The 1,153,433-nt window shown below is 45.2% G+C and overlaps 3 protein-coding genes and 1 long non-coding RNA gene across 9 annotated transcripts; 3 read left to right on the forward strand and 1 right to left on the reverse strand.

Moving 5' to 3' along the window:
• Positions 1-117,826: 117,826 nt before the first annotated feature.
• On the forward strand, positions 117,827-670,725 carry LOC146871983 (bystin-like). Of its 5 annotated transcripts, none has more exons than XR_014981295.1 (6): positions 117,827-123,484; positions 128,297-128,453; positions 131,284-131,386; positions 667,859-667,948; positions 669,521-669,646; positions 670,206-670,725. XR_014981295.1 is itself a non-coding variant. In XM_085652871.1 (5 exons), the coding sequence occupies exons 1-4, from the start codon at positions 123,439-123,441 to the stop codon at positions 669,573-669,575; spliced, it is 348 nt and encodes a 115-aa protein (XP_085508997.1). In that variant the 5' UTR covers positions 117,827-123,438; the 3' UTR covers positions 669,576-669,646; positions 670,206-670,665. The 5 variants fall into 5 exon arrangements, 2 of the variants coding, with proteins under 2 accessions (XP_085508997.1, XP_085509004.1); XR_014981296.1 differs by having other exon boundaries at positions 117,827-121,688; positions 670,206-670,665; XM_085652871.1 differs by lacking the exon at positions 131,284-131,386 and having other exon boundaries at positions 670,206-670,665.
• Positions 214,649-463,857, forward strand: LOC146871984 (uncharacterized). Of its 2 annotated transcripts, XM_085652854.1 has the most exons (4): positions 214,649-215,212; positions 234,966-234,990; positions 458,217-458,537; positions 463,149-463,857. In XM_085652854.1, the coding sequence occupies exons 1-4, from the start codon at positions 215,058-215,060 to the stop codon at positions 463,527-463,529; spliced, it is 882 nt and encodes a 293-aa protein (XP_085508980.1). In that variant the 5' UTR covers positions 214,649-215,057; the 3' UTR covers positions 463,530-463,857. The 2 variants fall into 2 exon arrangements, 1 of the variants encoding a protein (XP_085508980.1); XR_014981290.1 differs by lacking the exons at positions 234,966-234,990; positions 458,217-458,537; positions 463,149-463,857 and adding an exon at positions 260,247-260,618.
• A 196,690-nt stretch (positions 670,726-867,415) lies between the features above and the next one.
• Positions 867,416-1,034,985, reverse strand: LOC146871985 (uncharacterized). Its single transcript, XM_085652901.1, has 6 exons — positions 1,034,788-1,034,985; positions 1,017,713-1,017,928; positions 1,005,957-1,006,113; positions 986,533-986,675; positions 870,030-870,303; positions 867,416-868,710 (listed from the first exon to the last, which is right to left on the reverse strand). Exons 1-6 carry the CDS (start codon positions 1,034,983-1,034,985, stop codon positions 868,085-868,087), a joined length of 1,614 nt encoding a protein of 537 aa, XP_085509027.1. The 3' UTR covers positions 867,416-868,084.
• LOC146871986 (uncharacterized) lies at positions 994,271-1,002,059 on the forward strand. Its single transcript, XR_014981299.1, has 4 exons — positions 994,271-994,365; positions 999,977-1,000,145; positions 1,000,545-1,000,679; positions 1,002,008-1,002,059. It is a non-coding gene; the product is annotated as an uncharacterized LOC146871986 (long non-coding RNA).
• Positions 1,034,986-1,153,433: the final 118,448 nt, after the last annotated feature.

The following is a 1,153,433-nucleotide window of genomic DNA, read 5'->3' on the forward strand; positions in this document are numbered from 1 at the left end:
TACGGATCTTTCGGCACATGGCTATTATACAGTTTTGCTTATCATGTCTCCCTTCTGATATATTCTGGCTCCATCTGGTAAGAATTTGCATTGCTTCCGGGTCTACCCCCGGTCGGTCTTGATTTCTGATCACACAATTTATAAGGAAACGTAACAGTTCCCCTTGTATCTCCACTTTCTGGTATTCTATAGCTCTGTTAATACATTCAGAATCTCGCCCTGTTTGGACAAAATGGTATATATTATCTAGATGCACAGTCATTCCTGGTAACTTCCCTAAATACACCGCGGCTCGTCTGATACGTAATGATGCCATGATCATTTCGTCCTCTTTGCCGGGCACAGGGTCATATCTACAATCTATAAGAAGTTCCTTAAGCGTACGGGCATTTATGAGTTTGGGGGTACGTGGATGTGCTGATTCTTGAAAGGTAAGTTTATTTACTCTGGGTGGCGTAGAAAAAATATTGGTAGCACCTCCGGTAGCCCCGTCTGGGGTATCGGGCGTGAAAGGATTCATTGAACGCGATACAGCAACTATAGGTGTGGACACAGCTATAGAAGTAGCTGTAGGAACAGATGTGGAAACAGATGTGCTTGCCGGAACTTGTGTCAGGATTTGTTGTTGTAGAGATACAGATACAGGATCTTGGCGTTGAACCTCCCCGGCCGACGGTCTATGTGGGGCGGGGTTAGCATACTCGGGAGCTGCGTCATCTAAATATGAGGAAAGAAAAACATCTTCTGCGGTTCTAGGATGCCCCTTAGGATGTACTTTTATTGGAAATAATGGGGGTGGCAAGTCTTTTGGTATCCCCGGAGTAGCCTTAGGTAATCCCTCGGCCAGAAGGGGATACATACCCTTCATAAGGGCATTTCTTTGTCTATCTACTTGTTCTGATTTCACTCGTGTACCTTCTTCAATTAATAGATTTTCTCGGACTCTATTTGAATTCTCCTTATTTTTCTCTTCCTGTCGGAGTGCTTTTTCTGTACGTCTATGAGATTCTTTACGCCATAACTCAACGGCGTCTTTCTGTGACTGTCTGACTTTCCTTTTCCATAACTCTTCCTCTACTTTCATGATGCACTCTGCATCCCAGGTCCCAGCTGCGGGCCACCTCTGACTTTCTGGTAATTCCTTGGTGTAGTCTACCCATAAATCAAGAAATAATATAGCGTCTAAGCCGTGTTTATGATACATGAAGTACCCTGGAGTGTCCCTAGGAGGAATAGGAACAGCTTCTTCGAGTACCCCTTTTCTAGTTGTGATCTGTCTTAATTTCGAAAAGAGCGGCATATTGAGAACTGATCTGATACTTGATCTTGAACAAACTTAATACAATAAACACGATAATGAACAGTCATTCATACCACAATATGCAGAACGTATTAACACATTTAACATTTAACATTTAAATGAGCAAACAATGATGATGACGATCTAAGGAAAACTTAATCACTAAACATAATACTCGGCATTATCTGGATTATTCTGAATTTATATACTTGATATACTAGATATACTGCTAAACAGTACAGATACACTGCTGAAACAGTGCAGACCGGATTTGTGTACCCAAACCCGTCTTGACCGGCACAACCTATGTGCACGTCAGAACGCCTCCCCAGTAATGGTACTCACCGGGTAGCTCGGAACGGAAGGCCTCGGAACGGAACTGAACTGGACCGGACTGGACTCGACTCGAAAACTTCGGACACTTCTGAGCTTCGGAAACCTGGTGGGCCTCTGTATACCTCGGATCTTGCTCTCTCAGCTAGGCTCTGGTCGGGATACTTCGCACTTCTCACCGCCTCGTCTGGGTGTTGATCGCAGCCTCAGTCGCCCCCGCTTGACCGGAGGGAGATACAGGAAATCCTGCTGGTACGCGTTGTTGTCCGTCCAGCTGTGGCAGGAGACCGGGCCTGCAACGCACCGCCGGCGCGTGAGATGAGAAAGTGTCCCTGTTCGGGCGCCATTCATGTGGTAAATAATTTAATTACCGGGACTTAATTTGATACAGAAACATAATAAAAATAGCTCAATAAATAAGAGGCAGAATCCGTGGTATTAGAGGTTCGGAATGGGCTTTATTCCAATGGACGATTCGAATCGGTTGCTCCAAGTTCCATCACCACGAAGGTTCAGGAAGTGAAGTACGTACATTATTGATAATTAATCACTTTTATACAATAGGCATTACAGTGAAGCAAATGCAAGAGGCGTAACAATTGATAGTGTAGATAAGACATACATACGTAGCAAAAGTAGGTGTAACTGGGTGTGACTAAAGAACGTCATCAGGTGTGATGTCATAATAGGGTGGTTCCATGAAAGAATTTCGCAATGTCAGCAGAAATACTTGGCAGAAATGCGCGCACAGCAGCATGACGTGTGATTGACGTGCAACTAGGGGGTGAAGGGGACTTGACATTTAGCTCTACATGTGGCGACAGAAGTCTGGAGGGTCAAGTCAACCTAATCCCAAATCATATCTAACATCCTATGTTTAAAGAACTATGTTATCCAAAAGAGAGGTCTCTTAGAGTAGAATCTTATTCTACACTGACTATACTGACTGTTAGTGCGTGTACAAGCGTCTAAGTGTCTACACTAGATGCGAGGGCAGAAGTCTTCCATAATAATAAGGCTATGAATTACTTGCATAAAGACAGAGAAGCCGGGCCTTTGCTCGGTAGCTGGAAGAATGTTTACTTAAACTACTAGACAGGAATGCATTGGGCAGGGAGCGGAGCAGATAATTTCGAAGGTGAAATACAGTTTTTGGCAGGCAACAGGCTGATGTCAGGCTTCGTGAGCCGCGCAGGGAATGAGACAAAGTTCATGGTCACAGATGCAGGCTCAGACTGGAGCTTCAGAGGCAGAAAGAAAGAAAAGCTTGACGACAGAATCAGGGCCTACTTGCCTGGACTGTAAAATGGCATAAGTGAACCATATAAAGCCGGTGGCCTTTCGTACTTAGGAATGGAATATCCGGCCCATTCATGGCTGATCTGAAAGAGGACATGTTGACGGTGGACGCACATGTGTTTGCGTCTTCATAACTGGAACTGGAGGGAACATACATGTACTTGTGATTCATACATGAAACCGTTGGGGTCCAAGATAGGGGACATAACTGATCAGAAAAATCCATATTTCCACACTACCTCAGATAACCCTCTGATGTAGAATATCCCTGTTGCTTGGGGGGGAGGAGGGGCTAGTTTCACTGACTTGTTAACACAAAATGGTGGCTGGGGGTGCACTGCTTAACAAACAGGTCTTAGTACAGAGACTAGGGGAAATTTGTAGGGAAAACTGTTAGTCACCGGGAATGAGAGGGAAAAAGTACAGAGATTTAGGTCTGGAAATCCCACAATTCAACACGTTACATGGAAGCAATCATGGGCAGGAAAACCCACAAGTTTGAACACAAAACAGGTAATTTAATGTGCAATCACGGGCAGGTTAAAACTACAATTTTAAACTGTAACTACCACAGGCAAAGACAGTAATCACACATAGGGAAATTATTTTTTTACTTTTTTAGGAAAGAGACAGCACTATTCTGCCTCCATACCACTCCCTGGACTCTGCTCATTGCAATCTGGGACTCAGGTAGGATGCAACTCACAGGATGGAGGAGAATGATGTGGGGTGCACCCAGCAAAGCCTTAAGAGGCCTGGGCTGGTGTGAGGGGAGGGCTCAGAGTTGCCTGGGAAATGAATAGTCAATCACCAGTCCTAGGTCTGCTGGCATGGGGGTGGGGGCTGGGACTGGGGAGCTGCTTCTCTTGTTCAGAATCTCCTAGGAGACAGACAGGCTCAATCCACACTTTGGACTTCTGCAGGTAAGGGCCTAACTTGTCCTCTGACAATAGTGTTTGTATAAAACTTTACTCCCTCTCTAAGAGAGAAAATGGAGGCAAGATGGCGTCAGCACGAGCGTGATTGCGAGCAGTCACAGCAGCGGTGGTGTCCTGTGAGCTGAGCTGCTTCTTTAAGAAAATGCTTCCGATAATTTAAATCGAGTGATCAAGATCCTCCGTACCCTCCGTATCCTCTACATCCTCTACATCCTACTGTCATTTTTCGTCCGTATTCTGCATTTTCCTGTGCTATTCTGGTACTGCCTATCGAGAAATAGCATCAAGAACTGCAGGGGCAGAAAGGAAATCAGAGTCCTGAAAAGTTATGCTGGTATGCTGAACTATGCTATACTATGCGGCATCGATGTGAATCTCAGGACAACAGACAACAGACAACAGGACAACTGGATAATAGAGTAATACAAAAGTCCCGGCTTGACTTTGATCCAGACCCCAGCTGTAAGTTGCAAGTTGCTCTATCTGTTATATGACGTTCAGCAATCGGCTTTGGGCATTTGGCTTTTGGCATTAGGTGGTACGGCCCTTACTATGAATCACGCAGAAGAAGATATCGGCTCATATTACCTGTGTTATCTGCTATTTTGACTATATTTGACTACTTCGCTGCTGCTGCTGGCTATAATGGTATAGTGCTTGCCTGTCCTCTGCTACTCGGAGCCCTGTAAAAGTATGGATTGTTCGCCCAATAACGATTTTTTTGCCTAGTTCCCTGGCCGGTGCCTTTGGTGAAAAACCTATGCTTCCATATCTTTAAAAAAGAACTTAATCACCAAATTCGTTGGCTGCTGCAACGTGTAACGTGCCTGTATTACTCTTACTGTCTCTCTCATGCCGGCTCTTCTCCCTCGTCTGCTTCCCTCGTCTGCTTCCCTCGGCTCCTAGATGTCATCTGCGGACAAGTGAATACCGACTTTTCAACCGTTCAACCTTACGTGTACTGCGCGCTTCAGCGCGTCCTACGTGTCTCGTTGTCAAGGAGACACTCAGAGCTGGGGGTTCGAAAAAAAAAAAAAAGGGAAAGGCCGTGAAAGTAAAAGCAAATGCTGCCCGGGAGCAGTAGCAGCATTAGACATAGATTAAAAACGAAGAGGCAGTGTATTTTTCTTTGTGCAGCTGAGACCGGAGCTGGAGCTGGAATTCAGGATTTTCCATCTGCTACATCTGCCTTATCTGCCTCATTGGTTTTTTCCAGGACTGGAGCAGTGATTAATACTGCTTCAATATTGGTGCGTGTGTCCATAACTTTATCTGGCATTTCGTATAAGAGAAAGCTACAGGGGGGGGGGTCATTGGGGTGCCAGTAATCTGTCAGATTTATCGGAAACGGATTGTGACGCCCCTTAAGCCCTCTAGAGCCTATATACCCTATAAACCCTCAGATATGGAAAAGAACATCGGAGAGAACCGGAACAGAGGTGACAGAGGGGAAGGGCCCACCCTGGAGAAAGAACTAATAGGCCAGAAAACACATACAGGGATAGTAAATAACGCCGCCCTTAACAAGGAAAAAGGGGACGAAGCAGTTGAACTCGTACGGGGAGAGACCTCGAACGCATCTAACGCATCTAACCTTGAGAACGTAGAAATTGAGCTGACACTTGCTCAACATACAATTAACAGACATAAAGGCCCGGAAACCAGAGGAATTAGAGCAAAAGAGAAAGACCTGGAAAAAGACTCGGTTAATGACCTGGTAAGAAATGAGGCTCAGGAAAAAAGTAAAATTAAAGATAAAAATATGGAAAAAAAACTGGAAAAAGAAAGAGAAAAGACCAGACGAAAGGAGAAAGAGAAAGAGAAAGAAGCTGGTAACATGTAAGAGAAAGGGTTGGCAACAGAGGAAGATACCAAACTGGAACTAATGGCTAAAAAAGCGCAGAGACTGCAGACGATAAAAAACTTAAAAGCAGCTGCAAAGAATACCTGCTTAATAGAACCATCGCAACCAAGAATCTCTAATATATTTAGCCCTCTGCATAAGGATTGTCAGAGTGATACAATTATGAATGCTGACTCAAATATAAACCAGGAAGAGATAAGGGCATCTATAGAGATAGACGCAGAAAAACAGAGAGAGCAAATGGAGCAATGGGACCAAAAAAAAAGTTTTTTGAATCAGGATAGGAAGGAGTTAATCCCCTTTCCCAATTCTCTCAATTCACAAGATCCTCCTGTGGGGGAAGAAGTACACTCTCTCTTGAATGAAGACTCCGATTCAGAACTATATGAAACAGGGATGTCTATCTCTAGTGACTCTAGTCAACTAAGCAATTCACGAGAATCAAGCCCAAGTGCGCGAAGGGGAGTCGTATCGCTGGAGGTCTCCGGCCCTAATGATTCAAGAGTGCCTAGCGAAATCAACATAAGAAAAAAAAAAAGTGGGGGGTGGGGGGGGGAAAGGTCAAAACACAAAAGAGAACGAAACGTGTTGAACGAGGAAACTACAGATCCTGGTAATAACACGGACTATGCCAGTGGCAGACCTAATCCCCCTCGAAGAAGTCCAAGGATTAAATCACCAGAAGAAACACCATGTCAAAACTCAGGTGTACAGGGAAATCAAGAAATACATCAAACTAAAATCCCCGAACCCTCGCTGAGCCAGGTGCTTTGTTCAATAAAAAACTTCCGTGAGGATGTGAAAAAAGAGAGTAAAAAGAATCGCATGGCCATTGAAAAACTACAAGGCACAGTGAAGAAAGTGGGCAGTATTTGTTCTGAGATCTCAGAAAGAATGGTCAGGGTAGAAACTCGTTTTACTTTGAAAAAGGACTAGTAAGAATTCTTAGCTGTATGGCTGAGACACTAAGTAAGGAGGAGCTACAACTGATGAATGTAAACCCGGCTATAAATACATGATTTCTATAAAAAGAAGAATGATAACAAAAATGTGTATCTTTCAATTTTGTTTGTTTTTGTTAGATATAATTATTCTTAATTAATTTCCAAAGATAATTACTTATGTCAAGATATAAAAAACTTGTAGTAGTGCCTATTTACAAAAAGTAGTGAAAGGGACAATTACTTCTACTCATATCATTTTTCAAAAAATACATGTACATAAATGCTCAATACAATCAATGATACAAAGTGAAAAAGTTGCAATCTACTCAGTTCACCAGCATTCAAGATGCCGCGCTTAATTGTCTCTGTTTTTGTACATCAAAAAATATTTACAATATATACATAAAGTCTGGAAGAGAATAAATCATCTATAATACGTGATGGAAAAACACATGGTGGAAAAACCAATGCGTTTCGGCAATGCCTTCATCAGGATTCCATCACTGTGATTAATAAGACAAAAGAATATCAATGAAAAAACGGTGCCATTATGTACATGTGTAAACACAAAAATATGCATTAGCTCCTTCATACAATTATTCAATTTTTGAATTCAGCCATACTTGATGCTATGAACATTACAATTAGATGGTGTGGGAATTTAAAGACTCGTGATCATGGGAACCGTCAAAGAGCACATACTATGATGAATGCGGTCAATATCAATCGAAAATTGCAATAATATGCATGATAAAAAAGCAGGAAAAGGAAAAGGAAAAAGAAAGGGAAAGAAATAAGGAAAAGGGGGTGTTTTTTTTTAGAAGGGATAAAAATGGAAAAGAAAAAGAAAAAAGTAGAGAGAGAGGAAAAAAAGAAAAGGAAAGAAGGATAAAAGAAAAAACTAATTATGTGTTGTGTGTTTCTTAGCACACATATATGATTCTTTAAATTGAACTGTGTTATGCTTGACATAAAGAAAATCCCTGGCCAAAGGATAAAATAGGGGAGGAGCCCCATTTTTACCTCAATATAAAAAGAAGAAATCAGAATGCCAAAAGGTTGTTCTGGTGAATATGTCCTGTCTTAGATGGTGGTCGCCTGCACAATCTGATAAATGAAAATAATGGTTTCAAAAAAGGGAGAAAGATAATCAAGAGGCCTAATGTAATTAATGATTTTCCAAATGCCAGGGAATATGCTCGCGCTAGTCTAAAACTTACCAAGGTTGTGGGTTGTCCTTATGTATGTGAATTTGTTTCCGATATTTACGATGTCACTCCATGTGGAGTTGCCACCTATGGTTGCGAGTATGGACTGGCACTTGTGTCCTTCTCTCAATTTCTGTAATGGAGGTTAAGAAAAAGAGGAGGGGCATTTACTTGACAAAAGGAAGACAGAGCTAACTAACCCCGATAAGGTGTCGTCCTGTTCAAGGTATGTACTAACCTCTAATGCTTTCCCATTTATGTATTTCAAAGAGACCTGAAGGGAATGTATTGCTTGATTTCATTAAATTTCCATCTGTCCAGGTAGCGTATTACATCTCGCTTTTTAAGGGACTAAAAGAAATGAAGGGATATGAAAAAGCATTGTGAGGATGAGAATGCAACTTATGGTTAATCATAGTGATAGAACAGATAGTGATTCCTATATCTTAAAAATATTGCCCCATGCTGTTTCTATTTTTAAAGGGGAGAATCCCTTGGGTACGATCTAAAAAACCAAAAACTGACTACACCCCAACAACCCGGAAACACCAAAGTATTCTTAAAGATGTTGACCCATGCTGTTTCTATTTTTGAGGGGGGGAAAAAACCCCTTAGGTACGATCTAGAAAACCAAAAACTAACTACACCCCAACAGCCCGGAAACACCGAAGTGTTTGATAGAATGCTCAAAAACAGTCTGCAGTTCTAGTGAAAGGAGCCCCTCTGACATGAGAAAACCTAACTAAGGTGTAACTTACCGATAAATGTCCAACACCGGTAAACGTTGGATGCTGGTATCAAGAGCTAATGGAGGACAAGTGCGGCTATATATGGCCAACAATCCTGAATCATGGCCTTCGCGCCTAAAAAAGCCTCCCGTATTGAAATACGTCTGATGTGGTATCCTGGGCGCCATGTTGGAAAGGGTAATGTCTCTATGTGACCGAGGTAAAAACCCTGTGAATGAGCGACGATGTGTTTTAGTGTGAATGCCTTAGAGATCAACACATCATGATCTAACACTAAATTGAAAATATACAGCTTGAGAAGAAACTGATGTAAGTTATCGTCCCTTAGGTGGCGATTGTTGCAATAAACGCCATCTTGAAGTGTTTATTTTAAAACATGCATAGTATGACGAGTGATGTAAAAACAGAACAATTTCATATATACTAAAGGGGGAGCGAAATGGTCAATGTGTGACAAAGATAAAAGGAAAAATGAATACATTCATTTAAAACTCTCTCTTGAATGAAGACTCCGATTCAGAACTATATGAAACAGGGATGTCTATCTCTAGTGACTCTAGTCAACTAAGCAATTCACGAGAATCAAGCCCAAGTGCGCGAAGGGGAGCCGTATCGCTGGAGGTCTCCGGCCCTAATGATTCAAGAGTGCCCTAGCGAAATCAACATAAGAAAAAAAAAAAGTGGGGGGGGGGAAAGGTCAAAACACAAAAGAGAACGAAACGTGTTGAACGAGGAAACTACAGATCCTGGTAATAACACGGACTATGCCAGTGGCAGACCTAATCCCCCTCGAAGAAGTCCAAGGATTAAATCACCAGAAGAAACACCATGTCAAAACTCAGGTGTACAGGGAAATCAAGAAATACATCAAACTAAAATCCCCGAACCCTCGCTGAGCCAGGTGCTTTGTTCAATAAAAAACTTCCGTGAGGATGTGAAAAAAGAGAGTAAAAAGAATCGCATGGCCATTGAAAAACTACAAGGCACAGTGAAGAAAGTGGGCAGTATTTGTTCTGAGATCTCAGAAAGAATGGTCAGGGTAGAAACTCGTACTGAGAATCTTGAAACTGATGTTGCGACGCTCCAAAAAAAGGAAACAGAACAAGACGGAATAATAAGGGATCTCATGGCCAAAGTGGAGGATCATGAAAACAGATCTAGAAGAAACAATTTAAGGTTTCTTGGAATTCCGGAGAATTTTGAGGGAAACGATGCCAGAGGGGCAATGATTGACATACTCAAAACATCATTTCCAGAACTGGATGCCTGGGACATGGAAAGGGAAGTCCAGCGGGCCCATCGTTTTCCCTTAATGTCATCAAAAAACTTTAACAAACAAAATAAATTTCCAAGGGCAATGCTGGTCTGCTTTGGGAACTTTCTCCTTCGTGAAAAAATCTATGATCTTGCAAGACCTACCACCCAAAGAGAGCATAAGGGGTTTACATTTTTTCCAGGCCAGACTTCGCTCATGCCACTGTGGAGCAAAGATGGAAAATGCGTCAGCTATTTGAACCATTTGAAAAAGCTGGAGCAAAAATATTCCTTCAAAATCCGGCATGCTTGAAAATTATATTCAAAGGTGCAACAAGAAACTTTAATAGTGAAATACAGGCGGAGAACTATCTTCGGGAAATCTCAGAGACAGCCTCTCGAAATTCAGGGAAATAATTTAAATCAGATATATCTCGTAGTAAAAAAGAAGATATATAAGATTAATTAATTATTATAATTTGCATTTTGTAGAAGGTATACCTTGGGGAACCTGTGGAATTTAGCCTGATTGGCTCGGGGAATTTAAATGTTTTAGGATTTGGATCAACTATAAAAAATAAGCATATTATTTATATCAAATTAGCCTAGTTCACAGGACCTGCTTGAGCAGATGTCACACCCCTGGACCAGACTGGCCCAGGTAACCTTCAAAGGTGGTTGTGGGTGGGTAGGGGGGGGGTAAAGGGGAGGGGGGAAGACCGGACAGGTTAGACATAAAGGGTAGCAAATCTATGTTAAAAAGGAATAGGGAAATGTTAACAGGGATCACAGGAAACCAGAACTTCTGGGATATAAAACATGGCACTTTTGATTTATCAGCATGGCTGGGATAAAAGTATTATCTCTGAACATTGGTGGTTTAAACGATCTCAAGAAAAGGCAAATGGTTGCTATTGGGCTACAAAACTGGGGAGCTAATGTTGTATGCATGCAGGAGACGCATATTGAAGGGTCCCAGAGCCTGTTGTTAAATACACTAGGGTATAAACTGGTGTGTGCTACCTCACAAGGTGTTAAAAATCGGGGTGTGGCTATTCTGGCTAAAGGGAGTGGATTGGTGTTTAATAACTCTAAAACTGATAAGTTTGGCCGTTGGGCTATCACCCATTGCAGCTATCAAACAGGGCAAAAAATGACAATTTGTGCTATTTATGGGAGCAATATAGATGACCCCGTGGTCTTTGATGAGGTCTCCAATGAATTAACACACTGGCCTCTTCCGGCTTTGGTCTGTGGGGACTTCAATATAAACCTTCCGATCAACTGGTCCTTAAATGATGACTGGGTCTATTGAAGTACTCCAATTTTTGAGACCCCAGAGGTGCTAGGGGTAGCACCCGATGACTTCGAGTACTTCCTGATGTGGTATTATAGAATTCTGCATATCTTGATAATATAACAAAGAACTTGGCAACAGAAGCTGAAATATGAAAAGACATCTTTATTAAACTCAAATGAGTGAGACTACGTCGCACAGAAGCCTTAGCAACTGGATGAGGCAGTCTGCAGAACAGAAACCAGTCTCCTCTTTTATGGAGAATGTTACGCTCTGGGCAACACCGCCCTTCTCTTGCAGTTGGTCATTCACATGTATACATTGCAAACGAAAAGGCAGAGTCATGATGACCATCCCACATTCCAGTTAAGCCAGCCCGTAATTATTTACCCAGCAAGGCTCAGATCCCACATCAGATATCGATAGGCCCCAATAAACATGAGCATCTCCTGTTTTGGGAAACAAGCCATAAAGCAGGAACAGTCAGGTGTGAAAGAGATTAGCCGGAGGCTTGTGTAGGATGAAAAGACTTTATGGTGTGTCAAGCCCTGATGCTAATCACAGGTGGTCAGAAGACGGGGAACTCGTGAGACCAGTTTGACCTGGGGTGGCGGAGCCAAGCTGCCCAGGTCACAGAAAAGTCAAAGAAAGGCACATGTGCTCTAAAAGGCCCGTTTTCGCTTCATGCTATATAGCCTATGTGAGGGCAACCATAAGATGGCCACCGCTACAAAATGGAACCCACGGAGTCAATGTATAATAACGTATTCATAGTGCATTCATAGCTAAAACGTTACACAAAGCACTTGTACATACCGCATTGACCATTCGCGGTTCGCTAATACCGGGATAGACAGGGGTAGGGCCCTGCCTCCTACGCGGTCCCAAATTTTAAAGTACGACAGACCCTCCTTTTGCCCTTACATAGGCAATAACTATACTCTCATCAATCCGAGTCCAGGTCTACAGACATGAAGTCATGGAGATGTTGCTGTAGCATCATCCTATTACTTAGCGACTCTCACGGGACACGTCTCCTTACACATGTAGTAGCACAAAGGCCACATATGGCAGGACAAAATAAGGAATACCTCTATCTAGGTGGCATAAGATCACACCCCCAACAATTAGTGATGTTTACTACTAACTAGTGTTGATGCAGAATCTGTACAAAAGAATTGCTTACGAATTCTGATCTTTTAATCTGCTCATGTTTAGGAAAAGGGTGAAAAAAATGCAAAGAAACAGTGGTAGGGAAAGACATAGGTTGGAAAGAGGGTGCAGAAGTCAATTGAGTAGAGAAAATCAATCCCACCCATAAATGACAACGTCATGTTTAAAAAAACACTAGAAAACACGTTATTAAGAATATATAGACAACGGGAGAAAGTAGCGACCACTATTACAAATGAAATAATAATTGTCTACAACCCTGAGTAAAAAGCAAATCCTAAAATTATTTAGTAACGTTTTAGGGCTCCTATACATTTTGTATGTTCAGGTGAAACAGTGGTGACCCTCATCAATGCTCTGAGGTGAAAAGGGGGTACTCTTCCACAGAAAATGGATTTTATTCTGCTTATACTAGACAATGCCAGCAAAACAAACAGTCTTCTAACACCTAGTCTATACAATCACACGGAAACCTCTTGTGAAACCACCTATGCCCAGAGTCCGTTCAAAAAGCCTCTCTGGCAGGCTTCTATTGTCCATCAAATCTTCTTCTGTTTTCTTTTGCCTGGGCCTCTTCATTCAAGCCTTTCATGAGAAAAGTACTGCTTAGTTGGAGTGCCCTCCTGGCAAACACCCACAGCTCACTCGAAAAAGTCTCAATGTCTCAAGGCAGTGCGCCAGTATTTTTCCTTTGCGGCAGGCACTACAGGTAGTGTGCTCTCCATTGATCAAGGGCACAGGTCATCTCGTGCAGATTCGGGACCATTCTCAGACTCCAACACTCGTCATTCAGTGTCAGAGGACGCTCAGGCTGCTCTTCCATGGGCACTGGAATGTAGTGCCTTCTGTCAATCTTGGATCCGCCGGTGCACTGCACTTCCATTGAAGCAAAGGAAAAGAGGGGGGGTGTGTGGCCAAAAACTCAGGCCAAGGGGCTCAAGGGACTGCACACTGTCAGAGGTTACCAGCACATGACAGGCGCTCTTTTGCACTGGAATTCTGGTTCTGTGGCAAAACCAGCTCCTCCTTCTTTTCTGATGTTGAACGCCTTCTGATGAAGCAAGTGTGATGCTTTAAACAGTTCGTTGTATAACAAGGGGACTGTAAACAGGTGGCCTGTGATTTTCAAAGGAGTGGCCACACGCCATGGGACAATTTTCGTCTAGAATACACTGTCTTTCTCAGGAAGCAATACAAATAAAAAGGCAGTAGGCAAAACAGTGCCTCTAAGCTTTTCAATTGGGTTTCCGTGTGAGAGCCTCCATCATTTAAGGGTAGATAACTACACGAGAATTCTATCTAAATGGATGTCTTCACATATGGTGGCATTGTCTAACGGGGCAAACACATTTTTTTTCTGAATGATTACATCTAGGTGTTCCTAAATTCCTTATCCAGAACATCTCAATAGAGAAATCACATGGTACAAATTATCATGGGCATGTAGAAAACTTTCACATCAGGCGCAATATGCAATACACAGGCTAATAGTCAAATATGCAAACAAAAGACAAGAACTAGAGGGTCCTGATATTTGCATGATTAGAACACATCTGATCCCACCAAAAATTAAAGCAGCAGGAACAAAAGGGTAAAAACCACATTAAAAAATAGATATTGAAAATTCGTCATGTTCAAAAGAGGTAAACGTGAGTTATCTCCTATCGGGATGGAAAACTTGTCTTACTATAATATAATATACTTGACAGTCAGGCTGGAAAACATTGAAGCAGGCCTAGGGACAATTCTTAAAAACCAGTCTGGTCATACAAGAGGGGATTATACATAATATGGAGGTTCCTGGTGCATCACTGCAGTCTGGAAGTGTGTACCTGAACAATACACCTACAATAATAAATGGGCTGACTGGTGAAAGGAATACAGAAAAGGGAATTGGAACTGGGACACAACTAAAATCCCCAATAACTAAGCATGATGCGACATCGGTCAGGGGAGAAACAACAAAAGCAATTAAAAATAAAAATCTATAGGAAGGACAAGAATTTACTTGGGTGATAGTCAGGCATGTGACACTACACCAAGAGTACGGGTGGTACACAAAAGGCCAAAGTTACATACATTTTAACTCTACCGCTGGTGACTACACTATATACGGTAATCTTAGGTAATGTTCCAGTTCCTTCTGCTGGGAAAAATGAAAACCTAGTTTTCTTTTAAGAAGCAAAGGCCATATGCTACTTAGGAGACAGGACACCATTAACTAATGTAATATAGAAATTAGGCCACCTTGAGTCACAGATCTATAATTTCATCCTTAGGTCCAATCAAGGATACATAAACGTAGGGCTGCCTGTTCCTTTAAAGGAAAGGGGCAGTAACGTGACTAACTGCAGGTGACACACTTTGATCCTGTAGATCTCTTTTAGTTTTCTGTAATACCATTATAGCCAATTTAGACATGCACTGGTAAAGTGCTGCCTCTCATGTTCACAGCATGAAATATCATTAGCTGTGGAATTTAGTAACCAGAACAAGTTCAACCAACTGTTGCGTAGCGATGGGCATCGTCATGACCATCCCCTCACAACACAGGTAAACATGTAATAGTATCAAAAAGCAGCAACAAAAACAACGAAAACATGCAAAAAATAATAAAAACGCACAAAACGTCAAGCCATCAGATATACTTGCTGTATATCAAGCACAAAAAAGCATAGACAAAACAATAGCATATGTAAAATAAGCGGTGACACACAACACCATGTCATGTACTTTTATGCACTGTAAACCTGCAGCCCAAAACCCAATATACGGGCCTGTTTAATTTGTCAGGTTTAAAATCCTTACCCTCCTTTTTGACAGTAGATCACCAGGCAATGGAAATCTGCTGTCAAATATACTGTCTCTCCTATGGAGAAACCAGAAACCCCACCTTCAGAGGCCCGTGTAGCAAGGTCATTCTGCATTCCACAGAGGCAAGGCCCTAATTTAAAAGGTCATAAATGTCAACGTGGCAGCCTACTCCATTGAACTAAAGATAGCATCTCAACAGCGTAACTTGAGCCAGCCTCTGCAGCTCTCCAACCCCCAGCTCCTGCCACTCTGAATTTGTCAAAGCCAGAAGGCCTTCCTAATTCCTCCTAACTTGCAATAATTCACTCTATTTTGAAAAATAATTTCTCCTTTTGAGGCGCTAAAAAAAAAATTATCTCTATTCCCAGATTATTAAACTACATTTACTGTGAATAATTCACGAAACTTAATAACACACATACCACTTTTTAGAACAAATCCTTGTTACAATCCTATGTAATGGTACACATTTCAACAACCTTAAATGAATGAACGTCTCAGTAGGCCCAGCTAAAGTTAGACTGAACTCCAGCAATTGGGACCGCTTTCTGCCCCAGTCCACTGGCACTACGAATTGCATTTGCAATGAGTTTTGATATTTTCTTCATCATTTAGTCACTTGCCTTTATTCAAGCTCTGTTCGTCGCTTTCATATTAGCATATGAAACTCAGTGCCTCCCGTTAGGTAATTACAATATTTTCACCCCTACTGCTAGAACCTGCAATCTCATCTTTCCCCTCCTACTTACTCAAACCGATACCGCATTCCTTTTTATTCCCTTCGTCAATACAACCTTCCTCACGCTACTCTTTATGTCTTTATTACTCCCCTTCATCATCTCTCTTCCCTCCACGGCATTCTATTTTGCCAATTGTTCTTCTCCTTCCTACGTATTACCTAGTTCCTATAACCGTAATTCTACATTTCTCCACCCCTCTATCATTACTGACTTCATCACGTACCTGCTCACAAACATCCTCTTTTTCCTTCATCAAAAAAGAATTCTCCATTTCTCTTTCTCTATGTGGGTGCTAACTCCATTAAGGCCGTTTTTTATTAACATCAAATAGTTGCGGGTTGCGACACCATATTTTATTTAATTTCTCCAAGTTTTAAAAAGGTCCTGTTTTTCATAGCGTGTTCAGTAGTATCGTGACAGACACAGCTAAAGTTAGAACCTTCAACCCTGATATTAAAACAAGCCTTTGTACTGGCACATTGACTCATTGAATCATAAGAAGGCACAACCTGTAAATCTATATCAAACCTAAACGTATGCATTTACTGAAGTCTGAGACACTTTAAAAAGTACTCTGATTGGAAGAAAATGCAGTTCAAACAGTGTTTTCTACCCAAATTCGACTTTCATTCTTTTGGCATTAAAAAATGAATATCCTACAATTGTTTTGCATAATATGCATTACCAGAATGTTTATTACATAACCCATGAGTCAGGCATTGGAAATAATAACTTATACTTTATAGAAATGGGCTTGTTTGCGCCTGCGCCAAGGGAAAATTGTACACGCGAATGCTTGTCATTTTAGTGATGCAACACAACTTAAATCAAATTTTAATGCTTGGAGGTCATAGTATGAGTATTAAGCTTTATAAATATCAAAAAACGATTTTGAAAAGCACTTATTTTTTTTAAAATAATTTTTCCATGATTAATAATTTTCTTTTTTTTAAAATCCCAATTATTCGTTTTTGTGATAAATCCATGTATAAAAAACAAGCTGCATCCCTTGCCTATCATTTTGGACACATTAACTCACACGCCTAAGCGCATAAGCCCAACTTGAAACGCGTCACATTTTTGCGCCACTTTCATTTAAAAGGACGGTTCTGCAAAATTCCACCCGTGTTCAACTGGGAAGGTGCTGGCTGAATGAACATTTCTATCAAATATACTGCAGCTGAAAAGTTTGCCTGTGAACATCTAATACAATGCATCTAAGGAAAATGCTGTAAATTTATTTACTTTTGCAAAAATAGATAATTTCGTTTTTGGGGCCTGATTTATATCTATTGAATGTGTTTCTAATTTTATCCTTTAAGCATTTAACGGCAGTTTTGTATATGTGCACAATTGCTCATTCTATAAATTAAAGAGCACCATATAGCTATTTGAGCACGTCACATGGTTCGTTTCTGGATTTCTTTTTTAAGTTTCTACTTGATATTAATTAACCAACAATTTACTTAACAGACTGGAAGACTGGAAACATCAGAAGACCCACAAACACATATTGAGCTCATTTCAAACATAAACAGAAAGGGGTTAAACAGACAATACAGCGCGCTTTAGCCATTTTTCATAAATAGCGCCATCGCAATTTACTTACAGAAGTTGCACTAATGAAAAAAAAAAAAACACAGACATTTAAACACACAGTTGACTTACAAATCAATACGCATGACAGAAAGAAAGAACAGCTCACAGACTATACTTGAAACAAACCATTTGCAAATACTAGTTGTAGGTCATATTTACAAGCAACGCTTTTCAATAGTGTTCCAAAAGGCTGCATAAACAGCCCCACAGACAGATGCATGTCCAAGAAGTAGTGAATGCGCTCAATTCACTAGCTTTGCCTAGCAGAACACCACACAAAATCTTCCTGCATATCTTCATTCATGAAACTGAACAGAACGAAGGATCCTTGTTTTGTATTATGTCATATTTTAATTCCCTGGGGATACAAAATCACCAAGGAAGAAATATGTTTTTAAATTTAACCTATTTAGATATTTCCCACACTATGGTACCTTTCAAAACAAAAAGCAACACATTTTTCCATGTGAGCTTACAAACAGGCATGCCAAAAATACTGCGGAAAACGCAAGTATTATAATCAAAACCAAATGGAGAAATATCTCCTCATTACCTGCCTACACAAATTGCAATTCGCATATCCAAACCTATACAAACCAAAAGCTACATTTCCAAATTTGCTAAGATCAGGCATCTTATAGCTCACTAATCTAGCTTCAAACTTCAAGGGTTTATCTCTAGCAATACACTCGCAAATATGCGAGACCCTTGGGTATGGTAATTGCAATGACCAAATCAGAAACCAAGAAACCAACCCCTCAGCTTTGGTAATTGCGATAACCAAATTAAAGACCCAAAGAACCAAAGGACTGGGAGCGACCCACTTATACTTAATTCTTATTCTTAATAATCAAAAAGGTTATCCAAATTCTAATTGTCAAGTTCTACATGACCAAACGTCTTCTATAATACTCACGCCAAAAGGGTTCTTTTTCTCACCTTTTGAGTGACATCATGTGGAGGATCAAAATCAGGAAGAGCAGAAATATACCGGGCTACATAATCAAAGAATCTCCAGAATCCCTGTGCACAGAGTACCTTCTTGGTAGAATCCCGTTCTGTCCTCCTCAGTAGATTTCAGTCTCCTGACAAGATCACTTCCACAGAAAGTCACTTCTCTGATGAGGCCGCGCTGGTGGGCGCCAACTGAAGTACTCCACTTTTTGAGACCCCAGAGGTGCTAGGGGTAGCACCCTATGACTTCGAGTACTTCCTGATGTGGTATTATAGAATTCTGCATATCTTGATAATATAACAAAGAACTTGGCAACAGAAGCTGAAATATGAAAAGACATCTTTATGAAACTCAAATGAGTGAGACTACGTCGCACAGAAGCCTTAGCAACTGGATGAGGCAGTCTGCAGAACAGAAACCAGTCTCCTCTTTTATGGAGAATGTTACGCTCTGGGCAACACCGCCCTTCTCTTGCAGTTGGTCATTCACATGTATACATTGCAAACGAAAAGGCAGAGTCATGATGACCATCCCACATTCCAGCTAAGCCAGCCCGTAATTATTTACCCAGCAAGGCTCAGATCCCACATCAGATATCGATAGGCCCCAATAAACATGAGCATCTCCTGTTTTGGGAAACAAGCCATAAAGCAGGAACAGTCAGGTGTGAAAGAGATTAGCCGGAGGCTTGTGTAGGATGAAAAGACTTTATGGTGTGTCAAACCCTGATGCTAATCACAGGTGGCCAGAGGACGGGGAACTCGTGAGACCAGTTTGACCTGGGGTGGCGGAGCCAAGCTGCCCAGGTCACAGAAAAGTCAAAGAAAGGCACATGTGCTCTAAAAGGCCCGTTCTCGCTTCATGCTAAATAGCCTATGTGAGGGCAACCATAAGATGGCCACCGCTACAAAATGGAACCCACGGAGTCAATGTATAATAACGTATACATAGTGCATTCATAGCTAAAACGTTACACAAAGCACTTGTACATACCGCATTGACCATTCGCGGTTCGCTAATACCGGGATAGACAGGGGTAGGGCCCTGCCTCCTACGCGGTCCCAAATTTTAAAGTACGACACTATAAAGGTCGTAAACCTAAAGTATTTTGCTCTCTTAAAGATTTGTGTCTTGTACATGGACTTGTGGATAGCTGGCAGACTTCTAATTTTAACACTGGTGACCTTGGCTATACCTTTTTCTCAAATCCACACCGTACGCATACCAGAATCGACTATATTCTACTCTCAAGTTCACTAATCAGGAATTCCCAAACTGTCAAATTGCCCCGGGTATTATCTGACCACAACCCCCTTTTTTGCACATTGACTACTAGCTTAGCTAAACCAGAGCCTACCCTGTGGTCATTTGAAAAAGCATTATTGTATGACCCTCAGTATCGTACCCACATGAAAGATTGGATACCAAAGTTTCTAACAGAAAACATTAATAGTACATCAATAGAGGTTGTCTGGGATACGTTGAAAGCAGGGGTCCGGGTGAGACTATGTCATATTCACTCAGAGCAGACAAACGAGAGAAAGAGGAATTACGGAGGCTACAGGATGAACTTATGTTAGCAGAAGTAGGACTCATTAGTGCTACTAGCAATATAGACATAACCAGGGATATCTCTAGTACCTTAGCCCAAGTAGCAGTCGCCAAGGCAGCAATTACTAATATCTTCACAGATAAGGCAATTCGGAAAGCCACGGTACGAAAATAATTAGTTTATGAAGTTAATGAGCTAGTGGGACATCAATTGGCAATGCGATTACGACAACAGGTCAATGCTAATTTAATAAGGGAGATTGTAGATCCAGTGGAAGGCCTGTTAAAAGACCCAGAGCTTGATCAAGCAAGCATTTTGGAGGTTCTATAAAGAACTATATACGGACAACGGCAATGGAGACACCATAGAAATAGAAAGATACCTAGAGAATTGCGAAGCCGTAAAGCTTGAGGTAAACATACAGCTGGCTCTAGAGGAAACTCCGAACATGGAAGAGGTTTTGACTGCAGTTAAGAGCCTCCCCAAAGGAAAGGCAACAGGGCTGGACTGTATCCCTTCAGAATTTTACAGTATATTCTTAGATGAAATTAAACATATATTTAGTGATTTAATTACACATATTTTCTCCGGGGGGGAACCTCCCGGCTCTTGGTCCAAGGCCAAAATTGTTATTTTCGCTAAAAAGGGGAAACCCCCAGAACAGCTAGGATCATACCGTCCAATAACCCTTATAAACGCTGATTCTAAAATATATTCTAAAATCTTGGCAAATCGAATCGCACCTATAATACATAAAGTTATCGTTAAAAGCCAACACAGTTTTGTTCCTGGAAGGTCAACGATAAATCATATTCAGAGGGTTATTACACTTTTTGACGGAACAGAAATTACCGGAGACCCTATGGCCCTGATACTCTTGGATGCAGAGAAGGCCTTTGATAGGGTCTCCTGGCTGTTTCTCTGGAAAGCAATGGCGACGATGGGATTTCGAATCAAGTTTATTCAGGCGATACAAAAAATGTATAATAATCCTAGGGCCGTCGTATCTGTTAATGGAAGTCTAACTAAGGAAATCGCTGTTTCCAGAGGAACTCGCCAGGGATGCCCTTGTTCGCCATTGCTTTTTGCAATATATATAGATTTTTTCATTCGCTATTTGGAGAAAAACAATCATATAATTCCCATTTTATCACAGGGATATGCAACAAAAACACTAGCATATGCTGACGATATTGCTATAGTTACTGCAGACCCTAGGGTAGCAATGCTGACTATTGAGACCGAGGCCAGGAAATTTGGACTGGTCTCTGGCTATGCGCTAAATCAAGGAAAGACACAAATTGTCTTAAATCAAAAAATTCTGATAGACGACCCTAGGGTGGTGCAGGGAGCGACATTCCTGGGGGTCACAATCTCTTCCAAACTAGAGGAAGTTGTGGATTTAAATCTTAAGCCACTACTAAATACGATACAAAAAGATCTACGACGGTTAAATAATCTCCACCTTTCCATTATTGGAAGAACTAATGCAATTAAAATGGTGTATTTTCCAAAGATCTTATATTTATTCAGGGCAGTTTGCCTAGAAATTTCAAATCAGTGGTTTACAGTAATGGAACGTGCCTTTTCTAGATTTATATGGTCATACGCTCAACCCCGGCGGGCATATAAATATCTTACTCTTCCTAAGGACAGAGGTGGGTTAGCACTCCCTAATTTACGGAGATATTACTGGTCATGTGCACTACTATACAGTAAGGAATTATTACAAGGATGCAATAACACAGAGGAACATACCGCTTCAATCTTTCAGCTATTGGTGGGGAATTCCTGTTATGGCTATTTTTGGATACACATACATGATAGTTACCATAAAAAGGTTAAATTTAAGACTCTTTATAGTTGTTTTAAGGTATGGAAGGCTGTAAAAAAAGTGTTAGGAATAGGACGATTTTCATACTACACCCCAGTATTAAATAACCCAATCCTTCCACCAACTATCTTCAAAGATAACTGCGTTAAGAAATGGTATAACTTGGGAATAACACAACTAGGAGATTTTTATACTAATCAGGGGATTAAATCTTTTGAAATCTTGAAAAGAGAATTTGGCTTAGATTGGCGGGATGTTTTTAAATATCTTCAGATTAGGGCCTTCCTAACTCATAAATCTGGACTAAGAAACATCTGGGAAGAATCTACGGTTGTAGAGACAATTATACATTCTAAGAAACAAACATTCGATTGGTGGAGTTTATGAGTCATTGTTGGACAAGCTTCCTGATGATCTAGATAAAATGGCAATGAGGTGGCAAAGTAAACTCGATATTTCTAAAGAAGGATTTTTAGGCTCCTATCAGCTAGCGCAAACGCTTCTTATCTCCACCAAACTTCAGACACAATTTTATAAAACCTGTTTTTTTCTCTACTATACACCGGATAAGATTGCAAAATGGGGAACTGGTAATGGGACTTGCTGCCCGAGATGTAATTTATTTAAAGCAGACTCCATCCATATCTTTGCCTCTTGCCCAGTGTTAATACCTCTGATACAAAACATAGAGAGGTTCTTAACTTCTGTTCTTCATAGAAAGGTTGTTTTGCCCCCAGAGGCAATGGTACTTGGGGTGGTTGATTCAGATAAACTTGAGGACGGCCATGATCTTATATTTGTTGCCATGGCCGTTTGGCGGCTATGTCTAGCGTCGGCTTGGCTAGACCCACTACCACCCACTTTTCAACAGTGGCTAGCTAGGCTTTTAGCGGTACATAATATTGAGATAGCTATTTATAAGCGGAAAGGCAGAAGGCGACGGGAAAGGGGCATGAACATCTGGACTCCTCTTACACTTTGGCGAGATTTACAAATTTGATTTATTACCAATGCTGCAATATATTTATGTTATTGTCTTAGTTGTTTTTTTTTGTGAAGCATGGAATATATTCTGCAAGATCTCCTATAATGATTATTTAAATATGATAAACATAGGATGCATGATGTTAATGTACAGAATGTTTACCTGTCCGGGGGGGGGGGGGGGAATAAATATGCTAAAATCAATAAAAATATTTAAAAAAATAAAACTTTACTCCCTCTCCTGGCCAAAAGACGAAGTGCACAGTCGCTATTAAACACAGTTTAAACAGCACACGGAAGATCACTGCTGCCTCAGAGCACCCTCTGATGTAGAATATCCCTGTTGCTGGCGGGGGAGGGGCTTCTTTCACTGACTTGTTAACACACAATGGTGGCTGGGGGTGCACTGCTTAGCATACAGGTCTTAGCACAGAGACAAGGGGAAATTTGGAGGGAAAACTGATAGTCACCGGGAATGAGAGGGAAAAACTACAGAGATTTAGGACAGAAAATCCCACAATTCAACACGTTAAATGGAAGCAATCATGGGCAGGAAAACCCACAAGTTTGAACACAAAACAGATCATTTAATATGCAATCACAGGCAGGTTAAAACTACAATTTTAAACTGTAAAAACCACAGGCAAAAACAGTAATCACAGATATGAAATAATTTTTTAACTTTTTTAGGAAAGAGACAGCACTAGTCTGCCTCCTTACCACTTCCTGGACTCTGCTCACTGCAATCTGGGGCTCAGGTAGGCTGCAACTCTCAAAATGGAGGAAAATGATTTGGGGTGCACCCAGCAAAGCCTTAAGGGGCATGGGCTGGTGTGAGGGGAGGGCTCAGAGTTGCCAGGGAGCTGAATAGCCAATCACCAGTCCTAGGTCTGCTGGCTTAGGGGTGGGGGCTGGTACTGGGGACCTGCTTCTCTTGTTCAGAATCTCCTAGGAGACAGACAGGCTCAATCCACACTTTGGACTTCTGCAGGTAAGGGCCTAACTTCTCCTCTGACAATAGTGTTTGTATAAAACGTTACTCCCTCTCCTGGCCAAGAAACAAAGTGCACAGTCCCTATTAAACACAGTTTAAACAGCACACAAAAGATCACGTATGCCTCAGAGCACCCTCTGATGTAGAATATCCCTGTTGCTGGGGGGAGGAGGGGCTGGTTTCACTGACTTGTTACCTCAAAATGGTGGCTGGGGGTGCACTACTTAACATACAGGTCTTAGCAAAGAGACAAGAGGAAATTTGGAGGGAAAACTGATAGTCACCGGGAATGAGACGGAAAAACTATGGAGTTTTAGGACTTCAAATCCCACAATTCAACACGGTAAATAGAAGCAATCATGGGCAGGAAAACCCACAAGTTTGAACACAAAACAGGTAATTTAATATGCAATCACGGGCAGGTTAAAACTACAATTTTAAACTGCAACAACCACAGGCAAAGACAGTAATCACAGATAGGGAAATCGTTTTTTAACTTTTTCGGAAAGAGACCGCACTAGTCTGCCTCCTTACCACTTCCTGGACTCTGCTCACTGCAATCTGGGGCTCAGGTAGGCTGCAACTCACAAGATGGAGGAGAATGATTTGGGGTGCCCCCAGTTAGGCCTTAAGGGGCCTGGGCTTTGTGTGAAGGGAGGGCTCAGAGTTGCCTGGGAGATGAATAGCCCATCACCAGTCCTAGGTCTGCTGTCTTGGGTGTGGGGACTGGGGAGCTGCTTCTATTGTTCAGAATCTCCTAGGTGTCAGACAAGCTCAATCCACACTTTGGACGTTTGCAGGTAAGGGACTAACTTGTCCTCTGACAATAGTGTTTGTATAACTCTTTACTCCCTCTCCTGGCCAACAGACGAAGTGCACAGTCCCTATTAAACACAGTTTAAACAGCACACAAAAGATCACGTATGCCTCAGAGCACCCTCTGATGTAGCATATCCCTGTTGCTGGGGGGAGGAGGGGCTGGTTTCACTGACTTGTTACCTCAAAATGGTGACTGGGGGTGCACTGCTTAACATACAGGTCTTAGCAAAGAGACAAGGGGAAATTTGGAGGGAAAACTGATAGTCACTGGGAATGAGAGGGAAAAACTACAGAGATTTAGGACTGCAAATCCCACAATTCAACACATTAAAAGGAAGCAATCATGGGCAGGAAAACCCACAAGTTTGAACATAAAACAGTTAATTAATATGCAATCACGGGCAGGTTAAAACTACAATTTTAAACTGTAACAACCACAGGCAAAGACAGTAATCATAGATAGGGAAATTATTTTTTAACTTTTTTAGGAAAGAGACAGCACTAGTCTGCCTCCTTACCACTTCCTGGACTCTGCTTACTGCAATCTGGGGCTCAGGTAGGCTGCAACTCACAAGATGGAGGAAAATGATTTGGGGTGAACACAGCAAAGACTTAAGGGGACTGGGAAGGTGTGAGGGGATGGCTCAGAGTTGCCTAGGAGCTGAATAGCCAATCGCCAGCCCTAGGTCTGCTGGCCTGGGGGTGGGGGTTGGGACTGGGGAACTGCTTCTCTTGTTCAGAATCTCCTAGGAGACAGACAGGCTGAATCCACATTTTGGAATTCTGCAGTTAAGGGCCTAACTTGTCCTCTGACAATAGTATTTGTATAAAACTTACTTTACTCCATCTCCTGGCCAAAAAACAAGGTGCACAGTCTCTATTAAGCACAGTTTAAACAGAACACAGAAGATAACGGCTGCCTCAGAGAACCCTCTGATGTAGAATATCCTTGTTGCTGGGGGGAGGAGGAGCTGGTTTCACTGACTTGTTAATACAAAATGGTGGCTGGGGGTGCACTACTTAACGTACAGGTCTTAGCACAGAGACAAGGAGAAATTTGGAGGGAAAATTGATAGTCACCGGAAATGAGAGGGAAAAACTCCAGAGATTTAGGACAGCAAATCCCACAATTCAACACGTTAAATGGAAGCAATCATGGGCAGGAAAACCCACAAGTTTGAACACAAAACAGGTAATTTAATATGCAATCACGGGCAGGTTAAAACTACAATTTTAAACTGTAAAAACCACAGGCAAAGACAGTAATCACAGATAGGAAATCATTTTTTAACTTTTTGAGGAAAGAGACAGCACAAGTCTGCCTCCTTACCACTTCCTGGATTCTGCTCACTGCAATCTGGGGCACAGGTAGGCTGCAACTCACAAGATAGAGGAAGATGATTTGGGGTGCACCCAGCAAAGCCTTAAGGGGCCTGGGCAGGTGTGAGGGGAGGGCTCAGAGTTGCCTGGGAGCTGAATAGGCAATCATCAGTCCTAGGTCTGGTGGCCTGGGGGTGGGGGCTGGGACTGGGGAGCAGCTTCTCTTGTTCAGAATATCCTAGGAGACAGACAGGCTTAATCCACACTTTAGACTACTGCAGGTAAGGGCTTAACTTGTCCTGTGACTATATACTTGACTCCCTCGCCTGGCCAAGAAACGAAGTGCACAGTCCCTATTAAACAGTTTAAACAGCACACAGAAGATAACGGCTGCCTCAGAGCACCCTCTGATGTAGAATATCCCTGTTGCTGGGGACGGGGAGAAGGCTGGTTTCACTGACTTAACACAAAATGGTGGTTGGGGGTGCACTGCTTAACATACAGAGACAAGGGGAAATTTGGAGGGAAAACTGATAGTCACCGGAAATGAGAGGGAAAAATTACAGAGATTTAGGACTGCAAATTCCACAATTCAACACGTTAAATGGAAGCAATCATGGGCAAGAAAACACACAAGTTTGACCACAAAACAGGTAATTTAATATGCAATCATGGGCAGATTAAAACTACAATTTTAAACTGTAACAACCACAGGCAAAGACAGTAATCACAGATAGGGAAATCGTTTTTTTTTTAATTTTTAGGAAAGAGACAATCAATCAATCAATCATAGCATTTGTAGATTGCACTACATATCCATGAGGGTCTCAAGGTACTGGGGGGGAAGGCTGCTACAGTTCGAAGAGCCAGGTCTTGAGAAGTCTCCTGAAGGTCAGAAGGTCTTTAGTCTGTCGTAGGCGGATGGGGAGGGTGTTCCATGTCTTGGCGGCGAGGTGGGAGAATGATCTGCCACCGGCAGTCACTCTTCGGATGCGGGGGACGGTGTTGAGGGCGTGGTCTGCAGAGCGGAGCTGGCGGGTGGGGGTGTAGAGGCTGTTGAGGTATGCTGGTCCGGTGTTGAGTGCCTTGTGTGCGTGGGTGACGAGTTTGAAGGTTATCCTCTTGTTGACAGGGAGCCAGTGCAGGTCTCTCGGGTAGGGTGTGATGTGGCTGTGGCGAGGGATGTCGAGGATCAGGCGTGCGGAGGCGTACTGGATACGTTGGAGCTATTTCAGAAGTTTGGCTGGAGCTCCTGCGTAGAGTGTGTTCCTGTAGTCCAGTCTACTGCTGACGAGGGCCTGGGTGACCGTCCTTCTCGTTTCGGTGGGGATCCACTTGAAGATCCTGCGAAGCATGAGGAGGGTGTTGAAGCAGGAGGAGTAGACGGCGTTGACCTGCTTCGTCATGGAGAGGGTAGAGTCGAGGATGACCCCTAGGTTGCGTGCGGGGTCGGTGGGTGTTGGGGGTGTTCCCAGTGCAGTCGGCCACCAGGAGTCGTCCCAGGTCGAGGGGGTGGATCCGAGGATGAGGACCTCCGTCTTGTCCGAGTTCAGCTTCAGTCGGCTGTTCCTCATCCAGTCGGCGACGGCCTTCATTCCTTCGTTGAGGTTGGTTTTGGCAGTGTGGGGGTCCTTGGTGAGGGAGAGGATCAGCTGGGTGTCGTCGGCATAGGAGATGATGTTGAGGTCGTGCTGTCGTGCGACGTAGGCGAACAGTGCCATGTAGACGTTGAACAACGTTGGGCTGAGGGATGAGCCTTGGGGTATGCCGCAGATGATCCTGGTGGCTTCGGAGCGGAAGGGGGGGAGGCGGACGCTCTGTTTTCTGCTGGAGAGGAAGGAGGAGGTCCAGTCCAGGGCCTTCTCTTGGATCCCGGCATTGTAGAGGCGTGTTCGTAGTGTGCGGTGGCAGACTGTGTCGAAGGCGGCTGACAGGTCCAGGAGGATGAGGGCCGCGGTTTCTCTGTTGTCTAGTAGGGTCCTGATGTCATCGGTGGCGGCGATGAGGGCAGTTTCGGTGCTGTGGTTCCTGCAGAACCCGGACTGGGACGGGTCCAGGATGCTGTTCTCCTCGAGGAACCTGGTCAGTTATTTGTTGACGGCCTTTTCAATGACCTTCGCCGGGAACGGGAGCAGGGAGATGGGTCTGAAGTTCTTGAGATCGTTGGGTTCTGCCTTGGGTTTCTTGAGTAAGGCGTTGATCTCTGCGTGCTTCCAGCTCTCCGGGAAAGTCGCTATCTCAAAGGAGATGTTGATGGTTTTTCGGAGATGGGGTACAATGGTGCCGCTGGCCTTGTTGAAGATGTGGTGTGGGCAGGGGTCTTCCGGGGATCCGCAGTGGACGGTGTTCATGATCTTGATGGTGTCATCATTGTTGATGTTCGTCCAGGTGAGCAGGTGGTTGGTGTGGGTGATGGTCGTGGGAGCGGGGGTCTCAGTGGTTGCTGGGGTGGTGACGGCGTCGAAGCTGTCATGGATGTCTGCGATCTTGCGATGGAAGAAGGTGGCCAGCGAGTCGCACAGGTCTTGTGAAGGTGGGATGTCGTTGGTGTTGGAGCTGGGGTTGGCGAGTTCCTTCACGACGTTGAAGAGCTCTTTGGTGTTGTGTGCGTTGTTGTCTATGCGGTCTTTGAAGGAGGTCCTTTTGGCGGATCTGATGAGGTGGTGGTGTCTGCGGGTGGCGGTCTTGTGGGCTGTGTAGGTTTCCGGAGTTCGTTCATGGATCCAGTTTTTTTCGAGTTTTCGGCAGGTACGCTTGGAGGCCTGGAGGTCTTCGGTGAACCAGTTGGTTTTCTTGCTGGTGTGGGTATTGGAGGGCTTCTTGAGCGGGGCGAGGGTGTTGGCGCAGTCGATCCACTGTCTGAGGTTGCGAGCGGCGGTGTCGGGATCGGTCGGGTCTACGGGCGAGGGTGGTGGAGAGCTGGTCCTCGGTGACTTTGCTCCAGCAGCGGCGCGGCATCTGTAGGGTGCAGTGGTGCATGGTGGGTTTCTAGAAGGTGAAGTGGATGCAGCGATGATCGGTCCAGTGGAGCTCGGTGGTGTGGTTGAAGGAGACATGGGAGCTTGCGGGGAAGATGGGGTCATGCGTGTGGCCGGTGGAGTGGGTGGGTGTAGTAACCAGTTGTCGATAAAGGTGGTGGAGTTGTTGTTGTTGTTGTTCTCAAGGTGGAAGTTCAGGTCCCCGAGGAGGATGTAGTCTGTGGAGGCGAGGGCGTGTGTGCTGATGAGGTCGGTGATGGAGTCGCTGAACTGTGCTCGGTGTCCGGGGGGTCTGTAGACGAGGGTTCCTCTGAGGGTGGTGTTGGGATCGGTGTGAATCTGGAAGTGCAGGTGTTCGGCGGTGCTGAGGGTGTCGTCGTTGGTTGACACTTTGAGAGTGTTCCTGTGGACGATGGCGATTCCTCCTCCTACTCCATTGGTGCGGTCCCTGTGGGTGATCTTATAGCCTTCCGGGATGGCTATGGCGATGTCGGGTGCCGAGGAGGGGTTTAGCCAGGTCTTCGTCAGGAAGGCGACGTCTGGGGTGTTGGAGCCCAATAGGTCCCAGAGTTCCACGGCGTGTTTGCCTGCGAAGCAGGTGTAGAGAAGGATGCATCTGAGGTACTTGGGTTCTTTGGTGGGTGGGCTGGCAGGCCGGATGCTGGCGAAGTTGCAGTTCTGGCAGGAGAAGGGTCCTTGGGTGCGCTTCGGGGCGGCCAGGCAGCAGGGGCGTGATCGTCCGGAGTTGAGTGCGTGGAGGGTGCTGGAGTCGTAGCAGAGGCGGGCGTCGTGGTGTTCGCAGGGGCCAGGGGTTCTGGTGCTGGGTGCGGTCCAGGTGCGGACGGGCGCAGACGGGCGCAGACGGGCTTGCCTTAGGCACGCCTTTTGCGCGCCAGCGGCACGCCCGCTGCGTGGCCGTGCAGCGGCCGCCATATAAAGGGAGGTGGGAGGGAGGAGCAGCTGGGAGATGGGAGGCGAATGGACGGCGAGGGGGGCATTGCCACAGGGGACGCAGCGGCGGGTATCGGGACTGGGGAAACGGCAAGGGAAACAGAAGGCAAAAACGGGGGCACAACAGGTACAGGGGGAAGAAAAACGAAGAGGACAGATACCAACAGCAGCAAGCACAGTTTACACAATATAAGAGACAATCACAGATACCAACTGATACCAACAGCAGCACAGCACAGTTTACACAATATAAGAGACAATAACAGTGCAAGATAAAAAATGGGGAAATGAGCAGGAACTACGGCGGGCTACGAACCTGGCAGCAGCAGAGCTGGGGACACGGGTGCAGTCGGGTGGAGCTACGCAGCGTGGGGAGCGACCTGCCTGGAAGCAGGGTCAAGGGTCGCTCTCACTGCCGTGCAGCGGCCGCCATATAAGGGGAGGAAGGAGGGAGGAGAAGCTGGGAAGCGGGAGGCGAATGGACGGCGAGGGGGGGCTGGGGTGAGGGAGACGCAGCGGCGGGAATAGGGACTGGGGAAATAGCAAGGGAAAAAGAAGGCAAAAACAGGTGGGGGACCACAGGTACAGGGGCAAGAAAAACAAAGAGGACAGATACTAACAGCAGTAAGCACAGTTTACACAATATAACAGACAATCACAGATACCAACTGATACCAACAGCAGCACAGTTTACACAATATAAGAGACAATCACAGTGCAAGATAAAAAAATGGGGAAACGAGCGGGACCTACGGAGGGCTACGAACCCGGCAGCAGCAGAGCTGGGGACACGGGCGCAGTCGGGTGGAGCTGCACAGCGTGAGGAGCGACCTGTCTGGAAGCAAGGTCAAGGGTCACTCCCACTAGTCTGCCTCCTTACCACCTCCTGGACACTGCTCACTGCAATATGGGGCACAGGTAGGCTGCAACTCACAAGATGGAGAAGAATGATTTGGGGTGCACCAAGCAAAGCCTTAAGGGGTCTGGGCTGGTGTGAGGGGAGGGCTCAGAGGTGCCTGGGAGCTGAATAGCCATTCACGAGTCCTAGGTCTGCTGGCCTCGGGGTGGGGGCTGGGACTGGGGAGCTGCTTCTCTTGTTCAGAATCTCCTAGGAGTCAGACAGTCTCAATCCACACTTTGAACTTCTGCAGGTAAGGGCCTAACTTGTCCTCTGACAATAGTGTTTGAATAAAACGACTCCCTCTCCTGGCCAACAAACGATGTGCACAGTCCCTATTAAACACAGTTTAAACAGCACACTGAAGATCACTGCTGCCTCAGAGCACCCTCTGATGTAGAATATCCCTGTTGCTGGGGGGAGGGGCTGGCTTCACTGACTTTTTAATGCAAAATGTTGGCTGGGGGTGCACTGCTTAAAATAAAGGTCTTAGCACAGAGACAAGGGGAAATTTGGAGGGAAATGAGAGGGAAAAACTACAGAGATTTAGGACTGCAAATCCCACAATTCAACATGTTAAATGGAAGCAATCATGGGCAGGAAAACCCTCAAGTTTGAACACAAAACAGGTGATTAAATATGCAATCACGTCAGGTTAAAACTACAATTTTAAAGTCTAACAACCATAGGCAAAGACAGTAATCACAGTTAGGGAAATCGTTTTTATAACTTTTTTAGGAAAGAGACAGCACTAGTCTGCCTCCTTACCACTTGCTCGACTCTGCTCACTGCAATCTGGGGCACAGGTAGGCTGCAACTCACAAGATGGAGGAGACTGATTTGGGGTGCACCTCGCTAAGCCTTAAGGGGCCTGGGCTGGTGTGAGGGGAGGGCTCTGACTATTCAGCTCACAGCCAACTCTATCACCAATCCTAGGTCTTCTGGCTTGGGGTGGGGGCTGGGACCGGGGAGCTGCTTCTCTTGTTCAGAATCTCCTAGGAGACAGACAGGCTCAATCCACACTTTGGACTTCTGCAGGTAAGGGCCTAGCTTGTCCTCTGACAATAGTGTTGGTATAAAACTTTTCTCCCTCTCCTGGCCAAAAAACGAAGTGCACAGTCCCTATTAAACACAGTTTAAACAGCACACAGATCACTGCTGCCTCAGAGCAACCTCTGATGTAGTGTAGTGGAGACGGAGTTCCATGTAAACACATTGCTATGTTAGCATAAGCGCCTTAGATGTAAAATGCCATCTTGCCACTTTGCTGCTTTTGCACATGACACTGCAGGTAGCTGTTATTACAAGAAAAACTGCATGCTTGCTTTTTCTTCACATGAGAACGGTCTGTTGTTCACCTCCCTAGACGTACACCATGACCTTAGTCTGAGCACTGTGTGCAGAAGCCATCAAGGTCAAATAACAATGTATACTTTTGAATTCAGGTTGATCAGCCCACGAAATTTGACCAGCTGGAAGTAGTTTTTCCGAATTCTACTCCTGTGGAAAAACACAGGATTCTCACCATTAGTTTGCAGAAAGACTTGGTCCCAGAGGTAGCTGATTGTGATAACTGGGGTAAAGTGTTTGCAGCAGTCTACTCAAAGTGCTTCGGCACACCGTCTATGGCTGTACTGCCCTCCGTGATCAAACGTGTTCAGGATCAACATGGTCCGGAGGCGTCGGTCGAGTTAGGAATGAGGCTTGTCGGCGTGTTCGACGTAGTTGCCACGCTCATCCTTGCTAACGTCAAGGGAGATGCGGTTAACTTTCATGTGTTGAATGAGCTGCACCTCGTCGCCAACATCGATAAACCCCAGCAGTTACCAAAGATCATTGCGGAGGCTTATAAGACCATTGGCTGCAATAGTTTAGGTGTTAAGCCTTTTGTTCAGATAACAACTACGCAACCGCAAACTAAGACAGGGACGTCTTCTAAAGACGACCGTCCAGCTTTTCCTAAACAAAATTGGAAAGCTAAAAAACAGGGGAAGCAGCAACAGAAACAGGGGTCTCGTCCCACTTCGCCGGTCCAAGCAACTACTGAACTCACATATGATTTGCGCAATCGCACTAGAATTAGGTCTCCTGATAGATTTCAGGTTCCTGAACAACGTTCTCCTCATTCTTCACAGGAACCATCGGTCTCACAGTCCGGTGGAGGAGAACGTGGCAAAGGTCGGGGTGCCCAACAAGGACGTGTGCAGCCCCGCCAGACTGACAGTAAAGGCAAGCAGGACGAATTTGCACAACAACGACCCCCATTTCAGAAGAAGAAAGTTGCTGCACTAACAGCGAGGTATGCCACAGATAGTGAGAACGCAGCTTCGGAACCTGACATGGGCACTAACACTGCTAGACAGCGCGGCGGAGGTTACAGTAGTGCGGCGAGCACTGCGTCCATATCTGAAGGCGACAGCAACTGACACATTCATTACTGCAGAAACTGCTGATACTAGAGTGGCTCCCCCTGACAGACTATATGACATAGTCCTTTTGATTGAAGGTGACATACAACGTACCATAAAAGGGATTTTTTGAGAAAATCTGACCTCTACATATGACATTCTGGCCGCTCCTAGAGGGGAGGAGGTAATCCTTCCATCTTTCGCGCACACTGTGCCGAAGGATCAGGCTCAGAACTTTGCAGAAGTGTGGGCTCACGTACTTGCTCCAGCGTTGTACCGTACTCAGGTTGGGTGGGATAAGTTGTCGCCAACCCATGAGATTCCATTGCGGTCTATGACCCATCCGCAACCCCAATATCCCATGCGCCGCGAAGCTAGATCTCACGTCGCAGAAATCCTTGAACAATTGGAATATCAAGGTGTTATTGAAACATGTGTGTCACCCATGAATAATTCTCTATTCACTGTAACTAAACCTGATGGGTCGTACCACCTAGTTTTGGATTACCGGCATTTTAACTCTCATTGTCGGACCTGTGCCGTACAGAATACGCACAGTTCTGCCCTTGTTGATAGTCTCGTGAGAAAAAGGTTTAAACCACACTTGACATCTCCAATGGCTTTTATAGCCATAATCTGTCCTTGATTAGTAGTCAATGGACGGTCTTTACTTCTGGCGGCAAAAAACAGTCCAGGGGTCTTTGCCGCACGTGTAGTCTCTCTGTTAGAGAGCATTGACCCTGATGCGTACTCGTATGTTGATGATATCTATCTCACAGATGACGAATTATGGCCGCATCTGTGTCGCGTTGACCGCATCATTGTCATGTTTGCGGACTTCGGTTACAAATTCAACTTTGCAAAGTCACACATTGCAGAGTATACAGTGTTGTTTTTGGGCTTTGAACTCAACAACGAAGGCCGAGGATTAGCACCTCACTTCCTGGAGAAGTGCGCATGTTTGCGTGCGCTGACAACACTGAAGAAACTCCAATCTTTGCTGTTTTTTTTTTTATTTTCGGGCGTACTTACATTCCCGATTATGCCCAGTGTATCAAGCCGCTATATGCCTTGGTACAACATACTTTTTCCAAAACGAGCAGGCTGCCAGAACATTCAGCTATCCTGCAATCTTTGCAGGTTGATCTTCTTGCTTCGAAATGCTTACTGACTCGTGATAACCACACTAACCTGGTAATAAAAATTGTGCCTGGCGCGGTGGGTTTCACGTACTTAACATTCAATGAGGGCGACACAGTCCCCATTGCTTACAAAGCGCACTTGTACACATCGGCTGAAATGCGCTTTTCCACTGTCGAAAAAGTTTTTACTGCAGTGCAGATGGCGATTCTGAAGGAGAGAGAGCTGTCGCAAGGGAAACGCATGTTGGTTGTCACACCGTATCTTGCCCTAGAGGCAATAACGAAAGCCAGTGTACCTAATTCTAAAGCTTTGCATCCACGTCTGATACAATGGGCCACTTCTTTGACATCGCCGGATGTCACTTACATCTTTGATGCCTCATTGCAGACTCAGGAGTACTTGCAGTATGAATTTGTTCATCCAGCTCCTCTGTCCTTGCGCCCGCTTGAGGATTACCATTGTGTTATTTACACTGACGGTTCGGCGCAACCGGCGACGGAATCTAAGCATGCTTATTCAGCGGCCTGCGCAATAGTGGCTGGTACTTTCGTGAATGGTGAATTCAAATCTGATGTCGTGCACACACAGACATTGGGTGATTGTACCACCCAGTTGGCAGAGCTATGTGCTCTGGTGCTTGCACTCGAGTTTGCTGATCCTCGAGTTACTACTCTTATAGTGAGTGACTCTTTTTACTGTGTTCAGTCTTTCAACGACAATTTATTCTTTTGGTCTCAAAATGAATATCGTGATTCCAAAGGTAGCACAATCAAGCATAAAATGCTTTGGGTTCGAGTCGCAGACCTTAAACAACGTCTGCCGCTCGTGAATGTAATTCATACTCTTGGGCACCAGCGAGTGGGTATCCACGCTGTCGGAACAGCTTAGCTGACGAAGCAGCGAAATCAGCAGTGGCAACATATCTAGTAGCAGCAGTTACAAGATCCAAAAGTAAGATTGATGATGACATCTTGGCAGCTATTGCTGCAACATGAAGGGAAGTGATTACCCTAGAGGTTTCCCTTCCAAATACTCCTATCATTTAAGTCCTGATAAAGTTCCCTATGTGAGAATTAACGACGTTGGTGACAGATTGATTCCCAACGTGGACTGCAGATTTTCCTTGATAACAGCAGCTCACGAAGGTATGGCTTCTGCCCATGCCGGTGTTTCGGCGACTGTTACTCTCTTACAACAACGTTACTGGTGGCGCGGATTGTATAAACAGACTCGTGCTTATGTTCTTAATTGTGACATCTGCCAGCAGATAAAACCTTCAACTGCTGCACGCCCACCTCAAACTCAGTTGTACATATCTAATAAACCACTTGGGTGCGTTTATTGAGATCACTGCGGTCCTTTCTGCTCTGATACTGCTTATAAGTACATCTTAGTTGCAGAGGATTCGTGCACACGTTTTCTTTGGGTCTGGCCACAACGGAGTGCTGATGCTCGAACTGTCATCAGGAATTTGCGTGTCTTTGTGGGAATTTTTGCATGTGGTACCCTTCATTCTGACCAAGGTCCTGCGTTCACCTCTAAGCCTTTCAAAGAAGCCAAGAGATCTTTGGGGGTCCAAGTCAAATTTTCATCTCCATACCGGCCTGAGGGCAATAGTGTTGTGGAGCGAATGAACCGTGACTTCAAGCAATCCCTGACAGCTAGGGTTTTAGGTACTGGCAGGAACTGGTGGGCCCATCTGTATAGCGTTCAACGTGCACTTAATAATCTCCCTAGAAGGTCTCTGGGTGGACGGACCCCATACGAAATGCTCTTTGGCATAAAGATGTTTGTCCCGGACCTTGATGGTCTAGACATGGCGGAGTCAGCCGCACCCTTTGACGTAGATGATCACTGTGCTGTATTACAGAATCTACAAGAGACCAGAGACAGTCTTGCAAAGGAACACTTGCCCTCCACAACTGATGCTGCGCTTCAGATTCCGGTAATTGGCTGGCTACCTCGAGTTGGTGACCTGATCCGTGAGAAGGTGGAGAACAAGAAGGAGTTTGGCCCCTCTTATCGTGCTCCGGTACCAGTGCTTGGCATGCAGGGTACAAGAACAGTCATTTTACCTCCACTTCCTGGTCGCAAGCATAACAGGTACATCTCCATTGACAATGTCAAACTACAACGAGTGGCCGATTCTTCTTAGTATGACTCCAGCGGTCCCTTGTCCAGCAATGCTGAGAAATTCTGTTTTGGCTCCGGCAACTACCAACAGGCCTGTCATTGCCATCGAGATGCATACAGTTACTAATCCTTTATTGCCTCCACCGGCTGGTGGTCTGACAGAAGATACTGAGTATACTTATCCCACAGATGTGTCGTTGCCTGATTTACATTCAAGTGCAGTTGACCAGTCTCATTTTTCATTTGACACTAACTCTATGACTTCCAATGCCCCATCCAAAATTTCTATTTTTGCTGCTTGGTTTAAAAGACATTTTTTAATTCCCCCTTGGACTTACATTTGGCTGGTGCTCATAACTATTTTTTTGTTTATGTCCACTGGATTTCTGGTTGTATTTTTTCGTCTAGTAAATGGACACTATCTCACCGAAAGATCTACAATTAGTTTAATTGATGGAACTTTGGCCCCCCCACTCCTCATCACACATCATGAAAAGTGACCATACCTTTGTGAATATTACTGCCTGGCTTGTGTTGGATGGGATTGTATGGGATGCTGTTAAATTTCAAATTCATGGTCCCACAGAGGTGATTAATGTCCCCAATGTACTTCATGTTTCTATGGGGGATGTTGTTAAACAAAACATCCGCTCTGATGATTGGGATGTCCAAGCCGTAGAGGCTCTTTTTTCTGATTTGAAATATTATGCAGCTTTTGGTGCTGAAGATTTGTATTTAGACACGGCTAATTATGGGGAGTTGTTTTGCTACCAACACTATGGCAATCCTTTCCTGCATAAAGTGAATACATTTAGAAATGTTGTCAATTATACTCAATGGGAACATTGCCCAGCGCCCATTGAAGGCAGCTCCAACATTCTAGTAAACAAATTTACTTATTTTACTGGTTTCAGTGTATCTGAACCTGAGGCCTTTCATTTTAAAGTGGCTGCTGAGTCAGCTTCCAAAGTTAGACTGACCCACACTAAATTATTGTATTCCAAGTCCTTTATGGATGAATTGGCTATAGGGGGCTACGAGCTGTGGAAAGATACCATTGATCTTAAATCTGTTTGGGGTTCTAAAGCGTGGCAGGTACAAGGTACAGAAGCTCTGCATCATACTTGCCTTATCCCAAACCACATGTTTTTGAATTCTACCATTTTTCAAACCACCTGCTTTGGATTGGCTACTTGTAAAAAGATGAATTCACCCTCTATTCCTGATCTTGGCGCTTATCCAAAATGGAATAAACACACAGATCTGTCCGTTGATGCGTTGCAGTCATTCATGACTAATACATCCTTCAACATTTACAACCTAGACCCTGAAGTGTGGTTAATATGGCAGAAGAGCTCAGACTGCTGTGAACATCGTTTTCTGGGTCTATACCCTGGCTATACACAGGTTAGAATGGACCCCCGATTTGAATCTTTCCATTCTGTTACTACCTATTCTGTCGGGAAGTTATGTCAGAACTGGCTGCAACATTCCACCTTGGCATCTGTTAAACTTCATTTATCAAAATTAAATGACAAAGTAGATTTGAATGATTTTGTTAAGGGTCCTCTTTGTGGCAGGTCCAAAAGATGGGTGTATGCTGTTTATAACGAAGTTTGGAAATTATGTCAAATTGAAGCTGCTTCCAGATTAAGAGCTAATTGATCAAGCAAATTTGGAAAAAGTGCTAGCTGTCATCGATAATAGCATTAACACCCTTTCTTCCAGAATTTACACATTAGATAATATTGTTTCATCTGTTGTGGATATTGTACAGGATGATAGGTCTGTTGTATACCATGGTCAAAATCAATTGCTTTCTATAATGCAGTTTGCATGGACTTTGCAAACATTGACGGCTGTGAAAGTTCCCTGGGACTACATGAATACATCATCTTTATTCCTGCCGTTTAATCTGACTGCAAAACAACAGTTCATGTCCATGAAAGATGCAACATACTCATTATTGCATATTGAAAAGTTGGAACCTTTACCTTTCTCTGTGGCCGAATCGAACTCAGCCGTGTGGCTTCTCCACGGTTAAATAACCTTGCCGTTTCCATTGTTTAAGTTCAGTTCATGTATGAAACATTATGCCCTAGGCAGATATGAACCATTGGGTACTGCTTTCCTGCATGAAGTTTGGTCACTCCCATTTACATACAGGTGCATGAGAGAGGGTAAAGAAGTTTATTTAAAAGGAGAGGAATGCACTTCCACACCTGATCACTCAGTAGTCTGTAGGCACATCCAATTGCATGGCGCCTGCAACGTTCAGGCACCGAATTTAGCTTGCATTCTGAAGGGAAATCCTGTGCCAGCAATTACTCCCACTTTTACACTGTTAGCTAATGGTAGCTATTTGCTTTTAAATATTGAGGCATGCTGCGGGATGCTAGTAGGAATTCCGTACATTGTAACTGTCTCACAACGCGTAGTCTGCTGTAAAAATGTCCTTTTCCCGCCTCCGCATGGGAGACTGGATGTATCCATCTGACCTTCCATCCCAACCTTGTAAGCAGAGTTCAACAAGATGAGCAGAATAAGGGCTCTAATGTCTCCAAAAGAAGTCGCTCTGACTTCCTCCTGTGAAACATTCGTCCTTCACGTGGCAAACACCCGCACCGAGGTGCATGCGCTTTTAAATACTGATCTCCCCTTCATTTCGGTGCTCTGATTCATACTATATTCAATGCCTCATCAACAACTGGCTTAGTGCATTTTTTCAAAGTTGTGGGCTCCGGCCTCGTGACCTCCTTCCAAACAATATTTGGTGTGATACCGGCATTTTTTCATTCTATTTTATCCAGCGTCTTTGGCGGGCTACCATTGATTCTCGCCCTCACTGCTGGTGTGCCCTTGTTGACAAACACAAGAATCCTAGGGTCTACGAACTACCTCTAAGTTTACTGTTTAAACCTATGTGATAGTAAACCTAACTGGAAAGGAACTAATGGACAAACTATGCATAAGGGCAGATCCCTTTAAGGACGTAATCCCTCACTCACCAATGGTGACATGCTTCATCATAGGGACTCTCCTCCCAAAGGAAAAACCTAGTTCCTTTGGGGGCTACAACCCCCTCTCTGAGAGGGAGGAGCTCAGGGATGTTTTATTTCTAATATTTAGGACTAACTAAGTCCACATATGATGAGCAAGGATGTGTGAGCAAGGGTGCAGCGCAAAAAAATGATATTGGTGAGTATGTGAGGAAAAAGTGATGAACTAAAACTGGCTAGGAGGCACCAAAGCCAACTTTAATCATAAGGTGCCTACTGTCAGGATTAAAAAGCAGTACACCTGCGGTATGGATTTAGAACCGCTATGGTGTGGGTTTTAGGTGGTCAACATGTTTCAGCCCACGAAGACCCAAGGTGGATCGGGCTTTCGTCAGGACCTTACAAAGAAACGCTACTGCAAGTAAATAAAGTGAAAAAACTAAACCAAAAAAGGATATAGGGCCAATGATATGTCATAATCCTCTATCCGAACCTGCATGTACCTAGAATGAAAAGAGAGTGACACATGTCAGGAAAATTTGATAATTGTCTTAACAGTATAGAAAGTTTACTGAAAAGGATCTGCATACACAATAGTCCAAATAAGGGAAAAAGATACCTTACCCGCAAAGGCTGGGTACAGGATCTCACCTCTGCCTGGCAACCGCTCAGGAAGGCAGCACCGCTCTACAAAAAAGTTTTTTATTTTATGGGGTGCAGCAAGAGTAACCAAAATCTCAAAAGATGATCGTATAGTAGTCAAACGCTAAGCATATCGATCATATGAAGATAACCATTAGTGTGAGGAGCTAAGGAATAATGAAAAAACAGAAGCGGGGTTAACCTATATAGGCTCACATTACACATGTTTATGAGTCTGAAGTGGGGGCTCCAGGAACACTAATCCCCCAACCCACTGCCCAGCAAGACCAGCAGAGGGAGGATGAACTGCCCACAGATTATGTGAATAGTAGAAAAACAAACTTCACCGTATAGCAAAAAGCAATCTAGTCCCAAAAACCAGCGTGATTCGTAAAGTCCAGCGCCGAAGGGCAACATGAAATGCTCACAATCACTCACCTATCCGTCGGTACCGCTAGACCAGGAGAGCCTGCTGCCGGAGGTAAGTGCTAGTCCAAGACTACGCTCTTAAATAGCCCTTGCCGTGATATTCTAATCGCGCTCAGGTGGCAGTAACAGTGTCGCATTGCGCATGCCCAGTAAGAATTGTATTGAGTAGGAGTAGAGCGCATGCGCGGAATAAAGATGCTGTTGTTTCAGATGACGGTGACAGTGCTTCATTGCGCATGCCCAGTAAAAATTGTAGTAAAGCGCATGCGCGGAGTAAAAAGACTGCATGTTAGCATCGCGCTTGTATCTTGGGGGTCACGTTGTAACCCGACTACCCACGCGTATCTCCAGTGTATTAAAAGGATAGTTACAATGCATACCCTGCAACAATATAAACCCCGAGTCAATCTCAAAATCTGGGAAGGAATCGACATCGCGGGTGCTCAAGGGGTGGGGATCAGTGTCAGAAGACAGTGTTCAAACCCTAGTGAGCGCATTTGATGATATAGTACGAAAGATATGGATCACATAGATCATAATGTCAAGCTAATCCACAGTTCTACAAACAGAGACGCTATAAGTAGAGTTAGTCATATGGGCAAAAGAAAAATAATAAACAACATAAACTTATGTGCGCACCCATATATTAGATATGCGGGCGCTCCGCATACCAACGGGGAGCATAGAAAAAATCATGTGCCCTGAAGCAAAACGAGAGTGCTGAGGATAACACGTATATAGGAAAACGTGTATGCTTAAAAGCTGTGGTACAGCATGAAAACTGTGGCCAAACACAGCCTCTGGACAAAAGGTGCAAAGATGTTAGCCCCGAGAAGGACTAGAGTCCATAGCTATATTAAAAACTCAATAGCCAAAAGACAGGAGGCATCACAAACAGGAGGTAATACCCAACAGACAGAAGGCATCACAAACAGGAGGTGGCACCCAAACCTGAAAAAATTCAGCAATATGTGCTATAGTGACACCCAGGGAATATCGTCATTCAAACCGGACTGATCAGTATCCAATTTGTAGACCCACCGTTGTTCCTTCCTGAACAGAAAAGAGGAAATATCTGTCAAGTGTGTGGGAATGAAGGGGCGTTCCAACACAGTCCATTTCAGATCTTGGGGATTATGACCAGCCGTCACAAAATGTTGAGTTAATTTTGTAGAAATTTTCTTACAGCGGATAGTACTCTTGTGTTCCAGTATGCATGTCTTCACTTTGTGTGTCGTCATACCAACATACCGGAGTGAGCAGGGGCATGTAATGAGGTAGATTAGATTGTTGCTGTTACAGTTCGTATGACTAGTCAAAATCCATGGTCTCAAAGTGCCAATGTCAATTTCGGTAGTTTGTGCGGTGTGTGCACATGCAGCACAGCTTCCACAGGGGAAGTGACCACATACTCTCGGCAAATCCCACAATGTGTCCTGATGGTGTTTGCTATTCTCAAGTGGGCGAGTATGTATGAGTCTGTCCTTGATGTTAGTGCTACGTCTGAAGGCAAACAAGGGACGTGGTAGAGGTGTCGTGCCGATATTAAGTATCTTCCAGTTTGCCAAAATGCTTTTCTTGATCTGATTCGAAAAACTGCAAAATGTATTGACACAAGTAAGTCTGTTCGTAGCTTCCTTAGGACTACTCAGTTCAAGTAATGCAGCCCTATTGTTATTCGCTGCGCGTTTCAGAGACTGTTTTACCAATTTTTTTGGGTAGTGTCTGGTCACAAGCTGATTTGACAGTACTATAGCGTGTTCATAGTACTTGTCCATTGTTGAACAGTTCCTCCTAATCCGCAGAAACTGCCCAAAGGGCAAATTTTAGCGCAAGGCTTTAGGATGGAAACTGTCATATAGCAACAGTGAGTTTCTTGCCATAAGTTTTTTGTACAGTTCGGTACGAAGACCGCCGTCAGCCGGACAAATCAAAACCTCAAGGAAAGGCAAACTCACCTTGTTAAACTCACAGGTGAACCTAAGATAGGCATTGCGGGTGTTCAACCAAGCTCTAAAGTCATTGATGGAAGTTAATGACCCTGTCCATACGACAAAGACGTCATCAATGTACCATCTCCAACATCGTATGTGATGTCTATATGGATTAAGAGGGCACAAAACGTGTTCCTGTTCGAAACTATGGACATAGAGGTTCGCTAAGCTCGGAGCGAACACACTGCCCATGGAAGTCCCGGACACTTGTAAAAACAACTGTTACTCGAATCTGAAGAAATTCTCTTTCATGGCAATGCGGGCGCAATTCATAATAAAGGACACCGGAGTGATGGAATCAGGGGCATGCTCCATGAGCAAGTCCTCGATTTTGGCTAGAGTCTCATCTTGAGGAATAAAAGTGTAAAGCGATTCCACGTCAAAAGAGACAAGGAAATCGCTATCCACATTGAAGTCAATTGTTTCAATCAGATTGAGAACATCCTTGGTGTCCTTAAGGTAGGTTGGCATGTCCAGAACAAGTGGATGTAAAAAATGATCCACAAAAGTAGACAAAGGTTCTAACAGAGACCCCAAACCCGAGATGATGGGACGTCCCGGGGGTGGCCTGTGTACTTTATGCACCTTGGGTAGAGCATAAAAGTAAGGAATGACAGGATGACTTTGAATAAGAAAACCTGACTCTTGTCCGGTGATCCAACCATTTGTTACCGCCTCCTCTACCATGGTTTTGATCTCTAGTTCCAGTCTACTGGTAGGGTCTTCCCGTAAGGGTTTATAAAACTGAGTGTTGCCCAACTGTCATAAGCATTCAGCGCGGTACGAGTCATGCTCCTGGTGGAATGTGCAGGTGGATTGTCCACCCAGTGAACATGAGATCTCTGGTTCCGGCGTTTTCCTCTTAACCTGTTCCGGCCAAAGCCTAAAAAAGGCTGATTAGAATATAGCTGAGGTTGCGGTTGAAACGGAAACATGGGGCCTTGTGGAGGTGCAGGAGGGAAACCATAGGGTCCCGGTGTCCACCATTGAGGTTGTAGTGGGAAAGGTGGTGGACCACCCCGTTGGTTCCTCCATTGTCCCCTGTTGGTACGGGCAGGACCTTTCCTTTGTGATGGGCCCTGATTGGGAGCATCTGAGTCGCTTGACCATTCATCGCTACCTGAAGTGGAATAGTTGGACCCATGCCTCCTGCCTTGTCTGTTGAACTGGGGAGGTACGTATTCGCTACTGGTGTATGGATACACCTTTTCCATTGAAAAACGCGCTAGATCCTTCTTAAATTTGTTAATTTTTGTTAATAGGACCGAATCTTTGAACTCTTTGTTGTTCTTGTTGTTCTCTTCATTCTGCTTCTTAAACTGTGCACCCGTGAGGGTTACCTTAATCTGTGACTCCAAGGTCTGTATCTCAATCAGGATAGTGTCAGCTACGCGTTTGGCTGTATTAATAATGAGAATCAGCCAATCACGCGTACAGCGCCAAGCAATTAGTGACCAATCCTGAAGGAAGACCTTATCATCAAGAAAAAGGCGGGGAGCATTGGTGACTATCAGACCTGTTGGTGCGCAATTGCCCCTTAAATACTCCGTCATGATAGCGCCATGTATATAGACCCGGGAATGAGATTTCTTGAGTGTCAATAATCTAGTCCAATCATCTCCCTGTGTCAGATTGACCCCTTGAAAGGAGTCTATAATGCTGGGTCTGCTTGCTACGCAATGGCTGCATGATATGTATCACACAACAGCCTGCCCCGGCTGCTTCAACTGCGTAACCGGATGCTTGAATACTATGGAACATTACCACTGGCCACTTTAAGCGTAGCCTATGAATTATCCTTCCGGTTCTCTTACTTTACTTGCGTGCAACTTGTTTTCCATTGCCTAGATTGTCCATTCGAATGGGATCTGGATTTGTGCCTGTCGAACACGGCGTCTCCTGCCCCGGATTATGATCGACTAATGAGTCACTTAGTGGCTCATGAGTTGGACTGTTCTGGCATCGGGATTATGGCCTGTGGAGCGGCACATGGAGTCCTAGGGAATTGGGATATATATGCGGCAGCATATGACTTCTTGGTGAGAAGTTATCTTGAAGAACACGCAAGTTGTCCACGGATTGTGCTAGAGGCTCCAGTTATTGAAGAACATGTATGTTCCTTTACTTTACTTGACTGGATGGCGGAATCTTTTACAGAACATTATAATGACTTTCTCTTGGAGGCAGTTGCTACTTATTGTGCCTACATGTTGATGGATTAACTTGGAAGTTGTCCTTCTTACGCAGGTCCAAACACAGATTTTTAATTTTTTTCTTTTTTCTCCACACTAGGCTCTGTCACGCCTCTGTGAGATGTTTTAATTTTTTGCTTTTTCGAACAAGTTTTTGAACTGTCACTACCAATTATATGGATTGGCAATACATGAACTTGGTTCTGTCTCAATCGAACTTGAACTCTGCGTTCCTACTTTGCTTCCCTATTTTGTTTGTGGTCTGATCAAGGGAGGGTGTAGTGTTCCATGTACACACATTGTTATGTTAGCATAAACGCCTTAGATGTAAAACGCCATCTTGCCACTTTGCTGCTTTTGCACACGACACTGCAGGTAGCTGTTATTACAAGAAAAACTGCTTGCTTGCTTTTTCTTCACATGAGAACAGTCTGTTGTTCACATCCCTAGACGTACACCGCGACCTTAGTCTGAACACTGTGTGCAGAAGCCGTCAAGGTCAAATAACAATGTATGCTTTTGAATTCAGGTTGATCGGCCCACGCTCTAGCCATAACACGCACACAGCTGCAAATATCTGAAACTCGGGTGCCTTTAATATTGCATTTGCATGCATGATTCAGACACTTCGAGAAAACCTTTTCCAGACACAGAGCAGAGCTGATCCTGTGATGTGATTCACCTAAGCTGATATTTACGGTATGGGGTTCCCCATTCAAGCCTAGAGACCTTCTATTAGTTTCATAAAACTAGTTTACTATTGAAGGGAGGGTGGTTGTTTTCCACTATCATTTGTAATATGATTTCTCCCTTCATTTTCTATGGTATTGTAACAATGCTGATGGTTTTGTTTTTAATCATTTGTCGGCTTATGTTAGCCAAAGTACTGCACCTTAGGGCACGTAGTTAAAAATAAACATTTTAAACTTTACCATGTCTCTGATTACTCTTGTTGTGGACTGATATGAGAATAATAACGAAAAGGTGTTTCTGATTCCCACCATTCCTGAGAGTACTCTAAGTCGCTTGTTCTGGGTTGTCTAATCATTGGTAGCTGTGAGATGATACGGAGAACGAATGAGACACTGATGCTAGTCGGATAGGGGTTCTGGGTACTGAGGTGACTTTTTGGTACACCGCAATTCACTGAGGTCCTGGTTTCCTGCGCATAGTTCTGTGCATGAGCAGAATCCCTGCAACAGTAGAATATCCCTGTTGCTGGGGGGGGAGGGGCTGGTTTCACTGACTTGTTAACACAAAATAGTGGCTGGGGGTGCACTGCTTAAAATAAAGTTCTTAACACAGAGACAAGGGAAAATTTGGAGGGAAAACTGATAGTCACCGGGAATGAGAGGGGAAAACGACAGATTTAGGACTGCAAATCCCACAATTCAACACGTTAAATGGAAGCAATCATGGGCAGGAAAACCCTCAAGTTTGAACAAAAAACAGATAATTAAATACTTTGGTCTACTCCGGAGTTGGGTTCTTTTCGAGGAGAATTTAAGGGGGTTTGGCCCCTAATTAAAAATAAGAAAATTCCCTGGTTAACCCATATCAGGGATACCTGTGACAAGATTGGTCTCCCAGAATTATGGGATTCCCCTGAGGTATCATGCTTGGCACTCTCAAGGGCAAACTTGGTAGATCGGTACAGGCAATACAATCTTATGAGCCTCCATGTGAATTCTGGTGTTGGTAGATTGACTGCCCAGTTTCTCCAAATTAAAGTTGATTACAGGAGGGAGAAATTCCTTGACCTGATTTTTCCTGCTGTTGCTAGGAAGTTGTACTTCCAGCTGAGAATAGGCAGTCTACCGTTTAGATCTTTTACCTCCAAATGGTAAACCGATTGCCCTGCCTGTGGTTTCCGAATGGAAAATGAAAAACACGTTTTTTTCTTCTGTCCAGTGTATCACCAGTTACGTAATCGATGGGTAAAACCTATTTGTAAAAATCTGGGATTTAGAGATTGTGAAAATGCTTTAAGAGTATTGAAATATGATACCCACCCTCCGATTGTCTTTGCAGTCTCCCGTTTTTTAAATGGTATGTGGATCAAACGCAGAAACTTCTGTAATTAAGTAATAAGTTTAAATGTACTTCACCTACTTTTATTGTATTTTATCTACAATCTTGATTTTATGATGTTGTATTCTTATTCAATTTATTTATTGTGTAATGATGAATTGTATGTTATATTTTATCTGTACTTTTATGGCACCTGCGGCCGAAATAAAGTTTTTTGATGATGATGATGATGATAATTAAATATGCAATCACGTCAGGTTAAAACTACAATTTTAAAGTCTAACAACCACAGTTAAAAACAGTAATCACAGAGAGGGAAATCATTTTTTAAACTTTTTTAGGAAAGAGACAGCACTAGTCTGTCTGCTTACCACTTCCTGGACTCTGCTCAATGCAATCTGGGGCACAGGTAGGCTTCAACTCACAAGATGGAGGAGAATGATTTGGGATGCACCCAGCAAAGCTTTAAGGGGCCTGGGCAGGTGTGAGGGGAGGGCTCAGAGTTGCCTGGGAGCTGAATAGCCAATCACCAGTCCTAGGTCTGGTGGCCTGCGGGTGGGTGCTGGGACTGGAAAGCTGCTTCTCTTGTTCAGAATCTCCTAGGAAACAGAAAGGCTCAATCCACACTTTGGACTTCTGCAGGTAAGGGCCTAAGTTGTCGTCTGACAATAGTGTTTGTATAAAACTTACTTTACTCCCTCTCCTGGCCAAAAAATGAACTGCACAGTCCCTATTAAACACAGTTTAAACAGCAAACAGAAGATCATGGCTGCCTCAGAGCACCCTCTGATGTAGAATATACCTGTTTCTGGGGGGGGAGGAGGAGCTGGGTTCACAGACTTGTTAACACAAAATGGTGGCTGGGGGTGCACTGCTTAAAATAAAGGTCTTAGCACAGAGACAAGGGGAAATATCGAGGGAAAACTGATATTCACTGGGAATGAGAGGGAAAAACTACAGAGATTTAGGACTGCAAATCCCACAATTCAACACGTTAAATGAAAGCAATCATGGGCAGGAAACCCCTCAAGTTTGAACACAAAACAGGTAGTTAAATATGCAATCACGGCAGGTTAAACCTACAATTTTAAACTCTAACAACCACAGGCAAAGACAGTAATCACAGATAGTGAAATCATTTTTTAACTTTGTTTGGAAAGAGACTGCACTAGCCTGCCTCCTTACCACTTCCTGGACTCTGCTCACTGCAACCTGGGGCTCAGGTAGGCTGCAACTCACAAGATGGAGGAGAATGATTTGGGGTGCACCCAGCAAAGCCTTAAGGGGCCTGGGCAGGTGTGAGGGGAGGGCTCAGAGTTGCCTGGGAGCTGAATAGTCAATCACCAGTCCTAGGTCTGCTGGCATGGGGGTAGGAGCTGGAACTGGGGAGCTGCTTCGCTTGTTCAGAATCTCCTAGGAGTCAGACAGGCTCAATCCACACTTTGGACTTCTGCAGGTAAGGGACTAACTTGTCCTCTGACAATAGTGTTTGTATAAAACTTTAGTCCCTCTACTGACAAACAAACGAAGTGCACAGTCCCTATTAAACACAGTTTAAACAGCACACAGAAGATCACTCTTGCCTAAGAGCACCCTCTGATGTAGAAAATCCCTGTTGCTGGGGGGAGGGAGGAGGGGCTGGTTTCACTGACTTGTTAACACAAAATGGTGGCTGGGGGTGCACTGCTTCACATACAGGTCTTAGCACAGAGACAAGGGGAAATTTGGAAGGAAAACTGACAGTCACCGTGAATGAGAGCCAAAAACTACAGAGGTTTAGGACTGCAAATCCCACCCTACAACAGTTTATATGGTTCTGTCTCAATCGAACTTGAACTCTGCGTTCCTACTTTGCTTCTCTATTTTGTTCGTGGTCCGATCAAGGGAGGGTGTAGTGGAGATGGAGTTCCATGTACACACATTGTTATGTTAGCATAAGCGCCTTAGATGTAAAACGCCATCTTGCCACTTTGCTGCTTTTGCACACGACACTGCAGGTAGCTGTTATTACAATTAAAACTGCTTGCTTGCTTTTTCTTCACATGAGAACGGTCTGTTGTTCACCTCCCTAGATGTACACCGCGACCTTAGTCTGAACACTGTGTGCAGAAGCCATCAAGGTCAAATAACAATGTATACTTTTGAATTCAGGTTGATCGGCCCACACTCTAGGCATAACATGCACACAGCTGCAAAAATCTGAAACTCAGGTGCTTTTAATATTGCATTTGCATGCATGATTCAGACACTTGGAGAAAACCTTTTCCAGACACAGAGCAGAGCTGATCCTGTGATGTGATTCACCTAAGCTGATATTTACGGTATGGGGTTCCCCATTCAAGCCTAGAGTTCTTCTATTAGTTTCATAAAACTAGTTTACTATTGAAGGGAGGGTGGTTGTTTTCCACTATCATTTGTAATATGATTTCTCCCTTCATTTTCTATGGCATTGTAACAATGCTGATGGTTTTGTTTTTAATCATTTGTCTGCTTATGTTAGCGAAAGTACTGCACCTTAGGGCACATAGTTAAAAATAAACATTTTAAATTTTACTGTGTCTCTGATTACTCTTGTTGTGGACTGATATGAGAATAATAACAAAAAGGTGTTTCTGATTACCACCATTCCTGAGTGTACTCTAAGTCGCTTGTTCTGGGTTGTCTAATCATTGGTAGATTCGAGATGATACAGAGAATGAATGAGACACTGATGGTAGTCGGATAGGGGTTCTGGGTACAGAGGTGAGTTTTTGGTACACCGCAATTCACTGAGGTCCTGGTTTCCTGCGCATAGTTCTGTGCATGAGCAGAATCCCTGCAACATGGTGCACCTAACTTTTTGGCCTTATGATTGAGACGCCTTAGTAGTGCTTATATTAGTCCACAATACCCTCTCTCTTGTTTCCGGTTGACGGGAGTGACGGTTTAAACCTACCTAAATAGTTAATATATAGGTTCTCTCAAGCTTGACAATTAAAAAGGTTTCATTTTATCTTATACCTTTTTTGTGCTACTGTTCATATAGATTGATTTTCTTCTCTGTGTCCTTATGGGTGAAGTCGCTCTTGCAGTGCATAGTCGCGCACCTCTCCGGTGTCATTTGACGCAGTTCACAGTTCAGGGTGCCTGACGATGGGATGTCTATTATCTTTGCAGTGAGTGGCGATGCATCACATCCCTATGAGCTGTTTTACTCTTGGGTTACTTTGCCGGCGGGGAATGAGGATGAGAATACGTTTCACGCATACACTCCTATGGCAGTCCCGGCTAATTACACACCATATAGGAAACAGGAAATTCCAATTTCTGCTTGGCAGCATCGTGTTTGGTTCAATGGCGCCCTCCCCCACATGGTTACACCGGTTTGTTTGGGCCCCTTGTCAATTCCAGGGGCCACTTGGCCACTCTTGGCCGGGTTTACACCACATCCACGTTATTTACAAGCCCCGGTGGATGAGTTACGTCAACTCCATACCGCCCTAATTACAGTACATAGGGCTTTAGTGCAATACATTTCATGCAATGTCCAGGTGGGGGCACCTGTGGTTGCGGCGCATCCAGCTGGCCCGGCCGGGATTACTATTAGTCCTGTCATGGTTAATTCGGTAATGGGTAAGCGCCCCCAAAATAAGGACGATATGCCTTATTGGCTTGCTGAGAAATTTGACCAGCTGGAAGCAGTTTTTCCGAATTCTACTCCTGTGGAAAAACACAGGATTCTCACCATTAGTTTGCAGAAAAACTTGGTCCCAGAGATAGCTGATTGTGATAACTGGGGTAAAGTGTTTGCAGCAGTCTACTCGAAGTGCTTTGGCACACCGTCTATGGCTGTACTGCCCTCCGTGATCAAACGTGTTCAGGATCAACACGGTCCGGAGGCGTCGGTCGAGTTAGGAATGAGGCTTGTCGGCATGTTCGACGTAGTTGCCACGCTCATCCTTGCTAACGTCAAGGGAGATGCGGTTAACTTTCAAGTGTTGAATGAGCTGCGCCTCGTCGCCGACGTCGATAAACCCCGGCAGTTACCAAAGATCATTGCGGAGGCTTATAAGACCATTGGCCGCAATAGTTTAGGGGTTAAGCCTTTTGTTCAGATAACAACTACGCATCCGCAAACTAAGACAGGGACGTGTTCTAAAGACGACTGTCCAGCTTTTCCTAAACAAAATTGGACAGCTAAAAAACGGAGGTTACAGTAGTGCGGCGAGCACTGCGTCCATATCTGAAGGCGACAGCATCTGACACATTCATTACTGCAGAAACTGCTGATACTAGAGTGGCTCCCCTTGACAGACTATATGACATAGTCCTTTTGATTGAAGGTGACATACAACGTACCATATAAGGGATTTTTTGGGAAAATCTGACCTCTACATATGACATTCTGTTAGCAGAGGCAGACTGGCCCCCGGCTTTCGTTTTGGCCGCTCCTAGAGGGGAGGAGGTAATCCTCCCATCTTTCGCGCACACTGTGCCGAAGGATCAGGCTCAGAACTTTGCAGAAGTGTGGGCTCAGGTACTTGCTCCGGCGTTGTACCATACTCAGGTTGGGTGGGACAACTTGTCGCCAAGCCATGAGATTCCATTACGTTCTATGCCCCAGCCGCAACCCCAATATCCCATGCTCCGCGAAGCTAGATCTCACGTAGCAGAAATCCTTGAAGAATTGGAATATCAAGGTGTTATTGAAACATGTGTGTCACCCATGAATAATCCTCTATTCACTGTAACTAAACCTGATGGGTCGTACCGCCTTGTTGATAATCTCGTGAGAAAAACGTTTAAGACCACACTTGACATCTCCAATGGCTTTTATAGCCATAATCTGTCCTCGATTAGTAGTCAATGGATGGCCTTTACTTCTGGCGGCAAAAAAACAGTTTAAAAGATGAGCCATGGGCTATAAAAACAGTCCCGGTGTCTTTGCCGCACGTGTAGTCTCTCTGTTAGAGAGCATTGACCCTGATGCGTACTCGTATGTTGATGATATCTATCTCACAGATGACGAATTATGGCCACATCTGTGTGGCATTGACCGCATCATTGTCATGTTTGCGGACTTCGGTTACAAATTCAACTTTGCAAAGTCACACATTGCAGAGTATACTGTGTTGTTTTTGGGCTATGAACTCAACAACGAAGGCCGAGGATTAGCACCTCACTTCCTGGAGAAGTGCGCATGTTTGCGTGCTCTGACAACACTGAAGAAACTTCAATCTTTGCTGTTTTTTATTTATTTCGGGCGTACTTACATTCCCGATTATGCCCAGCGTATCAAGCCGCTATATGCCTTGGTACAACATACTTTTTCCAAAACGAGCAGGCTGCCAGAACATTCAGCTATCCTGCAATCTTTGCAGGCTGATCTTCTTGCTTCGAAATGCTTACTGATTTGTGATAACCACACTAACTGGTAATACGAATTGTGCCTGGCACGGTGAGTTTCACGAACTTAACGTTCAATAAGGGCGACACAGTCCCCATTGCTTACAAATTGCACTTGTACACATCGGCTGAAATGCGCTTTTCCACTGTCGAAAAAGTTTTTACTGCAGTGCAGATGGCGATTCTGAAGGAGAGAGAGCTGTCGCAAGGGAAACGCATGTTGGTTGTCACACCGTATCTTGCCCGAGAGGCAATAACGAAAGCCAGTGTACCTAATTCTAAAGCTTTGCATCCACGTTGGATACAATGGGCCACTTCTTTGACATCGCCGGATGTCACTTACATCTTTGATGCCTCATTGTAGACTCAGGAGTACTTGCAGTATGAATTTGTTCATCCAGCTCCTCTGTCCTTGCGCCCGCTTGAGGATTGCCATTGTGTCATTTACACTGACGGTTCGGCACAACCGGCGACGGAATCTAAGCATGCTTATTCAGCGGCCTGCGCAATAGTGGCTGGTACTTTCATGAATGGTGAATTCAAATCTGATGTCGTGCACACGCAGACATTGGGTGATTGTACCGGCCAGTTGGCAGAGCTCTGTGCTCTGGTGCTTGCACTCGAGTTTGCTGATCCTCGAGTTACTACTCTTATAGTGAGTGACTCTTTTTACTGTGTTCAGTCTTTCAATGACAATTTATTCTTTTGGTCTCAAAATGAATATCGTGATTCCAAAGGGAGCACAATCAAGCCTAAAATGCTTTGGGTTCGAGTCGCAGACCTTAAACAATATCTGCCGCTCGTGAATGTAATTCATACTCTTGGGCACCAGCGAGTGGGTGTCCACGCTGTCGGGAACAGCTTAGCTGACGAAGCAGCGAAAACAGCAGTGGCAACATATCTAGTAGCAGCAGCTACAAGATCCAAAAGTAAGATTGACGATGACAACTTGGCAGCTATTGCTGCAACAGAGAAGGGAAGTGATTACCCTAGAGGTTTCCCTTCCAAATACTCCTATCATTTAAGTCCTGATAAAGTTCCCTATGTGAGAATTAACGACGTTGGTGACAGATTGATTCCCAACATGGACTGCAGACTTACCTTGATACCAGCAGCTCACAAAGGTATGGCTTCTGCCCATGCCAGCGTTTCAGCGACTGTTACTCTCTTACAACAACGTTACTGGTGGCGCGGATTGTATAAACAGACTCGTGCTTATGTTCTTAATTGTGACATCTGCCAGCAGATAAAACCTTCAACTGCTGCACGCCCACCTCAAATTCAGTTGTACATATCTAATAAACCACTTGGGTGCGTTTATTTAGATCACTGCGGTCCTTTCTTCTCTGATACTGCGTATAAGTACATCTTAGTTGCAGAGGATTTGTGCACACGTTTTCTTTGGGTCTGGCCACAACGGAGTGCTGATGCTCGAACTGTCATCAGGAATTTGCGTGTCTTTGTGGGAATTTTTGCATGTGGTACCCTTCATTCTGACCAAGGTCCTGCTTTCACCTCTAAGGCGTTCAAAGAAGCCATGAGATCTTTGGGGGTCCAAGTCAAATTTTCATCTCCATACTGGCCTGAGGGCAATAGTGTTGTGGAGCGAATGAACCGTGACTTAAAGCAATCCCTGACAGCTAGGGTTTTAGGTACTGGCAGGAACTGGTGGGCCCATCTGTATAGCATTCAACGTGCACTTAATAATTTCCCTAGAAGGTCTCTGGGTGGACGGACCCCATACGAAATGCTCTTTGGCATAAAGATGTTTGTCCCGGACCTTGATGGTCTAGACATGGCGGAGTCAGCCGCACCCTTTGACGTAGATGATCACTGTGCTGTATTACAGAATCTACAAGAGACCAGAGACAGTCTTGCAAAGGAACACATGCCCTCCACAACTGATGCTGCGCTTCAGATTCCGGTAGTTGGCTGGCTACCTCGAGTTGGTGACCTGATTCGTGAAAAGGTGGAGAACAAGAAGGAGTTTGGCCCCTCTTATCGTGCTCCGGTACCAGTGCTTGGTGTGCAGGGTACAAGAACAGTCATTTTACCTCCACTTCCTGGTCGCAAGCATAACCGGTACATCTCCATTGATAATGTCAAACTACAACGAGTGGCCGATTCTTCTTAGTTTGACTGCAGCGGTCTCTTGTCCAGTAATGCTGAGAAATTCTGTTTTGGCTCCAGCAACTACCAACAGGTCTGTCATTGCCATCGAGATGCATACAGTTACTAATCCTTTATTGCCTCCACCGGCTGGTGGTCTGACAGAAGATACTGAGTATACTTATCCCACAGATGTGTCGTTGCCTGGTTTACATTCAAGTGCAGTTGACCAGGCTCGTTTTTCATTTGACACTAACTCTATGACTTTCAATGCCCCATCAAAAATTTCTATTTTTGCTGCTTGGTTTAAAACTCATTTTTTAATTCCCCCTTGGACTTACATTTGGCTGATGCTCATAACTATTTTTTTGTTTATGTCCACTGGATTTCTGGTTGTATTTTTTCGTCTAGTAAATGGACACTATCTCACCGAAAGATCTACAATTAGTTTAATTGATGGAACTTTGGCCCCCCACTCCTCATTGCACATCATGAAAAGTGACCAGACGTTTGTGAATATTACTGCCTGGCCTGTGTTGGATGGGATAGTATGGGATGCTGTTAAATTTCAAATTCATGGTCCCACAGAGATGATTAATGTCCCCAATGTACTTCGTGTTTCTATGGGGGATGTTGTTAAACAAAACATCCTCTCTGATGATCGGGATGTCCAAGCCGTAGAGGCTCTTTTTTTCTGATTTGAAATATTATGCAGCTTTTGGTGCTGAAGATTTGTATTTAGACAGGGCTAATTATGGGGAGATGTTTTGCTACCAACACTATGGCAACCATTTCCTGCATAAAGTGAATACATTTAGAAATTTTGTCAATTATATGCAATGGGAACATTGCACAGCGCCCATTGAAGGCAGCTCCAAAATTCTAGTGAACAAATTTACTTATTTTACTGGTTTCAGTGTATCTGAACCCCAGGCCTTTCATTTTAAAGTGGCTGCTGAGTCAGCTTCCAAAGTTAGACTGACCCACACTAAATTATTGTATTCCAAGTCCTTTATGGATGAATTGGCTATAGGGGGCTATGAGCTGTGGAAAGATACCATTGATCTTAAATCTTTTTGGGGTTCTAAAGCATGGCAGGTACAAGGTACAGAAGCACTGCATCATGCTTGCCTTATCCCAAACCACATGTTGTTTTTGAATTCTACCATTTTTCAAGCCACCTGCTTTGGATTGGCTACTTCTAAAAAGATGAATTCCCCCTCTATTCCTGATCTGGGCGCTTATCCAAAATGGAATAATCACACAGATCTGTCCGTTGATGCGTTGCAGTCATTCATGACTAATACATCCTTCAACATTTACAACCTAGACCATGAAGGGTGGTTAATATGGCAGAAGATCTCAGACTGCTGTGAACATCGTTTTGTGCTTCTATACCCTGGCTATACACAGGTTAGAGTGGACCCCTGATTTGAATCTTCCCATTCTGTTACTATCTATTCTGTCGGGAAGTTATGTTAGAACTGGCTGCAACATTCCACCTTGGCATCTGTTAAACTTCATTTATCAAAATTAAATGACAAAGTAGATTTGAATGATTTTGTTGAGGGTCCTCTTTGTGGCAGGTCCAAAAGATGGGTGTATGCTGTTTATAACGAAGTTTGGAAATTATGTCAAATTGAAGCTGCTTCCAGATTAAGAGCTAATTGATCAAGCAAATTTGGAAAAAGTGCTATCTGTCATCGATAATAGCATTACCACCCTTTCTTCCAGAATTTACACATTAGATAATATTGTTTCATCTGTTGTGGATATTGTGCAGTATGATAGGTCTGTTTTATACCATGGTCAAAATCAAGTGCGTTCTATAATGCAGTTTGCATGGACTTTGCAAACATTGAAGGCTGGGAAAGTTCCTTGGGACTACATGAATACATCATCTTTATTCCTGCCGTTTAATCTGACTGCAAAACAACAGTTCATGTCCATGAAAGATGCATCATACTCATTATTGCATATTGAAAAGTTGGAACCTTTACCTTTCTCTGTGGCCGAATCGAACTCAGCTGTGTGGCTTATCCACGGTTTAATCACCTTGCCGTTTCCATTGTTTAAGTTCAGTTCATGTATGAAACATTATGCCCTAGGCAGCCATGAACCATTGGGTACTGCTTTCCTGCATGACGGTTGGTCACTCCCATTTACATACAGGTGCATGAGAGAGGGTAAAGAAATTTAAAAGGAGAGGAATGCACTTCCACACCTGATCACTCAGTAGTCTGTAGGCACATCTAATTGCATGGCGCCTGCAACGTTCAGGCACCGAATTTAGCTTGCATTCTGAAGGGAAATCCTGTGCCAGCAATTACACCCACTTTTACATTGTTAGATAACGGTAGCTATTTGCTTTTAAATATTGAGGCATGCTGCGGGATGCTAGTGGGAATTCCGTACATTGTAACTGTCTCACAACGCATAGTCTGTTGTAAAAATGTCCTTTTCCCGCCTCCGCATGGGAGACTGGATGTATCCATCTAGCCTTCCATCCCAACCTTGATAGCAGAGTTCAACAAGATGAGCAGAATAAGGGCTCTATTGTCTCAAAAAGAAGTCGCTCTGACTTCCTCCCGTGAAATATTTGTCCTTCACGTGGCAAACACCCGCACCGAGGTGCATGCGCTTTTAAATACTGATCAAACAATATTTGGTGTGATACCGGCATTTTTCATTCTATTTTATCCAGCGTCTTTGGCGGGCTACCATTGATTCTCGCCCTCACTGCTGGTGTGCTCCTGTTGGTCTGCTTGCTGCGCAATGGCTGCATGATATGTATCACACGACAGCCTGCCCCGGCTGCTGCAACTGCGTAACCAAATGCTTGAATACTATGGAACATTATGACTGGCCACTTTATGCGTAGCCTATGGATTATCCTTTCGGTTCTCTTACTTTACTTGCATGCAACCTATTTTCCATTGCCTAGATTGTCCATTCGAATGGGCTCTGGATTTGTGCCTGTCGAACACGGCGTCTCCTGCCCCGGATTGTGATCGACTAATGAGTCCCTTAGTGGCTCATGAGTTGGACTGTTCTGGCATCGGGATTATGGCCTGTGGAGCGGCACATGGAGTCCTAGGGAATTGGGATATATATGCGGCAGCATATGACTTCTTGGCGAGAAATTATCTTGAAGAACACGCAAGTTGTCCACGGATTGTGCTAGAGGCTCCAGTTATTGAAGAACATGTATGTTCATTTACTTTACTTGACTGGATGGCGGAATCTTTTACAGAACATTATAATGACTTTCTCTTGGAGGCAGTTGCTACTTATTGTGCCTACATGTTGATGGATTAACTTGGAAGTTGTCCTTCTTACGCAGGTCCAAACCCAGATTTTTAATTCTTTTCTTTTTACTCCACACTAGGCTCTGTCACGCCTCTGCGAGATGTTTTAATTTTTTGCTTTTTCGAACAAGTTTTTGAACTGTCACTATCAATTATATGGATTGGCAATGCATGAACTTGGTTCTGTCTCAATCAAACTTGAACTCTGCGTTCCTACTTTGCTTCTCTATTTTGTTCGTGGTCCGATCAAGGGAGGGTGTAGTGGAGATGGAGTTCCATGTACACACATTGTTATGTTAGCATAAGCGCCTTAGATGTAAAACGCCATCTTGCCACTTTGCTGCTTTTGCACACGATACTGCAGGTAGCTGTTATTACAAGAAAAACTGCTTGCTTGCTTTTTCTTCAGATGAGAACGGTCTGTTCACCTCCGTAGACGTACACCGCGACCTTAGTCTGAAGACTGTGTGCAGAAGCCGTCAAGGTCCAATAACAATGGATGCTTTTGAATTCAGGTTGATCGGCCCACGCTCTAGCCATAACACGCACACAGCTGCAAATATCTGAAACTCTGGTGCCTTCAATATTGTATTTGCATGCATGATTCAGACACTTGGAGAAAACCTTTTCCAGACACAGAGTAGAGCTGATTCTCTGATGTGATTCACCTAAGCTGATATTTACGGTATGGGGTTCCCCATTCAAGCCTAGAGATCTTCTATTAGTTTCATAAAACTAGTTTACTATTGAAGGGAGGGTGGTTGTTTTCCACTATCATTTGTAATATGATTTCTCCCTTCATTTTCTATGGTATTGTAACAATGCTGATGGTTTTCTTTTTAATCATTTGTCGGCTTATGTTAGCCAAAGTACTGCACCTGAGGGCACATAGTTAAAAATAAACATTTTAAACTTTACCATGTCTCTGATTACTCTTGTTGTGGACTGATATGAGAATAATAACGAAAAGGTGTTTCTGATTCCCACCATTCCTGAGAGTACTCTAAGTCGCTTGTTCTGGGTTGTCTAATCATTGGTAGCTTCGAGATGATACGGAGAACGAATGAGACACTGATGCTAGTCGGATAGGGGTTCTGGGTACTGAGGTGAGTTTTTGGTACACCGCAATTCACTGAGGTCCTGGTTTCCTGCGCATAGTTCTGTGCATGAGCAGAATCCCTGCAACAGTAGAATATCCCTGTTGCTGGGGGGGAGGGGCTGGTTTCACTGACTTGTTAACACAAAATGGTGACTGGGGGTGCACTGCTTAAAATAAAGTTCTTAGCACAGAGACAAGGGAAAATTTGGAGGGAAAACTGATAGTCACCGGGAATGAGAGGGAAAAACGACAGATTTAGGACTGCAAATCCCACAGTTCAACACGTTAAATGGAAGCAATCATGGGCAGGAAAACCCTCAAGTTTGAACACAAAACAGGTATTTAAATATGCAATCACGTCAGGTTAAAACTACAATTTTAAAGTCTAACAACCACAGTTAAAAACAGTAATCACAGAGAGGGAAATCATTTTTTAAACTTTTTTAGGAAAGAGACAGCACTAGTCTGCCTGCTTACCACTTCCTATACTCTGCTCAATGCAATATGGGGCACAGGTAGGCTGCAACTCACAAGATGGAGGAAAATGATTTGGGGTGCACCCAGCAAAGCTTTAAGGGGCCTGGGCAGGTGTGAGGGGAGGGCTCAGAGTCGCCTGGGAGCTGAATAGTCAATCGCCAGTCCTAGGTCTGCTGGCCTGGGGGTGGCGGCTGAGACTGGGGAGCTGCTTCTCTTGTTCAAATCTCCTAGGAGACAGACACGCTCAATCCACACTTTGGACTTCTGCAGGAAAGGGCCTAACTTGTCCTCTGACAATAATGTTTGTATAAACTTTACTCCTACTCCTGGCCAAAAAACGAAGCGCACAGTCCCTATTAAACACCGTTTAAACAGCACACAGATGATCACTGCTGCCTCAGAGCACCCTCTGATGTAGATTATCCCTGTTGCTGGGTGGGGGAGGAGGGGCTGGTTTCACTGACTTGTTAACACAAAATGGTGGCTAGGTGTGCACTGCTTAACATACAGGTCTTAGTACAGAGACAAGGGGAAATTTGGAGGGAAAACTGATAGTCACCAGGAATGAGAGGGAAAAACTACAGAGATTTAGGACTGCAAATCCCACAATTCAACACGTTAATTGGTAGCAATCATGGGCAGGAAAACCCACAAGTTTTTACACAAAACAGGTAATTAAATATGTACTCACAGCCTGGTTAAAACTACAATTTTAAACTGTAACAACCACAGGTAATGAAAGTAATCACAGATAAGGAAATCGTTTTTTCACTTTTTTAGGAAAGAGACAGCACTAGTCTGACTCCTTACCACTTCCTGGACTCTGCTCTCTGCAATCTGGGGCACAGGTATGTTGCAACTCACAAGATGGAGGAGAATGATTTGGGGTGCACCCAGCAAAGCCTTAAGGGGCCTGGGCAGGTGTGAGGGCAGGGCTCAGAGATGCCTGGGAGCTGAATAGTCAATCAGCAGTACTAGGTCTGCTGGCCTGCGGGTGGGTGCTGGAACTGGGGAGCTGCTTCTCTTGTTCAGAATCTCCTAGGAGACAGACAGGCTCAATCCACAGTTTGGACTTCTGCAGGAAAGGACCTAACTTGTCCTCTGACAATAGTGTTTGTATAAAACTTTACTTCTCCTGGCCAAAAAACGAAGTGCACAGTCCCTATTAAACACAGTTTAAGCAGCACACAGAAGATCACTGCTGTCTCAGAGCACCCTCTGATGTAGATTTGATGGCAAGACCGGAGGCTAAGATTATGCAATCCTCTTTATTGCTCCACCCCAACAGCAGCATCTTCAAGAACAGAGAACACAACGAAGTTCTTTAGAACATAACAAGGATCCAGAACCCCCAAGACTCTTCCTTCTTTTTTGCTGCTGCCCCACAGATAAGTCTAACATTTCTTCGCTCTGTTAAGTTTGAATGATTTTAATTAGATTGTATGTTGATGTCTGGGAGATGACTGGTAATACATGTTTGAGAAAAGATTAGTTAAAGTTTAAGGAAAAGATTAAACAATAATATATGCTTAATAAAAAATAAAAAAGAAATTGCAAATTGAAATGTATGATTGGTAATTTGATGTTAGCGAAAAGAATTATTTTGATGATGTAGGCGTTAGGATTCCCTTGATTAAGTTGATAGAGACGTTTTTGAGCTGTAAAGGAGTTAAAGAAAAGAGTAATAGCGAGTGCACGCTTGAAGAAGAGGAATAGTGACTGCCCGTTTATAGTTTATATCAAGGGATTATGATTGATGAGAAATAACCAGTGTATTTAAGGATTAATAATCAGTTTGGATAAATGAAATAACGTTTGGGAAATGTTTTAATTCAAACGGGAAGGTCACCGTTAAGGGACGCGAGGCACGAATATCATAATGCAGAGTGGCCATTTTGATTAAGGAAGTGGCAGGGACTACATTTGTTCACGTCGATGACGTGTTGGTTGCTAGGACGTTGCCAAGACGCAACCTGACTTCTGGGAAATGACAGGCCTTACGTTGTGAACGAAGCGGATGTTCGCACGCTGAAGTACGCGCGCGTGAGGAAGGGGACGCTTTCAGTCATCTGGAAAGTGTCAGATTGCGGAGTAAGGCAGATTTTGGTGTCGGAGCAATTTTAGAGTAGCGATCGGTGTCGTTAGAGGCTGTGAATTGCTGAGGATTTTATCTATTCAGAATTTAAGAGAAAGAGTTTGTTTTGACTGTTTTGTAATAGGTTCTTTGGATTATTGAAATATATATATTATATGAAAGAAAAAATGTTGTTTCAGTCAGTGATTATTTTAAGAGTTAAAAAAAAACATGTCTGAGGAAAACGTAAGTTGTCAGGAGAATTTGGGTTTGGAAGAAAGAATCTCACTAATGTTGAGCAAGTTCGCAGCAGATATGGATTCAAAGTTTGAGAAAAAATTTGAAGAGTTTAAAAAAGGTGGTCACCCATCACAGGATGAACAATGTTGGTCCGCAGGTGAAGCACCAGTATTATCAAAGAAGTCTGGGAAAGTGAGTAGGAAGAGAAAGAATGTGGAAAGTGAGAGTTTTAAGAGTAAAAAGGCAAAATCAGCCTACCAAGATTCAGTAATTCGCAATCGTGTGAAACATGGAGGTGTCGAGAACACACAAGGGGACCTGGATAGAGGTCAGAATGGTAGAAGACATGCTACAATTTTATGTGATGAATCTTCGGGCAGTGCGGAGATTGAGTTAAGTTGTTCCTCTGATTTTGACTCGGAGATTGAAATTGTGGATAAGGGTAAAATTGCAGAGGCAAAAACAAAAGATAACCCAGAAGAGAATAATGGGGTTAAGGACCCATTAGGTGAGTGTATGTTTGACCCGATGTTGTTAAAGCATCCATTATCTCCGGAATGGAGCCCGGCTCCACATGTTGCTCAGTACGTACAAATGTGGTTAAGGAAGCAAATTCCGAAAGAGGTTAAGATGAAGCTCCACTCAGAATGTCCGAGACCAAGTCTGTCGAATAAATCGCAATGACACCAGATTTAGACGCGCAGATAATCGCGTTTATCGGAAAAGGTGGAAGAGATCCAAAGAAAGGTTTGGATAAAGGATTGAGAATGTGTCAGGACAGACTTCTGGATCTAACAGGTCCACTTACTAAGATATTTGATATGGCTGAAGAAGCCTATGTTGGGAAGAAGTCTCTGGACGTGGAAGAGCTTAGAGAATGGATACAAAGGGCTGTGTGTTTATTGGGAAATGCGAACACAGCAATTTCAGTGGAAAGGAGAAAGAGTATCCTGCTTAAAATCGATCCAAAGTTGGCTGATCTAGCAAACAATGAAGGAGGTTTAGAGGCAAATGGGAAGCTTTTTGGAGAGGCATTCATTAAGGAGATGAGTAAATATGTGGGTGCTTTTAGATCTCTGCAGAAGTCGCAGAGAGAAATTAAAAAGGTTTTTGACCGTGGTGTTTTTGGTGGGGCTGGGAGAAGTAGAGGTAGTTTTCCCGGCCGAGGACAGGGTATCTCAAGGGCCTCGTTCTCAAGGGGTTTTAGACCCTATAACTATAACTACCAGCAACAATTTGGATATCAACCAGGAAGTTTCTATCCACAAAAAGAAAGAGGATTTTCTCGAGGGAATAGAAGACCAAGGAGATCAGGTAAGACAAGACCGTTTTGTTACCCATGTAAAGTTTGATAACAAGGGACCCATGGGTTCTGCAGACGGTTTTGGGTTATCAAATAGATTTCAAAGAATACCAAGGCAAGATCATTATCCTCCTATGATAAAATTTGATTCGAATCTGACAAGCTTAGTAGAGAAAGAAGTAAGAGAGTTGTTAATGAAAGGTGCAATTGTGGAAGAAAAGGAAAACGTGCTTGGGTTTTGTAAGCAATATTTTCTTAGTGGAAAAGAAAGGGAAAGGTATGAGACCTGTAATAAATTTAAAAAATCTGAACGATTGGGTAGAGTATCATCATCTCAAGATGGAGGGCTTGCATATGTTGAGAGATGTACTTCAGATTGGGGATTGGATGACTCGACTGGATCTAAAGGACGCTTATCTTATGATATCGATTTGGTCAGAGCACCAGAAGTTTCTGAGGTTCAGGTGGGGAGGAAGGTTATGGAAGTTTGTTTGTCTCCCCTTCAGACTCTCTTCGGCCCCATGGTGCTTCACAAAGATGATGCGTCCTGTAGTGGCCGTGTTGAGAGAAAGAGGGTTACGAGTGATAATTTATTTAGACGACATTCTGATAATGGATCAGGAGAAGAGGTGTGTGGAGGAACACACAAATCTAGCTGTGAATCTTTTAGCGAGTTTGGGGTTTGTTGTAAACAGGGACAAGTCTTGTTTGTCACCGAGTCAAGAGGACACAATTTTTGGGGTTTATGATAGATACTATTCAGGGTCAGTTGAGATTACCCATGGAAAAGATAAAGAAGATAAAGAAGGAAATTCGATGGGTTTTGACTTTAGATGTTATCTGTTTGAGAATGTTGGCAAGGATTATAGGTCTGTTATCATCAACAATACAAGCTATTTTTCCAGGACCGTTGAATTATCGTGCTCTTCAGAGATTGAAGGGCAGTCACTTAAGGCGTGGAATGAAATATTCTCAGGAAATTACCCTTTCTGGCGAGGTAAAATCAGAACTGAATTGGTGGCTAAAGAATATGGAGTCAACAAACAATAGTAAACCTTGAGGATTTATTCACCTTATATTAATTACTTCAATAGTCACAATCGTGAGCTTCATTTCAAGGAACTCAGAAAAAGGAAGAAAATTACAAAATGACCACAGTTCATTTTTTGTATCATTTTATCAAAAAAGTTTTTTAGGTTATTTGGTCAATTTCAATATTTTCATTCAATAGAGTAATGGAACACTCAATTTATCATTTCATGAATGCAACACAACACTACTGTCTTGCTTGAGATCACATAAGCAGTAGTAAATGACACTTTTTACCCACAAATATGCGCCATACACATTTGGCCATATATTGAAATCAATTGATTCAGACAATTATGATTTCTACTAACATCCAGTGATAATTATTTATATAAAAGAAGTGTCGTAGTGTCGACGTTTCGGTCTCTCTATTGAAAGATCAATCATCGAGACCATCTTCAGGACAAAAGTTGCACCATGAATCTATCATGAAAGATAATATACATACATTTAATAGTGAAAATTTCAAAACATAAGACACATAAAACATCTGAGTTCAAACATTTGTATTAACTGCACACAAAAGGAAAACAGGTGTATTCCACTATAACCACCCGATGTCAAGTGTAAGTCAAAAGTACCCAACACCTGAAGAGCAACCAAAAAGATGAAGCATAGAACGTAAAGAAACCTCCTCCTGTGAATATATCACTTCAATAAATAAAGATATATAGAGTAGAAACTTACTCCATCTTTGATTCGAAACTTTTCAGTCTGATTTAACAATTTTACAGCGTTCTTCAACGAGGGAAGCACTAAATCCAAAACCAAACAAAACCTCAGTCAATGAAACAAAACCTCGGTCAATGAAACAGAACAAAATAAAATAAAATAACATAAACATATTAGCTCCTACTGTACCCTCAAGATAAACAATCAATCACATAGGGCACACCAACTGTTACTCACGTCTGCGCCTCTTTTTTCTGTGAAAGAATTAAAAAGGGTCGTTTAGACTCAACTTCTGCTCATACCAAGGAGATAGGCACCACTCATTCGCCCATCACTCACTTATTTTTTCCCAGTCCAACAGCTTGACTTTAAAGAATATGGAGGCATGTAATGGGAAAGCAATTTTTGGATCAAATCCGGATTTGATTATAGAGTCAGATGCGAGTTTATCTGGATGGGGAGCACGTTGTGGTGCAACTTCGACAGGAGGTATGTGGACTGTAGAGGAAAAGCAATTTCACATAAATTGCCTGGAACTGTTGGCAGGGTCTTTTGCTATAAAGAGTTTTACGAAAAACAAAGCGAAGTGTTCAGTATTGTTGAGAATGGACAATGTCTCAGCAGTGAGATATGTGAACAAGTTAGGGGGTCCGAAATCAAAGGATCTAGCAGACCTTGCGAGAGTTTTTTGGGATTATTGCTTGAAACAGAATATTTTGGTTCAAGCGGAGTATATACCGGGACAGAAGAATGTTCAGGCGGATTGGTATTCAAGGAATCAAACGTATTCCAGCGATTGGATTCTTCACAGGTCAGTGTTTTTGAGGATTATGGAGTTGTGGGGTCCATGTTATGTGGACCTGTTTGCGAACAGGTGGAACACACAACTGGAGATGTTTTACAGTTGGCGTCCGGATCCAGAATCAGCTGGGATAGATGCTTTAAGACAGGACTGGAGGGGACTTCGTCCTTATGCATTCCCACCTTTTGTTTTAATAACCAGGGTGAGATTGATGGTGCACAAGTGGAAGGAGATTGTGGTTCTGATTACTCCCCTTTGGAAATCACAGGTCTGGTATCCCATACTTTTGGAAATGTCAATAGATTGTCCGATTCTTATTCCGATGTTCCCAGAAATCTTGAAGGGAGCGTTAGGGGAATGCCACGAGTTAGTCCTTTCAGGTCAGTTGAGTCTGATGGCATGGAAAATTTCAGGAGAGTCTGGGAAGACCCAGGACTTTCGGAGGCGGCTTCTCAGTTTATCAAAGAATCTTGGGCGCCAGGAACAAGGAAGATGTATAGATTGGCTTGGCAGAAATGGGTTCGCTGGTGTGTGGAGAGGGATCACAATTCCGTTTCAGTGGATGTAATTTTTGTGGTAAATTATTTGGCATCTTTGTTTGCTTCAGGTCTAGCGTACAGAACTATCAATTTACATAGATCTGCTATCACTGCTGGGCATAATTTAGTGGATGGGATGTCAGTAGGGCAGAATCTTTTGGTGAGGAGATTACTGAGGAATGTAAGGGTCTCCAAGCCCCCGGTGGACAGGTATACGTCTACTTGGGATGTTTCTAAAGTTTTAGAATATCTGGTGAATTTGGGGTGCAATAGTAGTTTAGATTTAAGAATTTTGAGTGGGAAATTGACAATGTTATTGTGCTTGCTTTCTTTTAGGAGAGTTTCGGATGTAAGGGCATTAGATGTGGGAGCGAGGATTTTTAATCCTGAAAGTGTTTGTTTTTATCTGTGCAGGAGAACAAAGACAAACTCTGATAGCATTTTCTATCCTTATTTTGATGGGCATGAACGTTTGTGTGTGGTACGTTGTCTGAAAGAGTACGAGAGGAGGACTTACCACTTACCACTTCCTGGACTCTGCTCACTGCAATCTGCGGCACATGTAGGCTGCAATTCACAAGATGGAGGAGAATGATTTTGGGTGAACCCAGCAAAGCCTTAAGGGACCTGGGCAGGTTTGAGGGGAGGGCTCAGAGTTCCCTGGGAGCTGAATAGCCAATCACCAGTCCCAGGTCTGCTGGCCTGGGGCTGGAGGCTGGGACTGGGCAGCTGCATCTCTTGTTCAGAATCTCCTAGGAGACAGACAGGCTCAATTCACACTTTGGACTTCTGCAGGTAAGGACCTAACTTGTCCTCTGATAATAGTGTTTGTATGAAACTTTACACCCTCTCCTGGCCATAAAACGAAGTGCACACTCCCTATTAAACACAGTTTAAGCAGCACACAGAAGATCACTGCTGCCTCAGAGCACCCTCTAATGTAGAATATCCCTGCTGCTGGGTGGTGGAGGAGGGGCTGGTTTCACTGACTTGTTAACAGAAAATGGTGGCTTGGGGTCCACTGCTTAACATACGAGTCTTAGCACAGAGACAAGGGGAAATTTGGAGGCAAAACTGATAGTCACCGGGAATGAGAGGGAAAAACTTCAGAGATTTCGGACTGCAAATCCCACAATTCAACATGTTAAATGGAAGCAATCATGGGCAGGAAAACCCACAAGTCTGTCCACAAAACAGGTAATTAAATATGTAATCACGGGCAGGCTAAAACTGCAATTTTAAAATGTAACAACCACAGGCAAAGACCATAATCACAGATAGGGAATTCGTTTTTTAACTTTTTTAGGAAAGAGACAGCACTAGCCTGTCTCCTTACCACTTCCTGGACTCTGCTCACTGCAATCTGGGGCACAGGTAGGCTGTAAATCACAAGATGGAGGAGAATGATTTGGGGTGCACCCAGCAAAGCCTTAAAGGGTCTGGGCAAGTGTGAGGGGAGGGCTCAGAGTTGCCTGAGAGCTGACTAGTCAATCAGCAGTCCTAGGTCTGCTGGCCTGCGGGTGGGTGCTGGGACTGGGGAGCTGCTTCTCTTGTTCAGAATCTCCTAGGAGACAGACAGGCTCAATCCACTCTTTGGACTTCTGCAGGTAAGGGCCTAACTTGTCCTCTGACAATAGTGTTTGTATGAAACTTTACTCCCTCTCCTGGCCAACAAACGAAGTGCACAGTCCCTATTGAACACAGTTTAAACAGCACACAGAAGATCACTGCTGCCTCAGAGCACCCTGTAATGTAGAATATCCCTGTTGCTGGGGGGGAGGAGGGGCTGGCTTCAGTGAGTTGTTAACACAAAATGGTGGCTGGGGGTGCACTGCTTAACATACAGGTCTAACCACAGAGACAAGGGGAAATTTGGAGGGAAAACTGATAGTCACTGGGAATGAGAAGGAAAACTACTACAGAGATTTAGGACTGCAAATCCCAGAATTCAACATGTTAAATGGAAGCAATCATGGGAAGTAAAACCCACAAATTTGAACACAAAACAGGTAATTAAATATGCAATCACGGGCAGGTTAAAGCTATAATTTGAAACTGTAACAACCACAGCAAAAACAGTAATCAGAGATAGGGAAATCATTTTTTAGGAAAGAGACAGCACAAGTCTTCCTCCTAACTACTTCCTGGACTCTGCTCACTGCAATCTGGGGCACAGGTAGGCTGCAACTCACAAGATGGAGGAGAATGATTTGGTGTGCACCCAGCAAAGCCTTAAGGGGCCTGGGCAGGTGTGAGGGGAGGGCTCAGAGTTCCCTGGGAGCTGAATAGCCAAGCACCAGTCCTAGGTCTGCTGGCATGGGGGTGGGGGTGGGGGCTGGGACTGGGCAGCTGCATCTCTTGTTCAGAATCTCCTAGGAGACAGACAGACTCAATCCACACTTTGGACTTCGGCAGGTAAGGACCTAACATGTCCTCTGACAATAGTGTTTGTATGAAACTTTACTCCCTCTCCTGGCCAAAAAACGAAATGCATAGTCCCTATTAAACACTGTTTTAACAGCACAAGGAAGATCACTGCTGCCTCAGAGCACCCTCTAATGTAGAATATCCCTGTTGCTGGGGGGGAGGGTAGGAGGGGCTGGTTTCACTGACTTGTTAACACAAAATGGTGGCTGGGGGTGCACTGCTTAACATACAGGTCTTAGCACACAGACAAGGGGAAATTTGGAGGGAAAACTGATAGTCACCGGGAATGAGAGGGAAAAACTACACAGATTTAGGACTGCAAATCCCACAATTCAACACTTTAAATGGAAGCAATCATAGGCAGGAAAACCCTCAATTTTGAACACAAAACAGGTAATTAAATATGCAATCATGGGCAGGTTAAAACTACAATTTTAAACTGCACCCCTTTGACAACCCCTGCTCCACCCCGTGGTAACGTAGCACGAGGAGTTAGGCTAATCTCAGAGGCAGTGTGTTAAGCGTCTATGATCATACACAGTAATACAGTGAGGAACACTACAAAGGCACACAACACAGGTAGTCATTAAAAATAGTTATCTTTATATATAGGCTTATCACAAGACCAAATAACGAGAAAACCACAATACTGTATAAAAATAATTCTCTCTGGACGCCGCAAAAATAGTTCAAATGGTGAATGCAAAGTTCAGTTCAGGGCAATGGTCTCTGCGACCCTTTTACTCACAGTTCTGGGGTGATGTTGACTATAATCCGCAAAAATGCCGCTACGGCGGGTTTGCGATGTTTTTCCTCACGCTTTTGGTCGCAGCCGCTCGCTAACGGGTGTTAGCGACAACTTCGGGGCTCTCAACCGGGTGGGGCGATGATCAGGTCAGCGAGCCCTCAGCGGCAGCGAAGCGACGATTTTCCTGACGCTCCGCGGCTGTAGCGATAATTTTTAGGCCCGCAAACGTGTGGGGCGATGATCAGGCCAGCGAGCCCTCAGCTGCAGCGATGCGACGATTTTCCTGACGCTCCGCGGCTGTAGCGATAATTTTAAGGCCCCCAACGTGCAGGGCGATGATCAGGCCAGCGAGCCCTCAGCGGCAGCGATGCGTCAATTTTCCTGACGCTCCGCGGCTGTAGCGATAATTTTTAGGCCCGCAAACGTGCGTGGCGATGGTCAGGCCAGCGAGCCCTCAGCGGCAGCAGTGCGATGATTTTCTTGACGGTCCTCGGCTGCGGCAGCTCACTAACAGGCCTTAGCGACGAAATGAAGTCTACTGGTCCTGAGACTTCAGTCAGGAGGCTAGTTCTCTCTCTAGCCCTTGGGTGATTGCAGGTTCAAGATTAAAAAGTTCTCTTACAGCTCCTTTTCCCTCCTATTTCCAGTCCTATGAAAACTACTGCAGGCCAATCCAGGGAACAGCACACAACACCAGGACAGTCCTCTCCTGCAGCTTCCTTCAGTTCCATGGACAGAGGTTGGTCTTGAGATCCAGGGGCAACACAAATTGTAGGGGTTTCAGCACAGATATTTATACCCCAAAAGTCTTTGTTCTCAGAAGCTACAAGTCACTGAACCCAGCCAGAACCAGTTCTGCCCAGCCCTGGAGCACTTTGTTTACCAGGCTGCATCCTTCGTTTCAGAAAGAGGGGGTCTCCCTCAGACGAACAGTGGGAGGTGGAGCCAGCATTCACCTTGCCAGGCATAGCCCTATTCAAGTGCAGGAGCTACCCCTCCACCTCACTCCAAGGAAGGTCTCTCTATTCAACCCAGGTGTGACTCAGCCTGCCCTGTCCCTCCAAAACCAGACAGCCAATACACATAACAGCAGATCACACTGGAAGGCTTAGGCAAGAAAATACCTACTTTCTAAAAGTGGTATTTTCAAACACAGAATATAAAAATAAACTTCACTAAAAGATTTATTTTAATATTCTCAGCTCAGGCATACTAAATTTGTGTTTCTACCATGTTCTATGGGTCAGTTAGGACTATAGAATGTAATAGCCAAACCTCCCATTCTGGCCTATGGAGAACAGGTAGCCTTACAGTAGTGAAAAACAAAATTGGGTATAATTCACTACCAGGACATGCTACACACATTAGAGCATGTCCTACCTTCCACATACAATGCAGCCTACCATAGGGGTGGCTTACATGATGCCAAGGGAAGGTTCAGGGGCTGGGAAGTGGGTGCACTTCACAGCCAAGATGGAAGTTCTAGACTGCACACAGACACTGCAGTGGCAGGTCTGAGACACACTTTACAGGCTGCTTCTGTGGGTGGCGCAAATCAGTGCTGCAGGCCCACTAGCAGCATTTGGTTTACCAGCCCTGGGCACACACAGGCCACATTACTAGGGACTAACAGGTAGACCAAATCAACCAATCAGGGATACACCAATTCATATGTCATCTTTATACAGGGAGCATCCACGCTGCGGCACTGAATGGCAGTGGCACAGCGCCCAGAGCATCTATCACCAGAAAAACAGAGGAGGCACAGCGAAAACAATGGAAGGGAGACTAACGCCAATGGTGCCAGGTCTAACAGACGAGAATGAGTTTGGGTGCACCCAGCAAAGAGTTAAGGGGCTGGGCAGGTGTGAGGGGAGGGCTCAGAGTTGGCTGAGAGTTGAATAGCCAATGACCAGTCCTAGGTTTACTGGCCTAGGGGTGGGGGCTGGGACTGGGGAGCTGCTTCTCTTGTTCAGAATCTCCTAGGAGACAGACAGGCTCAATCCACACTTTGGAATTCTGCAGGTAAGGGTCTAACTTGTCCTATGCAATAGTGTTTGTAATAAAACTTTACTCCCTCTCCTGGCCAAAAAATGAATTGCACAGTCCCTATTAAACACAGTTTAAACAGCAAACAGAAGATCACTGCTGCCTCAGAGCACCCTCTGATGTAGAATATCCCTGATGCTGGGGGATGAGGAGGGGCTGGTTTCACTGACTTGTTACCACAAAATGGTGGCTGGGAGTGCACTGCTTAACATACAGGTGTTAGCACAGAGACAAGGGGAAATTTGGAGGGAATACACTTTAAATGGAAGCAATCATGGGCAGGAAAACCAACAAGTTTGAACACAAAACAGGTCATTAAATATGTAATCACAGGCAGGTTAAAACTACAATTTTAAACTGTAACAACCACAGGCATAGACAGTAATCATAGATAGGGAAGTCATTTTTAACTCTTTTAGGAAAGAGACAGCACTAGTCTACCTCAAGATGGAGAGAATGAGTATGGGTGCGCCCACGAAAGCGTTAAGGGGCCTGGGCAGGTGTGTGGGGAGGGATCAGAGTTGCCTGGGAGCTGAATAGCCAATCACGAGTCCTAGGTCTGCTGGCCTGGGGTTGGGGGCTGGGACTGGGCAGCTGCTTCTCTTGCTCAGAATCTCCTAGGAGACAGACAGGCTCACTCCACACTTTGGACGTCTGCAATTAAGGGCCTAACTTGTCGTCTGACAATAGTGTTTGTGATAAAACCTTACTCCCTCTCCTGGCCAGAAAACGAAGTGCACAGTCCCTATTAAACACAGTTTAAACAGCACACAGAAGATGACTGCTGCCTCAGAGCACCCTCTGATGTAGAATATCCTTGTTGCTGGGGGGCAGGGGCTGGTTTCACTGACTTGTTAACACAAAATGGTGGCTGGGGGTGCACTGCTTAACATACTGGTCTTAGCACTGAGACAAGGGGAAAATTGGAGGGAAAACTGATACTCACCAGGAAAGAGAAGAACAAACTACAGACATTTAGAGCTGCAAAACCCACAATTCAACACATTAAATGGAAGCAATCATGGGCAGGAAAACCCACAAGTTTGAACACAAAACAGATAATTAAATATGCAATCACGGGCAGGTTAAAACTACAATTTTAAATTGTAACAACCACAGGCAAAGACAGTAATCACAGGTAGGGTAATCGTTTTTTAAATTTTTAAGGAAAGAGACAGCACTAGTCTGCCTCAAGATGGAGGAGAATGAGTTTGGGTGCACCCAGCAAAGCGTTAAGGGGCCTGGGCTGGTATAAGGGGAGGGCTCAGAGTTGCCTGAGAGTTGAATAGCCAATGGCCAGTCCTAGGTTTGCTGGCCTGGGGGTGGGGCTGGGACTGGGGAACTGCTTCTCTTGTTCAGAATCTCCTAGGACACAGACAGGCTCAATCCACACTTTGGACTTCTGCAGGTAAGGCCCTAACCTGTCCAGTGACAATAGAGCTTATATGAAACTTTACTTCCTCTCCTGGCCAAAAAACAAAATGCACAGTCCCTATCAAACACAGTTTAAATGGCACACAGAAGATCACTGCTGCCTCAGAGCACCCTCTGATGTAGATTATGCCTGTTGCTTGGGGGGAGGAGGGGCTGGTTTCACTGACTTGTTAACACAAAATAGTGGCTGGGGGTGCACTGGTTAACATACACATCTTAGCACAGAGACAAGGGGAAATTTGGAGGGGAAACTGATAGTCACCGGGAATGAGAGGAAAAACTACAGACATTTAGTACTGCAAATCCCACAATTCAACACGTTAAATGGAAGCAATCATGGGCAGGAAAACCCACAAGTTTGTATACAAAACAGGTAATTAAATATGCAATCATGGGAAGGTTAAAGGTATAATTTTAAACTGTAACAACCACAGCAAAAACAGTAATCACAGATACGGAAATCATTTTTTTAACTTTTTTTAGGAAAGAGACAGCACACGTCTGCCTCCTTACCACTTCCTGCACTCTGCTCACTGCAATCTGGTAGGCTGCAACTCACTAGATCAGGGGTACTCACAAACTTTCTCTCGGGGGCCAAATTTAGAGTGTGGTTTGTGGCCGAGGGCCGCACCGGTGGGGGCGGGGTCAGTGGGGGAAGGAGCGGGGCTAGAAAAAAAAACTGTGACCATGAGCTTGAACACAGGCCCCTGCAGCAGTTACCTTCGTCCACTGAGCCACCAGACCCGGCATGCACATCTCTCTCTCTCTCTCTCTCTCTCTCTCTCTCTCTCTCTCTCTCTCTCTCTCTCGTTCTCTCTCTCTCTCTCTCTCTCGTTCTCTCTCTCTCTCTCTCGTTCTCTCTCTCTCTCGCGTTCTCTCTCTCTCTCTCGCGTTCTCTCTCTCTCTCGCGTTCTCTCTCTCTCTCCCTGTCTATCCCTGTCTGTCCCTGCCTCTGTCTGTCCCTGCCTCTGTCTGTCCCTGCCTCTGTCTGTCCCTGCCTCCGTCTGTCCCTGCCTCCGTCTGTCCCTGCCTCTATCTGTCTGTCCCTGCCTCGATCTGTCTGTCCCTGTCTCTGCCCCTATCTGTCTCTGCCTCTATCTGTCTCTGCCTCTATCTGTCTCTGTCTGTCAGTCTGTCTCTGCCTCTGTCTGTCTGTCTATCTCTGTGCCTCGGGCAGTGCACACGTACTGTATCTACACGTCCCCGTCACCAGGCCAGAGACAGTCCCCCCACTCCCCCCGCTCCCTGTGTAATGTAAAAGCCAGCTGTCACTCCCTGCTGTCCTCTGTCACCTCACCCGTCTCTCAGTCCCTACTGCCCTCTGTCACCCTCTGTCCCCTCACCCGGCTGTCACTCCCTGCTGCCCTCTGTCACCTCACCTGGCTGTCACTCCCTGCGTCCCTCTGTCACCTCACTCTCACACCCTGCTGCCCTCCGTCACCTCACCCGTCTCTCAGTCCCTACTGCCCTCTGTCACCTCACCCGGCTGTCACTCCCTGCGTCCCTCCGTCACCTCACCTGGCTCTCACTCCCTGCGTCCCTCTGTCACCTCACCCGGCTGTCACTCCCTGCCGCCCTCTGTCACCTCACTCACACCCTGCTGCCCTCTGTCACTTCACTGCCACAACACTTGGAATAGGGCCAGGACACTCGCAGCATGAGGAATCCACAGCTTGCGGAAGAAACTGATGTCGCGGAGGAACGTTGTCTCGCTACCTTTATAATTGAATTGTAGCCTAATCTTCTATTAAGGGCTTTTATTACTGTACTGGATGGCGGGCTGTGGCACCCATGGAAAAATGCGTAGTCTGTTGGTGCAGGTGGTTCCTGTTGCGCTTATTCATTAATCACTGTATTAGCATACATGCCAACATTTCAGAAGAGCAAAGTGGGAGATTCTTTTTTAAAAATCGGGAGAATGGGGCCTTGAATCAGGTTACTGTCATGTATGGGCTTTGGAGGTGTGCTGCTGCAGGATCGGACATTTGAAATGCAAAATGCATGTTTTTGTCTTACCTTTCAGAAGCATGGAGGCAGTGGCAGGTAGAGAGAGGGTGATGCAAGTGCTGGAGCAGAGTTTTCTTTTAGAAAATTCTGGGGCTTTTGAAGCTCTGGCATGTCTATGCGTTTTATTAATTTATTAATGATTAACAATTAATTATTTGTCTTGTGCAAGTGTGTTTTACTAATCAACCTGTTTGTCCTAACACAAGAGAAAGTTACATGAGGGTTAGCTTATTTGTGCTGTTTTTGTATTTACAATAACGTGCAAGTTTTCATGTTTAAACGTTGCTGTGTGCTATTTATTTTGAGCACAAAACGCTGTCTGAATTAATGCTTTTTATGTCGCAAGGCTAGATAAATGCATAACACATAAGGGTATTAGTGGGGTTAACACTGTTTAATCATTATGTTGTAGTAACGTTTATTTTGTCTCTTTAATTAAAGATGGTCTATTGTGGCCTATGAAGGCCTTAGCCGAGCTGACAGTATTTCGAAGCCTGGCTGTGGTATATTTCTGTGATGTGGCAAGAGAGACCCCTGCTGGAGAAAGGTCGAAGACAACTGACCGTGGTCCTTATTGTATTTTTCCATGAGGACATCAGCAGTTTGGAGGATCTCCAAAAGAAATGGAATGCCCTTGGCGAACAAAGGAGCTTCAGAAACAGATAATGAACTGTGGCCTGGTTGCCGAGGGAAGTTGTACAAGTTGGATACTTTGATAGTTTCTTGGTTCCTGTTCCGTAGTTCACGTCTTGTGACTTTTCCTGAGCGGAGATTTCCAGATGTAGCAATGTTACATTTCTTCCTTCTCGTTCTGCTCAGTGATACAGTTTATCCTGCCAACTTTATGTGTGTTTCTATTGTATTTTTCACTATAAAAACTGTTAGTTTAGGGAGGGCTCTCCCCACTCTTTTGGCCGCCCTTTTGCCACTTGCCAATTTACCTTTGCCGCGTGAACTTGCATTGCTGAGGATCGATGCTGAGGACTCTGTCCTGAGAGACTTTACCGAGAGACTGGTCCTGACCCGTTCTGACACTTAGTTAGAATAGGTAACTATGAGAAATGATTTATTTTGATTTACTTTGACTAATTTTAGATAAAGCAATATAATTTTAAAACATGGTGTTGAATATTCTTTCTTGTCAATTATTGAGTACATTTTGATCATTGTTGTATAGATTGTATAGAGTATGATTAAGGATAACCACTATAATTAGGTCCTATCGTCCTAGATATAGATGCAGGGTTTTCTTCCCACAGGTCTTATGCTGGTAGAGTATTTGAGCGTATGTTAGTGAAATGGGCCCTAGCGTATGATGAATGTATGTGCGTGTAACTGTGAAATTACTCTATCCGTGGTAGTGGGTTTATTTTAGGTACCCTGATCTCTATCAATTTCTCTGGTAGCAGAGGATGGTTATAGATGGTTGTCTTGATCTTGATAAGATAAGATTGCTTGTATATTAGCTTTTTGATTATTGGTTTATTTTTGATGATATTGGTATATGTACTAATACTATATGTTGGAGTTGTCATGTTGAGTTATATGTAGTGCTTCTGGAATTTGGAACCTATGGTAGCAGTTCCGTAGTAGAGCAGAGGAAGGTGTATATGCTGCTCTCGGGAAAGACGGGATTGTAAGAAATTACGTGTGACAATTGAAGTTGCGCGTTCACATTGTCTGGGTCCGGAATCAGTGACATCGTCGTATGTTACTATTAGATATTTCTGGTATATAAGGAGTGTGTATGATAGTGAAGGTTATCTATGAAACTCTGGTCTTAAGTCCCAGGGATCCGTAAGGATTGCCGTTAAAGCTTATTGCGGGAGGAGTAATAGGTATTCTCTGAGCTTGTTTGAGGAACTGGGCAGAGGTAAGCTGCTTAGTTGTTGAGTTATAATTCTGTACAGGGACAGATTGTGCTGTTCTCGGGAAGCAGGATTCTGTGTGCATGTACTATATTTTTCTCGTATGAATGTGCGTGAATGCATATACATTTATTGACTGTAAGACTCTTTGGATAAGTCCTAGAGGAAACAGTTATGCGATGTATGAAAGTTGTTGATTCTTGAGAAATAGACTCTCTTTTACTATTCTGTGGTTAGCGAAGCAGACAATGGAGATGTTTTTATGTTGTAACTAATAGATTTTGTAGAAATTTTGACACACGAAGTCTACTGAGAGTTTTTGTAAAGGAGGGGTAGACGAGTGACAGAGACAGGAGACAGAGACTGCAGCGACTGTTGACGTCAGAAGGTCCGCGCTCTGATTGGATAGTGTATCAGAATAGGGTTCGCGCTAGGATTGGTGCGTTAGTGTGAGTCGCGCAGGGATTGGAAGAGCTGTTTAGTGACGTAGACGCTCCAGGATTGGTGCGTTAGTGTGAGTCGCGCTGCTATTGGTTGAGAAACCTCGTATTGTATATTTATAATACGGAGAGAGTAGAGAGTTTAGTAAGCGCTAAAATGTATTACCAAGAAGAGAAAAAGAAAAAGACGTTCTTTGGAAAAGTTAAAAAGTGGTTTAGCAAGGATAAAGAAGTTAAAACGAGAGAGGGTGAGTTGCTACCTCCAGCGAAAACACCTGCATCCTTCATGGTTGCGAAATATGGATTACATACCTGTATATGGTTGCAGAACTGGGTTAGGTATACTAAAGAAGATGGTGTTCTAGCATTTCCAGAACATGGTTCATTTAATTTGGCCGTGTTGAGAAATTTACGGGAAAAGATGTTATGCTTAGACCCGAAGCCGAGACCTACACAGTTCGAGGCTTTAGTGGAATGGGAAGAGGAAGTTCATGACCGAGAAAAGCAAAGATCTGGAGGGTATTACAGGTACATGTTTGGGAGGAGACATGATCGTGAAACACATCATGATCGGATGAAAAGATGGCGAGATGCTAGTATGACAGAGGGATTATATCCTATGAGAACAGTTGAAGTTTCTGCACCCTCTGAAGAAAGGGTTCTTGAGTCAGATATGAGAAGGTATGGAGAGTATGAGGATGAGGTCTTAAATGACATGATTTACAAGAGACCACCTCCATATAGACCAGAACCAGATGAGAGTACACCAGTTGTTTCTCCGATAAGAGATACAGTTGAGAAAGAAAAAATGACACCTGAATCAAGAAGTAGTAGTTCTTTCAGGGAGAGAGAGAATCGAGGTAGTGAGGAAAATGCCAGAAAATTAGCAAAAACAACAACAGAACTGACTGAGAAAATTAGGGAGTTAACGAAGAATCTGGAAGCTGTTACGGTGCCTGTAACAATAGGTCCAGTTATGCCTGTGTTTGATAAACAGAGAGCAGGTGAGAAAGGACTGGTAATTCCATATATTGCAAATGAATCAACAAATTCAGTTGGTCCTTCAGGAGATTCAGATAAAAGAACAGGGAGAAGTGACCTGAGACAAACCAGACATGATACATGTAGTGAACTGTTGGATGTTAGTGAACCTAGTTGTTCAGGGATGCCGATTTTAGAACCGCAGAAAAAAGTGGTTCCAGTGAGAAAAACTGCTGAAATAACAGTTGATGATTTGAATGATTGGATGAAGGTTCTTCAGAAAAAGGACAAGGATTCACAAGTTATTGATGTGGTTAAGTTACGTATAGAATTAGAAGAGCTTGTGACAGGAACAGTTCCAACAGAAATCCTGAAGAGTCATCATGATGGTGAGCTAATGTTCATGTGCAAGAGCATAACATGGAGAGCAAGAAATACACATGATAGACTAAGAGCAATAGCAAATGAGCAAGGAATTGACATTGATAGAGTAAAGGCTTTGCAGAAAACGTACAGGATGGATTTCACAGAGAAAGACATTGAGAATTTGAATACTTCTGGCAGAACAGGACAGATTAAAGAAATGGTGGCATTATTGAGAAGATGGGGTGATGTAGAAAAGTGGAAGGATAGGTGGTATAAGAAAAGAGAGGAATCTGACGATAGAACAACTTATTCAGCATTTCCAGTGAGAGAAAAGGAGAAACCAGTGGAGAATTATCCCATGAGAGAAATACCTGGAGGAGGATATGTACATGTTCCATGGACCAGACAGGATATTTTATCATTTACGAATGATTTCCCTCGATTGAGAGAAAAGCCCGTCGAGTGGTATAGGCAGGTAGATAGGTTTGTGAAATTGTCAAAAGTGCTGTGGGTTGACCTGAATAGTCTGTTTGATATAATTGTTCCAGCGGACTTGTGGACTGAGTGTAAAATAGTTGTGAGTTGGCCTACTGAGGAATATCCAAGAGATCCAAGAACAGGGGCACCAGATCCAGAAGTAATGAGGAAGTATGATCAGGTGATGGTATACCTGAAGAGTAAAGTTCCTCCAAAAGAGACAGACTGGGTTAAGATAGATCGAACACAACAGGAGGCAAAAGAATCAGTTCATGCTTTTTACGAGAGGCTGATACTGGCATTTAAACAATTCAGTGGAGATGAACACCTGGGTGACAAAGACTTGAGTCACTTTGTATATAGATTCGTATATGGTCTAAGACCTGAAATTGGTGAAAGAATTCGTGAACACACAGTGGATTGGCAGAGTAAAAAAGTAGATGAGATTCGGAGACATGCAAAATACTTCAGTGATGAAATTGAAGCAAAATAAAGAAAGCTGAAAGAGAAAGCAATGTGGGCACAAGTGAAAGTTGCAGAAAGACAGGAAGCACAGTTGGTGGAACAGGCAAATAATCCAGGAACTAATGCAGGAAATAGACCGAGATTTGCAGGAAAAGGGAAAGGAAGTCTTGAGGAAGCCAAAAAAAAGTTCCCGTGTCACAATTGTGGCCAACTGGGACATTGGAGATCGGAATGTCCTAATCCACCATTAAATGAGGGTAAATCCTTAAATCAACAGGTGCAGAATGATGGGAATATCCAGCAGCAACAACAGCAGAAAGTTGTGAGGCAGCAGAGTCAAGAGCCAAAACCGCCCTTACCGCAGAATAGAGGGGTACAAAAGTACAATCAGGACTCGGGATTCTACAATGATGAGCAGGTAAATAAACCGAGACGTACTAACAAAGTACAGCAGTACTTGTTAAAGAGTGAAGGGAGTGAGTCTGAGGGTGATTATTGACGGTGCCGTGGAGAGGAAGAAGAGTGCATACTTGGTGCAACTCTAGAAATAGACCAGGCAGGACCAAATAGCTTTTGAGACACCAGATGATGATGTTTTCTACCGAATGACTCTAGAAAATAGAGAAAGTGAGTTAATTGGTGCATTTGCAGTGTTTAATCCGGAGGATTTGCCTCAAGTGCTGAGAGACACAGTGAAAAGAGCAGTTTGGGATTTTACAGGAGAGGATGTGGGATTGATGAATAATGTAGATCCAGTGAAAATTGCAGTGAAAGAGGGAATCACATATCCTAACATTCCTCAGTACAAAATGACACCAGAAATAATTGAAGGGATAACTCCTATAATTGAGAAAATGATTCAGCAGGGAGTTCTAAGAGAACTACTGAGTAGTCCGTGTAATTCACCGATAATGGGACTGAAAAAGCCCAATGGCAAGTTCAGGATCGTGCAAGACCTGAGAAAAATTAATCAAATTGTGGTGGCATGTTGTCCCATTGTGCCAAATCCATCAGTGATTCTGTATCAAATTCCACATGATGCTGAGTGGTATACAGTGATTGATTTGTGTCATGCGTTCTTTTCAATTCCATTGCATCATGACAGCCAGCCGATTTTTGCATTTAGGTTTGGCCAGCGTATTTTAGCATGGTGTCGTATCCCACAGGGGTATACGGAGAGTCCTTCGATATTCAATCAGTTATTGAAAAAATCGTTGGAAAGTCTGATCATGCCTGAGAGCTCAGTGCTAGTACAATATATTGATGACCTACTGGTGGCATCAAAGACACGTGAAGCTTGTGAAGTGGATACCATAGCTTTACTGAATCATCTGGCAGATGGAGGGTTAAAGGTATCTCCAGCCAAATTGCAATTTTGCAAGAAAGAGGTTCATTATCTTGGACACAATATTGAAAAAGGTCTGAGAAAAGTGACTACTGACAGGATCAGAATAATCAGAGAAATGAAAGCTCCAAAGACCCAGAGAGAAGTGAGAATGTTCCTGGGTATGGTGGGATATTGTCGTCAGTGGATAATTAATTTTTCCCTGATAGCAAAGCCATTGATTAAATTGACAAAAAGTGAAATGACAGATCCGTTAGATCTGGATGCAGAACAAATGGCAGCATTTGAAGAGCTCAAAACTAAAATGTGTGAGGCCCCAGCTTTGGGTATGCCTGACTACGAAAAAGAGTTTGAACTATATTGCAGTGAGAGAAATGGATGTGCACTTTCAGTGTTAATCCAGAAACATGGGCAATTGAGAAGGCCTATTGCATACTTCTCATCGACACTTGACACTGTAGCCGTGGGGTTACCAGGTTGTCTGAAAGCTGTGGCTGCGACATGCAGAAGCTTGGAACAGAGTGAGGGGATCATAATGGGGTATCCTGTAAGGGTATTCGTACCTCACAATGTGGCAATTCTTTTGACAAGAAGCAGAACTCAGCATATGTCACATAGTCGGCTGACTAAGTACGAAAAAGTGATTCTGGGAGCATCAAATGTGACTCTTGAGAGATGTGTGAATGTGAATCCAGCGACACTCTTGCCAGATATTGAAAATGTGGGTATAAAGATGGAAGATGATCATGATTGTTTGGATGTGCTTGAGTACTGTACAAAACCGAGACCAGACATAAGGGATCTTCCCTTACCTGAGAATGACCATGTGTTGTTTGTGGATGGATCATGCTTGAGAAATGATAATGGTGTGTTATGTGCAGCATATGCAGTGTGCAAAGTTTCAGAAGTCATGGAAGCATCACCATTGAAAGGAGTGAGATCTGCGCAAGTTGCTGAACTAGTGGCATTGACAAAAGCTTGTGAGATTGGGAAAGATTTGAGAACAACTGTGTTGACTGATAGTCAGTATGGATTTGGAGTGGTGCATGACTTTGGCCAACTTTGGTTACAAAGAGGTTTCTTGACATCGGGTGGAACTCCGATAAAGAATGCTGAGTTGATTGGAAAATTGCTTGAGGCGATACAGCTGCCTAAGGAGTTAGCGGTTGTAAAATGTGCTGCACATGGTTCAGGGGACGATTTTATCACTGTTGGTAACAGATACGCAAACGATGTGGCACAGTATTGTGCCAAAACAAACCAGTCGATTAACAGGGATAGGATGGAAGAAATGTCTTTTCTTTCTGTGATGTTTACTAATGTCCTAGAAACATGGGATGAAGTAAAGCAGTTACAAGATGAGGCAGGAGAGGAAGAGAAACAAGATTGGGTTAAAGCAGGATGTGCTCCAAGGGAAACAGACCATGTTTGGGTCTACAGAGATGGCAGACCAGTAATGCCAAACTCAATTTTGTCGTCAATGGCAAGGATGTATCATGGCCAGGGACATCTGGGGAGGGACGCGATGGTAAGGTCCTTTAAACAAACCTGGTACAATGCAAAGTTTAGGACAATTGCGGAGAGCATCTGTCAAAGGTGTTTGATTTGTCAGCAATTCAACACAGGGAAAAAGACAGTGGTGAGTCTAGGGACAATTGGCAGAGAAGGAGGTCCTTTTACAAGAATGCAGATTGATTTCATTGAAATGCCCCAAGTGAACAGACTGAGGTATGTTCTAGTGGTAGTCTGTTTATTTTCAAGGTGGGTGGAAGCTTACCCGACTAGAAGAAATGATGGATTAACAGTGGCAAAATTACTGTTGAGAGAGTTGATTCCTAGGTACGGGTTTCCAGTTACAGTTGAGTCTGATAGAGGTAGACACTTTCAAAATGAACTCATTGGTTTGATTTGTGAAGCATTGAAAATACAGCAGAAGCTACATTGTGCATACCGACCAGAGGCTTCTGGTGTGGTTGAGCAGATCAATGGCACAATTAAGAATAGAATTGGAAAGATGTGTTTAGCCACTGGCATGAAATGGCCAGATGTGTTACCTCTAGTCCTGATGACAATGAGATCTACTCCAGATAGAACTACTGGTTTGAGCCCGCATGAAATAATCATGGGACGTGCAATGCGCCATGCATTCGTGCCTGTAAATAAATTGGTGGCAATAACTGATGACATGATTTTGGATTACTGTAAAGGCCTGGCTGACGCAGTTCATTCTGTGTTTCACCAGGTTGGAGAAGAAGCTACCACACTTGAGAAGAAGCAAGCCCATGATCTGAGTCCAGGAGACTGGGTGAGGATTAAGGTGCACAGAAGAAGAAATTGCTTGATTCCAAGGTGGGGAAGGCCAAGACAAGTTATTCTGACTACAACGACTGCAGTAAAGTGTGCTGGAGTAAGGCACTGGGTACATGCAAGTCATACTCTGAGAGTTCCAAGCCCGAGAGAGGGAACTGGTGAAGAGTATTTTGAAGAGTCAGATTCCAGTGATGGTGAAGATCCTGAAGATACGGAATCAGTGAGAAAAGAAGCAGAGAGAGCTTCAAGAGAATCACTGCGAGTATCAGAGAGAGGATCAGATTCTGATAAAGAGCCTGAAGTTTCAAGTAGCAGTGGAGGAAAAAGAAAAGAAAAGAGAAAACACACAGAACCCACTCCTGAATCAGAAGAGGAGGAGATTGAAGAACCACTTGAGATTATTCTTGAGAAAACAGGGTCAGAAGAAGATAGAGAGGGACAGATTGCGGAAGACCCCCGAGAAGGTGTAGGGAACATTGATGAGGAGCTAGGTGAAGGGACAAGTAGACAGCAAGAAGATTGCGTGTCGGAGACCCGAGGAGGGACAGAAATAGGGAAGTCTCAAACAGTGGTGAAAAAATCTGTGGAGAAAAGAAAAGCTACTGGGAAACGGAAACAAGAGGCACTTGAAACAGATGATGAAGATGAACAAACAGAAGGTCGAGTTCTGAGAAAGAGAACTTCGATTGGAGAGAAGAGTGTTAAAGAATTGAGGCCGAAAAAGGTTGTGAAAGGAGATCGTTGGCCTAACAACCGAGTGAAAAGGGTGAGATACAAAGTAATAAGAGCAAATTCATCAAAAGCTGAACAGGTGAATGAAGTATCAAGCCAAACTTCGAGAGCTGAAGAAGAAGAATCGAAGAAATCAAAAGAACCAGTAGAAATAAGAAGAGTTAAAAGACCCAACCAAAAGTACAGATCACCGGAATGGTCTTATGTGACACTGTCTGAAGAAGGAAAAGAAGAAACAGTGACTCGAGATAATCCGGAAGTGGTCTTGAGAAAAGTGGTTGAGGAAGATACTGGTGAAATTCTGAAAGTACTTTTGACCGACATTGGAGAAGAGTCGAGTACTGAGGATTCCGACGTTGGAGATCTGATACAATTTGATGTTGAAGAAATTGAAGTGAAGAATGATAAGTATCCAAACTGAGTGAAAGAAGGATTCACTTGGATCAAGTGAACGAGAAGATCATTTGGATAAACTGAAAGCTGAAGAATTGTTGAAGAATTGAAGAAGTTCAAACAGTAGTGGAGTAGTAGAGGCTAAACTAAAATGGCTAACATAGAGGAAAATAGAAATAGATGTGCCTTTTTTAAGAAGTGGTGCAGAATGTGCTGCTGTTGTACTGGATTATTAATGCTTCTATGGGGTGTTTTAATTTTATTAATAACTTTTAAGGTTGAGTTTGGGATGAACACAGAGAATATGACTAATATTGAGAGGAATTCACAAAAAGTAGTTCCAATTAGAAGTAGTAGTTACATACACAAAGATAGGTCAATTAATAATTTTTCTAGTAATGTTTTTTCTAAACTGTTATATGAATATGTGAAGACAATGGAAGTAAGGGATTGCTATGTCTGCATGCAATTACCTGCATCCGTCTCAGAGGGTGTTACTTATCACCATTTGCCAGCTACATATGGTATTTCTTGTAGTATTTTAAGTAGTGTTTTTTATTTGTTAGGGAAAATAGATTATAAGATGTCTAACAGAGATAGTATTTTTGGGCACTTGCCAATGAACAAAGAGCTGAATCCAGCTAAAGAAGCTAACACTTTTGGTGAGATTTTTATTGAAGAAAAGGGACTAACATTAGATTACATTTTTAAGAATAATTTAACTTGCAGTCTGAAAGAAGAGGAGAAAGCTTTCCTGGATATGGTTGAGGAAAGGAGAGTGAACATGCATGGAAAAGCGGGAAAATATGAAGTGAGTGAGACAATTTGGGACATTGAGATGGGAAAAGAGTTGAGGAATGGGGTTAGTCCAACTTTGGCTCTAGATGCACCGCAGAAGGGTAAACTATGCATTACCAGAAGGAAATCCCAATATGATACATATTTTGTGGGAACTAGTGAGTGCCATGATACATACTTCATTGCGACAGGTTGGGGTTTCAGAGGTGGAGAAGATACAATTTTTCCAGGAGTGTACTATGTGTGTGGGAACAAGGCTTATTACAAGTTGCCTGACCATTGGTATGGCACGTGTTATGTGGGCCTGGTTTTCCCTAAGATTTTTCATACAGATAAAATAAAAGATGTAGAAGATATTAATCTATTAACACGTTTTAAAAGAGAAACTTGGTCTGAAATTGTGGGTGATATTTTTGGGGTTTTGATTCCAGCAGTGGGAATTTCTTTAAATGCTTATGGAATTCGGAAACTGTCCACAGTGGTTGATCGCTTATCGACAAATACCGCAGGAGGGTTTCTTTTGGTGAATACGGAATTAAGTGCCGTACGTGCCATGTCAATGCAAAATCGACTTGCCCTTGATATTCTTTTGGCCAAGGAGGGTGGAGTCTGTGGAATTTTGAAAGTTCAACATTGTTGCACTTACATTCCTGACGAAAGTAAAGACCTGAAGGTCTATATCAAAAATATTACTGATTTGCATGAAGAATTAGTACCACTTGAAACTGGGAGTTTATGGACTAAAATAGCTAATAAGATGATAGCTGTTAAGGATTTTATTGCAAAAATAGGTAGTACTATTATAGGTAGAATATTGTTTCCTTTGTCTTGTATAATTGTTGCTTTACTGATACTAAGATTGGTGTGTGTGTGTTGTAAAAACAGGAGAGGGAAAGAGAAATTGAAAAATGAAAAGAAAAACAAGAATTCGAAAATTTCGAAAAGAGAACCAGAAGAGATTGAATTAGAAGAATTGAGGGAGAGTGTTTATTTAGAGACTAAGAGAGATGATGAAAGAGTGATTGGTGTTTAATGTTGTCTAAGGGGAAAAGACATTTCTGATTTCCTAAAATGGGACTAAAATTTCACTAATCTTTTTTTTTGGGGGGTTTATTTGGTGATAAAATCACCAAAGGGGGGATTGCTGGAGCAGAGTTTTCTTTTAGAAAATTCTGGGGCTTTTGAAGCTCTGGCATGTCTATGCGTTTTATTAATTTATTAATGATTAACAATTAATTATTTGTCTTGTGCAAGTGTGTTTTACTAATCAACCTGTTTGTCCTAACACAAGAGAAAGTTACATGAGGGTTAGCTTATTTGTGCTGTTTTTGTATTTACAATAACGTGCAAGTTTTCATGTTTAAACGTTGCTGTGTGCTATTTATTTTGAGCACAAAACGCTGTCTGAATTAATGCTTTTTATGTCGCAAGGCTAGATAAATGCATAACACATAAGGGTATTAGTGGGGTTAACACTGTTTAATCATTATGTTGTAGTAACGTTTATTTTGTCTCTTTAATTAAAGATGGTCTATTGTGGCCTATGAAGGCCTTAGCCGAGCTGACAGTATTTCGAAGCCTGGCTGTGGTATATTTCTGTGATGTGGCAAGAGAGACCCCTGCTGGAGAAAGGTCGAAGACAACTGACCGTGGTCCTTATTGTATTTTTCCATGAGGACATCAGCAGTTTGGAGGATCTCCAAAAGAAATGGAATGCCCTTGGCGAACAAAGGAGCTTCAGAAACAGATAATGAACTGTGGCCTGGTTGCCGAGGGAAGTTGTACAAGTTGGATACTTTGATAGTTTCTTGGTTCCTGTTCCGTAGTTCACGTCTTGTGACTTTTCCTGAGCGGAGATTTCCAGATGTAGCAATGTTACATTTCTTCCTTCTCGTTCTGCTCAGTGATACAGTTTATCCTGCCAACTTTATGTGTGTTTCTATTGTATTTTTCACTATAAAAACTGTTAGTTTAGGGAGGGCTCTCCCCACTCTTTTGGCCGCCCTTTTGCCACTTGCCAATTTACCTTTGCCGCGTGAACTTGCATTGCTGAGGATCGATGCTGAGGACTCTGTCCTGAGAGACTTTACCAAGAGACTGGTCCTGACCCGTTCTGACACTTAGTTAGAATAGGTAACTATGAGAAATGATTTATTTTGATTTACTTTGACTAATTTTAGATAAAGCAATATAATTTTAAAACATGGTGTTGAATATTCTTTCTTGTCAATTATTGAGTACATTTTGATCATTGTTGTATAGATTGTATAGAGTATGATTAAGGATAACCACTATAATTAGGTCCTATCGTCCTAGATATAGATGCAGGGTTTTCTTCCCACAGGTCTTATGCTGGTAGAGTATTTGAGCGTATGTTAGTGAAATGGGCCCTAGCGTATGATGAATGTATGTGCGTGTAACTGTGAAATTACTCTATCCGTGGTAGTGGGTTTATTTTAGGTACCCTGATCTCTATCACAAGTGTTGTGCACTCACTGGCCTGGCAGGTTGCTGCTGGCAGTGCATATACCACCCACCCCCCACCTGTGTGGCAGCCCAGGCGCACACACACAGCCGCCCCCAGTACTTCACAGGTCTTTAAAAGCCCATTCGCTTGTTAATGGGGCTTTGTTGTATTTCACCTCTCAGTGCCCCCGCAGCTCCGCTCTTACCATCGCTGGAATTGCCGGCCCCCTCTCGGAGTCCGGGCTGCTGCAACGGTGGTGTTTGGTGACACTTTTAAAAAAAAAAAGAAAAAAGCACAAGTATACTGTCTGCAAGCTCCGTGGGCCGCCAAGGAAGGCTTGCCGGGCCGCTGGAGGCCCGCGGGCCGTACTATGAGGACCCTTGCACTAGATGGAGGAGAATGATTTGGTGTGCACCCAGCAAAGCCTTAAGGGGCCTGGGCAGGTTTGAGGGGAGGGCTCAGAGTTTCCTGGGAGCTGAATAGTCAATCACAAGTCCTAGGTCTGAGGCCTGGGGGTGGGGGCTGGGACTGGGCAGCTGCTTCTCTTGTTCAAATCTCCTAGGAGACAGACAGGCTCAATCCACAGTTTGGACTCCTGCAGGAAAGGGCCTAATTTGTCCTCTGTCAATAGTGTTTTTCTAAAACTTTACTCCCTCTCCTGGCCAAAAAACGAAGCGCACAGTCCCTATTAAACACCGTTTAAACAGCACACAGATGATCACTGCTGCCTCAGAGCACCCTCTGATGTAGAATATCCCTGTTGCTGGTGGGGGAGGAGGGGCTGGTTTCACTGACTTGTTAACACAAAATGTTGGCTAGGGGTGCACTGCTTAACATACAGGTCATAGCACAGAGACAAGGGGAAATATGGAGGGAAAACTGATAGTCACCGGGAATGAGAGGGAAAAACTACAGATATTTCGAACTGTAAATCCCACAATTCAACACATTAAATGGAAGCAATCATGGGCAGGAAAACCCACAAGTTTGAACACAAAACAGGTAATTAGATATGCAATCACGGGCAGGTGAAAACTACAATTTTAAATTGTAACAACCACAGGCAAAGACAGTAATCACAGGTAGGGAATTAGTTTTTTTACTTTTTTAGGAAAGAGACAGCACTAGTCTGCCTCAAGATGGAGGAGAATGAGTTTGGGTGCACCCAGCAAAGCGTTAAGGGGCCTGGACAGGTATAAGGGGAGGGCTCAGAGTTGCCTGGGAGTTGAATAGCCAATGACCAGTCCTAGGTTTGCTGGCCTGGGGGTGGGGGCTGGGACTGGGGAGCAGCTTCTCTTGTTCAGAATCTCCTAGGAGACAGACAGGCTCAATCCACACTTTGGACTTCTGCAGGTAAGGGCCTAAGTTGTCCTCTGACAATAGTGTTTGTATGAAACTTTACTCCCTCTCCTGGCCAAAAAATGAAATGCACAGTCCTATTAAACACAGTTTAAACAGCACACAGAAGATCACGGCTGCCTCAGAGCACCCTCTGATGTAGAATATCCATGTTGCTGGGGGGGAAGGGAGGAAGGGCTGGTTTCACTGACTTGTTAACACAAAATGGTGGCTGGGGGTGCACTGCTTAACATACAGGTCTTATCATATAGACCATGGAATATTTGGAGGGAAAACTGATAGTCACCGGTAATGAGAGGAAAAACGACAGACATTTAGGACTGCAAATCCCACAATTCAACACATTAAATTGAAGCAATCATGGGCAGGAAACCCCACAAGTTTGAATACAAAACAGGTAATTAGATATGCAATCACGGGCAGGTGAAAACTACAATTTTAAACTGTAGCAACCACAGGCAAAGATAGTAATCACAGATAGGGAAATCGATTTTTAACATTTTTAAGGAAAGAGACAGCACTAGTCTGCCTCCTTACCACTTCCTGGACTCTGCTCATTGCAATCTGGGGCACAGGTAGGCTGCAACTCACAAGAAGGAGGAGAATGATTTGGGGTGCACCCAGCAAAGCCTTAAGGGGCCTGGGCAGGTGTGAGGGCAGGGCTCAGAGATGCCTGGGAGCTGAATAGCCAATCACCAGGCCTAGGTCTGGTGGCCTGGGGTGGGGGCTGGGACTGGGGAGCTGCTTCTCTTGTTCAGAATCTCCTAGGAGACAGAAAGGCTCAATCCACACTTTGGACTTCTGCAGGAAGGGCCTAACTTGTCCTCTGACAATAGTATTTGTATGAAACTTTACTCCCTCTCCTGGCCAAAAAACGAGATGAACAGTCCCTATTAAACATCGTTTAAACAGCACACACAAGATCACTGCTGCCTCAGAGCACCCTCTGATGTAGAATATCCCTGTTGATGGGGAGGAGGAGGGGATGGTTTCACTGACTTCTTAACACAAAATGGTGGCTTGGGGTGCACTGCTTAACATACATGTCTTAGCACAGAGACAAGGGGAAATTTGGAGAGAAAACTGATGGTCAGCCGGGAATGAGAGGGAAAAACTACAGAGATTTAGGACTGCAAATCCCACAATTCAACACTTTAAATGGAAGCAATCATGGGCAGGAAAACCCACAAGTTTGAACACAAAACAGGTAATTAAATATGCAATCACGGGCAGGTTAAAACTACAATTTTAAACTGTAACAACCACAGGCAAAGACAGTAATCACAGATAGGGAAATCGTTTTTAACTTTTTTAGGAAAGAGACAGCACTAGTCTGCCTCCTTATCACTTCCTGGACTCTGCTCACTGCAATCTGGGGCACAGATTAGCTGTAACTCACAAGATGGAGGAGAATAATTTGGGGTGCACCCAGCAAAGCCTTAAGGGGCCTGGGCAGGTATGATGGGAGGGCTCAGAGTTGCCTGGGAGCTGAATAGCCAATCACCAGTCCTAGGTCTGCTGGCCTGGGGGTGGGGGCTGGGACTGGGGAGCTGCTTCTCTTGTTCTATAACTTCCTCTTTTACTAATTTATCCAATAAAATTGTCAAATCATCCCTGACTGAGTGTGGTACATCTCTAACTTTATGCTTTACTGGAATTGCGTTGTTTGAAATTTTATTTACATGTTCAGATCCATTGACAAAGCCTAGATGATCCTCAAAAACATCTTCATTTTTCTTTAAAACACTTTCTAATGTTTTTGTTCTGACTCTTCTTTAAAGCAAGAGACCTCTATGTCTCCCAAAAGTATTGCCTCTGCAGCCTCTGGTTTAAGGATAATACCAAGTCCTTACATCCCACTATATTTCTACCTCTCTGAGCTACATATATTTTTTGTAAGTATAACTCTTCCCTTAAAATGTAAAGAGTCCTGAAAGTAGCCCAGCATATCAATATCAATTTCCTTAAAAGCTTTGGGGTTCACATCTTTGGGAGTAAGTTTTATGTCTGGCCAAGATTCCATGTAAATCTTGTCAGATAGAATGGTAATCGGAGATCCTGAATCTGCCATAATCTTTAGATCTACAGCTCCGATTTGTAAAAATCCTAGATGTCCTTTAATACTGCCTGTCTTTTCTCCAACTGTCAAAACAATATTGGAACACATTTCTTCATCCAACTCTTCAACATAACTTACTCTTACTTTTTGAAACTGATTAGTCTTGATATTTTTGCAAACAGGCGCAAAATGACTAATGTTAAAACATTTGGCACACTTCTTACACTTCGCTGGACACCCTTGATAACCAGCTTTGTGACCTTTAGATCCACATCTGTAACAAACCACATATTTATTTTCACCATGTGCGACGGTGCCAATGGGGACCCGTATTGTATCTGCTAATTCGGAGTGCCATGTCCAAAACTGTCCTCAATCCACGCGAAACCCAGGGGAGTACAACGCCCCTAGAACGCCGTCGGAAAGGATAACCCCGCCCATCCCCCCCCACCCCCCCCCCCGTCGTATATCCCTACAGGAAACAACTACATGGCAGGAGTCGGCGGAAGGGGGAGGGACTGACCCCGGAAGCAGTAACCCAGGGGCCGTGAAAACAGCCCGAAGAGAAGAGGAAGGTGGCGCATTTGCAGGAGGCAAAGAGGAGATTTTTCAGTCATCTAGTTCAGTGTAGATCGTCGAAGTTCCAGGATTCAGTATCCGAGTTTCATCCAGGTGTAATCTAAAGTCCTGCAGCCAAGGGTTCCTTTCTTATACCCAAGGAAGGGGTTGGGCAAACTCTAGGGACCCACCTATGGGAGGGTCAGGAAAGAGGGGTGGCTACACCCATTTCCTTTGTCCAGTTTTGCGCCAGAGCAGGGGCTGGTAGCTCCTGCAACCAGTTTGAACTGGACTATGCACAGGGACACCAAATGTGCCCCCAGTGCTGAACTTCAAAGCACTATTGGAGTGCACCCACCCAGTCCCAATACACTAAAGCCTGTCTGGGAGGTGGTGACACCTGCCTGTGACAGGAACCCTATTGTCCAGGCCTCCCCTGCCGGAGTTTCATCCAGCAGCAGGAGGGCAGACTTGTGTCTGTGGCTGGCAGCATCCATTTTGTGATGCCAGGGCTCTGTTAGCTGGTACTGGGTATACCGGTGCTTTCATGTCTCGCCCTCTAGAAGGGTGGGATCATACTCCCACACCAGTTACTGGTGTGGGGGTATGATTCCAAGGTGTTTGACACCAAACACAACATGTTTCCATGCAGCCATCCCAAAGTTAGCATTTACCGTTTGGTTATAATGCACTTAAGAGTATATGGTTTGGCTGCATCACAAACAACCCCGGAATAAAGGTTTTGCAGGCTGCAGAGGGGCCCTGCTCATGCATGGGCACCCTCTCACATAAAACCCAGCACCCTCTCACATAAAACCCAGCACCCTGCCTTCAGGATTAGTAAGGCCTGCCAAAGGGGTGACTGATAGGTTTATGGGCAGTGATATTGAGAGATATAGTGAACCTATATCTCAGTAAGGGGTGCATGCATCACCTTACCCTGGCTGAAGTAGCAGTCCTGTGGTGTCATTTTGGAAGGCTTCCCAGGGCTGGCATAATACATGCTGCAGCCTCTGGGGTACCTATGCCCTGGGTACATAGTATACTAGGGACTTATAAGAGTACTTTAGAATCCAATCTGGAGTGCACCCACCTAAAGTCCTTGTAATCAATTTAAGGGAGAAAGCAGATAGGCTGGGGTCCTGAATAGCATGATCCCAGCCAAACTAAGTCGAAAACCAGCAAAACACCAGGAAAAAAGTGGGGGCAATCATGCAGTCAGATTTCACCTTCCTACAACCCCTTTGTGCAAATACATGGCTTTTAGCCTCTGGAGAACTCGATAATGTAAGGTAGCTGGAAAGACCACCTATATGAAGTCTGAAAGGAGGCCTAGAACCCTCGCTATCTGTCTCAAAGTTATCCATTCGCTTACTAACATTCTCTGAACTTCCCTGCAAATCTTCCTCACCATTTCCATTGGAAACCTCAACACGCAGTCCAACATCCAAAGCGGAAAACCCAAGAAAAGAGTCTCATGGCCGGGCTCCAAACATGACTTATTTTTCTTTTCCACAAATCCCAAATCCTCTATTACACGAGCTGCCAATGTGGTATGTTCCTGAGCCAATTCCCTGCTCTGTGACATAATGAGGATATCGTCTAAGTAGATTATCAGCCTTACCCCTTTTGTGCACAACCATGCCGCTATCGGTCTCATCACCTTTGTAAAACACCATGAAGGTGATGTTAAACTGAAGGGAAGGCTTTTGAACAACCACATGGTTCCTTGCCAGTGGACCTTCATAAGGTCCCTCTGCTAGAGGCAGACAGGAATGGTCAAGTATGCATCCTTTAGGTCTAGGCAGGTTAACCAAACCCCTTTCCTTAAAAGGTCCCTCAACTTATGAATACCCTCCATTTTCAAGTGGTTGTACTCCACCCACTCGTTCAAGTCCTTCAAATTTATCACTGGCCTCATACCCTGTCCTTTTTCTCAATGAGAAATAGGTTGCTTACAAAACCTGCAGAGGTAGTGTCTGCTTTGTCTATGGCACCTTTCTTTTCCAACTCCTGAACCTCTTGGTCTACCAGTTTCTCTTCCTCTTTTGCAAATCTTAAGGGGGATGGTCGTCTTACCTGGATTGGAGTTTCTACAAAGTCTATTCGATAACCACTGAAAGTTTGTAACACCCATGGACCAGAAGTTATTTGTTTCCATCTGTCTCAAAATTGGGCGAGTCTGCCACCCAATTTTTCCGTAATAGACAATGGGTCATTTGTCAAACATATGTTGAAGTTTTGATCTTCTCTCCCTTCTAAATCGTCCTCTTCCCCTCTGCCTTTGAGGGTAGAAACCGGGAGCATAGTTTCCCGATTGAAAACCTCTGGGTCTGTACCCACATGAAGAGGATCTCTGTGAGATTCCAAGGCCTCGGCCAGGGAGTCGACCCTGCATTCTCCCGGCCGTTCCAAAAACCTTCCTGATGTCCTTTTAGACCTTTTGGAATGAGTTAAAGGTTCCTGCGTACCAAGCCGTCTCCTTAATAAACTCCTCTCCAAAGAGGAAACCATTTGCCTCCTGACTGACTCTTTCCTTGCTAGTTCAACTAGTTTTGGGTCTTTTTTGCTCATGAGTTGGCTCTTCCTACGTTCAATACACAGGGATGCGTTTGCATTCCCCAACAACCATACCACTCTATGCACCCGCTGACTTCGTTCCAGAGTATTAACTGCATCTTCTTGGAGGTAAGCCTCTTCGCATAAATTGAATATCTTAGTCAAAGGCCCAAACACATCAAGAAGGCGGTCCTGACACCCTTTCAGCCCTTTATTGAGCCCCCTTCTCGGGTCTCTACCCAAAGGCAGGCATTTTGGTATCCAACTCGGGTGTGTAAGCTACCTTATTTGCAAGGGAATGTCTTGGACACTGCGAGCGGAGTCTTGTCCTAACTTCCTTGGGCATTGATTTCCTTAGCCAATATTCACCATATTGTGCCACATGTTTGGTTGGGACCCATTGAGGAGAGAGCGGGTGCTGGATTGTGTTAGGATCAAACATAAGGTCACTCAATGGGTCCATGACCTGGTTCAAAATCTCTTCCTCTCTTTTTTAGCTCTCTTCCTCTTAACTTCCTCCTCCGAGAAGTCAAAATACGAGGAGCATGAAATTATAATATCCCTACTGCTGGAGCATTCATCGCAGGCGATAGGTCTGGGATCCCCTTTAGTGGCCTTTATAGCCTTTTCATTCAACTCCTTAGAAGTTGACTTACCAATGCCTTTCTGATTAAAGGCCCCATTTTCTTCAGTGACCTTCTCTCTTCCCAGGTGCTTCCTCTTCTGGGTAGCTTTCCTACCACATCCACTCACTGTGGTATCACCAACTACCTCCTCAACTGACCAGAATTGCTCCTCGTTTACTCTCAGACCAAGTCTCCCTTCCAACTTGTCTATACAGTCGTCTATTTTTTTTCCCAGCTGAGACACTAAGGCAGAGACTGCCTTTTCAACACATTCCTGGACTCTCACCTCCACATTACCATTATTAGCCATATGCTGCTCCATATTCTCTAAGAAATAGCAATAATCACCGGTTAATCTAATACAGAAACAATAATCACCAGGAATCCTTAAGTGAAATATAGTATCAGGATTCCTGTGAAGAAATGCCACTTTCTTCAAGAAAAAAACTCAAGAAAAACACCAAGCACCTGCTTACACTTTTGACCTGAGCAAGCTGACTGAAAAAAAAAACGGTTTCTCAGCCTCTATTACTTGTCCAAAAGATGGCTGACCATATTGTATGCAAACTCCCTAGAGGTGACAACCTAAAATGGCCACCGCATCAGGTGATGCTCCTACGGTGGCCCGGGTACAAATATGAGTTGCAGGAATAAGGCCCTTGGATCGACAGAGTTGGGTAAGCCTGGTCCAAATCCCTTACTTTAATTAAGACTTAAATTTAAATGTGTGTCTCTGCATTCCGCCCTCTAAAATTTGAGTGCGCTCGTACGCACTCAACCTTGTCAGTGTCGGACATTTCAAGCAAGCACCGCTTTCATCTAAAACTGGGGGCAAGGGGAAACCGCCAGCCCACGCTCGCAAAGCTTAATTGAGGCCCAGCTGGAGAGGCCTCAAGAGCAACAGTCCATGCTCTCGTGCCTCCTCGATGCCTTGAGCGCAAGGTCAAACAAGACCGTGCATTCTTAAAGGATTTAATAGCGATTGAAGGGGAGACTATCCTAATTATCAAAAGATCCCCGCCGCCCCCCTGGTACGGCATGCGTCAATAGGAAACACTCATTTAGACTAAATAAAGTCTTCGGTCATCGCAGCGCGAGCCGGAGATGGGCAAAGCTTGAAACCTCCTACTTACATTACTCAGTCAGAGAATAATGATCTAACAAGGCAGCCATAAACCAGGTTAAGCAGCACACACACACAGCCATTGCAGCACTTTACACACACAAAAAGTAAGCAGGAGTAAAAAGCAAACTTATCTTAGCTGTTAGCAGCAACAAAGAAGGAAGATGGTTGCCACGCACAGTATTAAATAGACATTAGATTGTTAAGGATTACTATTCTAAGCTTGTTTCATTGTTTTGTAGTTGCTGCTGTGAGTTGGCAATTAAAGAGACATGCATAATATTGGCCTCCGTGTATTGCCATACAATTCTGCGCCTTTCTGAAATTACACCTGTTAACAAATGCTACTGAGAAATAAAATACTCATGAAGGCCAGATATTCAAGTTTTACTTTCAGGTCTAAAGTATATCCACTTTTTAACACAATTTTTCTTGAAGATATAAATAAATCCAAATATGAACGTCTCACCATATTGAACTTTCCTTAGAAATGGAGTTAAACAAACAAATTAAGATTAAAAAAAATTATTAAAATGAATTTACTCAACAGCCACAATAAATTATTCTTGGTGATCCACCGAGTTGAATACAACAGCGTCACTTTTCCTCAGACGCTTTTCGATCAACAATGCCTGACTTCAAAATGGAGGCATGCACGTTATGGTGCATCTTGACCATATAACGTAGCGCATCACGGGTCAGATTCCTTACAGCTCCAGACGTCACACGAACCAAAAATACATTCTCAAGCGGAGAGCGTCAAGAAGACAGCAACAGCCAGCAGTTAACCGTCAAATCTCAACTGTAACACTCTCTCGCCGTACACTTTTCACTGATCAATGCATTTTTTCTGTAAACGTCTACGCAACAAATCCGGCTCTCCAGTTGCTCTCAAGTTACTTACCCCCTGGTCACTTTTTGTAACTTCTGTCCATGTGCTGCATCGCTTTAATTTCTTAGCGTTTCTTGATCGGCCGCCTCATAAAACTTTTGCTGCCGCAGGCCTTTGTTCTTCACAGTTAGAAAATTGTCGCCATTTGTTGTGACACAAAGTAGTCACACACCATGAGATGTTAATGAGAGTTTAATAACAAAAAGGCCTGCAAGCAGACAACAGGCGAGCACGGCTCATAAGTGTAAATCAATGGCTCATCTGACCCCAACATTCTGTGACATCATATAAATAGTGAACATTCCAACATGACATAAAACAATCATGCTGAAAGAATGTTTGTCAGAGAAAGCAAACTATATCATCAGGGGTAGTAAGCGCTATATAAATGCAATTACAATACAATACAATAAATGCAATGTTAATGTGCTAATATATTACAAGGTAATATAAAATTTATTACAAAAAGGAGAAGGAACGTCGGGCTATTTTGAACAGGTCCAGCACACGCAGCCCAATCATAAATATAGGTATATAGAAGTATGCTGTTCCTCAGGAAGTGACACGAAAAAGGCCTATAATGATATGTAAGTCAGTAAGGTCAGGAGGAGTTTCCTCCTTCAGGAAAAAGACCCTCACACATCCAGCAAACTAGATGTCATGCTTCATCATCAGGTCTGCTCCAAATCGGGGCGGCGCTGCAATCCCCGATCGGCGACCGTTGTGGTGCCTTTTGATGGAGATCTTTATTCCTTATATGCCGGTTGGTGTAGTGCGGGTGAGGGCCCTAAATGTAGTGTGTACTAGTGGATTTTTAAAATAAGTAGTGGAGGCCCTAAATAACAACAGTTTAATAAAGGAGGTCCCACTCTTAATTAAAAACAAAAAGGTGCGTAACTTTGCAGTAAAGGTATCTGGTTTACGCTACAATGGTCAACATGTTTCTTGCATCGGTTGGGTTAACCGCAATTCATCAGGACCACAAAGGAAGTTCACACACTTACTGGTAGTGATAGCAGCTACTACAGCACTTACCACTTTTACAGCACCCTAATAAGTGGTTACTTATGTCGGAATTTTTTTTTTCAAAAGCACCTGTAAGGAGAAAACAAATAAGAGGCACACAACTAAAAACATATCTCCAACAGATTCTTAGTAATCAGCCTTATATGCTGCGAGCACAAAAAGTGGTGTCGTGCAGCACTCGTGGTATAATGAAATTCAGTAGTGATAAGAAGGTGCTATAAGTGTTGCACACGCACTTGATAGTGATTGAAGAAGGGGAGGAAAAGAGATAAAACAACGAAAAACACTGTAGAAAAACACTGTAGAAACCACATGTGTTCTATTATTCAGGAAACACGACACAGCATCAAAAGAGACACTTAAAGGTGGCAAACATTAAAAACATTTAGTGGTCACGTCAGCACAGCTCACTATTCGACTCACCCCATAGTGGTGTATCAAGGGTTTCAACGAGTTGGCGCTGGATTATAACACTGAGTAGTGCAGTGTTCTGTTATGGTATAAAAAGGAAAACAGCAGCGTTGGTCTCGCGAGGTGTTAAAAGGCAGGAGCTCGTAGTAAGATTCAGTCATAAGGGTCCAGAATCGATATCCCTGTTGAAACAGTGGTAGAGTAACCATAATGGTCAACTCTCATAGCAGAGGCTTACCAGAGTTTAACAGGTTACTTACATGTATCCTCAATATGGGACACGTAGAATCCTACCCTGCGTCCACGCCGACTCGGGAGACATAGCCAAAGCGGACGGGCAGTATAAATTAAAATAAAGAGTCAATCAGTGTCGGTGACTGTTCATCTCCTCTGATGAAGGAGTAGAGCGCGAGCTTCACTTCCGGTGAAGAAACTAAAGCGCGAGCCTCTCTTCCGGAAACGTCTACGTCTACTGAACGTAATGTGTCAGTGGCTGTTCCTCTCTGGTGAAGAGCTAGCGCGCGAGCTACACTCCCGATGAAGAAGCTAGGGCGCAAGCCTCACTTCCAGGAATGTCTACGTTATGTGAACGTAACGTGTAGAACGGAATGAGACCAATGGTATCAGGCTATAGGGGTGGGACCAAGGAAAATCAGGTCGACTACAGAAAGGAGGGTTGTAAATAGCAGCAACACGGACCGGCCGAGGGTGGGCACAGAACACCGTGCCACCCTTAGGATCTCCCCATCTATGTATCGCGAGCAGAGCCCTGCACAAAAGCACCCACTAAGGTAAGGTGCCACTCCTGCTAAACAGGTGTGTAGTTAACAAAAGGTTACACTGTCATGCAAACCCGGAGATCAATGTTGGTCCGGAGCTCAGAGATTCAAAAGACTGCTCCATGGGATTTCCTCATTCAACCCTTCCCTGTGTGTGGATAATCTCATCACCCACCTCTGTTCCAACAGAAATAATTTGGCTTTGTTGATGTTTTTGAAGGACTGGAGGACTATCCAATGTAATGAGTCAGGGGAGTGTTGTTTTTCATTGAAGTGTGTCGTCATTTTAGTATTTATTTTGTTACACCGGAAGTTACTCCGATGTTTGATAATTCTCGTCTTAACTGGTCTTTTCGTCATCCCTATGTAGATGAGGTTACATGGACAGGAGATTAAATAGATGCAATTCGGGGTATTACAGTTGGTATGTGTCTTGCACTCCCAGGTGAACCCATTGGGAAAATTGATATTCTTTGTGATTTTAGTCAACGGGCAAACCACGCAAGAGCCACGGGGGTAGTGGCCCATTACAGGGGGAAGACTCCATAAAGTAGACTGTTTGGTGCCCTTGGATTGTTTGGGTCTTGTGTGTATGAGTCTCTCCTTTAGGTTTGTGGTGCGTTTAAAGGCAAGACGCGGGGTAGTTATTGTAAGATCCCCAGTCTGTAGGATGCCCCAATGTTTTTTAATAATTCTCTTTAATTGAAGAGAGTTAGGGGTGAAAGGAGTCACGCATGTGAGGGAGTCATCCGTGTGACGCTCACTTGGTTCGAGTAGCCCCTCCCGGTTGTTATTGAGGGCACGTTTATAGGATTTACTTACATCTAGACTATGGTAACCCCTCTGGAGAAGGTTCTTTGTAAGAATACTAGATTCCTTTTTGAAATCAGTCAAGGAGCTACAGTTCCTCCTAATCCGGAGGAACTGTCCAAATGGGTGAATTTGTTTAAGGGCCCGAGGGTGGTAGCTCTGAAAATGTAAGAGACTGTTCCTGTCGGTGGATTTACGGTGAAGTGTGGTACTCATCTTATGATTATCTAATGGGATCAGAAGGTCCAAAAATGGAATTTGTTGTTCAGAGACTGTACTAGTGAACCTCAAATAGGGGTTCAAAGTATGAATCCACAAGCAAAACTCCTCACAGTGAGCTCGATCACCTCTCCAGAGTATCAAAATATCGTCAATGAACCGCCTCCAGAGTAGGATGTTTGCTCTGTATGGATTGGTGTCACTCTGGATGGCTCTTTCTACAAAGGCCGCCATGTAGATACAGGCCACACTAGGGGCAAAGGTACTCCCCATCGAGGTGCCCTGTATCTGATGGTATAGCTGCCCCTCAAGTTCAAAAACAATTTCTGTCAGAGCTAGAGATGCACACTCGAGGATAAAGGGACGTGGGGTGGCCGATTTCCAATCTAACCCACTTAATACGTCCTCTGTAACGTCTAGGGTTGCCCTTTGTGGAATATTGGTATAGAGTGCCTCAACATCCAGGGTGATAAGGAAATCAACTTCCCCCTGGTGCTGAGTACCCTCTAAGAGCCTAAGGACATCTGTAGTGTCTCTCAGAAAAGAGGGAGTTCTCTGTACTATTGGTTTTAGGAAATGATCTACGAACCTTGAAAGGGGTTCCAAAAGGGATCCGATCCCGGAGACAATAGGTCTCCCTGGAACCGGAGATGTACCCTTATGTATTTTAGGGAGACAGTAAAAATAGGGGATTCTCGGTTCACTGGTAACTAGAAATGTTGCCTCTTTTGTCGTGATCCATCCCTGGGTCTCTGCGTGAAAAACCAAGGTTGTGATCAATGTGCTTAGTCGAGTAGTGGGGTCTTCCTTTATCGGAGTATAGTATCTCCTATCACTGAGTTGTCGCTCGCATTCAATACGATAATCAGTGGTGGACATAATTACCGTAGCGCCCCCCTTATCTGCTTGCTTGATGGTGATTGAAGGGTTGTTATTCAGTGACTGTATTGCTATTTCTTCCTCATTGGAGATATTGTGAAAAGCTGTGACAGGATTAATGTGTTTCCAATCCTTCAACACTGCCTGCTCGAAGGTCAAAACTTCATTAGGAACCATCCCACTCTGTGGTGTAAAAGTGGATGGTTTGTGAAGGCCAGAGTCCTCACTCAGTTCCCCTGGTTCGTCATGGAAGTAAGCCTTTAGGCGTACTTTACGGAAGAAAGCCTGTATTTCGCACATTTCCTTGAAAGAATCAATTTTTGGCGTTGGTACAAAGCCCAAGCCTTTTTGGAGTACTCGTCTCTCTGTTCCCATTAGTAGTCGGTGGGAGAGATTCACTATTAGTGTCTCTTGTTCTTGGTCTAGCTCCTGGTCTCCATTGAGGTTGAAGGTTGGTCCTGCCAGTGTACTCTCTTGTCTCCTCTTCTCCACCCTCTTCCTCTGCCCCAACCTCTGCCTAAAAAAGAGGCAGCTATACCATCAGATGCAGGGCACCTCGATGGGGAGGCCTGTGGCCTGTGGCCTGTATCTACATGGCGGCCTTTGAAGAAAGAGCCATCCAGAGTGACACCAATCCATACAGAGCAAACATCCTACTCTGGAGGCGGTTCATTGACGATATTTTGATATTCTGGAGTGGTGATCGAGCTCACTGTGAAGAGTTTTGCTTGTGGATTAATACTTTGAACCCCTATTTGAGGTTCACTAGTACAGTCTGTGAACAACAAATTCCATGTTTGGAACTTCTGATCCAATTAGATAATCATAAGATGAGTACCACACTTCACCGTAAATCCACCGACAGGAACAGTCTCTTACATTTTCAGAGCTACCACCCTCGAGCCTTAAAACAAAATCTACCATTTGGACAGTTCCTCCGGATTAGGAGGAACTGTAGCTCCTTGACTGATTTAAAAAAGGAATCTAGTATTCTTACAAAGAACCTTCTCCAGAGGGATTACCATAGTCTAGATGTAAGTAAATCCTATAAACGTGCCCTCAATAACAACCGGGAGGGGCTACTCGAACCAAGTGAGCGTCACACGGATGACTCCCTCACATGCGTGACTACTTTTACCCCTAACTCTCTTCAATTAAAGAGAATTATTAAAAAACATTGGCGCATCCTACAGACTGGGGATCTTACAATAACTACCCCGCGTTTTGCCTTTAAACGCACCACAAACCTAGAGGAGAGACTCATACACACAAGACCCAAACAATCCAAGGGCACCAAACAGTCTACTTTATGGAGTCTTCCCCCTGTAATGGGCCACTACCCCTGTGGCTCTTGCGTGGTTTGCCCGTTGACTAAAATCACGAAGAATATCAATTTTCCCAATGGGTTCACCTGGGAGTGCAGGACACATACCAACTGTAATACCCCGAATTGCATCTATTTAATCTCCTGTCCATGTAACCTCATCTACATAGGGATGACGAAAAGACCAGTTAAAATGAGAATTCTCGAACATCGGCGTAACTTCCGGTGTAACAAAATAAATACTAAAATGACGACACACTTCAATGAAAAACAACACTCCCCTGACTCATTACATTGGATAGTCCTCCAGTCCTTCAAAAACATCAACAAAGCCAAATTATTTCTGTTGGAACAGAGGTGGGTGATGAGATTATCCACACACAGGGAAGGGTTGAATGAGGAAATCACATGGAGCAGTCTTTTGAATCTCTGAGCTCCGGACCAACATTGATCTCCGGGTTTGCATGACAGTGTAACCTTTTGTTAACTACACACCTGTTTAGCAGGAGCGGCACCTTACCTTAGTGGGTGCTTTTGTGCAGGGCTCTGCTCGCGATACATAGATGGGGGATCCTAAGGGTGGCACGGTGTTCTGTGCCCACCCTCGGCCGGTCCGTGTTGCTGCTATTTACAACCCTCCTTTCTGTAGTCGACCTGATTTTCCTTGGTCCCACCCCTATAGCCTGATACCATTGGTCTCATTCCGTTCTACGCGTTACGTTCACATAACGTAGACATTCCCGGAAGTGAGGCTTGCGCCCTAGCTTCTTCATCGGGAGTGTAGCTCGCGCGCTAGCTCTTCACCAGAGAGTAACAGCCACTGACACATTACGTTCAGTAGACGTAGACGTTTCCGGAAGAGAGGCTCGTGCTTTAGCTTCTTCACCGGAAGTGAAGCTCGCGCTCTACTCCTTCATCAGAGGAGATGAACAGTCACCGACACTGATTGGCTCTTTATTTGAATTTATACTGCCCGTCCGCTTTGGCTATGTCTCCCGAGTCGGCGTGGACGCAGGGTAGGATTCTACGTGTCCCATATTGAGGATACATGTAAGTAACCTGTTAAACTCTGGTAAGCCTCTGCTATGAGAGTTGACCATTATGGTTACTCTACCACTGTTTCAACAAAGATATCGATTCTGGACCCTTATGACTGAATCTTACTAAGAGCTCCTGCCTTTTAACACCTCGCGGTCGATTCGGCCATTTACAAATGTTTGCGAGACCAACGCTGTTGTTTTCCTTTTTATACCATAACCGAACACTGCACTACTCAGTGTTATAATCCAGCGCCAACTCATTGAAACCCTTGATACACCACTATGGGGTGAGTCGAATAGTGAGCTGTGCTGACGTGACCACAAAATGCTTTTAATGTTTGCCACCTTTAAGTGTCTCTTTTGATGTGGTGTGGTGTTTCCTGAATAATAGAACACATGTGGTTTCGACAGTGTTTTTCTACAGTGTTTTTCGTTGTTTTATCTGTTTCCTCCCCTTCTTCAATCACTATCAAGTGCGTGTGCAACACTTATAGCACCTTCTTATCACTACTGAATTTCATTATACCACGAGTGCTGCACGACATCACTTTTTGTGCTCGCAGCATATAAGGCTGATTACTAAGAATCTGTTGGAGATATGTTTTTAGTTGTGTGCCTCTTATTTGTTTTCTCCTTACAGGTGCTTTTGAAAAAAAAAAATCGACATAAGTAACCACTTATTAGGGTGCTGTAAAAGTGGTAAGTGCTGTAGTAGCTGCTATCACTACCAGTAAGTGTGTGAACTTCCTTTGTGGTCCTGATGAATTGCGGTTAACCCAACCGATGCAAGAAACATGTTGACCATTGTAGCGTAAACCAGACACCTTTACTGCAGGGTTACGCACCTTTTTGTTTTTAATTAAGAGTGGGACCTCCTTTATTAAACTGATGTTATTTAGGGCCTACACTACTTATTTTAAAAATCCACTAGTACACACTACATTTAGGGCCCTCACCCGCACTACACCAACCGGCATATAAGGAATAAATATCTCCATCAAAAGGCGCCACAACGGTCGCCGATCGGGGATTGCAGCGCCGCCCCGATTTGGAGCAGACCTGAGGATGAAGCATGACATCTAGTTTGCTGGATGTGTGAGGGTCTTTTTCCTGAAGGAGGAAACTCCTCCTGACCTTACTGACTTACATATCATTATAGGCCTTTTTCGTGTCACTTCCTGAGGAACAGCATACTTCTATATACCTAAGGTAATATAAAACACATCCGCATTGGAATTAGCAGTCTGGTATGTTTGGTGGGCTTATCCCACCCTGCTGAGATACGAGGGGTGCGCCACTGTCAGCACCCATGAATTGTAACATTATGTTACAGGCCAGGAAAGGGAGGGGCCGGGACAAGAAGAGTAAATAAAGGGGACCTGGACCCAGGCCTCGTGGTTCAGAGTCATACTATAATGCCACGTGTGTGTGTCGTGCTTTCAGGCCATTTTCCAGTTGAGGCCCAGAACCACTCACCGCCATTCTCCCTCCCTTTATACGAGTATGGAACAACTGGCGACCAGGGTGGTCGAGCCCTAGTGCCGTGCAAGCACTCTCACCTGAAGATGACGGCAGCGGTCTCGCTTCAGTGCTCTGTCTCCTGCTCGAGGCTAACCGCTACTGCCGCGGGGACTTGGTGGCTGAGGAGTGCTGTTTTATCGCATCAGCACATGTAAGACTGTTGCTGGCCCGCCTGCCTGCCACACGACCAGCATGCGCCCATGTGCAACGACCCGATGCCCCGCAATTGTCCGTCCTGAGGCCCAGCTATGTGGCAGCAACTCGTGTGTGTGGCGCGCACCTATCCGGCCAAGCGTGGCAACCCCACCCCCACTACGTGCTGCAGAGCCGTACTTCACCTCCGGCAGGCCCTCACCTCTGGCGGCCAACGCACTAGTGATCTGAGCGGATCAAGGGAATCATTGCCACTGGCGAGGGAGCACGCAGGCATTTCAGGCGGGTCAGGCCTGTCCTTCTTTCCCTCCCAGGTGAAAGAAAGAAAGGGAAAACAGCAAGCATTGCTATCAGTGGGGGAGCAAGAAAAAAACAACCAGCATTGCTATCAGCGGGGGAGCACACAGGCTGATTTTGGGGTCCTTCACACCTCCAAATCAATAAAGTTCCACACACTGGTGCAAGAAGAGTGGATTATCCCCAGCATTCTGACTCAGGGTGGTAAGTTAAATGCCTTTCTCCTCCCTACCTATTGCCAGAGACAGGATACAAACGCCTAAAGCATTTTTCACCACCGTCCATGCTTGAGGTCCCACTACTGCATCACCAGAACCACAGTCCTGCCCTACGCATCCGCCAGGGTCATCTGGAGTTTTGTCAGTTTCTGTAGAGGGTACACACACACAGCATGGCTACCGTGTCACCTGTCGAACCTTTTCTGCTTGATGGCCCGCCATCTGCGCAGACGGCCAAATGGAAAGACTGGTTGGAACGTCTTGAGAAATACTTTGCGGCGGTGGATCTGAAGGCTGAACGTCAGCACTCTATGTTACTGCATCTGGGTGGTGCTATACTACATAAGCTGAAGAAATCGGTGGTAGAAGCTGGTTTGACACACATGTATACCACGCTGAAAGCAGCCCTGACTGCACACTTTGAACCTCTTGCCAACCCTGACTATGAACGCTTCCTACTGCGACAGGCGAGACAGCTCCCCGAGGAGCCCGTGGACAGTTTCTACGCCCATCTCAAAGAGCTAGCGAGCACATGTACACTGCCAGACGCCAATGACCAGATAAGGGCGTAATTCATTCAAGGGTGTGCGTCTGCCAAACTGAGAGAACACATACTCCAAGTCCCAGGAATGTTGATGACTGACATGCTAACAATGGGAAGGTCTAAGAAACTGTCAAAAGTGTGAGTGGCGCACATGGAAGCAGCGTTTCAACCCCAGGTGAAGATGGAGCTGGTTAACGCAGTAGTGCCTGGAAATTCTGACAAGAAGCCGGTGCGCAGCAAGTCGCAACCCACTATCAGAACATGCTATGGATGTGGTGGGAATATGTGACGTTACAACGAGATCAGTTACATCGCGGTACGTTACATAGCAGTTATTACAACGCTAGTCGTTACAATGACTCGACTTGCGCTAGAAGCGCTGGACTTAGGAATAGTATGATTTACTATTCCAACTCCAGCCTACGTAACAGTAGGGAAGGTGTTGGAAGAGTAAATCATACTATTCCTTAGTGTACAGCGCCATCCAGCACAAGTAGTTGTAACGACGTGCGTTGTAATGACCGTGATGTAAATGTATCACGGTGTAACAACCGCGTTGTAAAGGTAATTTGCCATGTGGTGGGCCCTTCCCCCACCAAGACCCGTGCCCTGCCCAAGGAAAGAGATGTTCTGCGTGCAACAAACTCCACCTTTTCACAAAGGTGTGTCACTCTGCCACACGGAGGAGACAGCAGAACAAACAGGTCAACGCAATGAACACCTCTCAAACCATGGAAGACGAAGAGGACATGAACAACGACATCATAGAGGGATCCGTCCATGTCATTCACGCCATGCAATCGGATGGATGTCCAAAGAGGCGGATCCCGAAATGCAGTGTACTCATTGTAGGACACCTGGTTCAGGCACTGATAGACACAGGGGCATCCATAAATATCATGGCACACTCAATGCTACAGACTCTCCCCCCCAAACCGGCTCTACGACACACATCTACCCAGGTGTTTGCATATGGATCCACTGCTCCTCTTCCATTGGCTGGAGTATTTACCACCAGTATCGCCCATAATTCTCGCTCCACTCGAGCCAAAGTATACATCACCCAGGAAGGGTCCGGGAAGCTGTTTAGCTGCCGAACTGCCGAGCACCTACAACTGGTGGCGTTCGCCTTCGCCATTCATCAAGAGAGCGTGGAGTCCCTGGTGTCAGAATTTAAACCCCTTTTTGAAGGCATTGGATGTCTCAAAGGCCACATGGTCCTTCTTCACGTTGATCGTGCCATTCAATCGGTGGACCTCAAGCACCGAAGAGTGGCCTTTCACCTGAGGCTGAAGGTGGAGGAAGAACTGAGGAAACTAGAGCAGGCCGACATCATCGAACTGGTCAAGGGTCCGACTCCCTGGGTATCTCCCATCGTTGTAGCGTGGAAGCCCAAACAGCCAGGCGAGGTGAGAATTTGCGTGGATATGAGGCTACCCAATCAAGCCCTAAAGAGGGAGCGTCATTTTGACTCCCACCGTGGATGACATCATGGCCGAGGTGAGTGGCTCTCGATGGTTCTCCAAAATGGATCTGCGAGTCGGATATCACCAACTAATACTGGATCCAGAATCAAAGGCCATAACAACGTTCTCGACACATGTGGGGCTCTGAAGATATAAACGCCTCAGCTTTGGAGTATCCAGTGCTGCCGAGGTCTTCCAAGGCACCATCCGAGGGGTACTGGCTGGCCTAAAAGGCGTCCTCAATGTCAGCGATGACATTCTCGTGCATTCCCCCACTCTGCAAGAACACATGGACCGCCTGAGAGACGTCTGTCAGCGTTTGTGAAACATTGGTCTTACTCTCCATCGAGAGAAATGTGCGTTCCTCCAGAAGGAGATAGCTTTCTTCAGATACCGGTTCTCCCAGCACGGAGTGTCACCTGATCCGGCCAAGGTCAATGATATCCAAATGGCACCAGCGTCCACTCCAGTGACCGTTGTGAGGAGTTTCCTAGGTATGGTCACATACTGTGGGCGGTTAATTCGAAATCTGACAGACCTCACTGCCACTCTGAGAGAATTAACAAAAATCAACACCAACTGGGAGTGGAGGCCCGCTCAAGAGAAGGTTTTTCAAGACACCACGCAAGCACTATCAGCTGATGCCACCCTGGTGTATTTTGACCCGGCCCAGGGATCTGAACTGTCAGTGGATGCGAGTCCTATTGGTCTTGGGGCAGTGCTGTCGCAGAGAGCGAAGGACGGACAATGGGCGCCTGTAGCCTATGCGGGCTGTGCCTTGACAGATACCGAGCAACGATATTCGCACATCGAGAAGGAGACAATAGTAGTCCACTGGGGATGTCGTAATTTCCATTTATACCTCTATGGCCAGCCGTTCACTGGGACATCCTCTGGAATAGTGGACAGGGGAACAGGATCTGATGGCATCTATGTGTCTCCCAAGTCCAGTGAGGAGAAAGTCTCCTCACCTGCGGTATGTAACATGGCATCTGCAGGAAGCACAGAGACTGTCACATGCCAGACATTGGAGCCAGTTTGCCAGAGTGTCCCTAATGACTGTCAGCACCCACGAGCGATCTGAGGAGGTGATGGTCGGGGAGTGATGGCCATGGCAGCAGTGGGAGGTACCACCGAAGACCCAGTCCTGCAGCATCTTCCTGCCTGAAGGATTTTGTGGTAATTTAAAGTACTGCATGGAAAATGTTTTCTTGGTATATCTCTTTTCTCTCTCTCTTCTCTCTCTCTCTCTCCTCTCTCTCTCTCTCCCTCTATTCTGTTATGCGGGCATATTTTGGTAACTTTTGCTTTATGTATAACAAAGGAGGAATGTTATGTTTGGTGGGCTTATCCCACCCTGCTGAGGTACGAGGGGTGCACCACGGTCAGCACCCATGAATTGTAACATTGTGGTAGAGGCCATGAAAGGGAGGGTCTGGGACAAGGAGAGTAAATAAAGGGTACCTGGACCTGGGCCTCATGGTTCAGAGCCATACTGTAATACCACGTGTGTGTGTGTCGTGCTTTCAGGCTATTTTCCAGTTGAGGCCCAGAATCAGTCACCGCCATTATCCCCCCCTTTATCCGAGTACAGAACACAGTCTAGTTTTTTAGGTCGAGCCTGAGCCAGCGCGCAAGCACTGCTCTGCGAAGATCTGTGGTAGTTCAGTACAGAGAGAAGCTTTGGCCACTCCCCCGCCCTTATTTTTTATTGGCTTGTGTGTTTTTCCTTTGTAAATGCTGTCTTCTGATTCATTATGAAGCTTGTTAGTCCCTCCTTAGTACGGCCATGTCGTCATTTGTAACCTCCCATGGCTACTGGCCCCTTTACTTGGTTGTGACACTCTATGTGTACTTTTTATTTATTGAGTGTTCCCGAAGTTAGGCACCAGGACGTGCTTTGATTACATTCAGAGGGCCATGCCCACTTTCACTTTCGAAGCCGATGGGACAACTGCGGCCGTTTATTTGCAATGTCATAAGTCTTGCATTTAAATGCTAGACCTATTGCATTTCAAATATTTGTTTCCCCTGTGTGTACAGAAGGAGCAGGGGCTGACAGGCCGACCTCAGTCTTGGCTGCTGACCAGCGTCTCGACAACTTGGCAGCGAGACTGTGAGAAACTAGGGGGCGACACCCAAATCGCAGTCACCACCAGTTGCAGAACTGCTGAGCATAAAGGCTTAATTACATAAATATGCACCCTGAGGCCTTTCCACAGTGAAAACAGAGTTGCATTCATTGCGCACGGCCAAGAATGCAGTGTAGGCTCGCTCTGCAATGTAGTGTGGGATTTGTAACAAGAAGCTGGGGATGGGTAAAGGGAGGAGGCCGATATAACTCGTCTGTCATCTCCCAAAGTGTGTCTGATGAGCAAAATGAAGAGGGAAAAACACGTGAACCAGTGAGGGAACAAAGCATCTTTTCTCTCACCTTGCTACCCTGACTTTTAAAATGTGGATCAGGCAGATGGTTTCCAAAACATTTACAGATTTCCTGGATGCAATGCTTTAAAAAACGATTGAAAAACAACTTCGTTATCACAGACAGAATTAAAATCTGAAAGTTCCAATCCAGAGTTCTACATGGTGGGACCGTAGGAAAAGGGCTTGCTAGTCACTTCCACAGTTGGCTCAACCACACTGTAACAAATACTGTTTTGCCGGTCTCTGCCTTAAAAGAAAAATTATGTTCAAGACAAAATTCATAGATCGGAAACCTCAAAAGCGATAAACGATCACAAGATACTGGTCAGTAGATGCATTCTTAGTAAAAGCAGTTTTCAAACTTTTGTTAGTACGTTTGCAAAAGTAAGTCAGACTTACTTTCTTAGATATTTATTTTACTTATTTATTTAACAATTCTTAACGGCTGCTAAATGCCGCATAGTTGTTGTCTAAGTGCTAGAGGGGACAAGAGAATGCAAGACAGGCAAAATGTTCTACTGACCTGAATGAAGTTAATGATGATCGGTCCTAAGCCAGTCAGGCGTGCGGGATTATCCATCGAAAAGGCTTTGACACTGAATGTAATTTGCAAATGCAGGTTAAATAGGATAGAGCTAAACTGGAGTCCAGTTGAGAACAAAGGGACTTAGGCTGCAGTCTAGTTGGCCCTAAGTAGTGTTTAGAACAGTGTTCGGTGGTAAAAATGGAAACAGTATTGGCATACGTCTCAAGTGACACTTTTTTGGATGATGTCACCCTTCCTGAACTCATCTCCGCCCTCTATCCAAGCAAAATGTCTCCCATAGACTTTAATGGGATCACTTGCCTTAAAACCTTCCTCATCCTCCCAAAAGTATTTCATCCTATTGATTTATTGGGCACATCATCTAAAAACTATGAATCATACCCTCCATGAAGTTTGAAAGATTGAGAGGGGTTGTGCAAGGGTCTTAAATGAATACTTCGGAGAAAACAGACCATAATCCGAGTATGGGGGGGGGGGGGGGTCAAATGTATTCTGAACCTTAAGAAGTTCATAGCGAGTCTCAAGGAGAAAGGTAAGGCATTCCAGAGGAATGATACAAAGGGTATTTACACCACAGTCTTTTGAGTTTGTGGGCTTTACATGTTCTTTGTGTTGAGAAGTTTCCATTTCTGGTCACCGTGCTGCTATCTGGGTAAAGAAAGCCTGCAGGGCTCTGCCAGTGCTGTATACGTTTTATGACTGAGGAAAACTTGCACAACTCTCTAAGGCAAACTAATGTTACTGCTGCCCTGTATCCGTGGTAAGATATTTTCCATGCCAATATTGTCTGTGCTGGTCTTTAAAGTGATGCATAGCAGCATGGGTGGTGCGCATGCTACTGTACATGTTAACTTCATTCAGAGAAATGCATTCCAATTCCCCACACAAATGCCTGACACAAACATTCAAGAGTTATATATAGGGCAAGAACGAGGTCCAACAAATTTATCCAAGATAGATGTACCAAGGGAACGTCGGAACTTACACTCAAAATGTTTCATGTCCAATAAAAAACAGCATTTGCAATGCAATAGGTCTCACATTTACATGAGTTTAAGCTATTGGCATTGTAAATGACAATGTGTTGTATTTATGTTTCAAAAAACAAAACATAAATAAAAGGCATTGTCATTTACAATGCCAATAGCTCAAACTCGCGTAAATGCTAGACCTGTTGCATTGCAAATGCTTGTTTTATTACAACTGCAAGAGTTTTGTCAAGAGTCATAGACGTGCAAGGGGTGTGTTCCTTGCTTTGACGTCAGTGCTGTGGACGGCATTAGGAGGGAAGGGAGGTACGATTCGCTGCCACTGTCGCAGACAGTAACGTTGTCAGAGCGCAGGGCACGTGTGTTCTATGGCCACTGGGACTAACGGAGATGCCGAAGTGTTATGTCCTGAGGGGGCAAGCGCTCGACGCGCTTACGCCGGGACACAGGGCCTAAATCTTAAAGGAGACACCGGGACAAGGTAGTAGTGGTTATGGTCCGCCGCCTTAGCCGTTCTGGCGTACGTGCGTGCGCGACTCCCTTTTATTCCAACACATCACGTGACCTGATGCGTACGCCTCAGCGTATCGCGTCAGTGTCACGACAACACATTCCTCCCCAACACACACAAACTTCAAAAACTCAAAACTTATTAAGGCACCCCGGACTTGGACTAACTCCATGCCCCAAAGTCTACCCCTTATTAGCTTACACAATTGCAATGCAATCAAATCAAAACAGTCTTACGTGACGTAGTCCTTAAGGCGACAGGAGGGCTCTGGATTATGCCTCAAGTTGTACCTGGACACTCCTCTTGTCGGCGATTCACCTGGACCGCTACCCAAGCAGTCACTGTTAGCACCGCCCTCACAGTCCAATGGGTCATCAATGCCGCCCCGACGTGGCGCCTCTGGCTGTTGGATGGGCCGCCGGGGATCAGTGTCACCAGACTGGGAAGCGGCTCCGCCCACCGCCTCGTCCAAGGCCACAGTTGTGGTTGGCTCTGGCGAATTCTCCACACCCCCAGGGCTGTTGCAGGGCACCCCTTGATCCGGGCTACTAGTTCCTTGGGACGGCTGAATTCTTTTGAAATACGATACATTCCGAGTTACCCTTTCCCCTCTCCGCCTGGCTGTGACGCAAGTACCTTTGACATCTTCCACGGTCCACGGTTCCTTTTCGAACCTCAATCGGAACTTGCTTCCGGGTGTTCTGTTTTTGATGAGCACCACGTCATCTGGGACAATGTCCGGTACCGCCGCTCTCCGTTGGGCATCAGCATGCGCATACGCCCCTCTGCGGCGGGTATCAATGGCACTGTCATCCGGAGCTTCCGGTCACCACTTGGTAAAAATGGCTAGCTCCACGGACTGGTTCTTGTCATGAGCAATGTGGATTACCTTGTTGAGGGTCCTCATGAATCGTTCGGCTTCCCCATTCGCTTGAGGCCATCGGGGCGTGATTCGCCGATGACGGATGCCCAAGGTCTGCAGGTATGTGGCGAACTCCTGACTCTGGAATGGGGACCCATTGTCGGTCCGGATCTCTTTCGCTAGTCCATGTGTGGCCATTATTTTCTCTAGCTTGGGAATTACTTCACCGGCGCTGAGGGCCGACAGTATCTCAACTTCGGGATACTTCGAGTGGTCATCAATGGCCACTAGAGTGTGTCGTCCATCTGGCAAGCTGCCAAAGCCCACGCTTATTTGGGACCACGGGACTCTTGGCCGAGGTTCCATGATGATGGCCTTGGTGCTTCCCCTGTGACTTGACAGACGGGACAGGCACGAACCGTTGTTTCTACCATGTCATCCATGAGGGGGAAACAGACTTTTGTGCGCAGTCTCGACTTAGCTTTCACCATGCCCTGATGGCCTACATGGGCTAAGTCTATCATCCTCTGAGTTAGTGACGTCGGGATGACAAGTCTGTGCCCCCTCAGCAGGCATCCCGTGTTGTCTTCGGTCAGCTCATCCCTCACATGGTACAGGCTGTCCATTATTCGTTGCACCATGGGCGTCAGGCTCTTCCATTCTTCTCTTGCTCTGTTCCAGCTATTGTTCTGGACGGCTTGCTTGGCCTTCTGCAGACACTCGTCCTGGCTGGTAGCGTGTTGGAGGCTGGCCATGGATACAGGTATGGGACACGATCGAGCTGTGACACATCTGACATACTCCTCGGTATCCGCTGCTTCTTCCATTTCTTGGGGGGTGGCCTTCCGAGGGTGGCGAGAGAGGTAATCAGCCGGGTTCCATGCCCCAGGCTGGTATTCTATTTTGCAGTTGTAGTTTTGTAACTGGAGCATCCACTTCTCGATTCTCGGCGGTGGTTTCGTGGAGGTGCCCGAGAAGAGCGATAATAGGGGCTTGTGGTCGGTTGACACCACGAATGGTTTCCCATACACATACAAATGGAAGTGATGACAGCCCCAGTGAATTGCAATTGCCTCTTTCTCTATCTGGGAATACCTTTGCTCCGTCTCGGTTAGTGACCTGCTAGCGAACGCCACCGGAGCCCATTCCTCTTGAGGCGTCTTCCGCTGTAGGAGAACAGCACCCAGTCCGACTGGACCAGCATCCACAGCAATCAACGTGAGTTTGGCGGGGTCAAAGAATGCGAGCGTTGTTGCTTCAGAGAGCGCCTCCTTGATTTCTTCGAACTCCCAAGCCTGCTCGCTGCCCCACGTCCACAGGGTAGATTCCTTTGTCAACTCTCTCAGTGGTGCTGTTAGGTTGGCCAAGTCTTTGATAAATCTTCCGCAGTAGTTGACCATCCCTAGAAAGCTTCGAACTTCGGTGATATTCGTGGGGGCAGCCGCTTCTTTAATGTCCTTCACTTTATCGGGATCGGGGTTGACTCCCTCCGCCGAGAAAGTGTTCCCAAAGAATTGTAATTTGTTGCACAGGAACTCACACTTTTCTCGATGCAGCGTGAGGCCGGCCTCTCGAATCCGACGTAGTACTTGGAGTAGTCGCTCATTGTGTTCGGGGACCATCTTTGTGTGGACCATAATGTCATCGCTGACATTAATTGCCCCCGGAATCCCTGCGATAAGTTCCTGAATTACGTTCTGAAACACCTCGGCGGCGCTCGATACTCCGAAACTCAAACGGGTGTACCGCCTGAGCCCTACATGTGTCGAAAACGTGGTGATGTTTCGGGAGGCTTCATCCAGTACCAGCTGGTGGTACCCTGACCGGAGATCCAACTTCGAGAACCACCTGGCACCCGCCATTTCCCCGATGAGGTCGTCAATGGTGGGAGTGATGTGGCGCTCCCTTTTGATTGCGACGTTGGGGAGCCTCATGTCAACACATATCCTGACTGCGCCTGGCTGCTTAGGCTTCCTTGCCACCACTATGGGAGACACCCACGGGGTAGGCCCCGATACCTTTTCGATTATTCAGCTCTTCCTCCACCAGCGGTCTGAGGTGGAACGCTAGCCGCCGGTGTCGCAATGCTACTGGCTGAACGGTGGGGTCTATGTGCAGGTGGATCTCTTTGCCACGGAACTTGCCGATCCCTTGGAACACCTCTTCAAACTCCTCCAGGATGTGGTGCATGGACTCTTGGTGCACGCCGAACGCAAAAGTCACTACCCCTAGGTCTTCTGCTGCCCGGCAGCCCAGGAGCATGCCCTGGCCATCCTCCGTGACATAGATGTTAAACGTGACCGACCGTGTTCCGTGAGAGATTGTCGTCTTGAACCTTCCGCACACTTTCAGCGGTGCCTCTTGACCATACGCACACACCGTTATCGTTGACGGGTGTAGAATGGGTTTCGGGTGCATTGTGCTGTACAGTGTGGCGGCCATGATGTTGATACTGGCCCCGGTATCCACCACTGCATTGATCTCTTGCGACCCTACCCGGACATTGCACTGCGGGAGTCGTCGTGTCTTGCGCGTCGCGGTGCCTATCATGTGGATCCTGTGCACCACTCTCTCTTCTTCGCCATCGTCATCCATATCGCTGGCCGCCGGCTCTCTTTCATCGATGGTGTTCGCTACTCGGCGCGGTTTGCGGTACATTTTTGACCGACACACCTTCTCGAAGTGGTTGAAGCGACCGCACCCCAAGCACTTCTTCCCTCGTGCTGGACACTCCGCCGCGGCATGTGGCAGACCCCCACAGTACCCGCATGACTTCGGTTGTTCCGGAGCGGTGGCTCCTGCCCCTTTCTTGTCCCATCTCTGTTTAGGCCTAGCCGACACCGCGTTGACTGGCTCCACCTTCACTAGCACTTGAAGAGCGGCTTCCATGTGCGCGGCGCGCGCCTTTCACAGCTCCTTGGCCCGACCCATCGTTAATATCTCTGCCAACGGTTTGCCAGACTCCTCCAATATCCGCTCTCTCAACTTGGCTGACGCGCACCCCTGAATTATTTGCCCTCTTATTTCTTCTGTTTCGTCTCGGAAACCACAGGTGGCTGCTAAGTTCTTGAGGCGGGCATGAAACTTGTCCAGCGATTCCTCTGGGAGTTGGCACGCCTGTCGGAATATGAATCGCTCATAATTGCGGTTCGCCATCGGCTCGAAGTGTTCATTTAGCGCGGCAATCAGCGTCGTGTGAGTTTTAGGGGTAGCTTCAGCGAGCGTCTTGACAATATTATGGATGTCCTTAACCCCGAGGTGAATAATCATCGCGCGTTTTTGGTCCCTATTGACTTTAGTGGCCTCAAAAAAGATGCGTAGCCTGTCTTCCCAATCCTTCCATCGGGCCGCTACTGCTGATGGCGACCCCTCTACTGTGAATGGTTCGATTGGCGGAATGTTCGTCATGGTGCGCGTGTGCTGCCTCCGCTAGGCGAGACCTGGTGGTGATGTGGGTGTGTCTCCTCCGCAACACTCCCCTCCCACGTGGCAGGCCGACAATTTCTGACTTGGGGGTCGTAGACGCTCCCTTCCAGGCTCTATTGGCAGTGTAGCCGATGAGGGGACTTACCCTGGCTGTCACACAGCCCTCTTCCAGGCAACACAGGCTGTTTAACCCCTCCCAGGGCCTCAGGCACTTCAGGCCAAGTACTCACGGGCCTCGCAGCTGGGCAGATGCACCGTCCTCCACGCGCGCGTTTTCCAGCGCTCAGGGCCTTCACCGCGATGTGCGGGACACGTGGCAGGCAGTCACCACGCGGGGGCGCACTCCGGCGCTCCGATCCTCCACCGGGCCACGACCACGTGGGGCACAGCAACAGCCTCTCCGGCACCCGCTAGCGCTACACCGGGGACAGCCACGGGGTCCCGCGACGTCATGCAGGGGCACGAGCACCGCGAGCTACGAGCAACTCGTGGCCGCCACTCCCGCTCGTCGCACGATGTCGAGGGCACGCCCACCCTCATCGCCACTTTTGTTATGTCCTGAGGGGGCAAGCGCTCGCCGTGCTTACGCCGGGACACGGGGCCTAAATCTTAAAGGAGACACCGGGACAAGGTAGTAGTGGTTATGGTCCGCCGCCGTAGCCGTTCTGGCGTACGTGCGTGCGCGACTCCCTTTTATTCCAACACATCACGTGACCTGACGCGTACGCCTCAGCGTATCGCATCAGTGTCACGACATCACACCGAAGGAAGGCCGTAACCGGGGTCGAGGAGGCTCACGGGCTAGCGCCGCCGTGCGCGGCCCATACCTAGACCTCGCCGAGCAGATACTGCAGGCCGAAGCCCTGCGTGAAGCGCGCGCCGGCCGTAGGGCTCAGCCCTCTGGTCCCGAGGAGAGCTACGTGGATGACAAACTGAACGGACGCATCCTGCGCCAGGCTAGGGCACAGCAGAGAGAGCTAGAGGAGGAGCATGGCCCGGTAACAGGCCCCCTGCGAGAAGAAGCACAGTGCTTGGTATATTACTTTGAGTGAGATGGGAACTACTACTTAAGGCAGAACATGTGTCGGGTAGAAAGTAATAAGAAGATATTAGGACTTAAAGAGGTATGGCAGAGCTGAACGTGTGTTGCAGATTAAAGTTCTACCTTGGAGGAAGACTAGAGGAGGATAGGGGCCAGAGTACTGAATTGTGATTCGGAGATAACTCGTCCCCTGTTCTCTTTCTGCAAGTGAGCATCCCCATTCTTTAAGAATTATTACAGTGCGTGGAATCTTTCATTGTGAGAGCGTAGTTGTGCATCATTACTAGTCAGCTGTAGTGTGGCAATTGCTTAGCAAGGGCTTTAAGGCGGAAGAGAATGTGACGTTACTCCAGAGCTGCCAGCTTTGGAACTGGAGAACGAGGTTCGAATCTCGGCGCCGGGTCAGTACCCTGTGAGTCTTGGCAAATCACTTAATCTCCCAGTGTTTAATAAACGAATGTGACATTGTGTAATGTAACTGGTGGTCATGTAAAGTGTACAAGTATCTTAGGTTGAGTTTGCGCTGTGAACAAAAGAAGAAGGGGACGTTGGGGTCTCTTAAAAGGTGTGGTCAAAGAAGCTAGGAATCCTGTCGGAGGGGTGTCACCTAAAGTATGTAAACTATAATCCTTTGGCTCTGTCAATTTGTACCCTGAGCACCATTTGGGTATCTCTCTGTGAGTTTTCTATTATTGCATTCAAACGTATAAACCAAAAAATACCATGCCTCTAAAAAAACAAAAATAAACATTGGTTTTGCTAATGCTTGTTTCTAGCAAAGAAGCGCGTAACCATGACTTTTAAATTGGAAGTGAAAATGTTTCAGTTTTGAAAATACAAAACTGAATTAAAAATAAGTTCTCTGCATTGGACTAGTGGGCTTTGAAGTTCCTTCCTCATGGTCTCGCAACTTTTCTTTCTAGTCTCTCACGCTGTTTCACAGCTGTCATCATTGTCTTTTCACTGTAGACTTCTTTTTTTTAGGTCTCGGCTAGACAGCTCATGAGACATGTGTTCTATCTATGGGCTTACAGGCTGCCCATCTCCTACCATTGGTAAACTTCAGTCTCGCTCTTGTTTCCTTGAAGCCATTCTTCATGCAGGCATCATGCCCTCTTCTTGTGTTTGGCCCTCTCATAGTTCATGGACCTAATACATGTCTCCTTACACTATTTTGCCACTACATGTTTTTCCCATTGTTGCTTGCCTATCTCCCCATACCCTCCTGCTTGACCTGCCCTCCCACTACTTTTCATGTTGCTGCTTTTTTTGTGTGGACGATCCGATAGTATTGGAGCACTTGTTCTGTCCTCCATATTGCCATAGTACTAACACCAGCCGACTGTATTGGAGCGCTTTCAGTGCTCACCAGTTACATTACACTGACATTCCTTTTCGTAGGCGGGGGAAGCGTAAGTGATTTGCCCAGAATCAAATTGTTCAGCCAACCGTGAGATTCTAACCTGGTTCCCCTTTCGGTAACTCTGGCTGTTACGCCACATACTCGATTCATTTCAAAGCCCCTCAACTGTTTCTCACTATCACTTCCACATTTGTTCAGCAAGACCCTGTCAACACTGAACAAGCACTGGCAAAGCCAATAGATCTCGGCAATGCCCGAGTGACTGATCTTGTCAATGTGAATGTCTTTTAGGCATGTTTTAAGCAGAACACCTACTGTTCAGCATGGCTCACAGTCACTGAAAAAAGTGTTATGATGCAGCCAGCGCAGGCCATGTCATAGAGCTTTTTAGGTCTCGCCTAGCATTGAAGCGCGCATGCGCTGCTCGCTCTGCTAGACATGTTGTCTATGAGGAGATTTCAGAAGGGGACTTGAAGCCCCACCCATCATTTCCATTGAGTCGCATCAGCGTTTATTCTAAACGCTGGCTTCCTATTGAAAAGGATGCTTTTTCGTTACAGCCCTTTCTCCTTTTCACCCCGGCTCACGGCAGACAATGGAGTTGCTCAGCCTGCCCTGCTCTCTCCACCCCACCTCCCTCTCCTCGCACTGGCTATCCTGTAATGTTGGGCCCTAGGCCCCCATGCTGGGTATAATGATTGACGCAGACACTTAGTTGGGGTAGTGGGTAATGGCCACGAGCACTCGGCCCTTTTATTACCCGCGTCACCTGACACAGTGACGCCGGTGGTGGGTGGGTGTACAGTGTATGACAACAGGTTAGAACACTAGAACGTGTCCAATGCACGGACACTACATCCCTCCCAATTTTTAATGACAAAAACCCAAAGTCAAAATTCAACCTGTGGGAGAAAGAAAGATCTACACAGATTTGATACAGTGACCAAACTTCTGTAGAGTCTCTTACGCCTCCGCTGCTTGGGGTCACAGACGATCTTCTTCCTGTCGCGGAGACCACCAGTTTACTGTGGCACCAGCCATGGGTGCTCGATGGATCCAGTCTATTGACGACTCTGCCTTGAAGTTGTCCTCACAGTCTTTCCTACACCTTACTTCCGTGGCGACAAACGCAGTCTGAGTTCTTGTGGTTCACCGCTAGACGTTGCCGTTCATCTTTCAGTCCTGTCCTCTTCTTCATCATCTGTGGCATGTGTTCTGTTTTGGCAAAAGACGGATTGTTTGCAAGACACCCCTCTCACCATGATGTCCCTCTCGCAGGTGTTCCCCTGCCACGGGATATCCCTGAGGCCCTCTTCATCAGATCTGTCCTGGGTTGAGTGTCCTGTATCGTGTTACTCCCATGCCGATAAGTGCGGGTGCGGAGGAGACGACAAGTCTCACCTCAGATTCCGCAGTCAGACCTGGAGGGTAGCTGTTTGCTCCTGTCTTCGCGCGCGATGTCTTCATCCTCCTGGGACCTTTGCTGAAGGGCGGCTGATGACCATCTCTCGTCGCGGGGATGCTCTCTCACTGGCATCCCTGAGGCCTTTGCCCCTGAGTCACCACGGCTGGCGTTGTCCAGTGTCCGTGTGACCCCAAAGGTGGATGTTCCGAACGGTCCGGCCTGCTCACCTCTGCAGATCCCAGGTGTGTTGAACGCATCGTCAAGCAGATGGTCTTCTCTCCGTGCCACGGGTGTTCTCAGGACTTGCTCTCCATGTTCTGGCACTTGTCGCCTTCCTTATCTTCGAGGTGTGAGTAGTCTTGCCACACTCCTCTCTCTTTCCTTGGTTCTAATCTCCGTGAGGGTGTCGAGTCACTCTGACTTCTCCTCCCACTCTTAACAGTGGCCAACGTGCCACGGATCTATTTCCTTCTTCTTTTCTTGTAGTGGCAAATGTGCCACTCAGATCTCATTCTTCCTCTTTTCTTGTAGTGGCAAACGTGCCACTCCGATATCTTCTTTCTTCTTGTAGTGGCGGACGTGCCACTCTGATATCTTCTTTCTTCTTGTAGTGGCGGACGTGCCCCTCTGATATCTTCATTTCTTGTAGTGGTGGACATGCCACTCTGATATCTTCATCCCTTCGCTTCACGACCTACTCTGGACTGTTTCTGTTCTCCTTTTGGTCTGGCCAGGCTTCTCCATGCAGCGCGCGCACTCTGCACGTGTTCCCCCTGGTCTTGTCCTCGTCCGAGGACACTCTCTCCATCTTCCTCAGCATTCCGAGTAAGGGTCGTGACCTTCTCTTCGTCTTCTCCTTTTCACCAGCTACTTTGGTTGTTGAAGTTCGTGGGGCCATACTCTTGGTCCTCTTCGTTCTTGAACTTCTCGGACCACTTGATGGTCCATTCTGCCGATCTCTGGCAGGATACCTTCGGTCTTTTCGTCAGACCTCTTGTTCCGTAGTTTCACTGACCCGTGCGTCGGTCACCTCCTTCCGCAACCCCTGACGGGTTGGCTTTGTGGTGCAACCATTTGGCTGGTCGGCTTGGCCTTTGTGGTGCGACCATTTGGCTGGTCGGCTTCACGAGGTGCGTCACGTCGTGTGACTACCTGTGTTCACGGACTTGTCGAGCGCTGGTGCGTGCTTCTCTTCATACCGTCGTGGTACCTCTTCAGTGTAGCGTTGCTCCTTGCGCCGTGTGATCTCTGGTTGTCGTGCACCCACTCCTTTCCTTCTCTAACCGTGGCAGCACTTCAGACTGCGCCTTTTGGTTGTTTCCCTGGATGCACGTGCTGCGCACTTCCTTCTGATCCTCTTTTGAGACTTGCTGACTGGATGACTCTCTTCAAACCTTGCCACCCGAGGCTGGTGCACTCTGGTGTCTTCACTCTTGCAGCGACTACCCCTGGCCAGTAGGCGTCACCGCACTTCACGCAACTTTGGCAGCGGGTTCTTTCCTGGAGGATTCCTCGTATGCGCACCTGGTGTTCGCCACCTCAGCGTAGGCAGTTGCTCAGTCTGTCCACTTTGCTTCTTGTAAGCAGCCTGGTGCTGCCTCTCTGCGTGCATGATCTAGGTGCCACCGCCTTGTGTCCTTCCGACGGGCGTGACTCACACACAAGCTCTTGTGTACTTCAGCGACCTGGAGCTGTGCACCCTCTTGGCGCCGTAGTCACTCTTTCCTCAGAATCAGCTGGATGCCTCAAAGCTATTGTGCATTTCCCCTGGCATCCACAGCGATACTCTTGTCACTTTTGCAGTTGACTTCCTGGACCTACTTCGCCCTAGGCATTTTCATTCTGCCCTGGCAGTCTTTGACGATTCCCTTGCAGGTTGCACAGTATTCCATTTAGTGGGTGTAGTACCGCCCTTTGGCCACCAGATGGCAGTGAAGTGCATAGCACCGTCAGCTTTGCCTGCCTGCTATTTCTCTCGGTGATTTCTTTTGCTGCACTGCTGTGAGGGCCAGCGGGACTTTACCACGAGCCTGGCTGCTCCTCTTTCCCCCTGATGCCGCTGCGCCAGCACTCCGCACCCGGTAAGCACTCTCCTTGTGTTTATTTTCGTACAGGCCACCTTCCTGCACTTTACCCCCGTGGTGGACGGCCGCCTGGGGCTCGTTTCGCACCATGTGTGTTTCTAGTACTGTTGGGGGCTCGTGTTGCTGCGACTGCGGGTGGGCTCCGCGTTAGTTATATGCGCCTGGCAGCCCATCATTGAGGTCCGCCTGGGATGACATTACTCGCGCCGTGTTCAGCCAGGCGCTAGCAGCTCTAGGATCGGTGCGAGCCTCGCCGCAACTTTGCTTTCCGCTGCTCGGGGCACTTTTACATTCGCTGCCCCTGTCATCCGCTGCCCAGACGCTGTCTCTGTTCTCCTCCACTCTACCTCGCAGACTCATACTTCACACGCTGCGCGGGGTGGGGGAGAGACAGGCGCCGATTGTCTTCGTCGTGGGGCGGGGTGGGCCCCGCTTTTACTTTCGGTTTCTACCGCCCTGTGTCAGGTCCCTTAGCTTCACGGACCGCGCGGGGGGGATTTGCCGGTGCCGCTCACTTCTGCTCACCGGGAGGAAGAACGGGGTGGGCTCCCACTGTCTTCTGATCACGCCGGGTCACCTCATCGTGTTCCCCGTCGCGGGGCTCACCTTTTGGCCGGCGGGCCTCCTCCTTTCCGCGGGTGGGCACCGCGTAGTTCACGCCTCTTGCGGGGTCGAGGTCGATGCGGGTGGGCTCCGCTCGGCTTGCCTTCCTTCAGGGCACCTCCGGGCACAGCGGCAGGGTCGACGGGGTCGGGGTGGGCACCCGACCTCCTCCTGCTGAATCACAGCGTGGCGGCCGACGCGGGTGGGCTCCGATCGGTCCGCTTGTCTTGGGGCGCTTCCCTCCGCCAGGGTCACATCGACCAGCGCGACGGAGTCGGGGTGGGCACCCGACTTCCTCTTCTCCCCCCTGGGGCACGTTGCTCGCCCGCAGGACATCACGGCGGTGCGGGGTAGGCTCCCGGTCACCGTCTTCCTCGGCTGTGCACTTCCCCCACCAGGACCCAGGGAAGTGAAACCTCCGCACACGTGGGATAGGACTCCCTCGTCGCCAATGTAATGTTGGGCCCTAGGCCCCCATGCTGGGTATAATGATTGACGCAGACACTTAGTTGGGGTAGTGGGTAATGGCCACGAGCACGTGCGCTCGGCACTTTTATTACCCGCGTCACCTGACACAGTGACGTCGGTGGTGGGTGGGTGTACAGTGTATGACAACAGGTTAGAACACTAGAACGTGTCCAATGCACGGACACTACACTATCCTAACCCAGGCTGCTGCAGGCATAGATTTGTCAGCCATTCAGTTGAGACTGATTATGATTGCAGCAGCTGGGCTGGATTTGACAGCCGATCCTGAGCAGTTTCTTTAGGGCTGGGGGAACTAATAGGCCCCGCTTTGCAGAATCGCACACAGAGACCGGGCAGCAGCGGCCCTCCCCACTGTGGAAAGTGCCACCTCCCTCGCCAGCGGCCCTCCCCGAACACATGTTCAACATCCCGGAGCCTGAGAGGAGCAGCTAGTGAGGCACACAACAAAGCGAAAGGAGAAGCCGGGAGAGGGGGCGGGGAGGGGGTGTAAAGCTCAGCCTGCTGGGGCTGCCGCTGCTGCTGCTCTCTCTGGCTTGCTGCTGGTCTGGGCCCCGCTCCCTGCCTGTAAACGTTATCAACTCTGGCTCCTGCCCAGCCCCCTGCTTCCTTCGGCGTCGCTCATTCCACTCTGGGATTACAATGTTGTGGTTGCTGGATGCGTCAACTCCCCGCCGTCCTGACCATGTTTCTCCACAGAGCAGGTAAGCAGTTATGTCCGCGTGCTTCCTCTCATTCCCAGAAAAGGTCTACAGTGTTTGCACACGGGTTGCACTGCGTCACGCTGCCCGGATCGCTGTCCAGCCGCGCGCCCCCACACAGCACTATTTCATGAATTTAGTGCCAGCTTCAGGTTGTGCGTCTTTGGTATGATACGTCATGCTGCCCCGGTTGCTGCCCTGACCTATGCATTTATTTCCAATGCCCATGTCCCCCTGTTTTGGAACAATATATTGATTTGTAATTGATATGTGCATTTGTGTTTGTCTTATCCCATGGTGTTTGAATTGCTGTCTTCAACCCACACAATTCTTTCTGACGTAAAACCGCAAGGTGGTGTGTGGGGGTTTCAGCACATTCTGTGTTTGTTTTGATTGGGTTTCTGTACAGATTTTGACTTTTCCAGGGTAACTGTTGAGGTTGTATACAAGTTGCCATTGCTGTCCGATTGTTGCACTGCTTCGCCCGATTGCCAGCCACACTTTATTTTGCTTTGACACTCTTTTCCGGACAGTGAATGGACCCTAAACTGCAGCTGAATAATTGTGCGTCCTTGTGAGGAAGTGCCAGGGCTGAGACTGGCACATGGGCTGCACGGTTACGCATTATGCTGGGCAGAGACTGGCACGGAAAGGGGGATCTCCGCTCCTTTGCCGTACTGCGTCCTGCTCAGCCTATGAGTGAACATATACAATGGGGGTCCAGGCTCTGCTACTGTATGCTTGTACCCCTGTGAAGCCTCTGACATGCGCTATTTTAGTAGGAGTAGCTCTGTGCTGCCTCCTGCTGCGCCTGTGACTGGCACCGGAGATGGGTTCCCCTGGGCCCCGCTGCTCTAGCCTATAGTGGGACAGGTTAGGGATGGAGACTCTAGGCACTGATGCTGTACGTCACCCTGATTAGCCTAGGACTAGCTGTCACATCTACTGCTATGCTGTGCCCTGCTGAGCCCATAAGTATGGACGGGATAGTGCAGAGTAGAGGATGGCTGGCAGCTCTGTTGTTACACTTTCACCATGGCTATTGCTGGCACCGAGGTCACAAAGGGTGCCCGTCGCCACTATTTTTGGGCATTTCATAACAGCCACGCTAATTGCACAGGAGAGTGTTCCCTTGGGCTCCAAGGGGGTGGTGCAAAGTGCGCTGCAGGGGTTTTCCCAGGGGCGCAGCAGCTACAGTTGCACAGGGCCCAGAAGTTCGTGGGGCCCATTGAACTTTGCCAATGCTGTATTTTACTGTCCCAACAGCAGCCACAAAGGCTATTTTCTTGCTTGCAAAATGGCCCATGGCACTTGCTACGTTACTCCCCACCGTAGACCTGAATCACAGCGCACAGCTCTGCACACACAGACACACACCCCACCTCGGACCTGAATCACAGCACACAGCTCCGCACACACAGACACACACCCCACCGGTTTCTTGGTTCTTCGAGGGACAAATGTGGAAACCATCAGGTGCCTGTCGTGCTGGACGTGCAAAGTTGAGGCAATAGTGAAACATTGCGATAGCTGTGCCAGATGTTTACTAATCATCAGTCCATGGCGCATGCACTGCCCACAGTGCTTGATGGCGTCTGGCACGCCACACATCTAGGCATACAAATCCTGTACATCTAGCAATTCGACAATGAATATTATACAGTCCTGTCCCCCTGAACATTGGAAAACAAGCATTGGCATAGCAATAGGTCTCGCATTTTCAAAACATTAACATATTAGTATTGTAAATGAGAATGTCTTTTATTATTGCAGGTTTTTAAAACAAATTATTAAAAGACATTGTCATTTACAATGCCAATAGCTCAAAATCTCGCAAGTACGAAACCTATTGCATTGCAAATGCTTGTGTACCCTTCCTCTTAGTGAAAGGACCAGTACCATTTACAATACCGATAACTCACACTAGTGCAAATGCAATGCAATAGATTTTGCAGTTACAAAAAAGTTAGCTATTGCCATTTTGCATTAGAGCATTTTCTTTGTTTTTTACAAAGGACATTTAAAAAAAAAATGTAAATGCTTGTTTGTGTTAGGAGGGGCGAGACAATCATCTCAACATGGGGGGCGAAGGGACTCTGGGTTAGCTCAACATCCTGTGATTCTGGCTTTCAGCCACGTTGAACAGCAGATGTGCTGCTAGACAACATGGCTAAAATACATTCACATTGACATGGCTGAGACCTGTTGGTTTTCCAATGCTTGTATTGTTAGCTCTTCTTAATTACCCCCAGTTCTAAAACCCACACCTTCACCTGCAAACATTGCATTTTCTTTTCCTTTGTCACTGTCCATATTTTAGCAGCTGTGTTGATTGTCATCGCCTGGGGCGCTCTGCAGAGACGTCACGAATTGGATTTGCATGTAATCTGAACCTCTTTATGACCCACTGGCTAGCACTATGAGAAAATAACACTGCCTTGGGCCTAAACTCGAGTCTGTCCTTGTCTTTCACAAACACTCACCTACTTGAACTGTCTTACCAACCTACTTGAACTTGCCCAGACATCTAGTGGTGGTTCGGTTCACAGTAAGCACTTTACAATTGCATGGAAAAGCCCAAAGAGATGCATCTGGAAAAACAAATACTTTTTAGGGAATGCAAGATGAAGTATAACTTGAAATTTAAATGAGGACTGCATATCTAACATGGGTAACATTAAGGCATTTAGTCACTTTAGAGAAATTGATCAATATTTTGCCTGTTCAGTTAAGGGTATTAACACAGGGCCCTGTAAGGACCAGTTTTAAAAGAATTAGATCTGGTGTTAACCCAGACCTGTTTGATTTGACTAAAATTAGACCTGAGAAGACTCACTGCTTTAAATCCCTCTTCTTAGCTACTCCAGTGGAGTGGTGTTGTGGCATAAGGATGCATTCTGTCGGAGCGGGTTGGGAGACCATGTGGAAAGCTGTTTCAGCAGAACGCTTAACTGTCCCTCAAAGATCTAAAGAAAAATAACTAAAACTTTTTAGATCCTTTTTTTTCCAAACTTTCTGTCCCTCAAGGAAATTTAGTGAGAGACTGCGCCCTGGAGAAGATATGTAAGCTCTTTTATTGAGATGGAAACTTATGGCCTCCAGCAGGCACATTCATTTACAACCCCCCAAGCTGTCCTACATGGATTGAAGAATGTTGCTGGCAGGATAAAGCAGATCTTGCGGGAAGCAACTGGAGCTACTTTACTGTAAAGCGGTCAATGACTTGCAGCATTCGTATATTTATTAGCTACGCTCTCTATCTACAGCAGGTACATCAACATGAGTAGGAATCATATCGCCATTGTAAAGTGCAGCCTGCAAGTTACTAGCTTATTTCTGCTACAAGAGCATTAACCCACCTGACCATATTACTAGTGTTAGATATTGTGTTCTTCAAATTACACACAGCTTTGGCAGAAGTGCTCAGAACCCTATGTTACCGTATTGTGCTGCAGCTTGAAACCTGCAAGTTACACAGTTCTGAACAAAAATAATCTTAACTGACTGAAAAAGTTCAAGTGTATCCTAGGCTTCTTACATACAGCAGTCGGATGTCTTGGTGCTTGACTTTCTTCCTTTCCTTGCATTGCCTGTTTATACGTGACTCTTCCTTCCCTTAGCCCTCCTTTACTGAGTCTCCCTCTTTCAATCACAACCTACTTTTCCTCTGTTTTCTTATCCCATTCCTTACCTACTACTTCCCATTTCTCGTCATTGCACATCCACCCTTCTCTACCCCATACCCCCCTCCTCATTCTTCACCCCTGCAAAAGAAGTGAATTGGCAGCGCATGAATGGGAGGTGAGATATGGGATAAGGGAGGGCAGGAGAAAAGAAGATCACGGTCTTCCATTCTCCTGCCCTCCCTTATCCCATATCTCACCTCCCATTCATGCGCTGCCACTACTTTCCCCTCCATTTCTATTGCCCTCTTCGGCTCCCCTGCTTATAGTATACCCTTTTCTCTGTCGCTATCAATGCTTGCGTCAATCTCCTCTACCATTCATACACTTCGCTTCTGTCCCTTCTTACCTTATTTCTCTCCTGTTCACACCCAGAACTTGCTTTACCCATCCCACTCTTAGCCCCATTTGCCTTGTCATGTGTTCCTACCCATCCTATAATCATCCATCATGTACCACATTCTTTACCTTTGTGCAGCTGTCAGTGCCCTATCCCACAATCCACAATTGTAATCTGCCGACCCATGGTGCCTGTTACCTTTGTCTACTATCCAACCTGTGGTTTGGAAAAGTAGATGTGGAGCAGTGACTGGTGAACTGGGAAAAGGGAAGCAATGGGTTAGTTACCTCGTACATCATGACCAACCTAACTTCAACATTGCATATCTGAGCTGGGCTTCTCTATGGGGTCCCCATGCACAGTTTGCTGTATAATTCCTGGTCTGGAAATGTCTAGTCTTCCTGTCTCTCTATTTAAATTTTCAGTAATGGGGCCATCCTCTTCTCGCATGTATGTCCTAGAAAAATGTAGTGAGTGTTGCTTGGAAAAAAAATCCTAGAATTCCAACTGCTGTACTTTGCTGCTGTATGTGCCCCTTTTCCCAGCAGCAGTACCGGGCTCCTTACTGTACATGGACCGGTCTTTGGGCTGGCTCTAAGCTGGCTGAAGACTGGTGAGATGTTGGCAGAGAGTCTGTAATCTCAGTGGCTTAAGCCCCCCCTGATATTTAGTGACCACAATATGACCCGCATTAGATATCAACCCAAGACCGTCGGTACCTTCCTATAGCACCCCATCTCCATGATCCATAATCCCTGACTTTGCTACATTAATCCTTGGCTCATGTTTCAGGTACTGGGGCGAAAGAAGATTCTGACTCAGATGATGAGTGGCCTTCTCTGGATAAAGCAGCAAATATGGATCAGGGGGATTACTGCGAGGACCTGCAGGTAAACCCTGAAGATGAGGCGGCCATTGAGATGTTCATGAACAAGAATCCACCGATCAGGTAAAGAGTAAAATATTTATTTGTGTGTAGTGCTCCATATCAAGCCAGTACACTTCCATATTCTACACATTGTTTTCTAAAGAGGACCATTCTAAAGAAACCTGTGATTTCCACCTCAGATCCCCAAAAATTTCGGATGACCTTAGACATAGTGTTGCCAACAGGAAAGGGGAGCCTTAAGACCACAAGGCCTGTCAGCAGCGTTCAATACTTCTGACAATGCCATCCTGCTCTCCAGAGTACAAGAAACATCTGTGCTGTGACTGGTTGTCAGCATGCTGGTTTGAGCCATTTCTGACATGCTGTACACAAACCATTTTCCTTCCACCCTTTAAGCTTCAGTCCAAGTTATCATCTTTTGGGTTACCACAGGGATCAGTATTGTCTGTTACTTTTTAACAACTATTTGGTCCTCAGAGTGTAACTCTCACAGGCTATGGACACACATTTCTACATGTATGCTGATGATACACAGCTTGTTTTTAAACTCCAGCAGTCAGATCGCTCTGAAATGGCCTTTGTACATGCCCTCTTTGATCTGGCAACAATTCTCACTATAGTTCACCAGTGGTTGGCCACAAACTTACTGAAATGTGTTACCGCAAAAAAAAAAAAAAAAAAAAATGAATAACAACCAGGAACAAGGTGAACAAAGTGATTCCTTGTATCCGGTCCAAAGACATGAGACCCTATCCTACATATGGACAATTGTGTGGGTCAGCATAGTCTCACTGGAACTCAGCAGACAACTGAGGGGGAGATACTTTGTCGTTGTCGGCTAGTAAAAAAATAAAATCGACTGAGGTGTGAAACAGAAAATGACCAACAAAAAGTTTAAATGAAATAGTAAAGTATGCAATACGTCTAAAGGATGTTGCACTAGTTCTGGGGGATGGTAAGGGGTTCAGTACATAAGGTGGGAATTGGATGCTTGAATTTCCTTTTATATTTAAATATTTTTTCATTAAAGAGCACAGTAAACCGATTAAAATTGAGGAAGAAATCCCTGTCCTTCCCCGTTAAAATCAATGACACTGCATCACAAAATATTAAGCTAAACGCCGTTAAGCATTTAACTCTGGTGAGTGACCCTATGGGTCCAAAATTCTCGATTACTGTTGCAGACCATTCTCGTTGTGCCTTCGCACTTTTACCTTTGCTCCATACCTGGCGCCTCGGGTTTTCATGAACAACTTCACAAAGGAAGGATTATGCTGCTACAACCTGAACTAAGTCAGTGTTTCCCCACCTGCTACCAGGCAGGGAATCGTAGGGTCCACTGTCACAATTGCTTTTTCTACTGAAACCAGTTTATGCAGAATCTTGTTGAGAGCCTCTAACTTTCTCTTATGGCCCTCTATATTACTTCCTGGGGAAGTTTTGAATGCCTTCGACTCACTTATTAAGTGTTGTCTACTAGACCTTGCATGCGCTGTCAAGACATATTGTTAGCTTACAGTGGGATTAGAACCTAGTATTGATTACCATTGGCTGTTATTAGTGTCGCTCATTTATTTGCTGCTTATTAGTCAGTTTCTGTGGGCTTTCCTTCGTCTTTTGTTTGCACCTCCCCTGGAGTATGAAAACATTACTTGGCCTTCACTGCTCGCTTTTCATGAACTACTTTTTTCTTTTTGTTTATGCAGTCCATGAGACTGCAAGTTTTCCAGCTGTCCCCCCTGTACTTCTTCCCTGCCACTCTCCATGTTCCTCTCACATGTGTGCTTCTCGCTCCACTTTGCTCTCTCTCTGTGCCCTCCGTGTTTGCCAGCCCCTCGTGTTGCTTCAGCCCCCCCATACCTTGTTGCTTCCCCACATCTGCTTTAAAAAAGACTCCCCCCCCCCCCCCCCCCTCCTTTTAGGTCTCGTCTAGGCAGCACTTGCGCTGTCACTTCAAAACATTCTGTATTCAGGATATGGTCATAAAGCTCCGCCCACTTTCCTCCCATCTTTTTAATTAGCTCCTTTCCCTGGCCTTTGTAAACTGTGGCTTTCTATTGGTCAATAGTCTTAGTAGTCCCTCCTTAGTACCGCCTTGTCTCTTCTTGTAACCTCTCTTGAGGACAGCCGCGTTACATTTGTTGTTACTCCCTAGGTTTTTAATTACAGCCTCAGAGCACTATTTTCTTAAAGGGCTTCAGGCAGGACACGCTTGGTCCTAGACAAGGCTGGCAGTGGTTACTTTACTCATTAGCACATCTTGCATTTATATAAGACCTTATATGAATTTCCCCTCATCAGCTCCATATAGAGTACAACCCAATCCGGAATTAATATATTAATTCAATTGCCACATTTCAAAGCTACTAATTGGATACTCTATATGGACATAGCTATTTGAATGTACTCGTAGTACAGTTTTGCATGCAATGCATAATGGGTAGGCTTGATTTGCCATATGTTCTGCAGGGTGCAGTACCATTTGTGGCCAAAGGAAGTCCCAGGACCTCTTTTGGCTGCATATGGTACTGCACCACATGGCTTAAAAAATGGCATTTACAATGGCAATATCTCCAACTTTGCAGGGTGCAGTACTGTATGGGACCAAAAGAGGTCCCCAGGGACCTCTTTTGTCCACATAAGGTATTGCACCCTACAATATGGCTAGGTAAAAAAACATTGGCATTTATAATGCCAATAACTCCAACCAATGCGAGACAAATGCATTTCAAGTGCAATAGATCTCGCATTTGTTAACACTAGGGATAGATCATGGTATCTTTAGTCTGTGTTAGACTGTAATGAATGTTACCAGTTTTTCCACTCTTCCACTGTTAGAACACTCTAAAACTTCAAGTAGAGCTCACTGAGTTACTCTTTTCCTTTCCAGGTATTTTGATCCCCTTATGTGAGTCGGGCACCTGTTCCCTGAGGGAGGCTGTGATCGTGGGTAGCATCCTTACCAAGTGCTCTATCCCAGTCCTGCACTCTAGGTAATGACCATGGTTCTTGATATGTTCTTGTCCCCTCCCCTTGAATGGCACTTATGACTAAATCTCCTTTCTACTCTTTTCACCCTTATTAATAAACTTGGCACCTTGGCCACCTTCAAAAATATCTCCCCTCCGAGAAACAGTACTAATAATATACAATCGCATACAGGGTACGAAAGTACACACATGCAGTAGAAGAATGGTAAAAGCAGTATAGGCAGTATGTTGTATTTTTAGAAAGACTAGGCACAAGTTTGAAGCATTATTTTTTTGTGAACTGGGGTACAGACATTTACTAGATATTGGTTTGGAGAGCTACTGAAATTACGTAATTAATCTTTCCCTTACATGTACACACGTATTGATGTTTCATCAGTACTGATGAGATTTCAGCAGATATTATTAAAAATGCCTTAAACATATATAGTTTATATCCAGGTTTGTTGGGAGTCTCTCACTTGTTGTTCTTTGTAAACGTGGACATGGTTGGGTAGACAATCAAGAGCCAAGTTTGTTTCGGTGCATATTCGTGCCCGCTCCCCCTTTTAGGGTTTGTGCAAGAAACATAGCTCAGCCTCACACTATGTTATAAGTACGTATTCGTAATCATTGTGGAAATATTTGTTAACGATTGCCTTTGTTCTATTATTGATATGCAGTCTTATCTGTACAAAAGGCTTAGTGAATCATAATACTTGTTTATGTATGTTTTCATGTTGCCCTATCATGAGCATTACAGTCTTGTTATAATTATTGAACTTGCCAGTGCTTATTTCTTATATGAGAGTCAGGCTGCATGTGTTTAAAAGCTCACGTTGACAAGAGTCTTGCTGCATGTGTTTAAAAGCTCACGTTGACAAAACAAGAACTAATTTCCATAGGCTGCACAAATCTGCTTAGCGGTTAAGACATGTGCGCCACGTTTCCCTTCCTCTTCAGCCAAAGAACCCCACCCTTCGGGACTTCTATATAAACCCTTGACAATCAACCACACGTGCTTGCGCTCGTTTTTTCCTTGCTGTGGTGTTCTCCGGCTCCCGTTACAGTAGTACGGGAAGGCGACCGCCGGGTAGTCGCGACTCGGGGCCTGCGGGGGACATAAAACTCGGGAGTCAATAGTTGGTATTAATGGGTCCGGGCCGCAGCCCAAGTGGCCTACGTACACACGTCCCCAGGCTTTATTGATTCCAACCACGTGACTGGACGCGTACGCATGGTGCGTATCGCGTCACTGTCACGACACTACATTCCTCCCCAACTAACAAAAAAAACAACTTTAGCTGCTATACTTCTGGCATAGGACTACCTACCCAATGTCCACTTATATTTTGACATTTCAACATTCCCAAATAACAAAATAGAACATTCTTACGTGAGGTAGTCCTTAAGACGGCAGGAGGGCTCCGGATTGTTCCGCAGACTGTACTGCGATGCTCCCCGGCCTTGTGAGCTCCCGGTATCCCTGTCATGCTCCTCGGCCGGAGGCCTCACTTCGGGACTCGGTCGCCCCGGACTCGCAACCATATCAGACATCTCTCCCAGTGGAGGTGTCCAGGTACTGTCAGATTCTCCCGCGTCTTCCCAGGAAAGTTCCATCTCTCAGCTACCGGCTTCAGCGCTGTCCACTCGCCGGGCGTTCAGACTGTCATTCTCCTGGTCAGGAGATGTCTCTGCTAGTCGGGAATGATACCTTTTAAAGTGCGATACATTTCGGGTTATTTTCTCTCTTCCGCGGGTTGCAGTGATGCAAGTTCCTTTGACGGACACTACCGTCCAGGGCTCCCTTTCAAAAGTCAGACGGAATTTACCTCCTTGGGCCCGGTTCTTGAGCAGTACAATATCCCCTCGGATAATATCTGGCACAACGGTTCTCCGCTGTGCACTGACATGGGCATGGGTTTTCCGTCTCCTGGCATCAATGGTGCTGTCCTCAGGAAGTTCCGGCCTCCACTCCGGGTGATGAGGGATGGAGTCGGTAACTATTCTCCCCATTAGTAGATGTGCCGGGGCCACCCCAGTGGTGGTGTGGGGCGTCTGGCGATAACTCCGCAGAAAAGTAAATATAGCCAACTCTACTGATTGGGCTTTGTCATGTGCAATTCGAATTACCTTGTTAAGTGTTCTCATGAACCTTTCAGCTTCCCCATTCGCCTGCGGCCACCGGGGAGTAATTCGGCGGTGACTTATGCCCAACTCTTGTATGTATGAGGCAAATTCTTGACTTTGGAAGGGTGATCCATTGTCAGTTCTTATTTCTTTCACCAGTCCATGGGCAGCCATGATCTTCTCGATTTTTGGAATGACTTCACTGGCGCTGAGGGCCGACAGTATTTCCACTTCAGGATATTTGGAGTGGTCATTGATGGCTACCAGGGTATGGCGTCCGTCTTGGAGGCTGCCAAAGTCTATACTCACTTGGGACCACGGGATCCTCGGCCGAGGTTCCACGATGACAGGAGCAGGTCGGGGTGCTTCACCAGTGACCTGGCATGACGGACACGAGCGGACCGTAGCCTCCACCAAGTTGTCCATTAACGGGAACCAGACCTTTGTGCGAAGTCTCGATTTGGTTTTGACCATGCCCTGATGTCCTACATGGGCAAGGTCCACCACCCTCTGTGTTAGGGACGTCGGAATCACCAGCCGGTGTCCTCGGAGCAAACACCCAGTGTCATCCTCGGTGAGTTCGTCTCGGACATGTTACAACCCGTCCATTATTCGTTGTGCGGTGGCTGTCAAACTCTTCCACTCCTTTGCTTTGTGTCAGCTGTTGCCTCTGATGGCTCCCTTAGTGTGCTCTGTAGGCACTCCTCTTGGCCGGTGGCGTCCCGTAGACTAGCCATGGAAAGGGGTATGGGGCACGATCGGGCCGCGACACACCTAACGTACTCCTCCGTGTCAGCGGCTTCCTCCATTTCTTGGGCCGTGGCTTTTCGAGGATGGCAGGACAGGTAGTCGGCTGGATTCTTGGAGCCAGGTTGATACTCCACTTTACAATTATAGTTCTGGAGTTGGAGCATCCACTTCTCAATTCGCGGTGGCGGCTTGGTCGAGGTCCCTGAGAAAAGCGCCACCAGCGGTTTGTGATCCGTAGCTAGCACAAACGGTTTTCCATACAGATATAAATGGAAATGGTGGCACCCCCAATGGATGGCAATAGCTTCCTTCTCTATTTGTGAGTATCTCTGTTCGGTCGCGGTCAGAGATCTGCTGGCGAACGCTACCGGGCTCCATTCTTCTTGAGGATTCCGTCTTTGCAGGAGGACTGCTCCTAATCCGGCCGGACCAGCATCCACGGTGATCAATGTTAACTTGGTGGGGTCAAAGAATGCTAGGGTAGTGGCTTCAGAGAGAACCTCCTTGATCTTCGTAAAGGCCTGAGCTTGTTCTTCGCCCCACTTCCACGGGGTGGATTCCTTGGTCAGCTCCCTCAGCGGCGCCGTCAGGTTGGCCAAATCCGGAATAAATCTTCCGCAGTAATTGACCATTCCAAGGAAGCTGCGGACTTCCGTGGTGTTGGTGGGGGCAACAGCTTCTTTGACATCCTGCACCTTCTCCGCATCTGGGTTGACTCCGTCCGCCGAGAAGGAGTAGCCGAAGAATTGCAGTTTCGTGCATAGAAATTCGCATTTCTCTCGGTGAAGAGTGAGACCAGCGTCTCGTATTCGGCGTAGCACTTGGAGCAGCCGCTCATTGTGTTCTTGGACGGTTTTGGCGTGAATCATAATGTCATCACTGACATTGATTACTCCTGGGATTCCTGTAATTAACTCCTGTATCACATTTTGGAAGACTTCCGCTGCACTGGAGACCCCAAAACTCAGCCTGGTGTATCTCCGGAGTCCCCGCTTGATCGCGACGTTGGGGAGTCGCATGTCGACACAAATCCTCACCGCGCCTGGCTGTTTGGGCTTCCGGGCTACAACGATGGGAGAAATCCACGGCGTCGGGCCGGACACTTTTTTTCAAATATCCCCGCTGCCTCTAGCTTCTTGAGTTCTTCTTCTGCCAATGGCCTTAGGTGAAATGCTATTCTCCGATGTCGTAGCGCGACGGGCTGGACCGTGGGGCCGATGTGGAGGTGGATTTCTTTGCCTCGGAACCTTCCGATCCCCCGTAATATCTCCTCAAAGTCGCCTAGGATGTGCTGCAGGGATTCCTGATGTACTCCGAACGCAAACGTCACGACTCCCAAGTCCTCAGCTGCACGGCACCCCAGCAGCATCCCTTGACCATCTTCAGTGACGTACACGTTGGTGGTGATGGACCACGTGCCGTGGGAGATTACCGTCTTGAAGCGCCCTCGTATTCTTAACGGAGCTTCCTGGCCATACGCAAACACCGTGATCGTCGAGGGGTGAAGAGCTGGCTTCGGGTGCATGGTGCTGTGTAGAGATGCGGCCATGATGTTGATGGTAGCGCCCGTGTCCACCACTGCGGTGACCTCCTGCGCCTCCACTCGGATGTTGCATTGTGGGAGACGTCGCGCCTTACGAGTGGCGGTGCCGATCATGTGGATTTTGTGCACCACTCTCTCCTCCTCTTCGTTATCATCCATGTCACTGGGCGCTGGGCCTTCTTCCTTGAGAGTGTTCGCCGTTTGTCGGGGTCTGCGGTATTTCTTTGACCGGCATACTTTTTCGAAGTGATTAAACCTTCCGCACCCTGAGCACCTTTTGCCTTTTGCGGGACATTCCGCTGCTGCGTGCGGCGATCCTCCGCAGTAGCCACACGACATTTGCTGTCCTGATGACTGGGGTCCTGTTCCTTTCTTATTCCCCCTCTGTGTTGGTCTGTTCGACACCGCATTTACCAGTTCGGTCTTCACTGGCGCTTGAAGAGCAGCTTCCATGTGCGCCGCTCGCGCTTTCGACAACTCTTTAGTCCGACCCATTGTTAGAATCTCCGCCAGCGGCTTCCCAGACTCTTCCAGTATGCGCTCTCGCAGCTTGGTTGAGGCGCAGCCCTGTATAATCTGGCCTCTGATTTCCTCGGTCTTGTCCCGGAATCCGCACGTGGCGGCGAGATTCTTCAACCGGGCATGATACGTGTCTAGCGATTCGTCCGGAAGCTGGTGCGCTTGCCGGAAGATGAACCTCTCATAATCGGCTCAGTGTTCGTTGAGGGCCGCTATCAATGTTAGGTGTGTTTTGGGAGTGGCCTCCGCTAGCGTTTTGACAAGATTATGAATGTCCTTTCCACCCAGGTGGATGATCATCGCTCGTTTTTGGTCCCTATGGACCTTGGTGGCTTCAAAGAATATGCGCTCCCGATCTTCCCAGTCTTTCCACTTGGCCGCAATTGTTGTGTGGGGCCCCTCTACGAGGAACGGTTCAATTGGCGGTATTGTGGCCATGGCTGACGTTTTGTGCCATGTGTGGGACTCCCTGCTCTATGCAGGTGGGGTGTTGCTTGTTAGGCTCCTCATGCCCGTGGGCCTTTTCTGTCTCCAGGGCACTCTCCTAGGGTCCTTGCACGTGTGCTCAGGGTCGTCTGCTGCGCTGGGCTGACACTTTATTGACGAGCCTCCCTAATACGCGAGGTTGCGAAGACTAGGCCTCAAAGTCCTGAGAGGACCCTTGTTCCCTTCAGTCTATGCCGTGTTGTAGGCAGAGCGGTAACTTCCCAGCAATGGGGGCCCCAATTACCCAGGCAGATGTACTCACAGGGCCAAACACGCGTAGGGGCGGCACACCCGGCACTCTTGAGGGCCCGGACCACGTGGCAGGCAGGCCGATGGGTCGCGCGCGTCATGCGCGAGCACTGTGGAGCTCCAGCCGGGCGGCGCACTCCCACCGCGCACCAGGCTCCGCGCGATGGACGGGGGCACACCCTCCGCGCAGCACCAGCACCGCGAGCCAAGAGCAGCGCTCACGGCCGCCACACCAGAGTGCTACACGTCGGCGAGGGCACGCCCACCCTCGTCGCCAGTTTGTGGTGTTCTCCGGCTCCTGTTACAGTAGTACGGGAAGGCGACCGCCGGATAGTCGCAACTCGGGGCCTGCGGGGGACATAAAACTCAGGAGCCAATAGTTGTTATTAATGGGTCCGGCGCCGCAGCCCAAGTGGCCTACTTACACGCGTCCCCAGGCTTTATTGATTCCAACCACGTGACTGGACGCGTACGCATGGTGCGTATCGCGTCTCTGTCACTTCACTACACTTGCCTCCTCACCTGAATTCCAGAAGTCGTCCTTCTTGAGTCGTCCTTCCTGAAGCAAGAGGATTTCTCCTCCGGTGTTTCCGCTCTCTGCAGATCTCCATGGCAACGCCGACACGGTGATCCTTCTCTCCGGTCCCCGTCTTTTTGTTCCGACCTGTTATTTACAAACTTGATTGATTTATGTATTATTTTAGTTTGAAATCGATGCGCATTCTTGACCTGAAGTACTTCAGAGGTTTTAAAGACAAGACGTTGACATTCTTTAGCGCACATAAACAAAAGACAATTTTGAAATCTGTAAATTTTTTACAAAATACTCACCTTGGAATTCTGGAACCATTTTCAAGAACTTTTGCGCAACGAAGGGCAGCAACATGCCTACTAAGGAAGAAGAGAGCAATAATTAAGAACCTTTAAGACTCATGTTGTATATTATTTAAAGGTACTATACATAATGTTATGAGTAAGTTAGTGACCAACAGCCCATGCAATTATGAACAAATATTGATGCATATAGTGAATTCTATTTTTTGACCGATATAATGAATACGATTCTTTTATTTTCATTTACAGATATTAGTCAAAAGATAACTTGGGCTGTATTCTTAACCAAGCACTGTTTTGATGAAAATAATCACAAGAATAGAAAGGTATTTCTTCAATGATAATGTTTAATAGATAGACTGAACAAGTATATGTAGGAGAGTAGGGTCTGCTTTCTATGTTCACCCCCACTTTTTGCTTTTGCTTTACTGGTTTTCGATTTAGATGTGGCTGTGGGCCTGCTAATCAGACCCACAGCCCTGCTGTTCTCTCTCTAAATTGATACTATGTACTTTAGGTGCTTAACCCATTTGGATAGGATCACCTTATTGGCCCCTGTACAGTGTACCTTAGGTTCCCAGGGCATAGGTGTACCCTAGGCCTACCAGGGGCTGCAGCATGTATTATGCCACCCCTGGCCTGGCCTTCCATTATGACACAACTGGCTGATCACTCAGCTGGGGCAAGGTTGTGTAATCACTCCTTGCTTAGGTGTAGTATTCCTATACCTAACTTACATATAGACACATGTGTACCTATCAACCACTCCTATGGCAGGCCTTAACAATCCTGGAGGCAGAGTGCTTGGTAACATGTGAGATGGTGCTCTAGCATGAGCTGAGCCTGTCTGCAGCTTTCGGAACCATGTCCTTATAGCTGTTCTATGATATAGCCTACCATATACTCTTAAAGTGCCTTATAATCTTAAACGGTTATGGTAACTATGGCTTGGCTGTATCAAAACATGTCGTGTAAGGTGTCTAACACTTTGGAATAATACCCCCATCCCATTTCTGGGGATGAGGATATTATCCCTCCCTTCTAGAGGGAGAAGACATGTTGTAACCTACTTACCCGGTTAAAGTTAACCAGAGCCCCAGCATCACAAAATGGATGCTGCTGCCACAGACACGAGTCTGACCTCCTGTTGCTGGGAGTGATCCCGGCAAGGGAGGCTTGGACAATAAGTTTCCTGCCTTGGGAGGTGCGAGCACCACCCCAGACAGGCCTTAGTGTATTGGGGCAGGGAGGGATGAAAAGAATGAGACATGCCTGGGGCACACAAGGTGTCCCGTGCATAGTCCAGTATAAACCGGTGCTGGGGCACTCCAGCCCCAGTCCTGGCGCGAAACTTGACAAAGGGAAGGGGGTGTAACCACCCCCCTCCCAGGTCCCACCCATAAGGCGTGACCTAGCAGGCAACCCAGCCCCCCAGATTAGTATAAGAGTGGTAGCTGGGCCCCAGGAGATTAGATTATCCTGAACCTGCAACTTGAACAGAAACTCTGGACCTTCGACATTCGACGAAAGAAGAAGACTGAAGAATCTCCCTTGTGGCCAAGGAGTGGCTACCCTGTGCAAACAGGCACCATCAAGAGACTACCCTTTGCTTTGCTGAAGTTCTACGAGGGACCGACTGCAGAGCCCGACCAGAGCCTTGACTTCCAGACTTCTCCAACCCTGATCCACATCCACAGCCGAGCTGAGATCCGTGAAGGCGACGAGAGACGTGGGACCGGCTACCTGGGAAAAGTGGCTAGTATCTTCCAGCGCAGCTTCTGAGGCACCTCGAAGTTGTGCACCGGGGATTGAGAAGCCCCAACCCCAAGCACCACTGCACCGAAGATCAGCCCCCCACACTCCACGAGTCCTGCGTGGGGCCCTTCTGCATTTTCCTGCTTGCCGCGCCTGTCCGGTTGCTTGCCCGTTGGCTAGTGGCCTCTGTGACGACGCATCCTGAAATCTTGACTGCTGGTTTGGCTCCTCCAGACTGGCTCCCGCTTCCTTGCAAAAGAGAAGCACCCCAGACCTTCCTGGTCTGCACCAGAAGCAAGTCCTCCATTCTTCGTGGGTTCCGCTTGCCAAGGCTTGGTGAGTCCGAGTTCAACTTCGACACCGCCGACAGCAAGAGCCTTCGTGGGACAGTTCGCCTCCTGGTCCTGGTCGTCCTCGACGTCTCCTGGTCCCTGTGGCTGCAGCGACAAGCTTCACCTTCACCTGCAATCTTCACGACATCGCCTGGTTCCTTCCTGGTTCCATGTGGTCACTGGCTAGTGACTTTGACTCTGTCCCTTCTGCTTGCAGGTCTCCTCTCTTCTTGATCCCAGCCTTGGGATCCACCGGACACTCTTCACTGACTGCCTGTCAGCAACTTTCCTTCAGACATCCACAGAAGTCCACGACGAAACCCGACGCAAGTTCACACCTATGCACCCGCAGCCCGTGGGCTAGGTAACTTGGGTACTTCGGTGCTCACAAGGGTAGTGACTATCCTAGGGTCTAGTTTCCGAGTCTCGACTCTCTAGCTGCTTCAGAAGTGTCCTTAAACTGTTAATTTCTAACTGCTAGTAATTCTATCGACTTTTACGCATTACGCGTGAGTGTTTCCACTCTGCACCTGAATCCCGTGGGCCTCCCACTTCCTAACTGTTGCTAGTGTAGTGTAGCCCCAGCGATTCCCTAGGCCTAGGCCTATCCTATTTCCGTGACGTTGGTCCTTATACCACTTCTTTAGTATATGGTTTGCGTGGCCCCTAGGGCCTAACTGTATTACTTACCTGTGTGACTTAATGTATGCTTAAATAAGACTGTGTTGTACTTACCTCTAATCTCATAAAGAGTGCTGAGGGTTTGACTAGAATAAATACACTTTATTTTATATATATATCTGTTGTGGTGTCCTTTCATTTGGTATTCAAGGGATTATATATGGTATCACAGCTGGCTTCACATGCCATTCAGAGTTTAGCCTAAGACTGCTCTTGTCCATGCTACCATTAGGATAGCTGGTCTATAAGGTTGACTTTACAACCAATCACCATAAGGGTTGTTTGGACTGATATAAGGTGTACACTAGAACTAGTGACATCATACATCAGGCCAACTTCTCACATTGGTGAGCAGCGGTTGGGATCTGAGCTTGCTGTTGTAATACCATTGTAATCTTGAGATACTAAATTGAAAGATCACACAGATATTGTTTAGGTACATATAACATAGATTATAATACTTAAGTCCTACTGGACTTAGTGGTTGTAGGTTGAAGGGAGTAACACACCCTGACTACAACTACCAGAGAGGTTTAGTAGAAACAACTAGTGTAGGTAGGTGCACACACCACACCCTCACTAGATCATGTCTCTGGGAGGAGATCAAGTAGATGCTCTCTCAGGAGGGGCAGGTCTGAAGAAGACCCCCTCTACATATGATACCCTAACTTTTCAGGAGATGAGACAACTGTGTACCTCCAGAAAGTTAAAACAGGGTGCAAACCCTACCCTCCTTCAGCTAGTACAACTCCTAGAGGAGTATGATAATTTGAGGGCCTCACAGGCCAGTACCCTAGGTACAAAGGAGGGTCTACCCACCACAGATGAGTCAGATGGGACTTCAGATGAAGAGGTAGACAGCCAGGGCCAAGTAGGAAGACTTAGCCAGGCTAACCTAAGCTTACATGGGAGTTTGCATGGGGTCCCCCCATACAGACCCCCAAGTGGGCTTACACAGAGAAGCCGGAGGGACAGATCCCCTTCAAGGGAATCCATCCACTCCCATGTCTCTAGCATCTCTAATGCTTCCTCTCACAGGGGAATGACTTCCCCTGAGAGAAAGGAGCATGAAGCCAGAATGAGGGAAGCTAATCTGAGGATTCAGAGGGAAGAACTTGCCCTTGCCAAGGAGAAGCTTGCTCTGGCTAGAGAGCAAAAGTTAAGTGGGTCAGAACCCACTGGTGGCAGCAATATCCCTAAGGATAGAGACAGGCACTATGATAATAGAAACCTGAGCAAGATTGTCCCTCCCTACAAGTGTGGGGATGATATCCACAAATGGATAACTGCTTTGGAGAGAGCTTGCAAAGTACAGCAGGTACCCCAAAGTCAGTGGGCAGCTATCTTGTGGCTCTCCTTCTCTGAGAAAGGTAGAGACAAGCTCCTCACAGTTAGTGATGAGGATGCAGACAATTACACTGTCCTGAAGAGTGCTCTAATTGATGGGTTTGGCCTAACCACTGAACAATACAGGTTGTTGTTCAGGGATACCCAGAAGACACAGACTCAGGACTGGACTGACTTTGTAGATTGTGCCACTAAGGCTCTGGAAGGCTGGCTAGTGGGAAGTAAGGTTAAGGACTATACAGGATTGTATAATTTGATCATGAGAGAACAAATCCTTAACAACTGTCAAAACCAGCTACTGCATCAACACCTGATTGATTCTGATCTGACTTCTCCCCAAGAATTGGGAAAGAAGGCAGATAGATGGGTCAGGACTAGAGTTAAGCAGAAAAACCAGAACCAGGGCGGTGATCAGAAATAGGCAGACCAGAAGGGTAATGATCAGAAACAAAAAGACCAGAAGTCTTCACCAGGCCCCCAAAAGGCTCAGGGGGAGGGTGGTCCCAAAAAGGATAAAAAGAAAGATGGCCAAAAGAAACCATGGTGCAACTATTGTAAGTCCAACTCACATTGGTTTAGTGAGTGCACCAAAAAGGATAAGCCCCCAGCCACCATTGCCCCTAAGGCAACTGTACCCCCTAGTCCAGCTGTAAGTGGTGGTTCCCAGCAAAAGGGTGTAGTAGGGTTAACCCTGGGAACTGAGGAGGATTCTGGCCTAGTCAGAATTACAAGTTCACCACACCCTATCACCCACAGTGCAATGGGCTTGTTGAGAGATTCAACAAGACACTAAAGGGAATGATAAAAGGTTTACCAGACAAGCTTAGGCGAAGATGGAACATCCTTTTACCCTGCTTTCTGTTTGCTTACAGAGAGGTCCCACAAAAGGGGGTTGGCTACAGCCCTTTTGAGCTTTTGTTTGGGCATCCTGTAAGAGGACCCCTATGTTTAGTAAGGGAAGGATGGGAGAGACCTCTCAGACAACCCAAACTTGATATAGTGGATTATGTACTTGGTCTCCGCTCCAGGATGGCAGAGTATATGAAGAAGGCTTCTAAAAACCTTGAGGCAAGCCAAGAACTCCAAAAAGCTTGGCATGACCAAAAGGCTGTGCTGACTGTTTACCAGCCAGGGCAGAAAGTGTGGGTGTTGGAGCCAGTGGCCCCAGCAGCACTCCAAGACAAATGGTCTGGACCCCACACTATTGTTGAGAAAAAGGGAGAAGTCACCTACTTGGTGGACCTTGGGACTCCCAGAAGCCCCCACAGGGTGCTTCATGTCAACAGAGTGAAGGCATATGTTGACAGGGCAGACATGGGCTTACTCATGGCTACAGATGAGGGGCAGGAGGAAGAGAGTGACTGTAGGAGAGTAGGGTCTGCTATCCTATGGTCACCCCAAATTTTTGCTTTTTGCTTCACTGGTTTTTGACATATTGAGGCTGTGGGCCTGCCAATCAGACCCCCAGCCTGCTGTTCTCTCTACTAAATTAAAACTATGCACCCTAGGTGCATAACCAATTGGAAGTGGATCACCCTGTCAGCCCCTGTACCAGTGTACACTAGGTACCCAGGGCATTGGTGTACCCAAGGCCTGCCAGGGGCTGCAGCATGTATTATGCCACCCCAGGCTTGGCCTAACAATCTGACACAACTGGCTGATCACTCAGCTGGGGTAAGTTGGTGTAATCACCTCTTACTTAGGTGTAGTATACCTATACCTAACCTTAAATGGGACACCTGGTAACCTCTAAGTCACTCCTATGGCAGGCCTTAACAATCCTGAAGGCAGAGTGCTTGGTTCCATGTGAGATGGTGCTCTGGCATGAGCTGAGCCTGTCTGCAGTGGTCGGAACAACTTCCTTCTACTGTTTCCAGATATCGTCATACCATATACTCTTAAGTGCATTATGAACCTCGCGGTTAAATGCTATCTTTGGTTTGGCTTTATCAAAACATGTCGAGTAAGGTGTCATACGAATTGGAATACTAACCCCTCGCCAATTCTGGCGACGGGGTTAGCATTCCACCCTTCTAGAGGGACACGACATGTACAGTACCTGAAACCCGGGTAAAATCAGACATAGCCTCAGCTCCACAAAATGGATGCTGCCACCACAGACACAAGTCTGCCCTCCTGCTGCTGGGAGTCCTTCCAGCTTGGGAGGTGTGGACAAAGGGTTTCCTGCCAGGGGAGGTGCGTGCACCACCCCAGACAGGATTTTGTGTATTGGTCAGGTAGGGCTTGAAAGAAACCAGACATGCCTGTGGCTCACAAGGAGCCTCGGTGCATATGCCAGTTCAAACCGGTCCTGGGGCACACCAGTCCCGGGCCTGGGGCGAGCTGGACAAAGGATTGGGGGTGTAACCACCCCCCTTCCTGGTCCCACCCATAGGGAGGGACCTAGCAGGTAGTCCGGCCCCTAGAATCCGCTAAAGGTAGGAGCTGTGTCCTAAGACTTCAGACATCCTGGAATCAACTTGAAACTAAGAAGAAGACGGGAACTTCGACATTCTGCTGCACAGAAGACTGAAGAAAATCTCCCCTGTGGTCAGGGAGTGACCACCTTGCTAACGCAAGCACCATCCAGCGAATCACCGTCTGCTTTGCCGCCGCCTCCCGCCGGAGCCCGAGCCCAGAGACTGACAAGACCTGGACCTCCAGACCTCTCACCGCCCGATCCACAGTCCCTGAAAAGAGGAGACCCGTGGAGGCACCGAGACACGTGGAGCCAGCCATCTTGGAACGACTACGACAAGCTGACCAGTGCAACAACCGAGGCTCCCTCCAAGTTGTGCTTTGGGTCCTGAGAAGCCCAACCCTCGAGCAGCATCTGCACCAAAGGTGAGCCCTCCAGCATCTCCACGATCTGCGTGGGGCCCTTCTGCATTTTGCCACTCGACGCGCCTAACCGGTTGCTGGCCCGCTGGCTAGTGGCCATCTTGGCGACGAAATCTACGACAAACACCGCTGGTCTGGTTGCTCCAGACTGGCCCTTGCTCCCCTCCAAAGGAGCAATCCCTCTGACCTTGCTGGTCAGAACCAACAGCTTAAACTCCTTGCCTACAACAATTGCTTTTGCCAAGGCTTGTTTGCTTCGATCAAGTCGCCGACACCGCCGACAGCGAGAGCCTGCGTGGGACAGCTCGTGACTCGACTCCTGGACGTCGTCGACCTTCAGGGACCACGTGGCTGCAGAGTCAAGCTACACCTTCCTTCCTGTTTGCACCCGACATCGCCTGGTACCCACCTGGTGCCACGCTGGTCACTGGCTAGTGACTGTGAACACTGTCCCCTCTGCTTACAGGTCTTCAACATCTCCGATCCACTCTTGGATCCACTGCATCTCTTCCCGACCGACCGCCTGCAGCACTTTTGTCTACAGGCCCCACGGAACAGATAGAAGAAACCCGACGCACTTCGAGGCCTATGCACCCGCTTCCTGTGGGTGAGGTAAAGCTGGCACACCTGTGCCCATGTGTAGTAATACATCTCTAGTGCCTGTGTTCCAAATCTTAAGTTCCTAGGTCATCCGGAAGATTCCTTTTGCAGTAACTTTGTACTTTTTACGCACCCATTGAAACCTATGGGAGCCCGCGTGTGACTATTTGCTCTGCACACGCCACCCGTGGACCTCCTGGTCACTAACTGACGTTAGCTCCTTGTAGGCCCAGCGATTCTAGAGGCCCTAGGCCTTTTCCCTTTTCTGTTCGTGGTACTTATACCACTATTTTAGTATATGGTTCGAGTGGCCACCAGGGCCTATCCATATAAAGTGCAACTTCTGTGTATTCTGTGATAATCTTGTTTGACGATTTGTGCTCCTGTGCTCATAAAGAGACTAGGGGTTACTTTGAGAAATAAATACATATATATTTTGAATATATATCTGTGTGGTGTCCTTTCATTGGTATAAAAGGGGGTTACTATTGGTAAAACAGCTTGCTTAACACGCATCACGAGTTTAGCCTCAAAGACTGCTTAGCCTACGCTACCACTAGGGCAGCTAGTCCAAAAAGGTTGACTTACAACCACACCATAAGGGTTGCTTGGCATGGTACAAGGTGGTCACTAGAACTAGTGAACAGCATATACCAGGCCAACTTCTCACATTGGTGAGCAGCGGTTGGATTTGAGCTTGCTGTGTTTTACCATTGTAATCTCTTGGTTACCAATTGAAAGATCACATAGGTACCTGTAGGTACATATAAAACAAGATTAGATATACTTAAGTTCTACTGAACTTAGTTGTTGTAGAGCAAAGGGAGTAGCACACCCTGACTACAACTACTAGATAGGTTTAGTAGGTAAACCCAAGTGTAGGTAGATTGCAACACATCCACCCACACTTAAGAGCAATGGCCGGGGCAGAGGGGTCCACTGTACCCATCTCTGTTGAGAGTGACCCCCAGAGGGCACCATCCAGCTTTGCTACCCTTAATCAGAATGAGCTCAGGCATTTGGCAACTCTTAGAGGCCTTAAACAGCCCAAGAACCCAAACTCTGCTGAGCTCAGAGAGCTCTTACAGAATGATGAGAATCAGAGAGCACTCAAGAAAGCTTCCCAGTTAGCCCCCTTAGGGACAGGAACAGGAGGCCCCCCTTCTAAAGATGCCACTGAAGTACCCCTTCCCAATAGTCACCCCTTAGATGGGATGCCTACCACAGAGGATGAGAGTGAAAAGGATACTGACAGTAGTGAGGATGAAGGGAGAACTAGCCCAGTGCCAAGTATTATACTTGGCCCAGCTAAACCAAGGCTATTGGGGACTGACAGTGGGTTCAACCCACTGGATCTCCCCAGTGGACTTAACACAGGGCTTGGAAGGCAAAGGAATCGCTCAGGTGACTCCAATGCTTCCCATGGCTCTAGAGGCTCTCAAGGTCACTCCAGGAGAAGGATGACCACCCCTCAGAGGAGGGAACATGAGGCCAAGATGCAAGAGGCTCAGCTGAGGATCAGGAAGCAGGAGCTAGAAGTAGCCCTGATGGAAGAGAAACTTAGCAAGGCTAGACAGCATAAAGAGAGTGGGTCTATACCCACTGGTGGCAGCATTGTCCCTAAGGACAAAGATAGGGTCTTTGACAATAGGAACCTGTCTAAGGTTGTGCCCCCCTACAAAAGTGGGGATGACATCCACAAATGGATAACTGCTCTTGAGAGAGCCTGCAAAGTACAGCAGGTTCCTGAAGACCAGTGGGCAGCAATCCTCTGGCTCTCCTTTGAAGGAAGAGGCAGAGACAGACTCCTCACTGTTAGAGAAGAGGATGTCAGAAACTACAGAGTCCTGAAGAGTGTTCTGGTAGATGGGTTAGGCTTAACCACTGAACAGTACAGGTTAATGTTCAGAGACACCCAAAAGACACAGACTCAGGACTGGTCTGAATACATTGAATGTGCCACTAAGGCTTTGGAGGGTTGGTTGCTGGGAAGTAAGGTATCTGATTTTACAGGATTGTATAATTTGATGATGAGAGAGCAGATTTTAAATAACTGTCAAAACCAGCAACTGCATCAACACTTGGTTGACTCTGATCTGACCTCTCCCCAAGAATTGGGAAAGAAGGCAGACAAATGGGTCAGAACCAGGGTTAAGCAAAAGAACCAGAACCAGGGCCAAGGGGGTGATCAGAAGAAAACAGACCAAAAGGGTGGAGATCAGAAACCTAAAGACCAGAAGTCTTCAACAGGGCCCCAAACTACTACTAAGGAGGGTGGGTCCCAACAGTCCAAAAAGAAGAAAGAAGGTCAGAAGAAACCCTGGTGCAATCATTGTAAAAATACAACTCACTGGACTAGTGATTGCAAAAAGGGTGGAGCCCCCAACACTGTTGCCCCTAAGGCACCTGCTCCCAGTACTACTGTTAGCAGTGTTGGTCCCCAGACAAAGGGTGTAGTGGGAATCACTATGGGAACTGAAGGAGATTCTGACTTAGACAGAACCCTTACACAGGCAGTCTTGATCTGTGATGGGGACATTGATTTGTCCCTGACTGTGAGCCCCAGTAACCTGGGCAAGTACAGACAGACTCCTTTAATTAATGACAAAGTGGCTCAAGCCTACAGGGACACATGTGCCAGTGTCACTATGGTGACACCAGGCTTTGTGGATCCTGGACAGTACATACCAGGTGAGAACTACCTGGTGACCAATGCCAGCAATGCCACTACTTCACATAGTGTGGCAGTTGTTAACTTCTCATGGGGAGGGGTAACTGGCCTCAAAAGGGTTGTGGTTAGTGCAGACCTCCCAGTAGAATGTTTGTTGGGCAATGACCTAGAGAGTTCTCTATGGTCAGAAGTGGAGTACAGGACTCATGCAGAGATGTTAGGTATATCATCACATGTCCTTGCTGTGACCAGGTCACAGGCCAAAAAGTGCCTCACTGAACCACAGGTCTTGGATCCTGGAACAATGGACCAAGCACCTACCAAGAAGAAGAACAGGAGGGTCAAGGCTGTGCCTTCCCCCCTGCCTCAGAGTGATGATCAGCCTTCCCAGGAAGCTGATCTAGAGGACCCTGAAGGAACTGTCCCTGAAGAGCTTGAACCTGATCAGGTTGAGTTTCTGGGGACAGGGGGACCTTCAAGGGCTGACTTGAGGCAGGCTCAGTTATCCTGTCCCTCTCTTGAACCCCTCAGACAGCTGGCTGCTGCTGAGGCTGCTGGGAATGCTCAAGGTACCCATAAAGTGTATTGGGATGAAGGGCTCCTTTATTCAGAGGCTAGAGACCCCAAGCCTGGTGCAACCAGGAGGTTGGTCATACCTCTGCAATTTAGGGGCTTCCTTCTTACCTTGGCCCATGACATTCCTTTAGCAGGACACTTAGGCCAGAACAAGACTTGGGACAGGCTTGTCCCTCACTTTCACTGGCCTCATATGAATGAAGATACAAAGGAGTTTTGTCGCTCCTGTGTTACCTGCCAAGCCAGTGGCAAATCAGGTGGCACAACAAAGGCCCCCCTAATACCACTACCTGTGGTGGGGGTCCCCTTTGAAAGAGTGGGAATAGACATAGTGGGTCCCATGGATCCTCCCACTGCATCTGGACACAGATTTATACTGGTGGTAGTGGATCATGCCACCAGGTATCCAGAGGCAATTCCCCTTAGGACCACTACAGCTCCTGTTGTGGCCAGGGCCCTGCTGGGAGTATTCTCCAGAGTGGGGTTTCCTAAGGAGGTAGTATCTGACAGAGGTACCAACTTTATGTCAGGATACTTGACAGCTATGTGGAAGGAATGTGGTGTCAACTACAAGTTCACCACCCCTTATCACCCACAATGCAATGGGCTTGTTGAGAGATTCAACAAGACCCTAAAGGGTATGATCAAAGGATTACCTGAAAAGCTCAGGCGAAGATGGGATATCCTTCTACCCTGCCTTCTGTTTGCTTACAGAGAGGTCCCACAAAAAGGAGTTGGCTACAGCCCCTTTGAATTGTTGTTTGGGCACCCTGTGAGAGGCCCACTGTGTTTGGTGAAGGAAGGATGGGAGTTACCTCTCAAAAAGCCTAAGCTAGACATAGTGGACTATGTACTTGGTCTCCGCTCCAGGATGGCTGAGTATATGGAGAAGGCATCTAAAAACCTTGAGGCAAGCCAGGCCTTACAGAAAGCTTGGCATGACCAAAAGGCTGTCTTGGTTGAGTATCAGCCAGGACAGAAGGTATGGGTGTTGGAGCCGGTGGCCCCAGCAGCACTCCAAGACAAATGGTCTGGACCCCATACAATCCTGGAAAAGAAGGGAGAGGTCACCTACTTGGTCGACCTAGGAACTCCCAGGAGTCCCCACAGGGTACTCCATGTTAACAGGCTTAAAGCATATGTTGACAGGGCAGACATGGGCTTGCTCATGGCTACAGATGAGGGACAGGAGGAAGAGAGTGACCCTCTCCCAGACCTGTTGTCTCAGAACCCTGAAGATGGCTCAGTTGAAGGAGTGACCCTTGGAGGCAACCTCACTGCCCATCAGCAGACTGAATGTAGACAGGTTCTACAATCATTTTCACATATGTTTTCCTTGATACCTAGTCAAACTGACTGGTGTACCCATGTTGTGGACACTGGTGACAGTCTGCCTGTAAAGAACAAACTTTACAGACAACCTGACCACGTCAGGGACTGTATAAAGGCTGAGGTACATAAAATGCTGGAATTAGGTGTCATTGAACCCTCAGAGAGCCCCTGGGCTAGCCCAGTGGTTCTGGTCCCCAAACCTCACACCAAAGATGGCAAGAGAGAGATGAGGTTCTGTGTGGATTACAGAGGACTCAATGCTGTCACCAGGACAGATGCACACCCTATTCCAAGGGCAGATGAGCTCATAGACAAACTAGCTTCTGCAAAGTTTTTGAGCACATTTGACTTGACAGCTGGCTATTGGCAAATCAGGTTAGCTGAGGAGTCTAAGGCCAAAACAGCATTCTCAACCCCAGGTGGGCATTATCAGTTTGTGGTGATGCCCTTTGGTCTGAAGAATGCACCTGCCACCTTCCAAAGGCTGGTGAACCAAGTCCTTACTGGGTTGGATGACTTTTGCGCAGCATATCTTGATGACATTGCTGTCTTTAGTTCCACCTGGGAGGATCACCTGATCCACCTGAAGAAGGCTCTTGAGGCTCTGCAAAGGGCAGGCCTCACTATCAAGGCTACTAAGTGCCAGATAGGGCAGAGTAAGGTTGTGTATTTGGGCCACCTTGTAGGTGGGGGCCAAGTTCAACCACTGGAGAGTAAGATACAGTCCATCAAGGATTGGTCCCCTCCAACCACCCAGACTCAAGTTCGAGCTTTCTTGGGCTTGACTGGGTATTACAGGAAGTTTGTTAAGAACTATGGGTCCATTGTGACTCCTCTTAATGATCTGACATCCAAGAAGATGCCCAAAAAGGTTCAGTGGACAGTAAGCTGTCAAAAGGCATTTGATGACCTGAAGGAGGCCATGTGCTCTGCACCTATCCTGAAAAGTCCTGACTACTCCAAAGAGTTTATTGTCCAAACAGATGCTTCTGAGTTGGGTGTGGGAGCTGTGCTGTCACAACTTAATGTAGATGGTCAAGACCAACCCATTGCTTTTATTAGCAGAAGGTTGACCCCCAGAGAGAAGAATTGGTCAGCTATTGAGAGGGAGGCCTTTGCTGTGGTGTGGGCCCTGAAGAAGCTGAGGCCATACTTGTTTGGCACTCACTTCAAGATTCAGACCGACCATAAGCCCCTCTTGTGGCTAAATCAGATGAAGGGTGAAAACCCCAAACTGCTTAGGTGGTCCATTTCCCTACAGGGGATGGACTTTACAGTGGAGCACCGGCCAGGTACTGACCATGGGAATGCAGATGGTCTCTCCAGGTACTTCCACTTAGGACATGAAGACGAGACTGGTCAAGGCTAGTTTAATGTCCCAGCGTTTGGGGGGGGGTTGTGTAGGAGAGTAGGGTCTGCTATCCTATGGTCACCCCAAATTTTTGCTTTTTGCTTCACTGGTTTTTGACATATTGAGGCTGTGGGCCTGCCAATCAGACCCCCAGCCTGCTGTTCTCTCTACTAAATTAAAACTATGCACCCTAGGTGCATAACCAATTGGAAGTGGATCACCCTGTCAGCCCCTGTACCAGTGTACACTAGGTACCCAGGGCATTGGTGTACCCAAGGCCTGCCAGGGGCTGCAGCATGTATTATGCCACCCCAGGCTTGGCCTAACAATCTGACACAACTGGCTGATCACTCAGCTGGGGTAAGTTGGTGTAATCACCTCTTACTTAGGTGTAGTATACCTATACCTAACCTTAAATGGGACACCTGGTAACCTCTAAGTCACTCCTATGGCAGGCCTTAACAATCCTGAAGGCAGAGTGCTTGGTTCCATGTGAGATGGTGCTCTGGCATGAGCTGAGCCTGTCTGCAGTGGTCGGAACAACTTCCTTCTACTGTTTCCAGATATCGTCATACCATATACTCTTAAGTGCATTATGAACCTCGCGGTTAAATGCTATCTTTGGTTTGGCTTTATCAAAACATGTCGAGTAAGGTGTCATACGAATTGGAATACTAACCCCTCGCCAATTCTGGCGACGGGGTTAGCATTCCACCCTTCTAGAGGGACACGACATGTACAGTACCTGAAACCCGGGTAAAATCAGACATAGCCTCAGCTCCACAAAATGGATGCTGCCACCACAGACACAAGTCTGCCCTCCTGCTGCTGGGAGTCCTTCCAGCTTGGGAGGTGTGGACAAAGGGTTTCCTGCCAGGGGAGGTGCGTGCACCACCCCAGACAGGATTTTGTGTATTGGTCAGGTAGGGCTTGAAAGAAACCAGACATGCCTGTGGCTCACAAGGAGCCTCGGTGCATATGCCAGTTCAAACCGGTCCTGGGGCACACCAGTCCCGGGCCTGGGGCGAGCTGGACAAAGGATTGGGGGTGTAACCACCCCCCTTCCTGGTCCCACCCATAGGGAGGGACCTAGCAGGTAGTCCGGCCCCTAGAATCCGCTAAAGGTAGGAGCTGTGTCCTAAGACTTCAGACATCCTGGAATCAACTTGAAACTAAGAAGAAGACGGGAACTTCGACATTCTGCTGCACAGAAGACTGAAGAAAATCTCCCCTGTGGTCAGGGAGTGACCACCTTGCTAACGCAAGCACCATCCAGCGAATCACCGTCTGCTTTGCCGCCGCCTCCCGCCGGAGCCCGAGCCCAGAGACTGACAAGACCTGGACCTCCAGACCTCTCACCGCCCGATCCACAGTCCCTGAAAAGAGGAGACCCGTGGAGGCACCGAGACACGTGGAGCCAGCCATCTTGGAACGACTACGACAAGCTGACCAGTGCAACAACCGAGGCTCCCTCCAAGTTGTGCTTTGGGTCCTGAGAAGCCCAACCCTCGAGCAGCATCTGCACCAAAGGTGAGCCCTCCAGCATCTCCACGATCTGCGTGGGGCCCTTCTGCATTTTGCCACTCGACGCGCCTAACCGGTTGCTGGCCCGCTGGCTAGTGGCCATCTTGGCGACGAAATCTACGACAAACACCGCTGGTCTGGTTGCTCCAGACTGGCCCTTGCTCCCCTCCAAAGGAGCAATCCCTCTGACCTTGCTGGTCAGAACCAACAGCTTAAACTCCTTGCCTACAACAATTGCTTTTGCCAAGGCTTGTTTGCTTCGATCAAGTCGCCGACACCGCCGACAGCGAGAGCCTGCGTGGGACAGCTCGTGACTCGACTCCTGGACGTCGTCGACCTTCAGGGACCACGTGGCTGCAGAGTCAAGCTACACCTTCCTTCCTGTTTGCACCCGACATCGCCTGGTACCCACCTGGTGCCACGCTGGTCACTGGCTAGTGACTGTGAACACTGTCCCCTCTGCTTACAGGTCTTCAACATCTCCGATCCACTCTTGGATCCACTGCATCTCTTCCCGACCGACCGCCTGCAGCACTTTTGTCTACAGGCCCCACGGAACAGATAGAAGAAACCCGACGCACTTCGAGGCCTATGCACCCGCTTCCTGTGGGTGAGGTAAAGCTGGCACACCTGTGCCCATGTGTAGTAATACATCTCTAGTGCCTGTGTTCCAAATCTTAAGTTCCTAGGTCATCCGGAAGATTCCTTTTGCAGTAACTTTGTACTTTTTACGCACCCATTGAAACCTATGGGAGCCCGCGTGTGACTATTTGCTCTGCACACGCCACCCGTGGACCTCCTGGTCACTAACTGACGTTAGCTCCTTGTAGGCCCAGCGATTCTAGAGGCCCTAGGCCTTTTCCCTTTTCTGTTCGTGGTACTTATACCACTATTTTAGTATATGGTTCGAGTGGCCACCAGGGCCTATCCATATAAAGTGCAACTTCTGTGTATTCTGTGATAATCTTGTTTGACGATTTGTGCTCCTGTGCTCATAAAGAGACTAGGGGTTACTTTGAGAAATAAATACATATATATTTTGAATATATATCTGTGTGGTGTCCTTTCATTGGTATAAAAGGGGGTTACTATTGGTAAAACAGCTTGCTTAACACGCATCACGAGTTTAGCCTCAAAGACTGCTTAGCCTACGCTACCACTAGGGCAGCTAGTCCAAAAAGGTTGACTTACAACCACACCATAAGGGTTGCTTGGCATGGTACAAGGTGGTCACTAGAACTAGTGAACAGCATATACCAGGCCAACTTCTCACAGTGACCCTCTCCCAGACCTGTTGACTCAAAGCCCTGATGATGGCTCATTTGATGGTGTGGTCTTTTCTGACAGCCTCACTGTCCATCAGCAACAGGACTGCAGACAGGTTCTGCAGTCCTACAGACATATGTTCTCTCTGACCCCAAGTCAGACAAACTGGTGCACCCATGAGGTGGACACTGGTGACAGTCTGCCTGTGAAGAGTAAAATCTACAGGCAACCTCACCATGTCAGGGACTGCATAAAAGTTGAGGTACAAAAGATGTTGGAGCTGGGAGTCATTGAACCTTCAGAGAGCCCTTGGGCTAGTCCTGTAGTCCTTGTGCCAAAACCTCACACCCAAGATGGTAAGAGAGAGATGAGGTTTTGCGTGGCTTACAGAGGTCTCAATGCTGTCACTAGGACAGATGCCCACCCAATACCTAGGGCAAATGAGCTCATTGACAGACTGGCAGCTGCTAAGTTTTTTAGCACATTTGACCTGACAGCAGGCTACTGGCAAATCAGACTAGCTGAGAATGCAAAGGCCAAAACTGCTTTCTCGACCCCAGGAGGACATTATCAATTTGTGGTAATGCCCTTTGGTTTGAAGAATGCACCTGCCACTTTCCAAAGGTTGGTGAATCAAGTCCTTACTGGGTTGGATGATTATTGTGCAGCTCATCTTGATGATATTGCTGTCTTTAGCTCCACCTGGGAGGATCACCTGGTCCACCTGAGGAATGTTTTAGAGGCCCTGCAAAAGGCAGGCCTCACTATCAAGGCCACTAAGTGCCAGATAGGGCAGAGCAAGGTTGTATACCTGGGCTACCTAGTTGGTGGGGGTCAGGTTCAACCACTGGAGAGCAAGATCCAGACCATAAAGGACTGGACTCATCCAACTACCCAGACTCAGGTCAGAGCTTTCTTGGGCCTGACTGGGTACTACAGAAAGTTTGTTAAGAACTATGGGTCCATTGTGACACCACTTAATGACTTGACCTCCAAGAAAATGCCAAAGAAAGTTCAGTGGACAGTAAGCTGTCAAAAAGCATTTGATGACCTGAAGCAGGCCATGTGCAGTGCACCTATTCTGAAAAGTCCAGACTACTCCAAAGAGTTCATTGTCCAGACAGATGCTTCTGAGTTAGGTGTGGGAGCTGTTCTTTCACAACTGAATGTAGATGGTCAAGACCAGCCCATTGCTTTTATAAGTAGAAGGCTGACCCCTCGAGAGAAACGTTGGTCAGCTATTGAGAGGGAGGCCTTTGCTGTGGTTTGGTCCCTGAAGAAGCTGAGGCCATACTTGTTTGGCACTCACTTCAAGATTCAGACAGACCATAAGCCCCTCTTGTGGCTAAATCAGATGAAGGGTGAAAATCCCAAACTTCTTAGGTGGTCCATTTCCCTACAGGGGATGGACTTCACAGTGGAACATAGACCTGGGACTGACCATGCCAATGCAGATGGACTCTCCAGATATTTCCACTTAGAACATGAAGACTCAACTGGTCAAGGTTAGTTTAATGTCCCTAAGTTTGGGGGGGGGGGTTGTGTAGGAGAGTAGGGTCTGCTTTCTATGTTCACCCCCACTTTTTGCTTTTGCTTTACTGGTTTTCGACTTAGATGTGGCTGTGGGCCTGCTAATCAGACCCACAGCCCTGCTGTTCTCTCTCTAAATTGATACTATGTACTTTAGGTGCATAACCCATTTGGATAGGATCACCTTATTGGCCCCTGTACAGTGTACCTTAGGTACCCAGGGCATAGGTGTACCCTAGGCCTACCAGGGGCTGCAGCATGTATTATGCCACCCCTGGCCTGGCCTGGCCTTCCATTATGACACAACTGGCTGATCACTCAGCTGGGGCAAGGTTGTGTAATCACTCCTTGCTTAGGTGTAGTATTCCTATACCTAACTTACATATAGACACATGTGTACCTATCAGCCACTCCTATGGCAGGCCTTAACAATCCTGGAGGCAGAGTGCTTGGTAACATGTGAGATGGTGCTCTAGCATGAGCTGAGCCTGTCTGCAGCTTTCGGAACCATGTCCTTATAGCTGTTCTATGATATAGCCTACCATATACTCTTAAAGTGCCTTATAATCTTAAACGGTTATGGTAACTATGGCTTGGCTGTATCAAAACATGTCGTGTAAGGTGTCTAACACTTTGGAATAATACCCCCATCCCATTTCTGGGGATGAGGATATTATCCCTCCCTTCTAGAGGGAGAAGACATGTTGTAACCTACTTACCCGGTTAAAGTTAACCAGAGCCCCAGCATCACAAAATGGATGCTGCTGCCACAGACACGAGTCTGACCTCCTGCTGCTGGGAGTGATCCCGGCAAGGGAGGCTTGGACAATAGGTTTCCTGCCTTGGGAGGTGCGAGCACCACCCCAGACAGGCCTCAGTGTATTGGGGCAGGGAGGGATGAAAAGAATGAGACATGCCTGGGGCACACAAGGTGTCCCGTGCATAGTCCAGTACAAACCGGTGCTGGGGCACTCCAGCCCCAGTCCTGGCGCGAAACTGGACAAAGGGAAGGGGGTGTAACCACCCCCCTCCCAGGTCCCACCCATAAGGCGTGACCTAGCAGGCAACCCAGCCCCCCAGATTAGTATAAGAGTGGTAGCTGGGCCCCAGGAGATTAAATTATCCTGAACCTGCAACTTGAACAGAAACTCTGGACCTTCGACATTCGACGAAAGAAGAAGACTGAAGAATCTCCCTTGTGGCCAAGGAGTGGCTACCCTGTGCAAACAGGCACCATCAAGAGACTACCCTTTGCTTTGCTGAAGTTCTACGAGGGACCGACTGCAGAGCCCGACCAGAGCCTTGACTTCCAGACTTCTCCGACCCTGATCCACATCCACAGCCGAGCTGAGATCCGTGAAGGCGACGAGAGACGTGGGACTGGCTACCTGGGAAAAGTGGCTAGTATCTTCCAGCGCAGCTTCTGAGGCACCCTCGAAGTTTTGCACCGGGGATTGAGAAGCCCCAACCCCAAGCACCATCTGCACCGAAGATCAGCCCCCCACACTCCACGAGTCCTGCGTGGGGCCCTTCTGCATTTTCCAGCTTGCCGCGCCTGTCCAGTTGCTTGCCCGTTGGCTAGTGGCCTCTGTGACGACGCATCCTGAAATCTTGACTGCTGGTTTGGCTCCTCCAGACTGGCTCCCGCTTCCTTGCAAAAGAGAAGCACCCCAGACCTTCCTGGTCTGCACCAGAAGCAAGTCCTCCGTTCTTCGTGGGTTCTGCTTGCCAAGGCTTGGTGAGTCCGAGTTCAACTTCGACACCGCCGACAGCAAGAGCCTTCGTGGGACAGCTCGCCTCCTGGTCCTGGTCGTCCTCGACGTCTCCTGGTCCCCGTGGCTGCAGCGACAAGCTTCACCTTCACCTGCAATCTTCACGACATCGCCTGGTTCCTTCCTGGTTCCACGTGGTCACTGGCTAGTGACCTTGACTCTGTCCCTTCTGCTTGCAGGTCTCCTCTCTTCTTGATCCCAGCCTTGGGATCCACCGGACACTCTTCACTGACTGCCTGTCAGCAACTTTCCTTCAGGCATCCATAGAAGTCCACGACGAAACCCGACGCAAGTTCACACCTATGTACCCGCAGCCCGTGGGCTAGGTAACTTGGGTACTTCGGTGCTCACAAGGGTAGTGACTATCCTAGGGTCTAGTTTCCGAGTCTCGACTCTCTAGCTGCTTCATAAGTGTCCTTAAACTGTTAATTTCTAACTGCTAATAATTCTATCGACTTTTACGCATTACGCGTGAGTGTTTCCACTCTGCACCTGAATCCCGTGGGCCTCCCACTTCCTAACTGTTGCTAGTGTAGTGTAGCCCAAGCGATTCCCTAGGCCTAGGCCTATCCTATTTCCGTGACAGTGGTCCTTATACCACTTCTTTAGTATATGGTTTGAGTGGCCCCTAGGGCCTAACTGTATTACTTACCTGTGTGACTTAATGTATGCTTAAATAAGACTGTGTTGTACTTACCTCTAATCTCATAAAGAGTGCTGAGGGTTTGACTAGAATAAATACACTTTATTTTATATATGTATATCTGTTGTGGTGTCCTTTCATTTGGTATTCAAGGGATTATATATGGTATCACAGCTGGCTTCACATGCCATTCAGAGTTTAGCCTAAGACTGCTCTTGTCCATGCTACCACTAGGATAGCTGGTCTATAAGGTTGACTTTACAACCAATCACCATAAGGGTTGTTTGGACTGATATAAGGTGTACACTAGAACTAGTGACATCATACATCAGGCCAACTTCTCACAGTATAGTCAAAGAAGAAGAGTTAATATAGTTCATTTGTGTTTTTTCGTTTAAAATAGAAAGCAGTTCACAGACGCAAGTGTATCTGAAAACTCTGACCAAAAGAAAAGAGTGGCGTCAAGAGAAAGTGAAAACAGTGGAGTGCTTCTTTTCGTTTATTATTTTGTCCCATGTTTCCCCCTTTCCCCTTCCCCTGGAGATCTATTTTTGCCAGACTGCGTTGTAAATTCAGTTGGGCGGGTATAGGTTTTTGGAGGCAGAAGAGAAAGAACATCTAATCTCTCAAGTTGAACAGCCTGGATTTCAGGTGACCTATACTCCTGTTGCTGTTTTGAGATAATAGCTGTTCCTGGGTTACAAAGTTGTGCCCCATTTGTGCGTGAGGTCATGCTAATGATTGCACCAGCGGAAGAGATAGTTGGGGAATCTGTCTCATCTCATTGTACCAGGTTTGTTTTTGGACATTCGAGGTATTCGGTTTTGCAAAACAACTTGTAAGATCTGTGGAAATGTGATGAGGCAATAAATGTTGAGACTGTTGTTAAGAATGGTGTCAAGCAGGACTGAATTCTGGAATTGTGTGAAAAAAACCGGTGGGGTGATTGCGGGGGTGTTATGCTGGACAGGCATCCGTTTCTCACCTCCTCTCTGATATAGCCCTGCCTGATTTCTCTGGTATTCCTCCGTGCAGCATACACTTTTTCTAAAAGGCAGTGCACGCTGAGGCAGCATCGCTGGGTTCTGTGCCTCGATTTCCTCTTTCGCCACCCCCACGTTACCCTGTTCTATTAATTGGAAAGCTCTAACAAATAACTAGTTCTGTTTTCTACAAAGAAGTGACTGCAAAATAGGAGCTGTAACTGTTTAGTCTAGGCACATAACCAGCTTAACATGCAGGCTAAGCTGCTAGGCTAACTCCACCCATCTAAAATTTGCCGAAGGACTTGACTTGAAAACACTGTCTTGGTCCTAGAATGCAGACAAATTAAGATGTAGCCTATATAGCCTAAGCCTTTCTTTATTTGTCACATGTTGACAGACTTTTAATTGGTTACTGTGAAATTGTTTAATTAAACAGGGGTGGAAACGAAAGCTGGGGCCATTTTATTGAAAATGGTATTACAAAAATAATGTGTCTATTGGTACAATATGACCTTGTAAGCATTGGTTGTGATTACAGATCAGTTAGCGATTAGTTTGAATAATTTGACTGATTTATATGTGAATCTAATCAGTTGATGTGAAAAACAGTTTGTTACAAGGGAGGAGAATTCAGAAAGCATATCAGCGTTTAAGGTTATGCTTTGGATGAGTGTTAGGGTGAGAAATGTCATTTCTTAGCTTTTGCATTTGAAATGTGTCAGTTCTGTTAAGAACACATGTGAGAATGCCTTTTTTCCCTTTATTTTAAAACGCAGCAGGCTATTCAAAACATCAACACACACATAAGGACTGTGAGTCTTTAATAAAAAAATCATAACATGACCTCAATTCAGCAGTCAGTCTAGAAGCCCCCTCCCTGTCAACCATTTGTTCTCTTTTCGCTGGTAAATCGTCACGTGTTGAATTTTTCACCATACAGTCACACTTGCTTGTTTTCAATACCTTTAAAAAAATATATATCACATTTCAATGTCTAAACTGTATATGACAACCATTTTTAAGAGACTGTCCAGCACACAACGAAAGTAGTTTATAATTCAATGCAATGTCTTAAACTGACTAGAACTGAAAAATCTCAGATGTGAAAGGAAGGGAATCTTCTATTTTAGGTCTGGGTACTAGGATTTATCACAATAAATACGTTACTTGCTGTAATAAAAATAGATTACAACCATTGATTGCTAATAAACCTATTACCCAGGTTAGACACATTCTTGACGTAAAATTGCTTAAATGCTGATTTTGAACACCAGTCCGCACATTTCATCAAGTCTTCTAAGTGGACACCAGCTAGTATGGACTTAAAAGTCATACCGCCTCTCATTGAATATGCAGTACAGATTGCAATGTCATTGCTGGCTTCTGACATGATCCACCTTACCCACCTGGCCACACTGGATCCCTAAACCAGGGCAAATGTGTTTTAAAAATAAATAAGCAATTGTTTCCCATTACTAGTTTTGTACTTACCTTAGCATGATTCACGCTGTCGAGCATTGTACTAGGCATACGTTCTGGAAAACTCTAGTATGATTTATTTATTTATTTTTGGTGTTTTATATAGCGCAAACATGACCCTAAGAAAGGGTATGAGAGTGCTTTACACGTCTTTAAACTCAAAACAACACTTACAATATGAGAAGGACCTAGTGAATATCTCTGTTCGCCTAGCAATACTGAAGATTACCCCCTAGGGAGAAAAAATTCTACCTTTAATGTACCAAGCCCTGAACTCAAGCACTCAATAATATGAGATCGAAGACTGGCAACATTGCTGACATTTGCTTCCTAGGTAGGTTTGCAATGACTGGCCAATGATGTAAGAAACTCAATACTATATACACGTCCTACAATCTATTGTATCTTGGCTCAAAAGGCATGTGAGACGTTTACAAACTATGGATATTGCCCAACAGGAACATCAGACCTGTAAATATTTAACGTTCTGTATGCTATTCTGGCTTATGCCAGTTCTGAAAGAAAATTTGACTTGATTAATAGTGACTTTAATTGAATCGAAATCCTGTCCCAGACACCAGCTATGTCAATGTCTCTAAGCTGAGCTGTAGCATTTGCAGGTACTGTCTTCCCAAACTCATTAGATGTAAGAGACATCTTTTTCTGAAATTCCAGACATTTGCCATCTACTCCAGGTAACCAGACGAAGGCGCTCTTCTAGCATTAACAAGTATTTCCCAGAAGGAGGGCTGGGCAGTTACATGAGAGCTTCAGAAGTATCTGGTACCACACTTGGGACCTCCACAGAGGGACCACCAAGACTGCTTCTGTTAACTGCCTGTGAACTTGAGCTGTACCGCTTAAGGAAGGGTATGTCCGGTAAGACTTGTTCTGGTTCGTGTTTGGACCCCTACTTAGCTCAGGGCTCTTCGCATTGCTCTCACTGCGGCCTTGCCTCCCAGCACCTTTCTCTGCCAACTAATTTACCTACCACTTTCTCCGCTCCTCCCAATGGGGAACCATGACTTTTAATATTGTGTGTGCTTATTAATGTGAAGTCGTTAGTTAAGAATGCCTTTGCATTCCGTGAGTTTATAGAATCCGGTCAAATTGATTTTGCTTTTATAACGGAAACATGGGCAGATGGTTCCTCTGTCCCTGATCTTTGCTTTCTCGCCCTAAGTGAGCCAGGTATGCCCAGACGTGGGTCCTGGGCTCACTGTGCCACTGGAATCAAGCTATCCTGGCTGAAGAGGGGTGAAACCCCGAAACCGGTCCTAGGATACTTCTTTCCGGTCCAGGGAGGACCTGGCTTGGCAGTTCGGGCTGGACTGTTCCCATGAGGCACAGGGTCAAGACTGATTTGCATATGGCCAGGTCTAAACTGGGGTGGCATGGTGAGCAAAAGAATGATGGATTTAACCCAGATCTCTTGACTGGGGGTGAATGTTTTGATTTTTTCTGCATTCCGTCCTTCAATTGTGTGTCTTTTGCTTTCTCGCCCTAAGTGCGCCAGGTATGCCCAGACGTGGGTCCTGGGCTCACTGTGCCACTGGAATCAAGCTATCCTGGCTGAAGAGGGGTGAAACCCCGAAACCGGTCCTAGGATGCTTCTTTCCGGTCCAGGGGGGACCTGGCTTGGCAGTTCGGGCTGGACTGTTCCCATGAGGCACAGGGTCAAGACTGATTTGCATATGGCCAGGTCTAAACTGGGGTGGCATGGTGAGCAAAAAATGATGGATTTAACCCAGATCTCTTGACTGGGGGTGAATGTTTTGATTTTTTCTGCATTCCGTCCTTCAATTGTGTGTCTTTTCCTGATCTAGTTCTGGCCATACCGACAGGTTCTAAAATTCACAAAGTCGACAGAGTAGGTAGAAAAGGCGGCGGCATTGCTTTTATTCTGTAATCAAGTTTTAAATCTTGTATTGAAGCGCTTTCTCTGTGTTAGGTGACTTTAATTTTCACTTGGATGACGTCACCGACCCGGACACTGAAGTGCTTATCGATCAGATGGCCAGTGTGGGATTATGCCAACTTGTAAATGGTTCGACACATACCACCGAACACTGTTTAGATGGGAGCTTCTCCGATGATCCTCCTCTAATATGGATTAGATCCATGCCTATGATTTGGTCCAATCATAAGGCAATTCTCATTGCCACGTAAGAAATGCCCAAAAGTCCTCAGTGCATCCTTTGTCAGTCGTTCGTGGAATAAACTAGAGGCTAAACAGCTAAACCCCCTTCTTTTAGAAACCTTACCACCTACGACCACTGACCCTGATCAAGCGGCAGCTAACTACCACTCGTGGCTTGACTCAGCTATGACGCAATAAGACCCCCCTCCCCAAATAGCCTATGTTCCAGAAGCTCACCTTCTGAACCCTGGTATAATGACACTTAGAGCTCAGAAACAGCTATGCTGTAAATTGAAAAGGAAATGGAGACTTGAGGACCACTCACTCTCTAAAACAGAATACAAATCATCCCTTCATAGGTATAGGAACCTTATCCTTAGGGAAAAGGCTTCCTATTTTACTGAGAAAATAAGAGCGGCCTAATAGATGACCTAAAGTTTTGTTTACCATGTCAAAACACTTGTCCACAAGACGCTGAGGCCAGTCAGGAGTTCTGTAACTCCCTAGCTGAATCCTTTCAGCACAAGGTTAAGTCTGTTTTTGACACCTTTGTGCTCCAGGACAATTGTTTGGCTCAGACCCCTGTCCAACTCAACAAGATACAATCTACAGTAGAACCGGATATTCCAATTCTCTCACCCTTCACTGCCATGACTATCGAACAGACTACTAAAATCGTTGGCTCAATCAAATCCGGTTCTCCCTCTGATCCCATGCCCCCCCCAAATTCTGCACTTGTCTCCTTACATCATAGCCTTTCACCTCATGGCTATTTTTAACGCCATGTTTACATCAGAGCAGTTTCCAACGGAGTAGAAGAAAGCTTCCATACTTCCTTTACTAAAAAAAACTAATTTGGATGTAAAGGAGGCCCTTATTTACAGACTGATATCGAGACTTCCCTTACCCGCAAAAGTGATTGAAAAAGCAATTAAAACTGAAATGTCCTCCTTTGTTAATGATAATGTTATTCTGTACCCTCCCAATTTTGATTTCGTGCTTACCATAGCACGGAGCTGGCTCTTATCACAGCCACTGAGAAGCTCAGGTGGACTTTGGATGGTGGGGGAAGCGCTGCCCTTATCCTTCTGGACCTCTCAACAGCTTTTGATACGGTTAATCATGTGCTCCTGTTGGTCTGTCCAGCTTCGATTGGAATCCGGGATAAGACGCTCTCCCTACTGGACTACTTTCAGTCGGAGCAATCTCAGTTGGTCGCGTTGGAAAATTATGCTTCACCCTCCTTTACACAGTTGTGTGGGGTTCCACAGGGATCTTCCCTGAGTCCAACGCTTTTCAATCTCTGTCACTCCCCTGGCCAACTTGATAAAAAAGCTATGGCTTTGCCCTTATATCGTATGCAGACGATACTCTGATTTTTGTGTCGGTGAGCAGCTCTTCCTGCCCCACAGGTACCAGCTCTCTTGACTGTATGAACCGTATAGCCCATTGGATGTAAGACAATTGCCTGAAGTTAAACTCATCCAAGACTGAGGTTCTGGTATTTGGTAACACTCCTTCATTTTGGACAGATACCTGGTGGCTGGTCCAACTTGGTCCTGTACCTACACCACAGCCTAAAGCTAAAAACTTAGGAGTCATCTTTGATACTCAGCTGTCCTTTGGAGCGCAAGTCAAGTTCATCACCTCTGCCTGCTTTTTTTTATCCTTAATTTTGAGGAAGATACTTCCCTCAATACCTATGGATTTAAGGAAAACAGTGGTTTCAGTACTGATAGCATCTAGATTAGATCATTGTAATGCTCTTTTCACGAGCACCTCTAAAAGTAGCATCAAAATGCGGCCGCAAGAGCTCTCCTAGGTATCTCCAAATTCGATTCCGCTTCCTCAGCTTTATCTCATCTGCACTGGTTGCCGGTAGCTAAATGAATTCAGTTTAAATCACTTTGCATTGCCTTTAAATTGCTGAACAATTTGGGGCCAACGCAGATGGCAAACCATCCTAAGCCTTATATTCCAGCAAGGCTCCTCATGTCAGCTGAGCTTGGAAATATTGCTGTTCCTAGAGTAAGTAGGGTCGGGTGGCAGGAGCTTCACTTCTGTAACAGCTAATCTGTGGAACTCTCTGCCAACCTCGCTAAAAAAGACTAACCTGTTAACATTTAGAAAGCGCTTATAAACATGGCTTTTCAAGGCATACTTTTCTAAACTTAGTCCAGTTATATCTGCATGTTTATCGCAGCGCCTAGACACCCAAGGGTATTTGTTGCGCTTGATAAATTCTTCATCATCATAAAGACCTAATGAAGAGCAGCCAACTGGTTTTGGAGAAAAGCATCCATTGCTTTCGCCTTTGGGTTCAGTCTCCAGAGGAAGAACTGGAGCAGTTGCCTTTTCATGTGTGAGGCAAACCAGTCCATGGTAGGGAACCCTGTGGTCCATCAGCCCTAAGAAGAATTCTTGTTACAGCATCCAGTCGCTGTTATCTTCTCAAGACTTTGGAATCCAGTCTGCAATCACGTTGGAGGTCCCTGGTAATTGTTCCACCAGATAAACCTCATTTAAATAGAGTTTAACCATCCAGTTGTCTAGTCGGAGGTTGTCCCTTTTAATTGTGTTCATGGTTTGAATGGATCCATATGAGAGTGAGAATGTATGAATGATTTGTGTGAAAGATTGTCCATGGGAATTATTGTGTTTTGGGTCTCAGTGAATTATGTTAATTGATTATTATGCAAATACATGATTTATGCATTCATTTTTCGCTTTGATTAATCTGAAAATAAAAATTAAATATTGACTTAACAGTTTGATTCATGTAAATTTTTGAGCGCATGGTCTAGCAAGAGTGGCCTTTCTACAAATTGACTTAATTGCGTCTAGTTGAAGCATACAGGTACAGCAGATTGTTACTTGTCGAGTATTTGTTGATTTTCCCCTTCTGCTCTACCTTTATTTATCCAGGGGTTCCCCTTTTCTTGGTGGTTGTCCCTTCTAATTTAAAATGTTACTTCAGTCAAGAATTGAACTCCCTAAGATTTACAACCACCCTGTGGCCTTCACCCTTCTTGTCACCTACATAGCTCTAGCTAAGCGTCAAGGGTGGGAGTATAATTCCTTATTTGTGAGTTTTATATAGTGCAAACTTCAGCCAAAGGCATGGGAGCGCTTTACAGGGTAAGCACACAATAATAACATGCAGTACATAAAGGGTAAAAAGTAATGAGGAAAAAATGCATACAGTATACAATGGGATATAGAAAAAATAGTAGCACATACCAGGGTTACATAAAGTGCCACTCAAAATAAATAGCAACAATTTTATAAAGGAGGAGTCCGAACGACAGTAGGATATAAGTAACTGAAAGTCCTGAGGCAGATATGAAATGGAGCTGCCGTGGAAGGGAGAGTAGATGCATAGATTAGTTTGAGGTAGTGAAGGTACAAGGCATCTTAGGGCTTTTGTTCAGGGCAACTTGACGCTATACAACGTAGGGATGATATCAGTAGCACGAGGTACTTGGTGAGAAGAAATAAAAATAGTTCACCAGGAAAAGTGGGATTTATAAGCAGAATAGCAGCAGTACCCGAGCTATGTAAAGGTGTGAACAGCCGTGCAGATAGTAAAATGAGCACGATCAACGGTGTGCATAAAAGTACTGAAATAGTTAAGGCGGGAGGAAACCAGGTGGGGGAACTAGTGGCACAGTTATCACCGAGGCGGCGATGTGTAGAATAACTGGGGGTGAGGCAGTGAAACAAAGGTCCACGAATCGGGCAAGTTACGGCAGCGGACTGAATGGGGGGAGTCAAGTGGGGAGCGAGGGGTGTGGCCAAGACTTCAGAGAGGAATTTGTTGTATAGGAATTTTTTTAACTACTTTCTTGAAGAGGGCTGAGGAAGGGTTAAATCTGATCTCCGTGGGGAGAGAATTCCAGATATTAGGGTCCATTCCGGAAAAGGAACAGTAGTTTTCTTCTTGAATTTTTTTGGTTTGAGTAGTAAGGAGCTGGTACTTCCGGACAATTTGCCCCTGCCAGAAAGTGTCAGTTTCTGGGACTGGTACAAAGGGGTAATGTGGTGCAACGAATTGTCATGCAGCCAATTTCGAAGGGCATCTTAGCCTCAAGTGGCAGCCAATTCAGAGCACGTAGGTCTGGGGTGATGTGATCACTTTTTTTTTTATCCCGTGATGAGTCTGACTGCAGAATTGATGGTGGCCTTAAGAGGAGCAAGTGGGGTTTTTGGGAGGCCCACCAGGATAGCACTACCATAGTCCAATTTCGAAAGCACAAGTATCCGAGTTGCATTTATGAGATCATCCGTGGGAAGGAAAGGTTTTAGTTTTGTAAGGTTATGTGTTGGAAAGTGGGTTCTTGGTAGAGGTAAATGTAGGTCTGCCACTGGCAATAAGGCCACTAACACATGGTAGGACTCAGCATAGGTCTTAGAAAATTATTCCTATGCTCAGCCCTTGGTAACGTGGCTGCGAGCAGACAGGCTTAACTTCAGACAGGTATGTAAAGCATTTAAAAACACCATCTCAGTAAATAATTAAGAAACAACACATAATCAAAATCCAACACCAATTTATAACAATAGGAAATATTTTTATCTTTAAAATGACACCAAAATGACAAAAATCCAATGTAGGGAACCGGAGATATGAATTTTCAAAGATTTCATAAAATATAGCACCATATTGTGATACCTGCTCGCGATAGACCAGGGCAAAGTCAAAGTTTCAGGCCGGGCGCGATGGAGCCCTTAGCGGCTACAGCTCCTGGCAGGTCCCAGTCTCAGTTTCTACCTTCACACTAAAACGTTTCTGGAGCTTTTCTTCCCGAGGGTCCTCAAAGTTCCCAGCCAGTACGAATCCGGTGAGGGTTCACCGGCCTGACTTTTGACGAGGTCCCGGTCAACTTCCCTAGAGCGGACTTATAAATATTTCAAGATTGCTTCAGCGGGGCAACCCAGGAATCCAGGCCGGCACAAGATGGAAGGCAGGCGGCTTGGCTCTCGCGGTTTCTCCCGGTCACCTTTTCTACGGGTGGACTTAGAAACTTTTCTGGAGCTTTTTCTTGCAGGGTCTCTCGATGCTCCTCATGTAGCCGAATCCAGTGAGGGTTCGCCGGCTTCAGTTTTCTTCTAGTCCCGGTCAAACTCTGGAAGTTGGACCCATGGAGCTTTTAGCGGGACTAACCTGGATGGCTTGGCCGGCTCGCGGTTGAAGGCAGGCGGCCTGGCTGACTGGGTTGAGTTGGTCCCTCTATGGAGCTTTTTTTCAAAGTTGCTCCAAAGTTCTCCAAACTTCTTGAACTTCTTCCCGAAGTTCCTCAAGGGGTCACAAAGTGTCTCAAACTTACTCCAAGTTTCTGGAAGCTCCAAGATGGTCCTTGAAAGTTGGGGATGTCAGTTCCCACAATCCACTGGTACAAAACCCTTACAAATCCACTGATGGTTCTCCAAGGTGTAGATTTAGTTGGTGATGCTCCAGTTGAGCTCTTTTAACGTGTAGCTTTCAGGGAGTTTCAGATGGTGCAGTTTTCAGAGGTCAGGCCTTAGAAATCTTTGCACAGCAAAACATCTCAGCAGGGCACTTCTTGCTTCAGTAAGTTTCAAGCAGCAGATATGGAGGGCTCTGCCCCTCTCAGATACTTATTCCAAGTTCTCTGGGTCATGCAGGAGGTCACTTCTGACCAATGGGAGCAGGGTAACTCCTCAAAGATATGACCACATCCTGTAGAGTGTGTCATTATTTTGTCCCAGAGTGCATCAAATCTTCCAAATCCATAATGGCTGATTTTCCAGCAAGGAGATACGAGCTGACTAAACACACCCCTAGGATGGCTAATTTACTTAGACTCTCCCCCCCTGCATCTGCTCATACCTTCCTTAATCCTACCATCTGCCTGAGGTGGTAAGTTCAGAGCAGTAAATGACACTGGCCTCTGCTTTCCTCTCTGAAGACCATGGTTTACGACTCCTCCCCCTGGCCTGGCATTCCTATGGAACAGCACACTGCCCTCCCAGCAGAGCTGGTCAACCCCAGGGGCTCTTTATCATCTCTACAAGGCAGCCTGGCTACTCCACTTAACTCTGACCAATCAGGGCAGACCACTGGAAGGCTGAATTTGGACTTACAAACAAGAAAGTCTTATATCTTCTTGTATGTACACTTTAGGAGAAATTCAACAATATGATATTGTTGGATTTAATAATACCATTCTGGGAAGTCTTTGAATGGCCTTTCTAGCCCTCTCCTATCCATAGTTATTAATTAATAACTGCCTACCATGTTAACCTATGTAACAGGGGATTTGCAATGGAAAAAATGGCTTGGGCCATTTTTCAAGCACCAGTACTTACAAAAACATATTTTATATGTACTTGTCTTATATCTACAGGAACCCCACTCCACGTGCAACTAGGGGAGAATTTAGGGGTTCTGAATCTGTAGAAATATTGCAGATTCTCCCTCCACAGTGCTCCTAGCATCAAAGTCGAATTTGAGTAGCACTGCACCACAATGTGGGGAGTGAAATTTGAAATGTCACTTTACCCAGCCATATAAAAACTCATTTTATAAGGGTGTACCTTATAAATACCTGACCCCCACCCCTGGAATACCTAGGGGAGACCCTGGGGGTCCCTAATATGCCACAAAATTGTAGGTTATCCATTTTAAGTGCCACAAACACCAAAGTTGCACTGCTGAAACTGACCTCAAGCTTCAGCAGTGCACACATGCTGGCCTCTAAACTGCCATGCCCCAGGGTACTAGGGACTTCTAGGTAGTTTCAATCCCCCTGCCCTATTATATACTAGGGGCTTATAGGGTAGGTCATGCCAATCACAGGGGTACCCCACCATACCATTGTGTACCCTAGTGTATGTAGGTGTTTTAACTGTATTCTAATGGGTTTCTTTCAGAATAGTACTGACCCTGGACCTGGTTAGGTAGAACCCAGAGTCAGTCAGTTACCACCAGCATCAGTAGCAAAATGTTGGGCACAGGAGGACTTTGCAACATAGCCCCCCAAACGAAAGGTGATGAGTTACTAATCTACACCCACCCTGGTAGTCCTCATCAGCTAAGTGGAAAAACCTGGAAAGTCCATCTGCATTTGCATGGGCAGCCCCAGGTCTGCGTTCCACTGTAAAGTCCATTCCCTGTAGGGAAATAGACCACCTTAACAGCTTGAGATTCTCCCCTCTCATTTGCATGAGCCATCTGAGAGGTCTATGGTCAGTTTGAACACGAAAGTGAGTCCCAAACAAATATGGTCTCAACTTTTTCAGGGACCACACCACAGCAAAAGCCTCTCTCTCAATGGCACTCTACCTCTGCTCTCTGCGAAGAAGTCTCCTGCTAATAAAGGCAACTGGCTGATCAAGGCCCCCTTCATTTAGCTGTGACAACATTGCCCCAATCCCTTGCTCTGAAGCATCTCTCTGAACCACAAATTCTTTTGTGCAGTCGGGGACCAGTAGCACTGGTGCTGAACACATGGCAGCTTTCAGAGTGTCAAAAGCCTTCTGACACTCTGTGGTCCAAATCACCTTCTTGGGCCTCTTTTTAGAAGTGAGTTCTGTTAGGGGCCCCACAATGGTCCCATAATTTTGAACAAACCTTCTATAATACCCTGTCAGTCCAAGAAATGCTCTGACCTGAGTCTGGGTAACAGGAGCTGTCCAATCCAAAATAGTTTGGATTTTAGCTTGGAGAGGCTGTACATGGCCCCCACCTACCAGGTGGGCCAGGTACACCACAGAACTCTGCCCTATTTGGCACTTGCTTGCCTTAATTGTCAGGCCTGCCTGCAGCAAGGCCTGATGCACTTCCCTTAGGTGGCCTAAGTGATCCCCAGGTAGACCTGTATACAGCTATATCATCCAGGTAAGCTGCACTGAACTGTTCCAACCCAGACAAGACCCTGTTCACCAACCTTTGGAAGGTGGCAGGTGCATTCTTTAAGACAAAGGGCATTACCTTGAACTGATAATATCCCTCCGGTGTGGAGAATGCTGAACTCTCCTTTGCTTTATCAGTGAGGGCAATCTGCCAGTAACCTGAAGTCAAATCAAAAGTACCCCGGTACTTAGCAGCCCCTAACCTATCAATGAGCACATCAGCTCTAGGTATAGGGTGAGCGTCAGTCTTTGTGACTGCATTCAATCCTCTGTAGTCCACACAGAACCTTAACTCCTTGGGTCCCCCCTGAGGATTAGGTTTAGGTACCAGCACCACTGGACTGGCCCATGGACTCAGACAGTTCAATTACCCCCAATTCCAGCATCTGAGCAACCTCAGCTTTAATGCTGGCTCTAACATGGTCAGACAACCTGTACAGTTTATTTTTGACAGGTAAGCTGTCACCAGTGCACACACACCACTCAGTGATGCCTGGGGCAAAGAGAACAGGCCAGCAAACTGCTCCAACACTTGCTTACAGTCTCTGTGCTGCTGGTCTGTCATTTTGGGAGAGAGTACAACTCCCTCCACTGACCCATGTTGCACATTAGTGGAGAGGAGGTCGGGCACAGGCTCAGTTTCCTCCTCCACACCATCATCTGTGACCAGTAACATGGTCATGTCTGCCCTGTCATGGTGGGGTTTCAATCTATTCACATGCAGGACCCTGTGAGGGTTCCTAGGGATGTCAAGGTCAACCAAATAGGTAACCTCACCCTTCTTTTCTAAGATTGGATAGCGCCCACTCCACCAGCTACAGGCTCCAACACCCACCTCAATTGTCCTGGAGTATACTCAGGCATAGTAGCCTTTTGATCATACCAGTGCTTCATGAGCTCCTGGCTGGCCTCCAGTTTCCTGTTTGCCTTGTACATGTACTTTGCCATTCTAGATCTCAGGCCTAGCACATAGTCAAGCACATTGTCCTTTGCTTCTTTAAGAGGCTTCTCTAAAGACTCTCTCAGCAGGCTCAATGGCCCCCTCACAGGGTGTCCAAACAACAACTCAAAAGGACTGAAACCAACCCCTTTCTGTGGCACCTCCCTGTAGGCAAACAGTAAGCCTGGGTGGAGAACATCCCATCTCCTCCTGAGTTTCTCTAACAACCCATTTATCATGTCCTTCAGGGGTTTGTTGAATCTCTCAACAAGACCATTTGCTTGTGGGTGATAGGGGGTGGTGAACTTGTTGTTAACACCACACTCATCCCACATAGCAGTCAGATAACTGGATAGGAAGTTTGTGCCCCTATCTGAGACCACCACTTTTGGAAAACCGACTCTGGTGAACACACCAAGCAGTGCTCTAGCCACCGCAGGAGCATCAATGGTTCTAAGAGGTATGGCTTCAGGGTATCTAGTGGCATGGTCAACTACCACTAAGATATACCTATTCCCTGATGCAGTAGGTGGGTCCAGGGGACCAACAATATCCATCCCCACCCTTTCAAAAGGAACCCCCACCACTGACAGTGGTATTAGGGGAGCCTTTGTCTTGCCCCCTGCCTTGCCACTGGCCTGACAGGTGACACAGGAGCTGCAAAACTCCTTTACCTTTTCAGACATATGGGGCCAATAGAAATGGTTCACCAACTGGTTCCATGTCTTTGTCTGTCCCATATGTCCTGCCAAGGGGATATCATGACCCAAAGTCAGGATGAACTCTCTGTACTTCTGGGGCACCACCACCCTCCTGGTGTCCCCCTCCTTGAGGTTTCTGGCCTCAGTATAAAGCAGTCAATCTTCCCAGTAGAGTTTGTAAAACCCACTGTCATCCCCCTCTTCTTGCTTAGAAGCAATCCGCCTCAAACTCTCAAAGGTGGGACAGTCGCGCTGTCCCTGACTGAACTCCTGTCTGGAGGGTCCACCTGCTCCTGTCAGTTCTGTCAAATCTGACAGCTCTGGCAGGGATGGAGTCTCTCCCTCAGAGGCCAGATCCTCTCCATCAGGGTTAGAATCTTCCTGCACCTCTCGAGTTCCCTGGGCTGGCTCACCAGGCCCAGTACCCTTGTCCTTGGATGCTTGCACCTCTGTTCTATAGGATCCAAGTGTCCAGCCCCTCCCTTCTGGCTAGTCTGTGACCTAGTCACAGCACATAGCCACTCAGGGAAGTCCAATATTTTCTTATGGAGTCCTCTCCATCTCTGACCACACAGAGGCTTCAAGATCATTGCCCAGTAAACACTGGACCGGGAGCACCTTTGACACAGCTACCTTCATAGGGCCTGTCACACCTCCCCATTCCAAATCCACCACAGCCATAGGATGGAGTTTGGTAGTGCTGTCTACATAAGTCACCTGGTGAAACGCACCAGGTAACACCTCTGGAGGCACCAGTCCATCCAGGACCATAGTTACACTAGCCCCAGTGTCTCTGATAGCCTCAACCTCAGTCCCATTCACTTTAGGCCTCTACCTGTACTTGTCCATGTTTGGAGGTAAGGCAGCAAGGGTTGCAATATTCACTGCATCCAGGGACACTAAGGTTGCTTCCACCACCTGACTACCCCTCTCTGGGATACTATTCTCCACCCCTACACTGACACCCGCAATCCCTGTGGATGGCACCTTAGGAGGGAGTTTCTTGGCGCAGACAGCATCTCCCTCCTTATCCCCTTTCTGGTTACAGTCAGAGCACTTACTCACCTTTGAGGGATCAAATAACCTACCAGGCTTTCCCTGAAACCCCCTCCCTTTGAATTTGGGTTGGCACGGCCCCCCCTCCTTGTGCAGGTTCTTGTGAGTCTTTGGAGGACTCCTTAGGTTTTTGACCTTCATTTCCCAGGGCTTTCCCCTGGGAAGGGACTTGTCCTCCTTTCTTCTGGTCACCCCCTTGGTGCTAAATGGAAACCTGGGTTCTCACCCACTAATCAGCTGATTCCCCCAACTCTCTGGGGTCTGTCAGCTTAGAGTCCACTAGATACTGGCATAACTTCTCTTCTGCACAATGAGTCAAAATATGTTCCTTCAAAAACAAATTCTACAATCCCTCATATGTGTCAACTTTGTTACCAACAATCCAACCTTCCAGTGCCTTTACTGAAATGCTCACAAAGTCTACCCAAGACTTTGACCTCAATTTCTGGATGCAGCTAAATTTCAGCCTGTACTGTTCTGGTGTCAGACCAAATCTCTTGACTAAGCATGCTTTCGTCTGCTGGTATGATTCTGCTCCCTCTCCCTTCAGGGTCAGGAGCCTATCCCTCCCAGCTACTGGAATCAACTCCCACAGGAGTGAAACCCAATACCTAGAGTGGACCCTACACATTTTAAGGGCCCTCTCAAAAGCTGCTAGCCGCCTGTCAATGTCATCCCCCTCAGTGTACTTGGGCACTATGCCCTTGGGAAGTTTAGGTTCAAATCTACCACCCCTGGACATCTCAACATCTTCTTCACTTTCGCTGCCACCATTCCCTTTCTCCTTCTCCCTCTCCCATTTTCTCCTAGCCAATGCCAATTTCTCCTTCTCTAAGGCAATCAACTCTAATTGAGCCTGCAGCTGTCTCTCTGCAAGAGACGGTAGTGGTGCCTGCGTAAGGGACCCTTCCCCACTCCCACCACCATCTAGATTCACCTGGCTAACACTAGTCACAGTGGAAGAGGTCTCATCCTCACCCCTTGCGTGAGGTTGGGGGGAACATCCTCCCACCCCCCTGGGTTATCCTCAGCTGCCCCGGCCCAGGCCTGTAGGGACTCAAGCAACCCTGCTTTCCTCATCTTCTTGGCAGCAGGCAGCCCCCTAAGCCTACACTGTACCATAAGCTCAGAAAGCTTGAACTGGGACAGTTTAGCCAGGTCCAGCTCCATGGTTCTCTAGTTTTGAGTCACAAAACACTAGGCACAACAGACTTAGAACAATTTGGAAAAATCAAAACAATGGATTAAAAACAGTTTAGTCCAAATTCCAACAATCAAACTCAAAAGGTTTGTTCTAAGGCAATTTAGAGGATTTTTATAATCTTAAATCATTCACTGAAAGGTGTACTTTTTAAACAGTCCTCATCCACACCGCTGAGCACCAAATTTTGGAAAGTGGGTTATTGTTAGGGGCAAATGTAGGTCTGCCACTGGCAATAAGGCCACTAACACATGGTAGGACTCAGCATAGGTCTTAGAACATTATTCCTGTGCTCAACCCTTGGTAACGTGGCTGCGAGCAGACAAGCTTAACTTCAAAGACAGGTATGTAAGGCATTTAAAAACACCATCTCAGTAAATAATTAAGACGCAACACATAATAAAAATCCAACACCAATTTATAAAAATAGGAAATATTGTTATCTTTAAAATTACACCAAAACGACAAAAACCCAATGTAGGGAACCAGAGATATGAATTTTCAAAGATTTAATCAAATATAGCACTTAGAAGATTATAGCACCATATTGTGATACCTGCTCGCGATAGACCGGGGCAAAGTCAAAGTTTCAGGCCGGGCACGATGGAGCCCTTCTCAGTTTCTACCTTTGCACTTTTCTGGAGCTTTTCTTCCAGAGGGTCCTCAAAGCTGCCAGCCAGTGCGGATCCAGTGAGGTTGCGCCAGCTTGACTTGTGACGAGGTCCCGGTCAACTTCCCTGGAGCGGACTTAAAAAATATTTCAAGATTGCTTCAGCGGGGCAACCCAGGAATCCAGGCCGGCACGCGATGGAAGGCAGGCGGCTTGGCTCTCGCGGTTGCTCCCGGTCACCTTTTCTACGAGCGGACTTAGAAACTTTTCTGGAGTTTTTTCTCGCGGGGTCTCTCGATGCTCCTCCTGTAGTCGGATCCAGTGAGGGTTCGTCGGCTTCAGTTTTCTTCTAGTCCCAGTCAAACTCTGGAAGTTGGACCCATGGAGCTTTTAGCGGGACAAACCTGGATGGCTTGGCCGGCTTGCGGTTGAAGGCAGGCAGCCTGGCTGACCAGGTTGAGTCCGTCCTTCTATGAAGCTTTTTTTCAAAGTTGCTCCTAAGTCCTCCAAACTTCTTCCTAAAGTTCCTCAAGGGTTCCCAAAGTATCTCAAACTTACTTCAAGGGTCTGGAAGCTCCAAGATGGTCCTTGAAAGTTGAGGACGTCAGTTCCCACAATCCACGGGTACAAAACCCTTACAAATCCACTGATGGTTCTCCAAGGTGTAGATTTAGTTGGTGAAGTTCCAGTTGAGCTCTTTTAACCTGTAGCTTTCAGGGAGTCCACTCTTTAGTTCTTTCCCAGCATAATAATCCACAGGGCTGTAGTTTCAGATGGTGCAGTTTTCAGAGGTCAGGCCTTAGAAATCTTTGCACAGCAAAACATCTCAGCAGGGCACTTCTTGCTTCAGTAAGTTTCAAGCAGCAGATCTGTATGGCTCTGCCCCTCTCAGATACTTATTCCAAGTTCTCTGGGTCATGCAGGAGGTCACTTCTGACCAATGGGAGCAGGGTAACTCCTCAAAGATATGACCACATCCTGTAGAGTGTGGCATTATTTTGTCCCAGAGTGCATCAAATCTTCCAAATCCATAATGGCTGATTTTCCAGCAGGAGGTAAGAGCTGGCTAAACACACCCCTAGGATGGCTAATTTACTTAGACTCTCCCCCCTGCATCTGCTCATACCTTCCTTGATCCTACCATCTGCCTGAGGTGGTAGGTTCAGAGCTGTAAATGACACTGGCCTCTGCTTTCCTCTTTGTAGACCATGGTTTACAACTCCTCCCCCTGGCATTCCTATGGAACAGCACACTGCCCTCCCAGCAGAGCTGGTCAACCCCAGGGGCTTTTTATCACCTCTACAAGGCAGCCTGGCTAATCCACTTAACTCTGACCAATCAGGGCAGACTACTGGAAGGCTGAATTTGGACTTACAAACAAGAAAGTCTTCTAACTTCTTGTATGTACACTTTAGGAGAAATTCAACAATATGATTAGGTTATCCATTTTTAAGTGTCCCAAACATCAAAGTCGAGTTTGGGCACAATTTACTTTTTTAAAAGCAGTCCTGGCACCCAGTGCTGCTTTAAAACTGACCTCAAGCTTCAGCAGTGCACATATGCAAGTGCAAAAAGAGCTGCTGGCCTCTAAACTGCCATACCCCAGGGTATTAGGGACTTCTTGGTAGTTTCAATCCCCCTGCCCTATTATATCCGAGGGGCTTATAGGGTAGGTCATGCCAATCACAGGGGTACCCCACCATTCTATTGTGTACCCTAGTGTATGTAGGTGTTTTAACTGTATTCTAATGGGTTTCTTTCAGCATGGCCCTGGGCCTGGTTAGGTAGAGCCCTGTGTCAGTCAGAGTCAGTTACCACCAGCATCAGTCAGCAAAACGTTGGGGGGTGCCCAGGGCACAGGATGACTTTGTAACAATATGTAACTGATGGCTGGCTCCTCTGGTGATGGCGCTGATGTGTTTATGCATGGAGTGGTCTTTGTCTAGGGTGATACCATGGGATTTGGCAGTCGATGTGTGGGGAGTAATTAACGGCAGAGAGAAGGGGCATCCATTCTTTGACGTTGGAGGTGGTGGTGGGTGGAGCGATCAGAAGGAATTCAGTTTTAAGGGCATGGAGTTTGAGATGATTGCGCGTCAGCCATTGTTGAGTTAATTTCAGGTTGTTATTAAGGTTGTGGATGTCTTCAACTGAGGTTATTCTCATTTAGAGTTGGGTGTCGTCGGCATACATAGGGTAGAATATGTGGGAGCATTCGAGGATATTGGTTAGGAGTTCTATGAAGAGGTTGAACAGGGTCGGTGAAAGAACAGAGCCTTGGGGGATGCCCAGCGATAGTGGGGCCTGCTCAGATAAGGTATGATTAATAAGGAAACACTACAACCTGTTGGGTAGAAAGGAGGAGAACCAGTTTAGCACAATGCCGGAGAGACCCCCATCCTCCGTTCTAGAATGTCGAGTTGGATTGCATGGTTGATAGTGTCAAAGGCTGCTGACAGAACCAGTAGGATCAGGCGGCAAGATTCATTCCAGTCAAGCGAGTGTAGGGCATTCTTGACGATATAGACCATGGCATTTTCAATGCTATGACCCGATCGGAAGCCAAATTGGTATTGGTCAATAATTTGGAATTGCTCAATGTGATTGAGGAGCTGTAAGTGCACACATTTTTCTAGGCGTTTGGCCAGAGTAGGGATGTTTGAGATGGGGCAGTAGTTGTTAGGATCGACCTGGTCGGATTTCGTTCTTTTAATCAGGATTGGGGTAACCTGACCAATTTTGAGGCAGTCTGGTAGGAAGCCCAGGGAGAGAGGCATGGATTACCTTAGTCCACAGAGGGAGTAGGAGGTGAATGGACTCATTTAGGAGTTTAGTTGGGAGGGGATCAATGAAGTGATTAGAACATTTCAAGGAGGTCAGAAGAGTGCCAATCTCGTCAAGGGTTGTGAAGCTGGACTAGGAGGCATTGCTTATAGGTGAGGAGGTGGTTATGCGTGAGAGCTTCCTGGTCCTTAGTGGGAGGGAGTCAGAGGAGTTGGGGCGGTAGAAGACTAAGTGTGGTCTGGATGTCATTGGTGATTAACCATGTTTTCTTAGCGTACAAGGAGGCTAGTTTCACAGAGGGTGATTTGGTAGAGGAAGCAGATCGCTTTTTCAGGTGGATTGTTTTCTGATGATTTCGCACGGTTTCCTGGGTCTATTAGTATTGATGTAGAGTTAATTTTGGAAGAACACTGCTTCGGAGAAACTAATGTGCCTGTTGTAGGTGTGGCATTGATGCAGGAGTATGAGATTGGCTGAGAGGGGGTGCGTCTCCATGCTCTTTAAGCAAACCTAAGGAGAGGCCATTCTTCATTAAGATCACTGTTGAACCAGGTGTTGGATTGTATGGATGAGATTCTTTTTAGTTTTTATGGGGCTATGGTATCCATGATGATTGACATAGATTTGAAGTAGTGATCAGTGAGGTCTTGGACTTCTGTCATGGTGGGCGGTGGAAGCAGGTTTTTACAGTGCACAGTAAAAAATTCTTGTGATGGAGTCATTGTCTGGCTTTCATAGGTTGGCCCATGGAGGTGACTGCTTTTCTATTTAGGGAGGTGATGAAGTGATGGTTGGTCCAATCACAAGGGAGAATAGAGTTAACAAGTAAGGTGTTCTTGTTAGCTGTGATCAGGTCAAGGGTTGCTCCTTTCTCATTGGTCAGGCCGTTGCAGGCTTGGATGAGGTTGCGGTCCTGGAGAAAGTACTGAAGCCATTCATGAGCGGGTCATTGATAATGTTCCAATAGATGTTGAAGTCACTAATGAAGATCTGGTTGGTGTGATCGTCATTGTTAAAAGTGGTAACCTCCATGAGCTGTTCGATAAAGGAGCAACTATCCCCAGTCGGGGGATAGAACGTGTGGAGGGAGCATTTGGAATTGCTGGTGGTGAAGATGTCAACCTTAAGATACTCCCAAGAGGGCAGAAAAGAAGTTGGAGATTGTTTCACAGAGAGCGAGGCTCTGTAAATACAGGTTAGGCCACCCCCAGTACGTTTTGGGCAGTCTAACCTAATGAATCCATACCTGGGATTGACCAAGATATCCAGAGTGGTTGGAGGAGTCATTTAACCAGGTTTCTGTGAGCATGAGGATGTTTAGGTCTTGGTTGAGGATAAGGGCAGCTATGTCGGCTGTGTGTTTCACAGCAAAACAGCAGCTAAGTAGTGCTCGTTTCAGGGATGGTTTAGAGAAAGCCATGTTAGAGGGCGTGTGAGAGAGAAGAGCTAGAGTACGGTTTGATTTGTTTATAGACCTAGTCTTAGGACCTGATGAACTGGAGGAGTGAGCGATGATAGTCACTATTATGGAGGCGGGGGGCGAGAGATGATAGTCTCGGTGTGGAGGTGGGGCGTTGGAGATTGCCAGTGGAAGAGTTGTAAGAGTTAAGGAGGTCGCGTGAAATCACTGTCTGACATCTGTCTGACTAGCCTGTCTGATCAAGAGGAATTATTGTGGAAGGGGGTGGTCTTGCAGAAAGGTTGAGAACTCACAGGGTAGGCAGGGGTATAGACCGAGCAGTGGTTGGGGACAAAAGGGGTGTTATTAGGTAAGTGGAGGCTTGGGAGGGGTGGGGGCACTTGTGTTCGAGGTAGGAGGTGATACGAAATAATTTGAGTGCATCGGATCAGATGCAGTTCGGAGTTTATAGTGTTGAGCATAGAATCGGGGAAGGTGTAGCTAGGAGGTGGGGCCAGTTTCTTGGAACTTGGGTGCGGGGCTATAAGGGAAGGGAGTGATGATGTGGGACTGGGGTGGATGATTGGGGGTGTGGGGGAAGTTCGTGGTGGTGGCATCCTGGAGTTGGTGAGGGGAGAAATTGGAGTTCTCAGCAGTGGGGGTGGTGCACAGGACAACAGGGGTGTCCACGGATAAATGGTTGACCAAGTGGGGTAAGTTGTGGGCTGGAGGAGTGGTAGAAGGGAGGGGATAACTAAAGAGGGGCAGTCGGAGTGGGCAGGTGAGTTGGCAGGAAAGGTCGTATGTTTTTGAAGGAGCTGCATAATTTTCTCAGCTATGATGGCCTTTTGCAGGGACAACAATAATTAGGCTAGAGTGGCAGTAGCGCTCTGGTAACCCAGAAGGAACCCGTGGAGGCACCGAGACACGTGGAGCCAGCCATCTTGGAAGACACTCGACAAGCTGCAAGCGCGACAACAGAGGCTCCCTCCGAGTTGTGCTTTGGGTCCTGAGAAGCCCAACATCCGAGCAGCATCTGCACCAAAGGTGACCCCTCCAGCATCTCCACGATCTGCGTGGGGCCCCTCTGCACTTTGCGACTCGACGCGCCTACCCGGTCCCTGGCCCGTTGGCTAGTGGCCATCTTGGCGAACCTTTTTGAAAACAACGATGCTGGTCTGGTTGCTCCAGACTGGCCCCTGCTTCCCTCCAAAGGAGCAGCCCCTCTGACCTTGCTGGTCAGAGCTAACAGCTTTCTTCGATTCCTGCGACTCCTGCTTTTGCCAGGGCTTGTTTGCTTCTTCTGAGTCGCCGACACCGCCGACAGCGAGAGCCTGCGTGGGACAGCTCGTGAACGGACTCCTGGATGTCGTCGACCTTCAGGGACCACGTGGCTGCAGAGACAAGCTACACCTCTTCACCTGTTTGCACCCGACATCGCCTGGTACCTACCTGGTGCCACGCCGGTCACTGGCTAGTGACTGTGAACACTGTCCCCTCTGCTTACAGGTCTTCTACACTTCCGATCCACCCTTGGATCCACCGCATCTCTTCTGGACCGACCGCCTGCAGCATCTTTGTCATCAGGCTCCATTGAACAGATAGACGAAACCCGACGCACTTCGAGCCCAATGCACCCGCTTCCTGTGGGTGAGGTAAAGCTGGCACTCCGGTGCACAAGTGTAGAGTAACATCTCTAGTGTCTAGGTTTGAAGTCTTGAATTCGTAGTCCAACCAGAAGACCCTTCTAGCAGTAACTTTTGAACATTTACGCACCCATTGAAAACCTATGGGAGCCCGCGTGTAACTTTCCTCACTGCACACGCGACCCGTGGACCTCCTGGTCACTAACTAAAGTTAGCTACTTGTAGGCCCAGCGATTCTAGAGGCCCTAGGCCTTCTCCCTTTCCTGTTCGTGGTACTTATACCACTATTATAGTATATGGTTTGAGCGGCCACCAGGGCCTATCCATATAAAGTGCAACTTCTGTATATTGTGATACTTTCTTGTTTAACGATTTGTGCTCCTGTGCTCATAAAGAGTCTAGGGGATACTTTGAGTAATAAATACATATATATTTTGTATATATATCTGTGTGGTGTCCTTTGATTGGTATAAAGGGGGGTTACATATGGTAAAACAGCTTGCTTAACACGCCTAAACGAGTTTAGCCTCAAAGACTGCTTAGCCTACGCTACCACTAGGGCAGCTGGTCCGAAAAGGTTGACTTACAACCACACCATAAGGGTTGCTTGGCATGGTACAAGGTGGTCACTTTAATTAGTGAACATCATATACCAGGCCAACTTCTCACATTGGTGAGCAGCGGTTGGATTTGAGCTTGCTGTGTTTTACCTCTGTAATGTCTTTGTTACCAATTGAAAGATCATACAGGTACCTTTAGGTACATATAAAACAAGTTAGTTATATACTTAAGTTCTACTGAACTTAGTTGTTGTAGAGCAAAGGGAGTAGCACACCCTGACTACAACTACTAGATAGGTTTAGTAGGAAAACCCAAGTGTAGGTAGTTGCAACACATCCACCCACACTTAAGAGCAATGGCTGGGGCAGAGGGGTCCAAGGTGCCCATCTCTGTCGAGAGTGATCCCCAGAGGGCACCATCCATCTTTGCTACCCTAAACCAGAATGAGCTCAGGCAGTTGGCTAATTCCAGGGGCCTTAAACAGCCCAGGAACCCTACCTCTGCTGAACTCAGAGAACTCTTGCAAACTGATGAAGATCAGAGAGCTCTCAAGAAAGCCTCCCAGTTAGGCCCCTCAGGGACTGGAACAGGAGGCCCTCCTTCTGAAGATGCTACTGAAGTGCCACTTTCTAATAGTCACCCCTTAGATGAGAATCAGACTACAGATCATGAGGATCAGCATAGGGACGAGAATGACAAAGGGGATGAGTCTGATAGTAGTAGTGATTCTGATGGGAGAAATAGCCCAGTGCCAGGTATTATACTTGGCCCAGCTAACTTAAGACTATTGGGGAATGACAATGGGTTCCCCCCATTGAGTTTCCCCAGTGGACTTAACCAGGGGTTTGGGAGACAGAGGAATCACTCAGGTGACTCTAATGCCTCTCATGCCTCTAGAGGCTCTCAGGGTCAGTCCAGAAGAAGGATGACCAGCCCTCAGAGGAGTGAGCATGAGGCCAGAATGCAGGAAGCTCAGCTGAGGATCAGGAAACAGGAGCTAGAAGTAGCCCTGATGGAAGAGAAACTGAACAAGGCTAGGCAACCTAGAGAGAGTGGGCCTATACCCACTGGTGGCAGCATTGTCCCTAGGGACAAAGATAGGGTCTTTGATAATAGGAACCTGTCCAAGGTTGTGCCCCCCTACAAAAGTGGGGATGATATCCACAAGTGGATGACTGCTCTTGAGAGAGCCTGCAAAGTACAGCAGGTTCCTGAGGACCAGTGGGCAGCAATCTTATGGCTCTCCTTTGAAGGTAGAGGCAGAGATAGACTGCTCACTGTTAGAGAGGAGGATGTCAGAAACTACAGAGCCCTGAAGAGTGTCCTTGTTGATGGGTTAGGCTTAACCTCTGAGCAGTACAGGTTAATGTTCAGAGATACCCAGAAGGCACAGACTCAGGACTGGTCTGAATATGTTGAATGTGCCACTAAGGCTTTGGAGGGTTGGTTGCTGGGAAGTAAGGTTTCAGATTATACAGGATTGTACAATTTGATGATGAGAGAACAGATTTTAAATAACTGTCAAAACCAGCAACTGCATCAACACTTGGTTGACTCGGATCTGACCTCTCCCCAAGAATTGGGAAAGAAGGCAGACAAATGGGTCAGAACCAGGGTTAAGCAAAAGAACCAGAACCAGGGCCAAGGGGGTGATCAGAAGAAAACAGACCAAAAGGGTAAAGACCAGAAATCCAAAGACCAGAAGTCTTCAACAGGGCCCCAAAATAGTACTAATGAGGGTGGGTCCCAACAATCTAAAGGAAAGAAGAAAGAAGGTCCAAAGAAACCCTGGTGCAAACCTTGCAAGAATACAACTCACTGGACTAGTGATTGTAAGAAGGGTGGAGCCCCCAACACTGTTGCCCCTAAGGCACCTGTTCCCAGTAGTACTGTTAGCAGTGTTGGTCCCCAGACAAAGGGTGTAGTGGGAATCACTATGGGAACTGAAGGAGATTCTGACCTAGACAGAACCCTTACACAGGCAGTCTTTATCTGTGATGGGGACATGGATTTGTCCCTGACTGTGAGCCCCAGTAATCTGGGCAAGTACAGACAGACTCCATTGATAAATACAAAAGTGGCTCAAGCCTACAGGGACACATGTGCCAGTGTCACTATGGTGACACCAGGCTTTGTGGATCCTGGACAGTACATACCAGGTGAGAATTACCTGGTGACCAATGCCAGCAATACCACTAATTCCCATAGTGTGGCTATTGTTAACTTCTCATGGGGAGGGGTAACTGGCCTCAAAAGGGTTGTGGTTAGTGCAGACCTCCCAGTAGAATGTCTGTTGGGCAATGACCTAGAGAGTTCTCTATGGTCAGAAGTGGAGTACAGGACACATGCAGAGATGTTAGGTATATCACCACATGTCCTTGCTGTGACCAAGTCACAGGCCAAAAAGTGCCTTACTGAACCTCAGGTCTTGGATCCTGGAACAATGGACCAAGCACCTTCCAAGAAGAAGAACAGGAGGGTTAAGGCTGTGCCTTCCCCCCTGCCTCCAAGTGATGATCAGTCTTCCCAGGAGGATGATCTCGAGAACCCTGAAGGAACTGTCCCTGAAGAGCTTGAACCGGACCAGGTTGAGTTTCTGGGGACAGGGGGACCTTCTAGGGCTGACTTGGGGCAGGCTCAGTTATCCTGTCCATCTCTTGAACCCCTCAGACAGCTGGCTGCTGCTGAGGCTGCTGGGAATGCTCAAGGTACCCATAAAGTGTATTGGGATGATGGGCTCCTTTATTCAGAGGCTAGAGACCCAAAACCTGGTGCAACCAGGAGGTTGGTTATACCTCTGCAATTTAGGGGCTTCTTTCTTACCTTGGCCCATGATATTCTTCTAGGCCCGGGCAAAGGGAGGGCCCTCTGTAGCCCTCAGGAGCCAAGGGAGACCGGGCCGGGCTCACCCCCTTGAACTTGTTTTATGGTTTGTTTGAACATACTATTAAGTGAGCTGGCATTTATTCATTATCGTTTTCTGTCCCCTTTGTTTTTATTGTGTGCATGTATTACCCACAGCGAGCTATTTTAATAATTTTTGTTTAGCTTGACCCAAAGTTAACACTCAGCGGTATTAACCCACACATGGCTGGAGTCGCTAAGAAGGAGACCCTAGATAGTTACCTATTTAGGGTCAACCCGGGAATTGATAAGGACGTCACCCTTGCTGAATTAAGGGCAAAGCGTCGTAGCTCTATTGAGCGTATCAAAAAGACGCCATTCTGCGCAGCTTCTTCGTATTTAGCTACTTCCCCATCTGAGAGTTGCTTCTCTCACAATGATGATCTAGACAACTCTAGTAATGATGATTTTCCAACTCCATTGTCGCGTACCCGCGGGCTTCCTCTCCTCGGAATGACGCTGATGCTATATGGGGTCCACCTCCCATCTGCCCCTAGTCCGGAGGACGTGTTACACACTCGGACGGAGGAGGCAGGTGAATGGGGGAAGTGAGACAGGAACGGTGGGGATGGAGATCTAAAAGGAGACAAACACACAATGAGTGATAGCCGACTGATTCGAGCTCCCCCTTCTGTGTTTCCCCTATAGTGTGAGTCGCTTACCTGCTGCCTCCTCCCACCTTACTGAGGTGCGGGGCGGTGAAGTGATGGGGCGCTGCGTAGGCTAAGTATCTCCAACACAGGAGTCCGGTAAGTTCCGCCTAGCGGGGGCAACCCCCCGGGGCAGGTGAGTGCTCGGTGAGTGAGGTGAGCGGGACCAAGAGGTCTCTGGTAATCCCCAAGAGCCTGTCTTCCAGCTCACTGAAATGGCGCCCAATTGGCGCGGTAGTATGTGTAGGTAGGTAAAGGCGCTACTACTGCCAGGCTCCGAATCCTTGAGCCGAGGAGCGCAGTACCTACTGACTGAGAATGCCCGGAAATCCTTGGGCCGGTCTGCGAACAAGAATTACCTCGTTGGCTGAGAATGCCCTGAATCCGTGGGCAGGTCTGCGAACAAGAATTACCTCATTGGCTGATTCGCCCGGAATCCTTGGGCGCTTGTGGTCTCTTGGCGCTACGCCGCTTCTCGCGGAGGAGCCGGGAGGCGTGGAGAGCCAAGGCGGAAGTACCTGTTCCGGTACTCCGCGGGTGACGAAGGGCACCGATGGGAGATGCCTCCACTCCGGTCTCTCGGCGGAGACGGGAGCCAAGAACAGGAAACCTTTTTCCGGTCAATTCCGAGGAACGTAGGCGGACGCCGGGAAAGGCGGGAGATTCAAAAGGTCGAAGCGTCGTATTCCAGTTGCTGGGCACAAGGACGAGTTCACGGGAGACCCCTTACGGCTGCAGCTCTTCTGGATACGTCCGGGAATAATCGGCCTGGTCGTGAGGGAGAAGACATGTATTTGTACTTCCCATGGCACACCCACAACGTGACTCGTGGGCTGCCGTGGCGTCTGGGAATTGTAGTTCTTCCTGGTTCCTGGCGGACTCGGCTCTCCGCGCAGGTATCCAGCCTGATCGTGACAGCACATCCCCTCTCACCCTTCAAGGGGCGCGACGAGTGGGGGGGCCAGGCTTGTCCGGACACCGGCGATGGAAAGCCGCCACAAGACGGTCTGCGTGGAGCGCCGTCGCGGGCTCCCAGGAGTTCTCCTCCGGCCCATACCCTTTCCAGGCCAGGAGATACCAGAGTTTCCCTCGCACCGTCTTGGAGTCCAACACCCGTTGAACCACGTATTCCTTCTCGTTGCGGACCCACACGGGGCCGGCCGTCTCCTGCTGGGGCCAAGGGAGGGTTTGAGCAAGGAGACGTGGAACACTGGGTGGATGCGTAAACGTGCCGGGAGCTTCAGTTGGACGGCCACGGGGTTCACGTGCCTGACAACTGGGTAAGGGCCTATGAACTTAGGGTTAAAGACACTAGGGCGTCTGAAGCGGATGTGTTTCGTGGACAGCCATACTCTATCCCCCTTGTGGTACACTGGATTGGGTCTGCGATGTTTATCTGCCTGATGTTTGTATCTGGATTTGGCTACTAGAAGTGTTTTGCGGGCCTGGGTGAGGGTTGCACGTATTGTTGATAGCCTGTCTTGTACGTCAGGGACGCTGAGATTGGTGTGCGGGAGCACAAAGGGTGTGAACCTAGGATGGAACCCTGCAGAAAGAAAAAATGGGGTGTGTTGTGTAGAGGTATGCATGGAATCGTTATATGCCACCTCCGCGACCCACAACCAGTCTACCCAAGCATTGGATGCATGGTCCACATAACACCGGAGATACTGCTTAAGCGTCTGATTGAGCCTCTCGGTCTGTCCATCGGTCTGGGGATGGAAGCTGGTGGATAAGGAGGATTGGATTCCCAGTTCGGCACACCATACCTTCCAAAACCGTGCTGTAAACTGAGACCCCCTGTCCGACACTATACCAAGCGGAAGGCCATGTAGCCTGACGACATTGATCAACAGAAGTTTTGCAAGGGCTCCAGCGGTTGGGATTTGTTCACAGGCTAGGCAGTGTCCCATCTTGGTCAGGTAGTCAACCACTACCACGATGGCGGTGCAGTTCTGGTCCTTAGGTAAACCCACGATGAAATCCACCGATATCCTCTCCCAGGGATTACAGGGGGTTGGTAGTGGACGCAAGAGGCCCTGCTGTTTGCGATGATCGGCCTTCATTTGGGAGCAAACGGTGCAATGGCTGACCCATCGCAAAATGTCCGGTCTGACCGAGGGCCACCAGAAGTGTCTAAGAACTTTCTCTAGGGTCTTTGTTCCTCCCATGTGCCCGGCACTAGGAAGCTCGTGACACCAACTAAAAACGAGCTGCCGCAACTTGAGAGAGGGGACCAGAACCTGTGCGCCTCGCATGGGGATGCCGCTTCGAAGGCGCCAGTCCTGGTGCCTCTTCATCCAGGCTATCCCTGAAAACGAGGAGATCCCTCGCTTGACGTCGTGTACGAAGGACTCCGTTTCTGTTAGTCCTATGACTTGCCCGGGAGACAGGATCGCTTGCTTGGGTTCCACCGCCGGGAGCCGGTGCACCTCTTGTCGTGACAAGGCATCAGCCTTTAGATTTTGCGAGCCGGGGAGGTAGGTCACGAGGAAGTGATATTCGGCGAAAAAGAGCATCCATCATCTCTGCCGCGGAGTGAGATGTCTCGCCGATCGCAGGAACTGGAGGTTTCTGTGGTCGGTGAAGACAGTGACTTGGTGTTGCGCCCCCAGTAGCCAGTGTCGCCATTCCAGGAACGCCTCTCTTATGGCGAGGAGTTCTTTCTCGGAAACCGCGTAGTTTTGTTCGGCGGTGCTCAGCTTCCGGGACATGTAGGCCACTGGGTGAAGAATGCCTGTGTCTGGATGTCGTTGAGAAAGAACCGCCCCTACGGCTATGTCGGAGGCGTCGGTTTCCACTGAGAAGGGAAGGTCGGGGTTGGCATGCCGCAGGATGGGAGCAGACGTGAAGGCCTCCTTGAGTTGGTCGAAGGACCTTTGGGCTTCGGACGACCAGAGGAACGGTACGTTCTTCCGCGTCAACCTGGTGAGCGGTGACACCATCTGGGAAAAGTGGTGGATGAACCGGCGGTAAAAGTTCGCAAAGCCAAGGAAGCTCTGGATCTCCTTGATGGTTCGAGGTGGTGGCCACTGTTGTACCGCCTGTACCTTTCGGGTGGACATCACCTGTCCGGTGGGAGTTAGATGGACTCCGAGGAACTCCACGGTAGTCACATGGAACTCACATTTTGTGAGTTTACAGTATAGTCTGTGGTTCCGCAAGGCTTGTAATACCCGCCTCACATGGACGACATGGTCTTCTTGGTTGTTGGAAAAGATCAGGATGTCGTCGATGTATACCACGACGAACCTATCCAGAAATTCTCGTAGCACCTCATTGAGGAAGAACTGGAAGGCCGCCGGGGCGTTACAAAGGCCAAAGGGCATCACCAGGTATTCATAAAGCCCAAACCGAGTTCTAAATGCGGTCTTCCACTCGTCGCCATCCTTCATTCTGACCAGGTGGTACGCCCCTCGGAGGTCCAACTTGGTATACAAACGGGACTCCCGTACTTGTTCCAACAAGACCGGGATCAAGGGCAACGGGTACCTGTTTTTTATCGGCAAGGCGTTGAGGGCGCGCTAATCAATGCAACAGCGCAGTTCGCCGTTAGTCTTCGGTATAAAGAAGAGGGGCGACGCGGCCGGGGACCGCGAGGGACGTATGAACCCCAACTTCAGGTATGTGTCCAGGTATTCTCGCAGGTGGGTGGTCTCCGGCCCTGTAAGGGCGTAGATGCGTCCACACGGGATCACCGCACCAGGTACCAGGTCAATGCGGCAGTCGTACTCTCGGTGAGGGGTAGCTCTTCTGCCTTTTGGACGCTGAACACCTCTTGATAGGACGTGTACCAGGTGGGAAGCGTAACATCCTTCTCTGCAGCTGTGGCGATGTGTTGAGCAGTAGATGGTCCAGCGAGTTGCTGGTGGGCCGTTTGGATACAGTGGTGGTTACAAAAAGCAGAGTTGAACGAGATGGTATTGGTGGACCATTCTATGGTTGGTTCGTGCTTCCGTAACCAGGGTAGCCCTAGAATGAGTCGGCATCGCGGGGCTTGAATGATGTTGAACTGCAGCCACTCTCCATGGTCGTTTCCTATGGATACCCAAAGAGACGGAGTCACATACCTTATGGGCCCCGACTCCAGTTCTTTTCCATCCACCGCGTACACGAGCTCAGGAGGCTCCTTGCGTGTGAGCTGGATTCCGAGCCGGTCGGCTTCTTCTTTATCCAAAAAACACCCAGTGGCTCCGGAGTCTATCATAGCTCGTATGGATCTGTTCCGTTGGTCGATGACAGCGGTTAGCGAGATAAAGAAGTGATCCGGCTCTTGGCCTAGGGTGGATTCCATTGAAGGGATGAAGTGAGGGCTTGAAGGCTTCCCTCCTTGGTCCTTCAAGCTCTGTCGTTTCCCGGTGTCCTTTCGTCTATGGCGAGGGCGGCTTGTCCGGACCGCGGTCTGTTCGTCTTAGGCCTAACTGGGCACTCGCGTAGGAAGTGCCCCTTCTTGCCGCAGTACAGACAGAGTCCCTGTTTGCGGCGATGGTCACATTCACTTAGGGTCAATGAGGCCCTCACGGTCCCTATTTCCATGGGTTCCGATTTGGGACTCGCGTGGTCCGGAGATCGGGTGTTGTCATAGGAGCCGGACGTCTTCTTTCTTCTTCTGGGATCCCCTTTTCGTTCGCGGAGACGATGCTCCAACCTGGAGGCCAGTTCTATCATCGCGACGCAGGTCTGGGGTTGTGGGTCAATCTGGGCAATGACATCTTTCAGCTCGTCTGTGAGCCCTTGATAAAAGATAGCCGACTGCTTGGTTTCCGGCCAGTCGGTTTCTGCCACCAACCGACGAAAGCTGTTCATATAGCCCAGAATGTCATTTGGTTTTTGCCGGAGGGCTAGCAGGTCACGGTCAGCCGCAAAGGTGTCGGCCCTGTGATCGAAGGTGCCTTCGAATGCGCTGCGGAAAGCGTCCCAATCATATAGCAAGGCTTCGTCTCTGCGGACGATGGGAACGGCCCATTGAGCCGCGTCTCCTGCCAGGTAGGAAATCAAGAAGGCCACCCGGGCCTGATTGGTGAGAAACAGCTTCGGCTTACAGTGGAAGTGTAGCATGACTTGCGTCATGAACACCTGTACCTTGTGTATGTCCCCATGAAACCTTTCAGGGGGGGCCAATGGGACCTGGGCAGGCATTTCAACCACTACCTGAGGGGTCTGTGAGGAAAACTGGGCCCCGGCATCGAAGGGGTTTCGTTGCAGTCTATCAATACGTGCATGCAAGGCGGCCGTTTCTGACCGGGAAGCGGCTAATTCCGCCTGCATCAGGGCTAGCGAGGCTAATACGTCTTCTAAAGTAGCCATGACCTGATCAGCGTGATCGGGAGGAGATATGTTCGTGGGCCGATTATTCTGTCGCGTACCCGCGGGCTTCCTCTCCTCGGAATGACGCTGATGCTATATGGGGTCCACCTCCCATCTGCCCCTAGTCCGGAGGACGTGTTACACACTCGGACGGAGGAGGCAGGTGAGTGGGGGAAGTGAGACAGGAACGGTGGGGATGGAGATCTAAAAGGAGACAAACACACAATGAGTGATAGCCGACTGATTCGAGCTCCCCCTTCTGTGTTTCCCCTATAGTGTGAGTTGCTTACCTGCTGTCTCCTCCCACCTTACTGAGGTGCGGGGCGGTGAAGTGATGGGGCGCTGCGTAGGCTAAGTATCTCCAACACAGGAGTCCGGTAAGTTCTGCCTAGCGGGGGCAACCCCCCGGGGCAGGTGAGTGCTCGGTGAGTGAGGTGAGCGGGACCAAGAGGTCTCTGGTAATCCCCAAGAGCCTGTCTTCCAGCTCACTGAAATGGCGCCCAATTGGCGCGGTAGTATGTGTAGGTAGGTGAAGGCGCTACCACTGCCAGGCTCCGAATCCTTGAGCCGAGGAGCGCAGTACCTACTGACTGAGAATGCCCGGAAATCCTTGGGCCGGTCTGCGAACAAGAATTATCTCGTTGGCTGAGAATGCCCTGAATCCGTGGGCAGGTCTGCGAACAAGAATTACCTCATTGGCTGATTCGCCCGGAATCCTTGGGCGCTTGTGGTCTCTTGGCGCTACGCCGCTTCTCGCGGAGGAGCCGGGAGGTGTGGAGAGCCAAGGCGGAAGTACCTGTTCCGGTACTCCGCGGGTGACGAAGGGCACCGATGGGAGATGCCTCCACTCCGGTCTCTCGGCGGAGACGGGAGTCAAGAACAGGAAACCTTTTTCCGGTCAGTTCCGAGGGACGTAGGCGGACGCCGGGAAAGGCGGGAGATTCAAAAGGTCGAAGCGTCGTATTCCAGTTGCTGGGCACAAGGACGAGTTCACGGGAGACCCCTTACGGCTGCAGCTCTTCTGGATACGTCCGGGAATAATCGGCCTGGTCGTGAGGGAGAAGACGTGTATTTGTACTTCCCATGGCACACCCACAACGTGACTCGTGGGCTGCCGGGGCGTCTGGGAATTGTAGTTCTTCCTGGTTCCTGGCGGACTCGGCTCTCCGCGCAGGTATCCAGCCTGATCGTGACATCCATCACGAAATTCAACTTTCTTACCCGAGCCAACCGATGTCCAGACCATTACTGCTTCACCTTTGCTTCTTGATCCAGTTCCCGAGCCAGTGCTCCTAATTGAGTCGACACCCCAGATTGTTGGGCTCTCACCCCAAAGGGACAAATCATCCAGGCAATCTAAATTGTCAGGCCCTCCACTTAGAAAAAGGAGGAAGAGAGGTAGTGTGCCATCAAGGAGTAATAAAAAAATAAGCCACCACTCTGATTCAGTTCCAACTGCCAAGGGTCGTGAAACTTGTTCTGACAAACCATCTCTCCCAGTCACTTCCGTCTCTAGCTTTGCAAATGATACATCTATTGCGGAAGTTTTGGGCAATGCAGAACAGCTATTTAGATCTCTTATTTTACCTATTGTTGAGAGGCTAAAATCAATAGATAAAAGACTTGAAAATGTTGAACTGCTAATAGGTAATAATAGGGAACTAATTAAGAATCATGCAAAGCCAGCGTTGACATCCCCTACTACTATAGCACCTGTTGTACCATCCTCTATCGCATCATCCTTAAAGCCTATCCCCCAAAACCAGTCAAGTGTCAATAATTTAAATAATAAAAGCTCAGGAAGAACTAGTTCTCCTAAATCATTGCAACACTTTACTTTAACTAAAGACAGAGAGTCTTTGAGGGAAGGTGATTTAGTTCAAATAGGTCCAACACGTGACAAAATAGGCAAAATTCCATCTCCCATTGCAAAGAAACGCAAGGGCCCTCAAATAGAATTGCCACCAGAAGCAGTCCCTCTTGTAGTCGTCCTCGCGGGAGTCCCAATATTGAAGGAGGGGACAACTGAAGGCTATTCGCAGTTAAAAAACAAAGTCATACATTGGCTTGGCCAGAATCGCCCTCTTCCTCTGTACATAAATGGGGACATTTTACATGTACGGCGCCTTTCTTGGTTGGGAAATACACCTAAGAATATAAACGGGGACATTGTAATAATCAACTTCAGAGATCCTAGAGCCGTCAGTCACATTCTTAACTGGTACACGAATAATGTGAGGTCTCCCATTTCCACCTGGGAATTGACTTATTTTTACCCAAGACCACAAACAGTTTCTACTGTCAATCCAGGGGTTTTATTTTGTAATCAGCCCTATCTTGGTATCTCCCTTGGAAACCGTTACGAGGCCCTAGCAAATCTTGATGATGTGGATTGACATAATCATTACAAGGGCCTAATAATAGACATCCAAGAGCCATCTTCTGATTTGCCTTCCCCTCCCAATGAGCCAAGTAATCCACCACCTGATACAAGTGTTGGTATATGTATTAATCCTCCTATTTCCCTGGATTGTCCGCAATTCACTAATCTTTCCGACGACTCCGGGGGTAACACAGGGAATATACTTTCATGGAACATTGCTGGGTTGCTCTCTAAACTGGAATCTGAGGACTGGCTTTGCTTTATCAACGACTTTGATTTATGTATATTTCAAGAGACCTGGCTATGTGAACCATCCTTTGCTCAGGGATACTTGAATTACTCTGTGCCTGCATCAAAAGGCCAAAAGGGTAGACCAATTGGTGGATTAACCATCTGGGTCCGACAGAGTTTAAAACTAGTTGTCAAAGTCATTGACACCAGCCATAGGGACATCCAACTAATCAGACTGAATCTAGATAAATTGGGAACGCTTGATATTTACAATGTTTATGCTAGGAGTAGCAGGGGTGGGAGATCCGAGGTTTTAGCGGCCTTGGGCTGTCTCCTTGATATCCACTCTCTAAACAATAACATTGTCATTGCGGGTGATTTAAATAGAACATTTGAACCCCTAGTTATTGAAGATGATTTTTTGGGGGATGCACAAGACCAGCAATGGGGAGTTCCGAAGTTGGAGCTCAAATCAGTTGTGCGCTGGACTGACGATGTGATTAGCTTGAACGCCCTTTGCTATGAAAAGGGCTTAAGAGCTCTAAATGGGAGGACACGAAGTGATAAAAATGGGACCAGTACTTTTGACAACGGGCGACATAAAAGTAGAATTGACTACATTATATGCAGTCTTAAACTATGGCGGTGGATCTGTGACATGGAGGTTGTTTGGAGGAGTGAGAGTGACCACAACCCCCTGTGCGCAGTCCATAAATGGTGGTCTTTCTCCAACTGGACCATAGGCCCTACTGAGCTTGCCCTTCCTTTGACTGTCCCCACCAACGATATGCGCAGATTAAGATGGGTGAACATAGCGACCAACCAACTGGCCATTGCTAATATCAGCGATGAAGTAGATAAAGCAATATTAGCTATTGAGCACATTAATTTATCTAACTCCGGGTTGGGTAGAGTAGTTGACATACACGACTCCCTTTTCTGTGCAATAAAAACCATTTTCTTAAACCGGTGAAAAACAAAGGAAATAGACCCCCAAAGCCCGCAAAATGGTACAACGACCAATGTAGAAATGCACGACTAGCTGTAGGTATGGCTATAAAGGGAAGACAGTCCACTGCCATTCGATCTGCTAGAAAGGAATATAAAGTTAGCATATCAAAGGCTAAGAAAGCTTGGGACGAGCACCATTGGTCTGAGTTAAAGTCAGCTAGTGATAGGAAAGATCCCCGGTTATTCTGGAGCATTGTTAAGTGGGGTAGTTCGGGCTTTCCCGAGCCCCCAAATAACAATGTTCCGGAAGATGAATGGGTAAAATTTTTAAAAAATCAGTATGCTGAGTCAAACAAAGTTGTTACTGGGTCAGATATAAGTTTAATTCAATTCAAAGATAATTTCTTTAGTACCAAAGAAATTATGATGGCCCTCAGCTCAGTGTCTGGTGGACGTGCCCCAGGACTTGATGGTGTCCCAGCTGATGTATTCATTAATGATAAAGAGCGCTGGTGCAAGTACTTCTTCTTATTAATGCTATTGCCCAGGGTGCAGTAGTACCGACATCTTGGCAGGGTGCAGTAATAATACCTGTGTTCAAGAAAGGTGACCGGTCACAGCCGGGTAACTACAGACCGATAAGCCTTATTGACACTATACAAAAGGTTGTGGGGCGTGTGATTGTCAACAGGCTCCTTGATTGGGCTGAGGAGACCAATGCCCTGTCACCCTTCCAGGCAGGATTCCGTCGGTCCACAAGCACGGTGGATCAGGTTTTTCGTTTTACCCTGTTGCAATGGCGGACCGTGGTGCTGGGCGAGGGCAGCTTGTACGCGGCTTTTGTCGATCTGCGGGCTGCCTTCGACCTGGTTCCCCGGACCAAGCTGTGGCTGGTTCTCAAGAACCAGGGTCTACCAGTAGAGTTATTATCATTGATAATGAGACTTCACGAAACAAATTTCGCCAAGATTCAGTGGGGGGGGCAGGGTTTGGTGCCCGCGGACTTTCCAGTTGAACGGGGTGTTCGACAAGGATGCTCAATGGCTCCCGTCCTTTTTACATTGTATGTTAACGGTGTTGTTGCCCGCATGCTTTCTGCAAAGGTGGATGCTCCCTCTTTAGCCGGCACTAAAATGCCTATTTTAATGTTTGCAGATGATACGCTCATTTTATCTAAGACCCCAAGCGGCCTGCAGCGTGCTTTGTCCATTTTTGATCAATTTTGTGGGGAGTATGGCTTAGAGGTTAACACGGCTAAAACCAAACTTATGACTTTTAACCCCCATCGTAGCTTCAAATCGAAAATTACCATGAATGGCCGTCCGCTAGAGGTAGTGAACACTTTTACTTATCTAGGACTACACACATCTAGTGATAACAGATGGCGTCAGCATATAGATATTGCTACACTTAGACATAGGCAATTGTCTGGTGCCATTAGCTCAGAGCACAGAAAATCTTTGACCAAACCAGTAAAACCTGTACTTCAGGTTTACGAAGCAAAGGCCCTAGGATCAGCACTTTATGGAGCCGAGCTGTTGGGCTTCGAGAAGGTGGCTGCACTCCAATCCTCGGAAAATAAATTTCTCCGGGCAATAACTGGTGTCCCTAAAAGCACCCCGTTGTTACCCCTTAAATTTGATTTGGGTAGAAGAGCAGTCACAGATTTGGTCAGGCTCTGTCCGATTTTGTACTGGCGAAGGCTATGGACGACACCAGTGCTCTTTCATTATGCCGAGGGGTTCCTAGACATTATCAAAACAGATGTGTTCCATAAAATTGGGTGGCTTAAATCACTTAAGACAACTTTGACCCAGCTTGGTATGTGCCAGCTCTGGGAAGATCCTGCGGGAGCAACTTTCCCATCTAAAAGTACTCTGAAAGAAATTTACTGGGAGACTGTAGCCTCTCGGTATTGGAGTAGTTCTAGTGTTGGATCTATGGCTGGAGGATTTTTAGAAGCCAAGCTGTACCCTTGCCTGGAACCCTACTGGGATATTATAACTAGACCAGGTGAAAGAAAGCTCTTTTTCCAGCTAAGAGCAGGTGCACTTCCCCTCAGACACTTGGTAGCTAAATGGGAAGGTGGATCTTGTCATAGCTGCCCTGTATGTGGCATTACTAAAACTATTGGTCATTTCCTATTTGCTTGTAAAGCCTATTTGGTCCCGAGACGCATTTGGTTATCTCCGATGTGTAAAAATCTGGGGACCACCAGTAGTATTGTTGCCCTGCGTATCATATGCACTAGCTCTTTGACATGGATTTCAATAGCTACTGCAAAATATCTTGGATGGGCGTGGTCGATCAGACAGAGACTGCTAGTCTCTTGACTATTCTCTGTTATGACATTCTGCCTTAATCTCTAACCTGTATTTTCCTAGTTTTACCAAATATTTTTAACCAAGTCGATTTTAAACTTTTTACTATTTTTAAATGTCTAATTGATATAGTATGTTAGTTTTAAATTAGCATTGTTAATCAAGTTAGAAATTCTAAAAAGTATGTCTTGTATTCTGACACCACATAGTCGTAAAATTTAATTCTATTTTAAACTGTTGTATGAACTTTAGCTTTTTTCTTTTGTTATATGTATCTGCTTTTATGATGAAATTTCGAATAAAGCATACTTTGACTTGACTTGATATTCCTCTAGCAGGACACTTAGGCCAGAACAAGACTTGGGACAGGCTTGTCCCTCACTTTCACTGGCCTCACATGAATGAAGATACCAAGGAGTTTTGTCGCTCCTGTGTGACCTGCCAAGCCAGTGGCAAATCAGGTGGCACAACAAAGGCCCCCCTAATACCACTACCTGTGGTGGGGGTTCCCCCTTTGATAGAGTGGGGATTGATATTGTGGGTCCCATGGATCCCCCCACTGCATCTGGGCACAGATTTATACTGGTGTTAGTGGATCATGTCACCAGGTATCCAGAGGCAATTCCCCTTAGGACCACAACAGCTCCTGTTGTGGCCAGGGCCTTACTGGGAGTATTCTCCAGAGTGGGGTTTCCTAAGGAGGTAGTTTCTGACAGAGGTACCAACTTCATGTCAGGATACTTGACAGCTATGTGGAAGGAATGTGGTGTCAACTACAAGTTCACCACTCCTTATCACCCACAATGCAATGGGCTTGTTGAGAGATTCAACAAGACCCTAAAGGGTATGATCAAAGGATTACCTGAAAAGCTCAGGCGAAGATGGGACATCCTTCTACCCTGCCTTCTGTTTGCTTACAGAGAGGTCCCACAAAAAGGAGTTGGCTACAGCCCCTTTGAATTGTTATTTGGGCACCCTGTAAGAGGCCCCCTATGTCTGGTGAGGGAAGGATGGGAGTTACCTCTCAAAAAGCCTAAGCAAGACATAGTGGACTATGTACTTGGTCTCCGCTCCAGGGTGGCTGAGTACATGGAGAAGGCATCTGAAAACCTTGAGGCAAGCCAGGCCTTACAGAAAGCTTGGCATGACCAAAAGGCTGTCTTGGTTGAGTTTCAGCCAGGACAGAAGGTATGGGTGTTGGAGCCAGTGGCCCCAGCAGCACTCCAAGACAAATGGTCTGGACCCCATACAATCCTGGAAAAGAAGGGAGAGGTTACCTACTTGGTGGACCTAGGCACTCCCAGGAGTCCCCACAGGGTACTCCATGTTAACAGGTTAAAAGCATATGTTGACAGGGCAGACATGGGCTTGCTCATGGCTACAGATGAGGGACAGGAGGAGGAGAGTGACCCTCTCCCAGACCTGTTGTCTCAGAACCCTGAAGATGGTTCAGTTGAAGGTGTGACCCTTGGAGGCAACCTCACTGAGCATCAGCAAATTGAATGTAGACAGGTTCTACAATCATTTCAGCATATGTTCTCACTGATACCTAGTCAAACTGACTGGTGTACCCATGTGGTGGACACCGGTGACAGTCTTCCTGTGAAGAACAAACTTTACAGGCAACCTGACCATGTCAGCGACTGTATAAAGACTGAGGTACACAAGATGCTGGAGTTGGGTGTCATTGAGCCCTCAGAGAGCCCCTGGGCTAGCCCAGTGGTTCTGGTCCCCAAACCTCACACCAAGGATGGCAAGAGAGAGATGAGGTTCTGTGTGGATTACAGAGGACTCAATGCTGTCACTAGGACAGATGCACATCCTATTCCAAGGGCAGATGAGCTCATAGATAAACTGGCTTCTGCTAAGTTTTTGAGCACATTTGATTTGACAGCTGGCTATTGGCAAATCAGGTTAGCTGAGGAGTCTAAGGCCAAAACAGCCTTTTCAACCCCAGGAGGGCACTACCAATTTGTGGCGATGCCCTTTGGGCTGAAGAATGCACCTGCCACCTTCCAAAGGTTGGTGAATCAAGTCCTTACTGGGTTGGATGACTTTTGTGCAGCATATCTTGATGACATTGCTGTCTTTAGCTCCACCTGGGAGGATCACCTGATCCACCTGAAGAAGGTACTTGAGGCTCTGCAAAAGGCAGGCCTCACTATCAAGGCTACTAAGTGCCAGATAGGGCAGAGTAAGGTTGTGTACTTGGGCCACCTTGTAGGTGGAGGCCACGTTCAACCACTGGAGAGTAAGATACAATCCATCAAGGACTGGTCTCCTCCCACCACCCAGACTCAGGTCCGAGCTTTCTTGGGCTTGACTGGGTACTACAGGAAGTTTGTTAAGAACTATGGGTCCATTGTGACTCCTCTTAATGATCTGACATCCAAAAAGATGCCCAAAAAGGTTCAGTGGACAGTAAGCTGTCAAAAGGCATTTGATGACCTGAAGAAGGCCATGTGCTCTGCACCTATCCTGAAAAGTCCTGACTACTCCAAAGAGTTTATTGTCCAAACAGATGCTTCTGAGTTGGGTGTGGGAGCTGTGCTGTCACAACTTAATGTAGATGGTCAAGACCAACCCATTGCTTTTATTAGCAGAAGGTTGACCCCCAGAGAGAAGAATTGGTCAGCTATTGAGAGGGAGGCCTTTGCTGTGGTGTGGGCCCTGAAGAAGCTGAGGTCATACTTGTTTGGCACTCACTTAAAGATTCAGACCGACCATAATCCCCTCTTGTGGCTAAATCAGATGAAGGGTGAAAACCCCAAACTGCTTAGGTGGTCCATTTCCCTACAGGGGATGGACTTTACAGTGGAGCACCGGCCAGGTACAGACCATGGGAATGCAGATAGTCTCTCCAGGTATTTCCACTTAGGACATGAAGATACGACTGGTCCAGGCTAGTTTAATGTCCCTGCGTTTGGGGGGGGGGTTGTGTAGGAGAGTAGGGTCTGCTATCCTATGGTCACCCCAAATTTTTGCTTTTTGCTTCACTGGTTCTTGACATATTGAGGCTGTGGGCCTGCTAATCAGACCCCCAGCCTGCTGTTCTCTCTGCTAAATTGACACTATGCACTTTAGGTGCATAACCCATTGGAAATGGTTCACCCTGTGAGCCCCTGTACCAGTGTACACTAGGTACCCAGGGCATTGGTGTATCTAAGGCCTACCAGGGGCTGAAGCATGTATTGTGCCACCCCTGGCCTGGCCTAACAATTTGACACAACTGGCTGATCACTCAGCTGGGGTAAGTTGGTGTATCCACCTCTTACTTAGGTGTAGTATACCTATACCTAACCTTAAATGGGACACATGTTAACCTATAAGTCACTCCTATGGCAGGCCTTAACAATCCTGAAGGCAGAGTGCTTGGTTTCATGTGAGATGGTGCTCTGGCATGAGCTGAGCCTGTCTGCAGTGGTCGGAACAACTTCCTTCTACCGTTTCCAGATATCGCCATACCATATACTCTTAAGTGCATTATGAACCTCGCGGTTAAATGCTATCTTTGGTTTGGCTTTATCAAAACATGTCGAGTAAGGTGTCATACGAATTGGAATACTAACCCCTCGCGAATTCTGGCGATGGGGTTAGCATTCCACCCTCCTAGAGGGACACGACATGTAAAGAACCTGAAACCCGGGTAAAATCAGACATAGCCTCAGCTCCACAAAATGGACGCTGCCACTACAGACACAAGTCTGCCCTCCTGCTGCTGGGAGTCCTTCCAGCTTGGGAGACGTGGACAAAGGGTTTCCTGCCAGGGGAGGTGCGAGCACCACCCCAGACAGGATTTTGTGTATTGGTCAGGTAGGGCTTGAAAGGAAACAGACATGCCTGAGGCTCACAAGGAGCCTCGGTGCATATGCCAGTTCAAACCGGTCCTGGGGCACACCAGTCCCAGGCCTGGGGCGAGCTGGACAAAGGATTGGGGGTGTGACCACCCCCCTTCCTGGTCTCACCCTTAGGGAGGGACCTAGCAGGTAGTCCGGCCCCTAGAATCCGCTTAAAGGTAGGAGCTGTGTCCTAAGACTTCAGACATCCTGGAATCAACTTGAAACTAAGAAGAAGACGGGAACTTCGACGTTCTGCTGCACAGAAGACTGAAGGAAATCTCCCCTATGGTCAGGGAGTGACCATCTTGCTAACGCAAGCACCATCCAGCAAATAGACGTCTGCTTTGCCGCCGCCTCCCGCCGGAGCCCGAGCCCAGAGACTGACAAGAACTGGACCTCCAGACCTCTCTCCGCCCGATCCACAGTCCCTGCAAAGAAGGAACCCATGGAGGCACCGAGACACGTGGAGCCAGCCATCTTGGAAGACACTCGACAAGCTGCAAGCGCGACAACAGAGGCTCCCTCCGAGTTGTGCTTTGGGTCCTGAGAGGCCCAACATCCGAGCAGCATCTGCACCATAGGTGAGCCCTCCAGCATCTCCACGATCTGCGTGGGGCCCCTCTGCACTTTGCGACTCGACGCGCCTACCCGGTCCCTGGCCCGTTGGCTAGTGGCCATCTTGGCAAACCTTTTTGAAAACTACGATGCTGGTCTGGTTGCTCCAGACTGGCCCCTGTTTCCCTCCAAAGGAGCAGCCCCTCTGACCTTGCTGGTCAGAGCTAACAGCTTTCTTCGATTCCTGCGACTCCTGCTTTTGCCAAGGCTTGTTTGCTTCTTCTGAGTCGCCGACACCGCCGACAGCGAGAGCCTGCGTGGGACAGCTCGTGAACCGACTCCTGGACGTCGTCGACCTTCAGGGACCACGTGGCTGCAGAGACAAGCTACACCTCTTCACCTGTTTGCACCCGACATCGCCTGGTACCTACCTGGTGCCACGCCGGTCACTGGCTAGTGACTGTGAACACTGTCCCCTCTGCTTACAGGTCTTCTACACTTCCGATCCACCCTTGGATCCACCGCATCTCTTCTGGACCGACCGCCTGCAGCATCTTTGTCATCAGGCTCCATTGAACAGATAGACGAAACCCGACGCACTTTGAGCCCTGTGCACCCGCTTCCTGTGGGTGAGATAAAGCTGGCACTCCGGTGCACAAGTGTAGAGTAACATCTCTAGTGTCTAGGTTTGAAGTCTTGAATTCGTAGTCCAACCAGAAGACCCTTCTAGGAGTAACTTTTGAACATTTACGCACCCATTGAAAACCTATGGGAGCCCGCGTGTAACTTTCCTCACTGCACACGCGACCCGTGGACCTCCTGGTCACTAACTAAAGTTAGCTCCTTGTAGGCCCAGCGATTCTAGAGGCCCTAGGCCTTCTCCCTTTCCTGTTCGTGGTACTTATACCACTATTTTAGTATATGGTTTGAGCGGCCACCAGGGCCTATCCATATAAAGTGCAACTTCTGTATATTGTGATACTTTCTTGTTTAACGATTTGTGCTCCTGTGCTCATAAAGAGTCTAGGGGATACTTTGAGTAATAAATACATATATATTTTGAATATATATCTGTGTGGTGTCCTTTCATTGGTATAAAGGAGGGTTACATATGGTAAAACAGCTTGCTTAACACGCCTAAACGAGTTTAGCCTCAAAGACTGCTTAGCCTACGCTACCACTAGGGCAGCTGGTCCGAAAAGGTTGACTTACAACCACACCATAAGGGTTGCTTGGCATGGTACAAGGTGGTCACTTTAATTAGTGAACATCATATACCAGGCCAACTTCTCACAGTTAGGGTGTTCCATCAAGCAGGGTCTAAGAGAAAAGGGAGGTCCCAAAATTGATTTCCACTGGGAATTTTAGACTACCCTACAGCTGAAACTTCTGAACTGAATCTACAACTCAACCAACTCGCTTTATGCCACTATTAAACATGTTCTAAAAGTACAACAATACAAACCAGCATGTCTCTCCCAGATTTGCTACCAACAAAGAGAGGCAATACAGAGAAACCAGAACCCACCCTATCCAGTCACATACCTTACAGATGGAAGGAAGCACAGACTCCACTATCCTCCCTCTCTGGTGTATGCTGCCCCAATGAATACAGAGCCACACCAGTTTGCCGGTTCCAAACATTTATCACATAAATGCAGTAAATCCAGGGCTCAACTAGCATGGCCCTCTTAGGTATGTTATTAAAACACTATAGTGTCACACCAATAGAAAAAAGTGCTATAAAATTATTATAACATATACATATGTAGGGTTAAACCACTGTTTCCCTCATAGGCATGCTTCTTAGCAAATAATGACCTTACTAAAGTATACTTCCCAATGTTTGCTAGCTTATCTCACACATACTACCAACAAATAAATCTCCACAGCATGCAAAAATAAATGGGGGGGGGGGGTTAGAAAGGCATCATCAGGCAGCTAATGTTTTAGTCACAAAATGTCTCTCAAAACCAGATGCGCTGCTTATCTTTCTAACAGGAACATGTTTGGAACATTCAGTAGAGTGAATGTCTGAACAGTGAAATACACTAGGAGTTCCAGAAACATCTTGGAGTAACATTTCCTTATTTAGATGGCATTTGTGCAGCACCTTGCAGACCAAGTAAGAGTCAATCAAGTGTAAGGAAGAGTTCATATGCTTGTTTGGAAGTTTGAGCTTCAGGAAACAGCATGTCCTTCCCCTAAAGGATATTCAGGATATCTGGGAACCAGATCTGGCTTGGCTATACCGGGCTGCCAGAAGAACTGACTGTACTTGATTTTCAGAAGCCTTTGAAACTGAATGGGAAGGAAGCATATAGAAGCATCTCATGCTAATACCCCATGAAGCTGTCTCCTAGAGACCTGCCTGCCCATAGAGGAGAAGTTGTGGCATTTCTTGCTGTGGCGCATTGTAAAGCCACCTTTATCTGAACTCACCAGACCCTAAAGATTAAGTGAAAGAGGTTTAATTTCCATTCATATGCTGGGTCAGGCTATCTGTCCTCTGGCTGTGCACTTCTGCAATGCAAGAGAACCTAAGAAACATACCTAGGAAAAGGGACACTCCCATATTTCCACTGTTGCTTCTCCACCACGATCATCGCCCCACTAAATGCCCACATTGAGCCCATTTACATTAACCGCCAACAAAGAGCTATTGGTTTGTTCCTCGAAGACCTTGATACCATCCTGGAATCCAATCAAGTACAGCACCATGTCTCATTTTTTGGGACCTCCGCTTTAGAAACCATCAACAAATGATCATATTTACTGTTTTTGTCATGTTTACTCTGCAAAAGAAATACTTCAGCTCTACACAGAAGCATGGCAGCACACTGGACCTGATTCTCCTCTCTAAAACTACCTAATTTTCCACATATCATTGACCCTACAATCTCAACCCATGCTGTTATACAACAGTATGGAACAAAGTGGTCCCAGTACAATTACATCAATCAAAACAATATAATTAAACAATAGCAAATAAATCAAAAGGTTTGAATAATGTTCCAGTGTTATTTAATCGCACTGAACATCTGTTTCAGATTTTTGAGATCACAATATACAATATATATAGCACTGATTTTATTCTCCTCCTTCTTCCTTTTATTGTAGATTCACTCCACCAGTTGAAATAATTCTGATTTAGCTATTATGCTTTAACCATTGGTCTCCTGACCACGTTTTTTTCTAGCAGGATTTGGACTGCGTTTGATTACCAATTATAGGGAATTCACCCCACTGGCTGAGTAAGTTGGCTCTACTACCCTTCATGGTTTATTATGGACCCCAAAAATTGTTAGAGGCCTTACTGACAGACACCTTATTTTTACAGGTGTTCACCACTCTCTCCATCATACTCCTTGGAGGCAATGTGCCCCACCTTCTTAGACGACTTTATGAGCCTTTGAATACTGCCAACTCAGGCAGACACGGTAACTATAAATTAATTCCCTCTTTAATTTGTCCTGGTCCTAACTAATTTTCAGACCTGACAACGCAAACTTTTCATTTAATTTTTAGGTGCCCTTTCCCTTCCACTTGCACTTCCGTCCTGAGGAAGACCCCATTAGTAAGTTTAGACGAATACCTACACGAATCCAGGGGTCAAAACGTCGACACACCATTGATGCCAGTAACGCCAACAGCGCATGTCGCACTGTGACTTCTGTTTTACATGGCTGCATATATTCTATTGTAGTGTATTGTGATATGAACCATGTTTAAAATGTGTGGCATTGAATAGCATGCCCAACAATTTGATTGTGACAACTGCTAGTAATATCTTTCACTTACCTCACAGCCTCACACAATTCACTGCCCCTTTCCCTCTCCACCCATCTGGGCGCACACCAATGATGGTTTTGAATGTCTTTTGTATATTGTGATCTCAAAAATCTGCAGATATTCAGTGTGATTAAATAATACTTGAACATTATTCAAACCTTTTGATTTATTTGCTATTGTTTAATTATATTGTTTTGATTGATGTAATTGTACTGGGACCACTTTGTTCCATACTGTCATACACCCAGGTCCCACTGATTTTGGGTATACCCTTTTCTATAACGTTATACAAAAGTATACAAGAGTGATGGATGGAATGCTTGTAATTAGGTTCTGGCTGCATCCCCATATACATTGGGGTATGTCCCTAGGGCACTGGTATTGTTCCTCTGACAAGGTTAATAACAGTAAAACTGATAATTAAATGAATACAATACTCAGAGGGTGCTGTTGCTAGTATTCATATATTGTTGCTTCACAACATAAATTCCTTTGATAGTCAGACACTACATTTCCCAAGATGCAAAGTGATTCACAATTCCATCATCCCAATGCATTTCGGCCGTCATGGGCCTTCATCAAGGGAATATCTATAAATAATAAATGAATGCGCCACTCAATATACAGGAACAAGACCATCAAAATCATTATTGTAATGCAAACCAAAGAGTCGAGATAGAGTAGTGCCCGTGAACGCGGCAAAGAAATAATAAAACATGTGGCCGTAAATCCCACATAACATGAATACAATACGAAACTTTTCTGAATCCGAGTGTCAAGCGAAGAGTGCAAAGGTATGGTAAATATGAATGGTGCCGAGTTTAACATGCAGGATCGGGGTAGCGCCAAAGTACGGATGTTATTTAAATCGAGCCGTTTTATGAAACGATACGCTCTTCTAAGTTAAAGGAGCAGAATGTTCGACAGCTACTATACTTATCAAAAAAGGAAATCAATCAGAGACTGCACGCGAGTACCATGCTTAAATATCATAGAGTGTAAAGAATACCCCGAGGACTAAGAATTCCTATGAAACCGTCACTATGCAAGAATGTGCAAAGATTCAAAGACCGTTGGTTTGCCATTTTAAACAAATGCTCCTTGGATATAATTGTACTTATTATTGAAGAACTATCTAACATCCTTGAAGAAATGTCAAAAGAAATATCTATCTTAAAAACAGAATTGAGCAGCTCCATGTAGGAGAGTAGGGTCTGCTATCCTATGGCCACCCCAAATTTTTGCTTTTGCTTCACTGGTTTTATGACTTAGTGTGGCTGTGGGCCTGCTAATCAGACCCACAGCCCTGCTGCTCTCTCCCTAAATTAATGCCAATGCACACTAGGTGCATTACCAATTGGAACTGGTTCACCTTATTGGACCCTGTAACAGTGTACCCCAGGTACCCAGGGCATAGGTGTATCCAAGGCCTACCAGGGGCTGCAGCATGTATTATGCCACCCCTGGCCTCATTATTTGACACAACTGGCTGATCACTCAGCTGGGGTAAGTTGGTGTAATCACCTCTTACTTAGATATAGTATATCTATATCTAACATATATGGACACATGGTAACCTATCAGCCACTCCTATGGCAGGCCTTAACAATCCTGGAGGCAGAGTGCTTGGTTTCATGTGAGATGTTGCTCTGGCATGAGCTGAGCCTGTCTGCAGCTTTCGGAACAACGTCCTTTAGCTGTTTCATGATATTGCCGTACCATATAATCTTAAGTGCATTATGTACCTCGCGGTCAAATGCTAACTTTGGTTTGGCTTTATCAAAACATGTCGAGTAAGGTGTCATACGATTTGGAATACTACCCCCTCGCCAATTCTGGCGACGGGGGTAGCATTCCACCCTTCTAGAGGGACACGACATGTACCTAACCTGAAACCCGGGTAAAGTTAGACAGAGCCTCAGCATCACAAAATGGATGCTGCCACCACAGACACAAGTCTGCCCTCCTGCTGCTGGGAGTCCTTCCAGCTTGGGAGGTGTGGACAAAGGGTTTCCTGTCAGGGGAGGTGCTTGTACCACCCCAGACAGGATTTTGTGTAGTGGGTTAGGGAGGGCTGAATAGATTGAGACATGCCTGGGGCACACAAGGTGTCCCTGCGCATATGCCAGTTCAAACCGGAGCTGGGGCTCTCCAGCCCCAGTCCTGGCGCGAAACTGGACAAAGGAAAGGGGGTGTAAACGCCCCCCTTCCTGGTCCCACCCAGAGGAGGGACCTAGCAGGTAATCCGGCCCCTAGATTTGGAATAAGAGTAGGAGCTGTGTCCCAAGACTTCAGATCATCCTGAAACTCGACTTTAACAAGAAGAACTACTGGACTTCGACGTTCTGCTGCACAGAAGACTGAAGAGAATCTCCCTTGTGGCCAAGGAGTGACCACCCTGTTAATACAGGCACCATCCAGTAACACAACGACTGCTTTGCCGCCGCTGCCGCCGGAGACCGAGCCCAGAGCCCGACAAGACCCAGACTCCCAGACATCTCTGAGCCAGATCCACAGTCCCTGCAAAGAAGAGACCCGTGGAGGCACCGAGAGACGTGGGACCGGCCATCTTGGAACGTCCACGACAAGCTGACTGCGCAGCACCCGAGGCATCCTCAACGCTGTGCTTTGGGCCCTGAGAAGCCCGAACACTGAGCAGCATTTGCACCAAAGACCAGCCCTCCAGCATCCACGAGATCTGCGTGGGGCCCTTTTGCTTTTTGCCACTCGACGCGTCATCCCGTTTACTGGCCCGTTGGCTAGTGGCCATCTTGGCGACGAAATCTACGAACAACACCGCTGGTCTGGTTGCTCCAGTCTGGCCCTTGCTCCTGTGAAAAGGAGCAGCCCCTCTGACCTTGCTGGTTAGATCACCAAGCTTTCATCGACTCCTGCGTGGCTTGCATTAGCCAAGACCTGTTTGCTCCAATCGAGAAGCCGACACCACCATCAGCTAGAGCCTTCGTGGGACAGCTCGTGAGTGACTCCTGGACGTCGTCGATATCTTCACTTCCACGTGGCTTCAGCGACAAGCTTCCTTTCTTCACCTGTTGGCACCCGACATCGCCTGGTTCCTTCCTGGTTCCACGCCGGTCACTGGCTAGTGACTTTGAACATTGTCCCCTCTGCTTACAGGTCGTCTACTCTTCAGATCCATCCTTGGATCCACCCGAACTCTTCCTGCCTGGCCGCCTGCAGCATCTTCATCCTCAGGCTCCATAGACCTGCACGACGAAACCCGACGCACTTTGACCCCTATGCACCCGCTTCCTGTGGGTGAGGTAACGCTGGCACTCCGGTGCTCCTGGGTAGAGAAACATCTCTAGTGTCTAGGTATCAAGTTGTTAGGTTCTGGTCCATCCGGAAGACTCCTTTTCCTTCAACTTTGTGACTTTTACGCACCCATTGAAATTAATAGGTGCACACGTGTAACTTTTAACACTGCACACGCATCCTGTGGCCTCCTGGTCACTACCTACAGTTAGCTCCTTGTCGTCCCAGCGATTCCCAAGGCCCTAGGCCTTCCTTCCTTTTTATTCATGGTTCTTATACCACTATTTTAGTATATGGTTTAGCTGGCCACCTGGCCCATCCATAATTGTGCAACTTTTGTATATTTAAACACTGCCTTGTTTTAAACGAATGTGCTTCTGTGCTCATAAAGAGTATAGGGGATACTTTTAGTAAATAAATACATATATATTTTGAATATATATCTGTGTGGTGTCCTTTCATTTGGTATTCAAGGAGGTTACATATGGTAAAACAGCTGGCTTCACATGCCCTCAAGAGTTTAGCCTGCAGACTACACTGTCCACGCTACCACTAGGATAGCTGGTCTATCAAGGTTGACTTCAACCACCACCATAAGGGTTGTTTGGCATGGTACAAGGTGATCACTAGAATTAGTGAGCAGCATATACCAGGTCAACTTCTCACACTCCATGCCGGCTGAAGATTGGACCAAGGTGTTGCAAGATATTGATGATCAGTTATCTAAACATACCCAGGAAATAAATGAGAGAAAAATTCGGAAATTTCGTCATGATACGATTGATTATAAATTAGGGGAAGTCTACACTTGGGCTGATATATATGCCAGACGCAGGCAGAACAAACCACAAACACAGAACACTGATACATCTTCATCAGGCAGTGATACATCTAGCTATACCAGACCACCACACGAGCCCGTGGCATCAACATCATCCATGGTCCCATCCACAATAGTAGGCACCTCTTTTTTAGGGGTAGGCCCCGCCGACAGAGATGACCCAGGAGGAACAAAAGAAAAAGAGAAAGAGCAACCCCAAACTTGAACTGTCACAGCCAAGAAAGACATAACCAAGAAGGAAGGACAACAGATAACCTAGTAATCAACATTTTGGATTACCAATTCTCAGCATTGGAATTAAAAACACGACAAAAAGGCACGTCATTCGTACCAACAAGTCACACCAATCTATTGGAACTAGAAATTAGTCTCTTTAAACTCGTGAGAAAACTCAACCTACGACATTTCTTTGAGAACATTGTTACAGATCAACAGGAACCCACAGTAGATTTATTGATGGGACTAAAATCCAGAAGCACGTATATGGCACCTACCAGTCATAAGAGCATCGACATTTATTTAAGAGGTTTTATATAGCGCTAGCCAGACCCGAAGGTATCGGAGCGCTTCACAGCATATAGGAGAAAAATCACACAAAAGAGACAAAAGTATTCAAAAGTTCCAGTGTGCTGAGCGTCCAAGGGGCGCATTGAGGTAGAGAGGTTCCGAGGTAGTCTCAGTGCGTGGACAAAGTCTTGGGGTAGGTCTTCGTCCGAGAGTTGAAGGACGAGGAGGGGGTTAGGGGACGGGGATGAGGTAGGGAGTGATGGAGCATTTGCCTGGTGGCTGCAGAGTGTAGGCTTTTGTGTTTCGGATTTCAGTTCGGGAAGACACGGTTTAGGTATAGGTCTTTTAGGAGTCTTTTGAATTTTATGAAGGAGGGAATAGTCCTTATATCAACCGGGATGGAATTCCAGATTTTGGGTGCGTTTCCTGCGAAGGAACATGCTGCCGCTTTTTGCTTGCGTGTTTTCAAAGGGATAAGTAAGAGGGTGTTGGAGCTCCTGAGGTTTCTTGACTGGCCGGCTTTCTTGAGCTTGGAGGCCAGGTATTCCAGTTTCCCTGTGGGCAAGGCTTTGTGTGTAAGGCAGGCAGTTCTAAAGCTGGCACGCATTTCCACTGGGAGCCATTTTAGTTCTCTGAGTGCGGGAGATAAGTGGTCATATTTTTTTACTCCGGTGACCATTCTGCCAGCAGCATTGAGAGCTGGTTTGAGTGGCGCTAGGTGGGAGAGAGCTGTACCGGAGAGAATTGCGTTCCCATAGTCCAGTCTAGATAACACCAGTGATTGGGTAGCTTGTTTGAGGTCCATGGGCGGGATGAAGGGTTTAATTTTGTTGAGAAGCTTCAGATTGAGGAAGGCACTCTTCGCGGAGGTCTTGATGTGTTTGGTCATGGTTAGTTTCTGGTCGAGGGTGATTCCTAGTTAGCCAGGGTGAGATTACCGTTGAGAGCATCGATTGCTTTCAGCCACTCTACGATTTGCGGGTTTTCATCTTTGTTGAAGATGAGGAGGATTTCGTTTTTTTCTTGATTGAGTTTGATGTGGTTTGTTGATAGCCATTGTTGAACTTCTTTAAGAGTGTTGTTGAGTCTTAGAATGTCGTTAATGGAGGGGGTTTCCAAGTAGATCTGGGTGTCGTCTGCATATAGGTGGAAAGGGATGTTGGCTTTTTTTAGAATGGTTGTGAGGGGTTCCATGTATATGTTGAACAGTTGAGGGGAGAGTACTGAACCTTGGGGGACACTTCTTTTGACGGGGAGTAGGTCGGACGTAAAGGATTCGATTTTTATCCTTTGGGAGCGACTGTGAAAGAAGGAGGAGAACCATTGAAGGACCACCTCGTCTGCACCCACTCGGTCTTTGAGAGCCTTGATGAGAAGATCGTGATCCACTGTGTCAAAGGCTGCCGAAAGGTCTAGGAGTATGAGTAGGCAGCATTGGTCAGTGTCCAGGGACTTGAGGATGTCATCGAAGATGTTAAGGATCGCGCTTCCAGTGCTACAGTCTTTTCTGAAGTCTGATAGGTGGTGGTCTAGCAGGTTGATATTGTCGATGTGCTGATTCAGTTGACGGAGAACGCATTTTTCGAGGATTTTGGCTAGGAAGGGGAGATTGGAGACCGGTCTGAAGTTGTTCAGGTCTTTGGTGTCTAGGCCTGGCTTTTTGAGTAGTGGTGTGACTTGGCCGACTTTGAGACAGTCTGGTATGATGCCGTTTTTTAAGGAGCTGTTTATGATTTCACACCATAGTGGTGCGAGGGAGAGTTTCAGCTTTTTGGTCATTTTGGAGGGTACAGGGTCGAGGATGTGTGATGAGGGTTTGGAGGAGGAGATTAATTTGAGAATCTCAGTTTCAGGAACGGGGTCGAAGGATCTCCAGGCTTTTGTTGGGCGCGAGCTAGAGGTGGTTTGGGTTGCTGGGGCTGAGTTTTTGGAGGCGGGATAGAGGATGATGTTGAGTGATAGCTCGATCTTGTTGATTTTTTTGTTGAAGAAGTTTGCGAAGTTGTCACATAGGTCTTTGGAGGCCTGGGCTGGGGTTGTAGAAGGTTTGGAAGTTTGTTGCTTGATGATGTTAAAGAGTTCTTTTGGTCTGTTTTTCGCACTGTCAAGAGCGGTGCAGAAAAAGTTGGTTTTTTCAGTATTTATGTTTTTTGTACTTTCTTCTTGCTGTTTTGAGTTTCTCGCAGAGGCTAGAAGAGGGCGTTCTGTGGCTCTAAGCTGCCTCCTTTCATCGTTAATGTCCTTGTTGAACCAGGATCTGGAGGGGATGTTCCTGGATTTTTTCAGTTTCAGGGGGGCTAGTTGGTCTAGGATGGAGGACATAGTTGAGTTGTAGTGGGATGTGAATTCTGTTGTTGAGAGACCGTCTTGGGAGATGGGGAGGAGGGTGATTATTTTTTTTTCTAATTCAGCCATGTTGATCTGTGTTAGGTTTCTTGTCCATGTGGGGGGGTCTTGGATGGGAGGTTGGTACATGATCGGTTGCGAGATGCGGAATAGGATTAAGTGGTGGTCTGACCAGTCGACCGGTAGGATGTGGTCTATTGTGATTGCGTCGTGTTGGGCAATGATGGCATCCAGGATTGCTCCTTTGTTGTGGGTTTCTTCTGAGCAGTGCTGGGTAAGGTCGTTATTATGTAATAGCTCATTCAAGTTTTGGATTGGTGCGCTGTTTTTATCATTCCGGTGCAGGTTGAGGTCGCCCCGAATTAGGTTGTTGCTATCTCAGAGAGAGCAGTGGGCAACCAGGTCTGAGAGGTGTTCCGTGAACATGAAGGTGTTGCCTGGAGGATGGTATAGGAGATGACAGTGTAGCGGTTTATTGTTGCTGGTGTTAATGTTGGCGGTTAGGCATTCAAAGGAGTTGTAGTTGAAAGTGTCAATTTCGGTCACGGACAAGTTGTTGTTGTGAATGATTGCTAGACCCCCACCTTTTTGGGCTCTTCTATCTTTGTTGATGATAGAGAAGCCCAGGGGTATGAGCATATCCGTGATTGGAGGAGAGGTGTCAGTTAGCCAGGTCTCTGTGATGAAGGCTATATCAATGTCATAGTTGAGGAAGGATTCAGCTAACTCTGTGGCATGTTTAGTGGCTGATCTGCAGTTTATGAGCATGCAGTTGGTCAGGGGTGTCTCTTTTTTTGGTTCCTTTGTTAGGGGGGCAGTAGGGATGTTGATAAGGGAGGGTGGGGGTCTAGTGGGTTTCGGGATGGAGTGATCAATTCTGAATCCAGTGATTACCTGAATCGAGGATTGGGGGATGTGTGTAGAGGGGGTGGTGTACGAGGAGGCCAGCTCGGTCGCTTCATCAGAAGACATGGCTTCCATAGTTCTATTAGGTCTTGGAGTAAGGTTCGAGAGGGGGGATGTGGTCCAGCTGGTTTGCGGAGCCTTTGGTGAGTGTGGTTGGAGATGAAAGGAGAAGAGTGGGGGTTTAAGGTGGGCTTATGGAAAGTAGCGAGGTTGCTTAGGATGTCGTTCAGATCGTGTATTATAATAACCACTTGGCTTTCAATCAGGGAGAGCCGGCGCTCCGACTCTTCTTGGGGGGGAGTGGGTGGATTCTGGGTGGGGTCTTCTCGGACGTGCGAGGATCTGACAATGTTGTGCTTACTTTTGGAAGTTGTAGTGTTGTCGGTTAGGGTTATGGGGTTAGGCACGGGGTGGGAAGGGTCATGTTGTGGTAGTTGTTTTCTTTTGCAGGTGGGTATGGGAGGGTGATTCGGAGACTTAGAGTGAGTATTGAGGTCGACCGGTAAGGCTTGAAGTGGGATATGCACCGGGGGGAGTTCGAGGGGACAGACCAGTGCAGGAGGTGGTGCCTTGTTCTTGATGGTAGAGGTGTAGGAGGTGGTTCGAGGAGGAGAGTATGAGTTAGTGATAGCGGGTGCCAGAATAGTGTGGATGTTCTGCAGGGGTGACTGGTTTTCCAGGTAGAGGGGGAACGATGGGAGGGGAGGCTGTGTGTGGATGGCGGAAGTCCTCAGAGAGGGAAAGTGGAGATCACATGACTCAAGGTTGCCATTGTTAGCTTGAATCAAGACTGTGCCATTGGAGTAGATGGTCACAAAGGTGTTCCCACAGCGTGCCTTGCGGTTAGGGATAGAGAATGATAGTTTGCAGCTATGGGGAGTAATGATGGTTTTGGTAATGTGGAGTTGTGTTCTAAGGGTGGAATTCCACTTGTCGGGCCTTTCCGTGTGAAAGATGAGGTCCATTTTTACTTGGCCTTTGGCGGAGCAATGATATAGGTCAGCAAATAGTGATTCAGGGTATTGCCTGATTAGTTTGTGTTTGAGGTTTTTTTTCGCTTTGAGTGAGAGGTTGAGGGGGAAATTGATCAGGAAGGAGTTCGGGCCGTGCGATTTTATATAGGGTGAGGTGAGGGGGTTGGGGTAGGTTGACATGGTAGAAGGCATATTATTTAAGTTGGCGGTGGGGTTGGTTCCTTTCGGACTGGGTGCGTTATGTTAGAAAAGGGGACGGGGGGTTGTAGAGGGAGACGGGACTGCTAGCGAGGTCAGACCGCTTCTATATGGGTTGGGTTGGTTGGCTGTTAATACACGGACTGTGGGGGCAGGGAGAGAGAAGAGCAGAGGGGCTTGTGTCAATTAGGTTTCTGGAGGGGTGTGCGCTAGTTTCTGTTGACCAGACGTTGAATTATGAGTTATGTAACCTACCAGCGTTTAATGGGATAGCCTCCAGGAGGTCAGGCCGAATGAGTAGATGGGAGCTGCAGCAGAAGGATGCAGCGGGCTGCTGTCGCAGCAATGATAGCACTGGATTAGATATTGATGAGCCTGGCCGCAGATTTGGCTGGACCGCGCCGTTATTGGGGGTTGGGAAGTGGCTCGACTAGGAGGTTTACAAGAAAGGGAAGTGCTACGGTTTCTGAGTGGAAAGAGGTATCACGTAGGTGGGGACCAGATTTGTATTAAGGTGAGGTGAATCCACAGGAGCAGGGGGCATTCAGGATGAAAGGGACTCACCGACGTTGAGGAGCTCTGAGTAGATCGTATAGCACTTTCCCGGTTTCCTTGGTATCAGTCAGGTGGTCCTACGTGGCCTTGGCTGTCTAGGCTCTCTTGGGACCTCTGCAGGGTGCCCTTGAGCTGTGGGCCTTCTCTTCAGTGGTTCAGGTTATCATTGTAACAACAGGGCAGCCATTTTATGGACAGGCGCTGTAGAACTCTGCAGTAGCTCAAAGACGGCTACCTGAGGTCCCCATAGAGACAGATTGCAGATCATAGAGGATCGAGGCTTCTCCTGAGCCCCTTGCATGGTGTCAACAAATTGCTTACCATCCGTTTCCAGGGACTTTTCAATTAGTGCCCAAACTGTGCGGCCATTTTAAAGTCAGGCGCTGTGTAGCTCTGGAGCAGCTTGCGTTCCTTTTTCCTAATAGTACTCTACTTGTTGGCCAATGTGAGGGGAGCAATCTGTGTCTGGGGCTGTCTGGACTCTCATGGGCCTGAGAGGTGTCCTTAAGGAGTGAGCCGATAGATTTGTGGTTCTGGCAGTCGGTGTTGTGTCAGCGGGCGGCCATTTTAAGGACAGGCACTGCAGAGCTCTGCAGTATCTCCAATACAGCTGCCTGAGATCCCCATTGTGCCAGATTGTAGATCAGGGAGGGAAGAGGCTCTCTCTGGCCCACTGCAGGATGTCATGGAATTGCCTGCAGCCCGTTAGCCACGAGTTTCCTTGAAGGCTGTCTTGATCGAGAGGCCATTTTAGGGTCAGGCGTTGCGGAGCTTAGTGAGAGCTTGCGCTCCGTTTTTGGAAAGCAGACTTCGCGGTGTCCAGGAGCAGGGAGCGGTCCATGTTCGGGGCTGGCGGCACTCTTGAGGGTCACCTTTTGCATCCCAGGAGTTCTTTACGAAGTTGGATGCTGCTTGTGCCAGTCATCAAGCTGCAGAGTTGGTTGCTGCCTGTGCCGGTAACTCTCGAGGGTCCGGTTTCTTTATGTGTTCTTTATGAATTTGGATGCTGCCTGTGTCGGTCATCAGACTGCGATCACTCTTGAGGGTCCAAGATGGGAGTCCTGAGATCGATGAGGGCTGCAGGCTGCCGATCATCCATGAGGCATCAGTTTCAACCTGAGGGAGACGCGGCGCCGATTCTCGTCACTTCTTCGCTTGGTGGCGGCGAGAGGTCGATCCAGGCTTGTCCCACTCGGGGAATAATCCGGTGAGTGTTTGTTCTTTCTTTGCGAGGGATGTTGGGGGGTACACGGTGCTGCCAGTGCCCGGGAGCTCGGGAGATGTTTGAATTGCTTGTAAAACAGGATTTAGCCAAGTTGAATTTCAAAAGAACACACAGTAAAAACAACTTCACTGAAAAAGAATATGGCATCTTAAAATCCATAGCTCAAAATCCTTCAATAGTGTGCCAAAAAGCTGACAAAGGTGGCGCCTTAGTGGTACTTAACACTAGTTACTACAATGAACAAGTGGAGATCCATTTGTCTGACCAACAGACATACATAAAGCTAAACATGAACCTCACGGATCAGTTTTTAGATGTTCTTAAGACCATAGTTCAGAAGGCGTTTGACAATGGCATAATAAATGAAAAAGTAAAGAAGTTCTTGATCACTATCAATCCAAAAAGTCCTACTCTATATATGACACCTAAGATTCATAAGGATCCTGTCAAGCCACCGTTTCGCCCAGTAGTCTCCACCAGAGGCAGCCTCCATGAAGGGGATGGAAAATTTTTGGATCGCTACTTGCAACCCATAGTGATGAAAATGAGCACCTACATCAAAGATACTTCTGAATTCTGAACAAAATAAGCCAAATATCCGTGACTGACAATGAAAACATATTATTATGCACCATTGATGTGCAATTGTTATATACCTCCATTCCACACCAACTTGGGATCGATGCAATTGAACAAGCGTTGTTACACTCCAATTACAATGAGGAAATGAAAGTTTTCCTTATGGAGTTTTTGATATATACGTTGATGCACAGCTACTTTAAATGGAATGATGAATGGTTCCTTCAGAAGACTGGAACATCTATGGGCAATTGTGCCGCTCCATCTTATGCTAATATCTTTATGAGTTGCTTTAAAGAAACCCACATACTATCAGTATCATCATGGATAGCACACACTAAACTATTCGTAAGATTCATCGATGATATCTTTCTATTATGGAACGGCACAGTAACAGAGCTTAGTGATGAGCTTACCAAATGTAATCAGATAGATGGAAGAATACAATTCACCCAAGAGATTCAAAAGCATACCATAACATTTTTGGATATGAGAATCACTAAATGTTCTTCAGGCTTCAAAACAGATTTGTTCAGAAAAGCTACTGACAGAAACAATACCCTACATTTCGGTAGCTTTCATCAACCCTCACTGAAACGACACTTACCTTACACACAACTATTGAGAGTGAAGAGGATTGTGTCAGACCCCAATAACAGAGATACACAGATGGAATACATGATACAGCGCTTCAAAGCTCACAACTATTCAGATGAAGTACTCACACAGGCTCAAAAACGTTGTCAATTGACCACAAGACAAGAATTATTAACACCCAAAGTTAAACCTACACAGAACCGTATAACTGTGGTTTCTAAATTCTCCACAAAGAGCAGAGCTTACAAAAGAATTATCAAACGTCACTGGTCAATACTGAAGCTAGAACAGGATTTTAACCACATATTTGATCATGAACCTATCTTTGCTTATACTCGAAGAAATTTGGGAGAGATCATCAAACAACCCATGAGTCAAAATACCTCCATGTCTTACAAAGGCACAATTCCGTGCTGGAATTGTAATAATTGCAACAACGTACTGACAGGATCTAGTATCTCACATCCCATGAAAGGTCACAACATCAAACTAAAAGTGACTGCTACATGCCATACCACTAACGTTGTATATCTATTGAAATGTCCATGTGGCAAACTATAAGTTGGTCAAACAGAAAGAAAACTAAAGGTGAGAGTAAATGAACATAAAAGCATCATTAGAACTAGACAACTCAAGTCTACTGTGGCAACTCATTTCATCGAAGCTGGTCACAACATCAGTCAGTTGAAATGTTGTGTTCTTGAAATCATTTAAAGATGTGAGGGGAGAATCAACCATAACTATATCCGACAACGAGAAAACCATTGGATACGCCAGCTGAACTCTTTAAAGCCACATGGGAATGTTGGACTTGGCCCTTTTTGCAGGGTCATCTCTAAACTTTTTGCCTTCCTCCTGTATTTTTTCTGACCTGTTGTTGGCTGTTTTATGACTCTGGGCACCTTACCACTGCTGATCAGTGCTAAGGTGCATATGCTCTCCCTATGGTAAAATGTATACATTGATTGGTTTCCATGTTTGGCTATTTGGTTTACTATCAGCCCCTAGTAAAGTGCACCAGGAGTGCCAGGGCTTGTAAATACAAATGCTGCTGGTGGGCTTGCAGCACTGGTTGTGCCACCCACAGAAGCGGCCTAGTAAAATGTGTCTAGGGTCTGCCACTGCAGAGCCTGCGCGCGGTCTGGTACTGTCGCGCTGATTGCGCAAGTGCACCTACTTGCCAGTCCCCAAACCTTCACTTAACTACATATTAGTCACCCCTCTGGTAGGCCCATGGGCAGGGTGCATTGTAGGCATAAGGTAGGACATGCCCTGATGTGTGTGGCATGTCCTAATAGGGAATTACAGCCATTTTTGTTTTTCACTATTGAAGGCTACCTGCTCTCCATAGGCCAGAATGGGCTGCTGGAATTACTACACGCTGTAATCCCAGTGGACTCAGAGAGCATGGTAGAAAGTCAAGTTTAGTATGCCTGAACTCAGGATAATAAAATACTTCTTTTAGTAAAGTTTATTTTAATATCCTGTGTTTGTAAATACTACTTTTAGAAAGTTAGTATTTACTGACCTGGCCATTTCAGTCCGCCTCTGCTGTGTGTGTATGTGCTGCCTAGTTTCAGTGGGGAGCAGGGCTGGGGAATTCCAGGAGACAGGCTGGCTGCCAGGTGGTGGGTAGAGAGATTACACCAGGATGGGTGGGAGGGACTTCTGTAAAGACCTGAAACGCACTGGTTCGCCATCTGGACGAAGCTAACAGCGCGCCGCGCTGAGACCTCACCCCTGGGCTGCCTCTCCTGCTTTTAACCTCGCTGGTGTGCTGAGAAGTTGGGAAAGCGTCCCCACGAAGCATCGCAGTCCACGGAGGAGCCGGGACTAGGACGCGACGTGGGACACTCGAGAAAGACGTCTACAAGCCTCCACGAACATTTGCCCCCAAAGAAATAAGGTATTTTGTGCCCTGTGTGCCTTGGTACGACCCGTACTTGCCTTGTACGAGCCGTGCCTGCTTTGCCGTCCGTGTGCGGCGCGTCCCTGCTACTGTATGGTCCGTACCGTATTAAATCCATTGCCGGCGCTCACGCGGGAAGCGTGAGGTTTGGCAATGAGCGTCCCGAACGTGTATGACGCGTACCTACGAGGGTACGGTCCGTACGGTTCGAGTCCGGCATACGCGTACTCACGCGAGAAGCGTGAGAAACGGCAAGACACCTCTAAAACCTTGTACAAAGCGTAACAAAGGCGCTACGAAGCGCACAGAACCCCTAAGAAGCCTATTGTAAGTACAATTTTGCCATTTTAAGATCTGTGGACTGCCTGAAAGCATTTACAAGTAACTGGAACATTATTGAAGCAAGAGAACTGTATTTTTGACAACCTGCCTAAAGAAATCTTTTATATAAAGAACTCTATTTTTGATAAATACAGCCTTGTGTCTTTGTGTGGTGGGGAGGTGATTATTGTGTGGGACAACTTCAACGCTTAACCTAATGCCCTCCGGAAATCTAGCCTGACTGCTTGCGCCACATTACCTAGAGGGTGAGCAGGGGTTATTTTTAAAGAGGTAATCCTACGCCCTGACTTAGAGGAAAGGGTCCCTGCTTGTCGCAAGTGCATACCTGCGCCAACCAGAGACCCCGGATTCTAACATTGGTGGCAGCGGTGAGGATTTACGGATTTGCGTTCTTGGTGTCTGCGCAGTGATTACTAACCATTGAACAATGAGGACAGTCCAGTAGCTTGAGCCACAGAACTTTGAATTTTAATTTTGCTTGCCAAGAAAGAAGATCCCTTGTGTTTGGAGTCATGCCGGGCCCAAACAGCATAGAGAAAACCGCGGCTGAAGCCTCTGAGGCTGGAGAGGTTGAATGGGATGAGTCAAAACTGGAGAGCTACAAGAGAACTGAACTCAAGTACTTCTGCAGGAAGCTCAATGTTCCACATGCAGGATGCAAGAACAGATCAGATCTCTACAAGGCGCTGAAAGCCTGGATTGAATCAAGGGGTGCAACTAAGGAAGTTACACCATTGAGACCAGCGGAAAGTGTTCGCAGTTTTGGCAGAGGCCTGTCGCCAGAGGAGCTGGCAGACAGACAGGCCACCAGGGATCATGAGATAACATTGGCAAAGCTGGAATTAAAAAGCCAATTGGAGCTAGAAAGCAAGAAGCTGGCTCTGGAAGAAAAGAAAATGGCTCTTGAAGAAAGAAAGATTCAGATGGAGCATGACTTCATAATGAAGAAATATGATATGGAGCTCGAGAGGCTTGAGGCCAGGAGTGTCTCAGCCCAGCAACCAGAAAGGTGTGTAGCTCAGAGATTGAGCTTTTCTGAGTGGGAGAAGGAATCCAGCTCAGATGGTGGCAGCAATATTGAATTTTATAGTGCTGAGAGAGTAGTACGCACACCCAGAGATGTGGCGCCTGACGTGAAGGAGGGGGTTAACATACACCAGGAGGTTCAAGGGCATGAGGTAGCTCCAGTAGTGCGCAGTATCCCTGAAGGGAATAGGGTAACTGGCGCAGGGGTTCATGGTCCTAGTGGCGGAAGGGACACTCTACTGACTCTAGTTGAGAGGTGCAGGGAGAGGGGTTCCCCCAAAGTTGAAGTCCTGGTAGGTGAGTGTGAAGACCGCCCAGAAGAGTGTGGGTTGTGTGACAGAGACAGTCAGATACTGTCTTGCCAGTCTCAGGAGAGTGGTGTGGAGTACGTGTGCGAGGCACTGGATGGTAAGGTGAAGGATAGTTTGGTTAACCCTGCTAGGGGGCTGTGTGATCTAATTGTGGGAGAGCATATTTTAAGTCCCTGTTTTCCCGAGCTATGCCAACACCTGTTGGAGAGTGAGTTCTCTGACCGCAGGGAGCTCACATTGGAGGCAGACCTTTTGGTGGATTCCAGAGGGTCTGGAGAGGCATTGGGGAGTGACCCCGTGGGGAGTGGCTCAGGTATCTTCCAACCCAGAGTGGTGGAAGTGGTGCAGAGTAGCCCAGCTAGGTCCCATGGTAGTGGGAGGGGTGTAGGGCCTCACGTCCTGTCTCAGTGGAGAAGGAGTGAGTGTGGGGCGGCGTGCCCCCAGGTGCCCGAAACCCAGTCTCAGAGCCTGGATGGTTCTTTAAGGGAACACCAGGCGGGGAGCCTAGGCTGTCCTGATGGACCGCCCGTTGAGGGGGATCCCCTAGTGTCTGATGAGCTGGGAGTGTCTGTAATCGGACCTCCATCAGTTCTGGTGTCTGGCAGTACCGCTCCAGTTGGGAGGGTGCAGAAGTCCAGATTGAGGGGTGAGAGGGGGAAAGAGTCCCCAGTGGAAGAACCAGTGGGTCAGGGGCCAGCCAGAAGGGCTGCGTCACCAGTGAATGACCATGGTGACACCACTTCTGACCTGGGGGATCTTCAGGCACTGTCAGATGGACAGGGGTCGGGATATCTGCGCCAGGCAGACTATCACACAACACATGAGTTATGTGTCACCCTCAGGGGGGGCATGCTTGCCCCCCAGGAAGTCCTGGTGCGCCAGGCGAGCGTTCAACCGCATGGGTTGGTCCCAGGGTTGGGAAGCCAGGTTCAGGTGTTGTCTGACCTGGAGGGTGGGACCACTGTAATCAGTGTCCTGACCCATGTTACTTCTAGGGGTACCACGCCAGTTGGGAGTGGGCAGTACTCTGGAAGGGGGTGCAGAGGGAGGGAGTCTTCGCCTCTGACCCCGGCTCACCTGAAGGGTTTAGACCCTAGGTTGGAGGGCCAGGTTCAGGGTGTCCCCCCTGACCTGGACGCCCAGTTGCAGGATAGAACCCCTGAACTGGTGGGCGAATTGCGCAGGACACCTGCCCCAGGTGCCCTGGCAATTCTGGAAGGGGGTACCACTCCAGGTGGGAGGGTACAGAACCCCAAGGAGGAGGACCGGGTGTGGGAGAGGCCACCCCAGTCTTTGGTCCAGCCACCGGGTACAGTCCTGGGGCTGGTGGGTCAGTGCTAGGATGTCATACCTGACCTGACGAGGGGGAGAATGGACAAAGGGTGCCAAGCACCTGGGGCTACTGCCCCCCGCTCCCTGGCGCCACAGAGGTTTGAGAGCCCTGAGAGGCATACAGCCAGGGTCTCATGCCTGACTACTGTCAGTGGCCACTGTAGCATTTTGCTGTCTGTCTGTTGGGACACACCTGTGGGCCAGTTAAGGTTAGGTGCTGCACAGGTGGTGTCCACAGGTGAGGAGAAGGGTTCCCCATGGATTGGCTTGGTGGGCCCTGAGAGTATGGACAGAGGGAGTCCAATAGGTTCAGATTGGCGTAGAACTGGAGTCTGCCCCTGCAGTTGCGGGCCAGGTCCTTGTTCTATCGCCCCAGTCAGGGAAGACCATCACGGTGGTGATTGGTCTACCCTGCGTTTTGGCTGGAAGTGGGGTTGTGTTGGACTTGGCCCTTTTTGCAGGGTCATCCCTAAACTTTTTGCCTTCCTCCTGTATTTTTTCTGACCTGTTGTTGGCTGTTTTATGACTCTGGGCACCTTACCACTGCTGATCAGTGCTAAGGTGCATATGCTCTCCCTGTGGTAAAATGTATACATTGATTGGTTTCCGTGTTTGGCTATTTGGTTTACTATCAGCCCCTAGTAAAGTGCACCAGGAGTGCCAGGGCTTGTAAATACAAATGCTGCTGGTGGGCTTGCAGTACTGGTTGTGCCACCCACAGAAGCGGCCTAGTAAAATGTGTCTAGGGTCTGCCACTGCAAAGCCTGCGCGCGGTCTGGTACTGTCGCGCTGATTGCGCAAGTGCACCTAGTTGACAGTCCCCAAACCTTCACTCAACTACATATTAGTCACCCCTCTGGTAGGCCCAAGGGCAGGGTGCATTGTAGGCATAAGGTAGGACATGCCCTGATGTGTGTGGCATGTCCTAATAGTGAATTACAGCCATTTTCGTTTTTCACTATTGAAGGCTACCTGCTCTCCATAGGCCAGAATGGGCTGCTGGGATTACTACACGCTGTAATCCCAGTGGACTCAGAGAGCATGGTAGAAAGTCAAGTTTAGTATGCCTGAACTCAGGATAATAAAATACTTCTTTTAGTAAAGTTTATTTTAATATCCTGTGTTTGTAAATACTACTTTTAGAAAGTTAGTATTTACTGACCTGGCCATTTCAGTCCGCCTCTGCTGTGTGTGTGTGAGTTCTGCCTAGTTTCAGTGGGGAGCAGGGCCGGGGAATTCCAGGAGACAGGCTGGCTGCCAGGTGGTGGGTAGAGAGATTACACCAGGATGGGTGGGAGGAGTACACCTTGACTCTGAATAGACCTGTGCTCTGCCACCACAATGCCGGCTCCGCCCCCTGTGGAGCAGCTGATGTCTCTGCCCTCTGCGCTGAAAGGAAAGAGCAAAGTCACCACAACAAAGTGCTCCAAAACCGGACTGACCCAGGCCCAGGCCCCCTGGCGACAAAGAACAAAAGAAACTTGCTATAAAAGAAGGAGCCCTGCTCCTAAGAAATCAGATCCTGTTTGCGCCAAGACGAACCTCTGCCTGAAGGAGAAGGACCTGGAGAAGCTGAAGGAGGAATACTGTCTCTCTGCCTGAGAGACTGGCCTGCAGTGGGTGCCTGTCTGCTGGAAGGAGAGGAAAAGACTAAAGGAAAAGACTTTGATTCAACTTGTGCTAAACTTCTCTCCAAGGGCTTGCTGATGAACTTGCCCCCTGAACTGCGCCCCAGGAACAGTGGGCGCTACCCCCCCCTTGAAGAAGAGGAGACTGCCGTGGGTGATCCTGCACCACTGACCCCGGAGAACCTGTGTGCCCTTATCTCGCTGAGCAACGCGACTTCTGCCGCCGGAGCTGCTGTGAGCACCGTAAATGCCTGCAAGCCTGAGCAAAGCAAGCAACTGCCCCCTCGAGCCGTAGCTCGCAACGTAAGGAGGAGGTAACTGTGTCTGAGCGCTGAGCCCTTGCGACCCTCCCCGGGCCGTAGAGACTTCTGTAAAGACCTGAAACGCACTGGTTCGCCATCCGGACGAAGCTAACAGTGCGCCGCGCTGAGAACTCACCCCTGGGCTGCCTCTCCTGCTTTTAACCTCGCTGGTTTGCTGAGAAGTTGGGAAAGCGTCCCCACGAAGCATTGCAGTCCACGGAGGAGCCGGGACTAGGACGCGACGTGGGACACTCGAGAAAGACGTCTACAAGCCTCCACAAACATTTGCCCCCAAAGAAATAAGGTATTTTGTGCCCTGTGCGCCTAGGTACGACCCGTACTTGCCTTGTACGAGCCGTGCCTGCTTTGCCGTCCGTGTGCGGCGCGTCCCTGCTACTGTACGGTCCGTACCGTATTAAATCCATTGCCGGCGCTCACGCAGGAAGCGTGAGGTTTGGCAAGGAGCGTCCCGAACGTGTACGACGCGTACCTACAAGGGTACGGTCCGTACGGTTCGAGTCCGGCATACGCGTACTCACGCGAGAAGCGTGAGAAACGGCAAGACACCTCTAAACCTTTTACAAAGCGTAACAAAGGCGCTACGAAGCGCACAGAACCCCTAAGAAGCCTATTTTAAGTACAATTTTGCCATTTTAAGATCTGTGGACTGCCTGAAAGCATTTACAAGTAACTGGAACATTATTGAAGCAAGAGAGCTGTATTTTTGACAACCTGCCTACAGAAAACTTTTATATAAAGAACTCTATTTTTGATAAATACAGCCTTGTGTCTTTGTGTGGTGGGGTGGTGATTATTGTGTGGGACAACTTGAACGCTTAACCTAATGCCCTCCGGAAATCTAGCCTGACTGCTCGCTCCACGTTACCTAGAGGGTGAGCAGGGTTTAGTTTTTAAAGAGGTAATCCTACGCCCTGACTTAGAGGAAAGGGTCCCTGCTTGTCGCAAGTGCATACCTGCACCAACCAGAGACCCCCGGATTCTAACAGGGATGAACGAGCGGATGGAATTCCAATGCTACTTATGATCGGAACTATATACCTTCTTTGAGCTGTGATACAACAGCTTCCCTAGTGGTCTTCGAATATTCTGTGAATTTTTCTTATCTTTCCTAATCTTTCTTAATTCCTTGTCTTAATTCTTCAGTCTAAATTTTCTAGTTGTATCCATGGGACGTTCTATTGTTCTCATCTTGTCTATTTCTATCTTTTCTAATCTTTTTTATCTTTTTTCTTGATCTCTTAGTTCAATCTATTGTACGTCGTGTTTATCTCATTTCCTTGATCCTCTAGTTTTATTCATAGTTACACGTTCTAGTCACTTTTACATTTCACTCACTCTCTAATATAGCACTTATTTTTCCCTGATGCATCTGATATTATTTTATTTCATTATCACGTTATCCAACTTAATACAACTATTGCATTTGTTTATAAAGCATCACTATTTACATTCAGGCGAGTCTTTTGTTTATGTTTAGTACCGGGTTTAATCCTACATCTATTGCAAGTTAAATCGGCTTTAAATAATCCACGATTACTAATCATCGAGAGATCCTCTGCACGAACAACATTCACGCTGTAGGAAAATACCCGTTATGCACGAGTAAGCTCTTGTTTTGTTTATAAACTAGCACATTCTGATTTAACCTTTTTGCATGTTCACGCTAAGGCCACTGTGCTAATACGCAATTTCTTTAACTTTTAAGAGTGTAACGTTTCATAAAACGGCTCGATTTAAATAACATCCGTACTTTGGCGCTACCCCGATCCTGCATGTTAAACTCGGCACCATTCATATTTACCATACCTTTGCACTTTTCGCTTGACACTCGGGTTCAGAAAAGTTTCGTATTGTATTCATGTTATGTGGGATTTACGGCCACATGTTTTATTATTTCTTTGCCGCGTTCACGGGCACTACTCTATCTCGACTCTTTGGTTTGTATTACAATAATGATTTTGATGGTCTTGTTCCTGTATATTGAGTGGCTCATTCATTTATTATTTATAGATATTCCCTTGATGAAGGCCCATGACGGCCGAAATGCATTGGGATGATGGAATTGTGAATCACTTTGCATCTTGGGAAATGTAGTGTCTGACTATCAAAGGAATTTATGTTGTGAAGCAACAATATATGAATACTAGCAACAGCACCCTCTGAGTATTGTATTCATTTAATTATCAGTTTTACTGTTATTAACCTCGTTAGAGGAACAATACCAGTGCCCTGGGGACATACCCCAATGTATATGGGGATGCAGTCAGAGCTTATCCACATCACTCGGGTTCAGTGAGTGATTCCCAGTAGGCACAGTACAAACTTTAAAACTTTATCAAGCAAATTGGTTGTGCACGTACAGCTATCATATATCTGTGCTTGTAATTAGCTCAGCCACTGGTAATTACTCGGGGCTGCATCCCAATCCATTATTATCTCGCACACCAAGCCACTTCAGTTTGGACCCAGCTATATGCAACTCAGTCTTGACCCTGCTCCAATGAGAAAAGTTCAGCCCGAACTGCCAAGCCAGGTGCTCATACAAGGCAGCAATCCATCCTTCCTCCCCGGCTCTCACAAATACCCCAATCACAAATCTGTAGTACTTAATGAAATTCATGACAGCATTCCTAAATAAAATCTCCAATAAACTTGCACACAAGTTGAATCTCTCCTCATTGGAACAATTCAACAATACTCAGAGAGGCGTTTGATTTGCACTATTTCTAAGCCAGTACCGGTCTACAGTCCTGGATCACTCCCATTATGCACTCAATTAAAACAGAACTGCATAAGCCTTTCCAATTGGAGTAATACTCAGGCATCTTGAAACCTACATTCAAGCTAAGTCCCTCTCGAAATTGGAAAATTATCTTCCAGAAGCTTCTCAACTCATTATAATGATATCCCGAACAACTCATTTGCACCATGAACACCCTATGTTATCTCCTGTAACCCATTTCTCCATCACAGCTATAGACTTTGCTCTTCACATTCTATTTCTCATTAAAACATCTCCGTCATTATGACTACCCTATCTACTCTCCTTACGGATCCTCCTCCTCCCTCTTAAACCCAACCTGCAATCCGATCCTCACTTGAACTTTCCATCTTCAACCCTACATCTACAGGAAATTAACTGCTAACCCGTCTTGTGCTTTTTGATAAATCATTTGTTTTTCGTGCAACAAACAACACAGTTCGCTTCATATGGAACACAGTGAAAACAGTAATACACTTTTTCAGCACTTCCCCAGTCACATGCATGTTACTCAATACTTTCCAGTGCATAATATTCCCACCATCTGCACATGATTTTAGTATGTTTTTGAGGACAACCTCTAGCACAATATACCTTTTGTTCCACTTAGCATACCAGTCCACGCAATTCCACTAAAGTAAGGGGCTGTGGGGGTCATCCATTTGCAAGCAGTGTCTTGATTGGCGAGCGTTGTAGCCACCACCACCATTATTTGCTTACATCGGGGTCCGCCAGGGTCCTCCAGTAAACCCAGTAGGCCTCAATGAGGCCCACCTATCCTTCCCATTTCTGTTTGCATGACAGGAATACCTCTGGCGCATTGTTAACCAATGTATGGTATATCTGAGACACAGCACCTTTACTGAGGCGGCCCATATGGAGCTTGGCTCCTAGGGAATTGTGATCGGGTAGTTCAGTAGGGACCTAGATGTGATACGATAGGGCATGATGAAGCTGTAAATACTTATGGAACTGCAGGTTAGATGAGGAGAATTATTGCTGAAGCTCCGGGAAGGATTGTAGGTAATCCCCCTTCCACACATCACCCAAAATGGTAATCCTTATCCTGTCCAAGTGTCTGAAGGCATCAAGGCATGCACTGTCCTGTAGCCCTCTTCTCTCCCACAGTGGGGACGACTGTGTAAGCCTCTTGTCTCATCCTGTAAAACAGGAGGCCATGGCACACCTTGATGACAACTGCAGTCACCTCCAAGAGGTGGCTAGGAAGTGGTGTTCCATTCATCAGTTCCAGAACAGCATCAAGGCCTAAGTATGAGCGCTCCAGGCAGTACCCTCCAGTAGGGTCGCTCAGTAATCCAGCCTAATGTCTGCTATCCCAAGCCTCCGTCATGTACTGACTGCCTGCACTTGCCCAGGGCAATGCGAACTGGACGACCTGCCCATAAAAAAGTACCGACCAGGGTATTAATGTTTTGGACCCAACTACTGGGAATGTCAAAGGGGAAATGTTGGAGAGTATACATAAATCTGGTCAGGAGCATCATATTAAATATACAGTGCTTGAAAAATCATAAAAGGTTTATTAGACCTGCAGGACTAGTAACTTAAATAATCTACTCGCGTTGGAAGGGGCAGAGGTGTCGCCAATGGATTCGGCAGCGGAGGAGGTGTAATAATGGTCGACCCGCGCCGATCCGGATCCAGGCCTGGATTCCTGGGGGCCCTGCAGAGCCGAAGCCGCCGGCATCGAAGGCCTAGAACCCCCAGCCGAGTCCACAGGGTCCGAAGGCGCGGCGGCGGAGTCGGGCTGCCCAAAGATGGAGTGGAGGGCTTCGTAAAAACTACGAAGTTGGGCAGGGGTCGCCCCGGCTTCCGGGAAGGGAGGGAGGCTCAGGGCAGACCCAACAGGCTCCGTGGGTGGAGCCTGACGACTACCTTCCGCAACCCGCCTCGCGTCAGCCGACCGACGGGGAGAAGGCGAAGAGCGATGGTGCTTCTTCGCCTTCTTCTTGTGCTTCGACTTACCCAAAGACGAAGACTTCGAAGAGGAGTGATGGTGGTGACTCCGTGACTGGTCCCATGACTTCCTTCTCGACCGGGACCTCGAGCAGCGCGGAGCTGACTGCCGGGCCTCGGGAAGCTTTCGGGACCGCTCCCGTAAAGACTTGGGTTCATGGCCCCGCAGTCGGAGCACAACTTCGAGTCGTGGTCGCGCTCCAAACATCAGAGGCACACGAGATGTGGGTCAATGACCGACATCCACTTGTAACAGGAGTCACAAGGTTTGAAGCCGGTCCGTTGATGTGACATCCCTTGCACCAGGAGTCGGACAACTCAAAGAAGTCAACAAAAAGTAACAAAAAATCTCTAGTCAAAAAAGACTAAGGGTACCGCTCTCTCCGCATGTGCGCTGACAGGTGCGGAAAAAGAAAGAACTGACATCAGCGTGCAGGGGCGGTGTGAGAAGTTGGCCTGGCATATGCTGGTCACTAGTTATAGTGGCCACTTTGCACCAGTCCAATTCGACTCTTGGTAGATAGGTTTAAAGACAACCTTTTAAAGAAAGCTATCCTAGTGGTAGCTGTGGAGAGCAGCCTTCAGGCTAAGTCTCTGAGGAATGTAAAGCAGCTTGTTTTACCTTATAATCTCTTGAATTACCAAATGAAAAGACACCACACAGGTATATATATCAAATATATATGTATTTATTTCTAAATATACTGTACTAATCTCTTTATGAGATTAGAGCCAGGTAAACATTCAAAAGATCATCAGTTCTCAATAAATTAAGCACAAATATGGCTGTAGCCCTAGGGGCGTACCAGACCATATACTAAAATAATGGGTTAACAAACTCGACTTGCAAAATGAAGAGGCCTAGGGCCTTGGGAATTGCTGGGGCTTCACTACTGCAGTGTTAGCAGGTACGTAATCAGCCCACAGGAGACGCGTGCAGTGTCTAAACACACACGCGGGTTTTCAATGCGTTTCAATGGCAAATGTCGTGGTTTGTATTTTACAGTTCTAGGGCACTTCGCAAAAGTCAACAGGCAAGCAACTTACAGGGTAAGTATTTCGAGAGCCAACACACACTTGGGCACCGGAGTGCACGAGTTACCTCACCCAGGGAAGCCGGGTGCATAGGTGTCCTTTGGTGTCGGGTCGCGATGCTGTTTCCAATGGAGATCACTGGATACTTGCCACTTGTGACGACTGGAGAGGTGTCCGTTCGAATCCGACGATGGATTGGAGTTGCAGAAGACCTAGAAATTGAGGGGACAGAGTTCAGAGTCACTTGCCAGTGACCGGTGGCCAGCAAGATGGATGACCACAGCTGTCGCGTCTCTTCAGGTCGGTGATGGTGTTTTGTCTCTTCGCTCACGAGGTCCAGGAAGGCTCGACGATGACCAGCAGCTGGGTTCGGGAGGTCCCACGACGTCTGCAGCTGTTGACGGTGTCGGCACCCAGATTGGAGCCAACAAGCCTTGGCAGCCGCAAGTCTCGTGTGGAGTGAAGATTGGCAATGGTGCAGCCCAGCAAGGTTTGATGGACTTACCCAGCAAGGGTAAGTGAGGGCAGACCCAGAGCAACCAGGCGAGCCCTTGAAATCGATGTGGAGGTCTTCAGGTGAGTTACTAGCCAACGGGCAAGCAACCGCAAAGACGCCTTTGCAGGAAAAGTTTAACAACAGCCCACGGTCACTCGGGACAGGGTAGGCCGCTGAAATTCGGTACTAGACCTGCTAGGGACTTGGACAACAAGTGGTCCAAAGCACAACTTCGTTGGACGTAGTTTAGGGCTTGCACTCGAAATCAGTGCACGCTTCCCTGGTATTGCTGTTCCTCGTCACTCGTGGGGTCCAGATGCCACAGCTTTGCTGGGGACTCAAAATGGCCGTCGAGAGGTCAGGAAATCCGCTTCAGGGGACGCAGAGACTTCGGGCTCCGGCGGGAGCGGTAAAGTTTGCAACCGTTGTAGATAGTTTTGGTGCCTGCCAAGCAGGAGAGTCACTCCTTGACTCCAAGGGAGATTCTTCAGTCTTCCAGAGACAGTGGAATGTCGAAGGGCCAGGATTCTTCTTAGTTGAGCGTCGTCCAGGTGTAATCTAAATTGCATTGGCAATGTGTGGTATCTTATAGTGAAAAGATGGGAGGGACTAGCTCTATGACCACTCCTCTATGAGGGTCAGGGTAGTGGGTGGTTACACCCACTTCCCTTTGTCCAGTTTCACGCCAGAGCAGGGGCAGGTAGCCCCTGAACCGGTTTGAGCTGGCATATGCACAGAGGAGCCTACTGCTCCCCCAGTGCAGGACTTCAAAGCACTCTAAGAGTGCACCCACCCAGCTCCAATACACCAAGTCCTGTCTGGGAGGTGGTGACACCTCCCTGTGACAGGAAACCCTTTGTTGGGCTCCCTCCACTGCGAGTTTCGGTCAGCAGCAGGAGGGCAGCCCGGTGTCTGTGCTGGTGGCATCCATTTTGTGATGCCAGGGCTCTGAAAGATTTCTACCGTGTAGTACAGTGGGTACATGTCGTCCCCTCTAGAAGGGTGGGATCCTACTCCCACACCAGTTACTGGTGTGGGGGTAGGATTCCAAGTTGTTTGACAACAAACACGACATGTTTTGATGCAGTCATTCCAAAGTTAGCATTTACCGCGAGGTTATAATGCACTTAAGAGTATATGGTTTAACCGCATCCACAAACAGTAGCAGAGAATAGACTCTGCCAGCTACAGAGGGGTCCTGCTCAGGCAGAAGCACCCCCTCACATAGTAAACCATGCACCCTGCCCTTGGGATTGATAGGGCCTACCATAGGGGTGACCGATAGGTTTATATGTGTGTGTATGGTGAGATATAGGAACCTATACCTCTGTGAGGAGTGCTAACACTACCTCACACAGGCTGCAGTAGCAGGCCTGTGGTGTCAGATTGTGAGTACTTCCCAGGGGTGGCATAATACATGCTGCAGCCCCTGGTAGGCCTGTGAAGTACCAATGCCCTAGGTACCTAAGGTACCATATACTAGGGGCTCATAAGGCACCACAGTATCCAATCACTAGTGCATCTAATATGCACACCAATCATTTAAGGGAGTAAGCAGATAGGCTGGGGTCCTGGATAGCAGGATCCCAGCCAGACTAGTCAAAAACCATTCAAACACCAGGAAAAAAGTGGGGGCAACCATATAGTCAGATTCCACCTTCCTACAGGGGGCATCTAAGTAGATACCACAACGTCATTCCGGCGATCACAACGCCAACGACGAATGCGGAGTCGACCAACGCCACCTACCGAGACACAGGGGTACTGCTGAAGAAACATTCTCCGGATCCAGTCTGACGCCTGGGGGTAATTCTAAGGTAAGGAATCCATAACTGATAGTCTCTTTCAGATATAGCCATCTTGCCCAGCAGATTAATTGGGAGTTGCTCTCATCTCTGGAAGTCCTGTTTCATGTTAGAAATATGGGTCATAAGGTTAAGACTCCAGGCGAGAGGTTTGTAGAGATATGAACACCTCCATATTGAAAGCTAGACTTCAGAATAGGGATAGACTGGTGCCAGGTGATTACACTTTGATCGCCATGGATGGCAACTAAGAGTGAGTTGGGTCAACTCACTTGAAGGCACAAATCTGCTTCAGGGTAAGTATCTCTAAGGAGCGGGATCCCAAGACATGAGGATTGGCTAGAAAAAGGGCGTCATCCACATCCCATCTTCCATATGGACTCGCCACTACCACCCGTGCATCACAACCAAAGAGCTGACCCAAGGGTTCAATGGCTAGGGAAAAGCAGCCAAGAGACAGTAGGCATCCCTGGTACATTAGTATATTGGGAAGGTGTCCGACATTGTTCTGTTCGCCCGCACTTGAGCAGTGGGGGCATTGTATAGCAGTTGAATTTTGGGCTAAACCTCATCCTCTCCAGAACCTTAAACAGATAACATCAGTCGAGTGAATCAAAGCTCATTTCAAAATGTATTAAAAAGAGGACACAAGGACCTGTAGAGTTGAGGCGTAGGCCAGGGCTGCTTGCACGCGGTACATGCCATACCTTGTACTTCGGGTGCTCATGAAGCCACATTGGTCCGGGTGAGCTTGCTGGAGCCTGTTTTTCAGTATCTTAGCATATATTTTTATCTCTGTATTAATCAGGGAAAGTGGAAGAAAAGAAGAGCAGCATTCAGGAGGCTGTGCTGCCTTAAGTATGACAACTATGGTAGCAACATCATGTTCAGGAGGAAACCTACCCGTGTCTATCGCATCCCTATTAAGGGCCAAGAGGTAGGGACCCACCTGGTCCCGAAATTTATGGTAAGACTCTTGGGGAAACCCATCAGGTCCCGTGTTTTCCCCAGTCGGTGATGGCCTCAACAAGCTCCTCTAGTGTGATAGGCTTCTCAGTCTGAACGGAGAGCCAACGGGTGAATCTGCAGCAGAATAACGTTAAGTATTGTAATTACATTTATATAGCGCTTAATATCCCTGCTGAGGTGTCAAAGCGCTATTCAGCGAGTAGCACACAACTACGGAATCCAAAAAGGAGTAGTGATGAATTACAATAGGGAAAGATTAATTAATTTGAGCGGTGGACATGTAAGTCTGTTAGTTGGATATGGAAGGATAGAAGAAGGAAGTGTCTAGAAAGTGTTTCTTTGGGGATCAAGCAGTAGGAAAGACTAGAAGTGGATTAGGGAGAAAAATGAGGTATCAGATGTGTCTAGGGAAGGGTTTAGAAAGGCTTATTTGGGAGATCTGAATAGTAAAAAGAGGTTTGAGATGATGCAAGGAGGGATAGATGAGGGAACAGGCTAGAAAGTGTTATTTTGGGGATCATAATAGAATGAGGTTTGGGATGAGTCAGAGCGAAGGGAAGGATATATTGAGTGAGATAATAGGGTAGAACATTGGAAAGGCTGTATATATATATTTTTCAACTTTTTCTTTTAAACAGGTGTAAATTTATAAATATATAGATACACAAGTACATGAAAGGGATATATCTCAGGTCCCCAATTTGTGTGGTGCAACCCCTAGAGGGGTCTTGGAGTTCTGGGAAGGGGAGCATGCATTCCCCAGCCTCACTTGTGCCTGGGCTGGAATCCAAAACGTTTGCTTTCAGTTTTGGAAAAAGACAACAGTCCCTGGACGGCTAATTTAGATTATTAAAATGGTTCAGGTGAAGTTTCATTAATTTAGTCTCCTGTGCTGTAAAAAGACTTCAGTGCTAGGGTGCCTGCTTGCCTGAATGAAATGCAAATGTGAGCTATGAGTTAATCTGCAAGTGTAAAGGGTGCTTGGGAGCCGGATCTGGCTTTTATTGATCGAATCACTCCAAGCTTTGTGATGACAACATTTGTTTTTCTTGAGAGGTAGTGCAAAGAGTTAACAACTGGGCTGTGTAGTGCGTGCTTGTAATTGTATTTACACAGCCCTTAGTACCCCTAAGGAGTTGTTGAAAGGACAGTTATGTAAAACGAAATTGCATTATATATGTTCTAGTATTACTAAACTCTATATTTTGGAAGGACCATTATAGCGTAAAACTATTTGCACATTTTGTATCAGTCTATCATACTGTGTATAATGCAAGTATAAAATAATGACTTACATATTCACTTACATATTCACAGCGCTTTCTGTCAAAGGCTGTGACACCGTAGCACTAAAAATACACAAGTCACTATTGTGCACTGCACCAAGATTTAATTCTGTGGCTCTCTGGTTACACACAGACCTCTGCAGTGCATTCACTAATAGAGATTTCATAATGTACTACAGTGCATTTCCCACTGAGGAACAACAGTTTTTTATTTATTTTTCATTTAAGCAGCTCATTATTTTATATGTAGCTACCTTATGGTGAAATACCTAAAAAAACACTGAATATTTTGGGGCCTATTTATGAGGGGCTTGCGCTGCCATAGCATCACATTTTTGATGCTCCGGTGGCACAAGCATCTCAGACATACCTATGAGTCAGTGCAAAGTCACCCTGCATGGCTTTGCATGGCCTCATAGATATGGAGTAAGACAAAACAGCGCCAGTCACTGTGTTGGCTTACTCGGCGTCAAGGAGGCATTCCATAAGCGTTGCGTTGGGGTTCCTACACAACATCCATAGATTTTGATGCTCCACAAATTTAACTTATGAGGCAGCGCAAAGTCACCCTGCATGGCTTTGCATGGCCTCATAGATATGGAGAAAGACAAAGCAGCGCAAGTCACTGGGTTGCCTTACTCTTGGTCAAGAAGGCGTTGTATGGGGATTCCCGCGTAACACCCATAGATTTTGATGCTACCCCAGGTTTACAAATCATGTAAACCTGGGGTAGCACCAAAACCTTGCAGCTCCCCAGCGGGGGCGTAACCAGAAGAATTTTTTTCATTCCCTTTCCTGCATAAAAACAATCCAAGCTACGTTGGTGCTAGGCAGCAATTTGTGTGCCAACGCAAGGGGAAAGGATAGGAATGCACCGTATTTCATAAATACGGTGCATTCCAGCCCTTTCTCACTTGTGTAAGGAAGCGCAGCAAGAAAATTTGGGGCGCCGCCCTGCGCCAATTCGTCATAAATGAGGCCCTGTGTTTTTAGCTACACCTTTGACCACACCCACTGACCTTTGGTTTGCTAACACTGTTTAATAATATTTCCCCACTGTAAAAATGATTTGCTGTGGGAATTGGGGGCGTTTATGGTTGTTAATCGTTGTCGATGATGAGGAGTACCAGGTTGTAGCAATTTTTGTCAGGAGGGGGTTCTTACACCTAAAATATTTTGACAAGGGGGTCTCTGCATCAAAAAGTTTGAAGACCTCTGGTATATATGTAAAAGGACGGTAATACATCAAAATTTTAGATGTATTTAATAAACCGAGACTCAAGTGTTGTACTTTAAACTAATTTATTTGTGTTCATTTATTTAAATATATTTTTTCTTCTTTATTTTTTCTTTTAATAGATTAACAGTGAAGCAAGCAATTGTAGTAAGTTATCCTAAAAATGAACATATTGTGATAGATAAATAAACTGGGAACCATAAGCATCTAATCAAATAACTTGCATGAAAACTATGCTGTAACCTATATACATGTTAAGCATAGACTAACATAACCATAATACGTACATTTGTTAAGTACACCTAACGAATATCTATGTATTTATAAACATAATTATTATACACATTTATACAAAGGAATACACATATCTAGACATATACATATAATGAAATTAAAAGCTTATATACACAGGTATGCTGTACAGCGAGTAGCACGAAACTACGGAATCAACTCTTGAGTAGTCTTCTGAAGATGAGCTAGTTATCCTTGGATCTTTTGTTTGGGGGTAATGAGCTCCATAGTTTGGCTGCTTGAACAGAAAAGGCTGTGCCACCTATGGCTTTTTTCTTGTATGGTGGGATTTTGAGGCGATGTTCTAATCTGGAGTGTAGGTTTTTTTGTTGAAAGTATTTGGTGATTTTATTCCTGATGAAGAGTGGCCCTGTTCCATGTATTGCTTTGTGGGTGATACAAAGCAGCTTGAATGTGGATCTTGGGATGAGTTCGCTCCGCTTGGGGCTGGGGTGGATTACTGTACAGTGTCCGACAGTACTCTGTAAAAACGGACACAATTTCCTTCAACTCCTGTCTGAGAGTGCCAAACCGGTCAGCAATTTCGGGACAATTCTGGAGGTCATCTTCCCTGGTGGCTAACCAATAAAGTAATTGCCCACTTTTATCTCCCCACTAATATACCTGTTGCATGGATGCTCTACAGCAGTGCCTGGCCTCCTCAAGCGCAATTTGTCGTAAGGACGCCCTTGAAATGTGGAGTTAATCGCCAAGGATTTCGGAGGGGGTGCTTAAAAATGTGATGCTGCAGGTCTATCTTTGATGCTCTAGCGCGGTAATTTGACTGTTTGGCTTGCTCTTGGTGTCTAAGATACAAAAACACCCAGCCTCTAATAGTGGCTATCCCAGCTGCTCACAGAGTCCTGGCAGCAGAGACCGTAATCTTATTGTGATCAAAGTATGCTTGTAGTGCAGAGGACAAATATGCAGAAGATGCAGTGTGCACCAGACTCCAGACTGGGCTGTGGACAGCATCCATCAATGCGAACTGAGCCATTACATATGAATGATCAGAGATTCCCTGTGGGAGGATACCAGCCCGCGTTAAATGAAGGAGCTCAGGGGCAGGAAGGATTATTAAGTCTATGCGTGAGGAAGTATGGTGAGCTGCTGAGGTGTGAGTATACTCTCGATCTCTGGGGTGCCATACACTCCATGCGTCACATAGGCCCAGGGAATCCATCCATGCCTCAAGCTGCTTTGCTCAGGACACTCGGTTCATCGTCCGTGTATTAGAGGAGTCGAGTATTCTGGCTGGGGATGCATTAAAGTCCACTCATATTATAGTTATCCTGTGGGGAGGGTTAGGGGGACACCAGGATCACACTTTCTATCGCCTTCAGAAGTGGGGCAGGCATCTTGGGTGCTATGTACAAACTATGGAAGTTTTATAGTTGGCCTTCCAAAAGTCCCTCAACCCCCACACACCAGCCCTGTGTCCCCTCCGTGGTAGCAGTCACCATCAGTGGGAATGTTTTATGGAGGAGTTCCACTCCCTGGGGTCGCTGTTTGAACCTTAAGTCCTCACTGAACCGCCTCAAAAGAGGGCAATGGGTGCCTACCTTCAGCATCGCAAGTATAAGTCGCTTAGCATGGTCAGAACTGCTGTCCATTTAATATGGTCAAGAAGACCATTGACGTTCCAAAACATGATCTTAAAAGGCATCATCAATTAGCAGTAAGCAGACAACGGATACCCATGGAGCACTGGTGTCCAGGGGGACAAAATGGAAAGTGCCTCACCCCATTGTGTATGGTGACTACCCTGAAAAGCATGGCTGTACATATGTAATGGTTGCATGTGTGAAGCGGCTTAAAACTAGAACGACTAGAAAAATATAACCGTGGAAAAGCCTCCCCACCCGCCCCGCACTTCCCCCTTTCAAGCATCCGTTACCCTTAACTTCTGTAGAACACAAACCATTACAATAAGTGTGGACTAAATGATGATATGAGTCTATGCAGGATATCTCGAAAATATTTAGAGATTGTCAAGAATAGATATCATGTTCCACTTCAGTGGTGTCCAACGTCGCAGAGGACCCCCTAAATGTCACAGTGACATATTCAGGCCCCACGGCGGAATTCCAGCCTCAGAGGTCTCATCCAGCTACGCCCCAGGACCAAAGGCAGGCATTCCCTGAATACCTAGGGGGCACTCAGAGCTCTGGGACTGCGCTCTGTCTGGGCCAGAAGATCGAGATAGTCTCTGGTTGGGTTTCTATTCCTTCCGCGATTGTTTGGTTCTCTGGGATCTGGTCGGAGGCAGTTGATAACTGCAGTTAGCTCAGTGATTATCAAGAGGTTGTACAGTCCGCAGGACTGGTCTCTTGGTCGCCCATTCCCAGGCCTCCTCTGGGTTATCGAAGAAGTATGCTTTAGAGTCATGCATCACTGAGTCTGGCAGGGAAGATGAGCATGTATTGAATGTTCATGTCGCTCAGCTTCTGTTTAACCTCATCATAGAATTTTTCGGCTGCGGGACCGCCCTTTTGTAATTGGGGGAAAACTGTGATGCAGACTGATTCACAGGTCAAGGTTCCGTGTTGCAGGTCTTTGCAAAAGATCGCATCTCTGTGGTTCAATATCTGGGCAATTATGGGACACGTAGGGCCCCCCCCGGGGGCGGACCTTGGGCCAGGTAGTGGTGTGCCTGCTCAACCGCGAATCACTGCAACAGTTTCCCCCTCGGAATCTAGGACTCCAGCCATGTTTAAGGAAAACCTTTCAAGGTGGGGGCCTTTGACATTCTCAGGAAAGCCACAAGAGCCCAGATTATTACACCTGGATCACTTCTATGGGTGTTCTGCCTGCATTTCAAAGACAGATTGCTTGGTAGAAAGGAGGTGGGAGACAGTGCGCTTGAGAGAGGCCAACTCAATCCTTAGGGTGAAGACCCCACCCTGCGCTTCAGGCACCCTTGTTGCCATATATCTCATAACTTGGTATAAAAGGGATATGTCGACCTGCACCTATTCTAGGCTCCACTGCTTCCTTGGGGATTGGATACCCTGTAAGATAGTGTCTAGATCAGTGGAGGAAGGTTCCTGCTTCAGTGTTGAGACCTCTGCTGCGGGACCACCCCCACTTGCCGGTTGCATGTTAAATGTGTCCATTTTCATTCGAACATATGTATTGGGCACCTTGTCTTACCCCCATCATTGAATGCAGTATAGACCGTGACATGGGAAGGGGGGCGGGGGGCAGCAAGATGATAAATCTCCAGCCCCCCCCCCGTAAGGAAGAGGGAAGCCAGAGGCATCCCGTCAATGCCCTACTTTGGTATCTGCGGGCTGACCCTCAGCACCCCACACAGATCAAACCGGGGCACAGCAACGGCAAATAGGCTCAAATGAGATGGGGGGATGAAGGAGAAACAGGGAAAGGGGGTGAGAAGAAAGGGCCACTGATTGATGCTGTCTCCCTGTATCTCGTACCTTCCAAGGTTTCTTGTATCTAGTTCCAGGTCAGCAGGCCAAGCCTGCTTGCCCCACTAAATTAAAAGGGGGAGCAAGAGCAGCTGAGGGTAGCCCTGTACCTGGGCTGATAGGGCTTTCACACCTTCAGTCCGTCAGCCCCAGGGAAAGACCGCAGCGTCCAACATGTCACATCGCCCCCAGCTCACTAATGAGGCCTCCTCCCCCCACGCTGCCGGCTCCCGAGGAGGCCATTGGTGCAGTGCTTCTCCCACCACACCGCAGGTGAGTCAAATGGTTAGCACGGCCATCCTCCCACCACACGTGGGGTGCAGGGTGGGTTGAAAAAGAACGCCTTCGATCCTGAGACAGAGGCACTCCACCCCGGTGGCCACACTCAGGCATCCAGTGCACTGCAGTACACTTCACTGCAGCAGCTCCACTGGATCATCCAGCTCTCTCGGCAGCACGCCCCTATTTAGGCCACAGATAGTCCCACGGAGAATGGTGCCAGTCAGCCTCCGGGAGCCCAGGCCCACAGTTAACAGAGCAAGGGGGACCAGGCATTGGAGCAGCAACAGAGTGTAGTAGGATTGAGCCCTTTTGAAGCAGGATTTTCAAAGATAGCGGAGGAGATCTCAGCGAGTTAAATGCGTCCGCCAACTAGGCCATGACCCCTGCTAACCCATCTTGTGTGTCATATGATGCCTTCCGACACATAGGCCCATTTCTGGTTTTGTGTCCTGTCGTGCCTAATCTCGCTATTTAACTAATCTGTCAATCCAGGCACCTATCCACTTTACTCATATCTATAAAAACAAAACGCTGGTGCTTTTTCTTTTCTCTCTGGTGATAGCCCTCTCTCCCAACTCCACCTTATTTTTAAAACTCTGAAATATATATTAGTCAATTACCTCACCATTTCATTCCACACAAAACGTTTGTAATCCCCTTCAATCAAGGTTCCAGTGTTTCACTTTACAGAAATGCCCTTTTTTGAGTGTTTCATTACCGCTGTCCACCACAAACTCTCAGCTATCCTCATATTGGTTGAAAGTATTGAATTATTTGCAACATGTGATACTTCGTTTGATTCACTGCACTCTAGCAAACCTTTTCAGGGTTGGTATCACTGGATCGCACTTGACTGGTTAGCTAATCGCTCCGAGTTTAATTGAGCTCCTCATTCTCCATTTAGACTCCCCTCCCTGTCTCCTGTGTTCTACTAAATTCAAAAATATATTTTCTTCTTCATGTAATTTACATGTTAGGTTGTGCTTGTGCGCGTCAGCTATATCTATTGTCTTCATTGTTAGGAAATATTCACCCATGAATTGTGAGTCTTTAGTACTAAGGACAGGGTTTATGCTCTTTCGCATGGGACCTTCTGAAAATATTACATCTACATTTGAATAATAATACTGCAGTTTTCCAGTTCTATAAAACAGACGCAGCGCGAGTCCCGGGGGGCACAGTGAACTTACCCTGAGCAGACTACATGCCCCAGAAGCCAGAGGGGCAGCAGTAGCAGCGGTGGTCCCGTCCACAAAACCGGGCGACGCATATCAGCAACTCGCGCATCCCGCCACGCGGGACGCGCGCGGGCGAGCGCCGGGCTAAGCCTGGACAAAGGGCGGGCCGTCCACGGCCGTCAGAGGCCGCAAGAGGCCGGGCCGGGCTACCCCCCTAACTTCTTCCGTTATGGGTAAGCGCAAACAAGTTGTGAATGTGGAGGAGAATGGGAACAAAGCCAAGGTTGCTAGAAAATCGGATTGTATTATTTCCTATTTGTCGTCTGCTGTCGGGGTTTTAACGAAAGAAATTGCAAATGCCGAACAGGAACTTGGCTTGCTACCCCCTACATTGTCCAGCGTAACTACGGATTGTGTGGTAGCTCCTAGTATACCCTTGGAACCAGTGGTGGTGGTGTCTAATCCTGTTTTAGTGAGTGACCCTGGTGATTTTACCCAGGCTGTGGCTGTTCAACAGGGGCATTTGATGCATGGTAATGCAGGAACTATAAGGCCTAGTAAGAAGAAGACCGAAAAACGCCCTAAAACCCCCAAAGCCCCGCAATCTACTGAAGGGGCATTGGGGTATCTCACGGCGGACCTACTAGAAGACATAATCACCTCACGCTTAGAACCCCTACTAGTGGGCATCGCAAAAGACATTGTTGAGACTTTAAATGCCTGTGTTGCTGACCTACTTAACAAATGTTCTAAATTTGTAGCTTACGTCAAAGAGTTTAGCTTACAACAAGGGGGGCCTGGTCAGGTCACGCGCAGCCCACATAGCCCTGAGGGGGGAACGGTAGTATCCTCCGACCATATGATTCCATTTTGTCCACAGGGAAGCAGTAGTACCTCAGGTATGGCATTGAGCGTGGGCCCATCCTCTTCTATTGCTCAGCCGCTATTAGTGAAGCACACTCCTGTAAATATGCCTCATGTGGCGAGCCATATGGCACCCCAGTCCCCGGACCGATGTGCGTGGCAGACAAGGGGTAGTCTGGTTACCCTTGACCTTCCCCCGGAAGCGGCCCCCTTGGTGGCTGTTTTTGTTGGGGTACCACCGCTCCATGATGGAGTGCAGGAATCTACTTCTGATTTACTGAAGGCATCCAGATCTTGGTGTATAGCCTCCAGTTGTGGGGGTCTGGACATTGGCCCCAATATCATCATGGCAAGAAGGGTGGGGTGGGTTGGGCGGCGGCCGAAGCGGGTCTTGGGTGACTGTGTCATAGTTAATTTTAATAGCCCGGACATTGCAGATAGATTGTTTTGGGATGGGTCTGAGGTTGGGCATAGGGGTACTAGACCAGTGCCCCTAGGGTTTTTCTACCCACCCACAGCAAAACTACCAGGTGGCATATACAGTCACTCGGGCGAACCCCGTGTCGCTAAATACTTCCTCCCGACACCTCCCAGGCAACTACCCTCTTATAGACAACTACCCTCTGATAGACAGTCCCCCAGGGTGGGGTGTTACAGTTCGGGGGGGACATCCAGGCCCAGAGTTTGTCAGGTACCCAATAATGTTTTTGTGCCCCATTTTACCAATTTGACCCTGAATAATCATTATACCCCACTGTCAAATTTGGCGGCAAATGATTGACTGATAACCTCGGCTTACCCCCCTGTACCCAGTCAGGTAACCCCGGGTATCAGGGATAGCTGTAAATTAATTAGCTGGAATGTTGCTGGGATTAGATCCAAGAGAGCGGATGTATCTTGGCTGCACTTTATTAGAGAACATGATATTATTGCCATACAGGAATCTTGGGACTCCTCAATTAATTTCCATCTGGATGGCTACTCCAGCTATGTGGTACCGGCAGTTGTGGGTGGGGTGGGACGAGCGAAAGGGGGCCTAATATTTCTTTGTGCACTTCATTTGAAGGGCATATTTACCTGCCTGGCCTCTGGTTCGGATAATTTTCTCTGTGTCGAATGGCTCATCTCCCATTCCCTGAAAATTTTACTGATTCATTTTTATAATTCTAGGGACTGTGTAGATTTTAATCAACACATGGCCGCCTTACAATGTTTTATTCTAGAGTACAGTCAGAAACAAAACACTGGTTTCGAGATCGTCCTTATGGGCGATTTTAATGTTCATCCCTGCGAGGGCGTATGCCATGTGAGGGCTCATGAAGTTCAGGAGGGACCATTAGGTGCTGTAGCCTCTCACTTTGAGCACTCTAAGCAGGGGGAGGCCCTAGAGGAATTCTTGGCCACCTCCAGTATCTTTGAGTCCAATATTATAGAGGTTGGAGGTAGGGCTATTACGTACAAAGGTACGACCTCGGGGTCTGTGATAGACTATATTTTTATGTCCTCTGGTGCTTTAGCACGGGTAAGAGTTTATAATGTTATCCCGTCTGCCCTTAGTGATCACAATCCGTTTTTTTTGGAGTTGGTCATGCCCGAAAGCTCAGGCGAGTCGCCTCATGTTGGCCGGGGCGGTCTTCCCCTGAGTACGAAGTATCAGGGCCGTAGAGTCAAATGGGCCAAGGTGGTACCCGAAACTTTTATGGAGGAGCTGTGCGTTAAAGTTAATCGGCACTGGGCCACTTGCCTTAATGATAATTCACCGGCGGCGGAGGTGGTTAGTGCGTTTGAGGCTATCTGCGCCCAGATCTCCAGGGACTTGACTTCCACTAAAACTCGCAGTAGCAGCAATCCTTCAAGATGGTTTGACAGAAGTTGTTCTAAGGCCCATAGTAATTTACATAAGGCACTAAATAGTTGCCATAGGGATAGGGGGCAATTGTAGCAGCGAGAGGGGCCTATGAATTGGCTATTGCCAAACGGAAAAAGGAAATTAAATCAGAGGCCTGGAATAATCTTTTATCTATCGATGTCCTTCGGGACAGCGGTAAGTTCTGGGCAACAATTAACCATCCTTTTTTTTCGGGCACCGCGGGCTCTGATTTGGATTGTGTAATTCCGGATGAGCAATGGTTTGACTACTTTAGTAAAATGTATGGAGCGGGCGGCTCAAGTCCTCCCAGTAGCAGCATTAGTTTAGAACCCCTTTTGCTGCCCTGTTTGTCCTTTGATTGTGCGGATGTGGAGAAAGCCATAAAGGATTCGGCAAATAATAAGGTGCCGGGTCCTGATGGCGTGCCGGCAGACCTATATGGCTCCTCCCCTATCCTTTGGGCAAGGCTCTTAACAAACGTTTTTAAAGCTGTGTCTGGTCACAGGTTCCCGGATTCGTGGGCTACGGCGGTAATCATTCCAATCTTCAAAAAGGGTATACGGGGAGACCCCTCCTGCTATAGACCGATCTCCCTGCTTGACTCTGCAGTGAAGATTTTGGGCAGCGTCTTACTTCTTAAACTTAGGGATGCTCTGGATAGCCGGTGCATTCTGTCTAATTTACAATATGGGTTTAGAGCGAATAGGGGGACCCTTGATCAATGTCTAAATCTTCAGCTTTTAATCAGTAAATACACAGTGGCTAAGGATGGGTCCCTTTTTATGGCCTTTATGGATCTGTCCTCCGCTTTCGATTTAGTCAATCGGTCAAAGCTATGGTCTATTATGTTGGATCTGGGTATTGACCATCCCCTGGTTGGTTTTTTAGAAGCACTCCAGCAGGATCTCTCTGCTTCAGTGAGGGTCACCCAGGATGGGAAATGCACTAAGCACTTTAGGTCAGAGAGAGGGGTGAGACAGGGGTGTATCCTTGCCCCACTCCTCTTTACTATCTATATCAATGGGCTGGAAAGGTCTCTGGGGACCCCGAGGGCGGATGCGCCACGTGTAGGGGACCTAGTTATACCGGTTCTCCTATACGCTGATGATGCGGTCTTATTGGCCCGCACTGGGGTGGGGCTTCAGAGACTGCTGGATTCCTTTGGCGCCTTTATGGCTGCTTTAGACCTCAAGGTGAACATTAAGAAATCTCATTTTATGGTGGTGGGAAAAAGAGCAGAAAACCTAAATCTCGATCCTTTTATTGTAATGGGGAGGTGATTACGAGAGTTAAGGTTTTCTGCTATTTGGGGGTCCTTTTTGATGAGAGTGGTACCTGGGGCCCGCAAATAAAGCTCAAATGCAACTCCGTAGCCAGATCTACTTCTGCGCTTTTGAGCTTTGCTAAAAGATTGGGGGCAAGACCAATGGAGGCCTTACTAAACGTTTATACTGCAAAATGTCTGGCTATCGCCACCTATGGCGCGGCACTGTGGGGCTATGTTTCACAGGACTCGATCCAAGTGGTCGAAAATAGATTCTTGAGACACTTGCTCTCAGTCCCGCAATCGACCCCTGTCTTTTCCATTCATGCGGAGGTGGGCCTGGGCTACGTTTCGGATAAGCTGAAGATGGCCCCACTGTTGTGCTGGGTGAAAACCTGGCTAAATCAGGAAATCACTCTCAATCACTTGATTCTTAATGACATCTTAGCTCTGGACCATGCCAAAAGAATACCATGGCTGGAGTACGTCAGAGCGGCGTTCTCCCGTCTGGGGCGTCCAGAGCTCTTTTCATCACCATCACACATTGTTAAGGCTGATTTAGCTTGGATTAAGCAGTCCTTTATAGATAGGGTCAAACTGGATCGCGAAGAGAGGGAATTTTTAAAACCATGTGTTAGAATGCATTTTATGCTTCTTTTATCTCCTTCGCTGGAACCTTATCTAAGTATTGTATCTAATCAACATCATAGATTTCTTTTGTTGAGATTTCGTTTTAATTTGATTCAGCACTCACTTGGCTTTTATCCATCCTGGGGCAAAACTGAATGTAGTAGGCCATGCCATTGTGATAATTTTTCTACCCAAGACACATTGCACTTTATTATGTTTTGCGACCTCTATTCTGCTAGCCGGAAAAAAATATCTGCTGCCAGTTCTGAAGGAAGCTGGTTTTGTACAAGTTAGACCTGCCCTATTATTTCTACAGCAGCTGAGCAGTATTCGCATTATATTTAGTGTGGCAAATTTTCTGGCAGCAGCTGTGCGTTGTAAATCAAAATTCTCCTCTAATTTGTGCAATTCTTGAGCGATTTTCGACTGAAGGTTTTTAGGCATGCTTTTTTAAATTCTGTGGATATTTTTGTTTTTAATATTGCTGGTTTATTTTATGTCCTTGACTGTTTTTATTGATTTTATGAAATCTGTACTTTTATGATTTTAATTAATCGAATAAAGTGTTTTCTGACTGACTAGCTAATACACTACATGAAATACCATATGTCAAAGGTAAGTGATGATAAGTTACCCCTTCTGCTACTGAATTCGGCAATTTCATGCAAACATAACAATCACTAACTTCCATAGTTTCTACGTAATGTACTAAGAGATTTGCAAATACATTTAAATCAGTTTCATTCTTTTCTACAGTGTGGTGTAGCTCTAGCTCATCTGGTGTTTCTAGGTCTACTCTATTGCCCTTAATGTTTGCAACTTCTGTATGTGTGTTAGTACTATTTTGCTTGTTCGTAACTGTTGGACTTGGTCCTTTTTGCAGGGTCATCCCTGATCCTTTTTGCCTTCCTCCTATATTTTTTCTGACCTGTTGTTGGCTGTTTTATGACTCTGGGCACTTTACCACTACTGACCAGTGCTAAAGTGCATATGCTCTCCCTATTGTAAATTGATTTATGAATTAGTGATTCCATTATTGGCTGGTTTGGTTTACTTGTCAGACCCTAGTACAGTGCACCTAGTGTGCCCAGGGCTTGTAAACCAAATGCTGCTAGTGGGCTTGCAGCTCTGGCTGTGCCACCCACAGAAGCGGCCTGCAAAAGAGTGTCTAAGGTCTGCCATTGCAGAGCCTGCGTGCAGTCTGGTACTGTCATGCTGACTGGGCAAGTGCACCCACTTGCCAGTCTCTAAACCATCCCTTTTCTTCATATCAGACACCCCTATGGTAGGCCCATGAGTAGGGTGCATTGTAAGTATAAGGTAGGACATGCCCTGGTGTGCGTGGCATGTTCTAATAGTGAATAGGCTACCTGTTCTCCATAGGCCAGAATGGGCAGTTTGATTATTACATCTTATAATCCTAACTGACTCAGGGAACATGGTAGAAATTCGAATTTAGTATGCCTGAACTCAGAATGATAAAATACATCTTTTAGTGAAGTTGGTTTTAACATTCTGTGTTTGAAAATGGCACTTATAGAAAGTAGGCATTTTCTTGTCTAACCATTCAAACCTGCCTCTGCTAGGCCGTGTATTCCTTGTCTGGAGTTTGAGTGACAGGGGCTGGGGAATTCCAGGGGGCTGGGGAATTCCCGGAGACAGGGTGAGTCAGCACATGGCTGAATAGAGAGATCTCCATGTAGATGGGTGGGAGGAGTTGCACCTGGGACCTGAATAGGGCTGTGCTTTCCCTCCACAATGCTGGCTCTACCTCCTGTGGTGTGTCTGATGTCTCTGCCCTGCACTATGAAAATAAAGGAGGAGTCAGGTAAACAAAGTGCTCCAGGACTGACCAGAACCGGTTTGAACAAGGCAAAGGCCCCTCTGCCCTCAGAGGACAAACGATTTTGGGGTATAAGTATTGGGACCCTGCTCCCAAGAATTTAGATCACTTTGGGAAACAAGAAGAAACTCTGCTGAGGAGAGGAACCATATATACGTCCAGCAATTTGAGGAGGACTTCATCAACAACGCAATGAACCCTTTTCGAAGCCACATAAAGATTTGGAAACGTTACATAGACGACATACTCATTGTATGGAATGGAACAGAAGAGAACGCAATAGCCTTCGTCCACTGGGTAAATTTACAAGACAGTCATCTCAAATTTACTCATACCATCAATAAAAATCGCGCAATCTTTCTGGACCTGGATATCACACTCACGAATGAGGGGATAACAACCAAGGTCCATAACAAACCCACCTACAGGAATAGCCTACTCTTGTACGAGAGTTATCACCCTAAGGCCCTCGAACAGAACTTACCTGTTGGCCAGTTCTTCCGTATTAGGAGAAACTGCTCCGAGAAAGACACTTACAAAGAACAGGCAGAACAACTTGAGAAGAAACTTATTGAACGCCATTATCCAAGAAAAATGGTGAGGAAGGCAAACAAAAGAGCAAGAAACAACCCAAGAGAGGCACTTCTGGAGAACGTGGAGAAAGGCAAAACCAACAGACCGGTCTGCGTTACTACTTTCACACCAGTATCGAACTCAGTTCAGAAAATTATCAAGAAAAGATGGCACATACTTAACAGCGCTGGGAAACATTGGGAACCCCCCTTGTTTGCCTTCAAACGCAATAAAAATCTTCGGGACGAACTGGTCCATGCCCAGATGACCACCAATGAGAACATAGAACAACTCAGACTCTGGGATCAACCACCCGTAGTAGGCCATTTCTCCTGCGGCGGATGCCAGTCTTGTAATCTCACAAAGAACACCAAGAAAGTGGACAGTGGGACAAACAAACCATGGCAGCTCAAATCGTTCAGCAACTGCAACACGGAAAATGTGATATATTTACTAACATGCCCTTGCCAACTCCAATACGTAGGGATGACCACAAGGAAAATAAAAATTTGCATCAATGAGCACCGTAGCACAATCAGGTGCAAAAAAACTAACACAAAGCTAACACGACATTTTTCCGAAAAAAACCATACAGACTCAGACCTCCGTTGGACTATTCTTGAGGTCATGAAGAAAAGGAAATTTGACCTCACCAAAGCACTCCATGTGAGAGAGCAACGTTGGGTGTACCGCCTACGCTCTCACGAAAAAGGTCTTAATGATGACATTCCATGGCTACAGCTGACAGAATAAAGAAAGGGGATATGATTTGGATATAAGCCCTTCAGATAGTATAACTACAAAGCCATATACCTTTATTCATTGACCCAGGCTACAACCCCCCCCTTGACATACAACACAACGGTTTAGTTGGACACATATGAACATATCCCGACACCTCAGCCGCTTATTTTTACGACATTTCTCCCCACAGATGTAAAAAGCGGTTTGCGCAGGGCCAACCACATGTATCACTGTATATCTGGAGAAGTGTTCATTGCAATACTCACAGATGCTCTGCACCATGTCAATACACGAGGGGGTAGTAGGACAAATGTTTGTCTCGGGAACGAAGTATGTGAACTAACTATCCATATTTTGAGTCAAACTCTCATTAGAAACTGGGACACAACTGTGCGGGCGTAATTTTACTACACTCGGCCCAATATCGTGCCAGTTAATCACGATGCAATTTCGGCCAACATCGCCACTTTCAGCACAACTTGGCTCATGTAGTTTTACTTAGCGTCTCCATGCCAACAATAGACGCTTGGGCACATTACGATAGCTCCTCATCATTGCGCTGATGTAAACATGTAGTATTCCACCCAATAGTGCACTGGCCTATCACAATCTCTGTTTGGCCAGCCTCACCACCAATGAGAATTCCTGTCACACGGAACCCTTCAGACAGGCATGGGCGCGCCCTATGACCGGCTTCCTTTCACGATCCTCCAATTACAGCAGGACGGCTGACACACACCCCCTGGCTCACCACGAATGGGGCTTCCCCTTCCATTCACGCCATGAACCGACATCTTGAACACAGGCTCGGCGCTCTTCCGACACCGGGAACCCCGCACCTGAATTCTGTTTTGCGTTCAGTTAACACAATCGAACCTCATATTTAAGACGGCGCCCGCTTCCTCCATTCCTCACAATCGGGAGGAACGAGCGGACGCCTAGGACACAGGAGCATTCTACCTCGTGTCACAGTAAGAGTATGGGTGTTGCGAATGACTAATGAGCGTGCGTGTGTATAATTGTGTATTTCCACCCACACGATTAACCAACTTTACCTACTATGTTTTCTATGACCTCTATTGGGATTCGCTCAATAAGAGTTCTTGTGTATAGACTCAATTCTCTGTCTGTGCAGAGGGCGAGGACTGGTCAATGATGAAGCATGACACCAGGTGGTGTGTGAGACCAGTCCGTAACTTTTTGTGAGATGCCCACACTTACGACGTTCCTGTAACTCGTTTGGGTTATCATACTAGGAGCGGCTCTTTGTGGTAAACAGTTATAGTGGAGGCTGCTAGCTCCTAGCACCCCGTGCCTCTCGTTCCCCCTCCACAGATCTAGTGGAGTCTTTTTGTGTGTTAATCTTTTTACCTCTTTACCTTCTTCTGCCTGAACGTTTTCTCTAAAACCTATCTGTCCCTCCTCAGACTCAGGAATGGGGCTTTGGTTTTCTTCTGTCTGAGTATATTGTTCTTTCCTTAACTGTTCCTGCTCAGGCTCCCTAACAGTCGTTTCCCTACTCTCCTGAGCGAGTTCTTCTACACCTGTCTGGTCCTCACTCTTTTCCCGTCTGTCTAACTGTGTTTGACTCCTAGTTCTTATAAGTACTTCAGGTATGTTCACCACTGGGATCCAGTCGTCCTGATAAGTGCTTGGTTATTCTTGGGCAGCTACTTCAGGATCTTCTATAGGAAGTTCTTCAGCTGCACAACCTTCAGCACCATCAATTTCTTGTTTCAATTGAAACGCTTCTTCTTTAGGAGCTGGTACCCTTTTGGTATGACTTGCATGGATCCAATTAGGCAATCCGGGACACTTTACTGCTGTTGAAGAAGTCAATATAACTTGATGTAGTTTGTCCTACCTTGGTGCTAGGCACGATTCTCAAGTGTGATTCTTCACAACTACCCAGTCACCGGGATTCAGATCATGCGATTGGCTCAGCTGTCTGTTGAAAGCATCTTCCCCAACCTGATGAAAGATAGAACGCACTCTGTCAGCCAACTCTTTGCAATACTCCAAAACCAAGTCATCAGTTATATTCAACAGCTTGTGTCCTGGTACACATGTCTGTCTCATGGCTCTTCCCATGAGTATCTCATAGGGACTCAATCCAGTATTTTTGTCTGGAATACTTCTGAGTCCCATCAGAACCAGAGGTACGGCATCAGGCCATTCCAGGGGGTGGATGCACACACCTTTCCGAGTCTCGACTTGATTGTGCCATTTAATTGTTCTACCATCCCAGAAGCCTCTGGACGGTAAGCGCAGTGCACTTTTTGTTCGACTTTGAATGCTTCACAAATTAGTCAAATTATTATTTCATTATTAAAATGAGACCCTCTATTTGATTCAATCGTTACTGGAAAAGCAAATCTAGGGATGAGTTCTCTCAATAAAAGTTTGGCCACTGTCAAGCTGTCATTTCTTTGGGTCGGGTATGCTTCCACCCACTTTGAAAATAAACAAACTATGACAAGTACATATTTCAGCCCTCGACAAACAGGTAGTTGAATGAAATCTAATTGAAGTCTTACAAAAGGACCCTCTGCCTTTCCAATCTTTCCCATACAGACCACAGTTTTCCTGCCAGGGTTCATCTGTTGACATATTAAACATCTTTGGCAAATGCTCTCTGCTACAATCCTGAACTTTGCGTTAAACCAATCTTGTCTGAAAAGTCGAATCGTTGCATCTCTGCCCACATGGGTGTCTCCATGGTACATTCTAGCCATCGGTGCAAGCATACTGTCTGGCATGACTGGTCTGCCATCATAACAAACCCACATACCATCTTCTGCCCTTCTTTGACATCCTATTTTCACCCACTCTTCCTTTTCTCTCATGTCTACTGCATCCGGCAGATCTTTCACCTCCACCCAGGTTCCCACTCCTGCAAGTAGCATAAGTTAGCAGCTGATTCCGCAAGTTCCAATTTGCTTGTTTAAGGCAATTTTATGCCTTGCACAGTATTGGGTCACCTGGTCAGCATATCGGTTACCGGCTGTCACATAGTCATCTCCTGATTGGTGAGCAGCACACTTAACCACGGCCACCTCTTTTGGTAATGGAATTGCCTCAAGTAATTCTTTTACGAAAATTCCATTTTAATGGGGGTCCCTGAGGAAGTCAGGAAATCCCTCTGCATCCAAAGTTGGCCAAAATCATGCACAACCCCATAACCATATTGACTGTCAGTGAATATGGTTACTCTCCAATTTTTCCCAATTCTGCATGCTTTAATTAAAGCAATTAATTAATCTGACCTCTGGTAAATAGGATGCTTCGACTATTCCGGTTAATGTACATACAGCGTAGGCAGCACTCAATCTTCCCTCCTCGTGTCGAATGCATGAGCCATCTACAAACAGCTCATGCTCTTCTTGTATGTCAGGACGTGGTTTGGTACTAAGTTCAGTCACATCAAGACATTCATGTTCAACCTCATCTTTCACTTCTTCTTCTTAAGGATCAGGTAGTAAGGTGGCTGGATTAAGAACAGTACACCTCACTATAGTCACGTTTTCAGCCCCCAGTATTTTTCTTTCATATTTGGTCAGCCTACTAGGAGTAAGGTTCGGGTTCTGGTTAGCAGATTCACCACTGCAGGAGGAACATACACCTTGACAGGGTGTCCCATCACAATTGACTCACTCTGTTCTATGCTTACACAAGTTGCGCTACAGCTTTCAAGCAACCTGGTAATGCACAGGCCACAGGATCCAAGGTAGCAGAAAAATATGCCACTGGCCTTCTCATCAATCCATGTCTCTGTGTCAGAACTGAAAGTGCACAAATACCCCGCTCATAGCAGAATAATACAAATTCTTTTGAATAGTCTGGCATTCCTAAAGCGGGTGCTTCACACAAACAGTCTCGCAACTTTCTAAAAGATCCTATACTTTCATCATCCCATTCTATAGGAGCTTTTGCTCTCTTTCTGGTCATTTGTATCAGGGGTTTACCTAGTAAAGCAAACCGTACAATCCACTGCCTACAATACCCTACAACTCGAAGGAACATTCTTATTTCTTTTTAGGTTCGGGGCAACTGCATTTGTCTTATTATTCTGATTCTTTCAGAGGTCACTCTTCTAACTCCTCTTTCTATTTAATGTCCTAAGTATTTGACTGAGTTCTTAGAAAACTGAAGTTTCTCAGGGGACACTTTATGTCCACCTTTTGCCAAATGATTTAGCAGTGCAATTGAATCAGTAACAGTCATCTCGTTCATTTGACGCCACCAATAGGTCGTTGTCTATATTTCACCAAGACCGACTCTCTGGGTAACACAAGAGATTCAAGGCTTCTTTTGAGAATCTGATTAAAGATTGAAGGACTTTTAGTGTACCCTTGAGGCACACGATTCCAGACGTAAACATGCTCTTCAAATTTGAACGAAAATAAAAAACTTGCTATCTGGATGAAATGGAATAGAAAATAATGCATGACATAAATCTATTACTGTGAACCATGCTGCTTTCCATGGTATCTGATAAAGAATCACAGCTGGAAAAGGCACTACTGGGCAGCATGGTACAACAAGCTTATTAATTTTCCTAAGATTTTGAACCACCCTATGTTTTCCGTTAGGTTTCTTAATGCCAATTATAGGTGAATTACAAGGGCTACTCATTATTTCTTTCAAAATGCTCAAAGCAAAGCCACAACGATGAGGGTCCCACACTAGTGCGCACAGGGAATAAATTCTATTACTGTTTGTATGTATGCTTGCAGTAATGTTTAACACTATTCGTGCTCACTTAAAAATGGTCATCGTTTAACCATTTAAAAAATTTGCAAACAATTCACACATATAAGGAGCACTCAAATCGAAACAATATTGCCAAACACCAATTTTTTGGATTCAAACATAAACATCATTTATTCTTTAGTTGTCATCTTCCCACCCAACACGAAGAATATCCCCTATGTCATATATGAATATCCTCTATATATTCCAAATACTTTATCTTTTTGCATATAGAACTATTTGGTTTAAAGGCGATTTATCCATAAAATTATTTTTCCATCCTTTACTGTTCCAGTCTTTTTATTTCTTTTTTGTAGATGATATATCAATAAAGTTCTTGTCGATCCATCAAATGATCATTCCATCCTTTTTAATGTTTCAGTCCTTTTAAATTCCAATCAATCTATTGAGGAACAAATGCTTCACTTCCTTATTTATCAAAATCTCAACAGCCGACGCGTTTCGTCCCCTCCTGGGACATCATCAGGGCTGTGAAATAAACAAATATTCCATAAGAATTTAATCCTATATGCAAGTATATTCACATCCTCCATTCCTTATAAATCATTCCTGCCTATTTAACAATCTCCATGGTGGATCAGGATGTACAGAAACATCATTGCTAGTTTATTAACAAACACCTGCACGGTTAGCATCTTGATACATATCATGTTTAGAAAAACCTCACATAGTTACAATTCGCCTCGCACAACCTCTTAACATTCCCATGATTACCCCGCTTTCTTATCTAATTTCTGTTTCCTCATCTTTACATGTTCCTCATTACATCCTATGTCCAAATTACATCGTCCTTCCCCAGTGTCCTTCCACCCAGACAATATCAATCCTTTAATTACACCTAATTTTAATTATGTGTTTTATTCCAGCATTATTCTTCGATATTCTCGACCCAGTCCCCCATTTACTGTGGTGGTTTCCTGTTACCCAATCGCGCTAATGCTATTGTATTTCAACCTATGACCTCCATTTCACACTGCTAGTCCTAGTGAAATTTTTAACTCTTCTCACCTTATTATTACAAACTATCTGGATGATCTCTTCTCGAACTTATCTTGTTTTTTATCCGTCAATATCAACAGTCAACACCAAAATTATACTCCTGCATGGAAGACAAAGGAGACAACACGTTCTCCACCTATTCAAACTTGACTTAAGTATTCTCCAATTCACCGCTCCCGGCCTCAACAGGATATTCTCTCTTCTCACCTTATTCTCCAAAAATCTTGGTGAGTACTCCCGGGACTATTTTGTCTTGTGTTATTCATCAATCTCAACTTTGCCCACACAAACTTCCATTCCTGCATAAAAAAACACAAAGGAGACAAAATATTCTCCATTGGTTCCATCAATTTCCTATTTCTTCACCACTCTATCTCTACAAGCTCTCACCCCGTACCTGTAAGCATTCAAGCGTGAGTTCTGCCCGGCTCGTCTCTCACCACGGTATATCCGTCTTTTCCTGCTGCACACAGAGACCCGTACCGTTCTTCCGATTATAACTAGCCACCCCGCCAATCACTGAGGGCTATTGCTAATTAATCGGCCTGTTCTCTCTCTGGTCCACTCTCTGTCTGACCAATCATCCTCCACCATTACAAAACTGTTGCATTAACCAATCCTCATGCACCGTTTTAAGAACCCTCCTTTAACGAATCCTGTTCCCTCTCTGGTCCGCTGCATTTTCCAGTCCGAAGTTCGCCTAGTCTTGCAAATACAACCCTAGCGGGAACACCCATTGTTGACCAATCACGTTCGTTCTTCTGTTAACTGCAGCCAATCATTATCTGTCCTTATTAGCCATGATAACTCTTCAGTTTTCATCTACTCTACTCATGCAACCCGAAATAGAAACAAAACCCAATCATTATCAATCAATTACGTTCGTTCTTCTGTTAACTACAGCCCATCATTGTCTGTCATTGCTAGCCATGATATCTATTCCGTTTTCATCTGCTCTACTCCTGCAACCAAAAAATGGGACAAACCCAATCGTTACAGTGCGTGGCCCCATCCTATTTGTTACAGCCACTCACCGTGCGTCATTACGCATCTCAATCTCCGGTACTAATCCGATCGCCCCACTTTATTCACCCAAGACGCTCAAATTCTGTCCTTCCATACTTACAATCATCATTTCAATCACGTGCCTCGAACTGATATCATCAAACCTGTTTCAAAAGCAAGGCAGAGAAAATAACCCATCACAAGTCATGATCTATCATACCGCATTCGTATATATCCCATAATTGTCTACTCCACTCCTTCGACCGAGATGGACAGAATTACATGCTTCCAATCAAAATCCATCATAACGTGCCTAAACAATCTATCCATGTCCTCAGCCTTAATTCCACCCCGAGGCAGTCCAAGTAATCAATTGCAGATCACTCTCCAATTATGTAACTTCCTTCGTCCCAATCATTTCACCACGACGGGCTGGGTGCTCCAATCCATATCCAAAACGTTTAATAGGCCACCCAGAAATGTCTCTACTCATGATCCAGCATTAAGATATTAGGTTCTACTGATCACTGCCCATATTATATCCAATCACCCACAGTTATTACATCCAAATCTTAATCTGTTCACTAACCCATCATGTCAATTATACTATTATCAATCGAAATACATGATACTGGTGAGATGTCTTCAAACCTTATTTTCCAGTTAACGTTACTCACTAAAGTTTCCACAACCTTTGCTCCGGATCATATTGTCAATCTTTAAGTAAAAAAATAATGGAGTTCAGTATCTCTGTTCAAACCCATTGTTACCGCTCTGCATTTACTAATCCATTTAGCTTCCTCCTGCCTGATTCGCAGTTCCCAGTCCCCACCTCTTTTTCAGGGAAGAATCCTTTGTATACCATGAAATCTGAATCCTTGCTCAGTATTGTGGCATTCTTCTATATGCATATACAGAGGTGATCTAATATCATGATTCAAAATTGCACGCCTGTGTTCCTGTAATCTGATTTTTAAAGTTCTTTTAGTGCTACCAATATAAATCTTTTTACAAGAACATATTATCACATAAACTACTCCTGTATTGTTACAATTGATGAATTCTCTTATAACATACTGTTTCTTTGTATTGTACCTACATTTTTTGATCTTATTAATCCTCAATTCACAAACATTACATGTACCACACACATAAAAACCTCCTGGTTGCTTCGGTAGCCAGTTCAATCCTATCTTTGCCTCTGCTGATATGTAATTACTAGTGATCAAATTTTTTATAGTTGCACATTTCCTGTATATCACTCCTGGCTTCTCCCCTATTGAACTGATTAGTCCCGGCACACCTGTTAATAAACCCCAATTTTTTCTGAGGGCCTTGTATATACTATTTTTTTCAATACAGTGCGTGGTCACAAATGCTACCTTTTCATTCAATTGCCTTCGTTTCTTTTGTACAAGAGTGGTTTCCCTCTGTACCTCCATTATTCTTCTCCGTGCCTCTGATAAATCTTTCCTTTTATATCCTCTATTGGATAACCTACTATGTAGACCATCCAATTCTTTCAAAAAGTCCTGATCCGAACTACAATTTCTTCTTAATCTAATCATTTCCCCATAGGGGATTCCCTTGACCACTGATTGCGGATGAAAGCTCGCAGCACATAAAATGGAGTTCGTAGCCGTTGTTTTTCTGTATAATTTACTTTTGATCACATCATTTTCTGTAAACAATTCCACATCCAGAAATGGTAGACTCTTTGTACTGTAGTTCATCGTGAATTTTACATTGAACTCATTCAAATTTAGAAAATCAAAGTATCCCTGGAGTTCGACCGTACTTCCCTTCCATATCATAAGAATATCATCAATTAATCGGACCCACAATAAAATGCAGTCCGTCCATCTTGCTGCCCTCTGGCCCCAGGCATGCTCCTTCTCAAATAACCCCATAAAGAGGTTCGCATAAGAAGGAGCAAACCTGGAACCCATCGCAGTACCTTTTATTTGTTGATACCATTGGTCTTCAAAAAGAAAAAAATTATTTTCCAAAATCAGTGTGCTCATTTGGATCAACATCTCTGAATGTGCACGTAAGCTTGCACTACGGCTACTCAAAAAGAAAATCAAGGCTTGTTTACCTTTGTCATTTTTGATACAAGTATACAACCCCACTACATCTAGGGTTACGAGTGACATTCCTTCTTCCCACTTAAAGTCCTGTAATTTATTTAAGACATCCATTGTGTCCCTAATATATGATGGTAAATTTACCACCAAAGGTTTTAGTAAACAATCTACAAATTCTGATAAGTGTTCCGTCACACTTCCAATACTGGACACTATGGGTCTCCCAGGTGGATCTGTTTTTGATTTATGGATTTTTGGTAGGGTATAAATAAAAGGAAAGGTAGGATTAGACACCTTCAAATATTTATATTCGGCATCATCAATTAGACCTTCCTCTTTCCAGGAAAATAATCGTCCTGCGATTAGCCTAGTCACCTTTTCCATTGGGTTACCTTTTATCTTAACGTAACAATTCAAATCATTTAGCTGATTATATATTTCCTGCACATAATCTGACTTTCTCATTATAACAATATTCCCACCTTTATCCGCTTCACGAATAATTATCTTCTTATCATTCCTCAAGTCTTCTAATGCTGTTCTCTCCTCCCTCGTGATATTATCCTTCATTCCTCTACCTTTTTTCCCTCCATCTTCCATTTTATGGAATTCTTCTAAGGTCTTTTTCACAAAAATATCGATTGCTGCAAATTGGGCCCCTCGTAGTATAAATTTAGATTTGACACTTAAACCACTAGTACAGCCATAGTCCGTAGATACATCCAACATTGCTGCAATATCATCCATTCCAAATCTCTCCCCTTCTGTTAGCGACATTAACAAATGCACATTGTGTAATTCTGCAATTGTCATATCTGAACTTTTAATCATAGTAGGTACATTTACAGGTTTTTCTATCATGGAAAAAAAACTCTTCAATTTTAATTTTCTAGAGAATTTGAACAAATCTATCTCTAGATCCGTGTAGTTACATTCATTGTTTGGACAAAAGGATAATCCCTTTTTCAGAACCGATATTTCGTGCATATTTAACTCCCTGTCAGATAAGTTAATTATTTCTAATTCCTCTGATCTTGCCAACCCTACCAATCCAGCTTCCTGTTTCAATTTCTGTTTCTGTTCTGACTGCGAGTCCCCATCCTGGTATTTCCTATGTTTCTGCCCCCTTCTTGTTCTATGGGCATTTTCTTTCTACCCCTTTTGATCCTTGAAATTTCTTCGGAAAAAGAAGAACTCTTAACAGGTAGTATTCCCCATGATCCAGAAGTTGTAGGTTCATCCATTGATGAGATACTTGAGCTACTACACGTTACTGAGCTCAAATCTCCTTGGTTCATGGGGCCCCCTTTCGGTTTTAGTTTCACAATATCATCAAAGCCCTTTGCAAAGGTGAAAACCCTTCCCTGGTTATAATCTCTCTCATCCCTGCGTATCTTACTCAATTTTTTGTATTTTATTTGTAGCTGGTGCCTGTTAATAACTTCCTTTAAAATATTGTAATTCTTCTCAGTCAACTCTTTTTCATTCATGTCAGCTATTTCTTTCTCCAAGTCAACAATCTGTTTTTTTTAGTTTTTCATCTTTCCTATCTGCATTTTTGATTAGAATGTTCATCATTGTAAATGATGAAACATACAAACCCAGCCCGTCGTGGTGAAATGATTGGGACGAAGGAAGTTACATAATTGGAGAGTGATCTGCAATTGATTACTTGGACTGCCTCGGGGTGGAATTAAGGCTGAGGACATGGATAGATTGTTTAGGCACGTTATGATGGATTATGACTGGAAGCATGTAATTCTGTCCGTCTCGGTCGAAGGAGTGGAGTAGACAATTATGGGATAGATACGAATGTGGTATGATAGATCATGACTTGTGATGGGTTATTTTCTCTGCCTTGCTTTTGAAACAGGTTTGATGATATCAGTTCGAGGCACGTGATTTAAATGATGATTGTAAGTATGGAAGGACAGAATTTGAGTGTCTTGGGTGAGTAAAGTGGGGCGATCGGATTAGTCCGGAGATTGAGATGCGTAATGACGCACGGTGAGTGGCTGTAACAAATAGGATGGGGCCACGCACTGTAATGATTGGGTTTGTCCCATTTTTCGGTTGCAGGGGTAGAGCAGATGAAAACGGAATAGATATCATGGCTAGCAATGACAGACAATGATGGGCTGTAGTTAACAGAAGAACGAACGCAATTGATTGATAATGATTGGGTTTTGTTTCTATTTCCGGTTGCATGAGTAGAGTAGATGAAAACTGAAGAGTTATCATGGCTAATAAGGACAGATAATGATTGGCTGCAGTTAACAGGAGAACGAACGTGATTGGTCAACAATGGGTGTTCCCGCTAGGGTTGTATTTGCAAGACTAGGCGAACTTCGGACTGGAAAATGCAGCGGAGCAGAGAGGGAACAGGATTCATTAAAGGAGGGTTCTTAAAACGGTGCATGAGGATTGGTTAATGCAACAGTTTTGTAATGGTGGAGGATGATTGGTCAGACAGAGAGTGGACCAGAGAGAGAACAGGCCGATTAATTAGCAATAGCCCTCAGTGATTGGCGGGGTGGCTAGTTATAATCGGAAGAACGGTACGGGTCTCTGTGTGCAGCAGGAAAAGACGGATATACCGTGGTGAGAGACGAGCCGGGCATAACTCACGCTTGAATGCTTACAGGTACTGGGTGAGAGCTTGTAGAGATAGAGTGGTGAAGAAATAGGAAATTGATGGAACCAATGGAGAATATTTTGTCTCCTTTGTGTTTTTTTATGCAGGAATGGAAGTTTGTGTGGGCAAAGTTGAGATTGATGAATAACACAAGACAAAATAGTCCCGGGAGTACTCACCAAGATTTTTGGAGAATAAGGTGAGAAGAGAGAATATCTTGTTGAGGCCGGGAGCGGTGAATTGGAGAATACTTAAGTCAAGTTTGAATAGGTGGAGAACGTGTTGTCTCCTTTGTCTTCCATGCAGGAGTATCATTTTGGTGTTGACTGTTGATATTGACGGATAAAAAACAAGATAAGTTCGAGAAGAGATCATCCAGATATTTTGTAATGATAAGGTGAGAAGAGTTAAAAATTTCACTAGGACTGGCAGTGTGAAATGGAGGTCATAGGTTGAAATACAATAGCATTAGCGCGATTGGGTAACAGGAAACCACCACAGTAAATGGGGGACTGGGTCGAGAATATCGAAGAATAATGCTGGAATAAAACACATAATTAAAATTAGGTGTAATTAAAGGATTGATATTGTCTGGGTGGAAGGACACTGGGGAAGGACGATGTAATTTGGACATAGGATGTAATGAAGAACATGTATAGATGAGGAAACAGAAATTAGATAAGAAGGCGGGGTAATCATGGGAATGTTAAGAGGTTGTGCGAGGCGAATTTTAACTATGTGAGGTTTTTCTAAACATGATATGTATCAAGATGCTAACCGTGCAGGTGTTTGTTAATAAACTAGCAATGATTTTTCTGTACATCCTGATCCACCATGGAGATTGTTAAATAGGCAGGAATGATTTATAAGGAATGGAGGATGTGAATATACTTGCATATAGGATTAAATTCTGATGGAATATTTGTTTATTTCACAGCCCTGATGATGTCCCAGGAGGGGACGAAACGTGTCGGCTGTTGAGATTTTGATAAATAAGGAAGTGAAGCATTTGTTCCTTGATAGATTGATTGGAATTTAAAAGGACTGAAACTTTAAAAAGGATGGAATGATCATTTGATGGATCGACAAGAACTTTATTGATATATCATCTACAAAAAAGGAAGTAAAAAGACTGGAACAGTAAAGGGTGGAAAAATAATTTTATGGATAAATCGCCAAATAGTTCTATATGCAAAAAGATAAAGTATTTGGAATATATAGAGGATATTCATATATGACATAGGGGATATTCTTCATGTTGGGAGGGAAGATGACAGCTAAAGAATAAATGATGTTTATGTTTGAATCCAAAAAATTGGTGTTTGGCAATATTGTTTCGATTTGAGTGCTCCTTATATGTGTGAATTGTTCTTTCAAAATGTATTGTTCGACCAATCGCTCAATCTCTGCTGCAACACCTGCTTTTACTTCTGAACTAATTTTGCATTGTCGGGTATTCAGATAAACAGCACCTTCTTTCACTGTCACTTTTACGGGATCTACATTAACCATTAATCCTATTTCTTTTCTCGAAAAATCCCATATTTCTGCATTTACAGTCAGTTTGACTTTGGCAGGTAATTCATTTTGTGTCATCATCGAATATAATTCATTTACTTCTGTTCCCGTTTAGCTAACATGAACTTGTAAACTCCATCTTCATCTGGGGTTTGTATTGCAACACCATCCGGTGTGCAAAATATGGTGCAATTCATTTTGCACAGTAAGTCCCTTCAAAGCAAATTTACAGGGCTTGTGTCACAGACTACAAATTTATGCATTTCTTTAAAATTTCCAATTCGCACCTCCATTGGTTCTGTGATCGGGGTTCTAATCCATTTGTTTGAAACGCCTACAACTTGGATGTCTTCACCCGAGAGGGGCAGGTTAGGAATGTCTGCTGTTCTTACAGTAGTCCTGGGAGCACCAGTGTCCAACAAGAAAGTGATATCATTTCCTTCCACTTTACCTTCTACATTTGGACCTGACTGATCTACCGGTAGGGATGCGCCAAGTACGCACTCCCCCTCCTCCCCCCTCAGGCACCGTCATTCCTGATCATAATCAATTAGTGGGTCCTGCAAAAGAAACTGTGATGTTACAAAAATTTTCTTACCACTTCCTTCTGGAAATCCGGCGTCCACACTGTACTTGGCTTTACTCACAAAATTTGATTTAGGGGCAGGTGGCAATTGACTCTGTAGCTCTATACCCTGTTGCTGATGACTCATTAACACCTCATTCTGCATCTGTGGATTTAAATTTTGATTCGGGGCATTAACTTGTATAGCTTTACACTCGTTCTTCCAATGTCCCAACTTCCTGCACCAGTGACAGGGAAATTCTTTCTTTGCCACTTCCCGACTCAACCTTCCCCTAGGTTTTCCCCCATTATTGTCACCGTGGCCTTGTGCTCTTCCTTGATCATCTGACTGTTTATTTAATTGAAGCTCTTGCTGTTCAGCCAATTTTACTTGAGCCCACATTACTTTTTCTTCTAAGGCTTTTAGTTTTATTATCAATTTCGTGCCCACAATATTTAGCATATTTAAAATCTCGTCAATGGGCTTTGAATGCCAACACAACATGTGCTGCTTAATCATTTTAGATATATCCAATCTCAGCCCAGACACAAATCGATACACAAAATGAGTCATGTCTTTGTTTTCTAAGCTTTCAAACCCACTATACTGTTTGAACACCTTTAAAAGACGTTCGTAGTAGGCATGTACAGACTCATTTTTCTCTTTGGGTTGTCCTGTCTATTTTTACCCAATCAGTTTCTTTCGGGGGAATTTTACTCTTCAGAAAAGTGATCACCTGGTGATATTTTTTCATTACATCTTCTGACGGGGCTCCTGTCTTTGAATCTCTTGGATATTCTTCACTAGGCCAATCTATGGTAATCTTACACTCTGTCCACAAATCTGTGGGTACTACTATGTCAAACAGGCCATCCAGATCCTTTAACAGAACCTTTGAAACTTTCATAAACCTCTCAACTCTGCAGGTGCTACTATGTCAAACAGACCATCCAGATCCTTTAACAGAACCTTTGAAACTTTCACAAACCTCTCAACTTGTCTGTACCACTCCACTGGTTTATCTCTCAATTTTGGGAAATCATTTGTAAATGACAAAATATCCTGTTTATTCCATGGCACTTGTACGTACCCCCTCCGGGTACTTCTCTCATTGGGTACAACCTCTCAGCTTTTTCTGTTTCTCTCATGGCATATTCAGATGTCGTTCGATTTACCTGTGCTTCTTCCTTTTTCTTTGCCCATCTAACTTTCCATATTTCAAGATCTCCCCACTTTTGCAACAGAAATAACAATTCCCTGATCTGTAACTTTCTTCCAGACACATTCATGTTTTCCAAATCCTTATCAGAAAATTCTGCTCTATATGGTTTCTGCAACATCTTTGATTTCCCTATGTCAATTCCCATTTCCGATGCCAAATTCGCCGGTTTTTCATGGAATACCTTTGTGTTCCGCGTAATGCTTCTACTAATAAACAGTAATTCTTATTCACTGTATGTGTTTAACCTGTCTAAACCCACATTTCCAGCAACCATTTCTTCCAATTCTACTCTCAATTTGAAAATGTCTAATATTTTTGGCTCTGACTTTGGCTTCTCTATTTCTTGAGACCATCTGTCTATATCTTCTGGGGTTACTATTGTGGCACTTCTAGTTCCTGTTGAGGTTTCTAGTCTAACCTCCTTTGAACAACTGGGCAAATCTCTTTTCGGGGTTTCCAGTATTGGCTCTCTTATGGGCAAATCCATTAATGATATTACTGATTCACATTCACTTGCTTGATCATCTATTATTATCTTTTCTTTTCTAGGTTCTATGCTTGGAATAGGCATTACAGGAACTTTAGAACAGTTTGACTTTTCACCATACAATGGGACTACTGGACCTATGGTTACTGGTATGGTCAATGCATCAGGATGTATATTCATCTGAGTTATTTTCTGGATCAGTTCATCTTTATTCTTATTTATTGCTTCCCTTTCCTTGAAGTACCCTGTTGGCTGAGTCGTTTACTATTTGTGGAACTAAAGGTGCTCTTACCATTGGGGCACTAGGGGTCATTCTATCAAATCCTTCATTATAATGGGGAGGACTTTTCATCAATACGTCTTCTAGGTATCCCTCTTCTGTTTCTCCGCTACCTAACATGGTTAAGTGCTTGGTTTTCTCTGTACATTTCCCTCCTGTCTGCTCTTCGGATGTTAACACAGGATATAAACCTTCTGCCACCATGGCCTGTCTCCATTGTTTCATTTGACTATCTGTAGTTTCTCGGGGAAATTTTGGGTAATATTTGCTTAAGGTTCTATTACTCCAGGGTCTATCACGTTCAAAGGCTTCCATTTCCCATTCTTCTAAAGCCTCATATTGAGTCAATCTAGGTATGGGTTCTAATTCATTAATCCGAGTTCTTAAGTTGTACAATATTCTTCCATTAAAGCTTGCGTATTCAGGAAATGCTAATATTCCATCACCCTTTGCGTATTTTACCCAATTTTCTAACCATACACAGGTATGATAGCCTCTCTCCACCATCATGTATGATGCAGGCGTATTTGGAGGAGGAATGAGAATTCCCTCAGTATTACCCTTTCTAGGTAATATAATACCAAACTTTCACCACCAAAGTCCTCGCTACCAATTACTCTATCATACAAGAAATTATTCCCTAACGTAGTGCTTCTACGTTAGGGAATAACTTTCAGCACTTTCTCGATCCAGACCAATAACCTCACTGCAGTGTGGCTTCCATTCACCACCCACTATTCAGTATTCCCGGGAATTTCCAGACAACATAAAACAATACATAACTGGTTTTGGTTAAAACATAAATCAATAATTCAAATTTTTCAAATATAATCCTCACCTAACTAACTATACTAACCATGCCTCTGCTACCAAGAAAAACTGATGCAGCGGAGTTTACCAGCTCTACACATTCATTCACACAACACTCAATTTGGGCCCATATACATTCATATACTCAATGAGCTATCAAATATTCACTGGCCATCAATTTTGTTTTAACCTTTGCACCAGTATTCTTACCATTCCTGTCTCCTGAGTAAATGCATGTTCGAAAGATCTAGTAGTAAATTAGAATAGGGAGGAGGTAATAGAATACATTAATTTTATTCAAAGAACCACAGACTCAGAAGGAGTTTTAAAAGTTTATCTGAATTAATAATTTTGTGAGTCAAATCAGAATATACATAGACACATCAAGATTCTCCATCAGGAATAGTAGTTCAATTAGTTTATAATTCAATTCACATTAATAAATCTCATATGATGACCGTACCTGAGGAGAGAAAGAACAGAGAGCAAACACGAAGCACAACCCACAGAACTATATTTACCTAGAATGGTGTGAGGACCTAGACATCAGAGTATCAAGGATTTAGGACAGGTTCAGGACAGGGAAGGTGACCTCTTCTATTGTAACGCCAGCGTTACACCCCTCTCTGGTGCTACTCTCTCTGGCTCGGGCTCGTCCGGACCCCTTCCTAGATGTGCCTCCTCGGTTGTTCCGTGAATTTCCCTAGTGTTGGATTCTTCAGTCAGATTGCAGCAAAATCGGGCAGCATCTCAGCATAGCATCGGCATCTCGCGGGTCAAGTGTGGCAAGTGTGTGTAACTATCTAGAACTTACCTCTGTTATACCAATTCAAATGTGTAATCCACCCCAAATGTTTCAATATCATGTTCACCTGCATTTTGATTGGGCCAAGCAAAAGGGTGAGGTCATCACACCATACTAAGTGCAATAACTGTCTTTAGTTCTATTGTCCCACAAGCATTTCATATGTGGATCGATAAATCTGTAATACACTGTTTCAAGTTCTTCCTCTGGTAGGGTCAAGAGTTGATCTTCCCATGTCCTTGCTGGGCACATGGATTGGCAGTCACCCAATTACTTCATTAGTTTCAGAACAAGGAGGTTGCGCGCATGAGTAGTTGTTTTGCAAAGGATAGGGACATCGGTCACCCTCCAAGACCCAAATGCGAGCTATTAATAAAGTCAGAAAAGAACATGTTAGAATACAAAATTTAATGAATTCACTGTATACCACTTACTTCTACTCTAACCCCATTTACTTAATAGTTATTTTGCATTAATAGCTTAGTAAAACTTGCATAGGTTAGTTTCAGCACAGCATGTGCATTAGTGCGATAGTGTAGAGCAGCCATATTAAAAGCTATTGCGCAGCTGCAAAGATTTCCCCCCAAGCGACAGAAGCAGAAGAGTTCCCGCATTTCTGGCGGACATTTTTAGGACACTCGGGTTATTTATTAGTGACACACATAGAAAAGCTTCACCTAGATACAAAATGTAAAATGTGGTGCAAAATTAGTATTCACGGACAGGTTGGTTACAATGTTATAAGTTATTTGAGAGGATTGCATATGAGCAAGTTTCTTTTTATGCGAAACCTTACTCCATCAGTGCCACTTCCTAATACCAGTTCCAAGTCTAGGTTAGGGCCTGGATGATGAGTGGATGATGAGTGGCAAGAAAGCAGATTCTAGAAAGCTTCAGTACATTATAGGAAAAATCTGGAGTATAGAAAAAAATCTATGTTAACAGGCAGATCTAATTAGCAGGACAGAAGACAAACAATTAAGAAACTTTGAGTGAACAACAAAGTTAAAACAGCGAAGTTGCGACACATTAGACAGTTCAACATGCCCTTTATGTAGATAAGAGAGTTCAGAGTTCTGGAAGAGGCAAGGAAGGTGTGACAGGAAGTAATCTTGAATTATGAATTGGAAGACTTCTGTAGAACATTATTCTGTTAGATAGCTTATCCCAAAGAAAAACTTGGTAGTAGATTAGTATGGCTACAAATGTATGCTTCAAGGTATCTTAATTTTTCAAATTTCTTTTTTGAGCCATATGGTATGAAGCGAGACACAAAACCACGTAAAGCTTTTTGCGCAATGCTATGATCAAACTCCAAAGGTGGTCGGGCTGCTGGAGAAATTTAGATGGAAGGACGTGTAACCATTTTTATTGCCCGTCACCGCAAGTAAAACCCTGGCAGTAAAAAAACGAGAAATGCCCCCCTCACCATAGGAGAGGACTCCCATGGCGAGGAAGGCATTGTTTTTTTATTCATTAAAAAAAAAATCTGCTTTTGATTTTCTTTTTGAAAAGAGAAAAAAAAAGTGACAGCTGTACGTCAAATTTAAAGAAGCATTGACAGGAACCACTTTGATGGCGGTTCCTGCCAATTCTTTTGAAATGACAGCTAGCTTGGTAGTCAACTCTCAATTTAATCATCAGGGACTCAGCAAGGGCAAAGAAGTAATTTACTCCGTTGTCATGACAGGTAAAACCTTTGCATCCCGAAATATAAATTGGGCCCATAGTCGTAACTAGTCCCTTACTTCGCAAAGATAGTGGGGGAAGAAGATGTCCCTTCCTCATTAACAAACAAGTCTCCACTGATACTTCTTTTCAGGCTCACCCTTTGTTACGTACTTACTTATACACTCCAAAATAGTGTCCTTCAATGCAAAATTCCATTCCTCCTCATGGATACCTTGCAACTCTCCTCCTCCTAGAACTACAACACAACATTCATCCCATTCACATCTAAGAAATTCAGCCACTTAGTTCTTGCTCCAAATACGTATTGTATCTCATAATTATAATCGAAGAGTTGTAAAGATAATGTAGCAATTCTGGGTGATGCATTCATCAAACCTTTTATGGGTAGAACTTTGATTAGATTTATAATCACAACATACCAACACACTGGAACCCCACTCAAACTGCTGGAAATGGTTCAAGCACCACACACATTCCAAGTCTCTCTGTCAATAACTGAATACCTCTTTTCCTTAGGAGTCATTTGCTCTGGAGGAAAAAGCAACAACTTAATTTCTCTTTCAATGAAGTTGGGGGAAAACAGCATCCAATCCTTTCCTACGTGCAGCTGTTTGTATTGCACCAAAACCTTGTAACAACAGTGCTTTACATATGTCCTTTTGGTTGTTGTCAAAAGCTAATTGGCATTCAAGTGACCACTCAAACTTGCATCGATTTATCAATAATTCGACAAATATGATACAACTTCCATAAAAAATTACTCACAGATTTTGCATACAACTCTGCTAACCCAAGGAAAGCACAAAGATAATCATTATTTTGAGGTACTGCTGCTTATCCAATGGCTTCAACGAGATCTTTCTTAGGTAAAATACTTTTGGCACTTATTTCATGACCCAAATATGTAACACTTTCCTTGGAAAACTTGCACTTGGCAAATTCTGCTGTTACCGATATTTCCCAAGAATTTCCAAAACGTAACTTAGTTTCCCATCACGTTCTTCCGTGTCCTTCCCCATACTAAGAAGACCTTCTAAAAGAATGTTTCAGCAGCGGCCGAAACTAATCCAAACGATAACCTTACAAATTGGAAGCAACCAATTGATGCGATAAACATAGTTAAATGCTTTCTGTCAGTTTGCAACAGCACCTGGTGTTATGCAGTGGTGAGATCTATTGCTGAGAACCACTTCAGCCCCTGGTCAAAGCCAATAATTCATTGATATGAGGCAAGGGAAATGTTCCCACCAGGATGTTGTTGCTCAAGTCAATCAAATCAAAGTCTTTGCGCTTATAACCCACTACTAGAACAGCCACCTAATCAGTTTTATTACACCAGCTTCTTCAAGTTTCTCTAACTCCACCACTACTTCATCCTTAATGCTTAAAGGAATGTTCCTAACTTTGTGTATGCAAAGTTGTGCTGTCTTCTTAAGAAATATTTTCTGTATAGAACCATTTATTTCCTTATTTCCCCCAGAGAATACAGTTGGAAAGTGACAACCGTATCCTCAGCTTGTGGCTATAGATTTACCAACTAAACTGGTTCAGGACTATTAGGACTCAATAATATCGCCATCTCTTCTTGGTCCTGTCCTCTGAATACTGCTGGCCCTTTTTCAGTGACATACAATTTGCACTTGGCACTCCTATCTTTAATTTCAAATTTGAGCTTGTGAAAACTTAGTAACATTATGGTTCCCCTGTGAATCTTTTCGGTCTGAACTCTTTCCCAAGACACTTGTAAACATTTCCTTACAGACACCCTTGTTGATTAAATCAGGTATTTATAAAGCACAACTACTCAGCTGTAAGGGTCTCAAGGATCGGGGTGGAGGGCGGAAGGATGGGTGTATCTGCAGTTCAGTCGAAGAGCCAAGTTTTGAAGCAACTCCTGAATTGCAGCAGCAATGGTTATAGCCTGAGGTGCAGAGCCAGGGAGTTCCAGGTCTTCGCAGCGAGGTAGGGGAAGGATCTTCCTCCAGCAGTGGTCTTGCGGCTCTGTGGAATGGTGGCCAGGGTCAGTTCAACAGAGCGGAAATGCCTGGTGGGAGTGTAGAAGGAGATGCGGTGATTGAGGTATGCAGGTCTAACATTGTGGAGGACTTTGTAGGCGTGTGTAAGAAGCTTGAAGGTAATTATTTTCTTGATAGGTAGCCAGTGAAGGCTCCTCAGGTGGCCGGTGATGTGGCTCCGTTGTGGGATGTCCAGGATGAGTATGGTGGAGGTGTTCTGCAGTTTCCTTTGGAGTTTCTGGGTGGTATCAGCGTAGAGTGCATTTCGTAGTAGAGTCTGCTGCTGATGAGAGCATGGGTGACCGTTTTCTTGGACTCAGTGGGGATCCACTTGAAGATCTTACGAAGTAGGGGGAGTGCGAGGATGCAGGAGGACGAAACGGCATGCATTTGGCAGTTTATTGAGAGCGAGATGTCCAGGATGATGCTGAGGTTTTGTGCGTGTTATGTGAGTGGATATTGGGGAGAGGAGTTAGACTAACGGCTAGGGCGCTCGACCTCGAACCTCGGGAACTGGGTTAGAGTCTCGGTAATGACGCTGAACATCCTGTGATTCTGGGCAAATCACTTAATCTTCCCGTGCCTAACAAAGAATGAATGTGTGTCCTAATGTAACGTAACTGGTGCTATGTAAAGCGCTCTGATACCAGATTAGATTCGGGTCAAGTTCGCGCTATATAAAACTCTGCACAAAAAAAAAATGTGGGGGAGGGGGAGCAGGGAGTGGGTTTCCGAGTGCTGTGGGCCACCAGGAGCCATCCCAGACGCAGGGGGTGGAGCCCAAAGTGAGGACTTCGGTCTTGGCTGAGTTAAGCTTGAGGCAGCTGTCCTTCATCCAAGTGGCAACTGCTTTCATATCGTTGAAGTTTCTCTAGGTAGCTGTGGGTTAGTTTGTGAGGGAGAGAATCAGCTAGGTGTCATTGGCATAGGAGACTATGTTAGGTCTGTGGCTTCTGACGAACTCTGCAAGCGGGGCCATGTAGATTTTGAAGAGGGTGACGCTCAGGGTTTTCAGTTGAATAGTTGGAGTCTGACTGTTTTCGGCCGGTGAGGAAGGAGCCGATCCATTCCAGGGCTTTGATGCAGATGCTGGCGTCGTGGAGTCTTGCGCAGAGGGTGTGGTGGGAGACGGTGTTGAAGGTGGCTGAGAGCTCCAGGAGGAGGAGGAGGGTAGTGGTCTCGCCTCGGGCGAGAAGGGTACGGATGTCTATAGTGGCAAGGAGATCGGTTTTGGTGCTGTGGTTGCTTCTGAAGCCCAATTGGGAGAGGTCCACGATGCATTTTGATTAACCTGGAGAGTTGGGTATTGATGGCTTTCTTGATGACTTTGGCTGCTAAGAGGAGCAGTTCTGGAGATCCGTCGGGTCAGCAGAGGGTTTCTTCAGCAGAGGGTTGATCTCTGCATGCTTCCAGTCTTCAGGGGAGGTGGCAAACTTGATGGAGCAGTTGATGGTGCAGCAGAGTTTGGGTGCGATGGAGGTGCCAGCTCAGTCGAAGATCAGGTGAGGGCAGGGATCCTAGGGAGCTCAGGAGTGGATCCTCTTCATGATCCTGAGGGTGTAGTCAGAGGGTGGTCCAGTTGGGCAAGGTCTGCTGGTGTCTGGAGCCATTGGATGAGGTGGCTGCAAGTGGGGTGGGTGGGTCTTGGTTCATTATAGAATAAGGGGAACCGGAACCTGCAACCAACATTACATTCAACCCTCCAGCCACTATGTCTCACAATGGCTTTTTTTTCCTTACAGTGCAGCCCACCCATAAAACTTCTCAATGTATACTCAACACATGTGCCTCTTCCATACTATCCTCAGAGTTATTATCCCCTTCACTTGAGTCCTTTACAAAACATTTGCTTGCCCATACGTTTGTGGTGTGATATACACTTACACCACATCGAGAACATTTGTAATTCAAAGCTGGACATTTTATATCATGTGTGAAGAGATCTTCGCTCCACATCTGAAACAACTCCCTTTTAACACCTGCATTCTTTGTTAACATTGAAAATCTCTCTTTGTTGTCTTTGCTATATTGCATTATTTTACTCACAACTTACCTACTTTATCCTTATCAGAATCACTGTTTAATAAAGCCTTAGCAAACCTACTTGTTAATTCTGCCTTACTGACAATCGTCACAACTTTGTTCAAGTCCCCCTCCCCATTAACTTAAAATCTGTCCTGTATATTGGCGTTATCACAGTGCAGAATAATCTGGCCCCTGATTTCTTAAATGCAAATACATAGCTCTCCACTTTTTCATTGGCACCCTGTTTTCTATGATAAAAACTGTAGCGATTGATAGCTACATATACAGTTGGTGAGAAGTATCTGCCCAAGTCTTCCAAGGCATAGGTAAAAAAAAAACATTCCCTTCATCTGCTGACTGATCTTTGTTTTACCCCAATACAACTGTAAACTTCAAGACCTTCTGGACTCAAACAATAACAATGTAGTAGGATTTCTTTTTCTTCCATTCGGGTGAAAAACGGTCTTCTTTAAAGGGTGACAAATAATTTACAACATATTCTCTCCATTCCTACCATTTCATTGTCTGGTCACCCTCCGTAATCATAATGGGCTGTGATGATATAAAAGTTGTCCATCGTAGATGTGAGTGAATAATACACTCCACAGGGCAATAAAAGAAAGTATATTTTCCTCTTTTATAAACGAGTAGACATTGCACTTCATTGGATGTTGCATAGACCCCCTAGGTTTTTTGCCATTTAGTGAGTCACATATGTGACACAAAATTGACTCAAAAGTGCAATGCCCGCACATTCATCCTCGGGTGCAGCGAGAAAAACGAAAACTCTCTCAATAAAATTTTGTTTCCTTAGATTGGCAGTCGAGCAGCAGAAGATGTGCTTGAAATAATGATGGTATGAGGCAGCAGAGATATAGCCTAACCCCTCTCAGTTACTGTATTGGATTCCGTAGGGGAGGGGTGAGAGATTAAGTCAGGTCTGTCTCTGCAGTTTCTCCATGAAACTATTTAGAGAGAAGGTTAAGGCACACAAATGAGGGCTCTTCCGATTCTGGGCCATCGTGAAGAGATTCACATATGGAAACCACAATCGGCGAGATGCGACAGAGCATCGGCTGGCACATTGAGGAAGCCTGCAAGATGATCTGTAACTGGGAAATTTCCATATCACAGCACCCAATCCACATGTGAATATCCTCCCAAAACAGGGTTTCTTAGATCCACACTGCCCTCTCTGTTGGTTTAATGGACAGTAGTGGCATTGCCCAAAATAATCTGAATGGCACTCCCTCAGATGTAAAGAAAAAATATCTTCATGGCAAGGTAGATCAGCTCCAGCACATTTACATAAATATGCTGCTCCCATACAGATCAAAAGCCATGCTGTGTCACATCGACTGAATAGGCACCCAAGGCCAGTGAGGCTTCATGATCAAAATGGCCTGCGCCTCTTGGGGACTGAAGGGATACGAACAGGTTGGAAGATCTGCATCTTAGCTGAAAGGCTCCATTGATACTGCATCTACTGTTTCGAAGGCATCAGTGAAGGTCCCTCATCTGATATGTTGCACCAAGACAGAGTAGATGTAAGATGTGCAATACGGAAATCAGTATCTTGACCTCAATCAACTCCCTATTATCTGTGATTCCCCTGAAGAGGTGGAAAAACGTTTTACATGTCATATCTATCTAGTATGACCATGAAGGTTAAACTATGCATTGGAGTGAGGTGGGCCACAACCGCCAGCCCTTTGTAAAGATACATGGAGTGAGACCTTTCCAAGTGGTAAGAATGTGAACTGATAGTGCTAGGGCTACAGTGAACCTCAGTAAACGTTTGTGGGTGAGGGAGAGATTGAAGATGAAAATAAGAATCCATGAGATTTAGGGTCACCAATCATTCAAGGCGAGCAAGACTTTGCTAAAGAACAACATCATGGACTTGTTCTGCCGATTGAACAATTTCAGAAGGCATAGATTCAGGATGGGTCTCAGATCTCTGTGAAGTAAAGAGAGTAGAATTCCACGTGCAGATTAGATGGATGTCCCAGCGATGTGTTATGATCACTTTTCAACTGGCGGAAAATGAACTCCAGGAAAATGGTTGTGTAACAGGGTAGGAGGAATTCAGTGTCTTTGAGGTAGCAGAGCTTGCAGTAGATAGCACAGACTGAATATGCCACCAGTGAGGACATCCCCTAGCTTAATTCTTCAAAAGGAGCAAAACATTTCTTGGTGTGTTTAGATTGGATGAGAAGTTTTGACAGCACATCTCTGGAATTGCCTTAAAATTGCCTGTATTGCTGGTGAAATTGGGTCTCTTTTGAGGCTAGGCACAGTGAGTTTGAAGTAGCCCTACAGGTTTTGGAACATTCCAGGGGGAGTCCGTCTTCTCTCCAAACAGCTGCTCACAATCAAAGAGCAAGTCCATGAGGGTTACTTGAATATCTCCTGAGAATTCGGGGAATGATCCAAGTGTGGCTGTATAACATGACACTGTGTCCATGGATCAACCTTTTTACAGAGCCCAGAGTGCACTTCAGGAAGGTTTGGAGGCACACTATCGCTGTCTGATCTGGTGAACTGATTTTTCATATGGTCTACCCGGTTGAGAACTTGGACTACCAAACTTTCCTGTAAAGGCTGCAAAGACAGATATTGTGGGATAACCTGGGCTGGTCCATGACATCTGACTATTTGTCTATAGAACCAGTAACCAATGTTTCTGTTCTTATATTTTACTGAGGTATGTTAGACCTCAAGATTTTTTCTTTATTTACGCTTCCTTATATTTGCGTTTTCATTTATTTTAATTGTATACTTATCGAGTTGGCTGACCTCACTTATTTTCAGTTGATTTATTATTTATTGTCAGTATCTTTGCTATGGGCACTTCTCTTGGTTGGCCCTTTTTGACCTTAGGTGGGCCCAGTAACGTCACATCCTATCTCCCAAGCTTGAGACAAATCCTGGGTCTATAGAATGGCAGCCACAGTGATAACGCCGGATCCCAAATGGAACCCAGGCAGATACCTCTCCTCCAAAACTACAAGCCAATGTTCCTCATATTTTTTGCAGGGGTGCTTTGACTTGAAGATCCTTTCTTTACATTATCTGGCTTTAACATATTTTCCTTGTAATCTTGTGAAGGTTATTTTACATCCCCAATTTTCGATTTACCTTGATGCCTGTATCTTAGTTTTAGCCATTTTTCATGTTGGCATGCCTGTTAGCTGGGGCCAGTGATTTCACTTCTGGTCTCAGAAGCAAAAGACAAAACTAGAGGTAAAAAAAAGGCAGCTGCTTGCAGCAGGCGTGCAAAAGGCAAGCACTGCCAGGGGTCAACCGCTTACACAGCTAAATCACCACAACAACTTTACTCTAGTGATTCCATTTTGGAATGATTCTTAAGAGCGACTATGCTGACAAAAAGAAGCTAAAGCCAAATTCTTCACTGACAAATTACTACCTTAGAAGATTGCATATAGTGGTTCCCTCCAAAGCTAGCATTTCTAACCCCACAAAACGAATAATCAAAATTAAATGAAGATTAGGACTAACAGGATATTTACAGTGGAAAAGAGGGACCTTATTAATGCTTTAATTACAAGCAAAAATCATGTGCTATTCAGAACAGTGATATGACCCTCCCCAGACTCCGACCCTATTCTTGAGGACAATGAGCCAATCCTACGCACTTGCTATGAGGCGTACCACAAGCATCAATTCTGCCCCTATTGTTAATCTGTGTCTGCGTCCCCTAGCCTAACTGTCAGAAAATATTCAAATAAAAATGTACTAAGCAGATAAAACCCAATACTACAATGTCAATACATCAATCTCCAGTGATGCTAGGTTGCACCATTCAATTGGTTTAGGAAACACTTTTTGAAGCTGAAACCTTCCAAAACTGAAATTATCCCTTTTTTTAGGCTGATTTCAAAGTGCAGCTGACCTAAACCCGCTTCACCGGTTTGTAGTCTAGACACAGTGATGGACTCTCATCTGACCTTCAAACCTCAAATAAGCTGTTACCAAATCTAGTTTTTTCCATATCAGAATCCTAAGAGAATTCTTTCAACTGCTGTCCTTTCCCCAATATAATTGTAGTCATCAATGCCTTTATCCAATAAACACTGGACTTTGGCGATACCGTTTATTTAGGTCTTCCAAATAACACACTGCATGCCTGCAGCATAGCAAAAACCCTATTGCCAGGCTCCAATCTAATTAACAAATAAATTAAATGACCATGTCTCTGGGTAACAGCTGCACTGGCTCCAGTCATAAAATATATTCAATTGAAAGGGCCTACATAAATTAGTAATACATGCTCCATTATGTCATCTTAAATCTGTTAGTAACTGTGAACTTGTGGTAAATTCAAAAAATATATAAACTTGTGAAAGGGGTTGGCAGAGCATTCCAAATTCAAGGTCCAAGATTGCAGAATTCCTTATCTCTTGCACTTGAGATCCTAACCAAAGCTTATAAAATGTAGGAAACGTCTTAAGACCTGGCTTTGTCACAGTAGATCTCATCCACTACCAAGCACTCTTGGGAAGCTTATACTGCATGTCCTGAGACTGCACATGAGCGACAATGTGCTACATAAGCAAACCAGAATAAAAAAAATGGAAGCAAGGACTCTGCTCCCAAGCAAGAACGTAATATCTCTGTCAATAAGTTACATATTTTTCACAGAGAGCAAGCTCAATTCTAAAGCTGCAGCTTTTCGTATCACAGTGATGATTTAAGAGATTTCCTCTAAAGGCGACCAGATGGATAAAGGATGCCCCATCCGTGTGAAAAGTCTAAGCCACTCATTTTCAAATTCAAGATACAAGCGTTAATCAGTGTTATAGAATGGGGGCTGAGGTCATCAGCCTCTAAGCGGTCAACTAATGTGCAGCGACAATTCTTATCAAGCACTTCAAGAGAATCAAAATAGGAATCGAACAGTTCTTCCATTTGGGCAAATTTCAGCCCTAGGAAATTACTCCACCAAAGGTTCATTACTGAACATACCTTAACTTTGTGCTTCGCAACAGATAATCTTGGCCAACTTTGATTGCAGCCTCTTGCCGCTCTAATACAGGTGCCTACCCTCAGAGCCTTTAAACAGGAGACGGTGCCTTGCAGGCTTTTACTTTTTCATTTTATTTTTAGGGCCCTGAGCCTGTGTAGGTGCTACTTAAGGGTCAAAACCACCAAGCCTGCAGCATCACGCTCACCCTTGGGGAGTGGTCCAGAAGGTAAAGGAGCTATCCTGTACAGGTGAAGCATTGGTCTCTGGAAGGCCTTGACCCATGCAGAGTTCACTAATGGAGCTGGAAATTCTGGTCTTATTAATTTTCTCAGTGTCAGGATCTTAACCAACAACAAGGAATAGTGCATTGCCAAGACTCTAAACAGTCTAGGGAGCAGTATCATTTTCACAAGAAAGAAAAGGACTTCTCCTTTCTAGGCAAGATTTTGGAGATTGTATGCCTGTGGGCCTTAATGGGAAATAGCCTGGCCTCAGCTCACTCATGGCCTTGGGGTGCATCAAAGAAGATTTGTAGGTCTCATGCTCTGTGCCTGAACACCACATGCAGATGGCATGCATGCCAGCCAAGTGCATTTTCTTGTAACACTTGCCACAGGGGTTAAACCCTGAACGTTTTGTAGGAGACATTTGAATTAGTTGCTGTTAAAATGCTGAGGAATTTTGACAGTGGGTCACCAGGAGCTTTGGACAAAGTCGATGAGGTACAGATACCAAGGAACAAGTGCCAGAGCACTGGTTCACCTCTCATATACTTGGACGTGGTCATGTCCAGTGGGCTGAATCATAGCTGACACCACATGGCACTAACATGTAATTTTGATTATGTGCCCCTCCTTTTGATTCTTTTTGACACCATGATTTTATATTAGTGGAAGTACACTGCAGCTATCTGGGTTGGAACCTTAAGTGTGGACTTTGACAAATCTTCAGAATGGGGAAATAGGTGTGGTCAGTGATGAATCTGTAGCTAGACAGAGTATCGACTCGAAAAATTGTTACTGAAGGAAAGTAACTTTCTTCTGTTCGCTATGTCTACCAGCAGATTCCTTACCATTTGAATCAATTACAATGCAGAACCTCTTGTCAGGTGGTGGGTCTGAAGGAATGGTCAGACGAGGGAATTGTGGAGCACCAAGCATGCACAAACATCCACTTATTTTCACCTTTGAATCCAGTCAATAATGTTTGGCAAAGGTGTGACGAGAAGCCAGTTTTGCCCCTGACAGACCTCTTTCATACGAGAACCCTTGGCTACTGCTGTGATAATGACCTTGTATTGATGGAATGGGCTCATGATGGTACTCTTTGGTAGGGGTGTAGAGCAAATTTATACGCAGTATTATCCAACTGTATAACGTCCTGCATGTATAACCCAGTAAAAGTTAGCTGTCAAGTCTGATCTCCTTAGTGTAGACAATATAAAAACAGACAGCACTTCTGAGGTTCAGCTGGTGTATGTAGTCTCTCCTCCTCCTTGGTGGGACCAGATGGAGGGTAAAATGAAGGAAGGGTAACAGATTGACCCAGATGGACAGGGATCACCACCTTGGGAAGGGAAGCTACTTTAAACCTGAGGATCAACTTGCCCAGGATAAGGAATGTGTAACACGGATGCTCCATGCTTGCAATTCACTGACACACCTTACTGAGGTAACATCACATGGAAAACGGTTTCAAACGTTAACATCAACTAACAACTATGGGGAAGCTCAAAATGAGCATCCAACAAAAAAGGTATCACAAGATTATGATTCGGCTAACATATTGAAAACTAATCAGGATTTAGGATTTGAGCAGGGATGGTTGGTCTGGAAGGCAGGCTAATGCTGACAAGGCTGCAGTCTACTCCTAGATGCTGCCCATTGCACAGGCCTACTTGGCCAGCAATAGCGCGATTTGAAGAACCTTAGCTAGGCAAGCCTTTAAATGAGTCCACACCATGCTCTCCATCTTCTAGAGTAGACCGCCTTAGTGGAGGGATAGAGAGCCAAATGGAGCTGGAAGCAGCTCAAATGCCCCCCCAAATTCCCCCCTTCCTCCCAATGTCCAGTTATAAAGGTGGAGGCCATGGAGGTGTGAGTATAGCACCTTCTCAGACTGTGAACGGAGAGGAAGGTGAAGTATGGGAAAAGTGAGAGGCACAGAAGGCCTGCCTCAATCACACATATCGAAGAGTGTCCCCCAAACCTCCTTGCAGCAGATAATGGAAGGCACAGAACTGCGGACACTGGCATAGTCTTGAGTAGCAAAGAGATCACCTGAGAGGTTAGACACGATTGAGATGCCTTTCTTGGTCAGCAACAACGACACCAACTGAGGCTGTCAGCTCTGATGATCAGAGCTGGTCATAGGGCTGATGGCTAGCTGGTGAGCCTATGCTGGGGTGCCTAAGCCCAGAGCCTCTGCCCTTTGACGGAGAAGATGAAACCCCACTCTTCCCAGCTTTTTTATATAAATTGCATTCATGTAGCCTGTCAAGCTCTGGTTAAACTGACTAAGAAAAGGGATGAATGCTTTGAGTGCCGCCTGAATCGCCCTTAGTTTGAGCAGACTGAAGTGCAATACTTGCTCTTCTGGAGACCAGAGGCGCCTCTGATCACCAGCTCTTTCTGATGAAAACTCCATCCGAGGATGGATGCATTAGTCATCACAGTAGTCACAGGTGGGTACAAAAGGTGCTACTCCAATCACCAGGCCATCTCCTAGTGTTAGAGCCACTGCCCAAGCAGGCACCACCGGAAAGCCCTCAAGTGCAAGTGTGTGTTCATGGCCAGGAAGCCAACACATTAAATAGATGAAGAGCCATTAGGACTGGAATTAGAGCTCCATCCTGAAATACTGAGGTCCTAGCATGAATGTACTGGATCCTTTGGGGTGACTTTTACAGATGTGCCCAGTACTGCCTCAAGAACAGGAGGAAGTGAGAGGATCCTAGGTGAGATTTGGGCATGTTGATGAAAAAGCCCATGCCGAACAGCAGGGATGCTGTTGCCTGCAGGTGATGTAACACCAGTTGTCCAGGTTCCAGAATACAGAAACTTCCTGAGATGAGCCACAACCACCACCACCATAATAATCTTAGTGGAGGCCTGAGGTGCTGATGGCAGTCCAAATGGGGAATGAGGGGGTTTGGAACGACCGTAAACTGGTAGCAAGTGGCCCCTACTATGACACACAGATACCTCATGTACAAATACAGGATCAGTATGTGGAAAGAAGTATCCTGCAAGTCGAGGTAAACGTTCAAGAACTTAAGGTCTAGGATTGGACAAAGACTGCCGCCCTTCTTCGGAACCAGAAAGTCCTAAGAATAACAACCATGCCCACTTTTCTGTTCTGGTACCTACTCAAATGCTCTTTTGTACAGCAAGGCTTACACTTTCTGTTGCACTATTCAAAGATGGTCCTCTGCCTTAAGGAAAGAGGTCTGCTGAAAGAGTAAGAATCCGACCCATTAGTCTGATGTTATGGCCTTACAGGCCTATAGAAGTGAGGATACCCATCCTGTCACAAACTGCAAATGCTGTTTCAAGAGGAAGCTAAAGAAGCTTTCTAGCTGGTGCTGAGTAATAGGAGGAGGAAGAGAGCTGCTGTTTCCCCTCTCTTTGCCCCTGCCTGTGTACTACCCTTTGGTGACTTGAGATCCAACATTTGGGCTGTAGCCATCCCAGTTTTGAATCTTTCCACGGCAGCATCAGCTTTGTGTATAAAAAGATGGGCTCCACCGAAGGGCATGTCCCTCAACGTGGTTTGGACATCTCATGAGAAGCTAGTCAAACGAAGTCACAAATGCCTGCGTGAGGCCAGCACTAATCGAGTTTCTTGATGAGCCATCACCATTATGGACAACGTCTGAAATGCTCCTTATGGTGGTCCAGGAAATTCAGGAAAACCATGGCTGTCATGTCCCATAAAACAAGAGACCATCTCCCCATGAGACAGGGTGCATTAAGGGAGCGAAGACCCAGGCTACCTACCAAGAAGAGCTTCCCTACAGCCTCTACATTTCTGGACTCCTTATCCCGATTTTTATTTATTACAGGATGAGGCTTGCACCACTAGACTTTCCGGGAACAGTGCACTCTCAAGAATGGTGGGATCACCTGGAGCTGGTTTGTGTCTCTTGGCCACAATGAGGTTCACTGCCTCGACTAATGAGGACTTTTTCCACATGTCCCTTCCTAGCTCCATCAGTGCCTCATTTAAAGGCAATAATGACTCCACCAAGGATTTTTAGATGTACATTGGACTTTGACTACACAGAAAAAGGGAGGTAATTTTAACACATAAGCCTCAATCCTAAGGATAACCTGAAAAGAAACCAAATCCACAGGAACTAGTTCCAAGTATGTGGGAGGGGCATCATTATCTATACGAGACAAAATGACAAGTCCAATCACAGTTTGCAATGTTACATAGTCTGCGGCATCAGAGGAAGTGGGGTGGCACCAAACTGGCCGCCTCGGTGTCATGTGGCGCTCCTTCCTTCTAGCATCTGCAAGGGATCAGATCTCAGATCCAAATATATCCATGCATGGTCTGCCAGTAGTGCTGGTGTGATGAGACATGAGCAATGCTGTACATTTGATTCTCCAGAATCTGCTGGGCCTCTTTAACAGTAATGGTGAAAGGCCTGCTGGGGAGGGTCTATGTGCTGGAATGGATCTGGCTAGAGGTGCCCACAGTGAAAAGAAAGGGACACACTGCGGTAGGAGAGGACCCGCCAGCCGAACTTCAAGTGGAGCCCCGAACAGTCCCATGTGAACCAGAGGCGCCAAATGCAAACCAGAACATCTCTATGATAGGGTGGAGGAAAAGGGCCAAACTAGCCTATGGCACAGCGCATTAATAACCTACAGTATGCACCATAAAATGCCATCAGTACCGTAGGGCCCAGCAGGGGCCCTGGAGCTGGCGCCATATGCGGTCCTTTGGGCAGAATTATATCCAGGTCTCGGGCTCAGAGGACATCATCACTGGAGGCAAAGTGGGTCGAGGAGACCTACATTTTGCAATAGACTGATATAGATACCCTGCCACGATACCTCTTTTTCATGCGTTTCATCCACTTTTCTTTAGAGGATTTAGAAGGCAAGGCATGAGATCTGGAGGGAGACCTCGATCACAAATGGAACAAACCCACACATGCATCGAGGGTCATAAAAAAGGAACGGTATCTTACCTGTAACTCCTGTGCTCTCGTAGCGGTATTTCCACGATAAGTCATAAGCATTTGAATAGTCCCGCCCACATGCGGGGACCCCAGAGCACTTCTTTAGATATACCTTCTTAAGTGGATATTTTTCGCCTTTCTTCAGGAAGGCCTGCAAAGACGATAATGCAGCCTAAATCCATAGCCTACATTGGCCGCATCCTCATCAGGAATTGAAAAAAGGTAGCCAGTATACTAAATTTGAGTAGTTTTAGTTGTATTAAACACACTGAATAATCTCCTTCACAAAATCCCTTTTTTCATGATAGAGTTGAAAGTAAAGGACAGAGTAGCCCCACAGGCCATTATAGGTCTTTGAAAATAGAAGCTGTGCCTTTAAGATCCAAGAGACCACCTGTATCCCATCATGCACAGCCTGCGGCAGTTACTTCAGTTCTTTTTGAGGGCAATGAGAAGAGAATGCATGCAGTATGTAATGGATTCCTGTGTCTATTCCACCAGGGAGGAAGGAGGGTTGCTTATGACTTTTCATGGGGATTTCCATGTATAGTCATAAGCACTTGAATAGATTAGCAAGCCCATCCCTGTAGAAAGCGGTGGAAGAGACAGAGAAAGAGATATGTAGATTAAGCAAACAGGTTCCGAAGGGAAGCCTGCCCCACTTGAGCATCTGCCTTGGTATCAGAATACATGCAGTAGTGCTTAGTGAAAGTATGAACTTATTTCCAGCTAGCAGCCTTGCAAATGTCTGCAATTGGAATATTCCGAAGCAAGACAGCAGTAGCTGCTTTCCCTCTAGTCGAGTGAGCTTTAGGCTTACTAGCTAAGGATTTATTCACTATTTGGTAACAGAGAAGGATGAAGGAAACAATTCATCTAGAGATGGACTGCTTAGAAGTCGCCAGACCAGTACGGAGGGACCTATAGTTTACAAATAACTGGTCAGATCTCCGTAAATTCTTAGTTTTATCTAAATAGAATTTTAAAACCCATCTTACATCCAGGGAATGAAGAGATCTCTCCGCTCGAGTAGAAGGATGCAGGAAAAAAGTAGGCAAGGAGATTGTCTGGTTCACATGAAAATCCGAAACAACCTTAGGGAGAAACTTCGGACGAGTCCTTATAACCACTTTAGATTCATGAAAAACTGTGTATGGCTCTTTACAGCATAGTCTCTGGCGTTCGCTAACCCTGTGGATGGAAGTAATAGCCACAAGGAAAGCCCTCTTCCAAGACAGATAATGAAGAGAAGATATATGTATGGGCTCAAAAGGTTCTTGCATAAATCGAAAGAGTACCACATTAAGCTCCCAGGGAGGAGGATTCTTAATGGGAGGACAAACCTTCTTCAAACCCTCCAAGAAATCTTTAGTGACAGGAATTCTGAAAAAGGAAGTTTGTGAAGGGCATTTCCTGTAGGGAGTAAGGGCTGCCAAGTGAACCTTAATGGAAGAAAATTGAAGACCAGATTGTACCAGAAGAAGCAAATATGGGAGGATGACGTTTTCCTGCAAAAGGTAGGATCCTCATTGTTTGATGAGCACCAAATACAGAATCTCTTCCATTTGTGAGCATAGGCAGAGCTCGTGGTTGGCCGCTTAGCTTTTTTGAGGATGTCCATGCAGCTTTGGGGTAAGTTCAAGTGTCCATATTGTACTATCTCGGGAGCCATGTTGCCAAATTCAAAGAGGAGAGGCTGGGGTGCACTATCTGGCCTTTGAACTTCCTCAGTAGCTCTGATTGGCAAGGAAGCCTGAGATGTGGACAGTCAGAGCTGTGAGGGGGGTCCTTGAACCACCATTGACGTGGCCTCTCTGGGGCTATGAGAATCATGTGGTCCGTGACTGTGCTAGCTTGATGAGGACTGCTGGGATCAGGGGAACTGGAGGAAAGGTGTAGAGAAATCTGCCTGATCAGTTGATCCATAGGGCATTCTCCAACATTCCCGATTGGTAGTACCTTGATGCGAAGTTTTGGCATTTGCTGTTTTCTGTGGTGGCGAACAAGTCGACCTCCGGAGTACCCCATATTCCAACGATATTGTGGACCACATCATCTTTAAAGAGCCACTTGTGGTTTTCCTGTAGGAGTCTGCTTAGAGAGTCGGCCTGAGTATTTTGAACACCTGGGAGGTGAGTTGCTGTTATGGTCGAGTTTCTGGCCAGGCGACCCTTCCAGATCATCTGGGCTTCCAGAGACAAAGGTCTGGACCTCGAGACTCCCTGCTTGTTGAGGTACAACATTGTTGTTGTCTTGTCCCTCTGTACAAGCTGGGAGTTAGAGATGAGTGATGGACGAAAGGCTTTCAACGTCATGTGAACTGCTCGCAGATCTAGAAGATTGATGTGATAAGTAGATTCCTTGTGTGACCATTTGCCCTAGATTTCAAGTTGACCTGTATGGGCTTCCCATCCCAGGAGAGAGGCATCTGCTTGTGAAATGGGATACCTCATAGGAGATTGGTGGGATAGCACCACCATTTAATGGACCGGAGGGCGTGTTGAGACAGTTAAATCCGGTCTTCCCAGCCTCCTGTTCGTTGATCTCATTGATCTTCCAGGCATTCCTGCAGAGGTTTTATGTGGAGACGTGCATTCAGAGTGAAGAATATACAGGATGCCATTGACCCCAGGAGCGCGGATACCTTTCTCACAGTCGGGCGAGACAGTGCCATAAGAGCCTGAGCCTTCCAAAGGTTGGATAAGCGTCTCTCCTCCGAAGGACATACATTAGAAATGAGTATTGATGGAAGCTCCCAGATATGGCAGGCATTGTACTGGAACCAAAAACGGATTTCGCCTGGTTGATATGAGGACCCAGCCAAAGGAGAAGATCGGAAGTCCAATTGAAATGCAGCTGAGCTTCCTGTGCCATGGATGTCTTGATTAGCCAATCGTCTAAACCGGGGTAGACGAACAGTTTGTGCTACCTCAGGTGCGCGGCCACCATCGCCATGCATTTGGAGAAAGTCCTGGGTGCTGACTTCAGGCCGAATGGGAGCACACAGTATTAGTAGTGGTTGTTTCCCACTGTGAACCTGAAGAATTTGCAAAGCTTCTCTATGATGGGAATATGGAAGTATGCATTTTGAAGGTCGATTGCGCATAACCAATCTCCTCGTTGTAATTGACAGTAGATTTGTGGTGATGTCTGATACTTCCCCCATCAGAGCGGGTAATGGAAGAGGGGGAAGGCATGATTCAGGGTTTTGCCCTAGCTGGCATCTTGCCTCCTTGAGAGGGCTGCTGGCCTGATCTTCCTCTTGTTTGTTTTCTCTGGTATGGCTTACAGAACAGGGATACTGTGATTGCCTACCTGACTGGTGGCCCTGATACCATCGAGGGGTTTGAAGCCTCTGTGTAGAGTATCGTTGTTGAAAAGGACGGAAAGATTTGCGCTGCTCCTTAGGCCTCCCCAGGTTTAAAGCTTTTAGTGTCTCCATTTTGGCTTTCATCCTGGCCATGTCCTCGTCAGCGTGACTGCCAAAAAGAGTTGTACCTGAAAACGAGAGATTCAGAATGCATTGTTGCGAATCAGGCTTAAGTGACATAAGGTGTAACCATGAATGCCACCGTAATGCCACGCCATGGCAATACTCATGTGCAGCAAGGAGGGAAGTGTCTGCTGCTGCACTTATAATTTGATTAGAAACCATCAAACCCTCTCCCTGTATCTCATTAAAATCCTCTCGCGTCTCTAGGGAGATAGTCAGCAAACTGTTGGAGAGATTTCCACAGTGCCCTGTCATATCTTCCAAACAAGGCTCTGGCGCCAGCGGCTTTCATGACAGTCGCTGCTGTGTTGCAAACTTTCCTCCCATCTGATCAATTTTGTGACTTTATCTGGTGGTACTGTCGAAGTTGGAGCCGTGGCATGTTGCTTCAGGCAGCCAACACAATTACAGAGTCCGGAGTTAGGTCTATCCTAAGTAAAGTAGGATTCTGCTTCAGAGGCCGGTATTTTTTCTGCAGCCTGTAAGGAGCCGACTTAATCGTAGATGGTGTCAAGAAAAGCTCCATCACTGGTTCTAACAGTCCTGGCACCAGAGGAAGCACAGGACGTGACACCTGTTTATGTTGCAAAGTCACAAATATGACGGAGGTAGGTGTAGGAGTGTAGAGTGGAATGTTCAACTTTGAAGCACCCCTCACTAAAACCTCTTGGAACGTTGAGATGTCATCAACTGGTGAGATCCGTGGGGAAGGCGAATCCGTCAGTGTATGTGAATATCTGCCAGTGCTTGACGAGGATGTGTCCCTAGTATGTCTAGAATGAGACCTACAACTTTGATGAAGATGGTGTGAATGAGTAGAGGATCTAGGACTACGAGAACGATGCCTCCAGTGGGATCTAGAACTCAGCCTTTGTGGCGAAGATGGTGGTGGAGGAGGTGGTGGAGGACGAGGTGGAGGAGGAGAAGGAGTCGGAGATCGCGGTTCCACATTTGGAGACTGCGGATGATATGCTGGGGAAGAAGGGAGCCTAGACAGAGACTAGGTTTGTGAATAATCCGAATCGGACATGTAAATAAGTCTCCTCTTCCTATGCGCCTCCTGTAATTTTGAAGATGGTGACAAAGTTCCTGAGGAGGTTCTTTGACTCCCTCTCGATGTCGATCTCCTCATTTGACCTTCGATGTCGTCTCGACGGAGGATCTCGCTTTGACGTCGAGGGCTGCCCTCACGGCGTTGACCAACGGTGGGAGTGTGCCGGTGATGGCTCGAAATGATGATGACTACGTCGATTGCCGGGGCAGTCTCAACGTCAAGCAACTTTGCCGGTGAGACAAGGTTCTCAACGGCGACCTACGACCGAGGTGGAATCGTCGTCTTTGAAATCAACGTTGATTATCTTTTTCACGACACTGAACAAAAACGTCTTTGGATCCTGAGTCCTGGGTCGACGGCGAACAGGTCAGCGCTGTACCTCTTCTCAACGTAATCGTCCTCGACCGGCGCAGTTTTTCAGCCCTTCTAATGGGTAGCCCCCCAGAGGCTGAAGACAGAGCCCTGGTAGAGGAATGACCCTCTCCTCGCCCTGGAGTCCCACCTGAAGACTTGGCCTGTTTTCTTCTCTCTTCTGCTCCCTGAAGCCAGATTATCTCTCTGTCATGCAGAGTACGTTTTGAGAAGGTTTTGCAGATGGAACAAGCATCAGGAACCTGAGAAGCAGGAAGACAAATTATGCACAATCTGTGAGGATCAGTCTTGGTCTTCTTCCTGTTATAGCAAACAAATGATGGACGGAATGCTGACAATGCAAACATTCTCCCCCAGTCAAAAGATCTGGGTTAAATCCATTGTTCTTTTGCCCAATACGCCACCCCAGTTTGGACCCAGCCATATGCAAATCAGTCTTGACCCCGTGCCCCATGGGAACAGTTCAGACCGAACTGCCAGGCCGTGTCCTCCCTGGACCGGAAACAAGCATCCTGGGACCGGTTTCAGGGTATGTCACCCTTCTTCTGCCAGGCTAGCTTGAATCCAGTGGCACAGTGAGCAAGCGACCCATGTCTGGGCATACCCATTCCACTCAGGGTAAAAAGTGTTACAGCAAACAAATGATGGACGGAATGCTGACAATGCAAACAATGGCTTTAGGCCCAGAGCTCTGTACTGGGGTGAATGTATGATTGTGTTCTGCACTCTGTCTATCAACTGTTGTTTTTGCATTGGTCTTCTTCCTACCACAGTCTGGGAACTTATCAAAAAGAGATGGCATTTTTAACTGAAAAACTGCAAAGTTTTTGTCAGAAAAAAAACAGAAACACAAAGAGGAAGACTAAAGACGTTGAGTGAAGCAGTTAAATGCATCAAATTGGTAGAGCTCAATGCTCCAGGGTCCTGAAAGCGGAAAAAAGAACTGAAGTTACTGCCACTGGCTGTGCATGATGGGATACTGGTGGTCTCTGGGATCTTAAAGGCACAGCTTCTATTTTTAAAGACATATAATGGTAGACTATGGGGCTACTCGGTCCTTTCCTATCAACTCTATCATGAAAAAAAGGGATTTTGTCAAGGAGATTATTCTGTGTGTTTACTACTACTAAAACTACACAAATTTAGTATACTGTCTACCATTTTTCAATTCCTTAGGAGGATGCAGCCAGTGTACCCTAAGAATTTAGGCTGCATTATTGTCTTTCTGTCTCTTAAGTGACTTTGCAGGCCTTCCTAAAGAAGGGCAAAAAATATCCACTTAAGAAGATATATCTAAAGAAGTGCTCCGGGGTCCCCGCACATGGGTGGGTCTATTTAAGTGCTTATGACTATACATGGAAATCCCCCACGAGATGCTCCTTTATGACGTTGGGTGTTCATACTGCGGCACTGTTCACACGAGCTAGTCTCATTCTTCGACCGAAGGCACCACAAGAAGACCTTGTGAGAGTCAGTAATAGATATTGGTTGTCAAAATCATGACAAGACTTGAAACAGACTTTTTAGGAGGTGACATTCAATGAAGTACTGCACTGTAAAGATTTTAGGAGAGAACATTCTCAGAAAATCATCAAAGTGATCAAAATCAAGGAGAAAAGCTATGGATCCAAGTTGAAGGGTGGAAAAAAGGGAACAGACCTCAGTACCCTAGGGTGCGTAATGTAAGTTTTAAGGAAAATCAAGGTGCTGTTGTTTCCAGTTCCAAATAGGTACCAGCACCCAGGGTGGCGCAGGAGAGCTATGTAATTGTTTCCGGATACAGTGTGACGCCTGTGGATATTAAACCGCTATGGAATTTGCGATAAGAGGTACCTTCAGAAATGCAGGTCTGACCGCTAAATTAACAACTTATTGAATTTCAAATAAGAAATATTTGTGCTGAAAAACAAACGTTAACTTTTATGACGTCCACTGAATAAAGTGTCCTATTTGTGAAAAAGATAGCAACTTTGGGTATTAACAGACCTTTAGACCTGCTCCAGACATTTGGCAAAAATCGGTAGACCGTTAGATATTTGTTTGCTTCTATAAATGTTAAACAAAAATGGATTTGTCCGTTGAGAAAACAGGATATTTCTTGGCAAGCCATCCTCAAAGACCATCAAACTGCAGAAAGACGACCACGTCAGACTATTTTCTAAGACTTGTGCCATCAGAGAAAGTGCTCTACTTCCCGGAAAGACAGAGCACCTCTGAGGGTAATTCCTGAGAGACGGATTACTTTCTATACTGTGGAAAAAATAGTTTCCCTCCCTGAACATCAGCTCTTTCCCATCACCAAAAGTGCTTGTCATCTGTTGCAGACAACGTGGCATTCCATGCCTGTTCTACATACATACAAATTATAAAGTGCTTTAAATCACAGTGAGGTTTGCAAAATCAACGACAGCATTGTGGAAACGTTAGCTTTTTGCCTTCTTGCTATGTATTGAATTCCTTGAATCCATAGCTCTATTTCTTCACTTTGCTTTACAAATAAAAAAAATAAACCCATATCAACACACATATGAACAAAAATGCCTTTAGCTATGTTTTTCCAGGAGTGCATGCCCTATATGTCTCTGGAGCTGTGGTCTTCAGTGTGGGAAAATGTACACTTCTTTTATAACAGAGGGGTGCAAAATATACTCCCAGACCATTTTCAAATCCTTCCGCCATTCACCCAAAGTGAGGATGCCATGAATTGGATTGGGCTTGGTGAAGAGCTTTTGGCACCAAGACAATTTCCTACCTTTTCTTGACTAATATCCTACCAATATGCTGGTGGCTTTTTGATCAGAAGGCAAACTCATTAGGGCCAGCAGAATTGTGATTTACAAATTCATAAAAGGTGTGTTCCAATTCTGTTCACTTGGATAGGAGCATTCTATGGCTTGTCAACAACTGAGAAGGAAAACACTATGGACTTTAAAGGTTCTTCCCAGGATTGAAGATATGTGCAAGGTGCATCAGGATGGGCCCACACCAACCAATGGTGGGCTAGACTGATGGCATTACCAGCGTATCTCAGCTGGGAGATGCACCAAATAAATAAAAACAAAAACAAACTTACTAGACTGTATCCATTAAAAATAAATGGAGCAGCCAATTGCAACTGTTGTATGCTCTGGAAAGGCAATCATGTGAGTAAGAATAATCTAGATCAAGGCTGTAGAATTTACTTTTTCTTGCTGCTTGAGGCAAAGCAAGGTAAAAAAATAAAGCGTAATGAGTGCACCTTATCGTACTGTCAAACAGGCTAGAACAACAGTAATTCGAAAGCTAATCTTCTCATGCAAGAATCAGCCAATGTGCACATTCGAAATCAGTGTCTGCAATCATCAATGTATACATCACACCATAAATAAACTGAACAAACAATGAAAAGGACCTACATCTGATGATAAAGCTCTTATGTCCAAGAGGTCATGACTTGGCTCCATGCTTAATATACTATCCCTTTCTTTAAGTGCTGAAGAGATCCATCCCTGGTTGGAGCTGCATGGGCAGCTTTGACATAAAGCCGACTGCAACACACAATCCTATGTGGGACATGAGGTGTTAAGCACTTACTCAAACATAATGAGAAGGATGCATAAGATGCGCTGCAAGACAGATAAAAGGAGACCCTGTGAATCCCTGCAGCTCTCACACTCCAGTCTGACATTTCTCAACAATTTAAGGCACTTAAAAAGAGCAAGAGCTGCACTAACTTGTGCCGGGAAAACCTCTAATATTTTTGTTCACTGTATTCAGTAAACTGTACATCTCACGAGTACCATACAGAAGAGATGTTTACGAAAATATGACAAGGATATGTCCTCCCCTTCTGCTAACTGTCATTGCTTTTCCTCTTTTTAATGTACTTTTTTTCTGCAGTTGCATTTCATTAACATTTGATGTCTGTTGCACAGTATCGGGAAGACACACAAAAAGTAAGAGCTGTACCAACTCTTTAACCAGGGAAGGGCTTTATAGACAAACATATTTCAGTCGCCACCATGGACATCTAGGACAACATAGCAAATATGGCAACAAATTGAGCCAGATGAGTCTTCTTCCTTGAGAATGGCTAGCTTAGAATTTTGGGATCCCAGGGCGAGAAATGAAGTAAACATCAACAAATGATAGTTGTTCAACATTTGATATATGATCAAAGCTAACATTTGACATAATAGCACCCTTTTTTTTGCAAATAGGCACCTAAAAAATATGGACGAGAAACTGTTGTAATTGGAGAAAACGTAACCCGTCAAATTTGTTTGGGATTGGAGATTTGCAATTACATTGTGTACATTGCGTGGGGGTTTCGCTTCTGGCCATGGAAATGGTTTTACTGATAGTGAGATTACATGCAGGTAGACTAGGCGATGGGAAATCCTGTTCATAAGTCTGGATCCATCAGCTTAGCAAACAAGCTTCCAACAGACGAAAATGTTTTTATGAGCTTGTAAAACAAGTACACCGAGGCCCATTCCAAGGTTACCACTCCTCTAAAGCTCCCTTTGCAACCTCTTGCCTTCACAGGTCTTGCCATCAGCACGTCTCATAAAAATCAAGACACCATAGAAAAGTTCATGTAGAAAATATATAGGGGCATAAAACAGAATCAAGAAGAGTGCATGACCACTAAAGGACAAGAGAACAGCAGCTCCAGTAATAGCAGTATTTCTCTCTCAGGGTGTTTTTTTTTTGTACACTTGACAATTGGTGAAAAAAAATGTTCCTTTATGTAGAAAGACACAAAATATTCAGACACATTCACAAGGACCCCAACGAGAAAAGGCTGTAAACGATGAAGGGAAATTAATTATTGGAGCTTGGGAAAGCTTCCTGAGCAAGCAGCAGGAGAAAACAATGCCAGAACTGAGGGATACAACCCTCCCCGACACACAAAGGGTCGACACCCGGCCAGTGAAAGCAATAGAAAAACAAGAGGGCCCTTCTGGAATAATTCAGCAACATACACTTCGTCACCCAGCATTCCTGCCAACAAAACCCATCAAACATAAGGGCCTGCCACCTGAAAAAGACCATCGAGTTAAGAATGGTGGCTGCCTATAACTACATCCATAAAGGCACACGTGGTTTAATATATTTTTGAATAGGTCAGAGTTTGTGTTCTAAAAAAACAAAAAGCACAAGACTTTTGGAGCAGTGGTGAGCTGCAGGAGTTCCAACTTGCATACAGAATATCGATGAGACCTACATTTTCCTCCGTTTTCGGTCTCAATGTTTTTCAGACGGACAACGGTGCAGTAATATAAAGCGTACTGTTTTCATGGTGTTGACCTATAGAATGTAGGTTCACCACGAGTCCCCTCCCAAGTGTTCACAAGAGAATGTGTGGGGAGCTCCCTTTGTATGATTGCGCTGACATGTTGAGAGCTCCATATCCTGCAGGTTATTCTGCCAATAATGAAAGTGCAATTTTCAAAAGGTAGTCATGGTTCCTTAAAGTTATTAACCGAGCATGAGGCACTCGCATGTGGTACATGCAAATGATATTAAGAAAGCCCTCCACAGATGCTGACGGAGCTCTCAGAATGTCATCCTTAACAGGTGGCAGTAAACTCGGAATGTAATCTTGCATAAATGAGGTGGTACTACTGTGTATTTGTTTTCCAGAGAAGCTGTGAACTCTGTTTTATTTTATTTTTAAAGTGCTCTGGTGTTTCCTGGTTCACAAGGACAAAGAGCTGTAAAAAGGTCTGCACCCAAATACTGACATGTTGTATGCACAAAACTCATCTTTAAGAGTCGATGAAAGGTGCCTGGGGACCAAAGGATCACTGCTATTGAAAATATTCTACACCATCAGGTTTGCCTACAAAGAAACTATGGCCAAGAGTAGAAAAGAGTTTCTCCCTAGGTGCCATCAGCAATAGGGTGCTGCATATGTGGAGCTCCCACAGGCTCATTGCAAGTCTTTAGAAGACTAAGTGTAGGTGAATGAGGAAAAGCCTTTGGGAAACCACAAATGCCCAGTTTCTTAGGATTGGGGCCTAGGGTGAATTGGACAGTTTTTTGGGATCGGCTGATGCTCAGATTCACTGAAGAGAGTATCGGCTAAACAATTTCATGCCTAATCACTCACATAAAACAGCTTGTACAAAATGGCTCTTCAGTAACAATGTCTGCCAGTCAGCTGAGGACTGGCTGACACATGCATGTAAAAAACAGGGGCAGTGTAATGCATGGAAGAATGAGTAGTACCACTACATCTAGCACATTTGGAGAAAGGGGAATGCACAGATTATTAAAGGGAGGACAACCAGGAATGCAGTCTTTTGGAACACCAATTGTGAGAAAGGGTCTCTCTGCCTACGACCGTATGTGTGGCTTGTTTATAATTATAGGAATTAACAGATCTACACTAACTCTGGTTTCTGATCTTGACATCATGGACGGGGAGAGGTGGGCGATTGCTGAGCATCAGCCATAAATAAAATGCCTTTTCTGAGACGTCAGACTGAATTAGTCTATTGAGAAATTTGGTAGATTTTCAGACAGGTGGAAATGCCTGTAGTTCTTGGTCTGAATCAGATTATGTAATGGGACCAATTTAGCCAGTCCCCCTTTCCTTTAATACGTTGATTTCCACAAGAGACAATTTTCCAGTGTGCATAACTGCTTAATCCAAGTCTTTTTCCTTAGAGTACTTTTGCTAGCACGTGTTTAGGCTAACACTTGCTTACCAGAATGACCAACAGAATCTCACTCCCCAGGGATGTTCTGGGCGCTAATTTAACTGCACGTCCAAAGATTTTAAGGTGAGACTTTCAGGCAGCAGGGAGGTCTCTCTGATTGAGAGATGCTCCGGGGTTCTGGCAGTCAGAGTGCTTCTTAGTTGTATTTAACGAATCCTGAAGTGTACACATGGAGAGGCACTCTGGTGGACAGTGATGTACTCAGATTCAACAGCTCGACTCTTAGAATTAAGACAGCAGGGTGGAGCACAGCCTAATTTACCAAATATTGTCAGGCAGTGCGCGGATTATGTTTTAGGGAAGGCGGATAAAGTTATTGCACTCAGAATGATTGTTCTGCCTTTAAATGGTGAACACGTGCAAGAGATTGGGTTTCCTTTCCAGACTGGGTCTCAGACGAATAGGGAAATTGAAAAGGCCCCTATTTTCCTTTAAAACAGAACCATATCTGCAGGAAGAATGATTCATGACAAGTTCACATCCAAAACGTCTGTGGGAGTGTTGGTGTGGTGCAGAGTTTGGCTGGAATGGCAGACCGCAATCTTGGAAGTGGCCAGGTCTTGGAAGCAGCTACCCTGCTTTAGGCTCTGAAACAGCGCAGCCTCGATCTGATCCTGACAGCTTTTCAGACAGTCCTGTGGGGAGGACAGATAGAGTTTCTTCAGAAAGTACCTCTCAGGTCTCATACAGATGAACACCGCAAAGCGTTATAGGAAGAAGATCAACATACCCAAACTCGCAAATAAAGAGAAAATAAACCCAAACGGGCAACAGTTACACAGGGAGGTTTAGCACTCATCCAAACTCGCATCAAACAATAATTCCCACAATCTCGGACCATAAACATCTCGGATGAGGTTTCTACTGAGCGCGAATTTCAGGAGGTTGACCAGCTCCAAGAACACTGCATCTGGATTTAAATTAGCTAGTTTGGGACTTTGCATTCATCAATGGTGTTCAATACTTGATGGTCCGATATTCTGCAATTTTAGATTGTGTGAGCAGGATTATTTTCCAATGCAGTAGGTTAGTTGATCTTGTCTACTTTTAATAATAATGAACAGGTCCGAGACAAATATATGGAGAGCAAACAGGCAATTTTCTCTTTATAAATTCAGAAGATGCACAAAAATTATTTTGCATAACCCTAACTGATCCTTCATTGGCAAAGCAATTTAATACATTTGCTAGGCAATTGCACAAGAGTTTGAGCCATGTCTGCTGCAGACTTTGGTACCCAGGGCAAATAAATAGAACATGTTCCATGTCCTCCCTTACACAGTTACAAAACTGACATGCTACTGTCATGGCTAAATGTGATTTCGATTTGCTTGTAAAAGAATTCAGTAAAAGTGTGCCCAGCCTGAACTTAAAGAGTGTACAGGCTAAAGGTGGTTTAGTATCATCTAGATAGGGTTCTTTTGCCAGGAACTGTTTACAAGCTAAAAAAAAAAAATCAACTTCCACCATACCCACAGACTTGGTCTTCCGGGTAATAATCAATAACATTCCTCTCCCAAAAAGCCTTTTTGACTATGCACATTGCATCAGTCCCCGTTGTGAATGGATTATTCCAATAATCTCCTAGGCCAAGATCTGCAAGATGATAATTTACAAACTTGAACCTGGGAAATTAGTGAACTTTACTCAAAGTTAGTACTTCTTCCAGGACCAATCTATAATGTGAGAGCTTGTTGGTATACCACAGACTATCCCAATATAAAAGAGGTTTCGACATCGCCAGGTCACCGACTCTTTTTTAGGTCAAGGTCAAAAGATAGCAGTAACACAGGAGTACTCTGGAGCTAGAACAAAAAGATATCTTATTTAATTATTTTCCTTTGTGACCTAGCTACTAACATTGAATGCCCCCATACTTTTGCCCCATCACAGTATCACACAACACTGCCAACTCACTAGCCTCACGTTCCCTCTTAATGGGTATTCTTGACAGACACTCTGCTGCCATATTGCACTCACCAAACAGATACTCTTTTTGGAAATTATGAGCCATCAATCTGATTCTTGTAGTCAGATGGTCATGATCCCTGCAAATACAGATCTGTACCAATGGACGAAGATCAGATCTCGCTACAAAAGGAATTACATGGATAGTGAAGGTGTGGACACGCTGCTTGGTACGGACTGGAACTCCCGATGGAACGTATCATGGTTCTATCAACACCATAGATTTGGAAAGGAGGACGTACACCATACACAGAGTGTGCAGATTTTAACATTGGCACCAAAGACTTTAAAAAGAGGACTATGAGACAGTAGCACTTCTGGTCCGCGTGAATATATTTTGGAACTATAAACATCGTGTTGTGTTAATTGGAGGTATCACTTTGAAACTACTGCATTAGCGAGCCTTGAGGAAGCCCGGATGGGCAAAACACGCGTCGGCTGCTGCATTATGTAAAGAGATAACATTTGAATTTGAAATTGATCTACAGCTATGGTGACACTTAATTTTATGGGACTCTTTTCACGCATGATGATACTGCTCTCTATGGTGCATAATGCACATAGGATGAAAGTAACTATCTTATGGTGTGCTCTGGTGCCTTTAATTTAAATTGATACCTGAATCACCTTGGTGTATTCGGGACTTGATACTCTAGGTGGATGAGTGTTTGGCACCAAGGGAGCACCTAAGACTGAATACAAGGACTTTTTATTTTTTCGTACTACTAAGGAGACACTTTGATGTGCAGATCATCTAGAGCATATCCACCATAGTGTATTAAATTATACGAAATGAATTTCCCACAATTCAAATCTGAAATGTTGTATCGCCATTGCAACCACCAAAGCCTCTTGCTCTATTACGGAGTATCGCTCCTCTGCTCCCTTCAAGGATCGTGAGGCAAAAGCTACAATCCTGTGCTACTCTTCAACCACTCGCAACAAAAAAGCACCAAGCCCACTAAGGTTTCCGTCAGTTGTTAGTATAGTTTTCTAACACGCATCAAAATGTCCTAAAGTAGGCAATTTACCAACAAATAATTTGACGGACTGAAAAGCCGTTTCACACTCACCCGTTCATGAGAACGCCACATCTTTTTTGAGCAAACTTCTCAGTGGTTGGACTACACTCGCAAACGTCACAATGAGTTTCGAACAACAAAACAGGTAAGCCAAGAAATGATCTCACTTGATTTTGGTTTTAGGGGCAGGAGCCTCAACAATACTCATAGCCAGTTCTAGTTTGGGACCAATTCCTTCCCCAGAAATCGTATGCCCGAAACCTGCATTTGTCTTTCCTGAAAGTCAGTCTGGATTCTTGCAATTTCTCTAAAACCGGTCTAAAGACTTTATCATGATTATCCTTATCTTTGCCATACACCAAAATACCATCCTGGAAGAATAGGATTCGTGGAATCCCTTCAAATACCTGCTTCATTACCCTCTGAAAACAGGCAGCCGCAGATGCTAACCCAAAGGGCATTCTAAGGAATCGATGGGCTTTCAGAAGCATGAAAAATGATGTGAGATGTGATTGTTCATATAGGGAAACCTGATGGTAGGATGAGGCAAAATCCATGGTATTAAACACTCTAGCTTCGCTAAGAACTGCTACAAACTCATATATATTGAAAAGAGGATGGCGATCGACCCAAATATGCTTAAGTCCCCAAGATCCCCGCACATTCGCAAACTTCTACTACCATCTTTAGGAGCAAGGACCACCGGTGTTGGAGGATTCAATTTCCTAAATGATACCCTGTCTTGATAGTTGTAACAACACAACTTTAAGAGGTTCCCTCGAATTTGGCACATTCCTGACCTTAAACACACAAAGCACAGCATTCTCTTTCAACACGATCTTATGTTCAAAGCCATGTGACAATCCCAACCCCTCACCAAACACTTTGGGAAACTTGCACACCACATCATACTCATTTCCATGTACGCCAACAACAAAATAGGCTCCAAGGTAATGGGTCTAAGAATAATATCCATATCCCCTTGATGTCACCAACCCAATAAATTGTTGCTTCGGATTGTTATGTAGGCTTTTCTCACAGTCTCTCAGTCACAGAATAGTATTTTTATAACTATGCACCCCAACACATCAATCTTTCCTCCACCATTACCTACAGGGTTGATATCAGATGGTAATAACTCAATATTTTTAACAAAGTGTTCCATCAATGCTGGTCACCCACCATGGTGTACGGAGACCCTGAATCCATTAGGACCTTACATGTCTCACCCCAATGACCACAACATCCTCCAGCATTTTCAAGCCGCCTCCATCAACCACACATTTATCTGTTACCGTAACCCACTTTGCTTCTAATCTCCAGTTTCCTCAATTACATTTACTCTCCCATTCTTACACGCCCTCGCAATGTCTCCCTTCTTTCCACACTTCTTGCACAGCACATTCGTGGCATAACAATTTAAACTGTTAGAAAGGAGTGCAGGACTATCACACCTGTAACAATTCACATCCTTACTGTCTAGGTTTGCTTGAGGATTTCTAAAATTCTTTTCACTACTTTCCCTGACGCCACATTTGTTGCATTCACTAGACTTATATGTTCTTTACATCATGCCTCATGGAACTCTCAAAACCAGGTAAAAGCATTCCCCATAGCTTCCACCGCTGCTCTCGCTTACTTGAGGTCAGGGTCTTTGGCTAATAGTTTCTCCTACTCTCCGATCATTGGTGCACCTCACCAATTGGTCTCTGATCAGAGAGTCAGTCAATTCTCCAAAATCACACCTACGGGTAAGTGTCCTTAACGACGCTATGGAGTTTCCAAACTCTTTCCACTTTGCCTTGTACCCTCGTGAAAAACTATGCATATCCTGGTGCCAAAAAATTGCCCGAACATAATCATTGACATTTTAAACTGATCCCTAGGCTCACCATCTGCAGCACGCAATGGTAATTCTTCTAAGCTATCCCAAATATTCCTCCCCTCCAGCCCAAAATTATGTAGTAACATGGCTTGCCTACTAGTTGCCAAAAATCATTCTCCACCTATGGCAACTAAGAAGGAGTCAAATATTTTCTCCATTGTTCACATGAGAATATTGGTTACCCCTTTTCTGATAAGAAAGCTAGAGTCTGTGACATATTGGAGGTTGAAAAACACAACAGGGGCACCTGGGTCTAGAAGTGTATTTATGGGGTGCTGGAGTGTCCCTTTCTGAGCCAATTCCCCTCACCCATCTGTAGGTGGCTTGCTTCCTCATTGGGGGATCTCCTCGCACTACGAACCTAATCGTAGTGCGGGCTACAACCCCCCCTCTGAGAGGGAGGAGCTCAGGGATGTTTTAATGGAGATGCTGAGGTATACTAAAACCTCTTGATGAGCTGGGTGTGGTGAAACGGGAGTGAGATAAAGGTGTACACGGTTAAAACTGACTCAATGGTGTGCTTGAGAAACACTTCTGTGTATTTGTTTTTACATTACACAGAATACCCCACGTGAGATTCCAGGACATACCTTTAGTGGTTCACCTTCTTAACATGGCATTGTCAACTGTGTATTCTGTGTGTGAATGACTACATCTTACGGTCATACATATTTTTTTCACCACCTTTATGCTTTAAAAACTGGAATTGGATACCACCTTGAGTTTGCAATGCCAAGGTTATAGGTGTCCGTTCGCTTGCCCGATGATTCAGGTAGGTGATTTTCCGCACCATATGTGATTTGATGTTATAATATGTACTCTTTTTAGAGCCATTTGTACATGAGGGTGAGCATATGCTCTTTATAAAAGCACAATTTTGTTTCTCTTTCTAGGGAGTTTCCTGACCAGTACACTCTACGGTTGAGTGAACCTTCACTCCAACTACTTGTTGTATTTATATGTATTTTGTTAATACACACTTTTTTCCACTTCAACTAAGTGGACATTGCACTATTTTGTTTTCTTTTCACTCACTTCAGTCCTGATGAAAGCCGCTATATCACCTTGGGGAGTGTTAGGCTGAAACATGTCGACCATCCGATTGCTTTGATAGATCGAATCTCCCTCTATCTCAGCCCCATGCTTTAACCCTGACCTGTGGATGCCAGATTAAAGTTGATTAGCACACCACTGAGTCCGTTTTATTCACGTACCCCTTTTTCTCACTCGTTTCACCACACCCAGAAGAGGTTTTAGTATACCTCTCAATTAAAACATCCCTGAGCTTCTCCCTCTTGGAAAGCGGGTTGTAGCCCGCACTACGACTAGGTTCGTAGTGCAAGGAGATCCCCAATGATGAAGCATGCCACCCACGGGTGGGTGAAGGGAAATCGTCCTAAGAAAGGGACACTCCAACACCCCATAAATACACTGCTAGACCAAGGGGCACCTGCCGTGTTTTTTAAATTGTAGTGGGGAATCGGCCTCTGCCGGTCTTTAAACTTCCTCTGGCCCTCCTTTGTGTTTATTATGCACATATTAGAGGTTGCCATGCTTTCACAGAACATGCTTGAGGGTTACTAAAAATACAGTCAATGTAAGTTAAATATATCTCAAAGAAAGAATGTAAAAACACGGTTAGTCAAACCGTATAAACTCTTTGGTAAGTTGTGTCAGCATGTCCAGAGTGTCATAAACTGCACTGACATGGAATAGATTTGTGTCAGTGCGTCTGGAGCTTGTCAGAGGGACAGCAAAAGAATGAAGAGCTCAGATCCATGCAGAGAGGAAGGTCACTTTGAGCGCTTTTGAATTTAATGGCTGGAGAGCAAGCATTGTAAACCACCAAAACATGCAACGTAAACATGGAAAACCAAAGCCACCTGTTAGTTTAGCGGATAGATTCACTCCACACACAGCAACACCTTTTAACTAGGGACTGACTCCTCCGAGGTCCAATTTCATTTGCAAAGCAAAACAAGCATTGGCATAGCTAATAGGTCTCGCCTTTGGGACCTTATAAGTGTTTAGTTATCCAGCAGAATATCCTCGGTGCAAAAACATCAAGTGTTGCATGGCTAAACACTTATAAGGTCCCAAAGGCGAGACCTATTAGCTATGCCAATGCTTGTTTTGAGTGAGTGGCTCATGCAGGTATGCCACTGTGAGGTAGAGATGCTGCGAGTGCTTTTACAGGAGCCCCTGTGACATTGAGCCTCTTCAAAATGTATCTTGGGTCTGATGTAATACTTCTAGCCCTATTCCCGTCTTCTCGCACCCAATGCATTCTTAAATGTCCCATTTACAGCCGAGGTTGACACTCCTATTACCCCTGCCCTCCAGTGACACTTTACCTGTCACGGGTGGTGGTGGACGTGGTGGTGGACGTGGACGTGGTGGTGGTGGACGTGGTGGTGGACGTGGTGGTGGTGGTGGACATGGTGGTGGACGCGGTGGTGGACCTGGTGGGGGTGGTGGATGTGGTGGATGTGGTGGATGTTGTGGGGGGGTGGATGTTGTGGGGGGGTGGATGTTGTGGGGGGGTGGATGTTGTGGGGGGGTGGACGTGGTGGGAGGGTGGACATGGTGGTGGACGTGGTAGTGGTGGACGTGGTGGATGTGGTGGGGGTGGATGTGGTGGGGGTGGATTTGGTGGGGGTGGACATGGTGGGGGTGGACGTGGTGGTGGTGTATGTGGAAGTTGTGGTGTTGGATGTGGTGGTGGTGGACGTGGTGGTGGTGGACGTGGTGGTGGTGGATGTTGTCGTGGTTGACGTGGATGTTGTGGTGGTGGACATGGTGGTGGACATGGTGGTGGATGTGGTGGTGGTGGTGGACGTGGTGGTGGTGGTGGTAGACCTGGTGGTGGACATGGTGGTCGTGGTGAACGTACTGGTGGTGGTGGACGTACTGGTGGTGGTGGACGTGGTGGTGGTGGATGTGGTGGTGGACGTGGTGGTGGATGTGGACGTGGTGCTGGACGTGGTGGTGGACCTGATGGTGGGGGTGGTGGTCCTGATGGTGGTACTGGACATGGACGTGGTGGTGGTGGACATGGATGTGGTGGTGGTGGAGGACGTGATGGTGGCGGACGTGATGGTGGTGGACATGGTGGGGGTGGTGGGGGTGGTGGACGTGGTGGTGGACATGGTGGGGGTGGTGGACGTGGGGGTGGACGTGGTGGGGATGGACATGGTGGACGTGGTGGTGGATGTGGTGGTGGACATGGTGGGGTGGACATGGTGGGGGTGGACATGGTGGTGCTGGATGTGGTGGGGTGGACGTGGTGGGGTGGGCGTGGTGCTGGATGTGGTGCTGGATGTGGTGCTGGACGTGGTGGACGTAGTGGTGGTGGTGGACATGGTGGTGGTGGATGAGGATGTTGTGGTCGTGGACGTGGTGGTGGACGAGGATGTTGTGGTGGTGGACTTGGTGGTGGTGGATGTGGTGGATGTGGTGGTGGTGGACGTGGTGGTGGTGGACGTGGTGGTGGTGGACGTGATGGTGGTGGAAATGGACATGGTGGTGGTGGACATGGACGTGGTGGTGGTGGTGGACGTGGTGGTGGTGGGTGTGGTGGTGGTGGACGTGGTGGTGAACGACATGTTGGTGGTAGATGTGGTGGTGGACGTGGTGGTGGACATGATGGTGGACATGATGGTGGTGGTGGACGTGTTGGTGGTGGTGGACGTGATGGCGGATGTGATGGATGTGGTGGACGTGGTGGATGTGGTGGTGGTGGACGTGGTGGTGGTGGATGTGGTGGTGGACATGGTGGACGTGATGGTGGACGTGATGGTGGACGTGGTGGTGGTGGACATGGTGGACCTGGTGGTGGTGGTGGACGTGGTCATGGACCTGGTGGTGGTGGACATGGTGGTGGACGTGGTGCTGGTGGTGGACGTGGTCGTGGATATGGTCGTGGTGGTGGTGGACCTGGTGGTGGTGGACATGGTGGTGGTGGACCTGGTGGTGGTGGACATGGTGGTGGTGGTGGATGTGATGGTGGTGGACGTGGTGGTGGTAGACGTGATGGTGGTGGACATGATGATGGTGGTGGACGTGATGGTGGAAGTGGTGGTGGTGGTGGTTGACGTGGTGGTGGAGGTGGACGTGGTGGTGGTCGTGGAAGTGGACATGTGGTGGATGTGATGGTGGTGGATGTGGTGGACATGGTGGTGGTGAAGGACATGGTGGTGGAGGACGTGGTGGACGACGTAGTGGTGGTGGAGGATGTGGTGGTGGTGGACGTGGTGGTGGTGGATGTGGTGTTGGTGGAGGACGTGGGGGTGGTGGAGGACGTGGGGGTGGACGTGGTGGTGGATGTGGTGGTGGATGTGTTGGTGGTGGTGATGGTGGACATGGTGGACATGCTGGTGGTGGACGGGGTGGGGGGTGGTGGACGTGGTGGTGGTGGTGGACGTTGGTGGACGTGGTGGTGGTGCTGGACGTGGTGGTGGACATGGTGGTGGTGGATGTGGTGGTGGTGGACGTGGTGGTGGTGGAGTACGTTATGGTGGTGGACGTGGTGGTGGACCTGGTGCTGGTGAACCTGGTGGTGGTGGATCTGGTGGTGGTGGACGTGGTGGTGGTGGACGTGGTGGGCATGGTGGTGGACATGGTGGTGGACATGGTGGTGGATGTGGTGGAGGTGGTGGTGGACGTGGTGGTGGATGTGTTGGTGGTGGTGGACATGGTGGTGGTGGACGTGTTGGTGGTGGACGTGGTGGTGGATGAGCCCTGGTGTTTGGCTCTATGGTATCTTTCCACCATAAATGGAAGCAATTGTTGATTGATATTTTGAAATCATAGCAGATAAAGTACGGCCACTACTTGAGTTATTCAAGCATTTTAGGCCCGTCAGCCGGTAGTAGGAAAGTGACATGCAAACATAATGCAATGCAGTAAAATGGAATGTGATGGGACACTTTGGAGAGAGAGCTGTGCATGAGGGAAAACTTATAATGTGATATTTTATGGCTCAGTAGTGTCTGCCTTATATTGAGGCTATTGTTAATTGTCGTTACAAAGAACATTGTAAGAAGAATTGCTGTCTGTGCGACATGCGACAAAGAGAGAGAGTGAAAGAGAGTGAGGGGGAAATGAAGAAAAAAAGCGCAGCCCACGCTGTGTTTATTCACTGTGAATGACTAATGCTGGAACGCAAACAAGCAGCAGCTGTTTTAAAGCACACTCGTGCTTGTGCTGGTCTCCGCCTTGCGGGTTCGAGCAGCAGAGGCACCAAAGCCATATGTTTTCAATTAGAACACGCGCTGCTGCTCGCTCCCACAAGGTGGATGCCAGCACAAGTACGAGTGTGCTTGAAAAGGAGCAGACCGATGGCTAAAGTCCCTTCTAGAGCAGCGCATGCGTGCTGCCTAGGCGAGGCCTAAAAAAGGTCAACACCTTGTCACACCCATTAAATAGACGTTGTCACGAAGTTTAGGTGTTGCCAGCTCACTGTCTCATGAAAGCCAAATTGTCAATTGTAGAGGAATTTACGGGTTCTTCTTCTGTAATGGACCGATCCTTGAATTAATTCCACGAGACCTAAGTTTTGGACATTTTTTATATTTTGACAATTTATAACAGTTTTATGATAATTGCAAAATGTCATACGTTTTAAACATGATGAGATTTATATGTGTACGGTATATGCATTAATGCTTTTTGACATCCTCTTGGAATTGTATCAGAGGAAATGATGACGGAGAAACATCAGGATATTCTTCTGTAAAACACTCATGGGAAAACACTTTCTTGCCAGAGATGCAGGAACTGGCCTGATAATATGCGTCTGCTGAGACACTTAAGCCTCTTGGGCCTAAAACCACAAACAGCGTTGTTTGCATTTAAGACAAACACCGAAAATTCAACTCTCTGCACGGTGGATTGCTAGTCTGCAGTACGAGCATTGCTGAAAAGTGATCCTTGATGTACGGGACTCCAAATCTAGGCTACAGAAAAGGAATGCAGCTTGTGGCACTAGCCAGCTACAAATGTTAGCTTCTTCCCTAAGAGTATCTAGCCGTGTTTGTGTTTTTGGGGGTGGGGGATTGTAGGAAACCGCCTCTGTACAGTGTACTAAAAGGACGTACACTATGTAGTGTGTGAGAAATCCCCAAAAGGCAGATAGAGGTACAAGAAGATAACTCTTTTTGTGGTAGTGTGGGCGAGTAGTAAAGCTTATTAGAGGGTAGTGTAAAGAATTTGTTGTGCTCACAGAAGCAATAAATGAGACACACTCAACAATTAATCAAAGACCAATTTGTAAGAATGATATCGCTTTTTATATAATTTTTTAAGACCAAGCACACAGTTCTAAGGTAAGTACTTTCAGAAATATAATTGTCAATTTTGATTAATATAATAACTTCTATACGCAATTTCACATCATAGGAATCAATGGAGAAAAAGCAGAAAAATGCATAGAAATTCAGGCAATGCTTCACCAAGTACACCTTCTCGTTTTGGGTCGATGTCAGGACTGGGTCGAAAATTGCAGTAGAAGCAGACGAGCGCCCCGGACCGACTGGGAACAGAGGGGCTGAGTTCTTGGAAGCTGGTGCGCAAAGACTAAGGGGGCCACTTGAAAACATACTGTACAGGAGGAAGTAAAGGCAAGTCTCCCTAGAAGGAGGAGGTCGCAAGGTCCTGGGGACCATGGAAGCAGATCTGGTTGGTCTGTGCTGGAGCCGGGTACACAGCAAACAGGTCAGCCGAGTGTCGTGCATCTTGAGGTCCACGTGGTCAGGAGCAGGCAACTTGGAGAGGTGCTCTCGGAACAGCTGGGCCACAGAGGAAAGGGGGTCGCAGGTGTCTATATACCTCAACAGGCGCTTGCTTCTGGTGCTTTGGGAGTCGATTCTTCTCAGTGTGTACGATTGGGGGCCTGGTACCCTGTGTATAGGCACGCCGCAGCTCCGGTAGGTCCTGCTGCCTCCATACTTGGGGGGGCGGGTGGGTTCAGCTCTGACCCTCTGGCAGGTTGTACCTTTTCTCACTTCAGTACTGCATTGAGGTAGTCGGAGAGCAGCACGACAAACCGGACTTCACTGGATCGGTGCTTGCGGTGTGCAGGGGAATGACACCAACTCTAAGGGAGCTTCTTGGTGATTTCTTGAAGTCTGAAGGTGCTCTGGGGTTCTTGGACTCTTTTCAGGATGACACGGCAGCAGCGAGTGTCAACTCCTGGGAGCAGCAGGTAGGGTTTGATGCCATTTTATTCTGCAGCAGGGCTCCAGTTCTTGAGCAGCGGGTTTTCTTTGTCTTGGTCTTCTCTTGTCAGTCGAATCTGAGGTTCAGGTCTCGGGGTGCCACCAAAATACTGAATTTAGGGGCGTTACAAGGGGAGAGAGGTAGTAGCCAATAGGCTACCTTCCTTTAGGGTGTCTACACCTATGGACTAATTTCTTAGTCCTGATAAGTGTTTTTCCACCATCCCAAGCTGGTGGAATTCCAGGAGAGGGGTTCACCTCGCATGCCCCGCCCAAAAGGTGGTGTAGGCTAATTGGGACCCTACACCTAATCCTCGCCTTTCCTCCTGCCAAAAGTGGAGCAGGAAAGGGGTCTTGTCTTCCCTCACTATCTGGAGGTTACTAGGTTGGATTTTAAACGCAGCATCGCCATCAAAAGCTTACCGCCCCGGACCGCCATCCTTTCCCAAGGTGTTAAGCTCCTCTGCCCACTGCAGGCTTTGTCTCTGTCCTCCGAGAGCACTGGTTGTCAGTCCATGAGCCCAGAAACATGTCTGGAAGTGACAGGCTGGCGAAAACGAGTCAGGAACCACCCCAGTGCTTGGTAGGTTTTTAGGAGACTTCTAAAAGGGTTTCCTGTGTGAATTTTATTTTTATAAATCCATCATTGGCATCAGTGAGGATTTATTAAGACAAGATGTTTGGTACCAAAACACCTTAGTAATCAGTGAAGCCATCATGGAGCTAGGAAACTCGTGTTGACAAGTATCCAGCCTATGGCTTCCCTGTTCACGTGCACCACAGAAAATACTGGACATTGTAGGAGCATATCTACTCATGCTGATATGCCCTCACATAGGATATAGTGCACCCTGCCTTAGGGCTAAAGGCCTGCAGTAGGGATGGCTTACCTATACCTTATGCGGTGTATGGGAAGCATGGCACACCATGCAAGGGTGCCATGTCAACGGGTGTAAATGCTGCTTATCAGCCCTAAACAGATGCCTGTACTGCCAGGTCAGAATGAATTAGCCTCTGGGGAAATTTGGTTTTGCACAGGGCACTACCTGACCAAAAGGCAGCTCAGGGTACCAGCCCGCCCAGTCACGCCTCTCAGTACCCTTGGTGTTTGCTGTCACTGCCACGTGTAAAACACTTGTCAAAGAGTAATGGTTCTTATCTGTATTGTCATAAGATTAGTTTGTGCATAAACACATTTCATGCTCTTAAATGAGCATTCTTGCCTTCTGGCATTGATATGATTTAATGAGGCATTGTGTACTCAGAGACAAGAAGGCAGTTACGTGTCTGCGATTGGAACGGGCGAGTAAGTTGTAGTGTTCTTATTTATAAATGTATGGAAATGGGCATTATTCTTTTGAATTCCCAGCCAGTACTGTCACAACTGCTGTGACTTTTTTTTAGGAAAAGGGCCTCTTTTTAAATAATGAATCTGGCAAGATATGCCATTCACATAAAAATCGGCTGGTTTGTCACTATGCTGCTTCTAAGAGGGAAACTTATTTTGCACTGCAGGAAACTATTTGTTTTCAACATGGGAATGAAAACAAATTTAAGGCAGTAGAATGCGATTGATCTTTCTTTAGTGAATACATTGAGTTAAATTGAAACGATTTTTCAGGAGGTTATCCAATAAAATTGTTGCTAAATTGATTAAACGTAGCTTGGTAATTACACAATATACCTTTGGAGTGGCAGTGTAGTAATGTTGGAACCTTTTTATAAAAATAGACGGTAGATTTATTTGGATTTCCCCTCCTAGACAATTCTTGCTATGCTTACCCTTGTGTGTGCATCAAACACTCCCTTAAAAAAACAAATAAATGCTACATCCTAATTAAGAAAAAACCTAATTGCCCAGAAACCCTTCACAATGCCAATATTTCCCTTTTGACGCCCTAATGAACTTTTTCATGGGTAGGCTTCAAGAATCACATTAGCCTCGTACATCTGGAGGGGGAAGGAGAGGCCAAACGTTTAAAAAAAAAACAAAAAAACAACATCAAAACATCAATTTATCACATGTACAAGAAATCTCTACAAACTCTGAAGAGGTTGGTATAGAACAGCTATGACATGCATCGACTGCAGTTCCCTCTGTGTTGATAATCACCAGCAGCTTAGAATTCCCCTAGCCAATTCCGGTAACATGCAGCACTCATGTCAGTGGCATGTGCCACAGTGCAAAGCTGCGTGGTCTCCCATAAGGTATAGGGGCAGCTCAGCCTTACTGCAAGGTCTTCCGTAATTGCAGTCTCAAATACAGGGTTAGCACCCAGAAATATAAACCCTGTATCTTAAATTCTGGGTGACTACAATATTTGTTTCTAATTGGCATGACTAAATGTACAAGTCTATACAAGTATTATGAAAGCCTGATTGTATACAGTATTGCTTTCATACGAACAAGTTACTTACGTTCGGTAACGCATTTTCTGGCAGAGATTATCTAACCACAGATTGCTAATCTTGTGACTTTCGCCAGGTGTCTAGACTATCCAGAAACAGTCATAGCCATACCCCCACGCGTCGACCAGGTGACTTTGTGTCAGGTCATCCAGCTCCGTGCATGAAGTAAGTATATATGCACTACCTCCGCGAGGGTGAGTCGGTGAGGAATCTGGGGTCAGAGTCTCTACCAGAAAAGGCGTTACTGAAGGTAAGTAACTTGTTCTTCTGATAGACAGCTAACTGCAGATTCCTCACCTTGATAACAGATACCAAAGCAGTACCTTCCAGGTGGTGGGTCTGGGGCTCAGACCAGGAAAATCCTGCTGGACAGAGTGGGCATTGTACCCTTCCAGTCCTGCAGGACAGAGTGGGTAGTGCACCCATCCCACCGGACCTGGCTTTCCAGACAGGAATGCTTTGTGAACGAGTTGAAGGATGCCCACGTAGCCGCCTGATAAAATGTCCATGACTGGCACACTGCAGGCCAGTGCAGTGGTAGCAGCCTTCGCTCTGGTAGAATAAGCACACAATATTTCTGGAGTAGCTTTTTGGGCAGCCAATAGCAAATCCTGATGCGTAGTACAATCCAACTTGAGATGGTCCTCTTGTGCATGTCTTTGTCTTTCTTCGCCCCAGAGAAACAAATGAAAAGTTTGACGTCCTGTTGGTAATCTCTGGTACGGTTCATACAAACGCTAAGAGCCCATTTATGGTTAAGGCAACTAAGCCATTCTTTGGAGGGGCGAGGCTGTACATAGAAAGCCGATGAGGTGATGGATTGCCTTCTGCCTGAAGGGCGTGACTACCTTGGGCAGGAATACCGCTTTTTTCCGATGAACTAATTGTATGGGAAGAAAGATGTATATGGGGGAACCATGGACAATGAACAAGTTACTTACCTTCGGTAACAATATATCTGTAAGAAACATTAGTAGTGATCGATTCCTTACTTTAGAATTACCCCCAGGCATCAGACTGGATGCGTAAAGTTTTCATCAGCAGTACCCCTGCGCGTCAGTAGGTGGCGTCGTGCGGCTCCGAGTCCGTCGCTGGAATTGTGGTCGCCGAGATGACGTTGCGGGCACCACTTAGACGCCGCCCACGCGCGCTGTCAGTTCTGTACACGACTTTCTGCGCCAGGAACGCAGAGCCATGCAAGATACTGACCACTGGTGCATTGAAACTAGGGCCCTGAAAGGAATGACCTTAACCCTAGAAATCAGTTCACAGAACGGGGAGGATGGGTGGGGCAGTAAGGAATCTATCACTACTAATGTTTCTTATAGATATATCGTTACCAAAGGTAAGTAACTTATTCATCTGAAAGAAACACATAGTGATAGATTCCTTACCTTAGAATAGATACCCCAGCAATACCAACCCCGTTGGTGGGTCTGCGAACCAAGATCACACCAGGAAGTCCCGGATAACAGAACGGCCAAAAAAGCCATCTCTCCAGACTTGGCTGTCCAGGCAATAATGCCTAGTAAACGTGTGCAGCGAGGCAGTAGTGGCTGCAGTAGCTCTAGTGGAATGAGCACGCAGTCCCACCGGAGGTTCTTTTTTAGACAAAGAGTAACATGCTTTGATACACAAGACAACCCAGCGGGAGATAGTCCTCTTGTGTACCGCCCGACCTTTCTTGGTGCCAACATAGCCAACAAAGAGCTGGTCATCCACCCGGAACTGTTGTGTGCGGTTGAGTTAAAATGAGAGCGCACATTTTGGGTCCAGACGGTGGAGCCTCTCTTCAAGGATGCGGTAAGAAGGTGGGCAAGGTAATGGTCTGCCCAATGTGAAAGGCGTAACAACTTTTGCCAAAAAAGAAGGACGGGCCTGAGCACAACATTGTCCGGATGGACCGACAGAAAAGGAGGCTTATAAGATAGAGCCTGGAGCTCACTCACCCACCTAGCGGAAGTGATGGCCACCAAGAAAGCAGTCTTCAAGGTCAAGAGCCGAAGAGGACAGTTGTGAAGGGGCTCAACGGGAGTGCACATCAAGTACGTAAAAACCAGATTTAAGTCCCACTGCGGCATCTCGAAAGGAATTGGAGGAAAAAGGTGTGTAATGCCTTTAAGAAATCTATTTACAACAGGGGACTTGAAAAGGGAGGGCTGATCAGGGAACCTGAGAAAGACCGAAATAGCAGAAAGTGCCCAGAGCAGAGCCCTTCGGGCCAAAGAAAGAAGGAACAAAAGGACTTCGGAAAGAGGGGCAGAAAGGTGATCCACAGCCTTTGCTGTGCACCATGGCACAAATTTGTTCCATCTGCAGGCGTATTCCACTTTAGTGGAGGGACGCCTGGCTGCCAGAATGACATCACAAACTTCAGGAGGCAATTCGAAAGGAATCAACTGCTGCCGCTCAACCTACATGCAAAGAGGTGGAGGCTGGACAGGTTCAGGTGGAGGACCGTCTACTGATTGCTGTGACAGAAGATCCTCCCGAAGAGGCAGTCTGATCGGAGGATCGATGCTCATACTGAGTAGCTCGGGATACCACACTCTTCGAGGCCTGTCCGGGGCCACAAGGATGACTTGTGCTCGGTCGCGCCTGATCTTCGTCAGCACTCTGGGCAGAAGTGGTATAGGCGGAAAGGCGTACAACAGACCGCAACTCCACTCGCGACGAAAAGCGTGGCCGAGCGAGTGCCACCTTGGAAATTCCAACACGCAGAACTGATGACATCGCGCATTCTCTTGGCTGGTGAATAGATCTAACCAAGGCTCTCCCCACTGCTGAAAGAGACCTTGCACCACCTCCGAGTGAAGACGCCATTCGTGATCCATCATGCACCTGCGGCTGAGTTTGTCCGCCCTGGCGTTCAGAGGACCTGCCAGGTGTTGAACCACCAGGAAAACGCCCTGATGTTCCAGCCATGTCCAGAGGTGCAGAGCCTCCTGACAGAGGGTCCACGACCCAACCCGCCTTGCTTGTTGCAGTACCACATGGCGGTGGTGTTGTCTGTGAACACCTGCACTAGTCTCCCATTGACAGAGGGAAGGAATGCCTTCAGTGCAAGTCGGATCGCCCGAAGCTCCAGAAGGTTGATATGGAGCTAGGACTCCGCCGGAGACCAGGGGCTTCTGATCTCCGCCTCTCCCATGTGGCCACCCCATCCCAGGAGGGATGCATCCGTCACCACTGTAAACTCCAGTTGGGGAAGGTAGAGGGATATGCCGTCGACCCAATGCCGGTTCGTGAGCCACCACTGCAACTGTCGTGCAGTGCCCTCCGAGATCTGGACGTGATTGGACAGGTTCCCCTGATGCTGCGCCCACTGGAACTTCAGGTCCCACTGCAGTGCCCGCATATGCCATCTGGCATAATCGATCAGCAGGTTGCAGGAGGCCATGAGGCCCAGCAGCCTCAGGGTCACCCTGACCGAAACCCGGGACAAGGGCTTAAAGATCTGAATCAGAGCCCGAGTATCCCTGACTCGCTGTTCGGGAGGATAGACCTGAAACTGCGCCGTGTCCAGAACCGCTCCAATGAAGAGGAGCTTCTGAGAGGGAATCAGGTGCGACATCGACACGTTGATGGAGAACCCCAGCAAATGCAGGAGATCGGCCGTAGTCTGGAGGTGGGAGACGACTGTCTGGGGCGAGCCCACCTTCAACAACCAGTCGTCGAGATAAGGGAAGACTGAAACCCCTGATCTGTGCAGATGAGCTGCTACCACCGCCATCCCTTTCGTGAACACCAGAGGGGCGCTTGTAAGGCCAAACGGGAGCATGGTGAACTGAAAGTGCTCGTGGCCTACCGTGAACCGCAGGTAGCGTTGGTGGGCCCGCAGGACTGGGATGTGAAAGTAAGCATCCTGCAAGTCCAGCACTAACATCCAGTCTTGTGGATTGAGAGCAGACAAGACCTGAGCCAAAGTGAGCATCTTGAACTTCTCTTTGCGGAGGAAGCGATAGACGTTCTGGAGGTCCGAAATAGGACGCAGGCCCTTGTCCTTCTTTGACACCAGAAAGTAGTGGGACTAACAACCACGACCTACTTCTGGCGTCAAAACACGCTTGTTGGCCCCCTTGGCCAAGAGGGCCACAACTTCCTGCTGAAGAAGCACCAAGTGATCCCCCGACATGCAGCAGGACCGAGGTGACATGGCTGGAGGAGTAATCTCGAAGGGGAGGGAGTAGCCACTTTGGACTATCTCTAAAACCCACCTGTCCGATGTGATGGTGCGGCAGTGGGGGAGGTGACGGCGAAGCCTGCCGCCCACTGGCGTTTGATCGGGCTGAAAGTTCGGACTAGGAAGGTTTGGAGGCAGTAGTGGCCGGGGTGGAGGTTGACTGACCCGCCCGCTGGCCCCTTGGTCCGCCACGGCGGAACCCGCGTCCGCGCTGGGATTGCTGCTATGCAGGCTTATGGCTCTGTTGCGAACGCTCCGGGGCACCCCTTCCAGTGCCACGAAAGGAGCGAAAAGCAGAAGGCAGAGGAGGGCGGACTGCAGAGAGTCCCAAGGACTTGGCCGTAGCACGTGAGTCCTTAAACCGCTCCAATGCGCTGTCTGCTTTGTCGCCGAAGAGGCAACAGCCATCAAAAGGCATGTCCATAAGTGTGCTTTGGACATCCCACGAAAATCCCGTTGTCCTCAACCAAGCGTGGTGTCGGATCGCCACCGTCGTTGCAATCGATCTGCCCAGTGAGTTGGCGGTGTCTAGGCCACAATGAATCATGAACTTAGCCACGTCTCTCCCCCCTGCAACAGCCTGGGAGAGAGCTGTCCGGGCCTCCTCCGGACACTGAGGCAGCGCTTGCGCCACCGTATCCCACAGAGTGGGAATAACGACCCAAGAGGCATGCAGTGTTCATGGGCTGCAGCGCAGAACTGGCGGAAGAAAAAAATTTCTTCCCGAACTGATCCAGTTTCTTGAGTTTCCTGTCCGGTGGTGCGGAAGGGAGGGCGGTGGGGGAAGCAGAGGCTTGGACAACCAAGCTCTCGGGATGGGGTGTTGGGAGAGGAAAATGGGGTCATCCAGAGCCAGGCGATGGCGTCGGGCCACGCTCCTATCCACAGGAGCCCCTGTGGTGGGCCTGGACCAGGTGCTCAAAAGAACGTCAGAAAGTGCTTCATTGAAGGGAAGCAGCAGCTCCGCAGAAGTAGCTGCTGGCTGAAGCACTTTTGTCAGGAGGCTAGTCCTGATGACCACAGTAGGGAGCAAGAGGTGTAGGGCCTCTGCCGCCCTACGCAACACTACAGCATAACTAGCACCCTCCTCCGTAGCCACGGTAGGAGACAGCATGCCAAGGGCTGGTGAGGTATCCAGACCATTGGCTTCCCCCAACTCCTCTGCCCAGTCCTGTTCATACCTGCAATCAGCTGCGAGAAGGTCCTCAGACCCCCCCCTCCCAGTCCTCCCCTTCCTCCTCAGGCTGGTCAACAGGCCTAAAATAAGGAGCCGGGACATGGGGTTAGAAATCCCTGAGCAACGTCGAGAACGGCATCAATCGACGCTGGCCCTATGCCGCGTCCACTTCGGGGCTGAAACCGGGGTAGACGTCGTCCCGAGGAGCAGGCGATGTTGGAAGTGGTGCCAGTGGGGTCGGGACCGGGACCTTGAACGGTGCAGAGCCGACTTCCGGGCCTCCAGCAGCTTTCGGGAATGCTCCCGCAAAGACTTCGGCACATGGCCTGGCATTCGGGGCAGACCAGCGCATGCGCTTTACATAGCACCAGTTGCGTTACATGAGGACACATTCATTAGGTCTCGCCTGACCCAGCGCATGCGCTGGTCTGGCGAGACTAATTGAGAGGGCTCCAAAAAGTGCTACCAAGCCAGCCTAGACCTACAGTGCATGTGAGCGGGAGCGCGCACCACGCTTGACCACAATTACTTTCAGTTTCGCGGCCGCGCGGCCGCTTTGATGTTTGATCGCGATCACTTTCACGGCCGCTTGTTTTAGTTGTTTTCTTGTAATTTGATGCCACTTACTGGGCGCCAACACCAACAATTCAAATACTGTTCCCTTGTTTTACTTGGTTTTATCCAGCGAGCTGATGCCATTTAACGTAATGCGGTCCCCGTAATGTGTTAAATCTGATTATCAAGGTTAGACACACATTTTCAAATGAGGTGACAATATGTAACATTATCACTTTGCCCAATGACAAGAAATTATAAAACCGAGCTGAAACTTAAAGGAGAACGCAACGCACAAGCCGCTCTGTGGCTCTTACTACTGCAAACACTGCTGCTGCTGCACAAGGTGGTTTTTTGTGACCCATTATACAGAGGACAGCCGACAGATAAAAATCCCAGCCGGTGCTCGGCACTTCTTCTAAACACAAGTGCCTGTTATGGGATCACACCACTTGCTGGCGCTGTGTGTCCATTCTTCAGCTGAATTTATCAACGCAGTGTTTATTTAAAAATGGTAACTCTGGCACATACGGAATGCTAGCACAGGCATTTGGCTGCAGTGACAGCGCTGTTAGTGTCTTGGGCCCCGGCGCTTCATTTTTTTTTTTTATCACAAATTAAGCACTGAACCACCAGAATGCAACACAAGCCTCGCTCTGGCTCTCTTACTGCCACAGGCTGCAAACCAGGTTTATTCTCGTCCATTATACAGAGGACAGTGGTAAGATAACAGAATGGCAAAGCACAGCACACAAAAAGCAAACTCTTGTATCTCCAGTTCTGAATGAAGGTGGTCTGCAGAGAAAATCCTGCAAACCACAATTGTAAAGGACCTAATCTTGACTTGATAGGCATCTGCATGTGCATTCCGGAACTTTTCATTTCACTGTTAACATTGTAAGTATAGCGTAAACAATCACAGCGTGCAAAGTGCTTTTGCCTTTAGAAATACGTCCGGACTGGCTGAAAGTGTTGAATGTGGACTGTTGCCACTCGGCAAGAACCATCATGCCCCCAAGCACTTATTTTGCGTGTGTTCGTTTTTAAACAGACCAACAGATGTTTGACTTAAATCAAAACCGGTCATATAATCACTAGATTATAAAGCTCTTATATACGTACCAATAAAGGGAATTAATCAAATAAAATGTGGGGAATTGAATTCTCCGTAAAGTTGCATTGGACTGGAGGAAGTTTTAAGAGGGAGAAAGGTTAGATTGAACAACGGATAGGCTCCCTACTAGATTGAGATTGTTGTCACATGTGATGAGCACTGAAGTCAGCACCAGGAAAAAAAGATTTATAATTAATCATGGAAATAAAAGATAATTGGTTGCACTGGAAATGTTTTAAATTGTACACAAGACATCTAAATTGAAATATACCACTGATTTTAAGATTCACTCTCTTTGACCCCAGTGAAATATTGTTTTGTTAAAACATTAAATTACACATTATTTAACAAACTTATTAATTTGTGTATATAATGGAGAACCGCAAACCTATCTCGGAAGTAGCTGTGGAGCTTCTGGGCGCAAGGCTCCCACTTACAACTCTGTGTGGCAACTGAAAGTGCCCAGGCTTTAACAGAGCCCAGCCCACAGATGCATTTTAAACAACATTTGTGTTTTGTGACTTATTTCTTGCGTGCTTCCCCAGGAGAAAGGAAAGCTTACTGTTTTTTTAACCTCTTGTTGCCTTTTAGAATGTGGATATGAATCACAGACATAGGGCCATCACAGGCTCTAAGCCTGTGGAAAAGTGGTCTGGCTGTCGACCCTTGGAACTGCTTTCTTCGGACACCCCAGCTGATCATTAAACTGCGAGTCTGCACTAAGGAAGTGTGAAGGGCAGTGACTGCTTAGTCATCTTACCCTCAAGGGTCCTTTACTATCAGACACACTTTGCTGTTCCTCCAACCTTCCATGGCACTTAGCCTTCCGGGAGTGTTGAAGTACATAGCAAACACAAGGAGATGATGGACGGAGCGCTGAAACCTTTCAGACACTCACCCCCATCTGGGTTGAATCCATCAGACACTCCCCCCTCATCTGAGTTGAATCCATCAGACACTCACCCCTCATCTGGGTTGAATCCATCATAGTTCTTTAGCTCACTTTGCCACCCCAGTTCAGACCCAGCCATAAGCAAATCAGTCTGACCCTGTGCCTCATGTGAACGGTCCAGATCGAACCTGCAAGCCATGTCTTCCCTGGACTGGAATCAAGCATCCTCGGACCGGTTTCGGGGTAACAGCCCTCATTAGCCAGGCTAGCTTGAATCCAGTGGCACAGTGAGCAAGGGACCCACGTCTGGGCATACCCTGCCAACTTAGGGCAAACTAGGCAGTGTTGAAGTACATGCCAGCTGTCTCTGAGCCTACTGGATATCCCTTAACCATGCCCTGGAGCAGGGGGTCTCTGAAACCTTTTCTGTAACAAGCGCTAATTATGTGCAATGCAAAATATCCCGAGCTACTAGTATGAGCGCTGTAATATTGACCACATCAGACAAAATTACAGTAGTGGGTCCACAATGTAAGATTGCCAGGAGTAATCACCTCGGTGCATCAGACAAGGTTGCCTGTATTAATGTAAAAAAGGCTTTGTCAATTTGAAATTCCACTTCTTATGTGATACATAAAGAGCGTAGCTGCATTCTCCTGGCACCAAGGAAATAATATTGGTAATTAGCCTTTCCAATGCCACATGATGTATCATTAAAATATTAGCTTTAGAAATATTTTGGAAATTCACACATTTTTCTTCAAACATGATCATATGATTTTTGACAATACATAGCTTTTTATCTCTGAGACCAACTTTTCAATTTTGGTTTCAATATATTCAGCAAGTAACAGCGTCTAATTCAGCAGGCTTGGCTGCACACAGGAAGGCTACTCACGGGTATCTGGAGAGCTACCATAGCTCACAAACTACTGTTTGGCGAAGCCTGCCTTAGAGACACTCTTTATCTACCTTCAGACACGGATCGCTGTCAAGGAGGGCGCTTTGTTAATGCTCAACTTCTGCTCACGAAGGGTCGTGTCGCTGGTGGGAGCTATTCCGCATTCGGCGGACAGCCTGCACGCTCCCAGCGTGCACTAGACCCCAGGGCTACCTGTCCACTTCACCGGGGGACTGCGAGGACCAGCAGCCCCTACACCTAACAGCTGGTGCCTCTTCCCCCGGAGGTCACGCCCCCCACCTGACGCCTATTTACTGTTCGCGACACCCGCTTCGCGGGTGCCGCTCACTTGTAATTTGCTGAACTTGCCATTTGAAAGGACCACGGATCGCTGTCAAGGAGGGCGCTTTGCTAATGCTTAACTTCTGCTCACGAAGGGTCGTGTCGCTGGTGGGAGCTATTCCGCATTCGGCGGACAGCCTGCACGCTCCCAGCGTGCACTAGACCCCAGGGCTACCTGTCCACTTCACCGGGGGACTGCGAGGACCAGCAGCCCCTACACCTAACAGCTGGTGCCTCTTCCCCCGGAGGTCACACCCCCACCTGACGCCTATTTACTGTTCGCGACACCCGCTTCGCGGGTGCCGCTCACTTGTAATTTGCTGAACTTGCCATTTGAAAGGACCACGGATCGCTGTCAAGGAGGGCGCTTTGTTAATGCTCAACTTCTGCTCACGAAGGGTTGTGTCGCTGGTGGGAGCTATTCCGCATTCGGCGGACAGCCTGCACGCTCCCAGCGTGCACTAGACCCCAGGGCTACCTGTCCACTTCACCGGGGGACTGCGAGGACCAGCAGCCCCTACACCTAACAGCTGGTGCCTCTTCCCCCGGAGGTCACGCCCCCCACCTGACGCCTATTTACTGTTCGCGACACCCGCTTCGCGGGTGCCGCTCACTTGTAATTTGCTGAACTTGCCATTTGAAAGGACCACGGATCGCTGTCAAGGCGGGCGCTTTGTTAATGCTCAACTTCTGCTCACGAAGGGTCGTGTCGCTGGTGGGAGCTATTCCGCATTCGGCGGACAGCCTGCACGCTCCCAGCGTGCACTAGACCCCAGGGCTACCTGTCCACTTCACCGGGGGACTGCGAGGACCAGCAGCCCCTACACCTAACAGCTGGTGCCTCTTCCCCCGGAGGTCACGCCCCCCACCTGACGCCTATTTACTGTTCGCGACACCCGCTTCGCGGGTGCCGCTCACTTGTAATTTGCTGAACTTGCCATTTGAAAGGACCACGGATCGCTGTCAAGGAGGGCGCTTTGCTAATGCTTAACTTCTGCTCACGAAGGGTCGTGTCGCTGGTGGGAGCTATTCCGCATTCGGCGGACAGCCTGCACGCTCCCAGCGTGCACTAGACCCCAGGGCTACCTGTCCACTTCACCGGGGGACTGCGAGGACCAGCAGCCCCTACACCTAACAGCTGGTGCCTCTTCCCCCGGAGGTCACGCCCCCCACCTGACGCCTATTTACTGTTCGCGACACCCGCTTCGCGGGTGCCGCTCACTTGTAATTTGCTGAACTTGCCATTTGAAAGGACCACGGATCGCTGTCAAGGAGGGCGCTTTGTTAATGCTCAACTTCTGCTCACGAAGGGTCGTGTCGCTGGTGGGAGCTATTCCGCATTCGGCGGACAGCCTGCACGCTCCCAGCGTGCACTAGACCCCAGGGCTACCTGTCCACTTCACCGGGGGACTGCGAGGACCAGCAGCCCCTACACCTAACAGCTGGTGCCTCTTCCCCCGGAGGTCACGCCCACTGTCCGCCATATTATAAATTGACCAGCCCCAAACGCAACGCGGGACGCGCGCGGGGAGAAGCGCGGGCGAAGCCCGGGCCAAGGGCGGGCCCGTTTAAGCCCGTTCAAGACCGGGCAGGACTGGACTGGGCCACCCCATTTACAGTTAGTGTTTTATGAATTTTATTACCATTGATATCTCACATTGACACTATTAGTATTGGTTTGAGAATAAGTATTAATATTGTAATCAACTTGTACGGTATAATGTCTCCAAGAACCACTAGGAACACTGTTAAAAAGCAAGCTCAATTAGCTGGCGAGATCATTGGCCCAATTGATCAATTCATAACCAAAGCCAATGACGCCATTGAACAGGGCATTATCCTACTGGATCAAAGGATCTCACAAGATCTGACGATAGCCAGGCGCTCATCGATGGGCCTATTGGGCACTGCAAAAAACCCCTTACGTCCTGTTGATCTACCTCCTCCAGTGATAGTGCATGCAGAAACGCATACGGTTCCTCGCACAGTGGATCTTTCTGCATCTCTGGATTTGTCTGACTCCCATCTATCCTTGGAAAAATCTCCAGTTATTTTTGCCACCCAACCAGTTAACACCTCTCCTTCAATGGCTAGGGGTACACGAGAAGGAGCTATCCCTAAGAAAGTAAAGAGGAAGTCAATTGTTAAGCCTCCCCATTCCACCATTCCATCTGCCACAACTATCTCTGTAACTCCTCTTGTCTCAAATCTTCCTCTGGAAAACCTTAATTTTTCATCCCTCCATCACTCCCCTTCACTGCCAAATGTTCAAACAGCGGACTCTATTCCAGCTAACTTGAGCATAAGCTCCACCAGCTCAACCAGTAATTACAGCAGTGTAGATATGATGGACGGCAATCCCAAAATTAACGCATGCACCAATGACAGCTTACTGCTTACTAGAATTGGCGATATGTTTAAATCTCACTTGGAACCCATAGAAAAGGCCCTACACATGGTTCAGTCCCAACTCACTCAACTGTCTCTAGTAATATCTCAAAGTACAGGAAACAAGAAGGATTCCAATTTGGTGAAAGGTAGGTCCACTATTTCAAATACCCCTAACGCCAAAGTGTCAAAACCAGGAACCTCCGTTCAGAACCCCAAATCTAATAATCAAAAAGTCCCTGAGAAGCCTATTCAAAATCATCCCCTAACATCTGTGAGCAAGCTACAACCACCTCCTAAACCCTTGAACCCGCCACCATCTCGCCCTGTAATTAATCCTAAATCAATAGCACTTCCCCCATCAAACCCTCCTCCTTCCCTTCCCATTCCTATACCCCCTACCCCCGCTCCTGTCCAATCCAACATCACTACCGGCTTCAACACTATTCCTATTAACCGTAACAGAAAGATTCCCCCTATCCATCTCCCACCCGAGGCCTCCCCATACGTAGTAATAATGTCTGGGGTTCCGGAACTCCCCCCAAATCAGGATGAACCAGTTTGGTCCCTGAAAAATAAAGTAATCTTTTGGCTGTCCAACAATAGACCGCTTCCAATCTTTATGGACAACAGAGTGCCTTGGTTAGGCAACCAACCAAAAAATATACAGGGCGACTGTATAATAGTAAATTTTGAAAATCCCAATACAGTTGAGCATATTGGCTCTTGGGGTGATCAAACTTCTCCCGAAGGGATCGCTACCCATAACTTGTCGTACTTCTATCCCCCTAATACGCGACGCAATGCAGGCCCTCCATGGTCCTGGACGAGGGTAGGAAACTGGGGTGGTACCAGAGACCGAAATCAGTGGTTGGGGCACGGTTTCTGCAACCCACCATCAGGCCACTTTAGGAACTGGAGAGGTCCACTACTATCCAACAGATATGATTGCCTGGACATGGTGGATTGACTATCATCTCTACCTATGGAAGATAGCAGTTACAACAGCGTATTTCCTAACCCAATAGTTCCCTGTAAGACCATTCGGGTGGCCGGCTCCTCCTTGTCATTCTTGCATGGTACCCAGTCTGAGTCTTCCCTTCCCCAGCATACCCTGGCCCAACAGCAGTCATCCTCCCCTCACCAGGACGCATGCTATAGCTTGCCAGCTACCCCTGCAGATCCGCCCCCAAACCCTCAATCTCCTACCCCCCAACCCAGGGAGCCTAAACCCATCCCTCCTTTTCCTGCTATAACCACTCAGTCCCTGTCCCAACTTTCACATCCCTCTGCCGAACTTCACCCTTCAAATTCTATCTTTACACCAACCCAGGATCTTCCAATCATATTTTGGAATGTAGCAGGCCTAAGATCGAAAATCCATCTTCAGTCTTGGGTGGAACTTACTAATAAATTTAAGCTAATATGTCTCGAAGAAACTTGGGCAATTAACCCTATTCATATACAGGGTTTTAAAACATTTCACCTTCCTCCCTTACCGTCCATTCATGGTAGACCTAAGGGCGGCTTAGCAATCTATGTTTCCAACTTAATTCCTTTCACGATCTCGGAAGTTCAGCTAGACTCGTCAATTTTTCAAATTCTTAAACTAGTTCCTGACAATAATTCCAGTTACTATCTCATTAACATGTATAATAACTCCTCACCTAGCGACTGTGTAAAATCTTTGTCGGAAATTACTCACTATATACAAGACCAAAAAGCTAAGAGTCACGAGCAAAACTGTCATATTGTGTGGGGCGGGGATTTTAATGTGTATCTGTGCAACAATCATGGTAAAGGTATCTGTGGGCTCTCAGACGAGCACGACGTTCCCTTGGCCCACTTCACTCATAATGCAGTAGGTCACGCACTAAATACTTGTATTTTCTCATTAGAACTCGAATTCGCTAATACCCTAGTGTGTCCCGCTGTAGAGTTCAAAACGACCTTTCATGGTAGAGGTGCTACCACAACCATCGATTTTATTTTATGCTCTCAATCTTTAAAACATCGATTGAAGCAATTTACAACTGGCACCGACCCTTCAAGTGACCACTATCCAAATAGCATAACCATAGCTCTAAATTCACCATCTCCAGCCTGCACAAAAACAAGCTTCTTGGTGCAGCACTCTCTGGAGATGAATAAAACCAATGGTTATACTGTTAAGTGGACGACGATCAATCCCGCAGAGATCACCAGTAAGATCATTCAAAAAACCCTTCCTCTCATCTACCATTGCTTGGAGACGTCATCTTCCCCAAAGCTGATTCTTTCCAGCTTCACCAAAATATTAGAAGCCATCAGACAAGAGCTCACCCGTTCTCATAAGACTTGCATCAATGATAAGGACTCAAGAGGGTGGTTTGATTTCCGCTGCCGTAAAGCGCAGCGTGCATTGAAAAACGCACTTCAAAATAAGACCAGGGACAAGCCCCAAATTGCCTCCTTGAGGAAAAATTATAAGATGGCACAGCAATCCCGTAAACGGGAAATAAAAAATAATCTCTGGGCCCAATTACACCAGAGTACCTTAACCAAGGACTCCACCATGTTCTGGAGAACAGTCAGGGCTCCTTTCCTAGTTGATGAAACTGCAATACAGCATCTAGATGTGGCAGTACCTGCTGATAAATGGGTAGCACACTACTCCCAGATTTTCGCGGATTACCCCTTGACAACTGAGTCACCTAGACCAGAGGCGGAAGCTCCTACTAGTAATAACATCTTCCCTATTGACCTCCATTTTGATCTAGAGGAGATAATTACAGCACTGTCCGCCTCAAAGACCGGTAAGGCGCCCGGCCCAGACGGGGTTCCCTTAGACATATTTGTGAGCAATATAGATCTCTGGTCTCCAATTGTCATGCAGGTTATGTCTGCAGTCACCCAGATTGGCCCTCTTGACTCTTGGTCTACTTCTGTGCTCCTGCCCATTTTCAAAAAGGGAGATCGGGACAATCCAGCCTGCTATAGGCCCATCTCCCTTTTGGACTCCCTCGGCAAGGTAGCTGGGAGACTAATTCTGGAGCGATTAAGGGACTGGTCTACAGAGAATAAGATCTTAACTGACCTACAGTTTGGGTTTCAGGAGGGCTTGGGCACCGTGGAACAGGCCTTAAATCTGACTCTACTCATAGGCAAATACGTAGGGGCCAAAGGTGGTAAACTTCATCTAGTCTATGTGGATTTGAGTTCCGCATTTGATTGCGTGATTCACTCCAAGTTATGGGCGATCTTGAAGCATCTGGGCATCGATCTCGCACTGTTGAATTTTCTCCGAGAGTTATACTCGGACGCAAAAGCCTGTGTGAGATACGGTATTAAAGGGGAGCTTACTGAATCCTTTAATATCGAAAAAGGCGTAAGGCAGGGATGCGTCCTTGCGCCATTCCTATTTAACATCTATACTAACGGACTGGAGCAAGCGACAGCAAAGATTTACCCTGCATAAACTCCCGCCCTATTCCTGCATTACTGTATGCAGACGATTCAGTTATCCTAGCAAGGACACCGAACCAGCTTCAGATCCAACTAGATAAATATTGCGAATTTATGTCTTCTCTTGGTCTCAAAGTCAATAAATCTAAGACTTTTGTTATGAACATCGGGAAGAGAGCCCAAAAATGTAAACCTCTCTTTATTGAGAAGACCAGATTAGAAACTGCCACTACCTATCCGTATCTAGGTATCCTTATCGATAATCAACTGTCCTGGAAATCTGCGATTTCCAGTAAAAAACTGCAGTTCCAACGCACAACATCTGCACTGACCTCGTTCTCTAGGAAACTGGGTAAGCCCGCCCCTACTGTACTTTTGCAGATTTACCAAGCCAAATGCATGAGTGTGGCAACATATGGTGCCGGAGTCTGGGGCTATGTGTCCACTGACGAGCTACAAGTTATAGAAAATTGCTTCTTGAAATACATATTAGCCCTCCCTCGTAGTGCTCCTACTTTCGGCACCCATGCGGAACTCGGCCGGGAGTATCTGACTGATATCATTAGCTACCAGCCGATTCTACTATGGCACCGTATATGGACTAAGGAGCAATGTCATCTAACCAGGTCACTAATATCTGACTGTCTCTCTTTGTCCTATTGGAAAAAGATTCCCTGGCTGCTATATGTATCGAGATTTTTAACAGATTTGAATCGCCCTGCATTTTTCACTGACCCTGAATCCTTATCGGATATATCCAGAAAATCCTTGAAAAAGCTTTGTGCTGATCATTTAAATGATCTTCGTTTGTGTTCTGAACTTGTCAAAAAATCAAATGTTCATTTAACGATGGTCCAATCTCCTCATGGCATTCAATTGTATTTATCTTTTTTTCTGTCAAATTATGAGAGGTATGTTTTAACCAGATTTCGGTTTGATCTATTTTATCGTCTTGTTTCACTGCCTGTGCCCTTAGTCTGGTCACGGGAACTACCAAACTGTCCTTGTGACGGTCTAACTTGCCAGTCAACCCGGCACGTAACCTTTTTCTGCGGTTTCTACAAGTCTCCGCGGAAACGATGGCTGGTTCCTTTGCTTCGACATTTAGGGCTGAGAAGATGCAGACCGGCTCTTTTGGCACTTCAATATCTGGATACCCCGTATATAGCCAAAACTGTAGCCTGCTTTCTTAAAGCCTGCTTGAAAACTCATTCTCAACTATTGGCAACTGTTTCTTAAGATTTTACTGATTACTCGGCTACTATTCCTGTATATAGAGTGTTAGCGTTTACTCCTAATTGCCTGCTTTCCTCAACAGCTATTGAACAAACTGATTTTTACTGATTACTGTGCTAATATTTTTGTACTTAGAGTGTTAGTGCTTACATGTAAAATGCGTCACTTTTTAAGCAGCCAATGAGCAAACTGATTTTTATAATGTTGTAATCCTTTAAATGTACTTTTTATGATTGTAAACTCAATCGAAATAAAGTATTTTATTGATTGATTGATACCTTCAGACACCACAGTCTAGCAACCTCCAGCCACCCCTGAGACAACCTTGGCTACTCATAATAGTTACAATTTAGCATCATTGGTGATATGAGTCAGGCGGCTGTCCATATAACAACACTAAAACTAAAAACAAAACCAACCCTCCTCTCTACCCTGCCCTCGCTCTTGTGCAGCCAGCTGCTTCTTATTTCCAAAACTATAACTCTTCATTTAATGATCTCATCACATACAAACAAATCACTATAAACGAGCGGTAAAAACCTCGCACATGTTGCATTCACTAGCTCAAACCTTTGGCTTCAGTTGTGGCAGTGTGAAGGCGTTTAGGGATTATTTAAGGTAAGCTTTTCTCAGACAAAACATTGTGGGAACTATGAGAATTTGATCACTGCGAGTGTTTGTTGTGTAAGGACATCGAATTGTAGAATTATTGAGAGGTTAATGTTTGTGTCTAATAATCAGGCGCTGCAGTGTTACCTTGAACCTCAGAAGTGTGGTGTCCTTGCATGCAAGCACTATGCCTATGGGACATTATAAGTGTTTAGTTATACAGCACAACATCCTTGATTAAACAGCATCAACTGTTGCATGGCTAAACACTTATAAGGTCCCAAAAGCGAGACCTATTGGCTATGCCAATGCTTGTTTTTCTTAGGCACGGGGAGATTACGTGATTTGCCCAGAATCACAGGATGTTCAGGGTCATTGCTGAAACTCGAACCCAGTTCCCCAGATTCGAGGTCGACCGCCCTAGCCGTTAGGCCAGCTCCTCTATTTTATTGCAATAAGAAATGCTATTTTGATGGTAAGAAGACAAAGATCAACTTTGCATAGGCTAAAAGGGCATACACATGAAATAGGCGAGTACCAAATTAAGGTCACACTGCGACATGAAAAATGGAGTTGGGTGGAACAGACCCTTAAAAAAAAAAAAAAAGGCCCTATAGACGGAAGTTGTGGGTATCTGTCATCAAAATCTGCTAGTGACAGTCACAACAGCTTAAACCCTGTTTTAGGGGTTGATATGGTCTGTACACTAAAGAAACTTGGAGAAAAATAATCTGTTAGGAGTTACAGAATTTAAGAGCTCGAATACGTGCAGACAGGCGGGGAAAGAAAGGAACGGGTGTCAGTGCGCTGAAGTTGCACAAATACAAATATAGTGGACCTGAAGCGCAGCCACACAATGCCACCCGTTGACGTAGGAAGGAATTGCTACAAAAGTTTCTGGATCCATTGTGATACCCGACACATTACACATGTGGTGCATTTTTCTTCATTGCGTGGGCGCACCTTCAATAAGGTGCGCCTGGTGCAATGAAGTAAAATGCGCCACATGGGGAATGCGCTGCCTCCAGGCAGACACAAACGTGCTGCCCTCGGGGCAGCGTATTCATGTGAAACACAGAACGGCTGCTTTAAAGCAGCTCCGTGTTTCATTGTGCAGGAGACAACCCGCATGCACTTTTAAAACAAGCATTTACAATGCAATGGTCTCGGCATTGTTAAAGTTAGAGCTATTGGCATTGCTCATGAAATTATTTTTGTTTATGTTTTTGTTTTTGAAAACATTTCAAGAAACAGCATTGTTATTTACAATGTCAATAGCTTAATCACTCGCAAATGCGAGACCTATTGCATTTGCACCCACACACACAAAGCCACCCACACACACAGAGCCACCCACAGAGCCACTCACATAGAGCAACCCACACACAAATAGAGCCACCCACAGAGCCACCTACACACACACACACACGCAGTAGCCCACTGACCTATTTACATTATGTGCACTTTGTGATCTGCATGGTACCTGTTCTTTGCTGCAGGCACATTAACCCTATGTGCTACCTTTCCAGGAGTCCAAACTTCCACTAGACAAAACTCCGATCTGTCTCTAGGAAGAACATTAAACACCAGAGTCATCATGACATTTTTATTGTTGCCGAAAATTGCTGGAGGCCAGGAAGGAGGCAGCAAGCGCTTTCGGATGGAATCCACCTTTGTTACACGTCCCCACCGGGCTTGCAAGTGATGCATAGTGACTGCGATACTCGCGTTTCACAGACCCAAAGCAGGCAAAACTTTAAGTGAAGAAACGCCTGCAAATAGGAAATATTTGCAGGACTCCAGAGTCATGTTAAATTCCTCATTCCTCGGGGAAAGCTCGTGATTGCCCGATATTCTTGCAACCTGGAAGTACTCGTCATACCTCCGTTGCTACTTCCGGGTGCAGGATACCTGTACTGTATTGTACTAGTACTTAATTGGCGCATAAGTATTATTACACTATGCAATAACCAGTGTTTCTGTATACCTGGGACGAAGACAAGTAATGAAAATAACCAAAGGGACCTGACCAGGGAAAATCCCTGATTTAGTAGCCATGAGAGAATTGGCAAGGAGTGATGAAGAGCGGGCAGACGATTCAAGGTCCGTGCTTCGGGGAAGCTTGCCCCAGTTTATTGGCGACACTGGCTCAATATTTTTTTTCCAAGTTTGGTAAGCCATGTAACAACACCAATTTAAACTGAGGTGTGGTGATCCTGTCGAAGGTTTGAGTTTAAAAGTTCTGTCACCCGACTGATCCCCATGTTGTCTAGATTTGTGTAACCTGGTTACAGCTCCGTTGGTGCCCTGAACCTATACATTATGTATAGTATGATAGTTCTTCTGTCCATTACCGAAGTCTGTCGTGTGTGTCACCTGAGGGATAATCGACTGTAAGATGTATGTTGTTACCTGGCGGTTAGCTCGTTTGTGCCAAGCTACAGTCCGCCCAGGTCTGTCGCTTCAGGGCTGGCTCTGTGGGGCGGGCCGGAGTCCGTGAGTTTCTGAAGCCGGTTAGGTAAGCCTGAAGTTTAAATACGAATGAGTGCGATGTCCAAGTAACTTGAGGGAGACGTGCAGGGCTTTAAGTGGGATGAAAGGACTTGGGGGTCTCTCAAAGGGGCGCGGCCGATGTAATTAAGGGCGTGGCTTAAAAATACGCAAGGTAAAAATCTGTACTTAGCATAACGTGCCGCCCCACTGGTATTTTGCTGCTTCTGTCATTGCATACCGATATATAATAAAAGTAACTTTACACAGGGTGGTACTGCTGCAGAGTTAAAAAAAAAAAAAAAAATCCACCCTGAGGGCAAAGATGCAGAGCCCGATAGAGACCCGTTTCAGCACCTGTTTTTTAAAACAGCCGATACTCGGCACCGGTAGGACCCGGCCCACTTAAAGCCCTGGATAAGTGAGGTATGTGATGTTTAGTCTGTACGCTTTGTGTCGCTCCCGGCATACCTTCTCCTGTCTTTAACCAAAATTATGTTAGTATTTGTAACCAGCGAGCTAGTGTTGTTGCGCGAGCCCCTAGCCCACCTATTCCCACAATATTTTGAGGCGAATGGCAGTTTTCGGCGACGGGGGGAGGGGGTCGTAGGTTGGTCTTCTTTTCCACAAAACTCTCATTCTGTACTACCACTACGTAGCAATATGTTTTTGGCTGTAGTGAAAGGAAGGAAATCACTCCCTGGCCTCTGTCGAGTTATCGCGCACTACGCCCGGTTTAGTGGGCCCCAGTCCTACTGGACCAATGGGAGCTGCGCCCCTGTCTTCTCTGGGACCGTGACGCTGACTCTGCACTTTTGAGAGGGCCGGCGCCGCATGACTTCCTCTGCTGACCAATGCCTTCTTGATTCTTTTGAGCGCCGAAGGCTGAGGGGAGCAGACGTAGAGATCTACGGTCCAAGAGTCCACGGTAGGGGGGTTTGAAGACTGTGGGTGAAAAGTTAACTTTTAGACCTAAATGTGGACTTACTTTCCCTGGATTGTGGAGTCTTGTGGTTACTAAGGCGTAACTTTCAATAGTGCAGCAGGTGCAGTGGCACCGGCCCCAGAGGGGTACAAGTAGGCTGCCCACTGCACAAGCTATGACTTTCTTTGTTATTACCCAAGCAGGAGCAGGGTCCTATTCCTGTCTTGCCTCAGAGCAATGGCACCTTTACAGTGCGATTCTGTGCCTAATGGGGCCATTGGGTTTGGGCTGGAGTGCCTCTGTGCTCCGAGCGGCGACAACGAGTGAATGAGGCTCTACTTGGAGACGCTCGCCGAGCTGCCCTTGACTCTTACCTTCCTCTGTTACAACAGGCTCAAGGTCCGCACCGTTTTGATTCAACAGTGGGATTCACTGTATTATTTCTTGTAATCGTCTCGAGGAAAAGGGAATGCGCGCACTGCGTCAGCGGGTACATTGAGGCAGCCCTGATCCTCGGCATATGCCCCGTGGCACGCACCAAGGAACCCTCCGTTCTCTGCAACAATGATGATGCGTGTTTTTCATGTCAATAGTGGAGCACTTTCTTTAACCCTGGACCACCTTTACCCAGTCTGATAAAGGCTAGAGCACGTTTAGACAGTGTGTAGCCCGAGTTCGCATTTCTCTAGTCTGGGGGCAGCAAACGACATGAAGAACCCCTTTCTCCTGTCCGCAGCCTCCCGTTATGCAGGCCGGCGAAGTATAATATGGCCTGGAGCCTGCCTCGCTGCAGTGTACACTGAAGAAAGGGCGGCTTCAAGTTGTGACCGCACAGTGAAATTTACTCTTCACGTTGTACGATGTCACAGACGAGCGAAAGGAGGCTCCTAGCTATACACAGCCCCATCCTAAACAAGACGTTCCACACACACCACCGCCTTTCTCCGAGGCGAAGCAGAAATGCCTCGGAGAAAGGCAGCGGCGGATTGGGATTCGGGGGCGTGTTTTTCTCTTCTCTCCTCTTGCCATTGGCTGGAGGAGAAAATGAGAAAAGTTGAAAAAAACACGCCCCCGAATCCGAAAAGGACGGGGCCTGTTCGGAGTGATGAAGCTCTTCTCCAATGGCTGGCCAGCATTCAAGAGGCCAGCCAATGGAGAAGAGGGGAGAAGAGGGGCAGGTGCAAGCCCCTCTTCTCCAAAACATTAAATCTCCGACTTCCGGTTCTGCCTTCGGCAGACCGGACGGTCCTCGACCTAAAAAGGAATAGAAATCCCCTTGCAGGCGGGTGCAGTCAGTGACTGAACCCGCCTTTACTCCCCTGCTGAGTGCTTCTTTCCCTCTGCGCCCATGGCGGTAATACGGCACGGGCGCAGAGGCGAAAAGATTCCTTCATTTGCATGGTGCCATCTGAATGAAGGCTGCTTCGAACTGCTGAGGTGCATAAAGGGTGGGGTTCCAAAAGGCCTGCAAAAATTGTCTTATTCTGGAACTGGGATGGTCCTCTTCAATAAGAATCGTCATCTTTAGAGTTATTTGGGGCACCTTTACAGAGATTTCCTACAGTTCATGAAGAAGTGTTCGAGAGTGTGTAGCTCTCAGAGCCATTTTCGGCGATGGAAAGTCACGATCCTGCCTACTTTGTCCTTCTAGGCATCAGGACCTTTAACACTGGGCACAGGCCAAAGGAACCTCCCTACGTAGAGACTAGAAACAGGGTCTCCACATCGTACCCATTGCAGACCTCTTGGATGCCCTGGTTCTAGCCCACAGAACATTGGTCTCTAATGACGATCTCCCACCCTGAATGGGTACTTTACTGCCACATCAAATTATATAAACAGGAGAGTAGCGGAGGGGCATCCTTCTCTAGTCCTGTGGATAATTGGATATGCTTAAGAGATAGGACATGCGGCGTTGACCCTGGATGTGGAGGCGGTGTATATCAGTTGGACCCACAGCCGCATGTGGGGCCCAATAACAAAGCTTCAACACCTCCAGCATATACTCCTAGCCCAGGATATCAAAGACCTGTTCCAAGTCAATGGAGATGCATGCCGCCTCAGGCCAGGTCTCTGCAGCCCCCTCTAGGACCAGATATAAATGGCTTATCATCAGTGGCGGCTGGTGGAATTTGAAAGTGGTGGGCGTAAAACCAGTTATTGAATTGTAGCGCAAGTGAGCCCTATGTTTATGGGAGAGGGTTCAGGGGGCTCTCCCCCGAGGAAAGTTTTGAAAACTGCAGTATTTTGGTGCAATTTCCAGCAATACTTTTTTTTTTAAATCACTTTTTATTAGGTTTTTCTTTGTTCAACACATGGTACAATTTCGGGCATTTTGCTGGTTTACATACATTGCACTGACATTGTCGAGTAGACGCGCACCTATGGCGGTGCACTCCACCACCTCCCACCACTTCTCTGCATAGGATAGGATTCTATCACCCAGTCCTCAGCGCCGGCCAGGTCATCCACCCCTGCCGCTCCCCAGCTGGGGCCCATTCTGTACATGGAAACAGACTATCTTCATGTCACAACAGCTCATTTCTTAAGCAGTACTAACATTTGGCAGTATAGGGTAGCAATTCAGCTCCTCCCCGCTACCCCATTCCATTGTCGCATGGCTATCAACTCCTCGTTTCAGGGCCCACTCCTCCCTCACGTCCAGCAACCTCCCGCACCTCCACAGGTCTCGCTCCCTCCTGTGGGTGCTCCAGCAAGTAGCAAGTCAACGGGGCCCAAATATTCCGCGGCCTGGAAGCACTCGGCAGCAGCTCCGAATACAGGGCCAGCTGCTCCTGGCACACGACCAAGTCATCGATCTAATCCTTAAACTTCGGGGCTCTCCCCCTACCCCATCTACATGCCACCCTTCGCTTCGCCATGAGGAGCCCCAGTGCAACATATTTCCGAGTTGTCGCCGGCACTGCTTTAACATACCCCAATAATGCCATCACAGGTGTGGGCTCTATGTGTGTGTGCGTCATACAGGAAAGAGCCTCAAATACTTGCCTCCAGTATTCATGCACCCCCGAACACTCCCACGCCAGGTGCAAAAAATCCGCCCAGACACTCCACACCGGTCGCATCTGTCCGAGTCCCTCAATTTAAATTTAAACATCTTCGCTGGCGTATAGTACAGTCTATGTAGGTATTTATAGTGTATCATGCGGAGTCTACTACTGGCCGCCACCCTCTCAGTCTGTAGACAGCAAAATTCCCACTGCTCATCTGAGAGCTCCATGCCAAGCTCCTCATCCCAGCGCACCCGTGAGCCTGGGTCAGCTAGTTCTCTCTGTGTGTGCAATGTTCTATAAACGAGTGATACTAATCGTGTAGCTGTCGTGCATTTGAGCATTGCCTGCAGCGGGGCCAGCGCCTCCGGCTCCTCCGGGAAATTCGGGGTGATTGTACGCATCCCCTGTCGCAGTCTAAGATAAAGGAAGACGTCAAGCGACGTCTGCTGCTGCCCCTGCAGCAGCTGCTCCACCGTACGGAAACGCCCGTCCCTATACAGGTCCCCCCATGTCTCTATCTTTGCCCGTTTTCTGAATTGATGGAACACAGCCTCCTGCAACAACGGCATGCTAGGGTGATACGCCAGTGGCAACGAGGCCACATACGCTATGGGAGCACCCAATATGCGTCTAATCCGGTCCCAGGCACTGATTGTACATGTGACTGTGGTCGGGCTCTTATTTCTCGGCGTCACCTGCCCAAATATTGCTCCCTCTATTGGCATCGGGTGAGCCAGCCAGTGCTCCGCCGCCACCTGTGGCATATATCTAGGCTGCGCTATCCAGTACCAAGCGTAGTGGGCCTGCGCACTAAAGTAATACAGCTCAAAATCAGGGACTCCAAACCCTCCCTGCGAGTATGGTCTAGTGAGTGTGCCCCACTGCAGCCGCGGCTGCCGGCCCCCCCAGACCAGTCGCGTAAGCTCTAACCTGAGCGTCTCGAAGAAATGTCTCCCCGGATAAAATGGGATGTTAAGGAATAAATAGAGCAGCTGGGGAAGCACCACCATTTTAATCAAGGACACTCGTCCCGCCATTGACAGGGGCAATGCAATCCAACGGGACACATTCTCCCCAATTCGCGTTATCGCAGTGCCATAATTTAGTCGCATAAGCTCGCCCCTGTCTCTGGTCACCCGTATCCCCAAATACCGCACCTCCTCATCGCACCATTCCAGGGGGTAGTCCGGCTCGAACCTATTGGTCGCCTGCGTCAGCGGGAAGATACATGATTTGCCCCAGTTGATGTGGATCCCGGACAGCTTCCGAAATACAATAAACTCCCTCAGGAGTGGGTTCAAATTCTCTTGCGGGTCCCGGATGTACAGTGTGATGTCATCCGCATACATGGATATAAGGATCTGCCGTAAATTACATCTCAGTGCCTTATCTTTATGATGTTGCCTCAATTTCGCCGCGAGCGGCTCCATTGCTATTGCAAAAAGTAACGGTGAAAGCGGGCACCCCTGCTGAATGCCTCTCGTGATAGATAGCGGTTCAGCCGTGCGCCCATTTATCAATATCTTAGCCTCCGGCTCTGTATATAATAGTTTGATCCATGACAAGAAAAGGGGGGGGAAGCCCATCCTCAGCAGTACGCCAAAAACATAGTCCCACTCCACCGAATCAAACGCCTTAGTGGCATCTAAAAAAATCGCAGCCAGGGGGAGTTCCGGCGAAACATTATTGAGTACAGTAAACAACGTCCGCAGGTTATGTGATGTGGCCCTTCCCGGGACAAAACCCGACTGGTCTGGGAGTATCAGATTTTCAAGCAAAAGGCTCAAGCGAGCAGCTATCAGTTTCGCCAGGATCTTGGCGTCGCAATTCAGGAGGGACAGCGGCCTATAGGAATCACACGCCCTCGGCGACTTTCCTGGCTTCAACAGCGAGACTATAAGTGCCTCCCTCATAGAGGGGGGCAGGCGACCCACCTCCAGCGACTCCTCATACACTTCGCGCAGCACCGGGGCCATAATATCTATATATGTTTTGTAGAATTCGATTGGGATACCGTCCGTCCCAGCAGCTTTCCCCGATTGCATACTCATTATTGCCTCCCGCACTTCGTCTAGTTCAAAGGGAGCGCATAAAAACTCACGCTGCCTATCACTAAGCCAGCCCAGTGCCGCATCGTCCAAAAATTCTGCCAGCTTCAGATCATCCCGTCTTGTGGTAGTGTATAAATGTTCATAGTGTCTCCTGAATGCAGTAAGTATACCGTCCGAGTCCTGGTAAACTATTCCCTCTAGATCTTCAATCTCTAGGATATAAGTGGCATAGCGAGGCTTACGGACCAATGCCGCCAACATCTTCCCTGGCCTTTCTCCCTCTCCATAGCTTCTAGCTTTCCAGTGTTTCCCCCGGAATCGCACCTCCCTCTGCGCCATACTCATATATTCCGTTAGTTTATCTCTAAACCTTATCTGGGCATCGGCAGACGGCCCCAGTGCCAGCTCCGACTCAATCAGTTTCAGCTCCCTCTCTAGTGAGTGCAGTGAACGGACTATGTCTCTTAGCACCCCCAACCCTTTGGAGATACAAAACCCCCGGATCGTAACCTTGAAGGCCTCCCATATGGTCTCCACACTTTTCACCGAACCCTTATTGCGGGCGAAGAAGTCATACACCTCCTCCCGTAACTCCTCTTGAAATACTGTACCTATCAACATGGCCGCATTCATCCGCCAGCCACCCCGCGGCACCTCAAGGTCCGATAAAGATAGCGCGAGGCGTACCAGAGCGTGATCCGAATAAGTGCGGGCCAGGTGTTGCACTTTAACGATCGCGGGCCCCAGTCCCCTAGACACCAACCAATAGTCTAGTCTCGCCCAGGAAGCCGCCCGTGCAGTGTAATGGGTCCCCTCCCGGGAGATAGGGTGTAGATGCCTCCAGGCATCCACAAGCTGGTATTCCTCAATGGTGTCTCTAAGTATGCCAGCAGCCTTTGTGTAATGATGCGGGCCGGGTGTGATCTGTCGCAGCTTGGAGTGTGCGTAGCATTGAAGTCCCCACCCCAGATAATATGTTGGGAGCCCACTTCGATAATCTTAGCCCACAACCTGGAAAAAAAAGCGGGCCATTCCACATTAGGCCCATAACAGCAGGCCAACGTTACTGACACCAAACCCAGTCGCCCCCACATAAGGCAATATCGACCGTTCGGATCCTCCACCACTCCCCCCATGTGGAAGGGAACCTGTCGTTTTATGAGTATCGCCGTCCCTCGCGCATATGATGAATAGGAAGAGAACACCCTGTGGGCTGCCCACTTGCATGCGAATCGGTTGCTTCCCTGAGGGGAGAAGTGCGTCTCCTGCAACATAGCGATGTGCGTGTGGTGTCTATCTAAGTAGGCCAGCAGTTGTCTCTTTTTCCTCGCATCCCCCAGCCCTCGGACGTTCCACGTTATGATGTTCAGTGTGTTTACCTCTCCATCAGCCATAGTCCAGCATTTCAGACATAACCCAGTGCACCGCCCAAGCAGGACCAGTCAACCCAAATTGTGCCAACCACTCCAGTGCTGCAGCCGATTCTATAGCCCTCATGCCGAAATTCCCCAACCTTCCCCCTGGTATACGCCCACTAACCTCCACCCATAGAAACAACGTTTGCAAACCATCAAACAATCCTTTAACCCCCTCCCCCTCCCACTGAAGCATCCCCAACTTGCCAGTAAAGTCTCCCCACCCCGTCCCCCCCCTCCCCAACAAAATCTCAATCAGCGCCGTCACCCCCAACCAGGGTGTATAGCGCCTTTCCCCTGGGTAATACCCGCTGGGGGTTTCTTCTAGGTGGTCCCACATCAGCCTCCTGCCCTTCTAGCCGTTCCCAGTCACCTCAGACAAGGGCCAGAGGGCCAGAGGTTGCCCGATGAAGGCAGTCAGTCACTCAATACGGTGTTCCATTCCCTTGCCTCTCCATCAATGAGTCGACCCCCACCTGTCCTCCCTGTCCGGTAGAAACTCCAAGTCGTAGGGAGCCCCCTCGGGACTTCACATGCCTGGTTAGTCCGCACCCTCCTCGTCTCCTTTCTCCTCCAGGGATCTGGCCGCCGACCCCCCACCTCTACCGCGAGGTGTTGCTCTCACTTGTTTCAGGAAGTCCTCCACCTGATTCGGCTTGGTGAAGAAGTGTTGCTTGCCTTGGTGAGTCACTCGCAGGCGCGCTGGGTAGAGCAGCGCATAATCTATTTGCGCCTTACGCAGCTTTGCTTTCACATCCATGAACTTGCGCCGCTCCTCTTGCACCATAGGAGTGAAGTCGGGATAGATCGAGAAGGCATTCCCGTCATATACCATGGATTTCTTCTGTCTGGCAGCTCGCAGCACCACATCACGGTCCCTGTAGTTCAGCAACCTCGCAATTATTGGCCGCGGATTTGCCCCTGGCTGCGGCCTGGGGCCCAGCGACCTGTGGGCCCGTTCCACTATAAATTGGCTGGACAGCTCTTCTGCGCCGATAGTGGACAGTAGCAATTTTTCCACATAGATCTCCAGCCGCCCCACGTTGGTGGACTCCGGGATTCCTGTAACGCGAATGTTAGTGCGCCGACTGCGCGCCTCCAAATCCTCATTCTTAGCAGCTATCACTCGCAGCAGATTGTCCATTCTAGCTAGCTGCGTGGTATGGCTGGAGGCTATATCTTCCTTTTCCGATATGCGGCGCTCTGCCTCTTGAATCCGCTCCTCGTGTCCTTCCAATTTGTGGACCAGCGCGTCCATTCTGGTCGACATTTGATCCACCTTCTCGACCACGGTGGCAAAACCCTGCCGAATCTCTTGGAGGATGTATTGGGTGTCCGCAGTCGTGCCCGCAGCTCCTTCCTGGACGTCGTTGCGCCCCTCCTGGTGGTGGCCACTCTGCTGAGACTGCGCACCACGCCGCGCCCCTTCGAAATGCAGCTTCGACTGCTTTGCCTCAGGTTTGCCCATATTGCCGCCTCAACCAGGACACCTGGTCCAGTCGCCTCCTCCTCACTGCCTGCTGAGTCACGACAGCCACTATCTGCCACCGCACTCCTTCGCTTCCGAGGCCAGCAATCCGCGTCCACTCTTATCTGGCACACCAGCTCTGTCCGTGGGGGTCGACGGAGACCTCTCACTGCTCCACTCCTCAGTCAAACGCACCGGTGCCTTGCTCCCTATGCCACCTTCACCTGCAGCCACCGGGTAGAGCGAGCATCCCCACTTCTCGCAGGCACACTTTCCGGACCGCAACGCCCTGCTCAGTGCACCGTGCCCAGCGCCCGCACACCCAGCCCTGTATCGCCGGTCGCTGCCAGCAGGTAATCAGGGTCCTAGTGAGCCCTCCAGTCTTCTGTCGCTGCTCAGCACAGTCTCTGCCCCCGCGATCCTAGCGGCCCAGTAGCTCGTGACGCTATCTAGCCCCGGTCCTCAATCTCGTGCGTGTGCGGCTCTCCAGCCGTAGGGAACCCTCCGACGACTACCCCAGCCTGCGGGAGCTCCCGTCAATCATGCAGTCCACCGGCAGCGCTCACTGCCTGAAGTCCGGTGTCCGGCCGCACTCACCGCGTCAGGATCCGAGTCCTCAGCGCCTCATCACTGTTCCCGCCTCTGGCACTCCAAAGCTCCTGCTCCGTTTAGGCCCAAGACACGGCGTCCCCGGGGGTCCGGTGAGCCGCCACCGCTCCGCCACGATTCGCCTTGCGGCCCGCAATCACGTGACAAGCCACGGTCTCAGGTCCCTCCTCCAGCCGGCAGTCCGCTCCCCTGAGCTTCCGAGCAACGCCGCGGTCCACCTTCACCGCCTCTTTACTCCAGGTTCCGTGGCGCGATTCGCCTGGGACTTTCAGCGAGTGTCCCTCAGGGGCCCCCCTCACCACCGAGTCGGACAGATCCGTCGACCACCTTCTTGAGCAGGATATATTCAGGATAGTTTCATCGGGCTGCGGGAGCCTCACCTCAGTGCGGCCATTCCGCGTGTGCGCCACCTAGCGCCCCCAATTTCCAGCAATACTTCTGTGATAAATATACAAAAAATAAGGTTCTTATACTGGATTCAGCCTGCTACCCTCCTACTCTACCCAGGGTGTGGTGTTACGGGCCAAAGCTGGTGACTTAGGAACTTGGAAACCGAACTAGGTTTAATTCTCAGCATGAATATCCTGTGGTTCTGGGTAAATGACTTAAACTCACATGTACCTATAAAAAAAATAATATGACCTTGAGTAATGTAATTGGGGCTCATGAAAACGCTAAATTACTTCTGCTCGAGTTTGTGCTATATATATAAACTGCACAAAAAGTTAAAATAAAGGCTTAACATAATTAAGAAGGTGCTGTTTTGTTCAAAGTGAAATTAGAAAATATTGATGAATCATGGCTATCCCACTTAAACTGTGAGATCTTAGGTAAATATTTTATTTCACCAAAACTCCATTTCTTCATTATCATGTATGAAAGCACTTTTAAATATGTGAGTTCAGAGTATCAATTGTACAAAGGTTGTGGCTAAAAATTTTTTTTTTTAAATGCAGTAAGTTTCACCGTCTGGTAGCTACATTTAAAATAGCTCGCAACGGTTGGTACTTAGTGGCAAATGCCCTATGGTACATTATGAAAGTCTATTAGTTAATACACTGCAGATGGCTGTGTGTAACCAGAGGGCCATAAAATTAAATCTTGGTTGGTGCAGTGGAGAACAGTGTATTTTTAGTGCTGCGGTGTCACCGCCTGTGACACACAGCGCTGTGAATATGTAAGTTACTATTTTAAACTTGCATTACATACAGTATGAGATAGACTGCTGCAAAATGCGCAAAAGGTTTAAAGTTCAAATGGTGCTTCCAAAATATAGATTTTGTCCCTTCAACACTTCGCCAGGGGTAGGAAGTGCTATACAAATACAATCACAATGCAAAGCACGTACTTCACAGCTCAGTGGTTAAATCTTTCCACTACCTCTCAAAAAGAATACATAGCTGTCATCAGAAACCTTCCAGTGATTACATCAATCAAAGCCGGTTCCAGACCAGCACCCAAGCACCCTTTACATTTGTAGATCACCCTTTACAATTGCAGAGTAACTCGTTTTGCACATTTGCATTTCTTTCAGGCAGCTGTCTGCCCGATTTCGGTTTTAAAGCACAGGAAAAGACTAACTGAATTACATACACTTCAGCTGAAGCATTTAACGTAAAGAATTGCAATAATCACAGATGTAGAATAAATGAATGACCAACACGCATTTTTAGGAAATGTAAAATCCTAAAAAAAAATATTTGCAATGCTGGGCAATTCGTTTTCTTTGCTATCTGCACAATATACACAAAAGAGCTTGGAGCTTGAGACATTCTACAATCTTTCAGGAAACGCATGTACTAACTTTCTGTAATAAAAACACAAGCATTTAATGTAATATCCCTTAATTGCTGGGCGAGGACAAAGGATGGGAATTAGGCCGGTTGCTAATGGAAGGAGAAGGACTCAAGAGAGGAAACAGCGGGAAAAGGAGAGATCGACAGACCAAGAACAGCGGGAAAAAGTAAGAAGAAGGAAGAGAAGAAAGGTCAAAGAGAAGGAAAGTGAACCCGACACTACAGCAAAAGGAGAGATAACAATCACCCCAGTTGTCTTATTGTCCAATTTCGCAATAGGCAAAGGCGCTGCATTCCAACAGCTACAGCACTTCCAAAGAGGCCCAGCTGTAGCTCCTAAGATCGCCTCTCTGCTGGTACTGCAATTATCTTAACTGAATGCAAAAGGCGCAGAAATATGCGCAGTGTAACTGTTAAGAGTACATGGTAGGCCAACTTCCTAATGCTGCAACCAGTGGCGGCTGGAGACATTCGCGGGGGGGGGTGTCAGCTGGGGTGAGGGGGTGTCGCGCGTGGGTGCTGGGTGGGGGAGAGCTTTAAAATAAAATAAAATGAATATCCATTCCTACCTGATCAGGCAGGTCCGCGCCGCCTCGCCTGGTCTGTTGGCGCCTACACTCGGTAACAGCCGCATCACTGATGGCTAGTGGGTGGCAACCCCTCTCAGCCAATCCTGGCGCTGCCATCAGCGCCAGGATTGGCTGAGGGCACAGCTTACACTACGCCCGCCTGCCCATTAGGAGACCGAGGTTTGAGCCTTTGCTCAACCCTCGCTCTCCTAATGGGCATGCGCCAGCCTGTGCAGCCACTAGTGCGCATGAGTGGGCATGGAGGAAAAATTCTGCAAACGTCCCCACTCATGCGCACTTGTGCATTGTGCACTGCTGCTGCATGCCTCTGGTGACGTCTGACTGACAATGCATGTCAGTCAACATGACGCCGGACCGCCCACCCCCTTCAGAATCTGAAGGGGGTGGGCGGTCCGACGTCATGCTGACTGACTTGATTGTCAGTTTTCCCTCGTGTCTCTGAACTTAAGTAAACTGAGAGTTTACTTAAGTTCAGAGACACCGAGTGAGCTGCTGCGGGCGGGGGGCCCCAATGGACGCACCGCGCCTGCTTATCATGAGGGAGGGATGAAGCCATTTTGATTGGGGTGAATTAGGAGAGGAAGGAGATGAGGAAGGAGGTAGTCGATTAGTATTTTACTTAGGATTTAACGTGCATTAAGAATGAATAATGGACAATAGGAGGCAACATCAGTTGGATCTCTGTTGGGCTTGGGTAATGAGGTAACAATCGCTTCTTTAGTAGTGGGAGGGTGCGGGCAGAGGGCTTCCCTTGTGCCAGGGTGCTTATCGCCTGACTGATCTCTTGCTGCAAGATGATGGGGTGGGGGGTGGGCGGGGGGAGTCAAGATCCTGAGCAGTCTGGGGAGATATGGAGAAGGGTTAGTCCCTCCAAGAATTGTTGGAAAGCTGGTGAACTTAGCAAGGGGCCTGTTGCACATAAATGTCTGTAGTAACGCACAAATGTCTCATTGGTGTCATTTTGTATATATACCAATATTCCAGACTCATACTGGACTGAATGTATAGGGGAGTACCTGTCAGGGGGTTGTATTAGGCGCCCCAACACTGTGGCCCGTAACAAAAGAGTTAACCGTACAAACTTCAAATAGGTCCCAACTGGAGAGAACAAAGCCAAATGGCTACAGAGCAACAAGCAATTAAGAAAGAGTTATTTCACTTGTTGGGCAGCAACAAGAGGGAGAGTGAGCCACCGGCAGGCCAACAACTCCCTGATGGTCGAATGGGTGCAAGATGCAGGCAATTTTGAGACAAAATTCAAAGACCCTCCAGGGAGCCTAGAGTCTACCAGCTGGAGTGTAATACAGAGAAGTTGCCTGTACAAAAAGGTGTAGAGCAATCCAGTGTATCTGATAGGGGAGGTGAGGAGGCCCAAGTCCCCGGGTGCATTCTCTATGCCAGGTCATCAGCAGTCTGTCTGTTGAGCCCTAGCAGGAGCAAAGGGGCACAGAGATCATTGAGGAGGATGTGGCTGCTGACTCCTTGCTGGATGATGAGTCAGGATCAGATCTGTGGGAGTTACAAAATGTGGCATCTGTGTCAATTGGCGACCTGGTGTTTCACCTGTGCTTGGGCACGCAAGGGGAGGGTATGCACCAAGTGTCTCCATTGGGGTAGAGACCTTGTCTGGTGGTTTTGCCATTGCTGCCACCAATCCGGTTTCTTGAGTGGTTGAGAGATCGCCAGGACCATGCGTTTCTGCTAACCAGACTTGGGCGTGTTTGGCTTCTGTGAAGAAGAAAGTTTGTTTGCCAGATATCACTTTCAAGCGGGCAGGATATAGGAGCGTACATTTCAAGGACAATTCCCAGAGCCTCGTATTGACCGCCATGAAGGAGGCCTGGCGTTGTTGAACTGCTAAAGTAAAGTCCAGGAAAAGCGAGACCCTGGATGGCCCCAATACAATGGGGTACTATTCAATGGCTGGTTAAAGGACATGGTCCTGCTTACTGTACTTCAAGAGTTTGACCACTATCCGTTTTGGAGGGGCGGTCTAGTGGGCACCTGTTCCACCACAGACATGGCTGAAAGTCCTAGACACAGATGATGGACGGAATGCAGAGCAAATCAAACATTCTCCCCCAGTCAATAGATCAGGGTTAAATCCATCGTTCTTTGCTCACTATGCCACCCCAGTTTAGACCCAGCCATATGCAAATCAGTCTTGACCCTGTGTCTCATGGGAACAGTCCAGACCAAACTGCAAAGCCAGGTCCTCCCTGGACCGGAAACAAGCATCCTGGGACTGGTTTCGGGTCATCACCCCTCAGCAGCCAGGCTAGCTTGAATCCAGTGGCAAAGTGAGCCCAGGACCCATGTCTGGGCATACTTGGTGCACTTATGGCGAGAAGGCAAAAGACACACACTGAAAGTCCTGCAGAAGCGATGCTGGTTTAAATCCATAGCTTGATGTAAAATGTGGAATGGAGTCCCTCCCTTCGGCACTCCTATAATCCGTAGTTTAGTACAGTGCAATTGGCCCTCCACGTCTTCGTCTCAGTCTTCAAAGGCCCAAACCCGCTCTGTAAGTTCCAGTATGCAGGCTGACGCATATTGAGGGCAAAGTTCCTTCCATCATTCACTCATTTCCATCGCAATTTGAGGTTCTTGGACCTCTGTAAGAATCAGATCCAGCTTATTAGTGGGGGATGGATGGTCCCAGTCTGGTCCCAAGGTGAGGCACGGTGCTGGGAGAACCAGCCTTTGGCTGGTACCTTTTCTATAGTAGAACGGGGGCATTTCATCAACATGCAGAGTAGGCAGCCCCCCATTGCGCTCTAGGGCCACTGTAGTATTCACGAGGCAAGACTTAAATATTGCAGGTCTGTCCGCCACTTGGTTCTTTTCTTAGGGACTATAGGAATATTCACTCCAGGCACAGAAAGGGGATGTCACCCCAACCAGGAAGGGGCTGGCACGTGAGCTGCTGTAGAACACGACCCAAACCAGGTTGTTCATCGTGGTACAGCACTGCATGGAGAAGAGGAGATCCTATGCAGGACTCCAACATCAGGAGCCAAACTAAAGTTGGACTCTCAAGCAAGTGGCAGAGAGGACTAGTCGACTGTGCAGGTTTCTCGACTCTCTCCCCACCGAGTCATTGATCTGAGGTGATGGGGGAAAGGGTGATCTGGCAGCGGTCGAGATCAGAGGGTGTTGGGGTGAGCCTCCCAGTAGTGCCTCTGGTGGCTGCCGCTGATGCGCAGGCCCTGACACTGCATAGTCAAGATGAACCTCAGTCGGACCAGACACGGCCGCCAGGCGGAGGAGCCCCAGGAACAAAGAGCCCCTATTCAATGTGCAGGGGGGCAGCAGCACCTCATCGCCAGTGCGAGGTGAGTTCTTGGCAGGTCCAGAATCCTCAAAAGGGTCCACCATCCACAACCCGGAGCAGGGATGGGATCTTCAGAAGGGAAGGAGGGCCCACCACAGTCTCGAGGCCCCCAGGAGTACAGCACTGTCAGGATGTAGGACCCTCATAGGTCAAAGACAGCCACATGGACCCTGGTCTTCGCCACCTGCCCAGGTAGGCCAGTGCCTCGTGAAAATCACAACGCCGGGCCAAGAGGGGACAACAGCTAGCTGCAGATGCATCACTGGCATGGGGGTGAATGGGAGCTGTATCAGACTGAGGTTGTAGGCTCCGGGTACAACCTGGTAGCTCGGATGTTTAAGGATAAGTGGGCCGGGCACGGAGTGGCCTAAGAACGGGTTCGCTATCTTTGCTAGCTGGCCATGCCCCCCCACCCCACTGTCAATTTCCAAATTATATTCCTTCCGCCCAAACTTTCCAATTTAGTTATTACTGCTACTTGATCGACTAACTCTCAGCATTGGCAATTTGGAATTTTAAGGTAATAGATCATAAGGGAAGTGATCATTGGGCGACTAAGGCCAGTCTAAATTTCAGTGAAGCACCAGGACTACAGAAAGCAGAAAGTATTACTACTTGCTGTAGGTTTTTCTAGGAGACTCACTACTCAATCGGATCCTCTACACCTTTCCACGTATTTATCTTTAGACAACATTAATGTGGATCCTGGGCTATACAAGGACAAAATTACTTGGTATACTATCCAGACGGACAATGTGTGATGTACTCGAAGTAAGTTAAATCAGCATCCATCAGGGGCAAGGTGAGGATCAAGTGTACCTCTACAGTTGTGGTAGGATTCATGCTGTAATAAATTAAATTGCGGAAAGCGCACAAAGATTTAAGACAAGGTTTAACCTCCATCACTAAACAAATAGTCAATAGGTTGAAAAGTGATTACCAACAGAATATTAGAGAAAAGAAAGTGTGGTACTTACACCTAGCAGCTCAGAGCACCTTGTGGGTCATTAGGTTTAATGAGATATTGTGTATGTCATGAAATAGGTCATAGGAGGGCCAAGGGAAAGTGTGTTGACAGGGACAGCTGCTCCAGCTGCTTGGTGTGATGGATGAGATCTTCTCTGAGGAATAAACGAACAAAATTAAACCATCCTACATATCCTGGTGAACTCATTTTATTAGATACCTCTGGTGTAGTCGGAAGATCTAAACACACAAGGGAGGGTTTTGAAGTTCAGCAGACACAGTCGATCTGTTCTGTGCAGGTCTGGACACAGCCTGCTTAATTGGTGAGTTCTAAACAGTAAAATAAGATTATTATTTTTTTAAACTGTTTCATGTGTGTTGGTTGTGCCAGCCTTGTGAAACCAGACAAAGGTGTGAGGCCTGTTAACTGGTACATCAGCAGCTTGTGTTCTTAAGTTCACCATACCTGTTGCGCTCTGCCTGGAGTGCAGGGAAGGGGTCTCCTACTTAGCTTACGTTTCCTTCGTGCTAAGGTAACACTCTTGTTTGGGTTTGTAAAGAGCGTTTCTTCCGCTTTGATGTAAGGGTTATGCAGACACGTGCATTTAAAATATCTACAGCTTGGTGCTTTCATATCCTGTGCTGAGAATTTATATGCGTTCTATTGTTCATTACGACCAGACACGTCTCCTCGCATTGGTGAAGAGGAGAGAGAGAAAAAACATCTGTGGCCGTTCCACGCGCTTTAGTGTGAGCTATGCTGTTCGGCTCTGTGTGGCCAAGTTCATTGAGACGACTCTGTTCTGAAGCACAGACTGGATTGGAGGGGCGTGGTCTTCCTTTGCCATGCGGGTTGCTGGCGTGCTCACCCCTAAGTGTTAATCCTTTAATCTAGGCTGCAATCAGGAGAGCTCTTCTACTAGTCTGCTGGAGGGCCATTCTTCAGTGACACGCAGACTGTTGAAGTCTCATAGTGTGCCCTGGTTTTCTTTCCTTCAGTGACACGCTCACTTTTAACATTTGATGTTCCTGATCCTGCACCATTGTACTTTTTAAATCTCCTGGTGTATACTGCCTATATATAACCGTGATACGCACACTAGTTTCTTTAGTATGTTCTGCATAATTTTACAGTGACACGCACACTACTGATCTTTGTGTGTGCTGCACTATTTTGTACAGTGACACGCGCTTTGTTGCTCCTGGCGTGTCTTGCTTTGGTAATTGCAGTGACAGTACACTGTTCCTGACGTGCTGTTTTGTCATTAGCAACAGTGGCACACACACTAGTCTTCGTGGCATATTTTTCGTGATTTTGCACTGAGGCACACACTGCTGACCCTTGCGTGTCCTGCAGCATTGAATACAGTGACATGCACACTGTTACTCCTTGCTTATCTTACATTGGTGATTACAGTGACATACAGAGTGTTGTTCCTGGCGTGTCCTATATTGTTGACTACAATGACACGCACACTATACTTCCAGAACATTCTGCGTATCAAAATAGTTCTGCCTTACATTAATATAATAACTAGTGTTAGTGTCAATTAGTCGAGTATGCAGAATATTACAGCTCCACTTTTCTTTATGTCTAGTCCAGGCACACCTCCCATTAAGTGACAAAAATGGAAAAAAAAAGTGTTTGATAGGTATGCCAAAGTGTGCGGAACCTCGTTAAGTGCAGAGAGGAAGACATCTTTACTTTTACACTGCCTGGGATCAGAGGGCCAATAATTACTTTATCATTTTCCAGACCTTCTGGTACTGGAAGCTGAAGATTTAAATGAATATGAGATAAGCATTAAAAAAATGGAAAAACACTTTCTGCCAAACATCAGTACTATCTTAGAAAGATACCATTTTGCCAAGAGAACACAAAGGGAGGAAGAGTACACTGAAGGCTATGCAACGGATTTAAGGAAACTTAAATCTTTGTGCAAATTTACAGGTTTAATTGAAGAACGAATACGTGACAAGTTCATGTTTGGATGTAACATGGAGAAGGTGAGGGAGGAACTGTGGTTATGCGATGAGCCAACTCTTGATGAAGTTATGTTAGTACAAACTAGAAATCAGGCCTAGGCCCATTCCAGTTTGGTAACATATCCACCTCTTTTTTGTAAAAGAGAGCAAATAAAATCAACAATCAGATCAGCCTCATCCTCTAGAACCCTCCTGAGAGAAGCTCAGACCTTCAGATCTTCTACCGCACATTGTGCTAGGGAGTCTCCACTGAGCTCTGCTCAGTTATTCTTTATTCTACTACTATTGAGAGAAAAAATTTCAACCTTATATTTTCCAGACTACTCTACAATCTTCTCATCATGGCAGACAAGGAGAAAAAAAGGCCTTTTTAGAGCTTGTGCCACCTGCTCTAAAAAGAGGTTTTTGTGGATGACCCTCATAAGGATTGTATATACTGCTTGTATCCTGACCACAAAGCCAAGGATTGCAAGGTATGTCGTACCTTTTCAACTAAAACCTTGAGGGATCGTGAGGGACGTCTCCTTACCTGGCTCCAGAAGTTAAAATCCAGGAGAGAACTGGTCTCTAGTGACGACAGTGATGAAGCCTCATCTGCTTCGTCTTCTAGAAGATCAGTAAAAAGAGGAAGATCTGACCCTACTTCTTCAGAGGAGCGCCCTCAAAAAGCCTCTAAAAAGACCTCCCATGGGTCTGACAGGCTCAGTCCAACTAAATCTCCTCACCGAGGTGAAAAGGAGAGGAAAGGACTTAAAACAGGAGAAAGTGGAGTGAGGAAGTCAAGCTCTGTTCCTAATTCTTCTTCTCCTGAAGGAAGAAAAATGTTCAAGAAACCCTCCTCTGTTCCTCTTGAGGAAAAACAGGTAAAGAAATTACCACAGTTGACGAAGCAGTCGACGACACCATCGACGAAGAAACCGCTATCGTCGATGCGGAGTGACAAGGGCCAGTCTCCTCAGCTTCCAACAGTTCGGATGACGGGATAGTCGCCGAGAGCTTCTCTGGCATCGACAACCACAATTCTGCCTCCATCAACGATGACGGAAGCTATGACAGCAGTAACGACGAAGCTGGTGACGACGAAGCTGTCGACGACGAAGATGACGGCTGCGGCAAGAACTACGATGGCTATGGCATCGATGGGAGTGAAAATGTCCGGAGTAAAGGTCAGGAAGCTGCAGGTAACTCCTGAGCTCACTTCTAGCAAGGCGACCCCCTACTACCTTCTCACCTCCTAGAAGAGGAAGATTCAGATGACGAAGGACCTTTTGGTTATGCCCATAGCCCTTCAGAGCTGCACGTCAAGTGCCAGGACGACAATTCGGAAGAAAGATATGAAGGGGAGCAGGACTATGATCCTCCCCAGGACTACCATAGGGAATATCAAGAGGAGGTAGTCTGTATGCCGTCCTCTTTAATTTCTGACTTGCAATATATGCTGTTGGACTACAAGAGAAGGTTTCCAACTCCATCTTCGATTCCGGAACAGGGGTCAGTTCCTACAAGGCCACCCTCAGTGCCGTCCACCCCTCTGGTGCCACCACCACCCCTGCAAATAGTAGAAGGTCCTCCACCAACTCCACCTTTTATCCAACACCAAGATACCTCAGATGATGATCAGGGGTAAACAGACCTTCCAGACCCGCATAGGGAGTGGGATGATTATATTATCTATAAACACAGTAAACTTCTCGGGTCTAGACAAGCTCAAAGCGTAGGCACGAAGAAAAGAATGAAAAAGTAAATCAGTGTCTCAATAACAACAACTTAATAGGGGAGCAATCCCTTTATAGGATGAATGCCCTCACTCACCAGAGGTGACATGCTTCATCATTTGGGCTTTCTCCTCCCAGTGGGAAAGCCTAGTCCCACTGAGGGCTACGACCACCTCTCTGAGAGGTGGGAGCTCAGGGATGTTTTCAATTGAATGGAGAATCTGGATGCTAAAATCCCAAAGAGAAGCAATATAGTGATGTAAGGGTGCAGCGCAAAGAAAAATAAGTGAATGAGACGTGAAAATCTAAAACTGCCTAGTGCAGATGAAAAGGAATTTTATTGACTCATCTGCACTGACAGGAATAAAAAACAGTGTGATACAGATCAGGGTATCAAAAATATGCCCACTACCACAGATAGAGTAATCTCACAGTTACACGCACATACATTCTTCATACGCTAGGGCCCATTTCACTAACATACACTCAAATACTCTACCAGCATAAGACCTGTGGGAAGAAAAACCCTGCATCTATATCTAGGACGATAGGATCTGATTATAGTGGTTATCCTTAATCATACTCTATACAAGCTATACAACAACAATAATCAAAATGTACTCAATAATTGACAAGAAAGAATATTCAACACCATGTTTAAAAGTTATATTGCTTTATCTAAATTAGTCAAAGTAAATCAATCAGAATAAATCATTTCTCATAGTTACCTATTCTAACTAAGTGTCAGAACGGGTCAGGACCAGTCTCTTGGTAAAGTCTCTCAGGACAGTCCTCAGCATCAGGCCTCAGCAACGCAAGTTCACGCGGCAAAGGCGACGAAAGAGTGGGGAGAGCCCTCCCTAAGCTAATAGTTTTTATAATGTAAAATACAATGGAAACTCACATAAAATTTGGCAAGAAAAACTGTATCACTGAACAGAACAAGAAGGAAGAGATGTAACTTTGCAACATCTCGAAATCTCCGCTCAGGAAAAGTCACAATACGTAAACTACGGAACAGGAACCAAGAAACAGAAACTATTAAAGTATCCATCTCGTTCATTTCCCTCGGCAACCCGGCTTCAGCACATTGTTCATTTCAGAAGCTCCTTTGTGCACCAAGGACAAATCTTTTCTTTTGGAGATCCTCCAAACTGTTGATGTCCTCATGGAAAGTTTTATAGAAGGACTACGATCAGTTGTCTTCAACCGATTTCCAGCAGGGGTCTCTCTTGCCACATCACAGAAATATTCACTCGAGGCCAGGCTTTCAAGTCAGCCGACAAGAATTAGGCCTCCATAGGCCACAATAGACCATCTCAATTTAAAAGAAATAAAAACAACGTTAATACAACATAATGATTAAACAGTGTTAACCCCACTAATACCCTTATGTGTATGCATTTATCTAGCTTTGCGACATATAAAGCATTAATTCTGACAGCGTTTTTGTGCTCAAAATAAATAGCACACAGCAACGTTTAAACATGAAAACTTGCATGTTATTGTAAATACATGAACAGCACAAATAAGCTAACCCTCATGTAACTTTCTCTTATGTTAGAACAAACGAGTTGATTATTGAAACATACCTTCACAAGACAAATAATTAATTGTTAATTATTAATGAAATTAATAAAACGCATAGACATGCCAGAGCTTCAAAAGCCCAGAATTTTCTAAAAGAAAACTCTGCTCCAGCAATCCCCCCTTTGGTGATTTTATCACCAAATAAACCCAAAAAAAAATAGTGGAAATTTTAGTCCCATTTTAGGAAATCAGAAATGTCTCTTCCCTTTAGACAACATTTAAACACCAGTCACTCTTTCATCATCTCTCTTTGTCTCTAAATAAACACTCTCCCTCAATTCTTCTAGTTCAATCTCTTCTGGTTCTCTTTTTGAAATTTTCGAATTCTTGTTTTTCTTTTCATTTTTCAATTTCTCTTTCATCCTCACTTCTCTCTGGGTTTTCGGGGCTTTCATTTCTTTGATTATTTTGATCCTGTCAGTAGTCACTTTTCTCAGACCTTTTTCAATATTATGTCCAAGATAATGCACCTCTTTCTTGCAAAATTGCAATTTGGCTGGAGATACCTTTAACCCTCCATCTGCCAGATGATTCAGTAAAGCTATGGTATCCACTTCACAAGCTTCACGTGTCTTTGATGCCACAAGCAGGTCATCAATATATTGTACTAGCACTGAGCTCTCAGGCATGATCAAACTTTCCAACGATTTCTTCAATAACTGATTAAATATCGAAGGACTCTCCGTATACCCCTGTGGGATACGACACCATGCTAAAATACGCTGGCCAAACCTAAATGCAAAAATCGTCTGGCTGTCATGATGCAATGGAATTGAAAAGAACGCATGACACAAATCAATCACTGTATACCACTCAGCATCATGTGGAATTTGATACAGAATCACTGATGGATTTGGCACAATGGGACAACATGCCACCACAATTTGATTAACTTTTCTCAGGTCTTGCACAATCCTGAACTTGCCATTAGGCTTTTTCAGTCCCATTATCGGTGAATTACACGGACTACTCAGTAGTTCTCTCAGAACTCCCTGCTGAATCATTTTCTCAATTATAGGAGTTATCCCTTCAATTATTTCTGGTGTCATTTTGTACTGAGGAATGTTAGGATATGTAATTCCCTCTTTCACTGCAATTTTCACTGGATCTACATTATTCATCAATCCCACATCCTCTCCTGTAAAATCCCAAACTGCTCTTTTCACTGTGTCTCTCAGCACTTGAGGCAAATCCTCCGGATTGAACACTGGAAATGCACCAATTAACTCATTTTCTCTATTCTCTAGAGTCATTCGATAGAAAACATCATCATCCGGTGTCTCAAAAGCTATCCCATCTGGTGTACAAAAAATTGTACAATTCATTTTACACAATAGGTCCCTACCTAACAAGTTCACTGGACTCGTGTCACAGACAATAAATTTGTGCATGTCTGAAAATTTCCCTATCTGTACTCTTACTGGTTCAGTAAGACGTGTTCTGATCTGTGTATTGGCTACACCAACTACTTGGATTGCTTCATCCGAGAGAGGAAGATTTTTAACATCTGTTGACCTGACAGTTGATCTTGTCGCACCTGTGTCTACTAAAAAAGTAACACCTTCTTCATTTATTTTCCCATCCACAAATGGTCCTGCCTGGTCTATTTCTAGAGTTGCACCAAGTATGCACTCTTCTTCCTCTCCTCGGCACCGTCAATAATCACCCTCAGACTCACTCCCTTCACTTTTTAACAAGTACTGCTGTACTTTGTTAGTACGTTTTGGTTTGTTTACCTGCTCATCATTGAAGAATCCTGAGTCCTGATTGTACTTTTGTACCCCTCTATTCTGCGGTAAGGGCGGTTTTGGCTCTTGACTTTGCTGCTGTCTCACCACTTTCTGCTGTTGTTGCTGCTGGTTATTCCCATCATTCTGCACCTGTTGATTTAAGGATTTACCCTCAATATTCACTAATGGTGGATTAGGACATTCAGATCTCCAATGTCCCAGTTGGCCACAGTTGTGACATGGGAACTTCTTTTTCGCCTCTTCAAGACTTCCCCTTCCTTTTCCTGCAAATCTCGGTCTATTTCCTCCATTACTTCCTGGATTATTTGCCTGTTCCACTAACTGTGCTTCCTGTCTTTCTGCAACTTTCACTTGTGCCCACATTGCTTTTTCTTTCAGCTTTCTCTGTTTTGCTTCAATTTCATCACTGAAATATTTCGCATGTCTCAGAATCTCATCTACCTTTTTACTCTACCAATCCACTGTATGTTCACGAATTCTCTCACCAATTTCAGGTCTAAGACCATATACAAACCTGTATACAAAATGACTCAAATCCTTGTCACCCAGGTGTTCATCTCCACTGAATTGTTTAAATGCCAGTATCAGCCTTTCGTAAAAAGCATGAACTGATTCTTTTGCTTCCTGTTGTGTTCGATCTATCTTAACCCAGTCTGTCTCTTTTGGAGGAACTTTACTCTTCAGGTATACCATCACCTGATCATACTTCCTCATCACTTCTGGATCTGGTGCCCCTGTTCTTGAATCTCTTGGATATTCCTCAGTAGGCCAACTCACAACTATTTTACACTCAGTCCACAAGTCTGCTGGAACAATTATATCAAACAGACTATTCAGATCAACCCACAGCACTTTTGACAATTTCACAAACCTATCTACCTGCCTATACCACTCGACGGGCTTTTCTCTCAATCGAGGGAAATCATTCGTAAATGATAAAATATCCTGTCTGGTCCATGGAACATGTACATACCCTCCTCCAGGTATTTCTCTCATGGGATAATTCTCCACTGGTTTCTCTTTTTCTCTCACTGGAAATGCTGAAACAGTTGTTCTATCCTCAGATTCCTCTCTTTTCTTATACCACCTATCCTTCCACTTTTCTACATCACCCCATCTACGCAGTAATGCCACCATTTCTTTAATCTGTCCTGTTCTACCAGAAGTATTCAAATTTTCAATGTCTTTCTCAGTGAAATCCATCCTGTACGTTTTCTGCAAAGCCTTTACTCTATCAATGTCAACTCCTTGCTCATTTGCTATCGCTCTTAGTCTATCATGAGTATTTCTTGCTCTCCATGTTATGCTCTTGCACATAAACATTAATTCACCATCATGATGACTCTTCAGGATCTCTGTTGGAACTGTTCCTGTCACAAGCTCTTCTAATTCTATACGTAACTTAACCACATCAATAACTTGTGAATCTTTATCCTTTTTCTGAAGAACTTTCATCCAATCGTTTAAATCGTCCACTGTTATTTCTGCAGTTTTTCTTACTGGAACCACTTTTTTCTGCGGTTCTAAAATCGGCATCCCTGAACAACTAGGTTCACTGACATCCAATAATTCACTACATGTGTCATGTCTGGTTTGCCTCAGGTCACTTCTCCCTGTCCTTTTTTCTGAATCTCCTGAAGGACCAACTGAATTTGTCGATTCATTTGCAATATATGGAATTACCAGTCCATTCTCACCTGCTCTCTGTTTGTCAAACACAGGCATTACTGGACCTATGGTTACAGGTACCGTAACAGCTTCCAGATTCTTCGTTAACTCTCTAATCTTCTCAGCTAGTTCTGTTGTCGTTTTTGCCAATTTCCTAGCATTTTCCTCACTACCTCCATTCTCTCTCTCCCTGAAAGAACTACTACCCCTTGATTCAGGTGTCATTTTTTCTTTCTCAACTGTATCTCTTATCGGAGAAACAACTGGTGTACTCTCATCTGGCTCTGTTCTATATGGAGGTGGTCTCTTGTAAATCATGTCATTTAATACTTCATCCTCATATTCTCCATACCTTCTCATGTCTGACTCAGAAGCTCTTTCTGTCGAAGGAGCAGAAGCTTCAACTGTTCTCATTGGATATAATCCCTCTGACATACAAGCATCTCGCCATCTTTTCATTCGATCTTGATGTGTTTCCCGATCATGTCTCCTCCCAAACATGTACCTATAATACCCTCCAGATCTTTGCTTTTCTCGGTCATGAACTTCTTCTTCCCATTCCACTAAAGCCTCGAACTGTGTAGGTCTCGGCTTCGGGTCTAAGCATAACATCTTTTCCCGTAAGTTTCTCAACACGGCCAGATTAAATGAACCATGTTCCGGAAATGCTAGAACACCATCTTCTTTAGTATACTTAACCCAATTCTGCAACCATACACAGGTATGCAGTCCATATTTCACAGCCATGAAGGATGCAGGCGTTTTCGCTGGAGGTAACAACTCACCCTCTCTTGTTTTAACCTCTTTATCCTTGCTAAACCACTTTTTAACTTTTCCAAAAATGGTCTTTTTCTTTTTCTCTTCTTGGTAATACATTTTAGCAAGCGCTTTTCAAATTCTCTACTTTCTCCGTATTATAAATATACAATACGAGTTTCTCAACCAATAGCAGCGCGACTCACACTAACGCACCAATCCTGGAGCGTCTACGTCACTAAACAGCTTTTCCAATCCCTGCGCGACTCCCACTAACGCACCAATCCCAGCGTGAACCCTATTCTGATTCACTATCCAATCAGTGCGCGGACCTTCTGACGTCAACAGTCGCTGCAGTCTCTGTCTCCTGTCTCTGTCACTCGTCTACCCCTCCTTTACAAAACTCTCAGTAGACTTCGTGTATCAATATTTCTACAAAATCTATTAGTTACAACATAAAAACATCTCCATTGTCTGCTTCGCTAACCACAGAATAGTAAAAGAGAGTCTATTTTCAAGAATCAACAACTTTCATACATCGCATAACCGTTTTCCCTAGGACTTATCCAAAGAGTCTTACAGTCAATAAATGTATATGCATTCACGCACATTCATACAAGGGAAATATAGTACATGCACACAGAATCCTGCTTCTCGAGAACAGCACAACCTGTCTCTGTACAGAATTATAACTCAACAACTAAGCAGCTTACCTCTGCCCAGTTCCTCAAACAAGCTCAGAGAATACCTATTACTCCTCCCGCGATAAGCTTTAACGGAAATCCTTACGGACCCCTGGGACTTAAGACCAGAGTTTCACAGATAACCTTCACTATGATTCACACTCCTTGTATACCAGAAATGTCTAATAGTAACATACGACAATGTCACTGATTCCGAACCCAGACAATGTGAACGCGCAACTTCAATTGTCACACGTAATTCCTTACAATCCCGTCTTTCCCGAGAGCAGCATATACACCTTACTCTGCCCTACTACGGAACTGCTTCCACAGCTTCCAAATTCCAGAAGCACTACATATAACTCAACATGACGACTCCAACATATAGTATTAGTACATATACCAATAACATCAAAAATAAATCAATAATCAATAAGCTAGTTTACAAGCAATCTTATCTTATCTTATCAGATCAAGACAACCATCTACAACCATCCTCTGCTACCAGAGAAATTGATACAGATCAGGGTATCAAAAATATGCCCACTACCACAGATAGAGTAATCGCACAGTTACACGCACATACATTCTTCATACGCTAGGGCCCATTTCACTAACATACACTCAAATACTCTACCAGCATAAGACCTGTGGGAAGAAAAACCCTGCATCTATATCTAGGACGATAGGATCTGATTATAGTGGTTATCCTTAATCATACTCTATACAAGCTATACAACAACAATAATCAAAATGTACTCAATAATTGACAAGAAAGAATATTCAACACCATGTTTAAAAGTTATATTGCTTTATCTAAATTAGTCAAAGTAAATCAATCAGAATAAATCATTTCTCATAGTTACCTATTCTAACTAAGTGTCAGAACGGGTCAGGACCAGTCTCTTGGTAAAGTCTCTCAGGACAGTCCTCAGCATCAGACCTCAGCAACGCAAGTTCACGCGGCAAAGGCGACGAAAGAGTGGGGAGAGCCCTCCCTAAGCTAATAGTTTTTATAATGTAAAATACAATGGAAACTCACATAAAATTTGGCAAGAAAAACTGTATCACTGAACAGAACAAGAAGGAAGAGATGTAACTTTGCAACATCTCGAAATCTCCGCTCAGGAAAAGTCACAATACGTAAACTACGGAACAGGAACCAAGAAACAGAAACTATTAAAGTATCCATCTCGTTCATTTCCCTCGGCAACCCGGCTTCAGCACATTGTTCATTTCAGAAGCTCCTTTGTGCACCAAGGACAAATCTTTTCTTTTGGAGATCCTCCAAACTGCTGATGTCCTCATGGAAAGTTTTATAGAAGGACTACGATCAGTTGTCTTCAACCGATTTCCAGCAGGGGTCTCTCTTGCCACATCACAGAAATATTCACTCGAGGCCAGGCTTTCAAGTCAGCCGACAAGAATTAGGCCTCCATAGGCCACAATAGACCATCTCAATTTAAAAGAAATAAAAACAACGTTAATACAACATAATGATTAAACAGTGTTAACCCCACTAATACCCTTATGTGTATGCATTTATCTAGCTTTGCGACATATAAAGCATTAATTCTGACAGCGTTTTTGTGCTCAAAATAAATAGCACACAGCAACGTTTAAACATGAAAACTTGCATGTTATTGTAAATACATGAACAGCACAAATAAGCTAACCCTCATGTAACTTTCTCTTATGTTAGAACAAACGAGTTGATTATTGAAACATACCTTCACAAGACAAATAATTAATTGTTAATTATTAATGAAATTAATAAAACGCATAGACATGCCAGAGCTTCAAAAGCCCAGAATTTTCTAAAAGAAAACTCTGCTCCAGCAAGTGCAAAGCAGTATCTCTTGAAAACTGCTTTATGGAAAAAAGGTCAACATGTTTCAGCCATCAACCATCTTATAAGTATGTCTGGCTGTAACCAGGTTGAGGTGGGCTCACTTGTCCTTCAAATTGGACAAGTTCCAGTGATACTGAATCCGCAGGTGGATAACTGGTTTTGTATCTAAAATTACTTTTATCATTATTCGTATTTTCACTTCACTACAGCAGCTTTGTTCTCTTGGTCCTGACGAAAGCCAGACATACTTATAGGATGGTTGATGACTGAAACATGTTGACCTTTTTTCCATCAAGCAGTTTTCAATAGATACTGCTTTGCACAGTTTTTTATTCCTGTCAGTGCAGATGAGTCAATCAAATTCCTTTTCATCTGCACTAGGCAGTTTTAGATTTTCACGTCTCATTCACTTATTTTTCTTTGCGCTGCACCCTTACATCACTATATTGCTTCTCTTTGGGATTTTAGCATCTAGATTCTCCATACAATTGAAAACATCCCTGAGATCCCACCTCTTAGTGAGGTGGTCGTAGCCCTCAGTGGGACTAGGCTTTCCCACTGGGAGGAGAAAGCCCAAATGATGAAGCATGTCACCTCTGGGCATTCATCCTATAAAGGGATTGCTCCCCTATTAGGTTGTTGTTATTGAGACACTAATTTACTTTTTCATTCTTTTCTTCATGCCTACGCTTTGAGCTTGCCTAGACCCGAGAAGTTTACTGTGTTTATAGTGAATGTTTATTGGGGAAAAACTTCTGGCAGGTCTTTAAATATTTATTCCCTTGGACCCCCCACATATTCCTTTCTAGTGTGCTATAATGATTATATTATCCCCACCCCTTCTTCTCCTTCACCAGTTTCCATGGATTCTTCTCCGGGGGACATAGGTGGCTTCCACAATCTGCTGGAAAGGGCGGCCAAGAGGTTTGATCTGCCAATGCCTTCTTCACAGACAGAATTTTTCTTATATGAATTTAGGGAGCCCTTTAACAAGACCGTGCGGGCCATTCCCATTGTCAATCATGTATGGAAGGAGGGTCTTAAAGTCATGAAGACCCCGGTCCCGGTGGTCCCGGTGCTTCCACGACTAGAGAAAAAATATAAAGCCCCAGAGGATAGCCAGGCTTGCCTGGTGAGTTATCTGAAACTGGACTCAGTTATATCGCAGGCAGCGCAACGGAAGTCAAAGAATCCGGCAGCTCGTCTCACTACGCCTCTGGACAAAGAAGGCAGAAGCCTGGACAATGTGGGCAAGAGATTTTCCTCTATGTCAGGTTTACTGGTCAAAGCAGCTAACGCTTTAGCTACTCAGGGCCGCTACGACCGGCAGATGTGGTGTGATTTATCTCCTTACCTAGACCAACTACCTGAGGACAGTAAGACCGAAGCAAAAAAGATCCTCCAAGAAGGGGAGAGGGCCTTTTCGGAGGACATTGATTGTGCAATGGACATTGTTACAACCGCTTTTCGAGCCCTGGCTGGAGCAGCGTTCTACGTCACCAGGGGTGGCTTCCAGCAACCTCGTTCAGACTGGAACAAAATACTGGATCTTGCATTCGATGGAGACGCTCTCTTCGGAAAGCATGTGGATGACGCTCTCCAAGACATAAAAAAGAACACAGACACGGTAAAGTCGTTGGGGGCGCTTCAAAGTTCCTTTCGAGGCGCAAGGGGTAGAGGGCTTTCTTTGTACAGAGGAGGATACCAACAATATAGAGACTTCTCTTATACATCTGCTGCGCAGTCTTATCGTCTGCAGTACAATCCGCGACAAGGTCAATCTGCAGCCTATTCAAAATCGGCGCCCACAGGCAGAGAGGGACGTCAGGGGGTAGCATTCTTCAAGACATCAATAGCAGCATGCAAGCTCGGACTACTGTCCTTCCCAAAACCATACACCTGTAGGGGGAAAAACGTCTTTGTGCTTCCAAAATTGGCAACTAATAACAGATCGATGGGTGCTCAACATAGTTCAATTTGGCCATACGTTGGAATTTGTTCATCCTACTTCAAACAACCCCCCCTTGCATTCGCATGACAAAACATCTACGTTTTCTGCGCCTAGAGGTGCAAAAAATGTTAAAGATGGGGGAAATAGACCCGGTCCCGTTATCACAAAGAGGATGGGGATTCTACTCCTGGTTCCTTCTGGTTCGAAAGACTGTCGAAAAGCAGCACCCTATCCTAGATCTGAGGGAGCTCTACCTATCTCATCAAGCAGTCGTTTCGAACGGTCTCCTTACAATACATACTTCATCTCTTAAATGTGGTAGATTTCATGGCCACTTTAGTCCTAGAGGATGCTTATTTTCACGTCCACCAAAAATCTTTATGAAAATTCTGGCTCCGGTAGGGGCCTTCCTAAGAAGACAACAGTACCAAGTGTTTCCCTACCTAGACGACTGGTTCATAAAAGCCGCTTCCAAAGCAACAGCCAGGAATATGGTGACGGCCTGTACAATGCTGTTCAAAGTTCTAGGTCTTAACCCTCAACAGGGAAAAGTCAAACATGCGTCCTTCCAAGAATGCCATGTTTCTGGGAGCCAATTGGACACGTCCATAAACAGCATTTCCATCACTAGAAAGACAAGCCAAGCTGATGTCAATGGCTTGTCTGTTTCTAAAAAGACGGTCACTTTTCAGTTCGCCCCTACAAGTCCCTTCTGGGATCCATTTCATCCTGCATTCCTCTGATACCCCATTGCAGGCTACGGATGCGTCCTCTTCAGGAGCAGTTGGACTTACAGTGGCGTCAGGTGGAAGGATCTTTCGAAGACATGATCACGGTAACTTCACGATGAGACAAGCTGCTTCATGGTGGATTCACAAAGCAAACATTTCACAGATGCATCTCTAGAGGGTTGGAGAGCGGTCTTGCAAGACCTCCAAATCAGTGGTCGGTGGCAACAGCGTCATAATCTTTTACACATCAATCTGCTGGACCTAAGAGCGATTCGCCCAGCCCTACAGGCTTTTCTCCCAAGAATCAGAAATTCATCGGTTCTGATCAGAACGGACAATCCCATGGCCATGCATTACATTAACAAACAGGGCGGCACGAGATCCAGTATGTTGTCTGTGGAAGCTCAAAGTATCTGGGAATGGGCGATCCTACATGGGGTTTAGCTGAAAGCCAAGCATCTTCCAGGGAATCTCAACGAGACAGCAGATACACTATGCAGACTAAAGTCAGTTTACAACGAGTGGGAGATGGATCAGAGGACACTGGGTGACATCTTCCGGCTATGGGGCACACCGCCCATAGATCTGTTTGCGACACCAGAGAACTAGAAATGCCGGTACTTTGCAAGCTGGCTTCACCATTCGGGATCCTGGGGGAATGAGTTTTCAATGGCATGGTCAGGCGCCTTTTCCAGGCTTTTCCCCCACCCCTCTTCTCCAGAGACTTCTCAGGAAGATGAAAATGGAAGCCTGCAAAATTATCCTCATAGCACCGCCCTGGCCTCGCCAGTACTGGTACACGGAGCTTCTTCTGTCGGTGAAACAACAGATTGCCTTGGATCCTATCCCATCATTGCCAACGATGTCCCAGGGCCAAGTTAAGCATCTGGATCCCAAATCCCTTTAATTATCGGCAGGGCTCCTGAGCACAAAACGTTTCTTGACCTGAATCTGTCCACGGAGTGTAGAGACATCCTTTCCCAGGCTCATGCAAAGAGTACGAACAAGACATACCGAATGAAGTGGAAAAGGTTCGGTCTCTCGTGCCAAAAGTCAGGGGTTCACCCTTTCTCTTCCTCGGCTCAGGAGATTCTTCCATACATCCTTTCCTTGGCAAAGGCTGGTTTAGCTCACGCATCCATCAAAGTTCACCTTGCAGCCATCTCTTGTTTCAGAAAAACGTATTCAGGCCCTTCTCTATGGTCACCAAGGATAATAAAACAATTCATGAAGGGTCTCTTTCTGGATTTTCCTCCGATCAACCTCCTCCTCCACTCTGGCACCTTAATGTGGTTTTGGCTCAGATCATGAAACATCCTTTCGAGCCTATCCATAAAGCGGAGTTGAAATTCCTTTCATGGAAGGTGGCTCTTCTTTTGGCGCTAACATCTGCAAGAAGGGTTAGCGAATTGCAGGCGCTCACTAGTCAGGAGCCTTTTCTTCAGTTCAAAAATGATACAGTGGTTCTTCGTGCTAATCCCAAATTCATCCCCAAGGTGCCTTCGGACTTTCACCCGAATGAAACTCTGGTTCTTAAGACTTTTTTCCCTCAACCTACTACACCGGCTGAGAAATTACTTGATTCTTTGGACATTCAACGTTGTTTAAAATTCTACCTCCAAAGAACTAAACACTTTAGAAAGTCACCTCAGCTCTTTGTGGCTTTTAGTGCCCCTCGTAAGGGTTTTCCCCTATCCAAGCAAGGCCTTGCAAGTTGGATTTCCAATTCTATCCAGTACAGTCATCAATTGGCTGGGAAACCCCTCCAAGGAAAGGCGAGTGCTCACTCTATGAGGGCAGTCTCTTCATATACGGCCCTCTTTGCGGGGGTACCTATCTGGGATATCTGCAGAGCGGCTACCTGGAAGAGCATCCATGCTTTTACCAGACATTACTGCTTGGACTATTCGACACGCAGTGATACTGCAGTGGGCCATGTAGTCCTGAGGAACCGGTTTCAGTAGCGGGGAGCTTTCCCTCTCATCCCTCCTTCCTTTTCTTTCCCAAGATCCTCGCACATTCTTTGATAAAGTATTGTTTCTGGACATATATATATATATTTTGTCTGCATATAAGCTTTGATGATGCCTTTTGTTTATCTAACTACTGAATTTTCCGTTGGATTACACTTAATATAGTCTTGATATTTTAAGAAGTCTAAATTGAGGAAATGTTTTTCTTTTCTCTAATCTTTTCTGTGCATTATCTATGGTTGTTCAAGAAGATAAGAACAAAAAATGAGCTTATGACTGCTAGCTACTCTGATTCAAGCATGTGAATCTATGAAAGTTCCAATACTGGAGTAAGGAAACCAGTTACTTACCTGTAACTTTAGTTCTCCAGTATTAGAAGCTTTCATAGATTCACATGCAACCCACCCTCCTCCCCTGGGAAAGCTCGACCTTCTGCCTCTTTATGGTTATTCTATGGCACTACTGCTAAGAAAATCTGAAGGTCTGGGGTTCTCTCAGGAGGGTTCTAGAGGGTGAGGCTGATCTGATTGGTTGTTGATTTTATTTGGTCTCTTTTACAAAAAGAGGTGGATATGTTACAAAACTGGAATTGGTCTAAGCCTGGTTTCTAGTTTGTAATAGCATTGCATTGCTATTTTTATATAACGGGGACTCCCATCTCGACGAAGGGAAATGATTCAAGCATGTGAATCTATGAAAGCTTCCAATACTGGAGAACTAAAGTTACAGGCAACTTGTTTTGTTCTGCTGAATTATGGCTGCAACCCCTTACCCTACTTTCCCTGGGGCCCTATTAGCTTGAAGAATATGATTATAATACGGAGTGCTGCCAAAATGTCTGGGGTGGACTCTTCAGAGTGCCAAGTTTTGGTGAGAAAAAGTAAGTCTGGTTTGTCGGAGTCCAGAAGCTGAAATATTTCTAGTTGGTGTTGAACCAGAGAGCGAGTATTCAGGTAAGTGACTGTTAGTTCAGGCCACCCATGAAAGTGAAGAGTGGGGGGATCTTTATATTGTTGTTTTGCCTGTTAAGATTGTCCGGGCAGGTTGGCCAGAGAGTGACTTCAGGGAGGATCTCTCTGTGCTTCATGATACAGAGATTAACTTTAGTCTGTAAAGGCAAGGACAAACCCAAGGTCAGGAGGTTTGATGTACAGGTTGACCAGGATAGTGATAGCACAGATGTGGATGATTTGCAGTGTGGGAAAATTGTTCTACAGGTGGTTGAAGATGGAAAAAACAAACCTGGCCCCATTGATACTATATTAGTTGAGGGAGAGGCTACTTGCATTTTGATTCCGGTGCTAAAATTACCCTAATTTCTAATAAATTCTTCAATACTAAGGTCCAAGACAAGGTAACCTTGATCAAACCAGATATTAAGCCCTGTGCTTATGGCGGGGAACCAATGAAGTTGCACAGGTATTTTGTAGGGTTTATATAAGGAAAAGGTTAGTTTCTGGTAAAATATAGGTTTCAAAAAAAGTGACAGCATCAACAGTTGGATGCATCAGGGAGATTTGGGGATTATGCTGAACCCAAACGGTGATCCACCCATTCTACTGAGGGAGAGGGTTAACATGTGTGCTGTAGAGAGACTCGCACTGAGGGACTTTTTCGATGTGCTAAGAAATGATTTCTCCAAAGTTTTCTGGAAAAAAAAACCTCAGGTGTCTGAGAAATTACAAGCACAAAATAAGACTGGGACAGACTACTCAACCGGTTTGTTGCAAGGTCAGGTACGTAACTATTGCTCTCAGAGATTAAATGCAAAGTGAAATATTGAAATAAAAGAAAATGGGATTATAGAGGAAGTGGAGGGTACAGAATGGCAAGATTTGGTGGTAGCAGCCAGAAAACCCAATGGAAACTTACACTTATGCACAGACTGAAGACAACCTAACATGAATGTAATTGTAGATAGGTACCCTCTACCCAACATTACAGAATAATTATTACTAGGAGATGGAAGAATATTTAGCACCATTAACCTCACCTTCGCTTATCATGAAGTCCAGTTGGAGGAATCGTCTAGGGATTACACAACTTTTATTACATCTTTTTGGTACATACAGGTTTGTTTGACTTCCCTTTGGACTAGTGTCCGTAGCGTCCGTCTTCCAACGTGTCATAGAGAGGGTGTTAAAGGATACTAATGGCTTATACATCTACCAGTATGATATCCTAATCTTTGGGAGGGATGAGGCAGAGCACAATATTTGTCTGAAAGAAGTCGTGGGGAAGTTGTGTAATTGTGACCTCGCAAAGTAGAAAAGTGCAAATTTCACACCGATACTATTAATTATCTAGGGCATAATATCACTGGAGAGAGAATTAAACCAAAAGATGGGCTAGTTTCCACCATTCAACACATGAATTCTCCTTCATCCTAAGAAGAAGTTAATGAAGTTATTGTGCATGGTTCAACATTTACATGGCCCCGCTCGCACACGTCGCCCGACAGCACGACCTCAACATAATCTCCTACGCAGACGACACTCAACTGATCCTCTCCCTTACCAAGGACCCCATCACCGCCAAAGCCAACCTCCACGAAGGAATGAAGGCCTTCGCCGACTGGATGAAGATCAGCCGCCTGAAGCTGAACTCGGACAAGACGGAGGTCCTCATCCTCGGCTCCAACCCCTCAGCCTGGGACGGCTCCTGGTGGCTGACAGCACTGGGGGCAGCCCCGACACCCACCGACCACGCACACAACCTGGGAATCATCCTCGACTCAACGCTCTCAATGACCAAGCAAGTCAACGCCGTCTCCTCCTCCTGCTTCAACACCCTCTGCATGCTCCGCAAGATCTACAGATGGATCCCGACAAGTACAAGAAAGACAGTCAACCAGGCCCTCGTCAGCAGCAGACTCGACTATGGAAAAGCCCTCTACGCGGGAGCCCCGACCAAGCTCATCAAACGACTACAACGCATCCAAAACACCTCGCAGCGACTGATCCTAGACGTACCACGACACGGCAACATCACCCCCCACTTGAGAAACCTGCACTGGCTCCCCGTCAACAAGAGGATATCCTTCAAGCTCCTCATCCACGCACACAAAGCACTCCACAAGACCGGCCCAGCCTACCACAACAGACGGCTCTCCTTCTACATCCCCAACCGCCAGCTACGCTCCGCCGACCTTTCACTCGCCACCGTCCCACGCATCTGAAGAACAACCACCGGCAGGAGATCCTTCTCCCACCTCGCCGCCAAGACATGGAACACCATCCCACTGAGCCTACGACAGACCCAAGACCTGCTGACCTTCAGGAGGATACTCAAGACCTGGCTGTTCGATCAGTAGCGGACCACCCCCCGCGCCTTGAGACCCTCGCGGGTATGTAGTGCGCTTTACAAATGATTGATTGATTGATTGATAGCAAGTTTGTTAGGAATTTTGGAGACCTTAGTACAAATATGAGCAGTCTTGAGGAAGGGTGTGAATTTTGTAAGGAAGTGCAATTGTGAGAACGAGTTTCACACGATAAAAGAAAAAACTTGCTGCCGCACCCAATTTGAAGAACTTTGATCCTAAAAACAGACCTATCATAACCACTGATGCAAGTCTAAAAGGATCGGGTGCTATCCTACAAGAGCCTATTTCCAACGGCTTGAACACCATGTTCATATCATGGAGTTTAGGGGATGTGCGGTCCAGTTACTCTGTAGTGGAAAGGGGAGCACTTGCTGTTTATTGGGCGGTCAAGAAGTTAAATAAGCATTGAAAATGCAATAGGTCTCGCCTTTTATTACGCTAAAGCCATTTGCTTTGCTATACAATACCATTAGCAAGGCAAATGGCTTTAACTTCATCAAAGGCGAGACCTATTGCATTTTTAATGCTTGTTTCTCGTGTGGCAATTTAGTGGGACTGGGGTACACTGAAAAAGATGGTGAAACAGTAGGAGTAAAAATGGAACCAAATAAGCCAAGTTTCCTTAAGGGTGTTTAGGGATGGTTTGGCTATCTCCAGATTATTTCACCTTGTTTGGCTCAGGCTTTTGGACAGTGGGCAAAAAACTATTTTGTCACATTCCAAGCATTAGTTTGGTGAGTTGGTGACACAACAACTCCTCAGCCATGGGTAACTTCACCACCAGGCTCTTGCCTATGAAAAGCAAACTTTCATTGTAAAGTTCTAACGTTTTGCCAAATTTGGTGTAATTCAATCAGCTGTTTTTTCTGTATCACTTCCTAAAACATTCTATAGGATTTTACATGTTTTAGGACACCCCGTTTCTTGGCCATATTTTTGTGATGATTTATCAGCAAACGCCAAAGTTAATTTCAAAACAAGCAAGCATTAGCAAAGACAATAGTCTGCTAGCCTTTTGCAGTTCTTTCTTTGTTCTATCATGGTTTGTGCTAAACTTTATTATTAGGAAAGCAGAAGGACTGTCATCAATAAACATCATTTGATTAAGGCAACAATATTTGGGGGTTAAACCCCCCCCCCCCCCCACAAATTACTGTAGTAGCCCCTGACACAGAAGGGGACTGCTTTGTGTTTTCATGTGTTTCTTGTGAAAGGGCAGCATACCATATCTACCAGTAAAGTCAGCCCAGCCAGAGGCTTAAGTGTGTTGGCCAATTTCAACATGATGCATAATTTAGTAGCTGGATGAAAAATGTAAATGACACAACAACAGTCTAATGGATGAAGTCTGGTTGAAACCTCCTATAAGTAACTATTTTACACATAAACTTTTAGAAAAATCAAAAGGTTTTGTAAAACGCTCTTCAAATAAAGATGCTTATAAAGACAGACAGATAAGGAAGCTTGCAAAGACAGACAGGCTTGCAAAGACAGATACATAGGGTGTGATAGATAGATATATAGAATTGTATAGGTAGATTTGTACAGATAGAGTTGTATCACTGTGTATAGAGAGATTGAGTTGTGATAGAGTTGTATAGATAGTGTGTATATACAGATAGAGTTGTATGGATAGAGTTGTTTAGATAGAATTGTATGAATAGAGGTGTACAGATAGTTATAGAAAGATAGAGTTATATTATTATTATTATTATTCAGCATTTGTAGAGTGCATTGCTACCCTCGGACATCCCAGCGCTGGCGACTGAACAGAGAAATGGGTGGAATTATAGGACCGACTGTTGAAAATAACCAGGTTTTTAGAAGTTTACGAAACGGAAAGAGATGGGGTTCTAAGCGGAGGTGTGGGGGAAGTGTGTTCCAGAGTTTTGCCACATTAAATGACAAGGATCTTCCTCCGCTTCTTGTCCTCCTGATTTTGGGAACCACTGCAAGATTGAGATTAGCTGATCGCAGGCCCTTCTTAGGGCGATAGGTGGTGATGAGGGATCTGTTGATGGCCGGGTCAGTTCCCCACATAGTCTTATGAGCAATGCAAAGAGCTTTGCATTTTACTCTTTCGGGAATTGGCAGCCAGTGTAGTGTATTTAGGGATGGTTTGGCTGACTGGATTTTTGGAATCCCGAGCAGCATCCTGGCGGCACAATTCTGAGCAACTTGGAGCTTCCTTAATGTTGCTTTGGGAGCCCCTAGGTAGAGGGAGTTGCCATAGTCTAGTCGCGACAGGACCAAGGCCTGAATCATGATTCTTTTTACAGCCGTTGGAAGGAGAGGGAGGATCTTTGGAAGTAGTCTGAGTGTACCAAGGCAAGCCCCTGTCACCCTCACTGCTTGGTGGTCAAATTTCGAGAATTGTCTAGCCGAACACCCAAACATTTTATCCTAGTTTTGGGAGTTGGGGGGTTAAGATCCATGCTGGAGTGGTTACCTAGGCGCATCAGTTCTATTTTTCCTCCGTTAAGTTTGAGATAGGATTGCTCCATCCAAGATGCCACTTTCTCCAGACATGTTTCAAAGTCAGAGGGGAAATTATGGGGGCCATTAAGAGTGATGACCAGCTGTGTGTCATCCGCGTAGGTGACGATTTTAATCCTGTGAGGCAGGATGATCTTAGCGAGTGTCCTCATATATACATTAAATAATGTGGGGCTCAATGAGGATCCCTAAGGGACTCCGCAGCTGAGCACTAGTCTCCTAGACATTGTGTCTCCTGAAAAAGTTCAAAGGTTCTGTTGTCTAGGTATGATTGTTTCCAGGTGATCACCTCATCTTGAATCCGTAGCCTCCTGAGTATCTCTGTTAAGATGGTAAAATTGACTGTGTCGAAGGCTGAACTTAAGTCAAGGAGGATGATGGCAACTGCTCCTCCTTCGTCCAGGATTTGTTTAGAGTCTTTGACCATGGCCAGAAGGGTCGTTTCGGTTCCATGTTTAGGACGGAACCGATCTGGGTGGAACGCAGGAGGTCATGGGTCTCTAGAAAGTCAGAAAGAGTAGCGTTCACATGTTTTTCTAAAAATTTAACGATCGCCGGCAGCAGCAAAATTGGGTGATAATTTTAAGTCATCTGGATCTAGGCTGGATTTTTTCAGTAAGGCCTTGACCATGGCATGCTTCCATGGACTGGGGACTAATCCTGTGGAAATGGACCGATTTACAATTTCCAAAATAGTAGGGAGGATCACATTTCATGCTTTATGTAGGATGTGTGGGGGGCTGGATCTAGAGGGGAGCCTGATTTTATTTGGGAGAACATTTCTGACAACTTATCCAGATTCAGAATTGAGAATTCCTTAAGCACATATTCTGAATGGAGCACGGGCTTGTCCATTAATAGGAGGTCACTAGGGCGGGGGTGCTAGGGAATGTAGTATAAAGCTTTTTGATTTTTCCCTGAAAGAAATCTGCCAGTGCATTACAATGATCTGGGGAGGCCACGAGAGCTAGTTCAGATTTTGGGAGCTCTAGGAGATCTTTCGCAGCGCAAAACATTTCCCTACGAGAATTAGCGGCAGCAGTAATAATGCCTTTGTAGTAGCTGGCCTGCGCTGCTTTTATTTCCTTTTGATAGCCTTTTATGGCTTCTCTATATTTTAGTTTACTCAGGTCCTGATAGTCTTTCCTCCATTCCCTCTCCAGTCTTTTGCATATCTGTTTAAGTACTCGCAGCTTGGGGGAGTACCAAGTAGTCTTTTTCTCCCTAGTTTTGTGGCTGGGGTTAGCTGGGGCGACCATATCAAGTGAGGCCTCAATCCAGCGAGTAAAATTTTCCGAGTCTATGGTGAGATTTAAGTTGGCTTTAGGTTTGAGATTGCCAAGAGCTATAATCCATGAGTCTACAGAAAGTTTAGCCCAAGGGTGTACTTTCCTATTAATGGCTTTGATGCCCAGGGGACGCGATAAAGGGCTTATGCAGAAGGGAACCAGGAAATGATCCGACCAGGGAATGCAGACGGGATCGCCCAACAACAGTTCGGTGCTGTTACTAAAGATAGCGTCTAGTTTATGGCCTTTCTTGTGTGTAGGGCCTATGACCTTCTGTGCAAATTGAATAGCTAGAAGGTCCTGGGTGAGCTCCGATGCATCCGCCTTATTGGGGTCATCAAAATGTAGTTTGAAGTCCCCCATGAGGGTGCTATTGGGGGACATGCCCACTAACGTAGCTGGCACCTCAGGAAGGGACTTAAGAAATTGGCCGTACCCTCTTGGGCTGCAGTAGATGAGAACTCCAGCAAAGGAGTGGGAGGGAGATAGTGAGATGTGAAAGAAAAGGCTTTCACAGTCCAGAATGATTGTATAGACAGAGTGGTATAGATAAAGTTATAGAAAGATAGATAGAGTTGTATAGCTAGATAGATAGATAGATAGATAGATAGATAGATAGATAGATAGATAGATAGATAGACAGACAGATGGACAATGATGAATACATAGAGTTTTATAGATAGAGTTATAAAGATAGAGTTGTATAGGCAGATATAGTTGTATAGATAGAAAGAGTTGTACAGATAGAGTTGTATAGATAAATAGATAGACAGAAAGAGTTGCATAGATAGATAGATTGATCCATATATAGATAGAGTTGCAGAAGTAGATAGTGTTATAAATAAATAATTAATAAAAAATCATTTACAAAGCGCCTGGTTACACCAGCTGGCCTGTACCCGCGCTAGAAACTACTACGTAATGATGGCTGAGAGGACCCACAAGCAGTGAAACAGGGGCAATACGAACATAAGACCTCAGAGCTGGATAGCCAAGTTTTAAATCTTTTTCGGAAAATGTTCTCTGATGGCTCTACTCAAAGAAAAAGAGGTAATGCATTCCAGTTTTTGGCTGCCAAATAACAAAATGAACGTGCACCCATTCTTTGGATTTAGAGACTTTAACCAAGTGAGCCCACATTGACCTAAGGTGACGCTTCGGATTATGGGGGACAAGAAGATCATGGAGATAGCTGGGTCCTTTGCCCAGCAGAATCCGGTGGCAAAAGCACAGGGTTTTAAAAATAGTTCTTTTATTGACAGGCAGCCAGTGCAGGGAGTGAAGGGCTTTCACAGAGGAAGCTCTCCTAGGTAAGTTGAGAAGCAGGCATGCTGCCGCATTCTGAATGCGTTGTAGCCTATGGAGACATTTTTTTGTTGCTCCAAGATAGAGGACATATCCATAGTCCAACTGGGACATTACAAGAGTGTGGACCAGGGTTTTCCTGGCTGAGATGGGGAGGATGTCCAGAGTTTTCCTCAACATTTTGATTTTTAACTTCCTCCTTAGGGATGGGTGTGGGACCCAGTGTCTGGGGCCACCACGCTGAGGACCATATGGAAGGGAACTTCCCTACGACCAAGACCTCAGTTTTAATGCGGTTCAGCTTAAGGCAAATACTTGACATCCAGGAAGCAAGGTCCCTCAGACAGGAAGAGAACTGGATGGCTGCATCTTCTGAGTTGTGGGATAAAGTGACAACAATTGCGTGTCGTCCACATAGGACACAATGGTGATATTGTGTTTTTCCACAATCTCCGCCAGGGGTCTGATGTAAAGATTAAAAAGAGTTGGGCTCAAATTTAAGTACTGTGGGACCCCTTGTGAGACTGGAATGCTTTTGGACATATGCGGACGCTATGCAACTTGAAAACTATGATCCTGAAGGAAGGAAATCGTCGACTTTAGAGTTGCTCCCTCCAGCCCACCTGGCCAAAGTCGCTACAGGAGCAGTTTCTGGGATACCGTGTCAAAGGCTGCGCTGAGGTCCAGCAGGACCAAAGCTACAGTCTGGCCATCATCCACACGACTGCATAGTGTCTCCGTAGCGAGGAGTAACCCTGACTCTGTAGAGTACGTGGCTCTAAAGCCTGATTGCATGGGGTGGAATAGGTAAGCTGGTTAATATGTGCAACCAATTACGTGTTCACCACCTTCTCTGCTATTTTAGAGAAGTAAGGCAGGAGTAAAATAGGACGCAAGTTATCCAACAAACTCTGATCTGCAGATTACTTTTTCTTTAAGGGGAGGACAATTGCTTGCTTCCACTTCCTCAGGACCCCACCACAATGGAGGGATAGCTCCAGAAGTTGCTGTACATAAGGTAGAATTATGTCTAGCCCTTCCCTAATGGTTTTAGGGGAAGCTGGGTCCATTGGAGAACCAGATTTGATACTTAGATCTATACATTTTAAATCTTCCAGCGAGGGGGCGAAAACTCTGAGAGGTAGTTGGCCCCAAGTACAGAAGTTCTCTCCGATTGGGAAAAATAGCCATTTTGTGCCTCATCAGGAAAGGAATCGTATATTTTAGATACCTTTGAAGCAAAGAAGTCAGCAATCTGGTTACACTACTCTGGAGAACTAATGGCAGAAGCCATGGTTCTCTCTAGGGAGGATAGGTCTTTAAGGATAGCAAATAATTCTCTAGAGGAGTTTTCCGCCTGCTGTATTCTAGCATTATAATAAGCAGCGCAGGGTTTCCTAATAAGAGACTGGTAGTTTTTTAGTGCTACCTTATAAGTAACCTTATTGCCATCAGATTAGTCTTCCCTCCATAGCCATTCTAAGCGTTTGCAAGATTTTTTAACCATCCTTAGATCTTCATTGAACCATGGTGCTGATTTGGTTAGTCTCTGAAGGGTATTGGAAGTCCATGGAGCAATTACATCCAATGTGTCAGCGATCCACTGAGTTAGCAGCATTAACATCTTCTCCCAATTGAGGCCTTCTCTGCTGAAGGGCTTGAATAAAGCTCTTAGCGTTGAATCTGGCCCATTTTCTGCGTGGAACAATTGAGCCTATTCTAACTTTGAGAGGAGGTTTGACTAAAAAAATAGAGAATGCTACAAAATGGTGATCGGACCAGGGAACTACAATCGGGGCTTCAGCCACTAACTCTAAGCAGTTTGAGAAAATAGGATGTAGTACGGGACCCAATTGGTGTGTCGGATAAGTGGATAAGCCTCATTTAGCCAAGTTTCCGTAAGAAACATGGCATCAGGTTGATTGTCTCCAATATAATTGTGAATTTCAATCGTATGTTTACTAAGTGACCTACACTTAGTAAACCTACACTTGAGAACTACCCTTAATACAGCCGATTTAAATGGGCAGTGAGTACAACATAATTAGATCAGGTTATATAGGTAGATCAATAGGGTTATACAGGTAGATTGATAGGGTTCTACAGATAGATAGGGTTCTGTAGATAGATAGATAGATAGATAGATAGATAGATAGATAGATAGATAGATAGATAGATTTGTACAGAGTTACATAGGCTTCCTTCAGTGCCTGCTTCATTTCAGCTCTGGTATTCCACTTGGGGGCAGGTCTTTAATACCAAATAGATGTTATTTCATTGGATTGAAGTGCTGGCCCATCTCCACGACTTCTGACTGCGCCCATCCTGCAATAATCTATGTTGGGTTTTGTGCTTCCTGTAGCGAGAGCAAATATAGTGATTTGCATATTTGTACACCAGGTGGTGTCCCAAACAATGCTGGCTATGGATGAACACACCAATCCAGCAGGTAGAACAGGAGACAGTGAAGGTATATCTGACCCAAATCACCTTCACGCAGTGGGAGACTGCTTCCTTTCTCCCAATGTGGCTGTAAAATGCAGTGAGTATCTTATGCCTTCTGGGGGGGGGGGCGACAAGCTCTTGTTTCAAACAAAGACTACACTTTGCAAGCTTTACTATATATATATATATATATATATATATATATATGTATATATAGATATATATATATCAAGGCTCGTTGGGGTGACCAAAGGGCGAGCAGCACTCGAACACGACACTCTTTTCCCCAGTAAAAGCATTTATTTGGTATGCTCAGCTTCGCTTCTCAGTCTATTAGCATACGACTGCCACCTGACGCGTTTCGTAGTTCACTTCCTCAGAGGCACCGCAGTCGAAGGAAGCAAGCCGGTCCACATCCTCCTTTTTAATCCAATCGTCCGCTGAAATGCAGCTGCTCTGGATGAGACAAAACGCAATGATTAATGGGAGATGTAGTCCGTAATTACTTATCCATAGATGGTTGCTTCCTTGATAATTGCCAAGTTCATAGCTCTACATTGAGCCCCAAGGAGTGAAGCCGCGCTCAATCCACGCGCCGTGCTCCACATTGAGCCCCGTGCTTCGGAACTCGTGGCCCCCTTCACATGGGGTGGTGCTCGCTCAGCGGCTGGTCTGCCGCTAGTTACATCAAGGCTCGTTGGGGTGACCAAAGGGCGAGCAGCACTCGAACACGACACTCTTTTCCCCAGTAAAAGCATTTATTTGGTATGCTCAGCTTCGCTTCTCAGTCTATTAGCATACGACTGCCACCTGACGCGTTTCGTAGTTCACTTCCTCAGAGGCACCGCAGTCGAAGGAAGCAAGCCGGTCCACATCCTCCTTTTTAATCCAATCGTCCGCTGAAATGCAGCTGCTCTGGATGAGACAAAACGCAATGATTAATGGGAGATGTAGTCCGTAATTACTTATCCATAGATGGTTGCTTCCTTGATAATTGCCAAGTTCATAGCTCTACATTGAGCCCCAAGGAGTGAAGCCGCGCTCAATCCACGCGCCGTGCTCCACATTGAGCCCCGTGCTTCGGAACTCGTGGCCCCCTTCACATGGGGTGGTGCTCGCTCAGCGGCTGGTCTGCCGCTAGTTACATCAAGGCTCGTTGGGGTGACCAAAGGGCGAGCAGCACTCGAACACGACACTCTTTTCCCCAGTAAAAGCATTTATTTGGTATGCTCAGCTTCGCTTCTCAGTCTATTAGCATACGACTGCCACCTGACGCGTTTCGTAGTTCACTTCCTCAGAGGCACCGCAGTCGAAGGAAGCAAGAAGGGCCACATCCTCCTTTTTAATCCAATCGTCCGCTGAAATGCAGCTGCTCTGGATGAGACAAAACGCAATGATTAATGGGAGATGTAGTCCGTAATTACTTATCCATAGATGGTTGCTTCCTTGATAATTGCCAAGTTCATAGCTCTACATTGAGCCCCAAGGAGTGAAGCCGCGCTCAATCCACGCGCCGTGCTCCACATTGAGCCCCGTGCTTCGGAACTCGTGGCCCCCTTCACATGGGGTGGTGCTCGCTCAGCGGCTGGTCTGCCGCTAGTTACATCAAGGCTCGTTGGGGTGACAAAAGGGCGAGCAGCACTTGAATACGACACTCTTTTCCCCAGTAAAAGCATTTATTTGGTATGCTCAGCTTCGCTTCTCAGTCTATTAGCATACGACTGCCACCTGACGCGTTTCGTAGTTCACTTCCTCAGAGGCACCGCAGTCGAAGGAAGCAAGCCGGGCCACATCCTCCTTTTTAATCCAATCGTCCGCTGAAATGCAGCATTTGATTAAAAAGGAGGATGTGGCCCTTCTTGCTTCCTTCGACTGCGGTGCCTCTGAGGAAGTGAACTACGAAACGCGTCAGGTGGCAGTCGTATGCTAATAGACTGAGAAGCGAAGCTGAGCATACCAAATAAATGCTTTTACTGGGGAAAAGAGTGTCGTGTTCGAGTGCTGCTCGCCCTTTGGTCACCCCAACGAGCCTTGATGTAACTAGCGGCAGACCAGCCGCTGAGCGAGCACCACCCCATGTGAAGGGGGCCACAAGTTCCGAAGCACGGGGCTCAATGTGGAGCACGGCGCGTGGATTGAGCGCGGCTTCACTCCTTGGGGCTCAATGTAGAGCTATGAACTTGGCAATTATCAAGGAAGCAACCATCTATAGATAAGTAATTACGGACTACATCTCCCATTAATCATGGCGTTTTGTCTCATCCAGAGCTGCTGCATTTCAACGGACGATTGGATTAAAAAGGAGGATGTGGCCCGGCTTGCTTCCTTCGACTGCGGTGCCTCTGAGGAAGTGAACTACGAAACGCGTCAGGTGGCAGTCGTATACTAATAGACTGAGAAGCGAAGCTGAGCATACCAAATAAATGCTTTTACTGGGGAAAAGAGTGTCGTGTTCGAGTGCTGCTCGCCCTTTGGTCACCCCAACGAGCCTTGATGTAACTAGCGGCAGACCAGCCGCTGAGCGAGCACCACCCCATGTGAAGGGGGCCACGAGTTCCGAAGCACGGGGCTCAATGTGGAGCACGGCGCGTGGCTTGAGCGCGGCTTCACTCCTTGGGGCTCAATGTAGAGCTATGAACTTGGCAATTATCAAGGAAGCAACCATCTATGGATAAGTAATTACGGACTACATCTCCCATTAATCATTGCGTTTTGTCTCATCCAGAGCAGCTGCATTTCAGCGGACGATTGGATTAAAAAGGAGGATGTGGCCCGGCTTGCTTCCTTCGACTGCGGTGCCTCTGAGGAAGTGAACTACGAAACGCGTCAGGTGGCAGTCGTATGCTAATAGACTGAGAAGCGAAGCTGAGCATACCAAATAAATGCTTTTACTGGGGAAAAGAGTGTCGTGTTCGAGTGCTGCTCGCCCTTTGGTCACCCCAACGAGCCTTGATGTAACTAGCGGCAGACCAGCCGCTGAGCGAGCACCACCCCATGTGAAGGGGGCCACGAGTTCCAAAGCACGGGGCTCAATGTGGAGCACGGCGCGTGGAATGAGCGCGGCTTCACTCCTTGGGGCTCAATGTAGAGCTATGAATTTGGCAATTATCAAGGAAGCAACCATCTATGGATAAGTAATTACGGACTACATCTCCCATTAATCATTGCGTTTTGTCTCATCCAGAGCAGCTGCATTTCAGCGGACTATTGGATTAAAAAGGAGGATGTGGCCCGGCTTGCTTCCTTCGACTGCGGTGCCTCTGAGGAAGTGAACTACGAAACGCGTCAGGTGGCAGTCGTATGCTAATAGACTGAGAAGCGAAGCTGAGCATACCAAATAAATGCTTTTACTGGGGAAAAGAGTGTCGTGTTCGAGTGCTGCTCGCCCTTTGGTCACCCCAACGAGCCTTGAGAGATATATATATATAGATATACACACCAACTCCAGTTACCATCCAGTCTCTTTTTATTTCGGTTCTCATGTAACGCGTTTCGCCTGTATCCACGGGCTTGCTCACACCAAGGACGCTGTGCCATTTGCATATTTTTAAAACCACAGACTCCCGATCACGTGGGTCGCTGTCTCCATAGCCATGGAAGACAGACTGCAGTTTCCATCGTGTTTAATACATATTTAAAAGACATTCACTGCTTGAAATCACTTTAAATGTAGCAATTCATGTATTTTATATTTGACAATGTATACCCAATATTTACTAAGATTATAAACATTTTCATTACGTTCATTAGACGGACCGGTTTTAGGCAAGTGCCTGCATCATCCTAAGTCATACTAACAAACTTCATGATTTTAATATTTTGTGCAAATCTCCACATAAATAGTTCATCTCTCATCTACATTTTTCTAAAAACACCATATTTAAATTCATAGGTATTCTTAAAATATATACACTATTAAAACACCTCTAAAAATCAATTCTTTTTGAGGAGATATTCCATATATGTTTCATTATTTTGTTCAATATGGATTAAATCATATTACTCAATGCACTTTGCAATTTATTTTCTTTCTTATTTCTGATTTGTTCGTTCCAAACGATAAATAACCATTAATTGATCACATTGGTTAACTGGCTCAATGGTCCTATTTAAAGTGCCTGCACACTGTGCAAAATATAAAGTGCAAATATACAATGTGCAAATGCAAACCATACAGTACATCAAATATTAATGTAGTGCAATTTTTCGTTTAAGTGCAAGTGCTTTAGCAGTTATTAGTTTCAAAATATCTTGGTTTCTCATTGTTTAGAACTGTAGATTTCTAGATAAAGTGCAAGTGCATGTCTATTATTAAAACCCTAAACTTCCAAATGCTGAATTTCGTGATGTCTGTATTACTGCATACTGGACTCCAAACCTCAGGTAATACATTTTTTATTTCTTCATATCTTTTTCTACATTTTTACTCTTGGCAACGGCAAGTTAATTGAATGTAAATGTATTTACGGGAATTTAAAATTAAAAATAAACCATATTATCTGGATACTGTTAATGACTAAGGTGTACATGTAAATCCTCGTCTGTGTTCATACCTGACGGGATTCTAGAGTCGAACAGCATTATATATTTTGAGTTGCCGCAGCTTCTTTTCTCTATTTCCTCCCCTCTTTATCTTGGGTACCTGATCTATTGCAAAATAAGTAAATTCTTCCAATTTTTCCTTTATGGATCTCTTTAATGTGACGTGCCACCGGATAAGTTTTGTCGTTATTTTTTACTGCACGCATTTGTTGTAAAATGCGAACATGGACCATGTGGATGGTGCTTCCCACGTATAATTTAGGACAGGAGCATTTTAAGATGTAAACCACATGGTCACTTCGACAATTTAAAAAGCATATGATTCTCCAAGGGTTAACCATTAATGAGGGCAATATTTGTTTGGTGTTCTGGGCTATTGTACGGGCTTTGCACTTTTGGCATTTGTAAAAGCCCCGGTTTGCCTTGAGCCAATTTCCCGATTGAATTAATTCTGGGCTGCTGTCCACCAATTCCTGCCTCATGGACTTTCATCTTTTGAAAGTAACCTGGGGTCTCCGTTTTATTGTTGTACCCAATATTGGATCACTTCTTATTAGATGCCAGTGCCTACTCACACAATCGCTCACTTTTGTGTGGTAGACACTGTATCCGGTGATTAGTCTAATTTCCCCTTTGTCCTGCTTTTTGATGTCTTCCTTACCTCCCTTTGGTTCTAACAAGATCTCTATTTTGATTCTGCTGACCTTTTGAAGTGCATGACTCAGGACTTGTTCTTTATACCCCCTTTCTTTAAATCTCTTTGTTAAGCTGTTTTGCGCATACTCTAATGCCTGTCCTTCACTACAGTTTCTCTTCATCCTAAGATGTTCGGCATAGGGGATGCTCATTTTCAGCTTGGTAGGGTGTAAACTGTCCGCATGCAGGATCGAATTTCCTGCTGTCGCTTTTCTGAATGTGGGTGTATGTAGTATATTATCTCTCACATAGATCTCTAGATCCAGAAATATTACTGACTCCCTATTTATTGTGTCTGTGAATCTTAAATTAAGTGTGTTCTCATGCAATTGCATTATAAAATCCTTTGCAGATTCCGTTGAACCTTCCCAGACCACAAAGAGGTAGTCTATGAATCATTTCCAAATCATCACATTCTCATTCCATTCTTTTGAATGCTTGACTCTGAGCACCTGCTCCTCCCACCAGCCCATATGCAAATTAGCGTTGCTGGGGATGAAGCAGGTGCCCATTGCCATGCCACGAACTTGTTTGTACATTTTACTTCCAAATAAGAAACAATTGTTCTCTAAGCACTTTCTACCCATCTCTAAAAGCATTCTCGAGTGTTGATGATAGGAGATGTGCCGAGTGTCCAAAAAGGGACGCATTGCATTCAGTCCCGCCTCATGTTCAATACTAGTATACAATGAGGTCACGTCAAGCGTGATCAACAAATAGGTATCTTTCCATATCAAAGCTTCTATTTTATTCAGAAAATCACGAGTGTCCTGTATGTATGCTGGGAGTTTTATGACAAATTCTTGCAGGAAATGATCTAGATATGTTGAGGTTGTTTCAAATAAACTCTCGATTGCGGAAATGATCGGTCTACCTGGCAGCTTCTCTTTGTTTGTATGGACTTTGGGGATCAGGTACATGATCGGTGTCACAGGATTATCTATCTTCAAATACAAATATTCAGCTTGTGACAATAACCCTAATCCTCTCCAACGTGCCAATTCCTTATGCAGCCTATTCTTGATTTCCATCAGGTTGCTATGTGGTACCTATATATAAACAACTAGAGAGTAAGGAAAAAGTGGACTTGTCCTTTTCCCTGCGTAGCATATAAGTAAACAAAAAGGACAAGTCCTTTTATGAGGTAACTGTGGTCAAAAGATCCTGGCCACGACCTTCAAAAGAAAGGAGTGTAAACAACTGTAGGTAGTTGTGACGAGGTCGCCCTCGCAAGCGGCGCCGACCATTCCAAGATGGCCACCGCCGAAGCGCAAACCGGAAGCGGAGTAGACGTTCTAGCGTCTGGACGAGACCGCGCGAACGGGACTGTTAAGAGGCTCGAGACGCGGGTGAAGGTGTGTCCAGGAGAATCGGAGCAGGAGGAGGACGCGACCGGAGCAGAACAGGAGGAACGGAGGAGCCCGAACACGAGGAGAAAGGAGGGAGAAGCAGCGGAGCTGAGCGCTGGAGGAGCCAACCAAGAGCCAAGCACCAGGGAAACAACGAGGGAAAACAGCTCCAGGAGCACTGCCCCCGGGACCCCTGCACTCCCCGACGAGGAGGAGGCTTGGTCTCCCAACACCACGGCCCTAGAGGGTCGTGGAAGGAGGCAAGTACCAACAGCGCATTCGGGGCTTGTTCAGGGACTGTGGGCTTGTCTAAGGGGAAGGCACTAAAGGTCACCACTTGTTTCTCCCCCACACGTTAGGCACAAACACTAGGGACTGGTGACGGTACACTTGCCCCCCCCTGTATAATTTGCTTCCGAATTATAGAAGCCTAAACCCAGTATTGTTCTCTTTGTTTTATTTTGGGTCCACGCTCACCTACCACGAAACGGAGCTGGGAGCAGAGCAAGAGAGAGACCAGGAGTCTGACGTGGAGGACCCCACACCTGTGTTGTTGTCACGCACTATTGACTGCCTACTGACTGATTCCTTGAACCCGTAAATAAACAAGAACGCAAAACTTACGCCGTCCGGGACTACTTTAAAACAAGGAGGGGAGGGAGTACCGAACGGCCGAGGGTTCCCGACCACAGTAGTTTTTAGGAAACCCATCATCCACCTACCTGGTAGGTGGCATGCTTCATCATCGGGCCCAGCTGGGTCACCTAATGCAATCCAGCTGTGCTTCAACGCCTGAGTTACAGCGGAGCAGGTTGTTTGTGAAAGGAAGTGAAGTGATATGTAAAGTGCAGTTATGAGTTAAAAATGTCTCTAGGAATAACCCTTATAAAAGTGTTAATGAAAGGGTCCTAGGACATATGTAAAAACAACATCGGGATCTGTATGAGGTATAGTATGTACCTCGGTTTCCCTTTAAGATATTAGGTCTACTAGTTTCAGCCTTGGGGTTAGATCATAAGGCGTTCGTCAGGATCAAATCAAAGTGAGTGACCAAAAAATGGCCACATAGGTGTAGATATCAGCACACACTATAAAGTGTGCTGTGAGTGTAGTGTATTATAGTGTTACTCACAAATCCTCTGTTCGGAGTACCTGTAAATGAAAAGGTTAGTGAATGCAAGTACATTGCGTTTAGTTGTTTGTCATGCATCATTATAATTCATGCGCGCTCCTGTATTTGCAGATGATGGCATCATGCATGTGTCTGGGTGGGGGAATGCATGATGGCTATCTACAAAATAACCATGCGTTGCTACAATGTGCCCCGGTGGTTCTAAGTTTGGAAAGGTTCCAAGGGTAAATGGATGCTAATGGTTATATCGCAAAAACCAGTGGGCTTATTATCCTCTTAGATGGTATCGCTTATTGGCACATTGCGTGAATCGTTACTGTTAAAATTAAAAATGAATACCTAGCGCGTGGTTCTTGCTAGAAGAAATCACATTTAACATTGAATAACACGAACGTGTGACTAACAACATAAACAACTGACAATGACGGTCTCACTTAAACTCTGAGTGTGTTATGGTACCTCCATGTTCATGTAGCAGCGTCTATCACTAAGTTGTGATTTTGCCTCCTGGTTATACATTGATAGTGGCCAAAGGACCACAGTGCCCCCTTTGTCTGACTCACGTACCACTATCGTTTTGACCTTTGTTTGTTTTGTCGATGACTTTATTATATCTTCTGTCTTGAAATTCGTACTCTTTTTCAAAGTTCTTGGGCCAGATTCATAGAACTAACTTACGACAAAATCCTAAACTTACTACTCATGGTATTCACAGAATGCACTTACGACTGTCCTAAATTTTCGTCCGTACTCAAGCTGGAATTTCCGCACCCGGAGTGTAAGCTCCGCATCCGAAGGGGAATTTCCACCATCGGGCCGGAATCTCTGCTTCCGGGCCGGAAAAAAATAAAGTGCAAATATACAATGTGCAAAATACAATGTGCAAATGCAAACCACACAGTATATCAAATATTAATGTATAGCAATTTTATATATATATGAATGCTCATTTGCCTTACCCACAAAATTGAGCTGTCCTTGAATGCTGAACTTAAGGTGGCAAGCCTTTATTAAAGAGTACAGTCAAGATGATGCTGGTAGTTACAATCTGACAGCTGCAAACGCGATAAGCCTCACGCGTTTGTAAGGTAAATCCTTCTTCCTCAGAGGCAGTCGCGGTCACAAATAAGTGCTCGGGTCTCCGTCCAAACGAGCATTCATGCATAAATATATATATATATATATATACACATATATATTATGGCGGACAAACGGGTCCATAAATACAAATTTCACCTTTGCATTGATTCTGGGTCTGCATCGTCTTTATGCTGAGGATTGCAGTGGCGAATACGTCTACATATATATATATATTCACTGAAAAAACCATAGGTTTCACACACGTTATAGTTAGGAATTAGCATTTAAAAAACCTTGCAAATTCACTGAAAAAACCATAGGTTGTTATAGTTAGCTGGACATTTTACTGATAAAAAAACAATGAAATTCCCCCGTTATAGTTAGTGCAGGCAACTATAACTCACGCGACCGCAATCCTCTGCTGATGCTAATACTGTATTTAGACACTTATTTGCCCATGTCTTCTTCCATTAAATTTTAGCTATACATATATTACAAATATTTTTTTTTCATAAAGACACATATGTCATCAGCAGAGGATTGCGGTCGCGTGAGTTATAGTTGCCTGCACTAACTATAACGGGGGAATTTCATTGGTTTTTTATCAGTAAAATGTCCAGCTAACTATAACATGTGTGAAACCTATGGTTTTTTCAGTGAATTTGCAAGGTTTTTTAAATGCTAATTCCTAACTATAACGTGTGTGAAACCTATGGTTTTTTCAGTGAATTTGTACGTTTTTTTAAATGCTAAGTTACTTTACGCCATTCGTGGCGTGCGCGCCCACTTAACGCAGTTCGTTCCGTGCGCGCACGGTGCGCTTCACGCACCGTGCGCGCACAGTGAGCACGCGGTGCGCTTTGCGCACCGCGCGCCCACTTTACGCAGTTAGTGCCGTGCACGCTCGGTGGGCACGCGGTGCGCTACGCGCACCGCGTGCCCACGTTACGCTGGATGGGCCATGTACGCACGATGCGCTTCGCGCACCGTGCGCACATGGAGGACATATTATGCGCTTCGTTGGAAAAGGGATTCTTTTATTTTTCCTATTTGTAATATATGCCATGCTAAAATGGTGCACTTCGGGCACCATTTGCACACGGGGTGGGGAGAGTGTGGATAATTTTTTTTTTTTAAATACTTTTTATCGTACGCGTACGGTAAGCGTAATCGGCGATTTTTCAAAAAAAAAAAATTTGAATTTTTGGCCTTGGGAGATCATTGGGGACACCATCACCAAGGCTAGGTGGTTAGGAGCTGTCTAAACCGCCACTTTAAATGTTTTTTGCCTTTGTTTTTCCTCACTCCCTCAGAGTGCGAGAGAGAAAATGGCGGCCGCCGCTTCCTGGTTTCGACCGATTTCGAATGTTTACTAAGATCTAACAGCCAATCAGAATCGCGCTCGCGCACGTCACCGTACGCGTACGGTAAGCTTACCGTAAGCGCACGGTAAGCGCACCGTAAGCTGCCACAGATATATATATTGATTTAAATGCTATTTTCTCAGGAACTACTGAACAGATTTACACCAGACCTACAAAAGGCACTTCCTTGACCTGAGGACTACCTCTCTGCCAAATTTCAAGTAACTCTGTTCAGCTGTTCGGGCTGTAGCTGTGTCTAAAGGTCCTATGGAAAAATGCATGGGAAAAACGCGTTTTGGGACCCCCCTTTTTTCTCAGCCCCCGCTTGACGAATCCCCCCGAGACTTTCAGGGTAGGGGCGGAGCGTAGCGCCCCACCTATTTTGAACATTTCGCGAGGATTCGTCGACCGGCGCCAAAGTTATTCCAAATAGAATGTTGCGGATTTCCTATGGAAACAGGGTCCTAACTATAACTACCTACTGGCGACCGCCAGTAGGTAATATATGTACATATATATATTTGTGTGTTAGGAGAAAATGGCAAATTTTTAAACTAACAAAACCACCAAAATCTACCTGCTTTAGGTATCTCAAGTTACTAGAACTTATGCACTAAAGTAACTGTGACTTGCACCCTCGTCATGCACAGTTTTGTTATCAATGATGTACTTTCAGATATCATTAGGGATGTTATCAATGCAGTCATTGAAAATGTAATCAGTGATGCAATATGCAAGGGTAGAAGAAGTGAATGATGGTGTCATGAGTTATAGTTACTTTAGGGTATGAGTTAGATTTACTTGAGATAACTCTAACTAGTGGATTACAGTATCCACTCTGTACTTATAGGAAGGGTTACTAGAGATAGGAATTCCTTGAATTTAAACATTAATAATTGGGCCCATTTTGCAGAGATTAATCAATCGGATGTGAAGAAAAAAGGAGGGTCTTAATACGTGTTTTGCACCAATGCATTTTCCATAGACTTTGTACTCAGGAGCATCATGAAGACAGCTGAATGGATTAGAATTAAATTTGGCAGGATTACATATTATTGTGCACAGATGATTCTTTTGGGGACTACAGGTATATTTTAAGTTGCAAGCTATTTTACCTCAGTGATATCTGTAGTTGTGGTATTTTTCCAATATTTTGCAGTATTTTGTAGAAGTGCCGCAGTATATAGTGATAACAAATTATTATGTGATTGGCTAATGATTGCCTTTACAAAAGTTAAAAGCAGCCATGTTGTTTTTAGGTACACTTTGACAGTGTTCTTCATTAAGCCTTCAGATATAGGTAAGTATTAGGTTTGATATTTTCCCCCTTCCTATTACCACTTTATTAAAGTCCCTTCCTACACATAAACAATCATAAAAAATGACGAGTTGCAACTTCTGTGTGCTGCATTAAGCAGCACACATAGAAGTTACAAAACCCCATTTAAAGATTGTTTATGTGCAGGAGGGGACACCTTCCTACACATAAACAAACATTACCCTCAACACAGGCACCCTTGCACTATGGTGCAAGGGTGCCTGCGTTGGTGCTAGGCAGTTAAATTAGCGCAGCGCAGGGGGAAACACAAGGCTGCACCGTAGCATTTTAAATACGGTGCTGCCCTATGTTTCATATGTGGCGGAGCGTTACATTAAGCCAAGGAGGCTAACGCCGTGCTCTGCCACTCCCTTGTAAATATGCCCGTAGCACTCCAGAGGAAGTGTCTCCATTATCCAAGGCCTCAAAGGCAGAGCCCGAAGCGTTTGCGGTATGTAGCTGCTGGCGCCTGGGCCATCTGCCTTTTTAAGGGAGTAGTTGGGCCACTGTGGGGCATGGAGACCCGCACACAGGGGCGCTAGGGAGGTCAGCTCCTGGGTGGCCCTCTTAATGAAAAAGTTGGATGTGAAGCTGTGGTGGGAGACCAGGTATTTCAACCAGGTAGTCAATCATATCGCGGCTTTGAAAATATTGTTCAGGCAAGAGCGGTCCTACGCATCCTCTGCTCTGTGTTCCAGAGTACGTACCAAGTCCTGTAAGTGCTGTACCTGAGTATGAAGATCAAAAGTTTGTGGCTCAGCCAATATTCTCAGTGAGCAAGTGATGTGCTCCACCAGGCACTTGTGATTGTTCCGCAGGAGTTTCCCATTGGCTGCCACAGAATCCACCATCACTTCGAAGGAGATGTTGGAAGACTCTATGGACTTCAGTATAGTGTCCAGTTTGTTTAATTCAGTGGCTGCCAGGCTGGTGGGGGGCAGTCCAGGCAGAGACTGGGACCCGTTCTTTGCTGCTTTGGTGCATCACATAATATAGGCAGGTGTTGGGGACAGCAAAGGAGGGGAGATTGGGGGGTGAGTGGACACACTTGCAGCCGCCAGCCTGGGAGCCCCACAGCAGACCAGTGATGTAGGCGATGTCACAGGGCTCCCCTGTTAGATAGCTTTGTTATGTAGGAGCATTCACAAAGTGGAGGTCACTGACGAATCCCCAGGTTCTAGGCCTGGAAAGCACCTCCTGTTAAGTCTCTTGGTAAGCACCTGCTCTGCACCTATAAAACTAGGCCCAGCCACCAGGGTCCCATGCCACCACCATACCTCTAGACCAGTGTCTAGAGGTATAGTGCCCGTGGGCCTGCAACCACAAGGACACCGTCATGGCACGGGGAAGCATACAGGCCTGTAAGGCTGGGGAGGAATCACAACATGCTATGGGAAAATGCACCAAAAAATAGGCAAAAACGCCTGATAAACACGCTGGAGATAGGTGGGGACCTGGGAGCACTGAAGCTGACGAGGTGCTCACTGACTGAGGCCAGCAGCATTGATAACCACTAAAGGAGTGGGTAGGCCGGTAGGAGCGCTGCTTCTGTACAATAATGGTCTCATGCAGAGCCAGCTACAGATGGAATTTCCCAGCATCACTGGTGCCTTGCAGCGGTTTGAGATCTGTTTCTGGCTGCTGAAATAGGTGTAATTTCTAATATTTATATGTCTCCCTCATCTTCATTGCTTGATTTTTGCTCATGAGACAGTGTCACTCATAGTTGTTGAATGTCACTCAAAATTGCATAGAATTTATGAAAATGTCACATATAGCAATCTGAAACCTTGGCAGCTATATATGTTTTTGCGGTTATACACCGCGTCAAAGATGCGTGCACTGTTGCCTCGCTGCAATGGGTGCTCGCGGCGGCTGCTTCAAAAGCAGAAAGGATTGCGTTGACCTGGTACCCAATCCTGCCAAGTATCACGCATCATGTGTGACACTAACGCATTTCAGTGTGGTGTTCGCATCACCGCACTGAAATACTTTGTCACGCATTTTTAATGCCACTGAAACTGGCTACCGCGCTGGTGATAGCGCACCGGCTCTGCTGCTCCAGACTTGCCACCAGCAGCTCTGGCAGTGTTGTTCATAAACTATAAATTATTGTGCTCTCCTCAGCTCTGGTTGAGTGAATCACTGAGAGTGCTGGCTCCAGTGCTACAATGTTACATTTGCGGCCTCAGCCGCCTGCCAGCCTGGCTGCATTAATTAATTAATTTCCAGGCTGCCCACGGCGCCACGCGCCAGGCTGTCTTCCAGCCCACACTCTCTGCCGATTAACACCGGCGTGGAGCGAGCTGCTGCTCGCACTGATGGCCTGTATGGTGCATGCTGCAGCCTTGACTCATCAAGGTGCTGTGGTCAGTGGAGTCTGTACCAGTGAGTTGAACCTGCTGCCGCTGCAGTCCTGGAGAGAGAGTTAACAGCCAGTGCTTGCAAGCCGTCCCGCTTAATGAGTTCGTCCGGGCCGTAGCTGCCGGAGTCAAGTTTGAGGCCTGCAGCCTCTCATAAGCTTGTCTGCAGTACCGTGGCTCACTTTGCCAGTGTACTCACAGGTAAGGTAAATCCTAATTATTTTTTAACTTTAAAGCGTCATGAGCATACGTGCTGAGAACCTGTTACAGCTCTGCTCATGCCCTGTCTCAGTGTCCGGTGCCCCGTGGGCCACCAGTTCGATCCCGACTGGGATGAGGTTGCAGCTATCTCTTTTGTTGCTGTTCTGCCACCAGTGCTTTCCGATCTTGAGGTGGCAGGTCAGGTCAGTGTTTTGTCTGTTTGTGGGCTGATCGAACTAGGACTGGACTGGACTGCAGATTTTTCAGAAGAAAAAAAAAACCTACAGTAAGCTTAAATGGACGGAATCTGACATGCAAAACACGTACATAGCTATGAGGACACCCTCAAACCATGTTTGCTATGGTGTACGTCCTGATCTCCTACTGTTGCACTGACTTGCTATGCTATATAAAATTGCTTTTGGTGTCACAGTCACGTTGCTCAAATGGGTGTCGTTTCTGATATTTATGTTTCCAGCGTTTTCATTGCTTGGTTTTGCTTCCAAAGAAAGTGTCACTCATAGTCGTTGAAATGTCACTCATAATTTCACTAAAATTATAAAAATGTCACACATAGTGATCTGAAACCTTGGCAGCTATGGGTACCTGAACCTTAAACTTGCCTCCTTTTTGGGACATAGCGCTTTACTCAAAAGAGTACAGCAAGTTTAAAAACACAGAGTGTACTTTAAATTTATTCTGAAAGTGCACGCTGTGTTTTTTAACCTGCTGTACTCTTGTAAGTAAAGCGCGGTGCGGGGCACATTATGTGCCTTTGTCTAAGTATTCATGTTAATCACAGCTCGTGAGGGGCTGTGATTAACATGAATACTTAAACAGAAGCGCACAATATGCCCCGCACCACGCTTTCCTAACAGCCCCAAACCCCAAGCCCCAAGCCCCAAGCCAGACAGTCAGCCTTACCTGCACTCCAGAGTCCAAACCCCGCATCCAGAAAGTTTTTCGCGCTGCTCGCTTTTTTAAACCGGCGGCGCGAACTCGGAGTGTGCGCGCGCTCCACATGGCAGTGTGAGCTCGCAGGAAGAGAGGTGCGCGCGTGCACCTTAACGGAAACAGTGCTCACAACCTGTGTGTGGACTTGAACACCATTACTTTCCTACTCTGCAATGAAATTTAAGCTTTGAATTTGCACACTATTTCAGTGCAGACTTAAAAACAATCATCTTCAGACACTATCTCGGTGCGTTCTTGAATAACACTATAATAACACACTATCTTTGTGGGGACACAAACATCACTATAATAGCATACAATCGCTCTGGGAACGTGAGGATTCCTGTAACTTTACACATGTCTCTATTTGGACTTGAAAATCATTAGCTTCACACTTTCTGTATGGGGATTTAAGCTTTGTCTTTACACAATATTTCCCTGGAGATTTGAATGCAATCATCTTCCCACACTATCTCTGTGGGAACTTGAACACCACCATGATACCACAATATCTCTGTGGGGACATGAGCATCACTATAATAACACACAATCTTTGTGGGGACTTGAACATCACTATAGTAACACACCATCTACGTGGGAATTTGAACATCACTATAATAACACACTATCTTTGTGGCGACTTGAACATCACTATAATAACTTACCATCTATGTGGGGACTTGCTCACTCCTCAAATTACACAGAACCTCTGTGTGGACTTGAACATCATTAGCTTCACAGACTTTATAATGGGATTTAAGCTTTCATTATGCACAATATTTCAGTGGGGACTTAAACACAATCATGTTCACACACTATCTCTGTGGGGACTTGAACATTACTATAATAACACACTATCTTTGTGGGGACTCGAACAACACTATAATAACACGCTATTTTTGTGGGGGCTTGAACATCACAATAATTACATACTATCTTTGTGGGGACTTGATCAACACTATAATAACACATTATATCTGTGGGGACTTGAACATCACTATAGTAACATACCATCTCTGTGGGGACTCAAATATGCCTCTAATTACACACATCTGAGTCGACCGGAACATCAATAGCTTCACACTCTTTATGATGGGATTTAACTTTTGTATTTTCACAATAATTCAGAGGGGACCTAAACACAATCATCTTCACACACTATCTCTGTGGGGACTTGAACATTACTATAATAACACACTATCTTTGTGGGGACTTGATCAACACTATAATAACACACTATCTCTGTGGGGACTTGAACATCATCTTCCTTGATTCCATATGTTAATTCATGTATGTGTTAGTTCCTTTATCGCCTAGATTTCAAGCACTAGTAAATTAGTTAAATACATTTTTTAGCTGTCTTTCTGTAATCATGATGTGATATTTTCTGACACACTAACATAATCTGCCTTTGTGTATACCCCTAGCATATATGCAGCAATTCAAATATGAATAGATTATAATGTTGTTTGTGTATAATGTTGATAAATTAAATATTTAGCCATGTGCCATGGACTGTATTCAATCATAAATGGTGGTATGGACTAGGTCCTCACAAGGATGGTAGCACGTGTTCAGGTTCCCACAAAGATGGTTCTGTGCGCGCACTTAAATAACAATATATTTGCAAATTTGAAGCAGGATCCTGTATCTTGGATTTTTTCTTAATATTTTTCTGTTATTAGTATATTTTAAAAACATTGGGAAAGGTTAGTCCCCACAAGGCAGGTGTCCACATATAGTCCCCACAGGGGGGTGTGTGTGTGTGTGTTTGTGTGTGTGTGTCTTGGGTGTGATAACACACTCACGCTGTGGGGACTTGATTGCACTGTGGGGATGTCTTCTAAATGACAAAAAATTACTTAGGGAACATCTGTGTCAATTTTGACAACTTTTTAAAGCAGTGTCTTGTGGGAACCTGTGTTTCATCAAGTGTGTTTATATTTTTGCTCAGGTCTGCCCCTGTAGACAGGAGGCGGTACTGCAGCCTTAAACACACTTTGCATTTAAACACTTTGCTTATGGAAACACATACTGGCAGCAGGAAGGACAGACTCTCAAAGGAAAAGCTGCATACTCTGGTGATTATCCAAATATTTTTCATGCAAATTAACCATTTCTTTATTTATTAAAATAAAATGTTATTTTACATGAAGCTATTGAATTTAGATTTTTTGTGTCTGAAAATTGTTAGTGGTTATATAAACATTGCTAATTTTTGCCAGTTTGGAATCCCAGAATACTTAACTATTGCCGTTCGATTCTTATCTGCAATTAAAGAATGATGACGCACTACACTACAATATAATATAAACTGATTTGATAGTATTTAGCAAATAATCTAAAGGTTTTATGCTGCTTTGCCTTTTTTTTTTACATATCACTATGCACTATGGAATATGTTCTTTTATAGGATGGCTAGATGAGTGAGGGACTAGTGTTGCATTGCACTTATGCCCATTGCATGGCCAAGTTTATTTTTAACAGAAAAGTTATGCTTTTATAGAATTAGTGAACTTGTTAGAAGATATATTTAAATACAGCCATAATATGTAATTACATTTAAATCATTTGAATTGCTTAATTTATAAACTGTTTATAAAGCTTTCCTAATGAAAACAGTTTATTGATATTCCTAAGGGTAGGTGAAAAACAATCATATAAAAATAAGGTGATGTTTTTGATTAGTCAGCATTTTGGTTTCTTTTATTTTTTTGCAATTTTATATAGCGCACACTCGACCAAAAGGTATTGGAGCGCTTTAAATGAGCACCAGTTACATTACAAAAGGACATATTTATTTCTGTTTTAGGCATGGGAGATTAAATGATTAAACTCATCAGACCTTAAAAGAGAGAAGTGCATGTTTGACTTGATTCTAAAATCCACGAGCCCTTTTGAAAAAAAGTATTGAATTCTCAACAGCGTCTGTAAATACTCCCTGCTTTGATAGGAAACTCAAGGAAGGACTTCAGGATGCCTGATCAGAGATGCAAATGCCCCTCTACCCATAACAAAGGGGCCAAAAGCACAGCAAGAGACCGGTGCTCTCTTAAGCCTGACTGTGGGAAGGTCCTGCTTCTAACACACCTTTCTACAGATAGGCAACACAAAAGGGCTGAGGGTTGCAAACCCAGGCTGTCTCTGCACAGCCACAATCTATGAGCAGTTAAACAATTGCAAGCGTTACACAATGTATGTTTTTAAAGGCGCAGCAAAAGTGAATGCGTACACATTGTTTCATTTGTACTTAAATGACCACAGCTCCGTTGTGAGCTTGCGCAGACTGAAAGTTTTACATGTCTCTCAAATCCCTTCATAAACTGTTTGGAGTTACTATTCTGCATTTTTTAAGCTGTTCACATCTTCAGTAGTGTGCACTAGAAATGGGCATATGGAAGGAAAAACTATTTAAATGGCTGGGAACTGGAACCCATAAGGGGGCAAGCAAGGAGAAATCTGAGACAGGAGAACGTGGGAGGTCTGGAGCATGTGAAGTGAGGAGAGAGGAGGGAGAGAACATGGGAAATCAACAGCACTAGATGAGAGGAGAAAGGAAATGCAAAGATCAGAGGAAGGAAAGGAATGGAAGGGCAAAGGTGGAATATATGAGAAGAGAGAAAATTAACGCAGCTCATATATCTATTGCACCAGTCTGTACACTATTAGAATGAACAGTAATGCTGAATATCACTACACAGTGTATCATTAGGGTTCCTTTAGAATTCCACATTACATAGACGCCAATGAATTTTCTGTACCTACCAAGTCTGACTATGCTGTTTACACGAAAGAAATACACACAGGACCAAACATGGTTTTCATAAGGATGGGTGTAAAAAGTGCAACTAACAAACGCACCAGTCATTTGGACATGCACAACGTCTGTGAACATATCCTACCTACAGCCACAAAGTTAAAAATACAAATGTATTCTGACAAAAATCGATAAAACAAAGGGTTATGTTGGAGGATGTGGTTAGGCCTGCAGGAAGTTAGAGGGCTGGTACGAAAACACAATTTGGTGTAGTATGATATGAGTATTTATATAACAGTTATTACCCTAATGAGGGGCTGACAGGTAGAATGCTACTCAGAATGGTCAAACTTTAGAAATGTTGTCATGCATGAGTATTTACAGATTGCCAGGAATAGGGATTACAGGTTGTCATTCTGTTTGTGACAATCTATCATGCAGTTTTTCTTGTGTCACTTCTTAAATATATAGATGTTAGATTTATATCAAACTGATCTAAAGGTATGGTCAAAACACTAGTAACTGTCACACACACAGAAAATGCTCAATTGCCATGCTTTTGTCACACAGTTGTCATGCCATTTCTGAAACATTTAAATTTGAGATGTAGGTCTCAAATTAAAGAGTCCCCAGATAATTCCTATATGAGTGGTATCTTCTTTTTCTCGAAAAATAGGAATTATGATTAGGGCTCCCGGTTTTCCGTTTTTACTGATTTTTACATATAAATACAGACGGAAATCTATATTTCCTTTGTCTGTATTTATATTTAGAAACTGCAAAATACTAGAAAACTTTGCCGCGCTGCCATGCTCGAATCCAGAGTTCTCTCCAGGCCCCCTTCCTGCTGCTGGAAATTCCTTCCCGGGCACACACACAGCCTCACTTCACAGGTCTTTTGAAAGACCATTTACTTGTTAATGAGGCTTTATTGTTCTTTCACCCCATGACGTAGCCTCCCCCAACGCCCCTGACTCCTCCTGACCCAGGCCCCTTACAGTGCACGTTTTAAGCACTTAAATTCACAGTGCTGCAGCAGCGCATCCCCAAGGGCGTACAGAAGTAAGGCGAGATGTCAGTGCCTCGGGAGTATCGCTTTCAGTAGAAAATATGACTTGCACAGGTAAACCTCAGGTGTGCAGGTCTTCTATTTTCATATCGAGCCAGTCTTTAGCCGGTGAGATTTTCATGAAAAACCGTGACAGCAGATAAATAGAGCTGAAGGGAAGCTCTTCAAACTCTGAACTTGTTTTCTAGTTTTCATCTATTCATTCCATTTGTTGACAGGAGCAAATTTCGACAGTCTCTGCACTGTATTTGTATATTTCCCTTTTATACCAGGTCATGTATAAATCTTTTTGTTGCAAAGGGCACGTGACAAGATGGCTTCTGTGCACAGGAAAGCGTAGTACCTCGTATTGACTATCGAAAGGCGAGAGAGAAGACCCTGCTCTGTAAACGCTAGCTTCATCTTCTGATAACAGACAGGAATATTCGATCGTTTTTCTCGTGGTGTTTATCCACCAGTATATTAAAAATAATTCAAGGCTAGGCTTTGGGAGGAATTTGTAGACGCAAGTGCTGCAAGTCTGTAAAACGTTTTCTTAACTACCGTTTTATGAAGAGTAAACAGAATGGCACCCTCGACTTGACGACGAAAAAACTGACACATTTTAATAGACAATTAAAACACAGCGTGCCACATAACAACTGCTGCTGTTTGGCCTGTTCTGCAATTATTCCGACGCAAAGACATTCAGTTATCATCGTCACTTAAAATGTAAAAAACATAAGGAAAACGACTATCCTTTAGGAAGTTAACGCTATCATTTTACCTTAATCACGGTGAGAGAGGCATTTTGCATTTCTTTATTTTTTTCCATTTAATCGGGAGTGGTGCCCTTTTACTTCACTTGATGAAATCCCACACCCTTGACCCCAATATTAAAAAATTATGCCTTTTCTTTTCAATCTATTTTGATACTAGGAGGTTGTTCTATTTTAGCCTGGTGACCTTGGATAGGGCATCTGTTCCGTTAACCAGCATCAGGTAATTTTTCACCCGAGGAGTTCTGTCTATATTTTAAATTTGAAAGGAAAGCTTGATGTGATGAAGCATTTCATGAGGCAGATCAAATGCAGTTCTTCTGCCATCTACAAAATATGACTGGTTCAATTTGTCAAAAAATGGCCATCTGCTGTGGAATACCAATTTCACACAGCATTCTGTCTGTGGTTGAGAATGATCATTTTTTGGCACAGCTTCATATGTTCATGCCCTTCGAACTTTGCTGTGGGTGTGAGAAAACATGGATGGAGTGGAATAAGAGATAATTTATTCTGCTCGCTGGGATCACCCTAGAGTGGTTTAGCATCTATTTTCAGTTGTTGAATCTTAGACTGTGATAGTAACTTTCAGGGCACGTAGCGTGTAGCTTGGGATCTATCTATCTGTCTGTCTATCTACACATAAACACACCACCACCACTATAGGTAACCTTACGTACTTTCTGTGTGAAAACCATAGACATTTGAAGGCAGATTTCTAGCTGGCTTTAGATGGAAATACAGAAGCGCTGGCACATGTTTGCTCCTGATAAGTGCTTGTACTCTATCCTAACGTGTTTTTATAGCAGAACCGAGAAGCACAGGGCCTCCCCTTTTCAAATTACTCAGTACCGGACCATTTAAAGCACTGCTAAAGCCACAGCAAATCGCTAGTTTAAGTGAGCGCATGTGTGCATTGTCAATTTAAATAAATGTGGAAAAATACTAGCTGTAGCATCGTCTTTTACTTGTGGCAAAAATAAATGTGGATAAATACAGAAAAAATGCCCAAAAAATAAATATGGATAAATACAGACAGAAATGGCAAAAAAATAAATACCATAAAACCGGGAGCCCTAATTATGAGGTTTATCGTAAATACAGCACCCCTGCAATTTCCCCACATACATTTTGGAAGGTCAAATGTCCTATACATACTTTGGCAAAAATGGCCAGTAAGTACAGAGCCATGTGAATGTTTGGGCAATTAAGAGTTGCTTCGTCTTTATTCAGCATTTCTTTTTAATTGCCAGTCAACCGGGGAAGGGTTTTTTCCTCTATTATCTATGACACACAATTAACTTCACTGCTACACATTACACTGTAACCAGGGCCACTGAAATTATGTGGCATAAGGGCATCAAATTATGTGTCAGGTTAACTTAATTATGTAGCAAGAAAAGGCATATTAGGTAGCATAATGCTGCACGTTTTATGGTATTACTTAATTATTTTGTCATTTTTTGGCCATGTTAACACTGCCTTAGCAAAGGTTTCACCTCATTACTACCACTTTAACCTCAAATACAGTAAACCCTACTGAAAGATGACCAGTCCACCTCTGCAAATGGCCTTCCATTGTGCAGCAACACGTCTCTGCTTATTTATCAGTTTGAACTAGAAATATTTTTTTTGTTAAAATCTATCTGTAAATTATGCAGCAAATGATGGATTATGTGGCAAATACAGCAAATCTACAATTATGTGGAAACACTGCAGCCACAGAATCACAGAATTTCGGAGGTGTAAAGTGCAGTACTAATCGTTTGTACTGTATGACTATCAGAGTATGAAGCACAAGGGATCCCCCATCATCTTTAGTGCCAGGAGGCGCCCGCACCATCCCCTACACGCCGGAGGTGCATAATGGCATACTCGGGCTCCCGTGGTGCGGGACGCGTGCAGGTGTGCCCAGGCCAAGGGCTGGCCTGCCTGCGCCCGTCACTGCCAGGAAGAGGCAGGGCTGCCCCCCCCTCTTTCACCTAACAACAACTAAGCGACTAAGGGGCATATTATCAAGGACGGCGTTAAAATTTATCGCCGGTTTAGCGGCAGAAAACTGCTGCAAAAGCGGCGAGAATGGGCTTGATAATATGCCCTTGAGAATTCCAATAGAAGTCCATGTTCTGGTGTGAACAGTTTGAAAAAAGTTCCAGGATGTATATTGAAAACTTGCAAGAATTCAACTTTATTTAGCCTCTTCTTGTATTAGATGGGTTTTCTTTCTTGTCAAACCTTTACCAAATGTCAGGTTAAAGTTTTTGGTATGGAAATGCATTCAACTGTTTGCTAGGGAACGTTTTTGGTGCATCTGCAGGGAAGATGCACCTTTGTGACGTATGCCTCTATCCCTTTAATGTAGCACAGACTGAGCCACATCTTATTACAGACATGCGCTCTAAGGTTGGGCTTACATATTTGTTGTTTCACCTAGGTATCTTAGCAGTGCTGAAGACCATGTGCCACCCACAGGCTAGCCCCTGGGGGTAGTCGTTCAAAGCAACTCAAAGCACTGTTTGTGTTACTTTAAGGGTTACTCTCCAGCACAATAAAGCTTTGCAATGGAAAGTAAATACTTTATCAACTCTTTGTGCAATTTTGCAGCAGCACAAAGTGTTACTAAATCTTCCGTACAGAGTCACAACACGATTGAAGAAATAGGCTCACTTGGTATCTCGCAACAATGACTCATGAAGGTGGCCTTAGTCTGGTACTATTGCACTCCCTAAAATTGCAGCTCCATCACCTTGATAACCAGCCCTTCCTAGGGCTCACCACCAATGTTCCCTCTAATTTCTTTCCTCTGTGTGCGGCAGTGGAGGGTGTCTGTGCGCTGCAACCATGGCTATGTGCGCCAGGAACCAGACCGCGCGTGTGCGCGGCGCCAAATGTCACTCAGAACGTTTACTTTAAAAAGTGAAAAGATGGTGCATTTTCACACATACAGTGCCACAATAAGTGTCTTAAGGGCAGTTTCCAAATTGGATAACCACGCCATGACATGAATTGGTTACACAGGCAAGTACACTTCAAAGTTTAGAAAAGCACAAGACTTAAACGGTGGTACCATCATAAGATTTTAATAAATATTCTTAACTTGAGCACTGTTAATTGGGTGGGGAAATGTTGGGAGCCTTTACAATATCACATATAAACAATAAGGGAGACATGTCAAGTGGCATCACTAGAGGGGTGACATGGTTGCTTCTCACGGCGATCTTTGGCATTTTTCCAGTGGTGATAAACTCGATCTAGGTCAACTTTCCCATTCAGGAGGTAGGCCTTTGTCCTCATCAGCATATCCAAATGCTTCTGCTCTAGTCTATTCCTCAATTTACTCTTGATAGTATTCATGAGGCTGAATCCTCGTTCACAATCTGCACTAGATGCTTAAAACGTTGCGCAGACATCAACAAGCTGAGACACCACACTATACTGAGCAGCATTGCGTACAGTGAAATTCATCATGTCTTGAAAGGTGGTAAATAACCCACCCTTTACATGTTCTGCCACCACATATTTATAGTCTCTGTATTGTCGAACAACATCTTCTGGTGTTTCGCAATCACCCAGGACCAAGACATTTTTATACTTTTCTACAAGTCTTTGTATATTCTCAGTCCCAAAATCAAAATGTGATTGTGCGGCCATTGCCTGGATTTCAAAACTTGCCCATTCTTTCAGCTCATCTTCAGGGAACTTTTTTTGCATGTGCTCACAAAGAAGGGAAACAAAAGACAAAATAGGCCCACTGTCAAACTCTTGCCTTTCCTTGTACAACACCATCAGATCTCTTACATTGCTGCTCCAAAAGACAGTGTCCCCCAAATACTGTTGCTTAACTTGGCCAATCTTTGCTCTTGCATACTGTACAGCTTCAACAGTAGTCAGAGAACATTTTTGGAATAGTTTGCACAAAGATGCAAATTCACCCAGAATGTCATTAAGTACTGCAAGTGAAATATGGTAGTTGGAGTTTGATAGCTTTTTATAACAATATTTAGCAACTGGATCATTCTCCTCAACTTTCTCATGCTCAAAGTACTTAAGAACTGCCTCGTAATTACGAATTAGTGCACCAACAGCAAAATGCCTTGAAAGCCACCAGACTTCATTCAGTGGTCGAAAAGAGACCACTTCACATTCAGTGACCGATGCAATTTCATCCAGCTTGGACTTCCTTGCAGGAGATCTGGAGAACACAGTGTAGACAGTCCTCAATAATGTCTCCATCTCTTTAACCATTGGAACTGAAGTACTGGGTTTTTCGGAACCCAGCGGTGCCAGGGAACACACCCGAAGACTTCGAGTTCTTCCTGTTTCAGACTACAGAAACACAGAGTCTTCTTGGTGAAGTCAAAGATCGTATTTATTGGCTGCAGCCAGTGACAGGTATCCTAGAAGTACAACTCGTGTATATTCTCAGGAGACTGCTCCCTTACGAAAACCAGCCTTCTCCTTATATACCAAATATTATGCTTTAGGCAAACATTCCTCGTTTTACGGTATGATCATTCACATGCATTCATTACAAAGGAAAAGACAGAGTCATAATGGCAAGTACATATTTCAGTTCGTTCAGCCCTTAATCAATTACCCGGCAAAGCTTAGCGCCTTCATCAGATATCGACGGACACCCAATAAAAACGGGCACCTCCTCCTCGTAAAATGGGTCATAAAGAGGGAAACAGGGGCAGGTGTGTAGAAGATTAGGCATGGTTCGTGTGTGATGAAAGGTTTCGTGATATGCTGGGCCCTGATACTAATCTCATTCGGCCGCGGGAAGGGAACTGACCGAACAGGTTTGGCCTTAGGCAGCGGAGTCAGTTCACCCAGGTCACTGAGGAGTCAGCGAAGGTGTGTGTGTCCTTCAGACCCATGCTCGGCCATAGTCCTGTTGCCTATGAGAGGGCAATCACAAAATGGCTGTCGTCCTAAAATGGAGCTCCAGGTATTAGGACAGAAACTCTGATTTCAGGCGATCTCGTCACTCGAATGTGACGCAAATGCTTGTGCATAGTATCCTAAACATTCTCGGTCTGTTGATAAAGAAATCGTCATGTTAGAATCATGCCAGATACGTGGTTCCGAAATTTACAGTACCACAGAACCCTTTTCCAGGCATCATCAACTCCCAAATCTTCTCGATGGGTGACACAATGCTGCTCAACTAGATGAGGTATGGATTGTTTAAGGCGAGTAGCAACACCATTATTCTTACCCAGCATCACGGACGCACCATCAGATGTGAACATGACCATTTTCATAAGGTCCAGTTCATTGGCAGTGTAGAAATCTTTCACAGCAGTAGTGATAGCCTCATCATTACAACTAGTCAGCTTCACTATGCCCCCAAACTGTGTTTTGTGCTCTGTTGATGTTACTGGTCGGAACTTGAAGTACAGGATGAGCATTTTTGAAACAGAAATATCAGTGCTCTCATCAATTATCAATGTGTGATACAAAGCGTTACGAAGTTCTGCCATAGCTTCACAGTGCATCACGCTATTGATGGCCTCAAGGAACTCAAAGGCATAGTTCTTGCTCCTCCAGCTGTCTGGTATCTTGACATACAAAGCTAGGTGGTCATGGATGTCTTGTACAGATAACATTGAAGTATTCATCTTGACTGCCAGCAACACGTTGTTGAGGAGAATCTTTATCTCTTCAGGCACAGATCTTTGGCGTTCAACTACTTCCATTCTATTTGCTTTGTCAGTGGCAGTTTCTGTCAGCATTGCCCGCACTCCAAAACCAAACCTGGCAGCAGCACTTCTGTTTCTCAAGATCACGATGGCAGACTCGTGTACTTTGCTAAGTAGATGGCGTTTCATGTAATCCAGTTTCCAGCCATCACTCCATTTCTTCCCTGTGGAAAAGTCCCCAACAATCTTGGCTTCAGCACATGCTTTGCAAATCAAGCCCACGTCTGGACTGTATTGGAAAAGTTCCCCGAGTTGCACGCGAACCTTGCTCCGTGATTTCTGCGTCTCAGCCTCCACAATTTCCTTCATCCACTCTCCCTTGAATACAAGGCAACATTTCTTCCTTTGTGGTGAAGCACTGCACTCTCCCAAAGTGACAGCTTTGCGCTTGAACATTTCCGTGCCCGCCGGTTTGAACCTGCTGTGCCACAAAGTCTGCAAGATAAGGGAACATGGCTTACGTTGAAGCCTAGCTCATGAATGCAATCCTTTATACTACAATGTTCAAGATGCACCACAGTTTAACTCTACCAAACAATTAACTCTTCTGCTTGAACTCACGTACGCCTGTGTGAATGTATGGGGTTCTGGCTGCGAAACCTGCAACAGAAGAAAACATGGGTAAGTATATTATACTACAACGATGAAGATGCACCACAGTTTAACTCTACCAAACAATTACCTCTTCTGCTTGAACTCACGTACGCCTGTGTGAATGTATGGGGTTCTGGCTGCGAAACCTGCAACAGAAGATGCACTACTTTAACTCTAGCAAACAATTACCTGTTTGTTCTGCCTGTACTCCCGTCTGCCTGTGCAATTGTATTCGTAGTACGGTCTCCCAAACCTGCAAAAGAAAAGGGGTGCAGATTGTGATTCTATTTACCCAGAAACCCCCAACCCAACGAGGAACGTACACAGAATTACCTTGTCTTAGTGAGTACTCGCACCTGACCACTCATATCCAAATACCTCACAGACTGGAAACCTGCAACTGAAGACAAGATAGTCAGCAAACGCTTGAAGAATCACAAACTATGAATGGGACCGGTCTAGAGACCCCAATAGAAAAAATTAGCAAACAATTACCTGGGATTCCAGTCTAGGACAAACAGGCGTGTGCCAATGTGTTTCTTTATTAGTATGATGTAAACAGTACAAGAGTAATTCGAAAAAAATAAACACATGGGCAAACTCTAATTACTAATGATTTTAGTATTTTATATTGGAAGAGTTTGCCAAAAACGGGAACATGTAATGGGAAGGTTGGTGCTGCATCTCGGTGATTAACTTTTAAATAGTTAGTTTTCTTTTACAGTGCAAGGCTCCTAAGTGCAGTGAGTGGCCTCTCCCCCCAAGAAAATTAGGAATCAATGGTGCATTCTACAACACATGTATCATTATATATTGACTTTTATTAGCTTTTAAGGAATAGTAAATGACAATCTTACAATGCACCAGCATACAACAATCTTTGTTGGGATTCCTCAATGATTCCCTTAATATCACCCTTCAACGGTGCCTCTCATTCCTCTGTCACATGTATTTCATTTGTTTTATAGCATATCCCATACCAGTGGTTCCCAAACTTTTCACTCCTGAGGACCCCCATTGAGTCACTACTGGCAGCCGGGGCCCCCCAGGCAATTTGTAAGATTTAAATGTCAAACATTAAAACTAATTCGAAGAAGAAAAAAAAACACACGTGTGTGCATCAAACAAAGACTAGGCTTAAATTACTAAAGATTTTAGTACTTTTATATTAAAATATTTGCAAAAATAGAAAAATCCTAATGGGAAGGTTGGTGCTGCATCTCGCGACTAACTTTCCATTGTTTGGTTTTATTTCACAGCCTGGGGCTCCTGCTCCTGCCAAAAGGTTATAGTATGGGAAGTCAGTGAACATAGCCATATGGTTTGGTAAAAGTGTTCCAATAGCCATGTTGTGAAACTAAGCCTTGATGTTAAGTCTTTCACATATTGAAGATGCTGCATGTCTGAAACGAAAATACAATATAGAAGTTTAGCTAAGGATGAGGGTATGTGTGCCCTTGGTGGAGTCTCCCAGGTGATGGGTGGCATCTTGTAAAGAGAGGTCAAGACACGGAAACCAATGAGTATTATCTTGTCGGCATCGGCTCTGAGAAAAATATGGAAATGATCCTCAAATTTTAGTTGAATTAAGTGGACTAGGCTGTGTGCAGAGTTACTAGATGAGCTGAAATATGACTGATTTCTACACATATGCATTTGGGGTCATTTAAGCAGTTCTCTTTTGAGGTGCTACATGCAAACCAAATTTGAGCAGCATTTAATTTCGAGGAGGAAACATGATAGACATACTGCACTACAGAGAGGTGAAAAGCGTATTAGTTCCACTCTTAGGGACAATAAAGTGCAAGAGGAGAGAATAGGCCTCTGTCAAATATATATATTGGCTGGCATACTCAATAAAGCTTCAGCTTTCAACAGCAGTGAGTGCGTCCAGACATGCTTGGGCATTTGGGGTAAAAAATACAAACGCGGCAGCCTTGCCGCGCTGGATTGCACCATCTCGAAACATGAAAGGCCTCGTTGGGAACGATTCCACAACCGTGCTGGCACAGCTGTTGAGCCATAATGAACCAGCGGTCTATCCTGAGCCCTACTTAGGATAATATATGCTGCAACAAGAAGTCCTTGGAGCCCACTGTGGGTAAAAAACAACAACATCCAGCATGCCCCTGTGCACTCAGCAACACCCACTCAGGGCGGGACAATATTCAAAAGCATGCTGGGTATCCATGTGACTTTGCTAGCAGCCGCCCAGGAAGAAGAGGTTTACTTACCTCGAAACGCGTCGGCAACAGGATTTTAATTTCAGGTGTGACTTCGTTGGCTGGCATACTCAATAAAGCTTCAGCTTTCAACAGCAGTGAGTGCGTCCAGACATGCTTGGGCATTTGGGGTCAAAAATACAAACGCGGCAGCCTTGCCACGCTGGATTGCACCATCTCGAAACATGAGAGGCCTCGTTGGGAACGATTCCACAACCGTGCTGGCACAGCTGTTGAGCCATAATGAACCAGCGGTCTATCCTGAGCCCTACTTAGGATAATATATGCTGCAACAAGAAGTCCTTGGAGCCCACTGTGGGTAAAAAACAACAACATCCAGCATGCCCCTGTGCACTCAGCAACACCCACTCAGGGCGGGACAATATTCAAAAGCATGCTGGGTATCCATGTGACTTTGCTAGCAACCGCCCAGGAAGAAGAGGTTTACTTACCTCGAAACGCGTCGGCAACAGGATTTTAATTTCAGGTGTGACTTCGTTGGCTGGCATACTCAATAAAGCTTCAGCTTTCAACAGCAGTGAGTGCGTCCAGACATGCTTGGGCATTTGGGGTAAAATAAAAAAAAAAATATATATATATATATATATGTATATATATATTCACTTAAAAAACCATAGGTTTCACACATGTTATAGTTAGCTGGACATTTCACTCGTAAAAAACCAATGAAATTTCCCCGTTATAGTTAGTGCAGGCAACTATAACTCACGCGACCGCAATCCTCTGCTGATGACGTCAGATATTACCTCACTGTATTTAGACACTTATTTACCCATGTCTTCTTCCATTATCTTTAGCTATACATATATTACAAATATTTATTTTTCATAAAGACACATATGTCATCAGTGATGTAATATCTGACGTCATCAGCAGAGGATTGCGGTCGCGTGAGTTATAGTTGCCTGCACTAACTATAACGGGGGAATTTCATTGGTTTTTTACGAGTGAAATGTCCAGCTAACTATAACATGTGTGAAACCTATGGTTTTTTAAGTGAATTTGCAAGGTTTTTTAAATGCTAATTCGTAACTATAACGTGTGTGAAACCTATGGTTTTTTCAGTGAATTTGTACGGTTTTTTAAATGCTAAGTTATTTATTTATGAATTTTTTTTTTCAGGTTTTTCACCGTGCGCGCACCGTGATTTTATTTTTTTTTAAATCGCAAGGTGCGCGCACCGAGCACCCACGGGTCGTACTCCGTGCCGTGCACGCTGAGTGCGCGCACCTGGCGATTTTAAAAAAATAATAATTGTTTTTTTTTCGCCCTTGGGGGTCCTTCTGTGACCCCCTGACCAAGGCTAGGGGGTCAGGAACTGTCCACTCTGCCCCCTTTTCACGTTCTCCACCTTTTTTTTTCACCTCCTCAGACTGCGAGAGACAAAATGGCGGCCGACACTTCCTGGTTTCGACCGATTCGAATGTTTACCGACATCTAACAACCAATCAGAATTGCGCTTGCGCACGGCAGGGTGCATGCACAGTGCGCTCACGGTGCGCGCGTATAGATATTGATATGCTTTTAAATGCTATTTTCTCAGGAAATACTGAACAGATTTACACCAGACCTGCAAAAGGCACCTCCTTGACCTTATGGCTACCTCTCTGCCAAATTTCACGTAATTCTGTTCAGCCGTTCGGGCTGTAGCTGCGACTAAAGGTCCTCTGGAAAAATGCATGGGGAAAACGCGTTTTGGGACCCCCCCTTTTTCTCGGCCCCCGCTTGACGAATCACCCCGAGACTTTCAGGGTAGGAGCTGAGCGGAGCCTTTGTGAGGGGGTCCCAGAAGGACCCCCAAGGGCAAAAATTTATTTTAATTTTTTTTCAAAACATCGCCGAATGCGCGCAGCGTACGCGCACGGCGTAAACGGAGAAATTCCGCGAACTTCGCGTAACTATTACGCGTACCGTGCGCGCACAGCAAAAAAAAAATTTCAAAAAGGAAAGCTTAAAAAAAAATAAAAAAAATTGTGAGGTAAGGTTGGCTCTTAAAAGAGCCGTTGGGTTAATACAGGGATGGAGGAAAGAAAGAATGGGAATATTATGAGCGTCTACAAACGTGCTGGTCTATCTTATTGTTAATAAGGGAAAACACTGGTCTCCCCAAAAACAATAAGACCACAACACGTTGTACACCTCATTGCAACCCTCCCAAATCGAGGGTTAACGTCTAGAGGAGCAGAAGAAGGTGATGCTCCCACCTCAGAGGAAGGGCTCAGCTGAGCTGCCGATGATGTACTCGGCTGAGCTTCTGAGGTTGGGCTCTGGTGACTTACTGAAGAGTTTTCTCCAGTATGTCGAGCAAAGGTCCTGGGATGTTTATCCCTAAGGTGTCTCATCATAGAGTGATTTCCAAAGGAATACTTCTTCCTTGGATTTCCTCTAGATAAAACACGGTCACAAAGTGTGCAAGTGACCAATGGAGCATTGACCTTTTTCTGCTCCTCTGGAAAAGTAAAATACTCCCATACAAAATAATTCTTTTGTTTCCTCCTTCTCTGGATGATGGTGGTGCTGCTAGCCTCACTCTCAGAAGAGGTCTGCTGTTCTGCCATTGTATCTCAATGTCAATTCAGCTCCTTCTCCTAGGGGATCTCAAGCAGTAATGAGGGGAATGGGTGTGGTGTGGGAAGTTTCTGGAACTGAAAGTAGTTTCAACCAAAGTGTTCTTTGTGGATCACATGACCTACCGTGCGCGCTCCGTAAGCTTACGGTACGCGCTCGGAAACAAGTACGCATGCGCGAACGTGACGCTTATGGAGCGCTTACGGAGCGCGTACGTAAGACGCACTCGTGCATGCTCATTACACGCCCCTGCGTAACCGTGACGTTGCTTCCGCATGTACGCGTACGTCACGTACATATCACGTAAGCGCGCTGTACTTATGACGTACGGAGCGCGTAGCGTCAGCTTACCGTACGCGCATCGTATCACGTAAGCGCACCGTACTTATGACGTACGGAGCGCGTAGCATCAGCTTACCGTATGCGCATGGAAAAAAATGCATAAAAAAAAAATTTACCATTCCATAATGCAGGATATAGTACATATATTATTTTATACATAAGTTTACCAAAAATCTCAAAAAAAAAATTGCATTTAAAAAACCGTACAAATTCACTGAAAAAACCATAGGTTTCACACACGTTATAGTTAGGAATTAGCATTTAAAAAACCTTGCAAATTCACTGAAAAAACCATAGGTTTCACACATGTTATAGTTAGCTGGACATTTCACTCGTAAAAAAACAATGAAATTCCCCCGTTATAGTTAGTGCAGGCAACTATAACTCACGCGACCGCAATCCTCTGCTGATGATGTCAGATATTACATCACTGATGACATATGTGTCTTTATGAAAAATAAATATTTGTAATATATGTATAGCTAAAGATACAGTATTAGCATCAACAGAGGATTGCGGTCGCGTGAGTTATAGTTGCCTGCACTAACTATAACAGGGGAATTTCATTGGTTTTTTACGAGTGAAATGTCCAGCTAACTATAACATGTGTGAAACCTATGGTTTTTTCAGTGAATATATATATATATATACACATATATAAATAATCAATGGAGGACTTTTACTTCCCGCACAAGGCTTTACCAACAGTTTCTGGGAAAACCTAGACCCAAGTTGAGACAGCACAATTTAGTTTTATCATGCATTTCATGGCATTTTAGAAGATGGTGTCACTATCATGACTGAATGCTATCGAGAAGCGGAGGCAGACTAGTGTTAGTTTTCTGCTTTCATTCAGTCCTAAAGACCAATGCTTCTGTTACTGAGAGAATCATTCTAGAGTGGCAAAGCAGCAAGTCATCGAAAGGTTGCAGCCAGTGGAAACGGTTTGATGAGAGCTAGGGCGATGAAACGGGTACAGGAAGATATGAAACTCAAGCCACTAGGGTAAATACCAGTACAACTTGGAACAAACCCACTGAAATAAAGTTTTCCTCAATGTTGGCTTGTTGTTTTTCCAGACCGAAAGGTGTTGTCTGGTGTCCAGTATATTCACAGGCCTCACTCTCTACTGGACAAACTATGGATGAGCTAGGTACTTAGACGCAGAATTGTCAGCGTTAGGTACAAGTTAGCAATTAAAAGGTTCTTTACTGTATTTGTCCCATCCAATTAGGGAAAATCTAATATCAAAAACTCTAATCTCCTCACTTCTTTGAAAGGGCATCAACCTATTATGATCGTAATATTTTAAACTTAGCCTAGTAGCCATGAATGATGTGCGTTCAGCAGTGGTAAACACTGTAGGCAACTGTTTGAAACAAAGAAAGTTAGAGTAGAAACAATGAGCAAAGCCAAACTTTGAATGATGGACTATGCCCAAATGAATTGATTTAAGTCCAAAATTGTTTTTTGAAAGCCATAAGTAGAAATGTACGCAAGATCCAATGTTTCATCTTATGTCCGTAGGCAGTAGCAGTACACCTTTCTTACTTCACTGGGAATATGTTGTCTTCTGGGAGTTCAACATATATCTTGAAAGCATCTGGAATCAGCCATCATTGCAATTCCAAAACATCTCCCCCCAACAACCATAATGTGCAGTGTAGATACTATTTGTGGTCTGTTAGTTGCAGGTAGGAGCATCTTCTCGTACGAGCAGGATATTTGAGCACATCAATATACTGCTCTCCAGAAAAAAAATTAAAAAGTGCTTGAAATGGGCCCAGAACTGAAAATGGTTCAGGTATTTATTTTCAGACAGTTCCATTTTGTAAAGTTCTATGTAGCCAGATCACAGGCTATTCATGTGCAAGGTAGGGTATGTAAAGTTTCAACCCTATGCCGTACTCTCTTAAATATGTTAATGCAGCCACTAAAACCAAACTGAGAGCATCTTTGTTCATGAAAATGCAGATGACTCTCAGCCCAATGCAGCTTGATCATATAGGTACCCGGGCTCCTCCCTGCTTTTTTTTCTGACCCATTTTTGCTATTATGCAAAAAGCAAATAATAGACTGTTGCACTCTATTAGTATGATTCTAAAACAAATGTCAACTGGTTCATGCAGCAGTTTGTGACATTAGTGTGAGGAAGACTTAGGCCCAGAAACATGCCTGCATCAGCCAGATTTGCCATGGTTAGCTAAGTCCCAACTCTGGCCTCAAGGGCCTGTGACTCCTCAGTGCTTCCCCATTGGTGATGCATTGAAGCTTTGTTAGAAAAGGCAGCCCAGTACACTTTAGGTTTCATCCTTACACACCAGTCACTGCATCCCCGAACTGCAGGTTTCCCTTATAGCTGTCCGTGTTGGCAATTATGGAATGATGTGGCTATCTCAGCGAAACGATCAACTGGGAACTTTGGCAACTTCTGCACGCATTCACTGATTTGTCAACATTTGTGCCCATACCTGGATAGTGAAATTCCACAAATGCCATAATCTTGCTTAATATCAGCGGCAGATGACCACATTAAGCATGCACAATATGGCGACAACTGTATCTGTAAATTTTATTCTCCTCCCATTTGCAAAATGAGCTTACTTCAGTGGGGATCCAGCTCACACCATGCAGAGTCTCTGCGTTTTCACTATGTGTTAGTTGCATGACTATTTTATTTTCAATTGGTTGCCATAGCATAGTTATCCAGGAGTTGAAGTGAAACAATCAAAATAAAGGAAATGCTAATTTCAAGCTTATGGCACAGCAAATCACCAACTTTCAGAGCTACAGCTTTTCTATATAAAATGAGCTACAACTAGGTGACAGCATTTCCACCCCCACGCCTAATGGACGTCAGTTCATCAAAATGCTAGGAGATTGGAAGTGACCCCAATGATGCGCAGAGAGTGGCGCGAAAACTGTCACCCTGACAACATCATAACCTGCAAATATTCAGGCACAGGGAGATTAAGTGATTTGCCCACAATCACAGGATGTGGGCGCGACCTCGAGGCTCGAACTCTGGCCTCTGGCCCCAAAGTTGCTGCCTCAGCAATAGTCCCTGCACCGCGCTTTACTAACAAAAAGAGTAGCGCCAGTTTCAAAATACAGCGTGTACTTTCTGAAAGTACACGCTGTGTTTTTAAACTGGCTCTACTCTTTTGTTAGTAAAGCGCGGTGCGGGGACGATTGTGGCCCGTGAAGGGGCTCTGATTACCATCAATACTTAAAGAAGAGGCCACAATCGTCCCCGCACCGTGCTTTACTAACAAAAGAGTAGAGCCAGTTTAAAAACACAGCGTGTACTTTGGTACACGCTGTGATTTTAAACCGACTCTACTGTTTTGTTAGTAAAGCGCGGGGACGATTGTGGCCTTTTGTTTAAGTATTGATGGTAATCAGAGCCCCTTCACGGGTTGAGATTACCATCAATACATAAACAAAAGGCCTCAATCTGCCCCGCGCTCTGCATCCACACGCCCCGAGCCCACCCCCCCCAAGCCGCCACAAGCCCTCAAGCCCCCAAGCCCCCTTACCTGCACTCTCCACGACTCCTCTCCGGCACCGCTTCAAAAGTGCCTGCTTTTCGCGCCGCCCGCTTCTTAAAGCGGCGGCGCCTCTCTCCCGACGTCCTGGAATCGTTGTGCGCGCTCCACATCCGGGAGTCCGCGCTGACGTCGCGTAAGGTGCGCCCGCGCGCGTGCGCGCACCTTAAAGGGAACGTAGCTCACCACTATAAAGTACATGCTGCAATTCAATTAAATAGCTAATGTAAAAACTCTATTGCCAAGGCCAACTCTTTCCAACACAACCTGAACAGTATGAAGCTTGAAGCCTTCAGCAATTGCTTCTCGGAGTGATTGAAACCATGCAGAAGTACTTTTGATGACATTTTTTTTAGCCCACTGTGAATGAAAACATGCCCTGGACACTTTGCCTCCACCAAAATGTGGGGTCCTCTGAAGACAAGCAACTGGTGCAATGAAAATCAGAAAAGTCGAGGCAGGGCACTTAAAAACTCTGTATCGAATCATCCAACTATCAGAATACAGGGCTTGACATTTTTACTCCAGAGGCTATAAAGCAGTGTGTGCCAGAAAAAAGAAAACTCACTTCCAGGCCAGCACCACTGATCCCAATAACTCTACCATCAGGGGCTTTAAACATGCCATTATGAAGGTATGGTACAGGAATATTATTGCCAGAATATCTAGTCATAAAAACTTTGGCCTCGATATTGTTCATAAAAGTATTGTCATATTGGAGTTAATGCAAGAACATCTACATACAGTGAGGTAATATGTTTTAAACAATATGTACAACATAATAATGTTCTCAGAATATGTTTATCACAACAATATTCTGATATGCAACCCATTATTACTTCCATATTAAAGAAACTCACTGCTTATCAGGAGGATGGTGCAAACTACCAAGCCATCTATAGCCTTGTCTGTGTTTCAAAGGCAATCACACCTACTGTTACCCACCAAATATGATAATTAATTGACTCTTTTATTATTTACAGAGCACATTTTACCAATCCAGGTAGAGTAGTCTGGGGCACTGCTTCCTGGATTGGCACCCAGGGTGATAAGATAGATGACTCGCTCGCTGTTGCAGTTAGTGTGATATTTTAACTCCCAAGGTCTTGCTGTTCTTGTAACTGTGGTCTGGGCACAGGGCGATGGAAGCCCGGTGACACGTCTCTTTGTGATCACTGTATCTTTTACATCATTCATTCACACCAGTGTGCTATGTTCCCTCTTAGGTGCGCTTGTGCACCCACGCACATAATAGTAGTGAACTTGTATGAATATATATTTAAATATCACTATAATATATAAGTACATTAAAACTTTTTGAACAGCTTAAACTGTTCCTGAAGATTTCCAAATTAAAACAGTTTGTTGCCATTCTCAAGGGTGGGTGACGAACAATCATAACAGCATTGGCAAGCCAATAGGTCTTGCCTATGCAAGAGCTATTGACTTTGCCAATGTGTTTCAGCCATTTTGTACACGAGCATGACTGCTGTTAAAAATGGTTAAAAGTTAGTGGCATAGGGGAGAGTGGCATGGAGTGGAGTGTTGTAGAGTGGAGTGCCATACAGTTGAGTAGAGTGTGGTAGAGTAGAGTGGTGTAGAGTGGGGAGGAGCAGTGTACAGTAGAGTGGAGGGCTGTGGAGTGTCATAGAGTGGAGTGTGGTGAAGAAGAGTGGAGAACCGCGGGGTAGAGCGGAGAGTTGTGGAGTGTCATGGAGAGGTATAGAGTAGAGTGGAGTAGAGTGCTGTAGAGTGGTGTAGAGTGGAGGAGAGTGGAAGTTTGTGGAGTGGCATGGAGTGTTGTGGAGTAGGGTGGACTGATGTAAAATGAAGGGGCATATGGTGAAGTGGAGAGTTCTGGAGTGGCATAGAGTGGAGGGGAGTGTTGTGGAGTGTCATGGAGTAGAGTGGTGTGGACTGGAGCGTCATGGAGTAGAGTGAAGTGTGGTTGAGTAGAGTGGAGTAGGGTGTAGTGGAGTAGAGTAGAGCAGAGTGTTGTAGAGGGAAGTGGCACTGAGTGTCCTAGAATAGGGTGGCTTAGAGTTGGGTGGAGGGGTGTAGAGTGGAGTAGTGGTGTAGATTTCAGTAGTGTGTCATAGAGTAGAGTGGAGTGACATAGAGTAAAGTGGCATGGAGTACATAGAGCGAGTTGCTTAGAGTGTAGAAGAGTGTCCTACGGTGTTGTGGAGGGGCATAGATTAGAGTGTCATAGAGTGGAAAGTTGTAGAGTGGAGGGACAAGAGTGATGGGGCGTAGAGTGTCCTGATTAGAGTGTCATGGTGTGATGTTGATTAGCGTGGAGTAGAGTGGCATAGAGTGGAGTGGAGTATCGTGGAGTATCATAGAGTGGAGGAGAATGGAATAAAGTGCTGTAGGGTGGAGCAAAGTGTCCAAAGTGGAGTGGCATAGAGTTCAGTAGAGTGGTGTACAGTAGAGTAGCGTAGAGTGAAGTGGCGCAGGGTGGCTTGCAGTGGAGGGGCGTAGAGTGAAGTGGCATACTGTAGAGTGGAGTAAAGTGGAGGAGAGTGGAGTGGCAGAGTGAAGTTGCTTAGCGTATAGTGGAGTAAAGTGTTGTAGAGTGGAATAGAGTAGAGTGGTGTAGCGTGACATAGAGTGGTGTAAAGTGGCGAAAAGTGCAGGTTCATTGAGCGGAGGGGCATAGAGTGTCATAGAGTAGGGTGGTGTGAAGTGTCAGAGTGGAATGTCACCGAGGGGAGTGGGATAGAGTGGAGTGTTATAGAATGGAGTGTCATAGAGTATACTGTCGTAGATTGGAGCAAAGTGTCGTAGATTGGAGCAAAGTGTTGTAGATTGGAGTAAAGTGTCATATAGTGGAGTAAAATGTCTTAGATTGGAGTAGAGTGTCATAGAGTGGAGTAAAGTGTTGTAGAGTGGAGTCTAGTAGAGTGCAGTAGAGTGGTGAACAGATGAGTAGAGTGGTGAACAGCTGAGTAGAGTGGCAAACAGTTGAGAAGAGTGGCATAGAGTGGTGTACAGTATAGTAGAGTAGGTTAGTGAAGAGTAGCATAGACTAGCATAGAGTGGAGGGGTGCACAGTGGATTGGCCTAGAGTAGAGTGGAGCAAAGTGTTGTAGAGAAGGGGGGCACAGAGTGGCATAGAGTGGGGTGCCATGGAGTGGAGTATTGTATAGTGGAGTATTGTATAGTGTGGAGTGGGATAGAGTGGAGTGGGGTAGAGTGGAGCATCATGCAGAGGGATGGAGTGGAGTGTCATAGAGTGCAGTGTCATAGAGGAGAGTAGCCATAAAGAATAGTGGTGTAACATAGAGGGGAGTACAGTGTTGTAGAGTGGAGTAGAATATAGTTGTGTAGAGTGGCTTAAAAGTGGTGTAGAGCAGCATACAGTGCAGGGATGTAGAGTGGAGGGGCTTAGAGTGGAGTGAGGTAAAATCAAATAGATTGGAGGGGAGTAGAGTGCCATAGAGTGCCATACAGTGGAGTCTCATAGAGGGGCACTGAGTAAAAGGGTGTGGAGTGGAGGGGTGTAGAGTGGAGGGCCATAGAGCGAATGGGTGTAGAGTGGAGAGACGTAGAGTGGCGTGGAGAGTTATAGAGTGGAGCGTCATAGAGCAGAGTGTTGTAGAGTGGAGAGTTGTAGAGTGGAGGGACAGAGTCGAGGCATAGAGTGGAGGGTTGTAGAGTGGAGGTTCATACAGTGTAGGGTCCCAGAGTGGAGTAAAGCACCTTAGACTCAAATCGATTGGAGTGAATTGGCGTAGAGTGGAGTCACATAGAGTTACATAAATTGTTGTAGAGTGGAGTGTCTTAGAATGGGGTGATGTAGAGTGGAGTTGAGTGACCTAGAGTTAAGTGGCTTGGATAAGCGTAGAGGGGTGTTGAGTGTTCTAGAGTGGAGTGGCATAGAGTATAGTGTCATAGAGTGGAGTGACGTAGAGTAGGGGTTGTAGAGTGGAGGGGCTAGAAGTGTGTAGTGGGCTGGGCCCACATGTTCAGGTGATGAAGTTGACATGGCCGAGATGATTTTGTGTAGTTTATTAAGTCCATAAGTAGAAGTTACAGCAAGATAGAACAAGCCCAGAACAGGCCCCAGAAAGGGCCCTAGAACAGCCCCACCAGGAGCAGCCTCCTAGCTGCTCAGCCCATCTTCCCAACTGTCTCTCACACACACAGGAACCCAAGCATTCCACTCACACTAACATTCTACGCGGAACACTCACCCTGGCTGAGCAGCTAGGTACAGAATGAAAGAGAACATATTAACATGACCTGAGGATACTACACATCCTCTCCCTTTACACTGAAAATTAATAAGACCTAAACTAAACCCAAACTGAAATGAAAACAAATAAATACAGAAATGTACAAAAAATGTAAAGAGTCCATAAACCCAGGGATGCATGAAGAAATACATCACGAGAGGGAAAACAGACACACTAAGGAGAAAGGAAAGATGAAAGCATAGATCAACACACTAACACCATCCTCCTCCTTTAATACTGAACAAAGAAAAATGTAATAAGTGAAAAAAAAGCTCACATAAAACAAGTGAATATGATACCCAGACTGGAATCCTATGGGTAGAACGACACCCAAGGAAATACTTCTCACGTGAGAAGACTGTGGCGACAACCCAATACGCCACCCCTCATGTGAGGGACACTATGGGACTTAAACCCAAGTGAAATAAACATTGTTTGGGACTGACACCCAAATGTACAGAATCCATCACATGGGACTATAACCCACTGACTTGTGCAGCATATAAAACCGAAATGCAGCACAGTGTGGCATCAAAGGATGGCTAGCCACACACACGACAGCGAATATGTAAATTAAGGGACTCATACCCCACACAAACGTAACAAAGGTGGGACTAACACCCCCTTAAACTTAGTAAATGGGACTGACACCCATTACTAATAACATAGGTGGGACTCCAACCCCCTATAACAGAGTAAATGGGACTGACACCCAAACCCTTTTTAACTAGAAAAATGGGACTAAAACCCATAATAATTACTGTGAACGTGGGGTGATGGGACTAAAAAGAAACCCCACTCCCATCCCTAAGCAGGGATAAAACTATCATTAAAGGAAATGGGACTAAAACCCACTCCTATCCCTTAGGCAGGGATAACACATGTGAAATAAGGGTCATGGGACTAAAAACCCACTCCCATCCCTAGGCGGGGATAAAATATCTGAAAAGGAAATGGGACTATAACCCACTCCTATCCCTTAGACAGGGATAACTCAATTTTAAACATGGGGACATGGGACTAAAAACCCACTCCATACCAACAAAACATGTACGTGTGAAAAACAAATAACAACGTTGGCATCCAGCAATTACAAAACACTGTATGAAATCAAACTCATTCTCTTGTGAAATAAGAATTTTTTTTTTGCGTTAAACTCACTCTTCTGTGAAATAAGACATTTTTGCGTTAAATCTTCAAAACATTTACCACAAACTCGTATGTAAAACAAAGAACGGCAATGGTGTGCCTGTCACCGCTATGATGATGTAGAGGCGAGGCGTGAAATAATTCTTGAAACCAAACACTCCGTAACAGAACCATGCCAACAGAAGATCGAAGAACATCTGTGCTTAAAAGTAACAGAGTACTTGGCATCAGAACAAAGTACTTTGCAGCAGGCATCATGTTGTAGATGAACATCAGTGCTTAAAAGCAACAGAGTACTTGGCAGCAGAACAAAGTACTTTGCAGCAAACATCATGTTGTAGATGAAAATGTGGTACGAAAGAAACAACTCACCGCAAGAATTAGAGGCACAGTCTAGAGTAGGATGTCTGGTGACATGTACATAAAACAAACTTGCACAAACATTGAGACTGAAGAGAAAACGTTCCTCGCCCTTCGGGGTTGCCGGAAAACTACAACGTTATAAACTTTATTGTTCAGAGAGGATCGTGGTTGGCAGAACAAATAATCGTGGTTGGCAAGACACAGAAGAAGCCAGTGAATACATCGCGGTCTGAAGCAGGAAACATAATAAACCTTAAGATGGCGGCACGCACAGGAGACGTATGCCGGGTGTCTCCCGGCACGCTCGTGCTTTAAAACGTCCCAAGACAGCTTTGAAGTCGGACATCGCGAAGCACTCTGTTCAGCAGGGAACAAAACGTCATGAATGGCTTTGAAACGGATCCGCGCGGCATTGTGCTCGAGGTATGTTGCGCGTGCCAATTTTGAATCTTTATATGAAGCGCAACTGTCATCCTTACTTTCCACGTAGTAGGAACAACAAACACCGGCAGAAAATACCATTTCATCACCGTCTAAATCCCCATACTTGCAGCAGGCAAAGAGAACCGGCGAACACCAATGAGACAGTATTTCTAACGCTGGCAGGACAAACGCCATAAATCTCATAAATCCAAGTCACAAATGCGCCTTACTTTCAACGTAAACACCGCATTATGCACTGAGAAAGCCATTGGTTACCTTCGTAGTATTGAGATGCAGCTTTTCATGTTTGTTATTCTCGTTTCATACGGCGTAAGTTCTTCTGCAAGGCATAAGCAGGTTTAAACACGTAATTACCGGTGTTGTAGACACAGATATGTTAACACAGCATGCCTGGGCTGGGCTGTCCGATGTGGTGGACACTGGTGGGGCAGTCAGGCATGCTTGACAGGTTTCTAAAGTTCATTTGCGTCACTTGACAGGTTTCTTTTCTTTTCTTGAAATTTCTTGATACTAGTTTCTTTTTTTTACTTTTACTCGACGTAGGTTCTTTCCTACATGTAGTCTTGCTGCACTCACATCCTTAATTGACCTCAGACTACCTTTAACGTGAGATGAGATCCAGATCGTCGCCATAAATGTAGTGGGCTGGGCCCACATGTTCAGGTGATGAAGTTGATATGGCCGAGATGATTTTGTGTAGTTTATTAAGTCCATAAGTAGAAGTTACAGCAAGATAGAACAAGCCTAGGACAGGCCCCAGAACAGGCCCCAGAACAGCCTCACCAGGTGCAGCCTCCTAGCTGCTCAGCCCATCTTCCCAACTGTCTCTCACACACACAGGAACCCAAGCATTCCACTCACACTAACATTCTATGCAGAACACTCACACTGGCTGAGCAGCTACGTACAGAATGAAAGGGAACATATTAACATGACCTAAGGATACTACAGAGTGTCGTAGAGTGTTGTGGCATAGAATGGAGTTACATAGACTGTCGTCGAGTGGAGTGTCATAAAGTGAATTATCATGGAGTGGAATGTCATGGAGTAGAGTGGTATAGAGTAGAGTGGAACAGAGTGGTGTATCGTAGAGTAGAGTGGCATAGCATTAAGTTGATTAAAGTGTCATGCAGTGAGTAAAATGTTGTGGAGTAGATTAGAGTAAACTGAAGTATCTTAGCATGGAGTACAGAGTGGAATGGAACAGAGTGGCATGGAATGGCATTGAGTGGAGTGCCGCTGAGCAGAGGGGCAGTGTGGCGGGACATAGCGTTGAGGGGCATAGAGTGGATTATAATGGAGTGGAATAGAGTAGAGTGACACATGGAGTGGTGTGGAGTAGAGTATCGTGGAGTATAGTAGTGTGGAGTGTCATGGAGTGAAGGGTTGTAGAATGGAGGGTCGTAGAGCAGAAGGGTGCAGAGTGGAGGAGAGTGGATGGGCAAAGAGTGAGGTAGAGTGGAGTGCTGCAGAGCGGAGAGGCGTAGGGAGGAGGGGCATACAGTGGAGGGGCTTAGAGTCGTATAGTGGCTAAGAGTGGAGTGGTATAGAGTGGCCTAGAGTGAATTGTCATAGAGTGGTTTAGCATAGAGTGGAGTAGAGTGTTGTAGAGTGGAGTGGCGTAGAGTGGCATGGAGTGGAGTGGAGTAGAGTGCCATAGAGTGGAATAATATAGAGTGGAGTAGCATAGAGTGGTGTAGCATAGAGTGTTGTAAAGTGTTGTAGAATTGAGTAAAGTGTTCTTGAGTGGAGTAGAGTGTAGTGCCATAAAGTGGAGTGGAGTAGAGTTGAGTGGAGGGGAGTGGCATAGCAAAGGGTGGAGTAAAGTGTCATAGAAAGGAGTGGCATAGCGTGGAGTGTCACAGAGTGGAGTAAAGTGGCATGGAGTGTAGTAGAGTGGAGTGGCATTGCGTGGCGTACAGAGGCATAGAGTGTCACAGAGTGAAGTGTCATAGAGCGACATAGAGTGTAATGGTGTAGAGTGTTTTAGAGTGAAGTGTCACATAGTGGAGGGGCATAGAGTAGAGTGGAGTGAGAGTGGAGGGTTGTAGAGTGTCATAGAGGAGTGGCATAGAGTGAAGTGGTGTGGAGTAGTATACAGTGGAGTGGTGTAGAGTGTAGTGTAGTAGAGTAGAGGGCATAGAGCGTAGCAGAATGGCATAGAGTGTTGTAGAGAGGAGTGTCGTAGATTGGCATGGTGTGGCGTGGAGTGTCTTAGAGTGGCATAGAGGGTTGTAGATTGGAGTGTTGCAACGTAGACTGGAGTAAAGTGTCAGAGTAGAGTGGTGCAGCAAGGGTGGAGTGGCATAGAGTGTCAAAGTAGCATCAAGTGGTATAGAGTGGAGGGTCTTAGAGTGGCATGGAGTGTCGTGCAGTGTCGTAGAGTGGAGTGTCATAGAGCGGAGTCGTGGAGCATAGAGGGAAGTAAAGTGTCAGAGTGGAGTGGTCTAGAGTGGAGTAGAGTTGTATAGTGGCTCAGAGTGGAGTGCTGTAGAGTGGCCTAGAGTTAAGTGGCATGGAGTGTACTAGTGTGTCATAGACTGGAGTGATGCAGAGTGGAGGGGCAAAGAGCAGTGTCATAGAGCGGTGTAGCGTAGAGTGTTGCAAAGTAATGTAGAGTGGAGTAAAGTGTTGGGGAGTGGAGTAATGTGCCGTACAGCGGAAGACGACACCAACCCAACCATGGATCTCCTTAATCGCAAGCTCCAAACTGATAGCAAATCCACCATCAGAGGCATCCTCACCTACAGACCTCCAGGACCATGCCCCAGCTTCTGCAACGCCATTCCAAACTTCATCTCCCTGCTTGCTATAGACTCCAAGGACTACATCTTCCTCCGAGACCTAAATTTCCATCTCGATGACCTCAACAACACCAACATGGCCATCCTCCTCGAAAGCATGAGCAACATCTGCTTCACCCAACTAGTTACCAGCCCCGCTCACAACGCAGGACACATGCTTGACCCCATCTTCACGGCCAGCGACAGAGTCAAGTACTGCCATGTCACCGAGCTCACCTAGACAGATCACACCATTGTCCACTTCATCATCAAATGACCCTCCCGGCACTTCCACCAAGCCTTCCAGTGCCCCCCTACCCTAGCTGGATCAAAGTGTCAGACAGCCAGTGGACCGATGCCCTCAACACTTCCCACCCTGATACCACAGCAAACATAGAACAGGCTGTCAAGAACGTCTTGGTCTGGATCACTGACTGCACCAACAGAGTCGCCCCCACTAATCCCAGCAAACAAAAAAGATCCACCAAACAGGCCAGTTGGTACACCATGGAACTAAGAACCATGAAACGCAACTGCAAGCGACTAGAAAGGAGATGGTGCACTAGCAAGGATTCCACAGACAGGGCCACCTTCCAGTCAGCCCTCAACCACTACCACCAGCACCTGAAGGAGACAAAAAAGAACGCCCTGGAGGACTGCAGCAAAGCCAGCCCAAACCACAGCAAAGAACTCTTCAAAATCATCAGAGAGTTCTCCAACCCCTCAGCCACCAAAACCATCATCACCACTTGCCAGGAACTTTGCAACACCCTGCAAACTTCTTCCATGACAGTATCTCCACCATCTACAAAAACTTCGGACTCCAACCCGCCGCCTCCGACCTCCTCTGCCACCTCGCTCCTACAAATGAGAGCCCTGACCACCTACTCACCTCCTGGGACCAGCTTACCACAGAGAACACCACAGCTTCCACGAACCCCTGACCCACCACATCTTCAATCTTAGGAGCAAGAAAATCAGCAGCAAGCTTACTGCCATTTTCAATGCATCCATCACCTTGGCCACCTTCCCCGAATAATGGAAGCATGCAGAAGTCAAAACCCTTCTCAAGAAATCATCCATTGACCCCACTGAACTCAAGAACTACCATCCCATCTCTCTGCTACCCTTTCCCACCAGAGTCCATGAAAAAAGCCATCAACTGCCAACTTGCAGAACACCTGGAGTACAACAATCTTCGGGACACCTCCCAATCTGGATACCGCACCAACCACAGCACTGAAACTGCCCTGATCGCTGCCTCCAATTACTCTCCTTGACCAGGGAGAAATGGCGGCCCTGATCTTCCTCGACCTCTCTGCAGCATTCAACACTATATTCCACCACACCCTAATCAAAAGCCATCATCCCATCAGAATCCAAGGAGATGGCCTCAAATGGATCGCCTCCTTCCTCACTGGAAGAATCTAGAGAATCTGCCTACCTCCTTTCACTTTGGAACCCAAGAGCATCATCTGCGGCATCCCTCGAGGCTTGTTCCTCAGCCCCACACAGCTCAACACTTACATGACCCCTTTGGCCAACATCATCAGAGCTAATGAACTAAACATCATATCCTATGCAGCCGACACCCAGCTCATCCACTCACTCTCAGAAGACCTCTCCCCCACGAGGGCCAACTTCCACAGGTGTATGATGAGTGTCACCGACTGGATGAAAAACAACTGCCAGAAATTCAGCACAGACTAAACAGAATTGCTGATCTTCAGCAACAACACCTTCCCATGGAACGACTCTGCATTACCCCCCAAATTAGGACCCTCACCCACTCCGACAGACCATGCTTGCAACCTCTGCATCAGCCTGGACGGCAAACTCACCATGAAAAGCCAGATCAACGCAGTTTCATCAGCCTGCTTCCTCACTCTTTTCATGCTTCAGAAAATCTTCAAATGGCTCCCCGTCAATACAAGATGAACCGTCACTTAGGCCCTAGTCATCGGCCGCCTTGACTACAGTAACACACTCCATGCAGAAATCACCACTAACCTCCTGAAGAGACTGCAAATCATACAGAACTCAGTGGCCAGACTCATCCTCGACCTCCCCAAACAGACGCACATCACCTCTCACCTCAAGAAACTCCACTGGCTCCATACAGAAGAGAAGTCAATTCAAGATGCTGATCCACACCTACAAAGCCCTACACAGCCAAGGACCAGCATATATCACCCACCGACTGAATGTACACCAACTCTCCAGACACCTACTCTCCTCCTCCCTCTCCCGAACACACAACCCTTGCATCCACCGAGGCAAAAGTGAAGGGTGCTCCTTCTCCTACCTTGCTCCTACATCCTGGAACGACCTCTCCCTTCACCTCCGGTCCTCAATCTCTCTCCTAGAATTCCGGAAAGCACTTAAGACCTGGCTGTTCAACCGAACCCACCCGAAGCAGCAAGTCCCTTAGCACCCTCACAGATGATTAGCCACGCTTTCTAAATCCTGCTTGATTGAGTGATTAATTGGCAGTGATAACCTAGAGATGTTAGCAGTAACCTTAAACACCTCAGAAAAGTGTGTAGGAAATGAGAGCCAATTTAAAGTATTGACTAATTCACCTCCGTATCAAAAGAGAAAACCTGATTCTGAAAAATATGATTATTCACAAGAAATGAAATACAGTTATAAGGAACTGGAACACTATAGCGAACATGTTCGAGACTATGGGGCACTAAAAGAAAATAAGGATTGATCTGAAAAGACATATTTGTGGACCGATCTACTCTATTTAAGGAAGAGATCCCTCAAGCCTTTTGGGTAGGATATATAAATAAACTATTTGGTGTTCATAACCGCATAGCTCCTGTGCTTATATTTGACTCTTCAGTTCTTATTGCAATTGAGGTGAGAAATTAAAAAGTGAGGGTGACCACGCTAATTGATTAATGGAATGTTTCTATAGCCGTAGGACCTGATGGCCTAATTAAAAAACAATATGAAGCAAGCTCATATTTGGTGCACTATGGTCTGAGTCTCACTTGTCCATGTCCTCTTCGAAGGGCTTCCATACACTTCAAGAGTGGAAGGGAGCACTATTAGTGCCTATATGTAAGAGGCTCAATAGGTTAATGCTTTGTAACACAGACTGCTTGTCCTGCTATGTTCACCTACCAAAATATTCTCCAAGATACTCTATTATGAAATACATACTTGGATAGCCATGAAGAAAATATTATCTAATAAACAGAAGAGCATGTTCGCAATGTACAGTGAAGTGGCAATAGCACTCGTCGTTATCCAGAGCTTTATAAGAATGTTTTTCCGTTGCAAAGTGTGTTTGTCAACTTTTGTAGTGCTTTTGAGTGCGATGCCCAAAATAATTCTCTACTTGTGACATTTCCGCAAGAACTAAAAGGTTCCCTACTGGGTCTTAAATATTACAAGGATGTGTGACTTCGATATGGTCGCACATAGCCCATGTCCTGAAAGGTGCCAAGGGTTGTTTACATTCGGAGGCTTGTAGTCCTGCATTTGCAATCAGAAAAGTTATGCACTACTAATTCTTTAATCTAAAGAATAAAGTCATGATTTTATAGTCTGCTCTTAATGAGCCCAGCGTTTTTGCACTCAACTTCGGTTTTAAGGAGAAGTTAGCGACGAGCCAGTGCTGAAAAATCGTAGCACTTAATGGAACGTCTTTAAAGCAAAGTCAGACATTTTGCACATAAAATTCACAATAGGGTAGAAGAGAAAGCACATTCTAGACAGTTCCAGGTGTGCATGTTGCAGATAATCTTTCATAGTAATGCATGAGTACAGTTTGTTTTTTGAATATTAAGAGATTTAATGTAGCTTGTCTTTTATTTTCACTATTTTAATTATTCTCCGTTTCTTCAACAAATTGACTTGCAGACTATGTTTAAAAACAATTTCCAGGTCAGTCTTTCATGTGCTTAAATGCACCTTCTCCCAGGCCTAAAACAGAATCTCCCAGGGCCGTCACTGCAAACCCTTTAACATTACACTTTCAAAGAGTACAGCTCTATCCGTCCGATCCCTGCTCCATCCTCTGTGGCAACCCCTCCCCCTCCTTCGATGTGCAAGGTGAGAGCTTCCTTTGTCATTCTTGAGGCCCAGGAAGAGGTGCGAAGGAGCGCTGTCCCGCGCAGCTCTGAATGACAAAGAGCCTAGACCTTGACACTGCCAGCTCCAGCCGAGTAGCTTTGACTTCTGACCCTAGTGTCTGTAGATATCTACGGACTGCAGTAACATCCCAAACTGGAGTCCACTAACATTAGTGCATAACAGAATTTTAAAAGCAAAGCATACTTTACTGTGAAAAAGAAATAACCAAGTAACATTATTTACCTTATGTGATGAGGCTAGGCCCCACATCTGCAAATCCTCCCGAAAAACAAATGCATATTGCAATTCGATGTGATCATTTTTTTCCTCAAGCAGAGCAAAGATAGCTCGGATTTTAACATTCATTTACGACAAATGTTGACAATGTGCCAATGTTTGTGTGTGTGTTTTTAATGGTCTTATTTTCCATATAATATACCTTTTACAAGAACACCATATGAGTAGCATTTCTTTAAATTAAAAATCTTTCATATCGCGTGGTCTTCAGCTCCAAGGTCAATGTCATAACTGTACATTAGTAGGTAGTATCTCTGTCTATAATAAAAACTTGCATGACTACTGCTCATATCACTAACTTCTATTCTTGCCCATCTGGCATAATTTTTAGGCCTGGGCAAAACTGAAATCACGCCATAGTAATTCTTGTAATTTGGGGAATTTCTTGTTAAGCGAAATTCCTGAAATTATGCTATTTCCTTACGTACCGTAAATATGTGCTGTTGACAGCAAAACATTACCGCAAACACATGGGGAGAAAGCATTTGGCCAGAACGAAAGCTGCTGTTGCTCACTACACCTGTGGCTTTTTGTGATACTTTTTACCTCGAAATGTGTCCTCACATCAAAATTGACATGAGGACACATTTCACACTCAAATATAGCATTAAATGATGGATTTGCATTTTGCATCATTATGCGTTATTGCTCAAACTTTTCCTAAAATTCCATGCAATTACACAAAAGCAAATTTCACATACTCCTCGCATTGTTCTCATTTGGCAGGATCTTTGCCCAGTGCATGCTGCCAATTAGAATTCTAGGCCTTCTCTGATTGTTCCCCGTTTTGGCGTACATGAACACAGAACTCCACTGCGCCTCTGATTAGGCTAGAACCATGTTGCTGACTATAGATATGTCGTATTCCTAACAACATTATAATTTGTGTGCCTTTTTCTCGCAGCTCGTGCTCCATCCATAGGCCCTGCTCCCCAAAACAAAATAAAAGCACCTCTGGTAACTCGTGCATGATAAAATATTTCCCACATAGGGTGATAAATGAAACACTCTGTGAGCCACGCACTCACTGATGGTGTACCATGCTACCCATCCAAAAATGTGCTTTGGCACCCCACGTAGGAGTATTAAGCGCTGTGTAAGTGCTATAGTACAATACAATGCAATGATAGCAGCACCCCAGACCTTACTACTGGGAGCAGGCTGCTGTTGGCTCTTAACCCAGCCTATGCCTGATACCACTGAACTGCTGGGCTTGTGCTCTATGCTTGGCTAGAATTTGGCTGCAGTGATTTCTTCTTCTCCTTTAGTCTGGTGCCACTGTACCTGCTGCACTAATAATAGCTGTGCACCTGTGCTCTAACCTGGGAGCAGTTTGCACTGTGATCCTCAGCCATCTGGGCCATAGGAGTATGTTGTACTGGGCTCCTTACATTATTATCCCTGGATTGACTCTACCTGCAGCACTAATGTTAGTTGCATTCCTGTGCTGGAAGCATACTGCAGAGGGCTCCACAAACATCTAAGCCCCAGCGCCACTGCACCTGCTCAGTCCCCATCTCTGGGTTTTCCTATCAGTCCTCTCAGAAAAACAAACTTTAATAAAAGTGATGAATGGTTATCTCATTTACATCAGCCAATCGTATAGTTCCCTATTGAATGCTTTCATGGAAAATCCTTAGGTAGCTCCACTAGGAAGCTTGGCTGTGTAGAGCGGAGTGGTATAGAGTGGCCTAGAGTGTCTAAGAGTGGGGTGGCATAGAGTGGTGTGGATTAGAGTGTCATAGAGTGGTGTGGAGTAGAGTGGTGTGGAACAGAGTGGAGTGTCGTAGAGTGGGGTAGATTGAAGTGGCATAGTGCAGAGCAGAGTGTCGCAGAGTGAAGTGGCGTAGAGTGTTGTAGAGTGTCATAGAGTCGAGTAGACCAGTGTGGTGTAGAGTGGAGAGGCATCGAGTAGAGAGGCATCGAGTGGAGTGCCATTGAGTGGAGTGCCATAGAGTGGAGTGCCATAGAGTGGAGTGCCATAGAGTGGAGTGCCATAGAGTGGAGTGCCATAGAGTGGAGTGCCATAGAGTGGAGTGCCATAGAGTGGAGAGGCATAGAGTGGAGAGGCATAGAGTGGAGTGCCATAGAGTGGAGTGCTATAGAGTGGAGTGCCATAGAGTGCAGTGGAGTAGAGTGGGGTAGGATGGCCTAAAGTGGCATAAAGTGGAGTGGAATAGAGTGCAGTAGATTGACATGTGGTAGAGTGGAGTGTCTTACAGTGGAGTAGAGTGCCCTGTAGTGAAGCGGCACAGAATGTCGTGGAGCCGAGTGGCGTGGAGCGGCCTAGAGTGTTGTAGAGTAGAGTGTCTTAGAGTGGCGTACAATGGAGTGATGTAGAATGGCGATTTCCTTTTCTGTGCAAACTGTAATGTAGATGAAAGACTAATTTTAAGCATTTTCATTTCAAAATCTTTAGGTTTCGATTGTAGAAATGCCACTTGACCAGCCACACGTGGATTTTATTCTAATCATATGGGGCATACGCATTTTTAGGAGTTTGGGAAATGGTAAACATTTTATTTGCCTGGTATAACAAATCAAGATAATTAGTTTGTACAATCCAGCTGGACTTAACATACATATTCTTTATATCAATTAAGTGGATGTGCTGAAATCATTTTGTTTAACAGGATTTCGTGTAAGTTAGTTTGACTGTATTATGAAAATGCTGTTTTGATTAAATGCAATATCTGTTAATGGGGTTATACCAAAACAGTATATCACAACTTGTTCCCAAAGAAAATAGCACTCTTGAACTTGCCATATATATTTAATCAACACACTACAACAAAACATATAAGCTGAACTATCAGCAGCCAAACCCCTGGTTCCAAATTCAAAGCTTTTAAAACTCCCTCATCTACACTGTAGCGTGCAAAAAAATGTAGGAGATGCACATGTGGCAGCTTGGCAAATGTCCTGAAGAAAAGCTGCTCACACTTCTGTCACCGAATGCTGTGCTTAATTTGTAATATAATAAGTGCTGGTGCCCAACGTTTTGTCCCCGGCTGGTCTCATCAAAAGTTGGCAAGCCGAATACCAAGGCATAGCTCTGCCTTTCATTACTTTGTGTCAGTTGGGCGTTACAGTGGATGACAACTCATGAGTTTTTAGAAAGGAACTGAAAACGTATCTGTTCCCCTAATCACCTTTAATTACCCTCACTCCAGTCAGCACTGATATCGCTGGGAAGCCTGTTGTCGGGTAGCCATGCGCTTAATAAAACTGGTGAGCAGAATAGAACATGGGTGGCACTTGGACGTTCCCATGAATCCACCCATGTATTTTGCCGAAAACCCAGATTTATAAGGACTTGTAAACCTGGATTTGCACCAAATTGGTGTATTTACCTGAAAGAGACGTAAAGAGGAGAAATATCTTTATTGCTCCTTGTTACTTTCTCTATTCATGTGTGGTGCATTCTGCAGCGCACATAGAAAGAGGAATATGTCCCTAAGGACTGTTTTTGTAAAGGGAGGTGTCCCTTCCTTCACAAAAACAATCTTGCCCGTAATGCAGGCACCATTACCTCATGTTGCAAAGGAGCCTGAATTGGCGATATGTTTAGGGGCCTTGACATGTACTTCATGCTACTGGTTAGGTATATCCTAAGGGGGCCCCATATATGTTTTGTGTATGTTTACTTGGTTGCATGGATGACATTAAGTGAGTTGAGTTGGCAAGTCTATTTCTCACACAGAAGACACTGGCCCAAGCTGACTCTGTTATTAATGTAGTACAAAAAGTGAAATTAGAAGTGGTGAAAGAGTCCATTCAGAAAACAAAGGTGGTCACAACAGCTGGGCTCTGAGGCCTATTGTAGTAATCCCTAGATGGCTAAAACTTAGCGAGTTATATTAAGTTAATTCCTGCCTTTCAGTACCAGAAGTACCATCCAGCTGGAAACCTTTCCCTTCTCAAAGCAGAAGCCCAACAGTGTTGTGCCAAGCCCAACCTGTACTTATCCCTATGCCTATCTCATAGCCCTAGGATTGTGCCTATCTCATATGCGTGCACTGAGGAACTAAGCATCACTTGCAAACATATTAAGAACTGTGTGATGGATTCTTGGATCTGTGGGCAGTAAGTATTAGTCACATATGCATCTCAAGATACAGAGCAGGATCCGGACTGGATTGACTACGTCAACCTGGTATGGGACTACTTGAGACCTTAATGAAGAGGTTGGTAAAACTGGCTTAATCCCCGATTAATGGTGTCCATTTTTCCAAATGCAGGCTTGGAGTTGCCATGCATATTGAATTCCAAGTCAAAACATAATTAATCAACCTAGGGGGTGCGTTAATTTTTAGAGCTGCTAAGGACCACAACACTCAGCAAACACAGATGAAGTGACTCCCTTACTGCCAGTCAGTCAATGTGATGGACTAATAAAAAAACCATAGACTGTCTTCAGACTTAGAACCACAACACCAAGAAACCCTGTATGACGCTAACCACTTCCCAAATATCAGGTACTGCAAAGTACTACTAAAGAAGTTCTAAACCCAAGCTACAAAACTTTAAGTCCAAGAAACTCAACATCAAGTGATCACTTCCCGACAGTCACTCACCATGAGGTACTACTTATAGAAGCCCAAGCCCAATCGCAGAATATGAACCACAATTCTCAACCACACTCAATCATGTGACACGCTTCTTTCCAACTAGGTAATGCGAATTACTATAAAATAAACCATGGCTGTCTCTCAAGCTTAAGACTAAAACAACCAGCAACCTTGCATCCCGTGACCCGTCTCTTGCCAATTTAGACATTATAATGGACTGAAAAAGAAGTGACAGACCTCTGTTTAGGTTCAGATGCGCAACTCTCAGTACACCTGCATCCTGTGGCCTGCTTCCTACAAATTGGACAGAGTGAATCTTTAGTACATAACACTCCCCAAGCTGTCCTCAGCTGGGTATCCTAGTAGGACAGGGGGCCAGAACCACTGATCTCATCTCGACAAAACAAGCACCTCCGAAGTAATACTAGATCATGTGTCTTGGACAACACCTTAGATTACACAGACCATGATAACACAGACACTCCACACCCTCACATCACACAGTTCCAGCTTCATACACATCCAAATAACTACCAGACATCTATAAACTACCAAACCCGCCTCAACTCATGCTCATTAAAGCATGTTGTACTGTAATCCACACGCCAGACAGCACATTTGTAATCATAAGCAAAAATCACAATGCACTTTTCATCACAGAAACCTGTCTCACCCCCAACCTCGCATATCCTAGACATTCCTTTACCCACTGGGCATATCAGTCAGCATTTTGACCAAACACATAAGAAAGTTCTGTAGCCTCGCTTTTTTCACGAATCATGCCTGACCTTGCATCTTAGGTGAAGAAGCGACAGTCAAGTCTGTGGAGCTTCTGACATGCCTCTGCCACTCAGTGCAACCCAATCTTCAACCTTTCAACACCTCATTTACATGTTTTCTCGAAAGGACATAAAATTCATAAACAAATTCTATGATCTTCTCACCACCTCATCCATACCTCACACCAACAATATCTTCTTTAGAGAATTTAACCTCAATCATAGTAAATAACACAGACACCATGTACAACCTCATCAACATACTCCAGATGGTACAATTCGTCCCTGAACCAAGTCATTCCAATGTCCACATCCTCAAATTTGTCAACTTAGCATCACCAACCACTCAAAACAAAACCACCTGTACCCTTGGACTGGACCATTCATTTTCTCCTCTTCATCAGCTTGATTGACAGCCACTTTATAGATTGAGGTCACTCAAATAAGAGCAAAAAACCTTTAGATCTTTCAAGGACATTGCCATTGACAATCTATAACGCAAACATATTCCTGTCCATCAACACCCCTCACCTCCAGCTTCATACATTGATACTCTTCTCAATAACTTCAACATATTACTTGAAAACGAGGCAAACATTCAAGCAATTATGAAAACGCACAGGTGTATTCCCAAACCATAGGCATCCTGGTATTCCCTAGGACACACTAACAACAAGCCATTGATGAGAAGAAATAAAATGAAAGAAAAACAGATCCACCAACGATTCTAAAGTGCTATACACCATGCTATAGGCCATTTGTGCTACACCAATACAATCTATGAGGCAGCCAACAAAAGCAAAATGCCTTTTAGGACAATTTTACCAGACCAAAGAATCCCACACTGAATCAATAAATGCAATGCTATCAGCCTCTTCTTTGCTGGAAAAAATAAAACAGATCTGACAGCGCATCAATTATAATTCCCCTTCCTCTCTATGAACCCAGATCTCCACCCTATGATCCTATAAACAATCTATGATTATAATATTTGCCTTCGCCCTTGTACTTTGCTCAAATCACTGTAGCTTGGTTTGTGCTTATTTAAATACTAGGAGTGACGTAGCTCGTGTAATACCCTGTAGCATAATTACCTAAGAATTCTACAAGATTATGATTGAATTATGGGAGAAGAATGATTGAGAGTGAGTATGAGTGAATCCAAGTGAGTAAGACTAAGAGTGAATGTAAGTGAGAGTGTGGGTGTGGGTGACTGGGAATGAATAAGCATGTGCATGAAGGAGTGTTAGAGAGTGTGTGTAAGAATGAGTGTGAGTGACAATAAGGTAAAGTGAATGACAGTGTGTGAGCATATCTGTGAGTAAGTGAAAGAGTGAGAATGAGTAAGAGTGTGGGTGAGTGAGTGTGAATTAATTTAGTGAGTCGGACTGAAAGGTGGTTTGACAATAGGAGTATGTGTAATTAAGTGTGAGTGGTACAAAAGGGAGTGGTGATGGACGGAGCATCAGAACCAATCAAACACTCACACCCAGTCAACAGATCTGGGTTTGATCCACTACCGTTCTTTAGCCCACTCTGCCACCCCAGTTCAGACATGGCCATATGCAAATCAGTCTGACCCTGTGCCTCATGGGAACAGTCCAGCCCGAACTGCCAAGCCATGCCTTCCCTGGACCGGAAACAAGCTTCCTAGGACCGGTTTCTGGCATTTCAGCCGTCTTCAGCCAGGCTTGCTTGAATCCAGTGGCAAAGTGAGCAAGGGACTCACGTCTAAGCATACCCTGCCAACTTATGGCGAACAAAGCGGTACAAAAGGGAGTGGTGATGGACGGAGCATCAGAACCAATCAAACACTCACACCCAGTCAACAGATCTGGGTTTGATCCATCACCGTTCTTTAGCCCACTCTGCCACCCCAGTTCAGACATGGCCATATGCAAATCAGTCTGACCCTGTGCCTCATGGGAACAGTCCAGCCCGAACTGCCAAGCCATGCCTTCCCTGGACCGGAAACAAGCTTCCTAGGACCGGTTTCTGGCAGTGTGAGTGCCAGAGTATGAGCAAGTTAGTATATGAATGAAAGTGATTGATTAAAAATGAGCGAGAGTAAAAGTTGGAGCCAGAGTGATTGAGAATGAATGATTGCTAGTGAGTGAAAATGTAAGAGTGACAGTGAGTGAGAATGAGCGTGTATGAATAAATGTAAGGTGGTGTGTGAATGTATTGTTCTGCTTGCAAGTCTACCACTGGCCCTGAAATACCAAAGGTAAATATTGGCTTATAAATGCCCCCCAGGCTAAATACTAGCTGGCATACTGGAGGCAATTCTTACCATGGCAGGTGGCAGGCATCTGTGAAGCAATATAGGTACCGGGAAAGTATTGGCAATTATTGGATTAATGAGATCCATCATAAAATACTGGCACCCATGGAAAATGCAGAACCTGGTACAGTTGAGGAACTGTTTGACTTGAAGGCAACCATTTCAAAAGGCTGGCACTAGCTAGCTGGAGGTAGTTCTTCACCTAAGGGAGGAGAACTGTGGCATAAAGGCATGACAATCATGAAAAAATGCTGTCACTGACACACTAGAGGTATTATTTCAAAACAGATGTTCCCCTCCCACTTCCCTTCACCATGGTTCATGGATGGCCTTAATGGCAAAACTTTGTCACTGCCATATTGTATGTAATTATTGGCATGCCGGCATCCATGGCATGTAGGGGGTAGCCATCCACACTTTGAAAAAATCGGGGAGCATCAAGATTCATTGATTAGGAACACTATAAAGGATTTTAATATTTATTGAGTGTTCCTATAGTGCCTATGGCTTTTGAGCAAATTAATGTGAAAATTGTGCTTCAAATGCAGCATTTGATCTCATTTTATTTAAAATGTTCTCAAGGGGAGACACCATAAACCAGACCTGAAGCCTTATATGAGAGGTCTGACTCACTTACTTTGCTCGCTACAATTGAGGGCACATATTACTCCCCATCACTTTCAAAGATCACGCCAGCATCCTAATATTGGGCATTTCTGTGTAGTGTTGTCATAGTAATCATACAGCTAGTTGGGAATTTCAGCGCTGTCAAATACTGTCATGCCATTATGATATAGTTATGTGGCCTCACTTACTGGGAAGATCAATGGCATAGTCTCTTCTTGTGATGCCATTAAGGTAAAAGGGTGTGTCATGCATACATGCCAATAGACTCGATTCAGGTGGGAGACTACTGATTTTCCAAGTCAAAAATTGCTTTATTTTAGCTGTCTCCCGCCTGAAATTGCAGTTTCTAAAATAGAAGTGTGAGAAAGTGCCATCTTTCTTGCATAGTATGCTCCCACTTTTTGCTGAATTGCTGATGTACTTTGACTGAGTGTGCCCTGGGCTCCTGCCAATCAGGTGCCCAGGGCCTGTGTTCCTTCCCTAAAACGGCATTGATGTCAGCCACTGGTAAATGGTACCATAGGTACCCAGGGCACTGTGACCAGAAAAGGCCCCTAGGGGCTGCAGCACTTATTGTGCCACCCTTAGAGGCCCTGTACCCTGACACACACACACACTGCCTTTGCAGGCTGAGTGTCTTGGTGCAGAACAAAACAGAGTCGACATGGCACACATCCCTGTGTGCCATGCCCACAAACACACTGCCCTGGCATACTTCAGTCACCCCTCTAGCTGGGTGCACTATGCCAGTAGTGTGGGTACAGGTGCATGAGCCCTGTACCCCTACAGTACCCAGGGCCATTCCTGGGCATTGTAAGTGCAGTGCTGCCATTAAGAGTAAATGGTGCTGGGAGGTCATCATCACGAACTCCACAGCACCATGATGGCTACACTGAAGACTGAGAAGTTTGGTATCAAACTTCTCAGCACATTAAACCCACACTGATGCCAGTGCGGGATTTAATGTAAGATGCATGACAGAGGGCATCTTAGAGATGCCCCCTGAACCTAACCAACAACCAGCGTCCTGCCTGAGAGGCTGCCTAGGCTGCCACCCAGCAGACATGTTGCTGGACCCCTGGGTAGAGAGCCATCCGCTCTCTTGGGTCTGCAACAATGCACATCCTGGGCGAGGTGCTAGGTCTCCTCCCCCAGGATGCGCAGGGGAAGCTTCAAAGGCATGCAGCCTTTGTGAGCTTCTCCAGGCCACTTGCTGTACAGAGCAACTGGCCCCCACCGGTTTTGACCCCCACTCTGGCGGGAAGATCGGCGGCAAAACCTAAGTGAGGAAAGGGGGTGTGCCAGCCTCTGCCAACCTCACCCCTCAGGTGGGGGAGGTGAGGTGAAGCACAACTCCAGACTCTCGCCATCTTGAGGATGGGGAGCCCTACCCAATCAGGACTAGGCTCCTGCCCCCCTCCCACTGGAGAGTGTCAGGCTAGGGGGTGTACCCACCCCAGGGAAGGGACCCATTGGTCCCCGACCTCTACCTACCTGTAACACCCCTAAATTTAGTATTTAGGGGCACCCTGAACCTTCCTTCCTCAGATCCCGAATCCGAAACAAGCAAGAAGAACAAGAAGAAAGACCTGCCGTGCAGCTGCTAACAAGGACGACACCAACTGACTTGGCCCCAGCCCTACAGGCCTATCGAGGCTAAGATTTCCCGACACCAAAAGGCACCCCTGCACCCGGCACCCTGCGGCCCCCTGTGCCCAACTCCTGGGTGTCTACCTAACCTACAGCTTCCCAACTTACCTCTCGAAGTGGTGGTCGCACCTGAAGAATCTCCGTCCCGAGCTTGCAGCCTTTGATCATCTGGTAACTTCTCCATTGCAATACATTGAGCGCCCAACGGCTCAAAAGAACCCTGCACCCAGCCGCCCGAGTGCCCCTGAAAGTGCAACACCTATCCTATCTTACTTCCCCACTTGCCCTGTGTAAGTGACCAGGAGCCCAGCTCCCACAGCCGCGTTGCCTGCCTGCTAGCAGCCACCAACCAAAGGCCCCCTGCCTGCCATAGGCTAACATTGGGCCTAACTCCCTCTGCACCCGGCTGCCCATGTGCCGCTGAGGGTGTAACAACTGTACCTACCCGACCCTGGGAGACCCCTGAGTCTATGCCCAGAACCTTAACTCTACCAGCCGAGTACTTACCCAAAAGCCGATAACCTACTTTTTCTCCATAGGGTAACATTGACTGGTTTCACTTGGAAGTTCTTCTAAGTGCCGAGTTTTTAAACTTTAAAATATTCACTAAAAATCAGCCGGCCAACGAAAACAAAATTACTCACCTGTTATCAGGAGAGATCCTAGTGCTGGATCTTGGTGCCCAGCACTGACCCTGAAAAGTAATTACAACCGTACTTACCAATAACTTGATTTTCCTCCATAGGATAACATTGCCTGGTTTTTGCCAGAAATTCTTCTGTGTCGATGTTTGAAACATACAAATATTCCTTAAAAATCGCCTGTGTAACAAAAACGATTTCTTTCAACTGTTTACAGGAAATGCACCAGGGTTGAATCCAGGATCCAACCCTGAGTAAGAAAATCATACGCAAAGTAATTGAAATTGCATTTACTTAAAAACTCCCATTGAGCTCAATGTTATAATTGTGTTTGAATTGTGTTGCCTATTGCAACAACTGTAACTATTGCATTTAAAAGTCTATTGCTTATTGAAAGCATACAACTACAGCATTTTATTCTGAGAAAATATTTTGATACCTATTGTTGGTTCTAAAATAAAACTACCATATATTTTTATATCCAAAACAATTGGCCTAGAGTTCAGTTCTTGAGTGTGTGAGACCATTTGCTGACTGAGTGTGTACAACAAATGCTTTACACTGTCCTCTGATACTGCCTTACTGCTCGACCAAGCTACCACTTTAGAGAGTAAGGTTATATCTAGCTTTAGCGTCTGCCAAACCTCTGGGGACTGTGGACTCTGTGCACACTGAACCTTACTTTGGTTTAGTATATACAGAGCCACTTTCTTACAAGAAGTCAATGAGGAATTTTAATTCTCCCGATTTTTTTATTTTAAATCTCCCACGTCCCTGTCCTTAAATGTTGGCATGTATGGTCATGTCACTTTCACTACCCCAGGCATTTTGGTGAGTCACCGTCCATGTGAAGTCTTTGTCGCGATTGTAGCAATAAGTGCATGTTTAATGCTGAAGCCACATTGTAATCAAATTATTGCACACACAATGTTGGTAACACATGCTGGACATATGCAGATATGCAGGAGCCACATGCCTGAGACGGCAGCTATGCAAACAATGCACAGAAAGCACACTATGGTGTTTGTTGCTATGAACATGGCACTCCATGGAACTTCTGTTATGGAGGGATGTGCACTCAGTACCAAAGCTGAGCATGAGGAGCAGGTGCCACTGAAACTATGCATGAGGCACATCTTTACACGCTGTCTGGGAATGTTAGACGCTGCAGATGAGGTTAGCAACTAAAATTTCAAGGCGATCTTTTGACAAAGGTATAGTAAAACACAAAATGAAAACAAATAATGGTGTACAGAATGTGTGTCTATAAAACGGGCGACTCAGTGAGTAAGAAAGTATTAGTATTGAAAAAGAAATAGTACAATATTAAAACTTGAACAGAAAACGGGGGATGGCAATTGGTAAATTATGCACAGGTCACTGTACCCCCAAGCCGTCGTGTGACTGAATGGAAAGAAACATTTATGAAATTTGGATATTGCCAAACAGTAACAGAAAAATGTTGGACAGGGGCGGCTCTAGGCTCATGGTGGCCCTGTGCAGGGAGCGCAGGTAGGGGGCCCCCGGAAGAGGGGGTCCGGGCGGGGCGGAGCTCAAGAAGGTGTTTTAATAAAACGTCCAGAAAAGGCGTTAGATGACCAGTAACATGGTAACAGAAAAACGACGTTTACTTTTTGAGTGCTCATCACTTGGATACTTTGTTTTAGAATATGGGTCTCTGGAGGGACCCCTTTCAACAAGAAAAACACGTTGCGCGTCCGTAAGAGAGTTCGGCCACAAAGTAGGATCCCTCCAATCACATAAATCATATTCAGAACACGGGTCTGTAACATGGTCTTGCTCTTTGGCTTCCTTTTCAATACCAGCATCATCCGTCTGTAAACTCTGAACCTCCTTCAGAATGCCAGATGTTGATGGACCGATGAATGATGTTTCAGTTTCTCTGTCTGAGGGTCTTTTGTAATAATCCTCATCCTGAGTTGGTAATTGCTGCATGTTTGTATCAATTTCAGAGTCACCTTGTTCATTTTCATTGGTCTGCTCATGAGTATCATTCTGCTCTTGGATATCATCATATTTTTGTTCTTCTTTATGGTCGTCAGTGCCTGTTTTACCAAGTGCATCAGCAGTACTCTGGCCAGAGGATTCTCCATCTTTAGGTTTCGCTTGGGTGATAAAGTTCAGGATTGCTCCTTCCTGTGACACTACGAAAGCCTGCTGAGCCACCTTTCTCTTTCGTTTCGAATAACCAGATTTGTGTACTCGAATTCTCTTCATTTTGCTTGCAATGCAGCGGGCGAGGCTACCAGTGGGTAGGGAAAAAAAGAAGACAATCAGCAGTGGCGGCTGCTGAAAGATTTTGATGTGTCATTTTTATTTTCTTGCAAACACAACAGTTGATGGACAGAATGCAGAACAATGTCATACATTCACCCCAGTACAAAGATCTGGGCCTAAATCCATCGTTGTTTTGCTCACCACACCACCCCAGTTCAGACATGGCCATATGCAAATCAGCCTTGACCCTGTGCCTCATGGGAACAGTCCAGCCCAAACTGCCAAGCCATGTCTTCCCTGGACTACACAATGAAGGACCAGCATACCTTAATGAACGAGTGAATTTCCACCAACCTACTAGGAAAATATGTTCCAGAACCATCTCCCTAGCAGCCACCCAATGCAGCCGCTGATAAAACAGTGGAGGCCACTACTTCTCCCACCTGGCAGTGAAGACCTGAAAACCCTCCCCCTGCACCTCAGAGCCTCACCATCGCTCCAGCAGTTCAGGAAGGACCACAAGACCTCGCTGTTCAACCAACAAGCAGCATGATCCAGCAGCATGAATCCCACACCGCCTCGAGACCCTTATGTGTGAAGCAGCTGAGCTTTACAAACCCTGACTGATTGATAGTAATTACCCTTCCCACTACATGTATGACACATTATGAGGACTAGCCACATATGGAAGGTTTATTTGAAGAGTGTTATAAGACTATAGGGTAGATCATGTGACTTGACATGCAAGGTCTGTTTTCTCAGTCCACTGAGAACAGTAGAGCCTGGAGAATAGTTCATGATCTATTTGGGAAGTGACCTTAGCAGGAAGAGAGTAAGCTACCTTGAAATCATGGCACACAGAGACCTGTCTCAGTACGTCACTAACTGATCCTGAAGACAGCCTACAGGTAACCAAAGACTCGTCCACTTTACCACATTGTCAAAAGACAAAATACAATATATTTAATTAAGGTTTCTTGTATAGTGCCATTTTCCAGCAACCAGTTCTGCTCGCTTTCAGAGCACCTATTAAACAAGGATTCCTTACAGTGAGTCCTAAGGCTATGAAAAGGCACTAGAGGTTCACTGAAGCAAAATTAATGTGCAAGGAACATCCAGTCAGGAGACAACTTTCAAGCAGACGTACGAATCACTAGAACAGCGTACCAACGACCCCATGGGCCGTGGCATAAGCAAGGAAAATGGCCCCTTTGGCTGCTGCGCAGGAAGTAAAATATAGCAATTATCAGGGTTCAATGGGCCCCTGAGGGTTTTGGGTCTCAGTACCACTGTACTTGCTGAACCAATGGTAACTATGCCCCTAGTATGGACAGAGAAGGCTGCTTCACCAATTGCAAACTGAGGACTAGTTAAACTAGTTTTCTCTGCTAGTCACATGACAAGCACTGGAATGTAATTAAAGAAATGATCAAGAAGCCAGTCTCCTACCAAGGTCTCTGCAAAAGGGCATTAGATTGAGCTAACATGGGTAGGCACTGCCATCCTATTCCAGGCGTCCATCCATAGGTGCTTGCATTTCATGTCTGCCTCAACACCATATAAACTGACATAACCAAATGCCAAGTACATTCGAACACTCAATGTTTTAAAAGATTTGTGCAGGCAGATCCACTCATTAGATCACAAGTATCAGCTTCATACTCTGTTTTCATGATTGTTGATAAGTAATTGTAATCATTTTAATGAATCCTTAACATTACGTCTAACACCTCGTACCCTGCTCTCCTCTTCCCCCCAATACGACCGTGCCTCCCAAGTTACACATCCAAAAGTCACCATGCCTCCCCTCAGCCACAAGTAAACACCGCCCCTGCACTCCTGACTCACTCTTCCCTCAACATACAGCACCGATCTGTACCACTCCCTACCCCTGGCGCATGGTGACCACCTCTCCGACCCGTGCCCTCTCAGAGATGAATCGTGAGAGAGAGGCTCTCTCTCACGATTCATCATGCCCTCCCTTCCCATGACCACCAGAACACCTCCAGCTCGCCACCTCACATGGCTTACCTCCACCCAGACCCAAAACACACACCATCTACAATAACATCCTCACCCAACCTTCCCCACGCCCCCGGCTCCTCACCCCCACGGGCTGGGATACATTCCTACGCCTGATCTACCCTCCTCCTCAGGGCTCCCCACACCCTCGTCCAATGGCTCACCTTCCCTCGGGTTCACTCTGCAGTGGCACACGCTGACCTCCTCACTCCCCCTCCCCATGCCCTGACCCTCGGGCTGCTCACCTCGCAGCTGGCACCAAAGGTTGCACACTGGCATGCTATCCTCTGCAAGGCGGCCTTTCTTGCCCAGGGTCTCTAGGCGCACCGGTGCATGGCCTCGGCCGGTCTCAGTGCTGCTCGCTGCACGCCGGGCATGGGTGCTGCCACCCCTCCTGCCGCCAGTGATGCGTGGTGCTTCTGTAACCCCTTCGCTGCAGGACTCGTGGGCACTGCGCATGCGCGCGCATGCGAGCCTCCGGAGGTGCCAGATCTGGACTATTAAAACAAGCTCGATTCTCCTGGAAAAAAAGTTCTAAACAAGCACAAGACCTACCAGAAGAGCCCGAAACAAGGCCGACCCCACACAAAGACGAGACTGGGTTAGAAAGGAAAAGAGTATAAGAACAACCATTCAGCATGCATCACATTGGATTTAGCACGCGTCAGTCGTTCATGCGCCAAATCCCTGCCAGGGACCGCCACGAATATGTATTGTATCTGATTCCTCGTGGTGGCCCCTGGGGTTTGGTGGCCCTGTGCAGGTGCACAGCTTGCACATGCCTAAAGCCGCCCCTGTGTTGGATGCATGCACGTGCACTGGAGGTGCTTTCGCAGATTCCTGACTTTATCTACTTTTCCAGCTGTAGGTAATGTAGGATTGTGGATGAGAATTTGACGGTAACATTGCCGCAACCTTTCTTCCGCTGAAGATAAGAAACCCTTCCGTGCCCAGTTAATTGAGGCAACCCTCCCCATACTCCTGTTGAGCTGTGGGTGAGAGTCTCTTTTTGGCAGAGAATCAGGTGTGAATGTGCTCTATTCCGAGTTCAGCATAACAAAGGGTCATGCGCTTGACGCTCCCAGCTCCATTCAGACCTGTGTCCACTCCCTGGCACCAGCGCCCACACAGCAGCAAGCAATCGAAGAGAAACCCGGCAGCACAGAGCTGCAGCTGTGGGGAGGGAATCCGCTTGGGCTGTATGTATTGATGTCTGCACCCCTTAACGAAGCCATATACAGACGAGATTAGCAACTTCAATTCCGGGTTATATTAAACTGTAATTTGAAGGAGATATTTCGTATTAGTTTATAACATGTTCTCAAGAGGAAATAAAAAACATTTTCAGAACCGCATTTATTTAACTCTTTCTACTTTTTACCATGCAATACGACTAAGCCTACTTTAGAGGCAGGTGTCCAACAAAATAATGGCAAGTGCACCTAATCATATAACTCGATTTAAAGACTATTTTCGGTTTTACGACAACACATATTTCTCATATCAGGCCCTCTTTCGCAACATCTACAATGCTGTGATGCTGCAAGTTGCTAGTTATCTACATTTTACTGCTACACTAATTTGTTTACAATTATAAAATGTTTAGGGCTCAGGTAATGGGCACAGCAGCAATCTGAATTTGAAAAATCTAAATCAGAGTGCTCCAAGAAGGATGAATATTCACACGAATAGCATAATTAATGGCTTAGCGTAAAGCCAGGTTATTTGTAGTTCCATGTCTGTCAAATGCCTGTATAGAAATAAGCATCCAAAGTCTGTAATGTAGATTGTGAACTGTGAATAATTAATCTTGACAGGATAATGTAAAATGCTAGATTTCGCACCTTGTCATCTGGGTTGCAACTGAGTGTTCTGCGCTAGACAAAAAACATTTTGCAGATTGTGCAGGTCGCTTTATCTGCACTCTCCACTATTACTCTCCAAGTTCCTATCACATCCTGGTTTCTGCATTACAGTCACCACGGATGCTGTACATACTTTTCCGAGTAAAGTGCCCCCTTTTTGAGAAGCTCCTGCTACAATGAAAGTGTTTTCAGTATAACGTGTAGCTATTCCTGGAAATTACAGGTCTGAGCTTCATTGAACAGATGATTTGCTGATGGGTTGCAGTCAGCCACTGTGGATTGAGACAAGAGGAATTATGGGCAGAGGTAGACAATGACAACGAGAAGGGAGAGGCTGACGTGGGCATACATAAACATAGAGTGTTGAATGGGGAACACATGGCCACAGGAGACACAGGGACAATTATACAATACAACATGGATCAGATAGACACAAGGGCATCCATTAAAACAGGGAGACATAGATGCGAAAACCGACACAGGAAGTCAAAAGAACATTGAGCTGCATAGACAGTGATATGGTGAGATGGACATGGACAAATATTAACATAGGGAGACATGGACATAGAAAGACGTGCATATGGGAGGCATGGGGTCAGCAGGAAAACACTTTTGGACAGAGAGAGACAATTGCAATGAGACAGGGTTGCATTGATTCCAGTACATTGAGACACAAACATTGGGACATGAAAAAATGTGCGCTGGCGAAGAGACACTGGAACAGGGAGGCACACATTCCAAGACATGTCCTTAGACCAGGGCAATGGTAGAGAGACGGTACAGATAGCAAGGCAGACATATATCACACTGGAACATTGTAACTTTTACACTAGTTTAGGGAATCAAAAACCTTTAAGATAGCAAGAGAGAAACACTAGGAAGATATATAAGGGCCTGATTCACAAAGGTAACTTTCACTTTTGAAAAAATGTAGAATTTTGAGAAAGTCTACTTTTTGGCTAATCGCAAAATTCAAGTGTAAGTTACACTTTGAGTACATTTACACTTAGATTTTCTGAATAGCCAAAAATCATTAAACCTATTCAGAAGTGTAAATTACTCAAAAGTATAAATTACTCAAAAGTGTACAGCCCCCAGCCCCTTCGGCTTAGAGGAGACATGTATTGGGAATTGCCAGAAAGTAGTAAACATACTCAAATGTTTAATTACCCAAAATTGTGAACAGCCAAAAAGTAGTAAACTTACTCAAAAGTTTAATTACTCAAAATTGTAAGTTACTTTTGTAAATCAGGCTGATACACTTGGGCGCAGAGACATGGGAATTAGGACCAGGGGCCACTTGTATGACCATATTTAATGGTCACAAACGGAGATGCGGGGCGTCTGCGACTGCTGAAAAGGGTTGTTGCATGTATCAACCCTATTTTGCAAGTCGGTAGCCTGTCACCGACAAGCAAAATAGGATTTGCGAGTTGGTATTAGGAAGGGGTGTGCCAAGGGCATCCCTTCCTAAAAGCAAGTCATAAGGGCATGTACGATTGTATTGTGACCCGAATGCAGTTGCAAAACGATCACAGTTTACTGCCTACTTTGAGTAGGTGGTAAGCCGCTCGCAAACTGGAAGAGGTCCCCAAGGGACCCCTTCCCAATTGGGACTGGATGCAAAAATGTTTTTTTAGAGCAGGCAGTGGTCCCACAGACCACTGCCTACTCTTAAAAAATTAAACAAACATTTCATTTTAGTTTTTGAAACGCATCACATTTTCCTTTGAGTAAAACAGGCTGCATTTTTTAAAAAGTTGCTCTATTTCAAAAGCAAACAAAGACATGGGGGTCTGCTGTCCCTTGCAGGCTACCATCCCTGTGTTATTGCCCATTCCCAATGGGTCGCAAATTGCAACCTGCCTCATAAATATTGATCAGGTAGGTCAGTTGCGACCCCATTGGGAATTGCAAAATGCGTCGGAGACACATTACTACATTTTCTTTTACGACTCGCTAATTGAAAGTCATTAAAATTGACAAATTGCGAGTCGCAAATGAAAATGATCGTACATGTGGCCGAAAGTGGCATGAATAGCACTTATGATCACACTGCAGCATAACCCAAACAACCTTCAGGATTCAACAGTATTGAACAATGTAAGTGCAGCAGCCTTGCTGATAAGTGTTGGTAATGTACAATACAAGTGCAGCAGTCCTCCTCTGATGTGTTAGAAATGTTCAATGAAAATATTGCCGTACTTGCTAGACTTGGCGCACACTGCTGAGAAGTGTTGGTAGTATCCAATAAACATATGGGAGCCTCACTGATAAAGGTGTCCCTGGCAGTTCTGAACTGGAAAAAATACATTAAAGTGTCCACTCAAAATAGGTTGGATTGTCTGATGTACCGAATCCAAAGTATCCAACTCAGTCGGGCTGTCGGTATAGCGTTTCCACTGGTACATCCTGCGCAAACACTGCTATTGGAAACATAATGGCCGTCTTGACTATAAATAGAGCATCAGTGTGGCAGGCTAACTGCAAAATCCTTTCATTGCAGCTCATTTGTTGGGACACTCCTAGTTTCATATCTTCCTTAAAATCATAACAGCTAGGAATCACAATGTAATATGTGCTTTACAAATGTAGTCAGTGACAGTATGTGTAGTAGTAAATTCGCAAAAAGTAGCTCAAATGTAAACGCAATGTAAATTTTAAGGTTTAGGGTGGGTTTGAATTTTTTTGGGGCAAGGGACATGTTAGGGTTTTGGGTGAGTAAGGGTTTTTGGGTGATAAGGTAATTTTTAGGGTTTAGGGTGGGTATGGATTTTTGGGTGGTAATGAATCGTTTAGGTGTAGTGTTTGTATGGGTTTTTGGGTGGTAAGGGATTATTCAGGATGGGTATGGGTTTTTGGGAGGCAAGTGAATTTTTAGGGTTTAGGGTGGGTGTAGGTTTTTGAGTGGTAAGGGATTTTTCAGCATTTGGGATGGGTGTGGGTTTTTAAGTGGCAAATGAATTTTTAAGGTTTAGAGTGGGTGTAGATTTTTGGGGGGCAAGGGAAATTTTAAGGTTTAGGGTGGGTGTGGATTTTGTGGGGCAAGGGATATGCTAGGGTTTTGGGCGGGTATGGGTTTTTGGGTGATAAGGTTATTTTTAGGGTTTAGGGTGGGTATGGGTTTTTGGGTGGTGATGAATCATTTAGGTGTAGTGTTTGTATGGGTTTTTGGATGGCAAGGGATTATTCAGGATGGGTATGGGTTTTTGGGAGGCAAGTGTATTTTCAGGGTTTAGGGTGGGTGTAGGTTTTTGAGTAGTAAGGGATTTTTCAGCATTTGGGATGGGAGTGGGTTTTTTAAGTGGCAAAGGAATTTTTAAGGTTTAGAGTGGGTGTGGATTTTTGGGGGTCAATGAAAATGTATGGTTTTGGGTGGGTATGGATTTTTGGATGACAAGTGAATTTTTAGGGATTAGAGTGGATGTGTGTTTTTCGGTGGTAAGGTACTTTTTCGGGTTTAGGTTGGGTATAGTTTAGGGTGGCCAGTGAATTTTTATGGGGTTAGGGTGGGTATGGGTTTTTGAGAGGCGAGGAATTTAAGGTTTGGGTAGGTATGGGTTTTTGGATGGTAAGGGATTTTTGGGGGTTAGGGTCGCAAGGAATTTTTAGGGTTTAGTGCGAGTATCGTTTATTGAGTGGTAAGGGAATGTTTAGGGCTGAGGGTGGGTATGGGTTTTTGGGGGACAAGGGATTTGTTAAGGTTCAGTGTGGCAAAGGGATTTTTATTTCTAGGGTGGGTATGGGTTTCAGATTGGCATAGGATTTTTTAGGGTTTAGGGTGGGTATGGTTTTTTTGGTAGCAAGGGAATTTTTAAGGTTTAGGGTGGGTGTGAATTTTTGGGGGCAAGGTATATGTTAGGGTTTTGGGTGGGTATGGATTTTTGGGTGTTAAGGATTTTTTTGGGGTTTATGCTAGGTATGGGTTTTTGAGTGGTTTTTGGGAGGCAAGTGAATTTTTAGGGTTTAGGGTGAATGTAGGTTTTTGAGTGGTAAGAGATATTTTAGGGTTTAGGAAGGGTATGTTTTTTGGGTGGCAAGGGAAATTTTAAGGTTTAGGGTGGGTATGGATTTTTGGGGTCAAGGGATATGATAGTGTTTTGGGTGGGTATGTATTTTTGGGTGGTGAGGGATTTTTTAGGGTTTAGGCTGGGTATGGGTTTTTGGGTGGTAATTAATCATTTAGGTGTAGTGTTTGTATGGGTTTTTGGGGGCAAGGGATTATTCAGTATGGGTATGGGTTTTTGGGAGGCAAGTGAGTTTTTAGGGTTTAGGGTGGGTGTAGGTTTTTGAGTGGTAAGAGATTTTTCTGCATTTGGGATGGGTGTGGGTTTTTAAGTGGCAAAGCAATTTTTAAGGTTTAGAGAGGGTGTGGATTTTTGGGGGGCAAGGAAATGTATGGTTTTGGGTGGGTATGTGTTAGGGTCGCAAGAAACTTTTAGGGTTTAGCGTGAGTATAGATTTTTTTGGGTGGTAAGGGATTTGTTAAGGCTTAGTGTGTCAAAGGAAATTTTATTTCTAGGGTGGGTATGGGATTCTGATTGGCAAGGGATTTTTTAGGGTGGGTATGGTTTTTTTGGTGGCAATGGAATTTTTAAGGTTTAGGGTGGGTGTGAATTTTTTGGGGGCAAGGGAAATGTTATGGGTTCGGGTGGGTATGGATTTTAGGTTTAGGTTGGGTATAGTTTTTTGGGTGGCCAGTGAATTTTTATGGGGTTAGGGTGGGTATGGGTTTTTGAGAGGCGAGGAATTTAAGGTTTGGGTAGGTATGGGTTTTTGGATGGTAAGGGATTTTTGGGGGTTAGGGTCGCAAGGAATTTTTAGGGTTTAGTGCGAGTATCGTTTATTGAGTGGTAAGGGAATGTTTAGGGCTGAGGGTGGGTATGGGTTTTTGGGGGACAAGGGATTTGTTAAGGTTCAGTGTGGCAAAGGGATTTTTATTTCTAGGGTGGGTATGGGTTTCAGATTGGCAAGGGATTTTTTAGGGTTTAGGGTGGGTATGGTTTTTTTGGTAGCAAGAGAATTTTTAAGGTTTAGGGTGGGTGTGAATTTTAGGGGGCAAGCTATATGTTAGGGTTTTGGGTGGGTATGGATTTTTGGGTGTTAAGGATTTTTTTGGGGTTAATGCTAGGTATGGGTTTTTGAGTGGTAATGAATCATTTAGGTGTAGTGTTTGTATGGGTTTTTGGGTGGCAAGGGATTTTTCAAGGTGGGTATGGGTTTTTGGGAGGCAAGTGAATTTTTAGGGTTTAGGGTGAATGTAGGTATTTGAGTGGTAAGAGATATTTTAGGGTTTAGGACGGGTATGTTTTTTGGGTGGCAAGGGAAATTTTAAGGTTTAGGGTGGGTATGGATTTTTGGGGTCAAGGGATATGATAGTGTTTTGGGCGGGTATGGGTTTTTGGGTGATAAGACATTTTTAGGGTTTAGGGTGGGTATGTATTTTTGGGTGGTGAGAGATTTTTTAGGGTTTAGGCTGGGTATGGGTTTTTGGGTGGTAATTAATCATTTAGGTGTAGTGTTTGTATGGGTTTTTGGGGGCAAGGGATTATTCAGTATGGGTATGGGTTTTTGGGAGGCAAGTGAGTTTTTAGGGTTTAGGGTGGGTGTAGGTTTTTGAGTGGTAAGAGATTTTTCTGCATTTGGGATGGGTGTGGGTTTTTAAGTGGCAAAGCAATTTTTAAGGTTTAGAGAGGGTGTGGATTTTTGGGGGGCAAGGAAATGTATGGTTTTGGGTGGGTATGTGTTAGGGTCGCAAGAAACTTTTAGGGTTTAGCGTGAGTATAGTTTTTTTTGGGTGGTAAGGGATTTGTTAAGGCTTAGTGTGTCAAAGGAAATTTTATTTCTAAGGTGGGTATGGGATTCTGATTGGCAAGGGATTTTTTAGGGTGGGTATGGTTTTTTTGGTGGCAATGGAATTTTTAAGGTTTAGGGTGGGTGTGAATTTTTGGGGGCAAGGGAAATGTTATGGTTTAGGGTGGGTATGGATTTTAGGGTTTATGCTGGGTATGGGTTTTTGAGTGGTAATGAATTGTTTAGGTGTAGTGTTTGTATGGGTTTTTGGGTGGCAAGGGATTTTTCAGGGTGGTTAAGGGTTTTTGGGAGGCAAGTGAGTTTTTAGGGTTTAGGGTGGGTGTAGGTTTTTGAGTGGTAAGAGATTTTTTAGGGTTTAGGGTGGGTATGTTTTTTAGGGTGTCAAGGGAAATTTTAAGGTTTAGGGTGGGTTTGGATTTTTGGGGTCAAGGGATATGTTACGGTTTTGGGTGGATATGGGTTTTTGGGTGATAAGGTAATTTTTAGGGTTTAGAGTGGGTATGGATTTTTGGGTGGTGAGGGATTTGTTAGGGTTTAGGCTGGGTATGGGTTTTTGGGTGGTAATGAATCATTTAGGTGGAGAGTTTGGGTTTTTGGGTGGCAAGGGATTTTTCAGGATGGGTATGGGTTTTTGGGAGGCAAAATAATTTCTTAAGGGTTTATGGTGCATGTAGGTTTTTGAGTGGTGAGAGATTTTTTAGGGTTGAGGGTGGGTATGTTTTTTTGGGTGGCAAGGGAAATTTTAAGGTTTAGGGTGGGTGTGGATTTTTGGGGGCAAGGGATATGTTAGGGTTTTGGGTGGGTATGGGTTTTTGGCCGATAAGGGAATTTTTAGGGTTTAGGGTAGGTATGGGTTCTTGGGTGGTACGGGATTTTTGGGGGTTAGGGTCGCAAGGAATTTTTAGGGTTTAAGGTAGGTATGGGTTTTTGGGTGGTATGGGATTTTTGGGGTTAGGGTCGCAAGGAATGTTTAGGGTTTAGTGTGAGTATCGTTTTTTTGGGTGGTAAGGGAATGTTTAGGGCTGAGGGTGGGTTTGGGTTTTTGGGTGGCAAGGGATTTGTTAAGGTTTAGTGTGGCAAATGAATTTTTATTTCTAGGGTGGGTATGGGTTTCTGATTGGCAAGGGATTTTTTAGGGTTTAGGGTGGGTATGGTTGTTTTGGTAGCAAGGGAATTTTTAAGGTTTAGTGTGGGTGTGAATTATTGGGGGCAAGGGATATGTTAGGGTTTTGGGTGGGTATGGGTTTTTGAGTGGTAATGAATAGTTTAGGTGTAGTGTTTGTATGGGTTTTTGGGTGGCAAGGAATTTTTCAGGGTGGTTATGGGTTTTTGGGAGGCAAGTGAAATTTTAGGGTTTAGGGTGGGGTGGATTTTTGGGTGGTGAGGGATTTTTTAGGGTTTAGGCTGGATATGGGTTTTTGGGTGGTAATGAATCATTTAAGTTTCGTGTTTGTATGGGTTTTTGGGTGGAAAGGGATTTTTCAGGATGGGTATGGGTTTTTGGGAGGCAAGTGAATTTTTAAGGTTTAGGGTGCATGTAGGTTTTTGAGTGGTAAGGGATTTTTCAGGAATTAGGATGGGTGTGTGTTTTGAAGTGGCAAAGAAATTTTCAGGGTGGGTATGGGTTTTTGAGAGACAAGTGAATTTTTAGGGTTTAGGCTGGGTGCAGGTTTTTGAGTGGTAAGAGATTTTCTAGGGTTTAGGGTGGGTATGTGTGGCAAGGGAATTTTTAGGGTTTAGGGTGGGTGTGAGATTTTTGGTGGCAAGGGATATTGTACATTTTACAGTGTGTATGGGTTTTTGGGTCGCAAGGGAATTTTTAACGTTTAGGGTGGGTGTGGGTATTTGGGTGGAAGGGATTTTTTAGGATTTAGGGTGGGCATGGGTTTTGGGTGGCAAGGGAACATTTAGGGGTTAGGTCTGGTATGGTTTTTTTACGGTGGCAATGAATCATTTAAGGTTCAGTGTTTGTATGGGTATTTGGGTCAAAAGTGATTTTTTACGGTGGGTGTGCATTTTGGGTGCCAAGTGAATTTTTGGGGTTTAGGTGGGTGGGGTTTTTGGGTTTCAATGGAATTTTTTGCATTTAGGATGGGTGCCATATTTTTGGTGGCAAGGGATTTTGTAGGGTTTATGGTGTGAATTGGTTTTTGAGTCTCAAGGGGATTTTTAGGGTTTAGGGTTAGTGTGGGTTTTTGTTCGGCAAGGAATTTTTTAGGGTTTAGGGTGAGTATAGGTTTTTACCTGATAAGGGCTTTTAGGGTTTAGGGTGGGTATGGTAGTTTTGATTGGCAATTACGTTTTTAGGGTGGGTGTGGGTATTTGGGTGGTAAGGGATTTTTTAGGGTTTAGGGTAGGTATGGATTTTTGGGTTGCAAGGGAAATTTTAGGGTTTAGGGTGGGTATGGGATTTTAGGTGCAAGGGAATTTTTAGGGTTTAGTGTGTGTATCGGTTTTTGGGTGGCAAGGGAGATTTCAGCATTTAGGATGGGTATGGCAAAGGAATTTTTAATGTTTAGAGTGGGTGTGGATTTTTGGGTGGTAAGGAATTTCTTAGGGTTTAGGGTGGGTATGGGTTTTTGAATGATAAGGGAATTTTTAGGGATTAGAGTGGATGTGTGTTTTTGGGTGGTAAGGTACTTTTCGGGATTAGGTTGGGTATGTTTTTTTGGGGGCCAGTGAATTTTTATGGAGTTAGGGTAGGTTTGGGTTTTTGGGATGTGAGGGATTTTTCAATGGTAGGGTTTTTGGGTGGTAAGGGAATTTTTGGGGTTAGGGTCACAAGGAACTTTAGAGTTGTAGCATGGGTATCGTTTTTTTGGGTGGTAAGGGAATGTTTAGGGCTTAGAGTGGGTATGGGTCTTTAGGTGGCAAAGGATATTTTAGGGTTTAGGGTGGCAAGGGAATTTTTATTTTTAGGGTAGATATAGGTTTTTGATTGCCAAGGGATTTCTTAGGGTTTAGGGTGGGTATGGATTTTTGGGTGAGAAGGGATTTCTTAGGGTTTAGGCTGGGTATGGGTTTTTGGGTGGTAAAGAATCATTTTAGTGTAGTGTTTGTATGGGTTTTTGGGTGGCGAGGGTTTTTCAGGGTGGGTATGTGTTTTTGGGAGGTAAGTGAATTTTTAGGTTTTAGGGTGGGTGTAGGTTTGAGTGGTAAGGGATTTTTCAGCATTTGGGATGGGTGTGGGTTTTTTAGTGGCAAAGGAATTTTTAAGGTTTAGAATGGGTCTGGATATTTGGGGGAAGGGACATTTATGGTTTTGGGTGGGTATGGGTTTTTGGATGATAAGGGAATTTTTAGGGATTAGAGGGGATGTGTGTTTTTGGGTGGTAAGGTACTTTTTCGGGTTTAGGTTGGGTATAGTTTTTTGGATGGCCAGTGAATTTTTATGGGCTTAGGGTGGGTGTGGGTTTTTGGGAGGTGAGGGATTTTTTAAGGTTAGGGTAGGTATGGGTTTTTGGGTGGTAAGGGATTTTTGGGGTAGGGTCGCAAGGAATTTTTAGGTTTTAGTGTGAGTTTTGTTTTTTTGGGTGGTAAGGGAATGTTTAGGGCTTAGGGTGGGTATGGGTTTTTGGGTGACAAGGGATTTGTTAAGGTTTAGGGTGGCAAGGAAATTTTTATTTCTAGGGTGGTTATGGGTTTCTGATTGACAAGGGATTTTTTAGGGTGGGTATGTTTTTTTGGTGGCAAGGGAATTTTTAAGGTTTAGTGTGGGTGTGGGTTTATGGGGGCACGGGAAATGTTTTGGTTTCAGTTGGGTATGGACTTTTGGGTGGTAAGGAATGTTTGGGGTTTAGGCTGGGTATGGGTTTTTTTGGGTGGTAATGGATCGTTTAGGTGTAGTGTTTGTATGGGTTTGTAGGTGGCAAGGGATTTTTCAGGGGGTGCATGGGTTTTTGGGAGGCAAGTGAATTTTTAGGGTTTAGGGTGGCTGTAGGATTTTGAGCGGTAAGAGATTTTTTAGGGTTTAGGGTGGTTATGGGTTTCTGATTGACAAGAGATTTTTTAGGGTTTAGGGTGGGTATGGTTTTTGGGTGACAAGGGAATTTTTAAGGTTTAGGGTGGGTGTGGGTTTTTGGGGGCAAGGGAAATGTTATGGTTTCAGTTGGGTATGGATTTTTTGGTGGTAAGGAATTTTTGGGGGTTTACGGTGGGTATGGGTTTTTTGGGTGGTAATGGATCGTTTAGGTGTAGTGTTTGTATGGGTTTGTAGGTGGCAATGATTTTTCAGGTTGTGCATGGGTTTTTGGGAGGCATGTGAATTTTTAGGGTTTAGGGTGGTTGTAGGTTTTTGAGCGGTAAGATTTTTTAGGGTTTAGGGTGGTATAGATTTTATGGGTTTCAAGGGAATTTTTTGTGTTTAGGGTGGGTGTGAGATTTTTGGTGGCAAGGGATATTGTATATTTTGCAGTGTGTATGTGTTTTTGGGTCGCAAGGGTTTTTAAGTTTTAGGGTGGGTGTGGGTATTTGGGTGGAAAGGGTTTTTTTAGGATTTAGGGTGGGCTTGGGTGTTTGGTGGCAAGGGAATATTTAGGGGTTAGGGCTGGTAAGAGTGTTTTAGGTGGCAATGAATCATTTAACGTTTAGTGTTTGTATGGGTATTTTGGTCACAAGGGATTTTTATGGTGGGTGTGGGTTTTTGGGTGGCAAGTGAATTTTTGGGGTTTAGGTGGGTGTAGGTTTTTAAGGGGACTTGGGGATGTCTATGATCTTACACATTCTCTTTGGCATCCGTGGCAATATTATAGTCACACACCATCTCTGTAGGGACCTCAACATCTCTATAATCACACACTATCTCTTTGGGGACCTCGACCTCTCTATAATCACACACTATCTTTGTGGGGACCTGGGCATGTCTATAATCACACACTATCTCTGTGGGGACCTGGGCATGTCTATAATCACACACTATCTCTGTGGGGACCTGGGCATGTCTATAATCACACTCATTCTCTTTGGTGACAATGGTAATACTTATAGTCACACACCATCTCTGTGGGGACTTGAGCATTCTTGTAATTACATACAAGCTCTGTTTTGGCTTGAGCATCATCAGCTTTGCATTCTCTGTATGGGGCTTTGTGAATACTGAAAAGTAGTAAAGTTGGACTTTTGGTCTAAACTTACATTTGTGAAACTGAAAAGTAGAAAAGTTAGATTTTTTTTGTCTAGTTTACCTTTGTGAACCGGGCCCTATTTTAATGAGGACTTGAACACAATCACTTTCATGCACTATCTATGTGGGGACTTAAACATCGCTATAATAACACATTATCATTGTGGGGACTTAAACTACACTGTAATAACACACTATCTTTGAGGGGACTTGAAAAACCCTTTAATAGCACACCATTTTTGTGGGGACTTTAACTTCTCTATGATAAAACCCTATCTCTGTGGGGACTTAAACATGGCTATAATAACATATCATCTCTGTGGGGACTTGAGCATTCCTTTAATTACACGCAAAACATCATAAGCTTCACACTCTTCATAGTGGGATTTAAGCTTTGAATGTACACACTATTTCTATGGAGACTTAAACACAATGATCTTCACCGACTATCTCTGTGAGGACTTGAACACCTATTTTGGCAAAAATGTAAACAGCTAATAAAGCTCTGGGTTCCACTTGACCATATTCCTTAGTTCCGCATGTTAATTTCTTTACGTATTAGTTCCCTTATCTCCTAAGATTTTAAGCACTGATAAATAGGTTAAATACAGCTTTAAGGGTCTTTCTTTGAGCATGATATCAAATCAAATCAAAAATTTCTTTATTCGTCCTTTCAGAAAAGGCCATAAAAGATACAATTTAAAACAGATATGTGATAAAATTCCTCATAAAATCCCATCAATTTAAAATTCATCACAGACAGGAATGATCACAGTGGTTTCAATTTATATAATTAAAGTGGCAGTGCAAGGAAGATATCATGGTTAGGAGCATCAATTATAATCAGTTTAACAGTAAGTCAACTAAATTAAATTACCCCAAGTTCGGTCTATGTCGCATAATGTACTGTAGGAGGTTAGAAACAATGTAAACCAGCCCTTCCCCCTCGAGTGACTGTAAGAAAAGTAGAGCTGGGCGACAGGTGCGGAAGCCCAGACGTTTTAATAGGGGGATTAGTAGATTTCTCCGTTGGTCCATGTAATATTTACAGAAGAAAATGGTGTGGATGGTAGATTGGGAAGAACTCTCATCACATGGGCAGGGCGGCAATATTTTAGCCCAATTATTCCTCAACGGAAAGGCCACCAAGCGATGAAAAAGATTCAGTCTAAACATAACTAAAAGAAACAGTTCGTAAGAAGTTATAGTATAGGTTAGGTAAGGCTGAATCCCAAAGACCGTCTGGACTGTTAGGCTGTGCCTAGCTGTTTGTTTCATAACCTCTAAGTTGAGTCTTAGGTCTTCAAGATGGTTAAAACAAAGTTTATAGAAAACCTTTCTTGTTAACACCTGGATCTGGATAGGGTTATGGTAATATTTTGCCAACCCTAAATCAGTTAGAAATTTTTTGACATAGACTAGCCATCTAGATCTATGGACATTATCAAGGCCCTTACAGTCTTGAATAATTTTTTGGGTGAAGACTGTTTGTTCTGACGACCAGATTCGGTGCCATAGTAGCAGAGGCTGGATTCTCGCCAGGTCTGTCACATAAGGAAGACCCAGTTCCAGATGGCAGGAATAGTTAGCGGCTGTAGTTGGTAAGGCGAGAAGATATTTCAAAAAGCCATTCTCTACTGTCTGAATGGGGCCCACAGCTGCATGTCCCCATACACCTGCTCCATATAAGGCCACTGAGATGCATTTGGCTTTATAGATTTTAACCATTTCCACAGGTGTTTTTCTCCCTAGTTTCCTAGAGAAATTTACAAGTGCGGAAGTGGTTCTTGCAAATTGCAGTTTTCTCACTTCAACTGCCGGTTTCCAGCTTAGTTTTTCATCGATCATGACACCGAGATAGGGATATTTGTCAGTGGTTAATAATCTTTCTTTGTTCAAATAAATGGGCCTAGTTTTGTTTTTCCTGCCAACACCAGCCTTCATAACGAAAGTTTTCCCGATGTTGACTTTAAGATCCAAGGTGGCCATAAATAGTGCGTAGCTACTTAGAGCCCTCTGAAGTTCATTGGGTGTACGAGCCAATATCACCGCATCGTCGGCGTACAAAAGAGCTGGTACGCGGCGATTTGCTACCATAGGAAGGTCCTGAGCTCCTCTCAACATCTCCCTCTTCAGACCATTGGTGTAGAGGGTGAATAGAAATGGAGCCAGTACACAGCCTTGCCTCACGCCCTTCTCCACCCCAAACGACACAGTGAGTTCTCCGGTGATTCCAAACCTTACTCTGGCTGTTGCGTTAGCATAAAGTTCCCTGATAAAAGTTACTACAGTCTGTTCCACCCCTAGATCTAATAGGATGGACCAGAGTTTGGAGTGGCTAACACAATCGAATGCGGCTGACAAATCTACGTAAACCATGTAAAGAGCTCCAGCCTTGATGTTGACATATTTATCAACCAATAATGATAAATTCAAGGCTTGGTCTATGGTCCCCAGACCTTCACGGAACCCATATTGTAAGTCGGATAGAATGTTATTTTCCGCTGCCCACTCCTGCAAACGATCAAGTAGTATCCTGCCCATCATTTTTCCCGTGGAATCTAATAGGGAGATCGGGCGGTAGCAGGAGGGTAAGTTCCTATCTCCTTTCTTGAAGATAGGAACTAGTATAGATTGCTTCCAGGATTCCGGAATGCCAATAGTAGACAGCGCATTAAAGGCCCTGGTCAAAAGGGGAATCCAGAGCTCAGAGTAGATTTTGAAGAAGTCTATTGGGACACCATCAGGGCCCGGGGCCTTCCCTTTCTTACTTGCGTTTAAAGCCCGTGCGACCTGGTCACATGTAATAGACAGATCAATGGGGAAAGTCGAAGGCTGTTGGCGAGAAAAATCATTGTCTCTAGGTGCGATCGATAACGGATTAGTCATAAAAAAAATTACAAAATGCTCTACCCACTCTCTTTCATCTATTGCGACCTCTACACTTGGAAGACTACTCTTATCCATCAAAAAAGGTGTTTTTACCACCTTCCAGAAGCCGGCACTATTATTACTAAGACAGCTCTCATGTAGTTGGTCCCAGAGTTGTCTTTTTAATTCCAATTTCCTTTCCTTTATGGCAACATTATAGGCCCTCCTTAGTTTAGATATTTCTGTGCGGTCCCTGACTTTCTTGTGTAAAGCAAGTTTTAGATTAGAATAGGCTACTGTGCACGTGTGGTTAAACCATCCCTGTCTGTTCCTTGTGGAATAGTTCTTTTTTGCCAATAGGGCTTTTTTTACGGTCTGTATCACAGTGCCAAAGTTAATAATAACGTCTGCGTCTGAAGTAGTCAAATCCAGACATTTCATAACAGACAAGTATGCTTCAGTGACCACTGTATTAACAGTTTCAATTGGGTCAACTAAAGCCCACTTGAGAGAGTAGCCATTAAGTCTAGCTAGTTCTAAATTGCTTTGGTCAAGAACGCTAGGGAATTTGGTATCGGGCCTAATGGAAAGAAAAAAAGTAATACTAAGAGGGTAGTGGTCGCTCAATACGGTCTGGTGAATGTTAAAAATAGTATCCCTCATTATCGAACCATTTGAAAACAAAATGAAATCGATAGTGGAATTACATCCCCTCCCATGATAGGTGGGGGCCAGCATCGTATTTCCATTAGCTAGTTTGTTCGCAATTCTCAAATCTAGCTTAAAAATTATTTCATTTAGTGAGCTACCAAGAGTCGAGTGGGTGAAATGTGGAATGGGATTATCGTCCTCGTCATTTAAACCACATAAAAAAGGATTGGAAACACCACAAATAGTCTGGTTAAAATCGCCACCCCATATGATGGTCACCTCTCTGGCTGATTTCTTAATGATAAATAGCATTAAAGAAAAGATGGAATGAATTTTTTCCATTGCGTCTAAATCTGAGAGATTATTATAATAATTGACCAAGAGGAAAGAGTCCCTCGCATTTAATGTGAGGCTAAGAAGCTGGAAGTTGGGGTCGAGTTTTATGACCTTTATCTTTTCCATCTTGATCAGATTTGATATATAGATAGTTAATCCTCCCTTAACCGTGCCAGAATTAGAGTGTTGGGCGGGTGAGAAATATGTTCTATAACCATCCAGATGGGTCACTGTTGTCATCCATGTCTCCTGTAGACACAAAATATGACTCTAATTGTTTGGACAAGCCCTTTATTCTTTCTAATAATGGGAGGACGAATGATTTGACTAATAATTCCAATCGACCCGTAATTTCGTTCATTATTGGGTCGTAGTTGCAAGGGTGTAGCTGAGTGTCGGGGCCTGACTGAGTGTCAGGGCCTTTTATTTGTTTAGCAGGTGAAAGACAGTCAATAACGGTGTTTCCCGCTTGATTAAGCTTATTATTAGCAGGTGTATTGATTTTGTTGTAATTCTTCGCTCCCCTCTTTCTTTTTTTCAGGGGAGGAGGGCCTGTAGTAGTAACCCTTCTACCCTTCTTCCCTTGGGGGCCTGTGACAGTGGCCCTAGAAGGCGATAGGACCAATGTTGTACAATCAGAGGAAGGATTAGAATGAGATTTGGAAGCAGGCGAAATTAAGTGAATGTGGGATTGTGTCAAGGGGGTAGAGTCACGGGCGGGTGAAGAAGTTCTAGAAACATTCGGAGAATCATGTATTACACACGGAACAGGTATTGTAGGGTTCGGAGATACAGCCAGTTGAATAGGTCCAAGCGAGGAGCGTTTGTTATGTACATGTTCAGCCGATAGGCGTCTCTCCACTATGGCAATCTCCTTTTCGAGAACTGAGGCAGCCCTGGTAATAAAATTATCCAAGGTGCCTCGCACTGAACCGCCCAACAATGAGGCTCTACTCTTCGAAATACGTGTTGACATTGTGTCTGTTTAGTTGGTCAGCTCTAGATGATCAATGCAGATGATACAGTCAATGACATACAGTGCTATGCACAATGATCAGTCCCGGACTTACCAAAGAGATAAGATAGTCACAGTACAGAAATGTATTACAAGTACCTTTTGTTACGGTGCCGGATCTCAGGGAATGGGCCCAGCCCAGCCTCTTCCTGCCCCTGACGGCCACAGACGGCCCACCCTTTGCCCGGGCTTAGCCCGTGCGCGAGCCCGCGACGCGGGGTGTGGGGCTGATTTTAAAGCGCCTCCGGCCGCTGGAATGATGACGCTGCTTCCGGGATGTAGGAGCCGGGGAGCCTGGGTGTTGTAGTCCTCTCTCGCCCTCCCTCCACACTGCGGACACGGAGTTCTCTAACGCGGCGGCGGGAGGGGGGGGGACACAGCAGGAGCAGCAACGGTGACGGAGCACAGAGGTGAGCAGGCTGTGCGTAGAAATTCCAGCAAGGACAGCTTAGGGAGCCAGAGCTATGATATGATATTTTCTGGCACATTAACATAATCTGTCTATAATGTATACCCCTAGTATATATGCAGCAATTCATATATGAATAGATTATAATGTTGTTTGTGTATATTGTTGATAAAATAAACATTTAGCCATGTGCCTTCGACTGTATTCATTCACAAATAGTGTTACGGACTAGGTCCCCACAAGGATGGTAGCATGTGTTCAAGTCTCCATAAGTATGGTGCTGTGCGCACGATTAAATAACAATATATTTGCAAATTTGAAGCAGGGTCCTGTATCATGAATTTTTTCTTAACGTTTTTCTGTTATTAGTGTATTTTAAAAACATTGGGAAAGGTTAGTCCCCACAAGGCAGGTATTCACACATAGTCCCCACAAGGATGGTAATGTGTGTGTGTGCGTGTGCGTGTGTGTGTTTTACTATCCTTGTGGGGACTTGGGTGTGATAACACACTCACGCTGTGGGGACTTGATTGCACTGTGGGGGACCTGAACCCAGGTCCCCACAAGGCAATGTTTTCTAAATTATAAAAAATGACTTCAGGTACATCTGTGTCAATTTTTACTACTAAAAAAAAATGTCTTGTGGTGACCTGTGTTTCATCAAGTGTGTTTATTTTTTTGCTCTGCCCCTGTAGGCAGGTGGTGGTACTGCAGTCTTAAACGCACTTTGCATTTAAAGACACATTGCTCACTTGAAACACATGCTAGCAGCAGAAAGGACAGATATTGCGAAGGGAGAGCTGAAGAATCCTGCATATATCCAAACATTTGTCATGCAAATTAAGCTTTTCTCTGTTTATTAAAAAAAAAAAAAAAACTTACAAAAGGTAATCAAATTTAAACTTCTTGTGTCTTAAAATTGTTAGTGGTTTTATAAACATTACTAAAAACAATTTGCATCTGTTTTGAATCCCAGAATACTTCACTATTGCCGTATGATCCTTATCTGCAATTAAAGAAAGATGATGCACTGCACTGCGATGCAATATGAAATGATCTGATTATTTTTTGCAAATATCCTAAATACATCAATTCCTATTGTTACATTTTAAAGCTTGTAACAGGAATTCAGTCTTTATATTGCTTTGCATCTCTTCACATATTAATACACATTATGGTATATGTTCTTTTAAATGATGGCTAGATGAGTGAGAGACACTTGCACTGCACTAAGTGCTATGTGCTCGCGGCCACTGACCTGAAGCAATGTTATTCCCACAGCATTTGGAAGTATATTTTTTTACAAGAAAGGCATGTCCTTAAAACATTTGTGAAGTTCTTAGAAGATATATCCAAATATCACCATAATATATATTTTGATGGGTTTAAAGAGCAGACCAATATGCAGTTTGATATCAGTGCATGACAGATTCACTAATTTCAGTTCAAAATCACTTCACAATTTAAAGTTGGGTCCCATGCTCTCCATGCCACTGGATTCATGCGAGCCTGGCTGATGAGGGGTGATACCTAGTATGCTGGTTACCAGTCCAGGGAGGACAGGGTCAAGACTGATTTGCATATGGCTGGGTCTAAACTGGAATGGCATGGGAAGCACAAAAATGATGGATTTAGGCCCAGATCTCTGTATTGGGGGTGAATGCATGACATTGTTCAGCATCTGTCAATCAATTGTTTTTTGCATTAAAATGTATTTACGTTGGGCAACCAGAAGTATTTATATATAGATAGATAGATAGATAGATAGATAGATAGATAGATATTCACAATAGTAGTACTCAGTGAGAGCCACATATAACATCAGTAGCCTTTGTGATTTACAGACACTCCGATTCTGGGCATTCACATTAGAGACACTTTATGCAATGCTCTGTGTCGTCATGAACAATCTTTACAATCCTGAACAGTCCTTCAAACCAACACAGTTGGATCTGAGACACTGGCCCTATTGCCTTATTCACATGTATACCTCTCCTTGGGATGATCTTCTCACTGACATCGGGTGTGCTCTTTTTCACTGGCACAAAGCAAATCTTTCAAATTTTTAAATATTTTTGCCAAGTGAGAGAGGAGGAGGTAACTTAGGGGCGTTGGTGTCTGTAAAGGGAGCAGGGTTTTCAGCACATCAATATATGACAAGCCATGGGGTGGCTTTGGTGAGTAAAGCCATGGACAGGGGCTTGACTCTTTGGCTGCCACTTCCTGAGAGCTACTCCTGCCCTGCTTCACAAAAGTAAAAGCAGAAGCATTTGACAATAGCACATAAGCCTCAGGGATGTTGCAAAACATGTGATGGATATCAGCTGTGCAGAGCCTCGAGACAGATGCCAGAATCCAACTCTGGAAAGGGGTTTCCAGTTCACCTTGCCTTTTAACATTAGGTCTTCAAATGATGACTATGTGAAGAGAGGTGATGGACTGTGACACAGAGTGGCACCTTGGAAATTGGCTGATACGACAAAGTGACCTCTTCATTCAAACTCCACAGTCTCCTCAGTAATACACTATCAGGGCTAGTACAGATGAATTCACCGTCATGAAAACCTTTTGTAAATTTTGATAGGCCTAGCACACTGCTCAATGACACATTGCATGTAACAATTGAGAGACTGGAGAGGTATGTGCACAGCTTAAGGCAGTTGTATCTCTGGTACACATCTGTTGAAGTGTGCAGCTCGCTTTAGGGATTTCTCCTGCCTCTGAGAGAAACTCATAGGCCTCTTAATTATGACACTGCCAGAGGATGTCCCAAGGGGCTGGCCACAACCATTGCAAGTTCACCCTTAGCTTGAGCAACCATTGTTGTGCAACAAAAATGCTTTGTGTTTCTACAGCTGAAGACCTCAGCTGCCAAAGTGCTTGATTGAATAGATTTCTATCTCAACTGACATTGACATAATTGAACAATGATCCCACTATTGCAGTGGCTGAGAGCCCCAATCTGTAGGAGCCCTCTCATTTGGTGCAGACGAGCCTTCTTACATTAGAGGTTGTTTTTCAGAGTCAGGAAAGTCACAAAGCATAAAGAGGATGGGGAGAGGATGTAGCCTTACGGCTAGAGCGGTAGACCTCGAGGCTGGGGAACCGGGTTCGAGTCTCAGCAACAACGCTAAAACATCCTGTGATTCCGGGCAAATCACTTAGGGGCTCATGCATCAAGGTATGATTTTGCGAGTCCTTAATTGAAATTATTAAGGGATCGCAAATAAGGACTCGCAAAAGCCTATGCATGTAGGAATGGCTATAAAAATAGCGATTCCTAAACATTCCTAAATTGCGACTTGCAAATTGCGAGTCGCAATTAAGGAATGGCTTCCTATTCATTCCTATGGGCCTACAGGCCCATAAGAATGAATGGGAAATTGCATGCGCAATTTGCGAGTACCAATTGATAATCGCAAATTGCGCATGCAATTTCAAGGGTGCAAGGGTGTCAAAAGGACACCCTGTTGCACCCCTGAAATTGTGGTGTGCACCCATGTTCGCACACACATGCTCCAAGGGCATGTGTGTGTGTAACCTGAAACTTTGTCAAATGCACTTTAGTGCATTTTTCTAAGTTTTTGCAAATTACCGACCAGTTTAATTTCTCGGTAATTTGCGGCCCTAAATAGCGAAATCGCTATTTTAAAGTGCTTCTTGCATTGCATTTAAGGAAACGGAATTTGCGATTCCTTAAATACATTTGCACTTTAGGAAATTGCAAGAAATTGTGATTACCTAAATTGCGCGTCCCCAACACTTTCATGCATCGCAAAACGGCATATTGCGATCGCAAACGCCCGATTTTTGCGAATCGTTGCACTCGCAAAATCCTTTGATGCATGTGCCCCTCAATCTCTGCGTGCCTAACAAAAATGAATTTGTTCTTCTGTAATGAAACTGGTGCTCATGTAAAGTGCTCTGATACCCGTTTTCTCGGGTCTAGTTTGCGCTATATAAAACAAATACAAATAAAAAAAATAAACTACAAACCTGTCACAACCTGCCACCAAATAAATACAGCAAAAGACACACAATTGATGGACGGAATGCAGAACAAATCAAAACATTCACCCCCAGTCAAGAGATCTGGGTTAAATCCATCATTATTTTGCTCACCATGCCACCCCAGGTTAGACCTGGCCATATGCAAATCAGTCTTGACCCTGTGCCTCATGGGAACAGTCCAGCCCGAACTGCCAAGCCAGGTCCTCCCTGGACCGGAAACAAGCATCCTAGGACCGGTTTCGGGGTTTCACCCCTCTTCAGCCAGGATAGCTTGATTCCAGTGGCATAGTGAGCCCAGGATCCACGTCTGGGCATACCTGACGCACCCAGGGCGAGAAAGCAAAAGACACATAATTGATGGACGGAATGCAGAACAAATCAAAACATTCACCCCCAGTCAAGAGATCTGGGTTAAATCCATCATTATTTTGCTCACCATGACACCCCAGTTTAGACCTGGCCATATGCAAATCAGTCTTGACCCTGTGCCTCATGGGAACAGTCCAGCCCGAACTGCCAAGCCAGGTCCTCCCTGGACCGGAAACAAGCATCCTAGGACCGGTTTCAGGGTTTCACCCCTCTTCAGCCAGGATAGCTTGATTCCAGTGGCATAGTGAGCCCAGGATCCACGTCTGGGCATACCTGACGCACCCAGGGCGAGAAAGCAAAAGACACATAATTGATGGACGGAATGCAGAACAAATCAAAACATTCACCCCCAGTCAAGAGATCTGGTTTAAATCCATCATTATTTTGCTCACCATGACACCCCAGTTTAGACCTGGCCATATGCAAATCAGTCTTGACCCTGTGCCTCATGGGAACAGTCCAGCCCGAACTGCCAAGCCAGGTCCTCCCTGGACCGGAAACAAGCATCCTAGGACCGGTTTCGGGGTTTCACCCCTCTTCAGCCAAGATAGCTTGATTTCAGTGGCACAGTGAGCCCAGGACGCACGTCTGGGCATACCTGGCGCACCCAGGGCGAGAAAGCAAAAGACACACAATTGATGGACGGAATGCAGAACAAATCAAAACATTCAACCCCAGTCAAGAGATCTGGGTTAAATCCATCATTATTTTGCTCACCATGACACCCCAGTTTAGACCTGGCCATATGCAAATCAGTCTTGACCCTGCGCCTCATGGGAACAGTCATGTATTCATTATTGCAAGCTCCAAGATCCTTTTCCACCTAAAGGTATAACATAAGTATAACTGTTCCAAAATCCTTGACCAAATAGCAATCTGGCTACAGATATCTCATTTGTGTTCCAAGTCAAGAGGAATAATTTTATTGTTATGCATTGTTTAATGCCAGATATCAATGTATTACCCTTTTCATTCATGTGGATCACTGAGGCAATATAACAACAACATATCATAATAATTTATTATTAGAATCGTAATTTCAAATTTACTGGAACTGTATTTAATAGTACCGCATTTATTAGCCTCAGAGAGGATGAAAGGCTAAGTTGGATACACAGATGCCCGCTATCTATATTGCTTATACTGCACAATACAAAAATAATCTTTGTAATGCACAGAATACTGCATGATTCGAGGTTCAAAGTGATAAGAGACATTTCGCCTTCCATTGGACCCATCAACTAATGGCATATTTTCCTCCAAATTAGAGGTGTAGTGATCATACCCATTCCACGAGTCACTGATCGAAATCAGCAAGGAAATCAGCCCTTTCTACAGGAGATTCAGAGAAATGTTTCCTCTAAAATGGTTTTACAAATGTGCACAAACTATGCTTTTTACAACACATTGTTCCAAAAATGTTGGAAAAATTGGGAGTAATGGGCAATAATATGTGGCATCCAAAATTACCATGGTCTAAATTTACATTGACCGCTATGTGAAACACCCCTGTTATGCCAAACCCATACTATGGGGATATGAAATTAACTACAATTATAACTGTAGGACTTTAAACATCTCAGAACTTTAGTTTATATCATGAACCACAGATGGAGGTAGTTTTACGTATGCATATATGAATCGTCGCCAAAGTACCCCTCTCTTTGCATTGCTCTCAGGAGCATTTTTAGGAAATCAAAACAAACAGTTACAGAAAGATCTAAAGTTCCAAAACAGGAATGTGAGGAATATGAACAAAGAACTGAGCATTTTCCATATTTCTATCTTTCCGTACAATACATATCCTCGCCATATTGAAGGTTGAGGAGCTCAGCAGCGTTCACATGTCCTCGATGATAGAGTGTCAGAGTCCGACCCTCCACAGACCGAATCCAACCCACGGTGACGATACAACCCCTTCTTTACCATTCCAGCCCCTCGATTGGCAGACTGCCTCACCTGGACCGATACAACTTCCTGTTGCGGGTAGCTGGCCCTTTAAGACCCAGGATGAACCACCCGTGACGAGCGTTTGGGGGCGGAGCCTCGGGGCACCGTTGCCCAATAAAGAATGGCCAAGAGGAGAAGAGGGCGGAAGTATCCCGAAGGAGGCAGATGCGGAGCGAGCGGAGGAGAAGACGGAGAAGGACCCGAAGACCGAAGAGACGAGTGTGGAACCAAAGACCGTCAAGCCAGGAGGCCAACGGACCGGCTCTTCGCCCAGCCACTCCCCGGGGGGGACGTGGCTCACCCAGGTGCGGCAGCGCTTGCGAGGGCCGTGGGAGGCGGGTAGGGAGTCCGGAAAGCCGGGGTAGAGGGAAGCCTGCTTCTGCGCAGCTCGCGCTTACATAGAGAACAGAGCAAAAACCCCCGCAATTCCCTTGTCTTGGTGACGGATCCCCCCCCCTCACATACTCCTCCTTTAGTCTCTCTGGTGGAAAGCTCCTCACCTCCTCTTCCCTGACACGAGTGATAGAAGTCAACAGACTGAAACGTGTCCTTTTTTTCTTTCTTTAATGCCCGGGAGTCCAAGCTGAGAACCAAGCTGTACACCGGAGAACCGCCCTGGAAGAGAAACCCCTATGGTGGAGAACCCTAATTTGCTGACCGAGGACTTTACCAGGGCGAAGTGACTTTCTGTTTTCTTTGTTCATTACCACGTCCTAATAAATAAAATCTCAAGTGAACCCGTTCGCTGTTGGGTCTCTTCTTCACCCCTCGACATATGGTGGAGAATGCGGGCACTTTGACCTCTTGCATCGGAATTCCCCATGGAGACTTTAATTCAACACATCGTCGAGGGCCAGAAGAAGCTCGAATGGGCCGTGGAGCGTCAGTTGACCTCCGCTCAGGCCGATAGAGACACATTCAGAGACCTTATGAAGGCTCAATTGGAGACCCTGATAAAAGTAGCAGAAGAACCGGTCTCATCCCCTACGGGCCATAGGCTATCCAAGGGCGTGTCCGCCCTTCCTACAGTATCTTTACAGAAATATGTGCCCGGAGAAGATCCGGACGCATTCCTATTGAATTTTGAGAGGGCGGCCCGGGCCTCAGGCTGGCCTGTAAGCAAATGGCCGTTTTTTTTGGCTCCTCTTTTGACAGGGGAGGCACAAGCGGCCTATCAGGTGGCAAATGCTGGTGGGGTCACCCCCTATGAAGACATCAAAACCCTCATTCTAGACCACTTAGGTATGGACACGGAAGCCTATCGATTACGATTCCGGAAGGAAAAGGGAACCCCTGCAGACACTCCCAAAACCCTCTATTTTAAATTGAAGCTAGCCGCAGAGAAGTGGTTAAAACCAGCGGAGCGATCAAAAGAAGAGGTCATGGGGGCGGTAATATTGGAGCAATTTCTGGACGCCCTACCCTTCTCAACGCAAAGGTGGTTGCGACAACATGCAAACCTCACGGCTGAACAAGCGGTGGAATTAGCAACTGCCTTTTCTCGTGCACAGCCTCGGACCTCTCCTTGGGAGCCTGAGAAGCCGAGACCAGCTCCTGCCCCGAGGAAGCCCCTAAGACCTATCAAAGAACCAGAGAAAATACGACACCAAAGAAGCGAACCTCCTTTTAGATCCGCCCAGTGCTTTGATTGTGGGGAGTGGGGCCATATGGCCCGTTTTTGTCCGCGCAAGAAAACAGAAGAACCGATGGACGTTAGTTACCTCCCCCAGAACCTCATGTATACAGCCGAGATGGGAACCTCCTTTTACGTAAGTTTCTATCTGAATGGGGTACAAGTCAAGGCACTTCTGGACTCCGGTTGTCGGCAGTCCGTGATACGGGCTTCCCTCGTGTCCCCTTCCCAACTTCTGCCTGGCAGGAAGGTCCTCATCCGCTGTGTACACGGAGACGTCCGTCCCTATCCTGTAGCACGGGTTACTTTACAACCGGGGAGAGGAGTTCCTTCATCAGTGATGGTTGGGGTCTTAGACACTCTACCCGAGAAACTTATCATAGGTACCGACAATCCCTCCTTTCTCTCCTTCTTTCAACAAATACTACATGGAAAAAGGGCAACCTCCTCTAAAACCCCCGTCCATGGTGCACTCTTAACACAAGAACCTTGGGTGTCTGATAGGGATTTCCGTTGGGCACAAAGCAACGACGCTTCCCTCGCGCATGCTTGGGCGGAAGCCCGACAACCCACAAGCCGCTCCTACCCTACCTTCCAAATTACTAACGATTTGTTGTATAGGATACCGGGACCTGGCGAACACCCTCAGCTCTTGGTCCCTCAAGACTTTCGCGAACAAATACTATTCTTCGCCCATTCCCACCTCCTTGCCGGCCATATGGGGGCCGAGAAAACCACACAGGGACTCCTACGTCTTTTCTACTGGCCCGGTATATACGCACAAACCAAGAAGTACTGTAGTGAATGTCCCGTTTGTCAAAAAACGAGTTCTTATACACCCACACAGGCCCCTCTACAGCCTTTGCCTATAATAGGTCAACCCTTTGACAGGGTAGGGATGGACCTCATTGGGCCTCTACCCCGCTCCCGGAAGGGGTTTCAGTACGTGCTGGTATTGGTAGACTACTGTACCCGTTTTCCGGATGCATTCCCCCTCCGAGCACCCACTACCACCAACATCTCGGATAAATTGATAGAGTACTTTTCTAGGGTGGGTTTCCCTCGACAAATCCTAACGGATCAAGGCACCCCATTTGTCTCCAAATTGATGGCCCAGATATGTAAAACCCTTGACGTGCGACATATAAAAACATCGGTTTACCATCCTCAAACCGATGGTCTTGTCGAAAGGTATAACGGTACCCTGAAGCTTACATTAAAAAAACTCTTGTCGGGGGAGGGAAAAGATTGCGACCGCCTGCTCCCCCTTGCCCTTTTTGTCATCCGGGGTCAAGTCCAGAGTAGTTTAGGGTGTTCTTCGTTTGAGCTTCTTTACGGGAGACAACCCCGTACGCTTCTTGAAATGACCAGGGAAGCCTGGGAAAAAGGACAGAATGATACACAAGACATGCTAGAATACACACAGCAACTGCGGGCGAAAATAGGGAAACTTCGGGATTTAGCCCACGCCAAACTGGATAGAAAACAAACACTGCAAAAACAGCAGTATGACAAAGGGAAAAAGCTACGAACCCTGCGGGTGGGGGACTGGGTGTTGGTCCGTATACCCTCCTCCCTTTCTTCCGTTAAGACGGAATGGAAAGGACCCTTTGAGATTATTAAAACCTTAGGAGCCACCACCTATCATGTTCGCCTGGGGCCACGAAAGGTTCAGACATACCACATAAATCTCTTAAAAAAATGGCTAGGACCCCCACCAATTCCTAACCAACTAGTACAGACCTTACCCCAGGACCCCTGCACTCTCTCTCACCTGCCCATTAACGAAACCTTGACCTCACAACAAAGGGAGGAGTTGTGGCAGACACTAACAGACTTCCAAACCCTGTTTTCTGACCAACCTGGGAAAACCCACCTTCTTGAACACAGTATCGATACCGAAGCAGGGAAGATAGTTAGACAAAGACCATATCGACTTCCCGCCTCCCGACAACAGGCAGTCTCCGATGAAATACGACAGATGTTACAAACATGAATCATCCGTCCCTCAACTAGTAACTGGAACTCTCCCATAGTCCTAGTACCCAAACCCGACGGGTCGATCCGGTTTTGCATTGACTTCAGACAAGTAAATGCCATCTCAAAACTGGACGCATACCCCATACCTCGAGTAGATGATCTAGTAGAACGACTGGGGGAGGCCCGTTATATAACTACACTCGACTTAACAAAGGGCTATTGGCAGGTACCCTTACGGGCCTCGGACCAAGAAAAGACCGCCTTCTCCACACCTGACGGTCTTTTTGAGTTCACAGTCCTTCCCTTTGGGCTACACGGAGCACCAGCTACATTTCAGAGGTTGATGAACACCATATTAAAACCTCATCAGGCCTTTTCCTCTGCATATCTGGACGATATCGTCATCCATAGTCCCACCTGGGAACGCCACCTAGAGGATATACGCAAGGTCTTAAGCTCCCTCCAGCAGGCTGGGTTGCATATCAATGCCAAGAAATCCCGAGCTGCTTTCCTTAGGGTACGGTATCTGGGGTTCGTTATAGGAGATGGGTGCATCGAACCCCAGGACGAAAAGATCAGAGCCATCCAACAAGCCCCCTTGCCGACAACGAAGAAAGAAGTTCGGGCGTTCCTGGGATTATTAGGCTACTACCGTAGGTTCATCCCCCGTTATGCAGAAATCTCCGCACCCCTTACTGATCTCCTACAGAAAAACACTCCGAAAACCGCCTTATCCACGCCCTCCCTTGCTGTAAGAACGGCCATTCATGAACTAAAACAGGCAATCACCAGTCGTCCCCTCCTCATCTCCCCGGATCACTCCCGACCCTTTGTTCTCCAGACTGACGCCTCAGAGGTGGGAATAGGAGCTGTGTTGTCCCAATCCACCAGGGAGGGGGTCGAAAAACCTGTCCTGTTTATTAGCAGGAAGTTGTTTCCGAGGGAACGAGCCTACCCCGTTATCGAGAAGGAATGTCTTGCCATTAAGTGGGCCGTGGACAAACTCCAATATTACCTGGAGGGTACTCATTTCATCCTGTTTACGGACCATGCCCCCTTAGTTTGGATGAGCCGGAATAAGGGTAACAACCCCCGTGTCATGAGATGGTTCTTGTCCCTCCAGCCGTATTCCTTTGAGGTGCGTCACCGTAAGGGTCTCCTCAACGCCAACGCTGACTTTCTCTCTCGCTTGCCTCTTGTCCCCGATCGGGACGATGCTGGGGTGGGGGTGTGTCAGAGTCCGACCCTCCACAGACCGAATCCAACCCACGGTGACGATACAACCCCTTCTTTACCATTCCAGCCCCTCGATTGGCAGACTGCCTCACCTGGACCGATACAACTTCCTGTTGCGGGTAGCTGGCCCTTTAAGACCCAGGATGAACCACCCGTGACGAGCGTTTGGGGGCGGAGCCTCGGGGCACCGTTGCCCAATAAAGAATGGCCAAGAGGAGAAGAGGGCGGAAGTATCCCGAAGGAGGCAGACGCGGAGCGAGCGGAGGAGAAGACGGAGAAGGACCCGAAGACCGAAGAGACGAGTGTGGAACCAAAGACCGTCAAGCCAGGAGGCCAACGGACCGGCTCTTCGCCCAGCCACTCCCCGGGGGGGACGTGGCTCACCCAGGTGCGGCAGCGCTTGCGAGGGCCGTGGGAGGCGGGTAGGGAGTCCGGAAAGCCGGGGTAGAGGGAAGCCTGCTTCTGCGCAGCTCGCGCTTACATAGAGAACAGAGCAAAAACCCCCGCAATTCCCTTGTCTTGGTGACGGATCCCCCCCCCTCACATACTCCTCCTTTAGTCTCTCTGGTGGAAAGCTCCTCACCTCCTCTTCCCTGACACGAGTGATAGAAGTCAACAGACTGAAACGTGTCCTTTTTTTCTTTCTTTAATGCCCGGGAGTCCAAGCTGAGAACCAAGCTGTACACCGGAGAACCGCCCTGGAAGAGAAACCCCTATGGTGGAGAACCCTAATTTGCTGACCGAGGACTTTACCAGGGCGAAGTGACTTTCTGTTTTCTTTGTTCATTACCACGTCCTAATAAATAAAATCTCAAGTGAACCCGTTCGCTGTTGGGTCTCTTCTTCACCCCTCGACATAGAGCTTCTTGGTAATGCCACCAAAACCAGACTATTGGAGCTCTACTAAAAATGCATCTGAATTCTTTCAATGCTCACAAAGACAAAGGGAAGGCCTCAGGCAGGCAACCTTATATACCACAGTCAACAAAATGGCCACTGCTGAGGATGCTGGGGTTTCCAGTTCAAAAATCAAATGTGCTTGTTATTGAACCATTTTTCACAGAGCATGTACAACCCCTGTTACATGAATTAACTTTACACACTGCAAGCACATAAAGACAGGTGCTCAGCTCTGCAATGAGACAGAAAACACCATCATGATACAGCTCCTGTTTCACTCCAGATGATGTTGGAAATTGCCTGCTCAAGTCCTGTTTTAGGACCACTCTTACATAGGCAGTAGCTCCTGGGTAGAGTATTTTGACTATAGATAGCAGTGCTGCATTAATTCCCAAGTTCTCCAGATCTTTCAAAATTCTAGCCCTCAGGATCATATTGAAGGTTGAAGTGAAATCCAAAAATGCTACATATAAAGGCATCTGTTATATCATGCTGAATTTATTCACAATGTGAAGGAAGATAAAGACTTGCTAAGTGGTAGATAGTTCTTGTCTAAATACCCCTTGAGTTGCATTCAATTTCTCCATCACCTCTATCCATTCTTTGATTGCCTTCAGAATGAAGTTTGTGTATAGGGTACAATCTATATCAATGAGGATTATAGGTCTATAAGATTGTGTGTCACCTTGATTAGCACCCCTTTACAACTAAAGGGTTACTCATCCATGAAGAGGGGTGGGGCTAAAAGTTCACAACTGAGATCTCTGTGAACAACAGAGAAAACATGGGTGCCGTCAAACTGGGTAGCTGTTTTAATCTTTCATATTAGGGCCTGGGGACCTTGTCTTTTATAAGTTTTGCAATTGCAACAAACACATTTTATTCTGATAAAATGCCTGCATACTTCATTCTTTCTTCTAGTCTGACCCACCTACAAGTGTCACTGGCATCTGCAGCTTTCATTCCCATCAGGCCCAAGCAAAATGTAAATTATGCTGGTGTAATTTCTGGTATTTCGTTTCACGTGTTGTACATTAAATTCCTGAAATGACACTATTATGCCACATGGCATAAGTAAGTGCCTTTCATTGTAATATATTAGCATGAGCGCTCAGGAAGAACACGAATGGCCAGAACGTGAATGGCTATTTCTTGCAACGCTTGGACAAATTTTATTCTAGTTCCCACCAAATTGCCCATATGTTGCCTTAAACACTCCCATGAAAAAGGTACCTACGTTTATTCTGTTATGTTCACCTCCAAATAGTTTCTCATGCCCCCTATCCCTTCTACTAGATACAGATGAGAAAGCAAAAATGGCAGGAGAGGGAGAGAGGTTTCTCTATCAAAGACAGAGAGGGACATAGAATGATACAGACAGAGAGAGAAAGTGAGAAAATATTTCAGGTGATAAATACTAACCATCCTTCTGAATCCCTTAATGAGCCAAGTAGGGTCTGACTTATGAAGCCCATCATTAGAGCATCAAATGAGATTTTGCTCCCCAAGCACAAAAGACACAGCAGCACTAACAGAATCGTTGTAGCTTTTCAAGGTTGTAACAGTTTTTTGTGGTTCAACCATCATATCTTCCTCAGGAACAACCCCAATTTTATTTGTGGCTACGGAGGTTAAAAGTGGGTTCAAAAGAAGATGCCAGCACAACAGCAGTCTTCTTCATCCTCCTTTCCCGCCCTCACTACTTCAAAACACTTTACTTTTGTCCTCTGCTGAACACAATCACCAGACTGGTGGACAGATCTCCAAGTTTAGGGACCACTAGCAGACTGTAACCTCTGAACTGTGCGTCCTCCAAATCATAAACAAAGGATATGCTCTCCCCTTCAGGATATTACCACCCAAAGTCCTCCCCTCCAACTTTTCTTCTTCTCCAGCCATTCATGACCATATCTTGTCTTAGAGAATCCTAAACGTTCTTGCCAGTGGTGTTGTTAGGAATAATGAAAGGCCCAGAGGGGGCCTGGGTGCAGCTTCTGCTACTTCTTGGTCTCCAAGGAAGAGTAGAGCCTGAGATTTCTTTTGTGATCCGAGTGTCTTCAACTCCTTCATGTGAAAAGAAAAATTCTTAGGGCTCTTCGTCAGCCAAGCTCTTCAGGTCCTGGACCTTCAGCAAACAATGCTGTCCTATGGACCACATGATTCATATTGCAGTCCTTGAGATTTGTTGCAGGTATAACTGCTACCAGTTTGTAGTTCTTCCTATTGGCCTCACTTTGGCTTCTCAAGTTGTTACTAAGGTACTGGTGTTGTTCACGGGACACCTTTGCAGACTGTAAATAGCTATTTTACAGTATGTGGATGACTGCTTGGAGAAGGTGAACTCTTTGCAGCTAGTTTCTCCTCACCTGCTGCACATGGTCACACTCCACTCCACTTTGATGCAATTGATTAAGTACCAAGAATGACACCTTCAGTCCTCTCAATTTCCCCTTTTGATGAGGGTGATCCAGGACAGAAATATCTCGAAGGCTTGCTCTCCAGAGTATTGTGTGAGGGACATTTGTAGCTGTAAACCCAATGTTTTTTCAGATGTCATTTCTGGGCCTGACTATTCTCTTTCTCTTGATTCGTGTAGACTCGTGCTTCCTTTTGGTGACTCAAACGTGGTGGATTCCATCCCTCCAGTTGTGTTACATTGGCAGTGGTCACACCACTAGGGGAGTTTCTGAGACAAGATGTCCATCTTTCCAGAGGTGTACTGAGAACTCTAATGAAGTATGAATATGAAGTGGGTCCTTTTTTGTGGCCTTCGAGGAGCGGGCGTTGCAGCTTCCATATGTTCACCAGACGCGACGCGACTTGACCAGCCCTGGAATATTGGGTGGCTGGTCCTGGGGGCGAGTGTTTGGCGAATGTCGGATTACTGACTGGCGGTCTTCAGCCTTGGAGGAGCTCACGCCTTTGTGACAGCCACAGCAGCAGTACCCTCTGTGCTGTCTTGGTGGGGAACGTTCTTTCCTGCGCAAAGCAGGCAAACCAAGACTACCCGCCCACTTCTATCCGGCTGGACGAGGAAAGGACGGAGCGGAGCGGCAACGAAATGCAGCCAGCACACGACTAAAGGCGAGCGGACTACTTTGCGGAGTTACTTTGGTTGGAGCGGATCTCTGCGCCCCGCAGCTTCACGAGGAATTAGGAGAGCCTTTGTGACCGGAGTCTGCCTTCACTATCATGGACGTCGCTGGAGGAATTTGCGGTGCTCCTAGACCAGATTTGAATTTGTTTCCCGCTTCAGGTAAGCGGTGGGAGTCTCCGACGGCTGTTGGAGCCTGTTACTACTCGGCTCGAGTAGTACAATTTACTGGGGAAGTTCGGAGCCCAGATTCTGCAGAAAACTTGACATTCTGCTCTTAGGGAAGTTACTGGCAGCATTAGAGATAGGAGTGCCCTGGCCAGTACAAACTCAGTTTTGTATCCTGATGCTTTATTCAAAAAGACAAATAGCTTTTTGTTTATTTCCTATTTTTGCTTATAAGGAATCAGAACTGATACAGATCTGGTGAGTGTCAGTAATTTGCTAGTATCTATTTTCTAAGGATATTTTGTTCAACTTAAAGGAGGAGACGCGTCGCTGTTTGTGGCCGCTCTATTGCTGGACTACGAGCCCCAGGACGCTGAGGGGCAAGGCGGACACCACCGGTCACTCCCTCAATATCTGGGGGAGCATTTATTGGTCTGTCTCCTCTACACTAAGCCCGGGCAAAGGGCGGGCCGTCTGAGGTCGTCAGAGGTTGGAGGAGACTGGACTGGGCCATCCCTCTTCCATCTGGCTATTGCTGAAGTTGCTCCATAGGTGAGCAAAGGTTATTTTTATTTAATCACACCGTCTTTCGTTTCCATAGTGCTCTTAAAGTAACTATGGGGAAGCGTACAGTACTGCCGGCTGTTAGACCCGCCACAACGAGCATTGAAAGCATGTTGGAAAGGGCCGTCAGTATTGTGAGCAATGAAATCGAGCTTACCGAGAGGCGTCTTTCCCTCGGCTTAGGGCAATCTGCACAATCTCTTGGTCCGATTGTTGAAACTACTGACTTAATTTTATGTGACCCTGATGTTCCCGCTTTGGTTTGTGAAGAGACTTGTGACGTCACTACATCAAATCCATCTGAATTAAATACCGTAACAGTTAATGCTCCTCCTCCGGGGGCAAAACGTAAGAGGAAATCAGCAAAGACAGTTAGCGCTAAGAGAAAACAACCAATTTGCCCATGTTCTACTCGCACAACATTAAATTCTTGGATTCGCTCCAATTTAACAACTGTTGAGGCCCATGTACATGCTCCAATGATTGAATCCCCTCATCACTCCATTGGAACTCAGACTGAGAATGATCTTCAGTTTTCTATTATTGGCAATGGCAGCTGTAGTAGTGTAATTGATATGAATCATTTTATGGACACTATCATCGACCGCGTTAAGCTTGCTCTTGATAGTTTTCTATCCTCTGTGAAAGATTGTATTTCAGCTGCTCCTCCTGTTCAGTCTGCCCAGCCCGCAAAGCCTGTGCCCCAAATTATTAATATTGACCCCCAAGTTGATGCTAAAGTGTCTGACTCCATTAGTGTTAGAAAGCAAACACAAAATGCACTCCCTAATAATAACTCTATTCGCAGTCAAATCACTAATGCTCTACCTAATCTAAATCCGGGAGTCAATGATTGTGCGACATGTAACAAAATTCGTACGTGTTTTGAAACCCGGGGCAACATGGGGGCAAAAATGCTTATGGAACAGGTTGATAGAAGTAGGATTAATGATGGCAATTTGATAAATAATATGACATCTGTCAGTAATGTTCCCACCTCTTCACACAATAGCAATGGTATGGATAACATATCACAAGAAGGCGCCACTGACCCAATTTCTATGACTTATACTGAGGGTAAAAATATGGTGCTAAACTTACCTCCGGAGGCTTGTCCATATGTTGTGGTTCTAGCAGGTGTTCCCCCTCTAAGAAAAGATCAGACAGAATCCTGGGAGCAACTACGCTGTAAGTGTGTTGATTGGCTCTCCAAACATAAGAGATTTAGGCCATCCTTAATTGAGAATATCATTATGGTACGGCAAGTGGGTTGGCTGGGTATATCCCCCAAATCTATCAAGGGGGACTGCATAGTTATCAACTTCCGTAGACAATCAGTGGCAAAAACCATACTATCATCACAGATGGAGCAGACAGATCTCAGCACTAGCATATGGGCGCTACCCTTAGGCTACTTTTATAAACCCACATTTGAGGCATCTTGCTTTATTTTGCCTAACTCCATTCCAATACTCAACAGATTTACACCCTTATCAGGTTTGGACTGTAAAGATTGACTGTCCTTCCCATCAACGAGTGAAGTATTAACTGAGGTATCAGAATTAGCACTGATTCGATCACGTCCCCAGCCTAGCAAATCTGACATAACGATTATAAGGAATGTAGATGTGACACTTAAAATATTGAGCTGGAATGTTGCCGGTCTGGCATCTAAATTAAACTTACCAGACCGGAAGGAGTTAATAAATAGTCAAGACATTGTAATGTTTCAAGAAACCTGGGCGACCCGGGAGTTGTTTATGGAGGGTTTTGAATGTTTTAATATTTTATCCCCCATCCCTAAATTAGGCAGGCCTGCTGGTGGCCTCTCTACCTGGATAAATATTAAGGCAGGCGGCCGTGCTAGAACCTTGCAAACCAACAGTGATAAATTTCAAGTAACCCTCTATACTCGGGGGGTCTCACTTTATTTGATTAATTTTTATAATGATGATTTTAAAACTGGTCCCAATATGAACTTTTCTGAGTTGTTTAATTTTATCTTAAAATTACAAATTGATAATTGTGGTGCCCCAATTAAGGGCATATGTCTAGGTGGTGATTTTAATGTTAAAATCCCAAGGGACATTTACTCGGCTGTCCAACCCACCACTAGGGGTTCGTTGAGCAAAAGAGGTGAGCAGTTAGAGAACCTCCTAAGCTCGAACAATTTTCTTAATGTTATGGAGATTGCAGCCGCGCCGCCTAGTGACGGATGTATAGTACCAACCTACAGAAGTCGAGGTTCAGCATCCACTATTGATTATATTTTCATAACTGCTTCCCTAGAAAGGTATGTGCTAAGGGCCGAAGTAATCCCAACATTACAGGGAGACCATAATCCTATTAATACCATTCTAAGTTTCACACACCGCCCAACGTATGATCATACGCACGGGGCAAGTGATCTAACAATGACAACTGATAATCTTAGACTTGTGTGGCGTGGTATTGATAATAATGCATTATTTGAAAGGATGATAAAATTTTATCCTGATCTGATTAACACCTGTCTGACATTTAGAGAACGCAACGCAGAGGTAGTTGGTGCCTTCTCAGAGCTTTGTATTGGCATTAAAAAATTAATGTCTAAGCCAAATAAGAGTATTAATTCTGACCCAGGCTGGTTTAATGCAGATTGCTCTGCAGCTAACAGAGCATTAAGGAAGGCACTTGTAAGTAAAGCTAGAGTTAGCTCTCTTGTGTCGTCACTTAGGAGGTGCTATAAAAGAGCTATCATATGCAGGAAGGAGGAGCTCATTAATGACCACTGGGCTAACCTTGTTCGGGCAAATGTATTAAAAAATGGAAAGGACTTTTGGAAGGCTGTTAAAGGTATGAAATCTGTGGGAAATACAGCCTCACCTATTAGTTGTAACATTTCTAGTGAGTCTTGGGAGGCACACTTTAGCAAGATTTATGCTGCCCCGGACCCTTGTGAATCTAATAAGGAGTACACACACACCACCGAGATTCAGATTGAATTATTTGAAGTTGAGGAGGCCATCGCTCAGAGCCTGGGGGGCAAAGCTCCCGGGCCGGATGGTCTTATTAAAAGTTATCCCGATTTTTGGGCACCACTACTTGTAAATGTTTTTAATAATTTGACAAATTCATCTATTCCTGAAACCTGGTCTTACAGTACTATAGTTCCAATTTTTAAGAAGGGGGACCGGTCAAACCCGAGCTGCTATAGGCCGATCTCACTGATTGATAATAATCTGAAAATTTTGGGGAGGGTATTATTTAATAGGATCAAGTCATGGGCTGAGGACTGTCAGGTTTTGCATCCATGCCAGTTGGGGTTTAGGAGTAAGGTTGGCACTGTGGAACAATGCCTTAACCTCAACCTGATTATCAGTAAATACAATATAGCTAAGAAAACACCTATGTATCTGGCATTTATGGATCTTACGTCGGCCTTTGACTTTGTAAATAGATCTCGCTGTGGTCAACTCTTTTAAATTTTGGGTTAGACGACTCATTAGTCTCCTTTCTGGCATATTTGCACAGAGATCTAAAAGCCAGGGTGCGTATTAGTAGGGACGGCGAGATCTCTAAAACTATTGAAGTTGGTAGGGGGGTCAGGCAGCGTTGTGTCCTGGCCCCCCCCTTATTCATTTTGTATATCAATGATCTAACCAAATCTCTGGTGACCTTAACTCAAGATGTCCCAATTATTAATGGAAACAAAATCCCTGCATTGTTATATGCTGACAATGCAGTACTAATGGGGCGTACTCCTAAAGCCCTTCGTGCCCTGGTTCATGGTTTTGTGGAGTTTATGGCAACCCTAGATTTATGCACTAATTTAAAAAAATCATTTCTGATGTCATGCGGGTCTAAGAACCATTTTAACTTTTCAATTGTTTCAAATTGTAATCAATTATTAAGTACTTGCAATTTCCCGTATCTTGGGTTGGTATTCGCATCTAATGGATTGTGGAATGATCATGTGGTCCACTGTAAATGGAAGTTTATTAATTCTATTAATACCATACTTGGGATACCTAAGCCAAGAAACATAGAGGTGGTGCCTTCAATTGTTAAAATTTACAGATTGCAATGTATACCAGTTGCTACATATGGGGCGGAGGTTTGGGGGAACACGGCTAGTACTCCCATTCAGTGTGAAGAGAATGGATTTTGCCGCAAAGTCTTGGGCGCACCATTTTCCTCCTCTACGTATGCTGGTCATAGCGAACTCAACCTACCGTACATAGAGGATTACATTAAGGCTCGCCCGACTTTGTTTTGGCTGAGAATTTGGAAAAACCCGGCTGCACAATTGACAAGAGAGATAATCTTAGATTGTTTGAAATGTGACAAAGGGATGGACATACCGTGGTTGGCAGCAGTCCACAAAAGCTTAAGTAGTGTGAATATGGAAGGTCTCTTTTTAAACCCCTTAGACCATTGCTCCATTAGTATTAAATCTCTTGAAGAAACCCTTTATGCATTATATAAAGAAACAAGATTAGCAACGGAATGTAAAAAAACTTCAGTTGCTAGATATATGCAAATTGAGAATGTGATCCCAGCGATGCCTAGATATCTTTTAAAATCAATTGGCCGCTGGGAAAGGGGCTTACTTTTCCGGCTAAGGACAGACACAATGAAATATCTGTTGTCATTCCCTACCGGTTTTACTGCCAACCTCGATCTTTTATACTGTCCTTGTAATAACATACATAAGCAATCAATGTTACATTTTTTATTTTTCTGTTCTTATTACTCACTTCTCACTAAAAGATTCCTTAACCCATATTTTAAAGCTCGACATGTAACTGATTATAAGGCAGCCTATGGGATGGTGCTAGCTATAACTGATGATGAACTATGTTTTCGGGTTGGATGCTTTTTGAAAACGGCAGTGCGTACTCGTAACTCTATGTACCCCGGTTAATTCAAATGGTTTTTGTTTTAAATTTCTGACCCGAACGTTTTTGATTGTATTTTTGCTAATTTTAATGTATTCATTTAATGATTCAGACTTACATTTTTAATAGGATTGTATAATTATGACCTATCTACTAACACTGGAGACCACTTTTATTGTAATGAATTGTGTCTCTTTTAAACTTGTACTTTTATGGATATGCTGCTTTTATCCGAATAAAGTTCATATTGATTGATTGAATATGAAGTACTGACCTAAAGTTGTCATCCATACTACCTTCTGCTGCAGTCACAGTCATGGCTGATCCTTAGTTTTTTTGCCATATGGGTAGGGCACATAAGTAACATGGAAATTTGAGACGTCTGATCTAACTAAGAGTATTGTAATAACCTAAAATACTTTAATGCACTTTATTTTTATTAACCAAAGAAGGACAGTGCGCTGAGAAGGCTCTGCAGCAATTCAACTTGATATTTGCCGGGTGCACAAAGATTCATACAGCAAACTGATACTGGGATTGGAAGGTGCAACTTTCTGATTACAGTGTCTTGCAAAATTATTGGAATATTTAACGTTGCATGTTATACAAAAACACACATCTGTGCAGCATGCGCATTAGCATTTAAGGTATGACACTGAATTTGGCCACAGTTTACATACAGATCACTGCTGAAGCAGCATTTCTTTTGGAGCCTGTAACCTGGTATTTACTGTTCTCATGGCAAAAAGTCTACTAAATGAAAGGACACTACTACAATTATATGATTTGCGAAAAACTCAGCACTATTGTAAAAGCTCTCCCATTTGTAGGTCTCGTGTGACAGCGCATGTGCTGCATTCACTATTACTTTTACTTGCAAGAGAAAATAAATACAACATGAAGATGGCAGCCCGCACATCCATTCGTAGGCTTCATTTTCACTCTTCACTCTTATGTAAGGTTTGTAAATCTGGGATTTTTTATTTGTGTATAAAAACAAACATCGCAAAGATCAGTGCAATGTGAGGGCTGGATTTCTGTGGATGAGTGAGCTTAAAAGTTCTGGTTTAAATAAATGATAGTTATTTTGTTTGCCTGGGCCTGTGTGGTGTTTCCCCTCCTGGGGCATTGCACTTCGAGCTGACATCAGGCCCAGTGACTCACTTTGACCTGCATATTACTTTTGTACTGTGAGGTCTTCCAAACACAAGGTCAGGTGAATAAAGAAGTAGCTGCAGGCCTCACACTGTACATTGATGGGTCCCCTGTAGACCTTAGCCCCATCACTGAAACAGGCATGCAGAGGTGGTACACCTCTGAAGTACAAAAGCCTTCTTCACAAAGCTCTGATTTGTCCTCTTTAGTAATACTGCTAGGTGAAAAGTATACAATTATAATTGTTTCGTTGAACTTGACTGTAGATAAATGTGATATGACGCATACAGAGTATTCACCCCTCCATCGCCCACCTACCTCCCTGAAAGCACATGTTTTGCAGAGGATTTACCAGCAGCTCTATGTTAAAATGTGAATAACGAGAACTGGATGTTAAATACCCACAATCAGAGTGATTCTGTCTATCCGTTTTTCTGCAACCTCAAGCTTAGATAAATTAATAAACGTGAAACAATCTAAAGAATGAACCTACTTTGTTACGTTCAGGTGCCGGATACAACTAGTGAGTGGCAGCACAGCCTTCATAGCCCTAAAGGTGCTGATGTTCCCATTCAGCCTGAGACCTTAGGAGGAAGGGTGGATTTCCGTTTGCTTTGAAATTTGCAATTGTCGCCTTGAGCGTGTCTCCCAAGCTCTGGCAAATAGACTGACCTTGGCCTCACAGGATGCTTTTTTAACTCCTTTGGCAGTCCACTATGTGCATCAGAATGGCTCAGGAGGGGGGCATGGTTGGAGCTCGTTTCTGCCTGCTAACTGTTACATGTGCGCGTGGGCCTAGCGGTGGTGGCGCGCCAATAACAGAGACCACACAGATGACCAGTCTCGGCGCGAATGCCTAATCAGGCGCGCCCCCTTTATTTATACAACCGCGTACTTCACCGTCGTGGCGTACGCATAACGTCCCTTGCTTGCGCGCTCTAGCGTCGGACGCTAGAGCGCTAACTGCAACATCCCTCTCCAACTTGGATGATGAAACCAGGATTTGGATAACACAGTCACTCACTTACTTGGCATGCAAAGTCTTTGAGGCGGCTGCTCGGCGGGGAATTCCCCCTCAGTCCATACCTGGCCGTTGCTCGGGTGTTGGGGTTTGACGGGCAGTCAAGTTCAGCCCCGCCAGCCGCGGGGTCAGGGTGTCCTGGCGCTGCTGTCGACTCGTGCCTGCTCGGGGGTGACTGGGGTTCCATTTCGGGGATCTCGGTGTCTTCTCCCTCGTCTCTCCTGCGGTACCATGTCGATGTTCCGTGGCCTCAGAAATCCGTTTGAACCACGAGATGTTGCGTGTGGCCGACTCGCTCCCTCTTCTTGCTGTTACCATTGTTCCGTGTCGGCGCTCCACCGTCCAGCTCCCGGGCTCATACCGTGACTTGAACTTCCCTCCTGGTCTTCAGTTCCTTATGAGGACATGGTCTCATGGCCTTAGGGCACGTTCCCGACTGCCCCTCGACTGGCTCACTTGCTGGTTTCGGCGCTCCCTTTGTTGCAGCGCTTGTTCCTACTCAAATGGTGGAGGGGCCCACCCTGGGGCTGTGGGCAGACCATCGCGGCGAGTCCCTTTTAGCATGAGGGCCCAGGGGGCCTGTTTGGTGGAGCAGTGGGGTGTGCTCCGATATTCCCCTAGGAACCGTTGGATCTCTCTCTCAGGGTCTTGCTGCTCAGCGACTGCTATCCGTAGGACTTTATTTAGTGTTCGCATAAAGCGTTCGACCTCGCCGTTGGCTTGGGGCCATTGAGGGGTGATCCGCCTGTGCCGTATGCCTTGGAGCTCGAGGAACTCTCGGAATTCGTGGCCTTGGAACGGTGGCCCGTTATCGCTCTTCAGTTCCGTGGGGCGCCCAAACATGTTGAACATCTTCTCTAGGGCGGGTCCTACAAACGTGAACGCCGTGGAGGGTAGCGCCTCTACCAGGGGATATTTGGAGAAGCTGTCAAGGACTACCAGTGTCACTCTCCCGTCCGGGAGGCTCCCGAAGTCTACGCTGATCCTGTCCCATGGGTGCTGCCCTGGTTCTTCAGTTACGATGGGGGCTGGATGTTCTGGTCCGCTGGTTATCTGACACGCGAGGCAGCTCTTCACGATGTCTTCCACTAAAGTGTCCATCCCTGGGAACCATACTTCTTCCCTCATCCGGGCTTTCATTTTCTCCGTTCCCTGATGCCCTTTGTGGGCGAGGATGGTGGCTTGGCGGCGTAGTGCGGTTGGTATGACAATTCTGGCTCTTCTTAGGATAATTCCTTCCCTGGTTGTACTGAGTTCGTTCCGTATCCGCCAGATTTGTTGTAGGTCTTTTCTCTCGTCATCCATCCACGTGTTGGCGGACTGTATGAAATTGGTCCATGAACCCTTTTGGAGGGCCTCTCGGGTCTTGGCCATTACGGTGTCGTGCTCTGCTGCCCGTAGGATCTCATGGAGTGTCAGCACTTGGGGGCAGGTCAGGGCAGCTACTAGGTCGAGGTGTGCTTCGGCGTCGTCTTCCTCATCTCTCCTCGTCGGGGTGGATTCACGTCTGTCGGGGTGTCTGGACAGAAAGTCGGCCGGATTCTTGGTGCCAGGTCGATAAGTTATGTCCATGTGATATTGTTGCAACCCGATGGCCCATCGCTCAATTCGTGGTGGGGGGTGCGGTGCTGTCCCTTTGAAAAGGGGCACTAGCGGCTGGTGGTCCGTCACGACGGTGAACGGGTGTCCACAGACGTATAGGTGAAAGTGTCGACAGCCCCACTTTATGGCCAGCGCCACCCGCTCAATTTGGGAGTATCTTTGTTCGGTTGCTGTGAGCGCCTTGCTCGCGTACGCCAGTGTTGCCCATCACCCCGGTTCTTGTTCTTGGGTGAGAACCGCTCCTAGTCCCACCGGGCTGGCATCAACTAGCAGCTTGGTCTTCCTTGCTGGGTCAAAGTAGACCAGGGTGGCCTGGTCGAGGAGCGCGGTCTTGATGGCTTGGAATGCGTTGTCTTCGCGAGGTCCCCACTGCCACGGGATGTCGTTCTTTGTGAGGTGTCTGAGCGGTTCGGCAATCGTTGCAAGGTTCAGGATGAAGCGCCCGCAGTACGTGGCCATTCCCAGAAAACTGCGTACCTCTGAGGCGGATGCTGGCGCGGGGGCGTCCTTGATGGACTGGGACTTTCTTGGGTCTACCTGGATGCCGTGGTTGGTGAAGGTGTAGCCAAAGAATTCAATTCGCTGCTGGAACAGCTGACACTTGTCCTTGTGGAGTGTGACTCCATACTCCTTGAGTCGTGCCAGCGTGGCCCGGATTCGGCGATAGTGTTCGTCTACCGTTGTTGAGTGGATTAGTATGTCGTCACTCACGTTCATGACTCCGGGCAGGCCTTGTAGGATGTCCCGGATGGTGTTTTGGAAGATCTCTGCCGCGGACGATATTCCAAAATTGAGTCGCTGATATCTTCGCAGTCCAAGGTGTGTGCTGAACGTGGTGATGTATCTACTTTCCTTTGCTAGCGTTAGCTGGTGATAGCCGGCGTTTAGGTCCAACTTGGAAAACCAGCGAGCTCCGTTGCATTAATGATGTCATCCATGGTGGGCGTAATGTGTCTCTCTCTCTTGATGGCTTTGTTGGGCAGCCTCTTGTCAATGCACACCCGGATTTTGCCTGGTTGATGGGGCTTTTCCACGATCACCATTGGGGACACCCAGGGGGTGGGTCCGGTGACTGTCTCTATAACACCTTGTTCTTCGAGTTTCTTAAGCTCCTCTTCCACCAGTGGGCGCAAGTGGAAAGGAATTCGTCTGTGTTTCAGTGCTGTGGGTGCGACTGAGTGATCAATGTGGAGCTTAACTGGCGGGCGTTGTCCCCAGCTCCCGTGAGAAGCGGAGCGGACCGGAGGAGGTCCGGAGGTGGGACAGGTGCGTGGTCGCGGGACTGCCGCGAGCGGGCCGTCAGGAAGCGGCACTGGAGGTTGCGCACGCGGCGGGTCTGGCCGCCCTCGTCACCAGTGTTACAAGTGCGCGCGGGCCTAGCGGTGGTGGCGCGCCAATAACAGAGACCACACAGATGACCAGTCTCGGCGCGAATGCCTAATCAGGCGCGCCCCCTTTATTTATACAACCGCGTACGCCACCGTCGTGGCGTACGCATAACGTCCCTTGCTTGCGCGCTCTAGCGTCGGACGCTAGAGCGCTAACTGCAACACTAACCATCAACTCCCCTTAAATTCCTGGTTCACCTATTCAAGGTTTAAAGAGGTCCGAAAGACCCTTGGATGTTTGAAAATATATGCACTTTGGTACAATGAATTAAGTTACAATATACTACTGGGAACCAGAACTACGAAGAGCCGATATTCTTTTTTTAAAATAATTTTATATACAACATATAGCAGGTTGCAGTAAAAGCCTACAGCGAATGCACAGGAGCAGCAAAATGCAAGTAACTGTTGTGTGCGGTGCTTATGTTTAGATGCATCCTCTAGCAAAATTATTTGATGTGAGGATGGATTTGGCACTAAAATGTAGCGCAAACTGACAGATTTGCATTTAGCACAATTACATCTAATTTCATGTACGTTTGTCATCATTTTCCGCAGTGACTCAAAACCAAATTTCACTATTTGCGCACACCCCTTGCTACATCCTAGTGTAGAGAAATTCTACATGCAATTCTACATGCAGCACTCAATGAAATATCCATAAAGCAAGGTCAAACATTTACAAGAAATTTCATATCAGAAGGAAAGTGCAACCACATCCATAAGTTTCAAAGTGTGCTTTCAGCAAAAAAAACTCTCACAATAATGCCGGAGCAGAGCTTTTATTTTTCAAAGAAAAAAAACATATTTGAAATAATACATCTTTCATTCTGCATGTGATGCACTATGTAATTATTCTCCCCCAAAATGGCTTACTGACAATTTTTAAAAGCAATTTCCAGGTCACCTTTTCAATATGCTGAAATGTCTTTTCGCACAGACTAAGCTTCCCCTGTCCTACAAACCCGAATACAGTTCTAAAGGGAAGAGCTGATCCCAACCCCGTCCTCTGTGCCAGACTCTTCCCCCTCCTGTTGATGTGCAAGGTGAAGGCTTCCTTTGTAATTCCAGTGGCCCAGGAGGAAGAGGTGCGAACGCGCGCTGTCCCAGGCACCTCTGAATGACCCTAGACCTTGACACTCCCAGCTCCCGTCCAGGCAGCCCAGTCGCCGTCAGTCCCTGGCACCAGTGTCTGTAGACTTCTATGAACTACAGTGGCAGCTCAAAAGAGTCGACCCACATTAGAACAGCACACATGATTAAAGTATACTCGGCAGTAAGAAGAAAAAAGTTGAAAGCTGCAAAAATGTAACGGTCTTTAACTTAAGTTGAAAGGCTGGACCCCACAGAAGCAAATGCCCTTTAAACAAATGTATATTGTAATTTGACATGATAACTTTATGAAGCAGAAGCGAAGCCAATAGCTCTGACTTAAATATGCATTTATGCGCAAACAGTGCTTTAAATGTGCCGGTACTACTGGTACTGAGTACCGGCACTTCTCGGGTTTCTAATCCTGAGTACAAGGACTTCTCCTTGTCCAAGGCGGGTACAGGTACTCATAGTGGCAGTCGAGCAGACTGTGATTTATTATTATGAGCAGTGTAAGTGCAGCTGACGTCGAGGCTGTGTGAGAGGAGCGTGGCTGTGCATTCTGTACTTTCTCCATGTGCAGAGAGGTGGCGGAAAGCTACTGATGTGTTTTCTAAGGCTGTGGCGGGGAAGTGGTAAGGGCCTGCCATGCACTCTTAATCAACCACACAGGTTCCACTTAGAACCCGTCCACTCATTAACACTGCACTTTGGAAACAAGGGGTTTTACCTACTATGTCTCATGATACAAGGAGATTTGAAATTGTCAGTCTGTAGTTGCATTAGACATTATTGCTGGTAAGAAAGCTTAGAGGGTTTGTACACCTGCTGCAGCAATTTGCATTCAACTACTTGGTTAGAGTTCTGAGAGGGTAGCTGTCATTTGTCAGCATTTGATAAAATCATCAATTACGTTATTTGTAGTAAACTGTAAGGCCCATTAACAGCACTCTGGAGTGCAAGCACATTTGCAAAAAATGTTGTATAAAAATAAAATATTGCTGTTTTGACACAGAGGGGCCGATTCCGGCCGCAAAACGAACCGACCGACACGGACCCGGACCGAATAACGACCGACACGGACCAGCGCCGTACGACCCGTGCAGTACGATGCAACGCAAGTGAATTACAACCGACACGTACGGAATACAAGCCGTACGACCAAGCCGGAGGGAAAATAGTGATCCGGCCGGAAAACCGACGCGATATTCACAGACCGACACGAACCCGGAATCAACCCGACCGACCCGTATCCGCAATGTACGATTAGCGCAGTACGATGCAATGTGTGTAAAACCAGACCGACTCGCACGGAGACCAAGCCGCACGACCGACACGCACAGACAACCCGGCACACAAGCAATAGAGACCGCCGCGAACGACGCCTACCAAACACAGAAGACAGGCAGCATGAACGAGGTGGAGAAGCCCGCATGAGACAACAGCAGCGTCCGTTTCCGTCACATGAACGTCTCCTACATGCCTACAAAACACAAAGGAAAAAACACAAAAAAGGACCAAACAAGCAATGACTAAGCCAATAAATACCCAACACAAATTAATTAGACAAAGACACACCCACAACTACAACTATATAAAGGACTACAATCACTACCATCATCCCTTGCAAACAGGAGACACAGCCAGCAGCAAACACCAGTACACAGCAACCACAGACACTCACAACTCACCCATCACACAACTCACACACCATCAGCACCTCATACAAAAGCACACACACACAGCAAAACCAACACCAAACCAACATCAATTGCACCCTCACACACACATCCCTCACCACCACCACCCATCACCATGCCCCCAAAGAAGAATCCAAAGTTCACAGATAGTGAGTTAGAAGTGCTGGTAGACGAGATCATCAGAGTAGAGCCACATTTGTTTGGTACATTGCTTCAAAGGACCCCCATCTCACAGAAAACAAAGATGTGGCGAGGATTGTGGACAAGGTGAACGCACAAGCACCAACGTTGCGCACAAAGGGCGATATCCAGAACAGGTGGTATGACGTGCGCAGGAGGGTCAAGAAACTCATCGAGAAAGATCACGCCTTGAGTCAGCGCACTGGCGGTGGCTCTCCTGCCAAACCAGTCTACTTCAGGACCTGGGAGGAGAAGGTGCGGGACTTCCTACCACCAGAGAGCGTCCATGGCCTAACAGACATCCCAGAGACTGGTGAGTACACAAACAACAAACTCAAGATTGTTTGGCAAGAGGACAGTGAAACCATGCACCCCAAGCAAACCTACACTAACCAATAGATAATCAACCCAAGATGTATATGCCAGACACACAAACAAAATACCTGCCATCTCATAGTGACTGGGGACTGTGTCATGACATGCACCAACCTACAAACAAATAGAGCAAGCCACTGGCACTAAGCCAAATACATCCAGCAAGACAGTTTGCCACCACAAACACACCACCTCACAGTGCAGCTGACTGTCAGGAAGGAATAGTGGGGGTGCAGGTGAAGTGAGTGTAGCCAAAAGCATGATGGGGCCTGTAGTCACAGATAATGCCCCCCTCCTCATTGGCCCATCAAGACCTCTCTGAAACATGCCCACATCACAGGGAGTGGAAAATGACTGACAAGATGGCTGACACTGGCTAGGGGTTGTGTGCAAATCAGAAGCAGGACACCACTGACTGACATCCTGAAAGACAACTTGCACGCCCTACAATGGAAGCACGTGTCATGATAGGAAGGAGGACTGACAGCCCTGACCATACTAATCAGCATGGGGAAACCGCCCCCCCAACACAAACTCCACACAACTCACCGGGTACAATGCTTTGAAACCCACCTCACTGAAATATCAGCAAAAAATCCCCGTACTGGCTGTTGATGTGTGAAGCTCAGGGGCTCACTTGGGACTTGTAGCCAAACAAACACCAGGATTTCACTGTCAGCCATCTTGCCATTGCTGTCACACCCCCTCACAGGGAAGCAGAGTCAAGAGGGAGGAAGCATGAGCATGCTGGGAAGGGGAGTGTAACCAAGAGTATGATGGGACTCGCAGTCACAGACAACCTACACCCACCCACATGGCCCAGCAAGATCAACCTGAACCATACTCGCCTCACAGGGAGTGGGAAGGGACCGACAAGATGTCTGACACTGGGCTCTGTTGTGGGGAGCCCAAGGCCAACATCCTATGCACCTCACTCACACATGTTTGTAAATAAACTCACCAGTACACCATACTTGCCCTTGTTGTGATTCAGACTTGTCATGTTCAGGGCGAAGTCGATCTGCTACACAACACAGTGCATGCCAAATTCTGCAACAATGTGACCAAAGTAAGGTCAGTCATGGGGATGTGACACATGTGAGGGAGACACACCACTATGGCAATACAACACAAAACATACTCACCATGGCCATGTGACTCATCACACACAATGATGTTGACCTGAAACACATTGGCAAGCACAGACACAACACCAAGCACAATCAGTGGTAACAAGTCCACAGGTGAGGTAAGCAGATATCACTCAGATGTGGGATGACAGACAACGCACATAACAAAGCGTAGCACAGGTTCACTACACACCAGCAACGCGTTTATTTCACAATACTTGCACGGTAACAGTGGACACACGCTCACAATGTTTTGGAGAATGGAAGTCCAGGGATGTGTGGTACATCAGTTGATGGGAATTCTCCACTTCCACACTGGTGTTGGCTTCTGGGTGTTGGGGGTCAGTGTTGACCACACAACAGGCAAAGGACCCAGGGAAGGACAGACAAGATACAGTCAAAAGCACAGATGAACAGGAGAGAAATGCAATACACATGCACAAAACATGTTGCAAAACACCTACACAAACACTAGTTAGCAGTACTACCCTATTGTGGAGTACACACCACCTGAATGGACACATCACAGCACACATCCAGTCAAGTGGCACACAGACACACTCAGACAGCAACAGAGCTGGCTCAACACATTCCTGGAAACTCACTTTCAGGTGAAGAAGTTGTTGATGAGCTGGGAGCGGACGTCACCATCATCTTCATTATCACTGGCATCCTGGCCCAGGCCGGTATCCTCCACAGGTGCCGGACGTTGGTCGTCGTCATCCTCATCCAGGATGAGAGGCACCTCCTTCCGCACCACCATGTTGTGTAGCATGCAGCAGACCAGTATTATTTTGCACGCCTTGGCAGGCTCATATGGGAGGGCCCCACCGGTCTTGTCCAGGCAGCGAAAGCGGCTTTTCAGGAGACCAAAGGTCCGCTCAATCACCCTCCTGCTCCGACCATGTGCCTCATTGTAGCGCAGCTCGGCTTCGGTCACAGGGCTCCTGAGGGGTGTCAGCAACCACGGCATGTTGGGGTATCCGGAGTCACCTACACACAAAAAAAAACAAGTAGATGAGTTTGGTAGGAGTGTGGAATACAACAATGACAAACACACACAATGAGAAACAGTCAGTACACACCGACAAGCCAGGCACGCTGAGCTGGCATCTGTGACATCAGCGTTGCAATGTGACTACTCCTCAGTATGTTGGCATCGTGCGCCGAACCAGGGAACCGTGCACACACATGTGTGATCAACATGTCAGCAAGACAGACCACCAGAGCATTGATCGAATGGTAGTGCTTCCTGTTACGGTATGCCTGCTCATGTGCCTGTGGTGGTATCAGGGCAACATGTGTCCCGTCAATGGATCCAATGATGTTTGGCATCCTCCCCAGTGTATAAAAGGCATCCTTAATTTTAGGGAGTTCATCTTGGCTCGGGAACTTGATATACAGGTCGAGGAATTGCAACATCCCCTCCAAGACATCGCGTAGCACCCGACTAAACATCGATTGCGACATACCACCAGCAGTAGCCACAGTGTACTGGAAGGTACTAGTAGCAAAGAAGTGCAGGGCTGCCATCACCTTCACCTCTGGGGTCAGTGCTGTAGGGTATGTCCGGCCAGGTAGCAGATGTGGCGCCAACTGCTCCGTCAACTCCTCAATCAGTGGCCTGGTGAAGCGGTACCGTCTGATGCTGTCGCGTTCCTGCATGGTTGCAAGGTCTGGGAACGGACGATGCACAGCTGGTGCCCTGCAGTACAGAGATGCACAAAGGAAGATTGTCAGTACATCCCCCATGTGGCCATGACCACGATCACTCTCACATGCTAGTTCATGACATTACACAATGTACTGAGGTGTGTGCTGTTGGTCATGGACACATATGTCACCTACAAGACCACCACCTCACATCTCAATTCCACATGTCCACATGAGTCCCATGTAGTGCAATGGGCTAATCATCTGGATGTGTCACCCAACCTATGTGCTGCTGCAACGTTCAAAAAACCCACCCCAGTGACTAATGAGGACTCATGTCTCCCAGGCATCACATATCTTTGCCATGCAGAAACCCAGGCTCCCTGTATTGCCACATCAACACAGCAATGGACATGGCGTAGCACGTACACACCACAAGGCAAGCGTGAGTCCCACAGATAGTGGCCACTGTTGTCCATGCTGGCCCTACATGTACGTCTCTTAGACACACACCCCATCAAGGTTGATGCATATAGCACATGGATGTGGAGACTGTCACCCATTGGTAACATGTGATCAGACACATCTGAGACACAACATGCACACAGACTGTGGGTGCACATCAGTATTGGGGCTACAGGTCTCACTGTGACGCACATGCCATCACCCCCAGGACTCAGGGTGTATGTGACATGCTACAAACATATCCAACCTGACACTGTGGCCTTCACTCATGCCAATTACTGTCCAATTGCACATCACAGTGCAAATGTGCACAACACACAAAGGACTCTTCCCCCCATGTACAAGATAACAGCCTGGGAGTGGCTGCACAAAGTGCCAGACAAAAAACTGCTGTGGCCCCCTCAAACACCCAGGGAATGCAGCCTCACATGCTATGGGACACTGTGTGGCCAATGTTATAGTGTGGCAGGTGTGTGCAGGTGTCCATGGCCAGTATTTGTGTGTTGCATCCGTCTAATAGTCACACTAATGCGGTCCAACGCGGGTGACAATGCATACGCATTGCATGGGTCATGTCCGAGCCGTGCGTAGGCCTTGTCATTGAATGCAATGAGGTCTGACGCGGGTGAGCAATGCGTACGCATTGCACGGGTCATGTCCGAGCCGTGCGTAGGCCTTGTCATTGAATGCAATGAGGTCCGACGCGGGGACAATGCATACGCATTGCACGGGTCATGTCCGAGCCGTGCGTAGGCCTTGTCATTGAAAGCAATGAGATCCGACGCGGGTGACAACGCGTACGCATTGCACGGGTCATGTCCGAGCCGTGCGTACGCCTTGGCCATTGAATCGTATGGAGACGGGTGCATGTGTACATTCAAAACACGTGTTGTACAATCAGTTGAACGAGCCGGGCGCACCCATTGGCTCAGGAGTGTCATGGAGACGGATGCGGATTCAAAACTTGTACGAGTTGTGCACTGGAAATTCAGTTGGATGCCTACAACAATGTTGCAATTTCAAGTGTTCCATGAAGGTGAAGATTTGAACGATGCTGAAGGCGTGTACGAGTCGTACTTTTAAATGGATTGGCCAGATTCATAGAATGTAACCGTGTTGGACCTATCACTTTGGACACATAGCACAGAGTCTGCCTCTGCAGCACAGATATAAGGCTGGCTGGACCCCAGGGAGCTCACTTGCCTGCACTACATGCTACTGGACCACATCCCTGCTACCACTGCTGCTGTCTCTGCATCCTCTGGCTCCTGCTATGGCACGAACACTGGAGAGTGCCCCAGCCTTCACTGAGGAGGAGAACCAGGCCCTGCTGGACGGGCTCCTTCCAGAGTACAGAAAGCTCTATGGGACATCAGGGAAGCAGGTGAGTGTGCTGTACACTGCCTTCCTAATTAAGCATGTTGTCTGACTAGCAGTACTAGCAGTGTGTACAGCAGTGGCAAGCATTATCACTGACTACTTTCATCCCCCAAAGTGTGTAGGGACATGTACTGAATATTTTTCCTGCTGCTAAAGTGCATTTTTGTCAGCTTAAACTATCCATGCATTGTTAACATGTCAGACATGCATGTGAGTTTTCATTCCCCATGGTTGCACTACCTGTGTAATTATTTTACCTTTGTGATGATGACATGTATATCTAATTGCGTGCTGCACAAATCAGGGGGAATTTGTGTATCTGTTGTACTTTTCACTTTGTCCTCCTCACAGGTTGATGCCCATCAGAAGCAGGAGATCTGGCTGACCATCGCCCGGGCTGTTCGTTCTGTGGGGGTCTACAAGCGCCGCATCCGCAACTGCCAGAAGAGGTGGCAGGACCTTTGGGGCTGGACCCGGAGGATAGCTAGAGTCCAGCTGAAGCTGTCACCTCCACGCAGGAGGGGCGGACACCGGACCCTGACTCCCCATATGCTCCGGATACTGGTGGTGGTCTTCCCGGACCTGGATAGGCAGCTGAAGGCCAGAAAGCAGCAGGAAGGGAGTAAGTCCATGCCTGATCTTTGTACTATGTCTGACATGCAAATAGCAGTCTTTTGTCCGGGTCACACTTCCACATTACGTAGGTCTTGTAGTCCCCAAATCAGGTCCCTCATCTGTGTGATGCACCCTCCTCATCTGTTCCACAGGTGTGGCCCCTATAGTCTTTGGATTGTGTCACTAGGGCACTGTGTCCCTGCAGTCAGCTATGTATCAGGTACCAGTCAGCATCAGTTCCCGTGACTCTGTTGTGTGTGTCATGGGTGGGTCAATTGTTTACACAATGCCTGAGATCTGACATGTGAACTGTGTGTGCCCTTGAGATGTGTGCTAATTGCTGGTCTGACTCGCAACATGTTTCTGGGGTATTCAATACAAAACCATGCAGCAGGGTACTCCAATTTTTGGGCATCAGGAGTAGGTATGGCAAGTATGCCACAATTGCTTAGCCACCTGACTACTGTCCGGGGCAAAACACTGTTTCACTTAGTCCTGCCCAGTCCTTCCCCCTCAAGGGCATTCAGAAACACTCTGTAATCCCACTCCTGTGTGTGAAATTGCAGGTTGTGCTTCGTGACATGTGCCCTCAGGTGTGTGCCTTTGTGTCATTAGGGTGTGGCTTGTTGCTACGTACAACTGGGGTGTCCATGATTCAGAGGGTCAGCATAACATCTGCAATGTGACTGTGGGAGACAAGACCTGTGTGATATATAGGTGTGTGAGCATTTGACAGCACACAATGGTGTATGCAACTCTGTCCCTAATGCAGCTGGGTTATATGCATGGCAGACTGTGAAGTGTTAATGTACATGGATTCGTGTTTGCTGAGACTCTTATGTCTGATTTTCATGATGTGGGGTCTTCTGGGTCCTGGATATGTTGTTTGCATGGGATGGGCAAGTGCGCTGGTCATCTGCAGAGTCGGATTTGCCCCTGAGCTAGGATTGTGAGTCAGTGCATATTGTTGTTGTCTGGATGCCCTGCCCCTGTGACAGGAGACAGTGTTGACTGACTTACAGGGCATCCCAGTGCCATGGCATTGAACTTGCTATGAGTGAGCCTGTGTTGTGTTCAAGTGTGCACCATGCACCCCATTGTGGCCTTGCCCATCAGGACATGAGTACATCATAGTGTGTATTACTGGCATGCATCACAAGCATGTGAAATGAGTCTCTGCCCATCCCTTCATCTGGACACCTGTGCTGAGTCAGTCGCAAGAGATGTGCTGTGGGTCTAGTGACATACTCCTACATGTTCACTTGCATGTACAACTAATGTGTGGGTGGTGCATGTTGGCACATTGGGGTATTAGCATCCAACATGCAACAGACATATGTGTGCAAATCAAGGAGGGATATGTGTGCCATGGTTGGTGTTGGAAATGACAATTGTCTTATTCTAAACAGTGTTGGCACTTCGAGCTGTGTTCAGCTGATGATGCCAGGGCTTGCTCTGTGATGTGATGTACTCACTGTGGTGTGTGCAGTCGGTGCAGGTGACTGATGTTGTTCTGTTACTTCCTATTCCTATCCAGATACATCCACGGCCACAGGAGGGAACAGCTCCACGGAACAAGAGGAGCCACAGAGCCTTACAGGGACAGAAGGAGAGGAGTCAGGTGGACCCAGTAGCACGGAGGGCGATTTCAGCCACACAGAGGAGTCGTCAGCACCACCCCCCCAGCTGAAGGCCACAGCAGCTCTGAGGATGACTCCCCTGTGGAGGCGGGTGTCAGCAGCCACCAAACCCCAGCTAGTGAGGCAGTCTCCGCCAACGCCACCACCACCACCACCCCCCTCCCATCGGCTCCCATCCCAGAGGTCCCTATGGGCTCCCGTGTTCGTGAGCATGTCTCCTTTGTGCCATGCACCGAACCCCCTGCCCCTGTGTCCCCTGCTGCCCTGAGTGAGGAGTCTGTGGACTTACTTAGACAGATGCATGTGGGGCAGACGTCGATGCTGAAGGTCCTCCATGCACACACAGGTCTGTTGACACAATTGGTGTCATTCATGGAGGGCATTTCCTCAGGCATATCTGCCCTACAGAGGACCAACCAGTCCGTGGCCTCCTCCCTGACGGCAGCAGTGTCCCTTCTCCAACAGTCCCACACCCCTCCTACCCCTGCAGCACCCACAATTCCTAGCACACTACCTGTCCAAAGTCCCGAAATCCCCAAACCAAGGTCTAGACGTGCACACAAGCAAGCGGAGGGGACTGATTCCACACTCACAGGGGCTGGTTTGCTGAAACACACACACAGTCATCCACAACCACTCCACAGTCCTCCGAGACCTCTCCCTCCCAGGCCCCTTCCCTGGCCTCACCTGCAACCCCATCCCCACAGAAGCTCTTCCTCTGTGACCTTGGCCTCTTCCCCACCGACCCAGCAGATCCTGATTACAAGGGGAAGAGGAAGTCCCCACACACAGAAGGGAGTGCCCCTCACACCTGGACACCCTCCCCCAGGCACACTCAGACCGAGACGCCCACCCGCAAGTCCCCCTGGCGCAAGAAGAGCAAGACCCCCCCGCCAGTACGCAGCTCCAAGTCAAAGTCTCCGTCCTCGTTCCCCCAGGCTGCCACTCCAGAGGTTCCCCCGCCACTCCCTGTCCAGGGTTCCCCCACACACAGATACACCATCCCCAAAATGTTAAGGCCATCCCCCCTAGTCCTTGCTCCTCCACACCTGGTCAGACAGTTGCTGCCACTGATGTGGGGACCGTGTCACCACCCCCTGCCCTGCAGACCACACCTGGCCCCCAATTGCGCTCCCATGGATGTAGGCACTGCTTTGGAGTCCACGCCCACCCAGTCTGACTTGGGCACTGCAGTGGTGTGCCAATTCGCTCCATCTGACCTGCCCACTGGAGTTGTGCCAGCACCCACCCCATCTGACTTGTGCCACACAGTTGTGACAGCACCCACCACTTCAGTCATCTCCACTGCAGTTGCAAGTGTCTCGCCTGCATCCCCCACCTCTTCACTGCCTCCTTCTGCTGCGCCCTTATCCTGTCCCTGCGGTGCCTGGCCTGCCCCCATGTATGCCCCTCCGAGGGGATGACCCCGATCCGTAGCAGTGCAGGCAAGCAAGGTGTGACAGTTGTCACTCTAGTTCAATCCTTGGCAATTTGACATGGACTGGCCATTGGCCTTTTGGTTGCACAGACGTTTCGAATTTCATATACTCAATTTGTGAGTCTAGTTCACTTCTTGCCCTTTGGACATGGACTGGCCATTGGCCTTTTGTCGGGACAGACGTTTCACTTTTCATATGCTGAATAAAGCTTTTTACTTTGTCCCTGTGAACTTGATTTAGCTGTACATCATGTTGAGGTTGTTTTAGATGCCCTTGCACCTGTAATGCTTGGTTTACAATGTTGCATACTGATGTGTTGATGTGAGGTACTCCCTGTGGTCCATGAGATATGTATCCTATTCTGGTGGGTATCCATGTCATCCTTTGCAGCTACCTGGGTGTGTCTGGATCAACCATTTGTGTACATCTCTCTGTGAGCATTTAATTGCCATGGTCACATCTGTGGCTTGCACCCCTGCACATATGATGTGCTTCCCATTGTCCAAATTGTCACTTCCACATACTTCATGCTCATCACTACTGGCCCTACAGGTGTGGGCATCATTGGTATAGGAGCAACTGGGTCCTCTGTGCAACTTGCTGTACATATGTATTGAGTATGTGCAGATGACTTAAGGGAGACTCACGTACCCAGGCTGTTGTGACCAGAGCCTTCATTGTGCGGTAACTGATGGCTGACTGACCAAGTGTTCTGCAGACATGAGTGGGACTTGCGGTGAATATGTTTGGCACAGCTGGGCTCCCACAGGAGTTGTGTCCCCTCAAGTTAGTGTGTTGTCCAGTGACATGGCCTGGGCCCATGGTGTGTATTGTATGTGCATGTGTGTGTGTCCACATCCCTGTTCATGCACGGACAGTGTTCCCTTGATATGTTTGTGTTGTTGATGCTTGCTGAGTGGTACTGGGTTAATCCCACTACTTTTCCAATGGGCTACCGGATGTGTGGGTGCATGACTCACTCCTGTTAATTGGTGTATCATCATTGTGATTTGTCAGTTCTGAGTGTTGATGATGTTGTCGGACACAGATGGGACACAGTGAGTGTTCCTCAAGGCACTTTTTTGTTCGCAATATCAAATATCATGTAGTTGTCCCTAGGTGGTAGTTTTCAGTGATTGAGACATTTGTATGCGTGTGTGACTGCTCACACTTGTCGTGTTCACGGCAGCGATTCTGGCAGGTGTCAGCATGGGTGCCTTGTGTTCCTCCTTGGCATCTGCATAGTCCTGGGACAGTGGCAGGGATTGTGAAGCTCACATGAGCTTTGAGGTCATGGCCATGTACCGCATACTGTGCAGTGTGTCTGTCATTCCCCAGCGTTGTAAACAGTCCTTGTGTGATGTGTGTGTGCACCTTAGTTCCTGCCAACATTCCTGTGTTTGTCATGTGGGCATGTGCAATGTCACCTGTCCATGTGGGCTTCACAGATACACATTGTTGCAGTTCAGGTGTGTGGTGTTGATGGTGGACTGATGTGAATGTTTGCATGGATGGTCCCTTAGCTCCCGTTTGTCCATGGATGAGGGGCCATGCTGAGTGATTTGTGTTTGTGTATGTGTGATGTACGTTTGTGGCACAGGACACATGTCTGGGTTTCCCAGTTTGTACGACATCTGCCTTTGTCATCACAGTGGAGGTGTCATGTATGCTTGTGTCACACCAATGTCTAGTCCCTGGGGATTGTGCTGTTGTGTGTCAGTCTCTTGCTGTGTTAGTTGGTGTTCATTCCAGCTAGTGTCACATGTGTCTGTTGTGCTCCCTCTCATCTCCCAATGCCTGATTGCCCACTGAGGGTGTCCCAATGATGGTTTACGTTTGTATGGCACTGTGTCCACATCTGTGTCACTGTGGTTCAGCCCCTCTCATGTGTTGTGTAGTTGCCTGTGGATACTGTGACACACACACACACACACACACACACACACATGTTGTGTCCAATGTGCAGTGTGAGTTTGCCTGTTTGTGTTTGTGCATCTGCACCAGTGCATTGGTATTGCTGTTGTGGGCCTTTGTCTGGATGCTGTTTCTGTGATTTTGCATGCTGTCCCTGTGAGTCATTTCACATCATTGTGCACATTCATCCTGGTTATTGGGTGCCATTGCTGGCATGTAATGTGAGTTAGTGAGCTGACACCTACAGTCTACACATGTTGTTTTGGTTGGTGTGTCTATTTTTGAGATGTGTGCATGCTTGGTGATGGTCACTTCTGCTGTTGTGTCATTGTACGCAGTGTGCATTGTCAGCCCCCATGTGTGGTGCTTGTCTGCACATTGCCGAGAGTGTTATGTTTTCACAGCACTGTTTGCCTCAACACATCTCTGTGTGTATAGGACACAACCACTATTTTCCCCCAGAAGTGTTTGATGTGTTGGGAGCAGGGATCATACATGCTGTTAGTCATTTGCAGCTTTGACCATGATGACACTTACCTTTTGGTCACTCTGTTGAGGGGGGATTAGTCCCCATCACCACAATGCTCCACATCTGCTGCATTTTGTGAGCCTCCACTTGACTACTGTTCTACACAGTGAGGGGGTGTTCTTTTTACATTGCCCCACTGCTATGGTGATGCTTGCCTTGTGTATGTCACACTCATGTGTTGGTCACACATGTGCTGTTACTTACATTCTATGCTCATAGTCATAGTCACTGTTGTGGGCATTTGTCACAGACTACACACTGTTGTCATGATGTCGTGGGGGATGTATTTTGCAGACATACCTGATGTTTGCGTATGCTGGATGTGTTGCGCATCACCCATCCTATGGCTGGGGGTGGCAGGGGTGATGGGCAACAGGTCCCCTATGAGTGGGGGTGGCAGGGGTAAAGGACAACATAAGCCCTGTAAGTGGGGGTGTCAGGGGAGATGGGCAACAGGTCCCCTATGGCTGGGGGTGGCAGGGGTGATGGACAACAGGTCCCCTATGAGTGGGTGTGGCAGGGGCGATGGGCAACATAAGCCCTGTGAGTGGGGGTGGCAGGGGTGATGGGCAACAGGTCCCCTATGGCTGGGGGTGGCAGAGGTGATGGGCAACAGGTCCCCTATGAGTGGGGGTGGCAGGGGTGATGGGCAACATAAGCCCTGTGAGTGGGGGTGGCAGGGGTGATGGGCAACAGGTCCCCTATGGCTGGGGGTGGCAGGGGTGATGGGCAACAGGTCCCCTATGGCTGGGGGTGGCAGGGGTGAGGGACAACAGGTCCCCGATGAGTGGGGGTGGCAGGGGAGATGGGCAACATAAGCCCTGTGAGTGGGGGTGGCAGGGGTGATGGGCAACAGGTCCCCTATGGCTGGGGGTGGCAGGGGTGATGGGCAACAGGTCCCCTTATGAGTGGGTGTGGCAGGGGTGATGGGCAACATAAGCCCTGTGAGTGGGGGTGGCAGGGGTGATGGGCAACAGGTTCCCTATGGCTGGGGGTGGCAGGGGTGATGGGCAACAGGTGCCCTATGGCTGGGGGTGGCAGGGGTGATGGACAACAGGTCCCCTATGAGTGGGGGTGGCAGGGGTGATGGGCAACATTAGCCCTGTGAGTGGGGGTGGCAGGGGTGATGGGCAACAGGTCCCCTATGGCTGGGGGTGGCAGGGGTGATGGGCAACAGGTCCCCTATGAGTGGGGGTGGCAGGGGTGATGGGCAACAGGTCCCCTATGGCTGGGGGTGGCAGGGGTGATGGGCAACATAAGACCTGTGAGTGGGGGTGGCAGGGGTGATGGGCAACAGGTCCTCTATGGTTGGGGGTGGCAGGGGTTATGGGCAACAGGTCCCCTATGGCTGGGGGTGGCAGGGGTGATGGGCAACAGGTGCCCTATGGCTGGGGGTGGCAGGGGTGATGGACAACAGGTCCCCTATGAGTGGGGGTGGCAGGGGTGATGGGAAACATAAGCTCTGTGAGTGGGGATGGCAGGGGTGATGGGCAACAGGTCCCCTATGGCTGGGGATGGCAGGGGTGATGGGCAACAGGTCCCCTGTGAGTGGGGGTGGCAGGGGTGATGGGCAACATAAGCCCTGTGAGTGGGGGTGGCAGGGGTGATGGGCAACATAAGCCCTGTGAGTGGGGGTGACAGGGGCGATGGGCAACAGGTCCCCTATGGCGGGGGGTGGCAGGGGTGATGGGCAACAGGTCCCCTATGGCTGGGGTTGGCAGGGGTGATGGGCAACAGGTCCCCTATGAGTGGGGGTGGCAGGGGTGATAGGCAACATAAGCCCTGGGAGTGGGGGTGGCAGGGGGATGGGCAACAAGTCCCCTATGGCTGGGGTTGGCAGGGGTGATGGGCAACAGGTCCTCTATGAGTGGGGGTGGCAGGGGTGATGGGCAACATAAGCCCTGTGAGTGGGGGTGGCAGGGGTGATTGGCAACAGGTCCCCTATGGCTGGGGGTGGCAGGGGTGATGGGCAACAGGTCCCCTGTGAGTGGGGGTGGCAGGGGTGATGGGAAACAAAAGCCCTGTGAGTGGGGGTGGCAGGGGTGATGGACAACATAAGCCCTGTGAGTGGGGGTGGCAGGGGTGATGGGCAACATAAGCCCTGTGAGTGGGGGTGGCAGGGGTGATGGGCAACAGGTCCCCTATGGCTGGGGGTGGCAGGGGTGATGGGCAACAGATCCCCTATGGCTGGGGGTGGCAGGGGTGATGGGCAACAGGTCCCCTATGAGTGGGGTTGGCAGGGGTGATGGGCAACATAAGCCCTGTGAGTGGGGGTGGCAGGGGTGATGGGCAACAGGTCCCCTATGGCTGGGGGTGGCAGGGGTGATGGGCAACAGGCCCCCTATGGGTGGGGGTATTAGTGGTGCTGGCCATGCAACCCGTATGGTGGGCTGTTGTTAGTGGCCAGGATATGTATCTCCTGTGTGTGTGTGCCATTTTGCGGGTACATCGTTTGTTTATGTGTTAGGTGTCTGACTTACCGTCTGCGGCGTCGGTCCCTGATCCGGTCATAGATGTAGAGTACTGGTATGACCTGCGTGATGGGATTCATGATGTGTTCGTGTCGTACACGCTGCTTGTTGCTCCGTCTCGTACCCACTGCAAGCTGTTCCGTCTCGTAGCCGTGTATTGATTTTGTTGCACGAATCGTAGCTGATATGCTTGTTTTCCAGATGCTGTGACGTGCCATACGAGACGACCCGTCCAGCGCGTAGGAAGTACGCATCGTACTTGTCATGCCGGAAACTGCTATGGATACTGCTTCCGGGCGACACGGTTCCTCTTTGGGAGTTACGGCTCGGACGGAGAATGGGTCTTGATTCACAGCCTACGTGTTGGTCGTGTTTTGGGCAGTTATGCGCATCGTGCTTCCTATACAGGACGGACCGGCTCCGGGTATGTGTTGGTCGCAGGGTAAGGCTACGGACAGCTGTCCGACCGGCCATCGGAATCGGCCCCTCAGTGGTGTTCAGATACTCTGTATGATGTGGTTTGATGTAACTGAGGAAAATGTTTTTCTTAAGAAAAGAAAGAGTCCAATAAAATACAAATGAAAGCTGACAATATCTTTCGGTCTAATCCCAGTGATGCAACAGCAGCTCTGACCTGGATACTTGTGCACATCAAATCTCGCAGCCCTGAAATTTTTCCGTTTAGCCTTTCGTACAGAAAGATTGCTACTTCTTAGCATGTTAATAAGAGATGCTACTGACCATTACATAAATCGCTGAACATTTATCATAGTCCTATTCCATCTACTACAGGTTTTACAAAATTCTCTGAAACATGTACTCTGTTGGTGCTGAACTCCCTCAGAAGCCTTATGATGTTGAGCACCGTAATCCAGGTTTCAGATATGGCTATGGGGCAATCACTGCTATTTTTGCCAAACTATAGGTGTTCAGCTCTCAAACGTAATTGTCAAAATGGCTCAGTGAGTTAATGTATCTACACCATCATCAAAACGTATTGTGCTGTTCCACTGCCACTCTGCAGTGTGTTGGTACACCCCAATTGCAATCAAAAGCAATGAATGTGGTTTTAATGTGTTTAATAGAACACATGACAATGGTATATTTAAAAAACAATGAGATCTATGCAATCAAAGCTCTTAACGGTAGCACATGCATATATTGTGTAGGACCCTGGACGACCTCTACTTCTCTCAGTAAGGAACCAGAAATATATCTTTGTATCAAATCAAACAATATCGATCCTGCTGCGTTAGCAAATATAAAAAAAAAATCAAAAGTGCATAATCCAAGATCCATCTCTTTTGCGGTTTTATATAGCGTGAACTTGACTGAAGGTATCAGAGTGCTTTACCTGAGCACCAGTTGTGTTACAGACGGACACATTCATTTTGTTAGGGGCCGGGAGATTACATGATTTGCCCAGAATCACAGAATGTTTAGCATTCCTGCCGAGGCTCAAACAGTTTCCCAGCTTCGAGGTCGACGGCTCTTGGCCTAACGGCTAGGGCGGTCTACCTCGAATCTAGGGAACTGGGTTCGAGTCTCTGCAATGACGCTGAACATCCTGTGATTCTGGGGAAATCACTCAATCTCCCCGTCCCTAACAAAAAAAAACATGAATGTGTCCTTATGTAACGCAACTGGTGCTATGTAAAGCGCTCTGAAACCCGATACCTTTGGGTCAAGTTTGCGCTATATAAAACTCCTGGTCAAACAAATTACAATTTATCCACACGAATACATCTCCGCTGCAATGCTGCACCATTAACATTTTCTTATGCGATAGAGTGTTTATATAGTGCCATTTGAGAACGCATGGTTTCTTTGAACTTTGTGAAAATTAACCCTGGGCCGAGTTCGCGGAGTTGCACTACGCAGAGCTACGCAAAGTGCAAAAAAAACTCAGTCGCACTATGCGGAGCTCCGCGAGCGGCGGAGTTCCATGGAAAAATGCCTTTCGCGGTGAATGCACAGTGCGGATGCTTGTCCGCATTATGCATTCATTACGAACGGCACCTTGCAAAGTGCAAGCGGTCCCTTCGAGCATACGCGACCACTCGCAATGAGAAAGCTGACCACCCCGCGTTGAGAAATCTCGCTGGGATGTTTATTTTCCTCGCTCGAGGTCTCCAACTTGATGTTGACGATTGCGAGTGAGGATAAAAACTGTGCGAAGCGGATTTTTCGGAAACCCCGCAAACTCCGCGAGCGGAGCGGTGTTCACCGCCCAGGCTTAGTGAAAATTATGTTGGAAGCTGCACTATTTAGCTTAAACATCACCAGCTTCTGATGCAAAACAAGAAAGTTCTGATGCAAATAAATACCTGCTTTGTAGCCACGCCCCAGGCCACGCCACACCATTATCCTCCTCCTGCTGTTTTTAGTGAGTACCTCCACTTCGTTTTTCCTATTTAAACCACTGTGCACAAATATGGTGGGGGCTGAGGCAAGCACTGAATGTGTCGGAGGCGTCAACTTCATCTCATGTTATTGTACAGGGAGCTCATTTATCTCAGCAAAACACACAAGATGATGGACGGAATGTTGCACAATGGCAAAACATTCACCCCCAGTCACAGATCTGGGTTTAATCCATCGTTATTTTGCTCACCACACCACCCCAGTTCAGACATGGCCATATGCAAATCAGTCTTGACCCTGTGCCTCATGGGAACAGTCCAGCCCGAACTGCCAAGCCATGTCTTCCCTGGGCCGGAATCAAGCATCCTAGGACCGGTTTCTGGCTATCAGCCGTCATCAGCCAGGATAGCTTGACTCCAGTGGCGTAGTGAGCACGGGACCCACGTCTGGGCATACCCTTCCCACATAGGGTGAACAGCAAAACACACAAGATGATGGACGGAATGTTGCACAATGGCAAAACATTCACCCCCAGTCACAGATCTGGGTTTAATCCATCGTTATTTTGCTCACCACACCACCCCAGTTCAGACATGGCCATATGCAAATCGGTCTTGACCCTGTGCCTCATGGGAACAGTCCAGCCCGAACTGCCAAGCCATGTCTTCCCTGGACCGGAATCAAGCATCCTAGGACCGGTTTCTGGCTATCAGCCGTCATCAGCCAGGATAGCTTGACTCCAGTGGCGTAGTGAGCATGGGACCCACGTCTGGGCATACCCTTCCCACATAGGGTGAACAGCAAAAACACACAAGATGATGGACGGAATGTTGCACAATGGCAAAACATTCACCCCCAGTCACAGATCTGGGTTTAATCCATCGTTATTTTGCTCACCACACCACCCCAGTTCAGACATGGCCATATGCAAATCAGTCTTGACCCTGTGCCTCATGGGAACAGTCCAGCCCGAACTGCCAAGCCATGTCTTCCCTGGACCGGAATCAAGCATCCTAGGACCGGTTTCTGGCTATCAGCCGTCATCAGCCAGGATAGCTTGACTCCAGTGGCGTAGTGAGCACGGGACCCACGTCTGGGCATACCCTTCCCACATAGGGTGAACAGCAAAACACACAAGATGATGGACGGAATGTTGCACAATGGCAAAACATTCACCCCCAGTCACAGATCTGGGTTTAATCCATCGTTATTTTGCTCACCACCCCAGTTCAGACATGGCCATATGCAAATCAGTCTTGACCCTGTGCCTCATGGGAACAGTCCAGCCCGAACTGCCAAGCCATGTCTTCCCTGGACCGGAATCAAGCATCCATGGACCAGTTTCTGGCTATCAGCCGTCATCAGCCAGGATAGCTTGACTCCAGTGGCGTAGTGAGCACGGGACCCACGTCTGGGCATACCCTTCCCACATAGGGTGAACAGCAAAACACACAAGATGATGGACGGAATGTTGCACAATGGCAAAACATTCACCCCCAGTCACAGATCTGGGTTTAATCCATCGTTATTTTGCTCACCACACCACCCCAGTTCAGACATGGCCATATGCAAATCAGTCTTGACCCTGTGCCTCATGGGAACAGTCCAGCCCGAACTGCCAAGCCATGTCTTCCCTGGACCGGAATCAAGCATCCTAGGACCGGTTTCTGGCTATCAGCCGTCATCAGCCAGGATAGCTTGACTCCAGTGGCGTAGTGAGCACGGGACCCACGTCTGGGCATACCCTTCCCACATAGGGTGAACAGCAAAACACACAAGATGATGGACGGAATGTTGTACAATGGCTCATTTATCTCGCCTGTCACCCCCTGACCCTTGGTCCAGTCTGGTGTGGGGTTAGTCTGGCTAGCACACGAGGTAGTGGTGGATATTGCGTCGCACAATCACATGAGGTATTAATTCAGATAATAGGGTGTTTAAATACGGTACATACACTTAACTATAGATCAGACAATTTGTAGGTGCCAACTCGAGGTAAGATATCCCACTACCAAGGATGTCAGTCAAACAGGTCACAAATGGCCCGTAACACAAATACACATAGAAACCCCGGCACTCTAGTTTCATATAACAATACACAATTGTAGAAATTAATCTCATAAACTGCGAGCACCGAATGATGCAGAGAGGTAACCTCTGATACTTGTACGTTTCGTAACATTTTCCATATCAGAGGTTATCTCTCTGCATCATTTGGTGTGGGGTTAGTAACAGTCTCATTCTACACTAATGTGGCGAGTAAGCCGTTCTACTCACACAATGGACTGGGAGGCACTTTGTGGACTGGAAAAAGTTGAGGATAACGTGGACATGGAAATTGCTATGGCAATAGGTGGGCCAGGAAAGTATTAGGGCATAATGTTGGCTAGATAAATATAGTCACCTTATTGTGGTCCAGAAAAGGTAGGGGCTCTGTGCTGGCCAGGTTAGTTTTGGGGCATGTTCTGTGCCAGGATGCTCTGGGGCCCAACGTGGGTCTGATAAGATTTATTTATATATATATATATATATATTATCTACTGGCGGTCGCCAGTAGATAGTTATAGTTAGGACCTATTTTCCATTGGAAATCCGCAACATTCTATTCCCAATAATTCTGGCGCCGGTTGACGAATCATCGCAAAATTTTCGAAACTTTTGGCCTGCTCTGCTCCGCTCCTACCCTGAAAGTTTTGTGGTGATTCGTCAAGCGGGGGCCGAGAAAAAAGGGGGGTCCCAAAACACGTTTTCCCCATGCAATTTCCCATAGGATCTGTTGTCGCAGCTACAGCCCGAACCGCTGAACGGAATGACACCAAATTTGACAAAGAGGTAGTCCTCAGTTCAGACTTGTGCCTTTTGCATGAATGGTGGGAATCCGTTCAGTAGTTCCTGAGAAAATTAGAGTTAAAAGTTGTTAGACCTGGCACCTTGGCGTGAGTTTCCCTTCCACTTTTTGCTGATGTGCCTCATTGTGTTTTGTTGGTGTTAGCTGCTCAGGGTACTGTGCCACTGCTAATCAGTGCCACAGTGCAAGTGCTCCCTTTGGAAAAGTGTATACATTGATTGGTGTCCATGTTTGGCTAATTTGGTTTACTATCAGCCCCTAGTAAAGTGCACCAGGAGTGCCAGGGCTTGTAAATACAAATGCTGCTGGTGGGCTTGCAGCACTGGTTGTGCCACCCACAGAAGCGGCCTAGTAAAATGTGTCTAGGGTCTGCCACTGCAGAACCTGAGCGCGGTCTGGTACTGTTGCGCTGATTGCGCAAGTGCACCTACTTGCCAGTCCCCAAACCTTCACTTAACTACATATTAGTCGCCCCTCTGGTAGGCCCAAGGGCAGGGTGCATTGTTGGTATAAGGTAGGACATGCCCTGATGTGTGTGGCATGTCCTAATAGTGAATTACAGCCATTTTCGTTTTTCACTATTGAAGGCTACCTGCTCTCCATAGGCCAGAATGGGCTGCTGGAATTACTACACGCTGTAATCCCAGTGGACTCAGAGAGCATGGTAGAAAGTCAAGTTTAGTATGCCTGAACTCAGAATAATAAAATACTTCTTTTAGTAAAGTTTATTTTAATATCCTGTGTTTGTAAATACTACTTTTAGAAAGTTAGTATTTACTGACCTGGCCATTTCAGTCCGCCTCTGCTGTGTGTGTGTGTTCTGCCTAGTAAGAGTAAAGGAGCAGGGCTGGGGAATTCCAGGAGACAGGCTGGCTGCCAGGTGGTGGGTAGAGAGATTACTCCAGGATGGGTGGGAGGAGTACACCTTTGACTCTGAATAGACCTGTGCTCTGCCACCACAATGCCGGCTCCGCCCCCTGTGGAGCGGCTGATGTCTCTGCCCTGCTGCTGAAAGGAAAGAGCAGAGTCACCACAACAAAGTGCTCCAAAACTGGACTGAGCCAGGCCCAGGCCCCCTGGCGACAAAGAACAAAAGAATTGTGCTATAAAAGAAGGAGCCCTGCTCCTAAGAAAGCAGATCCTGTTTGCGCCAAGAAGAAACTCTGCCTGAAGAGAAGGACCTGGGAAAGCTGCATGGAGGACTACTGTCTCTGACCTGTGAGACTGGCCTGTGGTGGGTGCCTTGCTGCAAGAAGGAGAGGAGGAAAAGACTTGAGAAGAAAAGACTTTTGAATCAACTTGTGCTTTGAACAATCTCCAAGGGCTTGCTGGTGAACTTGCCCCCTGATCTGCGCCCCAGGAACAGTGGGCGCTACCTTTCCCCAAGAAGAGGAAAAGCTGCTGGAGGCGATCCTGTGACGCTGAACCCTGAGGACCTGTGTGCACCTCATCTGAGCACCGCGACATCTGCCACCAGAGCTAATGCGAGCACCGCAAAGACCTGTCTACCTGGTCCAAGCACCGCAAGCATCTGCCCCCCGAGCCGTAGCTCGCACCGCAAAGAAGAGACTGGTTAGGCTCTGAGCGCCGAGCCTCTGCGAGCCCCCTGGCCATGGAAGCCTCTGCAAGGACCTACGAAGCCCTGTGTGTCCTCTCTGTGAAGCCGGCAGCGCGACACGCTGAAGAAATTGCCCCTGAGCTGCCCCTCCTGCTTCTGACCTCTGGTGCGTGTCCGGAAGCCTAGACGTGCCCCACGAAGCATCGCCATCCTCTGACTTCCAGGGACAGCACCGCGACGTGGGACACCCCTCACCGACTTCTGGAGCCACCAGGACCTTTTCCCCACAAGAATTTGAAGGTACTGTGTGCAGCGTGCGTTTGTACGGCCCGTCCGTTGCTTGGTTCGGGCCGTACTGACGCTTGAGACCCGCTACGCTGCTCACGCGTAAAGCGTGCGCTTTAGCAACCTTCGGAGCGACTGTACGAAGCGATCCAGAAAGGTACGAATCGTCCCCCATTGAGAGTACAGTGCGTTGCTCACGCGAGAAGCGTGAGGTTTGGGAAGAGGCGTACCGAACGTGTACGACACGTACCTACGAGGGTACGGTCCGTACGGTTCACGTCCCGAGTACGCTTGCTCACGCGAGAAGCGTGAGAAACGGCAAGAGACGTCCAAAACTTAGTACGAAGCGTACCGAAGGCGCTACGAAGCGCACAGAACCCCAAAGAAGCTTATTTTGAATAGAAAAGTGCCATTTTAAGAACTGTGGACTGCCTAAAAGCATTTAAAGTAACTGGAACCTTATTTAAGTGAAAGAACTGTATTTTGACATCCTGCTTGAAGAAATCTTTTATATAAAGAACTTTATTTTGATATAGATACAGCCTTGTGTCTTTGTGTGGTGGGGTGGTGATTATTGTGTGAGATATCTTGAACGCTTAACCTAATGCCCTCTGGAATCTAGCCTGACTGCTCGCGCCACGTTACCTAGAGGGTGAGCAGGGGTTATTTTTTTAAAGAGGTAATCCTATGCCCTGACTTAGAGGAAAGGGTCCCTGCTTGTCGCAAGTGCATACCTGCGCCAACCAGAGACCCCGGATTCTAACATTGGTGGCAGCGGTGAGGATTTACGGATTTGCGTTCTTGGTGTCTGCGCAGTGATTACTAACCATTGCACAGTGAGGACAGTCCAGTAGCTTGAGCCACAGAACTTTTTATTTTTTCGCTTTCAAAGTAGAGAAGATCCCTTGTGTTTGAAGCCATGCCGGGCTCAAACAGCACAGAGAATACAGCATCTGGAACCTCTGAGATAGAGTATCTGGAATGGGATGAGTCGAAACTGGATAAATACACGAAAGACCAACTCAGGCATTTTTGCAAGAAGTTCAAGGTTCCGCGCAAAGGATGCACAAACAAAGCGCACTTCCACACGGCGCTGAGAGCCTGGATGGAATCAAGGGGTGCAACTGAGAATGTTGTACCTGAGGTTGACATAGTGGAACCAGCAGAGAGCATTCGTAGTCTTGGCGAAGGCCTGTCACCAGAGGAGCTGGCAGACAGACAGGCCGCAAGAGATCATGAGATTACCTTGGCAAAGTTGACATTGAATGTCCAATTGGAGCTAGAGAGCAAGAAAATGGCTCTTGAAGAAAGAAAGATTCAGATGGAGCACGACGCGAGAATGAGGGAGCTGGCGATAAAAGAGAAAAGTTTGGAAAACCCTCCCTCTGGTGGCAGCGCAACGCCGGTGCAGGTAGAGTCAAGGGTGTACATGCCAAAAGATTTAGTTAAGGAATACTTTAAGAACGATGACATAGGGCAATGGTTCAAGGCCTATGAGGTAGCCATGTCTTCCCACCGGGTCCCTGAGAGAGATTGGGGAGCGGGATTGTGGGGACGGTTCCTCAGTGAGGGGCGGGACACACTTTTAGATTTGCCCTCTGACATGTATAATTCTTACCCCCACATGAAGGAAGCTTTAATGACCAGATATGGGCTAACTCCTGAATTGTATAGACAGAGGTTCAGGGGGTGTACCAAGATTGCGGGGAGTACGTATGTGGAGTATGTGACCTTTTTCTGCAGAGCACTGGATGGCTGGGTGAAGGGTAGCAAAGTTGATGATTACCAAGGTCTCTTTGATTTAATTGCATGGGAGCACTTGTCGTTTAATTGTTTTCCTGAGCTACGCCAACACCTGATAGATAGCAAGCTGACTAACCCTAGGAAGCTTGCTGAAGAGGCGGACCGCTGGGTCAGCACCAGGGTCCACAAGGGTCAAGTGGGAGACTCCGCCAAGGGTGGGCAGGGTCCCCAGCAGAAGAGTGGGGGGGACAAGGGAAAACAGAAAGGGTTCCAAAAAGGCCCCCAAAGTAATCCCCAAGGGAACCAGCAGAAAGGTTCTCAGCCTCCCCCACCCCCGAAGCCGACAGCGGCCCCGACAGGTAAACCTGTTCCCAAGGGGCCCCCTCAATGTTATAAATGTGGTGAACTAGGTCACTTTGCCAGTGATCCCAAGTGTCGCCAGTATGTGAAACCAGCACCCACTGGTGCTCTACCGAAGCAAGTGGCTACAGTAGCCTTTGGGGAGGAGGTAGAAGTCCCAGGTGGGTGGGACCCCGTCCAACTGACATTAGTCTCACTAGGGGACAGTGAGATGGTCCCAAACGCCGACTTGCCCTCTAACACTAAGAAATATGGGCAAGTGGTGACCATCAATGGGAAGAAGGTAAAGGCTCTTAGAGACACAGGAGCCAGCGTGACTGCAGTGCGGCAGCACCTGGTATCTCGAGAGCAGGTCGTACCCCATGCCAATGCTGACAACACGGAGAGTCATTGTCCAATGGCTCAAGTTCCCTTTGAGTGGGGGGGGTCTCTGGTACTCTGCAAGTCGCTGTGAGAACTGCCATGCCTGTAGACTGTCTCCTAGGGAATGATTTGGAGAGCTCCCCTTGGGAAAAGGTGGAGAAGACAGCTCACCTGCGGATGGTGGGCTTACCTGATTGGGCGTGCGTGACCACCCGGTCGATGGCAGCCAGTAGGGGTGTTGAAGGGACCCTGGAGCCTGAGGGAGAGGCCCAGGAACCGGCTTTAGGGAGATGGCGCAGGAGGCACAGGAAACCGGCTCCTAAAGTTCCCACGGCCCAGGAGGAAGCAGACCTTGAGGGGGATGCCCTGGAGCCTACCGGGGAACAGATAGCCGAACTGGGGGACCTGCCTGAGCTGACCCATTGGCAGCAAGAAGGAGGCCCCACCAGGGAGGAATTCTGCAGGGAGCAGAAAGAGTGCCCCTCTCTAGTGGGTATGCGGCAGCAGGCTGCAGCCCAAGCCAATGGTGATCAGTCCGGTACTCACTTAATCTACTGGGAGAACGACCTCCTTTACTCAGAGCCTAAGGTTGCTGAACCTGGGTCAGCCCGTGCGCTGGTGGTACCCCAGAAGTTCAGAGCCTTCCTACTGGGGCTGGCTCACGACGTTCCGTTAGCAGGGCATATGGGGCAGGACAAGACCTTCGAAAGGCTTGTCACCCACTTTTATTGGCCTCAAATGCGCAGGAGTTCAGACACTCACTGCAGGACATGCCAGACTTCCCAGGCAAGTGGCAAGAGTGGAAGGAAGCTGAAGGCTCCACTCCAACCTTTCCCTGTGGTCAGTACCCCATTCCAGCGAGTGGGGATTGACATTGTGGGGCCACTGGACCCCAAGACAGCCATGGGCAACAGGTTTATCCTGGTCTTGGAGGACCATGCCACCCGGAACCCTGAAGCCATCCCTCTGAGGACAGTGACGGCCCCTGTGGTGGGACGGGCACTGATGGGAATTTTCTCACGAGTAGGATTCCCTCTAGAGGTGGTGTCCGACAGGGGGACCAATTTCATATCGAAATATATGAAATCCCTTTGGCAAGAGTGTGGTGTGACATACAAGTTCACCACCCCTTACCATCCCCAAGGAAACGGGTTGGTTGAGAGATTCAACCGAACCCTAAAGGGCATGATTATGGGTCTTGAGGAACCCATGAGGCGTAAGTGGGACGTCCTCTTACCATGCCTTCTCTTTGCGTACCGCGAGGTGCCACAAAAGTCTCTGGGGTTCAGTCCCTTTGAGCTTTTGTATGGCTACCCAGTACGAGGACCTCTTAGTCTGGTCAAGGAAGGCTGGGAGCAATCTCCCAGGAAACCTCCCCAGAATGTATATATTTACATGCTGGCCTTTCGGAACCAGACTAGGCGTTTCAGGCAACTTGCTGAGGCAAATCTGGAAGCCAGCCAGGAGGAAATGAAGCGGTGGTACGACCAGAATGACACTCTGGTTGAGCTTCAACCTGGTCAAAAGGTATGGGTCCTGGCCCCTGTGGAGCCTTGTGCACTCCAGGACAAGTGGACAGGACCCTTTGAGATCGTGGAGCGCAAGAGTTCTGTCACCTACTTGGTGGACTTGCAGTCTCCTAGGACCCTTGAGGGTCCTCCATGTCAATCGACTGAAGCCCCACTTGGAGAGGTCCGAAGTGGGCATGCTCTTGGCCACAGATGATGGGACAGAGGAGGAGTCTGAGCCTCTTCCTGACCTCCTGGTATCCTCAGAGCAAGACGGGTCAGTGGATGGAGTTAACCTCTCACCCACCCTGACCCCTGAGCAACAGGATGACTGCCGCCAGCTGCTGGGGCAGTTTCCTGACCTGTTCTCCCTGGTTCCGGGTATCACAGATTGGTGCGTCCATGATGTGGATACAGGAGACAGCTTACCTGTGAAGCACAAGGCTTACCGGGTAACTGACAGGGTCAGAGCCTGCATCAAAGAGGAGGTCTCAAAGATGCTTGCTCTTGGGGTGGTTGAGTCCTCCAGCAGTCCTTGGGCCAGCCCAGTGGTCTTGGTCCCAAAGGCTGCAGCGCCGGGTGCCACACCCGAACTCCGGTTCTGTGTGGACTACAGAGGACTCAATTCAGTCACGAAGACTGACGCGCACCCCATCCCCAGAGCTGATGAGCTCATTGATCGGTTAGGGGCTGCACGGTACCTCAGCACGTTTGATTTGACGTCTGGATACTGGCAGATCGCCTTAAAAGAGAGGTCAGCGTTCTCCACACCAGATGGGCATTTCCAGTTCCGGGTTATGCCATTTGGGATGAAGAATGCCCCTGCCACCTTCCAGAGGTTGATCAACCAGCTGTTGGCTGGGCTGACCGAGTTCAGCGCCGCCTACCTGGATGACATCGCAGTGTTCAGTGGCACATGGAAAGAGCACCTGCAACATCTCTGGGAAGTGTTGATGGCACTGCGCAAGGCAGGCCTCTCAATCAAGGCAAGCAAGTGTCAGATCAGGCGGGGTTCCGTGGTGTACTTGGGACACCAAGTAGGGAGCGGCCAGGTGGCGCCCCTACAAACCAAGATCGAAACCATCCTGGCTTGGGAGCCCCCAAAGACCCAGACGGAGGTGAGGGTCTTTTTAGGACTCACAGGGTACTACAGGAGGTTTGTCAAGGGGTATGGCAGCATCGCTGCCCCCTTGACAGAGCTGACTTTGAAGAAGCAGCCCAGAAAAGTGATATGGACTGACATCTGTCAGAAGGCCTTTGACACCCTGAAAACTGCCATGTGCACGGCGCCCGTGCTCTTGGCTCCCGACTTCTCCAAAGAATTCCTAGTACAGACAGACGCATCAGAGCATGGTGTAGGGGCTGTTCTCTCACAGATGACTGAGGAGGGCTGGGACCAACCTGTAGCCTTTATTAGTAGGAGGTTACTTCCACGGGAACAAAGGTGGAGTGCGATAGAGCGAGAAGCATTTGCTGTGGTCTGGGTGCTGAAGAAGCTGAGGCCCTACTTGTTTGGGACTCACTTCCGGGTTCAGACCGACCACAGGCCCCTCAGATGGTTGATGCAAATGAGGGGTGAGAACCCAAAACTGTTGAGGTGGTCCATCTCCCTACAGGGTATGGACTTTACGGTGGAGCATCGCCCTGGCACAGATCACGGCAATGCTGACGGTCTGTCCAGGTTTTTCCGCCTTAGTGAAGAGGAACTCCCTGGGGTAGGGTAGTTCCCCCCACATTTCAGCTGGAGGGGACACGTGTTAGACCTGGCACCTTGGCGTGAGTTTCCCTTCCACTTTTTGCTGATGTGCCTCATTGTGTTTTGTTGGTGTTAGCTGCTCAGGGCACCGTGCCACTGCTAATCAGTGCCACAGTGCAAGTGCTCCCTTTGGAAAAGTGTATACATTGATTGGTGTTCATGTTTGGCTTATTTGGTTTACTATCAGCCCCTAGTAAAGTGCACCAGGAGTGCCAGGGCTTGTAAATACAAATGCTGCTGGTGGGCTTGCAGCACTGGTTGTGCCACCCACAGAAGCGGCCTAGTAAAATGTGTCTAGGGTCTGCCACTGCAGAACCTGCGCGCGGTCTGGTACTGTCGCGCTGATTGCGCAAGTGCACCTACTTGCCAGTCCCCAAACCTTCACTTAACTACATATTAGTCGCCCCTCTGGTAGGCCCAAGGTCAGGGTGCTTTGTAGGTATAAGGTAGGACATGCCCTGATGTGTGTGGCATGTCCTAATAGTGAATTACAGCCATTTTCGTTTTTCACTATTGAAGGCTACCTGCTCTCCATAGGCCAGAATGGGCTGCTGAAATTACTACACGCTGTAATCCCAGTGGACTCTTGAATCAACTTGTGCTTTGAACAATCTCCAAGGGCTTGCTGGTGAACTTGCCCCCTGATCTGTGCCCCAGGAACAGTGGGCGCTACCTTTCCCCAAGAAGAGGAGAAGCTGCTGGAGGCGATCCTGTGACGCTGAACCCTGAGGACCTGTGTGCACCTCATCTGAGCACCGCGACATCTGCCACCAGAGCTAATGCGAGCACCGCAAAGACCTGTCTACCTGGTCCAAGCACCGCAAGCATCTGCCCCCCGAGCCGTAGCTCGCACCGCAAAGAAGAGACTGGTTAGGCTCTGAGCGCCGAGCCTCTGCGACCCCCCCTGGCTGTGGAAGCCCCTGCAAGGACCTACGAAGCCCTGTGTGTCCTCTCTGTGAAGCCGGCAGCGCGACGCGCTGAAGAAATTGCCCCCGAGCTGCCCCTCCTGCTTCTGACCTCTGGTGCGTGTCCGGAAGCCTAGACGTGCCTCACGAAGCATTGCCATCCTCTGACTTCCAGGGACGGCACCGCGACGTGGGACACCCCTCACTGACTTCTGGAGCCACCAGGACCTTTGCCCCACAAGAATTTGAAGGTACTGTGTGCAGCGCGCGTTTGTACGACCCGTCCGTTGCTTGGTTCGGGCCGTACTGACGCTTGAGACCCGCTACGCTGCTCACGCGTAAAGCGTGCGCTTTAGCAACCTTCGGAGCGACTGTACGAAGCGATCCGGAAAGGTACGATTTGTCCCCCAGAAGCGTGAGCTTTGGGAAGAGGCGTACCGAAAGTGTACGACACGTACCTACGAGGGTACGGTCCGTACGGTTCACGTCCCGAATACGCTTGCTCACGCGAGAAGCGTGAGAAACGGCAAGAGACGTCCAAAACTTAGTACGAAGCGTACCGAAGGCGCTACGAGGCGCACAGAACCCCAATGAAGCTTATTTTGAATAGAAAAGTGCCATTTTAAGAACTGTGGACTGCCTAAAAGCATTTAAAGTAACTGGAACCTTATTTAAGTGAAAGAACTGTATTTTGACATCCTGCTTGAAGAAATCTTTTATATAAAGAACTTTATTTTGATATAAATACAGCCTTGTGTCTTTGTGTGGTGGGGTGGTGATTATTGTGTGAGATATCTTGAACGCTTAACCTAATGCCCTCTGGAATCTAGCCTGACTGCTCGCGCCACGTTACCTAGAGGGTGAGCAGGGGTTATTTTTTAAAGAGGTAATCCTACGCCCTGACTTAGGGGAAAGGGTCCCTGCTTGTCGCAAGTGCATACCTGCGCCAACCAGAGACCCCGAATTCTAACAAAAGTACATAAATATCTATGGCCGGGGAGGATCCGCGGACCATACCCGCACCGTGAACGAACCTTCCCCGAACCGAGCGCGCACCCTCCCGATCGCGCACTGAATGCTAATTGGCTGTCGAGTGTCTGTCTACATTCGAAACCAGGAACTGTTGGCGGCCATTTTCTGCCTCGGTAGAAGCAAGGCTGAAGAAGCAAGGGGAATAAGTGTGTAAAACATATAAAGGGGGCAGAGTGGAAATACACTGACCCTCTAGAGGTGCTCCTGGGGCCCCCTTTTTTAAAAACAAAAATAACGGCGAAATGCGCGCACGGTGCACGCATCCTATCGCGTTGGGTGCACGGATTCTCTCGCGTTGGGTGCGAGGATCCACTGAATTTTTTTTTTTTAAAAGACAAGAAATCATTGGTTGTATGACTACTTTCTACACTGAAAGGTAGGGTGTATATTTCTGTTTTTTAAAGGTATGATTCTTATTGGTTAACAAAAACAGATTGTAAGGAACATTATATATGATAAGCTGATATGTTGAAAAGTCAAGCACACTTCCTGTCTTGTTTAGCAACATTGTGTGCTGAACTTGTGACCTGTGTGCTCAGTGCAGTGTTTCATGACCTGTTTCTATGGTAAGAGGCAGAAGGCAGATTGGGGGAAGGGTTGAAATGTATTTCAGTTGGTAAGGGTTGAAATGTTTAACCAATAGAAATGTGTGTTTGCTTTTGAGTTTATGTGTGAAGGATTGTGATTTGATGTTTACATGTATATGTGTGGAAAATGAAAGGGAAACTTTTCCATTCTTTGTTTTTGCTGAGAGGTGCACAGTGCAGAGATTCTGTAAAAGAAAATCTGGTGTGTGACTGATATACTTCTTAATCTACAAAACAACTTGAAAGGTGAGTTATTTAATTATGAGGGGATGTATGTAGACTATTTTGATTTGAATCAGACTAATGTATTTCTCCTGCTAAAGTGTAGGGAGTACTTTTTTTCTCTACAATCTTATTGACAGTGGGTGTGCATGTAGAAACCATTCTGTGATAAACATTTGTGTTTTTCATGTGTTTGCAGACAGATAACTGTGCTGTTTTAATATTTTGGTCATTGGTTATGAATTTGTGAAATGAGTTATGTTATGTTTCTATACAAAAATGTAGTACTTCTTCTAGATGAAGAAATGTGTTTTGGTATAGTGCAAGGGATAGTGTTGTTTGTCTAGAATCACACAGTGAGTATGTGTGCATTTGGGAACCACTGTGAGAGAAGCATTTGGTAACATCGTGTATTTTCTGACAGATAACTTTTTAAAAACCTGTCATGTTGTCAAGTTTTAGTAGCATTAGAAGCCAGTTTTTGCTTATGCGTTGATTAAATGAGTTAGGCTTTGACACAAAAGTGCAGTCCTGAAATATGTAGATTGTGTGCAGTTCCCTTACCACTTCCACAGTAGTGAATGATTTTTGGTAAACTCCTAGGTATAGTGGTTGTTGTCTAGAATCACACTGTGAGTCTGTGTGCATTTGGGAACCACTGTGAGAGAAGCATTTGGTAACATCATGTATTTGCTGACAGATAACTCTTTTAAAACCTGTCATGTTGTCAAGTTTTAGTAGCATTAGAAGCCAGTCTTTGGTTATGCATTGATAAAATGATTCATGCTTTGACACTGAAGTGCAGTACTGAAATATGTAGATTGTGTGCAGTCCCCTTACCCCTTCCACAGTAGTGAATGAGTTTTGGAAAGCTGCTAGGGATAGTGTTGCTTGTCTAGAATCACACTGTGAGTCTGTGTGCATTTGGGAACCACTGTGAGAGAAGTATTTGGCAACGTTGTGTATTTGCTGACAGATAATTGTTTTAAAACCTGTCATGTTGTCAAGTTTTAGTAGAATTAGAAGCCAGTTTTTGCTTATGCTTTTATTAAATGAGTCAGGCTTTGACACAAAAGTGCAGTCCTGAAATATGTAGATTGTGTGCAGTTCCCTTATCAGTTCCACAGTAGTGAATGATTTTTGGTAAACTCCTATAGTGGTTGTTGTCTAGAATCACACTGTGAGTCTGTGTGTATTTGGGAACCACTGTGAGAGAAGCATTTGGTAACATCGTGTATTTTTTAGCAGATAACTCTTTTAAAACCTGTCATGTTGTCAAGTTTTAGTAGCATTAGAAGCCAGTCTTTGCTTATGCGTTGATTAAATGAGTCATGCTTTGACACTAATGTGCTGTACTTAAATATGTAGATTGTGTGCAGTACCATTACCTCTTCTAGACTAGTGAATGAGTTTTGGTAAACTGCTAGGGATAGTGTTGCTTGTCTAAAATCACACTGTGAGTCTGTGTACATTTGGGTAAGGATTGTGAGAGAAGCATTTGGTAACAGTGTATTTGATGACAGATAACTGTTTTAAAATCGGTCATGTTGTCAAGTTTTAGTAGCTTTAGAAGCTATTCTTTGCTTATGCATTGATAAAATGAGTCAGGGTTTGACACTAAAGTGCAGTACCATGTACTATTCTTGTGCCAGAACTGAAAATGTAAACGTTTTACCCAGGCACTAACCTAGCAGTAGTCTGATGATTTAGTCAGTTTCCAAGTACTCGTGTTGTGAACCATACATTACCACATAGATTGCTTCAAATGTCTATGCAGTATGCATGCAGTCTTCTAACATACTATACACTTGTCTTTCACATTTTCAATTACTAGTCAGTATCCATACACTTCCAGCAAACACCCTGTAACTCCCTTTGCAGTCCTCTAGTGACCCATTTAGCACCATGTACTAATCCATTCACTGTGCCAAAACCCAAACACTTATAAATTCACCAAGATACTATCTTTGCAGTACTCTAATCATTCAGTCAGTGCCTAAGTATTCATGCACTGAGCCAGGCCTTAGCACATGGACTGCTTCAAACCCCTATCCACTATGTATGCAGTCTTCTAACCACCTAGACACTTGTCTTTCACACTTTCAATTCCCTAGTCAGTATCCATACAGTCCAGCAAACATCCTGTCACTCCCTTTGCACTCCTCTAGTGACCCATTCAGTACCATGTACTAATCTATTGCCTGTGCGAAATGCCTACCACTTATAAATTCACCTAGGCACTCTCCTTGCTGTACTCTAATCATTCAGTCAGTACCCAAGTACTCATGCAGTGAGCCAGGCCTTAGCACATGGACTGCTTTAAATGCCTATCCAATATGGATGCAGTCCTCTAATCACCTTCAATTCCCTAGTTAGTATTCATACACTTCTAGCAAACACCCTGTCACTCACCCAGTGTGTCTCCTTATAGTTCTGTAATCATTTAGTCAGTTAGCATGTAGTCTTTTAGTGAGGTAGGCTTTAGGGCATGAACTGCTTCAAAGTAGTATGCACTATGCATGTAGTGTTTTAACGATCGTCACACTTGTGGTTTAGGGCTATAGTTTCTTAGTCAGTTTTTATATAAAATGTGTTTGTACAGTAATGGAATAGTATAAATTTGAAAGTTATTAATATACATTTATTTGTGATTCTTTTTTACAGATACAGAACAGTAGTGTTTCTCATCCGTTTGCAGTCTTCTCGTGCAAGATTGTTTGGATGAAGGGTTCTTAGGTGTTTCATCATACTTGCCGTGCCGCACAAGTATTTTTTGTTAGGATCCCCTCGTAACAGAACTCTTTTGCAAATCTTGCACGTGACGAAGGTGGCATTGGTCTTTGTTTGCCCCTCGAGAAAAGTAGAAAATTTCCAAACCACTGAAGGAAAACATTGTGGGCGTGGTGCATCCTCCAAAAATTCATCCTTAGATTCGGTGAATATTTTAAAGCGACAACATTTACAGTTTTTGTAAGTTAAACTTATAAAATTTTGTTAGCTGTATGCATTTTATATATCTGTGATTTGTATCTTGTTTTTTTGTTTGAGAATAGCATGTTGGTTTTTTTTAACAATCTTTGAGATTGTTTTTTTTTTGCCCGCTGTTAAGTGATGAGTACGATTGAAATCACTATTTTTAGTGAAATTTAATATATTCTGAGAACAGCAAAAAAGGCAAAAAAATTACTTTGGAAATTATGCTGTGTTGTAAAAAATGTATTATTACATGTTATAATTTTTTTTTCCTTTTCTTTCACAGATCCAACATTTTAAAATAAGCAATTTTTATGAATTTAGATTGGAATGAAAATGTGGAAAAAATGTGTACCATTTTTTATTCCTATTACTGTGAAGGTAAGTTTAACTAAGTCTCAATATGCAGAATGAGGAGGTCTGCAAGAAGCTACAAAGTTGAAACATGTTTCTAAAAACACTCTGTTTATACCTATGTAGTTTTGAAATCTGACCATAATCAGATATCATGTGACCTGCAAAAAAAGAGATTTGAGGGGTTCATAATATTTCCCATTTTAGCTATTGAAGGACCGCAATTATTTCAATCAATCTTCTTTGAACATCTTTGCAGACAAAACTCTGTGCTTACCTTTTATCATTCGCAAGGAATTTTAAAAACGGAAATATGTCACTTTTTGTAACATAGTTATTGTGTAAGATACTCTTTCATATTTACAAAGAGAGGAAAAGGCACTCTGTGCACTTTTTATACTCCATGTAAATACAACCTAATCATGTAGACCACTTTGTGTTGAAAGGGTGTTCTATAAGTATTGTTGTGCATGATTGCACTTAATACTCATAGAACAAGACACATGTCTAGATTTATCATAAATCATAAATCTCGATATGTGTGTGAATGGTGCACCATTCTTAAATTGGTGTTGGAAAGCACAACAAGGAGAATTGTTTTAATTTCTCCACATTTTTATATCTTCAATGCATGCTGAAATGTTCAGCATACATTGAAGAAGAAAAATGTATTTTCTCATTGTTTTTGTGCAGGAAGGTGTGTCTTCCTGTAGAAAAACAAACAGCACATGACATAGATATCCTTGCACTATGGTGCAAGGGTGCCTGTGTCACCACATGGCTGCAGTTTAAGCAGCCGTGCAGATAGAAGCATAGATTTGCAACATATTTATGTACATATGTTGCATCCCTGTGCTTCGCAAGTACTACAGCACACTGCAGTTAAAGAGGTTACTGTGTGTTGCTACAGCACTTCCTCATAGTTCTGCACTTATACATTCACCATATGCTACTAATGCATTCATTCAGTCAATTACGTACTACACATACATTCATCTAAACTTTCACACACTAACAAAGAAATTTAGCTCTTTTTTTAAACCAGGAAAGTTAGTTCTTACAAGAACTTTTTTTTTTCTTCTTTCTTCTTTTATAATTTTTTGGGGGTTTTCTGAACAATTTGTAATTTTTTTGGTATTTCTGCAAAAAAAAAAAAAAAAAACCCAGGAGAAACCAAACAATGAACTTCAGGGAACAATAAAAAAAAAACCCCAAAAAACCTAGCAAATGTGACTTTCTTGCCGGCGGCAGATCAGATCGATCGACTGCTCACCATAGCACAAAGTCGCATTGAGGACGGATGTCCAAGGTTTGGGCTGATGGATGCACTCTTGATGTGCTCGGCTGCGATGAGGTGGAAGGCGCAGGAGTGTTTCTCATCCGTCGGCACTCTTCTCGTGCAAGATTGCTCGGATGAAGGGTCCTCATGTGCTTCATCATACTTGCCGTGCCGCACGAGTATTTCTTGTTAGGATCCCCTCGCGACAGGACTCTTTTGCAAATCTTGAACGCGGCCAAGAAGGCATTGGTCTTCTTCTGCCCCTCGGGAAAAGTAAAAAATGTCCACACCACTGAAGAAAAACGTTCTTTGGGTGGTGCCTCCTCCAAAAATTCATCCTCAGAAATATGAGGAGATGCAGGTGATGCCTGCTGCCCTGAAGCCATTTTTGGTTGAAAAAAGTTAGAGCTAAGTGTAAACTTAGTCTAAAAAATCTTCTTCTCTCCAAAGAGATGGTTTTCTAAAGAAGGTCAAAGAAGAATGATTGAAATGGGTGGGGTCTTTCAATAGTTAGAAGAGGAATTGTAATGAACCAATCAAATCTCTTTTTTTGCAGGTCACATGGGATCCGCACACCTTGCGCTTATGCAGCACACAGCCAGCGAGCATCCCAAAATTGACATCTGAAATGACATCACTGATGACATCACTGATGACATCATCCAGTGAATGTGTGTTTTTCTGAAAAGTTTAAATATGTTTTATATATTTATAGTGAAAGGCCTATGGAAGAATGAGTGGGTGTACAAGTGTGTTAATGGGTGATTTTCTAGGTGCGTAACTGACTCTATAAGTGAGTCATTAAATGTATCTTACTGCAGACTAGTGACTAAACTGTGTGAATGTCTGTATGTGTCTGTGTGTTGGTGTATAAGTGGCTGCATGGTTTTGTGAATAGCTATATGAGTGTCTATATGGGTTACTGATTGGTTGTCTGAGTATCTGTATGGGTGCCTGAGTGTTTGTGTTGTTAGGGTGTGTGTGACTCTGTGCATAGATGTGTGAGAGGGTGATTCAGTGGGTGCATGGTTTTAAGAGTGCAATTGTGATGGACTGTATGGTTGGGTGAGTGTATGTATGGGTGTGTTAGTGATTGAATGTATATCTCAGTTGTACATGTGTCAGTAACTACATATGTGAAAAGCAGTGTATATGTGTGTAAGAGTATATAAGTGGGTATATGTGAGATTGTGTGACTGTGAGAGTGGCTGTATGGATGAGTGTGTGCTTGTATCAATGATTGTATAAGAGCGTAAGAATGTGGTACTATTTTTATGAGTAAGTGACCTTGAGTATGTATAACTGCATAGGTGAGTAAATGGGAGTGTGATTAATTATTTGCATGACTGACTAGGTGTGAGAGTACCTCTATGGATGATTGGTGGTGTGTGAGTGTCTATGTAGATGTATAAATGCATATGATAGTCTTGTACAGAGTGACTGTAAGTATGAGTGACTGTACAGGTGAGTGAGTGGAGGTGTATGTAGACCTAAGAGTTAATCAGTGGGTATGTAGTTATTGGTATTGGAGTATCTATGGTTTTGAGAATGGACGTCTGAAATTTTGAGTTGGTGTATCAACGGTTAAATTAGGGTGTGAGAAGATGCAGTAATTTATCACATGGATGATGTCATCATTGATGTCATTTGAGATGTCATCAGTGATGTCACTGACCATGTCATGAGTGATGTAATATGTGACGTCATCAGCAGTGCATTGCGGGGGCGCGAGTTATAGTTAGCTGAACTAACTATAACAGGGGAATTTCTAGGGTTTTGTATGAGGGAAATGTCCAGCTAACTATAACACCCCTGAAACCTATGTTTTTTTCAGTGAATATATATATATATATGATCAAGGCTCCTGCGAGAGCTGAAATGCGTTATACTGACTTGCAAGAATATATTTTAAATTGCACTGATTACCGTGGTCTGGACCTGTTTGTTGGAAGCATCCAGAGACAAAAACGTTGATGCGTGGATATCTATCACGCTGCTTTGTTTCTTCGTTGGGGGCATTTCTTGGCATTACCAGCACCGACCTGGTGGGATCTTCATCCCAGGGTGCACCACAAGCCCTTTGTTCCTCCCGCGGCGTCGCATCAAACACTGGTGGGACTCGAAGTCCCAGGGTGCCTGGCGAGGTCACGCTGCTGCTCCAGGTGTGGGGGAGGCACTCAAGCCGCACTTAAAAGCACTGACTTTACTCCCGCAGCGCAGGATACATCACACTGCTTTGTTTCTTCATTGGGGGCATTTCTTGGCATTACCAGCACCGCCCTGGTGGGATCTTCATCCCAGGGGGCACCACAAGGCCTTTGTTCCACCCGCAGCGTCGCATCAAACTCTGGTGGGACTCGAAGTCCCAGGGTGCCTGGCAAGGTCACGCTGCTGCTCGAGGTGTGGGGGAGGCACTCAAGCCGCGCTTAAAAGCGCTGACTTTACTCCGACAGCATGGGACGCGTGCGGGCAAAGCCCGGGCCATGGGCCCGTCCGCGACAGACCGAGGCTGGGCTGGGCCATCCCCCTTGATTCTTAACAGGACTACACCGAGACCGGTAAGGTGAAAACCGCCCTATTTTTGCACCTTTAAGTGTTTACTGTCTCTCTGGGAGTATGGGCAAAAGGAAATTACGGCCCTCTGGGGGAAAGACACAAACTAAAAGTGCTCCAATTACTAAGTATCTGACAACTGCTGTGGGGTTACTCAATAGCGAGATTGTGCACGTTGAGGAACAACTTGCAGCAACCAAATCTGCATTGGACGATGCACTGAAAGAATCTGCATCAGAGATTGTGAGCGATCCCACTATATTTATGAGCGACGGGAAAAACAAAAACTCAGAGGCACAACCGATCATTGTAGCAATTAAAGACAGTATTGTGAATATATCCATCTCATGTATTGTAACAACTCCACTGGAGATTTCAATCCTGTCCAACAGTACTCATTCACCCTCCCCACCAGCTAAAAAATCCAAACCATCGCCCAACAGAAAAATGGTCCCAGGTGGAACTCGACAGTAAAGGCTAAAACAAAATCAAAGGCTAAAAATAATATTGGATCATTAAAGGGGGATAACAACTTTACCAGGAAAACACTAGGGCCACAAAATATTGAAACACTCTTCAAAAAGCTACATGGCAAATTGGACAATATAGAGCGACGATTGATGTCAGAAATAAAATAGTCCAAAAGGATGTGACTTTCTTGACAGACTTGGTCTCTGAAATCATTTCCAAAAAACAACTGAATACGTCTGGTATTAATAATTACTCACTTACAAGGCCAAAAGAGGATTTACGTATCACCCCCTCTGCCGGTGAGCCCAAACGAAGAATGACTCCTGCTGTACAATCTTCAAGGGTCAAACAAAAGCCACAATCTATTGAAACGCCAACGCATATTAAGGACGATAACGTGACCTCTTTAAGACTGGCAAAATTAAATCAGGAGGTTACCATCATCATCATCAGTCTTTATTCGATTGAAAAATTATGAAAGACACAAACACATAAACATGACATGTAAGATCCAATAAAATTATTTGTAATTCATCAATAAATACTTAAAAGATAATAAAAAAACATTAAACAGTTCAAGATGACAGCGAGATTAAAATAGCGTAGTTAAAACACCCACATCAACTACAAAATTAGAGAGAGTTAATAATTAGGTACACGCCATATTATGTCAGTTAGTCATGTTGGTAGGGATGCTTCGAGTGTTTACCAGAGGCTTTAGCCCTTAAAGTCCATGCCCAACCCAAGAATTTGGCTACTGATATAGAAATAATTGGTAAAGTGCTAGTGCATATGATTCTTAAAGCAACAGCACATCTCCTAGTACCTAAAGTTCTACACATAGGAGACAACCACACTCTCCTTGGGATGACTAATGCTGGGCAGACAAACAAGAAATGGGCAATGGATTCTGCTTGTAACCCACAAGCGGGGCACATTTCCTCACGGGAACTAGACCATCTACCTGTAAGAGACTTGAGTGGTAAGGAACCAGCTCTGAGCTGGAAACAGAGCTTCCTGTCTCTGGGTTTTGTAATCAGGTCCCAGTACTGTTCTAGAGCAGGAGTGGTCTTTACCTCTAGATAGCGACCAGTCATCCCAGTGGAATTTGCTCTGCTCCAAACTTGATGGTCAACTCGTTCCCAATAAGTCATTTGGATGATTCTCTTTGAAGGAAACTGTGCGGCCGCTGGGTCACTCCACAGCCCCTCCATACCCAAGGCTATCAGGGTCAGGCGGAGCTGTCTCAGCCATTCAATCTTATGAAAGACGTCTAATTCTATAACATCCATAAGCCCTTTGGCATACAGGGAGAGCTCCGGAGTAGTCCAGAGTCTTCGCCAGTATAAAACCGGACGAAGTCTAGCTATATCCGCGATGGCCTTCCTACCTAACTCATATCTTAAAGGAACCATAGGGGTACTCTGAGGGAGACCTCTTATACTACGGAGGAATGTATTTTCGGCTTTAGTTAAAGCAACCAGCCGATCGAACCCCCATAATTCTACCCCATACAAAACTGAACTTAGGGCCTTAGCCTCATAGACTTGGAGCGCCGGTTTTATGGGCTTGGTAAAAGATTTTTTATGCTCCCTAGTTAAGGCTCCTGATATTTGCCTGTGCTTCAGGGCAGCCATCTCTATATGCTTATCCCATTTATTGCTTCTGGTTATGTGTATACCTAGACAAACGAAATTGGTAACCATTTCTAACGGTTGCCCAGCCATAAAAAACTTTCTCCCTCTAAAGCTTGAATGTGGGTTAAAAACCATTAATTTCGTCTTGGTCACGTTTACCTCCAAACCATGGCCAAGACAAAAATCTTCAAAGACTAGTAAAGCTCTTTGCAAGCCACTCGGAGTTTTTGATACGATGAGCGTATCATCCGCATCAGTATCGGAGTGATGACTCCGGCAAGCTTTGGGGCATCTGTAGGGACGCTAAGCATGGATTTAACTATCTCATTAATATATAGCGAAAAGAGCGTGGGGGCCATGGTGCAGCCTTGCCGCACACCGCGTTCTACCGGGAACTCTGGGGTAACGTCACCTAAGTCCCCCCACTGGATTTTAGCGAAGTTAGACTCGTGTAGCCTCATTATCAAGGTCAAAATTTCAACGGGGAGCCCTAGTTTTTCTAGCACTGCCCACAACCGCAGACGAGGCACAAGATCGAAGGCAGCTCTTAAGTCCAAAAAGGCTACATAGAGACTGCCTTTCCCCAAAGTGACCACTTTCCAGTGGAGTTGCACGAAACGAAAGACCTGTTCCACTGTGCTGATTGATTTGCGAAAGCCAGCTTGAAGAGGGGACAAGATCATGTTATCTTCAATCCACACTAGTAACTGATTCAGGACCATCCTCCCTATAACCTTCTGGATTGTATCAATCAGGCTGATTGGTCTATAGTTACCAGGCAACGTCCTGTCACCCTTCTTAAAAACTGGGATTAAAACAGCCCCCCCCCAAGATTTTGGGACTGGGGCACCTTCAGCCACGGCATTTGCCAGTAAAGTGATGTACTTACTCCAGCAATTTTTGTTATAGAGAAAAAGATCAGACGGGACCCCGTCTAGTCCCGGAGCTTGTCCGCATGCCACGGAACCCAGAGCCAATAGGGAGTCTTCAATATTAAAAGGACCATGGTGATAGAAGACATGGGTTATCTCACAGGAGGGATTAGACTGGAGATCACATGCATATTGGGGTTTGAAATATTTTACCCATTCTTCTTGTGAAACATGGTTTGAGGGTCTGTCAGATTACCCTCCTCGGTCCCACTTGATAATATTCCAAAATAGCCTGGTGTCCCTGGCTTGACTAGCACCCTTCAAATCAGACCAGTAGAGCTCATCCCATTTCTTTTTGGCCAGGCCTATACATTTTTTGTATAGTTGTCTAGCTTTACGTACAAGATCACTACAACCACTGGAAAGGGCTGCAGCAAGATCAGCTCTAGCTCTCCTGCAATCACTATCATACCATCGTAGACGCTTTGGTGGGCCCTCCTATCTTTCCTGGCAGGTTTCAAAAAATGCCGGCGTATTCCCTCAAAGAAAGTTTCGTGGAGTCCAGTGGTTAGTGCATTGCCTGGGGCAATAGCCATAAGACTGTCAAACTCCGTTATAGTTTTGGCCAGCTGTTTATCAATACTATCAGTGACCTTGTCATTGGTCTTAACCACACTCCACTTGAGCCTGCGCATATCATTGGAGGGGAATACTTCAGGTAGCATGGGTTTTGGCTCCTCTACAATTGGGTTGCCGTTCTTCCACCAGCGATGCGTTACACATAGAGGATTGTGGTCGCTTTCTGGTCTAGATTCAACCACCATATCTTTTACAAATTGCCATAACCTCAGGCTACAAAGAACGTAATCAATCCTGCTCCTATGGCGGCCATTGTCAAAAGTGTAGGCCCCTTCCTTGTCCCCCGGCGTCCTTCCGTTCAACGCCCTCAAACCTCTCTTTTAGCAGAGGGCGTTGACCTGCACTGCAGCCTCTGTCCATCTTTTAATTGGTTCTAGTTCGAGGCTAGGAATGCCCCATAACTGTTCTTCCTCGGGGTCAAGACCCCAACAAAGGTCTGGGTTTAAGAGTGGTTCAAAGGTTACGTTCAGATCCCCCACGACAAGCACTCCCCTCTCACTTGAGTGCTGGTCAATGAGGGAATCCAACGCAACCAACACCCGAGTCCTTGTCCCTTTAGTCCCTCTGAGGTACAGATTGAAAATATCCAAATCACCCAATGGGCCCATGGACAATCTAACTAGTTGAATGTCAGGAGACCCTGTCGGAAGCTCGCTAGCCGCCAAAAATAAATCTTGGCGTACCCAAGTTGTTAAGCCGCCCGTGGGGCGCCCTTTTGGTCCCTTAGAGGCGGGAACGTGGAAGTTCAAGTAACCCAGCAAGAACTGGGACTCACAGGACCAAGTCTCCTGGAAGAGGCAAACGTCAAAGTTGCCAATAAATTGGACCCACTCAGGAGAGTCCATTTTTGTCTTCAGACCAGCGACATTCCACGAAATCATGGAACCCACCCCTGGTCCCGGCTTGATGACCTGGTAATTGGTTTCGGGGCTTACTTCGCGTTGGATCTGATGCTCTGAGAGCGTTTGTAAAGAAGGGGTCCTAATTGAGTTAAACTTCACAGGGGGGGCAAGGTTCGCTTCATCAGCTCCATCCATGGGCATAACTCCAGCTATGGTAGAATCCCTTGAGGCCAGAGATACCGGTCAATCTAAGTACTCCGGGTTGCAAGAACCATTGAAGTAATCAGAAGAAGGGATGGTAAGCCCATTTGATAATCTCTTCCCTACCCAATATTGCCTAGATCTTTCAGCTTGATAGGGGGCCGAATTATAAAAATGACCTAGGTCATACACCCCTGTCCCAGACTGGTCCCCTAAAGGAGGGCAATCACAGATGAAACGCGCTAAGCGCCTATCTTGGAAGTTCACAATAATAGAGTCGCCCACAGCATCTTTCGGTCTGGATCCAACCCAGCTGACCCTTCTGACAAATAAAATCTTCCCGTTCAAACTGGCGGGGATTGGTCTATTCTTATTTAGCCAGAATGTCACTTTATTTTTAAGTTCCTGGTAGGATTCAGACTTGCCACCTTTCAATTCAGGGACGCCAGTTAATACTACAACGTAGGGAAGGGAGGCTGGAGGAAGATGAATATGGGCATTAGGAGATTTTACAGATTTATCGTGCATCTCTCTGCTACCACCTTCACTCATACTCTTGTTCTCCCTGTTAATGTTCTCACTATTGTTCTTTCCCCCAAATTCATTGCTGGTTTGGCCAAGCCGTGAGTTGGATTTATTGGCGTTGGCCAGAACCTTGCCTGCATCAATCCCTGTGCTATCCTTTGTAGTTGCGGCAGGATCAGCAATGGGAATAGGTGTAGGGGTCAACATGGGTGCGGCCGGCGCTACTGAATTAGGATTAGATTTTGCTCTCTCGTTTGTTACTAGTTTAATAACATTTTTTAATGAACAAAAATTATCGAGCATCGTCTGTTCAAGACGTTCAATTCTTACATTGACCAATTTAACCCTTTCTAGGAGGGGGAGTATTAATGAACGAACCACCTGTTCTACTTCGGCGATCACTTCACCTGGTAGTGGCTGGCCAGGGGTGCGTTTATTACCTCCCCCAGTTACTTGGCAGTCCCCCACTAGTAGAACACCAGGTACATTAATTGGGTTTACCAGTATTTTAGACATTTTCGGCTGCCTCCCTCCTTGGGTATCCCCGCCTCTTGTAGATTTCTTGTAGGTCTTGTAGATTTCTTTCTAGCCCGGGTCTGCGGACATACTACTTCAGATCTTGTGGGACTTTCAATTACAAGAGCAACCTCCCCAGAAGCCTCGGTGATCTTCATGCTATCTTGTGAAATAATAGGGCTTGGCTCGAGATCCCCGGGCTGGGACGGACTACTCTCTTCAAGCCCTACTGGTCTAATAGGAGTTTTTGCTAAGGCTAATACCCCAATGGATGATCGTCTCGCTTGCAATGACTCGGTGGAAAGTCGCCGCTCGGTTATGGCGATTTCATGCTCTAAGACCGAAACGGCCCTCGTTATAAACTGGTCTAAGGTGCCAGTGACTGTCCCGCCCCCCCCAGTGTGCTTTCCCTTCCCTACCATTACACAGCCGTTTATAAAAATGGAGACCTAGGAACTTACTGCGGGGTAACACGCTATGATGAGAAACAAACGATACAACTAGTACTCTTAGAAATGCTGTAGAGATCTTATGTAACTTATGTAACCACAGTGTTAAACGCCACAATACACCCACGTATGCAAGTATTAAGTCCGCGAGGAACACAGGGTAGATGACACTAGGGTGGCGGTTGAACAAGCCACTGACCACCCTCTACAAACCCAGTGAACAATTAATCTCGCACAAAAAGTCTCAGCGATAGAGGTGAAACACCAAACAAGCCACAGTACCTTGAAGGTGCAAGCGAGGGGCCGAAATTAAGGGGGGGGGGCCCGGCCCTGCCTTTTCCTGGCGTTGACGGGCGCGAGACGGGCTTCGCCCGGGCGCGGCCCTCGCGCGTCCCGCGCTGCGGGTTTGGTGTCGGGCTTTAATCCCTCCCCGGCGCTGCCTGAAGATGCAATTGGCAGGCGCCCGGGGCAGGGAGTTCTGGGAAATGGTGTTCCGTCGGCCGTTCCCCTCACGGCAATGCGAGTCAAGTGGCAGCCCTCCAAGCAGTATTTCCTTCAGCAAGCGCCGTTCCCCTCACGGCAGGACGAACAGCCTCAGGAATGTAGCAACAGGTAAGAGTCACAAACGTGACCTCTTTAAGACTGGCAAAATTCAATCAGGAGGTTACATCTACCAGGGTTACGCAAGTTGGTAACAAAGAAGAGCTATTGCATCTCCCCCCTCAGGCAACCCCATACGTGATCGTATTGAAAAATGTTCCTAGGCTTGATGATATAAACCGTGAAACATATGATTCATTGAAAAATCAAGTGGTACATTGGTTTTCTCTAAAAACAAACTTTGATGTTAATGTATTGCAACAAAACATTATCATGCTTAGGAGGGTAAACTGGGTAGGTAACAGTAGGAAAACAAGCCAGGGAGATTCTGTTGTGGTGAATTTCAGTAGCAGGCATCTGGTAGGGAATCGCTTGGAAATGAATCCTGAGTAATGCTTCATTATTCAGCTTTAGCCAAAATGACCATATAACAGCCGTACCTTTAGGTTTCTTCTATAGGCCTGAATATTGCGAAGCAAGTACATCCCATATTTTTAATTTAAATCAACCTGTTCCCACTAACAACCGGTATGAACCACTGAGAGGGTATAGTGATATTGATTGACAGAGGGAGGAAACGGGTATTACTTCAGAAAGTGGTCTAGAATGCTCTGTAACTGGGAATAAGTCAGTTGGCGGTCACCGAGTTTCAGTTTATAGGGAGGTTCCGCCTGAGGTATCTACTAACAAACCAGGAAATATTCCTAATTATAAACTGCCGGAAGTGGAAAAATTGACACAGACAAAAGAATCATTACATATCATGTCATGGAACGTGGCTGGAATTAAATATAAGCTTAATAACGAAACATGGTTAAAAGCAATTGAGGTGTGCGCTCTAATTTTGTTGCAGGAAACATGGCATATCGAGCCCTTTTTTATTAATGGCTTTCAAGTAAACTGTACTAACGCTAGCCCCTCTAGAAGGGAGAGAGCAAAAGGAGGTCTAGCCGTTTTAATATCCGTAACTTCACCTCTAATTTTAAGGAAATCAAATATAAGGTCAAAGTACTATCAGTTCTTGTATCTTTATTTGGAGGGGAAACAATCTATAGTTATAATAAACTATTATAACAATATATTTGATGATACAAGATCCGGGGTGATAAATTCACTAGAAGCCGATCTCGAACATTTTTTAAAGGTCGTGGGAGGAGAGTACATGCTCATCTGGGTGGATGATTTTTTTTGTGAGACATGCGCCATTTTTGAGGGAAAATCATGTGGTTACTGTGACCGTTTCGGGTAACGAATTCCGCACTTTTCACATGACCATTATGGGGAGACAATTAATAATACTGTCCACAAATATAACCTAGCAGTTGTGATGAGTGATGTAATATGTGACGTCATCAGCAGTGCATTGCGGGGGCGCGCGAGTTCTAGTTAGCTGAACTAACTATAATGGGGGAATTTCTAGGGTTTTGTACGAGGGAAATGTCCAGCTAACTATAACATCCCTGAAACCTATGGTTTTTTCAGTGAATTTCTAAGGTTTTTTAAATGCCAATTCCTAACTATAACGTGCATGAAACCTATAGTTTTTTCAGTGAATTTCAAAGGTTTTTTAAATGCTAATTCCTATCCATAATTTATCTCTAAAGCTATGATGTTTGATTGTCATTGATTTTCTAACTTTTTCAATTTCAGTGTGTCAATTCCTTTAATTATGATTTTTTTAAATACTTTTTTTATCACCTTTATTTTAATTTATTTTTTCAATTAATTCTTTTAAAAATGAAAAAATATTATTTGTTTTTATTGGGTTTTTGTAAAAAAATTGTTAATGTTGTTAATGTTTTAAAATATATTTTTATATTTTTTAAAATATTTTTTAAACTATATTTTCAAAACGTAATTTTTTATTTTTTTCCCCTATTTTTTTGGGATCAGCGCACCCTATGCGCACCGTTCTCGATCCCTACACGAAAGCATCCGCGTACGGTAAGCGTTGGGTACGTGTTTGGTGCACGACTGCAATGCGATCGGTACGTGACTCCACGCCTATATGCGACACGTACGATGCACGTTATGCAATGCTTGCGCGCTTCCGCGATGCGTCATGTGCGTGTATGACGTGGTGGGTGCGCGATTCCCGCGAAATATTTAACATTTAAAATACATATATATATGTATTTCATGTGAATATTAATTGAAGACAAACTCTAAACTACTCATAAAAGTAATATATTTGTACATCTAATCCTATATTCATTTTAAATTCGCGCTGGGTGCGTGCTGCGTAAGCGCACGGTGCGCGGATCCTATGTGACCTGAAAAAAAGAGATTTGATTGGTTCATTACACTTCCTGTTCTAACTATTGAAAGACCCCCCCCATTTCAATCATTCTTCTTTGACCTTCTTTGGAGGAGCATCTCTTTGCAGAGAAGAAGCTTTTTTGACTAAGTTTTCACTTAGCTCAAAATTTTCTTTAGAAACAATGGCTTCAGGGCAGCAGGCATCTCCTGGATCTCCTCATTCATCTGAGGGTGATTTTTTGGAAGAGCCACCACGCCCACCACGTTTTTCATCAGTTGTGTGGAAATTTTTCACGTATCCTGAGGGGCAAACAAAGACCAATGCCACCTTGATGACCTGCAAGATATGCCAGGGAGTGCTGTCCCGTGGGGATCCAAACAAAAAATATTCCTGCGGAACTGCGAGCATGAAGAAGCATCTGAGGACCCTTCATCCGGTAAACCTTGCTCGGGAGGAATGCCGCAGAATGAGAGTCGTTCCTGCTCGTTCGGATTCATCGCAGCCAAGCACTTCAAGGGTGGATCCTTCTGCACAAAATTTGGACATCCTTCCGCAGTTCCAATACGTGAAAGTGCTCTGCATAAAATGCAATGCTATTTTATGCTACGGGGAGCAGTCTATTGATCTAATCTGCCGCAAGCAAGAGAGTCACCATTGCTAGTTTTTTTTTGTTTTTTTTTCCCCCTGAAGTTCATTGTTTTGTTCTTCCAGTTCTGTTTTTTCCAAGAAAATCCCCCAAAATTTACAAATTGTTCAAAAAATCACAAAAAAACATATAAAAGAAAAAAGAAGAAAAAAAAAAGTTCTTCTAAGAACTAACTTTCCTGGTTTAAAAAAAGAGCTATATTTGTTTGTTGGTGTGTGAAAGTTTAGATGAATGTATGTGTAGTACGTAATTGACTGAATAAATGCATTAATAGCGTATGGTGAATGTATAAGTGCAGAACTATGAGGAGGTGCTGCAGCATCACACAGTAACCTCTTTAACTGCAGTGTGCTGTAGTACTTCCGAAGCACAGGGATGCAACATATGTACATAAATATGTTGCACATCTATGCTTCTCTCTGCACGGCTGCTTAAACTTCAGCCATGTGGTGACACAGGCACCCTTGCACCATAGTGGAAGGATATCTGTGTCATGTGCTGTTTGTTTTTATGCAGAAAGACACACCTTCCTGCACAAAAACAATCAGTAAACACATTTTTCTCCTTCAATGTATGCTGAACATTTTAGCATGCATTGAAGATTTAAAAATGAGGAGAAAAGAAAACAATTCTCCTTGTTGTGCTTTCGTACACCAATTAGAGAATGGTGCAGCATTCACACACATCGAGATTTATGATTTCTGATAAATCTGGAGATGTGTCTTGTTCTATGAGTATTCAGTGCAATCATGCACAACAACACTTATAGAACAAGCTTTCTACGCAAAGTGGTGTGTATGATGAGGTTGTATTTACATGGAGTAGAAAAAGTACACAGAGCCTTTTCCTCTCTTTGTAAATATGAAAGAGTGTCTTGTGCAATAACTATGTTACAAAAAGTGACATATTTCTGTTTTAAAATTGCTTCCGAATGATAGAAGGTAAGCACAGAGTTTTGTCTGCAAAGATGCTCAAACAAGATTGATTGAAATGATTGCGGTCCTTCAATAGGTACAATGGGAAATATTTTGAACCACTCAAATATGTTTTTTTGGAGGTCACATAATATCCGATAACAGAGATTTCAAAACTAAATAGGTATAAACAGTGTTTTTAAAAACGTGTTCAATCTTTGTAGGTTCTTGCAGATCTGCCCATTCTGTTAAACTTACCTTCACAGTAATAGAAATTAAAAATGGTATACATTTTTTTCAGATTTTTTTTGCAATGTAAATTGATGTAAATTGCCTATTTAGAATTAGGATCTGTGAAAGAAAAGAAAAAATAGTTATAAAATGTAATAATACATTTTTTACAACACAGCATAATTTCAACAAAGTAATTTGTTTGCCTTTTTTGCTGTTCTCAGAATATATTGAATTTCACTAGAAATAGTGATTTCAATTGTACTCATCACTTAACAGCGGGCTTACAAAATTTTATAACTTTAACTTATAAAAGCTGTAAATGTTTTCGCTTAAAAATATACACTGAGTCAATGAGCACAAAAAAGTCCATAATTCAAACATATACCTTTCCTTGAGGCCAAATTGTATTTATGCACTCCTTTTTTTGTAAATTGTCCAATGGTAGTCCTACTAAATCATAATAATAAATTCCTCAGAGAATGAATTACCTTCCTAAAACTTTGACTTTAAAAATATTAGGTAGGAATTTGGTAATTCCCTAGGCAAACGTTGTTTAAAAACCAACTGGGAATCATTACAAAGTGTCTAGCCTTTGTCACATTTTAGATAGGCAGTGTAATGTCCAGATGTGGTGGAAGGACCATCATGGAAATTTATTGCAATTGCTACAAAAGTCCTTCCTGATATTGATAGTTGTGTTGCTACAAACTGCTTTATTAAAGTATCCAATTTACTTCCATCAGCTGTACAACGTTGCAGCATTAAAATTATGTATTGTCCATATTTTGTTAAAAATAATGTGGATAACATTTCTGATTTACATTGGCTACACTCCATGTTTTGATTTGCACCTTTAACTAATTTATTGAAAGACACTGATTTACAGTCTGGTAATGTTAAATACAGAAATCTTTCAGTGTCTACATTAGTGGTACACGTATACATGCAATTTTCACAATGATGGTCCCATTTGTAAGAAAGGCCAAAAATATTTTCTATTTCTACACCTTCATTTTCAAAAATGGTAAGCATATACATTAAAAATTCCTGAGCATCTTGTTGGATATTTTGTGTAAATTGTGTAGAACCAGAACACACATCCAAAAGATTACGAACATCTGAAACAGATTGTATTTTACTTGTATCTGTTGTCAATTTTTCATAAACAGAATGCAACAGAGAACAAAATCTTTTTTGCCGATTCTGCATAATTTGTTCTTGCAAACCTTCAAGATAAAAAACAACATTGACCACTACATTAGCATAGCAGTTGACACCTCAACTATTTTCAAACTGATAACCAACAATCTCTTCAACAGTGTCCAATTTCTTTTTACTTGCAATCACAACATTATCTTGTTCTTTTCCCTTTTCGACACCTTCAGTACAGATATTCTCAAACCTTCTTTTTCGACCAATCACACGCTTTTCAAATACAGGATATTGACATCATTTGCCTGTCGCATATTTGTTGTCAGTTCTTTCTATTCAAAATAAGTCCAAATGTTCACATTACCAACGCTACCAATAGACTTTCTGGTATCTTCAGGTGCAAGTGTTTTAAATACCGGTTGTACTTTTACCAGAGTCAGTTGCAGTAGATCTCCAAAAACTATGACGTGTTTTCCTCCAAATAAAACGTCATACTCTGTTTTAAGAATTTGCTGCATTCTTAAATGCACAAAGGCAAGCATCAAGTTTGAGACCATGCTCAACTCATCAATAATGAGAAGTTTCATTTTCCTCAGGACTCTTGAAACTTCAAAACAAGCTTCTCCAGATAGCTTGTGGTATTCCAATGTGTTCTCTTGCTCTACTGGTAACATTAGTAAACGATGTAAAGTAATTCCTTTAATGTTATGTGCTGCCAACCCAGTTGGAGCAGTGACAATACAAGACAAATGCGACTGTTTTCTGCAGATAACTTGTAATTACTTTAATTAAGAAACTTTTTCCTGTTCCAGCTTGACCACTCACATACATTCGGATAGGTTGAAATGATGTACATGAGCACCCTTTCTTTTCATGAAGTAATCCATGGTCAATCTGCTCTTTCACTTGTTGATATATTTGTTTCTGTTCAACATTTAGTTGTTCTTCCAAGTTTCCTAACTATTACATCTTCTTGAGCTTGATGCATTGCTGTTTCCACCTCATTCATGGCAGTCTCTGCTTCATTTTCAACAATTGATTGTCCAAGTGGATCTTGACTAAGTGCAGCAGAACTTTGATTGTCTTGAGAACTGTCTCTAGCAATCCCAGCTGCAATTGTAGCTTCTTGATCAATTTCATCATTCAACATTTTCACATACTTTGCAAAAGCACTGCATTGTATGCTATCTTTACATGCATTAAATGAATCTTCATAGCTCTGAAAATCTCCAAGTAATTCCAGTTCTGGACGCCACGGTTTCAACATTTGCAAAAGGGCTAAATAGTAAAATTCCCTTTTGTCAGCAGTGTCGCAACTCAGTTTCCTGTGATTAATTAAATTTCCTTTCCTTTGTTTCACCAGACATCCTTCGGAACCAATCACTGCATATTTTCCATCATTGATGTTCTCTGTAGTATTCCGTTTAAAAGTGTAGTTTTGCAGCACTTCATAGAGACACATGTTCTCAAGGTGATGACTTCTATGTGTCCAACATATTCATTTTCAAAATATCTGTACTTTCTGGTTCTTTTTCTGCTAAATATTCAATTACTTGAACAGATTTCAGTACCCGATTTCGCATTCCTGCAAGACCTAGACTCACCCAAATGATTCTTCTACTTTTGGAATATAGACTTGCAGATGATAACCGATCTGAACATTCATATGCTCCAAATTCACGATGCGATAACATCTTCAAACTGAAACTGTATAATTTCTTACTTAGAGTCTTCTCGTGAGAAATCTCTTCCCACATTTCTTTCGATTCAGTTTTTCTGATTTAGTAATGTAGGACGTTACATATCGAGCAACAGCAATGAAATTGTTCGCAACATACTGAATATCCATGTTAGCGTTCCACATGGATAAAATAACTGGATTGTAGTCATTTATATATTTCGATTCTTCGCTTCTTCTTAAGTTGTAGGTATTTTACGGAGACTTTCTTGTGATGGTATGTCGCATAGCTGACATAAAACTGTTCACTCTTCCTTTGGATAATAATGACGTGGAAATCCAAAACGACATTTGGTATAGAACTTGTACTTTCATCTACAGTATTTTCCACACCTATGGCTTTGAAATCATAAGACTTGTTGTTTTAAGTTTTTATCTTCTCTGCTATTGGGTACAGCACATGTGGCATAATCTTCAATGAAAGACAAAACAGTTTCATCTGAATCTGTTCCAAATTTGGGGGCGTCCTTGATTCATAACAACATATGTATATGAGGAGCACCTCTTGCTTGATACTCCTTTCTCCAAAAGAAATCCATAACTTCTCCAAGAGGAGGATTCCTTTTATTGCAGATGAAAGACATCATAGCTTCAAATCTATGATTGAAATATCTGCATACATTACCAGGATCCAAGGAGCACAATTCTCCAGGTGTCTTGTATTCAATATTTTTTATATTGGAATTTGCCTCTCGAAGAAATTCAAGTAAATCGTCCCAAGCATACTCAGCACAGCTTAGTGTAACAAACCATGTAGGAGTTCCCAAGTTCCGTAGCATACATTTCAGTTCTCCATGACGACGGTACCAATATTCATTAGTCCCACGCTGACATGCCATCAGATTAATCAACTGAGATTCTAAATGATCATCTCTCTGATGCACTTTATCCATAAAATCCTTTGCAGTTACATTTTGCAGATGCATTCCAGTTTTTAAAATGTGATTTACTGCATATGAAAGTCCAGACAAGTCACTTTCAAACAGAAGATGAAACATATAAGGGATACATTGTCGAAATTTTCGATCTTCTGCATATAATCTTTATGTTCGATATTCCGATGCAGGAATCTGCATAGGACGTTCATCATATCGTCCACCTTTTCCTGTTGGAAACAACTGCGGGAAACAACGAGCTTCCAAGCTCTTTTCCCATACTCTCATGGGAAGTCCTGTTTCTTTTTTCATTTGAAACAACTCAATCGTATTCCCCATCACCTCTTTGGAATGAAGTAGATGTACACTGTAATGTTCATAGATTTCTTCACATCTGGACATGTCCAGTTTTTCAATTTGTCCACTTAGGTGCCGATTACGATCCGGTAAAAAAATTCCCCGTGCGACTCGTATCCGGTCTTTTTACCGTACGAATCGTACAAGTGCCGTACGAACTGGCAATCACGATTCGCATGGTAAAAAGTCCATACGAACCGCATCGGGAATGATTTCCCACACGTCCTCGGGTCGGAAAATGTGTCCGACACGTCCTCGGACGATTTACCGCACAAATGTGAAAGGTGAAGTCCGACCGAGGAATCACGATCCATCCCGTGCGTCCGATCTTACAACCGTATGGAAAAAACACCGTCCGCACCGAACTCCCATAGCAACCATGGAGACATGTGCCCGCATACGCGTCCAACACTCCCCCCCGCCCCCGTACGTCCGAGACGTACCCCCCGTGTATGTACACCCCAGTACGTTCGAGTCGAACCCCCACCCCTGTACGTGTCGTACCACCGTCTATGTACACCCCAGTACGTTCGAGTCGAACCCCCACCCCTGTACGTGTCGTACCACCGTCTATGTACACCCCAGTACGTTCGAGTCGAACCCCCACCCCTGTACGTGTCCGACCCCCATGTATGTACACCCCAGTACGTTCGAGTCGAACCCCCACCCCTGTACGTGTCGTACCACCGTCTATGTACACCCCAGTACGTTCGAGTCGTACCCCCACCCCTGTACGTGTCGTACCACCGTCTATGTACACCCCAGTACGTTCGAGTCGTACCCCACCCCTGTACGTGTCGTACCACCGTCAATGTACACCCCAGTACGTTGGAGTCGAACCCCCACCGCTGTACGTGTCCGACCCCCATGTATGTACACCCCAGTACGTTCGAGTCGAACCCCCACCCCTGTACGTGTCGTACCACCGTCTATGTACACCCCAGTACGTTCGAGTCGAACCCCCACCCCTGTACGTGTCCGACCCCCATGTATGTACACCCCAGTACGTTCGAGTCGTAACCCCACCCCTGTACGTGTCGTACCACCGTCTATGTACACCCCAGTACGTTCGAGTCGAACCCCCACCCCTGTACGTGTCGTACCACCGTCAATGTACACCCCAGTACATTCGAGTCGAACCCCCCACCCCTGTACGTGTCGTACCACCGTCTATGTACACCCCAGTACGTTCGAGTCGTACCCCCACCCCTGTACGTGTCGTACCACCGTCAATGTACACCCCAGTACGTTCGAGTCGAACCCCCACCCCTGTACGTGTCGTACCACCGTCTATGTACACCCCAGTACGTTCGAGTCGTACCCCCACCCCTGTACGTGTCGTACCACCGTCTATGTACACCCCAGTACGTTCGAGTCGTACCCCCACCCCTGTACGTGTCGTACCACCGTCTATGTACACCCCAGTACGTTCGAGTCGTACCCCCACCCCTGTACGTGTCGTACCACCGTCAATGTACACCCCAGTACGTTGGAGTCGAACCCCCACCCCTGTACGTGTCCGACCCCCATGTATGTACACCCCAGTACGTTCGAGTCGAACCCCCACCCCTGTACGTGTCGTACCACCGTCTATGTACACCCCAGTACGTTCGAGTCGAACCCCCACCCCTGTACGTGTCCGACCCCCATGTATGTACACCCCAGTACGTTCGAGTCGTACCCCCACCCCTGTACGTGTCGTACCGCCGTCTATGTACACCCCAGTACGTTCGAGTTGAACCCCCACCCCTGTACGTGTCGTACCACCGTCAATGTACACCCCAGTACGTTCGAGTCGAACCCCCACCCCTGTACGTGTCGTACCACCGTCTATGTACACCCCAGTATGTTCGAGTCGTACCCCCACCCCTGTACGTGTCGTACCACCGTCAATATACACCCCAGGACGTTCGAGTCGTACCCCCACCCCTGTACGTGTCGTACCACCGTCAATGTACACCCCAGTACGTTGGAGTCAAACCCCCACCCCTGTACGTGTCCGACCCCGATGTATGTACACCGCAGTACGTTCGAGTCGAACCCCCACCCCTGTACGTGTCATACCACAGTCAATGTACACCCCAGTACGTTCAAGTCGTACCCCCACCCCTGTACGTGTCCGACCCCCATGTATGTACACCCCAGTACGTTCGAGTCGAACCCCCACCCCTGTACGTGTCGTACCACCGTCTATGTACACCCCAGTACGTTCCCGTCGCACCCCCAACACAACCTCCTAAGTACGGAGCGCACCCCAGGCCCCAACATCACAACCGCATGTACGAGTCGTACCAAGCCACACACAAGGACAGCACCGTACAACCAAATGGCCCATGTACACACCGTACACACGCTCAAAACGCACGTACACAACCAGGACAAAACAAAACAACACAAGAATACACTATACGAATGGCACAAAGCCACTAAACATGGCCAACAAACACTACAAAAACACCTTCACTGACCTGCAACTGCCAAAAACAAACAGAGGCCCAAAACACCACCACTCCTTATAACACACCCACCCAAACTTCAAACACAGCCACACCCACCAATGGACCAATAAAAAGGGCCCCCACACACAAACCATGAGCCTTTGCAACAGACTCACTGCTGCCAGACACCACAGAACCATACTACAAGCCTCACCACACCTTACACTTGCACACCTTCACACAACCACATCCACAAACACCCCCTCATCACATTCACACACACACACCTGCACAACCACACCCACAACCATCCACACACACCCCCCACCATCCACACCCACACCCCTCACCATGCCCACTAACAAGAATCCAAAGTTCAGTAACCGAGAGTTGGAGGTCCTTGTTGATGAAATCCTCAGAGTCGAGCCACAGCTCTTTGGAACATTGGTCAGACAGACCAGCATTGCAGCAAAAACAGCCATGTGGCAGACCATCGTCGATGCTGTGAATGCTGTTGCGGACACCAGAAGGACCAAGCAGGAATGCCAAGCCAGGTGGTACGATCTGCGGAGGAGGGTCCGAGCCAAGATGCTGGAGGAACACAACCAGGCCAACGCCACTGGAGGAGGGCCCTCCCGCAGACCCGTACACTACCAGCCCTGGGAGGAGAGGGTGATGGCCATACAGCCGGTGGAGGCAGTCGAAGGATTAGGAGGACTCCGAGACCCGGGTGAGTACACAAACAACGCACCTCACATGGGGGGAACGTCATCCACAACCAAACTCACAAACAGGCACGCAACCACCCCAAGCTATCACATGACTCACCCACACTCCATGAACACGCACATGCCACTGCCGCCACCATGCCCCATGCACCCAGCTGGACAATGTCAAGTCACAGGCCACAGCAGACACCAACACATGACACGGTAACCCGGATGGCGGGAGGGTGGGCCCCAAAAATCACATAGTGCAACTCAGAAGCAGACAACAATGCCCACTGCCCATATGGCCCAGGTCACAGCCAGACAAACAGTGTGTCCCCACACAGGAAAGACTCGCCAGCAAATGGCGGACGCCTTGCATCAACACATGGGGGTGAAGGCACTGTTTTGCACATGACCGCAGCTAATGAACAGCCAACACTGTGAAAGAGTGGCAGCACACACAAACACAGCAGCAGCGCACACACAGACACTACACCCAATGGGTGCCTGGAGATCAGAAACAAACTCACAGCAACAAGCCAAGGGCCATTCAAAGGACTGGAAAAAGTGTGTGTCTAGGAAGCTGGGCTGAGGTGACAGAGGGGGACACACAGAGGGAGGGAGAGGGGGACAGAGAGGGAGGGAGAGGGGGACAGAGAGGGAGGGAGAGGGGGACCGAGAGGGAGGGAGACACAGGGACACGGACAGAGGGAGGAGGCTGACACACGGAGGGAGGGAGAGGGGGACAGAGGGGAGGGAGACACAGGGACACGGACAGAGGGAGGAGGCAGACACACGGAGGGAGGGAGAGGGGGACAGAGAGGGAGGGAGAGGGGGACAGAGAGGGAGGGAGAGGGGGACAGAGAGGGAGGGAGACACAGGGACACGGACAGAGGGAGGAGGCTGACACACGGAGGGAGGGAGAGGGGGACGGAGAGGGAGGGAGACACAGGGACACGGACAGAGGGAGGAGGCAGACACACGGAGGGAGGGAGAGGGGGACAGAGAGGGAGGGAGACACAGGGACACGGACAGAGGGAGGAGGCTGACACACAGAGGGAGGGAGAGGGGGACAGAGAGGGAGGGAGACACAGGGAGAGCAAATCAGCCGTGTGGTGTGTGGGAATGTCTGCTCGTCAGCAGGTAGACTGCGTGCATGTAGCCAAGGGTGGCCAGTGCCAGAACCCCCCCTCTTCCCCATGGCAAAACACAGGCCCATGTCACAACCTGTTCACGAGCACAACGACAGCTACCTGCATTATATAAGTGTGTGGATCCACTCCATGTGCACATGTACAGTGCTACACGGAAGGCGCCAATGCATGGCTCGCCACACCTGCCCACTCTACTGCTGACTGCAGTCACACTTGACGCAGCAAGTAAGACTGTGCCACACATATTTAAAGGGGCCAAAGTGGTGTCCAAGGGACACACCCATGCACAAGTGCACTGTGAGTGGAATGCAAGACAGATCCTAATTCCAAGAGGAAAAGTGCCAACTTTGAAACTGATGAAACATGGATGTTGCATGGACCAAAATTAACATTGTCTCTCTCACACACAGGTCAACGTCGTGGTTCACCCCCCAACACTGGGGGGGAAGACTCACAGGACCCGGATCTGCGGGAGCCCGATCCCACCGGCAGCAACGACTCCCACCACTCTGTGGACGACCCCGACCGACCTGGCACCTCTGGTGTCCAACCACCTGCAGCACCTGCGTCAGGTACAACTGTGCCAACCACCACCCCCACTCCTGCCACATCCCAGGAGACACCCAGGATCCCTGCCCCACCACCACAATGCAGCCAGGCTGGCCAGGAGGGACACGGTGTCCCGGGCACCCAGGAGGAGGCAGGCGACAACGCCAATGCCACCCCTCAGGGGTCCCGGAGACCCGATGTACCCACAAGGGCAGGCCAGGTGCAAGTGGGCAGGGGTGGTGGGAGTGGAGGACGGCGGAGGCGCGAGCCTGACCAGTTGGCTGGGGAACTGGTATTTTCCCATGTCCGTAACATCCTGGACACATACCGGCAGGACACCACGGGCCTGGCCCAGGTTGTGTCTGTCCTCGAGGGGATCAAGACCCAGCAGGCCCAGCAACATGCGGAGCTACATGCCTGTCTACTGCAACACCAACGGAGGATGGAGGACGGACAGGCTGAGCTCGTGACGGCGTACACGGGAATTCACGATACACTCCGTCGGATGGCCGACAACATGGCCGACCCTCCCTGTGCCAGAAGGCGGAGAACATCACCACCCACAGGGAGGGAGCAGGAGGAGGAGGAGAAAACATCCGATGGAGCATCCCAGACGTCGTCAGGGCCTGCTTCTGAGGGTCCCCGCAGGAGGGCGGGTCGTCCACGGAAAAGACCGTGAGGGTCGGCGCAACATCACCATCTCCCAGGACACCTGGCCTGGCACCTGGCCCACTGGAGCAACAGCATCACAGCATCAAGAGACATTCTCTGCCACATGGCCCTGCTGGTCACTGTCTGACCAATGTTGACAAAGACTGTGGCATGGACTCTGAGGATTTCAAATGGCAAGGACACCAACTCCCCTACTGAACTTTGGATTCCAAACTCCCGGAAAGCCCCTCACTTTATCCCCCCCCCCCCCCAAATAAAAATTCACACCATGAAGAGAAGATGGCTGCTGGTTGCATTATTACCTTACATGTGTGTTGTAAAGTCTAAACATGCCTGAGCTCTCTTTTGACTCCAACCATCCACACCCTGGGGCCTGAGTCTGGCACAGGACACACGGGTCACAGTGTATTAGTCAAGACAGACATGGAGCACCATACCCACCCGTGATGGGCCCAACCAGCTGAGGGGGTGGCCGCACAACCGTGCTGACAGACACATTGAGTACAGCAACAGTCATGCGCAGAGGTCAGGGATCATGTCCAGGGTCCTGGGGGGCACCCAGGTATGTGTAGACAGGTGGCAGAACCATGTCCTGCAAGCTTGAGTCCGGTGGATGCAGAGAATGGGGGCCTGGCCAACGTTGGATGCATGGGGATGGCACATGTCACAATACCCACACAGTCATGGACATCATGCCCAATACACAGTCTCAGCCCACACACACAGCTTGCATCTTGCTACTCGACACATCGACACATAGCCACTATCAGGGAAAACCATGCCAGACATGCTGGATGCACCGTGGCAACACACCAGCATTGACGGAGAAGAGGCACCTTGGAGGCATAGGGACACCTTTATTAGTCATGTTTTCGGGATTGCAGAGGCAACTTGAAGTACACATGAACACATCTTGTGGAGTAACATGTGGGTCCAACACTGGCACCCCCCTCCTGCAGCACAAATGCGTGTTAGCCATGGAACTGGCACACAATTGTCGGCTAACAGCTAAACACCCACAGCTGCTCACGGAGAGACTGCCATACACCATTGATCCACTGATGTGGAAGTCCCACACCATGTCAAGCCAATGCTAACCGTATGTGTCCGAGGGCAGTGTCACACACATTGATGCCATCATCACAATCCACTATCCCATCACTGATGACTGTCAACCAGGCAGACCATCTAGTCAGGTGTACACAGCTGCATGTCGTGTCCCATGGTGATGCTACATGGCTGCAGACGAACCAAACATCGACAGGGGCAGTGTGCATACATCGTGAACAACTGCCACACCCAATACACCCCTGATGCATCCCTTACCCTATGGAGACTTCCAAACGTGTCCGTGCCTGTAACGCTGAGTCAGCCCACGATGACGTGTCCATGAGGAATAGCAGTGCCACAACAATGCAAGCAGCAGACGGCATGCGCAAGTACCTGGGGAAGAGAGACACATAAGAAGTCAGCCACAAAAAGCACAGCCACTTGCATGCGCATTTACTCGACACATGTATGGATGACAACATGCTAGCTCACAATTATGACAGGTGAAATACAACCATCACTGCCACCATCACTCCAGTGACACACCCACACACACCTCTGACTCACGTGCCATACATGCAGGTGGAGACACACATCACAACACATGCCACACGGGGAGCAATGCGTGCACACTCAGACACTGGTACTCACCACTAAGCAAAGAAGTCGCGTATGAGCCGAGTCCGGATGTCCTCTTGCGGCTCCACATCCTCCACATCACTAGCCCCATTGCCAAGCCCTTCGTCCTCCACGGGTGGATGGTCCTCGTCATGTTGATCCAGGATGAGTGGCACAGCTCTCTCAACTGCCATGTTGTGCAGCATGCAGCAGACCATGAAGATTTTGCAGACCTTCGCAGGGGCATATGGGAGCGCGCCGCCGGTCTTGTGGAGGCACCGAAATCGGCTCTTCAGCAGGCCAAACGTCCTCTCTATCACTCGCCTTGTCCGGCCATGGGCGGTGTTGTAGCGGAGCTGGGCCGGCGTGATGGGGTTGCGGAGAGGTGTGAGCAGCCATGGCATGTTGGGATAGCCAGCGTCCCCTACATGGGAAGCACATGGACATCGTTAGAAGTGGTGAAGCGGTCGTGCTGGTAGGCTATGCAAAATACAGGACAGACAAACTGTACCCACCAACAACACATGCTCTTTCGTTGCGCAGCTGCATCATCATTTCAGGCATCCTGCTACGCCTCATGATGTAGGCATCGTGTGCTGATCCTGGAAAACGAGCACAGACATGTGAAATCACCATGTTGGACTGACACAGCACAAGGGCATTGATGGAGTGGTAGTGCTTCCGATTGCGGTACGCCACCTCCCGTGCGTGTGGTGGTACCAAAGCTACATGTGTCCCATCTATGGACCCAATGACATGGGGCATCCCTCCCAGGGCATAGAATCCACGCTTGACCGCAGTCAACTGTTCAGGGGTTGGGAACTTGATGAAGTCATCCAGGTGAATCAACATGGCCTCTAAGAAATCATGCAGCACACGGCAGAACATGCTCTGGGACATGCCACCAACATGAGCTATGGTATATTGAAAGGTACCCGTGGCAAGAAAATGTAGGGCAGCCATTACCTTCAGCTGGGGTGTCAGTGCCGTAGGATACCTGTGCTGCGGTTGCAGGTGTGGTGCCAGTCTCGCCGTCAACTCCAGAATCAACGGTTGGGGGAAGCGGTAGAGCCGGATGCTGTCATTCTCCCGCATGTCAGCCAAGTCCAGAATTGCTCGGGCAAGAGGCGGCGCTCTGCAGTAATTTGGAAGTGACAAGGAAGAGTGAGTGCACTACGACAACAATTCATATGTACTGAGCACATGTTAATCTGTCAATACACATATGCTACATAGGGAGTCAGGTATGTGCTACATGCCCAGGACACGTATGGATGCAAGGTGACACTCCTACCAAGACCCAGCTACACACGGAGATTGAGAACCTCCCCATGCCATGCCATGGGAATAGCTGTGTCCCAGTGCAAGTGAACAGCCAGACGCAAGACAGGAGTGACATACGCCCACACATCAGCAGAAGTAGGATGCCGATTGCAGAGACTGGTAGCGGAACACTAGAGCCACAGGTCACATGACATTACACTAGGACAGCCCACACACCTTGCCATGAAGGTGCACATGTCATGACTCACCACACATTCATTGTGAGGATGCAGACATGTCCTTGTCACGCTACTCCGTGTCCCATGCATACATGTGCACCTCACATCCGATACCACATGTGGCATGGTGTGCGGAACAGTGTGCAATGTCAATCTACACACAGACACATGTTGGTTGCTGCAACGGCTGCAGCTTTTGAGGGTGCTCCAACATCAACCTGATGGGAAGCCCCCACACATACATGACATAGTCACATTGTGCACCGTGGGTAGTGACAAGTCAGGTGTGGTAACCCCTGTACCGGGCATCAGAGGACACTTCCGTGTGTTGGTGTCCGTGCCATGCCAGTGACGCTCACCCCAAGTGTGCAGTACGACATGCACACATGTCAAAGGAGTCAAGGGCATGCCTGGCACACATTGCACCATCACACAGTACATCTGTAGACATCTCATCATACATCTGGTGCCTTCTCGACTCAGGAGTAATGTTCCACATCACAGGCCGTCACACCTGTGCCCCACACATGTAGTAATGCACAGACGATGCCTTGATGTCAATTAATGGACAAGTATGTCCATCCATGGACAAGTATGTCCATCCATGGACAAGTATGTCCATCCATGGACAAGTATGTCCGCCCTATCCCTACTTGTGTGCCGCCTGTCACCACTGTGATGTGTGAAAACCGCTGTACTGCTGCGAAGAGGGCCTGTGTACGTTCCCATATCACTATGGGAGTGCTGCCGTATGTGTACCCATCGTGATGGCGAGCGTACAGGCATGTGTACGGCCCGTACCACTACGAGTACACATACGCAAGAACACCCATAGTGGTAGGGCCGTACGCACGCCTGTACGCTCCCTATCACTATGGGTGGCCTCGCGTATGCGTACTCGTAGTGGTACGGGCCGTACACACGCCTGTACGCTCCCTATCACTATGGGTGGCCTTGCGTATGCGTACTCGTAGTGGTACGGGCCGTACACACGCCTGTACGCTCCCTATCACTATGGGTGGCCTCGCGTATGCGTACTCGTAGTGGTACGGGCCGTACACACGCCTGTACGCTCACTATCACAACGTGTACGCATACGCGAGGCCACCCATAGTGATAGTGAGCGTACAGGCGTGTGTACGGCCCGTACCACTACGAGTACGCATACGCGAGGCCACCCATAGTGATAGGGAGCGTACAGGCGTGTGTACGGCCCATACCACTACGAGTACGCATACGCGAGGCCACCCATAGTGATAGGGAGCGTACAGGCGTGTGTACGGCCCGTACCACTACGAGTACGCATACGCGAGGCCACCCATAGTGATAGGGAGCGTACAGGCGTGTGTACGGCCCGTACCACTACGAGTACGCATACGCGAGGACACCCATAGTGATAGTGAACGTAGGCACGCGTGTACGGGCCGTTGCAATGCATTTGGGGTGCCCTAGGGCCCCGGAACGCACCGTACCTGTGTGTGAAGCTCCAAATTACATAGGGGACACATGAGGGACAAGTATTAAGGCCTACATGCATGCTGGTTGTCATGGAGACCAAGTTCAAATTTTGAATTTGTTCTGGAAGGTGCACAGCAGAAGTCAGTTGGAATTAATCTACTTTGTTGCAATGTGTTTGTGGGGCTGACATCATGCAGGAGAATGAAACCGATAGAGAACACACAGACTGCTAGGTTTGAAGGGATAGGAGGAAACATAGGATGCAAATGTGAGTGACCAATCACTCTGTACTCCTGTGCATGAGATGGGCCAGCAAGGCAGATATAAGGCAGCCAGGTCCCATGAGGGAGCACTTGCCTGCACATCTTTGTATTCCACGACCCAGCTGCTGCTACTGATTCCCTGGAACCATGTCAAGGGCTGTGGAGAGGTCACAGCCATTCACCCTGGAGGAGAACATGGCTTTGGTGGATGTGATCCTCCCACGGTACCCCATGCTGTATGGGCGACCAGGTTATCAGGTGAGTTCAGTGTCCACTGGCACAGACTGTGTCCCTTTTTAGTGACTGTGACTTCTGCCATTGTGTCCAGGTGTGACACACATGCTATGTACTGTAGGGGGGGTCCCAGGGGGGGGAATGCCTGATGTCTCCCAGCAGTGCCCTGAGACAGGAGGGGTGGGGGCCTATCACTCCCAGCAGTGCCCTGAGACAGGAGGGGTGGGTGCCTATCACTCCCAGCAGTGCCCTGAGACAGGAGGGGTGGGTGCCTATCACTCCTAGCAGTGCCCTGAGACAGGAGGGGTGTGTGCAGAGTCCTCCCAGCAGTGCCCTGAGACAGGAGGGGTGGGGGCCTATCACTCCCAGCAATGCCCTGAGACAGGAGGGGTGTGTGCAGAGTCCTCCCAGCAGTGCCCTGAGACAGGAGGGGTGGGTGCCTATCACTCCCAGCAGTGCCCTGAGACAGGAGGGGTGGGTGCCTATCACTCCCAGCAGTGCCCTGAGACAGGAGGGGTGGGTGCCTATCACTCCCAGCAATGCCCTGAGACAGGAGGGGTGTGTGCAGAGTCCTCCCAGCAGTGCCCTGAGACAGGAGGGGTGGGGGCCTATCACTCCCAGCAGTGCCCTGAGACAGGAGGGGTGGGGGCCTATCACTCCCAGCAGTGCCCTGAGACAGGAGGGGTGGGTGTGATGCACAGTGTGAGCCTGGATCATTGATTGTGTAGTTGCCCTCATTCCACCTGTGTCCTTTCAATGGCACGTACTGCTTTTGGCCTTCCCCCACAGGATCATGTCCCTATGACAAAGGTGCAATGCGTTGGATGCATACTATGCCTTGTTGTAAACAGCAAATGTGTTCTAATCTGTGTCCCCGTGACATGTGCAAGGTGTATTGATGTAGTGTCACTTGTTCATCCTCACAGGTAGACGCCTCTGCCAAGGAGCAGATATGGCTGGACGCCGTCAGCGCCGTGAGGAGTGCGGATGGTCGGAGGCGGCACCTGTCCCAGGTGAGGAAACGCTGGCAGGATATCCGGTGCTGGACGCGGAGGATCGCACGGCTCCTGCTGGGGGACTCACCTGAGAGCCACAAGAACCGCGGGCGCCGCCGTCTCTCCCACATCCAGAAACGTGTGCTGGCGGTGGTCTTTCCTGACTTGGACAGGCGTCTACAGGACATGCAGCAGCCGGAAGGGGGTAGGTACATGTGTGTGTTTGTTGTGTTTCACCAGCATTTGTAAGTGCACTGTTCCATGGATACACTTCCAGGGTTTATGGTGCTGTGCAGATCCTGTTACCCACAGTGTTGCAGGCCTCTCCTGCCTCCCTTCCCCACCTTGCAATGTGTTCCCTGGTCTCTGTGTAGTCACTCCATCACAAAGTTATGTAGCCTGACACCTTCTCCAAGTGTACAATGCCTGCAGCATCATGTGTGGGGGTGGTGTGTAACAGGTTTAGTGACCTTGCCTGTGCCCTGTCCAGTTCTGGACTTGTGGGTTCCATGTCAGTTGGCACTAATGCTGAATTCAGACATGGGAGTTAATCTCTTGAGTGCGAGGCCTTCCAGCAGGCATGTCCCATGTGGTGGCCTGTGACATGATGTGCATGAGTGTGCGTTACGCATAGTGCAGGGATGTTAGCGTGTGTTGCAGTCATTTCCATTCAGGAGCATGGAGTTGTGTGGCCACTACTGTCCCCAGGGGCCTCTTTTCCTAGGTATCATGTGTGTAATCCGAGAATGTCGACAATCTCTGTGTCTACAGCATAGGTTGTGCTCTGTGCCATTGTCCCCTGGCACCATGTTTCTTGACGTGAGATGTATTACAAGTGTCCACTGTCCAGCCTGACCTGATTTTCCAAGTACATACACACGGTGGCCATTGCCTGTGTGTCTTGTAGCAATCATCTGATGATGCCCATTTGTACATGATTCTTTGGACAGGCGCACCTTGGGTATTTGGTGTGCAATCTTGAATTATTGCATCCCATGTGTATTTCACCCAGACTAAGAGATGTAAGTGCTTCCTGTGTCTCCACAGATTTGTCTCATGTAGGGGGTGGGTGGGGCAGCCATGGCCTACATGTCAAGACCTGTCATCTCCTTGCTCGGACTGGCCAGTGTGTGATGTTTGTCTGGACATACACTCAAGGTGCAGCGTGCCAGTCAGGGTGGGCATGTTCTCAGTATTACCTATGCTGCATGTGCCTCTAGTTCCTGGATTTGGTCCCTGCTCATCCCAATTTCCTGCCACGCTGTGTGGTGCAGATGCAGTGCTGTATTGTCCCCAGGGCCTTGCTCCTCAGTCAGAATAGCATGTCATCTCATTTGCTATTGTGTCATGCTCTCCATAGTTTTTCCATGGCATGGTGGGTCACACAACTGTGTCTTGCAGGGCCTACGTATGTACCTTGTTTTGTAGTTGTAACTCATCCTTTGTTTCAGGCTATGCACTGTAACCTACGTAGATTGTACTCATGTGACATATGTATACAGGTGTATGATTACTTTCTGTCTCTTCACCCTGCCCACAGCATCGTCGGGGGACACGGAGGGAGACATGGACACAGACGGCGCGGAGAACCCGAGCACCAGTGCCAGCGGTGACATCGGGGCTGGCACTTCGAGTGGGACTGAGGCGGAGGAGAGTGAACCCGGGGACCTGTCGACTGGCACAACAGAGTATGAAGCTGACGGGTCCGAGGATGATCTCTCCGAGTGGGCGGTGGCTGCACCACCATCTGACAGCAGCCCTACATCTGGCACCGCCCCCTCCATTGCCATCAGCCGCCTCCCACGTGCTCGTGTCCCTTCCCAACGTGCCCGGTCACCACATGTCTCCTTCCTGCCAGGCACCGCACCCCCTGCCCCTGTCTCCACTGCTGCCGCCAATGCTGAGTCTGTGGACATCCAGCGGCAGTTGCAGATTGGTCAGACTGCGATCCTTAATGTCCTCCATGGCCACAGCCAGGTCCTCAACAACATGGAGGCATACTTGGAGGGCATTCATTCACCGCAGGCTGACCAACGCAACTTGCTGAGGTCCATAGACTCCACACTGACTGCAGCAGTGGGTCTCCTGCAGCGCTACGTCCCACCCCCTACCCCTGCTCCTTCCACACTTCCCACTCCCATGCCTGTCCCACATACACCCAGACGTAAGCATGCACCCACCACAACAGACACAGGCACCACACCAGCAGGGAAGGTCCGCCGCACACCTCCTGACACGCACACACAGGGTGCAGTAGGCACACCCACTGGGTCGGGGGGCAAACGTGTGACACGCAGCCAGAGTGGGAGTCCGCATTCCACCCTATCCCCTCCCTCCAAATCCCCTCCCCTCAGCTCTCCTGGCCACATCTCCCCCAAAGACTCCTTCATGGCCGCTCTGTCCCTGAGCCCCACAGTGACACCACCCCGCAAGCGGTCAAGGAGGTCCCCGGTCAGGGTGCTTGAGTCCCCCCCCTGTCCACACCCTACCCCAGTGGCGCTGCGACCCATCCCTCTGACCCCCCCCCCTCCTTGGGGCCTGTGGTTCCTTCGGGTGCAGGGGAGTCCCTGGAGGACCTTGCTGAGGTGTGCAGCGAGATCCTGGCCTCCGCCTTTGGCCCTGCCCCACCCCCTGTGGTGGAGTCCTCCATCCCTGCACCCACGACGCCTACCCTTCACCCTCCTGTCCCTGTGGTGCCTGTTTCTTCCCCCCCACATGATGCCCTCACCCCTGTGGAAGACAACGGATTGTAACTGTGCAGGCAAGCTAGGGGACACGCATCCCACTGTGTCCCCCATCCAGCTGGGACTCCTGGACTGCCCTATGGCCTTTGTTAATATTGGACTTACGTCATACTAGTTTTTTCCTCATGCTGAATAAAGCTATTTATTTTTTGCCCTTGGAACACTCCTGCATTGCTGGCATTGCTGTTGGTGGGGCTGCTACATGGTTGTGGGTGTTGGTCATGTGTTGGGTGTGTGGGAAATGTAGTAGTGTGCTGCTCATAGGGGGGACCCTGGGATCTGTGTGCCATCACACGGTGTTAGCTACCTTTCTCCATTCATGTGAGCAGTTGCTGCATGTTGCAATTGTCCCAAGGTGTATTCCTTCCTCTGTGTACCCTGACTTCTTCCTTGCAGGGTGTCCCCTGACTTTGGCACAGAGCTGTGTGTCCATTAGCTGGGTGTGTGACGTAGTCCTTCACCTTTGCACATGCATGCTGAGCGATGTCTCCACCTGCATCATTCGTGGCATCCTTGGTAGTCATTGTACTTGTGTATGTGGCCTATTGACATGACTTCATGTGTACATGTTTTCTTTTCTGCGCTATGCATGCGTATACTCCCAGCCTCGCACACATGTGGTACATGTACTGCAGGGTCTTTGTGCACCTGACTGACATTTGTGGGCATGGTATCTGTGACTTCTCCACCCTTTGCGTTCCATGGGCACTGCTGGGAGTGATGGGCACCCACCCCTCCTGTCTCAGGGCACTGCTGGGAGGACTCTGCACACACCCCTCCTGTCTCAGGGCACTGCTGGGAGGACTCTGCACCCACCCCTCCTGTGTCTGGGCACTGCTGGGAGGACTCTGCACCCACCCCTCCTGTCTCAGGGCACTGCTGGGAGGACTCTGCACCCACCCCTCCTGTCTCAGGGCACTGCTGGGAGGACTCTGCACACACCCCTCCTGTCTCAGGGCACTGCTGGGAGGACTCTGCACACACCCCTCCTGTCTCAGGGCACTGCTGGGAGGACTCTGCACACACCCCTCCTGTCTCAGGGCACTGCTGGGAGGACTCTGCACCCACCCCTCCTGTGTCTGGGCACTGCTGGGAGGACTCTGCACCCACCCCTCCTGTCTCAGGGCACTGCTGGGAGGACTCTGCACACACCCCTCCTGTGTCTGGGCACTGCTGGGAGGACTCTGCACCCACCCCTCCTGCGTCTGGGCACTGCTGGGAGGACTCTGCACACACCCCTCCTGTCTCAGGGCACTGCTGGGAGGACTCTGCACACACCCCTCCTGCGTCTGGGCACTGCTGGGAGGACTCTGCACCCACCCCTCCTGTCTCAGGGCACTGCTTGGAGGACTCTGCACCCACCCCTCCTGTGTCTGGGCACTGCTGGGAGTGTTAGGCACCCACCCCTCCTGTGTCTGGGCACTGCTGGGAGGGTTAGGCACCCACCCCTCCTGTGTCTGGGCACTGCTGGGAGGACTCTGCACACACCCCTCCTGTGTCTGGGCACTGCCGGGAGGACTCTGCACCCACCCCTCCTGTCTCAGGGCACTGCTGGGAGGACTCTGCACCCACCCCTCCTGTCTCAGGGCACTGCTGGGAGGACTCTGCACCCACCCCTCCTGTCTCAGGGCACTGCTGGGAGTGATAGGCACCCACCCCTCATGTCTCAGGGCACTGCTGGGAGTGATAGGCCCCCACCCCTCATGTCTCAGGGCACTGCTGGGAGTGATAGGCACCCACCCCTCATGTCTCAGGGCACTGCTGGGAGTGATAGGCCCCCACCCCTCATGTCTCAGGGCACTGCTGGGAGTGATAGGCTCCTACCCCTCCTGTCTCAGGGCACTGCTGGGAGTGATAGGCCCCCACCCCTCCTGTGTCTGGGCACTGCTGGGAGGACTCTGCACCCACCCCTCCTGTCTCAGGGCACTGCTGGGAGGACTCTGCACCCACCTCTCCAATTTCACAATATGTACGCTCATGACATACACGGATGTGGGTACGCTCCATGCATGCATTCGAGGTGGGGGTACGTGTCGTACTTACACTGTTGGGGTGGGGCTACGCTCCATGCATTCGAGGTGAGGGTACGTGTCTTACTTACACTGTTGGGGTGGGGGTACGCTCCATATGTACGCGGGTGTGGGTACGGGTCGTACTTACACTGTTGGGGTGGGGGTACGCTCCATACGTACGCGGGTGTGGGTACGGGTCGTACTTACACTGTTGGGGTGGGGGTACGCTCCATACATACGCAGGTGGGGGTACGGGTCGTACTTACACTGTTGGGGTGGGGGTACGCTCCATACGTATGCGGGTGGGGGTACGAGTCGTACTTTCACTGTTGGGGTGGGGGTACGCTCCATACGTACGCGGGTGTGGGTACGGGTCGTACTTACGCTGTTGGGGTACGCTCCATACGTACGCGGGTGTGGGTACGGGTCGTACTTACACTGTTGGGGTGGGGGTACGCTCCATACGTACGCGGGTGTGGGTACGGGTCGTACTTACACTGTTGGGTGGGGGTAGGCTCCATACGTACGCGGGTGGGGGTACGGGTCGTACTTACACTGTTGGGGTGGGGGTACGCTCCATACGTACGCGGGTGGGGGTACGAGTCGTACTTACACTGTTGGGGTGGGGGTACGCTCCATATGTACGCGGGTGTGGGTACGGGTCGTACTTACACTGTTGGGGTGGGGGTACGGTCCATGCATACGGGGTGGGGGTAGGGTCCGTACATATCCGTCCCCACGCTATGTGATGCTTGTGCGGGCCATACCCAGGCCTTTGCCACGTGGGTACGAGCCGTCCCGCCATTGTTGGGGTGACGTGGGTGTGGGCGTGGTACGACTCGTACCCACGCTCTTCAGGCGTGGGTACGGGACGCACCGGTCTGGTTGTGTTGCCGGTTCGCGTCGTGACGGACTTCCGTTGTGGCGGTCGCTGGCTTAGCTGGACACGCCCCCACCCCCTCGTAGTGACCAGGGCATGGGAGTCAGGTATGTCCTGGGCATGTGTGCTGTGTGACTTTGGTGGGGGGTTTGTGGCCTGCCCTGGTCCTGCCACCCCCACCCCACCCCACTTTCCCCCCTCCCTTTGTTGTTCTGACCTTCTGCGGCGTCTGCGTCCGAACCTGTAGAGGAGGTCGACTGCTATGAGGGCCGGGATGACACGTAGGTTCGAGTCCATGTCTGTCCGTCGCGTACGGGTCCTCCTTGTTCGCGTCGTCCTGTCTGTCCGTCGCGTACTGGTCCTCCTTGATCGCGTCGTCCTGTCTGTCCGTCGCGTACTGGTACTCCTTGTTCGCGTCGTCCTGTCGCGTACTGGTCCTCCTTGTTCGCGTCGTCCTGTCTGTCCGTCGCGTACTGGTGGTCCTTGTTCGCGTCGTCCTGATTTCCCGGCAGTTTTTGGCAGCCGGAAAATATTCACCGTACGGGATGACGTCGGTGCGAATCGTAATTCCTGGTTCGTGAATGGCAGGCTGCGAGCGTCCCCACGTCAGGTCGGCGCTTTCCCGGATCGCATTTGTATGTTTATTTTGTTCGGTCGGGATTTTTTGCGATTCGTACGGAAATGGTGTTCCCGTGCGAATCGTAATTCCATGTTTGTAAATTTTGACGACCGGGTACGCGTCGGACGGAGAATATGCTCCGTCCGACGGTTCGTACCCGGTTTTTACAGGATCGTAATTGGCACCAAAATGTTTCAGTATCTTCTGCTAAATCTATTTCTTCTTCTCCTACAATCACATTTCTATAGTACTCATTATTTTTTAACAGATACAATGATGCCTTTTGCACTTTTCTAACATCCACTAACTCTTGCCAGATTTTCTTATTCTTAGTAGGAACACCATAAACTAGAATGACTAGTGGCTCATTTTCTGCATGATCTACACCAATAGTTTCAATATTTTTCCTTAAATCTAACGGTAAATACACAACTCTTCCTTTCAATCCTCTTTGCAACTCTGATGGAGGTAATTTACCTGTTTTAGGCTCCATACGAACGATAGCCTGAAACGGGTGAACACATTGAATGAGAATAGACTCATACATAATTAAATCTATCAGCTCTGGAGGAATAGCAACCAACTCTAGATCATTATGAACAGCTCTAGCAGGCATTTTATTTTCATCTAATTTGTTATAACAATATTTGCAAATACGCTGCTCAGATCCCAAATCAAAACATTCCTCTACCAACAAATACGTTGCAAATTCCATCCACTTATTATCTTCTATTTCACTTTTTAAATACAGATTGACACCCCTAGTCTGATTTTTATAGTGACTTCACCGAAAAAACATATACAAGAAACATTTGGTCTTTCACCTGAATCTACCTTAAACTTTGTGATTTCATCCTCAAAATCTTTTGTAATTACGGGTTCTACATTGTCTTCAACATTTTGTTCTACTAATGTGTCAGTTTCTGCACTCGCTTGCTGAGGACCAAAGTAACAAAACTCAATATCATCACAAACCTTCTTCACATCTGATACTGACCCACGCAAAAGAGCACTGTTCAACTCATTTAACTTTAGTGCTGGACTTTTTGCATAATACAATCTTCTCACTTACTTCCGCATTTGAGTATGATGTACTGCCAGCATCTTGAAATGTTGAAAAACACTTTGACAATTTTTCCTAGAAAGACAAGCCAGAGAGTGAACTTGCAAACCAGTATTTTTTCTCACTCTGCAAGGGTCTAGTCCTTGCAACACCTTCATCATTTGTTTAACACTTTTTTTACTATATGCTCGTAAAAAACTACATAATTTATCAATAGATTCTTGTCGTACACTACAAATACTACTGCAATCCCAAGTGTACACAGGGTGTTTAGGACGTCTCCCTAGAACTTCATCAGCTATCACTTCTTCTGCATTTCTTTCAACCATTTTCTCTTTCTCAATTGGACAACCATCTCTAACCTCATAACCTCTACCACTGGTGTCAACTGCATACAGTAATTTTTTGCTCTGTAAATAACTCTCTTCATTAAAGAAAGGCTCTGAACTGGAACTGTGTTTCCATTCTCCCCAAAAAAATCAAATTTTTTTTTTCTATTACTCTTTTCCTCCTACTTTTGGCCTTCATTAAATGGATTGGTTTATCTAGTGATCGAATTCTGTTTAATACTAAAATGAATAGTTTCCTTTTTACTTCAAAAGCCTTTTCAACAATGTTTTCAATATGCTTCTTCTTTTTATAAAATAGAGCTCTCTTTTTATATTTCTTCACATCTTTCAGCAAATTATGTACTACTCTCTCGTAAAATATTTTTTTGCATAATTCCTTATACTGATTTTGCCTTCTTTTACCATACTTTGTCTCCTTTGACTGAACATTTGCTTTTTTGCTTTTCCTCTTATTTTGAATTCTAGTTGAAGCATTCTCAGTGGTTACAGCATTCTGTACATTCTGTTTGCTCCTACAAACGTTTTTTATAAATTGCTTTGTGATCTTACCATAAGATTTTTTCTTTTTAGCCACATTATCTTGTACATTCAATACTTGTGGTTGATGTTTCTTCAAGTAATTCTCCTGTCTCTGTTCTTTTCTATTTCTTTTTTTTTCTAGCATGATTTCTCTATTTTAACGTTGAAAAACAGTATCTGTAAAAAAGAATCACAAATAAAAGTATATTAATAACTTTCAAATTTATAATATTCTATTACTGTAGAAACACATTTTATATAAAAACTGACAAAGAAACTATCGCCCTGAAGCACAAGTGTAACAATGGTTAAAACACTACATGCATAGTGCATACTACTTTGAAGCAGTTCATGCCCTTAAGCCTACCTCACTAAAAGACTACATGCTAACTGACTGAATGATTACAGTAGTATAAGGAGACACACTGGGTGAGTGACAGGGTGTTTGCTAGCAGTGTATGAATACTGACATGGATATTGATGGTGTGAAAGACAAGTGTGTAGGTGATTAGAGACCTACATGCATAGTGGACACGTGTTTGAATCCATCCATATGATAAGGCCTGTCTCAGTCCAATAGTACTTGCATACTGACTGAATGTTTTGAGTATTGCAAGGAGAGTGCCAGGATGAATTTATAAGTATTTGTATTTTGGTGCAGTAAATACATTAGTACATGGTGCTGAATAAGTCACTGGAGAAGTATAAGGGGAGTGACAGAGTGTTTGCGGGAACTGTATAAATACTGTCTGGCATATTGAAGGTGTGAAATACAAGTGTGTAGGTGGCTAGAGACCTACATGCATACTGGATAGACGTTTGAAACAGTCCATAGAGTAACACTTGGATCACTGCAAAACTACCTGGAAGTGTATGAATACTGACTGGGGAATTGAAGGTGTGAAAGACAAGTGTGTAGGTGGTTAGAGGACTGCATACATAGTGGATAGGTGTTTGAAGAAGTCCATGTGCTAAGGCCTGTCTCACTGCATGAGTACTTGGGTACAGACTGAATGATTAGAGTACTGCAAGGAGAGTGCCTGGGTGAATTTATAAGTGTTTGGGTTTTGGCACAGTGAATGGATTAGTCCATGGTGCTGAATGGGTCACTAGAGGACTGCAAGGGGAGTGACAGGGTGTTTGCTAGAAGTGTATGAATACTGACTGGGGAATTGAAGGTGTGAAAGACAAGTGTGTAGGTGGTTAGACAACTGCATGCATACTGGATAGGCATTTGAAGCAATTCATGTACTAAGGCCTGGCTCACTGCATGAGTACTTGGGTACTGACTGAATGATTAGAGTACTGCAAGGAGAGAGCCTGGGTGAATTCATATAAGTGGTTGACTTTTGGAGCAGTGAATGGATTAGTACATGGTGCTGAATGGGCCACTTGAAAAGTATAAGGAGAGTGACAGAGTGTTTGCGGGAACTTTATGAATACTGTCTGGGATATTGAAGGTGTGAAAGACAAGTATGTAGGTGGCTAGAGACCTACATGCATAGTGGATAGACGTTTGAAACAGTCCATAGAGTAACACTTGGATCACTGCAAAACTGCCTGAGTACTGACTGAATCATTAGAGTACTACAAAAAGAGTGACTGGGTGAATCTTTTTAAGATTTTGGATTCTAGTGCAGTGAATAGATTAGTACTTACTGCCAAATGAGTCAGTGGAGGTGTGCAATTAAAGTGACAGAGTGTTTATTGGAGTTTATAGATACTGACAGAGAAATTGAAGGTCTGAAAGGCAATTGTGTTGGTAGTTAGAGGCCTCCATGCATAGTGGAAACACGTTTGAATCAATGTGCTAAGGCCTGCCTCACTCCATTAGTACTTAGATACTGACTGAATGATTAGACTATTGCAAGAAGCGTACCTGGGTGAATTTATAAGTGTTTCAGTTTTGGCGCAGTGAATGCATTACTACATGGTGCTGAATAAGTCACTAGAGCAGTGCAAGGGGAGTGACAGGATGTTTGCTGGAAGTACATGGATACTGACTGGGGAATTGAAGCTGTTAAAGACAAGTGTATAGTATGTTAGAAGACTGCATGCATACTGCATAGACATTTGAAGCAGTCTATGTGGTAATCCATGGTTCACTACATGAGTACCTGGGAACTGACTGAATCATTAGACTACTGCCAAAAGAGTGCCTGGGTAAAACTTAAGTTTTTCAGTTTTGGCGCAGGGAAGAGATTAGTACATGGTACTGGATCAGTCACTGGATGAGTGCAAGATGAGTGACAGGATGTTTATTGAAGTATATACATACTGTCTAGTTAATTAGTGACTAGAGGAGAGAGGTTTGAAGCAGTCCATGTGGTAAAGCCTGGCTCGCTGCATGAGTACTTGGATACTGTCTGAATGATTAGAGTACTGCAAACAGAGTGCCTGGGTGAATTTATACATTTTTGGGTTTTGGGGCAGTGAATGGATTAGTACATGGTGCTGAATGGGTCACTAGAGGAGTACATGGGGAGTGACAGGGTGTTTGCTGGAAGTGTATGGATACGGACTGTGGAATTAAAGGTGTGAAAGAGAACTGTGTAGATGGTTAGAGGACTGCATGCATAGTGGATAATCATTTGAATCAATGCATGTGCTAAGGCCTGCCTCACTCCGTTACTACTTGAATATTAACTGAATGTTTACAGTATTGCAAGGACAGTTTCTGGGTGAATACATAAGCAATGACTGCCTTCTAATTCTACCAAAACTTGAGAACAAGATAGTTTTTAAGCAGTTATGCGTATTCAAAGATATGAAGTACCCAAATGCTTCTCTCACAGTGGTTCCCAAATGCGCACAGACTCACAGTGGGATTCTAGACAAGCAACACTATCCCTAGGAGTTTACCAAAACGAATTCACTACTGTGGAAGGGGTAAGGGGACTGCACACAATCTACATATTTCAGTACTGCACTTTACTGTCAATGCCTGACTCATTTTATCAATGCATAAGCAAAGACTGGCTTCTAATGCTACTAAAACTTGACAACATGACAGGTTTTAAAATGGTTATCTGTCAGCAAATACATGATGTTACCAAATGCTTCTCTCACAGTGGTTCCCAAATGCACACAGATTCACAGTGTTATTCTAGACAAGCAACACTATCCCTAGGAGTTTAACAAAACTCATTCACTACTGTGGAAGGGGTAAGGGGACTGCACACAATCTACATATTAAAGTAATGCACTTTAGTGTCAAAGCCTGACTCATTTTATCAATGCATAAGCAAAGACTGGATTCTAATGCTACTAAAACTTGACAACATGACAGGTTTTAAAACAGTTATCTGTCAGCAAATACATGATGTTACCAAATGCTTCTCTCACAGTGGTTCCCAAATGCGCACAGACTCACAGTGTGATTCTAGACAAGCAACACTTTCACTAGGAGTTTACCAAAATGCATTCACTACTGTGGAAGGGGTAAAGGGACTGCACACAATCTACATATTTAAGTACTGCACTTTAGTGACAAAGCCTTACTCATTTTATCAATGCAGAAGCAAAGACTGGCTTTTAATGCTACTAAAACTTGACAACATGACATGTTTTAAAACAGTTGTCTATCAGCAAATACATAATTTTACCAAATGCTTCTCTCACAAAGCTTACCCAAATACACACAGACTCACAGCGTGATTGTAGACAGACAACTATCCCTTGTACAAAATACATTTACTAGTCTACAAGATCTAAGGTGACTGCATACATTGGACAAGATCTACTACTACAGATTAGTACCAAAATGTTTCTCTCAAAATAATTCCTAAATGCACACAGACTCACTGTGTGATCCTAGACAAACAACACTATCCCTTGCACTATACCAAAACACATTTCTTAATCTATGAATACTACATTTTAGAGTATAAACATGACTCATTTTGCAAATTCATAAACAATGACTGATTTTTAATTGTACCAAAATATAAAAACAGCAGTTATCTGTCTGCAAACACATGAAAAACACAAAATGCTTATCACAGAATGATTTCTACATGCACACACACTGTCAATAAGATTGTAGACGAAAAAAAAGTACTCCCTGCACTTTAGCAGGAGAAATACATTAGTCTGATTAAAATCAAAATAGACCACATACATCCCCTCACAATTAAATAACTCACCTTTCAAGTTGTTTTGTAGATTAAGAAGTATATCAGTCACACACCAGATTTTCTTATACAGAATCTCTGCACTGTGCATCTGTCAGCAAAACCAAAGAATGGCAAAGTTTCCCTCTCATTTTCCACACATATACATGTAAACATCAAATCACATTCCTTCCCACATAAATTCAAAAGCAAACACACATTTCTATTGGTTAAACATTTCAACCCTTTCCAAATGACATAAATTTGAACCCTACCCCCAATCTGCCTTCTGCCTGTTACCATAGAAACAGGTCATGGAACACTGAACTGAGCACACAGGTCACAAGTTCAGCACACAATGTTGCTAATCAAAACAGCAAGTGTGTTTGACTTTTCAACATATCAGCTTATCATATATAATGTTCCTTTCAATCACTTTTTGTTAACCAATAAGAATCATGCGTTTAAAAAACAGAAACATGCACCCTACCTTTCAGTGTAGAAGGTTGTCAAACAACCAATGATTTCTTGTCTTTTTTCAAAACTGCATCTTAGCCACCATTTTAGAAAAATCTTGCTTTTCAAACTGCCATTTCATTTACAGAGACCATCTGAGTGCATCCAGATCTCCCTTCAAGATGCTTAGAGTGTGGATTGTGGGACACAGCTATATTTTCTGGAGCCAAAAGGTATGCAGAAAACAAAGGCATTCACAAAGACCTAGGTTTGCCAAATGTAGACATTAAATGGATTGGACAGAGAGGGTTAAAGTGGCACCAATTGATGCCATTGGTAAAATCCTTTATGCATATCCAACACCCTGACCTCATAATAGTGCACTGTGGTGGCAATGACCTAGGCACTTTGACTGGGGTAGGTCTGGAAATACTTATAAAGGACACCTTTGCAGAATTGATTTCACTTTTTCCCAAAACTGCCTTTGTGTATCCTAACATTTGCCAAAGGCAGAAATGGAACTGGTCCAATCTTTTGGACCACAATCTTTGTCCACAAATTGAGAAAGCTAGGAAACATGTGAATAAATCTGTTTCTGCTTTTCTCCGAGACTATAGAATGGGTTCCATTTACAATAACAATCTGCGCTTTCATATGCAAGAGATGTATAGGAGTGATGGAGTACACTTTACTGATGAAGGAGACAGAGTTTTCCTCAACAACTTTAGACTCTGTACAGGTACTTACTTATAAGTACCAAAAACTCTCAATGAACACAACGGCTCTTTTTAGAGCCACTCAAGAACAAAACACTTCAGCTTGATGTTTATCTCCCAAAAATTTCAGTTTTTTTTCCCTGGATCCGCGCACCCAATGCGTTAGGGACCGCGCACCCAACACAAGAGAAACCGTGCATCCAACGTGTTAGGATGCGTGACTCCTAATTTTACTGTTAAAAAAAAAAACCCTATCACTAATTTTTATTATCCCCGGGGACCCCATCTTATAAAAAAACGTTGGAGACCGTGGGGGGAGCCCCAACGCCCCCACGGTCCCAGCCGGCTCCCCGCGTCCTTCGGGAGCCGGCATTGCTTTTCCACATGGGGAGCTGCTGACATGCAGCTCCCCGTGTGGAAAAGCAATATTGTTTGGCTTTTGAAAGAGAGAGCAGGTTTCCCTGCTCTCTCTTTCAAAATCCTAACAAAGTTTGCTATGGGAGGGCGGGAGACTCCCGCCCTCTCATAGCAAACAGTTTCCTGGGGGTGGGCACCCCAGGACACTGTAGGAGCCGGCCCTGGGGGGTGGCGGTCCCCAGGGCCCTCGAGGGCTCCAGGAGGGGGGCCACGCAGCCCCCCTCCCCCTATTAACTTATAACAATTTGCCCCCGGGATTTGGCCCACCCGGGGGCTAATTATTAACAAAGCGTGGAAGCCGGATCCGCGCACCCTGCGCACATTTCGGCGTTTAAAAAAAAAAAAAAGGGGGGCCTCATGGGGTCCTTCTGGGACCCCCTAAGCATCACTACAGGGTCAGAGTATTTCTACCCTGCCCCCTTTACATCTTTCACACACTTATTTCCCTTACTTAATCAGCCTCGCTTCTACCGATGCACAAAATGGCTGCCAACAGTTCCTGGTTTTGAATGTACACAGACACTTTTGACAGCCAATTAGCATTCAGCGCGTGATCGGGAGGGTGCGCGCTCGGTTCGGGGAGGGTGCGCGGATCCACCGAGGCCATAGATATATCTATCTTTTTTACTCTAATTTTCTCAGGAACTACTGAACGGATTTACACCATTTATGCAAAAGGCATGAGTCTGAACTGAGGACTACCTCTTTGCCAAATTTGGTGTAATTCCGTTCAGCAGTTCGGGCTGTAGCTGCGTCGACAGGTCCTATGGGAAAATGCATGGGGAAAACGCGTTTTGGGACCCCCTTTTTTCGCGGCCCCCGCTTGACGAATCACCACGAAACTTTCAGGATAGGAGCGGACCGGAGCTGGCCAAAAGTTTGGAAAGTTTCGCAAAGATTCGTCAACCGGCGCCAGACTTATTGGGAATAGAATGTTGCGGATTTCCTATGGAAAATAGGTCCTAACTATAACTACCTACTGGCGACTGCCAGTAGGTAATATATATATATATATTTATATTACCTACTGGCGGTCGCCAGCAGGTAGTTTTAGTTAGGACCAAGTTTCCATAGGAAGAGCATTTTTTGTTTTGCTCATAACTTTGGCGTCGTTTGATGAATTTTCATGAAATTGTCCAAACAAATTCTTTGTTCATATCAGCTCCTATGTTGAAAGTTTGGGGGTGATTCATCAAGGGGGGGCAGAGAAAAAACTTTAGACCAGGCTACCGGTCGAACGGAATTACCCCAAATTTGGCAGGGAGAAGGGGCTTGGTCTAGAAAGCACGCTTTTGTCTATTTGGTGTAAATCCGTTCAGTAGTTTTGGAGAAATATCAAAATTTACAGATCTCGATATTTGGGAATTCTGCCATCTGATTGGCTGAGGCGTTACTAGCACAAGCTTGCTGCTTATTGGCTGCAAGCGGTGCGAGCGGTTGCAACTAGGAAGTGTTGGCAGCCATTTTGAGATTCTGTTGAAGCGAGTAAGGGAAAAAAAGGGAGGAAAGAGGAGGGTAGGAGCAATGTAACCTCTGTGGGGTGTTTAGGGTGTGCTATACAGGGGTGTGAAGTGAACTACTCATCCCTACCGGGCTGAAAGTGCTGGGCTACGGAAATTAAGTGAGGTATTGCCTAGAGTCTGATGCTGCTAAGGTGAGCTGCTGCAGGACTCGGGGATTAAAGCGTGAGCCCAAACTGTGTGTCTTATGTTGTGAAGTCAGGTGCCCTCTCCGTTGCACCACACCTGTGGAAGTAGTGTCAGCATGTGTTTATACCTACTAGGACGAGCTACTGACCCCTACTGGTCTGAAAGTGCTGGGGTACGGAAAATATGTGAGGTATTGTCTAGCGTCTCATGCTGCAAAGCTAAGCTGCTGCCGGACTCGGGATGAAAGCGTGAGTTCAAACTGTGTGTCATATGCTGTGAAGTCATGTGCTCTGGCCGCTGTGCCACATCTGTGCAAGTAGTGTCAGCATGTAGTTATACCTACTCGGAGGAAGCTTTTGTTTCGAACATTGTAACTTGTGTAGGGTACTTAGGGGGTGTTATATAGGGAGTGTGAAGGTAAATTTGCGCTTATCAAATAAATTTGGAATTTGTAAAGTGCAAACTACTCACGCGTATGGGTCTGAAGGTGCTGGGGGCATAAGCTGAGCTGCTGCTGGACTCGGGGATAAAGCCGCTGAACTGCTGACCCCTACCGGTCAGAAAGTGTGGGGTATGGAAATTAAAGTGAGGTATTGCCTAGAGTGTCATACTGCTAAATTGAGCTGCTGGTGGACTCGGGGATCAAACCGTAAGCCCAAACTGTGTGTCCTTTGCTGTGAAGTCATGTGCTCTGGGCGCTGTGCCACACCTGTGCAAGTAGTGTCAGTAATATTTTATACGTAGTAGAAGGAAGTTTTGTTAGGAACACGGTAATTTGTATATGGTGCTTAGGTGGTGTTATACAGGGAGTGCGAAGGTAAAGCAATACGGTATTTGTAAAGCGCAAACTACTCACCGCTATGGGTCTGAAGGCCCTGGAGGCCGGCGTGGAAATTATGTGTGTTATTAAGTGAGCTATAGCCCAGAGTCACATGGTGCTGAGCTGAGCTGCTGCCGGAGCAGGGGATTAAACCGTGAGCCCTGTGCTCTGAACTCATGTTTTCTGGCTGCTGCGGCACACCTGTCCAAGTAGTGTCAGCATGTGTGCATACGTACTAGGAGGAAGTTTTGTTTTAAACAGTGTGATGTCTGTAGGGTGTTTGGGTGGTGCTACAGAGGGAGTGTGAAGTTCAATTCTGGCGTTTCCAATCAATCCGGTATTTGTAAAGCGCAAACTACTCACTCGTACGGGTCTGCAGGCGCTGGGGGCCGGCGTGGAAATTAAGTGAGATATTGCTCTGAGTCACATGGTGCTATCCTGAGCTGTCGCTACAGTTGGTGATCAAAGCAAGAGCTCTGTGCTCCAAAGTCAGATGGTCTGGCCGCTGCGCCACGGCTGTGTGGAGAATACATTTTGGCGACGGTGCGGGAGTTGCCGGTACCTGGCCCTAAAATAGCGGGCCTAAGTTGTTAGTTATAAGGCGGCTCTAAAAAGAGCCCTTGTGTTTATTAGTTGGAGCTACATATAAGTGCGGATGCACAGCTTCAGGTTATTCAGAAAAACTCGATTTCCCTGAACTGTGAAGTGTACTCCATCACTTCTGTAGATCTCAGCCATATCAAAATGTATGTTGTTGCTGTCCATCGACCCCATTCTATGGTCTCTGAGGTATGCAGACACAGCTTTGTTCACATTCTTCCTAGATTTTTCAATCTGAGGACAAAATTGGTTTGACCATTTCCACTTCTGTCTTTGGCATATATTGGAATATACAGAGACAGTTTGAGGCAAAAGCAACATCAATTGTCAAAAGGTGTCCTTCATTAGCATTTCCAAACCTACCCCAGTCAATGTGCCTAAGTCGTTCCCACCACAATGCACAACCATGAGGTGAGGGTGTTGGAGATGCAAACAGGTTTTAACCAAAGGCAACAATTGGTGCCACTTCAATCCTCTCTGTGCAAACCATTTAATGTTCACATTTTGTAAACCTAGGTCTAGGTCAATACGTCTCTGTTCTGCATATCTCTTGCACCAGAAAACATAGCTATGTCCTACGATCCACACTAGCATTTTGACTGTATGGCTGGGAGGTATGGAAAGATGTATGTAGCTCATGCAGTTCCTTCGTAGAGTAAGAGATATGTTTAAAGATAGGGGAAAAATCTTTATTTTTTTTGCACAGAAAACGAGAATTGATTGGAAGATAAGAAGCATTGGGTACTGAAAACTAGGGTGCATATTAGTTGCGTGAAAAAGCATGTTTGTCTTTGGTTAATAAAGAGCAGTCTAAACGTGGAGTCCATACAATAGGATGAAATGTGCTCAGCTCAACCAGACGTGCTACTTGCATTTGGAAGGTACATTTGGAACTTAAACGAATGATGAACTTTTAGCCCGCAGGTGCTGTTAAATGTTCAAGAATATGCAGGAAAAAAAACCGTTACATTTAAAAAAAACATGAACTTTTAACCTGCAGGTGCGCGGAATATTAAGTAGCTTTTCATATGGAAAATTCAAAAATAACCAATGGAATGTCGATGAAGGAATGAAGAATTCTGATTAGTTCTTTACATGTATTTATGTGTGGAGCGACAGAAATTGTGCCATTACTGTTTCCTTTCTTGATGAAAGCAGTGCATTACATGTACTGTGTGACAAAGAAAGAATTGCATGTGTGTGTGACATTTGAAATCTGCATACCAACTACAAAGGTGAGGTAGAAATGAACAAGGTGTGTTATGTGTTCTGTAGTAGTGATTAAGTATTTGAGGTGATATTTTTAAGTTGGAAAGTATTTTTTATTTCAAAATAATATACTGTTAGTAAAGTGTGGTGTTTTACATTGGTTATAAAATATGCATAAAGTTTGACCTGTTGTTAAATAAGTACTTTATATATGTTTAGGAATTTTTCACAAAGAAGAAGTGTAGTTTGTCATCTTTAAAGGACTGTATGGTTTTGAAAATGAGGTACAGCGTTAATTTGGGTTTGCGAATGTATTCAGGCGAGATAAACTTTTTGGGGAAATAGTGAGGAAGATGTATGTTTTAAGTTAAAAGCGATAAAACCAAACCCAGAAATGTTATGTGGACAAGTTGTGGTCTCATTTTTGACACTGAGAGGTAGATTTGAATATAAGTCTAGGTAGGTTGTTGTACTGAGAGGCCGTCTACAGTGTTTGGAGATTACATGGAGAGGAGATGGAGATAGTAAAAGTGATACGTTCCTTTTATATGTACGCATAGTTTGAATAATTTGATCATAGGTTGAGATATAATATGAACATGGTTTTTGGTTTGCATTTGGGTAAGTTAATAGTTTTAGTAGTTTCTGACTAGTGAATAATAAAAAGGTAGATATACTAAAATATATGGTAGTAAACGTATTAATGATTGTCTGTTCTTATGAAATAGAAGTGGTTGGGGAGTGTTTCTTCAGAAGAGATGTTTTATAAATGTGTGAGAGATAAAAAAGAAATTAAAATGTTCTGTATATTTTCTGTATGACTTTCTTGACATTAGTAAACTACATGTGATTATAAGTGATACTAATTGTCAGTCTGTGTCCCTGTGCTGAATATACGTAGGTGTTTAAGTGGTCCGGGTTTTACCGGTGCTCAGCTTCACTATCCCTTTTGAGACCCTCGTCAATTTTTTCATTCCATTTAATGTCCTTAATATATATACAGTAAAGGGACGGTATATCAAAAGTTTGGGAATTAGAACTTTGTTTACTCTCCCCATCCTCTGCTATACACTCTACAGAGTGTTTAAACAACTTTATTAACATACAGATGTCTAGCTAGTAAAGGTGGTGTAGTGCCACTTGGCCCATTTATAAAATGTGCTATGGGATGGTTTATGTTTTATCCCCCAATTTGCATGTTTGAATACTTTTGGTGATAAGCGTTCTGGCAGACACCTGTTAAAATTAACCCCGTGTATGGGTATAGTGGCGCTACTAGGAATTGTGGGGGTTTCTGTTTGATTTCGTATGGTAAAGCAAGGGCGGGGGTGGGGGAGGTGGGTATGTTGGTGATTAAAACACAGACTTTAGTAGCGTGCAGATGTCTAACTACTAAAGGTGATGTAGTACCACTGGGACCATTTATGAAGTGCCGTATGGGATGGTATATGTTTTACCCGCAGATTTGCATGTTTTAATACGTTTTGCTGATGAGCGTTTCGGGAGACATCTGTTGAAATTAAGCCTATGTATGGTTATAGGGGCGCTTCCAGGTTTGCTGCGGCTCTTTGTTTTATTGCGTAAAGTTAAGCAAGGGCGGGTGTGGAGGTGGTGTAGTGGTACTGGGACTATTTATAAACCGCCTTATGGTATGGTGTATGTTTTACTTGCAAAATTGCAGGTTCAATACCTTTTGCTGATGAGCGTTCGGGCAGACATCTGTTGAAATTAAGACTATGTATGGCTATAGTGGCGCTAACGGGAGTGCTGGGGCTCGTTGTTTGATTTCGTAAGGTTAAGCAATGGCAGGGGTGGGGTGGGAGAGGTGGGTATGTTACTGATTATAACACGGACATTTGTAACATGCACATGTGTAGCTAGTAAAGGTGATGTAGTGCCACTGGGTCCATTTATAAAGCGCTGTATGGCATGGTATATGTTTTATCCGGAAATGTGCATGTTTTAATACCTTTTGTTGCTGAGCGTTCCGGCAGACACTTGTTATAATTAAGTCCCTGTATTGGTATAGTGGCTCTACCAGGTTTGCTGGGGCTCTTTCTTTGATTTCATAAGGTTAAGCAAGGATGGGGATGAGGGTGGTGTAGTGGCACTGGGCCCATTTATGAACCGCTTTATGGTATGGTATATGTTTTACTCGCAAATTTGCATGTTTTAATACCTTTTGGTGATGAGTGTTCCAGCAGACAGCTACGCAAATCACACATTTCTGTGGATAAGAAATCTTCGTGCTGAAAGACACTCTTGCACTGTGGTAGAAGGCTGCTAGCGTTGATGGCAAATTATGAAACTTGGTGGCATTGTAGATTTAAATGGAAGCTTGGACCATTTCTGTGTTACTATGGTGCAGTCAGGGCTTTAAGTGGGAAAAAAAATTGGGGGTGCTCTAAAAGGGGTGGGGCAAACCTCTTAAAGGGGTGTGGGCTATGCAAGTAGGGGCATGGTCTAAATCAAGATAACTAGCATTGTGTGCTTAAGAAATTCCCCTCCAATTATCCAACGTTCAGAAAACACACTCTTTAAAGGATTTCCCTTCCTCCTACAACGTGGCTCACCTAGCATGATATCTCCAGTTCTCAGCAGTGAGCAAAATGAGTATGCGCACATCGATGTGCATGCCGTCACTGCAGTCCAATACATTTTTTATTTTTTTTTAAACTGACTACCTTTGCGAGGGCCGAAAATAGAGCCCGATAGATACCAGTTTTGAGGCCTCCTGAAAATAACTGCCGGTGCTCAGACTCAGCCCACTTAAAGCCCTGCATCCATCCATCCATACATTCCTACCTACATACATCTGTCCCTACACTTATCCTAAGCATCTATCAGCCCACTCGCCTATGGTAAGCACTGTGCCATCCATCCAGTCATGCGCCCATATATCCATTTATACATCTGTCCCAGAACCAATCCTAAGCATCTATCAGCCCACCCGTCTATCCTAAGTTTTGGTCCATGCATCCATTCTTCCATCCATCCATCCATCTGGCCATCCATCCACTCGCACTTTATTAAACTTTCCGTCCTTATTTCCGGCCCGATCCTAAATACCGCGTATTATACTCATCCAACCCAGCCTCTTAAGGAGCCAGAAAGGCTGGCGATAAGCATTGACAGGCAGATGTTTCTGATAAAGAACAAGAAAGCTTTGAGTTGCTGTTTGTGGACCATAGTTCACCACCCTTCTCTGGTGGTGTTTTCAAAAAAGGTTGATCCAGCGAAAGAAATGTAAAGCAGCTTTTTAGTGTAAGACGTTAATTTAGAAACATAACGTTTTGACCATTTCTATATAGGAACACTGCTTTAAACTGGCCGTGACTGACAGATAATGAATGCCTGTAGTTGTTACATTTGAGAGGGTATACTAGACAGCTAATTTGGGGTGGTGAGAACCTGCACTTCTATATTTCCATGTAAAGCACAGTATAGGAATATAAAGGTAATTCTAAAGCTACTATCTTCGTATTTAAGATGGGGTGTGAGAACAAAGGGGCATATTATCAAGAACGGTGTTAAAATTATCGCCACTTTATCGGCAGGAAACTGCCGTTAAAGCGGCGATAATGGGCTTGATAATATGCCCTTGTGAATTTCCATAGCAGCCCAGGTTCTGGTGTGAACCTGGGCTTCTATGGGAATTCACAAGGGTATATTCTCAAGCTCATTATCGCCACTTTAGCAGCAGTTTCCTGCAGCTAAAGCGGCGATAATTTTAACGCCGTTCTTGATAAAATGCCCTTAAGTGAGCCAGGCAAAGCGTGTTTTTGTAGCACTAAAACAAGACCCTGTGAAAGGTGAGCAGGGTCGTGCTGGAGTTGGCTGCATGTGGTCATCTCCAAAGGCGCAACCAGAGCGAAATTTCAGGGGAGGCTAATTGTTTCAGCAATAGGCAGAGTGGGGGTAGGGGCTTTAAAAAGGGGTGAAAAAGAACAGAGCCTCATTTATAAGCAAATGATCTTTTGAAGACCTGTGTAGTACTTTGGTGCGGCTCTGCGTGTGCGCCTGGGAAGCTGTCTCAGAGAGTCCGGGGCAATAGGCGTTGCGCACCTGGTGGTCTCTCTGCTAATCACGCCTCGATGATGTTGCTCCTTGCTGCAAAAAGAGAAGGGAAATCCTGAGAGAAAATGGCTCTTCTTAAAGGATTTCTTTTCTCCAACAACGCGACTCACTGGCATGATGTCTCCACTTCTCAGTAGTGTGCAATGTGCATGCTCTCAGTGTCTCACTGCGGTCCAATTAAAAAAAACAAAAAACAACGGACTACCTTTGCGAGGCGCAAAAATAGAGCCCCATAGAGATCCATTTTGAGGCCCCCAAAAATAAACTGCCGGTGCTCAGACCCCCACAGACCGCCCCCCACTTAAAGCTTTAGGTGCAGTGTTATGTTTGCGAAGTTGTAAATAAAATTGTTAGGCGAATAATGGTAATTTTTCTTTGTGCAGTTTGGTTGATAATATCATCCTAAGTACATAGATTACAATTTTTAAAAATACTATCTATAAAGTTGTGTGCGGTGGGTTGCAGAGGGAGTGCTGTGGGGTGGTGGGGTGCGGTGGAGAGGTGAAAAGTTGGAGGTAGTGCAGTTACATATAAATTGTAAAGGTGTATGTGAATAATTAAATAAATACTTGCTGTATGTTCTATGGCAGTACCAGTCATCCTAGTGCTCCCCTGCCCTGCTCCATCACGTTGCAGCACTGCCTCTGGAAGCCGTCAGTAGAACTTATGTAATTGTATGTTATTATTTTAATATATTGAACAGATGTAAAAAAATAATTGAAATTTGGATTAAAATTTGAAAATGCCTAGAAGAACTGAAAAGAAAAGGAAATAGCTAAAAAATATATATTTGAAGAAAAGGAAAGATTTTCAATTAGAAAAAAAATGAGAGTACTACACAAACAGTTTCTTCTGGTAAAAACACAAGACAATTTCTGAAAAAAATATTACAAACATTTAATGAAAATAAAATCACACAAAGGAAAAAGAAGAATTTTTCAAGTAAGGAGAAGCAGACTTCAATTTCAAATACCAGGAGAAGAAAACATGATAAAGAAACAGTATCTGTTACCCAGAGACAAAAACAATTCCAAGAAATTCGTCAGAGACTTTTTCGAACTAGAGTGATTCAGAATTTACTGAAAACATGCTGCAGATATAAAAAGAAAGTGCTGCAATTCAAACAGAAGCAGCGTATTGAAAGTTTAGTGGATACTGCTTTTACTTTAAAACAGAAGTTATTCATTGTGATTTTGAAGAGGATCAAAGTGTTGGATAAAATAATCAAAGTGTTGAAAGAGAAGTAGAAGAAAAAGACTTGTGAATAGAACCAACTTTTGCAAAAAAATTAAGTGGACATTGGAAACATACTTCTACTAGTGAGCCTTTTTTTAATGAGGAAAGTTACTTCCAGGAAAATAGTTTACCATTTGCAATTGATACTGGAGGTCGTTGCTACGCAGTTCAGGATGGTTGTCCCCTTCCAAAAGAGGAATTGGTTGGTAAAAAGGCAGAAGAGTTAATAGCTGAAGAAGTGCAAGGGAAAAGTACACAAGCTCCAGTGTATAAGTGGGGTTGTAGCAGTATTTGTAGTATTCGACAGGAATCTATTGATATAATGCGAAATTTGCTACGAGAATATAAACAAAAAAGTATTAAACAGAAGATTAAGTTTTTACAAGGACTAGATCCGTGTAATGTAAGAAAATATACTGAGAAGCATGGGCATTCTCTGGCTTGTCTTTCAAAAAAAGTGTGTAAAAGTGTTTTTCATCACTTGAGGATGTTAGCAGTACACCATTCAGAAATGCGGAAGTTTGTAAGGAAACTGTACTATATAAAAAGTCCTGCATTATGTTTAAGTGAACTGAATACAGGTCTTTTACATGGTTCTTTATCAGATGTTCAAAAAAAGTGTGATGATATTGAAATGCGATATTTTGGTTCAGAAGAGTAGTCCATAGAAAGTGAAAGTTTGAAAATTACAGATGTTGAAGGAGATGGGAAAGTGATTAGCACTGATCAGTTTGAAGAAGAAATTGGAAAGCTTAATGCAGTCTGCTCTGAAAAACCAAACTATGTTTGTGTTTGTTGTCGACGTACTCATTATAAAAGTCAAACTAGGAATGTTGATTTGTATTTGAAAAGTGAAAAAGAGAACAATAGTAAGTGGGAAGAATTTGCAACTTGTTGGAAGGTCGATTTGAGTTAGGTAGTGATCAACGTATATGTAAATATTGTTACAACAAATTGGAAGAGAACAAAATGCCTGCTACAGAAGTACATAATAACTTAGAATTAGTAGCTACTCCGGGGGAACTGGCAGAATTGAATACATATGAGTCGGTTCTAATTCAATCTGTTCATCCTTTTCAAACTATAATTGGGATGGAGCCTAAAACAGGTAAACTGCCACCAACAGACTTCCAAAGAGGGCTGAAAGGAAGAGTGGTGTACTTACCTTTGGATTTTAAGAAAAATATTGAAACTATTGCTAGAGAGCAAGAGGAAAATGTGGCAGTAGTCATTCTAGTAAATGGTGTACCAACAAAGAGTCGGAAAATATGGCAAGAATTTGTGGATGTTAATAAAGTTGAAAAGGCTACCTTATATCTTATAGAGAACAATATTTATTACAAAACTGTAAATGTGGATGAACAGGTGATAAGTTTAGAAGATGAATGTGAAATTTCAAGTTGTCAAATAGAGAAAGTGGACGAGTCAAGGACTGAAGAGATTTATGAACATTACACAATATGTCCTTTGCATTCAAAAGAAGTAATAGGAAGCAGCATTGAGTTATTTCAAATTAAAAAAGCACAGGGAACTCCAATGAGTGTATGGGAGAAAAGCTTGGAAGCTCGTTTTCCACAGCTGTTTCCTACTGGAGAAGGTGGACGATATGATGACCGATCGGTCAACAAGATTATATTCTGAAGACCCTAGATTTCGACAGTGCATTCCATACATATTTCACCTTTTGTTTGAAAGTGATCTATCTTCTCTGGCGTATGCAGTGAACCACATACTTAAAACTGGAGTTCATCAATCACTTCTTTCTGCGAAAGAATTTGTGGAGAAAGTTCAAGAAACAGATGAAAATTTAGAAGCACAGTTAATCAATTTGATGGCATGTCAACGTGGAGCGAACGAGTATTGGTATCGTCGTCATGGAGAACTCAAGAGTATGTTACGGAACTTCGGTACACCAACATGGTTTGTCACATTTAGCTGTGTAGAGTATGCATTGGAAGATTTGCTTGAGTTTCTAAGAGAAGTGAATTCCAATATAAAAAATGTTGAAATAAAGACTCCTGGTGAACTGTGTTAATTGGATCTTGTTAATGTGTGCAGATATTTTAATCATAGGTTTCAAGCTATGATGTCTTTTATCTGCAATAAAAAGAATCTACCTCTTGGAGAAGTTACCGATTTCTTTTGGAGAAAGGAGTACCAAGCAAGAGGTGCACCTCATATACATATGCTACTATGGATCAAGGATGCACCGAAATTTGGAACTGATTCTGATGAAACAGTATTGTCTTCCATCGAACAGTATGTGACATGTGAGATTCCAAGAGAAGAAGGAGATAGAAGGTTGAGACAGCAAGTTTTACGTTTCCAAAGTCACCGTTGTGGAAAGTACTGCAGAAGAAAATACAAGTCTAAAGGAAAATTTTACACCAAATGTCGGTTTGGTTTTCCAAGTCCAGTCATTTGTAAAGGAAGAGTAAATTCTTTTTTTTCTTCTGTAAGGCACACAATAACTCATAAATCTCCAAAGAATACCTACAACTTAAAAAGAACAGAAGTGTCAAAGTATATCAATGACTACAATCCAGTCATTTTAAAAATGTGGAATACGAACATGGACATCCAGTATGTTGCAGATATCTCAATTGCTGTTGCACGTTATGTTACATCGTACATAACAAAATCCGAAAAAACAGATGAAACAAGTGTGGGAAGAAATTGCACAAGAGAAAAGCCTTAGCAAAAAATTGCACAGCTTTACTTTGAAAATGCTTTCCCACTGAGAAATTGGATCCTATGAATGTTCAGACCGCTTGTGCTCTTCAAGTTTATATTCAAAGTCACGAGGATTCATTTGGGTAAGTTTAGGTCTTGCCTGCTCACGGAATAGGGTGTTGAAATCATTAGAAGAAATTGAATACTTAGCAGCAAATGAACCAGACAGTACAGATATTCTTAAAACTAATATGTTGGACACATACTATCCGAAAAAGAGTCGACATCTGCAACAGCTATGTCTGTATGAATTACTTCAACATTACAGCTTCAAAAGAAATGTTAAACAGAATTTAAAAGAAGGAAAATATGCAGTAGTTGGATGTCATGGTTGTTTAGTAAAACATGCAAAGGGTAATCTTATAAACCACAAGATACTCAGTTGTGAAACTCCAGATAAGCGAGAATTTTACTATTTAGCACTTCTCCAACTCTTTAAACCATGGCGTAGCAAAAGTGAATTACTTGGAGACTTTGACTGCTACGAAGATTCTTTTAATGCATGTAAAGATAGCATTGCATGTACAATTTTTAAAAATGTTGAATGATGAAGTTGAACAAGAAAAGACTATTACAGCTGAAATAGCTAATGAAAGTTCTCAAGATAGTCAAAGTAGTGGTCCATGTAGTCAAGATCCTCTTGGACAACCAATACTGGAAAATGAAGCAGCGATTGCTATGCATGAAGTCGAAATTGCAATGCAACAAGCACACGAGGAGAATATTACATTGGAAAAGTTAGAAGATCAAATAAATGTTTAACAGAAAGAAATATATGTACAAGTGAGAGAACAGATAGAACATGGTTTGTTGCATAAAAAAAAGAATGCATGTGTTCATATTTTAAACCTCTTCTGATGTACATCAGTGGTCAAGCTGGGACAGGTAAATGTTTTTTAATTAAAGTTTTGACCAGTTATCTTCAAAAAACTACTGGTTCACATTTATGTTCTGTGGTAACAGCTCCAACTGGATTAGCTGCACACAATGTTAAAGGAGTTACTTTGCATAGATTACTGATGTTACCAGTTGAGCATGATAATAAATTACAATATCAGAAGTTGTCTGGAGAAGCTTCTCATGAAGTATCAAGAGTGCTGAAGAAAATGAAACTATTAATTATTGATGAGGTGAGCATGGTTTCAAACTTAATGCTTGCTTTTGTACACTTAAGATTGCAACAGGTATTAAAAACAGATTACGACGTTCTCTTTGGAGGAAAACATTTAATTGTATTTGGAGATCTGCTACAACTAACCCCTGTAAAAGGAGAACCAGTGTTTAAAACTCTTCTACATGATGACACAAAGAAATCTTTGGGAAGTATTGGAAATGTGAATCTGTGGTTAAATTTTGAATATAAAGAACTCACTCAGAATATGCGACAAGCAAGAGATGACGATTATGCAAATATTCTAAAAGATGTAAGAATTGGTGTTCTAAGCAAACATGGTAAACAAGCTTTTCAAAGTTGTCTTCTAAAGAACTTGTTTACAAATGAAAACACACCAGCAGAAGTAATGGAAAAGAAAATGAAAGAAAAAAAGTCTATAGTTTGCTTAATGCCTACAGTGGAAGAGTGTTATACATTTAATAGAGAGATTATGAAATTAGAAAATCAAGAAATAGTTCACATTGAAGCTATTGATAAAATCGAGCATCAAGGAATAACAATTCCTCTTTCAGAAAAACTACAGACTAAATTGGATTCTCTGGAAAAGTCTGTATCAAATACTGCTGGCTTAGAAAAAAAATTAGATGTATGTTCAAACTGTCGGGTAATTTTGAGGCATAATCTGAATGTAGAAGAAGGTTTAGTGAATGGAGCAATGGGGAAAGTTGTTGATTTTGTGAAATATCAAAATAGAAATGGATTTGAATTCTGGAAAGTTAAATTTGATCAGATTACAGAGGTAAGACAGATTGTGCATTGTGCTGTATGTTTATTGCTTGTAAAAGACTTGTATGTTCGTAGAAAACAGTTTCCCTTCTGTTTAGCATATGCAAAAAATATTCATAAATCTCAAGGTTTAAGTGTCGATAATGCTTTGGTAAATGTAGGAAGAACTGTGTTTAAAGAGGGAATGGTATATGTTGCATTATCTCTAGTTAGAACGTAGTCTGGTTTGTATTTAATTGATTTTGATGAGAACAAGGTTAGTGCTGATGTTAATTGTGTAAGAGAATATAATCGTTTGAGAAGGCTTTATGCTCCAAGTTTAGGTGAATATCCTATTTATGAGAAACGTGTTGTGTGTTCAAAACGCAAACATGTTGAAGAATCATCTATGGTTGGAAAGCAGAAACAAAATCAAGAGAATAAAAAGATGCAAAGAAACAGAAAATACAAACAAGTGATGATGTTGTTGGATACCAATAAGAAAATGCTCTGGTGTCAACTGCTATGGTGATGTTATTCTAAATGTTATATTGTATCTTGAAGATGTTTATGGTGAAAATATGGAAAGGCAGGAAAAAAGATTATGTTCTGCACTTTATTTCAACAATTGAGAACTGATAGAAGTAAGATCCATTCTGCTTCTGGTATTCGCCAACTGTTGGATACATGTACTGGATCTTTAACGTTCAGTGCTAATATACAACAAGATGCACAAGAATTTCTGATGGTTATGCTTGGATTACTAGAAGGTGAAGGAATTCAGATTGAGAGTTTATTTGGACTCAGTTACAAATGGGAACCTAAATGTGAACAGTGTTCATTAACTTCAAGCACTATAGTTGACAGAGAACGATTTCTATATTTGACAATACCGGACTGCAAATCTGTACCATTTTCCAAATTAGTAAAAGAAGCTGCTCACAAGATGTTCTGTTCTCATTGTAAATCAACAATGCTATCTATATTATGCCTACAAAGATATGGAAAATATATGATTATAATGCTGCAAAGCTGTAGACCAAATGGAAGAAAAGTGGAAACCAAAATTAAAAATTCTGTTGCTGGTCAAGTATCTATTTCTGGAAGAACTTTTGCAACAGCTGCTATTGTTTTCCATGCTGGAAGTACTACCACAAGTGGACATTATACAGTTTATTTAAAGTATAATAATGGTTGGAGTCACTGCAATGATACACACTTGGAAATGAAACCGAGATTGCCTTATGAATTACCCAACTCATACTTGATATTTCTGAAACAAAAATTTTAGATACATCATTCGGCCTAGTGGGAAGGTGTAAAGATACTTTAAGGAATTCATACTGGATGATTTCAAAGCAAATTTTTTATACATTATTTAGCGAATTGGAAAATGTGAGCAGAAACTACAAAGTAAAGGTAAGATTTGAAGATTGGAAATAGTATTGGATGTGTTATTTGTGTTGATTTTGTATTATATTTGTGAGAATTAGGGATTTGTTTTTTTTAAATCTAGTTGATTGCTTTTTTTCCCCTGCTGTTTATGATGAAACTACACTGACATCACTGTGAATAGTGAAGTTATGTAGAAGCTGATGACAGCAAAAAAAGGGAGAAAAATTGTTTTGTGAATGTTAAATTATTTTGTATTATTTAAAAACTCACTGTAATTTGTGAAATATATTACATTACATAGCAGTTTATTTTATGTAGTTGCAAAGTTAGAAAAAACTGTTCTAATGACATATAGCACAATAGTAGTTCGATATTTAAAAAACCTTTGAAATTCACTGAAAAAAACTATAGGTTTTACAGACGTTATAGTTAGGAATTAGCATTTAAAAAACCTTTGAAATTCACTGGAAAAACCATAGGTTTCAGGGACGTTTATAGTTAGGAATTAGCATTTAAAAAACCTTAGAAATGTACTGAAAAAACCATAGGTTTTACAGACGTTATAGTTAGTTGGACATTTGACTCCTATAAAACCAGAGAAATTTGCCCGTTATAGTTAGTTGAGCTAACTATAACTCGTGTGCCTGCAATGCACTGGTGATGACGTCACATATTACATCACTCATAACATGGTCAGTGACATCACTCATGACATCACTGATGACATCTCAAATGACATCACTGATGACATCAGTCTGACACACCTCCTCGCGCTCTAATATAATTTTTCATACACGTCCTCTAAAATACAGACTACCATTTTCGAAACCATACACACACCAATACCAGATACTAGATACCCAGCCACTGATTCCTATCTATATATTGTGAGCTAGACATACACTCAGAGTCACTCATACATGCTGTCACTCATCATTACATCAGTATAATATCCACTCATACACCACACATACATTCACACAGTGCTACTGATCCATAGAGTTACTCACATATCTACTCAGTCATGCCAAAAATCAATCACACCCATGTACTCACCTATGCAGATATATACACACCATCTGACTTATTTATACACACACACCACCTTCCTTATTTATATAGATACTAACACATACTTACTCTCTTATAAAATCACTATTACAAGTACACATTCATTTATGTAGATACTCTTGCAATCACTCTCTCTCACGTATAGTCAATTATACACCCCAACACTCACATATACTGTCCAAAAACAAATATAGTTACTCACATATATTTAACGGAGACATCAATTCACTAATCAACACACCTGTACACACAGTCAGCGACCCATACAGCCCTTCCGAGATGCACTTTTGAATCTATACAACCAGTGAATCAGCCATTCAGACATGTATGCACAGAGTCAGACACCCCCACCCACCCACATAGACACTCAGACACCCATACAGATACTCATACAATCAATCAATAACCCATATAGACACTGATGTAGCTAATCACCAACCCATGCACCTGCTTACACACCAACTGAGAGACTAATATAGACATTCACACAGTTTAGTCACTAACCCATGCATACAGTAACATACGTTCAATCAGTGACTTATACAGTCAGTCATGCATCTACTAAATAGTCCATTCAGGTACTTCAACATCCACTCATTCTTCAATAGAACTTGGAATAGATATATATGAAAAATATTTAAACTTTACAGAAACACACATTCACTGGATGCTGTCATGAGTGATGTCATGAGTGATGTCATGAGTGATGTCACTGACCATGTCATGAGTGATGTAATATGTGACAACATCACCAGTTCATTGCGGGTGCGCGAGTTATAGTTAGCTCAACTAACTATAATGGGCGAATTTCTCTGGTTTTATGAGTCAAATGTCCAACTAACTATAACGTCTCTGAAACCTATGTTTTTTTCAGTGAATTTCTAAGGTTTTTGAAATGCTAATTCCTAACTATAACATCTGTAAAACCTATGTTTTTTTTCAGTAAAAAAGAAAAAAAGAATATATATATATATATATATATATATATATATATTACCTACTGGCGGTCGCCAGTAGGTAGTTATAGTTAGGACCACGTTTCCATAGGAAATCCGCAACATTCTATTTTGAATAACTTTGGCGCCGGTCGACGAATCCTCGCGAATTTTTCAAAATAGGTGGGGCGCTACGCTCCGCTCCTACCCTGAAAGTCTCGGGGGGATTCGTCAAGCGGGGGCTGAGATAAAAGGGGGGTCCCAAAACGTGTTTTTCCCATGCATTTTTCCATAGGACCTTTAGACACAGCTACAGCCCGAACGGCTGAACAGAATTACTTGAAATTTGGCAGAGAGGTAGTCCTCAGGTCAAGGAAGTGCCGTTTGTAGGTTTGGTGAAAATCTGTTCAGTAGATTCAGAGAAAATAGCCTTTAAATCCATATATATATCTGAGCCAGCTTACGGTGCGCTTATGGTGCGCTTACCGTACGCGTACGGTGGCGTGCGCGAGCGCGATTTTGATTGGCTGTTAGATCTTAGTAAACATTCGAATCGGTCGAAACCAGGAAGCGGCGGCCGCCATTTTCTCTCTCGCTCTCTGAGTTGGGCAGCAAAAACGATGCCAAAAAATGTCTAAAGAGGCAGTTTCTTGAGATCCTAACCACCCAGCATTGATATAGGGGTCCCCAAACAACCCCCAAGCCCAAAAAAAAAAAATTGTTTTTTTCCGAAAATCGCCGATTACGCTTACCTTACGCGTACGGTAAAAAAATTTTTTAAAAAAAATTATCCACACCCTCCCCACCCCGTGTGCAAATGGTGCCCAAAGGGCACCATTTGTGCATGGCTTATTACAGGTAAGAAATAAACAAAGAATAAATTTCACAAAGATGCGCATAATATGTCCCCCCATGTGCGCACGGTGCGCGAAGCGCATCGTGCGTACATGGCCCATCCCACATAACGTGGGCACGCGGTGCGCGCAGCGCACCGCGTGACCACCGTGCGTGCACGGCACTAACTGCGTAAAGTGGGCGCGCGGTGCGCAAAGCGCACCGCGTGCTCACTGTGCGCGCACGGTGCGCGAAGCGCACCGTGCGCGCACGGAACAAACTGCGTTAACTGGGCGCGCACGCCACGAATGGCGTAAAGTAACTTAGCATTTAAAAAACCGTACAAATTCACTGAAAAAACCATAGGTTTCACACACGTTGTAGTTAGGAATTAGCATTTAAAAAACCTTGCAAATTCACTGAAAAAACCATAGGTTTCACACATGTTATAGTTAGCTGGACATTTTATTGATAAAAAACCAATGAAATTCCCCCGTTATAGTTAGTGCAGGCAACTATAACTCACGCGACCGCAATCTTCTGCTGATGACATATGTGTCTTTATGAAAAAAAAATATTTGTAATATATGTATAGCTAAAATTTAATGGAAGAAGACATGGGCAAATAAGTGTCTAAATACAGTATTAGCATCAGCAGAGGATTGCGGTCGCGTGAGTTATAGTTGCCTGCACTAACTATAACGGGGGAATTTCATTGGTTTTTTATCAATAAAATGTCCAGCTAACTATAACGTGTGAAACCTATGGTTTTTTCAGTGAATTTGCAAGGTTTTTTAAATGCTAATTCCTAACTATAACGTGTGTGAAACCTATGGTTTTTTCAGTGAATATATATATATATATATATAAATACATACAACAAATAGTCCAATAAAGCGCACACTTGAACAGGAATTACGTTCAATGTCATACACTCCAATATGGCCGCCATTGTAACTTGTACTACTGTTAACATCGGTAACATCAGTCCGTTTTCTATGTTATTGTCATTGTCTATGTATGCACGGTAATGTCGCTGTTTCAGCATGTGATCAAGGCAGTTTACTGCTGAAACGCTTAGCGTCTGAGTATTAAACTCTTTTTGCACTAGCAGTGGACTGTTCAAGTGTGTGCTTTATTGGACTATTTGTTGCAAATCAATGTCCGGTCGTGGTTTCTGCCGGCATCGCGCACCACCTGGCAACAGGCTCAATCTCAGGAGGAACCCGCTTTTCTTGGAATAGATATATATATATCCTAAACCTTTTTAATAATCTTTCCCTTATATGTGTATACATATTTATATTTTTAGGGATTAGGGTGGGTATGGGTTTTTAAATGGCAAGGGTAATTTTAGGGTTTAGGTTGGGTATGGATTTTGGGGTGGCAAGGGAATTTATAGAGTTTTGGGTGGGTATGGGTTTTAGGCTGGTAAAGGCATTTTTAGGGTTTAGGGTGGGTATGGGTTTTTGGGTGGCAATGGTAATTTTAGGGTTTAGCATGGGTATGGGCTGTGGGGGGTGGCAAGGCTACTTTTTTGGGTAGAGGGTGGGTATGGGTTTTGGGATGGCAAGGGTAATGTTAGGGCTTAGCATGGATATGCATTTTGGGGTGGCAAGGGTAATTTTTAGGGTTGAGGGTGGGTATGGGTTTTAGAATGGCAAGTGTACATTTTGGGTTTAGTGTGAGTATGGGTTTAATTTTCCTAAAATTAATCACCATTGAACAACAATTCTTTATAATTCAATTAACTTTCCACCACATCCCCCTACCACCAAACAACCCAGTGCTATATTGAAAACTACTAATGACATTTTTTTTTAACATTACACATAAAAAATATACCAAGTGATATATCTATTGTCACTACATTAAACAATATAAAGTACAATGATATTCCTATGAATGGAGTATAAAAGATAACTGATATTCTGTTACAATTCTTATATGACAATATTTTTGACATATTTATGTAACACAATATTTTTTAACCAATATGTGTTTCTTTCACCATATTCAACGTGCCCATTTTGATAATGTCCTTTTTCCCATTAAAATGTAGCTGCACAACTGTCAGTGATTTTCCTTACTCCAGCACAAAGGGATTAATACTTCATGTAAAAAATGCCCACTCCTGAAAGTGTGTTTTTCAACTTTTTGAAGGATCTTTATCTTTAACAGGAGCACATTTTAAGGTTTTCGTTTATCAAACAAATTGCTGGTGTACAACTATCAAAATTGCCTTTCTCTATTCCGGAATAAAGGATTCACCAGCCCCTTTGAGGAAGCCTAATTATATACCCCCCCACATACACCAACACACAACAGGGCTCCACGAAAAATGTTTTTGTTGTCATTGTTGAGACCTGGCATCCTTGGTGTGGTTTCCTCTGACGTTTTGCCTTCTGATCTCCTGTTTTGCTGACTTAATTTTTGTTGGATTTAGGAATCTGGGAACTTTACCTCTGCTAACTAGTGTTAATATACATGTGCTCTGTACATAAAACATGGTAACATTGGCTTATCCACAATTGGCATAGTTAGTTTACTTATAAGTCCCCAGAAAAGTGCTCCACATGTGCCCAGGGCCTGTAAACTTTGGGCCTCATTTATGAGAAGTGACGCATGCTGTGTGAAAGCAGCAATGCGTCACTTCTCAGTGCGCCCTCCTTGTGACATGATGGATGCATCATATTTACAGTATGATGCATCATGTCGCAAGGAGTTACAGATACGTCAGTATTTCTGTATCTGTAGGCGCAAAAGTGACGCATTGCTGGAGTGTGTCAGAAAAGTGACGCAACTCCAGCAATGTGTCCTTTCACACGGGGCAAGCCCCATGTGAAAGGGCCTGCGTCAGTCTTACGCCTGCCATGAGGCAGGCGTAAGATATTGACGCATTTGCGCCCTAGAAGTGGCGCAGTGAAATCTCGTAGATTTCACTGCGTCACTTCTACGAGGCTTACTTACGTGGGAACGCCCCCCCTGAATACATTATACCTGGCGTAGGTATAATGTGGCGCAGGGGTTTACAAAGTGACGCATCTACCTAGATGCGTCACTTTGTAAATATGGTGCAACAAGGCTCACTTTTTATGCCACTGGTGCGTCTCAAAAAGTGACGCAATGGTGGCGCAAAAGTGACACAAGGGCTCATAAATAAGCCCCTAAATGCTACTAGTGGGCCTGCAACACTGATTGTGCTACCCTCTTCAGTAGCCCTTTAAACATGTATCAGGCCTGCCATTGCAGAGGCTGTGTGTACAGTTTTAAACTGCCATGTCAACATGGCAAGTTAACCCTTTTGCCAGGCCAAAACCTTCCTTTTTAATACATATAAGTCATCCCTAAAATACGCCTTGGACAGCCCAAGAGCAGGGTACAGTGTATTTAATTAGTAGGACATGTACGTTTAAGTTTTGCATGTCCTAGTAGTGAGAAACTCTTAACTTTGTTTTTTCACTAATGCAAGACCTATCTCTCCAATAGGTTAACATTGGGATTACCTTATTACAACTTATAAGTATAATTTCCAATTGGGAAGAGATGGGGGCCCCCAAGTTTGGTGTCTCTGGCATCACAATTTAAAATCCTCACTTATGGTAAAGTTAGATTTTAAATTTTAAAATGCCACTTTTAGAAAGTTGACATTTTCTTACTTTAGCCATTTGGTGCCTTTTGCTTTTCTCTAAATACATGTCTAAGGTGGGTGACAGCTGGGCTTTGTGCACTCCCTCCAGACAGCTACACACTAAGGGAGCTTAGATGTTACTGATGGGCCATCCACATCCTGATGGACCATCCTGGGCATTCCTGGGCAGGATGGGAATGAGGAGCTGACACACCTAAAGGGCTGTGTCCTGTCCCTACACAAAGGGCAACATACCCCTCTGTAATGTGTCTGGACCCAGGGCAGAAGGGCAGGCACTTTGTACAATTCAAATGTCTTTCTTTAAATTCTCCCCCACTTCAAAGGCACAACTGGGTATAAGTACTGGACTCCAGACACCACAAATTAAGTACACTTCTGGGCCAGTGGATACTTTGTCAAGAGGAAGGACTGCTGTGCTGCTGAAGGACTGTTACTCTTCTGGATTCCTGCTTTGCTGACCTGCGGCCTGCTGCCACTAGTATTGTGGTTTCTGCCTATACAGGGTTCATACCTCTGCCAACCAGAAACCCAATTTCTATCAATTGTGAAAGACACCTATAAAGAAAGTGGGCACATTTGTAGTTGTTTATTCCAATGATAAAGACAGATGTACATCAGCCAAAGTGACTTTCCCTAATCTTACACCATTAGCAGTTCAGGAGTCCAATTTGTAAGACTCCTGTATATGATTGGGCCTTCAAACAACAGGACCTTCAACACTGTCAAAGACTCTGGTAGTTATTATGGACACTTCCAAGAATGCGTCTTTTTTCATTAAGAAGGCTACTGAATCACTGCCAAAACACCGTAAAAAATTTCTATTTAACACCCGAAATATAAAATGTTAGTTCTCAAACTTTGTGAACGTTTTTCATGTTTCGTATGGGCACATTATGTGAATGTGTTTTACCATTAAAAGGTGGTTGTTCCTCTGCAAATTTGTTTTTCTTCTACTCTTGCACAAAGTAACAGCTAGCCCCATTCTGGAAATTCACATAGAGAATTTGAACTTCCAAACGCAGCAAATGTTTTAAGTTTGTTAAACAAGGTTGCTGTATGTATATTCAAGTATTTATAGAGTGTGAGTCTGGGTAGCTAGAAAGAGCTCCAAGAGTAGGTAGAGGAAATCTCCTAAGAGAAGGAAGAGGTCTGGGATGAGAGGACCATTATATTTTTGAACTCTAGAGACAAAATAACAAAGATTTCCCAGTCCTTAAATCTAGTTCTCCAATGTAATAAACCAAAAGTGTCAGAAAGAATCAGAACGAATCAGCATGGGAAGTTTGTTGCAAACACAGCTTCATCTTTCTTATGGAGACTAGTTTATAAGGTGGTGGCTAGAAAAGAAAATAAGAACTTAGATATTTGGCTTTTTAAGGAAGTGTGGACCTTTCTGGGTGAGCACAGTTTAAATCGGTTATTGCTACATTTGAAATGGGTTCATTAGATCAATGGGATAATTTCAGTCTCACAACTAAGATGACTTGAGTACCAGTATTATCCAATGACATCACATCTCGTTATCTAATGTGTATATATAAAGTGCACATTCACCCCTGAAGATATATTGATGCTGAATTACAAATGTTTATTGTTATCCAAGTAAATAGTACTTATGGTATCAGCCATGGAAGGATGAAAGGCTGAGTGAAAGCACCAGGATTCAAACGTGAGTGGGAAGTCAAACACATATCCCTCAAGTGGATAAATTAGTTTATTAAGCCACCAGACTAATACAATCTGTTTGGGAAGACGCTCTGTAGACTTGAATAGGATTATAATCACACACTATCACTGTGGGGACTTGAACATCCATGTCATCACAAACAACCTCTATGGGTACCTGGGCATCGTTATCATCACACACTACCTCTGTAAGGACTTGGGCATAAATATAACCAACCACACTCTCTTTGCAGGAAATTGAACATGACTATCAGCACACACTACCTCTTTGGGGACAGTGGTAATACTATAATCACACACCATCTCTGTGAGGACCTGGATTTACCTATAATCACACATTATCTCTGTGGGGACCTGGGCAACAATATAATTAATCATCTTTGCATAGAATTGAACATGAGAATCCTTATACACTTTCTTCTTGATGGACCTAGGCATGTCTATAATCACACATATTATCTCTGTGAGGACATGGGCATGCTTATAATCACACCTGAACATCAAATTAGTCGATCACACACTACCTTTGGCGGGTATTGAACATGAGTATCATCACACACTATCTCTGTTGGGACCTGGCCATTCCTATAATCACACACTATCTCTGTGGGGACCAGAACATCAGTATAATCAATCACACACTACCTTTCAGGTGTTTTGAACATGTGTATCATCACACACTATCTCTGTGGGGACCTGGGTATTCCTATAATCTCACACTTGCTCTGTGGGGACCTGGGCATGTCTATAATCACACACTATCTCTGTGGGGTACTGGGAATGTGTATAATCACACACAATCTCTGTGGGGACCTGGACATCAGTATAATCAATCACACACTACCTTTCAGGTGTTTTGAACATGTGTATCATCACACACTATCTCTGTGGGGACCTGGGTATTCCTATAATCTCACACTAGCTCTGTGGGGACCTGGGCATGTCTATAATCACACACTATCTCTGTGGGGTACTGGGAATGTGTATAATCACACACTATCTCTGTGGGGACCTGGACATCAGTATAATCAATCACACACTACCTTCGTGGGGTATTTAACATAATTATAATCACACACTATCTCTGTGGGGACCTGGGATTGTGTATAAACACACTATCCCTGTGGGGACCTGGGCATGTGTATAATCACACACTATCTCTGTGGGGACCTGGACATCAGTATAATCAATCACACACTACCTTTGTGGGGTATTGAACATAATTATCACACACTATCTCTGTGGGGACCTGGGTATTCCTATAATCACACACTAGCTCTGTGGGGACCTGGGATTGTGTATAAACACACACTATCTCTGTGGGGACCTGGGCAAGTGTATAATCACACACTATCTCTGTGGGGTCCTGGGAATGTGTATAATCACACACTACCTCAGTGGAGACCCGGACATCAGTATAATCAATCACACACTACCTTTGGGAGGTATTGAACATAATTATCATCCCACATTATCTCTGTTGGGACCTGGGCATTCCTATAATCACACACTATCTCTGTGGGGACCAAGGCATGTCTATAATCATACACTATATCTGTGGGGGCCTTTGCTGGAAATTGAACAGGAGTATCATCATACACTATCGCTTTATGGATCAGTGCTTCACTATAATCCCACAATATCTCTGCAGAACTTGAGCATGACTATAATCACACACTATTTGTGCAGGCACCTGGGCATCACTATAATCACCCACTATTTGTGCAGGAACCTGGGCATATTATCCCTGCAGGGACCTAAACATGACTAGCATAAAACACCATCTCTCTAGGAACTTGAACATTTCTATCATAACACTCTCTTTATGGGGACTTTACCATGACTATCACAACACTTTTTATGAGGACTTGATTATGATTGTAATCACAAAATATCTGTGTGGGTACTTGTTCTTAACTATAATCTTACTCTTTCTCGCAGGGGACTTGAATATGAATATTATCACACATTATCTCTATGGGGACTTGATAGTGACTATAATTAAATGTTATATCTGTGGGGACCTGGGCATTACAATAATGACACACTATTTATGCCTGAAGGTCAGCATGACAATCATCGTACCCAATGGGGGGCTTGAACATGACTATTTTGGCACTCTATGTGGGGGATTTGGTTATGATTATAATCACACACTAGCTCTGTGGGGACTTGAACATGCCTTTAATTACACACTATCTCTTCATGAACTGTAGCATGACTATCATTGTACACTATCTCTAGGGAGACTTGAACATGACGATAACCAAAGGCTTTATCTGTGGGCTCCTGGGCATGACTAAAATCAGACACTATCCTTTAGGGGAGTTGAACATGACTATAATTGCACACTATCTGTGTGGCAAGCTGGGCCTCTTTCTAATGACACACTATCTCATGTGAATTAGACATAACTATAATCACACACGATCTCTGCAGGGGTTTAGACATTAATATATTCACACACTATGTCTATGGAGGCTTGAGATTGACTATAATTTAACACTATATCTATTGGGACCTCTGCATCAATAAAATCATGCCTAAAAATAACTATCACCACACACTCTGTCAGCTCTAGAACATAATTACATAATTCTAATCATATGCCATCTCTTTGGTGGCTATTATTGGACAGCTAGATGAGGTGAATGATGCCTAGTAGTGAAGTTGATGAAAAAGAACTAGGCAATATTAACTTGGCTTTCCCATCAGACCACATTGCAGGATCTTTGGCCTCTTAAACTAATTTAACTATGTTGTTTCCTTATCCCATAAAGTTTGTGAGATCTCAGCAATGGGCTAGATATCTGTGAACCCCTTTCCATGGACTTGATATGCTATAGTTGCCTGCTGAGAAATAGATTATGCTGCTAGGACACAATGAGCTATTCATATATGACTAAATTATCATGTCATTTAGGTACATTGCTAAACAAAAATAACATTTAGCTATTTGTTTATGGATGTATTCAATCACAAATGATAAATATTGAGTAAGTCCCCGCAAGGATGGTAACACATGTTCAAGTCCCCACAAAGATGGTTCTGTTCGGTTATTGGTATATTTCTAAAACATCGGGAAAGGTTAGTCCTCACAAGGCAGGTATCCACACATAGTCCCCACAAGGATGGGGGGGGGGGAGAGGAGACGAGAGGAGAGAGAGAAAATGAATATATATATATATATAGCATGAATTACGATCCAGTGTGCCTCGCAAGAGGAACGGGCGTGGTTCTAATTTCTTTTGATAAGTTTGGGTTCCTGTCTAGAGGTTGGAAGTTCTCGGCTCGACAGTTTGGAGCATGCCGCCTCCCACTTCAAACACACACTGCCCGCTCTGCCCTCTGGGCTGCCTGTCCAAGCACAACAATTACAGCGAGAGCAGACACTCACCAGCAGCAACTGGTAATGGGAAGCAGGCCCCCCGCTCCAGAGGGCGTGCTCGGCTTTGAGTATTTGCGGCTGCCCGAGGCGCCCGCAGGGTGTCTTAAGGAAGGTAGGCCTCTAGTGCCAGAAAGGCACCAGCCCACCCCTCCTCTTCTAGGTGTGGGGACCCCTCGGGGAGGAGTCTCCCTACTCTGGCAGCCAGGGTGCTGCGGCACGCAGGGCGCGTCATTTCCAGGGCATGAGGAACGGGGGTATATAGGCTTCCCCCACCCACCGGCCTTCCTCTTTTGCGCCCTGGACACGCGTCTCCTGGTCACGTTGTCCCTGCGGTTGTGACGGTGTGTGGGTCGGCTCCAGGGCCGAATTGCATCGTGTCGAGTCGGCTTTGGTTCGGTGAGTCAGGGCAGTTCTTTTGGCTTGTGGTTGCAGTGTTGGGGTGGTGAGTTGAGTGCTCCTCGGGGTTCTCCCCTCGCCCAGCCCTTGCCTCGTGGTGTGCGGGGTCGGTTTCTGCAGTGTTTGCCTGGGCATGTTGGGCAGTTGAACTTCAGGCTAGCCAGAGAGTCACGGTGAGTCAGCCCAGGAGTCCAAGGCCCTTCCTTACCCTCCCCTCAAACGTCTGGGGTATTCCTGTCTCCGCAGACAGGGCACTCTGGCAACCATGCAGGCACAGGGGCCGCATGGGAGCGACGTTGTTATCGGGCCGGGGGCGCGTGAAGCGAGGGTGGCCAGGGATGTGGGCATTATCGCTGTGGCGGGCGTTTGAGGTCCCTGATTTGTACCACAATGGTGGGGTGTCACACCCCTGCTGTTTCGAGGATTGATTTTATTTGTCAGGGGTTAGTCTGTGAATGAATGTCTGGCTCAGCTGGATGTATACGGCGATGGGTCGGCCCGCACCTCGTATCCTTGTGTCCCCTGTCTCTGAGGTTGGGACTGTAGCCTAGCGGCATGTGCACTGACGCGTGGGAGCAGCATCTTGGCTATGGGCCTGGGGCAGGTTGTACCCGGGGAGAGCAAGCAGTTCGGGCTCCAGCATGTGAGCTTCCGACACCCCCTGCCCCCTCCCCGGCCCCTCTGGCTACCCACCTGGGAGGGGCGAGTCGGATCGCGGGTCGGCAGAAGGGGGGAGAAGTGATCAACCGTACTGGTTGTCTCGCGTCGTGGCATGTTCTCGCTGCCTGGTCGGGTCTGCATGGTGCGTAGGAGAGGTTGGTGCGGCTTGACTTTCAAATACTTTGCAAAGTAGCGAATATCGCGCTGGCCCATAGCAAGCCTACCTTTCAGAGGATCAGTTAGAGCCAGAAAGGGCTGGGAGCAAGTACACCTCGAGTGTTACCTTGGAATAATGATAAATGTGATCAAAGGCTTCTACAGTCAATATAGGATTGACTATTTGTTTATAAATGCGAGGTATAGCGCGCGGAATGGGGCAGATCTAATGAAGCTGTGCGTGGACACTCGCGTAGCGAAATGGATGCAAAATGTAGAGTCCAGTTACTACACATAAGAGCAACCCGCGAGAGCTGGTCAAACAGCGTTGACCCATTACACGAGCACAAAGGTTGGTAAAGCCATACCTTGGTTGGAATGGCCGTGCTATCCACAACAGTAGAACAGAAAAGTAAACAAAGCACTTTGTCAAGTTAAATTGTAAGTAAACGCAATTAAAGAAAATGATACAGGTGGCAGTACGCAACTAGTTTAACTGTACACTGTCAGCCTGGGAGTGTGACCCGAGAACACCATGTTCTGAGACCTGAGCTGAGTGCAGGGGACCTGTGGCCATACCACCACAGAGCTGCCTGATTTCGTAGACCAAGCAGGGTCAGGTCTGCTTAGGAATGGGATGGGAGACCGCCTCGTAATACCAAGTGCTGTGAGCTCACACAGCGTGCTCATGTGCTCTTAGCATTGTCAATAATTCTCCCCAAATCACCTGATTGCTGATAGCAAACGCCGATCGTTTGCTAAAACAAAATGATAAACTGTGTGGCCTAACGATTCCGCGCTAAACAAACTGTAGCAAAAAATTAATAAGTGGATTAGAAAACATCCTGCAGACCTGCAGTCTGGGCAGAAGCTGCCGGTTTATCGGCACGAATGGGGAGATAGAAAAGATATTATAGACAACAGTGCCCTCTAGTATTCACTGCCGTCAGCATACGTCATTGTGTAGCTAGGTCAGACAACGAACCTGCAGTAGTATTTTACTGTACAGTAATATAGATCTCGGCTGGGGCTGAAGTGTGCCAGGTTTAAAAAAAAAAATATATATATATATATATATATATATTATCTACTGGCGGTCGCCAGTAGATAGTTATAGTTAGGACCCTCTTACCATAGGAAATCCGCAACATTGTATTTTGAATAACTTTGGCGCCGGTCGACGAATCCTCACAAAATTTTCAAAATAGGTGGGGCGTTGAGCTCCGCTCCTACCCTGAAAGTCTCGGGGGGATTCGTCAAGCGGGGGATGAGATAAAAGGGGGGTCCCAAAACGCGTTTTTCCCATGCATTTTTCCATAGGACCTTTAGACAGAGCTACAGCCCGAACGGCTGAACAGAATTTAATGAAATTTGGCAGAGAGGTAGTCCTCAGGTCAAGGAAGTGCCTTTTGTAGGTTTGGTGTAAATCTGTTCAGTAGATTCTGAGAAAATAGCCTTTAAATCAATATATATATCTGAGCCAGCTTACGGTGCGCTTACGGTGCGCTTACCGTACGCGTACGGTGACGTGCGCGAGCGCGATTCTGATTGGCCGTTAGATCTTAGTAAACATTCGAATCGGTCGAAACCAGGAAGCGGCGGCCGCCATTTTCTCTCTCGCACTCTGACAGGGGGTTGAAAAACAAAGTGCAAAAACATGTAAAGGGGCTGTTTAGACAGCTCCCAAGCACCTAGCCATGTCGAGGGAGTCCCCAACGATCCCCCAAGTGGAAAAAGGCAATTTTAATTTTTTCGAAAATTACGCCGATTACGCTTACCGTACGCGTACGGTAATAAATAATTAAAAAAATAAATAAATATCCACATTCTCCCCACCCCGTGTGCAAATGGTGACCGAAGGGCACCATTTGTGCATGGCTTATTACAGCAAAACAAAACATATATTTTACCTGTCACAATGATGCTCATCATATGTCCTCCATCTGCGCACGGTGCGCGAAGCGCATCGTGCGTTCATGGCCCATCTAGCGTAACGTGGGCACGCGGTGCGCGAAGCGCACCGCGTGCTCACTGTGCGCGCCTTGTGCGCGAAGCGCACCGTGCGCGCACGGAACGAACTGCGTTAAGTGGGCGCGCACGCCACAAATGGCGTAAAGTAACTTAGCATTTAAAAAACCGTACAAATTCACTGAAAAAACCATAGGTTTCACACACGTTATAGTTAGGAATTAGCATTTAAAAAACCTTGCAAATTCACTGAAAAAACCATAGGTTTCACACATGTTATAGTTAGCTGGGCATTTTACTGATAAAAAACCAATGAAATTCCCCCGTTATAGTTACTGTAGGCAACTATAACTCACGCGACCGTAATCCTCTGCTGATGACATATGTGTCTTTATGAAAAAAAAATATTTGTAATATATGTATAGCTAAAATTTTATGGAAGAAGACATGGGCAAATAAGTGTCTAAATACAGTATTAGCATCAGCAGAGGATTACGGTCGCGTGAGTTATAGTTGCCTACAGTAACTATAACGGGGGAATTTCATTGGTTTTTTATCAGTAAAATGTCCAGCTAACTATAACATGTGTGAAACCTATGGTTTTTTCAGTGAATATATATATGTATGTATATATATATCCTTTCTCAAACGTCCTGCCACAGTGGGAGCACTATCACAGTCGGTGCCCGCGTCGAGACCAGGACAGCGTCTCGTAATTTAATTGTTCCTCAAGAAAATAAAAACGCGGCACTCCTCTTGGCAAAGATGTTATTTTATTTCAAGTCGTATTCCTTCCTACGCGTTTCGAACCGTAGTTCCTGATCACGGCAAATTGTTACATTGGTCCTACTTCAATTTCTACCTTATATGCTAGTGCATGTTAATGCTGTTGTAATGCATTCTGGGTGTGAGAGTTTATCTGCTTTGAATGTCAATAAACTTTATTTTATTCTACAAACACCTGTGTTAATTGATAATTAGAGAGGAATCTGAATGTGGTGGACATTGAATTGTTACATGCTCTACAGAATATGACAGAGGTCATTGGTGTAAGTGACTCAATACCAGACTGGGAAGCTTGGGGTGAGAATCTGGGAAGCAACCCTGGGAGTAACTTTAAACCAAAATCAGTGTTTATCCCCGATATACAATGTGAGGCCATTGATGTATTTGAGAAAGGGGTCCTGAGTGACCTACAAAAAATCAGATATAGCAAGATACCATGTAACAAGAAGAATCTCACAGTTAAAGAAATTACCTCCATTGATAATCTAACGGCAGATCAAAGTATTGTAATTCGTCAATCAGACAAAGGAGGGAATGTGGTTGTCCTGGATAAACAGAAATATTTGACAGAGGGATTAAGACAACTGAAGGACAATAAGTGTTATTGTGAGACTGATATGGCTGAGGTACTAAGATCTAAAATCAAATACAGAGAAACATTGGTTGAATGGAGAGACAGAGGGTTGTTGGAACAAGAAGAATTCAACTATTTATACTGTGCACATCCCAGAGTACCGATCCTCTATCTACTCCCCAAAATTCATAAGGATATTTCCAATCCACCAGGACGACCTATAGTTTCTTCTATAGTATCGTTATTAGAGAACACATCAAGGTTCATTGACTACTATTTAAGATCTTATGTAGTGGCCTTACCCTCATATCTCAGAGACACGACCCACTTTTTAACTATCATTGATGAGATACATTGGGAAAACAATTTCACTCTAGTCTCCCTGGATGTATGTAGTCTCTATACCAGTATCCAACATGATTTAGGCCTCCAAGCTATCCAACATTTCTTTAAAACTAGATCCATCTCACTTTTCCATCACTCTCAGATGTTAATGAAGATGATTGACATCTGTTTGAAAAATAACTTTTTCATCTTTAATGACATCACATACAAGCAGTCACAGGGCACAGCAATGGGAACCTGCTTCGCCCCCAGCTACGCAAACTTGTTCATGGGCTGGTGGGAGGAGCAAGTGGTCGCCACAATGACAGAATTCAACAATGTGGCCTTCGGCTGCGTTACATCGATGATATTTTTTTCATCTAGTGTGGAGATGAAGAGTCAGCTAGCATCTTCATTGACAAATTGAATAAAAACACACTGAACCTGCAGTTCACAGAGAACATCAGTAGGAACTCAATGGAGTTCCTTGATGTTCTTTTGGAAGTCAAAAATAATCAATTGACTTCCAAATTATTTCGTAAAGACACTGCAGGCAACAGCATACTCTACGCCAACAGCAGCCATCCACGAAATTTGGTACACAGTATCCCATATGGAGAGCTGTTACGCGCTAAGAGGAATTGCAGCACTGATGCTGCTTACAAATGTGAAGAAAGGATCATGTGCCAAAGGTTTAAAGAGAGGGGATATAGTGCAAAAACTGTGAAAAATGCAATCTCTAGAGTAGAGACACAATCTCGTAATGAACTAATATATCCCAAACAAAAAGAAGCAAAGAGTGAGAATATCAGATTAATTACTACCTTCTCTGAGCATGCAAGTGAGGTACGCAAAATATTCAAAAAACATTGGCATGTACTACTCACTGATGAACATCTCAAAAAGGATCTTGGAAGCAATCCACAGATCACCTTTAGGAAAGGGCGATCTTTAAAAGATGAATTGAGTCATAACTACATTACAGAGCAGGGTGTAAACAGTTGTTCAGACACTTCTGGTTTTAAATGTTGTCGCGAATGTAAAGCTTGCAGGAATAGTATGGATTGTAACAAACTACAAGTACCTAATTCCAAAAGGGAATTTGTGATTAGGAAGAAACTTACATGCAACACTACATATTGCGTTTATGTCTTGATCTGCCCTTGCAATAAGTGGTATATTGGTAGCACAAAACATACAGCTAAGAAACGAGTGCTAGAACATCTTCGTGCCATACATAACAACAACAAACTATACCCTATAGCCCGCCATTTTCATGAGAAGCACTTACAGGATGGGGCACAAGCCCGTATGGTGGTGATTGATTCTGTGAATTTGGGGGTGAGAGGGGGCAATAGAGAATTGTTATTAAGAAAGTTGGAATCCCGTTATATTGTGGATTTGGAAAGTTGTTACCGAAAGGGTTGAATTTGAGCGAAGAATTAGCAATTCATCTATATGAATAATGAATTCGAATAGGAGCAATGCATAGCAGTCTGTTTTAAGATTTTAATTTTGTTTTATTTTCAGATGGGGTTACCTTGTTTTGCAACATGGAAATCTGTAATGTAAAGAAGATTTACTGGACTACAATTTTTATGGAGTCAATTTATTGAGAGAAAAGAATATATAGACATGTGACAAACTTATCTTTATTGATGATTTTCATCACCCATTTGGGTTGAATTGCGGAACATTAAGGCCCAGATGCAACAATACATGGTTTCGAGTTTCGTATTTCCGAATTCACATGTCTACTCTAAGTTTTTTTATGTCGTGATTATGCCCACTGGGGCAGAACGAGGTAGTTTGATTATGATATCTTTATTAATCATACTGACATAACAAAGTCATCGATAACCAATGAGGTTGTTTGCACTTTTTGACTTCGTAATATTACGTAATTAGACGTAGTGGATAGCATATGATTAACAAGCCATGAGAGGTGAATGTTCTAATAGAATATGAACTAATTTTAACGAAGTCACATGAGAGCCATATTTAGGGCTAACATTCGTATGAACTATCATAGACTCGTTTGCCTTGGCACAATCGTAATGTTGAACCACATTAGATGAATACATTATTGTAACATTGTTATGGACAGCTACGACAATTTTTCGTTGGTTCAGTTGTGAAAATTTGCAGAACATTTAATGAAAGTATAACATTACAAGATGGCCGCGATAGTTGCAATAACATTTTACGTATTTATGTGATGAGTCCGTCTTTGAATATGCTGTATAGAATATTTAAACATGGTGGATCTCTAAGAGTACGAGCGTGAGCAAGCCGTAAAGGTGAAACGCGTTGTTTTGTTACTTGCTAAATAAATTAATTTGGCTGCATTCATCCTGGGTGTCCGAGTGTTTCTCGAGGATTGTGGGAAGCTGTGGAGTGCATAAATAGGAGTTCCGGTATCCTGGCTCGGACCGCCTGTGACAGACCTATTCTCTTTACCGGAGTTCGTGGATTGCATATATATATATATATGTGTGTGTGTGTATATGTATTATCTACTGGCGGTCGCCAGTAGATAGTTATAGTTAGGACCGAGTTCCCATAGGAAATCTGAAAATTCTATTTTGAATAACTTTGGCGCCGGTTGACGAATCCTCGCGAAATTTTCAAAACTAATGGGGCGCTCCGCTCAGCTCCTACCCTGAAAGTTTCGGGTGATTCGTCAAGCGGGGGCTGAGAAAAAAGGGGGGACCCAAAACACGTTTTCCCCATGCATTTTCCCATAGGACCTTTAGTCGAAGGTACAGCCCGAACGGCTGAACAGAATTACTTGAAATTTGGCAAAGAGGTAGTCCTCAGGTCAGGCATGTGCCTTTTGCATATATGGTGTCAATCTGTTCAGTAGTTCCTGAGAAAATTGCAGTTAAAAGTACATAAATATCTATATGCGCGCACCGTGCGCGCACCGTGCCGTGCGCGAGCGTAATTCTGATTGGTGGTTAGATGTCAGTCAACATTCGAATCTGTCGAAATCAGGAAGTGTCGGATGCCATTTTGTGTGTGGCAGTGAAAAAGAAAGGTGGAGAACGTGAAAAGGGGGCACGGTAGAGAGTTCCTGACCCCCTAGCCTTTGTCAGGGGGTCCCTGAAGGACCCCGAAGGGTGAAAAAAACATTTTATTGTTTTTCAAAAAATCGCGGGGTGTGCGCCCGTTGCGCGCACCCCCCCGCCATCATTTTGAGTTTTAGAGGCAGAGGAGAGCTAAAAACACAAGTGGAGAACGTGAAAAGGGGGCAGGGAAGAGAGTTCCTGACCCCCTAGGCCTTCTCAGGGGGACCATGAAAGACCCCTTAGGTGCGCGCGCACGGCGGCAATAAATTCATAAAAAAAATAGAATTAAAAATCAAGTTTAAGTGTTTAGATGTTGATTGGCTCTAAAAAGAGCCGTTGTGTTCATTGAGTGTTTTTTTGTACCTACAAGTAAGTACCGATGCAGAGTCTAAAGTTCAAGAGGAAGACTCTGTTCCCTTCATCTGTGAAATGCCTTGTATGTTGTAACGCAAGTTGTTGTGGTATATAGAACCCATACCATAGTCTCTGAGGAAAGCAGAAACAGACTTATTGACATGCTTTTTTGCTTTCTCAATCTGCGGACAATATTGGTTGGACCAGTTCCACTTTTGCCTTTGGCATATATTAGAATATACAAAGGTAGTTTGTGGAAAAAGTGACATCAATTGCACAAAGGTGTCCTTAACAAGCATTTCCAGACCTACCCCAGTTAAAGTGCCTAGGTCATTTCCACCACAGTGCACAATTATAAGGTCAGGCTGTGGGAGATGTAGAAAGGATTTCACCAAAGGCATTAATTGGTGCCACTTTAACCCTCTCTGACCAATCCATTTAATGTCTACATTTGGCAAAGCAAGGTCTTTCACAATACCTCTTTTTTCTGCATAATTTTCACTCCAGTAGACATAGCTATGACCTACAATCCACACTGTGAACATCTTTCAAGGAGATCTGGATGCACTCAGAAGGTGTCTTTCAGTAGAATGGCAATATGAAAAGAAAGATAGTTGTAAAATGGAGGCTTACATACTTTTTTTTAATAAAGAGAACTCATTGGCTGTTTCAGACCATTCAACACTAAAAACTAGGCTGTATGTTTAAATTTTTAAAAGCATGTTTTGTATTGGTTCAGAAAAATGTGTTCCCAGTGCTGATTACTTTGGATATGCTGTTAGGTTTGAAAAGTCAAGCACTCTTGCTCTTTGGATTAGAAACATTGTGTGCTCAACTTCTGACCTCTCTGCTCACACCAGTGTTCCATGATCTGTTGCTATGGTAGCAGGCAGAAGTCATGTTGGGGGTAGGAATCATTTGGAAAGGGTTGAAATTTGCAACCAATAGAAATGTGTGTTTCCATTTAAAAAAATGTAGGAAGCAATGTGATTTGAAGTTAACATGTATATGTGTGAAAAAGAGAGGGAAATTTTGCCATTTAGTGGTTCTGGTGAGAGATTCTGGCTCTGATAATCTGCTGTGTGAGTGGCACATTTCTTTCTCAACTAACTACTTTTAAAGGTGAGGTATGAATTTGAGAGGGGATGTATGTGGTGTATTTTGATATAAATAAGAGAAATGTGTTTCTTCTTTTAAAGTTGTGTTTTACATTTTATGTTTTGGAAGATATTTAACTGCCTTTAACTTGTAAGATATTGTGGAGTATGTCTTCACCATAAGTTAAGGTGTACTGGTATCACCCAGGAATACTGTTTTGTGCCTAGAATCACACCATGAGTCTGTGTGCACACAGGAATTGTTGTCAGAGATTTAATTTGTGTTGCTCTGGTTATGTAAGACTTGCAATCATAAGAAAGGGGCAGCTTGTTTTCTTGAACTGTGATGGTTAGCATTCAGCAAAAATCACTATCTCACAGATGCGAGGCAAATGCTAACACATTTGAAAACAACAGGGTAGATTTTCCTTACACTCCTGCAATGGGTGAGGTAGTTCCTACATGTTCAAAACTCCAATTAACCCTTACCACAGGTGATCTTACATACATCTATGTAGTCTTCATGCAGTTGTGCAAGCGTCCATGCAGATCTCTCTTGCACCTGACAATACACAGTATCCAGAAACACACTCTTAGCACACAGCCAGCTGCTTCTCCTGCACTCCCATGGTTACTATTCAGCACTGTGTGTTATTTCAGATAGCAGTGTATAACGCTAAGACATTCAACATCACCAAGGCTCATTTCCTTTGCTCTAGTCTAATCACTCACCCAGGTTCCACATGCTCATGGTCTCAAGTAGCTGTTAGGACATGGCGGTACAAAAGGGGGTGGTGATGGACGTCCATCACCACCCCCTTTTGTACCGCTTTGTTCGCCATAAGTTGGCAGGGTATGCTCAGACGTGATTCCCTTGCTCACTTTGTCACTGGATTCAAGCAAGCCTGGCTGAAGACGGCTGAAATGCCAGAAACCGGTCCTAGGAAGCTTGTTTCCGGTCCAGGGAAGGCATGGCTTGGCAGTTCGGGCTGGACTGTTCCCATGAGGCACAGGGTCAAACTGATTTACATATGGCCATGTCTGAACTGGGGTGGCAGAGTGGGCTAAAGAACGGTGATGGATCAAACCCGGATCTGTTGACTGGGTGTGAGTGTTTGATTAGTTCTGATGCTCCGTCCATCACCACCCCCTTTTGTACCGCTTTGTTCGTCATAAGTTGGCAGGGTATGCTCAGACGTGAGTCCCTTGCTCACTTTGCCACTGGATTCAAGCAAGCCTGGCTGAAGACGGCTGAAATGCCAGAAACCGGTCCTAGGAAGCTTGTTTCTGGTCCAGGGAAGGCATGGCTTGGCAGTTCGGGCTGGACTGTTCCCATGAGGCACAGGGTCAGACTGATTTGCATATGGCCATGTCTGAACTGGGGTGGCAGAGTGGGCTAAAGAACGGTGATGGATCAAACCCGGATCTGTTGACTGGGTGTGAGTGTTTGATTGGTTCTGATGCTCCGTCCATCACACCCCCTTTTGTACCGCCTTGTTAGGACATGTGCTCTTTTCTGCCTCTCTTAACTATAAGGAAAATGTGTCAGGCTGTTACAGTAATTATCACTTGCTCTACCATAGTAGTAAATGTGCTTTGAAATTGCCAATCAAATATCGTTTTCTGCCTAGAATCACACCATGAGTCTGTGTGCACACAGGAATTGTTGTCAGAGATTTAATTCGTGTTGCTCTGGCTCTGTAAGACTTGCACTCGTAGGAAAGGGGCAGCTTGTTTTCTTGAACTGTGATGGGTAGCATTCAGCAGAAATCACTATCTCACAGATGCGAGGCAAATGCTAACACATTTGAAAATAACAGGGTAGATTTTCCTTCCACTCCTACAATGGGTGAGGTAGTTCCTACATGTTCAAAACTGCAATTAACCCTTACCACAGGTGATCTTACTTACATCTATGCAGTCTTCATGCAGTTGTGCAAGCGTCCATGCCGATCTTTCTTGCTCCTGACAATACACAGTCTCCAGAAACACACTCTTAGCACACAGCCAGCTGCTTCTCCTGCACTCCCATGCTTACTATTCAGCACTGTGTGGTATTTCAGATGGCAGTGTGTAACGCTAACACATTCAACATCACCAAGGCTCATTTCCTTTGCTGTAGTCTAATCACTCACCCAGGTTCCACATGCTCATGGTCTCAAGTAGCTGTTAGGACATGTGCTCTTTTCTGCCTCTCTAAACTATAAGGAAAATGTGTCAGGCTGTTACAGTAATTATCACTTGCTCTACCACAGTAGTAAATGTGCTTTGAAATTGCCAATCAAATATCGTTTTCTGCCTAGAATCACACCATGAGTCTGTGTGCACACAGGAATTGTTGTCAGAGATTTAATTCGTGTTGCTCTGGTTCTGTAAGACTTGCACTCGTAGGAAAGGGGCAGCTTGTTTTCTTGAACTGTGATGGTTATCATACAGCACACATCACCATCTCACAGATGAGAGGCAAATGCTAACACATTTGAAAACAACAGGGTAGATTTTCCTTGCAGTACTGTAATGAGTGAGGTAGTTCCTACATGTTCACAAGCCCAATTAACCCTTACCACATGTGCTCTTACATACATATCTGCAGTCTTCATGCAGTTGTGCAAGCATCCATGCAGATCTCTCTTGCACCTGACAATACACAGTCTCCAGAAACACACTCTTAGCACACAGCCAGCTGCTTCTCCTGCACTCCCATGCTTACTATTCAGCACTGTGTGGTATTTCAGATAGCAGTGTGTAACGCTAACACATTCAACATCACCAAGGCTCATTTCCTTTGCTGTAGTCTAATCACTCACCCAGGTTCCACATGCTCATGGTCTCAAGTAGCTGTTAGGACATGTGCTTATTTCTGCCTCTCTAAACTATAAGGAAAATGTGTCAGGCTGTTACAGTAATTATCACTTGGTCTACCACAGTAGTAAATGTGCTTTGAAATTGCCAATCAAATATCGTTTTCTGCCTAGAATCACACCATGAGTCTGTGTGCACACAGGAATTGTTGTCAGAGATTTAATTCGTGTTGCTCTGGTTCTGTAAGACTTGCACTCGTAGGAAAGGGGCAGCTTGTTTTCTTGAACTGTGATGGTTAGCATTCAGCAGAAATCACTATCTCACAGATGCGAGGCAAATGCTAACACATTTCAAAACAACAGGGTAGATTTTCCTTCCACTCCTGCAATGGGTGAGGTAGTTCCTACATGTTCAAAACTCCAAATAACCCTTAGCACAGGTGATCTTACATACATCTATGCAGTCTTCATGCAGTTGTGCAAGCGTCCATGCAGATCTCTCTTGCACCTGACAATACACAGTCTCCAGAAACACACTCTTAGCACACAGCCAGCTGCTTCTCATGCATTCCCATGCTTACTATTCAGCACTGTGTGGTATTTCAGATAGCAGTGTGTAACGCTAACACATTCAACATCACCAAGGCTCATTTCCTTTGCTCTAGTCTAATCACTCACCCAGGTTCCACATGCTCATGGTCTCAAGTAGCTGTTAGGACATGTGCTCTTTTCTGCCTCTCTAAACTATAAGGAAAATGTGTCAGGCTGTTACAGTAATTATCACTTGCTCTACCACAGTAGTAAATGTGCTTTGAAATTGCCAATCAAATATCGTTTTCTGCCTAGAATCACACCATGAGTCTGTGTGCACACAGGAATTGTTGTCAGAGATTTAATTCATGTTGTTCTGGTTCTGTAAGACTTGCACTCGTAGGAAAGGGGCAGCTCATATGATAGGATTTGAAAAGCTAAAAAAAAAATATAGTAATATATTTAAATTACATAAAGGTATTTTTTTTTGTTTCCTTTAGGTATTGCTGAACAACACTGAAATAAATTAAACATGCTTATAAAATCAAGAAAGAGAAAAGAACAGCAAAAACATCTATATTTGAAGACAACTGGACAACAAAAATTAGTTGAAGATCCTCATGTTGGAAAAAAGAAAAAGTCTTCTGGTAAGCAGACTAAGGATTTTTTTTAAAATATCCTCAAACATAGAAAAAATGTAGAAAGTATATCCTCTGCAAATAGTGTTTCAAGAAGAAAACAACAAGACAATAGAAAGGAAATACTAAATGCTAATGTAGAAGCAGAAGTAAGAAAGAATGACTTAAAAAGAAAAACAGAATTTCAAAACATTCGTAAAAAAATGTTTCAGAGAAGAGTGGTGTTCAATTTGCTAAAGGATGTGAAAAAAAATAGGAAGAAAGCAATATTTTATAAGAAAAAGAAACATATTGAATCAATTGTTGCAAAGGCTTTGGAATTAATAAGAAAACTGTTCATTTTAATTTTGAACAGGATCCGTACATTAAATAAAATAGTCAATGTAATGAAGTCAAAAAGCAAAAGGAAAAGAGTAGTGAAAATAAATTACTTTTGTAATGTGTTCTTAGGAGAATGGAAGCATAGTTCAAGTACTGAACCATCTTTTAATGAAGAGAGTTATCTTCAAAGTAATAGTTTGCTGTATGCAGTTGACACCAGTGGTCGAACTTATGAAGTTAAAGTTGGTTGTGTAATGGAAAAGGAGAAAATGGTTCCAAGAAATGAGTAAGAAGTGTTAGCTGATGAGGTTATGGGGAAACGTCCTAAAGCCCCGGTGTACACTTGGAATTGTAGTAGTATTTGTACTGTACGACAAGAATCTATTGATAAATTACGTGACTTTCTAAGAGAATATAGTAAAAAAAAGTGTTAAACAAAAGATTAAGGTGCTTCAAAGACCAGATCCATGCAGAGTGAGAAAGAATACTGGTTTGCAAGCACATTCTCTGGCTTGTCTTTCTAGGAAAGTTTGTCAAAGTGTTTTTCACCATTTTAGGATGCTGGCAGTACATCATACAAATGACAAAATTTACTATCATCTCTAATGAAAGACCAAATATTACTTGTATTTGTTGCCGGAGAAGCCATTATAAAAGTCAAACAAGGAATGTTGATCTCTATAAAAAAGTGAAAAAGAAAATAATTATGAGTGGAAGGATTTTGCTACATATTTGTTTCTGGAAAATTGTTTTGATTTGGGTGAAGATCAGCGTATTTGTAAATACTGTTATAACAAGTTAGAAGAAAATAAAATGCCAGCTAGAGCTGTACATAATAATTTAGAATTGGTTGATATTCCTGCAGAACTTAGTGATTTAAATACGTATGAGTCTATACTCATTCAATGTGTCCATCCGTTTCAGACTATAGTTCGTATGGAGCCCAAAACAGGTAAATTACCTCCTTCAGATTTACAAAGAGGTTTAAAAGGAAGAGTTGTCTATTTGCCATTAGATTTGAAAAAAAATATTGAAACAATTGATGCAGATAGTTTGGAAACTGAACCATTAGTTTTTCTGGTTAATGGTGTACCTACAAAGAATAAGAAAATTTGGCAGGAGCTAGTAGATGTACGAAAAGTACAAAGAGCAAATTTATATTTGAAAAGAAATAATAAGTACTATGAATCAATTTATATGGATGAAGATGAAGAAGTTTTACTAGCAGACACAGGAATACCAACTGGGCAAATTGAAAAAGTAGATAAGTCAAAAGAAAAAGAAATTTATGAACATTTCAGCATACATCCTCTTCATTCTAAAGAAGTTATGGGAAACACTATTGATCTGTTTCAGATGAAAAAAGCTAAAGGAACTCCCGTGAGTGTATGGGAGGAGAGCTTGGAAGCTCGTTGTTTTCCCCAGCTGTTTCCTACAGGAAAAGGTGGACGATATGATGAACGTCCAGTATAGATTCCTGCTTCTGAGTATCGGACTACAAGATTATATGCAGAAGATCCAAGATTTCGTCAAAGTATTCCTTATTTGTTCCATCTTTTATTTGAAAGTGACTTGTCTGCACTATCTTATGCAGTAAATCACATTTTAAAAACTGGAGTACATCTACATAATGTGTCTGCAAAGGATATTATGAACAAAGTGCAACAGCGAGATGATCATTTGGAATCTCAATTGATTAATCTGATGGCTTGTCAGCGTGGAACTAATGAATATTGGTACCGACGCCATGGAGAATTGAAATGTATGTTACGGAATTTAGGAACTCCTACATGGTTCCTTATCCTAAGCTGTGCTGAGTACGCTTGGGATGATTTACTGGATTTTCTTCGAGAGGCAAATTCAAATATTGAAAACATCCAATACAAGACAGCAGGAGAATTGTGCTCATTGGATCCGGTTAATGTTTTCAGATATTTCAATCGTAGATTTGAGGCTATGATGTCCTTCATCTGCAATAAAAAAAATCCACCTCTTGGAGAAGTTGTGGATTTCTTTTGGAGAAAAGAGTACCAAGCAAGAGGTGCTCCTCATATTCATATGCTGTTGTGGATCAAGGATGCCCCAAAATTTGGAACAGATTCTGATGATGCAGTTTTATCTTTCATTGAAGAATATGCAACATGTGCTATACCTAAAAGCACAGAAGAAAAAAACTTAAAAGAGCAAGTTTTACGTTTCCAAAGTCATCGGTGTGGAAAATACTGTCGACGAAAGTACAAGAGTAAAGATAAATTCTACACAAAATGTCGATTTGGATTTCCACGACCTGTTCTTTCAAAAGGAAGAGTAAACAGTTTTATGTCAGCTGTGCGACATACCATTACAAGAAAATCTCCGAAAAATACTTACAACCTAAGAAGAAAAGAAGAGTCAAAATATATAAATGACTACAACCCAGTCATTTTATCCATGTGGAATGCTAACATGGATATTCAGTATGTAGCTGACAATTCTATTGCTGTTGCTCGGTATGTCACATCTTACATCATTAAATCTGAGAAAACGGAATTGAAAGAAATGTGGGAAGAGATTTCTCACGAGAAGACTGTCAGTAAAAAGCTATACAGTTTCAGTTTAAGGATGTTATCGCATCGAGAAATTGGGTCATACGAATGCTCAGATAGGTTATCATCTGCAAGTCTGTACACCAAATCCAGAAGAATAATTTGGGTAAGTTTAGGCCTTGCAGGAATGCGAAATCGGGTACTGAAATCTATTCGAGTAATTGAATATTTAGCAGAGAACGAACCAGAAAGTACAGACATTTTGAAAACAAATATGTTGGACACATATTATCCAAACAGAAGTCATTATCTTGAGAGCATGTGTCTCTATGAAGTGCTGCAGAACTACATTTTTACACGGAATGCCACAGAAGACATCAACAATGGAAAATATAAAGTCATTGGTGAGGAAGGATGTTTGGTGAAACAAACAAAAGTAAGTTTGATTAATCACAGGAAGTTGAGTTGCGACACTACTGACAAAAAGGAATTTTATTACTTAGAACTTTTACAGCTGTTTAAACCATGGCGTTCAGAGGATGAATTACTTGGAGATTTTCAGAGCTATGAAGATTCCTTTAATGCATGTAAAGATAGCATAGAATGCAGTACTTTCACAAGTTATGTACAAATGTTAAATGAAGAAATTGAACAAGAAGCTACAATTGAAGCTGAAGTAGCTAGAGACAGTTCTCAAGACAGTCAAAGTTCTGGTACGCTCAGTCAAGATCCCCTAGGACAACCAATCGTAGAAAATGAAGCTGCAATAGCCATGACTGAAGTGGAAACGGCTATGAATCAAGCTCAGGAAGATTTAATAGACTTACCAAATTTGGAACAACAACTGAATGATGAACAACAACAAATTTATGAAGAAGTCACAAAACAAATTGTTCATGGATTACTACATGAAAATAAAGAGTGCTCATGCACATCATTTGAACCAATCAGAATGTATGTGAGTGGACAAGCTGGAACTGGAAAAAGTTTCTTAATTAAAGTAATTAGAAGCTACCTACAGAAAAAAACGGATTCAACTTTGTCTTGTGTTGTTACTGCTCCAACTGGGTTAGCAGCAAATAACATAAAAGGAATTACCTTACATCATTTGCTAATGTTACCAGTAAAGCATGAGAACAAAATAGAATACCACAAGCTAACAGGAGAAGCATGTTTTGAAGTTTCAAGAGTGTTGAAGAAAATGAAAGTTCTCATTATTGATGAGGTAAGCATGGTATCAAACTTAATGCTTGCCTTTGTGCATTTAAGAATGCAGCAAATTCTAAAGACAGACTATGACGTGTTATTTGGAGGAAAACATGTTATAGGTTTTGGGGATCTACTGCAGTTCACTCCAGTTAAAGGACAACCAGTATTTAATACTCTTGCACATGAAGACGCGTGAATATTTGGTCATACTTTGAGTACAAAGAACTCATTACCAATATGCGGCAAGCAAATGATGATGATTATGCAAGTATTCTCAAAGATATCAGAATTGGACTACTCACAGAACATGGCAGAAAAGCTTTACAGAGTCGATTGCTATGTGATTTGTTTCCAACAGAACAAATAGTTCCAGAGAAAATATACAAGGAAATTGCAGAAAAAAATACTGTAATCTGCTTAATGCCAACACTACATGAATGCTCTATATTCAATGAAGAACTTTTGAAATTGGAAAATGAAGAGATTATGAAAATGGAAGCCGTGGATAAAATACAGCATGAAGGAATAACTATTATATTGACAGGCAAATTGAAAACTAAATTGGATTCTCTAGAGAAACACATATCGAAAACAGCTGGTTTAGAAAAGAATCTTTATGTATGTATGAACTGTCGAGTAATTTTAAGACGTAATTTGAATGTAGAAAAAGGTTTCGTGAATGGAGCTATGGGTAAAGTTGTGGGTTTTGTTAACTACCAGAAAAAAGATGGAATTGAATTTTTAAAAATAAAATTTGATCAGATTGAAGAGGTTAAAGACATTAGTCGTTGTTCAGTTCGTTTTTTGCTTGTGAAAGACTTATATGTACGTAGGAAGCAGTTTCCATTTTCTCTAGCATATGCTGTAACTATTCACAAATCTCAAGGATTAACTGTAGATAGTGCTTTTGTAAACATTGGATCTAGTGTGTTTAAAGAAGGTATGGCATATGTTGCTTTGTCACGAGTGAAAAAAGTATCTGGTTTATTCATGATAGACTTTGATGACTCAAAAGTTAGTGCTGATGCAAATTGTGTAAAGGAGTATAATAGATTAAGAAGAAGCTATGCTCCTCATTTAGGTCAGTATCCTGTGTTTGAAAAACGTGTTGTTTGTCGGAAAAGGAGAATTGAGAATATCTGTAATGAGGATGTACAGAAGAGAAAACAAAAGGAGAGTGATGTGATTTCAAGCAAAAAGAAAAAGGACAATGTTGAAGAGGTTGTTGGTTGTCATTTTGAAAATAGCTCTGGTGTCAACTGCTACGCTAATGTAGTGCTGAATGTTGTATTTTATCTTGAAAGTTTGCAAGAGCAGATAATACTAAATCATGAAAAAAGATTTTGTTCTCTGCTGAGTTTCCTTTATGAGAAGTTGAGTAATGATAAAACTAAAATAGAAAGTGCTTCTGATGTTAGAAATCTTTTAGATGTATGTTCTGGATGTACACAGTTTACTCAAAATGTCCAGCAAGATGCACAGGAATTCTTAATGTATATGCTTATGGTACTGGAAGATGAAGGGGTAGAAATAGAAAATATGTTTGGTCTCTCTTATAAATGGGAACATTGTTGTGAAATCTGTATGAACACATGCAGCACTAATGATGATTCTGAAAGGTTCATACATTTAACATTAAAAGAGAGTAAATCAGTGACTTTTAGTAAATTAGTTAAAGATGCAAATCACAACATGGAATGTTCTCAATGTAAATCAGAAATGTTATCAACGTTATTTTTAAAGAAATATGGACAGTATATAATTTTAATGATGCAACGTTGTAGAGCTGATGGAACAAAATTGGACACTTTTATAAAGATGTTTGTAGGAAATCAATTATCAATATCAGGAAAGACTTTTGTTGCAGTTGCAATAATTTTCCATGATGGACCTTCTATAACTTCTGGTCATTACACAGTTTATCTAAAATGTGAAAAAGGCTGGACACTGTGTAATGATTCTCAATTGATTTTCAAGCAACGTTTGCATGCAGAATTACCAAATTCCTACTTAATTTTTCTAAAACCAAAATTTTAGATACAAATTGCAGCAGCTGAAGAAACCATTATTTCGATTTTATAGGATTATCATTGGATATTTCACCAAAAAAGGGTTTAAAAATTACCATTTGGCCTCATGGAAAGGTAAATGTTTCTATTGTGGACTTCTTTGACAGATATTATTTTGGTGTATGTGCTTAAGCAACAAGATTTACAGACGTTATTTATTGCAAATAGTTATTGTTCTTAGAAGATATTTTTAATATATATGTTACATTTCTATCAAGGTATGTTTTACTGAGGATAGATTCAGGGCTTTTTTAAACAATCTTTCAGATTGTTTATTTTTTTGCCCACTGTTAAGTGATGAATGCAATTGATATCACTATTTTCAGTGAAATTCAATATATTCTGAAAACAGCAAAAAAAGGGCAAACAATTACTTTGTTAAATATGAAAATATGTGTACTGTATTCTAAAATGTATTGTTAAATATTACTACTTTTTTTCTTTTTTTTCAGATCGAGAAAGAAAATTTAGGAAATTGAATCAATTTTTCTTGTAATTAAAAAAAAACATTTATTTCTAATTAAGTTATTTTGTTGGTCAGGTACGTTTAAAATATCTGTATTTCTCACCCCTTCACTTTCATGCTCCCTTTTCTTCACTTCTCCTCACTCTGCTTTTCTCATTACCCTTCCCTCTCTCTTCTTCCTTTGCTGCTCTTTCGTAACTCCCTCACTCCTTCTCTACTACTCCCCTAGGTTTACTGCCTCCATCACTATTTTTTCAACCATGTTTCTCTCCCTGTCTCCACATGTCTCAGTCATTCTAACTGCCTTACTCCTTCTCAGTTCCTTGCTCTCTGTCTCTGTTTCTGTCTGTCTCCCTTTGTCTGTCTTACCCTTAATTTCCTTAACATCTCTGGGGCAGATTTATGTTTCCTGGCGCATCCCTGCAAATCAGCAGGGATGCGCCAGGAAAGATGCGTCTCGCAAGTTTACCCTTGCGCCACCACAGATGCGCCGCATTTACAATGCAGCGCATCGTGGCGCAAGGATAAACAGATGCGTGACGCATCTGATGGCGTAAGGGCGGCGCATTGCTGGAGTCGTGTCACAAGCACAACGCAACTCCAGCAATGTTTAGGGGCTGCCCATACCTAACATGCTGCGTCATGGCTTACGCCTGCTTCAAGCAGGCGCAAGGTTTTGACGCAGCAACGTCGGAAAAGTGACTGAGTGAAATCTTGTAGATTTCACTACGTCACTTTTCTGAGGCTTTTTCCGCTGGAACGCCCACCCTGCATACATTAAACCTGACGCAGGTTTAATGTGGCGCAGGGCTTTACACCGTGACGCATCTCCATAGATGCGTCACGATGTAAATAGGGCGCAACGTGGCGCAGGGTTTACGCCGCCGCTGCGTTACAAAAGTGACGCAACGGCGGCGTAAAAGTGGCGCAAGTCTAACATAAATCTGCCCCTTTGTTTCTACCACTCCTCCTCTCTCCATCACTCATTTTCCGTCTATGTTAATTTTTTAACCTTCTCCGTAATTCTCCTTCCCTCACCTTCCCTAACTGTCACTATCCTTTACTCATAGTCACTCCTATTCTCCTACTTCACTTCCTCCTGTCTATATCTCACACCCCTTCATCTTTTCGCATTCTTTCCTTCACTCTCCCTCACTCTCCTTTGCTCATTGAAATCCTGTCTCCCTTTCTCTCACTCCAGTTTCCTAAATCCCTCCATCCCTCACTCCCCATCTCTCACTTTCCCTTACCCCCTTTTCTAATCCTCATACCCCTTATCTCACCATCACTCCACTTCTCTTACTTTCAATCCCTTTACCCTGCTGTACTTCATCCGCTTCATCTGTTACTCCCTTTTCCTATCTCTGTCCCTTACTCCCCTTTTCTCACTTCCCCTCCATCACTCTCCATTACTCACTGCCATTCCCTTACTCATTCACTCTTCTTACCTGTATCCTCTACCCTTAGTCCTTTTGTTGCAGTCAGTCTTTCACTTCCCTTTCATGACTGATCATACTTTCCTTTTCTCACTCATTCTGTCTGTCCTTTCCTCCTCTTCACTCATTTCAATCATTTCAATCATTCATGTATACACTACACATTCATTCAATAAAATTACAACACAGTATATTAGGAATATAGCTCTTCTTGGAGAAGTGAAGTGAGTTCTGAAAATAACTGTTTTTTTGTCTTTTTTGTTTTGTATTTTTTTTTTAGTTTTTTAACAATTTTGTATTTTTTTAGGATATTTTTAGAGCACCAAAAAAAACTGGTGATGAAAAACTGTTCAACAGGAACAAAAAAAAAAATGAAAAAAATTATGGGCTGGAGCATGTGTGCTGCTGTATTCTGTTTTCAATCAAGTTTATGCTGCTCTCACCGTAGCAAATAACAGCATTGCACACATTGCAATGTATGTGTACCTTCTTGAAAAGGGGGCAGATGTCCAGTTGCCTGGTGCACAGTGAATCTGCGGCCGCAGATGTTGTGCTCGGCTGAGCAGTTGGAGGGTTGTCCCTTAGGGCTCTAGTTGTTTCTCGAGCATAGCGGATAGGATGCACTGTTTTGAAGTGCCTCAGCATGGAATAAATACTAAAGGAGTATTTTTTGCTTGGATCTCCTCTAGATAGGACACTTCCGCAAATAGTGCATGTCATCTTCGGCGCATTCGCCTTCTTTTGGCCCTCTGGAAATGTGAAATAATTCCAGATGAAAGAGTGTTTTTGTTTGCTCTTCCTTGGTGGTTCCACAAAGGTCTCCTCCTCACTCCCTGAAGTTGACTGCTGTTCTGCCATTTTCAAGTAAGATTTCACTCGAGTAGCTGTTCAGCAACCTTCTCCCAGGAAATAAGAAGAAATAGTGAGGGGAGTGGGTGTGGTGTTTGAAGATTCTGGAACAGAAACTACTATGAACCAATAAAAAGTGTTGTTTTGTAATCACATGACTTGCCGTGCTCGCACCGTGCGCGCACGGTGCTCGCACGCATGCGCGCACGGTGCACGCATGGATCGGAAATGAATTACTTTTAACCCGATTTCTAAAACATGAAAAGGAGGCAGGGAAGACACTCCCTGACCCCCTAGACCTTCTCAGGGGGTCCCTAAAGGACCTCATAAATAAAAAAAAAACATTTTGTTTAATAAAAAAAAATTCCCGGTGCGCGCACGGTGCTCGCACGCATGGGCGCACGGTGCACGCACGCATCAGAAATGAATTACTTTTAACCCGATTTCTAAAACATGAAAAGGAGGCAGGGAAGACACTCCCTGACCCCCTAGACCTTCTCAGAGGGTCCCTAAAGGACCTCGTAAATAAAAAAAAAACATTTCCTTTAATAAAAAAATTTGCCGGTGCGCGCACCGTGAAAAACCCTTAAAAAAAAAACATTTTAAACTGTTTAGAAGTTTATAGAAGATATTAACTATGCTGTTCAACTTTATCCAAATAAAAAAAAAAAGAGCTGAGCCATTCCATATTACAGGATACAGTCAATCTATAACTATATACATAGGTAGTTTATTGTAAAATAAATAGATAAAAAATATAATAATACATAGATAAATTAGCATTTAAAAAACCTTACAAATTCACACAAAAAAACATAGGTTTCACACACGTTATAGTTAGAAATTAGCATTTAAAAAACCTTACAAATTCACACAAAAAAACATAGGTTTCACACACGTTATAGTTGGGAATTAGCATTAAAAAACCTTGCAAATTCACTGAAAAAAACATAGGTTTCACATACGTTATAGTTAGGAATTAGCATTTAAAAAACCTTGCAAATTCACTGAAAAAACCATAGGTTTCACACATGTTATAGTTAGCTGGACATTTCACTCGTACAAAACCATTGAAATTCCCCCGTTATAGTTAGTTCAGCTAACTATAACTCGCGCGACCGCAATCCACTGCTGATGACATCACATATTACATCACTCATGACATTGTCAGTGACATCACTCATGACATCACTGATGACATCTCAAATGACATCACTGATGACATCACTGATGACATCATCCTTGTGTAAGAGTGGCAGACCTCCTCTTATCCGAATATAAACTTTGATACACACATTGAAAAATACAAACTAAAGTTTTGAAAACTATAGAGATACCAATACCAGTTAGAACAACCTATTCAGTAATTCCAAAATCTACATACGCATCCACTCATTCATCAACACTTCTATATAGTCACTCATACATATACTCAGTCATCATATGTACTCATACACCTATACAACCTGTTACACACCTACACTCATACACAGAGTTACTCACACACATACTCACACATGCAAATAAACATCCATTTACTTGCATATACAGCTATACACACACCACTACACTTACTTCTACAGAAACGTACACATACTTACTCTCTTAAACAATCACTTATAGAAACACATACTTATTTATACAGGAAGTCTTCCAATCTCTCACTCCCATATATCCTCACTTATATACATCAATACTCACATATACTAGTTTAAAACATATGGACTTACTCATAAAGACACTATTGAGACAGTCATTCACTCTCTTACTCACCCATACACACAGTCATCCACCCATACTGTCCTGCTCACATACTGTCTTCAAAACACATACAAACAGTGAGTCACTCATTCATACATCTATACGCTAAGTAACATCCCCAATGAACCATACAGACACTCATACTGATACTCTAAAAACGAACTAATAACCCATATACACACTCATGTAGCTTCTCACCAACCCATGCAGCCACTTATACACAAAGTGAGACACTGATACAGATATTTAAATATTTAAACATTACTCACTAATACTTGTATTCACTAAGATACTGTTAATAAGTCAGTTATACAATTAATTTTTCAACAAAAAAAACATCCATTTAGACACTTATTTACCCATTTATTCTTCCATTAACCTCTAGATATACATATATAAAAAATATTTATTTTTCAGAAAGACACATATTCACTGGATGATGTCATCAGTGATGTCATCAGTGATGTCATTTGAGATGTCATCAGTGATGGCATGAGTGATGTCACTGACCATGTCATGAGTGATGTAATTTGTGACGTCATCAGCAGTGGATTGCGGTCGCGCGAGTTATAGTTAGCTGAACTAACTATAACGGGGGAATTTCAAAGGTTTTGTACGAGTGAAATGTCCAGCTAACTAGAACATGTGTGAAACCTATGGTTTTTTCAGTGAATATATATATATATATGTATGTGTGTGTATATATATATATATATATATATATATATTCAATGAAAAAACCAAAGGTTTCACACATGTTATAGTTAGCTGGACATTTCACTCGTAAAAAACCATTGAAATTCCCCCGTTATAGTTAGTACAGCTAACTATAACTCGCGCGCCCGCAATGCACTACTGATGACGTCACATATTACATCACTCATGACATGGTCAGTGACATCACTCATGACATCACTGATGACATCTCAAATGACATCACTGATGACATCATCCAGTGAATGTGTGTTTTTCTGAAAATTAAATATGTTTAATATATGTATATCTCAAGGTCGATGGAAGAATAAATGAGTATATAAGTGTCTAAATTGATGATTTGTTTTTGAAAAATTGATTGTATTACTGACTGATTAAGTGTATCTTTTTGAATACATGGCTAAGTGAGTAATGTTTAAATGTGTAAATACCTGTATCAGTCTCTCACTTTGTGTATAAGTGTCTGCATGGGTTGGTGAGTAGCTACATGGGTGTTTATATAGGTTATTATTTGGTTTTTTGAGTCTCAGTATGAGTGTCTGAGTGTCTTCATGGTGCGGTGGGGGGTATTACGTAGTGCATAGATGCATGAATGAGTGACTCACTGTTTGTATGTGTTGAAGACAGCATGTGTGCAGGACTGTATGGGTAGATGAGTGTGTGCATGGGTGTGTTAGTGAGTGAATGACTGTCTCAATAGTGTCTTCATAAGTAACTACATATGTTTTAAACTAGTATATGTGACTATTGGTGTTTATAAGTGAGTATATGTGAGAGTGAGAGATTGGAAGAGTTCCTGTATGAATAAGTATGTGTTTCTATAAGTGATTGTTTAAAAGACTAAGTATGTGTAAGTTTCTGTAAAAGTAAGTGTGGTGGTGTGTGTATAACTGTATATGCAAGTAAATGGATGTTAGATTCTTTATGAGCATGAGTGACTATGTGTGAGTAACTCTATGGATGAGTGGCATTGTGTTACAGGATGTTTAGGTGTATGAGTACATATGATGTGTGAGTACATGTATGAGTGACTGTATAGGACTGTTGGTGGATGAGTGGATGTGTATGTGGATCTTAGAATTACTGAATAGGTTGTTGTAACTGGTATTGGTATGTCCATTTTTTTGAAAATTTCAGTCTCTTTTTTTGAATGTTTGTATGAAAGGTTATATTAGGGTGAGAGGAGGTCTACCACTCTGTCACAAGGATGATGTCATCAGTGATGTCATTTGAGATGTCATCAGTGATGTCATGAGTGATGTCACTGACCATGTCATGAGTGATGTAATATGTGACGTCATCAGTAGTGCATTGCGGGCGCGCGAGTTATAGTTAGCTGAACTAACTATAACGGGGGAATTTCAATGGTTTTTTACGAGTGAAATGTCCAGCTAACTATAACATGTGTGAAACCTTTGGTTTTTTCATTGAATTTCTAAGGTTTTTTAAATGCTAATTCCTAACTATAACGTGTGTGAAACCCATGGTTTTTTCAGTGAATTTGCAAGGTTTTTTAAATGCTAATTCCTAACTATAACGTGAGTGAAACCCATGGTTTTTTCAGTGAATTTGCAAGGTTTTTTAAATGCTAATTTTTTTTTTTTTCTTCTTTTTTTTTTACATATTTTTATTTTAATTGTCTATCCTTTTTTAAAGACTATGGTTAAATTTTAAAAATTCTACAATATGTTTTTATTTTACCATTTTTTTAAAATAAACAGGTAAAATGTATTAGTATTACATATTTTTTTTTTTTCCATTTTTTTTTTTTTAATTTTTTTTTTTTACCGTGCGCGTACGGTAAGCGCACGTCTTGCTGTAATTACGTTAGATTTCTACGCTGTTTGCGTTCATTTACGCAATTTGCGTAGACGCACGTCACTCGCGCACAGCGCGTAACGCGTACGCTGCACGCGCACGTTACGCGGAAGTGAAGGGGCGTGCCTGTTTTGCGCATGCGCGCGTGTCTTTTTTACGCGCATGCGTACTCTTGCCGTAAGCGCACCGTAAGCGCACCGTAAGCGTACGGTGGGTCATGTGATCATGAAACACAACTTTTGATTGGTTGAAACTACTTTCAGTTCTAGAACTCTCCTACACCACACCCATTCCCCTCATTTCTGCTTGTGATCCCTTAGGAGAAGGAGCTGGGTTGTCTTTGTGATACGATGGCAGAACAGCAGAGCCCTTCTGAGAGTGAGGCTAGCAGAACTACCTTGAGGCAGAGAGCGAGGAAACAAAAGACCTCTTTCATATGGGAGTATTTTTCTTTTCCAGAGGGCCAGCAAAAGGTAAATGCACCCTTAGTGACTTGTAAGCTGTGTGGCCGTGTACTTTCAAGAGGGAATCCCTACAGGAAGTATTCCTTCGGGAATCACACCATGTTGAGACACCTTAAGGATGTACACAGAAGGACACATGCTCGACTTACTGAAGGTAACCCTTCAGTAAATCAACCAAGCACATCCACAGCAGCTCAGCCTGGACCATCATCTGCAGGGCCGAGTCCTTCTTCTGCAGGTCAGGTGAGCCCTTCATCTGTGGGGGGAGCATCTCCTTTTTCTTCTCCTCAGGAAATTAACCCTCGGTTTCTGAGGGTTGAAATACGGTGCGCCACTTGTCATGATCTAATTTGTTATAGGGAGACCAGTATTTCCCTAGTGAACAATAAAATAGATCAGCACACTTGTCGTACCGTCTAATATTCCCATTCTTTCTTTCCTCTGTCCCTGCATGAACACAACGGCTCTTTTAAGAGCCAACCTTACCTTTCATCTATTTTTTATATATGTTTTTAAAACTTTTTTTTGTTTTTTTTTTTACCGTACGCGTACGGTACGCGTAATTATTATTTTTTTTTTAAAAAAACACTAAAAATCAATTATCACATTACAAGGTCCTTGAGAGACTACAATGAAAAACTGAAAATGTGATTGTGGAGAAGTGGAAAAAAGGGACCATGATATTTTTGACTTACCATACCCACTCAAAAAAATATTTATTCATTTAAATTTTTTTTTAATTGCTTTAAAAATGGTTCTAGTTTTCGAAAATTTTCTATCTCAATCTGAAAAAAAAGAAAAAAGTATTAATATTTAATAAAACATTTTATAATACAGTACACATATTTACATATTTTTCCCAAAAAAATTTGCCTTTTTTTTGCTGTTTTCAGAATGTATTGCATTTCACTATAAATTGTGAAAGCAATTGCATTCATCATTTAACAGCGGGCAAAAAAAAAATTAACAATCTCAAAGATTGTTTTAAAAAAGCCCACAATCTCTTTTTGCATAAACATAACTTTATAGAAATGCATAATATTCTTAAAAAATATCATCTAATATCAATACTTATTTCTTTAAAATACCGTCTGATATTTTTGTTTCAGAAGTATAATCACAAAAATATATCTCACATAACTCCACAATACATCTGGTTCCATTTCCTTTAGGCCAAATAGTAATTTTAAAATTCTTTTTTGATTAAATTTCCAATGTTAATCCAATAAAAATCTAAAGTTTAAATTGTACAGATCTCACCGATTCTCTGTAACATTTTGGTTTCCGAAAGATTTATTAATAATTAAATAAGTCCACAATAGAATTGTTTACCTTTCCGCATGGCCAAATAGTAATTTTAAAAATCTTTTTTGAATAAATTTCCAATGGCAATCCAATAACATTCCAAAATTTAAATTGTGCAGATGTTACCGATTTTTTCAAAATTTTTGGTTTTCCAAAGTTTCATTTAAAATTGAAAAAGTCCACATTACAATTGGTTACCTTTCCATTAGGCCAAATGGTAATTTGTAAAATCATTTTTTTTGAAAATTCCACTGGTAATCCAATAAAATGGTAAAATTGTTTTGTCCAGATGTTGCCAAATCTCTCTAAAATTTAGGTTTCAGGAAGATTAGATAGGAATTTGCTAAATCAAAAGGCAAACGTTGCTTAAAAATCAATTGGGAATCATTACACAGTGTCCAGCCTTTTTCACATTTAAGATAAACTGTGTAATGTCCAGAAGTTACAGTAGGTCCATCATGGAAAATTATTGCAACTGTTACAAAAGTTTTTCCTGAAATTGATAATTGCTGTCCTGTAAACTTCTTTATTAAAGTATCTAATTTTGAACCATCAGCTTTACAGCGTTGCATCATTAAAATTACATACTGTCCGTATTCCTTTAAAATTAACGTTGAAAACATGTCAGATTGACACTCACTGCATTCCATGCTATGATTAGCATCTTTAACTAATTTAGCAAAAGTGACTGTTTTACTTTCTGGCAATGTTAAATAAATAAACCTTTCAGAATCAACATTAGAGCCACATATATTATAACAGTTTTCACAACTATGTTCCCATTTATAAGAGAGACCAAATAAATTTTTAATGGGAACCCCTTCTTCTTCCAGTACCTGAAGAAAAAACATCAAGAATTCCTGTGCGTCTTGCTGTACATTTTGAGAAAACTGTGTTCGTCCTGAACATACATCTAAAAGTTTTCTAATTTCAGTAGCACTTTCTATTTGAGTTTTATCATTACTCAGCTTTTGAAAAAGGAGACTCAACTCAGAACAGAATCTTTTTCCCTGATTTACTATTATCTGCTCTTGCACACTTTCCAGATAAAATGCAACATTCAGCACTACATTAGCGTAGCAGTTGACACCAGAGCTATTTTCAAAATGACATCCTACAACCTGTTCTTCATTTTCCTTTTTCTTTTTGCTTGCAATTACATCACTCCTCTTTTTTTCCTTCTCTCTACATCTTCATTACAGATATTCTCATTTCTCCTTTTACGAGAAACTACACGTTTCTCCAACACAGGATACTGACCTAAATGAGGAGCATAGCTTCTTCTTAATCTATTATACTCCTTTACACAATTTGCATCAGCACTAACTTTTGAGTCATCAAAGTCTATCATGAATAAACCTGATAATGTTTTCACTCGTGACAAAGCAACATATGCCATACCTTCTTTGAACACAGTTGAACCAATGTTCACAAATGCACAATCTACAGTCAATCCTTGAGACTTGTGAATAGTTACAGCATATGCTAGAGAAAACGGAAACTGCTTCCTACGTACATATAAATCTTTCACAAGCATGAAACGAACTGAACAACGACAAATGTCTTTAACTTCTTCTATCTGATCAAATTTTATTTTTAAACATTCAATTCCATCTTTTTTCTGATAATTAATAAAACCCACAACTCTTCCCATAGCTCCATTAACTAAACCTTTTTCAACATCCAAATTTCTCCTTAAAAATACTCTACAGTTCATGCAATCATATAGATTTTTTTCTAATCCAGCTGTTTTGGAAATGTTCTTCTCTAGTGAATCCAATTTATTTTTCAGTGTGCCTGTTAATGTGACAGTAATTCTTCCATCCTCAATTTTGTCCACTGCTTCCAATTTCCTGATATCTTCCTTTTCCAATTTCAAAAGCTCCTCATTGAATATTGAGCATTCACGTAGAGTTGGATTAAGCAGATGACACTTTTCTTTTCTGCAATGTTCTTGTATATCTTCTCTGCAACTATTTCTTCCTTTGGAAATAAATTATGTAGCAGCCGACTCTGTAATGCTTTTTTGCCAGCTTCAGTGAGTAGTCCAATTCTGATATCTTTCAGAATACTTCCATATTCTTCATCGTTTGCTTGCCTCATATTAGTAGTAAGTTCCTTGTACTCAAAGAAGGACCAAATATTTGCATTACCGATGCTTCCCAATGACTTCTTTGTGTCTTCATGTGTCACAGTATTAAACACTGGTTGTCCTTTAACTGGAGTAAGTTGCAAAAGATCTCCAAAAACTATGACGTGTTTTCCTCCAAATAACACGTCATAGTCTGTCTTCAGAATTTGCTGCATTCTTAAATGCACAAAGGCAAGCATTAAGTTTGATACCATGCTCACCTCATCAATAATGAGAACTTGCATCTTCTTCAATACTCTTGAAACTTCCAAGCATGCTTCTCCAGTTAGCTTGTTGTATTGTATTTTGTTCTCTTGCTCCACTGGTAACATTAGCAAACGATGTAAAGTGATTCCTTTTATGTTATATGCTGCTAACCCAGTTGGAGCAGTAACCACACAAGACAAAGTAGAATCCGTTTTTTGCTGTAGGTAGCTTCTGATGACTTCTATAAGGTAACTTTTTCCAGTTCCAGCTTGTCCGCTTACATACATCCTGATTGGATGAAATGATGTGCATGAGCACTCTTTTTTTTCATGTAGAAATCCGTGATCAATTTTGTTTCTGATCTCTTCATAAATTTGTTGCTGCTCTTCGTACAGTTGTCTTTCCAAATTTTGTAAGTCTATAAATTCTTCTTGAGCTTAATTCATAGCTGTTTCCACTTCATTCATGGCTATTGATGCTTCATTTTCAACGATTGGTTGTCCTAGGGGATCTTGACTGAGTGTTCCTGAACTTTGGCTGTCCTGAGAACTGTCTCTAGCTATTTCTGCTGCAATTGTAGTTTCCTGTTCAATTTCTTCATTTAACATTTGCAGATAAGTTGAGAATGTACTGCATTGTATGCTGTCTTTGCAAGCATTAAAAGAATCTTCATAGCTTTGAAATTCTCCCAGTAGTTCATCCTCTGTACGCCATGGTTTAAACAGCTGTAAAAGAGCCAAGTAGTAAAATTCCTTTTTGTCAGTAGTGTCGCAACTCAGCTTCCTGTGATTTATCAAACTTCCTTTTGTTTGCTTCACCAAACATCCTTCCTCACCAATAACTTTATATTTTCCATTGTTGATGTCTTCTGTGGCTTTCCGTGAATAAATGTAGTTCTGCAGCACTTCATAGAGACACATGTTCTCCAGATGATGACTTCTCTTGGGATAATATGTGTCCAACATGTTTGATTTCAAAATATCTGTACTTTCTGGGTCATTCTCGGCCAAATATTCAATTTCTCCAACAGATTTCAGTACCCGATTTCTCATTGCTGCAAGGCCTAAACTTGCCCAAATTATTCTTCTTGATTTCGAGTAGAGACTTGCAGAAGATAACCTATCTGAGCATTCGTAGGATCCAATTTCTCGATGCGATAACATCTTCAAACTGAAACTGTACAGCTTCTTACTGACAGTCTTCTCGTGAGAAATCTCTTCCCACATTTCCTTTAATTCTGTTTTTTCTGATTTCGTAATGTAAGACGTTACATATCGAGCAACAGCAATGGAATTGTCAGCTACATACTGTATATCCATGTTAGCATTCCACATGGATAAAATGACTGGGTTGTAGTCATTTATATTTTTTGATTCTTCTTTTCTTTTAAGGTTGTAGGTATTCTTAGGTGATTTTCTTGTGATAGTATGTCTCACAGATGACATAAAACTGTTTACTCTTCCATTTGAAAGAACAGGTCTAGGAAATCCAAATCGACATTTAGTGTAGTATTTATCTTTGCTCTTGTATTTCCGTCGACAGTATTTTCCACACCGATGACTTTGGAAACGTAAAACTTGCTCCTTTAACTTTTTATCTTCTGTGCTTTTTGGTATAGCACATGTTGCATATTCTTCAATATAAGATAACACTGTTCATCAGCATCTGTTCCAAACTTTGGGGCATCCTTGATCCACAACAGCATATGAATATGAGGAGCACCTCTTGCCTGGTACTCTTTTCTCCAAAAGAAATCCACTACTTCTCCTAGAGGTGGATTTTTTTTATTGCAGATGAACGACATCATAGCCTCAAATCTATGATTGAAATATCTGCAAACATTAACCGGATCCAATGAGCACAGTTCTCCTGCTGTCTTGTATTCAATGTTTTTAATGTTTGAATTTGCCTCTCGTAGAAAATCCAGTAAATCATCCCAAGCGTACTCAGCACAGCTTAGGGTAACGAACCATGTTGGTGTTCCTAAATTCCGTAACATGCATTTTAATTCACCATGACGTCGGTACCAATATTCATTTGTCCCACGCTGACAAGCCATCAGATTGATCAGTTGTGTTTCCAAATGATCATCTCGGTGCTGCACTTTCTCCATAAAATCCTTAGCAGACACATTTTGTAAATGTACTCCACTTTTTAAAATGTGATTTACTGCATAAGACAGTGCAGACAAGTCGCTTTCAAATAAAAGATGGAACAAATAAGGAATACTTTGTCGAAATCTGGGATCTTCAGCATATAGTCTTGTAGTCCGATACTCAGAAGCTGGAATCTGTTCCGGACGTTCATCGTATCGTCCTCCTTTTCCTGTAGGAAACAGCTGGGGAAAACATCGAGCTTCCAAGCTCTCCTCCCATACACTCACGGGAGTTCCTTTTGCTTTCTTCATCTGAAACAGATCAATATTGTCTCCCATAACTTCTTTTGAATGAAGAGGATGTATGCTAAAATGTTCATAAATTTCTTCTTCCTTTGACTTGTCCACTTTTTCAATTTGTCCAGTTGGTGTTTCTGTGTCTTCTTGTAAATCTTCTTCTTTTTCTTCTTCTATATAAATTGATTCATACCATTTGTTATTCCTTTTCAAATACAAATTTGCTCTTTGTACTTTCCGTACATCTACCAGCTCCTGCCAAATCTTCTTATTCTTTGTAGGTACACCATTAACCAGAATAATTAATGGTTCAGTTTCCAAAGTATCCGCATCAATAGTTTCCATATTTTTTTTCAAATCCAAGGGCAAATACACCACTCTACCTTTTAAACCTCTCAGTAAATCTGAAGGAGGTAATTTACCAGTTTTGGGCTCCATACGTACTATGGTCTGGAATGGATGAACACATTGAATGAGTATAGACTCATATGTATTTAATTCAGAAAGTTCAGCAGGAATTGCATCCAATTCTAAATTATTATGTACAGCTCTGGTCGGCATTCTATTTTCTTCTAACTTATTATAACAGTATTTACAAATACGCTGAACTTCACCCAATTCAAAACAATTTTCAAGAAATATATATGTGGCAAAATCCTTCCACTTATAATTATCTTCATTTTCACTTTTTCTATAGAGATCAACATACCTGGTTTTTTTTCTATAATGAGTTCTGCGGCAACAAATACAAGTAATATTTGGTCTTTCATTAGAGATTATTGCAAATTTTGTTATGTGATCATTAAATGTCTTACTTACAGAGGGTTCTACATTCTCTTCCACTTCTTCCTCATTTACTGTGTCCTTTTCTGCACTGTTTTGTTCAGGACCAAAGTAACAAAACTGAATTTCATCAACAACCTTCTCTACATCTGATACCGATCCACGGAACAGAGCCCTATTCAATTCATCTAACTTTATTGCTGGACTTTTAGCAAAATACAACCGTCTCACAAACTTTCTCATTTCAGTATGATGAACAGCCAGCATCCTAAAATGATGGAAAACACTATTACACACTTTTCTAGATAGACAAGCCAGAGAATGACCCTGCAAACCAGTATTCTCTCTCACTCTGCATGGATCCAGACTTTGAAGCACCTTAATCTTCTGTTTTACACTTTTTTTACTATATTCTCTTAGAAACTCACGAAATTTATCAATAGATTCCTGACGCACAGTGCAAATACTACTACAATTCCAAGTGTACACTGGGGCTTTAGGACGTCTCCCCATAGCCTCATCCGCCATCACTTGTACCTCATCTCTTGGAACCATTATCTCCTTCTCCATTATGCAACCATTTTTCACTTCGTAAGCACGACCTCTGGTGTCAACTGCATGCAGCAAACTATTACTTTGAAAATAGCTCTCTTCATTAAAAAAAGGTTCACTACTTGAACTATGCATCCATTTTCCTAAAAACACTTTACAAAAGTTTGTTCTGTTCACTACTCTTTTCCTTTTGCTTTGTGATTTCAGTACATTAACCATTTTATCTAATGTGCGCATCCTATTCAAAATTAAAATGAATAGTTTCCTTTTTAATTCTAATGCCTTTGCTGCAATGGCTTCAATTTCTTTTTTTCTCTTATAAAACTTAGCCTTTTGCTTATATTTCTTCACATCCTTTATCAAATTGGACATAACTCTTCTCTGAAACATTTTTCTACGTATCTCTTTAAACGCTGTTTTTCTGTTTAAGTTTATCTTTTTAGTTGCAGAAGGTATATTTGCATTAACTAAATGCTCAATTTTTTCCTCTCCTTTTCTATTGAAAACATTTTTTCCAGTACAGACATTTTGTACATTTTTCCTTTTTTTGAATATGTTCTTTAAAAAATCTTTTGTTTGCTTACCAGAAGATTTTTTCTTTTTCCCAACATGAGCATCTCCAACTAACTTAGGTCCTCCAGTTGTCTTCAAATATAGTTTTTTTTGTGGTCTTTCTTTACTCTGGATTTTGTAGGCATCTTAAATTTTGTTCACTGCTCTTCAGCAATACCTGAAAAAAACTAAAAACAAATTGCTTTATTTTATTTAAATATATTACTACATTTTTTATGTTCTTTAGAAATCTTAAAATACTATAAACCCCTTTCCTATGAATGAAAATCACAATAACACCTTCACAAATTAAATTTCTAAAAATAATTCCTGTGCGCACACAAAGTCATGCTTTGAAATTAGGCAGAAAACGAAATTTCTTTGGCAATTGCAAAGCATACTTTCTACTACTTTTTAGGCAAGTGAAAAGTACTTTTACAGACTGACACATTTTGAATCCACTTTTTAGATTCTTAAAAAAGCACATGTCCAAACTGCTTTTTCAGACCAGCACCATGTGTAACCTGGGTGACTGCCTACACTCCAGCAAGGGCAACCAGCCTTAGTGATGCTGTATGTATTTGCATTACTGACTGAAACCTCAAACCCCACTCGCTTGTGAATACTGTGCATGATTCCACAGGGTAAGCAGCTGGGTGTGTGCTAAGAGTCTGCTTCTGCACCAAAAAATGGCTCCCCCTTTCCATCTAATGCAACTGTGAAATCACCAGAGCAATACGCAATAAATCTCTGCCTGTAATTCCTATATGCACACAGAGTCATGTTTTCACATTAGTCACAAAACGAAATTTCTTTGCCATTTTGAAAGCACACTTACTACTCTTTTTTTTGGCAAGTGATAAACACTTTTACAGACTGACACATTATGAATCCACTTTTCAGATTCTTAAAAAAGCACATGTCCAAACTGCTTTTTCAGACCAGCACCATGTGTAACCTGGGTGAATGCCTACACTCCAGCAAGGGCAACCAGCATTAGGGATGCTGAATGTATTTGCATTACTGACTGAAACCTCAAACCCCACTCGTTTGTGAATACTGTGCATGATTCCACAGGGTAAGCAGCTGGGTGTGTGCTAAGAGTCTGCTTCTGCACCAAAAAATGGCTCCCCCTTTCCATCCAATGCAACTGTGAAATCACCAGAGCAATACGCAATAAATCTCTGCCTGTAATTCCTATATGCACACAGAGTCATGTTTTCACATTAGTCACAAAACGAAATTTCTTTGCCAATTTGAAAGCACACTTACTACTCTTTTTTTTGGCAAGTTATAAACACTTTTACAGACTGACACATTATGAATCCACTTTTCAGATTCTTAAAAAAGCACATGTCCAAACTGCTTTTTCAGACCAGCACCATGTGTAACCTGGGTGACTGCCTACACTCCAGCAAGGGCAACCAGCCTTAGTGATGCTGAATGTATTTGCATTACTGACTGAAACCTCAAACCCCACTCGCTTGTGAATACTGTGCATGATTCCACAGGGTAAGCAGCTGGGTGTGTGCTAAGAGTCTGCTTCTGCACCAAAAAATGGCTCCCCCTTTCCATCCAATGCAACTGTGAAATCACCAGAGCAATACGCAATAAATCTCTGCCTGTAATTCCTATATGCACACAGAGTCATGTTTTCACATTAGTCACAAAACGAAATTTCTTTGCCATTTTGAAAGCACACTTACTACTCTTTTTTTTGGCAAGTGATAAACACTTTTACAGTCTGTCACATTTTGAATCCACTTTTCAGATTCTTAAAAAAGCACATGTCCAAACTGCTTTTTCAGACCAGCACCATGTGTAACCTGGGTGACTGCCTACACTCCAGCAAGGGCAACCAGCCTTAGTGATGCTGAATGTATTTGCATTACTGACTGAAACCTCAAACCCCACTCGCTTGTGAATACTGTGCATGATTCCACAGGGTAAGCAGCTGGGTGTGTGCTAAGAGTCTGCTTCTGCACCAAAAAATGGCTCCCCCTTTCCATCTAATGCAACTGTGAAATCACCAGAGCAATACGCAATAAATCTCTGCCTGTAATTCCTATATGCACACAGAGTCATGTTTTCACATTAGTCACAAAACGAAATTTCTTTGCCAATTTGAAAGCACACTTACTATTCTTTTTTTTGGCAAGTGATAAACACTTTTACAGTCTGTCACATTTTGAATCCACTTTTCAGATTCTTAAAAAAGCACATGTCCAAACTGCTTTTTCAGACCAGCACCATGTGTAACCTGGGTGACTGCCTACACTCCAGCAAGGGCAACCAGCCTTAGTGATGCTGTATGTATTTGCATTACTGACTGAAACCTCAAACCCCACTCGCTTGTGAATACTGTGCATGATTCCACAGGGTAAGCAGCTGGGTGTGTGCTAAGAGTCTGCTTCTGCACCAAAAAATGGCTCCCCCTTTCCATCTAATGCAACTGTGAAATCACCAGAGCAATACGCAATAAATCTCTGCCTGTAATTCCTATATGCACACAGAGTCATGTTTTCACATTAGTCACAAAACGAAATTTCTTTGCCAATTTGAAAGCACACTTACTACTCTTTTTTTTGGCAAGTGATAAACACTTTTACAGACTGACACATTATGAATCCACTTTTCAGATTCTTAAAAAAGCACATGTCCAAACTGCATTTTCAGACCAGCACCATGTGTAACCTGGGTGACTGCCTACACTGCAGCAAGGGCAACCAGCCTTAGTGATGCTGAATGTATTTGCATTACTGACTGAAACCTCAAACCCCACTCGCTTGTGAATACTGTGCATGATTCCACAGGGTAAGCAGCTGGGTGTGTGCTAAGAGTCTGCTTCTCCACCAAAAAATGGCTCCCCCTTTCCATCTAATGCAACTGTGAAATCACCAGAGCAATACGCAATAAATCTCTGCCTGTAATTCCTATATGCACACAGAGTCATGTTTTCACATTAGTCACAAAACGAAATTTCTTTGCCATTTTGAAAGCACACTTACTACTCTTTTTTTTGGCAAGTGATAAACACTTTTACAGACTGACACATTATGAATCCACTTTTCAGATTCTTAAAAAAGCACATGTCCAAACTGCTTTTTCAGACCAGCACCATGTGTAACCTGGGTGACTGCCTACACTCCAGCAAGGGCAACCAGCCTTAGTGATGCTGAATGTATTTGCATTACTGACTCAAACCTCAAACCCCACTCGCTTGTGAATACTGTGCATGATTCCACAGGGTAAGCAGCTGGGTGTGTGCTAAGAGTCTGCTTCTGCACCAAAAAATGGATCCCCCTTTCCATCTAATGCAACTGTGAAATCACCAGAGCAATACGCAATAAATCTCTGCCTGTAATTCCTATTTGCACACAGAGTCATGTTTTCACATTAGTCACAAAACGAAATTTCTTTGCCAATTTGAAAGCACACTTACTACTCTTTTTTTTGGCAAGTGATAAACACTTTTACAGACTGACACATTATGAATCCACTTTTCAGATTCTTAAAAAAGCACATGTCCAAACTGCTTTTTCAGACCAGCACCATGTGTAACCTGGGTGACTGCCTACACTCCAGCAAGGGCAACCAGCCTTAGTGATGCTGAATGTATTTGCATTACTGACTGAAACCTCAAACCCCACTCGCTTGTGAATACTGTGCATGATTCCACAGGGTAAGCAGCTGGGTGTGTGCTAAGAGTCTGCTTCTCCACCAAAAAATGGCTCCCCCTTTCCATCTAATGCAACTGTGAAATCACCAGAGCAATACGCAATAAATCTCTGCCTGTAATTCCTATTTGCACACAGAGTCATGTTTTCACATTAGTCACAAAACGAAATTTCTTTGCCAATTTGAAAGCACACTTACTACTCTTTTTTTTGGCAAGTGATAAACACTTTTACAGACTGACACATTATGAATCCACTTTTCAGATTCTTAAAAAAGCACATGTCCAAACTGCTTTTTCAGACCAGCACCATGTGTAACCTGGGTGACTGCCTACACTCCAGCAAGGGCAACCAGCCTTACTGATGCTGTATGTATTTGCATTACTGAGTCCAACCTTAAATCCTTAAAGTATTCTTTATTTTTACCAGTACACCTTAATTTATCGTGAAAACATAGTCCATATTATTTTACATGTTCCTCACAATTAAATTTCTCCCAAAACAGAAAATAATAAACACAACTTCAACAAAAGGAATTCCATTTCTATTATTCATTTCTTAATTTACCATATACATCCCCTCTCAAACTCTAAACTCACCTTTAAAATTAGTTAGCTGTGAAAGAAATGTGGCACTCAAACAGCAGATTATCAGAGCCAGGATCTCTGTTCTTTACACCTCTCTCCTCTCAGCAGAACCAGATAATGGCAAACTTTCCCTCTCTTTTTCCACACATATACATGTTAATTTCAAATCTCAGTGCTTCCCCCTTTTTTTCAAATGTAATCACAAATTTCTATTGGTTGAAAACCAACCCTTTTCCAAAAGTACCCTTCCCCCAACTTGACTTCTGCCTAGTACCCTTCCCCCAACTTGACTTCTGCCTGCTACCATAGCAACAGCTCATGGAACACTGCTGTGTGGAGTTAGGTCAGAAGTTCACCAAACAATGTTTCAATTCCACAGAGCAAGAGTGCTTGACTTTTCAAACCTAACAGCAAATCCATAGTACTGTTCTTTGGTAACACATTTTTCTGTACCAATACAAACCATGCTTCTATTAATTTACACATACAGCCTAGTTTTTATTCTAGAATGGTATGAAACAGCCAATCAGTTCTTTTTTTTATGAAAAAAATATGTATGCCTCCATTTCCAAACTGTCTTTCATTTCTTTTTACCATTCTACTGAATTACACCTCCTGAGTGCATCCAGTTCTCCTTTGAAGATGTTCACAGTGTGGATTGTAGGGCACAGCTATGTCTTCTGGAGTGAAAAGTATGCAGAGAAAACAGGTATGGTGAGAGACCTTGCTTTACCAAATGTAGACATTAAATGGATTGGTCAGAGAGGGTTAAAGTGGCACCAATTGATGCCATTGGTGAAATCCTTCATGCAAATCCAACACCCTGACCTCATAATAGTGCACTGTGGTGGCAATGACCTAGGCACTTTGACTGGGGTAGGTCTGGAAATGCTTATGAAGGACACCTTTGCACAACTGTTTTCACTTTTCCCTAAAACTGCCTTTGTGTTTTCTAACATATGCCAAAGGCAAAAATGGAACTGGTCCAATCATTTCTGTCCGCAGATTGACAAAGCAAGAAAGCACGTCAACAAATCTGTTTCTGCTTTCCTCCGTGACTATGGTATGGGTTCCATTTAACACAACAACTTGCGTTACGACATGCAAGACATTTATAGAGGAGATGGTGTGCACTTCAATGATGAAGGGAACAGAGTCTTCCTCTTGAACCTTAGACTCTGCATCGGTACTTACTTGTAGGTACCACTAAAAAATCACTTCATAAACACAACGGCTCTTTTTAGAGCCCCCTAATATCTAAACACTTAAATCTGCATTTCATTTCATTTTTTATTTTTATTTTCTACCGTACGCGTACGGTAAGCTTACCGTACGCGTACCCAGCGATTTTTTTAAAAATCAATAAATGTTTTCTTTGTACTTTTCTGTCCTTCTTTGACCCCCTTACAAATGTTAGGGGGTCTGTAACTCTCCTCCTTGCCCCCTTTTCAAGATATCACTCTTTTTTTTCTGAGTGAAACACACGAAATGGCGGCCGCCGCTTCCTGGTTTCGACCGATTCGAATGTTTACTAAGATCTAAGAGCCAATCAGAATCGCGCTCGCGCACGACACCGTACGCGTACGGTAAGCGTACCGTAAGCGCACCGTAAGCTGGCTCAGATATATATATTGATTTAAAGGCTATTTTCTCAGAATCTACTGAACACATTTACACCAAACCTACAAAAGGCACTTCCTTGACCTGAGGACTACCTCTCTGCCAAATTTCTAGTAATTCTGTTCAGCCGTTCGGGCTGTAGCTGTGTCTAAAGGTCCTATGGAAAAATGCATGGGAAAAATGCGTTTTGGGACCCCCCTTTTATCTCAGCCCCCGCTTGACGAATCCCCCCGAGACTTTCAGGGTAGGAGCGGAGCGTTGCGCCCCACCTATTTTGAATTCGCGAGGATTCGTCACCCGGCGCAAAAGTTATTCCAAATAGAATGTTGCGGATTTCCTATGGAAACGTGGTCCTAACTATAACTACCTACTGGCGACCGCCAGTAGGTAATATATATATATATATATTCACTGAAAAAACCATAGGTTTCAGGCACGTTATAGTTAGGAATTGGCATTTAAAAAACCTTAGAAATTCACTGAAATAACCATAGGTTTCATGGGTGTTATAGTTAGCTGGACATTTCCCTCGTACAAAACCCTAGAAATTCCCCTGTTATAGTTAGTTCAGCTAACTATAAGTCGCGCCCCCGCAATGCACTGCTGATGACGTCACATATTACATCACTCATGACATGATCAGTGACATCACTGATGACATCACTGATGACATCTCAAATGACATCACTGATGACATTACTGATGACATCATCCATTGAGTATGTGTTTCTGAAGAGTTTTATTATGTTTAATATATATAGGGAAAGGCCTGTTGAAAAATAAGTGGGTGTACAAGTGTGTGAATGGATGATTTTCTAGGTGCGTAACTGAGTCTATAAGTGAGTCATTAAATGTATCCTACTGCAGACTAGTGACTAAACTGTGTGAATGTCTGTATGTGTCTGTGTGTTGGTGTATAAGTGGCTGCATGGTTTTGTGAATGGCCATATGAGTGTCTATATGGGTTATTGATTGGTTGTCTGAGTATCTGTATGGGTGCCTGAGTGTTTGTGTGGGTAGGGTGTGTGTGACTCTGTGACTAGATGTGTGAGTGGGTGATTCAGTGGGTGCATGTTTTTAAGAGTGAATTTGTGATGGACTGTATGGTTGGGTGAGTGTATGTATGGGTGTGTTAGTGATTGAATGTATATCTCAGTTGTACATGTGTCAGTAACTACATATGTGAAACGCAGTGTATATGTGAGTAAGAGTATATAACTATCTATATGTGAGAGTGTGTGATTTTGGGAGTGGCTGTATGCGCCTAGTGCAAGGATATCTGTGTCATGTGCTGTTTGTTTTGCTGCAGGAAAACACAGAATTTGTTAGTATTTTTATGAGTAAGTGAACTTGAGTGTTTTTAACTGTATAGGTGGGTAAATTTTACTGTGATTAATTATTTGCATGACTGACTAGATGTGTCAGTACCTCATTGGATGATTGGCGGTGTGTGAGTGTCTATATAGGTGTATAAATGCACAGAGTGACTGTAAGTATGAGTGACTGTACAGGTGAGTGAGTGGAGATGTATGTAGACCTAAGAGTCAATTAGTGGGTGAGTAGTTATTGGTATTGGAGTATCTATGGTTGTCAAAATGGCAGTCTGAGATTTTGAGTCGGTGTATCAAAGGTTATATTAGGGTGTGCGAAGATGCACTAATTTATCACATAAATGACGTCATCAGTGATGTCATCAGTGATGTCATTTGAGATGTCATCAGTGATGTCATCAGTGATGTCACTGACCATGTCATGAGTGATGTAATATGTGACGTCATCAGCAGTGCATTGCGGGGGCGCGAGTTATAGTTAGCTGAACTAACTATAACAGGGGAATTTCTAGGGTTTTGTATGAGGGAAATGTCCAGCTAACTATAACACCCCTGAAACCTATGGTTTTTTCAGTGAATTTCTAAGGTTTTTTAAATGCCAATTCCTAACTATAACGTGCCTGAAACCTATGGTTTTTTCAGTGAATTTCAAAGGTTTTTTAAATGCCAATTCCTAACTATAACGTGCATGAAACCTATGGTTTTTTCAGTGAATTTCAAAGGTTTTTTAAATGCTAATTCCTAGCTATATCAGGCCTGAAACCTATGGTTTTTTCAGTGAATTTCAAAGGTTTTTTAAATGCTAATTCCTATCTATAACTTATCTCTGAAGATATCATGTTTAATGATTTTGATTGGATTTCTATATTTTTCAAATTCAGTGTGTCATTTCATTAATTACATTTTTTTTAAAATACTTTTTTATCACCATTTTTAAATGTATTTTTTCAATTAATTCTTTTAAAAATTAAATATTATTTGAACTTAATGGGTTTTTCAAACATATTTTTTTATATTTTTCCAAATATTTTTTTAACTATATGTGCAAAACTTTATTTTATATATTTTTTTTCCCAATTTTTGGATCCGCGCACCCTAAGCGCACCGTTCTCGATCCCTACGCGATATCATCCGCGCATGGTATGCGTCGGGTACGTGGTTAGTGCGCGATTTCAATGCGACCGGTACGCGACTCCCAGCCTATACACGACACGTTCGATGTACGTAACGCGGCGTTTACGTGCTTCTGCGATGCGTCATCTGCGTCTATGACGCGGTGGGTGCGCGGATCCCGTGAAGTATTTAACATTTAAAAAAACATATTTATGTATTTCATGTGAATATTAATTGAAGACAAACTCTAAACTAGTCTTAAAACTAATATATTTTGACATCTAATCCTATATTTCTTTTTAATTCAATTTCGCAGATGCGTGCTGGGTGAGTGCTGCGTAAGCGGACGGTGCGCGGATCCCATGTGACCTGCAAAAAAAGAGATTTGATTGGTTCATTACACTTCCTGTTCTAACTACTGAAAGACCCCACCCATTTCAATCATTCTTCTTTGAGCTTCTTTGGAGAACCACCTCTTTGGAGAGAAGAAGATTTTTTAGACTAAGTTTACACTTAGCTCTAACTTTTTTCAACCAAAAATGGCTTCAGGGCAGCAGGCATCACCTGCATCACCTCATACTTCTGAGGATGAATTTTTGCCGGAGTTACCACGCAAAGAACGTTTCTCTTCAGTGGTATGGAAATGTTTTACTTTTCCTGAGGGGCAGAATAAAACCAATGCCACTTTGGTCACATGCAAGATTTGCAAAAGAGTCCTATCGAGAGGGGATCCTAACAAGAAATGCTCTTGCGGCACGGCAAGTATGATGAAGCACATGAGGACCCTTCATCCAAACAATCTTGCAAAAGAAGAGTGCCGACGGATGAGAAACGCTCCTGCTCCTGCGCCATCCACCTCATCGCAGCCGAGCACATCAAGAGTGCATCCATCAGACCAAACCTTGGACATCCGTCCTCAATTTCAATTTTTAAAAGTGCACTGCACTAAGTGCAATAAGACTTTGTGCTATGGCGAGCAGTCGATCGATCTGATCTGCCGTCGTCAAGAAAGTCATATTTGCTAGGTTTTTCTTTTTTTTTTTTTCTATTGTTCCCTTGAAGTTCATTCTTTGGTTTCTCCTGTTTTTTTGTTTTTTTTTCAGAAAAACCAAAAAAATCACAAAATTGTTAGAAAAAAAAAATTGAAGAAAAAAAAGTTCTTGTAAGAACTAACTTTCCTGGTTTCAAAAAAAGCTAAATTTCTTTGTTAGTGTGTGAAAGTTTAGATGAATGTATGTGTAGTACGTAATTGACTGAATGAATGGATTAGTAGCGTATGGTGAATGTGTAAGTGCAGAACTATAAGGAAGTGCTGCAGCATCACACAGTAACCTCTTTAACTGCAGTGTGCTGTAGTACTTCCGAAGCACAGGGATGCAACATATGTACATAAATATGTTGCAAATCTATGCTTCTGTCTGCACGGCTGCTTAAACTTCAGCCATGTGGTGACACAGGCACCCTTGCACCATAGTGCAAGGATATCTGTGTCATGTGCTGTTTGTTTTTCTACAGGAAGACACACCTTCCTGCACAAAAACAATGAGAAAATGCATTTTTCTCCTTCAATGTATGCTGAACATTTCAGCATGCATTGAAGATATAAAAATTTGGAGAAATTAAAACAATTCTCTTTGTTGTGCTTTCCTACACCAATTGTAGAATGGTGCCCATTCACACACATATCGAGATTTATGATTTCTGATAAATCTAGACATGTGTCTTGTTCTATGAGTATTAAGTGCAATCATGCACAACAACACTTAGAGAACACCCTTTCAACACAAAGTGGTCTAAATGATGAGGTTGTATTTACATGGAGTATAAAAAGTGCACAGAGTGCCTTTTCCTCTCTTTGTAAATATAAAAGAGTATCTTGCACAATAACTATGTTGCAAAAAGTGACATATTTCCGTTTTAAAATTTCCTTGCGAATGATAAACGTAAGCACAGAGTTTTGTCTTCAAAGATGTTCAAAGAAGAATGATTGAAATGATTGCGGTCCTTCAACAGCTAAAAACGTGAAATATTATGAACCCCTCAAATCTCTTTTTTTGCAGGTCACATGATATCTGATTATGGTCAGATTTCAAAACTACATAAACAGTGTTTTTAGAAACGTGTTTCAACTTTGTAGTTTCTTGCAGGCCTCTTCATTCTGCATATTGAGACTTAGTTAAACTTACCTTCACAGTAATAGGAACAAAAAATGGTATTCATTTTTTGCTGTTTTTCATTCAAATATAAATTGTTAAAAATTGCTTATTATAAAATTTGGATCTGTGAAAGAAAAAGAAAAAAAATTATAACATATAATAATACATTTTTTACAACACAACATAATTTCCACAAAGTAATTTGTTTGCCTTTTTTGCTGTTCTCAGAATATATTGAATTTCACTAGTAATAGTGACTTCAATGGTACTCATCACTTAACAGCGGGCAAAAAAAAAACAATCAGAAAGATTGTTAAAAAAAAAACAACATACTATTCTCAGTAAAATACCACAAAAATACAAATCATACATATATGAAATGCTTACAGATTACAAAATTTTATAACTTTAACTTCTAAAAACTGTAAATGTTGCCGCATTAAAATAATCACCGAATTAATGACCACCAAAAAGTCCATAATTCAAAAATATACCTTTCCTTGAGGCCAAATGGTATTTTTGCAGTTCCTCTTTATGTAAATTGTCCAATGGTAGTCCTATTAAATTATAATAATAAATTCCTCAGAGAGTGAATTATCTTCCTAAAACTTTGGCTTTAAAAATTATTAGGTAGGAATTTTGTAATCCCCTAGGCAAACGTTGTTTGAAAACCAACTGGGCATCATTACAAAGTGTCCAGCCTTTGTCACATTTTAGATAGGCAGTGTAATGTCAAGATGTGGTGGAAGGACCATCATGGAAAATTATTGCAATTGCTACATAAGTCCTTCCTGATAATGATACTTATGTTGCTACAAACTGCTTTATTAAAGTATCCAATGTTCTTCCATCAGCTGTACAACATTGCATCATTAAAATTATGTATTTTCCATATTTTGTTAAGAATAATGTGGATAACATTTCTGATTTACATTGGCTACACTCCATGTTTTGAATTGCACCTTTCACTAATTTATTGAAAGACACTGATTTACAGTCTGGTAATGTTAAATACAGAAATCTCTCAGTGTCTATATTGGTGCTACATGTATACATGCAATTTTCACAATAATGTTCCCATTTGTAAGAAAGGCCAAAAATATTTTCTATTTCTACACCTTCATTTTCAAAAATTGTAAGCATATACATTAAAAATTCCTGAGAATCTTGTTGGATATTTTGTGTAAATTGTGTAGAACCAGAACACACATCCAAAAGATTACGAACATCTGAAACAGATTGTATTTTACTTCTATCTGTTGTCAATTCTTCATAAACAGAATGCAACAGAGAACAAAATCTTTTTTCCCGATTGTGCATAATTTGTACTTGCAAACCTTCCAGATATAAAACAACATTGACCACTACATTAGCATAGCAGTTGACACCAGAACTATTTTCAAACTGATAACCAACAATCTCTTCAACAGTGTCCAATTTCTTTTTACCTGCATTCGCAACATTATCTTGTTCTTTTCCCTTCTTGACATCTTCAGTACAGATATTCTCTAACCTTCTTTTTCGACCAACCACACGCTTTTCAAATACAGGATATTGACCTAAATTTGGAGCATACACCCTTCTTAACCTATTATACTCTTTTACACAGTTTGCATCTGCAGTAACCTTTGTCTCATCAAAATCAATCAAAAACAAACCAGATAATGTTCTGACTCGCGACAAAGCAACATATGCCAAACCCTCTTTAAATACAGTAGATCCAATGTTCACCAATGCACTGTCTACACTTAATCCTTGAGATTTATGAATAGTCACTGCATATGCCAGAGAAAATGGAAATTGTTTCCTACGGACATATAAATCTATAACAAGCAAAAAACGAACTGAACAACGACCAATTTCTTTAACTTCATCAATCTGATCAAATTTAAGTTTTAAAAATTCAATTCCTTCTTTTTTCTGATAATTCACAAAATCCACCACTTTACCCATTGCACCATTAACTAAACCTTTCTCTACATCCAAATTACGCCTTAAAATTACCCGACAGTTTACACACACATACAGTGTCTTTTCCAAACCAGCAGTTTTAGATATTTTTTTTTCTAAACAATCTAGTTTTGATCTCAACTTACCCGTCAAAATAATAGTGATTCCTTCATGTAGTATTTTATCGATGGCTTCCATTTTAACAATTTCTTCATTTTCAATTTTAATAATTCTTCGTTGAATATTGAACACTCACGCAGTGTCGGCATTAAGCAAATCACTGACTTATTTTGAGCAATTTCCACGTACACTTTTGCAGCAACTGCATTTTCATTTGGAAAGACATTGCAAAGTAATCGACTATCCAAAGCTTCTTTCCCTTTTTTTGAAAGAATTCCAATTCTTATATCTTGAAGAATACTTCCATATTCAGCATCATTTGCCTGTCGCATATTTGTTGTCAGTTCTTTGTATTCACAATTACTCCAAATGTTCATGTTTCCAACACTGCCAAGAGACTTTCTGGTATCTTCATAGGCAAGTGTTTTAAATACCGGTTGTCCTTTTACCGGTGTCAGTTGCAGTAGATCTCCAAAAACTATGACGTGTTTTCCTCCAAATAACACGTCATACTCTGTTTCAAGAATTTGCTGCATTCTTAAATGCACAAAGGCAAGCATCAAGTTTGAAACCATGCTCACCTCATCAATAATGAGAAGTTTCATTTTCTTCAGCACTCTTGAAACTTCACAACAAGCTTCTCCAGCTTGTGGTATTCCAATTTGTTCTCATGCTCTACTGGCAGCATTAGTAAACGATGTAAAGTAATTCCTTTAATGTTATGTGCTGCCAACCCAGTTGGAGCAGTGACAACACAAGACAAATGCGACTCAGTTGTTTTTTGCAGATAACTTGTAATTACTTTAATTAAGAAACTCTTTCCTGTTCCAGCTTGACCACTCACATACATTCGGATAGGTTGAAATGATGTACATGAGCACACTCTCTTTTCATGAAGTAATCCATGGTCAATCTGCTCTTTCACTTGCTGATATATTTGTTTCTGTTCAACATTTAGTTGCTCTTCCAAGTTTCCTAACTGTATTGCATCTTCTTGTGCTTGATACATTGCTGTTTCCACCTCATTCATTGCAATTGCTGCTTCATTTTCAACAATTGGTTGTCCTAGTGGATCTTGACTCAGTGCAGCAGAACGTTGACCGTCTTGAGAACTGTCTCTAGCAATCTCAGCTGCAATTGTAGCTTCTTGATCAATTTCATCATTCAACATTTTCACATAATTTGTGAAAGCACTGCATTGTATGCTATCTTTACAAGCATTAAATGAATCTTCATAGCTGGGAAAATCTCCAAGTAATTCCAGTTCAGAACGCCATGGTTTGAACATTTGCAAAAGGGCTAAATAGTAAAATTCCCTTTTGTCAGCAGTGTCGCAACTCAGTTTTCTGTGATTAATTAAATTTCCTTTCCTTTGTTTCACCAGACATCCTTCAGAACCAATAACTCCAAATTTTCCATCGTTGATGTTCTCTGTAATATCCCGTTTAAAAGTGTAGTTTTGCAGCACTTCATAGAGACACATATTCTCAAGATGATGACTTCTCTTTGGATAGTATGTGTCCAACATATTGGTTTTCAAAATATCTGTACTTTCAGGGTCATTTTCTGCTAAATATTCAATTTCTTGAACAGATTTCAGTACCCGATTTCGCATTCCTGCAAGACCTAGACTCGCCCAAATGATTCTTCTACTTTTGGAATATAGACTTGCAGATGATAACCGATCTGAACATTCATATGCTCCAACTTCACGATGCGATAACATCTTCAAACTGAAACTGTATAATTTCTTACTTAGAGTCTTCTCGTGAGAAATCTCTTCCCACATTTCTTTCAATTCAGTCTTTTCTGATTTAGTAATGTAAGACGTTACATATCGAGCAACAGCAATGGAATTGTCCGCAACATACTGAATATCCATGTTAGCGTTCCACATGGATAAAATAACTGGATTGTAGTCATTTATGTATTTTGATTCTTCACTTCTTCTTTAGTTGTAGGTGTTTTTCGGAGACTTTCTTGTCATGGTATGTCGTACAGCTGACATAAAACTGTTCACTCTTCCTTTGGCTAATACAGGATGTGGAAATCCAAAACGACATTTGGTATAGAACTTATCCTTTGACTTGTACTTTCGTCGACAGTATTTTCCACACCTATGGCTTTGAAATCGTAAGACTTGTTGTTTTAAGTTTTTCTCTTCTCTGCTATTTGGAAGAGCACATGTAGCATAATCTTCAATGAAAGACAAAACAGTTTCATCTGAATCTGTTCCAAATTTGGGGGCGTCCTTGACCCATAACAACATATGTCTGTGAGGAGCACCTCTGGCTTGATACTCCTTTCTCCAAAAGAAATCCACAACTTCTCCAAGAGGAGGATTCTTTTTATTGCAGATGAAAGACATCATAGCTTCAAATCTATGATTGAAATATCTGCATACATTGACAGGATCCAAAGAGCACAATTCTCCAGGTGTAGTGTATTCAATATTTTTTATATTGGAATTTGCCTCTCGAAGAAATTCAAGTAAATCATCCCAAGCATACTCAGCACAGCTTAGTGTAACAAACCATGTAGGAGTTCCCAAGTTCCATGCATTTCAGTTCTCCATGTCGACGGTACCAATATTCATTAGTCCCACGCTGACATGCCATCAGATTAATCAACTGAGATTCTAAATGATCATCTCTCTGATGCACTTTATCCATAAAATCCTTTGCAGTTACATTATGAAGATGCATTCCAGTTTTTAAAAGGTGATTTACTGCATATGAAAGTCCAGACAAGTCACTTTCAAACAGATGATGAAACATATAAGGGATAAATTGTCGAAATCTTGGATCTTCTGCATATAATCTTGTTGTCCGATATTCAGATGCAGGAATCTGCACAGGACGTTCATCATATCGTCCACCTTTTCCTGTTGGAAACAACTGCGGGAAACAATGAGCTTCCAAGCTCTCTTCCCATACACTCATGGGACTTCCTGTTGCTTTTTTCATTTGAAACAACTCAATTGTATTCCCCATCACCTCTTTGGAATGAAGTGGATGTACACTGTAATGTTCATAGATCTCTTCACATCTGGACATGTCCACTTTTTCAATTTGTCCACTTAATGTTTCACTATCTTCTGCTAAATCTATTTCTTCTTCTCCAACAAACACATTTCTATAGTACTCATTATTTTTTAACAGATACAATGATGCCTCTTGCACTTTTCTAACATCCACTAACTCTTGCCAGATTTTCTTATTCTTAGTAGGAACACCATTAACTAGAATGACTAGTGGCTCATTTTCTGCATGATCTACACCAATAGTTTTCCTTAAATCTAATGGTAAATACACAACTCTTCCTTTCAATCCTCTTTGCAACTCTGATGGAGGTAATTTACTTGTTTTGAGCTCCATACGAACAATAGCCTGAAACGGGTGAACACATTGTATCAGAATAGACTCATACGTATTTAAATCAATCAGCTCTGGAGGAATAGCAACCAACACTAGATTATTATGAACAGCTCTAGCAGGCATTTTATTCTCATCTAATTTATTATAACAATATTTGCAAATACGCTGCTCACATCCCAAATCAAAACAATCCTCTACCAACAAATAAGTTGCAAATTCCATCCACTTATCATTATCTTCTATTTCACTTTTTAAATACAGATTGACACCCCTAGTCTGATTTTTATAGTGATTTTGCCGACAACAAATACAAGAAACTTTGTGATTTCATCCTCAAATTTTTCTGTAATTACAGGTTCTACATTGTCTTCAACATTTTGTTCTACTAATGTGTCAGTTTCTTCACTCTCTTGCTGAGGCCCAAAGTAACAAAACTCAATATCCTCACAGACCTCCTTCACATCTGAAACTGACCCACGTAAAAGAGCACTGTTCAACTCACTTAACTTTAGTGCTGGACTTTTTGCATAATACAACCTTCTCACTAACTTCCGCATTTGAGTATGATGTACTGCCAGCATTCTGAAATGGTGAAAAACACTTTCACAAACTTTCCTAGAAAGACATGCCAGAGAATGACCTTGCAAACCAGTATGTTTTCTCACTCTGCAAGGGTCTAGTCCTTGCAACAGCGTAATCTTTTTTTTTTACACATTTTTTAGTATAGACTCGTAAAAAACAACATAATTTTTCAATAGATTCCAGTCGTACACTACAAACACTACTGCAATCCCAAGTGTACACAGGGTTTTTAGCACGTCTCCCTAAAACTTCATCAGCTATCACTTCTTCTGCATTTCTTTCAACCATTTTCTCTTTCTCCATTGGACAACCATCACTAACCTCATAACCTCTACCACTGGTGTCAACTGCATACAATAATTTTTCACTTAGTGAATAACTCTCTTCATTAAAAAAAGGCTCTGAACTAGAACTGTGTTTCCATTCTCCCCAAAAAACATCACAATTTTTTTTTAATTAATTACTCTTTTCCTCCTACTTTTGGCCTTCATTACATATATTGCTTTATCTAGTGATCGAATTCTGTTTAACAGTAAAATAAACAGTTTCCTTTTTATTTCAAAAGCCTTTTCCACAATGCTTTCAATATGCTTCTTCTTTTTATAAAATAAAGCTCTTTTTATATTTCTTCACATCTTTCAGCAAATTATGCACTACTCTCTTGTAAAATATTTTTTTGCGTAATTCCTTATACTGATTTTGACTTCTTTTACCATACTTTATCTCTTTGACTGAACATTTGCTTTTTTACTCTTCCTCTTATATTGATTTTTTTTCTTACTTAAAAAAATTGCTGAAGTTGCAGCATTCTCTACATTCTATTTGCTCCTACAAACATTTTTAATAAATTGCTTCGTGATCTTACCAGAATTTTTTTTCCTTTTAGCCACATTATCTTGTTCATTCAATACTTGTGGTTGATGTTTCTTCAAATAATCCTCCTGTCTCTGTTCTTTTCTTTTTCTTTTTTTTTCTAGCATAATTTCTCAATTTTAACGTTGAAAAACAGTATCTGCAAAAAACAATCACAAATAAATGTATATTAATAACTTTCAAATTTACAGTATTCCATTACTGTACAAACACATTTTATATAAAAACAGACTAAGAAACTATAGCCCTGAACCACAAGTGTGACGATCATTAAAACACTACATACATAGTGCATACTACTTTGAAGCAGTTCATGCCCTAAAAGACTACATGCTAAGTGACTGAATGATTACACTACTAAAAGTGTACCTTTTAAAAAGCGCACTCACCCGGCAAACAGGCTTAGCGGGCTAGAGACACGCTGAAACAGCGACTCCTTCGCTGCAACGAGCAAACCCCTGACAAACAATTTCCCGCCGCCATTTACGGCGAGGAAGCAAGGCCACGCCCACCTGAGGCCACGCCCACCCCCCTCAGCATATATACGCGATCAGAAGCGTGTAATTGGCAGAACCTGATACACTCCTGAGGCGGAAGCCGGGAGCACGCTGAACAATTGTTTTTAAACTATCACCTTGTATTTTGTGTCACGCTAGAAATTGTACCTTTTAAAAAGCGCACTCACCCGGCAAACAGGCTTAGCGGGCTAGAGACACGCTGAAACAGCGACTCCTTCGCTGCAACGAGCAAACCCCTGACAAACAATTTCCCGCCGCCATTTACGGCGAGGAAGCAAGGCCACGCCCACCTGAGGCCACGCCCACCCCCCCCAGCATATATACGCGATCAGAAGCGTGTAATTGGCAGAACCTGATACACTCCTGAGGCGGAAGCCGGGAGCACGCTGAACAATTGTTTTTAAACTATCACCTTGTATTTTGTGTCACGCTAGAAATTGTACCTTTTAAAAAGCGCACTCACCCGGCAAACAGGCTTAGCGGGCTAGAGACACGCTGAAACAGCGACCCCTTCGCTGCAACGAGCAAACCCCTGACAAACAATTTCCCGCCGCCATTTACGGCGAGGAAGCAAGGCCACGCCCACCTGAGGCCACGCCCACCCCCCTCAGCATATATACGCGATCAGAAGCGTGTAATTGGCAGAACCTGATACACTCCTGAGGCGGAAGCCGGGAGCACGCTGAACAATTGTTTTTAAACTATCACCTTGTATTTTGTGTCACGCTAGAAATTGTACCTTTTAAAAAGCGCACTCACCCGGCAAACAGGCTTAGCGGGCTAGAGACACGCTGAAACAGCGACTCCTTCGCTGCAACGAGCAAACCCCTGACAAACAATTTCCCGCCGCCATTTACGGCGAGGAAGCAAGGCCACGCCCACCTGAGGCCACGCCCACCCCCCTCAGCATATATACGCGATCAGAAGCGTGTAATTGGCAGAACCTGATACACTCCTGAGGCGGAAGCCGGGAGCACGCTGAACAATTGTTTTTAAACTATCACCTTGTATTTTGTGTCACGCTAGAAATTGTACCTTTTAAAAAGCGCACTCACCCGGCAAACAGGCTTAGCGGGCTAGAGACACGCTGAAACAGCGACTCCTTCGCTGCAACGAGCAAACCCCTGACAAACAATTTCCCGCCGCCATTTACGGCGAGGAAGCAAGGCCACGCCCACCTGAGGCCACGCCCACCCCCCTCAGCATATATACGCGATCAGAAGCGTGTAATTGGCAGAACCTGATACACTCCTGAGGCGGAAGCCGGGAGCACGCTGAACAATTGTTTTTAAACTATCACCTTGTATTTTGTGTCACGCTAGAAATTGTACCTTTTAAAAAGCGCACTCACCCGGCAAACAGGCTTAGCGGGCTAGAGACACGCTGAAACAGCGACTCCTTCGCTGCAACGAGCAAACCCCTGACAAACAATTTCCCGCCGCCATTTACGGCGAGGAAGCAAGGCCACGCCCACCTGAGGCCACGCCCACCCCCCTCCCTAACCCCTTAAAACAATGTGCAATTACCGGACGCGCAGCGGACGGGCGCAGCGGGCGCGCCGTCAGCGCGCCGAAGGCGCGCCAAAGGCAAGCCCGTCTGGGCCCGTCCGGACCCGGACGGCCCTTGGCCCCGTTACTCTGCCAGGTGACCCTCAGGAGCGAGTGATGTATACAGCTGACACATTACGAGCCCTGCGTCCTAAAACCACCTTGCCCTGTTACCACACGGTTACGGAAGGTAAGATCTTTTCGACCTGTCCACATTGCAATCCAGTCCCTCCCCCTAAAAGCACTACACCGGCCTTGAAAGCCGGGCTTCTCAATTGCCGCTCCCTTCCGAAACACGCCACCGAAATAAACCTCCTAATCCATGATCATGATTATGACCTAATGTTCCTTACAGAGACATGGCTCTCGGATTACACTGATCCGGATGTCGTCGCAGCTCTCCCCACAGGCTATCTCTGCCAAACGTTAAATAGACCTAAAGGGAGGGGAGGCGGGATAGCCATAATCCACAGGCAACGATATGCCTGCAGGATGACGAACGCTGACATTGAGGATTGTGAGTGCGGCCAGTTTTCCATCCAAATCACTCCAGCCCTCACTGTGGCGGGGCTTCTGACCTATCGTCCCCCTGGGGCCCCTGGCAACTTCCCCAACTCTTTAGTTGAAGCCATCTCTCAACTAGCCTCCTCCACCTCTAACTTTCTGTTATTAGGTGATCTTAATTTCCACTTCCTTGACCCAACGGATCGTGTGGCCGTGGACATTAGACACGACCTTACAGCCTTAGAGGTAGGTCTGATGAACAACGAGCCCACCCACGAGAAGGGCCATCTATTGGATCCCATCTTTTCCAATATTCCAACGATGACCACCGATCCTCCGGTGGCCCTCCCATGGACTGACCATTTCCTGGTCCCCTTTTTCTGGGAAACTCCCAGGTCTAATCACTCTATTCCTAAAACCCAGGTTACTGATCGCCAATGGCATAAATTGTCATTGGATATTTGGACCCGTTCTCTGACCGAGTCCACCCCTAATCTTTCCTCGGACCCAAATCTGGCCGATAAACAATTCAGTGACTGGATTACGTCGTCTCTGGACACTCTGCTTCCAAAAATTACCACTCTTAAGCAACCTAAAAAGATATCCCCTGCTCCGTGGTATACTCCAGAGCTTAAAACCTTACGGCAAGAATGTAAAAAGACCGAACGCTCATGGAGACGTGAGAAAACAGGAGCGAACAAAAAACTCTACTCTATTTCTCTCCTCAATTATAAAACCGCGATCCGGATTACCAAAAGCGTGTTCTTCCAGGAGAGAATAGAGAGAGCAGGTGGCTCCGGAAAGGAATCATTCGCTATCCTGAAAGAACTCTCAAAGCCATCAGTACAAGACCATGGACCCCCCTCTGACCCTACAGCCGATCAAGAGAAATGCCAACAATTGGCTAACTTTTTTCAGGACAAAATCCGATTAATCCTGGATTCAATTCCTCCCTTGCACCCAAGGGAAGAAACCGTTTCTCCACATTCGACTTCTCCCACCGGCCTATCCACATGGGGCCAGTTCACCTCAGATGAAGTGCGAACAACGCTTAACTCTATGAAAAGTGGTTCCCCCAGAGATCCTGCACCTCTTCGGATTCTTAAAGAGGTAGCCCCCTCCATCATCCCCGCTCTCACTCAGTTGATCAATACATCATTTCAACAGGGAGTTGTGCCCCAGAGTTGGAAGAAGGCAGTGGTAAAGGCCTTATTAAAGAAACCCACCCTGGACCCTGATAACTTGGCAAATTATCGGCCCATTTCCTTACTCCCAGGAGTAAGTAAGATCGCGGAAAAACTTGTCAACAAGAAACTCTCCGAGTATCTAGAAGCTAACAACAAGCTAAAAAACTCCCAGACGGGCTTTCGACCAGGACAGGGCACGGACATCGCCCTCCTGGCAGCGGTAGAGGAAGCTAGAACGCTGCTAGATGGTGGAGGATCAGTGGCAGTGATCCTCCTCGACCTTAGTGCAGCGTTCGACACCGTGGACCACCAGCTCCTCATCGAAAGACTGGCAAAAGTTGGTCTAGAAGGCACAGCCATATCCTGGCTCTCATCCTTCTTGTCACAACGATCTTATCAGATCTGGGAGAAAGACGCCCGTTCCTCCGAAATGCCCCTCCAATGTGGTGTGCCTCAGGGCTCCTCCCTTAGCCCTACATTATTTAACATATATATGTCCACATTGGAGGAAGTCATCACCCCTTTCGGAGTGAGTGTCATCAACTATGCTGATGACACACAATTAGTGGTGTCTTTGTCCCACCCTCAACATCAGAAAGCCGATCTTCTTAACTGCCTCACTCAGGTCCATCACTGGATGAACACATCAGCGCTAAAATTAAACGGGGCAAAAACCGAGGTCCTTGTACTCGGCCCAAAAGGATCCTTACTTCCTTTGGACATGTGGCCAACATGTCTAGGTCCCCCCCCAGACCCAAAGACAGAGGTGAAAAGTCTGGGTGTCTGGATCGACTCGGAACTCTCCTTCGCCCCACAAGCAAAAAAGGTCGTAGGGACCTGTTTCGGTCTGCTAAAATCCCTGAGGAAGGTCCTGCCCCTTCTTCCTCCGAAATCGCAAAAACTTTTAGTCCAGGGTCTTATTATATCAAGACTGGACTATAGTAATGCGATCTATTTGGGTGCACCGGAAGCAACATTGACTAAATTGCAGAGGATCCAGAATACCGCTGCTCGGATCATTACCAACACCCCGGCCAGATCATCGGCCAAGCCTGCCCTCAAATTCCTGCATTGGCTCCCCATAAGGGAGAGAATTAAATTCAAAGCCCTGTGCTTGGTGCACAAAACCCTGAACAACCAAGGCCCTCCAATTCTCCGAAACTTCATTACCCCTTATAGAGCCACAAGATCCCTTCGTTCTAATGCAGAAAACCTTATTAATGCCCCAAGGTTTAGGAAAGCACGGTCAGGAGGAAGACGGTTCTCGGTCCATGCGGCCCGTCTTTGGAACTCCCTCCCGCGAGATCTTCGTTTGGAACCCCAATACCTCCGTTTTAGGAAACGATTAAAGACACATCTTTTCCCTTAGCCCTTATGCCCTGCCCGTAACTCAGTCCTCAGTCATGTCTCTAAGGTTCCTCAGCGCTGGGATACTTCCGGGTGACTACGCGCTTTATAAAAATAAATAATAATAATAATAATAATAATAAAAGGAGACACACTGGGTGAGTACCAGGGTGTTTGCTAGAAGTATATGAATACTAACTGGGGAATTGAAGGTGCGAAAGACAACTGTGTAGCTGATTAGAGAACTGAATGCATACTGCATAGGCATTTAAAGCAGTCCATGTGCTAAGGCCCGGCTCACTGCTTGAGTACTTGGGTACTGACTGAATGATTAGACTACAGCAAGGAGACTGCCTGGATGAATTTATAAGTGGTAGGCTTTTCGCACAGGAAATGGATTAGTACTTGGTACTGAATGGGTCACTAGAAGAGTGCAAAGGGAGTGACAGGATGTTTGCTGGACTATATGGATACTGACTAGGGAATTGAAAGTGTAAAAGACAAGTCTGTAGGTGGTTAGAAAACTGCATGCATAGTGCATAGGGGTTTGAAGCAGTCCATGTGCTAAGGCCTGGCTCAGTGCATGAATACTTAGACAAAGACTGAATCATTAGAGTACTGTAAAGAGAGTGTCTTAGTGAATTTATAAGTGTTTGGGTTTTGGCACAGTGAATGGATTACTACATGGTGCTTAATTGGTCACTAGAAGACTGCAAAGGGACTGACAGGGTGTTTCCTAGAGGTGTATGGATACTGACTAGGGAATTGAAGGTGTGAAAACAACTGTGTAGGTGGTTAGAGAACTACATGCATACTGCATAGACATTTGAAGCAGTCTATTTGGTAATGAATGGTTCACAACATAAGTACTTAGAAACTGACTAAATCATCAGACTACTTCTAGGACAGTGCCTGGGTAAAAATTTTCAGCTCTGGTGCAGTGAAGACAATACTACATGGTACTGCACTTTAGCAAACACTGGCTTCTAATGCTACTAAAACTTGACAACATGACAGGTTTTATAACAGTTATCTGTCAGCAAATACACGATGTTACCAAACGCTTCTATCACAGTGGTTCCCAAATGCACACAGACTAACAGTGTGATTCTAGACAAGCACCACTATCCCTAGGAGTTTACCAAAACTCATTCACTACAGTGGAAGAGGTAAGGGAACTGCACACAATCTACATATTTCACGACTGCACTTTAGTGTCAATGCCTGACTCATTTACTCAACACATAAGTAAAGACTGGCTTCTAATGCTACTAAAACTTGACAACATGACAGGTTTTAAAACAGTTATCTGTCAGCAAATAAACAATGTTACCAAACGCTTCTCTCACAGTGGTTCCCAAATGCAAACAGACTCACAGTGTGATTCTAGACAAGCACCACTATCCCTAGGACTTTACTAAACCTCATTCACTACAGTGGAAGTGGTAAAGGAACTGCACACAATCTTCATATTTCTCGACTGCACTTTAATGTCAATGCCTGACTAATTTAATCAACGCATAAGCAAAGACTGGCTTCTAATGCTACTAAAACTTGACAACATGACATGTTTTAAAACAGTTATCTGTCAGCAAATACACAATGTTACCAAACGCTTCTCTCACAGTGGTTCCCAAATGCACACAGACTCACAGTGTGATTCTAGACAAGCAGCACTATCCCTAGGAGTTTACCAAAACTCATTCACTACACTGGAAGTGGTAAGGGAACTGCACACAATCTACATATTTCACGACTACACTTTACTGTCAATACCTAACTCATTTAATGAAAGCATAAGCCATAGCTGTCTTCTAATGCTACTAAAACTTGACAACATGACAGCTTTTAAAACAGTTATCTGTCAGCAAATACATAAGGTTACCAAACGCTTCTCTCACAGTGGTTCCCAAATGCACACAGACTCACAGTGTGATTCTAGACAAGCACCACTATCCCTAGGAGTTTACCAAAACTCATTCACTACAGTGGAAGAGGTAAGGGAACTGCACACAATCTACATATTTCACGACTGCACTTTAGTGTCAATGCCTGACTCATTTAATCAACACATAAGCAAAGACTGGCTTCTAATGCTACTAAAACTTGACAACATGACAGGTTTTAAAACAGTTATCTGTCAGCAAATAAACGATGTTACCAAACGCTTCTCTCACAGTGGTTCCCAAATGCAAACAGACTCAGTGTGATTCTAGACAAGCACCACTATCCCTAGGACTTTACTAAAACTCATTCACTACAGTGGAAGTGGTAAAGGAACTGCATACAATCTTCATATTTCACGACTGCACTTTAATGTCAATGCCTGACTAATTTAATCAACGCATAAGCAAAGACTGGCTTCTAATGCTACTAAAACTTGACAACATGACATGTTTTAAAACAGTTATCTGTCAGCAAATACACAATGTTACCAAACGCTTCTCACACAGTGGTTCCCAAATGCACACAGACTCACAGTGTGATTCTAGACAAGCACCACTATCCCTAGGAGTTTACCAAAACTCATTCACTACAGTGGAAGAGGTAAGGGAACTGCACACAATCTACATATTTCACGACTGCACTTTAGTGTCAATGCCTGACTCATTTAATCAACACATAAGCAAAGACTGGCTTCTAATGCTACTAAAAGTTGACAACATGACAGGTTTTAAAACAGTTATCTGTCAGCAAATACACAATGTTACCAAACGCTTCTCTCACAGTGGTTCCCAAATGCACACAGACTCACAGTGTGATTCTAGACAAGCACCACTATCCCTAGGAGTTTACCAAAACGTATTCACTACACTGGAAGTGGTAAGGGAACTGCACACAATCTACATATTTCACGACTACACTTTACTGACAATACCTGACTCATTTAATGAAAGCATAAGCCATAACTGTCTTCTAATGCTACTAAAACTTGAGAACATCACATGTTCTAAAACAGTTATCTGTCAGCAAATACACAACGTTACCAAACGCTTCTATCACAGTGGTTCCCAAATGTACACAGACTCACAGTGTGATTCTAGACAAGCACCACTATCCCTAGGAGTTTACCAAAACTCATTCACTACAGTGGAAGAGATAAGGGAACTGCACACAATCTACATATTTCACGACTGCACTTTAGTGTCAAAGCCTGTCACATTTTATCAATGCATAAGCAAAGACTGGCTTGTAATGCTACTAAACCTTGACAACATGACAGGTTTTAAAACAGTTATCTGTCAGCAAATACACGATGTTACCAAACGCTTCTCTCACAGTGGTTCCCAAATGCAAACAGACTCACAGTGTGATTCTAGACAAGCACCACTATCCCTAGGATTTTACCACAACTCATTCACTACAGGGGAAGTGGTAAAGGAACTGCACACAATCTACATATTTCACGACTGCACTTTAATGTCAATGCCTGACTAATGTAATAAACGCATAAACAAAGACTGGCTTCTAATGCTACTAAAACTTGACAACATGACATGTTTTAAAACAGTTATCTATCAGCAAATACACAATGTTACCAAACGCTTCTCTCACAGTGGTTCCCAAATGTACACAGACTCACAGTGTGATTCTAGACAAGCACCACTATCCCTTGGAGTTTACCAAAACTCATTCACTACAGTGGAAGAGGTAAGGGAACTGCACACAATCTACATATTTCACGACTGCACTTTAGTGTCAATGCCTGACTCTTAATCAACGCATAAGCAAAGACTGGCTTCTAATGCTACTAAAACTTGACAATATGACAGATTTTAAAACAGTTATCTGTCAGCAAATACACGATGTTACCAAACGCTTCTCTCACAGTGGTTCCCAAATGCACACAGACTCACAGTGATTCTACACAAGCACCACTATCCCTAGGAGTTTACCAAAACTCATTCACTACAGTGCAAGTGGTAAGGGAACTGCACACAATCTACATATTTCACGACTACAGTTTAGTGTCAATGCCTGACTCATTTAATCAACGCATAAGCAATGACTGGCTTCTAATGCTACTAAAACTTGACAACATGACAGGATTTAAAATAGTTATCTGTCAGCAAATAAACAATGTTACCATATGCTTCTCTCACATTGGTTCCCAAATGCACACAGACTCACAGTGTGATTCTAGACAAGCACCACTATCCCTAGGAGTTTACCAAACCTTATTTACTACTATGGAAGTGGTAAGAGAACTGCACACAATGTGCATATTTCAAAAGTGCACTTTTGTATCATTGCCTGACTCATTTAATCAACGCATAAGCAAACACTAGCTTGTCATGCTACTAAAACTTGACAACATGACAGGTTTTAAAAGAGTTATCTGTCAGCAAATACAAGATATTACTAAATGCTTCTCTCACAGTGGTTCCCAAATGCACACAGGCTCTCTGTGTGATTCTAGACAAACAACACTATCCCTTGCACTATACCAAAACACATTTCTTCAGATACAAAGAGTACTACATTTTACTGCAGAAACATAACTCATTTCACAAATTCATAAACAATGACTGGTTTCTAATTCTACCAAAATATAAAAACTGCATAGTTATCTGTCTACAAACACATGAAAAAACAAATCCTTATCACAAAATGGTTTCTACATGCACACACGCTGTCAATAAGATTGTAGAGAAAAAAAGTACTCCCTACACTTTAGCAGAAGAAATACATTAGTCTGATTAAAATAAAAATAGTCTACATACATCCCCTCACAATTAAATAACTCACCTTTCAAGATGTTTTGTAGGTTAAGAAGTATATCAGTCACACACCAGATATCAGTCACACGCCAGATTTTCTTATACAGAATCTCTGCACTGTGCACCTGTCAGCAGAACCAAAGAATGGCAAAGTTTCCCTCTCATTTTCCACACATATACATTTAAACATCAAATCACATTCCTTCCCACATAAATTCAAAAGCAAACACACATTTCTATTGGTTAAACATTTCAACCCTTTCCAAATGACATAAACTTCAACCCTTCCCCCAATCTGCCTTCTGCCCGTTACCATAGAAACAGGTCATGGAACACTGTACTGAGCACACAGGTCACAAGTTCAGCACACACAATGTTGCTAATCAAAACAGCAAGTGTGCTTGACTTCTCAACATATCAGCTTATCATATATAATGTTCCTTTCACGCACTTTTTGTTAACCAATAAGAATCATGCGTTTAAAAAACAGAAACATGCACCCTACCTTTCAGTGTAGAAGGTTGTTAAATAACCAATAATTTCTTGTCTTTTTTCAAAATTGCATCCTAGCCACCATTTTAGAAACATCTTACTTTCCAAACCGCCATTTCATTTTCAGAGACCATCTGAGTGCATCCAGACCTCCTTAGAAGATGCTTACAGTGTGGATTGTGGGACACAGCTACATTTTCTGGAGCCAAAGGTATGCAGAAAACAAAGGCATTCACAAAGACCTAGGATTGCCAAATGTAGACATTAAATGGATTGGACAGAGAGGGTTAAAGTGGCACCAATTGATGCCATTGGTGAAATCCTTCATGCAAATCCAACACCCTGACCTCATAATAGTGCACTGTGGTGGCAATGACCTAGGCACTTTGACTGGGGTAGGTCTGGAAATGCTTATGAAGGACACCTGTGCACAACTGATTTCACTTTTCCCTAAAAGTGCCTTTGTGTACTCTAACATATGGCAAAGGCAGAAATGGAACTGGTCCGATCATTTTTGTCCACAGATTGAGAAAGCTAGGAAACATGTGAATAAATCTGTTTCTGCTTTTCTTCGAGACTACAGAATGGCGTCCATTGACAATAACAATCTGCGCTTTCATATGCAAGAGATGTATAGGAGAGATGGAGTACACTTTACTGATGAAGGAAACAGAGTCTTCCTCAACAACTTTAGACTCTGTATAGGTACTTACTTATAAGTACCAAAAACTCTCAATGAACACAATGGCTCTTTTTAGAGCCACTCAAGAACAAAACATTTAAGCTTAATCTTTATCTCCCAACAATTTCAGTTTTTTTTCCCTTGGATCCGCGAACCCACCGCGAGAGGATCCGTGCATCCAACGCGATAGGATGCGCGCACAGTGCGCGCATTTCACCGTTTTTTTTTTAAAAGGGGGGCCCCGGGGGGTCTTTCTGGGACCCCCTAAGCACCTCTAGAGGGTCAGAGTATTTCCACTCTGCCCCCTTTATATGTTTTACACACTTATTCCCCTTGCATCTTCAGCCTCGCTTCTACCGAGGCAGAAAATGGCCGCCAACAGTTCCTGGTTTCGAATGTAGAGAGACACTCGACAGCCAATTAGAATTCAGGGCGCTATCAGGAGGGTGCGCGCTCGGTTCGGGGAGGGTGCGCTTACGGTGCGGGTACGGTCCGCGGATCCTCCGCGGCCATAGATATCACTAACTTTTTTACCCTAATTTTCTCAGGAACTACTGAACAGATTCACACCTTATATGCAAAAGGCACGAGTCCGAACTGAGGTCTACCTCTTTGCCAAATTTGGTGTCATTCCGTTCAGCGGTTCGGGCTGTAGCTGCGACAACCGATCCTATGGGAAATTGCATGGGGAAAACGCGTTTTGGGACCCCCCTTTTTTCTCGGCCCCCGCTTGACGGATCACCGCAAAACTTTCAGGGTAGGAGCGGAGCGGAGCTGGCCATAAGTTTGGAAAATTTAGCGAGGATTCATCAACCGGCGCCAACGTTATTCCAAATAGAATGTTGCGGATTTCCTATGGAAAATAGGTCCTAACTATAATTATCTACTGGCGACCTCCAGTAGATAATATATATATATATATATATATATATATATCGATTTTACACGCTGGGAGTTATCACCCCCAGTGTCTAAAAAAGAGTATTCCATATGGAGAACATATCAGAATGAAGAGGAATTGCAGTGAAGTACAAACCGAGCTCAATTCCAGATTTTTACAAAGAGGTTTTGAGGCTAGCACCCTTAATCAGGCAATGAAAAAAGTTGAGGATGTGCAAGGACAAGAGCTCCTTAAGATACCTAATGAGCAAACTGTTAAAAAGAAACAAGATAAGGGAAGTGCATTAAGACTAATAACTGGTTTTTCAGCATATCAGGCAGATGTTAGACACAGTCTAACTAGGCATTGGCACTTACTCAAAGGAGATCCTATTCTGAGTGACCTTATTCCCAATAGACCGCTGCTAACATTTAGAAAGGCCAAATCCATGAGAGATGAATTGGTGGTAACAAGCCCAGAATTAAAATCTAAACAGATGTGGCTTAAACCTAGCCCAGGCTTTCACCGCTGTCTAAAATGTAAAGCTTGTAAATTTGGGAAAAATGAAACGCAGGTCACATCTACATTGATAAAAAATCCATGGAGGATTAGATGCTCGCTGAATTGTAGAAGTGAGTTTGTAGTCTATATACTGAAATGCTCTTGTCCCAAACTGTATGTCGGCAGCACGATACATATGGTTCATATTCGAATATTGCAACATTTGAGGGCAATAAACAACAAAGACCCCAACTATGCAGTTGCTCGACATATTCATGAGATCCATAATGGGGATATAAATGAAATATGTTACTTTGCTATAGATCAAGTTCCGAAATCCCGGAGGGGAGGAAACAGGGAGCGCAAATTGAGACAACTGGAATCGAAGTTTATTGTCTTATTTAACACGAAGGCGCCATTTGGTCTAAACTCTGAGGAAGATTTACATGTTCATTTACAAAATTAACAAAATTAGACAGATCCTTTGAGTGTTCGTTTTTTAACATAACTGTGTAAGCATTTTAATAAGGTCACTGTGTTTTTAAGTTGATGATTGTTTTATCCCAAAAAATAAATTTTCACAGGTGTTTGTAAATCTCGTCAGTCCAGTCGAAATTTTGTTTAGGAGATTTAGGGAATTTACAACAATTTGTATTTACTTCGTGTTTTAGGCATTAAGAAATCTTGCTGTAATGGACGGTTCATAGACCAATATCTGAGGGATTTTTACTTACAGAAGCACTTGCACTTTATGTATATAGTAAATCATTTAGATAATGCCATTACGGTGGCTTTTATGATGTAATATGAAATTTCAACCTAATAAGGATAAGAGTATTAACAGTTGCCTATCCTTAGAAATATGACATTGCTAAAAATTCTACAGCATTTGACTAGCTTGTTGTTTGTCACTCTAAATTCCTGATTGGTTTACTTTTTAGATATTTCTTATAAAAAGAAACACTATGAGAAAGAAAGTTGAGAAAGGAGAAAATAAACGGATAAAAGAATGAGATGAAGCAATAAACAGACAGAAAACAACAGAGAGAAAGTCAGAACCATGAGCAAGAATGTAGAAATCACCATTATGATAAGACAAACGAAGAAAACAAATTGTTACCTGCCACAATGTATATGATTGATAGACTCCACTTGGAGTACAAATATAATGACTGGCTGACATTGATTGTTATCAGATGACACTGTGTACTTGATTTTATCACTGGCAAGGTGTAATAATGCATTTGTCATATGCAAACTGAAAGGACGTTGATAGATTTAAAACCCAAAACATTTTTTGGGCTAAATGTGTAGGGCACTTGCCGAGGAATTTAGAGTAGGAATATTTTCAAACGATTGAAGAAAGGAAATATGATGCGAAATGTGAAATGGTTCTGCACTTTTTTTGCACTTGCACTTTACTGATATATTGGGAGACGAGCACTGGTGCACTTTATTGTTGGTAAAATTTTGCACTGAAGGAGTTTTGATGGAAATTTTTAATAAGGAATCTTCCGATATAGTTTCTTTTAAAATTGCCCTTTTGTTTCACGTGCATCTATATATTTTCATACTCTTTCCTACAGCCACGAGGATGATTGCATAACAAATATGAAGCAATATTGGTTATTAGGTATTGCCTGTTTTGGATAAAGTTTTGTTTTAGATAAAAAAATGGAAAAAAAATACAAGAAATGAATTAGAGAAAGTCCTACATGACAATGAGAAGTCTTCTTTCTATGTCCATCAGCTAGTGATTGATGTGAAAAACCATGTGACCTTTATTTGCAATTTATGTTACTTGTATTTTAACCCACACACTGAACCTGTTTCTTGTTGCATGATTAAGGCAGGTGATGCCGAAACGCGTAGCAATGGAGTGAGAGCATTAAACTTGTGAATTCAGTGAAGTCGTTGGTGTCGGTGTCCTTTCTTTTTGCGAGGATCGGAGTTGGTGGTTGATATATATATATATATATATTCACTGAAAAAACCATAGGTTTCAGGGGTGTTATAGTTAGCTGAACTTTTCACTTGTACAAAACCATTGAAATTCCCCCGTTATAGTTAGTTCAGCTAACTATAACTCGCGCGCCCGCAATGCACTGCTGATGACGTCACATATTACATCACTCATGACATGGTCAGTGACATCACTCATGACATCACTGATGACATCTCAAATGACATCACTGATGACATCACTGATGACATCATCCAGTGAATGTCTGTTTTTCTGAAAATTAAATATGTTTTATATATGTATATCTAAACAATGATGGAAGAATAAATGGGTATATAAGTGTCTAAATGGATGATTTGTTTTTGAAAAATTGATTGTGTAACTGACTGATTAAGTGTATCATAGTGAATACATGGCTTAGTGAGTAATGTTTAAATATGTAAATATCTGTATCAGTCTCTCACTTTGTGTATAAGTGGCTGCATGGGTTGGTGAGTAGCTACATGGGTGTCTATATAGGTTATTAGTTGGTTTTTTGAGTATCAGTCTAAGTGTCTGCATGGTTTGGTGGGGGGTATTACGTAGTGCATAGGTGCATGAATGAGTGACTCACTGTTTGTATGTGTTGAAGACAGCATGTGTGCAGGACTGTATGGGTGGATGAGTGTGTGTATGGGTGTGTTAGTGAGTGAATGACTGTCTCAATAGTGTCTTTATGAGTAACTACATATGTTTGAAACTAGTATATGTGACTATTGGTGTATATAAGTGAGTATATGTGAGAGTGAGAGATTGAAAGAGTTCCTGTATGAATAAGTATGTGTTTCTATAAGTGATTGTTTAAAAGACTAAGTATGTGTAAGTTTCCGTAGAAGTAAGTATGGTGGTGTGTGTATAACTGTATATGCAAGTAAATGTATGTTTGATTCTTTATTAGCATGAGTGACTATGTGTGTGAGTAACTCTATGGATGAGTGGCATTGTGTAACAGGATGTATAGGTGTATGAGTACATATGATGAGTGAGTACATGTATGAGTGACTGTATAGGACTGTTGGTGAATGAGTGGATGTGTATGTGGATCTTAGAATTACTGAAGAGGTTGTTGTAACTGGTATTGGTATGTCCATTGTTTTGAAAATGTTAGTCTATTTTTGAATGTGTGTATCAAAGGTTATATTAGGGTGAGAGGAGGTCTGCTACTCTATCACAAGGATGATGTCATCAGTGATGTCATCAGTGATGTCATTTGAGATGTCATCAGTGACGTCATGAGTGATGTCACTGACCATGTCATGAGTGATGTAATATGTGACGTCATCAGCAGTGCATTGCGGGCGCGCGAGTTATAGTTAGCTGAACTAACTATAACGGGGGAATTTCAATGGTTTTGTACAAGTGAAAAGTCCAGCTAACTATAACACCCCTGAAACCTATGGTTTTTTCAGTGAATTTCTGAGGTTTTTTAAATGCTAATTCCTAACTATAACGTGCCTGAAACCTATGGTTTTTTCTGTGAATTTCAAAGGTTTTTTAAATGCTAATTTCTAACTATGCCTACAGAGATAGGACATGTGAAGAAAGAAGAAAAAATGCACAGAAAGAAAAAAAAGAAATGCAGAAAGAAGCAACAGAAGTCCTCAAAGACGAAGAAAAGTGCAGGAAGAAGGATAACGTGCAGAAAGAACAAAAAGAAGAGCAGAAAGAATCCTTGTTGCAAAATCATCCTGTACCCTCAACTTTTTCAGACGGATACTGGTGGTAACTGAGTCTGACTAACCAGTCCTAGAGCCAGTGCTATGTTAAAAGACACTTAGAATACAGTGAAAACACCTACATACACTAGGGAACATTATGCGTTGGGGTCTCCCTGTGATTAGCATGACCTCCTCTGTAAGCCCCTAGTATATAATAGGGCAGGGGGGTTAAAACTACCTCTTAAAACAGGCCACAGGGCATTTTTGCACACGTTAACTCAGGCCCCGTCCCCTCCCTTCACCACTGTGTAAACACGCCCTGTGTCCGTTTTTAGTTGGGAGATTAAGTTCATTTGAATCCTAAGGGTCCCTAGGGTCCAACTAGCCCACTAGGTACCTCCAGTAAGTGCCACAGAGCTGCGTTGCAGAGAGGTGTAAAAAGTGGCACGGCCTGGACCACCTCTCTGCAATGCAGCTCAGTGGCGCTTACTGGAAGCACTTGGTGGGCTAGTTAGCCCCCAGGGGCCCTCAGTATTGAAGGGAAATTATATCCCCAATTTAAAACGTGCCATAGTGCGTGTTTGCACACGTCACCTCAGGCCCCGTCCCCTCCTTTCACCACTGTGTAAACGTGCCCTGTGGCTGTTCTAAGTTGAGAGATTAAGTCCCCTTGAATCCTAAGGGTCCCTAGGGTCAAACTAGACCACTAGGTACCTCCAGTAAGCGCCACAGAGCTGCGTTGCAGAGAGGTGTAAAAAGGGGCTTGTCCTCAGAACACCTGTCTGCAGCGCAGCTCCCTCGCGCGTACTGGAGATGCCTGTTGGGCTAGTTGGTCCTCAGGGACCCTCAGTATTGAAGAGGAATTAATTCCCCAACTTACAACTCGCCAGGGGGCACGTTTGCAGAGTGCTGCAAGGAGGGGGCGTGGCCTCCGGCACGATGCCAGTCTTTTTTTTATTTTAATTTTTTAAGAAGGGGGGCTGTGTGGTTCCCCTTGTTATTCTAATTTATTGGCCCTGATGACCCCATCCCCCAGGGCCTGTCTCCTAATTATATTTTTTTGACCCCAATCCCCAGGGCCGGCCACTTTTTTTAAAATTTTTCTAAAAAATATATATTTATAGACACACCTAGGACATGCTGGACAAACCGTACGTACCTATCACCATGACGATTTGCGTGATATTCATTAAAAGGTGACTATGCATACAATGAATCCACGTGGAATGTATTTACACCACTAGTGAAGCTCTGACATGTCTGATGCCCTACCGTGCCTAATCCCGGTAGACACCCTTGTCGTTTATTTCTACAACAATGGGTAGCTATTGACGGGCACATTTAATACACATGCACACCAAGCCATTCAAAGGGGATTCGACAAAAATTCGACCAAAACTATGCAAGAAACCCCCCTCACGGTTAATAAAACACACATCCACTGCCGGATGTGTAATACTTTTTATTTTACTCTCTGGAAAGGGGACGAACATCACTTGAGAGTCACAGCGCGCTCCTGGCAGAGCCCAATGCTGTGTTACACCCACCATTGCCTGCCAAATGCCACACACCTCTGTGTTGTATTCCACCAGCTAGTGCATATGCTATGACACTCTCTAGCCCATGTGCACTGTAACACCACCCCGTGAATATGTCATGCCACACTTGTCTTCACACGGGTTATATTGCCCCATCTAACGTGCATTCCTCGATGCCTATGTTATAACGCACAGTGCTATGCCATGCATATTACAATCTGGGATCCATATCTTTGTCACAGTGCATATGCAACGTTACACTCCCCAACACATATTTTATATTACAACTTTAGAGACTAGTTAGGTTACACAACACTGCCCTGTGCATATTACACTCCAAGACGCATATCGCATAGCACGCGCTAGTGCCTGTGCTATCTCGCGCTCTCCAATGAATCTGACATTGCGCACAATGTATTGCATATTATATTTCACGCCCGGTTCATCTTATATCACACTTTTTGGTGCATAGTTTATACCATACACTATATCTAGTTTTCATTTTCAATCGTGCTCTCAGGACTATGTTCTATACAACACTGTGTTCACCTACCCTTTTCACGGGCATTACATTTTGCGATAGGGGGTGGAGGGTCAGGGGGTGTTTCTGCCAAGTGAGCCCGGAGTCACAGTCACAAACGTCCTCTTCTTCCTGTATAAAAGTGAGATTATGCTGCATACTTGTTCATATTTTAAGTAGTTCGCACAGACACACGTTTTAAAAACAATAAAGTTCCTAATACCCGCCTTCTCTGAACAGTTAGCTTGCTGCCCCATCCCCCTCCTCCCTATCCTCTGTTGTGTGAATCCATGGACTAGCCTCCTCCCTCCTGCCATGCATGGTCTGATGTGCTGCCACTGCCCTCAATTTAGTATGATGTACCAGTCCACTCCTCCTGCCCTCCATTGCCCAATTCTATGCCCCATCATTGACCTCCTGCTTCAACTCTGTGCTTAGCTTGCTGCCCCTATTCTCCTTCCCCCTGCCCTCCGATGTCTTTGTGCATACCCCTGCTCCATCCTTTTTGCCCACCATGTTCCATGGACCTGCCACTCCTATCTACTGTGAGTGTTCTGTTGAGCTGCCACTCCCCTCCCACCTGCCTAGCATTGTCAGATGACTGTAACCTGTCCCTGCCACCTCCACCCTGCCTGTCCACATGCCATGCCCCTATCCTCTTCCTCCTGTCCTACATGGTCCATTGTACTGCCACACCCTTCTGCCCTCCCTGGTCTGTTGTGCTGCAACTGCTCCTCCTGCCTGCCCCGTGCGGTCTGTTGTGAGGCCCCTTCCCCTGAACTTTCTTGTCTGTGCACAGGTCCTGACCCTCCCTTCTATCCTCCATCGTCCTTTGTGCATGCCCCTGCACCCTCCTTCTTGCCCATCATAGCCATTGTGCTGCCACTAACCCTCCCACTTGCCATGCATGGTCTTCTGTGCTGCCATGGCCCCTCCCACCTTCCCTGTGTGGTCAGTTAGCTGCCCCTGACCCCCTCCCACCTTCCCTCCTTGGTCTGTGTGTATGCCATCACAGTCTCACTGTTGCTCTTCATGGTGTGTCTTGCTTCTAGTGCCCATCCTGCCTGACCTCCATGGCTATCTTGCTGCTCCTGCCCTGACCCCTTGCCCCCAGCCCTCTGTTTACATGTGCAGACCCCTACTCCCTCCCTCCTGGCTTGTCTGTTCCATTGTAATGCCCCTGATCCGTCCCTCCTGCCCTTTATGGTCTGTTATGCTGCAGCTTTCTCTCCTGTCTGTCCATTATGGTCAGCTAGCTACCATTGCTTCTTGCCCCTCTGTTCTCTGTTGTCCATGTGCATGGTCCTGTCCCCTCCCTCTTGCTTTCTATGGATTGTTGTGCTGCACTCCCGTCCCGCATGCCCTGTGTGGTGTATTGTGCTGCTGCAAACCCTGAAGGCTGCCCTGCAGGGTCAGTTTGGTGCACCTCTCCATGTCCCTCCTGTCCTCTGTTATCCAAGTCCATGTCCCTACCCCATTTCCTTCCATGATCCAATGTACCATACTTGCGAACATTTTGAGCTTGGTAAGAGGGAGATTTTGAAAAGAAACTGGGGTATTGATTTTCCCCTTTGAGTTACATTGAAAAAGAGGAGATTGTAGACAGGAGACAGATCAAATAAAGCCCATTTGAGCTTAAAAACATTGGACGTTTCCTGGCTGAATCGGGTCTGTTGGCATGTATGGTTGTACTACCATTGCCTCTTCCTTCTGCCCACAATGGTCTATTACATTGCCACAGCCTCTCTTGCAAGTCCTGTATTGTTGGTTTGTTGCCCCTGCCCCCCTTTCCACTGCCCTCCATAGTCTGTTGTGCTGCCACGGCCCTTCCTGCCTGCTCAGTGTGGTTAAATTGTTGCCTTTGCACCCTCCTACCTGCCTTCAATTTTCAGAGTCCGTGCCCCTGGCCTCTGCCTCTCAACAGTATCCTAATGAACAACTAGATTGCTAACATTCTATATTTATTACAAAAGTGTGGAACGCCTGACGTCATCTTGATGTAATCAAAACTGTAATACCTAGAGCATTTCCTTTATAAATTACATATATGAGAGGGTCTTATTGGCATCAAAATTATGGTTAGTGCTCTAAAAGACTAAAATAAGGACATATTTTCTGAGTTTTCAAATAGCGACAAAGCACTTTTAAATTATTTGTTATCTTTATGTTTTTTTATCCTGTTGACCACTTGATTAAATGTTGCACTTAGGGGAGAGGATGTGGTGTTACTTCCAGAACTGCAGACTTTGCAACTGGGGAACCAGGTTGGAGTTTCTGCTTCAGCTCGACATTCTGTGATTCTGGTCAAATCACTTAGTCTCCCCATGTCTACAACCAAAATGAATTTGTTCTTGTGTGATGTAACCAATGCTCATGTAAAGCACTCCAATACCTGACAAGTCTGCACTATATAACACTGCATAAACACAAAATAATAAGTGTTTTGCACACTTCTGTCATTGGGCTATATTTGGGCTACATCTGGGTGATTTTGGGCTACATTTGGGCTCTTTTGTCTCCGGTGGCCATCTTGGGAGATTTATTTGTTATGAAGTTTCCTAATTTCCTCATGTACTGCAGTCTCCTCAGTAGGAAATGCTTTCAGTTTTTTACTTTGATTCCATCATGAAGGTATTCAGATATGTCACACATTTGCCATAAATTCTGAAAGTTAGCACTCTAGTTGCTCATTAGATCACTGTAGTAAAACTACTGTTCACCATGGAAGTCTGCTCCTGGTATTAAAGTGCATGTTTCAGTCTGCATGTCAGAATTTTTTAGTGAAATAGAAGAGGATTTGAGAAGTCACTCAAAATGTGCCCTCATTTTCTTTCTTCAGCATTAATCATAATTTCTGTGGCAAAATGAACCCCCTCATTGTGTTCCTTTTTAAATTAAATGTTTTAAGTGTTACCAGTTTATTCCAATCAAGATGGCTTCAGGTGTGCCATACTTTTGTCATAATGAAGACAGTAAGCGCTCTAGTTGTTTTTAAGAACACTCTGGGACATTCTGTCATTGGGCTATACTTGGGCTACATCTGGGTGATATTTGGGCTACATTTGGGCTCTTTTGTCTCTGGTGGCCATCTTGGGAGACTTATTTGTTATGAAGTTTCCTAATTACCTCATTTACTGCAGTCTCCTCAGTAGGAAATACTTTTACTTTGATTCCATCAAGAAGGCATTCAGATGTGTCACACATTTGCCATAAATTCAGAATGTTAGCACTCGTTTTGCTCATTAGATCACTGTAGTAAAGCTACTGCTCACCAGGGAAAACTGCTGCTGGTATTGAAAGTGCATGTTTCAGTCTGTATGTCAGAATTTTTTAATGAAATAGAAGAGGATTTGAGAAGTCACTCAAAATGTACCCTAATTTTTCTTTCTGCAGCACTAATCATACTTTTTATGGAAAAATGAACCCCCTCATTTTGTTCCTTTTTAAATTAAATGTTTTGAGAGTTACCACTTTAATCCAAGCAAGATGGCTTCAGGTGTGCCATACGTTTATCATAAGTAGGACTGTTAGCGCTCTAGTTGTTCTTTTGAACACTCTGGGAAGCTACAGTAGAACACAAAGGAATCAACTGACAGTCTCTCTGCCCTTGTTGGATGTACATGTTTTACTGAGAATGTCAGACTTCATTCTCACATGACTGAGAAAGATAATGTGAATTTACAGAAAATAAGCTCTCAGTTTAGCTTATAGATCACCTTCCAAACCTCTGTGGGAAAAGCATGAGAAAATATTTTTCTCTCAATCATGATATCCCAGCAGAAGGCTTTTTCACATGGTGAAATCACCTTAGAACATACCACAATTCCTAAAATGAGTATGGTACCTTCAACAAATGATTTATAATGTAACTAAAGTCTTAAAACCTTCTATTAACTGCAATGCTTTTTAATGAGGTGCTATCATGTATATTGGTCCCAAGATGGCTGCCAACACTTCTTGGATGAAGTGCTGACAGCCAATCAGATCTCAGGATGAGATGTGTGGTTAGGCTCCGCCCACATATATATATGATTTTACTTTTGATTTTCTCAGGAACTACTGAACAGATTGACACCAGACCTGCAAAAGGCACTTCCCTGAGCTGAGGACTACCTCTCTGCCAAATTTCAAGTAATTCTGTTCAGCCGTTCGGGCTGTACCTTGGACTAAAGGTCCCTATGGAAAATTGCATGGGGAAAACGTGTTTTAGGACCCCCCTTTTGTCTCAGCCCCCGCTTGACGAATCCCCCCGAGACTTTCAGGGTAGGAGCGGAGCGGAGCGCCCCACCTATTTTGAAAATTTCGTGAGGATTCGTCAACCGGCGCCAAAGTTATTCCAAATAGAATGTTGCGGATTTCCTATGGAAACACGGTCCTAACTATAACTACCTACTGGCGACCGCCAGTAGGTAATATATATATATATATATATATAACAGGCCTGAAAGGCGCCAGAGTCCAGAGGGGGACAGAAGCTTGCACTCTCATCCGGACAAACGTGTTGCCAATGCAACGTTTACTAAATGGAAAGGTTTGACCGTACCACAATAGAGCAGTTCATAGGCAGCTTTCTGGTAGTATCTTGGTCCCCTGGGACAGGGGTAAGAGCGCGAGCTAGGGCACCCACACCATGAGATGGAATTGCGCCATTACACATGCCCAGATGGGCAGGACGGAAGAGGAAGTGAGATTTTTGTATGGTCTCGCTGGATGCTCACAATGTATTTTCACTTAGTACCCTGAAAAGCGCAGAGCACGGGTGCCGAGGGGGGGGGTCACTCAAATGAAAGTGAGGCCATTTCAGCTAAACAGATCATTACAATACAAAAAATTGTATGAGTTATATGATATAATAGTCATAAACAGGGGAATTCATTAGCAAGGACCACGATATTTAGTTTTCTGAGGTGCCACTACATGGGCCATTCAGGGTTGATCAATCCACATGGCCGGAATGGCAGAGGATTTCATCAAAATATATTCTTAGCGCAGCAAATGTATTTGCGTTATTGTAATGACTGCTCCAGTGTGCTGGTTGCTGCTACTCTAAAGTGGGGTTACAACATTTTGGAAGAAAGAAGGTTAGCGGCTCACCAGTAGAGCATGACTAAGAACATTTTCTGGTGATAGCCTGGTCCACGGGGCCAAAAAATCAAATATAAATAAATATATAAATAAATAAATAAAATCAGTACCATTGAATGGGTAACAGACATCTGTTATGCAGCGCCAGTGTCCCCTAATTGTATGGTATTTCAAGAGGGAAGGCCAAAGTCAAAGTTTTTTACCCCAAAAAAAAAGAAAGAAAAAAAAAAAGAAAGATAAACCCTTTGGCTTCCAGGTGCAATTCACCACTGGCAGGGGTCCGGAGTGGTAAATACAGCATTCTCGTATAAGAGGCCCATATGCTTCTGTGCTCCATGCAGTGGAAATTATTACCAGGGAGAGGTTGATGAGAGGGTGTAGAAGCTGCAGCTTTGTCCCTATGTGGAGACAATTGTATGCACCATCGTGGGGACCTCCACATGCCTAAGTGGAGCAGGCGGTAATTATGATAGGCGCCCTGCTGCATGTGTTTAGTAAGGTGAACCCCTAAGGTTACAAATGCAAATGCGTCAGTCTCACCGTCCCATAATGGATGCACTTTCAATATGCGATGCACCAAAGCTATAAGTGTAGCTTATTTTTCATATGCAACTAACAAGCAGTGACAAAGCCAATAGATGGGCTGGTTGGAGGTGTAGTGCTCCTTTTATAATATATATTTAGGGATGCATTAACATAGCGGCAAATACTAGGCAACAGCAAGGCACTGCCTCCTTCAGGACACGTGGGGGGCTCTGACCAATCTGCTTAAGATTTTGGCGGCAGGTCATGTGTTCTAACCTCTCCAGAAGCGGGGCCCTCACTGTGAGGTAGCTCTCAACTCCTAGTCGCAGCCAGATCCTATGGGCTTCCTGCCATGACCACTGGTGCAAGTTGGGCAAATGTTTTAAAAGGGGCATAGGTTGAATGATGGACAAGCGAACCTGAGCAGTTTAAGTTGTTCAACTTATATGACCTCAGAAGAGTGAGCGCAGAACAGCCAGGAGGACAGAACATGCAAAATGCTTTTCCAAATCTGGCACCATGACACCAGGTTAGTCAGGGCCAACTGGTTTGTTGGGTGACTTGGGTAGGCGTAGACGTAGTACAGTTCTTGCACAGCCCATCATCCCAGAATTGAAGTGTTGCCTTGGGTATCCCTGGGCCTATCCCGGATAATGGTACAGGTTAATTGTTTGGCTCTAGGAAACTGGGATCCTATGCCCGGGTTCGGTCTTTCTTTGCAGTGGGTTACCAGCACTTTGGCCATAATTAATACTTTCTACGGCTTTCCCGATGCTTTTGCAGCGCTTGAGGCTCAAGGTTTATGTGGAATCCGTTTAAATGTTTTCACAGAAAGCACGGAGCCCACCGCGGGTCAGCTATTTACGCATTCAGGCCACTCGAGGGCATTGCTACACTGTTCCCGAGCTATCATTGCCGACAAAGTAGTATCATGAGTTGTTCTACAGGGAAGGCAAATCTCCATTAAGCACGAAGCCAACCTCAGTCGGGATGGCTTAAAGTCAAGTAATTATTAATGTTATACACACACCCCAACTGGTATTCAACCCAACCTAGTTGGGGTGTTAACGTACAAGGGGGAGAATGATTGTTCTTGCAGGTCTCGTCGGCTGATGATTTTGGGACCGCGTTTGCGCACTGTTTTACGCAAGCCCAATGGTAATTCTTGTGCCTCTGGTGGAGCACGCTCCCACTAGACAAGGGTGCAAATTCTGCCTTTGTCTGCAAGGTATCTCATAAGCTGAATGTCATGCACTGCTTTCAGCATGCATTTCACATGTTCTCCTCGGAAGAACATTGACTTGTTGATACGCCTGCGAATAGGCATGGCGTCAATTGTATTAAGTTTGAACATTGTTATCGAGCACTACGTGTCGGACCGGTTTATATGTAGGTACTGTTGTACAGGTCTGTATAGTACAGGGAGTCAATTTTATTATTATTGCACTTTGTTGGGGCGCATGATGCGCATGACCCGTGACATATTACGTACTTGTTTTGCAAGATTGCAAGTTTGCATGGTGCTAACTAGTGTAATTTCTCACGTGCGTGGTGGAGTAAGTGCTGAGATTTAACCTCTTCGACGCCGATGACGGAACGGTTCCGTCATGCACGTCGGTTGGGCTGTGCTTATGACGGAACCGTTCCGTCATGGCCCCGCCCGCGCTCAGAACTTTCAGCACCGCGCGGGAATCCGCGCAGTGCTGAAGAGGTTAAGCCCCCAGAGCTCGGTACAAACTTCGGCTTGTCCCGTTGGCATCGGGGGATGCTGTGGGGCCGTGCGCTGGAGCCATCGGTTTTGTTTTATTGCATTGAGTGAAGACTTCACTGCTCGGCCGACAAGGTCCTTGTGCCACCAAGGGTTATGTAACATGTGTACGTCGCTCAAGGTGCCCCTAAACCCGGTAATGCACACAAAAGGCAGCCTTTAACCTTGGTGGACTCAAAGTTTCTCGTTGGACTAATGGGGGTTTTTACCAATATCGATATGTCTCCCTCATCTTCATTGTTCGATTTTGCTCGCAAGAAAGTGGCAGTCATAATCCTTTAAACGTCACTCATAGTTCATCCTTTGTCCTAATATGGACAAAAGTTACGGACAGGCTCTGTTTTGCAAAGAACAGTTATTTTGTCTCAGCATGGGCTTCGTTCGCAGTTCAGCGAGGTCAATTTTGTCTCCAACGCGGGGATTGTGCACCGTATTCTGTTTCCAAAGGGGCCCCGCTTTCCGCTGTTGGCACCTGGGTCACGTGCAGGTGACCTGTCTGGCTGTTGCAGAAGTTGATCGGTGTAATGGTCCAAGTTGCGGTAGAGCTTGCTATTCATCGAAGGGAGAATTAATGAATGTTCAACACCTTAGGGTGACAGTCCCACCAGTTCAGAACGGAAGCATTTTCAATATGCTATGCATGGAAGCCAGAATTGTGGCTTCAGTTATCTTATACAACTAACAAGCATTGTTAAAGCCAATGGTACTGGCGTGTTGTAGGTACTGTGGTTTTGTAGTATATATCCGGAGGCAATGTCAGAAGCCGCAAAAATACAGCCTGCCTTTCCCACCGGTTACCAGCCCAACGGTGGGAAAGTCTAATGTTACACGTACTCAGGAAACTTCAACGCAAAAAGAGGCACTGTGAAATACTGGGACTGCATTGTGCAATTGACTACGAGGGCCTTCATGGGGAACACCTGCGGGCACCTTATAGAATCGGGTACCATGTTCACGGTGTGCGCATTCATCTGCAGCCAAGCACAGGTATTGGGTCGCTTCAGTTAAGACATTCACCCACGCTTTAACAAGGGCAGCAGGCGGGTGGTGGTAGTTGTCAGCTAACAAGTGTGCTGTGGCGCAGTAAAGTTTGGTTAACACTGCGTTAGTGTCAAAGGGCGACAGGGTATTATAGACCTTTTGGCGTCCCAATATTCAGGAAAGTAAGGTTTTTGCACAGTATGTCCCCCTGGTTCCCACAGACTTGTCCGCTCCCTGGTTATCCTTCTAGGGGCTAGAACCGGAGACTAGAAGGGGCATCTTCTGCGACCGGTGTCCCAAATATGTTGATAGTTATTGCTGGGGTAGATGTACCTTGAAGGGCATGATTGCTTCTTGGCCTGTCCCAAGTTTTGGGGTCAAACTGGGTTGGAGTATTAAGTCCACAGTCCTTAGGAATCATCCAGCTTTCCTTCTATCCAAATAAGGGCAGTTAGTGATACACCAGCGAGTGGGTAACATACCCGGTTATCAGCTACCTCATGCCCCGGGGGCACGCGCGCTTCACATAAACACAGAGCTGCAACCAGTAGGGTGCCAAGTGGCAGAATCCAGTAAATAGGTTGAATATTGTGTCTCTCTGGCCTACAGCTGTGTGGAGCCGGTCTCATTGAGGGGTACGCCCAGGTGGTAATTGAGTACTTCTTAAGGTTCTTATTACCAATACGGTTTGTGGCAGCACACCACGCGGATTGTTTAAGGGTCATCCTGGGCCGCATTTACTCGCCGATCGGGCCTGAGGCCCCCCCTGTCCCATCAGGGAGTGACCAGGGCCTCTCCACCAGCGCCAGACGGACTCTTCCGGTTCCCAGTTTATTCACCTGCCCTTGACGTTTCATTCACATTTGGTCGCTGCCAGGCCCCACCCCAAATAAGGTGTTAAAAACAAAAGTAATTTATCAGCTTATTCTGAAGGGGAAATAAATAAATATACCGGCTTTAACAGAAATAATACGTGCGGGGGTGTCAACTGCCGAAACATCGTTCAAAACACAACAAACACATTGCAATATAGAGTTATTAAAGGTGGGTTTTCAGCCATATGACTGGTGAGCTGTTTGTTCCAGCCTATAAAGGCAGTCTGTAGGCAGACAACCCTCCAGCCCTGGTGATAGAAGGGTTTCTGCTGGTGCAATCCATCAACTGTTTACAAGTTCGGGCTCACAGCGTGACCTTTGGCCTATAGCAGGGGCATGCTCTGAGCTCGCGGGCCAGACCTAGCTGTGAGCACCGCCCCCTCCATCTACAGCGGGCCTGGAAATACTTAATAAAATCAAAGCTTCCCCCCCTGCTGCAGAACAAAGGCAAATGTTAGAATTGGGCAATCTGGGCTTTTAAAAGGAGAACTACAGCCAATTTACATTCCATGGCTTTATTGGGGAACCGATCAATTAATTTCCAACTGGGCTATATAATGTTTAATAAAACATCGAAACCGGCTCGGTTTTAGTTCTGGACTAAGGCTTGCATGTTGTACTTGAAGGCAGCGGGCATCTTTTCCGAAGCAAGAAATAAACAGGGGCTGGAGACGCACGGGCCTTGCGGTAACTGAGATGTGAGGCGGACGCTTCCTCGGACCCGGCCACGGTGTGCTGTACAACAACCCTGTACAAAAGTAAGGGTGGGCGGAAATTGCGTAATCGCGTTACGCAAATCTTCTGGAATATGAGACGTTATTTCGCAAGCCATTACTTCGCATGCTTTTACTACGCGGTTATTACTTAGCAATAACCGTTACTACGCAAGTTTTTACTTTGCATACCATTACAATGAATGTGTTATGGTATGCGAAGTAAAAACGTACCTAGTAATAATAATGGTATGCGGAATAACGTGTCATACTACACTTAACCCTAAAACTCTACACTACACTTCACTAACACACAACACTACCCTTAACCCTAAAACACTAACCCCCGACACTACACTAAACCCTAAAACACTACCCTAGACTTCACTAACCCACAACACTACCCTAAACCCTAAATCACTAACCCCACGACACTACACTAAACACTAAAACACTAACCCCACGACACTACACTAAACCCTAAAACCCTACCCTAGACTACACTAACCCACAACACTACCCTAAACCCTAAAACAATAACCCCCGACACTACACTAAACCCTAAAACACTAACCTATACTTCAATAACCCACAACACTACCCTAAACCCTAAAACACTAACCCAACGACACTTCACTAAACCATAATACACTACACAAGAACACAACCCTGCACTACCCTACACAGCCCCACTTACCTCTTAACACACGTGGTTCAAATCTTCTCCCCCTTCATGCTTCCACTGGCTTCCTCCGTCAGACTCTCTTTGCAAATGTCCGCCGGGACTAGTACCCGCCCCCTACGCATGCGTTGTACAACACATGCGATGTAACAGCATGCGTACTAAAGGGACGCGTTGTTACATCGCATGCGTACTAACGCTTGCGTAGTAACGGTACGCGAAAAAATGTCCGCGTACTAGTGGATGTTTCCCCTTCCTCGGACCCGGCCATGGTGTGCTGTACAACAACTCTGTACAAAAGTAAGGGTGGGCGGAAATTGCGTAATCGCGTTACGCAAATCTTCGCCAAAACGCTAAAAATCTCCGCGAACACGCGGAAATATCGCGAAGACGCAGACGTTTTTGCCCCGCCCGTTTGCGATTTTTTTTGCGTGATCGCGTTGGAAATGGGTCACCAACTTGCCCATGCAGTCGCTAATGGGCGCAGCCATCTTGTTTTCACTTGTCCCGCCTGCTCGCTATGCTATTTCCTGTTCCGGGTCGCGCATAGGTATTTCCTGTTCGCGAACGCGTATTGTGTGTTGCCCATGCGGCCATCTTGTTTTTCACTCTATGCTATGGTTCTGGGGCCTGCTTTTCAATCCTCCCTCTATCTTTTCAATCCTTTGTTTCTGAAAACTTTTTTTTGACCTTTTTTATTTATTATCTCTCTCTCTCTCTATTTTCCTGACTCACTATTTTTTGTTTTTGTCTACTTGTGTGTTTTTTTAACTACTTTTTCACTCTTTTTCTATTACCTGCTTTTTTCATTTCTTTTACTTACTTTTTTAATTTTTACCTTTTCTTTTCCGCCTCCCGCCTAACCCAGAACCATGGCAAAGGGCCACAGGGGGCATCGCAGCCTGAGCTGCGACCGCCTTCCTTGCGGAAGGCGGCGCCCAAAAGGGGTGCAGGCACGGGCCTTATTTGGGGAGGTGAAGTTGGCCGCACTGGTTTTTTTTTGTGCAGCGCCACCTCCCCTTAACCTTGGCAGCAGGCTGCAGGCCTGGGTCCAGGTACGGGCTCCGGCAGCATCGGCAGCGGTGGGGAAAGGTGCGCCGGGCAGTGTTTTGCTGCTCGGGTGTCCGGCGCAGCTAGAACCAGCTGACGCACCGGTGGTCCGATATCCTGGACCGGGAGCAGGACCTGCTGGACCTGCTAGGAGTGGAGGTCCCAGGTCTTGGTGAGTAGCTATTTAATTATTACTACTTTGTGTCTGTTCTTCTGCTCTGTGTTATATATTGCAAATATATATTTTTTTCGACCAGCTAGAATGCTGCTGCTTACATACATTACAGGTAATTTACGTTTAAAAGTCTTCTGTGATTGTTATGACACAGGTGCTCTGCGCTACTAATCTTGTTATTTGCAACTTTGCGTTTGCGCTCGTTTTGTGTGATTTTGTAAGAGTTTATTTTAGAAAACTTAAGTTAGGTAATGCTAGAGTGACTCTAGTCCTTCCTTTGTCCTGTCACTAAGAGATAAGGGTGGATTGATACTTAGGTTTAGTTACTTATTATAAGTTTGTAATTTTTTAGTGGTCTGCGACGCCCCCTCTATTACATCACGTGCTGCTGAGTGCTGCTAGTGCTTACCCCAGTCCTTAGTAGAACCTTTTGTAGTTTGTTCAGTGAGTGCTAATAGGCTTAGCACTAGCAGAACATCTGCATCAAGCAACCAACAATTTTGAGTATGCAAAAATACAGGCATATGTCCTCCATTTATGCATTTGTGAGGACTAAAAGAAGTGGAAATGCTTACTTAATGTACAATTGGCACGCCTGGAATCGGTGGGCTCGGTCAGGTGGTACGCACTACTTAGACTTAGTTAGTATTCTGGAATCAGAATGGAACACTGGATTAGTGTAGATAAATAATAACTAGTCGGTCCGCGAATCCCCAGATACTACTTGTCGACCAGATTAGATAGGTCAATTTTATTGCAATTGTTGTTTACACAAATGTTTTTTTGAGTCTTATAAAAAATATTTAGTTTCACACCAATCATCAATGTTTGTCTCTTTCTATCTTATATCTTTCATGATCAGCACCCAGGGGCAAGAAGACGGGGGCAGAGTCGGCGGGAGCAGTTCCAGTCGGACAGGAGGACCAGAACGAGGGCTCTTCTGCTGGCCCCAGTAAGTCTTCCTGTTTTTAATATTAATTTTTATCCACTAGCTTTTACTGCACCGTATTTTTTCCCCAAACTATTGTTTCCGTTTCCTGATGCTATTTTTTACCAACAATTACCCTTCGATCTAGACTATCTGTTTCTAGATTCTGGTTATCCCTGCCTCCAACTGCCTCTGCTATGACTCTCTGTACTACTACTATTAGTCTGTCTGTAGCTAAGCATGCCCAGTTGGCCACTCTTTATTTAAAAGGTTTTAAATAAAACTCAGATTCACCAGTAGCTCTAGCCATTGATGAGTCCAGTCCTTTGGGTTGTCCTCTTGTCCTCCTTCTATTCTTCTTAATCTTTGAGGCTTTATTAATCTTGATGTTTTTCGACAATTACCGCCAATAAAATGCCCAACCAGATTTTACCATTTTGATAGGATAGAACATACTACTACTGTTGTAGGGATTTTTTACACATACAGAACATTGCACAAGAAAATAGGATGTTGGTAATGGGAGGTTGGACCTTCCTCACACTCACACCTCAATCAGAACAGAACCCACCACAATCCCCTGCCCAACTAGTTATAATAGTGTTTCATTACTATTAGCTCTCCGAACCCCCCCCCCCCAAGATACCCAATGAGTAGACATCCCAGAACATAACACTCCGGACCGCTCAGTCGTGGAAGCAATGCACATGCACAGTTTGCACACCCTTCTTTTCGCTCGCTCACTCGTGTAAGTCCATCCACACCAAATACCACCGAGTCTATGTAAGTTCAAAAATTTTATTTGCAACTGACAAGCTCTGCACGTTGTTCTATAATGCAGCACCAACAGCAAAATGCATAAGATTAAAACAATAAACATTGTTACACTTAGTTACACTTAAAACAACTCCAAGTCCATAGAACGAAGAAAAGAAAAAGCGAAATCATGATTGATAATAAGTGAACAGTGGTGGAAGCACCACCATCCCCTTTGTAGGAATAGGAATATAGTTTATATAAAATTATAAATGAAGATCTCTGAGCGAATTCTGTGGACCCCTCACCTTAGAAGAAGCTAGTACTGGTTACATCATAAGCTCTGCAAATCTCTGGTTCGTAGAAGGGAATCTTCCGTCTGTTTGGAGAAAAATGGTGCGCGTTAGTATATTGCAAGCATTTCTCAGTCGTGGCAAAAAGTGTAGCATTTTTGGATAAGCAATATGGACTAACACCAGAACTCCATAACAAAGTGGCTTATTTTGTTTGACCTTGTACGTAGCGCTTAGACAGTAGCAGTATGAGCTCATGTGGGCTCAAAGGTGTCACTCTTTATACAACAAGCTGCGAGGTAACAACGCGTGTGCTAAAATAAAAGACACAAAGGTAAAATGGTAGCATGGCTCGGGCTAACTAAGCAAAGACTAGAATGACCCTAGGGACCATATAACTACTTGTGTCTACTCTACTACTACCTGATTTGTACTAGTGATGTATGTTGTAGATGTATGTATTACTATTAACTCATTTTTCAATCTTGCTAGTGAGAAATAGGGGGAGGTGAATATGACACCTAAAAATGTGTAATGTTTTTTCAAGGCGCACTACCAACCACCAGTGCCGGGGCCAGCAGCGAAGGCGACGCGGCTGCTGACGGAGGAGAGGAGGTGGCGGCAGTTGCAGGAGGTGCTGCAGGGGGTGAGCCAGCAGCAGTGGCGGGCGGTGGTAAGTTAGATTCCTAATCCTTACTTATTGACATTACACTCACTGCAAGGGTGTACTGTATAGTACTGTACAGTTGACTTACTAAGTAAGAAGTTGTTGTGAACGGTTGAAGACCCCCTTTAGTTAGCATTAGTAAAAGCATTAGTGGCGGGAGTGTTGAGTAACCAATGGCCTCTTCTATCTGATTTCAACTCAGCTGTGAAAGTTTTATGGAGAAGACTAAAAGTCAGATCAGATGACCTTGATGGATGGGTTGAACGAAAAGGGAAAGAAGAGTAGAAGGAAGAAGGACGGGCAAGATTTAAGATGACTGGCAGAGAAGGATTTGTGGGATGCATGCATAGGTGGCTGATAGGAATCAGATGCATGGTTGGTTGAATGCCTGAAACTCCCACAAATGTTAAAGTCCAAGAAAGGGGGAGGATAGATAATACATACCACAAATGTTATGTACTGTGCCTGCTAGTGCTACCGTGACACTATGTATAGAAATATTTGTCTTACTGCTTTGCTAAGAGTATATTTTACAATAGTCTTGTTTTTTCTTCTTCATATATAGCTACTCCTTCCAAGGGGAAACCTGACCAGAAGGAGTTGGCAGCCAAGGCCCGGCGCCGGAAACTGGAGGCCATACAGACCAAATATCGTCGGCTGGTGGTCCTGGAAGAGGAGGAGGAGGAGGTGGCAGCAGCTGCAGCCTCCTCCAATGCGCCGGTTCCCAGCCACTTTCCTCCAGTGGTACGGCGATACCGTCTGGCAGCCGCCTGCCACCGCCCCTCCATCAGTGCTGCCCCCCCTGTGGATGCAACTGCCGCGCATTGAAGCGCCGTGTTGCCCGCCTGGAGGAGCAAGTTCGTGTCCTCCTGTAAAAAGCCAGCCGAACTTAGACCCTGTTATTATTGCCCCTTTTTTAATTATTCTTGGGGTGGGTGGGAATCAGGCGTTGGGTTTTCTCTTTTGGACAATTGGACATTTTCTTTACGGACATTGGTTGGGGTTAGGGAGAGGGGTGGGTCAGGTGTGGGATTTTTTTTACATAGTTTATTTTTGTTAGGGTATTAAATAATATATTTCTACTTAAGTTTACATACGATGTTGTTAATGTTTTCTGGGTGGGGTTACTGTTTTACATCACACTGTATCCTCCTTTCCTTGCTGGTGCAGGGCCGCCCACAGCCAGTGTTTGATTTTAATAATTGGATGACTTTGTAAGACAGAAACAGATAGATGCGGCACCCCTCACTGAGTGACTTGTCCTACTAGTACTGTCAGTCTCTTCTACTCTAGGCACTCTGCAACTGGATTCAAAGGGATGTGTGAAATTGAATTAATGAAAACATGTCTATTATTAATTATGCCTCCCCCAAACTTCTCTTACCTTTGCTTGATGTTTAACTTAGGCACAGCGATGGCTGCATGGTAATGATGGTTTTCTTTCCTAACATGCCATGGTTGTGGTGGTGGTAGTAGTAGTAGTAGACACTGGCAGCAGCATTTGCAAAAAAAGAAAATGAGACAGTCAGTAGCCTGAGAGAGACTCTTCGAGGAGTAGTAGAATGAAGTACAGTACAGAACTTACTGCCAAACAATAATATGCCCAAATACAACAAAACATAATGGTGGTGGGGATAGCCTAGTAGTACACAGAGTTATAAACTCTAGTTGTGTCAAGTCACTTGTCTAGGCCTACAGTACACTGGACACAAGCGTAACTGTTAGTGCTGTGTAGGAGGATGACAACAAATGAAATCCATTAATCCAATCAATGCCGGGAATTAATGCTGATGTATTAGCCGGTTCCTTTGGTAAAAAAATTACCTCACAAATATACTGCTCATGGGTGGGCAAGCAGAAGAAGATCCCCGCCCTGCCTTGAAATTGAAGTACTGTTGCTTTTGCCACATCCGCCCCAGCAAGCGTGTGATAAATTATTGGTGTACATTTAATGTAGTCATACCTCAATAAGTCACACAGCCTGGGGTAAGAGGGTTAGGGTTTGTTGAATGGTTGGGAAGGGGGGTTTGGGGAAAGGTTTGAGAAAGAAAAACAGTACGCATGGACAAACATCAAACGACAGAATCTTTGTAGACTACCATATCCATATCAATATGTTATGGGAGAAAAAGGAAATGCATGCATGATGATTGATGATAAGGAGAGACCCGGATTACATACAGTTTGTGTTCAGTGTTACCAGGCTTACTTTTACAGATAGCAAAGAAAATTTTAAAATATCTGTAGGGATGAATTATAGACAGAGAGCAAACCTAATGATAATAATAGTAATAACAACAACAACACACTGTTGTAATGATTGCAGACAAAAAAATTAATCGAATTATTTAAAAGATGATGAAAGTTGATACTGTTACTGTGTTATCCTGGTCAAATGGTGAGTTGAATCTCGGCATTCCTCTTGGACCTCCCTTCCATGGATGCTCCGTCCATCAATCTTGGGTGACGCCACTGCCTGCCTGGCAGATGTAGATTCATTAGTAAGGTAAGTGTGCATTGTTTTCCCAAGTATAGCACAGGGTAAGGCCCGGCCTGTAATTGTAGATGCAAAAACAAAAGTGATATTGAGATTAAAACCAAGTTGAAAAAAATGGACAAGTTAATGGTGTAGTGCAACAAGAACATTTTCCGAGGTGGCATGGATGCATCATCTCTACTCTAGTCAGTTTCCAGCATTAACCTACAACACCAACAGGAGAGAACAGGCCCACGGTGACGGCACCCTTTGCACATCCTCCATTTAGCGTACATTTTTTCAAAGAGTTGGACAAAGCACATATCCAGCAACATAGCATTTTACAATTTACCACAGTCATACCACCGCTACACTTGACTCCACCGCTACACAGACATTTGGGTCTGCTGTGGTTGTTGTTTACTTGTTTACCTTTTATGCCACTCATGAAACGGCCTGACTTATTCCATCACTCATCTCCGATCCGTTTACTGAGTGACTGAAGATACTATGTCACTGTGGTCATCATGATGGTGTCGTTCAACTCAGTCTGCGTGTACCGAGTGAGTCCCCTTCCTATATTCAAAATGCAATGTATCGGCCTGCAGTAGAAGTACACATTTGTTATTAAAAATACAAGAAGGGAAAAGGGACGTGAGTTTAATGTGTAGATTATTACATAAAGTACACAATGAAGTAACTTCATGCACAACAAACAACAACAAAATCACTCAGTCAGCGTCCAATGCATGGCATCATTCATTACCTATTCCTTCTCATCTTCAGTTAATGGGCAGTTTCTCTCGGATAACAAAGGAGGATAGCTATAGTAGTCATCATCATCAATCATGTTCCACTTATTTTGGAGGGACTAGGAATTATTTTTCCTTTTTTCTTCTATTTTACATCATCCATCATCATCTGACTTCTTGAGGGCAATGGATTTAGGGAGATTCAGGAGGATGGAGGAGCAGGATTCGGAGGAGTGTACTGTGATATGCAGCAAGCCGAAACTTGTATATGGCAATAAAACAATTAGAAGACAGTGGTGATGGATTTGTTGTGATTCAAAGTTTCTAACCAGAAAGACAGATACACCAATAAAAGAAAATAAGGGAGGAAGACAGTAAGAACTGGAAGTGCAAGCCTAATTGTCAGGGAAGTATAGCTCGTCCTCAAACTCTGGGGGTTCAACCAGAAGTAGGTAATCATTATCTAACACACCAGTTCCGTCACCTGAGCCGCTGTCCTCATCTTCCTCCCTTGATTCATGTATTGTGTAATTCGGTGGTATAAAGTGCTGATTCATTTTGATCGTTAACCTCTCCACGTTTTTGGGCGAGAGACTGGTCCTTCTCACTGTTACAATGGAACCAGCAGCACTGAAAACACGTTCCAAAGAGACACTTGCGGCAGGGCAAGCCAGATAGTTTATTGCCAGCCTGCTGAGCACTGGCCATTGGGCCCTTTTCCCATACCAATACCTCAATGGGTTTTGATCAATGTACACCTATGTTGGGCCGTCCAGATAGGCCTGGACCATCCGCTCAATGTTCAGGGGTGCAAAACTTTTTTCGGGCTCTTTTCTTGTTGCATCAGCACTGGACTTACCAATGCCTTGCTGTAAATACCAATCCTGTAACGATTTTACTGGGCCTGAAGATCCAGTTCTTGCTGTTGTAGATCGTGTTGGTGAGTGTTCTGAGCCAAACGCACTGCCCTCAGGCTCCGGAATTGAACTTGATGCCGGATCCCCTGCTGCAGTACTTGTGGGTTTATCTAGCGGGCTTTTAATTAGCAGTCGTTCATTTTCCAACTTACTCGCTGTCTCAGCTATCCAAGTTTTGTACCGGGCAACATCCATTTCTGAAAAAGGAATTAATGTCTTCAGTGCCCATGTTGTCCGTGGATCCAGAATTGTGGCACAAATGTAATGTTTTTGTGACAAAATCTTATTTTGCACCCTTGTATTGTCAGCTAAGCGACGGGCTAAGCTCTCCACCAACTCATATGCTTCTTTTGTTTCCTCTACATCTTTGTATGCTTCAGACACCTCCTTCAGCTGATGCTCTAGCATTTGCAACAATGGGATAACTTGGCCCATAGTACAGTCCTCCTTGCTGACTTCACGTGTGAAGACCTCGAAAGGAAGAAGCATCTCAGTCAGGCATTTAACTAGGCACCATTGGCCCATCTGAAGGCTCATGCCTTTCACAGTAGCATCCCCTCTTCGCATGACATATTCACTGATTGGCCTGTACTGCTCAGACGGTCAAGCATGTAATAAGTTGAGTTCCAACGTGTTGCCACCTCCTGGACGAGTGCTTTGACTGGCATTCTATAGTCACTTTGAATGATCCTCAGCTGCTTCCGAGCTTTAAAAGAATGGCTGAAATGAGTGCATATTCTTCTGCAGGTGGTCAGTAAGTTGCTGACTATGGCTTCTTTTTTCAGTCTTGAACAATAATGTTAATGCAGTGCGCCAAACACAGAACCCTGAAACAGGAACCAAGCTCTATAGCCTTAAGTACATTACTGCCATTATCTGTGGAAACAAAACCAATCTTAAGCCCTCTTGGGCTCAGCCATTCAAAAACCTTGCTTTGAAACTCTTCCAATATGTTTACAGCAGTATGAGATTTCTCCATGGCGAACATGGACACAGTTGCATGTTTCCGAGTAGCTTTAAAAATCTCAGCTGTGTCAACAGCACCTACTTCAGATAGCTTATCTCTAACCCCCACAAATGAGACCCAGTGTGCAGTGATGCACATGTAATCAGTGGCTTGGCAACTGGTCCACATGTCTGTTGTTAGGTGGATATTGTGAACAGCACTCTGCTGCAAAGTTTGTCCAACCAATTCCAGCACATCATGATGTAGTGCTGGAACAGCAACTCTTGCGAAATAGGAACGGCTAGGAACCTTCCATTTAGGGCAGATGGTCGACAAATTCAAGGAAACCCACCCCTTCCACAAATGAAAAAGGGAGAAGGTCCAGCGCTAACATTTTAGCCAGCTTCGCATTGTACAACCGTGCCGTTGGGTGGTTGCGTTGGTACTGCCCCTCCAACCTAAGCATGCTGTCAATGGTAGTCTGGATTATTTTCCTTTGTGGTGCAGTTTTCTTAAACCCAGTTAAGCTCAACGACACACTTTGTTTCACAATCATTGCAGTACTACTCGGTCGCTTTGGTGTCTCAGCCTGACTCAGACTCTTACTGCGGTGCCACTGAGATATCAATCAATCAATCAATCAATGAAAACTTTATTCGGATCATTGACAATCCATAAAAGTACAAAAGAAACAATTATAAATCATGCAATAAGATAAAATACTGTTTACACATGGAGAATAGTCCATCTAAACTTTAAGACATTGTGGACCGGGCACGAACCGCAGTTTTTAAAAAAGAGCTCACACGAAAGACAAGTTCATCATCATCCAGGGACAAAATCATTGAAAATGCAAGTTCCAGGCTAATTGGTTTTGATTTTTTAAAATACGGAGTTAAAAACCATTTAATATACTTCATATAAAATTTACAAAAGAATAAAAAATGTAGAGTTGTTTGCCTACTCTGGGAGTCACAGGGGCATGGCTCAACACATTGGTCATTAAAATTCCATAAAGGGAAGCTAAGTGCATGTTTAATGGTGCCTGCCCTAAGGCGAAATATAAGGCCTCGCTCCCAATGACTCAGCGGAAGAGTTAAATATCTGGGTGTGGGATATATTATAAAATTACAGGCTAAATAACCAGAAACACTAGATTTCAAGGACTCCCTTGCTACCCTTTCGACATCAAACAACGTATAAAGTGCTTTTTTGAGTTCGCATTTAGTGGGGTGCTTAGTGGTGGAGGGTTTGAGAAAAATGTCTTCAAAATTCACGCTGCGAAGAATGCTATGCACCCCTGATAGCCAGGGGATGGTCATGCCCCTATCACAGCGGAGACAATCCTCAATGATGTCCCTAGTCAATTTGGCGGCGGGATTTTTCCAGATCGACAGCCAAAAAAGGGCTGGACGGGCACGAATAAAATCCCCTATAAAATGCAAACCCAATTCTCTATGGCATATGCCACTGAGATATTGCTGAGGAAGATGTGGGCGGTACTACTACACTACTGGGGACAGGGCTAGAAATGTCCCCCTCTTGTTCACCTTCCACCGCGATAATATCGTCCCCTGATTCTTCATGCCCAACAACAATGGGTTGAGTTTAACTTTGTTCTAAGCGAAGAAGGTGAGCCTCCCACACGATAGTGTGGTGTATTTTGAGATGACTTGTTTGGCCTCCGGTCCCATAGTTTGTACCAAGCTTACCCCGCCTAACAGCATGTCGACAAATTGAGCATATAGCAATGTTCTCCTCCTTACTGCTAACCGTAAAGAAGTCCCAAACTGGGGAGAACTTTCTGGTGCTGCTGGATGTGCCACTTTCAATACCAGATGAACTGGAGGGTGTGCTTGGAATGTGACTCTGAGCAGCTATACTGCGACTTCTACCACTACATACTGAGGTGGTGGTTGAACTGGATGTAGGTCCCTGCCTTTCCTTTGCAAATGAAAATATGGAAGCTGGAGGTCGTGGTGGTGTTACCTGTGTTGGTGGTATCCGTGCTGCATCCCTTGCAGCCATTTTAGATAGGGCAATAATGTTGGTCTCCTTTGGGCCGGGAGTGATGTCCGTGATGATTGGCTCATCATCATCATCATCCCCCTCTTGTACATCTGCCTCCATAACTCTAAGGCTTTCTGGAACCTTCCTTTTCACTAGCCTTGTCTTGTGGCGTGCATCACTCTCAGACTTAGTTGGTGGCTTCCCAGTGGCATCAAGATCATCAGAAGCAGGGCTTGAAGAAGAAGATGATGGAATAACCCTCCTTTTCCTTGCTGGGGGTCTGGAAGACAATGGATCTTCTGAAACAGTGGCTTGCCCCTCTTTGTCTGCAGGAAGCTCGATTTCCTGAAATGCCCCTACTTCAGGAGGATCAACTACTATTGTGGGCTGTTGTGGCTGTTCTTGCGGCTGCTGGTGTTCTTGCGGCTGCTGGTGTCCTTGCGGCTGCGCCTGCCACTGCTGTTCTTGTGGACTTATCTGCTGAGTTTCCGCCTGCGTTGATTGTGTACTACTTTGCGATACTGACATTTCAACATCACTGCTCGTTAGTAGACTGGCTACCACTGCGACACTCATGGGCTTGGGCCTAGGTTGGTGGGGTTAGCCCGCTGGTGCTGCTCCCAGCTTTGTTCCCGCCGGACAACAATGCTGCAGGCATGTGTTTTTTGTTCCCAAAAAACACATTTGCCGGCACACCAGTCGTGGTTAGTGCCTCTTGCTTTTTCTGTTCCTTCTTCTCACCGGCAACTTTCTTGGTACTGGAGGACCTGGTACCTTTCTTTGGGCCCATTTTCTTCAGAGGTCAGACAGGACGCAGGTGCACAAGTTGCAGAGATGTCTGTGGTCACAGTTGGACGTGATGTGGTGCACAGCAGGACTTCTGTTTGGCAGTACAACGGATGATGTTGATAGTTACCTCCTCCTCTGTCTTTTTGTGCACCTAAAAGCAAATAAGCCAGGAGAAGAACATCAGTGAAATGTTGCATTTGTTGTTGTGGTTCAATTACTACTCTAGCACAAACAAAAAAATATAAGATATAGTGTAGCCATTTGTGAGACTTTGGCAACAAGGGCTATGGTATACTACTTACTGTGTACAGTATACACACACAACACTCTCAGGAAGGATAGGAAAGAATAAGAACAACCACAAAAATACAAATGTAATGGAAGGGAGCTGCTGCTGGCAAAGGGGATGGATGGAAGCAGTAGGCCAATAGGAAAACCATGCAGGCCCATATTAACTCCCACCAGAAAAGGCCACAAGCCACATGCAACAAGCAGGAGGCATGGGAATCAATGAACTGCTAAAATGCCTATAAAAGAAGCCAGGCAAAAGATGCATGCTAAACCACACTGCTGTGCCTTTTTAATGCAATAAAATGCAAAAACGAAAATCCACAGGGCAAAACAAGGTCTGCAGGGTGCACACCAACACCCTAGGTACACACAAAGGCATTTCTTTAACACACCCCCAAAAACAGAAATACACCCCAAAATATTTTTGCCAACTCAATCCAATGCCATCCATGCCCTAAATGATGTTTAAATTCAACAGAACACACAGATAAACACTTGTTTAATGCACTTGTGGCTACCTGCTCTGAGCCTACTAGTTGAAGGCAGGCCTGTGGGCAGACAAGGCCACACAAGCTTGCAGGCCTAGGTTTTAAAATGGCCGCCAGCCAAATGGCCAGGCCCACCCAACTACAAGAAACAGAAGACAAACAATGCAGGCCTGTTGCAAAAAACACACTGCCTACCTTCAAAATGGCCTACAGCCTCATGGCCAGGCCCACAAGAAGCCTAGGCCACAAAGGATTACCATGCAGGCCTATATATGCCAAAAGCAGCACACTAATAACTCCCACCAGAAAAGGCCCACATGGACACTCGCAAATCACAAGCAACAAGCTGGAGGCCTGGGAAGCAATGAACTGCCAAAAGGCCTATAAAGAAGCCAGGCAAAAGATGCATGCTAAACCACACTGCTGTGCCTTTTTAATGCAATAAAATGCAAAAACGAAAATCCACAGGGCAAAACAAGGTCTGCAGGGTGCACACCAACACCCTTGGTACACACAAAGGCATTTCTTTAACACACCCCCAAAAACAGAAATACACCCCAAAATATTTTTGCCAACTCAATCCAATGCCATCCATGCCCTAAATGATGTTTAAATTCAACAGAACACACAGATAAACACTTGTTTAATGCACTTGTGGCTACCTGCTCTGAGCCTACTAGTTGAAGGCAGGCCTGTGGGCAGACAAGGCCACACAAGCTTGCAGGCCTAGGCTTTAAAATGGCCGCCAGCCAAATGGCCAGGCCCACCCAACTACAAGAAACAGAAGACAAACAATGCAGGCCTGTTGCAAAAAACAAACTGCCTACCTTCAAAATGGCCTACAGCCTCATGGCCAGGCCCACAAGAAGCCTAGGCCACAAAGGATTACCATGCAGGCCTATATATGCCAAAAGCAGCACACTAATAACTCCCACCAGAAAAGGCCCACAGCCACATGGACACTCACAAATCACAAGCAACAAGCTGGAGGCCTGGGAAACAATGAACTGCCAAAAGGCCTATAAAGAAGCCAGGCAAAAGATGCATGCGAAACCACACTGCCTTTTTAATGCAATAAAATGCAAAAACGAAAATCCACAGGGCAAAACAAGGTCTGCAGGGTGCACACCAACACCCTAGGTACACACAAAGGCATTTCTTTAACACACACCCAAAAACAGAAATACACCCCAAAATATTTTTGCCAACTCAATCCAATGCCATCCATGCCCTAAATGATGTTTAAATTCAACAGAACACACAGATAAACACTTGTTTAATGCACTTGTGGCTACCTGCTCTGAGCCTACTAGTTGAAGGCAGGCCTGTGGGCAGACAAGGCCACACAAGCTTGCAGGCCTAGGTTTTAAAATGGCCGCCAGCCAAATGGCCAGGCCCACCCAACTACAAGAAACAGAAGACAAACAATGCAGGCCTGTTGCAAAAAACACACTGCCTACCTTCAAAATGGCCTACAGCCTCATGGCCAGGCCCACAAGAAGCCTAGGCCACAAAGGATTACCATGCAGGCCTATATATGCCAAAAGCAGCACACTAATAACTCCCACCAGAAAAGGCCCACATGGACACTCGCAAATCACAAGCAACAAGCTGGAGGCCTGGGAAACAATGAACTGCCAAAAGGCCTATAAAGAAGCCAGGCAAAAGATGCATGCTAAACCACACTGCTGTGCCTTTTTAATGCAATAAAATGCAAAAACGAAAATCCACAGGGCAAAACAAGGTCTGCAGGGTGCACACCAACACCCTAGGTACACACAAAGGCATTTCTTTAACACACCCCCAAAAACAGAAATACACCCCAAAATATTTTTGCCAACTCAATCCAATGCCATCCATGCCCTAAATGATGTTTAAATTCAACAGAACACACAGATAAACACTTGTTTAATGCACTTGTGGCTACCTGCTCTGAGCCTACTAGTTGAAGGCAGGCCTGTGGGCAGACAAGGCCACACAAGCTTGCAGGCCTAGGCTTTAAAATGGCCGCCAGCCAAATGGCCAGGCCCACCCAACTACAAGAAACAGAAGACAAACAATGCAGGCCTGTTGCAAAAAACAAACTGCCTACCTTCAAAATGGCCTACAGCCTCATGGCCAGGCCCACAAGAAGCCTAGGCCACAAAGGATTACCATGCAGGCCTATATATGCCAAAAGCAGCACACTAATAACTCCCACCAGAAAAGGCCCACAGCCACATGGACACTCGCAAATCACAAGCAACAAGCTGGAGGCCTGGGAAACAATGAACTGCCAAAAGGCCTATAAAGAAGCCAGGCAAAAGATGCATGCGAAACCACACTGCCTTTTTAATGCAATAAAATGCAAAAACGAAAATCCACAGGGCAAAACAAGGTCTGCAGGGTGCACACCAACACCCTAGGCACAAACAACAAAGACATTTATTTAACACACCCCCAAAAACAGAAATACCCCCCAAAAAACACATTTCCAACTCAATCCAATCCCATCCATGCCCTAAATGATGTTCTAAAAACATTCAACACACACCAAAGGAACAGTTGCTTCATCATGCACCCACCCATGACTAGCTCTGGGCCTACTGGCTACCCCCAACAATTTTTAAAAAAGAATGACAAGTACCAAAATTGTAGTTGCAGCAACTGCAATGCCCCCAATTAAAACAGACAAAACACCAACTTACTTGTAAAATATCAAATTCAAAAGTCCTCAAATCCAATGATAATGATGCAGCAGACACAAAGAGTGATCCTTCCAGCTGAAATCCAAAGGCAGAATGAACAGGAGATGGACAAAGCACTGGGAGGAGCCTGATGGACAGGAACAGGAAGTTGGAGACTCTGTGGCACATCCTCCCTCTTCCCCCCAAAAGTTTTTTTTTTTAAAAGGACTCCTTGCACAAAAAAGGACAGCCAAATGTCAATCAGAGGAGTTTTTTTCCATCCAAATCGTCATTTAGAGAAGGTTTTATACAGCTAGAGTTAATATTCTTCTCCAAATCGAAAATCTGGCGTGTTCACAAACGCGACCTTCACCGCACTTCCGCCGGATGTTGATGGCGCGTCTAAAATGACGTGTTCGCGATCTCATACTCTTTGTCGCGGTGGAAAATGACGTGTTCGTGATCGCAGACTCTCGTGGTGTCTGATGGCGGGGAGAATGACGTGATCGCGATCTCTCACGGGATAGCGCGACCGGCTATCAACATCTCGTGGAGCACGCGAACGGATTGGAAAACTCGTCGGCGAATGTAGGGATCCCGGTAAGGCGATCGCGCGCGAGAGAACGCATTTTCAAAACGAGAACATGAAAAAAATCTTCGCAATGCGGCAAATAGCGGAAATGTTGGCATTTTCGCACTCTCCGCGGAACACGAAAATGTAAAAATATCGCAATTCCGCGAGCAGAACGGAATTTGACGCACACCCTTATACAAAAGGAAACCACACTACACGGGGCCATCACCCGGCTGCCGATGCAACCCCCGCATGGCCATCTGTGGGCAAACAAACTTTCCAAAGTCACCGAAAATACAGAAAGCACACATCATTCTCCAAATCGCTTTCGAGCACTTCTTACAAAAGGTGTTTAACCCCAGAGATACAATCAATTCAACATTTGCTTGTTAACAATCTGGAGTTTGAGTGCAACATAACCAGCAACAAAAAAAGCCACGTGACTGGCCGGCCCCTACATTTTGCTTGCAGCAAACCAATACAATTGTTTGATAGCAAGCCCTGCTATTAAGTATGCTCGGTGACAACTTTATGTCGGTTAATTTGCATACTTGCGAACAGGTTGCATATTCTTAGCGAGCCAACCCTAGCAGTCAAACACGGCATGTGTTTGGTACTGTCCACTTCTGTGAACTGTCCAATCATGCAAGGTGTGTGCAGTTCATTCTTCAATGGGAGTGGCCTTCTCGACGAGACAACCCATTAACACTGGACGCTGAATGGAAGGGTAACTGCGTTCAAATACTGTAAACAATACGACAGCATCTCTCCCAGGTCCAGGCCGGGCCTGGTAGAGAGGCCTCTCGGACCACAAGTCGAGTAAGTATTCTGGCATGAAGACGCCGTGCCCAGTGTGGCGCCCAGTGTGTTTAGCAGGCTGCCAGCCCCTCCAGTCAATAAACTTCTGCGAGTGGAAGCAGATGGAATAACAGGCCCTGGACATCCAAACAGGAAACACCGGCCTCACGGACCGCCTGCGCTCTAATTGTTCCCAGATAACCCCGGCGCCTTATTTTTCGACAGCGCGTGCGCACACTGCCATCTTCTCGGCTCACCAGAAAACAGCAACATGCCCTCCGTGCGCAAGACCAAGACGCCCAGGATTTCGACGCAACGCGCCCCTTTATTTAAATGTCGAACATGAAACCGGGCACTATATTCCATTTACAACTTTGGAGCCGATTACAGTAATAGAAAACACAAGCACTGAGCGTACATTGTCACATCGAAGACCGAAAAGAACACGGAACATCAACCACTTACTTTAAGTTAATTTTCAAGTTCAAAAGAAAGCGCTGCATCGCGAGGGAGACTGAAAAGCGGCCTTACCGTCCTCCCGTTGTAGTAATACATCAGAGTTGGTCCCCATCCTGGGCACAGGGTAGGCACAATACATGTTGCTGCCGGGCTGGTAAAGTGCACCGCCTCTCACCAAGGCACACATCCACCTGCAAGCGTTAGGCCAGCGAGGTCTGGTAGCGCTTTTGAAACCTGTATACTAAATGTCTCTCCGAGCAGCACATGAGCTGGCTCAGGCGAGACCTAAAAACAAACGCAAATTCGTAATCCTCACCGCTGACTACCAATGTTCGAATCCGGGTTCTCTGGTTGGCATAGGTAGGTACTTGTGTCAAGCAGGGAACCTTTCCTCCAGTCAGGGTAGGGGGGTACACTCCAACAATAACCCCTGCTCACCCGCTAGGTAGCTTGGCGCGAGCAGACAATGCCTATCTCAGAGCGTTCAGGTTAAGCATTTGTGAACACACACACAGTAACTCAGTGACAACCCCACAAATGGACTCCACACTGGGATATATAAAAAATAACACTTTATATATATAGATTAGGCTTAGCACAAAACCAGATAACGTTTAAACGGCCCACAATACTTATTAGACAAAGAATTCTTGGGTTTAGCGTAGTTTTAAAGTTCTGTGCGCTTCGTTCCTTTCCATACGCTTCGTACGCGGTAAAAACTGCTTGGGAATGGGTCTCACACGCTTGGGGATGAAGCGTGCACCCTACGGTGCGAACAGGTACAGTACCTTTATCTTTCGTCACGGATGCTGCGCTGACATCAAGCGCGATGTACGGTGCGTTGTCCTCCTGGTGTAGTGCGTACTACGGTACGTTGGACCTTGGGCGTGCAGGGCTTCAGGGGACAGTGCGTAGGTACGGTGCTTTCAATGTTCGTCGCGGCATTCGCGCCGTACCGGGAGATCGGCAATCTTGAGTTGAAGTGCTGGACACAAGCGAACAATACGCTCCGCTCAGGGGAGACGTACGTGACTACCGTACGCACCGCAGCCTTCCCAAAGCAGGGGAAAGGAGCGTACGCTGGGCAGTACGGTTCGTAGGGGATAGAAGCAAGTACTGTTCGCAGTCCTTCCGTTACGGTGCGAGCTACGGCTCGTAGGGGCCTGTTAGTCGCATTGCTCAGGCCGGACGATACCTTCCTTTGCGGTGCGAGCTACGGCTCGTAGAGGGGCCTCAGACGCTTTGTTCGGGCCAGACAGCGGGATACCAGCTTGCATTGGGTACGCTGCGATTAGCGAGACGTACACAGCAGTTCGAGTCGAAGATGCGGGGAAAACGGTCCGTTTTCCAAGGCGATCTCACGGCGGTGAAGTCCACTGGTCCTGGGACTTCGTTCAGGGGGCAAGCTCACTCACAAGCCCTTGGAGATCTTCAGCACAAGTCAAATAAAAGTTTCTTGAGTCTTTTCTTCCTCTTCTTCAGCAGCAAGGCAACCACGGCAGGCCAATCCCCCAGGTCAGGGACAGTACTCCTCCATGCAGCTTTTCCAGTTCCTTCAGGTCGGACAGAGGTTTCTTCTTGGCAGGACAGGATCTAGTTTCTTAGGAGCAGGGCTCCTACATTTATACCACAAATCCTTTGTTCTCCCAGGCCAGGGGGGCCTTTGCTTAGTTCAGTCAAGTTCTGGAGCACTTTGTTGATCCGATGCAGGCTTCTTCTTTCAGGGTGCAGGGCAGAGCTATCAGACGCTCCACAGGGGGCGGAGCCAGCATTGTGGTGGCAGAGCACAGCCCTATTCAGAGTCCAGGTGTACTCCTCCCACCCATCTACCTGTCAATCTTCCTATTCACCACCAGGCTACCTAGCCCTGCCCATCTGGGTTTCCCCAGCCCTGTCACTCACACAAGCCAGACAGCAGATACACATCATGCAGAGGGCGGCTGAAATGGTTAGGCAAGCAAAGGCCAACTTTCTAAAAGTGGCATTTGCAAACGCAGAATATTAAAATAAACCTTACTAAAAGATGTACCTTATTATTCTGAGTTCAGGCATACTAAACTGGATTTTCTACCATGTTCCCTGGGCCTGCTAGGATCATAGGATGTAACAATCTTAACAGCCCATTCTGGCCTATGAGAACAGGGTAGCCTTACAATAGTGAAAAACGAAAATGTCTGTAATTCACTATTAGGACATGCCACACACATCAGGGCTTGTCCTACCTTATGCTACAATGCACCCTGCCCTTGGGCCTACCATAGGGGTGACTAATATGAAGTTAAGGGAAGGTTTAGGGACTGGAAAGTGTGTGCACTTGTCCAGTCAGCATGTCAGTACCAGACTGCACGCAAGTTCTGCAATGGCAGACCTTAGGCATATTTTTACCAGGCGGCGTCTGTGGGTGGCACAACCAGTGCTGCAAGCCCACCAGCGGCATTTGTATTTACAGGCCCTGGGCACTCCTGGTGCACTTTAGTGGGGTCTGATAGTAAACCAAATAAGCCAATCATGGAATCCAACCAACATATACATTTACAATGGGGAGAGCATATGCACTTTAGCACTGAACAGCAATGGTAAAGTGCCCAGAGTCATAAAACAGCCAACAACAGGTCAGAAAAATGCAGGAGGAAGGCAAAAAGTTTAGGGATGACCCTGCAAAAAGGGCCAAGTCCAACACCTTGGCAACAGCAACCCATGCAGAAAGGATAAAGATGCTTCGGTGCAGACCAGCAAGGTCTGAGTGACCCACCATTTGGTAGGGAGTCAGGGCACGTCTGGAACAACCAGGGAAGCCCAAGGAAAATCAAAGTTACCTTCTCAGGGTCCCACCAGTCGACGGACCAGGGATCGCGAAGGGACCTCGAGAGGAATCACAAAATAGCAGCCCACGGGTCACTCGGGATGACTAGGCTGACAATTTTCGGTGCATTCTCTGCTCGAGGTAGGGGCTACAAGTAACCCCAAGCACGACTTCAAGAGACGTCAAGAAGTCAATGCACTTGCAAAAGTGCACCGTGACCAGGAGTTCCAGTTCCACGTTACTCACGAGGGCTGCGGGTCTCAGCTTTGTTGGGTACTCGGGTTGGCCTCTGAGATGTCTGGAAATACTCTTCCTGGGCTGCTAATATTTCGGAGTCCGGCGGGAGCTTCGGAGATGCAGACAAAATGCTTCGTTGGTGCCTGCCAAGCAGTGAAGTCACTCCTGGACCCAAAGGGAGATTTCTTCAGTCCACTAGTCTTGAGTAGAGCGTCGAAGTTCCAGGGTTCAGCTTCAGAGTTTCGTCCAGGGGTATCTAAAGTCCTGTTGCCAGGGGTTCCTTACTAATACCTAAGGAAGGGGTTGAACTAAATCTGGGGACCCACCTATGGGAGGGTTTGGAAAGAGGGGTGGCTACACCCATTTCCTTTGTCCAGTTTCACACCAGAGTAGGGGCTGGAAGCCCCTGAACCAGTTTGAGCTGGACTATGCACAGGGACACCAAATGTGCCTCCAGTGCAGGACTTCAAAGCACTCTGAGAGTGCTCCCACCCAGCACCAATACACATAAGCCTGTCTGGGAGGTGGTTACACCTCCCTGTGACAGGAAATCTATTGTCCAGGCCTCCCCTGCCGGAGTTTCGGTCAGCAGCAGGAGGCCAGACCCTGTCTGTGGCTGCAGCATCCATTTTGTGATGCCAGGGCTCAGTTAAGTTGGTACCGGGTATACCGGTGCTGCCATGTCTCTCCCTCTAGAAGGGTGGGATCATATTCTCACATCAGAAATTGATGTGGGGGTATGATTCCAAGGTGTTTGACACCAAACACAACATGTTTCCGTGCAGCCAGTCCAAAGTTAGCATTAACCGTTATATATATAAGATATAATGCACTTAAGAGTATATGGTCAGGCTGCACCACTGACAACCCCGGAGAGAAGATTCCGAAGGCTGCAGAGGGGCTCAGCTCATGCCTGGGCACCCTCTCACATATAACCAAGCACTCTGCCTTCAGGATTGATAAGGCCTGCCATAGGGGTGACTGATAGGTTTCTATGTGCAGTGATAAGTGAGATATAGTAAACCTATATCTCAGAAAGGGGTGCATGCACCACCTTACCTAGGCTGCAGTAGCAGACCTGTGGTGTCATTTTGGAGGGCTTTCCAGGGGTGGCATCATACATGCTTCAGCCCCTGGAAGGCCTCTGGGGTACCTATGCCCTAGGCACATAGTAAACCATATACTAGGGACTTATAAGGGCACCTCAGAATCCAATCTGTGATGTACCTAAGGTACATGGAATCAATTTCGAGGGGAAACAGCTAGGCTGGGGCCCTGAATAGCAGGTTCCCAGCCAGGCTAAAGTCGAAAAACAGTGTTACAGCAGCAAAATGTGGGGGTAACCATGTGAAGCAGATCCTATTCTCCTACACCACTCAACGATGAATCACTGTTTTGCCCAGTGTGCCAACCTTAAGAAAGCACTGGAAGTAAACCAGAGGCTGAGCTGCTGTTTGATTGACTTCCGCAACGCATTTGACAGTGGAAAGAGAGTGGCCTCGAGATAAAATGTTAGCTTTGAACATCCACTCATGATTGCTATCATTAATACAGGCACTACATACTTCCAAGTGGACACAGGCAGAACTAGATACATCAGGACACCTAACAGAAAGTGAAATAAAAACACGAAAACAAAAAAAATCTAAATATTGAATAGCCTGTGTCCTGGCGCTATTGCTTGAGTCTAAATGTATCAAGCCTACCCTCTGTTCTAAATGCAACAAAGTCTTTCTCCCCCACAAAATAGATGCCATGCATATTTCATGCCTTCTCTACGCAGCTGGCGATACTTCTGAATAGGATACTTCTGACTACATAAGCCATAGGACTCCCAAGGAAACTGGACACGCTTTCTGGATATTGTAAGGGATTCTATTTAAAAATACATTCAGATAAAACATACAAGATCCTTCACAACACCGGACCTGCATACCTGAACAGCCGCCTCTCCTTCCACGCACCCAAAAGATACCTCTGATCAGCCCAGCTCTCTGGTCACCGTCCCATTTATCAACAAGACCAGAAAGGGAGGAAAGACCTTCTCCTACCTCGCAGCTAAAACCTGGAACATCCTCCCCTTCCACCTCTGGCAATCTCACATTGCCCCAGTTCAGGGAGGACCTCAAGACCTGGCTCCTCAGATGACCAGAGTACTCAACGAGGAAGCCACCCCCATCCCCAAGCATCTTGACACCCTCACAGGTACCAGATTGAACTAGTAAGCTCTTACAGATCTTTCCGACTGCAATCTTCTAAAAAGCTGAAATAGGAAGACCATATGACGACAATAAAAGGCAGGGCCTTATTGCAAACAGTGTTTTTGGTGAAATTTAGCCATGTATATGGAGGACAGTCTATTGCACCACTTCAAGCTTAGAGGGGTAAAATCTCCCCTTGGCTCTGTATGGTGCAAATGTTTTGAGTTTGAAAAAGATTGGAATATCTGGGAGCCTATTGAGAGTGCAGTTTTAAAAGGTGTAATAAGTTTACTATAGGGTATCATGGTCTGAGGTATCTGGTGTGAACTAAACCTTGTGTCTTGGCATCACCTGGCTGATTCAGGTCTTTGGAGGTTCTTAAATAAGCTACCCTTAAGTTACCCTCTTTCAAAAATATTCAGAATTTGTTGGGAAGAACTTGATACCAGTGAGAGGAATTGGGCCAGACCTATTGGGAGAATAAATGAAGTCAAATCAATGGATAGCCACTTTGAGAGGCTACCATATCAGTATATCAGTCTAGACAGGAACTTCCCATTTCAGAAATTGTTAATTATGTTATATTGAACACAATAGGTCATGCAGATCTTTTACTCTGAATGACTAATCTTCCCGATCCTAAATCGCGCGTAGAGGTACTCAAGATAAAGCTTGGTTATAATCCTATTTTTGCTAGTCCTGAATGGTATGAGAATGCAAAGGGGGAAATATGTGTTTGTTTTTTTAAAGACTATATGTTCTATACGCCTACTTTAGCATTTTGCATGCTTTGTAATCGCAATCAAATATGGAGGCACACCATATGATAATCCATAGGTTTAAAACTCCATGCTAGTACACTTGAAGATGTATATTGCTATTTATTATTTATTTATTTATGTTGTTTTGTTTTATGGACAGCGTTCTAATAAACTTCTATTTTACATTTTAATAAAGGACATCTAGCTGCAAGTAGGCATCCTCTACCTCAGGCAGAATATCAAAGGAACTCATCTGTTGCAGCTCAATCTCCATATATGGGCATGTAAGAGTGCGGATATTCAGGTATATGACCCTCCCATAGAGGTAGCCAGATCAGAGGGCAAATGTTCAAGCTCAAGAGATCTAGGTAACACAACCCCTAGCCCAATCCAGGGCTATCAAGAACACTTGAGCCTAGTCGGTCCTCGCTTTCTTCAGAACTAGAGTCAGAATGATTCTCCCAGAGACTCTGTGAGGAAACCCTAGTACACAATAGGTTTTGACACTGCATGTTCTTGGCAGTGGCGAATAGAGTCAGACAGGGCAGGCCCCACTGTTTGCAGATGTCCAGTGCCACCTCTAGATCGAGATGCCATTCACAGACCACCAGTTGACCACCAGGTTGGCCACTAGAAGGATCTGATGCAAATCAAAGACACAAGGCCGCCTGGCACGAATCCAGGGCCCTACTCTGCCCTGCGTGTTGTGGTACAACATGGCAATCGTGTTGTCCATGATTACCTGCATCAGTCTGTCCAGTATGGTCAGTAGAAAGGCTTTCTGGGCAAACTGGAATGCACAAAGCTCCAACTAATAGATATGAAGCTTGCGCTTCTCTGGAGAAGAAGCCAATGATCTTCACATCTTCTGGATAACCCTTACCCTGTTCCAGCAGCAATACATGTCACAAAAGTGAAATTGTGACAGATGGGTAAGAAAGATAGGACTGCCACAGGACAGGGTGTGGTTAGTGGTTTAGAGATCACATATCCCCGACATCTACGGATGAGCTACAACAGGACATTGCTTCTGTGAACACCAAAGGGTCTGAGGTAAGGCAAAAGGGAAGCATGGCAAACTGAAATGTTCAGACCCCACCATGAACTGCAAGTAACGTCTGCGAGACTGAAGGACTGGTATATATAAAAAAAAAAAAAAAGTGCATTCTGCAGCTCCAAGGACACCATCCAGTCTTCTCCAGGGCAGAAAGGATCTGTGTGAGTAACCTTTCTCTGAAAGACATTCAATAGCTGGAGGTCCAATGTAGGCATGAGGCCTCCATCCTTATGCACGAATATGCAGCAAGAGGAAGATCCCACTCCCTTTTTCAAGTTTCGCACTTATTCAATGGCCTTCTTGTCTAGCAGGATGTGGACATTCTGCGTTAGAATTATGCTGTGGTCTGCAGTAATCCTGTTGTGGGATAAATATATGGCAGAAGGGATGTGATTTGAAGGTAGGGCATAACCATTGTGAACCATCTGTAAAACCCACTGGTCTGACGTGAAAGATTTCCAGGGGAACAAAAGTAGGATCCTGCCCTCTAACGGTTAGCTGTGGGTCCGTGAGGGCAATTAAAGTAGCTTGGGGACCATTACAATAGGAGGAGGTGGAGGAAATAGATGAATGTTGTTCCTGCTGATGTAAACAGGTTCGAGCAATACCATGACCTCTGCCTAGACAATGCTGGGCCGGTTGCTGCACCAGATCAAAAGACTGACATTGCCATTGTTAGTAAGCAAGGAATCTGGGGTAACCCCTAAATCTCCTGTATTGCTGGTTGAAGTGGTGGGCTGGCAACAGTAACCAAGCATCATACTGTGGTAGGATCTTTTAAAAATCGGTCTGACTCAGGGAGCCTTTCCTCCAAAAACTCTGGATTAGACAAAGAGCACGTCAATTGGATGCCAGAAAATATAGTTGCTTGCTTTCAAGCATTCTGTCTAAGCAATAAGCTGGTGCCAATGGCGCAACCTATCCAATTTAGATGTCCAGGCTAGTGTGAAGTACATATTTCACTAAATCCTGTACATTCTGAATTGGTGGTACAAAAGATGCACAGAGGTCTTTCGAGACTACCGGCAAGATGTCGCTGGCCCTGTCCCACAATGTGTGGGTGTACCTGCCCCAAAGATATATCATATTCAAGGAGTGTGAGGATAGGTCAGCTAACGAAAACATATTTTTGCCAAAGGCATATATATATATAATTGAATTTCCAGTCTGTGGCGATCAAAAAGAAGGCATTTGGATTCACCTTACTCTTCAAAGCCTGCATTGAAAGGCTTGGCGGCGTGCAACGGTGCTCCCCATCTTGGTCTTCATCGCGGGACCCAGGTATGGGGTCCTGGGCTCCCTCCAGGTTCACAAGGAGGGCAAAGGCACTCCCCAGCTTTGCTTCAAGGTCGAGGCCAGGGATGGGGTCCTGAGCCCCTTTACGGGGAGTGCGACAGCACTCCCCGATTTCCTTTTCTTCTACAGGTGCCCCCCGAGACCTCACCCACCCCTGGAGCACATCGGCAGCAGAGTCCCACACGCTTCGTCGGTTCTGCAGAGGGCAAAGGTCATATACCTTCACGAAGGCACATCTCGGGTCCAGTAAGAATGATTTTGACAATCTTGGTCTCTTTTTGCTCCTGGTAGCCAGTCCTAGCCACTTGGAGCACTTTCATTTGGCCTTCTGGCCTCCAGGAGAAAATAACCGGCAGGGAGGAGGTTTCACTAGCTCCCTGCACCAGCCTTTCACCTGGTTACCTCTTCTGGGCTTCTCTCCTTGCGCAGAAATTCAGGCTTTGACCTACTGGTCCTCGAGACACTCAAGAGCCCAGAATCCTGGAGGCAGTCAGGGGGTTTCTACTTCCAACTGTCCATGGCGTCACCCTCCAGTCCCAGTGTTCCTCAGCAAAAGCACATCCCAGAGAGAGCTCTCCCCTATGTGCAAGACCTTTTAAGGGAGGGGAAGGGGGCTGGGGAGGCGCCGTCGCCGGGAATGTGCCTGCAGGAATGCACATCTGGCCTATCCTATGGTGCTACATCACCTTTTCACCCCTGTTTCTATCTTCCTGCACAGACTTCTGGGATACTTGAATATGGCATCATACAGGGGGTCGCATTCCACATGACTTCTGAAAAGCCCACTTCCCCCACCCACTGACATCATTGCCAGGGCCTGCAATAGTCCAGGTGTCTGGCACTCGTCGACAGCGGGCTGTTTGATGCCAAGCAGCTTCACCTGTCTCTCCCACCTGGAGACTTCATCTGAGCTCTGTGGAATGCTTGCTTTGAAGGGCTAGGCATCTGATGCTACAGCTTGGGAACAAAAGTAACTAATCCAGCCTGGCAGTCTCACACAAGGCCAGGACTCTGGTTCTGAGCGGAGTCAGAGGAATATGACATTTCTGAATGACCCATAAGTGGTATAGATATGCTTTTGGACATAGCAGATTTGGGTTTTCACATAATTTACAGTGTACTGCACCTGGAGTTTGTAGATTTCAGGGAACTGAAGCTGCACCTTAAGGCAGCCTTTCCCATGGGAATATAATTGAGTGCTACTACCTTTCAGACAGTAAAACACATCGACTTCCCTACATGTGTACCCCCCCCCCAATTAAAAAGCCTGTTAGAGGTCACCATCCAACACTGCATAGTCCCTTCTTTGCCAGGCTACCTGTGCCCAGCTCCTGGGCTGTACATGTCAGGAATCTCCACGCGCAGCCCTCACATGGGTGCACACGTATCCCCATGTGACCAGCCCAGTCCCCCTTACCATGGCTATGTCACAGCTTCCTCATCTCATAAGGCGGACATGGGCTTTAAACACGCAGTCCATTTTACCACGAGTTTTTCCTGGGTGAGTCCCAATTTAAGAGGCTCTCCCACAGTAAAAGGTCAAAAATTAGGTAATCTAAAAGCAAACAATCCCGGCACCTCAGAGGGTCAGAACCATCTTCTCACAGTAGGGTGATAAACTGATGCACGAGTAATATCAGTATTGGATTTTTTATATTTCGGACCATTGACTTGTAAGATGACCAAGTTCCCACAAATAAGGAACGATGGTAACAATTCAGATAAAACCTGCCTCTGGAGTCTGTTGCATTTATAGCTGCTCCAGTGTGGGGCATTTCATTATTTCTCATATTGCTTACATTTTCGGTTCACTACACAGGATTATCCAAGCTTGGTGACAAGGAAGAGAAATTAAAGATAGTATGCCAGAAGTGAGGTGGCCGGTTGATTAGAAAGTTGGCGATTGGGTTTGTGTAAGGAAACCTGGTTTTGAAGGAAACGGGAGTCTAAGTAGAGGTACACTTGTAGGACTGTCAAGGTAGGAAGTGTAGTGTGGTCAAAGGTGAGACTTTATTGAATGAAGATCTCCTGGTTATGGTATTAACATTCTCTTAGCACATATGGTTGCAACAATTTAAAGACACAAACATTCTTCTGCCACCAATGATTTTGTGGCTTTGGTTGAGAAGGAATTAATCACCGGAGATTTACACCTTCCACAACTTCCGCTGACGTTTTGGAAGACACCTATTTGTCCACAATTGTGGTACATGCTAGGAGGCTAGCGGTGCTCCAGAGTGAGAGAGGCAAAAACTGCATAAGGCACAGTTGCCTAGAGTCACATTCACTGAGGCGAATCTCTGTAAAACTGCCGATTAACTCATCTACTTCATTTCTTATTTTGTGAGAATTCATGACTTCGGGATAATACTCAGCAGCACATGCCGTACAGGCCATCACCAGAATGGGTCCAGTTTTCAGTACTGTTGCAATGGATTTTAAGAGCATGCAGTAGACTCACAACTACAAAGTGTTGAACAAGTTCCGTTAGCTACATGACAAAAGAGTGAATGTCTTGTCAGGTTTTCGTACTGTATAGCGTAATATGTAGAGTTTGTAGGTGTAATTTTTCTTCAAAGGGAAATAAATCATTACACTTTGTTTCAGACATATGTATGTCAGGGTTTCAAAATAGAAGCGAGAGGCAAGGGGGTAACTAGGTATCACGCAGGGAAAAGTAATTGTATTATTCCCAGAGGGGGTTACAGAATTACCCGATACACATACAGCCAAGGTTGGAGGCTATGGAAGATGGGACAATGGCACCTAATAACAAGATTACTATTCACAGTGGTGATGAGAACTCCCTAGGGTGAGTCACATCGAAGTTATCACAAGCAGAGCATTATTTAACACCGCTGCAAACATGGCTCTGTGTTTAGCATCATCTTGTATAGTTATACAGGCTCTCTACTCCCATATAGTTCTTCTAATCAGCCTTGCGTCCGAACACTTTTGTTGTGTTCTTTTCTTCTCGATTCCCTATCAGTCTAGTCCCTGCCATTTTGCTTGTGGGCTTTGCCTCTATGGTTTGCAGGTTATTGTTAGCCTGTCTACTTGGTGCTGCAGCTATTCGAGTCTTCCTGTTCTCTAGCCTCCTGTGGATCAGCGCTGGAATCTTGGTTGATGTCTGGTCTCAACATTGTTCCTTCAGTCTTGGAGCAATGTAAGATTATTGCAATAATCAGAAAAGACGTTATAGTACCTCATACTTGCCTATTTCACAACTTTTTGTTGCTTGCACTCTTTACTCAACACACTCCACCATACTAGTCTGGACGTCAACACCATTCCGGTACGGGTCTTACCAACACCATCCTGCAAGAGATAGTGGGACAGTATCTCTTCCCCTTCCCAATTTTCATTATCTTTCTCTGCTGAGGGGGAAGTGTTGAACACTTCTAGAGACAGTTTGGGAAGGCTGGGATTCGCTGCGAGTTCACATCTCAATTTGAAGTCCGACAAGGCTCAGAGTCAAAGCAGTTTATCAGTAGGCACCTAACGTTCTCGATGCATAAAGCTTCAGCGGAAATCTCAAAATCACTTATCAATTGGAACCATGTGGCGATCAAGGTGATAGTACCGAGAAGCTCAATGGCAGAGGAGCACTTGCAGAGAACGATTTGGAGTCTGCAGATCTTGTTAGCTGCACGATATAGTTTTGGAAAGACTTTCCTCACTCTGAACTGCTGTTCTTCAGACGAGGAGCAGCACACAGTGCCTCAAAACTGCTTTATATATTAAGAGCTAGCAGGAGAAGTTGACATCAGGAGGATTTATTTACTGGCAATATACAACAGACGACATCACACATGATCTACATTTGCATGCCCAACACGGTCCACATATTCAGACAGCGAGGGTCAATACAGGACCTGTAAATGTAGGGTATGGGTGAAGCCTCTTGATTTTCAGCAACCTTGATGAACTGCTGCTCCGCCCCATGTCCACCTACCCCAGGGTCCTTTCCCAGATAGAGTGGTAAGATGTCACGGTTCTTCTGAAGTGCTGTGACAAGCAGGCAGAAGCCACCACTCTAAAATTTGTAATACACTTATGACAAAAGCAAAGGCAGAGTGGATTTCTTGCACATTCTTTTCACTAAATGCATCTCCCAGTTTTTGCACTTCTATTCTGGTTTTACCACATTCCCGTGACATGGTAGCACTCACGTTTTGTTGCTGTTAACACAGAGCAGAAGTGTAGAAGTTGTCACTTCCATTAATGTAGCTTGGGGCGGGCGCACTACCCGAACTCTGTGGCCAGCCTTCTGAGTGAAGCGACCAGGAGGTGGGAGACGGCATTGTTGGGACATTCTAAGGGCCATTATGACAGGCACGAAGTGAACACCATTTGTACAAATGTTAAAGTCTCAGTACCCATGACGACTTCTCAACAGGGAGATAATAACCTGACGCAAGGTGACTTTTTCCTCAATAGTTCAATTGCTCTGCCAGTGCCAGGCATACCTGTGCTCTGTTCTGGGTAGACGGGCGCCCTGATTTAGTTCAATGCAAAGGTCGTTACCTACCTGCTGAACATCTACGCGATGCCAAGTTGCCAGCCATGCAAGTTTCCTGTACGTGTTGATTTGTATCCTTGTGGGTCAGAAAAATCATTTCTCTTGTACAGGGAGCCATTAAAAATAGTTATAAACTAAATAAAAACATATGCCAAACGTTTTTCAAAGTTTCGTTGCTCACAATAATCATGGGGTAATGAATCCCAGATGGTAGCTGTACTAAGGCATCTGGACTTTCCTCTCCTGGATTCTGCGGATCATTCAAACGAGGCTGAATGAGAGCGCTATCATCTCTGGGGCTCGGGTTTAACCTGGTATGGGGGTGCTTCTTCCTGCCCTTTCCTCAAATTAATCATTTGCATTCGACAAGCTGGAGCGGTTTCTTATCTTTCGGCATCACGCATCGGAAACCCTCTTACTTACTAGGAATTCACGAGTCATTCTTAGAAAACGTCAGAGGATGTGGCTCCGAAGCACAAGTTACTTACTTGTGTAACGATATATCTGTAAGGGACATTAGTTAGTGATAGATTCCTTACCTTAGAATATCCCCAGGCGTCAGACTGGATCTGGAAAGGTTTCATCAGCAGTACCCTTGCTTGTCGGTAGGCGTCGTCGTGCGGTTCCGCATACATGATAGTTGCCGAGATGACGTCGTCGGAGCTACTTGGACGCGCCCACGCGTGCCGACATCAGTTTTTTCTTTTTCCGCGCCAGCAAGCGCAGATCCGAGAGAGAGCAGTACTCATAGTTAATCTTTTAACTTGGTTTTTGAGACTTGTTTCTCTTGTTTTGTCACCCCTACACCCCCACGACATTTCCAGTTACCGAGCCTTCAGCACTCGCCCCGGATGAGCAGGCCGCACCAAACAGACCTGTTAAGTGGAGGGTCCTGACTACTGGGTGAAGGGGAATCCTTAATGCACCAGATAGACAGGAAGTAAAAGAGCGATATCGCCACAAATCCTTATATTTTCTTATTTGAAGTGGGAGACTGATAGATGTATAATCAAGGTTCCCATCGCAGCGCGACATCTAGAGGGCCCTTTTAGCAAAGGCCGCTAAATTCGGTCCTTTGTGTTTATATCACACCGATTTAAAACACAATTTAAGTCACGTGACGTTTACAGCTCCTATTTTTTTACAGCCAAAAGTAACACTGTCCATTTGAAAGCACCTACAATAAATAAGCTGTTGTTGCTCAATATGTACTTTTATTACATGACTCGAATGCACTCATTTGGTCGACAGCGGAAGGATGGCTGGATAAGGCAACTCCCCAAACATTCTAAATAGGACTGGAGGGCCCCATCTACATTCCTGCAGAAAAGTTTAGCACACCAGCGACCAATATGACCTTTCCGGCAGTACACCACACCCCCATAAAGCTTTAGAAGGCAAGCAAAGGAGGAGCAATGAGCATTCTTGAAGTGGCAATTCGAGTACAAGAAGTCACTGATGCTCCCATAAAGCCATGGCCTCATCTGTGAGAACTACGCAAATATGTTGCCGCTGTCTCACAAAAGACACACACACACCGAGTGAGTGCACTACGCCTTTTCACCTTAGTGAAATTCTCCAAGTAACAGCATCCTTAGACCGTAAGCGCATCATTTAACAAGTTGTGGCAAAGCCAGTAGGTCTGGGGTGAATGTACTAATGCATGCAGCGTCAGCACACTAGAGCATGACTCAGGAGGGAGCCAGCAGCAGCAGACAGAGCGGGCTGTAAAGTAGTCCCTCAAGCAGGTCAATGCAAGCACTTGAGTAAAGGTGAAAGGATACATCAGGTGAGAGAAACCAAATCCACTGGGCTGAACAAAGGAGTGATTGGAGAGATCTCAAACTAAGGACTGAAAAAGGTGGTTATTGGAAGGAGGGAAAAAAAAGCGGACCAAAAGCCCACTCTGGTAATTTTGTTAGCGACAGGTGCGGTTAATAGCGGCCCAGTTAAAACTCCGACCTAAAAAACAAGCATTTGTAAGGCAATAGGTCTTGCATTTGCGAGAGTTTGAGCGATTGGCATTGTAAATGAAAATGCCTTTTAGTTATGTGCTTTGAAAACCTACCAGTGGTGCATAAACATGCACTTTGTACTAATAGTTGTTGCTGAGAAGAAGCCAGGCTGGCAGTAACTGCGCCTCTTTTACTCACCACTTGCAGGTTTTCTAAACATATAAATAAAAGGCATGTTCATTTACAATGCCAATGGCTCAAACTTTCACAAATGTGAGACCTATTGCATTGCAAATGTGTTGTAAATAAAAGAAAGTCCATTCCATGTTGTATGGTAGTCATTCTAAGTATTTATTTAAGTATAGAAGACATGTAGAGGAGAACCCCACCAGGAGCAGCCTCCCTGCTGCTCAGCCCTACTCCAACTGACTCTCTGTCACACACCCAACATTCTATCATGTACTCTGTCACCAACATTCCACAAACGCTGAACAGCAGGTATAACAAAATACTTTTTTGTGGTTGTGTGCTAGAAAAAAAACATCCTACACCCTTTACTCTTACATGGGTACTCAGCAGGGCTGTCACATACTTTCTTTCACTTTGAAGTCCGAGAAAGAAAAGAAAAGTCCAAGCTCCAGTTTGACATTTGACCTCAGTCTTTAAATCTTGTTGCTATCTTGCCTAATTTACTGTGCATTCAAAGGCCCGTTTACAGAAAGAGTTCATGTAAGAATACAGTAAACAATGTTTGGGCAACTGGAGGGACAAACCCAAGCTGGACATCCTAAAACAAATAAAGCCAGGAAATAGAAAGTCAGAAGATGTAAGTTACAAACCACAAAGCCAATGGTTACGAAGGACGGAATGCATTCCTATGTCAGCTTTCTGAATGTCCAAGATTTCTTTAGCTGCTGTCTGGTAAGCTTTAACCTAAAAACTATTACCTACAAAAATGAGCACTGGAAGGTCATAAGTAATCTATGCATGCACCTGAGGAGGGACAAGTACACGAAGAAGGAAGCCTAGCTCAGCTGACCAATAACAGGTAAGCAAATGAGTCACATTGGCAAGCAGTGAGTGGTCTCCAATCCCACTGACAGGAAACCGAAGATCTGGTGAAGGTGATACCGAAACACGGCATGGTGGAGAAGTTGGCATTGACAAGTGTGGACATTAATCCTAGCAAATAATCCAGGCTGCACATCCATAGGCTGGGCTTCTCCTCGCCACTATTTTCTATGTCCTGCTGCTTTAAAAGAAATGCAACAAACAATCCAGCGTCAGACCATGTGCTGCCAGTTATCACTTTCATGCCACCGAAAGGTGAGCATAAAAGAAAACGCAGATGGCCAATTTCAGAAAATAAAAAGACTCAATGCTGTATGTGTGACAGATTTCTCTGCAGTGGTTTGGCGGGCATTGGACAAGCTGCTATTTATTTTCCTGAAGGGTAATATCCATTCGGTTCTGTTGAAGTCCGTTTAAGGGGAGTTACATGTCGAGAAATGATCTATTTGGGGACTGAAAGCCAAGGGCAGGAGATGAAGGAGCGCGGAGGCGTGGCAGTCGATAAAAAAGGGAGGACTTTAAAAAGAGAAACTGGCTGATGAGGAGATAGAGAAAAAATGTTTGTAACATTTTAGTTGAAGTGATATATCACTTTGTTCAGTGTTTATGTATGCACATCAAATGGGCGCACACACACACATACACGTGTTACCATCCTTGTGGGAACTATGTGTGAATACCTGCCTTGTGGGGACTAACCTTTCCCAAAGTTTTTAAAATACACTAATAATAGAAACATGTTAAGAAAAAATTCATGATACAGGATCCTGCTTCAAATTTGCAAATATAATGTTATTTAATCGTGCGCACAGCACCATCCTTGTGGGGACCTAGTCCGTAACACTATTTGTGAGTGAATACAGTCGAAGGTACATGGCTAAATGTTTATTTTATCAACAATATGCACAAACAACATTATAATCTATTCATATATGAATTGCTGCATATATACTAGGGGTATACATTAAAGACAGATTCTGTTAATGTGCCAGAAAATATCATATCACGCTTAAAGAAAAAGCCTTAAAGCTGTATTTAAATTATTTATTAGTGCTTAAACTCTTAGGAGATAAGGGAGCTAACACATAAAGAAATTAACATATGGAACTAAGGAATATGGTCAAGTGGAACCCAGAGCTTGATTAGCTGCTAACATTTTTGCCAAAATAGATGTTCAAGACCCCACAGAGATAGTGGGTGAAGATCATTGTGTTTAAGTCTCCATAGAAATAGTGTGTATATTCAAAGCTTTAATCCCATTATAAAGAGTGTGAAGCTAATGATGTTCAAGTCCACACAGAGGTTGGGTGTAATTATAGGAATGCTCAAGTCCCCACAGAGATGGTGTTAATATAGCGATGTTTATGTCCCCACAGATATAGTGTGTTATCATAGAGATGTTCAAGTTCCCACAGAGATGGTGTGTTATTATAGTGATGTTCAAGTCCCCACAAAGATAGTGTGTTATTACAGTGTTGTTTAAGTCCCCACAAATATAGTGTGCTATTACAGCTGTGTTTAAGTCCCCACAGAGATAGTGCATGAAGGTGATTGTGTTTAAGTCCTCATTAAAATAGGGCCCAAATCACAAAGGTAAACTTAGATAAAAAGTCTAACTTTACTACTTTTCAGTATTCACAATAGGTAAATTTAGATCAAAAGTCTAACTTTACTACTTTTCAATATTCACAAAGCCCCATACAGAGAATGTGAAGCTGATGATGTTCAAGTCGAAGCAAACACAAGGAGATGATGGATGGAGTGCTGAAACTTTTCAGTCACTCACCCCCAGTCACAGTACTGGATTGAAACCATCATCGTTCTTTAGCTTACTTCATCACCCAAGTTCAGACCCAGCTAAATGCAAATCAGCCGTGACCCTGTGCCTCGTGGCACCCCTTGGTGCTTCCTGTCGAAACAGATCTTGTGTTTAATTACAGGAATGCTCAAGTCCCCACAGAGATGATATGTTTTTATAGTGATGTTCAAGTCCCCACAAAGATAGTGTTTTATTATAGTTTTTTCAAGCCCCCACAAAGATAGTTTGTTATTATAGCGATGTTTAAGTCCCCACAGAGATAGTGCATGAAGATGATTGTGTTTAAGTCCTCATTAAAATAGGGCCCGATTCACAAAAAATCTAAATTTTCTACTTTTCAGTTTCACAAATGTAAACTTAGACCAAAAGTCTAACTTTACTACTTTTCAGTATTCCAAAGCTGCATACAGAGAATGTAAAGCTGATGATGCTCAAGCCAAAACAGAGCTTGTGTTTAATTACAGGAATGCTCAAGTCCACACAGAGATGGTGTGTGACTATAGTATTACCACGGTCGCCAAAGAGAATGTGTGTGATTATAGACGTGCCCAGGTCCCCACAGAGATAGTGTGTGATTATACACATGCCCAGGTCCCCACAGATATAGTGTGTGATTTTAGAGATGTCGAGGTCCACACAGAGATAGTGTGTGATTATAGATATGCCCAGGTCCCTAGAGAGAAAGTGTTGGATTATAGAGATGTCCAGGTCCCCACAGAGATGGTGTGTGACTATAGTATTACCATGGTTGCCAAAGAGAATGTATGTGATCATAAACATTTTGAAAAATACATATTCATGCTGAATCATTGGAAATTAGGTGGAAGACTTGTGTAATGTTGGGCCAAGAAAGTTAAGACAGAGGCAGGTTCAGATTAATGCTTTGTCGAAGACAAATGTGCCATTATCTTTGTCCCAAATACTCAAAGTCAGTTTTTACCCTTTTAAGATATACTCCACTCATGGATATTCTCCCGGTATGATTTTTGAAGATTGATGGTTATATAATCTGTTTTGGAGGAGTTTGTCCCCAGTCTACTCTCTATGCAGATCAGCAAAAAGTATTCAATTAAAAGTTGTAACCCTCTGATGGTTTTTGAGGCAAGCAGTATATCTTTCGCAAACAATAACAGAGAGACTTTGCTATCTGCATGTATTGGAGATGCATTAGCACGAACTATGCAACTAGATCATATAAATAAAAGGAAAATAATGGAGTAAGCATGTATACCTGCCACACCCCTTTATTCATGGTGATGCATTCTGCCAGTTAACCCTGACTAGCCCTCCACACCTGGGCATAACTGTCATTGATCAAGCAGATTAATGTTGATATGTTACTAGGGACCCCATCCTCTCCAAAACAGACAAGAGTTTTGTTTGTGGGACTAGCTCAAATGCAGGTTTTAGGTTCACGAACACTACACCACCCTATTAAACTCTGCAACACATCACTCCACTCTACAACACACTCCTGTACACTATGACATTTTACACTTGTCCACTATACAACACTCTACTCCACTGCTACACTCTATTCCACTCTATGCCACTCTACGACACTCTACTCCACTCCATGCCACTATACAAAACTATACTCCACTCTACAACACTCCATACAACTCCAGCTAGGCCACTCCACACCACTTAACTTCACTGTACTCAGTGAAACACTACTGCACTCTACTTCACTACTCCACTCTACACCACTATATGCCACTCCACTCGACGACACTCTATGCCACTTTACTCTACCACAATGTACGACACTCTACTTCGCTGTAGCCACTCCACTCTACAGCACTCTCCTCCAATGTATGCTACTCCACTCTACAACACTATACGACACTCCACTCTACAGCACCACACTTTGTCACTCCACTCTGACAGTCCACTGTATGACACTCTCCTGCACTCTACACAACACTACTCTACACCACTCCACTCTATGCCACTTCACTTTATGCCCCTACACCGTATGCCATGCCACTCTATAACACGCCACTCTACTCTACTATATGGCATACCACTCTATTCTACGCAGCTCCACTCTACTCTGACACACCAATGCACTCTACTCCACTTCTCTCTACTCTACAACACACCCCTCCACTCAATCTACTCCACTCTGTCACTCCACTCTATGCCACCTCACTGTACACTATTCCACTCTACGCCACTCCACTCTAGTCCACACTACCACACTGTACGACACTTCATTCTACAGCACTCTACAACAGTCCACTGTATGACTCTCCCCTCCGGTCTACTCTACGCCACTTCACTGTATGACACGCAACTCTATGGCGCAACACTCCACTCTAATGTATGACATGCCACCTCACTCTTCTCTACGGCATGACACTCTACACCACTCCACTATAAACCTCTACGTTACACGCCATTCCACTCTATGCCACTTCACTGTACGCTATTCCACTCTATGCCACTCCACTCTACCCCATTCCATTCTATGCCACACCACTGTATGCCACTCCACTGTATGCCACTTCACTCTATGCCACTCCACTCTATGCCACTCCACTCTGTAACACTCTACTCCACTACAACGCCCCACTCTAGGACACTCCATTGTACGACAGTCCACTGTATAACACTCTCCTCCAATCTACTCTACACCACAGTGGCACCAGAGATGAAGGAGGTGAAAATCTCCCTGCAGTCTAGTCCAAGTCCAATCATGGAGTATAAGGAAGCAGCTATGATTAGTGCAGTAGGTACAGTGGTACTGGGCAGGGTGAAGAGCCAACAAAAGCCTGATCTTGACATTAGGAATTAGGGCACTGCTACTGTATTGTATTGTACAGCGATTCATGTGGGGTGCTGAAGCACATTTTTAGACAGGTAGCATGCTAACCCATGAGGGAAGGTGGGGCTGGCAGAGGATGTATTTATTTCATTCATGTTGGAAGTGTTTTGATTTCATGGATGAGTGACCAGAGAGGTGCTCTTTTCTTGTCTTGGGGCATAGTGCGTATGAACGGAGCAGGATCCGTGAGAGATCGGCACGCAAATTATAATATAGTTAGAACTAAAAATAAATAGGCAGCACTCGCCTAATCAGATGGACAGCAGGGTGATGTGTGTAAATACACTATAGAGATAACCAGAGAATGCCTAGTAATCCTTTTGGCAACGTCTGCAAGGCAGACATCCTGTCAAGTGTGTAAAATGATGCCTGGGCCAATCTTCCACTCTCCCTAGTGGGAAGAATAGCAATTGCCAAAATGATGAGCCTACCAAAACTGCTCTACCTGTTTGTCAATATCCCAATTCAGCTCACGCAACATTTTTTTAATTCAGTTTGCTCCTTACTGATCTCTATGATATGGGCTGGCAGACAGGCGCGTATCTCATGGGAACTACTGACACTGCCCCTGTCTCAGGGAGGGAGCTGCACCCCGGATATCCAATTGTATGCCTTCTGTGCTCAGGCGCAATTCCAACACTTCTGGGTGCACCCGACCCCCTTCCAGCCGCATACTGCTGTGGAGCTGGATGTGGCGGCGCCGATCCAACTTTCGGTGGCATTATATCAGTCAGGTAGACGCCTTTGTGGGGAAATAGACACTGTGGAGACATTGAGGTGGGCATAGGACAAACTACGGGTCAGAGCGTACCTTAAACTCATGTATGCCCCATCTACCCCCCAGCACACAACCCGCTGTTACCAACCATGGGAGATGGTACAAGTAGGACTGCGCACTTTCGCGGACCTATACCCAGGGGAGACATTTAGAGCTCCTCCTGAGCCAGAGGGACGTCCAGTCTGATTTTTGGAACAATTCTTCTATCACAAACTTAAGGCCACGTGCAGAGCATTACACAACACATTCCCAAGTCCAACCCCACACTGTTAGCACTTGAAAATGTTCTTAAGGTTGACACACCTCGTAGACTCATCACCAGACTCTACACTAACATGCAAAACACGGCCCCTTTGTTAACGCCCAAAGCCCTGCAAGAATGGAATGCGGACCTTCCCACTGAGCTATCTGAGGAACAATGGTCATGTTGTTGCAATCAGCTCATGGCACTGTCCCCAAACTATAAGCTGCGCCTTATTCATTTCAAATTTATACATAGATTCTACAGAACTCCTGCTCAACTTCACCGCATGGGACTTAGGGACGAGGCCGGCTGCTAGAGATGTAGATTCGCTCCAGCAACATTTTCGCACATGGCATGGCTCTGCCCCAAACTAGCTGACTTTTGGACCTCCGTTTTTAAAATTATACATGACATACTGGGCACGGCAAATGACTCAGACCCCCTGTTGGGCTTATTGGGATATGTAAAGGAGACACCACAGGGACTCCGGAAATTACACACTCTTTTGTTATTACTTGCTAAGTGTACAGTTGCTATACATTGGGGGAGGAGAGGATTCTCGACTGTGAACGATTGGATTTGTGATGTAACATTTAGTCAGGAACAGTTATCAACCTACTGGAAACTGATGCCCTCAGCATCCCAGCCACGTGACATATGGGGCCGCTTTCTGGAGTGGGCCCGCACACCCCAACAGGCAGAACCGGACCACTCAAACACACCTGATGCACAACCCTTCAGCACACTATAACAGGGCGTTTGCTGCTAGCACTGTAAGCAGGAAATGTTTTTGTACATACCAGGGGAATAATGCATCGTGTTCTGGACATTTGTATTAGTCACATGAATTTGTGATAAACTTTTGCCACAAATGCCACACAGTTATGTGAGGTGGCATGAAATTCTAGAAAATTACATGACTCAAGCAGCTTTATTTAAATTTCAACCGAGTCTCAATATTATGCCAAATGGTAATGATGGAAGTTGGTACTATGAGAAGTAGCCATCCACCTTTTGTTTTATTAAAGGCAGAGATACTCCCAACTAATGTACAATTATATGTCATTGACGATAGAGAAGAACACCAGGAGATGTGAAGAAAACAGTGTTATGGATTTTTGGTTGTGAGGTTTAGGGTGGGTATGTGTTATTGGGTGGCAAGGGAATTTCTGGGGATTAGGGTAGTTATGGGTTTTTGGTAGTAAGGCATTTTTTAGAGTTCAAGGTAAGTATAGGTTTTTAGGTGATACAGGCTTTTTTAGGGTTTAGGGTGGGTATGGTTTTTCGGACGGCACCGGAATTTGTAGGGTTTAGGGTGTGTGTGTGTTTTTGGGTGGCATTGGATTTTTTAGGGTTTAGAGTGGGGCTGGGTTTTTATGTGGTAATGGATTTCTTAGGGTTTAGGGTGGGTATGGGTTTTTGGGTGGCAAGGGCATGTTTAGGGTTTAGGGTGGATATGGCTTTTTAGGTGGCAAGTGAATTTTTAGGATTTATGGTGGGTACAGGTTTTTGGGTGGTAAGGGCTTTTTTAGGGTATAGCATGGGTTTGGGTTTTTGGATGGCAAGGACATTTTTAAGGTTTATGGTGGGTGTGAATTTTTGGGGGCAAGGGAAGTTTTATGGTTTCGGGTGGGTATGGGTTTTTGGGTGATACGAGAATTTTTAGGGATTAGGGTGGGTGCGTGTTTTTGGGTTGAGGTTGGGTATGGGTTTTTGGGTGGCTTGTAAGTTTTAATGGGGTTAGAGTGGGTATGGGTCTTTTGGGTGGCAAGGGATTTTTTAAGGTTCTGGTGGGTATGTGTTTTTGAGTAGTAAGGGATTTTTTGTTTTAGGGTGGCAAGGAATTTTTAGGGTTTATGATGGGTATCGTTTTTTGAGTGGCAAGGGAAGTTTTAGGGTTTAGGGTGGGGATGGTTCTTCGGGTGGCAAGGGATTTGTTAGGGTTTAGGATGGCAAGTGAACTTTTAGGGTTTAGGGTGGGTATGTGTTTTTGATTAGCATGGCAATTTTTAGGGTTTAGGGCGGGTATGGGTTTTTGGGTGGCAAGGGAATTTTTAAGGTTTAGGGTGGGTGTTGATTTTTTGGGGGGCAAGAGAAATTTTATGGTTTTGGGTAAGTATCGGTTTTAGATGCAAAGGGAATTTTCATGGTTTAGGGTCGGTGTGTGTTTTTGAGTGGTAAGGTATTTTTGGGGTTTAGGTTGGGCATGGGTTTTTGGGTGGAAATTGAGTTATTCAGGTTTTTGGTGGTTATGGGTTTTTGAGTGAAAATGTATTTTTAAGGGTATAGAGTGGGTATGGGTTTTTGGGTGGCATGTGAATTTTCAGTGATTAGCATGGGTATTAGTTTTTGGGTGGCAAGGCATTTCTTTAAGTTTAGTGTGGGTATGGGTTTTAGGTGGAAAGAAAATTGTTTGGGGTTAGGGCGGAAAAGGAATTTTTTAGGGTTTAGCCTGGGTATGAGTGTTTGGGTGGCAACTGACTTTTTTTTAGGATTTAGGTTGGGTATTGTTTTTTTGGATGGCAACGGAATTTTTAGTGTTCTATATCTTTTGCACTGGTTGATGTATCTTCACAAAATGTTCCCAAAAAAGTGTGCCGGTGATTCTAGCTGTGCATGGAATGTTTCGGGGCATAGAAAAAGGCAGAGGGCAAACAAAGTTCATTTCCCATGTTAATTACCTAGAGTCTTTACACACTCCTGCAGCCTGAACCGCCGGACAGAATTATAAAAAAATCCGGGGAAAGGTAGATTCTGTTCTGGAGATCATGCCTGTTATTATTTGGTGTAAATCGTTCAGTAGATATTGAGATATTATAGGAAACCAAATTTGTATATCTGGGCATATGTGGTACTTTTGTAGTGCCTTTGTATTTATGTTTAAAACTGAAACTTTCAGAAAACACTGGATGATGTCATCAGGGATGTCATTTAAGATATCATTAGTGGTGTCATGAATAGTGTCACGGACCATGTCATAAATGATCTAATATGTGAGGTCATAAGCAGTGCATTGTGGGGGCATACATTATACCTAGCTCGGGTAATTATAACTGCTGAATTTCACTGGTTTTGTACGATTTCCTGTAACCTTTAGCTTTTTTAGTGAATTTTAAGGGTTTTTTAATTCAGTTTCCTAAGTATAATGACCCTGTAACCTTTGTTTTTTTCAGTGAATTTCTATGTTTTTTTTACCGTTAAGGAAGATGCGCATCACAATGCACATTGTGGTGTTAAACACAGGGTCTGGCCTGGCATTGTGCTGCCCCCACCCAAGCTTGCTGCTCCTGCCCACCCCTTCATTGCTATCCATTATCCAAGTCCATGACCCTGCTCCCTCATTACAGCAATATGTGGCTATTGTTCTGCCATTGTCCTTCCTGCCCCATCACCCTCCTCCCTTACCTCTTTTATCTGAGTCCATGCTTGAACCCCCTCACTTTTGCCCTGCATGGTCTGATGTGCTGCCACTGCTCTCCATCAAGCTTGATGTCCCTGACCACTCCTCCTGCCCTCTGTTGCCAAATTCTATGCCTCATCATTCCCCTCCTGCTTGGCCTCTGTGCTTAGCTTGCTGCCCCTACTCTCTTTCCACTTGCCCTCCGATGTCTGTGTGCATGCCCCTGCTCCCCCCTGTCTGCTCACCATATTCCATGGATCTGCCACACTCCTATCTACTCTAAGTATTCTGTTGAGCTGCCACTGCCCCTTCCACCTGCCTGGCATTGTCAGATAGCTGCCAACTGTCCCTGCTATCTCCACCCTGCCTGTCAAGTTCCATGCCCCATCCCCTCTCTCCTGTCCTCCAAGATCCATTTTGTTGCTACTCCCTTCTGCCTCCATGCTCTGTTTTGCTGCAATTGTTACTCCTGCCAGCCCTGCGTGGTCTGTTGTGAAGCCCTTCCCCTGCCCTCATTTATGTGTGTCCAGCCCATACCACTCCCTTCTGTCCTCCAAGGTCCTTTGTGCATGCTCCTGTCCCCTTCCTCTTGCCCACCATGGCCGCTGTGCTGCCACTAACCCTCCTGATTGCCATGCGTAGTCTTCTGTGCTGCCACATCCCCTCCCACCTGCCCTGTGTAGTCAGTTTGCTGTCCCTGACCGCACCCCACCTTTCCACCAATGTCTGTGTGTATAGCATTATAGTCTCACTGTTGCCCTCCATGGTGTGTTGTGCTTCTTGTGCCCATCCCTTCTGCCCTCCATTGTCAGATTGCTGCTCCTGCCTTGCCCCCGGACTCCATTTTCCATGTTCAGACCTCTATCCTCTCCTTCCTGCCTTATCTGGTCCTTTGTCATGCCCCTGCCCCCTCCCTCCTGCCCTTCATGGTCCGTTAGGCTGCAACTGTCGCTCCTGTCTGTCTGGTATGGTCAGCTTGCTGCCGTTGCATCTTTCCTCTCTGTTTTCAATGTGCATGGCCCTGTCCACTCCCTATTGCTTTCCAGGGTCCGTTGTGCTGCACTGTCAAACCACTTGCACTGTCCGGTGTATTGTGCTACTACAACACCTCAGGCCTGCTCTGTAAGGTGCTTTTGGTAGTGATTTCGGAAGGTCATATCACGTCTCAATCCTAGCTTCAAAATGCTAGAGGCAAACCATGACTCTACCATGAAGGAACACATGACAATTAAAGTATCTGTCAGTGTAGGACACACTAAAATGTCACAGGAAGACCCACCAAAATGCTCTAATATCACACCATGTCATGCTAGGCTTGATATGACAGAGAAGAGGTTGAATGTTTTTGGGGACCAACTGAATTCCATCTCTGACTGGAGATGTTTGGTGCGATGTTGAATGCGAAGATTGTAACAAATGGGACAACATCAATATTTGTGAGACTCCTGATAATGTCAAAGGAAAAAGACATTCTGGGCATTTTGGCTCAGACCACCTGCTTTGATGAGGGCCTGAGTGGGACAAGTAGTCAGCAAAAGCCGTTCTCCCTCCTCCACTGTCATACACTCTTCTCCCTAAGAACAATTAAGCCACTCTTTTCATGAACACCTTAGCCATTAACCCTCTTAATTCTTGGATGTACTCTGAGGCGAGACACATCTTTATTAAAATCATTACCATGGACTCAAGGATTACTGTGGTCTAAGTCTCCACAAGTAATGGTACTAAAGCCATCTTTGCCTTCAGGTTATCTAGATTTTAGAATTCCTCAGGAATTGTCTAGTAGGAAGAGGTGATTGGAAGTTTGTGATTGTATTTATATAGTGCTTACTACCCTTGACGAGGTATTAAAGCACTTTTTGGTGAATAGTGCACTACTCTAGAAAACAGAAAAAAAGATTAGTGGTAGATGCCTCTACATATCATACTTGACACATTTGGATATCGATTATGAGAGGGCACTACTCAAAGTTGTGGACTTCAATCTGATGGACACTTGGGGATTGCTTCACCTGCCCCCTTTAAGTAAGAGTACACATTTGTGTCCTGTGTCCATGGGATGAAGTTTCATTGGCATAGCCCTGTTTTTATATTCTATGCTACCAGTTGTATACTCAAGGAGGCATTTCAGATCATGCCTGAGTGTGCTAGGTTTACATCAAGTACATGTGGTTGTTTCAAAGTTCACGCATAGCCACCACATTTAGACCCAATGTATTTCCCATCTTGGAATGGTAAACCCGTGATATACGATATCCATAATGGTCTCCTGGTGTAGAGGAAGCAGCCAAGTGAGATGCGGTGTACTGCAGATGAAATGAGCAGCAACCAAGTGACCCTTTAGGATCGCCTGGAGGACTGTAGAACCCTCTTAAGAAGCATTAGAATAAAAATAAGAAAAGCAAATAAATAAAAGGGGAACAATACATCCCAATCTAAAGGACTGGCCAACTAAGCCTGACACTAATGCACACTCATAAGTCAACAACGAAAGAGTGAACAGGGTAAGGAGCAAACTGAGAGTAACAGCGTGGACAAAAACCAAAAGTGTGTTTTAAAAGAACCCTCACTCACCAACCTAGTTGGTGACATGCTTCATCATTGGGTTCCCACCAGAGAGGCCGAATGCCTCTCTGGTGTGCTACAACGCCTGAACTACAGCGGAGCTGGTTTTGAATGAAAGGTGAGTGAAAATTTAAAAGGTGAATGGTTTTAACCAATAACCAATTTAATCCTGGTAAACCAAAGACCGAATAAAAACAAGTGAGTTGGACAAGAGCCGGCCAATTAGGGGGGACAGGGCTCGTCCTATTTAAAGGGTGGTCAACATGTTTCAGCTTAACATGCCCAGTCGGCTAAGCATTCGTCAGGACCATGTGGGACACCACGGCGGTATGCACACGCTAAGGTGCACCCTAACCAGTGGCGTGTTTAAACGGTAAAACTCACTGTTCTACCGCAAAAGCCATCCTATAATTCAGGGGCTAGTAACGCCTGTAAAAGAAAAAACAGACATAACACACATAAAGACATATAAAGACAGACACTTTTTGTCAATCGAATTATTTATACTTTACGTGATTCAGGTGAACACAAAATGGTAGTCCCGTGCTGTGAAGCGGGAGTGGGTGTCCAATAACGTTATGTGGTTATAAAAACGCCCACAGTAGAGTGTAGTGCTCTATGAGAGGTAGAGGACCTATACACGTATAGTTGTGTTTCGTTACGGTCCTACGCACTAATTGTGCCTGTGAAAAGGATCAATAAATGTATTGACCGGTCGACCAGCGTTGTGCAGTCGACGAAGGCTATTTAGCCGTAAAGTATGCCGAAAAACTAGCAGACTCGTGCAAGTGAAGTACATGCTGAAACGAGCGCACGTAGTGTTTGCCAGGCGCCGTTGCTCCAGTGCATGACTATCAATAAAGTATGATAAAAACAACAACAACATGGAAAAAGGGGCTGAACTCTTACTCAGTAAATTGGTACTGCTAGCGTCATGGGTCCGAGAGGGGGGTAGTGAGCTATAGTATCTGTGAGAATAAATAAACAGGAAAACCTTGTTTGTCTAGATACTCATAATTGAACCTCACTGGGACCAAAGGGATGCGGTAGTGAAGAATATCTACTTACTTCCATGCTCGAACACTCCCGTGAAATACCTGGTTCAGTCCTGCTCGGCCCGGATATTGGTGAGTGTAAAGCGAAACCGGAAGAAATACTAACGCGATCCCGTCACGTGATGCCAACAACGCGTGTCACGTGATCTTGACAGCGCACGTCTACGTGTGACGTCATCTGGTGGGGCGTGTTATGTCAGACGTGCTCCCATACCTAAATCAATCTGGATTGGTCTTTAGCAAAGAAAAAGGTGACATACCAGTTTATTGCTGAAGAAATGGGCGGGGAAGGGAACCGGATAATATTTGTGACAACCGGTTCAGGCATGTGGAAATGCTTTTAATATTTGCGTGCACTCTCACTGCGAAACCTTTGTACCGATGCCTGATTTAATGGAATGGCAGATAACTAATAACTATTAGTGAATGGCACGTGGTGTCAAAAAACTTACAATTGATCATACGTCCTATGTCGATCACCAGTGTAACAGCTAACTAAGAGGTAATATCTGTGTGAGGCACAGAGGAAACCACACACATTCATACACCCCTATTGATCAGGTGGATGAATTACAAAGAGGGATGCAATGAAAACATAGGCTATGCTGCAAGGAGGCCATCAGGGTATCATCCTGTGTTGGATGGAAACCATCCCACATTTCAGTTTTTGAAAATGGAGTTCCACGGGATATTGTCATTCAGACCTGTGAGGTGAGTCGAAAGGCGATAGACCCATCTTTGTTCTTTCTCAAAGAGTAACTGCTGAGTGTTTGGTCCTGGTTTCAGTTTCTCAATGATTGACCAGGTCATGTCATTTGTTGTGTGATTGGCCAAAAGAAAATGTTCTGTCAATTTGGTACTTAGTTTCCTACAGCGAATGGTGCTGCGATGTTCGCAGATGCGCTGTTTTATTTTCCTGCCTGTCATACCGACATATCTTAGTCCGCAGGGACAGGTAATAAGGTAGACAACGTCTGTGGAGTTGCAGTTTGTGTGCGTTCTCTGCACCCATTGTTTCCCTTGTTCAAGCTCAAGATATTTAGAAGGGGAAGTCAGGTGGCAAACGCTACACGAGCCACAAGGGTAGTGGCCAACAATAGGGGGAAGACCCCACGTGCTGGTAATAGACAGATGCTGATCTCTGTCTAGTGGCTTCGGGCGAGTATGAACCAAAGCATCCTTCAAGCTTCTCGCTCTTTTGTAAGAGAATAAGGGTTTTTCCCAATTGTGTTTATTGCTCGTCAGAATATTCCAATGTTTCCTAATGGACTTACTGACTGCGTTAGATGCTGCATTGAAAGTGGTCACACATGTGAGAGGTAAGGAGTCCTGGTCATCTTTCACATGGTCTTCCAATAGAGCCTCCCGATTTTGATTACGGGCCCGCTTATTACCCTTCGAGAGGATTTTATCAGGGTAACCCCGGGATTTCAGTTTCCAAGTAAGTTCCTGTGCTTGTTTTTTGTATACAGACACTTCGCTACAATTCCGACGTAGACGCAGATATTGGCCAAAGGGGAGGTTTTCCCTCAGTGGGCGAGGATGGTAACTGGAAAAGTGTAACAAATTGTTTTTTGCCGTGGGCTTGTGATGAGTTTTGGTTTGTAGGGTGTCGCCTGTTCTGGTGATGACCACATCCAGGAAGATCATCTCATCTTTGTTGTGTGTATGGGTAAATCTAAGATGGGGATCACAAGTATTTACCCATCTAAAGAAATCCTGGAGGCAATCCTCAGAGCCCTGCCAAATGATCAGCACATCGTCAATGTACCTTTTCCAAAAGAAAAGGTTAGACAAAAAGGGGTTATGTGGAGCCAGGATGAACTTGCTCTCAAAATCGAACACATACAGCCCGGCTACCGAAGGCGCGAAAGTACTGCCCATTGAAGTACCAGTAGTTTGCAGAAAGAGGTCACCCTTATATTCGAAGAAGTTTCTTTTCAGTGCGAGGGTAGCACAGCTAACAACGAATTCTCGCGGGGTGGTGTAGTTCCAGTCACTGGACTCAAGGGTGCGCCTTACGACATTGATGGTGTCATCCTGGGGGATACAGGTGTACAAACTTTCAATATCCATTGTCACCAGGAAAGATGCCCCATCTGGGAGAACAATCCCTTGAAGTAGTGCTAACAGACTCTTAGTGTCTTTAAGATAAGTGCTGGTTGCTTGAATAAGCGGTTTCAGAAAGAAGTCACAATAACGTGACAGGGGTTCCAGCAATGAACCGATCCCGGACACAATGGGTCGGCCAGGAGGGGGTGTTCTGTTCTTATGTGTTTTGGGCAGGGTGTAAAAGTAAGGGATCTTGCCCTCACTGGTGGTGAGGAAAGTTGCTTCCTGTTTGGTGATGAAGCCATTAGCTTCGGCGTCCTGAACCAAATCGTGAATGATACCTTGGAGTTCCAGGGATGGATCCGTAGTCAGAGGTGTATAACTAATAGGATCATCTAGGAGACGTCTGCATTCCCTGTCATAGGCAGTAGAATCCTGAATGACTACTCCGCCACCCTTGTCTGCTGATTTAATCACGATTCCCGTGTTCGATTGCAGAGAAAGTAGTGCTTGAAATTCGCCCGCTGTCATGTTCTTAAAGCGGTTGGGTTCGATGAAGGTTTCAACATCGTTGGATACTGCCTGTTCAAATGCTATGATTTCAGGCGGAATAGAGTGAGGGGGAGGGGTAAAGGTAGATTTGACCTTAAATCCTGTATCACTCAACGGAGACTGGGTGCTGTCCAAAGGTTGTTTTTCAAAAAAGCTTTTGAGCTTCAGTTTTCTGAAAAAATTAGAGAGTTCGCATCTCAGTTTGAAGCGATCAAAACTGGCTGTAGGTATAAAACCCAGCCCCTTTTCCAGGACTGAAGTTTCGTCGGTCGTGAGTGTCACTGCCGAGAGGTTCGTGATCAGACTCGTTGATTGCTGGGGCCTGCTCGTTGGGTCTTGCTCCTCGTATTGTCCCCCACTGCTTCGTCTTGTTGCCAGTGGACTTGGGTGGAGCCTCTTCTTCGGCCCCGTCCTCTCCTGCCCCTCTCTAAAAAAGGGGGGCGGTATTGGTTCTGTTGGAACTGTGGAGGTGGAAAGAAACCGGGGTTCCAACCCATCATCGGGTGGAACGGGGGTGGTTGAAATGGTGGTTGTTGGTAGGGAAGCCAAGACTGATTGTTGTGTTGTCGTCTGTTTCTTCCTCTACCCCGCTGGCGAGCCTTATAGCTGTCGCTGCTTGAATCACTACCAGTGGAACCATCAAGTGAGCTATCAGTACCAAAGTCATTTTTGGTCGGTGGGGTGTAGTCTGGACTGGTGTAAGGGTATGCTCGTACATAGGACCATTTTTCCAGATCCTTCTGGAATTTCTGGGCTTTGGAATGAGTAAGAGAATCTTTATATTCATTCATTTCTTTGTTTAGTTCATTGAGCCGTTTCTTATAGCCAATTAGTGTTGATTTGAAATGGGTTTCCGTTAGTTGGATTTCCACCATTATGGCCTCCGAGAGCCTAAGTGCTGTTTTAATAATTAGCACCAGCCAATCCCTGGTGCAGTGCCAGGCGATTTGGGCCCATTCTTTCCTAAACTGTGCATCATCTAGGAAAATGCGGGGGGCATTAGTGACTAGTAGACCCTTGGGTGCTATATTGTTTCTGAGATATTCAGTGAGAATTGTGCCATGAAGGATAGTGCGTATCCGCCCTCTTTTCTGCTCGCTTAATTTATCCCACTCAGTAGTTTGTGAGATAGTTTGAGCAATAGAGGGATCAGAAAAAAGTGAGGGATCTGCCAAAAGGGCATCTACTTCCTCATTTGAGTAAGAGAGGCCCAGATTATCCATGATGCTGTGTTAGGGAGTCGCTAGATAAAAAGGCAAAACGAAGGGAAAAATACCCTCGCAGCTGTGCGCTGCCAAATATCACAATAACAACGAGAGGGTGAGGGAAAATCACTCTTGATCCCCCTGGTTCATAATAAGTCAACAACGAAAGAGTGAACAGGGTAAGGAGCAAACTGAGAGTAACAGCGTGGACAAAAACCAAAAGTGTGTTTTAAAAGAACCCTCACTCACCAACCTAGTTGGTGACATGCTTCATCATTGGGTTCCCACCAGAGAGGCCGAATGCCTCTCTGGTGTGCTACAACGCCTGAACTACAGCGGAGCTGGTTTTGAATGAAAGGTGAGTGAAAATTTAAAAGGTGAATGGTTTTAACCAATAACCAATTTAATCCTGGTAAACCAAAGACCGAATAAAAACAAGTGAGTTGGACAAGAGCCGGCCAATTAGGGGGGACAGGGCTCGTCCTATTTAAAGGGTGGTCAACATGTTTCAGCTTAACATGCCCAGTCGGCTAAGCATTCGTCAGGACCATGTGGGACACCACGGCGGTATGCACACGCTAAGGTGCACCCTAACCAGTGGCGTGTTTAAACGGTAAAACTCACTGTTCTACCGCAAAAGCCATCCTATAATTCAGGGGCTAGTAACGCCTGTAAAAGAAAAAACAGACATAACACACATAAAGACATATAAAGACAGACACTTTTTGTCAATCAAATTATTTATACTTTACGTGATTCAGGTGAACACAAAATGGTAGTCCCGTGCTGTGAAGCGGGAGTGGGTGTCCAATAACGTTATGTGGTTATAAAAACGCCCACAGTAGAGTGTAGTGCTCTATGAGAGGTAGAGGACCTATACACGTATAGTTGTGTTTCGTTACGGTCCTACGCACTAATTGTGCCTGTGAAAAGGATCAATAAATGTATTGACCGGTCGACCAGCGTTGTGCAGTCGACGAAGGCTATTTAGCCGTAATGTATGCCGAAAAACTAGCAGACTCGTGCAAGTGAAGTACATGCTGAAACGAGCGCACGTAGTGTTTGCCAGGCGCCGTTGCTCCAGTGCATGACTATCAATAAAGTATGATAAAAACAACAACAACATGGAAAAAGGGGCTGAACTCTTACTCAGTAAATTGGTACTGCTAGCGTCATGGGTCCGAGAGGGGGGTAGTGAGCTATAGTATCTGTGAGAATAAATAAACAGGAAAACCTTGTTTGTCTAGATACTCATAATTGAACCTCACTGGGACCAAAGGGATGCGGTAGTGAAGAATATCTACTTACTTCCATGCTCGCACACTCCCGTGAAATACCTGGTTCAGTCCTGCTCGGCCCGGATATTGGTGAGTGTAAAGCGAAACCGGAAGAAATACTAACGCGATCCCGTCACGTGATGCCAACAACGCGTGTCACGTGATCTTGACAGCGCACGTCTACGTGTGACGTCATCTGGTGGGGCGTGTTATGTCAGACGTGCTCCCATACCTAAATCAATCTGGATTGGTCTTTAGCAAAGAAAAAGGTGACATACCAGTTTATTGCTGAAGAAATGGGCGGGGAAGGGAACCGGGTAATATTTGTGACAACCGGTTCAGGCATGTGGAAATGCTTTTAATATTTGCGTGCACTCTCACTGCGAAACCTTTGTACCGATGCCTGATTTAATGGAATGGCAGATAACTAATAACTATTAGTGAATGGCACGTGGTGTCAAAAAACTTACAATTGATCATACGTCCTATGTCGATCACCAGTGTAACAGCTAACTAAGAGGTAATATCTGTGTGAGGCACAGAGGAAACCACACACATTCATACACCCCTATTGATCAGGTGGATGAATTACAAAGAGGGATGCAATGAAAACATAGGCTATGCTGCAAGGAGGCCATCAGGGTATCATCCTGTGTTGGATGGAAACCATCCCACATTTCAGTTTTTGAAAATGGAGTTCCACGGGATATTGTCATTCAGACCTGTGAGGTGAGTCGAAAGGCGATAGACCCATCTTTGTTCTTTCTCAAAGAGTAACTGCTGAGTGTTTGGTCCTGGTTTCAGTTTCTCAATGATTGACCAGGTCATGTCATTTGTTGTGTGATTGGCCAAAAGAAAATGTTCTGTCAATTTGGTACTTAGTTTCCTACAGCGAATGGTGCTGCGATGTTCGCAGATGCGCTGTTTTATTTTCCTGCCTGTCATACCGACATATCTTAGTCCGCAGGGACAGGTAATAAGGTAGACAACGTCTGTGGAGTTGCAGTTTGTGTGCGTTCTCTGCACCCATTGTTTCCCTTGTTCAAGCTCAAGATATTTAGAAGGGGAAGTCAGGTGGCAAACGCTACACGAGCCACAAGGGTAGTGGCCAACAATAGGGGGAAGACCCCACGTGCTGGTAATAGACAGATGCTGATCTCTGTCTAGTGGCTTCGGGCGAGTATGAACCAAAGCATCCTTCAAGCTTCTCGCTCTTTTGTAAGAGAATAAGGGTTTTTCCCAATTGTGTTTATTGCTCGTCAGAATATTCCAATGTTTCCTAATGGACTTACTGACTGCGTTAGATGCTGCATTGAAAGTGGTCACACATGTGAGAGGTAAGGAGTCCTGGTCATCTTTCACATGGTCTTCCAATAGAGCCTCCCGATTTTGATTACGGGCCCGCTTATTACCCTTCGAGAGGATTTTATCAGGGTAACCCCGGGATTTCAGTTTCCAAGTAAGTTCCTGTGCTTGTTTTTTGTATACAGACACTTCGCTACAATTCCGACGTAGACGCAGATATTGGCCAAAGGGGAGGTTTTCCCTCAGTGGGCGAGGATGGTAACTGGAAAAGTGTAACAAATTGTTTTTTGCCGTGGGCTTGTGATGAGTTTTGGTTTGTAGGGTGTCGCCTGTTCTGGTGATGACCACATCCAGGAAGATCATCTCATCTTTGTTGTGTGTATGGGTAAATCTAAGATGGGGATCACAAGTATTTACCCATCTAAAGAAATCCTGGAGGCAATCCTCAGAGCCCTGCCAAATGATCAGCACATCGTCAATGTACCTTTTCCAAAAGAAAAGGTTAGACAAAAAGGGGTTATGTGGAGCCAGGATGAACTTGCTCTCAAAATCGAACACATACAGCCCGGCTACCGAAGGCGCGAAAGTACTGCCCATTGAAGTACCAGTAGTTTGCAGAAAGAGGTCACCCTTATATTCGAAGAAGTTTCTTTTCAGTGCGAGAGTAGCACAGCTAACAACGAATTCTCGCGGGGTGGTGTAGTTCCAGTCACTGGACTCAAGGGTGCGCCTTACGACATTGATGGTGTCATCCTGGGGGATACAGGTGTACAAACTTTCAATATCCATTGTCACCAGGAAAGATGCCCCATCTGGGAGAACAATCCCTTGAAGTAGTGCTAACAGACCCTTAGTGTCTTTAAGATAAGTGCTGGTTGCTTGAATAAGCGGTTTCAGAAAGAAGTCACAATAACGTGACAGGGGTTCCAGCAATGAACCGATCCCGGACACAATGGGTCGGCCAGGAGGGGGTGTTCTGTTCTTATGTGTTTTGGGCAGGGTGTAAAAGTAAGGGATCTTGCCCTCACTGGTGGTGAGGAAAGTTGCTTCCTGTTTGGTGATGAAGCCATTAGCTTCGGCGTCCTGAACCAAATCGTGAATGTTACCTTGGAGTTCCAGGGATGGATCCGTAGTCAGAGGTGTATAACTAATAGGATCATCTAGGAGACGTCTGCATTCCCTGTCATAGGCAGTAGAATCCTGAATGACTACTCCGCCACCCTTGTCTGCTGATTTAATCACGATTCCCGTGTTCGATTGCAGAGAAAGTAGTGCTTGAAATTCGCCCGCTGTCATGTTCTTAAAGCGGTTGGGTTCGATGAAGGTTTCAACATCGTTGGATACTGCCTGTTCAAATGCTATGATTTCAGGCGGAATAGAGTGAGGGGGAGGGGTAAAGGTAGATTTGACCTTAAATCCTGTATCACTCGACGGAGACTGGGTGCTGTCCAAAGGTTGTTTTTCAAAAAAGCTTTTGAGCTTCAGTTTTCTGAAAAAATTAGAGAGTTCGCATCTCAGTTTGAAGCGATCAAAACTGGCTGTAGGTATAAAACCCAGCCCCTTTTCCAGGACTGAAGTTTCGTCGGTCGTGAGTGTCACTGCCGAGAGGTTCGTGATCAGACTCGTTGATTGCTGGGGCCTGCTCGTTGGGACTTGCTCCTCGTATTGTCCCCCACTGCTTCGTCTTGTTGCCAGTGGACTTGGGTGGAGCCTCTTCTTCGGCCCCGTCCTCTCCTGCCCCTCTCTAAAAAAGGGGGGCGGTATTGGTTCTGTTGGAACTGTGGAGGTGGAAAGAAACCGGGGTTCCAACCCATCATCGGGTGGAACGGGGGTGGTTGAAATGGTGGTTGTTGGTAGGGAAGCCAAGACTGATTGTTGTGTTGTCGTCTGTTTCTTCCTCTACCCCGCTGGCGAGCCTTATAGCTGTCGCTGCTTGAATCACTACCAGTGGAACCATCAAGTGAGCTATCAGTACCAAAGTCATTTTTGGTCGGTGGGGTGTAGTCTGGACTGGTGTAAGGGTATGCTCGTACATAGGACCATTTTGCCAGATCCTTCTGGAATTTCTGGGCTTTGGAATGAGTAAGAGAATCTTTATATTCATTCATTTCTTTGTTTAGTTCAACGAGCCGTTTCTTATAGCCAATTAGTGTTGATTTGAAATGGGTTTCCGTTAGTTGGATTTCCACCATTATGGCCTCCGAGAGCCTAAGTGCTGTTTTAATAATTAGCACCAGCTCACCAATATCCGGGCCGAGCAGGACTGAACCAGGTATTTCACGGGAGTGTGCGAGCATGGAAGTAAGTAGATATTCTTCACTACCGCATCCCTTTGGTCCCAGTGATGTTCAATTATGAGTATCTAGACAAACAAGGTTTTCCTGTTTATTTATTCTCACAGATACTATAGCTCACTACCCCCCTCTCGGACCCATGACGCTAGCAGTACCAATTTACTGAGTAAGAGTTCAGCCCCTTTTTCCATGTTGTTGTTGTTTTTATCATACTTTATTGATAGTCATGCACTGGAGCAACGGCGCCTGGCAAACACTACGTGCGCTCGTTTCAGCATGTACTTCACTTGCACGAGTCTGCTAGTTTTTCGGCATACATTACGGCTAAATAGCCTTCGTCGACTGCACAACGCTGGTCGACCGGTCAATACATTTATTGATCCTTTTCACAGGCACAATTAGTGCGTAGGACCGTAACGAAACACAACTATACGTGTATAGGTCCTCTACCTCTCATAGAGCACTACACTCTACTGTGGGCGTTTTTATAACCACATAACGTTATTGGACACCCACTCCCGCTTCACAGCACGGGACTACCATTTTGTGTTCACCTGAATCACGTAAAGTATAAATATTTCGATTGACAAAAAGTGTCTGTCTTTATATGTCTTTATGTGTGTTATGTCTGTTTTTTCTTTTACAGGCGTTACTAGCCCCTGAATTATAGGATGGCTTTTGCGGTAGAACAGTGAGTTTTACCGTTTAAACACGCCACTGGTTAGGGTGCACCTTAGCGTGAGCATACCGCCGTGGTGTCCCACATGGTCCTGACGAATGCTTAGCCGACTGGGCATGTTAAGCTGAAACATGTTGACCACCCTTTAAATAGGACGAGCCCTGTCCCCCCTAATTGGCCGGCTCTTGTCCAACTCACTTGTTTTTATTCGGTCTTTGGTTTACCAGGATTAAATTGGTTATTGGTTAAAACCATTCACCTTTTAAATTTTCACTCACCTTTCATTCAAAACCAGCTCCGCTGTAGTTCAGGCGTTGTAGCACACCAGAGAGGCATTCGGCCTCTCTGGTGGGAACCCAATGATGAAGCATGTCACCAACTAGGTTGGTGAGTGAGGGTTCTTTTAAAACACACTTTTGGTTTTTGTCCACGCTGTTACTCTCAGTTTGCTCCTTACCCTGTTCACTCTTTCGTTGTTGACTTATTATGAACCAGGGGGATCAAGAGTGATTTTCCCTCACCCTCTCGTTGTTATTGTGACTAATGCACACTCATCTTCAGGTGGATGTGCACACATTATCAGAAAATGCTGTCATTCACAAGAGAGCCAATGAATGAAGGCGACTGAACCTTTACCCCATGCACTTCACTTTCATGAATGGAAGCAGAGTGTAAATGACACTCAGACAGACCAATGCAATGACAGGAGCGAGCTGACCCAAAGGTCCTCTATGTATTTATATGGATGTAAATGTATGAATAGACTAGATCTATGGCATTGGACATAATATTTCCATATCAAACCCAGTCCTAAAGTTTTGAGCGTCAGCTTTTCCAACTATCGGAAACAGCCATAAAGTTAGGAAGGGGTCTAAATTACAGTTGGCTTATCAAATTCCTACAGCCTAACAAGGATTCTGACAGAGCATACCTTCTATATCCATGGTTTGTCACACTGGGTGGCCAACATCAAAACAAATTGCCCACTATGGTAATCTGTGAGATTCCATCTAACAAAATGCCTAGCTGAAGGTTTTAATATAGAGTAATCAAGATCCATACTTAAATGCCTATTGGTGTTCTCATATGCTTTTTCCAAAAATATGTCAGGTCTAGTGGCTTCGTCAAACATTCAATAAAAAATAGATCAGGCGCATAGCCATGATCATTATCACTGTCTTGACACCATAACCAACCCAGTACTACTGTAATGAGCATATATTTTGCCTCAAGCTAAAAAGTGCAATTCAAACAGTGTTTATAGCAGAAGCACACATATTCATCCCTGTCTAGTCCTGTACTAAGGGAAACCAACATGTGAGTGTATCCTAAATCTCTCTCTCTCTCTCAGTAGGACTGTGAAAGCTCTATTTTGTTGATCACATCAGGTCAGGCAATGGTTGCACTGCCAAGCCAGTCCTAAAATTCGATCTAGGTTAGTGTAGCCTTTGCCTCTTAAACACAGAACTGCACTCTGAAATTTAAAACATCTTCTTTTAGCATAACATTGAATAGGGTGTCATTAGCATACACTGGATAGCCCTCCTGGTCTAAGTCTATAATGTTGGTAAAAAGTGCCATGTGGATAAAGAAAAATGCTGAAGACAAAGGTAAGGCACAGGTTACTCTCCATGTGATGTTGGAAGCATCTGAGAGCAAAGGAGGGAGTTTAATTAAATGAGTATCATTCGGAAGAACTGATGCAAAGCAGAACAGTACAGTTCAACAACACCAGCTCTTTCCGACATTGTATTAAGAAACACCTGATGGTGAACAGTAAAAAAATGCAGCCAAAAGATCCATTTAGAATCTGAGCATAGGGATGCTTTGAACAGGACTAATCTTCCCTCATGTTTATAAGAAGTGTCATATGCCCCATGCACAGCCTCGATAATATTTAATTCACAGTCTCACAATTTCAGAATGCAAACATTTTTGATGGTAATTAATTATTACTAATTATTACTGGTACTCATTTATCTAATGTGTATTATACAGAGAGAGACCCCTTTCTGACCAAAGGGATGAGGTACTCTTTACAAGTTATAAGCAAATTCCCTTTGGAATAACCTAAAAAACATACACTATAGCCGCAAACAAAGCAAATATTGCATTCATAGAATAAAATATCACAGAAATACTTTTAAAACATCTAACACATCAATTTAAGTAGTACAAAATATTTCTTTAATAAAACCAATATTGTACAGCGCTACAACTTCAGGCCAAGCGGCTTGCACTACATGCAGCATCGACTTGGAACAAAAAGCTTTAACCAGGTTTCGGGAAGCACCCACACCTGCTGGCTGCAATCAGTCATTTGGAAATATGTGCAGACAGGTTTGAAAGTGGGATGAAAAAAGTGGGGGCTCTCTAAAAAGTGAAATGTAAAATAAACTAACCGTTTATAAAAATAAAAATAGAGTAAACTAGAAAACTATATAGGACGGGGTGACTTTAATTACTTACAAGAGTGAATGTGATATTTGTTTTAGATAATAATACGTGGAAGAACCACACGCTCCTATCTTGTGGATGATGCAAAGAACTGCGCACCTTTAGTGCTTTTGAATCCCACAGCGACATAAGGTATAATATCGCTGGTTCCATCTTTTTTACTTATCAGCTTATAGCAAGAGGAAGAAACCTTTTAGGCTAATGTGGTTTTGTACTCCACCGTAGGGGACAAGCAGATCACTAACAAGTGGAGCCAGATAGAATGATAGCGCTCAATATTAGAGGTTATCTACGAGGTATAAAGAAATAAGGTATGAATTCAGCAATTCTTTCTCTTTATACAGTGTAAGAAAGATTCTAGGTGTGAATATATAACAATGTTATTCCATCTTTACTCTCTTATTGTAACTAGGCGGAGGGTCCGCTTTTTAAGATTGTGTCTATTGGACTCCAATATAGGATTTCCTCACGACTTTTAATACAAAACCGAAGTCAACAAAAAATCTCTTTATAAGGTATGAATCTAGTCATAATAAAGGCAATGGAATGAGGGTAGCTGTGTAAAGCATTGTTAATATGACACATTAACTTAGTATTAACTGTATTAAACAGATGAAGATTAATGAAGTCTGAAGGCATTGAAAAGGTTATGTAGGGCAAGGTGAAGTGTTACTATGTAAAAAAAAATGTAGATGTTAAGGGGATGAGATAACAATACTAGGGAATAGCTGGAAGATTAAATCTGTAATTCCTCGTTTGTATAATAGAAGTGACTATGTATAATGTAGGTAGATATGCATGTACATGTGACTGGTTGTAATTGAAAAATGATATTGTATTGGCACCTTAGTAGTAAATGAAGGAAGCAGTAAACAGAAAGGTAATCATCAATTTGTATATATATTTACTTCCACACAGGATTTTAAGCAATGAGGAAACAAGAGATAGAGAAAACCCTATGAATCTATTTGTCTTGAAAAAGATGGGAGTATTTTGATAAAAACCATTGAAACGCGTCGACACTACTCAGATGACATAATCTCTAAGAGAACATGGTTTTGGTATTTTACAAATAGAAGTTTAACCAGACCATTCTTTCACTGATTCAGATGATATGTTTTTGTAAAAGACTAATTTAGGAGTCTGAAATTGTGTTTTCTCTTGTATATTTGTTTGTACTTGTTATGTTTATGTAATGGTGCAATATATGTTGAAGGGATTTTATGGAGCATATGGAATGTATTAATGTATTTTCTTGGATCAATTTAATGGTCTTTTTATGTGATTTTATTAAAGAAATATTTTGTACTACTTAAATTGATGTGTTAGATGTTTTAAAAGTATTTCTGTGATATTTTATTCTATGAATGCTATATTTGCTTTGTTTGCGGTTATAGTGTATATGTTTTTTAGGTTATTCCAAAGGGAATTTGCTTATAACTCATTTATCTTAAACAACTAACAACCATTGACAAAGCAAATAGTACGGGCAGATTTTAGGTGTATGACAGTTGTTTTGTTATATATAAGGATACAGAAACATCTCAGAAAGAAATCAAAATGCAGGTCGAGTGACACACCATGGGAAACAGAAATGTATTTTACATTTCACTTTTTAGAGAGCCCCCACTTTTTTCATCCCACTTTCAAACCTGTCTGCACATATTTCCAAATGACTGATTGCAGCCAGCAGGTGTGGGTGCTTCCCGAAACCTGGTTAAAGCTTTTTGTTCCAAGTCGATGCTGCATGTAGTGCAAGCCGCTTGGCCTGAAGTTGTAGCGCTGTACAATATTCACATTACAAGCACTGTTGAGCATGTTAATGCAGTAAGATACGGGGACATTTTCAATGTGTTTACTATTTTAAAACTATACATTTCCACTGCTTTATAAACCTTGCTTTTTCACTAAATTTGTTTGCACCATTTGCCAATTGTTTTTTTTTTTTAATTCACGGGAGGAGCATCTCCCAAACTCCATGTTTGTTAATTAACCTTGCTCACTTCGCTCCCTACATAAAAATCATAACCCAAGTTTACAAAATGCTGCTTTTAAAAGTCACTAACCACCACTGGCCGAGTACACACAACTCATACTCTCCTTCTCGGACAAGAGGCCCAACAGAAGAGTCAAGTTAATCTCCTGCATGCCCAAAGTTGCTAAATGGATGAGTCAACTGTCTCAAGCTTAACACTGATAAGACAGAACTAGTGATTTTCGTCAAGAACACCTCGCCCTAGGACTCCAACTGGTAACCAGCCAAGCTCAGACCCACACCACACCCAGCACCTATATCAGGAACTTCAAAATCATCATCAACAGTAAACTGGACATAAATGCACACGTCAGCACCATCACCACACTCTGGAAATGCGGAGGAGGAGCTTCAAAATGACTCCTAAGCAACAATAGAAAAACAAGTGAGACTACCCGAACAGCCTCTACCCTGAGATCACCAAGCAACCCACTAGAAGACTACAAACCATTCAGAATTCAGCAGTCTTACTCATCCACAACATTCCAGATAGTGCTCACATCACACCACTCCTCAGGGAGCTCCACTGACTCCTCATACACAAACACACTTATTTCAAACACCTCACACGCTCACTGAAGGCACTAAACAACTTAGACACCACATATCTGAATAGTTGCATATCCTTCCACCAACCAGACTAGACACCACTGTTCAGCAGGAATCCAATCTGCATACATTCCAAGCATACGCAGAACTAGGGATGATGGGCGTTCTATGACATCACTCCTAAAGTGCGGAACGACCTCCCACTCCACATTGAACCTACTTCTTTCTTCTCTTCTTGAATTTTGCAAGAAGTTGAAGACCTGATTCTTCAATCAAACAAACTAGAGGTGGGTCAGGACACAAATTTTGAATCGGGCTTGAGCCTGAATCCTGGCTCTGCTTGAGGTTCTGTTAGAACCTTGATCAAAAAACAAGCCAATTTTTCATGTGGCTTTTGCCTGCCTTCCTCCCTCTTACCAGGATGTGGTGTTATGGCCAGAGCTGTAGACTGTGCAACTGGGTAACCAGATTTAAACTTTGGCACCGGACCAACAGTAATCCATGTTAGCGATACAGTCCCTGTTTACATTTCAAGTTTTATTTCATGCTGCATATCCCAAGTGTAATTTAGTTTTGCCAGATGTTATTTTTCTGTAGGTTTTTTCATGCAACAAAGAATTCTTGTCTAGTGCATACTGTGAACTGAGTCGCCCATAGGTGGCTGGGTGAATTTGGGTTGGGGATGGCGGTTCATAATGGGGCACAGTTGAGGGCTTCGTAGTTGAAGATGAAGGCAGTGAGAGTTTCTTACATCGCATGGCATTGGTTCATAAATGTGTGCATATTAAATGCTGACCCAATGCTTGGCCTCTGTGCAGCACACAGAGCGATGGGAACAAGTGTTGCTTTGTTGGGCTGGCCTGCAGTTGCTGCTTCTGTCTGTGGGCAGTGGAAAGGAAGGACTTTTGCCTTGCTGTGGTATCCTATTTATGAAGATTCTCCAAGGGCTTGAAGTAGAGCTTGCCTCCTGTTCTGAAGTTTCAGGGACACAAAGATCTTACCTGCCACTTGCTAAACAGCACCTGACTTCCTCTGCTGGACTCCTGGTTGCCAAAGGGTGCCAATTCCAGTTCCTGGGTCAGCGATGCTGCCAGAGATGCCGCGACATGCACCAAGGTCGTGGGCACCGTTCGTGAAGTGTACGACGCACTGCCCTGACTGCACCGCAGCTCTGACACCCGCCGACACCTGCAAGTTATCGTTTTTCCCGACGCCAGTGTTCGCACTGACGCCTGTCGTCACCAGCGCCTGCATCTCGTCATCACGGAGCCAATAACCTATGTGGGTGACTTCCCAAACTCATCAACACTGACTGCTTAACGGAATCGATGCCTCACTGTCGCCTCACCTCCCCTGCGAGCCCGAACTCGATGCCTTGTGGACTCAACGCCTCCCCTCCCATGTGGCACTAAGGAGCCGGCCCTCGCCTTGGCCCATCAACGCTTCACCTTTTTGATGCTGTGCACCATCTGTTGACTTCGATTTCCAAGGTACTGTTACTTAGGGATCAATATGACTCCGTGGCCAGCCTGTACACCTTGCAGTCAGTGGCGTACTTGGGATTTCTGCCTGTCACGATGTCGTAATAGCCCCAGTTGGAGCTATATGTTGTTACAAGCGTTATTTTTGCAATAATCATTCTAAAAGTGATATCTTGAGATATGTGTGCTGGATTTTTGTCGTAGTTTGGTTTAGATAAAGGTCTTTTATTTTTCTAAACTGTTGTGGTGTCCATTTGTAGCGTTTTCGCTGTGTTACTGTGTGTGTGATGTACAAATGCTTTACACATTTCCTCTGAGATAAGCCTGCCTGCCCATGCCAAGCTACCAAGGGGGTGAGCAGATGTTATTTTAGAAGTGTAAACCCCCTTACCCTGACTAGAAGGAAAGGTCCCTGCTTGGGCAGGGTACAAACCTGTTAACGTTATCCTTTTGTCTCCCCACCCTTAAGTATGACATAAAATAGCATAATTTACTTTTTACATCTGCATATTTAGATTATGGCATCATATTTTTTTATGTAATTGTAAATTGTATTTATATGACGCTTACTACCCTTGATGAGGTGTTGATGCGTTTTGAGGCAAGTAGCACACTACCCAGGGGTCCATGTTTAGAGTTAAATAGATAGCAGATTATTAATTGTGAGGCAGTAAAACAGTTTTGTTCATATCTCTTTTCCTATACTCAATGTCACTGTAATTATGTGATTGTGCAGCTGTTGCATAATTCGCACAATTATGGACTAGCTGTATTCTTCATCTACTCCATAACCTGTGGATTTCAACAACAAAATATTCTACCTCAAATGGTTCAAAAGTTGCTAGAAATGCAGCGACACGTGTTGCCTCGCAGTAAAAGGCCCTGTGCAAAGTCTGACAGATTATCTTTCTTTTGCATCTTCGCTAAATATAGGTGTTAAACTGTTACTAATGAAGTGAAGCCAATGCCCAGACCTATGTTAACAAGTGTAAAAATTAAGAAATAATGAAGTAATACTACTAAATATGACCAGTCAATACTTACGTTTGTTGATTAGTGAGTTGTATATATCCAGATTGCTAACGTTATCGTTTATTTAATCGTTAATGGTCCATCTAAAGTTACAGCCTATTATTGAGGACCATTACACACCTTCGCTATACGCATTGGACAACCTATAATATATTATTTTACTTATTTCACTCCAACAGCAAGGACGGATACTGGTCCTTACACTTTTCCTCTTCATGAATACCTTCGATCTAAGAGCTGTCTAACACAGGCTTTGATGTATGAACATACTATTGCCTGATGGAAACATTTAGATGGGGTAAGAATATTACTTGCATACATACAAGAAGAACCATGAAAATCGCAGTTTCTTCCTAACCATTATCGTTTCTTGTGCTCTAAATGACCGTATATTTTGTTATTTTAATTATGGCTACGTCTCATTTACATATATATGCATTCTACATATATCAATATATATGTTCTCCACCTACAGATTCTACAACACGAGATCTAATACGAACAGGAACATTTATTTAGAACAGTGGTCAGTTTGAATATTGGAAGGTGAGACAGTGACCGTGCTCATTAGTTAATTCTTCATAACACCGTGGGGCTCTATCTATTAGTCATATTATTTCTCAATACTATACAACAATCATGCGTGTATTATGATTGTTGAACTTTAAAACATGTCTTAATCGGGTGAAAAAACTATTCACTATATACTTACTTTCTGGACTTCGATTCTCACCGGCTATGGGACTATTCTTGGTGGTGGTATCATTTGGATATATGCCTTCTCTTTTGTAATCTGAACACGGGTGCGCCAGTACATTTTTCTTTCCCTTCCCCTTGTATATACGGTTTAGGATAAAATTATGATGTGCTTAAATATACTTATCTTTATGGTCAAGGAGACCTTATATTTTGCTTTCTTCTTTATATATATACAGCCTTGAAAAAACCCTGTGGGCGAAACGCGCGTCGGCTGTGCTTGAAGTTGGATATACATTTGGCGAATAAAATATTCAATACAATATTGTCTTCAAAACCGGATATTTGTTTACTTGTTTATATGAACTTTACAACTTATGGACAATCCTTAAAGAAATGAACAGAAGAGAACATTAGACTACGGTGGTGTGCAACGTGGCTTGTTTATCAGACTTAAGTCTTTGAGTCTTTAGCAAAGACACGTTCAATACTCTTAGTGGATGAGTATTTAGCTTCGTTTTGCACCCTTTATTGTTGCCCTAACCCTTACTGTTCAAGAACATTACTCGTGTACATATAATGATGTGCAGGTCGTTTCAGCATATCCACTGAGATTTCCAATGGATGTATTTTGATTTTGCTGATCTAGCACTCATTCTACAGGTTACTATTTTGACTGTACATTATCTGAACTGTATCTAATTTTCTATATTGAACGCTTGGTTGGTTTTGAAGTATTTGCAAACCAAATTGTACAATGGCAAATTTTGATGACAATAGAGATGCACTATTGGAAGAGCTATTAAAAAATGAGACAACTCCAGGACAGACTAGTACTAAAGTAACACACAAGGAAGGGATGAGACAGAAGTTCATTAGACTGGAGAGATTAAAACGCCAGGAACTCTCCAGATGGTGGGATGCAACAGTATTGCGCAAATACATTGAGAAGGGACAGGTACTTAGGGGTCTTCGCATCCTAATTTTCCCATCATTTGAGGATCTAGACTTAGGTCATCTCAAAGAATGGGAAAAATTACTATTTAACTCCTCAGTAGGAATGATGGAAATTTTAATCAAGGATGCGGAACTTAAGCGTAGTAAAATTCTGACAGAAATCACCAAATTAGAAGAAGAAATACATGAACTCAACTTACCGGAAATAATGAATACAAAATTTGGTAATCCTTGAGGAGGAATTACGTAAACACCAACTATATCTCAAAGACAAAAAATTACAAAAAATAAGGAGAGATGAAAGGGATTATAAAAATGGTAGAGTTTATACCTTTGCCAAGAAATTTGACAACATCAATACAACAACTTTGGCACATCCTTCCAAACCTACTGACATAGTTAGTACTCCAGATACATCCAGCATTAGCAGTGCTACTAGTAGTGATTCAATCAACATGCAAGTACAAATGGAGGGTACATCATCCAACCCCTTTTTTTTAGAATTACAACGCTTCAGGAAAGGTAACAAACAGGCCTACCAGAGAGATATGGGCCAAAAAAGACAAGAAGGGGAAAATCCAGGTCAAGGCGTACAAGAAAAACTGGGTGTTACAACGAGGTCAGGTTCACGCAACCTAAAGAACTGAGTTGTGAAAAAGACATGGCATATACAGATGACGTGAATGTTGTTAATCTATCAAACCATGTTCTAAACAATCATGAAATAAATGTATTGAGCAAGGGATTAAACTTTTGTCCTAGTGCTTTGCCTAATTTCACATCCTTACATGTCAGTTGTTTTAAATTTGTCAGAAAAGTTAAACTTTTCAAATTCTTTCAAGACAAACACAAATTGTCCAACACAGCAAATGTTGACATCAACAGAGAAGATATGCCCTCGATCAGGGATATTAAAAATGTACAATTATTGCTGTCTATAGGTGAATGTGATGAAATTCCGACTATACAAGATGTAGCATTAGATCTTGATTTTAATACATTCGCCAGTACTGACAGTGGTCTAAGACACAAATCTAGATTCACTCCACAAATGGCAGGCTATAACTTGATTGACAAATTTCAACGAAATGTTTTTGATGATTTATACAAATTGGAAGACAAAACACTGACGAAGAGAACACATCGGGTACAGAATCTGTCGATGGAAGAGAAACAGGCATTACTCAATCTTAAAAATGATCACTCCCTTGTCATCCGAGAGGCTGACAAGGGGGGTAACGTAGCACTTATGAATAAAGTTGACTACATGGCAGAAATAGATAGACAACTTGGTGACGCTACTACCTACATTCACATAGATCATAACCCACTTGCTAGCACCAAGGAAACAATATTCAATAAACTATTATATTGGAAAGATAGATGTCTTATTTCAGATACTGAATTTAGATATCTGTACAATGACACGCCAACCATACCATGCATATATTGCTTACCTAAGATTCATAAAGCAGGACTTTTCCCCCCAGGCAGGCCCATTATCTCGGGAATTGGTTCCCCAACAGAGAGAATCTCGGAATACATTGACACCTATTTACAGCCACTTGTGGTTAATTTACCATCATTCATTAAAGACACAACAGATGTGTTAAGTAAAATTGCGGATGTAGATTGGGTGGAGGGACACTATTTGGTTACACTTGATGTTTGTTCCCTCTACACAAGTATACCTAGCGACAAGGAAATGCAGGCAGTTGAATACTTTCTGGAATCAAGACCAATACAACTATTGGAACATACAGTTATGTTACTAGAACTAATCGAATTGGTTCTCAACAATAACATTTTTATACACAATGACAAATGGTATCGTCAAGTTAGAGGCGTAGCGATGGGGGCTAAATTTTCCCCCTCGTTTGCAAATCTCTACATGGGATATTTTGAGCTCATTCACCTTTGGAAAAAGGGGCCCAATATACTCATGGAAAATGTACTATTTCTAGGTAGATACATTGATGATATTTTAATGTTTTGGGCCGGGACTCAGGAGATGCTAGAGGAATTCTTTCTTTTCATAAATGAAAATCCCTTCAATCTAGCCTTTACTAAGACACAAAGTACCTCGCATATAAATTTTCTAGACATTACGATTGTAGTAGATAAGGATAAACTACTTTCTAGACCCTTTAGAAAGGAAACAGCATGCAATGCAGTGCTTCATGCCAACAGTGCCCATCCCCCATCTCAGATTAAATCGATTCCCTTGGGGGAGATGATTAAAACCAAAAGGAACTGTAGTGATTTGGAAATATTAGATGAGGAACTCAACGCGGTTAAAAGGAGATTCATGGCCAGAGGCTACAACCATACAGTGATTAAGAAGGCACGTAATACCGTCAACAAGATCAACAGAACACATTTACTTACAGTCCATGCAAAGACTAAGAAATTGACACATAAGAAAAGATTCATTAGATTTATCACACCTTACTCTACCGCCAGTTCGGACATATTCAGAATACTGAATAAACATTGGCATCTGTTAATAGATGACAGGAAAATTCTAGAAGTAGTAGGACATAAACCTAATATCACATTTACAAGAGGAAACACTCTTAGACAATCATTATGTCCTAGTTTTATTCCAACAACAACTAACAAATCGTGGCTATCAACTAAACCCAAAGGATTTTTCAAATGTGGGACTTGTAATGTCTGTCCCTTTGCATTGAATAAGACTAAAACATTTAAATACAACTCGGAAAGAATTTACACAGTTAATGATTTCATTAACTGTAACACGAAGTTTGTTATTTATTGTATTGTATGTATATGTGGGAAAATCTATATAGGAAGTACCATCAGACCGCTTAAGGAACGGATACAGGAGCATATTAGGGCAATAAGAAATAACAACGCCCAATACCCTTTAGCTTCCCACTTTAATACTATGCATAATCATACAGAGTTGATCAAAATAGGTTTTCATGGCCTAGTAGTAATATTGCCAAACTTGAGAGGTGGCAATAGAGTGACCAAACTACGACAGAATGAAAGTAAATGGGTCATCTCTCTAAGAGCTGTTGAACACGGAATTAACATTGACAAAGAGATGTTTGAATTTTTATCAATGTAATAACCCTCGTAGTACCTTCGATTTTTGTTACAGATACTAGGAATGATCATTGTTAAATAGCGAATTCTAATAGTACTCTGTGAAATGCTGTTATTAAGTGTTATTTCCCTGTTAATCCTTAATGAGTATAACATCTAATGTATAAACTAAGGGGTCTTCAATCTCTTTCCCTACCAATCACTCTTAGGTGCCTATCCTTCTCTATTCTTCTAATGCTCAATACTCATTACACAAAAAGGACGGTACATTAATTAAATCACCACGGTGTAGGTTGAATAACGAATGAGGGACATGTGTTTTCTATTCGGGACTAGCTTACATGACTTTTACACTCTACTCATTACTGAATATACATCTGATGGCACTATTGTTTAATTGCAGGGTTCGTATAAAATACTTTCTCAACGGGTTAATACTTAGTATAACATAAGAATAGCTCTTTGATATATCTACCATGGTGCGAGCTACTTAATTAATGAGTGACACCCGTACGAATCAATCGGGACTATATCTCATAACATATGATACTCTATGCATTGCTAAATACGTGTCTGATGGCACCTTATTGTTTATAGAGTTCGGTAGCCCAGTTCTATTATAATTATAGTAACGAACCATGTTACTATGTTAAGATGGCTGCCATCCTTTCAGCGTACACCATTTACGAGTGGTTGAGTCCACTTTCTATTGCGCTTATGCTTCCTCGTACTCATATTGGCAGGAATATTTCAGTACACAGACGCAGAGCAACCGGACGGAAGGATTGGATACATACGGATAAGGTTAGACTAAGATTTGGATATTATTATTAATGAAGATTGTGTTTACTTTCAGGGGCTTGGTTTATAAATAATTAGGGTTTTTCTTACTTTGATTTGGATACAATCACATCGATATGTGTATTACTTAAGCCTACATGGTTTTGGCTTTTTGTTGGCACTATTTGTACACTTTGCGAATGCCGTTAATATAATTGGCATTACGTGGGAATTATAAATATGACCGGTCAATACTTACGTTTGTTGATTAGTGAGTCGTATATATCCAGATTGCTAAAGTTATCGTTTATTTAATCGTTAATGGTCCATCTAAAGTTACAGTCTATTATTGAGGACCATTACACACGTTCGCTATACGCATTGGACAACCTAGAATATATTATTTTACTTATTTCACTCCAACAGCAAGGATGGATATTGGTCCTTACACTTTTCCTCTTCATGAATACCTTCGATCTAAGAGCTGTCTAACACAGGCTTTGATGTATGAACATACTATTGCCTGATGGAAACATTTAGATGGGGTAAGAATATTACTTGCATACATACAAGAAGAACCATGAAAATCGCAGTTTCTTCCTAACCATTATCGTTTCTGGTGCTCTAAATGACCGTATATTTTGTTATTTTAATTATGGATACGTCTCATTTACATATATATGCATTATACATATATCAATATATATGTTCTCCACCTACAGATTCTACAACACGAGATCTAATACGAACAGGAAAATGTATTTAGAACAGTGGTCAGTTTGAATATTGGAAGGTGAGACAGTGACCGTGCTCATTAGTTAATTCTTCATAACATCGTGGGGCTCTATCTATTAGTCATATTATTTCTCAATACTATACAACAATCATGCGTGTATTATGATTGTTGAACTTTAAAACATGTCTTAATCGGGTGAAAAAACTATTCACTATATACTTACTTTCTGGACTTCGATTCTCACCGGCTATGGGACTATTCTTGGTGGTGGTATCATTTGGATATATGCCTTCTCTTTTGTAATCTGAACACTGGTGCGCCAGTACATTTTTCTTTCCCTTCCCCTTGTATATACGGTTTAGGATAAAATTATCATGTGCTTAAATATACTTATCTTTATGGTCAAGGAGACCTTATATTTTGCTTTCTTCTTTATATATATACAGCCTTGAAAAAGCCCTGTGGGCGAAACGCGCGTCGGCTGTGCTTGAAGTTGGATATACATTTGGCGAATAAAATATTCAATACAATATTGTCTTCAAAACCGGATATTTGTTTACTTGTTTATATGAACTTTACAACTTATGGACAATCCTTAAAGAAATGAACAGAAGAGAACATTAGACTACGGTGGTGTGCAACGCGGCTTGTTTATCAGACTCAAGTGTGCGTTTATAGTCTGTAAAGAGAAGACTGCAGTGTTGTTTAGTCCAGCAGAATGTATTAATGTACAAACTTGTATGAAATGTGAATTATTCATTACACTTATTAAAGTTTGCAAGCACAAGTAATGCACATAAGGTGATGGCTTCACATGGGTGGCCACAGCTTGTGATTCACACTTGGGAATCTTGCACTGCTGTCACTGCTTCCTCTTTATTCTTTGCGTTAGGGAAGCTTTGCTCTTATGGCTATACCTGTGTTATATGCTTCTGAAGCCAAAGCGGTTGACTCTATAAAGGAGAGGGGTGCGGGGCGCAAAGAGGTGGAGCATGTGTACAAAGATGTGCAGGTTTCAGGTACCCACACACAGCGGTGTGTACAGGTGGCTGTGCGAGTTGTTGTCTGTGCGTGTTGCCTGTGTTTTGGTTTGTGTCTGGCTCAGGTGCTTTGAAGCCGAAGGAGGGCATAAGTGATTTTAACTAACTTATTCCAAAATTGTGCTTTAAATGCACTTTTGATTTAATCTTTTTCAAAATGTTCACAGGAAAGGGGAACCTCCGTTCAAAACCTTACTATGAGGAAGGCTCCATTGCTGAAATTTAGATCGGGTATTACTTCTGAATTTTAGCAGTGTCTGTTGAGGATGTGGGTGGAGCTAATAAAGTAAGTGGATGAAGCCACTGGAGAAAATTGGTGGAACCAGAGATAAGTAGCTGTGGCCTCCAATAAATATTTGAGCAACTGCACTCATATTTTACAAATTAAGCACTGGTTAATCTCCACGTGCCTAAAACTTGTGTAATGTAACTGGTGCTTATGTAAAGCGCACCAAAACCATTGGGGTCGGATTCGCCCATATAAACTGCAAAAAAAAAGCCAAAAAGCCATAATATAGTTTGTCAGGCCTGTTTCCTAATGGAAAGAGCTACTCCAATATGCACAATAATGTAGACACAATTGGGATGTGCAGAATAAACAGGCGTACGTTTTGTTAAATCAATTGTGGATATATTTTTTTACATTTTCTGTTGAGTTTAACATAGGGCTTACACGTGGTGTTTTGGTGCAGTGAGCCAAACACCTGTTTCTGTGGTCCTGTACTGGGTAAAGAAAACTAATTTACGCCAGATGTCTGTTACTGCTTTATTTTTAGATAGTAAAGCTCAGAAACAGTAGTCAAAGGTTGCCTATATTTGTTTCTGAGCTGTGCTGTCTGAAACTAAAGCACCTATCCAGAAACATCATTAAAAGGCACAGCACCAAAGTCAGGGACATATTTATCATATCATGCAGCGCAGCAAGTGACTTTGCTGCGCTGTGTGATAGGGAAAGGGTAACAATGTACTGTATTTAACATTGTACGGCACACTTCTGCTTTTCCCTGTGCTGGTGCACAATGTGCTGCCTAGCGCCAACACAGGCACTCTTGCACCATGGTGCAAGGGTTCCTGCATTGCTAGCATGCTTGTTTTTGTGCAGAAAGGGGCCCCTTCCTGAGCAAAAACAATCCCCTGAGGCATTTTCCTCTTTACATGTGTGCTGCAGAATGCAGGAAAAAATGAGGGGAAATAAACATATTTCTCCTCGTTATGTCTCACCTGGGGAGGCGTAGCCGTTTTGGCACATTCCCAGATCTACCACTTATGGTAAATCTGGGAATGCATCAAAATCCATGGGTTTTGCATGGGAACAACCATGCACCACCCATGGAATGCCTCCCTTAGGCAGAGTTACACTTGATTTATCAAGCCACTTAGGGCCACTGAAGGTGGCCTTGCATGGCTTGATAAATTGCATCTCAAGCGTTGCGTCGATTTAGCACCCCGTTGTGTGGCCCTTGATAATTAAGTGCAGAACAGAGTGCTGGAAATTAGTTTTGAGTACCTATTGCTTTGTTGCTATAGCAGGAGGAGTGGTGCCATGAGATGCACAATTGTGGCACACCTGCTCCCGGTCATACGTTTTGAGCTTACAAAATATGTGTAAACACAAACCCAACACAATTATCAGGTGCACTGCAATTGTGTCTATAAATAAAATAGGTGCCCAGATCAAGACTCTTTGAACTCCTAAAGAATAACAAATTTTTATTCTCCTCATTCGATCTTCATATTTTCTAAAATAATAAAAAGAGCTATGGATGAAAGCATCCAACAAAGAAAAATAAATTACTTTGAGGGCTATTCGCCTTCTCCTGCTGTCTTTGTTCAACACTGAATCGACAACAGAGAAACATGTTTGTCAACTTGTTTTCCCTGGGTGAGCACATGGATGGTTGAGATATTAGGTGCATAGACTGATAAATGAATAAGTGAGCGAGTATTCTGATAAATGGGTATAGATTAATTGCTGGATAAATGAGTGAACGGATGGATTGAAGTGAGTGCATGAATGAATCCCTGAGTAAATGGATGTATCAGTTATTTGATGCATCTACGGTAAACTGGGGGATGAGGGAGCACTCTTGTGGTGCATCTTTCTGCAGCCCACAATGTGCCTGCTACAGGATGGCCTGCACTCACAGCCACTTTACAGTTTCCACTGAAATACATGGTATATTGGAGAGGTTGAACACTACCCATCTAAAAAGAATGCTTCAAGGATAATCAATCAATCAATCATGGTATTTGTAAAGTGCGCTACTTACCCGTGAGGGTCTCAAGGCGCTGAGAGGGGGGGGAGGGGAGTTGCGCTACTGCTCGAAGAGCCAGGTCTTGAGGAGTCTTCCGAAGGCGAGTAAGTCTTTGGTCTGCCGTAGCTGGGTGGGTAGGGTGTTCCAGGTCTTGGCGGCGAGGTAGGAGAAGGATCTGCCGCCGGAGGTTGTTCGTTGGATGCGGGGGACGGTGACGAGTGCAAGGCTGGCGGAGCGGAGCTGGCGGGTGGGGATGTGGAAGCTGAGTCTGCTGTTCAGGTAGGCTGGTCCGGTGTCGTGGAGTGCTTTGTGTGCGTGGGTGAGGAGTTTGAAGGTGATCCTCTTGTCGACTGGGAGCCAGTGTAGGTTGGTCAGGTGGGGGGTGATGTGGCTGCGGCGGGGGACGTTGACGATCAGTCGGGCGGAGGCGTTTTGGATGCGCTGTAGTCGTCGTAGATGTTTGGCTGGGATTCCGGCGTAGAGTGCGTTGCCGTAGTCCAGCGTGCTGCTGACGAGGGCCTGTGTCACCGTTCTTCTTGTTTCGGTCGGGATCCACTTGTAGATCCTGCGGAGCGTGCGGATGGTGTTGAAGCAGGAGGAAGAGACAGCGTTGACCTGTTTGGACATGGAGAGGGAGGAGTCGAGGATGAATCCTAGATTGCGTGCATGGTCGGTGGGTGTAGGTGCTGTCCCGAGGGTGGTCGGCCACCAGGAGTCGTCCCAGGCCAAGGGGTTGGGTCCGAGGATGAGAACCTCCGTCTTGTCCGATATCATTTTAGGAGAGACTGAGCGCAGTTTCTTCTTTGGCAGGTGTCTAAGGGGGTTGCAAGTTTCACATTGATTGGGGCCTCCGTAGGTTGGGGTCAGGGGCTACCAGAAGATTGCAAGTAGGCACCTGGAGTGGTCAGAGATGCACCCGGCAGTGGAGTCGCCTTCGGCAGGTGTCCCGGTCTAGGCTTTGTGTCCGTTTGCAGCAGTCTCTTGGATTCTCGTCTCCACTACAGGCATGCCACTTAGATGGGTGTTTCACCCTTGCGGGACCATCTCACCCTCTACACCCTGGGCATGAGTACCCTGCTGCTGCTTTCCCACTCCTCTCTCCCTCCAATCTACTAGGTTTCACCTCACCTCACCTCACCTCTCCCCTTCACTTTTCTTTTTCTGCCCTTGCAGTGCACCTCACTGGGCGCTGCAGCCGCATTGATGCCGGTGGGCAACTGATCCCATGTGTTCTCTCCTAGGGTGGTGTGTGCGCAGGGGATCTCCTATTGCTCGCCCTCGGGGATGCTGTAGGTGGGTCCTGTACTTTAGCTGGCTGACCCGCCGTGTGACCCTCACACTGTACTGTACTGTACTGTAGTCTCCACTGGGAGCCCTGCTGGTCCTCTGCAGTCCCCCTCCATCAGGGATAGGGTTCAGGGTGTAGTCTTTTGCTGGTCAGCTCAGCTCACTGCACACCCATCTCCGGGCTAGAGCTGGTGAATTGCAGTATTTCCTATGCGACCATTGCCATCCTATCTGCCGCGTCACTTTCCCGGTGCTGATCACAGGGCTGTTTGCTCCCCGTACGCAGAAGCCACAGCTATCCCGCCACGTTCTTTGCCCCCCTAGAGTTTGCCCTTGCACTCATGGTCGTGTGGGCCTCCGGGACCACAGGATGCTGTCCATCATGAGCCTCAGGCACTAGAGCTCGGCAATCACACTGTCATCTTCATGCATCTCTGGCCATGCCCCCAACATGCTCATTATTGCTGAACTAGTCAGGATGGGTGTGTGGCATAAGTTTATGGACTCAGAAAAGTTGCACTTCTAGAAACAGAATTGCTTTGCATTATCATCCTTAAACAGGCAAAAATATTGAATGTGTGTTAAAGAATGGTCATGTGTGTTGGTTGTGCTGTGAAGTGGCAAGGGTAGGGTAAAACATGACTCTTGGGAGGAATAGAAATGTACTCTGTCATAGTTACTGCAACAGTCTGAACACATCAAAATATGATTGTGAAACCCCCGCCACCTACAGATCATCAGCACAGGCAAGAAACAGAGTGACACCTTCAGCTCTCATTTATTTTTTAGCAGCCCGTCTTTAAGATAAGGTGACATATAAAAAGAGCAATCTTAACTATAGAAGTTGAGATATTTCTAAATTATCAGCTCCCCTTACAGAGACATACAAATCATCCAAGAAACTCAATGTGTATTTTAAGGAATAGACTAAAAATTGTTCAGGTGTATAAGGCTCTCTCTAAAACACAAAGTGAGGTGGCTACAAAGTGGAAGAAAGGTAATTATACATTTATAGATGGATAACAGTGAAAAACAGGGATGAATTCACCATGGGTGCCTGAGTGATATCAAGTAGACAACAAGAGTGAAGCTCAAAACCACAAGGTGAAAACATCCCTGTTGTTTACTTTTACCCATCTCTAATTTTATGTTGTGTATGACTTCCAAAAACCATCTACCCTTGCTATCTATTTCCCCACACGGACAAAGGAGTAATAGGTGAATCATACATAACATGGCCTCTCCTCCCTGTCTCAAATATAATTTGCGTCAATCCCTATCTACTTACATTGGTAGACATGGATTTGTGCCAAACCCTAATGCTTCCACGAGGCTGGTGTAATGAGAAGAAATGCCTTAAGTTCTCCTTAGTTTCTCAACTTTGCATGAATGCTGCATTGTATAGCACACATGCAGAATGAGAAAAGTCTCAATGCATAGCTTTTGTACTGAAAGGGTTGCCTTCCGGAACAAAAGCTGTGCTTTAGAAAAGGCCATCACCCTTTTGCTCTATAGCGCAAGGGTGTGTGTTTTGGCGCGTGGCAGCCAAACATGCACTCGCACTGATGGAGAGAAAAAATGAACATATTCCATTGTGCATATTATTATGTAAACAAAGGCAAACAACATAAAGACTCAGAATTCTTGATACAAGCTTTGCAAAGTAACAATAGGAATTGATTGCCTTTAGGTTATTTGCAAATATCTATCAAATCAGTTTATGTTCTATTACAGTGTAGCACACCATCATTCTTTATTTGCAGATAAGGATCAAATGGCAATAGTGAAGCATTATGGTATTCAAATCTGATGCAAATTGCTTTTAGAAAAGTTTATAAAACCACTTAAACTTTTCTGACACAAATTCTAAATTCAATAGCTTTATCTAAAATATTTATTTTCATAAATAGAGAAATGGTTAATTTACATGAAAAATATTTAGATAAGCACACAGGTATGCAGCTTTTCCTTTAAAAGTCTGTCCTTTCTGCTGCTGGTATGTGTTTCCAGTGAGCAGTGTGTTTAAATGCAAAGTGTGTTTAAGACTGCAGTACCGCCTCCTGTCTACAGGGGCAGAGCTGAGCAAAAATATAAACACACTTGATGAAACACAAGTCCCCACAAATCAATTTTTTAAAAAGTTGTGAAAATTGACACAGATGTTCCTGGAGTAATTTTTTAACATTTAGAAGGCATTGCCTTGTGGGGACCTGGGTTCAGGTCCCCACACTGCAATCAAGTCCCCACAAGGATAGTAACACAAACACACACACACATATTACCATCCTTGTGGGAACTATGTGTGAATACCTGTCTTGTGGGGACTAACCTTTCCCAATGTTTTTAAAATACACTAATAGCAGAAAAATGTTAAGAACAAATTCATGATACAGGATCCTGCTTCAAATTTGCAAATCTATTGTTATTTAATCGTGCGCACAGCACCATTCTTGTGGGGACTCGAACACTTGCTACCATCCTTGTGGGGACTTAGTCTGTAACACTATTTGTGATTGAAAACAGTCAAAGGCACATGGCTAAATGTTTATTTTATCAACTATATACACAAACAACATTATAATCTATTCATATATGAATTGCTGCATTTATACTAGGTGTGTACATTAAACACAGATTATGTTAATGTGCCAGAAAATATCATATCATGCTTAAAGAAAGACACTTAAAGCTGTATTTAACCTATTTATTAGTGCCTACATTCTTAGGAGATAAGGGAACTAACACAAATATATTAACATATGGAACTAAGGAATATGATCAAGTGGAACCCAGAGCTTGATTAGCTGCTTACATTTTTGCCAAAATAGATGTTCAAGTCCCCACAGAGATAGTGGGTGAAGATCATTGTGTTTAAGTCTCCATAGAAATAGTGTGCACATTCAAAGCTTAAATCCCATTATAAAGAGTGTGAAGCTAATGATGTTCAAGTCCCCACAGAGATAGTGTGTCATCATAGAGATGTTCAAGTCCCCACAGAGATGGTGTGTTATTATGGTGATGTTCAAGTCCCCACAAAGATAGTGTGTTATTACAGTGTAGTTCAAGTCCCCACAAAGAGAGTGTGTTATTATAGCGATGTTCAAGGCCCCACAGAGATAGTGCATGAAGGTGATTGTGTTTAAGTCCTCATTAAAATAGGGCCCAATTCACAAAGGTAAACTTAGACAAAAAGTCTAACTTTACTAATTATCAATATTCACAAAGCCCCATACAGGGAATGTGAAGCCGATGATGTTTAGGTCGAAGCAAACACAAGGAGATGTCACTCACCCCCAGTCACAGATCTGGGTTGAATCCATCATCTTTCTTTAGCTCACTTCGCCACCCAGCTTTATGCAAATTAGTCTTGACCCTGTGCCTCATGGGAACAGTCCAGCCCAAACTGCCAATCCAGGTCTTCCTGGACCGGAAACAAGCATCCTGGGACCGGTTTTGGGGTAACACCCCCTCATCAGCCAGGCTAGCTTGAATCCAGTGGCAACGTGAGCAAGGGACCCACGTCTAGGCATACCCTGCCAATTTAGGGTGAACAAGGCAAACACAAGGAGATGATGGATGGAGTGCTGAAACTTTTCAGTCACTCACAGATCTGGGTTGAATCCATCATCGTTCTTTAGCTCACTTCCCCACCGTAGTTCACACTCAGCTATATGCAAATCAGTCTTGACCCTGTGCCTCATGGCACCCCCTGGTGCTTTAAGTCGAAACAGAGCTTGCGGTTGATTACAGGAATGCTCAAGTCCCCACAGAGATGGTATGTTTTTATAGTGATGTTCAAGTCCCCACAAAGATAGTGTTTTATTATAGTTTTTTTCAATCCCCCGCAAAGATAGTGTGTTATTATAGTGATGTTTAAGTCCCCACAGAGATAGTGCATGAAGATGATTGTGTTTAAGTCCTCGTTAATATAGGGCCCGATTCACAAAGGTAAACTTGGAGAAAAAAATCTAACTTTTCTACTTTTCAGTTTCACAAATATAAACTGAGACCAAAAGTGTAACTTTAATACTTTTCAGTATTCACAAAGCCCCATACAGAGAATGCGAAGCTGATGATTCTCAAGCCAAAACAGAGCTTGCGTGTAATTACAGGAATGCTCAAATCTCCACAGAGATAGTGTGTGACTATAGTATTACAACGGTCGCCAAAGAGAATTTGTGTGAATATAGACATGCCCAGGTCCCCACAAAGATAGTGTGTGATTATAGAGATGTTGAGTTCCCGACAGAGATAGGGTGTGATTATAAAGATGTTGAGGTCCCCACAGAGATAGTGTGTGATTAATGGGATGCACAGGGATAGCACACAGAGATAGTGCATGATTATAGTCATGTACAGGTCTTCACAGAGATATTGTTCAATTACAGTGATAATGTGTGATTATAGTCATATTCAAGTCTCCACAGTGATGTGTGTAATGATAGGTATGTTGAAGAACCCATACAGATAGTATTAGTCTGGTGGCTTATTAAATGAATGAATCCACTTGAGAGATATGTGTTTGACCACTCTCTCACATGTTCGAATCCTGGTGCCACCACTTAGCCTTTATTCATTCGAAGGTCTATACAATAAGTACTATTTACTTGCATAACAAAAAACATATGGTATTCAGCAACAAGATACCCTAAAGTGTGAATGTGCACTTTATAATGCACATGAGATGATGTGATGTGATAATAGTGGTACTCAAGTCACCACTAGAGATAGACTGGAATTATCCCATATCCATGAATACCTGCCTTGTGGGGACTAACCTTTCCCAATGTTTTTAAAACACACTGATAACAGAAAAATGTTAAGACAAAATTTATGATACAGGATCCTGCTTCAAATGTGCAAATATATTGTTATTTAATCGTGCGCACAGCACTATCCTTGTGGGGACTTGAACACGTGCTACCATCCTTGTGGGGACCTTGTCCGTAACACTATTTGAGATTGAATACAGTCGAAGGCACATGGCTAAATGTTTATTTTATCAATATACACAAACAACATTATAATCTATTCATATATGAATTACTGCATATATACTAGGTGTGTACATTACAAACAGATTATGTTAATGTGCCAGAAAATGTCATATCATGCTTAAAGAAAGACACTTAAAGCTGTATTTAACCTATTTATTAGTGCATAAAATCATCTTAGGAGATAAGGGAACAAACACAAAGAAATTAACATATGGAACCAAGGAATATGGTCATGTGGGACCCGGAGCTTGATTAGCTGCTTACATTTTTGCCAAAATAGATGTTCAAGTCCCCACAAAGATAGTGGGTGAAGATCATTGTGTTTAAGTCTCCATAGAAATAGTGTGTACATTCAAATCTTAAATCCCATTATAAAGACTGTGAAGCTAATGATGTTCAAGTCCCCACAGAGATGGTGTGTTATCATAGAGATGTTCAAGTCCCCACAGAGATGGTGTGTTATTATAGTGATGTTCAAGTCCCCACAAAGATAGTGTGTTATTATAGTGTTGTTCAAGTCCCCACAATGATAGTGTGTTATTACAGTGTTGTGCAAGTCCCCACAAAGATAGTGTTTTATTATAGTGTTTTTCAAGTCCCCACAAAGATGGTGTTATTATAGTGATGTTTAAGTCCCCACAAAGATAGTGTGTTATTACAGTGTTGTTCAAGTCCCCACAAAGATAGTGTGTTATTATAGTGATGTTTAAGTCCCCACAGAGATAGTGCATGAAGGTGATTGTGTTTAAGTCCTTATTGAAATAGGGCCTGATTCACAAAGGTAAACTTAGACAAAAAGTCTAACTTTACTAGTTATAAAAATTCACAAAGCCACATACAGAGAATGTAAAGCTGATGATGTTCAAGTCAAAGCAAACACAAGGAGATGATGGACGGAGCGCTGAAACTTTTCAGACACTCACCCCCCATCACAGATCTGGGTTGAATCCATCATCGTACTTTAGCTCACTTCGCCACCCCAGTTCAGACCCAGCTATATGCAAATCAGTCTTGACCCTGTGCCTCATGGCACCCCTGGTGCTTCAAGTCGAAACAGAGCTTGCGTGTAATTACAGGAATGCCCAGGTCCCCACAGAGATAGTGTGTGATTATAGAGATATCAAGCTCCCAACAGAGATAGTGTGTGATTATAGACATGCGCAGGTCCTCACAGAGATAGTGTGTGATTGTAGAGATGTCCAGGTCCCCACAGAGATAGTGTGTGATTATAGACATGCCCAGGTCCCCACAGAGGTAGTGTGTGACTGTAGAGATGTTGAGGTCCCCACAGAGGTAGTGTGTGACTATAGAGATGTCGAGGTCCCCACAGAGATGGTGTGCGACTATAGTATTACCATGGTTGCCAAAGAGAATGTGTGTGATTATACACATGCCCAGGTCCCACAGAGATAGAGTATGATTAGAGATATGCCCAGGTCCCCACAGAGTTAGTCTGTGATGAATAGGATGCACAGGGATAGCACACAGAGATAGTGCATGATTATAGTCATGTACAAATCCTCACAGAGCTATTGTGCAATTACAGTGATGTTTAAGTTCCCACAGTGATAATGTGTGATTACAGTCATATTCAAGACTCCAAAGTGATATGTATAATGATAGGTATGTTGACGAACCCCTACAGATCGTATTAGTCTGGTGGCTTATTAAAATAATGAATCCACTTGAGGGATATGTGTTGACCACTCTCTCACATGTTTGAATCCTGGTGCTACCACTCAGCCTTTTTTCCTTCCAAGGTCTGTAGAATAAGTACTATTTACTTGGATAACAAAAAACATATGGTATTCAGCAACAAGATACCCTCAGGTGTTATTGTGCACTTTATATATGCACATGAGATGATATGATGTGATAATAGTGGTACTCAAGCCACCACTATGATAGACTGGAATTATCCATATCTACGAATCCCACTTCAAATGCAGCATTAACTGATTTAAACTGTGTTTATCCAGGAGGGCTCACATTTCCTTAAAATTCCAAGTATCTGTGTTTTCATTTTGTTTTCTAGCCCCCATCTCATCAACTCTAGTCTACATTAAAAAGATAAAACTGTATTTCTGATGGCAATAAACTTCCCATACTGATTCGTTCTGACACTTTAGGATTATTACAATAGAGAAATCGATTTAAGAACTGGCATGTCTTTATACATTTAGGTGCCGATTCCGATCCTGGAAAAAACGGGTACGAACCGTCGGTCGGAGCGTTTTCGCCGTCCGACTCGTACCCGGGAAAAAAACCCTACAAACTTGCAAGTACGATTCGTACGGAAACACCATTTCCGTACGAGCCGGAAAAAACACCGACCGACTCAAAAATACATACGAATGAGATCCGGACGTGATGTCCGGACGGAGGTAGGCTTGTTTTTACGTACCAGCAAGTACGATTCGTACCTACAGCAGTCCGGACGGCAATATTTTTACGGCACCCAAAAAGTGCCGGAAAAGCGAAGTACGCCGCGATGCCAGCGGAATAGGGGGCCCATTACGCACCGTATCCCCCCCCAGCCCCCGTATGTACGCGCCGAACACCCCCCCAGCCCCCGTATGTACGCGCCAAACACCCCCCCAGCCCCCCCGCGGAAGTACGCACCGAACCCCCACCCGTGTATGTACGGACCGTACCCCCAGCCCCCATGTGTAAGTACGGACCGTACCCCCAGCCCCCCCGTGTAAGTACGGACCGTACCCCCACCTGTGTATGTACGGACCGTACCCCCAGCCCCCCGTGTAAGTACGGACCGTACCCCCACCCGTGTATGTACGGAGCAGACCCCCGCTCCGTACATACATGGGTGGGGGTACGGTCCGTACTTACACGGGGGGCTGGGGGTACGGTCTGTACATACACGGGTGGGGGTACGGTCCGTACATACACGGGTGGGGGTACGGTCCGTACTTACACGGGGGGCTGGGGGTACGGTCTGTAAATACACGGGTGGGGGTTCGGCGCGTACTTCCACGGGGGGGCTGGGGGGGTGTTCGGCGCGTACATACGGGGGCTGGGGGGGGTTCGGCACGTACATATGGGGGCTGGGGGGTTCAGCGCGTACATACGGGGGCTGGGGGGTTTGGCGCGTACATACGGGGGCTGGGGGGGTTCGGCGCATACATACGGGGGCTGGGGGGGGGTTCGGCGCGTATGCGGGCACATGTCTCCATGGTTGCTATGGGAGTTCGGTCCGTACGGTGTTTTTTCCATGCAGTTGTAACATCGGACGCCCGGTACGGATCGTACTTGCGCGCTCGGACTTGAGTTTTCACATTTGTACGTAAAATCGTCCGGGGATGTGTCGGAAACGTTTTCCGATCCGAGGATGTGTGGGGGAATTTTCCCAATACGATTCGTATGGACTTTTTCCCATACGAATCGTACTTGCCAATTTGTACGGTACTTGTACAATTCGTACGGAAAAAAATCCGGATACGATTCGTACGGGGAAATTTTTTCCAGGATCGGAATCGGCCCCTCTGTCTCCATAATTCAAGAATGAAATGATCCTCTCCTCACAAAGCTCTTCTTTCTCTCAAAGTATATTCTTCATGTGAGAAGTGGGATTTTTCGATTGTTAGAGGCGTGAGGTGGCATCGCCTCAAACCAGCACCACTGGCGATTGGGAAGCACTCCGGAATCCACAAAACCCAGTTGCAAGATATATATATATATATATATTCACTGAAAGAACCATAGGTTTCACACATGTTATAGTTAGCGGAAATTTTACTGATAAAAAACCAATGAAATTCCCCCGTTATAGTTAGTGCAGGCAACTATAACTCACGCGACCGCAATCCTCTGCTGATGCTAATACTGTATTTAGACACTTATTTGCCCATGTCTTCTTCCATACATTTTTAGCTATACATATATTACAAATATTTTTTTTTCATAAAGACACATATGTCATCAGCAGAAGATTGCGGTCGCGTGAGTTATAGTTGCCTGCACTAACTATAACGGGGGAATTTCATTGGTTTTTTATCAGTAAAATTTCCGCTAACTATAACATGTGTGAAACCTATGGTTTTTTCAGTGAATTTGCAAGGTTTTTTAAATGCTAATTCCTAACTATAACGTGTGTGAAACCTATGGTTTTTTCAGTGAATTTGTACGGTTTTTTAAATGCTAAGTTACTTTACGCCATTCGTGGCGTGCGCGCCCACTTAACGCAGTTCGTTCCGTGCGCGCACGGTGCGCTTCGCGCACCGTGCACGCACAGTGAGCACGCGGTGCGCTTCGCGCACCGCGCGCCCACTTTACGCAGTTAGTGCCGTGCACGCACGGTGGGCACGCGGTGCGATGACAAAGCAAGAAAGCACGTCAACAAATCTGTTTCTGCTTTCCTCCGTGACTATGGTATGGGTGCCATTTACCACAACAACTTGCGTTATGACATGCAAGACATTTATAGAGGAGATGGTGTGCACTTCAATGATGAAGGGAACAGAGTCTTTCTCTTGAACCTTAGACTCTGCATCGGTACTTACTTGTAGGTACCACTAAAAAATCATTTCATAAACACAACGGCTCTTTTTAGAGCCCCCTAATATCTAAACACTTAAATCTGATTTTCATTTTTTTTTTTTTTTTTTTTCTACCGTACGCTTACCGTAAGCTTACCGTACGCGTACCCCGTGATTTTTTTTTAAATCAATAAATGTTTTTTTTGTACTTTTCTGTCCTTCTTTGACCCCCTTACAAATGTTAGGGGGTCTGTAACTCTCCTCATTGCCCCCTTTCCTTGTTTTCACTCTTTTTTTTCAGAGTGAAATACACAAAATGGCGGCCGCCGCTTCCTGGTTTCGGCCGATTCGAATGTTTACTAAGATCTAACAGCCAATCAGAATCGCGCTCGCGCACGCCGCCGTACGCTTACCGTAAGCGTACGGTAAGCGTACCGTAAGCGGGCTCAGATATATATATTGATTTAAAGGCTATTTTCTCAGAATCTACTGAACAGATTTACACCAAACCTACAAAAGGCACTTCCTTGACCTGAGGACTACCTCTCTGCCAAATTTCTAGTAATTCTGTTCAGCCGTTCGGGCTGTAGCCCTGTCTAAAGGTCCTATGGAAAAATGCATGGGAAAAACGCGTTTTGGGACCCCCCTTTTATCTCAGCCCCCGCTTGACGAATCCCCCCGAGACTTTCAGGGTAGGAGCGGAGCGTAGCGCCCCACCTATTTTGAGAAATTCGCGAGGATTCGTCGACCGGCGCCAAAGTTATTCAAAATAGAATGTTGAGGTTTTCCTATGGAAACGTGGTCCTAACTATAACTACCTACTGGCGACCGCCAGTAGGTAATATATATATATATATATATATATTATCTACTGGCGGTCGCCAGTAGATAGTTATAGTTAGGACCCTGTTTCCATAGGAAATCCGCAACATTCTATTTGGAATAACTTTGGCGCCGGTCGACGAATCCTCGCGAAATTTTCAAAATAGGTGGGGCGCTACGCTCCGCTCCTACCCTGAAAGTCTCGGGGGGATTCGTCAAGCGGGGGCTGAGAAAAAAGGGGGGTCCCAAAACGCGTTTTTCCCATGCATTTTTCCATAGGACCTTTAGACACAGCTACAGCCCGAACGGCTGAACAGAGTTACTTGAAATTTGGCAGAGAGGTAGTCCTCAGGTCAAGGAAGTGCCTTTTGTAGGTTTGGTGTAAATCTGTTCAGTAGATCCTGAGAAAATAGCATTTAAATCAATATATATATCTGAGCCAGCTTACGGTGCGCTTACCGTGCGCTTACGGTAAGCTTACCGTACGCGTACGGTGCCGTGCGCGAGCGCGATTCTGATTGGCTGTTAGATCTAAGTAAACATTCGAATCGGACGAAACCAGGAAGCGGCAGCCGCCATTTTCTCTCTCGCACTCTGAGTGAGGCAGCAAAAACAAAGGCAAAAAACAACTAAAAGGGGCAATGTATTCAGTTCCTAACCACCTAGCATTGATGATGGTGTCCCCAAAGTACCCCCAAGTCCAAAAATTCAATTTGATTGTTTTTCGAAAAATCGCCGATTACGCTTACCGTACGCGTACGGTAAAAATCAATAAAATTAAAAAATTTATCCACACTATCCCCACCCCGTGTGCAAATGGTGTCCGAAGGGCACCATTTGTGCATCACATATATTTTTTAAATGAAAATATAAAAGATTACCTTTCACAACGAAGCGCATAATATGTCCTCCATGTGCGCACGGTGCGCGAAGCGCATCGTGCGTACATGGCCCATCCTGCGTAACGTGGGCACGGCACTAACTGCGTAAAGTGGGCGTGCGGTGCGCACGGAACGAACTGCGTTAACTGGGCGCGCACGCCACGAATGGCGTAAAGTAACTTAGCATTTAAAAAACCGTACAAATTCACTGAAAAAACCATAGGTTTCACACACGTTATAGTTAGGAATTAGCATTTAAAAAACCTTGCAAATTCACTGAAAAAACCATAGGTTTCACACATGTTATAGTTAGCTGGACATTTTACTGATAAAAAACCAATGAAATTCCCCCGTTATAGTTAGTGCAGGCAACTAGGCCCATTGCTGGTAGGACGGCATTTATTTCAGCGTCTAGCATCGCAGGTTCCTTCCCATTACCTAACGTTTCGGCCCCTAATCGGCCTTGCTCACAGGTGGAAGGTAAATTCAAATTGTAGAGTACGTTACTGCGTGCTTTCATAGTTCTTAGTACATCACGTGACTCTATGCAAAATACAAATCCCACAGTACACCGCTTTGTTTATTTGTAATGTACAAACTGGAAGTCCTCATTCAAATACACGGTGTAATTTTAAATACCTTCATAGCGGTGTATATATATATATGCAAATATACCTTGTTTAACAAACTTCAAACATTTACTGTGATTAGAAACACAAATTATGTAAGTGGATTTCCAGAATGGATCTAGCAGTCCTTTGTGCAAGAGTGGAAAAAAATCAAGTTGACAGTGGTACATCCGCCTTTTTATGGGAAGACACATTCTCAAAATGTGCCCAGGTGAAACATGGGAAACTTTCACAAAGTTGAAACATCTATTTGTTCAGCCTTTTATATTTGGAGTGTAACATAGAAATTCTTAAACAAGGCTTGAACATTCACAGAAGTGCCCATATCAGCTACAAGAGACTTTCTCAGCTTTGATGATTGTATTATTTGAAGGGCAAATCATATACAAGAGTCTTACAAATTGTATTCCTGAACTGAGCTGGTATGCTCATAATGTAAGAGTAGAGAAAGTCACTTTGGCTGACATACAGATGTCTTTTTCATGGAAATAAAAACCTCAGAATGTGCCTACTTTAATTACAGGAATCTTTCTCACTGTTAACAAAGTTTTTTTGAGGAGTGAGCCCAAATGTTGTACTTCGGTGTGTGTGGGGTATAAAACTAGGCTTCCTAAAAGGAGCCATTTAATCCTTTGCTCAGGAAGGACAATTTGATAGTCATGCACTAGCTGCTTTTGTGAGTAAAGAAACCTTAAAATGTGCCAATGTTAAAGATAGGAGTCCTCCACAAAGTTGAATAACTTGTTTTTGGCAGTGGGAATTTTATACATACAGTCTTAAACACTAAGGGCCTCATTTATGAAAAGTGTTGCATCGCTGCGTGAAAGCAGCAATGCAAAACTATTCAGTGTGCCCTCCTTGCGACATGATAGATGTGCCGCATTTATTGTACAATGCACCATGTCGCATGGAATGACAGATACATCAGGAATCCTGATTTTTCTGTCGGCGTGAAACCCATGCAGTGATGGAGTTGTGTCGTAAGCATGATGCAACTCTAGCAATGAATGGGGGAAGCCTATTCCCATTGTACTGCGTCACCCTTATGCCTGCTGTGAGGCAGGCGTAAGGTTGTGACACAGTAGCGTCCCAGAAGTGGCACAGTGAAATCTGATAGATTTCACTGTGTCACTTCTACTAGGCTTTTGCGGGGGAACACCCACCCTACATACATTATACCCGACACAGGTATAATGTGGCACAGGGCTTTATAAAGTGACCCATCTGCTTAGATGCATCACTTTGTAAATATGGTGCAATATGGCACATATTTTATGCAGCTGCACCCCCACAAAAAGTGACACAACAGCAGGGCAAAAGTGTAACAAGGGGCTCATAAATAAGCTCCTCATTTTGCAATTAGGTTTGTGGTCCCTTTGTGCCAGAGTAGAGAAAATGACTAATAGTTCTGTAACTACACTTTACATGAGAAAAGGGACATTTTCAAAATGGGCACATGTTAAATATGGTGAATGAAACAAATATTGATTTCAAAATATCATGTGACATAAATATGTAAAATATCACCGCTGCAAAAATATAGTGGAACAGAATATCAAAATTAAGAATGTAAGTTTTATTGTATACAATATGATAAGAGAAAGTGTTGGACTTCAGAAAGGTTACATATACCATTCCAATACAGTCATTTAAAAAAATATTTTTTAAATACCTAAAAACATAAAATGATTAAACATTGATAAACTAGAAAATACATATTGTATACATTTAAATAAAATGCACAATTTATTATAAATCTACTAAATAAACGTATCATTAAATGAAATATTTAAATTAACATAAGTAAAATTCACTTCTCTTGCTACTACTGAAAAAACCACAAACACCAAGAAGATAAATTAAAATATAAATAAAATAATAAAATTTAAATAAATGAAACATATACAAATAATAAATATAATATACACTTGCTGATATATATTACTAATTATTTCTTGCATAGTCTAAATAAAACTATTTTTTCATTTTAAATATTCAATGACAAAGTATGATTTATAAATTAAATATTTAAATAACAAAAAACAATTAAAGAAAACTATTTTCATTTAAATATTTTCTCACCCTATTCCCCTACACACTGAACAAGCTGCTAAATTAGGTATAACTAATTATGCAATACAAAATATGAATAAAAAATTGGATATTATACCCAAATAAATGAAAGAACAATTAAACAATTAGAACTTTACATACTAATAATTTATATATTGATTTTACCTTACATTGCTTAACACTGAAAAACAATTAGTTAAAATGTAATTTACCTCCCACCATATTCCCCCCAAACCCCCAAATCCCACTACTAAATTATAAACTACTTAAAATAGGTGTTTGTAGATCACACATTAACTCTTAGGCATCTTAGCACTAACAGATGTTTATTGCTACCCAACGGTACACATTTTGTCGACCTCAGATGGTTGAAAGGCTGAGTGGACCCGCCGGGATTTGAACCTATGACCATGAGCTTGAACACAGGGCCCTGATGTGGACACTTTAGTCCACTGAGCCACCAGACCCATCTAATTGTCTTTTAAAAATTCAATTACACATTTAAAATTGCAAACTATATTTAAAAAAAGACAATTTTACTAATATTATAAGTATATATATATTTAATAAAAAACAATGTTTATTACAAGTATACTAAAGTACACAATATTCATTACAACCATTTTCTTCATTATATTGTTGCTTAAATTGGAGTGGGAAGAGTAAATGTAGTCCATCCAATTCCTATGCTTTCCTTATTATTGCTTAATTGGGGTGGGGATAGCTAATATAACCCTTACAAAGTCCAACACTTTCCATACTGTTGCTTAGGATGGAATGAGAATAGTAAATATAACCCCTTTTAAGTCCAGTACTTTTCCTTCTGTTTTGTATATATTGGGGTGGGAATAGCAAATCTAATCCCTCTGAAGTCCAACACTTTTCCAGCTGTTGCTTACATTGCAGTGGGAATATTAAATCTAACCTCTCCGAAATTCAGCACTTTCCCTGCTTTTGCTTAGGGTGGAATGGGTAAATTTGACCCCCTCAGAGGTTCAACACCGTCCCTACTGTTGTTTAGACTGGATTGGAAATGGCCATTTGAACCCCTCTGAAGTCCAACACTTTCCCTACTTTTACTTAGATTGGAGTGGAAGTAGCAAACACCGACTTTCTAGATGACTTGCTCCCTTCACAGCGAAGCTCTGCCTGGTAGCTGCTGCTTCCCCTGTTGCTTCTTCTGACCCTTGGTCGAGGCCCACGTCCACCCGCAGGCCCCTCATATCTGGTGGTCTAGTGGTAGAGCATCACTGCTCTGCTGCTGGGCTGTCCCTCTGCCACTCTTTTCTGATTTCTGCCTTTGAGCCTTTATTCAGCTTTTTCCTTTTTTTACCTTTTTCTTCCGTTTGTTTGCCAACCTCGTCCCTGTTGCCGTGACCCGCAGGGTCCGCCCCCTCCAGTGATCCTTCCCACTCCCTTATTTCCTGCCACCCAACTGTCCAGCCCCCCAGCACAACTGAATGGCAGCCGCTGGCGCACCAAAGATAGGCCTGCCTGCACTGGTCTGTGCCTGGACCATGCCCAGCGCCTGGTAACCTGGTTCTCAGACCTTCCACCCCTATGATGCCAGCACCCTCCTCACCCACAACTCAGGATGCCATACTGCCTGTCACCTCACGTCACCGAAGAAGACCCAAGGACCTTTCTCCTGCCAGAACTGCAGCCACATCCTCACCCATGCCAGCAAGCCAGATCCTCTTGCCATCCAACCGTCATACAGCACACTCGACCGACTCAACTACATCCTCTTCAATGTGCGATCCCTTCACAAACACGCCACAGAAATCTGGGACCTCCTCTCCCGACATCACCTTCTTCATGGAAACCTTGATCAACCCCTGATCCGGGCCGGACATCGCTATCACCTTCCCTGACAGCTACAAAATCACCTACAAGGACTGCACGGACCGACCAGGAGGAGGCATCGCATTAATCATCCACAAGAACACCCTCCGACTGACCATGCACTCAAATGACCCAATGACAACCATCTTGAACCTGGACTTTGAAATGGTTATTATGTAATGTTTTAATTGATTAGTTGTTCTTTCATTTATTTGGGTTTAATTTCTGATTTTTAATTTATATTTTGCATAGTATAATTAGTTATTGCTAATTTAGCAACATGTTCAGTTTGTAGGGGAATAGGGTGAGAAATTATTTAGTTTTCTTTATTAATTTTTGTTATTTAAATATTTAATTTTTAAATCATTATATAATTTTTTCATTGAATATCTGTGCAACATTAGGGAAAGCATTGGGTGTCAGAGGGGTAACATTTACTATTCCCACTCCAGTCTTTGCAACAGTAGAAAAAGTGTTGGGCTCTCAAGGGGTAAAATTGACTAATACCAATCCATTCTGTGCAACGGCAGGGAAATCATTGCACTTCGGAGAGGTAAAATCCACTATTCCCACTCGTCTGTGCAACAGTAGGGTTAGTAGTTCACTTCAAACACATAACATACATGAAACACAACACTAATAATATAATAAAGAGCTTAATATAAACTTTATTATCTAACCAAAAAAATATAAAAAAACAATTAAACAATTAGCATAATTATTTACCAAATTAATAATCAATTATCAATAAAAACAATTTGGCCATTATTTATTACTTAAGTAAAATACCACACTATACCCCACAAACCTAGCAGACCACACTTCATGCCATAATCAATTGCGAATTAAATATTAATTAATACATTAATATGTAATCATTAATCAATCTGTTCTTAATTATTTATTCATTACTTTGTTAATTACCAATTAACTTTCCACCCTTTATCCCTACAAACTCACCAACCCGCACAAATAACTTACAAAATATAATTACAAAATAATAATCAATTGTATAATAATAAAGTGTTCATAAGTTGTTAATTCATTATTACTTAATTAACTTCCCACCCTGCACCCCTACAAACCTAGCAACCTACACCTGATAAATAACTTGGTAAATGATTTAGATAATTATTAATCAATTAAATATCAATAATAAAGTTATTATTATTATTAATTACTTAATTATACTTAAATAACTTCCTACCTTACAGCTCTACAAACCTAGCAACGCATTACAAAAGTTTAAATTACTCTTATAATTAAATTAAAAATTAGAAATAAACTTAACTTTACAATCTATATTTAAAAATATTATATTTATAACAGAATTATATTTAAAAAACAATATTTTTACAACTATATTATTGAAAACAATATTTACAGCAATAATATTCTTGAAAACTATATTACTAATCTAAAAAAAAAAATCAATATTGACAACTATATTTCTGCATCACAATATTGTTGTGTTTCAATATTTTTTTCTTGATATTTCTGCATCCAATATTTCCAACTCAATATTTTGTCACAACACTAATCTGTTATTAGGGAGCTTTTCAATGCAAATCATGATTTAGTTGAAAAGTAAACCCCACTACAATAGTTTGCACTGGGTTTGCATCACTTTCGGTCTAAATCACATTTTGAGACTGCCTACCTTATACTGTAAAACTATTTTTAAATCATGACTGGCATGTTCTCAGTGTTTTCAGTCACAGGATGGGACCTCGTAGCACTATAAATGTCACTATTCACCAGTGCACCAACCAGAAGTCTGTTCTGTGGGTAAGAACACAAACAGAAATCTGCAATGATTGCATTAGCGAACTGAGCTTTCATAACATAAGACAGTTGTTCCCAACAATCACTTTCATAAAGTTCCCATATTTTTTTATGCACTTTAGCCTGTCAATGAACTGCAATATATTAGGGCCGTATTTATGACCAAGTCACGCACTGCAGCACAGTAAGTCACCTTGCTGTGCTGCACTGCGTGACAAGGAATGGGTAGGAATGCACCTTTTTTATATTAATAGGTGCATGAATGAATGAAGTCATTTGTAAAGCGCTGGCTTTCACTCCGATGGAGCATCTTGGCGCTGAAAGCAGGTAAGCTGAGTGTCAAGGAGTGTGGTCTCTGATGGCGCCGTTATCCAAGGAGAGATAAGGCCAGACTATCTGGTACTGCGAAGATCCAGGAAATGGGGGAGCACTAACAGGTTTTCCGTGGAGGATCTCAGATTGCGTGCAGGTACATAAGCTTTTATTCTAGTCCTGAGGTATTTGGGGCCACTTTGTTTTACAGCTCTGAAGGTTATTAGCAGGATCTTAAAGAGAATCCTCTTGTGTATTGGCAACCAGTGTAGGATTTGGAGGGCCTCAGAGGCAGATGATCCCCTTGGTAGTTTCAGTACCATTCGGACTGCTTCATTTTGAACAGTCTGCAGCTTTTTCAGAGTACTCTTCTTTACTCCTGCATAGATACTGTTACAATAGTCTAGGCGTGATAAGATCAAAGCCACTGCCACGGTCTTACGAGCTGTAGCTTGAAGGAGGTCAAATAATTTTTTAAAGAGTTTTTATCCAATGGAAGCAGGCTCCTGCCACCGACAGTGCCTGCTGGTGAACGGAGAGGGAGGTATTAAATCTGACCCCTAGGTTCTTAACAGTATCCACTGTCTTAGGGGGGTTCTGTATCTGTTGGCCACCACGTTTGGGCGTGAAGATGTTACATTTTCCCAGCAGCATAATCTCCGTCTTTTGGCTGTTGCACTTGAGGTGATTGGCCGTCATCCATTCAAAAACAGCATGGAATGGATGACAAAGACATTGTTGGAAATGTTCTTCTGCTGCTGTGGATTCTTTATCCAGTGTTAAAATAAGCCGTGTGTCGTCAGCGTAAGACACAGTCTCAATGTCAAAAGATGACACCAGGTCTAATAAGGGCACCGTGTATATATTAACCCCTTCGATGCTCATGACGGAATGGTTCCGTCATGAGCATCGATGCCACTGTGCTTATGACGGAAGCATTCCGTCATGAGGCAAGGGGCACGAAATCCCTCTGCTACAGACAGCAGAGGGATTTCTATTATTCCCCTGTGACCTTAGGAGCTGGGGTGAGCTTCCCCAGCTCCCAAGGCCCCCTCACTGGTTTCTGTGCAAAGACGAACAGCGCGCACGTCCCGCTGTCGTCATTGCACAGAAACCGAAACTGAAATGAGCCTTTAGGCTCATTTCAGTTTCACTTTCTATGTGTTCAGGGGGCTATCTCAGCCCCCCCGGCACGTAGAAAGACGGGAGAGGTATCATTGGAAAGGGGAGAATATCCCCAGTGGATCCCTGCTTGTGGATTGCCCCAGGAGGGCGATCCCCAAGCAGAGATCCACCCACTAGGCACCAGGGAGGGGGGAGCGGCCCCTTGGGCAAGGGCTTTTGCTCCCCCCAAATGTTTTGGTTCTGATTTAGTTTTTTTGCCCCCCCTGGGGGCTGATGGGGGCAGTAGCCACCAATCTGCCTCCAAGGGGGGGGCAAAAAGCCCACTAGACACCAGGTATATTACATTTTGGCCGCTTAATTTATTACGGTGGGGGTTGCCCATAAAGGGCATGTCCATGCCACCACCCCGCAAACGTTACAGCCCTGGGGGGCAGTTGGGGGCAGTATCCCCTAATCTGCCCCCCCCCGTGGGCCAGAAAGCCCACCTTACACCAGGGATTTTTTTTTTAATTATAATTTGTGGTGGGGGCTGCCCAATATGGGCTCATGCCCACACCCACCCCCGCCAAAATGACAGCCTTTCTGCCCCCCCCCGGGTGGCAGTTGGGGGCATTAGCCCCAAATCTGCCCCCCCGGGGGGGCAAAAAGCCCAGTAGCTGCCAGGTATTTTTAGGCAAATTTTAATTAGGGTGGGGGCATTGGCACCCTAATTAAAATTTGCCCCACAAACTCCCTGGCGTTTTGTGGACTTTCTGCCCCCCTGGCGGGCAGATGGGGTCATTAGCCCCCAATATGCCCCACCGGGGGGGGGCAAAAAGCCCACAAGACACAAGGGAGTTTTGTGGGGCAAATTTGAATTAGGGTGGGGGCTCCCAAAACGGGCATGCCCATGCCCCCACCCCTGCCCGCAAAAATAACAGCCTTCCTGCCCCCCCGGGGGGCAGATGGGGCAGTAGCCCCCAATCTGCCCCCTTGGGGGGGGCAAAAAGCCCCCTAGATGCAGGGATTTTTTTTGCAAATTTTAAGTAGGGTGGGGGCATTGGCAGGCCCGTTTTGGGCAGCCCCCACCCTAATTAAAATTTGCCCAAAAACTGCTTGGCGTCTAGTGGACTTTCTGCCCCCCTGGGGTGCAGATGGGGGCATTAGCCCCCAATCTGCCCCGCCGGGGGGGGGCAAAAAGCCCACTAGATGACAGGGATTTTTTGGGGCAAATTTGAATTAGGGTGGGGGCTCCCAAAACGGGCATGCCCATGCCCCCACCCCTGCCCGCAAAAATAACAGCCTTCCTGCCCCCCCGGGGGGGCAGATGGGGCAGTAGCCCCCAATCTGCCCCTCGGGGGGGGTCAAAAAGCCCCTTAGATGCAGAGATTTTTTTTGCAAATTTTAATTAGGGTGGGGGCATTGGCAGGCCCGTTTTGGGCAGCCCCCACCCTAATTAAAATTTGCCCAAAAACTGCTTGGCGTCTAGTGGACTTTCTGCCCCCCTGGGGGGCAGATGGGGGCATTAGCCCCCAATCTGCCCCACCGGGGGGGCAAAAAGCCCACTAGATGACAGGGATTTTTTGGGGCAAATTTGAATTAGGGTGGGGGCTTCCAAACGGGCATGCCCATGCCCCCACGCCCGCCTGAAAAAATGACAGCCTTTCTGCCCCCCCTGGGGGGCAGATGGGGCAGTAGCCCCCAATCTGTCCCCTCAGAGGGGCAAGAAGCCCACTAGATGCCAGGGACTTTTTGGGCAAATTTTAATTAGGGTGGGGGCATTGGCATGCCCGTTTTGGGCAGCCCCCACCCTAATTAAAATTAGCTCAAAAAACTCCCTGGCATCTAGTGGACTTTCTGCCCCCCCTGGGGTGCAGATGAGGGCATTAGCTGCCAATCTGCCCTGCCGGGGGGGCAAAAAGCCCACTAGATGCCAGGGATTTTTTTGGGCAAATTTGTATTAGGGTGGGGGGTCCCAAAACGGGCATGCCCATGCCCCCGCCCCCGCAAAAATAACAGCCTTCCTGCCCCCCTGGGGGGTAGATGGTGCAGTAGGTCCCAATCTGCCCCCCCAGAGGGGCAAGAAGCCCACTAGACGCCAGGGACTTTTTGGGAAAATTTTAATTAGGGTGGGGGCATTGGCAGGCCTGTTTTGGGCAGCCCCCACCCTAATTAAAATTTGCCCAAAAACTGCTTGGCGTCTAGTGGACTTTCTGCCCCCCTGGGGGGCAGATGGGGGCATTAGCCCCCAATCTGCCCCGCCGGGGGGGCAAAAAGCCCACTAGATGACAGAGATTTTTTGGGGCAAATTTGAATTAGGGTGGGGGCTTCCAAAACGGGTATGCCCATGCCCCCACCCCGCCTGAAAAATAACAGCCTTTCTGCCCCCCCTGGGGGGCAGATGGGGCAGTAGCCCCCAATCTGCCCCCCCAGAGGGGCAAGAAGCCCACTAGACACCAGGGACTTTTTGGGCAAATTTTAATTAGGGTGGGGGCATTGGCATGCCCATTTTGGGCAGCCCCCACCCTAATTAAAATTTGCCCAAAAAACTCCCTGGCATTTAGTGGACTTTCTGCCCCCCCTGGGGGGCAGATGGGGGCATTAGCTGCCAATCAGCCCTGCCGGGGGGGCGAAAAGCCCACTAGACGCCAGGGATTTTTTGGGGGCAAATTTTTATTAGGGGGGGTCCCAAAACGGGCATGCCCATGCCCCCACCCCGCAAAAATAACAGCCTTCCTGCCCCCCTGGGAGGCAGATGGTGCTGTAGCTCCCAATCTGCCCCCCAGAGGGGCAAGAAGCCCACTAGACGCCAAGCAGTTTTTGGGAAAATTTTAATTAAGGTGGGGGCTGCCCAAAACGGGCCTGCCAATGCCCTCACCCTAATTAAAATTTGCCCAAAAACTGCTTGGCGTCTAGTGGACTTTCTGCCCCCCTGGGGGGGCAGATGGGGGCATTAGCCCCCAATCTGCCCTGCCGGGGGGGGGGGGAATAGCTCACTAGATGACAGGGACTTTTTGGGGCAAATTTGAATTAGGGTATGGGCTTCCAAAACGGGCATGCCCATGCCCCCTTCCAGCCTGAAAAACATAACAGCCTTTCTGCCCCCCCAGAGGGGCAAGAAGCCCACTGGACGCCAGCGACTTTTTGGGCAAATTTGGGGGGATTTGCATGCCTGTTTTGGACAGCCCCCACCCTAATTAATATTTGCTCAAAAAACTCCCTGGCGTCTAGTGGACTTTCTACCTCCCCTGGGGGGCAGATGGGGACATTAGCCCCCAATCTGCCTTGCCGGGGGGGGCAAAAAGCCCACTAGGCGCCAGGGATTATTTTGGGGCAAATTTGAATTAGGGTGGGGGTTGCCCAAAACGAGCATGCCCATGCCCCCACCCCCTCCTCACAAAAATGACAGCCTTCCTGCCTCCCCTGGGGGGCATATGGGGGCATTAGCCCCCAATCTGCCCCGCCAGGGGGGCAAAAAGCCCACTAGACACCAGGGATTTTTTGGGGCAAATTTGAATTAGGGTGGGGGTTGCCCAAAACGGGCATGCCCATGCCCCCACTCCCTCCCCACTAAAATGACAGCCTTCCTGCCCCCCCCCGGGGGACAGATGGGACAGTAGCCCCCAATCTGCCCCTCCGGGGGCAAAAAGCCCACTAGATGCCAGGGATTTTTTGGGGCCAATTTTAATTAGGGTGGGGATTGCCCAAAACGGGCATGTTAATGCCCCCACTCCCCACCTGCAACAATTACAGCCTTTCTGCCCCCCCTGGGGGGAAGCTTGGGGCAGTAGCCCCGAATATGCCCCCCCAGGGGGTAAAAATCCCACTAGACACCAACGATTATGCTGGCTTTTTTATGCGTGGGGTTGGGGCTGCCCAGAATGGGCATACCAATGCCCCCACCCCCCCCCCTAAAACATAGCCACCGTGTTTCTGTTCCCCTTGGGTGCATATCGGGGCAATCCCCTCCCCCCGAAACCCCCCTGGGTGGCAGAAAGCCGACTAGGCACAGAGTTGTTTTTAGCAATATGCCTACCTGTGGATTTTGGGCCCTAGTGCAGCGGCACATAGGGAAACCTACCAACCCCACACATTTCTGAAAACTAGACACCCGGGGGAGTCCAGCGAGATATAGCTTACGTGGGTCCCCTAACGTTTTCCTACCCATAATCCCCTGCAAACTTCAAATTTAGCTGAAAAAATTACTTTTTTCTCAAAGTTCTGTGTGGGAAAGTTCTAGAATCTATCTACGTGGATCCACAAATTTCCTCACACCCAGCATTTCCCCAGGTCTCCCGATAAAAATGGTACCTTACTCGCGAGGGTAGGTCAAGTACCCGAGACAGGCAAGGGCCCAAAACCTATTGAGGCGATATCAGAATGACCTATCACAAAACAACCTCGTTTTGCAAGGTGGGTCACCTGGGTTTTTGGCCCTGTGCTCGGCGGCCATCTAGGGAAACCTACCAAACCCACACATTTTTTTAAACTAGACACCCGGGGGCTTTTAGGGAGGTATGGCTTGCGTGGGTCCCCCAACGTTTCCTTACCCAGAATCTGCAAACCTCAATTTTAGCTGAAAATAATCACTTTTTTCACACATTTTTGTGTGGGAAAGTGTGGCATCACCGGGCTCACACAAATTTCCTACCACCGAGCGTTCCCTTATGTCTCCCAATAAAAATGGTGCCTCACTTGTGTGGGAGGCCCAAGTACCCGCGACAGACAAGGGCCCAAAACTTAGTGAGGCGACATCAAAATTGCCTGTCTCAAAACCACCTGGTTTTGCAAGGGGGGTCATCTGGAATTTTGGCCTCGTGCTCGGTGGCCATCTATGGAAACCTACCAAACCCAGACATTTCTGAAAACAAGACACCCGGGGGCTTCCAGGGAGGTATGACTTGTGTGGATCCCCCAATGTTTCCTTTCCCAGAATCCCCTGCAAATCTCAATTTTAGCTAAAAAAATCACTTTTTTCACACATTTTTGTGTGGGAAAGTGTGGCATCACCGGGCTCACACAAATTTCCTACCACCCAGTGTTCCCCCATGTCTCCTGATAAAAATGGTGCCTCACTTGTGTGGGAGGCCCAAGTACCCGCGACAGGGAAGGGCCCAAAACATTTTCAAATAGGCAATGTTGATGTTGCCTCAAAACGTTTTGTGTCCTTGTCGGTCACGGGTACTTGGGCCTCCCACACAAGTGAGACACCATTTTTATTGGGAAACCTGGGGGAACGCTCAGTGGTGGGAACTTTGTGTTAGCCTGGTGATTCCACAACTTTCCCACACAAAAATGTGTGAAAAAAGTGAATTTGTTCTGCAAAAATTGAGGTTTGCAGGGGATTCTGGGTAACAGAATCTGGTGGGAGGCAGCTAAGTCACTCCAGCCTGGATTTCCCTGGGTGTCTAGTTTTAAAAAATGTATAGGTTTGCTAGGTTTTCCTACGTTCCGGCAGACCTATGGTTAAAAAATGACAGCTAGGCACTTTGCCAAAAAAGGGTAATTTTTCACTGCGAAATTGAGGTGTGACCACGTTGCCTTTTGCGCCGTTTCCTGTCGCGGGCAGTAGGCCAACCCACACAAGTGAGGTACCATTTTTCTCGTAAGACTTTGGGTAACACAGGGTGGCTGGAAATTTGTGGATCCATGCAGATTCCAGAACTTTCCACCACAGAAATGTGGGGAAAATGTGTTTTTTTGGACATTTTTTAGGTTTGCAAGGGATTCTGGGTAACAGAACCTGATGGGAGGCAGTCAAGTCACCCCATCCTGGATTCCCCTGGGTGTCTAGTTTTTAAAAATGTATAGGTTTGCTAGGTTTCCCTGGGTGCCGGCAGAGCTAGAGTTAAAAAACTACAGCTAGGCACTTTGCCAAAAAAGGGTAATTTTTCACTGCAAAATTGAGGTGTAACCATGTTACATTTTGTGCCGTTTCCTGTTGCGGGCCCTTTGGCCGACCCACACAAGTGAGGTACCATTTTTCTCGTAAGACTTTGGGGAATGCAGGGTCGGTGGAAATTTGTGGATCCACGCAGATTCCAGAACTTTCCACCACAGAAATGTGGGGAAAATGTGTTTTTTGTTGACAATTTTTTAGGTTTGCAAGGGATCCTGGTTAACAGACCCTGGTGGGAGGCAGTCAAGTCACCCCATCCTGGATTCCCCTGGGTGTCTAGTTTTCAAAAATGTATTGGTTTGCTAGGTTTCCCTAGGTGCCGGCAGAGCTAGTGTTAAAAAACTACAGCTAGACACTTCACAAAAAAGGGTCATTTTTCATTGTGAAATTGAGGTGTATTCACGTTGTGTTTTGCGCCGTTTCCTGTCGCGGGCAGTAGGCAAACCCACACAAGTGAAGTACCATTTTTCTCGTAAGACTTTGGGGAAAGAGGGGTGGGTGGAAATTTGTGGATCCACACAGATTCCAGAACTTTCCACCACAGAAACAAGGGGAAAATGTGTTTTTTGTTGACAATTGTTTAGGTTTGCAAGGGATTCTGGGTAACAGAACCTGGTGGGAGGCAGTCAAGTTACCCCATCCTTTACTTCCCTGGATGTCTAGTTTTCAAAAAAAGTATAGGTTTGCAGGTTTCCCTAAGTGCCGGTAGTGCTAGGGTTAAAAAACTACAGCTAAGCACTTTGCAAAAAAAGGGTCATTTTTCACCGCGTAATTGAGCTGTATCCACGTTGCGCTTTGCGATGTTTCCTGTCACGGGCACTATGCCGACCTTCACAAGTGAGGTACAATTTTTCTCGGAAGACTTTGGGGAACGCGGAGTGGGTGGAAATTTGTGGATCCACGCAGATACCAGAACTTTCCACCACAGAAATGTGGAGAAAATGTGTTCTTTTTGACAATTTTTTAGGTTTGCAAGGGATTCTGGGGAACAGAAACTGGTGGAAGGCAGTCAAGTCACCTCATCCTGGATTCCCCTGGGTGTCTAGTTTTCAAAAATATATTGGTTTGCTAGGTTGCCCTAGGTGCCGGCAGAGCTAGTGTTAAAAAACTACAGCTAGACACTTCACAAAAAAGGGTCATTTTTCATTGTGAAATTGAGGTGTGACCACGTTGCATTTTGTGCCGATTCCTGTCGCGGGCACTTGCCCGATCCACACAAGTGAGGTACCATTTTTATCGTAAGACTTTGGGGAATGCAGGGTGGGTGGAAATTTGGGGATCCACGCAGATTCCAGATCTTTCCACCACAGAAATGTGGGGAATGTGTTTTTTGTTGACAATTGTTTAGGTTTGCAAGGGATTCTGGGTAACAGAACCTGGTGGGAGGCAGTCAAGTCACCCCACCCTTTATTTCCCTGGGTGTCTAGTTTTAAAAAATGTATAGGTTTGCTAGGTTTACCTAGGTGCCGGCAGTGCTAGGGTTAAAAAACTACAGCTAAGCACTTTGCCAAAAATGGGTCATTTTTCACTGCGTAATTGAGGTGTGTCCACGTTGCGCTTTGCGCTGTTTCCTGTCACGGGCACTATGCCGACCCACACAAGTGAGGTACAATTTTTCTCGGAAGACTTTGGGGAACGCGGAGTGGGTGGAAATTTGTGGATCCATGCAGATTCCAGATCTTTCCACCACAGAAATGTGGAGAAAATTTGTTTTTTTTGACAATTTATTAGGTTTGCAAGGGATTCTGGGGAACAGAAACTGGTGGGAGGCAGTCAAGTCACCCCATCCTGGATTCCCCTGGGTGTGTAGTTTTCAAAAATGTATTGGTTTGCTAGGTTTCCCTAGGTGCCGGCAGAACTAGTGTTCAAACACTACAGCTAGACACTTCACAAAACAAGCATTTACAATGCAATGGTCTCGGCATTGGTAAAGTTAGAGCTATTGGCATTGCTCATGACATTATTTTTGTTTATGTTTTTGTTTTTAAAACATTTAACCCTTTTGCTGCGGCTGGAATTCCGCCGCAGCGCTGGGGGGGGTTGGGGGGCAGCGCGGTGGCGCGGTGCTCATGACGGAACCACTCCGTCATGAGCCGCGGTTGAGCTGTGCTCATGACGAAGTGGTTCCATCATGACTCCGCCCACTGCGCTAATCGCCCGCACAAGCGGGGAATTAGCGCCGCGTGGGCGGCGTGGCCGCCAATGGCCGCAGCATGATGGAACCACTCCGTCATGAGCACACGGCGACCGTGGCTCATGACGGAGCGGTTCCGTCATGAGTGGGGAAGGGGTTAAAGAAACGGCATTGTTATTTACAATGTCAATAGCTTAATCACTCTCAAATGCGAGACCTGTTGCATTTGCACCCACACACAGAGCCACCTACACACACACTGACTAAGCTATTGATATTGTAAACAACAATGCCGTTTCTCTACATGTTTTAAAAACAAAAACATAAACAAAAATAATGTCATGAGCAATGCCAATACCTCTAACTTTAACAATGCCGAGACCGTTGCATTGTAAATGCTTGTCTTTAATTCTGGGCATGTGAGCTTACAATGTGGGTGTAGGCGGAAGCCCCACGAAAGATCTGCTCATTTTGGGCTTGAGGGTTCAAGAGAACCCCGTGCTGAGCCAGAGCCAGGAAGCTGGCATGAATCAGCTTGGTGCGAGCATTGTCACTCGTCCACCTCTATGCAGAAGTAAGCTTAGTTACTGAAGATATCTGTGAGTGAGTGCTGCGTCAGTCACTAGCTCAGAGCGCGCAGCATAGTTATTTATACTTGAAGTCTTAATGGGAGTCTGACTAGACAGAAGATGTGGGTGAGGGAGTGACAGCGTCGAGTGAAGAGGGCAGAATGATGCTAATGAACTGGCAGCAGGCAGTGGCACTCAGTGCCCCCGTATGAGAAGCGGCCTCTGGAGGGAGGTGGGTTCCAGGATGGGAACTTTCAGGGGACGCGGGGTCATACCATGTGGAGCACGGTAAGTAGAGACCAGAAAGTTATTTAGATCTTCGGGGTATGGTGACCATACTCAGCGAGAGAGGCAGTTGGTTGTATTCACTCCCCTCTCAATGAAGGCCTCGTGGTGCGTTGTGACTTCAGCATCAGAGGTTGGCCCCCTCCCTGTGTCTCACTTTCTGCCGCTGCCCCCACTGCAAGGGCCTAGGGGTGCGGTGAAAGTCCTTATCGTGAGAGGCTGCGGGTGCACCATTCGCTGCCCACTCAGGAGAGACCTCGAGGTGCAGCCACGATCCTCAGGCCGGGGCACACTTGTTTATTGTTTGTTTAATATCATGGTGCCACAATTACAGTACGCAATCACACTAGAAAGACAGTACGCAATCACACTAGAAAGGGAATTCGGTTAGTGACCTCCCATTTCAGGAGCGTTGCAACATTTTCAAGGCTTTACATGACCTTCACATTGCCAAAAAAGGCGTGGCTTATTATAACTGTCTGTTTTCATAGATAGCTCGGTTTACTCATGCTAACGTGTCACTCGAAGTGTTACACATCTGGCAATCGAATGTCACTCATGCGCACACTGAAGCTTTGGATGTCACACATACGTACGTAGTCTGAAAACCTGGCAGATGAGACGGCACAAACGACAACTTACAAAAAAGCAGCACCACACTGCTATCACAAGAAAGTCTTACCTTTTGTCCAGCACCGGCTCCGACCCGCTGTCGACCCATTTCCGTTTCCCAAACTGAGAGACGAGTCAGGGGGCGCTCCGGGAAATGCGATCTTGAAAAGACCCCGCCGAGCTCCGAAACTAGAACGGGTGCCGCCTGGGGTGAAGGGGAGGGAAGGACTCAGATGCACATGGCTGGCACTTAGAAGGGCATTCAGGGTCTTCTAAAGTTTGCTTTTGAAGTGTTTCCCTTCCACACAATGGTTTGGGGAGGGGCTTACATGCTTTAGGGGCTAAAGACACAATCTTAAAACACATATGCCAAGTACACCTAAACAAAACGACCGCGCGAGGGCAGGGGAAGAAAGACTCGCACGCGCTGCACACAAACATTCATGAGTGGCATGGAAACCAGTCACTGGCAGTAAACACTACCGAGATTCTCTCTGAGTCTTTCTCTTTCCAGACTTGCTTAGGACTGTAATTGTAACTTTTTTATTCCTGCTTTGGTGGGGTCATTCTCATGATTAAAACCTAATTTTATGTTTTTCTAAATCTAAACAATGAGATAGTAGATAAGAAAACCTGTCGGATTAGTTTGTCGCCTTTAGAAATTAAAACAAGTAAAGAGGGCACCGGAAGACACCACCGCCTTTCTCCGAGGCAGAGCAGAAATGCCTCGGGGAAAGGCAGCGGCATTTTCGGATTCGGGGGCGTGTTTGTCTTTTCTCTCCTCCAGCCATTGGCTGGAGGAGAGAATGAGACTTATTGCAAAAAACACGCCCCCCGATCCGAAAAGGACGGGGCCTAATCGGAATGACTGACCTTTTCTCCAATGGCTGGCCAGCATTCAAGAGGCCAGCCAATGGAGAACAGGGGAGAAGAGGGGCGGGTTCAAGCCCCTCTTCTCCAAGTCATTAAATCTCGGAGCTAGACTGCGCAAGCGCAGCCTTCGCAGCCGAGACCTAAAAAGGGTAAATTTTCATTGTGAAAATGTGGTGTGTTCACGTTGTGTTTTGAGCCATTTTCTGTCATGGGCATTATGCCTGCCCACACATGTGAGGTACCATTTTTATCGGGAGACTTAGGGTAATTCAGATTTGTAAAGCAACTGTTATTACCTAATGATTTTTGATGCATTTCTGCCTTCCAAATGAAAGACATTGTGTAAAAAAATGTCATTTTGAAAAATGACTGATAATTCTCATGCTAGTATGAGTATTCCCAATTCCGAAAATGTGCAAATATGTACTGTTTTTAAACTCTATAATTTGTTCCCATTTCAGGAATACATAGGTGTCTTTCATACCGATTTTTCTATGTATACATTTTCCCACAATAATTGCTATATACCCGGAACATAATAAAAAACGATTTCAAATTGCTGCTCAGTTTTTGACTCTGGGTTCATCGGGTTCTTGGAGAACCTACAAGTCCTATATGTACCCACAACCAGGAAGGCCCAGCGGATGTAACGGTATATTGCTTTCAAAGAGCTGTCATAATTAGAAGTTACAGATGAAAACGTTGGCACGTCCGTTTTTTTCAACTAATTTTCAATTTTTCCTAAATGTAACTGTTAGTTTCTATAAAGAAACCTTGATGGATCTACACAAATGACCCCTTGCTGAATTCCGAATTTTGTCTACTTTTCTAAAATGTATAGCTTCCCAGGATTCATTATTACTTTCACACCCATTTCTACCATTAACTAGAAGGAGGTTGAAAGCACAAAAAATAGAAAAAATAGGCTATGTCCCAGAAAAATGCCAAAACTATGTACAAAATGTTGGTTTTCTGACAAAAGTCTGTCATTCCTTAAAATCTGGGAAAATGGTGATTTCAGCCCCAAAAACCCTTTTTTGATAACATTTGCAGGGAAAAACCCAGACGCTTTAATGTGCAACCAGTTTTTCCCATTTTTCCCCCCAAAAACAAAATTTTGCTGTATTTTGGCTAATTTCTGGGTCCCTCCAGGGGAATCCACAAACCCTGGGTACCTTTAGAATCCCCATGATGTTGGAAGAAAAGGACGCAAATTTGGCGTGGATACCTTATGTGGTCAAAAGGTTACAGGGGTCTAAGCGTGCACTAACCCAAATAGACAAAAAAAAGCTTAGCACGAGGAGGGAAAAGGCCTTAGCAGCGAAGGGGTTAATATGCATTCCTGCCTTTTCCCCTGCACTGGCACTCTTTTGGCTGCCTAGTGCCAACGCCGGCACCCTTGCCTGCGTTGCGTTGAGGATTGTTTTTGTGCAGGCATCTTCCATCACTAAAGCAATTCCCTGAGGCTTTTTCCTCTTTCTATGTATACTACTGAATGCAGCACACGTAGAAAGAGGCGATAACTGTTACGCCTCACCTGCGAAGGTGTAGGTTTTTGGTTCATTCCTGGCTCTACCACTTCTGGTAAATCTGGAAATACATCAAAATCAATGCATGTTGCGTGGGAACACTCATGCAACACGCATGGAAATGGCTCCATGGCGCATAGTAATACAGTGCAGAGATTTGCGCTGAATTGCATTACTCAAGATTTAAGAAGCCACTCAGGACCACAGAAGATGGCCTGGCATGACTTCATGAATCTCATTTTTAATTTGCATCGCTCTTGCATGAGTGAAGCAAAGGGGCTTGTAAATATGCCCCTTAGTATGAGGCTGTCACTAAGGCACCATCTTCAGCACAGCTAAACAACTGTATATATGGTGGAGGCACATGACGGAGGAAATGGGGAGCTCTTCTCTTTAGAAGAAGAAAACTTTCTGCAATGATACTTGAAAAGAACGAGCTGTCAGAATCAAATTCCCTACTTGTTGCTCATGCTAGCAGTGACAACAGGGAGGACATTTTTCTTACACCTATGAAAAGGGGCATTTCTCACCCACTTATGCTGACTTTCAAATTCGGTCTAGAATTTGCCTAGGACCAGTAAGTGACTTTTAGGTAAAAAAATATATAATTAGGAAAAATGTCTTATTTCAAAAATACCTAAAAATCCTGCAATCTCTACACATGCATTAGGGAATATATATATATATATATATATATATATCCAATTAACCAAAGTTTCGTACGCTCTCAGGCAGGTAAGAAACACGACCAAAGTAGAAGTGATCAGGTTTATTTCATGACGCGTTTCGACTGCGTCCGCAGCCTTGCTCACATGAAGATAGTGCAACATAGGGCAGCTCGCGACTAAATACAGTGGACACGTGACCGTGACAGTCACAATAGAAACAGGACTAGAAATGGCCGCCATCTTGTAAAGGTCAACGATCAAAGTATAATACATATGACGAAATGCAGAATAATTATGCAAAGTGAACATGTCACAATGGACGAAAAATAGAATGAAATAAAATAGAAGGCTATAGAGCAACATGACATATGTGCTCAGCGTACACAACACGCTAATGCATGAGTTATACCATCGTAATGCTCCCCAGTTGTCCGGGTGATAGTCAATAAAGTTTTTATACATGAATTATGTAAACAAAGATTATTAGTCAGCCAAAGTTAAATACTATTGTACATCATCTTTGTATCAAAAGAAATAATTATCAAGGCTCATAGCATATGCAGATCCTATGTGCAATAAACATCTTTAAACTAAAATGCGATCACATAATGTACGTTACAATAACTCGTTTTCTCAAAGGCAGTGATCAATAAAGTATATACAAAAAATAATAAGTGCGCCTAATCTGCAACTTCTGGGATTGCTGCGTACACAGGAGCAAAATGAAAAGAAACTTCTCAGTATATGTGTACAGCCCAGAGTATCATTCCGTCCCATTGTTGTATGATGTGGCAAGAGGACAGCTGCAATTCCCTCCCTCAGCGTGCGTTAGCTCATTGTACACCAAGTCCGTGTCCGACGGTAATCTGAACTTGACGTATAAAGATCATATCGGCATAGTGCTTGTTACCGAAATAACTCATTGAATGACCAAACCTCAGTATATACAGAGTATAAAATGTCAACAGTACTAGAATAGTAGGTCTAAGCATGGTGCCAGTAGACCTGTACTGAAAAAACAAACTACGATATTACTGAAGAGTAAGTATCAAGGCAAAGTGCTCAAGAGGAAAATTAGGCCTCTAAAATGGTAAGTCTAGGCCTGGGGTTAGGATATAACATAACGAAACCTAGTAATTAAAAAATCCGAAATGGTACACTGAGAGGGAATGTAAAGTCAATGTAGATAAAAGTACAGTATTAAGCCCAAAAGAAAACCACTTATCCTGAAGTTGAATCGTGCCCATCATAGGAGTCTTCAGTCGCAGTGCAGTGCCCAATACTGACGTGATGGTGATAGAGTGACATTGAAGAAAAGGTTAGGTAACCAGTGAAGTGAGTAGGTACCTTCCTTCTCTCCTGTAAAAAATCGTGATATGCATGGATTAGATGATGAAAGTTTGTAGGATTATCAATGCATCAGATAAAAATGAACAATGAAATTACTTAAGAGTTTAAGTAGAATAGCAGAAATTAGAAGAGAGATTATAAAAACATGGAATAAAAATCACATGATTATGTAGTACACACTGCATGTATATGAGCCTGATAGTCCAAAGTGACAAGGGTCCACTGTAAACTGAAACATCCACATAGATGTAATAGTGCTATACTTTTAGTCTTTTTTTAAGTGGATCGACATTTCCTCGTCTTGATTCATACCCCATGGGGCTTTAGTTTGTAGATCAATAATATACCTGGACTCTTTCTGTCTAAGTTTCAGTGTTCTATTCCCACCTCTGTGATCTATGAGAACTTGTTCCAGAATGAAATACTTCAGAAGAGAAGAGTCTGAGTAATGTCTCTCCTGAAAATGGCGCGCCACAGGATATTTGGGGTCTTTGTTGTTAATCGCCCGCTTATGTTCCAATATCCTTTTCTTAGCCATAAGGGTGGTGCTGCCTATATAGCATAGGTTGCAGGGACATTCGATGACATATATAACAAAAGTAGTGCTACATGTAAGGAATTGGGTTATCTCTCTGCGATTAAGGCCTTGTGTGTAATCCCTGCGGAAGGGGCTGGCCGAGCAGGCCTTACAGTGACCACACGGAAAAAATCCATTCAGATTTTGAATCCCCCTTTCCGGTGTAGCAGTGATGTCATTGTGAACCAATATGTCCCTTAGATTCCTACCACGTCTGTATGTGATGTTAGGTCTGTTCTTAAATGTGTGGCCTATACTAATGTCATTTTTAAGGGTATTCCAATTCTTGGACAGAATGCGTTTGATGTTATCTGATTCAGCATTATAGGTGAGAATCACTCTAGTCTCTATTTCACTGGTGTCTACCTCTCTGGTAGTGTCTTCTCTAAGTGTTTCTTGTCTGTCCACCCGTTCTACTCTGCTGATAGCTTTCTTAAGTACCCAGGTAGGGTAACCGCGGAGTTTAAATCTTTCGATCATCTCTGCGCTTTCCTTGTCAAAAGTTTCTGTACTACTGCAGTTCCTTTTTGCCCTCAGCAGTTCGCCAAAAGGAATACTCCATTTGAGAATGTCTGGATGACTGCTGAGGGCATGTAAGATACTGTTACCTGCAGTGATTTTACGGAAAAGGGAGGTCTGAAGTGTGTTTTCCTTGACCATGACTTTGACATCAAGGTATTCGACCATCTCAGCACTGATGTTGCCTGTAAGGTGTATATTGCGATCATTGCAATTAAGCTCTTCAATAAAAGCCTGTGCCTCTGAATGACTACCTTTCCATATGATGAAAAGGTCGTCGATATATCTGAGCCAGAGTACAACCTTGTGGAGTTCTTTGATGGTGATTTTTTTAGAGAATATCTCTTCCTCCCAAAGACCCATGAACAGGTTCGCGAAACTTGGGGCTAGACAAGAACCCATCGCGGTACCGATGAGTTGCTTGTAAATGGTACCGTTGAAGACAAAGATATTATTCGTGAGACAGAATTGTATCATCTCAATTATCATGCAGTTGTGTTCCCAGTATCTTATCTGTCTAGATTTGAGAAAATGATTACATGCAGCGAGTCCCTGCTGATGGTCGATAATAGTGTACAGTGAGTGCACGTCAAGAGTAATGAGAAGCAGTCCTGTCTCCCATTTGATGTTTTGTAATTTACTGAGAAAGTCTTTAGTATCCCTCACATAGCTAGGAAGAGTAATTACATGTTCCCTTAAGAAATGATCCACGTATTTTGAGATGTGTTCTGCTACGCTCCCTATGGAGGATACTATGGGACGTCCAGGTGGAGTTAGTGCGTTTTTATGGACTTTAGGTAAGAGATACAATACCGGTATTCTGGGAAAATCTCTTTTAAGGTAACAGTACTCTTCCCAGACCAGAATCCCTTTATCCTTCCAGGTAGTCAGTTTGTCCCATATAGTGATCACGCTGTCATTGTAAACTTCTCTAGTAATCTCCATATAGGAGTCTGTGTCACCCAATTGTCTGAGGGCCTCAGTAATGTATTGTCCTTTGTCTAGTATGACCACATTGCCGCCTTTGTCGGCGGGGCGTATGATTATATCTTTGTCTGTGGCCAATGATTGTAAGATTTGTCTTTGGTTGAAAGTCAAGTTGTTATTTAGTTTCTGTTTGTAGTGTGTTTTCTTTCTAAGCTCAATTAGGGCTTTAGTAACATTGTCATGGAAGGTGTCAATTCCGTCATGTGGTAGGGTAGGAAGGAATGTAGAGGGGGGTCTGAAACATGTGGTGGTAGCAGAGTCATATGAGATATCCATCTCACTGAGCATTTCTCTATCATCCCTGAATGGCAATTCCGAGTCAGTGACGTTATTCAGATCAAATAATGTAGTCAGGGTATCTAGATCCCCTATTGCTAGGTTATCAATGGCGGCTCCCTGTGTCCCTGTGTTGGTGCCAGTGTTAGAGCCAGTGTTGGATCGTTGGCGACGTAATGTGTGCCATTTTTTAAGCTTGAGTTTCCTTACATATTTAAACAGGTCTATCCTAGTATCTACATAGTTAAAATTTGATGAAGGACAGAAGGAAAGGCCTAGACATAGCGTATGTTTTTCTATATCACTTAAATGTCTCTTCGAAAGATTGATAATAGTTTTATTAACCATATCTGAGTCCATTAGTATGTTCGTTTGGAGCGCGTCTTGTTGCTTCCCATGCGGCCCCTTCCTCTGCCTCTTCTGCCACCGTTGTCTGATTCGTTGGCGTCTGTTTCTACGACCTCTCGACCTCTGCCTCGTCCTCGTCCTCTTTGGCCTCTTGTTCTCGGTGTTGGCGTGCCCCTCGTTTGTCTTGTCTGTCTCATTGTCCGATACTCGTCTAAAAAAGTAATCGTACGAGTGCTACGTTCTTCTCCCGATGTCTCTCCCTTTGATATGTCTGATTCAGTGTCACTCGCCGTTGAAGCCCCTGATTTTTCTGCTTCTTCAACGATATTAGTATCAGTAGTTGTTGGTGTCTCTTTATGTTTGTAAAGGTGGTCATATTTGCGATTAAAGGTTAATATTCTACCGCTGTCATAATCCTCATAGTCTCTATTCAATTTCCTCTGTTTGCGACCTTTGATGTCTTCCTCATGTTTAAGTAATCTCTCCTTCATATCTGCCATTGCTTTATTATACGTTTCTGTGTTCAGGTTTTTTACGAGATCTTCCTGTAGGTCTTTAATTTCTTTTAGCAATAATTCACGATCAATCCAAGCATATTTGATCAAAATCTCAAGCATACGTCTGGAGCTGAGAGCCGAGTTTTGGGACCACTCCTCAAGCATTTTCGGATTAGGTTTCTCGTATGAAGGGGTGATAAAGATCCTCAATCCCCTCGGGGCCATTTCTTGGTCCACATAATTTTGTAACGAAATGGCCTCCCACCACTTAGATATTTCTGCTCTTTTCATCTTCTCCAATTTCCTTAGTTTTTCTTCTGTGGTACGAGTTTCGGGATTAGTTTTGTCTGTTTGATTTTTTTGTCCCGGCTTCCGTGTAAATAATGTTAGAGCTGCCGCTCTTCTATCGGCCTCCTCCTCCATCGTGCACCCACCTGATCACGCGGTGCTATCAATGTTGGGAAGTGCGTTACCTGCCCCCCTGGTACGTGATACGTAATGTAGGGTTCCTTCTGCCGTGTTACGGAGTATGTGTATCAGTGCAGTCCATCTACTTAAGCAACTTGATGGAAATAGAAAACGGTACGTTTGTCACACCGGTAAACTCTCCTACGATAGAGTGCTTCGCTGGCGCAGGAACAACAGATAATAGAGAAATACCCTCACGGTCATCTGTGCATTACAGTCATTAAGGGTTGTGAATTGTTCCATACGTGTAACGATGACATCAAGCGTAAGGTAACCACCCGGTGAGAGGACCCGCTGCCCTGGTTAGAACACAGATTCTTGGGCATCCGCCGATGCACGCTAAATCTATTCTGCCCTAGGGGCGGAGAACATGACACACGGGCTTACCTTCGCACTGCGATCCGAATTCACTGCTCGTGGTAAAGCGTAAGATCCACTGCTTGCTCCGAAGTGGCCACGGCCGGTACAGCGCTGTCCGCAAATTTCATCCAAAATACATCCGCTCCTTCTGGACAGCCAGCCCCATGGAAGGTGGCGTACACGCCGGCGAAGCAACCGGCAAATTATCTCCAATCGAAACGCGTCATGAAATAAACCTGATCACTTCTACTTTGGTCGTGTTTCTTACCTGCCTGAGAGCGTACGAAACTTTGGTTAATTGGAGATAATTTGCCGGTTGCTTCGCCGGCGTGTACGCCACCTTCCATGGGGCTGGCTGTCCAGAAGGAGCGGATGTATTTTGGATGAAATTTGCGGACAGCGCTGTACCGGCCGTGGCCACTTCGGAGCAAGCAGTGGATCTTACGCTTTACCACGAGCAGTGAATTCGGATCGCAGTGCGAAGGTAAGCCCGTGTGTCATGTTCTCCGCCCCTAGGGCAGAATAGATTTAGCGTGCATCGGCGGATGCCCAAGAATCTGTGTTCTAACCAGGGCAGCGGGTCCTCTCACCGGGTGGTTACCTTACGCTTGATGTCATCGTTACACGTATGGAACAATTCACAACCCTTAATGACTGTAATGCACAGATGACCGTGAGGGTATTTCTCTATTATCTGTTGTTCCTGCGCCAGCGAAGCACTCTATCGTAGGAGAGTTTACCGGTGTGACAAACGTACCGTTTTCTATTTCCATCAAGTTGCTTAAGTAGATGGACTGCACTGATACACATACTCCGTAACACGGCAGAAGGAACCCTACATTACGTATCACGTACCAGGGGGGCAGGTAACGCACTTCCCAACATTGATAGCACCGCGTGATCAGGTGGGTGCACGATGGAGGAGGAGGCCGATAGAAGAGCGGCAGCTCTAACATTATTTACACGGAAGCCGGGACAAAAAAATCAAACAGACAAAACTAATCCCGAAACTCGTACCACAGAAGAAAAACTAAGGAAATTGGAGAAGATGAAAAGAGCAGAAATATCTAAGTGGTGGGAGGCCATTTCGTTACAAAATTATGTGGACCAAGAAATGGCCCCGAGGGGATTGAGGATCTTTATCACCCCTTCATACGAGAAACCTAATCCGAAAATGCTTGAGGAGTGGTCCCAAAACTCGGCTCTCAGCTCCAGACGTATGCTTGAGATTTTGATCAAATATGCTTGGATTGATCGTGAATTATTGCTAAAAGAAATTAAAGACCTACAGGAAGATCTCGTAAAAAACCTGAACACAGAAACGTATAATAAAGCAATGGCAGATATGAAGGAGAGATTACTTAAACATGAGGAAGACATCAAAGGTCGCAAACAGAGGAAATTGAATAGAGACTATGAGGATTATGACAGCGGTAGAATATTAACCTTTAATCGCAAATATGACCACCTTTACAAACATAAAGAGACACCAACAACTACTGATACTAATATCGTTGAAGAAGCAGAAAAATCAGGGGCTTCAACGGCGAGTGACACTGAATCAGACATATCAAAGGGAGAGACATCGGGAGAAGAACGTAGCACTCGTACGATTACTTTTTTAGACGAGTATCGGACAATGAGACAGACAAGACAAACGAGGGGCACGCCAACACCGAGAACAAGAGGCCAAAGAGGACGAGGACGAGGCAGAGGTCGAGAGGTCGTAGAAACAGACGCCAACGAATCAGACAACGGTGGCAGAAGAGGCAGAGGAAGGGGCCGCATGGGAAGCAACAAGACGCGCTCCAAACGAACATACTAATGGACTCAGATATGGTTAATAAAACTATTATCAATCTTTCGAAGAGACATTTAAGTGATATAGAAAAACATACGCTATGTCTAGGCCTTTCCTTCTGTCCTTCATCAAATTTTAACTATGTAGATACTAGGATAGACCTGTTTAAATATGTAAGGAAACTCAAGCTTAAAAAATGGCACACATTACGTCGCCAACGATCCAACACTGGCTCTAACACTGGCACCAACACAGGGACACAGGGAGCCGCCATTGATAACCTAGCAATAGGGGATCTAGATACCCTGACTACATTATTTGATCTGAATAACGTCACTGACTCGGAATTGCCATTCAGGGATGATAGAGAAATGCTCAGTGAGATGGATATCTCATATGACTCTGCTACCACCACATGTTTCAGACCCCCCTCTACATTCCTTCCTACCCTACCACATGACGGAATTGACACCTTCCATGACAATGTTACTAAAGCCCTAATTGAGCTTAGAAAGAAAACACACTACAAACAGAAACTAAATAACAACTTGACTTTCAACCAAAGACAAATCTTACAATCATTGGCCACAGACAAAGATATAATCATACGCCCCGCCGACAAAGGCGGCAATGTGGTCATACTAGACAAAGGACAATACATTACTGAGGCCCTCAGACAATTGGGTGACACAGACTCCTATATGGAGATTACTAGAGAAGTTTACAATGACAGCGTGATCACTATATGGGACAAACTGACTACCTGGAAGGATAAAGGGATTCTGGTCTGGGAAGAGTACTGTTACCTTAAAAGAGATTTTCCCAGAATACCGGTATTGTATCTCTTACCTAAAGTCCATAAAAACGCACTAACTCCACCTGGACGTCCCATAGTATCCTCCATAGGGAGCGTAGCAGAACACATCTCAAAATACGTGGATCATTTCTTAAGGGAACATGTAATTACTCTTCCTAGCTATGTGAGGGATACTAAAGACTTTCTCAGTAAATTACAAAACATCAAATGGGAGACAGGACTGCTTCTCATTACTCTTGACGTGCACTCACTGTACACTATTATCGACCATCAGCAGGGACTCGCTGCATGTAATCATTTTCTCAAATCTAGACAGATAAGATACTGGGAACACAACTGCATGATAATTGAGATGATACAATTCTGTCTCACGAATAATATCTTTGTCTTCAACGGTACCATTTACAAGCAACTCATCGGTACCGCGATGGGTTCTTGTCTAGCCCCAAGTTTCGCGAACCTGTTCATGGGTCTTTGGGAGGAAGAGATATTCTCTAAAAAAATCACCATCAAAGAACTCCACAAGGTTGTACTCTGGCTCAGATATATCGACGACCTTTTCATCATATGGAAAGGTAGTCATTCAGAGGCACAGGCTTTTATTGAAGAGCTTAATTGCAATGATCGCAATATACACCTTACAGGCAACATCAGTGCTGAGATGGTCGAATACCTTGATGTCAAAGTCATGGTCAAGGAAAACACACTTCAGACCTCCCTTTTCCGTAAAATCACTGCAGGTAACAGTATCTTACATGCCCTCAGCAGTCATCCAGACATTCTCAAATGGAGTATTCCTTTTGGCGAACTGCTGAGGGCAAAAAGGAACTGCAGTAGTACAGAAACTTTTGACAAGGAAAGCGCAGAGATGATCGAAAGATTTAAACTCCGCGGTTACCCTACCTGGGTACTTAAGAAAGCTATCAGCAGAGTAGAACGGGTGGACAGACAAGAAACACTTAGAGAAGACACTACCAGAGAGGTAGACACCAGTGAAATAGAGACTAGAGTGATTCTCACCTATAATGCTGAATCAGATAACATCAAACGCATTCTGTCCAAGAATTGGAATACCCTTAAAAATGACATTAGTATAGGCCACACATTTAAGAACAGACCTAACATCACATACAGACGTGGTAGGAATCTAAGGGACATATTGGTTCACAATGACATCACTGCTACACCGGAAAGGGGGATTCAAAATCTGAATGGATTTTTTCCGTGTGGTCACTGTAAGGCCTGCTCGGCCAGCCCCTTCCGCAGGGATTACACACAAGGCCTTAATCGCAGAGAGATAACCCAATTCCTTACATGTAGCACTACTTTTGTTATATATGTCATCGAATGTCCCTGCAACCTATGCTATATAGGCAGCACCACCCTTATGGCTAAGAAAAGGATATTGGAACATAAGCGGGCGATTAACAACAAAGACCCCAAATATCCTGTGGCGCGCCATTTTCAGGAGAGACATTACTCAGACTCTTCTCTTCTGAAGTATTTCATTCTGGAACAAGTTCTCATAGATCACAGAGGTGGGAATAGAACACTGAAACTTAGACAGAAAGAGTCCAGGTATATTATTGATCTACAAACTAAAGCCCCATGGGGTATGAATCAAGACGAGGAAATGTCGATCCACTTAAAAAAAGACTAAAAGTATAGCACTATTACATCTATGTGGATGTTTCAGTTTACAGTGGACCCTTGTCACTTTGGACTATCAGGCTCATATACATGCAGTGTGTACTACATAATCATGTGATTTTTATTCCATGTTTTTATAATCTCTCTTCTAATTTCTGCTATTCTACTTAAACTCTTAAGTAATTTCATTGTTCATTTTTATCTGATGCATTGATAATCCTACAAACTTTCATCATCTAATCCATGCATATCACGATTTTTTACAGGAGAGAAGGAAGGTACCTACTCACTTCACTGGTTACCTAACCTTTTCTTCAATGTCACTCTATCACCATCACGTCAGTATTGGGCACTGCACTGCGACTGAAGACTCCTATGATGGGCACGATTCAACTTCAGGATAAGTGGTTTTCTTTTGGGCTTAATACTGTACTTTTATCTACATTGACTTTACATTCCCTCTCAGTGTACCATTTCGGATTTTTTAATTACTAGGTTTCGTTATGTTATATCCTAACCCCAGGCCTAGACTTACCATTTTAGAGGCCTAATTTTCCTCTTGAGCACTTTGCCTTGATACTTACTCTTCAGTAATATCGTAGTTTGTTTTTTCAGTACAGGTCTACTGGCACCATGCTTAGACCTACTATTCTAGTACTGTTGACATTTTATACTCTGTATATACTGAGGTTTGGTCATTCAATGAGTTATTTCGGTAACAAGCACTATGCCGATATGATCTTTATACGTCAAGTTCAGATTACCGTCGGACACGGACTTGGTGTACAATGAGCTAACGCACGCTGAGGGAGGGAATTGCAGCTGTCCTCTTGCCACATCATACAACAATGGGACGGAATGATACTCTGGGCTGTACACATATACTGAGAAGTTTCTTTTCATTTTGCTCCTGTGTACGCAGCAATCCCAGAAGTTGCAGATTAGGCGCACTTATTATTTTTTGTATATACTTTATTGATCACTGCCTTTGAGAAAACGAGTTATTGTAACGTACATTATGTGATCGCATTTTAGTTTAAAGATGTTTATTGCACATAGGATCTGCATATGCTATGAGCCTTGATAATTATTTCTTTTGATACAAAGATGATGTACAATAGTATTTAACTTTGGCTGACTAATAATCTTTGTTTACATAATTCATGTATAAAAACTTTATTGACTATCACCCGGACAACTGGGGAGCATTACGATGGTATAACTCATGCATTAGCGTGTTGTGTACGCTGAGCACATATGTCATGTTGCTCTATAGCCTTCTATTTTATTTCATTCTATTTTTCGTCCATTGTGACATGTTCACTTTGCATAATTATTCTGCATTTCGTCATATGTATTATACTTTGATCGTTGACCTTTACAAGATGGCGGCCATTTCTAGTCCTGTTTCTATTGTGACTGTCACGGTCACGTGTCCACTGTATTTAGTCGCGAGCTGCCCTATGTTGCACTATCTTCATGTGAGCAAGGCTGCGGACGCAGTCGAAACGCGTCATGAAATAAACCTGATCACTTCTACTTTGGTCGTGTTTCTTACCTGCCTGAGAGCGTACGAAACTTTGGTTAATTGGAGATAATTTGCCGGTTGCTTCGCCGGCGTGTACGCCACCTTCCATGGGGCTGGCTGTCCAGAAGGAGCGGATGTATTTTGGATATATATATATATATATATATTATCTACTGGCGGTCGCCAGTAGATAGTTATAGTTAGGACCGTGTTTCCATAGGAAATCCGCAACATTCTATTTGGAATAACTTTGGCGCCGGTTGACGAATCCTCGCAAAATTTTCAAAATAGGTGGGGCGCTCCGCTCCTACCCTGAAAGTCTCGGGGGGATTCGTCAAGCGGGGGCTGAGAAAAAAGGGGGGTCCCAAAACACGTTTTCCCCATGCATTTTCCCATAGGACCTTTAGTCCGAGCTACAGCCCGAACGGCTGAACAGAATTACTTGAAATTTGGCAGAGAGATAGTCCTCAGGTCAGAGATGTGCCTTTTGCAGGTCTGGTGTAAATCTGTTCAGTAGGTCCTGAGAAAATAGCATTTAAATCAATATATATATCTGTAAGCGCGCTCCGTGCGCTTACGGTAAGCTTACCGTACGCGTACGGTGCCGTGCGCGAGCTCAATTCTGATTGGTGGTTACATGACTGTAAACATTCGAATCGGTCGAAATCAGAAAGTGTCGGCCGCCATTTTCTGTCTCTCGCACTGAAAAACAAAGGTGGATAACGTGAAAAGGGGGCAACGAAGAGAGTTGCAGACCCCCTAGCGTTTGTCAGGGGGTCCACGAAGGACCAAAAAGTACGAAAAATACATTTAATAATTTTTAAAAAAAATCGCGGAGTGCGCGTACGGTAAGCTTACCGTACGCGCACAGCAAAAAAAAAACCGAAATAATCACATTTATTAAATAAATTGAAGGACCCGCAAGGGAGAAAAAAAAATTGTTACTGTGTAATAAAAGGCGAGGCGCGCACGGTATGAATTGCGCAACGTGGGCGCAGGGTGTGCGCACGGTGAAAAATCAGAAAAAAAAATAAAAGATAAATACATAACTTAGCATTTAAAAAACCGTACAAATTCACTGAAAAAACCATAGGTTTCACACACGTTATAGTTAGGAATTAGCATTTAAAAAACCTTGCAAATTCACTTAAAAAACCATAGGTTTCATACATGTTATAGTTAGCTGTACATTTCACTCGTAAAAAAACAATGAAATTCCACGTTATAGTTAGATCAGGTAACTATAACTTGCGTGACCGCAATCCACAATGTGTCATTTCAGATGTCATCATTGATGTGATGAGTGATGTCAATGACCATGTCATGAGTGATGTAATATGTGACGTCATCAGCAGTTTATTGTGGGCGCGCAAGTTATAGTTACCTGATCTAACTATAAAGTGGAATTTCATTGGTTTTTTACGAGTGAAATGTACAGCTAACTATAACATGTGTGAAACCTATGGTTTTTTAAGTGAATATATATATGTGTATATATATATTCAGTGAAAAAACCATAGGTTTCACACACGTTATAGTTAGCTGGACATTTTACTCGTAAAAAACCATTGAAATTCCCCCGTTATAGTTAGTGCAGGCAACTATAACTCACGCGACTGCAATCCTCTGCTGATGCTAATACTGTATTTAGACACTTATTTGCCCATGTCTTCTTCCATTAAATTTTAGCTATACATATATTACAAATATTTTTTTTTCATAAAGACACATATGTCATCAGCAGAGGATTGCGGTCGCGTGAGTTATAGTTGCCTGCACTAACTATAACGGGGGAATTTCAATGGTTTTTTACGAGTAAAATGTCCAGCTAACTATAACGTGTGTGAAACCTATGGTTTTTTCACTGAATTTGCAAGGTTTTTTAAATGCTAATTCCTAACTATAACGTGTGTGAAACCTATGGTTTTTTCAGTGAATTTGTACGGTTTTTTAAATGCTAAGTTACTTTACGCCGTTCGTGGCGTGCGCGCCCACTTAACGCAGTTCGTTCCGTGCACGCACGGTGGGCACGCGGTGCGCAGCTTTTGCACACGGGGGGAGAAAATGTGGATCATTTTTTTTTTTCATTGATTTTTACCGTACGCGTACGGTAAGCGTAATCGGCGTTTTTTCGAAACAAAAAAAAAATTGAATTTTTTGGCTTTGGGGGTTCTTGTGGGACACGTTAATCTAGGCTAGGTGGTTAGGAGCTGTCTAACATGCCCCTTTACATGTTTTCAACCTTTGTTTTTCCTCCCCCCTCAGAGTCCGAGAGAGAAAATGGCGGCCGCCGCTTCCTGGTTTCGACCGATTCGAATGTTTACTAAGATCTAACAGCCAATCAGAATCGCGCTCGCGCACGGCACCGTACGCGTACGGTAAGCTTACCGTAAGCGCACGGTAAGCTGCCACAGATATATATATTGATTTAAATGCTATTTTCTCAGGAACTACTGAACAGATTTACACCAGACCTACAAAAGGCACTTCCTTGACCTGTAGACTACCTCTCTGCCAAATTTTAAGTAACTCTGTTCAGCCGTTCGGGCTGTAGCTGTGTCTAAAGGTCCTATGGAAAAATGCATGGGAAAAACACGTTTCGGGACCCCCTTTTTTCTCAGCCCCCACTTGACGAATCCCCCCGAGACTTTCAGGGTAGGAGCGGAGCGTAGCGCCCCATTAGTTTTGAAAATTTCGCGAGGATTCGTCAACCGGCGCCAAAGTTATTCCAAATAGAATGTTGCGGTTTTCCTATGGAAACAGGGTCCTAACTATAACTACCTACTGGCGACCGCCAGTAGGTAATGTATATATGTATATAATATATATTATATATATATATATATATATATATAACACACTGTCACCTTGATTCTGTGTGCTTATGCTTTTTACCTAATTTGAATGTTATACATAAAATGGCTGAATTTAAAGAGTGTCCATAGTATGTTGCAGGCTTGTCTTCCTCACACTTCACTCTCTAATAAGGAAGGGGGCTGGAGACAGAATTATAAAGTTAAACTTGCTGTGGTCGGTAGGCAAAATATGAATTAAATCATATAAGAACTGTGCCACTGATCCCAATATAATATTTTAAGATTTTTAGAGGGGCTATAATTGACAGTTCTCCATCAGAATCACAAACTCTCACCCCACTGTGGCGAGTCAAAAGGTTGCAAAATATATGTATGTCAAGAAACACTTGAGGGATCATAAAACGTAACATGTCACAGAAAATGTTGGAAACTGGTAATCAGGGCCATTTTCTTATGCAGTGTGGAGGAAATATTGCATCTAGTTTAATTTAGTGTTCAACTTTACAATGTATGTGTGTGCATGTTGCATGAGTCACAACGCATGCAGCAGCAATTTATTTTTTAATTTTCTAATCCAGGTTGGCAGACTTGCAACATTGAGCAGTACATTTTTAAAAAGTGCATGAAGGCACTCTTAGGAAAATGGGTGACCTGGTAGGAAATCGCAGCTGCCTAGACCTCCTAAATACAGGATGAGGAGGGACAGAAGACCAACAGTGGAGAAGAGTGGCAGTGATTATAAGTAACCAGTGGCAAGGAAGGGGATGAGAAGCAACAGAAAGATGAGGGATGACAAATACACAGAGCAGATGAGGACATGGATTTTAAACGGAAGCAGAACACAAGCCAGAGGTGGAGAGAAATAAAACACATGTTCTCCCACGGATGCTGAAAGCAAAACAAACAAGCATTGGTAAATGCATTAGGTTTCTCTGATGAGATTAATAATAAGCTTTTTGTGTTGTAAGTTGTAGCCTGATGAGTAGTTGTACAATATAAGTTACAGAAAGTTTGTTAAAATATTATGACTTGTTTTTGTACAAAAAGGTAATATAGTGTGCTGTTACTAGTGGTATAGTGTGGGTAAGTAATAGCAAATTTTGCAAAATGAAATGAAAGAGGGAAATAATTGAATTAACTGATGTAATAACAATACGATAGGGCTGATAACGAAGGTGGTGAACCTACCACCGGCAGGCTGCTGGTGGCGGGTTCACTGCCATCTTAAGGCCAATTTCCTGCCACCACAGTGTGATGGCGGGCGATATGCGTTGCGGACAAAAAGCCCTTCCACCACGGGTCCGACAGGAGCAATTATTACGATTGCCTGTCGGACCGCCCGCATCCACAGAATGGTGGCGGTGCCTAGCAGGCACTGTCCACCAGATTAGGATGCTGCATCCCCGCCAGACTTTCCATGGTGGTTCAACCGCCATGGAAAGGCTGGCAGGGATGTACTTTGGTGGCCCGTTGTAGGCCCCCCTTGTGCAGGAGCTGGTTGTTTATGCACTTGGGGGGCACCTACGGTGCCCGCCTACATTTCCCTTCACCAAGTGGCAGGCACTTCATGGTGAAGGGACCACATAGTGCAGGGAAATGCAAACAGTGCATTTTTAACACTGCGGCGGGTGCTGCAGCCAGCAAAACCCACGGCAATGTTAAACGTTCTATTTGCGGCCGCTGTGGTGGCGGTCGCATCGTAATGTCATTTGTGGGACTGCTGGGACTATACTGAAGTCCGTTTGCCATCGTAATAGGCCCCTATGTGTTTAGAGGAGTTCCGAAAACGATTGGGCCCAGTACCACTGCACCTGCTGCACCATTCAAATCATGCCCCTAATGCCTGCAAGATAACTGCATTTTGACTGCCTGTTTAGTAGTAAAATATAGCAATATTTGGTGTTTAGAGGAGTTATGCCAACTTTTCTTTTTTTTTGCAGAGTTTTATATAGCGCGAACATGACCCGAATCCGAATCGGGTATCAGAGCGCCTTACATAGCACCAGTTACGTTACATGAGGACACACATTCATTTTTTTTTTGCTTTTTTGTTTTGTCAGCCCAATCATGACCCTATTGCCTGTGAGGTAACTGAACTTGACACTGCCTGCTTAGTAGTAAAATTTTGCAATATTTGGTATTTAGAGGGGTTCCTAGAGATTTGGCCCCCGGTGTCACTGCACTTGCTGCACCACAGAATTCATGACCCTAGTGCCTGCAAGGTAACTACACTTGTGGCTGCTTGTTTAGTAGTTAAATATAGCAATATTTGGTGTTTAGTGGGGTCACTAGAGCTTTTGGCCCCAGTGCCACTGCACCTGCTGCACCATTCAAAGCAAGCCCCTTTTAACTGCAAGATAACTGCAATTGTAACTGCCTGTTTAGTAGTCATATATAGCAAGATTATGTGTTTAGAGGAGTTATGACAACTTTTGTGCCCAGTGCTACAGCACCTGCTGCACCATTCAAATCATGACCATGTGGTCTGCACTTGTGGTTGCATGTTTAGGAACAAAATATAGCAATATCCGGTGTTTAGTGGGGTGCTTGAAGCTTTTGGTCCCAGTGCCACTAAACCTGCTGCACGATTGAAATCATGACCCTAGTGCTTGCGAGAAAACTGCACTCAAGCTTCACCCATTTTCAATGCAAAGTTAGCATATGGGGCGTCACATAAAAACATTGGTGCCCATCAACTTAGAATCAAATGTACACATAGTCTTTCAAACGCAAAGTTAAAATTACTAAATGGCAGAGTTGGAATAATTGAGTTACTGTTCCGTACTTTAGTGTGCTTTGCGGGACATCCTGCCGACTTAAATACAATGATGACATTACTGATGACATTTCAAATGACATCATTGATGACATCACTGATGAAATACATCATCCAAGTTACTGCAGGGTTTTGCTGCTCCTTGGTGGGAAACTCCCACCACAAATGGCCTTTGGCCAGGCCCTGCCGCCAACCTCCGCAGGTGGGAAATGCACCTGCAAGTGGCAACCCTCTGACAGCTGGCAGCCAACCTATGACCCTTACCCCACATTTCCCCCCTTTTTTAGTCCTGCTGGAGTCTCATGGGAGTCAGCGCAAATGAGAACTAGCTTTTTCTTTCTCATGATCTTTTTTTTCTTAAGTAAACAGTGATGAGTAGAAAAAGGATATTTAAGGCACCAAATTTAGTGTTTAGACACATCAAAGTTCATAACAGGGAAAATAGAATGTGTCTGCCATTTTTCTACACATTTTGAGTATAAGCATTCTTTTAATGTGCCTTATGTTAAACTGAGTACAATATATTTTTTCAAATTGCTAACGGATTTTTGATGTGTTTAATTTCATGCTAGGTTCTTCTTTATGAAAGAGCAAGACACCAAAGGTTTAACTGGTTTTTGGGAAGGGTGATCCTGTCCCAATGTATTATAGGGAATACAATGTCTTCTGCCATATGTTAAAAGGATCTTGCAAGTCACCTTGGAGTTCCATGACCTTATAAGGGAAGTCGCCATTCAGCCGTATTACTCTATATGATCATGAAACTCTTGAGCAAGTAGCAATATTCTTATAATGTATGACAGGGGATCCTTTATACAATAAAAAAATAATGTAGGCTGGAATTTAGCTCTAGAGCTAATGTTAAGTTTTGTCCATGTTTCTAAAACTCAGATATACCTTTAGACCCTTTAATGATAATCACCTCATTCCCTTTGGGTTTTTGTTGTTGTAGTAGACACTTCAATCTCTTAAATCACAAATATGCTTCTGGGTGTTTACAGTCATCCCTTTCCCTCTCACATTGCTCTAGATTCCATCATTTCTGCCTCCTCACATATTGCGCACCAGACCTCTAATTCTCTCTGTCCTCCTGTTTCCACCACAGCTCTCCCATTCTCTAATTTCTCAAATCTTTCAATATTCTTCCTCTTGTTCTTTAATTTGACAGATGTCCTATGTTTCTTCTTCCCGTTATTAAACTCCCCAAATGTGTCATGTTCTATTTTTAATGTTTTTCCATTTTCTCTCCCTTTTGCCCATATGTGCCTTAGTCTCCAGGATTGCCTTTTTCCATTCCCTGCATCTCTCTATTTGTAGTGTGCATTGTCTTTAATCTGAGCATTTTAAGAAAGCACTCCAAACTAAGGTTAAGCGTTTATCTTGTGAAGGGATCTGGTAGTTGGTTGTCACTATTTCTAAGTGCAAATTCCTGAGACAGCTGCATTGCAGACATGGACAGAAGGATTTTTGTGAATAACAATATTTACTAGAAACACACGGATGCCTTTATTTTTACTATACACTTTAAAATTACACTTGGCTTTACTGTTTTAATGCAAGATAGCACCAAGCTGCAATCAGAGTCCGCCTAGTTGGGCGCCCAAGTCCCAGGAGCACCTGATGTGTCATCTTTCTCAAAGGTGTGCTGTCTTCACAGCAGGGATATTCACTACTCTGGAAAGTAAACTGACTTCAAGGGGTTGCAGCAAACAGCTTGTTGAGGTGCTAATGGTTCCTTTGTTGTGCGCAAAGGTGTATTTATTTGTCTACAGCTACTCAGTCCTATGTCCTGCCTTATATTTCATATTAAAGCAGGTGATAGTAACATCCAAGCTGATGGACTGAGGGAAAGGCTTTGTCTACAGGGTGGTGCAAAAACTGGCTTACATACTTTTGTTCATCGAATGCAGTGTGAAGAATGATTCTTTATGAGTCATGACATTGATTTGTTTCATGTTGATGTGCATTCATGTTTATACCATATGCTATTTTCAATGCAGAAAATCTTCATAGACGCCAGTGAAATTGTTAGTTATTTCAAGAGGGCTTTCAGATTATAATAAGGAATTATGATACAAAAATAGGGCACTACATATTTAAAATAATAGCTATCATATCATATTTCTTGTATGAAGAAAAAGGTTGACCACTTCTCTGATAATGTGGCTCATAGTGAAGCACTTTTACAATACTTAGAAGTGCACCTTGAGGCTCTATAATGTGGAATCAGGTTTGTCTAGATTGCTCCTGCTCTGATGAGTTGCGTTCCCATGCCCGGGAGACTGCGGCCAGGGAACCAAAGTATGCCGGGGGTAGGCTATCCTGGACACTGAAATATTGTGACCCTAGGACGGGGTCCCCATGGCGATCACTAGGCACAGATCTGCAGTCTCAGACTGGCACAAACTTGCAGTATCAGTTGGGTACAGGACACAGTATGGATTTTGGTGATTTTGCATTTAACAACAGAAGTGCGCAGCATGGCATGCTTATACACTGGCACTTCTTTGCTGTGAAATAAGACCAATGAATAACCAGATTTGTTTCAAATGCAGTGTCAATGGAAGATAAACACAACAAAAGACAGTGATATTAAATTCCCCACATATAATGATTGGGATATTTGTGGTGGGGCAAACGTGAATACACATTTATAATTATTAAGTAGTGGTGCATATTTAAGTATGCACATAGACATGGATTAGTGAGTAATGATTCAAATCTGGGTATGTAGCAAAGATTTCTAGGTAGTGGTGCAAATCTGACCATATACTAAGAATCAATGATTATATATGCAAACCCAAACAGGAACTGTGGATTACTGAGTTGTGATGGACATCTCAGCATGAGCTGATGATTACAGAGAGATGGTGCAAATCCCAATTTGTACTAAGGATTACTAATGGCTGGTGTAACTATGTGTAACTATGAAGATGCAAATCTGTATGCACAAATTAAAAGCCAACCTATTGGCTTGTCAATAAATTATATTTCCTGTAATTCATGCTTTCTAATTTAGTTAAAAAATATTTAATTATTATTAGCCCTACCTTGCCAGGCATGGGACAAGTGGCTATTACACATTTGGAGCTGGCAGTACCAATGTTCAAAAGTATGATTTTATATAGAACTAAAGCTAAAAGCTTGACACCCTACAACTCAGAAGCCTGCATAGTCATCTGGAGGGTGCCTCAAGGTCCATCCCTCAGTCTGACCCTCTTCAACATATACATCATCCCTCTGACCTCTGTCCTCAGCACAAAAATCAGCATCCTTTCCGACACCAACATCACACAATTCATACGCTCACTCACAGACACGACCTCCAACACAAGAAACAAGTTCATCACTTGCATGACAAAATCGCTAACTGGATGAAAGATGACTTTCTCAAATTCAACACCAATAGGACAGAAGTTGTGATCTTCTGCTAAACACCTCATCACTGGCCTCCACCTGTTGACCTGCTGAACTCGGAAACACACACAGCACTCACACCAGAACCTCGGAATCATCATTGACAGCAAACTAGACATGGCCGCACAAGTCAGAGCCGTCATCCTGCTTGCACACCCTGAAGATGCTGAGGAAGATTCTAAGGGTCCCAAGTAACAGCAGAAAAAAAGGTCACCCTCACCACCAGCAAACTAGACTATGGAAACACCCCCTATGGTCGTATCACCAAGCCACTCACGAGAAGACTATAAAAAACCATCCAGAATGTAGCAGCCAGATTCATCCTCAACCTACCATGTAGAACCCACATCACATCACATTACATTCCAGGGAGCTCCACTGACTCCCAGTCCACAAAGGTGCACATTTCAAACTCCTCACACACATGTTCAAGGCACTACAAAACGTAGGCTCCACTTACCTGGACAACCACATCTCCTTACACCAACCACCCAGTCACCGACGCTCTGCAGAACGACTCACACACATTCCATGCATACACAGAACCACAGCAGTCTCCTACATCACACCTAATGCATCGAATGATCTTCCATTTCACACCAGAGTCTTCTATCTTCTTGAATTCCAAAAGAACCTGAGGACCTGTCTCTACAATTAACATACATACCCTAGACTGGTTTCGATGCACATACACCTGGTCAGCACTAGAATTCCATCATGGATGAGATTACATTCTACAAATACGCATAACATTATTTTATATGGCACATAATTATACTCTAGAAAGCAATGCATAAATTGCATACATAGCACAATCTGACGAAAATGAGGAATATTGGATTTAAATTTCTTTCCCACGCTCGAACAAATTTGATATAGTGGTCAAGTTAAGACGAGAGCCTAGACTTCTGTCACAAAAGGTTGAATTCAGTAATAAAATTATTTCCTCCTGTACTGAAATGTATATGAAACAACAATACATTTATAGTAGTGCATGTAGCTGGTGAAGGGCCGAAGTGCATTTGTAAATGGGTATTGTGCTACTCTGTGGCAGTGCTAAGGATTGAAGAATGTGCGAAGATGAAGCAAAAAGTAGTGTGAGATAGTGTGCTTAAACCTTAGTGTCAAGTATATGGATGGTGGAAAAGTGAGTCAGTGTAATCTGGCCTATGTGGGAGGTGTTTTGGCTTCATGTGTGTATGGCAGAGACTTTGCAAAATGTGTCTCAGCACCAGAAAAGCTGTGTATATGCCTAGGTAGATATGGAAAGTGTTAGGAAAGATATTGCTGGACAGGCATGTGGATAGTAGAAATGTGAGAAAGTCATGTAATTTGCTTTTAAGCACTTACACAACATTTTAAGAAAATTATAACAAATGACATGTAATTATGCAAAATGTGAATCCGATGTTAGTGCTATATTTTAGCACAAAATAATCCAATGTGTCATATTTTGACACAAGGACACATTCTGAAGCAAAATTATAGCTCAAAAAGACAATTGACATGAGCAATACCTGCTCACGTTCTGTTTGTCCGCATTCCTCCTGAGTGTTCGCTGTAAATGTTTCTAGCAAATGCCAAGCTCCTGAGACGACTCCAACGCATCCAGAACGCCTCGGCCCAACTCATCCTCGACGTCCCCCGCCGCAGCCACATCACACTCCACCTGAGAGGCCTGCACTGGCCCCCCGTCAACAAAAGGATCACCTTCAACCTCCTGATCCACGCACACAAAGCACTGCACAACACTGGACCCACCTACCTCAACAACCGACTCAGCTTCCACACCCCCACCCGAAGCCTCCGCTCAGCCAACCTCGCCCTCGCCACAGTCCCTCGCATCCGAAAAACCACCGCCGGCGGCAGATCCTTCTCCTACCTCGCCGCCAAGACCTGGAACACTCTCCCCACCATCCTACGACAGACCCAGGACCTTCTGGCCTTCAGAAGACTCCTCAAGACCTGGCTCTTCGACCAGTAGCAGCCCCCCCTCCCCAGCGCCTTGAGACCCTCTCGGGTATGTAGCGCGCTTTACAAATGCAGTGATTGATTGATAATTAGGTGATGTGGCATAATGGCATCATTTCAGGAATTTCACATTATAAGCGTAATACGAAATTCCCCAAATTAAGTAAACTATGCCAGGGTAATTTAAATTTCTCTCAGGCCTAGTGGACATCTACCCTTTGGATTGGACTCTATCATACAGTTTAAAGAACACTGATTATTGGCATTTGAGGTGCCCAGTTGTGAAAGAAGCTAAAATGGGGGGGGAGCTTGGGGATGGGAGGAGTCAACCATGCATCAACTATAGTATGTACTCTTGCCTCCACATAGGACCATTAGAAGAGCTACCCATCAGAATGACCATTTTGTAACCAGATACAATATAAATGCTAATGAATCCACTGTGTAATGACAGAGGAGCAATCAATACATGGTCAGCTATAGTCAGGGCCACTGGAATTATGCAATTGTGTGGCTGCGGTGATATAAACATAATTATGGATATGCAGCATTTGCCACAAAATCTATCATCTACGGCATAATCTGTAGATTTTAACAAAATAATTGTTTTTTAGGTAAAACGGTTCAAAAGTTTTTTTAAAAGCAGCAACATGTGTTGCCGCGCAATGGAAGGATCTTTGCAAAGGTTAACTAGTCACCTTTCTGTTGTTATTACTATATTTGGGTGGTAAATTGGCACTAATGAGGCACAACCAATGCCCTGACAGTGTTACCAAGTTTAAAAATGAGAAAAGTATCAAGTAATACTATCACAAAATGTGCCATATTTTGCCGCAGAATTTGTATTTTCTTGCAGCATAATTTGCTCAAGCCTGCCTCGTAATTTGGCCTTTCCCTTCTGCATAATTCCATTGCTCCTGACTATAGTATATGCCTGAAGAGATCACCCAGGTAATCCGGGGAGCAACCTATAGAAATGGGCATTACACCAGTGTATGCTATGATGCATCTCTTGTTTCTCGATTGCTAAATCAGTGCACTGCATTTAAACAGCCAACATGAAAAGTAAACAACAAAACAAAAAGAAATAGGTGACATAAGTGGGCCTCAGTCACAAAATGTCCAAGAAGACAAAATAAAAATATTATTTGAATAGGTAGTTGAAAGCAAAGCAATGAGCAACATGGAATTAAATGCATGTGCTTTGCTCTTCGTAGTACTAAATGAATTGCTTGGAATGCAGAACGCTCTACATTTAAATATAATAGGCCTCCTCTGACTTAACAAATACAACTTTCCGCAAAGTATTGCATTGTCCCAAGTAAAACAAACATGGTTTGGAAGTCAGTGACTTTACAGAAGGTCACAAACTCAACTTGTTCAAATTCACAAGAGAAATTTAGTAGTCAATGCCTACAATATTGCTATTATGGTTTAAATACAATTTTAGTGAAGGAAGTAAAACCAGTTTGAAATCGGATTTTGCATGTTGTGCTTCACAGGCGTAGTTCCTTTATTTGGCTAACGCAAGAGTGTGCGTTAATCTGCACCTGCTACATGTGTTGTTGCCTTTTTTTAACTGATCTGGGACGTGCATTGCCATTCATGGCTAGGAATCCTGTACAAAGTGGTCTCTGCATAGCGCTTTTTACCTTGTTTGTCTGCATACACTCTGTTTAAGAGCAGCCTAAGTGGAGGGCATCCTCGCATTGTCTGCACAGGGCTGTACTCGCCATTCGCTTTGATCATTTTATTCGGGCCTTCAAGGAGGTGCCAAAGTGCCTCAAAAAGGTTTAGAAATGTGCATAAACTCACCAATGTGCATAAACTCACCAAAACAACAGGAAAATTGCTTCATGTTAGACCATGTAAAGCCACGTTATAATTTTAACAGCAAGAGAACATGCTCATCATAATTCGGGCCCTACAAAACAGCTGTAAAGAAAATGAAGAAATTAAATCTTCCCCCTTCCTTAGGCGACAGGTTCAAGAGCAGGGCGTTAACAGTTCCATCGAGGCAGAGCACTTCCATGGGCAGCCGTTCAAGTGTTAATGTATGCAGATCGCAGCCTTTGTGTTTCGGCTGAGCACAGAGGTGAGACTCAAGTTAGGAATGAAAGGAAACCTCCCCTCCCCCCCAACCACCAAGCACAGGTTGGTTGCAACAACGAGAGCCACTCTTGAAAACATAATGCGGACCCTGAATTTAACAAGGCAACCACGGATGATACTTTTAAAAACTAGAGTTATTTTTGCTTGTGACAATTTGGACAATTCATAGGTATTTGACAAAGGCTGATAACATGAAACTGCAATTTGTTAATTTCTTTGCAGTCTACCAATATCAGCATGATTATGCACTAGAAATTCCATTCCAGAGTGACAACACACAAACTAAAGCCACTAGTTTTTGATAAATTGTATTTTTTGTAACATTTGTTAGTAAAGCAAATGAGAGGAAACACTTTGGTGCACTACATGCTGGCAAATAATTCAAGAGTCTAGTTATTCATCCTTCAATGTAAACATGTATTTGTTTGCAACCTGTCCACTATCTCCTGCGCCCTGCAACTTTGGTCTAACTCACGGTAAACAAAGAGACGCAAAAATAAATGTGGTCCTCTCACAAACATTGTGTTTCAGTTTATATGTAACACAAATATAAAGCAATTATACCCAAATCTTTGCAGTTCTAACCTTCCAGGGCTGAAACCTTTGCAGGTTTATGTAGCACAAACTCGACCTGGAGGAATTGGGGCACGTAACATGCACCAGCTACATTACACAAAGACACATTCATTACGTAGGCACGGGGAGAATAGGTGACTTGGCCAGAATCCGAGGATGTTGAGCTGACGCCGAGAATCGCACCTGGTTTTCTATTTATGGAGTGGACAGCTCTGGCAGTAATGCCACATCCTCCTTCTTTCCTTTTATTTAGCATAAATAACTGAGCTCCTGAAAATAAAGCATTGAGCCCCTAATGTACATTTCGCCCAAGACAGTGGGTTGGAAGATGGGGAGAGGATTGAGAGGGGGGAAAACAGTAAGAAGAACATAGGGAGAAATGGAGAGTCAGAGAAAAACAGAGATGGGGAGAGAAGCAAGGTGAGTCAGAGATCTGGAGAGAGAATGACGAGCTACAAGTCAGGGAGCCAAATAAAGAGATAGGAATAAACAGGAGAGAGGGAGAGATTCAGAGATAATGAAAGTCAAACAAAACCAGTGTGAGAACTAGACCGTTAGAGAGAAAGTCAGAGATATAGGGGAGACAGGGGAGGACACATGACAGAAGAGAGGCAGATAAATAAAAGCTAGTGAGAGACATCAAAAGATAGAGATACAGGGATAGACAGGGAAATAGAAAGAAAGACAAACAGAGAAAGACAAGGAGAGAGAGAGAAAAAATAGGGAAAGGCAGGCAGATAGGAGACATATGAGAGAGAAAGTCAAGGAGAGACAGATTTAGAATTGGTGATAGAGAAATAAAGACAGATCGAGTCATAAGGAGGGAGAGACAGAAGGAGGGACAAAAACAGTGGGCGAAAGACAGAAACAGAGGTGGAAAGACAGGAAGAGAGACGGGGAGAAAAAGAGAAAGACAGGGAGAGATGTGAAATAGAAATGGGGAGAGGCATCGGGAGAGACAGTAAAAGACAGGGAAAGAGTAAGACAAGAAGAGAGGTGGGTTGATGAGACATACTAGAAAGACAGGAAGGAAGAAAGGAAGGGAAGACGCACTGAACTGAATTTCTATCTAGAGCTATTTGTCTGTCTATAAACCTCTATCCCGCCCTCTGTCGATCCCTCTACCTTTAACATAGCCATCTTTAGCTACATAGATTGGGCATTAGTCTATATTTATTTTTCCTTCAATCTGTCCCTAGAAGTACAACTGTGCATCTGTCCATCTATGTATCCCTCTTCCTGTATGTACATCGGTCCATCTGTCTGCCCATCTATCTATCTATCTGATTTACCAAAACTGTATCCACTATACATCTGGATGCAGTTTCAGAAGTGAGATCCCTGGCCACACAATTGGGAATGGGTGAATTTCAAAAGTGACATAAGAAAGGGGCTGGAAACCATCCTCAGGCATCAGGTGCACAGATTTTAGGAAGGTAGGAACAGCCTTGGAGTACATCTATGCTGAGACATCTGAGTTAGACAACACCAGCTTACCACAATTGGACCCACCATGCTATGCAGTACAAGCAATGAATCCCACTATGCATCAATCCAGTACCTGCCATCCCACCCACATGAAGCCTTGCACACTCCTGACCATCAAGTTGGGAAGACCTGTTTTTCACAAAACATAACATGAATTTAGAGTGGACTTTGGGTCATCCATTTGCACATGATTGAACGGCCTTTGTTGTTTATATCAGATGTCCTGATTTAATGGCTTTTCTCCCTGTCCCTGTGTTTGTTCTACCCCGGGGCATTTTGATCTCACAGTTTTGTGACTGAATGTGTTGTATCCTCCTTCTGCATACTTGAGGAACTGTTTTTTTAAATTTTAGATTCAACACTCCAAGGGAGTGCATGTATTTCCTTTCTGTCTATTTATTTATTTGTTCACAATAGGCCAGCATCAGCTGAATGTTTCTGGGCTATATAAAAGAACAATGGCCAGGGCAGAGTGCACATTACAATGTTGGTATAATAATGCGGGCACAGGATTTAATGAGTGAACAAGCAAGATGCATTTTTAAACAAATGAATTAGCTTGTGACAATTGAACAATGAATATGTATCTGACAAATGGCTAACCTATAATTTGAAACTATAAATTAGTAATTTCTTTGCAGTCCAAGAATAAATACATGAATATACATTAGAAGTTCAAGTATGGCCATGAAAAACTAAGGTCATTATTTTAAATGATGTAGTTTTACATTTTTGTGAGTGAAACAAAAAATATAGGCGATTTACCAAATATTTCCTTCTCACTTTGAGAGGGAAGACATCAGTGCGTTGGTTGACAATGTTTCAAGACTTGAAGCATCCTTCAATGTAAATGTGTGTTTTTTCTAAAAGGTCTACTGCCCCCGAAGATATGAGCAAAATAGTCTAGATCGGGACAAACCCCTGACAAACAATGTGACTCAAAAATAAATCTGCTACTCTTCAAAGTGGGCTTGCTAGTCGGAGCATTTAATGGCTAAAACCTCAATTTGTTTAAACCCAAAAATGAAGCAGTGAGTATCCAAAACTTTGCAGGTGTAAGGTCCGCAATATTCAATATATTTCAGAGCTGAGGACTTTCAGTTAGAATAAGTCACTGAGCTCCTGAAAATAAAGATCTGAGCCCCAAACATTTGGTATTCGCTCTACTTATGACCCAGAGAGACCCAAAGAGATCTTGAGAGAGAAAAAACAACGATAGAAAGAAACAGGAAGACAGTGAAAGACAAAGAAAATCAGAGAAAAATGATGGAGTGAGATGGCGTGAGAAGAGAGGCAGAGACCAGGAGGTCTTGCAGAGAAAGGAAGACAAGGACAGAAAGACACAGATAGACAGAGAAAGAGGTCGGAAAAGATGAGGGGCACGTGAAAAGCGAGTGAAAGGCATCGACCAGCATAGTAAGTCATAGAATGGCATTAAGAGTCAGGGAGAGAGAAAAATATGAAGGGAGTGAGAAAGACAGGAGAGATAGTAAAAAAAAAGAGAAAGTAAGACGGTCAAGAGAGACAAAATTTAAAGACAGTGACATAGAAAAATAGATAAAGATGGGGACAGGCAGAGAGAAAGAAAGAGAAAAGGACAGAGGTATAGGAATATGGATAAAGAGATAGGGTGTAATACAGATGGCAAAAGAGACAGGGAGCAATAAAAACATGTAAAGACAAATGGAGAGAAGAAGAGAAAGGGAGAAGAATGAATGAATGAATGAATGAATAAATTAGGGGTGAATGCAGGGCCTGGGAATTCTGCTGGCCAACTGAATAGATACGTTGATTGCCACTTATTTATTTCGTCCAAGTGTGGGAAGTAGGGGGAAACAAGGTACAATAACCACAATACCCAGGGCCTACTGGATAGGTGAGAGGAAGGCCTAACTGGCCGAAAGGATGCAAATCTGAATCCCTGTATTCTTTATTTCAGAGTTCCTTACCCACCTTGAGAACTGTCAAGTTGAAACAGAGTATTCACAAATTCTTGAAGTGTGTGAGAATGGCACCAGACAAAGTGAGAATGGAATCAGTATGTGATCTAACCAAGCTATTGGGATGGGTTTTTATCTTCATAGATTAGTTCTTACCAATTAAGAAGCTAAGCCTGACACAAATCACATAGAGAATCGCACATTTATTAATTTTTAGCACTCCAGAATGGGGAAGACATGCACAATTTGCCTGCTAGTTTATATTCCGAGGTCTGAATTTTGGAATTGTATAGTAACAGCTGCAAATTACAACACCCTTTAATGTCACAAATTGGGGATGCACAAATACTGTACCAATGTGATAAGAATGAGGATGACCCCTTTAGAGTTTGCAGTTAGACAGAAAAAATGTGGTGTTTGTGCTGGGTTCTGCATGGATTACACTGTATAGTATATACAAATATTGCTGGCCTTACTGTGGGTGAAATATACATATGGTAGCTTGCTGTCAGTCATCTTAAGCACAACACCATCATTCATGCTGTAATGTTCTGTTGCTATGCTATAACTGCTTCAGGCCATGACACCGGTGTTTATCACAGTGAGAGTCAAATACACTTAGGCTCTCATTAGGAGTTTGGTATTTGCTATTTGGCTGGTAAGCAGAGTTGGGAGCCAGTTTGGGATCACAAGTAATGAGGTATCACCACTCCATTACAACCAGGTGTGATAAGGCTGCATTTTAAACTGTGGAGAAATGCGCCAAAACATACACAGAGGGATTCATCCAAGTTAAAAGACTGGAACTATGCATTCACAATTGGACTCAGTTTTGCGTGTTAGCTTTCATTTCATACTGGGCTGTAGGAAAGCAACTTAGGACCCTATATTTCCCATACCCATTGTATTAGTAATACCAGATGGAGTACTCCCAGGCCATAAATCTAAACCACTTGTTTATTATAATGATCAGTCAGCAAAAAAGCTTTTGTAACTACACAGGCAAACAGAAAGGTTTTCTCTCATAATAGAACTATTCATCAATCTCGAATTTGTGGTATTTATTATAATATTTTCCTTCAGTGAATATATATGCATGTATGTGACAGCTTGAATGAAATAATGCTTCACTGTTAACATATTTAGTACCATTTTAAAAAGTGTCAAGTTGAAATCAATGCATTGCTTCAATTAGTGCTAAAACGCTGTAAGCTGCAGCAGCATCCACAGCAGAGAATGCTCAAACCTCTTTCTGTCCGTGTTTAGTGTCAGGCCAGTCAGGTGTATTCTGTTCAAGCCAGCCCCATCCCCCAGTGTGTGACAGAAACCAACCAGACGGGCTTTCAGCACATTAGTTTCTTGTCAATTAACTGCCTCTTTGTTATGCATGCATGCGCTTTTACACATCTTTAGCTGCCCATCCCAAAGACCTGACTTGCAGAGTATGTGTGAGATCCAAAGTATCCTTACGGTCTGAACAGCCCAATATCAGCAGAACGGGTTTAGCATGTAGGATATTTAGTGGCGCATTGTCAGTTTCTTGCAGGTAAACAGCGCCTAAGAAATAAATAAGCGCTCATTGAAAGTTTTGTTTTTTAAGCATTCAACATTGCATTATTAGGCATTTGGGTAATTATTTAAAATGCCTTTAACATTTACTACGTCTGTTTGTACAAGTTAGGCTACCAGGCAAGCAATGAACTTTACCTGTGTTTAAAAGGGGACTTTCGAACTATTTCTCACTGAAATGGTTTGTGTGTTAGTCCGAAATTGGAATATTGATGAAACACATTTGTTGCGTCTATATTGCGCTCCATTTCAATTAACTATTTAAACACAAACTGCTTGGCTTCCATCTGTTCCTCAAAGTTAGATTAACTAAACACCAATGAAGCTGCATACACCCTGGTGCCGATCACGATCCGGTAAAAAAATTCCCCGTCCGACTCGTATCCGGTCTTTTTACCGTACGAATCGTACAAGTGCCGTACAAACTGCCAATTACGATTCGCATGGCAAAAAGTCCATACGAATCGCATTGGGAAGTATTCCCCACACGTCCTCGGGTCGGAAAAAGTGTCCGACACGTCCACGGACGATTCACCGTACAAATGTGAAAAGTGAAGTCCGACCGGGGAATCACGATCCATCCCGTGCGTGCGATGTTACAACCGCATGGAAAAAACACCGTCCGCACCGAACTCCCATAGCAACCATGGAGACGTGTGCCCGCATACGCGCCCAACACTCCCCCCAGCCCCCGTACGTTCGAGTTGTACCCCCCGTGTATGTACACCTCCCCCGTGTATGTACACCCCCCCTGTATGTACACCCCTGTACGTGTCGTACCCCCCCCTGTATGTACACCCCTGTACGTGTCGTACCCCCCGTGTATGTACACCCGTGTACGTGTCGTACCCCCCCTGTATGTACACCCCTGTACGTGTCGTACCCCCGTGTATGTACACCCGTGTACGTGTCGTACCCCCCCTGTATGTACACCCCTGTACGTGTCGTACCCCCCCCTGTATGTACACCCGTGTATCTGTCGTACCCCCGTGTATGTACACCCGTGTACGTGTCGTACCCCCCCTGTATGTACACCCATGTACGTGTCGTACCCCCCGTGTATGTACACCCCTGTACGTATCGTACCCCCCCTGTATGTACACCCCTGTACGTGTCGTACCCCCCGTGTATGTACACCCGTGTACGTGTCGTACCCCCCCCTGTATGTACACCCCTGTACGTGTCGTACCCCCCCCTGTATGTACACCCCTGTACGTGTCGTACCCCCGTGTATGTACACCCGTGTACGTGTCGTACCCCCCCCTGTATGTACACCCCTGTACGTGTCGTACCCCCCGTGTATGTACACCCGTGTACGTGTCGTACCCCCCCCTGTATGTACACCCCTGTACGTGTCGTACCCCCCCTGTATGTACACCCCTGTACGTGTCGTACCCCCCGTGTATTTACACCCGTGTACGTGTCGTACCCCCCCTGTATGTACACCCCTGTATGTGTCGTACCCCCGTGTATGTACACCCGTGTACGTGTCATACCCCCCTGTATGTACACCCCTGTACGTGTCGTACCCCCCCTGTATGTACACCCGTGTATCTGTCGTACCCCCGTGTATGTACACCCGTGTACGTGTCGTACCCCCCCTGTATGTACACCCATGTACGTGTCGTACCCCCGTGTATGTACACCCCTGTACGTGTCGTACCCCCCCTGTATGTACACCCCTGTACGTGTCGTACCCCCCGTGTATGTACACCCGTGTACGTGTCGTACCCCCCCCTGTATGTACACCCCTGTACGTGTCGTACCCCCGTGTATGTACACCCGTGTACGTGTCATACCCCCCCTGTATGTACACCCCTGTACGTGTCGTACCCCCGTGTATGTACACCCGTGTACGTGTCGTACCCCCCCTGTATGTACACCCCTGTACGTGTCGTACCCCCCCTGTATGTACACCCGTGTACGTGTCGTACCCCCGTGTATGTACACCCGTGTACATGTCGTACCCCCCCTGTATGTACACCCCTGTACGTGTCATACCCCCCGTGTATGAACACCCGTGTACGTGTCGTACCCCCCTGTATGTACACCCCTGTACGTGTCGTACCCCGTGTATGTACACCCGTGTACATGTCGTACCCCCCTGTATGTACACCCCTGTACGTGTCGTACCCCCGTGTATGTACACCCGTGTACGTGTCGTACCCCCCGCTGTATGTACACCCCTGTACGTGTCGTACCCCCCCTGTATGTACACCCGTGTACGTGTCGTACCCCCGTGTATGTACACCCGTGTACGTGTCGTACCCCCGTGTATGTACACCCGTGTACATGTCGTACCCCCCCTGTATGTACACCCCTGTACGTGTCGTACCCCCCATGTATGTACACCCGTGTACGTGTCGTACCCCCCCTGTATGTACACCCCTGTATGTGTCGTACCCCGTGTATGTACACCCCTGTACGTGTCGTACCCCTCCTTGTATGTACACCCCTGTACGTGTCGTACCCCCCGTGTATGTACACCCGTGTACGTGTCGTACCCCCCCCGTATGTACACCCCTGTACGTGTCGTACCCCCGTGTATGTACACCCGTGTACATGTCGTACCCCCCCTGTATGTACACCCCTGTACGTGTCGTACCCCCCGTGTATGTACACCCGTGTACGTGTCGTACCCCCCCTGTATGTACACCCCTGTACGTGTCGTACCCCCCCTGTATGTTCACCCGTGTACGTGTCGTACCCCCGTGTATGTACACCCGTGTACATGTCGTACCCCCCCTGTATGTACACCCCTGTACGTGTCGTACCCCTGTGTATGTACACCCGTGTACGTGTCGTACCCCCCCTGTATGTACACCCCTGTATGTGTCGTACCCCCCGTGTATGTACACCCGTGTACGTGTCGTACCCCCGTGTATGTACACCCGTGTACGTGTCGTACCCCCCCTGTATGTACACCCCTGTACGTGTCGTACCCCCATGTATGTACACCCGTGTACGTGTCGTACCCCCCCTGTATGTACACCCCTGTACGTGTCGTACCCCCGTGTATGTACACCCGTGTACGTGTCGTACCCCCCCCTGTATGTACACCCCTGTACGTGTCGTACCCCCGTGTATGTACACCCGTGTACGTGTCGTACCCCCCCTGTATGTACACCCCTGTACGTGTCGTACCCCCCGTGTATGTACACCCGTGTACGTGTCGTACCCCCCCTGTATGTACACCCCTGTACGTGTCGTACCACCCGTGTATGTACACCCGTGTACGTGTCGTACCCCCCCCTGTATGTACACCCCTGTACGTGTCGTACCCCCCCTGTATGTACACCCGTGTACGTGTCGTACCCCCGTGTATGTACACCCGTGTACGTGTCGTACCCCCCCTGTATGTACACCCCTGTACGTGTCGTACCCCCGTGTATGTACACCCGTGTACGTGTCGTACCCCCCCTGTATGTACACCCCTGTACGTGTCGTACCCCCCCTGTATGTACACCCCTGTACGTGTCGTACCCCTGTGTATGTACACCCCTGTACGTGTCGTACCCCCCGTATGTACACCCGTGTACGTGTCGTACCCCCGTGTATGTACACCCGTGTACGTGTCGTACCCCCCCTGTATGTACACCCCTGTACGTGTCGTACCCCCATGTATGTACACCCGTGTACGTGTCGTACCCCCCCTGTATGTACACCCCTGTACGTGTCGTACCCCCGTGTATGTACACCCGTGTACGTGTCGTACCCCCCCTGTATGTACACCCCTGTACGTGTCGTACCCCCCGTGTATGTACACCCGTGTACGTGTCGTACCCCCCCCTGTATGTACACCCCTGTACGTGTCGTACCTCCCCGTGTATGTACACCCCTGTACGTGTCCTACCCCCCCTCTACGTACGTGTCATACCCCCGTGTATCTACACCCGTGTACGTTAGAGTCGTACCCCCACCCGCGTATGCATGGAGCGTACCCCCACAACAACATTCTAAGTACGGAGCGCACCCCAGGCCCCAACATTACAACCGCATGTACGAGTCGTACCAAGCCACACACAAGGACAGCACTGTACAACAAAATGGCCCATGTACACACCGTACACACGCAAAAAACGCACGTACACAACCAGGACAAACCAAAACGACACAAGAATACACCATTCGAATGGCACAAAGCCACTAAACATGTCCAACAACCACTAAAACAACACATTCACTGACCTGCAACTGCCAAAAACAAACAGAGGCCCAAAACACCACCACTCCTTATAACACACCCACCCAAAGATCAAACACAGCCACACCCACCAATGGACCAATAAAAAGGGCCAACACACACAAACCATGAGCCTTTGCAACAGACTCACTGCTGCCAGACCCCACAGACAACCTACAGCACCATACTAGAAGCTATACCACACCTTACACTTGCACACCTTCACACACACACCTTCACAAACACCCCCTCATCACATTCACACACACACCTGCACAACCACACCCACACACCCACAACCATCCACACACACACTCCCCCACCATCCACACCCACAACCCTCACCATGCCCACTAACAAGAATCCAAAGTTCACTAACCGAGAGTTGGAGGTCCTTGTCGATGAAATCCTCAGAGTCGAGCCACAGCTCTTTGGAACATTGGTCAGACAGACCAGCATATCAGCAAAAACAGCCATGTGGCAGACCATCGTCGATGCTGTGAATGCTGTTGCGGACACCAGAAGGAACAAGCAGGAATGCCAAGCCAGGTGGTACGATCTGCGGAGGAGGGTCCGAGCCAAGATGATGGATGAACACAACCAGGCCAACGTCACTGGAGGAGGGCCGTCCCGCAGACCCGTACACTACCATCCCTGGGAGGAGAGGGTGATGGCCATACTGCCGGTGGAGGCAGTCGAAGGATTAGGAGGACTCCGAGACCCGGGTGAGTACACAAACAACGCACCTCACATGGGGGGAACGTCATCCACAACCAAACTCACAAACAGGCACGCAACCACCCCAAGCTATCGCATGACTCAACCACACTCCATGAACACGCACATGCCACTGGCGCCACCATGCCCCATGCACCCAGCTGGACAATGTCAAGTCACAGGCCACAGAAGACACCAACACATGACACGGTAACCCGGATGGCGGGAGGGTGGGCCCCAAAAATCACATAGTGCAACTCAGAAGCAGACAACAATGCCCTCTGCCCATATGGCCTAGGTCACAGCCAGACAAACAGTGTGTCCCCACACAGGAAAGACTTGCCAGCAAATGGCGGACGCCTTGCATTAACACATGGGGGTGAAGGCACGTTTTTGCGCATGACAGCAGCTAATGAACAGCCAACACTGTGAAAGAGTGGCAGCACACACCACCACAGCAGCAGCGCAGACACAGACACTACACCCAATGGGTGCCTGGAGATCAGAAACAAACTCACAGCAACAATCCAAGGGCCATTCAAAGAACTGCTAACAGTGTGTGCCCAGGAAGCTGGGCTGAGGTGACAGAGGGTGACACACAGAGGGAGGGAGAGGGGGACAGAGAGGGAGGGAGACACAGGGAGACGGACAGAGGGAGGAGGCCGACACACAGAGGGAGGGAGAGGGGGACAGAGAGGGAGGGAGACACAGGGAGACGGACAGAGGGAGGAGGCCGACACACAGAGGGAGGGAGAGGGGGACAGAGAGGGAGGGGGACAGAGAGGGAGGGAGACACAGGGAGATGGACAGAGGGAGGAGGCCGACACACAGAGGGAGGGAGAGGGGGACAGAGAGGGAGGGAGACACAGGGAGACGGACAGAGGGAGGAGGCCGACACACAGAGGGAGGGAGAGGGGGACAGAGAGGGAGGGAGACACAGGGAGAGCAAATCAGCCTTGTGGTGTGTGGGAATGTCTGCTCGTCAGCAGGTGGAGTGCGTGCATGTAGACAAGGGTGGCCAGTGCCAGCACCCCCCCTCTCCTCCATGGCAAAACACAGGGCCATGTCACAACTTGTGCACGAGCACAACGACAGCTACCTGCATCATTGAAGTGTGTGGAACAACTTCATGTGCCCACGTACAGTGCAACACGGAAGGCGCCAATGCACGGCTCGCCACACCTGCCCACTACACTGCTGACTGCAGTCACACTTGACGCAGCAACTAAGACTGTGCCACACATAGTTAAAGTCGCCAAAGCTGTGCCCAAGGGACATACCCATGCACAAGTGCACTGTGAGTGGAATGCTAGACAGATCCAAATTCCCAGAGGAAATGTTCCAACTTTGAAACTAATGAAACATGGATGTTGCATGGAACAAAATTAACATTGTCTCTCTCACACACAGGTCAATGTCGTGGTTCACCCCCCAACACTGGGGGGAAGACTCACAGGACCCGGCTCTGCGGGAGGCCGATCCCACCGGCAGCGACGACTCTCACCAATCTGTGGACGACCCCGACCAACCTGGCCCCTCTGGTGTCCAACGACCTGCAGCACCTGCGTCAGGTACAACGGGGCCAACCACCACCCCCACTCCTGCCACATCCCAGGAGACACCCAGGATCCCTGCCCCACCACCACAAAGCAGCCAGTCTGTCCAGGAGGGACAAGGTTCTCCGGGCACCCAGGAGGAGGCAGGCAACACCGCAAATGCCATCCCTCAGGGGTCCCGGAGACCCGATGTGCCCACAACGGCAGGCCAGGCGCAAGTGGGCAGGGATGGTGGCTGTGGAGGACGGCGGAGGCGCCAGCCTGACCAGTTGGCTGGGGAACCGGTATATGCCCATGTCCGAAACATCCTGGACACATACCGGCAGGACACCACGGGCATGGCCCAGGTTGTGTCCGTCCTCGAGGGGATCAAGACCCAGCAGGCCCAGCAACATGCGGAGCTACATGCCTGTCTACTGCAACACCAACGAAGGATGGAGGACAGACAGGCTGAGCTCGTGACGGTGTTCACGGGAATTCACACTACACTCCGTCGGATGGCCGACAACATGGGCAACCCTCCCTGTGCCAGAAGGCGTAGAACATCACCACCCACAGGGAGGGATCAGGAGGAGGAGGAGGAAACATCCGATGGAGCATCCCAAACATCGTCACGGCCTGCTTCTGAGGGTCCCCGCAGGAGGGCGGGTCGTGCACGGAAAAGACCGTGAGGGTCGGCGCTACAGCACCATCTCCCAGGACACCTGGCCTGGCACCTGGCCCACTGGAGCAACAGCATCACAGCATCAAAAGACATTCTCTGCCACATGGCCTTGCTGGTCACTGTCTGACCAATGTTGACAAAGACTGTGGCATGGACTCTGAGGATTTCAAATGGCAAGGACACCAACTCCCCTAGTGAACTTTGGATTCCACACACCCGGAAAGCCCCTCATGTCAACCCCCCCCCCCCCCTAAAATAAAAAGTCACACCATGAAGAGACGATGCCTGCTGGTTGCATTATTACCTTACATGTGTCTTGTAAACCATGCCTGAGTTCTCTTTTGACTTCAACCATCCACACCCTGGGGCCTGAGTCTGGCACAGGACACACATGGGTCACAGTGTATTAGGCAAGACAGACATGGAGCACCATACACACCCGTGATGGGCCCAACCAGCTGAGGGGGTGGCCGCACAACCGTGCCGACAGACATATTGAGTACAGCAACAGTCATGCGCAGAGGTCAGGGATCATGTCGAGTGTCCTGGGGGGCACCCAGGTATGTGTAGACAGGTGGCAGAACCATGTCCTGCAAGCTTGAGTCCGGTGGATGCAGAGAATGGTGGCCTGGCCAACGTTGGATGCATGGGGATGGCACATGTCACAATACCCACACAGTCATGGACATCATGCACAATACACAGTCTAATCCCACACAAACAGCTTGCATCTTGCTACTCGACACATAGACACATAGCCACTATCACGGAAAACCATGCCAGACATGCCGGATGCACCGTGGCAACACACCAGCATTGACTGAGAAGAGGCACCTTGGAGGCATAGGGACACCTTTATTAGTCATGTATTCGGGATTGCAGAGGCAACTCGAAGTACACATGAACAGTTCATGTGGAGTAACATGTGGGTCCAACACTGGCACCCCCCTTCTGCAGCACAAATGCGTGATAGCCATGGAACTGGCACACAAGTGTCGGCTAACAGCTAAAAACCCCCAGCTGCTCACGGAGAGCCTGCCATACACCATTGATCCGCTGATGTGGAAGTCCCACAGCATGTCAAGCCAATGCAAACCGTATGTGTCCGAGGGCAGTGTTACACACATTGATGCCATCATCACATTCCACAATCCCATCACTGATGACTGTCAACAAGTCTGACCATCTATTCAGGTGTACCCAGCTGCATGTAATGTGTACCATGGTGATGCAACATGTCTGCAGAGGAACCAAACATCGACAGGGGCATTGTGCATACATCGTGAACAACTGCCACACCCAATACACCCCTGATGCATCCCTTACCCTAAGGTGACTTCCAAACGTGTCCGTGCCTGTAACGCTGAGTCAGCACACGATGACGTGTCCATGAGGAATAGCAGTGCCACAACAATGCAACCAGCAGACGGCATGCGCAAGTACCTGGGGAAGAGAGACACACAAGAAGTCAGCCACAAAAAGCACAGCCACTTGCATGTGCATGTACTCGACACATGTATGGATGACAACATGCTAGGTCACAATTATGACTGGGGAAATACAACCATCACTGGCACCATCACTCCAGTGACACACCCACACACACCTCTGACTCACGTGCCATACATGCCGGTGGAGACACACATCGCAACACATGCCACACGGGGACCAATGCGTGCACATTCAGACACTGGTACTCACCACTAAGCAAAGAAGTCGCGTATGAGCCGAGTCCGGATGTCCTCTTGCGGCTCCACATCCTCCACATCACTAGCCCCATTGCCAAGCCCTTCGTCCTCCACGGGTGGATGGTCCTGGTCATCTTGATCCAGGATGAGTGGCACAGCTTTCTCAACTGCCATGTTGTGCAGCATGCAGCAGACCATGAAGATTTTGCAGACCTTCGCCGGGGCATATGGGAGGGCGCCGCCGGTCTTGTGGAGGCATCTGAATCTGCTCTTCAGGAGGCCAAACGTCCTCTCTATCACTCGCCTTGTCCGGCCATGGGCGGTGTTGTAGCGGAGCTGGGCCGGCGTGATGGGGTTGCGGAGAGGTGTGATCAGCCATGGCATGTTGGGATAGCCAGCGTCCCCTACATGGAAAGCACATGGACATAAGTAGGACAGGAGAAGCGGTCGTGCTGGAAGTCTACGCAAAATACAGGACAGACAGACTGTACCCACCAACAACACATGCTCGTTCGTTGCGCAGCTGCGTCATCATTTCAGGCATCCTGCTACGCCTCATGATGTAGGCATCATGTGCTGATCCTGGAAAACGAGCACAGACATGTGAAATCACCATGTTGCACAGACACACCACAAGGGCATTGATGGAGTGGTAGTGCTTGCGATTCCGGTACGCTACCTCCTGTGCGTGTGGTGGTACCAAAGCCACATGTGTCCCATCTATGGACCCAATGACATGGGGCATCACTCCCAGGGCATAGAATCCACGATTGACCCCAGTCAACATTTCTGGGGTAGGAAAATGGATGAAGTCATCCAAGTGAATCAACATGGCCTCTAAGAAATCATGCAGCACACGGCAGAACATGCTCTGGGACATGCCACCAACATGAGCTATGGTATTTTGAAAGGTACCCGTGGCTAGAAAATGTAGGGCTGCCATTACCTTCAGCTTGGGTGTCAGTGCCGTAGGATACCTGTGCTGCGGTTGCAGGTGTGGTGCCAGTCTCGCCGTCAACTCCAGAATCAACCGTTGGGGGAAGCGGTAGCACCGGATACAGTCATTCTCCCGCATGGCAGCCAAGTCCGGAATTGATCGGTGAAGAGGCGGCGCTCTGCAGTAATTTGGAAGTGACAAGGAAGAGTGAGTGCACCACAACAACAATTTATTTGTACAGAGCACATGTTAATCTGTCAATACACATATGCTACATACGGAGTCAGGTATGTGCTACATGCCCTGGACACGTATGGTTGCCAGGTGACACTCCTACCAAGACCCAGCTACACACGGAGATTGTGAACCTCCACATGCCATGGCATGGGATTAGCTGTGTCCCAGTGCAAGTGAACAGCCAGACGCAAGACAGGAGTGACATACATCCACACATCAGCAGAAGTAGGATGTCGATTGCAGAGACTGGTAGCGGAACACTAGAGCCACAGGTCACATGACATTACACTAGGACAGCCCACACACCTTGCCATGAAGGTGTACATGTCATGACTCACCACACATTCATAGAGAGGATGCAGACATGTCCTTGTTACGCTACTCTGTGTCCCATGCATACATACGCACCTCACAGCCGATACCACATGTGGCATGGTGTGCAGAACAGTGTGCCTTGTCAATCTACACACAGACACATGTGGTTGCTGCAACGGCTGCAGCTTTTGAGGGAGCTCCAACATCAACCTAATGGGAACCACCCACACATACATGACATAGTCACATCGTGCACCGTTTGTAGTGACATGTCAGGTGTGGTAACCCCTGTACCGGGCCTCAGGGGACACTTCCGTGTGTTGGTGTCCGTGCCATGCCAGTGACGCTCATCCCAAGTGTGCAGTACGACATGCACACATGTCAAAGGAGTCAAGGGCATGCCTGGCACACATTGCACTGTCACACATTACATATGTACACATCTCATCATACATCTGGTGCCTTCTCGACTCAGGAGTAATGTGCCACATCACAGCCTTTCACACCTGTGCCACACACATGTAGTACTGCCCAGACAATGCCTTGATGTCCATCCATGGACAAGTATGTCAGCCCTATTCCTTCCTGTGTGCTGCCTGTCACCACTGTGATGTGTGAAAACCACCGTACTTCTGCTAAGAGGGCCTGTGTACGTTCCCGTATCACTATGGGAGTGCTGCCATATGTGTACCCATAGTGATGGTGAGCGTACAGGCATGTGTACGGTCCGTACCACTACGAGTACGCATACGCAAGAACACCCATAGTGGTACGGGCCGTACACGCGTGCGTACGTTCACTATCACTATGGGTGTCCTTGCGTATGCGTACTCGTAGTGGTACGGCCCGTACACACGCCTGTACGCTCCCTATCACTATGGGTGTCCTCGCGTATGCGTACTCGTAGTGGTACGGCCCGTACACTTGCCTGTACGCTCCCTATCACTATGGGTGTCCTCGCGTATGCGTACTCGTAGTGGTACGGCCCGTACACACGCCTGTACGCTCCCTATCACTATGGGTGTCCTCGCGTATGCGTACTCGTAGTGGTACGGCCCGTACACTCGCCTGTACGCTCCCTATCACTATGGGTGTCCTCGCGTATGCGTACTCGTAGTGGTACGGCCCGTACACTCGCCTGTACGCTCCCTATCACTATGGGTGTCCTCGCGTATGCGTACTCGTAGTGGTACGGCCCGTACACACGCCTGTACGCTCCCTATCACTATGGGTGTCCTCGCGTATGCGTACTCGTAGTGGTACGGCCCGTACACTCGCCTGTACGCTCCCTATCACTATGGGTGTCCTCGCATATGCGTACTCGTAGTGGTACGGCCCGTACACTCGCCTGTACGCTCCCTATCACTATGGGTGTCCTCGCGTATGCGTACTCGTAGTGGTACGGCCCGTACACACGCCTGTACGCTCCCTATCACTATGGGTGTCCTCGCGTATGCGTACTCGTAGTGATAGGGAGCGTACAGGCGTGTGTACGGGCCGTACCACTACGAGTACGCATACGCGAGGACACCCATAGTGATAGGGAGCGTACAGGCGAGTGTACGGGCCGTACCACTACGAGTACGCATACGCGAGGACACCCATAGTGATAGGGAGCGTACAGGCGTGTGTACGGGCCGTACCACTACGAGTACGCATACGCGAGGACACCCATAGTGATAGTGAACGTACGCACGCGTGTACGGGCTGTTGCTATGCATTTGGGGTGCCCTAGGGCCCCGGAACGCACCGTACCTGTGTGTGAAGCTCCAAATTACATAGGGGACACATGAGGGACAAGTATTAAGGCCTACATGCATGCTGGTTGTCATGGAGACCAAGTTTAAAGTTTGAATTTGTTCTGGAAGGTGCATAGCAGAAGTCAGTTGGAATGAATCTACTTTGTTGCAATGTGTTTGTGGGGTTGACATCATGCTGAAGAAAAAAACAGAATAAGAACCCACTGACTGTGCTAGGTTTGAAGGGATTGGAGGAAACATAGGATGCAAATGTGAGTGACCAATCACTCTGTACTCCTGTGCATGAAATAGGCCAGCAAGGCAGATATAAGGCAGCCAGGTCCCATGAGGGAGCACTTGCCTGCACATCTTTGTATTCCACGACCCAGCTGCTGCTACTGATTCCCTGCAACCATGTCAAGGGCTGTGGAGAGGTCACAGCCATTCACCCTGGAGGAGAACCTGGCTTTGCTGGATGTGATCCTCCCACAGTACCCCATGCTGTATGGGCGGGCAGGTTATCAGGTGAGTGCAGAGTCCACTAGCACAGACTGTGTCCCTTTTTTGTGACTGTGACTTCTGCCATTGTGTCCAGGTGTAACACACATGCTATGTACTGTAGGGGGGGTCCCGGGGGGGGGAATGCCTGATGTCTCCCAGCAGTGCCCAGAGACAGGAGGGGTGGGTGCAGAGTCCTCCCAGCAGTGCCCAGAGACAGGAGGGGTGGGTGCCTATCACTCCCAGCAGTGCCCAGATACAGGAGGGGTGGGTGCCTATCACTCCCAGCAGTGCCCAGAGACAGGAGGGGTGGGTGCAGAGTCCTCCCAGCAGTGCCCAGAGACAGGAGGGGTGTGTGCAGAGTCCTCCCAGCAGTGCCCAGACACACGAGGGGTGGGTGCCTATCACTCCCAGCAGTGCCCAGAGACAGGAGGGGTGGGTGCAGAGTCCTCCCAGCAGTGCCCAGACACAGGAGGGGTGTGTGCAGAGTCCTCCCAGCAGTGCCCAGACACAGGAGGGGTGGGTGCCTATCACTCCCAGCAGTGCCCAGAGACAGGAGGGGTGGGTGCAGAGTCCTCCCAGCATTTCCCAGACACAGGAGGGGTGGGTGCCTATCACTCCCAGCAGTGCCCAGAGACAGGAGGGGTGGGTGCAGAGTCCTCCCAGCAGTGCCCAGAGACAGGAGGGGTTGGTGCAGAGTCCTCCCAGCAGTGCCCAGAGACAGGAGGGGTGGGTGCAGAGTCCTCCCAGCAGTGCCCAGAGACAGGAGGGGTGTGTGCAGAGTCCTCCCAGCATTGCCCAGACACAGGAGGGGTGGGTGCCTATCACTCCCAGCAGTGCCCAGAGACAGGAGGGGTGGGTGCAGAGTCCTCCCAGCAGTGCCCAGAGACAGGAGGGGTGTGTGCAGAGTCCTCCCAACAATGCCCAGACACAGGAGGGGTGGGTGCCTATCACTCCCAGCAGTGCCCAGAGACAGGAGGGGTGGGTGCAGAGTCCTCCCAGCAGTGCCCAGACACAGGAGGGGTGTGTGCAGAGTCCTCCCAGCAGTGCCCAGACACAGGAGGGGTGGGTGCCTATCACTCCCAGCAGTGCCCAGAGACAGGAGGGGTGGGTGCAGAGTCCTCCCAGCAGTGCCCAGACACAGGAGGGGTGTGTGCAGAGTCCTCCCAGCAGTGCCCAGACACAGGAGGGGTGGGTGCAGAGTCCTCCCAGCAGTGCCCAGAGACAGGAGGGGTGTGTGCAGAGTCCTCCCAGCATTGCCCAGGCACAGGAGGGGTGGGTGCCTATCACTCCCAGCAGTGCCCAGAGACAGGAGGGGTGGGTGCAGAGTCCTCCCAGCAGTGCCCAGAAACAGGAGGGGTGGGTGCAGAGACCTCCCAGCAGTGCCCAGAGACAGGAGGGGTGTGTGCAGAGTCCTCCCAGCATTGCCCAGACACAGGAGGGGTGGGTGCCTATCACTCCCAGCAGTGCCCAGAGACAGGAGGGGTGGGTGCAGAGTCCTCCCAGCAGTGCCCAGAGACAGGAGGGGTGGGTGCAGAGTCCTCCCAGCAGTGCCCAGACACAGGAGGGGTGGGTGCCTATCACTCCCAGCAGTGCCCAGAGACAGGAGGGGTGGGTGCAGAGTCCTCCCAGCAGTGCCCAGACACAGGAGGGGTGTGTGCAGAGTCCTCCCAGTAGTGCCCAGACACAGGAGGGGTGGGTGCCTATCACTCCCAGCAGTGCCCAGAGACAGAAGGGGTGGGTGCAGAGTCCTCCCAGCAGTGCCCAGACACAGGAGGGGTGTGTGCAGAGTCCTCCCTGCAGTGCCCAGACACAGGAGGGGTGGGTGCAGAGTCCTCCCAGCAGTGCCCAGAGACAGGAGGGGTGGGTGCAGAGTCCTCCCAGCAGTGCCCAGACGCAGGAGGGGAGGGTGTGATGCACAGTGTGAGCCTTGATCATTGATTGTGTCTTTGCCCTCATTCCACCTGTGTACTTTCACTGGCACGTACTGCTTTTGCCCTTCCCCAGAGGAGAATGTCCCTATGGCAAAGGTGCAATGCGTTGGCTGCATGACATGCCTTGTTGTAACCAGCTAATTTCTTCTCATATCTGTCTCTGTGACATGTTGCAGGTGTATTGATGTAGTGTCACTTGTTCATCCTCACAGGTAGGCGCCTCTGCCAAGGGGCAGATATGGCTGACCGCCGTCAGCGCCGTGAGGAGTGCGGATGGTTGGAAGCGGCGCCTGTCCCAGGTGAGGAAACGCTGGCAGGATATCCGGTGCTGGACGCGGAGGATCGCACGGGTCCTGCTGGGGGACTCACCTGAGAGCCATAAGAACCGCGGGCGCCGCCGTCTCTCCCACATCCACAAGCGTGTGCTGGCGGTGGTCTTTCCAGTCTTGGACAGGCGCTTACAGGAGATGCAGCAGCAGGAAGGGGGTAGGTACATGTGTGTTTGTTGTGTTTCACCAGCATTTGTAAGTGCACTGTTCCATGGATACACTGCCAGCGTTTAATGGTGCTGTGCAGATCCTTTTACCAACAGTATTGCAGTGCTCTCCTGCCTCCCTTCCCCTCCTTGCAATGTGTTCCCTGGTCTGTGTGTAGTCACTCCGTCATAAGGTTATGTAGCCTGGCACCTTCTCCACGTGTACTATGCCTGCAGCATCATGTGTGGGGGTGGTGTGTAACATGTTTTGGGACCTTGCCTGTGCCCTGTCCAGTTCTGGACTTGTGAGTTCCATGTCAGTTGGCACTAATGCTGAGTCCAGACATGGGAGTTAGTCTCTCAAGTGTGAGGCCTTACAGCACGCATGTCCTATGTGGTGGCCTGTGACATGATGTGCATGAGTGTGCGGTACGCATAGTGCAGGGATAGTAGCGTGTGTTGCAGTCATTCCCATTCAGGAGCATGGAGTTGTGTGGCCACTACTGTCCCCAGGGGCATATTTTCCTAGGTATCATGTGTGTAATCCGAAAATGTCGACAATCTCTGTGTCTACAGCATAGGTTGTGCTCAGTGCCATTGTCCCCTGGCCCAATGTATATTGACGTGAAATGTAGTACAAGTGTCCACTGTACAGCCATGCCCATTTGTACATGATTATTTGGACAGGCGCACCTTGGGTATTTTGTGTGCAATATTGAATTTTTGCATCCCATGTGTATGTCACCCAGACTAAGAGATGTAAGTGCTTCCTGTGTCTCCAAAGAATTGTCTCATGTAGGGGGTGGGTGGTGCGGCCATGGCCTACATGTCAAAACCAGAAATCTCCTTGCTAGGACTGGCCAGTGTGTGATGTTTGTCTGGACATACACTCAAGGTGCAGTGAGCCAGTCAGGGTGGGCATGTTTTCAGTATTACCTATGCTGCATGTACCTCTAGTTCCTGGCTCTGGTCCCTGCTCATCCCTATTTCCTGCCACGCTGTGTGGTGCAGATGCAGTGCTGGATTGTCCCCAGGGCCTTGCTCCTCAGTCAAAATTCCATTTCATCTCATTTGATATTGTGTCATGCTCTCCATAGTTTTTCAGTGGCATGGTGGGTCAAACAACTGTGTCTTGCATGCCCTACATATGTACCTTGTTTTGTAGATGTAACTCTTATTTTGTTTCAGGCTATGCACTGTAACTTATGTAGATTGGACTCATGTGACATATGTATACAGGTGTATGATTAATTTCGGTCTCTTCACCCTGCCCACAGCATCGTCGGGGGACACGGAGGGAGACATGGGCACAGACGGAGCAGAGGGACCGAGCACCAGTGCCAGCGGTGACATCGTGGCTGGCACATCGAGTGGGACTGAGGCGGAGGAGAGTGAAGCCGGGGACCTGTCGACTGGCACAACAGAGTATGAAGCTGACGGGTCCGAGGATGATCTCTCCGAGTGGGCGGAGGCTGCACCACCATCTGACAGCAGCACTACATCTCGCCCCACCCCCTCCATTGCCATCAGCCACCTCCCACTTGCTCGTGTCCCTTCCCAGCGTGCCCAGTCACCGCATGTCTCCTTCATGCCAGGCACCGCACCCCCTGCCCCTGTCTCCACTGCTGCCGCCAATGCCGAGTCTGTGGACATCCAGCGGCAGTTGCAGATTGGTCAGGCTGCGATCCTTAATGTCCTCCATGGCCACAGCCAGGTCCTCAACAACATGGAGGCATACTTGGAGGGCATTCACTCATCGCAGGCTGAGCAACGCAGCTTGCTGAGGTCGATAGACTCGACACTGACTGCAGCAGTGGGTCTCCTGCAGCGCTACGTCCCACCCCCTACCCCTGCCCCATCCACACTTCCCACTCCCATGCCTGTCCCACGTACACCCAGACGTCAGCATGCACCCACCACAACACACACAGGCACCACACCAGCAGGGAAGGTCCACCGCACACCTCCTGACACGCACACACAGGGTGAAGTAGGCACACCCACTGGGTCGGGGGGCAAACGTGTGACACGCAGCCAGAGTGGGAGTTCGCATTCCACCAAATCCACTCCCTCCAAATCCCCTCCCCTCAGCTCTCCTGGCCACATCTCCCCCAAAGACTCCTTCATGGCCGCTCTGTCCCTGAGCCCCACAGTGACACCACCACGCAAGCGGTCAAGGAAGTCCCCGGACAGGGTGGTTGATTCCCCCCCCATCCACACCCTCCCCCAGTGGCGCTGCGACCCATCCCTCTGACCCCTCCCCCTCCTTGGGGCCTGTGGTTCCTTCGGGTGCAGGGGATTCCCTGGAGGACCTTGCTAAGGTGTGCAGCGAGCTCCTAGAGTCCACCTTTGGCCCTGCCCCACCCCCTGTGGTGGAGTCCTCCATCCCTGCACCCACAACGCCTACCCTTCGCCATCCTGTCCCTGCGGTGCCTGTTCCTTCCCCCCCACATGATGCCCTCACCCCTGTGGAAGACGACGGAATCTAACTGTGCAGGCAAGCTAGGGGACACGCATCCCACTGTGTCCCCCATCCAGCTGTGACTCATGGACTGCCCTATGGGCTTTGTAAATATTGAACTTCCTACAAACAATATTTTTTGGATCATGCTGAATAAAGCAATTTATTTTGTTCCCTTGGAACACTACTGCTTTGCTGGTATTGCTGTTGGTGGGGCTGCTACATGGTTGTGGGTGGTGTTCATGTGTTGGGTGTGTGGGAAATGTAGTAGTGTGCTGGTCATAGGGGGGACCCTGGTATCTGTGTGCCATCACACGGTGTTAGCTATGTTTCTCTGTTCATGTATGCAGTTGCTGCATGGTGAAATTGTCCCAAGGTGTATTCCTGCCTCTGTGTACCCTGCCATCGTCCCTGCAGGGTGTTCCCAATATTTAGCGCTGAGCTGTGTGTACATTAGCTGGGTGTGTGACGGACTCCTTCAACTTTGCACATGCATGCTGAGCGATGTCTCCACCTGCATCATTCGTGGCATCCTTGGTAGTCATTGTACTTGTGTATGTGGACTATTGACATGACTTCATGTGGACATGTTTTCTTTTCGGCGCTATGCATGCGTATACTCCCAGCCTCGCACACATGTGGTACATGTACTGCAGGGTCTTTGTGCACCTGACTGACATTTGTGGGCATGGTATCTGTGGCTACTCCACCCTTTGCGTTCCATGGGCACTGCTGGGAGGACTCTGCACACACCCCTCTTATGTCTGGGCACTGCTGGGAGTGATAGGCACCCACCCCTCCTGTCTCTGGGCACTGCTGGGAGGACTCTGCACACACCCCTCCTGTGTCTGGGCACTGCTGGGAGGACTCTGCACCCACCCCTCCTGTCTCTGGGCACTGCTGGGAGGACTCTGAACACACCCCTCCTGTGTCTGGGCACTGCTGGGAGTGTTAGGCACCCACCCCTCCTGTCTCTGGGCACTGCTTGGAGTGTTAGGCACCCACCCCTCCTGTCTCTGGGCACTGCTTGGAGTGTTAGGCACCCACCCCTCCTGTCTCTGGGCACTGCTGGGAGGACTCTGCACACACCCCTCCTGTGTCTGGGCACTGCTGGGAGTGATAGGCACCCACCCCTCCTGTCTGTGGGCACTGCTGGGAGGACTCTGCACCCACCACTCTTGTGACTGGGCACTGCTGGGAGTGATAGGCACCCACCCCTCCTGTCTCTGGGCACTGCTGGGAGTGATAGGCACCCACCCCTCCTGTCTCTGGGCACTGCTTGGAGTGTTAGGCACCCACCCCTCCTGTCTCTGGGCACTGCTGGGAGGACTCTGCACCCACCCCTCCTGTCTCTAGGCACTGCTGGGAGGACTCTGCACACACCCCTCCTGTGTCTGGGCACTGCTGGGAGGACTCTGCACCCACCCCTCCTGTCTCTGGGCACTGCTGGGAGGACTCTGCACACACCCCTCCTGTGTCTGGGCACTGCTGGGAGTGATAGGCACCCACCCCTCCTGTCTCTGGGCACTGCTGGGAGGACTCTGCACCCACCACTCTTGTGACTGGGCACTGCTGGGAGTGATAGGCACCCACCCCTCCTGTCTCTGGGCACTGCTGGGAGTGATAGGCACCCACCCCTCCTGTCTCTGGGCACTGCTTGGAGTGTTAGGCACCCACCCCTCCTGTCTCTGGGCACTGCTGGGAGGACTCTGCACATACCCCTCCTGTCTCTGGGCACTGCTGGGAGGACTCTGCACACACCCCTCCTGTGTCTGAGCAATGCTGGGAGTGATAGGCACCCACCCCTCCTGTCTCTGGGCACTGCTGGGAGGACTCTGCACCCACCACTCTTGTGACTGGGCACTGCTGGGAGTGATAGGCACCCACCCCTCCTGTCTCTGGGCACTGCTGGGAGTGATAGGCACCCACCCCTCCTGTCTCTGGGCACTGCTTGGAGTGTTAGGCACCCACCCCTCCTGTCTCTGAGCACTGCTGAGAGGACTCTGCACCACCCCTCCTGTCTCTGGGCACTGCTGGGAGGACTCTGCACACACCCCTCCTGTGTCTGGGCACTGCTGGGAGTGATAGGCACCCACCCCTCCTGTCTCTGGGCACTGCTGGGAGGACTCTGCACACACCCCTCCTGCGTCTGGGCACTGCTGGGAGTGATAGGCACACACCCCTCCTGTGTCTGGGCACTGCTGGGAGGACTCTGCACACACCCCTCCTGTGTCTGGGCACTGCTGGGAGGACTCTGCACACACCCCTCCTGTGTCTGGGCACTGCTGGGAGGACTCTGCACACACCCCTCCTGTGTCTGGGCACTGCTGGGAGGACTCTGCACCCACCCCTCCTGTCTCTGGGCACTGCTGGGAGGACTCTGCACCCACCACCCTTGTGACTGGGCACTGCTGGGAGGACTCTGCACACACCCCTCCTGTTTCACAATATGTACGCTTAGAACATACACGTTTGTGGGTTCGCTCCATGCATACGAGGTGGGGGTACGTGTCGTACTTACACTGTTGGCATGGGGGGTACGCTCCTTGCATACGCGGGTGGGGGTACGTGTTGTACTTACACTGTTGGGGTGGGGGGTACGCTCCATGCATACGAGGTGGGGGTACGTGTCGTACTTACACTGTTGGCATGGGGGGTACGCTCCTTGCATACGCGGGTGGGGGTACATGTCGTACTTACACTGTTGGGGTGGGGGGTACGCTCCATACGTACGCGGGTGGGGGTACGTGTCGTACTTACAGTGTTGGCATGGGGGTACACTCCTTGCATACGCGGGTGGGGGTACGTGTCGTACTTACACTGTTGGGGTGGGGGGTACGCTCCATGCATACGCGGGTGGGGGTACGTGTCGTACTTACACTGTTGGGGTGGGGGGTACGCTCCATGCATACGCGGGTGGGGGTACGTGTCGTACGTACACTGTTGGCATGGGGGGTACGCTCCTTGCATACGCGGGTGGGGGTACGTGTCGTACTTACACTGTTGGGGTGGGGGGTATGCTCCATAAGTACGCGGGTGGGGGTACGTGTCGTACTTACACTGTTGGCATGGGGGGTACGCTCCTTGCATACGCGGGTGGGGGTACGTGTCGTACTTACACTGTTGGGGTGGGGGGTACGCTCCATGCATACACGGGTGGGGGTACGTGTCGTACTTACACTGTTGGCATGGGGGGTACGCTCCTTGCATACGCGGGTGGGGGTACGTGTCGTACTTACACTGTTGGGGTAGGGGATACACTCCTTGCATACGCGGGTGGGGGTACGTGTCGTACTTACACTGTTGGCATGGGGGGTACGCTCCTTGCATACGCGGGTGGGGGTACGTGTCGTACGTACACTGTTGGGGTGGGGGGTACGCTCCATGCATGCGCAGGTGGGGGTACGTGTCGTACTTACACGGTTGGGGTGGGGGGTACGCTCCATGCGTACGCTGGTGGGGGTACGGTCCGTACATATCCGTACCCACGCTGTGGAATGCTTGTGCGGGCCATACCCAGGCCTTTGCCACATGGGTACGAGCCGTCCAGCCATTGTTGGGGTGACGTAGGTGTGGGCGTGGTACGACTCGTACCCACGCTCTTAAGACGTGGGTACGGGACGTATCTGTCTGGTTGTGTTGCCGGTTCGCGTCGTCAAGAACTTCCGTTGTGGCGGTCGCTGGCTTAGCTGGACACGCCCCCACCCCCTCATAGTGTCCAGGGCCTGAGGGTCAGGTATGTCCAGGGCATGTGTGCTGTGTGACTTTGGTGGGGTTTTGTGGCCTGCCCCTGGTCCTGCCCCCCCCCCCCTTTCCCCCCTCCCTTTGTTGTTCTGACCTTCTGCGGCGTCTGCGTCGGAACCTGTAGAGGAGGTCGACTGCTATGAGGGCCGGGATGACACGTAGGTTCGGGTCCATGTCTGTCCATCGCGTACGGGTACTCCTTGTTCGCGTCGTCCTGTCTGTCCGTCGCGTACCGGTACTCCTTGTTCGCGTCGTCCTGATTTCCTGGCAGTTTTTGGCAGCCGGAAAATATTCGTCGGTGCGAATCGTAATTCCTGGTTCGTGAATGGCAGGCTGCGTGCGTCCCGACGTCACGTCGGCGCTTTACCGGATCGCATTTGTACGTTTATTTTCGTCGGTCGGGGTTTTGTACGATTCGTACGGAAATGGTGTTTCCGTGCGAATCGTAATTCCATGTTTGTATATTTTGACGACCGGGTACGCGTCGGACGGAGAATATGCTCCGTCCGACGGTTCGTACCAGGTTTTTACCGGATCGTGATCGGCACCCCTATGTTCTGTGTTGCCCAGTGATGTTATAGCAACCTTATACTCTTTTAATCCAGGCCCTTAAATGCTTCACCGTTTGATATGTTGCACCTGCCATCAATGTTTAATTTGCATGAGTGGAGTGTTTTCCTTTTCCTATTTAAAATAATGAATATATCAAGTATTTCCAATAGGAGAAACTGGCCTGAATTGTTTAGTTAAGCTTTTAAAATATGTAAAAATAAACATTCTTATTATATAAAAAGTGTAAATACAATGCCTTAATATGATTTATGTTGATTATAATAACAAATTGCATGACAATGTAAAGTCTATGGAATCCAGCAAAATATATGGGGGGTCTCTTCTGCTTTCCCAACAAATTGACTAGTCTGTCTGCAGGGAAATTGGGAATCAGGTTACTAAAGTGTGTTAAGGTGCCTCAGTGTGTTTAAGACTGCAATACCGGCTCCTGTCTACAGGGACAGAGCGAGCAAAAAAATAAACACACTTTACGAAACACAGCTCCCCACAAGGCACTTTTAAAAAAAAGTTGTCAAACTTGGCAGAAATGTTTCTAAAGTGATTTTCTATCATTTTGAAGAAATTCCCTTGTGGGGACTTGAGTTCAGGTCCCCACAGTGCAGTCAAGTCCCCACAGCGTGAGTGTGTTATCACACCCAAGTCCCCACAAGGATAGCAACACAAACCCAGCTACTCTCACAATCACACACTCTCACATATACCCACCTATATACTCTTACACACATATATACTGCCTTTCACATATGTAGTTACTCACACATGTACCACTGAGATATACATTCAATCACTAACACACCCATACATACTCTCACCCAACCATACAGTCCATCACAGATGCACTCTTAAAACCATGCACTCATAGAATCACCCACTCACACATGTATGCACAGAGTCACACACACCCCACCCACACAAACACTCAGGCACCCATACAGATACTCAGACAACCAATCAATAACCCATAGAGACACTCATATAGCTATTCACAAAACCATGCAGCCACTTATACACCAACAGACAGACAGACAGATACAGACATTCACACAGTTTAGTCACTAGTCTGCAGTAAGATACGTTTAATGACTCACTTATAGAGTCAGTCACGCATCTACTAAATCATCCATTCACACACTTATACACCCACTCATTATTCCATAGGTTTTTCCCTATATATATATTAAACATATTTAAAATTTACAGAAACACACACTCACTGGATGACGTCATCAGTGATGTCATCAGTGATGTCATTTCAAATGTCATCAGTGATGTCATCAGTGATGTCACTGACCATATCATGAGTGATGTAATATGTGACGTCATCAGCAGTGCATTGCGGGGGCGCGAGTTATAGTTAGCTGAACTAACTATAACGGGGGAATTTCTAGGGTTATGTACGAGAGAAATGTCCACCCAACTATAACGCCCCTGAAACCTATAGTTTTTTCAGTGAATTTCGAAGGTTTTTTAAATGCCAATTCCTAACTATAACGCCCCTGAAACCTTTGGTTTTTTCAGTGAATTTCAAAGGCTTTTTAAATGCCAATTCCTAACTATAACGTGCATGAAACCTATGGTTTTTTCAGTGAATTTCAAAGGCTTTTTAAATGCTAATTCCTATCTATAACTTATCTCTAAAGATATCATGTTTAATGATTTTCATTGGATTTCTATATTTTTCAATTTCAGTGTGTCAATTCCATTAATTATGTTTTTTGAAATTCTTTTTTAACACTATTGTTTTAACCTATTTTTTCATTTAAATCTTTTCAAAATGAAAAAATATTATTTGTTTTTATTGGGTTTTTCAAACATATTCTTTAATATTTTTAAAAATATTTTTTTAACTATATGTTCAAAACTTTATTTTATATATATTTTTTGGGGATCCGCGCACCCTATGCGCACCGTTCTCGATCCCTACGCGATAGCATCCGCGCATGGTATGCGTTGGGTACGTGTTTAGTGCGCGATCGCAACGCGACCGGTACGCGACTTCCAGCCTATACGCGACACGTTCGATGTACGTAACATTTACGCGCTTCTGCGATGCGTTATGTGCGTGCAAGACGCGCTACGTGCGCGGATCCTGCGAAATATTTAACATTTAAAAAAACATATATATGTATTTCATGTGAATATTAATTGAAGACAAACTCTAAACTAGTCTTAAAAGTAATATATTTTTACATCTAATCCTATATTTCTTTTTAATTCAATATCGCGGATGGGTGCTGCGTAAGCGCAGGGTGCGCGGATCCCATGTGACATGCAAAAAAAGAGATTTGATTGGTTCATTACACTTCCTGTTCTAACTATTGAAAGACCCCACCCATTTCAATCATTCTTCTTTCACCTTCTTTGGAGGAGCATCTCTTTGCAGAGAAGAAGATTAACTCTAACTTTTTCTCTTAAAAATGGCTTCAGGGCAACAGGCATCACCTGCATCTCCTCATACATCTGAGGATGAATTTTTGGAGGAGCCAGCACGCACACCACGTTTTTCTTCATGTGGACATTTTTTACTTTTCCCGAGGAGCAAACAAAGACCAATGCCACCTTGGTCACGTGCAAGATTTGTAAAAAAGTGCTGTCTCGAGGGGATCCGACAAAGAAATACTCATGCGGGACAGCCAGCATGATGAAGCACCTATGGACTCTTCATCCTGTCAATCTTGCACGAGAAGAATGCCGACGGATGAGAGACACTCCTGCTCCTGCACCTTCCACCTCATCGCAGCTGAGCACTTCAAGAGTGCATCCGTCAGCCCAAAACTTGGACATCCGTCCTCAATTTCAATTTTTAAAAGTGCTCTGCACTAAGTGCAATGCGACTTTGTGCTACGGGGAGCAGTCGATCGATCTGATTTGCCGCCGGCAAGAAAGTCACCATTGCTAGTTTTTTTTTCTTTCCCTGAAGTTCATTGTTTTGTTCCTCCTGTTTTTTTTTTCTTCCAGAAACCCCCCCAATAAAATCACAAAATCGTTGGAAAACCCCCCAAAAAAATATAAAAGAAGAAAGAAGAAAAAAAAAAAGTTCTTCTAAGAACTAACTTTCCTGGTTTAAAAAAAGAGCTAAATTTCTTTGTTAGTGTGTGAAAGTTTAGATGAATGTATGTGTAGTACGTAATTGACTGAATGAATGCATTAGTAGCGTGTGGTGAATGTATAAGTGCAGAACTATGAGGTTTGTGTGAAAGTTTAGATGAATGTATGTGTAGTACGTAATTGACTGAATGAATGCATTAGTAGCGTGTGGTGAATGTATAAGTGCAGAACTATGAGGAAGTGCTGCAGCATCACACAGTAACCTCTTTAACTGCAGTGTGCTGTAGTATTTCCGAAGCACAGGGATGCAACATATGTACAAAAATATGTTGCAAATCTATGCTTCTCTCTGCACGGCTGCTTAAACTGCAGCCATGTGGTGACACAGGCACCCTTGCACCATAGTGCAAGGATATCTGTGTCATGTGCTGTTTGTTTTTCTGCAGGAAGACACACCTTCCTGCACAAAAACAATGAGAAAATGCATTTTTCTCCTTCAATGTATGCTGAACATTTTAGCATGCATTGAAGATATACAAATGTGGAGAAATGAAAACAATTCTCCTTGTTGTGCTTTCCTACACCAATTTTAGAATGGTGCAGCATTCACATACATATCGAGATTTATGATTTCTGATAAATCTAGAGATGTGTCTTGTTCTGTGAGTATTCAGTGCAATCATGCAGAACAGCACTTATAGAACACCCTTTCAACGCAAAGTGGTGTGTATGATGAGGTTGTATTTACATGGAGTAGAAAAAGTACACAGAGTGCCTTTTCCTCTCTTTGTAAATATGAAAGAATGTCTTGCGCAATAACTATGTTACAAAAAGTGACATATTTCCGGTTTTAAAATTCCTTGCGAATGATAGAAGGTAAGCACAGAGTTTTGTCTGCAAAGATGTTCAAAGAAGAATGATTGAAATGATTGCGGTCCTTCAATAGGTACAATGGGAAATATTATGAACCCCTCAAATCTCTTTTTTTGCAGGTCACATGATATCTGATTATGGTTAGATTTCAAAACTACATAGGTATAAACAGAGTGTTTTTAGAAACGGGTTTCAACTTTGTAGCTTCTTGCAGACCTCCTCAGTCTGCATATTGAGACTTAGTTAAACTTACCTTCACAGTAATAGGAATAAAAAATGGTATACATTTTTTTCAGATTTTCATTGCAATCTAAATTGATATAAATTGCTTATTTTAAAATTTGGATCTGTGAAAGAAAGTAATTTTTTTTTTATAACATGTAACAATACATTACATAATTTCCACAAAGTAATTTGTTTGCCTTTTTTGCTGTTCTCAGAATTTATTGAATTTCACTAGAAATAGTGATTTCAATCGTACTCATCACTTAACAGCGGGCAAAAAAAAACCTATCAGAAAGATTGCTAAAAAAAAACAACATGCTATTCTCAGTAAAATACCAGAAAATACAAATCACACATATATGAAATGCTTACGGCTTACAAAATTTTATAACTTTAACTTATAAAAACTGTAAATATTGCCGCTTTAAAATATTCACCGAATCAATGACCACCAAAAAGTCCATAATTCAAAAATATACCTTTCCTTGAGGCCAAATGGTATTTTTGCACTCCTTTATGTAAATTGTCCAATGGTAGTCCTATTAAATTATAATAATAAATTCCTCAGAGAATGAATTATCTTCCTAAAACTTTGACTTATTAGGTAGGAATTTTGTAATTCCCTAGGCAAACGTTGTTTAAAAACCAACTGAGAATCATTACAAAGTGTCCAGCCTTTGTCACATTTTAGATAGGCAGTGTAATGTCCAGATGTGGTGGAAGGACCATCATGGAAAATTATAGCAATTGCTACAAAAGTCCTTCCTGATATTGATAGTTGTGCTGCTACAAATTGCTTTATTAAAGTATCCAATTTTCTTCCGTCAGCTGTACAACGTTGCATCATTAAAATTATGTATTTTACATATTTTCTTAAGAATAATGTGGATAACATTTCTGATTTACATTGGCTACACTCCATGTTTTGATTTGCACCTTTAACTAATTTATTGAAAGACACTGATTTACAGTCTGATAATGTTAAATACAGAAATCTCTCAGTGTCTACATTGGTGCTACATGTATACATGCAATTTTCACAATGATGTTCCCATTTGTAAGAAAGGCCAAAAATATTTACTATTTCTACACCTACATTTAAAAAAATGGTAAGCATATACATAAAAAATTCCTGAGCATCTTGTTGGATATTTTGTGAAAATTGTGTAGAACCAGAACACACATCCAAAATAATACGAACATCTGAAACAGATTGTATTTTACTTGTATCTGTTGTCAACTTTTCATAAACAGAATGCAACAGAGAACAAAATCTTTTTTGTCGATTCTGCATAATTTGTTCTCGCAAACCTTCCAGATAAAAAACTACATTGACCACTACATTAGCATAGCAGTTGACACCTGAACTATTTTCAAACTGATAACCAACAATCTCTTCAACAGTGTCCAATTTCTTTTTACCTGCAATCACAACATTATCTTGTTCTTTTCCCTTCTTGACACCTTCAGAACAGATATTCTCTAACCTTCTTTTTCGACCAACCACACGCTTTTCAAATACAGGATATTGACCTAAATTTGGAGCATAAACCCCTGTTAACCTATTATACTCTTTTACACAGTTTGCATCTGCAGTAACCTTTGTCTCATCAAAATCAATCAAAAACAAACCAGATAATGTTCTGACTCGCAACAAAGCAACATATGCCATACCCTCCTTAAATACGGTAGATCCAATGTTCACAAATGCACTGTCTACACTTAATCCTTGAGATTTATGAATAGTCACTGCGTATGCCAGAGAAAATGGAAATTGTTTCCTACAGACATATACATCTTTAACAAGCAAAAAACGAACTGAACAACAACCAATTTCTTTAACTTCTTCAATCTGATCAAATTTAATTTAAAAAAATTCAATTCCTTCTTTTTTCTGATAATTCACAAAATCCACCACTTTACCCATTGTACCATTAACTAAACCTTTCTCTACATCCAAATTACGCCTTAAAATTACCCGACAGTTTACACACGCATATAGTGTCTTTTCTAAACCAGCAGTTTTAGATATTTTTTTTTCTAAACAATCCAGTTTTGATCTCAACTTTCCCATCAAAATAATAGTGATTCCTTCATGCTGTATTTTATCGATGGCTTCCATTTTTACAATTTCTTCATTCAATAATTCTTCGTTGAATATGGAACACTCGCGCAGTGTTGGGATTAAGCAAATCACTGATTTATTTTTAGCAATTTCCACGTACACTTTTGCAGGAACTGCATTTTAATTTGGAAAGACATTGAAAAGTAATCGACTCTCCAAAGCTTGTTTGCCTTGTTTTGAAAGAATTACAATTCTTATATCTTGAAGAATACTTTCATATTGAGCATCATTTGCCTGTCGCATATTTGTTGTCAGTTCTTTGTATTCAAAATTAGTCCAAATGTTCACATTACCTTTTTTTTTTTTTAAAAGTTTTTTTTGTATTCCTCATATGCCAATAAGTGAAAAGGGCATTCTAGATGGGGAGCCCCCTCCCCTCTCCCCCTAATATGTATGTTCCAGTTCCGATGTTTAAAGCCCAAGGTGAGAAAGAGAAGGGTCTAACCCCACTAGCATTTTACTGTTTGCTCAGTCCAGTCCAACCCAGTCTCACTGTGAGGCCCTTAGCGATATTGGAGATTGAGCCCCAACAGTGCCCAGGTAAAATCATCGGAATACCTTCATCTGTTCCGCCAAGCCACCAGAGCTGCCCAGATCTTTACGCCACTTGAGGGATCACAGGCGATATCGGACTCACTAACAAAGATAATATGTTTCAAACAATCTGGGAAAGTAGGTGCTTTCTCGTTTTTCCAAGCCCTGCATATTTCTCGCCTGGTCAATATCATTACATAAAAAATAAATTTAGACGCCATGTCACCAAGCCGATATTCCTTAGCTAGTCCAAACAAGATTATCCTTGGAGTAATTGTAAATTGTATATTCAATACTGCCGTGATAAACTCACCTATTCTAGCCCAATAATTCACAAGCAGTGGGCAATCTACAAACATGTGTAAATCGTCAGCGGCGAGGAACCTACAACGAGGGCATCGATGTTCTAAATTCGTAATTCTTGCTAATTTCTTGGGTGAAATGTATACCCTATACAGGGTAAACAAATGATTCCTTTTGAGTGGAGCTGACTTAACCACAGTGTGCAACATTGAAAAGGAATCCACCCATAATTCCTGAAGATTATTATGATCTAAATCAACCTCCTCACCCCACATTTTTTTAAGTTCGGCCTCTGCCACTCCTTCTACCTCCATCATGGCCCAATACCAAAAGGCTAACTCTCTTTTCCATGTCCCCTTCCTATTGACTAAATCAAACTTTGAATTTGGTGAACAAGACGTCGATACCAGAGATGCCCACCAACCCAATAATTGATAATACTTAAACCTGGTAAGTGTTCCCCCTGTCAATCTAGAAAGAGAGTCCCAATCAATAAGCTGTGCATCCTTTAGTAGGTCTCTCCAGTGTGTTATACCGGCCAACCTCAAAGGGCGAGCTAGTTGGTCCTTTAGACACTCAGGAGTCCCTGGGGAGTCCCAGATCGGGGCCTGGGGAGCATAGTAGGAAATTTCCAATTTTTTTCTGCAAAATACCCAATTTTTTTGGGCTGCTGTTAAAATCTTTAGTCTCACTTTTTTATAAAACCTGGGATCCCCGAATTTGAACAGAAAATATTCCTGACCTTGGGGTATACCATGTAACAATGCCTGAAACAGACAGCCTAAAACAGAAGTATCTGCCTTATCAGCCATTAGTCTAAAGTTTTTTAATTGAAACGAGTGGCAATAAACGAGTCTATCTGGCAGGGCAAGACCCCTTAGTTTTAGTTTCCTCCTCAATTTCTTCCACGATATTCTGGATGACTTGGTGTTCCATATAAATGAACCTATTTTCCCCTGTATTTTAGCCATATCTTTCGGGTTGAAAGTTAACGGAATAGAATTGAATAAATAAGTGATTTTAGGTAGAATGACCATTTTTATAAGATTCACTCTGGCAAATATATTAAGCGAAAGACCAGACCAACGTTGTAAGAGGTGACAGACCTCCTTATAGACTCTATCCAGATTTATTTTAGATAACTGATTAATATCTTGAACTAAGTGAATTCCCAGGTATCTCATCTTTAGTTTGACACCCGGATACTCCTTAACCTGGTTCCACTGCATAAGCTCGGTCTTTTCTCTATTTATTTTATAACCAGAGATCGCCCCAAAGTCTTCTGCCCAATCAAAAAGTCTAGGGATAGCCTCTTCAGGATTTAAAGTAAACATTAAAAGATCATCAGCATAGAGAGCAAATTTCAGCTCTAAGTTCGCAAAATTAAAGGGTTTAAAAGCAGGGTCCGCTCTCAGCTGAATAACAAAAGGTTCAATGTATAAATTAAGCAGGAGTGGAGAAAGAGGGCATCCCTGTCTAGTACCGCGAGATATTTGTATCCAATCTGTAAGGTGGCCATTTACAAGGATTTTAACTTTAGGACAAATATATAAAGATCGAATTGAAGCTATAAAGTTCATTGGCATGCCAAATGCGGCTAATGCTGCCCACAGATAATACCAATTAACTTGATCGAAAGCCTTTGCGGCATCGATAGCCACAATGGTCAAAGGAGATTTTTCATTAGTAGCGACGTCTATAGCAGCAATAGCCTGAAACGTAAGTTCATTCAGCTGCCTACCCGGCATAAAGCCCCTCTGATCGCCGTGTACTACTGATTTGATAACTTTAGCCAATCTCGCTGCCAACACCCCCGCAAAGATCTTATAGTCAGTATTTAGCAGCGAGATTGGTCGATAGGACTCAACGATCTGAGGGTCCTTATTAGGTTTTAATATTAAAGCTACTGCAGCTTCCGTCCAAGTTTGTGGAACAGCCTCACCTAAAAGATGAATTTTGTTAAATAAGATTGTAAGGACCAGTACGATTAATTCTGGACTAATTTGATACAAATCTACTGGGAGCCCATCCGGTCCCGCTGCTTTACCTTTTGCCATTCTTTTTAGTTGATTATAGACTTCTCCCTCTTTAATAGCCGAGCTTAAGAAGACCCTATCTGCTTCAGTGAGATGTGGTAGCTCTAGTTGATTTAGCCAAATTTCAGCTCTTTCGGGGGAGAAGTCACCGCGCTCTGCATACATCTTTGACATATATTTTTTAACTTCCTCCAATATCTGACCGTTATCATAAGTCAAAACCCCTGTATCTTGTATGATTAGACTTGCGATTTGATTTTTGGCTCTATCAATTCTGGCCTTCCAAGCCAGGAGACGCCCACATTTCTCCCCATAAGAAAAGTTTTGTAGTCTACTCGCATCCCACCTATCTTTGATTATTTTATCAAGATGGGCCTGATATTCTGCCTTTAAAGAATTCAACTCGTTTAATATTGTCTCAGAATTAGGGTATTGCTTTAGGGATGCAAGTTGAAATTGTTGTTCTTTCTGCTTTATCTTACTGAGAGAGTCTGCTTCTGCTTTTCTTTTATCGCTATTTCTCTTAATCGTGAAAGTAGTTAATATCCCCCTCAAAAAGGACTTAAAAGCCTCCCACATAGTCTGAGAGCCGGCGGACCCGCAGTTGAACCTAAAGTATTCTTCAATCTGTGTTATTAATCGTGTTTTTACTTCTTCTATTTGTATTATTGACCTATCAAGAGTCCACCTTCCCAGTTGTACTCCTTTTACAGGTTTGATTGTTAGCTCTGCCATAGAATGATCAGAGAGCAGTGCTGGAATGTGAGTGGAGGAGTCGACCAGAGAAAGTAACATCTGGTTAATCAAAAAAAAGTCAATCCGGGAATGATGTTTGTATCTGTGGCTATAATAAGAATAATCTCTACTATTGGTGTTTCTAGCCCTCCAAATGTCTAGTAGATTAAAGTCTTTCATTATATTCTTAAGTTCTGATTTCATTTTAAGTAAAGGAGTGATAGTAGCCCTGGAAGTCCTATCCAAGATTTTGTCAAAAACCAAATTAAAATCGCCCCCCAAAATAATGGGGGCATTTAGGTCGAAAAGACTTGCTTTCAACTTAACCAAATGTTCTGGACAATCTTGATTAGGGCCATAATAAACAGCACATGTCAAAGGAAGACTATCTACCACTAACAATGCGGTCAACCATCTACCTGAGGTGTCCGTATCGTGCTTCTCAACTCTAATCTTACTATTTACCCGGATTAACATCGCTACCCCCCTTGTATTTCCACTTTGATGGGAACAAAGAAGGTCCTGAACCCAGCTTTGTTTTCTGAAAGCTGTCTTGCATTCTTGAAACTCAAGGTGGGTCTCTTCTAGGAGACATATATGTGCCCCTGATTTCCTCAAAAATTCACATACTCTGTTAAATTTCCTGCCCTCCCTTAATCCGTTTACGTTCCAGCTTACTATTTTAATTTTATTTGAGATGTTCGTCATGTTAGCGAGTGAGTTATACTATACGCATTGCTGTACTCATTGAGAGACTTGACCCAATCTGCCCTGCAAACTTGCATCGTGCTAATGACCTTGCTCACACTTTTGGCTCTATGAGGAATTTTTTTTTCTTTATTTGCCCCACACCCCACCCCCTCCCACCCTGAGGAACCCCACTTCAAAAAACTTGGCGATGAAAAACCGCCTTTGAAAAGCTCCGCTCCCTACCAGGAATCTACCTCTCTCTATTTTGAATAACGTACATAGCCTGTGTCCCTATTATAATCAATAATCAATATAATCAATAACATCTCATCATCCGAAGTCATAGAATCCCTCAGACATAAACAAGATTTTTTTTTCCCCTTTTTCCTTTTCTCTTTCTTATATATGCCCCTTTTTCTTTTTTTTTTTAATATATATATATTTTTTTTTTCTGTGTGTACCCTTTTAAATGCAAACACTCAATATACCTCTATTCAGTATTGCTACAGCTTGTCACAATTAATAGGGTAATCAATGTTATACCTCCATCATATGGGATATGAAGGTGTCGACCTCCAAAATGGAGGTAAAATTATGCGTCTTATTTCTCCATACCACTCTTAGTGCTGCGGGGAATTTCATCATCACCTGTGCTCCCAGGCTTCTTAAGTCAGACATCCGAGAGCCCAACTCCCACTGTCTTTGGGCCGTCGCTCTGCCAACGTCGGAACGGATAAGATATTTAGTGGAGTTAATGTGTAACGATGTATCCATCAAAGCCCGACCTAGGATCAACTCCTTAATTGTGAACGTGAGAAAATTCACTAAGATCTTTCTCGGGGCCTTTCCTATCTGGATGCTGTCTAAACGGATCTCTGTGTGCTCGCTGTATCTCTTTTTCAAGGTCGATATCTGGTCTATCTTTTAAGACCCCCTCTCTCAACAGTTTACACACCAGGGACTTCACATCTCCATTCTCTGCTCCCTCCGGTATTCTCAAGAACTTCAAATTATTCCTCCTGGTGTGTATCTCTAATCTCTCCATATCTGCTTGTAAAGCCCGATTCTGCGCTTGAAGCTCAGAGATAGTATCTGAGTGACCTTGAGAGACCCTTACAAGGTTATCGACCTTATTTTCGAGCTCCTCCGTCCTAGTGCAGATATCATCCAATTTACACTCCAAGCTTGTACATTTCTCTGAAATTACCTTCTGGTTCCCTTCTGAGATCTCAAACCTAGGGAGCAGTTTCGCAAATAAATCTTCACGTAAGGAAAAGAGAAGGCACTCCAACTGATTGTCCTTAGGCCCCCTTGGTTGTTCCTCTGAGGGGCTTCCTCCTGTGTTCCAACTGCCACTGCTATTCATATTATCGTCGCAAGAGTCCCCCAACGGTTGAGAACCAGCTTCTAAGACCCCCCCCAAGAGTCTTTCAGTCTCTGGACCCGATGGCAAATTACACAACCCCATGTCCAGATCTGTATCTGGTTCCGATAGTAAAGGGGCAAACTTATTTGCTAACACAACAGGTTCCACATGAGGCGTCATCAAATGGTTCTGTGGGTTTTGTGGACTCGTATGGTCCTCAACCTGACTAGAAGGTTTGTGTAATTCTGAGCGTATAATAGAACTATTAGGAAGTACAGAACTAAGGGAGGCCTCTTTCTCCATTATCTTAAAATAAGATTTTAATGACGGAGTAGTTTTTATAATGCTAAGACCACCTTTTCTGACATCACCAGTCTTACTCCTCTCCCTCCTGTCCTTTTTCTTCTGCCGCGGTGTCTTAGGGACTACACTGACTTCTTGATCTGCCACAGAGAGCTCTTTCTCTGGCAGTGAACGTAGCAAATATCTATTCCTTGAAGCCAAACAAGCTCCCCTCACTTGATCTCTATCCTCCTTATCTGTTCCACTCTCCGTCGAACACTTACTAGTCAGAGTAACTGTTTTACCCCCTCTATAATTCTTCGACTTACTGGAACAGGCTACAAATGTGGAGGGGGTAGAATCCACAACTGCAGAGTCCATCCCTATGCCCTCTATGGAAGCTAACTGGTTGACACCTCCAATAAATTGTACATTACTCGGTCTCCGAGAGTCACGTGTATATTTCCTACAAAAAACGCCAGTGGCAGCCCAAGACCTTTCAAGTATATCTATTCTATTACAAGTCCGAAGCAGAGTTAGCCCTTCCCCCCCTCGCCTTACCGACCATATGTGCCGATGCTCCCAACCAACATTGGAACTTCGATAATATACTGCACCATGAATCGAAGGGGGGTAGACTCGAGCGAACGCCGCTGTAATCTTTCTCCACAGCACTGCAGAGCTCCCGCAGCAACTTGCTCCTGTGTTTCCTTCGACGCTGTAACTCGCTCCCCTTACGCTCCTCACGCTCTGCTCCAGCCGCGTAGAGCGTGCCGACCCGTAGACAGTCATCCACTATTTTCCCCCAGGTCCAAGCGCTCGACGGAGCCAGGTAAGTCTTTTAACTTTTTCCGACGTGGCATGTGGGAAAAGAAAAACCCGATGAGCATGGTATACAGAAATTCGAAAACAAAATCACCGGTTCCTCACCGTTTTACTCTGAGTAGGGTATTCCATGCTGGGGCACAACGGCTTATCCGCTTATCCGGGTAGTTCCGAGACCAAGCGGAGCTTCTCACGGCCGGCGTTAGCCTGCCGCCATGTTCCTCAAGCCACTCCACATTACCAACACTGGCAATAGACTTTCTGGTATCTTCATGGGCTAGTGTATTAAATACCGGTTGTCCTTTTACCGGAGTCAGTTGCAGTAGATCTCCAAAAACTATGACGTGTTTTCCTCCAAATAACACGTCATACTCTGTTTTAAGAATTTGCTGCATTCTTAAATGCACAAAGGCAAGCATCAAGTTTGAGACCATGCTCACCTCATCAATAATGAGAAGTTTCATTTTCTTCAGGACTCTTGAAACTTCACAACAAGCTTGTCCAGATAGCTTGTGGTATTCCAATTTGTTCTCATGCTCTACTGGCAGCATTAGTAAACGATGTAAAGTAATTCCTTTAATGTTATGTGCAGCCAACCCAGTTGGAGCAGTGACAACACAAGACAAATGTGAATCAGTTGTTTTCTGCAGATAACTTGTAATTACTTTAATTAAGAAACGTTTTCCTGTTCCAGCTTGACCACTCACATACATTCGGATAGGTTGAAATGATGTACATGAGCACCCTCTCTTTTCATGAAGTAATCCATGGTCAATCTGCTCTTTCACATGCTGATATATTTGTTTCTGTTCAACATTTAGGTGCCGATTCTGATCCGTTAAAAATATTCCCCGTACGAGTCGTATCCGGATTTTTTTAAGTATGAATCGTACAAGTCCCGTACAAACTGGCAAGTACGATTCGTATGTTAAAAAATCCATACGAATCGCATTGGGAAAATTCCCCGACACGTCCTCGGGTCGGAAAAAGTGTCCGACACGTCCCCGGACAGTTTTACGTACGAATCGGGAAACTGAAGTCCGAGCGCGCAAGTACGATCCGTCCCGTCCCTCCGAATGCACAACCGTATGGAAAAAACACCGTACGGAGCGAACTCCCATAGCAACCATGGAGACGTCCAAACATGTGCCCGCATACGCGCCGACCACCCCCCCAGCCCACCTCCCATGTACGCGCCGTACCCCCAGACCCCCATGTGCGCGCCGTCCCCCAGCCAACCCCCGTAGGGGTCCACACCGTACCTACGGGGGTGGGGGTACGGCGCGTACCTACGGGGGTGGGGGTACGCTCCGTACCTACGGGGTTGGGGGTCCGCACCGTACCTACGGGGGTGGGGGTACGGCGCGTACCTACGGGGGTGGGGGTACGCTCTGTACCTACGGGGGTGGGGGTACGGCGCGTACCTACGGGGGTGGGCTGGGGGTACGGCGCGTACCTACGGGGGTGGGCTGGGGATATGGCGCGTACCTACGGGGGTGGGCTGGGGGTACGCTCCGGACGTACGGGGGTGGGCTGGGGCTACGCTCCAGACGTACGGGGGGCTGGGGGTACGGTGCGGACGTGTAGGGATGGGGGTACGGTGCGTACCGGGCCCCCTTTTCATCGTGCATCGCGGCGTACTTCGCTTTTCCGGCACTTTTTGGGTCCCGTAAAAATTTTGCCGTGCGAAGTGCTGTGGGTACGAATCGTACGTGCTGATCCGTAAAACGCTGCCTGACTCAGTGCGAATGTCGCGTACGCGGTGTCCCGGATCCGATTTGTGGCTATCTTTTAGCCGGTCGGTGTTTTTTACTATTCGTACGGAAATGGTGTTTCCGTACGAATCGTACTTGCGGGTTTGTAAGGTGGTTTTCCCGGGTACGAGTTGGACGGAGAAAACGCTCCGTCCGATGATTCGTACCCGGTTTTTCCAGGATCGGAATCGGCCCCTTAGTTGTTCTTCCAAGTTTCCTAACTGTATTGCATCTTCTTGAGCTTGATACATTGCTGTTTCCACCTCATTCATTGCAATCGCTGCTTCAGTTTCAACAATTGGTTGTCCTAATGGATCTTGACTCAGTGCAGCAGAACTTTTACTGTCTTGAGAACTGTCTCTAGCAATCTCAGCTGCAATTGTAGCTTCTTGATCAATTTCATCATTCAACATTTTGACATAATTTGCGAAAGCACTGCATTGTATGCTATCTTTAGAAGCATTAAATGAATCTTCATAGCTGGGAAAATCTCCAAGTAATTCCAGTTCTGAACACCAAGGTTTGAACATTTGCAAAAGGGCAAAATAGTAAAATTCCCTTTTGTCAGCAGTGTCGCAACTCAGTTTCCTGTGATTAATTAAATCTCCTTTCCTTTGTTTCACCAGACATCCTTCGGAACCAATCACTGCATATTTTCCATCGTTGATGTTCTCTGTAGTATTCCGTTTAAAAGTGTAGTTTTGCAACACTTCATAGAGACACATGTTCTCCAGATGATGACTTCTATTTGGGTAGTATGTGTCCAACATATTTTTTTTCAAAATATCTGTACTTTCTGGTTCATTTTCTGCTAAATATTCAATTTCTTGAACAGATTTCAGTACCCGATTTCGCATTCCTGCAAGACCTAGACTCACCCAAATGATTCTTCTACTTTTGAAATATAGACTTGCAGATGATAACCGATCTGAACATTCATATGCTCCAATTTCACGATGCGATAACATCTTCAAACTGAAACTGTATAATTTCTTACTTAGAGTCTTCTCGTGAGAAATCTCTTCCCACATTTCTTTCAATTCAGTCTTTTCTGATTTAGTAATGTAAGACATTACATATCGAGCAATAGCAATGGAATTGTCCGCAACATACTGAATATCCATGTTAGCGTTCCACATGGATAAAATAACTGGATTGTAGTCATTTATGTATTTCGATTCTTCGCTTCTTCTTAAGTTGTAGGTGTTTTTCGGAGACTTTCTTGTGATGGTATGTCGCATAGCTGACATAAAACTGTTCACTCTTCCTTTGGATAATGGAGGACGTGGAAATCCAAAACGACATTTGGTATAGAACTTATCCTTTGACTTGTACTTTCGTCGACAGTATTTTCCACACCTGTGGCTTTGAAATCGTAAGACTGTTTTAAGTTTTTATCTTCTCTGCTATTGGGAAGAGCACATGTAGCATAATCTTCAATGAAAGACAAAACAGTTTAATCTGAATCTGTTCCAAATTTGGGGGCGTCCTTGATCCATAACAACATATGTATATGAGGAGCACCTCTTGCTTGATACTCCTTTCTCCAAAAGAAATCCACAACTTCTCCAAGAGGAGGATTCTTTTTATTGCAGATGAAAGACATCATAGCTTCAAATCTATGATTGAAATATCTGCATACATTGACAGGATCCAAAGAGCACAATTCTCCAGGTGTCTTGTATTCAATATTTTTTATATTGGAATTTGTCTCTCGAAGAAATTCAAGTAAATCATCCCAAGCATACTCAGCACAGCTTAATGTAACAAACCATGCAGGAGTTCCCAAGTTCCATAGCATACATTTCAGTTCTCCATGTCGACGGTACCAATATTCATTAGTCCCACGATGACATGCCATCAGATTAATCAACTGAGATTCTAAATGATCATCTCTCTGATGCACTTTATCCATAAAATCCTTTGCAGTTACATTTTGAAGATGCATTCCAGTTTTTAAAATGTGATTTACTGCATATGAAAGTCCAGACAAGTCACTTTCAAGCAGAAGATGAAACATATAAGGGATACATTGTCGAAATCTTGGATCTTCTGCATATAATCTTGTTGCCCGATATTCAGATGCAAGAATCTGCACAGGACGTTCATCATATCGTCCACCTTTTCCTGTTGGAAACAACTGCGGGAAACAACGAGCTTCCAAGCTCTCTTCCCATACACTCATGGGACTTCCTGTTGCTTTTTTCATTTGAAACAACTCAATTGTATTCCCCATCACCTCTTTGGAATGAAGTGGATGTACACTATAATGTTCATAGATCACTTCACATCTGGACATGTCCACTTTTTCTATTTGTCCACTTATTGTTTCAGTATCTTCTGCTAAATCTATTTCTTCTTCTCCAACAAACACATTTCTATAGTACTTATTTTTTAACAGATACAATGACGCCTTTTGCACTTTTCTAACATCCACTAACTCTTGCCAAATTCTCTTATTCTTAGTAGGAACACCATTAACTAGAATGACTAGTGGCTCATTTTCTGCATGGTCAACACCAATAGTTTCAATATTTTTCCTTAAATCTAACGGTAAATACACAACTCTTCCTTTCAATCCTCTTTGCAACTCTGATGGAGGTAAGTTACCTGTTTTGGGCTCCATACGAACAATAGCCTGAAACGGGTGAACCCATTGTATGAGAATAGACTCATACGTATTTAAATCTATCAGCTCTGGTGGAATAGCAACCAACTCTAGATTATTATGAACAGCTCTGGCAGGCATTTTATTCTCATCTAATTTGTTATAACAATATTTGCAAATATGCTGCTCAGATCCCAAATCAAAACAATCCTCTACCAACAAATAAGTTGAAAATTCCATCCACTTATCATTATCTTCTATTTCACTTTTTAAATACAGATTGACACCCCTAGTCTGATTTTTATAGTGACTTCACTGACAACAAATACAAGAAACATTTGGTCTTTCACCTGAAATTACCTTAAACTTTGTGATTTCATCCTCAAAATTTTCTGTAATTACGGGTTGTACATTGTCTTCAACATTTTGTTCTACTAATGTGTCGGCTTCTTCACTCTCTTGCTGAGGACCAAAGTAACAAAACTCAATATCATCACAGACCTGTTTCACATCTGATACTGACCCACACAAAAGAGCACTGTTCAACTCACTTAACTTTAGTGCTGGACTTTTTGCATAATACAACCTTCTCACTATTTTCCGCATTTGAGTATGATGTACTGCCAACATTCTGAAATGGTGAAAAACACTTTGACAAACTTTCCTAGAAAGACAAGCCAGAAAATGACCTTGCAAACCAGTATGTTTTCTCACTCTGCAAGGGTCTAGTCCTTGCAACAGCTTAATCTTTTGTTTTATATTTTTTTTAGTATAGACTCGTAAAAAACAACATAATTTTTCAATAGATTCCTGTCGTACACTGCAAGTACTACTGCAATCCCAAGTGTACACAGGGTTTTTAGCACGTCTCCCTAAAACTTCATCAGCTATCACTTCTTCTGCATTTCTTTCAACCATTTTCTCTTTCTCAATTGGACAACCGTCTCTAACCTCATAACCTCAACTGCATACAATAATTTTTCGCTCAGTGAATAACCCTCTTCATTAAAAAAAGGCTCTGAACTAGAACTGTGTTTCCATTCTCCCAAAAAAACATCACAAATTATTTTTTTATTAATAACTCTTTTCCTCCTACTTTTGGCCTCCATTACATGGATTGGTTTATCTAGTGATCGAATTCTGTTTAATACTAAAATAAACAGTTTCCTTTTTATTTCAAAAGCCTTTTACACAATGTTTTCAATATGCTTCTTTTTTTAAAATAAAGCTCTATATTTCTTCACATCTTCCAGCAAATTATGCACTACTCTTGTAAAATATTTTTTTGCGTAATTCCTTATACTGATTTTGCCTTCTTTTACCATACTTTATCTCCTTTGACTGACCATTTGCTTTTTGGCTTTTCCTCTTATTTTGAATTTTTTCTTAGTTGAAGCATTCTCAGTAGTTCCAGCATTATGTACATTCTTTTTGGCCCTACAAACATTTTTAATAAATTGCTTTGTGATCTTACCAGAAGATTTTTTCCTTTTAGCCACATTATCTTGTACATTCAATACTTGTGGTTGATGTTTCTTCAAGTAATACTCCTGTCTCTGTTCTTTTCTTTTTTTTTCTGCCATGATTTCTCTATTTCAACGTTGAAAAACAGTATCTGTAAAAAAGAATCACAAATAAATGTATATTAGTAACTTTCAAATTTATACTATTCTATTACTGTAGAAACACATTTTATATAAAAACTGACTAAGAAACTATAGCCCTGAAGCACAAGTGTGACAATGGTTAAAACACTACATGCATAGTGTATACTACTTTGAAGCAGTTCATGCCCTAAAGCCTACCTCACTAAAAGATTACATGCTAACTGACTGAATGATTACAGCACTATAAGGAAACACACTGGGTGAGTGACAGGGTGTTTGCTAGAAGTGTATGAAAACTGACTGGGGAATTGAAGGTGTGAAAGACAAGTGTGTAGGTGGTTAGAGGACTGCATGCATAGTGGATAGGCGTTTGAAGCAGTCCATGTGCTAAGGCCTGGCTCACTGCATGAGTACTTGGGTACTGACTGAATGATTAGAGTACTGCAAGGAGAGTGCCTGGGTGAATTTATAAATGGTTGGCTTTTGGCGTAGTGAATGGATTAGTACTTGGTACTGAATGGGTCACTAGAGGAGTGCAAAGGGAGTGACAGGATGTTTGCTGGACTGTATGGATACTGACTAGGGAATTGAAGGTGTGAAAGGCAAGTGTGTAGGTGGTTAGAGGACTGCATGCATAGTGGATAGGCAGTTGAAGCAGTCCATGTGCTAAGGCCTGACTCAGGGCATGAATACTTGGGCACTGACTGAATGATTAGAGTACTGCAAGGAGAGTTCTTTGGTGAATTTATAAGTGTTTAGGTTTTGGCACAGTGAATGGATTAGTACATGGTGCTCAATGGGTCACTGGAGAAGTATAAGGAGAGTGACAGAGTGTTTGTGGGCACTGCATGAATACTGTCTGTAATATTGAAGGTGTGAAAGACAAGTATGTAGGTGGCTAGAGACCTACATGCATAGTGGATAGACGTTTAAAACCGTCCATAGAGTAACACTTGCATCACTGCAAAACTACCTGAGTACTGACTGAATCATTACAGTACTACAAAAAGAGTGACTGGGTGAATCTTTTTAAGTTTCTTGGTTTTGGTGCAGTGAATAGATTAGTACTTAGTGCCATATCAGTCAGTGGAAGTGTGCAATTGAAGTGACAGAGTGTTTATTGGAGTTTATAGATACTGACTGGGAAATTGAAGGTCTGAAAGACAATTGTGTTGGTACTTAGAGGCCTCCATGCATAGTGGAAACACGTTTGAATCAATCTATGTGCAAAGGCCTGTCTCACTCCATTAGTACTTGGGTACTGACTGAATGATTATACTATTGCAAGAAGTGCCTGGGTGAATTTTTAAGTGTTTCAGTTTTGGCGCAGTGAATGCATTACTACATGGTGCTGAATGGGTCACTGGAACAGTGCAAGGGGAGTGACAGAATGTTTACTGGAAGTACATGGATACTGACTGGGGAATTGAAGCTGTTAAAGACAAGTGTATAGTATGTTAGAAGACTGCATGCACACTGCACAGACATTTGAAGCAGTCTATGTGGTAATGCATGGTTCACAACATGAGTACTTGGAAACTGACTAAATCATTAGACTACTGCTAGGACAGTGCCTGGGTAAAACTTTTAAATTTTCAGTTCTGGGGCAGTGACGAGAATAGTACATGGTACTGAATCAGTCACTGGATGAGTGCAAGATGACTGACAAGATGTTTATTGAAATATATACATACTGACTAGTTAATTAAAGAAGTGAAAGACAAGTGTGTAGGTAACTAGAAGCCTGTATGCATACTGTATAGGGTTTAAAGCAGTCCATGTTGAAAGGCCTGGCTTACACCATGAGTACTTAGACACTGACTGAATGATTAAAGTACTGCAAAGAGAGTGCCTGGGAGAATTTATAAGTGTTTGGATTTTTGCGCAGTAAATGGATTAGTACATGGTGCTGAATGGGTCACTAGAGGAGTACATGGGGAGTGACAGGGTGTTTGCTTGAAGTGTATGGATACTGACTGTGAAATTAAAGGTATGAAAGAGAACTATGTAGATGGTTAGAGAACTGCATGCATAGTAGATAAGCATTTGAATCAATGCATGTGCAAAAGCCTGCCTCACTCCATTACTACTTGAATATTAAGTGAATGTTTACAGTATTGCAAGGACAGTTCCTCGGTGAATACATAAGGAATGACTACCTTTTAATTCTACCTAAACTTGAGAACAGGAAATTGTTTAAGCAGTTATGCATATTCAAAGAAATTAAGTACTCAAATGCTTCTCTCACAGTGGTTACACAAATACACACAGACTCACAGTGTGATTCTAGACAACAACCACTATCCCTAGGAGTTTACCAAAACTCATTCACTACTGTGGAAGTGGTAAGGGAACTGCACACAATCTACATATTTCAGGACTGAACTTTTGTGTCAAAGCCTGGCTCATTTAATCAAAGCATAAGCAAAACTGCCTTCTAATGCTACTAAAACTTGACAACAAGACAGGTTTTAAAACAGTTATCTGTTAGCAAATACACAATGTTACCAAATGCTTCTCTCACAGGGGTTCCCAAATGCACACAGACTCACAGTGTGATTCTAGACAAGCAACACTATCCCTTCGAGTTTACCAAAACTCATTCACTACTGTGGAAGGGGTAAGGGGACTGCACACAATCTACATATTTCAGAACTGCACTTTAGTGTCAAAGCCTGTCTCATTTAATCAAAGCATAAGCAAAAACTGCCTTCTAATGCTACTAAAACTTCACAACAAGACAGATTTTAGAACAGTAATCTGTCAGCAAATACACGATGTTACCAAATGGTTCTCTCACAATCCTTACCCAAATGCACACAGACTCATAGTGTGATTCTAGACAAGCAACACTATCCCTAGCAGCTTACCAAAACTCATTCACTACTGTGGAAGGGGTAAGGGGACTGCACACAATCTACATATTAAAGTACAGCACATTAGTGTCAAAACATGACTAATTTTATCAATGCATAAGCAAAGACTGGTTTCTAATGCTACTAAAACTTCACAACATGACAGGTTTTAAAAGAGTTATCTGTCAGCAAATTCATGATGTTACCAAATGCTTCTCACAGTGACTCCCAAATGCACACAGACTCACTTTGTGAGTCTAGACAAACAACACTATCCCTTGCACTATACCAAAACACATTTCTTCATCTAGAAGGAGTACTACATTTTAGTGTAGAAACATAACTCATTTCACAAATTCATAAACAATCACTGATTTCTAACTGTACCAAAATATATAAAAACAGCACAGTTATCTCCCTGCAAGCACAAATGCTTATCACAAAAGACCTCCTCTCAATTAAATAAAATACCTCACCTTTCAAGTAGTTTTGTAGATTAAGAAGTATATCAGTCACACACCAGATTTTCTTATACAGAATCGCTGCACTGTGCACCTGTCAGCAAAACCAAAGAATGGCATAGTTTCCCTCTCATTTTCCCCACATATACATGTAAACATCAAATCACATTCCTTCCCACATAAATTCAAAACCAAACACACATTTCTATTGGTTAAACATTTCAACCCTTTCCAAATGACATACATTTGAACCCTCCCCCAATATGCCTTCTACCTGTTACCATAGAAACAGGTCATGGAACACTGTACTGAGCACACAGGTCACAAGTTCAGCACACAATGTTGCTAATCAAGACAGCAAGTGTGCTTGACTTTTCAACATATCAGCTTATCATATATAATGTTCCTTACAATCAGTTTTTGTTAACCAATAAGAATCATGCGTTTAAAAAACAAAAATATGCACCCTACCTTTCAGTGTAGAAGGTTGTCAAACAACCAATGATTTCTTGTCTTTTTTCAAAACTGCATCTCAGCCACCATTTTAGAAAAATCTTACTTTCCAAACTGCCATTTCATTTACAGAGACCATCTGAGTGCATCCAGACCTCCTTTCAATATGCTTAGAGTGTGGATTGTGGGACACAGCTATATTTTCTGGAGCCAAAGGTATGCAGAAATTAAAGGCATTCACAAAGACCTAGGTTTGCCAAATGTAGACATTAAATGGATTGGACAGAGAGGGTTAAAGTGGCAACAATTGATGCCATTGGTGAAATCCTTCATGCATATCCAACACCCTGACCTCATAATAGTGCACTGTGGTGGCAATGACCTAGGCACTTTGACTGAGGTAGGTCTGGAAATGCTTATGAAGGACACCTTTGCAGAACTGATTTCACTGTTCCCCAAAACTGCCTTTGTGTATTCTAACATATGCCAAAGGCAGAAATGGAACTGGTCCGATCATTTTTGTTCACAAATTGAGAAAGGTACGAAACATGTGAATAAATCTGTTTCTGCTTTTCTCCGGGACTATAGAATGGGGTCCATTTTCAATAACAATCTGCGCTTTCATATGCAAGAGATGTATAGGAGAGATGGAGTACACTTTACTGATGAAGGAAACAGAGTCTTCCTCAACAACTTTAGACTCTGTATAGGTACTTACTTATAAGTACCAAAAACTCTCAATGAATACAACGGCTCTTTTTAGAGCCACTCAAGAACAAAACACTTAAGCTTGATGTTTATCTCCCAAAAATGTCAATATTTTTTCCTTGGATCCACGCACCCAACGCGTGAGGAACCGCTCACCCAACGCGAGAGAATCCGTGCACCCAACGCGATAGGATGCGCGCACCCTGCGCACATTTCGACGTTTTTTTATTTTTAAAAAAGGGGGCCCCAGGGGGTCCTTCTGGGACCCCCTAAGCAGATCTAGAGGGTCAGAGTATTTCCACTCTGCACCCTTTCTATGTTTTACACACTTATTCCCCTTGCTTCTTCAGCCTTGCTTCTACTGAGGCAGAAAATAGCCGCCAACAGTTCCTGGTTTCGAATGTAGACAGACACTCGACAGCCAATTAGCATTCAGCGCGTGATCGTCAGGGTGCGCGCTCGGTTCGGGGAGGGTGCGCTTACGGTGCGGGTAGGGTGCACGGATCCTCCCCGGCCATAGATATCACTAACTTTTTTACCCTAATTTTCTCAGGAACTACTGAACAGATTCACACCATTTATGCAAAAGGCACGAGACTGAACCTACCTCTTTGCCAAATTTGGTGTAATTCCGTTCAGCAGTTCGGGCTGTAGCTGCGACAACAGATCCTATGGGAAATTGCATGGTGAAAACGCGTTTTGGGACCCCCCTTTTTTCCTCGGCCCCCGCTTGACGAATCACCATGAAACTTTCAGGGTAGGAGAGGTTGCGGAGCTGGCCAAAAGATTGGAAAATTTCGCGAAGATTCGTCAATCGTCGCCAAACTTATTGGGAATAGAATGTTGCGGATTTCCTATGGAAAATAGGTCCTAACTATAACTATCTACTGGCGACCGCCAGTAGAATATATATATATATATATATATATTCACTGAAAAAACCATAGGTTTCAGGCCTGATATAGTTAGGAATTAGCATTTAAAAAACCTTAGAAATTCACTGAAAAAACAATAGGTTTTACGGGTGTTATATTAGCTGGACATTTCACTCGAACAAAACCATTGAAGTTCCTCTGATATAGTTAGTTGTACTAACTACATCTCGCGCGCCCACAATCCACTGCTGAAGAGGTCACATAATACATCATTCATGACATGGTCAGTGTCATCACTGATGACATCTCAAATGACATCACTGATGACATCATCCAGTGAATGTGGTTTGGTTCGTTACTTAAATATTTATTATATATATATATATTTGCATTGAAGAATGAGTGGAGATATAAAAATAAATATCTGGATGGAGAATTTAGTAGCAGTGTGATTGACTGTTTACTTGACTAATTTATAGTGTCTCACTAAATATATTGGATAGTGACTATCTGTATCACTTTGTCAGTTGTTGTGTAAACTGCTGCACTAGTTGGTTACTAGCTACATGAAAGTCTATATTATTTATTGATTAGTTAACTGAGTATTTGTATGGGAGAGTGAATGTGTGTGTGGTTCGGTGGGGGTGTGTGACTGCCCAAAGATGTGTGAATAGTTGATTCAGTAGGTATATGAAGTTAAAACTACATGTTATAACAGTTGTTTGGGTGAGTGAATATCTTTATGGGTGTCGAGATGAGCAAATATATGTCTCAATGGTACATGTCCAACAAAGTAGAAAAATAAAAGCCAGTGTATGTGTCAGTTGTTGTATATAAATAAGTATACATAAGACTCAATGATTGTATGAGTGACTGTATGGATAACTGTATAGTTGTAATAGTGATTTTATAACACCCTAAGTATGAGCTATTATCTATATGAATAGATGAAGTGGTGTTTTTATAAGTGTATAGCTAAGTAAAAGTAAGTATGATCCATTGTTTGCATAAGTGAGTAGGATGACTTCATAAGTGATTAGGATGTGTCCTGGTGTGTAATGTCGATATAGTATATTTGATAGTGTTCTATTGATCATTGACAGCATGTATGAGTGAATCTATAGGTAAGTGATTAGATGTGTGTATAGATCTAGGAATCACTGAGTGGGTGTTTTGAAACTTGTATTTGTGTGTCAATGGTTTTAAATCTGGCACTCTGTATTTTAAAGTGAGTGATGAAAGGTTATACTAGTGTATGATGAGGTATCTGTCACGTGGATGATGTCATCAGTGATGTTATCAGTGATGTCATTTGAGATGTCATCAGTGATGTCACTGACCATGTCATGAATGATGTAATATGTGACATCATCAGCAGTGGATTGCGGGTGCGCGAGATGTAGTTAGTACAACTAACTATATCAGAGGAACTTCAATGGTTTTGTTCGAGTGAAATGTCCAGCTAACTAGAACACCCCTAAAACCTATTGTTTTTTCAGTGAATTTCTAAGGGTTTTTAAATGCTAATTCCTAACTATATCAGGCCTGAAACCTATGGTTTCTTCAGTGAATTTCAAAGGTTTTTTAAATGCTAATTCCTAACTATATCAGGCCTGAAACCGATGGTTTTTTCAGTGAATTTCAAAGGTTTTGTAAATGACGATTTTTAATGTATTAATTGTTATACTGATTTTTTTGATACTGATTTACTACATTTTTTAAACTGTTTATTTTTAGATACTTTATTTTTTTAATTACATTATACATTACAAAATATACTTTCTCAGAATGAATTACTTTAGTTTAAATGCTTTGCAAATAGGCAATAGACTTTTAAGTAAAGTAGTTACAGTTGTTGCATTGAGCTCAATGTGAATTTCTAGTCAAATGCAATTAGTTACTTTATGGATTACTTTTCTAACCACAGGACTGGATCCTAGATTCAGTCCTTGGACATCTCCTGTAAACAGTTGAGTGAAAGCGTTTGTTACAGTAGTGATTTTTAAGGATTATTATTGTATTTTAAAAGTTGACACTTTGAACATTTTTCACATAGAATCACCAATGTTATCCTATGGCAGAAAATTCACTTAGCAGATAAGCAGTGTTATCGTTACTTTTTCTTACTTAGTGGTGGATCCTGGTTCCAGCACAGGTGAATCTCCTGTAAACAGTTGAAAGAATGTGTTTAAGTCATACAAACACATCATCGAAGGCAGCAGGGGGAGCTTCATCTCGCCATGAGGGCAACGGCCAGCGAAACAACCGACGGACCACAGCCCCCAGACGCCCCAGCTGGTCACTTGCTGTGACGCGGACAAGCGCGCCCGGAGGCGCTTTAAAAACACCCTCAGCCTCCCGCAGCGCGGGACACATCATCGAAGGCAGCAGGGGGGAGCTTCATCTCGCCGTGAGCGCAACGGCCAGCGAAACAACCGACGGACCACAGCCTCCAGATGCCCTAGCTGGTCACTTGCTGTGACGCGGACAAGCGCGCCCGGAGGCGCTTTAAAAACACCCTCAGCCTCCCGCAGCGCGGGACGCATCATCGAAGGCAGCAGGGGGGAGCTTCATCTCGCCGTGAGGGCAACGGCCAGTGAAACAACCGACGGTCCACAGCCCCCAGACGCCCCAGCTGGTCACTTGCTGTGACGCGGACAAGCGCGCCCGGAGGCGCTTTAAAAACACCCTCAGCCTCCCGCAGCGCGGTACGCATCATCGAAGGCAGCAGGGGGGAGCTTCATCTCACCGTGAGGGCAACAGCCAGCGAAACAACCGACGGACCACAGCCCCCAGACGCGCCAGCTGGTCACTTGCTGTGACGCGGACAAGCGCGCCCGGAGGCGCTTTAAAAACACCCTCAGCCTCCCGCAGCACGGGACGCATCATCGAAGGCAGCAGGGGGGAGCTTCATCTCGCCGTGAGGGCAACGGCCAGCGAAACAACCGACGGACCACAGCCCCCAGACGCCCCAGCTGGTCACTTGCTGTGACGCGGACAAGCACGCCCGGAGGCGCTTTAAAAACACCCTCAGCCTCCCGCAGCGCGGGACGCATCATCGAAGGCAGCAGGGGGGAGCTTCATCTCGCCGTGAGGGCAACGGCCAGCAAAACAACCGACGGACCACAGCCCCCAGACGCCCCAGCTGGTCACTTGCTGTGACGCGGACAAGCGCGCCCGGAGGCGCTTTAAAAACACCCTCAGCCTCCCGCAGCGCGGGCAGCGCCCGGGCGAAGACCGGGCCAAGGGCGGGCCCGTCCGTGCCCGTCATCGACAGGAAGAGGCAGGGCTGGGCCACCCCCCTTATGTTGACCTCTTGTACGTATTCACAAGGGCGATGGGACTCCGCACGCATCTACTGATAGTAAGCACCAATTCTATCTTTCTCAGTGTGTGACTTGTAACTGTCTTTGCTGCAAGTGCTTAAGGTCTCTTCTCCTTTTTTGGGGGGAATCTGCTGATTGCCTGGTATTATACCACTAATACACAAGCCTGTTGTAAGGGAAAAAGCGGGCCAAAGACAATTGAACTGGGTAACCTCATTAGGCCCGCCAACAGAGACTTGGGATATAAGATCTGTGACGCGGTTGGAGTGGTCTGAAGGGCAAGACATTAGATTAAACAGAAGAAGGGGACGATTAAAGGAGGTGTTGAAGGCTTATACGGGTGCCACAGGTATATCTTCAGGGATCCCACTAGGTGGCCGGTGGGAACACAAGCCGAAGATTATTGCCTGAAGATCCGGGGCTATATCATAGCCAGTATGGCAGGTACAATTACAACACGCTCGACTAAATCTAAGCTTAGGCTGCCCACCCAGTTAAAGTTGCTTTCACAGGATGATGGCATACTTCCCCCACAGATTGCTCAACCCACAGCAATTGATCGTATGCTACAAAAAGCAATTGGGGCAGTCTCTAGTGAAAATGTACGAACAGAGAGACGTTTATCTCTCACCCCAGTGATTGAGCCCCTAAATGTAAGTCAAGTGCTAGATTCGCAGATTGTGGAAATTGGGCCTTCTCCCTTGCAAGAGTCTAGTGTCCTGGACCTACCTTGCACCCAGCATAACATTGAGGGGGAAACGGGGGACTATATTATGGGCACACTAACAGAGGCATGCAGGAAACGTAAAGCCGGTCCAACTAAAGCCAGATTAAAGAGATCTAGAAATGGCAGTGCCGCCCCTACCACGAAAACTAAATTAGGGGCAGGGAGGGAGGTCGAGCCAAAACAACACACAATCCCACCTATTTGGATGTCGCAAATAGTGGCTGACCTACAAACACATTTGGAAACTTTTATTGTGGGTCAGATTAAACCACTTGTAAGCAAATTGGACAAATTAATCAATGAAGTGAAAAATAAAGATAGGGTACATAGGCCAGTGATAGATACTACCACCAATACTAATGCAATCAGTCCCATTCGAGCCCCTGCTGTAGTGGAGCAAATTAGTAGTTTAGAGGGGAGACATATTTTAACCACACAGATACCAACACGAGAGGCGCACATAATGCAACAGACAGATACTATTAGTGTCATGGAGAAGGATCAGCACACAGGAGGGAAAGGTCAGAGTTCACTCATAATACCAAGGGATCAGCCAAGCTCCACGAATACTACTCATATAAAGCAAGCATCCCACCAGTCGGCGATCATGCCCAGGATAGCACCCATTGTTCCCCTTCCAACGATTAATTTACCTCCAGAGGCATGCCCACTAGTAGTGATCCTCGCGAGGGTCCCAGAATTAAAAGGTGAACAGAAGGAGTCTCACCAGGAATTAAAAAATAAGATCACTCACTGGTTGAGCTATAACAAACCGCTGCCTAAGGGGAAAGATGGGGAGATCCTTTTTGTTAGAAGGGTGAACTGGGTCGGGAGTAGACATAAAGACATCACAGGAAATTGTATCACCATTAATTTCAGGGACAGTAGTGTAGTAAAACATATCCTTAGAAAAGACTCAATAAACTACACTGGGACAATTAAACCTCTGCCCCTGGATTACTTTTATCCTCGCCAGTTAGCCCAAAATGAGGAAATATGTCATCAGGAAGGAAGAAGGGTGAGAACCCATACCAGTCCTAACCCAAACCAGAGACATTATGGAGAAAGGCCAGGGATGTGGGAAGGTGGCTTGGTTAGCTGGAGAAACAGGTTTACCCCCTTGTTGTCCTTAGAGGACAATGACTGACTAACTTACTCGCCTGCTCCATTAACACAGCTAAGAAATGTGGGAAAGCGCAGAAACGCCGTGGCCATGAGGGAGGGTTGGACGAGCCCATTACAGGATCCCTACCCTCTAGTTAATTGGAATACGGACGATACAGACCCACTAGTAACACTGAGGGAAGCAAGAAAGGAAGAGCCCGCTGATCAGGTAATTGCACCTGATGGAGACATATCGCAGTCTAATAGGGTGGAAAGGGAGTCGGAGAAGGGTCAAACTCCCCATGGTCTTGAGGGAACAAGAAGGGTCTCAAGGGTCCCAGAAGGGTCAAACGGAGCTCAAAAAAACATTCAAAGTGGGGGTCAGTCTAATAAGCCAGAGGGAGGTTTAAATTTTATTTCCTGGAACACGGCAGGCTTAGCAAGCAAATTTAACAACCAGGAATGGAGGGAGAAGATTGAACAATTTGAGGTTATCAGCCTCCAGGAGACCTGGGTGACTGATAATAGCCCCTTCCACATACAGGGCTATAAATATTTTTTTATCCCAGCTCTAAAATCTAAGTCAGGTAGAGCTATGGGAGGTTTTTCCTTGTATGTGGATTTAAGGGTGCAAGGCAAATGGTCCAATATAGTAAGCCCATCTCATAATGTACAGGCTGTAAGATTTAAGGGGAAGGGACTTGGACTGGTCCTATATAATGTCTACAACCCGGGAGATGGCAGAGAGGGAAACTACACTCTGGGGGCACTAGATTCCAAACTGAGCAAGGAATATCCCAATACAAATGGAGCAAAATATCCATTTAATATAATTATGGGCGATTTAAATACTCATTTATGCCCTTTTCTGTTCCCAATTAACTCAGACTGGTCACACTGCCCTACTAAAAAAGGCCCTCATTTCGTCCACACATTAGAAGGAAGGGACCTGAGCAAGATTTTGATTAACCATGACATGGAACACACAATAGATATGATGGTCTTGGAGAGCGATGGCACCCTCCCCCCGACCTTTAAAGGTAGAGGGTGTTCGTCAATTATTGATTACATCTTGGTCTCCAGGCCCCTTAAGCATAGAATTGCAACAGTGGGGATTGAGTGGAGCCCATTTAGTGATCATAATCCTCTAATAATGCAAATTCAGTATTTGGTCTCACCAAGGATATGTGTAGCGGGGAGCATCGCTGAGAGGGCGACCGACCAAGGTAGGCGACTCAAATGGGCTAAAATTGAGAGTGCCGCATTTTATAGAGCCCTGATGAAGCAAGGGAAGCAGCCCATCGAAGAATGTCTAAACCTTGGAACTGATGGGCCACAATTATTAGACGTATTCGGGAGGATTACTAGTTTGGTTGAGGGACTTTTGACAATACGTACCCCAAAAAAAAACCCTAACCATACAAGATGGTTTGATAAAGACTGCTCACGAGCCCTTAGGGAGCTACAAAGTTGCCTTAAACATAAGCCTAGGGACCAAAATAGGGTAAACCAGTGTAGAGTAAAATATAAGGCTGAGGTTAAAAGGAGGAAACTAGCATTACAGGGGGAATTGTGGGCAGATTTAAGGGAGGCAGGGGAAAGAAGGGATCTTACCAAATTCTGGAGCATAATTAATAAACCCTGTTCCCACGATAGTCGCACCCCGGAGGTTGGCACAAACATCCTAGCGGAGCAGTGGGTCTCCCACTTTAAGAGTCTGTATAACCATGGTAATGAGCCCACCGCTCCGGAGGAAGGTGCTGTTTCTCAGGAGCAGTTGGTTGAGTTCACCCTAGCGGAAATAACTGAGGGCATTGAGGGACTATCTAAAAACAAGGCACCCGGCCCAGATGGGTCTCCACCTAATCTGTTCATCAGTAATGTGTAGTTATGGGCCCAGATCATGACTAGGGTGATAAATGCTGCCATTATGTTTGGTTTGCCACGTTCCTGGTCAACTGCCATCCTTGTTACCATCTTTAAGAAGGGCAACAGGGACAACCCTCAGTGTTACCGGCCCATTTCGCTGATTGATGTCTCTGCGAAGATCCTGGGAAGAGTAATCCTCAATAGACTAATCGAATGGACCGAGGAAAAAAACATCATATCGGACATTCAATATGGTTTTAGATCAGGGAGGTCAACTAGTGATCAATGTTTGAATCTTTATATGTTAGTCACCAAGTATACTAAAACAACCAATGAAACGATCCATCTAGGGTTCATGGACTTGGCGGCTGCCTCTGATCACATAAATAGGGACAAGCTGTGGCTAATGATGAGCCAGCTTGGCATTGACCAGGGTCTGATTACCATACTCAGGGAATTGCACAGGGATACCACAGCTAGGGTACGCTATAATACTGAGGGGGGACTCACTGATCCCTTCGTGTGTACTAGTGGGGTGAGACAGGGGTGCATTCTTGCGCCCTTTCTCTTCTCACTATACATCAATAATGTAGAGCAGACCTTGATTAATTTAAACACCGACTGCCCAAAAGTTGGCAGGCGTCACATTCCAGTTCTGCTTTACGCAGATGACGTAGTGCTGTTAGCCCGTACTCTGAAAAGTTTACAGATCCTAATTAACGGCTTTGTGAAGTTTATGGGAACTTTAGACCTCTCCGTTAATCTTGGCAAATCATTTGTCATGTTGGTAGGTAATAAACCCCGAACCAAGTATATACATAGAATTGGGACTCACACATTGGAGAGGGTGCACACCTTTTCATATTTGGGCATACTGTTTGATGAGTCGCTAAAATTCACCTCCCTTGTAGAAGAGAGATGTGGGAAACTAACCTCATCAAATGGCGCAATAGCCAGTTATGGGCGGAGGTTAGGGCGATGGTCCCCAGAACAAGCAATGATCCTATACAGTTCTATTTGTTGCTCTAAAGCTCTGTATGGGGCTGAAGTCTGGGGCTTTGTGGACATGGAACAACTGCAGCGGGAGGAAAATAAAATTATGCGATCAGTGTTAAAAATCCCGCAGAGTACTCCAGCTGTTATCGCCCACAGTGAACTAGGAAGGCCATACATCACAGACATGGCCAAGTTTAGACCTATCTTATTGTGGCTCAATGTGTGGACAAACCCAGAAGCTGCGATGAGTAGGCAAATACTTACAGATTGTTTAGGGAGAGAAAGGTGTATGAATATACCCTGGCTCAAGTATGTCAAGACTAATCTGGAGAACCTGGGCCATTTAGATCTTTTTGTCAATCCATCAGCAATTAGAGCTCAGGATAAACCCAAGATTAAAAGACTGTTTCTGGCCCAAATAAACAGTAGTAGAATGTTAGTAGAAGGAATTAAGGGGTCAGTGAATGCGCATAGTGCCGTCAAGACCACTGAGGGAATGGAACCTTATCTTTACCTCATGTACAATGCCCAGGACAGATTTTTAATATCTCGTTTTAGGCTCAATCTTTTACCACACTTATTAGCTGAGCCATTAGGCTATACTGTTTCGATTGAGCAGAAGGGTGCCTGCGGCTGCGACAATATGTCTCCGCAGGACACCCTTCATTTTGTATTTTTTTGTTCTTTTTATTCAATGCCGAGGCGGAGATTCTTAATTGATATCCTAAAAAGGGCGAAACTGACTCAACTTAAACCTGCACTACTTTTTTTACAACAGGCGGCTGATCCAATGACTTTGTGTTGCATATTGAATTTTATTAAAGTTGCACGGAGATTAAGAGCAACTAGAGGTCAGGTGTAAATTGTGATTATCATGAACTTATGCACCTCCTTTGTGAATATGTATTTCTCTTTTTAACAGAGTTCTTATGATGTTGATTTAATTGTCTTTTTAATAATGAATTGTGTATATCTTTGTATGGTGTTTTTAACAACCGAATAAAGAACTACTGACTGACTGACTGACAAGCCATACAGACGATTTTTTAGGAATATTTTTCGTTTGTGAAAATAGACACTTAGAAACTTTTCTGCTTAAAAGCACACAATGGATTCCTATGGAAAGAAATACAAGTTACTGGTAAGTAAGCTTAGAATTACTTTTCGGGGTCAGTGCTGGTCTTAAAAGATGCAGCACTGGGTTCTCTCCTGATAACAGGTGAGTAAATCGGAATTCGTAGTTCGGCTGATTTTAGAGGAATATTTGTACATTTCAAAAATGGACACTTAGAAACTTTTCTGGTGAAAACCACACAATGGATTCCTATGGAAGGAAATACAAGTTACTGGTAAGTACGCTTAGAATGACTTTTCAGAGTCAGTGCTGGTCTAAATGATGCAGCACTGGGTTCTCTCCTGATAACAGGCGAGTAAATCGGAATTCGTAGCTCGGCTGATTTTAGAGAAATATTTGTACGTTTCAAAAATGGACACTTAGAAACTTTTCTGGTGAAAACCACACAATGAATTCCTATGGAAGGAATACAAGTTACTGGTAAGTACGCTTAGAATTACTTTTCAGGGTCAGTGCTGGTCTAAAAGATGCAGCAGTGGGTTCTCTCCTGATAACAGGCGAGTAAATCGGAATTCATAGCTCGGCTGATTTTAGAGAAATATTTGTACGTTTCAAAAATGGACACTTAGAAACTTTTCTGGTGAAAACCACACAATGGATTCCTATGGAAGGAAATACAAGTTACTGGTAAGTACGCTTAGAATTACTTTTCAGGGTCAGTGCTGAGCTAAAAGATGCAGCACTGGGCTCTCTCCTGATAACAGGTGAGTAAATCGGAATTCGTAGTTCGGCTGATTTTAGAGGAATATTTGTACGTTTCAAAAATGGACACTTAGAAACTTTTCTAGTGAAAACCACACAATGGATTCCTATAGAAGGAAATACAAGTTACTGGTAAGTACGCTTAGAATTACTTTTCAGGGTCAGTGCTGGGCTAAAAGATGCAGCACTGGGTTCTCTCCTGAAAACAGGTGAGAAATCGGAATTCGTAGTTCGGCTGATTTTAGGGGAATATTTGTACAATGGTGAAGGAAGGGGGCGGAGCCTGAGGTGACTGTGCAAACATGCCCTGTGGCGCGTTTTAAGTTGGGGAATTAATTCCTCTTCAATCCTGCAGTCCCCTGGGGGCCAACCAGCCCACCAGGTACCTCCAGTATGCGCCAGGGAGCTGCGTTGCAGAGAGGTGTTCAGAGGCCATGCCCCTTTTTACAACACTCTGCAACGCAGCTCCGTGGCGCTTACTGGAGGTACCTGGTCTGCTAGTTGGCTCCTAGGGGAGCTCTGGATTGAAGAGGAATAAATTCCCCAACTTAAAACGCTCCACAGCGCGTGTTTGCACACATATCACCTCAGGCCCCACCCCCTACCTTCAACACTGTGCAAACGCGCCCCGTGGCGTGTTGTAAGTTGGGGGATAAAGTCCCCTTGAATCCTGAGGTCCCCTGGCGGCCAACTAGCCCACCAGGTACCTCCAGTATGCTCCAGGGAGCTTCGTTGCAGAGAGGTGTTCAGAGGCCACGCCCCTTTTTACAACATTCTGCAACGCAGCTCCGTGGCGCTTACTGGAGGTACCTGGTGGGCTGGTGGCCCCTAGGGGACCTCTGGATTGAAGAGGAATGAATTCCCCAACTTAAAACGCACCAAAGGGCGTGTTTGCACAGTATCACCTCAGGCCCCGCCCCCTACCTTCCTTCACCACTGTGCAAACGCGCCCCGTGGCGCGTTTTAAGTTGGGGGATTAAGTCCCCTTGAATCCTGAGGTCCCCTGGCGGCCAACTAGGCCACCAGGTACCTCCAGTAAGCGCCACGGAGCTGCGTTGCAGAGAGGTGTAAAAAGGGGCGTGGCCTCATTACACCTCTTTGCAACGTAGCCCCCTGGCACATACTAGAGGTTCCTGGTGGGCTACTTGGCCCCCAGGGACCCCCAGTATTCAAGGGGAATTAGTTCCCCCTCTGCAAATGCGCCAGGGGGCACGTTTGCAGAGTGGTGTAAGGAGGGGGCGTGGCCTCCGGCCCGATCCCGGTCTTTTTTTTCCTTCTTCTTTGTTTTAGAAGGGGGGCTGTGTAGTCCCCCTTCTTTTTCTATTTTTTTGGCCCTGGGACCCCATCCCCCAGGGCCCGCCCCCAATTTTTATTTATATTAAAGAAAATAAATAAATAAATAAATCGGGAACGGGGCCGCGTGGCCCCCCTCCCGAGGCCTTAATTTGCCCTGGGGACCCCATCCCCCGGGGCATGGCCCTTTTTAAAAAAATGTTTAATTTATTATGGAGGGGGGCTGTGTAGCCCCCCTCCTCTGGCCACTTTAAGGCCCCGGGGACCCCATCCCCCGGGGCCGGCAATTTGTTTTTTTTGGTTTAAAAAAAAAAAAAAAATAATTGGGGAGGGGGGACACGTGGCCCCCCTCCCAGGCCACTTATGGCCCCGGGGACCCCATCCCCCGGGGCCTGGCCTCCGATGGGAACCGTGGGGGGGTTCCCAATCCCCCCACGGTCCTAGCCGGCTCCCCGCATCCTGCGGGAGCCGGCATTGCTTTTCCACATGGGGATCAGCTAACATGCTGCTCCCCATGTGGAAAAGCAATCTGCTCTCGCTTCAATGTCGCAAAGCAGTTTGCAATGACAGGGTGGGATCCGGGAGGCTCCCGCCCTGTCATTGCAAACAGCAGTGTCCCGGGGGTGGGCACCCCGGGACACTGCAGGAGCCGGCCCTGGGGCGTGGCGGTCCCCAGGGCCTATTCAAGACTCCAGGAGGGAGGCCGCATGGCCCACCTCCCACATTGAAAAGTTGCTCCAGGGGGGTGGCGGTCCCCTGGGCTGGGGGGGCCTGAGAGTCCCCCATCCCAAATTATTTCAAACCCCGGGGGGTGGCGGCTCCCGGGGCTGGGGGGGCTGCGAGCCCCACCCACCCATTTTCAAGAAGCCCCAGGGGGTGGCGGTCCCCGTGGCTGCTGGGGGGCCGTGAGGCACCCGCCGATACTATCTTCGAGCCCCGGGGGTGTGGCGGTCCCCGGGGCAGTGTGGGGGGGATTGGGACCCCAAACACTTCTTTTTTAATTCTGCCCCCGGGGCCAATTACCAAAGAAGCGCAGGAGCCCCGCGCTTCTTTTTTAATTTTCGGCCGAAATTCACACTGGGTGCGCGAACCTCGCCGATTATTTTTTTTTAAAAAAATGCTTTTTTTGGCCCTGGTGGTCCTTGTGGCACGATTTTAATTTGTTCTATTTCCTGTTTAATCTTGTCTCTATCTGACCCGGCATATTTTACTAATATTTCTAACATGTTCCTGGAACTGGTGGCTGAATTTGCAGACCAATCCTCTAACATTTTGGGGTCTGGAGAGTCATACGAGGGGGTTATGTAAATTCTTAAGCCTCTCGGTACCATCGATTTATCGATATAGTCTTGCAAAGATGTTGCCTCCCACCATTTGGAGGTTTCCTGTTTATGAAGTTTTTCAAATCTTCTAAGTGTGCCAAAGATTGTTTTTTCGCTTGTTGTGTTTGCCTGTAAAGATCTTCCGATGCCAGGTGCCCTTGCAAAGAGTGTTTGTGCTGCCTCTCTGCGTTCCTTGTCTTCATCCATCCTATGACTTGAAAGTGCACAATTTTCTGTGGTTGAAGACAAATAGATAGACAGATAGAGACAAGATTAAACAGGAAATAGAACAAATTAAAATCGTGCTAAATGCACATGACGACCAAGAAACAATTATAAAATTCCTGGAAGAAATGAAAAAACGATAAAAAATAATGGAAGATGATATTAAAAGGAGAAAACAACGCAAGCTACACAGGGACTGTGGTGACTACGAGTCGGGCAGAGTCCTGACGTACAGCAAAATATACGACAATCTGTACGATAAGGGGACAACTGCAGAAACCAATACCAGTCAATATCATGAACAAGGGGAAGAAATAACAGATCCCAGTGATACTAATACAGACAAATCAGTAATAAGAACTTCGGAGAGTTCAACATCGGATACAGAAAGAGTGACCCGGCCAAAACCAACTTTTTTAGACGAGTATCGGCTCATGAAGCAGAGCCGTCAGACAACGAGATCTATGTCCAGAACGAACCAGATGGAAGACTCTCCGCAACCGAGAGGAAGGGGCAGAGGGAGAGGAAGGGGTACCAGAGGAAGAGGAGGAAAAGGTCCAGGCAAAGAAGAAAGAAGAGAGAAAACTACGGAGTACATGGGAAAAAGACAAACACGCTCCAGGAAGAACTAACAATGGATGATGGGATGGTAAATCAAACTATCGTGAATTTAACCACTAAGACTATTAGTAACAAAGACAAAAGAACGTTATGTTTAGGACTTTCATTTTGTCCGGCAGTTCCCATGAATTATGTTGAAAGTAAAATTGATGTGTTCAAATTTTTTAGGAAATTGAAACTGAAAAAGTGGCATAAATTGAAACCAGCAAAGAGTAGAGAGGCACATCATACAGTACGGACTACACAAGAGGAAGAATTATCAATTGGGGACATAGATACCATGATAATTCTACATGAGCTCCAAAATAACCCAGATGAGATAGGCATGAGTCCAGACTCTGCGCTCATCTTGGATGAACTGGAAATTAAACATGACAAGGCAGCCTGTAGTGATTTCAAACCACAATCCACTTTTGTGCCCAGAATGGGTCATGATAACATTGATGCCTTTCAAGAGCTAGTGAGTGCTGAGATGTTAAACTTCAGACAAAATAATTGGGAGAAAAAATGAAAAAGTTCAAGCATAATATAACTGCGACCCAAAAGAAAGCAATAAATGATCTAGCAACAGATGAAAGTATTGTAGTAAGACCAGCAGACAAAGGTGGCAATATTGTTATTCTACCTAGAGAGATGTATGTGAATGAGGCTTTAAGGCAACTTAATGATGGTAAGACCTACATCAGTGCAACACGGGTGGAATACAACAATAGCATTTCCAATGGGTGGGAATTACTCAATGAATGGAAAGATAAAGGTTTGTTGGAATGGGAGGAGTTCTGTTTTTTGAAAAGGGACTATCCTATCCTCCCAGTTATGTACTTGCTTCCTAAGATTCACAAGAACAAGGAAAATTCCCCAGGCAGACCGATTATTTCATCAAGAGCTAGTGCCCTAGAAAATATCTCACGATATGCAGACCATTTTTTGCGAGAATTTGTATTCACTCTCCCTTCCTATGTAAGAGACACGAAAGATTTTCTGAATAAAATTGCTAATCTGATATGGAGAGAGGATTACATCCTTATAACCTTGGATGTTAATTCACTCTATACCATAATAGATCATGAACAGGGGATACAAGCCTGTGCAAAATTTCTGAGACGCAGAAACATTAGCCTTTTGGAACATACAGACATGATCTTAGAAATGATCAGATTTTGTCTTATGAATAACTAATTTATGTTCAATGGCTTAATATATAAACAAGAACACGGTACCGCGATGGGCACTTGTTTCGCGCCTAGTTTTGCGAATTTGTTCATGGGGGCATGGGAGGAAGACATTCGGGCCAATACTGAACTGAAAGAATCATTTACCAGAGTCAAATTGTGGTTCAGGTACATCGATGACATTTTCGTGGTATGGCAGGGCGGAGAAAGAGATGCGGTACGCTTTATCGATGAGTTAAATCATAACAACAAGAATCTCACCGTAGCAAGTATCATTAGTAAAGATCAAGTTGAGTATCTGGACACATGTGTCCAAGTGAAAAACAACACCATACAAACAATCCTTTTTCGCAAATGCACTGCCAGTAACACACTACTTCATGCTCTAAGTAGTCACCCAGACAATTTGAAATGGAGTATACCTTTTGGGGAACTACTTAGGGCAAAAAGATATTGTAGCTCTACAACAGATTACCTTAGAGAAGAAACAACTATGATTGAAAGATTCAAGACGAGAGGATATCCAGCATGGGTCCTCAAAAAGGCAGTGTAAAGGGTAAAAATAGTTGATAGATCGAGTACTTTGGCAACACCAGACACAATGACCACAGAAAGTGATGAGGACAACACAACTAGGATGATCATGACATATAATGGACACTCTGCCCAGATACGAAAAGTAGTTCATCGACACTGGGAGGTTTTGCGAAATGATGCCACAATAGGAAAGGCTTTACCAGCTAAACCAAATATAACATACAGGAGAGCACGGAGTTTCAGGGACACATTGTTACACAGTGATTTGACTTCTAATATTGAGACAAGAGGTACAAATCTACAAGGCTTCTTTCCATGTGGCCATTGTAAAGCTTGTGGGAGTAGTAAAATGGTTAAGGAGTACTGGAATACTAGCACTAATGCCATGATTAACATCTCTCAATTTTTGACATGCACGAGCACGTTTGTCATTTATGTGTTAGAATGCCCATGCAAACTTCGTTATGTGGGCAGCACTACACATATGGCAAAAAAACGCGTGCTGGAACATATGAGGGCGATTACGAATAATGACAAGCAATATCCTATCGTCCGTCATTTCGCTAGTCACCATTTCTCAGATTACACCAGATTAACATACTTTGCCATAGAACAGATCTTACCTAAAGCCAGGGGTGGGAATCGAGTTCTGAGACTCAGGCAGCGAGAATCAAGACACATAGGTGCCGATTCGGATCCTGGAGAAACCGGGTACGAACCGTCGGTCGGAGCTTTTCTCCGTCCGACTCGTACCCGGGAAATAAACATTACAAACATGCAAGTACGATTCCCACGGAAACACCATTTCCGTACGATTCGTAAAAAACACCGACCGACGAAAAAATACATACCAATGTGATCTGAGACAGCGCCGACATGATGTCGGGACGCATTCAGCCTGCGGTTCACGAACCAGGAAGTATGATCCGCACCGACGTCACCCCGCACGGATAAAATTCTCCGCCTGCCAAAAACTGCTGGGAAACCAGGACGACGCGCACAAGGAGCACCTGTACGCGACGGACAGACATGGACCCGAACCTACGTGTCATCCCAGCCCTCATAGCAGTCCACCTGCTCTACAGGCACCGACGCAGACGCCGCAGAAGGTCAGAATAACACCCAGGGGCAAAGGGGATGGCAGGGGCAGGACACATAACCCCCACCCAAGTCACAAATTACACATGCCCTGGACAAACCTGACCTGCAGGACTTGGTCACCTCGAGGGGGTGGGGGCGTGTCCAGCAACGCAAGCGTCCGCCACAACGGAAGTGGATGTTGACGCAAACCGGCAACACAACAATACCGGTACGTACCGTACACAGGCCTTAAGAGCGTGGGTACGGGTCGTACCACGCCCACCACTACGTCACCCCAACAATGGCGGTACGGCCCATACCCACGTTCTAAACGCCTGGGTACGGGCCGTACCAGCATTGTTGGGGTGATGTAGGGGTACGCGTGGTACGACCCATACCCAAGCTCGGAAGGCCTGGGTACGGTGCAGACCCCCAATGGGGTGCCGTAGGGGTACGCACCGTACCCAGCCCTTCAGAGCGTGGGTACGGGTCGTACCACGCGTACCCCTACATCACCCCAACAATGCTGGTACGGCCCGTACCCGGGCCTTTGGAACGTGGGTACGGTGCGTACCACCATTGTTGGGGTGCCGTAGGGGTCCGTATCGTACCCAGGCCACGTGTACCCCTACGTCACTCCAACAATGGCGGTGTGGCCCGTACCCACGTTCTAAAGGCCTGGGTACGGGCCGTACCAGCATTGTTGGGGTGCCAACAATAATTCATTTGAATCCCTAGCACACGTGAGTAAGTATTTATAACATAATTTAGAAATTAAGAAGTATGCACATTTAGTAAGTAATTGCAGAGGACATGAGTCAGATCTTCATTCTTTCTTTAATATAGACGTGTTCTTTAGAAACTCCACAGCCAACACGTGTTTCGTCGTTACGGGAAGAATGGTCCCACGACTTTCTCAAGGCTGTACAAGCAAAGAAACATCAATGAAGAGCGATACAGTCTTTCATATATTCCCAAAAAAAGGGTCAATAGATAAAGAAGTAAAATTACAGAAATCCAACAGGAAAATGAAACAGAAATGTGACCACAAATGAACAGAGTAGAACTATGATCCCAAAGGATGGAGAGAGAAGAGGAAATGAAAAAGTGAGTGAGACGATCCTATAGTATGGGTTCGAAATCGTGGTCCGCGCCATACGGGTGAGGGAGTCATGTGAGTTATGTGATAACCGAACAAAAGGCAGAACGAGACAGAATAGAGAGCCAATGACTGGCGTATTTCCAAAGTGCTATAAAATTCAAACACAACCGTGAAAACTCGTGTGAAACACCCTACGTGACCAATTGTGATCAAATACCTATTCTTTCTCGTTTCTCGTTTCTAAAATAATCAGAAATATAAAGAAAACACATCAGAGGGAGTTTGTATGTGGGATGTCAGTACCCAAACCACATTAAATTAACATCATGTGTACATACTCGAAGCGTGGTACAAATTCCGGACCACACGGGGTTCTGTTCGTGGACGATGTAATGAAATAATTTCATGCAGATCCCTCCTTCGTTACGAGGTCTATTGATCGTGCTGTAAACAAAATAAATAAATACCCGCGTCGGTTTGAGTAAAAAGAACCAGTGGCAGCATAAACAGCGTTAATAGACTAGCCGTTAATCGGAAGTCCTCCGAATATGGACTGAAATTGATTAAGTTCTCTGTCAGTATATAATCAAATAGCCATCCTCCACTACGTTTCCTTCATACGCCCAACTCTCTACGTCACTACTAATTACAGTGACAAACCTTTCCTACGCGCCCTCTACACGTAAAATTCTTATCTCGTAATGGCAGTGCGTGTCTCCACATCCTATCAGTTCTTACCTTTGAGTGCAGATAATTTCTCGTTTTCCAATTACACCGTCCCTTCGACAAATTCCTTGAAGCGAACGAGCTGAGTGCAGCTACCTCTTCCCGAGTGTCGACGGCCAGTGTGTGTTTTCCCGCCAGCCGCAAAAGCCACTCCCTTAAAATCACGTCATGTCCCAGCAGACATAAGCATAAAAGACAGACTACCAGTAATCTCCTCCGACCTGTTGAACGATCTTAGTCTGTCTCGATTTTAGATTTGAGCCGGTCAATAAACCACGTAATATATAAATTAAAAACTAGTCATCGTCGAGCATACTTTGCCATAGAACAGATCTTACCTAAAGCCAGGGGTGGGAATCGAGTTCTGAGACTCAGGCAGCGAGAATCAAGACACATAGGTGCCGATTCGGATCCTGGAGAAACCGGGTACGAACCGTCGGTCGGAGCTTTTCTCCGTCCGACTCGTACCCGGGAAATAAACATTACAAACATGCAAGTACGATTCCCACGGAAACACCATTTCCGTACGATTCGTAAAAAACACCGACCGACGAAAAAATACATACCAATGTGATCTGAGACAGCGCCGACATGATGTCGGGACGCATTCAGCCTGCGGTTCACGAACCAGGAAGTATGATCCGCACCGACGTCACCCCGCACGGATAAAATTCTCCGCCTGCCAAAAACTGCTGGGAAACCAGGACGACGCGCACAAGGAGCACCTGTACGCGACGGACAGACATGGACCCGAACCTACGTGTCATCCCAGCCCTCATAGCAGTCCACCTGCTCTACAGGCACCGACGCAGACGCCGCAGAAGGTCAGAATAACACCCAGGGGCAAAGGGGATGGCAGGGGCAGGACACATAACCCCCACCCAAGTCACAAATTACACATGCCCTGGACAAACCTGACCTGCAGGACTTGGTCACCTCGAGGGGGTGGGGGCGTGTCCAGCAACGCAAGCGTCCGCCACAACGGAAGTGGATGTTGACGCGAACCGGCAACACAACAATACCGGTACGTACCGTACACAGGCCTTAAGAGCGTGGGTACGGGTCGTACCACGCCCACCACTACGTCACCCCAACAATGGCGGTACGGCCCATACCCACGTTCTAAACGCCTGGGTACGGGCCGTACCAGCATTGTTGGGGTGATGTAGGGGTACGCGTGGTACGACCCATACCCAAGCTCGGAAGGCCTGGGTACGGTGCAGACCCCCAATGGGGTGCCGTAGGGGTACGCACCGTACCCAGCCCTTCAGAGCGTGGGTACGGGTCGTACCACGCGTACCCCTACATCACCCCAACAATGCTGGTACGGCCCGTACCCGGGCCTTTGGAACGTGGGTACGGTGCGTACCACCATTGTTGGGGTGCCGTAGGGGTCCGTATCGTACCCAGGCCACGTGTACCCCTACGTCACTCCAACAATGGCGGTGTGGCCCGTACCCACGTTCTAAAGGCCTGGGTACGGGCCGTACCAGCATTGTTGGGGTGCCGTAGGGGTCCGCACGGTACCCAGCCCTTCAGAGCGTGGGTACGGGTCGTACCACGCATACCCCTACATCACCCCAACAATGCTGGTACGGTCCGTACCCAGGCCTTTAGAACGTGGGTACGGGCCGTACCGCCATTGTTGGGGTGACGTAGTGGTGGGCGTGGTACGACACGTACCCACGATCTGAAGGCCTGGGTACGGTACGTACCCAGGCCTGCAAATCGTGGGTACGTGAATGTACGGAGCGTACCCCCACCCGTGTATGAATGGAGCGTACCCCCACACGTGTATGAATGTAGCGTACCCACACCCCACCTGTGTATGTACGGAGCGTACCCACACCCGTGTATGTCCCGACCGTACATGCCCAGACATAGGAGGGGTGTGTGCAGAGTCCCCCCACCAGTGCCCAGACGCAGGAGCAGTGGGTGCAGAGTCCTCCCAGCAGTGCCCAGACACAGGAGGGGTGGGTGCCTATCACTCCCAGCAGTGCCCAGACACAGGAGGGGTGTGTGCAGAGTCCTCCCAGCAGTGCCCAGACACAGGAGGGGTGTGTGCAGAGTCCTCCCAGCAATGCCCAGACGCAGGAGGGGTGGGTGCAGAGTCCTCCCAGCAGTGCCCAGACACAGGAGGGGTGGGTGCCTATCACTCCCAGCAGTGCCCAGACGCAGGAGGGGTGGGTGCAGAGTCCTCCCAGCAGTGCCCAGACACAGGAGGGGTGGGTGCAGAGTCCTCCCAGCAGTGCCCAGACGCAGGAGGGGTGGGTGCAGAGTCCTCCCAGCAGTGCCTACGGAAAAAAAAGGGTGCAGTACCCACAGATACAATTCCCACAATAGTCAGTCAGATGCTCAAAGACCCTGCAGAACACGTAACATGTGTGCGAGGCTGGGAGTACACACATGCATAGTGTGTAAAAGGGAACATGTCCACATGAAGTAACTACAATATACTCCACACACAAGTACAGTGACCACCAAGGATGCCACAAATGATGCAGGTGGAGACATTGCCCAGCATGCATGGCCAAAGTAGAACGGATCCGTCATACACCAAGGATATGTAGACACAGCTCAGCACAACATTTAGGAAACACCCTGCAGGGAAGATGTCAGGGTCCACAGAGGAAGGGACACACCTTGGGACAATGTCACCATGCAGTAAGAGCATACACGAACAAAGTTATTCCGCAAATACCTTGTGATGGCACACAGATACCAGGGTCCATCCCATGAGCAGCACACCACTACATTTGCCAGACACCTAACACATTATCCCCACCCCAAACATGGAGCAGCACCACCAACAGCAATACCAGAAAAGCAGTAGTGTGCAAAAGAAAAACAAAATGCTTTATTCAGCAGTCAAAATAAATTGGTATAAATGTCCACTATTTACAAGGCCCATGGGCCAGGCCATCAGCAAAGTCCTGGGGGGGTACACATCGGGACGTGTGTCCCCTAACTTGCCTGCACAGTTCACATGTCCATTTCATCCACAGAAGGGGGGGCATCATGTGGGGGGAAGGGCCAGGTACCGCAGGGACTGGAGGGGCAAGGGTAGGTGTTGTGGGTGCAGGGACGGAGGACTCCACCACAGGGGGTGGGGCAGCGTCAAAGGTGGAGGTCAGAATGGCGCTGCACACGGTTGCAAGGTCCCCCAGCGTCTCTCCTGCACCCGAAGGAACCACAGGCCCCAAGGAGGGGGGGGGTTAGAGGGATGGGTCGCAGCGCCACTGGGGGAGGGTGTAGACAGGATGGGGGACACAACCACCCTGACCGGGGACTCCTTTGACCGCTTGCGGGGTGGTGTCACTTTGGGGCTCAGGAACAGAGCGGCCATGAAGGAGTCTTTGGTGGAATCCTGGCCAGGAGAGCTGAGGGGTGTGGATTTGGAGGCAGTGGGTTGGGATGAATGTGGACTCCCACTGTGGCTGCGTGTCTTACGTTTGCCCCCCGACCCAGTGGGTGTGCCTACTTCCCCCTGTGTGTGTGTGAGAGGAGGTGTGCGCTTGGCCTTCCCTGGTGGTGTGGTGCCTGTGTCTGGTGGGGTGAGTGCATGGCTACGTCTGGGTGTGCTTTGGACAGGCATGGGAGTGGGAAGTGTGGATGCTGCAGGGGTAGGGGGGGACGTAGCGCTGCAGGAGACCCACTGCTGCAGTCAGTGTCGAGTCAATGGACCTCAGCAACTGGCGTTGGTCAGACTGCGCAGCTGAGATTCCCTCCATGTATGCCTCCATCTGGGTGAGCACTCGTGTGTGGCCATGGAGGACATTAAGCATCGCAGTCTGACCAACCTGCAACTGGCGCAGGATGTCCACAGACTCGGCATTGGCGGCAGCAGTGGAGACAGGGGCAGGGGGTGCGGTGCCTGGCAAGAAGGAGACACGTGGTGACCTAGCACGGCGGAAAGGGACCAGAGCAAGTGGGAGGCCGTTGATGGGAATCGAGGGGGCGGGTAGAGATCGAGTGCTGCTGTCAGCTGTGGGAGCAGCCTCCGCCCCCTCTGGGAGCTCAGCCTCGGACCCGTCAGCGTCATAGTCGGTGGTGTAACTGGATAGGTCCTCCGCCTCACTCCCCTGGGCCTCCGTGCCACTTGATGTGCCAGACAAGACAGCACTGCTGCCACTGGTGCCTGCTCCTTCCTCACGGTCCGTGCCAGTGTCTCCCTCGGAGTCCCCCGACGATGCTGTGGGCAAGGTGAAGAGACAGGAAATGATCAGACACCTGTATACATATGTCACATGAGTCAAATCGACATAGGTCACAGTGCATAGCCTGAAAAGCAACATGAGTAACATCTACAACACAAGGTACATATGTAGGTCCTGCAACACCCAGCTGGTTGACCCACCATGCCACTGAGAAACAATGGAGAGCATGACCCAACAGCAAATAGGACAGAGGAGCCAGGCTCTGGGGACAATCGTGCACAGCATCTGTACCACACAGCGTTGACAAAAAAGGGATGAGCAGGAACCATGTCTATTAACTTTTTGCACATGCTGCAAAGCCAATACATAAAAACATGCACAACATGACAGGGTCACTGCACCTTGAGTGTATGTCCAGACAAACATCACACACAGGTCAGACCTAGCAGGGGGACTTCAGATTTGGACATGTAGGCCTTGCCCGCACAAAGCACCCCCTACCTGAGACAATGTGATTGTGACAGAGGAAGTACTTACACCTCTTACTCTGGGATAAAAACACATGGCCTGCACGAAATCCTGATTGTACACAAACTACCCCTGGTGCGCCTGTCCACATATATCATTGACAATCAACCATCATCAAATTGTCGTTCCAAGACACACAGGCACTGCCCACTGTGAGTATGCACAAGCAAAATTGGGTCACACTGTACAGTGGACACATGTAGCACAGTTTACGTCAATACAGATGAGGCCAGGGTACAATGCCACAGAGCCCAACCTATGCCGAAGACACAGAAAATGTCCACATAGTTGGATGACACACATGATACCTAGGAAAAGGTGCCCCAGGGCACGGTAGTGGCCACACACCTCCATGGTCCTGGATGGATATGACTGCAACTGAAGCAACCGTCCCTGCACTATGCATTAATCCCACTCATGGACATCATGTCAGAGGGCACAACATTGGACATGCATGCTGGAAGGCAGTACACTTTAAAGACACACTCCTATGTTGGGACTCAGCATCAGTGCCAACTGACATGGACCCCACAATGACTGAACTGGCCAGGGCACAGCCAAGGTACCAAAACCTGTCACACTCCACCCCCACACATGATGCTGCAACCATTGGGCACTTGGATTTACTGCCAGCCTAGATTACCTTGTGCAAGAGTGACTACACACAGACCAGGGAACACATGGCAAGGAGGGGAAGGGAGGAAGAACAGCACCGGTTTACTTTGGGGAACTGGTTATGCACTGCAAATGTAAACCCTGGCAGTGTATCCATGCAACTGCGCACTACCAAAAGCTGGTGACACACAACAAACACACATGTACCTACCCCCTTCCTGCTGCTGCTTCTCCAGTAAGCGCCTATCCAAGTCGGGGAAGACCACCGCCAGCACACGCTTCTGGATGTGGGTCAGACGCCGGCGCCCACGGTTCTTCCGGCTCTCAGGTGAGTCCCCCAGCAGGACCCGTGCAATCCTCCTCGTCCAGCACCGGATATCCTGCCAGCGTTTCCTCACCTGGGCTAGGCGCCGCTTCCGACCTTCCGTATTCCTCACGGCACTGACGGCTTGCTTCCATAGCTCCCCCTTGGCATGGACGCCTACCTGTGAGGATGCAAAAGTGAGAATACTTTAATTCCCCTGAGCAATGACACAGAGACACACATATTAACAAATTGTCTTCTTGGAACAGGCCATGGTATGCAGGCAACTCATTGCACATTTGTCATAGGGACATAATCCACTGTGGAAGGCAAAATGCACTAAGTGGCATTGAAGGTACACAGGTGGCATGAGGGGTGCCACACAATCAATGATCCTGGATCACACTGTGCATCACAAGCTACACAAGGATTATGTGCAACACCTCCCATAGTGATAGGGACCCTACACACGCGTGTAAGGTCCGTATCACTGTGGCGTACGCATACGCCAGCACTCCCATAGTGATAGGGACCCAACACACGCGTGTACGGTCCGTATCACTGTGGCGTACGCGTACGCCAGCACTCCCATAGTGATAGGGACCCTACACACACGTGTACGGTCCGTATCACTGTGGCGTACGCGTACGCCAGCACTCCCATAGTGATAGGGACCCTACACACGCGTGTACGGTCCGTATCACTGTGGCGTACGCGTACGCCAGCACTCCCATAGTGATAGGGACCCTACACACGCGTGTAAGGTCCGTATCACTGTGGCGTACGCATACGCCAGCACTCCCATAGTGATAGGGACCCAACACACGCGTGTAAGGTCCGTATCACTGTGGCGTACGCGTACGCCAGCACTCCCAAAGTGATAGGGACCCAACACACACGTGTACGGTCCGTATCACTGTGGCGTACGCCAGCACTCCCATAGTGATAGGGACCCTACACACACGTGTACGGTCCGTATCACTGTGGCGTACGCCAGCACTCCCATAGTGATAGGGACCCAACACACGCGTGTACGGTCCGTATCACTGTGGCGTACGCGTACGCCAGCACTCCCATAGTGATAGGGACCCTACACACACGTGTACGGTCCGTATCACTGTGGCGTACGCGTACGCCAGCACTCCCATAGTGATAGGGACCCTACACACGCGTGTACGGTCCGTATCACTGTGGCGTACGCGTACGCCAGCACTCCCATAGTGATAGGGACCCTACACACGCGTGTACGGTCCGTATCACTGTGGCGTACGCCAGCACTCCCATAGTGATAGGGACCCTACACACGCGTGTAAGGTCCGTATCACTGTGGCGTACGCATACGCCAGCACTCCCATAGTGATAGGGACCCTACACACGCGTGTACGGTCCGTATATCTGTGGCGTACGCATACGCCAGCACTCCCATAGTGATAGGGACCCTACACACGCATGTACGATCCGTATCACTGTGGCGTACGCATTCGCCAGCACTCCCATAGTGATAGGGACCCTACACATGCCCTCAGAGCGTATGTACGGTGCGTTTCACACCTGACAGTGGTGACAGGCAGCACACAGGAAGGAATTGAGCTGTCATACCTGGCCAAGGCTGGACATCAAGGCATTGTCTGTGCAGTACTACATGTGTCGGGCACAGGTGGGTCAGGCTGTGATGTGGCACCATACTCCTGAGGTGTGAAGCTAATTGAAGTATGATGAGCCGTGTACACATGTCACGTGTGATGGTGCCCTATGTGCCACACATCCCCTTCACTCCTTTGACATGTGTGCATGTAGTACAGACTTGGTGGGCCATGCGTCACTGGCATGGCACAGTCACCGACACCCGCAAATGTCCCCTGATGCCAGGTACACGGAATGTTACCCCTGACAAGTGAATGCCCGCATTGCACGCTGTAGCTATGTCATGTGTGTGTCATGTGTTCCCATAGGTTTGCTGTAGGTGTTTGGTCAAATGCATCTGCAGTTGCTGCAACCAACATGTGTCTGTGTGTAGATGGGCATGGCACACTGTTACGCCCACCAGCACACATGTGTAATCCGACGCAAGGTGTGTATGTATGCATCGACACGGAGTTTCAAAACAAGGACATAGCTGCATACTCTCAATGTATGTGTGATCAGTCGTGACATGTAATCCTTCATGGCAAGGTGTGTGGTCTGTCCTTATTCTATGACATGTGACCTGTGCCTCTAGTGTTCCGCAACCTGTCTGTACAATAAACATCCTTCTTCTGCACATATTTGGATGTCTGTAACTCCTGTAATGCGCCTGCCTGCTCACTTACACTAGCCCACAGCTAGTTTCATGGCATGGCATATTGAGGTTGAGAATCAACGTTTGTAGCTGGCTCTTGGTAGGAGTGTCACATGCCTGGCATACGTGTCCAGGACATATTGCACAGACCTGACTCTGTATGTAGCATATGTGTATTGCCTGTTAAGCATGTGCTCAGTACATTGACATTGGTGGTGTACTGTACTCACTCTTCGTTGTCCCTTCTAATTCACTGCAGGGCTCCGCCTCTCCCTCGAGCAATTCCGGACTTGGCTGACCTGAGGGAACATGACTGTATACGCCGCTACCGTTTCCCCCAACGTTTGATTGAGGACTTGACGACACGCCTGGCACCACACCTCCAACCGCTACACAGGTATCCTACTGCACTGACACCCAAGATGAAGGTGATGGCAGCCCTACATTTCTTTGCCACGGGTACCTTTCAACATACCATTGCCCATGTCGGTGGCATGTCCCAAACCATGTTCAGCATGATTTTTTAGAGGCCATGTTGGATCACCTGGATGAGTTCATAAAATTCCCAACTCCTGAGCAGTTGACAGGTGTCAAGCGTGAGTTCTATGCCCTGGGAGGGATGCCCCATGTCATTGGGTCCATAGATGGAACACATGTGGCTTTGGTACCACCACAGGCACACGAGGTAGCGTATAGGAACCGCAAGCATTACCACTCCATTAATGCCCTTGTGGTGTGTCTTGCCAACATGGTGATTTCACATGTCTGTGCTCGTTTTCCAGGATCAGCACACGATGCCTACATCATGAGGCGTAGCAGGGTGCCTGAAATGATGCTGCAGCTGCGCAACGAACGAGCATGTATTGTTGGTGGGTATACTCTGGCAGTCCTGTATTTAACGTCATCTTCCTGTCTTACTGCTTCTCCTGACCCACTCTTGTCCATGTAGGGGACGCTGGCTATCCCAACATGCCATGGCTGATCACGCCTCTCCGCAACCCCAGCACGGCTGCCGATCACCGCTACATGGGCGGACCAGGCGAGTGATAGAGAGGACGTTTGGCCTCCTGAAGAGCCGATTCCGTTGCCTCCACAAGACCGGTGGCGCACTCCCATATGCACCGGTGAAGGTCTGCAAGATATTCCTTGAGTGCTGCATGCTGCACAACATGGCAGTGGAGAAAGCTGTGCCACTCATCCTGGATCCAGATGAGCAGGACCATCCACCCGTGGAGGATGAAGGGCTTGGTCACGAGGCAAGTAATGTGGAGGAGGAGGAGGCGGTAGAGGACATGCGGAGTCGGCTCATACGCAAATTCTTTGCTTAGTGGTGAGTTCCAGTGTCTGAGTGTGCACGCATTGGGCCGTGTGTGGCAAGTGTTGCAATGTGTGTGTCCATCTGCATGTCTGCCAAGTGAGTCAGAGGTGTGTTTGGATGTGTCACTCGAGTGATGGTGCAATAGAAGAATGTTTTTCCAGAGTCATCATTGTCACCTAGCATGTTGACAACCTTATACGTGTCGAGTACATGCACATGCATGCGGATGTGCTTCTTTTGGCTGACTTCTGGTGTGTCTCCCATCCACAGGTACTTGCGCATGCTGTCTGCTGGTGGCATTGTTGTGCTCCTGCTATTCCTCATGAACACAGCAACATGTGCTGAATCAGCGTTACATGCACGGACAAGTTCGAAAATCTCCTTCGGGTAAGGGATGCAGCACGGCTTTTTGGGAGTGTTGGATACTTTACATACATGTAGAATCACCATGGGGCACATGACATGGAGCTGAATTCACCTGAATTGATGGTCAGACTTGGTGACAGTCATCTGTAATGGGATTGTGATGGAGCCATCAATGTGTGTAACACTGCCCTCGGAAACATACGGGTTGAACCGGTTTGACATGGTGTGTGAATTCCCCATTAGGGGCTCAATGGTGTATAGCAGCCTCTCCGTGAGCAGCAGGGGGTGTTTAGCTGTAACCCGTCACTTGTGTGCCAGTGCCATGGATTTCCAGCATCTGTGGTGGTAAGGGGGGCGCCAGTGTTGGTCCCACGTGTTCATCCACATGACCTGTGTATGTGTTGACAGAGTTGCATTAGTATTCCGACACACATGAGTATAAAGGTGTCCCTCTGCCTCCAAGGTGCCTCATCTCTGTCAATGGTGGTCTGTTGCCACTGTGCATGCGGCATTTCTGGCATTGTTCTCAGAGATGGCGCATATGTGTCTATGTGTAGAGTAGCAAGATGCAAGCTGTTTGTCAGGGATTAGATTCTGTATTCTGCATGATGTCCATGGCTGTGTAGGTATTGTGGCATGTTAGTCTCCACGACGGCCACTGTGCTGCATGTGAATCTATTGTGTGTGTGTGTGCCATGTTGAACCAGACATTCCTTCCTTGACATACACCTTTTGCATAGTTCCTTCCTGAGATCCTTGTCTTTGTGTGCTACTTGTGGCATTGTTTTCTTGACATGGCGCATGCTGCTGCAGGCCCTGCAGCAAGGGCACCCAGTGTCCACGCAAACAAGCTGGTGTTCATCATGGATTGCTTGCTGACATGTGCTATGCTGATCAGCAGCATCTGTGCCTCATGCGGCAGCACACTCTGCATTATGCACAAGATCCCCAGTTCCATCAACCTCAAGGCAAGAGGGAGACCCTCCCCCAGGTCAACTATGACATCCGTGTCTAATCCTACCCTGCACTCTACGGACATGTGCGTTAGAAATCCCATGATACTTGTCCACATCCAGGGTGCATCTGCACAGCTCTGCTACTACATCCGGCGACCAGGCCACATCAACGTCCAACAGAGATGGGGGAGTGGATCACTGCCAGCTGCAGGATGACCTTCTCAATCCACGCACACACTCAGGATGCAGCCCACAACCACAACACAACCTTGTGGCACTGTGATCCAACACCCAATTGTGCCATCTCCATGCATCCAACCTTGGCTGGCCCACCATTCTCCACATCCACCTGACTCAAGCATGCAGGACATGGTTCTGCCACGTGTCTACACATACCTGGGACTCCCACCCCAGGACACTCCACATGATCCCTGACCTCTGCGCATGACTGTTGCTCTTCTAAATAGGTCTGTAGGCACAGTTGTGCGGGCACCCCCTCAGCTGGTTGGGCCCATCACGGGTGAGTATGGTGCTCCATGTCTGTCTTGGATGGTACATTGTGACCCATGTGTGTCCTGTGCCAGACTCAGACCCCAGGGTATGGATGTTTGGAGTTACTTCTGAAATCAGGCATGGTTTGACTTTACAACACACACATGTAGTGGAATAATGCAAACTGACGGCATCATCTTGTGATTGTGATGATTTTTATTAGTGCTGGGGTACGTGTTTGGGGGGGTGACAAGAGGTGCTTGGCGGGAGTGTAGAATCCAAAGTTCACAGGTGGAGTTGGTATCCTGCCATTGAAAGTCATCATAGTCTGTGCCACAGTCTTTGTCAACATTGGTCAGACAGTGACCAGCAAGGCCATGTGGCAGAGAATATCAGTTGCTGCTGTGCTGCTGTTGGGCCAGAGGGCCAGGTGCCAGGCCAGGTGACCTGGGAGATGGTGATGTTCCGCTGACTCTCATGGTCTTTTGCGTGGATGACCCACCTTCCTGCGGGGACCCTCAGAAGCAGGCCTTGACGATGCTAGGGACGCTCCGTCAGATGACTCCTCCTCCTCCTCCCTCCCTGTTTCTGGTGCTGGTCTACGCCTGGTTGCACAGGGTGGGTTTTGTAGGCTTTGGGCGATCTGACGGAATGATTGGCTCACGTCCCTGTGCACCGCCAGGAGCTCAGCCAGTCTTGCCTCCATCCGTCCATGGTGTTGTAGATGACTGGCATGATGCTCGACCTGCAGGGTCTTCATCTCATTGAGGGTCTCCACTACCTGGTCGATGCCTCTGGAGTCACGCCGGTATGCGTCCAGGATGTTGTGGACGTGTGACATTACCGGTTGCTGAGCCAACTGGTCAGGTTCACGCCTCCGCCGTCCTCCACTCCCACCACCCCTGCCCACTTGCGCCTGGCCTGCCGTTGTGGGCACATCGGGTCTCCGGGACCCCTGAGGGATGGCATTTGCGGTGTCGCCTGCCTCCTCCTGGGTGCCCGGAGCACCTTGTCCCTCCTGGACAGACTGGCTGTGTTGTTGTGTGCGGGCAGGGCTCCTGGGTGTCTCCTGGGATGTGGCAGGAATGGGGGTGGTGGTTGGCACAGTTGTACCTGACGCAGGTGCTGCAGGTGGTTGGACACCAGAGGGGCCAGGTTGGTCTGGGTCATCCACGGAGTGGTGAGAGTCGTCGCTGCCGGTGGGGTCCTCTTCACGCAGAGCCTGGTCCTGTGAGTCTTCCCCCCCAGTGTTGGGGGGAGATCGACGACGTTGACCTGTGTGTGAGAGAGACAGTGTTAATTGTGTTACATGCGACATCCATGTTCATTCATTTTTGATTAGGCACAGTTCCTCTGGGTGGTTGGATTTGGCGAGCATTCCTCTCACAGTGCACTTGTGCATGGGTATGTCCCTTGGCCACAGCTTTCGACACTTTACCTATGTGTGACACAATCTTAGTTGATGCATCTTTTGTGAACGCAGTCAGCAGTGTAGTGAGCGGGCGTATAAAGCCATGCAGAGCCGCCTTACGTGTTGCACTGTACGTGGCCAAATGGTGTTTTTTCCATGCTATTTGAGAATGCAGGTAGGTAACTTAACAATTTGTGACAGGGTTCTGACAAACACAGTGGGTGGGTATACTGGGTGTAAGGTTCTGTTTGTGCCTGCAGCACGGATGTACTCGTGCACAGATTGACACATGGCCCAGTGTTTATCAAAGGTTGAAGGGGGGGGGTCACGCAGTGCCAAACCTTGTCTACATGCACACAGTCCACCTGCTGACGAGCGGACATGGCCACACCACCCAAGGGTGATTTGGTCTCCCTCTGTCTCCCTTTCTCCCTCCCTCTGTCAGCCTCCTCCCTCTGTCCGTCTCCCTCTGTCTCCCTTTCTCCCTCCCTCTGTCAGCCTCCTCCCTCTGTCCGTCTCCCTTACTCCCTCCCTCTGTCAGCCTCCTCCCTCTGTCCGTCTCCCTTTCTCCCTCCCTCCCTCTGTCAGCCTCCTCCCTCTGTCTCCCTTTCTCCCTCCCTCTGTCAGCCTCCTCCCTCTGTCCGTCTCCCTTTCTCCCTCCCTCTTTCAGCCTCCTCCCTCTGTCCGTCTCCCTTTCTCCCTCCCTCTGTCAGCCTCCTCCCTCTGTCCGTCTCCCTCTGTCTCCCTTTCTCCCTCCCTCTGTCAGCCTCCTCCCTCTGTCCGTCTCCCTTTCTCCCTCCCTCTGTCAGCCTCCTCCCTCTGTCCGTCTCCCTTTCTCCCTCCCTCTGTCAGCCTCCTCCCTCTGTCCGTCTCCCTCTGTCTCCCTTTCTCCCTCCCTCTGTCAGCCTCCTCCCTCTGTCCGTCTCCCTTTCTCCCTCCCTCTGTCAGCCTCCTCCCTCTGTCCGTCTCCCTCTGTCTCCCTTTCTCCCTCCCTCTGTCAGCCTCCTCCCTCTGTCCGTCTCCCTTTCTCCCTCCCTCTGTCAGCCTCCTCCCTCTGTCCGTCTCCCTTTCTCCCTCCCTCTGTCAGCCTCCTCCCTCCTTCTGCCTGTCTCCATGTGTCCACCTCTGTCTCTATCCCTCTCTCTGCCCCTCTCCCTCCCTCTGTGTGTCACCCTCTGTCACCTCAGCCCAGCTTCCTGGGCACACACAGTTTGCAGGTCTTTCAAAGGCCATTGGCTTGTTCATGTGGGTTTGTTTCTTCTCTGCCGGCACCCATTGGGCGGAGTGTCTGAGTCTGCGCTGCTGCTGTGGCGGTGTGTGCTGACACTCTTTCAGTGTGATGCGTCTTCATTAGCTGCTGTTATGTGCAAATTGTGCCTTCATACCCATGTCGTCCTGCAACGCGGCCACCATTAGCAGGCAAAACAGTACTGTGTGGGGACACACTGTTTGTATGGCTGTGCCCTAAGCCATATGGGCTGAGGGTATTGTTGTGTGCTTCAGAGTTGCTCTATGTTAGTTTTGAGGCCCACCCTCCCGGCATCGGGGACATCCTGTCTTGTGTTGGTGTTTTGTGTGGCCTGTGACTTGGCATGGCCTTGCTTGGGGCATGGGGCATGGAGGCGCTAGTGGCATGTGTGTGTTTTTGGAGTGTGGTTGTGTACGGTGCAGGCTTTGGGGGGGGTTGCGTGCATGATTGGTATTTGGGTTGTATATGGCGTTCCCCCATGTGAGGTGAGTTGTTTGTGTACTCACCAGGCTCTCGGACTCCTTCTAGTCCGTCTACTCCCACCGGCGGCAGCGTGGCCATCACCTTCTCCTCCCAGGGATGGTAGTGTACCGGTCTGCGGGACGGACCTCCTCCAGTGATGTTGGCCTGGTTGTGGTCGTCCGTCATTTTGCGGCGGACCGTCCTCCGCAGATCGTACCACCTGGCTTGGCACTCATGCCTGGTCCTTCTGGTGGCCCCAACAGCATTCACGGAATGGACTATCCTCTCCCACATGGCAGATTTTTCGGATATGCTGGTCCGTCTGACCAATGTTCCAAAGAGCTGTGGCTCGACTCTGACGATTTCGTCGACAAGCACCTCCAGCTCCTCCTTTGTGAACTTTGGATTCTTGTTAGTGGGCATGGTGTGGGGTGTGGGTGTGGATGGTTGTGGGGGTGTGGGTGTGGATGGTTGTGGGTGTGTGAGTGTGGTTGTGCAGGTGTGTGTGTGTGAATGTGATGAGGTTGTGTTTGTGATGGTTGTGTGAAGGAGTGCAAGTGTAAGGTGTATTGATGTATGTAGTATGGTGCAGTGCGTTGTCTCTGTGGTCTGGCAGTAGGGGATCTGTTGCAAAGGATCATGGTTTGTGTGTGCTGGGCCTTTTTATTGGTCCATTTGTGGGTGTGGCTGTGTTTGAGCTTTGGGTGGGTGTGTTATAAGGAGTGGTAGTGGTTTGGGACTCTGTTTATCTGTTTGTCAGTTGCAGGTCAGTGTATAGGATGTATTTGGCCTTGTTGGATATGTTTTGTGGTGTTTTGTGCCTCGAATTGACTCTCCTTGTGTTTTTTTGGTTTGTCCTGGTTCATACGAGTGTTTTTTGCGTCTGTACGGTGCATACATGGGCCATGTTGTTGTACAGTGCTGTCCTTTGCTATGGCTTAGTACGACTCGTACATGCGCGATGTTGGGTGAGGGTGCTGGTGTGTGGGCCTGGGGTAGGGTGCGTACGAACACGGGCAGGGTGTTGGTCCGCACCGTCCATCGGTGGTGGTGTTTCGCACCGTACATATAGGGGGGGCTGGGTGTAGGGTCCGTACATACACTGGTGGGGTGTGGGTACGGTCCGTACATACACGGGTGGGGGTACGGTCTGTACATACACGGGTGGGGGTACGCTCCATACATACAATGGTGGGGTGTGGGTACGGTCCATACATACACGGGTGGGGGTACGGTCCGTACATACACGGGTGGGGGTACGCTCCATACATACACTGGTGGGGTGTGGGTACGGTCCGTACATACACGGGTGGGGGTACACTCCATTCATACACGGATGGGGAGTTGGTACGCTCCATGCATACACGGGTGGGGGTACGGTCCGTACATAGACGGGTGGGGGTACGGTCCATACATACACTGGTGGGGTAGGGGTACGGTCCGTACATACACTGGTGGGGTAGGGGTACGGTCCGTACATACACGGGTGGGGGTACGGTCCATACATACACTGGTGGGGTGGGGGTACGGTCCGTACATACACGGGTGGGGGTACGGTCCGTACATACACAGGTGGGGAGTTGGTACGCTCCATGCATACACGGGTGGGGGTACAGTCCGTACATACACTGGTGGGGTAGGGGTCTGGTCTGTACATACACGGGTGGGGGTACGGTCCGTACATACACGGGTGGGGTGGGGGTATGGTCCGTACATACACGGGTGGGGGTACGGTCCGTACATACACGGGTGGGGAGTTGGTACGCTCCATGCATACACGGGTGGGGGTACGGTCCGTACATACATGGGTGGGGGTACGGTCCGTACATACACGGGTGGGGGTACGGTCTGTACATACACGGGTGGGGTAAAGTCCGTACATACACTGGTGGGGTGGGGATACGGTCCGTACATACACGGGTGGGGGTACGGTCTGTACATACACGGGTGGGCAGTTGGTACGCTCCATGCATACACGGGTGTGGGTACGGTCCGTACATACATGGGTGGGGAGTTGGTACGCTCCATGCATACATGGGTGGGGGTACGCTCCATGCATACACTGGTGGGGGTTCGGCGCGTACATCCGCGGCCGGGGGGCGTTTTGCGCGTACATGCGGGGTCTGTGGTGGGGTGTTCGGCGCATATGCGGGCACATGTCTCCATGGTTGCTATGGGAGTTCGGTCCGTACGGTGTTTTTTCCATACAGTTGTGAAATCGAAAGAACGGGAGTGATCGTACTTGCGCGGTCGGACTTCATTTTTCCGATTCGTACGATAAATCGTCCGGGGATGTGTCGGACACAATTTCCGACCCGAGGACGTGTGGGGAAATTTTCCCGATGTGATTCGTATGGAGTGTTTCCCATGCGAATCGTACTTGGCAGTTTGTACGCTACTTGTACGATTCCTACGGAAAAAAATCCGGATACAATTCGGACGGGGGAATTTTTTCCAGGATCGGAATCGGCCCCATAATAGGCATGTGTACCCTTTTTCCAAACCGCCATAATCTGGATGAGGAAATGGCAATACACCTTCAAAATGAATGATAATCGGTAATTATGTTTTTAATAAGTGTAATACTGAAATTAATTCAATATGTCTAATGTAAATATATTTTCTCCTACAGGAGGAAAAGGAAGGGAAAATGTCGCTGACCTATGCCAACGAGATCCCTACCCTTTTGCTTCAGACCATCTGACGATTATGTGTGACATTTAAGATAAGATTTTAATTTTGACATATGTTCGATATAATTATGTACACACGATGGGGTGAGATACGGGGGTAAACGAGATGCCATTCATCTAGTATCAGTTTATAGGACATAATGAGATGTTCATGGACTTTCCATATTTGCATACAATTGTCGTTATCATCACCACTAACAAGGGTAATATCAGGAGTAAGAAAAGTTGATAAACTTTTTTTGAACTATGCAACGTGACCATAACGATGTAGCAGAACGGAATGCACTATTAGGTGCTCAATGCAGTAATGGCGGATTATAGAATAGACGTACTGCACTACATAGACCAGAATTCCTCTGAAAAAGTTCCCGATTGACAATTACAGAGCGATGTCATATAAAAATTAATGTACCTAAATGTAAGGCACTGGCACATTTTCAGATGCAATGATGTCGGGAACATGATATCTGGGTAATACCACGTAAATGTGGATTCTTTTCAAATGGGAGACAGGTTTGTTATTTTTCTGTTCGGTAATTTACAAATATTTTATAAGTGTGATGATACCGATTACTTAAACAATACATGTAATAATTATTTTGTGAAGCGATGTACAGATGACAAAACGGGCAACAATTGCATGTGCAAAGATGGCGCCCGTAATGCATTAAGCGAGATAGGAAATTGAAAGTCCTTTGTTCATTTTCATGATTCGAAAAAGTATGTAATGGCATCTTTATGTTTACGAACGCTGTGTGAACAAGCCGCTACGGTGGCGAAACGCGTCACGGCGGGTTTATGACTGAAATAAACCCCCAAATTTATTTGAAATGAGGTCCGGTGTTTTTGCGTCAGATACTTCGTTTTTTGAACCTATTGATTACCGGTTCTGCTCCGCCGGTCTCGCGCCACCCCTTAAGGATTGAGGGCACGTACAGGAGGATCTTGGATTGATATATATATATTAGTAAAATTGTCTTTTTTAAAATATAGTTTGCAATTTTTTATGTGTAATTGAATCTTTAAAAGGTAATTAGATGGCTCTGGTGGCTCAGTGGACTAATGTGTCCTCTACAGGGCCCTGTGTTCAATCTAATGGTCATAGGTTTAAATCCTGGTGGGTCCACTCAGCCTTTCAACCATCTGAGGTCCATAAAATGTAATGGTTGGGTAGTAATAAACATCTGTTAGCGCCAAAGTGCCTAAGAGTTAATGAGCGATCTACACATACCTATGTTAAGTAGTTTATAATTTAGTAGCCGGATATTGGGTTTTTAGGGGAATATGGAGGGAAGTTAATTACATTTTAACTAATTGCTTTTTAATGCTAAGTAATGTAAGGTAAAATCAATATATAAATGGTTAGTATGTAGTGTTTTAATTGTTTAATTGTTCTTTAATTTATTTGGGTTTAATTTCAGATTTTTAATTTGTATAGTATAATTAGTAACAGCTAATTTAGCAGCATGTTCAGTTTGTAGGAGAATAGGGTGAGAAATGATTTCATTGAATATTTAAAATGATTAAATAGTTTTATTTAGACTATGCAAGAAATAATTAGTAATATATATCAGCAAGTGTATATTATATTCATTATTTTTATATGTTTCATTTATTTTACTTTTATTATTGTTTTATTTATATTTTAATTTATCTTCTTGGTGTTTGTAGCTTTTTTCAGTGGTAGCGAGAGAAGTGAATTCTACGTATGTTTATTTAAATATTTCATTTAATTATATGTTTATTTTGTATATTTATAATAAATTGTGCATTTTATTTAAATTTGTACAATATAAACTTTCTAGTTTAACTAAGGTTAATCATTTTATGTTTTTAGGTATTTAAATATTTTTTTAATAACTGTATTGGAATGGTATATGTAACCTATCTGATCAGGCAACTCTACTACAACTTCGACACCCAAGACTCTGCCACTCAGAAGCTGTCCACCGACCTGACAGACCTCAAGAACTTCAGACCAACCTTCCTCCTCCTCTTCCCAACCAAGGTCATCGAGAAGGTCAAACACACCCAAGTCTCCGAGTTCATCAAGGAGAACCACATCCTGGAAACCTCCCAGTCCGGCTTCGGAAGTAACCACAGCACTAAAGAAACGCTCTCCTCGCCGCCACCCATGACATCCGCTCCCTCCTCGACCTGGGCGAAACTGCAGCCCTCATCCTCCTGGATACCTCAGCCGCTTTTGACTCCATCTCCCACTGCACCCTAATCATGAAATTCACGACTCCGGCATCTGCAACAAGGCACTGGACTAAATCCACTCTTTCCTTACCGGCCAAACAGCGTGTCAGACTACCCCTGTTCCTCTCAGAATCTACATAGATTAGCTGCAGTGTCCCAGGGCTCCTCTCTGAGTCCCACCCTCTTCAACGTCTACATGGCCCCCTTCCCAGCCAGTGTCAGAAGCCACGGACTCAACATAGTCTCCAACGCAGATAACACCAAGCTGCTCCCCTTCCTCACCAACGATCCCACAGCCACCAGATTTAACTTTCACAGCGGAATGGAGGCCGTTGCTACCTGGATGAAAGAAAGCTGCCTCAAACTCAACTCGGACAAGACCGAAGTACTCAACCTGGGACCCACCTCATCAGCCTGGGATGACTCCTGGTGGCCAGCGGCACTAGGAACCCCTGCTACCCCCACGGGCCACGCACGCAACCTCAGCTTCATACTGGACTCTTCGCTCACAATGAACCACCAAATCAGCGCAGTATCCTCATCCTGCTTCCACACGCTCCGCCTGCTTCGAAGGACATTCAGATGGATCCCCACAGAATCCAGAATGATGGTCACCCACACACTCATAACCAGCAGACTTGACTACGACAATGCACTCTACGGTGGCATGTATGGGTTTTTGGGTGGCAAGGAAGTTTTTTAGGGTGGGTATTGGTGTTAGAGTGGCAAGGGAATTTTTAGGGTGAGAATGGGGTTTGAATGGTTAGGGATATTTTAGGGTTTAGGGTAGATATTAGTTTTTGGGTGGCGGTTGAATTTTTAGGGTTTAGGATGGGTGTAGGTCTTTGAGGGGTAAGGGATTTTTTAGGGTGGGTGTGGGTCTTATGGGCGGCAAGGTAATTTTTATCTTTTAAGATGGGAATGGGATTTTTGGTGGCAAGGGATTTTGTAGGATTTAGAGTGAGTATCGGGTTGGGGTGGGAAGGGAATTTTTAAGGTTTTGAATGGTGGGGGTTTTTGTGGAGTGAGGGCAATTTTAGGGTTAAGGGTGGTTATGGGGTTTTGGGTTGTGAGTTTTGTCTTAGGGTTTAGGGTGGGTATGGGTTTTTGGGTGGCAAGGGAATTACTAGGGTTTAGGTTGGGTATGGGTTTTTGATGGGAAGGTATCTTTTAGGGTGGATGAGGGTTTTGGGTGGCAAGTGATTTTTTAGAGTTTAGGGTTGATATGGGTGTTGGGATGTAGGGAATGATATAGGTTTTAGGGTGGGTATGGGTTTTTGGGCAATAATGATTTTATTAGGGTTTAGCATTTGCATGGCAAGAGAATTTTATAGGGATTCGGGTGGGTATGGGTTTTTGAGTCGTAAGGGATTTTTTAGGGTTTAGGGTGGGTATGGGTTTTTGGGTGGCAAGGGAATTCTTAGGGATTTGGGTGGGTAAGGGGTTTTAGGTGGCAAGGGAATTTTTAGGGTGATTATAGGTTTTTGGGTGGTAATGAATCTTTCAAGGTTTAGTGTTTGTGTGGGTTTTGGGTGGCAAATAATTTTTTGGGTCGGTATGGGTTTCTGAGGGCAAGGGAATTTTTAGGGTTTAGGGTGGGTATACGTTTTTGGGTGGCAATTGAATTTACAGGGTTTAGGGTGGGTATAGGTTTTTGAGTTGGAAGGGATTTGTTAGGGTTTTTATGAGTTTTTGGGTGGCAAAGGAAATTCCAGGTTTTAGGGTGGGTATGGGTTTTTAGGTGGCAAGGGAATTTTTAGGGTTTAAGGCGGGTGTAGGTTTTTGGGTGGCAATGGAATTTCTAGGGTTTAGGGTGGGTATGGGTTTTTGGTGGCAAGGTATTTTTTAGGGTTTTGTGTGAATATAGGTTTTTAGGTGATAGGAGCTTTTTAGGGTTTGGGTGGCACATTAATTTTTAGTTAGGGTGGGTATGGGTTTTATGGGTGGAAAGGGAATTTTCATCATTTAAGAAGGGTGTAGGATTTTTGGTGGCAAGCAATTTTGTAGGATTTATGGTGGGTATGGGTTTTTGGGTGTCAAGGGAATTAAGGTTTTGGGTGGGTGTGGGTTTTTGTGGGGCAAGGGAAATGTTATGGTTTAGGGTGGGTATGGGATTTTGGGGGTTAAGAATTTTTTAGGGGTTAGGGTAGTTATGGGTTTTTGGCTGTGAGGTTTTTTTTAGGTTTTAGGGTGGTTGTGGGTCTTGGTTGACAAGGGTTTAGGCTGGGTATTGGTTTTTGGGTGGTAATGAATGTTTAGGGCTTAGTGTTTGTATGGGTTTTTGGGTGTCAAGGACATTTCTAGGGTTGGTTTGGTTTTAGAGGGGCAAGGGAATTTTTAAGGTTTAGGGTGAGTATGGGTTTTTGAATGGTTAGAGATATTTTAGGGTTGGTATTAGTTTTTGGGTGGCAGTTGCATTTTTAGGGTTTAGGATGGGTGTAGGTTTTTGAGGGGTAAGGGATTTTTTTAGGGTTGGTGTGGGTTTTATGGTGGGCAAGGGAATTTTTATCTTTTAAGATGGGTATGGGATTTTTGGTGGCAAGGGATTCTGTCAAATTTACGGTGGTTATGGGGTTATGGGTGGCAGGGGAATATTTAAGGTTTTGGATGGGTATGGGTTTTTGTGGGGCACGGTAAATTTTATGGTGGGTATGGGTTTTTGGGTGATAAGGAATTTTTAGTGTATAGAATGGTTATGGGTTTTTGGGTGGTAATTTACATCTTAGGATGGATATGGGTTTTTTTGGTGGCAAGTGAATTTTATAGGTTTTTGGGTGGGTCTAGGTTTTGAGTGGCAAGGGAGTCTTCAGGGTTTAAGGTGGGAATGGGTTGTTAGCCGATTATGATTTAAATAGGTTTTAGCATTTGTATGGCAAGAGAAGTTTATAGGGTTTCGGTGGGTATGGGTTTTTGGGTGGCAAGGGAATTTTTAGGGTTTAGGGTGGGCATAGGTTTAAGGTGGCAAGGGAACCTTTAGGGTTTACGGTTGGTATGGGTTTTTGGGAGGTAATTAATCTTTTAGTGTTTAGTGTTTGTGTGGGTTTTTGAGTGGTAAGGGATTTTTTAGGGATTAGGAAGGGTATCGTTTTTATGGGTGACAAGGGTATTTTTATCGGTTAGGATGGGTGTGGGATTTTAGGCGGGAAGAACTTTTGTATGGTTTACTGTGTGTATGGGTTATTCTGTGGCAAGATAATTTTTAAGTTTTAGGGTGGGTGTGGGTTTTTGGGGGGCAAGGTAATTTTTTATTTTTTATTTACTGAAAAAGATTATGCAATTTTGCACAACCCTTATTTTAACCACATACATGCAATTACACCTGAAACCACAGAGGTCACTCAAGCTCAGCCAAAAGTACCACATTCGGTACAGCAATTGTTAAGGTAACTTGGGGGGGATTAATGTGCCTTTTGCTATAGCTAGCTTGAATGTAACATCAGGTCACAGGTTTAAACACCCCTTTAGAGTCAACTCAGTCTTACATCTTTCTATACTTGATAAATCAGTTGCAATGAGATGCTTAAGAACCTTTAGAACCCACACACAAACTGCACTTGTAGACGTGATCTATAATTTGCTTAATATTTGAAATACTTGTCCTATAGGAGGCAGAGCAAAATGTGGCATTTCACTAGTGCCACTTATCTTAGTTGCCGATGGACCATATTTAGGTTTTTTTTGCGTTTGACATCATCTTGGCACTAGAACCCTACACTACTGATCTTGGACTTTATTAGACTTCTGAAATTTAAAGTGACTCCAAAATTGCAATGCCTACTTGCAATGTAAGATATACTATTTTTCTGGAGGAGACCAATACTATATATAAGAAATGTTGTTTTAGGTTTTGTGGCAAATGTATATTGAGCAAAGTAAAGCACTTTGCCTTGATTTCTTTTATTGGCGTGCTTACTGGTATACCCTAATTATTTACCTTGCAAGATAATATTTACATATAATTTAACTCAACCTCTACCTCAAGAACTGTTCTAGACATTTGAAATATTTTCCCATTTGCAAGAAACTGACTTTTTGGGCTGTGTTCCACAGTCTACTGTGGAATATTCCACGTTATCCCACATACTTTCATCCCGCATACCATCACTCCACATTTTTCACAACGAAAATGCAATTGCTCCACGATACCATTACCCCGCACCCTTTCACTCCTAATATGACTTTACCACACATGCCTTTACAATGCAAATGCATGCGTGGTGAAGTCAAACTGTGTAAAAGTGCTTTACATATATATATATATATATAGATATATATATATATATATTCACTTAAAAAACCATAGGTTTCACACAGGTTATAGTTAGGTGGACATTTCACTCGTAAAAAAACAATGAAATTCCCCCGTTATAGTTAGTTCAGATAACTATGACTCGTGCGCCCGCAATCCACTGCTCATGACGTCACATATTACATCACTCATGACATGGTCAGTGGCATCACTCATGACATCACTGATGACATCATCCTTGTGATAGAGTGGCGGTCGCGCGAGTTATAGTTAACTGAACTAACTATAACGGGGGAATTTCATTGGTTTTTTACGAGTGAAATGTCCACCTAACTATAACCTGTGTGAAACCTATGGTTTTTTTAAGTGAATTTGCAAGGTTTTTTAAATGCTAATTCCTAACTATAACGTGTGTGAAACCTATGGTTTTTTAAGTGAATTTGTACGTTTTTTTAAATGCTATGTTATGTATTTATTAATATATATTTTTATTTAAGGTTTTTCACCGTGCGCGCACCGTGCGCGCGCGGTGCGTTATGCGCACTGTGCGCGCGCGTTGGGCTCACGGTGCGCTGCGCACACCGTGCGCGCACCCCACGATTTAAAAAAAATAAAATAAAATGTTTTTTCCACCCTTGGGGGTCCTTCTGTGACCCCCTGACTAAGGCTAGGGGGTCAGAAACTCTCTTCCCTGCCCCCTTTTCACGTTTTACACCTTTTTTTCACCTTTCCTTATCAATGCGACAGGCAAAATGGCGGCAGACGCTTCCTGATTTCGACCGATTCGAATGTTGACTGACATCAAACAACCAATCAGAATTACGCTCGCACACGTTAGGGTGCGCGCACGGTGCGCGCACGGTGCGCGCATATAGATATGTATATGCTTTTAAATGCAATTTTCTCAGAAAATACTGAACAGATTGACTCCAGATATGCAAAAGGCACTTCCCTGACCTGAGGACTACCCCTTTGCCAAATTTCAAGTAATTCTGTTCAGCCGTTCGGGCTGTACCTTCGACTAAAGGTCCTATGGGAAAATGCATGGGGAAAACGCGTTTTGGGACCCCCCTTTTTTCTCGGCCCCCGCTTGACGAATCACCCCGAGACTTTCAGGGTAGGAGCTGAGCGGAGCGCCCCATTAGTTTTGAAAATTTCGCGAGGATTCTTCAACCGGCGCCAAAGTTATTCAAAATAGAATTTTCAGATTTCGTATGGAAACACGGTCCTAACTATAACTATCTACCGGCGACCGCCAGTAGATAATGTATATATATATATATATATATATATATATATATATCTTCTACTGGCCAGTAGATAGTTATAGTTAGGACCTATTTTCCATAGGAAATCCGCAACATTCTATTCCCAATAAGTCTGGCGCCGGTTGATGAATCCTCGTGAAATTTTCCAAACTTTTGGCCAGCTCCGCTGCTACCCTGAAAGTTTCGCGGTGATCCATCAAGCGGGGGCCGAGAAAAAAGGGGGGTCCCAAAACGCGTTTTCCCCATGCAATTATCCATAGGATCTGTTATCGCAGCTACAGCCCGAACCGCTGAACGGAATGACACCAAATTTGGCAAAGAGGTAGTCCTCAGTTCAGACTCGTGCCTTTTGCATAAATGGTGTGAATTCGTTCAGTAGTTCCTGAGAAAATTAGAGTTAAAAGTACATATATATCTATGGCCGGGGAGGATCCACGCACACTACCCGCACCATAAGCTCACCCTCCTCGAACCGAGCGCGCACCCTCCCGATCGAGCGCTGAATGCTAATTGGCGGTTGAGTGTCTGTCTACATTCGAAACCAGGAACTGTTGGCGGCCATTTTCTGCCTCGGTAGAAGCGAGGCTGAAGAAGCAAGGGGAATAAGTGTGTAAAACATATAAAGGGGGCAGAGTGGAAATACTCTGACCCTCTAGAAGTGCTTAGGGGATCCCAGAAGGACCCCCTGGGGCCCCCCCTTTTTTTTTTTTAAACGGCGAAATGCGCGCAGGGTGCGCGCATCCTAACGCGTTGGGTGCACGGAGTCTCTCGCTTTGGGAGCGCGGATCCAAGGAAAAAAAAATTGAAAAAAGACAAGAAATCATTGGTTGTATGACAACTTTCTACACTGAAAGGTAGGGTGTATATTTCTGTTTTTTAAAGGCATGATTCTTATTGGTTAACAAAAACTGATTGTAAGGAACATTATATATGATAAGCTGATATGTTGAAAAGTCAAGCAAACTTGCTGTCTTGTTTAGCAACATCGTGTGCTGAACTTGTGACCTGTGTGCTCAGTGCAGTGTTCCATGACCTGTTTCTATGGTAACAGGCAGAAGGAAGATTGGGGGAAGGGTTGAAATGTATTTCATTTGGAAAGGGTTGAAATGTTTAACCAATAGAAATGTGTGTTTGCTTTTGAATTTGTGTGAAGGATTGTGATTTGATGTTTACATGTATATGTGTGGAAAATGAAAGGGAAACTTTTCCATTCTTTGTTTTTGCTGAGAGGTGCACAGTGCAGAGATTCTGTAAAAGAAAATCTGGTGTGTGACTGATATACTTCTTAATCTACAAAACAACTTGAAAGGTGAGTTATTTAATTGTGAGGGGATGTATGTAGACTATGTTGATTTTACTCAGACTAATGTATTTCTCCTGGTAAAGTGTAGGGAGTACTTTTTTTTTCTCTACAATCTTATTGACAGTGTGTGTGCATGTAGAAACCATTCTGTGATAAGCATTTGTGTTTTTCATGTGTTTGCAGACAGATAACTGTGCTGTTTTTATATTTTGGTAGAATTAGAAACCAGTCATCATCATCAAAATATCTTTATTCGGATATTGAAACATCCAAGAAAAGAACAATGCATTTACACATTTCATAATACAATAATGTGAACAAATAATCTTAAAATAATTAAAATAAGTCATTTCTGCAGGGTCTGTCCGGGGCCTTAATAATAGGATTACACGAGAAAAAAGGCTGCGAATTCATAGAGTTTTAAAGTGCAGGGTGCTAACATCTATAAAGTACGAGATACCAACACAGTAAAATTATTTAAAATGCATGATCATAGCCAGTTTAAAATAATACTTTAAAAATAAGCTATAACATATTAAAACGTCATAAAACATCCCAAATACACTGTACCATACAATTCATAATTTACATACATTCTCGGTAATGTCTACTGTTGTATGCAGAATGTAAACAAAGTTTAAAAGGGAACTTTTAATCATAGAACCCAACCCTCTGTGTCCAGCATGCAAAATTGCTTACGCCTCACGTCTAGACTTCCTTAGTTTTGCAGCTAATCTTAAAAAGTTCACAGTGCAAAACAAGGTAAGGGGTTCCGAGGAGAGTTTCAGGTATAGGAGTGCTACCCTAACTTGGCTAAATTTATTCACTCTTAGGATGGTTTTTAAGAAAACTGCCCGCGGGTATTCGTATAATGGACAAAAGAATACAAAATGGAGGGTATCCTGCGGAGATCCCAGATCGCAGCCGCATGGACCCTTTGATCCAATATCTCTTGTGAACCCTGCGGGGACAGCTAAGATGTGATGTAAAAGATCCAGTCTGAATCTGGTCATTAAAAATCTATCATTTTTATAATATATCTGCGCCAGGTAAGGTTCTAAACCTGCAACAGATTTCGTTAATATGTGTGATCGCACTGACCCTTTCAGTATTTCACTGTCTTCCCGGGCGCAGGCTAGACGCCTGAGGTATTCTGCTTTTATAACTACTTTTAACTGGGGCGTCAGAGACGTGGGCTCATCAAAACAACTAGCAAAGCCCAGCCACTTCAGCGTATCCTTCACATATTTGAGCCACGGTATCCTATGTCCTTTGTCCCTATTTATACAATCTTTGATTATTTATCTACTTAGACTAGCCTCAGGGTTGGTCCAAATTTTAATCCAACACGTTATTGGTTTAATGCTTAGTCTATCAGTAATGTAAGGGAGCCCTAGCTCCTCGTGAACAATGTGGGCCGGAATACTTTGAGGGACTTGCAGAATCCTTCTAAGAAACTTATTTTCCTCCAATTGTATCATGGAAGTGTTTCTGAATCCCCAAATCTCACTCCCATACATAATTTTGGAGCAACAGATTGCGTTATATAAATTCAATATTTCATTCAGTGACCAGCGGCCTAATCTCGTAGCTCGATTCATAATTGAGCCCATTGTACTCGACTGTTGTTTACATTTTTCTGAGATTAGTGTGTTAAAATTGAGGTGTCTGTCGAAAATTATCCCTAGATAAATAAAGACCTCGACCTTTTCTAGTTTGTGGCCCCCAATTTTAAAAATAAAATTCCTCGTTGGTCTTTTTCCTGCTTCCATAACATATGATTTTGTTAAATTGGGAGATAGGTCTAAATTTGCCATGAACCCACAGAAGCCATCAATAAGAGACTGCAGTCCCCTCCCTGTGCGTGACAGGAGTACTGCGTCGTCCGCGTATAAGAGGACAGGTATGCTTCTGTTGCCCACTCTAGGACAATCTACCCCCAGCTCTCCAAGTGCTTTGTCCAAACCATTTATATATAGCGTGAATAAAAAGGGCGCCAAGATGCAAGCTTGTCTCACACCCCTAGTACATGAGAAATGGTCAGTAAGGTTCCCCTCATTACTGTATCTGACCTGGGCTGTTGTGTTCATGTGTAATGTTTTTAAAATGAATATCAGACCTGGATCGACCCCTAACAGCTCTAAAATCTCCCACAACTTCTCCCCGTTAACCCGGTCAAAAGCTGCTGTCAGGTCCATGAAGGCTAGAAAGACTGTCCCCTCGCCTGCCACGGTGTACTTTGCCACCAAGTTGTATAGATTAAGGCATTGGTCCGAGGTAGAACGGCCCATTCTAAAACCATACTGTGTATCGGTAATGATTTCATTCTCCTCTGCCCAGTCCATTAGGCGGTTTAGGATTACCTTCCCTAGAACCTTTGCTGACACGTCAATTAGTGAGATCGGGCGATAACATTGAGGGTCGCACTTATTGTCCTTTGTAAATAGTGGAACAATGCTAGCAGTTGACCAAGACCTGGGCATTCCCATTTCAACTGCCGTGTTAAAAACTCTCGTGAGTATAGGTGCCCACAGGTCGACCTGGGACAAAAATAGGTCGGGGGGGATCCCATCCGGCCCTGGGGCCTTATTCCGTGTCAGGGCCTGAATTCCAACTTTGATCTCACCCACTGTAAACTGCGACCAAGAGCTTGGTAAAATGCCCACATCTGTAATTTGTCGGGCGATGGAACTGCCATGATTATACAGATTCTTAAAATGAGAGACCCATGCTTCAGGCAGGACATTGCAAGCCACCTTCTCATTATTCGGTGCTTGGAAACTCGGGTCATTAATCACCTTCCAAAATCTCGACATATCTCTCTTCTCAGCTGCCTCCCTCAAATTCTCCCAGGCCTCGTAGTGGATAGTGTGTTTCCTCTTTTTTATGGCCAGTTTGTATTGGGCTCTACATTCCACTATCCTGCTCCTATTCTTGGGTACCGTTTTGAGTGCCCGTTTCAATTCTTTTTGGGCTCTGGAGCATGCTTTGTCGAACCATTTTGGTGAGAGATTAGACATAGGTGATGATTTGGCCCTCAGTAACCTGTCAATGTCCCTTGCCATACTTTCAAAAGCACTTATCAGTTCTTTACCTTCAACTTCCTGGTTTAAGCACTTCCATATCCCACTTTCTGAGGATGCGATGAGTCTTTTATAAAATGCTTCCCCATCTATGTTGGTCCAGCGTATACGCCTGCCCTGGTCAATTGCTTCCAGTGTTCCCCCCCATCATCCTGGGCCTTGCCTGCGTAGATAAATCCAAGACCCTCAGGGACAACACCAAAGGGTTATGGTCACTAAAAATACTGATTTCTATACTAAAATCTATGATCTTACATTTAAAACAATGTGACACAAAGATAAAATCAATAATTGTATCCCTGCCCCTGCCTTTAAAAGAGGGATTAATGGTATTAGAGTTCCTGGGTTTGATTAAGTCCATCGTGGGGGCTAAATCATATGTGCCCAGGATTTTACTTAATTCGCTGCCTTCCATTGTGTGCTCTAAGTGCCAATCCTTTATAGACGGACAAGAGTCCCATTTTCCCCCTCCCCATTTCAAATATGGGCATTGGTGACAATTAAAATCGCCCACTAAAATCAGATTTGGGGGGCTATTTCCCCTAGCGTACAAGTCTGCCAATCTGTCCTTGAGCTCGTTCAACCTCTGCATTGATTGGCCCACATTATAGAAATTTATCAGAACAAATTTTAAGCCCTTCTTGCGATAACTGATACCCGGGATATTGTCCGAGCTCCAGCCCAGGGCATCCCAAGACCCTTGTAGGGAGAGAGACACATACGTTATTAAACCCCCTTTAGCTCGTCCCATTGTAGATTTTCGGGCGGGAACAAAAAACATTTTATACCCCTCTAGATGCGGGGCACTGCTGTCCGTCTCCCATGTTTCCTGTAGGGAGATAATGTGGAATTTTTGACTGAAATCCAACCATTCCTTATTTTTTAATTTGGTTGAGATCCCCACGATACCACCCTAAGTTCCTCAGCATCAAGGTTTATCTCTCTCCTAACTGGGATAGCCTGTATTTGAGGAGAAAGTCCTGCTAGACAACTCGTTACCAATACAATACTCTTGTCTGGAGGGTTAAACAAAACCTCATTTGGGTGGATATCAGATAAAAGAGGATTTCCCGTGGGACCCACAATATCCCTTAGCATTGGGCTAGCTGGGGGAGGGGGAATCTCCCTGTTCTCGCCCTGGGCCAGTCAGTCTAGTTCGTCCATCACTGCCGCATCAAGTAACGGAATAAACCTGTTTGATACTGAGCCCAGTCTGTTGGCCCTTATGTTGGGAATTTCCCCTCTTCTACGTGTCACTTGGCCTGACTCTTTTGAGTAGTCCCTATAAAAAAAGCTCAGGGGGAGCATCTTTATGGTCGTCCCTCTGTCAAAAACCCCGTAACTGGAAATAAGCAATTCTTTAACCAGCTCCGGGTGTCTGAAATTAACAATGACGCAATCTCCTGCAAACTTTTTCTCTAAGGGACCGACCCACGCTACCCTTCTTGCCATAAGGATGTGGCTACTCTGTAACTTGAACTCCTTCACATTGTTGTACAACCAATTATTGACCTTATTTATCAGGGAGCTTGTGGACTCTTCTCTATCCTGGTTATGGGCTGGAACCCCCGCTAAGACTATCGTGTAGGGACAAGAAGCTGGGGGTAAATCCAACGTCTGCAGCCCCGGTGTACAATGCACCTGATCATCTAGGGAGCTGTTGGCTGCTACGAGCCCTTTTTTACTACCCTCATGTTGTAATCTATGGGGCACAATAGTAGAGGGAGTGCCTTTAACCTTACTGGAAGTGGGATCAGCACTCCGCTTATTTCCAGCCAACCTGCTTCTGTTTTCACATGGACTAACAGGGCAAGGTACAATCCCTAACCCTTCATGTCTCGAACTCAGTGGGGGCACTGTGGGTTCACCGCTATTCTGTTCTAGGAGCCTGCTAACTTTCTCCTCTATTCTCTTTATATGTTCCACTATGGGAGCCAAATGTTTAAGAAAAAGGGCTTCCAAATTGGCCTCTAATGTTTTCATTATCTCCCGCGACCATTCCGCCCCATTTATAGGAGAGCGAATTTCATGGTATTGGCAAGTTGACCTGTTTCTCCCGCCCTCAACAACTTTGGGATCTTTTCTAGGCCCACCTCTTTTCGCTTTATTATCTGTTCTATTTTTGTTGGTCCCGTTGCTTCGTGAGATAACCGTGGCTCTTGTGACCTCTGATGCAGCAGTTTCTGGGGGAGAAACTGGCACCAATAACGCTTTTTTTGAGCGGGTAACCACTTCCCTTTACCTCCTTATTAATGCATTGGACTCCCTCTCCCCTCCAGGTGTAATACCCTCCTGCTCTTGGTCTCCCTTTGCCCCAATGCCCGATGTTTCTACCACCAAATTTCCTTCCAATCTCACAGGGGAGAGATCATGTTGGTGACTAGTGTTTACAGACCCCTCCAAAATCAGAGACTCTTGTTCCCCACATGCTGGCGTGTTAATATGGACTTGTGCCGTGGTAACACGCTGGTTTACGCTACGGACAGGGGGTCCCTGACTTGCTAGGGTACTTACCCCTGGCGTGACGCACTCAGCTATTGTCCCCAGCGACGAACGTTTATGTGCCAGAAGAGAATCAAGGGACAACCTATGCTCTGTTAGCTGTATTTCGTGGGTCAACAGGGATTCAGCTCGTGTAATAAATGCATCCAGAGTTCCCTTTACTCCACCCCCTAACCTACTTGGAGTTTTCTTGGTTTTCCCCATGTCACAGCTTCAGGCTCACAAACTTATATTGTCGTGTATCCACTTCCTTGGCCTACCAAATCTCAAAAAGACACTTGGGACTGACCCAGGGAAAAGTTACAATGGGTACTGACCAACTCTATCAACCCACGTTAACACCCTGAGACACAAATAACAATGCACCTTGACAGGCCCCCTACTGGCAGTTTCAATACCTGTGTCTGGGGCTCAATGTGCCGAACATTGGGTAGCCCTCGAGCCCCCTCCCTTGACTTGTCTCAACAGTCCTCTTGTGAATGCAACGATGCAATTAACAGTCTTGTTTTCGGGGACCAAGAGAAGCGGCCCAGCCCGGCCTCCCTCGGCCCCTGACGGCCACAGACGGCCCGCCCTTTGCCCTTTTCTCTACAATCTTATTGACAGTGTGTGTGCATGTAGAAACCATTCTGTGATAAGCATTTGTGTTTTTCATGTGTTTGCAGACAGATAACTGTGCTGTTTTTATATTTTGGTAGAATTAGAAACCAGTCATTGTTTATGAATTTGTGAAATGAGTTATGTTTCTATGCTAAAATGTAGTACTCCTTCTAGATGAAGAAATGTGTTTTGGTAAGCTGCTAGGGATAGTGTTGCTTGTCTAGAATCACACTGTGAGTCTGTGTGCATTTGGGAACCACTGTGAGAGAAGCATTTGGTAACATGGTGTATTTGCTGACAGATAACTGTTTTAAAACCTGTCTTGTTGTCAAGTTTTAGTAGCATTCAAAGGCAGTCTTTGCTTATGCTTTGATTAAATGAGTCAGGCTTTGACACAAAAGTGCAGTCCTGAAATATGTAGATTGTGTGCAGTTCCCTTACCACTTCCACTGTAGTGAATGAGTTTTGGTAAACTCCTAGGGATAGTGGTGCTTGTCTAGAATCACACTGTGAGTCTGTGTGCATTTGGGAACCACTGTGAGAGAAGCATTTGGTAACATCGTGTATTTGCTGACAGATAACTGTTTTAAAACCTGTCTTGTTGTCAAGTTGTAGTAGCATTAGAAGGCCGTTTTTGCTTATGCTTTGATTAAATGAGTCAGGCTTTGACACAAAAGTGCAGTCCTGAAATATGTAGATTGTGTGCAGTTCCCTTACCACTTCCACTGTAGAGAATGAGTTTTGGTAAACTCCTAGGGATAGTGGTGCTTGTCTAGAATCACACTGTGAGTCTGTGCATTTGTGTAACCACTGTGAGAGAAGCATTTGGTAACATCGTGTATTTGCTGACAGATAACTGTTTTAAAACCGGTCATGTTGTCAAGTTTTAGTAGCATTAGAAGCCAGTCTTTGCTTATGCATTTGCTTTGACACTAATGTGCTGTACTTTAATATGTAGATTGTGTGTAGTCTCCTTACCCCTTGTACAGTAGTGAATGAGTTTTGGTAAGCTGCTAGGGATAGTGTTGCTTGTCTAGAATCACACTGAGTCTGTGTGCATTTGGGAACCACTGTGAGAGAAGCATTTGGTAACATTGTGTATTTGCTGACAGATAATTGTTTTAAAACCTGTCATGTTGTCAAGTTTTAGAAGCATTAGAAGCCAGTGTTTGCTTATGCTTTGATTAAATGAGTCAGGCTTTGACACAAAAGTGCAGTCCTGAAATATGTAGATTTTGTGCAGTTCCCTTATCACTTCCACAGTAGTGAATGATTTTTGGTAAACTCCTAGGTATAGTGGTTGTTGTCTTGAATCACACTGTGAGTCTGTGTGCATTTGGGAACCACTGTGAGAGAAGCATTTGGTAACATCGTGTATTTTCTGGTAGATAACTCTTTTAAAACCTGTCATGTTGTCAAGTTTTAGTAGCATTAGAAGCCAGTCTTTGCTTATGCGTTGATTAAATGAGTCATGCTTTGACACTAATGTGCTATACTTAAATATATAGATTGTGTGCAGTACCTTTACCTCTTCTAGACTAGTGAATGAGTTTTGGTAAACTCCTAGGATAGTGTTGCTTGTCTAAAATCACACTGTGAGTCTGTGTGCATTTGGGTAAGGATTGTGATAGAAGCATTTGGTAACATCGTGTATTTGCTGACAGATAACTGTTTTAAAACCGGTCATGTTGTCAAGTTTTAGTAGCTTTAGAAGCTATTCTTTGCTTATGCATTGATAAAAATGAGTCAGGGTTTGACACTAAAGTGCAGTATCATGTGCTATTCTCTTCACTGTGCCAGAACTGAAAATTTAAAAGTTTTACCCAGGCACTGTCCTAGCAGTAGTCTGATGATTTAGTCAGTTTCCAAGTACTCATGTTGTGAACCATACATTACCACATAGACTGCTTCAAATGTCTATGCAGTATGCATGCAGTCTTCTAACATACTATACACTTGTCTTTCACATCTTCAATTCCCTAGTCAGTATCCATACAGTCCAGCAAACATCCTGTCACTCCCTTTGCACTCCTCTAGTGACCCATTCAGTACCAAGTACTAATCTATTCACTGTGTCAAAAGCCAACCACTTATAAATTCACCCAGGCACTCTCTTTGCTGTACTCTAATCATTCCGTCAGTTCCAAAGTACTCATGCAGTGAGCCAGGCCTTAGCACATAGACTGCTTCAAATGCCTATTCACTATGCATGCAGGCCTCTAACCACCTATACAGTTGTCTTTCACACCTTCAATTCCCCAGTCAGTTTTCATACACTTCTAGCAAACACCCTGTTACTCACCCAGTGTGTCTCCTTATAGTAGTGTAATTATTCAGTCAGTTAGCATGTAGTCTTTTAGTGAGGTAGGCTTTAGGGCATGAACTCCTTCAAAGTAGTATGCACTCTGCATGTAGTGTTTTAACCATCGTCACACTTGTGGTTCAGGGTTATAGTTTCTATATATAATGTGTTTGTACAGTAATGGAATAGTATAAATTTGAAAGTTATTAAAATACATTTATTTGTGATTCTTTTTTACAGATACAGAACAGGAGTGTTTCTCATCCGTTTGCACTCTTCTCGTGCAAGATTGTTTGGATGAAGGGTCCTTCGGTATTTCATCATACTTGCCATGCCGTACGAATATTTCTTGTTAGGACCCCCTCGCAACAGAACTCTTTTGCAAATCTTGCACGTGACCAAGGTGGCATTGATCTTTGTTTGCCCCTCGGGAAAAGTAAAAAATTTCCACAGCACTGAAGAAAAACGTTGTGGGCGTGGTGCCTCCTCCAAAAATTCATCCTTAGATTCAGTGAATATTTTAAAGCGACAACATTTACAGTTTTTATAAGTTAAAGCTATAAAATTTTGTAAGCCGTAAGCATTTCATATATGTGTGATTTGTATTTTCTGGTATTTTACTGAGAATAGCATGTTGGTTTTTTTTTAACAATCGTTCTGATTGGTTTTTTTTTGCCCGCTGTTAAGTGATGAGTATGATTGAAATCACTATTTTTAGTGAAATTCAATATTTTCTGAGAACAGCAAAAAAGGCAAACAAATTACTTTGTGGAAATTATGCTGTGTTGTAAAAAATGTATTATTACATGTTATATTTTTTTTCCTTTTCTTTCACAGATCCAAATTTAAAAATAAGCAATGTATATGAATTTAGATTGCAATGAAAATCTGAATAAAATGTATACCATTTTTTATTCCTATTACTGTGAAGGTAAGTTTAACTAAGTCTCAATATGCAGAATGAGGAGGTCTGCAAGAAGCTACAAAATTGAAACACGTTTCTAAAAACACTCTGTTTATACCTATGTACTTTTGAAATCTGACCATAATCAGATATCATGTGACCTGCAAAAAAAGAGATTTGAGGGGTTCATAATATTTCCCATTGTTGCTATTGAAGGATCGCAAAACTTTCAATCATTCTTCTTTGAATATCTTTGCAGACAAAACTCTGTGCTTACCTTCTATCATTCGCAAGGAATTTTAAAACTGGAAATATGTCACTTTTTGTAACATAGTTATTGCGCAAGACACTCTTTCATAAACGTCGCGTTACGTACATCGAACGTGTCGCGTATAGGCTGGGAGTCGCGTACCAGTCGCATTGCAATCGCGCACTAAACACGTACCCAACACATACCGTGCGCGGATGCTTTCACGTAGGGATCGAGAACGGTGCGCATAGGGTGCACAGATCCAAAAACATTGAAAAAAATATATATCAAATAAAGTTTTGGACATATAGTTAAAGAAATATTTTTAAAAATATAAAAAAATATGTTTGAAAAACCCATTAAAAACAAATATTTCTTATTTTTTAAAAGAATTAATTAAATAAATTTTAAAAATGGTGATAAAAAAGAATTTCAAAAAAACATAATTAATGAAATTGACACACTGAAATTGAAAAATATAGGAATCCAATGAAAATCATTGAACATGATATCTTTAGAGATAATTTATAGATAGGAATTAGCATTTAAAAAACCTTTGAAATTCACTGAAAAAACCATAGGTTTCATGCACGTTATAGTTAGGAATTGGCATTTAAAAAACCTTTGAAATTCACTCAAAAAACCAAAGGTTTCAGGGGCGTTATAGTTAGGAATTGGCATTTAAAAAACCTTAGAAATTCACTAAAAAAACCATAGATTTGCAAAAGAGTCCTGTCGCGAGGGGATCCTAACAAGAAATACTCGTGCGGCACGGCAAGTATGATGAAGCACATAAGGACCCTTCATCCAAACAATCTTGCACAAGAAGAGTGCCGACGGATGAGAAACACTCCTGCTCCTTCGCCATCCACCTCATCGCAGCCGAGCACATCAAGAGTGCATCCATCAGCCCAAACCTTGGACATCCGTCCTCAATTTCAATTTTTAAGTGCAATGCGACTTTGTGCTATGGTGAGCAGTCGATCGATCTGATCTGCCGCCGGCAAGAAAGTCACATTTGCTAGTTTTTTTTTTGTTTTTTTTATTGTTCCCTGAAGTTCATTGTTTGGTTTCTCCTGTTTTGTTTTTTGGTTTTTTTTTTGCAGAAAAAACAAAAAAAATTAAAAATTGTTCAGAAAACTCAAAACAAATTATAAAAGAAGAAAGAAGAAAAAAAAAAGTTCTTGTAAGAACTAACTTTCCTGGTATGAAAAAGAGCTAAATGTCTTTGTTAGTGTGTGAAAGTTTAGATGAATGTCTTTGTAGTACGTAATTGACTGAATGAATGCATTAGTAGCGTATGGTGAATGTATAAGTGCAGAACTATGAGGAAGTGCTGCAGCATCACACAGTAACCTCTTTAACTGCAGTGTGCTGTAGTACTTCCGAAGCACAGGGATGCAACATATGTACATAAATATGTTGCAAATCTATGCTTCTCTCTGCACGGCTGCTTAAACTGCAGCCATGTGGTGACACAGGCACCCTTGCACCACAGTGCAAGGATATCTGTGTCATGTGCTGTTTGTTTTTGTGCAGGAAGACACACCTTCCTGCACAAAAACAATCAGAAAACGCATTTTTCTCCTTCAATGTATGCTGAACATTTTAGCATGCATTGAAGATATAAAAATGTGGAGAAATTAAAACAATTCTCTTTCTTGTGCTTTCCTACACCAGTTTTAGAATGGTGCACCATTCACTCACATATCGAGATTCATGATTTCTGATAAATCTAGATATATGTCTTGTTCTATGAGTATTCAGTGCAATCATGCACAACAACACATATAGAACACCCTTTCAACGCAAAGTGGTGTGTATGATGAGGTTGTATTTACATGGAGTATAAAAAGTGCACAGAGTGCCTTTTCCTCTCTTTGTAAATATGAAAGTGTCTTGCACAATAAATATGTTACAAAAAGTGACATATTTCCGGTTTCAAAATTTCTTGCGAATGATAGAAGGTAAGCACAGAGTTTTGTCTCCAAAGATGTTCAAAGAAGAATGATTGAAATGATTGCGATCCTTCAATAGGTACAATGGGAAATATTATGAACCCCTCAAATCTCTTTTTTTGCAGATCACATGATATCTGATTATGGTCAGATTTGAAAACTACATACGTATAAACAGAGTGTTTTTAGAAAAATGTTTCAACTTTGTAGCTTCTTGCAGACCTCGTCATTCTGCATATTGAGACTTACTTAAACTTACCTTCACAATAATAGGAATAAAAAATGGTATACATTTTTTTCATATATTCATGGCAATCTAAATTCATATAAATTGCTTGTTTTAAAAATGTGGATCTGTGAAAGAAAAGAAAAAAAAGATTATAACATGTAATAATACATTTTTTATAACACAGCATAATTTCCACAAAGTAATTTGTTTGCCTTTTTCGCTGTTCTCAGAATATATTGAATTTCACTAAAAATAGTGATTTCAATTGTACTCATCACTTAACAGCGGGAAAAAAAAAAACACAATCAGAAAGATTGTTAAAAAAAAACCATCATACTATTCTCAGTAAAATACCAGAAAATACAAATCACACATATATGAAATGCTTACAGATTACAAAAGTTTATAACTTTAAATTATAAAAACTGTAAATGTTGCCGCATTAAAATAATCACTGAATAAATGACCACCAAAAAGTCCATAATTCAAAAATATACCTTTCCTTGAGGTCAAATGGTATTTTTACTCTTCTTCTTTCTGTAAATTGTCCAATGGTAGTCCTATTAACTTATAATAATAAATTCCTCTGAGAGTGAATTATCTTCCTAAAACTTTGGCTTTAAAAATATTAGGTAGGAATTTGGTAATTCACTAGGCAAACGTTGTTTGAAAACCAACTGGGCATCATTACAAAGTGTCCACCCTTTGTCACATTTTAGATAGGCAGTGTAATGTCCAGATGTGGTGGAAGGACCATCATGGAAAATTATTGCAATTGCTACAAAAGTCCTTCCTGATATTGATAGTTGTACTGCTACAAATTGTTTTATTAAAGTATCCAATTTTCTTCTGTCAGCTGTACAACGTTGCATCATTAAAATTATGCATTTTCCATATTTTGTTAAGAATAATGTGGATAACATTTCTGATTTACATTGACTACACTCCATGTTTTGAATTGCACCTTTCACTAATTTATTGAAAGACACTGATTTACAGTCTGGTAATGTTAAATACAGAAATCTCTCAGTGTCTACATTCGTGTTACATGTATACATGCAATTTTCACAATAATGTTCCCATTTGTAAGAAAGGCCAAAAATATTTTCTATTTCTACACCTTCATTTTCAAAAATGGTAAGCATGTACATTAAAAATTCCTGAGCATCTTGTTGGATATTTTGTGTAAATTGTGTAGAACCAGAACACACATCCAAAAGACTACGAACATCTGAAACAGATTGTATTTTACTTCTATCTGTTGTCAATTTTTCATAAACCGAATGCAACAGAGAACAAAATCTTTTTTGCCGATTCTCCATAATTTGTTCTTGCAAACCTTCAAGATAAAAAACAACATTGACCACTACATTAGCATAGCAGTTGACACCTGAACTATTTTCAAACTGATAGCCAAGAATCTCTTCAACAGTGTCCAATTTCTATTTACCTGCAATCACAACATTATCTTGTTCTTTCCTTTTCTTGACACCTTCAGAACAGATATTCTCTAACCTTCTTTTTTGACCAACCACACGCTTTTCAAATACAGGATATTGACCTAAATTTGGAGCATACACCCTTCTTAACCTATTATACTCTTTTACACAGTTTGCATCTGCAGTAACCTTTGTCTCATCAAAATTAATCAAAAACAAACCAGATAATGTTCTGACTCGAGACAAAGCAACATATGCCATACCCTCTTTAAATACGGTAGATCCAACGTTCACCAATGCACTGTCTACACTTAATCCTTGAGATTTATGAATAGTCACTGCATATGCCAGAGAAAATGGAAATTGTTTCCTACGGACATATACATCTTTAACAAGCAAAAAACGAACTGAACGACCAATTTCTTTAACTTCTTCAATCTGATCAAATTTAATTTTTAAAAATTCAATTCCTTCTTTTTTCTGATAATTCACAAAATCCACCACTTTGTCCATTGCACCATTAACTAAACCTTTCTCTACATCCAAATAACGCCTTAAAATTACCCGACAGTTTACACACGCATATAGTGTCTTTTCTAAACCAGCAGTTTTAGATATTTTTTTTTCTAAACAATCCAGTTTTGATCTCAACTTACCCGTCAAAATAATAGTGATTCCTTCATGCAGTATTTTATCAAAGGCTTCCATTTTTACAATTTCTTCATTTTCCAGTTTTAATAATTCTTCGTTGAATATTGAACACTCATGCAGTGTTGGCATTAAGCAAATCACCGACTTATTTTTAGCAATTTCCACGTACACTTTTGCAGGAACTGCATTTTCATTTGGAAAGACATTGCAAAGTAATCGACTCTCCAAAGCTTCTTTCCCTTTTTTGAAAGAATTCCAATTCTTATATCTTGAAGAATACTTCCATATTCAGCATCATTTGCCTGTCGCATATTTGTTGTCAGTTCTTTGTATTCAAAATTACTCCAAATGTTCACATTACCAACACTGCCAAGAGAATTTCTGGTATCTTCATGAGCAAGTGTTTTAAATACCGGTTGTCCTTTTACCGGAGTCAGTTGCAGTAGATCTCCAAAAACTATGACGTGTTTTCCTCCAAATAACACGTCATACTCTGTTTTAAGAAATTGCTGCATTCTTAAATGCACAAAGGCAAGCATCAAGTTTGAAACCATGCTCACCTCATCAATAATGAGAAGTTTCATTTTCTTCAGGACTCTTGAAACTTCACAACAAGCTTCTCCAGATAGCTTGTGGTATTCCAATTTGTTCTCATGCTCTGCTGGTAGCATTAGTAAACGATGTAAAGTGATTCCTTTAATGTTATGTGCTGCCAACCCAGTAGGAGAAGTGACAACACAAGACAAATGCGACTCAGGTGCTTTTTGCAGATAACTTGCAATTACTTTAATTAAGAAACTTTTTCGTGTTCCAGCTTGACCACTCACATACATTCGGATAGGTTGAAATGATGTACATGAGCACCCTCTCTTTTCATGAAGTAATCCATGGTCAATCTGCTCTTTTACTTGCTGATATATTTGTTTCTGTTCAACATTTAGTTGCTCTTCCAGGTTTCCTAACTGTATTGCATCTTCTTGTGCTTGATACATTGCTGTTTCCACCTCATTCATTGCAATCGCTGCTTCATTTTCAACAATTGGTTGTCCTAGTGGATCTTGACTCAGTGCAGCAGAACTTTGACTGTCTTGAGAACTGTCTCTAGCAATCTCAGCTGCAATTATAGCTTCTTGATCAATTTCATCATTCAACATTTTGACATAATTTGCGAAAGCACTACATTGTATGCTATCTTTAGAAGCATTAAATGAATCTTCATAGCTGGGAAAATCTCCAAGTAATTCCAGTTCTGAACGCCATGGTTTGAACATTTGCAAAAGGGCTAAATAGTAAAATTCCCTTTTGTCAGCAGTGTCGCAACTCAGTTTTCTGTGATTAATTAAATTTCCTTTCCTTTGTTTCACCAGACATCCTTCGGAACCAATCACTGCATATTTTCCATCGTTGATGTTCTCTGTAGTATTCCGTTTAAAAGTGTAGTTTTGCAGCACTTCATAGAGACACATGTTCTCAAGATGATGACTTCTATTTGGATAGTATGTGTCCAACATATTGGTTTTAAAATATCTGTACTTTCAGGATAATTTTCTGCTAAATATTCAATTTCTTGAACAGATCTCAGTACCCGATTTCGCATTCCTGCAAGACCTAGACTCACCCAAATGATTCTTCTACTTTTGCAATATAGACTTGCAGATGATAACCTATCTGAACATTCATATGCTCCAATTTCACGATGCGATAACATCTTCAAACTGAAACTGTATAATTTCTTACTTAGAGTCTTCTCGTGAGAAATCTCTTCCCACATTTCTTTCAATTCAGTCTTTTCTGATTTAGTAATGTAAGACGTTACATATCGAGCAACAGCAATGGAATTGTCCGCAACATACTGAATATCCATGTTAGCGTTCCACATGGATAAAATAACTGGATTGTAGTCATTTATGTATTTTGATTCTTCACTTCTTCTTTAGTTGTAGGTGTTTTTCTGAGACTTTCTTGTCATGGTATGTCGTACAGCTGACATAAAACTGTTCACTCTTCCTTTGGATAATACAGGACGTGGAAATCCAAAACGAGATTTGGTATAGAACTTATCCTTTGACTTGTACTTTCGTAGACAGTATTTTCCACACCTGTGGCTTTGAAATCGTAAGACTTGTTGTTTTAAGTTTTTGTCTTCTCTGCTATTGGGAAGAGCACATGTAGCATAATCTTCAATGAAAGACAAAACAGTTTCATCTGAATCTGTTCCAAATTTGGGGGCATCCTTGACCCATAACAACATATGTATATGAGGAGCACCTCTTGCTTGATACTCATTTCTCCAAAAGATATCCACAACTTTTCCAAGAGGAGGATTCTTTTTATTGCAGATGAAAGACATCATAGCTTCAAATCTATGATTGAAATATCTGCATACATTGACAGGATCTAAAGAGCCCAATTCTCCAGGTGTCTTGTATTCAATATTTTTTATATTGGAATTTGCCTCTCGAAGAAATTCAAGTAAATCATCCCAAGCATACTTAGCACAGCTTAGTGTAACGAACCATGTAGGAGTTCCCAAGTTCCAAACCATACATTTCAGTTCTCCATGTCGACGGTACCAATATTCATTAGTCCCACGGTGACATTCCATCAGATTGATCAACTGAGATTCTAAATGATCATCTCTCTGATGCACTTTTTCCATAAAATCCTTTGCAGTTACATTTTGAAGATGCATTCCAGTTTTTAAAATGTGATTTACTGCATATGAAAGTCCAGACAAGTCACTTTCAAACAGAAGATGAAACATGTAAGGTATACATTGACGAAATCTTGGATCTTCTGCATATAATCTTGTTGTCTGATATTCAGATGCAGGAATCTGCACAGGACATTCATCAGATCGTCCACCTTTTCCTGTCGGAAACAACTGCGGGAAACAACGAGCTTCCAAGCTCTCTTCCCATACACTCATGGGACTTCCTGTTGCTTTTTTCATTTGAAACAACTCAATCGTATTCCCCATCACCTCTTTGGAATGAAGTGGATGTACACTGTAATGTTCATAGATCTCTTCACATCTGGACATGTCCACTTTTTCAATTTGTCCACTTAATGTTTCAGTATCTTCTGCTAAATCTATTTCTTCTTCTCCAACAAACACATTTCTATAGTTCTCATTATTTTTTAACAGATACAATGATGCCTTTTGCACTTTTCTAACATCCACTAACTCTTGCCAGATTTTCTTATTCTTAGTAGGAACACCATTAACTGGAATGACTAGTGGCTCATTTTCTGCATCATCTACACCAATAGTTTCAATATTTTTCCTTAAATCTAATGGTAAATACACAACTCTTCCTTTCAATCCTCTTTGCAACTCTGATGGAGGTAATTTACTTGTTTTGAGCTCCATACGAACAATAGCCTGAAACGGGTATGAGAATAAACTCATACGTATTTAAATCTATGAGCTCTGGAGGAATAGCAACCAACTCTAGATTATTATGAACAGCTCTAAAAGGCATTTTATTCTCATCTAATTTGTTATAACAATATTTGCAAATACGCTGCTCACATCCCAAATCAAAACAATCCTCTACCAACAAATAAGTTGCAAATTCCATCCACTTATCATTATCTTCTATTTCACTTTTAAAATACAGATTGACACCCCTAGTCTGATTTTTATAGTGACTTCGCCGACAACAAATACAAGAAACATTTGGTCTTTCACCTGAAATTACCTTAAACTTTATGATTTCATCCTCAAATTTTTCTGTAATTACGGGTTCTACATTGTCTTCAACATTTTGTTCTACTAATGTGTCAGTTTCTTCTCTCTCTTGCTGAGGCCCAAAGTAACAAAACTCAATATCCTCACAGACCTGCTTCACATCTGATACTGACCCACGCAAAAGAGCACTGTTCAACTCACTTAACTTTAGTGCTGGACTTTTTGCATAATACAACCTTCTCACTAACTTCCGCATTTGAGTATGATGTACTGCCAGCATTCTGAAATGGTGAAAAACACTTTGACAAACTTTCCTAGAAAGACAAGCCAGAGAATGACCTTGCAAACCAGTATGTTTTCTCACTCTGCAAGGGTCTAGTCCTTGCAACAGCTTAATCTTTTGTTTTACACTTTTTTTTAGTATAGGCTCGTATAAAACGAAATAATTTTTCAATAGATTCCTGTCGTACACTGCAAACACTACTGCAATCCCAAGTGTACACAGGGTTTTTAACACATCTCCCTAAAACTTCATCAGCTATCACTTCTTCTGCATTTCTTTCAACCATTTTCTCTTTCTCCATTGGACAACCGTCACTAACCTCATAACCTCTACCACTGGTGTCAACTGCATACAATAAGTTTTCACTCAGTGAATAACTCTCTTCATTAAAAAAAGGCTCTGAACTAGAACTGTGTTTCCATTCTCCCAAAAAACATTTTTTTTTTTATTAATAACTCTTTTCCTCCTACTTTTGGCCTACATTACATATATTGGTTTATCTAGTGATCGAATTCTGTTTATTTTAGTGTTAAACAGTTTTCTTTTTACTTCAAAAGCCTTTTCCACAATGCTTTCAATATGCTTCTTCTTTTTATAAAATAAAGCTCTCTTTTTATATTTCTTCACATCTTTCAGCAAATTATGCACTACTCTCTTGTAAAATATTTTTTTGCGTAATTCCTTATACTGATTTTGCCTTCTTTTACCATACTTTATCTCCTTTGACGCAACATTTGCTTTTTTACCTTTCCTCTTATTTTGAATTTTTTTCTTACTTGAAAAATTCTCAGAAGTTCCAGCATTATCTACATTCTGTTTGCTCCTCCAAACATTTTTAATAAATTGCTTCGTGATCTTACCAGAAGATTTTTTCCTTTTAGCCACATTATCTTGTTCATTCAATACTTGTGGTTGATGTTTCTTCAAATAATCCTCCTGTCTCTGTTCTTTTCTTTTTCTTTTTTTTTCTGGCATAATTTCTCTATTTTAACGTTGAAAAACAGTATCTGTAAAAAAGAATCACAAATAAATGTATATTAATAACTTTCAAATTTACACTATTCCATTAGTGTACAAACACATTTTATATAAAAACTGACTAAGAAACTATAGCCCTAAACCACAAGTGTGACGATGGTTAAAACACTACATGCATAGTGCATACTACTTTGAAGCAGTTCATGCCCTAAAGCCTACCTCACTAAAAGACTACATGCTAACTGACTGAATGATTACAGTACTATAAGGAGACACACTGGGTGAGTAACAGGGTGTATGCTAGAAGTGTATGAATACTAACTGGGGAATTGAAGGTGTGAAAGACAACTGTGTAGCTGATTAGAGGACTGAATGTATACTGGATAGGCATTTAAAGCAGTCCATGTGCTAAGGCCTGGCTCACTGCATGAGTACTTGGGTACTGACTGAATGATTAGACTACAGCAAGGAGAGTGCCTGGGTGAATTTATAAGTGGTAGGCTTTTGGCGCAGGGAATGGATTAGTACTTGGTAATGAATGGGTCACTAGAAGAGTGCAAAGGGAGTGACAGGATGTTTGCTGAACTGTATGGATACTGACTAGGGAATTGAAAGTGTGAAAGACAAGTGTCTAGGTGGTTAGAAGACTGCATGCATAGTGGATAGGGGTTTGAAGAATTCCATGTGCTAAGGCCTGGCTCAGTGCATGAATACTTAGGCAGTGACTGAATCATTAGAGTACTGGAAAGAGAGTGTCTTCGTGAATTTATAAGTGTTTGGGTTTTGGCACAGTGAATGGATTAGTACATGGTGCTGAATGGGTCACTAGAGCACTGCAAAGGGAGTGACAGGGTGTTCCCTGGAAGTGTGTGGATACTGACTAGGGAATTGAAGGTGTAAATGACAAGTGTATAGTATGTTAGAACACTACATGCATACTGCATAGACATTTGAAGCAGGCTATTTGGTAATGAATGGTTCACAACATAAGTACTTGGAAACTGACTAAATCATCAGACTACTGCTAGGACAGTGCCTGGGTAAAACATTTAAATGTTCAGTTCTGCCACAGTGAAGAGAATAGTACATGGTACTGCACCTTAGTGACAAACCCTGACTCATTTTATCAATGCATAAGCAAAGACTAGCTTCTAATGCTACTAAAACTTGACAACATGACCGGTTTTAAAAGAGTTATCTGTCAGAAAATACACGATGTTACCCAATCCTTCTCTCACAGTGGTTTCCAAATGCACACAGACTCACTGTGATTCTAGACAACAATCACTATCCCTAGGAGTTTACCAAAACTGATTCACTACTATGGAAGTGTTAACGAAACTGCACACAATGTACATATTTCAAGACTACACTTTTGTGTCAAAGCCTGACTCATTTAATCAATGCATAAGCAAAGACTGGATTCTAATGCTACTAAAACTTGACAACATGACCAGTTTTAAAAGACTTATCTGTCAGAAAATACACAATGTTACCCAATCCTTCTCTCACAGTGATTCCCAAATGCACACACACTCACAGTGTGATTCTAGACAAGCACCACTATCCCTAGGAGTTTACCAAAACTCATTCACTACAGTGGAAGTGGTAAGGGAACTGCATACAATCTACATATTTCACGACTACACTTTAGGGTCAATGCCTGACTCATTTAATCAAAGCATAAGCCATAACTGTCTTCTAATGCTACTAAAACTTGACAACATGACATGTTTTAAAACAGTTATCTGTCAGCAAATACACAATGTTACCAAACACTTCTCTCACAGTGGTTCCCAAATGCACACAGACTCACTGTGTGATTCTAGACAAACAACACTATCCCTTGCACTATACCAAAACACATTTCTTCATCTACAAGGAGTACTACATTTTAGTGAAGAAACATAACTCATTTCACAAATTCATAAACAACGACTGGTTTCTAATTCTACCAAAAACTGCATAGTTATCTGTCTACAAACACATGAAAAAAACAAATGCTTATCACAGAATGGTTTCTACATGCACACACACTGGCAATAAGATTGTTGAGAAAAAAAAGTACTCCCTATACTTTAGCAGAAGAAATACATTAGTCTGATTAAAATAAAAATAGTCTACATACATCCCCCCACAATTAAATAACTCACCTTTCAAGATGTTTTGTAGATTAAGAAGTATATCAGTCACACACCAGATATCAGTCACACACCAGATTTTCTTATACAGAATGTCTGAACTGTGCACCTGTCAGCAGAACCAAAGAATGGCAAAGTTTCCCTCTCATTTCCCACACATATACATGTAAACATCAAATCCCATTCCTTCCCACATAAATTCAAAAGCAAACACACATTTCTGTTGGTTAAACATTTCAACCCTTTCCAAATCACATAAACTTCATCCCTTCCCCCAATCTGCCTTCTGCCCGTTACCATAGAAACAGGTCATGTAACACTGTACTGAGCACACAGGTCAAAAGTTCAGCACACACAATGTTGCTAATTAAGACAGCAAGTGTGCTTGACTTCTCAACATATCAGCCTATCATATATAATGTTCCTTACAATCAGTTTTTGTTAACCAATAAGAATCATGTGTTTAAAAAACTGAAATATACACCCTACCTTTCAGTGTAGAAGGTTGTCAAACAACCAATCATTTCTTTTCTTTTTTCAAAATTGCATCTTAGCCACCATTTTAGAAACATCTTACTTTCCAAACTGCCATTTCATTTACAGAGACCATCTGAGTGCATCCAGACCTCCTTACAAGATGCTTAGAGTGTGGATTGTGGGACACAGCTACATTTTCTGGAGCCAAAGGTATGCAGAAAACAAAGTCTTTCCCCCTTCTCATTTTTTCTGTCTACTACCAACTTTTCGGGTGCTGATGTAGAGGTTCTGGGCGCTTCACCCTCACTACTTGAGGATGAGGCGCAAGGTGCTCCTCTAAAATGGATGGTGAATGACATCTCCCCTACAAAATGGTGGCCTAAACTGTCACCTCAGAGCCTGGGCCATAGGCTGTCATGAGGGATTCCAGAACCTTCTGGGTTCCTCTGGCTAGTCAGGGCCCAGGCTATATATAGGGGTGAGGGGCGGCGGCCATTTTAGGTAGATGGCGTGAGGTGGGGAGGTGGGTGCACCATTGGGGGGGATTGACTGTCCTTTGGGCCGGCTATTTTCCCCCGGGTTGACACCGCCCTCTATCTGGTGACCTGACCGGTAGCCTCTGTCCTTAGGGAACAAGCCGTCAAGTAGGGCTAATTGCCTAGCCAGGACCCCTGAGAGACACAAGGATAAGGAGTTCCCTTCACCGATCCAATGCCCCATGCCTCTGTGACTCCCCGGAACCCTGGAATGCCCAGAACTTAAAACTGACCGCTGTTCTGAGGTGGGGAAGTGATCATCGCCGCAGCCCCTGGAGTGCTGGTTGCGTAGATGGTTTGCTCCTAAGCTGCAGATCGCTCCGTGACTTGGGCCGCCCCCGCTGAGGCTTCCCTGAAGAGAATCGCTGTCCCGGTGTTTGGAGGCGCGGCCCTCTGAGAGAGAGAGGCGTCACCGAAGCTTCCTGTGGGCCGCGCTAGGCCGAAGCCAAATACTCGCATCACCTGACGGGGGCGGGCTGCCAAACGCCGCCCCCGCCGTAGTACCATTGGTTGGTTGGGCCGCGCCCCCGCCGTAGTGTCGTGGGCGGCTGCGGGCGCGGACCTCGGCAACCGTGAGGAAAGCCCTGGAATCCAGCGGAGCTCCCAGGCCACGTCTGGCCCGTCCGGGAGCCCCGCGCCATCCCCCTTCGACCCGGACATCGCCAGGAGGGAGCCGAAGTGTGCACTGCCAGACCCGCGAGGGTCAAAGAATCAGGTAACCCCTGGGGGAGGCGGGCGGAAGGCCGGAGAGAGGCTCAGGACTCGCCCCTCCCCCGGGGAAGTGCTTCGCAAGCCGGGTGAGCCCACACGACTCCCGACGAAGGAGTAGACTGGTCCATGCCCTCTGCCCCTGCAGGACTCGTTAAGCGTCAGGATAAGACTGACTGCTGGTCCAGGACCTTTGGCCCCACCCCCTTCAAAGCGCCAGATTTGAAGCGTTATATTCCTCCGCTTTGGTTGAGGGGCCCCATGTAAAGCGCTATGTTAAGTGACCAGAGTAGGAAGCGCTATTAAGTTACCGGGTGTAGCGTGAGGGTAGGAGTTATGATCCAGAGGCGCTAGTGATCTGCCAAGGATGGCGCTGTGTCCACCTGCCATACTTTGAAGCATTATTAAGTGTTGTGGGCAGCGCTAGGTTGATAGGGCCTGGTTTTCAGTGCTAGCAATATTCATGCTATGTGTTGCATATAATTTATTGACCCTATTTAAAGTAGTGCCATGCTAAGTGCGGCCTTGTAATTAATGCTTATCTTGACAGTGCAATGTTCATGCTATGTGTTGCATATTATTTATTGACCCTATTTAAAGTAGTGCCATGCTAAGTGCGGCCTTGTAATTAATGCTTATCTTGACAGTGCAATGTTCATGCTATGTGTTGCATATTATTTATTGACCCTATTTAAAGTAGTGCCCATGCTAAGTGCGGCCTTGTAATTAATGCTTACCTCGACAGTGCAATGTTCTTACTATGTGATGCATATTATTTATTGCCCTATTTAAAGTAGTGTCCAGGCTAAGTACGGCCTATTATTTATTGACCTTTACCAGGTAATGTCGGTATCATATGCGACTGTGTAGTTCTTCACTCAACTCAATATGCCAGGTCATTGTTATGTGCGGCACTAAAGCGACTGACTCTATTCAAAGTACTACGCCACTGCTGTGGGTGGTGTAATAATTGATTTGTCCTGAGGAGAAAAGAAAAGAAGAAACAAGAAATAAGGGAAGATAAAGTTTTTCCATCTTTCTCAGTTTCCTGGTGTAGCGTCATTTTTGGTGGTGGTGCGCTGGAGTGCGAGACGAGTGTGGTGCAAGCACGACATGCGAACGAGTATAGGCCTTCCCCCTTAAGCCAAGCTACCCCCGGATCTTAGGTCCAACAAGTTGGTGCTCAGCGGTGGGATTCTGAATCTGTGCTTGCATCCACTCAGTAGCAGTTTGGCGCGCGCCACAACCTACACCTGATTGTTTTTACTGGAGTTTTCTCCAGATTGCCTCCCTAATTGGAATTTTGTTTTCAAAATTATTCTGTCTGGTGGTGTGTTTCCTCTTGAAGGAAAGGTATCCTTTTGTAAGCTCCTGTTCTGCGGGATTGGGTCACACCTGGTAGGATGGAGTTTGAGTTGGGTAGGCTGGAGGAATATACAGTAACTCAACTAAAAGAATTCTGCCAGGAGAGGGAGGTGTTCTTCAAGCAAGGGCAAAGAAAATAGAACTCCAAACGAGCTTGAGAGCCTGGGTCATGGCCCACCCTAGCGGGAAACGGGAGGAGGGACCAGAACTGGACACCACAGAGGAACCAGAATTAATTTTCCCCCCTGAGAGTGGACACATGGATGTAGGACCTAGTGCCCCTTCAAGGGCAGGTAGTAGCGCCTCGGGGGGAAGCCTGTCATCAGCTGACTTAGTTGACAGGAGGGAGGAGAGGCAGTTTAAAATAGACCTGGCCCGTTTGGAGAAAGAGAGGGAGGAGAGGAGGTTCCTCCATGAGCTCCACTTAAAGGAGTTGGAATTCAAAGCCCTACAGTTTGGAACCCCCAGCAATCCCGTTGGTGGCAGCGTACCTAGAGAGGTCCCCAGAGAGTCCAGGCCTTACCTGCCAAAAGATGTAGTCGCCAGCTATGGTGTCGGGGATGACATTGTTAAATGGCTGGCTGCCTATGAGGTCTCCTTAAGAGCCCATGGGGTCCCCGAAGCTCAGTGGGGGGGTGGCCTATATAGGTATATGCCTCCGGTGGGAAGGGATGCCTTGTTAGCATTGGAACAGCAAGATCAGACCAATTACCCCATCATGAAGGTCGCCCTAGTGAGGAAATGTGGGTTGACCCCTGAAAAATTCAGGCAGAGGTTTCGGGGCAGTCAAAAGTTGGCCACCCAGAATTGGGTAGACTTCTAGGACTATGCCAAGAAGGCCTTAGAGGGCTGGGTGCAGGGCAGTGAGGTAAAGGACTATGAGGGACTGTATAATCTGATTTTAAAGGAGCATCTCCTCGAGAAAAGTTTTCCGCAGCTGCGTCAGCACCTGGTGGACAGCAAGCTAACTAATCCTAGGAAGCTTGCAGAGGAGGCGGATATCTGGGCGAGTACCCGGGTATCCTCAAAAGGGACTGGAGGGAATTTCCAAGGGGCTGGACAGGGCGCCCCCCAGAAGAAAGAGGGGGGAGACAAAAAGAAGGAGTTCTCTAAAGGCCCCCAAAAGAGTTCACAAGGGAAGGGAGTAGGATTCCCTCCTAAGGTTGGCCCCCACAAACCCCCTTATCCTGACTGTGGTCAGCAGCCTAGGGTTGTCCGATGTTATGAGTGTGGTGAGATTGGGCACTATAAGGGGGATGCCAAGTGTCCCAAGAGGCCACACCCTCCCATTGGAGGAAAGACCCCTGGGGTGGCGAGTGTAGTGCTTGGGGAGGAGTTGCCCCTAGATAAGGGAGGTGAGTGGGCAGGGCTAACCTTAGTGTCCTTAGGGGATTGTGAGATGGTTGCCAAGACATAGGTGCCCTCGAATACTACTAAGTACAGGCAATGGGTCACCATCAATGCCCAGAGGGTGGAGGCTCTGAGGGACACAGGAGCCAGCATGACTATGGTAAGGAGTCAGCTGGTGTCCCCAGAGCAAGTGGTTCCCAATGTAGTCCACCCGGTTGTGATGGCTGACAACCGAGAGGGTCACTATCCGGTGGCCCAGATTCCCTTTGAGTGGGGAGGGGTTGCAGGTCCTCTACGAGTTGTGATAAGCCCTGCCATGCCGGTTGACTGCCTGTTGGGAAATGACCTTGAACACTCGGCGTGGAAGGAGGTCGAGTTCAGGGCCCACATGGGAATGTTGGGGACGCCTGAGTGGACGTGTGCCAACACCCGGTCCGTGACTGCCCGAAGAGGGAGTTCACAGAAGTTGGAGCCTGGGACAAAGGCCCAACCAGCTGCCGGAAAGGGTAAACGGGGACGGGGGAAGCCTGCCCCGGCATCGGAACCTCTGAAGGCGGATGGGGCGACTGGAATGGTCCCGGAGTCTACAGAGGGGGATGTAACTTCCCTGGAGGGCTTACCTACCCCTGCAGACTGGCAGGTGGAGGGAGGACCTACTAGGGAGGAGTTTTGTCGGGCCCAAAAGGAGTGCCCTACCCTTGAGGGTTTACGGCGGCAGGCCGAAGCCCAGGCAGCGGGTAACGATTCGGGGAACTTCCACATATACTGGGAAGATGGACTCCTTTATAGCGAACCCAAGGCTCTGGTGCATGGTTCATCCCGGGCCTTGGTGGTTCCCCAGCGTTACCGAGCCTTCCTATTGGGATTGGCTCACGAAATACCCTTGGCAGGACACTTGGGACAAGACAAGACCTTTGCTCGACTTGTCCCTCATTTCTACTGGCCTCAGATGAGGATTACGTCCGATACTTTTGGTAGGACTTGTGTAACCTGCCAAGCTAGTGGGAAAACAGGGGTGAAGCTGAAGGCTCCCCTGGAACCACTGCCTGTCGTTGGCACCCCCTTTGAAAGGGTGGGCATCGACATTGTTGGGCCATTGGATCCACCAACGTCTGCCGGTCACAGGTTTATCCTGGTTCTGGTGGATCATGCCACTCGGTACCCAGAGGCTATCCCTCTGAGGACCATTACTGCACCTGCAGTGGCACGGGCCCTTATGGGAATTTTCACCCGGATGGGATTCCCCAAGGAAGTTGTGTCGGACAGAGGTACCAACTTCATGTCGGCATATATGCGGGCTATGTGGAAAGAGTGTGGAGTCACTTACCGGTTCTCTACCCCTTATCACCCCCAGACCAATGGTTTGGTGGAAAGGTTTAACAAAACCTTAAAGGGCATGATCAGGAGTCTGCCCGAGAGCCTGCGGAGGAAATGGGACGTCCTCCAACCTTGTTTGCTGTTTTCCTACAGGGAGGTGCCACAGAAGGGAGTGGGCTTCAGCCCTTTTGAGCTGTTGTACGGACACCCTGTGCGCGGACCCCTCAGCCTGGTGAAGGATGGATGGGAAAAGACTCCCAGAAAACTTCCCCCGGATGTGGTGAGCTACATGCTGGCCTTTCGTAGCCAAATGGCTAGGTTGTGGAAGCAAGCTTCTGAAAACCTAGAAGCCAGCCAAACGGTCATGAAGGAATGGTATGACCGAAACGCTCACCCGGTGGAGCTGGAGCCTGGCCAGAAGGTGTGGGTGATGGAACCTGGAGAGCTTAGCGCCCTCCAGGATCGCTGGTCAGGCCCCTTTGAGGTGGTTGAGAAGAAGGGCAAGGTCACCTATGTGGTGGATCTTAAGACCCCCAGGCAGCCCCATCGGGTGCTCCATGTCAACCGCCTCAAGCCTCACCAAGAGAGACCCGAGGTCACTTTAATGATGGTGACTGATGGATCAGAGGAAGAGGAAAGTGAACTCCTTCCTGATCTTTTTGCGTCCCAAGAGAAGGATGGGTCGGTGGAGGGAGTGATCCTCTCACCCTCCCTAACTCCCGAACAGCGGAGAGACTGCCGCCGAGTTTTGGAGCAGTTTGCTTCCTTGTTCTCCCTTATCCCGGGAAGGACTCATCTGTGTACCCATGACGTGGACACAGGGGACAGCCCACCTGTGAAGTCCAAGTCCTACCGACTGTCGGATAAGGTGAAGGCTAGCATCCATGGAGAAGTTACCAAGATGCTAGAGCTAGGAGTGATTGAGCCTTCAGGTAGTCCCTGGTCCAGTCCGGTGGTACTGGTACCCAAAGCCGCCCCACCGGGCACTACCCCAGAACTCCGGTTCTGTGTGGATTACAGGGGACTGAATTCGGTGACAAAGACAGATGCTCATCCCATCCCGAGGGCGGATGAGCTCATTGACCGGTTGGGAGCTGCCCAATATCTCAGTACCTTTGACCTTACATCCGGGTACTGGCAGATTTCCCTGACAGATGGAGCCAAGGAAAGGTCAGCCTTCTCCACACCTGAGGGTCACTACCAGTTCTGTGTGATGCCCTTTGGGCTCAAGAACGCCCCTACTACGTTCCAGCGGTTGGTGAACCAGGTCCTCTCTGGGATGGAAGCCTTTTTGGTTGCGTACCTGGATGACATCGCTGTCTTCAGCCGCAGCTGGGAGGACCATTTGTGTCACCTTCAGGCTGTTCTTCAGGCTTTGCAGCAGGCAGGTCTGACGATCAAGGCCAGTAAGTGCCAGATCGGGCAGGGGTCGGTAGTGTACCTCGGTCACTTGGTGGGTCGGGGCAAGGTGCAACCCCTCCAGGCCAAGACCGAAACCATCATGGCCTGGGAACCCCCCAAGACTCAGACAGAGGTCCGAGCCTTCTTGGGCCTCACTGGCTACTACCGACGCTTCGTCAAGGGATACGGTACTATCGTGGCCCCCTTGACTGAGCTCACTTCTAAAAAGCACCCTCGATGGGTAATCTGGACCGAGGGATGTCAACAAGCCTTTGACACCTTGAAAAAGGCAATGTGTGCGGCACCTGTTCTCAGGGCCCCTGACTTCGCCAAGGAATTCATCGTCGAAACAGATGCGTCGGAGCATGGTATCGGGGCAGTGCTGTCGCAACTCGAGGGTCTAGACCAACCGGTGGTTTTCCTGTCCAGGAGACTACTCCCCCGGGAACAGAGGTGGAGTGCAATTGAGAGGGAGGCTTTTGCTGTGGTGTGGGCTCTGAAGAAGCTGCGGCCATACCTGTTTGGCTCGCACTTCCTGGTCCAGACCGACCACCGGCCCCTCAGGTGGCTGATGCAAATGAGGGGCGAGAATCCCAAGCTATTGAGGTGGTCCATTTCCCTACAGGGAATGGACTTTAGGGTGGAACATCGCCCAGGAGTGGACCACGCCAATGCTGACGGTCTATCCAGGTATTTCCGCCTTAGTGAAGAGGACTCCCAAGGGGTTGGGTAGCTCTCCCCACTTTCAGCTGGGGGGGACGCGTGTTAGACCTTTCAGCCCATTGGCAGTTCCCTCCTCATTTTATTATTTTTGTCCTTTCCCCCTTCTCATTTTTTCTGTCTACTACCAACTTTTCGGGTGCTGATGTAGAGGTTCTGGGCGCTTCACCCTCACTACTTGAGGATGAGGCGCAAGGTGCTCCTCTAAAATGGAGGGTGAATGACATCTCCCCTACAAAATGGTGGCCTAAACTGTCACCTCAGAGCCTGGGCCAAAGGCTGTCATGAGGGATTCCAGAACCTTCTGGGTGCCTCTGGCTAGTCAGGGCCCAGGCTATATATAGCGGTGAGGGGCGGCGGCCATTTTAGGTAGATGGCGTGAGGTGAGGAGCCAGGAGGCAGGCACTTGCGTGGGGAGGTGGGTGCACCATTGGGGGGGATTGACTGTCCTTTGGGCCGGCTATTTTCCCCCTGGTTGACACCGCCCTCTATCTGGTGACCTGACCCGACCGGTAGCCTCTGTCCTTAGGGAACAAGCCGTCAAGTAGGGCTAATTGCCTAGCCAGGACCCCTGAGAGACACAAGGATAAGGAGTTCCCTTCACCGATCCAATGCCCCATGCCTCTGTGACTCCCCGGAACCCTGGAATGCCCAGAACTTAAAACTGACTGCTGTTCTGAGGTGGGGAAGTGATCAGCGCCGCAGCCCCAGGAGTGCTGGTTGCGTAGATGGTTTGCTCCTAAGCTGCAGATCGCTCCGTGACTTGGGCCGCCCCCGCTGAGGCTTCCCTGAAGAGAATCGCTGTCCCGGTGTTTGGAGGCGCGGCCCTCTGAGAGAGAGAGGCGTCACCAAAGCTTCCTGTGGGCCGCGCTAGGCCGAAGCCAAATACTCGCATCACCTGACGGGGGCGGGCTGCCAAACGCCGCCGCCGTAGTACCATTGGTTGGTTGGGCCGCGCCCCCGCCGTAGTGTCGTGGGCGGCTGCGGGCGCGGACCTCGGCAACCGTGAGGAAAGCCCTGGAATCCAGCAGAGCTCCCAGGCCACGTCTGGCCCGTCCGGGAGCCCCGCGCCATCCCCCTTCTACCCGGACATCGCCGGGAGGGAGCCGAAGTGTGCACTGCCAGACCCGCGAGGGTCAAAGAATCAGGTAACCCCTGGGGGAGGCGGGCGGAAGGCCGGAGAGAGGCCCAGGACTCGCCCCTCCCTCGGGGAAGTGCTTCGCAAGCCGGTTGAGCCCACACGACTCCCGACGAAGGAGTAGACTGGTCCATGCCCTCTGCCCGTGCAGGACTCGTTAAGCGTCAGGATAAGACTCTGACTGCTGGTCCAGGACCTTTGGCCCCAACCCCTTCAAAGCGCCAGATTTGAAGCGTTATATTCCTCCGCCTTGGTTGAGGGGCCCCATGTAAAGCGCTATGTTAAGTGACCAGAGTAGGAAGCGCTATTAAGTTACCGGGTGTAGCGTGAGGGTAGGAGTTATGATCCAGAGGCGCTAGTGATCTGCCAAGGATGGCGCTGTGTCCACCTGCCATACTTTGAAGCATTATTAAGTGTTGTGGGCAGCGCTAGGTTGATAGGGCCTGGTTTTCAGTGCTAGCAATATTCATGCTATGTGTTGCATATAATTTATTGACCCTATTTAAAGTAGTGCCATGCTAAGTGCGGCCTTGTAATTAATGCTTATCTTGACAGTGCAATGTTCATGCTATGTGTTGCATATTATTTATTGACCCTATTTAAAGTAGTGCCATGCTAAGTGCGGCCTTGTAATTAATGCTTATCTTGACAGTGCAATGTTCATGCTATGTGTTGCATATTATTTATTGACCCTATTTAAAGTAGTGCCCATGCTAAGTGCGGCCTTGTAATTAATGCTTACCTCGACAGTGCAATGTTCTTACTATGTGATGCATATTATTTATTGCCCTATTTAAAGTAGTGTCCAGGCTAAGTACGGCCTATTATTTATTGACCTTTACCAGGTAATGTCGGTATCATATGCGACTGTGTAGTTCTTCACTCAACTCAATATGCCAGGTCATTGTTATGTGCGGCACTAAAGCGACTGACTCTATTCAAAGTACTACGCCACTGCTGTGGGTGGTGTAATAATTGATTTGTCCTGAGGAGAAAAGAAAAGAAGAAACAAGAAATAAGGGAAGATAAAGTTTTTCCATCTTTCTCAGTTTCCTGGTGTAGCGTCATTTTTGGTGGTGGTGCGCTGGAGTGCGAGACGAGTGTGGTGCAAGCACGACATGTGAACGAGTATAGGCCTTCCCCCTTAAGCCAAGCTACCCCCGGATCTTAGGTCCAACACTTCCTCAACAACTTTAGACTCTGTATAGGTACTTACTTATAAGTACCAAAAACTCTGAATGAACACAACGGCTCTTTTTAGAGCCACTCAAGAACAAAGCACTTAACCTTAATCTTTACCTCCCAACAATTTCATTTTTTTTTCCTTGGATCCGCGAACCCACCGCGAGAGAATCCGTGCATCCAACGCGATAGGATGCGTGCACTGTGCGCGCATTTCGCCGTTTTTTTTAAAAAAAGGGGGGGCCCAGGGCGTCCTTCTGGGACCCCCTAAGCACCTCTAGAGGGTCAGAGTATTTCCACTCTGCCCCCTTTATATGTTTTACACACTTATTCCCCTTGCTTCTTCAGCCTCGCTTCTACCGAGGCAGAAAATGGCCGCCAACAGTTCCTGGTTTCGAATGTAGACAGACACTCGACAGCCAATTAGCATTCAGCACGCGATCGGGAGGGTGCGCGCTCGGTTCGGGGAGGGTGCGCTTACGGTGCGGGTAGGGTCCGCGGATCCTCCCCGGCCATAGATATTTATGTACTTTTAACTCTAATTTTCTCAGGAACTGCTGAACAGATTCACACCATTTATGCAAAAGGCACAAGTCTGAACTGAGGACTACCTCTTTGCCAAATTTGGTGTCATTCCGTTCAGCGGTTCGGGCTGTAGCTGCGACAACAGATCCTATGGGAAATTGCATGGTGAAAATGCGTTTTGGGACCCCCCTTTTTTCTCTGCCCCCGCTTGACGAATCACCACGAAACTTTCAGGGTAGGAGAGGAGCGGAGCTGGCCAAAAGTTTGGAAAATTTTGCGAGGATTCGTCAACCGGCGCCAGACTTATTGGGAATAGAATGTTGCGGATTTCCTATGGAAAACAGGTCCTAACTATAACTATCTACTGGCGACCGCCAGTAGATAATATACACACATTCACAACAAAGAGTAGCCCCCTGAATGGAAGCCTTCTGTTTCCTGTAGTGCCGAGGAAAATCCCCTACAGTGAGTCCATCTTACAAGGGCAGAGGAATAAAAGTACTTTAAAACCCATGTGGGTCGAAGCAATGCACTCTGCCCCGCTTTACATTGTATCCTCAAACACTGCCTCCCGTATGCGCTGACACCGACTTTGCGCCAGCACAGGTCCGCTCACAAGCGGCGGGCTCCCATTCGCGGCTGGGCTCAGCCGCTAACATCCACAACAAAGAGCAACCCCCTGAATGGAAGCCTCAGGCAGGTAAGTATTTCGTAACTTTATTAGAACAGATTTGCCAGCAGAGTGCAGCGTGATTAAATGCTTCAGTGTTCAAAAGCAGCCAGACGCGTTTCGGGAACTCCGGTTCCCTTCCTCAATGGCTATCAATCTGGAACAGGTTCGACGGGAATCCTCGCACATTACATCTTCCAGGGTCCTGCCCAAGTGGGCGTGGCCTTCACAGCCTTCTGGTTCCTGTAGTGCCGAGGAAAATCCCCTACAGTGAGTCCATCTTACAAGGGCAGAGGAATAAAAGTACTTTAAAACCCATGTGGGTCGAAGCAATGTCACGTTGTGCACTCTGCCCCGCTTTACAGTGTGTCCTCGAACACTGCCTCCTGTATGCGCTGACACCGACTTTGCGCCAGCACAGGTCCGCTCACAAGCGGCGGGCTTGAAGAACCAGGGCCTTATGGGCCTGGCGGCGCAGGGCACGCCTTAATCTCCTGAGTTCACCTACTTTGTTGAACAGAGACACAGGACATTCTGTTGAGCGTAGAAGATCAGGTTTATTAGCTGCAGCTAAGTACAGTTGTCCCAGAAGTACACTCAGTATGTTCTTAGGAGACTGCCACTTTACTCCGTGGCGCACAATCTTTTATAGCACATAGATTCACCAAGAACACTCCCAATGCATACATGGTTATCCAATGAGAAGAGTTTGAAAACAAGATATAACCAATGAGAAAAGTTTGAAAACAAGATATCAAGTAACCCAAATAAACCTCTCTTCAAACTGTTTTTGTCACCCCTCCCCACAAGTTAATCAGTGGTAGTGTCTACAACTCAACTTGCAGGTGGCAGGACATATTTGTATGCTTTGGAGGATGGTTGTGAAATGAGAGAGTACAAGTAGAGAATAGTGAAGGCCAGAAGATAAGATAAAGTCAGGAAAGAATGGTGTGAACCGACAGACAGTTGAGACAGGGTTTAGTCAAACCAGACGAGGATTAGTGGACTCAGCCAGTCCCTGACATCAGTCTCGTAAACAGAGGCAGAAGGTTATTTGACATGTCGCAGTAAGATCAGCAGAAAAACTTCGTTCATTGTGCTGCCTGAGCGAGGGCAACACAAAATGGCGGTGGAACACAAAATGGTGGCTGAATACAAGCGAGATCGAAAATCGAATTTCCTCAGTGCCTCCTTTTGCCATAACTCAGGCAAAACACACAGATTCACGTTAATCTGAATCAATGTCAATAGCCATGAGGTCGTCAAACTGTTGCTGCAACATCATTTTAATGTTCTCTGTTTTCTGTGACTCAGGTCTTGGGACACACAGAGTGGCACAAAGACCGCAGATGGCGGGGCCACACTGCATACAGAGACAACAGAAAAAAATGATGGCCAATACCACTCCAAGGAAGGTTAGTACTTTCCATCCCCATTTAGATAGTAATCCCCGAAACCATCCTAATAAAGACCAATCTCCTTCGTCTTGATGAATCGATTCGGAGATCATGTGTAATTTGGAGATGGCTTGGTATACCATATGGGCGTCGTCAGGTATATAAATACAACAGCTAGATCCAATCAATTTACAGACTCCACCAAGATCTGCAAGAATAACATCTAGTGCAATCCGGTTCTGCAAAGTCATGAGACGATCCGCCTGAAGTTCAGCTGTGAGATTACTAAAGGCTCCCACAGTGACATCTATGGTAGTCTCAACAACACGAACCAGCTGTCTCATGTTTCTGCTGTTGGCCATTGGGCCCCAAAAAGGAAGAAATCCTTTGAGTTAATCACTTCCCTCTTGTCCTGCCGTGTCTTTAGAATCAATAATCCCTCTGCCATATCTGTTTCTATGATGGCCTGAAGGAGCAGTGTATGTAGGAGGTAGAAGAAAAGCTATATAGCATGTTCCTGAAAAATCCGTTGGTAGCCACGTGTAAGCTCTATCGTGGCAGACAAAATTTGTGCCCTGGGATGGCACTAACGGCGGTGAATTCTGAGAAGTGTAGATGTATGTATGGGAACAAAAGCTTTTTCTTTGTCCAGTGTCAGTATTCTGGCCATTCATTTGTAAACAGAAATTACCTTGATGAGGGACAGTCCAAATTGGTGGAGATTTTCCATGTTTAGTTTTATCTGTAAGGCTAGTAATGTAACAAGTCACTTTACAATTAGTATATGTTTGTCTCTCGTCAACAGGAACCTTATTATTCTCCACAATTTTAGTCATAGCCACCATTCCCTTTATCAGAGAATTATGACTAAAATCTGGCTTACTACCATAGGAACCAACTGGACGTCTAAATCGGCTCTGATATGCATTTGAAAATATTACAAAATAGGCCCAAGCGGAGCCTTCATAAGAAAATGGAAGGACTAAATATGGCATCCCTTTATCTGTGGTATGAGGCATAAGTCCACACACCCAACAGTCAGTTGTGTTGACTACCAATTGGTGTTGGTGCAACAATTGGATAAATGAATTATTAAAATATTCTGTTCTCCTGATTAGTTCATGTTGGGGAAGTGTATATAATTGATGTGGGGAGATAGTAGAATGAAGAAGCAAGGAGATAGAATTAGGGACAACTTTTTGCTGCATAGCATGAATAACCCAACCTACACAAGCCAATAAGATACACAAAAATATAGAAACACACAATGTTACGCCACATCGACTGTACAATATTTTACAATATTTATTTCTCATCTCTTCCTTATTATCCTTCTTTCCTAATTTAACATCCATCCTCTAAAATTGTTGCTCACGGCAATCTTCCTTACTCACTTGGCTGTGATTATTAGCCATCCTATGACACTGCAAGTCCTGGGGGCCTAGCCACTACACAGGTCACAAACCAAGACTCCTACCGTGACCCTGCAACCTGGACAGATGATAAATGTAGCAGAAAAAATGGAAATCTCAGGTGTCCTTGACCAATTTAGGTCTTAAATTGTATCTAGTCCTTGTTGGTACAGTTTGGTCTTGAAATAGGGTCTGTGGCTCTGTAGTGTTTAATCGGAGATGGGAAGGTACGGCTTCTTGTAGAATGTCGTCATCTTCTTTCTCCGATCGAGTTCCATCCAGGTGTGCACTACTGAAAGGTATGAATCGGGGGACTTTTTCTCCTTCAGAATCACCTATACCCTTACGAACCCACTGATCAAAAGGCAAGGGCAAGGGCACTTTCTTGCAGTGCACGCCGTGGATCTAGTTCTTTTTCCCTTCGACTTTTACTGCTGTGCGAGTTGTCAGGAGAACTTGTCGAGGTGCCTTCCAGCGAGGTTCCAAATTCTTTTCACACAGACCCAGTCTCCAGGTTGGATAGAATGACCTGGGTCTGTGGAGGCCTCTGGTAAAGCGTTTTGAACCTGTTGGTGAAGAACACGTAATTTAGTGGTTAGGACATGTAAATCGTCAATCAGCATTGGATACTGTATATCAGAATACTTTCTAGGGCGAGGGACTCCCCATACATTAGCTGGGCGCCCGAAAACAACCTCGTATGGGCTGAGTCCCAAACGAGAATGTACAGCTGTTCTAGTGGACAGGAGAGCCAAAGGTAAAGCATCGGGCCAATTAAGACCTGTGCTGGCTTGTACTTTTGCAAGCTTAAGTTTGAGAGTGCCGTTATAGCACTCTACCAAACCCGCGGACTGAGGATGATTTGCTGCATGAAACTTCTGCCTTATACCAAGACCGGCACAAACCTTTTGCATAATTTGGCCTACAAATTCACTTCCATTGTCACTCCAGACAATGCGCGGCAAACCAAACCTAGGGAAGAACTCTTTTAGAAGAACCTTGGCAGTGGACAAAGCAGTGTTGTCTTTCAGGGGGTAAGCCTCTATCCATCTGGAAAAGGCACATACCACTACCAGAACATATTTAAGATTGTTACATCGATCCATGTGAATGTAGTCGATTTGCAACACCTCAAAAGGATATGTTGGGGGAGCAAAATGACCTGCCGGAGTTGGGGTTCCCTTTCCCGGATTGTACATCAAGCAAATGATACAATGCTTCACTAAATTATCTGCACATTTTGGAATCCCTTCGTTCAGCCACACTGGAGCCAGAAGTTTACATATTCCTTTTGCACTGATGTGGGCTGGACCATGCGCCATAGTAACTACAGGCAGTACGTAGGCGTCTGGTAACAGCCAACGCTGGTGTTCTGACAATTCTATCCAACATCCTGTTGCGTCTAACATTCCTGTACTCTCTTTCCACTTTCTCAACTCTTTCTCTGTAGCATCTCCCTGAATCGATCTCACACTTTCTATTGTGTCCTCACACATCACTCTTTCCCTGACCCAATTCGCAGGGCCCGCAACATACATGCGACTTGTAGCATCTCTGGCTGTCCTTTTTGCTACCTCATCCGCAAAAGCATTTCCGCGACCAACATCATCAGTAATCTTCTTATGCGCACTACATTTCACAATTGCTATCTGGGTAGGCAAAACAAGTGACTCAAGAAGATCAGTTACCAATTGACCATGCTGTATTTTAGTACCGTGGGAGGCAAGGAATCCTCTTTCCTTCCACAAACGACCGAAGCTATGCGCCACACAGAACGCATACTGGCTGTCGGTATACACATTCACTCTCTTTCCTTTAGATAACACACACGCTCTGGTCAAAGCTATCAGTTCAGCTGCCTGAGCTAAATTATGTCTGATGCGTGCTGTCTCCACGATTGTATACAAGGTGGTAACAGCATAAGCTGAAGTTGTCTCACCATTTGGGAGTTTGAAACAAGACCCATCCACCCATAGGATCCCATCCGGATCCACTAACGGCGTATCTTTCAAATCAATCCTGCCTTTTGTCTCCTCCTCAGTATGGAGAAAACAATCATGTTGTTTCCAAATATCTTTCTCTTCTGGAAGAGGTAACAGTGTGGCTGGATTTAAAGTGTTACATCGTTTGATGTGCACATGACTAGCCAAGAGCGTCAGCTCATATCCAGACAATCGAGTACTTGTAAGATGTTGTGTTTTCGTCTGCATGTGGTACCATAACAATGAGTATTATCTAGTACCAGTCCGCGCAGACTGACGAATAGAAATCGCTGCTGCTGCTGTAGCTTTAAGACAACTAGGCAATGCCTTGGCTACTGGGTCTAACGTAGCTGAAAAATAGGCACATGGCCGCTGTTTGTCTCCAAATCGCTGTGTTAAGACTGACAACGCACAACCCTCTCTTTCATGGACATAGAGCGTGAAGGGCTTACTGTAATCTGGAGTACCCAACACAGGAGCAGAACACAGAGCAGTACGTAAATCAGAAAAACTCTTCTGACATTCGTCAGTCCAAGGAAGGGGTTGGGGTGTGTCTTTCAAAGTGAGTGCTAACAAAGGTTTGGCCAACAAAGAAAAATTCGGAATCCATTGTCTACAATAAGAAGTGATGCCCAGAAAGACGCGCACCTCTCTTTGTGTAGATGGCACAGACATTTGCGCAATTGCTTGAATTCGTTCTGGGGTTAATCGCCTTCCCTCCTTTGATAAGAGATGACCCAAATAGGTAACCTCTCGACAGACATATTGTAGTTTAGAAGGCGAAACCTTATGATTAAGATCAGACAAGTGACGTAACAGTGCAACAGTCACATTCTTGCAGACATCCTCTGAATCAGCAGCAATCAACAAATCATCCATATATTGAATAAGAGTAGCACCTGGGGGCAAAGGAAAAACATCGAGCTGACATTTCAGAGCTTGACTATAAATGGAGGGGCTTTCACAATAGCCTTGGGGTGCGCGCTTGAACCGGAAACTTCGGCCTCCTAGAGAGAAACCAAAAATATCCCTACTCTCTTTGGCAATGGGAATGCTGAAGAAAGCATTTTTCAGATCAATAACAGAAAACCAAGCCGCTGAGGCAGGTATCATAGTTAACAGGGCAGTGATATCTGGAACAACAGGAAACTGTGGTACAGCAATTTTATTGACCTCCCGAAGATCAATCACAAAACGATAAACAGGAGGCTTAGAAGGATCAGTGCGTTTAAGAACAGGAAGAATAGGACTATTACATACATTTCCTCTCGTTTCCTCAATCACATCCTTCTGAACCAAATCATAAATGATATCCAAAAGCGCTCTTTCACCTTCATTGGAAATTCTGTATTGAGGACTGCGTGGCAATTTAGCATTGGGCTTGAGAGTAACAACGTAAGGCGGGATCTCAAGACAACCAACATCATTTGGACCCGTAGCCCAGAGCGTTGCAGGAAGAGAGAGCAATTCAGGTGGGAATTGATCTTTAGACAAATACATTGAAGAAGTCAATTTCTGCCCTAAAGTAAGATGCACACCAGAAGGAGAACAATATATCGTTGCATGCATTCTTTTCAATAGATCCAAACCCAACAGATTCTCGCCGCAACCAGTCGTTAAAAGAAGAGGAGCTTCCATATCATAAGGGCCAATTGAAATAGGCAAAGGACAGGAGACCGGGTTACGAACTGGGGCGCCAGAAAATCCTACCAATACATTTGTTAAGCCAGACAAAGGTGCCCCAGGGAGTTTAGAAGGAATGATAGAACTTCTCATCGCACCAGTATCTAAAAGAAATGGCTCTGAAACACCCATTGTAGTGACATTGACATAAGGCCCATCCTGATTTACTGGAATCGATACAACTCCCTCACTTTGTCTATGGCTGTCCTAGTTAGTGTGAAGGCTTTCATTTTCACCTTCAACATGATAATCATCAGTGTAATACTGTGTAGACTAAGTATTCTGCTGATCGAAGTAGTTCGTAGAATTTGGAGGGGGTAAGGAACGTTGTTCCTGAGGCATCACACCTCGACCTCTACCCCTGTATATTATCTGGAAACCACCACGGCCTCGTGGTGCAGATAGTTCTCCCTTACGTTGCAATAAAACCGGGCAGCTATTCTTAAAATGACCTTCCTCTCTACAATAGGCACATTGGTTAGAACCTAATAAAGGTCGCGGAATAAAGGGCGCAGGCTTTTGATACACCCTCTGAAACTGTGGAAGCTGTTGAAACTGGCGCTAAGTATAACGAGGAGGATAAGCTTGTTGCAGAAGAACCTTCGTTTTTAATTCTTTCGTCTTCTTCTCTTGCTTATCTTTCTCCTCTTTATCCCTGTTCTCATAATATTGAGCAGTAGCCAATATCTGGGCAGAAGAAGAAACAGCCCATGAACTCTCAGAGTCTTTCAACTTATGTGACAGTTCGGGAAGCAAATTAAATACGAATTTATCTACAAATAATCGCTGTCCATCCTCCGTAGTCATATCCTGACCACTGTGATCAATAAACGTCTCCTCAAAACGAGTGAAGAAATCAGAGACACTCATCTTTCTTCTGCTTACACGCAGCTAATTTATCCCAATTAACTCGCAAGGCGGGAATCATCGTTTTCATTAAAGTAATAATCCTACCAGGGAGTTCTGAAATCAAAACATCAGGCTTAGCACCACCCACTTGGGCTGCATCCGCGGCAGTTACTGCAACCCAATCACCACCCAATGCTTGGGCGTGATCCTCTCTACGAATCCGAGCCCATAATGCTTGTGGGACTACATTTCCCATCAACATATCAATATCGGCTAAATTCATAATACAGGCGTCAACAGTCTGGGACAACTCCTTATAATAGCCTGCAGGGTTTTTACGGGGATCCGGTAGAGACTGTTTAAGAGCCAAAACTTCAGATCTCTTCCAGGGAACATGTACCCATATATGCTGGAAGTGCGCGGGAACAGCTGGATTAGCACCTGCTTGTGCAACCGCTTCTTTCCACACTGGAGGAACCTCTCTCATGGGATAATGTTTGGATGTCAGCCTAACAGCAGGATCGGAATCAAAAAAAGTCTGTGAGGAAAATAAGGACCTAAAAGTGACAAGTGTCCTTACGGCATCCTCAACCTTAGAACCCACAATGAGTCCCTTAACGAAATTAGCCTGAACATCTAACAAACCCTGAGGAAGTAAACCCAAATCCATATCCTCCCATTCTTTAGCGAGAGTGACACACATAACATCAAATACATATCTCTGCGTGGGCGCCTCCCACTGATGAAAGGTGGTCATGATATCTTTTACACTATACTGGGGACCCTTCTTGATCCATTTGCGAGCGAGAGAGTCCAATACCACCCGTTCGTCGGAACCTGGGAGTTGACTATGAGACTGTCTTCGAGAAAAAGCCGGAGACATATTCAAAGTCTCAAAGAAAGGAGACAGAAACCCAGAGACAGTATCTGTGATTCGTTTGCGCACAGTAGGAGAATTAGACATAAGAACAGGGGACAAGGTATTAGGTGAACTAACAGAAGAATTAACAGTTATAAGGGGAGCCGAAGGCAAAGGAGATTGATGTTCAGGAAACGGAGGCAAAGAAGTCGGTGGTGGAAGAGGTGGGGGTGGCACTACCGGAAGGGGCAAATGCGGAAGAGCCGGAGCAGACGGAGGTGCAACTAATGGCTGAACTGGTTGTAACAATGGGGGTGCATTAGCACCTTGTACATAGGGAGGAGGCAATCTCAATAAGTGAGACATCAAAGGGTCTTCCTCCGGATTTTTACTTTTATCAGAAGGGGAAATAGGCAACACCGGATAGCATTTATCTATCGCCATACGATGCTGTCTCTCTGAAATTTCCATTTCATGATTAATCTCATTATCTTTAAACTGCTGGGCAGCCTGTATAATCGTCATACTTTGTGTTTTCTTATCTCGTTTTGCCGGTTTAGTTTCTCTCTGTTTGGCTTCCTTACGCCAGAGGCGGAAAGAGTCAAACATGGGCTTTTCTTTTAAACAAAATTGCTTCCAAATTATCTAATATGTCAGGCTCAAAGCTACCATTCTGTGGCCACTGTAGAACACCATCGTTCTTTGTGTATCGGATCCATGCCTCATTAAAGGCAATGGGACCAACACCATGTTTAGAATAAAGCTCATAAGTGGGGGTTCCAACCGGAGGAATTGAACAAGAGTCCTCCAGCCGGGAATCCCTATCACAACCAAAACAACAAAACGTTCTAAACTTACTCAGACCAGGCATCGTTATTTCACTGGACTGTTCACAAACATCAAGGGGTTAAATCAAATAATATAGCACAAACGTACTCACCCCTCGGCTTCGGCTTTTGCAATAGCCGAATCAAAGACCCAAATCAAAACAAAATAATGGGAGCTACCCACCAATACTTAACTAAGTGTCTTCTAACGTCTCGCGATACCATACATCACCAAAAGGGGCCAAAGCAAGGCGGCAGTCAGGGCAGCAGTCGTCAGCAGCCGTCAGGAAGGAGAAACCGCGCTGAAAAAGACCTTCGGACCACTTCGACATACAGGGGTCGCTTGAAGTGGTTCGCGATTCCTCCAGAATTTTCTTGCGGGGTTCCTCACGACCCTCAGGCAAAATCGCTACCTCTGAAGCCGCCTCACAGAGGGCACCAATTGAAGAACCAGGGCCTTATGGGCCTGGCGGCGCAGGGCACTCCTTAATCTCCTGAGTTCACCTGCTTTGTTGAACAGAGACACAGGACATTCTGTTGAGCGTAGAAGATCAGGTTTATTAGCTGCAGCTAAGTACAGTTGTCCCAGAAGTACACTCAGTATGTTCTTAGGAGACTGCCACTTTACTCCGTGGCGCACAATCTTTTATAGCACATAGATTCACCAAGAACACTCCCAATGCATACATGGTTATCCAATGAGAAGAGTTTGACAACAAGATATAACCAATGAGAAAAGTTTGAAAACAAGATATCAAGTAACCCAAATAAACCTCTCTTCAAACTGTTTTTGTCACCCCTCCCCACAAGTTAATCAGTGGTAGTGTCTACAACTCAACTTGCAGGTGGCAGGACATATTTGTATGCTTTGGAGGACAGTTGTGAAATGAGAGAATACAAATAGAGAATAGCGTAGGCCAGAAGATAAGATAAAGTCAGGAAAGAATGGTGTGAACCGACAGACAGTTGAGACAGGGTTTAGTCAAACCAGACGAGGATTAGTGGACTCAGCCAGTCCCTGACATCAGTCTCGTAAACAGAGGCAAAAGGTTATTTGACACGTCGCAGTAAGATCAGCAGAAAAACTTCGTTCATTGTGCTGCCTGAGTGAGGGCAACACAAAATGGCGGTGGAACACAAAATGGTGGCTGAATACAAGTGAGATCGAAAATCGAATTTCCTCAGGCTCCCATTCGCGGCTGGGCTCAGCCGCTAACATCCACAACAAAGAGCAGCCCCCTGAATTGAAGCCTCAGGCAGGTAAGTATTTCGTAACTTTATTAGAACAGACTTGCCAGCAGAGTGCAGCGTGATTAAATGCTTCAGTGTTCAAAAGCAGCCAGACGCGTTTCGGGAACTCCGGTTCCCTTCCTCAATGGCTATCAATCTGCAACAGGTTCGACGGCAATCCTCGCACATTATATCTTCCAGGGTCCTGCCCAAGTGGGCGTGGCCTTCACAGCCTTCTGGTTCCTGTAGTGCCTCGGACAATCCCCTACAGTGAGTCCATCTTACAAGGGCAGAGGAATAAAAGTACTTTAAAACCCATGTGGGTCGAAGCAATGTCACGTTGTGCACTCTGCCCCGCTTTACAGTGTGTCCTCGAACACTGCCTCCCGTATGTGCTGACACCGACTTTGCGCCAGCACAGGTCCGCTCACAAGCGGCGGGCTCCCATTCGCGGCTGGGCTCAGCCGCTAACATCCACAACAAAGAGTAGCCCCCTGAATGGAAGCCTCAGGCAGGTAAGTATTTCGTAACTTTATTAGAACAGACTTGCCAGCAGAGTGCAGCGTGATTAAATGCTTCAGTGTTCAAAAGCAGCCAGACGCGTTTTGGGAACTCCGGTTCCCATCCTCAATGGCTATCAATCTGCAACAGGTTCGACGGTAATCCTCGCAGATTATATCTTCCAGGGTCCTGCCCAAGTGGGCGTGGCCTTCACAGCCTTCTGGTTCCTGTAGTGCCTCGGAAAATCCCCTACAGTGAGTCCATCTTACAAGGGCAGAGGAATAAAAGTACTTTAAAAGCAATGTCACGTTGTGCACTCTGTCCCGCTTTACAGTGTGTCCTCGAACACTGCCTCCCGTATGCGCTGACACCGACTTTGCGCCAGCACAGGTCCGCTCACAAGCGGCAGGCTCCCATTCGCGGCTGGGCTCAGCCGCTAAGATCCACAACAAAGAGTAGCCCCCTCACCACCCTGAACCCCAAAAATACCCCAGCACCCCAAAACCCTAACCCACCCTTACCCCTAAAAATACCCCAGTACCCCAAAACCTAAACGCACCCTTAACCCTAAAATTACCTCTTACACCCCAACACCCTAACCCACCCTGACCCCTAAAATTACCCCAGCACCCCAAAACCTAAACCCACCCTGAATCCTAAAAATACCCCGCACCCCAAAACCCAAACATACACATAACCCTAAAATTACCCCTGAACCCCCATAACAGACCCCTACACCCAAACCCTATACTTACCTTATACTTAGATTTTAAAAAACATATGCTTTTACCATTCATGCATTTACAACTAATTTCGTTGTAAAAGCATGCGTGGTAAAAGCATATATAATGTAATGCCATGGGTTATAATGGCATTGCGGAGTAATGTTATTTGCGTTGTCATGGTATGCGGGGTGATGGTATGCGGGAGAAAAGATTCGTGGTAATGGTTGTTTACTGTCTACTGTGTAATAAGGTTTCCATTTGGCGTCCCTTGGCTCACATTTTGCAGCAAGTCCATAGAGACAAAGCAGTTTGAGAAAATGCATCATGTGCTTTTGTCAGTGTAGGAGTGTAGGCTCTGCTTCACATGGGTACCCCCACTTTTTGCTGGTGTTTCACTGTTTTTCGACCTTAGTCTGGCTGTGGCCCTGCTAATCAGGACCACAGCCTAGCTGCTTCCTATCTAAAATGGTTTCATATACATTAGGTACCTATCTAATTGGATTCTGGAGTGCATTATAAGCCCCTAGTATATGGTATACTATGTACCTAGGGCATAGGTACCTCAGAGGCCTACCAGGGGCTGAAGCATGTATTATGCCACCCTTGGGAAGCACTCCGAAATGACACCACAGGTCTGCTACTGCAGCCTGGGTAAGGTGGTGCTTGCACCCCTTACAGTGGTAAAGGCTACCTATCTCCACCTATATATACACAGACACATATAAACCTATGAGTCACTCCTATGGCAGGCCATGACAATCCTGAAGGTAGAGTGCTCGGTTTTGTGTGAGAGGGAGCCCAAGCATGAGCTGAGCCCCTCTGCAGCTTTCGGAAATACTTCCTTATGGCTGTTCTGTGATACAGCCATACCATATACTCTTAAGTGCATTATAACCTCACGGTAAATGCTAACTTTGGAATGGCTGTATCGAAACATGTCGTGTTTGGTGTCAAACACCTTGGAATACTACCCCCCCCCCCCCTGCCAGTTCTGGCGGCGGGGGTAGCATTCCACCCTTCTAGAGGGAGAGACATGTTCACACTGGTCTAACCCGGTAGGACTTTCCTGGGCCCTGGCATCACAAAATGGATGCCTCTGCCACAGACATGGGTCTGGCCTCCTGCTGCTGACCGAAACTCCAGCAGGGGAGGCCTGGACAATAGGTTTCCTGTCGAAGGGAGGTGTAACCACCTCCCCTGACAGGCAGATGTGTATTGGGGCTGGGCGGGAGTGTGCCCCTAGTGCAGTGAAGTCCTGCACTGGGGGCACATTTGCTGTCCCTGTGCATAGTCCAGTTCAAACCGGTTGCAAGGGCTACCTGCCCCTGCTCTGGGGCGAAACTGGACAAAGGAAATGGATGTTACCACCCCTCTTTCCAAACCCTCCCATAGGTGGGTCCCTAGAGTATGTCCAACCCCCAAACTTAGTATAAGTATGGGAACCCAGTCGTTGTGACTTTAGATTACCCTGGACGAAACTCTGCAACATAAATCCTGGACCTTCAATTTTCTATTTCGACTAGAAGACGGAAGAAATCTCCCTTGGGGTCAAGGAGTGACTCCCCTGCTTGGCAGGCACCAAAGAAGCAACTGACCGGTCTGCAATTATGAAGCTCCCGCCGGATGCCGAAGTCTCTGCATCCCCAGAGGTGGATTTCCAGACTTCCCCAAGGCTACCCTGAGTCCACAGCAAAGCTGAGGCCCGTGGCTATCGTGGGTGACGTGGAACCTTGACCCCTGGACACCGTGAACTTTGGCAGCAACACCATCTTCTGGGACTACCTCGAAGCTGTGCTTTGGGCTTCGAGTAGCCCCAGCCTTGAGTCCCTCCTGCACCGAAGATTGCTGGCCTCCACTCCACGAGTGACCCGTGGACCAATTTCAAGTGCGACCGCTCAAGGCTCCTTCGCGATCGCTAGCCCATTGACTAGTAGGTCCCCACTAAGGCAACTCCTCTTCCACTTGGGCTTTCCTGGTTGCTCCAGACGTGCCCTGACTTACCCTCGCTGGGTGAGTCGCTCAGACCATGCTGGTGTGCACCGCAGTCCTTTCTCTGAATTCCTGTGACTTGCCGTTGCCAAGGCTTGTTGGGTACAATCTGTTCGCAGACACCGCAGCACTCGACAGACTTCGTGGGACAGCTCGAATCCGGCTCGTGGACTTCGTCGACGCCTCCTGGACCTCGTGGCTGAAGAGTCAAGACACCCATCCACTCACCTGAAGCACCCGACATCTGTGGGCATTGGTCCATCCTGCCCTCGGTCACTGGCTAGTGACCCTGACTGTCCCCTCTGCTTTCAGGCTACTTCTATCCTAGATCCAGGCTTGGATCTCTTCGGACACTTCTCTTCACGGCAGCAGCAGTTCTTTGCAGGCTTCTATTGCAATCGGCGACGCGACCCGACACCAAAAGGCACCTATGCACCCGGCTTCCCTGGGTGAGGTAACTCGAGTACTCCGGTGCTCTCGTGGGTGCTAGCCCTAGAACTTCCTAAGTCCAAAAGGGTTTGGTCCTGACTCGATTCTAAGTGTCCCTAATCTTTAAATTTCCAACCGCGACATTGCCCATAGAAGCTAACGGGAACCCGTGGTTGTGTTCACACTGCATAAGTCCCCGTGGGTTCCCTGTGTCACTACCTTTTGTGGTTCCTTGGGGTCCCAGCGATTCTACAGGCTCTAGGCCTGGTGTCTAGTCCAGTATTTGTTCTTATACCACTTTTTTGGTATATGGTTTGGTACGCCCCTAGGGCCCAAACGTGTATTTGTGCTATTACTGTTGATTGCTAACTTGTAAATTAAGTACTTCGAACTCCAGTCTCATAAAGAGACTAGAGGGGGGTGTTTTATCCTAAATACATATATTTTAAATATATACCTGGTGTGGTTGTCATTTCATCTGATCATTCAAGAGATTATAGACTGGTAAAACAAGCTGCTTTACATCCCTTCAAGACTTAGCCTGAAGGCTGCTCTCCATAGCTACCACTAGGATAGCTTTCAATAAAGGTTGTCTGTAACCAATTCACCATAAGGCAGGGGTCTTCAAACTGTGGGGCGCGACCCCCAGGGGGGCCGTGGAGTGATGCAAAGGGGGTCGCGCCTTCCCAGTCACACTTCTGCCCAGGCCCCACACTTCCCCCGTCCTGTGTCGTGTCTCAGCCCGGGCTGCTGCAGTGAAACTTGAGCTGCTGGGGGCTCAGCTGGGCAGTGTCTGGATTCCTATCTCCAGCACCCCCGTGTTTTTTCACAGGTCTTTAAAGACCATTTAACATGCCTTTGTAAACTGGTTACAGAGGCTTAGGTTTTTTTGCTGGTTCCAGTACCCCCTGGGGCCCCACTGTGCCTATTCCTTACATTTGGATTTTACATTCACTGCCGTAGTGTGAGAATGCATTTCATGGAAAGGAATACAAAGTTGGCTTCCTGGGGGCCGTGAGTGAAAGTTTATTGTGCTTTTGAAGCACCTGCTGCACCGTTTCTTTCCCGGCAATTACCAGGCCTCACATAAATGTCAAGATAACTCCTGTGATTAATTATCTTCCTGGAGAGAGATCAGAATTTTGTATAGTTGAGGTTTTGACTTAGGTGAAGTTAGTGCAGTGGGTTAATATGCCTGCTGCAAAGAACGTGTACCAAGTAGATTACAGCGTGTGTATGATGTGAAGAGATCAGCAGGTTACTGCTTTCAAAAGAGACATCCTTTTGTTACTTGCAATTTATAACTTAAAGTCCTAATATAGAATAGTGAGCTATTAACTTTCATCCTAGAACAGCATGCACACTACAAAGAATACATTATTAGACCATTGATTAATGTTGCAAAAAGGGTTAATTTGGCTAGCAATCAATTCTTATTATTAAAGGAAACTCCCAACTATGCTGTTTCTTTTTCGACTCTGAGTTTGTGCTTCTCCACACCAAGCACTCTTGAACTATACTGCCTACCAGTATGGATGACATGTGACTCCTATACTTTTAGTCCTTTGGCTTATGTAACATTTCCTATACACTGATTTACACACTTATGATTGATTGTCTCTGTGTAATGTGTGTGTGATGCAAAGTGCTCGGACACCCTACACTGGTATGAGTGGCACTATATAACTAATTCAATGCATCGGAGAGTGTGGGGTTATGGAGACTTGGTCACTGTTAAAGGGTGCTAGTGAGAGAATCCGTGGTGGGGGTGGTCATTGGGGGGGCACCAACAAACATTGTCGCACAGGGCACCACCAGCACTAAAGCCGGCCCTGGGAAGTATGCACAGATAAGCGCTGAAAATACCGCTTTAGGTGACTGCTTTTTTTTGTACCGACAGGGCCATCAAAATAATCTGCTGGTAACCCTAACCATAGGACTGGAAGTTTGTTGCAGGATCAGCACATTATTTATTTCCTTCACCCTCGATCCCCGATTAATGCCGCAATAGTTTAACTTAGATCTTAAAGTCTACGCCCCCGTCAATAACATGCTGAGTTACTTCATGGGTCTGGGAATGCACCCTGCATTCAGACAACTCATTCCTCATTCTCGCCCTTTATTGTCACGCTCACCTTGCACTCACAGTGATCACAATGCACTCACACTGATCACCATGCACTTGCACCATTCACCCGCTCACCTTGCACTCACAGTGATCACAATGCACTCACACTGATCACCATGCACTTGCACCATTCACCCGCTCACCTTGCACTCACAGCGATCACAATGCACTCACACTGATCACCATGCACTTGCACCATTCACCCGCTCACCTTGCACTCACAGTGATCACTCTGCACTCAAAATGCACTTGTCCTGCTCACACTATACCTCAACCTGCAGTCACACGAGTACACGAGTACACTACTCATCCTGCACTCATGTGACACTTCACTCACCTGTCCCCCTCACTACTCAATATGCAACTCACTCAAACAAGCCCATCAGTAATCATACATTCATTCATCCCATTCTGAACTTGCATCCGCACCCAAAATGAGAGAGGACAGCAAGGGAGTGAGAGAATTTGATTGAAGAGGTCAGGGATGAGGAGAAATGTGAATTGCCGAAGAGAAGTGTGGACACGCAAGAAGTGAGTGTGATCCAAAGGTGAGGGCTTCTGTTAGAACAAAGGGGAGATGTGAAAGAGGAATGGGGGGACTGGAGAGGTGTAAGATACAAATAGACAAAAATTTGAATGAAGAGACTAGGTGAATGAGAAGTGCTGAGGGGCACGGGAGGTGACAGGGCCAGAGAGGCCATGAGATAAATGTGAGAGACTGTTAGAGATGAGGGCAGTGAAAGGACAGAATGGCAAGAGGTGATTAAAGGTGAAGTGAGAGGTTGAATGGGGAGAGTTCAGAAGTTGTAAAAAGGGGTGAAAGAAAATGACCTGCAAAGTGAGAGAGGGATCCGGGGTTAGGAGAGGAGAGAGGGATGGAAGGGAGGGGGTGAGAGGAAAGCTGCGTGGGTAAACGGCTTAACTCTACACAAAACCGCCAGGGTTTTAAGGGACCCCTGCTTCTTCCGGTCAGGGCCAGGTGAGCTTCTAATGTGGCAGCACGTATTGCTGCAGAGTGGAAGGCCCTTCACAAAGGTTGACTTGAAATCTTTCTGATGATAATTGCTGTATTTTGGTTATAAATGGGTACTGATTGGGTGAAATCTTTCCTCAGCGTTACTGTGTGTAACAAACATCAAAATAATGAAGCAATGCTATCCCAAAATACGCGGCATCACATAACCTCATTTACATTTTCATCCCACGCAATTTAGTTAACAGGTTTAGACATTTTTGTCAGGAGGGGGTCCTTACGCCTCAAAATGTTGACAGGGGGGTCTCGGCATCCAAAAGTTTGAAGACCTCTGCCATAAGGGGTTGTTTGGACTGATACAAGGTGCCCACTAGTACTAGCAGACAGCATAGATCAGGCAACCTTCTCACAGTCAGAACTTATGAAAAAGTCAGACCTTCTAGTTTCTTTCAATACAACTTTTCCCATGTTATAACCTTACCCCTAATCACATACATATACACTGTTCACAAACCATCGTGAACTTCCACTCTTAACTGAAAGAGCGTTTTTAGTTTGCAGCCTATCAGACAGCGCAAGTGTGCAGTATGTGAAACACATTTTGGGGAATTTCAGAAAGTTGACCTGGGAATGCATTCTGCCCATTGCTTGCCATTGGTTTTGTGTTTTGTAACTATTTTGGGGGGGTCTATTTGCTGGCTTTACATGCTTTAGGCTGTACAGCTCGAAATCCTACATTCCCACGCCAAAGACGTGTTTACAGTATTCTTCCATAAACTTGTTTTCTGTAATAAACAGGGCTGTAAATCTTGTTCTTATATCATCACATTTGCTGGACATTCAAAGACCGAGGTCAAATGTCAAGCTGTGTCTTTGAGGGAGCATGGTGTTTATTTTGCTTTTAGATAACTTCAAACTGAGAGTGTTTACAGGAAAGAGGAATGTTACATACTTCCTCCAAGGAGCCTGCTTATGCCCTTGTTTAATTTTATTTTAGAAATAGCCATCTCAAAAGGTATCTCATTTTCAGCTGCACAAAACATTTGCCTTTCATTCGTGGGGCATGAAGTTCACTATTGACATTGTCATGGTGAGTAGAAGTTTGAACGTTTCTAGAATCATCTTTGAAAACTATTACTTAGAAAAAAAACTTGCACTGATTTAGTCTGACTAGTTACTTGCTTTCATTCACGTCGATTAATTTGTAAATAAATAAATAAATGCTTGCCCGTTTTTAACGGGGGTCACATGCAGAGTTCAGGAGGGCGCTTGCAGACCACACTGATTTAGTATGATGTACTAGGACTACTAAGCAGGGACATCTTAAGGATTTTGGGGGCCCTCGGCCAAACATATTGTGGGGCCCCTAGTGATAAAAGCTTTGAATTTACGATCCAATTTCAGATTTTTCATGCCCTCTTTGGCCAAGTCACAAACACAGCACAGGCACACTCATCCATATTGTAAATGTGTTTCCAGCTAATATCCAGGGATAATTACGTGTGCTTTCAATACCGTAAAATAGCAGCAGCTCACAAATATTGCAAATCATTTCTGCGACCCAGTGCCATTTCTGATAGGTAAGGCTCTGTTTTGATCTAAAAGAAACTTTTTTTTTTTCTCGATGTTACATGGTGCTGAAAAACAGACACATCATTTCTCTGTAAAATGTCTGTAATAGACTCCCACACATTACGCGTATTAAACATAAATTAGATGAAAATGGTATTAATCTATATTTAAAAATCATTCAAGGTTGTCAGAGCAGGACCGTGTGGAGAACAGAGCAAGATCTATTTGGGGGTCCACTGAAAGTCTGTGGAGCCCTGGGCCAGCGCCCACTTTGCCCATACCTTAAAACGTCTCTGCTACTAAGATGAAACAGTTCTGCATGTGAATGAAATACATTTTTAGAATTTTTGCTGAGACCTTTTCATATTTAACACGTTTTTTGCAAAGCTCCTTTGGTGATCCTATGTGATTTGTGATACTTCCTTTTTAAGAACAAATTACAAAATCACAATTCAGCCTAGGAGTCAGCCTAACATATGGTGATCTTGGGCAATTTATACTGTTTTTGGCCCATTCACTGTCAAGCACAGGATAAGATCTTTTCACTGGAAAGAGCCAGCCATATTGTAGCGCAATTTTAACAATCCTTGGTTTTCACTTTGGTGTGTGAATCATCTGCTTTATTTGTGACATCTGTGGCAACTTGTTTTTGAGAGTTAGAGACGTTTAAAGGCACTTTTTGAGGGGAGTAATTATTAGCAGTTTCCTTGTGCCTGTACTCTACACAGATGCTCTGCAGCCCTGCACAGTATCGGCTCGTGGAGGGAGTGCCGCGGGCGGTGGGGTGGGGCGGAGCAGGGTGGGGGGTAGTGAACTATGGAATACGGCCGAACGGAGGTAAGTAAACAAATAAATAAAACAAACTAATTTCGTTGAACGCGCTGGATTACATTTGGCAATACAGCGCGCGCAATGAAATTTGTTTTTCTTATTTATTTTTTTGCTTACCTCTGTTTGGCTGTATGCCGTAGTTTACTACCCCCCACCCTGCTCCTCCCCTGCCCCGCCCCACCGCCCGCAGAACTCCCTCTACGAGCTGCTACTGGCCCTGCAGCTGAGGTGGGACTACATGCCCCAGCTAGCTCAAAGAAAGAGGAGGGGCCACCAGCAGCTGACGGGCTAAAAAAAAAAAAGCCAAAGCCGTCCGTAGCATGGGGCACACCTGGGCTTGCACCTGGGTGCAGACCAGGCCAAGACGGGCCCGTCTTAGCCAGTCTAAGACAGGAAGAGTTAGGGCAGGGCCGCACTATTAACATCTACTGCCTTTGCCTCCGTCCAGTGTTCATGGTCTGACCACCTCATCCTCCCGACACTCGAGTCCAGGAAACTCCAGGGTAAGGCATCTTTTATCATGGGTAAAATGAAAGCAAAAAGATGCCCCCAAGGCATTACCAAGATATCTAAATTGTCAGTACCTATTTCAGCAAGGAACTGTGTGGGGAATGATATTGATAGCTCAATTGAAGAGGTCGAGACTTTACTTAGCGGCAGGAACTCCTTCAAACTGAGTGCTTTGGGCCAAATGGTCCTGCACATTTTTAAAAAGAAAAAAATCCTCTGACCCACCTGCACTCGGTAAAGCTCCTTCTATGCTTCCAGCCTCTGTGGATGATAAAGTCATGGGCGATGCAGTTATTGAAGGTGGCTATATTGGGTATGCAAACTTGTTACTGCGTTGTCAAGTGATACACCAACTAATGAGACTGGGATGAATACTCCAAGCCTAGTTGCGGCACCAGAAATTGTATGCGCAAATAGTTTTCATTGTTTGGCACATTTAAGTGTTTGTAATGAGAATGTTTACACATGCGACTGCCACGGCAGGAGCTAAGAGAGCGGTTCCAGATAACAATGTAGGTACTATTTGAATATGCCTGAGTGAACTAGGCCAGCTCCACGAAATCTTTACAAAAATTAATGAAGTTTCCCTATTAAGAGCAAACTTTGGGACACTCAATGTAAAAAATTATATGATAAAATCATATGGAAAAAGTAGGTTTCAGGGAAATAGGAGACCACAGACAGTTACAAGTTCAGAAAACTCTGGGATATACACCTCACACCAGCCTGACCAAGTGGTGGGTCCTAATAAACTTCTGGAGTACACATCTTGTTTTACATCCAGCGATTAAACACAGACTAGTTTTAGGGGTGCTTTATCAAGGGAGACCGCCTATGACCCTATGAAGTCTGGCATCATGATTTGAATGGTGCAGCAGGTGCAGTGGCACAGGGGCCAAAAGCACTCAGAAACCAACTGAACACTGATTATTGCTATATTTCACTACTGAACAAGCAGTCACAAGTGCAATTAACTTGAATGCACTACGGTAATGATTTGACTGGTGCAGCAGGTGCAGAGACACAGAGGCGAAAAGGTCTAGGAAACCCACTCAACACCGAATATTGCTATATTGTACTACTGAACAAGCAGTCACAAAAACAGTTACCTTGCAGGTACTAGGACCATGATTTGAATGGTGCAGCAGGTGCAGTGGCACAGGGGCCAAAAGCTCTAGGAAACCAACCGAACACTGATTATTGCTATATTGTACTACTAAACAAGCAGTCACAAATGCAATTATCTAGAAGGCACTACTGTAATAATTGGAATGGTGCAGCAGGTGCAGTGGCCCAGGAGCCAAAACCATAGGAAACCTACTAAACACGGATTATTGCTATATTTCACTACTGAACAAGCAGTCACAAGTGCAATTAACTTGCAAGCCCTAAGTTTATGATTTGAATTGGGCAGCAGGTGTAGTGGCACAGGGTTCAAAAGGTCTAGGAAACCTGAATGTTGATTATTGCTGTATTTTATGACTTCCCCCACATCGGAAGTAGGTCTAGCTGATATCTCCCTGCTCACTACCAACTGTCTGCTGTCTCATTGCTCCCTGTGGTGCAGTGCGTGCACCGCCTACTCTACTGCCTCTGTGCTTTTAAACCATCTCTATACCATGGGTACACACAAACGTTTTACCGGGGTCCTCCAAGTTTGGTCTTTGGTGTGACTGAGGGCCGCACTGATGCCTGCAGGTGGGGGCAGGTTAAAGTCTGTGTGGGGAAGCACAGCATGTCTATTTAGTGGCTAAATTCATGTTTGAAAACCATCACTTTAAGGAAAATACTTCATAATACACTGCTATAATTTGATTTACTAATGTGAAAATGGTTCTATAGGTCAATGAAATACGCTTTTTGAATTTTGAAAACACTATGCTATTTTTACACATTTGCTGTCTTTAAAGATAAAGGTGTTCCTAAAGTTAAGGGCCTAGCTACTTCTTTTTTCTTTCTGCAATTAACTTTTACGTAAGTGCCTGCTTTATATTTAACATTTTTATTCGTGTTAGTGCGGAGTCGAGTAAACAGCAGCTCAGTGCTGTTGTCCAGGAAGCCCATGTAAAGGTCAAGAGGGACGCATGCAGCCCCCGGGCCGTAATTTGAGTATCACTGCTCTATACCCTCATAGGCTTTCTCCCTCACAGGCTTCCTCTTCTCGTTACCTTGGATACTGACACACCTTAAAAGTGTATGAATCACCTTTTTTTACTGTATGGGCAGCTTTTATAAAAAGCACTTAGAAGTTCAATAAAGTATTTCAGCAATTCATAAGAGCACTTTTTTATGGCACCGTGACGATTACATAATTTGTCCAGGATCACAGGATGTTGAGCCAAGACTCCAACCCAGTTCCCCAATTCGGCAGCTCATTCCATTATGTCACATCTTTATAATAGTCATTTGCAACATGTACAAAAAAAACATTGACAAAGGCAATAGATTTTGCTGCCTTAGGAACAGCCTTTGACGCCGTAATTCCACAAAAAAAGCACGGTACTTCTCAACGACAGCCGTCAACTCCCTGGTTTAATGTAGAGCTAAAGATGGAAAAATCTAAATGTAGGCGATTGGAAATAATCTGGCGAGCCAGTAAGGACCTTCACAACAGGCTACTCTACAGACAGTCCTCGTCTAGATACCACTTGAATCTAAAAACAGCCAGACGCTTGTTCATTATTTACCAAATAGAACACGCCAGCAATTCCCCGAAAGCCCTTATTAGCATAGTAAGGGACTTTGAATCTCCAAATGTTTGTGTACAGTCGTCAATGGAATCCCAAGAGTTTTGCAACTCCCTTACAATTTACTTCCAAGATAAGATAACTAAAATCTATACAAACTTTCCATCCACTGCCCCCCTTGCTTCTGAACCTCCTACCAAATTGGAGGAGTTAGGAAATATAGCAGGTAGCACTCTTGATAGTTTCGAACTAACTTCGATTGAGGAGGTCACTAAAGGCCTTACTACCGCCAAATCTGGTTCACCGCTAGACATCTGCCCGCCAAAGACAATGGCCCTCCTAGCCTCGAGTTGCGCCCCTGCTATCCGAAACATTTTCAACCACTCAATACAATCTGGCACCATTCCTAGGACATGGAAGGACGCGTTACTTCGCCCACTATTTAAAAAACACAACGGCTGACCCTTTAATCCTCAACAACTACCGCCCCATTTCTCTACTACTGCTTCTGGGCAAACAGCTGGAAAGCATCATACACAGACAGCTAAGCTCATATTTGGAATCCAATCAAATCTTGGACTCATCACAGTCTGGCTTTCGGCCAGGCTTTAGTACTGAGACCGCCATTCTGGCAGTGACTGATTCCCTCAGGCAGACCTTAGACGCGGGAGGATCAGTAGTACTGATAATCCTAGATCTCTCCGCAGCGTTTGAAACCATCTCGCACTCAAAGCTTGCGGAGAGACTCCTCTCCTGCGGTATTCAAGGGACAGCCTTGAAATGGCTGCAACATTTCATGTCCGAAAGAACACAAACTATCATGTTAGGACCCTATACTTCAGCAAAAATGCGTCTGGATAGGGGTGTCCCTCAGGGCTCTTGCCTGAGCCCGACTTTATTTAACATATAAAAGGCTCCACTAGCAAAAATAGTTGAACAACTAGGATTTGAGATCATCTCATACGCTGATGATACGTAGCTTATGTTTACCATCGACTCAAACCCAGATACAGTTAAAACTCGTTTCGCTATTGGCATGCTCGCAATCTCCAGTTGGATGACGGAAAACTATCTTCAACTGAATCCCGGCAAAACACAGGTCATGCTTATGGGGAAAGCCTCAGATATCTGGTTGGACGACTGGTGGCCCTCTCAACTGGGAACAGCTCCTGTTCCCAAACAATCTGTTAAAAACCTAGGTCTAAAATTGGACCAGGCAATGACCATGAAAGACCACATTGCTGCCACTACCAGCTCCTGTTACTACAGTTTACATTTGCTTAGAAGAATTCTCCCCTATATGCCTACCATCTATCGTAGAACTTTAGTTCAGGCAATGGTAAATCAGTCGTTTGGACTATTGAAATGCTCTGCTGGCCAAAGTGGGAGAGACCTTGCTAGCTAAATTACAAGTAATACAGAATACTGCAGCCAGAATGATTCTAAATCGTCCTGTAGGCTCTCCCTCAACTCCTTTGCTCAGGGAACTGCACTGGCTTCCAGTAAAAAAAAAAAGGATTTTTTTTAAAAATCTGCTGCTTAACTTTTAACGCTCTGAAAGGCAGAGGTCCCCTCTACTTGCAAAAAAACGCATACAATACTCACCTTGCAGAAACCTAAGATCTAGCACACTAGGCCTTCTCAAGGTTCCCGGAATTCGCCTGACTCACAGGGGGCAGAGCATTCTCATATCTTGCTCCAAGATATGGGAATAAGCTTCCTGTGGCCCTGCACAAAATGTCTAGCTACTGTATCTTTAGAAAACGGTTGAAAGCCTTCTTGCTCTAAGTGTGTCCTCTGATTCGCTTTGGTCCTTCTAATCCTCTGGATACTATTTCTAGGCAGCGCCGAGATGCCCCAGCGTGAGTCGTGCGCTATAGAAATAATTCTAACATAACATAGCAAAACCAATTGGCTCTGCCAATGCTTTTTCTTTATTATTACATATAATATGATCTAAATGTAAATAAATGCTTTGCCAATGCTTGTTTTGAAATAGCAGGTGGCTTTTTCAAGTAGCAGGTTGACTATTTTCAGAAATGCATCCCACCTCATTAAGACCCAAAGAGAAAATGGTGATGATTTTGAAATGTTCAAGAAAAAATAATCATTAGAAGGGGTTTTCCTTGATAAAACAAAACAAGCATTGGTGTTAAACTTTTGTGCGCTTGTGCAGGTGAAGTCACTGTATTGTAATTGCATTTATATAGCACTTACTACCCCTGACGAGGCGTCAAAGCACTTTTTCGGCGAGTAGCACGCTACTCCAGAACCCATAAAGGTATAGTGGTGAATTAGTATAGTGAATGTGAAAGTAATTTGAGTGGCGGATATGTTAGTCTGTTATTTGGATTGAGAAGGATAGCAGAGGGATAGAAGCGGGAGAAAGGTTTGCATTTATATAGTGCTTGTTACCCTGATTAGGTGTTGAAGCACTTTGTTGGCGAGTAGCACGCTACTCCGGAACCCATAAAGAATTAGTGGTGAATTAGTATAGTGAACTATGAAATTAATTTGAGTGGTGGACATGTTAGTCTTTTATTTGGATTGAGAAGGATAGTGGAGGGATAGAAGATGGGAAAATGTTTACATTTATGCAGCATTTTGAGCCATTTTGAGCATAATATTGAGCCTTCTGGAGTTTATTCCCACTCCTGTACCTAGTAATGAATAAATATTCTTATTCTCGAATAACTCTAATGTACATAAAGAAAAAAAAATAGCTTTCTTGTTCCTAGTTAAGGAATCTCTGAATTCTCACAATTGTGAAAAAGGGAAATTTACCTTTGTGAACCGGGCCCATGGTGTTGTTCTAAAATTTGACATAGGTGAATTGATATTCTAAAAAAGGCTAATCTTGCCTATTTCCTGTGCACAGACAATTGCAATGGTGAACTAGATCCCACCCAAGAAGCCTTTGGTCGTGAAGTATCAGCTAATCCAATGTGTCCGGACCTCAAACACGGCTCCACTTTTGGTTTTGTGACAACTAATGGAAAAATGGTGGGGTACAATTTACACTTCTGTGTGTCTGTGGACTAGGTGGTATCTTGTAATCAGAAAAGTCAATGTGATTATATATTACTAACCTAAGAATTTAGTGACATGCAATTTTAGTCCCATTTTGTTAACTAAGAGTAGTGCAATCATAAGGAAGACGCAACTTTTTCAAAGACATGCTGCCAAATTAGGGCTCCTGGTTTTATATTATTTTTTTTAACCTTCTTTATTTATTCATATTCAAACTATTGTTATGTACCCTATTTATATTGCATTACACGAAAAACGTAAGTCACAAATTAGACATTTCTGCATTTATTAACCTGATAAATGCTCACTTGCATGCAGATGCCGATAGGGTTTCAGCATTAGAACCATTTAAAGCAGCCATACATTAGAAAACAATGCACTCGCTTGCAAACATTTGCAAAACAGTAGAAACAAATGTGCACCTCTGCAGCTTAATTAAGGAAGTGTCATCTCTATTATCTAACCCCTTTTTCGATCACAGCACAGTTGTTGGCCAGGCAGTCGTGTTTAAAAGCATGAAGAGTTGTGCCAAAGAGACTTTCTGTAGTAATCTTTTTTTTTTTTATAAACTTTTTTTAGCATGTATATTTGTAAATATCAGTAAAGACATTACTTCTCTTCACTCTATCTGGTTGAGACTCCATCGATCAAATAAGAGAGAAATTTAGGGTGCACCTGCGGGGTATCTGGGAGGGGGTCACTGGAGAGATCCGAGAAATGCAGACTGAAAAACACGAGGTCGAATACAGGTGCAACAGAGGCCGGGAAAGGGGACGTGAGTCAGGTGGAGTAATGCCCCGGGATCAGTAGTTAGTCTATTGCTTCAGAACTTCGTTTTAAGGGATGGTTGAACTGGCCACTGATCTAAATAAGTTTCTGCGGTGAATAAAGGGTCATACAGTCCGACATGAAGGTGGGCAGAAAGAAATCACTTTGTGCGGCAGCTGGAAGGAAAAGATCGAATCTCAACCATTCCAACGTGTCCTTAGGCCGAAAAATGAACCCACCATTACCAGTAGCCAAACTGTGCTGTTCTGTTCAATTAATGCATTGGGTACAGGGTGCTTACCTCCATAAATCGCGAGGTTGCCTTGGCTATAACTTTTTTTTTTTTTTTAAACAGCGCGAACTTGACCAAAGGGCATTACATCGATGCATTGATTTTTTTTCCCTAAGACAAAGGGAGGTTCATTGATTTGCCCAGAATCACGGGAGGTTCTAGTCCGGGCAAGATGGCCGCTGACTGATTGCAGGACACAGTCACTTCAAACCACCCTCCTCAAACTTGCCTAAAGTCGGAGAAAATACGGAGTAACCTAGAAGAATGTCGGTATGAATAGCAAAATAGGCCTCTCCTACCTGAATGTTGAGATTTTAGCGCTCCGGTGGATCACCAAGACAAGAGCACTACTCGGCAGTAGATTGTTCTCCTACCGATGTAAAAATTCTCTGGGAAATCTCGATAGAACTATGCCTCCCAAAGCGTCAAAGCCACTGAGAGATGCCGCGACGATTAAACGATTACAGCCGCCAGCAACGGATATTAAGGAAAACCCTGCGAAGGAGAAAGACAGGGAGTCTTCGATGTTAGCCGGCCGGACGGCGTCGATGCATCGTAAGGGATTGAAATCAGCAGAAGTAGGGCACGATAATGGCGGTATCAGCGGTGGCCAGGAGATTGTCGTCTCAAAGGGAAATGTGGTAGGAAAGGACCCGACTCTCAGACAGCCCTCAGTCAAAGAGTCGTTTGCGGTGAAGGTCCCAGAATCCGTGGACCTCCTGGCGCCGATCGCGCCACAGAGAGCAGCGAGGCCGATAGACTCCGAGTTGAGCCGGAAGCAGCGGCAGAGGCAGAACAAGCAGTGGGATGCAGAGGCAGATACAGCCTGTTCGGGTGAGGAGCCGGACGCAGAGCTACGGAGCGAATCCTCTGTTGGAATACAAATACAAGGACCAAGTAAGATGACACAAAAAACGCCGCCACAGGTGGTTACAGGAAGAAATGATGGTGGAATACTGAATGGGGGCGCAAAAATGGGAGGCGTAGCAACTATAAGGAAAATAATTAATATGGTGGGTATTCCTGAAAAGGTGGTCCCTGCAACACCTGACGGGGAGTGCTTTTGTTCCGTAAATGAGGACTCTGGATCAGAGTCTTATCTCTCTAGTGAGCTGGGTGACGAAAGTCAAGATGTAAGTTCTGTCTCTGACTCTGATTCCGCAGCTAAATCCTCCATTCAGAAAGCACCACCAGGCCACGCAAAACCCCAGAGAATTAAAAGGCGAGTTAAAATAGACTCTTCAAACAGCCCTCAACTTCAATCCTCCGATTCAAAACTTTGTTGGGATTACTCCGCAACGGCCTCATTATATCAGGAGGAAGAGGCTGAGGGGGGAGTCAAAGAGGTAGTGAATGAGGGTGCTTCCATTGTAACACCCTCATTGGGTCTACTGTACGAGACTCTTATCCAGATGCAAGTAGAGGCTAGAACCGAAAGTCGAAGAGCTAAGGTGGCGACAAAAAAGATACAGAGTTCCATGAGAAAAATGAATAAATTATATGAGGAAATGGCGGATAGAGTATCACATGTGGAGGAGCGTACAGCTAGACTAGAGGACGACGTTTCTCGTTGACAGGCCTTCAAGGACTCGCATGAGAAGATGTCAGAAGACATAAGATGGAAACTGGAAGACTATGAAAATCGGCAGCGCCAGAATAACATTAGACTACTGGGGGTTGCTGAAGGGTTGGAGGGAGAGAATGTAAGGGCTTATGTAATAAATTTGCTAAGGGGGGCTTTCCCAGACATTACCAATTGGAATTGGGAGAACGAGGTGCAGAGGGTTCACCGATTTCCATTGGTACAAAGAAGGACATATGGGGAGTCGCAGGCTCTGAAACCTAGAGCTATCCTTATATACATGGGAAACTTCTTAGCCAGGCAAGAGATTCTGAATAAGGCAAAACCAAAGGCCAGGCGTAGCTACGAGGGGGCCACATTTTTTGCAAGACCAGATTTTTGTCATGCTACGGTGGAGAGGAGGTGGCGCCTTAGGCAATTGATAGCCCCAGTACAGAAGTTAGGTTATGAAGCATTCCTACTATACCCTGCGAGACTCAAGATTATTGTCAATGGAAATATTAAGATGTATACCTCTGAGATAAAAGCCCAGCTATACATTGATGAGCTCAAGGGAAAGAAGGTGGGATAGGCGATTTTGCAGATACTGTAGTTTTATTTAGGAATTCTGGGGTTGGTAACTCTCTTAATTCCTAAAAATCCTTAATTTAGGTCTCCTCTACCCAACATGGTGGTTTTTACATTAAGGCTGAGCACCATTATTAGTGGTGGAGTGAGAGGGAGTAAGCAGGTTAATACTCTATGAGGGGGGGGCTGACATGACTGCTGCTTTCAAGCGACCACACATAGGTCATGGTTGACCTATTTGCCTGTAGTTGGGGGAGGGGGGGAGGGGGGTGCTCGAGTGGTTCGAGTAAGGAAGGGAGGGTCAAGGGGGGGAGGGGGGCGGATGGTTTAGTAAGTTAGGCATTTTTCACAGCATTTTTCACAGCACGTATCATATCGCATATTCGTTAATATTTCTCAATGTTTACTTTAGTTATCTCAAGGTATTGGTCTTTCTAAGTAGGGCTACACTTGATGTGTCTTAATGTCGTGTAGAATTGCATCAATTAATATATGTGGGCTAAATGATATCAACAAAAGATTGAGAGCGGCTGCTTTAATCAAAACACTTCGGGTAGACATTTTGTGTCTTCAAGAAACACGTATTGAGGGAGGAAAGGGATATCTTCTGGAGCAATTGGGTTTTCATCTGCTGGCGTCTTCAAAGCAGGGGACAAGGAGAAGGGGAGTTGCAATCCTAGCCAAGGACAGGGACAGGGACGTTGTTGTAAATAGAAAAAAAAGAGGATCAATGGGGGAGATGGGTACTGGTGGAAATAATATATAAGGGAGAAAAGTGCACGGTAGTTACACTATATGGATCCACTGAGGATGATCCGGAGGTTTTTCAATTTTTAGATACTGAGTTGGCTCACTGGTCAGAACCCATAATATGTTGTGGTGATTTTAATATACACGATCCATGTAGCTCATTCGCACAAGAAGGGGGGAAATATACTGGTAGAAAGAAGAAGACGTATAGGGCCTTGTCTGCTATGGTACACCATAATTCTCTAATTGATCCATGGGTTAAGCTGTATCCCGATAGGGAAGGTAGCACCTTTTTCTCCGCACCGCACCAAGTCACGGTTAGACTTGATTATTTTTTAAATCTCTAGCTCTCTCACTACAGGATTATTGATGGAAAAGCAACCTAGGATCATTTCAGATCATAATCCCCAGATCCTAGTAGTGAATCTAGGGCAGACTCAAAGGAAAACTTCACAGTGGACATTCGAGAGAGCAGTATTAAAAGATGAAGGATATAGAGAACATATGAGCACATGGATTAAGAGCTTTTGGGCAATGAATAGAGGAACAGCATCCCCAGGAATGGTATGGGATGCGTTTAAAGCCGGTATCAGGGGGGAGACTCTCAGTTATACTGGTTATAAACGTAAGTTGGATAAGACCAGATTAGATGATCTGACTAAGGAGCTGGGGAAGGTGGAGAACGAACTGGTACAGGGAATTCGATTAAAACTACCTCTAGAGGATCTTTTGCTTAAAATTATGCTGATCAAAACCGAAACCGTGGAAAGTATTGCCACAAAAGCAGCAGTTAGTTATCTAACAAGAAAAGAGAATTCATATGAATTAAGTGAGAGAGTGGGGCACATACTAGCTGTCCGTACAAGACAGAAAACAGCTGTGGCAGATATTAAGGAGGTTACAGATGGACAGGGTAACCTGATTTCAGATTCTGATACCATTAGAGAAGTCTTTAGGCAATTTTATTCTGCTTTGTATTCCCGAGAGGGTGGAACTCACTTAAATGATGTTGAAAGGTATACTAGTAATATAGCCCCACCCAAACTCCCGCAGGAAGAGAAAACGGCTTTAGATTTACCACTACAGTTGGAAGAAGTCGAAACAGCATTGAATAGTCTTCCTTCAGGCAAAGCGTCTGGCCCCGACCAGATCCCACTTGAGTTTTATAAAGTATTTCAAGATATTCTTATCCAGGACTTTAATATCTTGAGTTTAGCACAGACAGGGGAATCCATTCCTAATTCTTGGGGGGGAGCAGACATCGTAATAATCCTGAAGAAAGGAAAGTCCCCGACACTCCCCGGATCTTATAGACCTATTACGTTAATAAACGCAGACGTTAAGATATTTTCTAAAATTCTGGTTAAAAGACTGGGTAGAGTCATTGAGAGTATGGTTAGTTCATCACAGCATGGATTTATTCCGGGGAAAGGCACCACCCACCATATCAGGCGGTTGGTTACACTATTTGATGCAACGGAAGTCCTGGGAAACCCTATGGCAGCCTTATTTTTAGACGCAGAGAAGGTGTTTGATAGGGTTTCCTGGGATTACCTCTGGGCAATTGCGAGATGGTTTGATATAGGGGAGGGATACATACGAGCAATTCAGACATTATACAGGAACCCTATAGCTAGGATAAGGGTCAATAGAGGGTACTCCTCAACATTCAGGATAAGCAGAGGGACTAGACAGGGGTGCCCGTCGTCCCCATTATTATTTGCCCTCTTTATTGACCCATATTTACGTAACCTAGAGGCTAACGCTAAGATACCTGCAGTTATGATTAACGGAAGAGCGTGCAAAATATTGACATACGCGGATGATGTAGCCATTATAACATCTAATCCATCGGAGGCCATCAGGGAGGTGGATGGTGAAGCTCTTCGTTTTGGACAGCTGTCAGGATATAAAATCAATAGTACTAAGATACAGATTGTTAAAAATAAGTATACGCACTGTATTGACAACCGAGTTGTTAACTCGGCAGTATATCTTGGTGTCCAGCTTTCCGCAGAGGTGGAGAATGTGATAGAGCAGAATATGACCCCTCTCATAGCAACTGTACGAGTAGAACTGGAACGAATGAACAATCTTCATTTATCTTTGGTTGGGTGCACCAATGTAATTAAAATGTTAATATTGCCGAAATTTCTTAATTTTTTTAGATCTATTCCTCTGTTTTTTGAGGCTAGGTGGTTTCATGCATTAGAGTTAATTTTGAACAGATTTATTTGAGCTCAGGGGAAAACACGTAGGGCTTATAAATTTATTTCTCTTTCTAGAGAAAGGGGGGGTGGGGTGCACCGGACTTTAGATTGTACTATTGGGCCGCAGCGTTACAATATATGCAGGGTCTAATTGGGGGGGGGGGGGGGGGCACACGATTGTTGGGACATCAACAGCTCCATGGATGTATATGCAGTGGTTTTTGGCGAAGAAGTTGGAAACTGTTTTTTGAATTGTATTGATTTTTCATACTACAAGAGGACTAGGTTTAAGACAGTTAGTGCAGCTATTAAGATCTGGACTGCATTTAGAAAAAAATTTGGCATGGATAGGCTTAACAGATATACTCGACTTTATCGGAATAAATCATTCCCGGAAATGATTTTTGCGGATAATGTTATGGCAGAATGGGCGAGCAAAGGGATAGAGCAGATAGGGGACATGATGGGTCAAGAGGGAGTAGTGCAGTTTGTGGATCTAAGAACTAAGTACCAGCTGGATGCTAGAAATTTTTTCAAATATCTTAAAATCAGGAGTTTTCTGAACACTAAGAAAGGGGGGGCCCGCTGGGTTTGGGAATAATGTAATATTGGACCAAATAAGTCGGGGGCAGGGCTGTACAATACGAGGTTTTTATGCAACATTAGCAGAAACAAAAATAGACGATATTGTTAAGTTTGATAATAAATGGATGGAGAAGCTATCCATTGAGTCGGGAATTTTTCAGGAATCACTGGCTCTCGGATATACCGTTTTGTGTTCAGCCCCACTTCAGGCCCAGCATTACAAAACAATATATGCTTTGTATTATACTCTTGCTAGAATTGTACAATGGGGGGGTACCAGGGGGACGAGCTGTCCAAGATGCAACTCCGTTGGAGCAGATATCATTCATATATTTGCATCTTGTCCTCAGTTATATACATTAAAACGGGATTTGGAAATGTTCTTAACTACACACTTAGGTATCCGAGTTGCGTTCTCACCAACCTTAGTGTTACTCGGGGTTAGTACAGACCCATCGGTTCCACATCGGGAATTTCTGTTTATAGCAATGGCAGTATATAGATTAATGATTGCCAGGGCTTGGCTGGACACAAGACCTCCGGACATGCATCAGTGGCTGGCAAGTTTATTGTCTGCCTATAATATGGAAAAAGCAATCTATGCACGTAAGGGTAAAAAGAAGAGGCAACTTGAGCTGAAAATCTGGGAGCCTGTAAGGATATGGAAGGAGGGAATGGTGTTAGTTTAAGGACTCTGGTTTGTTTGTTTAAATATTTCTTTGATATAGCTGCTTATATACCCATTTATCTTTCGTAGTGGTTCTTATGGTTGTGTAGTAATGACCAAAAAACATAAATGATGTATCTTTAATGAGTTATAAAGTAATGTCAATATTAATTGAGCTAATATTGTATATAGGGTTATTTTTTAAATGCAATATACTGTATAATGCTGTGATAATGATGTATTGATGGAATATAAGAAAAATTTTGAAAAATCAAAAAAAATTAAAAAAAAAAAAAAACAATCACGGGAGGTTCAGCAAACGCCGGTCGTGCCAGAGTCCTGAGTCGTGCCAGAGTCCTGCCCGTCTGCGCCCGTCAGCGTCCCGGAGGCGTTTGAGGCGACAGGCAGGACGCGGCCTTTCGGCTCGAGTTAGCTTGCTTTTTGAGCATCATGCGTTACTACTCGGGTCCGGAACTTCAGTCTTGGCAGTACACAAATGGTCTCTGCAGGTCGGTTTTTCCTGCTCGCCACAAGGGCAAGCATTGCTGCCCTGCGTGTGGCTGGCGCCCGCAGAAACATCTTGGCGATGCGCCACAGAAGGCGGCGGTTTACGCTAAACATCTGGGCCTACTGCTCAACACTCGATCTCTGGGCCGGCACGCTCTGGATGTTTTTGATTTGCTAGAGTCAGAAAAACCCCTGTTCCTAATGCTCACCGAGACGTGGCTCGGCGAGGCGTCCAACCCAGATATTGCCACTGCTATCCCGCCCGAGTATAACATCTTCAGGCAGGATAGGCCGAAGGGGCGTGGAGGTGGCGTGGCATTAATAGTCAACAAAATGGTCACCTGCACCATCATTCCATCGGACGCTATCAAAGATTGCGAATCCCTTGCCTTCGCCATTGTCCTTTCACCACACCAATCGTTGAAGGGTCTTCTAGTCTATCGGCCGCCAGGGCCCTTGGGCTCTTTTTTTGAAGAGTTCCAGTCGGTGACCTCTTCTTTGCTACTTACATCAGAACATTGCATTGTCGCCGGGGACTTCAACGTCCATATGGACGTGGAAACGGATCCCGATGCGATGAAAATGTTGGAGGTCTCAGCCCCTATGGGCCTGGTCCCCTATCATGTTGGGCCGACCCATGTGAAGGGACATACCCTGGATTTGACCTTCTCTACGACCCCTATAGAGATGTTGGCCCCTACCCAGGTGCTTTGGTCTGACCACAGGCTGGTGAGATTTTATCTCTCAGATGCTGGGAAGCCTGCCGGTGTCCCCCGGCAGACTTCCGTGGGATTCAGGCCACTTCACCGGATTACTCCGGAACTGTTGGCACAGTCTTGCGCCGATCACCCCTGTGCCTTAACCGGGAACTTAGAGGAGGATGTGGAGCGTTTGCAGGTCTGGCTCTCAGAGAGGCTCAATGAGCTTGCTCCTCTGAGACCCCTCCGCAAACCCAAAAAAGGTGCTTCTGCCCCTTGGTATACGGAAGCATTGGCGGCCTCTCGTCGGCAATGCAAGGTAGCGGAAAGAGCATGGCGCGTGAAATACGACGCGACGGCGAAACTCACCTACAGGTCTCTAGCGAAAGCGTACCATCGGAGCATCCTCGCGGAGAAGAAGGCTTATTTTGCTAGAAAAATTGAAGCCGCTTCCAACTCCTGTAAGGAGCTTTTCGCCATTGTGCGGGAGTTTACAGCCTCTCGCGCAGCGCCTGCCCCGACCCTCCCTCCTGCGCCTTGGGTCAGGGCGATTGCGGACTTTTTCACCTCTAAGATCCAGCGGATCCAGGACTCCTTCCTTGTGTTGGATCCTGAGGTACCAGGTCGGGCGGAGAATGCCGCTGCTACCCGACTGAACGCCGGTGTGGCCTTGGCAGCTTTCCCTCCTCTCTCGCTGACAGCTTCATTTGACCTGATGGTGGGATTAAAGTCAGGTTCCCCTCGGGATGCCTGCCCCGCAAAATTTCTGGCTAAAATGGCAGCTGTCATTAATCCACTCGTGAACCCCCTGTTGAACTGTTCTCTTGCACAGGGTGTGGTCCCCCAGTCCTGGAAGCAGGCAATGATTATTCCCCTGCTTAAAAAGCCTGGTTTGGATGTGGAGGTGTTAGCGAATTATAGACCTATCTCGCTCCTGCCGGCTTTGGCGAAGGTCATTGAAAAGCACGTGCATAAGGTGCTTGCCGATTACTTGGAGGCCTACGACCTACTGCACCCTACCCAGTCGGGTTTCCGTGCCAATCTCAGCACCGAAACAGCCCTCCTGGAAGTCTCGGAGGCGATAAAGGAGGTGCTGGATTCGGGTGGGAGAGCGATGCTGGTGATGTTAGACCTGTCGGCGGCCTTTGACACCGTCCCTCATGAGGGTCTGCTTGTTAGACTCTCAGAGATTGGTCTTCGAGGGACGGTGCTCCAGTGGTTTCGATCTTTCCTGGCAGGCCGTCGACAATCGGTCTGGGCTTCTGCTTGCTCCGCCGAGATGTCGCCATTGGGTGTCGGAGTTCCTCAGGGCTCTGTCCTGAGCCCAACTCTATTTAATATCTTCATGACCCCTCTGGCGGCCCTGGCGGAGTCTTTCGGGGCCCAGATCGTTTCTTACGCCGATGACACCCAGCTCCTCTTCACCTGTGAAAGGGGTGCGGACTTCGATGGAGGTAGGATCCAGGGTTGCCTTGAGGCTGGATTTCAGTGGTTCCATCATAACAGCCTCAAGTGCAACTCGGATAAATCCGAGGTCCTCTTTTTTGGGTGCAGCTCGGACCCGGACTGGAAAGTGTGGTGGCCTGAGAACATGTTTCCACCAGCAAGTTCGTCCCAGGTAGCGAAAAACCTTGGGATTAAGATCGACAATGGCCTCACACTACGCTCGCAGGTGATCGGTCTCACAGGCACCTGCTTTGGCCTACTCCGGATGCTCCGCAAGTTCCTTCCCTTGTTATCGGAGGAACACAGGAAGATCACGGTGCAGGCAATGATAGGCTCGAGAATAGACTATTCCAACGTTCTCTATCTTGGCCTGCCGGAATACCTGCTCCAACGTTTACAGGTCGTTCAGAATTCGGCAGCACGTGCTATTTTTGGACTATCTCGCCGTGCCAGAGCCTCGGGCCTTCTGGAGGCTTTGCATTGGCTTCCTGTCCGGAAGCGGATAGTTTTTAAAACTCTCACCCTGGCACACAAAGCCTTGCACACTTCTGGAGCAAAATATCTTCAGAAAAGGCTGTCATTTTACCGTCCTGCCAGATCGCTTAGGTCTGAAGCCTTGTTTCTTGCTGTAGTGCCCCGCGTGAAGAGAGCTCGCATCGGTGGCCGCTCCTTTAAACTATTAGCGCCTCAGCTGTGGAACAAATTGCCTGTGTCCCTGCGCAGCACCTCTAACTTGTTGGCCTTTAGGAAGGGGCTTAAAACTTGGCTTTTCACTTCTTAGTTTCAGGTCCTATCTGGTTTCCTCTGTTTCTGTTTCTGTTCTTTTTCCCTGTTGTGTTTTGAGATTAGTGTGCAATTCAAAGCGTCGGGACACTCTTTCGAGTAGCCGCACGCTATACAAAATACCTGTATAACATAACATAACATACTCGAGCATACTTTTAAAGGTCAGCTGTTCCAGCCTGCATAGGAATAATGTTACTTTACATGTGCTGCACTTGAAAACAATACTTTTTTCAAGTTCAAGCTGGAGCACAGACACAAACCCGCTTTGGCAGATCTTCAGCCTTTCAGTCCAGTCGCACCTAGTGCTGTTTGCTCCTGGCTTCCTGCTCTGTCTGCTGACTTAGCCAAGGTGTGTGCCTTGGGCTGCAGGAGAGCCCATCCCCCAGTCTCGGCCTGAAGGTGTAATCAGCAATGTTGGCTACTTGGACCCCTTGTTATGCAGATGAGTGCATTTGCACATCTTTAGCTGCCCACGGAAACGGAGGGACGCCCTTTCTTTTTGTTTGCACAGGAACACAGGCCAGGGCCTCTGGAATGCTTTTAACAAGAATCGAAAGAACCACACATTTGTAAATTAAATATCAGAATATATTTAGAGGCGTAAGGTCAATCATTTATACGGCATAATAAATAAACTGCACAAGAAGGGTCTGATATTTCTAAGCCTTTTACAGATACTAATTATGTTGTTTATTTATTCTATAGCGCTTTTACTTTAACTATGGTTTTGTTTTAAACTGCTAGTCACATTGCCACGCTTAAAATTCAAATAAATACGAATTCTTTTAAAACGGTTATTTGTTCCTCGTTAGCTGACAGTGTATCATCACTATCATTGCATTTGTTTTTTTTATCTGTCTATTAACAGGGCATTTGTTCTTCCTTTGTGCTGTCTTTTCTAATGGAAGGGGTATAAAGGTAAAGAGGAAAAGCTGTTTCGTGGCAGCAGGACACATAGGTTATATTCTCTTCTGGGCCAGTTCATTTGCACCTTGGGGATTGGCTGCCAGCAAATCATTTGCCAGCAGAATTAAGTACACCATAGGAATCATATGTCATGGTAATTCTGCTGCTGGTTCCACCATCAGCTGAGAATTTTCCAAAGTTGGCCTTTTAACTTTCTTCCATTATCTGCAAAAATTGTAGAAATGAAAATTGGAACAAAATGGCTGGTTTAGAGTTTTGAGATTTCAGACAATTCTGCTGTTTATGGGGCTAATGTTTTAGGAGAATCTACCAGCAGATATTTCTACAGCATATGGATAGTATGATTGAGGAGATAGCAATGCTGAATACTTCACACTAACAGTCTCATGCATTCAACATACCACTTCTCTGGATTTTTATATTTGTAGCACTTAACTCACAAAAAGGATTTTGCGTTATCCTATATTGGCTGATTTAGAGTTGAGTGGTAAAATAAAATCTATCAGTCCTCTGCTTCAAAGATCCAATGCCTCAAACACTGCTTGCCCATCATCCATCATCCAGACCCGGATGCCCAGAGCCTACTTAGAGCTCAATCACACCACGACAGAATTAAGGTTATTTGCTAGGAACAATAAACAAAACTGAGTACAAACCTAAAGCAATGACATGAACCTTGAGAGCTCCAACCTGCAACTTTCACCGAATGCACAGACATTTGGATTCACCCTAGACGCCAAGTTGACAGATGAAGGGATCAGCAATATTAAATAAAGAAATTAATAAAACCACTTACTTTTCGCTCACTGCATCACCTAAAAGGCGATGCGGTGAGCTAAAAGTAAGTTGTTTTATTTATTTAATATTACTTACACCGTTGTCTGACTTCCTCCACCCCTCACTCTGCCCTGCCCCACAGTCCCACCGCTCTTAACTATGCGAGCTGTCACTGCATCCGTCATGCTATACCTATGAAGACGAAAAGCCATTAGAGTCCAAGAATGAAGAGCATATTGTGGAGGATTTCCCATTACTACCCAGCTTTAAATCAATGTATCCCTTTGGGAATTAAAATATAGCATAACAATTTAAAATAAAGGTTTGATTTAGAGTTGGCTCATGATGGAAAATCCTCTAATGTTTGGAGGAGGCACTAAAACTGGATGAGAATCTCCTACAGAATACAATCCACTAAATCACTGATATGGTTGAGGACCTACCAAAAGATAATTCTCCTCCACATTTAGTGCTTTTGCTAATGCAGGGATTCCTTATTATTACACAACTCCCAACCAGGTACTAAGGTTTCTATGGCAGTGATAACTCAGCAGCTAGACTCTCCATTGGCAGTGAATCCACCAAAAGGAAGACTTGCCCTGTTACTGTAGCTACCCATCAATAAATCAACTTGCATCTAAATCTCACATTGACAAATACATCTGCTTAACCACACCAAGCCAGGACAGTGAATACTACTGAACAAAATATGGATCTAATAATATTTAGGATTCAGAATTGTAAATCTGAAAAAATGTATCTTTACCATAAAACAAGGATGTAGTCTCCCATAGTGGAGAGGCCACTCCTAGAATTGTTTGAACAACCTTTCTTTAAAGATTTGTACGTGAAAATTACTGTAAGCTATGCACTACAAAATGAATCTTAACATTTCTCTATGGCGTTTTGGACACTAAAGTAAAAATTACTTCATGGTGAGCAAAGCTCATGCTGCTAGTGTGCATACAGAAGACCTATAGGACCTTCTTGCCACATATAACCCTGAATCTAACCCTAATCGTGAATCTAACACTAGCCCTAAACCTAGCTCTGAACCTAACTGAAGGCTCTGGAGCCTAAGTGCAGCACCCTGAACCAAACCCTAGCCCTGAACTTAAGTTTGGCAATAACTGTGAATCTAACCCTTGTCCTGAACCTAATGTTAAACCTTACCCAATACTTATCCTAATGGTAATCTGATGATGAGACAGTATTATCGCTCTCGATGTCTTTGTCCTGACAATAGTTTGCCCACAATATTTAGGTGGTAAACCAGTATAAGCACATTTATTATTAACTTCATTTCTGTATTCACGTTATCCAGACAAATCTTCTAAGAACTTCATTAACAACATGCCTTATCTGCTAAAGTTAATCTCCCCATGCTGTGGGCATAACATTGCTGCGGTGTCTGCAAGATCTTAGGGGCCTATTATGATGTCAGGCGGATCGCTACCGCCGGCCCGGCGATCACCCTGTCATCCGTACCTGATTTACGCCACGCCATATTAGCATGGCGGGGGGGGTGCAGCAACGGACGGAGAGACCGTCTGCCACTTTTCCACCATCAGGAAATCGTTACGAGTCCCTGCCGTGCGGATCTGGGGCGCAATATGGTGGCGGTGCCGAGCATTTTTCAGGGCCTGCGGTAATTGCTTTGGGGGACTGTTACGGACCCCCGGGGGGTGCGGGGCTGCACTTGGAGGGTACCTATGGTACCCCCCCTACATTGCCATACACAAGGTGGCAGGCACCGCGTGGTGCCTGTCACGTTGCCTATTTTACATTGCGGCGGGTGCTGCTTACAGCACCGCCCGTCGCAATGTAAAAGGCCAGAATGCGCCCGTCAGTGTGGCGGACGCATCCTAATTGGCCTCGCGGGCCAGCCGCATCTCTGGCGGGCGGTCCCGTTTTTCGTTACGGGGCGGGCGGACAAAGTCCGCCCACCATCTTAATGGGGCCCTTAGTCCTTAGCACAATGCAATGCTATTCACTCACTCATCTAGCCATCAACTAAAAGAACGTATTCCATGGTCCATATAAATATGTAATCAAAGGCAAAGCAACACAGACTGAATTCCTGATAAAAGCATTAAAATGTAACAGTAGGCATTGATACCTCTAGGTTATTTGCAAAAAATAATCAAGTCAGTTTATATCGGTAACGTGGTGTAGTGCAACACCATTCTTTAATTTCAGCTAAGGATGAAACTACAATAGTGAAGTATTCTGGGATTTGAAACTGACCCAAATTGCTTTTAGCTATGTTTATAAAACCACTAATAATTATCAGAAAGTAACTAAATTCAACAGCTTCATGCAAATAAAGTTTTACTGCAATAAATAGAAAAAAAGGTTAATTTGCATTAAAATAGGTTTTAACACTGGGTTCTGCAGCTTTTCCTTTGAAATGTCTGGGCTTTCTGCTGCTAGCATGTATTCCTAGTGAGCAAAGTGTGTTTAAATGCAGCGTGTTTAAGGCTGCAGTACCACCTCCTGCCTACAGGGGCAGAGCTGAGCAAAAATATAAACACACTTTATGAAACACAGGTCCCCACAAGGCACTTTTTAAAAAAAGTTGTAAGAATTGACACAGATGTTCCTGAAGTAGTTTTTTGTCATTTAGAAGACATTGCCTTGTGGGGACCCGGGTTCAGGTCCCCACAGTCCAATCAAGTCCCCACAGCGTGAGTGTGTTATCACACCCAAGTCCCCACAATGATAGACCCACCCCCTTACTTCCTTTCGCCACTGCTTGTGTTTAGGGTCTGAACAGAAGTCCCTTGATGGTCTGAGTGTTGGATAGCAGGCTTTAATTAGCAGCGAAATTGTGGCCGCCACACCTGCATGTGCAGAAGCAACACCTTTGTGCGCAGCTATCATTAAAGCTAGTCTGTGGTATTGATTGGGAATCAAGCGATCACCAACTGTTGGAATAGTTACAAAAGGAATAATTTGTTCACTCAAATGTAGGTATATTTAGGTGGGAATCCCTTAGGTAAGGGGGTGCCATCTTTATTAGCATTAATGGCAGCTAACATTTAGGAGTCTATCCTCTTTTAAGAACGAGTAATTGTAGCAACAGTAGCAGTCACAACTGCTGATTTGGCTGCTTCATCAGCCAGAGAATTCAGCACTCATACTATAAATGTGAGACCTATTGGCTTTGCCAACGTTTGTTATTTGAAGAAGCCAGCTCTTGAAGGGTCAGGGTTTACAAAGTGTACATATTCTCTGCTATTTGAACTTGCAAGTGGAGATGGGGGTTGTAGGAAGGAGGAATCTGACTGCATGGTTACCCCCACTTTTTGCCTGGTGTTTTGCTGGTTTTCGACTTAGTTTGACTGGGATCCTGCTAATCAGGACCCCTGCATATCTGCTTTCTCCCTAAATTGGTTGTTCATGTACTCTAGGTACACTCCAGATTCCATTCTGGGGTACCCTTAAAAGTCCCTAGTATATGGTATACTATATACCCAAGGCATAGGTACCCCAGAGGCCTCTCAGGGGCTGCAGCATGTATTATGCCACCCCTGGGAGACCATTAAAAATGACACAACAGGTCTGCTACAGCAGCCTGTGTAAGGTGGTGCATGCACCCCTTACTTAGATATAGTTTCACTATAGCTATCCATATCACTGCACATATAAACCTATCAGTCACCCCTATGGCAGGCCTTATCAGTCCTGAAGGCAGGGTGCTGGGTTTTATGTGAGGGTGCCCATGCATGAGCAGAGCCCCTCTGCAGCTTTCGGAACCTATATTCCGGGGTTGTTTGTGATGCAGCCAACCATATATACTTAAGTGCATTATAACCTCGCAGTAAATGCTAACTTTAAAACAGCTGCATGGAAACATGTTGTGTTTGGTGTCAAACACCTTGGAATCATACCTCCACACCAGTGACTGGTGTGGGAGGTATGATTCCACCCTACTAGAGGGAGAAATCTGGCAGCACTGGGACACCCGGTACCAACTTCACAGACCCTGGCATCACAAAATGGATGCTGCCAGCCACAGACACGAGTCTGCCCTCCTGTTGCTGGACGAAACTCCGGCAGGGGAAGGCTGGACAATAGGTTTTCCGTCACAGGTCGGTGTGACCACCTCCCAGACAGGCTTTAGTGTATTGAGGAAGGGTGGGTGCACTCTGAGAGTGCTTTGATATCTGCACTGGGGGCACATTTGGTGTCCCTGTGCATAGTCCAGCTCAAACCGGTTGCAGGGGCTTTCAGCCCCTGCTCTGGCACGAAACTGGACAAAGGACATGGGTGTAGCCACCTCTCTGTCCTGACCCTCCCATAGGTGGGTCCCCAGAGTTTGTCCCACCCCTTCCCTGGGTATAAAATAGGAACCCCTGGCTACAGGACTTTGGATTTACCTGGACGAAACTCTGCTACAGAAACCAAGTACTTCAACTATCTACACTACGTTGGATGACCGAAGAATCTCCCTTGGAGTTAGTCCCCTGCAAGGCAGGCACCTGAAACGCATCTGACCAGTTTGTATCTGCGCAGCCCCTTGAAGGACTCCGAAGATTTTGCAACACAGGAGGTGGGTTCCCAAGCTTCCCCGAGGCTGACCAAAGCTCTCAGCAAATCCGCAGCCCTCGTGGGGACAGTGCAACCCGTACCCCTGGACACCGTGCACATTTGCAGCAGCATATGCTTTTTTCCGATCCCTTAGGCTGTGCTTTGGGCTACTTGTAGTCCAGACCCCGAGCAGTGATTCCACCGAAGATTACCAGCCTACACTCCACAAGTGTTCCCTGGGCAGGTATTTTGTGATTCCTCTCGAGGTCCCTTCGCAATCCCTGGTCTGTTGACCTGTGGGGCCCCGAGAGGGGATCTTTAACTTTCAGTGGGATTTCCTCGTTTCTCCAGACGTGCCCTGACTCTCCATTGCTTGGGGAGTCCCCAGGACCTTGCTGGTCCTCACCGAAGCATCTTTTCTCTAACCGCGTGGGTTGCAGTTGCCAAGGTTTGTTGGTCTCCAATCCGGACACTGACCCCCCCAGCACTCAACATCCTTCGTGGGACAGCTCGCCTGTAGGCTTTGGTCGTCGACGTCTCCTGGTCCCCGTGACTGCAGAGTCAAGCTTCAGATCTTCGCACCTGAAACACCCGACATCGGTGGGCATTCGTCTACTGAGCCCCTGGTCACCCTCAAGTTACCCAGACTCTGTCCCCTCTGCTTTCAGGTTCTTCTCAGCTCTTATCCAGGCTTGGATCACACCGGACACCTCATCTTCCCGGCAGCAGCACTTTGCAGCATCACGCCATTGAAAACGACGAAGATTCCTAACACCATTTGACACCTATTCACCCTGCTTCCCTGGGTTATGTAACACGAGTACTCCGGTGCTCACATTGGTGCTGGCCTTAAAATCTTCTAAGTTTGAAAGGGTTTGCTCAAAGTCCTCTCCTAAGTGTCCTTAATCCTTAAAATTCCAACCGCGACTTTCCCATAAGATTGTACGGAGCTCGCGCCTGTGTTCTCACACTGCACGCGTCCCCCGTGGGTCCCCTGTGACGCTACCTTGGGTGGTTCCTTGGGGTCCCAGCGATTCTACGTGCTCTAGGCACTGTGTCTAGTCAAGTCGTGGTTGTTATACCACTTTCTTAATATATGGTTTGGTCTCCCCCTGGAGCCCACTGTGTATTGTGCCATTTACGGTCATTCTAGTGTATTAATATTGTGTGCCTTGTTCTCTAATCTCATAAAGAGGTTAGTAGAGATTGTTTAGAAATAAATACATATATTTTATATATACTTGTGTGCTTCGCCTTTTATTTGGTCATTCAGGAGGTTATAATCTGGTAAACCAAGCTGCTTTACATTCCTTTGAGGCTTAGCCTGAAGGCTGCTTTCCATAGCTACCACTAGGATAGCTTTCAATAAAGGTTGTCTTTAACCTAATCATCAATAAGGGTCATTTGGACTGGTGCAAGATGCCCACTATAACTAGTGGACAGTATATACCAGGCCAACTTCTCACATTGGTGTGCAGCAGTTGGGATTCAAGCTTGCTATTGCTTTACCAGATAATCTAATTGAGTGACTAACTGAAAACCACTATAGGTACATATAATCAAGACTAGAATAAAGTAAGGTCTACTGAACTTAGAGTTGGGTAAGCCAAGGGTCTAGCACACCCTTTCTCCAACTCAAGAGAGTTTAGTAGTTCCCACTAGGTTAGGTAGGTGCAACACCACACAACACTAGTATGTCTTCTAGGGCAGAAGCCAGTGGGGCTCTGACAACTAAGTATGACCATATCCCATTCCAAGAATTTAGGAGTATGTGTACAGCTAGGAAACTGAAGACAGAGAAAAACCCCAGAACTCAACGCCTCATAGAGGCTTTGCTTTTAGATGACCTCAGAAAGACCCCAGGGAATGATGAGGCAGGCAAGTTGGGTGGGACAGCAGAAGAGGAAAGGTCAGGCGGTGAAAACCTCTATGACCTAGACTCTGATGCTGGCCAGAAGGATCAAGATTATTTTAACCTGGACAATCCAATTCTTACTGAAGGTGATGGAGAAGATCTCAGTGGTCCTCTCTTTACCCCACCTGGAAGGGTTAACAATTTACCAAAAAGATAGAGATCTCCTTCTGAGGAGTCTAATCATTCTGGTACTTTTGTAGGGAGCTCTGTTTCTCATAGGACATCTTCTCATAAAAGGGAGTCCTCTTATGAGGAAGAAGTGCCAACTGCTTGAGTTTGAGAGAGCTATGCTCAGAATCAAGAGCGAGCAATTGGCCTTAGATAGGGAATCACTGGAGCTTCAGAAAGCTTCTAAAAAGTTGGGGCTATAGCCCCATGGTGGCAGCAACAGTGTCCCTAGAGGTAGAGAACCGACTCATGACTATAGGAACCTGAACAAGATTGTCCCTCCCTACCAGAGTGGGGATGGCATCCACAAATGGATAACTGCACTGGAGAGGGCCTGTAAAGTAAAGAGAGTCCCTCAGGAGTAGTGGGCAGCAATCTTGTGGCTCTCCTTTGCAGACAAGGGTAGAGACAAGCTCCTCACTGTTAGAGAAGAGGATGCTGATAATTATACAGTCTTGAAGAGTGCTCTGATTGATGGGTTTGGCTTAACCACTGAACAATACAGGTTAAAGTTCAGAGATACCCAAAAGGCACAGACTCAAGACTGGGTTGACTTTGTAGATTGTGCTACTAAGGCTCTGGAAGGTTGGATACATGGCAGCAAGGTGCATGTCTTTTTAGGATTGTACAATTTGATTATGAGGGAGCAAACCCTTAATAATTGTCAAAACCAGCTTTTACACCAGTACCTGGTGGACCCTGATCTGACCTCTCCCCAAAACTTGGGAAAGAAGGCAGACAAATGGGTCAGAACCAGAGTAAAACCAAAGAATCAGTGTGGTGACCAAAATAAAGATTCTTCAATGACCCAAGAGAAAGGTGGGGATAAATCAACAGATAAATCCACTACAGGGCCCCAAAAATCCTCTTCTGGGGGTGGGTCCCAAACTCCTTCCTCCCCTGATAAGAAGCCTTATTGCCATGTCTGTAAAAAGCCAGGCCACTGAAAAAATGATCCCATTTGCCCAAGGGTCAGCAATAAGGAAAATGTTCCTCCTAGCAATACTACCACTCCTCCTGGTACTACAAGTAGTAATCCCCCAGTTGGTAGTAGTGCACCCAAAAAGTTAGGTGGGTTCTCATGGGGAACTGAGGTGGACCATAATTTAGAAAGGTCCCCCTCACAGGCCTCCTCAGTCTGTGATGGTGGCATGGGATTTGCCACTTTTACTGTCAGTCCCAATTCTTTGGGCAAGTACAGACAGGAGCCACTAATCAATGGTCAGAAGGCGTTGGCATTCAGGGACACAGGGGCTAGTTTCACCATGGTGACAGGGAAGCTAGTCCCCCCCCCCCCCCCCCCTCCCACAGCTTTTACCCGAGTTCAAATACCAGGTGACCAACATGGATGATATCAGGACAGATCATCCTATGGCCATAGTCAATGTCAGCTGGGGAGGGGTCACTGGCCCAAAGAGAGTGGCCACGAGCCCTGCTCGTTTTCCTACTCATATTAGAAGCTAAAGCCCCAACTCCTTACTTAAATTAAGAGGAAAGGCATCTGCTCCATGCCTCTCTACCTGGAACCCAGCATATGAATGCACAGTCTGCCCACACTGTGGATTTCAGCTTCTTCCTGACCCTCCCATCAAAATCTCACAGCAGAACATGTTTCTCTTGAACTGCAGGTCACTCCCTAAACACACTACTGAGATATCCATGCTCTTAGATGAGCTAAAACCAGATATCTTATTCCTAACCGAGACCTGGTTTCATTCTGAATCAGAACCTGATCTTATTCAGGCCCTACCTCAAGGATGCCAAATTTCACGTGAAGACCGCATAACGGGAAGAGGTGGTGGTCTAGCAGTCATCTACAAAGACTGCTTTGGGTGCCGTGGCTCTCCTAACCCTATACCTGACTGTGAAAGCCTCTCCTTTTCCATAGACTTTTCGCCCACAAGCACGTTCTCAGGGATGCTTATATATCACCCACCTGGGACCATGGGTCAATTTCTCCACTCCCTGCCTTCCACTATAGCCAATCTAGCTTGTAGCACATCTAACTTCACTCTCCTAGGAGATCTCAACATCCATTTTGATGATGCCGCAGACTTCAGTTTAAACAACTAGTGCTAAAACCCACCCACATCAAAGGGCATCTTCTTGATCCCATCTTTCAGTAACTGTACAGAGCTCTCAGTAGGAACTCCATCCCCCCTTCCATGGACAGACCACTTCCTCATACCCCTCTCCTGGTTGAACCCACACTCACACCCTTCCGCCACTACAGCTATCCACACGAAACGCAACTGGTCAAAATTTCCCCAGGCTGAATGGGCAACGAGCCTCGAGACCTCCATACCACCCAGTACCTCTGACCCCACTCTAGCTAATGAAAACTATAATAGATGGATTTCGAATTCACTTGACTCCGTACTCCCCATAATACGCACTGAATCCAAGCATAGCACCCGAAATGCTCCCTGGTATTCCCCTGGCTTACGGGAAAAGAAACGCCTCTGTAAAAAACGTGAGAGGAAATGGCGACTGGATTACTCACCCTCAAGTAAAACAGCATATAGAGCCACGATAAGAACATATAAAAACGAAATTCAAATCGCGCAAGCAACCTTTTTTGAAAATAAAATCAACACAGCTGCCTCCAGACCCAAGGAAATATATCAAATTGCGAAAACCCTCCTTAAGCTCCCAGAAAAACCCCAAAACCCCCTTAATGCGCAAACCCGTTGTAATAACCTGGCAGAGTTTTTTTTCCCAAAAATACAAACCATTTATACCTCCTTTCCCCACATTCAGCCCCCCACTCCACCCACCAAGTTGCATGAGCTGGGACTTCACGCCCCAGTAACACTCGGAAACCTTCCACATCTTGATTCCACCTTGCTAGAAACCATCATGCGTCAGGTGAAATCCGGCTCTCCCAATGATCCGGCACCCCCGCGCAATCTGCTGACAGTCACTAACCACACCCTACCCACCATCCTCAACTTGCTTAATGCCTCGTTGTCCACCGGGACTGTCCCGGCCCCCTGGAAGCAGGCAATGGTAAAAGCCCTTCTTAAAAAATCCAACCTAGATCCAGACAACCCAGGGAATTACCGACTAATCTCCCTACTACCATGGCTAAGCAAGATCCTTGAAAAACACGTTAACAATGTACTGGCTGAATTCCTAGAGACCAACCACCTGCTCGACACTTCCCAGACGGGATTCCGTCCCATGCATGGGACCGAAACGGCCCTCGCTGCAGTTACAGAAGAGGCAAGGAAGATCATGGATCAAGGAGGCTCTGTAGCCATCATCCTCCTCGACCTAAGTGCCGCCTTCGACACTGTAAACCATAGCATCTTACTGCAACGACTCGCGAACCCAGGAGTCTCTAGGAAAGCTATGGCTTGGTTTGAGTCTTTTCTGTCAGACCGTTCCTTTCGGGTCTTTGAGGGCGAAACCATCTCCCTTAGTAAGCCTCTCGGCTGCGGAGTGCCGCAGGGCTCTTCTTTGAGCCCTACGCTCTTCAATATATATATGAGCCCCCTAGCTGAGATTGTCCGTCCTTTTGAAATACAAATCATCACCTATGCGGACGATACTCAGCTAGTGGTGGCTCTCAACCAACTACACACCGCGCCCAACCACCTGAGGGACTGTTTGGGAGCAGTATCCTCATGGATGACAGCGTCTTGTCTCAAGCTGAATGGAGACAAGACTGAGCTGATGCTCCTAGGTAACTCCCCTAATCCTACCATCGATCCCCTGTGGCCTACCTGCCTTGGAACCGCCCCCACAACCAAGGATACAATTAAGAGCCTAGGCATCTGGCTGGATAAATCCCTTAACGTTAACTGCCAAGCAGCGAAACTTTCAGCGACGTGCTTTGCTCTGCTCAGGCTTATTCGGAAAATCCTTCCCTTATTACCCTTCCAGGCAAGGCAGATTATGATCCAAGGTCTCATTCTGTCGCGCCTGGACTTCGGGAATGCCCTTTACCTGGGGGCCCCTCAGGTCACTCTACGCAAGCTCCAGGTCATCCAAAATTGCGCAGCACGAACCCTCCTCCAGATCCCTCGTCGACTCTCTAGCAAATCCTGGCTTAAGAATCTACATTGGTTTCCAGTGAGGGAAAGAATTGAATTTAAGAGCCTGTGCATCGTTCACCGAGCCTTCTGGAAAACGGGCGCCATCATTAACCAATCACTGATTACCCCCTACCTACCAAACAGACAGCTCAGATCAACTTCCTCCTTTATCACTGTCCCCAGGATTAAGAGTCAGATGTGGGGGCCGCTCATTCTCCTATAACTCGGCCATGCTCTGGAACGCCCTCCCCCTCCATCTTCGATCAGAGCCCAACCTGCTCTCCTTCCGCAGACAGCTAAAAACCCTGCTTTTTAATGAATCAGACTAGTGTCTAAATTCTCATCCACACGCCTGTCCATTAGCGCTAGGACACCTCAGGTTAGCTATCGCGCTCAATAAATCCTCTTAAAATTTTTTTTTTTTTTTAAAGTGGCAGTGTTCCCAAACTTGGATGTAGATTGTCTGTTGGGCAATGATCTGGAAATGTCAGCCTGGACTGAAGTTGAATACCAGGCCCATTTAAGAATGTTAGGCCTCCCTGAGAGAGTTGGTGGGGCTCCGAGGGCCACAGCCCAACCCCAGGGAAAATTTGGAGTGATGGAGCCTGAAAGAATGGCCCACTCTTCTCCATAAGAGAGCACAAGGGTTGAAGAAAAGTATTCTTCCCCCCCCAGACTATAGGTAAGGGTCAGCCTCCTCAGGGAACTGATCCTACCCCTAGTGAAGGAACTGCCCCAGAGGTGGTCAGGCCTGTCCTGACAACACACCTGATGGCAGTGGACCCATCCAAGGTGGTACCCAGTCTGGAGCAGGTATCCTGCCCCGCTCTACCCTACCTTAATCAGCCTAGGGCTGCAGAGGTCAGGGAGGTCAGTGTCCCCCTAAAGGCCCACTGCCCAGAGGAACCCCCCCCCCCCCAAATTAACAGATTTGGGGCACCCAGTCTAGTAGCACTAGCCAGGTGAAAATTCCTCAACACACCGAGGGATCCCTCTTAACACTGAATAGGGACCACCCCCAGATGGACTCTGTTGGGCAAAAGCAAACCTGGGACCAAGCAGTTGCAACCCTATCATGTCCCTCCAGTGTTCCAACCAAAAGACCCAATCCCCAGCTGTAGGCAGCCAGAGGTTGACCCTTAGGGCCAGATACAACTCAGTCATGGAAAGAAAGGCCTCCATGGTGGTCCGTGATCTGAGGAAGCGGAGACCAATTTTATTAGGGTCTCACTTCTCTACTGAGACACCCCACCAGCCTTTTACTTTGCCAAAACACACTACAGGTAGAAATCCCAACTTTTGGAGACCATCCCATACCCTTAGGGGTAGGGACTACTTAGTGGACCATAAGACAGGGGGTATCCATGCTAGTGCTGGATCTTCCTTATATGGCCACTTAGTTAATAAAGGCTCAACTGGCCAAGGTTGGCCTTATCTCCTTTCGTTGGGGGGGGGGGGGGGGGGGGTTATGTAGTAAGGTGGAATCCGACTGCATGGTTACCCCCACTTTTTGCCTGGTGTTTTGCTGGTTTTCGATGTAGTTTGACTGGGATCCTGCTAATCAGGACCCCTGCATATCTGCTTTCTCCCTAAATTGGTTGTTCATGTACTTTAGGTACACTCCAGATTGGATTCTGGGGTACCCTTATAAGTCCCTAGTATATGGTATACTATATACCCAGGGCATAGGTACCCCAGAGGTCTCTCAGGGGCTGCAGAATGTATTATGCCACCCCTGGGAGCCCATTCAAAATGACACAATAGGTCTGCTACAGCAGCCTGTGTAAGGTGGTGCATGCACCCCTTACTTAGATATAGGTTCACTATATCTATCCATATCACTGCACATATAAACCTATCAGTCACCCCTATGGCAGGCCTTATCAATCCTGAAGGCAGGGTGCTGGGTTTTATGTGAGAGGGTGCCCATGCATGAGAAGAGCCCCTCTGCAGCTTTCAAAACCTATATTCCGGGGTTGTTTGTGATGCAGCCAACCATATATACTTAAGTGGATTATAACCTCGCGGTAAATGCTAACTTTAAAACAGCTGCATGGAAACATGTCGTGTTTGGTGTCAACCACCTTGGAATCATACCTCCACACCAGTGACTGGTGTGGGAGGTATGATTCCACCCTACTAGAGGGAGAAATATGGCAGCACCGGTACACCCAGTACCAACTTCACAGACCCTGGCATCACAAAATGGATGCTGCCAGCCACAGACACGAGTCTGCCCTCCTGTTGCTGGATGAAACTCCGGCAGTGGAAGGCTGGACAATAGGTTTCCCGTCACAGGGAGGTGTGACCACCTCCCAGCAGGCTTTAGTGTATTGAGGCTGGGTGGGTGCACTCTGAGAGTGCTTTGATGTCTGCACTGGGGGCACATTTGGTGTCCCTGTGCATAGTCCAGCTCAAACCAGTTGCAGGGGTTATCAGCCCCTGCTCTGACGCGAAACTGGACAAAGGACATGGGTGTAGCCACCCCTCTGTCCTGGCCCTCCCATAGGTGGGTCCCCAGAGTTTGTCCCACCCCTTCCTTGGGTATAAAGTAGGAACCCCTGGCTACAGGACTTTGGATTTACCTGGACGATACTCTGCTACAGAACTTCAACTATCTACACGACATTGGATGACCGAAGAATCTCCCTTGGAGTAAAGGAGTTACTCCCCTGCAAGGCAGGCACCTGAAACGCATCTGACCGGTTTGCATCTACGCAGCTCCTGAAGGACTCCTAAGATTTTGCAACACAGGAGGTGGGTTCCCAAGCTTCCGAGAGGCCGACCAGAGCTCTCAGGAAACCTGAGACCCGCAGCCCTTGTGGGGCCCGTGCAACCCGTACCCCTGGACACCGTGCACACTTGCAGCAGCATATGCTATTTGGCGATACCGGAGGCTGTGCTTTGGGCTACTTGTAGTCCAGACCCCGAGCAGTGATTCCACTGAAGATTACCGACCCACACTTCACGAGTGTTCCGTGGGCTGTAATTTTGTGATTCCTCTCGAGGTCCCTTCGCGATCCCTGCTCCGTCGACCTGTGGGTCCCTGAGAGGGAAACTTTAACCTTCAGTGGGCTTTCCTGGTTGCTCCAGACGTGCCCTGACGCTCCATCGCTTGGGGAGGACCTTGCTGGTCCTCACCGAAGCATCTTTTCTCTAACCGCTTGGGTTGCAGTTGCCAAGGCTTGTTGGTCTCCAATCAGGACACAGCCCCCCCCCCCGGCACTCGACATCCTTCGTGGGACAGCTCGCCTGCGGACTTTGGTCGTCGTCGACGTCTCCTGGTCCCCGTAACTGCAGAGTCAAGCTTCACCTCTTCACACCTGGAACACCAGACAATCGGTGGGCATTTGTCTAACAAACCCGTGGTCACCCTGAAGTGACCCAGACTCTGTCCCCTCTGCTTTCAGGTTCTTCTCAGCTCACTATACACCTCCCATCTTCCCGGCAGCAGAACTTTGCAGCATCACGCCATCGAAAACGACTAAGATTCCCGACACCATTCGACACCTATGCACCCGGCTTCCCTGGGTTACGTAACACGAGTACTCCGGTGCTCACATGGGTGCTGGCCTTAGAACCTTCTAAGTTTGAAAGGGTTTGCTCAAAGTTCTCTAAGTGTCCGTAATCCTTAAAATTCCAACTGCGACTTTCCCATAGGATTGTACGGCACTCGCGTCTGTGTTCTCACACTGCACGCATCCCCCGTGGGTCCCCTGTGTCACTACCTTGGGTGGTTCCTTGGGGTCCCAGCAATTCTATATACTCTAGGCACTGTGTCTAGTCAAGTCGTGGTTGTTATACCACTTTCTTAATATATGGTTTGGTCTCCCCCTAGAGATCACTGTATTGTGCTATTTACTGTCATTCTAATGTATTAATAGTGTGCGCTTTGTTCTCTAATCCCATTAAGAAGTTAGTAGAAATAAATACACATTTTATATATACCTTGTGTGGTTCTCCTTTCATTTGGAGATTCAGGAGGTTATAATCTAGTAAAGCAAGCTGCTTTACAATCCTTCGAGACTTAGCCTGAATGCTGCTCTCCCATAGCTACCACTAGGATAGCTTTCAATAAAGGTTGTCTTTAACCTAATCATCAATAAAGGTCGTTTGGACAGGTGCCCACTATAACTAGCGGACAGCATATACCAGGCCAACTTCTCTTAGGGGTTTTAGAAGGAACAGACTGAGAAAGGAAAGTATTTCATGACCATAATATTTCATGCACAACTTTAATAATTCATATTCTCCATTAGCTGAGTTTTGAAGATAATTCTTTATTCATGCTCAATTTCTTTATTATAAAAAAAAAAGGGATAACCACAGTAGCCAACGTATTTCGTCCTGATGAACTTCTTCAGGGCTCTATTCGCAAATAATATTACTATTGAAGACCGTAATCATGTATAAATGATGAACTTTTGAATTACTGAAGTTGTGCATGAAATATTATGGTCTTGTGCTGAATTACCGTGAATGAGACTGTACACCATTTTGAAATGAGTGCTGAACCACTGCAGTTGTTTAGCATGCACATAGTGCGTTGGCATGAAAGCACCCTCCTGGAGCCCCTACTTATAAAAAAAATCCTGAATTACAGAAGACATTAAAATTTTAATCCAGCCAATAAATAAAGAAAATCTCATGCTCGCTCGTTATCTTCCCATTACACTCTACAGAGGAAGTCATTTGAAGAAGTCAAACTAAATATGAAGACCATGAAAATTATTAGAAGTAGATGCTTCTGTTCCTTGCTGGAAGGGCATCTTCAGCTCTACGTCGCTGTTATTTGAGATGCCAGAGGAAGACAGGGACTGAGAGGGGAAACAAAAAGACCCAACGTTCCACCCAGAGCAGTGGACTAAGAAAAATACACTTAAAGCTGCATGGACATTAACCACTAGAAGCCAGTGCACAAAGCTCAAGGGAAAAATAATAATACAGAGGGACTTCAAAGTGTGAGCAAGACATGGATGGAAAGGAGCCAGACCCTAGGATCTTAATTTCAATGGCTGACAAGAAGCCTGTGCAGTGGAGAGGTACAGAACAGAATGACCTTCAGCCATAGTGAAGACCTAGAAGAGTTGTTAGTATTCAACACAATGCAGCCAATGTTTCAAGTTGGCACATGTATCCTGAATGTACATGTGCACCAATCCTTGATAAAATAGCCACTGTCAACTATGCTAGAAAACCTTTAAACAGACCTAAAAACAAATATTAAATCAACCAGCACCATCGAAACAAACAAGGCACATAAGGACCCAAAAGAAAACGCCACAGGCCAGGACACAAGGGTAGGCAGGGTCCAAACGGAAGAAACCTATGCTCGAGCCCAAACCAATTAACAGAGGCACCCATTGCATACATTTCAATTGAAGAGGGAGCTGTATTATAAATCCTAATAACGAACAAGCTCGCCACAAAGAAGTAAAGGCAGAAATAGGAAGTTAGAGCTTACAGGTTACATTAGGGAAAGCGCTCCCTCAAGCAGTTTCCTGAACCCTAAGAACACTATACACCTCCCGGCCCCACCACGAATAGAGCGAGGCACGGATGCCCAGACGTTGTACGAAAGAAAAGACCACCTGATCAAGAGACCAAATACAGCCCTGGAAACCACCATATTGGGTGCTCCCGGTGACAAATCCCGAAAGAGCATAAAGGAGGCCAGCCACTGCGGCAACAACCTGACCAGCAATCAGACAGCCATCAATTCACAAGAACTCTGCGCGGCTACTTTCACGCCGCAAAGGCCAACACTATCAGCATCAGCGCAATCAAGTGGAGAGTCAGCTAACGGTACCAGAGTTTCTGCACAAAGGCACCCATTAGATCTTACCCAATGCAGAATTAAACGGACTGAAGGACAGACTTATCGAGCCCCAAGGAACTAGCATCGCCAACCACACACCCCCAACGGCCATCACAACTTGAAGAAAGTCAACAACAGGGTAATCCAAAGACTTAAGAGTGACATAAGCCATCATATTTCAGCCAGAATACAAATCAAAGGGAAGAGGGGACACTCTAAACAGGGGGTGGGAACATACTGCAACTCCTGCGAATGATTAAAATCTGGATAACTTAAGCCTAACAGATCTACTTTCAATTGAATTTTTATAAAACGATAATCAGCAAGGCCCAGAAGCAACCAAAACTATTTGGATAACAAATAAGATAGCCAATATGGTCATGAAGGAAGCAAACCTATTTATACAATGGGGGATAAGGCTACGTTTTGAAAAAAGCTGGCTACCCAACTCCCCTGCGAACTGGAAATACAGATGAAACGCCCCTGCATGAGTCACACGCTACCAAATCTATATTAAAAAGGAGCTCGAAGTAGCTCTCCAGTGCACCATCACAAAGACAACATACCACGAGGCACGAGCCAAAGGACTCAATACCACTGATAGACTCCAACTGGATCCACCTACGGCACACAATCAAGGTCGACCATACCCAATGACAGGAAATCCCTCATTCTATGCTATCTCTGAAGAAGCCAATCAGGATTCGCATGTGTGTCTGGAACATCAATGGCTTGGCCGGCAAGAGAAAGGACCCCAAGTTATTAAATTTGAAAGCATTCAATGCTCTACTACTACAAGAAACCCAGGAGTATCAAGCGATAGAATGACAAGGGTTTATGTCATAATTGGTTCCTGTGACAAAGGGGTTCAAATACAGTCACCGGTTGGGCGGTCTGATAATTTATGCCTCAATATCCACAATAGAAACTATCCATCCGGTAAAGACACTTTTAGCAGCCCCAAGTGACATACAGGCTGTAACAGCAACTATTAACTTCAACAAAGTAGAATGGGCATCAACTAATTTACTCCAAGAGCTCTAATATCTCAACTTGAGGGCCCTAAATGCCGGTTCACTGAGGACAATCCACCGGCCCCAACTTTTTACTCAACAGTCACCTTGATTTCACCTGCGTTACACTCGTCCTGTTCCACAACATTTTTTTATCAACTGGGAAAAAACAAGCAAAGCAATCACTTACTGCTAGAGGTGGCACTCAAAGCAAACACCAAATGCTTAATGGAGACGAGCAAAAGTATTGGCAGAGAATACACCACGGACTTCAAACGGATAAAGTGCAGCCCCGCTTCGGTTGAGGAATTATCCGAATCTGCAAAGATTCTTCTTCGCCAAGAAAACATGTGGCCCCATTCCCCAACTACATGGGAGAACATCACAAAGGCATTTTGGGATAAATATGCCAACAGGATTGGAACAAAAACAGGAGCACCAGCGATTACCCAGTCTGTAAACATAATCACTCCTCAGATTAGAAGACTAAAAAAAGTCAATGAACCAAACTTTATGGCAAATACGCACGAATCCTCAAACTCCAGCCCTGCAAGGCAACCTGCAGAAATTGAAGGCACCACTAAAAAGAACAGACTGGGGCCAAAAAAGGCAAGGAAACAAATTACTTTGGGTAGAGTTACTGCACAATTCAAAACTCAACATTGCCTGGTTTTGGCAGACAATCAACAGCCTTCGGTGGCCAGCTCACCAAGGAATAAATTCTCATATCTCAGAGGAAGACTGGCCAAATATATACATCATCATTTCAACAATATGAAACAAGACGTGGAACAGACTGGGGAAGAATTCCATGTCAAACAAGGGGACAGAGGAAATGCATTTAGGGAACAGACTGGATCCAAACCAAACAAGGACATGGTTTGGCACCGGTCTGAATAGTCATCAACAGCATCAGGCTTAGAAGCATCACAAATCAGCGAAGAGGAAAGTCACGGAACAGCGCTTCAAATTAGGACGCAAATAACCAAAGGAAAGCTGGAAGGTGCTCCAGGCCCCAACGGAACACCGCCAATTCTGTACAAACACGATCCAGAGTATTTGAGCAATGCCCTGGTGTTAGTCTTCAACAATGTACTGGAAACACAAATCATTCAGGAATCTTCGAAGGACTCTATTATCTCCCCCATCTATAAGCAGGGAGACAAGGCCAAAACAAATAACAATTGACTAGTTGCCTTAATCAACACTGAACCTAAGTACTATGCAGGAGTAATCCTGGAAGAACTAACAACTAGGGCCCCGTCAAAGTCCATCATCCCTGTAAACCAGACTGGTTTCAGCAGACAAATGGGAACCACCATTAACATCGTGGTCCCGGCACTGCTGATGACGCAGCCGAAGCAATCGCTATTTCCTATGTTTTATAGATTATAGCTCAGCATTCTATCATGTAGACTGCGCTAGATTATGGCAGAAACTGAAAAAAGTGGGGGATTCCAACAGCCCTCCTAAACCAGCTGATTTTACTACATACGGATACCTCGGTTAAAATTAAGCTGAGACACACCTCCTAAGGGCGAAAAGTATTCCAAGAAGAAAAAGCTGAATTGGTATTGTATTATAGACGTACATCTCCTAGAACCAGCCACTGAATCTAAATATCTAGGAGTCTAATTGGGTAGCAGAGGCTCGTACAAACCTCAGATGAAGGTCCTGCGCCGGAAAGGCACTACAACCTCGCTAGCAATGAGGCCTCTAAAGAAAGCCCTACCAGACTGAACCCTAGATCCACTACTATAGGTTATCCAGGCCAAGCTACAACCAATGCTAACTTATGGAAGCAAATCACTGCGAGGGAGAGATGCGATTGCTTTGGACAAAATCCTTATCATTGCTGACAGAGCGATCTTTCGTCTCCCGACCTATGCGTCTCCTGCCCAAATGCACCTGGAATTTGGCATACAGAAGCAAACAGTGGCTACTATGGGGGCATACATAAAAAGCTGGCATAAAATAAGGGGAGTGATCCAGGGTGATTAAATTCCAACCTCTGGACCAAATGGACATGCCATGTAAACTCATCCGCTTGAGAGTACCTCTTTGACTCTCTATTAAATATAGGTCTAACTAACTTGTGGGTAACCTCTGCAACCCATCAGAGTTGTAAGAAGGCAGTAACAAATGCAACAAAACTATATCCATAATCGAAGACAAAGAGACCCTGGCAAAAAGGGCCCACGGCAGGTCTGTGCCTAATGATTATAAAGTTCTCAAACCACAATCATATTTAAGTGCAGGTTTCAGAATGAAGACGAAAGAAACATTAAGACTACACCTGGGCATTTTACTGATACTCCCGCACTTCCCCCATGGGAAAGGAAATCAGGAGAACATACTTGCAGCCTCTGTGGAACGGGAAGCGAGGATCTTGTGTACGTTATCTGTATTTGCCCAAGCCTACTGGACGTCAGAAATACTTTTACTTGGTCCTACTTTCAAAGAAAACAGCATTAGGACTTGCAGGCAGGCAGTGAAGCTGCGCTTCTACTCTACTATCATCTAACTAAACTGCCACCTTACAAAGTTCTTCGGTATAGCAGAAAGGAGACTCTCAATTACTGCCCCACAACGAAGGCACAGAGAGTAAATAACAATTGACACAACAATTCTCAGGGGATAAACACTTTATTATTTTAGCTAAACGTATTCTGAACCACCATTTAGGTACCCTGCGAACAAGAAAAGCTGGAAAACCAACAAAACTTTTCTAAAACAAACAGAAATATGGGGGGGAAAAGTCTATGCACAAGGAACATAGAACAGCTCTCTTTTAAAGGTTTTTATTGGTCTTAAAGTTGTACCAGCATTACAATTAAAGGGGACTGGCAAGAAGACATTAAAAGCTCCATATTGGTGTACATGGAGAAAGGTAAACACCTTTTTTAACAGTATGAACTGGAAGGAAATAGAAATAATAAAAAAAAGCTGCCTTAGATTATAGATTTTACTGAACGAATGTTGCAATTAACATTTGCATAGAGGTTAATTATATATAAAGCTTGAGCACCTTTTAACTTTTTCTATTTCCAATATTTATAATGTAAACGAAAATGTAAGGTTTTAATTAATCATGCAAATAAATTCGTACTACATGTGGAGGCAATCTAGTCTTGCATTGATAGCTGGTCATCTAAAATTATGCCTAGGGTTTTTGTAGTGTAGGGTTCATGAGAGCATAATGCTTAAATTTTGCTAACCCTACGAGCTTATGTAATTGCTACAAGGAAAACTGCTTTCCACGAAAGATTCTGTACAGACACCTTCTGAATAGGTCCAAAAGGGACCTGCATGAGACGTGAAAGGACTATGTTAATCTCCCAGGGAGGGGAAAGGCGCCTAGTAGGAGGGAAAACCTTCTTTAGCCCTTCAAGAAAGTCCTAAATAACTGGAATTTTGAAAAAAAGTTTTGTGAAGGACATTTCTTGTATGCAAGTGGACTCGTATGGAGGAGAATTGCAGGCCAGATTTTGGCAAATACAGAGGATAGGGAAGAATGACATCTTCTTGCAAGTAGTAGGATCTACATTCTGGAGGAACACCAGATACAAAATCTTCCACATGAAGGCATATGCTGAGCGGATGGACAGCCATTTAGCCTCTTTGAGGACGTCCATGCAGTCTTGTGGCAAATTCAAGTGTCCATACTGCATTGGCTCAGTAGCCATGCTGCCAAATTCAAAGAGGAGAGGTTGGAATGAATCATCTGGCCTCAGAACTTCGTTAGCAGGTCTGGGCGGCATCGCAGCTTGAGATATGGACGCTGCGACCAGTGAAGAAGGTCCGTGAACCACCACTGACGTGGCCACTCCGGGGATATCAGGATGAGTCTGGCTCGAGTAGGACAGCTTGAGGAGCACTACCGGAATCAGAGGGATTGGTGGAAAGGTGCAAAGAAATCTGCCTGACCAGTCGATCCCTAGGGCATTCCCCAGAGTCCCTGGTTGGAAGTAAATTGGGGTAAAGTCTTGGCATTTTTTTCTTTCTGCAGTGGCGAACAAGATGATGTGCGGAGAGCCCCACAGTTTGAAAATGTCTTGCATGACGTCGTTGAGAAGGACCCATTCATGATTTTCTTGCAGAACCCTGCTGAGGTAGTGTGCCTGCGCATCTGGGAGGGGCGTTGCAGGGACCCACAGGTTCCGGTTGACTAGCCAAAGCCAAATTGCTTGAGCTTCCTGGGATAAAGGTCTGGCCCATGAAGGAGATTGGTTGAAGAACACCACCATGTCGGATATTGCTTCACATGTGGGGGGGGGGGGGGGTAAGGGGTGGGGAGGATGATCTTGGCTATCCAGTCACCTGGTCCTCGTAACATTCCTGCGGTGGACACATGTGGAGGTGTGCATTTGGGGTGAGGAATATACATGAGGCCAGGAGGCGAGAAGGGATGACACTAACTTTACCATGGGAGAAGAGGATCTCATTAGTGACATTTTGGGCGGATCGGTGAAAGTCTCTCCTCCGAAGGACAGACTTTTCCCTGCCGTGCCGTTTTGTTAAAAGTGCCCCCCCCCCCCCCCCCAAGTATTGCAGAGTCTGAACCGGGGTGTAGACTGACTTGTTGAGGTTGATGTGACAGGAGGGCAGGTGCACTGGCCCCTTTCAGGGTGGTTGCTGCCGTGTTACAGACTTTGTGACCCACAGAGTCCAGTTTCTTGCTCTCTTGGTCAGGAGGGACTGAAGAAGCAGAGTTGGTGGCATGATGCTTCTTGGTCGCCAGAATGACCAGAGTCAAGAGGTGGACCCGCTCTGAGAAGAGGATCTTGCTCAGGAGGTCGCTATTTTTCTGTAGCTTCAAAGGGACAGAAAACAGATCCATCGCTGGCTCCAAAAGACCAGTAACCAATGGCAGCATAGGTCTTGAAACTGGCCGCTGGTGTAGCGTTTCAAAGAAAACCGATGTGGTAGGTGTAGGGACCGACGTCTGAATATTTAGCTTAGCAGCACCTCTCACCAGAACCTCCTAGAACGTGTTGGTGTCACCCACTGGAGAGGTGGTGGAGAATCTGATATCAGTGAATATTGTCCCGTTGATGTAGAAGAGGACGTTGTGTGCCTTGTACGATGCCTGGATGAGGTACGTGCCCTGGACCGTGAACTCTGGCTGCGATGGCGAGAGGAAATATGCCTTGAATGACACCAGTGATGGCGTGACCAATGGCGCATTCTAGAGCGGGATCTAGGCAGTGGCGGTGCTACAGGAGGCATGGGCAGAGGAGATGGAGAATCTGGAAGCCCAATCGGGTAAGCAGGAGTGTAAGCCCTGGTGTACTGTGAATCAGGTGACCAATAGATTTGCATCTTTTTTCTCCTCTTTTGATGAGTCCTCGATGTCGAGATGGATTTAGACGTCTCGAGACCTTCTCCTCGCCAGTGACAGCTATCTCTACTGGAGTCTCGCTGTTGAACTGCTCCCCGGCATCGATGGATCACCGCGCCATGCTCCAACATCGATCTTACAGAGCGCGTCCACGGCTCATTAAGTCTACCTCGCCTTGACGTCGATCTGAGTCTCTCAACGGCGATACAGTCCTGAAAGGCGAGCAAGTAATGCTGTGTCTGGCCTTGACATCGAAACAGGAAAACAAGCATTTTCTGGCTAGTGCTCTCTTGTTGGACCTTCCACGTCCCTCAGAGGTAGATGAGAGCCCTAGTGAAGGATTGATCCCCCTCCTCGCTCCAAGGTCTCACCTAGAGACTGGAATTGCTGCCTGTGCCATTCTTCCGTGCCATGAAGGCAAATTCTCTCCCTCCCTCAGGGTGCGATGAGAAAATTTGTAGTTATGGCACTGCTCGGGAACATGCGTCGATGGAAGGCAGAGTATGCAGACGTCGTGAGGGTCTGATTTTGCCTTGTTCCCGTCACAGGCAGGGCAGTTTTTTTTTTTAAGTCTAACAATGGAGCCTAACATACGTAATCTCTCGAAATAGGAGACTAGACATTACGTCAGCAATAAAAAGGCTTTGAGGAAAAGAAAAAAACAAAAAGTAGAGTCAACACTAGATGGCAGGAGCGTGCATAGCATGTATATCTGCAAATCAACACATGCTACGAATATACTCTTACTCAATGGAACTTACTGGCACCTCCCTCAACTAAGAAGACCAAAAGCCTAACCGCAACATTATAAGCACCAATCCTCAAATACTAACCCAGACAGGAGCACCATGGTAATTTACTGGGTTATGACCTGGAGCTTCAAGGGGGTCAATGATAAAAATCAAGAAAGGAGCAGTGCTCGAAATTGTCAAGCTACATGCTACAGGAAACGCACTTCCTGGTTACTAAATGGGTTTCTCTTTGTGGGTATGGTTACAGCAGTATATACTATTGACGGTTTACAAGAGAATCAACGGAAGTTGCGATACTAATGCAGAAGTACCTCCCACTGACAGACTAAGGAGTCCAAACAGATTGCCAGGGTTGCTTGGTCTTGAATACTAGTAGGTGATATGGTAAACCTTACAGTTTCATAGGTGCATAGAATGCGGAACAAAAACTGGGAGAGTTCAGAACTAGTAGCAGAATTCCAAAATGGGAGGACAATAGCAGGCAGGGTCTCCAATGCCATCATGGACAGTCGGAGATACACAAGGAAATAAGGCAGTTGACTCCAGTAGACACTGCCATTTCAGAATGTGCAGTTTCTCTGGGACTCTGCAACAAATGGCGCACATGTGACCCAGATAAAAGATCATACATGCACCAGTCAGTATCACATAAATCCCTCTCTCGACTAATTTTCTAACCAACTGTCAAGATAACATGCATAAAGGGAATTCAGATCCTCCTTAGAGGAAATTTGGATCATTCTCCAGTGGAAATGAACCTGGGTAGTGACAGAATGCAAAAGCATGGTAAAAAGCAACTCTTTGTATGGTGACTGATAGATGAAGAATTTACCCAATAATTGAGGGCAGAAATAAAATAATTCCACAAGTTATATGAGCTCAGTAACTTCTGTGATTACTCTCTGGGAGGCATGGAAGACAGTCTCATGTTCAGTCCAGGGTATGTTCAAGATTTCCTATGTAATACTACGATCTAGCAGGAAAAGAAAAGGCTCTCTAAAACTGCTAGATACAACTATCCAAATGTACTCAATCAGCAAGTGACAGACTCCTCTACACAGTTATTCAACTTCCCTTACAACAGGAGCAAGCGAGCGGATGTCTGTTACAAAGCACTAACTCTCATCACAGGCAGACAGATATACTTATTACAGATGACCTGTGCACACATGATAGTATCAACAGTTTGAGTTACTGTCAGTCATAAAGAACACAAGTATAACAGCAGTCAAATGGCGTTTCCTTTCTTTGTGGTTTTAATCAGTGATCAGATGCCCAGCCAACACGTGTTTCGTCAGGGTGTGAACCCACGACTTCTTCAGGGCTATTGGACAGATGCTCTGAAATACGAAATTCTGGACGAGTATGCCTATAGGTTTGAGAGATCTATCGAAAACCGATAGATCTCTCAAACCTATATGCGTACTCGCCCATGCCCTATACCAGGAACACGAAAGTGCTCCTGTTCTGGTACTTACCTCAATTTTATTCATTGCCCTTTTTGGGAATTACCAACCTATTCAGCCGGGACGGAAGTACAACCGGCGGAGAGAATTTCGTACTTCAGACCATCTGTCCAATAGCCCTGAAGAAGTCGTGGGTTCACACCCTGACGAAACACGTGTTGGCTGGGCATCTGATCACCAATTAAAACCACAAAGAAAGAAAACGCCATTTGACTGCTGTTATAATTGTGTTCTTTATGACTGACAGTAACTCAAACTGTTGATACTATTGTGTGTGTACGGGTCATCTGTAATAGTTAAATCATAGACTTTGGTCTGCTTTGGGGGTACAGGGTTATCCCCCCACCTGTAGCACCGTACAAATTCGCTTTGCTATATACTCGCGTACACACGAGGAGGCGCCACTGCATATCGCATCACTTCAAACCCCCTGTGATATTTTTTAGACAGATATACTTGCTTAACTCCTCACAGACAAAAAACAGCTTCATTCCATTTCTATAGGAGTGAGATGATCTCATAGTAACAGTTTACTCACCACTTCTGTGCCAGTGACACCAGCTAGCATATCCGTCACCGCCTCGGCTGGTCCACACTGGTCCAAAATACCAAGCTCATGGAGAGCTGCACCAATGCTGCCAGTTGCTATCATCGATGGAGGGTACAGAATAAATGAGAACTCTGGAAACAAGCATGGGAAAGAGGATGTGTTAACTTGGATAAGGGACTATGGGTAGGACAGTAGTAGGGAATAAGGAAAAAGCAAGGCCCAAGGCAATCTGACATCAAGTTTGTATGAGACAAAAAGAAAAAAAGTCTGTGCCTTGGCTTAATCTGGAGAATTAAGAGAATGCCATATCCAACTCAGAGCTCATTGAGGGCGTGGTGATTTTCTCCTATATCAAACCAGGGGAACGTGGAATGGCCTCTATTTGGTCATAAAGACATGGACATAAAAACATATGGTCTCTATGCGGTAATTCCACTGGAACAGAGGGCCTGCTTCCTAAATTTGTCTGAGTTGCTACGTTGGCCATAAGAGTCTGACTCCTAGTCAGCAAAATGATCACAGGTTCTTCCTAATGTGATCACCAATGCAGACCATAAACCAATAGGCATGAGAGAAATGGTACAAAGGGGAATACAGTCATCACCTGCATTTACAACTCCTTGTAAACTCTTCCTTTTTGAAGGGAGCCATCTTGTTTGCCCTTTTGGTTTTTTTTTTATTATCTGTCCTAAGCCACCACAATCTCTTTATCTGTTACCCCTTGATACATATCCTATTCTCAGACAGACTCTACTTCTTTTTCATCCCCCCAGTACCATCTGGCAGTCTTAAGGCAAGAAAAGTGCAATACGAGCAACCAATATTACATAACATGTTCCCATCTCCTCACTCAACTTTACCTTCAACCTAAGCATTGGACTCTAGACAATTACGTCAAATAAAAGTAGGCACTGATTCCCATGTTTATGCCTTACATATGTCCAAGATGGGGACAAAGTTAATCCAGGCAGTAGGTCAGTTAAATAGCCGATAGAATTACATGGTACTATCCACCTAATAATTTACTGCTTCGATGTAGATGAACCAAGTCTAATGTGATCAGAATTCACAAATAATGGTTTCTAATATCATTGGTCCCAAAATTTAAAGACCCACCTAATGTCTAGTCCTCTATGCTGGTGACAGATTTGGGAGTAAGGTAGAAAGAGAAACATGAAAAATTAGAAACCACTTTAGTTAAAAAAGAAGGGGGGGAGGGATACCCTACTGCCATGAAAATTTGTTAAAGGTTCTACAGCTAATCAAGCATGTAATTCACAAACACTTCTCGTGGATGTAATTACGATTAAGAAAAGCCGTTCTCCATTAGAGATGCTGCAAAAGAGCTCAGTTTATAGGCTCAAATATTTGGCTCATTTGTTTTCACAGTACCATGTGAAGTGTCCATGGAGCATATTGGCTTTTTATTTGTGGAAAACCCTCCTTGAGAACTTCTAGAATGTCTAACTGCTGGGCTCTTAAAAAGGAGGACAAATGCTCTGGAGATTTTCTTTAAGCAATTATGGCCGCTACTGAAGACCTTTGCAACTTTGATTTGGCTATGCCAGTAACAATTACATCTTCCTGGCATGAAATGGGATTGCGTTCCTATTTTGACACCATATGCAGAACAGCTTCAATTGTAATGCACAAGTTGACTTTCAGTATCTCCATGCAATCAGAGGGCAGATTCAAATGGCCGTACTGCTTGACCTCAGGAGCAATACAGCCAAATTCTATTAAGGCTCGGCCGTTGGATCAGGCCTGCAGAGCAATCTGTGGTGTATTAGACACAGTTGACATCAATCCGGGTATTACCATCGCCTCGGGCAATCTGGTGCTATCAAGATAGTCTTCAATTTTCATGGTTTTACTATTACCATTGATAAGTGGAATCTGTGGAAAGGGACAGACAAAGGATCAGAACCAATTGATCAAAATGGTATTTCACACAGACTTTTGCTGTGATGACCTGGTCACGAAGTCACTTCATTTTCTGTGCCATGGTGAATAGGTCCAAGTACCTCATTCTGCCAAAGGTTCTACGGTTGTCGTTCAGGACCCGCTTGTCATTTTTCTCTTAATAATTGAGGAAATCCACCTCCTGATCCTGTACCCCTAGGATGTTTGTCGCCGTCAGCAATACATTTCTGGCAAGGTCTCAATGCCACATTGTTTGTGCTTGCAAAGATAACTGTTTTGTTCTCGGTCCTTCTTATTTGTCGTTAGAATGGATGGTGGTACTGTCTGTTTCGATTATTGACAAAGGGGGAGGGAAAGCTTTGAAAACCAACAGCACTACTCTCAATTCTAAATGATTGATAAGACTTCTTTGTCTGTCAATAGTCTTGATTTGTCATATGTTCCATGTGAGCACCCCACTGTGATAAGGAGGCATACGTGACCATTGCTTGGGTCTGGATTTTCTTTGGGAATGGAACTCAGACTAGCAAATATTTTAGTTGAGCACCATGCCAAAGAGTTTAGTATCGATGTCATGAGATGGTATCTTTCCAATCGACTCTTTTCTGAGACCATTGATCCGAGAGGCACTGCTGTAGGGGTTTAATGAACAGCCTTGTGATTGGTACTATGAATATGCAGGGTGCCATAGATCTTACAAGTAAGGCACTTGATGATCTATAGATTGATGGTGTGTACCAGCTCCATCCACTTGTACTTACCTGCTAATACTCCATCCGCAAGAATCTATACTCTTTCGTTTAAACTGTTTATTTTAGCTGCTAGATTATATTATACACTGTACTGTCTTCGATGGTGAGGTGTTTGTCTTGTTTTGGATACCCAGCTTGATTTGTAGCCTTACTGTGGCTTTGAAATCCTGTGCTGGTTTTCACTGAGAATCTGCTTTCAGTCGTCGAGGTAGGAATAACCAAAGACAATACCTTCCTCCCTAGATAGGCTGCAACTACTGCCATGCACTACTGCTCTGCACTTCAAGAAGGTTCATGGAGCTGATTTAGGCCGATCTGTAGCACTGTACTTACTGATGATGTTCATCTGTGCTACGAATCTCACACATTTCCAGTACTGTGATAAAGTAATGTGAAAATAAGCGCCTTGAAGGTCCATAGCACAAATCCAGTTGTTTTTCCTGTATGTGCAGGTAGATTTGAAGGAGAACCAACATTTGGAATTTTTCCCTGGTAATATACTTGTCGACAAGCCACAGATCTAAAGAAATCAGTTGATGTTGCTACATCTGTTTTCTTTATGATCAAGAAATACCTGGAGTAAACTCCTTTGTTCTCTTGTTTCGGTGGTACACTTTCGGTCATTCACTTTTACAATAGAGAGGAGTCTGTTTTGAGGGGTGGGGGGGGTGGGGGGAGGGGGTTAGCGGGGACACTCTGTGAAATAGCTCCCCCTGCCCCCGAAACAGAGTACCCGGTTTGAATTGGGTTTAGAATCCATCTTGCATGGGAATAAACCATGCGGTTTAAAGAAGTTTATATGATTCGTTTTCTGGGTGCATTGTCAAACGGACTCTTTTTGTCCTGATAAGACCCATTTAAATTATCTATGTGAAACAGACACTGGAGTGTGGATTGTACAAAACAATTTTCTAGGCCGGGATAAGCAAAAACATTGGACAGAATATTGTATTTGTGAATACCCACATTGTATATATGCATAATATTTAAATGGTTTTCACTGCTGCACTTATGAGCACTGCACCAACTGCACTTTTTGTTTCTCGATTTTAGCACTTTTTTGGATCAACCTTAAAAGTAGATCATCAAGCTCAACATGTTACTTTAACTTCATGGGCGATTTTGCTTTTCAATCCAAGTAGCTCTTCTTCAGTGTTTAGTACGAACAGCGCAGACTCTGAAATAAAGGCAAATTAGTGAATTGCAATTGCACTTTCGCCTTTAAGGATGACAGGGGTAGCCATGAGCATCTCCTTAGAGATTCTGTGTCAGCTACCGAAGTCGAATACTACATTTAGTGGTTAACCTGTCTTTTTATACCATTCGAAGACTAATTTATGCCAATTTTAGTATTCAATAGTGTTCTTTTTGGGAAGGCTAGTGCATGAAGACTACTGATATGTGAGTGGTACTTCTCGAATACTAACAGAATACTAAGCACATACTTATTTGTAATCGCATAGTCTTCATTTACAATGCAGAACATTTAGTGAATACTAACAATTTGAATACTACTGGACTTTACCCAGACTACTATTAACATTCTATTCAAGCTGCATGCTGAATGGTAGATCGTTGCCTTATTTATTATACTATTGTGGTGTTTGTGTAGTGTAGGGTAGTGTTTTAGGGTTTGAGTGTGGTGACTGGACGTCTGGGGAGGGTTGTCCTGGAGTAGTGTTTTAGGGTTTAGGGTAGCGTTGTGGTGTTGTAGTGTAGGGTAGTGTTTTAGGATTTAGGGTAGTGCTGGGGGGTCGTGCAGGGTAGTGTTTGAGTGTAGGGACCGGACTGGGGGTTGTGCTGGGGGTAGTGTTTTAGGGTTTAGGGTAGTGCTGGGAGGTCGTGCAGGGTAGTGTTTGAGTGTAGGGACCGGACTGGGGGTTTGTGCTGGGGGTAGTGTTTTAGGGTTTAGGGTAGTGTTGTGGTGTTTGTGTAGTGTAGGGTAGTGTTTTAGGCTTTAGGGTAGTGCTGGAGGTCATGCAGGGTAGTGTTTGAGTGTTTGGGATCCAGACTCGGGGTCGGGGGAGGGTCGTGCTGGGGGTAGTGTTTTGGGGTTTAGGGTAGTGTTGTGGTGTTTGTGTAGTGAATGGTTTTAGGGTAGTGCTGGGGGTTCGTGCAGGGTAGTGTTTGAGTGTAGGGACCGGACTGGGGGTTGTGCTGGGGGTAGTGTTTTAGGGTTTAGGGTAGTGCTGGGAGGTCGTGCAGGGTAGTGTTTGAGTGTAGGGACCGGACTGGGGGTTTGTGCTGGGGGTAGCGTTTTAGGGTTTAGGGTAGTGTTGTGGTGTTTGTGTAGTCTAGGGCAGTGTTTTAGGGTAGTGCTGGAGGGTCGTGCAGGGTAGTGTTTAAGTGTCGGGACCGGACTGGGGGTCAGGGGAGGGTCATGCTAGGGGTAGTGTTTTAGGGTTTAGGGTAGTGTTGTGGTGTTTGTGTAGTGTAGGGTAGTGTTTTAGAGTTCAGGGTAGTGTTGGGGGGCCGTGCAGGGTAGTGTTTGAGTGTGGGCACCGGACTGGGGGTCGGGGGAGGGTCGTGCTGGGGGTAGTGTTTTAGGGTAGTGTTGTGGTGTTTGTGTAGTGTATGGTTTTGGGTAGTGCTGGAGGGTCATGCAGTGTAGCATTTGAGTGAAGTGACCGGACTGGGGGTCGGGGGAAGGTCATGCTGGGGGTAGTGTTTTAGGGGTTAGGGTAGTGTTGTGGTGTTTGTGTAGTGTAGGGTAGTGTTTTAGGGTAGTGTGGGGGGTCGTGCAGGGTAGTGTTTGAGTGTGGGGACCAGACTGGGAGTCGGGGGAGGGTCGTGCTGGGGGTAGTGTTTTAGGGTAGTGTTGTGGTGTTTGTGTAGTGTAGTGTAGGGTAGTATTTTAGGGTAGTGCTGGGGGGTCGTGCAGGGTACTGTTTGAGTGTGGGGACTGGACTGGGGGTCGGGGGAGGGCCGTGCTGGGGGTATAGTGTTTTAGGGTTTAGGGTGTTTTCAACTCTGCAATTAAACCTACAGTGCACGCATTAGCAGAGACTTCAATGCTAGAAGGCCTATGTGCTATGCAGATAATAAATCCCAAATTCAGTTTATTTTCAAACAGTTGCTTTTTATATATGTTAGCTCAAATCCGAGCCCTTCTCCTCCAGGCGCCCACTGCAAAGACAGATCATACACCTGCACTTGATCAGCCGTGAGGTTACCTGATGGGCCATTAGTGGCATTGACAGGAGCCGAATGCCCCAGTTGTCTTCCATTAGAAGCAGCGCGGGGACAATCCGTGCTAGGGGCTAAATATGTCCCCGTGCAGATGAGGCGTACAGAACAAGCCAGCAGATACAGCTAAGTGTTAGAATTCAGCCCAATTTTCTATCCCAGTTGCACACGTTACACGAGAGCTCACGGTGCCAGCTTTCTCCTACAAAAGGTTTTTCTCCCACAGTGCACGAAAGAGCTCATGTGGACAAATAAGGCAGCAAAATACCAGTGGGGCAGCACAGTATGCTAATACAGAGTTTTAGCATAAGTGTTTTAAGCCACTTTTAATTACATCGGCCAATATGAGAGATATCTCGGCCAATGTCAAGATCAGACGCTTCTAAACCAATCGGAAATACTCCCCGAAGTTCATTGGAACGCAATCTGCACAACACCCGTCTTCTAAGAACTTTCCCTGAGAGAAACAAAAAAGGGGCAAAAATAGCATCAACTTATCTGTCTTCGTGGACAAGCGGCAGTGGCCATTTTGAAGCATAAGTATTCATATCATGAGCAATGCATGTGTTTTCACGCCTAAAACTACAGCGGTTAAAAATAGTTTTACAAACAAATAACCAATTCCTAAAGAATGATACAGGATTCCTGGAGTAACCTTATATTTATTTAATTTAAGGCATCTATTTTGAAAAGGTAGCCGCGTAAATTGTATCATCCTAAAACGGGAGCTTCAAAGCTATGTTAAATGACAACGTATTGTTTTATTATTTCTCCAGCCTTCGGTTCGTGTTCCTAACATCGCTTCAAGATAACGGTATGTAACCCGATTCAAGGCCCCATTCTCCCGATTTAAAAAAAAAAAAAAATCTCCCACTTTGCTCTTCTGAAATGTTGGCATGTATGACACAACCCTTACTTGCATCACCCTCTCTCTGCCTGCCATTGCGCTCCATGCTTCTGAAAGGTAAGAAAAAAACGTGCATTTGCGTTTCAAATTTCCGATCCTGCAGCAGCATGCACTTCCAAAGCCCACACATGACAGTAACCCGATTCAAGGCCCTATTCTCCCGATTTTTAAAAAAAAAATCTCTCCCACTTTGCTCTTCTGAAATGTTGGCATGTATGACACAACCCTTACTTGCATCACCCTCTCTCTGCCTGCCATTGCGCTCCATGCTTCTGAAAGGTAAGAAAAAAACGTGCATTACCTTTCAAATGTCCGATCCTGCAGCACCACACTTCCAAAGCCCACACATGACAGTAACCCGATTCAAGGCCCCATTCTCCCGATTTAAAAAAAATATCTCCCACTTTGCTCTTCTGAAATGTTGGCATGTATGGCACAACACTTAATTGCATCACCCTCTCTCTGCCGCCATTGCGCTCCATGCTTCTGAAAAGTAAGAAGAAAAAGTGCATTTGCGTTTGAAATGTCCGATCCTGCAGCAGCATGCACTTCCAAAGCACATACATGACAGTAACCCGATTCAAGGCCCCATTCTCCCGATTTTCTTTTTCAAATCTCCCACTTTGCTCTTCTGAAATGTTGGCAAGTATGCATAACTCACTTCATCGCGAGGGCCTTAAATATATCGCCGGCCCTCCCCTGCCTCTCTGCCTCACCCGCCCACAGACTCACCTGATCAGGCACCGGGTCCTCTTCTTCGAGAGCCCCCGAAGGGCCCTACAACATAAGGTCGGGGGCGGCCGGGAGCAGGATGGCGCTTTCGGCGCAGTCCAGTCAAAATCCAGCTCAAATCAGTGTCCCGATCGGGAAGTACTTATCCGTCCTTCTTTTGTGTCTGTTATTATTCCCCAACGTCGGTGTTGGAAGTGCGGGAACGTGGCGATTGCGTGGTTACGTAATTCCCAGGATGCCTCACGACATGGCTCACTCTTCCCAGCCGCCGGGCGCAATGGAGCCGCTTGGGGCCTACATTTCGTGGGAATTCTGGCAGAGGTAGGACATCGGAATTAAGTCCAAAGCACTAGCACCAGGGGCGTAACACAGGCCCCCGCAGCCCCTGCGGTGCGCGGGACCCCCACACTCCAGGGGCCCCCTCACTTTCAGCGGAGGGAGATGGCTGCGCCTGCAAGCAAGCCTCTAGTTTTGGAAAATAAAAAGGTGCTCCTGCGCGCTCGGCCTCCCCAAGTCTCCATAAATTAAACTGTTGCACGCATGCCACGGTGACGGCCTCTCCGAGTCTTCCCTCTCTTTCTGTCTCGCTCCTCAGTTATTGAAAACCGAGACTTTAAGAAACGTGTATTACCCTCTCTTTCCTCCTTTCGTTTATTTGCTCCCCTGTGAAATGGTTCCAAAAAAGAAAACCATTTTTGTTGGAAACGTTGTCTTTTTTTGACACAAGCAGCCTCCAGGTGGAGAGAATTAAACATTCCAAATGTGAAAAATAAATAAGTAATTAAAGCAAGACAGAGTGGTTGCAAGGTGGTCAGATTGATTTATTTACACCTAAACACATTAGTGCCACTTTACAGTGTTTGCCAGTGAAGTGATACTTTCGTGTTCTCCTCTCTCTTTGAACAACATTGTTTTCCCTGTTTGGGAAAGTGCACCTTGCCTGGAGGTACTGAAATACCTGCTTGATGGGTGAATTGGAAAACAAAATGTGTACAGCGACTGTGTGTTTACGAAATTGGGGGCATATCATCAAGGCGAAGCGATAAAATTATCGCCGCTTTAGAGTCCGTTTTTCGGGCGAAAATCTGCGATAATTTTATCGCACCATCAGCAAGGACATGGTAACGCGTGTTCCAATGCCTCTTCGCCGGTTTCCTTAATGACTATCATAGTAACGCCAATGATATGCAAAGTGGGCGTACCCGAGTATAATAACGTGGGAAAGGGCGCTAACTGACCTATCTCCTATCAACAATCTCGTCGCTAACCTTCCTAGCGACGAGAAAAGTAGTGCTAACCACGCTTAGCGCAGGTTACTTTACTCCTGCTATTATTCTTACTAAGCCATATAAACCTATGGTAGGTGGATTGTGGGCATAAGCACACCCTCCTCTAACAACAAGGAATCACCTATCGCTGTGCGATTATTGCTGGATTTCCAGCGATAATCGCACATTTTGCAGCTATCGCTTGGATTTTTATCGCTTTGGAGATAAGAGTTGCTGATAGCACGCTATCTCCGCAACAAAATCCAGCGATAGCCGGCGATAATTATCCTCGTGCTAAGCGCGCTTAGCGATAATTATCGGCAGCTGTTGCTGATATGCCCCTTGGGGGCATATTATCAAGGACGGCGATAAAATGATCGCTGAGGCAGGAAACTGCCGCTAAAGCAGCATTAATGGGCTTGATAATATGCCGCAGAGAATTCCAATAGAAGCCCATGTTCACACCAGAACATGGGCTTCTATTGGAATTCTCTGCGGCATATTAGCAAGCCCATTATTGCCGCTTTTAGTGGCAGTTTCCTGCAGTTAAAGCGGCGATAATTTTAATGCCTTCCTTGATAATATGCCCCGTGGTCTTTTTAAACCATACTGCCTATGTTTTGAAAGGATACAAGCAAGTGGCCCAGTCAGGTGGTTCAGGTCAGTCCTTGTGAGGGAAGCTGCTGGACTTGTTTTTACCATGCACTTTGAAAATATTTTCACCTTGATGCAAGTTGGATTGTTTTACAAAACATGCTTGATTTTTGTATATTGCTGGATTGGTGATTGCTTTATTTTGCACTTTGAAAGTATTTGCACTTTTTATTTTGCTTTACAACTACAGTTAGTATAGATTGTCATTAGGTACTTGCTGATATGGTTTGTTTTTATCCTACAGACAGTGTTATTTATGGTGTTGCTTGCACTTGTCTGTAATACGTGTACCTTAAATCTTGTATTTAGCATTGTTTACACTACAGAAATAATAAATTAAAACAGATAAACATCTGCATCAATGTTCTGAAGCACCCAAACAGTTTTCTTCCTCAGCCTTGTTTGCCTGCCTGTTTTGCAGTGCTTACTAATAAAGACATTATGATTGAAATTTCTTCCTCAGTTCACGTTATCATGCACAACCCTTGACAGTCGCTAGTGTGTGGCTGCAGATAATTCACCAGTCTATTTCTCTTGACTTTCGCAGGATACTGAGTTGTAGCTTGTGTACTTCTCATGTACATTGTCAGTAGAGTTTTTATGGAATTGCAGGTTTGGGTTGGTCTTTCAAAGATTCAAGGTATTGTCAATTCTATTTCAGACCCTTCATAGTTGTTCTTTGTTCTTCCGCCAGAGGCAGTTCCTGAGACAATAGGATCACTTCTTGGCATTGTTCTGATTGCTGCCGATGTTAAATAATCTGCTTTTGACAGTATTGTTACAAATGGCATAGCTTGTCTGTTAAGAGTGTTTCCCACTTTCTCATTAGAACTTAGAGAAAGACAATATAGAGGCCTTTCATTTAAATGTTGGAGGTTTCAAATCAAAATATGGTAGATTTCTGGGTGGTAGGGCAAAGTGGTAGATGGTGGGCCGCGCCGCCGGGGAGGGGGGCAACCTCTATGTGCTTTGCAGGGGTGCCCCCCTCAAGTTTTGTTACGCCACTGACTAGCACTGCCTACGTATAGAGCGGCCAGGTTAGGATCCCACCCTGCAGTCCTCCACTTAAAGGTTAGCAATTGTCACTGCCCCCACTCCCTTTAGGAACCAGAGGGAGCCCCGCCCTCAATCCCGCATACAATCTTCCCACAGACCACACATACTGTCAAGTAAATCCAAATAAGAGACGTTAAGTTTGTCAGACACTCAGCACACCTTTTCCGGAATACATAATTTATTACAAGGTGTGGGGCTAGACCTCTTCCCAACCGCGCCAGAAACAGACCGCTCTGCTTACTGAAGTATGCTAGCTGTGGGTGCGATGAAAGCTAGGAACTAGCGGTTCAGTACAGCTCGTGTACATAAGGGTGGCAGCTCACTTTAAGACACCCAAAGGCCCCCTTTGAGACCATTTGCAGCGCAGAGTAGAGAGTTGCGCCTTCCACACGAGAGAACCCACAGGCAGAATGTCGAGAGCTCTCACCAGGTGCAGTATGAGTAATCCTTCACTTTTTGCCCAAAGGAGAAAGATTACCGTACCGATAACGGTTAGGCAAAGCCAATATGTTTGACCTTAGCAATCCAGTGCTGCGGATATATAAAATATAATTTTTTTTTAAACCTATGCAGCAAAAAAATGCTATTGTCTGAACACGGTGACAGTATGTTTGCATTAAAACATATAAATAAATCTTTGTGATTTTAATCGAGCAGCATGGGTTCTTCCTATAATGAGGCATGCATTGATATAAAAATAATTTTTAGTTTGAAAGTATCATTGGAAAAGAAGTTTGACACAAAGAATATGTAATATTGGTTTTGAATTAGTTATCTGAAGGCATAATCTATACACACAACACATTGGCAATTATAACTTATTTGTCCACAAGCCCTCGCAATGAAGCACACTGCTAATGTTCACGTGTGATCACTTAAAATGCTGCCATTGATGTGGGTTACCCCATGTTGTAGGCCATGGTGGGCGGAAGAAAAATCGGAATGATAGTTGAAAAGATCTAGAGGGCTCACCCAATACACCAGCATTTCACAGTCGCTAGACTGAGTGTCAAAACCCATTCTATCTGCCCTTTCTAGTATGAGTCGGCTGCTGCACTCTCAGTCTGAAGCTTGACAATTGTTTATTTAAATTACTATTTCGAGAGAATGAAAGCAGACAGAAACAACGTGTTGATTTTCGACACTTTACCATGAATAGTTCTTCACGTTTTTTAAACTCCTTCTAGTGGTATACAGCAGTGTCCCAGTTGAGTCAAATGGTACATAGCAGTGTCTTTAAAGCCCCCGTATACTTTACATTTTCATTCATTCTCTCATTTTGATAGGAAGAGTTTCAGGCCATAAGTTAAGGGGGGACCTTTTTTTTATCACTGAAACACTACAGGAATTTGTAAACATTTTTTTGAAGACTGGGCATTTTGTTGGGATTGTCCCATGCACATTTCTTCCCCAGTTGTGGAGTGTGATATAAGATGGCCATAACATTGTTTTACTAGAACATTTTCCAGCAAGGTGCTGCCATTGGAGATATTTGGTTTGTGTTTAAGCTTCATTACATGCACTCCCACTTTTTTCATCCCACTAAAAACCCTGATGTCAAGCTCTTCCATTTCTGGTGCTTTGCAGAAGTTTTAAGATGGTCTTAGAGTTTCTCGTTGCTTAAATGGCTGTAATTTCCGAAATTTCTGTTTCCCTCATCTTTATTGCTTAATTTTGCTTATGAGAAAGTGCCACTCATACTCATTGTAATGTCACTCGTAATCACACTGAATCAGAAAATGCCTCGCATAAGCAATCCGAAACCTTGGCAGCTATTTTAGATCCCATAATTTGTGGGCTTTTGGGACGCTGCAGGGCATTGAATGTGAGACTTCCAATTGAGGCAGTGTGTCTGATATCTCCTGGTAACATCGGCTCTTCAGGCTCAGATGAATGGCATGATCTATTAATAAAAAGCATGTGTGGTAGCGATTGAATACGGGGATTTGTATCGCCATACCTAGCCATTGGTATGGCCTTGCTATCACACCTGCAGACTTTGAAACTTTGGCCACGGGTTCGAGTCCTAGCATTGGATCCCCATCCTGTGATTCTGGGCACATCACTTAATAGCTGAATATCAAGTTTTGCTTGAGGTACTTATGCAGGAAAGTTGCGATGATAGGATGAGCTGTTTGGTCTTAGTCACCTATTAAAACCTATATTTTCATGACTACCCTCTTTTTCTGCCTGCCCTGTCTGTGCAGTGGCACTGAGTGGGTCACTGACAGAGTGCGCTTGGATGGCTCATGACACGAAGCAGACTACTTAGGAGGATTCTTTTTAAAGGGGATTTCGCTTATCTTCCTTCATTGCTTGATTTTGCTCGCGGGAAAGTGTCACTCATATTCACAGTACTAAATTGCTCGTAACCACCTGCTCTGCATGCCCAAAGAAACATCCATCTAGACCACTGTTTTCATAGTTCTTCTCTCTCCCATTTTCTATCCCTCCTCCACTTACATGCTATGCCACCAGATTTATTTTGCTCTTACCCTAAGGTTAGATCATATACAGAGGCACAACTACATAAATATTCAAGGCCAAAGAAACCTGATGGGGAACACCCAGACTCCCAGTCTTCCTAGCTTCCTCTATCTCTCAAACACTACAAAGTCTTCACCTCTGTCTTTTCTCCTGGTAAGGTTTGAAGGTGGTGGGTTGGGAGAGTAGAGAATAGAGCAGAGACGCCTCTTCCGTAGTGGCAAAGGAGTGCCCCCCCCGCTAAAAGCCAGCAGAAGAAAAATAAAATAATAAAACAATTTATCATTTTATTTTTCCTTGTCTAGGCCAAGTGGCCTGAGTCTAAGGCAGGGCCATCCTCTAGGGACAATAGCAGGGAGGAGGAGTGGTGGGCACTGTTAGTTCACTTGTTGGGTTGGCTGACCAACCTAGGACGGCCAAACCAACATGCACACTTACATTTCTCTAACCCAGCTGTGTTGTATTTCCAGGTAGAGAAAAGCCACAGACTCGTATGCCTTAGTGAGCGTTTTAAGCCAGTCCGCTCAGGCCAATCCTGGTGATGCTGTCATGCTGGGTAATACCATGAGAGCAGCTTCAAGATTGGGTGTGCAGTCTAGGAGCTGGACTGCGCTCGTGGAAGAAGCTGGACAGCGGCAGGTAAGTCCTTTTTTCTTTTTTTAAATATCTGCTGCCCTACCACTTTCTATTGAAAGCAGCCACCACTGGAGTAGAGGCTTCTATATAGGAAATTCTAACACCAAATATAATTGAGTTTAAATAGATGGACCAATAAAAGATTTGTGTATGCTAACTCATACTGTCCCTCAGCTGCTAGCATTCTCATTTACTTCATTCTTCCTGATGTTCCTATCAGAAAAATTGTAAATGTTTACACGGGTGAGGAGTCACTCATGATTTCATGCACACCTACAGTTTTCACGTAACAAGGTCTCTCACCACTGCAGTGTTCAGTTATCCATCCACTCCCGCTCCTGCTTGCTGCTCTCATGCTCTCCTGTTTCAAACCCTCCCCCAGGCCGTGTTTTTCTCTCCCAGTTGTCTCCTGCAGTCTACCAAAAGGACTCACGTCCACTTCTCCCAGGAGTACTAATCAAGGAACTGCTGCTGTCTACATGAGGGGAAAAGGAAGGCAGCCTGGAGCACCATTTGGCGTTGTGACAGCAGTAAAAGGTAAGCTACAAAAACGTTTAAGGCTCTGTGAGTGCCTGAGGGAGTAGTGTTGCTCCCATTGCCAACACTGGTGATATGCTGACCCTCACATACTGGTGTTCCTTGGCAACTAGGAAACCATTGCGTGATACCCAACCTTTGGAAAACTTTGTCCAAGTCACAAAAAGGGTCATTCTTGGCCATGTGTGAGCACGCATGATATGTTGGCTACCTCTGGTAAAATGCTGGGTTGGGTATAATGGTAGGAATTCCTGTCCTGTTGTTGGCTTCCATGATATGATGGTGCCTGTCTTTCGCATGTGCAAAGTGGTGATTGGCCGTAGGGTTTTGTATTTTATAATTCAATGTTTTATTGGTACCACAGTGGCTACTGTGCTGGATACCCTAGTACCAGGCACTGATACCAGGGTACCTGCGGCCCAATCTTCTTCTTTTCTGTTTTTACCTGTTGGGAATTAAAGTGGGGTGTCCCAAAGGCCAAGGCATGCCTATCCTGACCCCTATGTGGTCTTTCATGTTTTCTTTCCCCCTTCAGGACTAGAGGATTGAGATGGCTGACCCAACATTCTCAATTTTGTGGACAGCCAATCAGGCTCCACCCTTTCACTTTGAATGGGCCAATCGCAGATTATTTGGCACCAATGGTTCATTTATTTTTAAGTTTTAACTGGTGTTTACCCTAACATAACATGTACATTTGTAATGCACACATTCAGCGAAAAGGTATCTCGTTGCTCATTAATAGATGTTTGTTGTTACCCAACTCAATGGTACTCATTTTATCAACCTCAGGATAAAAGGCTGAATGGATTGGGATTTGAACTCGTTGCTGTGAGGTCATGTATAGACTCCTACAGTGGATGCATCAGTCCACGAAGACAAGAGACCAGCTCATCATGATCTCCATTTTGATGCTAATTTCTCAACAATGGCTGAACAGATTTACACCAAATAACCAAAAGCAGGTTTTCTCTATAAAGTTCTAACATTTTGCTGATCAATTTTGGTATAATTTCTGCATAACTTTCCATGATGAAGCCAAAGTGATTTGTTTTAAAAAAAAATTTTTTTTAATGAAACGGTACCAAGGCTATTAAAGGAAAAAATGCCTTCTCTGGCCAAACTAGAACTAAACTGTGGTGATTGTGTAATAAATTTATGATATTCACCACTCAATATGCCATAATATGGTGTATGGTTAGTGAAACTCAACCACACATTCTGTCTCAGTTTATGCTTAAGAAGTTGAATTCACAATGTTATGTGCCTATTTACAAAATACTTTTTTACATTAGTAAACACTTATATCTCCTCGTCATTTAGTACAGCTATTCATCAGATTGCCCTGCTACTGGTCGGAAAAATAAGAACATTTCAAGGTAAGAATGGTTGCTAAAAAGGTAAGTGAAACTCATATTTTAAAACCAAGTGAGTAGCAGCAACTTTGACCACATAACCCAAAACACCTAATTCTCTGACACTTTCCCTTTGTACTCACCTGCATATCTCAGAAATAAGTTTCTGTTTACCAAATGCAGACCCTTAAAAAACCTAAATTAGAAGCAACGCCTACTGCATTGTAGGCCAGTTGAAGTACTAATCTGCAGTCATTAACAAAACCACTCAATATCCCTCTCAGTTTTGCCAGACCCTACTCTATGCCACTGTGCGTCTTGCCCACTATACCATCACCCACTCACAACACATCCTAGTAACACTACTCACTGCTAAACATTTTTCTTCTTATTCGCTGCTGCCGGTAAATATTTGAGAATCAACAGGCAACTGTATTTCCTTTATCTCAAGAAATTGCCAATCTATGTAGGGGCCACTGGAATTATGCAGCTGAAGAGGACCAAATCATGGGGCATTTGACTAAATTATGTGGTAAGAAAAGGCAAATTTTGTTGGGGAATGCAGCACATTTTGTGACATATTTTTGCATTTAATATTTTGCCATTTATTTTATTGTTGACACTGACTTAGCAAAGGATTTACACCATTAGTACTACTTTAAAACTCAAATACAGCAATAGGCTACAGAAAGGCGACCCATCAACCTTCACAAAAGGACTTCCACTATGCAGCAACATATTAGTAACTCTGCTCTATGCCACTCCACTGTACACCACTCTACGCGACTCCACTCTGTCGCTCCAATACATGACACTATCTGCCACTCCATTCTCCAACTCTCTATTCCACTCTTCGCAATTCCACACTGCAACACTCAACACCACTAGCTAGTGCACAGCATGGCTAAAACATTGGCAAAGCCAATAGCTCTTCCATTGGCAAATATCATTGAAATGTCATATCACACACTTTTGTGTCCAACTGCACTTCCTTTAAAAAAATGTACAAGCCAATGCCATAAACTCCTTGTACAAACGTGTTGAGTGAATCGTTTTTATAAGTTCTAACATTAATGGAGTCTGGTGGACAATCAACACAGGAGGAATTAGAACAATTACTTTTTTATCTGACAATTAATTGAATTTTGCACAATTGCTCATTTAGGGTAACCTGAAAACAAACGGTGGTGATCCTGTCCTGTCCTGGACCAAGTGGGAATTCAGTCAGGTTCTCGACAATTCAACTGGCTCTCTCGTTTCAGGAGGAGGGGTCTCCTGGTACAATCCTGTGTATGTCTGGGTTGGCTCCTTTGCTTTGTGCTTCTCCTACGATCTCTTGCTCCGGTCTTCTCACATACCACAATTATAAAATGCTTACTAAATGACTAATGACTTTGGAACAGGCGTATTAGAATCATTGACTCCCAAGATATGTAAAACATAAAATTTAGTCCAAAGGCCATCATTAAGAGAAGCCTTGTGCAAGCAACCAAATGAAGAAAATTGCTATAAATTAATCAGAATTAATGCGACTTGTGTTCAATTAACATTCAATTTGAATTCTGCTATAGTTACTTAACTTTTGACAGTCATTGCCATATTGCTCACAAAGATACCACTAATCTTCAATTAGCGGTCACAATAAATGAGACTAGCCTTAATTTTGCTCTTGAAATAGCACAATAGTGTTCAATTAACATTCACTTTAAATTCTGCTAGTCTTACTTGAGTCTTCACAATCCTTGCCGTTACTATTCGGATACTGCTCACAAAGAATACCACTAGTCTTCACACAGTGGTCACAATCAATGAGACTAGCCTTCATTTTGCTCTTGAAATATCAAAAGAGCTGCAAATAAACCCTAACAGAATACTACTAAGCTTCAAATACTGTTCTTCAAGAATACTACTAGTCTTCTTTTAGCAATCAATTGAAGTGTTCATCATGTATTTGAAGGGTAGTTGAGTAGAACTAGTATTCCCTCATTTGCATATTTCGGCTTGTGGGCATACTACATAGTCTTCATGCATACTAAATAAATACTACATTTTAATAGTAAATGAATGGTAAATGAATACCGCTGTAACCACTGGAATCACACTAAGTGAAGATCTTCCATTTTGGTGAGGGAGTAGCTAGCTCAGCAGAGTCCACCTCCGTGCTTACTACTAGGATGAAAACTAGGGATCCCACTTAAATATTTCCATAAAGTCATGTTGCCCATTCTGTAAATCTGAGACTTAGGATTTCATCCATATTCCCCCGTGGCATCTGCCTGGTAAGCCTGTAGGACAGGCATTTTTCTAATAAGTGGAAGCCGTACCACACATTTTTATCTCCTGACACATCCAACCTTTTGCTATCTCTCGGGTGGGCCAGCCAATTTTGTCTCGGAAGCACATTTTATCTGACCAGGACTATGGCTGAACCCAGCTTAGGATCAGTCGTAAGATATTCCGGTTCATGTTGGGGTGCTAACATTTGTTTAGAAAGCAAGGTGTCACCACCTTGACAGTTGCTGGTGTCATAAATATATCTTCAGCAATGTCAAGTAGGCCACGGCAAAGAAAAAAAAGTTTAGATGCAGCCCTCGGATGGAGTGTCTCAAGTAGGACTGACACTGCTGGCTGAGGTGTCTCAAGGAATGTTTAGTCACACCCCTTCTATGGTAAGATCATCATGGAATCTTAAAACATCAACTTGAAAGACTCGTGATGGAGAATGAGCTAGTAAAGACAGTGTAGGATTGTGAGTGAGGAAGACCGATATCAGGAGTGTGGTTTTAGGCTTCTGGAAACAGGCGTGCTTAGTGGCGATGCAATAGTAGAAGAGAGCTTCCACTTCTTACTGGAGATATGGAGGTTCTTTTAGAGGTCTCCTTTGGTGGGGAGATACCAGAGCTGTCTTGACTAGATGTTCAAATTGTATTATCAACCTCAGGGAAGTTGAGTGAGTTTCTACCTCTACCACACAAGCACAGGTAGCATTCACTTACAGCATACAGACCGGTGTAGTGGACTGAGATTCACGTTCTTTACTTGCAGACAATAATAAGAGTGCTCTTATTTGCTTTACCACACACAGGGGCGGGAGTGGCAGAAGAGAATGGAATAAAGGTGGATCTGCTCATAGGTAGACAGAAGAGCTCCTTGTTACCATGTCAATCAGACAGAGCGAAGATTAACATGTATTCTACAGTGAGATATGGGGCTGGGATTTACCTGGTGCAAGAGGCTGACTCAGGAGTTGGGTTTTATCTGTAGCACACAGTGAAGGATGAGGGGAGGAGGCTAGTTATTTGTTACAAGGAGACAGGTGGGGAGCTGGTATTTTCAGCACACATTCCTAATTATGGTAGTATTTACATGTAGTACCTCTAATGAATGGGGAAAAAGAGGACTCGCTGCAGTTGGTGGCCAGGGGAACTTAGCCTTCACCTGCAGTACACAGGCTTTTTTGTATTGCAGGTGGGTGCTTTAGTTTTTAGTTCTTAAACAAGAGTGGAAAACTGAGATAGGAAATGAAAGAATGCTAAGCCTGTTGAAAAAGTCAAGTCTAGACAAGTCTTTACTGTTAATAAAGAAAGAGTGGAGGAGAGTGAGCTGCAGTTTACTTGTAGCCTGTTCTCTACATGAATCTACCTTAACTTAGAGAGTTGGGCTTTATCTGTCAGTGCTCCTTACCTCCCATTATACTACCAGGAATTTAGTATAGTCTTCACCTCTTGTACAGAAGTAAGAGTCTAGGCCTCAGCTCAAAGGAAACACTGCTCTCTAACCACAGTACATAAGCATGCATTAAGGATAGATATTTAGTTGTACCCAAAGTTAGGGAGTAGGTGGTAAGCTCTGCACCTGCATACTAAAGCCATGGCTGGTCGTTACCTTTAATGATCAGACGAAATGGAGGGACAGTCTTTACCTGTAGCACATAGCGCTATGAAGGTATGAGTATGCTTCCTCACTAGGCCAGTCTTGTTAAAGGGGAGAGAACCACACTGTATGCGTTCAATAAAGTCATGAGCAACCACGGCAGCGAGGTCCCATTTCAGTTTCCCAAGGACAATCTCCTCCCAATCCTAAGATAAAAGAAAGAAAGCATTACCAACAACGCAAGCAAAGATGAATCTCGAACAAAGAGCGTAGATTATACAACAGCTACTTAAGTTATGCACTTTTTTTTAGGCAATCATCCTCATCTATTTTATATTCTAGAAAACAATCCTCTCCCACAAAAACACACTGAACACTTTCCAAAGCAGAAAAACAGAAGCTCAAGTGCCTGTGGTGTCCTGCTCCCTGGTTCCCCTCACCTAATTTATATACAGATTTATTTAGTGTGGCCTAAGCAGGGCGGCCCCAGAAAGAGCTACTTATATCATTAAAGAAAACAATGCCCGTCACAAAATCAGAACAGCAAGTCTGAGATACATACACTTTAGGATGGCAGCTTAGTGTCTTTCCACAAGGGTTCCCTCAATAGGGGAGTTTTCAGGAATTTGTTTAATCCTGTTGGGTGGACGATAGCCTACCGGTCACAGGTAAAGTCGTGCACAATTAGTGACAAGAATTGAGAAAATGCTTGTTTTACACGTTGGATTTTGACTCTGGTCTGGTGAATTCAAGCACGTGAGGCTTCTTTGTTGTTGTTCATCTGTGAATAAAAGTTTGCAATTGAGGAGCGATGGCTGAGCGAAGTATATTCTCTAATAGTGGGTTCTTCTGAGTCTATCTAATGTAGATTGATTGATATCTCAATGAAATGTTCGAGTTTTCTGGCAGGAGTCTTATTGCATGAGGAATCACTTTGAGGGACCGTTGTGGTCATCAAGATGAGAAGCCAGTGCATGGCACAAGACTTCTAATAGAAGACTGAATTTGGGAAACTGTCTGCAGTTGGTATATAATTTTAGATTGGCCACTTGAATGCATGTTTATCAGTAAGGAATGTGAAGGGTTTTTGCTTCCGCCACAAGCTTTGGTGTATTTTCCAGTGGCAACAATAGTTATGCCACGCTTGTATGTTTATTTTCTGACCAAGTATAAAGATGGAGTTTTCCCTCTGTATTATTGTAAACGTAAAAGCTGATATTGCACTTTCAATTTTTTTAGGATGAAGCAGAGTTTCCTTATGTCATCTTGCAAGGAGTTGAGTCTAGTGTCCTCTTCTTATCGATCGATCCCTACTTTCTACTAGAGGTACCATTGGTAGATCACAGTATAGAGCCTTGAACACAGTATAGTTCGGTGGAAGGTCGCATGACCATCCGATTTGTATGGATTAGAATCTGTCCTTCAGAACCAATTTGAATTAATTTAGGATGCCTCAATCCTAAGAGCAATCAATTGCTCCTGGAGGTCCTCCATTCAAACAATGCTGATGGATCTATAAGGGGGATACATTACCACGGTCTATATTATGCAATGCTGCATCTAACACCCATTAAGTGAGGGTTTTCATACCGTATCTTGGGTGTAAAGTCTTATTACGTTTTAATAGTAGCATTGAAATTTAAATTAGAAAATACAATCTGTTGGACCTAGAGTCCTTGGGTAGCTTGGCTCAGGTAGAAAGGCTTTTACTCCAGAATTGCATGTCGTGCTTGCATCACACCCAACTCACACCCTAGCGCAACACCACTTAAAAATGACGCTATTCCGATTATTTATAAGTTTAGAAGAAGTCTTTATCCTTCCTTCTCAAACGTGGCTAACCAGTTTCTTTTTTATCCAGCACATTTCAGGGTAAAACATTTCATTGCATTTAACATGACAGTACCATTCCCTCTTTTAGTTTTACTTTCGTACAGCAGATACTTAGCCCCCCCTTTGAGGTTTCCACCCTGCGCCTTGACTCTGGAGTGCAAATTCCAATCCCCCCAGACAGCGCTCCATATAACATTTACATATTACACGATTTCAAATGATCATTTAGTCTACACGGTGCTTTTCTGACAGATGGTTTCCCTAATTGCTATACTTTTTGAATCTTATACTGTCATTAATAATCAGCCCTTTACATATTGGGGTACTAGGCTGAAGATCAACAATGCTGCTGGCAGTCAATTAGTCACATCTAGGCAGTTTACTTATAGGTTACTTTTTCACCAAGTCGGATCCATTACAGTTAAGCAGTACATATAAACTTTTGCTGTTTCTAGAATTCAATCTGCTACCTCCTGCGCTATGCTTGAAATTGTTAATACGTTGACTTCAGTCACACGTGGGGATTTTGCCAAGGTGCCGGTATTAATAATTTGAACCTGTATTTCTCCAAGGGACCAGCAACTGGGTCTAACAGGTCATCATCTGGCCTTAAAAGTGTACTCTCCAGTACCTTCCCCCTTTTATTATGCCCAGCTTACTGTGTACACCTGGAATCCTCCTCACGGAAAGTTTGGCGGTGCAAGGAGGTGCGTTCCCTCTCCTCGTGAAGCGGAGCTCACTTGCTGGCAAAAGGGAGACTTCTCTAGGGGGTGGCGAGGTCAGTGCACACCCATCGACCACCTCCCCAGGGGCTTCCCTAGTGTGGTCTCCTCAGTTGGCGGAGGCCTCGCTCTATCGCTATCTCACCGCTGCTGTTCCCACTCTTTAGCAGACTCCTAGGCCAGGCGCAGGCTCAATTCCACTCCGTTTCCTCAGGGAAGCGCGCCCGCAGCCACCAGTAGCAGCGTGGCTTGCGGGGGCGCGGCCTCCACCCTCGACTGGCAGCAGTGGGGTGGCGCTTCGGCGTCTGCCCCACACACGTGACACCAGGACGGCGGCTTCAAGGCCGGTCCCGTCCCTTTCTTCCGGAGTTCAATTCTCCTCACCCTGACGGCTGCTTCGCCTGCTCGCCCGTCACACCCATGAGACCCGATCCTTCCCACGGAACTCACGGTGACAGCGGACAACCTCTGGAGGACAACAGGCGACCTCCCGACCTCCGGGTGACGGCGGTGAAAGTTCCAGGTAGGGACTCGCAGAAAGAGAGATGGGGGGGCCTGAAATTAAGGGTTCCAGGATCCCACTGGAGCAGATGAGTAGGCCAACCAATCTCTTATTTCCTGGGCCCGGACATCTCCCCTTTAGTCAGGGACGGTGGACAGTCGCTAGGGTCAGGTTGATTCCAAATCCCAGGCAACAACCGGGATGAGGGAAAGGTAGTATTGCACGGCGTTTCCTCCCCTGGTCCTCCTTCGGGGAGTCTGACTACACGGAGGCCCCCTCGGTAACGATGACCCCCAAAGTCATTGGCTGTGATCAGGGACAGGTCAAGAGGTTGAGGGTGGTGTCACTGATGGAAGTCACACAGACCCTAAGACCTGTCAATTCCCTATCTAGCGCAGCCACCTCCCCACTCAGGTGCCTTACTCCTGACTACCTCACAGCTCATCTACCTCCTAAAATGGCCGCCCCCCCCTCACCTCTATTTATAACCTGGGGCCTGACTGGCCAGAGTGGTCCAGAAGGTTCCGGAACCTCTCATGGCAATCTATGGCCCAGGTTCTGTGGCGACAGTTGGGGGCCACCATTTTGTGAAACCACACTCCCCCTTCCTCCATTTCTTCAGTGAAGCACCTTGCGCCTCTCCCTCAGATAGTGAGAATGGGGTGCCGGAGCCTCTACACCAACACCAAAAAGAAGTTAGCGGACAGAAAAAAATGAGGGGTTAAAGGGAAAAAAATATATAAAATAAGGAGGGAACAGCCAAAGGGCTGACAGGTCTAACACAATCCAACTACTTTTCTACAATTGATTTCAAGAACGAGCCATTCAAATGGTAGCTAGTTATCAATTTGATGTCAGGGGAGCTAGTTATGGCATGTGTAGCACACCATAACGGATGGATTTCAAATGTTGCTTTGGTACTTAGTCAATTAAGACTGTATGGAACCATCATTATAGACCAATAAACCCACCACCACACATCCACAGAACCAATATCCTATGCAAACACAATCATTATTTGGACACATAATCCACATCATGTGCTGACGCTCATCACTAAACCCCAGCAGGCTAAATGCCAGTTTTGGACATAACCAATATATCATACACCAACATATCCACCATCAGATGTTAACAGCAATAACATAGCTCTACATCCCCTGCCAATCATACATCAACATAACCACCAGATGCCACAACAACCAGATACAGCCACATCCTATTGCAAAATACCCACACATCAATTTACACAGCACATCCATCATACGCTCACACATCTACCACCATAGGCCAAGAAACTCACCATAAGACAACACAGCCACCTTCCAGTGCTTAATTTGTAATATACATAAGTGAAAAGCCCGCATCAGGAGGCCACTTCAGCTCACACCACCCATAGTCCCTGCTCGTGCTGCCAATGACAATACAAACACAACTACTAACTATCACACTCATACAAGTGTGACGGTTCACACGATTCCAGGCCCCCAAAGCTATAAGAATGTCTCCCACAGCGAGTATGTTTTTTTGTTTTTTTACTGTATATTGAATTTATAAACAACTGTTATGCCCATCTCAAAATTAAATAAACAGTGCCACCATTTGGCAGACTGTTATAGGCGCCGGTGATGACAATTAAGTGCTGGTGCGGCCACTCCCCGAACATCAACTATGGTCCTCATCACCACCAATATATAGACACAACCTACACACCAACAAACCACACATACTATATGTGTACACTTATAAGTCTATGCCCACCCACAGACAACCATGAAGCCACAATCTTATGTCAAATCTACTGATATGATCCATACACCCAACATCAAATGCCCACACAACGACTATCATATGCCTACACAAAGACTATCATATGCCAACACCCATCCATCATACAAACACCAAGCATCATAGACAGAATAAGCATGTTCTAATGCTCCACAAGGTCACTCGAAGAGCTCAATTACATCACCCATTCTTTTACAAAACTATTAAACAGTCAATGATTCTCTAAAACACATTAATGCAAGTGTGTGTGTGTGTGTGTGTGTGTGTGTGTGTTGGCCACAAGTAATTAGGTGAGCGGTTTATGTTAATAAATTGTTACTAGCAATCTGAGACGGTAAAAATATTTTCCTCATGTCAATGTTACTGTACTTTAGAAATAAACTCAAATTTGGCCTTTGCACTGTAGTATTAAATGTGTGAATGCCCGCTTCTTAGTAGTTACTCTAAATCGCGTCTGATGGGGCTACATTTATTTTCCACTGCTATGGCGCATAATAAATAGGAACATACAAACGCACACACAAACACCAACATGCACGTTTATCAAAGTTAAAATTGCATCCGAATATGAAGTACCATGCGGATTGATTACAGAGACCGTGGCAAAGCTCTTAAGGCTGTTTTCTGATTAACTCACTAGTAAAGTACCCATACAACAATACGGAGTACAGAACATCAGTGGGTTAAAACACCCATATATGCTACTTTAATGCTAGATCTGTACCCAAGAACAACATACAAGTGTGGGACACAATTTCTAGTTAGACCCCAGATCCATGGTGGATTACGGAAACTTGCCTTAAACCCAGAAATCTCTATTGCAGTCTTCACAAAATGGGTGGAGGGCTTGCTAGGATTTTAAGATTATAAATACTAGTGTATTACTCTAGATACCATTTGCGCAACCAACTATGAAATTCTTTTGTTTAGTATGTTTTTCTACTCCTCACTGCTTCTGGGAAGAGCTTTGATCTACAGACCCTCTACCCAGGTGTACTACAACAAAAAACTAGCTCCGCCCCAACGGATATATTGTTTTCCTATATCATTAAGTATGACAATTTACTTGTCCTTGGAGACCTTAACTTCCATTATGAAAACATGGGGTATTTGGCCCCACTCATTCCACAGGACCCATGAACTGATTTTGTCTCCAATGTCAATGCTGGTGCTGTAGAATCCCTTCCTGATACTTACCTGTACAGACCATTACCTACTTAATTTCTCGATTGCTTTAAGTCATGGAATCCCTAAACCTCCTAGTTAATGATCCAGATCCTGAAATGTCAAACACTAACTTGACTAAAGCTTTCCTCTTACCAACTTGTGGGCCAGTAGATAATATCAACACAGTGGCAGCGATATATAATGTTGCAATTTAAGCCATAGACTATATAGCTTGTAAATCAAGCAGAAGATCTACTGATGCTCGACTGTATGCCTTGAATTATGGGTAAACAAAAGACTCGACAAGAAATTTCAACATGCCTAGCATCCCTACAAACTAGAATGAAGAAACAGCTTGCAGAGTAGCCCTTCGCACTTATCACAAAGATATCTGAATGTCACCCCAGAGCTACCTCACGGCACACACAGAGTGAAACAAACATTCCTCTGTGAAACATAAAATTGCAAAAGTATTTACCCATTCAAATGTTTCCTCTCAAGCCATTCCTGCATCACAAATTCTGGGAAGCACAATCCACTTCCTTCCATGATAAAGTCAGAAATATCTAAACTGATTTCACTACCCAACCTTCAACTTTCTCCCACCTCCATAGGTCCCCCAATGCAAGTTTCTCCCTGGCTAGGTTTAGTATGCCAGAGGTCGAAACTGAGATGCATACATTAAGCTGATGAGCCAGATGACCCTTATACCCCCCACATATACCTGCCAACACCAGTGTGTTCAGTGCTCCCATGACCCATCTATTTATTGTGCCCTTCTCGGATGCAGACGCCCTGCCAGCTTAGAAACACGCCAATGTTCTCCCCTTACTAAAATAACCCTCTGCCGACCCCTCCATTCTTTTGAACTACTGGCCCTTATCACTTCATCCCCATAAGCTTTAAGGCCTTGAATAACATTGATGTCTAGTTGACTTCCAAGCTAGAGTGTAACAACCTTTCAGAACCCCCTCAGTCTGTCTTCTGGGCTTGCCATAGCACTGAAACTTAGCCTATCTGCATCTGACCCAGTCAGTGGCTGCCAACAAGATGAGTGTAGACTGGTTGGCCCCATTCTGCTAGACCCCTCAGCAGCATTCAATACAGTTGCATGCCATACCTATCCAATGAATGCATGACAATTTGCATTCTAAGTCCCTGCAGTAGTTCAAGGCTTTTTCTTACTGATAGAACGCGATCCATCCAGCTTTTCCATCTTCAAATCAGACCTAGTTCCCATAAACCAGGTAGTCCGCCGAGGAACATCCCTTAGCCCGACTATCTTCAATGTTTACATGACACCACCAGCTGCCATTATAAGAACATGTGGCTTTGAAACCATCTCATGCTGATGACATTCAGCTAATTATCGCTGAAGAGATGACACCGGTTTCTGGACTGCATATGGAACTAGATAGAGGATAATGGTCTTAAGCTTAGTGGTGATAAGCCAGAGGTCATTCTTTTCAATAAGGTAAACACCACTTGGGCTTCCTATCCAATGACCACCAAGTCATAAGGTTGGACCACTTCCCTTGCCAATTTGGACTGGGTCGAGATCCCCGGCATCACCGTTTTAGCTTAGTTTGAAACTAGAAAAACTCAATTTTTGATGTAGCAACGCTGAACTCACCACCTATTTGCATTCTATGGAAAGGAGATAGCAACTCAACATACATCTTCTCCCCACCTCCACACACAAATCTCCTACAGCAAAAATCCCAAAATCTTAAGAATCATCACCAGACCCTTAGAAGGCAGTGGACAAGACGATACACTGAAACTATACCATCTTAATAGTATCCGCTTTTTTCCAAAGAGTCAAAGTGAAGCTATTTCATATGTCAATAAGTCTCTTCTCCTCATATTCTAATAAACTAAAGAGGGGTGGATTGGTAGATTCAGGACTGAACTAAATTAAATTGCATCATCCATATAGGAAAAAGCTTTGAGGCCTCCCCCCCCAACAACACTTTAATTTGGCACCAGAAAATCTAGTATAAATAAGTAAGGAGGCAATGGGCAAACCCTTGTCAAATTCTCCACTCCAAGGCGTTATGTTTGGAACAAAATGCCTAAAGTAAAGGCATTAGCCTTCATATCCTTTTCTAATCTTAAACACGTGTGTGCATTTCAACAAATCTGCATTTCTTTGAAACACTCCAGATATTTAACTCTACCAAATTTGTTGGCATTAATAGCTGGAATCACACTTTTTTTCTTTATTTACATATCACTAATTAATTACCTCCTTCCACGCATGATCAGCAAATACATCCAGCTTGGAATGTATTCTTTGAGATGTAGATGCCATAACGTTTCAGAAATTGAATGTTAGGCAATTTGAACCTGGATAACCTCGCCATTGAAGACTTATCCGCCTATTCTGCTCGGACATTAATTAACTTCAAATTTTCTTCAGTTTGAATAACGTCTTTTTAATGGCGCTAGTTTCAACTTTAACAGTGATGTTATGAATCTTCAAATGGGACAGCTCAAAGCAAGTCTCTGACAGGGCCATCCTCCACTTCTTGCTAAGTACTCCATCTTGGCTAATGCCCAGAATATCCTGCCTTCTTAAATTGTAGATATTATCCCCCCCCCTCCTCCCCCCAGCTTGTCGCACTTCTTCTCTTCAGAAACAAAGGTAGGGGAAGCAGAGAGGTCCGAAGAGCTGCCTCTTTTGCAGGGTTTATGGAGGAACCTGCCTTGAAGTTTGCAACGCACCGTCCTCAACAACTACTTGTGAATCCATGCCGATTCTTACAGATGGTTTGCGGACTCTGTACTGAATAAGGTGGCCTTTTAAAGACCCACAAACCACCCATATCGGGTAATGGAAGCACACGAAGACTGGGCGTAGGGCTAGGCCCTGTGGCCAACTGCTGGTGTGCACCACCAATGGTCATACGCAAAGCAGGTTGGGGGCCTGCGGTGGGTTAGGCACAGGACCTAGCCTCAAGCCAGGACCTGTGACTAAATGCCATGGCACACAGCTTACGGAATACCTTGATAAAGGTTGGATGCAGTGTACGATTTTAAAAAAATAATTAAAAAAATTTAAAAAAACACACACACACAAACACACGAAATCTGTAGGTCATGGTCAACACCAAAATCCATAGCTTGCCTAGCAGCCATGCAAACCATAACTTGTGTATCACATATTATTCCCATCACTTCACAATAATCATACCAATAAATAACACCGAAAAGCACAACATAATTAACTTACAACACATAATGAAACCAATAAAAGATACATTTAGTCATCTCCTTCAGTGTTATGGTTAATATGAAATGTAATCTCATCTGGAAGATTTACATGTGTAATTGCATCTGACACATCAGATGTGAAGTCTTATGGTTTGCCAAGGTGTTTGTGAATTTTCAATTGTGTGAGGTTAGCAATGGGGGTCTCTAGTTGGCAGAGGTAGGTACCTTTTTCCAAAGAGGGACCCTTGCTTCTAGTCAGGGTAAGAGGGATACACACTAGAGAACCCCTGCCCACCCCCTTGGTAGCTTGGCACGAGCAGACAGGCTTATCTCAAAGGCAGTGTGTAAAGCATTTGTACCAACACTCACAGTAACACAGTGCTAACACCACAAATGGACACCACACCAGTTTAGAAAAATGAAGTATCTTTATCTAAACTTAAGACCAAAACAACAAAAATCCAACATACAAGTATTAAGAAAAATGACTTTCTAAAGGTTTTAGCAACCAGGTCCATAGAAAACTATGAATGCGTGATTTCTTGCAAAGTACCCATCGTTGCGACAAAATTCACCAAGCCAAACAGCCGCAGCGATGGGAAGCGTCGAAAAACAAAGATGCGTTGATTCCGGAGACTTTCGTGGATGTGATGCGACAGTTCCGCTGGGCACAGGGGAGCAGTGCATCGGGGGAAGCGATGCATCGATTCCGAGGAGACTCCGATCCATGGGTGATGCGTCGGGGAAAACTTGCCACACAGGGACAATACGTGGAAATACAGGAGGCGTCGGTGAACGATGCGGTGGTGTCTTCAGCCTCGATGCGTCGATAGGCGCTACGCCGATTTCAGCAGTGGCACGGCAGTGCGGGGAGATTCTTCTCGCACCACGGCGTTGCGACTGAAAAACTGTCATAAGAAGAGCGATATGTCGATTTTCTTGTTGCGTTGCTTTCCAGCTCCCAGCAGCAGAAACAACATCCAGAGGGACCACACAGTCACAGGCACTTCTTGGCAGGTCAGAACTCCCAGCAAGGAAGTTCAGGGGAGCTTGGGGTGAAATCTTTGTGTTCCTGAGACTTCAAAAGAGAAGGCAGGCTCTACTCACGCCCTAGTAGACTTTACTCAAGCAGGGGACACAGCACACAGCAAAGTCCTTCTCCTTTCCTTGGCAGAAACAGCAACTGCAGGCCAACCCTAGACACACAGAAAGGGCAGTACTTCTCAGTTTCTCCAGCTCTTCTCCTTGGCTAAGGTTCTTCTTGATTCCCGAAGTAGTCTAAAGTTCAGGGATTTTAGGTCTAATACTTATACCCCAAAATGTCTTTGTTCTTTGTGCAGAAAAGCCCTGTGCCCAGTCAAAACCAGTTCTGTCCTCTCTGGTGCAGCTTCCTGGCAGGAGGTGCAGACAGCATTGTGTAAAGCAGACCTGGCCCATTCAGGTGTAAGGAAATCTCCTCCCCCTACACTAAATGCAGCCCAGGTCTATTTAGCCCCGACTCATCATGCTCTATGCGGCCACTGCTCCTAACAAGTCCCTCACACCCCAAACTCAGACAGTCAATACACATCCTAGCAGAGGCACACTGGGTATCTAAACAAGAAAATACACCTACTTTAAAAAAGTGGTATTTTTTAAACACAATGTAAAAATCACCCTCACTAAAAGATGCATTTTAACATTCTGAGTCCAGGCATACTAAACTTTATTTTCCTACCTTGTTCCCAGGGGCATTTATTTTTATAAGCTGTTATAAACAAACTTCCTATTCTGTCCTATGGGAACATGTAGCCTTGCAATAGTATAAAACGAAATTGGCCGAAATTTACTATAAGGACATGCCACACACATCAGGGCATGCCCTACCTTTCACATACACTGCACCCTGCCCACAGGGGTACCTTGGGCCTACCTTAGGGGTGACCAACATGTAAGGGAATATTAGGGCCCGGCAAGTGGGTGCACATGCCAAGTCGACATGGCAGTTAACAACTGCGCACAGACACTGCAGTGGCAGGTCTGAGTTACAGTTTCAGAACTACTCATGTGTGTGGCACAATCAGTGCTGCAGGCCCAGTAGTAGCATTTGCATTTACCTGCCCAAGCACGCTCAGCGCACTTTTTCTAGGGACTGACTAGTAAATCAAATATGCCAATAATGGATAACCAATCATGTTCACAATTTACACAGAGCGCATATGTACTTTAGCACAGAATGGCAGTGGTAAAGTGCCCAGAGTCCTAAAACCAACAACAACCGGTCAGGAAATAAAATAGGAGGAAGAAGCAAAATGTTTGGGGATAACCCTGCAAAAAGGGTCAAGTCCAACATGTGACTAACCATAATATGTAAATAAGTGATTTTTCTATTTTAATATGTAACCACACCATAAATGTACTAACTGTACTTTATCAGAATTTCTCAGGTTATTTTATTTTTTTAACATTTGTAAGTTGCTCTAACTACAGCTATAGAACTTCTGATGAAGATTGTTTTTTGTTCTAATGAATAAATGTGTATTCACAGCTACAACACCTCCCTTCCAGATGGCCGGCAGTAGTGAGCAGTGTTCTTACCAGCAGGTCCTGGGGGTTCACAGAGTTGTCTGTGTAGATGCAAAGTTTCTCCACTGTAAGTGGTGTGGTCTCCCTCATCTTGGAGGCCAACAGCAAGCAGACAGCCCCAAGCAGCTGCAGGTGACACCTCCTGGTGGGCACGCAGGACAGGTAGCGGTCTACATAGTTCATGGCCAAGGGCGAGACGGCTTCTTCACATTTCTGGTCTTCACATACCTTAGAAAAGAGGAACAGGAAGTGAGTGAAACAAGTGCACAAGAAACAAACTTAGGGAGCATGCAAGGAAAGGAGAGATGGTGATACTAGTCTTCTAAAGGATGGCAATGGAGCCTCATTAGTATTTGCATGTATGCATTTGTTTCAGGTTCTTATGTAGCAGCTTGAATGTCTGACCGCTTACAAGTATATAAATACCCATGGATGATAAATCAATACACAAATGAAAACATGCACACTTTAGTATCAACCTTGTGCACATCTACAGCTGCTTAAGCCTCACTAGGAAACGTTCTCTTAACTCCCTTAGCACCCAAGCTGCACAGCCTTTAGCTTAGCAGTCATGACTTACTGCCTTTAAAAACACTCAAAAACTTCTTAATATCCGTTTCTTAATCCAAATTTTAAAATAAATACAGACGCAAAAATAGATGGCTCTCGGTCTGTAAATACCTTTAAAGATTGAAAGAAGCCGGTGACACTGCAAACCAAATTTCAGACTTACAAGTGCACTATGAACATCTCATGTCTATGTAATTTGTGGAGTTCAGTGGGCAGTTACCGATGTAATAAATACATGAGATCCAGTAGCAGTGACTCACTTCCCTGCAAATGGCATTTCTAGTCTCAATTATTAAAGAGCGGTGGAATAATTTGCGAGTAAGCAGCACAGCTGGTTAATTCGGGTCCTAGTAAAAAGTTTTATGCAGCACTTTGAGTGAAGTAAGCAGGTTGTTAGGGCACTCTGATGCTATTAAGGATGGGCGCAGCAGATGTCAATAAGATGGGACCAATGCAGAGTAAGTCACTACAGTCGCCTTTAAGAGAATTGGGAGAACTGCAGGCATCAGTAAAATAAAAAGGCTAAAAAAACTGCTGGCACTGGATTAAGGAAAACGGGTAGAATTGCCAGTGTGAGCATCAAAGTCGCACCTTAAACAGTAAGGAAGAGATCAGTTTGAGCATCAGCAAGAAGTACAGAGGGATAGTGGTCAAGCGATCAATGAAGGTGACTCCAAGTATAAATGCAAAATATGAAGGGATAAGGGCCTCGGAAGCACTAAATGAGGGAGAGACTTTGTGAAGGTGTGGTGGCTATTTAAGTAGTGGAAGGGGGGTCTGTCTTTAAGGCTGTGGCAGGATACTCCGGGCAGCAGTTAAGGAGGGGGTGGAGTTCTTTAGGGCCCAGTAAGGTGGTAGGGAAAGAGCGCATTCTGCATACGCAAGGGTTCGGCACGGCAGATTACTTATGAGAGTCAGATGGGGCAGAGGAAACCGCTGTAAAGAGGCAAGTGGGGAACAGTGCGGGCTGTCAAGGATGACAGTGCAGCGGGCATGACAGACACTAGTGAGGACGGTGGTAAGGAGAGTATAGCAGGAGCCAGTAAGGAGGGTGGTAGAGTCTAGAGAGTTTACCAGGAACCATTAATGGGCGTGGTGGGGAGAGCCCAGTAGGCGCTAGTAAGAAAGGAACAATGCTGTAGCCATGAAGCATGGGGTGGGGTACACCAGCACTATGGCTAAGGGAAGCGGTTTAGAGCAGGTGGCAGTAAGGCGAGCGGAAGCACAACAGCTGCTATTAAGCAGGGGCACTGCAAGCAAACCCTAGTAGGGTAGGTGAGAGCACTGCTGGTGCCAGAAAGGAGGAAGGGGTCAGCGCACAGAAGGTGCAGTTAGAAAAAGGCAGAAGCACTGCAGGTTCCTCGAAGAAGGGGCCTGGGCACAGCATATGCTAGTAAGGAAGATGTAAGCCCTTCCGTCATCAGCACTTGAGACGCCATGATGAGGCGGGTGTACCAGAAAAGGTATGGCATTTCAGGCACCAGCAAAGTGGGAGTTGCTGATCTAATGCACACACGAGAGGGGAGCACTTGAGCCACAAGTACAAAGGAGCAAACATTTGAAGTGTATGTCAGAGGATAAGCACTGGAAGTGTAAGTAAGAGGAAGATAAACCCCTGGCACTATCAATGAAGGCCAATACAGGCACCAGTAAGACAGGTCGGTCAGTTCAGGCTCCAGAATGGATGGCAGGGTCATTCAGGAACCAGTAAGAAAATACAGCAACTCTGGCACCAGTAAGAAGGTGGATAAGGAGATACAGGCATCTGAAAAGGGGCACTTCAGGCACCAATAGGAAAGAGGTAGTTACAGGCCACTGTGAGAAGGTGGAGCTCTTGAGGTGCCTGGGGCGAGAATTCACCCACCAAGAAACAGGGGGTTATTCACGTGCCAGGAAATTGGGGCAGGACTGTTCTGGTGCTAAGAATGTGCAGTGGGCACTTCAGATACCAGGAAGAATACATCAGCAAGGAGGAAAGCAATTTAAGCACTATTATGATAGTGTGCATGTCAAGTACCAGTAAGAAAGGGTGGCACTTCAAGCACTAAAAAGGAGGCTGGAGGGCGCCTTCAGACAGCATTAAAGAGTGCATTTTCAGCACCATTAAGGAAGGGAGCATGTAAAGCACTAGTAACCAAGTAATGTATTTCAGACACCAGTAAATAAGGGAGGCATTTCTGGCACCAGCCCATCAGCAGTGACACCTCTGACACAAGACAGCCGGTTTCAGGGGAAGGGCACTGCAGGAATCCGTAAGGAGTGGATATTGCAGGTGCCAGGCTGAGAAGCGTGCTCTAAGTACTAGACAGGTGACGGGCAGAGATTTAAATGGCGGTCGAATCACAGATACCGAGTAATGGTACTTTATTTTCTCCTCGAACACTAGAGCTTCTCCTCTTGCAGGTTCTCATAGGGGCCCTGAATTGAGGAAGCTGCTGCTGCGCTCATCAACTCCTACCTTCAGTAGCACCTTCATTCTACACGTTATGCGCCGGTTCAAGCGCGCCTTTCAATCAAGTAGAAGCCTGAGCAAAGCTGGTACAAATGCGCGAGTACAGGAGCTCTTGTCTCCAGGACACAGGGATCTGCTTGTGCTGCAGTGGCAGTTATCAGAGGAGTGGTGTGGCTATAGGCCGTTTCCTTTATTTTTAGACCTTAGCAGTGGGGGCAGAGTGGTGATGGGGGCAGAGTGGTGATGGCGGCCATGCTCCTTCACACATGCAGATTCGTAAAACCTAATGGGGGTCGGGGTGAGACCCATCAGTCTGGGCAGTTTCGCTTTCTGTCATTCCTGTTTAAAGGATTATACATATTAACCCATCAGCACATTATTTGCTGGAAAGTAAAATCCAACTGTCTCCACCAGTTTCCTGATTAAACTCACAGAAAAGATATAAAAGGCAAAACAAACTTTTTAAAAATATATTACAGTGGTCTGGCGCATCTCAAAACAGCAACTTCTGTTTGACATGGAAACCCATACATAAACCAGATATGGCAGGAAGCCCCATCGATTGTGTGACATTTTCAGATATTTCTAAATGCTTTGCATTCTGGGGCTTGTGGTTTACTTTTCTCATAAGTATTGGACTTCAAAAATGTCAGCATGCAAAACGTGAATGGCAAAAAGTCAGGGACTTGTTAAACCGGTCACATAGTATGGAACCACTTGGAAGCTACTAAGCCCCGGTTCAGATATTTTGTTTGAGTCTATATGTACCAAGCATGTAAACAAATATCAGCAATGACCAATTATTTGGCTTTTTTCATAGGGCACTGCTTCTGGCATAGGCTTCATGCATTCATCTAGGCTGGGTGGGATACTGGTGCATGGAGGAAGTCACGGTAAAGAAGCATTACGTGAATTCTTGATGCCTCAGGAATAAGACGGCAGTACATGCTCCAGGTCAAGTTTTATGCGGATTATGAAAGGTCAGTGAATGTCTTAGTGAAAGGTCAAAATTAATCCAACAGACACAGAGTTCTCTGGATGTTTTAGTTGTGCAAAAGACAACTGGTTCGTTGGTAGAGCCCCGTCAATGTTTCAGTAAAGGGATATCACTACATGGTGCAAGTTCTTGTAGGAGGCGCTGTGAGAACCATGCTATTCTTTCAATACTGGAATATCACTCAATAGTGCAAGCTAGATAGGAGAGGTAGTCTGAAAGCTGTGCATGCGTCTCATTGCTCGCATCCTAATGCATACAGAGGTGCATTATGACTTCTGTGGATGTTTCATTTCTTGAAGACCAAAGCACTGAGAGAGTCAAACTAGAAGTACTTTGTAAAATCTTTGTGCATATGCCAGTACTGGTAAAGGAGTCCATTTCAGGTCATGACTTCGGTTCATTTTTAGTGTTCGTAGGACGTCTCAACCCTGTATATCAATGCTTTAACATTGGGATTACAGTGCATGATGTGGATCAGAAAAAGACATATGGATTAGGATTCCTCCTTGTCTGGTGTTATAGTACCATGTTTCTCAGACAGCTTCATAAATATGACTCAGCCATGACATATGATATTAGCCGGCAGGTCTGGGACCCACAGCGGCAACACGGATGCCTGTATGTCCTTCCCCACTGACAAGTCCATACACTACAAACAAAACATGCATCGGCTGCTATAGTTTTGATATTGAAATGCATGCAAATTCAAGAAGGGATGTGCGATCTGGCAGGCTGCAGCACTTGCTTGTGCTAGACAAAGTTCCAGGACCAAAGGTAAAGACCTGAGTGCTGAAGGGTCTTCTCAAGGCAAATGTTTCCGGGGCAAACCCAAATATGCACTTCTTCACATCCTTTTATTTCCCCCCCACCAATTTTATTTTTAACCCTTGTCTCTCCATCCTCTCCTGCATGTTCACAACTTTCATATTCATTTGCCCCAAATCTCTCTTGAAGCCTTCTTTACAAAAGTCTCATATTCACACTGTCTTACATAACACGCATTCACACCCTTGTTTTTCAAACTCATCTCGATCCATCATCTACAACAGTTTCTAAACCTTTTGACTTTTGTGGAGCCCCATTGAATCACCACTGGAAGCCAGAGACCCAAGCCTATTTAACTTGAAGGATTTAAACCGCAACCAGTGCCCAGTACGCAAAAACACAAAACTAAGTACACAGGAAACTGATTCTCAAATTCTGAAATAGGTTATTTAATTCACAAAAGTCTTATCTTAAACCCATTTTCTCTCTTTTTTTTTTTTTTTTTTTTAACTATGCCCCATAGAATTTGGTAACAAGGCAAATGTGACAGTAACTTTTCTGGCTTACTTAATTTGTTATAACAGGCTGCGTTTCAAAATATCACCTGCTACCGAGATCTGTGTGTTCCTGGCAAGTTCCAGGGAACAATGGTGGCTGATAAACTTGCTGCAAATATCTGTGTACATTCTAGTCACAGGTTCGACTTACCATAATAAAAGCATAGAGGGTCAATATTCCTGCTGTAAAGTACAGTAAGATAGCTCAGGTGGTTACTGTTTCCTTGCAGAGATCCTTGTATTACCTCACGGTCACAAGTTAAAATCCTTGTCATATAATTTAGTGAGTTATGACCCTGCATCAAGGAGCTGCATGCAGACTACAAGGTAGACGTTTAGAACCTCTCAGTTTTAGCTCTACCGTTTGTTGTTCAAACATTGATAACAAGCATTTACAATGCAATAGGTCTCGCATTTACGCGAGTTTGAGCTATTCACATTGCAAATAACAATGCCTTTTATTTGTGTTTTTGTTTTTCAAACATAAATAAAAGGCATCGTCCTTTACAATGCCAATAGCTTAAACTCGCGTAAATGCGAGACCTATTGCATTGCAAATGCTTGTTTAAAGGAGGCCTCGAAACAGGTCTCTTTCGGGCTCTGTTTTGTGCCGTGGCACAGGCGATCCATTTTTTTCCAGACTGTAGTGAAAGCAGGCACATCGATGTGCGCCTGCTCACACTGCTCATTTCTTACTAGTGGAGAAGTTACGGCATCATGTCTTGGCAGGTGAGCGTTGTAGGGGGAAGGGAAATCCTTTAAAGAGCGTCATTTTCTCTCGGGATTTCCCTTCTGTTTTTGAAACTCAGGAGCAGCAACATTGTTGTGGTGGTGTCACCAGGGCTTTAAGTGGAAGTTTTTTCACTAATTTACAAGCCATAATTGCTGCTTATATATCTTATGCAACTAACAAACATTGACAAAGCCAAGCGTCCTGACTTGTTGTAGGTATGATGTTACTCGTAGTATTGTAATTATAATTGCATTTATGTAGCGCGTACTACTCCTGACGAGCCGTCGAAATATCCTATATCTAGATGTAATGACAGAAAAATACAGGTCGAGCGGCACACTATGCTAACTACAGATATGATTTTTTTAAGCCACACCCTTAAATACATTGGCCACACCCCTTTGAGAGCCCCCCTAATTTTTTCACTCCACTTAAAGCCCTGATGCCACATGTTTGAAACATGCATGTTGGGCTCGTAGATGCATTAGGAAAGCCCAATGACAGAGTTGGAAAACAGTGATATGAGGTAATTCACTATGTTCATCTATTTTCTCTTCTCTTTTCAATTTGATACGGGTTCGACGCTTTCCTACTTGGTGCTTTTCTCACCATACATGCTTATTTTAACCTTGTGCATATGCAGAAGATTTCTTGAAAATGACAGACTTATCCTTACGATAAAAGATTACAGATACAAACAAAATTGTACTGGAATGTTTGACAAAAATCTGATGGGATGTTACCAGAGGTATTCAAAAATTGAGATATCACAATATGTAGCAAATTAAAGAGAGATGTGAATGTATTAAAGACTGAGTGAATTTCTATGCACTTTAGGTAAACATTCGTCCTAGAGCATTATAATTGCTAGAAACGAGTTCAAGGTGTCACACGTATAGTGACGTCATAGCTGCTCCAGAGAGGCACTGGGAGAGGGATGTGGCGTCACGGCCAGCGCGGTCTACCTTGGAACTGTGGTCGCAGGTTCTAGTCTCTGCGTCCTGATCCGAGGAAATCATTTAATCTCTCTGTGCCTAAAAAATAAATGCGACCTTGTCTAATGTAACTGAAACTCACGTAAAGCGCTCCAATACCTTCGGGTCGAGTTCGCACCATATAAAATTGCAAATATATAAAGCAAGGACCTAGAGACACGCATATACGTATATGGTGGAACTGGCAGACCAGGGCGGAAGCGGAGGAGCAGGGTTAGCGGGAGCAACAGCTTTATGTACATCGCTACGAGACCGTCAACAAAGCAATTAGTGTGCTATACTAGCACAAAGTGTGACTCGACCTCGTCCTACACTCATCCCGCCCTCCTTTATGAGCTGTAAGAGGACACCAACAGCGGCTCCCAGCATTGAGTTTAGCAAGTTTCGGGCTCGTAAATGGTGGTTTCTTTCGCCGGGATTTGCATCACAATGTAAATTGGGGGTGGGTGAGGTAAGTAGGGGCCTGACGTCATAGCTGCTCCAGAGAGGCACTGGGAGAGGGATGTGGCGTCACGGCCAGCGCTGTCTACCTTGGAACTGTGGTCACAGGTTCTAGTCTCGGCGTCCTGATCCGAGGAAATCATTTAATCTCCCTGTGCCTCAAAAATAAATGCGACCTTGTCTAATGTAACTGAAAGTCACGTAAAGCGCTCCAATACCTTTGGGTCGAGTTTGCGCTATATAAAATTGCAAATAAATAAAGCAAGGACCTAGAGACACGCATATACGTGTATGGTGTAGACCAGGGAGGAAGCGGAGGAGCATGGTCAGCGGGAGCAACAGCTTTATGTACAGCGCTACGAGACTCAACAAAGCAATCAGTGTGCTATACTAGCCCAAAGTGTCATCGCCGACTTGCAGCGTTGCATTTATTTGTTTATTTATTCACATGGCAATCACTTATTTAACACTGTACTTAGATACATTTTTATTTTAAGTCTATCGTCCTTCTTGTCCGTTGCTTTCTCTAATAAAGCAGCATTCCTTGCATTTGCTTTGAAATTCATTTCCATGTACAGCCGTTTGGTCAGGATGTAGCAAGCAGTACACTCTGTACCTAGCAGCCTGTTAATGATGGATATCTCTCTAAACTGTGCGCTGCAACTGAAACCGGATCCCTAGCAACGCGCTATCCTGGAGGTAGAAGAAAGAGGTGAGAATCCTCATTTCGCCACGGCTCGAGATGCTTCTAAGATAATTCCTTGACACAGATGTGTAAATATTGTTTTGCAACTTTCTGATCTATTGAGCGACACATATCTATGCACACATTACGAGACTCCCACATTGCATGGAGACCCGGCAGAACAGCCTTACACCAGTTCCTATAACTACTGAAGTGCTCGAAGCAGCGCATGCATAATTATGGAAACCTCGGTGTCTTTTGAACTTCAAAGTTAGTTGGAGGGGTACACACCTACAAGCAAGGTGCCTTAGTTTTTAACACAAAGCTTTGAAATCATCGCCGACTTTTGTTTATTTTTTGCAGCGTTACGATGTGTGTGAACATAGAAGCTTAAAGCAACTTTACGGGGCTGTTATTTCTATACCTACAAAAACAAGCGCGGTCCGAGCTTAACAAAAAGCTTTGAAATCATCGCCGACATTTGTTTGTTTTTTGCAGTGTTATGACGTGTGTGAACACAGAAGCTTAAAGTAACTTAACGGGGCTGTTATTTCTGTACCTAGGAGCTTAACAAAAAGCTTTGAAATCATCGCCGACATTTGTTTGTTTTTTGCAGTGTTATGACGTGTGTGAACACAGAAGCTTAAAGTAACTTAACGGGGCTGTTATTTCTGTACCTAGGAGCTTAACAAAAAGCTTTGAAATCATCGCCGACATTTCTATGTTTTTTGCAGTGTTATGACGTGTGTGAACTCAGAAGCTTAAAGTAACTTAACGGGGCTGTTATTTCTGTACCTATAAAAAAAAAATCAAACATCAAAGCGGCGAAAGTGAAAGTAATCGAGCAGAGCATCAAAGGGCTGGGTGAGAAGGGAGGGGGGAATGCAAGGGTCAAAGCGGCTAAAGTGAAAGAAAGCTATAGAGAAGGGAGGGGGGAGTGGGAGCAGCTGTGCACGTGCATGTGATCGTGAACTCAAGGTTTAGGCCAGCCAAAAGACTGTGGGAAGCACTTTGAAAATCCCACATATAAAATGTCTCTTCGAGCCTTTGGCTCAGCGAGACCTAAAAAGGGTTATTTTCAGTAGCAAACTATTAGTAAGGGCAGTATAAATGGTCATTAATGCAATAACTCATAGATCGATAGATACATCTCACAGAGTACAATGCATGCAGATTTCTTGCATACAAAGTTTTGACAGGTCAACAACCTTGCCTTTGTCCCCTTTATCCCCGCCCTAAACTGCAACCCTAATTCACTGTTCCTTTTGGTAAGTACCAGCACTTATTCTTTCCATTTAAAGAACTGGTAATGGGGGAACTTCAAGCAGGAACCCAACCCAGCAAGGGGGTAGAAGGCATTTACATACATGCCAACCCTCCCGATTCAGGCGGGCGACTACGGATTTCAAGGCTAGTCTCCCACCTCCCGATTCCTGCAAGCAAGACCCGATTCCTCGGGGGTTTCAGCTGACGGGGCTTGGTATTGTGTAACGTGCTAATTCTTCCAGCAATAGTTAGAGTGGCGATGCAGGGGCTCTAGAAGCGGTGAAAAACCAACAAAGCCTCATTAACAAGCGAATGGTCTTTTAAAGACCTGTGAAGTAACCGGGGGCGGCTGTGTGGGGGCTCCCGGGAAGCTGTTTCAGCCCGGGCTGACACACGGGGTTGGGGCCAGGGGGAGGTGTATGCACCGCCAGCAATCTTCCAGGCCAGTGCACAACACTTGCATCACCCTCTCTCTGCCTGCCATTGCGCCGCATGCTTCTGAAAGGTAAGAAAAAACGTGCCTTTGCGTTTCAAATGTCCGGGCCTGCAGCAGCACACTTCCAAAGCCCATACATGACAGTAACCCCATTCAAGGCCCCATTCTCCCGATTATTATTCTTTATTTTTTTAAATCTCCCACTTTGCTCTTCTGAAATGTTGGCATGTATGCATTTAAGGCACCAGTAACGAAGAGGGGGAGCTTGGGCCCCATTAAGCCAGATTCTCAATGGAACAGTTAGGCAGGGTGGATGTACCCTTCGGGCATCAGAGGAAGGGCACTTGGATACACTTTCGGCTGGACCTTTATAGAGCTCGAAGCCAAGTGAGAAGTGTAAAATAACCAGAGTTTTGGATTACACCATAAATGCCATTTTTAAAAGAGCTGTTTAACCATTTGTTATGTGTATTTGTAAAGAGCACTATTCTGCGAGGGTATCCTGGCACTTCAATTTTGAACCCAACCACTGCGTTCCACTGACCTAAAGCTTCAGTTAACAAAATATAAACTGACACACAATCGTAGAGTGTAAAACGGCAAAATCCCGACAAAACACCACACTAAAGGAGATAAAACTGTGGCAGATACTAAAAGACACAGCAACATCATCTCCCCTGATTGAAATTGGTATGTTACAGGGCACCCCTCCGAGAAAAGTGGCAGCTTTCCAGCCTCTACCCAGTAAGAGCGGATATTCCACGGCGTTGGGTTAGAACAGTGCATTTCCCGGCAGAAGGTTTTGGATTCATTCCATACCGTCTTCGCAGCGTTTCCCGTCTAGTTTTATCCTGCTCAATCGAGTACACAGCCCACTCAGTATCTGTTTATATCCATACGTCTGGTTTAAAGTTATTTGCCTATATTAGTCAGGTTTTTTTACATAAAAACTGGCTCTGGTTTTGAGATAAGTACTTTCTGCAGGTTCATATAAACCGACAGAGGTCTCTAGCTGTAGGAACCAGTTACTAGTTTTGTGATTCTTGTACTCAGTTTTGTGAAAGCGTCAGTTGTGACAGACAAGGCAGACATGCCAACCCTCCCAATTCAGGCGTGAGACTACCGATTTGAAGGCTAGTCTCCCGCCTCCCGATTCCTGCAAGCAAACCCCCGATTCCTCAGGGTTTCAGCTGACAGGGCTTGGTATTGTGTAACGTGGTAATTCTTCCAGCAATAGTCAGAGTGTCGATGCAGGGTCTCTCTAGAAGGGGTGACAAACCAACAAAGCCTCGTTAACAAGCGAACGGTCTTTTAAAGACCTGTGAAGTACTCGGGTGCGGCTGTGTGTGAGCCCGGGAAGCTTTTTCAGCCCGGGCTGCCACACACGAAAGGGGGGGGGGAGGTTGTATGCACTGCCAGCAACCTGCCAGGCCAGTGCACAACACTTGCATCACCCTCTCTCTGCCTGCCATTGCGCTCCATGCTTCTGAAAGGTAAGAAAAAAAACGTGCATTTGCGTGTCAAATTTCCAATCCTGCAGCAGCACACTTCCAAAGCCCCTACATGTCAGTAACCCGATTAAAGGCCCCATTCTCCCGATTTTTTTTTTTTTTAATCTCCCACTTTGCTCTTCTGAAATGTTGGCATTGTAGTGTTGCGCTCTAGTTCTCGCGGGCTACGTTGTGACGTAGCGCGCGAGGACGAACGTGAATGAGCGATTGCACGTGTGGGGAAAAAGACCGCGGAGACGCGATATGCCCGGCACTCTCCCGTAGTGTAAAATAAAGTGAATTGCCTCTTATACAAGATACCTGGTGTTGTTGGCATTTATTCTGGAAGTGTGTAGCAACATTACGACGAAGGTGGGATGCTTGGACAAAACACGTGGTGAGGAAGCCCAACAGAACCCAGCCACCACACCAGAAAGTACTGGCCAGTCTGGAAGCCATCACCGAGGACCACAGGAAGAAAGGCTACCACCACGGCGTACAAAACAGCGGGAGAGCGTGGCAGAGGCGGTAAGAAGGGACAGACGCCAACCCCAAGGCGAAGTACCAGAAGCTGGGACAGAGAGTAAGAGAAGAACGGAGAAATCCAAAGAGGCCCTGGCGGTGGCAGCAGTACGCGGAGACAGGGGAGCAGGAGAAGTCCGACAGGATCAGGCGCAAAGTGAGAGCGCGAACGCGCCAGGCAGTCCGAGAGGCCCAGGGGCGGAACCAGAAAGACGCGCCACGATGAGCACGCAGGCATCTTCACTAACTACGCCAATCCCGTTTCTGTCAAGGCCTGGAGAACCTCAAATGAAGTGGGAGGATTGGAGAGAGTACTTCAAGAACTACATTGAAGCCCTAGAAGACGAAAATGGTGTGGCTTTCCCCAGTGCGAGGAAGAGAAGGATTCTCCTGCACAACTTAGGCCCGGAAGGCATAAGGGTCTTTCAGAACCTGGTGCCCACACCCAGACCGAATGCATATGGACGACGTATTCAGGCACGCTATAGAAGATCTCGACAACCACTACCGTCCTGCGGTGTGTGTCTCCATTGACCGGTACAATTTCCAGCAGAGGAAACAAGAAACCGGCGAATCCATAGATGATTATGTAGCAGCGTTGAGAAAGTTGGCGGTGACATGCAAGTATGGAGCCCTGCATGACGAATTCATAAAAGATCAAATAGTCATGCACACCATCAACAAAACAGTGCAGGACAAGTTGTGGACAAACGGTGAAGCATCGCTTAAAGAAGTAATTGCCATGGTAAAAAAGGCGGAATTGTCGAAAAGGTGTGCTGACGCGGCAAAAAGGGAGACCCTCCAGAAGACCATGGTGAACAAGGTGGACGACGCTGAACCCCAGGGAAGGAGTAAAGCCATGTCGTCTGAAGGGAAAGGACAAAATAAGTGGAAAGGGAAACCGGGACAACCGTGGAAGCAGAATAGAGACAACAATACCACGTGCTACAGGTGCGAAAGTCAAGCGCATACAGCCCAAGACAAACGGTGCCCAGCGTTCAGAGCGAAATGTATGTTCTGCGGTATAATGGGTCACTACGAAAAGGTTTGTCGCCGGAAAACAAAGTGACCCATGGTGAAGTACGTTATGCAGGATCAACAGGAGGAAGAAGAAGAACAAGATGAGGAAGACGGTGTACTATGCGTGGAGGTGCAAGTGCTAGGCATCAAGTGCAAGCGCTCCCGCAAACCGCAATGTGACATGGTGATAGGAGGAGTGAGAATCAAGATTGTAGTAGACTCGGGATCTCCATACACCATCGTCCAAAGAGCAGTGTGGAAGGAAGAATTCGAGCCCAGTTTGGGATCAAGGTTAGAACCACCGGATATACGACCAGTATCGTACACAGGCGAACCCATTCCCATGGTGGGATACAGGAAGTTGAACTTTGAATTTAGAGGAAGAAGCGCGGAGTGCAAATTATACGTAGCAGAAAAGGGCCCATCCGTCTTAGGATAGATGGATCAAGGTGACCTAGGGATCAAGTTAGACCCCGGAGGGGACACGCAAGTGCTTATGACAGCTCCAGGGAGCTGGCTGGAACTGGAAGAGGTGAAAAGCAAATTCCCGAAAGTATTTTGCGGGAAAGTTGGAAAACTGGAGAAATTCACACACAAGATTGTAGTCAAAGAGAATTCCAAGCCTGTATCCCACAAGGTCCGGAACGTGCCTCTAGCCATAAAAGAAGCAGTACAACTGGAACTACGCAGATTAGAAGAGAATGGAATTATCGAGCCCATAGACAGCTCGGAATGGCTAGCCCCCTTGGTGGTGGCAATGAAACCGAATGGCAAAGTCCGCCTATGTGTAGACCTTCGAGAACTGAACAAGTGCCTAATTGTGGAAAAATTCCCATTGCCGCGCATTGAAGAAATGTTGTCCAAGACGAAGGGGGTAAAGTGGTTCTCCACCATTGACCTTACATCTGCCTATCATCAGATAGATCTACATCCGACAAGCCGGAAACTGACATCCTTTATAACACCCTTCGGATGCTATCAATTCCGCAGAATGCCTTTTGGTCTTGCTTCAGCAGCGGCGGTATTCCAGAAATTGATGCATCGTCTCTTCAAGGACATCGAGGGTATTCAGTACTTCCAGGATGACATACTGGTGATGGGGACAGACAGGAAGGATCACAATAAGAAGCTACATAAAGTACTTCGAGTGCTAGAAAACAACGGCCTGACCGCAGAATGGGAAAAGTGCCGACTAGGAATGACGTCCGTCACCTACTTGGGACATGAAATAGGAGGACAGGGCATCACGCCTAAACGCGCAAATGTGAAAGCGATTTGCAATGCTATGGCTCCATCCAACAAAGAAGAGGTGAGATCCTTCCTAGGGATGGCAGAATATTATAGCAAATTTGTGCAACACTTTGCCACCAAGACACACCACCTGCGACAGTCCATAAGGGACAAAACAGCGTTCAAGTGGACAGAGGAAACACAAAAGGAATTTGAGGCCTTGAAGAATGACATTAGCCAAGCCGTACCACTGCAGAGATATGACCCGCTTGGACAGTCGATATCGACGGCGGATGCCAGTGAGAAAGGATTGGGAGCAGTCCTCATGCAGGAGAGGAGAGAAGGAACGATGGAGACCCTCAGTTTCGCATCAAGATCGTTATCACCCACAGAACAGAAATATAGTGTAATCGAGAAGGAGATGCTAGCGGTGGTGTGGGCCATGGGGAAGTTCCGCCAACTCCTATGGGGCACGAGGTTTAAACTCAAAACAGACCACAAGCCGTTAGTCAAAGTGCTCACCTCGAGCGGGCATGCGAGTGCCACGCATCGCTAAGATGACACTGAAATTACTAGAGTACAGGTATGATGTAGAGTACATACCGGGGACACGAAACAAAGTAGCAGATTACCTCAGTAGAGCGGCAGCTATGGAAGGAGCTCCCAACCCATCAACAGAAGAGGAAGAGATGGTAGCGGTGATGGAAGATCCAGAAAGAGTGATAAGTAATCAGGAGTGGACCCAAGCGTACGAAGAAGATAGGGAGATTAGTGAGGTCAAAGAGTGCATAATACATGGATGGCCTGAGAAAAGACGGTTGCGGGAAGCGCTCAGGAAATTCTATGAAGTCAGAGAGGAGCTGTCAGTGGGGGACAAAGGGATATTCCTGTACAGAGGTGATAAAGTTATTCCCCCGGCAGCGTTAGTTCCTCGTCTGGTCACGCTATTGCACGAAGGACATCTAGGAATAGTGAAAACCAAGATGAGAGCGAAGCACATGTACTGGTGGCCAGGAATGGACGTCCAGCTGGAAAGACACGTAAGAGAATGCGATCAATGCCAAAGAGCGGACAAAACGCTGAATGCCTAAAGACCGGCCATGGGAAAATTCGCACTACCGAGTGACCCATGGGAAGAAGTGTCAGTGGACATTCTGGGACCTGTGCTTGACACCCAAGGAACGCCCAAATACCTGTGTGTCCTCGTCGACAAGTACTCGAAATGGCCGGAGATACACGTCCAAGAAGTAATGGATGCGGAGACAGTGATTAAGTTCCTAACGTCAGTTTTCCTCAGGGAAGGTATCCCGAGAAACATCCTGAGTGACAATGGACTGCAATTCACCTCTTAAAAGTGGTACAAGTATGCAGAGAGGAACGGAATCAAAATACAACACACCTCCGTGCATCATCAATCGAGTAATGGACAGGTGGAGCGATTCAATAGTCATAATGGGGTCCATCCAAGCAGCCATCATGATGGGCAAAGATTGGGAGAAAGAGGTACAGAATATGATATGGGCATACCGTATCACCCCCACCGGCACGGGGTATAGCCCTTTCCAAATCTTGAGAGGAAGACATCCCTTCACCAAAGACAACATAACATGGAGAGAAAAGACTATCACTAGCAAATGGTCCCCTGCGGTGGTACAGCACAATCTAGAGAAGGCCCAGAGAATATATACGGAGTACTACAATCAGAGGAGAAACGTGAAGGCAACAACCCTGGAGAGAGGGGAATGGGTGAGAGTCAGATTAGCTTTAAGGAAAAGGAAAGGAGACAGCAAATACAGCCCACCTCTACAAGTGAAAGAAGTGTACGATAGAGCAGCATTGCTCAGTGATGGGAACGTGTGGTCCCAAGACCGCATGTCTAAATGTAACAAGATCCTACGATGGCCCCCAGAGGAGAACGAGAGGACACAACAAGACCTAAAGCCAAGAGAAAATGAAGGAAGTAACCCGGCCGAAGAAAGGGACATGAGGACAGGAGGAAACTGTGAGGAGTCAGGAGATCAAGTAACGCCTGAGATGGAGGAACAGCTTGGAGAGGAGAGTGTGACCCCGAGGAGAGAAGAACCGGGTACACCGAGAGACAAGGTGGGGAGCCCCGCAGAGGACGGTACCAACAAAGCTTTCTCCACTCCGGTAAGGCGCACTAGAGAAGGCAGAGTGGTGGTAAGACCAAACCACTTCCGAGACTTTGAACTAGGGGGGAGCTAAGCTACCAGAGGGACTGTGTGGACTACAAATTCTTTGTTTAATAAAAAGAGGGAGATATGTAGTGTTGCGCTCTAGTTCTCGCGGGCTACGTTGTGACGTAGCGCGCGAGGACGAACGTGAATGAGCGATTGCGCATGTGGGGAAAAAGACCACGGAGACGCGATATGCCCGGCGCTCTCCCGTAGTGTGAAATAAAGTGAATTGCCTCTCATACAAGATACCTGGTGTTGGTGGCATTTATTCTGGAAGTGTGTAGCAACATTACAGGCATGTATGTAAAGGTTTTAGCCTATTGTTTCACAATAGTGTCTAGCTTGTGGAGTGTTACCCTCCCCATACGTCCTTGATTTTGGAGGCGTTAGACCGTCCCCCTTTTTGGGACAAGATCCCCGCTTTTACAGTGATAGAATCTGGATTCGGGGATGTCAGTCCCTAATTTTGCAAGATCATGTTTTGGGAATTCAGCACCTGACTGAAGTTTAACGCATCGATGGCCTTCTGAGTCAGTCACTAGATTTTGGGGGTTAGATTGGAAACCGTTTCGAAGGTTGCAATAGTGGGGTGTGAGAGTCATTGAACTCTGGTTTTGGGTGGTTTCGCCCTCTGAATTTGGAAGCTTAGGGTGGTCTTTCCTTAAATGGTGTCAGAGCTGGCTTCAGGGGTTCGTTATCACTCTGATTTGGACTGCCCCCCACCCCCCACCTCCAACATCCAAAAAGTCAGCATTCTGCGCATGCGCGGCCGGAGCTCGCGCTGTACACACTGGAAATATGTCGTGGCTGAGCTGTAGCGCTCTTCCAGCTGCAGAAGGTTCCGCAGGACCCGTTCGTCCCGCAGCAGCCGGGGGTCAGGGACAGCGCGGGGAGCCCGGGCGACACTTTCTACACACCATAACTCCATAGTGGCCCGCCCGGAACACTGACCGCTACACTTTTAGTCATCGTTTATATAGAGCCCGCGCGCTTGAAAACGTCAGCACGCAGCACAACGAGGAGCCAAGCCAGAACTTATCGACCAATCATCGCGCTGATTGTGAAGGAGAGTGGCGGAAAAGAGTCCTTTTAGCCGGGTATCATTGCTTAGCCACCAATGTTGATTGAGAATATTTTAGTCAGGAATTTTGTTTTGCTATATATGAGTGAACACTAGGCAATGCTTGATTAGTATGTAGTAACCAACTCAGAACAACCTAGAGATTTATGGTTATATATTGGCTACATCGGTAGCAGAGGTAGGAAGACCATCTCTGCCAACAGCTCCATCAGGAATGCTTAAGCACAATGATTTTACAAGTTTAAAGGTGAAGTACCAATTAACATGAATATTGTAATGATACAAAATATAACATATCTTCTCTCCTTCCAAATGCAAACTAAAAAAAAACAAATAACCTGAACCTTGCAGGTTTAACAATGTTCCTAAGACTTTTCCTGGTGAACGTTTGGTTCCTATGCAACTTTCACGACCCTGTTAAGATTCCGCCAATGACCACCTTCAACTCTTACTGTATTACCAACAATTTTAATAACTTTGACTGGCTCACTGAATTTGCTGTCACCTTTTTTTGAATGAACAGCAGTTTTGATTTTAATAGAATCACCCACTTCAAGCGGGGCTACTTTAACACCTCTTTTTGAAGCAAACCACTGTTTTTGTTTCATTTGTGTATTATACATATTTTCACTTGCCAAGGACATTAACTGCGCAACATCAGACTCAAACTTGACCCACTTGCTCATCCATGCAGGCCTAAAACTAGAATTTGGCTGGCGTCCCCATAGCAGTTCGAAAGGAGAAATCTTAGTCGAAGAATGAGGGGTAGTTCTGTAAAACCAAACCATGGCATCTAGAGACTTGCAAATATCATGACACCCTGCCCTGGCCCATTTAATACATTCTCCCACAACCCTATTCATTCTTTCAACTAATCCGTTGGTTTGAGGGTGGTAAAATGAACTTTTCAGATGTTTCACACCAGACTCAGAAAGGAAAGACTCACATTCTGTGCTGATGAACTGTTTACCATTGTCTGAGACTAAAGCCTCAGGAAATTCTTCTCTAAGCCACACGCTTTTAAGAAAATCCACAACAGTCTTGGTGTTAGCCTCCCTCACCATCTTGATCTCAGGCCATCTTGAAGTGTAATCCATGAGAACCAAAATGAATCGGCATCCACCTGGTAGAACTTCATAAGGTTCCATTACATCAATAGCTAATTTCAGCCATGGACCTTTAGGGTATTCAATAGACATTAACGGAGGCACTGACACTCAAACTTTTGTCTGCAGAATTACATACACAACAATTGGAAACAACTAAATCAATATCAGCATCCATCCCTGGCCACCAATATGAGTCCCTGATGCGCCGCTTGGTGAGGGTAGAACCAAGATGACCCTCATGGGCTCTTTCAATGATGGTTTTACGAAAAACACAAGGTGGTACAAACTTGTCTGCTCTGAGCAGCAAACCATCTTCAATAGAAAGTTCGCCCTCAACCTTCCAGAACGGTTGGAGGTAGACCGGAAGAACCTTTTCCCTGGGCCACCCTTTTTGACGAATCTACTAACTTCTTGCAAAACACCATCAGATGCAACAGCTTGCAACCAATCACTTTCCAGACCTAAATTCAATTCAGGCAAATCCATGGCAGTGACAAGACAATCATCACAGTCCTCATTAGCAAACTCATTCAAACTCACATCGTCTTGCTCATTCGACATGACGGGAAAACAGGATAAGAAATCCGCCCTCCCGTTCTTCCCACCAGGGATATGCTTGACATCAAATTGATATTAAAGGAGCCTTGTTACCATACGCATAATTCTTGGTGAACAACACTTACTGACACTACCACCCAAAACGTTAACTAGAGGTTTGTGGTACAGTCAAAAGTTGGAACCTTTTACCCCAAATAAAAGGCCGAAATTTATCAATGGCCCAGGCACAGGCTAATAGCTCTTTTTTGATGACTGAGTATTGGAGCTCCGGAGTTCTCAACACCCTTGATGCAAAGCTCACAGTGTTTTCACAATCATTGCCCAACTGTGTTAAAGTCACACCAATACCTACTTGGCTTGAATCAATGGTGACACAACAAGGTAGACTTGGTTCAAAAGGTTTCAAAGCAGGACTCTCAATTAATGCAGATTTCACAATCTTAAGGGCATTCACACATTCCTTGCACCACTCAAACTTGACTCCTTTCTTAAGGAGGTTGCTAATGGGGCGTACAATAGATGCAAAGTTAGCAATAAACCTTGAATAGTATTTACATAGACCTAGTAATGAATTGACACCAGCTTTGTCTACAGGTTTGGGGCGTCGAACGGGGAGAGGATGTGGTCCGTCGGCTAGTCTGCCGACTTTGGTGCTGGAAACCAGGGTTCGAGCCTCTGGATCGCATCCACATCCTGTGATTCTGGGCAAATCACGTAATCTCCCCGTGCCTGAATATGTAATGTAAATACGGTGCTCATGTACAGCGCTCCAATACCTTTGGGTCAAGTTCGCGCTATATAAAAGATGCAAAAAAACAAACAAAAAAAACGATTGCTTGAAGTAATCCTGGTCTAGGGCTGACACCATCTTGTGAAATTACATGCCCTAAGTATTCTACTTTAAAACACATAAATTGACACTTCTCCTCCTTCAAAACAACACCACTTTTTTAAACAACATCATAACCTTTTCTAAAACAGAATCATGAGTAGCAACATCTTTCCCAAAAATTAGAACATCGTCCTGAAACACCAAGACACCCTCAATATCTCTGAGTATGTTGTTCATTATACTTTGTAACACAGGCACCGCAGACGCCAAAGCAAATGGCATGCAACAGTAGTGTAATGTTCCCAAAGGCGATACAAATGCGGTAAGATGGTGTGATTCAGGATCGAGTTCAACCTGGTGGTACGCGCTGGATAAGTCTAGTTTGGAAAAGACACGTGCCCCTTTGGTGGAGGAGAACAAATCATTAATTTTAGGTAGGGGATGAGAATCTACCCATATTTCCTTATTAAGGGATCTCAAGTCAACACATACTCGAAGATCCCCTTCCCACTTTCTGGCTACAACTAAGGGAGAAAGCCAAAGTGAAGACACTGTAGGTTCAATTATTCCTTTGGCACAGAGACTCTTCAGCTCCTTTTCCAAATCTTTCCTTACGCTGAAAGGCACTCCTCTGAGTTTATGTTTGATGGGAAGGGCACCATCCTTGATAATAATTTTGTGCCTAAATCCTTTGATTTTCCGTAAAAGCTTCAGGATATTTTTTTTTCCACACAAGACTTACATATTCACAGCCAACAACTAATACCTGCTCTTTGTCTCCGGGTTTAAGCATCATGCCAAACAGGCCCTGGAGAAACCACCCCAAAATATTAAGATCTTTCACAGCAACATATACTTTCCCTTTGATTCTCCGATCCTTAAATGACATTTCCTCCTAAAAAAACCCATGAGATCTATTTTACGCCCTTCATACGAGACCGGCGAACGATCAGGTGGAGAAAGAACTTGAGAACCATTCCAGGTTTCTTCAAACAACGTTTTAGTGATCATCATTATCTTGGCCCCAGAATCAACTAATAACTTAACCGTATGCTCACCAATAACAATGTCCACTATAGGATCAATGCAACTGGACGGATCACCAACAACAACATCCTGATTGGAAATAGGGTTGCTCAATTTGAGGTCATCATTGTCCATGACCACAGAGACAACTTCAGGGTCTGACTCATAATCAGATTCAACAGAACAAATGACAGGTTTCTTAAACTTTTTCCTCTTCAAACAAACCTTAGCAAAATGACCCATCCTTTTGCAATAGTTGCACATCACATTGCTTGCAGGACAACAAGAACCCTTACTGTGTGGAGGATTACCACATTTGATACACATGTTGTTAACATTGGCTCTAATAGGATTATTTAGATCAGATTTGGCTTTGAAAGATTGCTTAACAGACTGATTTACTTTACCACGGTTCTTGAGTGGATTGTTCAAATTAACAACATTCACAGCTTCTACCGGTTTGTCATCCAACTCCTTTAAGGAAACTACAGAAATGTCTATGCTTTTTGTAATTTTTATGGTCTCATCTAAAGATGGATCACCGAGACTCAAAGATTTTTGTCGTATATTTTTGTCTTTACACTGACATACGAATTGGTCCCTAATAAGTTGATCTGTAAAATTCTCAAATTTGCAATCAGCAGCCAGTCTACGCAAGACTGAAATATTATTGTCCACATCTTTTCCTTTGGCTTGTTTTCCTTTAAAAAACTTGTGCCTTAAGACCATTAGGTTCGGTTGCTTATCAAATCTGGTTTTCAGTTTTAAAATTGTTTCATCGTACTCATCAATCCTGTTAACTTGCTCTTGAGACAAAGGTGGAAGATGTTTAAAAATTGATCTGCCTTCAAATTCTAGAGAGCGGAGAAGAAGGCACAAAAACGTTGAGCCCCAATAGCACCTAAATAAGTTTGAAAAGCATCATACCATATTTCCCACCTGACTCGAGGATCACCTGGAGACTCAAGAAAAGAAGGAGGTGGATTGACGGACTGCATAGTACACAATTCTACTAAAGTAGGTAAACTTGAAAAAGCAATGGTGAAATTAAGTGGCAAAAATATTGCGCAAGAGACTCACTGAAAGCATGTAATAAAGGAAAAATTAAACAAATCACTAAAAGGTACCAAAATGTGAACTTAACCCTAGTTGAACTGTGAGAAGAGTAAAACTGTTAATACCAATAGTCAGTGGTTAAGTCTAGATGATGAGTATTTTCTGTGAAACTCCTGGTAAATACGTTAAACTATTCACCACTCCGAACAAGGTGTGTGTATCACCGTGAATACACAGAATTATAGTGGAGGTAATATATATATATTGAGGTTGTAGAACAAAACTTGAAAATATCATAGGTGTGTATATCACCATGTGGCAGTGAATATACTTGAAATTTAAGGTGTGTATATCACCGTGTAGAAGAAAACAGAGGAACTGGAACCTTTGATAATCGAAAAGATAAAAGTGTGTATATCACTGATGTAGGACACACAACCATCTGCTTTTAGTGTTCTTTAGTTAAACGTTGTATGCGGTAATACGCATAAATGATACAAAATAGCTTCCCAAACTGCTAAAATGGCAGTTGCAACAAGATAATACGTGACGCGATGACGTGAAAACTTGCACGTTGATTCAAGATTGAGGAAAAGCTTCTCAAACCATCAAGATGGCCACTGCGGCGTGACGTAACGTGACGCGATGATGGTGCAGCCAGTACGTAGATGCGGTGTGGAACTTTGAAGGAGCACAATGGGAGCATGTTGCAGGGCTGATATGGAGCAGACGTCAGAATGAGCGAGGACGAAGGCAAAAGACAACAGCGCGAGGGAGGTGGTTGACGGTAAATTTAAAGTCAGCACTTCTCCTCTTGAATACATGCAGGCGAGTTATTTTTTTTAAAGACGAGACAGTGCCGGGAAGTACAATACAATTAGGCACATAGAAATACCTTTAACGGAGTTCCCTCATACACGTTCATAAATAACTCAGCCTGGTAGATGTGTGGAGAAGTATCGCAATTGCGTGCGTTCTTGATGTAGCCAAATCGTCACCAATATATTTGTAGTAACCCACTCAGAACAACGTAGAGATTTATGATTCTTTATTGGCTACATCGGTAGCAGAGGTAGGAAGAGCATCTCTGCCAACAGCTCCATCAGGAATGCTCCAGCTTAACACAGTTGCTAGGAGATCCCACATTCTAAAGCACAATGATGTTACAAGTTTAACCCGTTCTGTGCCCATGACGAGCTGGACTCATCATGGAGCACAGTCGCAATGTGCCCATGACGAGTCCAGCTCGTCATGACACCCACCCACGGGGGAAGCGCTGGCGCTCGCACCATGAGTGGTCGATCTTTTTTTTTTTTTTTTTTTTTACTGGGAAGGAAGGGGAAGACCTTCCCCTAACTCCCCCCGCCCCCGCGTCATCAATGTCATTGGAGGTTTCCCTTTTGTTCTCCGTGGCGCAGGAAGCCATTTGCTTCCTGCGCCACGGAGAAGAAAGTGGTGAGTTTTGGGGCTGGGGAGGGGGTATTTGAGTTTTAACAGCCCGGGGACTCGGAATGCAATAGATGTGAATGTATTTTTGGTTGCATATTTATATAGCGCGAACTCGACCCGAAGGTATTGGAGTGCTTTACATAGCACCGTATTTACATTACACATTCGTGTGCACTCTTTGACTGTGCACCTTATATAAATGCCAAAGTGCAGCAGGATGGAGAGAAATAGAAGGTAAATAAATACATAACTAAATAAAGCAAGACAGAGGGGTTGAAAAGGGGCCAGATTGTTTTTTATTTACATCCAAATACATCAGCATCACGTTACAGAGTTTGCCAGTGAAGCGCTACTTTCGTTTCTCGTCTTTCTTTGAACAGCATTGTTGTTCCCAGGTGGTTGATGGGTGGATTGGAAAACACAATGTGTACCATGGCTCTGTGTTTATGGATGTGGTCTTTTTATACCATACTGCTTACTTTTTTGTAAGGATATAAGCAATGGACATTGAAACGGTGCCCTTCAGGGCCCTCTAGTCATGTCCATAACTTTTCAGGTAAAACCACTCGCTGATTTCTGAATAGTGAGTGAGAGATCGCAGATCGTTAAGGTAACCATGTTGTTTCTGCTTACATTTCACATGCTTTACTTAATCTTGCATTCCCTATGAGTGGTTGCTTTTTTTTTTTTTTAGGCAGCATATTACTCTTATCAAGTGCATAATTTGAATTGAGCCACATCCAAGTGTTTATAGCGGGCACAATTAGGTTATAGATGAAGGCAGTGCGAGTTTCTCTCAGTGGGGAAGTATGGTGTTCATTGGGGGAGAGGATGTGGCACTATGGCAGGAGCTGTCGAATTTGGAACTGGGGAACCGGGTTCAGCCTTCATGACCAGTCCACCAGCCCACTGTACTGAGGGAGCAAATTCCCATGCTAGACCTTAGAAGGCCCCACTAGACCTTAGAAGGCTTGATGTCTTAGCACAAGCAGGTGTACCCTAGTGGTGTCAATTGTGGGTTAACCTTGAAGGCCTGTCCACCACAATCCATACTGAAGTTCATCTCCAGTCTTGCGGGCAGGCCTACGAAGCAGCACACCCTAGAGCAACAGTGATCCAGTCGCTGTGACTCTGTCACTGAGGTCACATGAACCTTGAGCAGGTTAGGGCGATGCGAACGGTGTGACCTCACTGGGTACCTATTTCGGGTGGGTGCGTAGTGTTTGCAAGTATATTATGGTTTGAAAAAAACTTGCTGCCTCCTTCCTGGCCTCCAGCAATTTTCAGAAACATTTAAAATGTCATGATAACTTTGGTGATTAATGTTCTGCCTAGAGAGAGATGGAGTTTTGTCTAGTGGAAGGGTTGACTCCTGGGAAAGGTAGCACAGAGGGTTAATGTGCCTGCTGCAAAGAACATGTACCATGCAGATCACAAAGTGCACTGCTTTAATGGGGGGACCATGATGAATGCACGATCGTGCAGCAGGAATGGCCACTAGTGCCAGGGTTTTTTTTCTTTTTTTAGGTTTGGAGTTGTTTGTGGGAGTAGCCCCTTAGACAAGGGTCGCTCCCCTTATGGCCACATTATTTTTTTAATATTTTAAAGTGCAAACAAAATCAAAGAGGTAGCAGACGATACGTTACAAGAGGAAAACGTGATGTGTGCATGTTACAAAAGAGTTCAAAATACAAGTAGAGGTATAATACTGCAATAAATGGCAGACACTCAGAAAACAAGAGCAAACGTTACGTTACATGAGGCAATGGTGGTAATTGTGCATGTATCAAAAGCAAACAAAATACAAGAGGTAGCGAACAATACGTTACAAGAGGAAAAGTGACATGTGTGCAAGTTACAAAAGAGTACAAAGTACAAGTAGAGGTATAAAAGTGCAATAAATGGCAGACACTCAAAACGCAGGAACACACTGGGAAGGCACTTCTATAGGCATGGAGAACATAATTTCCTATAATGTAAAGACTTCCTTCAGACAATAGAGAGGGCGTGAATTAAGTTTGGAAGTGTCTTTGCAGGAGAACTTTGAGGTCAGTTTTGAAGGACTGGGAAGAGGGGGTGGTCCGGAGCTGAGGCTGAGTTCCAGATTCTCGCCGCGTTGCCTGTAAAGGATTGGGCCACCGATCTTTCCTTCTTGAAAGTGGGAGGTTCAAGCAATAAATTTTGCGCAGTACGTGATGGTCTAGAGCATTATATGCATATGTGACCTTAATGTTTTTTTCTCCTTTTTATTCTAGTCTAAAGCTTTTGATTCCTGTTTCCGGTTTCGACAGTGGTTGTTCTGCAGTTTTGTGTAGTTGCATGTGACCTTAATGTTTTTTTCTCCTTTTTATTCTAGTCTAAAGCTTTTGATTCCTGTTTCCGGTTTCGACAGTGGTTGTTCTGCAGTTTTGTGTAGTTGCATTTTTTTGGTAAGAATCTTTTTTTTGTTGTATTTACTCCAAATGAGTAATATTGTAATATTTGAATGAATTTTTTTGTAAGTGATGTCATAATGGCAGCATATTTAGTTAGTGGTTTGAGCATGACATTCTTTGCAATGTGTTTTGCATAGTCTTATGTGTAATTTCTTTTCTCTTTCTTTTTTAGTGGGATATTGTTGATCCAAACTGTGTCTGTGCAGAGTAGGTGGTGGTGAGTAGTTTAGCTGCCTCTGGCAAGTGAGTGGTATTGTTTTGGAGTATATCTGTGTTTTTGATAAAGGTGCTTTTTGTTTATTACTTATTTTACAAAGTGTTTGTTGTTGTTGACTTGTTTGACAAGTTACCTTTATGAATAAGCATTATGGCTAGCCGTAGAATGACTGCTCAACAGGTGGTTGGTATGCTTCTTGAATCTTCCTCTGAGCATGATTATGAGACTGACAGTGCGTCTGAGGGAGAGGAGGGAGGGGAAGATTCTGGGAGTGAGTTTTCTCTCCACATGGAATCATCGGATGATGAAGGTACTCTCAGTGCAGATGAAGGTACTCTTGGTGTGGATGAAGCAACTCTCAGTGCGGATGAAGTGCCTGTCTTAGAGGAGGAAACTGCTGTACCGATGGTGCAAGAGGCATCTGGATTGCAGTCTGAGGCTGCTAGGCTTCCTACTGGAAGTGCTGGACTTTAGGTTGATCCAAACATGGTGCAGCCGGTGTTGCCTGCCTTTAGCGGTGATGCAGGGTGTAGAGTGGATTGTGAACACTTTTTGCCTATACAGTTTTTCAGTTGTTTATGGATGATGTATTTTTGGGTGAGATTGTTGAGCAGACGAATTTATACGCTGAACAGTTTTTGAGGGACAACAGTGACAAACTTAGGCCCCAGTCTAGAGCTACCCGGTGGACTCCCACATATCTGGAAGAGATTAGGAAGTTTTTGGGTTTGACTTTATTGATGGGTGTGGTAAGGAAGCCAACCTTGGCTTCATATTGGTCTACTAGCCCCTTGTTGGCAACTGCCATATTTCCTGCAGTTATGACTCGTAATCGGTATTTACTTTTGCTACGTATGCTGCATTTTGTTGATAATTCTATGGCGTTGCCACAAGATCACCCTGACTGTGACCGTCTTTTTAAGATTCGGCCCGTTCTTGATCACTTTGTAGATCGATTTTCTGAGATCTATACTCCAGGGAAAGAAATATCTATTGATGAGTCTTTGGTCTTGTTCAAGGGCCGTTTGGTTTTTAGGCAGTACATCCGTAGCAAGAGGGCACGCTATGGAATTAATCTGTATATGTTGTCTGAGAGTAGGACAAGATCTGTTTTTAATTTTCATGTGTACATTGGTAGATATTCCACTATTGACCCCCCAGGTTGTCCGTACACTTTTGGAGTTTCAGAGAAAATTGTGTGGGATCTTGCTAGAAGACTGTTTAACAGAGGCCACCATTTGTACCTTGATGACCTCTATACTGCTGTGCAATTATTTAAGGAATTGTATAAAGTGGACACTTTTGCATGTGGCACAATCTGCTCTGACCGTAAAGGTTATCCGAAAGAGCTTGTTTGCAAAAAACTTCAGAGGGGGAAGTGCAGTTCCTTGCGTAGTGATGAACTACTAGCTGTAAACTTTGTGGACAGGAGGGATGTGTACATGCTGACTACCATCCATGATGAGAGTACCTAACCTGTGGCTGTTTGGGGTCAGGCTGCTGAAGTGCGCAAACCTGTGTGCATTCTAGGCTACAACAAGCACATGGGTGGTGTTGACAGTAGATCAGGGGTTGGAACCTTACTCTGCTATTCGGAAGGCTTATGTTATGTTATTTCTTCGAATTAGCAAATTTCAATGCTTTTATTGTGTTCAAGGAGTGTTCTCCTGCGTCAAAGTTGACATTTCTTCAGTTTCAGCACTCTGTGATAGCTAGCCTTGTTGTTGTGGAACAAATCAAATCAAATCAGAGATATTTATATCGCGCACATATCACTCAGAGAGTCTCATGGCGCTTGCAGAAAAACTCCGAAAAGAAAAGAGGACCACAGATTAATTGCCGAAAAGCCAGGTCTTTAACTTTTTACGGAAGTCACCGTGATCAGGCAAGTTACGGAGATAAGGCATTTTATTCCATGAAGAGGGGGCCAGGTAGGAGAAGGCACGGCCTCCCTGCCTAGCAGTGCGTATCCTGCGGGGGATGAGCAGAGCAGCATCACTGGATCGCAAGGCTCGATAGGGATGGTACCAGCGGAGTTTTGGCAGCCAATACTTGGGGCCGTTACCATACATTTGCTTATGGGTCAAGCATGGTATTTTAAACAGGGTTCGTTTCCTTATTGGGCAAGTGTTCCTAGATTTGGAGTGGTGGAGGATGTGGCTCGATTGAAAGATCGCCACTTTCCTGATTACATCCCTCCCACACCTTCAAAAGATTTTCCCACTAGGCGATGTAGAGTCTGTTGGCGAAGAGATAAGCGGAAGGAGTCTCGTTATTTCTGTCCCGGGTGTCCTTCTAACCCTGGGCTGTGTATGCCTGCTTGTTTTAGAGCGTACCACACGCAAAAGAAATTTCGGGAGCTTCCATGAGTGGTAAAGTGACCTGCCTGGTCTGTATTGTTTAAAAAAATCATTCTGTTTCAAGGTTGGCATTAGTGCAATGTATTTAGTTTCAGATTTTGTGTTAGAAGATTTGTATCTATTTGCAATTTGTTTGTTTTTTTGTATATAAAATCCTAAATGTGATGGTGGTGTGTGTAGGTTGGCGCTTGGCTGGAGGTGTGCGTGGACTGGCGCTTGGCTGGCGGTGTGTGTGTTCTGGCGCTTGGCTGGTGGTGTGCGTGGAGTGGCGCTTGGGTGGCGGTGTGCGTGGAGTGGCGCTTGGCTGGAGGTGTGCGTGGACTGGTGCTTGGCTGGAGGTGTGCGTGGACTGGTGCTTGGCTGGAGGTGTGCGTGGACTGGCGCTTGGCTGGAGGTGTGCGTGGACTGGCGCTTGGCTGGCGGTGTGCGTGGAGTGGCACTTGGCTGGCGGTGTGCATGGAGTGGCACTTGGCTGGCGGTGTGCATGGAGTGGCACTTGGCTGGCGGTGTGCGTGGACTGGTGCTTCGCTGGAGGTGTGCGTGGACTGGCGCTTGGCTGGCAGTGTGCGTGCACTGGCGCTTGGCTGGCGGTGTGTGTGGACTGGTGCTCGGCTGGCGGTGTGTGAGTAGTGACTTGCTGCTGGTCACTACACACACTGCTAGCTGAGCGCCACTCCACGCAATCCATCAGTTTGTGTAGTTGCTGTGTCAGGAATGTGGGCGTGTGGAAGTGATGGGCCCTTGAATGGCGCTGTCTGCTGATGTGAGTGTTGTAATGTGATGGGCCCGCGGCTGGCGGCTTGAATGTTTTGTATGTGTCACACGTATGAAAAGTGTATGAATGGCCTGTAAAGAGGTTGGTGCCTTGTCGTGGCTTTACAGCTCACGAGCTGTGAGTCAATGGTTCAGTTTCTTGTCCTTTCAATTATTAATAGTGCATTTCATTTTTGTGAAATCACTTGCTAATACAATTGTATATACTGAACCATTACTCACCCTCGTACCAAATCCAACCAGTATGTGTGTGTGCTTTTGGATTAGATGGCTGTGCAGTAATATTTGTCTTTTTTGTCTTCCTGAAGCAGGGTGTACCTTGTCCCTTTTTGTGAATGTTGTGATGTGTTGGTTTTGTGCCTGGTGGTGTGAATGGTCTTGTGTGTATCATGTATGAAAGGTGTGTGAATGGCCTGTAAAGCGGTTGGTGCCTTGCCGTGGCTTTACAGCTCACGAGCTGCGAGTCATTGGTTCAGTATTTTGTCCATTTAATTATTGACAGTGCATTTCATTTTTGTGAAATCGCTTGTTAATAAAATTTAATATACTGAACCATCACTCGCCCTCGTGCCAAATCCAACCAGTATGTATGTGTGTGTGTTTGAGGAATAGATGGCTGTGCAGGAATCTTTGTCTTTTTAGTTTCTCTGCCAAGGTGTACGTTCCATGTAAAAATAACCCACCAACTGTAGATATTGTCGTAAACCCATGGGAGTTCATGGTGATGTCTCTCTTGTGAATTCCAAAAAGTTATTTTATCCACAATGTCCTGCAAACCTCAAAATATCTGTCACATTTTCCTTGCAATATTGTGCCAAAATTCTCACGCTGTAGAAACAAACAACTAATTATGTCAAAACGATCTGGTTTTGCAAGGGGGTCAACTGTCTTTTTGGCCCGTGCTCGGCGGCCATCTAGGGAAACCTACCAAACCCATACATTTCTGAAAACTAGACACCCGGGGGCTTCCAGGGAGGTATGGCTTGCGTGGATCCCCCAACGTTTCCTTACCCAGAATCCCCTGCAAACCTCAATTTTAGCTGAAAAAATCACTTTTTTCACACATTTTTGTGTGGGAAAGTTGTGGCATCACTGGGCTCACTCAAATTTCCCACCACCCAGCGTTCCCCCGGGTCTCCCGGTAAAAATGGTGCCTCACTTGTGTGAGAGGCCCAAGTACCCACGACAGGCAAGGGCCCAAAACATAGTGAGGCGACATCAAAATTGCCTATCTCAAAACCACCTGGTTTTGCAAGGGGGGTCACTTGGGTTTTTGGCCCGGTGCTCGGCGACCATCTAGGGAAACCTACCAAACCCATACATTTCTGAAAACTAGACCCCCGGGGGCTTCCAGGGAGGTATGGCTTGCCTGGATCCCCCAACGTTTCCTTACCCAGAATCCCCTGCAAACCTCAATTTTAGCTGAAAAAATCACTTTATTCACACATTTTTGTGTGGGAAAGTTGTTGCATCACTGGGCTCACTCAAATTTCCCACCACCCAGCGTTCCCCCGGGTCTCCCGGTAAAAATGGTGCCTCACTTGTGTGGGAGGCCCAAGCACCCGTGTCAGGCAAGGGCCGAAAACGTAGTGATGCGACATCAACATTGCCTATCCCAAAAAAAAATTTGGGCCCTTGCCTGTCGCGGGTACTTGGGCCTCCCACACAAGTGAGGCACCATTTTGACCTGGAGACCCGGGGGAACGCTGGGTGGTGGGAAATTTGAGTGAGCCTGGTGATGCCACAACTTTCCCACACGAAAATGTGTGAAAAAAGTGAAAATCAGTCACTAAATGGGTATGATTTTGTCTCCTTATTATGTTATGGTTTTGTTTTTTCCTCCTTGAGCCTTTTTCTGCAATTTGTATATTACGCAAAATTAACACTAAGGCATTGGGGTGGTTTATATCAGCAATATTTACATTAAACATGGTCATATTTCTTTTGGCATGGGTAGGTTAAGGGATTTGCCCAGAATCCCACAATGTTGAGCAGATGTTGAGACTTGAACCTGGATACCCAGTTCCAATGTCGACAGCTCTGGTAGTAAATGTCAGGGTAGAGCAGAGATGAGCAGAAGGGTAGAACATTTGGTGCCTGCTGCCTGTGCCCTGGGTCATACATAGCTGCCAAGGTTTCAGATTTCTTATGTGTTGCATTTTCATAATTTCAGTGTAATTATGAGTGACATTCGACGACTATGAGTGTCACCTTTTTGCGAGCAAAATGAAACAATGAAGACTAGGGAAACATATATAAATATCAGGAAATTACACCCATGGACCATTTGAGCAACAAGAAACTCTCAAAGGATTTTAAAACTGCTTTAAAGTACCAGAAGTGGAAGGGCATTAGTGACCTTGCAACTTCATTGTAGTTAAACAAATGTATAACCGTGATATTAATAGACTGCAGGATTGGTGATGTGAGCACAAGCAGAAAGAAAAAAATTCTACTAAAAAATGCAAATATGAACTGTTGCATAAAGTACAAAAGCTGCATTGCTGATTTTGAATACGTTCGGGTGCACACATGTGAAGGGCAGGGTGTTAGACCTGAGCCGAAGGCTATAGAGCAACATTAAGGGGCCGATTCCAGTCCTGGAAAAAGGCAGTACGAATCATTGTACGGAGCGTTTTCTCCGTACGACTCGTACCCGGTAAACTTTCCGTACAACCTAGGAAGTACGATTCGTACAGAAAGCCTATTTCCGCACGTTTCGTACAAAAGACCGTACGGGTAAAAAAAACCAACGATTCTGATCCGGAACAGCTTGTACGCGACGTCCGGACGTATTCAAGCAGCGGTTTCCGGCCCAGCTAGTACGATTCGTCCCTACGTTACTCCGTACGGCTCTTTTCTTACGGGAGCCAAACACAGCCGGAAAAGCAGAGTCCTAAGCAAACGGCTACACTCCGGAGCCCCGGTACGCGACGTACACGCCATGAACCCCATCGTACGTGTCATCCCGGTCCTCCTAGCCTACGACCTGGTGCACCGCACCCGACGCAAACGCCGCAGAAGGTGAGAACAACACCCAGGGGCCAGGGTGGGGGTGAGGGGCAGGAAACATACCCCATACCCAAATCCAAACCTATAATATGGAGCCCATACATTACCACCAGGGTCTAGTCACTTGGGGGGGCGTGTCCAGCAACCCCTGCGTACCGCAACTACGGAAGTGGACGTGTACGGTGCGTGGCACACGTACCCCTACGGCACCAGTAGAATGGTGTTATGGACCGTACACACGCAATGAATGCGTGGGTACGGTGTGTTTCACACGTACCCCTACGGCACCAGTAGAACAGTGATACGGACCGTACACACGCAATGAATGCATGGGTACGGTGCATTTCACACGTACCCCTACGGCACCAGTAGAATAGTGATACGGACCGTACACACGCAATGAATGCGTGGGTACGGTGCATTTCACACGTACCCGTACGGCCCCAGTAGAATAGTGATACGGACCGTACACACGCAATGAATGCGTGGGTATGGTGCGTTTCACACGTACCCCTACGGCACCAGTAGAATAGTGATACAGACCGTACACATGCAATGAATGCGTAGATATGGTGCGTTGCACACGTACCCGTACGGCACCAGTAGAACAGTGATATGGACCGTACACACGCAATGCATGCGTGGGTACGGTGCGTTTCACACGTACCCCTACGGCACCAGTAGAAGAGTGATACGGACCGTACACACGCAATGAATGCGTGGGTACGGTGCGTTTCACACGTACCCCTACGGCACCAGTAGAAGAGTGATACGGACCGTACTCACGCAATGAATGCGGGGGTACGGTGCGTTTCACACGTACCCGTACGCCACCAGTAGAATAGTGATACGATGCGTACACACGCAATGAATGCGTGGGTACAGTGCTTTTCACACGTACCCCTACGGCACCAGTAGAATAGTGATACGATGCGTACACACGCAATGAATGCGGGGGTACGTTGCGTTTCACATGTACCCCAACGGCACCAGTACAATAGTGATACAAGGCGTACACACGCCAGGAATGGAGGGCTACGATTCGCACAAGGATGTCCATCAAGTATTTGTTATTGCATACTTTCATGTGCAGGCCCTAGGTGTGTCAGCCAGTGATATTGCACAGGTCATCTCATCTAATTGCACAATTGATGTGTGATGACCTGTGTACACATGTCATGTGTGATGGGGCACTATGTGGCACACATCACCTTGACACTTGCCACATGTGTGTCTGTAGTCCAACTGTGTCATGCACAGCAGCAGTGTGATGGCACAGTCTTCACCACCCGCACCTGTCTCCTGATGCCAGGGACAGGGACACTCTATCAACTGACATGTCACGATCAGCGTGCCCCTATGTGACCATGTCAGGTGTGTGTCATGTGTTCCCATGAGCTTGCTGTTAGTGTTCCGTCAACTGCATCTGCTGTTGGTGCATCCAACATGGGTCTGTGTGGAGATGGGCATGGCACACATCTACGCACACCATGCCACATGTGGATTACCACGGCTGTAGGGTCTGTGTGCAATTGACCATAGCTGATGTTGGTGGGATGTCACAGACAATGTTCAGCCGTGTCTTGTGTGATGTTTTGGCAGCCATTTTGGAGCACCTTGATGAGTTCATCAAATGTCCTACTCCTGAGGAGTTGACAGATGTCAAGGGTGATTTCTATGCCCTGGGAGGGATGCCACATGTCATTGGGACCATTGATGGGACACATGTGGTTTTGGTACCACCACAGGCACAGGAGCAAGCCTATCGCAACCGTAAACATTACCACTCAATAAATGCCCTTGTGGTGTGTCTTGCTAACATGCTGATTTCCCATGTCTGTGCACGTTTTCCAGGATCAGCACATGATGCCTACATCATGAGGTGTAGCAGGGTGCCACAAATGATGCTGCGGCTGCACCACGAACGAGCATGTCTTGTTGGTGGGTATACTCTGTATGTCCTGTGTGTTGTGGTATCATTGGCTCTTACGGCATCTCCTGACCCACTTATTTACATGATGTTTCCATGTAAGGGACTCTGGATATCTCAACATGCCATGGCTAATGACACCTCTCCGCAACCCAAGAACAGCTGCAGATCACCGGTACAACAATGCACACGGGCAGACCAGGCGAGTGATTGAGAGGATGTTTGGCCTCCTGAAGAGCCGATTCCGGTGCCTTGACAAGACAGCCGGGTCCCTCCCATATGCACCGGAGAAGGTCTGCAAAATCTTCATTGTGTGCTGCATGCTGCACAACATGGCCGTTGAGAAGGCAGTGCCTCTCATCCTTGATCCTGATGAGCAGCAACATCCACCCATGGAGGATCCAGGACTTGGTCACGAGGCAAGTGATGAGGAGGAGGAGGATGATATCCGGAGTCAACTCATACGCAACTTCTTCTCATAATGGTCACTGGGTATGAGTGTGCAAGCTTGTAGCATTGAGTGGCATGTATTGCAATGTGTGTGTCCAGCTGACTGAATGCAAAGTGACTTTGATGTGTGTACTGATGTGTCACTCGAGTGATGATGTCATGCCACACAGTTTTGCGGAGAGAGTTTCTTTGAAATTTGCATGTGTCCCACATTGTTCATGTTTCGTAACTGACCATGTGTGCGGCGAGATTTGTTTTAGGTGACTTCTTGTGTGTCTGTCATTCCCAGGTTTTTGTGCCTGTTGTCTGCTCGTGTCATCTTTGTCCTCCTGCTATTCCTCATGAGGATTGCAACGTGTGCTGAATCAGCGTTCCATGCCCGGACATGTGGAAATGTCAGTTTGGGTAAGGATTGCAGCAAGGCTTTTTGGTGGTGGTACAGGTTGGGAATGTGTGGGGACTGCTTCTGTGCATGTTGTGGTACCATGCATACATGTCTTCTCACCATGGAGCATATAACATGTAGCATCACTCCCATGACATGATAGTCACCCTTCTTGACAGCCATCTGTAGTAGAGTGTGGAGTCTGATGAAGACATCAATGTGCGTAAACCTTGCCTCAGAAACATTGCGGATGCTACGGGTGGACATAGTGTGGGACATCACAACAACAGGCTCTATGGGGAATTGCAGTCTCTCCGTGTGCAGCAGGATGTGTTTAGCTCATCCCCTTAACTTGTGTGCCAGTTCATTGGGATTTACAACATCTGTGTTGTGAAGGGTGGGTCCAGCGTATGTCCCACATGTTCTGTCAACTGACCTGTGAGTCTGTTCGTATGGATGCATTTCCCTTTGTGTGAGTTTGTGTAATAAAGGTGTTCAGCACAATCCAAAGTGCCTCATCTCTGTCAATGCAGATCTCTTGCCAGTTTGCATGCGTCATGTATGGCATAATTGTCAAAGATTGAGCATATGAGTGTATGTGTACTTCGGCAAAATGCATGCAGTTCTTCATGGCTAATAATCTCTATTGTGCATGAAGTACCTGGTTGTGTATGTATTTGTGCAGGTTGCTCCCCACAACGGGACATCAACGCCTGCTGACGGTGTGTCTCCTGTGCGCAGCTCCACATTTTGTTGCCTGATCCTGTGGCCGTCATTTTTGGTGATTCTTCATACATTTTCTCAGAGTGACCCATGAGTAACCTGACACTCCTTCCTTTACATACACCTGTTGCACTGTGCCGTTCTGACCTCCTTGTCTTTGTGTGCTCCTTTTTGCCTAGTTTCTCACCCCTTCCGCCTGCTGCTGCCTCACCTGCGGCACCGCCCCACCGACTGCCCTGATTCTGCAACCCACACGCCTCCAAAATGCTCCTCCCTTCCCCCTCCACCCATTCTTAATGCAGCCAGCAACTTGTCTGTGCCACTGTTGCGCCAACGCCGTGCCAAAGGCAGGACCGTCTGCGCCTGCAACGTGCACAGTGCACGACCCTCTGGTCCTTGCATGACCCACTTCACACAACAGGCTCATGCTGGAGCCACCCTCCAAGCAATGTCCACCAGACAAGCAACCGCCTGATATCAGGCAACCCCTAAGCGCACACACGACACCTTTGCATGCTGAGTGTGCAACGCTAACTGCCTACACAGCGCTGCCCCGCCTACCAGACCCTGTCAGAACAACCAGGTCATGTGCCTCCTACTCCACACCCGCTCTGTCCACCAGCACGCCATTGGACTCTGTTACCTCCTCAACACAACAGCCCCACACATCACCTTCATGACAGTAACCTGGATAAAAGCATCCTCAGCACACAACTTCTTCATTGCCATCTCTGACGGATACAAGATCACCCGCAGGGACGGCACCAACAATCCCGGAGGATGAATTGCAATTTATTCACAAGTACAACCTCAGAGTCACAAATCCGTTTTGGACCAACCCTCTGTCAACCCTCAGAATAACACTCATCTACAGATCTCCAGGCCTACATCCACAATTCCGCAAAGCCATCAACACGTACATTTGCACGCACGCCCTCACCTCCACAGGCTACATGTGGCTGGGGGCCAGTAACTTCTTGCTGGAGGAGAACCACACCAACATCCATCATTGGTCCATCAACATTTGCATCCACGTCTCCGACAAGCAACACACTGCCCCACACCCCGCTACCGATCCCTCAAAGATGCTTGATGTAAGTCACCACAGATAAGCTGTGTGGGACACTCGAACCAACACCCCCGCCACACCCTGCAACCTCACACACTGGATCAGCAACTGATCCAACAATCTTGCCACATTGACGGACTTTCCTGTGAAGCACAACAACAGTTAAGCCACCTGGGACAAGGCAGACCTACTGGACTCATACAGATCTAGCCGGACTCTTGTGCAAACCTTGCAACACAAAGAACCATCAGTTACCTTACAGCCCTGGAAAACGCCACACACAGCCATCACCATATCATCAGCAAGGACAAGTGGAGATCCTTCAGATAGGCCCGAGGCACCAAAACACATGACATAAAGGAGCTCATCAGCATTGTGAGTGAACTGACAGCAGCTCTCCATCCAAAAGACACCCCACCCTTGCAAGGCAGATCAAACCCCTTGCAACTTTCTACCACTGCAAGCTCATGGACATACACGACAGCCTTGGCACACAGAGGCAGACAGCACTATTATCCGCGGGACAAACCCCCCTCAGGTTCTGGACTCCCGTCAGCAGCAAATACACCACCTGGCTCATGTGCACCAACCACATCATTCCCCATCCTTGAAGCCCACGTCCAGCACGTCATGAATGTCTCCTTTGAGTTTGCCACATTCCATGGGAGCTGGAGGCATGCAGAGACCCAGGCCCTTCTTAAACAACGGACGGCAGTACCGCATGATCTCCTGGAACATCACCCTGCTTCCCTACCCAGCAAATGTCATCAGGAAGACACTCAACGAGCAACTGACAAACTTCCTCCACGCAAACAGCTCCAGGCAACCGGCACCAGACCATCTTCCACAGTAATCACACCACTGCAACCGTCATAATTGCCACCACCAATGACAACTTTGCCCTGCTCAACAATGGTGAGACCACCCCCCTTGACCTCTCAACGGCATTCTACACCATGTGCTACCACACTGTCAGCTCACACATCTCCAACACTGGTATCCAGAGGAGAGCCCAGGATTAAATCACCAAGTAGCTCCCCAGCAAGGCCCAGGGAGTCGGCCTCCACCCTTCAGCATGTGGTACACTGGGGTCATCTGGCCCATGCCCCAGGGCTCATCTCTCAGCGTGATGATCTTCAATGTCTCCATGACCCCCCTCTCCACCATCACATGCGCACACGTCCTCATCATCATCTCGTTAGCCATTGACACCCAGCTGCTCCTCACCCTCACCAAAGACCCAGCCATTGCCAGATCCAAACTTCAAGAAGGCATGAGATCCGTTGACGAATGGCTGAACATCAGCCACCTGAGGCTGGACTTGGACAGGACTGAGGTCATCATCTGAGGATTGTCCTCTTACGGCTGGGTCAACTCCTTGTGTCCCACCGGCCTGGGCACCGCACCAGCACCCAGTGGCCACGCACACAAGCTGGTGTTCATCATGGACTCATCGCTCACAATTACCATGCAACTCAACACCATCTGTACCTCATGCTGCAACACCCTCCGCATGCTGCAAATGATCCACAGATAGATCCACTCCAAGGCAAGACAGACCGTCCCCCAGGTCCACGACACCAGCTGGGTCAACTACAGCAACGCCCTCTACGGAGGAACAACAGCAAAACTGCAGGAGAAGTTGTCCACATCCAGGGTGCATCCGCACACCTCATCTTCAACATCCCCCGCCCCAGCCACATCACCGTCCACCTGAGATAGCTACAATGGCTCACTGTCTGCTGCAGGATCACCTTCAGACTCCTCACCCACACTCAGGAGGCAGTCCACAACCCCAGACCCAAAACCGACCTTGGACGTCTGTCATCCAACACCCCGTTGGCCCAACTCCGTGCAGACAACCTTGCCCTGGCCACCATTCATCACATCCACAGAACAACTGCATGCAGGAGATAGTTCTCCCACCTCCCCAAACAGACATGGGACTCTCTCCCCAGGCACCTCCACATGACCTATGACCTCTATGCCTTCATGATACTCTTCCAAATTGGTCTGTGTCGAGCAGTATTGCAAGCCCCCCTCAGCAGCATGAGGCCATCACGGGTGAGTATTGGGCTCCATGTCTGTATTTGATGATACATTGTGACCCATGTGTGTCCTCAACCGGACTCAGATCCCAGTGTATGGATGGCTGGAGTTAGGTCCACACTGAGGCATACTTTGACATTTCCACACACGTATGTTGTGGACTCATGCGAAATGACTGCAACATCAAATTAACTTTTTTTTAAAATTATAGGTCTGGGGCGTGATTTGTGCAAGAAAAAGGTGCAATACAGGGACCATAGAATCCAAAGTTCCCAGGGGGAGATGGGATCCTTGGTATTTGAAAGCAGCAGAGTCCAGACCACAGTGTTTGGCATCATTGATCAGACTGTCACCAGCAAGTCCATGTGGCAGAGAATGTCAGTCAATGAGGTGATGCTGTTGCACATGAAGGCCAGGTGCCAGGCCAGTTACCTAGGAGATGTGGATGGGCCGCTGCCTCTCACGGTCTTTTCCGTGGACGACCCACCTTCCTCAGGGCACCCTCAGATGCAGGCGTTGACGATGCTTGGGACGCTCCGTCGGGCAAATCCTCCTCCTCCTCCCTCCCTGTGGCTGGTGGTGGTCTTCGCCTGGTGGCACAGGGAGGGTTGCCCATGTTGTCTGCGATCCGACAGAGTGAATGGCTTATGTCCCTTTGCACCGCCAGGAGCTCAGCCAGTCTTGCCTCCATCCGTCCTTGGTGTTCTTGTTGACTGGCGTGTTGCTCGGCCTGCTGGTTCTTCATCTCTGTGATGGTCCCCAATATCTCTGCGAGTGTCCCAACTACCTGGCTGATCTCCCTGGTGTCACGCCGGTATGCCTCCATGATTTTGTGTATGTGTGACATACCGGTCTCTTCAGCTGGCTGGTCAGGTTCTCGCCTCCGCCTGCCTCCACTCCCACCACCCCTGCCCACACGAGCCTGGGCTACTGTTGTGGGCACATCGGGTCTACGGGACCCCTGAGGGATGGCAGTGGTGGTGTTGTTGGCCTCTTCCTGGTTGCTCGGCGAACCTTGTCCCTCCTGGTCAGACTGGCTCAGTTGTTCACTGCGGGCAGGGCTCCTTGGTGACTCCTGGGATGTGGCAGGAATGGGGGTGGTGGTTGGCACAGATGTTCCTGAACCAGGTGCTGCAGGGGCTTGGACAGCAGAGGGTCCGGGTCGGTCGGGGTCATCCGTGGAGTGTTGAGGCATCGCTGCCGGTGGGATCAGGTTCCTCCCGAGCCTGGGACTGTGATTGTTCACCCCCATTGTTGGGGGGAGATTCATCACGTTGCCCTGTGTGTGAGAGACAAACAATGTTAATGCTGTTTCATGCAACATCCATGTTTCATACACATTCTAGTTGGCACTGTTCCTCCAGGTAGTTGTATGTGCCTAGCATTCTCCTCAATATTCACTTGTGGATGGGTATGTTGCGGGGGACAGATTGATATGTGTTCCTGAGTCTTTGACTTGTTAATTTTTGGCTTGGATGCTTCTTCGGCTATGTATTGGTCTTGTTGTGTTACATGTCCATTGTGACAGTGGGTAAATCCATTGCCTGTCCCGAGGGTGTCTGCTTGTGTAAGGGGTGTGTTTGACAGGGCCTGCTGGTGGGTGTAGTGTGATTTGGCACTGGGACTCCCAGGTGATGTAGCTGTCCCCCCATGGAGCATGCTGCCATGACAGTGAGTGTGAGTTCCTGGCCTAGATATCTGTGAGAAGTTGGCCTGGCATATGCTGTTCCTAGTTATAGGGACACCTTGCACCAGTCCAATTCGACTCTTATTGATGATAGGTTTAAGACACCCATTAAAGAAAGCTATCCTAGCTGTGGAGAGCAGCCTTCAGGCTAAGTCTTGAAGAAGTGTTAAGCTTATTGTTTTACCATAATAACCTCTTGAATAACCAAATGAAAGAGTAGCCCACACAGGTGTATATATATAAAATATATGTATTTATTCTAGACAGAATCCCACAGTCACTTTATGTGGCTAGTGGCAAAGTTACACTTCAAACAAGCATTTATAAACACAATAAATAGCACAGAAATCAATGGGCCCCAGTGGGGGACCAAACCATATACTAAAATAGTGGTATACGAACCACGACAATTCTACAGGCAATGCCTAGGGCATTCAGGATCGCTTGCCCCTTCAGAATCCACCCACAGTTAAGAGGAAGGGGACCCACGGGAGACGCGTGCAGTGCAAAGAGCTGCTATCGGGATCGCAATGTTAGCCTATGGAGAATGTCGCGGTTGAATATTTAAGGATTAAAGACACTTCTAGCAGTAGTACAAAGTTAAGGCTTGAGACTTAAGGCTTTGGAGAGCCCACCACCACGGGAGTACCGAAGTACCACTGTTACCTGCCCCAGGGAAGCCGGGTGCATAGGTCGATTCTGGTGTCGGGTCGCGGGCTGATTTTCAATGGAAAAGTAGTCCAAACTGCTGCTAGCTGAAAGCGTCGATGAAGTCGTGAAGATCTAAGATGTAGAAAATGTAGAGGAGAACCTGAAAGCAGAGGGGACAGAGTCTGGGTCACGGCACAGTGACCAGGGGGGCTCACAGCAAGGAGCCCTTCGATGTCGGGTGCTTCAGGTGAGGAAGATGCAGCTTGGCTCTGCAGTCACGGGCTCCGGGAGGCTTCAAGGAAGACCAGCTTCTGGAGGGAGACTGTCCCACGTCGGATGAGGGCCGCTGCGATGTTAGTGTCCCGATTGGATCCACTAGGCCTTGGCAACCGCAACCCACGCAAGATGAACAAAGCAGCTGCTGGTGCAGACCCACGAGGTCTGAGGGTGCTCTCCTTTGGAGAGAGCGCAGAGCAGGCCTGGAGCAACCAGGGGAACTCTTGGATGTGAAGATTGTCTTCCGCCAGGGCCCACAAGTCGAGAGACAAGGGACCGCGGAAGGCAGCAAAATGGAGTGCGTAAAAGGGCTCCCACGGGCCACCGGAGCGGACTAGGGAGCTGAGATTTGGCACAGATGCTGCTTGAAGGTTGGCTCAAATGGGCCAAAGCACAACTTCCCCACTGGTCGGGGTCGTGTGCTATGTAAGAGGTGGCCGGGGTCTCAGGGTATGCAGGGATCTCGGCACCCATGTGGTCCACGGTGCTCAGACTTGCTGGGCACGCTCACAGGACTCTGGGATGCTCTGGAGACCCACCTCAAGGTTGCTGGAAGACGTCGAAGTTCATGAGAGCCGCGAAGTTCCAACCGGGTATCTTGCAGTCTTTCAGGTGCCTGCCAAGCAGGGGGATAACTCCTTTATCCCAAGGGAGATTTCTTCAGTCAGCTGGGCAGCAGCTCGTCGAAGGTCAGTTCTGTAAAGTTCTGGATTAATCTGAGGCTCTGGGGCCACGTTATTCACATATATCCCCAAGATTAGGGGATGGTCCCAACTAGAGCCTACCAATCAGAGTAGAGGCGGGAAAGGGTGGCTACACCCACTCCCCTTTGTGTGTTTCCCGCCTGGGCCAGGGGCAGGATGCCCCTGAACCGGTTCCAGGCGGTGTATGCAGAATTGGGGCTCTGCAGCTGCCTACGTGCAACTCTGAATGGACATTTGGTGCACCCACCCTGTTCCAATCCACAATATCCTGTCTGGGGAGATGCTAGCACCTCCCTGTCACAGGAGCACCTATTGTCCAGCTGGCGAGGCTGGGGTTTTCCCCAGCAACAGCCAGCCAGGGTCGTGTAGGTGGCGGGCAGTAGCCATTTTGTGTAACTTGTGCACTTTTAAATTGGTGTCTAAATTCTACCGCTTTTCCCATATCGCCCTTCTAGCCAGGGGGAATCGTACCCTCATGCCCATGGCTGGACTGGGGGTATGATTCCTTCATGTTTGACACCAAACACGATATGGTTCTGTGTAGCCATTCTCAAGTTATTGCGATGACGCGATTCACTTATAATGCGGTTAAGAGTATATGGTATGGCTACACTACAAACAACCCAGTAACGATTTTATGAAGGTTGCAGAGAGGCCCTACTCATGTAGGGGTCCCCCCTCACACATACCTCAGCACCCAGCCCTGTAGGATTACCAGGGCCTGCCATAGGGGTGACCTATGAGAGTATATGTGTTGTAATGGTGTGGGATATAGGGTACCTACATCCCTGTAACGGGTGCTAGCACCACCTTACCCAGACTACAGTAGTGGTCTGGTGGTGTCAGTTTGGGTGGCTGTCCCAGGGTGGCACAATAAGTGCTGCAGCCCTGGTAGGCCTACTGGGGGACCCATGCCCTGGGTACCTAGGGTACCATCTACAAGGGACTGGTAGGGCATGCCCAGCATCCAATTAGGTTTGTACCTAGAGTACTCACATCAGTTTTAGGGAGAAAGCAGATAGGCTGGGGTCCTGGATAGCAGGATCCCAGCCAGACTAGTCAAAACCACTCAAATACCAGGCAAAAAGTTGGGGGCAACCATTAGTCAGATTCCACTCTCCTACATAACCCCCCCCCCCCCCCCCCCCCAAACGAAAGGAGATAAGGCTAACCTTGTCCAGATAAGCCTTTATTTCCTGAGTGGCCATATAAGGAAGAACCTGCACTAGCATGGTTGCTCCCTGTCTCATGGTTCACTTGGGAAATTCTACCCCAAGGGGTCCTAGAGTTTCTCCAAAGTCTAGGGAAATTACCTGTATTGGTTTTTGGGTCAGAGGTGGGCTGGTGGGGTGTCTGAGGCTGGAAGTGAGGCCCTACTTGGGTTGGTCTCAACCTCCTCAGATCACTGGCCACTATGGAAGCCTCTCTGCCCATGACTGTGTCATATCTGGCCCTAAGGGTCAACCTCTGGCTGCCTACAGCTGGGGGTCGGATCCCTTTGGCTGGAATAGTGGAGGGCACTGGAAGGTTTGGGGCAACTATGCCCCAGGTTTCCCTGTGCTCAACATCATCCATTTGAGGGGTGCCTATACCTAAGGGTAAGGGGGATCCCTCAGTTTGTAGAGGAATATTCACCTGGCTGAAACTACTCTGCTGGGTGTCCCTAATCTGCTGATGAGGGGGTTCCTCTGGACAGGGGCCCCTTAAGGGTCCACTGACCTCCCTGACCTCTGCAACCCTGGGCTGACTGAGGCAGGGTAGAGAGGGGCAGGTTACCTGCTCCAGACTCGGCACCACCTTGGAAGGGTCCCCTGCCATCAGAGAGGTGGGCAGGCCAGGCCTGTCCACTTCTGGGGCAGTTACTTCACAAGGGGCAGGATCAGTTCCCTGAGAAACTTGACCCTTACCTGTAGTCTGGTGGGGGGAGGACTGTTCCTCTTCCCCTATGCTCTCTGTTTGGGTAGAGTGATCCATAGTTTCAGGCTTCACTCTTTCTATTTTCTCCTGGGGTGGAGGTGAGGCCCTCAGGGTCTCATCCACTCACTCAGGGATTCCTACCATTTTCAAATGGGCCTTGTGGTCAACCTCAGCCCAGGCTGAGATTTCCAGATCATTCCCAAGTAGACAATCTACAGGCAAGTTTGGGGACACTGCCACTCTCTTTGGGCCAGTGACCCCTCCCCAGCTGAGATTTACCACTGCCATGGGATGGTCTGTCCTGATTCCATCTATGTTGGTCACCTGGTAGCTAAACCCAGGTAAAAGCTGTTCTGGGGGCACTAGCCTCTTGGTCACCATGGTGACACTGGCCCCTGTGTCCTTATAGGCCACAGCCTTCTGACCATTGATCATGGGCTCTTGTCTGTACCTGCCCAGAATACTGGGGCTCATGGTAAAGTTGGCAAACCCCATGCCACCATCACAGACTAGAGTTGCTTGTGCAGGGGATCTGGTTAGGCCAGGGTCCACCTGCGTTCCCCAAGAAAACCCAACTAAGTTTTTGGGTGCACTCCCACCACCTGGGGGATTACTACTAGTAGCAACATGAGGTGTTGGAGCTGTACTTGGAGGAATATTTTCTTTATTGCCATTCTTTGGACAACTGGAGTCAGTTTTCCAGTGGCCAGGCTTCTGACACACATGGCAATATGGTTTCTTTTTTGAAGAGGAAGGATTTTGGGACCCACCCCCAGCACTGGGTTTTTGTGGCTCTTCAGGGGACTTTTCTGTTTTATTATCCCCTCCTTTCTCTTTGGGTTTGGTAGAATCTTTCTTCTGGTCACCACCTTGGTTCTTGGGCCTGATCCTGGTTCTGACCCATTTGTCTGCCTTCTTTCCCAATTCTTGGGGAGAGGTCAGATCAGAGTCCACCAGGTGCTGGTGTAAGAGTTGGTTATGACAATTATTAAGAATCTGCTCCCTCATTATGAGATTATACAATCCTTTATAATCATTAACTTTACTGCCATTTAACCAACCTTCCAATGCCTTGGTTGCACAATCAACAAAGTCTACCCAATCCTGATCCTGTGCTTTTTGGGTGTCTCTGAACTTAAGTCTGTATTGATCAGTGGTTAAGCCAAACCCATCTATTAAAGCATCTCTCAGGATATAGTAATCATCAGCATCCTCTTCTCTTACAGAGAGGAGCTTGTCTCTTCCTTTGTCTGCAAAGGAGAGCCGCAGGATTGCTGCCCACTGCTCTACTGGGACCCTTTGTACTTTACAGGCCCTCTCAAGAGCAGAGATCCATTTGTGGATATCATCCCCTGTCTTATAGGGGGGCACAATCCTGTGGAGGTTCCTATTGTCAGGGACTTTCTCTCTAACTCTAGGGGTTTCATTACTGCCACCAGGGGTCTCTAGACCCCACTTTCTTGAAGCTTTCTGAAGCTCCAGGGCTTCCCTGTCCAATGCTAACTGTTCTCTTTTAAGCTGAAGCTTAGCCTGCTCAAATTTGATCAGTCTGCATTTCCTCTCATGAGAGGATTCTCTTCTCTGAGAAGAGGCAGAGGACCCTTTGGATCTCCCAGAATGGTTGGATCCCACTGAGGGGGATCTGTTCCTTTTTGGATCCACCACTCTCCCTTTAGGGATGGAGGGAGTGCCTCTTGGGGCATCACCTCCATGTTGTGAGTGGTTTGTTTCTTCCAGGTCAGGATCTTCATCCTCTTCTTGGTCCTCATCAGAGTCCCCTACTGGAGGGTTCTCTTCTGATGGACGCCCACCCAACCTGTCTACCCCACCAGACCCTATGGTCTCCATAAAGTCTGCTATGAGCAGGATTTCCCTGAGGCGTTGGGTGTTGGCCCCTTTGTTTGTCTTAAGTGTCCTAAGGGTGCACATCTCCCTGAGCTCAGCAAAGGAGAGATGATCATACTTGTCGACTGGGACCCTTTGGGGTCCTTCCAGAGGCTTATGGGCACCTGAACCTAAAGACATTTTCTAGTGTAGCCTACCAATCAGAGTAGAGGCGGAAAAGGGTGGCTACACCCACTCCCCTTTGTGTGTTTCCCGCCTGGGCGAGGGATGCCCCTGAACCGGTTCCAGACAGTGTATGCAGAATTGGGGCTCTGCAGCTGCCTACGTGCAACTCTGAATGGACATTTGGTGCACCCACCCTGTTCCAATACACATTATCCTGTCTGGGGAGATGCTAGCACCTCCCTGTCACAGGATCCCTATTGTCCAGCTGGCGAGGCTGGGTTTTTCCCCAGCAACAGCCAGCCAGGGTCGTGTAGGTGGCGGGCAGTAGCCATTTTGTGTAACTTGTGCACTTTTAAATTGGTGTCTAAATTCTACCGCTTTTCCCATATCGCCCTTCTAGCAAGGGGGAATCGTACCCTCATGCCCATGGCTGGACTGGGGGTATGATTCCTTCATGTTTGACACCAAACACGATATGGTTCTGTGTAGCCATTCTCAAGTTATTGCGATGATGCGATTCACTTATAATGCGGTTAAGAGTATATGGTATGGCTACACTACAAACAACAACATTAACTCCCGATGGGAAAGGGTCTAAGGGAAAAGTTTAATGACCAAAACAACAGTTCAAATCCCCTATATCCTTACATATGAAAAACAATAGTGAACTGGTGGTCGTGCAAAAAGAGGAACTGAACATAAAGGAACTAGAACAGAAAAAGAATGGAGTGTTACTGTGATCAACTGATCTAAGTATTGCTGATAGAGGTAGAACATTGAACTCTAGATACGGATTTCCATCAACTGCCAAGGGAGGCCAGTGTCATCACTTGGTCATCCTTCTATCTTGTTACTACTCCTCCAATCAAAGAGGCAGATGTAGTAGCCAAGATTAGAGTAGAGTACAAGTTGGAGAGAGAAATCGACCAAGAGCGGCCATATGTATTTCTATTGATGGATGCTATGTGTAGTAAGTGCAGTGCAAGTGAAAATGTAAAAAGGGAGTTGGAAAAGAGAAACTATGTTTAATGAATATCTCTGTACCAATCCTATTAAAAAGCGTGTAGCGGCAACTTTCAACTAATAGGTTGCGTCATATAGGGGTCGACTAGTTTCAGCCAGATGGGAATGTGTTCCCGGCTTTCTTCAGGACCAATACATAATTGCTACTGCAAGTGATTAAGAAAGACAAGAAAAAGTGACAAGTTGTCCAACAATACAACCTGGTACCTATCGACCTCACGGCAAGTAGGGTGTATTTCACTCCTGTTGAAAGAAAATACAAACGATAGGTTGTGTTCTGTTCCAATGTTCCTCATTGTATACAAAGTTAGAAAATAAAGTTAGAAAATAAATCTCATAACAGTACCAACCAGTGTATCTTATATGAGAAAAACGCCAACTCACCTTACTTGCGTGAGCGTCAGACCTCACCTCACCCAGTATCCAACTCAGGTAATTGAGACCCCGCCCTGTAAGTGTGAATCATGTAGGGCGAATTATTCAACAAACCAAAGGTGGTGTTAAAAAAATGTTAGCAATTGTTAAAATGCGGTTTTGGGACAGAATCCCAGTCATGTGTCCAGTCAGAATAAATCACCAAGAGCATTGTGTATGTACCGCAATAATCGGCATCTTATTACAGCTGTTCAGATAAAGAGGACCGATTAACTTTGAAAATGGCACACTCACAGCATGTTCTGAAGAACCCCAAAGATAGTAAATAGGGGTTATTATGTCGGCATCGTGTACCTACTCATGAATCATTCAGTACTAAGGTCTAGTGTAGGGTTTCAAACGTATCAGACGTCTATTGCCTGTGTACATAGCCGGTCACTACTTAGTATGGCACATACGATTCGGAATCTCTCCGGCCGACTAAGTACGATTTAGACCTGTCTCTAAAGGAGGAAAGCAATATCTACTTTCTCGTTTCGCAATGCCAATCGCGTCAATTTGTATATATCCCCCTCCGAGGCACCGACGGAGAGGTTAGTTCGACTGCGTGCAAGCGCTTCTAATTTTGTTTGACTCTTGGTTTTTACGTAGCTATAAAGATATGCTCCCAGGTATTTTTTCTTAAACAAAGGGCGATGTCTAAAGTAGCTTTGTTACGCCGTCTGCCCCCGGTTTACTTACATTCATACCGGGGATATATACAAATTGACGCGATTGGCATTGCGAACTGAGAAAGTAGATATTGCTTTCCTCCTTTAGAGACAGGTCTAAATCGTACTTAGTCGGCCGGAGAGATTCCGAATCGTATGTGCCATACTAAGTAGTGACCGGCTATGTACACAGGCAATAGACGTCTGATACGTTTGAAACCCTACACTAGACCTTAGTACTGAATGATTCATGAGTAGGTACACGATGCCGACATAATAACCCCTATTTACTATCTTTGGGGTTCTTCAGAACATGCTGTGAGTGTGCCATTTTCAAAGTTAATCGGTCCTCTTTATCTGAACAGCTGTAATAAGATGCCGATTATTGCGGTACATACACAATGCTCTTGGTGATTTATTCTGACTGGACACATGACTGGGATTCTGTCCCAAAACCGCATTTTAACAATTGCTAACATTTTTTTAACACCACCTTTGGTTTGTTGAATAATTCGCCCTACATGATTCACACTTACAGGGCGGGGTCTCAATTACCTGAGTTGGATACTGGGTGAGGTGAGGTCTGACGCTCACGCAAGTAAGGTGAGTTGGCGTTTTTCTCATATAAGATACACTGGTTGGTACTGTTATGAGATTTATTTTCTAACTTTATTTTCTAACTTTGTATACAATGAGGAACATTGGAACAGAACACAACCTATCGTTTGTATTTTCTTTCAACAGGAGTGAAATACACCCTACTTGCCGTGAGGTCGATAGGTACCAGGTTGTATTGTTGGACAACTTGTCACTTTTTCTTGTCTTTCTTAATCACTTGCAGTAGCAATTATGTGTTGGTCCTGAAGAAAGCCGGGAACACATTCCCATCTGGCTGAAACTAGTCGACCCCTATATGACGCAACCTATTAGTTGAAAGTTGCCGCTACACGCTTTTTAATAGGATTGGTACAGAGATATTCATTAAACATAGTTTCTCTTTTCCAACTCCCTTTTTAAATTTTCACTTGCACTGCACTTACTACACATAGCATCCATCAATAGAAATACATATGGCCGCTCTTGGTCGATTTCTCTCTCCAACTTGTACTCTACTCTAATCTTGGCTACTACATCTGCCTCTTTGATTGGAGGAGTAGTAACAAGATAGAAGGATGACCAAGTGATGACACTGGCCTCCCTTGGCAGTTGATGGAAATCCGTATCTAGAGTTCAATGTTCTACCTCTATCAGCAATACTTAGATCAGTTGATCACAGTAACACTCCATTCTTTTTCTGTTCTAGTTCCTTTATGTTCAGTTCCTCTTTTTGCACGACCACCAGTTCACTATTGTTTTTCATACACTACAAACAACCCAGTAACGATTTTATGAAGGTTGCAGAGAGGCCCTACTCACGTAGGGGTCCCCCCTCACACATACCTCAGCACCCAGCCCTGTAGGATTACCAGGGCCTGCCATAGGGGTGACCTATGAGAGTATATGTGTTGTAATGGTGTGGGATATAGGGTACCTACATCCCTGTAAGGGGTGCTAGCACCACCTTACCCAGACTACAGTAGTGGTCTGGTGGTGTCAGTTTGGGTGGCTGTCCCAGGGTGGCACAATAAGTGCTGCAGCCCTGGTAGGCCTACTGGGGGACCCATGCCCTGGGTACCTAGGGTACCATCTACAAGGGACTGGTAGGGCATGCCCAGCATCCAATTAGGTTTGTACCTAGAGTACTCACATCAGTTTTAGGGAGAAAGCAGATAGGCTGGGGTCCTGGATAGCAGGATCCCAGCCAGACTACTCAAAAACCACTCAAATACCAGGCAAAAAGTTGGGGGCAACCATTAGTCAGATTTCACTCTCCTACAATATCTGACCTTGTTGTCTTGGTGTTTGTGTTTGCACTGGTCACAGGAGGGCCTTGTGCTGCCTACACCAGGGCCCAGTGTCGCCTACACCAGGGCCCAGTGTCAGCTATCTTGTCAGTACTTTCACAGTCCCTGTGCATTGAGCATGGTGCATGGGTATGTACCTGGGCCATATGGGATGAGGGCAATTGTGTCTGATTTGGAGTTCAACAATGCGTTTTGTGACACCCACCCTCCCAGCATACCGGACATCCATTCTTGGGTTAGTGCTTCGTGTAGCATGGGACATAGCATGGCCTTGCTTTGTCAATGGGGCATACACATGTTAGTGGCATTAGCGTTGTTTTTGACTATGGTTCTGGCCAGTGAGTGTTTGGAGGTAGTTGCGTGCATTTTGTGTAGTTGGGGTGTGGATGCCATTACCCCCATGTTACATAAGTTGTTTGTGTACTCACCAGGCTCTGGAACTCCTTGAAGTCCATGTACTCCCATGGGCGGAAGCAGGGCCATCACCTTCTCCTCCCAGGGATGGAAATGTACTGGTCTGCGGGGTCCACCACCTCCAGTGATGTTGCTCTGGGCATAGTCGTCATTCATTTTTCGCTTGACTGACCTCCGCAGATCGTACCACCTGGCTTGACATTCAGTCCTGGTCCTTCTGATGGGTGCAACAGCATTCACCCTATTGACGATCCTCTGCCACAGCCGTGATTTTTCGGCTATGCTGGTCTGTCTGACCAATGTTCCAAACAGCTGTGGCTCAACTCTGATGACTTCATAGACAAGGATCTCCAGCTCCTAACTTGTGAACTTTGGAGTCTTGTCTGTGGGCATGGTGTGGGGTGAGGGTGTGGATGGTTGTGGGTGTGTGGGTCTGAATGTGAAGTTGTGGGTCTGAATGTGAATAGGGGGTATGTGTGAAGGAGGTTGTGTGAAGGTGTATATGTTAAGGTGGATGGGTGCAGTTGTTGGTGTGTGCTCTCTAGCTGCAGTGAGTCTGTTGCAAAGGCTCATGGTTTGTGTGTGTGGGCCCTTTTTATTGGTCCATTTGTGGGTGGGCCTCAGTTTGAATTTTTGGTGGGTGTGTTATAAGGGGTGGTTGTGAGTTTGCCCCGCTGTTTGCCTGTTTGGATGTGGGCAGGTCAGTCATTTCCATGTTTTGTGCACTCTAGACGTGTTTTGTGGTGTTGTGCGAGTCGAATAGACCCTCCTTGTGCTGTTTTACATTGCCTATGTATGATGCACACATACGCGATGTTGTTGTAAGGTGCGTACATACGCGATGTTGGCGTACGCACCGTACATATGCGATGTTGGGGTACGCACCGTACATACGCGATGTTGTTGTAAGGTGCGTACATACGCGATGTTGGGGTACGCACCATACATGCGCGATGTTGGGGTACGCACCGTACATACGCGATGTTGTTGTAAGGTATGTACATGCGCGATGTTGGCAGACGCACTGTACATACGCGATGTTGGCATACGCACCGTACATGCGTGATGTTGTTGTAAGGTGCATACATACGCGATGTTGGCGTAGCACCATACATGCGCGATGTTGTTGTAAGGTGCGTACATACGCGATGTTGTTGTAAGGTGCGTACATATGCAGGGGAGCCTGTACGACTTGTACCCCTGTACGACTCGCACCCCGGGAACAACTTTTCCCGGGATACGAGTCGTACACAGTTTGCTTCGTAGCGGGTAAAGTCATTCCCCGTGTACGGGACGTTTTCCGTACGAATCCTAAATCCTAAAGCCTGTCTGGATGCTTGAAGGAGAACTGTACCATCTCCATGAAAGCAGGACCACCAGACATGAGTCCGAGGAATAGTTGACTTGCCTTCTGTGTGAGCTACAGGGGCATAACCAGCTCCAGAGACCTTGAAATCTACACCTCAACTTTGCTGGAGTGAGTGTTAACCCCCCCCCCCCCCCCCCCCCCCCACCAAATGGTACCTCCCACGCCTTGCACTCTTGGAAGTGGTGTTAAAGATCCTGCACCTGCCTAGCCCTAAAAGGTGGGACTTTGAAAACGTTTCACCAAAAGTACTAGAAGAACTGCAGAAGACAAGGAGCTACCTGACAGTTGATCTGCCCATGGAGAATTGCCAATTGGTCTGCCTTTGCAGTAGCTCCTGCTACATTATTCCACACAGGAATAATCCTGTTCACCAGGACCTCTCAGTGACAGTGTCTGGCCTCATGGAGCTCTCTTCTGCTACAGATTGTAGCTCTGTCACACTGGAGGTTTCTGGGTTACAAAACTTTGTCGAAGTCCGAAGGATAACATTTTTTACCATGCTTGATAGTGACCCGCTCCCCATTGATGATGACAAACTCCTCAGCCTGAACATCCTGCTTCTTCTGCTCATAGCTTTTTCCTGCCATTGTCAATGGCTTCACTGAGACTTCGTCCAGCGCTCCCTGGCGATGACGACGACTCTTTGTATGCAGCCTGCTTCCTTTCCCCGGCGAACTCTACCATCTCCTGGACTTTTTCTTCAAAATGTAATCTCAGTCCGAAGTTCAGCCAAGACCAGGCCCAATCCACCTTGTGTATCTTTGGCGCGAAGGCGCGAGCGCACACAGCGGGCGCGCCGAAGGCGTGCCAAAAGCAAGCCCGTCGGCGCCCGGAGCGCGACCAGCGCCACAGCCCCTGGACCAACCAAACTTATAAGGTATGACAGACAGGCTCTCTTGAACCTAAGCTCTACTGTCTGTGTACCTCAGAGCTCTCTGAAATTTTCGATCTCGAGAGCTGTGGTTAGTTTTCCCATGTGCCTCTTTCAATCAGATCAATATGGGAAAGGGGAAGGGGGGCAGTGCAAAGGTCTGAGGGGAATGCCGGAGGAGATTACTCCAGATAGTCATTTAGAGTTAGGCGCTGTTGGGAAGGACCTGATGCAAGCCCCTACAATCCCTGAAGCATCCATCTTTGAATATTTTAAGTGTGTTCTGTTAAATGTTCGTTCTATGGTTAAGCACAGGTATGAAGTTGAGGACCTTATTCGCTCCTCCGCTCCAGACATTGTTTTCTTAACTGAAACCTGGACGGATGGCTCCTCTGTCCCGGACTGGAACATTGCAGTCCCGGATGGATATGCATATCTTTCGCAAAATAGAGAAACAGGGAAAGGCGGAGGGATGGCTATTATCCATCGAGCCAATTTCAAAGTTCACATAGAGAACATTTCAACTCTCCCAGCAGAAGCACTGCAGTTTCGCATAAAAGTGAATAATTTACAGATTTTCCAGGGCATTCTAATATACAGACCCCCTGGACCAAGAGGAACTTTTACGCAAACATTGATGACGCTTCTGGAGTCATATACTGACTGTCACTCTTTTACGGTTCTAGGCGACTTCAACTCTCATTTGGAGCTGAACAATAATGCGGAAACTGAGAGACTCTTAGACAATATGGCAGCCATTAATTTAACTCCGATAATAGTAGGGCCCACACATATAGCTGGTCACACGCTGGGTGGAATTTTTACTAATGGAGCAGACATTTCCTTTTTTAAGGTAGTGGAGCTTCCTTGGACTGATCACAAGGCCATTTATTTTAAGCTTAAAAGTATGAAAAGACAGCTCACAGCTCAAGCAAGTTTGACTAAAATGCCCATTAGACGTTGGGACAAAGTAAAGGAGGGCGTTTTTGAATCAGTATTAGGTCCAGGCCCTACTAGATTAAATGGTGATAACAATATCACTATACAGCAGTTTAATAATTGGATTCTAAAAGCAGCTGACAAGGTTGCACCAGTAAAACTAGTAAAGATACAGAAAGGGAAGTTATCCTCCCCGTGGTATACTACTGAACTCAAAAACTTAAAGATTGTTTGTAGAAAGTCGGAGCGCCTTTGGAGGATCAACTATGATAACGCAAAGAAAATACTTTATAATCTTGCTACCCGTGAATACAAGGAGGCAATTGTGGCGGCTAAAAAAGTTTTTTTCTCAGTTAAAATCAAGGAGGCGGGTAACTCCTCCAGAGAATTATTTAAAACAGTCAACTCCTTGATGAAACCTCAGCAAGTCAATATTTTTAAACCAGACCAGACTTTCTGTAATGCTCTCGCAGAACACTTTCAAGAGAAGGTCAAGGGAATTTATGGCAAATTTTCCAATGCCACACAAGCTCAGGACCCGTCAGGGCCCCTCACACAACCCTCATGTAGGCTGAACAGTTTTCAACTGATGGGCAAAGATGAGGTTAATGGCATTTTGCTTTCTTTGAAATCTGGTGCACCAACCGACCCATGTCCCCCCTCTTTTATGCATCGTGCAGCGGATCCGATCTGTAAACATCTCACTTCGATTCTGAATCAGATCATAATATCTGGTCAGTATCCTGCTATTTGGAAATGTGCTGCCATCACCCCCCTATTAAAAAAATCTACTCTGGATCCAGCCAATGTTAATAACTATTGCCCCATCGCCGGCCTTCCATTCGCAGCGAAGGTCTTGGAGAAACATCTGAATAAAGTGCTTACAGCCTATCTAGATTCTAATAGTCTGTTGGACCCGTCCCAACATGGCTTTAGGCCACGTCACTCGACGGAGTCAGCGCTGGTTAGGGCGGCTGAGGAAATCCGTAGGGCAGTTGAGAGTGGGGGAAAGGCAATTTTGGTACTTCTTGACCTGTCGGCTGCCTTCGATACTGTCAATCATTTGGCCCTGGTACAGCGGCTGAGGGAAATTGGGATAGGAGGAACCGCCCATACCCTTTTGGCATCTTTTCTCAGTGATAGGGAGCAGAAGCTGTTTTGGGAAGGTATGACTTCAAATGATTTTTCCCTTCCCTGCGGAGTCCCACAGGGGTCGGCCTTGTCTCCCACTCTGTTCAATGTGTATATGACACCTCTGGCTGATCTTGTCAGGAAACATGGCTTTGTTCTAGTCTCATACGCTGACGACTCCCAACTTGTTCTAACTACCAACAATCAGTGTGGAGCTATAGCAGGCAGGTTTTATTCCTGCCTTACAGAGATCATGTCCTGGATGGGTCAGAATTATCTAAAGATAAACACGGATAAGATGGAGGTGATGGAGTTTGGGCCGGGCTTGCCCCTGTGGAACACCTCATGGTGGCTGTCAGAGGCTGGTACATGTCCGACTCCAGTAGGAAAAGTTAGAAATTTGGGTCTCCTTTTTGATAATAAACTCAATCTGGAAGCCCAGGTAAATAGCCTGGTATCCTCATGCTACTGTCTTTTGAAGACTTTAAGAAAGGTGCTCCCTTTCATACCACTTGAACTCCAAAAAACTGTGATGGTGGCTCTATTTCTTTCGAAACTGGACTATGCCAATGCCCTATTTCTGGGGATTGATAAGTGTCAGCTGCTGAAGCTGCAGTCGCTACAGAATGCAGCGGCTAGGTTACTGTTGGGTCTTAACAGAAGACAAGCAACTTCGGCAGCACTTAGATCCCTGCACTGGCTGCCCATCAAACAACGTGTGGAATTTAAGGCGCTCACGTATGTGCACAAGGCAATATATGGTGGCGCTATAGAAGATCTGGGGAATTTCTTTATACCCTATGTCCCTGAACGCTCTCTTAGATCAGCTACACAGGGGCTTGTTAGGGTCCCAAAAAATAAAAAGGCACGATGGGGGGGTCGGTCAAAAACATATTGCGCGGCTAGACTGTGGAATAACCTGCCTCTAGCCATGAGACTGCAACCTGACCACCAGGTCTTTAGGAAAGGGCTAAAAACTCGCCTTTTTGACACCATATGAGCGTTTTTGATGTTTCCTTCACTGCTACACCTCAGCGCCAAGAAGCCTCGGCATTCGAGCGCTCTATAAACCTATAAACATAAACATATCTGACTTGTGCTCCATTGTGGTCAATCTTAACTTTTGACTTTGTCTCAGTCTCACACAACCGGATACATGCGGTTGGCATTTTGGTCTTTTAGGTGCTAGATTTCACTGAAAACTTAAAAAGAATCTGGTTGTACTGATAGGATTTCATTTTATTTTGGTGTTATTTTATTTTATTAAATGTATCTTATTTTTCCAAATTGGGTTAGGATTTTACTTGTGTTGTGTTTTTACCCATTTTATTACTGTTCGCTGCATAAAAACTTTACATAGTGACTCTAAATAAAGCCTGTAAGCTTTTGTGCCAAGCTACCAGACGGCTATGCACAGGTTAATTCAGTGACTTTTGTGGTTCATGCTGACAAGGATTCTGGTTGTTGCTTGAGTAGCATTTCATCCCACTCAAACAATAACCCTATTTCTTACAGTACAGTAACTCAGTATTTTAAAACGACATTCTACTGCTGCTTCTAAAGAAGCAGGGCAATGACCAATCCATATTCTTACACTAAAATATGTTCTTCAACACAGCTTGAAGCCAACATGCTTCTTTCATACTGTTATACTTGGGTTTTCTGGTTGGCAGAGGTATGCACCCTGTCCAAGCAGGAACCACTGTCCCAGTCAGGGTAAGGGTAGTACACACTTAAATTTACCCCTGCTCTGGTAGCTTGGCACAGAGAAGTCAGGCTAAACTAAAGAGGCAATGTGTAAATTATTTGTGCACACACACAGTAACACAGCGAAAACATCGCAACAGTCCTTCACACCTATTTAGATGAATAGCCAATATTTATCTGAGTAACACAAGACCAAGACAACAAACGCCCAACATTCACAAGTCAAGATATGAATATTTCAAGATTAACCGAAAATGCAGTGCTTAGAAGTCATTACCTCCTCGTAAGCCTTCCTCGCCAACTGAGTTACACAGTGAGCTTCAGCTTCACAACAGAACCCTCTAAGTAATTTTAAGCTTCAGTTGTCGCATCCCTCCCCAACATGGCCACCCACCTTCACTCTTGACCCAGTACAAGAGGAGGCACGACCCACCCCACTTCCTGTTTTTTTTGTTCTGCGCTGCTGAAGTCTCAGAGCGCAATTTGCAGGTACGTTTTTGTGAGGTTGTGCCTTAGCCGGCCCTAACGCCCAGTGGAGGCCCTGTCGAGCGGGCTTTTGTTCTATGCCTTTTTTCCCTTATTCTACGGGGCTTTCGGCGAGCCGAGGCAGAGCGAGCTCATCGTGGAGGTTGGAAACCCTGCTTCAGCGTGCTCATTCTGGGGTGTGAGGGCCGCGCATCACGGGTGCTGGTTGCAGCTCTGCCCCTATGCCTGCCCCTTTTTTTCACGGAAAGTCCGGACTATCCATGGAGTCTTGCGAGTCGGCCCCCTGTGGGGGGTTGATTGTTGACTTTCATGGAGACTTTGTAAAGGTTTATATCTAAACAGTGGGTCCAGTGAATTGCCATGGAGGGTTACTCGATTTTCTTTGACTCTCCACCCCCAGAATTTTTCAGCAGGTGATCAGGACCTTCTCGAGAAAGGGGCCATTCATCCTGTTTTGTCCTGTCAAAGGGGTTAAGGGGTCTACGCCATTCTTTTTCTGGTAGGGTAGGTTTCTGTGGACTTCCATCCTGTGCTGGATTTGAAAAGGGGGAACTTGTTTGTCCCTCATGTTAAGTTTAGGATGCTGTCTTTGCAGTAGATTCTTCCCTTACTGGTTCAGCGGGATGTAGTAGCTTCCATAGATCTGCTCGATGCCTACCTCTACGTGCCCATTCATCCTGCGTCCCAGCGGTTCCTCAGGTTTTATGTGGGACCCAAACATTTGCAATTCCAGGTAGTGCCATTTGGTTTGTCTTAAGCACTGAGGGTCTTCACTAGAATATATGATGTTACTTAGCATACCGTTACTCCGCAGGTATTTACTTCGAAGTTTTTACTTCGCAAATACCTTTATTACGCATGATTTTAGTGCGCATGCTTTTACTTCGCAAATATATACAAATACATTAAAAATGCTTTTACTTCGCAGTTAATTATTACGCATACCGTTACAATGCGTTATTGGTACTTTAGAACAAAAAAATTATCGTAATAGTAACCTATCCCCTGGCACGCACCCTGAACCCTAAAAATACCCCCTACACCCCAAAACCAAACCCTATCTCACCCTGACCCCTAAACCTATCCCAGTACCCCAAAACCTAAAAGCACCCTGAACCCTAAAATTACCCCCTACACCCCAAAACCCTAACCCATCCTGACACCTAAAATTACCCCAGCACCCCAAAACCTAAACGCACCCTGAACCCCAAAAATACCTCAGCACCCCAAAACCTTAAAAGAACCCTGATCCCTCAAAATACTCCATGCAACCCAAAACCCTAACCAAACCTGACCCCTAAAAATACCCCAGTACCCCAAAACCTTAACGCACCCTGAACCCTAAAATTACCCCCACACCTCAAAACCCTAACCAACCCGACCCCTAAAATTACCCACGCGCACAAAAACCTAAACGCACCCTGAACCCCAAAAATACCCCAGCACCCCTAAACCTTAAATGCACCATGAACCCTAAAAATACCCCCTACACCCCAAAACCCTAACCCACCCTGACCCCTAAAAATACCCCCGTACCCCAAAACTTTAATTTGCACAGTAACTCCATTATGCGTAGTAAGTGCATGCTAAGTAATGGAACATGCGTAGTAAATGCATGCTAAGTAAATGCATGCTAAGTAATGGCATCTGCTAACTAAAATATGCGTAGTAATAGTAATACGAAGTAATTACCGCGTAGTAAAGGTAGGTCTTCACTAAGGTCCTGGCTCCCTTTGTTGGGCTCATTCATAGAGAGGGAAATCGGGCATTCCTGTACCTCGATGACTGGCTGATTTCTGCCTCTTCTTTTTCAAAGGGGACTCTTCACGTCCAAAGGGTCTGTGAGATTCTGAAGAGGCACGGCTTCCTGATCAACCCCAAAGAGTTGCATCTGTTGTGTTTATTGAGGGTCACCTGGACTTGGTCAAGGGACTGTTGTTTTTGCTGGCCGTGAGGAGGGCAATCTCGAGGAGGGACCTGGGTTGTCTGCTGGCCTTGCATTCTCCCCTGGTGCATCAGTGGTTGAGGTTGCAGGGCTTGAAGTTGGCGGCGAAAGATGTACTGCAATGGGCTCATTTGCATTTGTACCCATTGGTAAACCATCTCCTATCCAATTCTTCCCCTTGTTCCACTGCTGACGATCTGCCAGTGGTAGTGTCCCCTCAGATTCGGATCGCCCTGGGTTGGTGGAGCCCAATTCGACCAGGGGTCTTCCTTTTCAGGTGTCCCCTTCCCAGGTGGTGACAACAGATGCCAGCCGGTTGGGCTGGGGGGTGACGTTTGTATTCCTGGTCTGTGGATCGCCTGCAGGCTGGTTGCTCGTCCAACTTCCGGGAGCTGAAGACGGTTCAGATGGCTTGTCTGGAGTTTTCATCGGCCCTTCGGGGGCATCATGTTCTGGTCCAGAAGGACAATCAGGTGGTGATAGGTTACCTCAATCCCAAGGGGGGCTGCAGAGTTTGTTCCCTGTGGCTCAGGAGATTCTGACCTGGGAAGCCACTGTCTTGTCTCTGCAGGTGGTGTATCTCCAAGGGAGAGAGAATTGTGCGGCAGATCAACTGGGCAGGGATTTTCCCCCATGTGTTCGATTTCAATGTCGGGGGATGGTATTCCATTTGTTGAAAACGAAGTTTAAGTGCCGGACAGTGGACTTGCTTGCGGCCAAGGACAATGCTCAGCTGCCCCGCTTCTGCATAATTATTCCCTGTCCAAAGGCATTGAGGGTAGATGCAATGTCATTCAGGTGGCCGGACACTCTGCTTTACCATTTCCTCTGATCCCTTTAATTGCCTGGGTTCTGTGCAAGATTTGCCTGGACAAGGCATTTGTTCTGTTGATTGTGTTGGGCTGGGCTCACCGCCCGTGGTATCCTCTTCTGAGGGAACTGGCCATTCAGGAGTGTTGGGCGATTCCCAATCTTCCTTATCCTCTGAGGGCCATTGTGTCCGCTGGTTGGATTGGAAAATTTAGGTCGTTTTTGGGTTCTCCTCCTTTTTTGCATGTCTTGCCACATCATATTGTCCTTTGCTCCAATCCTCAGTTCTTGGCCAAGGTCCCCTTAGATGCCAACCGTTCCAGGGAGATCGTTCTGCCGACTTTCTCCCCGGTGCGTGGCCCGGTAAGATCGGCTCATAAGCCTTCTCTTTCCACCCTGAGTTGGTGGATTAAGCAGAAAATCCTTCTGGCCTATGGTTCCCAGAGGTCTGAGGTGTCGGATCCAGGGTTGGTCTACCCAGGGTATCTCTGTATCCTGGGCCTCGTTCAAGGGAGTCTTGATTAAGGATATATGTAGGGCCTCTACGTGGGCCTCTCCACACATGTTCATGGACCACTGTTGTATGGTGTTCGGTGGTCCTGCTGCTGGGGGTTTGCTGAGGCTGTTCTATAGGCTAGCTTTGCTTTGCACTTGATTGGAGCTCCTTCTGGTGGGTATCTGCTTTTTTTCCCCCTCTGTTTTATTGTTTGGATTAAAAACCTGATGTTTGCCTCAACCTTTGGTATGTGGTTTCTTGTTGGTGACCATGAAGCTGCTTGGCTTTGGTATATGCTCACTGTGTAACTCAGCTGGCGAGGAAGACTAACGAGGAGGTAATGCCCCCGTTACTTACCAGTAATCTTTATCACTCTGAGTATAGTCTTCCTCGCCACATGAGTTCCTATCCCTCCCTCCCTGTTTGACTATCGGCTTCATGTGGTTTCTTGCTGGGCATGGTAGTTGTAGAGGAAATGGGGTGGGTCGTGCCTCCTCTTGTACTCGGTCAAGGGTGAAGATGGCCATCCATGTTGGGGAGGAATGGAGGATTGGAACGTAAAATTACTTGGAGGGTTCTGCTGTGGAGCTGAAGCTCACTGTGTAACTCATGTGGCAAGGAAGACTATACTCGGCGTAATGAAAATTACTGGTAAGTAACCGGGGCAACAACTCCAACTGAGGCTATCAAGTCACGCTTGGCTGGTGCAAAAGCAAATGTTCTTTCCGACTGTGATGGACCAGCTGACAGTACCTTGTATACATTGATGATTGGGGACGATGCGATGTTCAATGCAAGAGGATGCATCGCGGGTGTAGTTGATGTGTCGGTTCTGGGGGAAGTGCAAGGTTGTTGAGGTGTTGGCACTCGGGGACGATGGATTGTGCAAAGTAGGTGATGCGCCAGTTGCGGTTGCGAGGCTTTGGTTGCAGCGTCAGTGATGTGCCAATGTCAAGAGCACAGTGAGTCAATTCCATGGTGTTGTACTTGAACCGCTGGCCTGAAAGTCAGTCAACAGCCACGCAGGGCCGGCAATGCATTGGAGTCAGGACGGTGCATCAAGGATGTCGGTAATTGTTAGAAATGGGGGTCTCCAGTTTGCAGAGGTAGGTACCTTTGTCCAAGTAGGGACCCTTCTTCCTAGTCATGGTAAGGGAGTTAAACTCCTGAAATAACCTCTGCTCACCCCTTGGTAGCATGGCACAAGTAGTCAGGCTTATCTCAGAGGCAGTGTGTAAAGCATTGGCACATAACCAACAGTAATACAGTGAAAAACACTACAAAAGGACACCACAACAGTTAAAAAAAATATCCAATATTTTTATGTATCCAAAACAAGACCAAAAATATTAAGAATCCAACATACAGTACTTGAAAAAATGTATATTTTGCAAAATAGCCTTAAAATTGTAGAAATACTTCAAAAACACAGTTCATACGAGTTGGTAACTCCGTCCGGGGCTACCTTGATGCTGAAAACAAGAGTCCAAACAAAAACAGTTCCAGCCAATGGTGTCAGTACCGGCCAATGAAAGCGTGGACAGACTCGGTAACAGTACCTTTCTCGTTGCGGCTGGCACCTTGGTGTCAGCCCATTGTGGCAATCATGGCGGTTGTGTTGTAAAATGAAAGCAGTGCAGGGTGCGGTGCCCTCTCAATGCGGTGCAGGCAGTGGCTCAGTGACGATCATCCAGATGGTGTTGGTGAGACCAAGGCTTACGGTGCAGGGTAAGGCAGAGCTCGATGCAGTGCTGACAGGCTGTGGTGCAAGGGACAGAGCCAGTTAGTGGGAGCTGGCGTTGGTCGGCCCACACTGCTGTGTGGGACAAGGCAGTGCACCGTGAAACTTACGAGCAGTACCCCCAGCCACGATGCGGTCACGGGTGTTGAAGTCAACAGCAGTGACGGCGTCTGAGAGACCAGGATGGCGAAGTGAAGCTAGGTGGTGTGGAGTGCGGTGCTCAGAGGCCTCGGTGCGAGCAGCGGCTCGGTGGATGCGGAGCTGGTCGTCGTTGCCAATGAGACCAGGGTTGCTGTGCGAGATGCGGCCGGTGCCTTCCGAGTTGCCGTCAGGACACAGAGCCAGCAATAGAGTCAGTGATGGAGTAGGTTACGTTTCCCTTCTCTGTGGCAACTGAAGCAGGGGTTGCAGAAGCGCTACTCAGAGGTTGGTGAAGTCTTTGCAGTCCCTGAGACTTCAGTACAGGAGGCAAGCTCTACTTCAAGCCCTTGGAGATACTCAGCACAAGTAAAAGAAAGTTCAGTCCAGTCCTTTCATTGCCCAGGCAGAAGCAGCAACTGCAGGCCAACCCAACAAAGCAACAACACCGCAAAGGGGCAGTACTCCTCCTGGCAGCTCTTCCATCTCTTCTCCTTGGCAGGTTCCTTGATTCCAGTGAGTTCTAACGTTCTGGGGTCTGTGCCCCAGTATTTATATTTAAAAGTCCTTTGTTCTCGCAGGTCTGTGCTTAGTCCAAACCAGTTCTGTCCTTTGCCCAGCTTCCTGGCAGGATTGTTCAAGGCAAACCAGGCCCATTCAGGTGCAAGGAAATCTCCTCCCACTACTCTAAATGCAGCCCAGGTCTATTCAGGTGCTAGTGAAAAATCCTCCCACTACTCTGAATGCAGCCCAGGTTTATTCAGCCCAGCCCCGGACTCATTCACGAATGGCAGGTTACACATCACCCCCCCCCCCCCCCCCCCCGGTGGCCGTCTGAGAGAATGCACCTCCCAACCCCTGTTACTCCAAAGCCAGACAGTCAATACACAAACCAGCAGAGGCACATAGAATGGCTAAGCAAGATAATACCTACTTTCTAAAAGTGGTATTTTCAAACACAGAACATCAAAATCCTCTTTACTAAAAGATGCATTTCAAAATTCTTAGTTCAGGCATACTAAACTTTAACTTCCTATATTGTCCCAAGGGAAAGTTATATTTATAAAATGTTATAAATAAACTCACATGCTAACCTATGGGACAGATAGCCTTTCCATAGAGAAAAATGAAATGCACTGTAATTCACTACCAGGACATGTCACACACACCAGTACATGTCCTACCATTAACAAACACAGCACCCTGCCCACAGGGGTACCTTGGGCCTACCTTAGGGGTGACGTATATGTAAGTAAAGGGAAGATAACGGCCTGGCAAGTGGGTGCACTTGCCAAGTCGACATGGCAGTTACAAACTGCGCGCAGTCTTTGCAGTGGCTACTTCTGTGGGTGGCACAATCAGTGCTGCAAGCCCACTAGTAGCATTTGATTTACAGGCCCGGGCACTCTCAGTGCACTGTATTAGGGACTTATTAATAAATCAAATATGCCAATCATGGAAACACCAATCCATAACACAATTTACACAGAGAACATATGCACTTTAGCACTGTTCAGAAGTGGTAAAGTGCCCAGAGTCCTAAAACCAACAAAGACAGGTCAGGAAAAAATAGGAGGAAGAAGCAAAAAGTTTGTGGATAACCCTGCAAAAGGGCCATTTCGAACAGTGATGCGGAGTCCGAGACTCACGTAAAAGCAGTTCTTCGGAGGTGCTGTGCAAAGTTGGGGCTTCGTTGAAAGTCAAGGTCAAGGTTGTTGCGTTGTGCACTCGGTGAGCAATGTCCACGGCTTTGGTGCAGGCAGCGGCGATGCGTCACTTTTGCAGGGATGTGCAGGTTCCAAAAGGATGCTATGGTGCAAGGGTGACTGCATTGGCATTAGGCAGCTAAATTTAGTGCATCGCTAGGGAAAACACAGGGGTGCACTGTATTCTTGTGAATACGGCACAGCCCTGCTCTGTGAAAATGTCAGAGCATTGCACTGCCAAATTTGGCACATCTCTGCACTCTGACATCTTCTCGTAATTATGCCTCCAAGTAAGAACCGAGATGCAACCACAGCAGGACTCTCAACACGGTAAGTGTACATAAGAGAGTCCTGCTCTGGTTGATTCCTTTCTGCCAGGGTAGGTGATCCGTTGATTCCTTACTGTGAAGGGAGGGGATGCGTCGATCTTCGGACACGTGGCCTTAATTCCTTACTGCAGGGCCACGTTAATGAAGAACTTGGCTCACAGGGACGATACGCTGAAAATCCAGATGCACTGACTCAATGAGGCAGTGGCAGAACAGGTGCTGCGTTGATTTTCCAGTCACTAAGCAGGTGATGCGTTGCTTTTTTCAGCCGCACAGCATGGCCCGGGTTGGAGTTGGAGCGTGCACTACGGATTTCTGTGAAATGGTGCTTGGGACTTGAGTTGCAGTGATGCTTCAGCCGTACGGCAGGCACTGCGTCGATTCTTTGGACGCACATGGCAATGCTTTGGTCGGGAAAAACAGGCACTTAGTCGATGCATGGATTTTCTTGGTTATTTGCAGCAAAATTACCTCCAAAGGCCCAGGTGAGAACTCCCAGCACAGGAGTTCAGGGGCTGCAGATGAAGTCTTTGATGGCCCTGAGACGTCTTAACAGGAGTCAGCACACACAAGCCCTTGGAAAACCATGGCAAGCAGGATGTAGAAAGCAAAGTCCAGTCCTTTCATTGCCCAAGATAAAAGCAGCAAGCAGCAGGCCAAAACACCAAAGCAGACAGCAAAGTGGTAGTCCATTCTGAAAGTTTCTCCAGCTCTTCTTCTTGGGAGAATGTCCTCGTAGTCCAGAAGTGTTGTGAAGCTATGGTGTCACAGCTCCAGTACTAATACCAGCTTCTCCCTTTGAAGTAGACAAGTAGACAAGCAGGGGACACCTCAGCTCCTTTTGTGTGGCTGTCGGAAGTGAATGCACAAACAGCCCAACTGTCACACCCCTCAGACGTGGATGCCACAGGCAGGCAGAGGCACACAATGGTAAAGCAAAAAAATGCCCACTTTCTAAAAGTGGCATTTTCAAACAAGCAATTTAAAAACCAACTTCTCTAAAAGATGTACTTTTAAATTGTGTGTTGAGGGACCACAAACTTTAAGCCTCTATCTCCTCCCAATTCGATGTTAGCGGTTACAATGCAGCTCCAATGATAACATATGGGTGAGATAGTCCTTGCAATAGTGAAAAACGAATTTAGCAGTATTTCACTATTAGGATATGTAAAACACACCAGTACATGTCCTACCTTTCAAATACAATGCGGCCTGCCCATGGGGCCACCTTGGGCCTATCTTAGGGGTGCCTCACATGTAGTAAAAGGGAAGGGTATGCCTGGCAAGTGGGTGCACTTGCCAGGTAGACATGGCAGTTTAAAACTATCCACACAGACACTGTAGTGACAGGTCTGTCATGGTTGCTGGGCTACCGATGTGGGTTGCACAATCAGGGCTGCAGGCCCAATAGTAGCATTTGATTTGCAGACCCTGGGCACACACCATGCACTTTACTAGGGACTTACTAGTAATCAAATATGCCAATCATGGATAAAACAATCGCAATACAATTTAGACAGGGAGCATATGCACTTTAGCTCTGATTATCAGTGGTAAAGTGCCCAGAGTCCTAAAACCAACAAAAACACATCAGAAAAAATAGGAGGAAGAAGGCAAAACGTTTGTGGATAACCCTCCAAAAAGGACAAGGTCCAACTGAGATCATTAATAGATGATGACAATTAAAGCACTGCTTGAGTTCAAAACTCTCTTACACAGCCATTGTTAGACTCTTCTATTCATTGCTGAATTTAAGGGGGTCATCTCCAGACTTTACTCAACATATTTGGAAGAGATTCACTCTAAGGCAATGAGGAATACTCTTAAGACAAGATTGCAAACTGTTTTGGGTTCGGAGTATTCCAGTGAGGCATGGCTATCCCTCTTGCACTCCCATGAATGAGGGATGAGAGAAACCACACTAAAATGTAGCTATTACAAGATTCTGCATAACTGGAACTGGCCTCCCCACAGGTTTCACCATGCAAATGTATTGGATTCCTCTAATTGCTGGAGGTTCGGTAACAGAGGAGGACATATGGCACATTTATTATGGTCTTGCCATGCTCTTCATATTTTTTCTCATAAGGTAGCTGCTATCATGAATCAACTCTTCTATCCAATTAGGCTTTTCTATAAAGCGTAACCTGTTACATTATGCAGACAATTTATCAGACCTGACCCGACATCTGAAGCACTGGACTGATACTTTTTTGGCAGTGGCCAAAATGTGAGGTGATAGAAATAATCAGCTCCACCTACACATAATGACTGGATCCAATGTCTGTTTTCAGTTGCATCTTATGAATGCATTATCTATTGTCTGCAGGACCAGCAATCCATTTTGTAATCTATATGGTCAGCCTGGCTTCTCCTGTCTATCTCCTAATTTTCCTTTCTTTTGGACATATGAACAGCCCTTGGTTGACAGTCACAACCAGAACTTTAGACTTTGAATAATAAATATGCTCAAGGTGCTGAGGAGGTAAAGAAGATTTATATAAGATGCATATTAGGGACGTTTGATACCATTGAACAATTATATCTCTCTTAAGTAAGTGGAGGAAGGTGAAATATGTTTAATGGCAATGTTTTCCTTTGTTTCTTTTTACTTTGAGCTTAGACATTTCTGATAACCATGCTTGGCCATGCTTTAAAAATATTTTAAAAACCCAATACAGAATTGAAATACTAAGAGCACTTTCTGGACCTGAGGAAGGTCAGAAATGGATTGGACCGGAACTGGACCTTCTGTTTGTGACCTGAGAGGAGCCCTGAAGGACTGCACCCACTTCATCTTGTACCCAGGCCAAAAAAGTGGACTCCATGGGTCAGTTGGATGACCTCCTGTGTGGATCGAGACAGACAACAAGCTGCAGGAGGCCTTTCCTGGAAATGTCTCAAATAGGTACCAGGGAACAAATGGGACAAATAAAAGACACTGGAAACACAGGTTAAGGATAGGCGCTGGATATTGTCTCAGGACCATCAGGGAACCACTGCTTAGTAGTCTTTAGAAAAAGGGCACATCACAGTCAAATCAGTATTCTCTCAACACAAATATTATACCTGATATGTTTTTACTCAGTAATACATTTACACCTTTCATGGCACAGATGAGCATTGTATCTGATTGGAGCCCAGAAGCAAAGCCCCAGGACATTGAGAGAAGGTAACTAAGTTTACTGAAGTCACAGGCAGATAAGAATCATCATGCAGCATAGGTCCATTAAGACAGAGGTTAATGCAAAGGACAAATTAAAGGAAGGGGGATCTGAAAAAGTGCAGGGTCTAGTCAGTTATGAACTAAGCAGCAGAAAATTAGCTGAAACAACAAGGAATTAATTTATAAATGTTATTTAAAGAAAAATCATACATGTTTCTAAGATTCATACCATTTATGCATGCCACTAGCCTGTGGGCGAGGGTGACCCCTGGCACCATTCTTAACCAATAGGGAAAATGTTCCTAGCAGTGCTTAATTTGAACCAGTGGTTTCCTGTGCTCCGCAACGGCACCTAATCATTAACACCCATGCTTGAGCATCAGTTAAGGACACATTAATTTTAGCTCCTTCTGTGCTGACCGGACCGAGTCAAACGATAGACGTTGTGTGTGGGAGGGCGCCTTTAAACCAGTTTCTGTGTGGCTGGTAAGTTAACGTGACTTCAATGTCTTCGCATGGAATGTAGTCACTTGGTGGTTCAACTACAATGTATGTGTGGAACAAATTAGTCACCGGATCTGTAGGTGGGAACTGAACGCAAAAATAGAATACTTCAGATCTGAACACCTTGTGTGCCTCAATCACGAAGGTAACACAGCCACCTGTTGCGGGTACGCTGTGTTCTAACAATTTTATAGTTACTGGATGGTGCGCAGTCAAAATATCGAATTTTTTATATCGACCTACAATAATATCGAGTTTTTAATATCGTAGGGACAGATTATCGATGTCAAGAATATCGGTGACCAGAATATCGACCTTAAGGTAAGTAATATAATTTTTTTTATATCGAAGTAAGTAATATCGTTAGCAAAAATATCGTTGTTAATAATATTGATATTTATATTAGTTTTATGTATTTCAGTATGTATTTTATATGTATGTTTAACATTTTTGGTAATTTTTTTATTATTTTGAAATATATGTATTAAATGTTTAGAAATTAGTAATTTTTTTCAAAGTAAATTTTGCGTTTTAGTATCAGAGCGGGTTGTGGGTTTATAGGGGAATAGGGTAGGGAGTAATTTAATTATAGTTAATTAATATGTTTTTATTTATTGTTGATTATTAATTTATTGTTTATTAATTATTAATTGGTAATTAATTGTTATTAGTTGATTAATGTGTCATTATGTTAATTATAAATAATTTATTATAAATTTTTATTTATTGTTATTGTTAATTAATGTAATGTTAATTAATTATTAGTTGGTAATTAATTTTAATTAATTGATTAATTTATAATTACATTAATTATGTTATTTTTTATGTGTAGCGGGTTGTGGGTTTATAGGGGAATAGGGTGGAAAGTAATTTATTATAATTGAGTAAATAATTTAATTTTATTGGAATTTATTATTTTTGTTAATTAATTATTAATATGTTATTTATTTTACAAAATCTATTTAATTAATAAATATGTTAATTTAACCCCTACGCTATCCAAAACTTCCCTGCTGTTGCACTCACTGGAGTGGGAATAGTAATTTTTACCCCTACGCTATCCAACACTTTCTCTGCTGTTGCACTCACTGGAGTGGGAATAGTAATTTTTACCCCTACGCTATCCAACACTTTCCCTACTGTTGCACTCACTGGAGTGGGAATAGTAATTCTAACTGCTACGCTATCCAACACTATCCCTACTGTTGCACTCACTGGAGTGGGAATAGTAATTTTTAACCCTACGCTATCCAACACTTTCCCTACTGTTGCACTCCCGTGAGTGGAAATAGTAATTTAAACCCCCTACGCTATCCAACACTTTCTCTGTTACATTCACTGGAGTGGGAATAGTAATTTTTATGCCTACGCTATCCAACACTTTCCCTACTGTTGCACTCACTGGAGTGTGAATAGTAATTTTTACGCCTACGCTATCCAACACTTCCCCTACTGTTGCACTCCCTAGAGTGGGAATAGTAATTTTAAACCCTACGCTATCCAACACTTTCTCTACTGTTGCACTCAGTGGGGTGGGAATAGTAATTTTTACCCCTACACTAGCCAACATTTTCCCTACTGTTGCACTGTTTGGAGTTGCAATAGTAATTTTATTCCCTCCGCTATCTAATATTTTTTTATTAGTTTAGCTAATGTAGTACATAATTAATATTTATTACATTTGTATTTATATTATTGTTTTATGTGGATAGATGTAGATAGAAGTTATTAAAATAATTATTTAAACATATTAATAAGTAAGTATATATATTATGTATTGTGTATATGTTTAATTTATTTTTATATTATCTATATATTACTTGTAATTTGTAAACATTTTGTAATAATTTTAACTGTTTATTTTAATTATATGTATTATATACTTTATTTTACATTTTTTTTTAACTTACATAAAAAACAATATTTTTGTACTTACCATAATGTAGATAGGATGTCGATATTCTTGACTTTGATATTCTTGCTACGAAATTTTTGTAGGTCGATATTCTGACCTTCGATATTCTGTCAGTGATTCTTACTGGATGTCTGCAGTTCCCTGTGATGTTAAGAGCGTTTGCAAATTCTTCTTTTCCCGTATCTGAAGCACCACTCGTGGACTCAGTCATTTCTCAGGAGAAGAATTAAAAAGTTCTAGTAACTAAGATGCCCATTAGGATGGTGGGTGGACTTCCGTCCGCCCGCCACCCTAGCGGTGCTGGGACCGGCTGCCAGTGGTGCGGCGGCCCCGCACCGGCGATTAGGATGCCACCGCCTACGTGGCGGTGGCATCCTCCATTCCCAGCATTGTGGCGGGCGGTGCTGTGAGCACCGCCCGCCACAATGCTGGGAATGCACTGCATGCATTGTCATGCACAAGGTGACAGGCACCGCGAAGTGCCTGCCACCATGTCCATGACAATGCAAGGGGGTACCATAGGTACCCCCCCTGTGCAACCCCCACACCCCCAATACCCTGGGGGCCCGCAACGGGCCCCCGGAAGAGAATTCCACATGCCTTTTCGTGGCGGCAGCACCGCCACGGAAAGGCATGTTTACGCCCCCATGCTAATATGGATGGTGATGTCTAGCAGACACCGCCACCATATTAAACCCTTTTCCGCCCGGTCGACTTGTCGACAGGGCGGAAAAGCGGCAGACGGTCTTCCCGTCCGCCGCGGTACCACTGCCATACTAATATGGCGGGAGGTAAATGGGTGGTGGGCGGGGAAGGATGTAGGGCAGATCGCCTCCGCCAAGCGGGCGGAGGCGAGCCGCCCTACATCCTAATGGGCCTCTAAGGTTTTTGCACAATGTGGGAACCGGATCCTTTTATCCTTACAAGCCTGTTTAAACCTTCAGCCAATACACTGAGTATATCTTCTCAGCTGAGGTGGATCTCCCTTCCCACTTCAGACGTCTCTGAAAAGTGTGAGTAGGGCTTTCTGAGAAAGCACAACTGAACTACTAAGATTTTCACTGTTTATATAAGAACCAAACCATCGTTGGCGGCTCCATGTCGTGTAGTTCCTAGGAATACCCAGGACCTGCGTGTTGTGGATGACCTAAACTGAAGGTTTGGTGTTCCAACCGCTTCCAAAATACCCCCACATGATATGTCAGCCGTTAGACCAGCTAGCTCTACAGTGCCACTACCACCCCCTTGTATCCTACAGTGGCATAGGTAGTTTCAGGCAACCACTCAACATGACAACCCTAGTTCCTCAGTGATCGTGGAGAACAGTATAGTACGTTCCGCTCAGATACTTGTGCTCGCTTACTTTCAGAAAATACACAGGTTGACGATTAGGATGTTTCAATAAGTATTTATTGGTCTATCGACAATCTGGTGTCAGGAGACAGAAGCATACAAACAAGATTGCAAGTACCAATATAGTGAATAGTAGATACATTTATATCATAGTGCTAATAAGATGAACATAAGCAGTTCAGATAAAAACAGTAGCACTTGCATATTCCTAAAATGTGCACCCTAAGAATTTTTCCTAAATGTACCTAGCCTAGATATGTATGTGTAGCATGTATATGCATGTATGTAGACAAGAATCCCCTAGGGAAGCACCATCCCCCTCACCTGATGGATTATAAGGAAGGACCTCGTCTCTGCGTCAAGGATAACACCCCGCAAGGGATGTCAGACCGCTGCGTGTCGAAGATTCAGCATGCAGGACCACATGTCAGCTTGGAAGGATTTCTCCTCTGATTTGTAGGGGGAATAAGGGTCTTTTATACTAGAGTGGTCACTCCAGGGATTTTTCTAGAATCAATGTTTTCAAAACAACCATAAATGTTTTAGAAACAATTATGAATGTTTTTTCCAAACAAATGCGAATATGCACAGCTGGCTATTGGCCAAGGATGAAAAAAGTGGTGACCCTTATACCGAATAATTATGCCGTGCCTGATGACATGTTTATATATGTCACGTACAGGAATTATGATAGAGTACCGAGAGCCTGGTGTTGAAGAGACAGGAGCAAGCTACTAGGTAAAAGGTCACATGTTTAGAATCGTTATTGTCGTGTGGATCAGACAATGTATGTAAAATAGGCTATCCTAAAGAACATGACAATACGTGGAGATTAACTGTGTCACCCAGAATCACAGGATGTTAAGCCGACGCCAAGACTTCAATCTGGTTCCCCAGCTCCGAAGTTGGCTGCTTTGGTCAATATGCCACATCCCCTTCCCACTTGTAAGGTTTGTTGGTTCCGTGTCAGGCAGAGCTAACAGGTGAAATGGGCTGGTCGAAGCTGCCTCCTGACAAGAGCCCCAGCACTTCTGTTTTTCACAAATTGGTTCCTAGGGGTAGCCCTACCCACTTTTTCAGCAATTCATGTATGCCCTTTTGCAAGCAATCCCACAGTGCCCCACTCTGCCTAAATCCAAAATGGTGTAAACCTTCTTCCCTTGAGCATAAAACCTGGGTATCCATCTGAAATGTGTAGCCAGGAAAATGAGCAACCCCTCCTCTGTGGTCACTTCAAACCACAAAGAAGGGCCTTGCCAAGTGCCAGCTAATATTTGCCTGTGACAAGATAGGCCTCTTTGAAGTTAATCAAGTTCCTGGACACTGCTCAGACGGTCATCCTACTGAAGGAAGAGAATGCCTCCCCACACCCAAGACCCTTGTCTCAGCTCTGGGAGTGAGTTCACATCTCCTCAGTGACAGTTGGCACTTGTGCAAATGGGCCTTCTGAGGCTTTAGGCAGGAAAAAAGTAACTTTCTAAGATTACATTTTCCAGAATATGTGTTATAAATCTGACCTAATCAGTAAATTGAGCTTGTAATAAATATTTTTATAAGTCCAAATATTACATTTATAGGTGTTTCCTAGTTGAACAAAACATTATTAATATTACATTTAGGGGCCGATTCCGATGGCCGGTCGGACAGCTGTCTGTAGCCTTACCCTGCGACCGACACGTACCCGGAGCCGGTCCGTCCTTTAGAGTAAGAACGATGCGCATAACTGCCAAAAACACGACCGACACGTAGGCTGTGAATCAAGATCCATTCTCCGTCCGAGCCGTAACTCCTAAAGAGGAACCGTGTCGCCCGGAAGCAGTATACATAGCAGTTTCCGGCATGACAAGTACGATGCGTACTTCCTACATGCCAGACTGGTTGTCACGTACGGCACGTCACAGCATCCGGAAAACAAGCATTTCAGCTATGATTCACGCCACAAATCAATACACGGCTACGAGACGGACCAGCTTGCAGCGGGTACGAGACGGAGCAACAAGCAGCGTGTACGACACGAACACATCATGAATCCCATCGCGCAGGTCATACCAGTACTCTACATCTATGACCGGCTCAGGAACCGACGCCGACGGCGCAGGCGGTAAGTCAGACACCAACCACATAAACAAACGACACGTACCCGCAAAATGTCACACTCACACAGGGGATCCACATCCTGGCCACTAACAACAGCCCACCATAGGGGTTGCATGGCCAGCACCACTAACGCCCCCACCCATAGGGGGCCTGTTGCCCATCACTACTGCCACCCCCACCCATAGGGACTATGTTGCCCATCACTCCTGCCACCCCCACTCACAGGGGACCTGTTGCTCATCACTACTGCCGCCCCCACCCATAGGGACTATGTTGCCCATCACCCCTGCCACCCCCACTCACAGGGCTTATGTTGCCCATCACCCCTGCCACCCCCACTCACAGGGGACCTGTTGCTCATCACTACTCTCACCCCACCCATAGGGACTATGTTGCCCCTCACCCCTGCCACCCACAGCCATAGTGCTTATGTTGCCCATCACCCCTGCCACCCCCACTCACAGGGCTTATGTTGCCCGTCACCCCTGACACCCCCACTCACAGGGGACCTGTTGCCCATCACCCCTGCCACCCCCAGCCATAGGGCTTATGTTGGCCATCACCCCTACCACCCACACCCATAGGGGACCTGTTGCCCATCACCCCTGCCACCCCCACTCACAGGGGACCTGTTGCCCATCACCCCTGCCACCCCCACTCACAGGGGACCTGTTGTCCATCACCCCTGCCACCCCCACTCACAGGGGACCTGTTGCCCATCACTACTGCCACCCCCACCCATAGGGCGTATGTTGCCCATCACCCCTGCCACCCCCACTCACAGGGCTTATGTTGCCCATCACCCCTGCCACCCCCACTCACAGGGGACCTGTTGCCCATCACCCCTGCCACCCCCAGCCATTGGGCTTATGTTGCCTATCACCCCTGCCACCCACACCCATAGGGGACCTGTTCCCATCACCCCTGCCACCCCCACTCACAGGGGACCTGTTGCCCATCACTACTGCCACCCCCACCCATAGGGACTATGTTGCCCATCACCCCTGCCACCCCCATTCACAGGGCTTATGTTGCCCATCACCCCTGAAACCCCCACCCATAGTGCTTATGTTGCCGATCACCCCTGCCACCCCCACTCACAGGGCTTATGATGCCCATCACCCCTGACACCCCCACTCACAGGGAACCTTTTGCCCATCACCCCTGCCACCCCCACTCACAGGGGACCTGTTGCCCATCACTACTCTCACCCCCACCCATAGGGCTTATGTTGCCCATCACCCCTGACACCCCCACTCACAGGGCTTATGTTGCCCATCACCCCTGACACCCCCACTCACAGGGGACCTGTTGCCCATCACCCCTGCCACCCCCAGCCATAGGGCTTATGTTGCCCATCACCCCTGCCACCCATACCCATAGGGGACCTGTTGCCCATCACCCCTGCCACCCATACCCATAGGGGACCTGTTGCCCATCACCCCTGCCACCCCCACTCACAGGGGACCTGTTGCCCATCACTACTGCCACCCCGCCCATAGGGACTATGTTGCCCATCACCCCTGACACCCCCACTCACAGGGGACCTGTTGCCCATCACCCCTGCCACCCCCACTAACAGGGGACCTGTTGCCCGTCACTACTCTCCCCCCCACCCATAGGGACTATGTTGCCATCACCCCTGCCACCCACACCCATAGTGCTTATGTTGCCAATCACCCCTACCACCCCCACTCACAGGGATTATGTTGCCCATCACCCCTGCCACCCCCACTCATAGGGGACCTGTTGCCCATCACCCCTGCAACCCCCACTCACAGGGGACCTGTTGCCCATCACTACTGCCAAACCCAGCCATAGGGCTTATGCTGCCCATCACCCCTGCCACCCCCACTCACAGGGGACGTGTTGCCCGTCACTACTCTAACCCCCACCCATAGGGACTATGTTGCCCATCACCCCTGCCACCCACACCCATAGTGCTTATGTTGCCCATCACCCCTGCCACCCCCACTCACAGGGGACCTGTTGCCCATCACCCCTGCCACCCCCAGCCATAGGGCTTATGTTGCCCATCACCCCTGCCATCCACACCCATAGGGGACCTGTTGCCCATCACTCCTGCCACCCATAGGGGACCTGTTGCCCATCACCCCTGCCACCCCCACTCATAGGGGACCTGTTGCCCATCACCCCTGCCACGCCCAGCCATAGGATGAGTGATGCGCAACACAACCAGCATACGCAAACATCAGGTATGTCCGCAAAATACATCCCCCATGACATCATGGCAACAGTGTGTAGTCTGTGACAAATGCCCACAACAGTGATTATGGCTACGAGCATACAATGTAAGTAACCGCACATGTGGGACCAACACATGAGTGTGACATACACAAGGCAAGCATCACCATAGCACTGTGGCAATGTAAAAAGAACACCCCCTCACTGTGTAGAGCAGAAGTTAAGTGGGGGCTCACAAAATGCAGCAGATGTGGAGCATTGTGGTGATGGGGACCAAACCCCCCTCATCACAGTGACCAAAAGGTAAGTGTCATCATCAAAGTTGCAAATAACACACAGCATGTATGATCCCTGCTCCCAACACATCAAACACTTCTGGGGCAAACTAGTGGTTGTGTCCCATACACACAGAGATGTGGTGAGGCTAACAGTGCTGTGAAAACATAACACTCTCGGCCATGTGCAGACAAGCACCACACATGGGGGCTGACAATGCATACAGCGTACAATGACACAACAGCAGAAGTGACCATCACCAAGCATACACACATCTCGAAAATAGACACACCAATCAAAACAACATTTGTAGACTGTAGGTGTCAGCTCACAAACTCACATTCCATGCCAGCAATGGCACCCAACAACCAGGATGAATGTGCACAATGATGTGAAATGACTCACAGGGACAGCAGGCAAAATCACAGAAACAGCATCCAGACAAAGGCCCACAACAGCAATACCAATACACTGGTGCAGATGCACAAACAGGCAAACTCACACTGCACATCAGACACAACATGTGTGTGTGTGTGTCACAGTATCCCCAGGCAACTACACAACACATGAGGGGGGCTGAACCACAGTGACACAGATGTGGACACAGTGCCATACAAAAGTAAACCATCATTGGGACACCCTCAGCGGGCAATCAGGCATTGGGAGATGAGAGGGAGCACAACAGACACATGTGACACAAGATGGAATCAACACCAACTAACACAGCAAGAGACTGACACACAACACCACTACCCCGATTGACCAGACAGAGGGGTGACACAAGCATGCATGACACCTCCACTGTGATGACAAAGGCAGATGTCGTACAAACTGGGAAACCCAGACATGTGTCCTGTGCCACAAACGCACATCACATATACACAAACACAAATCACTCAGCATGGCCCCTCATCCATGGACAAACGTGAGCTAGGGGACCATCCATGCAAACATTCACATCAGTCCACCATCAACACCACACACCTGAACTGTAACAATGTGTATCTGTGAAGTCCACATGGACAGGTGACATTGCACATGCACCCATGACAAACACAGGAATGTTGCCAGGAACTAAGGTGCACACACACATCACACAAGGACTGTTTACAACCCAGGGAAATGACAGACACACTGCACAGTATGCGGTACATGGCCATGACCTCAAAGCTCATGTAACCTTCAGAATCCCTGCCACAGTCCCAGGACTATGCAGATGCCAAGGAGGAACACAAGGCACCCATGCTGACACCTGCCAGCATCGCTGCCGTGAACCCGACAAGTGGGAGCAGTCACACACACATACAAATGTCTCAATCACTGAAAACTACCACCTAGGGACAACTACATGATTTTGCGAACAAACAAGTGCCTTGAGGAACCCTGACTGTGTCCCATCTGTGTCTGACAACATCATCACCACTCAGAACTGACAAATCCCAATGATACACCAATTAACAGTAGTGTGTCATGCACCCACACATCTGGTAGCCCATTGGAAAAGTAGTGGGATGAACCCAGAACCACCCACTCAGCAAGCATCAACAACAGGAAGATATCAAGGGAACCCTGTCTGTGTATGAACAGGGATGAGGACACACACACATGCACATACAACACACACCATGGGCCCAGGCCATGTCACTGGACAACACACTAACTTGAGGGGTCACAACTCCTGTGGGAGCCCAGCTGTGCCAAACATATTCACCGCAAGTCCCACTCATGTTTGCAGAACACTTGGTCAGTCAGCCATCAGTTACCACACAATGAAGGCTCTGGTCACAACAGCTTGGGTACGGGAGTCTCCCCTAAGTCAGCTGCACATACCCAAAACATATGTCTAGCAAGTTGCTCAGAGGACCCAGTTGCTCCTATTACAATGATGCACACATCTGTAGGGCCAGTAGTGATGAGCACGAAGTATGTGGAAGTGGCAATTTGGACAATGGGAAGCACATCACATGTGCAGGGGTGCAAGCCACAGATGTGACCATGCCAATGAAATGCTCACAGAGAGATGTACACAAATAGTTGATCCAGACACACCCAGGTAGCTGCAAAGGATGACATGGATACCCACCAGAATAGGATACATATCTCATGGACCACAGGGAGTACCTTACATCAAAACATCAGTATGCAACATTGTAAACCAAGCATTACAGGTGCAAGGGCATGTAAAACAGCATCAACATGATGTACAGCTAAATCAAGTTCACAGGGACAAAGAGAAAAGCTTTATTCAGCATATGAAAAGTGAAACGTCTGTTCCAACAAAAGGCCAATGGCCAGTCCATGTCAAAATGCCAAGGAGTGAACTAGAGTGACAACTGCCACACCTTGCTTGCCTGCACTGCTAAGGACCGGGGTCAACCCCTCGGAGGGGCATACATGGGGGCAGGCCAGGCACCGCAGGGATAGGATCAGGGCGCAGCAGAAGGAGGCAGTGAAGAGGTGGGGGATGCAGGCGAGACACTTGCAACTGCAGTGGAGCTGACTGAAGTGGTGGGTGCTGTCACAACTGTGGGGCACAAGTCAGATGGGGTGGGTGCCGGCACAACTTCAGTGGGCAGGTCAGATGGAGTGGATTGGCTCACCACTGCAGTGCCCAAGTCAGACGGGGTCGTCGTGGACTCCAAAGCAGTGCCTACATCCATGGGAGCGGAATGGGGTACAGGTGAGGTCGGCAGGGCAGGGGGGGGACACGGTCCCCACATCAGTGGCACCAACTGTCTGACCAGGTGTGGAGGAACAAGTGCTAGGGGGGGATGGCCTTAGCATTTTGGGGATGGTGTATCTGTCTGTGGGGGAATCCGGGGCAGGGAGTGGCGGGGGAACCTCTGGAGTGGTGGCCTGGGGGATGAAGGACGGAGACTTTGCCTTGGAGCTGCGTGGTGGCGGGGGGGGTCTTGCTCTTCTTGCGCCGGGGGTACTTGCGGGTGGGTGTCTCGGTCTGAGTGTGCCTGGGGGAGGGTGTCCAGGTGTGAGGGGCACTCCCTTCTGTGTGTGGGGACTTCCTCTTCCCCTTGTAATCAGGATCTGCTGGATCGGTGGGGAAGAGGCCAAGGTCACAGAAGAAGAGCTTCTGGGGGGATGGGGTTGCAGGTGGGGCAAGGGAAGGGGGCTGGGAGGGAGAGGTCTCGGAGGACAGTGGAGTGGTTGTGGGTGACTGTGTGTGTGTCCGCAAACCAGCCCCTGTGAGTGTGGAATCAGTACCCTGCGCTTGCTTGTGTGCACGTCTAGCCCTTGGTTTGGGGGTTTCTGTGCTTGGGACAGGTAGGCTGCTAGGAATCGTGCGTGGTGCAGGGGTAGGAGGGGTGTGGGACTGTTGGAGGAGGGACACTACTGCCGTCAGGGAGGAGGCCACGGACTGGTTGATCCTCTGTAGGGCAGACATGCCCGAGGAAATGCCCTCCATGAATGACACCAGTTGTGTCAACAGACCTGTGTGTGCATGGAGGACCTTCAGCATCGACGTCTGCCCTACATGGATCTGTCGAAGTAAGTCCACAGACTCCTCACTCAGGGCATCAGGGGACACATGGGCAGGGGGTGCGGTGCCTGGCACAAAGGAGACATGCTCACGAACACGGGAGCCCACAGGGACCTCTGGGATGGGAGCCGATGGGAGGGTGGTGGTGGCGGTGGCGGAGACAGCATCACTAGCTGGTGTTTAGTGGCTGCTGGCACCCGCCTCCACAGGGGAGTCATCCTCAGAGCTGCTGTGGTCTTCAGCTGGGGGGGGTGGTGCTGGCGACTCCTCTGTGTGGCTCAACTCGCCCTCCGTGCCACTGGGTCCACCTGACTCCTCTCCTTCTGTCCCTGTAAGGCTCTGTGGCACCTCCTGGTCCATGGAGCTGTCCCCTCCTGTGGCCGTGGATGTATCTGGATAGGAATAGGAAGTAACAGAACAACATCAGTCACCTGCACCAACTGCACACACCACAGTGAGTACATCATATCACAGGGCAAGCCCTGGCATCATCAGCTGAACACAGATCAAAGTGCCAACACTGTTTAGGATGAGACAAATGTAATTCTCAACATCAACCATGGCACACATATCCCTCCTTGACTTTCACACATATCTCCGATGCATGTTGGATGCTAACACACCAATGTGCCAACATGCACCACCCACACATTAGTTGTACATGCAAGTGAACATGAAGGAGTATGTCACTAGACACACAACACATCTCTTGCGACTGACTCAGTACAGGTGTCCGGATGAAGGGATGGGCAGAGACTCATTTCACATGCTTGGGATGCATGCCAGCAACACACACTATGATGTACTCATGTCCTGATGGGCAAGGCCACAATGGGGTGCATGGTGCACACTTGAACACAACGCAGGCTCACTCATAGCAAGTTCAATGCCATGGCACTGGGATGCCCTGAAAGTCAGTCAACACTGTCTCCTGTCATAGGGGCAGGGCATCCAGACAACAACAATATGCACTGACTCTGCAGATGACTGGCGCACTTGCCCATCCCATGCAAACAACATATCCAGGACCCAGAAGACCCCACATCATGCAAATCATTCATATGAGTCTCAGCAAACACAAATCCATGTACATTAACACATCACAGTCTGCCATGCATATAACCCAGCTGCATGAGGGACACAGTTGCATACACATTGTGCGCTGTCAGATGATCACACACCTATATGTCACACAGGTCTTGTCTCCCACAGTCACATTGCAGATGTCATGCTGACCCTCTGAATCATGGACACCCCAGTTGTACGTAGCAACAAGCCACACCCTAATGACACAGAGGCACACACCTGAGGGCACGTCACTAAGCACAACCTGCAATTTCATACACAGGAGTGGGATTACAGAGTGTTTCTGAATGCCCTTGAGGGGGCATGACTGGGCAGGACTAAGTGAAACAGTGTATTGCCCCGGACAGTAGTCAGGTGGCTAAGCAATGGTGACATGCTTGATATACATACTCCTGATGTCCAAAAATTGGAGTCCCCTGCTGCATGGTTTTGTTTTGAATACCCCAGAAACATGTTGCGAGTCAGATCAGCAATTGGTACACATCTCAAGGGCACACGCAGTTCACATGTCAGATCTCAGGCATTGTGTAAACAATTGCCCCACCCATGAAACACACAACAGAGTCACGGGAACTGATGCTGACTGGTACCTGAAACATAGCTGACTGCAGGGACATAGTGCCCTAGTGACACAAGCCACAGACTGTAGGGGCCACACCTCTGGAACAGATGAGGAGGGTGCATCACACAAATGAGGGACCTGATTTTGGGACTACAAGACCTACGTAATGTGGAAGTGTGACCAGGACAAAAGACTGCTATTTGCATGTCAGACATAGTACACAGATCAGGCATGGACTTACGTCCTTCCTGCTGCTGTCTGGCCTTCAGCTGCCTATCCAGGTCCGGGAAGACCACCGCCAGTATCCGGAGCATGTGGGGAGTCAGGGTCCGGTGTCTGCCCCTCCTGCGTGGAGGTGACAGCTTCAGCTGGACTCTAGCTATCCTCCGGGTCCAGCCACGAAGGTCCTGCCACCTATTCTGGCAGTTGCGGATCCGGTGCTTGTAGACCCCCACAGAACGAACAGCCCGGGCGATGGTCAGCCAGATCTACTGCTTCTGGTGGGCATCAACCTGTGAGGATGACAAAGTGAAAAGTACATTAACACACATGCCCCAGATTTGTGCAGCACACTATTGGATATACATGTCATCATCACAAAGGGAAATAAATTACACAGGTAGTGCAACCATGGGGAATGAAAACTCACATGCATGTCTGACATGTTAACAATGCCTGGATAGTTTAAGCTTGCAATAATGCACTTTAGCAGCATGAAAACTGTTCATTACATGTACCTACACACTTTGGTGGATCAAAGTAGTCAGTGAGAATGCTTGCCACTGGTGTACACACTGCTAGTACTGCTAGTCAGACAACATGCATAATTAGGAAGGCAGTGGACAGCACACTCACCTGCTCCCCTGGTGTCCCATAGAGCTTTCTGTACTCTGGAAGGAGCCCGTCCAGCAGGGCCTAGTTCTCCTCCTCAGTGAAGGCTGGGGCCCTCTTCAGTGTACGTGCCATAGCAGGAGCCAGAGGATGCATAGACAGCAGCAGTGGTATCAGGGATGTGGTCCAGTAGCATGTAGTGCAGGCAAGTGAGCTCCCTGGGGGCCAGCCAGCCTTATATCTGTGCTGCAGAGGCAGACTCTGTGCCATGTGTCCCAAGTGATAGGTCCAACACGGTTGCATCCTATGAATCTGGCCAATCCATTCAAAAGTACGACTCGTACACGCCTTCTGCATTGTTCAAATCTTCACCTTCATAGAACAATTGAAATTACAACATTGTTGTAGGCATCCAACTGAATTTCCAGTGCACAACTCGTACAAGTTTTGAATCCGCATCTGTCTCCATGACAGTCCTGAGCCAATGGGTGCGCCCGGCTCGTTCAACTGACTGTACAACGCGTATTTTGAATATACACATGCACCCGTCTCCATACGATTCAATGGCCAAGTACGCCTGTCTCGGACCATGCCTGTCCGACGCATATGCATGATAGTCACCCGCGTCGGACCTCATTGTATGCAATGACAATGCATACGCACGGCTCGGTCATGACCCGTGCAATGCGTACACATTGTCACCCGCGTCGGACCTCATTAGTGTGACTATTAGACGGATGCGTCGGACATCATTGTATGCAATGACAATGCGTACGCACGGCTCGGTCATGACCCGTGCAATGCGTACGCATTGTCACCCGTGTCAGACCTCATTGGATTCAATGACAAGGCGTACGCACGGCTCGGTCATGACCCGTGCAATGCGTACGCATTGTCACCCGCGTCAGACCTCATTGTATGCAATGACAATGCGTACGCACGGCTCGGTCATGACCCGTGCAATGCATACGCATTGTCACCCGCGTCGGACCTCATTGGATTCAATGACAAGGCGTACGCACGGCTCGGTCATGACCCGTGCAATGCGTACGTATTGTCACTCGCGTCGGACCTCATTGTATGCAATGACAATGAGTACGCACGGCTCGGTCATGACCCATGCAATGCGTACGCATTGTCACCCGCGTCGGACCTCATTAGTGTGACTATTAGACGGATGCAACACACATATCCTGGCCATGGACACCTGCGGACACCTGCCACACTATAGCATTGGCTAACAATGTGTCCCATGGCATGTGAGGCTGCATTCCCTGGGTGTTTGAAGGAGCCACAGCTGTTTTTTTGTCTGGCACTTTGTGCAGCCACTCCCAGGCTGTGCACGTGTACATGGGAGCAGAGTCCTTTGTGTGTTGTGCACATTAGCACTGTGATGTGCAATTGGACAGTAATGGGCATGAGTGAAGGCCACAGTGTCTGGTTGGATATGTTTAAGACATGTCACATACACCCTGAGTCCTGGGGGTGATGGCATGTACGGCACAGTGAGACCTGTAGCCCCAATACTGATGTGCACCCACAGTCTGTGTGCCTGTTGTGTCTCAGATGTGCCTGATCACATGTTACCAATGGGTGACAGTCTCCACATCCATGTGGTATATGCATCAACCTTGATGGGGTGTGTGTCTAAGAAACGTACATGTAGGGCCGGCAGGAACAACAGTGGCCACTACCTGTGGGACTTACGCTTGCCTTGAGGTGTGTACGTGCTACGCCATGTCCATTGCTGTGTTGCTGTGGCAAGACAGAGAGCCTGGGTTTTTGCATGGCAAAGATCTTTGATGCCTGGGAGACATGAGTCCTCATTTGTCACTGGGGTGGGTATTTTGAACATTGCAGCAGCACATAGGTTAGGTGACACAGCCAGATGATTAGCCCATTGCACTACATGGCACTCATGTGGATATGTGGAATTGAGATGTGAGGTGGTGGTCTTGTAGGTGACATATGTGTCCATGACCAACAGCACACACCACATTGTGTAATATCATGAACTAGCATGTGATAGTGATAGTGGTCATGGCCACATGGGTGGATGTACTGACAATCTTCCTTTGTGCATCTCTGTACTGCAGGGCACCAGCTGTCCATCGGCCTTGCAACCATGCAGGAACGCAATAGCATCAGACGGTACCGCTTCTCCAGGCCACTGATTAAGGAGTTGGCGGAGCAGTTGGCGCCACATCTGCTACCTGGCCGGACATACCCTACAGCACTGACCCCAGAGGTGAAGGTGATGGCAGCCCTGCACTTCTTTGCTACCGGTACCTTCCAGTACACTGTGGCTACTGCTGATGGTATGTCGCAAACAATGTTTAGTCGGGTGCTACGCGATGTCTTAGAGGGGATGTTGCAATTCCTCGACCTGTATATCAAGTTCCCAAGCCAAGATGAACTCTCTGAATTTAAGGATGCCTTTTATACACTGGGGAGGATGCCAAACGTCATTGGATCCATTGACGGGACACATGTTGCCTTGATACCACCACAGGCACATGAGGAGGCATACCGGAACAGGAAGCACTACCATTCGATCAATGCTCTGGTGGTCTGTCTTGCTGACATGTTGATCACACATGTGTGTGTACGGTTCCCTGGTTCGGCGCACAATGCCTACATTATGAGGAGTAGTCACATTGCAACGCTGATGTCACAGATGCCAGCTCAGCGTGCCTGGCTTGTCGGTGTGTACTGACTGTTTCTCATTGTGTGTGTTTGTCAGTGTTGTATTCCGCACTCCTACAAAACTCAGCTACTTGTTCATTTTTGTGTGTGTAGGTGACTCTGGATACCCCAACATGCCATGGTTGCTGACACCCCTCAGGAACCCTGTGACACCAGACGAGCTGCGCTACAATGAGGCACATGGTCGGAGCAGGAGGGTGATTGAGCGGACATTCGGCCTCCTGAAAAGCCGCTTTCGCTGCCTGGACAAGACTGGAGGGGCCCTCCCATATGAGCCTGCAAAGGTGTGCAAAATAATACTGGTCTGCTGCATGCTACACAACATGGCGGTGCAGAAGGAGGTGCCTCTCATCCAGGATGATGATGACGACGACCAACGTCCGGCACCTATGGAGGATCCCGGCCTGGGCCAAGATGCCAGTGATGATGAAGATGATGTTGATGAGCTGGGAGCGGACGTCACCAACTTCTTCACCTGAATGTGAGTTTCCAGGGTTGCTATGTCAATGTATGGAGGTAGCCTGGAATGTGTTGAGCCAGCTCTGTTGCTGTCTGAGTGTGTCTGTGTGCCACTTGACTGGATGCGTGCTATGATGTGTCCATTCAGGTGGTGTGTACTCCACAATAGGGTAGCACTACTAACTAGTGTTTGTGTAGGTGTTTTGCAACATGTTTTGTGCATGTGTATTGCATTTCTCTCCTGTTCGTCTGTGCTTTTGACTGTATCTTGTCTGTCCTTCCCAGGGTCCTTTGCCTGTTGGGTGGTCAACACTGACCCCCAACACCCAGAAGCCAACACCAGTGTGGAAGTTGACAATTCCCATCAACTGATGTACCACACATCCCTGGACTTCTATTCTCCAACACATTGTGAGCGTGTGTCCACTGTTACGTAGAATTACCGTGCAACTAGTGTGGAATAAACGTGTTGCTGATGTGTAAAGAACCTGTGCTATGCTTTGTTATGTGCGTTGTCTGTCTTCCCACATCTGAGTGACATCTGCTTACCTCACCTGTGGACTTGTTGCCACTGACTGTGCTTGGTGTTGTGTCTGTGCATGCCAATGTGTTTCAGGTCAACATCATTGTGTGGGATGAGTAACATGGCCATGGTGAGTATGTTTTGTGTTGCCATAGTGGTGTGTCTCCCCCACATGTGTCACATCCCCATGACTCACCTTACGTTGGTCACATTGTTGCAGTATTTGGCATGCACTGTGTTGTGTAGCAGATCGACTTCGCCCTGAACATGACAAGTTGGAATCACAACAGAGGCAAGTATGGTGTACTGGTGAGTTTATTTACAAACATGTGTGAGTGAAGTGCACAGGATGGTGGGTGCAGTACAGTGGTTTGGGAATCCAAAGTTCACATTGGAGTTGGAAGTGCTGGTATATGAAATGTCCAGAGTAAAGTCCACAGTCATCTGCTACATTGGCCCAACATGAACCCTCCATGTAATGTGGGCAAGGTGTGTGCGATTGGACAAGGTGAACGGGTTGCGCACAAAGAACATTGTCCAGAACAGGTTTGGAGGCCCTGGGGGATGTGCTGGGACATCTGCCTCTCACATGTCCTTCTTCGGACGACCCCTCTTCTTCCGGGTGGGGGGGATCCTCATGTGCAGGCCTCTGCGGTGCAGGGGACTCTCCGCCAGAGTCCTCCTCCCTCCCTGTGGCGCTAGCAGATGGTGTTGCGACAGATGTGGTGGGCACACAGGGGGGTGTGGACAGGTTGTTGTTGATCTGGCGGAGGCATTGTAGTATTTCCCGATGCACCGCAGTAAGGGCATCCCACTTTGCCTCCATGCGGGCATGGGGGGCGACCTGCTCGTGTTGCATGTCCTTGAGGATCCCCACTACCTGGCCAAATCCTCCAGTGCTATCCTGGTACGCATCCAAGATGTGTGCCAGTTGGGGGTCATCATGCAGTCCAGACCCCTCTGCAAGGCGTGCCCTGTGCCTCCCACCCCTCCCGGCACCCCTCTCAACACGGGCAGGACCAGTGGCGGTACGCACAGGTGACACTGGGACCCCTTGGGTGGTGTTGCTGGTGGTGTTGGCTGTAGCTTCCGGGGGGGTCCTGTGTCCCTGTGCTGTGGGTGTTGATTGTCCTTGGTCTGTCCGTGTTGGCAGGGGTGCCCCGTCGGTGTCCAGATGCTGGAGGCGTGGGTACAGGGGGGGCAAATGTTGCTGCTGCTGGTGCTGCATGATGGCTCACACCGGAGGGGCCAGGTTGGTCGTCGTCATCCGAAGAGGACAGTGAGAGAATCAGACCAGAGAGCTCAGAGTCTGGGACTGGGTATCCTCCTCATTTGGCGCTGGGTGCCCAGCACGACCTGTGTTTGGAAGAGACACACAATGTGATTTATGTTTCTACATGCATTATTGGTTCACAAACATGACATTTTCTACTTTTCAAACAGATGCCTGCCTGTACACTGCTTTTTCCCAGCTTGTCATGGACAGAGTTTGATCTTGTTGTTGGCCATTTGCCAGCATGGCCTTGAGCTCCCCACAACAGAGCCCAGTGTCAGACATCTTGTCAGTCCCTTCCCACTCCCTGTGGGGCGAGTATGGTTCAGGTTGATCTTCCAGGGCCATGTGGGTGGGTGTAGGTTGTCTGTGACTGCGAGTCCCATCATACTCTTGGCTACACCCCCCTTCCCAGCATGCCCATGCTTCCTCCCTCTTGACTCTGCTTCCCTGTGAGGGGGTGTGACATCAATGGCAAGATGGCTGACTGTGAAATCCTGGTGTTTGTTTGGCTACCAGTCCCAGCATGGCCTTGTGCTCCCCAAAACAGAGCCCAGTGTCAGACATCTTGTCAGTCCCTTCCCACTCCCTGTGGGGCGAGTATGGTTCAGGTTGATCTTGCAGGGCCATGTGGGTGGGTGTAGGTTGTCTATGACTGCGAGTCCCATCATACTCTTGGCTACACCCCCCTTCCCAGCATGCCCATGCTTCCTCCCTCTTGACTCTGCTTCCCTGTGCGGGGGTGTGACATCAATGGCAAAATGGCTGACTGTGAAATCCTGGTGTTTGTTTGGCTACCAGTCCCAGCATGGCTGTGTGCTCCGCACAACAGAGCCCAGTGTCAGACATCTTGTCAGTTCCTTCCCACTCCCTGTGGGGCGAGTATGGTTCAGGTTGATCTTGCAGGGCCATGTGGGTGGGTGTAGGTTGTCTGTGACTGCGAGTCCCATCATACTATTGGCTACACCCCCCCTTCCCAGCATGCCCATGCTTCCTCCCTCTTGACTCTGCTTCCCTGTGAGGGGGTGTGACATCAATGGCAAGATGGCTGACTGTGAAATCCTGGTGTTTGTTTGGCTACAAGTCCCAAGTGAGCCCCTGTGCTTCACACAGCAGCACCCAGTACGGGGTATCTTTTGCTGATATTTCAATGAGGTGTGTGTCAATGAATTGTACCCAGTGAGTTGTGTGGAGTTTGTGTTGGGGGGGGGTGTCTCCCCATGCTGAGTAGTATGGTCAGGGCTGTCAGTCCTCCTTCCCATCATGAAACGTGCTTCCATTGTAGGGCGTGCAAGTTGTCTTTCAGGATGTCAGTCAGTGGTGTCCTGCTTCTGACTTGCACACAAGCCCTAGCAGGGCCTTGTGTTCCCCACAGCAGGAGCCAGTGTCAGCCATCTTGTCAGTCATTTTCCACTCCCTGTGATGTGGACATGTTTCAGAGGGGTCTTGGTGGGCCAATCGGGGGGGGGCATTATCTGTGACTACAGGCCCCATCATGTTTTTGTCTACACTCACTTCACCTGCATCCCCACTATTCCTTCCTGACAGTCAGCTGCACTGTGAAATGGTGTGTTTGTGGTGGCAAACTGTCTGGCTGGGTGTATTTGGCTTAGTGCCACTGGCCTGCTCTATTTGTTTGTAGGTTGGTGCATGTCGTGACACAGTCCCCAGTCACTATGAGATGGCAGGTATTGTGTTTGTGTGACTGGCATACACATCTTGGGTTGATTATCTATTGGTTAGTGTAGCTTTGCTTGCGGTGCATGGTTTCATTGTCCCCTTGCCACACAATCTTGGTTATGTTGTTTGTGTACTCACCAGGCTCTGGGATGTCTGTTAGGCCATGGACGCTCTCTGGTGGTAGGAGTCCCGCACCTTCTCCTCCCAGGTCCTGAAGTAGACTGGTTTGGCAGGAGGGCCACCGCCGGTGCGCTGACTCAGGGCGTGATCTTTCTCGGTGAGTTTCTTGACCCTCCTGCGCACGGCATACCACTGGTTCTGGATATCGTCCTTTGTGCGCAATGTTGGTGCTTGTGTGTTCACCTTGTCCACAATCCTCGCCCACATCTTGGCTTTCTGTGAGATGGGGGTCCTTTGAACCAATGTACCAAACAAATGTGGCTCTACTCTGATGATCTCGTCTACCAGCACTTCTAACTCACTATCTGTGAACTTTGGATTCTTCTTTGGAGGCATGGTGATGGGTGGTGGTGGTGGGGGATGTGTGTGTGAGGGTGCAAGTGATGTTGGTTTGGTGTTGGTTTTGCTGTGTGTATCTGTGTGTGCTTTTGTATGAGGTGCTGATGGTGTGTGAGTTGTGTTATGGGTGAGTTGTGAGTGTGTCTGTGGTTGCTGTATACTGGTGTTTGCTGCTGGTTGTGTCTCCTGTTTGCAAGGGATGATGATAGTGATTGTAGTCCTTTATATAGTTGGAGTTGTGGGTGGGTCTTTGTCCGATGTTTTTTTTGGGGGGTATTTATTGGCTTAGTCATTGCTTGTTTGGTCCTTTTTTTGTGTTTTTTCCTTTGTGTTTTGTAGGCATGAAGGAGACGTTCATGTGATGGAAACGGGCGCTGCTGTTGTCTCGTGCGGGCTTCTCCGCCTCGTTCACGCTGCCTGTCTTCTGTGTTTGGTACGCGTCGTTCGCAGCGGTCTCTATTGCTTGTGTGCCGGGTTGTCTGTGCGTGTCGGTCGTGCGGCTTGGTCTCCGTGCGAGTCGGTCTGGTTTTACACACATTGCATCGTACTGCGCTAATCGTACATCGCGGGTACGGGTCGGTCGGGTTCATTCCGGGTTCGTGTCGGTCAGTGAAAATCGCGTCGGTTTTCTGGCCGGATCACTATTTTCCCTCCGGCTCGGTCGTACGGCTTGTATTCCGTACGTGTTGGTTGTAATTCACTCGCGTTGCATCGTACTGCACGGGTCGTACGGCGCTGGTCCGTGTCGGTCGGTATTCGGTCCGGGTCCGTGTCGGTCGGTTCGTTTTGTGGCCGGAATCGGCCCCTTAATGTTGTATCCAAATCATTTCCTATGGAACATCCAAAACTGCTAGAGTGATAATAGCATTTAGAGGCCTATTGACTGTAAGGATATGTTTTACATTGAATTTTTACATGTTCTACTTTTAAATACCATCTACCCTGCCTTATGGGCTGCAAGGTTTACTTACAGATGATTTATTAATATTTAAAAGGAAGGTTTAGTCCTGTCGAACTGGGTTATTGTGATATGTCGAATTTGCAGTTTTAAGACTGCTTAGCCAGACTACAATGTTAGGCCAGGAAACATGTTTGCACTGTCACTGTAGTGGTTGGCATAGTGGGAGATGCAGTCCGTTAGGGACATTTGATTTACAGGTCCCCGATACACTTTGTACCTTATACTAGGAGACTGGCTAATTACTACTTGTTTTAGACATCAGAGTACATGCAACAGGGCCTGGCTAGCAGAGTCCCTGTCAATCAATCAATCAACAAAGCTTTATTCAATTTTTGTTTAAAGTATCATAAAAGCACATAAAAATCACAAAACATTACAAAGGAAAAAATAAAAAACATGTATACAAATTATTTTGGTCCGCTACCGATCTCATCTGAGACATAAATTCATTTCTATCATATTTTTCGTAATAAGTTAAGCATTCATATTGTGATCATTTTCCTGCATTTAAGTGCGCTTTTTAAAAACATTGATAATCTCCATACTACGTGTTCATTTTCTAAAAGGTGCAATGATCTAGAAGCAGGACGATATTGTCTCAGACTCAATGATTTTAAAATTTGTAAAATTAATTTTTCCTTTGCACATCATAAAATTTACAGCCTAGGGGCCGATTCCGGGTCGGAAGGGCACCGAACGCGATCCGGCCGGAAAAACTACGAGCTGTACGCGTGTTTTCCGGCCGACTCGTACAGCTGTAAGAGCGAGCAAGTACGATGCGAGCTACGTGAAATTCACCGACCGAGTCGTTTCTGGGTCCGAACCGCTCCGTACGTCTCGGTCGGAAGCTAACCGTGGCGTGCAATGGATGCGATTTACAACCGAGCCAGTACGATGCACGCGTTGGACAGCCTGTGCGAGCCGGAGTGTCCGGCTTGCAAAACGTCCGAGTGGTTGCCTTTGGGGGTCCGCGTCAGACCCCCTGACACCCACAGTCCTATGACTCGGACACAGGGGGGGACCTATGGGTCTCCCCAACACAGGCATGTACGGTGTGGATGGCACCGACGCATACCCACTGTAGGGGGTGCACTTGTCCGTGACGTACCCATTCAGTCAATGGGAGCCCATGTACGAGTCGTACGACCGGCTCCCATTGACTTCTATGGGAGGCCGCATCGTACTCGCTGGGTCGGACTGCAGGCCTCTGGCTCGGTCGGAAAACACTCCGGATCCGGCTCGGTTGGAGTGCTTTCTGACCCGGATCGGAATCGGCATCATAGTGTTGATTGTGTTGATTGTCTAAATGATCATCACAAGGGCACAAGTGCATGACTCTTGACCAGTCATTCATTCTTGGGAAGCTTGTTAGATTATTATTGACCAGATTCAGACTAGGGATTCTACATAGACTATCATAACCATCAGGAACAATTTTAAGATAAGGTTGAATGCTAAAAGTTGTTAAAATCATTTGATTAGAGAGTACAGTAGGCTTTGTTATTCCTGCAGATAACTTTAGTAATTCAAGTAAAATTAGACCCTCTTTTTGTTAAACTTTTCTTGATATTGTCGTGTATTTCCTATATTACCTATACAGGATCTGCGCGTTTTGGATAACATAAACTGTGGGTTTGGTGGCAGATACTTTAGACTGTCTGTATCAGCTAGCTCACAGTGCCACTAGAGCCTCTAGCTCAAAGTGCCACAAGAGCCCCCTCTTATCGGGGAGAGAATAGTTCTCGGCAACCTCAGAACATGACAACCCTGATCCCCCAGGACCATGGAAACAATATACTACCTTTCGCTCAGTCACTCGTGCGTACTTAGGAGCATATTCACAAGGATCTATTGCCGAGTTAGCAGCACTTTATCACAGCCAAAGTGGTGATAAATTCAGCGCACCATTCACAAGCTGGTGCGAACAGCTGATATCACCAATTTACCTGTGATAGTAGCCGCAAAAAGTAACACCACGGATGACACCAGCAGCTAACGCTAATGAGATGCAGAGTAGGCATTCCCGTGAAAAAACATGTGAAAAAACCACAACACCACTTTCACAACGAACTGCCAGATCCACGATGCGAGTCAAAACCACGCGATAAGCCACGGTAGCCGCAGGTATTTAACACCTGCCTCAAGCAGGTGTAAAAACGGATGACTCCCTGCAGCAGGCAATGGAGCCCCGCACACAGCCACACCCGAAGAACAAACGACGCCATGGAGCTACTCATCATGCAGCTCGGAGCCCCAACAGGGCCACAACACCCAACGCCACCCCCCCAGGACCTCCACCACCTCCTGGACCAGGACCCGCCCCCCCGGACCACCACAGAGGCAGCGCAGAGTAAGACAGCGGACCTACCGAAAACGCACCACTCTCACAGACCTAACTCTCGCGGAAGTCATTGCCCACTACAGGCTCAAAAGGGCATCCATCCTCCGCATCCTGACCCACATTGCCCACAGGCTGACGGTACCAACACAGCAGACAACTAACATCCCTCCGCAGACAAAGTTGCTAGCTGTGCTGCATCTGTTGGCCTCTGGTACCTTCCAACCAACAACTGCCAGAGTCAGAGGGGTCTCACAGCCAGCCCTATCAAAGTTCATCACACCTGTCCTGCATGCCATCCTCAGCTTCATACCCAGTACCGTACCTTCCCTTCCCCAACACTGCGCAGGAACAGCTGGAGACAAAGCAAGGCTTCTACGCCATAGCCGGATTCCCGGCCGTGTTGGGGGCAATCGACTGCATACATCTCCCACTTGTGCCCCCTGCGGATACTGCACACCACTATCGCAACAGAAAGCATCAGCATTCCATCAATAAGCAAGCAATAGTGGACCACCGGGGACTCTTTAATTTCAAATGCTTTATTGATTTTGAAATAGAGAGAGAATCAGGAACAACCCATGGGTGTGTAAACAATGTTAAGATAAGGACATGGTGTGCATACGCCAAAAGGTCGACATTGGAATAGCAAAAATACATTGGCTGCACAATATTTAAACCTGAGAGATACCTCCAACAATCGTTCCTGAAAGAGAGAAGAAAGTTGAAGAAAGGAAAGAATAAAAAGAAAAAAAAGGAATATGAGCAGAGGAGAAGCAAGAGTTCATACATAAGAAATTTCCTTGAAGTTCTTGACAACAGGATAATCCAGCTATATCATATGTACCCTGTGCAGATAAGGGAAACCACACATAACTCATCATTATGAAATACAACAAGGGTATACAATAGGACTGCAACAGAAAGCACACGCATTCCATCAATGTGCAGGCAATAGTGGACCACCAGGGACTCTTCACCAATGTCGTCACCAACTACCCAGGCAGTGTGCATGATTACTTCATCTTCCGACAGTCCATCATCAACCAGCGCTTCCAGGATGGCACATATGGAACGGGACTGCTCGTTGGTAAGTGCCAAATCAACACATCACACACCCCAAAGCCACCAACACACAACGCACAACTGTGGGAATGCACACATGACCAAACCACATAAAACATTTCAAACTACACGACCACCTACCAGACACGACAACACCACTCCATGGTCATCCTGGACTACCCCTGCACCCAATACAGACATTACATGGCACCACAGCCACACAACAGCTGAACATATGGAGATGCGGAATGCAGCCATGTGTGAGGATGCATGTGACCCGTGAATGGTGATGTAGACAACGAGAAGTGAGGCGTGGATGTGCAGGACAGACATGGCTACGCAAACCACAGACATGTCCATGCAGACCACAACTGCTGGTGACTGGAGAGTAGTGAGCAGTGGCAGCAACAATGTCACCGAGGCCCTGGAACAGATAGCGGAAATGTCGCACAATGTGTCCCCCCTGTGTGCGTGAGCGTAGTGTCGGCCCTGAGTACGCCAGGGCTGCACAGGGGTGTGAACAAAAATACCGTGGCACAGAGTGTGGTTCTCTCCTAGAAAGGCCAACATCACTGACAGGGCGGCATCGCGCAGTCTGCCACGAGGCCGACGCCGTGAGAAGCGGGGCCTGCGACCCTGTGTGCCTGCTGCACCCCGGGACGCTGATACCCAGACCAGGCCTGACCACCCCAGCGCCCCAAGGCCGCACTGCTCACCTGCCGACACCTTCGTGTGTTCGAAGAGGGCCCAACACGTGCCGGTGCAAGCTCCAGGCCCCAGTCACGCGTGCTCAGCAGCCTCCGCAGACCCTCGCTGGCCCCCCGACCCTGGCCCACATCACTCCTTAATTATGACATGCTCCACCGGCGTCGTCTTTGGACCAGTAGTTCCCACATGTGGAACAGTGTCCTGAGTGCTGAATGGCAGTGACCCCAAGTCCGTGGCAGCGGCCACAGCACCAGATTCCCTTCGATCAGTGTGGCATAATTCCATTAAGCAGGTCTGAGACATGTGATGCCACTAACCCTGTGCGCTATCAATGTCCGTCATCGGCCGGCAGAACATTGTTGGTGTCTGAACCTGTGGCATGGGGGTTTTCATCAGCAATGGGCAGGTACGGACTTGGTGTTGGGCCTGGGTCTGTGGCATTCGTATGTGCCATGCTGCCAGACACAGCTGGCATGTGCCCTCTGCATCATGCCCTGGGGGTAGGCCCCCTATTCACCCCGTGACACTCCGCAAAAGGCACATATGACACATACGAGACCCTGCTATGCCCTCATGACCCTACCCCAGTCTCCTGCAGTTCAGCTTCCCGTGTCGGTGGACCCGTGTCAGCTACTGTGCATCTGGGGCCACTAGCCCTGTGTGACTCGAGTCATTTCCCCTTGTAGTACTGACATTGCATTACTGAGTGCCTGATGACTGTTGGAGTTGTTGCCAGCACCAGCTACTCCCTGAGGGCTGGCTTACACTCACCCCACACATACCCAGCACAGGTCTCACTGTATTGGTGGGCCTGCCATCACATCCTGCCGAAACAAGTATTGACTCTTTTCTTCCTGCACTGTCACAGGTGATCAAGGATATGCACTCTGCCCTTGGATGATGACACAACACCGAGACCCGAACACACCTGCCCAGAGGCAGTACAATGTGGCCTACATACGCACCAGGGGCATCGTTGAATGCACATTTGGCGTGTTGAAGTCACGTTTCAGGTGCCTGGACGGCACAGGTGGAAAGCTCCTGTACAGCCTGGACATCGTGTGCAAGATGATCGCTGCATGTTGTATGTTGCACAATGTCTGTGTTCGCACTAATGCCCCATGGATCCCAGTTCCAGAGGTACCGGACGATGATGGTGACGATGGGACAGGTGGCCCGCATCCCACTGCAGCTGCAGCAGGAATGGCCCGTAGGAACTCCATCATTGACACTTACTTCTCATGAGCATGTCACATTGTGGCCATCCATGGCAATCGTGGGATAATTGAAGATGTCCAATAGCGATGCATGTGTGATTAAAACATATTTGCCGGTAACGGGTTGTACTTGTGCATTGTCATGTTCAATGTCCCTGAGGTTTCAGGTGTGATTTGCCATGGTGTGCACATTTGCGGAACCTGTAGCGTGCTGTGTTCTGTTGTGGAGGGGTTGCTGTTTGTACTGGGATGTTGTCAATGTCGAGGTGCACTTCTGCTTATGTGTGTATGTTGCACGGTGGGCGAGTCGCTCCTGCGGCTCTGATTTGTCTGCCACTGGTCTCTTTCATGCGGTGTGCCGGTCGGTTCTGTTCTTCCACGGTGCTTGGATGTTGTGGTGTACATGTTGTCCTCTGCAGTCGGTCAGGGTGCATCCGTGGTACTCCGCTGTTGATGCTATTTTTCTGTGCATTTTCCGTATGCTGTTCTTGTGCTTCTCCCCGCATTACGCGTGTGTATTGCTTCCCTTGCGCTGGTTGTCACTGTTTTCTTTTCGCGCTTTGGTCCATCGCAGGTTTGTTGGTGTTGTGGTTTGTGTTTTTATCTCCGTCTAGGTGGTTGTATCGCGGTCATTGTCCGCGGTTTCGGCAATCTATCGCATGGTAATGTATCGCTGTGAATTCCACGTTGACCCGGGGTTATTTTCTCGCGATCGGCTGCGATGTTGGAAGTTGCGTTAGGCTACTCTTGCGGTAGTTATCACACGTTCTTGTGAATATACCCCTTTGTTTCTCTCAGAGAGACACAGTATAAACATACTGGGAGTTTGTCAATAAGGTTTTATTGAACAGTTATTATTCTAGTGTAGAATAGATGAGTTGTAAAAACCATTAGACAGTAGCAGAGATATATGATTAGCAATACTACAAAAGTAAAGGGATGTATAGCTTTACCATCTTGCAGAAAGTATGAATATATATACATATACATAAAAAGTGCGTACTCCTACAAAGCCTCTCTAACTAGATGTACCTTAATGTGCCTAGCATCTATGTAGGTGTTATGCCAAGAATCCCTCTAGGATCTAGTCAACCCCATAACCTGAGAATTAGAGAAGGTGGTACCCCATCCTGGTCTCGAGTTGGACACCCCGCGAGGGATGTTATACTACTGGTAGCTGGATCATCTGCATGCAGGAACCTCAGTGTCTCTGGTCAGTGTGTCAGCCGGGGAGTCACGGTCTCCTCTGTCTTTCTAAGCAAGACATGATCTATATATACCCATAGGTCTCCCCAGGGGTCCTACCTTGCTGTGTTACTGTGTCGGCCTAAAGGATGACGTTGGGCCTGAACTTTATACATAGATATTATACAGGAGATGCCAGTCCTGCTGTTAATCCTGCTGTGCTTCCAAGAAGGCTCATGCATAATGTATGAGATTCGTACTAGGGAAAAACCAGCGTTCTGATTGCAGTGTTGTATCTAGGTATCTAGGTGAACCGTTATGTATGTAATATAGGGAAGGATATAGGTGAAAGGTTGCAATGTTACCTGTGCCTATATAGAATACCTATATGGAATATAACAATATGGGGGTCATGGTACTGGGCTTAGTGTAAAACTCTGGATGGCCCAGATCACACATGAAGTCCCGAACATACCTCAGCCATGGGATAGTCAATACCCCTTCCAGTTTCAAACTATCATTAAAAATATCCTGGTTAAGTGTAGTTTTAGTTGATGACCATATCCTATGCCTTAATAGAATGGGTTCCATTTTTATCAGATCTGCAATATATGGCACACCCAATTCAGAATGGCAAGCGTATGAAGATGTGCTGTTCTGGACTACCAATATGTATCTTAAAAACACATTTTCCACTACCTGTATTGAGTGAAAATTGACATGGCCCCAGACCCATACATCGCTGTGGAAACACACTTGGCCTTATAAATCTGTAAAAGCTCCATCAGCGGCTTCCTACACAATTTTCTTGAGAAATTAACAAAGGCATCTATGGCTTTCATAAACATCATTTTTTTTGGCTTGCACCGCCTGGGTACAGGAGCCGTTTTGGTCAAAGAGAATGCCCAGATATGAGAATCTTTTTATAAACTCAACCTTCTGCTTATCAATATACATATCTCTGCACTTTTGACTACCAATACTACATCTCATAACAAAGGTTTTTGATGTTTTAACTCTAAGACCCAGGTTGTGCTTAAAAAATGAAAAACTATTCATTACCCTTTTCAATCTCATTTGGGTACGCTACATCCAGATGGCGTCATCCGCTTTATACCCTGCCACCCAACATGGTTAAATTTAAGTATTCTCCCAGCAGTAATACACCATTTAGACCCCCAATTAACGACAGTTCCACCTTTTCCTGATGCTAAAAAAGTATTTGACTTTCTGGAATTGCCATGTATATTTAAGGTATTAACCAAAATGGACCTGGCTAGGTGTTTTATTAAAATGATCTTGTTCTGTAGGGACCCCTTGGCCAGAGTGTTTATCAATGGACAGAGGCACCAGACAGTGTTCCCCCGTCACCATTACTGTGGAACCCTTGGCCTTTGTGTACAGCAAGCTGCATGCACATAGAGGAATTTATATAGGTGGCAGGCCATTGATTGTATACGTGTACATAGATGATGTCCTTCTGTATATACAGAACACAACCAGAAACGTAAATCCAATTGTTCAAGAAACCATCTGATTCAGTGTTATCTCAAGACTAAAAATCAATAGTGCAAATCAAAGTAGCCATAGGGGCAAGTTTCCTTCATTTACATGGGCATGTCCAGACATAGCTAGGTTTCAGGGAATGAGTGAAGATTGCACTATACAAGATGAGGGCCATCCTTGCACCGTTATTCCCATTGTTGGCACTATTGGGCTTGAGGATTTGTATCCGTGGTTCTACTTTTGTCAAAGTGTGGAATTGGAGTGTGAAGGCTGAAAGGTCCAACACCTACACCTAAAAAATGGAAACAAGACTTAACTTATTGAAGTGGTTTGATGGACACTCATTCAGGACTGGTCCATCAAGTGGCAAGATTGTAGGACTTCAGGGACCCACTGAGAACATAACTTTTTTTTCACATTTCTTTATTTGGTTTAGCAAAAGTGCAAAAAAAACCATAATAGGGGAAAATCCGATGTGCCACTCACAAATGATACCACATCAAACAGAATAACAAAGTGAGCAGTGGAGTCACAATAGCCTAGACATGTTGCACCCCCAACCACAGGTGTGGAAGCATGTCTTAACGAAGCAGGCCTGTGCACGGACATGTGTCGCAGTATGGCGTATTGTAGCAATAGTCCCTAGGGGGAACAACATAATTGGGAAGGTCACCCAGGAACGTGCACACCCTAGGACGGGCTACTTGGCATGTGGAGATATAAGAAGATTCTGCAGGCCAGTGAGAGTGGTTGCTCTGGGCCAGGGTACAAATTCTGGGGTGCCCGTCAGGACCCCCGATGAGACCCACACCCCATTGTCATAAGGAACAATGTTGGTGTGGCTGTATTACCTAAACTATCTGTGGATAGAGATGCCCCCTGAAAAACGACCTAATAGTAGTGTCCAGGCTGAGTGGCTGCTCACCAGCTGCCACCACCAGACATGTTTCTGGACCCCTGGGTCGAGAGCCTGCTGCTCTTGAGGGCCTGAAAGAATGCACATCCTAGGAGGAGGTGCCAATCCTCCTCTCCCAGGATGGGCAGGGTCCACGAAGGGGAATCTTCATAGGCTTGCCGCGTTTGTGAGCTTCCCCAGGCCACTTGCTGCTTTCAGCAACTGGTCCCCACTGGTTCTGACCCCCACTTTGGGCGGGAGGACTGGCCGGTGAGAAAAACAAGTGAGGAAGAGAGGTGTGTCACCTCTGCCATCTCTACCTCTCAAGTGGGGGATGCGAGAGGAAGCACAACTCTCAGTCCCTGCCATCTTGAAGATGGGTGGACTCAGCCAACCAGGGAAAGGCTTATACCCCCCTCCCACTTGAGGGTGACATAAAAGGGGGTGTACCCCAAAAGGCACCCCAGCACCCGATGCCCCACGACCTTGGGTGGCCAAACCCACAGTGCCTAACCAACCCCAAACTTCCCAACTTACCTCTCGAAGTGGTGGTTGCACCCAGAAGACCTTCGTCCCCAAGCCTGCAGTTCATTTGCAAACCGGAGGATCCCCATTGCAAACAACAGGACACCCGACGTCGAAACAGCATCCTGCACCGGCCACCCTTGTGGCGCTGAGGGTGCACCTTTGGTGCTACTTTGTTTCCCCATTAGCCCTGAAAAGTGAAAAGTTGACATGGCACACATCCCTGTGTGCCATGCCTACAACCCACTGCCCTGGCATAGGTCAGTCACCCCTCTAGCTGGGTGCACTATACCAGTAGTGAGGGTACAGGTGCATGAGCCCTGTACCCCTACAGTGTCTAAGTCCATTCTTAGACATTGCAAGTGCAGTGCTGTCATTAATAGCAGATGGTGCTGAGAGTTTGTCATTACGAACTCCCCAGCACCATAATGGCTACTCTGAATTCTCAGTACATTAAAGTGTGGGATTTAATGAAAAATGCACAGAGAGGGCATCTCAGAGATGCCCCCTGAAAACTAACCTACCACTAGTGTCCAGGCTGAGTGGCTGCATGCAGCTGCCACCACAAGACATATTTCTGGACTCCTGGGTCGAGAACCTTCTGCTCCTGGGGGCCTGAAACAATGCACCTCATGGGACGAGGTGCCAAGCATCCTCCCCCAGGATGTGCAGGGTTCAAGAAGGGGAAGATTAAAAGGCTTGCCGCCTTTGTGAGCTTCCCCATGCCACTTGATGCTTTCAGCAACTGGTCCCCACTGGTTCTGACACCCACTTTGGGCAGTAGAATCGGCGGGAAAACCAAGTGAGGAAGGGAGGTGTGCCCACCTTTGCCAACTCCACCCCTCAGGTGAGGGAGGCGAGGTGAAGCACAACTCTCATTCCCCACCATCTTGCAGAAGGGGGGACTCAGCCAACCACAGTGGGCATATGCCCACCTCCCACTGGAGGGTGGCATAATAGGGGTTGTACCCACCCCAAGGAAGGGACCCATTGGTCCCAACCTTTACTTACCTGTAATGCCCCTAAATCTAGTATTTAGGGGCAACCCTGAACCGTGCCTCCTCAAACAAGAATAGATAAGACTCGACAAGAAGAAGATAAGAAGAAGGACTGAAGAAGCCGTGCTGAAACTAACAAGAGGAGAAGGCCCACTGACTTGGCCCCAGCCCTACCGGCCTGTCCCCACCTCGAACCTGCTCCAGTGAAATCCCGGTGTGTGCTGCAGCCAGCAACCTCAAGAACCCCGAGGACATGCCCTGCCTTTCAAGCCAAAGACTTTGTCTCCCGTGAGCACCAGATTTGCCCACCTACAGACTCAGGCCCAAGCCAAAACAACAAGTCTGCACCACTCTGCACCCGACTCCAACGGCCCGAGTTCGAGTGGCCCAATACCACGAGGAAGTCTCCCCGGCCATTCTGACCTGAGATCTGGTGATCTCTGACCTGCCTCGAATCTCCAAGCGAAGCCTGCAGCTCCTTTCTGGAGGATCCCTGCCACCTGAGCTAGTAAGGAAAACCGACGCCTAAAGACACTTTTGCACCCGACGTCCCACGGCCTTGGGTGGCCCAACCAACGGTGTCCCAGCATCCCCAAGCATCCCAAATTACCTCTCCAACCAGTGGTCACCTCCAGAAGATCTTCATCCCCAATCCTGCAGTACTTGTTGCAACCGGAGAATCCCATTGAAAACAACAGGGCATCCGACGCCAAAACATCACCCTGCACCACTGGGGGTGTACTTGGGTGTTAACTCGGATCCCCCTTTTCCCTGAGCCTAACACCAGCAGCTTTGCTCCCACAACCTTGTGACCTGCTCGTGAGCAGCCACCAACCGGAGGTCTCCTATCCCCCATTGGATAACATTGGGCCTCAGCACTCTGCACCTGGCCACCATAGTGCCGCTGAGGGTGTTCTGAGAGTGCATCCTTGACCCTGGGGGAACCCTGATTCTAACCCCAGATTACCAACTCCCACAAACCAGTACTTACCTGCAAACCGTTAACTTCATTTTTAGGTCTCACCTGACCCAGCGCATGCGCTGGTCTGGCGAGACTTATTGAGAGGGCTCCAAAAAGTGCTACCAGGCCAGCCTAGAGCTACAGTGCATGTGCGCAGGCGCGCGCGCTTTACCGCGATTACTTTCACTTTAGCGGCCGCTTTGATGTTTTGATCGCGATCACTTTCGCGGCCGCAGGGCCGCTTGGCATAGCCAATAGGTCTTGCTTTTGGGACCTTATAAGTATTTAGTTATGCAACTGTTGCATGGCTAAACACTTATAAGGTACCAGTAGGCGAGACCCATTGGCTATGCCAATGCTTGTGTTTTTTTCCCGAGCCTTATGCAGGCGGGTTCCATTAATTGTTTCTGTTCTGCCAAATTCCTTAACTCTGGGGTTCTGCAGTGCTCTACTCTACTATTTTTACATCTTCACGCTGGCTAACCTCATGGAGTCTCCGGTTTTAAGTTAGTGCTTCGGTCTTAGAATTTTTTTCATACGCGGATGGTACACAGATAATTTTTTTAACGTGAGGGTTATGTATTTACGTCATGTTTCCTTTTCTGACACTTGCATATATTTGAATCCCCTTTAAAATCTGCAATTATTTTACCGCTAATAAGAATTCCCCTTTGAACCAATTTAGCACGTTAAATTTGTAAGTGCCTGAAAGTCACCAATCTCTTAATCTGCTTTTAATTTTGTAATTATTTGCGCGTCTACCACGTCTATTTCTCGCACACCTGAGATTTGTTGAAACAAACGCCATCACTGTTCGTGTCTCCCCTGCAGTTTGGACAAATGAGTGTTCTAGGTGCGAGTTTATTTTTAGGCCTACCCTTTTAGCAGAGGGTCACAGTGACTTACTTGGTTTGCCTTTGAGTTGGGTCCAATCTGCAAGGGAATCGCATTCACGGGCACAACTGATCAGACCGTATTCAAGTATGATTTACACATCTGAAACTTAACTTTCCGTTTACCATTCTAAGTGATGTGACTTTGGTAAAGAATTTTCTTTGAATTTCTCTACTTCTTGACCCTTCTTTAATTTAGGAAGCATGCTCTTATTCTAGTGTTTTTAAGATGCCGGGCATCACCCTTGTCAGTGCTCCCCGATTAACAGTGCTGGACTTGAGTGAGAGCCAGCCTTTGAGTGGCAGATTGCCAGTTTTGCTCAATCTACTATCAAAAGCAAAGTATAGGCCTAGTGCAAGTTTCCTTTCGTAGCAATCCTGCTTTACTGGTTCCATTTCACACATCCTCGCCCAAGAAACTCTCTGAGGGCATTCACACAGGACTGTAGAGATGTGTGCCTTCAGGGTGACAGAGGACACTGAAAGAAATGTTCCAAAGTAATTGCTTACCCTGGGGGGAATTGATTGATTTCCACATGGGACTTTGCAAAATATATTTCCATATAGTATATATCTTAAATGTTTATGCTTTATTTTCATATCTATAGCAAGCAGTATGCAGAGTCATATTTCAAGCTAATTATTTCTAGCTGTTGTTGAAATAGTATGTTTATGGATTTTAACATTAATATTGTAATTTGGCTATGGCCAAGTAAAGGAAATTAAGCCAACTCTTTATTGGTAGCTCTTGTTGTCCAACCACCTCCCCTGTCTGGCATAGTCCTCTGACTCCGAGGCATTCACTCCACCTACACAGGGGATAGTATCTGATGCAAAGTTATTGATAGTGTCTTTGATTATGTTAATCTCTACTTTAAATACAGTTTACCACGCTGCACAGAATATTTTGGAATTAGCCCAGAGTGATTAGTGATATTGGTGTCTGCAAAGAATTTGGGTCTCTTCCCTAGGATTAAAAGCCAACCATGACCCTGAGCAGAAGTCTGATTTTGGGGGTACCAAAGGCTGCAGAGGACTCTGATCCCAGTGACTGTTTTTTTGTTTGTCATTCTTGAGGTGCGCAGACAAATGAGTCTTGCTTTCAAACCGTGGGGGCTACAAAGATTGGTTAACAGTCATGGCCAGGATCTCTAGATGAGTTTCATGCACTTTGCTGCTGCCATTGATTATAACCAGCATTGGCAATGCCAACCGGTCTCCCCTTTACATGCAAACAAGACCGATGTGCTTTGCCAATGCATGTTTATAGTAGTATCTCAAGATCAATGTTGTATCTTTCACTTTTCTGCTGCAATTTTTCTAGTTACCACTAAGTTGTACACAAATTCAACAAACTAGTGTTTAAACCTGGCTCTGTTTTCATTGCTATGTCTGGGGTAAGAAGAATGAAGTATCCATGGGCGGCATAACCAACAAGCATTGGCATAGCCAATAGGTCTCACCTTTGGGACCTTATAAGTGTTTCGCCATGCAACACTTGATGTTGTACCAAGGATATTGTGCTGGATAACTAAACACTTATAAGGTCCCAAAGGCGAGACCTATTGGCTATGCCAATGCTTGTTCTCTATAGGTGTACATTGACTGTTTCTCCTTGAAAATTGTTCTCAGTGCGGAGTTGGCATGTATGGAACATTGAAAAACTGCATGTGTTCTAAAAGTGAACTTCTTACCTTTTGTCTAACAGATGTCTCAGTGTGATATCTGTATATATGAGGTGGCCAAGTCCCCTAGGTAACGTGGACTCTAGCGTGCACTGCTGTGTTTGATATACCTCAAAATAATCGAAGTGTACCAATTATTTTCAAATTCTTTCAAGAATTTTTTTACTTTTCCATTTTTAAACATTTCATAACAAAACAATTCAAATTATTCAACATAGTACATTGATACCATCAATTGATGCTGTAAGCAAATTCAGAAGAACAGTGCCCAGTGCATTTCGGGACAAACTGTCCCTTCGTCAGGGGCAAACCTGTTAATTGAAAGGAAAACTCATCAGCTGATGTGCAAAAAATGATGATCTGTAATGTAAGAACTCAATGTCAAGAGAATGTGATTATGTGATGCTACAAGCCTATTAGCATGCATCATGCCACCATTGCACCCAAGTAATGCCCCCTACGTGACAATCAATAAGACGACATTTACATCCATCCGTAAGAAAGACAAAGCATCCTAGATAACCCTTCAGATAACCTGTAAACACAATAACAAAGCACTATATCCTATCGCGTATTCACTCATTCATTGGAATATTTTAATTGTTTGGATGACTACATACCTTCCCAATCTGAGTGAAAACCTTCAGGATCACCTGTACCAATAGTCGTTTGCTATCTAGGCATATCACACTGATTAGCAAAAGTAATCTAAAAAGTAACATACATAGGAATCTGAAAAGTAACTGAAAAGTTATTTAGAAACATTGACTTACCTGTAATTCAATCAACTGCATTTGAACCTGCATTCAATTCTAAAACATTGCATAAGATTTTGCAAAGCATTATTTCACTTACCTGCACCAGGCTTAGCATGGTTTTAGAAATAAAATAACCAAATAATATTTTTTGTACAAACAAATTGGTCTGAGTTCAGTCTATGAGTGTGTGACATAATTTGCTGCCTAAGTGTGTACAACAAATACTTAACACTACCCTATGATTAAGCATTACTGCTCGCCCGCACTATCACAAAGAGAGAGAGTTGCTATCTACTTTTACCTCTGCCGACCTTTGGGGTTACAGTGCACTCTGCGCACACTATACCCCCTTTTGCTATAGTATATACAGAGCCAGCTTCCTACAACCTTACCCTCTACAAGGTCCTTGTCCAAGTGGTAGATCTGTACACCCAAGTACTTGGGCATGTCAACGCGCCATTCCAGACAATACCACAGCAGGGTCCTCCTGTTATCCTCAGTAACTGGACACATGGCAAACAGGCAAGACTTAGATCAATTTACTCTTAGGCCAGACACGATTCTAAATTCCTCCAGTGTCTCCTTCAGGGCTGGAAGTGTGACAGTGGCATCACACAGATAAATAAGGACATCGTCTGCTTATAAAGAGATGATATGGTGTTTGTTATGTTCTAGGAGACTCCAAAGCTGCACTTGCAAGTGCAGGCAATAGGCCAGGGGCTCCATTGTCAGAGCACAAATCAACAGGGACAGAGGACAGCCCTCCCTGGTGCCTCTATGTATGTCAAAGCTGTCAGATATCAACTGTCCCATCTTGACTCTTGCTGTTGGATTCTTATAGAGGGCGTGAATCTAACTAAGGTGGCCTGACCCAATCCCATTTCCTCTAGCGTTGCCAGTAGGTAATCTCACCCCAGTATGTCAAACGCCTTTTCTATGTCAAGCGAAACCGGCAACTGTTCACTCATCTCATTCAAGTCAGCTTTCATCAGATGAAGTAGTTGTGGTATGTTGAGGATGGTATTGCATTCAGGAATAAACCCACATTGATCTATGTGCACTAAGGTATTAGCCACAGGGATCAGCCTATTGGCCAGGGCCTTTTCAACTATCTCATAGTCTACGGTTAAGAGGGAGATCAGCTAATATGTGGGTACTTCGGGGGATCCCGGCCTGGTTTTCACACCTCTATCAGGGCCTCATGGAGCAAGTCTAGAAGCTGACCCTTCTACCTTTCTTAATTAAAAACTTCCAAGAGATTCTGGGAAAGGTGTGCATTGAAAGTGGCATAATATTCTATTGTGAGTCCATCCGTACCCAGAGTTTTATTTCAGGCAACTTGGGTGATAGCCAACAATATAACATTCATTTGAAGGGCCTCATCCACTTTGGCACGTTGGAGCGGAATCAATCAGGGTAAAGGTAGCCCATGAAGAAACCCCTTGAACCTATCAATGGGGGGGGGCTGTCTATGTCTGCATAGAGGGACAAATAGTACTCTGCAAAAGCAGCATTAATGGCCACTTGCATTGTAACCACCGTACCACCTCCCAACTTGATTGCTCCTATCCATAACCAGCCGCACCAATAACCGGCCTGAGCGATCCCTCTCTGCAATGAGAAGGGCAAGGCAGTGCCTATAGTCATGTGTCCCCAACCGTGCCTCTAGATCCCTGTGACTCTTTCTCAGCTGCTTGTGTCGTTCTGTCCCGTCAGCCCACCATGACACCTCAGTCTCAAGTAGTCTCAACTCCTGCTCCATATCAAGAAGCTCCCCGTGCAGGGCCTTATGGCCCCCCATGTAATAGCAATGCATTGCCCTCTGATGACCACCTTCTGGGCATTCCACTCCAGCACTCTTGAGAGGGTGGTGCCAGTGTTAAGTTCAAAATATTGGGTAATATGTATTGATAGGGCTTCCCTGAAGGGAGGGTTCTGAAGTGCCTCGGTCTATAACCTCAAGGTCTGTAATGTCATCAGCAGTGGGCAGTGATCTGAGAGGCTTCGCGCCAAGAACTCCGTCATAATTATCTGCATGCCCAATGGTTCATTGCCGAGAAAAAGATCAAGCTTGGTTTGGTGGTCATGGACCAGGCAATAAAACAAGAAGTCACTGGTGTCTGAATGGTGCAAGTGCCACATATCGAACCCGCTCTTGTTAACCATCCAGTCCCGAAAGAATTGTGACACCCTGACACACATAGCGTCGTTCAGTGGAGGGGTGGAGCAGTCCCGGACAACATACGGAACACAATTAAAGTCTCTGCCAGCTATGCTGTGATTGTGTGAGTTCCAGAAAAGAGCTTGGGTGAAGAGACTTTAAAAAAGCAGCATTTTTACTGCTGGGGCATAAACAACCACCAGCATGAGGGGGGCATGGTCCAAGTGTCCTTACACCATCATGCACCTACCCTCAGTGTCAACTCTGTGTATGTCTTTCAGAAATGGGACCCCCAGGGTAATCCATAGCATGACCCCCTTGCATTTGTCAGTGTTGTAGTGCCATACACTTGTCCCCTCCAATTTGCATGTACTTTTTGTAACTCTGCCTGTGTCAAATGCATCTCTTTCAAAAAGCTATGTGTTTACATTGGCGCTTAAGATATGTACGAACTCAGTGCCTCTTTGTGGTTGTGGCCATGTACTTTCTGTTCTACATCAGCAATTTATAGTGTGGGTTAGTGGGGCTCGTAGGTGTGCCCATAGGGTATGGTAGTAAGTAGTGCTGCATCGTATTCCATGATTCCCATTCCCCACAACTCCAGTGTGAGGGTCCCAACAAACACCCCATCAACAATCAAGAAACCAGTACAGTACAGGTCCATACCACAGAATTATATGTAGGAAACGTCATCTCTGTGTCAAAAGAAAACACAAGATTTGTAACTCCACCTCCCTGACCAGGACTCCTCTGAGTGACCAGCCATAACCATCGAACGAATGAACAACAACCACAGAGAAATGTGTAATAAAATACATGTCCTCTTTGGAGAGTTCAGGGCTCCTGGACACATGGGCCGTCTCCAATGAGCTGGCCGCCCAACCCTCTCTCATGAGGCCCCAAGGTGTTTCCAATAGTCACCAGTGAGCAGTCCACACCACTTATCACACAGCGAAGAACAAACCTCAACCCCTCAGCAAAGAACAAACCCCTCATAGCAGATCATCCACCAGCCATGGCGTCAACTCAGGCTCCTGGGAACCCTCCCCAGCAGACGCCATGGAGCCATTAGTATCCGACTGTCAGAGTCATGGTTTGACGGCAACGCCTCAAAAGAGTTATGGCCATATTGCAGCACCACTTCCCCTGCCTGTGCTCGCTCCCTGGCTGCCTATGTCATGAAGGGGCAACTCTGGGCTCCCCGCTCCTCCTATGCCTCAGTTGTGACGTCAGCTATTTACCAGAGTTCCGGTCATCCGTTGTAGGTTTCGCAATTCCCTTAGCATATAACCAGGTATATGCATATCCAGGAGTCAAGAAAGAATGGGTTCACTCATCATCGATCACCTTAAGTTTATCAGGTTAAAGAAGAGCATACTTCAGGCCTAGCTCCCAGAAGTGTTGCATGACCATCGTATGCGAGTTGCAAAGATGCTGCAACTCCACAGTAAAATCTGGGTAAGCAGTGATGCTGCTGCCCTTGAAGTGTCAGGGACCTTTCAACCAAAACAACTGCAGAATCAAGTCTCTGTCCCTCAGTTTTGCAATTACAATACTTGGCTGGGCCCCTGGTGGCGGCAGCCTCCCAGGTTGACAATGTGCTCTCTACACAGAGAAGAACGTGGGTATATTGCCTGTCAGCACTTTGGTCATCACCCACTTTTAAAGGATGAGTTCCATATTCAGGCTCTCCAAGCATTCCAGAAATCCCAAGAAGTGGACATTAGTATGTCTCGAGCAGCCCTCTGCATCCTCCGATGTAGAAAGGTCACCTCTGCCCTCATGTCCTTTAGTTGGGTTTGGAATTTCTGCTATGTGGGTTGCATCATGTTTAATGTCGATTCAGCAACATCCACACAGTCCATCAGTTTCCTGTGATCCATACAGAGCAGGTTCACATCCAAGGAGACTGCATTGACCTTGGTTTTCAGCGCGGCTTATGTGTCCAGAATTGCTTGCAATATCTATACAAAGTGGACAGAGTGACTGTGGAGAGTGGCTCAGAGTGCCAACTCCATTATCGGGGGGGCGGAAGGGCCCGCTGCATTCCCAATGTTCTTAGCAGTTTTGGGCTTCACAATCATGATAGCATTGCTATCAACCCCAAGTTAAAGCTCCAACAGGTTCTAGACAGTGCACCATCACCCCCGACTCTCCACCAGGTTCGGGCTGCGGGTGTGTGCAGTGCAGTGCTGGAGCTGCATGTGGTGTCCGCCGGGCCCCCTGAAAGGAACTGAATGTGAAAGCTTGTGTAATGTTATCGAAAATTTGATAAAAACTCTAAACTGCTGTAGGACATTAGGATCTGCTTTCATGGTCACCCCCCTTTTTGCTGGTGTTCAACTGTTTCCTGACTAGTCCGACTGTGATCCTGGTAATCAGGACTCCAATCACTGTGCTATCTCCCTAAAATGTTTATGGGAAGTACCTCAGTACATCCCTATTTGGCTACTGGGCCACCCTGGTAATCCCCTAGTTTATGGTACTTAGGTATCTTGGGCATGGGTACCCCAGAGGTGCCCTATGGGCTGCAGCATGTATTATGCCACCCAGAGGGGACCCTCAAAACCACAACTACAGGCCGGCCATTGCAGCCTGTGTGAGTTGGTGCATATACCATTCACAAGAGATATAAGTTTCCTTATATCTCTACCTCACTGCACTTGAGACCCATAAGTCACCCCTCTAGCAGGCCTTTCAGTCCTGAGGGCAGGGTGGTTGGTTCTAAGTGTGAGGGTGCCCCGCATGAGCAGGACACCCCTACGCCCTACGGAGTCCATTCTCCCGGGTTGTAAGTGCATCAGCCATATAACATATAAAGAGGGGCATTGCGTCATTGCGCGATGACCATCTCTAAACTGGCTCGAATGAACCTGGCATGTTTGGTATCAAAAAGGTTGGAATCATACCCCAACACGGTATCCGGTGTTGGAGGTATGATTACATCCACAGTAGGGCCCCTCCGGGAGGCCCTCCATGCTCCTGGGACTGATCTAACAGAACCCAACACCAACCTAGGGCTGCTGCCGACCACAGACATGAATCTGCCCTCCTGCTGAGGGGACAAGCCCTGGCAGGGGAAGGTAGGACAATGGGTTTCCTGTCACAGGGAGGCGTGACCACCTCCCAGACAGGACTTAGTTTATTGGGCCGGGGCGGGGACACTTTCCAGCGCCACATAGTCGGCTAGAAGGGCACATTTGGGGCCCTCCTTGCATACTCCAGTTCAAACAAGATCAGGGAGCAGTTGGCTACCCGCTCTGGTGTGAAACTGGACAAAGGACATGGGAGTATCCTCCCCACTGTCTGACCCCTTCTCTGGGAGGGACCCCTGAATCATCCTAACCCTCACCTTGGAGTACTTAAGGGCTTACCTGTGTGAGGGCACCTAGATTCGTTGTGGGATTCGATTCAGATTCAAATCCACTTCTTCTTTGACCGTCTGGACATATTGGCCGAGTCGTGCTGACTGTTCCGAACTGATCGCATCGTCCTTCTGCTTCCGGACCAAGATTGCAATGGAGAAGACTCTGTCGACTCCTGACCTCATCATCTTGCTAACTCGCTACAACATCAGTGTCCATACTCCATATAGGTGCTGTCCTGGGCCTGTGGGCATTTAAAGACATCCAAAGGAATCTCCCTTGGAGTGCAGGAGTAACTCCCCTGCATCTGCAGGTACTGCAACAAGAACATGGGCTCCCATGGACCCAAGAGACTCTGCAACAGAGGTGGTGGTTCTGCATTTCCTCGAGGCCTGAGCTATCCAATCCGTCGAGTTGACACCAGTATCCTTCGTAGAACGTCCTGGAACCAAACCCCTGTGCACAGTGTTGCTACATCGCTTCAATCACTTGGTAACCGCAACGGTTACCCCGACTGACTTGTGCCAAACAGAGTCGTACACATCGAGAGGTTCTGTTGATGATCTGTCCCCGCTATAAGTGACCTGTGCTGAAGCAGTTGGTTGGACGGATCAACTCTGTTGTCCTCAGCATCGCTGTGGCTCAGTCAGAGCTTCCGCTTCAGTGTACCCAAGCTAGAAGCCTCTTCATTCACCTTTTGCTTTCTTGAACTCGAGTGGCCTTCTTCCATGACTCCTGGATGTCCCGGTGTGGCCTAGACTCTGTCCCCTCTGCTTTCAGGTACTCTTTGTCTCGAACTAACTTCTGAGTTCCAACAGACTCTTTCATCCTTCTGTGGTAAGACTGCAACTGCGACCTACCCGCTGATCAGTAGAGTGTATGGTCAAGTATTCCTTCTTACCTGACTGTTGGGGGGTTCCTCAACTCTCACCTGGGTTGGTTCCTTGGGTCTCTGACTCTTCTACGTCTCTTGGGTCCGGTCTCACCTTAGGTCGTGGTTCACTTCCCATTAATTTGATATATGGTCTGTCTCCCTTCTGGGGCCCACTGTGTGTTGGTGCCAACTGCTATTCTATGTCCAAAGTATTGTGTGCATTGTGAAATTCTCCGCATGGGAGATAGTGTAACGTGTTAATGAGTGATTTAATAAATATCTATTTTTATAAGTACACGGTGTGGTTCTTTTTCATTTAGCCTATACTAAACTATTAGATACTAGTGAGCCAGGCTGCGTTGCACTCCTCCTAGATTAAGCCTGAAGACCGCTCTCCACAGCTACCACTTAGAGAGCTTTATATGGTTAACTCAACCCCTAAAATCACCATAAGGGTCGCCCAGGTTAGTGCAGGGTGCTACACTTACATTAGTGAGCCCCATGTACTGACCTGGCTTCTCACAACTTTAGTTGGTCAATGTCTAAAGAGTAACTCTTGAAAAGTAGGGGATATGATATATTACAGCTCATGCAAAAGCTGTAATATTTGGTATCCCCATACTAACAGATGTTACAAAATTCAAGGAAGGGTACTAGTTGGCAGAAAAATACTGTACTCACCAGGCCAACATAAAACCCATGCCCAATTGAATCCTGGTAAGTTATAACCCTAAAAACCTAGGGGATAACCAATATTATAGTCCGTATAGGCTATTATATCTAGTATCCCCAAAGGAAACGGATGTGAAAGTTTGTGGAATGAAATCAAAAATGTGAAAAGAGATTGCAATCTATATCACCCAAAAGGCAACTCCAGTTGGTCAATGGCTAAAAGGTAACCCTTGAATAGTAGGGGATACAAGATATTACAGCAATGTATAAGCTTTAATGTGTTGTATTCCCATAGCAACAGGTAGTTAGAGAACTCAAGGAAGGGTGCCAGTTGGCAGAAAAATACTGTGCTCACCCAGCCAACATAAGACCATGTCCAAATAAATCTTGATAAGTTCTAACCAGAGAAACATAGGGGATACCAAATCCTATAGTCTGTATAGGCCATTATATTTGGTATCCCCAAAGGAAACTAATGTGAAGATTGTGGAATGAAATCAAAAATGCGAAAATATGCTTTAATTGGCTATAAAATATAAAGCAATCTCAGTTATTCAATAGCTAAAGGGTAACCCATAATAAGTAGGGCATACAAATATTACAGCCTTGCATAGGCCGTAATATTCAGCATCCCCATAGTAAGAGGTGTTGGAAAACTCCAAGAAAAATGCCAGTTGGCAGAACAATACTGTGCTCACACAGCCAACATAAGACCATGTCAAAATGAATCTTGATATGTTCTAATCAGAGAAACATAGGGGATACCAAATACTGTAGTTTGTATAGGCCATCAAATTTGGTATCCGCAAAGGAAACAAATTTGAAAGATTGTGAAATGAAATCAAAATTGCAATAAGCGAATGCAATCTGGTATCAAATAAAAGGCAACTCCAGTTGGTCAAAGGCTAAAAGGTAACCCTTGATAAGTAGGGGATACAAGATAATACAGCAATGCATATGCCGTAATCGGTGTATCCCAGAAGTAAAAGGTGTTGGAAAACCCAAAGAAGGGTGTCAGTTGTCAGAACAATACTGTGCTCACTCAACCAACATCAGACCATATCAAATTGAATCCTGGTAAGTTCGAACCTGAGAAATATCATAGCCAGTATGGACCATTATATTTGGTATCCCCCAAAATAAACAGATGAGAAAGATTGTGGAATGAAATCAAAATCGCAAAAAGAGACTGCAATCTTGTATCAAATAAAAGGCAACTCCTTTTGCTTAATGACTAAAAGCTAATCCTTGGCAAGTAGGGGATACAAGATATTACAGGAACACATGGGCCGTAATATCAGTATTCCCACAGTAAAAGGTGTTGGAAAAATCAAGGAAGGGTGCAAGTTTGAAGAACAATACCGTGCTCACACATCCAACATCAGATTATGTCAAATTGAATCCTGGTAACTTCTAACTCCAGAAACACAGGGAATATAAAATATTATAGGTGGTAGAGGACATTATATATGGTATCCCCTAAGGCTACCGGATGTAAAATCTTGTGCAATGATTTAAAAATGTTAAAACATACTGTAGTCTGCTATCAAATAAAATGCAACTTTAACTGGTCCATGGCTAAAGGCTAACCCATGAAACGTAGGGGATACAAGATATTACACCAATGCGTGAACCATAATATTTGGTATCCCCATAGTAAAGTATGTTGGAAAGCAAAAGGAAGGGTGATAGTTGGCAGAAAAATACTGTACTCACCCAAGCCAAAATAAAACCCATGGCCAATTGAATCCTGGTAAGTTATAACCCTAGAAACCTAGGGGATACCAAATATTATAGGCCATATAGGCTATTATATGTGGTATCCCCTAAAGGTACCGGATGCAAAATATTGTGAAATGATCTACAAAATGTGAAAAGATACTGTAGTCTGCTATCAAACAAAAGGCAATTTCAACTGGTCAGTGGCTAAAGGATAACCCATGAAACATAGGTGATATGAGATATTACAGCAATGAGTGAGCTATGATATTTGGTGTCCCCATCCTTAATGATGTTGGTAAGCAAAAGGAAGGGTGCAATTTGGTATAGATATACTGTGCTCCCCCATCCAACATAAGGCGATGTCAAATTGAATCCTTGTAACTTCTAACCGGAGAAACACTGAGGATACCAAATATTGCAGCCGGTTAAGGCGATAATATAATATATCCTCCATAGGAACCGAATGTAAAATCTTGTGCAATGATTTAAAAATTTGAAAAGATACTGTAGTCTGTAATCAAATAAAAGGCAACTTCAACTGATCAATGGCTAAAGGGCAACCCGTGAAACATAGGGGATACAAGATATTACAGCAAAGCATAAGCCATAATATTTGGTATCCCCATAGTAAACGATGTTGGAAAGTAAAAGGAAGGGTGCTTTTTGGGATAGAAACACCGTGCTCACTCATCCAACATAAGACCATGTCAAATTAAACCCTAGTAAGTTCCAACCCAAGTAACACATGCTATACCAAATATTATAGGCCGTATAGGCTATTGTATTTGGTATCCCCTAAGGGTACCATATGCAAAATCTTGTGGAATGATGTACAAAATTTGAAACAACACTGTAGTCTGCTATCAAACAAAAGACAATTTCAACTGGTCAATGGGTAAAGGGTAACAAATTAAACATAGGGGGATACAAGATATTACAGCAATGCAGCAGCCATAATAGTTGGTAGCCCCATAGTAAATGATGTTAGAAAGCAAAAGGAAGGGTGCTATTTTGTACAAAAGACAATCTAAACTAGTCAATGGCTAAAGGGTAACCCATGAAACATAGGGGATACTAGATATTACGGCAATGCGTGAGCCACAATATTTGGTATCCCCATTGTAAATAGGGGATAACCAATATTATAGTCCGTATAGGCTATTATATCTAGTATCCCCAAAGGAAACGGATGTGAAAGTTTGTGGAATGAAATCAAAAATGTGAAAAGAGATTGCAATCTATATCACCCAAAAGGCAACTCCAGTTGGTCAATGGCTAAAAGGTAACCCTTGAATAGTAGGGGATACAAGATATTACAGCAATGTATAAGCTTTAATGTGTTGTATTCCCATAGCAACAGGTAGTTAGAGAACTCAAGGAAGGGTGCCAGTTGGCAGAAAAATACTGTGCTCACCCAGCCAACATAAGACCATGTCCAAATAAATCTTGATAAGTTCTAACCAGAGAAACATAGGGGATACCAAATCCTATAGTCTGTATAGGCCATTATATTTGGTATCCCCAAAGGAAACTAATGTGAAGATTGTGGAATGAAATCAAAAATGCGAAAATATGCTTTAATTGGCTATAAAATATAAAGCAATCTCAGTTATTCAATAGCTAAAGGGTAACCCATAATAAGTAGGGCATACAAATATTACAGCCTTGCATAGGCCGTAATATTCAGCATCCCCATAGTAAGAGGTGTTGGAAAACTCCAAGAAAAATGCCAGTTGGCAGAACAATACTGTGCTCATACAGCCAACATAAGACCATGTCAAAATGAATCTTGATATGTTCTAATCAGAGAAACATAGGGGATACCAAATACTGTAGTTTGTATAGGCCATCAAATTTGGTATCCGCAAAGGAAACAAATTTGAAAGATTGTGAAATGAAATCAAAATTGCAATAAGCGAATGCAATCTGGTATCAAATAAAAGGCAACTCCAGTTGGTCAAAGGCTAAAAGGTAACCCTTGATAAGTAGGGGATACAAGATAATACAGCAATGCATATGCCGTAATCGGTGTATCCCAGAAGTAAAAGGTGTTGGAAAACCCAAAGAAGGGTGTCAGTTGTCAGAACAATACTGTGCTCACTCAACCAACATCAGACCATATCAAATTGAATCCTGGTAAGTTCGAACCTGAGAAATATCATAGCCAGTATGGACCATTATATTTGGTATCCCCCAAAATAAACAGATGAGAAAGATTGTGGAATGAAATCAAAATCGCAAAAAGAGACTGCAATCTTGTTTCAAATAAAAGGCAACTCCTTTTGCTTAATGGCTAAAAGCTAATCCTTGGAAATTAGGGGATACAAGATATTACAGGAACACATGGGCCGTAATATCAGTATTCCCACAGTAAAAGGTGTTGGAAAAATCAAGGAAGGGTGCCAGTTTGAAGAACAATACCGTGCTCACACATCCAACATCAGATTATGTCAAATTGAATCCTGGTAACTTCTAACTCCAGAAACACAGGGAATATAAAATATTATAGGTGGTAGAGGACATTATATATGGTATCCCCTAAGGCTACCGGATGTAAAATCTTGTGCAATGATTTAAAAATGTTAAAACATACTGTAGTCTGCTATCAAATAAAATGCAACTTTAACTGGTCCATGGCTAAAGGCTAACCCATGAATAGGGGATACAAGATATTACACCAATGCGTGAACCATAATATTTGGTATCCCCATAGTAAAGTATGTTGGAAAGCAAAAGGAAGGGTGATAGTTGGCAGAAAAATACTGTACTCACCCAAGCCAAAATAAAACCCATGGCCAATTGAATCCTGGTAAGTTATAACCCTAGAAACCTAGGGGATACCAAATATTATAGGCCATATAGGCTATTATATGTGGTATCCCCTAAAGGTACCGGATGCAAAATATTGTGAAATGATCTACAAAATGTGAAAAGATACTGTAGTCTGCTATCAAACAAAAGGCAATTTCAACTGGTCAATGGCTAAAGGATAACCCATGAAACATAGGTGATATGAGATATTACAGCAATGAGTGAGCCATGATATTTGGTGTCCCCATCCTTAATGATGTTGGTAAGCAAAAGGAAGGGTGCAATTTGGTATAGATATACTGTGCTCCCCCATCCAACATAAGGCGATGTCAAATTGAATCCTTGTAGCTTCTAACCTGAGAAACACTGAGGATACCAAATATTGCAGCCGGTTAAGGCGATAATATAATATATCCTCCATAGGAACCGAATGTAAAATCTTGTGCTATGATTTAAAAATTTGAAAAGATACTGTAGTCTGTAATCAAATAAAAGGCAACTTCAACTGATCAATGGCTAAAGGGCAACCCATGAAACATAGGGGATACAAGATATTACAGCAAAGCATAAGCCATAATATTTGGTATCCCCATAGTAAACGATGTTGGAAAGTAAAAGGAAGGGTGCTTTTTGGGATAGAAACACCGTGCTCACTCATCCAACATAAGACCATGTCAAATTAAACCCTAGTAAGTTCCAACCCAAGTAACACATGCTATACCAAATATTATAGGCCGTATAGGCTATTGTATTTGGTATCCCCTAAGGGTACCATATGCAAAATCTTGTGGAATGATGTACAAAATTTGAAACAACACCGTAGTCTGCTATCAAACAAAAGACAATTTCAACTGGTCAATGGGTAAAGGGTAACAAATTAAACATAGGGGATACAAGATATTACAGCAATGCAGCAGCCATAATAGTTGGTAGCCCCATAGTAAATGATGTTAGAAAGCAAAAGGAAGGGTGCTATTTTGTACAAAAGACAATCTAAACTAGTCAATGGCTAAAGGGTAACCCATGAAACATAGGGGATACTAGATATTACGGCAATGCGTGAGCCACAATATTTGGTATCCCCATTGTAAATGATGTTTGAAAGCAAAAGGAACGGTGCTATTTGGTATAGAAATAGTGTGCTTCCGCATCTAACATAAGGCGAAGTCAAAGTGAATCCTGGTAACTACTAACCCGAGAAACACTGGGGATACCAAATATTATAGGCCGTATAGGCTATTATAGTTGATATCCCCTAAGAGTACGGTTGCAAAATCTTGTGGAATGATGTGAAAAATGTGAAAAGATAATGTAGTCTGCTATCAAACAAAAGGCAATTTCAACTGGTCAATGGGTAAAGGGTAACAAATTAAACATAGGGATACAAGATATTACAGCAATGCAACATCCATAATATTTGGTATCCCCAAAGAAAATGATGTTAGAAAGCAAAAGGAAGGGTGCTATTTTGTATAGAAATACTGCGCTACCGCATCTAACATAAGGCGAAGTCAATTTGAATCCTGGTAACTTCTAACCCGAGAAACACTGGGGATACCAAATATTATAGGCCGTATAGGCTATTATAGTTGATATCCCCTAAGAGTACGGTTGCAAAATCTTGTGGAATGATGTGAAAAATGTGAAAAGATAATGTAGTCTGCTATCAAACAAAAGGCAATTTCAACTGGTCAATGGATAAAGGGTAACACATTAAACATAGGGATACAAGATATTACAGCAATGCAACAGCCATAATATTTGGTATCCCCATAGTAAATGATGTTAGAAAGCAAAAGGAAGGGTGCTATTTGTTATAGGAATACTGTGCTCCCCCATCCAACATAAGGCAAAGTCAAATTGAATCCTGGTAACTTCTAACCCAAGAAACGCTTGGGATTCCAAAAACTATAGGCCGTATTGGCTATTATATTTGGTATCCCCTAAGGGTACCGGATGCAAAATCTTGTGGAATGATGTACAAAATGTGAAAAGATACTGTAGTCTGCTATCAAATAAAAGGCAAATTCAATTGGTCAATGGCTAAAGGGTAACCCACGAAACATAAGGGATACGAGATATTATTTCAATGCATGAGCCAGAATATTTGGTATACCCTTAGTAAATTATGTTGGAAAGCAAAAGGAAGGGTGCTATTTGGTATAGAAATACTGTGCTCCTCCGTCCAACATAAGACTAATGTCAAATTGAATCCTGGCAACTTCTAACCAGAGAAACGCTGGGGATACCAAATATTATAGCCCGTATAGGCTATTATATTGGGTATCCCCTAAGGGTACTGGATGCAAAATCTTGTGGAATGATGTACAAAATGTGAAAAGATACTGTAGTCTGCTATCAAATAAAAGGCAAATTCAAATGGTCAATGGCTAAATTGTAACCCATGAAACATAGGGGATTCGAGATAATATGGCTATGTGTGAGCCATAATATTTGGCATCCCTTTAGTTAATGATGTGGGAAAGGAAAAGGAAGGGTGCTATTTGGTATAGAAATACTGTGCTACCGCATCCAACATAAGGCGAAGTCAAATTGAATCCTGGTAGCTTCTAACATTGGGGATACCAAATATTATAGGCCGTATAGGCTATTATAGTTGGTATCCCCTAAGGGTATGGAAGCTAAATCTTGTGACATGATGTACAAAATGTGAAAAGATACTGTAGTCTGCTATCAAACAAAAGGCAATTTCAAGTATTCATTGGCTCAAGGGTAACCCATGAAACATAGGGGATACGAGATATTACAGCGATGCGTGATCCATAATATTTGGTATCCCCATAGTAAATGGTGTTGGAAAGCAAAAGGAAGGCTGCTCTTTGGTATCGGAACACTGTGCTCCCCCATCCAACAAAAGGCAAAGTCAAATAGAATCCTGGTAACTTCCAACCCGAGAAACACTGTGGATACAAATTATTAGAGGCCGTATAGGCTATTAAATTTGGTATCCCCTAAGGGTACGTATGCAAAATCTTGTGGAATGATGTACAAATGTGAATAGATACTGTAGTCTGCTTCAAATAAAAGGCAAATTGAATTGGTCAATGGCTGAAGGGTAACCCATGAAACAAAGGGGTAACGGTATATTACAGCAATGGGTGAGCCATAATATTTGGTATCTCCATAGTGTATGATGTTGAAAAGCAAAAGGAAGGGTGCTATTTGGTATAGAAATACTGTGCTCCTCCATCCAACATATGGCGAGGTCAAATTGAATCCTGGTAACTTCTAACCCGAGAAACGCTGGGGATACCAAATATTATAGGCTGTATAAACTGATAGTTGGTATCCCCTAAGGGTACAGATGCAAAATCTTGTGGACTGATGTACAAAATGTGAAAAGATACTGTAGTCTGCTATCAAATAAAAGGAAAATTCAATTGGTCAATGGATAAAGAGTAACCCATGAAAAATAGGGGATACGAGATATTATGGCAATGCGTGAGCCATAATATTCGGTATCCCCTTAGTAAATGATGTTGGAAAGCAAAAGGAAGGGTGCTATTTGGTATAGAAATACTCTGCTCCTCCATCCAACATAAGGCGATGTCAAATTGAATCCTGGTAACATCTAACCCGAGAAACGTTAGGGATACCAAATATTATAGGCCGTATATGCTATTATAATTGGTATCCCCTAAGGGTACCGGCGGCAAAATCTTGTAGTATGATGTACAAAATGTGAAAAGATACTGTAGTCTGCTATCAAATAAAAGGCAAATTCAATTAGTCAATGGCTAAAGGGTAACCCATGAAACATATGGGATACGAGATATTACCGCAATGTGTGAGACATAATATTTGGTATCCCCACAGTAAATGATGTTCGAAAGCAAAAGGAAGGGTGCTATTTGGTATAGAAATACTGTGCTCTTCCAGCCAACATAAAACAATGTCAAATTGAATCCTGGTAACTTCTAACCCGAGAAACGCTGGGGATACCAAATATTATAGGCCCTATAGGCGATTATATTTGGTATTCTCTAAGGGTACCGGATGAAAAATCTTGTTGAATGATGTAAAAAATGTAAAAAGTTACTGTATTCTGCTATCAAATTACAGGCAAATTTAACTTTTCAGTGGCTCAAGAGTAACCCACGAAACATAGGGGAAACAAGATATTAAAGCAATGAGTGAGCCATAATATTTGGTATCCTCATATTAAATGATGTTGGAAAGCAAAAGGAAGGGTGATATTTGGTATAGAAATACTGTGCTCCCCCATGCAACATATGGTGATGTCATATTGAATCCTGGTAACATCTAACCCGAGAAACACTGGGGATACCAAATATTGTAGCCGGTAGAGGCCATTATATTTGGTATCTCTCATGGGAACCGGATGTAAAATCTTGTGGAATGATGTAAAAATGTGAGAAGGTATTGTAGTCTGTTATCAAACAAAAGGCAACTTCAACCGGTCAATGGCTAAAGGGTAACCCATGAAACAGGGGATACAAGATATTACAGCAATACGTGGGTCATAATATTTGGTATCCCCATAGTAAAATGATGTTTGAAAGCAAAAAAAAAAGGGTGCTACTTGGCATAGCAACACTTTGCTCTCCCATGCAACATAAGACTATATCAAATTAAACCCTGGTAATTTCCAAGTCCAGAAACACAGGGGATACCAAATATTATAGGCCATATAGGCTATTATATTTGGTATCCCCTAAGTGTACTGGATGTAAATTCCTATGGAATGATGTACAAAATGTGAAAAGATACTGTAATCTGCTATCAAATAAAAGACAACTTCAATTGGTCAATGGCTAATGGGTGACCCATGGAACGTAGGGGATACTAGATATTATAGCAATGCGTGAGCCCAAAAATTTGATATACCCATAGTAAATGATGTTGTAAAGCAAAAGAAAGGGTGCTTATTGGCAAACGAATACTGTGCTAAGCCATACAACATTAGACCATGTCAAATTTAATCTTTGTAAGTTCTTACCCGAAAAACACAAGGGATACCAAATTTTATAAGCGGTAGAGTCCATTATATATGGTACCAGATATTACAGCAATGCAGAAACTGTAATATGTGGTATCCCCATAGTACAATATTATGGAATACGGAGGGAAGGGTGCCATTTGTCAGGAAAATTCTGGTAAGGTCTATCCCGAGAAACATAGGGGATACCAAATATTATAGCCCTTATGAGACATTATATTTGTTATCCTCCAAAGGAACTAGATGTGAAGGCTTGCGCAATGAAATCAAAAATGTGAAAAGATACAGCTGTCTGCTAGCAAATAAAAGGCAAGTTAGGCTGATATGTGTCTAAAAGGTAACGTTGAAAAGTTGGGGATTATGGATATTACCGCACTGCAGAAGCCATAATATGTGGTATCCCCACAGTAAAATATTATGGAAAACACAGGGAAGGGTGCTATTTGGCAGGAAAATACTTTGTCCACAGAATGCCATGTCAAATTGAATCCTGCAAGCTCTAACCCAAGAAATATAAGGGATACCAAATATTATAGCCCAAACAAGGCGTTATATTTGGTATCCTTGAAAGGAACCAGATGTGAAAGCTTCTGGAATCAAATGAAAAATGCAAAGAATTAGTGTAATACAACTATCATACAAAAGGTAACTTGCATTGGTCAGTGGCTAAAAGCTAACTGTTGAAAAGTAAGGAATATCAGAAATTACAGCAATGCAGGAGCAGTAATATCCCCACAGTAAAAGATGTTGGAAAACACAGTAAGGGGTGCTATTTGGCAGGATTATACTGTGTTCATCTAGCCCAAAGTATGCCATGTCAAATTGAATCCTGGTAAGCTCTAACCCAAAAAACATAGGGAACAACAAATATTACAGCCCTTGTAAAGCATTATATTTAATATCCCCAGAAGGACCCTGATGTGAAAGCTTGTGGAATGAAATCACAAATATGAAATGATACTGCAGTCTGCTATCAAATAAAAGGTAACTTGAGTTGAAAAGTAGGGGAAATCAGATTTTACAGAAGTGCATGAGCGGTAATATGTGGTATCACTTTAGGAAAAGATGTTGGAAAACTCAAGCAAGGATTCTATCTGGTAGAAAAAGTAATGTGTTCGTAGAGTCAACATAAGGCCATGTCAAGTTGTATCCTGGCAAGTTCAATCTTCAGAAAAATAGGGGCTACCAAATATTATAGGCTGTACAGGCCATTATATTTGGTATACTCCAAAGGAACCAGATGTGAAAGCTGTGAAATTATATCAAAAATGCAAAACAAGACTGTAGGCATCTCACAAATAAAAGGCCATTTAAACTGGCCAGTGGCTAAAAGGAAACCTTTGAAAAGTGGGGACAAAGATATATTAATGCATGAGCAATTTTGTTTGCTACCCCCATACAAAAAGATATTGGAAAACACAAAGATTGGTACACATTGTTAGAAAAAAATATATTTTTCACTTAACCAATATGGAAATGTCTTGTTACTTACCCATTTCAAATGTTTTCTAAATGTGAAATACAAAATGCTATAGAGCAAAGGGAGAATGTGCTGTAACCAGTAGCACCCAAGATTGGCTGCTAGTCGCTAACCTGACCAAGTAGAGGGAGTATCCGCCACCTAAAACCCAAATAACATATTGAGGCTAAGGATATTTTTTAGCTTTCAGTTTTTTTTAAGTGGCAATGATTCGCCTTGAATTTGGCATGCCCTTCACTTTTCACCTGAAGCAACAGCCTACTACACCTATAAACTCTGACCGTAACTTTTATGTGTTAAAGTGAAGCTTGCGCTGCAGGTATTTGAATGTCTGGATTTTCTTTGGGTTGTTGACTATTACACTGTTCATTACCACACAGCACTTTAAGTGTTCCCAAGCCAGTCAGTCTTCTCTTTTAAACTACAAGAGCGCTTTGCATGCTTCAATTTTTCAGCCACACTGTCAATCTTAAAAGAGAAACTAAAAGTCCCAGAATGCTTACTGTAGACTAAAAAGTGAAGATTTACATCTCTCATAATAAAGAGAGACTTGACACTGGGGCTGCACCAGAAACAAATATCATTTGGTTATGTTTACTATTCTGAAACAGCCAAGTGTTGGCACATGAAAAGGTATTTGTTTAAAATGCCCTATATTCATTTGTAACAATTATGCTTCCTTTGAATAATCATTGTAGGAAATGACCATATTTTGTGTGGCATCCCTCCAGATTTTTTTCCCATATCTGCTTTGCTGGCTTTACAACTCTGTGCAATTTACCCCTGCTAGTAGAGTGCCTGTGCACCCTCTTTGATATGGTTAATTTGGCTTATTTCTCATTGGAATATTTAACTTGCTTGGATGTCCCTAATATATGATGTAAAAAGTGAACACAGGGTCCGGAATGTAATGGCACTAGAGGACTGCAGTGCCTATGGCGCCATCAACTACAGCGGCAGGGCAAACATGACTTCAGGCCTACCCTGTGTATTTCTGACTGCTGCACTGTAAAAATCTACTGTGCATTCATTCAACAAAACGTTTTTTGTTAGTTAAAATCATTTCTTTTAAATATCAGAAAGTCACTCCTGTGTAGGCCGTATAGCACACAAGGCAGTGTGCATGGTCTATGAAAGTAGAACAGTAGAAATATACAGTTAACAGTAGAAATATACAGTTAACATACCCTTATAGTGACTAGCACCCAAAAGCTATTTTTACTGTGAGAAGGCTCTTGCTGTCCCAAAGGGAAACACTGGGAAGCGATTGTAAAAATAAATATTGGTATCTCCAATTGGGGTCCAGCTACAAAAATGATGAAACAACTATTTTCTATTAGTTATGAAAATCCCAATTCAAAGGTGTGAAGTCGTATTTTTAATGAATATTAGGGAAAGGTATTTTTTCGAGAGTAAAATTTTCCCTGCTTGAAGCTGCTCTGGCTAATTTGCATTCTCTCATAAGCAGTGGCACAGCCAAGAATAAGCTGTGATGAATGGTATGAGAAATGATCATAGGGCAGGTACAATGGCTTGGGAATCAGTTGTTGTTTTTCTCTTCCCCTGGCAGAAAGACCAGTGGGGTTGGCCCAGGAACTTAATTTACTTCGAAGGGTATTAAAACCACAACTGGGACTGTTGAACATATGGAAGGCGACTGATCTCACGAAGTTGAACAGCAATTTACAACACTGGGATACACGTTGGTGAAACGGGAGCTGGCAAGAGGATGGGGGGGACCGAGCCCACCACTCGTCACCCTGTGGGCTAAAGAAATGGATAGATACATGTTGGCAGAGACCGAGGTTTTAAAGGCTTGGGGGTGCCCAAAGAAATGGGATAGGAAGTGGTCGCATTGGAATAAATATCGAGGGGATCCCTGTGTGTCACCTACTGTTGAAATGGAGATGCATAGACAAGCGGGACATGTGGGAAATGTTTAATATGCAATGAGAATTAATGTCTGCTCGGTTATGTTGACTATCTTGAACATGTCGTCCAATCATGTATGTATGGTTGTGATTGAAACCAATAAACAAATTTAAAAAAAAGAAAAGAAAATTACTTCGAAGGGGTGTCCCCTGTAACAGGCAAATGTTTGGTAACACCTGGAGAGGTCCAGGCTTATGTCCTTCTGTTGGAAAGTGGGTTATTGGTAGGGGCAAATGTAGGTCTGCCACTGGCAATAAGGCCACTAACACATGTCAGGACTCAGCATAGGTCTTAGAAAATGATTCCGATGCTCAACCCTTGGTAACGTGGCTGCAAGCAGACAGGCTTAACTTCAAAGAGAGGTATGTAAAGTATTGAAAAACACCAATTCAGTAAATAATTAAGACACAACACATAATAAAAATCGAAAACCAATTTATAAAAATGGGTTATATTTGTATCTTTAAAATGACACCAAAACGACAAAAATCCAATGTAGGAAACCGGAGATATGAATTTCCAAAGATTTAATAAAATATAGCACTTAGAAGATAATAGCACCATATTGTGATACCTGCTCGCGATAGACAGGGCCAAAGTCAAAGTTTCAGGCCGGGCGCGATGGAGCCCTGAGCGGCAACAGCTCGCGGCAGGTCCCGGTCTCAGTTTCTACTTTCACACTTAGAAACTTTTCTGGAGCTTTTCTTCCCGAGGGGCCTTAAAGCTTCCAGCTAGTCCAGATTCGGTGAGGGTTCGCCGGCTTGCCTTTCGACGAGCTCCCGGTCAACTTTCCTGGAGCGGACTTAGAAAAATTTCCTTTAATGCTTCAGCGTGGCAACCCAGGAATCCAGGCCGACACGCGATGAAAGGCAGGCGGCTTGGCTCTCCCGGTTGCTCCTGGTCACCTTTTCTACAAGCGCACTAAGAAACTTTTCTGGAGCTTTTTCTTGCTGGGTCTCTCGATGCTCCTCATGTATCCGGATCCGGTGAGGGTTCCCCGGCTTCAGTTTTCTTCTAGTCCCTGTCAAACTCTGGAAGTTGGACCTATGGAGCTTTTAGCGGGACGAACCTGGATTGCTTGGCCGGCTCGCGGTTGAAGGCAGGCGGCCTGACTAGCCAGGCTCAGTCGGTCCCTTTATGGAGCTTTTTTTCAAAGTTGCTCCAAAGTTCTCCAAACTTCTTGAACTTCTTCCTGAAGTTCCTCAAGGGGCCCCAAATTGTCTCAAACTCACTCCAAGGGTCTGGAAGCTCCAAGATGGTCCTTGAAAGTTGAGGACTTCAGTTCCCACAATCCACTGGTACAAAACCCTTATACAAATCCACTGGTAGTTCTCCAATGTGTAGATTTAGTTGGTGGTGTTCCAGATGAGCTCTTTTAACCTGTAGCTTTCAGGGAGTCCACTCTTTGGCTCTTTTTCAGCAAGATAATCCACAGGGCTGTAGTTTCAGATGGTGCAGTCTTCAGAGGTCAGGCCTTAGAAATCTTTGCACAGCAAAACTTCTCAACAGGGCACTTCTTGCTTCAGTAAGTTTCAAGCAGCAGATCTGGAGGGCTCTGCCCCTCTCAGATACTTAATCCAAGTTCTCTGGGTCAAGCAGGAGGTCACTTCTGACCAATGGGAGCAGGGTAACTCCTCCAAGATGTGACCACATCCTGTAGAGTGTGGCATTAGTTTTTCCCAGAGTGCATTAAATCTTGCAAATCCATAATGACGGATTTTCCAGCAAGGAGGTAAGAGCTGGCTAAACACACCCCTAGGATGGCTAATTTACTTAGACTCTCCCCCCTGCATCTGCTCATACCTTCCTTAATCCTACCATCTGCCTAAGAGTTGTAAATGACACTGCTCTCTGCTCTCCTCTTTGAAGAACATTGTTTATGACTCCTCCCCCTGGCATGGCATTCCTGGGACAGCACACTGCCCTGACAGCAGAGCTGGTTAACCCCAGGGGCTTTTTATCACCTCTACAAGGCAGCCTGGCTAATACACTTAACTCTGACCAATCAGGGCAGACCACTGGAAGGCTGAATTTAGAGTTACAAACAAGAAAGTCTTATAACTTCTTGTCTGTACACTTCAGGAGAAATTCAACAATATGATATTGTTGGATTCATTAATACCATTCTCTGAAGTCTTTGAATGGCATTTCTAGCCCTCTCCTATCAAGAGTTATTAATCAATAACTTCCTACCATGTTAACCTATGTAACAGGGGATTTTTAATGGGAAAAATGACTTGGGCCATTTTTCCAGCACCAGGACTTACAAAAACATATTTTATAAGTACTCGTCTTATATCTACAGGAACCCCACCCCATGTGCAACTAGGGGAGGCTTTAGAGGTTCTGAATCTGTAGAAGTATTGCAGACCCTCCCTCCACAGTGCTCCTAGCATCAAAGTCGAATTTGAGCAGCACTTTACCACAATGTGGTGAGTGAAATGTGAAATTTCACTTAATCCAGGTCATATAAAACTCATTTTGTAAGCCCTGACCCAAGTTGTCATTGCACTCATCACCTCCAGGCTTGACTATGCCAACATGCTGTACGCGGGAATTCCTGCATGCCACCTTCACCGACTACAGCTGGTGCAGAATCAAGCTGCCCGCCTGATTTTCCGCCAGCCCAAACATCAGCACGTCACTCCCCTCCTCCGTAGTCTGCATTGGCTCCCTATTTCCAAACGTTGCACTTTCAAACTGGCATGTTCTACCTTCAAGGCCCTCTCGGATGCAGCCCCCGCGTTCATCTCTTCGGGCTTGACCCGTCACATCCCTTCTAGAGTTCTTCGCTCAGCATCATCTAATCTCCTTGAGGTCCCCAAATTCAAAAGAAAAAAGCACGGTGGCTTGAGCTTTTCTGTCCAGGCCCCCTCCACCTGGAACTCCCTGCCACCTTCACTCCGTCTCTGCCCAAAGTACGACTGTTTCCGCAGACTTTTAAAAACCCTGCTTTTTCAATCCGCATATGACGAACCCTCTCATCCTGGATCACGTTACCTGTCAATGAGCGCCAAGAAACCGATGGTGATAGTGCGCGTTACAAATAATTTTAACGTAAATATCTGACCCCCCACCCCTAGGACACCTAGGGGAGACCCTGGGGGTTCCTAATATGCCAAAACATTGTAGGTTGTGCAAAAAGAGCTGCTGGCCTCTAAACTGCCATGCCCTAGGGTACTAGGGACTTCTAGGTAGTTTCAATCCCCCTGCCCTATTATATACTAGGGGTCTATTGGGTAGGTCATGCCAATCACAGGTGTACCCCACTATACCATTGTGTACGCTAGTGTATGTAGGTGTTTTAACTGTATTCTAATGTGTCTCTTTCAGCATTGCACTGGCCCTGGACCTGTTAAGGCAGAGCCCAGGGTCAGTCAGAGTCAGTTACCACCAGTACTATTCAGCAAAACATTGGGGGGTACCCAGGGCACAGGATGACTTTGCAACACGTTCCTATTATGCTGGCCCCAAATGCTACCTTCGGAACTGGTGTAGGGTGACCTCAGAGAAGGAGAGTGTTGATTTCCCTGGTCATACATCTGGGACGGCAGTGCACACAGAAAAGGATTTCTCCATCTTGGATTTTGAGAGTAAGGGGGCACTGTGGGATTGTTTACAGAAGGGCAAACAGGAACAGTTTCAAAAGCGGGTAGGAACTTTTACCCATTCGCTTTGGGCGCCATTAGGAGCAATACACTAGTTGGTACCAAGCATTGTTATGTAACCTCAAGACACCCTTTTTAATCACACTTTATGGACCTGTGGAAGAAGAGAAGAGGACCGGACCTGATTTCTGTAACTAGAGCAGAGCCTTGAAGGATTGGACTTGCTTCCCCTTGTAACCAGGTCCAAAAAGTAGACGCCTATTGACCTGTGTAGCTATAGGGCCACAACAAGCTGCAAGAGGACTTTTCCATGAAGTGCCCAGCTAACCAATAACAACAGGACCTGATTTGGAACCTGCTGATGGCCTCTCCTGGAGTTAGTCTTGCACGGTTCCAGGCGCCAACCGTGCAGGTGACCGTGGTAGGCGGAGTTGCCCAAGATCTGACTGGACCATATATAATACCATTCAACGGTATTGGATCAGCGAGCCAATCCTCCGTATCTACCTGTGGCATTTATTTAGGTGGTTTAATCCAATAGTAGGCATAATGTGCCTGTGCATTGAGGTAATAGAGTTCGAAATTGGGGATATCAAACCCGCCCTGAGCATACGGTATTTTGAGCACTGCCCATCGGATCCTCGGCTGTTTTCCTTCCCATAACAACCTAGTTAGCTCAGCGTGTAATGTTTTGAGAAAAAAAGAGCCAGGATTATAAGGGATATTTAAGAAAAGATAAAGAAACTGCGGAAGAATTACCATTTTTATTAGTGATGCCCGACCGGCAAACGAGAGAGGCAAGGAGATCCATCGTGTGATATTACTGGGAAGCCGGGTAATAGCCGTGCCATAATTAAGCCGTAGGGTGTGTTCCCTGTCTCTGGTCACCTGTATTCCCAGATAGCGCAGATCCGTGTCACACCATTCAAGCGGAAAGTCAAGCGCAAATCTAGAGACCGAGGGCGTAAGAGGAAACACCTGAGACTTCCCCCAATTGATAGTGACTCCAGATAATCTTCCAAACACTATAAACTCCCGCAGTAATGGGTTGATATTCTGTTGCGGGTCCCGAACATATAAGGTCACGTCGTCTGCGTATAATGAAATCAGAATTTGCCGTAAACAACAGCGAAACGCTTTATCTTGATGATGTTGACGCAGTCTAGAGGCTAATGGCTCAATCGCTATGGCGAAGAGGAGTGGGGAGAGCGGACAGCCCTGCCGTGTGCCCCTCGAGATGGAGAACTCGGGGGAGATATGACCATTAGTCACCACCCTGGCAGTGGGTCGTTGGTACAGTAAGCTGATCCAGGATATGAATAACGGAGGAAAACCCATCCGTCGTAGCACACCAAAAAGGTAATCCCACTCCACTGAATCAAATGCCTTGGTGGCATCCAAGACGACTGCAGCAAGCGGAAACTCAGGTGCTACAGTCTCGAGCAGCGAAAACAGGGTGCGGAGGTTATGAGTGGTGGCTCACCCAGGAACAAAACCCGACTGATCCGGTAGGATAAGCTTATCCATTAAAAGAGTAAGCTAATTAGCAAGTACTTTAGCCAATATTTTCGTGTCACAATTTATAAGCGTCAACGGCCTGTAGGAGTCACAGGAACTGGCATCTTTGCCGGGCTTCAAGAGGGACGTGACCATCGCCTCCCTCATCGAGGGGGAAGTACACCAACCTCCAAGGACTCCTCATATACTTCCTTAAGAACAGGTGCCATGATGTCAATATAGCTCTTATAAAATTCAGCGGGAAGGCCGTCCAGTCCTGGTGCCTTTCCGTTTTGCAGTTGCATTATTGCCTCTCTAATTTCATCTAATTCGAACAGCAAACACAGAAATCCCCTCTGGGTATCACTGAGCCATCCAAGCACCACATCCCCCAAAAAACTGTCCAGATCCACTTGCCCAGCCCGCTGTGTAGTGTATAGCGTTTTACAATGTGCAATAAAGGTGTCAAGTATAGTGGCCGTATCTCGCTGCACTGTCCCGTCTGATCCCTTAATTTCTAGTATCTGAGTAGAAAAGCGAGGGCATCGAGTTACTTCTGCTAAGGCCCTACCTGGTCTCTCCCCCTCCCCGTACCTGCGGGCCATCCAATACCGTCCCTTGAACTTTACCTCCCTCGCCTCTGTTTCTTCATACTCCGTCAATTTCCCCCTGAACTCCCGTTGCACATGCCCCATGTCACCCCGACTCATCCGTATCTCAAGTCCCTTCAGCTCTTGTTCCAACTTTCCGAGCGTTCTCTGGATATCTCGCAATACTCCAAAACTCTTGGAGATACAGAACCCTCTAATAGTAGCTTTAAATGCCTCCCATATCACTTCCACGCTGTCCACGGACCCCTTATTCCCCCGGAAGAAGTCCCTTATCTCCTCCCCAAGTTCATGTTGAAACACCGTATCTAACAAAGCAGTAGGCTGCAACCAATTAGGCCTTGGTTTGTCATATCCCGGGGGTATGAGCGAAAGCTTCACCGGACAATGGTCAGAAAACGTTCTGGCAAGGTGTACCACATTCTGGATTGACGAACCTAATCCCCTTGAAAGCAAGACATAGTCTATGCGAGCCCATGTCCCTGTGTATGATGTGAAGTGAGTCCTTTCCTTAACCTGGGAATGTGTGTAGCGCTAACTGTCTATTAGCCCTCCTTCTTCCATTATTCCCTGTAATACCACTTGAGAGTTGTTATAATGTGACACAGCAGTATTAGATCTATCCATAGCTGGATTTAGGGCCACATTAAAATCACCTCCCCATATTATATGAGTAGATCCTACATTCATGATTTTCCCCCACATGTTAATAAAAAACTCCGGTGTATCTGTGTTCGGCCCGTAACAGTTGGCTATTGTGACCGAGTCTCTGCCCAGTCGCCCCCATGCTATCACGTATCTTCCCTGGGGATCTTCCAACGACCCCGCCATCACAAAAGGTGTCTGTGTTTTGATTAGTATAGCTGTGCCTCGGGCATATGAGGAGTAGGAGGAAAACATTCTGCTACTCGCCCATCTATTAGCAAACGCAGTTTGGGATTGTGGGCCAATGTGCGTCTCCTGCAACAAAGTTATGTTTATCTGTTGCCTGTCTAGGTACGCTAAAATCTGTCTGCACTTTCTCGGGTTTCCCAGGCCCCTGACGTTCCAAGATATCACCTTTAACAGGGACTTATCTTCCAGGGCCATCATAGCGTCTCAGCCTATACCTACCCTGATATTGCGAAGATATACAAATTGGTGATTGCTTAATTAAAGAGGTACATTTCCAGAAAAAATATTGCATGTCACACTTTCCATGGTGATCAATAACCCCCGTCCCTACCACCCCCTCCCACTGCAGCATCCCAATCATGCCAGTCACCTGTAGCCCTCCCCAATACTCAGTAACCGATGCCATACAACAATCCTCTCCATTTGAGTGACATCAAAAACCTGAAAAAAACTGATCAAGAAAAAAACAAAAACACTCATAAACGAACATAGGGGATCGCCCGTATGGGGAAAGTTCGCTCGGTGGCCCACGGGTACCTCTCGCCGTGCCAGGATGCCCGTAGTACCACTCAGGCCCCTGGGTAAGCGTTGAGGGTGTCCAAGAGCAGGCAAGCATTGTGTCCCATCCGAGGAGCTCGGCTCACCCCGAACATCTCGTGTTCCTTGTCTCTTGGAGCTTGTCTCGTGAGCACCCATCTTACCAAGGCTCTAATGTTCTTGTAGTACTTGGCACGTAGGAGCAACACCTCGCCACCCCCTTCCATACATATTATGCCTCGTTCGGCGAATGTGCCCTCGGAGAACCGTCTGGCGCGTGGTCTGTATTCTTGCGCCTCTTGAGCTGTTTGAGGAAGGCTTCAACCTGCTGAGGCTTCGTATAGATTGTTTGTTCCCCTTGATGTGTGATCCGTAGGCGCGTCGGATACAGCAAAGCGTAATCAATTTGTGCCTGCCTCAATTTTTGCTTAACAGGAAGAAATTTGCGCTGTTCCTCCTGGACATGGGCGGTAAAATCAGGATACATGGTGAAGGGCACCCCCTCGAAGTGGAGCTGTTTTTTCTCTCTTGCCACCTTTAAAGCCACGTCTCTGTCCCTATAATTCAATAAGCGCGCAATGATAGGTCGGGGCGTGCTTCCTGGAGGTGGTTTTGGCCCTAGGGAACGATGAGCCCTTTCAACAATGAAGTGAGGAGAGAGTAATTCCGTCCCCACCACCTCTTTCAGCAATCTTTCTATGTACGCCTCCATTCTACCCGTGTTGGCGCTCTCCGGTATTCCTAGGACGCGTATATTATTCCGTCTACTTCTTGCCTCCATGTCCTCGCTCTTTGCAGCTATGATCTTGAGTAATTATCCATCTGCGTGACCGTGGCCTGAATGTGGGCCGTAGTGTCCTCCGCCTCCGATATTCGCTGCTCAGTGTCTTTTATACGGGTCTCGTGCCCATCGATTTTGCTGACTATTGAATCCATGCGCGTGGTCAGCGTATCCATTTTATATGCAATGGTCGTGAAGCCCTGACGCACCTCCAAGAGAATTGATTTCATTTCATCGCCTGAGGAGGATTGGTGTTCCACTTGCGACCCCTCAGCCCCAGTATCCGACTCCGCCATCTGTTGCCGCGCATTCTTCTTTGCATCGAAGGTAAGATGCGGCTGGCGCGCATCCGGCTTACCCATCGTGTAGCGCACAGCGGGGCCCCAGCTACAGTGCGGTAGAAAAAAGCAAGAGTGGTAGTCAGCTAATAATGCCTCTAATCACCCGGCAAAAGCTGCAAGTCTTCCTGCACCGCGTGGCGAATCACCACCCTCATCTATTGAGCGCTTCCACTTGTGTACCACAACAGGTCACCAGCAAGTGCCTCACAGCACACTACCTCTTCAGCAGTATGGGGCGCAGCGCATACCCCCTACCGGCTTGGTGTCCATTTCATGTCGAGTTGTGGGGCAGTATGTAATTCTGCTCCAGCCTAAGCCCGCCAAATACTTAGGATGCCTCAGTGCCTGTCCATCTGCTCACTGCCCTCCATACAGTACCAAGTGGCTATGGGGTGCCTTTTTATTTTTATTTTTTTCCCGGGCGCTGTCCTCTGCTGCAGCCCAATCACGCCTGCCCCACGCCCTCTGTAGGTGCCTGTCTCGGCAATCTCTCCTGTGGACAGCCTGATCTCCACATCCGCTTTACAGCCGGTCCGCCATTCGTGCAGCAGGTAGCGCCAGACCTTCCCCCTGTGCTATTTCCTCTCTCAGGCGTACCCAGCACAGCTCCAGTCACCCACTACCTCTGTCTTGTAAGCGGCGCCTCCCGTCAATATGCAGCCTCCTCACTTCAGGTCCTGCCGCTCTGCGTCCTCCGCCATTGCGGGCCACCGGCCTTCAAACCACGTGTGCGCCGCAGTGCTTGCGTAGGCGCCCCGTCCCCACTGCAACTCCAGGACGCGTCAGCTCTCGGCTCGGTCGGATCCTCCTCCAGCCTGCAGCAGCCACTCACCGCCTCCGTTCTCCCTGAAACTAAGGAGGCGCGTTCCTCTTGTGTTGCGCTTCTCCGTACCTCAGTATTTTAGAATTGATTCCTCGCCGGGACAGGATAATTGCAGGATTTTTAGGCCGGACTGCGGTAGACTCACACGGTGGCGGCCATTCCTCTCGTGCGCCACCTAGCGTCCCCCCAAAATTCATATATCTTGTATCCCTTAATGGATTAGTCTTGTTTTGGTGTCATTTTGCTTATTAAATTCTACTCTATTTTTATAATTTGGTTTGGTATTTTTATTGCTTGTTTTTTTTTTTTTACTTTATTACTGTTCTGACAGTGGATTAATAAGTCACACATTGCCCTAAATTAAGCCTGTCTTATCTACACCATTCCTATCAGCGGGTGGAGATTAGGTTAATTAGTGACTTTGAAGGTCCAAGCTGTCTCGAGTTGTGATTATTTCTTGAGATGTCTAGTTGACCACCCCAAATATGAATCCAATTTCTTGCAATCATAGAAGAAATGCATATTTTTAAAAGACTGCTTTGTGTGCTCCTTGTTTTAGGTGTGAATGTCAAAAGAAAAAAAAAATACATAGTTGTATTGCTTTTTAGGTTGAGCCTAGGGAACGCACATGTGCTGTCTGGAAGACCTGTTATATTGATAAAGGAGTTTAATCCTGCCTGCTGCTTACCATTGGTTCAGTCCAGTGTCGCTCTTCTTTGTTGCCTCCTAAGTGGTTCATGCAGCGATACCTCACTTCAATTTTTCGCAGAGGACCACCGCCTAAATACAGTTTCTTTCCGCTTGCATTCTTCATCTGTTGTTGGGGATAACTATTTTTGCTTATTGTTGCAGTGCGGCACGCCATGCTTTATCACTGTGCAACAAATGTAAAGCCCAGCTCGTATGTACAGCCACACACCCCAGCATTTCTCTCATTCCCAGCCCACAACCCCCATTTCTCTCATCAGTCAGTGGTGAGAATAAAATAGTGGCAGCTCGCCTGGATGTGTTTTGTGTTGCTGCCACTGTATTAGCAGTGCGAGCCCTCAACCATGATTACGCAGTTTGCAATCCCTTAACCAAGATGGCGCTACCTAAGCTGATTACCTTCAGCGTTGATAGTACCTTAACTAATATGGTGCCCTTAGGGTGACAATGTACGGGTGCTGCACTGGTCAAAATAATCCAGTTTTTGCCTTCCTTCTGCCTCTGGTGCTGGCTGAGCTACTGGAGGCCCTGGAAGGCAGCAACAAACCCACGGGGTCCACGCTGCTGCAGCAGCAGCAGGTAAAACTGGGCCTGGCGAAGCTGGAGCAGGCAACGCGCATGGCCTTGGAGCTCCATTTGTTAAGGTAGGGCAGGGGTGGTGGGCTGTCCGGGCAGGTACAGCATCACAAGTTCGGCAGGAGTGCTTTTCAATACAATACAAGCTGAACACCTGAAACTGTTATCTGCATCTTTGCAAGACATACAAAATGTTTCTGGAGCGTGCTTTGGGTATAGTTATACTTCTGTTTTGGGAGGCTAGACTATTGATTTTTCAGCGCGCAGTGCAGCCTTATTTCTTCTTTGTAGTGTTTCAGTGAATGTATGGGTCAGAAGCTGGGTGAGAGAATAAGGACTTTCAGTAAGCCCATCAACTAAAGCAGTACATTATACATTCTGGGGCCGTACTACAGATGAGTGCGCCAGCGCTAATTGTCGCTGTGCGCCAGAGCATGTCTGTGCTTACTGTGTGCTAATACAATCTGCGCACAGAGGCGAACGCTTATAAACACAGAGTTCAAAGTCTTCACCAACATCATGGCGCATTACAGACTGATCCTCTGTAATGCCGTTGGGCGCATAATCTGGCGCACAGTACGAATAGCGCTGGCGCAGTCATCTGTAATACGGCCCCAGAATATGATATATTTTGTTTGGTCTTCCAATCGAGTAAGCAACAGAGATACTGGGAAGCTGCTGCTGTGAAAGCTTACTCGGAAATGTTTCAGAACAAAAAAACGGTAATGCTGCCCCAGCTGTGCCAGTCATGCCATCCCTTCTTTGACCTCACACGGTTACAAGTTGAAAGGCTCCGGAAATATGT

Source organism: Triturus cristatus, chromosome 1_1 (genome assembly GCF_964204655.1).
Source record: "Triturus cristatus chromosome 1_1, aTriCri1.1, whole genome shotgun sequence".
Lineage (NCBI taxonomy): Eukaryota > Metazoa > Chordata > Amphibia > Caudata > Salamandridae > Triturus > Triturus cristatus.

What these genes read in the sequence shown, in the direction of transcription:
- LOC146871983 (XM_085652871.1), top strand. Translation starts at nt 123,439, where the DNA reads ATGCGTCAACTCCCCGCCGTCCTGACCATGTTTCTCCACAGAGCAG. An exon ending in AACAAGAATCCACCGATCAG is followed by an intron (nt 128,454 to 667,858) that starts GTAAAGAGTAAA and finishes TTTCATGATCAG; the next exon opens with CACCCAGGGGCAAGAAGACG. An exon ending in GGGCTCTTCTGCTGGCCCCA is followed by an intron (nt 667,949 to 669,520) that starts GTAAGTCTTCCT and finishes TGTTTTTTCAAG; the next exon opens with GCGCACTACCAACCACCAGT.
- LOC146871984 (XM_085652854.1), top strand. Translation starts at nt 215,058, where the DNA reads ATGGGAGTCCTGAGATCGATGAGGGCTGCAGGCTGCCGATCATCCATG. An exon ending in CCCACTCGGGGAATAATCCG is followed by an intron (nt 215,213 to 234,965) that starts GTGAGTGTTTGT and finishes TTCTTTTAATAG; the next exon opens with ATTAACAGTGAAGCAAGCAA. An exon ending in CAGTGAAGCAAGCAATTGTA is followed by an intron (nt 234,991 to 458,216) that starts GTAAGTTATCCT and finishes TTACCATTCCAG; the next exon opens with CCCCTCGATTGGCAGACTGC.
- LOC146871985 (XM_085652901.1), bottom strand. Translation starts at nt 1,034,985, where the DNA reads ATGGAGTTATGGTGTGTAGAAAGTGTCGCCCGGGCTCCCCGCGCTGTC. An exon ending in TGACTTTTTGGATGTTGGAG is followed by an intron (nt 1,017,929 to 1,034,787) that starts GTGGGGGGTGGG and finishes CTCTTTTCTAAG; the next exon opens with GTATGTGAAGACCAGAAATG. An exon ending in TGAACCCCCAGGACCTGCTG is followed by an intron (nt 1,006,114 to 1,017,712) that starts GTAAGAACACTG and finishes CTTTTATCTTAG; the next exon opens with GATTGGGAGGAGATTGTCCT.